Source organism: Nylanderia fulva, unplaced genomic scaffold, assembly GCF_048542155.1.
Source record: "Nylanderia fulva isolate GAGA-0341 unplaced genomic scaffold, ASM4854215v1 Scaffold3, whole genome shotgun sequence".
Classification (NCBI taxonomy): domain Eukaryota; kingdom Metazoa; phylum Arthropoda; class Insecta; order Hymenoptera; family Formicidae; genus Nylanderia; species Nylanderia fulva.
Window position 1 is genome coordinate 5,826,482 of NW_028190368.1, and position 1,121,611 is coordinate 6,948,092.

The following is a 1,121,611-nucleotide window of genomic DNA, read 5'->3' on the forward strand; positions in this document are numbered from 1 at the left end:
TTAATTACTACTATCTTAATCTAAAATTATTTTTGTTGCTTAAAAAGGGAGGTAAAAATTATATTACAAAAAATCTCTGATATTTGAAATGAAAATTTATGAATTACATATTGTGCGACGATAGGTGTGTATTATTTTTATATATACTTTTTTATTGTACCTTTATTTTTCTCTTCTGTATTTTTTTTTTTCTACGAAACACATATTAAAAATTTTGATTTAATATTATTCGAGTCACAAACCATGTTTCTGATACAATAAATACAAGAACAGTTTTTTTTCTATATTAATCGTTAATACATGTTTGCTTATAGATTTTAATGTTTCGGATATTAATTATTTTTATCACAAAGGTAAAAGAATAAATTTACCAAATCAAATTCTAATTCGGATACGCGTTTGTTACTTCTTATATATTGCATGATTAAATGTATATTTAATTTTATTATTGACGCGTATCCAGTTATTTCATTATATACGTTACACTGCATATTTTACTACAATTTTTAATTATTTCTTATATTGTTGTACACATATAAACAAATGATATCGTTCAACAGAAATAAAAAGATTTTAAAGTTAATACATTTTTAAAGATATTTTCTTTAAAAATATTTCACAAATAAAATGTACATCGGTATAGACATCAAATACAGATTTAATATTTAAAGATTACTATCATTGCACGTTCCTATTAAATGCAGTTCACTAATCTAAGTTTCAATCAAAGTAATAATAAGATTTTTTCGCACGCGCGTGTTCGTATGATATAAATTTCCGTGTTACGCATCTACAAAGATTTGTTCCAATAGGATGCTCTGCAATCGAGACCGCAAGAGATCGATGCGATGGCATGGATATCGCTTGATGCTCCTTCTGCATATAAGCTCGGTCATCGGCAGTCGTGGGTCTGTCGCAGTGAGCGTGTTGCAGGTGAACAGCTGCAACGGTGTTCGTGCATCTTATCTGTAGACACACCCCCGGAACACGATTCTGTGGTGGGGGTGTTGAGATGCAGACGAGAGTGGGGAATCGAGTTCGACGAAGGAAGAAGGATTTCGGAAGGACGGGAGGACGAGATGGTGTAGGATGAGAGAACGGATATTCCGTGACTCGAGGAAGAAGTATGGATACGAGAACGGAATTTCTTAAATGAACGAGAAACCGAGAATCGACGATGAAGAAGAGGGACGATTTTTGCTCCAAATATGCGTGTGTATAGATTGCATAAAAACACAAGAAGATATTTAAAAAATAAAGAAATTAGACATTGCTGAGAAAAATTGCTATAATAGATTCCAGCGGAAACGAATATTGAGATACGATTGAGAAAAACATGTCGCATATCGCGATATTGAAAAATAAAAATGTGATAACAAAAAAAAAAGAAAAAATTTAACGAGACAAACGCGGAAGGAAGAGACGACGCCTTATCCGGGGCGAGCAAGCTTCGGAATCAGGGGAGGATAAAAGAGAGACGCGGAGGAAGAAGGCACGAAGGTGGGTTCCGACGAGAGGGTGAACCAGGCAGCGCAGCATCCGAGTGAGGACCAGAATCGGTAGACGCGAGACGACGATGTCGCGGCGGGTGGTGGTAGTAGTGGTATAGATGGTGGTGGTGGTGGTGGAGTGGTAAAGAGTGGTGGTGGTGGCGGCCGCGATATACGGCAAGTGGTGGGGTTGATACCGACAGCGCGCTCGCGACGCGGTAGGGCGTCGTAGGGGCAGTAGATCGAGCGCCGCGACGCCACGACGCGCACAGTCGCGGCTCGAACGCCGTTCACTGCGAACGTGTGTCGCGCTCGTCCTCGGCGGCGCGAATGACATCTCGCCGAACTTCGGTAAATAGGGACACTCGATAAGAAGGGAGAAAGAGAGAGAGAGAGAGAGAGAAAGAGAGAGAGAGAGAGAGAGAAAGAGAGATGTGAACGTGATCGTGTGATTCGAACTTGACGACTACTCCGAAAAGATCGACTTTTGAAAGCGCACGCACAGCTGTTCGAGATTTTGACGTTTGGTGACGTTTCATTCTGCCGGGAACGCGTTTAACTTTTTTTTCCGTAAAATTAAATAAAAATAAAATAATCGGTGCTTGATTTTGTGATCGATGAGAGAAACTCTGATGCCAGTGTTCAGAACGGTGTGCGTGACATTCTGAACGGACGGGCGAAAGGAGACGGACGATCAGTGATCGGAAAACGGGACGAAACTGTAGATCGCTCTATTTACTTCGGGCGATACTTATCGTAATGAGTTGCGAGCACGTGTGTGATTTTCCGCACTCTAGTCAGAAGTACAGCGCAGTTTAATCGTATCTTAACTTCATGCATATACCAAATAGAACTTAGAGCGGATCGTAGGCGTGTAACTCGTTTCAATGTAATAGAAATGATCACCCACGCATAATCGTTAGTATTCAGTAGCTAGAAATTAAGAACTCTTAACAGTAGAAGCTGTTATATAAATAAACGGACATTTAATACGCGGTCTCTACATGTCTGTGATTTTAATCGTGAATGAAAAAGATTTTATGTCACATCCCGCGCGATCATTCGACAATTATATCGTATAGGCACGCCGGTGTTCGTTAGTGACGTTTAAAACTATTTCAAAGGATCATTAAGACAGTTTACGTAGAAGCTTGGCTGGCACGTCTTTTTCGATTCACTTTTGACTATCGATTAATAAATATATCGGGAGAGAAAATTTTAACGACGCTAAGAGAATTTGTGAACGATTCGAGAACAACGCGATATGTCACGAATGGCGGCGACTTGCGAGGTTCAAGAGAATTACTGAGGCCCCAGAAGGGAATGGATTTTCAGAGCGCAATGGACACCTTCGTAGAGGCATGGATGGCTGCTAACACGAAGACGGATCAAGTACAGGTAATCCTTTGATGGAACATGAATAATTCGTTATCTCGATCATGCGTATAATCATATTATCTTTCTTTAAAGGCAACTTGAGGAGTTCATCACGAAAGTTTCAAGCAGAATATATATAATAACAAAGAATCTAAAAAACTGATAAATATATACAAAAATTTATATTTTTAAACAATGATATTAATTAAAAATATATAGAAATACAATTAAAAACAAATCAACTTTTCTGTAAAAAAAAAATAGAGACAGTAGAATAAATTAATATATTTTATAATTTTTTCAAGCATCTTTTTGCAGATGAAGTCCTCAAATTATAACAGTAAGATTTAAGCCTGATTAAGCTCAATATCTTATTACATGTATATAGGACCATATCGATTGGATAGGAAATTATCGAGTGGATTAATTTTATAACCGTCAATAAATATGCCAAAAAATATCGTAATAAAAATATGTTTCATATATAGGAAAAACAGCGAGAAACACAAATATAGACGCTAACACGATTAAAAATTGTACTTATATATAAATTATATAAACATATAATCTTGATATAAAATTGCGATAAGATGGTTTACGTCGTAGATTAGTCTGCCAATATCTTTTTTGGCATTCGGTCTGCCGAACTTATAAAAATAACGCAGCGTCTATATTCGGTGTCAACGAGTGCGAGGGGCGAGAAGCAACCCCTTTCTGACATTACACAGCCAATTGGCCACCCTATCGCTTCTTGCTCCTCTCTCTCTTTCTCTCTAAACGCGCTTTCAGCCCGCTTAAATCCTCGTCATCAATTTGGCACATTCTTTCGCATCTCAAAGCGCCCGACCGTTTTACGTGTAACGCGCGATTATCCCGCTACCTAAAATAAGTAAACAAAGCGTCATTTTTACCCCGCATTTAAAAAATATTAAAGGAGACCGCGAAAAAATTTTAATTTATATCCAAGAAAAGATATTTATACTACAAGTAGATAAAGGTATCGTAAAATGAAAAATAGTAAAAAAGAACGGCAGGGGAACCAGCGCAGTAATTAGAGCACAAAAAGATTTATTAAAATATATTTTGAAAAACCAAACAGTTACATTAATAACATTGCGAACGTTTCTGCCCTATTTTTGAGGTAGATATTTATAAAGAAATATTTTTTTCATGAATTTTCATACATTGTTTTGGATTAACAAAAGACTTCTTCAGAAAATTTATAAAAGATATTTATATACATAAAAATTTATTGAAGTACACAACACACACTTGCACGGTCTGTTAGAGGCATTGAAAAAACTTGGAGAAGAAAATAATTTATGGGTGTCGCGAAACGAATATATCGTTCAGATTCGCAACTTTCCGCACTTAAAAATCACGAGCCGAAATTCAGACACGAATCCGACACATGTACATCTCGCTTCGCGATCTCGCAACGAAAACCCAGGACGACGAAGAGCGGAGGATAATCCTTGGCAAAGCCGCGGCTCGTATGTGTGCTGTGTGGACGAACGGCGCGTACGTTTACACGTGTACGTATCGGGGGGTCACGGGTTCTGACCACGATACGGATGTGCCTCTGCCTTCTTCCTGTGCCACGATCATGTTCATGTTCTGGCATTCAGCGGAATAAGACCGCATGTCTCCATTGACCGCTCGATCTCTCGATGGTCGCCTTTGGTTGGCGATGACTATCGAAAAATTATCGGCGAAAAATGGCACGAACCGTCGATAAATTTCACATTTAAATAAGTCACGTAGTTAAATTAACACAGATCGGTGAATGAGGAATATTTCGCTATTAATTCGCACCTTGCGATTATTGTAAAAAAATAAAAATAAAAATAATTGATTATAGATTGTAAGATGTCTAAAAATGCTAATATTAGGACATTATGTCACTTAAGATAGATATTTGATGCGCGCACGTGGATTGTTTTTATTTTATTCATACTTCGTCACGCGCGTGAACTATCTTACAAAGGAGTACATTTAAAAAAGGGGAGAGAACTTGTATAAGTGTATGAAAGTATTTCCGAGAAATGCGTTGTCCATAGGCGTACTTAAGAAAAGAAGTCAGAGAGACCAAAGATAATCCCGTAATGCTGTTATTTCGAGATACGTGAGGCTTTGCTTGGTCATGGTATTAACATACGAAGACTCGTCTCTGTGATTTACTATTTACTCCCGTAAAACTTGAGAACAATACTCTGTTAAAATTACAGGATGTAGAGAAAAAAAAAATTCGACTTCATAATCTCTACTACTGGTCATTTAAATTATGTCGTCGAAGAAACAAACTAATATGCGTGAATAATTACGGCCGTAACAATGGCACCAGAACTGGAGACCCTATAGCGTAGTAGTAATCGTATAGTAAAATCGAAAAGATATATGGGTGTGGCATTTCGGAGTATAAATTAAGGTCGCGCCATCGTTCTACCTGGATCTCTCACGATAACGCGCGAAAAGAATGTGACGATTTAACAAACGCACGATAGATCTTAAATCGTGCAAGTTGATGAAGAAAGAAATTGAATAAATAAAAAAAGAAACGTCATGAGATTTTACGATCTAAAATTTTCACGCCGCGCACGCATCTCTCGCTCTTGTATATTCCGATATACAGTATAGGTATATATGGAAACACGTCCTTGCACCGCGTTGCACGCACGGGCGCCACGTGTGTACTCCAAAGTGCGTCGCGTATACGTGTGCGTGCGCGAGGATACGTTTGAAGCACGCATGGTCACGGTATTTGACCACCCCAGCTGCCGGAATGATTGTAATCCATCTATCCGGCCACTGAAGCCGATATATCAAACGCAGGTAGAGTGTATACTTGCCTCTCTCCGTACAGGCCTTTTTATATTGCCTTTTTATGCCGCAGTCACGATCTTTTTTGCGTTTTCTCGACGAATATTTTACGCGAGAAAAAATATTAATTACGACGTTAAAAGGGGATCGCGACCAGCGAAACTTTATTGCACATAAAAATGATACGGTCTCATTCTTATAACGTAATATAATTATGCTTTAAATCAAGATAAATGCAATAATCACTTTTCTCCTTCGAAATCAAAATGTAAATGATATAAATATTTTCCTAAAAACAGACTTTCTCAGGAATTATTTGCGATGCATTTATCTTGAATCCTTGTAGAAGGGCTATTATTATTTCTGTTTTTAAATATATTAATATGAGTAAGAATATCTCCCCAATCGCGCAAACTTGAAATGCAGTTTTAAATTATTTTTTTGCATATAATTAATATTAATGAATCATTTGCGCACGTCGCCCGAAATGTAACTGTAATTTTGGAATGATACTCGTATCCTCCTTGCTTTCTCCGGTTAATCCTCGAAATCAATGCTCATAGCTCTGATACGAGATTGTATCTCTGCTGCTTTCTAATCTTTAGCCATACCATGTTTTGCACTTAGGAAACGAGGTGTCTGACATCGCGGTCGGCAACGATTTACGTAACACGATCGCAAACGCATCAATCCGCGGATTATCTGTTGCGAAGAGGGAACCAATTATCGCCTGGGGATATCATTCGGTCTGATATTTTGATAAGTATGATTAGAATATTGCAGATTAATGTGGGTCGCGCAACATTTAATTCTGTTTTATACAATCGCTGTCGAAAGATAGCAAAATTATCGCGGTGAAACAGATAATGGATTGCGTGAAATTTTGTTAATTAGAAGAGATACAGAGAGAGATTTACGAATTATTAATAATACGTGATATTGTATATTATATTATACCGATGAAGATTAGGAATCGAGTATTTTCCAGCGTGTCATGAAACTATATCAGAAATCTCGTCTTCATAATTGTGGCTTTTTAACAATTATAAAACGATTTACTAATTATTTGTAAAGCTTTATATCGAATTTAGAGAATAGCACCCCCGATACTTTATTTTCAAAATTGTACAAAAATTTTAACTCCACAAATATATCCGGCCAACTATCAAATCATCAATGTGCGGTTAATAACGAGATTTTTAATAAATCGTTGAAAAATATATCTACCAAAAAATCTGTCGGAGCAAATAAAACAAACCCTCGTCTAATTTCAAGATTGTGAAAAAACTTGAATGATTTAAATTTGATTAAAATACACTAGAGACCAATTACAGAGTTTCAGAAAAATTTGGAATCGACAGCTATCAAAGTTTATATCATCCAATTATTTATGATTGATTGCTGTTGAAAAAATGCGGTTAAAATGAACGAATCTCGCATCTTCAGAATCGCCGAACGGCGCGAATCGCGGCGCGATTTTTCATGACGCGACGCGAGCGTTCGCGACTTATTAACGCGGCATTCGAAGAATTAATCAAGATGCGAGCGAGACGAGAGCTCTCGGTATAATTTACGCGCATCGAACGTCGTCACGATGAGGCGAGGAAGAAAAGAGGAGCCTCGGAACAAAGAGAGGCGAGAGAGAGTGTGTCGCGCGGATTGCTTCTGTATTTTTTTTTCTCTTTTTTATAACGGGTGGAATTAACTATACGCGACGGAGCTGACGTAACACGTATGCCGAAAAAAGACCATCCGTTCAATTGGCCAAACGTTAAGGACCGTCGGTCGCGATTCGATCTTACGTAAGCTCGTTGACGCGCCGATCCGTATACGTTTATATTTCATATATATTTCATATATACCGTCGCAAGTTAAATTCTGGAATCCCGTCAAACTTCCGTCTCTCCCCCGCGGTCCTCCAGATCTACGAGGATTCTGTGCTCGGTCAGCGATTAAGGTTATCGCCTTAACGGGAAACACACCAACAGGAAATACGCCGTCGCTTGCGCGTATCTCCGTTACACCCGGTAGATAAGCTGATCCGCCGATAAACGCCCGCCGAATCGTCGTCGCTCGCGACGAGATATCGCGGTTAATTATTTAACATTTCATTTTTATTGTCGCCGCGATCCGCGCGAATTCATATACTAGCTCGTTCAAATTCGAAACCAGTCCTCGAAGAATTCGCCGTCTTTTATTGACGACGCATTGGCGAGTAAATGTTGAGTATTTGAATAGATATTGAATTTTTTTATGAAAGTTTTTTATTTATTTATTTTTATATTATTACAATGCATCTTATTTTTCTCAATTTTAAAAATTACCATCCTATCAATATTTAAATATGATAAAATTTAATTGTGAGTAAAATATAACCACTTGATATCGCATGCATTTAATATAATTGTCTTCCTATTTTAGTTTTATTCATCCTTAAAATTATTTCATTCGAAAAATGTGGCACTAAATATTTAGGAATTGTCGCAATTGTGTTAACAATATATTAGCACAAAAGAAATTCATCGAGAAAGGAAATAATTTGAATCGGCTCTCGAGCGAAATATTTCGGGCAGGAGAGAAACTCTCTTCTGGACCTATAAACCTTCGCGATTCCCCGATTCGACGTCAGGCCAAGCGAATCTTGGACCGCGGCGAGAGCCGGATCGATGAGCGAACCGAAATTCCTGATTTTACGACAGCAGCCCGTCGTAACCCTTTGCGCGTCACACAGCACAGAGTTACCGCGATATCACTTGGGGCGTTAGCCGGATAAGCCGCTAACCCCATCCACCTGTTGCCCCTTCTTACACGCTCTCGCGTTTCGATCTCGCTTCGTTCGTCTTCATTCCTCGACGAACGAGACAGAGAGCGAGAGCTGAGGAGGCCCCATCGTTTCGTCCTCTTTCGATTCACGTATGGACCCTCCGGGCCCGCTTGTCTCTCTTTCGTCAGTCGACCCGCCTTTCTCTCTCTCTCTCTCTTTCTAGTTTACCTCTCGGCACCTTTAGGCATCTCGCTTCTTCGCCACTCGCTCCCTTTCCCGCCCTTTCTTCCTCTTCTTCATCATCTTCTCGCTTACTCCCGTATTTCCAGGCCCGGGTCTTCAGCGGTCTGACGTGTTTTTTGCGAGTGCATACCTCGAAGCAGCTCCCGAAACAGTAGCTGGTACAGTCCGGGCAAGTGAAAAAATCGTCGGTCGATCGTTAGATCGAAACGATGTTGAAACGATGTATCGCGAGAGGGATAACGCGAAGAAATCGAATATTTCGTCTTCTTTCGGTTTCGACTCAATGATCTCGTATTTTTGGTTTAACGTTTTCCGTAAGTCAAAACGTACAAGCAACTTGTCTGATTTTGATTTCGAGATAAAGTCAAGAAACTATAATTTAATTGAAACGTATACCTCGAAGGAATTAATTTGTATGAATAAAAATGGCGAAGAAACACTCCGCGAGCTCATAGCTTCATCTTACTTAGGAAAAATGAGCAATTCTCGTCATCGTCAATTATTCAAGGTCGCCGCGTCACGGTATATAACAGCCGATTAAATTCTATAATTTCGTAATTAAATGACCGAGATTAAACAGCCGCGAAAATCGCTGATTGCGAGCAAACACGAAACGCGGCCGGAAGTCGCGAGGGATCACGGAGGGTTAAACGCCATCATCATCTCTCTCTTTCTCTCTTTTCTTACACTCGTATTCCACGGAAGCGTCATCCAGTTTTATACGAACAACGCGAAAACCATCTCTGACAGCGGCGGTGTATTTCGCACATCGGCAGCTAAACGGTGGTTGCTGATGATGGTGATGGTGTAGGATTGTCGCATTCTGGGTCCAGTTGACCCCAGTTGACACCGTGGACGGCTTAGCCGTTAGTGTTAAGTTCAGTTCACTCATACATAAATCTAAGCCCGCGCGCTTATGCCTTAGCCTGGCTTTTTGCCGCGCTGAATTGAGCACGTGCTCAGATTTGATCGGCGACAGAATACGCTTAGATCATCCCGGCGCGCCTCTCTTCTCGGGAGAGAGAAGTCGCGAAACCGAAACGTCGTAGATTCGACCGCGTTTAGGCGACGACGTCGACACTCCCGTACAGTAAATTGCCGGCGAAGGCTTTTTTAATCGCCGCATTGCCTCCAATCGCGCATAGTTAATTCGTACACGAGCTGATTTTGAGAAATAAATTGCACGACGAGAGACACTACCGTTTTATATTATATACGTGTACCATTTTTCCATGGAAATGTCAAGGTTGCTTATTATTGCGCGTGCGGTTTTCCGGGAACACACGTTGACCATTATGAAAATCTCCTGGCGATTTTAAACTGGAATTTCCCTGTAAAAATTTTTATGATAATCGTATGAAAAAAATTATGCAGCTGTTAGAAGTATATGGCATATGCGGATATGTGCGTAGCAGGAAATTTTGTCTTTAGAGATTAAGAGCAACGAAGGATTTATTACCCCCGGCGATTACCATGCTCTCATCAAGATTATACATAAACGACGGGGATAAAGTAGACATCAAAATAATTTACATAACGTGCGTAGAAAATATTGCTCTGCAACTTTACACTGAAGACAATGTAAAAAAGCCCGGGAGAGAACTTGTTACTCGAGTAATAAGCGTAAAAATGCGCAAATCATGCTTTCCGATATTAAATTTTTTTACGCGTCGCGTTCTCGCAGTATATAAAAAGATGTTCTTATCATGTACACCGTAAAGCTTATCGAATTACTCTATATTACTTTCTCATCTCCATTTAATAATAGAAATGGACGGAATCAATTCTCTCTCTATTTTTCCTTTTTTTTTTTTTTTATGCGCGATGATAACCTTAGGATAAGCATAATTGCGCATTAATAATAGATACGATAATGATTCAGAACGGTCGCACCGAAATCATATAGCTATTATCCGAGACGAAAGTGTTAATTGACGCTTTTTTACCGCGGTTTGCAGAGCCAAGCGTTGGCATTGACACACAAGGCCTCGCCGCCATCGAGACCGAGCAGTGTGTCCTCGTTACCGAGGAGCCCTCAGTCTCATCAGTCTCAGCAGTCGCAGCCGCAGAACACACCCCAACCCCCGTCGGTGCATCCGCTGCAATCGCAGACACCTCTCAGTGCACCCCAGACCCCCTTCTCTGCGCACAATCAGCATCCGAAGCAAGAAATCAGCGCTAGTCCCAAGCAGGAGGGTTTCGATCTCAGCAAATCCGCCTCCAGCACAGGTAAGTTTCCATTCGACTTTATTGTCTCGCGTAGTATATACCAATTAATATCTATCGATTATCGACTGAAAATGCAATTAGATATGCAAGAAACGCAATGATATTATTGATATTTTATTTCGATAAAATTTAAGGATTTTGCGAAATTTGTTGAAGATTTATATTATTCAATGGATAATATATTATGTATATACAAGGTATTAAATAGGGTTTAACCCCATCTTTTAAATTATAAGGTATTTAGAAGTTTAAAAAATTGGTAACACTTATATATAGCATCGTGTACTATTTATTTTCGCTTAACTTTATAATTTAGCGCAGAGATTTCAAATAAGTGGATTAGACCACAGCTTAGATTTTTCCATTGCTAGATGGAAGGAACTTTGAGATGTGGTTAACTGAATTTATTAAAAAACGCGGATTGGATCCTTTTTGCACTTTTACGCCTCATATAATTTTAAAAAATATCTATAAATAATGCAAAGAAAAAATTGCAACCGTACGAAATTTAAGTCGACTCTTATACTTCGTACAATCAAATGTGTTGGCTTCGTATTTCTTCATCGTCCAGTCCCGAATGCATCTGTGTACACTACATTACCTCGGGCTGCATCCCGGGTTTGACGGCTTGCCCGGGGTTCCCGCGGCCGTAAATCGTCGATTCGCCGGGCGAATTAAGTTACCTTTTACGAGAGATGGGGGTCGTGTGAAAACAGCTTTAACGTCTTTACAACACGGTCGGGATTTGCTCGGGGTGACGATGGCGAGGAAAATGCGGTAACGATGCACCGATGTCACGTCCATTAATGCACTCTGCCGAACGGAAGGGACGTTAATCGTCGTCACCATCTCGCGTCTGACGAAGCTCGATATATAGCTTTGCGTAATAAATAAAAAAATCACATATATATATTTCATTTTTATTCGCGGTTAGCTTTGCTCTCGTAATTTCTAAAAAAAAAATTTTTTTCTTCGTTTTCTTTATTTAATTAAATAATATATTTTTTTTAATGTTAAAATCACATACATAATTGACATATTTTATTATTAGTTTTATTATATATAGTTTTGCGTAATAAATAAAAGAATCATATATATATATTTCATTTTTATTCGCGGTTAGCTTTGCTCTCGTAATTTCTAAAAAAAAAATTTTTTTCTTCGTTTTCTTTATTTAATTAAATAATATATTTTTTTTAATGTTAAAATCATACATAATTGACATATTTTATCATTAATTTTATTATATATAGTTTTGCGTAATAAATAAAAGAATCATATATATATATTTCATTTTTATTCGCGGTTAGCTTTGCTCTCGTAATTTCTAAAAAAAAATTTTTTTCTTCGTTTTCTTTATTTAATTAAATAATATATTTTTTTAATGTTAAAATCATACATAATTGACATATTTTATCATTAATTTTATTATATATAGTTTTGCGTAATAAATAAAAGAATCATATATATATATATATTTCATTTTTATTCGCGGTTAGCTTTGCTCTCGTAATTTCTAAAAAAAAAATTGTTTTTTTCGTTTTATTTATTTAATTAAATAATATATTTTTTTAATGTTAAGATCATACATAATTGACATATTTTATCATTAATTTTATTATATATAGCTTTGCGTAATAAATAAAAGAATCATATATATATATATATTTCATTTTTATTCGCGGTTAGTTTTGCTCTCGTAATTTCTAAAAAAAAAATTGTTTTTTTCGTTTTATTTATTTAATTAAATAATATATTTTTTTAAATGTTAAGATCATACATAATTGACATATTTTATTATTAATTTTATTATAAATACATTAAAAGTATCGTGTAATGGAAAATATTGTATGTAATATTAGGATGTAAATTGCTATTTATCGACTAATAGATTTTACTTTTCAAGAATATGAGATTAATAATAGTGAGATCTGTTTGTTCAAGATTCTACTATTTTATTCACGACAATCAATTTAGTTGCCATGTCGCCGTAAAGCCCACTTCCGCCGAGAATGACGAAGACGTATATACTCGATGGAGGGGTCGTTAAAGCTCGTAAACGAGATAGACTATCGGCGGAATTTCCTTGATCCTCGATAATGCGGTGGAAACAATTTGCACGCGTTCGTTTGTAGTTATAATTAAACGCCATATAAGCGGAAACGCGACGTTTAGCTTTCATGTAAAATTCGTAAAAAGCAACGACCGTGAGAGAATAAAACACGCCTATATATGGCGAATTTATTACGAAACATTTATCGCTGAATGAAACAGCCGATGTATAGGCAAACAAGCCGATAACGACTTATTAATTATATTTCTTCGAATGCGAACCAGGATTATATCTCTCTTCTTCGTTTGAAAATTATTTCAATGCATCGAAAAATATATATTTGCTATTTTGCAATTATTTTTTAGCGATCGATAATATATATATGTTCTTTTTCTGGAAAATAAATTTACTGAGATTTGTGGAGTATCGGATAGTATAGGTAATATTTTATTTCTACATATGTATTCCCCATAAGAAACATACCAGGTTTTTACAAAGTGGAAAGAGTCAACGTATAGAAAGTCTACGATTATATAATTGAAGGGACGATCAATTGTGCTCGTGCCTAATCTGTCATTTATATTGTAAGATTAAATCATATATTTTTCTAGCCTTGCTATCTATTACAATGTCTTCTTCACAATATATATCGCCACGAAAAAAAAATCATGAGAGAGTTTTGAGCTAAATTGCTAAACTGCGTCTCCCTCGTGAATTCTTTTCTCAGACTAACTTTCGAAGAAATCGGTTTAAGAATTCTTAAGAGACGGTTCACTGTTGATCGTGACGATACCAGGGCATGCAGGAATGTAGGGAGCCGAGAGTACATATTTGCTTTTCCAGCCCCGACCTACGCGAGGAGAAAAGGGTGGGCGCGACGCGAATGGGGGATGCGGGTGGACAGAAGCACGCACTTCCTAAATCTACGGATTTCGAGGATCCCCCTTAAATCTCCGTGCGTCATAGTTAATCCTTTCCCTCTCTCTTCGTGCACGCGGATCCTTTTCCGGTTCTTATCTCCGCCTTCCTCGTCGACTACGATTTTTTTTTTAAATCCTACGAAAAGCGCGATCCACTTATTCCTAACTCGGACGATAATACGGAGGAATAAAATTTATATCGTAGAGGGAAAACAAAATACACACATTGTTCAGCCCAAATAAAAGCACACAACGCAATATTAAATCGGTATTAAAAAAATTTAAATTATAATATTATTATAATTTAAAATATAATTATATTATATTTTGTATTATTTATTATATTTATTATACCTAATTATATTTACTTTTTTATAATAATTTTACAATTTTCGATAATTAAATATTTATCAATTTCGGATCTTAACTTGATTGATGAAAGTAACTGTAAGCAAGAAATTGGAAGATGAGTCTGTATCTTTTGTCAAAAAGTGATTTTGCGTCGGCACGTTTCAAAGGTGAACTGGAAGGAAAGAAAGAAAGAAAGAAAGAGAGAGAGAGAGAGAGATGAGATCGTTTGTCTCCTTTTAGTCCGCGAGCCGTAAGCGTCAGCTCGGAATTAGGATAATCGTCCGCGTGTGTTCCGTCCGGATTTACCTGGACGTCTATATTCGCGTATCCGTGTGTTACGGACCGAAGGGGTTGGAGAAGAGAGACGAGAAGGTGCAGCCTCCGAGAGAGAAGCGAGGTCGCTGAGGAAGGGAGTGAGAGAGAGAGAGGGATATTGTGACCCTTACGAACTAATCCGGATTAAATTCGAATCCCCGGCTATGTGGCTAGGCGACCTGCGAACGTCTACCCGTGGCGTCTTGCGCCATACGATCGGACTCGTTACGCCGTTTAACCCTATACGCGATACTCTCCCTCTCGGGAGAGATAGTGCCTTTTGTGGCGGGCTTGCCTTTGAATTCCCACCGTTTTCGCTCCCGCGTTTGCTCGACAGAATGAGAAACTACCCGTGGCATAAAGGAGAGTTTTGATTTAGTAATCTCCAAGCTTGCGCGAGATACACAAGAAAGAAAAACTCGGTCGAGGGCATATATATACAATGTAAAAAAATATGTAATATATTACACAAAAGTATGTAAAATTACATTTATTATTTATGTAATTTTACATATTTTTTATGTAATTTTACAAAATTTTTTTACAGTGTATATATGTATATATATATATATATATTCATATTTTGCGGATAGGTAGACCTCGCACAATAAATGTTTGTTGCACTCTGTATGTAAACTCTGTATGGAATAAAAAAATTTGAAATTTGTACAAAGTGTAAAAAAATGTAGCATATAATCCACAGGCGTATAATTAGAATAAAAAAATTTGAAATTTGTACAAGGTGTAGAAAATACGTAGCATATATAATCCAAAGGGGTATATAATTATTGCGACCAACCAACGGTATTAATTAAGATGGAAAAAAATTATCTCATTTTTGCAGTTTTTTATTTTAATTTTCAAACAGCTTTAAAAAAATATATAAATGACATAATAAATGCGACAGCATTTAATAAAATTATTTTTTATAACATATAGTAAAGTGAAGAAATTATAAATTGCGAGAAATTATTTCCAAGAAAAAATGCTGTAATATGTATATGTTATAAAAAATGAACCAAACATTTTGCAAAATTAAATTCACGTAGGAGAATTTTTTTACGTCTTAAATTAAAAATTGATTAATTGGAAACGTTTATGAATAAAAAATTCATTTTAATATTTTATTACACATAATATTATATTTGAAAAATATAATAATACACTGCATGTATGGTAAAAATTGGCAGAATTTTATTATCTCTTTTCTCATGTCTCACGATTTTCGAAAGTGATTCTCTCACAGGACGCCCTGTATATGTTCTAGCTTTCAACCTGACCACACGTTAAGCTAAAGGCAAAATCGATATCATAACTCGCGGAGAGCAATCGTGGGCCATATTGCGGATGGATATTTCTCACACACATACATATATATAAAAGTGCGTGTATATATATGCGTCCCTATTTTTAAATATTCTTACTTTAAACTTTATAAAGCAAATTCTCGTGAAATATTACAAAATTTTGCTCTCAGATAATAAATAACATGAACGAAATAACTGGTTAAAGTTGTCTATGCAATATAGGTATATATGAACATTAATCAAAGTCAAGTAATTACATAAAAAGATAGCTAAGATATTTCTAAATTTACAAGTTTATACATTTTTTATATCTTTATTTATTATTTAATTTTTTCTCTTTTTTTTTCTATCTTATTTAGCAGTTTTGGTTTTCCAATCAATGCGGAATCGATTTTTTCAAATGTTGTTTTTAGAAAGTATTAAAAAGAAAATCATGACAAATCCAATTTCAAGATAGTCACAAATACTCGAGAACACAAGAGAGAAGAGTATCGATTAAATCTGAATATTTTATAATTCATATTATTCATCCGCAACAAAAATCCAATTAATCATTTGTTGTAATACAGGATGGATAATGAAAAGATTGTAATTTTGGACGTAAAATGAATCTGAAAGACTCAAACCTTTCAAATGTTATGCAGTGTTGTGCATTATTCAGATATCATCAACATTATCCACAACCATCATCATGCATATGACATTTTAGTCCAATGATTTTTAATCTCACAATTTTGATTTTGCAAATCAATATCTCGGAAATCTTCTACTTCTACTGCATGCGAATGCGTATCAAAAATATATTCGCAATGGAGTGCATAAAATGCATGTTGTTTTAAATAATAAACCGCCGGAAAAATCCGGAAAATATCTATCAACGCAGTCCCTGTGAAAAAAACTGTATAAAAAACTTCACTAAAATAATATCTTCGAGTCGCTCAAGTTTACTACGCGCTCAAAGAGAAGAACCCGCTTCATCTCGTCGCTTCCATCAAACACCAAATACGTAGAGATCGATCGCAAAGTAATTTATAAAACGTAAATGGACAATAATTCCTGGCCGGATCGATGGGCAAAAATCACATAGGCCAACGGGCGCATACTTCCGGATACACCCTGTAGACAACGCGCCCCGCATCGTCGATGGAGCACACACAGGATACGTCGAGTGAGGGAGACGAGGTGGTAGCGAGAGGGCGAAAAGGGGAAGAAGGAGGGTGAGAGATAGGGGAGGGAGTTAGGATTAGCTGAGTTGTGTGCGTTGGATTTTGGATTTGGACGGCGGGCGGCGCACACACGACCAATAATCCCGGATTAATCCCGGACTCACATATATACGCGCGCGCGCGCGCGCACACATATCCACGGACGTGAGTGCATACATGCAGTCCGGTCAAACCCGGTGACGCAAGTGCACGTGTGCGTGTGTGCACCCTTGCGCACCCCGATACACGCACACGTATACGAAGAGAAAGAGAGAGAGAGAGAGAGCGAGAGAGAACCAGACCGGAGCCACTAAAGGATTTGGCTACGCACACACACAACCTGGCCCGCACACGTACACGCGGCGCCCAAAGATAATCCCCACGAATACAGAGCCCGGATAATCCCCGTGCAGGGCCGCGCGTATACGGTCCGCTTTCTGTTCCGTATATACATATATGCGTGCACACGTATATGTATATATATATATATATATATATATATATATATATATATATATATACACTCATACGCTCGCCGTGGATGATGGTTCGTACAAAAGGGCGGTCGAGAGGCTGCCGAAGAGAGGGAGGGGGTGAAAGGGGGTAGCGGGAGGACTATGGCAGAGCACACAAGGTTTAGAGGCTAAGCGGCTCATCCCCCAGGAAGCTTTACATCCCGTCCTGATACGACGGGAATTCTACGAACGATTCGAAAGATATTGCGCCTGTAGTATGCGTCAGCGTATATGTATATGTGTATGTATATGCGCGCGAGATCCGCGCGAATACGTCAAAAGAGAGAGAGAGAGAGCTGTGCATCGGCGAGATATTGGTCGGCGCGAAAGAGATCTCTGGAACAAGGCGCGCTTTGTCGCGCGCGGATGACGGAAGAATGACGGGAAAACGCGCGGGCGAATCATTCGGGTTCCGTCTGCCGGAATGAAATCGCGAGGCGACAAAGTTCCGGGGAAAATTCCTCGGCTTCTCCATACAGAAGATTTTTATTCGACCTTTCTCGAAGACAAAATTGTGCCATTTTTCGCTGGAATTTTTGCGATATCGGCGTAAAAATCGATAATAATCTTGTTAAGATATATCTCACTTCGCGCTTGGCACTTTCGGTGTTTAATTGCAATTACTATTTCTGATTTTCCTAAAATAAATTTATCATTAATAGGAAAGACTGTAAATAGATTTTTGATACGTCATTTTATATATTGATAAAGTGAAAATGCAGATTAAGAAAATAGGAATTATTACGACTGATTATAGATTTGCAAATAATTTGATCAATATCTTCCTTCTACTATATCTATATATGTTATATATATATATATATACATATTCGAAAGAATTATATTTTGCCGTGCTTAAAAAAAATTCCTAACGCATATAGTTCGGCTTCTCTTCACGGGGGAAAAATTCCGAAAGATACGCGGGGTCGACGGTCTATGACCATAATCTTAATCCCCGGATTAAGTGATACGGGATTAGTATAATCCTGCCATTTTGTCTCGGAGGCGCGCCTTGGGATTAAAGAGTCTAAAACCTCGTGGCGGCATCTCCGACGATAAATCTGCGGATTGTGACCTTGGATTACGTAATGCCGAATACGCCGTGCAATAAATGATTCATAAAAAAGATTTAACGTCTTCGCCGTGTGTCACCTGACTTTTTTCAGCGCCCCCGAAAAGACAAAAAAAAACCACACCCTTCCGCTCTTGTAATAAAGATACAGTGGGATTTCGGGATTGCGGCGCTTTATCACCGCCAAGTAATATCAAGGTTCGCTGGCTTTGAGCCTTTTGCAGTTCTATTAACAAAACTCTGATTATCACCGTGCCGCTGTCGGTTAATCCGGGATTATGCGCGCGGCGCTATAGCGGCAAATAAATTATATGTAACGACAAGCCGAAAATTCGCGTCGAACACAGAAATAACGGGTTAGTTGGAGGATTAACGGTTCACGGTATCAATAAGACCGTTCGAATAATAATCGATCATTTTTTGCTCCGAAATAAGATAATTTTCAAGGAGCGCATCCTGCTTTTTTCGAGTAGGCTCGATTGTCAATGACATATATAATTTACATACAATTTTACATATATAAATATACAGAGAAACATATATATATATATAGAAAATAACAAAAATATTCGACAAAATTATCCTAGAGAGAAAACCTGCAATCTCTATCTCAATTCTTCCTTAGGGCGAATTTATTGAATCTGAATTAACGAAACATCTTTTGACATAATTTGTCATTCGTGACAGTGTCAACGTACGTTATCTAGAATAAAATTCTATGAAACTCTCGTAAGATTTTTTTTTCTCCCCGAACGAAAAGAAGAATCAAATAATAATCGATCATTTTTTGCTCCGAAATAAGATAATTTTCAAGGAGCACATCCTGCTTTTTTCGAGTAGGCTCGATTGTCAATGACATATATAATTTACATACAATTTTACATATATAAATATACAGAGAAACATATATAGAAAATAACAAAAATATTCGACAAAATTATCCTAAGAGAAAACCTGCAATCTCTATCTCAATCCTTCCTTAGGGCGAATTTAATGAATCTGAATGAACGAAACATCTTTTGACATAATTTGTCATTCGTGACAGTATCAACGTACGTTATCTAGAATAAAATTCTATGAAACTCTCGTAAGGTTTTTTTTCTCCCCGAACGAAAAGAAGAATCAAATAATAATCGATCATTTTTTGCTCCGAAATAAGATAATTTTCAAGGAGCGCATCCTGCTTTTTTCGAGTAGGCTCGATTGTCAATGACATATATAATTTACATACAATTTTACATATATAAATATACAGAGAAACATATATAGAAAATAACAAAAATATTCGACAAAATTATCCTAGAGAGAAAACCTGCAATCTCCATCTCAATCCTTCCTTAGGGCGAATTTAATGAATCTGAATTAACGAAACATCTTTTGACATAATTTGTCATTCGTGACAGTATCAACGTACGTTATCTAGAATAAAATTCTATGAAACTCTCGTAAGATTTTTTTTCTCCCCGAACGAAAAGAAGAATCAAATAATAATCGATCATTTTTTGCTCCGAAATAAGATAATTTTCAAGGAGCACATCCTGCTTTTTTCGAGTAGGCTCGATTGTCAATGACATATATAATCTACATACAATTTTACATATATAAATATACAGAGAAACATATATATATATATATATAGAAAATAACAAAAATATTCGACAAAATTATCCTAAAGAGAAAACCTGCAATCTCTATCTCAATCCTTCCTTAGGGCGAATTTAATGAATCTGAATTAACGAAACATCTTTTGACATAATTTGTCATTCGTGACAGTATCAACGTATCTAAAATAAAATTCTATGAAACTCTCGTAAGATTTTTTTTTTCTCCCCGAACGAAAAGAAGAATCGTCGTGTCTCTCGCGAGACTCCGCGTTTCTCCTCCCTCGATCGGGATAGAAACTTCCCAGGAGATTATTGCGGCGAGTTTCGTGAGCCAGGGTAGCAGGAGGTATCGAGAGGGATGGGATCACGGCCACGTGTAGATCCTTTGTGCGTGTTCCGTCGTATCAAAGAAGCGAGACGTGCCTGTTGCGCGAAAGAAGGCGGCGGAACACGTGGCGCTTGTTCAAGGACGCTTCTGTCAGACGGGGGTTATCGCGCTCCAGAAGAGCCCGCGCAAGGGAATTGGGATAAGAAGCGGCGACGGCAATCAGGCTCGCAGGAAGCGCGAAAACCCGCCTCGCCGCGCCTTCATATGAAGGCCTGATCCTCGCGGATTTTTGGGCTTCCCGGTTTTCCAGATCCCTAAAACGCACCCGCGCCTCGGGCAATCCTTTGGCCGGATCCTGCGTTCCTGATGCTCAAGGGTCATCCGCTACCCTTTTTTACCTTCCTAAATGCTCTCTCGTCCGTTCTTTTATCGATCGCATTTTACAGTCGCTCTATGCGCTAGAACATTGCTTCCTGGAGTCAGAAGATCCACAATATTTCTACATCTTACTTTTATTTTTAGAAATTTTGTTGTTTCCATATCGATTATATCTTTTCACTATAAGCGCGAATTAGAACCATGACTCTGCGCTTTTTGTCATTAATTCGGCCGGAAGAGCAGTGAAAAAAATAATTTTTCTGTAAAACTATTTGCGTATTATTCATTGTATCAATATTAATTTTACACTAAAGATGGTCTAAATAAGCGACCGAGACGTTTGTGTAATAAATAATAATTTTTGGCCATAATAACCGGCTTCGGCTCTCAGTCCTTATTCTATTCTGTGATTTATTAATCTTGCGAGCCTTTTTATTTAATTTTTAGAAACTTTTATATTGATAATTAAAAATATTGATGCACAGAGAGTTATAATGATGCAGTGTTAGGTTTCCTTAATAATCATTATGTAGAATGTAATTTGATACATATCGAGGTAGAGAAAAGTTGTATAATTGATTGTGAGATAAAGAGTTTATGCGTTTTTTCCATTACTCGCGTTAAAAAATACTGCGTATTCGTGTGAAAAAGTATTTTCTCTTTACGCAGAACGCGATACGAAATATATCTATTATTTGACAATATGTTATTTTATATATAATATTTTCATTTTTTTTTTTTATGAAAAATTTCTTTCTTTGAATTTTTACAAATATTTTTACAAATATAAATGAATTTTAAAAATATTGATATTTACAATTTTTATCTTTCACGTACTGTATTTAATTCTTTCATAATATAATTGTATTTATACTTATATGTGATCGCGTATAAGTATATTTTCACTCTGCCAATTTATTAATAGACCATCAACTTTTTTTCTATTTGTCACAAAAAAATAATGACTAGCGAAATGAGTTCAAGCTCAACAAGATTCCAAACTATACGACTTTGTTACATTAAAGTTAAAGCAATATATCTTTCATAAATATTGACCCATTGACCTGGACTTACTCTCTAACATCATCTCATATACAAGTTTGACACACAGAAAAAATCTTGAAGGCATTTAAAGAGACCCATACTATTCGATTTAATCAAGAGATAAATCGCGTACATCAATTTTATCAAATAAAACAAGAGGAGTAGAGAAAAAATAGAAAACATTAACCCAAGTAAACGCGATAACGAGACACTTGAGATAATTCTAAATCACGATGAGCTCATCTTTCTTCGAGTCTCGAAGAGTACGTTTACTTTATCGACTTTAATTAACAGCTCCGACGTGCGATGATACAACGATTCATTTTTTTTTCTTTTCTTTCTCAATACGTGTCCGTTGACCCGATTATACCTGGCCGCTCCTCTTTTCTCGGCCAGCCTCCGCTGGACCAGCGCGCGATCGATGCCTGATAATTTATAGGCCTAATAGACGTCTCTCGTATCAGGAGCGCATATCTCGACGCCGAGTGGCGGCCGTTGCCCGTTCTTGGCCACGTCGTTACGGGAGCGGAACCGCCTATTCGGCGGACACGGAGTCTGTCCGCGAGAGACTCTATCTTGCCGAAAAATATGCAAATGAGGTCCTTTGTCCGATACCTGTCGCCTTATTTTCGCTGACAGGACAGCAGGAGCGGCAGAAAGGTGTCCGGCATCCCATCCCGGACCCTCGGAAATGCCCCATGACCCAAATAAGGGCTTTTGTAGGACCCCGGTGATCAGGAGAGCAGAACGTGGCCGCTCTTACGCATGTGCCGCACACGCACCCTTTCTCGCTTCCCCACCCTCTCTTTGTACTTCCCGACGCGCTTCCCTCTCTGCTCGGACTCTTCTCTCTCATCCCCGGTTTTGCCCCCATTCTCGTGTGTTCGCGCTGCCTCCCGTTTCTCGCTCTATCTGTCGGCCCGGCCGAATTGTGGCTCCCGAAGGACCGCAGATTCCAACAGGGTATGCTATCCTGCTAGTTGTTTACGCACGAGAGTCGTGAAAAAAAATCCTAGCAACCGGTGGCTCATCAGAGGAGGGGATAATGCGTTGTTGGATGAGCCTGCGCGCGGCATTTGACGACATCCTTTAGACGGCACTTTAGGTCGCGGCCTTTGTTCGAATGGACGGCGGATTTATATTTGTACGATATATATATCTCGACGAATATTTTTCTCTTCCGGTTGCTTTGTATTTTTTTCCAATCTTTTGCTTTCATTTTTAATTCGAGACTATAAATAGTCTTTTATCGTCGTACAAACTCGTTTCTTCGATATCAAAAGAGTAGTGATTTTCTTCTCCGAGAAGAACAGATTTAATCATTCCCCGTCAGCTGTTTTAATGATATATCTCTGTTCTGTTTGTCGCTCGACGTGTATCCATTCGGAATCTCCATCTTTATCATCTCGGCTTAATTGTTTTACGAGGCAAATCAAATAAATGATGTTCGACTTCTGTGAAGGTAAAAATAGAGGGCAATGCGGTTAATATGAAGATGATGTGTCGCATCGTGCTATAGTAAAAATAAGTCGGTCCAATTGCGAGTTGTTGTCGTTAATGGGTTATTACATTTTCGCATGTATAACGTCAAAGGATTTACGACGCATGATTTTTTTTTTTTTTTTATAAATATGAGAAATGTTAACACATTTGTTTGCGCTTGATACATATGAATAAATACGATCACCTTTTACGATAAAAAAAATATCGAATTTTTTCGCGATCGATTTTTTCATGATCCAATGCAACCAATAAATGTATAAATATTTGGGATAAAAATAAGATGAATCGTACAAATCGTATTTTTTTTTTTTTTTTTTTTCGAAAGAATATCCAAAATATTAATCTAAAATAAATAAATGTAATCGCATCTCTTATCGCTACACATGAGATTCGCATACTGATGGCAAATTAATTGCCACGTTTCTATCTTTCGAGTAAGTCCAACGTAAGCAATCCGCCGGATTATATAATCCTGTCATTTAGGACTTAGACTTACTAATCCTCAAAGCGGCCTCACCAAACAAAACGCCAGGGTTATATAATCTCGGAGATTGGTTAATTCATTACGGATTACATCCGAGATACAGTTCGAAACGCAACATGGACGAAGCACTTGTTTCAATATATTTAGCAATCTTTATAGGTAACACTAATGATTATTCTCATTAATTTATATCAATTATGTAATTACTTATAAGCTTTATTACAATATGAAGCTCGCATTTTAAATTAAGAGAAAAAAGAGTGAATTGTCGAAAGTATACGAATTATTAAATGTCACAGTAAGATATATAAATTATATTCACACGCTAAAAAAAAAACAAATTTAATTATATAAAGTTTTATAAAGTCTATGAAAATTTTCAGTCCCCAATCCGGAAAGAAGATTATATGCTAAAATTGAAACAAAAAAGTTACAAAAAAAGAATAGTTGCACACCTGAACAATACTATTTTTTCTATCCTTAATTTGCGAATAATAAAGAAATATCAAACGAAATGTAATATTAATTTAATATTAAAAATCAGAAAAATTGTACGTCTTTTTAATTAAAAAAAAAAATCACATATTTTTTATCCCGATATCTATCTCTTTTAATCTACCATTCAAACGGAAGATAAAAGAAAACGGAAGCTAGAAGACAATAAAAGGGGTGCGAAAATCAAATGCCAGACGTCGGCTCTTCGCTCTTTCTGAAAACCTCGGACAAACTTATACCTCCAGTACCAAAAATGAAATCCTGATCATTGCAACGAAGTGACATCACCGAGAAATGCCGACGCTATTTGGCTACCTCTGTGCTCGGATAGTGTTAGACAAACAATAATAATGTCGGTGATGCTCTCCTAGTCTCTCGGTAAACAACCCTCCGTCTGTCGAAGAATAGTCGCTCTTTTTAAAAGGAGTGTTTATCTCGGGGAAAACATTACATCTCTTAAACAAAGCTATGATGCGAGTCTTATCATCGCGCGCTTAATTATACATGAACGTATTAAATTAATCATAAGGCGAAATATTGCTTGTGAGAAATGATATATTCTGATATAAATATAAAGATAAGCGTTAAAGAAATATATTTTTAAATATGGTGTGTGCGTAGTTGATATATTGGAGAAACAAAATTTGCAGGAAGAAAAAGAGAGAAAGAGAATAGTAATATATAATTAAAATTGTAAACTGTACTTTTTTTCGGCTTATCACGAAAAATGAGACGTGGTGGAAAATGTTGATTCGCCTAATGTACGTTAAAAAGTAAAATCAAAATATTTCATAGCATTTACATTTCGTAATAAATTATTACAATTATATAAAAAAAAAAAAATATATATATATATATATAATTAGAAAACACATGCGTGTGTAAAATATTAATTATTCATGATTTTTCTCTGAATAATGTTTCATATGCGAGCTTTTATCTCGCATAAACATTCATGTTGTCATCTTGTCTCGGAATAAAAATCCTCGATACGGAAGCGCTTAATTATACACGTCGAAAATTTTCCAGACATTTCGCAGCATCTCTCCAGTGTTTTATCATCGATTCCCGTCGACGTTCGCAAAATCACCTCCGTGCGTTGCGCGCTCGCGCGCACTTATGATCTTAAACATTCCACTCTCTTACGAGCTTGCGTCAATCTCGCGTCCAACGGAGGGGCTAGTCAATTACGAATATTCCGAAGATGTTTGACACCCCCGGCGCAACACGTCGTTTCCTTCTCCCCGTCCTTCCCCCGCGTTATGCTCTCCTGGCACGGAGAGGTCACACGATGGCCTTACCCACATTCTCATGGGATATCGTGGGGGAGCAGCCGACAGGGATGATGACCCGCCATCATCCGACAACAGGCGCGAGCGCGAGGATGGGAGAGACGATGAAACCCAGATTCGTAGGCCGGCAAGAGCCCGTTAATGATTTAGAGGGGATATACCTACGAACCGATACCAGGATGGCAGGATTCGGAGGATCCTTCGGGCAGGATTCTATCTCGAGAGAGAGAGAGAGAGAGAGAGAAACGTTGCGTGTCGCGAAATTCTTACCTCATGGGGTCCTGGTGGTAAAACCTCCGCTAAATCTAGACAAATCCGTCGAACGGAAGTGGGGGAACTCGCTAATCTGCAATCTCCTTCTCTCTCGTACGGCGCTCAGAGACCCGATTTCTTTCTCTCGAGAATGTGAATATGCGTGCGATGCAACGCGATGGAAAGATGACGTTATAAATATGAGGATATTGTTTTTTTCCATGATCATTTTATTTTATTTTTTTTTGTATCTTGCTCTATTTGCAAAACAGCGCTACATCATGCAATCCCATAAATTCCCAGGCATTAAAAAAAAAAACAACGCGAGAGAACATGATGTTAATCCGCGATTTCTGCATCGATCATTCCGAGAAGATTATTGCATGTTAAGTGTATACTTCGAAGATCTCAAGTAGCGATTTAAAAACTAGAAAGACTGACGTTAAACTGAAAGAGACACGATTGCGTTAAATTTGTTCATACTGTTGTAATTGACGTGGAGTTTCAAACCCGAGATTCTTAAACATTTTCAACGTTTAATTCCTTCTTGAAAAAAAACTGCGAAAGCGTATATTTCGTCCGCTCGATCAGCGCAATTGGACATTTGGAACCGGAATGATCCTTCGGATGATCCTGCCATTTAGCGGCGAAGAAAGGCGCGAACAGGCTCCGATGCGCCTGTAATCATGAACTCCTGATATGAAAACCCCCTAAACTCCGTCTAAACCCAGGATCAGCGAGGTCCCGCCGATAGTTATCCTGGCGCCGAAGACGCCGACCCGCGACTCGTTCGCGTTTATCCCTATAAGATCCTGGTACAAAAAGCCCTTCAAATTCAACGGAAATCTCGGGAAGCGAGATTCGGGTGATCCCTGTGCGGCGGGCGGATACAAACTTTCGATTCCTTTTATGTTTCCCTGCTGACTTAAGGACTCGAGTATCCTTAGAAAGCTCGCTAGATAATCTCGGTGTCCTTTTCTCCTGTTCCCGTTGCGTATTCAAACGGATCGAGAGAAGGTATTGTACAACATCCCGCGCGTGTATTTTTTCCGAAACTCGAGTCGCGGACGACACCTCCGAAACCTCGAATCGCGGACGACACCTTCGAAACCTCGAGTCGCGGACGACACCTCCGAGGTAAGAAAGAATTCATTAATCAACGAACCCTCGCTCGTCGGGATCACATTTGCGAAACCGGCCTGATCTCGTCTGGTTTCGTCGGCCGACTTTGATCCTCGCGCTTTGACTAATTCTTTCATTCTCTTTGCGAAATAAAAATGAGATAGGAGGGCAAGACCGACTACCGGTTATAAAGTTAATCGACCTTGGTGAAAGTAGCCATTAATTTTTATCGCCGAGCTCCCTTATAAACTCGACGTTAATAGACGCGTGTTTTCTGGAAAGACGTCGCCGTCGTTCGCAAATAAGTCAACTCTTCCTCTCTCTCTCTCTCTCTCTCTCTCTTGAATTAATCCCCCGATCCTGGAGGTGGACGAAATAATCCGAGATTAAAGCTCTCGGCGCGCGAGAGACGGACTCTGCGATGGCGGCGATGAAAGAGAGGCGCGTTCGTATAAGCAAACTCTCGAGGAACGAGAGTAAGAGCGACGGTCCGAGGAGGGAGAGCTCCTTCTCTCTTTTTCCGTCTGCAAAAAAGGACGGAACATGATCTTAATTCCGTCGAATGGGGACCGTCACAAATCTCGATCTTCCTGCTTAGCCGTCATAGCCGCGGCCGAATAAAGGAACAAGGTGGGATTGTACAGGGTAAAGGGGGATAAAAGGGGAGAAGAAAGAGGGATGGGAAATAATTTCACTTGGTCGAACTGGTTAAGATTCATAATTTACGATCTTGGCAATAATCCGCTGCGGGATGGAAAAGAGCGGGAAACGGAGGGATGGAAGCTGGGTGGAAGAGAGGAGGGGAAAAAGTATATGCGAATGAAAAAAGAGAACGGTAGGTAGGACTTATCCTTTGATCCAGGATTTATTTAACTACGGTCCCAGCCTGGGCTTATCCCGGGGGAGGTTTTAACCATCAAGGGGGCACGCTATTGATTTTTAGCTCGAGGGGGATTAAAAGCGCACTTTCGTAACACTATACCGTCGCACACACGGACACCATACACGTGCGCTGTGTATGCGCGCGTGTATATGTATATGCACGAGGATGTGTAATATGTATGATGCGCGATTGTGTCATCGGCGGATGTCCAAATGTGGAGAAAATGCGAGTTGAATTAATTTCGCGCTCTTTTTCGCCGAGAGACTGATTGCGCGCGAGCTCAATCTCGATCGAGTGCGAGATCGACATCGAGATATATCGAACCGAAATCGGCAGCAGCAACTTTTCATCTTTGACGCACGATTCTCGACGCCCCTCTTTCAGCTTCATATATATATATATATATATATACTTGTCATTATTTATCGCATTTAATTCTACGTCGCGCGTTATCGTGCTTAATTCTACATCGCGTTATCGAATCTCCGGACGTAACTTTTTGTTTGCTTAAATAATCCTGCGCACAACGCGAGTTGTAAAATTTTCAGCGTCACGTTTAGGAAAGGTACTCGCGGTATTTGCGAGTTTAAATTTTAACGCTAAACGCGATAGATTTTTATTCGCTATTATATAATATTTCAAGCACCCCGTTATCAAAGATATCGTTTTACGATATAAAAAAATTATTCAATTTCGAAAAATCGAATGCAACAATAAGAGGATATTAGAAATAAAATTATATAAAAAAATACATTTATATATATTTTATTCTATACTTTAGAATCTCTGAAATTTATGCCACCTTTAATACAAAACTAAATTTGAAAAACTGTATTTTGAAGAAATTATTTGTACATATCTCGCATCACTGATAAGGCATTTCTCGATATACGTATATTGTTTCTGAAAACAGCCGTAATATAAGGAGAACGCGACCTGCGAATTCAGTCCACGACCGTGACTCAATCATGTTATCGAAGCCGCGAGGAGTATAATGAAAATGTAATAATCCGGGTGCACGTGCCTTGTCTCTCGGATGCGGATGAGTAATCCGTCGATAAGGGAAAATCTGTTATGCGCCGCGTTTTGCAAGAAACGTCATCCCCTTGTCCATCTTCCTCGTCCGCGCGCGTTGTTATCTGCGGCGTGATTCCTCGCGCGTTGTGCAAAACGAACGAGCACGTTGCAGGGATCAAAGTGCAATGAACGACCGGCGGTTTCTGCAAATCCGAAAGCCAGCGACGAAGACGAAGATACGCGACGAACTATGCGCGCTCACGGGGGTTGATAAAAATTCCCGCGGCTTTTAATAAACCGCGCGCGCGCGCGCGCGAGAGAGAGAGAGAGAGACGCGCGTGAATCGACGAAGAGCCGACGATCGAAGATCGGCTTTGGAGGAAGAATACATCGGTCGGTGGTTATCTTCACGGGTCAGCGCCCACGGCTTGCCGGCTTAATCTGGCGGTCGCGCGATCAAGGAAGAAGACGAAGAAGGAGACAGACGCCGCGGGTCGAGAACGCTTATCTTTATCCGGCGTTCTTTAACGACCATGCGAGTTGAGTGTCACTTACTCTTTCTCTCTGTCGTCGTTTCTTCGATGACTCTAACGAGGATTATCGCGCACATTTTAATCGCCGATGATAATCTATATGCAAGGCATGGATGTCCGTAAAGAGAGGCGAGAGAAATCAGTTAAAAAATTAAGCTTGCTGGAATTTACTTGCATATTTAATATAAAAAAGATGAAAATAACAAAATAATAAATAAAGTAAGAAATAATGGAAAATAAAAAATTATAGCCTGTGACAATCTTTTCTCGCGCGATTTTTTCTAATTTCTTTTTTGGGGAACTGCAATTAAAAAAAAAAAAAAAATACGGCGAATATAATAATGGAAAAAAATGAAGGGGTGTAATTATAATGGAATATGTGAAAAGTAAGATGTTGAGATTCAGAATGCTGCATTTTGTGCCGTACTGTATGGAATATTCACATAAATAAATCTGGAAATCAGGAATGCAACAGCTGGAACGTGTACGCAACTTGTGAGTAATTGAAAGGGCAAGTGGACGTAATATTTACAATGATTTAAGGTTATCTGCTTTAAAGTTTAATTGATGATCACCGTTAGTATGATTTAATATTCCGCATAGACGCTTTTGCCATCGGAGTTAAATCCATCAAATCACTCACATCGCTTCATTAATTTAATAGTATAATAGTGTAATACGCAGTAGAGACAAATAAAACTTTTTAATCGCTAAAAAAATAATACAATATTTAAATTTTCCTAGCCTTTCACTTTCCCCTAAGAACGCGCGACGTATGTACCTATCCGTTTATTTAATCGTCATCGATAATTTTTATTTTACACAATCTCCCGCGCAGCTGACGGACAAATTCTTTGACACAAAAAAAAAAAAAAAAAAAAAAAATTGCCCGCACTTTCAAGTATTTTTTTATCCGCGAGATATCTCTTTATCCCTCCCGTTGTCATTAACGAAATGGCGCGCGACTTAATGCGCGACTCCGCGATCTATATTCGCCGGCGCATTTACGTCTACGTATAATATAATATTTTTGCGCTAAAATACTTTCTAATAATTAAAACGGAAACGTTTCGCGCTTGAAATAACGATCAGGCGCAACCGGCCAAATCGTTAACGGCTAGCCGGGGCTGGTGCGTGCGTCCCTGCGAGCACGAGCTGTGTAAATCGTATTAGGGATTATTGCACGATCAAAAATATCCCCCGTAGGATAATCCCCGAAGATGGCGGCGATGTGTTAGTGGCATTAACTCCGGTGTGTTATATCGCGATGCGTATAGGTATATGGCGATCCCACCGACCTCACCTTTCCCTCTCGCTTCGCCACCCTCGTCACCCTGTCCGTCTCTTTCTCTCTCTCTCTCCCTCTTTATCCTATATGTTACACACGCAGAATCGTGTGTGTGTGTGTGTGTGCGCGCGCGAAATCGTGCGCGCTTGTCCGTCGCGTCGGCCTCCGCGAAAATCCACGCCTCTGCATCCTGCTTTCGATTTATCTTTCTCCTCTTTCAGGCTCGGGACAGGTGATGTCGCCGATGGGAGAGAGAGCTCCCAGACCGGCCGATAATATAATCGTTAAACCGTCTGTATTCCGTCGAAAATGAACGCCGAGAACGCTCTCTGACACGACGGATAATTGAAATTTATTTGTAGCGTCTCGCTGCGCGCCGAGATTTGATTATCATCGGAAAGTGATATAACAATAATATATATATGCGGTTATTATAGGTCGAAATAGTAGATAGCGAGTCGGCCAAATTAAGAGATTTCGCGTTATTATTTTGGAATATAATGCGAAGTTTTTGGTCTCGTTTCTCTCTTTATAGAAATATATCGAATTCGATAATCTGAATTTGATATTAGACGTATTATTAATAAGCAGGTGCATTAAATGTGATTTATGTGCTACGGCATATCGACAATTTCGACGATTCAAAGCAAAACGAAGAGAGTCATTTCTATTATTGAAATAAACTATTATATGGAAATCGTGTTTTTAATTATGCACCACGCCATTAAATTGTTACTTACTATACCATAATTATAACGCGCGGGCAATTATAAACGCGAATCTTATCTTTGCGATGTCGCAATTATTAATCTATATTTCTAATCTTAAAATATCTTAATAAATATTTGCGATAGTTTATTAACACAATTTGAAAATTGAATGAAATCAATTTTGTTAGAAAATAACTGGCTAATTTCGTAACTCATCCCTATATACCGATACCCTTTGATCTAAATAAAGATGGGAGAAGTCGCGACGATCGATGCTTTAAGGATGCATTATCGAGAGATAAGTAAGAAGGGAAGAAAGTTATGCGGCAAAGAGGGAGTCTTCTCGTAAGCCGAATTGTCGAATTGGCTCCCTTTTTAATTATCCCGACGAAGATCACGAGAAGAACGACGAAGCCACGACTCCATTGTGCATTCATAATGGCCGAGAGACGGAGGGCTTTTAATGTTCTAAGGCTCTTATAAATATAAATATAAGGAGAGTGTCTTCTCCGGTGTTGTGCATCGAGGACGACATCGGCTTGTCATAAACGCCGCTGTGTCTCGACTTCGCTGCTGAATGCATTTTTAATAGGATTTGTGAACCGTTGCATCTATGTGTGTATACAACTGTACGCATAGACAAATGCAATGCAACGTGTATATTATTAAGCTAAAGCTGACTAAGATGATTGCAAGGCAAAACTCACCCCTTCGTTCATCTGCATAGAATTTGATTTCGGGAAGATGTTTCCCGTTTTGAGGTAAATTGATATTAATGTTGAGATCTTCGATAAAAAGGTCGTTAAAAAATATTATTTATTGCGCGATGAATTTTTCTCTTTAACCGAAGATTATTTCGCATTTGGCGAAAATCGATTTCAGTCTTCGGTCTTAAAAATAAGCCGAGCATTAAGAAGCAATAAGTAGCACTGGTAAATTGGATTTATGCGAAGCGTACGCCAGCTTGGACTACGCAACTCTTTCCAAGAGACACGTGTCGCAATTCTCGTTCCGTGAAGTCGCTGCGCGCGATTATTGGTATATGATATTGGCAATGACCGCTACTTATCAGCGTATTGTTCGAACATCGAGCGCTAAATTATACCCCGTAATCATCATTAATTATTATTTAATGTTTCGCCGGCGACGATATTGGTACTCCGGGAATCCATTTGTCTTCCGCTAACTTTAACAGCTGCGTAGCAGCCTTTCGTCGTACTCTCTTTTTCAATTCCGCGTATCGCGATATAGAGAGCAGAGCGCATTAATCATTTGCTTTTCGCGCCAGATCGCGAGGCGTGCATGCAAATCCATGAAAAACATTGTCGTTCTTTCGACAGAATTTTATCCTTCGAATAGCTCACGCTACCGCAATAAAACGCTGCTATCCTCAAAAATTGTATAGAACCGCTATCTGGATTCAAAGGACAAGATATTCGGATAATCGATTTTCTTGGATAATCGAATATTTCTTAAAATTAACAAAAAAAAATGATAATTTTCTTTATTCTTTATTTTTTCTGAGCTGCTAATTTATATTATTTAACATAGTTATTTCAGCAAAATTATTGTCTGCATCTTATCTGGAAGTATGTTTAATATTATACATATTGTATCTGGTACATCTTTTTTGTGTAAATTGATATATGGAATTTTCCTTTCTTGATATTATGGATAATAGAAAAATCAACTATGTATTATCTATTATTTACCTATCTTTTTTTCTTATCATTAGCAAGATTATTCAGTTTATGACAGCTATGGCGATAAAATAATATTTATTAATAATTATTGTTATTATAAAATAATTTCTTCATCTTATGTATGAAGAAAAATAAATAATTTGTCTAAGTTAACAAGTCGCTCACATTTTTTTGTAATTTTTAACACTAATATCAATTATAATTATTAATACAAAAAACATCAAAGATGAATCGAATTTTCTAGGAATTGCATGAGACTCGGTGATAGAAACCAACTCGAAAACAGCTCCACCGAGATGTAGAGACGCAATGTAAGACGCGTCTCGACGAGGGCCAGGACAATCCTATTTTTTTCTTATCCAAAATCTCCGTACGCGTAGCGTGTTAAGGGATTAAAAGTCTGCTCTATAGGGTCAGCCGGAGACTTACAAGGCCTAACAAGATTAGCTTAAGACGCCGAGTCCGCATACGCCGAGGATTACACATTATGTATTCACCTGGATGTATTCGAACGCAGATCTAGTTTGAATTCGAATATGTGAGTAAGAAGCGCAAGTCAGTATCGCGCGCGTGTGCGAGTAGTTAACGATCGCGTGGAGGATCCGATACGTTGAGCTCGGTGGTTGTGAATCATTAAGGCTGAGAAAGGGGATTTACGAATCTTCGGATCGCTAAACAAGGTCGGAACGACAGGCGCGGCGGAACATGTCCTATTGAATCTCCGCACTACGATTCAAATTCTGATTGCACGCTCGGTCTTAATAAAAAAAGATTTGCTATATTCAATAATTTCAGAATCATTAAATTTAATTATTTATTATTATAATTAATGATTACAAATATATTTGATAATTTTTAATATCAGAAGAAATAAAGATAGAATCTGTCTGTTTCGATGTTTCTTCTACGATTAAAATTCTGATTGCACGCTCGGTCTTAATAAAAAAAGATTTGCTATATTCAATAATTTAAGAATCATTAAATTTAATTATTTATTATTATAATTAATGATTATAAATATATTTGACAATTTTTAATATCAGGAGAAATAAAGATAGAATCTGTCTGTTTCGATGTTTCTTCTACGATTAAAATTCTGATTGCACGCTCAGTCTTAATAAAAAAAGATTTGCTATATTCAATAATTTGAGAATCATTAAATTTAATTATTTATTATTATAATTAATGATTATAAATATATTTGATAATTTTTAATATCAGAAGAAATAAAGATAGAATCTGTCTGTTTCGATGTTTCTTCTACGATTAAAATTCTGATTGCACGCTCGGTCTTAATAAAAAAAGATTTGCTATATTCAATAATTTAAGAATCATTAAATTTAATTATTTATTATTATAATTAATGATTATAAATATATTTGATAATTTTTAATCAGGAGAATTAATTATCAGGAGAAATAAAGATATAATCTGTCTGTTTCGATGTTTCTTCTCGGCTATGAAATTAAGAATTTACCAAAGTGAGCTAATAATATGGTGATAATCGATAGCACAGAAAATGATATATCCGAGCGTTAATTTATATTAAATAACTCCACTGCCGATGTCGCACACTACTGCCTATGTGCACATAGACTCTTCTCGTTCAGATAAAAGTGCGCGTTAAGAAAAACGCGCGCTATATACTCTTCCCCCTAGTTCTGATCTGTCACGGTTTATCACGCGGGCCGAAACATTTTTCCGTTTCGCCTGGGTCTGACATAATCTCCTCACCAGGCGCGGAAATCGCACGCGACTCTCGCGTCTGAATGTATTGTAATAATAGAGCGCGCATATAGAGCGATCCTATAACAGCGCCGGAAAGAGAGCAGCTCCGAGGGGGAGTCTTATCTTCCCTGGTCGGCTAGAACTCTATTTCGAGGCGAGATACCGCGGGTCTCGCCGCGGCTTTTAATGTCTTTTCTCTCTCCGTGTTTTGATTAAGAGAGCGGAGAAACGTCCGGAAAATGCTCCGCGATCGCGAGAAGGAGGGATACAACGAGAGATACGACGAGAGAGAAAAGATGGGAGGAAGAACGCGCGCTTTGAGTAATTGTCCGCTTGTAACTGTCAGATCGTTAGAAACTGCTTACCTGAGAGAAGGAGAACGAAGATCGAGATAAACTTCCCTCTAAATTCGTGAGCGAGTTTTGTGGATCCGAAGGATTCAATTTTTCCAAAAAAAAAATTTTTTTTTTGAAATTTACGTTTAATTAAAGAGTTTTAATAACAAGAGAGAATATTAATAAATTATCAAAATAAATAATTAATATAAAAAAATAAATATGTACAGTGTTCCAAGAAACTGTTAACGTCATCGACGCACATCAGCACGAATTATATCTTCGTTCTAATTAATATTGTCGCGTTCAGATATAGCGTGAATAATTAGACTTTAAGTGACCGCGAATCGGTCGATATTGTATTTTTCTCCGAAAGGATTGCGAGTTAACGTCGTCGAATTTCACGCGCGATCTTCGTGGCCGGGGTCGAAGAAGTAGAAGCAAGAATTTCCTTAGTCGGATACCGCAGATATCGGGCGAAGATGGTAGGAGTAAGTGGTGGTTTTGGCAAGGGGATGTTCTGATGCGATTTCACGCTGGATTTGCCTAAGATCTCCGCTAAGGAGCCCTTTAACCCTCCCCTTTTACCCTACCCAAGACTTTACCCTTCTATCACGAATCCTCTTGCTCTAGTGGCTGCCGTTCCTCTGCCCCTCCTACTGTCGCTTCCTCACTTCGATCTTAGTCACTCCCTGGGAAACCCCGGAAGATTACGTACCTTAGCACAATGTCGCTAAAACGCCGTTATTGTTTAAAAGAACCGTCCCGACACTGCGTTTCAATTAACTCCTACACACTCTCGGATCTGCCAAATACTCTGAGATGTCATCTGGAGTGTTGGAGGAGACCGCGTATAACACAAGTGGTTTCTCTTCGTTTTATCGCTCATTTTGATTTACTCTATAAGCGCATAAAAAAGACATAATCTCTCGATCAATTAAATCACATTTAACTGACGTTGAGGGAAAGAAGCCGTAAACACGGAGCTGTTTAACGTCTACGATTCCAACTCGTTAAACGTTTCATTATCAGATCGTCACGAAGAATGCAAGTCACCCACGGAGAGAGTCCTATTTACTCATATAATCCTACGTGCTGGCGCGAACTTGTTTGATCTCACATCTCGACTCGTTCCCGACCGAGCGAGTCGATCCAGCTAAATATTTCAGATCGGGCAGAGCGCGGGATAGCCAAATCCGTTAGTATTCCTCGGCCAATGGGAATTCGGGTTTTGCTTGAGACCCTCGTGGATTAGACGGCGCCGGGGCCGCGCATATCCGTGTTTTAAGGACCGCGTTGTGCACGCGCGGATCTGCCCGGTGTCTTAGTGTCGGCCCCATTCCACGTGTATGCAAACCCTCACGGCTTAAGCTAAGGCTAAGGCCGAGGCTCTCCCCCGGGATTACTATGTCATTCTGCAGGACTCCTCCAGTCGCCGGAAGGATCAGCTCTCTTCCTTCTGAGGATTTCGCGCAGGAGACTCCGTCCTGTTCCTAAATCAGCTTGTCAGGCCGAGTCATTGCGCGAGCCAGTTTCGTTCTTATTTCATTCGCGCGATTATCATCGTCGTGCTTGAGTATGACAGGATGTTACCGAACGATACCCGAAAAAAAAAAAAAAAAGAAGCAAGCGTCGTTTTATATCGCGTGTTTATTTTTATCCATTTTATCAGAAATTATCGTGTAAAGGATAATCATGTACCGTGTATTATACAATATGTGTACAAATTATTCGTTGGATTAAATCATTGCTCGAAAGAGATAATATTCGCAATCTTAGTATTATTGCAGTAGACGATTGATAAAACTTTGACAGATTATCAAACTTTTTTAATTGATAAGAGAGAGATCTATGTTTTTATATATTTTTGCATGATTTATCTGTGAATTTTATTAACTAATATTATGATTACATTGATGAAAATATGGATAAAAATGTTCACACTTTAAACGGTGCAAAATTCAATGATCTATTTTTGAGGAAAATTCATGATGACATGAAGAAGGATTGCGATATTATTTCGCTCTCCTTCTTTTTATTTCTCTCTCTCTCTCTCTTTCATATCGTATCATCTGATTTGTATGTTTACCGAAATAAGTATGTATATAAGTATATAAATTATGAGAGATAATATATCTCGTATAAGAGTCGCACTAGAGTGATACGAGTTCTTAGGCTCGCTGCAATAAATATGCTAATACAAAGCCTAGGTATCTCCCGATTCTGGCGCGTTAATATTCGCAAGAAGATCGCGGCGCTCTTCGGAAAGACGACGCTCGCGTTCCTCCTATCACCGCGAGCTTCCGCTCGGAAAACTTTTCAGAATGACAGGCGGTTACGCGCGGTCCCGGTGGCGATAAGAAGTTTCTAGATATTACTCTTCAGAATCCGAGGAATAATCCGTCTATCGCGCGACGGTAATAGACGACCGGAACCTGTCCTTGGTGCCACCTAAATCATCTCCCAATGAGTTGGCGCTCACAATAACTCGTTACCGAAAATCCAAATTAAGCTCCTTAGCCGAGAAATTTACGAGACGTTCGCCCTCTTTAGGGGCGGAGGGGGAGGAGGAGAAGGGGGCCACCCCTTTCGTCCTGCGCGAGAGGCGCAGTTTACCGAAGTAATTTTAATCTTCCGCACACGCGAAACACACGCGCGTGTGTGAGCGCGCGCGTGCAAGTTGATCACGCGTGTGCGTGCGAATAGACGCGTCACGCACGTGCGAAGGGCGCAGACACGAAACGCACCGGTGAAGTATCGGAGAACTACACCCTTCTCTCTTATTCTCCGCGTTGTATAAGAGCTTACCCTCTAAGCATCTTAGAGCAAGTTTTCACCCTTGCTTCCCGGGAGCAACCTTCGTACGTTTTGCCGTCGAACCAGCGATTTCGCCGATTGCGCCTGTCCGCGAAGGAATCAGTCGAATTTGTTTTCGGAGAATAGAGATGTCTATTTGATTTTTTATCTCGAGAGTGACCTTTTAATTATTCTTGGATATCGGTGAAAAAATTAAGAATATTATGATGATGCAAATAAACATTTTTTTTATTACACTGAAAAAAAATTTATTTGCTTTGAATAACTATTTATTTCAATACTGCCTAAATTATTTATTTCAAACTAATAATATTGATTTGATGTGAAAAATATTTATTTGATGTAAGAGAATCCTTTTCAAAACAGGTAAATATTTATTTGTTTCAAATAAATGATTTATTATTAAGCAATATTCAATTCAAATAAATATTTATTAATTTAATAATTTTTCTCAGTGCAGCGAAACTATGTAATTGTAGCTAATTAATTTCAAAAACATGGAAAAGGATTTTATTTCATATGTAATTAGAACAACGCTGAAATAAGTGGAAATTTGACTAAACTATACTCGTTCTCACGCATTATCTCGATATGTCAGTTCGCTCAAAGACGAGAAATATTATTAAAATACGTCGTTACATGATCTGGTCTCTCTCTCTCTGAATCGGTTAGCACTTAGATTTAGAAGGTTTCGTTGCGTGGCCGGTGATCTTATAAGCTGCGCTAGTCGGATAGTTATCCCATTATATCTTATCCGATATTTTCGACGGACGTAAGCCTAACGGCATCGAAAGAGCTTAAATCGCACGCGAGCTTACGGCCTTTGCATATACATGTCACTATCGGATCCTAACTTCGATAAAAGGGGGGGTTTCTGCAAAATTATTTAATTAACATTTTTTATTCCAATATATTTGCTTAGCTTATACTCCAGAATCAACGACAAATTTTTTTTAATTTGCAAAGAGGCTTGAACCCTTCTCTCCCTCAGGATCCGCTAATAATACACATATATGCGTCATGTGCTCGACGACCAGAGATGCTGAAAGCTACTGGACGGTATTATTAATCGATCGGTCATCGAATATATATCGAGAGTATCTTTCAATTTCTTACATTAATGAGACGAACATTAATGAGCGCGAAATTTCAGCAAACATATTTCGGCGTAGTAAGAAAAAAAGCGTCGAATGACTGGAATGTAAACATATTAACTCGTTAACGAGAGGAAAATAGAAGTGACACGGAAGGGACCGAAGAGAAGGGGAGAGTGGTCGCAGATAAAGACTTCGAAAGAGCCGCTTATCTGTAAAGACCGACATCCGCCGGATCAGCCTCAGATATCAAACCCACCCACACTTTCCTTTTGGCGCGCTTAGACTAAGTTCCGAGGACGGAAGTAGCCGACTTCCAGGGATCGCGAATCCGTCGCAACTGGACCTGAATATCCCAGAGAAGCCGCGTGGTCCCAATTTATTTCCCACAAAAGTGCAAATTGTCTTTCTCAGACGCATGCAAATCAGTGAGTCAATAACAAAAAAAAAAATAACATCGTTCAGATTTGAACGTGGCTTCGCGGTCTGATTCGATTTCGAGAGATTAAGCCTTGAGTCGTCTTGGATTATTGAGTCATCAAGACGAAGGAGAAACCTTTAGAACTAAGGGGACGAGCTCACAATTTACTTTCAGCTACGTAATCAATTGATCGTAATTTCAAGATTTTGAAGAAGACTCTTCACGGCATTTTTATACATCGTTCTTAGCTCACTTATTCCGCTTAACTCGCTTTAGAGTGTCCAAAATGTCCAAGTGTTTGAACGGCGCTGTCTCTTCTTAATATCTGAAATCTCGACTTCATTTTGCCTCACCGAGAAATGAAATTCATTTTATTCCTCCCTTCTGCTTAATCGCATTCGAGCGCACACCAATGATACAGCGACGGAAACGTCATTGTCGATGAATCTAAATGGCGCGCGCTTTTCCCGCCAGTGATTTAGAAAGATCCTCGGTAATCTCGGAGCAGCACGGGTAATCATTTCGCCCGCAGAGTGAACGAGGGTCGAGGAAGACGCGGAAAGAAATATTCTTTGGCCGCGGCCCCTTCGAATCGCGTTTTCCGCACTGAACGTAGCAGCTATTATCGCGACGGTGCGGAACGGGCGATACGACGGGGTGTCGAAAAATATGTTCCAACTTTTTATCTTGTATCTGCACCACCGCTTCGCTGGTGAAACTGGGCTCTGTTAATTTGCGAAGTCGCGAGAAAGCGCAGTAGTAAAACGTCACTGAACCCGATGTATTCGAAAACGGACAATTTTATGAGAGGAACAAATTTATATTTAACGCCCTTAAGTGTCCAATCGGAAATGATTTTCTTCTGGATTATAATATGCCTTCAATATATTTTGTAATATTTCCGTGCTGGATTTTAATTCTAATGAATTGTGTATTTCTTCACATAGCTAAGTTGATTTGTGAAATACTGTTTATATAGTATATAATTTTATATTTATATTGTTTATTTGCGATATAGATTTATATCATCTTATGTAAAATAATTTTATTAAAGTTCTTTTAGATTGCATTATATATTTTTCACGCGTTTCTAATTTATTCAATAAATTTAAAGATAATTTTTCTTTAGCAAAAATATGATTAAAGGATTATTATTTGAATATTGAATGACTGTTATATTATGTGAGTGTGTGACATAGATTGAATCAAGATTAAATGAATATTGCCGCTGGAAGATTTAACAATACGAGAAATCGCTAACACGAGAAATGCAAGATGAAAACGTCGCAAATGAAAAAGAGCCATCGAGAGAAACTGATTTTGCTTCTTCAAGGGTTGCTCTTTGGATGAATCTTATCTTTCGACGAGAGCTGTCAAAGACGAAGTAGCATGACGCTTCCGTCGTGCGGGGAGATAACCGGAAGCCCGATAGGACCTGCACCAGAAATGAGAAATGTCTTTACTTGCAGAGATTAAAGATTTCGCGGATGAGTGGTTGCCTCTTTTATTTCTTCGTTTACGTTTACTATGATAAACTTACATCTAGCAATGTTTAATGGCATTCATTCATTGTTATTAATTAATCGAAAATTTCAATTCATTTTTTACCTCCAAAAACCAATTTTCAATTAGTGTTACTCTCCAATCTAAAATAAATTTCTAAAAAGTATAGATGGACACTTTTGTGACACGCGAGAGAAAGTGTTGCCTCTTTCATTTCTTCGTTTACGTTTACTATGATAAACTTACATCTAGCAATATTTAATGTCATTCATTCATTGTTATTAATTAATCGAAAATTTCAATTCATTTTTTACTTCCAAAAACCAATTTTAACCCTCAAATTTTCACAATTAGTGTCACTCTCCAATCTAAAATAAATTTCTAAAAAGTATAGATGGACACTTTTGTGACACGCGAGAAAAAGTGTTGCCTCTTTCATTTCTTCGTTTACGTTTACTATGATAAACTTACATCTAGCAATATTTAATGTCAAATTCAATTTGGCACCCTCAAAAATTTCAATTAGTGTTACTCTCCAATCTAAAACAAATTTCTAAAAAATATAGATGGACACTTTTGTGACACGCGAGAGAAGTGTTGCCTCTTTTATTTCTTAGTCTACGTTTACTATGATAAACTTACATCTAGCAATATTTAATGTCATTCATTCATTGTTATTAATTAATCGAAAATTTCAATTCATTTTTTACCTCCAAAAACCAATTTCAACCCTCAAATTTTCACAATTAGTGTCACTCTCCAATCTAAAATAAATTTCTAAAAAGTATAGATGAACACTTTTGTGACACGCGAGAAAAAGTGTTGCCTCTTTCATTTCTTCGTTTACGTTTACTATGATAACTTACATCTAGCAATATTTAATGTCATTCATTCATTGTTATTAATTAATCGAAAATTTCAATTCATTTTTTACTTCCAAAAACCAATTTTAACCCTCAAATTTTCACAATTAGTGTCACTCTCCAATCTAAAACAAATTTCTAAAAAGTATAGATGGACACTTTTGTGACACGCGAGAAAAAGTGTTGCCTCTTTCATTTCTTCGTTTACGTTTACTATGATAAACTTACATCTAGCAATATTTAATGTCATTCATTCATTGTTATTAATTAATCGAAAATTTCAATTCATTTTTTACCTCCAAAAACCAATTTCAACCCTCAAATTTTCACAATTAGTGTCACTCTCCAATCTAAAATAAATTTCTAAAAAGTATAGATGGACACTTTTGTGACACGCGAGAGAAAGTGTATCGCAAATTCACGTCGAGACGACGATGCGTCGGTAATAAACAGAGAGCGCGTAATACGATGTGTCCCCGCGATTAAATCCTATGGCGTAAAAGCCCACCTTAAACCAGCTGATCCCGGTACAAAGACGACGCAAGGACGGGGCGCCTTAATGAAAACTATACGTCCCTAGATTAAGGTGGACGCCGGTCAGCCTTCGGACCCGCCAGATACGACCTGTCTTATGCAGCGTAGGGAGAGCGGGCGCTCTATGATGTCCGGCGTATTAGATGGAAGTTTTGGCCATTAATACCTAATATCATGCCGCGCCGGCAGTAAATCCTTTGTTGGTCATCTTTGACGGGGACTTAACGCCTTGCATCAAGAGACGTTCGACCGTATCAATCCGGGTACAATCCAATATTGCATCTTGATTAGCTCATTATACTCGTGCACTTTTAGTATTAATATTTATATTCACAAATTAATTTAATAAATCAGAAGTCTATCGTATTTTTTTCGACAAATTTTGGGTTAATTTCTAGCGATAATTAAAAATATAAAATTTTTGTTCAAATATTAAATTTGTAATATTAAGCGGCAAATTAAACTTATTAATTTCGTTTGAAATTATTTAACTATAGCGAGATCTGAAATTTATACAATTTATCATTGAAGTTCTAATCTGAAAGATGCTGCGATAGTAACTGCCACATTAGCATTTCACACTTCTCACCGATGAATTATTCAACTTTTTTTCATTATGGGTGCATTTTTAGTATAAATTTAAACAGTGTATACCGAGCAATGAAAGATGAGAAACAGAATATGCATCGAAAATTTGACAGTACCTTTACGACGAATAAGTATAGCACTATATAGCCAATGGAGAATTGTGTGGGTGAAACTTTCCCCTTCTCTTCTTCTCCTTTCCACTCTTTCTTTTAAACATCCCTCTCTCTCTCTCTCTTTCTCCTTCCCATTCTCTTCCTTCTCGCACTCCATTTCCTCGGTTTCGCAGAACTCTGGGATTATGACCTCGAGTGGGATAGACTCCCGGACTTAAGTCAGGGTTACACAAGGATCGCAGCTATTGTGCCATCGCGCAGGTCCCATTGTCTCGGGATAGACGAGTGGATCTGCATATGCTTAGCACCAGAGTTAAACTCCTCTCTCTCTCTCTATCTCTCCTTCTCTCCAACCGCGTCTTTCTCTTGCTCGCTCTCTCTCTCTCTCTCTTCTCTCGGCGATCTTCAGTACGCGCCCCGCGAATCATCCTGCTCCTCAAATTTGGATGCTGGAACGCCAAAGACTCTATACCTATTGTCAGCCGGATGTACAGAAATAGTACTTCAGTCGAAGCTACCAGACGATTTAAGGCATTCACAGACTGAGCTTCCGTGAAGATATCTTCGGTTTTCCGAATCGAATTAATTTGATCCGCTAACAAGGCTCGTATAATAATATTCCATAGAGATCTTTAAACTTGATCTAGAAGTTAAGTAATAATCGTTAGAAAATTTAGAGAAGATGTAGGAAACGTTGATATATGTATTAATATTATAATTGCATTATCTCGTAAATTGTGCAATTATATATGAAAAATCATATATTTTTTTATTTAATTAAAATTCCAAATGTAATCATAAAAATCTAATTAAGAGCATTACACACATGATTAAGTCACATTCATAAAATGATGCAATTGTTAGCTAATTTGTTACTCATAGTAAATTTATCATTCTATTGTCTCTCGTAATAAGAGGATTGTCGTTGCTTTACGTAAACTCCTTTGTTTGTTGCAGCGAAAAATCTGCCGGTTCATTGTGTAGTGGAGACGATTCACAATATCGTGGAAAGTCATGTGAGCAACAGTCGCGAAAAATGGCGAAGTCCTCAAGTCGAGACAGACTCTTACGTTATCATTCCAGTAGCTATGCCCTTTCAGGTAAGAATTATTTTCTCTTATATACATATATTATAATATAATTATTGTTAAAACTGAGACATTTATTCTGACATTTATTTTGTTGTTTTATGAAATTAAATGTTTACGATAAAAATAAAAAAAAACTTACGATATTTAAATAATACAACAATAACTAAGTGTGGAATTATAAATTAAAAAATTTTAAAATAAATTATATTTTTTTTTTTTACATAGAGATATTTCTTATAGATTTAAACGATTATAAAAATAGAAAATATAATTACTAAAAACTCACTCTCTCTCTCTCTATGATTTTTTGTCGACAGGATTTGGTGGGCGAGGCTCTTGTTCGTTTAGGCTATTCCAGCGATCTGATACCGAGTGCCAGAGGCAGCATCGTTATACGAAACTGGAAACCCTTGCCGATGGAAAAAGTCGCCGATGGCCCGTTATTAACAGTAGGAGACATCCTGGCTGAATTGACATCGGTGGCGACCCTGAAGATTCAGGTGTACAGATCAAGACCGCCACCTCCCAGCCCGGCTGCTGAAGTGCGAAATAAACTGCTGAGGTTGTTACTGTTGCACAGCCATACGCTTCTCGTCTCCGCAGGATGTCCCTTGGACGAGGTATGAATTTTTTATTTTCGTCTTTTATAATATTTTTTGTTTCCGTTTTTTATAACGTACGTATCGATTTAAAGAAAAAGAAGTACATATTTTTTCGCACATTTCATTAATTTATTTATGTACTGTCGTATAATATTTGTAATGGATGCACTAGAAGGATGCAAAGCTGTTTCAACATTCTTTACACAAATATAAGTCTTCGTCTGAATACATATAATTGACTACCAATCTAACAAAAATCTTGAAGTAAATCATTCTTAATTTTTAAATGACAGCAATATAAACATTATGTCTTCTTTATCTTGTTCTATGTCTTGATGTTATTAGAAGCGAAAGTACGGCAGCGAAAATAAGAAGAGAAAAAAAATACGTAAGCTGTGTATAAAGGCGCGTTTATTTGAAGAACGAGGTTAAATAACCGCGCACCGAGAGAATTTAAGGGCCATTCAAGGCGAGATCGGAGCAGGGAATATTCGTAGTAAGACGACCGCTTAAAAATGTATAAAATGTAAATCTAGCCCAGAGAGTGTTTGTCGTCGGGGCACTTAATCTCATTAAGAAGTCCTCCGGCTCGGTGCTCTTGTACCTCCCGCAAGAACGCGGCGAGTGGTAATCTTTGGTAGATTCTTGCTCGCGGCCCGTTGATCCTCACCTTGAATAAATGCTCTTCCTTGATTTCGAATCACCAGTCGAGAAGTCACCGCGCGCTTCTAGTAGCTTTCCATCTCGAATCGAAGCATTTTCGCGCGAATAACGGAGTCTTTCTTGATTCTGAGTCTTCTTGCAACTTTCTGCAAAATTTTATATGCAGTAGATTTTATCTCTCTACAATAATTATATTATTTTCAACATATTTTCGTATTACAATAATGAAGCTTGATAAAATTTATTGTATTTATTTTTAAATAATTTACATATCAACGTTTGCTATCTCTCACTTCGGAAAATATCGAGAACACGTACCCTGAAAGCGCTATTTTAAGAACTTAATGAAAGAAACAACGATTATCTCATCTGACCATAGAAGGAGATTTTATCACAATGTCAACATTTTTCGACGATTCGGCGCAAAAGCCGATTCGACGAAAGTTTAACGTTGCGCGAACTAGTGGCTCTCGTCAATTCCCAGTCCCCGGCGATGGAATCGAATAACGTAATCTCGGTTATACCCAGCTAACGCGAAATTCTTTTTTTTTTTTTTTTTTTCACGATGACTTTTCGAGGGGGTTTATCCCGGCCGCGGTCCTCTCGATTTTCCGTTCAACGGAAATTGAAATAGACGCGCGATTTTTCGATACGGACAGCTCGCGCGCGCGCGCGCGCGCAAACGTGCCCTTCCGACAGCGGAAGATCTCATAGCGTGTGATAGGATTACCCTTTACTCAACCAAATTCGCAGCCTTCATCAAAAGCCCCCTCGATATCGGTACCGGAGAAGAGAGAGGGTAGGTACCCTGCCTCCTCCGGGCCGGCATTATCTAAGTGCACTCTCTTTGAAGATCCCGCTATTCGCCCATCCCCGAACTTTAATGCCGCTCGCGGTGGTCTATGATTACCAATTTTCCCCGGCAAACGTTTCCTGCTTGAGTTTCGTAGCCCGACGGCTAATGGCGAACCGCCGTGATGGAGAACCGACGTCTTTCGCGTAGATTTCGCCTAATCTCTGACGATGATGCATGAAGACGTGCCGCCGAGCAATCTTCTCTTCGTCTCTCTGCAATTTCTTTGTATATTCCTGCAACACAAAAGTGTATCTTCCCAAAAATCTTCATATTTTTATCTTTTTTTATGCTTGCGTTTTTATTACTAAAGAACTGGAAAATTTTTTAAAAATTTTGATTGGTAAGAAATTTTTTGCAAAGCTAGAAGAAAGTTTTGTAGCGATAATTAAACAGGAGAGCACCATTTTTTAACGTTTTTGTTAATTTCCAACAATCAATTTTCGGTTTAGAAATAAAACTTTGAATTAGATAGGTATTATAATGTTATACTTGAAAAACAATTGAAAGAAATATTAACATCTTTTGTGTTTCGCAAATGTTATTTGCTTATCTTGACGTAATTACTTGGTCACGAGATTAAAACCAGTTATTTCTAGTGTACATGACTCAGATAAAGTGCACAATTTGTGACGTCAGTACATTTAGGTACATCAAAGTGTTACCTTCTTCGAGAGCGATTAAAAACTTAAAAATGTGCAAGAGAAACGTATAAGCGAGTACTAAAGTACACACAGATTTTGTGAAAAATATGCTCGTATTTCTTTCGGGATAATGGAAAGTTTCGGAATGGTAATAAATACTTTTCAAGGGGCCTCGTGGGGGACGTGAAATTCGCATTAATTGGAATCGGCGAACATAAATCATCGGTGTCAACACAGTTTCAGACAATAAAAAGCAGCGAAATCTATTTTGGATCCTATTTAGCTTGAAATGTAGAACAGTGATGTAACAGACGTCGCCTGATATATCAGGATTAGGGCTTAACCATATTTATAGCGCCACAGCGACACACACATATGATTTATCTACTATATATTTTTACAAAATTGTTCTACATATATATATCCCGAAATCTGATGGTTTTCGTTTTTACATAAATAAATATATATATATATCGTAGAATAGCAAAAAGATCAAAGAGAATTTGACTTTTTTATAAAAAAAATTTCACGATGCAGCAAAGGCTTACGATAGATATATCCTTATTAAGGTTCCACGTACAAAAAAGTCGAGACAATTATAGTCTGATTAATATTTAAAAAATGAAAATGGAGTAGAGAAAGAAAAGAAGAACAATTTTCGTTCGATTATATTTTTTCATAGGTCAATTTTTTCTTACGAAAGAAATATGTTCACAAAAAAAATTCGCAAAATAGTCCTCGATTTTACGCGTTGCTAATTTCGCGAACATGTTACGATCCCGCAAATTGTTTGATCGCGGTCCCGTGATCGCGATTGATTTATCACTGTTCTACGGATCAGTCGATTGCCTTGTGTGTGCGTGCACAATGACTCTTGAATAATAAATACAGTGTAAATCAGCCTCAAATATATCGCAACGTCGTCAGATAAGCCGGTCGACGGCGCGTACCAACTGTTTGCCGAACGATTTCTGAAATCTCTGCGAGCGCCTGTCAGACTCGCGCCTTAGACCTGCCTACCTGGAGTGATTAAGTGCGGTGTCGTAAAACTGAGGGCGGATGAGAATTCGAGGAGGTGACACTCTTTCTCTCTCTCTGTCTCTCGAGCTGTCGCGGACGGATAATTGTCTTGTCTTGATAATATCTGACGTGCCATGGATACACGACGGATTACCGCGTTATTAAGGTGGCGTCGCGCGCTTGATATCCTCCAGAGCCCGGAGATGTATTTGTTCTTATAAATCATCGGGGCCAGATAAGGCTCGCGCGCACTGCTTCCTGAGGCGCGAAACTTTTCCATAATCTGTCATCTTAATGCCGTGACGACGAAGACGGCGACAAAAGTGACGCTAATGACGACGGCGGCGCCTGTCCGCGTCAACAACCGACCGGATAAATCGATCGTCGAGAGAACGAATTTTAATTCGTGTAATAAATCTGTTCCGGGAGTTTCGATTTATAGTACTCTGCTTTTTTTCTCCTCTTCCTCTTGTTATCTTATTGTTAAGGCTCCTTTAAACGATCTGTAATTTCGCGACAAAATTCAAGACAGGATTTTATCTACAAATTTTATGTGTCGCGTAATACAGAATGCGTCATATCTATACAAATAAAAATATATCACGATGCATTAGAACATGTGACGCGTATTATAAATAGAATTTTATAATCTAGATTGTCTAAAGAAGATAATACAAAAAACATGAGGAAAAACACGACCCACTTTCTTGATAGTTCCTTAACTATCCTGTAATAAAAATTATTAAGTAATAAAAATTCTTTGTAAAATATAGAAAGGCACTATAATGGAAAAGCGAAAACAGTTATAAATCTATTAATTGGCAACTCAATAAAGGAGAGCAAGATTCAAAAAAATCTGTATCGCTTCCCTTGCAGATGACTCTGCTGTCCCTCTGCAGAGGCGGCAACGACCTGTCGGAGGAGACCAAGAGAAACTTCGAAACGTGGCTGCAGCAGCAACAGATAGGTCTCGGTATAAATCCCATAGCGCCGTCTTCTAACCACCATCATCATCATCATCACCATCACACGCAGAGTCCGCAACCCGACAGCGGCGGCACGATCGCGCCCAGCGCCGGCGGCGGCGGTTCCATCGGGCCGCCGCATCCGGCGTTGCTCCAGTATTCGCACAAGACCAGGATGAGGACCAGCTTCGACTCGGAGCTCGAGCTGCCGCGCCTTCAGCGCTGGTTCGCCGAGAACCAGCATCCGTCGCGCGAACAGATACAGCACTACGTCGCGGAACTGAACTCCCTGGAGTCGCGACGGGGCAGAAAGCCGCTGGACGCGAACAACGTCGTCTACTGGTTCAAGAACGCTCGTGCGGCGCAAAAGAGGGCCAGCATGAACGGCTGCAGCCCGCCCGGGCTCAGCCCGAGAGGCGCCAGCCTCGTCAGCGAGGATTGCACGGATGAGGAAGAGGACACCAGGCAGCAGGTACGTGGTTCTGAAGAGGGAGAAACAGAAGGATCGAAGATAACAGTTTGGTCACCGAAATATTATTTCAGATAAAAATCCTTAAGGTTCGCCAGTAATAATTAATAAAAATCTTTCCTCAATGGTAAAAGTCGACCAAACTGGCAATCATTTATTGTAGATCATTAGTTAAAATACAACGTTTCGGCTGTCATTGCAGCCCTTTTCAAGTATGGTAAATCTATAAAAAGTTACATAAAAATAATTCTAATTTTAATACATTTCATCGCAACAATTAATTCATAAACAAAAAAATGTTACATACCAAAAGTAAATGCAAAATAAATTAATACAGTAAATCAAAATCACTGCATACCTCCGACAACATTCACCATTGTTTTAACTTTTAGTCCCGACGGTTCTTTTCGGCACCTTTAATCCCGACTCATGGGTCGTTTGCGTCTTTGCGTTATTTGGATTAGTAAAAACGCTTTAAAAAATCTGAAGAAATTCATGGAGCTTCTTGCAACCTTCAACTTGAAGTCCCAAATAAAGAAAATTATTTTTTTATATAGTTTGTTATTAAGAAATGGAGGTACCTAACGGAGGTACGAAATTTCGTTTGGGTCGCAAACGACCCAAGAGTCGGGACTAAGGGTTAATGAACAATGTAAAATTGACAAAAGTAAGCAAGAAATATTATTTATTGATTTATTTAATAAACGGAAAAGTTTCCCTTTAGCGTACAAAGGCAACGACACAAATAGATATGAGGGAATTGAATTCGAGTTAAGAAAATTGAAATTGAAATGAAGCTTTCGAATTATATTGCATCCTGAAATCAGATAAGGTAAAAGAAATCTCTCGAAAGAGCTCAAGTGTTCTAACGAATGCTTTCACAGTCGACGTCCGGGTCTCCCTGTCCACCGAGCAGCCCACCGGTCGGTCCTCTATCGTTGACCACGAGACCGGAAGACCAGCAACAGCCGCCTACGTCGACCCCATCCTCGGTGAAGCAGGAGGACGCGAGGGTGTCATCCGGTTCCGAGGACGACGAGACGAGACACACGGGCCCGATCCCGCCGGGATTCTCCCTGGTGCCGAGCCCCATGTTCGGCCACGGCATAATGTACATGTCGCATTATTTGCCGCCGCGCGGGCCAGCCGGCTGTCCCACCAGCATGCTGGCCGACGAGAGGAGGAAGAGGAACCGGACGTTCATCGATCCCGTGACGGAAGTGCCGAGGCTCGAGTATTGGTTCAAGCGCAGCACACACCCGAGCCATGCGGTACGTATAAATCACCGTCTCTCGTTATCGCAATCATTTGTCTTTCCCAATATTAACGCATTAACAGCGAGAAATTTCTATTGGATTAATAGAGCGCAATTGTAGATATAGAGTTACTCTCTTGCGGTAGAAAATATTTAATTCTACAAAAGTAGAACAAAAGACAGGTATTACATGTAAAAGTGAATTCTCTATTTTATGGTATTTGTACGCTATTTAATTCGCTTTCAAAAAATATTATTTGAATTATTAAATTAGGCACAAGTGCATCGCGCGCGTTACTTGAAACTTTCCTAAATAATTTCGTTGAAATGCTGATGTGTGTATCGGCTCAGAAATTCGGCTTCGGTATGCTGAAAAAAAAATTTTTACGATCGGTCCATAGCTTATTCTCTCGTACACGGAGGAGCTGAACAAGATGCCGTATCGCCAGAAGTTTCCGCGTCTGGAGCCGAAGAACGTGCAATTCTGGTTCAAGAACCGCAGGGCCAAGAACAAGCGGCTGAAGATGGCTCTGTTCGAGGGCGAGTCGCCGCAACAGCATCCATATCACGCAGATTAGTTAATTTCCTTAAAATAATTAGAGGGACAGAAGCGCGTGGAGCGAACAACGGAACGCGCCGAAATAAAGGGAAATCGTTAATCGACCTGTTACTCCTTACTATCGTTGACACGCTGCGTCCTTAACGCTAACCGGCCGCAGCTCATTCATTGTAATTATCACGTAACAATTAATATAATTATTATGGACTTTCATGAATGTAAATACGAGATGATGTCGAATAAAAAATATACGTCACCAAAAAATATATAATTGAACATCTTTCCCTTGTGTCCAAATTGACAAAACACATTTGAAAGAGACAATTAATATTTACGATTAATTTATACATCATAATTATACGTTTCAACTATAACAAATATTGGATCATTAAAATGTCCAAGTATTGAATGAATGAGATATTATATTTTAATTTATTATTTTGTCGAAACTTTTCAGTGAAGCAGCATATTTGTTTTTCGAAGATTTGTCCTCTTCGAAGATCAGGTTTGTCCTCTTGCGGTTCTCTCGCAAGAAGATCGAAAAATAAAGAGCTTTAAGAGAGATATGATGCCGTATCCATTCGTTCGTTTGTCTTGGGACGAATACAATAAGTCGTCGAATGGTGAGTTTCACGAGTCCTTTCGTAGAGCTCGCGATACATATACGTATGTGTGTGTGTATATATGGTATGTAAACGAACGATGTTGCGTTCATACAAGCGCGTACAACGATACTGTCTCCAAGTCTACGAATGCACAAAGCACAACCGCCCCGACCGAAATCTCGCAGCTAAGATAAGACAGCCGAGCTGTCATCGAGTCAACCCTAACTCAAACGTCACAATAGTCAATGAGTCTTTCTCTAAAAGCGACGATATACTATCTATCTTCTCGCGTTCGCATCACTCGCGAGAATTTCACGGTGACGAGGTACGACGAAGAGATTTAATAGCAAATAAAACGAAAGCGTAATTTGTGTCTGTAATATATAAAAAAGAAATCCATCTCTCTCAGAGGAATATCCGACATTTTTTATCACGTATATTTTTATCGATATATCTCATTCTCGTCAAATATCATCGAGTTTTCCTTCACTTTGATTGTTCATTTTAATGAGCTGCAGGATTTAAGGACGCTTCTTCCGCTGGTAGATTTTCAAAGAGCAAGGCGGGATCGGATCCTTGTAGCTATTTCGGATTTTCGAGACAAGTTACTCGGCTACGGCGCAAGATAGAAGACTCTCGGCGTTTAAGTACGTACTAGCAATGTGCAAAGATGATGTTGCCAAGGAGGGGGATATATCGTTGTCATCTACGAGACGCACACCAGGATCTGCCGTGGGCCTGCCGCGCCCGCGGGGTCGTCCCGGATTTAATGAGGATAGGCGGATTTGTCCAATTAAAACGTCTTACAAGGATCCATCCGGGTCGGCGCTCATTCGCAAAACATCGAATCTAGACTTTGCCGCAGCAGCGCAGCCTCTTCTTATCCCCGTGCTATACAGGTGCCTTTCTACCGTTATCCCTCTCTCGTTATCGTTATCGGACTCCGCCTTCCGAGCGAAACACGGGAGAGGCAGACGAGGATTTATGGAACTTGTTTCGAGTGCTGTCGAAATCCGCGAGTGCAGATTTCGCTACGTCATCGGACAAAACGCAATTCATGAGCAAAGGTGAGCGGATTTAAGTTACATCATTAGCAGTCTATTAAAAATAATTAAAGAGTCACATTACTAGTCGCAATATTAGGACACAGCGTTTACTTTCGATTACGTACATTATGCAAAGCGAAGAAACAATTTCTCTAAAATATTATATTTTGTCAAAATATTAATAAAATTATTTTTAATTAATTTTTCTGCATAGAATAACGTTAAATTTTTTTTAACAAAGTTATATTTTCTTTATACGAAACATTTGTAATATTTCTCTTCAACTTTTCAATTATTTTACTAATCCTCGAGTTTGATATACAAAAGTGCACAATTAAATGATAATTTATTTATCGTATTCTTGAAATTTCGTTTCTTGATACGACTATCGAGATTCCTCATTCTGAAGAAAATGAAAAAGAAAGATTGGTCGATCGGATAAGAAAATTGCTGCTGAGCCGAATCAGAGTGTGAAGAATCAAGAAGGAACAGAGAGATAGAGCAATGGTAAGGGAAAGGAACGTCTTATGAAAATCTGAAAGTCAGCAGCCTGGAGGATCATCCCTCTATCTGATCTTAATTTGTCAAGCTGCGCGCAGACAATTTAAACCACACCATCCGCATTAAATTGTTATGAAAAATAGCCGGTTTGGCTGAGATTGGCTTCCCGTTGTCATTGACACATATAATAAAACCTTTTTACGAAAAATCACGCATGATATTGCGTAGTGAAATTTTGTGTAAATACATTTTATTTATTTCGCTAATTTGACTACCGATTAATATAAAAAATAATTACAATTTGATATCGCTTAATTAATTCTAAAAATAAAATAGGAGAATTATATTTCTCCTCAAATGAATATATTTCAGCTCCTCCTCCCAGTCCTTTAATTGCGAAGTGCGCGATACATCGAAGAAATACACACACGTGCAACGTTACAATTTAATAAATGACAGATAGGGGAGTAAATCCAGGATGCGCGCGAGCTCCGCGAAGCTGGCGCGCCCGACAAATTGCGAACGATCGAAGGGAATTTAGGATCACCATTATGCAACACCCGCTAGACGTTCCCGTACGATCGAGGCGCACGAAAAGTATCCGCGAGACGTGGGTACACGTCGCTCCAAAGGAGCATTGTGTGTGCTTTGGCATTCAGAGGACGTTCTTATCTGCCTATCCGGGGAGCTGTCAGCAAAGTTCCTGAATAATAACGGAGAGGCTTGTGGAGGAGAAAGAGAGGAAGAGCGAGAGAGTAAAGATAAAGAGAGAGAGAGAGAGAGAGAAAAGGAGAGAGGAGGTTCTGCTATCAGCCGCAGCTAGGATATGCCTAACTATTCTGTTTCCATACGGCTGCCGGACGTTTCGCCATAGATAATGTTGGCCAGGATGGTTAGATTGTTTATGCGATTGATAAGAACCGAAAATGCCCTCCGTCGCTGAATCGGATTGTAACGAATGCGCGTAGCCGTGTATAAGAGAGAGAGAGAGAGAGAATACATTGTTTCCATTAATTATGCATTCATACGTCAGAGAGATGTGAGCAATATTTCGGAGCACAACTTTCCTCGCAAAAGTAAAATTGCGAAAGCACGTGCCACAAGTGCCAATGAGGCGTAGTAATTATTTCTTATGCGTATCTTGATCAGATATATCTAATTTTGAATCGTGAATTATAAATAAATACAAATTTAATACGTTAACAAATATGTATAATTCATACCATATATATATATGAAAGTTAATACTGCGTAAATAAGATTAATATTAGCTGCAAAGTTTTTGAAAATATTGCAACTACAAATACAAATTCTGTTAAAAAGATTACATAATTTACTAAAAATATAACAACTTTTTTTGTAGAATTAGACGAAAGAGACAACGATAAAGTGGTTAGAAGGGAAATCAAAGCAGTTTGGATAAAACCAAGAAATAGCGGTGGGGTTTGAGAATTCGAGAGCTCGCAAATTAGCCGCAGGATTGGCCTCATAATCCTTGAGGGATCCTACGGTTGGCGACGCGGCTTCCATCTTCTTGTTCTGCTCTTATTTCTCCCCCTTTCTTTTCCTCTCGATATTTTTCTCTCTCTCTCTCTCACTTGCTCTTTCCCTTCCCAAGGGTAGCTGATGAGGTCATATAAACGAACTCCGGTTTCCCTTTCTTATTCTTTAATCCTATCCCTCCCTTCAATCCTTCTCCCTCGCGCGGCTATACTAAAAATTACGAGTAGCGAAGAAGAGAACGACTGGCTGAGAACCAACGATTGAAAGTAATGAGCCGTGGAGGGAAAATCACCCAGGGAGTAGGCCGTATTCTCCATTGCAAGTAATCCGATGGTCGGAGATAATTAATCCCGTTAATTTATCGGCGCCAACCCTGACGTCGCAACCACGTGTGAAGAAAGAACAATAATGTTTCTTCTGCTTTATGAGAGAGAAAAACACATGGTCTGTAATATCCGACCAAAGTTATTTATTGATCCAATTAATTAAGACTGTTCACAAAATTGTATCGCTTTAATGAGAACTAAACTTTAATCAAATTGGAATTTATGTAAAGAGGATAAAATTTTCCGTATAAATTGCAGAATTATATTTCATGTACGCGCCTTTAATTTGTATTTTTTTTTTTAAATCTGAAAAATTGGTTTTACAAATAACAGAATTTTAAATAAAAAGAAGAATTGTCGCCATTATTTCAAAAACTGAATAGAAATTGCACAATAATATATATCGAAGCATGTCTCCGAGAGATCCACGAAAGCAAACAACGTATCTTTACGTGCCAGAAATCATGGTACACCGTGATTCCGGACGGACTCAGCGACGACGTCTTAATTGATCTATACGGCTAAATGTTACACGACTTTACGAGGCCGGGGGTGGAAAATAGGGGAGCGGGAGAGAGAAGAGTATTAAGCCTCGGAGAGTGGACGCTTAGTCGGTCATTGGCCAAGATCTATCGCGGGAGTATGGAGTCTAAGAAGAGAAGATCATACCACTTAGCCCGCTCGACGGAGGAGCTCCTTTCGCGACCGTAAATAAAAGAAATCCTTGTAATGGCCTTTTGGCGAAGATCCTCGCCAGTCCGAGAACGATCCTCAGTCCCTCCCCCGGTTATTAAGCTCCCGAAGGCAGCAACCACCCCGGCGTATCAGAAGCTCGTAGGCCCGAACGAACGGTCGGTTCGGCCAGTTAATTCCTTAACCCTTATAGACTTGGAGAAAATTTAGGGCGCGACGGTGTGTAGAGATAGGGGTAGGGATGCGCGACGGTATACTATATAATAAACCGGAGGGGCTCGAGGACGAGTGGGTGGGTAGTCCTGGAGAGAAACCGTGAGCCGAACCAGGAATACCAGGTGCTCCTGGGATCTTGGCGGCATCTTACGCCCGGACGATACATAATTTATGTCGCGCTCCGGTGGGCTTAAGACAGCATTAAGATCGACCGAGTACCAACATCTCCGCCACATCCTGCGCTTCTCTCTCTCTCTCTCTCTACCGTCGTCTCCCGTGCGGGATCTACCGGTGCCCCGCATCCGCATGACCGTTATTTGCACGTGGTAAGAAAGCGCTTACGTGCGGAGGCCCTGGCGATTAGCTCGCTTCACAGGCGGATAGATCACCGGATGGAATTGGGGCTGCTCGTGAATGTGAACGCGCGTTGTATAGAAGATAGCACGATAGGGGAGAGTACATCGACTGATGTACAAATTGAGAGATACAGGAAAAAAGTTAAATCGAGCTACTTTGAGATAGAACAATACAGAAAAAACAGTATCCTTGAGAGAATGCAAATATGCCTTGATTCAAGTATATTTTATCCTTATAATAGCGCCAAATATAAATCATTTTGGATAAAGGATAATTTATCCTTAAAACAAAGTGCAAAATATTCTTGGTTGAAGCTGAAATTTACTTATAAATATTGCAAGGACAAGTGACAAGTGTGCATCGGATATAAGCGGTACTTTCAAGTATATAGAATAATTCTTAGTTCAAATGTGACTAAGTTTGTTTTTACCATATGCGATTTTTAAAACCAGAATATATCTTAAGGATAAAATATACTTCACACAAACTTATTTATTATTAAGGCAAATAAAAATTTGTGATTACAAAGAGCATTCTATGCTTAAATCAATCAAATAGCGGTCAAGAATAAAAATATACTTGAATCAAGGATTCCTTTTTTTCTGTGAAATAATTGAAAAGTTTCTTTTTTCAAACTTGTCATTTTGATTTCATCTTAACACTGTATAGTAAATATTCTACGCGTGTCTTGATAGTAGTAAATGGATTGTGGTAAATTCTGGAACATTTTTTATTTAGCGAAAAAGTGTAAAAGAAATTTGACATTTTTTCTTTTCGCACGAAATATCCAACACACACACAGTTCTATTTGAACGAAAGCATGTTCGAGGATGGATTGCGATAGGAAGATCAGTGTCACGTGTGTATCGAAGCCTTCGATAAATTCGAGAAAACACTGATTAGTTCTTCTTTTATGAGGATCAGGAGGAATGCCATACGGCTTAAGTTCTGTTCCGAAGGAGATCAGGATTCGAGAGAAAACGGAGGGGTTGCTGATACGATACCGATGGCTTTTAGCCTTTTCATGGTTGGCCAAACAGAATCCTTCGTACCAGCACACACGCATCCTTTTGATCCTCCGCGCGGAAGCCGCGAGCTGGAGCTAACTGTGGAAGGATCAGGATATTGCGCACATATTTCCTCGCCGGCAGACTCCGGGCGATCTTTCTTACCCCCGTGTTTATTTATTGCCGGGTTTAACGTTACACGTGTAATATCTGACTATATTTTCGTGAGCTGGAAAACCTGTCGAGGCGACACTATTTTAAAACTCGACTTTGCGATTGACTAAGAACTTTGATTAGATGTTCAAAATCTTTCTATAATATTTGTACTTTGTTCAATTAATAAAACTATTTCTTATAATATTACGAAATATTCTCTTTCGCTCCTTTTTGGCCTTTCGTTGTTAATTAAAAATTAATATTGCAGATACTATTAGAAGAACATTATTCTTTCTTTCAAGATATATTAGAATTTTATATATATTTTTTATTAAAAAGAAAAGAAAATCTCTTTTTAATAAAAACAGTTGCGCGACAAATTGATGCTCCTAAAATTCAAATACGTCTGCGAGTGTACTTGACAATCGTTTCTCTGTTCGAATTCCAATAAAAAAAAATCTATCTCCGTAGCCGATTATCTTACAGTCGTAGAGGGCCGGCAACGGGGATATCAACGGAGTTTAGGCTTTTTTCCACGGTCCAGACGGCCGGATGATCAGCGGTCAAGCATCCCGCGGGAAGAGGATAGAGAGGAAGCCGAAGAAAGGAGGAGAGAAAAAATAATTGAACATTTTTGGACGGTCACAGGGGCTATAGCGAAACGAGATTCGGCCGAGCAGGACGTCTTGGCTGGGCGACTCGCGATAAAGCAAAGAGCTCGTGCTAAATACTTACATAAATCTGTATTGCCTTGCGCAGCACGAGAAGAGCTTATACACCCACATAGACACGCAGACAAATATATGTATATATGTATATATATATATATATTGCGCGTTTCCACAGGAAACGATGTAACCCACGTTGAGATTTGTTCCCCGAAAAGGAAATGTCGATGCCCTCTCTGTGTGCGTCGAGTTACAATCTCGGAGAAATAATTCCTCCTTCGCTGTTCTACGTATATCGAGTGTTCCAGCCTTCGTCTTATTATTGAAAGATTAGTAAAAGTGAAAGTGCGTTAAAAGGCTCAAAGCATTTCCAAATAAATAAAAAAAAGTTACAGCGGCGTTTAATTTTCGTCGAAGCTGCTTTGTTACTTCGCAGAGGGAGAGAATTAAAGTTTTATTTGACATTTAATCCTTCTTTTTAATTAAAAATGAATCTTTGCGAGATTGAGTAAATATTTAGTAGATCATTTCGGTAGAATTAGAAATAAATTTAATCAATAAACGTTGATAATTCGATACGTCTCTAAACTATTTCTAATAAACTGATAGTCAAATGATAATGATCATTAATTATACAATAATTATAATTATATTATTACGTACAACAATATAATTAATCACAATTAATGGTGTAAATAATATATATAAATAACGGGAGAATGTAATGAATTGACGAATTGACTTTTCATCAATTTTAGATTTGATTTTTAGGAAAAAATTTTTAAAAAATATTTTTGCGCGCCGTTTTTTAATCAATCGCTAATCATCGATAATAGTTAATGCTACGCATTTAATACTGAATACACAACGGCACTAGAAATGCCGAGTTTCATGTCTAATATATAGCGAGCTATAAATATCAAAACACAGAACCGTCGACTGTATGTGTTACTGCACGAAGGACGAGCGACGTAGGTAGGTATAATAAGGGTACCTCACGGGGAAGACTCAATTGATAAACGGATAAAAGCGAAGCCACAGTGGTTTCGTATCACACGGAGACGATGTAGCTTTCCATCTCCACGCGCGTTTGACCTAATTAGAGCTCGCGTAGCGGTATTTAAAACCGATATCGAAAGGACTTGTTTATAGAAACCGTTCGTAAATCATTTATGAGCGTAACATGATTTAATCGAATAATAAGAAAAATAAAAAAATATTTGCGAGCATTATATAGAACAAAATTTATTAATACTGTGATTATTGGAGTCGATACAAGTCTCACTATACAATATTTTGCTCATTTCTGTCAGTCTAAAGTCATTTCAATCTCGAATCTTCAAGATATAGAGAATGTTTAAAAATGTTTAATATCAATTTTGTATATCTTTATTGTATTTTATTCTTATTTTTATTTGTACTGTAATGTATTTTTTATCAATTTTTCTTTTCTAATTTATTTTAATTAATTTATTTATTATTTTTTATGTCGTGTATTACTTTTTCGTTTTACGACTATTAAGCTACGATAAATTGTGGAAGTTTTATTAATTCGTTTTTATTATGGTTTATTGTATCATTTAAATTGTGAAATTATTATTACAGTGTGCATTTGATAAGGATTTAATAATTTAATAAATTAACATTTTGCTCAGTTTGTCAAAAAATTTTTTTCAAAGAGTTTTATCCTTGTGATTATATTTACTGGCGCTTTACGAAATATCCTTCTTTTCTTATTACATCAATTTTAAAATGCCAGAGAAGCTGTCTACAGTCGATGTATATTAAACTAATAATTTATTAAATCGAATGTAAATATAAAAAATTCATCGAGTGCGTTCCAAAACGCAAACAAGCACACGCAACTATACACAGAAAAAACAGTATCCTTGAAAGAATGCAAATATGCCTTGATTCAAGTATATTTTATCCTTATAATAGCGCCAAATATAAATAATTTTGGATAAAGGATAATTTATCCTTAAAACAAAGTGCAAAATATTCTTGGTTGAAGCTGAAATTTACTTATAAATATTGCAAGGACAAGTGACAAGTGAGTATCGGATATAAGCGCTACTTTCAAGTATATATAATAATTCTTAGTTCAAATGTGACTAAGTTTGTTTTTACCATATGCGATTTTTCAAACCAGAATATATCTTAAGAATAAAATATACTTCACACAAACTTATATATTATTAAGGCAAATAAAAATTTGTGATTACAAAAAGCATTCTATGCTTAAATCAATCAAATAGCGTTGAAGAATAAAAATATACTTGAATCAAGGATTCCTTTTTTCTGTGAAGAAAATTATTGAATTATAGAAGAGTTAAGGATGGGTACAATAAAGGAAGTAAATTCGAGGAGGTGAAATATAATATAATCTAGACTTTGTTTCAAAAAATACAAGAAAACCCGCATTTATATCATTTATACACAGAAAAAACAGTATCCTTGAAAGAATGCAAATATGCCTTGATTGAAGTATATTTTATCCTTATAATAGCGCCAAATATAAATAATTTTGGATAAAGGATAATTTATTCTTAAAACAAAGTGCAAAATATTCTTGGTTGAAACTGAAATTTACTTATAAATATTGCAAGGACAAGTGTGCATCGGATATAAGCGGTACTTTCAAGTATATATAATAATTCTTAGTTCAAATGTGACTAAGTTTGTTTTTACCATATGCGATTTTTAAAACAAGAATATATCTTAAGGATAAAATATACTTCACACAAACTTATATATTATTAAGGCAAATAAAAATTTGTGATTACAAAAAGCATTCTATGCTTAAATCAATCAAATAGCGTTGAAGAATAAAAATATACTTGAATCAAGGATTCCTTTTTTTCTGTGTATTTTTCTCCTGAAAATCGTAACCCTTTCCGATCGAAAGTTCCGTCAGCGTGCGAAGTAGTGCGTTTGCCACGAGAAGGGTAGAACCGCCAGCAGGCAGAGTTGATTGCGCGGTCCAAGAAAACGAGGGGTGATCTCGAGGAAGAGAAAAAGGAAGGAAACGGAGGACAAGGGAAGCGTAAGAAAGGGGCAGGTTGGTTTCAGGTCTTCGCAGAATCCGCGGGTGCCGGGGCAATAAATCTGGCGGGTATATCTGAGCTCATGAATGTTATTAAGATACAACCCCCCGCGAGCTGAACGGCGTGCACGCTACCCCGACGTAGGGAGATATAGGCAGTGCCGGGAAGAAGCCACGGGAGCCAGGCAGCCAGTCCAGAAGAGAGAGAGAGCATCGCCGAAGGAGGATGGTATCCAGGGTGAGAGAAAAAGGAGAAAAGAGAGAGAGAGAGAGAGAGAGAGAACGGTTATGAAGAAATACCGCCACCGGTAATCCCATCATAGATCACCGCCTCTGGTGGCCGCCACTGTGTGTGCCTTCAGAGCTCCGTTTCTTCGTCTTCTTCTTCTTCTCTCTCGCGCTCGCCTTTTCTTCCGATCTCGCGACCACCTCCTTCCCGCTGCCATCCACTGCGTCTTAATTCCGCGAGTTTGACAAACACTTGCGATCGATGTCACGTGTGGAGAATCGCGGCCGACATTCGAAATTAATATGGAAATTCGCGCGTGTGTGGGGCGAATCGAGATAATGAATCTCGGATGAATTTAATCTCTGAAGAGAAATCAGTTTTCAAGATAAGAAATCTTTACAAAATAATAAAATATAGAATAATAAAATATAAAGATAAAAAAATATAAAAATGTAAAATAAATAATTGATTGACACATTTTTAAAGGAAAAACACGGCAAATCGTCATACGAAAATCCACTCTGCTCATTTACTCTGCTGAATGCAGTTAATCTTGACAAAAGAATACGGCGGATCCTCGTTTCGCAATCTAGGGAGCGGAAGATTAGGATCTTAAAGGTTGACCCGCAGTCTAAAGATTACCCAAGATTTTATTTAGCGATATTGCCATAACTTATTGTCCTTAACAAGCTGTACAAACGGAAAATCAAAAATTGTCAGCCGTTTATCGAATAAAGATTTAACGTTGTCTTGAAACTATCGAACTCATAAGCACGTTCTCTCTCTTGCCAATTAATTAATTGAGCTCTGCAGTATGAAATGGACCGCGGTCCTCGACATCAAAGCAAAGCTTTCGGTCTTCCACCCATCCCTAGCTGTCTGTCAAAGTGTCCTGCTTGCCAATTAATAAAGGACCTATATATTTGTCCATCAGTTCCCGCGACGTCTTATCCCGTAATAGTAAGTAAATATAGATCCCGTGCGACGCATCTCACGTACACAAATCAATCGGTGCTGCTGTGGCAATATAATCTCGTATCTTTCCTGTCATTTATCAAAATTTATTTATTCTGTTTTTTTCTAAAAAAAAAAAAAGAAACATAAAATTTGATCTTTATCAAAATCAATCGACTTATCCGTAATAAAACTTAATTATATTCTAAAAATGATCTCTTTTTGTTAAACAGTCAAACATTTTTATTGTAAGGATTAATATTTATTAATAAATTAAAAAGAGAATTTTCAGAACACAGAGAAAGAAGAAAAATATAAAGTAATGAAACAAATATCTTTTTAATTTCGCACGACAAGTCAGGCAGTCCTTTATTATTCGTATTGATTCGGCAACAGGAAACTGATCGCGCACACACGCGAATGACAGATTCTATTCTGTTACTGCATCAGTGAATGCGCAGCTTCGCGATTTCTGGCAAAAACGCCGACATCCGGATTTCTTTTTGAGAATCGACCAGAAGCATCGTCGTCCCGGAGGAGATAACGCGCGGGGGTTGTATACAACGTATACGTATAGTAAGCTTGAAGGGTGGTTTATGTATCGCGGGGCAAGATATCCGATGATTTAGCTGCGGTCTCGAGGCTCCGCCGAGAGAGTCTTCTTATCTCGCGGGTGCCCGCAGTAACCGCGGTGTAATCTTTTATTAATTCGGCGACTTACGAAATTTATCGCGGCTTTTGTTTACTGCGGCGCCGCGCGATCTTAAATCTAAACCTCCGTCACCCTTCTTCCATCTTCTTTACATTATCCGGGCGTAGCCTTTCGTTACTACATCTGCCATGGACCGCGTCGACTTTGAAACCGTCTTGTACCGGAAAAAGCACGAACGCACGAACTTAGAGAAAAAACTGTATCCTTGAAAGAATGCAAATATGCCTTGATTCAAGTATATTTTATCCTTATAATAGCGCCAAATAATAAATAATTTTGGATAAAGGATAATTTATTCTTAAAACAAAGTGCAAAATATTCTTGGTTGAAGCTGAAATTTACTTATAAGTATTGCAAAGACAAGTGAGCATCGGATATAAGCGATACTTTCAAATATATAATTCTTAATTCAAATGTGACTAAGTTTGTTTTTACTATATAATGATTTTTAAAAGAAGAATATATTTTAAGAATAAAATATACTTTACACAAACTTATTTATTATTAAGACAAATGAAAATTTGTGATTACAAAGAGCATTCTGTGCTTAAATCAATCAAATAGCGTTCAAGAATAAAAATATACGAGTTTTATAATTTTCTGATTGTACCGATTATCTTTTATTTTTGTTTCTTTGTATTTTGCAGCTACTGAAGAAGACCCGAAGTGGGTCGAAACGTTTAGAATTTAATAAATGAGTTTGATTTAAGATCTCATTTTAATTTATTAATTTTGTGCATGTCATCCGCACAGGCTCCGATTGCCGTCAAGAATTTATTTTTATTGTAACACAATAATTCGAGCCGAGATTAACAGTTTTTTTAAATAAAAATATACTTGAATCAAGGATTCCTTTTTTTCTGTGCTATTATTCAGAAATATTCGGCTATTTGAGAAAGAGATTCACGAAATGAACATATAATATACATATACAAGTTATGAATTTGAATGATTTACAGGTAAAAAATTCCAGATACGCAGTCCAAGAATACACAGAAAAAAAGGAATCCTTGATTCAAGTATATTTTTATTCTTCAACGCTATTTGATTAATTTAAGCATAGAATGCTCTTTGTAATCACAAATTTTTATTTGCCTTAATAATAAATAAGTTTGTGTGAAGTATATTTTATCCTCAAGATATATTCTAGTTTTAAAAATCGCATATGGTAAAAACAAACTTAGTCACATTTGAACTAAGAATTATTATATATACTTGAAAGTAGCGCTTATATCCGATGCACACTTGTCCTTGCAATATTTATAAGTAAATTTCAGCTTCAACCAAGAATATTTTGCACTTTGTTTTAAGGATAAATTATCCTTTATCCAAAATTATTTATATTTGGCGCTATTATAAGAATAAAATATACTTGAATCGAGGCATATTTGCATTCTTTCAAGGATACTGTTTTTTCTGTGTATAAATGATATAAATGCGTGTTTTCTTGTATTTTTCGGAACAAAGTCTAGATTATATTATATTTCACCCCCTCGAATTTACTTCCTTCATTGTACCCATCCTTAACTCTTCTATAATTCAATAATTTTCTTCACAGAAAAAAAGGAATCATTGATTCAAGTATATTTTTATTCTTGAACGCTATTTGATTGATTTAAGCATAGAATGCTTTTTGTAATCACAAATTTTCATTTGCCTTAATAATAAATAAGTTTGTGTAAAGTATATTTTATCCTCAAGATATATTCTGGTTTTAAAAATCGCATATGGTAAAAACAAACTTAGTCACATTTGAACTAAGAATTATTATATATACTTGAAAGTAGCGCTTATATCCGATGCACACTTGTCCTTGCAATATTTATAAGTAAATTTCAGCTTCAACCAAGAATATTTTGCACTTTGTTTTAAGGATAAATTATCCTTTATCCAAAATGATTTATATTTGGCGCTATTATAAGAATAAAATATACTTGAATCGAGGCATATTTGCATTCTTTCAAGGATACTGTTTTTTCTGTGTATAAATGATATAAATGCGTGTTTTCTTGTATTTTTCGGAACAAAGTCTAGATTATATTATATTTCACCCCCTCGAATTTACTTCCTCCATTGTACCCATCCTTAACTCTTCTATTTCAATAAAATTTTCTTTGAATTGAAAATGGTGACTTAAAGACGAATACAAAATAGTTGGGATAGTAACGCCGCAAAAATGATTCCCGTCCGTATAACGATCGGCGATACGTTTGTTGTAATGCCGAGAAATACGCGCACACATACGTGCACGCGCACACATATACGATCCGTTGGACTCCGCCGAAGTACACAATTCCGGCTATACGCGCGTATTCCTTATAACGGTGTCGGAATGGCGCTATATTATTATTAGAGTCCCTTAAGTCTAAGAGCCTTAAATCTGCGATAAGTTATGGGCACCCCTTTGCCCTCTCCACCACGTGGGGAACCTGCCAGCCACCGCGTCTCCATCCCCCACGCGCGTCCCACGTTCCACACCTTATACCATTTCCCTGTAATATCTTAGTCTACGGCGCCTCTTCGGCCTTTATCTCGCATACATTACACACCCCCGAGAGCGGACGCGGGAACGACTATACGACTATGCGGGGGCGGAAGATGCTTGCGGCACCCCGAGAAGGGGGCGGAAGGATAATTGAAAATAACTGCTGCCTGCGAAGAGAAGCCGGCCGTCCAATCCCTTCTATTCTAACCAAGATAAACCTGCGGGATCATCCCCGCGATTTGCCGCCGTTATACGCGATGCACGCGAACTCTCCGCGAATTGATCAAGTGCATCCGAGATAAAGATTGGTATAATTTATCGGATTTTAAACTTATTTCTCATCCTATGTCTCCCTTCTCTAGTATATTACAATAATAACCCTAACAGTACACATCCTCTGGATATCCTCTAAACGTTCTCTTTCGGATATGGTGTGCTGTTAATAATAATAATAATAATAATAATTGTTAATAATAATAATAATAATAATAATAATTGTTATTATTATTATTAATTTTTTATTCTTACTAGAATAATTATATTAGCGGATTGAGCTAAAAAATATATTACGTCTACAATTTTGACAAATAGATAAAATTTTTGAAATGATTTTCTGATAGATGCAACGAACTTAATTTACAGTGATACGTTATGACGACGTATAGGCTTCCTACGAGCAGCCCGAGAGATGGGAGGAGAAAGTTGGAAGAAAGTTCAAGGGATTTGCAAATCCCAGCCGTGTAATTACCATAAGATAAATGAGCAGTTTAATTTGCATCTATAACTTAAACCGCCCGCCGTCGATAAATAAAGGGACCAGACATCCCTGTCTACATTCGCATATCTGCAAAGATTTTTATCGCGATCTCACAATTAATATTACTTTAATTATATTTTTATTGACACACTAATTCATATAACGAAGAGAACAAAGAAAATGCAATTTATTTTAAGAGTACTGAAAATATATGTTTCGTTATCAACTTGATATTCAATATATTTTCGTTATTCTGTTAAGCAATTTTACTTAACACAAAAGCGAGCTTCACTTTCGAATGAGATTGACTGAAATCTCGTTAATACTTTCGCTGGGTGACGGGCCACAAACCGCGTTTTATCTAAGGAGGAACTTGAAGTCTTGTCCGCGAAACGAGGTTTATAGGTAGAGATGGATCAAAGTTTTTAAGTCTCCCGAGATTGACGAGACCTCGTATAATTCAAGCCTTGCTATTTCTCGAACATCTTGTTACAACATCCGTTACATCAAGAAATCAGTTACAGTGTAGTCAGAAATGACAAATGTCTTTGTTTAATCGGTTTAATTTAATAATAATTACTTTAATATATAATAATTATTTTATTTTATTTTATTAACTCATTTTTTACAATTCCATATTTGCCACATTTTACTGAAAAATTCAAGAATATTATCAAAGACACTACGCATAAAGATAAAACTCCTAAAGGTTCCAACACTCATTTGGTCTATAAAATTGAATGCAAAATTACTGCAACGCAATATACGTAAGCCAAACATGTAGAAAACTTAACACAAGGATTTCAGAACATAAAAAACATATCGATAAAAACTGTACTAACAAATCTGTCATTACTGAACATAGACTAAATTTCGATCATGAATTTAAATGGGAAGATGTAAAAATATTGGATAGGGAATCAAATTATAGTAAACGTCTTATATCTGAAATGATGCATATTAAGAAACAAAACAATAGTCTTAATCTACAAAATGATACAGAAAATTTTCCTGACATATATAATAACGTATTCTAACCGTAGGGTCGTGAAGGAGGCGTGAGTTTAAATTTTGGTTATCAAGTTTGATATCATTATAATTATGTAAGCATATCTCATATATTTTAAAGATTGTGTTAGTTATCGTTCACAATTAGATTATCAAATTTGATCGGTTACAAAAATCACAAGATCATGTCTTTTATAATTAGAGTTCATCTCAATCAGTTAATTAGAGGTGAAATAAGTATTCATGAGATGATGCACAGAGCAGATACCTTCACGACTCCCACAACGCTTGCGATTTACTTTTTCGTTTACTTTTTGAATAATTATTTACTTATAACTTCTTTTTAAACGTAATTGACTGTCCATTGCTAACGTATTTAATATCTGGTTGTTGTAAAATATTTTTATGCACATTATGACTCCTGTAGGTTATTAGTTTTGACACAATGTTTTAGTTGATTCTTTTTGTAATTATTTATATTTTGCGCTAAAGATGACTTGAAAAATCAAGTCGGAACGTCCGTTCTGACTTTGTTCTAACTTTCCGCTATGAGTCTATTTATTTAATTTATTTTATTGTAATTGTTAATTTCAATATATGCGATTATCCATGTTTTATTTAATTTTTTGCTTGTATCTTATAATTTCTTATTATATGCGTTGATTCTTAGTAAACTGAATTGTCATTTACACAGCTCTTACAAGCCTTTTTATACTCCTTAATTTTAATTTAATTTATTAAATATAATTTAATTAAAGTAAATATTTTTATGTCGAGAAATATAAAACTTATTTGACAAATTATTTTTAATATTTCTTTAAAAAGTTAATTCTTCAAAATTACGTTTAGTAAAAGAGATATTCAAAACACCTTTTTATCTTTGATAAAATAAACCAAAATAAATATATAAAAAAAATCAAATATAAGGAATGCGTCAAACAAATATTAATTAAAAGTTCATTTGAAAATTAATTAGATTCTCTTCGGTAATTCCAGCTTTTAAGCGTCATCTATATAATGATGATCGCCAAGTGTATCATGTCAAACAATTGAATAAAATGCACTTATCCGGAATTGCGATGATAAAACCGAACGAGATGCTAGGAGGTCGCATTTATCTCATCGTTTCTCGTAATACAACTCGTACATGAGTCGACGACGGTTGCTTATCGTGTTTCTTTTCCTCCGGGGCCGTAAAGAAGACACCTTCTGCCAAACGTTGCGAGGATCGTCGAGCGAGTAACACGTGGCGTGAAAATGTCCATTAAGGCGCAGAAGTAAAGATTACATTCGTAACGTTTCGCCGGTACATTGGCATGAGGGTTGAAATTGGGGAGGATGACAGTGCGGCCGCTTATCGCGGCAATAAAAGACATCTCGCGCAAGATTGGCATGTTGCCCATCGTACGGCATCGACGTCTCTCTGCTCTCTTTTAGGCGTGCAACACGGATGTTGTGGCCCATGTCTCCAGAGTCCATGTTCGTATCAATTTAAAGCACGTTCATCCTTTGATACCGCCGTGGCACAATAAAACGATCATCAAGCGTACATGCTAAGAATAAATGGAACTAAGCAAAGACGCAGCTCTGAATGCAATGCATGTGCAAGCTCATATTTTGTTGTTGACATGTAAAAACTTAAAAAAATTATTATTAAAATAGGAGATTAAACGCGGAGAATAAAAATACAATTATAAAATAGATAGATTAACATTGAGAGAAAAAGTATAGAATATAAAAGTATTATTTATATTAAATATTGATTTTCTTTATTAAGAATATATAATAATTATTGAAAATCAATTCCTGCTGAACATCTTGTCACTACAATACATTCTTCTACATGATAAATATACAAAATATCTTTATTAAGCGAAAGAATAAACACATTAAGGATATTATCATACAATTAAACTTGAACAAGTATATTTAATTTTGTTGCGACTCTATAAACTGAATTACCGTTCTTAATTGAGTACAATTCGCGAATTTCCTCTCTCATTTTCAATATACTTCGTTAGTCGCTGATCTTTGATCGAAAACAACCTCGCGTAAGATTTAACAGTATGAATGCAAATTTATCGCGTTTAAAGGACAGGAGACACTTTTTTGAGAGAGAGAATATGAATAAAAAAAGACATCAACGCGTTAAAGTGAGAAAAAAAAAGAGGGACAAAGAGAAAATTTATTAAGTTTTATATAAATATTTTCTTTTTTTTTTCTCTGTTTAAAAATTATTAAGCGATTTGTATTTCAATAAATAATACATTCTTGAATAGAAAGAGAATAAATAAGATTTGAAAAAAAATAGAAATTAAATATAACATATTCTTCAAATGTTCACACATTCAAGTTACAAATCAATATAATATGCTTCTTATCGATTTCGATAGATTCAATAATATTATTCGGAAGAAATAAACGTCATATACATAAATGACGAAAAGAAGGGGAGAAGAGCAAAAGAGGATGGAACCATCTTTGATATTTAACAAGGAGATACAAATATAGAACCAATGAATCAATTTATTAATTGCTAAAGTGATTTTTGTAGACACAATACGAATATGTAAAGAATATTAAACAGGTGATCGAAACAATAAACAATAGAAATGACGAAAGGAAGAGGAAAAGAGCAAAAGAGGATGGAACCATCTTTGATATTTAACAAGGAGATACAAATATAAAACCAATGAATCAATTTATTAATTGCTAAAGTGATTTTTGTTGATACAATACGAATATGTAAAGAATATTAAACAGGTAATCGAAACAATAAACGATAGAAATGACGAAGGGAAGAGGAAAAGAACAAAAGAGGATGGAACCATCTTTGATATTTAATAAGGAGATACAAATATAGAACCAATGAATCGATTTATTAATTGCTAAAGTGATTTTTGTAGACACAATACGAATATGTAAAGAATATTAAACAGGTGATCGAAACAATAAACGATAGAAATGACGAAAGAAAGAGGAAAAGAGCAAAAGAGGATGGAACCATCTTTGATATTTAATAAGGAGATACAAATATAGAACCAATGAATCGATTTATTAATTGCTAAAGTGATTTTTGTAGACACAATACGAATATGTAAAGAATATTAAACAGGTGATCGAAACAATAAACAATAGAAATGACGAAAGGAAGAGGAAAAGAACAAAAGAGGATGGAACCATCTTTGATATTTAACAAGGAGATACAAATATAAAACCAATGAATCGATTTATTAATTGCTAAAGTGATTTTTGTAGACACAATACGAATATGTAAAGAATATTAAACAGGTGATCGAAACAATAAACAATAGAAATGACGAAAGGAAGGGTGGAAGAGCAAAAGAGGATGGTACCGGGAGGCGATTAGACAATACGACGGAAACACTGAGGATGCTGAGGCTTGGCGAGGGCGAGTCCTTCTCTTCCGGGGTTTGGGAGCGCCAACAGATGTGCGAGCGAACTCGCGTACACATACACATCAGCGCAGACACGCGGGCCGCGCATCTCATCCTTAGGGGGTGTCGTACCTCAATGTCCCTGATCTTGTTAAGGACGCAGTGAACCACAAATAGCCGACATCCATTCAAATATCAGCGAGAAATCCAGCTACTTAAGCTACTTCCACATCGCGCAGAGCCGTCAACCAGCAACCCGCTTAAGCGACAACTCGATAAATGTCTGTCGTAAGATCTCGCGTTGATTTCAGCGCAAAACGCGCCCGTTTGCATCAGCATAGAGTACAGTTGAGTTTGTTCTAGCAAACCGGTGTAACGTGCGGTATTCGACGCTAACTATACGAAATTACCAGTCGTTGCTTCATACATGGCAGCTTTCGAACAAGTTAGCGCTTAATCACGCTTATGAAGTCTAAATACGTGACATCATAAAGGTCTAACTACTTACAGGCGCCAATGTCTGAGAGAGGCGGTATATATATTGCTCTGTATGGAATATAAATATCGCATAAAAGCGAAATATCATTGATTAATCCTTTGCTCCGGTTGAAACAAATCGAACATAATCATTTATCTGATAATCCATACATGTATATGTTTCCAAATATATTATATATATATATATATATAAAATATAATATATTTAATATATTTCTACATGTTTTTTTTAAATATTAGAAATAATGAGAATAAATTGTTACTTCTGAATAAAATGAAATCATGACGAAAACTTAATTTTTAGAAATTGGGCACGGGGATTTGTCAAAAGTATCTTTCAATTACTAGGAGACTTACAGATGAAGAAGCTTCGATTGAATATATTTGAGGTGAAAGTTTATTGTGATCGTAGCTTTATTTCTCTGCAAATCACACGTAGGTGTTCTTCAATGCGGAAAAATCGCGGGATTTGATTTAGGGACACGCCAAAGCAATTATGAGTGCACGTTTCAAGAGACGTCTTCTCGCGCGCGACTCCCTTATGAAGGCATAAAAGGTGGCGGAGAGGATGAGCCTGGAGGGGTAGAGTTTGGCTTTGTGCAGGGTCGCGGCAGCGTTGAAGCCGACAAAAGATAAGCTGTTATTTATAACCCGACTTAAGGAGAGAGTTGGGGGACGCGTTTAGGGAAAATAAAATCACTCCGAAATCGCGCGAATCGCCGCGCATAATAGGTACACTCCACATGTCTTCGTCCACCTGTGTCACAGAATAAGACAGCATGAATGAGCAGGAATTATTTTCCAGATATACAAATTAAGAATAAAACGCGCACATATAGTGCATTCTAGTTTTTATTTATCATTCAGCTCGTTATTGAAATCTTTTGAAATGCTTATACCTATATGTATCTTATTAAGAGATCATATACAAAGCCTCATTATTTCCTTTTATTGTTATTTCTATTTTTATATATGTTTTCGCTTTTAGTTTTACAAATGATATTCCATAAACGTCATATTAAAATATATATTTTATTAAAAATTTATATTATTTATAAAAATATGAATATGTCATATTTCTTGATTTATGACCTCTTTCAATTTTATTATAATTGTTAATATCAAAGTACTTCTTCCTTTACATTTTAAATTTTATCATACACAATAGATATTGAGTTTGCTTCGTATAAAGTACACATTGTTTATAATGTTTTTTAATAAGAAATATTTTAAAGAAGTTTTATCGTCTCGACATAGATCTTATTACATATTATTACATCATAGATTATAAAATTAGACTTTTATTCAAAAAGAACTACAGAAATCTGATGTTCGAGATTAGGCTCATTAACGACTAATTCGAACGATCAGCCGTAATTCAAGCCAACAAGTGTGATGTGTTATACTGCCTTTTTTCACAAGTCCATATATTTTACATGCTTTATAAGTTCTGTCTTTCCAAATTATTTAATTCATCGATATGTTAGCAAAGCGATATTTGTATTGATAAAGACTGTCGTACAGTTGAAACGTTTACTAATTATCATTTATATTATTTTCATAACGTAGAATAAAAAATGTTTAACGCCTAATCAATTAGCTCGTTAAGTTGGCCTTTTAATTTTATTACTTATTTCAATTTCATCATTAGTTTGTTAATATCCAAAAATGTCTTCTCACGCGCGTCTGAAAGTCATCGCTGGGATCCAGCCGAACCTTCTCGGTCTCTCAAATCCTTTCATCGTTCGCTACGAAAGCCATATCCCGGTCATCGATGCCCTCCCTCATGCAAGTGTGTTTCGCGAGGCAACAAAGTTCATTCTCGTTTCTTCCCTAAAAACGCACCCCCTTTCGTTCGCTCCGAAGCAGCGGAGCGTAGTCCGAAGATCCGAGCGCAGACGGCGCGGCGGAGATACCTAAAGATCCATCTTCGACGTTATGCCGCTGCCGGCGGTTGGGGGTGGCAGGACAGGGGCGTCGCCAGCGGCGGCGCCGCGCCGAGAGGGTGAGACGCGAAGGGGTGGGAAAGGGGAGGAGGTCGAAGCTTCCGAGCCGGGGGCGAGTGGGTGGATGGCACCGGCTCCTCGAACTGATCAATACCTGAAACACCGCGAGGTATCGTCCCGCTATTTCCGGTGTCCCAGCGCGGCCGGAAATGAAGGCGTTAAAAATATACTCCAGATAGCGCGCGCCGGTATTATATCCTCTTTCCCGGTACAGGTGCCCTCAATAGTTGAGACGATGGGGGACCGATCTGACATTTCGCGATGGAGGGACGTGCGCCAGGATAAGTCACACCAATGACAGTTCGCGGTGATGTTCGAAGAAAGCGAAGCGAGCGGCTCTAATCAGTTCATTTCGCGCGAGATAATCGTGGAAAAAGTAGCAATCATTCTTCTCTCTCTCTCTCTCGTCATAATAAAGAGATACAGTTATCTCCTCCGCGATATCTCGCAAGAAGGAAAATTATATTTTACCTAGCGACTGACAAGTGGGGATGGCTTTTTTTTTAGATAATTTTACATTGTTTGCACTACAGTAGAATGATGAATCATTTATCAAGTTGTTTTATTTTTTTTTTTTTATTTAGTTCTTTGATACATCTCTTTGTGTTAAGAGCACAGAAAAAAAGGAATCCTTGATTCAAGTATATTTTTATTCTTCAACGCTATTTGATTGATTTAAGCATAGAATGCTCTTTGTAATCACAAATTTTCATTTGCCTTAATAATAAATATATTCTGGTTTTAAAAATTGCATATGGTAAAAACAAACTTAGTCACATTTGAACTAAGAATTATTATATATACTTGAAAGTCCTGGCAATATTTATAAGTAAATTTCAGCTTCAACCAAGAATATTTTGCACTTTGTTTTAAGGATAAATTATCCTTTATCCAAAATGATTTATATTTGGCGCTATTATAAGGATAAAATATACTTGAATCAAGACATATACTGTTTTTTTCTGTGAAATTGTACACTACATTACAAATTTGTAATACATGATTATTAGACATCACTGACGTTTGTCAATGTAAAATCACGATTTCATCGTTATTCAAAATCGATTAGGCTCCGCTGATTAGACGAGAGTTTGCACCAGTCGGAGATGGCTGCGAGATGATCGTTATTGGAGCGTACTGTACGCTCGCGCGGGCGATGGCTCTTTATCTGGGAGGGCCCGGTCTGATCGACTTTTAATTATAGCTATCTGCTACCTGGTTCGCTGGTATTCGGGCGTGCAAGGGTGAGCGTGAGTAATCGACGCGCCGAGATGATCGATCCCGAAGCCATTTTCTCGCGGTCGGAATCTTCATTTCGCGGTGGTTACTGCATGAATTTGATACCGCGTGAATATTCACAACCTGCTATCGCTGCCGCCATTGTGTAGATTAAAATTACGCAATCAGAGGAAAAGAGAAAATCCCTGTTGTCAAATATGTAATTACGAGGAATCGATACATGGGAAAATCAATTTTCAATTATATTGTATTTATACCGTTCAACGAATTCAGTTATCATTAGGCTGTGATTATGTATTAAATAAGAGTTACGATTAACGATTATTATTTAATGGAACATTAAGAGTAATTATTATATATGTGTTAGTAAGAAATTTAATCTATCTCTTTTTTTTTAAATAAACGCGAAAAATTTTACGAGTAAACTAATTTATGTTACTATACTCTTTATGGAATAAAGTAATATTTGTTCACCGTACATTCGCGCATTTTAAAAGGGGTTGCTTGGAAAATTACGGATATCTGTTGAATCGGAGGGCGTGACCGATGTGAAACTCCGGATTTGCGAAATCGCAGCAAAGGGGTTGGTTTAATATCAACAGGTAGAACACGTCCTCTTCCCCACCGGATAAGCCCAGGGCTAAGCGCCGGCGCTGGTTAAACTCCTCTCACCCTCCGAGGGTGTGGATCCTCCCCATTGGTCCGGACGTGTGAAAAAGAGAGCGAGTCTGTCCTGCGCGGATAGAGTCTTTTTAAATCCCTCTCTCTCACTCTTTGAGGGGTGGAGCTTTCCCTCGAGGTTTTTCGTCGTGAGCTTTCAGTAATTTTGTTCATTTTTGCACAAATTAATTTGCACACATCGTTAGATTACATTTGCGCATCACAATTAGCTGATCGATTTTTAAACCCTCGTTTTCCTATTCGATATGTATATATATCGAGATGAATTTTATTTTACCAATTTTATTATCATCTTGGGTTTCTGTGCATTAAAACATCGGTATCATTAATCTCTTCTGTTCGGCAACTTGTCCAATTCGTCTTGTTGCTGAAGCAAAGATCTCATAAATCTTAGTATTCTTTTATTTATTAGATCTACGATTCCTTCCTTGCGACTTTTCAAACATCCGAGATGCGAGATGCGAATTTAATGGTGTAATAAAAAATTTAAAGACCCGCAAGATTTTAAGACTTTCCTATTTGGATAATTTAAGATTTGCTTTAAGTGTTTCATGATTGTTATAATATAAAATATATTATAAAATCTATAGTTCGCAAAAAAATGAAGTTTGCAAAAATATCGCAACAAATAGCCCGAATTATATCTGCTAATCAATCGTGCACATACACGAATGATGCAATATAAATATAACGAACTCTCCTGTATATCTGACCTAATCCTCTACGTCGGATGTTCGCTTTCGGAAAAGAGAAGATACGGTTCCATCGGATGAAAAAGGAAAAAAAAACGACGAAAAAAAGATCGTAATGCGACGAAGGAAGAAGGGGAAAATATCCGCATGGGTCAGCCGAGAGAGGCTTAGACCACAGAGATGCCCGCTTCAATATCGGCTTTCGGGAATACTTGAGATATTTATCTAATGTCTTACATTTTCCGCGGCACTGCCCATGCAAATTTCCATTCATGTCTTCTCTACGGAAAAGCCTGCTTTCCTGGATTGCCGCTTTCGCCCCGATCTACGGTCAAAGCTCGTTAAAATATCCATGTCGCAATAATTTAGCTGATATCAATAATGAAAAATTTACGAGATCAAAGTTGGAACGTGTATAGTATAAATTATGAATAGGTATTAAAAAAAAGTGTGATTGTTTCTGAAAATTTGAAATTGCTAATTAACAAATCAAATGCATTAAGGACCTATCAAACTTAATACCAAAAAGTTAATAGTCAAATATATTTGTGTTCCAAGTATGCAAAGTTTCACCAAATGAGATAACTAAGACTAGCCTTGTCGCTCGCAGAAATAAGATAGATATATAAATTCCACTGATGTGTCTCATCATGAACGAACTATCGCGCAAACAGTCAGACAATGCGGACGCATCCACCATACTCTATCTTCTTTCGATTCCTTTTTTTCTCTCGTTCTTTTTATACAGAATAATGTACTCGACACCTCGACACCGCGGCAGTCCGGTTATCTTACGGAGATATCGCGCGGCGTGTACCCTGGCGTTACTTATCAAAGATAACCAGCAACTCAGTGCTCTTTCAACACACGGTCGCAGAAACCGGGACCGTGCTCAGTCATCGATTTTCGTAGACGGAGAGATCCTCGGCGATCGATTTTGTGACGATCTCGACGACGACGCGCGATGACACCGCGCGACCGAGAGCTCGCAAATATCGTTTCGATATAATATTGTGACGAGGAGAAGTGAATCGGTGCGCGGTTGTGCGAGAATGTGGGTTACGCGTGATTATTCGACCTGCCTCGCCTCGATGATGTAAAAGGAACATGGTGGAACGATCGATGATGATGCATCGCGACGTGCTCCTATTGCTGATCACGTGGTTGACGATTTTGTCGATTGCGAGCTGTCAAAGCGTCTGCGCCGTCAGGTGTTTATGCTACCTCAATCAAGAGCCCAGGACTATCCAGTGCTCGAGACAAGGATTACAAACGTTCCCCGAAAATATCAGTGACGTTGTGAGTGTATAGATTTATTTGAGTCTTTTTATCGGTTTCTTTTTTTATCCGCGCGAGATTCGTCTCGCTCTAATTAAGCGTACTAATGACTACAAGGTAATACTAGCTTATTACATCTTATCGCGGCCGCAATGTGCGAAATAAGCATAATAAAAATAGTTGTGCTATTTCGATAACAAAGTGAGAATATGAAAATCATGATATGTAATCAAGATAAATGAATCACTGCATCGATTAAAGTAGCAAGTATCAATGTGCAATTTTGCTTGATGGAAAAAAGTATTTATAAGTGTTTTATAAATATATTATATGTAGTTAATTCATCATATTACTCTAAATTAGTATTTATAATAAATTATGTGTTTATGTATATATTAATTATTTTTAATTAGTTGTATTATATTATATTATTAAATAATATTATTAATTAATTGTATAATAAAATTAATTTTTCTGCATAGGTCGAGCATCTGGATGTGTCAAACAATCTCTTAACTGAGATCACGAACGAAATTAATAGACTGACCGATCTGCAGTATCTAAATTTGGCTAAGAATCAGCTCACTTCTCTGCCAAATAATCTTGAAAAATTGAAAAAATTGCAAAGACTAGATCTATCAGACAACATTATCACAAACACGGCAGATATTGCTTCCATTAACCAGCTATCGTCCCTGATGGTTCTATACATCTCAAAGAATCAATTACTTGACTTGAAAGGGTTAACCAGCGAAGTACTTCAGGCAGTGGATGCCGGCCATTGCCGTATGTATTAAGACGATTATAAAATATAAAATATTTATTGTGCGCGAAAAGTTTTTTAAGTATAATTAATAAAGACAATTTAGAAATTAATATTACACAAAATATAAATTTTAATATATAAAATTTAATTTATATAATTAATACATATGTAAAATATGTAACGTAATATTTAATATGTAAAAAATATTTATGCACATATTAATATTGTCTATTTTTTATACAGAAATATGTAACAAAATATTTTTACAAGATTATAAACACATATGTTATCAAACTAATAGAGCTTTGTACATTTCAGTTATAAAGGAACTCGGTAATACGTCTTTAGATGGACTGCCAGCTTTGACATCACTGAATCTCGCGGGAAATCCGTTGAAGATTATCGAGCCTGTCAGTAAGACACTGCGATGGTTGGACATGTCTGATTGCGTTTTGAATTACCTATATCCAGATACTTTGAGAAGACTTCCAGAATTAGAAGAATTACATTTGGTCAATAATCCTACGTTAGTGTACAGTACTCGGTAATAAAACTTTATTTGATAATTCATTCTTTTTTTACTAAAAATAATTGTTGAAGAAATTGTATAAAAGATATCTAATAATTTCTTTAATAAAATATCCTTAATAATAATTACACATATGATGAAAAACATAATCTGTTTGCAGATTCTCGACGTTACAACATCCAAAGCTGAAGAGATTGGATGTATCGAGATGTAACCTCGACAGACCTGGTCTTCATGGTTTTCCGTCGCTGACGCACGCTTATCTTTCTCGCAATACAATTCGTATACTGCCGGATCGTATATTCGCCAAGAACAAGCAGTTGACGAATTTGTATCTAAACGCGAACAATTTAGAGCGATTAAACGTCAGCACTTTCGTCGGCCTAATAAAGCTCCAGATACTGGATCTGTCTGCGAATAATCTCGAGGATGTTCACGCAACGACGTTCCAAGAGAACATAGATCTCAGGCTTCTAAATCTTTCTTACAACACTTTACAACGATTTCCGGATCTCTTGTCTCTCGCCACGTCGCTGGATCTATCCTTCAATCTGATCAACCAGTTTAATGCAAACTCTCTGGAGAACATGCCTAGGATCAGAAGTCTAAGTATGAAGGATAATCAACTGCAATTTTTGCCACGACGTTTAAAATCGAAAACATTAAAAATATTGGATGTGCAGAGAAACAGACTCGTCGAGTTGCACAACGACAGTTTCGTTGAATTACCGTCGTTGCAAAAAATTGATTTGTCAGGTACATAATTTTAAATTTATTATTCTTTTGTAATAAGAGCTAATTGTAAAAAAGATATCTGATTTTGAAAACTTGATCGTTTAATTAATTAAATAATTTTTTTATTTGTTTTTATATTTAAACGAGAAAATATTTCTTTAATCCAAATATAATAATATAAAAACATATAAAACATTTATAAAAGCAGCAAAAGTAATTTAACAAAGTAGTGAATTACAGATAAATAATACATTACAAATAAATAGTAAAGTTGGAAATTGATGTCAACAATTCTGATTAACAGAATTTATAGTATCATATACATATGTATACGTACCTATATAAAATATAGAAATACAATGAAATATTAAAAATAAAAATAAAATTAAATAAAAAATCAATTAAATTAACTTTTTAATTATTCTTTAATTTGACAATAAAATATAATTTTTCTGTGAACCTTCTGTTTCTTATTTTATTACATGTTTCGATATACATATATTTCTCTTGTATTAAATGTAATAAATAATTCTTTTTTAGGAAATCGTTTAACAGAGGCGATGGATCCTGACATATTTCAAAAAAATCGAGATTTGACCATAATCCATTTAGGAGATAATCCATGGAGATGCGACTGCACTCAACTCTACAAAATTTATGAATACTTAACAATACCTGTCGACAAAACGATACCATCAAGCTTGATATGCCAGAATCCGGCGAACGTTTCCGGCTACTCTTGGGAAACCGCGTGTTTCGATGCCTGGAATTCCGATTTGTATTACAACAAAGATAGAACTTGGGGAATGGTGATGGTCAGCTTGCTTATCATGGTTGTTCTGTGTGGCACCGTGGTTTCGATCAAACATACCATGAGAATAAAGAGAAGAGTTTTAGAGCAGAGACGACAACTTGAATTGGAAGAAGAAAGAGAAAGAGTACGACTCTTTCACTCGAGACGGTAAGGACCTTTTTAGATTATTAATTACTAAATATATATTAAAATGTTTTATTTTATCTACAATTTATACACATCGATACACACGCACTATCAGTAAACTCACTATGATCCTTCCGTTTCCGTGCTAATCAAAATTAAAATTTTGTTAATTTTAATATCCGCGTTCTGTTTTTTCACATTTTTCGAAAATTGCAGTTGCATATAAGCAATTGCAGGTACATATAAGTTAATGAAAAAATACATCAATCCTAAAATAAACATTTCTATCTGCAACGGATAAGACAGATATCTCTCCAGACCTGCAATCGACCAACGCACAGATTTACATTACAATTTCGTAAGCTGGTACATCATTTAGTTTCCCCAGATGATATCAGAGAACGCGTTACCGACGTAGTTATATTTTTAAATAAATTCTATAAATAAATTTAAATTACTACAGGAATTTTCTGAATTATCTCTTGACATTCTATAAATTATTTTGTTTACAACAATAACAGATAAAATTGAATAAAGGTAATATATTTTCAGAACTCAACGTTTGGACGAAGAAATGGATGAAGACCTGGAGAATTCAGAACCCAGAATTAATCCTCTGGAATTAATTGGTCCACCCACCTACGAGGAAGCAGTCCAGATGCCCAGACTAGTTCATTCCATGGACGCTTTGCACGAGATCTCCATTGAAAATGAAAATCTGCGCCCTATGAGTTCCGTGGATAATCTGCGGGTGAAGAAGAGAAGAACGAGAAGAACGAAGACGAGCCGTAAACGAACTCGAAGCGAGGATGATCTGCTGAAGAGAGAAGAACGTCGGCAGGAACGGATCAGAAGAGAGAGAAACAACTCCAGCGGCAATATCTGCGAGACCATGGACCAACCGCAAAATACGAATCCCAGAAATTCTAGGATCTCGACGACGCGCAGATCCAGAAGGCACAGCGTTGTAGACGATTCCTTGGAATCCAATAGTAGCAAGGACAAACCAAAGCCGCAAACCCCCAGCACGAGAAGGAAAAAGAGAAGACAGGTGTTCCGAGACGAACATGTGACCGATGACGAGGCTTCTGATGTTCAAATAATGGAGCCTAATCGATCCCTCGTCATCAGGGAACTCGAACGCGAACCCAGAAGCGGTTACAGAGATTCATTCGTAGAACGCGGGTCATAAGTTGTTCTATTTAAATTATTTCGCGTATGATTAATTGTTTGATACTTTTAATATATATATATAAGAAATAAATCGCGAGTTTTATGCAGGATTTTTATTGCATTTCGCGCAAAAATATAGCTCATCTTTAAAGAGCTTAAAATTTGTCTTTTCTGAGACAAAAATTAATTAAGAATAATACGATCACACATATTTAATCAATATAAAATAGAATATTAATCTAATAAATACCCTCTTATGTGTCGAAAAGAAATAATACGAATGACAATAGCAATATTAAATAAAATTATCGGATAAGAACCTATCGTCCATCATATTGTTATAGACGTAAAAATATATATAGATTTCCTACGTCAATGCATATTACTATATCATTTATAAGAATAATAAAAAGAAAATGAGAGAACGGAGAAAAAACATATATAGAACGTAATAGATTATAAATAATATCATTATTAAATATTTAGAAGTATTTTCAATAATACTCCAGTAATTCATTATCAGATTGTTGTAATATACTTTTAAATAATTGTAAATAACAAAAATGTTACGTATTATATATATATATATATTTCACTCACAACATTATTCATCTTTGTGATAGACTGATTATTATGAAAGAAATACAGAAATGATTAAAATTTCTGAAAATTAATTTAAATTGTTTGGTTGTTGAAAATTTATTTAAATTCTTGCATTTAAGTTATTAATATAATTAAAATTTTTTGTATGCAAAGGTAGAATTACATTTATCCTGAATACAATAAATAAACGCAAATATGTATCATTATTTATAGAATATTGGCACGTATATCTGTATAATTGAATTATACATATATCTGAATTATACATATATCTGTACACTTGTTATTTGTATTCCCGGGTCTTTTGTAAATGTTAACAGTCAGAACTGATTCATTTTCCTCAAAAGAAGATGTTTTCATTGATCGAATATAAAATAAATATTGCGACAAATATCGCTGACGTGTTCGATGATATGAGGAATAAACAAAGTTAAAGGGAACATCAAACAACAGATTATCCGTGAGACGCAGAATTAAAATAAATAATGATATCAACAAAATAACACTCTCTTTTATTTTGATCAAAGACTGAACATATAAATAGAGTCTTTCAATCTTCGCTGAGCTGTTCGTATATTTTATCGCTATTCCCTTAATTAAATTCAACGACGCATGTCGTCGGGACAAATATCGATCTAACAGGGTCATCCGCGCGCTATCTTAAGATTAAATCATATAAACGCTGTGCACAGCGTTCCACACATTTGGCTTAAAGAATCGTACGTTAGAATAATAAAATGATCGATTACGATAATATGATAACACATTGTGGCGCTTTGTCACTCCGCGTACAACCATATGACGCGTCCGTTTAATTGATAATCACGTCCATGGAGTGTTGCCGTACGTATATATACGCAAAGTCGGTTTGTCTCTTTCGTAGATTCCCGCAAAATTAATTTGCACCGCGCACAACGAATAAATATGTTAATACATATAAAAAAAATTCGAGTCGCTACCTTCCATGTGGAAAACCTTCCACAAGGTATTTCAAAGGATCGTTTTGCGGAGAGGGAATCTCGTATCCGTTGTAAGGAATAACAGAATTATTACGTATCTATATACTCTCTGTGACGTGGATAACGAGTCTTACATAACGTTAACTGTAGTAACACAAATCGTTCACCAAGCACTCGCACTCCGTGTCATAAGCCGGCCCGAAGGTCGTTATTCATAATTGACAAACTCCGCCTCTCATTGAATTACAAATTCAATCGCGTAGACGTGTGTGATACCTAAAAACGCCGCGCTAAAACTACGAGGTACGCGTTGTCCAGTTGACAAATATAATCTGTGGCTGAATAGAAGAACGGCACGTAAGGCCAATAGAAGTGTAAAATTCTTTCGAAGCTTCGTACATTGAAGAGAAAAATTTGTTAACTTGACTAAAATTTTCAACTAAACATTATTTTGTTAATTAAACATAAAAAATATTTAAATTAAATTACATTTAACAGAACATATATTTTACCTAAATATTAATATATGTTTAATTAATAAAATAATTTAATTGAAAGATTTAGTCAAATTAACAAATCTTTTTTTTTCAGTGTAGAATAATATGGCAGCGAACTGGAATGCTCCATGATTCGCTGACATGCAGCGAACACTCTCTTCGATCTTCGATATTAATTTAAGAATCTTCGTAATGCAATCTCGACACAACAAATATCGCGGGATATGTACATATATACTCGAGAAAAATATAGTCTTGCTCGCAGAACTAGTGCACTGTGATCTAATCTCGATCTGTTATTTCAGATTTTTACGTATTTTATGTATAACGTAAATGCAAAATAATATCGCACTTTTCTTTCTCGATAAAATTGAGAGAAGTGACATTGAAAATTGCACAATTTCGTCGGCTAATCTTCAGAGGAATGTACAATTTGATGAAAAAAATTATTATTTTATTTTAATTTTTCAGATAGACTTTCAAGAGCAAATTCTTTATTCGAGTTTGTGATTGCTAAGATTGCATTTGAGGATTAATTTTAAAAAATATTCGGACAAAATGATATCATAAATGAAAAATAACGAAATGCAATATCTGAATATTCTATATGGCATAGCAAATATATACATATATAGCCATTTCGCGCATCCGGTAATTCAACGAAACGAGAGAGAGAGATCACATTTGTATCTCAAGCCTGTCGCACATCTTCCTGTCATATTAACAATAGTGTCTTTTACTGTCGGCGCGTGTATATATGCGTACGTGATCTTTGACTTGGTAATCTTATTCATCACGAAAATCCATCGCGAAGAGACTCCTCTACATGTTAGGAACAATGATGTTATTAAAAATCACGACAGATTCGTCGAAAAGCTCTCTTCCCCACACATTCGTCCTTCCGAGATTTTCTCCGTCTTCGATAGACACACACGATCGATGGACATAACGTTCGTTATGTCACGTGGATTCTCCCCAGAACACTGCTTCATGGCGTCTTGACTAGATTCTCACCGGCCATTGTTCGCGTAATGAGTATGGGCGTCTTTGGCACACTGTCGGGATTTTCTTGCAGGGTGATCTTCACTCTTTGAGCTCCGGGGCTGAGCGGCGGCCCGTTGGGCTCCGTTCTTGGTCCGTTCGTCGTTAACGATGAGTCGGATGGCTGTGCGGGACTCGTTCTACCCGCCAGGAAGTTCTCCCTCAAAGAGTTTATGTCCACGCGAGGCCTGTCCTCGCTCTTCTGATCGTCCTGCGAGACCTGCTTTCGGGGCGGCTTCACGGGATCCAGATGATCGGCAGTGCCATTAAGAGATCTTGGCGGTTCTTGAATCGGATGATGATCGCTTTGAATCTTCTCGGTCTTCGCGTTGTCATCGGAGGTGCCTTCCACGAGAGGAACACTTTCGGGATTTCCATTAGAGGCGATCTTGGGTTGAGTCGAATTTCCGGTCTCCTGAAGAAGAGACTTCTGCATGTCCCTCAGCTCGGTGCCGTTCTCCACGTCGCCTCCGCGTTTTCTCTTCTTTCCGCATATATCGCCCCTGTATGCGGCAAAACCGATCAACACCGCCACGACGGCAAGCAGGATTGCCAGAACAATGTACGAGCCCATGCCCTTTTTGGACTGTTTGGCCGGAGATACCTCGGCTTGTTCGTCGTTCAGGCTGTTCACCTCGGCCTTGACATTACCTGATTTGGATTTATCGGCGGATTTCGAGAGCTCCTCGACGCCGCTGGCGATCGCGACCGTCTCGGTGGAAGTTCTATCGACTGGAGAACTTTGACTCGACTCTTCGATGGTTAATTTAGTAGACGACGCGTCTATAAATTGCTCTTGTTCGAGATCCGGATCCTTGGTCTCTGATGGAATGGGAGTTGTCGTAGAACCACTGCCAAAAAGTAGTTCCCATAGAGAGAACGACGATGGTGATTCCCCCTTAGTAGTCTCCTCCTCGACCTTTTCTTCATCATAATGTGTCGAAACGATTCCGGATCCTTCGCCGGAACCATCTTCATCGCCATCGCCAGAACCTGCTGACGGATAAAACAAGCCGTCCTTAAAGTCCTCCTTCTTCCGCGACATCTCGGTCGTGGACGGTTGCTCTTTCTTCATATCGTTGTCGAAGAAGATCTCCCCGTCTTCGGTACTTTGCAAGGAATTTACTGTAGTGAAAGTAGTCTCCTCCGCAGACGCGGTTAACTCCTGCGAAGAGACGGTGGATTCACTCACGGAAGATCCCGTCGAAGATCCTGTCAAATCTATCTTTCCGATTGGGAAAGGCGTCTCTACTTCAGGCTTCTCCGAGCTGTCGGTGGTAGTTGCGTTATATTCTTCCTCTTCCTCTTCCTCCTCGCTATTGAACTCGTTCAGAACGTCGTCTCCGGATCCCGAATACGTCCCGGATCCTTCTACCGCCTGATCGTGTTGCATCTCGCGATCCTGCTCTTCGAAGCTGCAGATGATCGCCGCGCTCGGCTTCATCAGTGACGTGCCTTTCAAATTACCAGGATGCGCGCACACGGCTTTCTTCGACACGGACACCTTCTTCTGCATGATGAGATCTCGTACCTTAAGAGTGGCGCAGTTACAATCCAGCGGATTATCGTGGATGTCTAAGTGTCTGAGATGCTTCAGGCGCATCAGCGCGGTTGGTAGTTGTCGAATGGCGTTTTTTCGCAAATTCAGCTTTCGCAGATTAGTCAGACCCTCCAGAGAAGCTAGTTCCAGATACTCGATATAATTGTCGCTGAGATCGAGACTTCTCAGATTACTAAGGGCTCGAAAACTTCCTGCTTTGATCGTTTTGAATTTACCACCAGACATGTCGAGATGCCTAAGGCTTGTCAAATTGTTGAAGAGACCTGGGACCAGGATGTTCCGTTCGGGCCGAACCGTCAGCATCTCCAGATGATGCGTCTTGATCTGCCCGAGATCTTCCAACTTGTCGCACCACGCTATGGTGCTGTTCTCCAGCTTGCAAAGTCCGTGGGTCCATCCTGAATGATAAAGGAGGATCAGGAGGAACGACAGCAGAGGCGGTGCTGCCTTCATGTTTCGATCTGATATACCTGCAACGGAGAGAAAATCGTAAGTGATTACGTTCGCCGGTAAAGCAACGTGCCGTGTTCGCGTTTTTGAACGGCGCGGCTTTATGTCACGCGATGAATATTCATAATGACGATAGCAATGAAACGTATCGTTCACCTCGGAGATGAATTGCGTAATTTAGGATGTCCCTGAAATTAGGCGCGCCACATGGCAATAAAAGGCGTTCGCATAACGATCCGATGATATTGTTTTGATCAATATTATCGTAAACTCAGAGCTTGTCCTCCTGTAGAAATCCAAGTGAACTCGGCACTCGCGCGCACAGAGACACGTACGACCGAAAGGAGGTCACCGCGATAGGTAGAAGTGGACTTTTAAGAGTTAAATTGGATGCACATGCGCACACACGTGTTATCTGCTACGAAGATAAGCGCGATAATCGACGGAAAGTATATGATTAAATAGATAAAATAGCGCAGATAACGCAGATACTATACGCACTCATCTTCGCGCGCCTATTTCCGGTACAACATTTCGTCGATGGTAGATAAAAAGAGGAACACCTGTTATTATAATTATTCCGCCTAGTAATAATAACCTGTAAGATTTGATATTGTATAATTTTCACGTGTATTCAACGTGTATTCAAGCAGTACGAGAATGAATGTAAAACGTCCAGTGGTACATACAATTGATTACCTAATGCCTGTAATTAGTACACACACCCGACAGTAATTACCACCAGGCAGCACCTGCAAGATATCCAAGTCGATTCGTAGCTACGCGTTCCGATCTTCGATCGACTAAAGACTGAATCGCGTAAGTTAAAATACTGATAAACCGCCGGTGCCCCATCCAAGCGATTCTTATCAGTGCTATTTTTATCATTGCCTTATTATTGCAATCGTCGAAGCGGGATTGCAGATAAGAGGGTACAGTTCCTAAAATGAAGTAAGAGCTAACCCGTGAAAAGTATGTACAACGCGACGATTGTACTTAATATTTCTCTACTACAGCCAATTCAATAATTCGTACATCTTCTGACATGTAATAGTAAATTATTTGACATGCACGTCATGCATTATGCAAAGATATTTCTCGTCGTGCATTTCGATACTTTACAAAAGAAAAGAATATATATATATATATATATATATATATATATATATATATACAGGGTGTCCGGTAACTAACGGACCAATGATTAAGGGCGGATTCTCTGGCCAATTTGGAGACGATTTTTCCTTAGCAAAAATGTTGAGAATTCAATAATTTTCGAGTTATAAGCGATTGAAAAAAAATGGGTTTTTTGAAAACTAAACGTTTTGGAGTTAAAAGTCTAGCATAATTAGATTCTTCAGTTAATAAATATTAATTTAAGGTAGAGTTTACTATAATAAAATTTTAATTTGAGGCTTAGTTATAAAGATACATAATAACAAATATTGGAACGTTGTAAAAAATGATGACCTTTTTCGACATTTTTGCTGAGGAAAAATCGTTCCCAAATTGACCAAAGAATCCACTTGTAATCGTTGGTCCGTTAGTTACCGGACATCCTGTATATATATATATATATATATCTTCTATGTAAGAATAAAAAAAAATACATTAATCTATGGAGGATCCATAAAAATATTTTAAAATTCAAAAAAGAAAAGAAATTGCTTTCATAAAAAAAAACCAATTTTTCTCTTCTCCAAATAATACGTATAAATTACCGATTACAAAGCTCAACAAAAAATATTCCCGTCTTGACATAATATATATGGGATATATACAATATATGGCATAATTATCTCCAAATAAAAAGGCGTGAACATTGAGGTTCTGTATATATTAACATAAAGAATCTTAAGGACGAAGTCGCCGCCGCAGGAAGCTAGGCATTGCATTCGATCGTCTTAGGATCGAGCGGAGGAAATCAAGCAGTACGTCTTTTTCACTCTAAATGTCTTTTCTTCGAACCTTCTGAAACCTCCATGATGGGTGTTCTAAACATAGACGGAACGAACGGAGGGCGAACGGTTTAAACGTGTTATTTGCATTATTTTGCATGCTGTGTCCGCGCGGTGTCGGCATAATGTGACGGCGTAATGTGATGTCATTTCCATGTATAAACAGCGCAAATGCAAGTGGAAGAAAGAAGATATAGAAACGGTGACGTTTTCCCGCGAGATCGCACGACGACGACGAGCATTGAACTCGCGCGAGACCGCTCGCAGTCGACGTTTTAATTGTCCGAGTCGGCATCGCGCGTTTTCTTGCGCGTCTTCTAATACCACGAGGACGGATCGGTTCTCTAAGATCAAAAAATCCCGCCTCTTGTCGACGAGATAAGTCTATCAATGAAATAATGGATTTTGTTGTGCGTGTCAAAGATAAGCCGATATCGATTTCTGCGCGAGTTACGTAATCAATAGCATCGTTCAAAATCAGGCGCCTTCTCTCGTCGATTCTCGCAATTCTTCTCGCATAATGTATAAACAAAATTTAGTAAAATTAGATTTTGGCAGCATTAAACAAGAATAAGTATTTTATAGAATTTGTATATATATTTTTTATAAAAGATATATTTATATCTCATAAAAATAGCACATCGTGTGATAACGAATTGATAGACGCGCAATAACTAACCATAACAGTAACAATAAAAAATGGCTGTCATTTTTTATGCAACAAATGTGTATATAATTTCAGCCTCAAACTCAATATTAAAAATTTATTGTGTAATTGTCGACAAATTTTTTCGTTGTTATTTGGGAATTAAATGCAAGTAATATACAAAAATTTATATGGATTTTTTTAAATGCGTAAAAAAATATTTCTCGACTTAATCTTCAAACGGACGCAATCTGCCCTGGAAGTCTCATTATACGCAATGCATTCGCATCGTTTCGCACGTTCTTGTGGGTGGAGGACAGGTCATGGCCAGGGGATCTCTCGCGAGGACAATCCGCTATTTCGTGCTTCGTGAACGTGTCCACACGCTATGTGTAACCGATGATTTCGCGAAGAGCGACTTCCTGCAATTTCACGAACGTCGATGTTTCCGTACGAAAGTGACTCTACGTGACTCCGTTTCATACACAATGTGTCTATAATGACGTAAAACCTTTTTCTTAGCCTTAACAACCTTGGCTTCTCGGAAAGGAAAAAGAGTCTCTCTTTGTATAACCAAAAGTGACGATAAAAGTTTGCATCCCGCAAACATTTTCTTGACGAGCAACGTCATCTATTTAAAGTTGCGTCAACGTTTCGCGAAAGGTACCCGATTATGTTAATTGCGAATTCAAATATGGCAAGCAGACGCGAGAAATCGGTCAGTTAAATTCCAACGTAACTGATTAAAGGTTCATTTTGGACGATAAATAAATCGCGGCAAAGGAATTAGAGGCAAATCTATTTATAATTTTATGTGCCAATTAATTTCAATTTTTTATATATGCATGTATGTGTACATTTCACTGTTTTCGAATATTACACAATATTAAGGAAATACGAATGGAATTATATCACGGAAGTTGTCGCGAATATGGACCGGTTATATAATAGACAGTTTAAAGTGGCCTCTATTATACATCGTATATATAATTATCTTATGTAATTATTCGTAATTGATAACGTGATAATAGTCATAGCAAACTATGTTTTCGTATCATGCAACCGATTTAATACTTTTAATCGATCACTTACAACTTGTTTGCTCAGACGTGGTCTCGACAACACGAGGGCATCTGAAACATACACGAAACAGACAAATAAATACACGTCAAGTGTTTTTATATGTGCGCAATTTTACAGTAAAAAAAAGTACCACGACTCATCGACAATCTCGTCAGACAGACAAAGGGAGATAGAAATAAATAATATCTAAATATTAAAAAAAAAAAACAAATTTTATCTAATCAGCGTAAATTAGCGAATAATTAAAGTGTGACGTCAATCGAGACTTTGCCTCGACACTATTTAATGACACATTCGTCCATCGAACATATACTATCGGATATAAATATATATACAAGACAAGTTATTTGCGACAGTTCTCAAAATAATTGCAGTATTATTTGGCAAAGAAATTTAACGTATCCCCGGTCAACGATAATCTACTCCTTCTAATATATCGCTGAAGGAGAACGCCAAGGAGTTAAATCTCATTCGCCTAGATTTTCCCGCCACTTTACGGTCGCACTTTCATTCTCGTTCCCCGTTCTATTGCGCAAGATTCGTCTCGGTGAATTTTTCCCATCTCCAGAGTTCCCGCGTCTACCTCGATCGCTGACTCACTTTCCAAGCACGAGATCTCTAGGCCTTGACTTTCCGGCCCTGGATCGCGTCACCGATTACTTATTACACGCGCGACTCAGTAATTATTATTACAACACATTTCCCCGGATTTTTATTTAGCCCGGCCACACATCTTTCCTCGTTTCATAATCACGCGTCGTTGCAAAATATCTGCCGGCTCGTGCATGCTTGTGTACTAGATTCGACAAGCCGTGTCTCCTCGAGTTCAAGGGGCAACGTCGATTACGTCTTTTACGACGTTACGTTGTTTTAATGTGTTCTTATCACGTTACTAACTGTAGTTTTTTTTAACCGCACAGGCAGTACATACATCGCCGATAATATAACATATTATAGTACATTTCGTTACACTGAATCACTGTGAGCTATGAACTAATAAAAAATAGCTCACATCGCAGAAACCGAAAATACAAAATCGAAATTACACTCTCAGCACTTTATTACTCGATGAAATAAAGTCTGTCTTTGTAAAATCGTCGTTTGATTATATTGAAATCTACACTGAAAAAATCCATGTATTTTTACATGGAAATTACTTGATCAAAAATGGAAAAATTATTTCATTATCTCTGTAATTTTTTCATATTTTTTGGCAGTCAAAATATATATTAATGTAAAATATAGGTCAAATTACTATTTTTATGCAAAAATCATTTGTAATTTTAAATTTATATTATTTTTACTTTATTAAAACTTTATTTATACGCATTTATCCATAACATTTATACATTAGATACTAGCATTTCGTATGTGTAATTCCATGTTCAGTGGAATATTTTTAATCTTGAAAATATATAAGAATATGCTTCATATAAAATTACATAGGTATAATCCATAATCTTTCATGTGGGTAGCAATAGTACATGATTATGCTGGGTCGAAAAAAAGGATAATCATGTAATTTCACACAAATATTTTTTCAGTGTACAACCAAATATTTTAAATAATAATTATCATTTTCTAAAATATAAAGTTATAAAAAATCGACATTACAGAGCCGCACTGTATCTTTTATTCGCAAATTCAGCAGGTAACAAACGAAACACCCAGTATGTTCGGTATGGCTCACTTTTTGCAGACACCATCCTTAACGGTACTGTCGCGTCCTCATGGTCCAGTTCACCAGGTGTTTCAAGGAGAGCCCGATGATTCGAGGAGTCATTCCGGGAGAGGTCATACACCTCCTGTATGGAAGGAAGTTGAAAGTAGCGGAAACTTGGTCCGATACATACCAATGATACAAATGTTAATATACGCATTCTGACCGTCTGTTGACCTCTCGAATCGATCCTTATCTGTCCTAATTTATTCTAATGAATTCGTTTCGTACGAAAGCGAAATTGCGACAAAAAAAAACGTCCGATCTCCTCCATTATTACATCACGACTTTGATATTTTTCTTCGAAATTTTATGTCAAAAATTTGAATATTCATTTAATTAAAAATTAATTTAAAAATTGATTTATTACATTTAAGAGATTGAATTGAAACAGATGTGATGTGTAAGTGCATAATTATATGGATAAACGAAATGACGAGAGATTTTCTGAAGCATCATATCTAAGAACGCGCGATTAATCATGCGCACATGAATGGACTATTATTAACGGACCAGTATCGTAATGTTGCTGTTAACGAACTCTCCTCTACATAATACCGCGTATCGTCCGTGAAATAATACTTCATACATAACGGCATCCCGTTTTAACCGATTAACGCGTTTCGTACTCTCCTCGTTCAATTAATCAATTATCTGCATTTACATTTTATTCCCAACAGAGTAACTCACGAGAGCAATGAATCATGTATACATATAGAACTGACGAGTATAAATCATTGTATAAACATGACGAGACAATTTCATCGACGATTTTTCTAAGAGAGTCGGGTTCCCTTAAAAATTCCTTTTTTTCCAATTTATATTAATGCAATCTTCTCTGTCTGTAGTTTAATTTACGAGATGATTTTTGTCCTTCACGAGCGATGTGCGTATAAGTAATCGACGCTACCGATCGGATGGAGAAATAATCGATCGATCATAATCCATCTATATTGGACTTTGATCGCGAACTCGATAGCGTATAATTCAAGAGTCAATGTAAGATCTCATCAAAAAAGTTTTTTATCTATAGAAAAACGAATAAATTTTCATTTCTTTTCCAAATTACAAATTCTTTGCCAAGTACTTTTATGATGGCTATTAATCTGAGAAAGATATTATTAAAAAATAATAAAAATTTTTTTAAAGAAACTTATAGTAAACAATGTAGTAATAAATTAATCAAAAAAAATTCTTGAAAGCAGAATATATGAATTTCAAGTAAATCGTAAAAATGTAAATGCGTCTCAAACATACAAAACGCATTTCATTGTATTAACCTAGGTTCAGATATTCAATTTCAACAAAGATTGCCAAGAATTAGACCGGATTTATAACTTCGTTGATCGATAAATCGGCCAAACCTTGTTTGCTATTAGAAACTTATTTACATTGATGATAAACAAAGTAAACCAAAGCAGCCACCAACGTAAATGTGTCTTAATGTATGGACAGGAGGAGCACAAAAAGCTTTAATTTTCGGAAAAATTAAAATACCATGACAAATTTTGTAAAAAAATTCGAGAATTATGCATGATCAGCATTACGTTGAAGTCGTCGATCGATAATATTGATAACACTCGCCGATGCAACCAAAACGTTATGGTTTGGAGCACAGGTATGTATCATACTTTCACGTATATTTCACGTATATTTCACAATATCGTTGTCATCGATCAGCAGATATCTAAAATGTATTACGTACCTGTTTCGGAGACATATTACGTATTTAAGAAATGCCTTTTAAATATATGGCACACAAGAGCAAACTACTCTCTGTACAAGAGTTTCACTTCTATATTGTGAAATAAAATGAAACACAAGAGAGAGTGTATGTATTATACTCTCTCTAAATAATAAACGAGACGTATAACATGAATTATGAGTTATTGTATTAAATGTAATTGTTGCGTCATCGCAATTATCTAATAAATCCCACATTTCTCTCTCACACACTTATTACAGTTATTACATTTATTAAACAAGCAATACTGGTGAGATAGATAATAGAGACCATATACAAGAAGTCAGTCCTCCTTCCTTGCTAGATACTCAAGTATCGATATCGAGCATTCGTGCGAAACGATTAGCAGGCCGCAATGCGTCCAGAAATCACGCTAGAGTCGTCAGGATAGGTCAGTCAACCCCAAGTAATCACGAACAACAAGATTTACATTACCAACGAGTCCTTCCAAGATCGCCTATGATCGAACCGATCGCGATCGATCAATTCCCGCGCATAGCTCGAAACTGTCAGCTTGCATAAACCTCAAGAAATGATCGCGAGCGGCGAAATTCAGACGATGACTATAATTTCCGATATTTACATTTACCCTAAAACGAGTCTCGTGATTCTCTACATTTTCATGTATTGACATTTCTTTTTATTTCACGTCACTTGCTTTCTCATCTTTTTTTAATGTTACATTTGATTTTCTGCAAGAAAAGAAAAAAAATTTTAAACTACACATTGAGGAAATATTTGTTTGTCACACGTCAGTTTTATTTAAAATAAATATTAAAAATAAACGGAAAAAAGAATTTATATTATCAAACATAATGCATATATTTTCGAACATACGTATTCTTTTATCGATATTAACTTAACAAAGTTGTTTATCATATTATAAACTCCGCCGCAAGTTTTTTATGGCATATCGATAGCAAACAAGCGTTCTTATCGTGTCAACGGAGCGAGGACACTCGCGCGAGGGACTCAAGATCATCGTCGTGCGAGAGGCAATCGTCGTTCCTGAAATAATATCCATTGCCTGCCAATGGAAGCAATTAGGAACAATATATCTATGCTGACACACATTTTGCGACGAGACAGTAGGCACGATCGTCGCAAACGTCATTCAAAAGCTAATTCAGAACGACATTTCTAACGCGTTTTCTAACAAGTTCTCTTGTACCAGTCATTGAATGTACTGTTACCGCTTGACAGCTACCTAATATGACGTCCTGTCAAACATCGATTTTTCGCTAATCGTATCGCAGTAAAACTTTTAATTTATTTACATCTAGGAGTTGAATTAAATTCAAATTATATCAGAGAGAGAGAGAGAAATTAAATTTTTTTAGACTTATTAAAATCCAAATTAAATGTATTATTTCATTTCACATATCTCCCGAAAATGTTGACTTTAACGCGTATCAATCATTGTTCTTATCAATATGCTTAAACTTATACATTTTTTGAAATATTGCAATACTTGTTATGTGTTTATTTTTTTAAACAGTATTGTTTAATATTATTTTCTGCATGTTAAATATAATCGATTAAGTTTCGCGTTCAGTATCAAACTTATTAATATTAAACTTAGAGAACTAAAATTAACAGGTTTGTTACATTTTTAACATTTATTTTTTATCAAAAAAATATTTTTCCTTTCTTCATAAGACGCTTCTACAGTAGAATTTCGAGATCATCACTCGCTAACGCAGCGTAAAAGTCTGGTCGGCCTTCACTCTTTCATTGAGTACAATTCCGAAGAAAACACAGTGAATCAAGAAAAAGAGCCGTTTGCAAATACAATTAATAGAATAAATGCAGCGTTCTCTGTCTATTGGGTAATCAAAATAACAATATCTTTATGCATTTATACGATCATTAAAATAAAAATAGTTACAAAAACTACAGAAAGACTGTACTTTAACCATCACTGACTCTATACGTTGCTTAAGTATATTTCTAAAACTAACATTTCAAAATTACTATGATAAAGATTTACAACTTTTGCTATAAAAAATTTTATGAGGAAGTTATACTATAATTTCGGAAATATTTCTATTTTTATTTCTTTTTATCATTCTTTTAAAATTTTTTGCTTTATTGATTATTAAATTTCCATAAAAATTAAACAGAAAAATATTGTAAAATCATGCCGAAAGAAAATTGTGATCATTACTATTGCACCTATTCTGAAGTCGACACGTGCTTAGTTCGATAAAAATCTGGCTTAAATACTAGTAGTTAGTGCACTGGTTGATATTCATCGTTTATATTCAATTGGTCGCAGGGTCAGTTAAACCCCGGAAACGATCATATTTCGCACTTCGTTGGCTGTCATATGGCAAGAGTGACATAACGTTTGCGAATGTATTGTACATTCCTTTTTGTATGTATTTTGTATTTTTGTATTTTTATAGCAGTAAATAATATTTAATTGCCAGTAGAGTATTCAAAATTGAGATTGATATTTTCTTCGACCAAAAACCGACATATAATTTAAATGTTCCTTTATTTAAAATTAAACACAACGTTTCGACCATTAAATTTTGTGCTACAATCAATACAAAATTACAAAAAATTAGCGACGTCAAAGTTAATTACGCAAAATGGAATATAAAAATATATGTATAATACGTACTTTTTCATAATAAGTCATTTGCTTGTCTGAAGCAGAGCCTCATTTGATTAGTAGAAATAGATTTAAAACATATCATAAGAACATACAGTCAAGTAATGATAGAAACGTCGCAAGAGAGAAAATATTTAAGTTAATCTAATATAATAATAATCTTATTATAGATAGGGCTAAAGTTATCAGTATCTGTTTGTAAATTAATCTTGTTTATTTGTCTTTTTATGTAAGACATTTCGGCAATTTCTCTTTCTTTCGTGTTTCTCAATATGTAAAATACCATTGGTATACCTTTGTCACCTATATTGGCTGACATTGTCATAAATGATCGTAAAACTATGTGCTTGTGTGAATTCATTAAAATTTACAGTGCTTGTGTACTACAGATTTGTTGATGATATTTTTGCCATCGTATCATGTGCAAAAGTCGAGGAGATGCTATCTTGTTTTAATGCATGCCACCAGCGCTTAAATTTTACTTATGAAATTGAACGTAAGGGTTGCATCCATTTTTTATTATAATGGGAAATTGATAATTGGTTCAGAACCCCATTTTTTTGGGAGATATATTAATTTTTTTTCCGCTCACTTTTTAAAGTATAAGAATAACTGTATCAACAACTTAGTAGATAGGGCTATCTTGTTATATGATGGTAAATTCCACTCGGACAACATAAATATAATTAGACAAATAAAAGAGCACCAGAATAATATAAAGAAACATGCATCAAGCCATTCTGTTATTAGTAAACATAGAATCGAGTTTAATCATGATTTCCAGTGATTTGATCTACATATTTTACATGTAGAAAAACATAAAAGAAAGAGAGAAATTGCCGAAATGTTTTACATAAAAAGACAAATAAACAAGATTAATTTAAAAGCAGATACTGATAACCTTAGCCCTATCTATGATAAGGTTATTAGATTAACTTAGATATTTTCTCTCTTTCGACGTTTCTATCATTGACTGTGTATCTTTATGGCATGTTTTAAATACGTATTATATATACGTTAATTTTTTGTAAAATTTTTTTAATTTTGTATTGATTGTAGCACTTGGTAAGAACCAAAAAAATTTAATGGTCGAAACGTTGTGTTTTAATTAATAAAGGAACATTCTCAAATTATATGCCGATTTTTGGTCGAAGAAAATATCAACCTCAATTTTGTATTTTTACTATTTGTGCAAACAAATGTAATTATTTATAACTGTTCAAATTAAAACAAAATCTGATTTATATAAAATGAAAAGAAAATTTAATCTGAAAATTTAAATGTTTGATCTAAATCTGGCAATGTATAAAATATAAAACGCATCGTTTATGTCTAGATTTTTCAAGTTTTATTTTATTTTTTATGATTATATATAATAATTTGTTTGCTTACACATACAAGATTGCTCTTTACATATTCGTCCTAGGACGCGCCCTTATCGAGATAAACCTTAACGCGAGAAATCATCTTAATCGATATTTCTAAAATGATCAGTCCTACGTAGTTAGGGCATAGGATCTAAAAAATATTATTCGCGGATACAGTATTATAAATAATATAGTATAATATATTATAATGCTTTAAACTCAATTAATATTTTTTGGTTATCAGCTGATTTCTGTCAAAACATATTAATCGAGGATAAGGCGTTATAACATATATTATTACTATTTTAATTTTTTAACATATTATTATTTCAAAATTTAATTAGCAAATTAATACTTTATTAATATTTTTAGACAAAATTGGCTAATTAGCGTCAATTTACTAATTTAATTTTGAAATGATAATGTATTAAAAATATTAAGATAGTAATATGTTGCAAGTAATATATTATAATATCTTTGACGCAAATGATAATTTTTGACATAAATCAACTGATAGTTGGCAGGAAATATTAATCGAGTTTAAATCGAGTTAAATCTTTTTAATATAAAATCGAGGAAAAACGCGTTGTGTTGCTCTAATAAATATAAATTGTATAAATTAAAGTTTAATTAATTCACACTACTAGTGCAACTGACAATGAGTATGACAACATTACTTAATTCCATTAATCTTCTTATTAATAATCCGACTTTATCAATCCACTTGTCAAATGTATTTAACGCGACAGAAAAATCTATCTTTATGCGTTCATAAAAAAACATGTTTATTAGATATTAATCGATGTAGCATCAATCTTATAAGTTATTTTTTTATTTTTCTTGGATAAGTTATTTCTATGTTTGTGTTGTATGTTTTACTTCTAGTATGCAAATATATGAAAAGTTAAATAAATATATATAAAAGAGTTATTTCTTTGAATATGTTTTCAAATAGATATTACCATGGCAACAAAATGTGAAAACACAAGTGCACATATTTTGCATGCATGTTATATGTGATACAAATATATATATATATATATATAATTAAAATAATTATTGCACTGTAATTACTATGTATGTCATTTACTTCTTTTTAATTGTACTAACTTTAAATTTGCCCAATATATCAAGCACATGCACTATTTGCATAAAAAATTCATACATATATTTTATATTTGTAATAATTATTATTTATAATAGAATAACACACATTATATGATTAATCATATACGTCACAAAGTTGTTAAATAATAATTATTCCAAATTATTTTAAATAAAACCTATTACAAGCCGATGACTCCTTTCAGTTCGCCAAGAGACATATGTATTCAGTTCACATAACTCCATCTGCGTTACGTAACGCAGCATATTGCGATGATACGTCAGAATTTCGCTCGTCTAACATAAGGGCCTTGGGCAATAGCGATCATTTTCATTGTCCATTCTCGGTTTCTCAGACCGCAAACCGACTATTGGCATATGCATATATAAAAAGCTCTACATGCCGAGATGGAGAACGACAGATAGAAACGATAACCGACAGAGCTAGCGCGAAAAGGATATATACAAGGTGTTCCAGACATTTTGTACGTCTATAAGATGTAAAAAGTAAAAGTCAAAGAAACACAGAAAAAGAAAACAGGATATATTAATATATGAATATAGAAACAAGCAATCGGCCATGAACGAATCAGATGTTCTATAGAAGACATTATCGACGATAATAAAAGCAGCTAGTAGCATTAAATCAATCGAATAAAATAGTACGCAGTAACGTTCAAGAAATTACGAAATCGTTTCATCAAAAGCATATAAATATAAAATACTTTAGCTGTATTAAATATAACAGCGAGAGAAATGTTAACAGAGAACTGCAAAAAGTCTATACAAATTATAGTATTGTAATTTATATATCTCTTACGAAATAAAGTAAGAATATATTTTTGTCTTTATTATCTTTAGCTTTATATTCATAAATAAATTAAATAATATGACAATTTTATCTAAAAATAATCATAAAAACTAAATATAAGAAAATTTACATACATATTATATTCAAATTTTAATATATTTAATTTTTCTATACAATTTTGAAATATCCTTACATTGACAAGTTTTTCAAAAAATAATTGTCAAATAAATTCAAATAATAATTAATCGTATAACTCTCTTTGTGTGATATATCGTCATATGTTATAAACCTGTTGTAAAGAAAATATAATTACGTTGTAAAAGTGAGGAGAGTGCGGTAGAGAATGAAAAGAAGAGAGATGCAGAGAAGACTATAAAATAGAAAGGACGATGTGGAAGGTGCAACAAATATACGGAGGTCGCAGGCCACTTCCGTCGTCTTTCGAAACATCAGCATTGCTAATGACAGTCGCCAGTGACGACCTTCGCCGCCCAGTTGCAGAAAAATCTCACACGAACCGACTAACTTGTCCATCTCTCTCTTTCTCTCTCTCTCTCTCTCTCTCTCTCTCTCTTTGTTGCACCGTTGGTCACTGTACCTTGCCATCTTTTTCTCGAAAGGCACGTGACCTCCTGAGAGGTTCATGTGCATGACACATGCGTCATGAAGCCAACAATACGAGATTCACGAATTAAACGTGGCACTGCGGCGAGTAATGAGCATGGCATTTAATGAGCTGCTTTTCTCTCCGACATGCAATTTAAAATGTCGTTGATCCACAAGATTAAAGGATGATGCTACATCATGACGTGATAATGTCGGTGATTCTGGTGTTAAAAGTCTTCAAATCATTCTTTTGTACAGTGACAAAAAAATTATTGCACTTAACAAAATCTGCGGTCGAATACGTGCAAATAAATATCAATGTAATAAGAACTAAATATTTTCAAAAACAGTTCTTATAACATTGGCAATTAAACAAAATATTTAGTTCTTATTACATTGGTATTTATTTGCACGTATTCGACCGCAGATTTTGTTAAGTCAAATAATTTTTTTCCGTGTATATTTTACAGGTCAACGCTTGCAAGGGATCTTTAAAGTGCATCGTTCCAATAAATCGGCACATTTTGACGTAGAAATATTATATTATTTGTAAAATATTTTCGCGAGATCTAAATTGCAGTCTCTTTAGTGTGCAAGATTAGACAAAATGAGCCCATGCCAAAACATTGATAGCCCATATTGAAAAAGACGAATCTTGCCAAATCGAATCTTGCGAATCGGTATATATATAAAAAAAACATTAATTACTTTAAATTATCTTAATAAAAGTTAAATTGAAACATCAATCATTAATAAATGTCAGAAATTAAAATAGTGTTTAGAAGAATAACTACCTAATTTTTTATGAGAAAGAGTTTTATGAGAATTTTATGAAAATGAGAAATAAGCCAGAAATGTTTACTTAAAAAAGTATAGCAAATATATATGAATAGTCACAATTAATATAATACCAGAATAATAATTAATTATACTCATTCATGAAAAACGAAATAAGAGCAATCATTATGTGATATCAGTAAGACAAAATTAATTAATATCCATTTCTAGTAAGTTCTGTACTAATAAACGCTTAACTACAATAAAAACTGTTTACAATTAAAACGTCAGTTACGTAATTGATGTAAATGTATGACTTCGCGGTTGAGAATGACATTTCGTCTTCGTTTCGTTCGCACAATATGTAAATAAATTGCGCAGTCAATGGGCAAAAATATATCTGTCTGTCGCATTTCGAGACGTCTACGAGACGACCTTTTGGCACGCGCGAATTTCGTCGCGCGAATGAAATGACGTCAGAAGTTCAAAATTCGCGAAATAAATGACGCAGATAAAAGAGGGAACGATCTATTTGATGTTTCGTGCGAGCGTTATACGTTATCGCGCATTGATAAGCATCGATAAGCACGCGATAAAGGGTAGACACGATCCCGGGAGAAGCAGTAAAACGCCTCGTGTATGCGATTTTTAAATTGCGACGGGATACATTATCGCGTTCCTTTTTTTCTGTGCACACAATCTACCAGCACGATATGGAAAGTTTTCACCGTCATTTCGCCGGAATTTCTTATTCATAGACCGATACACTTTTATTACGTCATTCACGCATGATTGGACGCAACGAGAAATGTGTCCATTTTGCCAGGATATTGAACGTCGAGAAAAAGAGCCTACGGTACAGAAATTATTACTGCTATATACACATTAGCTGTCGTTAACTTTCAAAACCAGCCATCAAATATCGAACTATACTGGGTGTCTTATGAACCGTGTCTTCCTTCATCTATGAATTATTTGAACGGAATTCAGAGAAAATGCGATCAATCGGAAGCATTATAGATATGTTATCATATGATTGTTACATTATAGAATGACGTTATCTCTCTCGTTAATTTACTGTTATTCTGATAAAAAGTATAGAAGCGCCTTACTTATTCGCTTACGTCAATAAGTGTACTTATAAGAAAATGGATTTTTTTCTCACAGCGAGGTTAATACCTAGAATTAATACCTAGGTTAATACCTAGTTCAAAGTCTTGATTTTACCAGCGATGCCCATGGAATTGCATGAACAGCATTGTTAACATATATAATTTCGAAAAACATTGCCCTTTGTTTTTTTTTTTAAGTTATAAAATCCATATGTTATTGTCTTTATACATTATTCACCATAATAAGGTTTTTTGTGTATACATCTTGTGATTTATAAATAATTAAACTTATGTAAGAGATTAATCGATGAATCATTTTTTAAAAATAATTTCTAATTTCTAAAAAAAGAAGAATTATAATATAATTAAATTCAAAAATTTGCTCATACTTAAATCAATAGCATAACGTTAACAAAGTCATCCTAAAATATCTTTTTTTTAAATAAAAGCTTGATATTAAAAAAAATAGAAAAAAATAAATGTTCTCTGTATTGATAAATACAGATGATTATATCATGAAATTGTATCGCGTATATTATCGCACTCACCTAATTATATACGTCGAGAAAGAACTTGGAGAATGTAGATGCGCGTAAACATAAAATATAATCGTTATCTATAGGTCACATGGCTGACGCTGAATCTTGGAGGCAGTTCGCCAGTTTCTACATTCCCGATGCCGTTGCTATAGGCACAAAGTCGAAATGAGGATACAACGTGGCGTACCGCAACACATGCATACGGATGCACACGGTCGATGCGAGATACGCGGGACTGAAAAGGTAAAGGTGGGTTCGATGACGTCGCGTGGTCGTAAACACCTGGAAACTCGTTATCGTGACAATATAGAGACACGGCAAGACCGTTGCATCGACAACTGCAACTCGGACTGTTCCCTCTGTACGCTGGCATTAAGTAGATGCGCGGGACAAATAATTCCGTGGCGAGAGAGGAAACGTTCCGCGGCCGTGTTTCTTCCCTCCGATACGTCGCGGAGCGACTCAAAATAAGAGATGCATATGTTTCTCGCTATATATGTATGTACGTGACATTGCAGTCGCAGCGGTTGAAATAAAACCTTGAGGTAAACTCGTTCGAGAGTATCGTTGAGAAAACATTTCAAAGATATTTTCTCTCTCCTTGCAATCTTTCTAACTTCCATCACATAGGGGCAAACAATTTGATTCTGGTTATTATCATTCTTCATTCATAAAGCGCTGCATCTGCATTTAAAAAGAACGCGCAATTTGAAAATATTTATACTAATGATTATTCTTATATTATATGCAAATGTCGATGACACAATATTGTGTGTAAGACTGATGCGTTTCTTTATCTTCTAGAATATTTTTGCGGGCCTGAGTCAATTGAAAACATTTCAAAGGTATTTCCTCTCCTTGTAATCGTTCTAAATTTCATCACGTAGAGGCAATGAATCGATTTCTGGTTATTATCATTCTTCATTCATAAAGCGCTGCATCTGCATTTAAAAAGAACGCGCAATTTGAAAATATTTATACTAATGATTATTTATATGTTATATGCAAATGTCGATAACACAATATTGTGTGTAAGACTGATGCATTTCTTTATCTTCTAGAATATTTTTGCGGGCCTGAGTCAATTGAAAACATTTCAAAGGTATTTCCTCTCCTTGTAATCGTTCTAAATTTCATCATGTAGAGGCAATGAATCGATTTCTGGTTATTATCATTCTTCATTCATAAAGCGCTGCAACTGCATTTATGTAAAAAGAATGCGCAATTTGGAAACATTTACGAACGATTACTCTGCTTACATGCAAATATCGATGACACAATATTGTGTGTAAGACTGAAGCATTTCTTCATTTTCTAGAATATTTTTGGGGGCCTGGCAGATTTGGAGTCAGTTGGCAGATAACGAGTGCTCCACTTCTATGCCCGGAATAGGTGCGTCCCTAGGCCGTTTATTCGTTTTGAAAGTCGACCGGAAGATGAGCAAATCAATTTCGAGTCCGAGTGCTCATTACGTCTTGCCCAGCCGACTTGTCGTTGATAAATAGAGACGGATTTTCTGGATGAACGTCGCGTCCACCATGGACAGCGTGTTTTTCTATTTGTCATTTGCATGCACGCGCAGTCCGATTGCGATCAACCCGAGGGGAAAATTTAATACGTCATGATTGCTCGTGTTTTGCAATGCCGGCAGATTCGCGAGGCCAGCAAGACGAGCGAGAAAGAGAGATAGATCTCGCGCGGATCTCGTGGATTAACGAGATGAAAAAAGTGAGAGGAGAAAGAAACGCGGACGAGAAAGAGGAATGCGAAGCTGTCCGATCTTTTGAAAGCGGACACGTGTGTCATGAGAGTCGGCGAACATTTGCATAATAATTTATTCGGGAAATCACAAAATCGTCAGGAAGGAAGGAAAAAAAGACAATTTGCTTTCGTCATGTTTCGTGATATATCGAAGTTCGCGTCTGATAGATCTCAATGAATCGATTTTGAACCTTGCGATACGTCGTCGTCTTCGACCCCAGCAAACACCGATATATTATTGTTACATTGCTATAATAAAACGGAATATAACAGGTAATATAACGTGTACGTTACATGTAACATCCATGTTAGTTGTAATTTCCCACTCATAGATGTAACATTTCAATATAACATATATTACATTATAGTTGTATTGTAATTATATACCAAATAGCACATTGATGTATTGATAAGTTAGTGCTATCTTGGGATATAATGACAATATAACTAATATATGTAATATATTAAAAATGTTACATCTATGAGTGGGAAATTACAACTAACATATACGTTACATGTAACATGCTTAAGTATATAACATTTATATACTGTGTTTGCTGGGACGATTCTTAAGGTCGCCGGTGCTTTAGTTTCAGACTTTTAATTTTCTCGCGCACGTCGGTGATCCACGTCGGATTTATGCCGCCTGAGATTAGCCGCTACCGTTTATTAACGCCATTATGTAATTAGTGGCACCGCGAAGGAACGACTCCGAAGGTATCCGGAGGCTCTCCATACGTAAGTGTTCACACTTTAATCTTTCCCTGGCATGTACAACCGTCGATTCTCGAACGCGTGCATGCACGCGTACGTGACGCGTCGTGAAGATGCCAGAGATTTCCACGGAAAGATGCCACTTGCGCTTAAAGTGGAGACTCGCCCGATTAACGTCTGAGAATTTTCACGGGGGTAATTTTCCCTGCAAATGTTTAACGCGAAACGTTTCGGACTACTACGACAATTAATGGTCCTTTTTCTACCGCTCAATTAATATTAAGATGTTTTATTTTTATCTAATTTTAATTTAAAATATGAGAAGTATGTATGTGTCGCCAGTAAAGAAGAAATTAGGAAATTATTGTAAACGACCCAACTGGTTTCAATAATCTTTATTAGTTCAATATCATAGAAATTTATTACGTACTATACGTTTTGACCTTTGGTTGAGGCCCTTTTCAAGTCTCAAATAAAATAAAAACACACAAAACTTCTACATGTTATAATTCTCTATATAAATACAATGTGTCAGCTAAACATTTTGTAAGAATGATAAAGCATGAACTGTTCGTTTTTATTTTTATTTTATTAGTGACTTAAAAAGGACCTAAACCAAAGGTCGGTTTTTATTTGTATTTTATTTAAGACTTGAAAAGGACTTAAACCAAAGGTCGAAACGCAGCCTGTAATAAATTTCTATGATATTGAACTAATAAAGATTAAAGCCAGTTGGGTCTTGTTTACAATAATTTTTTAATTTAATTTTTAAAAATGTTTACTTTCGTAAAAGTCTAATTTAAAAGCTGTCATATTATTTAATATATGTATTAAAAATAAATATCTAATGGAAAAATTAATATCTTTTCATCGAAAAAGGATCTATATTTGTCAAAAAATATAAATGTAATTGAAAAAGTATTCTGGATTACTATTTATAGAATTCATAAAACAATCCAATAATGTTTCTATAAAACAATCAAGTAATTATCATGTATGTGACAATACATGACGTCAATTTACATAATTAGTAAGGAGATAAAAATACTCATTTGTATCTTATCTCTCATAAACTAATATGTAATTAGATCTACAGAGAAAACAGAGAGAACGAAAGCAGCAAACTTTGCAAAGTTTTGTGCTTTTGAGAGAAAAAATCATTTATTCGCTGATCAATGAAAGCTTATATCTGACGCCCGATGCACGACGTGACGAATCATGACAAGCGTGGTAATCAAATCAGACATGCATATGTGTAGGTTTGAATCATTGTAAATAATAATTTGATGCACGCGAGATATTCCAGCAAGAGATATGCGACAAGCGAATACAAATCAATACCAGGAAACGCAAAGCTCGATTTTTTCCGATTTTATTCAACATGTGTACCGAATATATTTATATGAAATATATTTAAAATTTTTCATTTTCAATCTTATTATTTAGCTTACATATTCAAACAATAAAATCGTTCAAAATTTTCATGAAAAGGGATTTTTTCTAATTTACTTTATCAAATTTAGTGCTACAGGCTGCATACATCTTGTACAAAACAAATATGTAGCTCAAAATAAAATATATTACTAAGCAAGAATGCGCTATCTGTTTCTCTCTCTCAATAATTGATGATGACGAATCAAAACATGATGATTGGATATTCACGAATAATATATTGTAGAAGTAACGAGGATCAATTAATCGAGAAGAAGATTAAATCGTTGTATCAATTAAATTTTCTTTCTGGGCCTGGATTTAATGACTTAAATTGTTGATGGATTGACTTTGAAGACTGATTGACCATTCGATTCAGCATTTATAAAGGCACACAAAGATATATTGCGAATGATAAACTTTGATCTTTACTCTCGACGAATAAATTTTATCCAAAAGCACGTTTCGCAGAAATTGGGTTTAATTACGGTAGCTTGGAAATTTCATGAAGATCCACTACAGCCTGTAACAACAGCAATCATCTCTCTAGGCACGACTCTGACTATCATGGGATTGTGTTATTTTACTTTCAGCATTTCGTTCTAATTTTAGAAAAAACGCGTTTCAACCACTAACTCCGGAAATATAGGTTCACGGAAAGTAGAAGAGAGACAGGTGGATGAAGCTCCATCTTATTGTAGCGGAAACTAAAGAGATATTCCGTAAGCTTAATAAGAACCGATTAAAATTATGTAATAGCCGTTACATATAAATTGCTTATTATTTAAATATTACACTGAAATAATTCAATTTATATAAAATTATATATAATTTGTGATATATAATTTTTATATTTTACGATATATTGTAAATTATAGAAATTCTTCCATTTCTTTGTAATACAATTTGAATTAAATAAATATATTTCTTAGGTACGTCTCACATGATTCGCATCAGGTTGGAGAAAATATTAAAATTAATATCATGTATTATAAACGAATTAATAATTCTATTGCAGATAATTTTTTGTTAGCAGCACTCTGATCAAGCACCTCTTTATACAACGCCTAGATTTGTAATTCAAAAATAGCTTAGTCAATTAGATGAGTCTTAAAAATAAAGATACTGTTAACATAAAAGTCATGTTATGCTCAAGAAAAATAATCTTACGATTTGCGCGAATTTTCAAAGGTAATTTTGTGAAGATATTTTAAAGTTCTCTCAATATAAATAATCAGTAAATAATTTCTAAATTATATGGCAATTAAAATTATGTGGAAGACGCAGAAAGAGGGAGGGAGAAAAACCAATGCATTCCATCATTTTTCTTCAACTAAAACTTCAAAATTTAATAAAGCCCCCACGTGACTGATCCCCACGTATCGCGATGAAACTGGTCCAGCTCCCAAATTCCCACGACTTTGTCACGTACGATCTTGCGTCATAAAAGTAATTCATTGACTCGTTCGCATATAAGGGGGTTCGCGAGTTCGCACACACACACATGTCATCCACTCACACACGCATATCGCAATTCGCGCAAAATCATAAAAAAAGCAGGCAAATAAACTGATGACCGCGCATAGAGCCGGTACTCCCACCTACACCACCTACGCACGTGTTTCTCTCCCTTTCCTCTTTCTCTCTTTCTCCGTGAGGAAACCGCGAAAAGAAAAGAAAGGTCTTACCTCCTGTAACAGTATCCGGTATCCCAATATCCCGTTCTCCTACGCGCGATAATCCGTCCTCGGGTCCACTTTTTTTTTTCGCAACTTTTGTTCTCTCTCGAGATCGGTGAGCCAAGGGATGACAGGGATCACCCGCGCGAAACTTTTCCCGCGCCGCGCCAATCGAAGGTCGTTCGATTAGTCGCGAGATCGGTCGAGATGGATGCGCGGGAAAGAGAGCGATCCGATAAAAGAACGGAAGAAAGGGGTTGCTCGGGTTGCCGGCAACTTGCGATTACTCTGGCTGTGCCTCTCCGCGTGGCGATACGATCTATCGCAGCCTGAGGCCGAGTTAGGACTGTGGACTCTGACAGAGCGAGGCGGCCCCGCTCTCGCTCGGCGGAGTACCAGGCCTACCAACTCCCAATCGCGCTCCTCAGCACCTCTCGTTTCTTCGCCTGACGCCGAGCCGCGCCGACACAACGACCCCACCATCGCTACCAGGCTCCTGGTGCACGCCTGGTAGCGCGGACGAGGTGGTAGGAGCCGCGACGTTCTCTTCTTGTTCTGGTGAACAGGAGGCGCGGTGGAATCGGCGAGACACTCGTCGGCCGCGACTCAATCATCGGAGAAGAAGTGTGAGTCTATGCGCGTGAAGCGCGTGTGTGGTGGTGCCAGGTGGTCCGAGAAACGCTTGCGATACTCGCGACCGATGTATCTTTAGCTTCGATGAACATCGTTCACCAGAGAACACCATTCAGTAGAATTTCGATGACATTCGTCAAGTTTTTGGCAATTGTCTAGAGCTGCACGGAATAGTAATTCATAGTCAATTAATACTTTCTCTCTTCAATATTAATAACTAAGCTTTAGCTTCGATAAACATCGTTCACCAGAGAACACCATTCAGTAGAATTTCGATGACATTCGTCAAGTTTTTGGCAATTGTCTAGAGCTGCACGGAATAGTAATTCATAGTCAACTAATACTTTCTCTCTTCAATATTAATAACTAAGCTTTAGCTTCGATAAACATCGTTCACCAGAGAACACCATTCAGTAGAATTTCGATGACATTCGTCAAGTTTTTGGCAATTGTCTAGAGCTGCACGGAATAGTAATTCATAGTCAACTAATACTTTCTCTCTTCAATATTAATAACTAAGCTTTAGCTTCGATGAACATCGTTCACCAGAGAACACCATTCAGTAGAATTTCGATGACATTCGTCAAGTTTTTGGCAATTGTCTAGAGCTGCACGGAATAGTAATTCATAGTCAACTAATACTTTCTCTCTTCAATATTAATAACTAAGCTTTAGCTTCGATGAACATCGTTCACCAGAGAACACCATTCAGTAGAATTTCGATGACATTCGTCAAGTTTTTGGCAATTATCTAGAGCTGCACGGAATAGTAATTCATAGTCAATTAATACTTTCTCTCTTCAATATTAATAACTAAGCTTTAGCTTCGATGAACATCGTTCACCAGAGAACACCATTCAGTAGAATTTCGATGACATTCGTCAAGTTTTTGGCAATTGTCTAGAGCTGCACGGAATAGTAATTCATAGTCAACTAATACTTTCTCTCTTCAATATTAATAACTAAGCTTTAGCTTCGATAAACATCGTTCACCAGAGAACACCATTCAGTAGAATTTCGATGACATTCGTCAAGTTTTTGGCAATTGTCTAGAGCTGCACGGAATAGTAATTCATAGTCAATTAATACTTTCTCTCTTCAATATTAATAACTAAGATGTTAAGGAGACAAACCATGTTTTCCAAAATATTTTTTAGCCGATCTGACTCAATGAGGTGTATCAACAATTTTCCGTAAATTAAAATTAAATAAATCTTGCTCATTGATTACAAAGTTGCAGAGAGGACTATTTAAATCATAGTTAGTTGTAATTAATACATATATGTAGAATGTATTTTAATGCAGAATATCGAAATAAAACAAATTTTATTTGCTAACTGTTGAAAATTCTTGTCGATAATTAATAAAACAATTTACGTACTTTTATCTTTTATCGCATGTAAATTATCTTCAATTTTTACTTTATTATTTCAAGAATTTTTCGTTTGAGAGTAAAAGACTAAATATATATTTTAAAGAAAATATCGAGTAACATCAATTATCTAACATCTTTATAGATAATAAATAATATTATAATATAGATAATAAATTAGTGTTATATTGATTATTATTTCGCAATAATCAAGAGAACTCGATGGAGACAGAAGATATACATTTAATATTTCAATTTTATCATAATCATCATAAAGTATGCAAGTTTGTAAAAAAAATTCAATCTTTTTAATAAATGTAAATAATTGCAATTAGATTTATAGGACATATTATATCGTTAATTACGATACACATTGCAGCACATAGCGCGTTGTAAATAGTTATTAGCTGACGATCTGTCACGTTAAGCTTTGAGATTATATCATTAACATATTGAGCTAAATTATATTCTAACTCTTAAATTCAATTATGCAGACTTTATCTTCAATATGTATTGCGTCTGTTCTCAAGTTTTTATTGTACAATATTAAAATGTAGACATTGAATTGCAGAATACATTGAAAAATATATATAACTTAGGAAAGATAGTTAGATCTTAATTTTTTTACATGATCTCTTTAAACCTTGAAGAAAGATCACGTGTTATGTGTTCGCTATTTTGAATTTAATTAGTCATGAAGGCTATGAGAATTCATCTGCCTCATCATTGCCAATTATTTCTTATCTCTTTATATTCAAGTATTATACAATAACATCATTAAAGGCCGATAAGACAACTGCAGCAAAGTCTATCATTTTTATTGTTTTCTTTATTTTGATTGTCTTAATAAATATTTATTATATTCAAAACTGCAGATGTTTTAGATATTTCAACAAACTCTCTCAATTAAAAAATCATCCATGCCATCATTGCTAGACTTTTATTGCAGAGATTATTTGCAATTATACGATCGATAACTAACATTTCACACGTGATACGTAACATTGAAAAATTATACAATAATCGGTTTTATCAGAAGAATTAAACTCGGAAATTGTATTTTTAATAAATAATTCAAAATGTCTTAATAAATATTTATTATATTCAAAACTGCACATGATTTAGATGTTTCAACAAACTCAATTAAAAAATCATCCATGCCATCATTGCTAGACTTTTATTGCAGAGATTCTTTGCAATTATACGATCGATAACTAATATTTCACACGTGATACGTAAAATTGAAAAATTATACAATAATCGGTTTTATCAGAAGAATTAAACTCGGAAATTGTATTTTTAATAAATAATTTAAAATGTCTTAATAAATATTTATTATATTCAAAACTGCATATGTTTTAGATGTTTCAACAAACTCAATTAAAAAATCATTCATGCCATCATTGCTAGACTTGTATTGCAGAGATTATTTGCAATTATACGATCGATAATTAACATTTCACACGTGATACGTAAAATTGAAAAATTATACAATAATCGGTTTTATCAGAAGAATTAAACTCGAAAATTGTATTTTTAATAAATAATTTAAAATGTCTTAATAAATATTTATTATATTCAAAACTGCATATGTTTTAGATGTTTCAACAAACTCAATTAAAAAATCATCCATGCCATCATTGCTAGACTTGTATTGCAGAGATTATTTGCAATTATACGATTGATAACTAACATTTCACACGTGATACGTAAAATTGAAAAATTATACAATAATCGGTTTTATCAGATGAAGAGTTAAACTCGGAAATTGTATTTTTTCTTTCGAACAAACGCTTGCTATCGGGTAAGCCGGTTGTGGATAATCGTACCGGAAATGAATGTTGGTTTCCAATTATCTCCGTTAAAGTTAATAAAACTTTCAAAGAGGAAGACATTTAGATAATCTACAGAAAAATAAAATACGCGACGTTGTCGTCGCGAGAGCAACGATCTGGAGGATCTATCGTCCACATTTATTTCGGTATGTTCGTCTAGCAATCAAGAACTTTCATGGTCGTGCGAATCTTTCACTAGACAGCAATAAATGACCCTGCCGTAACAACGATGACACCGACCGTCGAGTTGCCCGTCGAAGAAGAACCTTGAAGAAAATGGATATTCCGATCCGCGTTGCGACAGGAAGTAGGCGTTGCACTTTTGCAAAAAAAAATCCTGCTAATACGTATGTTAATAAGCACGTAATACAAACAGTAATGAGACGACCAATGCCAAAGGATTTAACTTCCTGTACTCGGAGAATGTATAGGAACCTGGATGTGCGTATACATATATGCACGGGCGAAATTATTTTTATTCTGAATACTAAGGTAAACGCACGAGGTAGAAGAGAAATTTATGACTAATGTCAAAAAAATGAATATATTTAGGTCAATGAGTCTTCAAGAGAGTACAAAAAAATGGCATGATTAATTGCCAGTATTTAAAAAATATATGCAAACATTCTCCGTGTAACTTTAAAGTTTTTAATCTATCGGACAAACAGAATTACTTTCGATCTTTACTCGGATCTTCTTCAATCAAAGGTTAATCACTTGCGATTATGATTCATTTATAATCAACCTTTGATTCTGAAAAAAGTTCTGAGCAAAAGTGGAAACTAGTTTTGTTACTAAGTGAATTTTAAAATTACAAACTAGCATATTTTAAGTATTTCACGAGTATCAGTGTTTGAAGATTTATATTGTCTTAATTATTTTCACTCAAATTTTTCTAGGAAATAAAATAAATGCCACATGTATCTCTATTTTTAATCTCTATTTTAAAAATAAAATTAAAAAATGAAAAAAGTAAGAGCCGGAGGATATAAAAGGGAAAGTTAATAAAAAATCGTTAGGTATATTAAAATTTACATCATATATCATTACTGAAATTTCTTAAACTCGATATTTCTCTGATAGAAGTAGATATAACAGAATAGATAGAAAACGTTTAAATCGTTACATCGCATATCGCACGAATCATCGATTCTTTGAAGAAAAAATGACGCATAATTCTTTCCTGATATTATACGATATTATACGATCAACGATCAATGATTCTCAGAGTACTGAATTTTTTTTTTATTTCTCATATATATTAATGTACTTTCAACGAGTAAAACAAGACATGAATTATAAAATTACAAGCATTTACTAAACGTTGCCTTAAAATGACCTCGATTGAAATCTCTTAACCAATACAGGCGGATATGGGGATCCTTCTTTGATCGTAAATATCACCATGAGTCAATCGTACTTTCGTCATATATTTTCTGACCTAAAAAAGAGATTCCTAGGAGACACGATATATAGAAAGAGAAAGGAATTTCAGCAAGAGAATCGAATCGAGCTAAACGCCTATAATTATTATTATTAACTTGTAGTTATTACAGATCAACAATTAAGGCGTTATCGCACGTCGAAAATTATCGAGTTATTAAGAAAATATTGACAATTATCTCCGACTTGAGGATCAGTTCTTTCAACGAAAATAAAGGTGAAATATTAAGGAATATTTGTGGACTGGTAAAAAAGGGAAAAGAACTCGATAAAGAGTGCTCTTTTTTAGGTAGATTAGATAACTTCTTCTATCTTTCTGCCTAACTGTTGTACTACTTTAGAAGATATAATTTGATATATGAGTACTGCGAACAATTGATGCCGTTAACTGCTTAAGTATTGTAACTGTCCATAATAATAATACTTTTGGTTTTGTCCATAATAATTCGCGGTGCAGCTTCTTAAGTTTAATCTCACAAGTGGAAGTGCGTTCTTAAGGACGTATATTACTGATTTATCTCAATGAGCATGTTCAGAAAATCGCTCAATCACGGCTAGCTAGTAATCTTTTACGATGAAACGTTATGAAATACAAGTGATTAGGGTCAGATTGGATCGCACGTTATGTATTACGTCACAATCATAATTTTTTTGTTTTACAAAATTACGACATCAACAATGTTCTGCTTCAATTATTCGCATTGAGAATTTGTTAAATTTATAGCAATAATAATGCAATTTTTTCATATTTAGCTCTTGATGTGAATAATTGAAGCAAAATATTGTTGATATTATGATTCTATAAAACAAAAAATAATATAATATGATTTGAGAAAATTTTAAGTGATAGTAACATAATTCGATGACATGTGAAATTATATAATATTATATTTGAAAATAAAATTAATTAAATTTGTACGATACCTCACAAAACATAACTCTATCAAAATTAATTAAAATAAAAAATATTAATAAATGTTAAAAAATGGTAACCATATTCGCGATGATTAAATAACCGTTTAATTATTCGCTAATCGGCTAATGTCAGCTCTCGTAACGAGCGAGAGACACACGAGTAAAACACGATTTCGGATTTCGGATTCGAGGAACGTAATTATTGAGTAATGCAACTCAATCTATCGCATGCAGGTCCTATGTAGAAGGCATTTATAATCGCATCCTCATTAGTCATGGATCACCGAAAGGTTCGCAACGTACAATTGCTCGTGTTAACAACTTCGCGCTCACGATAACGAGCTATGCAGGTGCACTGTTCGCTCGATTATACGTCTGTATGTTCCTTTTCATTTTTTTTTTCATCGGAATCAGACTTAATAGCGACACGAGTAGTACAATTAATAGTCAACTCACGCTAGTAAATAACCACCGTTGCTTGTTTTTTTCCACGTAAAAACTTCCTGATTCCATTTCCAGCAACTTATCCATTTATAAATCAAAAGACCCGCAGCTGCGACCGATGCGTGACATTTTTTCTGACGCTAATTCTCCTCGCGTTACTTCTTTCTTTGTTAAACTTCTATAAACGAGACACATTTGGGTTTGTCTTTTATTGCTGCATTAATGAACTAGTGCACACTGGTGCAATAAGTTAGAGCGAGACAGAATATACTTGTGTCACTCTAACTTATTGCACCAGTGTGCACTAGTTCATTAGTGCAGGAACAGAAAACAAACCTATTATATGTATTTTCGTTCCGGTCGACATGAAGACACCTTTATCTAGTGTCTTAGAGGGCCATTTGAAGATAGAGCCGCAGTAACTCTATAACATAAACGTACCAGTTGGTGGCAAATTTGCGGATGCGTGCAATTGGCATTGCCTATACCCTGCGTTCTGCTCGGTACATGCGTCCATCTATACATATATTGACAGTGGCCCGACCGGCGATCTAATCGACAGCAGTTAACTGAATACAGACGCACTCGGAATGTGTGCCATCGACGACCTCGAGGCCTTCCCTAGGTCAGTGCTAATTCTCGAGAACAGACCTATCTCTTCCAAATTTCCGGCCGTTCTATTTCGGTCAATCTCTCGTATTTTTTATTTCTACTCTAACCAGATAATATATATAAAATAATATATAGATATTACGTCGCGCACATTCATGTCAGTTTTCGTTCTTTTCTTGTGCGTTTATAATTTGGATCTAAACGATAAAAGCGCGATAATAGATTTAACATTTATACAATAATTTTATATTGAGTGAGATGTCGAATTTTTTTATAATATAATATAAAAACTAATACGATAAAAAATAAAAAAATAATTAAAAAATTAATATGAAAACCAAGTCTTATTATTCTTGATATTTTTAAATTCAATTTATCTATGATATGCGAAAAGAAGGATATGTTTGAATCTGATTGAGCGTTAAACTGATTATCGCATAAGAGCGACTATGCAGATTTACCGTCATGTCAGGTCTTTGATAAACATGTGCATACAATGACCGCTTTCAGTGCTTTCACTGACTGCAGTACAAGTCTTTCACAGGTATTCGATTTGCAATGTACATATGCATACGTATAACGATATCTGCCGCAATGTTGTAGCCTTCATGATGTTATCGGCGAAAAAGAATACTAATCATTCAGGAAATTAATAATTTCGCATTTATAAAAAATTGTTATCTCTGACGGAACAATAGGTATATACGCAATACGATATATTACAAGCTTCAACTTTATTTAATAAATTAAAAAAACATGCTGGCATAAGTTATGTCGTCATAAGTTGTGAACAAAAAGGAAGATTTAAAGGTTGTCATTGTTTAACGTTCCCACTTATAATTTGCGGCATATAAATTAGCATTTATCGATGATTACATTTAGCACTGTAAATTGATAGCGCAGCAAAATTGCTTTAGCAACTAAAATATATATCAAGAGATATTAGAATGGATATTTATGTAAATATCTATGTATGCATCAACCATAAACAAAACTTTACCGGTTTGTTAGTTGTGTACGAAATAGTGAATTTCCGATATACGATGACGAGAGTAATCATAAAGTAGTCACGCAATATTTTCGTTAAGTTCTCTTCGTCGCGAAAACACGAGAGAGACACTTTGTCTTATCAAGTCTTAAAGACGACGAGGGCCGAATCAATCCAACGCGTGATCTCTGGATAATTAGTGTGATTGAACTTGACCTTGCAATTCGAGCGCAAAACGCCGTGACAAGATTTTCGGCGTTTATCTTCCAGTCAGTATTTTTTTATTGTTATTGCGTAATATATTATTATAGACTACTAAAGCCAAATAAATCAAAAAAGATTAATAAACATCTATATAAGGAAATAATTATAGGTATATACAATATATATATTTGCGATATAATTATCTAAATCATTTACATATAGCTATTTAAAAAATAGAATTTCAAGTAGCATTCATCATTTAGCATATTATTTATTTTAATTCTGAATTTCATTAACTGTATAAAAAAATTCAAATAATTAATCTTACTTAAACTGTCGGTAACGGATCGGTGATTATCAAGGTAATAACCTGTTTATAACTTTGAAAATATATCCATTAACTTGATTGTTGATTGAATAAAATCGATAGCAGGAAATTGAAGAGAGAGAGAGAGAAAGAAAGGGAAGGAAGAATGTGACATGATCCGAGAGGAACCAATCGAATTAAACAAATCCGCGATTATGTTAATTCATTGATAATCTTCCCACACGCCGACGAGCTGTTAATCGACCTTCGATAATGTCCGATGATCAATTTCGTACGAAAACACGTTACGCATTAATTATCCACATGCAATTTACACGCGATTTGTATATTTGCCGCTTCCCCGCAGTATATTAATTCCATTATCTAACCCACACGTAACATATGTATGTAATCAGAAAGAAATATTTTTATCGGCTCTCAATATTAAGAATATAAATATGATGTTTTTTAAATCGGCCAACAGAGCCGATTTTTCGGACCTATATTTTTCGCGCCTATTTCTCCATATGTAAGTTTCTAGATTTATTTATATATGAAAATTAGTGATCTCAAACCAAGAGATACAGTTCCGAATAATTAATTTTTCGTGCTTTGGCTCTATTAGCCGATTTAAAAAACATCATATATATGAAATATCAATTAAAATGTCTATTCGCTCGTGTATTGTATAAAAAAAAACAAATGTATTCAAAAAAGGCCAACTATCGAGCAATATTTAAGATGTTGTATCCAATTAAAATTTATTTCATAAACAAAATATATTGAAATTACAAAAAACCTTCCATATAAACGTTTCAACCGCACGCGGTCTTCCTCAGTATAACAGTGTTACGTAATTTATAATTCGTATAAAAATTTATGAGATTCAACATCATAAAATCACATTACGGCGAATACTTTTATAAATTAAATATGACAAATTGTAATACGCATAAATTTCTAATAAATTCTCGATTCGAATTAACGGACTATTAGTAGTTTAAGAATAGGATAATTTTTTGTAAGAATTATAAATTACGTAACACTGTTATACTGAGGAAGACCGCGTGCGGTTGAAACGTTTATATGGAAGGTTTTTTGTAATTTTAATATATTGTCAGAAATAAATATTTTTATCGGCTCTCAATATAAACAATATAAATATGATGTTTTCTAAATCGGCCAACAGAGCCAAAGAACGAAAAATTGCGAAAATTAATTTTTCTCGCCTATTTCTCCATATGTCAATTTCGAGATTAATTTTTATATGTGGAACTTTGTAATCTCGTATTAAGAGATACAGTTCCGAATAATTAATTTTCGCAATTTTTCGTTCTTTGGCTCTGTTAGCCGATTTAGAAAACATCATATTTATATTTAATATATTATTTATGAAATAAATTTTAATTGGATACAACATCTTAAATATTGCTCGATAGTTGGCCTTTTTTGAATACATTTGTTGTATCATATATATGTATGTAATGTATAACGCGATAGATATTGACACCTATAATAATGCAACAAGCCCGATGTTACATATTACACGAATCGATGTTTGCATAGTGTCATTTCCCTCGCAAGGGATACTCGATTACGGACGCGCCGTCCTTATGTAGAACTTCGCGCACACTTGTACCAAGCACGCGCGTGCGACGCATACTCGCGTTAACTGCACGTAATTACGTGCATTACGTAGCAACGAGACACGCGACATTAAATGCGGCTTCTCGGAGAATTATAAGTTCCTCGCGCTGTTTGTTAATAAAGCGGAAACAAGTGCGGGATGCCAGATGATTCCAGAGATCTCCATTATATCTCTCCGTTACAATCAGTCTACGCATTCAAGGTCGTTTGTCGTACATCGTACAATTTTGTTAGGGATATATATGCAGATCCGCGACGAAAGAAATGCAGACGATATTAATCCGGTAATCTCATTATACGTGTTTTTCAGGTGTTGAGAAAAAGAGAAAGAGAGAAGGAATTTCGCGGCTCTCTCTCATCTCGATCTCCATTATATATTGTCCTGGTTAATGCATCGCTCGACCAACATTTCATACACGATTCGTTTGCACCTTGGGGATTTCCGAACACCTGCTAACGAGAAAGTAGCGCGGCACTTTGTATCCCAAGTGAATCAACTTTTTACGATAGTTGTTCGAGATGCTCTGTCGGACTTTTCGATCTTTCAAAATGACCGATTATATCAAATGTACTCTCACACGCGACAGCTTAATGACGAAAAGGTCACAAGTATATCTTCGTTTTTTTTTTTTTTTCGAAGACATTTCTTCAGTTATGTTACAAAAATCTTGGAGAACGAGTTCTCTAATTTGCGAAAAATATGTTATGTTGAGGATTTAATTATAAAAACAACGACGATTAATTTAAAATTACAATTGTTACTAACTATAAGCATGATAAGATATGATAATATAGTATCTTCTAATGAATTATGGAATATCTACGGAAAGACATCCACTGTTACCTATAATGTCTATATAGTGACTACTTTTGTGAGAAAGTTGAGGAACAGTTTTCAAACAAAAAGAGACAAGAAAAGAAGAGATTATGTCTACAAAAAATTATTTAGTATTAAAATTATTTTAAAAAATAATATATATATATATATATATATATATAATATTAGAAGAAAAAATGTTTAATAAATTAAAACACATGACTAATAATTTTGAAAGATTTTTATCTGTTTTTAAATTAAAAATAGATGAGAATTATTCAAGTAACTTAAAATGTACTTTGATTTTAATTTTAAAAATTTAATATTTAAAATTTAATCACTATAAATCATTTTGCATTGAATATTACAGAACTACAATATATTTTTTCTAAGTTAATACATTGAATATTAAGTGACTGTAATACATTTTTTGTAAATTGCATAATAAGAAATATATAGTGTAATGTGCAAAAATAGAATTAATTTAAATGTGGGAGAGAATTGAAAATGAGCGATCTAAGAGAAAAAGTATAATTAATCCTATAGTAATTGATAATATTAATTATTCCTCCGTGTGTCTTGTAATCAAATTTAATAGTGCATAAAAGTATGCGCCTTGATACAAACATTACTAAAATTATCATACTATTTTTCTTAGTCGTATTTAACTTTGCATCTACGGTATATATCACAATTACAACATCGTACATGGCCTCGTCCGCGATATGCGTAAATCGTGAACATTTCTACAATTTCTCAACTGCGAAGCATGCGTGCATCCTTTTCGTTTCACGCAGATTTAAATATAAACATTACGAAGACAATACCGTACAAAATAAGTGCGTATTTTAATAGTAGAAAATATCATTAAAAATCACCCATGATTATCTTCAATGAATATAATTTACATCTTGTCTGTCGACAAGTAAAATTAAAATATGTGCTAATTTATATATAGTTTAATAATAATAATAATAAAAAAGATCTGTCAAATATATGTCAAAAAAGCAGAAAAAATATATTGACAGGTTTCCGCGTTTTTTTACGAATGTGCATCTCCGTCCCACTCTTTTCATCTCCCATGAAACGAGCCGCTGTTTCAAATGAACCGATAAAGTGCCGGCACCGCGCGAAGGTATTACGAGACGCCCACACTCCATACAAACGGCGTTAGCACGAGAATGTTATGCGTTAATGGACCAACTTCCCGGACATGACGAGTTTCGACGACCGCAGCGAATCGTCAGCTGACAATGACATTGTCACGTTGCAGACGCCGCGAATCTCTTGCCGCGAATTTCTCTCGCGACGCTCTTTTGTATCTGCGACAATGAGCAATACAAATGTCATAATTGCGAGCGGTAAATAATGTAAATCGGGATACATATCCCCAAGTAACGGTCATTAGGTTAATTCGATCCGTTAGGCACAGGTGTTACAAAATACTCCGCAGTATATTTCGCGTTCGAGTTCTCCGCAGTTAAGTTTCTGCAGTACTAGTTCCGATCTTTACTAAGATCCACTGAATCTGAGAAGAATACTATGTACATGTATGTATAAAATATATTGCAAAGTACTTTATAAGTACATCTGTGTTTAACGGCTCGTATTATCCTAATAACTGTTAGTTGGATTTAATCTTAATTTTATCTTATTTTTTTATAAATAAGCTATTTAAATATACACATTAAGACACGTCTATAAAATATTAAAAATTATTAAGCTTTGTGTGGTATTTTTTAAAAAAATCGATTAATCAAAGATTCTTTCAGTAATAAGCTTAATAAATTCTCTTACTAAAGGTTTGATAATAAATTTTTTTATAAATAATTTTTATTTCAAAAATCATGTTCATCTTATCAATGTTAATAATAGTTATTTCTTTCATTCTCTAAAGTATTGTACATTTTTATAATTGATGATTCTCATTTACGCAACGCATAATTATTTCGCACATTCAAGCGTTATCAAATTTCTTTCTCAATATCTGAATACATTATAATTAAATAGAAAAATATTCAATCAAGAGAAAATTATTAGTGTATTAGTATCGTATTCTGTTCTGTCAAACTATGGTATATCGTAGCACAGAAATGAGCGATAAGAAGATAAGATTGACAAAATTTTAAATTATCACATTTAAGATAAAAGTTCACACCTTGAACATTACATCTTACAGAAAGAATTTATTTACACAAGATCACCTTATTTTTGTGCGAGAACTATCATTTGTCCATCTGTCAATCTCTCATCTAATATTAATATAAGATGAAAATACAATAAAATGAAAGAGATGTGACAGTACATACACTTTTGTTGTTTGTGCTCATCTATACTTTACATAATATTTTTCAGATAAGAAATATTTTATAATATAATATAATATTTTTCTCTCATACTCTCAACTCTAACATAAAAATTAATCAATTTTATACCATTGAATGTTTTTTTTTTGCTGATAATTATTCGTGTCAATAATGGCCAGCTCTAATCGGACTTATAATTAATAAAAGATACTAATTAAAATATTAATTAAATTCATCCCAAAATAAATATATCTCTAAAAATAATTTTAAAAAGTTATCTTATATAAACCTATATAATGCAAAACTCATATCAGGAAAACTAATTTTTCCCAAGTTTCCATAGAGAATTGAATCTACATTTAATAAGAAATTATAAATCGATGATTTCTCCCTTCTCTATTTTCTGTATATATTTTAAATGACGTATTGCAAAAATATTCATATAAATATACAATCGATCGTTAGCAAGATTTTTAATAATTCCAAAAAATCATAATAACACACATCTATAAGATTTGAGATTGTCTCGCGCAATAAATCACGGACGATTGCGAATTGTCAAGAAAGGCGAATCCTTTAACAAAATAGATATATTTCCGCGTACGCGTCGTGTATTATTACTTGTTACAGTTTACAAACCGAGACCGGTTTCTCCCCGATTTATTCCATCTCGTGTACAATCGGCAATCTACACAGTGCGCTTAGCAATGTATGCAGCCGGAGAGCAGTGTGTCTGCTCTTATCTCTTCTCCGTCACCTATGGTTTTGCAATTTAGGCGTGTGCAACATGAGATATTGCAGCCGCGGCACGTAAGCGATTTCTATCATTGACTGAAATCCTTGCCGTATATCGGTCTACAGTGTCGGATCCAGTCGGCATGCATGCTCTGAAATGCAAGGCGTAAGCGTAAGACTGAATATAAAAAAAGGCCCGTATAAATTACAACGTGCGAGTGATGTATGTAGAAATGTAAGTGAGGCGTTTGCACGAAGCAAAATTTACGATGGAAAACACGGACACGCGAGGACAGAAGCACGGGAGGAAAGTTTTTTAACCTAAAATATCCTGTACTTGCATAATTATATTTACACAATCGAACAGAGAATACCGAGAACGCGAACTTTTGCCATTTATTTTTTTTTTTTTTTGTACGTGCGTTAATTTCTTTCCGGATTAAATTGCATTTTTTTTCTGACATGTTTATGATCGCGGACGAAGCGACGCAAGATATAAATCCAAAGAAATTAAATTAGTATTCAGATTTTACATTGATTAACAAGTTTTTCATTCGCGTATTTATAACGACGTATTTAATAATTTATACTTTGTACTTTATCATTCCATTATCGATATGTCGCATTTTTATCGTTTTACAAGGAAAATATCGTGATGAAAAATATTTACGGCAGCATAATTATAAAAAAATTAATAGCTTAGACGTGATAATATTAAAGAAACAGCAAACAGTTTATAATTTATAATTTTAGTATACCTTTAGCACGGTTTTAATTCAAAATAATTGATAAACAATGATCATTTTTTCGTAAAAAAAGAAACAAAGAGGCAACAATTACAAAAGTACATTAAAATTTCAACAAGCGCGGTTATATTGCAAGCTGTAACTATGCCGATATATATCGATATAAAAAGATATATATATATATATATGTTCACGATAGCATTACAAATATGCATGTTCCATTTGCAGGTTGTTTGTACAACTGCATACTCTTTGATCGCGCTTCTATGCGATAACCGTAATAGTCAACGAAATTAAATTGCAAGTAAACAATAATTGCTAATTATTTCGAAATTTGTATTTATTTTAAGAAGAGAACATTTGCAGTGATTCTATCAAAAATAATAAAGAAAAAGCATATTTTATGTTGGCTGAAACGCATATCATTGATGCATTATGCGTTCCGCGTAATTAAATTGTTTTCGTTTATATAGATGTGAAAAAAATCACGTAAAAACGCACGCTATAATTTTTGGAATGTGTTTGAAGACAGTTAATGTAAAAAAAGACAAAAAGTTACGACAAATAATTTTTTATGTCTAAAAAGAATTAACAACTTTGATTGATGCAACAAAGAGAGGAAAGAGAGAGAGAGAAAGAAGCAGGATTGGGAAAGTTACTTTGTAAAAGTAACTAGTTACAGTTACAAGTTACCGATTCTAAAAAATAACTCGTTACAGTTGCAGTTACTCAAAAAGTAACGAGTCGTTTCAGTTACTTTTTAAAAATAATTATACATTATTTTAAATATATAAGAAGCTTACATTTTATGCACAATCACAGTCAAGTATTTAAAAAAATTCTTGAATGTAATAATTGATCGATTTGTACCATCAATGTATGAATGACCTTTATATGCAACAGTAACAATAGTTAGTAACTTACTAAATGGTAATCGCAAAGTCGCAAATCGACTAATTATTACATTTAAGAATTTTGTTAAATACTTGATTATAATTGATCGATCTTAATTATGTGTTATATTATTTTATGTACACTAAATGAAAATTTTAGGTAAACGATTAAATCATATGAAGATCCATGTGCTACTGTTATCAGAATTTAATACAATATAACTTTTTCCAAAAAAGTAACTAATAAAGTAACTATTAAAATAGTTACTAGTTACTTAAAAAATGTAACTAAGTTACAGTTACAGATGGAGAAAAGTAACGAAGTTAAGTTATAGTTACCGATAAAAAGTAACTGTAACTGTAACTTCGTTACAAGTAACTCGTTACTTCCCAACCCTGAAGAGAAGCAATGATTAAAATATACACCGTTCGAAACATATATATGCAGCCTGTACAATATGTACTACATATCGAGACAAGGTCAAAGTGATCTTTGATAAGTATTGAGAACACTAAGGTCGGGGTCTTAAACCCGTGAGACTATTTTGCAGCCGCGAGGGACAACACAAAAGGACGATTTTCTCGGAAGCATATAAATAAATTGTAATCATCGATCGCCATTTCAGCGTTACACTCTTACTGTCGCGCTTCGTTTCCCGTTACGATGACTCTTTCCGTTTTCCTAGTCTCTACATAAACGGGGCGTTTTTCTTTTTATACGAGGGATCATTAAATATTTACCTTGTCACAATACGATAGAACAGGAAAACCAGAGGGACACATTGTGTTATGTGCGGCCGATGGCCTGTGAGAGGAGAAAAAAATTAATGACTGATATAGACTTTTATGTAAAAGAAAATTACGCGTAATCTATCTGAAACTATCATACATGCTTGGATATATTTTCATAATATTTATATAATTTGACAAAAAAATATAGAAATATAAGTAACTGAGATTTGCAATCTTAAGACAACCAAAATCTATCAAATTTGTAAACTCTTACACTTTTAATTTAATTTATAATATATATATATATATATATAAATAGAGAGAATTGATAATATATATATATCAACTTTTAATTTTTATACATCTCAAACTACTTATTTCATTATAAATTTTTTTCTTAAAAGCGATATTGTAGGAATTATTTCATCTATTTTTTAATCTGAAATTTCTTCTTTCAACAAAATAAAAGTAACTAACAAAAATTTATCAGACAATAAAAAATATATATATATATATATAACAATAAATAGTTATATATGCAACAATAACTGTTGGAACCTGAAACTCTTATTTTATTACAATTATTAATCGTTATATAATTTTTTTCGCTAAAAATATGATAAAATGAATAAAAATGTAGTTGTATTTGCATATTTTAAATAACATGGCGTTGCATTAGTTTGCTTAATTAAAACCCGTTGCTTTCTAACAAATTTTAGAAAATATTTGAATCATACGAATATGAATCTCCGCGGTTACTCCTAACGACATCGGCTAAGTGATACGTATAAATATAAAATCTGTTATCAGATAAAAGACCATGATAACGTGTTCAAACCAGATAAAACATTTTTTTTTTTGGTCGGTGATGTGATACAAGACGAACAGGAACTAAACCTAAACTACAATTAAAACTTCAAAGAAGACACTTTGTCAGATAAAAAAATTTTGCAATATTTCTGTTACTCTTATCTCCTTGTGCAGCTATTAATTCTTCATCTTCTTCATTAGCAATAAATAAAACATCTTTGTGCGAAATATCTTAATGCAAATAAAAAATAAGATAAGATTAAGTTATATATATCTTACTTTTCTGTTTTATCAAGAGATAGACAGAAAATTACGTTTGTAAGAGTATTCTCAATAATGGTTTCAAATTCTGCCGATGTTCCACAGAGGACAGCATTCACTTTGTATTTTACAGTGACTACAGATCTCCATCCTATCGACAGATAAATGCATATATATCAAAGACTATATGCACTTTCATTTTTCAATGAAAAAGTATTGCTGATGATCGCATATTTTGTGTGCATTTTGTTTTAGTAGATCTTAATGATGTAAAGATCACGCGATCATCTGTTAATAACAAATGACGGCATCTCTACAAGAGTATCCGCAAATATAAAGAACATCACGTTTAACTAATTAACATGTCTTAGCTGTCCACTATTATTCAATAAAATTCTTTGAATTCTCAAATTGTTATCCATAGATAAATAAAAGCGAATTATCTATGTGATGTAAAACAAAAGTGGCATTTAAAAGTGGTCTTTTTTTATATAAATATAAAATATATCAGAAATTAATAAATCGTTATTTCTTTTATTCTTATATTATATCATTATTTTTAAATTTTATCCAGATAAATGTAATGTATTTCTTGTTTAACATCTGTCTTTTTTTAAATTTGTTGTACATTGTATTGAGAATTAAAAGATCTTGGTGTTCTGAAGCTATAATCTAATTTTTTAAACTACTTTAATTTGTTAAACTTGCGTAATTTATCAAACTAACATATACAACACATTTTGCAGGATTAAACACTAGATGGCATGCTAAAGCAGTTTCACAAGTAAATAAGTTCGTTTCTGCAATAATTATAATTAACTTTAAATGAACTATTCGCATATCTCTGAAAATTACCAATACCTTTTATATAGAATAGCATGTATTACATAACTAAAATATAATTAAAAATATAATTAAAAATATAATTAAAATATAATTATAAATTAATTATTATAATTAATTATTAATTTGTATCTTATACACAATAAGCATTTCCATCTTACTTTACGAAAGTTGCTTTTTCAGATATAATTTTCATTTAAATTAATTTTATAAAAAAATAAAAAAATAATTTTATAACATCATATATCATAAGAATAGCAATTTAATTTATTATTAACAATACTTAATAATTAATATATATAATAATATTTAATAATCAATATTTATCACATCAAATTTGATAATTAAGATTGTATTAGTAAAAACTTTATAAAAAATATATATATAGAAAAAAATTGTATCTTCAATCTTATTATATTTTTATATATATTAGCTCTATCTTATTATATTTTAGTTTTTATTATTTTCTTTTTCTTAAATATTAAAATATGCGAAAGAAAGAAATGGTTTTTTATGTTTTATATTGTGTGAGATATTGATGAGTGTTTTTAACATTATATTGGATAGAAATTATATCGTTAAACGTAGCAGTTTTATTTGTGATAGCTGCTAAATTATTATCTTATCTAACCTATTTTAAGCTTTATGTTACGTATCGTATGCTTAAATATTAACTGCGCCCATGACATTTAATGTGAAAAAAAATCAGACAATTTTATCATAAAAAAACAACAGTGATTCCTTTGAAGCGTTTTATTCCTATTGCATATATAATAAAATATAAATTTAATATTATATTCATATATTCTTATATTTTATATATGCCTTGGTTCAGAAAAAAATATATAAATATATAAAATATATATTTTATGTATGTATTTTTTCGAATAACTAAAAAATCTTCAATATATTTTGTTAATTGATAAGACAGACTTGTTCAAATCGACCAACGATTTCTCATTGGCATGATAAATATCCAAGTAAACAACATCGTTTTTATCATACTTTAGACGTATATAAATTTCTAATTATAAGTCACGTATATTTTTATAGAGACGAGTAGAGAGAAATAACACAATTTTTTGTTAGTATCTAATATATATCTTATTGCATGTAATTATAATTATACTTAATAATTTAATATAATTAGAAATAGCGCGTTAAATCTAATTTTTTGCAACATTTTAATATTTTTGATTTATCATAATTATTTTTCACGGATTACAAACATTGATATATTTTATTATATATCATGAAAAGTGTGAAATATATATCGTATATATTTCGCAGCCTATACTTTATCTATACTATTATATTATCTTATCTCTATAATATTTTCAGAATTTATCTGTTATTTCCTTTATCCACGCCCTTTCGGTTTTAAACTATAATTTTTATATAGGTATATATATATAACAATTTATTCTGATATTGATTATCAACCTGATTATCATCGTCTATCATCTAAGCGTCTTCAAAACATTTATTTTTCAGACTATAATAAATTTATCAATTTATTTGTAATTGTTCTTTATCCTTCAAGAGATAGAATCGCTAGAATGATCGATTATTATAGCGATAGCTTGCGATCTTTATGCTTGAACAATTAAACCGTTAGTATTTTTCTTCAATCTCTTATTGATAGTTCGGGCCAATTTAAAGATAAAGCTTCTTATCCACATGCTCTAATTTTTTATCATTACCCAAATATTAATTGACGTTAAAACGCATCTCGACGCTGTAAAAACTCGAAAACAGCTTCCTTATGCAACTTGCTATCTGTTCTGATCACTCGATCATTTTTGTCGTCCCCGTACGTCCTTTTAACCGGATTCAGCCTCTTGCTGTCGCATCGACACCCACGCAGCTGATCGGCAATCACGAAGCCGTTCTCCAACAGCCTCTTTTTTGTCAGTTTATTCGAGAACCCAAGCCTTACCAGGTGGCGCGCTCTTCTCACCTGTCAGCATAATTTCTACCTAAGACCCAAGTCCAGGGGATCAGCTCAACCAATCGGCGCGTCCGACCCTGAGGCCCCACGCTCTGCGACCGTTCCGTCTCTTCAAAGGAAGGTACGCCTCGAATAGTTCGCTCGGCTCCGACAGCCGCTTTAGTTCAGAAATTCCATCGCGCGCAATAAACGTGAAATAATCGTAACGTGAACCAGTCCGTTCTACCTCTGCATATTCCGTCCTGAAGTCGTACAAGCGGAACCACTGACCCCTCCCGAAACGTCAACAACACTCCCAGACCAGGTGAGTGTTTATTCGCGGCGCAGAACGAACTCGCGGGTCTCTTCCGATGCTACTACGACGGTGAGATCGATGATCGGCAACGCGATCGAGTCGTCAAAATGGCTCCGATGTCTTCGAGGATTCTTCAGCATGTCAAGTTAAGAGATGACGTTAACAATCGCTCTATGCCAGGAACTTTATCTTATCGCCATGACCCATTTGCTTCGCGCGATCCTCGTGATATCTGCTTGTACTTCTTTCTTTACTGGTCGCATTTTTTTAGCAACTGTCTTCTTTCCTCGTTGACATTGCGCAAAACTTTCGTTTCGTATATCTACTTCCAAGTGCCAACATTTCGGAGTAACATGAATTGATTTTAACATTTATCGCGATAGCATTTTTTAAATACCATTAGGATAGATTGTTTTACGTCAACAGAATAAAATACTGATATCTGAGGATAAAGTTACGTTTCCTTGTCAGCATTTTTTTCATTCCACAAAAAAACTAGCTGATGCTTCATAAAAATTAGAAATTCCACAAACAGCAAAGCACATAAACGTGTTGAAACAAAATAGAAAATTTCTACATCATTAAAGCGATAAAGATATTAAAAGTAATACGCGGAGTTATTTTCAAACTATTTCTAAAACTTTCTAGCAGTTTCATTAACATGTCCACGAATTGTGTACCTACGTGAATTTTTACTGATACCCGTTACCTTCGGCTTACAATAAAATTATGACGCATTATCTGCTCGAGGCATTCTTATATCTAATTCCATGTCTCAGTCGTAAGTCAATGTGACCTACAAATCGCTACTCATTACCGAATGCAAATTCCAGCCGTGAACATATCGCGTAGATGTTGACTTGTCGCGAAATTCTCTCGGAGCTTACTTGACTCGACTCATTTGCATATCGGCGACACCGTCGATGAAAATTCGCATTTTACTCGCTCGTAACACAACGTGATTGTTGACTTGAAATATCGTGTGCACACAATGAGCTCATCGTATATTTTTAGACGTCGTATATAAGTACGCGCGGATCTCGAATTCACAATTTCGATCGGTCAGACTCTCGATTTTTGGCCGGACTCCTTCATTGACTTTCACGCGAAACTTTCAATAAAGTTCACTCGCGAGGATACATCGAGCGAGGAAACCAGTGAATTCTTCGTGCTATCGAACTGTTATTCGCGCAAACGAGGCGTAGCATCTTATTGAAAGCATCGAATAGTCTCTTCTATATTTTTCTGAATTATATATACTGAGAAAAAAATCTTATTGCATTAACTAAAATTCTGTTCAAAAATGGATGCAACAGAATTACTTGAATCTACCAGAATTCCTCTTAATGCAACAAGCATCTTGTTTGTGCAACGAATCAGTTGTTTGTGCAGACAAGATATTTGTTGCATTAAAAAGAATTCTGGTAGATTCAAGTAATTCTGTTTCGTCGATTTTTGAACAGAATTTTGGTTAATGCAACAAGATTTTTTTCCAGTGTAGATATAAAATTCAAAGAATATAAATATGTGTATAAAAAATAAGCTATTTTAACTGCAAGTATAAATTTTGTTAAGAAAATATTCTTGACTTATATTAGAGTTTTAAGTTTATCGTATTATTTAACATATCCTAATTCTATATAATTGATACACAATTGATGTGCATATCTTATTTAGCACATAATCGACAAACAAGATTTTATCATGTTTCTCAAAAGTATAAACCAGGAAAAAACGGAAAAAATTTTTCACACTACACTAATTATACAACAGGATATGAAAGTTAAATAATGTACTGGTCAATCCGCTTTTACCCACTAGATAAATATTTAAATATTGTGCAAATGTGTTCTCATCTAAGTTTATTTAAATGAAAATCTATGAAAATGAATAGATAAGGCATGTAAAACATTCACCCTGAATAAGGCATCATGATGCATATTAACTTCTTTTTTCATTACAATATTATTCCACGTAAGCTATTGACGATATCGAACTAATCAAGTTTATAGAGTCTCTCATTACGTTTTCCAAAATATCATCAATTTTTCACATGTTAATTTTTTATTCTTCAATATTGACTTTAAATTCAAATTTAAATTTAAAGAAGACATTTTTATCCACACGCGATATCTGATGTTTTTTTGTTCAATAAGTATATGAGGCGTATTTCGGCTGAATCTATTATGATTAGGTATCTTCGCGAATCGCGTCATTACGCAATAGCAAGGTCAGTGTCCAACCAGATGATCTATTTTTGCATGTAAGAAGCGAGCCATTGCGCCTCTGTTAAGTCTGTGAAAGCAGGAGAATGCCTCATTGGCGGTCAAGGTACGAATAAAATTGCTATTGTATAGTACCAAAATATGTTAAATCATCATTTTAATTGCACATATATAGAACATTGTTATTTAAAATAATAGATATACATTCCTAGAATACTAGTTTATTCAGTAATTTAAAATTCAAATTTTTTTTGTACTCCTGAAATATTTTATCCTAAAATTATATTCTTATGAATAATGCATTTTTCTGTTAATACATTATTTTTCTGCAATATCTCTAAATTAAATAAAATCACTGTTATCGATGTGCGTATGTAAAAAAGTATTACGTATATTTATATAAAAACGTTTAAAAATTACGTGTACTAATTTAAAATACTTTTCAATATAGCATTATTTTGCTAAGCATAGAATCTTCTCCTCGTCACGATGCTTTTATTCGAATTCATCCCGGACGCATAAATATCGAATGGGAGAGCCAGTTCGCGCCAGATGTACTGATTTATTCTTTTTACCATCTCGTTTTTTTTCTTCCAAGTCAAGCAAAAAGGAAAACGTACGCGATGTTCCATGCAACGCGCCCCGGCAATTGAGCTTTTTATCTACATGATGAATAATGCGGTGTGATAAAAGAGATAAATGATTAATACGTGCCGCTCATCGTACTGATATTCAGAGTTCAGGTTTCACTGATGAACAAAGTACTTTGAGACAAAAAATAGATCTCATTATATATTGCACATTTAAACATCGTTTTAGCGAATTATGAATGCTATCAATCGTTTAAAAATATGAAAGATGAAATATATGGACAATCGCAGCCGAAAAATAGGTACTATATATAATCAAAATTTAAGAATCAAATCTCACTAATCTGTAATCAAAATTTAAATAATGAGAAACCAGTCCGCTGAGAAGTGAGAGCAGTGAAATGTACATATTTTTTTCTTCGGACATGTTTTCTTTATGTTCCCGATAGGAGGAAACAATGCATACGTAATCATGAAAAATCGTCATCGTGGAATCCTATGTGACGTAAATTGAGATTGTACGATGAGCTCTATATTTAGAAAAATATGTTTTCATTTCTTGTTCTAATTATTACACATTATTTAATGCCGTTTTTATGATTCAGAAAATATTTCAGGAATATTTCATCCGAGTTTTTCTCGGTTTAATTGTTCTTCGACCAAAAATGATAATTTAACGAGGCTCGCACTTAAGTAGTGTCTCCAGTGATGATGTCAGTATTATTAACAAAGAACACTTATAAAGACGGGTAATCCCGGAAGATCTCAATTCATATACGATGCAACTACAAAAGGCCACATGGCAACAAATGTGCTTTCGATTCCGGACACATGAACCATTGGAAACTTTTTCAATGCTACGCGGTTACACGAGGTCATACGATGATGGGACAATGTCGACATTTCGAAAACATAAAATTCCTATATACTTTTTTACTGACTCAAGCAATGCCAATTTTGTGGCAATTGCACATCGAAGTAAAAAATAATCATATTAATTAATTCAAAATAAGGATAATTACAATCCTAATGATTTTTCAATCACACCTATTATCTTAATAACATTCATGTTCTAAGTTCTTAATAATAATCAAGAGATGAGGAAATCTAAAACGATAAATTCCTATTATCGCGATGTACTAATTGAAAGAGTTTACATACTTGCAGACGATTAGATTTTAGAATTGTATCAGCCAGTCGTATCGTTGAAAATGTCCAACAATACACAAGATTTAACAAAGTATAATTGCATAATTGTCGATTTTATCATATATAGTGTATCACATACGTATGCGCATTGCAAATGTTCACACAAAAAGATTTATGAGAAAATCACTCAGATATCAAGTAACAGATGCACATGCTACATATTCGTGTTTTCTGCATATTCAGTTGTACTTTTATAATTCTTCATACAACTGTTTTGAAACACAGATGGAATATAGAATAATATATCAATTTTTAGCAACGAATCAAATTAATTAAATATAATAATATAAATGTAATAAAGAAAATAATAAACAAATGTAATAAGCAAATCTAATAAATTAAATTAAATATAGTAACAAGGAAGTGGAGTTGAGAAATATTCCGTAGAATCGCGTGATTTTTAATATCTGCGCTCTGTACAACATATAAGTATGAAGATATTATCTCGCATGAATCACATTTACATTCGATTAAAGTACGTATATGTCCTTTGTCCTTGGTTTGCGTCATTCATAAGCGAACAACCGGACAGCCTCATATCTTCCGTCTGTATCGAATACGAAATATCGATATGTGTGGCCGTATCATTCACACTCACTATTTTCATTTCTCTTCTGCCGAATCACGTAGACTGTAGACCAAAAGGGTCAACGACGTGAATTGACCTCCAGCAGACTGACGGTTACTGACATGAAAAAAGCCTTGTCGTACAAGAAGCAAAAAGAGCTCGGATGCGGATGAGATATTATCATCCATTAATTGACCATTTTTAACAATTGAACAATTGCTCTTGCGGCAAATGTAGTAAACTAATTGATATCAAATATTTTCGAAGAAAATTCTAGTGAAATTAGAAAATATAAATTGAAAAGCTCTGTAAATAACAGAATGTGTTTGTACTTATATATTCCTGGAGTCACTTTTATATTTATATAAATATGTGCAGTATTTCATTAAAAAAAAAAAAGGATTTTTTAAGAAGATGATAATTTGAAAAAGATGAAGAAAAAATAGTGTCAAATTTTTGTTCAAATATCTATTTGGATCAGAAAGCTGTGACTATTTCTTCTTTTCTATTTTCTCTCTCTCTCTCTCTCTCAACAAAAATAATTTCATATTAAAGAAGGAGGAAGGGGAAAAAGAAAGAGAGAGAGAGAGAGAGGGAAAAATAGGTTCAAGGAAGTTCAGAATTTTGAAGTCTGATATGTATGCATGCAACTGCTCGCTATTTGAACACATACACCAACACACGCATATACACATACACATATACCGTTTATTAACTATGTACTAAATTACAACAGGCAATAACGTAGCCGGAGACAAAACAAATATGCTCTTCGAGTACAGAGTACGAGAGATAAATATACTGATATCACGAGATAAAACACGATATCTTTCGTGATAAAAAGAAAATTGCGGAGCTGTTCTTGAGAGTTTAAATGACGTAGCCATATATATGAGGATAAGAATTATTTAATTAAGAAGTTAATTTACACGTGGAACTTTCTTTAGAATTTTTAAATAAATTGATAACAATAAAATTAAAGATATACTTTCTAAAAGCAGATCCAAATCTCAAATTATATTTGTCTCGTAATTCTATATCTTCAAAGAGAAAATATTGCATAAATAGTTTATTTTTATTATTACTGTATTTTATTTTTATTTTTATAAAAACATAAATATGTCGTAAAGTTTCACCGTTAATTACGTAATAATAATTCTGATTGCGTCAGATCTCTCAAGAGATTTCCTTTTAAATTATTAATATTTTGAGTAAAGAATATTGACGATAAACAAACTAATTTGCAAAACCAGCACGAATAACTATGCAATACATATTCACCACAATATGACGGTTAAAAAACTAAATATAAAAAAGTACATGACTACACAGAAAAAAAGGAATCCTTGATTCAAGTATATTTTTATTCTTGAACGCTATTTGATTGATTTAAGCATAGAACGCTCTTTGTAATCAAAAATTTTCATTTGCCTTAATAATAAATAAGTTTGTGTGAAGTATATTTTATCCTTAAGATATATTCTTGTTTTAAAAATCGCATATGGTAAAAACAAACTTAGTCACATTTGAACTAAGAATTATTATATATACTTGAAAGTACCGCTTATATCCAATGCTCACTTGTCACTTGTCCTTGCAATATTTATAAGTAAATTTCAGCTTCAACCAAGAATATTTTGCACTTTGTTTTAAAAATAAATTATCCTTTATCCAAAATTATTTATATTTGGCGCTATTATAAAGATAAAATATACTTGAATCAAGGCATATTTGCATTCTTTCAAGGATACTGTTTTTTCTGTGTAGGTCTATATATTACTTTAATATCTGCTTTACATGCAGTCATTGAACTGAGGAGACGCATAATCTATCATTGTAGCATTCGCGTAACTAGTGTAATTACAACGATTGCGTAATTGCATAAGTCCCAATTATGATACTATTTATAGCAATGAAACAGAAGCATATGCTTACGGGAAAAAATAGAATTCGCTTTTCATTTTAAAAAATGAGACTGTAATTCTATTATTCAATATCTACGTCTAATAAAAACTGATACATACTTACGACTTATATACATATTCGACGACTAAAGTTGTAAATGTGTATGTGCATATATAGACGTGAATAACAATCAATAGTTACGTATACTTACTGGCATGCAAACCATTTGAATTGCACATGTTTGTGCTACATATAGATGCGGACATTTTACATCAATCAAATAAGATTTCTGACGCGAGTTTAGTAACTTCTTTATTATATAATGCTACTAATAAAAAAATGTATGTATAAATTACTAATGTATGCATTTAATCAATGAGCTTAAAAATAATTTATTACTATTACATAATTGATCGTTGGTAATAATATTCTTTTAAACTTGTATATCTTTATTAATCGGTAAATGTGGAAAATCGCATGAAAAACTATTAGTTATTTAATAAAGATATAAAAAGAAATACGTATGCAGCTTATACAGGGTGATTCAGGAGGAAAGGTAAAGATTTTAGTGGGTGATAGTATAAGCAAATGCGAACAAAAAATGTCCTATTAACATGTGTCTTATTTTTATTGGTTACAATAAACCACTCACAGCAGAAAAAAGTCAAAGGCACAAACAAAAGTAGACGCAAATGACTAAGTTCAAAGTTGATTTTCAAAAATGTCACCTCCGACTTCAATACACTTTCTAATTCTTTTGACTGTACTACGTGTAGCTCTTCTGAGGTCATCTTGACGTTCTTTTATGAGAGCAGCAGTATTCATAATTCGAACGATAAGATACATGTTAATAGGACATTTTTTGTTCGCATTTGCCTATACTATCACCCACTAAAATCTTTACCTTTCCTCCTGAATCACCCTGTATACAATACAAAAGAACAAGAGTGTATGAATACTAGCTCTCTGAATGAATTACAATCATTCACAATAAAATGTCAAAGCAATTGACTAAATGTGCAAATCCTATTTGGAAAGCAAAATACGCCTCTTCGAGGCGTATTCACGTCGTACACATATATAAGTGTGCAATACATGCTCACATATATGTTCGATGGAATGTGATTAAGTAGCGTGGGTAATCGCAAAAAATATCAGTCTGCAAAAGCAAGTTTTATTTTTCCGGGTAAGATTGAACCGCGCAATTTATGATAATCGCTATAATCTCAAAATTTTCTACGTTGCGTAATTATAAATTTTTATTATAAAAAAAAGAAAAGATTGATCAATGTATAATATAATTGCCATTCGGCCAATCGCGCTACATAAAGCGTAACAATTTTGTGAAGATAAAGAAAACACGGATATGTATAAATTGATAATTGATTTGATATCTGTCAGAAATAGATAAAAAAGTTTTTCTTAAAGAGCTATTTATTCGGTCAATGTTTAATTTATTTAGATAAAACTAAAACATGTGTATGTTTTGTGATTACCGGTTTCACAACTGGACTGGTTTACAACGTAATCCTTTACACAACATATTATCTCGGCATTTTTTCGATATTCTCTCTTTCAATGAAGAAATTGTACACATATATGTATATATCATTTTTATTTTTTCTTATCGAAATTATCTTAGGAATATTTCGTGAACAAAACCAAGAAGTCTTCAAAAAATGATCGTCAAACACGGAAGTTTATCTGTACAATAACAGTAATTTATCTGTACAAATATTTTTAAGCTTAGTAAAAATAATTAGTATTTTGCTTGCTTAACTAAATCGAGATCCTTTAAAACTTCCAGTTTAAAATTTATTTTTAACTTTTTTAAAGTTCTTCTAAGAATATTTTCTCATAATATGCTGTTTCAATTTTCTCTATTGGCGCGTTATTTTTCTAACACAGTGCATTCAAGTTATCTATATAATCTGCCGTGTTACGAAAAAATACCAGCTTTCGTCGAGATTTACTGGGGGCTTCTTTCGAATCAGGTTGATCTTTCGTTCTGGAGCCATCGGCAATTTAAAACTTAAAGGGAGGGGCCCGACCACCTGCGCTTGGCTTCGCCTCGGAGCAAGTAACACTACCTGACCCAAACTCTGGGAAGGAGCCACCGAGTTATCTTCCAAAGATCGAACAAAGGTTCCAGATGGAACTCGCGGGCCCTATACTTAGCTTCCGTCCCTTAAACTCACATTCACACGTATATTTGTTCACGATTCCGATCTTCTGGGGTTCTGTCAGATCATTTTTCGGAGCAATTTCTCCAAAGAACCTTTCTTCAAAGAAAGAGACTTCCATATGACGCTAAAAGGAAGAGAGCTGAATTTTTGTGGAAAAAACGTTTCCTAAATATTTTCTTTCAAAGCGAAAGAAAAAAAATGGAATTACGAAGTAACCGACGCGAGAAACATAAAATACTGTTGGCGCAGATGTCAAGCATGAAGATGAATCTTTTAATTCGTGAAGACTCGATTGAATGATCGAGATGTGAAATGACATTCCAGAGAGGGAGAATCTGAAATTCCTTCGCTCGATAAACACAGATCCAATTCAAAGAAATCATCGCACACATATTAATGAATGAATATCAACGAATTCTCGTGTGCTCGCGCATACATATGTTGGCGATCGTTCATGTTGCCGGGGGAGATAAACACGAGAGACATGAATGTAATATAACTCCATTGTCCTCAAGAGATGAGAAACATCTCGAGTGATTATTGCGCAGCGTTGATTAAAACGCGTACTGTAAATTTCCCAAGAAATAAAATAACTAACAAAGAGAGAGAGAGAGAGAAAGAGATCGATTTTTACGCACACCGAGATAATATCGTCAAGCAAATATTGTCTGTCTTATCACGCTGCTTTTTCAATTTTAATTGCAATTCTAATATCGCATATAATCTATATAATTTATATATATCATCTATATAATACGACATTGTGAACTATATTCAGAATCGATCCGCGTATTTCTGACGCACAAAAATAATTTCCCGATTTTAGCATTTGCGCGTCATCGTGACGTTCCTCTACCGCATGCTAACGTACTTCTTGCTTACGTATCAGTGATAACTATTCTTCGCACACTGACATTTGAATAGTTTCCTCGTGCCAAGAAATTGTTTACGCAGAAGAGAGCATAAGAACGACGCAGCAACAGGCAAATGCCGCTCCAAGAGTTAATGCACATTTAATCTGCGCTTATTGTTAGGATGATATTTTGCCAGCTCAACTAAAGGGACGCAAAAACTGAGATACGATTTAAATAAACCTGTTCGACATCTAAACGAGCGATAACATTTTATGAATTTAAAAGTAGATATGCATTTACCAATTTTACCATATTTTATAATAATGATGTTAGTAAATATTAGATACACGTCTCTATATAAAAGTTGCAAAATTTCATATTTATGCTAACTTATTTTAATAACGTGATTATATAGAAATCTTTTAAAAATCAAGTGTTCAGTTACGTAAAGGCAAAACATTATACTAAAGTAAAAAATATCATCCTGCTTACTTATTTTACGCAATTTTAATCTGTGCTTATTCGAAAATTCCTAACTATTTTGCAAATTTCCATTTGTACTTGTGCGTACTTACGATGTTTCTTCGAACGGTTTTTTCAGTTAATAAGATATAATATTATGTCCGCTCCCTTCAGGAGCGAATAAGATTGAAAATTGAGACTGATAAAACATCTTGATCAAAAAATCGATCTTTCTATCTAAGCGAACTCAACTCTTAATAAAAACGTAAAAATGTAAATAAAAAAGCTTGATATAAAAATGTATCTCGATTGAAGATACTTAATATCATTGTGCAACATTTGTACAAATTGTTGGCTATATAAAGATTCCGAAATAAATTTTATAGATGCTAAAAAAATTAAATGTTCAAAAACTCTTCTCTTTTTTTATAGTTAATTATCTGCAAAATTATAATAAATTAGAATTAAAATTGCTTATGTTAGAATATTTTGCAACAACTGAACAGGTTTCGAAGACAGTAATATTCTCTTTCACGACAATTAATTATTTTTCCCACCAAATTTTTACAACCAAATACACTTGTAAAGAATGCGAATACAAAGAAGTTTCCTCATATGTTTAATAATCAAGAATTATATGTGACAATAATATAATATTTGACTTAAGGCAACACTATACTAATTACAATAATTTCTATTGTTAAATAATTATATATAATTATAATGCTAATAAATTTCTTCATTGGAGCAAAAGAATGGCTCTCGCAACATAAGTGTAGCTAGATGAAGCAATTTAATGATTAAAAAAAAGTGTCAAGAAAAAAAAAGATAATAAGATAATTCATATAAGAGACACTGTAATTTGACGTTATATAGTATTATCCAGTGACGTATTAGATATCTATTTTCCAAGTCAAATACTTCCTCGTATCTCATCTGACATATTGGGACAATGTTGTGCAACAATAATAATTACTCAATGCATGGCTGTAATGTGTTTAATAATAATGACTATCAATGACGCGAGATATTTTTGATTTTTTCTTCAAATGCTTTCTGATTCTGCAATTGTCAAACAAGAATTCACCGCGCATTTTCATCTCTGGTGAAAAGTTTGCACCAAATCCCAATCTATTCACGTACGTGCCAGAAGTCGCGCCGGTCTGCAAACTGTCACGGTTATCTAACGTCAGCGCTCGTAGGTGGGGCATGAACGTTGTGCAGTAACAGCGCTGCACCGGGCGCAATCGCGTCCGCTAAAATCTCTGATACCGCGAACGGAGCGCAGTTTGTATTGTTCCTCGAGCTCGTGTAGCACAGCCGCCCTTGAGTCATAAAAGCATAAAGGTACATTGTCACGAAAATGATAGAACCTTAATTATCGCTATTTTACCAATGTTCGATAGTTTGATCATTTCGCCAAGTCCAAAGACATATAAACTACGTTGTATGCGAAAACAATTTATTTTGCACTTTTAATACAGCTATAAGTAATATATAAATTGATTAAATTATTCTAATTATCTGCTTTTCAAGTATCAAAAGAAGAGTATGAAAATTTAGCGTGTAAAATCTTAATAACGACTGAAAATTTTGCCTTGTATTTTCGTTTTCTTTATTTGGACTCGTAAGAACTTTCGCTCTCTTGTACTTTTGCATTTAAGTACGAATACGACAGCTCGACAATAGCAATCGATTTCTTGGAACTTTAATATTAATTTGTCATGCTACATGGAAAATATAAAAATATTCATACTGTTATAAATTATAATACGCGTAAGAGCAATTATAATAATCAGTAATATGAATTTTTCTGATATATGTACATTTTTTATACATTATTCATTATTTGTGGTTTATCATTCAGTAACGTTTCAAAAAGTCTAACAAAGCACCGTTTGCCTCGAGAAACAAACTGGCCACCAGATGTTACTTGAGAAAGAGTGAAAGAAAGTTTCACGTTACATAAAATAGCTCAGAAATGGTGCACTTCTTATGGACCATAAATTTTAGAAACCATAGATTTTAGAAATCATTCTAAAAAAAAATATTTAATTACTCATTAAAAAACACAAATAATAGTTAATAACTCTTGTAAAATAAAGTGTTTTTAAAACTTACGAAAATTTTGAATTTTAAAATTGTCTTGAATTTTTTATAATTATTTATATTATAATAAAAAATATTTAATTTATTCCTCTATTCTGTGTATTTTGTTTCCTAACAATCATTATTATAAAATAATCAAATATATTTACTGTACGGCAACTCAATATATATGTAACTAAAGTTATTCAATTATGGTGAAGAAAAAAGTTTATTATATCAAAATCTTTAAAATTCATCTCATGCATCTCGAAACTACCGTCAAGTATTATACATTAGTAGACGTGTAAAAAAATCATGTCTTTTCATAAAATATTTTTATTATCCACTGATAAAGTTTGTTCTTTTTCAGAATAAGCCTCAACATGAAGATCTCGGCAGCTTGGCTGCTGACCTTCTTGGCGATTATTACTGTGACAAACGGCAGGACTACACCTACTGCTTCTATATCTACTTCTCCCTTTCCTACTACGGAATTGGCTCATAATGAAGCGAATACGACCACGGAATCTGTGAAATCAACGCAAAACCAATTTGTAGATATATATGCCAGACCCTTCTCGAATATGAAGGACATATTGATGCAGGAGATTCGCACTCTAGACAAAGATGTTTCCGATGACAAGGTTAGTGTTTAATCACGTGAAAAACATTGCACAATATTTTCAATTGCCTGATGAATTATAGTGATGATCAGTCTTTCATATTTTGTCACATTAAAAAAATTTAATTTCAACGAAATTTTTTTTTTTTACTAACGCGAGTATTAAGATCGTAAATTAAATTTACATACATACGTTGAAGAATTAAAATTGTTCTATTAAACAATATATCAAAAGTGAAATATGAAATTCAAGAATATGATTAAAGTTTTAATTTTTATCATGCTTTTTATCACAACTAAAAACGATTATACAGATTCAGGAAGAAGTGGCGGAGACCTTGAAGGCCGAAGCACAACGAGATCGTACGACTACTAAACCGAGCAAGTCAACGACTGCGAAAGTGAAATCTGCAGCGGAAGATGAAGAATTTAAGAAATTTGACGATGCGCCCTTTGATGAGCTCGACAATGAAAACGACGAAGACGACTATTACGATGAAAACGAAGATGATGACGAAGATTCCGATCTTAATGACGACGAAGAAGTCATGACGCAATGTCCTGATTATTGCAAATGTGCTGGACAGTATGCCGCTGCAATGACTGCAACGTATGTTTCGCAGCTTCTCTAATCAAATCATTATATAATGAAATAACAACGTTTGGTGTGACAGTAGATAAAGAGTTTGCTGATAAACTGTTTCCTACTCAGAGAGGAAAGAGAGAAAGAAAATATAATAAGTACTGTATTTCTTTACATCAGCATAAAAATTGCTCGGGTAATCGAATAAATACTCCATTCTTACTATATCGCGTATCATGACCATTTAAATGTCATTATTTGCGTAATTTACCCGAGAATATATAAATACGTGATAAATGAGATAATTAAAAAATTACGACGTTATGATATATATTTGAACGTCTCAGCAATTATATAATTATTCCGTCATATTACGATCTCCTTTATATTTTCTAGTTGCCGCAGAATCAATACATTATCTTATTTAGTTTCAGTTGTATATATATTAGATAATAGAATCGATGACAGTCTTTTGCCAAATTTTCACAGGATATTTTCTAGAATAATTAAATCCCAATTAATATATTAATGTCAACCGTATAATTCGACTATAAACGCATTTATAGGAGCAATAATACTCAAGCAAATAATACATAATTTTGTCGATAAATATCAATAATTTTTTGTCAAATAATTATACATTTTTTCCCGTAGATGCACGAAATTAGTGGACGAACAGGCCTTCGGACCAGGTATCGCGCATCTGCGAATCGAGAACGCCCCTGCGATTCAACTGGGACCGAACGCTCTGCGAGCTCGCGGTCTTCAGCAATTGGAATCCATCGCTATCGTCGACACCGAGATAGTCGACCTGGATCGTACCGCGTTCAACGGCCTCACGTATCTGTTTGCCGTAAATTTGACGCGCAACAATCTTCACGACATCCATCCGAATACCTTTCAAAACAATACGCAACTCAGCTTGCTCACAATCTCCGGTAACATATTGAAACACATGCACGACACGCACAATCCGAAGTCGACGAAGCACTATCTGCTGCACGCATCATCGATTACTGATTTCGATTTCTCGAACAACGGGATACTGCGGCTCAAACGCACCGCCTTTTCCAAGATGCACAGCCTCAGTTACATCAATCTGCGCGGCAATAGATTGAGGGAAATCGATAACGCGATCTTCGACTCGCTGGACTCGCTCATGGAAGTGGACTTGTCGGATAATATTCTGAATGAGCTCCCGCTCGATCTATTCATTGATAAAGAGATACAAGCTCTTCGCGTCGCTGGTAAGAAAATGGTCATTTTGCGACGTAATTTAAATTAAAAAACGCAAGACAAAACGTTATTGAATTTAATATCCCAGACACAACATCATGTCTAAAATTGGCGCATAAGACATCTTTAAGATATCTTTAAGATATCTTTAAGATGTCTTTAAGAGGGATTTTGGATATCGTATCATAAGATTATGTCTGAAATAAAAATATATTCAAACAGATTTTTATTTAATCGACTTATCGTTGATGTCGATAAATAAACTAATAAGACCGGAGATATTTCATTGTTGAGAAACTGATTAATATAGGAGAAATTACTTTCAGGAAATAATATTTCGACTTTGGCTACTATAAGTGCCTCGAAACTGACGACACTTGACGCTTCGAGGAATAAGATCAGGGTAATCGCCAAAGAGGATCTGGATGGTGTACCATTATTAGATACACTATATATCAAATCGAACAATTTGAAGAAGATTCATCAACATGCTTTTAATGATCTCGATCAATTGCGACATCTTGATATCAGCGATAATAAGCTTTCCTCATTAACGGAGCATCATTTTAAAGATAATCCAAGATTACAAGTTTTACTAATGAATGACAATCCCACTTTACAAACTTTACCAGTCTTCAAAACTTACGGCATGACGCATAACACGTTCAGGTATATAAAATATCTCAATGTACTTATTAAAATAATATAAGAAGCGACCAAATCATTTTATATCATTAATTATCGTTCTTTAACAGCGTTTTCCGTTTCGAGTGCGCTAATTGTGGCCTGAACAATCTGAAACCGAGCACGTTTGACGAAATGCCGGCGATAACTCGGCTGAACCTCGCGAGGAATCGCCTAAGCGATTTACCTTATGGATTCTTGAGACATCTTTCGTCTCTACGAGAATTGGATCTCTCTAATAATATCATCTCTACCTTGCAACCCGAAATGTTCCGCGGTGCCGAAAATTTGAACAAGTTGAACCTCGCGAATAATCCATTGACTACACTGCAAGTGACGCCATTTTTGAATACACCAGCACTCGTGAAGCTGGACGTGAGTCGTTGCAACCTCGAACGTGTTTGGAGCGAAGCTAGAGTACCACTGAAAAGTCTTCGGTGAGATTTAAAGAGAAACTTTCTTTTGTATATATAATTTTCATAACTTCTACATATAATGTAATCTTTTATAAGCTTTTCAATTTAAGAATTACTCAAAAGTTTCTCCCAATATGATAGAAACAGAAGTAAAATTGTTCATATTTTTACGAACATGATATTAAGATATTCATTGATATATTTGATATTTTCGTTCTGCTGCAGATTCCTGTCGGTTCGCGGTAATCTTTTACGACGAATCACTGTCGAAGAACTTAGAGCTACGCCAAAACTGTCGGGCCTGGATTTGTCTCACAATCCTCTAGATTGTGACGAGGAATTTAATCAAGCTCTGCAATGGCTCACCGATCGCGGTGTTACACCGACAGAGACACTTGGGTGAGTAAATATTCAAGTTCCGAGTGTCCAATTTACATATATATCATGAAGAATTCTCTCAATATCCCCTAATGCGTTTTATAGATATGCCAGTGATTTTGTTAATGTTGACGAGGACGCCGATTCGAAAGGCATCAGTCAATGGACGGATTTGGCGAAGATAGCTTGCGATGGAATCGACGCTGGTCCACCACCTAGACCAGTTCCTAGCAAAAGCACACCAAAGAATGATTTTACCGATGACTCAGAAGAATCCGATTCTCTACCCACAAACGAGCTCGATAAGAACGAGGTAAAGCAATAGCAAATATTTTTCGACGTGTTAGAAATATCCTTTATATCTATTAATTATCTTCAAATTTCAACCTCTAAAAATATTATTACGACACGATGACACAATAAACGTCAAACGCATTTGTTACAGGAGCTTCTCAAGATAAATATCGATCACGGTATACATGTCGACGACCCGCGACTCTTGGAGGATCAGGAATACGACGTGGATTATACAATCACTACAAAATATCACTCTTGGTACGACTTGAGACCCAACTTCAAAATCTGGCTAGTTTCCGGTACTGCCCTGTCTGTTCTGGTTATCTTCTTGTTGGTAGCGCGCATTGCTTGCTGTTTGGCGAACAAACGAGGACGTGGTCCTGTCCTCAGGCCACCTATGATCCTTCGTCAGGGTCTGGTTGATAATAAGAATTGCGGTTTGGTCTATAAACCACTGCAAGAAGAGATAGCTACGCCTCATATGCCGAAACGAGGTAGTTTCTACTCGAGCAGCACATTTCACTATGACAAAATCGTGCCAGAGAGTGTATAGAAAAAACTTCCTGATTAATTAAATGGTCGATTACGGATCCCGACCGTCGAAGACCACTTTATTGCGTCGCTTTCGCGAATCAAAGAAAATTCTTCAACAGACTGTTTATTGGCTGAACGACGAAGCCGATAAGGGAAGAGGAGAGAACAAATCGATCTCGTAAAAATATGCGTCAATTACAATTTTCAATTAAAATGCAATTAAAAAGACTCTTCTCTGTTTGACCACAGCTGACGATACACGTGATCTTATCGGCAAGTTTTCCATTATTTCTATTGAAAGGATATCAAAATCGAAGTAACTGCATTTAATTATTAAATTTTGTAAAAACGTTATGCAATTTACCGAAATGCATAACGTTTTTTGAGTTTTGACACGTTTTCACAAGATTACACAAGCGATTAATATATAAGTGCGTTTATTATTGTTCTTAACGTAAAAATGATGTCTGATAAACCGACATTCACAATAATTTAGATATAAACTGCAGTGCTATATCTTGCAATCAGTTCAAAACATGAATTTTTATATGTATATTAAAATTATAGCAAAGTACTTATTATTTATAGATTTTATTTAAAGCTTATAACTTTACTCATTGATTAAGCAGTGGCCGCAGGCGAATGTCGAAGTTTAATTTAAGTTTTTTTAAACAGTACTACTTGATTATAGAAAGATTTATGTAATCTAATACATAAATAATTTAATTTTGATATTAAACACACAATAATATTCATATTAAAAATGAAGTGTAGAAAATTTGAGCAAAAACGTGTCAATTTATGATTGATGATGATGAATAAATGAATAAGGAAATTACATAGGACAAATACAAAATTTTATACAAAACAAAATAAAATAGAGCTCTTTGTAAGATGTCCAATCAGAGTAATATATGCCAATACAGTACTATAAATAAGTATAATTTTCTTACGACGATCAATTAATTAAGGTGACAATATCTTATCCGGTAATAAAATTTCGTAACCTTACATACGACATATTGCAAAATGTTGTGTTGCTGCGCAAATGCTATTATATACTACTACATATATATTATATATATATACATATATATACTGTAAATAATAAAAAAAATATCGTTTTAATAAAATTTTAAATAAAATCAAAGTAAAGTTTATTTTTCGCCTTAATCGAACATGCTACAAAAACGAGCATTTAAAAACAAAAAAAATGCAGATGTTAAAAAACAAGTACGATTAGGAACGAAAAACACTTCGTTAACTATGTTTTTATATGCATGATCAACATTCACTCAAGATACAAACAAGATGAAAACAAAATTTGTACAACAGCTAACATGTATATTTATAGAGATAAATCAAGTGAACTAAACAAGCTCGATTAAATCATTTGTGTCATAACAAGAACCGACGTAATAAAATTATGCAAAAAAGTAGCTGATTAAAATCAGATGAGAATTATTGACATATGGAGCAGTAGATTTATACGCAAAATAATAGAAGTTACTGATAAATTTTATAAGTAAAAATTATTTTATATATATTATAAAATAAAATAAGTAATAATATATATTTGAAACAAATATTATATATACATATAATATTATATACACATCATATCTAGTAAATATAATATGCTTTAAATATGTAATATATGTAATATATCTTTTATAACGTGAAAATAATCTCTAATCATTTGAAGCTCCAATTATATATCCAATTATATTCAATGATAATATGCAATAGAATTCCTTTCTAAAAAAGGCATTAATTATCGCTTTAAATGACTAAAACTAATTAAAAAATGGAAGAGCGGGCTTCAAAATATGAGAATACGTCTTTTAAATGGTCCTCAGTTTAATAATAAGAAAAATGACGTTTCAATACCTAACATAATAGGAGTTACATAATAGAAATACGGCAAATTAAAATTATGTGCATAATAGAAATTCAAGAATTAAAATTATGTATATAATAGAAATTCGAGAATTAAAGTTATGTACATAATTAAAATTCGGCGATTTAAAATTATGTACACTCGCGGAGAAAAAATTTGGCGCGCGCGAAGCACGCACTTGTGTTATCTATTGTAGTATATTAAAAAAATTATATTTTCAAAAAATAATATAAAGTTTGTTTAAACTTGATTAATATTTCTTGGCAGAAATCAACTGATTAAAGCATTGGCGCATAATGGCATAATTTGCTAATTAAATTTTAAAATAAAAATGTGTTATAATGAATTAAAATAATAAATTATAAATATGTTATAATATGTTATAAATATGTTATAATTATAAATATGTTATAATAAACTCGAATAACATTTGTTGACAGAAATCTGATAATTGTCATAAAATATTAATCGAAGATAAAGTATTATAACATTATTTCCAACATATATTTAACAACTATTTTAATTTTTGTAACATATTTGCTAATTTAAATTTAAATATTAATCGAGCTTTAAACAAACTTTACATATTTTTTTCAAATGTTCTTTTTAATATAAAATCGAGAAGTGGCGTATAGCGCACGCTTGTGTTGTTCTAATTACACAAAAATATGCATAATATTAAAATAGTATAAAGCTCACAAATCAGACACGGTTATTATATTGAATCTTCATATATATTTATTTAAAGAAAGAACCTCTTGATGTATTTTATATATACTATTAAAATGCGATTTTATAGAAAATTAAATCAACACGCACGATATGTTATTAAATATTTTAATTACAATAAAATATTCATGATAAAATTATCTTTTACTATTCATATTTCAATTTTAAAATATCTTTGCTTTAATTAAAACAAAATATCAAACAATATGAATAAATGGGCTACAAAAAAGTGTAATAAAAAAATTATATTATAATAATAAATTATTATATTTATATAATTATATGTATATATATATATATATATATAATTATTTATATAATTTATAATTACATATACAATCAATAATCATTAATGTATTCTTTATAAAATGAATATCAAATATGTATGAAGTGAGTATCATAAAATGTGTTGTCTTTTTTTAAACAGAAATTTTTCTAATCTGTTATGGGTAATCCATTCATTCATTTTGAGGTAACGGAACTAGGATCTACAATCTACAATCTAATTTCTATAATCTAATTTCTACAAAATCGTTACCTCGTAATAAAATAATAGTTCACTCACCAATCGTTGTGCAACAGCGGAATTGAATTGCTGCATAGGAACGTTGATCTGTAACATACAAATAGAATTCAAATTATAGCAGCGTTCAAAATATAATTAATTATTTCTAAAAGTTACTTCAACAAATATATAATTAAATAATTTTAAAAATTTTGTAAAAACTTTTTTTAATATAAGCTTTTATATTTATATAAACTTTATATATTAAATTAATAATAACGTATAGCCAAAACGTATAGCCAGTAGATAAAATACGAAATTAAAACTATTTGTCGACCAATACTGGCAAATTATTTTGACCATGGATTTTAGACCTTATCAAGTACAGAAATACAATGTTAAAAAAGTTAGTATCATCAAACTAATACGAGAAACGAAACTACTACAAAAACATAATTACCTATGTAAAAATTCTTCAAGAGTCAGATATAAAAAATTGAAGAAGAGAGAAACACTGTAATGTCCTTCTGACAAATCAACGTCAACTAAATTTATTTAATATAATAAATGAGAGCCTAAACAACCTTTATAATCTTATCATAAACATGTATTATTCAAATTTTCTGTATCCTTCTGTAGGTTAATGTGTTGTTAAATTTTTTTAATATAAAACATTTCAGCTATTTCTCTTTTCTTTAGATATTTTTCGTTATATAATATAGACGGAGATTCCCAATTTATGGTTAAATTCTACTTTATGCTTACTGACTACAGAATGGTTAGTAGGGTGCATTTTTATGTTATTATTATGTTCCTTCATACGGATATACCTACATGTCTTTTAGTCTTATGTCTTATGACTGACGCAGTGCAGTCTTTACAATCATTAAATAAACAATAATTTGCCAGTATTGGTCGACAAATATTTTTAATTTTATATATTAAAAGTGTTTTTTTTTAAATTCTCTTTCGTTTAAACCATTCAATTATACAGGAATAAAATTAAAGTGCACGCGATTTATAACAAATATTATATAATTAATAAATACTTACCCCAAGGTTGGTCCGCCGATGCCCGATACCTACTAGGCCTGCTCCTCCTCTCAGGTTGATTAAGATTGTCCATTATCAAAGTCTTTCGATTTACACACGCGATACTTTATAAATTTCCGCACTAAAACGCCCGACACTTTAGACGACACTCCCGCACTTAAGCGCGTGGCATTTTGCACGGCGAACATGTCTTTTAAATGCTTGCGTCAAAATTCAAATCAATTCAATAATAATATCAATAATAACAATAATAATATTTAATAATAATAATAAAATTCAAATAATATCAAATGAATGGATTGCAAAATATTAATATAAAATTACATTAATATAGAATAAAGTTATATTATATATAACACAATTAGTAATTATAATTATATAATCATTTAAAATTTATGTGATCACACATTTACCTAATCATAATTATTTTAGTATGTTCTTTGTAAAATAAATTGAGTTAAATTTACTATGTATTATAAAATATTTTTGTCTTTTTGGGTAAATTGAAGTATTGGTTTTAATCTGTTATAATTTTTTTAATCCATTCATTTTGAGGTAACAGAACTATCTACAATCTACAGTCTACAATCTATACAACCTAGATCTACATTTTCACACTCTACAACTGTTACCTCGTAATAAAATAATAATTTTTCACTTATCAATCGATGCGCAACAGCAAAGTTGATTGTAAGCTACGTTGATTGATCATGACCATTTTTCTGTAACATATAAATAAAATAAAAATTATAGTAGCGCTCCTACCGCGTCTGGCTCAAAATAATTAATTTCTCAAACAATTATTATTATTAATAAGAATATTTGTCAGTCAGCTCTCCTATTTTTAAAAAAACTCCATCTTCATCTCGACTAAGAGCCAAACGCGATGTTATTGCGACAAATTAAGATTTAGAAATTTTTGTTATGAAATTATTATTATATTAAATTTTTTTCATGCGTACAATAATAAGAAATATAATTAAATAATTTTTGATCTAATACAATTAATAAATTTTAATTTACTAGCAACTAATAAATAAATAATAAATACTCACTTTAGAGTTGCTTTTGCTGGCGCCCGATGCCTTTCCTAGATTTCCTCCTCCTCTCAATTTGTCGGTCTCGTCGATTACGTTGATCTGTAACATATAAATAGAATAAAGATTAAAGTAGTGCTCAAGATAATTAATGTTTCAAACAATTATTGTATTACATTTTATTTTTATGCGTACAATAATAAAAAAATAATTAAATAATTTTAATTAAAATAAAATTTTAATATATCAATTAATACAAATGATACAGAAAATGATACAGAAAAATTTTAATAAAGTATTATTTACAACATTATTATTTTAATATTTTTAATATATTATTTTAAAATTTAGTTAGCATATTATTAAGTTAGAATATTCTTTATTAATATTTTTTGACAGAAATCAGCTGATAAGTGTCAAAAATATTAATCGAGTTAAGCAAGCTTTACATTATTTTTTAAAAATATTCTTTTTAATATAAAATCGAGAAATGGTACGCGTATAACGTGCGCGCTTATGTTGTTATTATAGTGTTAAAAAAAGGTCAAATAAACCTGCAGAAATTGAAGAAAATTAATTGCAAAATTATGTGCAGAATACTACACCTGAAATTTAAAGTTCCAATTTCAAAAAGTAAAATTTCAGAAATTGTTTCTTATAAATTCGATAAACAGTATAGGAAGCGTAAGAAAATGCATGATAAAATTCTATCGGTACAGCCCTGCATATGAATACGAATACGTAAAATGACCTCATCACAAGCTTAAGTAGTAAATATGCTGTAGTAAGTAGAGGGGGAATTTGAACTGTGGTCGTGGCACCAAGGTAACGCTGAGATGGAGTGAAGCACGAGAGATCGTAGAGAACGTTGCTTCGTAATATTTCTGATCGGAAAACTTGTTATAATTTTCTCCAACCGGCATTTGCGATTTTATTTTTATTTGTATTGTGTATAAAATGCTGCCGAGACGACGTGTCATTGATCTTCTGCAAGTCATCTCAACTCAATCGTAAGTAAACCAAATGTTTATTGGAAATTTTATATAAAAAAATAAAAGTAGCAATAATATGTGTCCCAAATGACACGTAAAGTATTTTCATTGTACGCAATGTAGACTAGTGTATAATAATGATAAATTTAATCGAAAGGTACACTATATCTTATCTAATAGCATCAATATGGATGACCATAAATAAACGCGATAAGTAAGACAGTCATAAATACGATAATTGGAATAATATCCAAATTTATATTTTGTCAAAATTATAAAAATAATTCATATTAACTTTTTAAAGATATTACATATATAATTGTTAATAAATAAAGTAGAATATTATGATATTAAATGGCCATCTGTCTAAGGAATCTACGCGTAATATTCAATAAAGCACAATATAAAAGGTCAATAGTAATGCTTAGAAACGAAGAACAGCAATTTATTTGACGGTAAACATGAAACACATACAAATTTTAGATGCAATTATTCTGACTTATATTTTTTAGATGCAGATGTCCAGCACACGGAAATCCAGGAGCTAGCAGCGTAAGAAATCACGAAAAAACACGAAGTACTGCGACAAATGTTACGCCCGACAAGGAGTATGCATTTGAGGTAAATTAGAAAAGTTTGTATAAAGATCAAAAAGCCATTAATCATTAGATATGATAATTTGTTGACTGCATCGCAGATTGTGAAATCAGAAATGTGTGTTGTATTCAGATAAGAATTATTTTTGAAAATATACTGTATTTGCTGGATTTGCATGTTTTCGAATGAAATAATCTGAATATCGCATCAACCTGTTATCAGATGCAATGTAATTGCTCTGATAAAACTACTTTAAAATTTTATTTATTATACAAAATAATACGGCAAGAACAAGTAAGTTTAAGTTAACACAAAAAATTTATGAAATATTTGAAAAATACTTGAAAAAATATTTTCTTCAATGGCTTATATTTCTTCCTTATAAAATATTCAAGATATATAATATAATAATAACTATTTTAGTTAATATAAGTATATGTTAATTATTTATACAATTTAAAAATTATGTACAATTTTAGATGGCTTGTTCTACCATAAGATATGGAGTAGGAGTAACGAGAGAAGTAGGAATGGACATACAAAATTTAGGAGCGAAGAGAACATGTCTAATGACTGATCCTAATTTGGTGACTTTAGCTCCTGTAAAAACTGCTATTGATAGTCTTGCCAAGTATGGTATTCAATTCGAGATTTATGATAAAGTACGCGTGGAACCAACAGAACAAAGCTTACAAGATGCGATCAAGTTTGCCAAGTGTGGAAATTTCGACGCTTTTATAGCGGTACATATACAAAAACTTGCGTCAAAATTCAATTTCATTGATAAATCTTGATAAATTAAATTTGGTTCATAGTTTTTTTTTTTTCATATCGCTGACATGATAGCATCAGAAAAATAAAGTTTTATTGTCATCAAAAATAATTAAATTAAATATTTCAAATAATTTTATTTAAATATGTTGTATAAAAACTGCACACAAAAGTTCTTTTTCATAATTTTTAGAATCTATATAAAATTAAGCACAATTTACATAAAAAATCCTTATTTAAGATTTACTGATAGATAAAAAATAAAATAAAATGAATTAGGTAATCCTGTACGTAAAATAAGTTCGTAAATTATTAAATTAAAAGTGTCACAGGTTGGCGGTGGTTCCGTGATGGATACCTGCAAAGCGGCAAATTTATATAGTTGCGATCCAGACGCCGAATTCTTAGATTATGTAAACGCGCCGATCGGGAAAGGGAAACCTATTCAGGTACCTCTGAAACCGCTTATCGCCATTCCGACAACCTCTGGTACCGGTTCTGAGACAACTGGAGTATCTATTTTTGATTATAGACCGCTAAAGGCGAAAACGGGAATTGCGAACAGGTAAGAATTATCGCGTATCATTGAAAATGATACAGAAAAATGAATTTATTAATAATTTTATCGCAGAGCCCTACGTCCAACATTGGGAATCATCGATCCCCAACACACCTTGACTCTACCAGAGAGAGTGTGCGCGTATTCCGGTTTTGATGTGCTCTGTCACGCTTTAGAATCTTTCACGGCAATACCCTATACAGAAAGGACACCGTGCCCATCAAATCCGATTCTGAGACCAGCCTATCAAGGTAGCAATCCTATCAGCGATGTCTGGGCGCGTTATGCTCTACAAATTATGCGCAAGTAATGAATCAATTAATTGTTTATGCAAAACGTTTTAAATTCTGCGTATTTTCTTTGAATTGTGGAGATTTGAAATAAAATTAAAATATAAAATTGATATTTATGAAAACAATGAAATCAAATGTTCATTCTTTATCAAACTAGAAAAATATAACAATTACAAATATTTCAAAATTAATATTAAATAATATAAAATCGTATCTTTTCATATAAATAACAAAACTTAATTTTTTTTAGTTTTTTAATCAATTTTAGTTTGCCTAAATTTATATTATAGAAATTGAAAAATATTTTAATTTGCGAGTTTTTATGCGAAAAAAATAATTGACTTTATAAATACGCTTCAAAAATACATATTTTTCAAAACACATGTTTTCTAAAAAAATAGATTGATAAACGACACATATCAATAAAAATTAATTTCTTGCACAGATACTTTGAGCGAGCGGTTTATAATTCAAACGATTTGGAAGCAAGAAGTAATATGCTCTTAGCGAGCACAATGGCAGGCGTTGGTTTTGGAAACGCTGGTGTTCATCTTTGTCATGGACTTTCATATCCCATTAGCGGAAACGTTCGAAATTTTCAGCCAAAGGTAATAAATTTAAATTTGTATTCTTATAAAATTATTTTTATATTTTCTATTATATTAAACGTAAAATTTTTCAATATTTCTCCGACTTAAATGTATTCACTGCTACTTTATTTAAGGACTATAGCAACGATCATCCTATAATTCCTCACGGCTTATCTGTAGTGATTTCCGCGCCAGCCGTCTTTTCCTTTACCGGAAGCGCGTGCCCAGAAAGGCATTTGGAAGCTGCAGAATTACTCGGCGTAAATGTTAAAAATGCCAAACGGGCTGACGCCGGAAAAATTCTGGCCGACACGGTAAAAGAATATATGAGCGTTATGAAAATTGAAAACGGCTTGACGGAGCTCGGTCTCAAGAAAGAAGACATCCCTACTCTAGTTCAAGGAACATTGCCTCAGGTAATGTATTCAACGATATTATATTTTAATATTTTAATATTTTTTTAATATATTTTATCAAACAAAAAAATAGAACAAGTATATGTGATAATCGATGTTGTACAATCGAAAATGTACACTAAATTTATTTTTCTTTTTTCAGCATCGCATCACAAAATTAGCACCTCGAGAACAATCAGAAGAAGACCTCACGCAATTATTTGAAAATTCATTTACCATCTATTGATAAAATTTATATATGTTATAATTACTACAATTACTTAATGTTTAATTGTACATATTATCAGAAAATTGTAATTAATAAAGATTCTATTTGTTATACCAAGAAAACTAAGATTTGTCAGAAAGTGCATTGATTTTACTTATTGTTAATTTAATAATTTAATAATTTTTAATAATTCTATTTAATAAATATTATATATATTATGGCAATAGTTATAAGATATTAAATAATGTACTGTTAATTTAGTAATGCAAAATTATCAGTTAATTATTATCTTTCTATATAACGATAAATTATTTAATTTAGTTATAGCTTTTAGTTTTTTTAAAGAAACTACAATACTATAATTATAATAATTTGGATAGCAACTGATTCATTTAACTTTAATAAAATAACGGACTTTAATTAACTTTGTCTATTGAAACATGTAAAATTTCTAACAAAGTTAGTCCATCTCATACGTGCAATATTTATAGTGGGCTAAACTAGAGTAAAATGCAATAATTTTTATACAAATAATTTTATGCAAACCTTTTTCTATCCCATAATTAAATTTATAACATATATTAAACAAAACTGTAACGCGTATATACAACTTCTCTCGTAGTTTTGTAATCAGTTTCGCACTATTCATCATTTGAGAGACAATGTCATTCAAAATTCTTAAATCGTTTTTTTTCTGAAGAAGAAATAAAAAAAGTTAAATATTAGTTAAAATAACAATCTCACACATCAATCATGGATATAAGAGTAGGAATTAATGGATTTGGAAGAATAGGCAGAATGTGTCTTCGTGTTTGCTTGGAAAAGGGAATTAATGTAAATGTCCGATTAATGAGCAATATAAATATATCACTGATTGACAAAAAGTAGATAAACAATACATTGATAAATATCACAGGTAAAATTAATCAACGATCCATTCCTTACGACCGCACATATGCTATATCTTTTTAAATTCGATTCTACTCACGGAACGTATCCTCTACCTTTAAGTGTAGACGGGAATAAAATAATTGTTCAAACGGGTAAATATAATCATATAATTTTCATCGTTTGAAAATTTATTCTGCTCTACAAATCATATTTTCAAAATAATGTAAATTTTGACAAATTTAATAATCTATAAAGTTAAAATAAAAATTAATTATATATAATAATTGATGAAAAAAATTTTCCACGGTAACAAAAATTTCAGTTTCTAGACTCTCAAAAACGTTCTAATTTCTTATTTTATCTAAAATTTAAAAATATTTGATGTGATAAAAAATCATAAATGTATTTATTACTGGATATTCAAGAGAGAGCAGAAGAGATAAAAATTCTCACATCGCAAGTAAAGCGCCCATGCGACATACAATGGAACGAAAATGAAGTAACATATGTCATAGAAGCTAGTGGAGTATTTACAACTTCCGAAAAGGCAGGAGTGAGACAAACGTTCTAAATTAATATTTTTCTTTGTACTCACTTTATAATCGCACGAGAACAAGTTGATAGATAAAACTTCTAGACTATCCTCCAAAATTCTGCAAAAAAGAAAATAAAATTATTTTTATCAAGTTACCAGATTTACATTAATATTGTGAATACATTAAACTTAAACAGATCTATTCAAACTCTTGCAAATCTTTAAGACATATAATATTGGATTATATATATATATATATATATATATATATATATATATATATAAAGAATTATATTGTATAATTATATTTTAAAAATTTGTAATCCTAATACTACATGATATCTTTTACAGTTACATTTAGATGACAAAAAGACCAAGTTGCGCGGCGCGAAAAAAGTTATTATTACCGCTCCGGCAAAGAGTGTACCGATGCTTGTTTACGGAGTCAATCATACGACTTATAATCCTAATAAGGACGAAATCGTCTCTGCTGGATCCTGCGACATAAACTGTACCGCTCCAATGGTCAAAATTATACACGACAAGTTCAAAGTTCTCGAAGGAATGATAACAATTATACACGCGATAACAGCAATCCAAAGGACCGTGGATGGTCCGATGGAGCAGGTTCACAATCTAATATAAAGCTTTAATGCTGATAATATGTTTTGATCATTTAATTGTGTATAATACTTATCATACAGTATCACATTTCTGAGTTTCTATCTTTAATAATTTTTCATTTATTCTTAGAGACAATAATTTATTTATCTTATAATTTATTTATCTCATAATTCATTTAGCTTGATTAAATTAAGAGAAATAAATAATTATATTATCGACGCTTTACATTCGATTTCGTACAATTTTATTTTTGCTACAGTGTCGGACTACTTTATTGTGGAGGGACGGCAGAGGAGCTCTTCAAAATATCATTCCGACTGCCACCGGCATCACTAAATCATTAGATAAAATTTTTCCCGAACTCAAAGATAAGATCTCAACCATAGCGTTCAGAGTACCGATCTCTAACGTTTCACTATGTGATATGACATTCAGGTAACATTATATACCACAAATTTCTCGAACAATTGACGCATAAAATTTGACAATGGCATAAGTTTGAACATTACATTAATATAAAAATTCGTTTGAAACAACAATGTATGATTTCTTTCATAATTTATATCAACATTATTTATGTATAATATTTTTATATTTAATTATTTAAAAAAGTATTTTAAAAAATTATTTGTTGAAATAAATAATGATGATATTAGTATAATAGTTCAAAATTTTGTATTAAATTTGAAATTAGGAGATTTAGAAGAAGTATATTTAAAGAATTAGAAGCAAAAAAATTAATTTATAAAAAATTTAATTCACCTATTTAACAGAAACATGATCTTTTGATTTAGATAATTTAAAATTAGTTTTGCTCGCAGTGATTAAAAATTAAATAGCCGCAGTATATTGACTATGCAAAGATAGCATAATCAATTGTTTTTTAAATGAAAACTAGAATGAAGAAATTGATGAATTTAAAATTGATTCAAATATATTTAAATAGGGTTATGAGACAAGAAGACCCTATTAAATTTTATATACATTTTGACGTTAATTAAAAAACATACATTTAATAAGATTCAATCATATTTGACACTAAAAATGCGAGACATGAGTCGATATTCTTATGCTTGAAAACCGTTTCCGATTTTTTTCTTCAGAATTGATAAATCGGCAAAATATGATGAAGTAAAAAACGTGATAATAGAAGCAGCCAACGGAGATCTGAAAAACGTGTTGGGATACACGGAAGATGATTGTGTGTCGTCGGATTTTAATCACAGTATCTATTCTTGCGTATTCGACGGCCGTGCAAGCATTATTCCACAGACCAGTACTTTCATCAAGATCGTCGCCTGGTAATAATATATTACTGATATCGTTATAAAAAAATTTTCTCCCAAAATTCATAAATTATATAAAATATTTAATTTTAAATATTCAAAATCTATGCACAATTTATGTTTGATATCGGGGGGTTTAATTTCTCCTCGATTAGAGAAATGGTGTTTTTCGCGAGCGCAATTAATTTTTTTGTATAATTATTATTATATCTTAAGAAAGTTTTATTCATATTATAGAGTATCAAAATTACGATAATTTTATATCTTATTCTTCTTCATATCTACCTCGCGTATAAATCTCTAATCTTTCTATTATATAAATATTAACCGAAAATTCATTTTTACAATTCGTTGAATTACTCTATCATGAAATAATGTTTTTAATAATATTTTCTTCAAATTTGAAACATAAATATACATATATAAATAAAATAATATTATATAATTACAATATACATCAAGTTTCCATCTTTTTATAGGTATGACAATGAATATGGTTACGCAAATCGTGTAATCGATCTGCTTAACTATATGTACAACGTCGATCGGGGTATTATTCCTCCTGGACCTGAACCTGAAGGAGCTTACGGAGGAACTTAAAGCTTTATTTATGCATAAAAATTCAAACATTCACTTTACTTATGGATACACACGCAATCACATGCTTCCTTTACGTAACTAAAATAGAGTAAATATTTTCGCTGATATTTATCGAAGATGTCAATGTACGAGTAGAAATTGAAAAATTAAAATATTTTGTATGTGTGAAGTCAAAGGATTTGTCTCTGTATATAAAAGGTTATAAATACGATTTTCGTATTGCAACTATATACATATATATGTTGTATATCGCATACATATCTTGTATAGATTACTGATATGTGTCTGACATTTTACAAGCAATTACCTCAAAGTATGAAGGGATTTTCAAAACAAAAGAAAGAGAGAACTTCTGTACTTTTTGGTACTTTTGTCCTTATACCTTCCGCCATGCACCCTCGTTGCTCTGTTATTCGCGCGATCCGTGAAATAAACACGATAATAAACACACCGAATATATATCACACTCCGATGCTTTCAAAGGATTATATTTATATCAAAACACTGACTCGACTCGTCAAATAGACCTGAGAAAAACGATAAAGAATCAAACACTTCAACCGACACCGGCGTCTGTCAAACTTCGCGGCGCGTCACAAGTCGATAATCGGGTCACGTGACCCGCTAGACGCCCGCGTCGGCGGTCATGTGACACGAGAGCGGTCACGTGGCGTCGAACGTCGACGAGGACGCACGAGACGTCGTCAATTACACGCCAGCGCAGGACGGGTGTGGTTTATATTAGCGATCCGTGCCCTTCAAATGACACTACTTCGTTAGTAGCCGCGCCGGACAGAACTGATTTTTCTTAAGCAAGGTAAGTATTAGCCTATCGCCTTTACGCTGTCTCTTAATTTTATGTTCCCGACTGAGATACGCGGTGAATCAACGTCGCCGGTCGCTCGTTCGCGTTCCGTTACATGGTTTTATTAACTATCAAACGTACGTACGTACCGTACAAATATAGCGTCTCCCATTTTCGCGACGTATGCCGCACCGGCCATTCTCGTGACGTCGAATGGACGAGTATCCCGTCGTAACTATGCGAGAAATGATCATGCAGTTACTTGCATTCCTGCGGGAGAACTTTCGAGAAACGCGACATATCGCGATGATGTAACGATATCTTTTATACCGGTCACGACAATTACGTAAAATGAACGTTAAATTATCCTTCCACGATCAATATTATTACTCAATTATATGCCTATTAATAGGGCCGATGTTTCGCGTACTGTACCACAAGTCCTTGTCGATTGCATATTGTTAGTCATTTAAAATATAATTTGCATGTCAAAATTATTATTGTATTACATACATTGTGCATCACTTAATATAATTCTTTCACAATTTTCATTAAAGATTTTATGCCATTAAATATAAAAATTCATTATAGATATAACATTAGTAATAATATTTTTATTAAATATCGTACGACACAATAATTTACAATTAGTTAATCTCTACTTAACTCTGCTATTCTCTTTATTTTATCTATTTGCATATATGTGTATTTATATTTCAAATATTTGAAGAAAATATTAAAAACATTATTTCATGATAGAATAATTAAACAAATTGTGAAAAATGAATTTTCGGCTAATATTTATAATAGATTAGATTTATGTACGAACTATATGAATAAATATAAAATTATCGTAATTTTGATACTATATAATATGAATAAAATATAATAATAATTATACAAAAAAAAAGATTAATTGTGCTCACGAAAAATTTTATTGTATTATGTTGTAATATTAATGTAAAAATTATTTGTATAATCTTTCACTCGTCCATATATTTGACGAGGTCGTAAAAAGGTCCGAATAATCTTTGATGCAAATTATAAGTATCAGATGAAATCACGAGATCATGCGTCTAATTATCGAATGATTTGCCAGCATCACGATTCATATTTTATCAAATACTGTCTGATAATTTCATGCCAAGTCATAAGTTTCAATGTCGAGATGTCTGTCGAGCTGTTTAAAAAACTTAGACACACACCCCCTTTTAACCTTGCTTGACCTCCAAGATTTGCTTGTCCAATCCGACGTTACATTTCCGAACATTGTGCCAAGATATTTGCTGTCACAGCTGCTTTCATAGTCAAGTCGTTAAGACAAGATTAAATACCGAACTTTATATTGAAAATTACGTAAGCAGTTATGAATCAATCTTTTCGATATAGTTATATACATTTTATCAATCGTATTTTTAAGACGCAAATATTGGAAAGATTTTTAATTTATCTGTTTGATATATATTTATTTATTTATTTATTTATTTATTTATTTATTAATAAAATAATAATTATATATATATATTAATAAAATAATAAAATGTATATTTTGTGAGTGCAAGTTATATCGTGAGAAATTTGCTTTAAAAATAATCGTTACTTAATAAAACAAAATCTAATCTATCTATAAGCACAGTGATACATTAATTAATTAATAATTTTTAAATCATATGAGATACAATTAACATCATCGATATCAATTTTAATTTACGCGATATTTATCAATATCCTTGAAATACAAAGCGCAATTAGAATCTCGAGAATAGCGAAGAAATGAATGATCCATCATAAATCGCACATTTTAAGCCTAACCTACATTAATAACGAGACTCGTTACGATGAGATTAATTTTCTCACATCTGATTCACGTGACCATACCGGCGTCACTGACTGCAATCGCGCAGAAAATACATGGGCGTCATGCAACACTTTATAATGTTCTCATTCATCGATTTTCCAGTTGCAATCAAGAAGACGACATGAGCAAAATCGGAATTAATGGATTTGGCCGTATCGGCCGTCTCGTGCTTAGGGCTTCCTTGGAACGCGGTGGCCAGGTACGTTGAGCAACTGATCAATTTGCGAATCGCACCGAATCGCTGTCATTTTTTACTGATCGAAATCCTTTTCAACCAGGTCGTCGCCATCAACGATCCTTTCATCGGTCTCGATTACATGGTCTACATGTTCAAATATGACTCCACCCACGGCAAGTTCAAGGGAGAGGTCAAGGCCGAGGGTAACTGCCTCGTTGTCAATGGAAATAAGATTGCAGTCTTCAGCGAGCGCGAGCCCAAGGCGATTCCTTGGGCGAAGGCTGGCGCCGAGTACGTCGTCGAATCCACCGGCGTGTTCACGACCATCGAGAAAGCATCTGTATGTCCTAAGAACGAGATTAACATTGCAATTTATTAATTCTTGAATATTTTCGAGTTCAACGTCTCTTGGCGTATTTACAGGCTCACTTGGAAGGCGGTGCCAAGAAGGTCATCATCTCCGCTCCATCTGCTGATGCACCAATGTACGTAGTCGGTGTAAACTTGGAAGCTTACGATCCGAGCCAGAAAGTAGTCTCCAACGCCTCCTGCACCACCAACTGCTTGGCACCTCTCGCCAAGGTGGTTCATGACAACTTCGAGATTGTCGAGGGTCTCATGACAACCGTACATGCGATTACGGCCACTCAGAAAACCGTCGATGGACCTTCTGGCAAGGTGCACATGACACATAGTCATATAGCAAAAATATCATTTAAGATTAACATCGTGTCATTATATAACATTGTTTACTATGCTTTTTTTGATGACAGCTGTGGCGTGATGGTCGTGGCGCGGCGCAAAATATTATTCCCGCTGCAACTGGCGCTGCTAAAGCAGTCGGCAAGGTTATTCCGGCTCTCAATGGAAAACTCACCGGCATGGCTTTCCGCGTACCCGTACACAATGTGTCCGTAGTCGACTTGACGGTTCGACTTGCCAAGCCTGCGACATACGAAGCTATCAAGGCCAAAGTAAAGGAAGCTTCCGAGGGTCCTCTGAAGGGTATTTTGGGTTACACCGAGGACGACGTTGTCTCATCCGATTTCATCGGCGACAACCACTCCAGCATCTTCGACGCTAAGGCTGGTATACCTCTCAACGACAATTTTGTAAAGCTGATCTCGTGGTATGACAATGAGTTCGGTTATTCCAGTCGAGTCATCGACTTGATCAAGTTCATGCAGAGCAAGGACAACTAAACAGTTCCCGTAACTAAACAGTTTCTCGATTATTCATCCGCGTCCTTATAGCTCCGATCTCGCCGTATAGCGAATTAATCAACCGCTATACGGTGCATATCATTGTAAAAAAAGCTGTTAAAAAAGCTGTAAAAAAACACCGTGTTTAATCAGCGTCATTACTAACTCGTAGCAGAGATGTACACGGAATAAAGCAAGACGTGTAGCATACATTCTTTCTCGCACAGTTAATAGAGTTGTAGATAAAGCGGTGTATTCATCATTTTAATTGGAATATAAAACAAGACAGGTTCTAGCATGTATTGTATTTGAAAATCTATATTTATCTGGTTACACTGTATCAGAGTTGTTTCAGCGAATCGTAAATAAAAATGTGAATATTGTCACATAAATATAATATAACAGTACCTATAATCGCGAAATTTATGCTGCGTAAAATCGAGGCGCAATAAAAGTAGAGAGAAATGTATGACAATAGAAATTAAAGTTAAATTTCCTTCTACTCACAATAAACTCGAATGATTTTATTTCTCAGAAAATGAAGAATAGTTTTGTCACAATATATTTTTGTCATGAGTACGGAGATTTTACTATACTTGTATCCTACCGTGGTAGAATTACAAGCATATATACTCGCCTTTTATCACTCGTTCATTCGTACACTGGAGATACATATATAAGTACTTGTGATTTTCTTCTGTACGATTAACATTATTTTTCATTCATACAATGACATCAATAAAAATTATTATGAAACTAAAGTAGTTCCTTTATTCATATTTGACAGACACTTTTATATATATGTATAATCTACATATTTTTTTACAAGATCGCAGACGGATAATAGTCGAAGATAATTCTAATATAAGCATTCACCTTATACAATTTTTTTACACAGTATCTAAACAATTACAAAAGATTTATTTTGTCCCAAGATTTATTGTTAAGATTTTATCTCTCTAAATAGTTCCGTGATTTGTATTCAACAAGACAATACTGTCGATCTCAGCATTAATGATAGTAAATACAAACTTTAAAATTTCGCGTTAATATGGCACAAGGAGTTATTGGTTTAATTTACAACGATCACTTGGCAAATTTATTTATTTGCTATTTGTATAGTAAACAGAATTGAAAATATTTATAACCGCGTAACCAAAATCTCTTGTACGTTATAATCACGGATTAATATATAGATTTGATATGGAGAAATGACTATTTGAGAGAATGGACTACGCCACATAAAGGCTAAATTTTCGAAAAGAATTGATTTAATTTATTACGCTCACGTGTTCATTCTGAGGCAATCGCTATACTATTAAAAATATCTATATGAATAGCTACAGAAAACAGATTATTGTATTGATTTTGTGGCTCTAATAGAGATCTATATTCTTCTCATGCTTCGAATAGTCTGTATTAACTATAGCGCAAATTCCTTTAATCTACATAATCTACAATATAATAGAAATCGATATAATCATTTCAATGAATTCATACACTAAACTTGACGCAAATTGATTCTGAACATCATATATATATATATATGTATAAATGTTTATTTCCGAAATATTCTGTTCCTGCAGATTTCACATTTTTTTCTCATATATCTTTTTAACATTTAATAGATATTTTATATAGATTATACTTGTTATCACGCGAAGCAAAATAACAGTCCTGATTATTTTGTTCCTTAGTTGACATTTATCTTTTTTATGTGAATATTTTTTATATAGTTATATGAAAATATACGCACTCGAAAATGCGTATTTGGGCATGTAAACCAGTAAATCTTTTGAAAAAATGAATATGATGGAAAAAAAAAATTAGATATGAAAAATTGTGTGACTTTGATTAAAAAATCGGTGCAAATTTTTTTTGGCAAACTCGGTAATTTTGGTAATTTACATTTTACTGGATAGTACCTACTTATAAAGATTACAAGAGATTACGCTTACATACGCAAAAACATATGTAAGAAAGAGATTGAGAACAAGGTAACATGATAAAAAGCAAATAAATAAAACTTCACGCATCGTTAAATACTATTTTGTGAGCAATACTCTCGTAGCAAAACACAATATCTCATTCTGCAAGGAAAGCAGAAGATTTTGTCACAATATGCACACACAATGCGCAGTCGCAATCTCATTAAATATTCATATTGTAAAAAAAACTTCATATTGAATAACGTTAAAAGGAAAACGTTTACTTGAGTATTCAAATGTGGAAAGACAAGGTGACAAAAATCACATACTACCATACTCAAGAATTTTATACGCGCATACACACATCCCAATCGCAAATATCAAAAATAAATTATGAAAAAGTACTTTCATATTAGAACATTACATTATAAGTTCCTTTCCATTTTGTATATAACTGAGGAATTTTAAGAGAATTTTTGAGAGACTTAGCCGCCATTGTGTGATAAAAGCAAGTGATCAAGAGATAAAAAATTAATTCTGTAAGGAACGAAATTTTTTTTATGAATTTTTATCTTTCTTAATCTGGACAGAAGATTTTTTACTTATTATAACAATAAAATGAATTTTATATGTTTTGGTTTTTTGTTATGACAACGTAATAATTTTCACTTAAAATTCCTTAATTCATGTATAGTCAGGAACCAAACCCGAATTTGCCGAATGATTAATATTCGTCATATTAATAAATCTTGAGCTACCTACACAGCATTTTAATTTCTCATATTATTATAATAAGTTATATGTTACCAAAAACGACGAGTAAAGCATCGTTTAGCAAAAGACTTCCAATGTGTATAACAAGTATTTTAACGATATTTCCTAAATATTACTATACGAATTTGATTATTTCGATAAACTTTCACAGTTAGAACGCGAGATATCTGAAGCATATTTTCATTTTCTGCATATAAATATAATATAGAAGGAAAAGAAATCATAGAATATCTCATGCATTTAGATATATGATTACTCGTCGAATGTGATTTCTTAGATTGTCAAGTTGTTTCACGTTATTATTGATAGCATTTTGATGAAAGCAGATAATCAATGTAACTAACGTGTTTCAGGATAATTCTGAAGCGAGAAGCAAATACTAAAATAACATTGATGACAATAATATACATTAATTCTTTCTCATCTTAGAAAAAAAAAACTATAAGAAAATCAAAACCAATCGGTTAATACTGATACTATAAAAAAATGTTATAAAAATTGGCTACAAGTCCCTTTCGGATTGTCAGGCTCGGTAACATGTACTGTCTCTCCCCTTCTTTCGTCAACCTTGGAAATATATATATAAATATATGACGACGAAAAAGGAAGTCATGTGAAATATAACACACACACATACACACAAGTGTCGATAAATCACAGAGGAATTTGATAATATAAGCTTCAAGCTTTAGCGAATTTCTTAACACTTTTTCTTGCATATAAACGTGAACAATAGCTCATCAACTTGACAAAAACAAATTCATAAATCTCAATATAATAGAGATCATTTATGTGATAATCAGAGTTTTGTATATACACAATTTATAATTTATATCATATTCTTCTTTCATTCTCAAGTAAAATACCTATAAATAATCTTTTTTGTGACTTTCCCTTGTTGTATTTGCCCTTACATTGACTGTGACATTATTGTGTAAAACTTACAAAAAAGTTACATCTCACTGATTACTTTTTATATACATTATAATGAATAGAATCTTTTGAATCATATGCACGATTCAAAATACACATGATTCAAGATTCTATTTATTATATATGAAAATCAAAATAATTCGTGTAACTTTTTCGCAAGCTTCATCGATTATTATGAATATGAATTATTATGAATACATCGTTGAGAAAGGAAGAATTTTAGACTAGCATAACATATTAAATACAGGTATACAATGAATGAGGATGCATATACCTCATGTGGCTTTGATCGAATGAATGATAGCGAATAATAATCACATCAAGTCAAGAGCAGGAGTTTAGCACGCAGATTTATACGTTCTTGAAGCGCGCTAGCTAGTTCTCGTGTCAGTTCTTCGCAGACTAAGCGTAATTCTGCATTCTTCTCCCTTAATTCTTGTAAGGTTAATTTCTTCCCGTCCTCAGATTCGTCTTTATCTTCTTCACCACCATCTCGTTCTGTAAGAACAAGAGATTATATTTTAATTACCACGTATAATTAAGAGAAATAAAAATATGACTTTAAAAAATAATTTAAAGCATCTATGTTTTACAAAAATAAAAAATGTTTTAAGATCTTTGCAAATTCATTTTCTTTAAAAAAAGTTAGATATTCCAGCTTAAATATAATAATAATAATCACAAAAAGTTTATGCGTTTTATTTAGAAAACCAAGTTGAATATAATGGATATAAAGAGAAAATACTAAATTGTTGAGAGAGTAAATGAGATTTTTTACTTGGACTAGGTTTTCTATAAATATGAAATGCTCCGCAGACTCCAGTGAATTGTTGAGATTGTGGCACTGTATTTTCTATAGATGGTATTGTAGTCTCAGGCAGTTCACTCTTAGGCGAAAAATGAGAAAAGTCAGCAATAAAACCTTGACTTTCACTTAATGTTCTTTGACCCTCGCCCTCACTTCTTTGCCCGACTAATTTACGAGGCGAAGTCTGCAACAAAAAAATACATCATTTACATTATTTTTCATAGAATATTATAATACTTGTTTTAAATATAGTTCTAAAAATAATGTTATTTTAAGATATATAAAATGGTTCTCTTTTAAAAAAAGAAAAGTTTCTTATTATACATAAACAATGCTTACGATTCCTGGCGAAATTCTAGGTGGTACTAAAGGTGGTGCTCCAAGAAAACTTTGACCATTTTTTCCTACAAGAATACGTGCATAGTATTCAAAACATATAATTTTGTAATCACAAAAATGTATAATAAATTATCAGCAATTTATACCTAATTTATTAAGATCGAGACTAGAACTGCGAGCGTGTGTTCTATAAGGTCTGGGTGGTGGTGGAGGCGGTGGTTCCTTCTTGGGAGTCACAATTACGGCGTCTTCAGGAGCCGCGGAGGATTTCTTTGTAAGAGGTCGTTGCACTAATGATGCCGCAGAGTGTTGCAAATCGTCATCCATCAATGTAGTGCAACTGCTACTGCTGCCGTTAGCGCCGGAAGCGAGAATCGCCGCTTCCGGCGTTAAGCGCAACGGCACCGGATGCAAAATCTTCGGGTCTCTTTCGACGGCCGACTTTTGGAAATCAAAATTCACTAACTGCAATCCCGGACTGGTGACCGAACTACTCGCTCCGGTCGGCGAATCTACGAACTTCGTCCATTCCTTATTCTTCTCGCGGGCATTTGCGGAATTCGGCGGCGACTTTTGAGCGGTTGTTGCCGGTGGAATTTGCGGTGCGGCAGTTGTTTGCATGATTAACGGAATTGACAAGGACGGAGGTAAAACGTCGGGTAGAGGCACATGATTTCTCCTCAGCACAACAAGATGCATAGCTACGTAAAATTCTTGTAAACTGAGCGCTCCGTCCCTAGTAACATCTGCAAGCTGCCAAATACGTCTTAACTCGGAAACCGGTAGTCGCGACTTTTCGAAAAATGTTCTGGCCACAGGCCCCGCAAGAAGACCCTCTGGATCAGACTGCAGCTGCGCGAACTGTGCAGCGTAATAATCACGTTGCTCGTCACTGATAATCCATACTTCTTCCGGTGGGAAACCCGAACCATCGCCTTCCCCTTCACCTTCATCACTGCTATGACGTTCCGAACTCTCCTCCTCTGTGCCCAATAGCTGTCTTTGCTCTTCAGAAACCAGTAAACCTTGCCAGCCTCCAGAAACAGAGTCCAGGATCGTCTCACCACCCAACATACAATCATTTCTCTCTTGGGTCACGCTGTTTGTTGGCGTAGGAGAATCTGTACTGCCACCAGTCTCACGTGGAGACTCTGCTTCACTTTCACTTTCGGTAGTACTTTCTGGAGGATGATGTCTACCCTTTATTCCTCTAGTTAAATCTGGACTCCTGCCATCCTCATCACCAGAGGTCGGCCATGTAAATCTTGGTAAAGTGATAACATCCAGAGATGCAGTGATCATGTCTCTGGAGATTTCCAACCCAGCCTGATGAACCGCTATTAGTTTCAATACTGCATAAAACTGCTTCTTGCCCAGATGTGTATTGTTTTTAGTTCCGATGCAAATATCTAATATCTACAAATTGAAAGAAGCATTTGTTACTAACAAATATAATTATATAATATATTTCTATAATGTTCCAATATTTATACATCGTAGATTAATTTATCAAATGTTTCAATAAATCAATCAATTTCTTTTCCTTTAAAATATTCATGATTTCATGATCATCATTCCAATGACAGGAATCTGCTTTGAATTAAAAATAATGTACATTTTACTTTAATGTATCAGAGCGTAAAAATTTAAAACGGTGCGATGCCCTAGATAACGTTAAAGGCGGAAATGACTTAATACACTCCTACCAGTGGATTAATTGATTCAGCTGACTACGACATAACCTCCACGAGCAAACCTGACGTCTCAACCTACATTTAATCTCAAAATCTCAACATCAACGATGAGACGACGAAAATCTCTCGAAGACTAGATGAATTCTATATTTGATAGAAGAAAAAAAAATACCGAAAAATGTCAGAGGCTCGAATCTCAAACTCACCTTCATCGTAATATCCCTGGGCAAGTTAGCCGAACGCAGCAACTCGGCGACTTTAATAACGGACACGCTGTCGCTGTCCGTGTTCTCGCAGCAATATATGAATATGTCACCGTAATAGCGATGCTCGGTCGCTGTCAGATGCAGACTCGCCATCGTTAGCAGCTCCCAATCCATCTCGAACGGTCGAGGACGTCCCCGGCTGTCCCGTTTCTGTCAACGTCTTCTGGTTGGAACTTCTTCTCTTCTTTCTTTACGTTCTTCTTCGCTCCTTCACGCGACACGGTCTACTTCGCTCACTCGGCTTGCGGGAATGCCGATCTGTCACCTGTCACATCTCGTCGCGGGAGATCTCGGGGAAAGTCCCACGAGAACGCGAGAGGAACGTTCGCGTTTTACAAGCTACACCCCCGTGCACGATTATCGGATGATCGCTATCTCCGGCTGACTGCCTGCCTGGCTGGCGCAATGTTTGACATTACCATAATCCGTGCGGACTAACTCATCGCCGTGCATCTTCCGGCCGGATCTGTGCGCGCTAACTCCAGTCGCTGAAGTCGCTCGCATCGGTTTTGGCGGAAAAGTCGAGATAAATCGATTGAAATATCGCGATTATTTAAACTTGCACGTTCCGTATCTTCTCGCATTTTTCTACTTAATTATCTGAATATTATAATCTCTCTCTTCTTATTGAGTACCTGTAAATTAATTACTGAAATTGTATGAATAATTATTATATGTATATATTACAATTACATTATGTAATATATAATATAATTATATTTATAGGTATATAAATATACTATATGTAATTTTTCAGCATATATGCTGTGTTAAAATATATATAACACACGCTGAAGAAAATTAGAAAAATAACGATATGTTTGGTCAATATAATATATTATATTATATTTCATGATTCTCTCATATTATTCTGATCGAACGATACCTCAACCAAAGTATCGAAGTTAATAAAAGATCGAAATGATTCATTAGTAATAAAGCCGTAATAATAAAACGTGGAAATTATATTATTGTTAGTACTTTTCACTATCGCGCATTATTTTTTTTTTCTTCTACAAGAATAAATTCAAATATCAATCGATACACATTTTCACACATTTAATACAGTTTTTTTTAAGATATCGTTATATGGGATGGAATTATATCAATGAACAGAATAATACACGCGCGCACATTTCAAAGTCAATGAAATCGTCCAGAATATCGTCTCTTCGAAAGTCGAGACAGAAAAGTTCAACGAAGCGTTTACAAGTCATCGAACATTATTGTTATCGATTTTCGAAAATGAAAAGAAACGATATTATTAATCGTACAAAATGACTCGTGACTAGATGAAGAAATTATTACGATACTTCAATGTAATATGATAATGCTATAGTTTCGTTAGCACGACGCGATAGTGTTTTAAATCGATCGATTTGGAGTTTGTATTTAGATGAAAAAAAGTCAGTGGAACGAAGAATTCTCCACGTTGACCAACGAAGAAGTGCCCTTCTTTGCGCTATCGCAACGTCCTGCGTTCGGTTTCTGTCCGATCGTTTTCAATCGCGTTTTCTGCACCGATGAATCTTCCCTTGGACTGCCGGTAATATTTTCAAAATCCCAATTGTCGAAATGTTCCTCGAGCAAGTCTTCCAATTTCTTTGAGAGCACCTCAATCTTTTTGGTTCGCTCATCGTCATGCTGTAATAAAACGACTTTCTGAGAATAGAACTTGAATCTAACATAACATAAATTTTAAAAAATCGAAAGAAAAATTTGCCTTGTGAAAATTACATATAAATTATTATATATATTATATTTTGCATATTGACATATATTTACAATCTTTATGTGTGCGTGTGAATATTAAATTTAAAATTTTATAATTTTTTGCATTGTATAATCCTTATCGCGTGAATATATCAATTAAAAAATATATAATAGAAAAATAAAATATAAATATATACATACCTATATGTATATATAAAGAAATAATAAAAAAGATTGTTGATTATATGTGATAATTTTGATTACAAAATTGATTACAAACCTGATGATATAATCTCGCATTGTGAATAATGCGACGGAAATCTTTTACGGCGTGCTCGACTTTATGATAAATCCGGTTCTTCAGCTTGTACTCGACGATCTCGAGAAACATCGGGCTTTTAACAACCTTACAGTAATCCTCCATCTGCGAAATTGAAAAAGAATATTTTCATTATCTGAGAAAATGCAAATATGTCTCTATATATATACTATTTTTTTATTGGAAACTAACTATTCCTGCGGATAGAGACTGGCCATCCTTATTATCGCAGGAGAGTGGATACTTGAAGATCTTCGCTTCATCCATTTGCCAGACAGTTTGATGAATCATTTCCAGCTTGCTGAGCGCAAGAGGACTCAGGCTCTGTTTTCTCCTAGAACTGTACCAGATCGACCAGCCGCGATCGCTCGATTTAATGGTACACTTGTCTTTCGATGAGTGTTCCAAATCTTTTTTTCCATGCGTTTTCACGGCAATTGGAAATTTTGACATTACATTGTTCGACTTAGCACCGCTGACTTTCGCGCACGATCCTTCTTCCAGTTGGAAATCGTTGCCGCCTGCACTCTTCCCTGTCTTCTTATCAGCTGATCTTCGCGATTTGTGTAGAAGCTGATAAGATTGTTCGGGATCTTTTCTCTGACACTTGCGGCCAGGAATCGGTATTACGGTAGCCGTCGACGATGATGACTTACTCGGCTCTTTTCTGTCCAAAATATTGTTCGGTTTCATGGATCTTCGCACCGTCTCGGAATATGTAGCTCGTCCAACATAACTTTCCGATTCTTTCGTCGACGTTTCGTCGTTTCGCGAGAAAGAACCAGAGATGTGCTCGCGAGAGGAGATCGCTGGATATTCCCTGTTGACGACTGTCACAGGAGTTTTCGTATCTGCATCCGCAATTGACGACGCTGCGACCTGATCTAGTTTTACATCAGCAATTTCCGAGCTATTCGAAGATTCCAAACTTCGTAGATCTACGTCGTCCTTGTGTTGTTGCTTCTGTTTGCCGACGATACTCGCGTTATTGAGAGTCCTGATCAGCCAGGAGTCCGTCTTCACGTTGGTCTTGATGCCGAAAGCTGTTGAATATGCTTTTTAGAAAAGGTTTTTTTGCTTATTACTAGGTACCACCTGCAAAAAGATCGCGAGATATTTTTTTAATAGTTTTCATAACATCTGAGTAATGAAACGCGCTTTTGAAAGTTTCCTCACGAGAAGATTTATTGTTTCGATAAAACTTGGAATTCATGACTTATATTCTATGGATTTAATTATTTTTTTATAAAAAATATAACATGATAAAATCATACGTTCATATAACTAATAAGTTTTGTGATGATTATTCAATATATATAAGAAATATTATAAAATGCTTTTCACGATATTACATTTACTACATATGTTTATTAATAAACTCGAAAATTAACTATAATAAACCGCGATATTTTTACCATTCTCTTCTTCACACAACTGGGATGCTGATAGTACACTCGTATTGGGCGATAATTTACATGTGGACCCCGAGTCATCTTCGGAAGCTTCATAGGATGAGGCATAATCGACGCTATTGTGCTTTAGTAACTTCAGATCGTTCTGCTGTGACGTCTCATTATTCTTGTTCTTATCATCTTTTTCATTATTATCATTGCAATCAATTTTCTTGCACGTATTGCCGGAGTCCTTTACGTTAAGAGCCTCGAGAAGTATCTCGGCCGAAGCGCAGGCAGCTTTCCACGTAATATCCTGATGAGCGTCCTGCGATAAAGATTCTGCGTGTTTTAAGATCCTAGGCGAGTTCTCCAGGTCGAACAGAGGAGCAGGCAACTGCGAAGCCGGCGGAAACGATGTCTTGATCAGCGTTGAGTTACTGATGGTCGGCGCGTTTGCATGTGACAGAGGTGTCGAGGATGCGAGTATCGATATGTTCTTCCCTTTGCTGCCTACATTGTAATGACTGCTCGCGTTGCGAGACGTCGCATTGCTGTTGTCCGATTGTCGACGATTGGATCTTCTCTGGTGCCTCTTGCGTGGAACGTTGTAACTTCCCGGTTTCATGTACACCCGCACGTCCTCGGAACTATCGTACTCTTCCGGCGCATGTTGCGTCGTCTGATGACGATTGACGAAATTAGCGGCAGCCCATGGTGTGCTCTGAATATTCGGCAGGTTCTGCAAGGCTTGAAATTGTCGATTCGCATCTATCTGCGGCTGCTTGGACTGCGTCGAGAACTTGGGCATCTCTTGCTGGGCAAATAATCGCGACTCCGAGTTTTCATTCATCCTGAACTCCTCGAAAGTAGACGTGGTCGCCGGAGGCTGCGCGTTTCTCATGCTGGCGAACCAGGCCGACAGATTGGCAGCCATTTCCTTAGACTCCTTGTCAAACGTTCTCGGCTCAATTTGGCTGAGCAGAGTCATCTTATTCCTGGGTACAGTTGGAAATTCTGTCTGATCGGTTTGCGGTCTGCCGACGTAAGCCGAATGGATATTAGCGCTTTTACTTCCGTAATTTTGCTCGGAATTTCTACTGCTTTTCGAATTAATATCGGTAATCGGATAAGAATAGTCCGAAGAAGAAGGATGACCGCTGTAAGTTAAGATTCCCGGGTTGGACCCGGGATATGATGAAGAGCTTGGGTGACTGGACAAAGGAAATGTGAAGGATGAAGAGTTCTGCGCGTATAATCCACTGTAAGTTAGAGGAGGAGTGTTCATCGTTGACTGATCGGTATTATTATGTGACCCTGAATGTTTAGTTTCCGATCTAAACTTTAGTTTTCGGGCTTGTCTTCTGTCTTGTTTCGCCGCATCCACGTTGCTCACCATCACTTTATCCCTCAGTTGACAGAACTCGGCATTCAGTGATTTTTGAGAGGACTCAATCTTCCGGGACGTGGATGCGTTCTTCGTACGAAGTTTGGTATTCGCCAGACCACCGATATCCGTCGCATGATACACGTTAGGCACGGACTTGGTAGTATTAATCATCGACGATAAATTCTCGGTAATCGTCCACTTGCTTCGTAATTTACTTTCTTTCTGAGCAGCCGATTGCTGCTCTTGTTGGTCGGAAGTGTACTGAAAATTATGTAGACTACTCGTTGACAGCGGCGTCGACGTAACACTAGGTAGATATTCCCGAGAAGAGGCTTTTCTAACTGTGTTCTGCTGAGTAAAGGAACTCGAAGACGGCTGAGCGAAGAGATTATAGTTCATGTAGAGCGACACGTCACCTGGAAATGAGGACGATTCGCAATTCGTGTTGTATTTTTCATCTGTCACTTCATTATTCTCTCCGAATTTCTGAAAAGTCCGGACTATTTGCTTCAACAACTGGCATGTGCTCTCTTCCCACGTATGAAAGCATGCGATCAATTCGGGCTCCAATCTGTCGAACAAATTGGGAAAGTGTTGTTTGTTCAAGTAATTATCGAGACTCAGCCATCCGTTGCTAATACGTAGAAGCGCGTTTATAAGATCGTTGGCGAGAACTCGATCTCCCGCGAAGACCGGGATACATATCGAAGACTTGGTGATTGCCGTCCTAGTGGCGGATGACAGACACGTTAACCAGGTTTGTTTTGAGTCGTCCGTTTGCGAATTGTTGGAGCCGAGCACGATCTCGGCTTCTGTGCATCCCCAATAAGCCGTCTTCCGGATCAACTCTGGATACTGTGATCTATCGGTATTCGGATAGGCATCTGTTTGAACACCTATCGACGTTCCATTCTCGTACTCGGAGCAGAAATCGGTGAACCAATTCGTCCTGTTAGATACGTTGTCTCCGGCACCGCTAAACAACGCCGCGGAATCAGTTTTGTTATCGGGTTTTGATTCTTCCTTATTCAAATCGTTCGAGGATGTGGTATTGCACAGAGCGGAAACCATTTTCTCGGCCTCGATGGTGAAGTCGAAGCTGATCGAAGATTCATCCGAATAATGTTCCTCGTCTGTCTTCGCGGAAATGGGCTTTTGCGAATCGCGATCAGCAGATTCGAGACTTTTGTTGTTGCTCGCAGTATGCGCATCGCACGAATTCTTGGCAGACGTCTCGATCTGAGGCGGCCAGCTGTTAAAATTGTCGCTATGAGTGACAGGAACGACTTGAGATTCACATACGCTTGATGGTGTCTTGTTCGCGTCGTGTTTGACCGGCGAGAGATCTAACACGGGTAAAGATTTGTTGTCCTTGCGCGTTGGAGCGAGGATTAGACCAACAGGCGGATTCGTGAAGAGCGGAGAGGATCGCACCGTCATCGGAAACTGATTGGTATTGAAGGTAGCTAAGTTGGTGTAAGGATTGATGTTGGAAGGAAGAGGGAAGGATGAGTTGGCGTTAACGGTTTGCAGACTGCAGGTGTTTGTGGCCGAGATGTTGTAGTAAGAAGCCTGCATCGGATGCTGCTGCTGCTGTTGCTGGGCGTTTTGTCGGTCTTGGATGAGGCAGAAGGTCTGTACGTTTGACGGCTTAAAGTTGAACGATTGCGGTAACAGATGCGTTACTCCGGAATTGTTGTAATGTTGGCTGGACAACGGTTCAGCATGAGCGAATGTGGACGAAGCTACTAAGTAGGATGTGGTCGACGATGGGATCGGAGCGATGCTGGAAGACGGTTGGTCAAGGAGCACCACGGGTTTCGGATTACAAGAAAGCGGCTGTTGTTGTTGGTAGTATAGTTGACCGCGGGATGGCTTGTTCTTAGAGTGCCATCGATTGTTCTTACCTATATTCGCGTGAAAGAATACTCGTCATTCTCGCTATTAGCATTAACAATACAATTGCAATTATAATTAATATATTATTTGTGACTTATTTAATATCACTTGTATCGCAAGAAACTGTTCCATGAAACAGATTCGAGAAAGAATCAAGGATATAAAGAAAAATGTATATCAATCAAAATTAAAGTTTATTTTTCAGACCTTGAAGATGCAAAGCAGCGGAATTCGGTGAACCAATGTGAGATTGAACGCTCGGATAAACGTATGAAGGATGAAGCACTGTTCCACATGGTTGAAGAGTCACCATTGGATTACTGATAGGAGCATACAGAATTTGTTGTTGTGGCTGATGATAAACGGACGTCGTCGATGGACTTGGAATTGGGGATGATCGAGGATGATATACAGATGATCGATTTGATCGTGCAGCTGTTGGACGCATGATCTGCTTGATCTTCAGATCAGAATTGAATCCTCCGCCGTCTCCAAGTCGACGTTAGCAGCTTCTACTAGACGACAAAATCTGTCAATGTCGTGTTATCGATATTGTTATTGTTCGAAGTTTTTAATACCAATGCGAATTATTTCAGGAATGCAATTGGTTACGTCTTTCGCACGTCAAATTACGTTATTTCGTTATTAATTGCGCGTTGATATCTCATCGCACATTTAATTTCATCAGAAAATGATTATTTACTTGATTAAAACCATAACGCCGCTGTAATAATATATATTGCAAGCAAAATACATTTTAGATTAAATGTAATAAAGTTAAAGTAATGTTATTTAAAAGAATCCTTATTTGAACTTATAGTGATAGTCGTTTATCTAAGTGAAATGAATATAGCCGCTATATCAGCTGTTGATTGAAACTCATCTAACTTCTTGTTAAGAATTATGCACATTCTTTAAAAAATTATTACTTTCGTTTTACGATATTTTGCAGAGTTATAATTAACGTCTAGTCACAGTAATGCTGCCTTTAGATTATATTACCTTATGGTAATGTCAATAAAAATGATATATGCAATATTTTTTAACACATATGTGCCTATTATATATTGCATATGAAAATAATTTTTACTTAAAAAAATAAATTATGTGTGTTCAACAAATGTTGTTGGTTAATATATTGTTCATTTTATAATATTGATGCTGCTATACACACAATCAAAATATGTATATACAATATTGCAAGGAAAGAATAAGAGAGATTATTTTGAACTAAATTTTTGCAGTTAGATCTATAGCAGAAAAAAATAATGCAAAAAGAAGTTTGTAAAAAGAAGTATAAATATTAACTGATGTAGAATTATAAATGAGTTTGAACTAAAGTAAAGTTTGAACGTTCATACTAATTTAACTTTAGAAAAGAACAATATATTGTGATCATTGAACATACATAATAAAATATAAAACGGTTTTAATAAAATAAGTTAAAATTAAATTTTGTAATATTACTTTATACATTTCCTTTTTTTTCTCATTCATTCTCGTTATCAAAATGTTTCCTCATTATCTTCCTCTATTGGTTCTTTTGTAAATTCCACTGTAAATACTGCTTTGCCAGATATTCGTCTTTCTGCGATAAATAAAATAAAATTATAGTCATGTAAAATGTATAGACTCAATTATGACTTACCTGCTCTTAAAAGAAGAAGTTGACATTGATTTAATATAGCTGCTTTTGATTTACTTTCGCTTAAACCTAACATAGACCCACTATGTATCATAATATATATTAGAATAATTATGAAAAACATAGACTATTATTTAAGCAATCTAAGATAAAATCATTAATAAAAAACTAAGTGCAATTTTATAATTACACTATTCATTATAATCACATTAATTTAAAGGATACAGATTTATTATATCGTAAGGGCTCCTGATTAAATTGGGGTTGTCTGCACCACTCGATATGATTACATTCTATATAAATAAATAAAATTTATATATATATATATGTACATAATAATGTAAAGATATTCTTATTTATCATAATAATAATCATTTTTAAGTTATTCACTACTGAGAAAGTACATATGTACAAATGTACTTAATTATATGAACTTACCATGCACTTATAATACATGTGAAGTAAATGAGAATAATGAATAGTTGCTATCCGTGTTTTTCGGTTTAAGAGATCTGCATATTGTATTTCAAAACATAAACCTCTTGCTACTGCCTGTCGATATAGCTTTCTTTTCAATTTTATGCCAGAAATTGATGGTCTCATTGTGATAAGATCTGCATTTAATTGTGTACAAGCAAACTGTAAAACAAAAAAAACAATGATATGTAAAATGACATAAATTAAAAAATATACATAAAAAGTCAATTTATGTTAAAAAATAAATATTATTTTACCTCCAACATATCTTGTTTAGTAGGAACAATAGCATATAAGTTATATTTTTTTAAATTTGCAGACTGTGTCTGTAAAAACAAAATTATTTAAAAGATTAGTATCACTTTAATTTTTATTTTGAAAATCATGTAAGATTTTGTGAAGATTATTTATTATTTTCAACAGATAAATATTATAGAATTATATATTTAAATATGTTATGTAATTCAATATTTAAAAAAAAAATGCAATTATATTTCTATCAAAATAAATAATTCAAATACAAGTTATCAAAAATTACCAATGTATGTGTTTTTGTAGAATTTGAACAAATAAATGTGATCCTATTAAGTATACACATTTTTCCCTCAAATTTCTCATTTAGTTTGCACACATTAATAGGATCTGGCACCATATCTGGAACAGTTTAAAGCCTGTTTTACAATTGCATAAACGTAAATGTAAGTGGTTGTACAGTATCGTAAAAAGCAGTTTTAAACTATTACTACCATTTGCAACAGGTAATAATAGCTTATTTAAACCATTAATAGTTTATTTAAACCATTACTACCGTTTACAAACGATAGTAATAATTCAAAACTGCTTTTTACGATACTGTACAACCACTTACATCTACATTTACGCAATTGTGAAACAGGCATTACTTTCTTCACCTTTCTTCTTCTTTTTTTTATCACAATCAATAGCACTTTCATGTACAGTTTGATTTAACATCACTGTCTTATAGCCATCTGAAAACAAATAAATTGATGAATTGATAAAAAATGGTACAGACACATTAATTAATTAATTTATCTTTTATTTCGCAGCTAACTTACTTTGATATAATTTTAATAAAATATCGTCTAAACGATGCTTATTCTCGTTCGATACATTTATACACAAGTCAAAAAATCCATTACTTGGTTTAAAATCCATCTCAACGAGTTAAGTGCAAGTGTTTTTTTTCTTTTTTAATTTGTTAAAACACAAGAAATGTAAACGCGTCTCTTTTATAATAAAAAAAACACGTGTTAATACACGTGTTGCACACTTTCACTTAATTATATTACATTTAAAAATTTCCTAACATAATCGATACAACACGACCAATATTTGATTAATAATGGCACTGGTTTGTACATATAATTAACACCGTCGAAAATAAAAAATAATACTAAATATAACAGTATCCTATTGTTATGTGCAAGGTGAGAAACAAATCAGCTGATCAGCTGATGCGCGAGTGGCGAGACATCTGCAACTGGTTGCTGCCGCTGCGAGTCGATAAAGCTTGTATTCGTTTAGTACAACAGATGGTTAATTACAATTATTGGAGTGCAACAATCTCGTTTGCTTTGCTTAAAAATCATTTAAAGTTGGACGGATTGCCGCTCACAGGATTCTTTGTTCTCTCTGTTAGTAAATGTCTCACCAGTTTACTTGTCAAATTAGAGTCGATATTAAAATATATATTTTAAAATAAAACTTTGCAATTTGTGAGGATATAAGCAAAAAATGCCGAGATAATCAATTTTAAATTTCTCTCTTTCTGTCTTTAATAAATTTATAATAAGTAAACACACGCAATTCGATAAAAAATAAGATTGTTTTGAAAGTTAGAAAAAACTATATATATCTTTAAAAAAAATTGATTATAAATTTTAAAAAAATTCAATAAAAGAAATTAATAAAGATTTTATATTAAGAAAATTATAAAAAAATCAAAATTATAAACATAATTTATATATAAAATCATATACCTGAAATCATATATACATATATCGTAAAATGTATATTAAAAGATAATATATGTATATTAAATGTATATTAAATGTATATTAAAAGATATATATATATATATATATACTTAAGTGGAATATGACATATAGCTCGAATTAATTATTGCGAATATTTAAACAGGATTATTTTTTATTCTTAGCATCCTGTAAGATTAGATCAAGAATTGTATTTTCAGTTACTAAACATCAATGAAGATAATTTCTTGCTTTGTTATTTTTAATTACTGAAATACATATTACCTTCGTCGGTTTATCTATTCGATCGAAGGATATACGCTATTTTGAATGAAGAATAACCTCGTACACTTTTATATTCGTTTCTATATAAAGACGAGAACTATATAAACACCGAGTTCATTTTTTGATTCGACTTTGTTAGCTGAAGATACTAGAGATCAATCCTGATTATGGAATTCAAGTTTGGATTGATTTTTATATTCACCATTGCAAATTGCATAGTACGTATAAACTTCTTTGTCATAAAAATTACACAATATATCAATATAGATTTATTATATTATTTATTTTTATTTTTATTTATCAAATATTTGGCAAATTTAGCAATAAAAATAACTCTATAATAAAAATTTGCTCGAAATCAAGCAAAAATAAGATTCCATTTATTTCAGAGTCGTGATACTTAATTTTTAAAAATTGATTTTTTTACATATACATTTAGAGTATCAGTGTTTTTTTAACATTTTTATTTAAAAAAATTAATCAAAACTAATACTAAGTCACAGATTTTACTCTCTTGTAATATTTATTTTGAATTAGATTGTCAAAATATACTCACTCGCAAAAAATGGACCACCAAATTTCAGCATAATTTTTTGACATTTTTGAATCGCGATAACTCAGTAAAAAATCATTGTACTGAGATGAATCAGCGCTTAAATTAAAGCTAGAACATTTCTCTTAATAATATAAAAGACCAGAATTAAATCATAAAAATATTTTACAATTTGACGGACATTGAAGATATAACGTTACAAAATGGGGAAATAATGTCTTTTTTAAATTTTTGCATAGTTCATCAGGGGAATCGGGTCCCAGGTATAAAAAATTATGAGTTTTGAAGCTCATTAATTTCCTAACAAATCCATGTTTTAAAATTTATTCTACGATTTTTTGACAAAGTTAAACTGTTTTGAAGAAAATGCCACGAAATGGAACTTTTCTGGTAAAATCTGCAATTTAAAAACACACACACATAAATTTTTTTATCGTCCGGCATTTTGTATAATATTTTTTATAATAATTTTGGTCTTTTGTATTATTAAGACAAATGTTCGAGCTTTAATTCAAACGCTGGTTCATCTCAATCTGATGATTTTTTTACCGCAATTTAAAGATGTGAAAAAAATGTACTAAAATTTGGTGACCCATTTTTTTGTGGATGAGTGCATGCACAAAATATGTAATATTTTTGAAAATATATACCAGGCATACGAAAGGTATCCTAATACACGGTTATTTCATCGACGATATCCGTACTATCAATCGAGCAACGACGGAATTCCCGGTGTAGCCGGGCTAGATTATCCAATCTTCCGCCAAGTTCCCCGGACGCGATTCGAGTGCGAACGGCACCGACATCCGGGCTATTATGCTGACCCTGAAGCCGACTGTCAGGCCTTCCACATCTGTCAACACGGCGGTCGTAAGGATTCATTCCTTTGTCCGAACGGTACGTTATTCAATCAGGAGAGACTGGTCTGCACGTGGTGGAACACCGTGGATTGCTCTCGCGCTCAAAGTTTCTACTCCATTAACGAGGCGGTTGCAAAAGCAATGGAGGAAGCTGATAGGTGAGCCATGCATTATGTAAGGAATTGTTCAAAATACGTACCTACCTGCCTATCTACCGTGCGTCCGCGCACGGTATTCGCATGCACGGTTGCATAATCGGACATAATCTTCTTATCTCCTCGCGGGCTTAAATACGAAAAATGTTGCGGCAACATTTCTCTTAACGTTCTCTTTAACACGCTGAATTATTTCATAATAAAATAAGTGCGATAAAAGTCACACACGGCCCGTGCAATAATAATAGGCATGTCTCACTTTCATTCGTATATATGTATACAGGAAGATATGATCGGACTCCCCCGCTTGCAATTTTCACCGTTGATTGAGTGGTGATATCTAAAAGAATCCGATGATCGTAAACATGTCAACACCACATTATTAATTCCAATTTATGTAAAATACATTAGTAATTTTTTTTCTTCCGCGTGCCGTAAAGCTCGCTTTTAAATACTCACGTAATTGAGGATTTTTAGATATGCTTCTTATATACTTGGATTTTATATCTGCCTTTCCACATTCTTTATTAGTTACTTATTATATATGTGTTAATCATCATTCTACTCTTTCACAATGAAGACGCATCAAAGTAGCTCCTGAAAAGAAGCTCTTCCGAGATTATAATCAGCGTGACTATAACATTGAGGCTGGACCTTGGAATAAATACAATCGGCAAGGCGGACAACGAGGATGGAACAAAGACGGCACTCCGCTTCGTGACGATCAAAATTCGTATTTCACTAAGAAGTTCTTTTATGAAGCACCTATTCACGGAGCATCTAAATTTCCCACTAAACCTTTCCCGAACACGAACACTCGTTACAGTAATTTCTATTCGCCGACTTCCGCGATCGCCGGTATTGAATTTGGCAAACAAGCGACGAGGAACAACTTTGCGAAACCAGCTAACACTTATCTACCTGTATCTCGTTACTAGATCAAATGTCGTAATAAATAATGCTCAACATGTCATATACTTCATATATTTTAAATATGCGAGCATTATATTAATAAAGAGCATTTTCAAGATAAATTGTATATACAATTTACAAATCTGTTTTTAATTTTTTCGCTTTTTTTCGAGAAAATTTTCTTTATTATATTATTATTAATTCGCAGTTTACTGAAATATTTTATTAAGAAAACACTTTATAATTTTTGGAGTGTAACAATAGAAATGAATTTTGCTTAAGAGAAATAATTATAAAATGTTTAAGGAAACAATGAGTGTATGAGAAAGAGAGAAAGCAAAGGAGGAAACGAGTAGTCTAAAAGTAATGAAATTGCACAACCATAAAACTTTTGTTTGCAAATTCTGTTTGAAGATTTTGCTTTCCTTAGAATTTTGCCCCAGTTAACAAACATAGAATCGTGCTTTACCAGAGTCGTGCTCTTTAGCTCGTTCTCCATCATTTTAAATAACCAGTCATATATATTCAAAACGTGATAATGTTTAAAAGTAACTGCAACTGATTAGTTGAATTAAATTTAATTACAAATTATCTAAAATGTATTTTATATGAAACATATTAATTTTTGAAAAGAGGAATCGTTATTCTTTTAGTCACGCTATTAATTATCACATACACATATATGTGTACACCAAACCAAGTACAAAATAAAAATAAAAAAAAGCTTTACGATAGCAATGAATTTAAATATTTAAATAATATTGTATTTTGTCAAAAACTCAACAAATTATGAGAATTAATATTGAATGCCTAATAGACTTCTCGTCTTAGATTTCTCCTTGTTTGGCGTTAAATGGATTTCTCCAACACGAGCAATCTATTTAATCCTTTCATATACTTTTGCGAGTATAGATGATGCAGTCAAGCTACATTTAAGACAACATCAGCTTATAATATCACGATTTATGAACGAAGGAAGGGCTCTTCCATCATCGATAAACGTGCGATGAATAAGCGATGACGCAAGCGCAGATACGGCTTAGTGTTTCTCTCTACGTCTTTGATATTTCCCGATTTCTGAAAGCAAAAAGGGGCGAGTGTCGATCTCGGTGAGATACAAAACGCGATCTTCTAAAATATATATATATATATATATATATGTCCACTGCATCTTGCTTGAGAGCCAAGATTAAAGCGCCTTTATGATCGTTCGCGCGAAGGTCGATCGTGATTCACTGATGTAGGCGCATCCCCTTTAGTCTTATAAATTCTCACGGATCCAAACTTCAATGCTCCTATTCATAGATTTCGAACAGACATAACGTAGACGTGGAACAGACGCGTGTCAATTATGACATGTATATACAGGGTGTCTGACATAAAGTCTTACACCGAAAATATACAAGTCTCGTTATTTGGAGACGACTTTTCCGCAACAAAATGTATAGGGAAGCCATCATTTTTTGCATGTTCCTAATTTTCACCATCATGTATCTTTATAACTAAACCTCAAATTAAAATTTAATTAAAGTAAACTCTACTTGATATTAATTTGAGAATGTGATTTTGTTAATATTTATTTATTTCCACAAGGCTTAGTTTGCGAAAAACTCTATTTTTCAATCGCTTACCTATAACTCGAGAGTTATTGATGCCTCACTATTTTTGTTGGGGAAAAATTGTTTCCAAATAACAAGATCTACCTGTATATTTTCGGTGTGAGACTTTATGTCAGACATCCTGTATATGCCTGTTGCACGAATTCTCCATACTGTGATATTCACGATTCTCTCGCAAATACGTAAATGCATAACTGAATAACATCAATCAAAAAGATAGATCACAATGATCTTGATTGAACATCTCGTTCTTGCAGGAAATTGCGTACTAAGTGCTTGCTGCGCGATCGGAAAAGTGGTTTGAAAAATCTCTCATTAGAGAACAGTGAAATATGCAAAGGATCTTTTATACACTATACGCGTATAATAGAACTTATAAAAGCAGTTAACTTAACGTACAGCTGCTAAAGACAGTTGTTAACTACAATTTGCGCAAACTGTGAAGCAACTTCTAAAGTTATGAAATGCAAAACAAGCTAACAAGTAAAGGGACTTTATCGAGACATTCTTGATTACTATCATAGAAATTTTGTCTTAATGCTTGTTATAATAATCTAATTGATCACCTAAAGATAGAGTACATATTTTTTTACTAAAGCGCGAAGACTAGTTTTTATCGATCTCTTTTACTGAAATCTCTTTACAATTAGTCACATACAAATAGAATGACGTTGATATATTAACGTGCTAAAACAATCTTTACGATGTTATTTATAGGAAAATATAATAAATATAAAAAATGTCATTATATAGAGAAAGGTGTTATTTCTATTGTCTACATTTTTTAAGTATTTTATGACAGAGAATTCCCGAGTATAAATTCACCAATTATCACATACTTCAATTATCAATACTCTTCCTTCATTGTTACAATGTTGAATCAAGAACTAATCACTTCAAGTAATAATAATCCAACAAAACATATGTATTATCAGGATACATGTGTGCGTGCATGATCGGTACAGTATAAAGTAATTATAAAGAATAGGAGGGTACAAGATGACAAGGACGACTTGTCTTTCATTCCAAACGATCCGTCACCGATGTGACGCAATTGTTAAGAGAAAGAGACGATTATGTTGATATAATTCAGATCTTTCTGCTTTACTTGCCCTAATTTTGATAAAGTTTAATAGCGACACGGACATTCGAATATAATAAGTTTACTCGAGATCTTCTCACGATTATGTCGTAATTGTAAATCTTTCAAGGATTAATGTGATTGATTTGTTGCAATAAATCGCTTTGATGATTTTGTAACGTCTGCTGGAGATCATTACCCCCTCTTTTTTTTAACCACTGAAAATTATTTATTGATGGTACAAAATGACTTAACCGTTTCTTCTCATATGGGAGAGCTTCGGCTGCGCAGATCGTGAGACAGTTGTCTATGTTATACATAATACAATAAGCTGCGCGCACACATTCCGGACATGTTTTGCGAGGGAACCAAGTGAAGTACGGAAAGTACGACTGAAGTCTCGCGCGCGTGAGAACAAATTTGATGTAATTATCACGGATGAGCATTATATACCGTCTGGTCTCGGAGGAGTGTTATGTATAGAAATTCCATCATAACTATACTTATAGATTTTCTTTTTCCGTATTTCATCATCATTATTAATAACTATTTTTTTGACAAAAAATATTAATAAACGAATCCTAATTATATTTATAGATTTTCTTTTTCCGTATTTCATGATTTATTATTTTAAAAAATGTTATTAAAAGAATATCGATAAAAATAATGTCACAAAGTCTTTTTTTTAATATTTTAATATTTTAAATTTTCCTTTTTAGTCTTGAAATTAGATATATGTTTTATTTGTACGTGTGTGTAAATATAATGTAAAAATTATAATTAATTCATATATATATACATTCGCTACAATAAGATCATATTCGTCATAGCGGTGAGTGACGAATGCATTGGACACCGTTGCAATTTGCAATAAATTATTATAATGATAATCAATTTTTTGTTTTATGCCGTTAAAACTGTTTATTATAATTATATATATGTCACAAATGTTAAAGAATTCTTAAAATATTCATAACATAGATGAGTTCTGATACAACCAATCGCTAGACTTCATTAACGATTAGTTCTAGAGGAATGGATGATTTTGCAACGCGTAAGTGATTATCGCAATCGTATTAAATCGCAGGTGGATCTTAGAAAAGACGAGCTAGCTAATACGATTCGAGCCTTTCTACACTAGACGGATCATTTATGGATATTGCAAGCTTTCGATATATTGTTTTGTAAAAGTGAAAATAATACTTTTGACATGTTCGCAAATTTTAAAATTTATTTCAATGTGAGTTAGAAATTGTTTTATATGTATACATATATATATAATAATTATAAAATTCTAAACAGCAATTCTAAAGTTTAGACAGAATAGCAGCTTTTGTTTAATAGTTTTTTACTATTGTATGTACGATAGTTTTGATTATTAAAGAAAAACAGAATTATTACTAAACAGATAAATTTGTATAAACTATAATTTAAATTTAATTTAACTTTACAATCTATTACAAGCACTTGATTTCCACGCAGTTACAAGCATTTGATGATGGTGTAACATTCAACGCATCTAATTGTAAACTGGTTTTTATAGTACGCAGGCAAGAGGAATCGAAGAAATAGAAGGAATATATTTGCCTTAGGGGCTCGCATATCGAGAGCCCTCGAGGTTTTATAAACTGAAATCCTATCCCCATCCATATATAATAATGAATAAGTTAGCAAATAGCTGATTCTGATCGCTGCTAACCTGATGTCAACACGTATGTGAATAGGCATTAAATACGAGAGGATTAAGAATAAATCGGCCCGTATCGTGCGGAGGATTACATATATAGAATCACGCGCGAGAGAAGCGCTATCGATATATCGATGCCCGCTTTTGTCTCACACAGACAAGTGTGAGATACGCGCCGACAATCTTTATGCCGCCCACGCGCGATGCAGTAACTCGCACTCTGCGGTGAAAGCTCCGAAGAGGAAGACACGCGAAGACACCTCGTGTCACTATGAACGTCCGATGATGATTACGCGATGATGCAGGCCGATTATGATTTCTGAAACGAAGCGCCCGGTCCTTTGACGAGCGCTGCGTCATCCTGCGGAGAGAGATTAGCCGAACGAAAGTAGGTCTTCGAAAAATTGATCCAAAAGATAATAATGAAATTGAACCAATCATCGATTCAAGATATCGATGTAAGATGTGTACACAAGATAATATTGCTTTAAATTATGTTACATATATTTTTAATAACATCTCTAACAACGCACATATCCTGAGAATGTTCGAATGTCTTCTGAATATTTTCTGGATATTCTCTGGATATACATTTATTTTTTAATTAATTTTTTTTGCAACAATTACGTGATAGGAATCCTTGGGGCATTTTGCAGAGTAATTTAAATTTATTTTGCCTCTTTATTTTTTCTATTACAAAGTCTGAAAAAATTAGTGCAATCTGCTTTACTCTACCCTTCTAATGATTCTTTGGAGAATAGCTTCGACATCTCGAATGTAAAATAAAGCAAAAGATTCCTTGCGTTGGAGGAGCGTTTGTGATCTCTTCTATGTCGAAGGGTATTATTCTCTACAGTTTTTCCGATATCATGTATTATTTATTAGAGAACACATCTCTCTTTGTGTGATCAGAGGATCAAAAGTTCAGAGGTAGAAACAATCATATACAATTTTATATATACAATTACTTCAGCAATTATTTATGGGATGCAATAAAATTTTTCAAATATTGTATATATATAAATTAGTAATAAATGAAGAAGAAATTTTGTAAGGTTTTCTTCTTTGTAAGATCTTTTAAGTATTGTGTTTCGCACAATTCTTTTTAGTTTCTATTAAAATTATTAATATATTATACGTATATATTATTTTAAATTTTATAAAAATAAAACACACGACTCATAATTGTTATAATTATATAATTCATACTATATGTTTTATATTATAATAAAAGATTATTATAAATAAGCATTTGCTGATAATTAAAAATATATAAGTTTTAATAGAGTATAATATTATATATATATAATTACAGTTCATATAACATTAAAAATATATAAATTCCCAAATTATTAATAGCAGTCACTAGTATTTAAATATAAGTTGTAGAAATTAATCGACCAAACTAGCGATATAATTGTGTTTCATTTGATAAGGATCACAATCATAGTCGAAACGTCGCGAAGCTGAATAAATTATTTACTCGCTAGTTTGGTCGATTAATTTCTACAACTCCTATTAAAAATATATATTATATATTAAATTTTAATTTATTCCTAGATATAACCTGAATGAAAACTGGTCAGCATAAAAAATTGAAAAATTCTGTCAATTTTATTTTCAAAGATTACATGTTTAATAATATAATTTCTTTTTTCCCTACTTCCTTATTTGATTTATTTAAATTGATCTACCACTGAAAGAGAGGCAAAATATAAATTCCGAGCTCCAATTAAAAGATAGCCATGATAGCGACGTGTATCCTTTTTACCAAAGTCAACAAGTGAATCGAGATGCAAAGAAACATCTTCACGATCTTCCTCTTCTACGATGATCCTCACCGTAGGCCAGAACAACGTGAAATCCACGGCACTCCAGTAGACGTTACTCTACTTGCAGTATTTCACTTTCACTAACCCCGGCCTCCCACGAGCTGCTCATCTTCGCGAGATCCTCCGTTCGGAATCCCCCTCTAGAAGAGGCCCCCTTCGGCCCCGCAGCAGGTCACTTGCGTCGTGAGGTCGTTTTATAGTGTACCGCTTATGGATAGTAATGAGAGAGCTGGATCTATCCCCGCTATTTCAGACCTGCCGATATTTACTTTAGACAATCAGGAAATTCGAAGAGGTCCAGATCACATCCGGTATTCTTACTTCAGGCATGGTTCCTTATTGGAAATGTTGTATATAATTTTTTTTGCAATTTTAATTCTATATAAAATATGCATATTATATTTCAATAAAATATTTAATAAATATCTAGATAGGTGTCGTATGAATTTTTTATATATATATAGAATTTTAAAATATCCATAAGAATATTTATTGATTACAATTTATAACGACTACAAGAAAGATGTTGCACCTTAAATTTCGATTCTTCCAAATCTTCCACCGCAATACGGTAACGAGAAATGATACGATACACTTCTCCGAAAATTCGCTAGGCGAAAGGTCAAAGAGTACGAATGTAGCATCTCTCCTATGATTTCCAGAATAGACGCCCAGCGCGAAAGGATCAATCCCATCGCTGTTCGCGGTTTATTCGCGTGCTTCCCCACCTAGCATCCCGAGGAACAGAAGGAAAAAAAGGGGGCTCGATCTGGAGGAGGTCGAAGGATGAGCGCCGGAGAGCATCCCTGGTGGGGGCGTATCAGCACTTGGGGTGCTATCCAAGGATATATATGCCGACGAAGTAACTTCCACCATCAGTCACTGTCTCGACTTACCTCAGCACTGCGGTGTGTTTTGCACGTACGGATCGGTTGGGTGAGTCTCTGCACACGACACCATTTCATCCCCCTAAGACATGACGATCGCCTTTTTGTTTCCGCGAGTTCTTGCGCGTCTGTCGCACAAATTGGATCCTTCCTCGGATCCAAGTGCTCGCTCCCGAGTTCGGTATCGCACCTTATTTTTCCTATCTCATGCACTTGTGAGCGTATCTCAAACGTGGCACCGATAACACGCACGAATGACCCGACGAAGGTTCCGAACCTCCGATGCACGAGAGGAATCGAACAAGGAACGATCGCAATGTGTTAAAGTAATACGGTCAGTGATTTCCATTCGAGCGTATCTTTTAAAGTTCCATCCTCTCCGTATCTTCTATCCCAAGCAAACATATTTAATACATCAACCCCCGAAGACCGTGTATACGAAGCACGGAATACAGAAACAGGCGACGTGAGTTACAATAACGAAGAGAGCACGTAAATACTTAACCGAAAATCGATATTTGAAATATAAATTCGAAACACGAATAATATGAATAATCAAGATTTTTGCCTTCAGCGTTGTTGTGATAATATTATGTTATTAAATTTGCATTAGTATGTCGAACTCAAAATTTCTCTCTTTCTCTTCCTATACAAACATGCATTATTTCTACAACATTTCCATTTCTTCGCGTATAGAAAAGTACATTCATAAACTTTGTATTTTTTCCATTTTGATGCTTGTTCAATTTTTATATAAAAAATTTAAGCAACTTAATAAATAATACGAGAGAATTAAGATTTAATTTTATTATTTTTTATACTATTTGTTTTATATATATAGTAAAATTTTGAAAACCCATTATAAATGTACAATATTTTTGACAGGAATGATATACATATAATGTATATAAAATAAATTATATTTTTGTATAAAAATGTATATCTTAGATAAAAATTACTTGTGACACATACGCATATATATGTGTGCAGGATATAAAATTAAAAATGTAAAAATTGCTACAAATGTCCAAATACATATGTTTATTTTTTCTAACAATTTTGTTCATGTAGTTAAATATAGGACAAATGAATCAATAATTACAATTGTTTTTCAGATTCGCCCACTTGAGGGTGCTTGCGCCAGCAAACATGCGGCTACGCTTGTTTTGTATCGGTAAGAACAAATTGATATTGATTGGGGGATATTGAATTCACTTAATCACGTCACATCTTCATCCTGTATAATTACATTTCATATAATTATCTAATGTAATAACCGAGTTGTTACGTTAACATGTGACCGAATAAGCACATGAGAAAAACTAACAAAAAACCAACGCAAGAAGTCACGCGGCAATATCCGTCGGTTTTTCTCTGGAGAAAACAGAAAGATTAGCAGAGATTGCAGAGTCGAGAATAGAGAAAAGAAAGTTCGCAATTTGTGACGTGTCCCAACGTCAAGTATAACCTTCGTCTCGATAATCGAAGAAGATGAAAAGTTTCCAAGCAATTGTTAAGCAATCCTATACTAACTTTACCTTCCGTTCATCGAATTATCGTGCCGTATAAGCTCTCATATACACCATTACTCGTCACGCAATCAGTGTGGCATTCTTTGACAATGCTTGTGTCTTGTCAGCGCGAATCATTAAAGAAAAATGTAGAAAAGGAGGGAAAAATGTGCATGTATGAACGATTACGTAGTCGCGAACATGACATATGAAAAAATTTTCAACTAAATACATGTTACTTTATATACTCTATTAGTAAATGGAGAACAGAGACTATATTCTTCTTCTTGCAAAAAAATAGTAATTTTGTATAAGTTAAGATATTATTAAATCTTACACACATGATTTTTTAAATCTTTTATACAAATAAAGAAATAATAGATGGATAGTTAATATTGTTACAATTATAACTCATAATTAAATAATAACAAAATTATGCAAAAGAAATTTAATCAACTTAAATTACAAGCCTTTTTATTAAAATTGTATAGTTTCTTGAAACGATTACTTTGATTAATATTTATTAGAATGGAAACGTGATTCTCATAATTCATAACGCTTTTAACGTCTCGGTTTTGATCTCGGTGTTACGGTCCAGACGAGTTTTAAATTTCGATAGTGTCTTCGCGCAAGGTCTACAACATTTTTTCGTAACATCCTCTAATTAAAACGAATTAGAGATAAGCCAGTGCGCCGCTGACTAGCATTGTTCCAGCGCACTTTTACGTATTACGGGGTCACCCTTTACGGTTACGATCATCCTCACTTAAAATAAAGGTCAAGTGTATGCAGCGTACCGTGTTAACGCAATTGCTATCGCCTTCCCTTTTCTTACGAATCTTAAAAATGGACAACGCTAAAGTTGTATGAGGAAGACAAACATTGAAAAAATAAAAAAAAAAAAATTTTACACTATAAGACAAACTTCTCTAATTTTTTCAAGTTAAATAATAAATATTGCAGTTGAGAAATTTTTGATTTTATATATATATATATAGACTACACTAATTTATCAAATTATCTTCTGACATCTTCTAAGAAAAAGATAATTAAAGTAGAGATTTTAGCTGCTGCATCTAACACAATAAATGTAGTATTTTTCTTATAAAAGTGTTAGATAAGAAAAATTCGTGGTGCGACGAAATAGACAAGAAAGGGTTAAGCTATTTCCGCCGCAAAGCTCCCTTCGGGCAGGTTACGTCAATACTCTGACGCGATCGTGCAACGCTAGTGTAACCACGTAACGGTCAAAGATCCTCTCGAACGATGCATCGAGTACCGTGCTCGGATTATCTTCTTAGATCACGCGAGGATCGGGCTGCATCTTGATCTCCGCCCTATTGTTTCGAGGTAACCAAAACCGAGGCTATCAACCGGCAACAGGAAGATGTACGAATAATGGTACGGCAATATTGTTGCTTGAAATAGCCTTTTGCTCAAATTATGCGTAGTATGAAAATTAATGAAGATAGAGAGAGAAGAAACTCCATTAAATTATTTATAAATATAGAAATATAAAAATGAAAGAAGATTTTTAAATTTTCACGTACAATTATGAAATATCTCTTCTTTTTATAATCGTGTTTGATCCATTATGTACTTAATTCAACAAACTTGAAAATTAATGAAAAGAAATTGTTACAAAGCGAAGTTTGCTTCATTTATGCTTCCATACGTAATTGATTCCCGAAAGAAATTTTATTAGCAATTTTGTAGAGATTAAAATAAAAATTACGAACAGATTTGCGACTTTAAATATGACAAATGGTGGTCATAAATTATCTTTTATTGCTATATAATTACTTTTGTCGCCATAATTTATTTTACACTAACTGTCGCATTATATACTTCGTTATTCGAATAATTAATCAAAAATAATTTTATTAATTTGCAGCTAATCCATTCAATTTAATATATTTGAATTCATAGATTACTGAGTGCGGAAGCAAAACATTCAGCGCACGATACGAAATGATTTTCTAAATTACTCATGATCTGCTATGACAGTGATATTATTTGAGCCATAGAGGTCATGTCAATCGTATTTACTAAGTTACATACGTCTACGTTGAAGTAAAGTCACCATTAAATCTTAATTTATCAACGTCAAGTTGTGCGGCTCCGGGAGTAGATATCAAAATCGTTTAATAATTACAGTTATTAATCATGAACGATATTCTTCGCGATAACAGGAAAAATTAATCAAGATGTTTGTAATTCACTTTGCTATTTTTCTTACTTATTTTACATCATTTATTAAAGTTATTTTCGATAATTTTATATTTTTGATGTTATTACATGTTGTAAGAGATTAAACGATACATTAATAAAGCGTGTCTATTATTTTATAATTCAGAATCAAGATTTATTTGGAAAACAAAAATACCCAAAATGTAGGTAGGAATAAAAAATCTCTTTTCTTTTTATCGTGTTTTTAACATAATCGACTTGGTTATTTTTTTTTATCGAGGATATCATTCTTCTAAACTTTCATAGAGCTCGAGATTGTAATCTGGATCTCCTCGCATGCCTAAGAACCAGACTTTTGTATCTGCTTAACAAGTAGCTTGCGTGATCCGCGGACCAGCATGACGGTGTCATTGCGAAAACAGGAGTCTACAATTCTCGTGGAACACCATACATGCACTTCTGAAAGCCTCCATTCGTGCTGGCTCGTTTCTCTCTCTTTCTCTCTATTTCTATCCGTTTCTTTCTTATACGCGCGATTCTTTCCTTTGCACTTGTCTCTCTTCCTTTACGCTTTTTGATGCGATTTACGTACCGCCAAGCGTGCGAAGAACTCAGCTTCTTTGCGCCTACGCTCTAAGCGCGCTCGACAATGCTCCTTAATTAATTAGACGGGAAGTTATGTCAGAGATTTTTCAAGACACATTTCTCTTCTGTGGGACTTGCACGCAACCTCTCGTCATTGCGACGAATTGCGACGGTTACTGGCGGTGGCGTCGACAGCATAAAAGCCTTTAGCGCTTGAGATAATTGATGTGATAATAAAAATTCTTCCCGTGATGGATTTGTAATGAGCTGTCGTAATATATAACTGTGCCAAATAGGGAACATGCAATTCGTCAAGGTACATGCCCGAAAATAATGCCGTCTTGTTTGTATCTGTTTCAGCCTTGCTGGCTGTCGCTCGTTCAGCTCTGGTAAGTTACTTCCGTTCTTAAACAGATATTATGTCATTAATAAAACCGTAGAGTAAAAATATTTTTTAGATAACAAATATCATAATTTTTCGCAATAAATTTATTTCATCTGTGTAAGTTCAAACTGTTCTTGTATCGTAAAAGTGTATTAAAATTCGTATAAATTTTATACGAGTCACTTAAATTTTTCTCGATTAATATATATCTTCTTTCCCACGTTGCGAAATAATTTTCGATTGCGCAAATTTAAGTATTCTCATATTAATCGATCGTGACTGTATTGCTGTAACATCATAACGATCACAATAATCGAGAATACGACGCTCCTTTGAACGCTCTTTTTTCCGCTCACGATTCTAGCGTGATATCATTTATATACAATTTATAAATCTGATATATATTAATCGTTCAAGGGTATCGTGATTTCAGCAACAGGTAAAACGTTATCTGCTTAAAATATGATGTGTACAAAACGAGAACAATATACTGAGTTAATAAAAAATCCATTAATATTAATTATATTGTAATTAAAATATCATTTAACTTCAATATGTGCAATTATGTTATGCAATTTTAAAATGAATTTTTTTAACAATACAATTAACTTTCTATTAAAATAAAATTCATTTAAATGTATTAATAAAGATGTGATTCTCTTCTCTATTTGTAGTTCCTTTTAAACCTAATTATAATTTAATTGATTAATTAGGTATTATAATTTTTTCATTTTACAGAAAATTATATAATTATTTCTTATAATATATATTTTGTTATTTGTGTTTAATAATAGGCTGACGAGGGATATAATTATCCCAGACCTACAAGTCCTCTTATACCAGGTGGGCCAGGAGGAGGTCCTGGCGCAAAACCAGGAGGAGAATTTCCAGGTACATCCGGCGGATATCCATCTGGCCCAAGCGGACCCAGAGAACCAGGAAGAACAAATGGTTATCCATCTGGTCCATCAGGACCGTCAGGATTTCCAGGTGGACGTCCAAGCGGTACACCAGGTGGACAACAGCCTGGATTCCCATCCGGCCAAGGGCCTTCCGCGGGATATCCTCGGGAACGTCCCTCTGTTCCATTTCCAAGTGGTGAGCCAACAGGCAGACCTGGAACAGGTCCAGGTGGGTATCCATCTGGCGGGCCAAGTGCACCAACCGGACCGGGTGCACGACCAGGATTTCCAACAGGACCAAGTACTGGATATCCTGGTGGCAGGCCTAATGGGCAAGCACCAGGCGATTTTTCAGGTGGACAAAGGCCTTCCGGATATCCAAGTGGACAACCAGAAGGTCCTGGATATCCTAGTGCACGGCCAGGTGGACAAGGACCAAGTGGAGGCTATCCAGGTGGAAGGCCTAGTGGTCCGGGAAGTGGATATCCTAGTGGAGGACCAAGCACTGGCTATCCAGGAGGTGCTCAGAGACCTGGTGGTGGCCCAGGTCCTCAAAGACCAAGCGGATATCCAGGACCGGGTGGTCCTCAAGGACCTGGAGGTCAGCAAGGTCCAGGCGAAACATCTACCGGAGGTTATCCTAGTGGTAGACCAGAAGGACAGAGACCAGAAGGTTATCCAAGTGGACCAAGCTCGCAAAGACCGGGAAGCTACCCAAGTGGCCCAAGTCCGCAAGGCCCGGGCGGCTATCCTGCCCCAGGCCCACAAGAAGCAGAAGGGTATCCAAGAGGCCCATCACAAGGACCAGAAGGATTTCCAGGTCGACCAAGTTCACAAAGACCAGGAGAATTTCCGGGTGGACCAAGTGCACAACAACCAGGAAGATTTCCAGCTGGACCAGGTCCACAAGAACCAGGAAGGTTTCCAGCTGGACCAGGTCCACAAGAACCAGGAAGATTTCCAGCTGGACCAGGTCCGCAAGGACCAGAAGGTTTTCCAGGTAGACCAAGTCCGCAAGGGCCAGAAGGATTTCCGGGTGGACCAAGTGCTGGCCAACCAGCAGGACCTGGACAGCACAGAGGACCTGGGGAATATTCTCATGGTGACGAGGGAACGTACGATGAAGGTGATTACTCAGCTATTCCCGGCGAGCCTGGTCGCGATTATCCTATATTAAGTGAAATTCCGGAGACTGGTTTTCGTTGCGATGCGCAACAATTTCCTGGTTATTACGCTGATGTGGAAGCCCAGTGCCAAGTTTTTCATGTATGTGCCAATAATAGAACCTTCGACTTTCTTTGTCCAAATGGAACGATTTTCAATCAGCAATTCTTCGTCTGTGTATGGTGGAATCAATTTGACTGCAGCTCCGCACCAAGTCTTTACTATTTGAATGAAAACCTTTATGACTATACTATTATGGGAGCACCTGCTCAAAGACCCGGCACTGAAAGACCTTCAGGACCTTCTGGACCTACTACATACCCGGGAGGTCCTGGTCGTCCAAGTGGTCCAAGTGCATCTGTTCCAAGTGGTCCAGGAGGTCCAGGTGGTCCAGGAGGTCCAGGTGGTCCAGGTTATCCAGGAGGTCCAGGTGGTCCAGGTTATCCAGGAGGTCCGCAACGTCCTGGTGGTCCAGGTTATCCAGGAGAACCTCAAGGTCCATCGAGACCGGGCGAATATCCAGGAGAACCTCAAGGCCCATCAGGACCAAGTACATATACAGGGGGACCTCAAGGCCCATCAGGACCAAGTACATATCCAGGAGGACCTTCGGGTCCTTCGGGACCAGGTAGATACCCAGGCGGACCTTCAGGCCCGTCAGGACCAACTGGACCAGGCGGTTATCCAAGCGGTCCTCAAGGACCAACGGGTCCGGGAACTACAAACGGTTTTCCGGGACGACCGGGAGGTCCAGGACCACAAGGTCCATCTGGTCGACCAGGACCTGCATATTTAGGTCCGTCAACTGGACCATCAGGACCTCAAGGACCTCAAGGACCAAGCGGAAGACCTCAGGGACCTTCTGATCCTTCTGGACCTTCAACAAGACCGCAAGAACCTAGCCGTCCCGGCGGTTATCCAGGACCAGGCGGACCATCTCCAGGATATCCCAGTGGCCAGCCTCAAGGACCTACTGGATCGCAGGGCTACCCAGGTCCGGGTACACCGGGTGGTCGTCCACAAGGACCTAGTGGACCAGGCGGATATCCCAGCGGTAGACCAAGCGGCCCGTCATTCCCAAGTGGACCAAGTGGACCAAGCGGACCTACTGAACCGGGTATCGGGACGAGTTCACCGTTCCCTCCGAAGCCAGATCGTGAGTACTTGCCACCGCGGATCGGATAATTGTGAAGCTAAACTTCCAGCAAAAATCTAACGATAATTCTCATTGTTGTTAATGCTGGATGAAATGTGTAAATATGGGCATACAATTTTAGGTATCGATTATTCGTATTGCATTCACTTTAACATATAAAGAAATTTTTCATACGCGTTTATCCTAAGGTTTCCATATAATCAATTAAAAATTTACATTGTTGCCCAATTAATTTTATTAGTAAAATATATTTATTAAAATATATACATGTATATGTAGTATATATTTTGTATATAATATATTTTTTATATTTTACTAATAATCACATTTTAAATATATATTTATATAATTATAATATACAGAAAACCACCACTATGTAAAGAAGCTTATAAAATCCTATCTATAATATTTTGAAATATTTATAACTATACCATATTTTTCTCTAATATATTATCTTCAATTTTTTATTTATTTCTTATGAAAAATAAATAACAATGTATCCCGATTCGTGCAAAAATGGTCTGAATTTTGCATATATTACATTACACATAAAGAGAAGTACTTAATGGAAACCTTATGATGAAATTATGAATAATATTAAGATATATACGCTGAATGTGTGTGTGTATTTGTCGTTGTCTAATGAAATCTTAATTAACCGTGACTAGAAGTATTAAATATTTTTGATTTTTTTCGATTTACTGTTTTATAAATCTTTTTATACCTATATTACACAAAGTAAACATTAATATAATCTAAAAACATTAATAAGCTATAATCGAATTTTATAATTTTATATATTGAAGCAAAAAGATTGTCATCGATTTACACTATTATTAATAGTAATATTATTACTAATATTAATAGTAATAGTAATGTTACTCTATTGTAATAGTAATATAGTATTATTAATTACCAATATAATTTTATATTAGTATTATCATTATTATATTACTCTGCAATAGACTTTATCGACCAATTTATATAAAAACTGAAAAAAAACATTAACGTGAATACATGCAGCTTTATTGTAAGTATTATAAAACGCTACATATTTATTTATTCAGCTTTAATATAAAATATGAATATTACAACTTACGATCAAAAGAACTGAATCGGGCGTCATGCGGCATATCATCGATATTTTTGTACCATTCGAAAAATAAGAATTTATTAAATGTAATCAAACGTGAAATCAAATGTATAGTTTCATACTTTAAGGCAATTATGCCTTACGCGAAGTGTCATAATAACGCAATTTTAACACAGTTAGACATATATTTATACATATCTACAAACACAAAATTGTTGATTATAAAACATATAAATTATATATGTAAGGATTTATTCTATTAATATAATTTGAGCTACCATATAATTATATTTATAGAATTATAAGCACCACACACAGACATATCTTAGCGAATAATTTATAAGACTTATAATATATTTACTAAATACAAGTGTGTATTTTTTATAAGAATGTCATATAAGATACTTCAAGATTGAACATTTTAAAGCAGAAGCGTTTTACAAATATTATAAGTAAATTATGGCAGAATTTGATTTCTTGTCTTGTTTATGTATTATTATAAAAAAAAGCGCCATAATTATTTTCCAATAATTGTCTGATAAAATAGTGTGTGTTAAAACTATACATCATTAATTAATCACTCCAAGAATAACGAAGCAACGAGAGCAAGGCCGATTCTTTTTGAGAAAAAAAAAAAAACATTATCATTGTCATATATTATAATTAAGCATCGCATGACATAATATATATACATATAACTATATTTTTTTATAACAATGGTTTGAGACTCCTACGTGGGATGCCATTATGTATATTTTATGCGCGAAATAAAGGAAACACCTTTGCAAGAATTATGTTGTCTCTATTCAGTATCAGGTCCCGCGCGAATTACTGAAATCCGCGCAAGACGAGTAACTACACACGCGTTACTACATATTGCCTTTCCCTTTCCTCTCATTACTATAATTAGTCATCTAAAATTGTTCGCACGTCGGGGGTAGTTACATAAATTCGTACATACGCGGCCTACGTGCGATCATCGTTTCGCGATTTATATAGTTGCGTGTATTTCGCAACGGCCTCTTCTCTTGTCTTCTTCACGAGAGAAGGGATGGGATTGAGGCCCGAGTCATTCGACGGGCAAATGATTTTGCGGATTCCCATGGCAGTGACGTTACATTAGATAAACGTTGCGAGAACGTACACTCTGCGGTTCGTTCACGCGTCTTAAATTGTCTGACATAGGTAACTGGGTCGTAAGAAATGCCTCATCCTGCTATTCACATTCGCTCTCGTCGGATTGTTTCAACGCGCTACGTGACGCGTCGAGAGAGGGAAAAATGATACTTAATCATCGCGCGAGGGGTGTCAGGTGCGGATGAAAATATGTAGATATATGAAACGCATATATGAAACGTATATTCGTGTAATCGGTACATCTTCCATACTGATTCTCTTGGCGTTATCGCACGAATAATCGGACGTCCGCGCTGTTGTAGTTTGTAATGAAAGGAGTTATACGCAGGACCAATTAAACTTTGGTCTGGAAAACGTGCCTTCGAGCAAGATAACAAAGGTCAATGGCTAATTAACAAGGCGCGCAAATTAGAAACGTAATTCGTGTGCATTGCTACATCGCAAACGTATACTGCTTATTGCCGCAAATCTATGTTACTAAATGATTTGATAACGATAAGTGGAAATGATAAAATCTCGAATCGTAACCGCAAAATGTAAGCCGCAGATATTAGCATTAAATGACTAATTTAACACTAATTAAATGATGCATTGTACGAACTGTTTTATTATTATAAATATTGCAATAAATTCGTTTTTTTTTTTTACAGAGGTAAAAGGCTATCAAATTCGCTTATAATATTAATTTCAACAAGCGTTTCTTTTCACTGCAATTATTAATATTACAAATATGTAATGTTACATAATTATTAAAATTAAATGAAGCGCATATTCCTTCTCGTCAAATATTTTATATTATAGAAAATTAAAAATTTATTAAAAAAACCTTCAACCATATTTCCTGAAAATATGTGCAGCTATTTCCTGTTACATTAAGAGCTAATCAAATTATTACAAGATAAAAGCGGATTGAAAATATGTAATGTACTTAATACATTATGAATCACTTCGCACGAATACATAATGAATGAATCCAGTGCGAAACGCGGATTTTGTTTCATCAGCCAGCTGACGACGAAGGTCCCGCCGGATATACATACATAAATCGTGTCCGCGGACGGTCTCGCGCTTATTTGGTGCAAACCGCAACAAGGCGGACGGTCGTGCGAAAAAATGTGGAAATTAATGAGAAGGCGCCGCGCGCGCATAATCCGCTTGGAAATTACCGGTCGGTGACGCAAGGCAACCTTGAATGGCATGCGAACCATTCTGACTCGGAAAAGTGGAGCATTCGGAACGACCGCAGTGACGGATCACCTGTTAACACATCTGCCTTACAGCTCTCGACCTTTTGCAGTTGGTGCCGATTCTACCACATCAGGCACGTAACGTTGACTATTTTCGTTGTAGGAAAGATAGACAGATATATACTGCCTCTATTATCGTTCGTATTTCTCTCTTAAGATCATCATTACCGTATGTGTACTTAATTAGTACACGTAATTAAGCTCACTTATGCATAATACGAATAATTAACGAATCAGTTAAGCGTTCTATACAACGATCGGAAGAATGAAGATTTTAGATGATAATGTAATTTACATGATACTTTTACGAAATAACACGATTTGTTGCTCTGTAAAAATATTTTCTAACATATTCATGTAGAATAAAATATGTAAAAAAAAAATAAACAAAATACATAAAATATTTTTATGGAAGTAGAGTTTCGCAAACTATGGAATAATCTAAACGGAAATCTCACTTTTACCTTTACAGTGTGATATAAACGGGTGTAAAAATTATATAAAATAAGAAAATAAATGTTCCTTTCAGTCAGCCGTGAAGAGAATTTAAGAGAGGATTATCATTGCGCGCGAGTGATTTACGAGCTTAAAATGAAAATTATTAGCGTGTAATTTTGCAGTGCGACGCACGTTAATGGTAAATTGTATTTTTAGGAATTAATATTCACCTGTTGCATAATAATCGCGTGCACACTCAAAACGTAATCTTTTTTGCAATTTATCTACCACCTCGAGACATCGCGTTAGTATACCTTATACAGGGTATCGCTCGATGGGGCACGCCGATGCGGCGATGCAGCGATGACGAAATTTGTCAGCTCTTCAACTACCGAGATGCATTATTGCATCTTCGTGATACGATACGGACGATGAAACTCGCTGTCACGAGAAATAGGACGAAAAACGGCAGCAGATGGCGCGGCCAATATCGCAAGGCGATTTGTGCAATTTCTGTAGATTGTAAATTGCACAAATGATCATGCATTACGGGAGATGTTCGGTCAAAGCAATGCATTTTGCATTTTGTAAATTTTTCAAATCACAGACTAAACTTTCGCCTTATGGCGTCGCTATAGAATCGACACACTCTTGTGAGTTTTCGAATTTACATGATAAACCAAATTGCATGCTGCAAAATATGTACCTCTCGTCTTTCTACAAACTGTCCGATGATCTCACATAATGATATATTTGCGTCTCTTCAATATGAATTCTTTAACGAACTTGCAAACTGTTCCTTCAAAATATGGTACTTTTTAATGAAAAAGTTTCTTTTTTATTTGTATTAGAAGAAAAATTGGTGAAAATAAAAATAGTATAAAATACCTAGGGAGATAATGAAAAAGTGGAACATATGTAAATGTGGAACAATTGTAATATTGCATTCCAACTTGACGGCGATGGGTGGTAATTATATGATGAAATCACAACCGGGAAAGGTTAAACGAGCTTCGATCAATGCGTGCAAACGTCAAACGTCGCGCAACCGGTTCGCGGGATCAATAACCGTCATTGTCAGGGTCGATTGCGACATAATGGTAGATACGCAATAGACGCATTGTCGAAAGCTGTAATTTGACTTCTGCGAACAATGCGACACATTGCCATATACATACATGCCGCAACATCGAGGCCGACACTTATTGCAAATAGGGTGGATTTGATCCGCACGAAGAACGGCCAAGTAATGAAGAGTGGCCGGGAAAAAGTTGACTTCTGATGATGTTCATTGGTTGAATAATAACGGAGATTGCGGGCAAAATGTTACTTATACCTTTCGGCGTCGGTCAGCCGTGCGGTCCAAATCGGTCGGTGATTTGATTCACACTTTAATCGTGTTTCCTAACTCGGATCGTGATCTGAGAATGAGAGGCTTGATACAGAAGTGTGAAAAGTGTAGCATTTATAAGCGCGCTTTAATATATAATTAAATAATAAATGATTCATTTAATATTGCGTAAGCACATGAAAATAAACGAATTTTATACGAAAGGATTATATACGTATGATGACATATGTATATCTAATTAATAAAAAATATGACTTTGTTAAATTAATAATTATTAGCACGGATATATACATATGTCAAATTTTAATTCCCTTAATACGTGTCGTTAAAATAATTAAATTGAATTTCGATGAAACTGCTCTCGCGCATTTCTTCCGAAAGATCGTTCCATCATAATGACCCAACTTGAACCGCGATGGGTTTCGCGATGAATCTGACAGAAGTTCGACCCGAGCCTTGTTTGCTCATGTAAATTACTTATTGCCGTGATCGAACTGTGACCCTGTATATCATCCGAATCTCTTCCTAGATCGTAACATTGTGTTGTTAATCCACGCTATATAACCGCGTGGCTATCCCGATTAAACCGACGGCGTAATCTTCCCTCCGATAAGTGTTCGCGATAATAAATGCGCCCCATCAACCCGGCGCCTCTACAATATCCAACTTACCAGGAACCTAAACAGAGGCGATCCATGCGATATTACGACAGAGCGCTTTCTCCGTTACATTAGACGGGAGCCGATGACAGAAGAAAGCGCGAGAATTCTCTATATATGCATCTCACAATCAGCAGATGCATACATAGAGACGATCTTTACGAAACTGGGACAAACGGTTCGATCGATGTATCAGCCTTGCGTGACTAATGTATCTTACGTGAGAGACTCTGCGAGAAATCATCGTCTTTCGAGCTGACGGCGCGAGAGAAAAAAAGCCACCGCGACAGGCACTTAGCATACAGATACCGAGGAAATTTGCAGAAGTCGACGCGCGAGATGGCCGCGAGTCTGAAAGGATGATATGCTCGCATGTGTTAAACGGCTCACGTGGGATTGTGTGCACATGGCGAGAATATGTGGCAAGAATCGATACCGGTCGGGTGCAAAGCAAAACGATGCCGCCGCGTCGCGCCAAACGGAACTCGCGTAACTCGGAACTTAACAAAGGAGGGGTCGAAAATACGCTTGTGCAGCTCGTTTTTCGACTTCCCCTTTTTCGAACGCCTTGCAATCCCTTGTTATCGAGACAAACCCATTATATCGATTCTGCCGCTATACTGGAAAAATATTTGTGCAAAATTACATGATTACGTAAGCTTTTTTTTCCGATCCCGCATAATCATATATGCAATATTGCTATATCTATATGAAAGATTACGGATTATATATAATTTCATATGAAATATACTCTTATATATTTTTTCAAGATTAAAAATATTTTATTAAACATGAAATTACACCTAGGAAATGCTATAAAATAATGTTATAAATAAAATTGATAAATACTTATAAAATAAAGTAAAAATAGTAAATTTTAAATTACGTATGACGTATAATTTTTGCATAAAAATAGTAATTTTACATTAATATCTATTTTTACTTTAAAACATATAGAAAAAGAATTAAAGTGATAATGAAGTAAGTTTTCCAGTTCTGAACAAGTAATTTCCATGTACTAAAAGTACTTGGATTTTTTTTCAGTTTATCCTCAGCTTAGAAAATGTCACATTTTAAAGTAGACTCGAATCGAATGCAGCGATTTCAAGTGTGTGCGGTCTTTTCATACTTGAAGTAGCGATGTAATTATACAAAAGCTTCATCATCATGGTTCTTAATACTCTCATAAAACCGTACTCTTGTCCATCTATAGGTTCTTTTATTACAATGACCATTAGCGTAAAAATTATTATATTTCATCAAAGCCCGCAATAAGACGGATATTCAAAGGTTAATGAGGGACTGCTTCCTCAGTTGTGATGAAACTCGCAAGACTAATCGATGCAAACGCTCGCGCTCTTACTCTTAATAATAGTCATTTACCACATACATCGATGAGTGGTTTGCAGACACGATTTTTCTTTAGCAGGTGCTTGATAGAATGTTTAATTACAGAGTTAGATAACACTGAAATTAAAAATTACCTTCTGGCAAAAATTTCTTTCTTACAATTATTAATGACACTTTGTGGATTCCGTGGAATTAAGTCTAACAAAAATTTAATCTCACAATCAGACTTAATCCGTTTTTATTCTCCGCTTTTCTCATATTGCGATATGTATCGATTTAATTAGCTTTCCTATTTGACGTCATTATTAATAATCCGATTTTTATGTTACATCTAAAAATATATTAACAAAATCGTTAAACTATAATAAAAGGTATCCATATAATGCGACAAATGTAAATTTTTTATCATTTGCAAACAATGATTTTTTAAATAAGCTAACTTATTTTAAAGTAAAGAATCTTATAGAAAATGTAATAAAGAGAGAGAAAAATAGATAAAATATTAAAAATAAAAAGAATAAAATAAGATAATAAAAAAAAATAAAAAAATTAAATATTCGGGATTTATACGTTTAGAACAAATGTTAAACAATTTAAATAATTTTTTTTTTTTTTATATAAGCTCTTCGATAGTCACGGATTAACTTTGATTAAGGCCGATTACAAAGAAATTATGATGCGTGGCGAAAGCTACACAAAAGAGCGTTTGAAAACCTTGTTAACGCTTGAAAAGAGAAAAAGAAAGAGAGCCCCACGTACAGTATACAAATACCGGCGACATCGATCAGCGATGATACTGAAACGGGGAAAATATCTCATCGGCAGTTATGCGGAGTGCTCCGGCTAATGGTCTTTTAATGACTATCATGCCGCGGTTTGCTCAATTGCTTATTATCTGATCTGTTACATGGACCATTCATTCGCGATCAAACGTGAAAAATGCAACGGTGCGCGAACAAATCGTTACGCTGGTAGTTAAGCGATTCGCGCGCGATCGCCGATCCGTAAGTTCATTTTCATCGGATTTGCGTTCTCATCAGTGCGCGGGGCTGATTACGAGAGGAAATCACAAACGAACGGATTGCGTCACATCGCGTAATGAACTTTCGGTGGAATCATCAGAATCACGAATCCAGTCCGGCGATTACCGATCAAATTACTCCGAGAAATGTACAAATCGGGGCGAACGTTCGACGGTGGCCCGATTTATCGGCGCAATCCAAATTATATATGCGTTTCGACTCGAAGTTGAAGATATATCTTCCCGCGATGATTGCAATGAAATCATTTCGAATTGAGTTTGTGTTCCTCGATTTATATAGAACGGCGCGATCAAATTAATTGCGTTGAATTTAATTGCGGAAATTGTAGAGTATTTTCGCGCGAGATACGAACGATTCGTATGATGTGTTTAAATAAATTGAATACCCTCTGCGCAACTTATTAGCGAGCACGCAGACCTAAATAAGATCTTTGCATTGAGATCTATTTTGCAGGTTTATTTATTTCCGCACGCGTAACGCATCCTATTTACAAACGATGTAATTACGGCCGATGAAATGCAAGATTCTACGAATATTAATCGAAGACGATGATCGCCGCAGCATCATCTGGATATTATAAAGATCACGAACTCATTACGAGTGTCTACACGCACGTACAATAAATCATTTATTATTCAGAGTAAAAGACAGCGTTGTATTAATTATTCTTGCGAAATTTTCATTACGACAAAGAAAAATCTTCATTAATCGTATTATAATACACTTGTGTTATAATCGAAAAACTTGAGAAAAGAAAGAACGATGAAAAAATCTTCTGAATATAAATGAAGTGGTGAGAGAATAATTTTAGCTTCTAAAAATATTTGAATTTTTAATTTTAATCTTGCCTCTACAAGGAACACAAAACATAAAGAAACTTTAAACAAACTAATATTTTTTTTGAAAATCAATCTTCGTATACAGAGTGTATCCAAACAAGCGCGAAAAATTTTAGGAGATGATTTTTTGTCGAAAATTATAGGGGAGGTTTTTTATATAAATATATACCTATTCTTATTTTAAGAAATAAAACTTGGTGGATATTTTCCGCTTAATGTTTTTAATTTGTCTAAAAATAAAAATTTAATTTTTATCTCCCTTTTTAGAAAAGTCTAACTCAGAGAGGAATATAAGAGTATATATATATTTATATAAGAAACCCCCTTTAATTTTCGATAAAGAATAATCTCCTAAAATTTTTCTCTTTTATTTAGATACACTCTGTGTATAATTCATAGTCTGATTATGTTTATAAATTCTATCTTACATCTTCTATGAGAATTACAAGTTAATTCAACATGAAAAATCTTAAATGAGAACTTTACTCGAGCTAATAAGGAATATGAAGAAAATCCGATAACTCTCTTATGTATATATTGTATATATACATATATATATATATATATATATATATATATATATATATATAATACTTATCTCACTTGTACAAATTCTTCAATCATAAACTCTATTATTTTCACGGATGATTGGATGTCGATTATTACACGATTATGCCACATAGTTTACAAAATCTATGGAACGAAGATGGAAAGACTGAAAGAATTGCAATCTCAATTTTCGAAAAAAAGTGCAGAAATCTTTTTTCGTTTCTTTCGTTCGACAGACATTGTATATTGCGTACATACATACATCGCGAGAGATTGCGTAGCCGCGCGTCATATTGCCGCCGATCGTCATTAAGGAACAAAAGGCGCTCGTAAAAGACCGCGAGAGATCCTGATACCCGAGGCGCATAAAATATAAATTCCCGTACATATCGTTCTTAATGGCAAACTTGTCTTACGAGAAGCGAGAACGAACGCCCGACAGCGATCAATCGGCATCATATAACGGCACGTTCTCGGATGCGGTAATAACTACGCGCGCTCCTCCGCATATACAGAGAGCAAACATATGATTTCACTTTTCCCGCGGAGGATTACGACAACGGGAATTATCGATTATCGCGACGCGCGTTGCGAGCGTATCGGCGAGTGTATTTGACGTACAAATTCCATAATATTATATATACAAGTCTTAATGAGGGAGATTCCAAAAGCCGAGAGATTGCACACCAGGGATGATACAACTAATATAATACTTCGTCATCAGAGATACAGTCATAGTCGATCATCTCGCGTGATCATCTCGACTTTTTGTCCAGGTATCAAATAATCCGCCAGGATTACTTCATGATACACCTCTCTAAGACGAGGGTAAAAATTCGCGAAGCTTTTTTTCGACTTCCACAGAGTGACGCGAAGTCACAGTAGCTATGGAATAATCGCTAATAAAGTTGATGAATAGACACGCGCTATACTGAGGAATGTATCCGGTAACAAATGATACGGTAGCGGCGTAAATCGCGTGAACGTCGTGTACAACGTCACCATAAGATTAACCGAGGATCTTAAATCATTGTGATTGCGTGTGCGTTTCGTGCGGATCCGTTGAATATAGTATTATACTTATCTTTTCATACATCTAACTCCTTCAGACTCGCTCTACTAGAGAATGAGCTAGAAAGTTTGCATTGTTTCTCAGCTAGGCTCCTTAATGATTATTTGCAGTTCTGTGTGTTTATAGTGAAAATTAAATACAAAGCTTATGTCGCATACGAGTTCTATTGGATGCTTTCTTGGCATCCAAATGTCAAACTTTTATTAAAGTTTAAAATCGATTGAGAAAAAGCGAAATAAAATTTTTTATTTATTTATTTTTTTAAAAAGAGAAGCTCAATTTTTTGAAATACAGATTTTGTTATGTAGTTTTATATCAAAATTATACAAGCTTTTTGAAATAATTGCTAATTATAATAATTATACGGAATAATATATGGAGTCCTTACTCACTGTACAAATGACAAAGAGACTGTGGAATATATGCAAGTATATAAAATATTCAAAAATAAAAGCCGTATTTCTCGTATGCAGATGTAGAGCACATTAAATCAAGTGCAAAAGTCTATTTTACGATTTTCGCAATAATTAAGTAGAAATTAATTAAAAAAACCAATTCGCGCATAATATAAGCGTGAGATGAGAAGAGACATTCCATTGTTACATGGTTCAATATATACATAATTAATCTTGGTTATTAATCCCAATGTTTGATCGCACACCTAGTAACCGCATAATATTGAACTGTCTCTTCTCGGCGCGCATTTCCGCAATTATTACCGAACACTGCATATTTTTGAGAAGGAAAGATATTCATATTTGAAAAATAAAAAGAAAAATTGTTTATATACTTCTATAAGTAAATAAAAATATATACAGGCTATTCCTACAACTTTCATACGCGAAACATTTTTTCCACAAAGTCTCATTTTGAAGATAATCGACTGTATCGCTTAAAAAGAAACACCCTGTCCGTATACACATATTTAAAATTAATTAGCAAGTGAATCGACCCTATTTTCATGAAAATGCGAATATGAAACGCTATCTCATCGCTGGAGCACGTGTTTATGCATGACGAAACTGATATTTACTTCTCGGAGAAGCTAAAATAAATAATTGCAGGTTGATCGGGAGATCTTCCAGGGGCCGTCGCCGTCATCCTCCGACACCCTCGATGACTAGGCTCGCGCCTAGACGGGACACGCATGACTGCTCTCTATCGCCACAACAAAGACTCTCACCGATATATTATTATCGGATAATCTGATCGCGCGCGCGCGCGACTCATCTCCTCGTCTTCTTCTTCTGCGAGCGCGCGCGAACGGTTGACATACTTTCCATTAAAGCGGTGCGGTCGCGGATGTATAATAGCCGGGGCTTCTTCTCTGCCTCTCGCGAGAGAGATAAACCTCACCGGGAGTGAGAAGGAGGATTCCGGAGGTCGGCGCGAATCGTAAAGCTAACGAGCGCGATCCGCGCCGGAATGCAGCAGGAATTGGGGGAGAAAGTCTCGCGCATCTCGGTGCATCACCGACCGTAATAGGCCTCTATTTTAGAGATGCGCGCTAGACGAGAGACGCAACCTCGCTGCAGCCTTCCACCGCGACGTCTTCGGCAGACACCGCGGGATGATCGATGGGGATAACGCCGGGATCGCCGCGCGGATCGTTTGTTGTCCGCATAAATTATGACGCGGCCGCCGCGGAGGATAATGCCACAGGATGTGCACGGAAGAATTTTTCTTCTTTCTTAATCATCCCCGCACGGAGAAAGGAATATGGATGTTTGCTCTTCCGCGCGTGTATCTCGGCGACCTCTTAATTTTATTATTGAAAAGAAAACCGGTCTTGATTTATGTATTTCTTCGGGTGAGCGATTAGAGAGATTTTTTTTTTTTTAATTCGATTTATTATGATGAGAAAAATGCTCGATTGCGGGAAATTGATTAAAGTTATGCAATATAATCTTCTGAATTTAAATTAAGAACAGCGTTGATCGAGATGGAAAGACGATCATCGATCAATCAAAAATTAAATCTGAAATGAGATCTTTGAGGCTTAACAATAATTTAAAAATTTAATTATACGCATATATATATATATATATATATATATCTTTTTATGTTTACAGGAATTATAAATTAATTAATAAAACTATTTTAATAATTATAGATTTTAAAAGAGAAAAGATCCTACCCACAAAAAATCTCCGAGACCTCAGAGAGATGAGATGTATTCTAATTATTTTTAAGCATATATATCACACAGTTAAAATTCCTTGCTCATTGTTATTATGTTATTATACATATAATAACTTTATTATTATAATAATTTCCTCCGGTCATTTGTGCAAAACCATGCAAGCATTCGGATTCTTTCTCATGAATATTAAAAGACGTGAATGCCCAGCCCTGATGATCCTAAGCCAAGAATGATGAACACGTATTAAGCGCTAAATACGATGGCGTAGACCTTTTATATGAGAAATATTTCGTTCGCGAGATATAATCAAGAAACTCCGAGAAACGTACAGAATAGATTCATTTTACCTCTCGATACACAAAATAGAGAAGAATCATCTGGCATTTGCATTCGACGAAAGTGATCGAGAAAGAGCGAGATTCTAGGATTATACGAGTTAATTGCTCGTTACTTCATCCGCGCGCGTGACCTCTACTATTATTTCTCTTTTTTCTCTCTCTCTGCCGCAGAATCGCTCGAGATTCGAAGATACACTGTCATCAGTGCTAAAAAGGAGCAGCGATCCGAATCGGCATGCAATCGGTGAAAGCGTTCGGTAACGCGTTCATCGGAGAAATTGTGTACGATCTATCGCAAAATATACCTTTTGGCCCAATAATTGAACTTTCGTACTATCGTCATTAGACGTTTAGATATAGGTACGTTTGCCCCGGTTATGTAAATTGCACGTGGAAAGTTTATTTCGATTGGTATAACTCCGTCATATATAGACGCAATTTATTTCAATTAATATAATTTTAAATTAATACAAAGTATAACGAAGTACTATTATAATAATTTTTAATATTTAAGGTATTTATTTATGTATGAATTTTTGTAATACTGAGAAAACTGCGTCCAGTTGAAACGTTTATAATTTCTCTCTTTATATATTAGTATGTTTTGTATAATACACTGAATAAAATTTAGTTTAACATCTTAAAGAATTAGCTCGATAAGTTGGTCTTTTAAATATATTAATTTGTTTGAAACAATACACGAGCGAATAAGAATTTTGTCTAATGATATATTTAATACAATTTAACTTCAAATTTCGTAATAATAATTTATAATACTGTACAAAGTGATATGTGTATACGTGAATTGGTAATAATTGCGTATATTTTTCTAAACCAAAAATAAATATTTTGATACGAATTTTAATTACGATTTCGTAGAGAGAAAACAATTAAAGCAATTTGCTAATGTTTTGATAAATTTAATGATAGCTAGGTACATCTCGCTAATGAAACTCTAGTTAGAGCTTAGTAATACCTCTATAATCAACAGGAATGTAAATCATAATTCTCGGTTTTAAAAATTGTTGTACCTTTGACTATAATAACTGGTTAGTAGTTTTAACCTTTTAATCTCTTTAACACGCGACGCGTGCGAAAAACAAGGAACGTGTGTTAAGTGAAAAATTTTTCAAGCTTTATTTTAAAAGCGATACATGTATGTACATACGTACTGTGTCCATCATATATATAAATATTGAATATAAAAAATTGTATACATATATATAAATTACTTTCTCTTCCATGCTTCCTCTTTCCTTTTTTTCGACGGAAGAATTATTTAACATCTTTAACTGCGATCTCTCTGCACTTATATATGAAAAGCGTAAACAACATTATAACTGTCACTGCTCCTCGCGCGGTTCTCATATAAATATGCGTTTATATAAGTGTATCGATGAACATACGCAGTGTCAATCTTCTGCGCGAGATACAGAATCAACGATTCATATTTAAACAATAATCCACACGTCACTCGATGTTACGAGCGGCTGATAAATACTCGTAAAACTAAAAAGTCTTAATTGAGCTCTGGCAATTGGCCAATACGCCGTAATCTAACCGCGTATTCTGCAGGGCATATCGTGGTCGATTGCATCAACAACGACCTTTTACCGCCTCACCAGTAGAGCGCGAAGATAATTGTACAGACGGGAGATCCACGTTTGGAATCAGAGCCTCGATCCCAGATGTCCCGTATGGGCTACAAAAACCGTATAAAAGTTCGAAAAATCTGTCGAGATTTATTTACATTTTTTCGTATGTTTGACATTTAAAAGCAATTATTTGACAGTTCATTTCTTATTCCCTTTTATAAAAATAATCTAAGGCAATTTTAAGGTTTATTTATTGTAATGGCTTCCTAATTATTGCATTAGTATTTAAAAACGCGCAATTATACTAAATAGAAATAAATATCTTTCGAGAGAAAAAATTTCTTATTTATAAAAAATTTTTAAATTTATAAAAATGTTTAAAAAATATTTAACAATGAGAAAAAATATTTCAATTGTAAAAATATTACAATTAAAACAATTATCGTTAGAGAAAGAACTCGTATTAGGAACGGTTAAGTGTTACAAAAGCATGCATATTTATTACTGTTGCGCAATCGAAATTCTTACGCAATTTTTAACCTGTCCAGAAAAGGACTAGGTCAGTGTATAATATTAGACGTGCGAGAAAATTAATGTCGTTCCGAAACAAATAAATAATTCTGACCTTCTTTATCCAGCAAGTAAATTTCCAAATCGGTCGCTCTCTCGCGACAGATTCAGATTATATAATATATCGATCTACTTCTGCTCCTATTTTATACAGAGTTTTTTTCATATATCGCAGAGAATCTTGTGTGTTTGTAATTCGTCGCTGTTAACAGTCACAGGATGTTCACACGATGTTACCGTCTATTACGCAAAATTGCTATTCCGATAATGACTATTATTACTTTATATTTGAATGCATAGTATTTGAATGTGCTCGTCATCCTAAAACGTTATTTTAAAAAGAATTGTGACTATTGGCGAACATAATACTTATATATTCTTGACAGATTTTTCACAATAATGTTGACAACTCATGATTATGTAAATAAGTCTCTCGTAATACGAAAATGTTTTGTCTCTTTTAATTTGAAAGATAGATTTCTATATAAAGACTAAAAGAGAAAAGATATATTTATATATAGAAAGTCGAGACAAAAGTGGTTGATTTTTTAGATGTTTTGATTATTATATTAAAAATATTTTTATTTTAACAATAATTTTGACAGCCTATGATTATGTAAATAAGTCTCTCGTTAATACAAGAACGTTTTCGTTTCGAATCTAAAAGATAAATATCTATATAAAAGCTAAAAGAGAAAAGATATATTTATACATAGGAAGTGGCGTTAAAAAGTATCTGATTTTTTAGATATTTTTAATATTACATCATAAATATTACATTTTTATGAATAAGTACAATATGTTTACTCGAGCATAAGTACATTTACCAGACGGTTTTGTTTGCGTTTGCGAAAAAAATATTTAAAGGGAGAAGCAAGAATCTTCTTCCTGCCTCTTGTAATTCTTCATTCGGATACCGATCTCCGGACATTAATTTGAATATATTGCGTCGAGACGGCGAATCGGTCTCGGTCTTGTTGAAAACGGATGTCCTTTCGCATTACAGCGAAGACAAAAGTTGCGCCACAAGATATATACCTGAATTCAAAAGATTCCATGCCTAAAATGTTGGCCAATATAGATTCATTTATGAGAATGATTTCGCATATCTCTTCGCGTTCTATTTTAATCGTTTCTTAAATGAATCTTGATTTAAAAATACCTGACATTTTCGAATAATTATTTTCATGAAAGAAAATTAACTGTAAGTATCTGTCATATTTTTAAAAATATTCAGAAAAATAACTTGACATTAATAAATATTATCTTATTTAAAAGATTTTTAAATAAGAAATTTATTAAACTATAATTATACATCTATTATTTATTTATACAATTCTAAGTTAAAAAATGTAAGATAACTTGTCGTAAAAATACAAAAAATTATTTATTCTTTTCAGTTATCTTAATCTTCACCATTTATTTCTAGAAGCTTTGCGACTTGTCGTTTCTAACAACGGGTAATTGGGGCAAATGACTGGGATAATAACGAGAAAAAGTATCTGTCTTTGTAGGATAGTTTTGTGACATTTCACAGAAAAAAGCATATCCTGCTTACGACGATCTGACTACAGTATAAACGTACATCTTTAGAAATATTAATCAGCCATTTGCAATAACCTCCGACCTCCGGTGCGATTCCACGCGATATTACACTCGTGTCCTCTCATCTCTTCGTTAGATCAGTTGAAATTATACGAACTCTCAGACGTTTTATGATGCGTTACGGAAATCTCTTCGCGATACTTTTACGATGTCATTAGATGTCCATCGATTGCGGAATACACGTTAAATTATTTTTAAATTCAGTTTCAAAGGATGTTCTATTGCCTACCTCGATTATAAATATCTCTTATTATATATTAGAATTCGCAAAATTGCAAAAATAAAAAGCATTTCTCTCCGTGAACATTCTACTGCGCAGATTTTATTATATGTATTAAGTAAAATAATTTGTACGCTCGCTGTTTGGGTGCGAGATTAAGCTATCTAAATATGGGAAAACGTCAATGAAATTATTTTCTGTGTAATGATAAAAAATTTAGAAAAATCACGCTTTAATACCTAACATAAGGATATGTAAATTGGGATCTAAAATTTGGAAAAAATTAATTATCGCTCTCATGACTGAAGCTAATTAAAAAATGCAAGAACGGACTTGATAGATATGGGAAACCATGAATGAAATAATCCTCAGTTTGATAATGAAAGATATTAAAAATCAGGTGTCTTGACCTAACATTCAGAATTACACGAAAACTGTGTAAAAAATTTAATTTAATTTCTGTAAAAAAATATTTTTTCACTTTAACTGATTATAATTAATATATCATTTAAAACTTATTATTATTTCAATTTTTTAAATGTAGTATTATTTTAAAATTTAATTGGCAAATTAATTATCTGATTTCTTTTAAAAAGATATATAGAATTTAAATTAATATATTTTTTTTAATATCAATTTTTCTAATATAAATTCAAGGAATTGCGCGCGAGTACATCACGCTTGTGTTGTTCTAGTTTATACAAATCACCGGATGTAAGAGTGTATATATGACGAGAAAGACAAAGAAGAAAATTCCTTTCATTCTTTCGATGTTTGTGTAATTGTCGACGACTGTGTGGTTGTTTTTTCCAAGGATCCTCCCGCAAAACATTAAACTGGCGCTCATTAGTCTGCTTGAATTCACATAGCCGTGCTGGTATTTCTGCAGCAGTCTCTATATATGTATTTAGAGCGCAAATAATTTCCTAAAAGATTGAAATATTTCCGTATTTTAATTCAGGCTTTTAGATTAGTATTTTATATCATTATTAATGATATTTTCCTTGCCATAAACAGCGAGCTTTTAATTTATGGCACATGGCCTTTCATCAAGAAATATCAAGTATTAAAATTTTTGACGTAATAAAAGGTATTGTAAAAAAAATTACTAAAATATATGTTAAAATATTCAGTTACATTTTTGTAAATAGAATTTTTCAATTAAATGTTTATTTCGAAAAAGTCATTCTAAAAGTCTAAATTAAAGTTTACATGTTCGAAGTATCATAAATATCAGAAATAAACTTAATATTTAATAGATAATTAAAATCAAATGACATATTATATTAATTATTTAATATATTAATGCAATAAATGTAACATGTTCACTCTTTTAAGAACGATGTTGGTAATGAACTGTGAAGCGGTTTCATCCTAGAATAACGAGTATAAAAAAAGAAATATATATATATCAATAAAAATGCTATAAGGAACATTTGACAGGTAAAACATGGGTAAACAAAACCCTGTATATTTATTCACATACTGTACAAAGGTATATTACATAAAGTCGATACAGCTACAATTCGCTAAGAGTCGCGGTACTTAAATAATGACCTAGAAACCTCGTTTGGACATTTCGGGATCGCGACGATTGAAGGAGCATCGCCGATCTCGAAATGCCCAAACGAAAGAGAATGTTACCAACACCGTAATTTCAAGAAAGATACAATGTAGCTTACTGTTAGCCGGGACGTAGGAATCGCTATTACGCGAAGATATATGAGTGAATAAATAGTTTCGCGAATCCGCCGATGGAGATGTTGGGCGGATCCTCTTCGAGAAGAGGAGTCTTTTTCGTAATACTGAACGTAACAACAGTTCGACGGGCAGTTTTGTCTGAGATGTTAATGAGGGTTCGTACGACGCAACCCGCGAATATCAATTTCATCCCGCTGGCGGGAATTAATACGCTGCCTGTGAATTAGCGCGGATTTCGAAAGAGGATCTGGAAAGTGACCTGAAATTGGAAAGACACGTGGGGAGAGGACGACATTGTGTTACGTATACCTATATAAAGTCCAACCGGTATGAATAACCATAAGCGTACGGTGCAATTCACCACGTGCCATCACACATTCCGCCAATTTCGCGTGTTATTCAACAAAGTAGCAATTTGATGAATGTACTTGGCAATATTGTGAGAATAGCGGAGCGGTCGAGTCATACAAATCCTTTTATGCTGGTATGCACATTCACTGTTTTACACGAGCATAATCGCGTTTCGAATATAATAATCACTGTCTGTGTCTCTCTCGTATGTTCTTATATCAGCAATAAGATTCAACTATTTGCCCCAATAGATTTAAATAGGATTACATAAATTTTCATCAAATTGTTTACCGATGAAATAAAATCAATTTTTTTCAACATTTAGATAGAGTACTTTTCAACAAATATAATTAATGGGAAATTAAAATTATTGTAAGAAAAAAATTAATTATTATATGCTAAAAATAAGTAAAACGTATTAAAATACTTTGCTAAACAATTAAAATTACTCGATAACGAGAGAGTTAAATTGAATATTATTCATACACGATAGTAGCATTCACGCAAAAGTCGCTGAACAGAAAGGACGAAGAGTATGGCAGGCATTTTTTTTCTTTTTGCAAGTAATAGTTGTCGATATTTCGAGGCGATCGATGTTTTATTCTTAATAAAAAAAGGACGGCAAATACAAATAATCTTAACTTGTCGAACTATAGCCGGTTAATTGTTATACCGCGATTTTTATCGATCGATGATCGATCGGGACTCCGCATATATTAACCGACACGAGTTACGTTCGATCGCGGGTATCAAGCAGTCGTGACAAAAAAATTCTATTTTGAGAAATAAAATATATCCGATAAATCGTTACAACGATCTACTTAATATCCGCGAGCGCGAGTGTCAATCTCGGCCCTAAATTAAATCGAACTTCGCTGTCGTAGCGGCATATTATCGATCCGTGATCCAAAGATATAAGACGAAATTTTCCAATTCTCATATATCAAGTATATAAAATAAGAATATAACATTATAATTAAAGAAAAATTGTTCTTCTGAAAAATAGCAAAGTCAGTGATATAATCACATGTTACGGATCTTTATTCATTAATAAATAGCGATATCGTAGCTTTCGAGAAAACATTCGTATTTGTCACGTCGATTTACGGGCCGAGATCAAAACCGAGATTCACCAGGTTCGCACTCTACGAACCCTCCTCGAATTTAGGCTAAGACGAAATGACGCGGCGACAGCAACGATCTACTTCGAGAAACGTATCGACAGATGGATCGTCTTCGAATACTTCATCTCGCGAGTCTTCCGACACGCGCGTAGTTCCGATCGGTCGTCGATTCTGCGGATCCTCAGCCCCACTTGGCGGCTATCGTGTACAACGACCTGAGGAGCTCGAGAGCTCGGTTGTCGGACGCGATGGTCTCGTTTTCCGCTAAGAAATTATTCGTGTCCGTTTGAACAGCATCATCCGATCTCCTGGCGAAACTGTGAGCGCTCTCCGTCGTCGTCGTCGTCGTCGTCCGGAACTTCCGTCCAGTCTTGCTGCGGAACGTGGTGATGGATGGTGTGGACGGCGTGGGTCTCAAGGACGACGTCCGCGGACCCGTCGTCGAGTTCGATAAAATGATCGCTCGTGTCTTTCCTGCAATTAAAATATTATCTGTATTTCCCGTAATAAAATTATTATCTTGCAATAATAATATTAAAAATCAGAAATAAATATTTTTATCGGCTCTCAATATAAAGAATATGATGTTTTCTAAATCGGCCAACAGAGCCAAAGCACGAAAAATTAATTATTCGGAAATTATTGTATCTCTTGATTTGAGATCACAATTTTTCGCGCCTATTTCTCCATATGTAAGTTTCGAGATTAATTTATATATGGAACTTTGTGATCTCAAATCAAGAGATACAGTTCCGAATAATTAATTTTTCGTGCTTTGGCTCTGTTGGCCGATTTAGAAAACATAAATATTAAAAATATTACTATGTGAAAATATTATCTGTGTTACACCTGATAAGCAGAAAGATAAAATAAACAAAAAGGTATGGGCTATACCGTAAAAATAAAAAATATCGTATTGAATAAATTATGTGGGACTTTTTTACATAAAATAATATTTAATAAACTAATATTTCGCAAGCATCAAATTTTATAGAAATAATAAGAAAGAAATGATTACAAAAAATCATCATAAAAAGAACAGAATGCTCTTTGTATCTTGATATTAAGTTTTGCAATCGTTTTATTAAAATACAATAAAATCATGTTTCGTAATAAAAGTTTTAAGAAATGCAGTAATAAAAAATAATAATAGGAATTTATATAAGAAAATCCTGAAAAAAATAAAGCTATAAACTCTTTTTAAATCTTGATATTATTCTGATATTGATTTTCTCTTTGATCTTTTTGAAGAGGAGCACATACTCTCTATTATATTCTTACAATTCTTATAGAAATTATTATCTCGTATTAAAATTAACAAAAGATATTTATTATGTCGAGAACTCTTATTCATCAATAACATAATAGTAAAAATTCTATCAATAATTCTATTTCATTGTCAGTATACTTATAATATTATGAGAATTTCATATAAAATAAATCGTCAATAGTAATGAAATATCTATTCCTAATATTTGATATTTATTCGAATAAAACATCATCGTTGCTTAATAAAAAATGTTAAAACGTCTAGAATTAAAATTAATATTTTAATAAATTAATTTATAAATTATTTTAATAAATAAATAAATATATTCAAAATTATTATTAATATAACGTACCACTAGGTAGATTAAGTCTGCTGATACCGGCGACGATCTCCCGCGACTCTTCGGAACTGAACTCATTAACAGGCAATCTTAGAAGAGCATCCAGCAGCTGTTCCTTCTCCTGCTCCGTCGTCTTGTCCTTGGGCGCGTTGCAGTGACTTATCAGCAACAGCACCAGCTGTCTCACCGTCTCGTTGCTGTCGGCCTGCTTCATGACTCGCATCAGCGTGTTGGAACTCGTCTCGTTCAGCTTGCCGAACATCTCCTGCGCCTTGATCACCTCGTTCTCGGTGGTGTTGAACGCGTTCACGTTCGGGAACGGCAGCAAGGTCGACGCCAGGTTATCCCGGGGGACGGAATTGGTCGACGTGACCGAGGACGTGATCGTGGTCGTGATGCTGGACGCGTGCGTCGTGATAATCGGCGTCGGCGTCGCCGTGTTCTCCGCGGTGAAGGTCGTCGGTAGCAGAGTGAACGTCACCGGGGAATCGTTCCCAGGGTTCGTCGCCCACTGCCAGGGACTCGGCGTGCTGGTGGTCCTCGCTTCCGTGGTCCCGTCCAGATCTACCTCGGTGAACGCTAACGATCTCACGGTGGTCGCTGCACGTTCCGTTCCTTCGCCGATGCTGTTGTCGGTGGTGGGCGACCTGGCGACGTCCACGCTGGACTGTAGACCGTGATTGATGTGCCGGGGATCCACGAACACCGTCGTCTCCCATAACTGGGTGACCATGGGCGAGGAGGTCCAGTGATCATTATTCAGCGAACTAGGATGTTTAGTGGATGACGTGCCGGTCGGTTTGCCAGAGGTAGCGCGAACAACGGTAGAGGTATACGGAGTGACGTCACTGACGGTCGCGGTAATCGGGTCCAGGGTCCCGACGTTGTCTCGGATCGTCGTTGCCGCGGTTGTCGCCAGGTTCCCGGTAGACTTACCGGTACGACTACCTTCCGCGCGATTGTTCTCTATACGATTATAGTTGTTCCTATACTTGACGTACGAGCTGCGAGCCGTGACGAGGGACTCGGGGCTGGTCTTCCGATCCTCGGGCGACGTCGTTGTCGAATCGTAATATCGTATTCTGAAAGGTTGAGCGGTAGTGCTGGCTGTATCGTAGGAAGATTTGCTCCTCGGCAGAGGTGTCGTCGAACGTATCTGATTCGGCACGATGCTGTTCGATACCTCGAAGCTCTTCACGTTACCAAAGCGCTGATAGTGAGGCGGTGTCAAGTCCTGGATTGGTTTGTCCCCGGCGGAACCTTTACCCCAGCCGGACGAGGTCGTTCCTGCGGGTTGCTGGAAAGACGCCAGCGTCGACGACGCCACGTAATTAGTTATAGGCGTAGCGCCTTTCGGCTTAACGTTCTTGCCGTACGGCTGGAAGGTTTTCGCTGTATTATTGCGAGGCACCTTGCTTCGATTTTCGTCCTCGTCCAATGGGAAATAATTATCGTACACCGGTGACAGATCGGTCGAGTCTCTCGTGTCGCTGTCATAATTATGAATGTTCCCTGCAGTGGTGGTGAAAGCGCGATTTACTTCGAAGGCGAAGGTGTTGCCACTCTGCGTCGACGTTTCCACATAATCCTCCGATTCGTACGATGAAGTCGAGCCGGGTGGTAATAACGTCGTACTCGGGTAGTAAATCGGTCTGCGGGTCTCGTCCGTTGAATCGTCGTACGGCGTCGTGTAATAAGACAGATACGATCTATCGGTGGTCGTCGGCGGTTGCAAAGTGGTAGAAAACACAGACGGCTTGCGTCTCCTGGAAGCGTCCGTGTCATCCGAGAAGTCCAGGACTTCGTCCTTCTCCTTGGTCACCGAGGAGTACTCCTCCGCCGTGGTCGGGAACAACGTCGTCGTCTCGTCGTGATCGCCGTCGGTCGTCGTCACCGGAGGTTGAGTGGGTCTAATCTCCGTGAGGACCTTCTTGAAGGTGTCCGGGTCCTGCAAGTACGCTGACAGAGCGTGAGTGAAGACCTGGGCCAGCTCGCGCAACTTGGTATTGTTCGATCTCTTCGCGCCGTTCAACGGGCCTTCGCTCTGCTCGATTTCAAGGTCCTCGTCGTCGTCGTCGTCCTCGATCTCGCTGGCGACATTATCGACTTCCGCCACGAATTCGGCCAGCGTGGCGTTTCCCTCGAGCGCGTTGTTCAAGTTGAACAACTCGGCGTACGACGCGATGGTGTGCTGCGTGAGGATGTTGACGGGTAATTCGATGGACTCGTTAGGGTCATCTTCCTTCTCCTCAACCTCCCGATTCTCGACGCTCGCGGTGGACTCGGAAGTCTCGTTCAAGTCGAGATTGTCGCTAGCTGTGGCGAAGTATAGAGCCAACGAGTGCAAGGTAGACGGACCGGGTGCTGGGTTCCGATCGGATCCGCTCTTCTTCTCGAGCTCGCTGAGACCATTCGCGCTGTTCTCCAGACCCTGAAGAGAGTGCAACATGCTAAGCGCGTGTTCCCGTTCGACGTACGGCCTATCTTCGAAGGTCGTCGGTCGCTTGCTGCTCGTCTCGGGCAGGTAAGTCGCTCTGTCTTTAGGCTTACTCGTCACCGATGGTGAAGATTTCGTCTTGGGCAAAAGACTGCTCGCCGTTATGCGATAATTGGTCAAGGTGGAGCCGTAAGTCGGCGCGGTGACCGATGGCTTTGGTGTTGGAGTCGTGGTCATCGTCGAGTAGACGTAATTCTTGGTGAACGGTACGTAAGGACCTAAGGTAGACAGGACCTTTCCTTGCTTGTAAGTGAAACTCGTGTCATAAGGACTCAAGGTCTTGCTGGTGGACACGTTCGGCTGATAAGCGTTCGTGCTCTTCCATGGCTTCTCGGTCGAGCTGATCGAGTTTTGCCGAAAGCTCTGCGAGGACGCGCGCCAGGGATCCGCTATGTTATTCTCATTTTGATAATTGGCCGACGTGACATTAACAGGTACGTTTTGCCGGTTAGTCTCCGTATTCACGTACGGACGCGTCGTCCCGAAGGAAGCCGTGTCGCGTTCGGTGTCCCTCTGATTCGTCACTTTGTATTGCTGACTTTGATAATTTCCGGTGAGCGGCGGCACTCTTCCTATCGCGGGAGGCGTCTGCAAATCGCTGTAGGACTCCGTAGACGAGTATTCATCTACGGAGGACGACGTGACGGTCACGACGTTGCCGTAAACGGTGGTTTCCGGAGTATCGTCCTGCTCGTAATAGGAAGTGCTGGTGTAGAAGGACGTCTCGGTGGTCGGCGTGTATTGCAACGTCGTTTCGTAAGGCGGCAACGTCGTCGTTCTGGGTTTATAAATGGGAGCGAAGGTGGGCCCCGGGAATGCCGGAGCGTTCGTTTTCGGCGTGAAGGAAACCGTCTCGGTCTCCTGATTTCTCAACGTGGTGGTCTCGCGATCGCGATAATCGGCCGTGGTGGTGCGATCCTGATAATCGTACGAATGGTAATAGAACTGCCGGTTGTTCTCGGATTTGGCCGAGTTGAAGCGACCTCCTCGATTCGAGACAAACGCGGCGCTTTCCGCGAACTGCTGATATTCCTTCGGAGGCGGCGAGGTCGTCGTCCGGAAGGTCGTCGTCTCCATGTAGACCGGCGTGGACTTCTGCGATTGACTGGAGCCGAACAGGTTGTTTCTGGTCGAGGTTCGCGATTTTCCACCCCTGAATCCCGGCTTCTCGTTGCTGGTCCGCGCCGTATTCTGATCCGTCCGATAGTCCTGCGAGTTGCTCTGATAATTCTGCCGAGTGTCCTGGAACTTATTATTTCCCTGCTCGTAATTGGACTTGCCGCCTCCCTGCTGATTGTCCAACTGATTTCTCTGTCTGCTACTTGTCTGATAATTCGAGCCATCGTTATACTGCCGTTGCTTCGGCTGCTGATTGAAGTTTTCGGACGTTTGGCTGGTTTTCTCGTTAGTTCGCAACGCGTTTGCGCTGTTCTCTTGGAAATAACGACCGGAATCTCTATTGCTGTTCGATCTAAAATTCTGGGCGGACTTCGATTCCTCTTGCTTCGCCGGAATTTGATTCTGATTGACGGCGGACTGACCGTACGGATTCGTCCTGCCATTCTGCCTGCCGTCGTAATCGACATTCTGGGTATTCTCGTAGTAATCCGCGTTATCCTGCTGCTCGCGATGATACTCGGACTTTATCTTCCTCGCGTCCGCGCGCTTCTTCTCCTCCTCGGCCAACTGCTCGGCGCTCTGTTCGTACAGTTCCGTGGATTTGCTGCAGTCAACTTTGAACCACCAATCGCATATAAGCTGCGACTGTTGAAAGATGGTACCGTTGGGACACAGGAACGAGATCTTCCGTCCATTGTCGCAGATGTGGAATACCTGAAATCATACTCGGCATCAATATCACGTCTCTCATGGACACAAGAGAAGAAAAAAAAACACTATAAATATTATTATTCAACTTGGATCGATTTTCTTTATACGAGTAAATATAAAAATAATTTAATATAAAATTTAATATTAATTTGATATAAAAATTTAATATAAAAATTTAATATAAAAATTTAATATAAAAATATAATATAAAAATAATTTAAAATGCAAGAAAAAATGTATGATTTGAATATCTTTCACAATTTTATTCAAGCTTCATAGATTCGTGATTAAGCGCAAGAGTCTCTTCTAGGAGACTTTTAATGAAACTATTTAGCCGAGCGAAATACCATCGACTATGTCACTTACTTGGCAATTTGTCTCTAAATCCGCGTAATATCCGCCCCTTAAACCGCGACAGCTGAATGAAGTGGCTGGAATCGACGTGAGAGCTGGATAATCCACCCCGGGCTGTCCTGTCACGTCTGAGTACAAAGTGAAGCGTTATTAAATTTTATAGCGCTTAGTGTTATATCAACGTGCACACGCGGTCTTTCCATCGCACGTTTTCGCGAACATGCTCCTAAAGTATGAATATTCCGATATAATCGCCTGAGCTTTTATACGCGCCGTGTCATCGATTTTTTTCGCAAAATTCCACCGCGAAACGAGAACTTTGAAGCGAGCCAGATGTATAAATCGGGGATTTAAAATCCGGCACTTCACGGGCGGAAGGGATGATAAATGAGCGATAGATTACCTGTCGCGTATCGCGTGCGGAAATTTCGGAAATTTAATTTGACGGACGTATATAACGCGGCGCGCGATTACGTCACGGGTTTTATAGAAACAACAGATCGTACTAGAATAGCCGATGGCACGAAAGCCTGGCCGTAGAAAGTCTGTCACTTTAGCGGAAAGTCACGAAGAGCACGTCCTCCTAAGCACAATCGTTCGTAAAACGAAAAATTGCACTTCGTGGGAAAACAGAAACGCAGTCCGATCGCCCCGAGATATTCGCACGCATTCAATGACTTTCGCTCTTACACGGCCCCTTACGTAATATCTGACGCTTCAGTGAGATGGTTTGGAAGTGCGCGCGACGAGGATATGTGCTCTCGTTTCCCTTTTCCGGATGCGGCGATCGAAAATGGTGTCGCATGTGCGATATATATATATATATATACGGAATGCTTCAAATTCGCCGAACGAGTTTTATATACGATAAATTTACAGTAAACATTTACACACAGATGCATCTTGCAGAAGCGCACGAGAGGCATTTACATGACTGTACACGTTATGTTTGCATGCAGGAAACAAATAATACAGCGTGCATGATGCAAATGCATATATACATACATGGGAAAAGATAACACGGCGAAACGCCGCAAAAAAAGTGGAATAAACAAATATTAATTTTATGCTCGGATAGAAGATATGAGCAAAGGAGATATTTATTCATAAGTTTTTATCCATATTTATGATACTATATACGCCCTCGGTTATCTACAATTTTAATCCAACTTTGCAATTAGTAAGCAATTAATAAGCGCGGAAATAGAGTAGATAAATTTATGATATTACACGCATCTCATGCATTTTTTAAAAATTCTAAAATTGTTTTACGGAGAATAATTTTGTTGCCCGAACGATTTCTATAAAGAAGAGTTTAAATGCATTTGAACAAATGATGAAAGATAGAAGGGAGGAATTCCACGCCAGAATAGATACGTCAAAAAGATGAAACGTGCAGGAAAGGAGCACCAACGCTCAAAATAATAATACCCGCTCCTTTGAGCCACTCCTTGAGAAGGTCCTCGTTACCGAAGAAGACTGGCAATGGGAGAAAAAGCGAGTCGCTTTAGTCAGATCGGAAAAGAGAAAATATTAGCGATGTAGTCTCGAGGTTAGTAGGATAGTTCTGAGAAAACCTTGGTAAACTTGGTACTCGCCGTTCTTCTCGGGCGCCAGCCTTTTCACGATTTTCTTCAGCGCTTCGACATCTTCCTCGGATGCCTCGAGACTCGACAGGTCCAATTCCGTGAGGAACTCTGGCAGTCTCGCATGCTCGACATCTCGCGATGCCTGCAACGTAATACATTCTTAGAACGTAAAACTACTTTCCGGAAAAGCACTCGAATTTCATACGGTGAATTTCGCGAAAAGTATGCTACTTCATTTCAAATTGTAAACTTCGTTTTCCTTATCTATTTTAATTTATCTATCTCTCTTTTAATTATTAGAATAAATTTGATAAAAGACTGTTAAGAGCAGTAAATATAAAAATTCAAATTATGTTTAAAAGTGAAGTCATATATAGAAATAATATTCTTTAATCTAATGTCTAATAATGAATTACAATAAAAGATGACAAAAAAGAATTAAACATAAGTACTCTTTAAATACAAATACAAAGCGAACGTTTCGGTCAATATTTTGATCATTATCAACGCTGATTAAATTCTGAATTTAAAAACTAATAAACGGTGTCATAACGGTAACATATACATCAAGCATAATAAAAAACGTCATAGAGTAATGAAGAGTTAATTATTAGAATTCACGTGAGTCTTTTCTATTCTTTTTCAAAAATACGACATTTCTTGCTTCGACTCATTAGTCCGCCCACTTAACTTGTCTCCGTCTCAATTTCTGTGTCAGCTTAATATTTTTCATCCAAATTAATATTTAAGCAATATTAGACATCAAAATTACTTTGATCAGAAAGCGATAAAGTGAAGCGCGGTCAACGTATCAGTTGCCTCAATTTTTTTCGACCGATATAACCATTCACGATTTACGAGAAACGAATAAATGAAGCCAGGATTTAGTTTGCCAGCTCATATATATATACATACATATATATATATATATATATAAAGAAAGAGAGAAATATTCCACTAGTAAAAAAAATCCCTCTCTTGAATCCTCGCGATATTCGGGGATATACACGGATATTTATTCGAATCGCGGCGTATACGTGAAGTGTTAATAATTAGAGAAATCAATTTATGCATTTGCACGCCCGAACGAGTTGTGCGTTAAGCGCTATCGATTTTGTGCGTGGAACGAAAAGCTGCATATGAGACGCGAACGAAAACGCGAAAACGAGAGAGAGAGAAACGCACGGGACGGCATTATATCCTGTACACGCGATGAAATTCGATACTGCACAACTCGTATATATATCCCACGGGACGCCGAAAGTTTGATTAAATTTCGGTACACACAGCCGGAGCACTCTGTTACCCCCTTATGTGCGTACGCCTCGTGTAAATCACGGTTAACCGGTAAAAGCTCGTTGTATCGATTTCGTTGTATTGACCATTGTCGCCTTTATCGAGCGACAATTACCGACGACTTCAAAGCGACGAACGTAGGGAATTTAACATCGCAATTTTACCCTGAAGCGAGAATCGTCACACTCTCTATCTCTCTCTGTAATTAGATCCGAGACCTCTTCCGCGTAATTTCAAATCCGCGTTACATAAAGACAAGCGAAGGGAAGCATAAGTTTGCGTTCACCAAAGCTTTACGCCCTCTTTCCGAATCGATCGACTCGCGAATCGTAAATCGTCGCAATAAGCGTCGCGTTGTGCAACCAACACCCTCCCGTAGAATTCCACGAAAGTTAGATTGCATTACTTGAAATAAGGGCCGCAGGGACTTTAATTACTTAGCCGCCTAATTAACTCCAGGCGTTCAAAGAGCCGTCTATGATTGGAACCGCGCTGGGTCTTAAGATTAGCACCGCTTGAATATTTACGAGAACATCGCGTTCGGCCGCGATTTTACTACTACTTCTTTATACGTAAAATTAAGAGAAAATCCACGATAAATATTCCGACCGGTGTTTTCGAACTATCGATTAAAAGCTTTCGCGCGTCCGGCGAATCCTCGAAAGTCGATGTATACAGCGAAGAGAATAATTTGCGAATACGTATATAAAGACTTCATCGTCTGTGCGCTAACTTTATGAGTTGTACGAAAGTCAGAAATTTAATATTAAACTCGGAATATCGTATATTGTACTGAAATTATCACTGTGCAACAAATTAAATGACATTTCCATGAAATTGAGACTAGAGATTGAAAATGGCGTAAAATCGAGATTAGTTAGAAAATTAATCTCAGATTTATAAAATTAACTTCCAATTGTAACGAAAAGAATAATTTTTTGCGAAATAGATTAGAAAGAAAAATTATGTAATATAATTATATATATATATATGTATGGAAACAAATAATCAATTAAACAAAGGCATCAATTAATAGGCAAATTTTTAACCTATTCACGCAAAAATAATTTTATATTCGAAGAGATGTTGCGAAAATAACAAAAAACAGCACCTTAGCCAGGGCTATTTTTCCCGTCAGAATATTTGACGCCCTCTAAATAAGAATGGCATATTCCAATCTAATTTCAAGTTAAAAGTATATTCCGCAAGGGAAGATATTGTAATATTTATGGAATCTAGGTAGAGATATATTTTTATAAGATTAAAAGATTTTTATATTCATGAGATAAATTCATCCTTGATATATGAATTGGGCTTTCAGTTATAAAACTACACGAAAATGATCTCTCTTTATTTATGACTGTTTAAATAGAAAATTGATATATATAAAATGAGAGAGATAAACATCTTTTATATTCTTACATCAATAAATACTTGTGCCAATTAAAATTAAACCAAATACAGTAGTTATTTAAAGAGAGATATATTCTACTTTAAATAAAATTACGCGTTGAAAAATGGCAGAGAATGGATATAAACGATCGAAGGTAAACATTAGAAGAATGCCGTTTTTATTCTGCGCATCTCGTAATAATAAATAATTGAAAAAACAAAAGCAAATGCACTTACCCTTGCCTCGCAATGGCCAGGTGTGTAAGTAGCAGCGATACCTGAAAGTCGGAAGTGAGAATTAGAGATGGGATTAAAACAATCATGCGTTTCGCCCTGTGCGAAATTAGGTCACCGAGTCGCGGTCGCCTTTAATCCGAATGTTCTACACACACACAAACTGTTCTATAGAAACCGTAGCATATATTTGTATAGCCGGTGCATTCGTACTACAACCTTGTGAAAATGGCGGGCGACAGTAACGTCCAGACCGTTTCCATCGTTGAATAAAGAAGCTTTATCAGCGACAAAGCATATACCAGCAGGATCGCATACGATCGATACGCCCGTATAATCCCGCGGGTATTATGATAGAGATTGCATATATATATATATATATATATATATATATATTGTTTCCTCTCCTTTCTTTATTCGACATAGATAAACTATACGTAGAGCAAGACCGTAGATGCATACGTATATATATTTATCGAAAAAAAAATAGTGAGGGTGAGAAAGAAAACATTACATCGAACTTGTCAAAATTGATTTCGGTTCATGAGCAATTCTGTTTTATGCCTGAACCAGCGCGTTTTACATATTCAACGAAAAAGCTGAAATGGTTTTTTTTAAGAGTATTTTGAATATACGTATCGAGATATAACCGCATATGTATGTATAGAGATGCACATATACACGATATAATATATAGTATATCGATGCTACTACTTCTGTATATATAGGGTATCCCAAAAATGAAAAAATAACTGTATATAGAAAGTGAAGAAAACACGAAATGTTTATTATAAAAACGCTCGCTCTTTTTTATACTTAAATTTTTTTTAAATTATAATATTTGCTTCTTCAAAAATGTAGCAATTGATTTGAAATTGACTTTGCTTCTCTTGAATCGAGATCTCTTAAATCGCGAGTTATTGTTACAAGGATATGGACCGTTGAAAATTGAGGAAATATTATGCTATTCAATTAAACTGTCACTCTATGGAAAAAGTAGTAAAAGGATTTGTAATCGAGAGAAAGCGCGTGATACCCGTGACACGTTATATAAAACAGAACGTAAAAGCTCGGGTGGAGTTCAGGGGCCATCGCCACTTTGTTGTTTTGCGCACATTTGACGTGCCGGTATTAGAAATTCGCGTGGTATTTAATAAAGCAGGCGGTGCTATACGTGTACTCCTCGTCATCTCGAGCATACAAATATTTGCACCGCTCTCGTAAAGATGCTTCTCACGGTACGTATTTATAGTTTGAAAAGAAATTGTTCGCAAATCTCGTATTTATATATAATATAATATATATATTTTTTTTACAATTAATTGTGGAACATAAATTTTTCAAATCGTAAGCTCCTCATTATCGATTCTGGCAATGATTCAAGCACTTGAAACTCCACCGAAGCTCGCGAGAAGATAAAAAGAAACTTAACGACATCGAAAATAAAGTCATACCTACGGAACGTTATTGGAAAATGCTAGGACGCGCGACGGAGTACTAAAGATGGGTAAAAAGTGATAGGACGAAGTCGTAACTTGCTCCGCGAAATTCTCTACGAGATCGTGGAGAACGTGCAAAGTTTCAGGGTAAGGTAAGCGACGAACTTTCACGGCGATGAAAAATTTTCCGCGCATACTTGCGCTAAGTCCCGGATATCGAATCGCGCATTTCCAACGAAGTAGTCTTGCGAACTTTTCTACTTCGCTGTGTCGAGAGGTTTCTCAAACGTTATTCAGTAGGTCCTTCACTTAATCCAATATTTCTCCATTTCGTTATTGCGACAGTAACACGTCGCGGCGCCTGAAATTTTATGGAAAACTCTTTTCGGAAGTACAAAGTCGAATATCCTTAATGAGATTTAATATTCTTTTCTGCATTAATATTCTATCTTTTCCAAACTGATTTCTCAATTACTACATTTTTTACTTACTTTTTGCTTACTTGTAATTAATGACATTATTCGAAAAAATGATTTATACCATGTAAAATATAAAATATTTCCCAAACTGATTTCTCAATTACTAAATTTTTTTACGCGACACTTATTAATATTATATTAATAAGTTTTTATTTAATATCTTATCATATAAAATAAGACGGATCCGGAAATATGTTAATAAAACAAATCACACTTATCCTGGGTTATTTCACCTTCAAAGTAATCCTCGTGACAGCGTACACATCGATCTTAATGCTGCCATAATTTGCGTCCTGAAAATCTTTCTTCGTCAGAGTGTTTATTACGAAAAATTCGCAAGGAGCCAAATCTGGCGAATAGAGGGAAGAATGACTACTATGCTGTGCTGAATGCCAAAAACTGTTTTAGCAAGAGACGTGTGTTGTGATGAAAAACCCTTTTCTTTGCGCGCTTTCTCTGCTAGACATTTCCTCCTGACCGGCTTTTTCCTCTCTTCAAAAATAAAAATCAAAATGAAGGGTCGAAGATTTGACAGCGTAGAGGATATCCAAACCAAATAGCGGACAGTGATGAACACTCTGACGAAGAAAGATTTCCAGGACGCATTCAAATCATGACAGAAGTGTCTGGGATTGATGTATTGATGAAGAGGAGCTTGAAAATGACAGTGGTGAATAAGAGATAAGTGTAATTTATTTGATTAACATATTTCGGAAGCTAAAATTACATTAATCTCTTCGAAAAATAAACTAGAAATTCAATGAATGAGATTCGATGACAGATAAAACTTTAATTTAAATCAATTATGCTGCACAATATAATTTTACGAGCGCTGCGTATAATATAAATTTATATATTATTTATTAATATGATTTATTCGAGAGAACACACACACAATCAGGTTTGTAAATAAATAAATATAACTTAATTGCCTCTCACGCGGTTTTCTCTTACATGGCTTTTAAGCATCCCATGATTTCCCTGAGAGCCTTTTGTACGCAAATTTCCCGAGAAGGCAAATAAAATTTCCATATTTCTACGATAGAGGCAATGACAAGCGGGGTGACAAATGCCGCGTGAATGGTCGGTGAGTCAACAACATCGATCTTCCTGTACCGCAGATTGTACGCCGTGCTCCTCGGCGCAGAAGAGAGAAGCCCGACGAGTATAAACGGCCATAAATCCCGAGCGATCCCTCCGTCGGATTCACCTTCGCCGCGGAAGCGCAAATCCTTGACTTTATCCACGCGCGACAGGATGCCACGACGCTCCCACGCTTGTCAGAGGTACAGCTACGCGATTGGTCTATAATTATCGGCCACCGAAGCATAGATAAGCGGTGGCGATAAGAGAGAAAAATTGCACAAATACAAATATATCTCCGATACATCTCTATTAAATATACACACCCCCAGAACTGATTGTGAGATTAAATCGTTTGTCCACCACTGACGGCCGATGACCATCGCGAGGGTGCGCGCGCAAATGCCATTTCGCCGATTGTGTCCCCGATCCTTTAAATGCCAGACAACCGTGAAGAAGATAAAGGACGATAAAAAGAAAACGACCTCAATAGGTACAAGCACGAAAGCGGGAACTTTTATTTCGTTTATTTGTCGTCGAATGAATCGATTCATTGAGGGATAAAGCTTACGAGTTTACGTGTGCGAGTGTGTGATATACGTTCGTGTTTCTCTGATGACGTTCCTTTAATTAATATCAATATGCGTTTGCTTTTACATCGGTAGATGAAACGAAGCGTTTGTACGTAATATTCGACGTGATATAAAATAATATAGTAATTTGCTAAAAATTTACTTTATCTCTCTCTCTCTCTCTCTCTCTCTCTCTGGTAAAAAATTATTTCTTGAAATATCACACCTTTATATATTTAATTATGGTAAATTTAGATAAATCTAAAAAATCATGATAGAAAAGCTGGAAATTTAAAAAATTTCAGGGAGAAAGAAAGTTCTTATAATCTGATTATTCTTTAAAATTATATTACAATCTAAATAACACAGCAATATTTTAGGAATTTTTGTTGTTGTCCTGTGTCATTATAGGAGAAATAATCCAGTTGGAATAAATATGACTGTTGCTACAGTTTCTTTGATATTATTGAGTTATCGAAAATGCATGTGTAATATCACGGTAAACATGCAATGGATAATAATTTAAAATATACTTACATAGAAAGAAAAGGACCACGAGGCGCAACATGTTTGGTAGATCGCCAGCTACGACTCTGCAAACAACATTAAAATATAATTTATTGAGCAAATATAATAATAATATCGTAATTTTATTATAACATGCGCATTTAAAATAAAAAATGTTTTTAATCAGAATAAAACGAAAAGAACTCGCTCGTTGTTATAAATAATTCAATTATTAATAGAAATAATCGATTGCTGTATTTCTCTCCCTCTGTTTCGCTTTTTTTTGAAGCGTAAAATGTCAGATAAAATGGAAGCTAAAATAGTGCATCGATGTGTAGAACAGCTTTGTGAAATACATTCTGTGTTTCCGAAACAGAAATCTAATTAAAAGGTAATTGTTCCAGGAGAGCGGCGCAGAATGCCGTGAGCAATATCGGTCTATGTCGGTCGATGAGGTAATAAGCAAAGAGATAAGAGAAGGCAGTTGAAATTTCAGGAGGGAAACGCGTGCGCGTAGAAATCTGGGTCCAGATCGAAGAGCTCGAATGTGGAACGGGCGCATAATTATGTACGATAAATATGCAATAGCGTTAAGTAATATTGTATGGAACGGTCGCTCTAGTTCGCGATAATGATTGATGGACACACCTATCGACATTTCGCAACAAATAGTTACTTTGGTCACTTCGAAAATTGTTTCGAACGCAAATTCGAGTGTTTATTAACTGTAATTAATTTTAGAAATAGAGAGAGAGAGAAGATCTCTCGTGCGAACACAGATGATATCTATTTTAAAAGAGAAGAAGAATATATATAGATTATTTCTATTTTTATTCGCTTGAAAAGGTATCTGTATATTTTCGTATGTGACATATTCTTGTTGACAGGAAAGAGAAAGACGTTTCCAAAGAGAATTCGTGAAAGACGTGAGAAAAACGACACCGATTTTGAAACACACTCTGTGTAAATCTATTAGAGATGTGCGAGAAGTTTAATGCTAATACTTGTAACATACAATGGGTTGCGACATGTGTCAGTCGTGTCAAATATCTTGCCTCATCGTGAACGCGCGATGAATGTGTCTAATTGCAATCTGCGCGTATAATTTAGTTATGCCGAATGTATACGCAGCTTACCGATTTCGACTCAATGAACAGGTCGTTGAATCGTGAATTACGCGTTGCTGACTTCTGCATCGAGAACCATTATTATCGATATAATCGCATCCTTGCTCACGCGAACGATACAATCGGAGCCTGGGGCTAGGTCGACGGCTTTACACAAGCATTAAGGGAATACAAGTATAAAGAGAAATCTCGATTTCTATATACGCAATAATTTAATAATAACCGTTATTTAAACATGATCTTAAGGACATTTAACTGAAAGGTTAAGGAAATTAATTGATTCAAGTGGGGGAACCATGTATAATTATTTATGTCTCGATATTACTTCAATTTATTACATCAATTTGTCCAAAACTCCAACCTACGCTGTATCTGATAATATACGGAATTGTAAATTTTGTAATTAAAATTATTATTTAATTATATTAAATATTTAATTAATTAAATATTTAATAAAGTATTTTTTTTAATTTGAAATAAACTATATAGTAAGAGAGATAAGAAGAAAATGAACTGACAAGATATAAAAAAGATAAAAAATTTGTGCAGAGCGAAAAGGAGATTTGCATGTACAAAACATAAAATAAGAAATAAAAAATAATCAAAAGATAATGTTTTTTTCTGAATAAAAATAAAATATACTTCCATCTCGGGATCATATCTAATATGCAAAAAAAGCAACTTGCCGAAACCCGGGATCGAACCAGGGACATTTAGATCTTCAGTCTAACGCTCTCCCAACTGAGCTATTTCGGCTTCGTTATAAGTGAGGTCGTGAAGAACAATGATGAGACGATTTTTTTCTATTTACATTTTCTATTCTATATATATAATAAATTATATTTAATGATAAAAACGATTTATCAAAAATCGAACTAAGCGAATATTTAATTTTTCAATCTCTGCTAAGTTATTTCAACTTGCAATTGTTCTATTTCGTAATGTATTAATATAATTATATGCGATTATATATTATCAAAAATATTTAATTATCAGTTTAATTAGTCACGTTTAATTATCAATATTTAATTATCAGTTTAATGATTAATATTACACTGTCAGCTTTGTATAGAAAAAGAAATGAACAATTAAAAAAAAATGCTATTATTAATATTTTCAGTTTTAAAATCAAGAATTTTGCTCTATTTATCAAACCCAAAGAGATTGCAAAGAGAAATAGAAATTAAATTACTTAATTAATATTATAAAGAATAAACAGTTTATTATAGAATATTAAAAATATAGAGAAAATTTTGATCGTAAGATAGTTAAGCTAGAAAATAATACGCTTTTAAATAAATGTTTAAATAAAAAAATGATTAATAAATTAACAATAAGTAATGTTTGTACATATATTAAAATTAACTTTTAAAATAACAAAATCAAAGATTTTTAATTTTTTGTAATTCAAATTTAATAAATCTTGACTTAGCTCTCTGAAACATGAAATATTCATTAACGAATGTAATATTAATAATGATTTGCGTTAAACATGATAATCTTGCAAAAATAATACCTATAATAAATATCTATTACAAAATATATATGCATCTTGATAAACGAATGAAGGATCTCACGACGTGATATCTTATTTTGTTTTCAAAGTGAATGGGAGACTCAATGTATAATTTAGTGACGTTTAAATTTGTCAGAAATAATTTCCGATTAACGCTGGATTGTAGGATGTAAAATTATCCAATAATTTCCCTTTCTTTTTGTCACCACAATCACGATTTCGCCGCCTACAGTTTTCGTCACGATGAGACCTCAGTAATTACAGTGGAAATCGACAGATGGGCGTCTTATTTCCAATGCAATTTAAGCAAAGTCCAACGACGCGATCACGACGAGCGTCGTAATGACGTACTTTCACCGAGACCAAGAGCTAATCTTCTCTTTTAGTCCTTAAACATCTATATCTATTCTATGTAGGGAGGAGCTTCTAGTCGCGGTATCACCGAACTTCGTTGAAATTCAACGGAAATCGTAGCAAATCAATCAAATTCCTTCGAGTAGGAAATCTCGAGGGAGATTCGAGAAGCCGCGCATTAGGGAACAAAAGGAAATTGAAGATGTAGGCCAACAACTGATCAGCTCCAACCTGTTATCCATGAAAGTCTCATGTGATTATTAAGAAAAGTCGTAAGACATTTACGGAAAAATTAAAATTACTCTTCGATTATCTCTCTTTTTCAGATAATCACTTTTATTTTACAGATATGCGTGCATCTACTCAACTTGCATTTAAAGTTCACGTTCATATTTCAATGTTTGCACGTGTGTAATTTCATCATCTGTTTCCGTTGACAACTAACTAATGTATAATAGAAAGCTTATAAATGCACGTGACTAATATGTATATATAAAATAGAAAGCTGCATCTGACAATATTTTCCAATATTATTTAATTAAAGAATATTGTATTATAACTATGTACGTGAATAATAATAAAATGGTTATTCCAACTTTATACGAGGGACAGTTATTTGCAAGACTGATCCAATATTTCTCAAAATTTCATAAAAGTGTTTTAATATAACGTAGAATGAAAGAGATCAAAAGCTAACGCGTATAGATAGAGATTTCTATACGTCACCGGAAAAAAATATATCATATATATCTAAAACAATATGTCTCTAGCGAATAATTTTTCTCGACTTTATTCTGATTAATTTGACGCGAACCAAGATATATATCCCAGAATCGGGATTAATTTACCGTCGTAATTATCGCGTACGTAATTCGAGAGTACACCGATAAATGGCATCCGTACATAATATTGTAATATGCGGGATATAATGCGCCGTGTAGGTGTATATTGGCAACATATTGAAAGTAAAGTTGAGCATTATACAAGTATCTCTGGAGCAATGTGTCGCGACCTGACTCGGGTACACACAGGCTACACATATGGGATCTCGAATACGTAACTATCGCGGATCTTCTTCCTAGGAAGCGCGAGCGCGCGAGACCGCCATTCAACGACGAACGAAAGTTTTTACTTTCGTTCGACGATATTAACGAGAGAGCACCCGTGCGAGAGTCAAACGATGCGGGAGAGATGCGCCGTTATAAAATCCGCGAGAGAGGAGGTCGCGTGTGCAGCGACGAGATGTAGGAGGAAAAGCGCGCTCTTTTAAGCCGGCCTTCTCCCTTTCAGCGAATGGATATGGCGGACGATTAATGGACCCCGTTCGCACGAAAGAAAGTGAAAAATGCACAATCGCCGACAGAGTCGTTGAAACCATCTCTGAAGTCGTCGAGCGACTCAATGCGCCGCTTTCACGTTCATCGTTTTTCCGACATTTTTCCTCGACTGTATCCTCTTGCTTATCAATTATTAATTTTGCATTGTGTGTAAAATTGCAAAAGTAACGTGTGAAGTCGCGAAATCCAAATTATTTGATAAAATGGAAAATTTTATTTTATAAACAAAGATTTTTATTTTTTATATAATTAATCCGATTTTGGGAAAATTGAGGCGTAACAAGAAGTAATAACAAACGACTCTCTATCAACTTTTTAATCCGTAATATAATCATTCTTCCATTATAATAAGATCAATACTCTCATAAAGTTGTAATTAATAATACAGTTTCAAAGTATCGGCTTTTAAAAAAGACTTTAATCTTTTAATTAACGATACAACGCGAGAGACTTTTCAAACTCGCGGCTTCTCTCGGCTTAAAAATATAAGTCGCGTTTTCCCCGACGCTATTGCTCATTTCGGTCACTTCGAAATATTACAATATAGTTCAATAAATACCGCTCGCGGATATATTGATTTTTTGGCAGTTTTTATGAAAAAATTGCGCAAACGTTCCTCGATATTGTCGCGTACATATAGCGGCAAAAGAAATTGACACAAAATTGCTACGTAAGCGGAAGAAACAGTCGCAGTTATTGTCGACCATCAGTTGTTGACCTTTAAATATGAAAAAGCCCTCTGGTACGCTGTGCCTCGCTCAACTTTCACCTTTTCGCATAGACGAGCCAGCTCGTGCGCGAGAAGCGCGGGATCATCCTTGAGAACGATCCTTGCCGTGAGCGAAAACACTTTCGTGTTCGTTCCTCGGTGCAACTTCGTGCGCGCTCGCAGTCCAGTCATACTTCACCGAATAACTGAAATATCAGCGCGAGATCATTGCCATTTTCTACGAGATTGCGAGACGCTGCATATCCGCTCTTGTCACGCAAACGTTTGACATCCGTTCGTTCACCTGCAAATCGATCAAATAACGGCGCAAAAAATCACTCCGATATAGAAAACGCAATGGGGTTCGTTTGCGACGATTGTCTAAAAAGCGATTAACGTGTATGTCAAATTATTATTGTCCGAATGGCGAAAAAAAAAAATGCAAAAAATTTATTATACAGAATACATTTTTAAAGAACTTTTTTTTAAGAACCATGTATTAGATTAATAAAATATTTCTGTAATAATGAATTATGTGTAATTTATGGAAAGAGATAATATAATGAAATCGTGTGATTGTGCGCAACGTCAAACTATTAATGAGAATTAATTAATTGATTATTAATGAAAAATAAATAAAATTGAAAAACGTAAACGTTGAGGTATTACATGGTTAAATTATCCCGAGAATGTACGTGTAATATTATATTATATGAGTGTTTCATGCTTTTAGTCACACTATATCAGCGGATAGACACAGACATAGACAAGAGAAACTTCAAAATTACTCTCGTTACACGATATATACATATATATGAGAGGAGAATAATATATATATATATATATATATATATATATCTGATTCTCTCATCCTATGCAATGCATGAATATTTTGCGTAAGTTGCATTATCGAATATGCAATAGAATGTATAAAACGATTGAATGCACACACTTCATATGAAATACTAACGTATTTTATTCACGTTGTGCGTGGCTTTAATGTCATTTTTTGCGCGAAGCTTTTATATTATCTGGATGTAAAATATATATATATATATATATATATATATATATTATAAAAAGAAATCATGTTATTTTTGCGCGGCTCAAAATGTGAAATTACATGGAGAGTTATTTAAAATAGCGAACTCTTTGTTTAAATATTAATTTGTTACATATTCCATTTTTTACCGCTTTTAAGAACATACAGCTATTATAAAATTTTTATCATATCGTATCTAGATCGTTGTATGCGGAATAGTAATATTTTTTAATTTAAATTACACGAACATTTTGAAATTACATGAAGAGTTATTTAAAACAACGAATTCTTTGTCTAAATATTAATTCGTTCCATTTTTTACCGGTTTTACGAACATACAGCTGTTATATAATTTTTATCATATCCTATCTATCGTTGTGTGCGTAATAAATAGTAAAATATTTTTGAATTTAAATTACGCGAACATTTTTGAACGATCTAATTATAGGTACATATGACGATGTATTATTTCGTAAAATTATTTTTCAATACTTATTTTATTATTGCATAGCATATTACTATATATATATATATATATATATCGTATGTACACATTGTACACTATTCGTAATCGTATTCATCGCGAGACATGCAAAATCATCTAACGGCAGTCTACAGGCAGAGAGTGAAATCTGCGGGACACCCTAAGCCACGTTGAGCAACCACTTAATTCGAAATATTAAAGACTATCGACAGCCGCATCGTAATCTCGCGTAATCTCACGTTGTGATGTCTCGATTAACGGGGGTGATGCGACGGTCAGGATTCTCGCCAAGAACCGGGGAATCCATTTGTCGCAGTCACGACTACGAACGACCGGGCCGTCATTAGGGACGGTCTGGAATTTCGAATTCCTGACGGTACTCTCCGCAGGCGGCCGATTATTATTTTAATTCGTCCGCGAGAGACTCGCAATCGCTTCTATATACAGCGAATTGGCATTCGGAGGACTCCGCGTATATACATATATATATATATAGTATAGGCACTCTAATTGTCACGGTGAGGTTTGAAAGTATCCGCGGAGTATAATGTCTGTATCAATTCAGACCGCAAAACACCTGTCTTTAATCCTGGCAATGGAAATGTCACGAGCGATTAAATGTAAAAGCGCGCGCATCGAAAATTCAACATGTCCGATATAATTATGTCAGTTTCGAGACGCGAAGCCGCGGAGATTGCGAGTGCCATTTAAAAGATGAGAGAGGAGGAAGGACTCGTAAACTTTGGAACGAACGATTCGATCTTCGGTTATCGGGGGTCATTGAGAAGAACTAGAAGCATCTATACGCGAACGCGCTCGAGAAAGTGCGACGTTCGCGTCTCTCCTTCTCGATTTACGAGCCGCAGCGAAGCTGCGTCGCACTTCGTTACTCATTAATGAAGCGCTTAATGTTGCGCGCACAACGCACGGATGTAGTTGCATGTGAATGCAAAATGTCTCAGAAGTCATACACTTTCTCCTGGAAATCTCGTGGAAATCAAGAAAATCGCGAACTGAAATCTTACAAAACTTTAATATCGAATTCTTTTCAAATCAATTTATCATGAAGAATTTCAAGTTTTATTAATCAAAAAGTCCTCTCCTCGTGACCGCGAATAAATAATCAATTCTATTTTTTTTTCTTCTTATTCTTTGCATAATTTCGCGTTAAAAATTTTATGTAATTCAAAATTTTAATATTATAAAATTTTTTAATTATAAAAGTTTTAGATATCATTAATAACGTCACTTTAAACAAAAATAGGTACGACAAAAAGAAATTTTGAAAAATGTACATAGAGATAATTTCCGGTATTATATTTTCCCCAGTTCATCAAGAAAATATAAAATAATATTTTATATGTATATAACTCCATCAGTAACTTAAATTACTTTAAATTGCTTTATTAAGTAAAGTTTATAATGGAGAATAAATTGAAGCGAGTCTTTTATTTCGGAATTAAATGTTCCGATGTAATTAAACTAATGCCAACAAAACCGATTGTGAGCACTGATTTCGGTATATTGATTTTACCGGTGTATCGCAAATCGAGTGACGCCATCGATTTCGAAATCAATCGTCTGGGATTGAATCGATTTCACGCATCGATTTCGTAATCACAAATATTGTTTCTCCCAGACCTAAATTGTACGAAACATCAATACACGAAAAAAATTGTTATACGCTGTATGACGATATGCTTCTGGCTTTCGACGAGAAGTAATTTTCTGCGAATAATACAACCTGTTGGAAATAATCTTCGCGTTGCGTATATCCAATGTACATATATCCAATGTAAACATCAAAATTCGCTAGCATAGGAAACGCGGCGTGCAATCACCGCGAAAATACATCGACCGAAAAAAGAAATGCAAAAATTATCGATGTTGCGGTGCGGAAAGAATTGAAATTCTTGCGAGACAATTTTTTTTTTTTTTTTTTGGTTTGTTCTGGAGCAAAGAGCAATCGCCTGCGCCTGCGACTTCCAGAAGCCGTTCCTTGCACTTAACACCTCTCTCTAATAAGTGATACTCTCCGGAGAGCCGCCGCTCTGTTAATTAGAAACTTAGAAAGTAATGACGCGGATGAGATAATTGTTACGTCGCCGGCGTTTCCGCGTGGCGTTACTTTCAAGCGTCTCTTCCCTTTCTTTGTCGCGGCACATTTCTCTCTCGTGTTTACGAGGTTACACTTCAGTTCATCCATGCGTTTCACCGACGCAATGCACTGGCTCAGCTTATCCTCTCCCTCATCTGCTCTTCCGCGCTGAATAGCGATTGGGAAAGAACACCGGGTAGGTCAGCCTCCCGTACTTTTATTTTTATACCCGTCGAGTTTCTCGCGTTATCTTCCTCGCGGCGCAAAAACGAAAAAAAGGGTTAATTAAAAGATACCGACGCGCAAAACAGAGGGATAAAATTATAATAGTTACCTATAAATAACTGTGCGTTGCATAATATCGCGATGCATACTTTTATGTTCCTTTTTTGCGGGACCTGATACTTATGCATAGAAGAAAAAGAAAGCAGACTCGAAGCAAGAAGAGAGCGTAATGAGGATTTGATTGCATGTTGGTAACATCGGTTAACAATGCTAATGATGCAGCCACAGCCATCGAATTCATAATTTAATTAAAGCAAAGAACGGTAATTACTCCATTATTAGAACTAATAGCAGAGGTCTACTTGCTTGCGATTACCGCAGTAAAGTTTAGGCTTGATGTATGATCGCTCGTAACCTACCTTCGTTATGAATATACAGGAATATTGTAAATATCACAAAATAAATACAAAACGAGTGTAAATAGCAGGTCCCGTAAAAATTATGTGATTTATTTGTGTTTACTCCAATAACTGAAAATCTGTTATTCTTATATGTGGAAAATTAATAATAGAAATATATGAAAAATATTTCTTTTTTTCATGAGACATTTACATGAGAGTTATTTTCTTCGATATGTGTTTATTGATTTATTTTCTTCAGCACAATTTTTCATATCTTTTAGAGAAACTTGTATAAAAATTCAAAGTAATTTTAAAATATTATTCCAATTGATATTAATTATTCAAAAGTCGTGCTATAAATAATTCTGTGAATTCTTTTTCATATCTCTAAGAGAAACTTGTATAAAAATTCAAAGTAATTTTAAAATATTATTCCAACTAATATTAAGTTTTCAAAAAATGTGCTATAAATAAGTCTGTGGATTCTTTTTCATATCTTTTAGAAAAACTTGTATAAAAATTCTTGAGTAATTTTAAAATATTATTCCAAGTGATATTAATTATTGAAAAATCGCGCTATAAATAAATCTGTGGATTCTACTTGTAAAAAGTGAAAAGTCTGAGAGAAAGATGTGTTAGGCTGAATTTTCGATGAAAAAAAAAGCAGCATTTTCTTATTGAAGAGAAATTCACTCGGGGCTCGCGATCCCGCCGAGAGAATTAATCGATACAATGTAAATGATCGATTACCGTCCTACATGATGCACAAGGAAAAACGAAGCAACCGGAGAGACTTTAGCATAGTGCAACGTGCAAGCAACCGTGAAAAGGACGAGGTTGGCGTCGGTCGGCGGTTTTTTCGCAATCAGCGCGAGTGATTACTTCCTCACGATATAGGCACGAAAGGGACCGAAGAAGAAGACTCAAGAAAAAGTCGCACTGCCGCATTTTCTTTACTGGGATCGCCATGGCATTTCGTCGTCGGTTCGAGCACAGAAAGAAGATAATCGGTGCGCGCTCTCCAGCCTTTAAGTGAAGCCTCCTCGTTTCAAGGCAATGAAAGGCAGCGTCGCGCCGAATTTTGCGAAAGCGAAATCGTGTACTGAAATTCATCCTCTGGGAGGACGCCGCGATCATGCGGGACCGACATGTACCCTGGCTGCTGCTAGCTCTTCGTTACGAGATCGGTTCGCGTCGCGAGCCGCGATTAGCATAAAAAGTCCGGGCGCGATTATGATACCGCAAAAGGTCAGCGAGCCTAAATCACCTGAGCCAACACAACGAGGGCAACGAGTGGGTCACGATGGGGTCCCTTGCATCTCCTTCTCCGGGCCTCCGTTCCGTAATCATCGGCGCGCTTTCGTAACGATCCGTTATGTTGCCGCGCTACCGGTCACCGGTAATTAGAGTCCTTCTGCCACCGCTTCTGCGACCCGCAGCTCGCTGAAGCTCGTAGAATCGTAACAGTATTTTCATTTCCTTCATACAGATAGCTATACTCTCGACCCGGCCGTTTCGCTAATGGCCCACGCAACCGCACCGTCACTAATGGAGACGCGTCATGTGTTATACGTTACCTTATGTTATTAACCCATGCAAATGTCGCGGACCGCCGATGCATCTGCGTATGCGGTGCACGTGACTAGAATCAAAATGTCCTAAGAGACCGTAACTAGGCTAATATTAATTTACGCTAATTCAATGGTTAAATGAGATCGCGCGGAGAGCAAAAGATTCTCTCTATATTATATTATTTTTTTTGATTATACAAATTTTTAAATTGTAAAAATATATTTTGACGTAATCCTTTCAATTATTTTGTGTTAAATAGTCATAGAGTATCATTTGTCCTCGGGACGTTCTCAAATACTAATTAGACATTTTTGTTGTATAAAATGTTTAAATAGTGTGCGTTGTCGTATTATTGAAAATTAAAGATTAAATGTCTAATTCTTTTAATATCATATAATTATATATATCATTGATTATTATGATACAATTTCTAGTTTGCTTTAACAGCAAAATAAGGAAAAGAATTTTTAGACCATATTATTTTCTTTTAAATATTAAATGATAAAACTTAACGACATGTTAAACAATTTATAAAAGTAGTTCGTCAATCACTTGTCTCTCGTAAATCAAACGTACATCGTTTTCGTTGAAGTCACGCCGTCACCATTCTGTATGAACTATGCAGAATTCATGTAGCGCTAAATAACTCATGATAGACAACGCAAGATGATCAGTTGCGATTAATAACAATCAGCAGAACATTAGAACATTGCAATAATACCGATGTAGTCGACGTCAATCAGCTTGTTAGATTTGATAGAAGTCATGATGTATCTTGATTCGCATATCTAAGCACTTGCAGTTAGGCATGCATATACAGATTGCTATCAAAGACACCTGTATCTAACATTTGCATCAAATGCAATTGAAAGCTATCTGCATGTATGAACAGTCCTATTATTTAAATATTTGCGATATTAAATCACGTATGATGATTCTAAGTATATCCAAAATTAAAAAATAGAAATAAATAAACTCATCGAATCGGAATCCGATTACTCACATAAAAATAATGAAATCAAAGATCAAGCAAAAAGTTGCATCAGAGAAGTAATAGTTCTCGGATTCCACAAAGTGCATCGAACAATCGATCGGAAAAAGTTTTTAATAAAACGCGTTCTCCGTGCAAAGCTATTCAATCAAAGTATCATAGATTTCACATTATAAATTCATCACATATAGTCGCTGCTCATGAATGATCGTCGAAGAGTTAATGAAACCGGAGTGTTTGTCTCCGGTTGGCTGGGATCCTTGTCAAAACGAACCGCTTTCCCGTTCCTCGCTTCGAAAGAGGAGGGATCGTATTCTTTTTCCGCGGCTCTCTTTCTCAGATCGCCGGATCAATCGGTGGCGAAACGAGGTCTTCAAACAAGTAGAGTACCGGGCGAATCCCTCCCTTCTTCCTCACCCCCTGCCTCAGCCACCGATTCGGTGTGGGAGAAAGGAAGAGAGCGTTGCCCAAGCAGCAACACAGCGCGCTACGTGGAACAGGAACGTAATTATTATCGCCGGGTTACGTATTCGGATGTTCTTCCGCTCGTCGAATCTTCTCACATACTACACCACCGCGCATAGACACGCTCGGAACAATGGCTTGGCCTCAGGAGCGATTCCCATATTATGCAAATGCCAGCGCTCTATCCCGCTTCGCGTCTCGTCCCGTCTCGTCGAGCCACCTCGTCGCTTTACGCTCAACTCAATAGGATAGAATGGAGTTATGCTGATCTTGAAGGGAACACAACTCGTCGAATACAATATATAATTGTGGCTTTACGAATGTGCCAAAATATTGAACTTTTTAGAAAACAATGAAGGTATTTTTGCGAGAAATCTCTATCTCTGTTCTGTTTCCAAAATGTTTTCTCAAACGCTCTCCTCAATAGAATGGAGTTATGCTGATCTTGAAGGAAACACAACTCGTCGAATACAATATATAATTGTGGCTTTACAGAATGTGTCAAAATATTGAACTTTTTAGAAAACGATGAGGGTATTTTTGCGAGAAATCTCTTTCTCTGTTCTGTTTCCGAAATGTTTTCTCAAACGCTCTTCTCAATAGAATGGAGTTATGCTGATCTTAAGGGAACACAAACTCGTCGAATACAATATATAATTGGGGATTTACAAATGTGCCAAAATATTGAACTTTTTAGAAAACGATGAGGGTATTTTTGCGAGAAATCTCTATCTCTGTTCTGTTTCCAAAATGTTTTCTCAAACGCTCTCCTCAATAGAATGGAGTTATGCTGATCTTGAAGGGAACACAACTCGTCGAATACAATATATAATTGTGGCTTTACGAATGTGTCCAAAATATTGAACTTTTTAGAAAACAATGAAGGTATTTTTGCGAGAAATCTCTATCTCTGTTCTGTTTCCAAAATGTTTTCTCAAACGCTCTCCTCAATAGAATGGAGTTATGCATGATCTTAAAGGGAACACAAACTCGTCGAATACAATATATAATTGTGGATTTACAAATGTGTCAAAATATTGAACTTTTTAGAAAACGATGAGGGTATTTTTGCGAGAAATCTCTATCTCTGTTCTGTTTCCGAAATGTTTTCTCAAACGCTCTCCTCAATAGAATGGAGTTATGCTGATCTTGAAGGGAACACAAACTCGTCGAATACAATATATAATTGTGGACTTTACAAATGTGTCAAAATATTGAACTTTTTAGAAAACAATGAAGGTATTTTTGCGAGAAATCTCTATTTCTGTTCTGTTTCCAAAATGTTTTCTCAAACGCTCTCCTCAATAGAATGGAGTTATGCAGATCTTAAAGGGAACATAAACTCGTCGAATACAATATATAATTGTGGCTTTACAAATGTGTCAAAATATTGAACTTTTTAGAAAACGATGAGGGTATTTTTGCGAGAAATCTCTTTCTCTGTTCTGTTTCCAAAATATTTTCTCAAACGCTCTCCTCAATAGAATGGAGTTATGCTGATCTTGAAGGGAACACAACTCGTCGAATACAATATATAATTGTGGCTTTACAAATGTGTCAAAATATTGAACTTTTTAGAAAACAATGAGGGTATTTTTGCGAGAAATCTCTTTTTCTGTTCTGTTTCCTAAATGTTTTCTCAAATATCTTGGAAAAATTTTGAATAAATAAATAAATACTGAAGAGAGATATTAAATTGTAGCATACAGATTATTATAAATTATACGAATATATGCTGATTTTATTTATATTTGCTTGATAAAAATCTGACGTTACACATTATTTTTATTAATATGTAAATTTCGATACCGCAAATTCAATCAAAGGGTCATTTATTCTCGTAATCAAGTCCAAAATTGCGAAACTCGATAGTTTCAAATTGCAATTTTCTCGCATGAAAAAATGTCATAATTATGAAATAATCTATTTGTCGTTTTTTTTTCCGTCTCTCCCAGATGTATGTGCGTTCGTGGTTTTTTTTTTCGTGGGTCACTTTTTCAACTCTGGAAATGTAGAAATAAAATATTCAGAGCAACTGCAAAAGCCGATTTCGCGACTATCATTTATGCGTCACATATTGGATTTTTGTACCGCTATCTAAATTTATCATCATTTCGTATTTTTGACAATTTTCCGAAAATAATCCATGTTTCTCAGTGCATGTAAGAATTTTCTCTAATTAGTCACATCAGCGAAAAATATTATTTATTTATTATTTATTATTAGCTTAGATGCAAACAAAGGAGGAATACATAAGCGCATCAACGAAAAATATTATTAGCTTGGATGCAAACTGGGGGGAATATATATGAGCTCTTAGGTGTCGCAAATTTTTTAAACTCACGCGCTGCCATTCACGTTTCTGATGTGAATACCATTCACGCGAGTCTAAGATCGTTGTTTTTCGAACTGCCAATTTTCGCTCTCAGGATATTACATTTTCTCATATTGAGTCACCGTGTCGCAAGCCGCGGAGGACTCGTGTAATCTCATGTTTTGAATTAAGGGAAATGACGCAATCGCGGTAAAAGAAGGTGGAAGGCCGCGCCACAAAATTTTTCGAAATACTGTCTTACAAAGAAATTATGAAAGTTTTGTCTTTGGAAAAAAATTCGCATCGGTGGATCAAATAGGCGGAGATAATGTCTAAAGTTATTACGTTATTCGATGGTGGGTGGGATCTCCTGTTTTCTCCTTCCTCAATAAAAGGCGATCGCTGTGCGACGATAATAAGACTTTAGATAGTTTTGTAATTACGATTGTGGTACCGAATGTTTCTTCTCTCATAAAAAGTGGAAGATTATTCCGGTATTTCACAAAATAGATTTAAATAATTAATTCATGGGAAAAAGAACGTGAAACAAATTTGCAACATATTTATAAATCTATTTTTAGATGACTTATTATATAACAACAAAAATGGAACAGTAATAACATTATACAGTAATAACGTTAATACGTTGAAGGACTAATTGTAAGACGTGTGTGGATATAATTACCATAGTGAAATTCATTTTGCGACATGAGAGTCACATATTTTTGCGTCATAGTAATTACACTAAAATATTTCGTTCCTATATTTTTCCAACATGTTTTTCCGCATTCCAGCATCTTGAGAAACAAAATTATAAAATAAAGGTTTTCTTTACGATACATATTTCTCGCGTTTTCGTTAACGTATTAAATGGTGCATTTCTTATGAAGGATTGCAAAATCAAGCAAAAATGACACGATTATTCCTTCAATATGACTCTTTTTTTTATTCACACTTAACGCTAAATGTAACCGTCCCATTCCGAGTATTCGTTACCTATGTATATGTATATGAAAATCCACTTCTACATATGTGTCACAACGGGGGGATAAAATCGTCACATTCGCCACTAAATTTTTCAGATTAATGCCGCGAGAGAGCGAAGATTTGTTGGTGCATAATACATTTATACATTCCCATCTCTATCCACGTTGCATTTAACGCTATACATGTGCGGCTTCCTGATTTCGAGTGTTATTTGTCTGGTACGAGAGGCAACGTTTAATGGCAACACGAAATGGAAGACGGCTACAATCAACATGCGGCGAGGACACGAGGGCCAAAGTTTAATCCTGCGACCTAATTTCCGCAGCCGCACATTTTGCAACGCGGTTCCCGCGCGCGCTTTCCGCGAAATAACGAATTAATAATTAATTGGTCAGCCGGCTGTTATGTACGCTCTGGATGAAACGACATCGATTTACCGATACGCCAATAAATGATAGAAACGATATACCATTAGATTGAATTCAATTGACGCGCGAGATCGCACCGCTTTAATCCGCGGAGCTAATCCGCGGAGAGTATAAAAAAGACAAAAGAGAGGATTGCGTGATATAATTTCCTTGGATATGCGTTCTCGCGCGCGTATAACGATGAGACGGTGCATCCTAGTGCATCGCTGATCCATGCAGCTGAAACAAGGAGGAACGGTGATGCGGGACGTTAACGCGCGGCAGACAACGTGCCATAATCGCGTGTATAATGATACGGCCTTCCCGCTTTCTCGGCGAAATAAAGGACTTTCTTTCCCACGCGCTCGCGCATTCGCACCTCGAAAAATCCGTTGTCAACCCGGCTGATTTCGTTTCGTTTCATTCGCACGCACGTAACATCACGGTATATACCGTGCTACCATAATAGGGAGGCTTATAACCCTTTTCATACCCGCTGGCTATAATTCCCTTCTGTGTTAACTTTTGACGTGCGCCTCCTATTGATCTCGACGCGGTCTCTCGCAACTGAAACCGCTTTTAAACTTGTTGACTATTATAGTGGTTTTCGTCAATGTTGCGGAATTTCTAAAGCTATGCAACTGTCTATGTATATTTTTCAGGCTGTTAGATACCATTCCAACAAAGTGAATATTATACATACGGTATACATAGTAGTTATCATTTTTGCCTCTTTTTGCCCTTCCACGATTGATCGGTTAAAATCATATTTTATGAAACATATAGATTTGTATCTACATTTAACAAATATAGATGCTTCGCGACAGATTTTAGACACAAACTAATCTGTCAAATAACGTGGCAATTAAATAATGTATATATATATATATATATATATATATATATATAAGAAAATTATTGCTATTAATGATTATTTCACAATAAAATTATCACAAATTAAATAACGTTGATATTCGATTCGACTAAATAAAATAATAACTAAGAACGATGAAAATCGCTGAACGAATAAAATTCTCGTTGAGCTGTCATGTCACTGTCACATCTTTTCGAAACAATATTCGCAGATTTTATAATAAAGATCAAATTATTCTTTTACATCGCATTATTCAAATACAAAAGCTCATAATAATGCCGGAGAAGAGCTTCGGGAAATCTCGAGATCGAATCAACAACGATTCCCTTTTAGCACGCTCAGCTATTTACAATGTATAACCGCAGGGAACTTTTTTATACGCCCCTTTTAAAGTTTAACGATAAATTAAACATCATCAAACTGCGCAAATAAAATTCTAAAAAGAGAGAAAGTCTCTTTCCTCTCTTCTTGGGAGAAGAATTCTGCCAAAAAGCTTTTTTGAAATATCCGATACTTGGGCATTTTTTGCACTAGCAATTGTATCACTTGTCATCTTTTACTCTCGTCATATTTCTTTATCATCCACGTAATTTTATATATACTTCACAAAAATCATGCGCAAAGAAGTGCATCTTCATTGAAAATTGATTCTAAATTTGTTAAAATGTGTGTACGACAAGAAACGCGGATCTGGCAGATCCTATATAACAAAAAGAAAAAATATTCCACAACTAATTTGCATTCTAATATCCTCGGACCTTAATTTACTTTCGTCCCATTAATTGTCTCTTAACTGTTTTCTCGTAACTTAATTTAACTTTGACAAGTTTTTTTACCCTGCCAGTCATTTGAATCTTTACACAATAACGGGTTCTTATACATATATATATATATAAACAAGTACCATCAAACTAATTAATATATACATGTATATATATTAAATCTTAAAAATTCTCAGATGAATTAGTTTCTAAGCAAATCTCTGTTTTTCGACGTTCTGCATTTCGAAGCAGTTTAGAGTTTGAGAGTCGAATGATGACGTCTTAAGCGAGTCACACTATGCCATGTACTTAATTAACGCGACAGTTGCCTGGAGGATTCTCTAGGGCACAACGAGAATGAGTTTCACGTTTCTGATAGTCGTTGAGGAGGGAAGCCCGATGTCGGAACAAAGGCGGCCAGATAACGAAGTAAACCTAGGCATCTTAACTTAGAACGTATATACGTATCTCCTCTTTCCTTTGTGATGCTAATTCGATAATTATTTCAGTAGGATTAACTGAAAGTAGTTGGGAGGAGCACAAGTATGAGGAAAGAGACATATGCATCGAAAATCGCTCGAAATAACTAGATGACTTTTGTTTCTTTCCATGTTTGCTACTATTCTGTCAACTAACTTAATGCATCCTATTTTTTACAAATTGATACATATCAATTTATATCAATGTGCTATCAATATATTTAGTAATACAAGACTCAGTTTTTCCTCTAATAAACCCTCATAAAATATTTCGACACATGTTTCTAAAATCCAATTAAAATTTTGTTGCAAATTGCCGAGGTAATAATTAAAAAGCTACTTCTTGTACTTATTACAAATGAAAATAATTAAAAATGGTTTCTCATAATTGATAACAAGTCAAACTTTAAATTAAACGAGTTTGATGGAAGGAAAATATCGATGTGCCGACGAAATCGATTTAATAGTTTGAACAGAGACTTACAAAGTTGTCGAATTTTGAGTAAATTTATAATTACTATCGCAAATTTCCGGTTTGTGATAAATAAATTACGCGGTTAAAATATATACATATATCTATATACACCTGTTCGGTGTATCTCTCTGTGATCTATAGAGCGTGCATTCTATTTGCTTATAGTTCAGCGACCCATGAAATTCCTGCGACTTGGAATTGCCGTACATATATACGTTTTCGCAATACGACGTTTATCGTCGAACTTTACCAATTCTAAGTTTAAAAAAAATGGCACATGACGTTTGCTTTTGTCAACAAAATAAGTGCCGCGCAATATAAGTGCGGCGAATAATATCGGCATCGATATATCGATATGATCGCAGGCGCAACATCGGAGCATATACGAAATCCACAGCACGCTCTGCTACTCCTATTAGATCAATAACTTTGAACATTCACCGGCAAATAGCCTCATCGGCACACAGCTGTCGATCGATTCCGACTTCGTACCAACGTACTGGTATCGAAATACACGAGATTCAAAGACTGCAGAAAAGTAATAACGACGAATTTTTGTTTCCAGTCCCGCAGCGATGTCCTTCGCTTCGCAACATTTTCCTATATAATAAACAAAAAATATTCGCTCGACGAGATATGAAATTTTACAAAATATTAAATATCAAGTATTCCAAAACTTTTTGTAATTAAATATATTGAATATTGCGCACGTAGCAATCTTTTAATTTTTATAATAAAATATTTTATATCAAATATTTAAAGTGAAATACATATATATTGCGACTAATTAGATTTTGAACAGACTAATTAGATTCTGAATTTTTATTAAAGTCAATTTAAAATTGGCAAAAATTATTATTCCTAGACTCAACAAAAATCAATTTGTCAATAATCTTAATTTTTTATTTATAAATGCATATAGCAATTATTTTAAATAAAATTTTTATTTACGATTACTATAACTTTGAATATATACAATACAAAACAACAACGCAAAAAAAATATTTGAAAATCCAGTAATTAAATCAAATCATTAGTGTATAATTATTTTCTCAATTGTTGCATTACATAAATATTTACAACAATACACGCAGTTCATGGATGTAGAAGCCTTTGAAATACTTGTTCGAAATATCAAATATCTGGATTGAAATCAGAGTCGACTACAACAGTGGCGTCATTTTTCCTCTTTAATTGCTATCTCGAAGGACGTTTTATATCATGAAATCTGAGTATATATTTATAAAATTTAAAAAATGTTAAGATACAAAAATATCACATCCATGTATATAAATACATTATAATAATTTTATTAATTTAAAAATTATAGAGTAAAAATTAATACTATTAATCATTAATTTGCATTATTTTTTATATACTCTGAGAAATATATATATATATATATATATATATATATATGTGCACACATTGTTTCTGTAACAACTACAAATGAACTTTTAGAGTAAGATATATAGTGCACCAACTGGCATGAATTTAGTGCCGCAGTTCATTCACGTCCTGCCTAATAGGTAGACGTTAATCTCTTTCTAATTCTATAGAAAAGGTCTTTCAAAACAACAATCGAGGCTTCGGAAAACTGGCGTGCATAGTATGAATCAGATTTATGAATCATCACATACCTAGCGTTTGTAAATCGTGGACATGTGTAATCGACATTTGCACAAATCATATAATAGAAATTGTGGTCCTGCTAATTAAATCATTATATCACTTGACTCGTCAACAAATAATCCGTAAATATTAAAAATCGGGAGTGATTAAAAGTTGAAAAAATTCCCCAAGCATTCGAGTCGCAAGTGTAGTTAAGAAATTTGCTTTTAAATTCAATATCGCGCAAACTTTGCAGAATCTTAATTAGACATTTTTTACATCACCGAGATGTTGCGTTTAGATTTGAAAAAAAAATATAAAATTGAAGATAGAGAAACTCCCTGGCAGATCTACTTGAATACAAAGCCATTCAACTGCGTTATTACAAAAACATATAATAAATCGTGACAATTTTGTTGTAATCAATCGCGCGCGATTGTGTCGAGGAGCAAGAGAATATAGCTACTATCACACGCACATAAAGGATATATATATATATATATATATAGAGAGAGAGAGAGAGAGAAAAGAATTCTACCGGTGACGTCCACGTCAAAGCGATTACATTTTATCGATAATAGGATTCGCGCGATTCGCGTCCGTGGCGAAGTGGTAGATCCCACTTTGATGTGGAAACTGGCCGGACGAGGACTAGTAGTATAGCCAGAAACCGGGCGAGCAGCGATCGTTTATCGCATTAGCGGACGGTCCACGTTTCCGCGCGCCCGGTACCTTCGGCAAATTGGGAATTACGGCTATATCGAAACTTTGATGTAACTCCACCGGTCGGTCCCGGCTCGAAGCCATTTCCCGGTTCAATTTAAGTACGAATACGATCGCCAAGATAACGTCCATCTACCGCGATTATCCTGTAAAGCAAACTCCCAAAAGGACGACGGGCAGCCAATATGCCGCGCGTATATATTTCCACATCCGCGAGTAATCGTTTACCTCAAACCGTAATATATATATATATTTGTATTATAATATGTTGATATTATAAATATTATAATACCTCAATGTTAATTATAATATATTAATATTAATACACAATATATTAATACTAATATATAATATATTAATTATAATATATATTGATAGATATGATGCGTTAGAATAAGATGTGAATGCATCTTTTATTGCTACATAAAATAGAATAGAGCTACAGGATTCAAAGCAGAAAGAAAGAAAGTTATGATATTCTCTTTACTTTGTTCGCGTTGATTATAACATTCCCTTTTTCCTCTTATTTCAAATGCCATAATTATCAGTCGAGGGAAAAAGCTCGTACACACAGGGCTATATTAAATAAATCTCTCTGTATACAAATACCCAGTTACAATCTGTCACAAACCTTGCTTAACGCGTAATGCTGAACAAGGGCATTTACATTGCGCACGATTAATGTCACTCGGCGAGGCAAATTATGCGCGTTGCACAAAAGCATGCCCTCCGAAATGCATCGAATCTCGATGTAACGATGCAACGCTCGTCATTACGCCGTGGCCCAAATTAGTATCCATCTATTATACATATATATTAAATTATATCAAACCCGCGTGATTATCATTCTGATCATTCATAATGCAATCGTAATAGTAGGAACGTATATTGAGCTTTCATTATCTTTAAAATTGCAAAAAAGTTCACAGTTAAAAATATGTACCTATATAGACACATATTTTATTATTTTATTATTTTATATTTTATTATTTATTTCAGATAGAAAGTATTAAATCGCGAAATTAATTGTGCTCTTCATACATTCACTTTTTTCTCATAATTAAAAAATTTTTCATAATATACAGAATATGCGTTTACCATATTTGTATTTATCATCACTTTTGAAATTTTTGTGATTTCGAATCGCAGCGCAATTTTACGTCAAAACAAAATTGAATAAATTGACGTATTAGCAATTCACCGTGTATATATGCATACATGTATATCGTGAATCATTTACTTTCGATATAGAAACACACGGATTTATCACCGATGTTACGAATATCCGACAGATTTATTTTCACTCGTTGATCGCATTAATCGTAGCTCCGCGCAATCGATTTCTCGCTGTTTCTGATTAAACGGCCGATTTAATCGTATTACTGTATAAACCTCTTCAAGATTTATAGTTTTTGTAGATGTCACATACTTTGAAACTAGGTTACAATTGAATCCGGGACTAATCACTGTAATTCGGATCTAATCTGGAGCCGTGCCGTTCTGATGGCAAGTGAATCGATGCTGTCAGGATCAATCAGAGGTAATAATTAGAAACTACTTGTGTACAAATGACAGTTGTAAAGACAAATGGGAGAAAACAATTGCTTCCTCTCTTCCTCGTTTTTCTTCTTCCACTCGCGATTAAACTATATCATTTTAATTTAATGCAAAAATATAAATCTCTACGTAGAATGATAATACTTTTGCTCTTTCAGCTCTGTAACTTTATGACTCTTTATGAATAACAGAATTTCTCGAATAGCAAGATGTGAAATCTGGGAGAGAATAATAATTAATGATAAAATGTAATTATTAATAAAAACGAAACATTTTGTACATTTACCGGATAAAACAAAGTATGCTGTTTTTTTAAAAAGTCAAAACTCGCATTTCCATTCTATATATGTGCACGTGTCAGTTTGACGTTGATCTTTTAGTAAAAGGAAAAGAGAAAAGCTACAATGGGGAAGGCTGGCAAAAAATCGAAAGCAAAATAATTGAATGAAAATAACAGAACAACGTTCGCTTTACGTTTCTCGGATACTTGTAGTTTCAAATTTTTACGAAAAAAAATCTCTCACTTTCGAACGTAATTTAATAAGTTAAAAATAATTTGACGTTGCAGGCGGAGGACTCGAAACGAATCATACGAGCGAAATAAATCCAATATAGAGCTTGCTCTCGGCGCAGAAATAGAAACACGTTTGCGAATCCAGCCGCGAGCGGGAATTAACGAGACGAAGAAATTTGATTGCTTTATTAATATACACAGAGAAGAACCATCTCGAGAGAAGCTCGCGTATTCGAGCGTGCCGGACGAGAGACGTGCGATTACATTCGCGTATATAATAATTACACCTGATGTTGGCCACACAGCGTGAGAGACTCTTTTGCGCCACGTTTTTGTCGGCCCAAGACACGAAGGGGGATGAGGAGCGAGATAGAGATAGAGAGAGAAGATCGCGAACCTCGGGCGAGATTTCCACAGATCTCGCGTGCCTGGAAGTTCGCGTGCAAAAATGGGTCATACACACATATTTCGTTATGACGCGTTGCTTAACAATCCGCCACTTTGTTTGACATCGCATTGTGCGCGCCGTATTCACCTGGTCGGCGAGCGCGAATTAATTAGCCAGAGAAGATTAATTAATTATGGCGACCTCGACGGATTCGACCTAGAGGCGTCTTGCGCCTTTAATATATCGTTACGCCCGACATCGAATTTAGCAAGGGGGTTTATTTTCATAATCAAAGTCTCCGGGCCCTAATTAGACTTATTGTATTGCAATGTAATGCATAAACAGTACATTTATCATATTTGTTTTAGAAATCTTATATAAAGTTCGTACTCTCACGATTCATTTGTCAAATAATTGTTCAACAGTTTTCTTTTTCGTACAAGAGAAAATAATACTTTTTAATAGTAGACTTGAAAATTTGGACACTTTATAAATGATATAATATCGCAAAAATATATGGATCAATGTATAAGAATATTTTTAAATGTCAATAGCAGAATAGAAAATTCGTTCTCCCTTATAGCGAACGTAGATGATAAAGTTAAGAGCTATCGGAGGGGAACTTGTCGGCATGATCGCATGCACAAATTGGGTCTGCTTCGTACGTATGTAAGAGCCTAGATAACAAGGGAGTGAAATTTCTAGCATCGCGCAACTATCTTCCAAGTTATTGTGCATTCGCGTATTATTTCTGCCTGTCGAAGAATAGAGGCCTTTAATCTGTCAATTATATGTAAACGCGCGACAATTATAATAAAATATTCTAAAATAATTGTAGCAATTAAATTCGAAGTTGAAACTTAAATTCTCGCGATAAATTCTCTAACGTAAATTAAATGAATATTTGTTTCGCGCGAGAATCGGTAAGCGAAGAGCACGAGGATTGCATTATATCAAATTGAACATTGTATCCAATTTAAGCACGAAGTTCGGCGGCGGAGCGAATGCTAAGGGCTTTCAGAAGGATCTGTCAGGTTGTTCGTGCGATAATGGAGCAGCGAAATTTCCTTCGTATCGCGCAGAACTACCCTTACAGCAAATAATCTTTCACCGAGTTGACGACAGATGCCAAACTGCTAATGATATTCTGCGTGCCATGTTTCTCGTTGACGTGATATTATACTTTACGTTGCGTATCTTTAATCTTAGTTCGCGATACACCGCGATATTCAACATCGAGTTTTACATATAATAAACGGGAGAGAATAAAGAGTTGTTTCTGACATTTTCTCTCATATATCATACATTGTACAGAAATATCAAATATCGAATATTACGAGTAACACCCGAGTGCTTTTCTGTATCAGATTGTCTCTAATTCTTCCTAAAGCTGATTAATTCTTTAATACACTTTGCAGTTTAACACGATATTTTCAGCATTTATTTTTTTTTAATAACACTTCACATGTGACTTACGAAATATATTGATTCGCTTAATTAAATTTTCGACTCTAAATCAAGTTGCAAAAAATAAAAGTAGAGATTACGATAAAATGCAAAATTTGAATAATGCATCATCTACTTTTATTATGCTTAACAATATTGCAAAGATTAACGACGGGAAATAATCCGAGGGAGATAAATAAAAAGTTAAATGACAAATGTTCTTCCTGATGTCGGGACCGCAGGGTCGGTCGCTATTTAAATGCGCGTTTGAAAAACTGCGCCTTTCCTGATGTCGACGAGAATAATAAAAGGGGTTTTGCTTGTGTGCGGAGAGAGAGAGAGAGAGAGAGAGACGCGTGGAAACGCGCCAAAGTTTGTTCGATTCAACGGGAATGCCTCCTGATGCGTTTATAAGGCTCGGGAAAAGTTGGAGTAAAATCTAATTAAGCGGTAAAATGTTGGAGTGCACTGCTCGATGAAATTATCCAACAATTGTTTGCATACAACATAATTCCCAATTAAAATCTGTTTCATATGATGTAAAAGTTAATTACCAGAATCCGTAGCTTTGCATGAGAAAAGTTTTGCATTAAAATTTCATTTACATATTTTCTGCTCATATACGCGATTTTGTGCAAAAGCTATCATTTTACTCACAATAATAAAACATAAAAAAATATAGTCGAGGCTATTTTTATTTTATAAAAAACAGCGCGATATCAAATATTCGCCTCGTTGCATTTAATAAATAATAAAATAAGAGCAGTAGAGAGATATACTTCTCGCAGATTCCGTTGAAAAAAAAAATTATTTGACGGCAAAAATACGGAAACTGCCAAAAATGAAATTTGCTCGAAAAAGTTAAGAGGACTTTATTCTCGTTAAATTTTATTCTCGTTCTTGTAAACTAATGCTCCATCGATCCGCGTCAGTTCGCGTTACATCTCCGGTTATGGAAATACTTTGCCTTGACGATGACCCTTCAGTTAAACATGCCAGAAAACTCTCGTGTCAAATGCACTATTAAAAATTTTGATTAAATTTCTTCCTGCGTTTTTGTACACGAATACGATATTCACAAGTTTCAGCTGTTTCGGAGCAAACTCCTCTATATAAGTGACGTGCTACTTTAAAGACAGGATCGCTTTTTCGATCTCTTTTTAAGATAAATAATGATAGCGAACGAACCGGCAGTGTTCGGTTCAGATGAAAAATTGTATACTTTCATCAATATTGAAGTTTCCGCACAATGTAATATGATGTCGAATATAATATAATAATGACTTCATTATTCCAGATATAAATGGAACAATGTAATGAGAATCCTAAACTTTGAGCAGAATTGTCAAGCGTTCTGGATAGTATTATTGTGTATTTCAACTGTCAAATTTTAACTTTGTTAGAATTTGTAAAATTGTTTTGCATTTATAATTTATATGTCATTAAATTTTATTATAATTGTTCAAATATTTTAATTTTATTTTTGAAATTCTCTTCTGCATATGTATGCAACATTTAGAGAAATATATACTCTAATTGCTAAAATCACATGACCGAAAAATTAAAACTCACACACACATGCACATTTTATGTTGCAAGCTAATTGTAAATTCAACCTAACTTTATTACAAAAAAAGTTGAAGGTTCTATAAAAAATTGGTCTACGACGATTCGATGCTTTCCAAAATTTAAAACTTTTTGCAAAAAGATGAATATTAAAAAGTCTGCAACATATATTTAAAAATACTACAATAATTAAATAACTCAATACATAAATAGTTCTACATTTATTTCCTCTTTACTCCGATTACTTTTATTTCTGTATTTCAAAAGGGAATGTCTCCGTCGTTTTAAAATGCGTGGGAGAATGAATGTGCGATATAAAAATATACGTATACGTATATAAATATTGAAGCTTTTGAAATAGAAGAACGGCAGCGTACTATCAATGACAACGGCACGTTCTCCATGGGGAACGCGTATACATCCCGAGGGAAATAATTTTTATACGCGAAGCAAAAAGCTTTTACGACGATCTCGTACCTGGTGTTAAGTCCCGCGAGCGTCCGGTCGAACGTTCGCCGATGGTGACAACACTATCCCTGGATCCTCGGGACCCCTAAATCTCCAAAAATCGTAGCACACACGCGACCGGCTCCGATACCGGGGAAAACGAGGGCGAAACCCACGTCGTCGCACTCGCGCGTTCTCGTTCGCGTCGGTTTCGCGAGCGAAGGGATGAAAAAAAAAAGGGAGAAAAAAAGGGAAAAGGGAGAGAAAAGAAGAGAAAAAAGAGAGAAAGAGCGAGAGCAGCGAGAAGAGCCGAAGCGAACTTGAAGCGGGCGCTCTCTCGTCGCGAGGGAGTCGCGGCACGATACTGACGAGTCGCCTGTGGGGCGCGCGAATCTCATGCCGCCAGGATCTCCATCCCTACCCTCTTTCGCCGGCGCGGCGCGGCGCAGAGCGTAGCGGCGCCCGACATTCAGGCCCGGTTGATCCACGGAGGAGCGACGATCCCGAAACGGCGGACGGACGCGAGTCTCGGGGGTTGATTATCAATCAGTCCGCAACACTCTGCGTCTGACATGCGGAACACTACATATATATGTATACGCGGGTTAATCGCGTAACTGTCGCATTCAGCGGGTTTATCGCATGCAGAACGCTCCTATGTACGAAACATCAGCTCTTCTATATAAGTGTACGAGATCATTAATTTTGTATTAATTATGTAAGATAATTAATTGTATAGCGTAATTCATTATATAAGATTATTAATTATATCGAAGTAATTAAATGTGTATCTGTTAACGCATTTGATTTGATTGTTGTCTAAGAGTATTCGATAATATATGTATTTACATTATATATAATTATCGGATATATATAATATATAAATATATATAAAATATAAATATATATAAAATATAAATAAATATAAATAAATATAAATATAAATAAATAAATATAAATAAAATAAATATATATAAAAACGTAGATATTTGAGAATCGCCAGACAGAATTTAAAAAAGATAAGAATCTTCTCTCGACCGTACTTGCAAATATTATTTATTCAATCACAAATGATTGAATAAATAATATTTGCCAGTACGGTCGAGAGAAGATTCTTACCTTTTTTAAATATATATATATATATATATATATATAAAATAAATATATATAAATCTATATAATATATATAATACAAAATGATCGAAATCTCTTATGAAAGCGTGTTTGAATGTGTTTTTGCGAAATATTCTCATTATTAAATCTTACTTTTTCTATTGTCAGATTTTTCGTCCGACTGATTAGATGGGCGGTATGAATAAACACGAATATAGCAAGGCGAAATGGATGAGCTAAGATCGGGAGAATTAGAAGCGAAGATTGCGCGATCGTGACGAAAAAACTAGGCAATCTTTTGGGATTAGAGTAGGAAGGTAGTGGAGAAAGCTGTGTGGTCGGCCATAAAAAAATACAAAGGTATATTATTTGGAATTACTTAAACCATCTTCAAATAACTATTAAGGTGGAATAACCGACTTAAACATTAATGTGCAAATCGAATTAATTACTTCAATTATACCAAGTATACAAGATGTACCAGTAATAGCAAAAGTATTATATAATTAAATAAATATACAATATAACGCTAAGAACGCAGCGAATTATGAAATATATATAATTAAGAAAACTCGATAAAGAAATATTGATTGTATGGACGTTTATATCGCAAGCGTAATTAACGTCGGATCAATTCTACTTTGTCTCAAGTGACCAATTAAATTAAAAAAAGAGAAGCAAATCTTAGAACACTGGTGCGATTAATTATGTGTACGCAATACTTTGAGCATATTTTATTTATAATGCCGTCCAACAATTCTATATAAAAAAGAAATTAAAATAATGATATTTTATTACATTTTTATATCGAATTTTTCACATATTATTACATATTCTACAATGAAATTAATTGTCATATTTCTCTCGCGATTATCATATCTGAAATTAAACTGATTACCAAAAGACATTTTCTCATTGTAAATAAATGTGAAATTACTGGAATAAAAATTAACTAATAATTCACATTATCTTATATGCGTATTGCGTGAACGGAATTCTATCTTTGAATATGTTCGTTCGTATTCATCTCGAGTCTCTAAGTCTGTCCTCCGGCTATTATAACTCTTGCTTCCGCAAATTTAGTGTACGATGAAGATAATACCAAATATTTAAGCGCGAGATAAATATTTATTTGTTGATTAAACACCGTGGCGTAATACTTGTTCTTTAGAATATTTGTGCCGCAGCATTTATGTATGCTTCATCGAGAGAGACCACATCTAGTCGCGATGCTCCATTCAGGACGTACGTTCCATCGCTATGAACTTTCGATGTCACGACTCTCTGATTCTTATCTGGAATTCTCCTCCAGGATTTTGCCGTTTATTACGTATCGTTATTACGTGTAAATCGTATATACAAGTTGATTCAAATTTCATTTTTAATGATTTAATAATTATCAGGCTCGTGCAAATTCAAAAATTAATCAGAAAAAATCGGCCAATTTTTAATCAATTTTAATTCAGGATATTATATGTAACTTATCTTAGTTTTTAAATTTTATAACCGATTATTAAATCCATATTTTCTCATAGTATCTTTATTCCATCGGTTTTGCATTTAAAAAATTGTATATGATTATATGCTTATATCTGCCCATCGTAATCAACGTACTTACGAATAGGAATTTTAATATGTTTTCACATTTTGTATTTTTATGTTTTATTGTATTGAAGAAGACTGAGTACAGTCGAAACGTTTATCTTTCAATTATATGTTAAAATAAAAATTATTTTAACTATTATTTATCTCAAATTTTCTTGCTCGTTTAGTTGGCATATTTTTTCTTATTAATATTAGTTTTCAATCATGTGACCCTTTACAGTGAAAAAATGACGGTTCGAAGCTGAAACGATTAGATTGAAACAATTCTAAATTGAAATATAAAAAATGCAAATAATGATGAAATAACAATGCGCTAAATTTTTATAGACTAATTTGCAATATCAAACTGTTTAAGGAAGAAAGAAAATACCAGAGGCGGAAGAAGGAAGTAGAAAGAAATCATATTCTTTTCAATCGTCATCATTCTCCTCGTGATTGAAGCGCTAATCTTTCCAATCTAGTCTTTACTGCTTTCTCCTCTTCTTATTGTTATATAGTAATATAGATTAACTTGAACCTCCAACTAATGCGCAATAAGGCTTTGTCTTATAGTCTTATACAATTGTAATACGGTCGCGAAATGAGCGAAGTAAAATCTTCATCAATATGGAAAAGTCATAAAGAGTCTCAATCTTCGAAATTCGATTCGGATATGACGTCCCTAAAGATTGATGCAAATCTTACGAAACAGTTTACTGTCTCGAGGCAACGCGCACTTTCTCTCGTCGGCTCTCGACGAGGCCAATATGAAAAGACCCGTGTATTCGTTTCAATGTCAAGGCGTAGAACAGTCCCTACCAACGTAGGAATAGTCAGTTCAATCGACGGATCGCAAAGAGAAAAAGAAATATTAGAAGTTTATATAAAACCACGTACACCTTATTTTCCAGCATCTTCTTCCAGATCTACTTCCTACATTTCGCTGCGACAAAATGAATCTCTCGCTTTGTCATTTAATTTCCGAGATTAAATATCGAAAATTCCCCTGCGGAATTGTAAAAGAGCGGAAACAGAGAAGACGGTAAATCAAGTTTTCTCGTTGGCAAGAGCCATTCGGTCTTTTAGATACAGAAGAATCATAGCGGAAGCGCGATTCGGAGGCCCTCGAGGCGATGCGACTACGTATATCTATCATACTCCGGCCAGGGAGATATTCCGGAACGTTTTGCGAATCGCCGCGAGGATCACGTCGCATCGTGAGCATCGGTAACCGAGCAGAGCTGTCCAGGAATCGTAAAAGTAATCGCGCCACGGAGCTCTCGATCGTTTCCCGTGATGCGACGTACACCAATGGCACACCGTAGTAAGCACTCTACCCGGTGAATGAGACACGAGCTCTCCCACGCCTCCATTCGTCTTCCCAGCATCAGCCGCGAGAGGCTGCAGTGCTTGCTGTTTGCTAAATCAAATTCTATAGATCAAGTCTTCGCGGCATCTTATTTTTATACAGATGGTCGAAATATGTATTATCTATATCGGTATCTTAGATGATGAAAAAAAAATGCTGTCTTTGTTAAATTATCTAGAGCGATAAATATTTAGAAATAAAAATATTTATTTATTTTTGTCCCTTTTATAATTTACATTTTGTTATAATTGTGTTTACATAAGTGGTCGTAAAATTAATATTGTCTAGAAATTATTTATAGATGCATCGCCATATATATGTGATTTTATTTAGATATATTTAGAACAAAATTATCTTCATCTGATCTAAGATAAATTTATATATTTTTATCTCATCTTTATCTAGTTAATTTTTAAATTAGGCTCCAGTGTTTGCTGTTATCTAAATAAAATTATATAGAAGTTTTTGCGGCATCTTATCTTTATACAGATAATAAAAATATGTATTATTTATATCTGTATCTTAGATGATGAAAAAAGTGTTATCTTTATTAAATTATCTAGAGCGATAAACAGTTACAACTAAAAATCTAAATTTATTTTTATCCCTTTTATAATTTACATGTTTTTATAATTGTGTTTACATAAGCGGTCTTAAAAATAATATTATCTAGAAATTATTTATAGCTGAATCGCCATGTATATAATTTTATCTAGATATATTTAAAACCAAATCATCTTCATCTGATCCAAGAAATAAATTTCCATATTTTCATCTTATCTATCTAGCTAATTTTAAAATCATCTAGTCGCAAGACTGGCGGAGAGGAAGTTCGCTGCTCTCCCTCTCGCAAAAGGAGAGAGGCAATCTGCGAGCGCATCCTTTTACCGATGCGGACGCACAGTATAAACTCACTTTCATCTGTGATATTAGCCGAGCCGAGGCGACCCGATTCGCCTTTCGATTCGCGCGATCGGAGCCTGCGCGAGTCCTCGGATAAACGTCCTCGGACGATTAACCCGAGGGCGTTTGACATCGTGGCGAGCTGGCAGGAAAGAAATGGAGTTTTCCAAGCTCTCGGCAAAATGTTATTGAGACCTCCTCTCCGCAATATGTTGCCGTAATGATTATAATCTAAGATCCAACGCAGACTCGCCATCTGAATTCGAAATCACGATGAAACACATTTTCTTCGCGAAGAGATGTATCTGATAACACTGTTCAACGAACAAATTTACCGGAACGAGACTAGTCGTTTCTTATAGTTTCTTATTGAATGCTGAATACGAGTCTGGTTTTCAAATTATTCCGCATCACGTCACAATTTTGAGAAATTTTTCATTCAAATTGGAAAGAAGGGCTTTCTTTCATAAACTTTGTTATATTATAGCCACAATATATGACGTGCTAGAAATGTTTTATTGCGATAAAAATAAAATATATTGTTAGGACTTTTAACCCTTAAAAGGAATTTTTTATGTCAATTATGATAAATAAAATATCCATGGTTAAATGGGATGTATTATGAAAATTAGCTGTGTTTTAGGTCATTGATCATTTTACCAAATAGATTTCAATTATATTTATTTAATCTTAAAAGATTTTCAGTTCTTTTTACTGAATACGAATCTAGTGTTAAAATTGTCAAATTCAAAATAATGGATTTATATAAAACAAGCATTTTTAAAATTTTGACATCCCCCATATTGAGTACCATTTTGAATTTGACAATTCTTACATTGAATTCAATGATCTAAACAATTTTTTTAATTCTTATTTAATAAATCGTTAATAACCTAATTGTAAGTCACCGCAACAGCTCTCATATTTAATCATGGTTTTTTATTAACCATAACCGACACTAAAAATTCTTTCTGAGGTTGAAAGCCCTAACAACATACTTTATTTTGATTGCAATAAAACTTTTCCAGCACGTCACATAATGTTGTCATAATATGACGAAATTCGTGAAAGTAGCCCTATTTTACAACTTTAATTAAAAATCTCTCAAAATTGTAACGTGATGGAGTAATTTGGAAACCGGATTAGCATTCAGCATCCGAAAAACTATATAAAAAACGACTAGTCTCGTTCCGGCGTTTAAAAAAAAAAAATAAATAAGCGTTTTTATTCGAGAAAAAAATACCCTTTTTCTTTTTTTTTTTTTTTTAATCTAGTTCGGATCGACGTTACGCAAAAGTGTAATCGATTGGACAAAATGCGAAGCTCAATTCCGTGAATTTAATCTGTATTCGAAACCGCTTTACACTCGATCGGGTTAATACTCATTTGCATAATACACGATTGGATTCCGCGCTCGACGATATTAAAGACACGCTCTCTTTCGTATTTGAACACTCGAGCCATCGCGATTGCGATTTTGCGAGTAACGACGACGCGGTGACACTAATATACGTATTTCGCTTTAATTCCCATGTATATTGCGCTCCTTTCCCCCTTGTAATACATGCAAACGAAAACGAGGCTGCCATTGTCTCCCGATTCAGCCTCTTCGTGACGGTAATAACAGCAGCACGTGTTGGGGAAAAAGAAAGGGGAAAATATACCCCGCGTGAAAAAGTCCAATTACAAAGGTGCCTGCTCGCGGCAAGCACTTTTCTTGAATAACGTATGCGAACGTGGTTACTGCGACGTAACAACGAAGCTGGGATACTTTAGAGAGACGTTGAAGTACGAGAAAGGATATATTTTTAAACACACATCTTCTCGTGTGCACCCCGAACAAAACAAGAGAACGATGAAACTGTGAAAATTTAGAAATTAAATTTTATACTTACTTTATTATTGTTTTCTAATTTATTATTTTATTATATAATTTTATAATTTATTATTGTTTATATTTTCTCGCAAAATTGACATTATTTTATTGATCTCGTATGAAACGAAATGACAGATAAACGAGTCACGTAAAATCCGAGAGACGTAACTGATATTTAATAACTGAATCAATCAACACTTTTCAATTAAATTAAAATTTCTTTTAGTTACTAATTGATATAAAACTCGCGGTGCAGAATTCAATAATGATATACTGATAACGAACTTCACGCGTGTTATGTTTTAATTCAATATGCTTAAAAATGGGTGATTATTACGTATTTCTATATACATATATAATTAAAATCATGTAATTATCAAATATTGCTTTGGACATTATTGAAGAGATGCAGCAGTCAATTTGTATTTAAAATAAAGTTCCCCCAATATAATATGAAAATTATATTATTAAAATTATATTAATTTGAAAATTCGATACAGATATGAAGTCAATATATAAATTATAATATGTCATATTTACTGCTTTTAATTATTTACCAATATAATTACTACATCCTACTGGTACTCATAAAAATAATTAAATATATATGTTGATTAAGAATATATTACTTGTTCATAAAATATTAGATGTGTGAAAAATATTTTTTTCCAGTATTATATCAAGAATAATCGTGGATGAAATATCACGTATTATTTAGCTGCGTTAATAAGGTATTATTCGAATTATTATCACACTCCCCCATCCCCCATTTCACCCCGTGGGTAGCTTGATTTTATTGGCGACGAATTCTGCGCGCGTTGCGTTCTATCAACCTACCTGAACATTCAATTCTATTTTGGAAAGCTGATGGCGCATCTCAATTTCGCGATTGTAGAATCGAGAATTATTCATCAAGCGCTATAAATTACAGCCGACAGCTTGCTGACGTCGCGTCAGCCAGCCTGAGGACTTACTTTCTTCCCTGTCATGATGAAAACTAATTGTTCGGTCGTTGTCCTTCCGCTTCTTCGCGTTTTCATGTGTCTCGCCATTCGGCAGTCGAAGAGTGCTAATTCGTTTAATTAATCTAGAATGAGAATGAATTAACACTAATTTTATACGATCGAATCGAGATATTATATTATGACAAAACCCACATTTAAATAAATTTCTCTTTCACACTTATTCGAAGTAAAAAAAAACAGCAGTAAAAAGGAGGTGTTTAAAGTAATTCAAAATCTACATTCATAAAGACAAAAAACGTAAATTAATGTCTTTTATCTTTATTCAATTATTATCAGACCAATTTTAAAATAAGAAAATAAGCTATGTAAATTTCTCGAAGAAAAAATCTGAGAAAAATTTAACAATGATGTTAATATATAATATAATATAATATATAGAGCTAAAACATTTTGTTCAAATACTTTGGACCTGTTTATCATAAAAAGATACATAAAAATTTTGAATTATTCCATATGTACATATATCGAAGCACTCACAAAGTGTCACACAATTTATTTACATAAAAAAATTATAAGAAGGAAGTTCAGGGTAGAGTTAACCCGCGGCGTAAAAAAAGGAGCATCTTCTAGTGTCTTAGAAAGTAATCAACGTGCAACGAGCTTCTCGCTGTCATTCAATGACTGAAACTTGTTGATCACTTTCTTAAATACTGCACAGCTGCGATATCTCATTTCCACTTTACAAAGTATGTTCACGTTTGTATAAGAATTTATAATACTTCATAACGATGTCAGAAGTGAGAAACGAATCAAGACCGTAATTTCGCCAGATCCAATAACATATGTACTATAGCGAAACGTAGAATTAGTATCACGATTCAAATTATTCTATTATTCCCGCTCGGGAGTTAAAGGACTCCGCATCAATTCGTCGCCAATAAAATCATCTATATTGAATCTATAATGTCAATAGCGAGAAATCACATGTAATTTTTTCTCACGTTTAATGTAAATGTCGTAAAATAGCTGAAAAAGTTAATCAATTTTCGATTAATTTAATCGTATATAGGAATATTCGAAATAAATTATAAAGCAAATAATTTAATCGTTAATATGAGAGATGAAAAGAAAATTTGCTGCTGCGTTTTAGAAGTTTAATCTATAGAAAGCGAATGATGTGTGTAATATCCGAGAAAAAAACTCATTAATTTCGCACCGCGCGAACTAAAATTACCTTACGATTTCTCATTTACGATCTTATAAAATGCAACGGCAACCGATCCGCAACCTCAAGGAAAGATTATAAGCATCTCATAATATCTTGACTTGTGTACGTCAAAATGTGTTTTATCGAACATCGTATACATATCGCGGCAAAGCAGCCACCGGAGAACGCTCGGATTGGCTTTAAAAGGCTTTTAAATATTTCCATCGATGTGAGAAGCAGTTCCGGAAAATACACGGAAAACCTATCGTCGTAAACACTTTGACGGCATATCGATAAAGTGGCTACGGAATATTCGATCTTTTTTTCATTTACACCGTTACACCGTCAACCGAGATTGTACATTTCGTCCGTACATATTTCAAAAAGCTTAAGCTTTTTCTAAAAAAAAAAAAATTAATGAAATAAAATTCTTTTAAATATTTTTAACACAAAAAGTGAATTAACAATAAAGGGAAAATATAAATGAATAATTTTTTAGCACAATTTTGTGTTATACACCTCTTTTAATATTTTTCAAGCCTTTAATTATATGTACATGTCTATCAATTTTATTTCAAATATTTAAATGCATCAATTTTTTTAAACTATAAGTTTGTGCGCAATAAATAATTTAAAGTTTTTTATATTAAAATATTTTACTTTTTTTATACACATATATATATATTAAATAAACATTCATATAACGCAAATTTATATAATCATATTTAAAAGATAGCGACCGTCTTTATGCATAAAATTACTTTTATATAAGAAAATAGATAAATTTGAAACTTTGTCAACAAGTTTCCTTTATAATACGCAACATATTTTCGAATTTTATATAACGCACGAGTACATATAATACGGAATCTATGTATGAATATAATGTACCTGCCGCGTAATACGGAAGTCTATTGTACAATATATACTATACATCTGTGTGACTCTAGTATATATTTAAAAATATAAAAATCGTAGAGAGAGATTTGCAGATTATTTTATCATATTTATAAGTGCTAAATGACAACAGTTTACATATTGAACTCTCATGATATATTAGAATCGACATTCCCATAGCATCATAACTCGAGAATTATTTGCATTGCGTTTGAAACAACATTTTACGTAAAAATAAATTGATTTTCCCCGACAATCTCGCGGTAAGAGTTAAGATGTTAATGGCAAAAGGCGATATTATTATTATTATTATATACGTTTGCTGCGTTGAAGCGTTCGCTTTGCCGATGCGCAGGTAACAATCAGTCGGGGTCTAATAAGAGAATAATGATCTCCGTGCGAAACTTATTACGACTTGTTAGCCAATCTGAAATCCTCGAAGGCAAAATGTCACCGATAGATAGAAGGACATCCATTATGCCTGAGAGGATTCTCGGAGGACAGCACGGAATTGGATAACATCGTTGAAGGAGGAGAAAAAAAGGAGCGTATTATACCTACCAGTGTTCCTTGAGTCACGGAAAAGAGGACGCCCTTTCGTGATATTACACCGACAAGAGCTGGTGCGACCGATCGCCAACGAAAGTTCATCGCCGTCACATCGATCTTACCGTCGATCCGTCCCGTCTCGAATGGGAAACTGAGGATCTTGATCGGCTAAAGGGGAGACGGAAACAACAGACGCTGGAAGATGCATGTCGATGCAATACGGTGATCTCCGACTTTAAAGATCGAGACAGTCTCTTAATCTTCTCTCGAACTTCCCTGTACGTAGTTGTGTGCCAACAAAACGATACAAACTGTCGCTGTATTGTGAACGAAAAAGTTGCGGCACCTTTTTCCTTTCAATGAGTTTCTTGAAACGTTTCCTTGAAACTCGTGAGATCGCCTTCGCTATTTTTGCGCACGTTCTGCAACTCATTCATAAAAATAAAAAAAAAAAGATAACTGTGTGTTGCAATCTTTTTGTATTTTTTCGAATAATCTACCAGTGCGAATTACTTCAGTAATGTTTGGTTTCAAAATAAAGGAAATTACGAACTCTTGAGAATCTCTCTTCTCTCTCTCTCTCTCTCTCATTATACTTGTATATTTTATTTTTTAAAAGCGCAAAAGTATTACTTTTATTATATTCTAGCGAGAAATGTGATTGCTTTTTTTGCATGCATATTTACCGGGATTCTAAATAGAGTTATATTCATACAGCGATTCTGGTATATATACATATAAATAATTGCAATTTTAATAGAGAAATGAAAATATAAATAATACATACATTATATATGTATACCTCTTTATCATTAAACATGATATCAAATATGCCAATCTATTTATATGGTATGAAAATTTATATATATATATTTTAAAAGGGCAGAATTTATGTATACATAAATATATATGTATAAAATAAATAGATATAGTATAATATAAGAACAGATACATAAAAAATGCAATAGTACGCAATAATGAATTTTAAATACATAAAATTACAACCGTATATTTTACTTAAATATTTTAAATATATACACATACACACATATATATATATATATATATATATATATATATATATTACTTGTATATATTTTAAAAGATTACTTAAAATAAATTTCATATAATTATACAAAATTAGTTTTTAATTATTTTTAAAATTTTTATATAATTATAGAAATTATGTCACGATGAAAAATATCTTTCTCTTTTTCTCTTTCCCTTTTATCATTACTTATTGTTAACTGTAAACATATTTCTGTACATATATTTTTAACTACAGAGAAAGTTTTTCCTATGTTGTTATCCTGCCGAAGAAATATAATTGATAATTATAGTCAATTTCAAACATTGTCCTGTATTTCCTATATTATAAATTTCTTGTATAATAATATAACTTTTTTACATCGCATTTTTTTTTGTAATGAATAAAACATATTCTTCGTTAATAATAAATTTTATTATTTCTTTTATTATACCATTTTTTTAATTCTTTCTATTTTACTTTAAACATTGTAAAATTTCTGTATACAATATAACATAGATCAACTAATATAGATTAATTATTTAAATGTCGAAATATTCGTAATTAAAATATTGTGGTCTGATATTTTTCAATTTCATATATTGCACTCGCTGCTACAACAATATATCGCAATCGCCATCTCTCACTTTAGTATTCATTACTTTTACAACTAATAATACTGATAAAATTATATATATATATATATATATATATATATATATATATATATATATTATTTTCTCATTTCGTTTAATCTAACCAAATATAATTACGCGAGTGAAACGACGTTATATTATTCTTTAATAATAGCCTCAAAAATTGCAACGCATGCATAAAAATTATTACTGTAATGCATGCATAAAAATATATGAATTTATATGCAATGCATAAAAATTCATTATTTAAATCTTTAACAGAAAATAGAAAATAGAATTTTCTACAACAAGCTTGCGATCAAAATACTCGTGCTTCCACAAGATGCGCGTATCTGATCTCGCGCAAGACTGACGGCTTGAGATTGACGCTGACCGCAAGACTCTAATAAGCTGTCAGCAACAATGTCGCCATCTGACAGCGAAACCTAAATTTACAGCTAAACATTTCGCTCTTTCTATCTCTGTCATTCCATAGACGTGTGTCACATACGTCTACCACGCTGTACGTCTCCCGAGAGACTGATCCCCACCACCAACCCCAAGACTCTGCGCAGACGTCGTCAACTGACGGCGAAACAGCTAGAATGAAGACGAATACACCCCACACGTCCATCACGCTGCGCATCTGGCGCGAGACTGATTCTCGTTCGAGACATTGCGATTGCGAGACTAATGATCACGTGACTCGCGCGGCGCGAACCGTTCAGTACGATAGACGTACGGAGACGCGCGCGTCTAATGAAAGCGTAGATATTTTGATCACAAGATTTTTATAGAAAATTCTATTTTTTTTTTTGTTAAAGATTTAAATATTGAATTTTTATGCATTGCATAATTTTTTGTTTACAGTTTCTGTTAAAGATTTAAATATTAAATTTTTATGCATTGCATAATTTTTTTATTTGTATTTTCTGTTAAAGATTTAAATATTAAATTTGTATGCGTTGTATAATTAATATATATTTTATGCATTGATTGCAATAATAATTTTTATGTGATTAGATTTAAAAAAATAAAAAATATATATACATATAAAATATTTATATTATTTATCTGCTGTTATTATATATAAAAAACATATAATAAATATATCGATAAAAAGAATAAATAAAAAATTAAACCACCCCAGAGATATATATACATATAAAATATATATATTATTTATCTGCTGTTATTATATATAAAAATATAATAAATATATCGATAAAAATAATGAATGAAAAATTAAACCACCGGGCAAGCGAGAATTGAAAAACGAAGGCAATACACGTTGCTCAACATGTCGATGTTCGTACTTTCTAAAAATGTTTCTATTTCTCTGCGTGTGGGACAACATAACATTACGTCGTCAAAGCCTCAATCCTGCCGCGGGATCGTGGATCCTTATCGATGTCTTTCCAGGCTTCTCTACCATAGGACACCGTCGGCGACGTCGAACAATAGAAAAGACAAGGGGGCCACGTAACGTCGAGGCGCGAGAGAACGCGTCCTTCCGGCATTTTAATATTCCTTTCGATGTGTTACACGTGTGTTTCCGCGTGCCTATGCGCGGGACAATGCAACACCTCTCTCGCTGAGAGACACACTAGTGGGACGAGAAGAAAAGAGTGTGGCAATTAAGCGACACACGTTCCCACGCCCCCGGGACATTGGCCCGTGCACACGAGGCGAAAATGATATCTTAACTTATCAACGCGTACATCCACCTTTATCTCTACTCTATTTTTTTTGTACGTTTTTGTACATCGCACAATAATCCCCATTGCTCGAATATCGCTTAATCGAACGTTCGATTATCCGTATAGTGTGAAAAAATATATCAGTTTGAATGGTAATAAATATATTTAGGCGTTTATTATATTATATAACAATATTAAATAAATTGTAAATTAACTTAAATTCATTAATTTAAGTCGCAAATTTCAGAAACCTGAACATTCGCGACAGAATCGGGAATACAATTGTATTGATCATTTCATATACTACCTATTGCGATACATTTTATTAGTACCATTAATATAAAGATTATGTATAATCTCGAAATGTTTTTATTATTATAATTGAATTTGATAACGAAATATAGATCGTCAAGGGGAGGTTTACATAATAAAGCAGAAAGATAGTAATATCATTAAAATAACTGTTAAGAAAAATATGTAAAATAGCAGTCCAAAAAAATAAATATAAAAAACATAATAGACATTAAATAATTCTGTCAAATTATTGTTATAATGTTTTATGTTATAGAATAATTTTTTATAGAATATATTACGTAATAAATATACTTTCTCTTTTTATATATTTTAAGACATTCAATGTTTTTCGATTAATAGAATTTCTATTTTACTTTATAGTTAAAAATATATAAAGTAACTAAAATAAAATTAAAGTCTCCACTGACAAGTAACACTACCCAAGTGTTAATAACCGATTGAAACTTGGTATACATATTCTATATCAAAAAACATTTGACACGTATTTTTTTATATCAGCTAAAAAAGCTTTTTAGGGGTAAGAACAACCCTTGCAATATATACATTACGGGAGGGTAAATTAGAGTATATTAACACTTGGGTAATGTTACTTGTGAGATTTCTTAACTTTCTGTAACGCAATTACAAAATCCGATTAGTCGAATATATATACATATATTTTGACGTTCTCGATCTTTTTTTTTTAAATGGTTCGTCCAGATTTTTTTTAATCTTTTGGATAATATAAAATAATTATTTTAAGATCCTCGTAATTAGATCGTAAAATAATTTGCGGCAATGATTTACGTATATCTCTTATAACAGTTACTCTATCAGAATATTGTTTGCGATGTTGATTATTGTTTGCAATTGTTCTCAAAAATCTGCATATATACCTGTAACGATATACTGTTTGCCAACGATATCATATTCAACAGAATTATCTATTCACGATCGATTGTTATTTGCTATACGTAACAAACCATATATACGTCAGTTATTGATAAAGTGAAAACTGATAAATAATATATCACGTTTTCAATATTTTAAAGCATATATTATCTTTTGTTCCAGTATATATACTTATATATTTCAAACGTGAGAAAAATAACAATTAAATTGCTTATAGCACGAATGACATAGATGCATTAATCGTGTATTTCGGATACACAGTGATGTGATCAGCACAAAAGCTGAATCATTATCGCGTACAATTAACATATATATTGATACACAAATAATGATTTCTGAATAAATGATCCCGTTAAAAATGACATCGCCTGATTATATTTTTTACAATATTTAGATTACTCGAACAAAGCGTTTGTTCGCGCAATATTATAATAAAATGATGCGACTAATAAGCATCTAAAGTTTCTTCATTCCAAGATGTCCGTAATGCGGTGTCGTCGACAACAATAATTATAGGACGATATGCGCGTTGAAATAATGAAATAATGCCGCAGCGATGTGAAATAGATGGGCGTTACGAATAAATTTCGGTACATTCAACGGCAAAATTGTGAATTGTGTTGTTGTGAGAAAGATGTCGTTTGCACAAATCACCGTTTATGGAACATCGTTACTCAATCATCGTTACGGAACATCCTTAAGAAATAGTTTTAAGCAACGTGGAATCAATGTAAATTATACCTCTTCATGTTCATGTGCCTTCGCGTTAAAGAAAAATTTCCGAATCAAAAATATAATCTTTATTTGTATAAAATATATTATTACAAACTATCTAATCCAAAAATATTTAACGTATCTTTGTGCAATAAAATAAAAAGTTATACAAATTATTTAATGTTAAAAATACATATTTGCTATGTTGGAATATTCTGATGTAGAATGGTTTGTAATTATATATATGATATTGATCGAGATAAAGTCAAATATACGTTTCAATCTATTTTGCACATTTACAAAAAAAAAATCGAAAGTTCAAAACACACATTCGTATAAGATATAATCCGGGTTGAAGGACATTATAAAAATAGCTACATTCGGGTGTTACTATACAGGTGCACGTAACTCAATTCCTTCTCGTGTATATATACAATCTTATCTAGAATATGCAATCTTCTATACATATAACACGAGAAAGAAAATCAAGCCATATAATTATTCTCTCTTTTTTCTTTCGCGCTCTACAATATGTATGTATGTACATAAAACGTTTACGCTTATTCATTATAACATCGTTACAGCTGTTACGCGAGCAATCTTCTATTTCGTACCTACTTTGTCCAGAATACGTATCTACTATGTCGTAATGGGAATCGGTTCGAGGTCGTCGTTAATAATGCCCAAGCTATATCTTCTGTAATAGTGGGACGCAACGCATTTCACCCGATCGAATTTCTTCTGACTCAAGTTATTTATTACACTCGGTTCGGTACTGTACAGTGGATTATCCGGGCCGAATTCGATCGATCCGTATTGCATCACTTCCTCCTCTTCCGCCAATATCGGGTTCACCAGAAAGCAGCCGACGAGGCTTCCGTAAAACGCGGCAGCTCGGAGTTCTGACTCCAGCCATTCCCTGTTCAGTTCCGCCAAAATCTTCTCGTCCACGTGCAATCGACGAAGATCCTTGAGAAGCTCGTTGTGATAGATATTAATGAGACTCTCGTAGCTATTCTCGATCAATGATGAATGCGCGCTGGTGTAAATCAGGTAATGAATGTCGGTGGTCACCGATGTATGTCTGGATATCTGGTAGTCCACCATTTTTAAATCGAGTATCTTGCCGTCGTCGTCGTGTAAAAACAATAGATTATTGATCCACGGATCGCCGTGGCAAATTGTGTGATATTTCTGCTTCGGCGCGTTAAACATGCGATACATGGTGTCGTAAGTTTTGTCGATGTAACCGGAAATGTGATCTATGACAGCTTGTAGCTCTTGAGTTCGCGGTTCTATTGTTTCTAAAATTTTCACTGTCGACTTTATACACATCTCGGTACATATTCTCATCTGCGACATCTCGGAAAGACTAATGTAAATCACCTCTTCTACAGACTCGGTTAATTCGTCGAACAGCCGTGGATCATTGATCTTCACCGCTAGAGCCGATGCGTGTAATTTGGCAAGTTTCTAGAGAGAGAAATAAAAAAAAATATATATATATATATATATAAATACTTGTACAATTATCGTATTATTGATAGATTTTTCGAGAAATAAAATCCATTCTTTACTTTGATGGAAATTAAAAATTAAACATTTTTTACAGTTATGAATAATAATTACAATTAAATAAAATAATTTACAATAATAAATAATAAAGATACATAATATGTATATGTATACAATATGTAGTAGTAATACCGATATAGTGTTTAGTATATGTATAATGATATAGTGTGTATAATATAATAATAATAATAATAACGTATTTTTTAATTAATTTTTAAGCTAAAATTAGAATCAAAATGTTAATTTGCATCTTAATTTTCAACAGTTAAAATATATGCAAAAAATGTTCAATTAAATTTTTATTAAAAAAATGTTAAAACCTTATATTAATTAAAGAATGTATAAATTTATCAATATTATTGAAGCTTGGTTATTCGTAAGAATACAAAGAGCAAGGTTAGCATCGACAGCCTTTATCTTGATAAGTATTCAACTTACGGTCATTTAAATGTACAAGAGCCTGACAACTGTATATCATTAATCATCTTAACATGCGATACTAGACAATCTTTGAAAATCAATTTATTGGCCGGACAATATTAATCGATAATTATTGCTTGACTGTCAGACGATTATGTCGATACAATTAAGAAAAATATATAGTTCTCTCTGATTCTCACACGTTATATACATATTACTATTATCTCGTTTCTTATAGAGTTCTTACTTGCAATATTTAGTAAAGTAATCCTTCAATTTATAAACGTTGCACAGAAAATAATTTATGAATCTGCTAAGGATGCAAATCCTATTTGAGATACAATTCTAACTCGATCTAATCCTCTTATCTCCTATGCGAATCGTGACACAAGATAAGCATTTATTACAGAATTATTAATAGAAAACGCATACCTTTAAAGCGTAGACTGTGTGATCCAAGTCTAGAAAGTTGCGCCTCTCGCAAATGACGTATCCTTTCTCAGCTAAATCTTCCATTATTATATTCTCTTTGTCGGTGTAAATACATCGAGGACCAAAAGAACCGAGAACCGGCAATATTTTTTTATAAAGGTGTGACTCCATACGGAATAGACCGTAAAGATCCACTAATTTAGAGATTGCGCACCCTTTGACGATACTTTTCGTTATCAGATTCTTGATATATGCTGTGCACAAATATGAAAAAGGATTCAAGAAAACGTATCTACAGAATACGCATATCTATGTATATCGCATTTATACGTAACTATTTTTCACACAAGTATAACAGCGATGTTATTTTAATTGAAGAAATATGTCAAAAATTAATATAAAAATTACCCTATAAAAAGTCAACAACTAAATATTACACTTTTAATATAATATATATAATTTAATGTGATATTTGCAATCATATACACACAAAGTGTATCATTAAAAAATTACCCTTTAAAATAATGTATTACTTAAAACAGGAGAATATGAAGATTCTACTATTATTATACACGATAACTATATTTAAATATTGCGTATGTATCTTGAATCAAAATGTACTGTAATAGTAAGATAACCTTTCTTCGGGACACCTACAGGATGAGAAGTTATGCAACTGACAATTATTCCGTTTCGGTAAACCGAACATCATCATTGGTTTTACCAAACAATTTTCATTTGGCTTTCGTATTTAACATTAAAGCATAATAACAACGATATACTAACGAGTTCCGTCTCCGCGTGTACCAATGAGCTTTGTTTTGATCAGCAACGACGTATAATTGTCGCCGGGTTTTGAACCCGGTTTGTCCACTGCTTTCAGGATCACCAATTTGTCATCGTTCTCGTATTTTCTCATATAAGCTTGGAATTGCTTTGCCTTGTCTGAAAATTAAGCATGACAAATTGATGATTTAATGCGGCTACGAAATATGACAAGAACGAGTACGTGTTAAAGTGAATACATGACATATACACACACACACATATATATATATATATATATATATATATATATATATATGTATATATAGATATAGATAGTCTTCTCGCGATCTATCTCACTGACATTATTATTTCATGGTCGCGACCGCGATAGATAAATTGACTTGACCCTATCTGTGACATGTGCATACGAAGTAGACGAAAGAAACTACAACCGTGTGTGTATAAACGTTAACATCTTTATTAAGTACGAGAGAATGGCACAAAATTGATAACTATGCATATTTCTGTCATATATAAAATAAAATAAATTATTGATAAGTAAGAAAAAGCAAAACGCATACTTTGTCATTTAACTTGTCATCTTAATATTTAATATTTTATTATTATTTTTATATTGTATATTAATTGTCAATATTGCACTAATTAATAATTTTCAATTAATTTTTAAATGTATTTAGAATAATAATAAAATAATAAATTAAATAATAATTAAATTTTAAAATAATATTTGATTTTATTTAACTAGCGATTTAATCATAACAATATTTAATATTGAAAACTTTAAAATATATTTTTTTGACAAACTATGGCGAAATTAATTCTACGAAAAATGTGAGCTATGAATTCGTCAAAAGTTGCTCGACGGGAAGCGTCCTTGATTCAAGGATATGTTCTGTGCAACTGTTTGCGAAAGACAGGTGCAAATTTACTCTCGCTCCGGATGTGAACAATTCTATATTCTTGATAATTACTACATTTTAAAAATCGCAAAAAGATATATTTAAAATTATACCACGTATCGCGCAAGTAAATAAAATTAATTCTAACGTAATGGACTGGCTAGCTTGTTTATAATAAATTATAAATCGTAAACATACATGCAAGAAACTATCAAATAATGCGCATGTTAAGATCAACTCTATTAAAAACTGCTATTAAGGTTACATTCACATCTTACATCTTCGCGGCATTAAAATAATGTTTTTCTGAATAAAGATATGAAAAGAATATAAACATAAATGCTTAATTAAAAAGTTATAATTAAAATAATATATAAAATATATATAAAATATAAAATGAAGAAAATTCTACAACATACAGATTTATTCATCTGACAATTTGTATGATACGACATAAGAATAAATAAATGATATTTATCATTAATCTATCTGTTGTTATGCCTAATACTTAAAATTGCTGAAAATGATAAATATTTAACTGTCACTAATCGCTGATTATTACACTTCTTGTTTTTGCCAATATAAATATAACGACTTTCATGTCACTTTCAGTGGTCTCAAATTAATACAATTTGCAAAAACATTCAATATAACACTGTCACAACATTAAATATAACACTGTCACAACATTCAACATTATCGACCTTCTATTATGCTGTATCGTATTAACAATCTAAAAATAAATATTGTTTTTTACATTTGATACTCTCGTCATAATTGTTTAATCAAACATTTATAGGACTTATAATATTTATATAACATTATTTTTAAATACTGGCATAACTTGGCCGAAAAATTTTATCTTGACATCTTATTTAAAAAATGTTCTATTCTTTATTAGCAATCTAATATTTTTTTAACAATACTAATTTTTGTAACAACGTAGAAAGAAATAAATAAATATCAGCCAGGGTAAATATACTAATTTCGCGATATCGCGCAAAAGATATGATCTTGAAGATCTTATCAGATAAAGAACTGTACAACGAATTTTCTAATTCCTTCGAGACTTTTTCAGATCCTTACATACATGCAATTTAATGTACCTTAATTTTTTTCGTTTAGTCGATAAAAAAATGCTCCCAACGAAACATAGTAACGTTGCCTGATATATATTCGAATATCGCTGACTTAAAAAAAATTTTCTGCAAACGTCTTCATTTGGGCAAACTTTTATTTGCCGTGAACGCTTTTTAGTTATGCGAACACCGTAGTAAAAAAATTTTATTTTATTTGCCTGATACAAAGATTTTAAGTGGCTGTTTTACACGATACTATAAAACGATATTACGTAACACAAAAAATCATGTTTGTGATACATGACAGATCTTATCTATAGATATACTATGTTGCTTTATCTGCAAATCTGCAAAAGTCGTAAGAATCTGTTAAGCTGCAAATCGTAGAAATAATAGAATTATATGATTTATTTAACTATATATAAATCGATGTTTATAAATGCTCGAAATGTACTTTATAGACTTTTAAAACATTTAATGCCTAATGGCTGCAATTAAGATTCGTTATTTTAAATTGTCAAAAATAATAAATAAAAAAACAGACATTTTACGAGTTGTTATATATATTATTGCTTAAATTAAATTGATAGATAAATAATCTAGTCGCACTATAGATAACAGATATAGTAAAATAAATATAAGAACTATCGATTTATATGAAAAAAGACTATAAATAAATATGAAAAAAGATTTTAACAAAATGGCACAGCAACACTTCAATAATAAAAATTTGTAATCAATTATTACAGAATTATGATTAATTATTATAATAATCACGAATTTTTATTTAAATATTTAAAGTAATTTAAAATTTAATTTAAAATTTGAACACTTATTAAAGTTTAAAATTTTAAAATATGTCATACAATTATTAAAGCTGATTATAATGACTGCGAACTATACGCTTTTTTTAAACCTATTAAATAAATAAAGCTAATAAATAAAGATAAATTGATAACATTATTTTCAAATTATATATATATATAAAATCGTATTATTATATTATGAGATAAAAATGATCTCTAAGCAAATGTACATTGCTTTCATACTTTATTTCAGAATTAAATAAACATGTAAAAAGAACTAATACACAACATAAATAAAGCAACGGAACGTATTTATTTGACGGAATAAATATATAGCAATGATTTAAAAAATAATAATATTTTTATTATCTTCCTCGATAGTGGATCCTTCCATTAAAATAAAGAATGTATGATTTGACACGGCAAGAATCGGAGATTCTTACGTACCTTCGGCGGAACAGCTAACCGAAGTGTTCTCCATCGTTGTGTATCACTTTACTGATCACGGTCGTTTGGACGTCTTCGTTATTTGTACGGCTCGTGAACGCGCGCGCTTGCACGACATACGTTCATTACAGAAGAACGAATCGTCGCGCAGTGCGCGACGCCCCTCTGCACGTGTCGTTTTACTCCGAACGTGTGAAAGTGACGTAATATTACATACGTTGGTTACACATGATTATGCAACCAATCGAGTACGAACTCGGTTCATCCTTTGCAGGAAGTGGCGACATTGAAGCTCGCGATAAAGTGTTTCTTTCTATGTAGTTTCTCTCGCTCTCTCTATCTCTTCTTCTTCTTCTCTTCTTCTTCTTCTTCTTCTCTATCTCTCGCTAACGACTTATCGTTGAGATTAAATTGACAAGTAAGATACAGCGAAGCAAAAACTTTGCAAGGAGAAAAATATGTCATTTTTTTGTACCGAAGTCATTTAGATGATTCGCTATCGAATTCGATATCTTGAGAGAGAAAACGTGTACTGTAATTTTATCTTATCAATAACGCTCTTAAAAAATCAATACTTTAATCAAATCGAAATTGAGAAAAATATGCATATACTGATATAACAATAACAGAATAATGCCAATTAAACTAAATACCAATTATCCTTAATTGAAAATCCGCCTGTGATTAATAATCGAATATATAAAATAAATGCATACTTTTAATTTATTTTTAAAATAATAGTATATTAATTTACCTATATCTTTTATATTCTTTAATGCTTTATATTTCTTTTAATTTGTGAAAGTTTGATATATATATATATATATATATATATATATATATATATATATATAGACAGGAAATGTATACAGATATATTTCCGGCTTCCTGTTCATTCATACTAATCAGTATTGTAACTATTTGAAAGATTAAATAGCTGTAGTGATAAAGTCAGATAGCTGTATCTATAATCGATATGTAAACGATTTGTAAATACTTCTTTTGTTTCTAAGAATAAAAATATAATATGGTGCAACACTTCTATACTTACCTTTGTGACTTTATGTTTGCCTTCTTGTGTAATTCCTTATTTGTAGAGATAAATAAATAAAAGTATAAATTTAATAATAATAATAATAATAAAGAATTAGAATATTCTGAAAAATGGTATAAGAGATTACTAATAAGTCGACATTTTTAATAATACCCAAGTGTTCACATACAGGACAACCTTTATTATCTTAATGCTGTACTATAGTCACAATATAATACTACAAATTATTACAATATTAATAATATTATCATAATCATAATAGGTCATAATTTTTAATATATATGTATATTTTTATATGTATATTTATATGTGTATTTGTGTAATATATTAATATACTTATCTATACCTTGTGTTGTTACATAATACATGATTCCTCTCTTTTACCTTATCACTTAGCATATATAGATATAATGTATATAGATATAGATATTTATATATGTATACATATATATATATATATATATATACATATATACACATACACATATATATGTATACATATATATGTCATCAGGATGGTATAAATAATATTGTATTTCATAAAAGCACTTCTTGTTGCTTATAATATTATCGTTTTCATATTGTTTCTCTACCTCTGTTAATGCCACTCTTTCTCAAGTCATTTCGCTCCCTCTCTTTCTCTCCCATTCATACTTTCTCCCTTTCATTTTCTTACTTAGCCTCTAGCTGTCATACACATCACATACTCACTCCTCTTTCTTTTTTTTTTTCTATTTTTCTTTTTATTCTTTTTCTCGTTTTCACCCACTCGCTCTTCCTCTCCAGGACGTCTAAAAAAAGTTTTTACTGCCTATGAACTCTGCACTTATACTATCATTCGAGTATTATTTGAGAACATTACAAGTCCCACTGTACTTAACCGATGGCCAACGTTTCTTTATTTTCGTACACTTAATTTTCCTCTGTTTCTTAAGTTTCTTAGTTTCGGTTTTGCATTTTATTTTTATTTTTTATTTTTTTTTTTTTTGTTTTCTTGCAATTTATAAATTATGAAATTCGCCGCGGTTTTACGATATTAATGTTCCTGCTGCCTGGTCCACTAACATTCCTAGAAAAAATACTCTTCGCTCCGACGTTTTATTAACTATACTCGAGAACGTACTATTTAAGAACGGATACTCTAAACCCTTCGAGTGCTCTCTTTTCCGTTCTCTCTCTCCCTTTCTCTCTTTCCCTTTTTCTCTCACGCACCCTTTTTTCGCGCACAGAGATATTTTTTTCCGCGTTTTTCCGCCACTTGAAAACAATTTGGAGAAAAGGCATGCACGAGCAAAGGATTGAAAAGGTGCGAAATTCTCGAATTCTTTGTCGCTCTCGAATCCAGAGCTGGGAAAAATATTATAAAAATATATTTCAGATATGAAATTTATATATAAAAAAATATCGTTGGAAAATTTTTCGAAAAGTACATTTTTTCAATAGCAAGATACGTGGAAATATGTTATTTTTCGAGACATAAAAGTCGTGTACTTTTACAAAATTGTTTTCTTAAAGGAATATAAAATTGAAAAAGTAATCTATTTTACTTGAAATATATTGAAATATGTATTCGCCCAGTTCTGGAATCGGGCTGATCGACATTGTAATCCCTTTGGTTCGATATTGCATTCTAAAAAAAAAAATGAATTTTCACACGAGAGCACTCGCCGACTTCGCATACGTCAGTACGTATCTATATGAATTACCTCGTTAAGTGTTTGGTTTTTTTTCGGATGTAGTGACTAGATTACAACAACAATACAAAATATTATTCGCCCAATACCGACGTCCAAAGTGCGAAGGATTAAGTCTATACCCTCTAAACTGTCGCGATGCGCACGGAGGACTTTATACGCGGACATGTACATATTAGTTTCATCGTTCGAGAAATGTGTGGGCGAGATACGAAGAGAAAGAAGAGGGGAAAAAAGTGTGTCACAAAAACGAAAGAAGAATCGCGGGCTATGAAACTTTCGAGAGGACGAAAATGTAACTTTCGTCGCAAGTTCCGGCTTGCTGATGTATCTGAAGAAATAGTAGAGAGAGAGTAGGCGTTACAAACTCTTCTCTGGTCGATCCTCGACGTTAAAAGAAACCAGTACGAAGTAGAGAATCGAACCTCGATCATTCCCATCTCTCCATCTCTGTATTTTTATCCGACTCGCGATCGCTTTCTCATACATAAGACTCACACGACCGCCGCTTGCACGTTTATAGCCATAATCGTCGATCGGAGTCATTTCCATTGATATGTCGTGGGGAAAACTCGGCGGATACAAGACATACATATATATATATATATATATATATATATATATACATATATACACATATATACATATATATACATATATACATATATACACATATATACACATATATACATATATGTACATATATACATATATACATATATACATATATACATATATACATATATACATATATACATATATACATATATACATATATACATATATACATATATACATATATACATATATACATATATACATATATACATATATATATATATATATATATATGCGGCTGAAAGACACGGATTGGAACGTGTGAACCAAATTTGTTTAATCGATCAAAATCCCTAACAGCACAACATATCCAAAAGATATTCAGAGGACATTCAAAGAACATCTTCGGGACATATGCAATTTTCTATTAGGGATCTCGCCTAAAAAAAGCCCGCGAAATAAACATAATGACTGAACATCGTATTGTTAAGAGCTCGTAACGAGATACAAAAAGTATCTGTCGTAAAAGCGTTATTTCGCTAATAGCGCGCAATCTTTTCCGAGGAGGAGCGCGAGCTTCCCTTTGGAAGAAAGTACATTCGTTTTAATAGGCCTCTTTAATAAGCGCTTCACTTTTTAAAGTCCCTTCCGCCCGCGAAAGCTTTCGTGTCGCTTCCTCGACTCGAAGGAAATTGCGGCACTTTGAGAGAAATAACGCTTCCGTATAATGCGCCCCGAGTGGATGCGCCAAGATGCGCTTCTCCTCGCGAAACAGGTCGAAAAGTGGAAAATAATGTTTGTCACGCGAGCTTTCTCGTCCCGGAATCGGAGTCCCGGCTTTTCGTGAGCAAACGAATTCATCCTTGCCTTTACCCGCCGATCGAACTTGGAATTTTTGAACACCCTGTATACAATCGAGAACCGCTATTATGGATCGGTATATTATAGCCGCGATTTACGGTACAATCGAGCGACGGTCGGTGGACTGATAACAGTTCCTAATCTATATAATCAATCTCTCTTTTCTTGATAAATGATGATTGCACGAAATTATCAATTGTTTCCTCGAACTCGTTGATGCGTCGAGGTGATAATTGCGCTTGTAGTCGACTTTATTCGAACGAGAAGCTTGATTAAATCACGGAAAAACATAAAAATTGCTATCGATCTGCTCATAATCTCCCTTTTATCTGTGCGATAATATATATGTTTGCGCTTTTACATAGAGATATCTTTTAACGTCGATTACTTCCTACTTTAATTTAAATATTCGTTTAATATCGATTTATATGATTCATTATAATTGATATATGATATATATATAATATATATATAATATACGTATAATGAAATGTGAACTACAATTGATTTTACTTCTTACTTCTTACAGGTACTTACTTTCTTACTTATTAAACGAGATAACGTTAATTATGAACAGATCAAGCTCTTCAACCGAATCGTGACATCTTCGTGTAAAATCATTATCTCGTCAATTAATAAATTCCAAAGAGTTATGCTTACGTGACAGTGTTTTTCGCTTTGTCATTCAATTGAACAAACAATCGGCAGAATTATTTCAACATCCGTATGCAAATTATCAAGAGAGAGAATCGATATATATATATATATATATATATATATATATATATATAACAAAATTAATATCGTAGAGAACAAAGTACGCGATCTGTTCGATATGTGCTAATGTAATAATATACATATATTCGAAGTAATATATGTAAGACGAGAGAAATAACTTTGTTCCGATTTTTCGCAATATTATATTCGATGAATAATCACAGTGAATGCGCAAGGATGTACGAGGAGACCTTTCGGGGTTCTTGGAGTAAAAACTTTCAAGAGAGAAAAAGATAAAGAAAATATGTTAAATATATATATTTGACCTTATAAAAAATTATTATAGACTTTAATCAGTATTTCCCTTCTTTATATAATAAGTTATTTCTATTATAAACTTTAATATAGATATTAAATCATTTTACACGGTCGCGAGCCTGAAACTCAAACTCTGATTCGTTATAGTTAAAACTTCGAAGCAGCCCCTGCAAATAACGCATCGAGAATTATGATTATCTCGCGAAGTCGCAATATCTTTCTCTCGATCCTGAACGGCGAATTCCAGAACAGCCTGTATCGATTTATATCGGTCCGACCTGTACGCATCGAATTTAATCACGGGGAGGTCCACCCGAAAAAATGATCGACCCGTTCAATTTTTTTCTCACTTCCGTCCGGCTAATTAATAATTTTCTTATTATTATTATTATTTTTTTTTTTTTTCAAGAAGACGACCGTCTTCTTTTCCCGCACAAGTCGTCATCCGTCCCGACACACGAATTTAATAATCGCTTATTTAGAATACCGTTATAAATCTACTTACATTTAACACGTGATCCAATAAAGTAGCCGCTTAAATATTTAATAGTGTTCGCGCGTATTTTAACAGATTTGAAATACCGATCGCTTAATACGGTAAGCACATGACTATCACCGAACTTTTTTTTCACCGTAACGATTTCACGTACGTATATCTTTATTCCGTACCTGAAAACGCGTCGCGAACGATTGATCCTTAATTAATTACTTCATCCCTCTCGCGACGATTATTTTAATCTTCTTCTTCTTCTTCTTTGTTTTCCAGATTGGACACGCTGAGTCGAAGGAACACTTATTCGTATATATATGTATGTCTATATATACAATATATATATATATATATATATATATATATATATATTTATATATATATCCTAAGATTCTCACGTACGCGTATATTTTTTCTTTGTGTCATTTCTTATTATTGGCACGTGCCGCGCACATCTTTTCTTCTTTCTTTTTTTGTCTTTAACCCTTAATCCACGGCCGCTCCACCGAAAAACACAGTGACCGATATCTTTGTAAAAATCGACCTTTATTTATCTTCGAGTAAGATAATAGATTGCCTGGATATCTGTGCCAGTTTTTCGTGCGAGCCACTTCCATCGCGGCGCTTCATCTTCTGAAAGCTCTCATTTATTTCTCGACGTATCTTCAAATGTGTGCTGTGTGCCACCGTGTTTGTGGTATCGCACCGAAAATAGGGTCGTGAAATATATTCTCCATCACCATTTTAATTTAGTACGTACATTCTTTCATATCAGCAAATCGCCTCCGAATGTTAAGAAAGATATATATGCGTAATATATATACTTATATATTTATATTTATACTTGCGTGTATTCTTTACGAAATTATTTTGTAAGTCTTTAATTTTTTTTTTTTTTTTACGTCACATCGGCCATTGAAAAAGTACTTTTAGAAGTGTACATTTTAACCAATACATAATAGTCCTTTAATTTATGTATTTCTCATTACATAATAGTCCCCTATATAATTATCGGAGAGACAAGCGAAGAGGAGGAAGGTATTTTGAAGAAATATAAAATTACGATAGATTTTATATCGGAGAAAAGGAGACGAAATAAATCTCAAGTATACATGTATACTAAAAATGTAGGGGACTTCATGTGTTTTTCTCTAGAGCAACCAAATTGGTATGTCGCAGTCTGTAATTTTTGATTAGAAAATTTACCGTGCCATCGATAACGGAAACGCTTTCACATTTCTTTCTTACGTTTCCGTAGATAAAGCACAGAGATCTTTAAAAAATACACATCTAGTATTTTCTTCGTTTTTTGTTCTTCTAAATACGGCGGCGACGCGCCATATCGAATCCACACACGTACGTCTTCTTTTTTTATTATTTTCTTTTTTTCGCTACACCAGTCAAAGATTAAATCCTCGAGTTTCACTAGCTTTATTCTATAGCGCGCGCGAGAGCATACACTTAAAATTAGATACTACATTACGTCCGAATCATCCCTTATGCGCGTAATAAGCTCGCGCGAGAACATCATTGTTTCTTTGCGAAATGCATGTTTCATAATTGCTGCATGATAATGATTGATCACAAATCGTTGAGAAAACGATCCCCTTTCTCTTCAAAAATTGTTCCCTAATACGAATAATCTCCCCAAGTGTCCGACAAAATGTCTAATGGAGATATACACAATTCTCTCGAAAACGCAAGTGTTTCGCGCGATTCGCAAATCGGTTCTTATCACCACATGGCCAGATTCAATTTTTCAAGCGACGATTTTACCTTTTATTATACGCGTCGCACATCCCATCCGTCGAGCGACATTTTTTTCATTCTTCCCGTGAACACTATGAATCACCGACTCTCATCGATTTGTACGTAAATTGGCGAAAAATTGTTTGTTTTCTCATTCTCCTTATATTTTATAATATAAATTTGATTCATATTATATATGTAGCTAAAGATTAAATATATCAACTAGACAAAATCGATGTTGTTCTAGCTTTCAACTAAGTTCAATTGGCAACTCGATGATTCTTATCTTAATATCACGTTGTTGCAAAGGAAAAAAAATAGAAATAAAAAAATCACGTAACTTCCTCCGGTTCTATTGCACAATTTCCAAGCAAATTCGACCGTAAGGTAAACGAAGTGAAATTCAATTTCGCGTATACGCGCGAGTCCCCCTTTCGGTGATTTCGAGCCAAGTGCGAGTAGCGAATAGCGAACGGCGAATAGTGACGCTATCGCCGTTTAGGCGAAAAGATCGTGTGCAGCATCCGACACTCTTGTTTCTTGCAACATCACTTTCGCTACTTTCGATTCCAGAGGAAGATAAACGGCCAACGCTCGTTGCGCAACGTCGTTGCCTCATTACGTTACATTATCTTGCAAAAATTCTGCATCGACCCTTCTTTCTTTTTTTCTTTTTCTTTTTTTGCTTCGCTACGATGACAGCTGGCATTTATTGATTATAGATATTGTCGCTTTAGAAAATCGGAGACTCTCTTCACACTCGAGACTGCTCGTAACAGCTCTCGTCTTTCATTCGTTCCTGACAACTCGACGGATCATTTGTTTCACATGCTGATTTTTCTCTCTCTTTTTTTTATTTGAAACTTAAAATTATTTTTAAAAATTTTGTTTCTTTCTCATCATGTATCTCTACGACGGAGAAAAGTTATCCAATCTTATACTTAATATTTTAAGGCTATTTTTAAAATTTCTCGTTACAATTTCTCATTTCAATTTCATCGACTGTGATAAATTTTCGGACGATAAAATTTTCGCACTAAGATAACAATTGGATTGATTTGACGCTTATTAAGTCGATGAACTTTCCGAGACTGTTAAAAGTACAAGGCTGTGAGAGAGAAGAGACTTATCTCAAAAATCTTAATTAAATTAGATTCACCAAGCAGGATTACGACATTACACGCGGGAATAAAAAAGTATTAAGAAATAATATTCAGTATTATCGAGCAATAAATAATTAATATATAATTCTCCCTTTCTTATATACGATAATTTATAAGTGAGAATTACGTCAATGCACAAAGGCTGCCAATAACTTATTAGTTAGTATGTGTCGGAACACTTTAAAAAGTAATTTCATTAATTCAAAAGACACTCGATTTTTTATCGCGGAGTTTCTTTCGCACCCTGACTAATAACTGACTAATACTCAGCCCCACATCGTTAATTTCTTTATTCTTTTTTTTTTTTTTTAATTCCGCTCTTCAGCATTTCTAATCTAATTTTGGAATTTTCACAAACGTCATTGCGACATCGGTATCTCGATAAAGGTCCTTCCTTTACGATACGAGTGGCACAAGTTAATCACATACATGCTACGAAGAACACGATTCATCCCCGTACGCTTTCACCCTTTCTCGATTTGCTTCACCAGAAGGCTACTCTTTATTCTTTACTAAGGGTCAAAGGAACGATGCAACGATTTCTCTCCCAATGATAGAATCGCCAGTTATTTATTCCCGGTGACAATCAGTTTGTCCGGGTTAATTATCTAATTATTTCTAGCGCTCACTTTACAATAACCATCAGTTTTATCATCGGAGAATCGTTGTATCGTCCCGTTTAACGACGGCCTCGATTAGCCCCTGTTTATTTTTTATATCGTCATGGCGCATTTTTGGGCGCGAGATCAACGTATATGGTCTCGCATGCAGCGCCCTTTCAGCATCTCGTACCATCTCTCAATACGTTATACGAGGTAGGAGATTACTGCTGCTTAATTTAATACTCTTAACGTCCTAAGGATTACACAGCGAAGACATTTAATATAGAGACACTTAAGAGACCATGCAATGCGTACATTTGTACATGTGTCGGTATATGTGTGCGTACGATATACATATATATATATAAATATATATGTATGTATGTATGTATATATATATATGCACTTATTAGATAAGTCTCGAGTTCGCATACCGTTTCTTATCCCGCTTTGGAATTTCGCTACGTACGTTGCACTTTCATATTTTCATTTTTTATAGCTCCGTTTTATCAGGGAGGATACCGTGACAGCGCGTCAGCACGCGACGTGCTGCGTATGCAATGCTGCGCATCGGCCATTCATTGACCATATACCTATGTAATGCATATCAAAGAGTCACAGACCGCGAAATGAGGGAAGGGGAAGAAGGATCCGTTTCGCCATCGTAAAGCCGTAAGTCGGTTCCGGATCGTGTGACGCGAATCTCAGTATCCGTGCAAGTCAAAGATGGAGCAATGTAGAGTGAGAAAAAAACTTTCCCTTCTTTCTAATTATATATTAGATATTAAAAGTTAGAGTTATAATGCCTTTCTTTGATGACGCATTACTAGATAAGACGTTACCTGGCATCGACAATCCAGTTTGTCGAATCAAGCTTCAAGAGAGATCGGGTAAGAGCTTTTTGTAAAGTTGTTTCCAAACAAGAGATTTGAATGGAAACTCAAGGAATCAATTGTTCGAATTCTACTTGAAAGAAAAAAAAATTAAAGGCTACAAACTGTACTTCATTAAGAAAATATGGAAACCTGGTGATACGTCTTATATAAAGATTCGCAAAAATTCGGATATATCAATTTATATCGCGCGCAGATGTATGTGTTTCACCTACATATAAAAACGTTCCTAAGTTATCTTATTTCTTATCTTAATTGTCCCTAATTTTACCTTATCTAATATCCATATGTATTTGGGGATATAAACTTGACAACAATCGCGTATAGACTCTTTTCTGATTCTTTGGCCAAAAATAAGTTAATAAATACTTCAAGAAACTCTGTTCCCTCTAATCCAACGAAAATTGAGAATCAGATTTTTATTATACTATTCTTAAATCAAATTGTGATTGCACTTATTTTGGACCAAGAAATCCGTATCGTCGAAGTCACAATTTATTCGGATGTACATGTCTCGTTTTACCTTTGATCTCGTAGTAGGCTCATTTTTTTCTGAGATATTTTCCTTCACATGTGCGAAAGCAGATTTTTACGATTTCGAATGATGTCGTTAGATCACTGACCAATGTATTGTTTGTGTGTGTATGGAATGTTCATCAGAGAAATATTTATTTTTCTCTATACATTCAGAACGGATAATAATAAATTTATTAAATAATTTAACATAATTTAACACGATATATGGTAAACTGTACAATAATGTAACGTATGGTAACATAAGATATATATGTGCATATAAAAACAATAAGCTATATAAATATTTAAAAAAATGTTTTTGGAGATTTCTATAAAAAAAAATAAATTCAAACCCCACATAAAATGCTTAGAAACAATATTCATCTAATAAATTCTTGTATTCTGAAATGTAAATTTATCTCTTTGTTTAGTCCGTAACAATCACACTCTATCTTAAATAGTAAATTACTCTAAAAAAAGTAATGCCTTCAATAATTTAATATGTAAATCTCTTATATATAATTTTGTATATTTTTTCATGGAAGATATTGAATCGCATGATGTAAATGTCGAAAGTTAATTAAACATAGATAATTATTATTTTGAGACAGAATAATATTTAATGTTACATATATTCTTACCTGATGCTTTTATTCTGTATTTCTAACATAAAAGGACGTCTGAGAAAATGTTTTTATTTAAATCTTATTTCGAAAACGTTCAATTTTTCATGATCAAAAATACAAGACCTTATCAATCGTTGTCTCATCGTTAATCAAAAGTTTATCTTTCTTAAAATAATACATTTTTCTAAATAAACAAATATAAAATACAAATAAAAGATAAGAAATGTAAGACAAAATAAATATTGCATTCTTTTTTAAAGTCATAGTTATATATTCCAAATATATTGTCCAAATCTTGCAAAATGTTTAACAGTATTATCTATGTTTTTGCATATGGATAAATCTATCATATTTATTTGTGAAGCGTCGCAAGAGATAATTCATTTTATCGCGGTTGACGCATAATATATTCGATTTTGGTCAAGGAAGGTTAAATATTTACTATATATTTTTTTCCTTGTTGTAATCGTTTTTTTATTTGCAATATTATAATAATAATAATAATAATAATAATAATAATAATAATAATAATAATAGCAATAATAACAATAAAATAATTAATAATTAATAATAATAATAAGAGCAATGATAATGGTGCCGATGAATAGCCGTATAGATAAAAGTATGGATAGCTATTATATTATATATTAGTATACGTTACACTAGGTACGCTAATTATACTTAGGTACAGAGGCTTCGTGCCCTTTTTCTCTCAAACGAACAAAGAAAGAGAAACAGAAAAGGATAAACGTGGAATATAATAGGCGGTTACAGCGAAGGCATTTTACGAAATTGAACGGATCGATTGATCGCCTCGATGCCGATCGATTTTGTCAAAAATTCCGTCCTTAAACTTTTCCGCAAATCACTCGCCGATTATGTTGGTCGACGAAATAATTTGATATAACGTCGCGTACATATATTGGCACACTGTCCATTAACAGCTGCACATTAATGTGCTTCTATGGCAATCGAGAAGGACGAAACGGAATAATATTAATTAACAGCGAAAAAATGTCGAAGAATGCCCCGTCATTTCGCGCAGACTACGTATACATATATATATAAAATATTTTAAATTAATTTGTCATAAATAAAAAGTCTAATGTATACACACTACATATATATAAATTATACAAACCACAAAATCTCTCAAATGTCTACAGTCTACATATATAATATAATAAAATGAAAACATATTGATCATATACATAAAAAAAACTTGATTAAAACATATTAGATTAAACATAAGTTACATAAAGAGTTTAGAGTCGATACATATACATATATCGACTAATAATAATAATAATAATTTATACGTAATATATAATATAGAATAAAATATATATTAAAAGAAATTTATATAAATTATGATGCTGAAGAGACAATAATACATTTACCTGCCGATAATGACTAATATCGAGACCTTTCGTCAAATGTTATGTGAATCATCAATCATTTCTCCATAATCTCTATACGAATTATTAATTTGTGAATGATTAATGGCAATCAATACATAATTATTTTGATTAATTCAATGATTGCTCAGTCTATTGATGTAAAAGTTTTTTGGCGCAACTGAATATATAAAACAAAATCAAGCCTCTCTAAATTTAAAAAAAAAAATGACGATGATCGCATCCGTTCTTTCGAAGTATTTTCTTGTTTTCCTTTTCCGTTTTCAATCAATTTTATCTTACACGTGTCTATGACTTATCAACTCTGTCTCTCTATTTCGTTCTATCACTCTCATTCTCTCTTTCTCTCTCTCTCCCTCTCTTTCTCTCTTTTTTTCTGTTTTGCTTTTCTTTTCAGTATAGAACGATACAAAAACACGTTACAGAATACTTTTTTCTCTGCTATTTTCTCATCTGTTTTTTTTTCTGCACGAGTACCTGCATCGAACTTAATTTAAAAACCATACAAAACTTAAAAATCTAATTAACTACAAAACGGAGAAGTAATCTAATGCTCACAACACAGTATTACATATGTGTGTCCATGTGTATGTTTCGTTATTTGTATGTATAGACCATCATTAATGCGTGTGTGTTATATGTCTTAGAGTGCTTTCTTACTAGCTTTACTTAATACTCGCGTTCATATAATTGGCATAACATACTCACAATAATGTTCCTTAAGAGTAATAATAGTAATGATGATGATAATAATAATAATAATAATAACGATAAGGTTTAAAGAAAAAAAATGATAATGACACCCATAATAATGACGACAACGACGACGACGACGGTAACGACGACGACGATAATGACGACAATGATAATATATATCTATATATTCATATCTTTTATTAATGTGTGTATATATATATATTTATATATCATATAGTATATCGCCGATTAAATATACTTTTATATTATTGATATATCTGCGTGTATATATAATATGTATATATATATAGATATATATAATATATAAACTTTTTGTTTAAATTCATTTACTTACACCTAATAAAACTATATATATTTATCATACGGTTACATTGTCACATTTGAAAAGTACTTGTCTAGAGCATAGGGATGTTGGCGTTTCACAGATTCGTTTCAGAGCGGAAAGAACACTAGTGCGCCTACGTCACTTTCTACTGACTCAGTTCGTCCATAAACGCCGACGCTCCTTTCATAGAGACTTCCATTCTTTTTCTTTTTCTTTTTTTTTTTTAACCTGGATATATAGAGATTTTTTTTGTTTTAATATTCATCGCCGCGTATCCGCGTGCGATTAAACGTCAATCATTTTATATCGATTATGACAGCGAGAAACGTAATGCAAGAAACAAAACCTGGTTCTCCCATGTACTTAACCCCCTCCCCCTTTTTAGTCTCTAAATAAGAAAGCTAGTCATCAACGCATATGTATACGTGACGTCATACACCTCTCAAACTTACTGTCGTTTCGCAGTTATTTACGAGCCTATTTGCGCGAACCCGAACTGTACGGTTTTCTTTATACTTGGAAAAGTAAAATTTCAGTCATAAGAGAGAGAAGATTGATATATATATATATTTATATAGCCGAGTATCCGAGAATTCACTCGTCGATTCGATTCGTTACTTCCCGTATAGCGGCTAGTAATCATTATCATCATTCCGTCGATCACACTTTGTGTTTGTGTGCGACGGGAGAAATATTCGTTTATATAGAGAGTGTCGGAATTAGTCGAAAAAAAGCGTATATCTCTTGAGCATTGATAATCTTTTTCCGCATTTTGTATTATTCACGTCTTGGCGGAAAAACGCTCCGATCACATTATATAATCTTCACGATTGTTGCATAAGCCATAATTATAAGGAGTCTCAACGTCCGACTGACGTTTCTCGAGTGCAAAGGGTTGACAAATAATACTTATTCGTAAAAAAAAAAAAAAACACGACATCGATTCAACGTATATAATATATTCTACGTCAAGAAAAAAAAACAACTAATAAGTTATATCTTTAACTTATGCGAGAATTATTTCACGAAAAGCATTCGCGTAAAGTACGTAAACGAGTGGGAAAACTCGACGACGATGCACAGCACATTGCACTCTTTTCGGGCGAAGTATGTATAATAATAATAATAATAATAATAATAATAATAATAATAATAATAATAATAATAATAATAATAATAATAATATATTATTAATAATAATAATAATAATATTAATAATAATAATAATAATAATAATAACTGAAAAAAACAGGAGGCACACGCGTTACTTTAAAAAAAAATGATAGAGAAGATCGGCATCTTTTTGAGATACTTTACAATACGCTCGACGATGGAGAACACTAAACGGAATTTTGGTTTCACTTGAAGAAGAAGAATCGCACGTTTCGGGGCATGTTCGGGGTCTTAAGGCCACTTCGTCGATCTAATATCCTATTTGAAAGATCGCGTGAGGGACGAGTTTGCCGCGCGAAATCTCACAATTGCATTATATGTATGGTGCGTATGCATGCATACGTACGTGTGTGTATGTGTATAATGTTTATATCTCTTCCGATTGGAAATGGGGCAAAGTATACGAAACGAAAAACTTGGAAAAGAGGTACAATTAATCTCTACTATCTCCTAGGAATTTGTTTCTGTGAATGCGCAATCACGTGGTCAGCAAATGCAAATGTGTGGACTTTCTTTTTTTTCATAACACTTCGACTTCTTTCGTTCTCTTTCACTCTATCTTACTCGCACTCATTCTTCCTCTTTCTCTCTGTATTCTTTTCATACGGATAAAAATATTAAGGCAAAATATTCATAACTTACACATAAAGGACGTTTGATTATGTTCGTTAGATGTCTCTCTCGTTTAAGACAGTTACAGTTGTTATTAAAAATACTCGCCACTTTAGTTCACTATTATGAGATTAGTAACTTAGCGCCTAAGTGTTAGCCTTATCGTTATACTTAAATAACGTTTACGCCTTAAAAAAGTCATTGGATTGGATGCGTTAGCTTGTCAGTCCTCAAGCTTCGCAGATTTCTTTTTGTTTGTTTCTTTTTCCTTTTTTTTTCCTTACTTCTTTGCTCCTTCCTTGCACCTTTCTACGTACTATGTGCCCTCGTGCTCTCCGTTTTTCATCATCGTTCACCGCGAATACCGTAAAGCTCCACGCGCGACGCGGTTAAAAAATTCGGATTAAGTTACTCAATCGATACTCACAAGGGAAGTTAGGCAACCCGGAAATTCAAAAAATTCGGAAACTTTGTGTACAAGTAGAGTAGTTCATCCGTAACACAAAACTATTTCTTGTTCGTGCTAAATTACGGTCTAAGAAGGTGAAACCACCCCTTATAAGAATGAAAATAATTTTTCAAAATTATTAATCCTCAAAAGTTATTTTTTCCAAATTTTATTAAATAAAGGTGTTTTTACTATAAAGCTTTTGTCTAAAACATTTTTTGATATCTTGAATCATTTTCGAGATATATCGAGAAAAGCAAAGAGCCGTTCTACTTATAAGGGATGATTTCACTTCCTTAGAAAAAATAATTTTGCGTTACGGATGAATTACTCTACTTGTGCACAAAGTCAGAATTTTTTGAATGCATTTTTTTAGTCCTGCACTTTGCGTAAAGTGAGAAAAAAGGGGGAAAAAATGCGAATCTCATCTCAATTTACATCCCGCGCGAAATTGCAAAGTCTGTTTGATCGCGCGCTGCTTTTGCGGCTCGTTTGACCGCCTCGCGTTATTTTCCGCGACTGTTCTACGGTTAACCTTTGTTGACCCTGTACACTCGAGGTGGCTCAGTCGACCGGGGAAATTCAGGGCGACGTGTTCGTCGAGAGCGAGAGAGCTTTCACCGTCATCCACGCGCAGCCGTGGATTCGAGTCAAAAGCAGCTCGAAATTCCTTCGAGCGAGAGAACTAATTTTTCGCCGTAATAACCCTTCCGTTTACGGTGTCACGTACAGACCCACGGAATTTACGCGAGGATGGGTACATTTTGTATGTGTGTGTGGTTGGCGAAGACCCATGCAAATTCAGGTTGATAAATGACATCTTCGAAAGAACATCTTCAGCAATATAATTTGTACATACCGATGCAAAAATGTTGCGCGATGCAAACGCGCCGCATTTCGGAGATTGAGATGTGTTGTATTTTTGTTTTGCTTTCAATATGTCATTTTACCCCGAGAAAAGATTGTGTGTTAATTGTAGAATCGGTCTTTTCTTCTTTTTTTACAGTTTTTTATTATTTACGATTTTTATAAATTTACAACTTTATCTCGTACACTTTATATTCGAGTAATATTTTATTAATATAGAGATAGCTAAAAATCTCCTTTGCATATACAAAATAAAAAAAAACATACAAATTATTGATCATTTTTCTCTATTTGGGTTCTGTACGGTTATTTATGATTTAAAAAACTGACTAGTATATAAAACGGTTTTTTAAAAATATCCCAGTTTTTAAGCTTTTAATCAAATCATTCTATCGACAATCGACGACCTAGGTACAACGATTATCAAAAGAAGAGCAAAGTCTGGAGAAGAAAGATCCGTGAGATCTGATATTTTATACATCAAATACCATTATTATACCATTTTTGTTACATATAATACCATTATAATACCGTTATGATAACCATGTCAAATACGATTTTTGCCCGTTTCAATTGTCAATTTCGAGAGAAATTTTTATAGCGATCCAGTTCTCCAGAATTCGAAAAATGGATCGTCGATATCGGGCGTATAATGTCTTTTTGAAGTTGTAACTTTGATAATTCGTGGTTACTCGCATTCTAAAATTCGTCGATCTCGCTCCGAATCACACTGAGAGAACATTTAAAATTCACGATTAATCCTTAATATTTATTAATGAATCGAGATTAAGTCAATCGCGTCGATAATGTTTATATATGAAAAAACGAATGAGATTATTATACTCGGAAACTTAATCAGTAAGTAAAGTCAAGATCGACTGTATATACGTTATCACAAAGCACTTTCCAGTTTTCTCAACGCTTTTCGCGATGTTATTGAAAAGATACGCGAACACTTTATTCGCGGCTTTTATCTTTTTTTTTTTTTTTTTTTTTAGAAGAATGTTTTTTTTCTCTTTTTCTGTTTTATTTTCCTTATAAGAAGAAGCACCGACTAGGTAGAGCGATATTACGTTCTCACGAACTTCACCGTCTAGAGATTAGAATACGATCGAAAAATATGTGCGAATTGATATCGAGATTTTATTTTTTGTTTACTTATTATTGATCCCTCGTAAGTGCGCTCGCGATCGATCTTACGAAGTCGCCGGCCATTTTTATAATTCGGTCGTCGCGATTTTTTGTTCTACTACATGATGAAAAAAGGACGCTCGGTTCGATCCTTCGGGGAGCAACGATTAAATATATCGAGCGAATTCTTTTGGTGGGGAAGAGCCGACAAACTCTTTCAGGTCACAGTCGAAAAGAACGCGATACGATTTACAGTCCCGTGGCTATCGATTGGGGTATTGGACAGTATTATATAGTATATGTATATCGCGTATATGCGTGATAAATACACAGTGGTACGTCCATATACCTCCGCCAAGATAATACTTTAATATGAGATACAAAAATTCAATCAGGTATTTCCCATCCACTCGACACTTAGATCCTTTCACATCCAAACCCTCTGTCCAATTTCTCGTCTCTATATACTGCGCGAATTAATGGTTAGCGAAGCTTAAATCTAATCGCAGATAAACCCTAAGAGAGTACAGAAATACAGAAATACACCGCTCTAAATCCATGCTTGTCACGTATATAATATTGCACATTTATCGTCGTTATATGTCGTTAACAGACAAAATTCTGCTGACAATCCGGTTCCGTTACATTATTCGTACGAATCACAAGGAAATGAGGACTAAAGGCCTAAAATAGTTTCGTGTAATCACTAGAAATCAAGACTGTCACGGATTCGACTTATCGTCACGCTCAATTAATGCTTAATCAGGCATGAACTTATATAAGACTCCACTTAGCGCGATTAATCGAAGAAAAAAGGAAAATTAATCACGTTGTTGCTGGTGGTTTGGGAGGGAAAAATGCATTTTCTTCGACTATTTCTCCTTTCGTGAGATCTTCGAAATTTCAATGTCCAATACTCTTTACGTTATCAGCCCATATTGGAGAAAGGTTGCCTTTGCGCGGCATCGGTTAATTAACAGCGAGGAACAATGACAAGAGAGAAGAGACGACCGGAAACAAGAGACTCCTGTCCCTATCTCTCTACGTAAAGGCGACAATATCGGGAGCGACTCCTTTGCGCGATCGAACGCGCATAGAGAATCGAGAACTCGATATCCCTCTCGAGACTTCCGTCCCGAGATCACAAGAACACAGAGAGAATCGCCGAGCGAAATTTGTACAGACCAGAGAGTCGCTAGAAGCCCTGAAAGCCCTGCGAAAAAGCTTCGCTTGCGAACGGTCCTCGCGAAAATCGATGACTAGGTGCGATTTTTATAGTCGCGATTTTTCGGAGACACCTTCGCGAATCCTTCCCCCTTCAGTCTTGACAGTTCTTTCACTAATCTGGGAAAACGCGATGCCCCTTAGACAGGTTGTGTGGCACTTAATAGAGACGATCTACGACTTTTCTAAGGTAAGCTAACGCACGAGGAGAGGAAGGTCGAGACGGAGTGATCCAGAAGAGCGAAATCAAGCAAAGTCCTTCAAAGTCACTTTCGCGATGACACACTGAAACAACATTTTTTAATTCGACTAAACCCTTCAACTTAATTACTATTTTGTTGATTGAACATATACCAGTATTTGAGTCAAATATACATATAGTTTTATTAGATTTAATATTACATTTCATTTAAATATTTTTATATGTTCAAGTAACAAAATAATATATATCGAGTTAACAAATTTTTTTTCAGCGTGCGGATGTTTGCCTTCTCGAGAGATTCTGGACTGCGTAACCGAAAAATTAACCGTCTATAACCCTTCTAGAAAAGATAAACGCCTCCTACATTTTTTCTCATATTCTATATGGAAACATGTTCTACATACATCGTTGGTTTATAAATATTATTAAGTTTCATTCACGTTTTTCTTTCTAGTTTAATTACAGCAATACACTATCGTATATCACTAATCCTGCCGTCACACAAGTATCGTTTACGTTACACTGATATTAGGGTTATAGAAGGTTAATCGTTGAGCGTGCCTGCTGAATCCTGGCGATTGCATTACCCTAAAAAATAGTCTGCTTATTTTCTAGAAAAGTATTACGACGTCGTACGCTATTTGTGCTCTATTGATCTCAAACTCAAGATCGCTCTATCACTCTCTCACTCTCACTCTCACTCTCTCTCTCTCTCTCTTGAATCGAATAGAAAAATTGAATACGTCGACAAAATAAAGATGTAGATTCGAGCGCATCTCGTCGCATTTGAAGAGGCTGATCCCGTGTTTCGTAAGAAAATAAGCAAAGTTGTGGCTCTTTTTCTACAGCGCTTCGGAGGTAGGCAAAGCGTTGTTCCGACTCGTGTGAGGTTAAACAATGAAGAGACTCTCCCGCTATAATCTACAATTTACCCTAAACTAGAGCTGGTTGTTTTGTACTTAACGATTACGAGAGCTTGAATAGCGCCATCTCAAGTATATAATAGCAAAGTGAGAATATAGTGCTTGCATATACCGGAAACGCGCGCGAATCATCACGCGGCGACGTAAGTAGTACAGCGGCAATATCATTAATAACAACAGTAATGAAATGGGGCATAGAAGAGCAGCAGATTATTTTTCGTAATAGTAATAATAATGAAAATACAGTAGTAATGTAGTAACAGTACAAATAATAAATAGTAATGGTGATACAGTGTAATACCGATATAGTATTATTATAGCAACAGAGTAGTAATAGCGTAGCTCGTCGCGTGTTAACAATATAATAATGACCATAATAGCAACGTTATGAAACAGCGAAATGAATGTTTTTAATACAATAGATTTTGCAATTATCGGACATATGAAAACAGAAAGACAAATAAAAGTAAATATTCCGATATTTCATATCCGATATACATATACGTTGTGCTCGAAATTATTTCACAGAAATGTCTCTCCTACATCTGCAAAATAGATATTTCCGCGCGTTATTTTTCTGACTTTTATGTTTGGAAAATTGCGTTGTTTCGCGCACGGTGGCACAATTTTTTTTTAACAAATATTTAGAGTCAAATATCAGAATATGTTATATTAAAAAATATAACATCAGAATGCATATGTTTATTATACAATATTTTATAAGCTACTCGAAAAGAATGAAACTCAAATAACCCCGATATACGATTAAAACCTATTCATGTAAAAAATATGATTAATAACTCGAAAAGAAAAAATATTGTAACATAAAAACACACACACAGAAAGAACTAACAATAAGTAAAATCGTAAATACCGAGCGCAGCCATGGACGCATAAAAGCACTATTATAAAATGGTGTTGACTTCGATCGATTGGTAATTCGATAACGATCGTAAGCGCGTATATCGATTACGGGCAGACAAAATTATTGCGCGATATTACGGACCATCGTATTGTATGTATGAGAGTTACTTCTTCATCCAAGAGACGCGTGATGTATTTCTCTCTAGTGAGATGTAAATTGTGCGCGCGCGCGCGGACGTCACTTCCGGACCATTATTGTCGGTACAACGGTATTAGATCGATAAATTCACCTTCGCTTTTCTCGAGATCCAGGACGCGCAAATTGGCAAGACTTCGGTTTAATTAATTGGCGTCGATCGGCGTGTTTCGCGTGTTTAATAAATTCGATCAGTCGCGCGCGATATTGCCTCCGAAGCGGATTGTTGTCAATTTTCGGAAAGGATTTTAATCACCGTTTAGAGGTTTTACGTTTAATTACATATAGACAGCCATTATAGATTTATACATAAAGTGCTAAATTAGACAGCCATTATTGCTAATATTATTATTATTATTATTACTATATATAATAATAATTATTATTAGTATTAATGTTATTATATTATATTTATTACTGAGGATCAATAGACGTTTTCGATCGACGAGCTCCCGAGATTATCTTCTTATCGGTTCAATAAGATTTTAATAGATACACAACGAGACCGCCTTGATAACGTTTTACGGGCACTTATAGATTGCATCGAGATTGTTATTACGGAACACAAAAAGTATATAATTATATCGATGATAGTAACTCATTATACTACTAAGCGATAAACTAACTAGAATTGATGCGATTAGTACTGTTATTGATATATCATAAAATATAGAGTCGCGCGTATATATATTCGTCGATCTCATCATCTACGATGTAATCGAATAAATAAGTAAATAGCAGAAATATATATATTATATATGTGTATATCAATGTTTGTGTGTATTTCAGTATGCACAGGAAATTCTCGTTTTTTTTTTATTATTTTTTTTAAATACGAAGCGTGTTGTCGCTTTTATATAAAAGCGTTCAATCTTATCGGTTCACATTTTTATCCAACGTTACGTTAGAACAAATTATCGATTTTCCCTCCGCGCTGTTTCATAAACTTAAATCTTATCGAAAAAAAAAAAAAAAAAAAAAAAAAAAACAAGGAAATCAATAATAATTATGTGAAATATGTTGTAATGTGCGCGGTAACGGTAGAATGATAATACACTGAATCGTTTCACTATCATCTTATTGCATTATAGAAGATAAAGCCTCGCTTATATACTGAGCTTGAAATAAAAATAAATTAGAAATTATTCATATCGGCAATAACTGGAGAATGTTGAATTAAAATAGAAAAGTTATCAGAATTATGACACACGGGGCGTTATTTTAAAAAGATAATATTAAAAAGATAAATGAAGATAATATTAATATAAATGTAGATAATAATTATGAGAATCTTTAAACGCGTTATTTTTAGGTAGATGTTGTTTCTTAGGTCGATAGAGATATGAATGTTTTTTTTTACGATTATTTCGTACGATTATTTAAAAATGTACAATTTCCTTACATAATTTGTAAAAACAAGATATCAGACATTTCCTAAGTCATTTATAAAAATAAATTTGAGCGCAAACCGTTAATAAAAACCCAGAATAAGATCACATATGAATTTACAGCTTAATATCGAGAAACAGGTATCTTTTTATCATAATTTCAATCAATTCACTCAAAGAGTTATTCGCATCTCCGAACGGAAGTCTTAAAAATAATTCAAAGACGTCGAGAATCGTCAAAAATAAAATTTTGTCTTTTCTTATATCTTAATATCGAAACAAGTCTCTGTCAGTCGAGGAAAGTTACTCGCATTTTCAAGAAGAAATCTTAAAAGTAATTGAAAATGGCGAGGTAAAAAGTAACTTTTTTGTTTAAAAAAAAAAAAAAAAAAAAAAAAAAAAGAGTATTCTTATACACGAAAAATAAAGATGCCCTCAAATAAATACGATACATAAATATTTTTCGATTATTATTTATCGTTAAAAAATTTTATATAATTATATATAATCGTTAGAACCCTACCACGATCTTAATATATTTTCAGTTGATAATTTTTAATTTAATATCACGTCATACTTTAATACGTATCGCTTGAATTTTGGTTTCATGTTTTCGGTCCTATATTTTATTTCGAAACGAATATCGTTCGATATAAGTCCTTCGATAAAGCGCGAAACGTCAATTGAAAAAAAAAAAAGATCAATCGGAGCCACGCTCTGCGCATCCTGTCGACGCGTTCTAATATTTCGACTTTACTTCTTTTTTTTTTTTTTTTTTTTAAGGAACAGGAGCGAGAGATTAACTAGCACGCAAGAAAATATCACTCCTCTCGTTCCAAGAAGACACACCGACACCGGTGTGTTCTCGGTCCGAAGAACGAGGAATCTGCGAGAGGAAATCCCAGCAGCGAATATCTAGGTCGCCTGCATCAACGAGAGGATTAAAGTGCGGAGAGAAAACGGAGAGAATTATATCGATAATCAAGGCAGACTCGGCAGACGCGCGATGGCAAGAAACTATGACGACTAACAAAGCATTTACCAACTACGATAGAGCGATATATATCATACGATTACACACAGTAGAAAAATAAGTATGAACGCTTACGGACTAAGATGGCATGTGATACACTTGTAATTTTGCAGACTATTCTCGTTTCCGGGAGCGACAGCCGTTTTCTGTTTTTTTTTTCTTTTCTTTTTTTTAAGATTTTTCTCTTTTCTCAGAAGGGGAGAATTAGGCTGAAGACACCACCCCCGGTAAATACGAACGAAACGAGGTAAAGGCAGGAGAGTAAAAGAAGGGAAACGCGGGCAAAGAGTACCGTACTCACATCTACAGCGGAAAAATCGTCCTCGACGATCGATGACTAATGACATGTTTCATTGGCGCGATGACGTTTCAAAGGAACGAGGAAATTCGCGTGAAGTATCCTCGTTAACTGAACGGACGCTGGATATTACATGGGTTGCTGGATACAAAATCTATACGTTTGTGTCGTTTCGTACGCAAAAATTACTTTGTAAAACCCTTACCACCGGTTTCAGGTACATCGAAACACAGCAGAATGCAGCTAACTCTAGTAGAAAAAAAAAACAACGTAATAAAAATTGAATAATATAGTGCATAAAAAAATGAAATAAACAACGCCACCGTAGAAGCGTGCTGCTGCAGTTAAGAGTTAAAATCTAAATATTAACGTACTTATTTTTCGCGAAAAGGGGGAAAGTGCACGAATAAATTAGTACTATTTCACGTAAAAACGCGCAAGGAAATTAATTATGGAAATACATAGCGGAATGACTCATTTCATTTTTTTTTTTTTTTTTTCGCGAAGAATTTCAACGCGTATGAAATAAAGTCTCTCAAGAATAGAAGATAAATGAAAAATTGCAAGTAATCCTGACTTGCGGTCTCACATTATCTTCCAATCTTGACGATCGCATCGCAAATCGATAACATCCACGATCGTACGATTAGATATCTCAAGGTATCGAGATATATATATATATATAGATATATAAGTATACATAGTACTTGACATTCAGCGGATATTAAATATGAACACTAGATAGCATACACACAGACGAAGAGCGTACGAGTCACGGATATGTATAACTAGAATAAGATTTGTATAACTAAAGTGCGTTACGATATTAAACTTACATATCCTTACAGATTTGAGTGGAATACAGAAGCTCGCGCGAGAGCTCTCTCTTTTACAACCTTCCACGAGAGCGTAGTACTTTTGCCCGACTGAATGAAAAGAGGAAGGAGGGAGAGAAAGAAGGGGGAAGAACGAAACAGAGATAGTCTATAGAAGACGCATCCCTTTGGATTTCACGATGGTTTCCCCGAAGAGTGGAGAGTCTACTCTAAAAGCGCGAAATCTTATTGTACGCGCATATCTTCGATTTCGCACATTTTTGGTCGTTTTTCCCTATAATTCGCTTATTATTTTTTTTTCTTTTGCATTTTTCTCTTTTGTTGATTTATCCGCGAGACCTCCAAAAAACACGTACGCGTTCCCGAATTATCTCTTACGTATGTAGAATTTTTCACCTTAAATCTCTATGTTATAAGATACCTTAAGAGCTACGCGAAAAAAAAGGACAAACGCCAACTATACTCGTTAGAATGAACGTCTGTCTTATCGGACAAGACACGAGAATATCACATTGCAGATGTATATGTATGTGTATGTGTGTGGATTATATTATATATATATATATATGTTAATTCTTCCTTTTTCTTTTACCTTAATAACTTCGTGACTTAACAGCTAAGGAGTTCCTTATATCGAATTTTATACTTTATTACGACGACGATGGGCGTGCGTATGCGTATTTGCGCGTATATATATGCATATATGTGTACGAAGCACCGATCTTTTTCCTTCTCTTCCTTTAGTTTTTCTCTTCAAAGATCGATCCCTTCGGATTTTGATATATTCAGCTCGATGATCGCAGCGAGAGTAAAACGCAACACGGAGATCATCCAAAAGTTGACGAGGTGCACGAAGACGAGGAATGCAGCGTCGGATTTTTTCATTTGACAATCCGCGTAAACATATATCTCGCGCTTTAATAATAATATTAATATTATTATTATTAATATTATTATTATTATTATTATTATTATTATTATTATTATATTAGGGTAATTACTGAAAAAATAAGTAGAACTGTGAAGCTACGTCGTGGACCTTGTTCGCATGCGAGGCACTATTTAAACATTCATCTTTCGACACAGAACTCGAAATAATCATCGGTCATAAGCGATTAAATTATATTTATATTTACGACAAATTTAAGTCTTTGAATTTCATCCTTTATTGCCATTTTACTTTCTAGCATTTTGTTGGAACACATACTACGAATATTCATTCATATATATATATACATATCTTTTTTTATGAAAATTTATGAGATCGCAATAATTCTCTCTATCTCTTTCTTTCTCTCTCTCTGCTTTTCTATTTTATTCCTTAAATAATGTGTTGAAGAAAAATCGATCGACCGATTAACCGCGACCTATAAGTAATTCCGTAAATTTCTATAGAACGGACGCTTCTGCGACTTTTCTCGTGACAGATTTATGATACACCCGAGCAATGGACTCTCGTAATATTCGCACCGAGGGAACTATTTCGCAATTTCTCTCTCTCTCTCTCTTAATATCCCTCGTTGAACATGAGAACTGCAAATCAAATTACGCTCGTTTTGTATACATGTGAGAAGATAAAATAAAATTTAAAAAAACAATGACTTAGTCTAAAAAGCGTTTATTTTTTTATAGACCAGAGGGATATGTAGGATAATCTTCGAACGACTTGTAATGTCGATCGTACATCCTCAGGATATTCAGTCTATAAGGATCAATTTTAATTACAATAATGGCATGCACGTTTCGCAACAAGTTGTTTTGTGCGAGAATTGATTCGTACGGATGTTTATTTTTTTTTTTTTGCGTGCGCGAGTGTAAGTGTATGTGTGGTTAAATATCGCATTTATTTTATTACGCACAATTAAATTGTTTCAATAAACTATCCGCAGATTAATTAGCTATCCCTTAAACCTTGAGGGGTCGAAAAAAGTTCCTCCTAATAATATTTCATTAAAGATTATTTCTAATTTTTAATATAAAAAACATAAAAGCCGATAAATATATAATTATTTGCAAAATAGAATACAATAAAACTTATAAGCGTTTTTAAAGTAATTATAAAAACATATATGCCTAATTTCTTTCTTCATATAACTAATTAAAGTCCATTGTTCTAAAATGCTTAATATCAAAGTCTTTACAGCAGTGATATATATATATATATAACACTTTATCCGATTTTTAATACAATCATTTTATGTGGCCCCATAAATACAACCAATTTTTTCCTTCCAAACTAAATTTTCCTCTATTTCAAATCAACCTGTTTTTCTCTCAAATAAAATAGAAATCTCTTCCTATGTTGTTTTGCCACAATTAATGAGGAAGAAACAAAAACTCGCAATATTTTTATTCTCTGCACAAAGGTACACTAAATTGAAAAAAAATTTTTAATAGAGGAAATAAACAGTACCGACAAATTCGAAATAGAAAAAATTGATTGTATATGTAATTAAAATTGACATGTTACAATTATTAAGAATATAAGTATATAATACTTACAGGTTCGCACTTGAAATCAGTATTAATATTTATATGCGATTTATATAAACTTCCATATGCATTTTTTTAAGTCATTGTTTAATAAACGAATCTTTAATTACACAAACACATTCTTGGAATTAATTCTTGGAATAAACTCTTTGAACGAAAATAGTAATGCAAATCCTAATCTCTCGAAAATGCTAAGTTCTCAAATATTATTATTCACTGTTATTCGCATGTAAAATATATATACAGATTTACAATTTATTTTGGACAAAATGGAATTTAAAAGAATCGATTCATTGAAGCAACTTTTTTTTCTTCGCACAACGTCCGTACATCCTACCTTAATTTCTCTTTTTTTCAAATACATTTTTCGAATAGTTTTTCTTTTTCCGCTAATAAGCACCACATGTCGCCAATTTATTCGCAACAGAAAATAACATCGCGAAACTTATAACATCACGTATCGAGTCACATACATAGGAATTGATATAAAGGACAATATAATACTTAATAATAAGCGAGAGAAAAGAGCTCTGTTTTAATCAGAAATAATATAAAACGAGGAGTGAGACTAGATTTGTTGAGTTGTTTTTTTATGTATCAAATACAATTTTATATATATATATATAATAAGTAAATTTGAAAATATAAATATTCCGAGTAACTCTTAGAGTTCGATCGTCGATACGAGATTAATATCATGCGTCAATCGTGTGTATTTGTGTGCGTGTATGTCCAGACATAATACTGTTGCCCAATAATAATCGAAGCGATCCGCAAAATAAGAACCTGACATCCTGATTAATAATAAATATGCGACTAACAAAAAAAACACTGGTTAAAAAACATTTCCATTAATTAACTTTCACAATGATATGATTGATAAAACTTTCATACACACGAAGTATCGATATTCGAATTATCTTTTAAATTAACTGTCTTTTATTTTGGTAACGATAAATTTTTTCTGGTTAACTAAGTTTGTTTTTTTCCTATTATATATAGGAAATAGCAATTTCATTAACGCGGACTTAATTAGCCGATTAATAAATTAACTATGGATACATTTCATAACGCGAAACCGTTTGATATTTCTCTTCAGAAAACAATCTCCTTTTCGCAAGATTACTTTTCATCCTCGAGGATAAGACGGATTCCGGTGTACAAGTAGAGAAATGCATCGACTGCACCGATTGCACACATATATGCATACATATATGTATTTCTGTATATGTGTGCAATCGACGTGTATACATATGTACATACATACATACATATACATATATATATATGTGTATGTATGTACATATGTATACGTATATTAATGACTCGATTACTGTAGAAAATGCGCGATAATGCGACGCAATAACATTATATTCAATTTACTCGACAGGCTAAAGTAACAACCGATATAGTCCTCGTGTAAACTACGCTTACGCGAGGACGTACGCAATTATCTAGAAGCACGAGTCGGCACGTATATAATTAGTAGGTAAGCCCTCGGAGGATAATTTCCTGCGACCCGGAATCGAGCTTCGCGACTAATTGCAAGCACGATGGTGCTTTCCTTAAGCGGCGCATGATTATCGATATCATCGAACGCGAGTGGATCTCTATTATCGGATTTCTCCCTTATCCTTCTCGTACTACCTCTCGATATTCTCGAATAAAAAAAATGAATCGACTTGTTTTCTCATCACAATAATTGCAAAGCATATTTCCGAACGAAATTCCAGTTTGACTGCTCGTTTAGAGATCCGCAATGTCAGAAGAAAAGGAGAGACAGAGAGAGAAATATTTGACAGTTTATTTTCTACAAACGCGGTCTTTCTATTTTTCAAATGTGCTTCAAGGATTTCAAGCAACCTCTGCCGTGTAAGAAATGTCAACGTAGCTTTTCCACGCTAAAGACGGTCGCGATTGACTAAGACTATCATCGGCCTGATTCGCAATTATGGCCCGCGAGAGGATGATATATAGATCTCTGCCTTACGTAAGTTAACGATATTCCAGTACCGTACGATGACTAATATTGTTGTACGATAGACTTAAGAGAGGTTCCTATTGCGTTATAATACTACATACGCTAAGTGGTAGATTACCGACTTCATAGAATGTGAGATTGTAAATAGATTTTCTTTTCTCTCTATGCTGTACCTCAAAATCACGGTTTTGTAGAGGGTCGCGACAGTCGGACGCGACTCCATCGAGAATTGTCCTAATAGCAAGATTGCCGTCACGGAAAGAAATACTGACTCGTCTAATATAACGCGGTTTCGTCACGATATTGCGGTCCCTCGCAGCGCAGGTCCACTTAAAAAAATCACACGAGATAAAGCGACAACGTTCACTGCTGTTCAAAGTGAACTCCTATATTAAAAAAAAAGAAATAAAAAGAAAGTCAAACAGGAACACACAATGATCAATCTTACATAACGCTCGAAAAAAGAAGGCGCACACAAATAAGGAATATCATTCATCGCATAAATTTGTATATCAATACGCAATGACGGTGTAACGGCAGTGCTATTTGTCTGCAGTGTTTTACATAAGCAAATTATCAACAAATTATTGCACATATACATACACACTATATACAGACACACACATACACACGCACGTACGTACACACATTCGCGTGCGAGTAATGAGGGAGTAAAATACTGTCGTGTAAGATTATTTGTACTATTGTATCGTGAATTGATATGGAACAGATGTTAGCTCACATAAATGAACTTTTTTTTGTTTTATGTTCGAAACGATTAAAATTATTATGGGATAAAAGTTTATTAAGAGGATAAATTTTTCATTTTCTTCTTCTCGAAATAGTGCGAGCTTCGAAAAGTGTCAGTTTCTGTTTTCGTTAAAGATATCTCTGTACGATATAAAATGGTGTTTTAATTTTTATAACACATTGATTATTCAGATTTCATCTTTTATCGATAGAAATAATATTAATGTGAGCAATGTATTAATTAAAAAGCACTACCCTTTCACCATCATTACACGCTATATTATAGTAAAGTGTCTCCAGCCAAAATCAAACAATCTACATATATACGCAAACTTTTTAATATTTACCTATTATTTACTTTATCTTTCTTCTACGTTACAAAAGAAAGATTTAGAAATTGATTATTATAACACTTATTATTTAGTTTCTTATTCATGAAAACAAAAAAAGTACAATTTAATTTATAACATATTGAAGACTTTCGTAATTACTACTGTCGTGGTTTAAGCGTTTTAATTTTCTAGAACATTTGGCAGGTACAGAGACACCATTCTATGTATTATCATAAACGTGTGATTCTGTCCGAAAAAGATAAGCCTCCTTTCTTTAAGCATCTCTATACATATATGAAATATTTATTCAAAACTTAAAACTTAGCCTAAATATTGACTGCATAAATGTTTTGTTTCATATAATATCAAATAATTAATAATTGCATAAATCTGATGTATAAAATCAGTATAACATACTTATAAAAATTGATTTTGAAGTTATCAATTTTTTCATTTGATTTTTTGAACTTCGGCAATATTTATAAATATTAATTAATATTATAATATATACCCAATTAATTAATCCTATTAATTTAATTAATATAATAGCAATTAATATATTTTGATAAATTATAATTGATCATATTAATAATCAATACTATAATATTATCCAATAAAATAGTAATTAATATTAGTATAATTAATATTACTAATCACAATTTATTAATCGAATATATTAAAAAAAAAATAGTTCCATGTGTGTACTGTAGTGTAAAAAGTCCTGGAATTTCTAAATATCTCGAAAAAATAAGCATTTTCGAAAAAAATATTAAGTATATTATAAAAAAAATTAGTTTTAAACAATCTGTCAAATAGAAAGTTAGTGTAACTTCAGATGTAAAAATCGCATATAAAGATTAAATTTTTTAAATAAAAATCTTTGTTTTTTTTTAAATATATTTTTATAGCTGATTTTAAAAAATTCTTGAAAAACGGATACATATCTTAAACCTTTATACGTCAAAATCACATTTAATTATGCTTACTTTTTAACATATTTAGAAATCTTTAAAATTTTTTTACACACAAACACACCATATTTTCTACATGTACAAATAAAAAATGGGCAGATTATAAAAATAAAAATTGGATATGTGCGAGTGTCTCATCCTATAAAAATCAAAATAATTTAAGAGCGCTTTTTCCTCCGTCTCCGTCAACCTGTTTTTCTTTTCCTCAATTTTTTATATTTCAGCATTTTTCTATTTTTTTTTTAACTACTGTTAATTGCCGGTAAAACAATCATTTTATATCAAACGTATAAGATGTTAAGTGTATATGTATATATGTGTGTGTACGTGTCAATGAATTTAGTTATTATCTTACATCCGCTAATCAGTCCATTTTCATCGAATTTATTTATTTATCATCTCGCGATTGTGTATGCGTGTATATATATATATATATATATATATATATATATATATATATATATATATGGCTGTGCACATGTATGCATATAGTTATCGTGTGAAATGTATCGAATAATGAAAGGCAACGAGTCGGAAGGACTAAAGTTAACTTGCACTAGATTACATTTAAGCGATAGGCTGCACGTCAGTTGTCAAAGTGTTATCGTTTAAAAATTTTAAAGCTCCCTCCCACGTATTATTCCCTTATTATCTTATTACCGCATTAAAAGTGTACTCGCGCGAACTCTGTATATGCATGTATATATGAGTAATATGAGTGCGTGAAAATGTGCATTACTCTCTGCACGCAATGGGTAATTATTGCATGCTTCGTTTTACGACTTATCGCGATGATCGATCAATCATATTTTAATTACCTGTATATGCCGCATATACGCACAAGTTTTGCATACGCACATTTACAAATACGCATTTTTAAGCCTTTTTTCGAGAGCTTTTATATATTTCTACATATATAAAAGTCGATAGTATATTTCATTTAAATTCCACCATTGATTCCACCATAATCAGCTGTCATCCATTTGCTGATCTTTACTAACCATTATTATAACTATTATTATTATTATTATTTTTATTTATTTATTTATTTATCATTATTATTATTATTATTATTATTATTATTATTTATCTAATACCTATTATTATATACGCGTAATTAAAATTTATTCATTAAGCAATGATATTAATATTAAAATCAAATGTATTATATGAATTGGATTATTCACACCATATGATGTGCGTGTACGTGTGTATATGTATGTGTGTGTATATAATCTAAAGACCCTAAATTCCTAAATACCACCTATATATCGATCACTGTTATCACAACGAATTCTAAATGTTTTTTTTTCTTTATGATCTTATCTTGGCTAACGCGGAGAAAAGTTCCCCTTTGATTCTCGAAAGCAACGATCTTCGTACGGTAATAATATTATTCGATATCCGTATTTTTTTTTTTATTTCCTCACCGTTCTCCGCTGCTACTTTAGCGCTGCGTCAATCTATCTTGCACTTAAAGCCGAGGCAAACAAGTAAACCGTCGTAATCAACAGGCATGCCTACATGGACCGTGCTGAGAAATGCAAACGCGAATATCTTCGCGCATTCCACTTTCATACCCTCGCTCCATTTTGCGAAAGCGAGCAATTATACTCTATCGCATTCATACTATATTCGCTCCCTTGTTTTCTCTTATTTTGTCCTCCTTTCTCTGTACCCCTGTTGCTCATTGATATTATCTCTCACATGTATTCTGCCTCATTTACTCTCTCCTCTCATCCTTCCCTATTTCTGCCTCTCTTTCTCACAGTCTCTCTCTGCCCTAATGCGCTCATGAATACATTTAAGTCTTCAGACACTTAAATTCTATCTTAAGATCTATATTTCAGAGAAACCTTAGAACGCCATTGTAGTTTTGTCAACCCTTTTAAATAGCTTATTCTTTAACCTATTCCTTTAAAGTAATTATTAATCAAATTTAGTTCTAGCATATTATTTAGCAAATTTCGTCAGAGATTACCACTGACAAATTATTATATTGTTGTGTCGTTATTAGTATGATAATTCACATTCACATATACATATACATACACACATATATATATGTATATATAAATTCATAGTTCATAGTTATCATAAGTGCATCATATACATATATATATATATATATATATATATATATATATATATATATATGTATATATAGGTTTATAATTGTTCTTATATCTTAGCACAGTTCTTTGTCGTACTCTCACTCTCTCTTTTACACTTTGCAACACTTTGTTTAAGTAATATGTCAGGATATCATACATATACATATTACATACATATATGTATGTACAGGTATGCTGTCTGTGTATGTGTACATTATAATAATGTATGAGATATATTTATGCATATATGTATATCGTACTCCTGGAAACAGATTGTCGCGCAACTCAAGAAATGCAACTCACAGTTCGAGTGTATTTTTTTAAAATTCTGTTTATATATAAATTCTCTTTCACGAGATAGAGATTTATCATCATTTCTGATCTGTCAGTAAGTAAGAAATTTATTTTCAATTAAAAATACGTCACCTTAATTAAAATTAAAAGTTTATAACTTAAATACGTTAACTAAGAAGTATATATATAATAAATAAAATCTGTTTATATATAGATATAATCAATAGATATAATAGACACATTTGCAATTAGTCGATCAATTGGAACAATCACATTATATATATACATATTACTATACTCATCACACATTCTTATATGTTATCGGTTATTTTTTTCTCCGCGTTTATCTTGCCGTTTCGAATTCGTTTGGTAATTTATTTATTTCCTCGATTTGCGCGGCGATCCTTTCTTTAAGAGTACGATACAATTATGTACAGAACAATTCTCATAATCAGCGCTTTCACTACTTCATCTTTTTTTTTTCTTTTCTTTTTCTTTTTTTCTTTCGCTTTGCAACTGAGGAGCTCATATAGTCGTCATAATCGTACCGTCGTGTTCTTTTCCGCTTCCTCTTGAACTCTATCTACGTTAGACAGTTAATTACGAATACTCCTTAAATTATGCATTTCTTACGAAAATATTAAAATTAAGCATTACGTAACAACACTGGCCGACAGAGTCGAGGCGACGTGACCGGCGAAACCGCGCGGATTCACATCGCGGACACATTTGCGAACCGATGCACCGGTATTTTCGTCATATAGCACGTGAGAAACGTGGCTCTTTTTGATGATGTCTCCTACACAAAGCAATCTCTCTCTCCCTCTCACACTTCTCTCGCAATCTTTCTCTCCCTCTCTTGCTCTCACTCTCACTCTCTTTTTTTTTTTTTTTTGGAAGGCAACAGATATAAAAATTTCCGATGCGCTTTTTGATTTATTGGTATATGCCAAAGTATAACGGTCCGGTATCCGCGAGGATCGATCGATCGCATGGAAGCGGCGAGAATCATTGTCGACCAATGCTACTGTGTACGTTTCCTTAGCTTGGCGTGTGACATTTGCAAGCATGGTTCAGTCATGCATGGCAAACGTGTGTAATCAGCATGTGTGTATATATATGTAGTTGTTCACACTTTTATCGCGCGCGGCTCGCGTCTTGTGATTGTGTCTCTTTTCCTCCTTCTATTTATATATAAATATGTTATACATATACATACATATATATATATATATATATATATACATAAACATATGTATATATAGCATGCTTTATTTTTGTGTCTCGATTGACGAAGGAAGAAAAGCCGTCTTTTTCACATCTTTCGCGGTTACGCCCAGTGATTGATCGCGAACCGTTTCCAAAATGCTCCGCCGACACGCGGAGGAACCATAGATATATTACATATATGTATATCTATGGTTATTTTACATATATATATATCTAATATATCTATAGGAGAAACGGAAAGGAAAAAAAAAAGAAAAAAAAAAGAAAGTAATTGTTGTGCATGAGTAAATAACGATTCGCTTGTTCGCTTGTTCGTCGTTTGGTTATCAGTCCATTCAGGTACCTTTGACGTTGAAGAGAAAAACTAATTTAAATTCATCCTAGGACTGCGAGCTCCGCTCGGCAGTATATGCGCCCGTAATAAATGCCATCAATTCGTAACATCGCCATTTACTCACATTGCGATCTTACGCGGACCATTGTGATTTACTATGAATTCGAAGAATCATCACTAACAAGAGAAGCGTAATATTAACTACATACACAGGGTAATCGGTATGTAGTGTTCATTACTTGTCTTCATGTTTATTTTTCATGTATGTTCAGCTTTCCTCGATCTTTCTCAACACTTCGTCTCGTTTTTTTTTTCCATTTCTCCTTATCTTCTGTTTATCTTCTTTTTTTTCATTTAAACTCTACGTTAATAAATGGTAAAGAGACACACTGGACATTGGCACGACAGGTGGCATCTAGATTTAATATAGAATAAAATTTACGTTATTGCGATAACATTTGGTATCGTTGCGTCGTTGCCCAGTTGATCCGATATCCCTGCATTCCTCTCGTTTCTTCCACATTTCGTGGAGAGTCCGGAGCGCGGTGTGGATTGGAAGTTGGGGCGGAACACCAGGCAGCGACGTCAATGCTTGTTTTTTAAGGTTTTTCTTTTCTTTTGATTAGATTGATACAGTCTACATTTGATACTCGCTGCAGTCTTCGGAACTGTCCAGCAAAAAATGGAACACTCTTTGACCTGATCAGAGACCCTCGACGATAAATCTTCATTGAGAAAAGCGCTCTTCCTTCCTCCAGCACAAAGAGCGCCGATAGGTTTTTTTTCTTTCTCTCTATCTTCTCTTGTCTTGTCTTGTCTACGTTTTATCTTCAGATTAGAAATACATGCTTACTAGATTGGCTTAGAACGACGAGAACGCCATTTCTCGTCGTTTACATATCGTGGCAGATCGCACATGGTACACCAAGAGGTTGATGAAGAGACCCTTGCGATTGGTATAACTTGATCTAACTTGATCTTCCATAAATCCGTAAATCTTTTGGAGATATTTGTACCTCCTTGGAGTAATTATGACGCGACCGCATTCGTAACTTGCTCTCGTTTTTTATTAAGTGTTCTTATGAATGTATATGTGTATATGTGTGAGTGTGATTTGTCATGTAAAATTAGATATCTATCGCACAATTTGGTTATATACCACTGCGATTATTTCGCTTACGCGTGTTCTCTACTCAAGGCGGATACGAGGGTAGTAATTTCTTTGTTAAGTAACTCGTTATAGTAATTGCATTTTCTAGCAATATAATTGACATTTCGTGAAGACCTCGTCCATCTCATTTTCTTTCGCTCTCTTTCGCACAAACACGCACACATACACTCTCTCCCTTCCTCTCTCTCTCTCTCTCTCTCTCTCTCTCTCTCTCTTTCTTTCTTTTTATCTATCACTTTCTCTCAACTCTCCCTTCCTTTCCCTTTTCCTCTCATACATTCGCCCTTTCTTATCATCGACAGAGTATATATATAAGTAGATACATTTTGTATCGGTTCTAACCAAAAACATCGATCGATAATATGATAATACTTGGATATACAAAATGTGATCTAAGAGGAATAAGAGGCAGGGGATCGGAAGGGGAAGTAATACGCATTCGATCACGAAATTTCGGCATCAGCCGAGCTGCATCTTTGGACTTGCAAGTCTTAAGCAAGTGGATTTGTTCACTTATTTGACAAGATATCGGGCGGATGGCCTCTCGTTCTCTACATCGACTCACCTCCCAGAAGATCTCCGGGTAAGTACGAGTTGAGAGAACTGGGAGTTGCTCGTTGCTGGTCACTGTTGTCTATCCCGGCGTTGCTCCACAGGGAATTGCTGGTGGGCGGGGCGCCCCAGAGTTGACTAGAGCTGCCTCCCCATGTGTCGGGCGGCGGGCCAGCTTTGTTAGTTGGTCTAAGGCCCCAACCGGCCCCGCCGGAACCACCGGCCTGCTGCTGTCCACCATGGCTGAGTTGCTGCAGAATCGTGTGCACCTCGCTTTCTGCGGGCGACTCGGCAAATATCGTTGTGTTACCCAGGACGCAATTGTTTAGGGCTCCTTGTGCCTAAGAGAAAATTGATCATTTCGTAATATACATATATATTTCAGAGCCATTAGAACAAAACAAAATTTATGTCGCAAAAATTTTGAAGTTTCAACATAATTTCGAATTTTTTGAGTATTTACCTTGATTGCCTCGTCGCGAGAAGAATATTTCGTCAATGCAATTCCATGATTCTGATAGAGACGGAAATCTTGAACCGGTCCATGTTGCATACACAATGTTTTCAAAGTGGACCCGTCGATTTGTGGAGTAAGATTCTTCAGTAGAAGCCAAGTTGATCCTTGGTTTGACATCCAGCCTGAATTACTAACCGCCGACGACGATTGAAGGCCCCACGAACTAGACGATCTACTGACACTTCCTAAGCCGGCCCCCCAACCATTGCTCGCGTTCGTCGCTCCTTTACTACTCAAACCGGGAGGTGGACCGCGTGCTTTACTCATTGGTGCACCCCAAAGTTCTGAAGTCACGGCAGTTGGTGGAGGAGCAGACTCTCCCCATGTATTCTTGGAAGTGCTGTAACAAGTTGAATTCTTAAGTCTAATACATATACGCAGTAAAAAGAGCAATATATCATATATTTAGATAGAGCAATTACCTAGTAAATGCACTAGGTGTGGTAGCTGGTGGATTGAATGTCCATGTAGAATTACTTAAACTTGGGATCGATGTGTCAGGATTAGCAGTTTGCGGTGGTGGTGATGTCTTGCTGCTCGACGAAAATATCGTATCGGGATCCTTGATAGTTGCCAAGGATAATGGAGAACGCACAACAGAACCGGGAGTGATGCTTGGATCATCCTCGATGCTTTTTATCTGGGTACCCTAAAATAAAATTAAATATAGGTGGACCCGGATAAGCTTTAAGTACTAACACGCAATTTCTTTCACTTCAATGTTCTATGCGTGTTCTCTAAGTACAATTTTATATCATCGAATAACATTCTGAAAACATTTAATGACGCATAAAAAACAAATAATGATTGACGGTATTGGAAATGGATTACCTTCCATGGCTTCCCTGGTTCAAATTCCGGTACGAGGTCTGTATACGCAGCACCACCTGGTTGCCAGTCCTTTCCATCAGTCGAATCGTTGTTACCTGGATCAGGCCAGCCGCTGTCACCAAGTCGAGAAGACCACGTGCCGTCGCTTTGACCCAACAATGGATTCATGTTTGGACTGCTATGCGATTGAGTCAAAGCACCAGGTGTTGTAGGCGGTTTACTGGTAGTTCCAGGAGCACGGGAGAATTCGTTTGACACCAAATCACCGTCCTTATCCAGTGATGGCAGCTTCCACTGATTCAATCTAGACTGTTGCTGACTCTATTGAGAAAAAAAAAACACTAATGTAGATTATAGTTGCACATCTAGATCTCGCATATTTATATAAATCAAACACACGTACCACCGGAGGTTCTTTGTTCATCGTTAAATCGCTAAAACTGTTCGGCAGAGCTGACATCGGATCATGCACAGAGGATTTGTAATATTCTGATGCTTGTGATGGAGGAGCTGGATGTTGCTGTTGTTGTTTCATGTATGTCGCTTGCTGTACTGCTATTTGATTCTGCAAATTCGTGATTTGCTGCTTGGTTTTTGTAATTTGAACACTAATCTGCAGAGCAGACTGATTGCTTCCTTTCATTGTATTCTGGACTGCGTGCTGTTGGTGCAATTGCTGTAAGACCTTGATTTGTTGCAGTAGCTGATTTAATAACATTAAAGTTTGAGGCGCCAGCGGTTGATTTAAAATCTGATGATTCAAATATCCTTCATGAACAGCTAACTGAATTTGTTGCACGAGCATCCGTAATTGCTGTGTACTTGGCTGATTCTGCGTTGTGCGAGATGCCTGCAATGTATTACATAAATATGTGTAAATATAAATTGTATGTATTAAGCAAATTGAAGGCAATTCGATTTATTTAAATTATATAAACGTAATATATGTACATATATACGTTTATTGAATAATTTTCTATTTAAAAAATATAATTTTTAAAATAAAATATTAACATGTAAATGCAATTTCTTTCTTCTTATGTGTTTAAAGAAATTAAAAGTAGCTTAACTGTAAAGCTATAAACTGGTTTACATTTTATTAATATTAATAATATATTTATACATTAATGTGTGTATCTGTATAATTTATTAATATAATATTTTATAATAAATAAATAATGCATATTTTGTGTCGTTATTTTTTAATTATATAATATTAAAACAAAATAAATAGCTTATATATAATCGGTGTAAATTTAGTGTTTAATTGAAAACAATAACTTTTTTCTACTACCAAGTTAGTAATATATTGTTAATAACAAATAGCAATCAACATGCATAAAATTAATATTATACAAATGCAAATTCATGCATTTAAAATCATAATTGTAAATCTGAATTATACATAAATATTAATAAGCATATTTACTGTATAATAAAATTGTATAATAAAATTTGTGTGTGTGTGTGTATAGAAAAATAATTATCAATCCACTTTCTTGAGAAATGAACTTATCCAATCTTCTAAGCCATTATTATGAATTTGTCGAAACAACCTTATAACCCTTGTAATTGCATAGCGCGCAGATACAAAATCGGCATTAGTAGTATGTACCATTTCTTTAAAAAAAAAATAAAATAAAATAAAATAAATTAAATTAAATTAAATTAAATTAAATTAAAATAAAAAATAAATAAATAAACCTATAAATACAAAAAATGTATCGTTTTCAAGAGTGAATTTGTTCACCTGATTGAAAGGGGGTTGTGGCGCATTGGTACTTGGCTGCTGTTGCTGTAGCGGAACAGCTGTTTGCTGCTGTTGCTGTTGTTGAAGTTTTAGAAGACTAGCACTGGTGACAGAACCACCTACGCCCCCACTGGTTGCCCCACTGGGCACTCCTCCGCCCTGTGTTAAATACATATTGTACCCTACGCCTACTTTCTTTCTTCCTCCTCTTGTGTATATTAATATATTATATTAATTGCGCAAGTACACTTTTACTATAGACACATCTTTAACAGCAATATTTCTGTTATATACTGTTGAATTTATCTTCCCCAAGTATCGATCATAAAGTTTTTATCTCTTTACAAAACTTTCACATTTAAATTTTATTTCTATAATATTTAAATTCTTTTTATTTATGTAAATATATATATATATATATATATATATATATGTATATAGAGTTTATATTTCTAACAATGTAAAAAAACATCTGCGGTGTATACAAAAAATAGTAACTATTCATCATACCGCGTCAGTATCACGTAGTGGTTTCATTTTTTATTTAATTCTTCATTTTCAGTGTTCAGTTAGACATTGTTAATTTAGAATAAAACACTATCAGTTTACACTCACTCAATCTCATTACTTGTTAATCAAATTTCACTAAAAATCGTAGTGCGTATTTGTGTTGCTATCAAATATCTTCACTTTGTCACACTTTCAAAATCAATATTGTTAATAAAGATTTAAAAACATATTATTCAACAATTCTGTATATTCCTTAGGATATTGCTCAAGATAGCAAAAACTCGTCACTATCTCACAACATAAAAGTATGTGTTGGTGTGTATATTGTTTAGTTAAAGCTTATTAAATTTACCGGAGGAAATGACATCTGCTGTCCTACATGATTGAATCGGGGATATGCAGGCGCGGTAGTCGCTTGATGCGCCGGATCGTAACCTGAGTGCGTGTCGTGGCGTCTCCACTGGTCAATAGGACGTAATTGATTGAGAAGTTCCAATGCCTCATCTCGGTTCATTTCTCGATTCCTTAGTGCCACTTCAACATCTTCTTTCTAAAAAAGACAATAATATCTTCATGTATTGCATATTCTTACAGTATCTAATAATTTCTAATATTTAATAATTATTTTTGCAATAAATGACATATAAAATAATTTATTTCGATGTATAATACACGAAAAAAATTGACATTACTTTTGATGTCATAATTCATTACAGCTGCAGTGAAAAATTAGAAACCTCGAAGTTTTAAATTTATTTCAATATTTTAATCAAAAATAAACGACAAAGAAAGGAAGATTAAATAGATAGAAAGAAATTGGTGGAAATTAAAGATTTCATACCTTGAATCCTAATTCGCAGAGATATCGGAATTCGCGACTATTCCAAATAACTTCCTTAGTCAAAGTGGGCTTCGTAGGATGTGCCCAACTAGGAGTCGGATCCATATCAGAGTCGGCCCAACTACCGGCAGGTCCCATAGGCTTTGGTGGTTTGTGCGCAGTTGGACCACCCCAAGCTGGATTTAGCTGAGGTTCATTCCATGTAGCTTGTGTCTTAGGATCATCCCAGGATGCAGTGTCATGCGGCCCGTCTGTCCAAGTTCCATTGCGTCCGCTTGGAGCGCCGGGGTGACCCCACATAGGATTACCAACATCCGGTTTCATTCCAGGCTGTCCTGGCATTCTGTTTTGTGGCATGCCCGGTGGACATTGCATGCCTGTAAAATAAAAAACACGAGATTAAGTACTTGCTAATTATAAAGCTTTGAAATAAAAAACAAATATGTATTAATAATTTTTTTTCAACAATACTAATAAAATGAAAAGTCGAATTTCGGGAATATATACCTCCACGAGCCAAATTCGGTGTAGGCATGTCCTTCCAGTGTGATACTTTGCTACCTGGTATGGCGCGCTGATTAGCACCCGGATTTCCCCAGAGACTAGTACCATCATCATAATTGGGCACGTTGCGTCGTTGTGTCGGCGGGGAGGGTTCCTCCCAACCAGACGGTTTGCCGGGCATAATGTCCTTCGGCGGTGGCGCAGCCCATTGATTCATGTTCGATGGATTAAGCATCTTGGCCGGCGGTCCGGATGGATGTTGATGACCCATCTGATGATGCCCGGGAGGTCCCGGCGGTTGAGTCCACATTGCGTCCGCGTTTGCACCATGCAAACGTCCTGATATTCCGCGCGGATCGCCACGCATATCGGCCATTCGCGGATCGCGAGCCATCGGATCCATTACACGCATGTGATCTCGAGGATCCAAGGACATACGGTGATCTCGTGGGTCACGCATTTCTCTCGGATCCACAGATCGCAAGTCTCTTGGATCTCTATGGTCTATTCTGGGATCACCCCAATTGGACCCTATAGCAACAATCAACGTTTTTTGTAATCAATCATTTTTATTGCTGTCAATGAATAATAATCATATTGATTTATAAATAAGATTTCATTTAAACTGTTAAGTGTATGATATTTTTATCAACTATTTTATCAAATCTACAATTACTTATTATTGTAATTAAAAAACATACAATTTTACATATAATAATGGTAAATATATGATGACAATTACTTGTAAATCGCTTTAATAAATCTAATTTTGTAAAGTATCAATCAATTATAAAATTACTATTATAATCAATTATAAAACTATTTAGATACATTGAATTCATATAAGAATATAAATATTCAAAATAGTTCGAAATTAATGAAATTACATTCAGTATATCTGTTCTCAAATGATATTATAAACGATACTTTTCTACTGCATTAAAAATATTACTTTTCAAAGAAATTTTCTTTTAATTTTAATTATTAGAATCTAATACAAAATATTAAAATTAAACGTATCCTTCGATCAAAATTAAAAAATTTAGAAACTACCAACATCTGACATTTCTAGCTTTCACCAACTTAACTCTTCACATACCAGCTTGATTACCGGCGGCGCCGGTCCACTGAGCAGCGCTCGGCTGTGACTGCGTCGGTGCACCAGTCCACATGTTAGACGAATCAGCTGTTTCGTCATCTTCGCCCCAGGTTCCACCAATATTGGTCGCCGGAGTGTGGCCCCACGGTGTTTTCGTCTGCTGCTGAGGCGGTGGCTGTCCGCCGTTACGTAGATTCGCCTCCCATAAATCGGTGCCATTGTTCACTGGTGGTTTCCAGATCGGTACACCGTCTTTGGTCGTGCTTGGTTCAGGAGACGTTGGCACGTCCCAATTTGTATCTTGATTCACGTTTTGCTGCAATTATTTATATACATAAATATGTAATTAAGTTTGTTACTGCATGTTCTACTTTTTCGATATAATAAAAAATTATTTTAAATTTTATATCTTAAAGAAGAAAAATCTAAATCATCTAAAATTTGCACTCTTGAAATGTATAACCAAATACTTGTATTTTACTTACGCAGCCCCAACCGTCGTGACTAAAGAGCGCTTCCCTCATCGTATTGAGTTGCTCGAGTTGCTGTTTCGTAGACGGATTATTAGTCGCCGAAGTATTGCCAATACTCACAGCCCCTTGGGTAGGATTGTTCGACTGATTGTTATTTGCATTCGAACCTGAAGATTGTTGCTGTTGAACGCCGCTATTGTTGTTATTTTGCACTGATGGATTTTGTCCAAGACCACCTGGGTTGTTAGACTTTCCCTGAGGCCATTGGTTATTATTCTGATTTGCTTGGGTAGGATTATTTGATTGAGACGTTGGCGGACCAGATTGTTGATTCGATTGTTGATTGGGATTAGTAACTTTGCTCACATTACCTAATTGATCAAAAGAATAATACATTTTATGAATTGCAAAAAGAAAGAAGTATATATTAACGTATAGCATATTTAATGTTTTAAAATTTTAATAAAAATTAGAATAGATAAAACAAGTTAAAAAATATATATAAAAAATTTTTATATAAAATAATAAAGATTTAAACAAATTTTGTTTAGCTGTTGATGCTCTTACCCGGATTATTTTGGCTTCCGGGTGGTCCTTGATTTTGATTTGGATTTCCAGTGGCAGATCGGTTGACAGTATTTCCGCCCCAATTATTGGGTGCATTAGCACCACCGGGTGGATTTCCGGGTGTACCACCCCATCCACTCTGATTCGTATTGTTATTATTCGGCGTAGTGGCTTGCGTTGTTCCCCACGTAGCTCCACCGCTATTCAAAGAACTCTCTCCGCCTCCTGCTAATCGCAGGATCATTGGTATGCCCCAACGTTGTTTGTAACTTGTGATAGGCTCGTTGTACTTGTGATATAACTGCGAAACAGGATTTCGAAACAAGACATCCAAGATGGATTTTAGTTGACGTCGTTGAACTTCATATTCGCTCCCGTATTTCTCGTATGTTCTTCGACAAGCAGGAATTAACGCACGCACACACTTTATAAGGGATGACCATTGCAACGTAGATGGTGCAATAAAATCTTCGTTGCTGTTGCGTATGATGGTATCATTAACATCATCATCATCATTATCATGATCATGATCGTTCTTACGACTTTGGTCGCGTCTAAGATTATCTCGGTTATATTTGCAGATCAACTGAGCGTCATCTTTCGATGTTGTTGCCTTGAGCTTGTCAATAGCATAAATTTGCACGAGTTTAAATTTAGTTGCGTCATAATGACGCAAGAAGTCATGCTTATTAAGATCATCTGTATGACTTAGCAACATATATTGGATACATATTTGGTCATTTTGGAGTACATTGAAATATTCCAATCGCATTTCATTGTCGTTCGTGCGAATCTCCGCCCGAGACACAGGTACAGCAATTGTTTGGGATGCGACGGTGGCTGATTGGCATGTAAGCGTCATCGTAGGCTTGCAGGTAGTCATTATAGGAATGTTGACAGTCAACTTAACTTGCCTTCTGTTGTCAGATTTGTCAAGTCGAGCGGCATGAGATGTTTCAAACTTAACGTTACTACTACATTTATCGCTTAGCGTAGACCTACATACAGACTTAATGGTAGAGTTAGATTCACGATCGGTAGCGACCAATCCCCTATTATATCTACTAATCTTAAAACAAGTGTTTAGAGGCTTATTGTTATCCTGAAATAAAAGAGCACCAACAGTAAATATTGTTGCTTCGGTACAACTAATACCATCATTTTGAGACCCTAAGATCCTAACATTAGTAGTCATTACACTAGTCTTGTAGCACACAGCGATGTCAACAATGTTTCCGATAACATCTGGATTATTATTATTATTATTATTATTATTATTATTATAATTATTATTATTATTATTAATATTAATTTCCTCTTCAATACTACCAACTGTACTGTACTCGTTATTATAATATTCATTATAATTATTACCAACGTTGTAATCATTACTTTTACATATTACTAATAATGGAACACATATGTGTTGCATCAGCTCGGTCACAGTGACATTACATAATGGAGAAATATAAGATTGTACATATAATTGTGTGAGATTTTTCAGGAAAGATCGCAAAGTGTGGTCAATTACTTCGTTTCTGAAAACGATAAGCGTAATGGAAGAACTGGCGGCATACATCGCAAAATTCTGAGCGTAATAAACAGACACCGGTACTAGAGTGTAGCCGTTGAAATGCAATTTCAAGAGGTGTCGTACTATTCGGCGGCTCAGCGAGACTCGGATGTTAGAATCGTCCAGAATTCTATTGTTTGCAAGCAGTCTGGAGGTCTGAGCAAAACTGGTAACTAGGGCGTACTTATCACCTAGTAGTTTCATTCTATTCGATGTGGTGGTAGAATCGTCCCTCTTAATACAAAGTACCGGGATAACAGCAGCTATCTTGTCAAAGCCACCACTAAAGAGGAGGTAATGGTTACTGTAACTGGTTGAGCTGAGCAATATCACAGACTTGGAGTTGTTATTACTTACATAACTAAAATTAGCCTTAAATTTATTGTTGTCGCCTAGGTCAAGGCAGGACCCTAGTAAGGAGTAATTGTCGTCAGAGTTAGGGAGGCGTAACAACCGTTGGGGACTATCAGACTTGGGTATCCTAACTAGGCTAGGTACCCCAACGGCGCGATACGCTTCGTCCCTTTCAAAATTTACACGTACCCTTATTATATATACTCTAATATATAGATTACTAAAGCTAGTCTTATTATCACTTAATGTCTTACAAATAGACTTAGAGTTATTGGCGGAGCTGCCCAGCTGCAAACCAAGCAAGCCCGGTGTGTTTTGCTTTCTGTACTTGTGATGATTATGTTCTGCATTGTTGTGATTATTTATTTTATTATTATTATCGCAGATTAGAAAGTGATTTGTTGGGTATTTTGTGGTTGCTGGCGCCACTGACTGGCAGGCCTTACCTATGCCGGTTGAGTTGAACTCACCTATAATTAAAATGTTTGTGCTGTATGTCATTGGAATTTTAATGTATATATATTCAACTTAAGTATTACTCGTGTTCAATGTAATTAAACTTTTTTTTTGTTGGAAATACTGCATATGTGAAATTCAAAAGATATCCAAATTATTTATTACAAAATAGCTAAATAAATGTAATAATGTTTTTTTACTTGACATGTTTTATTTTATATAATTAAAATTTTTTTATACTTGTGTACATGAAAAAAGTTAACTGCCTATATGTTTATACATATGCTTTAATATGACTTTTTAAAATAAATATTTATCAAAGCTGAGCTTATAATTTTATTCAGCTTTCACAATCTTTCAATTTTCAATAATAAATATTAAAATAAAATAATAAAATGAAGTTAGTAAACAAACACAATATTTTTTACAAGACATACTTGTTTGTTATTAATATATATTAAGCGTAAAATAGATAAATCAAATAAGAAAAAAAATATATATACATATACATATATACATATAGGACGACAATATCATCACAATATTCTTTTAATAATAAAATTTTATAGTTAATTTAAAATAAATGTATTCTTAGCAAAAATTATATAGATATAATAAATATCAAAATATCTGTTTACTCACCAGCTTGGTTCAGCAGGACGGTTGAAAAGTCATTGGCGGCGGTAGCTTCGGGATGGCTAATAGGTGCTGCCATCATGCTGCTGTTTGCTATCGATTCGATATCACAGTACCTAGTGTGCTCTGATCCTTCCCCTTCCCCCACCCCATCCAGACTGCTTTCCCCTAATACTACTACATCCCCCTATACGACATAAAAAAAGAGACAATAAGTTTGAATGTTTGTTTCAAGCAATATTAGTACAAATTATTAATGTAGGATATAAATAAACCAATACTAAATAACTTATTAACAAATAATGTAAAATTAAAATAGTACTATATATGTAATGATAAGAAAATTGCAACATCAAACATATATACATTTCTCAAGAATAAAAAACTAATTTATATGCAATAGCTACAGATATGCTAAAAAAAAAATTTTAATGTTTATAAAAAAGAGGCAATAAAAGTGTAAAAATATAAATAATTAAATACTTGTCACAAATTATACAATTTATCGTAAGATTGCGGTATAAAATGTCTGCAAATAATATTTTATCCGATCTGTATTTACAAGATAATAAAATCACCTCATTAAAAGATTATCAATATTATTTGAATCTATTTTTTCATTAGGTTCATTCCTAGAAGTGTAGTTACATTTACATATTGAGACAATAATTTATATATTAGTATTGATAATCTGAAATTTGATAACATGAATAATTCATTTAAAATTTATGCAAATTTTTAGAATTGACGTATTTCAGTATGACATAAGTGATATGGTATGTAAAAAAAGACGATTCTAAACGCTTACAATTTACATGTAAATGCTTACCATGGAATTTTGTACGAAGGCATTTGTTTCTGTAGAAATCTCATGTGAACTAGAATTGTGTGGAAACATTGGGCTCAGTTCTTCTTTGGCAGGCAATGCATAGAAACCAAGATCTATATGCAAAACACATATATAAACTAACAATATAATCTTTTTAACAACTTAAATAATCAAAATTTGGTACCATTGAATAAAAAACTAATTAGCAATAATTGCACAGCAGCTGATAATTCAAACATTAATCATACACATTATTATATATAAAGTTGAGCAAGTAAATTTTTCCTTTCTACAACAGTATGTAAAAAAATAAAATAAAATCTGTACTACTAATATAGTAGAACAACAGTTTATCATTAAATTAATACATTTAATACTATAATTACTTTAAGACTACAAAACTGAGAAATGAAAACTGTTAAATAAAGTAAGAAAAGTCTTTATTTGCAAAACTGATTAAATTAATACCTCGTAAACTAACGCTATCAGTGCGCTCCTAGCTCCATGCCAGTGGAGATCTGAAAAAATACAAAATATATTAAGAATTACAGGATATTGTTTAATTAATTTTAACAATAAATAAGATAAAATTTTCTATAAAATTTAAGAAAATTATTTTTTATCTATTTTTATCTCTCGGTTTAAATATCTTAACAATTAAAGTTGTACAAATAGACTTTCTGTTCAAATAAAATCTTAAACCACTCAAAAATATATAATCCGTTCACTTAATAACAATTTTACATTTACTACAACATTCTACATTCCTAAAGAAATTGCTGATAATTCACTTTTAACTCTTGTAAGTCTATCATTAAAATTTGTATTAAATAAAGCACTTTGTATGAACAATTACAAGAGAATAACATTTTAATATTTAAACAAGACACTACGTTTACGTATATCCATAAATATATCCATAAAATTAGAATAATTTATTATAAAATGAACAAAGCACAAAAAACATCTATTAAATAAAAATAGCGATTTGAAAGAAATCAAAAAAAAAAAAATCAAAGAATCATCTGTTCCACCTCTCATCCATGATTTTCTCAAGACCATCATAATATTTTACATCACTTCACTCTCCGGTCTCTTCCGAGACTACGACTCGCAGTTCCTATCGATCGGAGCACCTTAACCGAAGCAAAACGAAGAAGAGGAGCGCAAAAGACATCCCCGTTCAAGGTTAAATCCAAACTCTTCTCCGCCCCAAGAGGGCGATCCTAACCTAAACGGACGCAATTATCGCTGCACAGACTCCGTTCGAGAGGCAGCGCGCTCGTTTGACAAGTAGAGTTCGAGCACGAGAGACGCGTTAAACTTATATATTTATTCCGTTCGGCGCACGAGCACGGGCGTGACAGGAAGGAACACCACGACGACGACGACCGTTTGATAAGACGACATTATTATTTACGTACGCGAGAGCCGTCCTCGTAATACCACCTCACGCTCCGAGGCGCTCCGAGCTCTCTGGCCGACAGCGAAGCAACACGGATCGGGGCAAACGTCACACTGTGCGAGCAGCGCGCGACGCACTTCACGCCGAACGAAAGGTACGCGGCGGATAAAAAGATGCGTCGAGACAGAGAAGAGATCCGCACATATCCCGAAGACGTTCATCCTGAGGATGTCCTCTGGATATCCTCTGAATATCTTTCGGATATGTCGTGCTATTAGAGAGAGTGAGAGAGAAATAAGAAAGAACGTACCTCGAACCGAGCGTCACGCATCGGGTCACTCGGGACGATTAAGAAGAGACAGCCGATGTTGGATCCTGCGTACTCCCCCCTGCCCTCCCCCACTCCGCGAGACACATTCGCGAGCAAACGTCGGCAGCATCGGCGTAGCCGCGTCAAATTTTCACGAGAGGAGAGATCACACACACGGCAAATGGTGGCTGCGCGACGACGACGACGAAAGCAGCTGCGACGAACGAGGCCGCAGGCGGACGACACGAAAAAGGCAGGGACAAAAAAAAAGGGGGAGAGAAGGGTCTCGCGCTAGCTAACACACCACGGGGAGTGCCGCGCGCGGGGCGACCTGTCGTCGTCTCACACACCCGGGGGCGCGCACCGCGGAGTCCTCGGTCGAGTTTGAAACGCGGGTCTTCCAAGGACTCTTGGCTTGGCAACTACGGGGCACCCGGGCTCGCGAACGATGAGAAAACGGAGTGTCAGTCTGCACGAAGCTATTTCGCTAGAACGCACGGAATAGCGAAGCGTAGTCCGCTCGCTCGGCTGGCGAACGGCCGTTCCCGCGAGCGACCATCCTCCCCACTCCGACCGTATATGCTCGCGCGCGCCGCACGAAGGCCGTGGCGCGCGCGAGCGGCGGCGCGGGAGGAGAAGGCGTGGAGGGGGGGGGAGGGAACTCCCCTCCTCCGCTATTCGTGCCTGAGCCTCCGCGATGAATCGAAGAGACCCAACTTTTTCGCGAAAATCGTTTTCACTGCATTCTTGCTTGATTTGAAAAATTCGAGCGCGCTTTTTGCGAATCTCTATACTCGGATAATTGGTTCTTTATTTTTTTTATATATGTCTAAGCGGGGAAAAAAGAGGTAGAGATAGTGTATTGAGATAATATTTTTTTATTAGATGCATTATCGTGTGTGATTTAAATTCTTAAAGGAGATTCTCTCTTTGTATAATTGAAATATCAGCAAAAACGCGGGAAATAAGATGAAAAAATTGAGAATAAAAAATATATTTTGAGAAAATATATGATTTTAATATATTTATGTATACGCGCGGAGAGAATTTTCTCTTAGAATTTACCCTGAAAATCATGGAAAATCGTGGGACAATATATGATATTGGAAGAATTTTATAAGAGTTTCTTTAATTAATATTTACTATAATAAAAAATATTAATATGTACATAGTAAGTTTTACTATTAATCGAATATTTCTTTATATCTTATCGTGGTGGATATTTAATATGTTTTATTGTGGTAAATATTGATTAGAGAAATTCTTATAAAATTCTTCGAATACCATATTGTCCTACGATTACTATGATTTTCTAAGAGAAAATTCTTTCTGTATATAATAAAAATTTACCACGCAGCAAAGAGGCGCGAAATAAGATAAAAAAAAAAATTGAGAATAAAAAAAATAAAATTGAAGAAAATATTCGTATTATTTCCTGCAAAATATATTTCGATACGTGATAGCGCTATCAAAGATACAATCATGGTTCGATACGAATCAGATGGATTGCCACAACGAAAATAATGATATTGAATATATATGAGATAATGAAAATTACGTAAATTACTATTTTTGCACACTCACAGCTTTCATATTTCGGAACTAAAGTCCACGTTTTTTTATCTTTTCCGATCTTAATCTCTCTCCCTCTAATTTCGCATCTTCTCCCTTATATCTCCTCTTCTTTTCTCCTGTCAATAGGAGAAAATTCTCATCGGATAATCCGTTATGACGACGAACGCCGCAAAAATCTTGCGAGAGGTCGTGCGCTTCATTCAAATTTGACATTACTGTCACTTACAATTCCGCGTCCACGCGAACTGCATTATTTATAATAATTTCCGGAGCGCGTCATCGCTACAATGTGCAACAATCCGGACGAAGATCTTTATTCTTACGCGAACGTAGGACCGAAACGCGAGATAAAACAGACGAGCTAAGCTCATCGTGGAAGCGGAAATGTTCAAAGCGAAATAGTATCTACGCGATCTCTTAAGCATGGAAAAGCGTTGTCGAGAATATTAAATTTTATGTTACTCTCTCCTGGCATTTTTCAAGATAAATCCCTGCCTAGAAAAATTATTTTCAAGATTTTCACGGTGTTATATGCAGTATCTGTAGAACGTCAAATATTTTTTTTTTTTTTTTTTTTTTTTTTTAACAGATTTAATTACCTAGATAGCTACAGTAATAATTATGATATCATTTTGATATCAAAATGACGTAATTTGCCGTCAAAGTTACTTTTGCTAGCTGGCTAAATTTTAGCTGAGATAAATTTTATACTTAAAAATAATAAATATCTTCGACTATTTCGGATTGTATTTCAGACGGTTAATTAGCCTTTTTAATAGACATTTGTATTTATACTAAGACGGAGTCGATATCCATTAGTCGGTGTAGAAATCAACTGTTGAAACTCGATAACAGAAATGGTATAGCTATTTGTATAATTGCTTAACGTTTTTTATGTCTTAGCGATATCCATCCGTGCACGATTACAAACTAGAAATAGCATAAGAAAATTAAACATGAATACATTGAACAAAAATTCATAGAATCGTAAAATGTGAACAATATTTTTAAAAATGCGAAAAATTATTATATATTTTTTCGGTATTTATTGCATCATTATTTATTGCATTGCCAGCTTCTATTGATCTCCTATATATATCTAATCTAATCGTTTTACCTTAAACAACACATGCTTTTTCATCGAAAGACATCCCCCCTCTTGGAATAAAAAAATTAATTAACTCTCTTTTCGAATAAACACTATTTAATATAAAAAAATAAAAATAATTTTAAAAAATTAAGAAAGAAAAAAACAGAAAAATTAAATTGTGTCCCCTTCTGAAAAAAATCCATATACGTATGTAGAAACATATATCTCCGTACGCAAGATTATCGTACGGAGAGTCATGAATAATAAAAGCCGAGCAACATATTCTCGATTCTCTATTAAACTGCACTTGATAGCGATGAGGACTGGCTTACTATATCGATTAAAAATGGCGGATCGTGTTCGCTCTCGAGTCGAGGCGGCATGGCATGTCTCTAGCGCGCATCGGAACGCGAAGCGCCGCTATTCGCGCGAGTGCGCGCGTGCGCACGCGCGCACTCGCGAGCGCGAGAGAGCGTCTCTCGTCTCTCTCTCGCGTGTGCATACTTAGCAGCGGGCCAGCAGGGCACCGCAGGGCGAAACGCCGCGTTTTCCACGCGCTTTTCTCCCTCCGCGCGTGCGAGTTTCCGTCGCCGCTCTCGACGTACTACGTTGCATGCGCCGTGAGCGCGTATTTTGAATGTCCCGTACGCGAGTATCAAAAATTATTGATCCACTCGATGCCACACTGCGCGTGTGTGCTGCGTGTACGCGCGCGCGCGCGCCGATGGTCATTGTATGTGCTCGCAAGTCAGTGATTCTCAATCTGTCCCTATAGATGTATCTGTTTTCTCTTTTTTTATCGCGACAATAATTTACGGAAAATAATAATCTTATCGCGCACGACTTTCTAATTTTCTCATAATCATTATTAGGGTGTATACTCGAATCTTAATTATAAATAAATTCCCTGATGATTCCATGATTTTCCTGGCACTTTTGTACAAAATTCCAAGTAAATTTTAAGTATTTAAAAAAAATTTTAAATACAATTTTAAAATAAATTTATTTTTATTGTACATAATATTTTAACATAAATAAAATCTTTTTAATATAATAATATAATTATTATATATTAAAATAAAATATATTTTAATATACTTTATATAAATCAAATTTTATATTCTTTAAAAGTATATTTGAAAATAGAATCAAAGAGGCAATTTGTTTTAAGTTCTCTGAGTTTAAAACAAATTCTATGAGTATTTCAGTGTTTTTCAAGGTAGAAAACAATTCTCTGAGAATTCCAGATTTTCCAAGTTTTTCCCGGAAATATACACCCTGATTATATATCGATATATACCTGGGTTTTCCTTTCTAAATTTCTAATACCTATATCTCATAATTGTCGGGAAGAGATAATACCATAATTTGATATATCTCAACTGTCACTCTTCGAGGGTGATATCTGATATTTCGACTCGAATTTCATATGGTACTTAGAAAAGAATGTTTTTAGTAGGCAGATTTTATTACACGATTAGTTTGAATTTCATTGATATTGAAGGAAATTTGATTTTTAGATCATTTCTTCCCGAACAAAATTTGAAGAGAAATTCTTCCTCTCACATCTTTAAAAAAAAAAGTGGAAAATAGATTGTGATTAACCTAGATAAGTTTGAATAAGCTTGAAATGAATTTGATTCCAAATATAGTTGTGAGTGTCAGCTTTTTTCGAAGGTATGGTTCGGCCCCTTCTGATCCCGAATTTTCGTAAGCGCGGATGATGAAAATTGACGCGATATTGCATCGAGATTTTCGAAACCGAAGCGTCACCCGCGAGATAAAAGCAACTCGTATCGCGATATCGTTGCGGTATTGCGTCGTACTCGATATATAGGAAATCGCGAAACTGCAATTGAGAACCGCCGACGTATGCGCGAGTGCACCTAGAATGTGCACGTATATGTATAAATATATATATGTGACGACGAGTACGCGCTGTTCTCTCGGGCGCACGTCTGCCCTTCTACTACGAGTCTCTCTCGCCGCTATTTTGAATACATCCTAAAGATAGTGTTAATAATAATAAAGAGCGAAACATTTTATAATCGTCGCTATGCTCTTCCGACTCGAATCAGCTGACGCGATTCGCGCTGGGGGATCCCATGCTGTTGCGATAAAAATATAAGCGATCAAAAAAAAAAGCTCTATCATTCTATTATATATGTATACATACTTGAATAATTTTACACAATTCTCGATTTGTTTCCCGACACATTTCACTGATCCGAGAATGCGAGAGATATAAATATTACACACGCGGCCGCTCTAGAATTAATGCTAACATAATGCAAAGTGGCCTCTACGTGGTGCGTTTTCAGCAGATATATAATATCAGGCGGCAAACATTTTTGCACAATAAATGCATGAATGGCGATTTCTGTGAAAGGTCTCAAGTTCGCGAAGAAATTCGCGCGCGATCGCCGAGAGAGATCTTCTCGCTATTAAGGAACGATTAAAATAATATCATTTGCCGAATAAGGTCGCCGTAATAAAAAGGTTTGCACCCTCCGTGTAACGAAGGACGTGTCGATAAAAGAGGAAGACGCGGTCGAAGGAAAATTGATACTGTCCTTCCTCGTGGAAAAAAAAGCTTCTAGTAGGGTAAACAGTATAGTAGGTTAGCAAAGTATTTTTTATCGGGACACAAAGAAATATTATCGGCTTGGAGGAACTCATTAACCTTTGTTATAAAACTTCTTTCATAATATATTCTTAGAATATCTGTGTCATGTCGTGAAATCGTGTGTCATTATTATTTAGGAAAATACAAGGGATACGTCTCTTTTGTATATCTTTTTATTTATGTAACAGCGCTCTTTGATCTCGATTTCGTAGCCTCTATTCTTTTTAATTATTTTTTTATGAAATACAAAACATTTATGCTCGAAAATTACTTGCAGAAGTATTTTTAAATCTTGAGCCTTGAATTCGAACAGCGCGCTTTTATAACTAGTATATATATATATGTATGACATAATCTACGTTATACATTTCAGAGGATTATCTGTCCGGGGTTAAAATCGATACGCGCGATTTGCACGGAAAGCGATAAATTTTCGCGCCGTAAAATACAATTCGCGTATTACAGTTAATTCACACGATGACGCTAATTGTGATCATACTGATTCAATTAGCATGGAAGGTCATCGGTGAGTACGTTCGCGGCAGATGCAACAATTTTATCGGATCAGTGAACAATGTGATGTCTGTATCGAATCATCGCAAGTAAATAATAGCACCTGATCGCGAACGAGATATATCACGCACTTGTCGAATAAAATTGCCGACTAATGAAATAAAAATACATCGATGTTTCTGTACCGCAATTAGGATATTACGCGAAAGCGCGTAATTAATAGCTCAAACATATCAATCAGTAATCAAATTGTTCCAACTGGTTAATAAAAAATATAATGCGCTTTCCCTTTCTCTCTTTAGCTATCATTAAAACAAATGATATAAATATTTAATTTAAAAAAGAATAGTTTATATCCATATTCGATGTTTATGCTAAATGCGATTATTTAGTGCTGAATATTATTTGTTTTGAGTAGAAATCGCGTGCAACTTTATCTCGAGTTCAGGATCAAATGACAACATTTCGCGTTACATGTGGGGCATGAATGCACGAGTACAGAAATTTTGAGTTGCTTCTTTATATGCAGGTATGATATACCTTCAACATTTTTTCCGCCCGGATGCATCGCAATTGTAAAAAGTTTTACGTCGAGTTGCGGTTTCTATTCTTGCTTCAAAAATAAAAAATGACAAGGTAACGCATTACTTAATGATGGTGTTGTTCATTTTATATCTATATAAAAGAAACAAAAAAAAATTTTTAATTAAAGAGGAAAAACCTGAATGTTCATCGCACACGCTGTCCATAAATTACATTGCAATCTACTTATTATATTAATTTAATAATATGCAACCACAGACTATATGCATATTATCAAAACATAATCCTAAACACGATAATATTGATGATTTTGCACATATCAACGTTAATCGAATTATTCGCAACATATCCTGGTATATTGTTATATCCGCAATAATCAACAGAGCATCGGAATCGAAAATAGAAATAATGACAGAGAATCATGATACTTGAATCGCGGAAATAACAGCGAGGACTAAAGTGAATTAAGATTAGATTAAATTTACATACAGGAGCTCTAATGTGTGATCTTACCTATATACCTAAGCAATCATGTCTCTAATCTAATCTACGCGAAGCGCAATCGCGAAATAATCGCGAATAGAAAAATTTCACAGTCCTGTTGTCGTCGCATTTGAAACGGATTTCGTTTGAGAAACAAAGTTTTCGAGCCAACTTCCGCAAGCACCGTGGACGATCAATAAGAGACGCTCGGTGTCGACGAGAGCCTCACCGTGTGTTTCCTCAACCGATAACGAAAGGAAAAACTAACGCCGCAATATTTTTTCTGCGTCAAAAACATAATATTATTGCAGATTTTCAGCGGTAAAATGCAACTATAGGATGTCCAGCAGACTCAATAAAAAAAATTCCCTTTTTCAGATTTTCCAAGACCAGAAATTAATTTTTTCCCTGGCTTTTAATATTATTTTTTCCAAAGATATAATTTACATATATCTATATGTTAAATCATGAAATCCTTGAGATATTTTTGTCAACAATGAAAAGGTTCGGAAGTTAAAACAACAATTTAAATCAATTATACAATCTGCATTATGTACGATAATCGAAACAAACATGTCACTATAAACTATTTATAAATAATCACTATTTTCTATTTAAATTATATCAAATTTTATCTCTATTAAACATATTGAAATAAAATAACACGACGATGAAAATATAAATTAACGAACACGCTGTAGATATGAATCGATTTTTAATAACACAGAAAATTAGCGTACTGGGAATCAAGGAAAAGTTTATATTTATATAATAAAAAATTTCAAATTATTGAGACAAATGTGGAATAATGTGAAAAAATTCAGATAAATAGTAACATTTCCTGACTTTTTTCTGACAATTCCAGATTTATAAAATTCCCTGACAATGCCAGGTTTTCCAGATTTCTCTGACCGCTAGACACCCTGAACCATTATAACTGAAAACATAACAAAATAATATATGCTATCATCAATATTACTGTTACGCAGAGAGAATTTATTCTTAGAATTTACTCTGAAAATCGTAGGACGATATAGTATTGGAAAAATTTTATAAGAGTATTTCTAATTAATATTTACCACAAATAAAAAATATTAATATCTCAATAAGAGATATAAAATATATATTTTTTACTACACACATATTAATAGTTTTTATTTGTGGTAAAAATATTAATCAGAAAAACTCATAAAATTCTTTCAGTGCCATATATTGTCCCACGATTACCATGATTTTGAGGATAAATTCTAATAAAAAACTCCGTGTACTTGTAATATATTTAACAGAAGTTTGACTTAAGACAAAAACTGTAAATACACAAAGAAATGCATAAAGATTTTATAACAAATTCATTGCTTTCAGTTGTTGAAGAAATGCTACAGCTTTAAAGTGTCCTGTATATTTATTAGAAGAAAAAATAAAAAATATGTAACTCTCTCTCTCTAATTTATGACATAATATTATTATCATTTATAAAATATCTAAATATCTTCTATTTAATATTTTAAAAAATACATCAATTATTTTCTATTTAATACATGTTTATTTAAAAAAAAGATAATGTATTAAATAGAAAGAGTAAGTAATGTACCGGATATTAATATTGTATATCCATATATATAAGTGTGTTATATTAACAAACAGAAGCGTAAAAGAATGAAGTCTTATGTCTCATTGCAATCAGCTACATTTTGTACTAATATATTCGCTAAACGATTGTTCTTAACACGTTATGCTTAACAATATTGCTCTTAATACAGCCTCTTAGTGACAGTACACACGTAATAAACGAGTTTAACGGGTGTCTCTACGAGAATACACGCGTTACGTAACGGATTTATTTTTATTTTCGAGCGCTCCGAAATGACACACCGAAACGTCACATTGATATGCATATATGTATATTATATATGTTATGTTTATTCATGCATAAAAGTGCATTAGGAAGTACGGTTGATAATGTAATAATTTTCTATCAAGTGTAACAATGTGTGAGACAATATCAGCGCCCGTAAAAATATCCAGTAATTTAAAATTGTTCATTTATATATCAATCCATCGAAATGAAACAATATACAAGTTTAATGAAAAATTATGTTACGTAGAATGAGGAAAAAATGCATAATAGACCCTATTATAGCTCATTGTCAGCCTCGTGCTTTTTGTAGCTTAATTGATAAAAATTAATGCACTTTCTGACAATTTTGTATTATAATATTAATAAGCTGTCAAATGTAAATTGACATTTTCAAATATGAAAATATCGTTCTATCAATTAATTATAATGTCTTTAACTTCGGCATTTCAAGAATTGAATTAAGAGGCGATTTCGAACGAAATGTCAAAGATACTTAAAAAGATAACAACTGGAATTCGTCATCGGTATTTTCAAGAATGCAGTGATAATCAACGTGTGTATATATATATATATATATATATATATATATATTAAAAAATGAAAACAAAATTATCGAATATCTGTCATGCCTCTAGCAAGGATGCTTTTAACAAAGTTAACAAGAGTTTCAAAATTTAAGAAGGTACATCTTGCAGTATCACAATCCCTTCTAAGTTAAAAAAAAAATTCCTTCTATAATTAATTACAAAAAAAATGATATATATAAATATACTGATATATGTAGATATATCACGGAATCAAATAGTGCCATATTTATTCAAGAGATTTCAAGTATTTTCGTAATTATATACTATCTTCCAAATGTTAATATTTGCTTTAATGTGCAAAGATCAAAGTATCAAGTCAGAAACAAGGAAGATACGAAGAAATAAGTATCGAAAATGCATCCCTAGATGCGCGCGATACACGCACCGACATATATCGTTACATCCCTCGATATCTGCGCGCGCACACACATACACACTATACGCACACGCACACATGCAGCACCGATTGCGTTCGCTATACACACAACGTTAGCTTGGCAACAAGCGGGCAGCCGGTTGCGGGGCAAGGTCGGCCCTCCTTCCCAACTATTTTATCCCAGGCATATATTTATTACGAAACTCCTATATGTATACATACATATGTGTATATACATATATATATATATATACATATATATATATATATATATATGTGCGTGTCGTCACGGTGTATATACGAACGCGCGCGTGTTTTGAACCTGCTCGCGTAGAAAATTATTACGTTTCCGACGTACCCCGTTTCACCGTATTCCAATAAAATATATAAATTGGTGGTGTAGCGGAATGTTAATTTAAAAAAAATCCGTCTAAGCACTTAAAAAAAAAATTACGCGACAGTCGTCATTTTTTTCGAGTTTCAATATGTGCGAAAAATCAAATTCTTTTATTAAATATCGAATACTTATATTTCGAAAGTCAAGTGTTTGCGAGAGATGACAATACAGTTGCATTTAACGATGCATATATATATATATATAGCCAAAAAATACGGATCTCATATAAATATAAAATTGCGACGCAATTCTTTCCTTCTTTAAATATGTTTTTATCAAAATAATTCACATATCAAAAGCAGGTTTGATTGATCACTTGAATCGAAAACGCTACGATTGCATGAGAAGGAACATATTTAATTAACTTCGCAAATTATTAATATATTGACAAGGAAATGGAGAAAAATAAAATAAATTTATATATAACAGGAAGTTGACTCGCAATTATTACGTCTATATATTAATACTTGTTTTGATATCTATAGTGAACTGTCATTCTATTTTCGTGTCTTTTCGACTTTATTTATTAATAACAAAGATCTCTATTAAATTGTTTAAAGCTATTATATATATACACTACTTGTTATTTATATCTCACACTTATAGACATTAATAATATCGTCTGGTTTCCGTTGAATCTAAGAATAGCACATTGTAATAAAAACAATTATCAACTTGTTGCACAAAAGAATTAATAAAAAAGTCTAAGGTAAACTACCATCGCATAAAAATAACAGATTTTAATATTAATAGAACCGTCGGTAAATTAAAAATTGCAAAAGATATCTGTATATTATTAAGAAATATTCCGCATTGTTTTAATTGTAGAAATTTACATAACGATATGCACAAAAAAATTAATAAAATAATAAATATGACATATATATTCATAAAATAATTAGTAATATGCTCAAAAGGCTCTTTATGTATCTTCCTATTTTTTATAAGATTCTGGAAATCTATAACATTGTATCTTCTATATATTAGCGCAAAAACACAAGGGATGTTGTCCTCTTTATCACGGCATTGTTTTTGCCCCGTGATTCTGCACATTGCAAGCCCTCAGAATCACGTGGCCTGTTAAAAGCTCAATAGCAACCTTGAATTCCAATGTACTCATTGCCATAAGATCATCTGCTCTAGATGGCAAGGAATGTTTCATTAGCAGCTTACACTGAGAACAGCCCTTATAACTGATGTTAGGTCAGGTGCTCTCGCCTCAGATAGCTTTTGATCATTTTCTCGCCTACGATAAAGAGGACAGCGATGGAGTAAGAATAGATTAAAAAATGCTATATTTTTCTTTTGCATATAGAGGAAGAATGTATGCACAAGTTTTATAATTCGCGAAAGTGTGATTTTAGTGAAAGCGACAGGATATTACCGTCGTTTCTCTGCCCTATTCTTTCTCGCTTTTGAATTTTATTCCATCTATTTCTACTACATGTGCGATATTGTTGCATATGCAGAAATATTTTAAAAACATAAAAACGATATGGCGTGGCCTTTATATTTTCTAAATACTTCCACTCTTATAAAGCTTCGTTTATTTATTTAAAATTTTTTTAATGTAAAAGCGTGAAAAGAGAATCATTCAAGATCAGCTGATTCGTAATAAACATTATAATAGACATCATAATAAGCAATAATAAAAATTACAGAAATAGCAATAATTAAATTGAGAAATTATTATCATAGGATGTATAGTACACCAGAATATAATGAAAAAAAAAAAATTACACAATTTTCGAGGATTACGTCTTCTAATGCAACTCATAAAATAAATCCTATCATTTATAAAAATAATTGTAAATATTTCAATAAAATGAATGTTTTTTATACAGATATGCAGTTATTAGAATATTAAAAAAAAGTTATAAAAAAAGATTTAACGATTTACAAATATCTTTCGTTTTTTTTTATAAACGATTCGAGATACAATTTATGCAAATGTATACCAAGTGTTCTAACAAATATTTCGAGTAGTATAGCTTTTCATCAATGTTTTAAGAGGGAAAGATAAACAGAGAGAAAAAATATACATAATACCTTCAAGCAAATTTTTGTTTGAATAGATTATTAATGAAACATTATAGTGAAGATAATTAGTGTCTAGAATAGTGTCTTAGATAAAATTAATAGTGGCGCCGTCAGATGATTACTCATCGTCTGTACATTCTTTTCTCCTAATTTCAATTTTATAACTAATTCAAGACCCAACAGAAAAAGACTTTCTTGTGAAACAAATATTAATACAATATACGAGAGATGATTTTTAAAATATTTCTGATCCTTCCTCAGTTTTAATTTAATATTTATAAAAGAGCATTTCTCAACGAATGAAAAAATTGTCGATTTTCCTAAAATATTTGCATCGATTATCATAGAAAAATATGCGTATACCTGTAAAGCTTTACGCACAATAGGAAAAATATAAAATATTAAACAGAAGAGGGAAAGAGAAAATATCTTTTCTTTCTCTCTTCTGTTTAAAATATTTTCCTAACTGCGTACGATAGTGGACACGAAGATAAGCTAAATTTAATATTTCTCCTAGGCATTAGCGCTGGACGAGCAACGATTCGCCCTTTATTGTAGCACTCGGAGCCGCGTCACCTAAGCTGTCTCGCGCTCGTGAGCAACCTAGTCTAACCTAGCCTAACCTATTCTACTCCGCCGCGAGGCGAAGAGAGAGAGAGAAAGAGAGAGAGCGCGACAGCGGGTAGAGAAGGACAGGAGGAAAAACCGGATTATATTTTCGCAGCGCTGCTTTCGTCGCGCACACACCGAGATATATCTGTATCAAATATTTTTTTCACGATATACCCGCTCGCTCAAACGCTCCCGTAAATTCCGAGCCTATCCCGCGGCCGGGATTTTTTCATCCCGCGAGGAAAAAAAATGCCCGATTCTCTTCCAGTTAACATCGATTAGCTCTGTCGTGCGCTCTCTTTCTAGCCATGCCACGTAGCGCACACACACGCACACACACACATACATTCTTGTCTAGATCCGTTAGAGGTACTCGAATCGTGTAATCGAATGTACCCGGGTGCTCTCTGCGCATTAATCGAAAAGCGCGTTTGGGAGCTGAAAAAAATCCGCCAGAATTTTCCACGCGAATTTAATTCTCATCTCTCGGTGTGTAAATTCCACGGAGGAATAAACGAACGCGTTTTTTTTACGTCGATTTCTTTATCGCGGCGAATTAAAATACTCGTCAGCGACAAAAATATTTGAATTTATCGATTCGAAGAATAAAATGGATATAAGTATAGTGATTACAATTTCGCTGGTGCAAGTTTAGAAACGAGAGAATGACTTTATATTCGTCGCTGATAAGAGAAACGGAACAAATGGCGTAGGATCCATTTTCATCTACTTATATACGAAATATTATATTTATTGCTCCTGCTTTTGTCAATTCGAACAGCAACATCTGGTCGCATCTTCCTCCCTTATTCTTACGCAAATCAGATACGCGATTGTCTGTTGTAAAAAAATCATGTAATACCTGATCTAAAATAAATTATTAGAAAAAATAAAAATATATATATATATATAAAGTATCTTGTGTATATAATTTTTTTCCACGTGCATCTCTTCGTGAATATCATTCTTATTGTCGCTAACAAGTTAAACATCGTTATTTATTCGACGTTACGAGTTAAAATGAAAATCTCGGTTCGTAACAACGCGGAATGCATCAAGAATGCAAGAGTGCGCGCCTCTGGGACTTTCTCCTCGTTTGTGCACCCACAACGACCATACATCTGCGATGCAGAACGCGGCTTATGTTGGAGCACGAGCGAAATTTTCATCCAATGCTTGGTTTTTTAACGAAAAAAAATTGATTGCCATTAGAATCTTCATTTATCGTCGTATATTGTCTCCTCTCCTGCTCGTCCTATATATACATTCTCAGAATAAAAAAAAACAAGCAGTTGCGCTCGATAATAATAGCCTGCCGCGACAACAGGTAGCGATGCATTTTTTTTTTATTTTTTAAGAGCTCTATATATATATATACATATATGTATATATATCTTTTACTCGCTAATCATCATCTACCATTTCTTCCTGTCTCTCGTGAAGATTATCTCGTTGAAATGAAATATTGATTCGAAGGAGGAAAATATTTTTCAGAAATAAATCCGATCATCATTACTATCGTCTCTTGGAGAGCAACATTGTTGGAAAGTTGAATGTGCTTTGAGAGGGGAACCTCCAGATATAAAACCGTTACTCCGTGCAATATGGTTGCGCATCGACAGGAAATGCGACACAAAGCACATCAAGTCGTCTTATATAAGCCCGACTTCCTTTAAGGCCGCTTGCAATCCGACATGACGACTTCGTGATCGACGCATATATATATAATATATATACATGTATACAAATGTATACATACATACGTCATACAGATAGATATAACACACACACATATATATATATGCGTGAATAAAGCGCGAGGTTTCTGTACGACGCGGTGGTTTTGCAGGCGGAACTGTTCATATAATATGAGGCGGATTCTGACGTAAATATTGGTTCCACTCACCTGCGAGACGATCCGCGTTCGCCGGCGTTCGTGTATCTCTTAACGACGGTCTCACTTTTCCCACGGAAAAATCACACGTTCTTCACTCACGCAAGACCACATACCTCTCGCATAATCACAGCGTTCTTATTGAAAATGCGCCTCGGATTGAAGGACAGGCGGCTAAATCAGGCTAAATAGGGCATCCGGTGACAACAGCTTCTCGCTTCTCGGACGGCTTTAAAGATGGCGCGTGGATCGTTCGATGAGATGCACCCGACACTGTGTACACAATCGAACCTGTATTTATATTCTCTATCCCTCCCAACGACGCTATCGTTATCGTTGCACAGCGCGAGGGATTGTCCCGATACCGAATGATGGCCAAACTATGCGCGAGCTCGGCGATCGGCGATACGAGACTGATAAAAAAAAAATACGCGGCTCCGACGACACGTCGTTCCGCATGTATACCCGGATCGATATAACTCTGCTACTTTCACTCCCGGCCAATAGGATCGCTTCTTTAAGGCATCTTTTCAATTGTTTTATGAGCGCGAAAAGAAGTTTGAAAAACCGAGCTTATATATGAAAAATTGAAAAGTACGAGCAAAACGAATTGTGAATATATCAAAATATTATAACTTTTAAACTACAATTGCAACTTTAAAAAATTGTATTTTTGTTATTAATTATTTTGTAAGAATTACGGACAGAATACAATTTCAAGCAGAAAGAGAGAGAGAGAGAGAAATGTCAATTTAACATGCGACTTTTAAATTTTTATAAAAGAAATTTTACAGTAAATAAATATATTAGATATATAAATAATTATATACATATAATATATTATATTATATTATATGCAGACGCAATAATAATAATAAAAATCTTCATATAACCTTATAAAAAATCCTGTGATATACACTTAATATATTTTATATATACATTAGTTGATACAATAAAGGCACAAGTAGATGCAATATTAAAAATGATAAGTAAAACTATTTAAAAAATGATCAAAAACAAAAAGTGCCAAACTTAATTATTAGAAATAATTATCCATTAATTAAATGACAAAATATATAAGCTTTTAATTAATATTAAAATACATTATTTTTATTCTGCATATAACAATTAAAACTATACGCAGAAATTTCCCATTCGATATCTAATCAGTATATATTATATACTTACAAATATTAAATTCTGAGCACAATTTCGAAGCCCTAACGTAAGCATTAGAGATGAAGCTCAGATGGGTTACGTTCTAAAATTTTACTCCTTGGAGTGGAGCAACATTCGATTGGCCAATCAGGACAAAAGGGACAAAACTTGCTTCGTCCGGATTGGTCAATTAAATACTACTCCAATTTTGGAACGTATAACTACATACAAATTATTTACAGCCTTTTTTCTATCATACTAGATTTTCTGTGCCGAACGGATTATCTTCCATAAGCATAAGCATTGTGCTAGAAATGTTCTTATCATAACCGTCATAACCTCTAAATATTTTTACATTTTATAAGTATACAATACGATTCAATACAGTAAAAAAAAATGTTTAAGCGTGCAGCGACTAGTAGTGCGATTTTGGCAAAAAATTTCGGATTTATTAAGGTAAAACGTCTGTCATAGCTGACAATAATTGTCATAGAAACGCGAAACTTTAAATTCTCGAAAATTTACAAAAAGTATATTTTGCAGGATCATGCGTTTGTAAATATAAGAAACAAAAAATTTGGTTCGGCAACTCAACATTCACGATATAGACCGTTAACTCCGATAAATACTATTATAATGTTTGTTCCTCAACAACAGGTATGTAATTGTTTAATACACAATATGTTTACGTAACATGTATCAATTATGATGAAATATTTTGTATAATTTTCCATTATAAGAATTAAGTTATTTTTAATAAAATTTAGTTAATTTATAACTATATTTGAAATTAATAACATTTAAAACTATTTGAACTACACTCCAATTAACTTAAACATTTTGTTAATATTGCTTTGATAATATCAATTATATTAATTTTTCGTGTTTGACGTATAAATATGTAAATAAAGATCAATTTAGAAACAATATATTATTTAGTTAGGAATTTTGATGTAGAAAATTCTATCAGTTAAATAATTGCCAAAAAATCAAGTTGATTGGAGTTTAATTGAAGTGTAGCCTTTAATTTAAAACAGAACATTTTATTTAGGCATGGATTGTAGAAAGAATGGGAAAATTCCATAAAATTTTAGATCCAGGTTTAAATATTTTACTTCCTGTTGTTGATAAAGTCAAATATGTACAAATTTTAAAGGAATTAGCGATAGATGTGCCACAACAAAGTGCAGTTACATCAGGTGAGAATAATGATCAATTATTAAATATAAACTCTATACATAACAACAACTGTATTAATTATGACTTTTGCAAAATCATTTTTCCTATTTTTTCTTTTTTTAGATAATGTGACTTTGAGTATTGATGCTGTATTGTATTTAAGAATAACTGATCCTTATCTAGCCTCTTATGGTGTTGAGGATGCTGAATTTGCTATAATTCAAGTAGCCCAAACCACCATGAGATCTGAATTAGGAAAAATATCTTTAGATAAAGTATTTAGGGAAAGAGAAGGATTAAATGTTTCTATCGTTGAAAGTATTAACAAGGCCAGTAGTGCATGGGGAATAACATGCTTAAGATATGAAATTCGTAAGTTGAAACAAAATTCTTATAATATGACAATAAAAATGTTTCATATAATATTAGAACAATTTGTATCTACAAAATATTTTTAAATTTATAAATTTGTATTTATATGTTAGGTGATATAAGATTACCACCACGAGTGCAGGAAGCAATGCAAATGCAAGTAGAAGCCGAACGGAAGAAGCGTGCTGCTATATTAGAATCGGAAGGTATCAGAGAAGCTGAAGTAAACGTAGCAGAGGGCAAAAAACTTGCACAAATTTTAGCTTCAGGTAGTGTATTACATATACATTCAATGATTCTTAATAATGTGAATTCAAGAAAGTTTTATACAAATATATTGTCTTTTTTATAATAATTTGTAATTTAAAAAGAAAATTTTATATTTTCAAGGAATATTTAATTTTTAAAAACATTGCAAAGAGAAACTTGATTATTATTATAGAAGCAGCAAGGCAAGAGCAAATAAATAAAGCTACTGGAGAAGCTGCAGCAGTAGTAGCAGTAGCAGAGGCACGAGCAAAGGGATTACAAGTAGTTGCAAATGCTCTTGGGGCATCAGATGCAAAAAATGCGGCAGCGCTTAGCGTAGCAGAACAATATGTTAACGCATTCAACAAATTAGCAAAAGTTAATAACACATTGATATTACCAAGCAACGTAGGAGATGTTTCGACATTTGTAGCACAGGTTTGTCATTTAATAAATTATTTATTATTTTGTAATTGTTATCTATTACAGATTCAATAATTAAATTTTGTGTAATATTGTAGGCAATGGCAATTTATAAACAAGTAATGCCCAAATACAATGAGCAAAAAGTAATAGATAATCATCAATCAAATGCTGCAATGCAAAAGGAAGAATCAGATGAATCATATGAATATTTTAGTGATAAAGAAGAAGCTGAAAAACATAAAAAGATGGACAAACAAAATCTGCAATAGAAATATATTTACATATTTCTTGTTTTTCATAATATTTAAGTTTCACGATGTAAATATCATATTGACATACATTATTAACGTGAATATTTCATTGGTCAATATTTTTTTATGTATTATAAATTAATAAAAATTATATGCAAAGTAAATATTAAAATTTATTTTTAGTAAAAATTGCTCAAAACCATATATATCCTTGACAAATATCAATCAATTTATATATATATATGATTGACATTAAATGTATATTATAAATTGGAAATTTTTATACAAAATACATCATATATGATCTGTAGTATATAAAAAGAACAATATATATATATAAATATCCTTATATTTACTTGCGTTTCTTAGAATGTATTACTGCATTTTGTATAGATACACCATATGTTTCTTGAGAAATACGATTCATGTAATAGAGTGCAATCATAGAGAATATTAAACATGTTGTGGTAGATACACGATGAATCAGCGCAGAAGCAATTAGACTTAAAGTCAATGAGAGAACCACTGCAACAAAATAACGAGAGATACATTAGTATTATATATATCTTAAAAAAAAACTTTACATATAAATTTAAATTTATTTCATGTATATTGAACAAATAATGCAAGTGCGTATCTACCTTCCGGAAGTAATTTCTGTTGGAAGGATTTTCCAAATAAAGTGCTTTCAAGATTTCCTATAGCAGTTAATGTGCACATGAACAATAATGATCCAACCCATCCTCCCAATACAGTCCCCAACTGTGATGAACCAAGCCAAACTTTGTACATTTGCATTCCAGAGAATAATAGTACTGTCAATATCGAAGATAATATAAATGATACTCCACTGCTAACAGCTGTAACATAATAGTAGTAGTATTAATAATAATAAAAGTATCTAAATATATTAGAAAAAAAATTGCTGAACATGGTAAAAATGTCATGATGTATAATGTTATACATTTTCTCTTGTGAAATTTTTTTATACAATAGTCACAAATAATTTGGCAGATTGTGCCAGTACATACCCATGTTTGCTAAATAATTAGAAAATAATCAAAAACACTTTTTTCCTTTTCTATTCTTACAGTAGAAATTACACAAATTATGTATAATTTCTTATTTGCGATTAATTATAGTTTATGTAAATTTTGATAGTCTTTATCTCTTACAAAAAGAATCTATGAAAATATTCTAAATTCTAAAGAATCTTGAGAAAGTTATGGAATACTGAATATTAATAAGAACTGATTTTTGTGCCGATGTTGCTGATGACTGCTGATCTGCTGATTGCTGCTCCAATGGAAACTTCTAAAACGCCCTCTGCATGGGAATATTATTGGACGAACCTAGCCGAACCTGATATTTCGCGCATGCGAAAATTGTTTATAATTTTATTAGAAAAGTTTGAAAATTAGGAGAGAATTTCGTTCGTTATGTACGTTGTGAGCATTCGAGCTCTTGTACGAGACGCTTAGAAGCTGTCAGAAACAAAAGTAAAATTTCCCAATTACTAGGCAGTTGCGAATTCATAAATTGGTGTCACCGGCAATCAATTTGAGGGAGACAATTTTTCAGAAATATTAACGAGAATATAAATTAATACAAAATGGAAAGAAAAGGTACGTAAAGTTATAAGTATGCGAAGTCATTGCAGAGACTTTATAGATTAAATATTACTTCTCACATTATCTCCAATATAACTGATATAAATCAGCTCCTTTATGATAATTCAATCTTTTACCTATTTGTTGGGAATAAAAAGAAGTTAATATAAATATTAGTATGTAAAATATATAACGGATTTATTATTTCTTAGAATATATTCAGTCGACAAAAATAGTTCCATATTTTAAAGTTACAATCAGGACAGACTTTTCAAGGTTATAACAATAAACAAAAGCTAATATAGAAGTTATCTTACATTAGTTATGTAATTTACTCGTACACTATCGTTATGAATCTAGGGATAAAATCAAAGAAATATTTATTTGAAAAGAAAGACATGCATTTATCTTCACAACAGTGGCAATATGAAGCACAGTTCTTATCGTCATTGCAAAGATTACATAAATTACCACAACAGCAATATACAAATTTAGCTCGACAAGATTGGTCACATACAATGTCGCAGAATTAACTGCATCAAATGCAACTTGATGGTTGCAGTAAATTTAATGATTCAAATTTACTACAACACCAAATATCAATGCCAGAACAATACAATTCATATTCTAAATATCCTTCATATTCTCCAATTTCAGATCAAGATCAGGATGAAAAAGCAGTTGAATTCCAGTTTCAAAAGGTAAGACGCAAACAAAGATCCAGGAGGCAACAACATGTACTCCCAATACAACAGCAACAAACACCATGGAATCAACCACAATACTCACACAGTTCACTTGAACAACAACCAGTAACACGAGACTTTTCACAACAACATGTACCCCCAAGACAACAACAACAGACAGAATGGAATCAAGGACAATTTTCAGAATATTCACAAAATTTACTTGAACAACCAGTATCAGGAGATACTGGATCTCAACTGCAAAGGATTTTTCCTCAACAACAACAAAGAACGAGGGACCGACAACAAGGAAATAGGAATCAACAACAAAGGCAGTACTCACAACAGCAAGAAATACAGTATCAATCAGGACAACCTCAGCAAGTACAACAATACTCGCAACAAAGAACACGCACTTCACAATATCAGGAACAACAAGTTCCAGGACCCTCCAGACAACAACAGACAGAATGGAATCAAGGACAATTTTCAGAATACTCACAAAATTTACTTGAACAACAACAACAAAAAATGAGGGACCAACGACAAGGAAATAGGAATCAACAACAAAGACAGTACTCACAACATCAGGCAATGTCACATAACTTATCACAACAACAGCAAGAAATACGGTATCAATCAGGACAACCTCAGCGAGTACAACAATACTCACAACAAAGAATACGCACTTCACAATATCAGGAACAACAAGTTCCAGGACCCTCCAGACAACAACAGACAGAATGGAATCAAGGACAATTTTCAGAATACTCACAAAATTTACTTGAACAACAACAACAAAAAATGAGGGACCAACGACAAGGAAATAGGAATCAACAACAAAGACAGTACTCACAACATCAGGCAATGTCACATAACTTATCACAACAACAGCAAGAAATACGGTATCAATCAGGACAACCTCAGCGAGTACAAAAATACTCACAACAAAGAATACGCACTTCACAATATCAGGAACAAGTTTCAGGTAAAATATCTTTCTGATATGCATAGTTAACAAAAAGAAAAGCAACATTAAAATTTTATATGTGTATTTCATATATTGTACTTTTAGATTTTTTACACACATAGACGCGCGCATGCGACACATATATACATTTTTTAATTCTATTTTATAGCAAAGACAGATGGGACAATACCTATTTTGACAAATATGTTTGAAATTATAATTGGTGAAAACTTTGCAACCAGCATTGTTCATTATGATGTAATAATTGAGCCTAAATCCTCTAAAGCTATACATACAAAAGTTTTTGAAGAATGTAGAGATAAACACTTTGAAAAGAATTATCCAGCATTTGATGGAATAAAAAATGCATATAGTGCAACGGAGCTTCCTAATGTTCATGTAAGTAATATATAGTATGTGTACATATTTTATTTTAATAGTAATACAGTTCATTATATTTATAATAAATTGATTTTACTTGATCAATATTTAATCAATATTTAATAGAATAAATACAAACTGTAAAATAAATGTTTCATTATTTCTCTTAACAATAGTAATTTTTTTAATTATTCTACAGGAAACTGAGATTGAGATCCAAGATAAAGTATGTGATAATCAATGTGGCGATGAAAGATGCAAGACAGAATGTACTACATCTACAAGAAATAAAACCTTTAGAATTACTTTACAGAAAGTAGGAGAAATCGATTTTAGCTGGTTAAAAAACTTATCAGTTAAAGTTGATGACATTCAAAGTAGTATACAAGCTCTAGATATCATCATACGTTATAGACCTAAGTCAAAATTTATTAATGTAAGTAATTAATGGTAATTTTAGAGTAATTAATCTACTAATTTTTATACGAATAAGTGACTGAATCATGAAAAATTAATTGTATATGTTTGAAGACTAATGTGTGCATATTGTTTGAATTCAAAATTGAAATGTATTGTTCAAAAGTTTACACTTTATACTGTATAATAATAAAATTTCATAAAGAAAAAATATATTTTATACAGTCTATCTATTTACTTATCTATTTACGAAATATTTATTTTAAATATTTCATAGGTAGGTACATAGGTAAATAGTTACATAGATATGTGTGTGTGTGTGTGTGTGCATGCAAGTGTGGTGGGTAAACACGTTATAAATAAATATGATATAAAATATATTATAGCAACAGATTATAAAATATGCTATGTGCATTATTATAGGTTGGAAAATTATTGTTCCGGGATCTAGATAATGGAACATTACTAGATAGAAAAAAGCCACATTATTTAACATTATCATGGGGTCTTTTTTTATCCGCTATACTTGGATATAGAATGTATTTAAATGTAGATGGTAAAGTATTATTAATTGGACAAATATTAAAGCTTTTACAAGAATTTTAACTACAAATTATAGACTATATCCATATTAAATATCGTTGTTAATTTATGTGCCATATTTATTATGTTTTTCTTTTTATTTAGTTGTTCCTACAGGATTTGTTAAAGCTGAGAAGGTTAATTGTTTAATAAATCAATTAGAAGAATACGAAATGTCTAATAAAAAAAAACTAGAAGAAAAACTTAATTTTTTGAAGAATTTAAGAGTGATTTACAAAGTACTCCCGAATAAGAATTCCCAGGAGCTTAAAAAACCACTAATATATCGCATACAAGGAATAGATCTCCCTGCTAATAAGCAGAAATTCAAGTATAATGGAATAGAAATCACAGTAAAAGATTTTTTTAAGGAATATAAGAATTATATATTGAAATTCCCTCATCTACCTTGTCTTGTCGCGAAGAAAACAAAAGGAGATAATAAAGAGAAACCGGCAGAGGTATATATGCCTGCAGAAGTACGTAAGCCACTTTTATAGTTGCCACAAATAATTTAGTAAGATTATTTAAAATATTACTAAAATCTTTGCAGTTATGTACTATTGTGAAGGGTCAATCTGTTAAAAAGTTGAATAGCGACCAAACTACTAATATGATTAAAGCCATGATGAATCCAAAAACCCGCAAAGAGAGGATAGAAAAAGCGGTAAAAGAAATTTCATATTATTATATCAAATGTTCTTACATCATACATTTATTATGTGAATTTGTAGTTTGAAATGATCAACGTGAATGTTAGTCCTACCATGAAAGAGTTTCATTTGTCTGTCAACACACAAATGAAACAAGTAAATGCTAGGATCTTACCTGCTCCGAAATTATTATACAACCAATCAGTAGAGGTAAACAATGGAATATGGACAATGGCGAAATATATGTTTAATCAAGCCGCGACAATTTTAGAAAAGAATACGTGGACTATTCTCAATTTGCAATTTGAACCTATAAATAACCAAATTTTTGATAACATGGAATGTTTTATGAAAAACTTACAGACATATGGTAAAGTATATGAAAAATATATCTAAAATGTTTCAATTGTGTATTATGTGACGTTCCTAAAAAACTACAATTTCAAAAAAATATAAATTTAAAGATTCACGAATCGCTATTTTTAGTTGTGCATATTGCATTATGTAGATTATATTTATATTGTCAAATGGTTTTTTTTAGCAAGTAAGTATGGTATGCAGATAAAAGATGCTAACACTCGAGAATTCAAAAGTTTGAAAAAAAAAAGGGAAATCCAAAAGTACTTTCAGGATAATAAGAACATGAAATTAATAATAGTGGTTATTCCAGATTATTTACCAGATTTTACAGACATATACAGTAAGTATATAGGTTTTTTATTTTTAAAATTTCTAAATATATAAATCAATTTGAAATTATTTGTCTCAGGCGAGATAAAACAGATGACCGAGTTGGACATAGGTGTCTTGACACAGTGTCTAAAAAAACAGACTTTTGAGAAAGTGGTTAACTCAAACCCATCAATAATAACAAATATTCTTCTAAAAATAAACGCAAAATTAAATGGTATTAATCATATACTTGAGGAATCGTGAGTAATATTTGTGTCTTACTATTTTATATGAAGAAATACTTTTTAATAATAAAAAAATGTTTTTTCTTAGATCAAAATATTTGAAGAAAAATTGTATGATTGTTGGTGCCGATGTAACTCATCCAGCTCCTGATGTTAATACACCCTCCATAGCAGCAGTAAGCATATAATTATTAAACCAAATTTTTATGTGAATATATACATTGATGGAAATATTATCAATTTAGGTTACTGCAAGTAGTGATACTTTTGGGTTCCAGTATAATGTTATGTATAAACTTCAAAATTCTAAAGAAGAAATAATCTCAGGTCTTGAAGACATAATAACGTCACAATTGTCAATTTATAAGAAAAAGACAAATTGTTTCCCAAATAGCATCATCTATTATCGGTGTGTAATTTTGTTTATGTTATATATATATATATATAATCGTGTTAAGCTTAAAATATAACGTTTTCTATTATATATTTATATTTTAATGTATAGAGATGGAATTTCTGATGGACAATTCTCACAATTTAAGGATATCGAAATAACAGCTATTAAAAACGCATGTAATAAATTTAATCAATCGATCCCAAAGATTCAAATTACCTGCTTAATTGTCCAGAAGAGACATCACGTGCGTTTTTTTCCCATAGACGAACACAAGGACAAAAATGGTAATGTGAAAGTGGGCACAATTGTCGATACTGAAATTGTTCCACATAATGAAGATAATATTGATTTTTATCTCGTCTCACACATGAGCATTCAGGTAAAATGATTGGTTGTAAAAATGCATTTATTTATATAATTTTACATGTATTTCAATTAGAAAGACATTAAATAAACTGATCACAAAATTTTCTCATAATGATTAATGACAGTTACAATGTAAACAACTGTAATAATCTACTTTAAGAATTAGAAAACATATTAAACATATATCAGAATTATTAGTTTTATACAGTGAAAATGTTTATATTCACAATCATTAAATAACATTTAAACTAAAACTGCTTATGCTACATCACAAATACAGGGTACTGTAAGGCCTACCAAATATAGATGCATAATTAATGAATCTAAATATAGCCCAGATGAGATTGAAAAATTGACATATTATCTTTGTCATATGTATGCGCGTTGTACCAGAGCGGTAAGCTATCCAACGCCAACTTACTATGCTCATTTGGCAGCGTACCGTGCAAAAGCCTTACTAGATGGGTAAGCAATTGATTACAGTATAGATTGATCATCAATTATATCACTAATTTATGTTTTTCTCTAGTTGCAGCACCACAGTTTACTCTGACAATCTCAGTGCAGCACAGAGAAAATTAGATAGCATTTTAATTAATAATCAGTATCCGATGTATTTTGTGTAAAGATAATGTAGACATTTTCATGGCTTTCCAAAGATTTTTAAGGATTACTTTCTAGTCACAGCTTGATATCTCTAGCTAGTCCTACTTCTCTCTTCTTTTCAACTATAATTTTGCACTTCATCTATGTACTTCAATTGTAAGAATCTGATGTAACAAAAGGAAAAAGAGGAAGTTTGACATGCAATATTTTTTATATATATCATTTATTTTTCATAAAAAAAATATGAAAGAAAAGCTATAAATATTTTTTATATTACTTTTTCTTTCTTTTTACATGTAATTTAACAATTTTAGAATAACTATATATAGTATTTTTATATATAGTAATGTGACGATATTTAGTTTACATATTTGTGTGCTCTAATTGTAATTTTGTATTATGATAAAATATGAAAAATTTTAATACATGCAATTGTGTGTATAAATAAATAGATTTGATAATACACATTCGTATTTCTTGCATCATATTTATATGTAAACGAATCTTCAAGTAAAGAGGTTTCTTAATTTTGATTCTAAAATCCTTAATCAATTATTTAAATATTTATGTAAGAAATATCAAGTTTTATATGTAGCAAGTAGAGCAATAGTATGATCATTCTTGAGAACATGCTAGAGAGTATTATTGCTCGGTATATTTACTATATTTGTACTTTTATATAAGAACATAAAAAGGGGATTTATTTTTAAAATTGTGTTGAAAAGAAAATAAATCACAAAGTAGTTATATATATAAAATAAAAAAATATGTAAAAGTTTTACATGTACGCAAGAGGATATCTTTACTGATTGTGAGACAAGAATTTAATTGCGTATACTGTACATATATATGCTTGTATCATTGTATTGATGATAAAAACAAGACTTGTATATATCCAGCATATTTTTTCTATTTTAAAATTAAAAGCAACTATTATCAGAAAACAGAAATAAAAGAGAAAGAAAGATGCGGAATATATAAAAGAAATCCTAAAATACAATTTATAATCCATATCGTTCCATATAGTTTTCATCATGATATACGAAAGATATATATAATATATAATAATAAATAATTACATATAAATATATATATATATTGTTATATATCTTACATCATAGTTTTTTCACCATTTCATTATATAAGACGCGTAATTATTAATTATGTATAATAAAATGTACATTTGTTTGTGATTATTTAATGTGTGTAAATGTCACTGACATAGAGACGCTTGCGTGTCGACTCACCATCGGTTAGGTTAAGTTACGTTAGGTTAGTCTTATGTCAGTCCGGTCTCATGATCTGTCCGTATGAATAATGAATTGATAATAACATTTTAAATTATATTTACACACTTGTTTGGTCGCAGTACCGATAATTTTTCAGAATTTACGAATAAGGATGATTTATATAAATAATGAAACAGAATATAAAAACTTTTGCAGCTTGGAATTTATCCTGGTCTAACCTATAACGATGATTTTATTTGCTTAATACATATTAGATTTTATCTGCAAGAATATTCCTGATTTAGTGTTTATACGTGTATATTAAGTTCTGCAATTTATTCCGAAAGTTGCAAGCCTCAAATAAAACGCACCTCGTAAAAAACGATGCAACGTACAACGCGCGGGAAAATTTCGCGTGCTAAAGGATCGGCGCCAAAGGGCGTTCGGACGACGAATTGTAATTCGTCGACAAACACCTGGGTGTTTTTTATGAATGGTAAATTACAAGATTATATGAACGATTTATTGCTGATCGGTTATTCGTATTTTTACGATTTTTTATTAGTAATAATTTTTAATTAATATTCTCATAAGTTGCATTTGTCAGATAGTTTCTTAGTTCTGTACATTTATACAAATATATTTATATTTTAGAAGATAGCCTGGACAGTTCAAATGTGGCGCAGTCAGAGATTGTGAAACTTAGACATCCAGCTTCTAATAAACCAGCTATATTTGTATTCAGTCCTGATAATCTCACAGTGCAGGAAGTTTTAATCTTTGACGAAAATAAAAGATCTTGGTTCATTGACGATAGTGTCAAATCTGATGGCAAGTTGCACTTGTCAACACCAGTTGACCCATTATTTTTAGTTTTGCCATATCTAAGGAAGGTAATTGTAGAATTTTAATTATTAAAATTATAAATTAATGTCTTTATGTTGGTATTATTATAATCGAAAATTTAAATGTTGAAAAAATGAATATAGTCACAGCTGGCGCAGCCTTTAGAACAATGCCTCTGGGATGAGGATTTTCCAGAAACATCTCGCCTTGCACAATGTGAAAATTTGAATTTATTGTTAATTGCTGATTGTAAGGGAGATAAATCATTACAAGCTTTCAAATTTAACGAGGAAAAGTCATTAAAATGGCTGCAGAAGAAGGTAGAAAAGGTAGCAAATTTATTAAAGCAGAAAGGTATTCATGTCTCCCAAGGTGCTATTAGTGCTACTTATGTCAAGAGTACTAAATATGAAATTGATACAGAAGCAGGTAAGAAAAACAAGATAATTATAAATTACAATTACAATAAAAAATAGAATAAACTGAATAAGATTAAACATTTGAGAATTTCTCAAGTAATATCTTCTTAAATAGATTTTTTGTAGTTATTATTTATAAGGAAAGTTAATTTATTAACAAAACATTTCTTTTTTATAGAATACTTGAAATATGCATATGGAATTGTATCTGAATATCTTCCTGAAGATTTTTCAAAGAAATTGGCACAACATTTAAATATATCTGATGAAACGGAGAATAAAAAACGCAAATTAACTAGTCCTATAAATGCAACTGATGAGAAAAAACTTAAAAGAGATTCTTCTGAAGAAAACCCACCATCGAAAACAAAAACGAAGAACATATTAATTAAATCTGAAAAGGTTAATTATTTTACAGTTATAATAATTTTAATAATGCATGTCAATTTGCAAATCGAATTTCGATATTTTTTTCTATTTTTTACAGTATATTTGCTTTTATTTACAATATATGGCGTTACAAAATTTATAGAGAATTTTTTTCATGTTTCTAAACAAGATCAACAATTTAAATATTTGTAAATTTTCTCTCATAGGTACAAAAAAACATTATTCCTGGCAAAAAGGAATTAGCTAGACAGAGAGCAGCTGCAGGATCCAAAAGCATTACTAGCTTTTTTCAGAAAAAATAGATCTCACAATATAAAATATACATAATACACTGCAACAATTTTGAAAATTATACTGCATTTCTAAAGGCATTTATAAGATGTCATATATATATATTTTTATAAATTTTACTGTTTTGTATATAAAAATGTGTTTTAACATAACATTCAAGTTGAAAATTGCACTGTTATATCATTAACAAAACTATGTATTAGAAAGAATAATTTTTTCTGAATTAATTCAACAAATTTTTAGATATTGTTAAAATTTAAATGCAACACAATAAATGCAATTTGATAAATAAATAAATATTTATGCAATACAATAAATGCAAATTGATAAATAAATGTTTATTTATTTTAATCTTTAATTTATATAGCATATGAAATTTTCTGCATAATGCAGTTTACGAGCTGAATTGTACTGAATTTTTAAAACGCTCGAATATATTCGCCTTAATTAATATTTCTTCGTAAGATACATATATTCTTCAATGCACCTCTTCGCAAAATATATTTCTCCATTCAGAACCAATTATTGATAAAAAAAATACATTGTGCGAAGAAATATATTAGGAACATGATTAGGAGATTATTTGAAGTTTTAAAAGACGCACCGAAACCGGAAAGTGAACCTATTATGCAATTCCGGTTCTAACATGGATCTAGTTAGCGCCACTGTACCAGTTAGTAAACTCGTCTGACGGCTGACGTTTGCGGCGGCGTGGCCCCTCTTCAGCCTCCTCTTTGACAGTCCTGAGAAATGTCAAGCATTTGAATCAGATGATTAGATATGCCAGACATGGAAGCTGACGATCGAGGGCAGAGCGATGATTATTATTTGGAGCTTTCTCCTGATCCTATCAGGTTTGAATCAGTTAGCTGCCTCACAAATGTGTTTTTCGATGATTCGAAACAGCAAGTTAGTTGAATTTTCCAGTTGATAAACAATTTATTTTTACCTGTGATATAATGACAAAAATGAATCTATTTACAGGTATTTGCTGTTCGCTCAGGTGGTGTTACAGGAGTGCTCGTTAAGGGCCCAGACCAGAACTTAAGCTTTCGGATGGAGGACAGAGGCCCAGTAATTTCCATCAAGTTCTCTCCTAATATGAATGTACTGGCGATTCAACGCACCAATTCATCAGTGGAATTTGTTAATTATTCCTCTGTATCCGGCTTGGATCATGTCGAGTACTCTCAGCCATGCAAAGGGAAGAATGCAACAATATTGGGTTTTGTTTGGACACATGGCACTGAGATACTTGTAGTTACTGATCACGGTGTAGAATTGTTTCATGTAAGAACTTTTTTCCTCGATTAATTCGAGACTATACATTAATAAATACAAAGTCAAATGCTATTGTTTCAGGTTAATCCAGAGAAACGTACCATTAGAGCATTAAAGTGCTTAAGTTTGGGGGTAAATTGGTTTGTATTCTGCCCCAAGAGTTATCTGGTGTTACTATCATCTGGTACAGTTGGTAATCAAATACAAGCATTGCACGTTACACCTGGGAATCTTCATAAATTAACTAAATTTGAAAGTTAGTGAGCATATACAACAAATATATTTAAATATCAAGCCAGACAAAAATTATTTTTTTGCACATGTGATTTATTTCAGTTGAACATAGTATAACAAAACCAGGAAAACTGGCTGTTTCTGAAAGAGATGTAGCATTGGCTGTGTTATATGGAACACCTTGTATAATTTTGTTGAGGCATCAACCAGGAGCTAATCGCTCAATGGGCACAGCATTTGTATATATTTATACTGTACATAAGTAAGATTTGCTTATTATTTTTTAATACTTTAAATATAACAGCCAATATCTATATATTATATTATTATTGTTCTTTTGCAGGATGATGACCATTAAAAAGAGTCATATGTTAAAACTGGATGTTAGTGGCAGATTTGCTATAAATGTTATTGATAATCTTATCATTGTTCATCATCAAGCATCAAAGGTATTATCATTATATTATCATTATATTATCATTAAATATAAATAAGTTTATTTAGGGAATTGAACTATGTATTTTTATATAGACATCAATGATATTTGATATTATGTTGTCTGGAGTAAGTGATGGTACAGTGATGCATCATACTAGTATAGCTATGGCAAAACCAATCAAACCATTCAATCTTAAAGTACCAGGTACAACCTTATCTGATCAGATGTATCAACCATGTCAGTTATGTATCCTTTTACTTAAAAATAAATTTTATAGCTTTAGTAATGTTTAAATATTTATAACAAAATTATCTTATTAAGACCTAAAGCTATTGAGTCTTAACATTACATAGATTCCCCTAATTGGGTTGTTTTTCAACCAAATATAATAATTGATGTAAAGTTGGGCTGTTTATGGTAGGTTTGTGTTTAATTGAAATAGATCTTATTTTAAATTATTTGTATATTAATCTATGAATTTCTTTATTTGTTAATATATAGGTACATTGAGTTGAGATTGGAGACTTTGGTAAAATTAATTACAGATAAAGTACTCCTTGTAGAATTTTTAATGCAGCGGTCAAATGCTAAACAGATATTAATACAAGTCTTGCAAAGCTTTATGATGCAGTTACCTATAAGCTTAATGGAGATGCCAACCATATTTGATAAACTTAATTTTGTATACAGAAATTATCTAGAAAGTGAAATACAAAACCAGGTAATGCTAATTAAATTCTTTTTTTTACATATTGATGATATATATAGAACATAATATATTATTTATCTTTTTTATTTATGAATTGTAGATGGGAACACCTTTACAAAATAATGTAAAAAATATAACATCAGTGGCTGAAAATTTTAAGTATAAATTATTACTCGATCAAAGCGACATGTACAGTCACATATTATCCAAATTTCCTGACGACAAACTGGAACCAAAGATGATAATATGGGTTTTGCTTGAATATATTAGGTACATAAAGATTAATTAAGTAGTAGTATACAACATAATAGTTCTGATAATTTTTAGAATAAATTTAATTTATTTTATTTTTTACAACTATATCGAATTTCATATAGATCACTAGCTGAACATGGAATACCTGTGCAACATTATTTACATGAATTGATCATCACAACACTGGTACATCAAAAGGCTTATTATCAGCTTCATCAATTGTTACAATACCACGTGGTCGCTGATTCAAAGCCTTTAGCCTGCTTGCTACTTTCTCTGGAAAACTTGTATCCAGCAGCGCATCAGTTAGCATTAGACATGCTGAAACGATTGGGCAACGCGCATGAAGAGATAATTGAAGTGCTCTTATCTAAGGGACATATTTTGGCTGCCTTGCGGTAGTTTGAAACTGTGTCTTGAATTTGCGATTACATCTTAGTACTGTGTACTTACATGTCTCTATGTCTTTCAGATATGTTCGATCAGTTGGAATGGTAGATCAAGTATCTGCAAGAAAATTCTTAGAGGCTGCAAAAGCTACTGACGACGCGACACTTTTTCATTCGGTCTTCAAGTTCTTTGAACAGCGCAATTTGAGGTTGCACAACACCACGGCCTTTACAAGGGGAGAACATTGTCAGCCTTATGTTCAGTATTTCAAATATCTATTTCATGGAACGGATAATGAGTGCAATTCGGACACGAATTCGAATGTCACCACTATTTCTTCGTAGGATTGCAATATCAGTCTTCGTATAATACACACAAAAGTAATAAGTAGTATAATTTATCTCTTTATTTTTATTTAACAAAGTGAATGAAGAAGCTGCATGTTGTAGCTGCTTCATTATTTGTAAATTTCTGTGTATTGTACAATTATATATATATATGTATACACATACATACATACACACATACGTACATACATACATATGGATTATTTATTATTTAAGAGAAAAGAATGAAGAAAAAAGAAAGAGAAAATCAATGTTTATAAGCGATATGTGTAATATTTATCTGTCAAAATTTCATTTTATTTTCACTCTTTTACTCCTGTAAAATTTACGTTGCACGATTCTCTTTATTACGGGAATTTTATTCAAAATTTACAAAGTATATAGTTTTTTAAAATAATTTTTAATATAATAAGATTTTTTTTGATGTAAATAAAATTTATTCAAAATTAATTTCATGCTTACAAAGTAATTAACTTTGTAATAAAATTTGTCTTTTTTTTTGTTTTATATTTTGGGACAATACTTCATACAGACACACAATACAGATTTCCTTTAGTTAATAAAAAATGATAATGTCTTACAACATTATACAGTAAAGAAATTGGTCACTAATCAATGTTAAAGTACAATATTCAGTAGAGTTGTAACAACAGGAGGATGTTAAATTGTGTATATATCAAATGAGAAATACAGTAAAATTTATGTATATTAAATATGATTTATTGCGATAAGAGTTCAAAGATTATACGGTAATAGACGCTGCAGTTTTATAATAATAGATCTATAAAGTGATAATGGAATGGATAAGTGAAAGTGGAAGATAACTACTTTGATTAAATATAATATTATGCAATAATGTTGAACGCACAGCTTTATTAATTAATTAAATTTGCACGATTACGAAAATATTCAAGCCCTCAAAGTAGTGCATAAAGAATTGCGAATTTAATGCTTTTATATATATATATATATAAAAAACTGTGAGATACCAGATTGGTCACAGAGACATTGCTTTATCAATGTTTTATTTTACAATATATCTACTAACTAATTGAGATAAATTAAATAACTCCAAAATTGTTTATAATTATTATATTTAATTCAGAAAATATATTGCAATCCAAAACAGAGTCATTTGTGACCTTGAAAAAGATTAATTTTACTTTAAAAGAGTAAATTTATTTTATTTCTAATATTCAAAATATATTTTAGCGCGAAAGAAATCTTTTCATCTATATTTTTCAATTTTAGAATTCTTTATCTTTTTATATAAAAAAATTTAATCTGTAGAATTATTATTGAGTGTGTCATCAACGATCACAAATATGAAATTGAAAATATGATATATTTCTTGCAATAATATATATTGTAGTATTATTTAATGAAAATTTTATTTTTATCGTAAAAAAATTTTAGGAATAGAAATATTCTAATCCTGTTTTGAGTTTTAAAGTATGCATATTTAACCCTGTTAATAAACATCAATTATTTTTATCGATTCCGGTTCACATGATGCGATTCTTTATAAATACGAAATATGTAAATGTATGAATAGAAATATTATATAGAAATATGTAAACGTTCAGTCTAACTTATACGATAAAACGAAAACTTCGAATCTAGTAAAGTATATAACTAAAAACATATATTAAATATGTCTCATTAGCGCTCATGAATATAATGAGAATATGTCGACGAATAGAATTATCAAATTATTATAAGTAAGAGATTAATTTATATATATATATATATATATATATATATATATATATATATATAATACTATATTTAGTTATATATTTTTTATTATTGTATTTTTTCTCTTCGAAAAATGAGCGTCTACTTGTTTCATTTTAATTACAGAAAATATAAAAAGTCTATCTTTCAAAATGACAGTTTTAATATAAAATGCAGCATTACTTGCATCATAATCCATTTTATATTGCATACGTGAACAAAATATTATATTTTAATTAATATCTTTGAAATTCTTATTATCAATAGTCAATAAATGCAAATTTTGTTGCAATAGTTTTTCATTAAAAAAATATATTAATTACATAAAGTGAATTTAATACAAGGATATTCTGTATTAAAAGAAAAAAAAATCAGCGTTAAAAAGAATTTATTATACATATCTCGAGATAAAAAAATATTTTTAATGAGAACAAAAAGTTATCTATATTTGATTTAGAAAAACTTTTAAATTTTAGCGCGTGAAATGAGATTCAAAATCGAATTTTGATTGGCTCACTTTATGTCGATATATCGATATATCGATACTTCGCATTGTAACTCGATCCTTTGCCAAATTCATGTGGTTCAACGGTTCCGCAACGTGTAATTTGAGAGCTTAATTTGTTGATTATTTAATTATGTATTATAACAATAAGTTAATATAATTTTGTAAACAGTGAAAAGGATAACAAGCAAAGAATTAGTGCGAGCATGTACACAAGTACGTAACTTAAAGCATATACATATAAATTTGTTTGCAAGATAAGATCGATCCGGGAAGGATTATTCGTTCTGTGTGTGTTCAAAAAGAACATTAAGTGTATTAGATTTCACATGTTCCGTACGGCAAAATTCGCCAATTATAATTCTCAGCGTTATTGTGGTCCGTAATAAGCTCGATAGTATTGGTAAGAAGTAAATTATTAAGTTAATTTTACAAGATACTATTTTTTGTCAAGAGAGAGAGAGAGAGAGAGAGAGAGAAATTTTTTTGAGATTTTTCGATTTTGATTCATTAGCTTAACCTCTTTTTTCATCTTACATGCTATATGTACAGTCTGCCCAAAAATGTACGCAATTTTTTAAATATATATAATATATTTGGTATGCGAACAGAAACAGATTAAAACAGTTTAAAATAAAAGTTGTGATTTAAAGTGTGATTCGCTACTTTATATAATATATTCCAAAAAATTATTCGAAGCGTTAATATAATTTTAATAAATTAATTTTTTACGCTTTTTTTGCAGCAATTGTCATGGTTTTTTTATTATAAATGAACGTAAAAATCATTTTCCATATCCATATCGAACTCAATTTCTAAAATTCTTATTTATTTCATTTTGATTTATTTCTGTGTTATATTCTTAACATCACATTCTGAATTCGTATATATAATATTAATGTGTTTCTGTTGGTCATTACATATTGCGCAGAGCGTTAATATTAATGTACTATAAAATATAACGCATGTAAAATATTAATATAGTAATATAATACACAAGATTGTTTTCTTGGATAAAAATATTAGGTAAATTTTTAAACTGTGTGCGTACAGTTTTTAAAGAGAGATTTTAGAAGTATATATATAGTAGAGAATTTCTGACACAATCTAATATATAGATATACGATTTTGCGTCGATTACTAATAATAACGTATACAGCATCATTTGGGAATACATATTTAACTATATATTGAGGGATACGGCATTAATTATTTACAGGGACATCATTACCCGGCCATTCCGCTTGTTTGTGAGATTAAGCTTAAGGAAATTAGGAAGAAAAGACGCTTATATACATATACATCTCTCGGAGGCTTCGAGAAGAAGAGTGAATCGTGTCCTTGACTTTTATGCGACGAAATACGCAGATTAAAAGTAAGTGTACTCATATGTATAAGAGATGTATCGTTGCAAAAATATCGATTATTAACAAATTGAAAATAATAATTATACATTTATATGTCTTTCTCTTGATATGTATTATGCATTTATCTATTTTAATTAGAAGATACTCGAAACAGACACCAGAAAATAATCGATTTTTATTCGTATTAATTGTTAAACGCCATTGTTCCATTTTTTTTGCAAAAAACTATTTTGTTTTACAATCTTTTTAAAAGCAGATTAACATTTTTTTTTGTTAATCAATCTCTTATGCCAAATCGGAATTTTAAAAACTGATTGATTTTTTGGTCCATTGTATATATATTTAGATACAGATTGAATTAATTTGATTATCATAGAATATAGGTATTTGCATATAAATAATGGGTGCGAAAGGGGCTTAAGTAAGATACTAGTAAAAAGTTAAATAGATCTACTTCGAGAAATCCGTTGAGGTCGCGCAAAGTTTTATAGACACAGAAGAGAATATTTGCTGCAATGATCACAACAAAATGTGCTTGTATATCGTCAGTTATCGTGCAAAATCTCCTAAGTAAGATAAACTTTGCAGCCAAAAGTGTCTCGAATTATTTAAATTCTAGAAATTTATTGGATTTTATTATCTAATCTTAATGTTTTTTAATTTTATTATAATTTTTCCATGAAATTATCTTTTATACGATATATGTATATTTTCTCTTTTAGTTTATCTAATTATTTTTAAGAAATTCTCTCTGAAGGAATATATATATGTATTTCTCAATACTTAAATATTAAATATGTATAATATACATACGTATATTAAATTTTTGCATATGTTTAATTTTTAAGTGTTAAAGAATATATATTATATATATTCTTATTATACATATATATGTATATCTTTAACGCTTAAATATTAAATATATACAAAAATTTATGTATGTATATATTATGCATATTTAATATTTGTATTGAAGAATATATGTGTGTGTGTGTGTGTGTGTGTATATATATATATTATTACGTTCAGAAAAAAACTATTTCTTCAGAAACTTTCTTAAAAATTATTAAATATATATAATTATATATACATACATAATTAAAACAAAAAAAAATTAGAAAATTTAACTGTATATAAAATTTAATTGTATGTGTATATATTGAACAAACATAATATTGGGTAACATGAATCCGCCTCTTAATTATAATTTTAATGAAATTTTGCATTATTCATAGTACAGAGTTATATTTGGATTCTGATATATTATACGAGGTATAAATATATCAGTTTATATTTTTTAAATATTTTATTCAAAATTTCAGAATGCATGTTACAACTAATACAAATGTCTAAACTAATTAATTATCATATACATGTATACATATATGTATATATATGTGTGTGACATCTCTAACAATATTTTGGCTGATTTGAAAAATTAATTATATTTTTCTTCTTTAGATGTTGCACGTTTATCGACGATAAACATTACATGCACAAAGAGGATAAAACTAATAGAAGTAATACATTGCTTTCTCTCATTAAAATGTCAAAATACAAAATTTCACGCATACATTCTCGCGAAACGTTCGCGCGGAATATTTGCTAAGCATATTTTTATGACCTTTTTTTCATTAGTGAACTCACCGCAGAACATCTCGCGATTTCAGTTCACTTCGCTGAACATACCTTTCACCTTTATAATTTCCTCTTGGTCGCGCGAAAAATATCTTAATAGGACGGTTATTAATATTCGTAATCTAGTCGCGTTACTTAACAGAGCGGCGATTGATCCTTTTTTTAACTTCTTTATCAATCATCGTCTTAATCAATAATTTCCATTTAAATCCAAACAATTTGCTTTTTGCTCATATCTTTTAGATAGTTTAAACTTTCAAGCATGAATTGCTCCAATAATATAATTAATAATATAATTATAAATAATTGCCGACAAAATTAAAATAATAAACAGCTTAATAATTGATATAGATCTGAAAATGAATATGTAATTTGGTATTATGATTAGTATTTTGTAAAGATCTTATTATAATGGCAATTATATTCACTATTTTTACATTTATATTAACAATTGGCAATATTGCAAAGTTGTTTATTATTTTCATTATTTTAGTCACAATTTTGTAAAGAGTTTTTTTATTTCCGATATATTGTGTGTGTATGTGTGTGTGTACATACATATATAAGAATATATGTGAGATATTGCTTCAAGTATTTCATACTTGAAAGTTTAATCTCTGCAATTATTATTATAAAAACACTATAGTGATATTGGCGTACATAAATTTTGTTTACAAATATTAGCCTCTCTCATTTTGTATTTTGCAACATATATCAAATTAAATCAATTCATATTTTGTCATCAGCAAAAGGCTTGATATTTTCATCCGTAAAATATGAGTTTTACTTAAATATCATATCTGAGCTTCTTATTGCAATATTTTAATCTTTATCTACATATATAAGCATTTTATGTAATATATTATTACATAAACTTAAGTCACGAAATATTCAAGCATATTTTTATTTTCATGGTGCAAAAAATCAAATGTATTGAAACAATTTTATGTTTTTGAATTATTTTGAGGAATATATATTCCTCGTATATAACCGCAAATTAATGAAATTGCAACAACTACACGATAATTCTCAAATATATGCGAATATTTCATGCGAAGTTTCAAGTTGCGTAAGATATTCTCATATCTCATGTATCTTAATTTTATGACTAAGTATTTACTTAATTATATAATGTTATTATACATTTTTAAATGTCTACATGTCCATTATGACATATATATTTAAGATATTTCTCGTACTTGAGTACTCTGTGTAACTGTTTCAGATTGTAATATTTCTTTCAATCCCTTTTGTGCATCGGTTCAGTTACGATGGCATATGAGTCTCTTCCTTGTTCTATCTTATATAATTTAAATAGCTTTTTTCTTATTTCATAATTATATATACAAAATATTTTCTTTAATATTTATTTGCACACTACCTATTTTGATTTATCTTGAGGTAAAATATATTTTTGATTTTACAAAAAATAAATTCTCTTGCAAATAATTCTATGTCAACATTTTTTGGACTCAATTTAGTCATTAATTTAGAAATATTATAATAATAATATTTTTTGCACAGGCAAAATTTTTGATAATTAATATTTTATTGATTTAATATTTTTCTTTATTGATTTAATACAATATTTTTTTTTAGTTATTGTCTTTTAGGATAAATATTTCAAAATTATTTTTAATAAAAATAATAATATCAATGATAATATAAATTATTATAGTACATAGTATATATTTCCTAAAATATAATACTATTTTAATTTTAAATAAACTTTATTTCTAAATATAGAAAAAGTTTGATAAAAAATGTAACGCTTATGAAATACATCTAACAGTAAATAAAATAGTTTAATAATTTAGAATTTAGAGTATAAAATAATAATGTTATAATATAATAGCAGTAATAATAATTGTAATAACAGCTAATATAAATATTATAAAATAACTTGAAGAAATCGGAGCAGAAGATTTGTTAAGAGAGAAATGTACATATATATAGAACAAGGAGGAGAATCGTTTCTATCGATTCGTCCCTAACTACATTATAGTCAGCACCCTATCTAGATCCGGATATCTAAAATAATGTGCTTCGATATATTTCCCGTAGGTACGTGTCATTGGAAAATTCTAATGGTTCTTTTAGATGTGATTATGAATATATAATTCCTAAATATACAATATATATCGCACGTGGGTGCGTATATAATATACTTTCCGAATATTAACATGATATTTCCAACAATTGCGAACCATTCACATTGATATTATGCACTCGAAATACAGAATAAAAATTAACGTATCGTAATCATTGAAATTGTTAGAAAAAATCTTAAGCCAAAAAAAATAGAAACTCAATAAAAAAATTTACTCGAAATTAAATACACAGAATATCTCAGAACTATCATTACTTTCATTTTTTAGATGTATTTTTTTATTTAAATGTAAAAGTTGATCTGGATAAAGCAATTTTGAAAGAGTAATTATTTTTTAATATGTGTTCTATCATGAATATTATTTTAACAAAATCTTAAATTGAATATTAGTTATTTAGATATGTAACGTTCAAATATTTAAAAATTTATTGAAAATTGGTTAAAAAATTCCAGCGAAATTTTTGTTAAACAGGATTTGACTAATGTTGCACATAGAAGAATAAAACGTGTTCTTATAACGGCAATATACAATATAAAAGTTTGCAGTAGTCGGTCGTTATTATTATTTAAAAAGAAACTCACATATCTGATAACAAAGTTTAAAAAGAGGTAGCAGAAAGAGAGTTAATTTAGTAGCAGAAAGATACTTTGTGCTTCGACGCGATTATGCAATGATTTTATAATTTGCAAACGATTTTCTCTTTATATGTTAGGGTTACTGGCGTATCTGAAATATAATAGTTCGTATAACATAAATAAAATTGATATTTATATAACAATTACGTGTATTACGTGAGATAAAAAGTTTTAAATGTGCATCTCTGAATATTTTAAGTAGCCGTAAAGTGTAACATGTTTAAACGTAGCGCGTGTTGCAAAACTATGTAGGTACCTAATTGACATTTAAATTGATTTTAATTTTACCAGATATTAATGAAACATTTTTGTTGATTTGAATCGTTTATTGAAACTTTGAACAGAATATCGAGAAAATGTTAAAAATATCTTATTTTTTTATTCTAAGTATAACAAAGCAAGACTATATATTTTTTAAAAAACCATACTTTTTAAATTAACGTTTTTAATTTTATTCTCATTTTTGCCTTGTTGATACGACCTCATCAGATATTCAAAATTCGTAAAAACATTTTTTGATTTGTTCGTACGAGGTTTTTCTACTTTCATGATATTTCTTCAATACTATTGTTATTTCATATGTTCTTATTTCGTTTTTTTCCTTTTTTTCTCTTATAATCTTATAACTTTCTCAAATGAATTTCGCACTTTACGAGCGTTATTTTCCGAAGTTAAGACAACACTTTTAAACTCTTATGCGATAATTACCATGTTTAGTAGAACCTTTTAAAATTTCTAAGAAGTACTTAGATTGAAAAAAGAAAATGATATGTATCTATCTTATACATGTTGTTTATGTGTGTGTGAATATGAACATTCAGCATATATCTTATATTAAACAAACTTTTCTATATGCAATAATTTTATATTGCCTTCTTTGTATCATATATATTTTGTGATATTCTGAGAACACTGCAAAAATAATTGCGAGATAGTGTTATTTAAAATTGCTTCTTTGCCACGTAAAAAATACGATATTTTAATATATGAGTCTTTTATAATTAGAATAATCGAAAATATTTACATCAAGAAATATAAGAGTTTATTCATTCGTTGAAAAAATTATATATCCGCCATTAAACATCACTTTCACGTTCACATCGTTAATGTATATATAGGACATTCCAAAAAAGTGTATATCGATTACAGATTCTTTTTTTATATATATAATTTCATTCACATCTTTTCCTTCAACGAAAATTTAATACTTTACTTAATTAATATTATTCAAGTAAAAGAAAAAATACATTGAATATTTAATATTTGGGCAAATTTGATATTTGTTAAAAAAAGCTAATCTGAAACTTAGAATTTACTAATAATAATAATTATTATTATTCCTGTCATCGACACACATTTTCTGATATATATTCTACGAAATCCACATATTATACCTTCCCGATTTTCTCGAGCTAGACTTGTTCTAGAATTATAGTCACTTTATCGGCTTACCGCGTTTACATCTCTCATGCTTTCAAAATCCCGTGAATCAACGCGGAATAAGCAAATGTAAGTAAATGCTAATCCGCGTCGCTTAACAGCCGTGAAAAGATTTGACCCGCCGCAAGTTGCTTTCTTGCAAATATCGCGAGCGCAATCCCGAGTCTCTACGTTTAATGCACTTACGTTTACTTGACTCAAATGACTCGAAAACGTCGCGCTTCCCAACGCAATAATCTGGGATCTGGTCCCGGTTTCCTAGTTCGCGACGAGACTGATATCCTCATCGATCCTCGTTAAGGATGACCAGGCTTTAGGAGATGTTGCAATCGTCGGCATGGGCGTCCCTGATTTGTTGTTTCGTCTTTCTCGAGGCGCGCCTGATCAGGCTGCGACTACGCGGTTTACTCTTCACCTCCTCGGTGACAGCGACGACGCTGGAGCCCTGAGCTGCGACTACTTGCTGAGGATTTCCACCGGGACCCGCGCTGTTGGTCCTGCCGCCAGGACTGCCGGACCTTCCGTCGCGATAAAATAATAACAGGTGTGAATTAGATACGGCTGAAATTACTGTTGTTCCTTTCATTAAAACAATTCCCTCGACACTTTCCCCGAATTTCCAGTAAATTAATTTATGAATGATCAATAATCCTTTGATAATAAGAATTTATATTGTCAGCAGGAGGAAGACCTTACCGTAATTCAACAAGTAAATTTTTCTAAAAAATATTTTCAAAGAGCAAAATAAAGAAAAGTAATAAATATTATTTAAGACTTTTAAAAAAATTAGAACAGTTTTTAGTCTACTCTTTATGATATATTATATTATTATAATTAATTTATATATGTAATTTCTTTAAATTGAAAATTATGATTGAAAAACGTATTAGAGCGGAATAAAAATTTTATAGCTCTTTATTAAAATGTTGCAAAATATAAAATTGAGGCACACTTTTCAGGACATAGATTAAAGAAGAGATATTGAGTATTTAGTAAAATTATTTTTTTAATTATATAGAAATTTTTTTTAAAAAGACGCAGTGTCTTACATGAGAATCTATCACGGAAATATTCCACACATGGGTATATGATTCGTTACAGCTGCATGAGAAAGTAGCACAACTATGAATCGAACGATATAAGTAATGCAAGCTATCGAATATCAATAATAATATACGGAATATATAAGAGATTGTGAATATTTTCCAATCGTAAAATGTAATGTAATCTGTTAACAATCCGAAATAAACTGTAAGCAAATATTGAACGAATTATATAATTATGTTTACATTCGATACTCTTCGACAATAACAATTGGTGAAGCAAAAATGCATTAGAAAATCTTTTAGATTATTAATATTAATTATGTTAATGTCAGTAACAAATTACGATTAAATGGCCGATTTGCGAATAAGAGATGTTTAAGACATCACACATTGACTGAAATTTCCAGCCCCTTTATATTTTAAAAAATTTTAAATTAATATTTTTTTAAAATAACGATATAATAGTTCACAATAATAATTAATAAATTTGATTTAATTTCAGAATGCCGAGCGAATAATTTCCGTGTTCTACGTTGGGAGTGCCGTTACAAAGTGCCGCGCGTTGTCATTCGTTGATTTTTATACGTGATCGCGTAATTAACCGTGTTTTTGCGAATGTTTTATGTGAGTGCTACGAGCAGCAAAGATGACCAACAAAAAAAGAGGAGGAGGAGACCTGGGGAGGCATCGGGCAACAGCGGAGCAGCCGTGAGGTGAGTTTTTAATTATTTAATACTTGACATTTTTGTGAAATTAATTGTTCATTTATTTTAATGTTGTTTTTTGTTATCATGTAATATAATATGTTAATATGCATAATGTATGTGTAAATAAATAAAGATTGAAAATTAAAAATAGTAAAAAGATTCAATGAAAAGTTTCATAACGTTTTAACATATAATTATTATTTTTTAAAATATTAATTATTTTAGATTTTAAACACTGATTTATATAATCTATTATAATATTTTACAGATCAACATGTGCACTACAACTCTGATGCTGTGCGTCGTACTGGTGAGTCTTAATTTATTGTTTAATGGGCTAATTTTTCAAAAACAATATTATTTTATATTAGGAAAGTCTTGCTCGTTAAATTTTAAAATAATATGTTATAAACATTAACATAATACGTTTTTAAATATGTTAGAGTACTTTAAAATAAATTAATATGCTTTGAATTATCAGCTGTTTAAAGTATTATGATATATTAGTTACAATATTATTATTTTAATTCTTATAACATATTTTTATTTAAAAATTTAAATAGCAAATTAATGCTTTAATCAGCTGTTTTTTTTGTCAAAAAATATTAATCAAGTTTAAACAAACTTTATATATTTTTTTAAAAATATTATCCCTCTTAATACAAAATCGAAGAATAGCGCGCGCATAGTATGCGCTTATATTCCAATTATTATATATAAATTAGGAAAATAGTTAAATATAATTAAAATTAATAGATTTATTTCATAAATGAATTATGATAATAGTTATCATTATTATCGCATTTTTTCTATTCTTTATTTCTTTCTTTTCCTATTATCATCTTCAACCATATAAAAGGAAGAAAAAGAATTTCATAACCCACGTTTATTATTGAGTGCAGTTGACAGGCTTTTAAATTTATATTCTTATCGTATATTTAACCCAAAACGTGTCTCTTGCAATTCTCAGTTTTCATTGAGTTTCACGTAGGATGCAATCTTCATCTTAAGCCTGCCTCTGCATCAACAATCTGGGTTAAGTAAGCTCGACTTAGGGATTCGCTGTCTTTCGAGATTATAGTCCTATCTGTGATAGGTACGATACGGAAAATTTACTGAATCATCACAATAATGCTTAGTAATGTGTAATCAATTCTTGAACAAGTAAAGCATTAGGACGAACCGCGTATTTAATTTTACTAGTCACTTTTTAAAATATGCAGAATATCGTAACACATGCAAGACTCATTTAAAAAATAAATTTAAACTACTTTAATCTTCTTTCTAATAACAATATGGATTTCAAGAAATTTTCTTAATCTTTAATATTAAATATCTCGATAAGAGTTAAACCTTATCTCTGCCGGAATAAAGTCGTCTATTTGAGAGATTAAATGAAGAATAAGAGATTTTGTTATCTATTCTTAAAATCAAATTTGCAAATAATTATTTCTATTTTCGTATATAGTGTTATTTTATAATTCGATAACTGTCTTTTTCTATTATACAAAAATATTAGTTTTAAAATAACTATTCCATAATAGGCCAACTTAACGAGCTAGATTGTTTAGGATGTTAAATGATTTTTTAATAACTACCATAAATTATAAAATGTTGGACATTAATTCAACGTATACGTTTAGCAAAATTCTTTGTATTGAGAAAGACTGTTGTACAGTCGAAACGTATACGTTGATTTAATGTCCAACATTTTATAATTTATAGTAGTTAATAAAAAATTATTTAACATTCTAAACAATCTCTCGTTAATTTGGCCTATTATGGAATAGTTATTTTAATTTAACACGAGCCTAATTTTTAATTAAATATTAGTCTTGAATTTTTCAAAAAATCTATCCTTGAAGCAAAGCTCACATTCAATACATACTCAATATATATTATATAAAATTAAAATATATGGTATATAAATTCAATATATAAAAATTATATAAAATTTACATTATATAAAAATACAAAAAAGGTTAATCTCATTAAGAGAAAATAATAACATTAGAATACCTGCGAGATCCATATGCCGAACATCTCCTTCTGAGACCCGACTCGTCGGACTCGCCGGTAGGATTTTTCGGCACGATTCTGGAAAGCGTGACGAAACACCTGAATAACTCCTTAATATTGTAATCGTCCTTTGCCGAGCATTCCATCACTTTAGCGCGTAACTTGGGCAATTCGCAAAACACCCACTCGCTTACATCTTCAATAGGTACTTCCCTTCGTGCCGGTGCTAGGTCGAGCTTATTTCCGGCGACGACTATCGGTACTTCCTGTCAAAAGACAATTATGTCCTATAGTCTTATTTACGAAAATCTTTTTCTCTCGTCAAGTGTGATTGAGATAAAAAAGTTTAAATGAAAAAAAAGAACTTATTTTTCTCCATCAATTTTAAATATATTATTATGCATATACGTTTAAAAAAACGAAATAAAACGCAACTTATGCTACTTGAAATTCAGAATGCAGAAAATCTTGTCTAGATCGCAAGTAAGTATGTTGCATGAATATGTGATACGAGATTATGGATCGCGTGCGAATAAATTCGCTTATTAATGCCACACCTGAAAATCGGGTCGTTGTTCTCTCACTTCTTCGAAGCAACGTTTCACGCACTCGAAGCTCGGTAACGACGTTGTCGCGTACACGAGTAAAAATGCGTGGGCTGTGGCTATGCTCAACCGTCTCATCGCGGGAAACTGCAGGTCACCTGTAGTTATAAAAGCGAAAGATCAACCGACCTATACAAGGTCGAAAGATTTTTTTCCCGCGTAACATATATGACAGGTCTCTAGAAAAATTCCTATACAAAATAATCCCTCATTTATAACTTCATTTCTGATTTTTTTCTATTTGATGAATGTTTTAAAATTGACTATTATTCACACCATAATTTTTTTCCACATTATTGGAAAGCTGTCGTCATATTGTTACTCTTGCTGAATTTTCGCTGTATATTGATTCACCCTATATATGATGCGTATATATGACGCGTTTATCTCTCAGCTTTTTCCGATACTCGTTGCTCTTTCGCTAAAAAGTCACCGAGGAAATGCAATTCCGATTGTATCAAGAATATTTCCGTGTGTATACATATGTATGTTACGCGCTATTGAGTTACTCTTATTTTATGTGCGATTCTTACGAGATTCAAGTTTCCTCGTTTTTTAAATCGGAGTATTATCGAGTGTTCATCATTGAGAATATATACACATAGTATCATATAATACGCAATCTTTTTTATTTATATTGTACCATAGATTCAATGATAAGAGAAGTATTTTACACAAAAAATGGCTTTTTGCAAAATATAGAAATAATTTATCTTGTAGATTTATTTTATATTTTATTGTTAAAGTTTTTATAAGTCTAAAAATCGGGTTATTAAAAAGTAAGAAAATTAATGAAATAATCCATGTCATATAATTTATGTAAACAATAATAATTAATACTTGTATATATTTTAAAATTATATTTCAAGTATAATTTTAATATATAATATTTGAAATATATTATTAAAATACTATGAGTATATTGTAAAGTATGTAAAATGATACATACATTTTGAAAAAATCTCAGTTTCAGTTTACTTTCATATAAGCAAATTTCTTTTAGTAATAAACTACGTATCACATATCACGTGAAAGTTCAAAACATCACATCATTAACGAAAGAAATGTGTTTAAGTTTCTGCGAAATGTTAACGATTTATTAAGTCATAGCTGAAAAAAACATGTTTTCCAATTTTTTATCTTTACTTAAAAATTTTTTATATACATGGTTAAAAAATTGGAAAATTTTTTTTATTAAAAAAAAGTCAAAAATATTTAATATTTTTGAAAAATAATACACATATATTTTTTACTCTGAGATGAAAGTCGACATTTCATATATATGCAAAACGGAAAACGTAAAAGAAAGACAAATAGCGAGACATGGCTTATTATCTTACCCGCGGTATCCAAGAGATCAACTTTGAGGGTCAGGGTGCCAAGGACGCACTCCCGCGAATACAGATCCTCCACGGTGGGCCGGTATCTCTCGGTGAAACCTTGGCCAAGCAACCGACGTATAATGGCGCTTTTGCCGACTCCGGCGCCGCCGAGCACCACCAGTCTGATCCTCTCGAGATCGGCCATGTTCTCTGGATCGTTTGATCTCGATCGCGAGAAGCTGCTTCAGGAAGGCATCACACCTGAGAGAGCAGGTCGATCCAAGTCCTCCTTATTCCCGCAATTCAATATAGTTCCTCGCCCGTTCTCTCCTTCGTCCAGAGAGTTACTAATTTAATTCCTGACCTAGACCCCGCGGTCAGGAGCGAGTCGGCGACGATAGCAACTCTTGATCGGGATCGATCAACCGCGATCGACGTCGCTCCGAGACGATCGCGTTTTTTCGCCCGATGACGTCACCCGTCGTCGACTTCTCCATTCACTTATACCCCGTTTACGCTGCGATCGGGGGATCTTGCATCTTCCTCGGGGAAATGGGCTCCGCGACTCGAGAATTAAAACTCCTGTTGAGAAAGAAAAATTATTCGACTGCCGTCATTTATTTATACGCGCCAAGATTTCATCGGCAAAATCGAATCGCGAGGAAGGAAAACTCGGTGTAACGCCATTTGGGATTATCAAACGGATTGGAAATTGGAGTAAACATTGTTACTATCGGGACGCCTCGGTTTAATTGAAATATTCCGTTTGCAATAACAAGTTTTATCGAAGCTATAGCTTTCATGTTTTATAAGACATTCGATACATATATCTATACAACAATTATCGAAAAAATCACAATAATTTTTTGAAAGTCATACACACATATAAAGTCATATACGCAGTAAACACGAAAATATAACACAAAATTATATTACAATGAATTAAATAAATATATATATAAAATTGTAATCAAACACTTTAATAAAAATAAGTATGGATGAAATCATATTTCATACATTTTTGTGGAAAATAAAGCCGACGAAAATTAACGGTTCAGAAATATCACAAAATTCTATTCATTTAGGCGGAAATGTATAAAAACGTATGTGGCCGTGATATATAAACGTATATGGCCGTGATATATGCTACGCAGATATTTTTTACATTTCTTTTACGGCAAACGAACATGGAAAATGAATACATGACGTTCTGTGAAATACATTGTGATAATGAAATGAGACTCGCGCTGGTGTGTGTTGTATTAAATTTCAATCTCAAGAATATTTTTCTATGTAGTTATCGACCAATCTTTGCTGTTTAACTTTAACCTTCTAGGATATCTCAATTTATTTCACTTCTCCGTTTTTTAATTTTTTTCACTTTTAATATAGAAGAACATAATTGTTAATTAACAATTTTAATTATAATTAATTGCAGTAGCATAATAATATGCAGAAAGATATTGCATAACATTCACGATTATTGATAAAATTCTTTCCGTTACATGATTAAATATTTGAACTATTAAACTTCAATTTTGGATGAAAATTTATTGAAAGAACAATATTAATTTCAGTTATGTAAAAACACGTCAATTTTAATGAATATCGTAGATTTTACTCATTTTTTACATATTATATAATATATGTATATATATATATATTGTTTGTATATGTGTATACTTATTTTATAATGATATTGCCTCAACATTCATTATCAGCAAAATTTCTGCAATTAATTATAAGTACTTATTTTAGAGAACTAATTAATCAAACAATTCAAATATTTAATTTTATATTTTAATACATTAATGAATAAAATTGAATTGCTCCAACGATTATTAATTAAAATTTTTCGCTATTAAAGTAACTCGTGCACATGAAATTATCCGAAAAGAATACAAATTAATTATATTGAAAAATGTATCATCATTTTTATAAGTATATAATGAAATAATCCTATATGGTAAGGTATAGCCATATATTGTTTTCAATTAATCAAGTTATCAAGCGAATCCTTCCAATTGACTCTCGACTTACACAAATACATACATTTTCTTCCAATGAAAATTTATGTGGACACGGGTTTAATGGCGCTTTAATCCTATCGTGCGCGATCCGGGGCGGATATTAGGGGCGCGTAATATAATGAAATTTCAGCGGCCGATGCGGCGGTATTTACAATCGCCCGATGAGAAAAGAAAGTGCAACGTGCGCGCGATGCGACCGTAAATTCATCCTGCATCCTGCGTCGCGAAGGGATTACGAAGAGAAAACGCGCGTATATCTCGTCCCTCTCTTTTTTTCTGCGCGACTTATCCCGGTACGGTGGTCGTGACTATCCATTTCTTTTTTCTCACTTTTTTTCCGTCTCTCTCTCCCTTTCTTTCCCCCTCGTACAATTTCCGAGCCCTTTTAGCAAAAGTCGCAGGTGGCCTCCTTTTTCTTCTTCTCTCCTCGATCTCCCTCGGGATTAAAACGTCGCTAAACATGCCGACGACAGCTCTGTTTTATGAAATAAGGCCTTAATCGTCAAGCTCGTTAACCGCCGCGGAAATTCAAGCCCGTCAACCACGCGGAATTGCGGCCCGGTTGCTTTTTATACGCGGAAAGGTTCGTAAAAGAGCGTGCGCGTCAGACTCGTAAACGCGCGAATGACGCACGTCTGTGACTCTTCCCGTCCCGTTTAATGAATTTGACAGCTGCTGCACGTGGGTGACTTTACGCGCCGAGAGAAATGTATTCATTACGGTCCCTCCTCACGACTCCTTTCTTCCTCTCGTTGACACGATTTTCGGCTGTTACATTCTGTTAGCATCGTATACTTAACACGCTTTCAACAGTTTCAACAAGTTGAAATTCTCTCTGAGCTATTGAGAATAAAAGCGCAAATCAACGTAACGCACTCGCAATTTCGTTTTCTCGCTTTAATATGTCATTATAGGTAGAAATTAAGTATAAACGATCATTGCTTGGATCTTTTATACATATGTTTATTATATTTAATGATAAGGTGTATTTTTTAAGCTTATAACGTAACTGAATTAGCAAAGAATTAGATGGGTTAAAATTTAAAGAAAGGTTGAAGTAAACAATACCATTATGTCGCAATGTGCTTTGCGTAATCAGCAACTTTTGCGTCTTCTTCTCATTTATATCTTCTGTTTTAGTCGATCGTTTGAATTTTGATCCTGTAACAGAGGAATCATGAAAAGACAAAACTGAGATTAAAATTTAAATTTTCGTAAATTGAATTATATTTATATATGTACGATTTTTTCGCGAAATTACATGCTTTGTTTCTTCTTTTTCAATTTGATTAAACTCAAGTACACTGAGAGTGAGATGAATTAATTGCGCGATCTATCTATCTTAATCGTTGAAACAAGAATCTGCAGCTCTCTTCAAGCTATTAGGATAATTATTCACATCATTAGCGTTTCTCGGGATTTTCCTGCATTTCTATATGCATTATCTATTAAAATTCGCTTACATAGCGCGTATTCCGCGTATATTAATGATGTCGACATATATATTTTTCATTTATACCTTGTATACGTTGTAATAATCTACTTAGAACGCGCGTATGTATTACAGTTTTTTTCATAAATTCTTTTAACTATGTGTCAGCATTACGATCAACATTCATAAAGTTATTGACATTAAATAATTACGAAAAAAAATATAATTTTTATTTCTTAAAATTATATTATTATATTATAATATAAAATTTATATTATAATAAATATTTACATAAATATAATTTACGATGATTAAATATAATTAAAAATTAAATTTATAATAGCATTTATTTTGTCTAATTTGCCACATCTAGCTATCACACGCTAATGTAAATTAATACTTGAGTTAATACTTTAATATGATATATAAAAGTTTTATCGTTGGGTGATTGTTACGGAAATAGTGACATTTTTTGTGATATACGAGAAATGTATTCGAGAACACTAGAGATAGAAATGTGGAATAAAACTCGATTAGGGATTTTCTCGATCACTCGTAACGCGGATTTGTTCAAATATTGAATTGAACACACAAAAGAAACGAAAACAAATCCTTACAGTTTCCGCAATTTTAAAAAAAAAATCGATTTTATTTCAAACTTGGAACATTTTATATAGATGATTATAAAATCTGACAGGGGTTTGTTTCTAAAAAAATTATTCGCATATACTTTTATGCATGTGAAATCCATCACCGCTTATAAAAGTTTTGTTTATAATAAGTTGTAAGTTAAATTTTGTCACAGAATGCTTTCGATTGTTCCAAAATGGGTGGAAAATTAATATAATAATAATAATAAAATATTCTATTACTTCATATTATTATTTCTTATCGATAATTGCAAAGTATTTATTATTAAATATTTCTTTGATATGCAAAACTCTTTGTACAGTGAAGAATTCACTTTAAATTTAACACATTTCTGAGATGTTGTAGGAAAGCTTTACTTTCATGATTTCCCTCTAGATAGGTAAAATATCTATCTCATGTAAAATCTATTATATCTTTTTGTTTGTGGATATGGCCGTGTATTTATTCGGGAGTGCACGAAATAATAAATTTCGCTAATGGGCTTGCAATGTCGCGCGACATTTTACGTATGTTCTGAAATGAAAATCTCGTTATTAGACCCTACCTTTTCGGCCGTTAACCAATTTCTGCCAACATCAGCATAACGATTTACATAATAATACCCGAAAATTCCAGACACGGCCAACAAAATTGAAGTCGTTAATTTGCCGCTCGCGTACAAACAGGCAACGAACGATTCATTGCCTAATCGTATCACGTTTTTCGATACTATACTAATGCTTCTTTTCCTCTCCCCATAACAAATGATATCTCTTCAGTAATGCTGAAATGTAATGTATTGCAACATCTGAAAATATGTAAAAAGTTTGCTCGTAGAATCGTAGGGACGAAGTTATCGTGGATAAACGAGGTATGGGAGAACTTATGCGTTCCCTATGCTTTGCTTATCTTTTTTTCCGATATAGAAAAAATAGAAATATGAGATAAAATTAATTTATATTTAAAGATCTTCAATATTAACTTAATTGGTTACCAACCATAAAAAAATCAATACAAATCTTTTTTAGAAAATATTATTTTAACAATATAAAAAAAGGGTACAATTTGTTAGACTAATGGTTTCTCGAATATATTGCGAGGTATATAAATGCACAGCTAACCTAACCTGATGTTGGTATATATATATATATATACACTTTCCTTGGAACAAAAATATAAATTTTTGCGTTATAAAGCTATTGAATTTTATATAAAAATCATATCTGTGACACGTATTGTGTACATGTATGTATATATATATACTAATGATATATATATATATATAATTATTATTAATTAATGCTATTGATAATAATAATAATAATAATTAATAGGAATTATATATATAATAAAAAATTGATATATTTGAAACATTAAGAATAAAAAATTAAATTTATCAACAGATTTGATATATAGAAATTGTAGCGACTAGTCACTGCTCGAGATGTGATGAAGCAAATAAATCTTGTCGTCTTGTGTTTCTCAAAGATATTAATCTCGTTATGAACCATCTATATCCGAAATAATGAACGCGGATAATTGTATAATCCGATCCCAGCAAGATATATTATATTTGGATTTTAGATTCAAGCATATATCTAATATAATTCGAATCTTTGATTTAACTTTGATATTACAGACTAGAATATAAAAGATTAATCTTATTTAACAAGATCAAGGTTTTCAAAGTCGCTTCATTTTCAAAACTTAATAAATCAGAAAGAATAGAAAAAAAGATTATTTCGAAGAATGTGTATGTGTGTGTGTGAATATATATTTCTTTATAAAGTTATTTATTTGTAAAGATTAAGTTTTAGGTCTAATTTAAAAATTTAAAAATTTTACTTCAATTTCATAGATTTATTAGGTCTTCTGTTTTAATTAATTCGACCTATACATTTCAACAATTTCATTTTCATTTGGCATTTCAATAATATTTCAATTTTATAGAAACGGTATTTGTGATGATCCGCTATTTGATGAATTTCGTACTGAAATGAATGAAATGATAAATGAGCGAATGTCACACATACACTTTAAAATGAAATTAATTAACCTTAACAAGTTCTCGTCTTTCTATCTTGAGAAGTCAAATTATAGTGACATTATTAAATAGTAATTTGATTCACCTCGCAATGAAATCGATTATAGGATACATTTGTTTCATAATAAAATGACACGTATAATAGTAATAAAATACTGTCAGTGCTAAATTTTACGAGTGTTCAATGCGTCTTTTACGCAATAACGATCGCGAGAATCAAAGGGGACTTATTGCGGCTATTAAATGTACCGTACACGATCGATTGATGCAAGCAAAATGTAATAAAGTTTATTCCATTTTTCGATCCGCTCTTTCGTTGCCTGACTTTGTTGCGTGAAAGAACAAGAGATTGATGCGAAAACAGAAATAGCAGCGGAAACTTTCAACGCACTTTGTGGCATTAAGAACGAGAAAATTACATTAAAAACAAAATCAGAGATGAACAAAATAAAAAAAACAGAGAGTACGAAACACGATCTTGTTTCGTTTTAATATATTTTCTACTATAATATTAACTTTCTGTTATTTTTATAAAAAAGTAAATGTTATTTTGTAAAATCTGTGATACGAACCAATTCTTTCTCGTGGGACTTCACTTGTCAAAACATATATGAAATTCTGTGTAAGTAAATATTTAAAAACAATATTTTTTAAACAAATTTATTGCAGCACGATTACTAAAGTTAAATTACAGTGCATATCACATAAATACTCTCTCCATTACAAATACTGCTCTCCATTATTTATTTATATTTTTAAATTTAAAATAGTTAAATTTGTTAAGAGAAATATAATGATACTTTTTTATATTGAGATAAAAATATATATGTATGTAAACATTATATTTTTTTATTCTCTTTTAAATATTATTTACAAAATATTGATTTAACAAAACCGGGAATTTTAATCAACTAAATCAGAGAATTAATTTTACGAAAGTTTATATATATATATATATATATATCACACAATCGATATATCCTACGGTATCATTTCCTCTTAAGCATTTATGACTATATTAGATCTATTCGTTTTTTGTACTTGGCAGTTAATTTAATGCAATCATTATACTTAAAGTTGATAACTATTATTCTACTTGACTTATCCGAGTTATAGGTGGCTATTCTGTTCGTTCGAGCGAGCGTTTCAAATTCTTATTTTGCACGATAGTGCACGTATTTACATATCGGAAATTTCACTAAGTTTTTTAAGAGTTTTATTGCGGGAACAAAACAGTTTGCTCGACATGTATCTCTACACCAGTATTTTTTTAGAAACTTTATCCGTGTACGCAGCTGTCAACGTTGTTCTTGAAATGTAAAACTTTATAAAAAACTCAGGAAAAAGACTGTCGTGTAATTACAAAGGCGACGGAATGAGAAAAGAGACGAGAAGTACTTAAATCGCTCGGGTTATAAATGGTCGTAACTTTTTTAATATTTCTTTTCTTGTATTTATCCTGGACAAACTTCATGACTAAGAGTACTCTCTGGAATATGTTAGAGTAAATAAAGTAACTGTGATTTTAAGATAAAAGCTCGAAATGATCGAAAGTCATTTTATCTTCACCTTGATATTGCTCTAATTATCTGACGCAGTGAAATCAACATTTCATCATAAAATAAGGATTTTTTTCTACATGTAATATGTATGTATGTTTTTTTTAATCTTTCAATATAGAATAAAATACGCTAACACATTATTTCTGAGATGATGCAGTATGCAACGTAATAATAAAAAAATTAATATTTCAAAGTTTTTAAGATTTTTCAATTAATTTTTAATATTATCAATAAAATTATCATTATCATTATCTTGTATGTTGAAAAGACAATAATAAATGATGATAATTTTATTGATAATTTTATTAATATGAATATATATATATATATATATATTTTTTTTTTATTGATTTCATTAATTATGAAATAATTTGTTTATCCAAAAGAGAAGACAAGATATAATGATAATAAATGATGATAATTTTATTGATAATTTTATATATATATATATATTATATTGATTTCATTAATTATGAAATAATTTGTTTATCCAAAAGAAAAGACAAGATATAATGATAATAAATGATGATAATTTTATTGATATTAAAAATTAATTTAAAAATCTTAAAAACTTTGAAATATTTATTTGTTTATTATTACGTTGCATAACACTATATCGTCTCTGAAATATATATATATATATATATATATATATATATATATATACACACACATTCTCAGTATACATATACATATATAAATTTCAAGCGATCAATTAACTTTGTCTCACACCGCAAGCGCGGTGTAAATTATTCCGTCGAATGGGCAGATGTACATACATCGAGGTAGTTAGGCGACGACTGGCATTAATTAGACTGTGATCCCTTTGAGTGCGTTGATGAATATCAATCGTCAGTCTATTAGACAACATATCGGCTCGGTATCCTCCTGTTATCCATCGAGTTTGGGAAATTATGCTGAGCCGTGGGGACACGTAAGCTCATTATCGGCACCGACATATTTTCGCGGTCTGCGGCTTCTCTCTGCGGCTTATGCCATTCGGCGCGCTCGTGTCCCAGAATTACGTATGTATGCATGCAGGTGTGGTATGCAGCGGAGGCTCACCGATCGCTCTCCTCTCTCCGACGTGGCGCGTGCAATTACGGCGGTCTTCGGAGTATACGAATACGTTATAAACGCATTGCCGCACAGGGCCGCGTGTACGCATAAAGCACGAACGAGCTTGCAAAGCAGTCTCTTCTTCCTTTGAGTTCGGAGCTCATCAACGTTTCGTTCTCGAAGTATATCAAATTGAAAGAAAAAATCAAAGAGAAAGAAAAAGAAAGAAAAAAGGTCAGTGTGGAAAATTAGACTTTCTCTCTTCTGCACTTTTTACTTAATAATTAGTTATACTTCATTATACAGCCGGCTCGAGAAATAGAGAACGACGTTTATTAAAATCGACCGCGTGCAGCTCGGTCCGTATATAAATTCTCCGGTGATATTTATATAGGTATGATATATATGGTAAATGCAGTTATGTGTATGCAAAATAATGCATTATATTTGGGCATATGTAATATGCTGGCATAAACTTCAGAAATTATCTTTGCGAGAGTAATTTAATCACTCTATGAGAAAGGCTTTCGTAATCTAGAAATATCTGTTGTCTAGACTAGGACTTCCGAGCTTTACGATGTCTGAAAGCGCAAACTAACTATTCGAGTCGTGAAGCGGCGATTTTAAAATTAACATACAATATTTCCAAGTCAAATAGACTTTGGTCGTAAGATTTTTGCATATTGCAAGAAAGAAGAAGGCAACGTTCGCAGTAACGTTAAATGGTTATATTTCACGGTACGCTTTTAAAGCAGGGCTATCGATCGCGGGCTGTGCATCGCGATTGTACAACGTAAGAATTTCATTAAATCGATGTTGGAAAAGAATGGTTATAAATATGTAAGTGGTAAATTGCGAAATATATATAGACTATATCGGCGATCGTGTAGCCTTAGATTAGCTCGAGGCAGAAATATCCTTATTTACCTCAAGACTTTATCCCCTAGACTTTAGATCCATTTATTTGAGAGAGCAGCGAGTTTTTGTTCTCACGTGCTTATAATATCGAGTAAAAGTACAGTTCAAGTTTCCGTAGAATTTTAATCTTTTAAAAAATTTACAAATTATAAGTAATATAAATTATTAACAGACAAAACCATTTTTTTATATGTATTTACCATAATGTTTTTTATTGATTAAAATGGTGAGCTCCGTTCTCCTTCAAAGGTCAAATTTTTTGCTTACGACATTTTTATTCCCAGTCTTTTTGATCCCTTTGTTACTTATCGCAGGCAATTTTGTTAGATTTCCATTCGACGTTTAGTCGATGATTTATCAGCTGGTAGACGTGCAACCATTCATGGCAAATCCAAATATCGTGTCTGTAAATCCGATCAAACACGTGTGCAGATAGATTTTGCCTTTCGCGAGTATGCTTCTCGCGCGCGCGACCAATAAAATGAATTTATTGGTCGATCAACTTTCGATCAACTAAAGTACCGGACTATATTTCGTTTTATAAATTTTATTTATATATACCCGTATTTTTTTGCTCATTTTTCTCATCGTGATATTTCAAAATTCTATCTTTTTATTTAAAAAATATTTTCTGAAAAATATAATTTACACATATCGTTTCTTACAAATAATATTGATTATTCAACATTTTTTCTTTCGAACATTTATCTGTAATATTTTTTGCTAGGTTTTCTAAAATTAAATATATTTTTTGAAAATTTTTCGAAATTATTTAAGAAAATTATGAAATGCATTTAAGTAATTTTACGAAAATATTCTTTTTTTTTTAATATTTCACTCGATTGTTATAAAACCCTTTTGTTTATTCAAAGGTCGTAATTGAAGCCATGCACCGTGAGACTGTTAGTTTTGTTCAAACCTAGGGAAAATGCAATCTACGTTCACACTAAACTACACGGTGAGCTATTTATCTCAAAGTACTCGCTCGCTCACATGTGTCCGATATGCATTATGCATTGTTCTCGCTGCAGGATATTAGCCACGATTAGAACAACATAGAATACAAACACGGTTCTCTGTCACTTGTGTGTCCCTCACATGCCAATTTTCCAACGAGGAATCCTATGAATATTTTATAGAGACTCACGAGCCTGTCATTCTTTCGCGCTCTTCATGAACTCTCGCATCTCTCATATCGATGTTCCCCTACATTATATCGCAGTTATAGACGGTACACTTAAGCATACGTTATCGGCAGTCACTTAATGTTCAGAGCCATTATTCCGTTTTGTTATAGGGTCTGTTCGTACGTGGGTGCATCCACTTCGCTTGTACTCAAGCGTTATGATTGTCTGATTAACACAAGGACAGCTATTTATATGAAAACAGAGACTTCAAATATATATTATATATATATATATATATTTCTTATTTAATATATATTATTATATAAAATTATTATTTAATATATGTTATATAAAATTAATATATAAAATTTAATATGTAATATATATATATATATGATAAAAAAATATTATTTATATATGCAATTTAAAATATATTACATTATTTTATTACATATATATAGATATAATGTGATAAGAATATATTTTGAATGATTAAAACTCGAACGAAAGCATTTATTAATTTATGATTTTTTTCCTATTTGTTATCATTATAAGATCAGTGTACGTTAGTAAAGTTTAGCCAAACGCTTTAGAAACATCCTGTACAAGACAAATTTTTTACACTTGAATGAACTCGATCGAAACTTCAAACTGAGGCTTCGGAGTTTCCGTAAAAGTAATGGGTGGGATCGTTTAAAAGATACGTGACTCCATTGTTACTTTGTTCCCCGGATTTTTCACGTTCTACTCGTTTCATTGTGCAATTCTTCAGTTTTTTGACGAATTTAACGATGAAACGCACATATAGGTTACTACTTTTGATGCATTACTATACTTATTAGATACTATATTACCATCATCAATTTGACGAAGCAAATTAATATATTATTAATTATTTATCAAATTGTGTCATATTAGGTTGGTACGTTATAGTTTGGATATACGAGAGAGATCAATATTAATTCCGGCTAAATTGTGTTGCAATTAACTCGGATGTGTAACGGCCGATGCAATAGTGCGAAATTGAATTAGGGAGAAATAGAGTGCTGGATATAACTAAAATAAACATAAAAACTAGGAGTTGCAATTATTTTCTAATTATATCTCTCTTTATACAGTATGGTGCATATTAATCAAAATGCGCTTGTTTATCTTTTTTCGAATATTTGCAATTTATGAATGTAAGGGTATATCTAAGTGTGAAAAATTTTAAAAAATGATTCTTTGTCAAAAATTAAGGGGGGTTTCTTATATAAACGTATACTTTTATATCCCTCCCTGAGGAATTACATTTTTTCTAAAAAGGGAGATAAAAATTAAGTTTTTATTTTTTTTTAAACATTAATAAATATCTTTTTTTATTAGTGGAAAATATCCTCGTCAAGTTTTATTTTTTAATTTGTCTAAAATAAGTTGAGAAAATAAAATAAAAACTTAATTTTTACTTCCTCAGGGTGGTATATAAGAATATATGTTTATATAAGAAATCCTCTTCATTTTCGACAAAGAATTATCTTCTAAAGTTTTTCGCACTTATTTCGACACGCTCTATATTGTTCGTATAATTTATATTAAAAGAAGAATTTTATTCTCAATCTTGTAAAATTCCTGAGAGCCAAAAGGATTCGGGTTTTACTGTGATTTTTTTAAGATAATACAAATCGCAACGAGCCTTTTTTCGTGTAAGGGCAAGATTATGTTGAAACGACATGAATTATACAAATCGCGAAATAAGGGAGTTACATTGTGCTTTTGAAAAAAATCTCGAATTCGACACGGTCTGCTATTTCGCCATTCGTACATTATCGATTATCGTGAAAGACAATTGTGTACGCCAGAGTTTCAATGGGTTTCCGAAATTCGATTCCTACGACGCCGCGTACGATTTCCTGCCATCGTTGTGGAGATCTAATGGAGCTGTAAGCAAGAGTGGTGATAGAAACGTTTCGGAAATTCGATCAGTCTCTAGAAAGGGGATCGCGATTATCGTAGATTCAGCTCGACGTTGCTTGAGTCACGAACGAGAAACGGTTCGGACTTTTATCGGCGCGAAAAGTACGTTTGACTTACCAATGCATGAATCTTTATGGGAAAGGAGAGAAAGCGAGGGAAGAAATGCTGACTGGTTCGAGTTTACAATACTGTTCTACATAGATTGAAACAAGGAAAAAAGAACCGCTATATTCTTTGAATATGTGCATGGTCCGTGTAGTATAACGAAAAAGAAAAAAGACTTTTTCTTACATAAAATACTGAATTATATTATCATATACATGTATAAAATGCACAGACAGTCTTTTTATATTTTTTATGAGAGAAAATAAATGATTTGTTCTTAATAAACTCATCGAGACACGAGTTATTTTTATTGTATATATTTCTTCGGAACAATCGTAATTACGACAATAAATGGATAATTAAGTTTTTGAATAAAGGCCAACAAATTGGTCGTACAAATAATTACTTTGCAAATGAAGCACGCGTGACGATTTAAATTGAGAACTGCCATTAATCGATTTTTTGTCAACAGAACGATCACTAGACGGGTCTTAATTAGAAGTGATTGACTATGTCAGGGTTTTTCCCGTTACATTTTGGCGACTGTCAATATTTAATTTAGTCTATCAATCGTGGGACAAGCGTGGAACAGAATATGACCATTTGCAGTAAAAAGAGAATTTTTCGAATCGCTCTATTTTACGTATTCAGCATATCACAAGCCCGCATTTTATTACATTTCTGTGACGCAATTGCACGATCACAATAAATAACATCACATCGAGGGTTTTATTGCGAAAAATTCTCCTACTGCGTTTTCGAAGACTTTTACATGAGCTTTTAAATTAAACGCTCTAATTATTTAGATTATTTGTAGTGATATCTAAATAATACGTGACATTTTATAGAAAAATATGTCTTTCTCTCTCTCTCTGCAATCGGTAAAATAAATTTTAATTTTTGGATAAAAAATTTATTGTAATAAAAGTGTGAAAATTAAACGATAACGAATAACGAAATTGTAGTTTTTTTCCGCGTTTATTCGTACAAATTGCGCAGTGCAATTTGATTCTTTCTACGAACGAAATGCATTGCTCGAAAACTCAATACGCGAAATGCTGAAAAATTTCGCGCATGTGTCGCGAATTTCCGCCAACCGGAATTTCATCTGATGAGCGTTAATTAGAAGCGACACGTTATGTCCCTAAAGAAGAAAGGCGTTACGAGAATTATCAGCTTTCGACGCAGTATTTAATTGTATCGGCTTGACAAAGAGAGATCTACATATGTCTAGTGCACTCTCTCTCTTCCTCTCTGATGCAGAATTGGAGACATGCATATATCAATGCAAACGACGAGGAGGATAGGGAGAAAGGGGATAGGTTACGGTCTCGTGACTTTAGCAGACGAGGTACTAATTAGTTTTGGATGCAATTGTAGAGTAGGATATATGTCAATAGCAGCCTGTTAGCACGAGTTCTGATTCGTCCTGGATATCTAACAAAAGTAACGAAGGTCACTCTCTTCGCGCGAAATCTCAGTGTTTGGAGAGGATTAAAGAAAAAAGCTAAAAATACAAAAACATATTTTTGACTGCACATATCCCGGATATTGAATTTTATATATTGATATTGATTTGAGAGGATTAAAGAAAAAAGCTAAAAATACAAAAACATATTTTTGACTGCACATATCCCGGATATTGAATTTTATATATTGATATTGATTTTTTTATCTTAATATAACTTTTTTTAAATAAACTTGTATTACTAAATATTTCCAGTGTCATATCTGATTTTAAAAATATTGATATATATATGTATATTATATAATTTTTTCAATTTTAAATTTACTGAAATTTAATAAACAAATATTTCATGAAAGCTGAAACTCATTTTTTAGAAATATTACATATTTTTTCAGAACGAATATACATATAAGTTTAATAAATTCCAATAGTCAATAAATAGAAGAAAAGTTAAATTATAATCTCACTTAAAAAATTGATTTCTTAAAAATTTTGTAAATATTTATAAAAATCAAACTTTAGTATTTTCCAAAATTTGAACTTATTTCTGTTATGTTAACGATTGTCTATGTTCTTACATAGAAGTGATTTGTGCCGTCATTAGCTTACTATAGCTTGCTCTTCAAACGATCCTTTCATTCTGCATTCAAGCATCCTTTGAGAGAGTTGAAGAATTAACTACGATAATAGCGAGAGAACTGTATGTTTTAAGTATGGTAACTAGAGTTTTATACAGAGATTCTATCACAAGCGTTTCTATAGAGATTTATGTTCCAAGAGAGCGAGAGCTTTGATATATTTCACATAATAAATTATGTTAGTGAAATTGTTATTATATTTTTTCGTTAAGATTATTGTTGTTTATTATTACACGATATTGATAAAGCGAATATATGTGATTCTCAATTTTGGAATTTTTTATTATACGAAATATTTTAAATTTATCACACACACACACACAGATTCTGTCGACATGCGAGACAATTTTCTCTCACATAAGTTTTAATTTTCTATACGTAATAAAGTTTTAAGTTTCTATATGTAAAGTTTCAAAGTTTTAAGTAAAAAGAGGAAAGAAATATTTTCTAAATTAATTTGACTAATTTGATATTATTGTAATAAAGATACGTTAGTAAGCTTGAATTGACATTTACTGATGTGGAAAGTCCGTCGACGCCACGAATGATGGCATTGCATAAAGTTTCGGAAAATCGATAGCAAATTCGTCAAAGCAACTATGGTCGAATGGACACTCGATATATATATATATATATATATATATGTATATGTATATGGAGACACCCTATGTACACGTATGCCAAGCGACCCTACTCAATTTTCTCGTTTCGCATGGAAAATGTCGGCGATCCATTGAGCCAACGCGCGTGTTAAACGAAGCGGCGTTTACTCACGAATAAATTCTGACGATAGAAAAAAAGCAATAAACAAATGACCGAGGAAGCGACGATTTGGTCAGGCGCAAAAATATTGGAAATGTCCTCATACCCGAACAAACTGTTCGCTGGCCCATAATTAATTTATTCCATACGAACAACCAGCTTCAATCGCGAATGATAACGTTTACAGTAAACATATAAAGATAAAAGATAAATAAATAATAATGCGTACTATCGCAGCGATGTTTGGTACACAATTATAACAATATTTTGCTAATTAAGAAGACAAAAATATTCCTTTGAGAGTGCTTAACGCGGAAGTTCTCTTCTCTCTTTCTTCCGTTCTTCTCGGTACTTCCCTCGATTTAATTAAAAGTATTCGAATTTAATTAAGTTTTAAGAAAATATCAAGAAGGAATGCGACGTAGGTACATTGTAGAATAAGGCGACGTTTGAAACAGAATTACAAGATCGCGCTAATTAAAGGGAAAAATATTCTTTGAGGAGACTTGATTGACAGTACTTTTTTATAAGAGTTTTTTTTCTATTTTGTTTTTGCTCGATTTAATTAAACCTACGTTTAATTAATAATAACAGCGGGTCACATATCCACCTTGAAAACTGTCACGTCCAACTTTGACGTTGCTATACATAGACGAGTTAATGAATAATGTACAATCTACGGCATAAACTGCGAAACACACGATATTCCGACGGACGTCAGACGAAGGGGTTGAATGATGGTAACGCACTTAGTTGCAGATAGTTATACGAGTTTCGAGCCCGTCGTTTGAGCGTCAGATGATCGCGTTGCCTTCCGGCGAATACTCGGTCATTGCCAAGCGTGAAATTATTCCTTGTCGCGAGAAATGCCTCAAACGTCCCGCCATTAGTTATTTACTCGATAAAGCTCGTTGTGGATAAGCGTATTAACACGACATACATCACCCAGAATCACCCAATTTGTCTCGTTTCACAGTCTATGAAATAGCGATATACCAAGAGCGTATAATACTCTATATATATATATATATATATACATTTTATATATTATACGCCAAGTGTTCAATTATATAATATACGTATTTTTAAGTATAGAAATTAATTATTTATCAGATGATTAATGTATCGTGGATGAACTTATCCTTATTACATGATTCTGCGATTCCATCGTTTTACGCGTTCAATTATATTTAGATAATCGAAAAGTCGAATGATAAAACATCGGACGAAATATATTTGAATTTAAGTATACCTACCTCTTAAAAAAACTATGATTTGTCACTTCGACTCTGACTTGATTAAATGAATAATTAAATGAAATCGAGATATCGTGGAGTATATTTATCTCTAACGATAAGTAGTGCCGAAATATTTTATATACTGTGGTACACATACGCGAAATATAAAATTATATATTCATTTTATGATAATTGCTAATTATAATAATTCTACAGAATAATTGCACACTTCGTATAATATTACACATGCATGATAATACGACAATATATGTATGTGGAGTATGATTATACCGTTACCTTCTCATTCGTGTTTTCCTGTGAATGACAACGAGATTGTGGAATGTAATGCGCATACATGCTCCACCTCAGAGCGCCAATTATACCTCACTAGCGCGTAAAATATTTCGGCAACGAATTATTATCAATAACATGGTATGCTTTTGGCCTTGATGTCTAGCACGCTATTGTTGACGTATTTCGGCTTCGTTATCATTCATGCGCCGAACAAAAAATATAGACACGCTGTCAAATTTTCTTTTAAACGCGATCGCCATCAATGTGATAATGATTAATGAATAAGTGACTTTTCTAATTAATATGTAACTACTAACTACATATATTTATATATCATAACGCTAAGTCTCGAAATTTTCCCGCATTTTTCGCGTAACTGTAATTTGTTCATTTGATCAAATAAGAAGTGATAGAAATCTAAATTATATATTATTTTTCTATTATCTTTATAAATTATAATTATCTTTTTAAGAAATAATTATTTAGTTTATTAATATATTTGGGGTCAAATAAATTTTGTCCGATATTTTATCGTTCGACTTTTTAAAAATGAGCTCCGTGATTAATTGTCTAATAAATAATTAATATCTACACTTTAAAAATCGTGTGTGATTTTATATTGCAGATATATAATAAAACTTAATTGAATGCTATAAGCAAAAATTAGATAATATTGAAAAAACAATTTTCTATTATTTTATTTCTTTTTTGCAAATATTTGACACACACACATTCACTGATTGTGAGATTAATAAACTATTTTATCATATTTCTTTCGAAATTAAAGGCAGAAAACTAACAATAATAAAATAATATCTCTTTTATTTTAAAATTTAATCAATTTTATATTAGTTTTACAAATATGCACTTTACTAATATAATTGATTATTGAGATGAAGATAAAACAAAAATAGTGAAAATATTTAAAAAATACAAACTATTGAAATTATTTTAAAAAATATTTTTATTTGATGAAATGTTATTTCAAAATTTATTTTTTTTATTAGATCAATAAATATAAATATATAAGAATGTATAATGTTATTTATAAAATTAAATAATTGAAAATATTAATTGAAATAATAGTTATACGTATCATACGTATATATTTGCAATATTTATTTCTTATTTGTAAAATAAACTAAATATTTGAAATATATGGATTATTTCACATTAACAATTAACAATTTAATCTTTAGTAGAGAGAGAGAAAAAGAGAAAGAGTAGCTTGCATAAATATTATTATTTTAAATACTATTACGCCCATCTCTGCATAAAACCTATCAATTTTAATTATTTTATGTATTAAATTTAAAGCTTAATATATTACTTACAATTAGAATTATGAAAAGCAATTTAACTAAATCTGATTTTATTAAAATCCTCAATATTAAGAGAACTAAAATAGGTTTTAATCACGAATGCAAATTCATCGTTGAGAATAGAATCCTAACTAACGTATCTATACACACAGTTTCCATATGTAGTTTCTGTAACTATGTGTGTATATCATCAGAAGTGTTAGGAGGCATCATGTATCAATAGGAACAGTTAGGTTCTTCGGTGCATCGTATAACGCATCTCAAGCTTCAGAACGTTTTCCGTGTATTAAATGGACACGTGGAGATTCCGGACGATACAATAAAGCGACTACATAAAGGAATTCCACGTGTCATCAGATTTCCAGGAGATCTCGCGAACGTCAAACAAATTTCCTTTACATCTTATTATGCTGGTATACTTTCCATCCGTTTTTCCATTCTGCGGAAGGACACTCTTTTATTACACCGACGATTTTACAAAAATCTCTTTGCGTGAGAAAAGGTGCATGAGCTCAGCTATTGAACCGTAGAAATCGGAAGAAAAAGAGAAGTCGAGAGATTGTGTCTCTCTGCAAATCTCGAGAACAATACGAAACAATTTACGTTCTAGCTTCAATTCCTGTCCGACGTTTAACCGCGCGTCGTCGTCGTCATAAAAATCCTCGAGAACCTCGAAGATTTTTCAGCTACCCGCGCAAATCGCACACGGGATGGCGCAATATTCTCGCGTTATTTCACTTTCTATTTCGTCGGTGATTTTATTTTTCGCAGACGTAAGTAGGTTGAATACAGGAAGACGATATGTGTGCGCAAATTTCTTTCGCACGCAAAGAAATGTCAACTGACTTTTTCTCTCTCACGCGCACAGCTGACAACAGAAATATGTTACACAAAGTATATAAAAATATTTTCATACTGCTTGTTTTATTTAAGGAAAAAATGCGTGTCTTTCCATATAGTTACAGAGGTTATCCCCGACGAATGCCGTGCTGATCCCTTTTTAATGAAAATTTGAAGGATGATCTACTTAATAAAAAATTTAATATAATCTGAAATATTTAATAACTTCTCGGAAGGATAAAAGAATTTGATGTGGATTAAGCTTCTCGGGGAGGCGAATAGACACAATGAAGCATATTTCTTAATTAATTAACGTCAAATAAAATGTAATGTAACAGAATTATTATTCAAGAGATTTATATTCACATATTTTAATATTTCAAATATTTGAAATTTAAAAAGTAGAAAAAAATTAAGAATACATTGTCTAAATTCTTCGAAAAAATTTACAATTTATATAATACGTTTTTCAACATATCTTACGTTCTGAAAAATATTAAACAATGTGAAAACTATTATTCTATCGACGTAAAGGCGCAAGGATTTTAGATTCAGTAATATTGATCATACAAATTTCAAAGTGGGTCAATGGGCAGAATATTCTTCCAAATGCCTCCAAGTGTTCAGAGGTATTTGTGTTGGAATTTAAAGATATGTACATGTATACACAAATCTGATGACTAATATCACGCGATCCATGCGATAAATAGCAATTTGCCTGATAAAATAGCACAAATAGCGCGCTTTATCAAAATTTTAATTGAAAAAAAATATTATAAAGTGCATGTTGCATGTTATACAAGCTATAATATCATGCAATATTTACTCCAAATAAGAAAATCTTTTTATGTCAGGCATTTTCTAAATTTTATTTAAATAAATACAACAAAAGAAAAATAATTGACTTTCGTGTGGCATTTTTTTTTAATTTTAATGATAACGATAAAAATGTTTAAATTTCATGCAATTTTATTTTTAACTGGATAGATGATAAATTGTTATTAATCTAAAAAATCAAATACAATAAAAAAATTGTTGCATATGAATATATATTTTTCAGTTAGTTTATTACTTATGACTTCTTACAAGTAATTATGTATTTTATAAATCATATTTTTCATATATAATTAAAAAAAACTGTATTAGTGATACGACATTAATGATGATATTAGTGATATCGATACGATTTGGTGATTGCGAGACTCGCGAAAAGATTGAAGTGAAAATAACACAGAAATGCGAGGAGTAGATTTGGAATTTCTAGCGATTTACTGCATAATCGATCACACTCCGTTCGTAGACGAGGAGCTATGCTTATCTGATTACCTCACCGTACTCTGTATTTCGTTGCGCAATATAGCTTCACTCTCTCTCTCGCGCGAACCGCCTCGAGGGTTTGATAATTCTGCGGTTGACAGCCGTTTTCCTCGACCATTTATTCATAAATGCGCTTTGTTCCCGCGAATGCCTCTGCGAGTTACTGCGCAAGCTACGTACGTATGTATAATGTATATACACGCCCGTGAAAATACCGTTGCACAAACACGCGTGTATTCCCGGGGGTTAACAGGGAAAGTTGTCGCTTGGCTTCCGCCGAGTGCACGTAGGGCGAAAGTAGGATGTCAAATGTGGATACGTGAAAAAATACAATTTCACACATATATGCGGCTGATTAAATGCACACCATTATTGCTTATCCAATATTGAAACTATCGAGCGGGAAATTTTTATTTATCGTGTTTCATACCGAGAGTGGACAATGCCCGAGGATAACGGAAGCACTTGCGCTTCTGTTAAAACTCGCCACAATGCATTTTAGATATTTAATATAATGAAAGTATACGAGGGATAAACGATTTACCGAAAAAGCAAAACACGAACAAAAGTGTTTAAACGATAAAATCGATTTATCTTTATAAATCGAACATTTTCTCTTTTTCTCTACTGCAGGAATTAAAATTGGATTAATAAATTGATCAAAATTCAAGGATAATTTCGTTATATTATTTAATTTCTTCCACTGTAAGAGTTTTGGAACTGGAAGTATTATTACATTTTTTACAATGCTTTTTGGTGTTGTTTTTTATTTTTTTATAATCTTTATCGCCAATTTATCGCAATGTGTTAACTTTCATGGTTTGTAAATCTTCATTTCACCAGAAATTTCCTTGCGCGAAGTAAGATTTATGAGGGATATATATATATATATATATGTGCTTGAAGCATATACATAGCAAACTTTGTTATTGACATTTGACTTGGAGATCGGATGTGTCTCGTATGAAATTTCTCTCGATAATATAATTTCAATGTAGCGAAACCTAACGAGGGCGTGGGAACGTCCTTATTCAAGATCTGAGGATGAATCTAAAGTCTAAAGATGCAATTTTGTCGTCTATTCGCATCGCTTTGGCACCGTTGTAGCGAGAAATTGAGATATAGAACCTGGTGCGATAAAGTTTCGCATTCTGACTCTCACACATTTCTACAATAAGATCAACATACATATTCACGTACACGCGTGCGCGCGCGAAAATGTGGGTTCAAGGAAAGTCCACTTAGAAGGAGCAGCAATGTACATATATTGACATTCTTAATTGCAATTGAAGATAATAGCACGCTCGTATAGTGTTGAAAACTACCGTAGATCTCTATGAAACTGTGTACTATCTTTTGTTCTACTAGCAGTACACTTTGTTAACTGTTATCATGTTTGCCAAAATATTCGCGAAATTAGAAAAATATGGCATAACATTATACAATTTTTTAATTTAATTAAATTGCAATCGTATAATTTAATATATTACATTTATTAAAATGTATTAGACATTTATATTAAACAACATATGTGCATTGATTTTTAACTCTTTGTAGACTTTGTTATCATTTGTCAAATTAAAAAGTATGCTATAAAATTATACAATTTTATAATTAAATTAAAATTTAATTAAATTGCAATCGTATAATTTAATATATTATTTAATGTAAATTATTTAAAATATATTAGACATTTATATATATAACATGTGCATTGATTTTTGGCTCGAGTTCATAAAGATAATTTCATTTGAGAAATGTTGTGTGTTGTCGCTAATATTTTATCCGTTTTTTCTATCACATCTTTTGTCGAATCATGATAGGCAAAATTTGATATAGAGTTTATTATCGCGCCATCATTAAGAGTCCCTTGAAAAATCGCTCGGTTTTAATGGGTTAAGGGTCCTATTCACATCCAGGTGCCAAAGCGTCTGGTCTTTTCTTCCTTTGTTTTGAAACGACTTTGCCAAAGCCGCGAGATAACCACGGAGATACCGCGCGAATAGAATTGGGACGTTGCTACCCGTTTTTTCTCCCTGTTACGCGATTTATCGCAAAGGAGTCCTTTCATTAACAAGGTCGTCTATGCATTAATCGCGAAATTTCCTCCAGTCACGCAAACGCGCAGAGGCAACATTATCATCCTCGACGGAGAACTTGCTTTAAATAGTACGCGCGTGCGAAAAGATGGGAGCGGAGTTGCAACGAGGATAAGTTTAGTTAAGCACTTTCACGTTTTCCTTCGCGTGTTCGTAGCAGAATTTGTAATTATCCGTCTGCTCTCTTGTTCCATCTCTTTCAATATTTATACAATTCTCTAAAATTTTCTAAAAAAATATCATATTTTTGTAACAATATATACTACATGTCAGATTAATTTCTACTGTAATTAGTTCTTTCTAACTTTGTTAAAAGTTATTATACGAATGAGAGATATAAATGAAGTCGTCATGCGCCAGCTTTAATCGAAGGACTTCGTAAGACTAATACATCAAAGGAAATTTAACAACGATATAAAATACACATTTAAACAAAACAAAGTCTAAATTAAACGCTTTGATGTGCATTAACACAATTGTAAGGTGGAAGTAAAGTTATGCAAATTTTCTGATACCATCACGAAAAGAGGGGACTTTAGAAACAAGAATAGACTTATATCACAAATTACCTTTGGATATTTAATGTACAATATTGCGAGTTATTCGTATATATATATATTCTCTCTTCTTCTTCTTCTTCTCTATCTTCAACATTAAAATTTGTATAGACCCATTTTCTTTACATCGATGCATTTATTATCCATATCAGTTTCTGAAATTGGTCTCATCGAGAAATACGCACGCACATCCGCGTTTTCTCTCTTATTCGTGAATAGTAACTCCGCTGAATCCGCACGATTTTTCTTATTGCAATTTTCTATTCTATGCACACTTGCCGCGCCTGTTATGTCGTAAGTAGGAACGAGCTCTTCTTCTTTCATCGCGATGTCATCGCTTTCATGATTACACGCAAGCATTATCGAAGTCCTCTTTATCAAGCTTCGCAAAAGAAGAACGCTCTTCCATAACATTTCTTCCGTATTAATTAGTGGAAAGGGGAGTTTAATAAAGCAAAACACGGGGGCGGTAAACGTTTTGCCGGCACGAAAACACGCCTTCATTTTTCTTTTTTTCTTATAAGCCTAATGATAACCAAATGTATACTTTATGCAACGACGCGCACATTTCAAATGTATACATTGAAAATAATCTGCATAAAAAAAAGTTTGGTTTAGCACACATTTAATTCCATTTTTATTTCAAATATAATATCGTTATATGTTTAAAATATTTTTACTTTAAATAGAATATTGTGATATATTTCAAATAAAATTTATTTATTCCATAAAATAGATAAATGAAAATGTATAAAGGACAGATTTTATTTAAAATATGATTAAAATAATAATTTTCAAACGAATATCAATTCTTATTTGAAAAATTAATATATTTCAATATTTGACGAATTCGAAAAAGCCTAAGAGACCTGTATAAACTCTGTGAATTTTTCAAGGTAAATTCGTAGCGCCATCTTCAAAGCTTTTGGTTACACGATTTACAGTTGTCACTTTAACATCTCCGAGAAGAAGTGCTTCGGGGACTCGTGTAGCTATTCGCCCATTCGCTGTCTTGTCGCGTAGCTCTTGTCGAGCATTCTTCTCGAGTGTACCATGAGTCTCGAAAACGCGTTCTTGTTTTGTGAAAAGTATCGTCTACGTTCAAAGCTGCCTCAACTGATTCTATTTATTCCGCGTCGTTGAGAGCGGGAGCACCGAACAAACGAAACGTGAAAAACCTTTGTCCGGATTCATTCGCGACATAATTGAGACGATAATTAATGAATTAAATGACAAGTATTTCGAAAAGAGGTGTATTTCTTCAAAGAAATTGTCGCGAAAAACTACGCAAATAACAAAATATTGTATTACAGCGAGAAGTCTTTTCTTTTCTTTGAATTAAACGTCAGAGTTGATCTCGTTTAACACATGTTCCTAATTTTTTTCATTCTTTCATTCGCAAATAAATAACACGTATCGCAATCAAATAGTTTCGATCAACGGAAAGCCGACTGTTACTTGTCGGACATAAAACTGTCCATGCGCCGTCAAGATATAGAGATGATATTCGACATGGACGACATTACATTGCAATGGGAAATAGAGGAAATCGATCGCGTAGACGAAGGTGGGGATAGAGGAAGCGCGTTTCGACATGCGAGATTGTTATGCCTAATGTCATTTTCGACTATAATCTTCAATGCTGTTTGAGACAAAAAAATTAGTTTCCGAATTTAGCTACAAATGAGTTAGACATTTTAACTTATCAAAATTTTAAAACTCTGTGCCTTATCTTTTTTTATTTATTTTTTATTATTGCAAACCTTTGTGCATACCTATCTTTAAATAATTTTAATTGCATTAAAATGTCGATAAATTTCCTATTGTCAGATTAAAAACGAATATAATTACATTTAATAATAATAATAATAATAATAATAATAATAATAATAATAATAACAATAATATATTTCAAAGTTATAAATAAATAATAATAAAGTGACAACCTCTTTTTACTTAAATCGTATGCAATACATATGTCGCTGCGCAGTAAACGTTTTTTTTTTGCTTATAATGTTATCTAGTTTTAGCTTATTTAACCGTGTTTACGTTTTACTTCGAAGGCGTCAGACACGACATGTAAATGCAAATACCCGTGTAAGCCGTATTAAAGGGGCAAGCTGCGAATAGTGGTACAAGAGATTTGTTGACGAATCTTGCTCGAATGAGACAGGCGACTCCTCGTTTCGCCAGTAGTGCAATCTCGCTTTGGGCAGACGTAGTGGTTAGGTGAGCGTGACTAACGGCCAGTAGTAGAAATACGATTTGGGACGCCATCGAGATATATCGCGTGTTGCACCTTTATCGCGAATCTTCTCCGAGACAAATTTAACGACAAATTTTTTTTATCAAATATAAGTTTGTAACGTTTACAGTTTTATTTAGAAAGAAATGTCTTATTTAAAAAATTCTATTTTATATGGAACATCATATATACAAAATTTTAATTTTAAAGTTAAACATTTTTTTTTTTAATTTGTACAGGAAAGGAGATTTTACTTATCATTAAATTATCATTAATTATAATATTAGAAATAAATAAAATTTTAAGTTAATAATATTACTCAAATATTTATATATGTATAATTAAATTATAAAAAATGTTTACCTTGAAATTATCTGCGACTTACTCGTACATAATAACAAAAAATATTATTATGAAATATATTAAAGGTACCTATTATAATACTTGGATCTCAATTCTTTTGATCACTATAGAACTCACTGTTTTTCACATAGATCGCTAAATTTATCAAAAAAAACTTAATTTCTTTAACAATCCATTAAAAAAACTTTATATTACGCGCTTCATTGCAACATATCAGTAATATCGATTCTCTTAAAATAATCAATTCAATTACTGTAAAGTCATTAGTTTACAAGAGCTTGTTTTTATGCGCTCAATAGTTTACGCTCGACCGTGCCCTTTACCAATACGTTTTTTTTCTCTTTTTCTGTCATATGTATTTTCCCCGGTTTTTTATGTCTTTCTTTTGTATACGAAAACGATTTACCATCACTTAAATTACTTTAACTAAAAGAGGGGGCATAATCTAATTCGATATAACGCGGCATGTGAGTGTCAACCGAACAAATTGGTTTGGATTCGATTAATTGCGACCGATGGTAACGAGTTCACTCAATATTAGTATGTCGTTTATTCGATTTTTTTCAATTGCGATTTTCCATTATACAGACTCGTATCTTAATGCTTATGTTACGAGAGTTATATTATATTGCAGTTGTAATATTTTCAAACATTTTGTTTATATGTTTCTAGAAAATATCTCGGATTTTTTCATGAAGATAATTTTTTAGAAATGAATTTTTCGAACAGAATGAGGAATTCATCCCATAATCTTCTTTTGCTAAAATGTCATATTTATGAATTTTTTTAAATTCCTATTGTGACTAATTATATTGAAAAAAATAAAAATAATAAATTGTGAGAAATAAAATTTTATATTCTTATTATATATACGACAAAAATTGTCTCGATTTCTACTCGATATTTTTCACAGTTTGTTTCACGGTTTGTCTTAATTTTTTGCTGCTGTAAACTTTCTGTGAAAAGTCCCATCTTTAAGACAAACGAATCAATCTTTTAATGTGTCGAAGTGGCGGCGTAAAAAGTTTTGAGGCCGCTCCGATCAATCACTTACATACCACAATATCTTGATTTTTTTAAGCTCTTAGTCGATCCGCTTTCTTGTTCACCTTCTGTTTGAGGTTAATTAAATTTATCTTGGTGATTGTCAGTAATTTACGTTCGATGAAGAGCGACATTTCTCGAAGCAAAAATTCGCAATCCTATATACTTGGGAGGATTAAATATAAAAAAATGATAATGCTTCCTTTATTCTGGACGGATGAATCGTATTTGTGAAACTCTATATTATAATGTGCCATTCGGAGAAATTGAAGAATATCGTGTTTTTGCGCAGAATTAAAATTTTACAAAGCGTATAAAAATAAGCCAAACGGTTCGTTTATCTTTTATCAAATGAAATTTATAAACATATATTGTGCATTTTTTATGAAAATATTAACATCTTGATGATGTGATAATTTGTAGATTAAATTTGCACGTGTCATATAAAATATATAAATTAATAATATTACAACATGTAAAATTAATTGTAAAATTATACATTTTTAATTTGTTTTAATATATTGAACAGAAAATTGTAATCTCATTCAATCTTATAACTTTCAATATTAAGCATTTTAATAAAATTTAGAACTACGTCTCTATTAAAGCAAAGTACACCTGAAATTATATTACGAAGCGCATATTCTCTTAATCTATTGAATTCTTTTCACGATAAAAATCAGTTCGCTTCAACGCTCTAGATGTGCGAAAAATCCTCATGCGTACAAAATCCGCTCGATTTGAACTCATCCACTCATTGTCCATTCATTTTCGTAGAAATTCTGCAAAATCAGTTACAAATAAAATTAATCGCGTCTATTCTGTTAATATATAACACAGCAAAATAATTCTGTAACGACCTACATTTATATTTTTATATATAAATCGACAATTTATTCTTTTACATCATTTTTCAATAATTTACATAAATATTCTCGAATTAAAGCGAGATAAGTTAAAGATATAATAAATTTTCTTATATACATTTTAAAGTGAAATTTAATACGTAAACCGATACGTATTTAATAAAACGGAACTGAAAATAATGATTCTAGTCACATGATAAGGGAGGGTTTCGTACAATCGCGCGTTCGTCAAGCAACCTGGAAGAAACGATAATTGCACTATTGTGGAATATTGCAGACATTTCGTTCGTTTCACATCAACGCGCCTGCCTGCTTTTTTTAGATCTCTCTTCAAGCGACACGAGGTATTCATATATAGCGCGCGGTAGAATTTAGATATAAAAAGGAGCAATTCCATTATTTTCTCATTGAATGAGATTCCCCAGGATGATGCAATTCCATTATGGCTGGTGAATTTGTATCCCGCTCTATTTGGGAGGTTCTCATTTCTCTGTCAAAGCACTTTGCATTTCTATTTCAAAAGTGACGTTACATTATATTAAGGTAATTAACTATTGTGTCAACTTATCTCGCGAAAACAGTTTAAGCCAATTTACTGTTATAATAATTCTATTTTATTCGTATTAGTATTTATGAAACATATTTTCTTCTATATAGTACAACGTGCTAATTTTGATAGGATGCAAATTTGATAAAGTGGACCGTATAAATTTGTATTGTAAATTATATAAATAACAGTAAATTAAGCTAATCAGAGAGTTCATAAATGGGAAAAGGTAAAATATATTTTTGTATTTTAATCAATTTTAATAAATATTGAATATGTAATTATTAATTATTATATGTATTTTAAAAATTTATTTAATTTTATAAAATGTAATTTACTTTACTATGTATAAAACAAGGTTATTTAATATTGAAAATAAAAATTATGAAAACAATGATAATTATTACTATTAGTATTAAAAATAATATTAAATAACAATAGTAAATTTGAATTTATATTATATTTATTATTTTTTTAATGAATAATATGAGACTAATGGTTGTACATACATACAATACTGGTAGAAAATACGCTGATGGCTGCGTGCGCAAAACTAATATTTATCGCACATATAAATCTTTAATGTTGCTCGGTATAATGCGAATTAAAAATCTTTTAACTCAACTCATGATTGGAGAAATCCGCTTTTCATTCCAGTATTACGAACAACAGTTTATTAAATAATTCAAAATAATACTTACATTAGATAATTATACGCCCGAAATACGCACAGTACTCATTAATGATTTATCATGAACATATGATGCGGTGTAATAATAAATTGTCACTTCTGTGAATCAACTCATTAAAATTGTTTATATATAAATAAAGGATTATTATATATTGCAACGTCTAATTATTATTTATTATTATATATCAACGTAATTTGATAAAATTTCGTGATTAATTATTTTAATAAATTTTAAATAGATATTTTATTTAATTTCGATAGCCGATAATGGAATAATGAAATTTGATATAACACGAATATTTAAAATACTTCTTCGTATCGTTATAATATTGGGTTCGGTAGAAACAAATAATATATTGGCTTGGCAAGTCTTCTACAACTCTCGCTTCATATCGGAAGCACTTTTCCCAGAAAACACGCGATTTTATAAAAGTGAGCCTTATCTATCATAACGCTTCATCCATTCTGCCTCTTTTCATGTATTTCCGTGTCACGGGGATACACGAACATAAAAATGGCGTTATTTTTGGCAGAAAAATTATAACACGACAGATATGAAATTGTGTGTGTGCGTGATCTATATAAAGATATCTCATACATGTATATATATATATACACACACATATACTTATATATATATATATATATAATTATATTTTTTACTCAATCTACTATAATTATACCACTCCATCATAGAAAAAAGCTAAAAAAATTTGAGCCTTTTCTCCGATGTAACATGTACTCTTTTATCGCTAATATTTTCATATATCGCTGCGAAGGCGATCAAAGGAATGTCCTAAAACTCGCGGGATGAAGTTATAAGCTTTCGTACATACGTACGCTCTCGCGTTGAATGGAGGTGGCAAAGAAAAGCGATGACACGCCGTCGCTTTGATAATTCGTCGAGCGAGTCAAAAAGGGCCCCGAGACACACGACAACTTTTCCAATAAATGAGCTTTGGGATCTTTCGAATACGGTGACATAGGACCGGAGGATGACCGGCAAAAAGAGAGCCTCGCGATAGCGAGCTCCGCTTACGAACGCTTGGCGAACTCACCTTTCGACATAGAAATAGATCGACGTGGCGCTTCGGTTTGGTCGACACGTGTTGTCACGCCTTTGATCGTTTCACGCAAGATCGGTCCCTGATACCGACACATGTATCGAATGTGCTGTTCTGCTTGCGAACATGCATACATATGTGACGGATTTGCCGTGGAACCCGGTCAGATACTATCAACGATGTTATAAGCAGTTGCACTCTCCGTTCTCCAAAAATTTGGAGAATCAACAATTGTATGTACGTCTTGCAATTTGTTCGATTGATTTTTAAGAAAGGGGAGTAAGTTCGGTCTTGGTGTCAAGAGAATCATCGATTTTGACATGTTGCATATAAGGAAAAGAAACAAGTTCTACAGAATTTTTAGAACAATATAATCAATTACATCATCTTTTTAAAAATAATTAATTTAGATATAAATAATTATGACATTGGATAATTATCCAAATGTCATTGATAAAGTTGCACTCTCCGTTCTCCAAAAATTTGGAGAATCAACAATTGTATGTACGTCTTGCAATTTGTTTAATTGATTTTTAAGAAAGGGGAGTAAGTTCGGTCTTGGTGTCAAGAGAATCATCGATTTTGACATGTTGCATATAAGGAAAAGAAACAAGTTCTACAGAATTTCTAGAATAATATAATCAATTACATCATTTTTAAAAATTATTGGTTTAGATATAAATAATTGGATAATTATTCAAATGTCATCGATACAGTTGAGTATCCATTAAAGTTACTTTGTAAGCAAAATTAAAATTTCGGTCAGTATTCATAAGTTGTAATTAACAATTAGCTATTTAATAATTACTAAGATTACTGTTAACAATCGTGTATTTTAGTTTTAAACGCATAAAAAATACGTTATACATGTGTTTATTGCTTATGACATTTAATAAATTTCAAAAGTTTTGTACGCACGAATAAACACAGATTTATTATATGAAGAATAATATTGTAAATCATTAAAATATATTCGCAAGAGAGATATCAATTTTGTAAAATTTTTCATTTTTCGCAGTTTTTCTGGAATTGCTTGTTAATCTTCTTGAAAAATATATTACGCAACGGTTTATTATTTTGTCGAGTTTTCCAAATAATCGTTTAATTAGAAACAGCTAATTATTAGTACAATAGCAGCGAACACTGTTCGCGATAAGCGAGGCAATATTCCAAACGCGCTACACATAAATAATTGCGTCAGATTAATTGCGCTATAATTATTAAATAATTTTATGTCATTCCGTGATCAAGCAATTTATATCACATATTATCAAGAATTTTACTATTATTACATTTTATTACTAAATTTTCATCCTTCCTCGCCGTCTCTTCACTGTGGTGATTTTTTAGCATGCATTAAATTATCATTGACTTAACATTAAATTCCAAAAATTTGTAAAAAAATACTGTTGACAAGGATACTTCCTAATAATGTAGCCATTAATTAGAGGTGTCTCAATTATACTAATTCATTAATCAATTAACTAATGTATTTATCACTTGAATTCTCGTTATTACGTTCGATATGTTTAATTAAAGGATTCAATTAGCATTTGATTTTCAATCAATCGATAAAATATTAATCATATATTAATGACGTATCTTTTCAGAATATTGTAAAAACGGAAACCTTTTTGGATTATTTTTTATATAATTTACTAACTAAAATCACATTCCTTTGTTAGACAATTTAACAAATCGAGAAAAGATAGAGCTTGTGTAAGTAGATCGAGCAGAAAGTCGCGCGTGATATTACGCGACTGAACGAGATGAAAAATTAGATACCAAAGTTAATGTTACATCATTCGAAAACAATGAAATTGCGCCCCAGGGAATCCACAAAGCACTAAATTCTGCCGTTGCGACATTCTGTCGTAGAAAGAGACATTGTCCCTCGTCAAGCCAGAAGATAGTTCCCAATTTTTCTTTTCGCTTGGGTGGCGAAGTGGGTAAATTCACGGGGGAAAGGGTTGGGTTTTACCTGACAGCTTAGAAATTTACGAGTCTTACGTTATATCTTCTCGCTTTACGCTCTCGTCCTTTGAGGGCGGCCAAGAGGGTTTGAATAACAGGTATTCTCTTGGAACCCTTTTCGAATGTTCTTCGCAATGTCTTTTTCTCTCTTTCTCTCGCTTTCGTTCTGCTATCTCTTTGCCGGAACTGTCACCCTTGTTTGTAAAGTCATATAAAATCAAGACCCTTCGGATAACTCATGCTCTGCTAAGTCTGAAATTTGGAAGAGATGTGGGACACACACACACACACATTCTTTTTCTCTTTCGATCGTTAATACACCCTACAGTTTAGCATGTTAGGTATCTATTAATAGCCAACAGTTATCGATCTTTTTCGCTTGACATGTGCAGTATGTTTCACGCTACATCCGATTTTGTTTACAGATTTTTATGCAATTTCGGAGCAAATTTTAGCGTATTTTGACTCGAAAGAACCTTTACGTTAACGAGCTGATTCTAGCTTAATTAACAAACTTTGATTATTTTTTTTTTACATTCTTTAGACATGTGGTTAAGAATTTTTTGCAAGAAGAACATTTTTTCTTCATAATTAATCGCACTTCCTTTTATAATCACGCAAGAGATATATCCTCTTTATACGCTCGCTTCCTTGTCTCCGGCAAACGCATCCATTGTCTGACAGAGATGAGATATTAGAAGCGCATCGGACGGGAATCTCTTAGGGGTATTGTATCATGGAAACGGATGTTGATTGATGATGTAACGAAAAGGGCGGCCGCACGTGTGCGCAGAATACGTTTCGCTTGGAAGGCCTCGTGTCAATCTCTCGCGAGGATCCGAAAAAAACATCAGCGAGCGAGAACGAAGTAAGCTGCACCGTCTCGTATTTTCCGCTCGACATAATAGGAAAAAATGTTGATATGGGGCCGAGATATTGATCGCTAGACGTGATATTAATTTCGAGGGTTATCATCGGCTAACATTAATCCCGTTGCCTCCGCTAATGATTTACCCGAAACGGGACAGCGAGTGATCGATGATCGTCACGAGATATCGGTCAACTTCTCTTAACGTTATCAGTGACAGCCGCGTGATAAAAGAAATAATCAATTGCTGCATTTAAATACCGTATCGTTTTTTTTTCGCGATATTTTATAATACGGTCTATTTAAGAAATAATCTCAAAGATGTAATTTAAAGTTTATGTAACAAGTTTGCAGACACGCTATAGCAATTACAATATACGACGGCAATTGAGATTATCGAGGCGCTTATCAAGATTCTTATATTACTTTGTATTACTTATCAGGTTTATTTGCATTCTTTTATACATAAAGTACGAAGTTTGACTATTGTTACGAAAGTTATTCTTATTAAAATATATTTTTACACTCAACTAAAGCTAAAATTTAAAAATAAAAAATCGATTCAAATGTTAAAAGATTGCTTTATGCATAAAAAAATAATCGAAATATATTTATATTTGCAAATAATTTATATTTTCGAATTTATGTTTGTGATTATTACAGTCTGTTAATCATTTGAGTCTCATATCTGTTAAGCGAACTCATTTACTAATGTAAATAAATTCAATTGTTATAACGAGTTGGGTAAAATCTCTAAAGGGAATAACAACTTGTTATTCCTACAACATCATTTTAACAGATCACATCAAGTCAATCCAGAACTTTATGCATATTTATTACACAGGCATATTTATTACGATCTGTCTGATATTAATGGCACTACAAAATCATTGATAAATATCAAAAGTCGATGATTGACTTCAATGATTAATGAGATATATTATACAATATTTTATTTTCACCTTGTTTCTCAGAAACGGATTTATATGGCTTTGACCAGACATGGACGCAGGATGTCTAGCGGTCAGGGAAATCTGGAAAACCGAGCATTGTTAGGGAATTTTATAAATCTGGAATTGTCAGAGAAAAGTTAAGAAATTTTACTATTTATCTGGATTTTTTTACATTATTCTACATTTGTCTCAATAATTAGAAATTTTTTATTAAATAAATATAAACTTTTCCTTGACTCCCAGCACGCTAATTTTCTGCGTTGTTAAAAATCGATTCATCTACAGCGTGTTCGTTAATTTATATTTTCATCGTCGTATTATTTTATGTCAATGTGTTTGATAAAAAAGGTGATTATTTAAATAGTTTATAGTGACATGTTAGTTTCGATTATCGTACATAATGCAGATTGCATAATTGATTTAAATTTTTATTTTAACTTCCGAATCTTTTCATTGTTGACAAAAGTATCTCAAGGATTTCATGATTTAACATTTAATTGATTTATAGATATATGCAAATTATACTCGTAGCATTAAGCAGCTGTCATCGCAAAGGTTAATAGTTTGACAGTTGTTCAAAATAATATTAAATCAAAGCACATACATAAAATCAATAGTGCGCTTGTATTCTGTAGTAATACTAAAAAAAAGTCAGGGAAAATACGAATTTCAGGTCTTGGAAAATCTGAAAAAGTCGGAATTTTTTTGATTGGATCTACTGGACATCCTGGGATGATACTCTGCGACTACATCCAAGCTAGGTGCGCGACGAAAGAATAAAATTAGAACGATTCTCGGGTACTTTTAAGGGATTTCCGACTAAACACGCGCACCTCGTTCGAGAACGGGACTGGCTGACGCGCTGCAATTCCGGGTGCAATTTCGTTCCCGTCTTTGTTTAATGCGCCGCGTATACACACGGCGACGCTTTGTCGCGTCGTTAAGGGTAACCCGGATCGAGCGAGATTACACTATCGCCCTGCTCGCAGCGCGCCAAGCACATGCCATTTCGGCTTTTCGTCACGTGCGCGAACAGAAGCCCCGGTATATATAGTTGCTTTCCTCCCTTTCTCCTTGATAATGAATATTGCAAGTGCGCTAGAGAGCGCGATTATAGAGAAAAATCGCGAGCACAAGCGCCGAAATGTGGTCCCCGGCTTCTTTTTTATTTTGCAGAGAGATACAATAATCGACATTCTCTTTTTCTCTTTCTTCCCTTTCGGTGGATATAATTTTCCCCACGCTTCTTCGTCGCTGCGACGGAAATTACCGCCGATAGCGAGTACTCGTGAACGCAACACAGCCCCATTATGCCGCTTTTTTTCTCCAACTATGTGCTTTCCGGAACTCGCGCATCAGCCATTGATGCCGCGCTTCACGTCGAGTTAAAAGACTGTGACTGAATAAAAGAAATTTGTCTGACGAGCGCGATTTTGTCAAGAAAAATGACTGAACGCGTAATATTTTTTAGCGTCGAATTTATCGAATAATATATCTTCGAGCTGTAATTTTGGAAACTTTCTAAAGCTACGGGTTAATTTAAATGCGGTTTTTTTAATCGATACTTGTGCGTAAATGCTATCGAATTCCTATAATCTCCTCATTATTTCCAAGTATAACTGATTTTCGCATAGTATCATGCTCTCGGTATAATATAAGATCCAGTGTATATGCAGCTTATTTTAAAGGTCCCTCTCGTCAGCTGAGAGCGATGATTAACGAGTGACGCGCTAAATGAGATCGCACGGGAGCTCGCTATCCGCTTATATAAGATAACATTGGAAGCATCTCAATATGCTATGAATAATAATAATGAATTATAATAGTAATTATATATACATAATAAGTTTCTCAATGGTTCACAAAGTAAAATAGATATTTTAGTTTTTTTATTTTATACACAAAAGAATGGAAATCAATAGAACATATATATATATATATATATATATATATATATATTTATATAAATACATAAAAACAAAAATTCGCTCATAAAAGTAAAGTGCTCCTTTTTGAACATATTAAAAAATATTGAAAAATATTAAAAAATATTTGGGATATAACGCTGAAGCAATGTAATAATTTTTACAAACGTGTAATAAATATTTTTGTTTTTTGCTATTTAAATATATTACGCCATGTAATTTTCGCGCGTAAAGTTCACTTTTTCTGTGCGGAAATTGTCACATAATTTTTTCGCGAGAAACCACTTTTGACACTTTTCTAAATTTACGTTCAATTTCGGTGTAATAAAAAGTCTCACCCACATCGTCATATATACATAATAAAAGCATCGCGATAAATTATTAATATATATTCGAGATCTCGCAATCAGTTTCTACGATGCCGCGAAATGAAATCAAAGGTTGTCTCGTATACACATATCAACAGTATTCTTATACAACACGACGCACCTTTTGCGCAAAAGGTAGATCCGCTTTAACAGCTTTCTCGCTCACCCTGCTTCTGGGGTGCTGGAAACGCCGCAATTCTGTCGACGGCGGGTGCCTCGTTGCGAGTTTATTGCGTTCACGGATCTCCACGGGGGACGAAAGGCCCCGAAGGTGCTCGTCTTCAAATCTCGCACCCTGTTGATCTACACGTTACTCATAATACTACATCGAGCGTGATTACGGCTATTCGAGCGGTCATTACAGTTTAGCAAGATTTGTGCGCGATAAATAAAAATTACAATGGCGCGAAAAAGCGCTCCAAATAAGCATAAGAATATCAGATTTGAATCGTGTTGCTTTTAAAGGCTCTATACATATATATATATATATAGAAATAAGCATGATATGCTTTTATGCCTCTTTATCTTTATTTGCAAAATGCACAATTTAATTTCCTGAATTTTCTCACAATTGTTGTGCTCAATATTAAAGAACTTTGTCTGATTTCAATTTAAATAGCTTATATTCAAACTATTCAAGCTACCTCAGATCTATATTAAAAAAAAAATGAGAATATTTTATGGAAATATTATGAACTTTTCGCTTTGTGTAATACTTGAGCTCCGGTTTTTAAAAATATAGATTTGATGAAATTTTTGGAAATATATTTTCTAATTTTTGTAAAGAAGAAATTTTGGAGAATTGATAGAGAATCTGTTTCACTCATTTTATACCCTTAAAATATGATACATGAGACAAACTATCGACGTATATGATATAAATTCTTTTTTATTATTTCGTCCAAAGACGAGACTTTTTTAAATGAGCTCGCTTTATCATGTTGCTCGACATCTCCCGGAAATTTTTCTGGTTCCGCGACCAGAGAAGATTCGTTCATATCCGACCCGATTACTGTATACTTTTGCCCGTGCTAAGCACGTTCTTAAAATGACAAATGAGGGTTGTTAATCAATTTTCAGCGGTATTTTCAGAACCAAGTATTATGCAACGATATTATTTTACGTCGCTGTATAATTAAACCGGGACCGTTCAAAGCGAAATATCAGCTGGGACACCCCTGGTATATTTTAACTTTAACGACAGGTTTTTTGATTAATCCAACTCTTTTTAACTGACACGTTGCAGTATCATTAATTTTAGTTATCTTAAATAATTGTAAATGCAGGAGTTTGCAAACTACGCGGCTGAAGAATATAGTCAAGTAATAAAATTCTATTTTTTATTTAAAGTCGAGGGTACTTTCCCGTCCAGAATCTTAAGCTTTAATTTTAAAGCAACTTTGGTTATCAATATTTAATGTCGAATATTACCTCAAAGTTATACGCTCCCCTCCGAATTGTAATTAAAGGAGAATCTAAATTCGTCAAGAAATCTGTTGGAGATGAGAGAAAAAAAAATCCCCTTTATATTAATAAAATAGTAAATTCTCAGCCAATAAATTTTAAAGCGGATATAATATTAAAAAAACAGAATTACTATGCAAAGCGCTATTATGCAAAAGAATGCAACCGCGTATGACGTTGCAGCGAGAAAGTTAAATTGGTTTACACTCATTATCGGTTCGAAAATTGAGTCTTCGTGATTCGACGCATCATGCGTGGCCCGGAGGAATATAAATAGAGTTGAGGAATTTTGAGGGAAAAAAGAGCTGCCTGTTGTCAGCGTTTCCGATTATTGAGAACCCCGTTCGTGAGGTGCCTTGTCACGGTCTTATTACGTTGCCCAGATGTTTGTTTTTGGTCTCGAGAGACGGAATAAGGCAGCAGAATTCGTGGCACGGAATCGCGTCACGGAGTGGCGTGGATTTGCCAGCAGCGGCTGCAGATTCGTTTGCGAGTTCGGCCAAAGCCGGTATAACGTCTCTGTCTCTTTTCATTCCTCTGTGCGGGTCGAAGGAGAGAGAGAAAGAGCCTCTTTCCTCGAAGCGCCGATTCAAAGATACCAGGCGAAACCAGGTCAGGGGTCCTCGACGAGGCCTCCCTACGGACATAAATGAGCCTCTTCCTCTCGATGCCCGAACTTCGTTGGCCCACCTTCTGCGAAAGCCGGAGGAACCCGGTTGGCGCGCGACGCCTTGTCAAAGCTTTAATCGAGAAGGCGAACTTGCGGCGTCGCATGATGACGCTTTGAAAAATACGAGGTCAAACTTTTAAATAAAAACTTTAGGAGCGCCGCGTCGAAAGATATTGATTAGGCGATATAGTAAGTAACTTTGACGTACCTGTCAAGTATTATTGCTATATTGACGCGGGAGTTTCAAGCGTTCGTGTATAATGGTGTGTCGGAGTAGAATAATCATTATATTTCAATATATTGATAATTATTTGAATTAGCATTTTCCTTTTGTTTTCTTCTTTCTGTAACTTTTATTTATTTATCGCATAATTTTGTTTGCTAAATAATTAAAAAAATGAATATATATAAATAAAAAATATAAATGAATAAATATAAAAAATATCAAGAGAAAAATAGAAATAAATAAAAAAATTATAAACGAAAAAATTTAGATCTATATGTGAATAGCGTATATATTGATTAGGCGGTCCAAGTAAAAATTTGGTGCCTTGTGCACAGGTATTTAATTCTAACGAAAAAATTTAGTTTCGTTTAGAATAACGCACTGTCATCCGCGATTTGGCTCTTATTGCCTATCTTATATATGTTAAATTTATATTTATATATTACAGAGCCTAGTTAAACTCTTAAAAAAATGAATATATATAAATAAAAAATATAAATGAATAAATATAAAAAAAATATCAAGAGAAAATAGAAATAAATAAAAAATTATAAATGAAAAAATTTAGATCTATATGTGAATAGCGTATATATTGATTAGGCGATATAAGTAACTTTGACGCATCTGTCAAGTATTATTGCTATATTGACGTGGGAGTTTCAAGCGTTCGTGTATAATGGTGTGTCGGAGTAGAATAATCATTATATTTAAATATATTGATAATCATTTGAATTAGCATTTTCCTTTTGTTTTCTTCTTTCTGTAACTCTTATTTATTTATCGCATAATTTTGTTTGCTAAATAATTTAAAAAATGAATATATATAAATAAAAAATATAAATGAATAAATATAAAAAAATATCAAGAAAAATAGAAATAAATAAAAAATTATAAACGAAAAAATTTAGATTTATATGTGAATAGCGTATATATCGTATGTAATTAAAATTAAAAAGTTAAAATTTTTTCGTGCACTCCATGTTTCTTTCAAGAGCTTATACGACTCGACGGTGATCACGATGAAAATGCTTAATTATAACTCACGAGACAGGAGTAATTAAGCGAAAAAACGATCAAAGGATAAAAATAATTTACCGATCGGCCTTTGCTGCGCTGTTATGTTTCAATTTTATGGCCGCCTCTTCGGAGGGTTTAGCAGCTGGTCGGCGCTCGACTCCTCAAAAAAAAAGTGTTAGGCAAAGCCCCATATAAAGGGTCGAGTGGCTCTCGACCGTACCTGAAGGCTTCTTAAACGCTCGATAACTATTTTCCGCGGTCTAGCGATTGTTAAATGTGCGCTCGAGACGTATTCTCTGTGGAAATGCAACCCGAACTCGGTGCATTTAGCGATTGCGCAGCTCTCGTTCGGCGCCAATTACATACGATTTGGAAAAAAATTTTTTATATATAACAATATGAAATTATATAGAAATATATAAAATTATACATATAATTGCAAAATTATATATGAAATTTGTCCATACATAATTAGATAAAAATGCTTTTTTATATATAATAAATAAGTATTTCTTTTCATATAGGTATATAAATATATATTAAATATTATATAATTTGACATGATTATATATGAACCCTTATAATTTATATAATTGTGTATAAAAATAGACATATTTCACATATAATTTCATGATTATATGTATAATTATACAATTATTTATATATAATTATATATAAAAATTTGTTTCCCGGGGAGAGGATAAGCGAATAAGAAAATTTAAAAAATGAGAAAAAACAAGGGAGACCAGAAAGAAAAAAATAAATTACAAAATAATAAAGTAATGAGCTACCACAGCACACACAAACGAACGCATATGTACGTATGTATACATTACTCTCGTAGTTACGCAATCGCGCGAATGACAGCGAGAGAATATGGCGTTGCTTTTTTTTATTTGCAGAGAGCGGCATATCTCTTTGTAACTGAAAACACCGGTGAAATAAACGGACATACGAAGAGAGGTGGGGATATAATAACAGTCTTCATAAAATATCCCGCGAAGTTGTTGCTGGGGCGTATCCGTCTATTTCCGTTCGCGACACACGGAGCTTCCTCTCGTCGTGGCCGTCGCACGTGACAGTTACCTTATTATTTATTGCGTCATAAAAGGTCGTAAGTATATGCAGTGCGTTCCACCTCGGATGGGAGATTTTACTTCGAGATACGAAACGCGGAGTCTTTCAGCCTTTCGCCCATCCTCCCGCTATGTTACACCTTTGAGAGGAAAGCTCCTTTTTCATTTTAATTACTTTACATATTGCCGCTTATTTATTGCCCTTTTTGCGCGCTTTGTAATTTCCGGAAATATAATTCAGTATTTGTTAGATTCAAAGAGAGTACTGAAAGGATCTCTCTTTTTTTTTTCTATTAATTTTTGCAGCTTCTATTCTTGAGTCTTCCATTTGAAACAGGAAGGAGTGTTATTATTGAACCAGTAATCTAGTTTTAGATTCCTTTGTATTTAGAGACTCTGAATATTTGCACCGCATAAAGTTCGTTGTGCGAAAAATGGTTTTATAAGTAAATGTAAATTACATTAAGCATATATAAAATTCCTCTCCATAATGGTAATGGCGAATCGTTTTTCGATCACAATTCGCAAATAATCGTCACGGTAGCTCGCGGTTCGTCGCCTCTGGCAAATCTCAATTGCTCATGTTCAATCGCAAAAATTCTTCGTTGCAATCTTTCAAATGTACCCCTTGATTCACTGAAAAGGAAATATTTCCGGAAATATAATCCGCGTTATCGCGATCGATAAACGTCACATTTTTTTTTCTTTAATAAAAAAACAAGTAGACTAGACTCTAGATGAAATGATAAAATATATTACATGTATGCGTATATTCGACCTGGCATCTTCATTTATTAAAACAATATATTTTTTATTAAAAAATAAAAATATCAACTTATATTATTTATGTTTAAATTATTTTAATCGTTTTACAAGCACATACATCAATCATATAGATATTATATTCTTTTGATACAAAAAATTAACTGTTTACATTATATAAATATTTACAAATTAATGGCCAACATTTTAATGTCAAAGATGAAACATATATGTAATAAATAATTAATATCGAAAGTGTAATGTCAATTATAGTGATACTCACTACACATTTCTCGAAAATTCCGTGGGGAACTCTCTGTGATTAGACGCGCACATGAAAGTTTGGATTGGAATTCCTATTAGTTATTTCGTTAGCAGAAACTTATTTATAAAATATGCAAATTTTGAATAAAATTTTGTTATAATTGGAGGAAAACTTTTAACGCAATTATATAATACTACAAATTTTTTTATTAATTATTAATAGCATTTCTAACAAGTAATTAACGTTTAATGAATAATTTGAAATTAAAATGATTAATTTTATATCATGTAAAACTACGAGGGAAAATAACTATCAGGTTATTATATAATAATTAATAAAAAATCGAACATTCTTTGTTGAAAAATTTTCAGCCGAATCATTAACATTTTATATCGCGAATCGTGCCTTTACATGCAAATTAATCGAGCGAGGAATAAGCATTTTTCAGATGTTCGATAGAATGTCTTACGATTAAGATGAAGAAAGATGATTTCGCACTCGCTCATTCGAAGAACATAAATATAAGTCAAAGATCTTCTCGAAATACAAGCAATTCTGCGAAATTCACTTTCAATAAGTGGCTCGAGCCATTAGTTTCTCCAAAAGCTCTCTCGAATATCGATATCAATTATTCACATTTCACTTTCCGTGGAGAAACGAACACTTCGTTAAAGAAAGTTTCCACAGTTTCACTGTTCCTCGCAATCGTGCAAACAATTCGCAGATATTGACTGTTACAATTTATACAGGATTTACTGGAATCACACAATATATTCTTTAACCACAAATCTCTCGAGCTTTCGCTCAAAAGTTTAACGAAAGCCATTATCTACCACAAATTTTTAAGTTTTAAAAACAAATATTTGATCGATAAGATTTACATTAAATCGCCTTGTGTTTGAGAAGAAAAGATTTTTATACCGACTTAGAATCATTTTGTAGAAAAAGACTTTCTTCGCTTTATTTATAATACATGTACACATTTTTCAAGTTTTATTTTGCCACCATTATTTAATCTTTTTAAGTAAAATAATCCAAAAATATTACTTGTTTCCAACATTGAAAAAACCTCCTTTAGTTTCCTTCTTGCAACATTTGCGTGATTAAAAAAAAGACGATTCGGGTACATCCTGTATTCAGTATAGTAATCTCGAAATATATTAGAGGATTCCTTTGCAAAATACCGTGCGTGTTGCCGCGCAGCGAAGAAAAGAACATTTATGAAAAAGAATAGAAGCGCGCCAACATATACGATTCGCTTATATCGCTGATTAAAAGAAGAAAGAAATAAGAGAAGGCAAAGAGGGGACAATCATCCTCTAAAGCTTTGAGAAAAGCGCGTGTTTCGAAGAGAGTCCCCTGACCCCTTGATCACCCTAATTGTAAAAACGCAGTCTTTGATGGGAGAATATCGATCGACTATCGTACGCGCAACTCGTTCTCGAGTTTAATTATTTTCGCGCGCACGCGAGTCGCGCAACTTCCTTGTTCGTTTGCGGGCGTGCGATGTCAATAGCGGCCGCCGTCAACCTTCGTGGTTGAAAGCTATTAATTTTAAAGCCGCGTTGGAATGCTTATCGGCCGAGAGAGTTGGACAAGTATGAAACGAGCAGACCCCGTAGCATTCACGCTCGCGATACGAACGAACGAACGATTCTGTCGCAACAGCGGTTGCATAATTATCGAAAAAATATAAAATAGTGATCATTTGATAATATGCGGGGTGTTAAAAAAAGTTGCATATTTTGAGAGCAGGTAGCATTGGTCGAATTAAGAAAGGTCTAATAAACATGGGCCTTAAAATTAATACAGAACGAACGATTCTGTTGCAACATAGCGGTTGCATAATCATCGAAAAAAAAAATAGTGATCTTTTGATAATATGCGGGGTGTTAAAAAAAGTTGCATATTTTGAGAGCAGGTAGTATTGGTCGAATTAAGAAAAAAGGTCTAATAAACATGGGTCCTAAAATTAATATGGAACGAACGATTCTGTTGCAACATAGCGGTTGCATAATCATCGAAAAAAAATAGTGATCTTTTGATAATATGCGGGGTGTTAAAAAAAAGTTGCATATTTTGAGAGCAGGTAGCATTGGTCGAATTAAGAAAGAAGGTCTAATAAACATGGGTCCTAAAATTAATATAGAACGAACGATTCTGTTGCAACATAGCGGTTGCATAATTATCGAAAAAAAATAGTGATCTTTTGATAATATGCGGGGTGTTAAAAAAAAGTTGCATATTTTGAGAGCAGGTAACATTGGTCGAAATAAGAAAGAAGGTCTTATAAATATGGGTCCTAAAATTAAGTATTTGCTCTCCTTTTAAATAACTAAAATAAACACTAAAATTTATTTGCATTTAATATAAAAAAAATAAATTTTAAAAAATGAAGAAAGAACAACCATTAAGAAACAAAAAAAAATGAATTATGCTCCCTTCTGGAAAAAAATCCTGCGGACGCCCATAGGTATCAGCATAAAGTTTTTAATGGATGTTAGTAAATTCATGAACAAGCCAGTATGTTTGAAAGAATCTAAGACGTAGGACTGAAAAATGCATGATATTGAATGGGAACCACAAAGATCATTTCTTATAATGCCGACCTAATTTAGTAAATATTCTTTTGTTTACTGTGATATAAAGGTAATATGATCAAGAAAAAGCCAATAAGTTCAAACAGAAGAATAGCCTGTATATTCGAAGATATTAATTGTAGGATCCATATTCATATTAGACATTTTTTCTTATTTTTCTTATTTTATTTTATTTTTTTCTTATGTTTTTCTTATTTAAATCTGCTCTTAAAATATGTAACCCTTTTATTTTGTACCTCGTATATTAACAACACGTGGTCCTTGTAATCTTTTCACTGTCTTGCAGCTTTCTTTTTTTGATCATTCTACGTTGAAATCGAACGAGGACTATTTCACAGATTTCTCTCTTTCACGAATTTAAAGTTCAATTTTTATCAAAGCTAAATTATTACTGATAAATTTGCAGTCCTTTCTAATGGTCTCGTAAGGGATGCTGATTCGAATTGACTACGATAAATCTTGTTCGGAAATGTCGCACGTTGCCTCAACAGACAAAAAAATGATTACGAAGAGTAAGATACAATAAGACGGTATCTATCCATTAAGCCGGATGAAAACGGTACAGTGAATTTTCTAAATTGAAATTTCGATGCACGCTCGAGAGGTTCCGTCGCATATCCTAATGCACGTTCCTATACGCGCATCCCCTGTTACGGTCCATCGCACCTTGGTTCCCGAGCAACGATGCGTGGCTCTCGTGAGCATTTTGCACGTGGTATTTTCTCCGTAATCCAATTGAAATCAAAAATTCGAGCGAATCGACCGATGCCAATTTCCGTTAGACGCATACACGTGGGATTCAATCTCGGATACGCAAACACGCTGCTTTATGATTCGTGTGTTTCGCTATATGAAAGATCTCCTGGACGGCTCTTTACTATTTACCGAGTAAACATCGCAAAAGCGATCAACGTGTACTCGATTACTCGTCTGCATACGAACAAAATAACGAACTATTGCGAACGATTGCGAATTCGGCAGCGATATGTCTCCTTGAAAATTAAATATGCACTTCGCGAGGATCGACGTTATGTTGTTTGTCAGGATGTGTAAAAAGAACAAATATGTATAGGAGAATACGAATATTTGTTGTCGGCGCGTTGTAAATATTACGACAGATTTTTATAAGAATTTTTATTATCAAATTTTTCTTTTCAACCATTTTTTCTTACAAGATTTTTTTTGCAATTTATACATTGCTTTAAAGAAACATCCCCCGAGTTATTAGCTAATTTATAAATTATCTACATTAACGATTATATTCTCTTTAATATAAAATTAGTGATTTCTAATTTTTACAATATATAAATAAAACTTAATTAATAAAATAACGCTTTGGGTTTATAAATATTTACACGTTATTAATTTGGAATTTTTAGATTGTAAGAAAGATTCGAAGAGTGCATTCAGTACTTGAAACTTACCTTTAAATGCAGACTGTTCCGTCAAGGAAACTGATTCTGTAACAAAAAGTAAATTAAAAGATGTTAGAAAAAGTTTTCACTACATCTATTTGAGACATAAAATTATACTTTATTTCATTCAGCTTAACTCATCATACCGTTGAAACAAAGATAACGTTTTTCTCTGGTCACTATATTAAAATTTTTTATTAATACTACTTTTTATCTTTTACACGATACTTGTATTTTAAAAAGAAAGACAAGTAAAAAAAAAATACATATTTGCAATTCTTCTGTTCTCTACAAATCGCCACGACAAGAACACATGTAAAGAAGTATTGTAGTATTATATAAAAATGACAGTAAGGAAAGAGAGAAGATGTTGTATAAGGTCTATATTACATAATAGAATTATGTCCAGATGTTTTGCCGGATCTTCTGCTGACGTAAATTGTTAGAGGAAAGAAGCCATGTGCTTTCTTCGAGTGATCTCGTGGATCAAACGGAGGAAACAACTGCGGCCCGCGATTTGTTGGTAAAACAATGTTCTATGTTCTGTTTTATATCTCTGAGAACGCTTCGAGGAGCAATCGCGCAGGTTGATTTTCGTGAGTGGGTTCTTTGAGAGGGGATCTTGGACAAATCGAGCGTGAAACGTTGCTTTTTCAGACAAACTACACGAGAAAAGGGTCGAATGCGTTGTCGTTGTCAGGTACAATCATCGTGAAACGAATCCTCTTCTGGGTTTATATTTTTTTTATTTTAATCTTTTATGTACTGTAAAAGTTTACTTCGTACAGTAGTGAATTTTACGGTTCGAATTTTTTCAACGAATATTTAATTCAACATTATCCTTCTCACGATTTTTTAATATCCGTAAATGATATAATATTACATTTATTGATAATTGAAACATTAAATTAAAATTACATTTAAAACGTGAAAATCTATTTGAAATTAATTAAATACCTGAAATTTATTTTTAATTTATCTTTTAGCGAGGTCTTTAAAAATTTATGTTTAAAGCCCTTTTATTCGTGATTTATTATGTTTTTCGAAAAAGCTATGTTAAAAGATTCATAAGAGATATCTTGTTTTAAAACGTATTATTTATAAAAATTCAAGTATAAAACGCAAGATGCGCAGTTATAGTTTCATATACCTATAGTTTATAAATAGTTTAATAAATCAATAAGTTACATGAAAAAAAAATTATCAAGAGTATGACATAACCCGTAATTATACGAATATATAATCATAGCGTTAATGAAAATGTCTTGCACGAATAATCTGACATTTCACGACAATCTTAACGAAGGAGAAACTTATTCTCAATTGCTCGCCAGGAGAGATCTTGTAATTGCGTCTCGACAATTCAATCTAAATTAGCAGATGTCATAAAAACATTTCCAGGATGATTACTGGCAGCCTGTACTTTACTGCAGAAAACAAGACGAAAACTTTGCCACTGTTAAAAAAAACAACACACAATTTAATGTAATTGTCATGATATTGTATGCTTTTGATAAGATATTATTTATTTTTAATTCTGCAAATATATATATATATATATATATGACAAAATGTTTTACATACATTTGCTATATTGTTTTCTTGTAAATTGGATAAATATTCTGTGAATTGAAAATATAAAATACGTATTTTTAATCACAAGATTCAGATATATGAGTAGTTTATCTCTTGATAATTTTTTTGTTGAGATACAGCATAATGTATGTTGACTTGAGAATCTTTATTATTTTTTCACAGCTGTGTAAAGAAATGCATGTGTTAATGTTTAAATGATAAAAAAAACTTTTGTTATAGAATAATTTCACGTCAATAATATCAGAATGCATTACTTTTTAAGGATTATATTTTTTAATTAATTAGTGGAATTGTGTTACACATATTTACTTGCAATAAGCACACGTATAATAATGAAAATATGTGTATAATTCTGCTTTATATATTCCTGAATACCATCGATTAATCAGCGATAACGTTCAATTAACGCCACACCCTCGCTTCCTTGTTACGGTTGATTTTCTGACATCGATTAGTATAGCAGCCTTGTATATCAAGTTAGTTGCTGCTGCGCTTAAATTACGGTTTTATTGACACGTTCTCGTTCTCAAGGCGGAAACATATGACACACTTGATCGTCATTATCAACGAACGCTTCTCTCTCTCTTTCTCTAAGTATCTCCTTGTATTTGAATTAATACAACCTAGTATTCAATGAATGCGGAAATGATCTTATCTTAAATTAGTACATGCGTGTCAATATCACGTCTTATCCAAATAGCGTCATTAGATGTTATTATATAAGTTTAAACAATTTATTTAGATAGGGGATAAATACAATTATTTCATTGGAATGATTCTCTGAATATTATGATGGAAATATAAATTCATATTTTCAATACTCCAATTATGAATCTATTGAATCAATTATCACAAGAAATTTTAGGTCAGAATTTTGAAGTTTATTTAAAAATTAAATCATTAATTTTTTTTTAATTTGAAAGCGTGCTCTTTTGGAACATTATATAAAAAATTATTTATAACCATTTCGATGTATCAGCATTGTCCAGCTAAACCTTGTCACGCGGAGGATAACATTTCAATTAACCAATAGTGAAAACTTCATTATGTGTCGATACTCGTTATAGTCGGATTCTATTATGCTATCACGTCTGATGCGTTATATTGAAACAGTGAATATATAAATCAATAAGCTTCGTTTTATACACGCGGTCACCAGTTTTCCCCATTCTCTCCATCCCTATCTCTCTCGTAGCCGAGCGTCAACGCGTCCCTTTGATTAAAAGAAATTCCAACAATTAACCAATAAACAATACACGACAAAACTCGGCTTCGGGCACTCGTTCGCAGCGTTTTTCCCATGAAAGCCACTCACATAGGAGAGGGTTAAAAGGACCTATTGATTTTCTCTCGTAGTCGCTGTTGCGAAGCTCGTATAAGTTGGCATCGCAATCGCAATGAACGAGTTTTCCGTCATTGTGTATCGCGCGACAGAGAAAGAGAGAGAGACGTATATCGTCTCTCGAAAGCTTGACAGGTGGAGAATGGAAAAAGCACGAACGTTCTCGTGATCGTTGAAAGAAGAGACGGGAATCGCGCTAATATGACGAGGAAAGACCGGTCAAGACCAGTATACACAATACCCTCCATAAGTTTCCCCAGGTAGAAATTTTGTCTGGAAATAATCAGGACTCCATATATTCTTTTAAAAATATTTCTGGAATCCAAGTGAAAAATCTAACTAGAACCAGTGTAAAGTTTGGGACGCCTAAATCGTACAGGCCCTATCACAGAATCCGGGTGGGCTCAAGATTACGCCCAGAATTTGTAGAAAAATTATGTGGAGTCTATACTATAGTTTCATATTTATTCTAATTTGGGAAAAATATGTCAGTGGCAATCTAGAACATATGCAGATTTTTTTCTCGGTAAAATAAAGGTAAATTTCTAGGGTGTATTCTGGACTTATTGTTAGATACTTCAAACTGGATTTTTTTACTTAGGCCCTGTATTTAATCTCGGCAAATCGAGGCAGATTTCTACCTGGGTTGGAAACACCTTACATTTTACAGTTAAAGAATTGCATGGCAGCGATCTGTTATAAATAAAAATGCCATTTAAATATTTTATGTTTATTTTATGATTTATTTATTTGCACAGATCTCTCAAAAGAATCCTTTTAATTTGAGAGAAAAATTCTCTAAAGAAATATTCTTGAATTAGATATTCGTAACATGCAGGAATATAAACTTAATGGAATGTTTTTTATCAGTATATTATTTGAAACATTATTAATCATAACAAAAACCAGTCTTATAAATGGACATTTGTTATTTATTGCATACAGTACCTTTCACAAGTTTGGAAACACTACATTTTACAGTTAAACAATCGCATGGCAGCGATCTGTCATAAATAAAAATGTTATTTAAATATTTTACGATTTGACACAACAAATCTACACAGATCGCTGTTGCGATACGATTGTTTAACTGTAAAATGTAAGGTGTTTCCAAACTTATGCACGTATTTCTCAGCTTGCGGTTATGTAATTATGTTTACGACGACGCGAGGCACGCGTGCTCGATATGTATAGCGCAGTGTGGTAATAGGAAAATTTAATGGATCCGGGAATTGCATCCCGACGCGTCGCCGAGCTTATAGCTGCGGTTTAGTAGCGGCCGGGGTGCGTTTCCGGTTTTGCCTCGCCCTTCGATCGGTTTCGATCCGCAGAGATCCCGCTTGAATCATCGAAGCGCGGACTGCTTGCTTACTCTGTCCCCCTTCTAGCTTGGTCTGTAATTTGAGACAGACCAATCCCGCTGATTGCGCTGATGAACCTTCCACTGCCGACGTCCGGTCGATTGGATTCCACGATCCCCGATTTAAAATCGCATTAAGAAAATGTCAACCTCGTGAAAGCTGCAGTTGAAAATCTTATTATTGCAGGATGCTTCTCAAAATCGATCGTATACTTGTTGAGTATTGAGAATGGAGTCTCGAATTTTTTTAGCACAAAAATTTGTATATTAATTAATTAGGCAAAATATATTGTTTCATTCAATTTTAAATATATTTGAACACATTTTTATTTTTATAAATATTAGAGTTAAACAAATACTTAAATGAAAATAGAACACTAAAAAGTTATGAACACACCGATTTAAAATCGCATTAAGAAAATGTCAACCTTGAAAGTTGCAGTTGAGAATCTTATTGCACGATGGTTTTAAAAATCAATCGTACTTTGAGTATTCAAGTATCCAAAGATCTCACGGAGATGATTGAGAATGGAGTCTCTAATTTTTTTAAGTGTTAAAGAGATATTTTTTACGTACGGTATGTTTTCTTTTTATTTTCTCTTACTTTTATTAACACGAAAATTTGTATATTAATTAATTAGGCAAAATAATAGATTATTATTGTTTCATCCAATTTTGAATATATTTGAACAAAATTTTTATTTTATAAATATTAGAGTTAAACAAATACTTAAATGAAAATACATGTAGAACACTAAAAAGTTATGAACACAAACATGAAACCCAGATTTTTATTTTAAAAAGATTGTTTTAATTGAAAAACTGTGAATGAGAAAAAAAACAGAATTTTTTGCACGTCGAGTAAATAACGTAACTTTGTTATAAAAAGAAAGATAAAATAATACCTAGAAATCAGATTTATTTGACTGGCGATCTTCGAATAAACGTTCATTGTGAACTCCGAATGATCGAGTTTCTATAATATAAACTTCGGCGAATAAAATGCGAAGCAGGAAGTCTCGTCGAGTTTTCTTCCACGAGAAAAGAAAAAGAATCGAGAATCAGTCTTAACAAAGACTGCTTTTTTCTGTCTTCACGAAAAGAAATTCCTTTTCATACACACGAATGTATCATCATAAAAGATTACAAGTGTATTTTGGAGAAAGCGCAACGTCGAAACCTATTAGAAATTTCAATATTCGTCCATTTATTCGACTATTGAAACTTCGCAATTACAGTTCGGTCGTCACAGGTTTCTATATGAGAGCAAATTGGAAGGCTTTCCAGGAGTTGAGAGAACACACAGCAGCGCCCGGATGATTTTATGTACAAAAATCTTTGTTTAATTAATCTTTAATTGATTATCTGCGTTGACTGTGTCGTCAGTATTCCCATCTGTATTCTGATATTCAATTTGAATCCATCTGAATGGACCGTTTCGTATAAATTGCATCGCAAATTGTCAAAAGAATTAAATGCAAAAATTCCACAGCTTTTATTTCTATAGCTTTTAATTTATTTTTATTATCTGGTTATTTTATAATATATATATATGCTTGTGCTTTTAATATATACTTTAAACAAATTAAACATTTTTTTCTACATAAAATATAAAAATATTTTTTTAGTAATATTAATTATGATATATTTTATCTAATTATTCTTTTAATTTTTTACCATTTAATACCTAAGTAATTTAACACTAAGAAATTAAACGTAATTGAATAAATACGAAAACATGTCTGTGAAAATTGATAAATAAAATAAATTTCGCGGTAATTAAACTTTGACTTTTTTCACGTTATATCATCAGTAAATGTCAAGCAGCAATATCATTCTTCTCGATGTCCGCCGCTTAAAATGCTACAAGTTGTCTTTTCCATAAAGGATTTATTGGCCAATTATTCTGGCCAATTTAAAGACAATTTTTCCTCCAGCGAAAATGTCAAGGGAGATCATCATTTCTTGCAAGCTTCTTCAATGTTTGCTATTATATATATATATATATATATATATATATATATATATATATATATATATAATATATATATGCAATTAAGCCTTAAATTAAAATTTTATAAAAATAAACTCCATCTAAAATTAACTGAAAAATGTAATTGTAAAAAGCTCTTCTTTTTCAATTGCTTATTATTCAAAAGAGATATTTGAACATCATTATGGAAAAATCGTCTCTAAATTGTTTCAAAGATCCACTCTTATTAAAAGAAAAATCGAATGTTTTGAGACATCCTCTGTATATGTATATAATACCTCGTTTATTTTTTTACTTTTCCAACATGTGTGTTTTAATAACATATATGTATGTTTTAATTATAGTTAGATTCATCCTTCGTAAACATGCTCATACTTATTTTATACTTATTACGTATATGCATTTGCATAATTACATAACTATTTTCAAAAATAAGTAAATATTAAATTTGCAAGTTTGTCTTTTGTGCAGTGGAATTAATCATTAAAATAAGATGCAAAATAAAACCGAAAATGTACGATAATGAGTTATTTTATCGAAATTAATCTGAAAAATTAATCTTAAAATATTGAAATTAATCTAAACAAAAAAAAAAAAAAATTATTTCTATATAATTATTATAGTTATTGTTTAATTATTATATTTTCTTATTTTTATATAATTTAAATTTGGCTAATGATGTTTCTTATGCTATATATAATATTCTTCTTATATCATTAACTTATTGCGTGATAATATTCGGGCTCGCAAACAATTTCATGAATCGTATTACTACATCGTCACATTATTATTTTCCGAAATGCGATCATTCCTTGTCAACAATTAATGTAAACGATTATTGGCACACGCGGTGAATCAATTTTCATGATTAATGATTCGTAAGCGTATTGCTGCGATACTATTTATCGAAGCAGATATTTCACGTGATTTACTTATTTGAAGTAAAAATCGAAATAACAGGAGATTTGAGGGAATAGCAATTATAAATTATTGTTTCATGATACATATGTATATCGAAGATCATTTTTTTAAATTTTAAATTCCAGTGTATTTTGCATCGCGTGTTGAATTTTTCACCGACTTAATGTAATTTGCCTACGAATTTCGCATTAAAAGCGCATAATGCTATATGACTTATCAGATGCAGTCATTCATATAGAAATCAAGACATACCTATGCTACATTGTCTATTCAACACAAGGAAAGTGCATGCATTACATAGGATCAAAATTTTTTATTTCTTATAATCCAGAAATTTTGTGTTATATTTTTTTATTTTTTCATTTTTTTATATTAATCTAGAAAATATATTTAAAATATTATACGATCGTTGCGGGATATATCCTATATGTATATAGGATATTTATCATAATTTCACAATTTTTTAGATATTTATAATAAATTAATAAAAACATCATATATAAAACTGTATTTGTTTTAAATGAGCAAAAAGCTGCAGTAAATAAATTGGGTTGAGAGTTTTTTTTTTATACAAAATTTATATACATATATCTACAAATATTTATACGTCTTCTATGAAGCAATATAAATCAACTTATTTTTATTTTAATATATTAACTCAAGAATAATTCTCTGTACCAAAGAGCTATAAATTTAATGTATTAAAAATGACTTTGTATGGAAAGTTTAGATGTTTAGTTCTATTTCCTGTATACATTTTTTCTATTGCGCATTTTACGTGATTCTTCTATCGCAAATAGGGATACCAATATTGGATTTTTTTATTCAGCGTTACATTCAATGATGCTTTTGATTATTGCGTTTCCATATTGAACAATTGAACAATATTGCGCGTTTTGCAACGCGCACAATAATGTTTTAAATATCTAACATTGCACAAATATTACATATTTTAATCGATGAATTTACCTTGTTTCATTATACATTTTTATTAATGGTACTTGGCATTGATTTCTATTGGTAATATTATCTCTTTTTTCGCTTAATCAACTTAAAGTTATTAATTACAGGTCTGTATGTATATATGTATATGTATACATATGTAAATGTGTGTGTATTATACACTTTTGTTGATCGCTTGTTTTTGCATTCTCTCTCATTTCTGTTATCGTCAATTTTGCATTATATTAATTCCGTTAATAACTCGATTAACGACGTTTCCCGCATATAAAATGTATATTTCCAGCAAACATATGCATATCGAGAAATCCACTTATTCGCGATGTAAACTACATGATATTTTAAACTGAGGAAATTTTTTCACGATGATATTCTTTACTTACATAAAAAACATATTCTTTTATATAAGTAGATTTTTATATCACGTTACAATTTAAGCTTTCTAAAATATTTGAAAACAATGAATGAAACAAAATTTTATTTTATTTAGATAAAACGATATACTATTTTATTTATCGAAATCGGACATAAAAGGTTTTTTAAAAATATTTTTAATTAGCGTAATACATATTATTATAAACACAGATTTGAAAAAACTAGGATTTAATAAGATTACGAAATATGTCGGCGAAAGTTTTCGCGAAGGTTTTTATTAAAAAATGAAACCGTCAAAGTGTTCAACTTACAATTAGTATATTAATATTACTTTTATATACTAAAAAATAAAAAAAAAATTTATTGATCGAAAGATACACATAAAGAGAATTCAACTTTCAAAAGTATTACATTTTGAGAGTAACTTTCGGTTATATATACACATACATTCAAATATACGTTCAAATCATACTATGATACATTATGATTTAAAAGTTGTTTTAGAAAATAAGTCTTCAAATTAGTTTCTATATATTTGGTTAATATAAAGAACGGAAGGAATAAATGAGAAAAAACAGTCGTCACACGAATTTTAAAAGATATTGGAAAAGAGTTTAAAAGTTGATTTATAGGAAGAAATGAAAATCATGAAGCGGAAATAGTTTCTAACGTACCTGTATAGTTTAAGAGGCCAATAGTGCGATGGTTGTAAAATAAATCACTTTGAAGGCAGCTTCATATATTGATTGCGAGAAAATAACTCGCCCCATCATGACATGAATGGTCAAGATCAGTAGAAAAAAGAGAGAACCAAATGACAAACCACCAAATCTTACAATTAAATCTTGAATCGAATATCGACGTGTTTGCCAGAATTATTAAAGATCCTCGAGGGAATTCTTTTATGTCCCTCTTCATTGCTTCTCTACCTTTGGTTCAGAATTTTAAAACTCTTCTATGTATATTTCTTGTAAAGGACTGTGTGCCTTGGTTCACTAATCTTCTACGTAAAGCACAGGGGAATGAGTAAAAAAATATTGTCCACGTTATATGAGCCTTTAAAAAAGCTCATCCATAAAAAGTCTCAGAGTTCAAACGTTTATGAGGACTATATCAGAAAAATTTATTCGAGGTCTAGATATTTAGTTTAGACTGTTAAAATATTAAGACTCAAAAAGATAATATCTTTAATGATGATACATTTTATTAAACACTCTTGCAATCTCTTCTATGTAATTTTCTAATATTCAATATTAAATACTTTAATAATTACATAAAATAATATTAAAACTTAATAATGTCAAAGCAAATAAAAAATTTCAATTATTAAAAATCTATTTTAAAATTACAAAAACCATTTGAATAAATTTTTGAAAAACGTAAAACAAATATATAATGTATAATAAATATATTTTTTAAATTCAATTATTTATTTTCTCAAATAAAAGCGATTCGTTTATATAATTAATTTCACTGTCCACTGTTTGCTCGGAAGGAACTCGGCAATTGAAGAATATTGACGGTAGTGGAATTATAAATCGTATTTACTCGCTAATAAGGCAAAATCATCGCGTCGCCACAAGAAAACTTTATTTGCCACGCGAAATTCTCTCTAATCTGCTCAAATATTTTTTCCTTTCAAACCTAACAGATCATAATCTATCAAGATTTATCATTTGTAAGACTGGCGTCTTACAAAATCTATCGGAATTACGTAAAAGATTCCGTACATATATTTAATTAATGTTTATTATGTAATCATATAATCATATGTTTGAAGCAAGAATTCGATAAAAATATATCGTGAAAGATAAAATTTTATTCTTAATCTATTAATTACATAAATGTAAATCAAGAACACTGAATAACGAATTAAATTCTTATTAGAAAAGTAATTTTTAAACAGCATATTGTTTGAAGTTTACTGCATTGCATTTGAAAATTTTGTTTTATGACAGTTTATGATAACAATTCGTTAAGTTAAAGCAAGAAGTGATAGCAAAAGCTTCAGTTAATTATCTGTTAATTATTTATGAAACCATATTATCTTCATCCCGAGAAGAGTTCTCTAATTGATTGCGAGGCAGTAATTGCCACTTCTGCAAAAAGATTGAATTTAATTATTAAATCGTGTAGAAATAAAAGAAGGAGAATCGAGAAAAAAAATGATTCTTACGCTTTCTCATTTATATGCGGTCCGAGATAAACGCGATTATTCTTCTCGCAATAATCGTAAAAATGCAAAAATATAAAACAATTCGTGCATTTGATGGCCGAATATTTCGTTTCATTCCTCACGGCATCGGCATACCATTCGATCGCTTTAAAATGGCCACACCCTGATGCACAAAAATTTATACCATGTGAAATCGCATGATGCATAGTCGCGTATTACAATAAGCATTAAATATGACGTTTGCATTTTGAGATTCGCTGCAATATTTATGTGTAATCTTTACAGTAAACAAACGCAAATCCCACATCATATTTTTTTTTTTTTGAATATGAAAACATCTCGGTATTGTTAGGACTGAGATTTTTAATGGCCACATTTAGTATTAACGCGGAAAAAAAATTGTGGACAAAACGTTAAAAATATAGCAAGTTGAATTACATTGTATATTTGATGACGAGCAACAGCCAGGCTGCGGTGCTGTTCCGGTGTTGGCATAAATATTGAGAGTGCCTACTTCCCTGATGGTGCCGTACCCATTGCCATCCGTGTAAAATATATCAGTCAAGTTTGCGACATCGGGATTGATTTGACAACCCTCGTACATGTCAGTGTAAAAGACAACACCCGCGGGGTCTAAACCTGCATTCATCAATATATACATGTAATTTACTGTATATAATAACAACTCTAACTCTAACTTGCAACAATCGCAGTTTGCAACAATTTCAGTTATAGATATATAGTCTCGAAAATAAACAAATGTATATATCCGTAGACAGAGGTAATACGAGTCTTCTATTGTGCAACATACCTGTTATATGTAACCAAGAAAAATTGGTATATGTTCCGATACAACCTGCAATATGAGCACCCATAGAATGTCCGATGAGGTGCCACGCTTCTACATTGTAACCCTTATTTTTTAACGTATCGAAAGTAGACGCGACGATTCTTCCGATCGCAGATGTCCAATTAGTAACCATAAGATTAACTTGTTCTGGTTGCAGTTGGGTCCAATCGAGTAATGCAATGGTAGAGATATTTCGCGAGCAATACGCTAAAGAAACACGAAACATGTCAATACACTACTAATTTGGTTATTGATCGATAAATTTTAATTTATATACTTATAATATGTATTGCGCGCACATATTTTTGTCTTTTAATTTGGCGTATAAATATACGCAGTCTTGATTAAAGAGATGAAGTAATTTTTATAATTTATATAATAAAATAGATTATTTAATATAATAAGGATTATAATACGTGGGTGATTCAATCACGTTATCGATATATGCAATTTTTTGTTAATAGCGTCACAAATTTATAATCTGTACTTTATTTGTATTACATAATCGGTTCTACGTTAGAAATTTTCTGTATTAAGTCTTCTGTAAGCGTGTGTAAAGCCAAGTTCATCAAACGGATAGCACAAATTTATAATCTGTACTTTGTCTGTATTACATAATCGGTTATACGTTAGAAATTTTCTGTATTAATTCTAGCGTGTGTAAAGCCAAGTTCATCAAACAAATAGCGGCGAAGAAGCGTTAACTAATTAATTAATTAATAATAATTTTATAAAAAATTTTAAAAAATTAACGCTTTTCTACGCTCGTTTCTCAATTTCTTAATTTGTGATTATTCGCACTTAGCTTGATCTTAACGCAGTTTTAATAGCGCAACGATAAAAGCAACTGAAATATCGAGTTGTTACTATCGCACTAGCTGTGACTCATTTACTAATGTTTTATAAAAACATTTAAAAAATTATGATATGTTATTTGATACTTGATGGCGTGACTGAATCGTATATATTATAATTACTACAGATCAATATGTAATTAAAAAAATTTTTTTTTCTTCATTTTTAAATGTTGTCGAGTATAATCTACAACTATTAATAAAAATTTGGAGAGACTTTTTGGGTTGCGTATATACATACGTAAAATAATGAAATTTACATACTTATTTTTTTGTAAAATATTTTCATCAATAATTTATGATTTCAGTAATTAAAGTCTTTCCACAAAAAAATTCATGTGCAAGTCAATTTTAAACGATGGTATAAGATGGTGTATGGAAAAAATTTATTATTAATAGATAAATGATATAATGTTTTGAATAGGATATTTGTTCAGGTGATATCAGTGAATGAAAAAAGTGATTTAAAGTTTATATTTATTTATCAGCTTATATGAATTTTCTATACAATTTAAATCTTGTATGAGACAATCAATTGATGTCTCATTCGTAGCATTGCTGAAATATGAATTACTATATGAATCGAATGACATAATTAATTACTTCATTAGTGCAGAATAGAAATAAATAATATTTTTTAGATGCACAGGACATTATTAATTTTCAAAAAAATTCTTGGCATTTCAAATATTTATTGAAATATTTGAACTAATATATATAAAATCTCTTAAAAATATATATAATTATATATATATATAAATTCTTTAAAATAAAGCATGTTATTTTTTGAATTAAGTACAAGTAAGCAAGTATAACATTATTTATTAATGTGTGATAAGATCACACAAGTAATAAGTACCATGTATAAAAAGACAGAAGAATTTTACTTGCGTCAATTTCATCTGCATCTGTAAAATTATAAAATTTATCATGTAATCTTTACTATTATATTACATTGATTTTTGATATTTTATATCTTTCACATTATTTATAATTTTTAAATTTTCAACTTTTGCTTTTTACGATAACATAATTAATTACAATTTTCTAGTTAATAATGCAAACAACGTAATATCTTTACGTGCGTGAAAATTTTTTCTTTGAAATGAAAAAACCCATTAAACAAAAGGAAAATATTGTTCGCATGATGCCGACAAAGATTGCGTTCAACTGGAAGATATACGATGACACGTTGTGTAGCAAAAATACGTTTAACATAGATGGAGAAGATTACGACGTATATCACGTATATCATCAATCTTCCTGCTATTACTTTCCACTGATGTTGCAAAGCAAAAGATGCAAAGTAGAAGGTAGATATACGCAGATGTGCTCCAAGTCATATCGCAGAATTGGTTTATTTCGACTGATGAATAACCGGAAAGAAAAAAAGTCGTATGGAAGATATAACAGCACTTATGTAAACTTTCGAGATCCGCTCTCTTCAACTCTACACTCACGACTGCATGATGATATATGCTTACAGAAGTATACATGAGAAAACTTCTGCAATATCGTCAAGAGATAAGAGTTAATAATTAAATGAATGTATCCGTAGAGATGAGTTTCAACAACTTACTGTTATTATTTCTTGACATGTGAAAATTGAACTAACAAATGAGAAAGGTAGAAACAGTTAAAACTTTTATCTACAATGTAATTTCTTGATATATGATTTTTTAGCGAGAGAAATTTGTCAAGTACTCCGTCTAACAACTGTAAATATAATTCTAATTCTTGCGTTAATTCTAAATTCTGCGCATTTCCGAAATTGAGGTAGAAAGGTCTTATAAAGAATGTCTTTAAAGTTTCATTATTAGAGTCAAGTTTAATTAATACACAACACAAAAACCTTTTTATATAATGAATAATATTAAATACTAAGAGTCTCCAAACATGTTTCCTGACATTAAAATATAGGTGTTTCACATTCATAAATTTGGCATTAAGCCATAAAAGAATTTAGGGTTCCTAATTTTTCAGTTTAAATATCCATTAAAAACCAGAACATTTTCTCTTCTCTCACAGATTATCTCATGTTCTGTTTATTCTCCTTATACTTTATATATATAAACTATCGTAATTAATTAGGTTATAAACGAGCAGTTCGTAAGGGGATTCTTGTTATCTCAGTAAGTTATAAGCTGATGAGGATAACAGTGTACATATTTATTGATAACATAATAAGATACGACAGTTACGACATTTTAATTATGTTTGTTTATGTAATCACTTAAATATTTCTTTAAAAATTTTTGTAGAAAAAAAACGTTATTTGGGGCACAAGTATTAATCATAGTAGTTTGATAGTAAACTCTGTTACATTACACAACAGTTAATTTATTTTATGATCAAACAACTTCTGAAACATTTTTTCTATCACTAGAGAATCATTTAAATAACTCAATTTTAAATACTTTACTTTTTATAAAAAAAATATACAGTTTTTTTTTACGTCAATGTGTATCTTAAATTATTACATATTGTGCAATTAATGCTCATTGTTTAAGGTATTTGCATCGTGAAAAAAAATATTTGTAGAAAAAATTTTTTCGAGCAAAACTCGTACTTTAACAATTGACTTAACCGATTCCTTAAGTAAAATCTGTTAGAGTGTGCAATACGCTATTTCCTTACGAAACTGGGCAATCGCGAAAATGTTAACAATAGCACAATCGCGTTAGCTCTCGCCAGTAAAGTGAGATTTTCTCGACGCGGCGAGCAAACCTCATTTGCCACGTGGGATTCCTTCTAATCTGCTTCTTTCAAGCCCGACCGACCACAATCCGAAAGTTATCGAGGCTAGCCGTTCCAGTAGATTGTATATTCCCTTCTTGAAAGTTAGATATTACGCCGTACAATTTTGAACAAAACTTGCCTTCTTTCTTTTCCTTCTTCGTAAAGAAATTTCCAAAGAAAGAATATTCCTTTTCGTCATATTAGAAAAATAGAGTAACATGCATTCTTCCTCTTTGTCTTGACGGTATTTTCATTTTAACTTGCTAAACTAATTTTCTATTTTTTATAAGATAATAAAATTATTTATTGTTCATTTATAAAATAATATCAAAATGCGAAGGCTTCGTTATGCAAACTTTTATACATCTATATGTTTTATAGATTAATATCTGTTGTATCTTTTAAATTACATTTTATTGCCGTTTTGTATATGTTATTATTAATATTATGTTTCTTATATATTACATTTATTTTTATATGTTATCTTATATAAAAGATATACATTATTTTTTTATTCAAAGGAAAAGACGTATAAAAGAAATCGTGGGGGATCAAATCCGATTTCTGAATACTATTTTTCTTGAAACTCAGAATCACGTAATCAGCTCTGAATTTTTGTTTATAAACATGCGTCTTTTAATATTTCAAGCTAAGAGATTCACGTAAGAAAAACATTACAAAGTTGGAAAATAAAATTATCAGAGGATATATATATATATATATATATATATATATATATATATATTTCTCTTTGTCATTAGTTCTACTAATAATATAGTTTTATCATAGGAAACCTGCATTTTTTAGCATAAGGATAAATCGATATTTTCGTTATTCAATTACGAAAATTTCAATAAGATTGTCTACTGATCGTTTCGACGTGGCTGCTCAAACCGTCGTGATTTTGTCAAGAGACGAAATAAGATATAATCGAGGGGGCCAATCTTATTTCATCGTTCAGCGTAACACTTGTAAAGTAAACATATCGAAATTATGGCTGGCATTATCGTAAATAGTATATAATAAAAATGTGTTGCCCGATGGCATGCGAAGTCTCGTAACGTCATATTGAGCTCTCGTAGCAACGTAATATTGAAATTTAATGCTCAATATATTTGTATATTGGGTGCTCAAAGATAATGCTACTTGAAATAAATTTTATTGATTGTATGAAATAATAGATAGATGCAATTTTTATCCCCGTTATCATTAATTTTGCATTCGTGTATCGTCTATTATCTCTTTCGTGTACTAATCATTCGATTAGTGGATTAACAACGTCATACGATATCAAGAGTTTTATTTATCGCATAAGCCATGCGATATTTCAAACGGCGAAGGTATATTATACAAGTCGCATTTCGAATAAATTCCAATAATAATCGCTCGCTGCGTACCCTTGTGCAATGATATTGTTCGCTTATGTAACGTTTTATGTTACTCTGCGCCATTACATTTCAGGGACTTTCCAGAATATTTACATGTGTATCAAAGAAAGTCAAACAAAATTTTTTTTTCTCTGCATTCACTATTTTCAACAATACGATATAAGCATGTTTTGCCAGTTTTACATTACTTTTGAAATATCTCTCATCGGTATATATATGTTATGTGTGATCTCAGTATAGGTTATTACAAATAACTACAACTTTTCAAGGATTTAATAAAAATACGTCATAAAACGCGCAGCAATATTTTAATTCATTAATTGCATTAATGTTATCACGCGATAACATTGAATCAATTTATTACAAGCGTGCTAAATCATTTAAATTATCATTAGTGGGGTAATTTGTTCCAATCTATTGAAACAGCACTGCATTGCGTTGCAAATTAAATAAATAAATATATATATATATATGTATATAAAATATTTGCGAATAATAGTTGATTACGTGAAATGATACAAGAAGATTCAATTTGTTGCATTTGTAAACTATTTACGAGATTGTTTCATCCTCATTTCTAAGTGAAAAAGATTCTTCTCTTCTTCGTTAGCGAGATATTAAGTATCATTTCTCTGCGCAAGAAGCTCGAATTTAATTATTAAATTATAATATTGAGTACGAAAGGAGGGAAAATTACTCTCATACTTCTGCATGCGGTCCGAGATAAATGCGATCGTTTCCCTTGCAGTAGTCGGTGCGCAGAAATGCGAAACAATTCGCGCATTTGGTGGTCGAATGCTTTGTCTCGTTCCTCGCGTTTCTCGATGTACCTACCATTCGAAGGCTTTAAAGTGGCTACACCCTGATGCGGAAGAATGCATCACGTGGAATCGCGGGATAAGCTCTAGCGGTACATCCTACTTTATGCCATGTGGTTTCACGTACTACACTAAGCACTAAATATGACCATCTGGATTTGCGGATCCGGCGCAATATTTTCCTGTTGCATATATGTAGACAAATGCAAATCCTACGTCGATATTTCAAATATCTAACATAGAAAATCTCAGCGTTACTAAATTAAAGGTCGCTTTCAACGATATTTAGTATGTTTTAGTATGTTGAAAGAATCAGATAAATATGAAAATAGAAATATAAAGAAATGTGAAAAAAAAATGAAACAGAAATAGAAATTCTAAACAGAAATTGATGGCAATTTAGATTATATCGTATGATAAATAGTAGCTAGAATGAGTGCGCATATTGGCACTAAATATTGAAAGTGCCCACGTCTCTGATGATAAATCAACTATCCACTATATAAAAGATGTTGATAAAATGTGGATCATCAGGATTAATTTGATTTAGCCTCATATATATCAATATAAAATACATATGATATTGAAACGATTATTTATTATCTAATACGTGTAATAATTTTACTAATTACTAATTAAAATCTATCCTTCGTTATACTACTTTAAGAGTAAATTAGTCAGTCTTTCCAATAAATTTTAAAAAACATTATATATTATATATATATATATATATTTTTTTTTTAATTTCTATATAATTTATAATTTATATTACGTTCATAAAATTAACGAAATACAAGCCTTTCATCAATTCATTTTCATAAAATTATTTTAAAACTATAACTGCTAAATAATATATAAAGCAATAATGACGAAATAATGTTTGCTATTGCGATAAAATATTTTTTCACAAATTCCTACAATAATTTGTCACGTAGAAATTTGTTGTTATATTTTGAAGAAAAGCATATATAAATTAATGAAAAATATATATGCAGGTTAAAGTTAAATAAAAGAAATGTAACAAGAATAAAATATAATAAAAATAATATGCAAGTAATTAAGTTTTTTTTATGACATTTGTAAAACATACACAATAAAGAAAAATGGACGTAATTGTTTCAATGCAATTCGCAACATGTGCATACATGTTTAATGAGATGTCACGCTTTTATTTTATAATTTTAACCTTTTAACATATTGATCACTTTTAATCAGAGATATAATGATTTTTTATTAATTCCAAACTGTCATAAAATATTATCATGTGTTAATTGAGGCCAGTGAAGCAATGTAACGACAGTATTTTACAAGCAATATGTGCACTCACATTTACTGTTTTTTTATTTTTAAGACCTTTTTGAGAATTTTATTATACTGATAATTGAATAATTGAATAGGATAAGTTGCTATCTAATTGTAAGTGACTTAACTTCTTAATACGAGCTATCGTATTAGCTCTCCGAGAATATCCGAGAAATGTACAGATCAAACATTTTCTGCAAGGTAGTCTTTAAAATTTACTCTAATACAATTTCAAATAATTCTATACTTCGAAGATGCGAAAAAAGTGTTACTATGTACTTTTGTTAATCTTATGTAGTTACAGTTTGTCAGCAAAAATACGTTGAGAAGAGTTGGCAATATGAGTTAAAGTAACTCTATTTATACTGTTATAACTTGAAAATGTCAGCAGAATTGCGCTCATGAAATAAAACTGATTAACGAAAATGTGATAGAGAACATGGAAATTGTTGCTTTTTCTCAGGAGTACTTTTTGTGAGTTTTATACTCTGAGAATCATTTTCAAGTCATAATTCAACAAATATTTCAAATGTTAGAATATATAGTTGCTTTGACATTTTTTACACAATTTATTTTAGAAGTTCGCTTTCTTCTTTTAAAAAAGACTCGCGAGTTATCTACATGCAGCTTAAGCTGTCAACGGATGTTGAGATTACATCTTTTAGATATAGTTGGACAGAGTAAAGAAGCAAAATAATGGATGAGATAAAATTAGCAGTTGAATGAATTTTAAAGTAAAAAGAAAAACCCCTGAAAATTTGTATACAAGGAGGAAAGAGTATCATTGTCAGGCAGATGCCATTTTCAATGCAATCGTGTAATTGAGGAAGATGATAATGATCGCGAAAATATAATGTTTCGAGGATAACTGTATGCATCAATTATAAAAAAATAATTGGCATAATAATCTTGAAAATAAAATAATCTTAACAATAATTTGAATTTTAATTAAAAAATATTAAATGAAAAAATAAAAAAAATAATAGGTCGTCAAATTGCGCATGAATCAAATATTGTGGGTATGTTTAGAAAAATGCATCGCACAAAAAAATGTTTGAAAAAAATGCCTAAGAGAAATTTTTTATCCTTATCTGTTATTCCTCTATCTTTAGTGCAGAATTTTCAAGCTAAGAGAGATTGTACTTTAGTGAGCAATTTTCTGTAAAAAGCACAGTTAAACGAATAAGAAAACATCATCTACATAATAAAAATTCTTGAAAGCTTGAGAGCTAAAAATATCAATTTTTAAACATCTGCAACAAAGATTATTATAAAAAATGTATTTAATAAATATTTGGAAAATATTTAAAAAATAAATATGCATATGATTTAACTTTTTTATATTAATGTGAAGCTTAAATTATAATTTAATGCGCGTGAAAAAAACGTCACATGAGAAAAACACTTTTTGAAAAGCTTTTTGAGAAAAATTCAATTTTTTGGCTTTGTGAGGTCTTCTTTAAGTGAAAACAATTTGTAATTTGCTATATTCTTGCTATACGGGCATAATTCGCAACTATCGCGAAAGTGTTAGGTCACAGCGTAATCTCTAATCGCATACTCGTCAATAAGGTAAGATCGTCGTGACGTGACAAGCGAACATTATTTGCCATGCAAGATTATCTCTAATCTGCTTCTTTCAAGTCCGGCCGAGCATAATCGATTGACATTTATCACGAGCGATCGTTGCATCCTGCATAGTGAAACGCTCTACTATATTCCTTTTTTAAAGGATAATTACTGTAACTAAGGATACTTCTGCTTTTTTATGATAAAATGCTGTTCAGACTTGTGCAGCGGAGCAATATACATATGTATTTCTCATTTTTTGCGTCCTTCATTTATTCTATATTTTCAAAGAAAAAATAATAAGTAAAAAAATGTTGAGAATCTATTAAAAAAAATTATGATAATTTTATACTTCCCATTTCTTCCCCCATTTAATTATATGTGTATATTATAATAAAGTAATCAAAAGAACTTCAAAAATAGATATTTCAAAGCTTTTATATATATATATATATATATATATATATATATAATATATGTATATTATATAATAACATATATGTATATTATATAATAACATATATTAATTTTAAAAAAATATATCTTTTAAATAAATTTATGTTTAATACATTTTATATTTTTATATAAAAGGGCCAACTGTAAAATAAAACTTTATTTATGATTAATAACAGGAAAATGATAATGAAAGACAATATATCTAGCATATTGATCCATTTAATAAATGTATAGTATTTTAATGCAACGTTCGCTGGAGTTGCAGAGTGTTGTTCATTTCGGTCACCGGCCTCCTCCTTTTTTCGGTATTTTTGCCGACCGCATTATCGACGTTTCCATTTTTTTATCGAGAAAAAACCTCGGCAATCATCAAGTGGATTCGAGGAAGCCGGTGGTAGAACATTAATCACCCTGTACTTTACGATTTTTTTTGCGCGAACACCGATTTAATAAGCGTTTAGCGTGCAACGGCTCGTTTAATGCAACTAGCTGCTGCTTCAATAAGATAATAGTAGAAAAAAATTTACACAATGTAAATAATTTCCTTCAAGTCATGTAATTTGTATATTATTATCTTATAATTATTAGCAAAGAAAGTTATGGGGAAAATTGTACGTTTCAGATAAACCTAAAATATAAACTTTTAAAAGAACTAGAATGAGCATGAGGATTGTATGAAGTTGTCAACTATTATAATCGATATATCATAATTTTCTTACTTCTTATCTTATTTCGTATTTTTCATTCTACGATGCGATATTTCTCGTTACATTGCATCTAACACTAAAGAGAAAAAGAAACATAACGAAAAGTACTACTTTCCTAGAAACTTAGAATGGTGTAATCAGTTCTTCACATTCATACATTTTCCTCTCAAGAATTTTTAGTTCCGTCGAGTTTCTTCTCCGGATTCTATTTTTTTCAATTAAGAACCGACGAGATTACAAAAGAACACTAAGTACAATACTAAGTTTATAGGCACATTATCGGAGAACACATGCGCTTTGTTACCATTTCTATTGTAGACGTAAGTTTTACTTTTTTTCGTAGAACTAGGAAATGTGCAGATCGGCATTGTCTACCGGCATTCTTATCCGAATATAAGCGGTATTCTTGAGAAGATTGCCTACAGACTTATAGCTATTGAGTCGACATCTTGTTTTCATATAGCTCTTCAAGCTCGTCGCGATTTGGTCAAAAGAAATGAAATGTAACCGCGGCAATGTTTTATCAATGTTATTCAAATCAACGTAAAATTACGACGTTTTAAAATTATATTGTTGCTCAAATTTAACGTTAAGTCTGTATAAAAAAGTTCGCGATGATAGATTAGATCTTTCAAACGTATATACACATAAATAAAATTGTAGCTATGCAAGAAAAAAAATAATGAGCATGGAATTTATAGATAATAATGTCAAGTTGTATGTATAAAGAATTTAGTTTGCACAATATATAAAATGTTTCATATACATTCTAAATAAAAGCAAACGCTGCAAGAAATTTTAATATCGACGTGCGACATTAATTGTCAACTCGAGTGCTGCTATGATATAAATTTGCACAAAACAGTATCACCTCGATTTCTGATTGCAGTGCTCCGATTGAAAGTGAACGCACGTGCAAAAGGTACCGTGTGATTTAAAATACGAGTGTATTCGTCAATTAATCTTTCCACATAGACGACGCATTAAATTTTAATTTAGAATTCTTTTTGATCGATTTTTAATTCGTTCTAACGTCGCGAACGATCAAATAATCCAATGGAAGTCAATCGAGAATGAATCTATGTCTCGATTGTTCGTCGTTGAATTCTTTGACGACAATCGAGGAATGCATATCGGACGATTCACGCGCGAATTCGTTATTAAGTCAAAATAGGCAACGCGCTTAACGTACATATATCGACGCGTGTTTAATTAAAAGCGTTTGAGCGTGAATGCCGTTTTAGTTACGAAGAAACATTTTTGCATCAATAAGGTTTTTCATTCGGCCTAGTGAAGCGGATGAAAAACTTTTCTATCGATTTGTTTCCCATTGGCATTGGCGACGCACATATCGTACGGAAAAAATCTCTGAATATTTATAAAAAGAGATCTATATCTAAAAAATGTACATCCAAATGTACATAAAAACCTGAAATTATTGATAAATAAAAAATATACCAAAAAAATTAAATATTGAAATATACACAAATATATTCTTTTCAAACGACATAAATATGGTATGTACAATTCAAGAAAAATATGAAAGGTAAAATTTTTAAAATATGTATTAAAAAATAATAAAATATTTAAGAAATATTTTATGGAAGTATTTCTTTAAGAAATTGGAAATCAATTTATTAGTTATACACATACGTACATGGCATATTTTTTCGTCAATTTTTTAAAAGATATTAAATAAATAATAATTACAAATAATGAAATAATAATAACATATAAATATAATATAATAAAAGAATTAAAAAGCAATGAAAAATTAATTAATAAAAGAAAAAAATTACAAGATTTCGCTTTCGAAATCTTTTTCTCAGGCATCACAACTAGGTATGCAATAGCGGTGATAATAGTAGGTTTTTATCTGCGAAAAGATGGTTTGTTCATCCTCCCGAGGGGCTCGGTTTTTTCGCGGCCGGTGCTTTTTCTCACCCTCTTTTAGCCATCCGCCAGGACGACCGTTGAATAATTTTCGCATCTCGAGCAGTCGCACGTGCTCTCGCTCCATCTCAAAACAATTACAAAAAGCCAGCATCTCGTCGTCCAGAATGATATGAAAAAGGGTTAGCAACATTGATTTATTTCAAATTGCAAACATGAATTGCAATAAATCTTTAAATGGGGTTGACCTGGATTGAAACAAAACAAGGAATTGCATACGTTACTTTTTGAACTTTATAGCAATATGCATAAAATACAGTAACATAATAAAAAATTATTTATCTTCAATATAATAAAATAAATTTTTAAAAATATTTCAATACTTTAGGATATTATATAAAATTTAATATTTTTTAAATATAATGAAACACAAAATATGATGCAAAATGAAGATGAATGTTCGTCGAATGTTAATATCACTTAATTATCTTTTTCAAAATGTTTTGTGAAATCAATGAAAGATGTGAGATACTAAAACAAATCGGTGAATTATGAATAAGGGGATTTGTTTCACATGTTATGCTCTTTTATGAGAATTCTCCAGCGATTTTATTGGTTGGTTTCCCGATAGTCTGAAAAATTCTGCGTACGCGATCGCGATCGTCTATGCTCAGGAATTTCAATATACCTCAACAGAGTCGAATTACTGGCGCGAAAACGTTTTCATATTTGAATTGCACTTATGTAGATTCTCATGCTGTCGCTCGCGGCAAATGAAAACTATTTCTATCTCTGTGATATTCGTGCTTTCGGCGATGTGCGTAATTTTAGTTAGTTAGCAATTTACACGATTAAACGTTTGTGTGTGAATTGTTATTGTGTATATTAATTATAATACTCTTTATTAAATCCTGCATTATGTAAAAACATAAAGCAGCTTTGATAAGCAGAGCATTGATAAATAAAAATTATTAAATCCCCTATGATTTTTCAGACTTTTGCGCACGTGCAACATAAATTTGTAAATATCGTATAGAGATTATATATGTGTATCTCTCTCTATTTTTTTTTAATTATTATAAAAGAGGAAATATTCTATATTGCGCACAAAAAGTAACAGTATAAAATGAGAATTTTTCAAGAGTATATAGAGTAAAACGACGTCAAAGACAGAAATTGCGACACGTGCATATGCTTTCTTGATAAAATTTATTTTTTTTCAAAAGCGCTGAGTTATTTTTTTTAAATTGAACGATTTAATCCCCTTTTATATATATATATATATATATATATATATATATATATAATCGACTCTCTTGGAATATTTTAAATATACGTCACTTAAACCGCTATTTGTTAAATTATTTATGAGATTTGCCGGTACTAATTAAAAATATTGTTTATTCCAAAATTTCATTTTGCAGACAGAAAATTTGAGAAAATCTTTTACGTTTATCAAAACAGATTATCAAAACAGATTAACTATTAATAGTAAATGTGAGTTTTTCGAAAAATATATAAAGAATTCAAATTTAAAGCTTTGAAATAAAATTGTATAGGATATATTTTTCTGGTAAATGAAAAATATTGAGATGTTTAAAGTTAAATGTGAAAGCTTTATGATTAAACTACATTAATTCAATGATTACGCGATAAAGTCATTTACATGATACGCTAATATTGCATACAATACGAATATGTATGCCCATTTAGATCTTTGTAAATTGATAAATTTAAATTGTAAAAGAGAAACAGTTGATATTCAGGTTTTTGTTCCTAATTGAAATCTACCACTCAGCTAACGCATCCATTATTTAAACTTTTCACAATATATGTTATTTATAAAATTTCGCATTTTAATATATTAAGAAAATATGATAAAAATTTGAACGATCGGAAACACATATTTTGCTGATAAAAAATTGAAGACATTTATTTCGTATAATGTATTTGACATAACATTCATAATATATTTAATATTTGTATATATTTAAAAATTATTTCCCATGAGAAGAGGTAAAATCACGATTGCTTCAACATTTATGTCATATTTATGACATAAATTTAAATTTTCTAAAAAAACTGAATTTTTGTGAAAAAGATTGAAAAGTTGAAAAAATATATGTAAGACTATAATGTAATATACTAAAAAAAAATGACAGTCTAAATAACCTTGACCCTTAAAATTGATCGTTCTATAAACTTTTTTTTGGCTGTTTGCTTGTTATATGACACTCGTTTATCACGATGAGAAGGAAGTCCACCTTCTCGTAATCAGCAGTGACAGTCTCAAACAATTTGTCGATTTTTTTATTAGTCAACTTTTTTGAACGCTATATATATTAAAACGGATATATATAAATTAAACGAGTATTACAAGAAAAATTTTAATATAAAAATAAAATTTTTATCTCATTGTCAATCATCTAAAAGCAATAAAATAAATCTCTAATAAATCGTTGTGTAATAACAATTTGTTATATTCATTGCTTTTGATTGCGATATTATATTCTTGGATTATAAAAAAACAGAGCCTTGAAAAATCCATCTCTTTTAAAGCTGGAAAATAATATAAAAAATCATAAAAAATTTCTTTCTCTTTCAAACTGGAGAGATCTTGTTGTTGATAAAAATAAAGAGAAATACGAGCAAGTAAAATGCAAATGGTAAAAAGGGAAAATAAATTGCAATATGTAGAAAATAATTAAATCTTTGCGATCGTATACGATATTATAATGATAAACGTATTCGGAGTTATAAAAAATTAAAAAAGCTCCAAATTATTAATATCACATCATATACTCGTACAATACATATAAATTAATATCAAAACTAAAAATGAAAGATTCAATTCTCATATTTTTTTTTCTTATTCTTTATTCGTAACACTATTAATTCTATATAAAACTTATATTTATATTCTATATAGAACTTATACTTAAAATACGAAATTGTGAGTCTACATTAAATTATTATTTCCATCAAGAGTGAAGAATTGATTATTAAATTTTTTATATTGTATTTCTTTATTATAACATGAAATGCAGTATATATTCTAATTGGAAAAGGAAATAGCGTATATTTACAAGCTCAAATTTCTTTTATTTCGAAAATTATCTCAATACTTATTAGATCGCGAAATGTCTGTCAGTTATATGCCATCTTTTAATTTTAAAGAAAGAAGTCGGGTTTCCTTAAGTAAGACTAGAAAAATTTCTGAATGAATCCCATAAAGGAACTTGCACCGACAAAAAGGATGGTAAGAAAGACTTCGTGTTAAACTCAGTTTGTAACTTTAGAATATTGTTTGCGGGATACCGTTTCGTGAGCTTGAGGCATTGTAGCATTTTTAGGGAAGTATTATCTTGATGAGAATATTTTTGCAACCACAAAAACAATCACAAACTGCATAAAATACTTCGTGGCTTGATTGATTAAAAATAATTAAAAATAGAAATTAAATATGAAAATATTTTTTATATATAAATCAAACAAGTTTGCATTTCTTTTCATATCAAAACACAAACTATTTTTATTTCCTTAAGTAGTTTTAATTAATTTCACTCATTGTATTATATTTATCATGCGCTTTTTCGTTGAAATATATATTTAAAAAAAAATTGTGTAGCATTCTTTCTTTCTTTAAATATATTATATGTATATAAATAAGTTTTATTTATCAATTATCAAAGAAAAATTCTTTATTTCTTTTATACCTTTATACATGTAAGTTGTTAAGTTCTTGTCCCGAAATTTAACTAGATTATTGATTATACATTTCACTGAATTATAGAGATTTTTAATGGAATCGGATTCTCTGTATACATATATTACAACGATAAGTGAAAGATATCTCGTGATTGACTTTACATTCCAAACTTTCGCACCTGGACGTTACGTCGATATGTCATGTCAGAACAATTTAACCAAATGTCGTTCTAGAATCGACAAGCAAGTCACTTATACGATGGCTTTACTAGTCGAAGATTATGTTTCGAGAAATCGTCGTATTATTTATATATACATACGTATTTATATATTCTGAGTTTGTTATTATAGCATCGTGATTTAATATTTAATTATCATAGACATGCGAGGAAAAAGCATGCTGGCTGTCGCCAAAACAGCATCGAGTTTCAAAGCTTTCATCCAATTTATCGCAAATTACGGGGAATTCCAAGAAAGCTTTTGTTACGAAGATCGCTGGATGCGCTGTCCTGCATGCTCGAAAGAATCGGAAGAAGAAGCAAAAGACCAATGAAAGGAATGTCTATTGTTTCGCGAACGAATGCACATGACCTTTCAACCCTTTGAAAAACGATATCTCTAACACAGGAAAATTATATGATATTTAAATACCATAAAATACCTTGCGACATTTTATTGATGAAAAAGGAGTATCGCGCGTTATTAGTTTTCTTTCGAAAATCAGTCTTGAAACATAAGTTTATTAAAACGATAATCGATTTTTTTATAATATATAATTTCTTTTTACATAATACATATTCAAATAATTTAAAAAGATATCAAATTATTTTAAATGTATCGCGCATTATTAGTTTCCTTTCGAAAATCAGTCTTGGAACATAAGTTTATTAAAATGATAATCGATTTTTTTATAATATATAATTCCTTTTTACATAATACATATTCAAATAATTTAAAAAGATATCAAATTATTTTAAATGTATCGCGCGTTATTAGTTTACTTTCAAAAATCAGTCTTAGAACATAAGTTTATTAAAACGATAATCGATTTTTTTATAATATATAATTCCTTTTTACATAATACATATTCAAATAATTTAAAAAGATATCAAATTATTTTAAATGTATCGCGCATTATTAGTTTTCTTTCGAAAATCAGTCTTGGAACATAAGTTTATTAAAACGATAATCGATTTTTTTATAATATATAATTCCTTTTTACATAATACATATTCAAATAATTTAAAAAGATATCAAATTATTTTAAATGTATCGCGCGTTATTAATCTCCTTTCGAAAATCAGTCTTAGAACATAAGTTTATTAAAACGATAATCGATTTTTTTATAATATATAATATAATTTTTTTTTACATAATACATATTCAAATAATTAAAAGGATATAAAATTATTTTAAATGTAGCAGATATATTTATAAAATCTTTTAAAATAAATCTTTTAAAATAAACGTAGTACATCGAACGATATAGTACACATATACATGTGTGTTAAGAGAACTCTCTGAGATAAATCTACAATCAGCTTTACAAAGGTTACAGTTGTGCCCAGTAGACTTCCTTTCATTACGAGACAAAACCTTCCTTACAGATAATTCCGCAAAGTCAACTGTCTATAGGTCAAAGTGTCTATAACTCTCCCTATTGTTGTAAAGAGCTATTATTACAACTATCCTATTTGCACAATAAGCCACAAAACATATAGCAATTCATTATTATGAATATCAATCTTTAATTTATTTCACTTTTTTTTCTCGAGAAAAAGAGAATTCAGATTTCTTTTTTTATCGGCATAATTATTCGATAAGACTTTTTCTCTATATTCAATGTGAAGTGAATTTCAACTTATTATTAAAATTAAACTCATATGATATTAAGTAATTCATATAAGATCTCTTCTCATTTAATTATCTCCCGGAAACTTGATTTGCAATTATTTTCCATAACTTATGAACTCGGGATTATTAATTAAGGATAGTTAAAATAAGCACTTATCAGCTAAGAATTACTAATAGCTTGACATTTTAGTAGAGAAAGATTATATTTAATTCACAGTACTGAAAGAAAGTAAAAAATGATAATAATTATTTAATTAAAATAATAATTATTTAATTAAAGAATTTTCATTAAATAATTTTTATAAAAAATGATAATATCTCCGAGAGAAAAAAAGACGATAGGCGAAGAAAATGATATAAGCCCCAATTTTTTCTCCTTGATAGAGTGCGTCTTTAAATTGACGAAATAAAAACATTTGAATTGAAATATCCGATCAGTCTCGGGAAAGGGTGACGTGATCAAAATTCAGCCCTTTTCTTTATTCCTATTGACATTTCCGGAATATTGAGCTCGCTAATAAATCTCCGAGGAGTAGCAGTTGATACGCCAACGGAGTGGCGATTCCCTCAAGAGGGAATCGAAGAGAGAGAACCGTATTGGGGTGAGCAGGTACAAGATGCATCGCAATAAAGTGAAAGGTGAAATCGCTCTTCGAAGTCGATTACTTCGTTTTCCGCCCCTGGAAAGAAGAAAACGGGCGGCGTTCGCGAGGTTCGCCCCTTTAATCCGATTAAATACGTCATTCTTGCTCTGCTCTCTTCTATATAACGGGTTAGAGCATGAGGAAGAGCGCGAGGCCGGCGCTATCGATCTCGGATCGCCGTGCTCGTTCCACTTTGCGACGCGGCTGTGAGTTACGTCTCTCGTCTAAACCACGATCGAAGAATAATCGTCCCCTCTCCGCGATAGACAACAATGTCGATGACCGAGATAAAAAAAAAAAAATAATATTCCCCTTTCGCAAGAGCGCGAGAATAGGTGATCATCATTTGACGCAGCGCGTCGATAAACTGGCAGATAAAAAGATAGGCTCGGGAAGACGTTTTAATAGATCGTCGCCCCCGTGTGGCAAAGAAGGATCGTAAATTGCGAAATTTGATCGCGACCAGGAGAATTTATCGCAATTGATTAGATCGGTGGAATTTATACGGCACGTCGCGGATAGCCCGCTTAATTGCTCATCATCCAGAATATTAGCGCGCTGGAGTGTTGGGAACACAAAATGTGTGAAGAATTTTTTTTTTTTTTTTTTATAAAAATATCGATTTTTCAAATAATTATTTATTATTCTATCTTGATGAATTTATTTTTGAGATTAATCTATTTTTAAGAACTAATTATATATATTAATTATTAAATGTACACGGATCTCTCCGTCCCCTTCAGAAAATTGATAATATTAATTTAATATTTATAATACACGAAGACAGAATAACGAGATTACTATTTATAATTTTACACAAGTTTGTATAATTAAATATTAAATCAATTGATACGTGAAACAAAATTGATATATACACGCTATTATAAGCAATTGAGGAAAAGAGAATTGAAATAAAATCTAATCGTATCGCGGAAAACTATTCATTAATGTTACGAATATTTTACAGAGAGAGATTTTGCCACGTAATTCCATTCGCACATACCTGTCAAATCGTAAATATTGCATTAGTGCAGAAATTGTATTAACTGAAGATTTCACTTTGCGCATGTGGTACGTTAAAAATATTATCGTTCTCGCATCATACTTATATAAATTTCTGTCTATTTATACTACGAATAACAATTACATCTATTACTTTATTTTATTTTTTTACGAGACACGCATAGTTAGGAAAATATCTTTTGTAAACAACTTTATCCTATCCTATTTTAAGTCCTGTGTCCTATATAATAGCATGTACGCGATTAAAAAAATATATAATTATGTAATAAATAAAAAACACAAATTTAAGAGCACTTGCCAGTATTTATATCGCTGTAGAACATAAATACTGACATAAGTGCTCTTAAATTTGTTTTTTTTGTATCTTTTTTTCCTAAAAAAGAAAATTTTAATTGGACATAATTACCTCGAATAATTTTTCAATTTATAATATTAATCTTGCCTTTAAGCATTAAATTAAAATTATATGAAAATAAAGCCCCATTGGAAATTATATGAGAAGCATGGAACTGTCTTATTTATTCGGAAACTTGAGATTTAATTCACGACAAACTTTACTTCAATTCAAAGTTGTAATTCGAACAGCTTTACTATCCTGCGGGCGTGCATTCTTCTCTTAATTTAATTTAATTCTTTAAATAAGAATTTCCTGTAACGTGCTGTTACTGTAAAAATATGCTTTATAATTGTATTTGATTTACTGTAAAAATATTTCTAATTGTATTTAATTTTTAAAAAATAATAAGGAAATTAATGATTAGTTGGACCATACTGGCTCTTATTAATAATTCGTCTTTATTAGATATGAAGTACACAATGAGTGTACTTCATATCTAATAAATACGAGTTATTAATAAGAGCCAGTATGGTCGAACTAATCATTAATTTCCTTATTATTTTTTAAATTCTCTCTGGCGAAGAATAGAAATCTATTAATTTTTAAAGTATAACGTTGTATCATCGTTGACGTTTTCTTCTCGTTCGTCAATCTTGATTTTTTCGCGGTCATCGAATACATCAATCAACAATGAAAGTGAAGGACTTCCTGTTCGTCGTTTCCAAGAAATAAGATGGTCAATTATGATCTTGTGTAACACGAACATTTGCAATTACCCAAGATTAGCTCCAGGAAACAATATCACATTTGACAGTACTGACATTTTCCGCGATTTTCTCCTTACTTCATTTACGACCATTAGTGCGCTCTGAAATTAATGCTGCCTTCAAATAACAAGGCAAATTGAAGGACTTTTTAGAAAGGACTTTTTCTAGAAAAAATTCATCATTTCTAAAAAAAAAGAAAAATTTTAATAAACTATATTATAAAATTTTAGAATACTTGAAAATATAAATTATTGCAACAAAAGCTATATACATATATGTATATGTGTATTAACGATTTACATATATATGTATTATTTTCTTCTAATATAAATAATATTGTTATATAATTTATTATATAGAATGCAGAAATATTCTTATGATCATGCATCATTTAGTATTTTTTTATAGCTCTATTGTTGAATTATTATTATCTCCGATAAAACTGATCTTTACATTTGTTTTGAAAGAGAAATTTCTTTAATTCGAAAAAAAATTGTCGTTATAACTCAAAATTATTGCTTTTATGTAAAAAAAGATTCGCTGTTAACGTTATTTTAACGCGCAATTCAATTATGCGCCGCGACTCACGATTTATGCGCAACATGTAAGAGTCGCGTAGTTTAACTTACATGTTACTAAATATCGTTACTCTTCTTTCAATTCCATTTACGAGGAGCAGCTGCTTTCGACATAATGGAGTTACTATTGAGAACTGCGGGGAAACTCGTATGTGCCGTAACGAAATCACTAGTTCATCGTTTACTGAATATAGAAAAGTGAGCATTATTTCACCTCAAAATCAAATTAATGCTTGTTAAATTAAAGTAAACTTCCATGCGTATGTAACAATATTTCAATTTTATAAAAAATGAGATTTTACGGTTTTTTCGTGATTCTGCGCATGTAACACGTAGTACCTGTAATATTTTCATATATAAAGCGTAGTGCTTTCCGCAATATATAGTTTCTAATACCGTTTGTCGAAACTCGAGGCAACTGTTACATATAGTTGGAGTTACATGCGTTGAAAACTTGATGCGTTGCGATAAATCAAAACCTTTAATTAATTCAAACTGTTTGTCCGCTGGAATAATCATCCTCGAAGAGAATGTTTAGAGAATATAGGTACATTTCGAACAGGTCTTTACTTTACGTAATTGACATAAAAAAGTAAAATCTGAAATTGTTTCAAACTTATAACTTCTTCTTACATTAAAAGAAATATACATATAAGAAAATTCTATTTACTTAGATGTTTTACAAATTACTAATGAGATTCTTTCTACAATTCAATATTATTCCCAATCATTAAATTTCAGATTTTTTATGGTGTATTAATTTACTGTTTCACAAGAGCAAAATATACATACCCGCATGTAAACACATGTGTCTGCAGAAAATTATTATATCAACACGCGCACCGTTTTGAAAATTTTTCGAAATAAAATACCGTGGAAAATCTATTCAATAATTCTATATATCTATTTATAATTTACGAAACTTACGAATTCGTGCCGCAAAAACAATTGGAAAAATTGTTGAAACAATTTTAATAAATAAAAAAATCGCATGATATCTAATAAAAAATGTATTAAAAACTCACCAGGGTAAGGACAAGGGTGTGCTCGGGACTGCCTCGCAATGCAATTTGCCGAAAACGTGGCGCGATCACGACGAGCGGAAACGCGGAAGGGGTCGTCCTCGATCCGACGACGAGACGGCACTAACCGTGTCGGATGAAGCGCTTGATGTAGACTACTGCGAGTCGGGCCGAGTGACTTTCAAGGAGTCTGCGCAGCCGTCGTCCATCACTACTCGCTGAGGCTCTCCTACCTCTGGTCGCGCTTCTTCCATTTTTTTCCCCTTGCGAAGTTCTTTTCTTCCCCCAAATATTTGAGATATTTAGATTATTCGGTAATAGAATATACATATATATGTATAGGTGTAAGATTTCTCTTGTAAAAATTGAATTTTTTCTGAATCCTCCCGACCCCTAATCCCTAGAAATAATGTATTAATATATAGAAGTATTATTTTTTTTTTAATATTATATATTTATTGGCGTAATTTAACGAAACTTTAAATTTTTATTATTTTGAGAATTTAATAGAAATTTCAAAATTGTAGAGAATTAAATTTGCCGCAACACAATGTGTTCACGGAAAATAAAAATTAATTGAAATATTGAAACCTGTATATAAAAATACACTATATTTTGGAAATTGTTTCTTGCAATCAATTTCGATGTCACCGTAATTTATCGTCGTGTATGAGAATTATGTCTGAATATCTGTAATCGTGGGAAGTTAATAGCTTTGTAAATCTTTAACATTCGAGGCGGATGTTTTAAAGATTCTTGAAAGATTTATTAAAATTTTCAAAAAGATTCTCCGCAACGCAGTCCTTGTACAAAAGTTCGGAGTTAATCTTCAGAATTTTCAGGTCGAATATTATTTTCAGATGATCACTTTTCAACACAATTATCAACTTCTCACTACGGATTCTGGATTTTATGCTAAAGCGAAGCATGTCGGAAGACTTTGTAAGACATTCATAACGAACTTTCCGAACGGAAGTTTCCTTCCGCTGACAATCAAGCAACTCCTTGTATAACTGCCAGGAAATAGGAAACAGGTTGCACACACGTACAAGCTATTGATGTTGAACAAAATATGCGCGCAATGTTTATCTATTAATAGGGATGCAAACATATCTAATAAAAAATTTCTGTAGCGTATATTAAACTTTTTTTAAGAATCTAATATTCAGAAAGACGAGAGACAGAAAAAGGGAAATAATTTTCTAGATTTAAAAATTTTACAAATTTAATTGACAGATTAAAATAAATATCATTCAAACAATTTTCTTTACGATTAACTAAAACAATTAAGCATCCAACATATTTGATTTTATTCAATTTCATTTTTTTATACCTATATGTTTCGTTATATAATTAATACAATAATTGTTTCAAAAATAGAAAATATTGTACACTATATTTTAATAATTATAGATTAAAATGTGAACATTCTTCATTGCGATTTTTTCTTCGAATAAGATTTGATCGAATAATCATTATATGCGATTATCTCGATTAAAATCAATACTCATGTTCAAAATTCTAATATGAAACCATACGCGGTACAATAGTTTCGTAATACTTACGTTATAGTTTACAGCATACTATGTAACAATCTGTAACTTTGTTAACGACTTTGTCCTTACCAGTTTCCATTTGGTGGTTTCTCAAGTTGAACGTATATAGAATACGTCGCGTTATTCACGATCGCTCCGTGATTAAATTAGTTGCGCAAAGGAATTTGTTTCTTTATTACGAAAATCATATGTAATTAGGAAGGTGGGAACATTAATTTTAATTATGGAACATAATCGGTTGTGATTGACGTCTCGAATGCTTGATTTGATGCGATTTAAAATAACAAAGACGACGTTGCTTTAGTCTAGCATCGTTTATTGTATAAATATATCACCAAATAATATTATGTAGTAAGATTGCGTCTGCGTAACACGAGAAAGAATGCGAAGGAGATCGAACGGGAACGCTATTGTAAGGACGAGGCCGAGAATGGGGAGAGAACAAAAAAGAGCGCGCGCGATAAAGAACATAAAAAATATATATATATGTATTATAATTGTATTAATGCACCGGGAAGTTTCTACGAACAAGCAAGAAAAGCCGTATAATTCTCCTGTCAGAAGCAACAAAATAAGTGGCAAACCACCCGCCACACTTCCTCCACTTTGCGCAGATGGAAAGGGAAAAAAAGGGTCGCATGTTCGATCCTGAGAGCTTCATCGTCGCGAGTGCATTCGCTCTTTTACATAATATAGTAAAAATATATCTCTTTTCGATCTCTCTAGGAAATATCATTATCATCATTAGCAGTATCATGATCATTATATCATTATCATCATTATTATAATTAATATCAACCTCAATTAGCTTATGTATCACTAGAACAATGGAAAATTGTGAACGCACCTTTCCTTTATGCACTACTCCAAAGCTTTGAAACCATAGCTGTAGAAGAAATTACTTACTTTTCGCTTAAAATATCATTTTAAAAAAATGATATATTCATCACATATACATATATATTCGCCTTAAAAGACGAGGAACGCTTAATGATATAACATTGAATTTTTCGAAATTCTTTAGCTATGAAAACTGCATTCATGTATCGAAATGCACGAAATCTTTTTTTCGTATGGCTGCGGAAGTGTATTACTCTCGGATGCAATTCGGAGAGGAATTATTTTCCCGCTTAATCGATGAATTCACAGGTAAGGGAAGGCCTCGTCATTTTAATTTTTCGATCGCGATCGCACGCCCGCGCTTTCTAAATAACAATCAAACTTATAGATAAATCGTTCATGTCATTTTCAGGTTGATTTTCAGAATTGCACCATCTTATTATACATTTGTATATTATGCTTAAAACAATGACAAACAATTTTTTACGCGTCGCATCGTTTTACCTTGGATGTTTTTATTCTACAAAGTAAATGATGATCCAATACGATGTCTAAATGTGTTCCGTATATTCAAATAATTAAAGAAGATTAGCATTTTCAACGTATACAATAGGTATACGAAAACAAATTAGTTTTCGTAAAAGTTTTCGCGAGATAACTTTTACTCGATTACTAATCTTTCTTGTGTGAATTTTCGCGTCGAGAAATTTCGCGTCTCCCCCTAAAATATTTGTGTCGAGGCAGAGGAACTTTCCCTCACCCGAAAAGAATTCGGGCACAACCCTGAAAATATTATATACATTGTCCTCTATTTCACCTCTACTCTTTGCACAACTTTCTTTTCTTTATTATGGCAAGTACGAAATGATTCGTTGCTCGAACTTTCGTAATTCAGTTGAAAGAAAAATAAAAGAAAAAGAACAAGGATAAATGCCCTTGTCTAATTCAACACGCGTATGCTTAAATTTGCACTGCATTCGCGCAGTTAGCATCAAATGTGATTTTCAATTATTGCATTAATTGTTTAATTATAAAGATTGTACGTAATGTAAAGATGAATTAAATATCGAACAATTACATTTAACACTAAATGCGCGATGAGAATATACATTGTTGCTTTATCGCTCTGACGACGATGAAAGTTAATTCGAAGAGAACAAAAGAGTAATGACATATAGGTATATGACTAATAACATCTTATAACAACGGATCGAATTCGATCGTTGTTCATTTATATATATAAATATATATATAACATAAGATCTCTATTAAAAAAGAAATTCAACAATGCCAACATATTAGTATGTATAGGCCTAATATTCACAATTGAAGTCATTTACGCACATATTTTTATATAATTATCTAAAAAAATTATAAAAAGAGAACATATGTTTCTAAGAGTGCGCGCCTTATAAAATTAAATTTTTATTTTATTCTTTTTTGTAAAATTTTGTAGTCATATCGTTTTCCAATTGTGAATTATAAAAGAACAATCGTCTGATAAATAAAAGATCCGCATACAATTTTCAGAATTTTGTATAAATAGTTTGCGAATAATTAAATTTTTCATATTAATTTATCTAAACATAATTTTTCGATTGCGATGTAATTTATATAATTGTCCAAAATTCATAATCAAAAATGTCCTAATTTCATAATAAAAAGAATACTTCAACATTATTTTGAAGTCTTTTTTTCAATATAAAAGGTATTTAAAGAAAAATATATATTATTATAAATATGCACACATATAACCTCAGTGCAAAATAATGCATATTAAAATTTTTGAAAAATTGTTTGTCAAAATCATTTTTATTTCATATTGATTTTTCTAGCTTATACTCTAATAATGATAATAGAGTTAAGCTCTACTCTTTGAATTTAATTTGTAAATATTACAAATCGTACTTGGCAATGTATATTCAAAGGCTAATCTGCATCTCGATTTCAATGCGGTTAACGAGATATTCCACTGTGAGCAGACATTAAGGCATCAACCTATGCGCTAATTATGACTGTTTCAATCTATATTCGATCCCACGGTTTCTTCCGGTTCGGACGTCTTTTTTTTTGTTGAACACAAATAATTGCCAGTCAACAAAAGTTGCAATTATATGCTGACTTCCCTATTGTCGTCATAAATGCGGATCGATTTTCTTAAAATGAGTTCATTAGGACAACAATTCTGTAACGATACTGCGATTTTTTAGAAAAGCAGTTTCACATTTCAGTAACTGATTTAAATTCCTATGACTCCGCATACTTCGTTCATTCGCAATTTGATATTATGTTTTGTGTCTCACTCAAAAATTTTAGCGAACAATTTCCACGCAAGCCTTCGTCAAATCTGCGATGTTAACGTTAGTATCGCATCGGCTGCCAGTTACCGGTGGTTTCATCCCGACGATAGTAATGAGGTTTATTATCTCGGAAGACGGTGACAGCTGGAAATTGATTGTCCTGAATATACTTGAGCGTCGCTCGTACCTGAAACAGAAGTTCATCTACTGTTTAGAAGCGCGCGCAGTTAGATTTGTTGCGTATCTTTCTCTTTCCAGGCGATTAATAATAATAAATATATAAAATATATATATATAAATTAGCAATTACTTGTGAGACGAAATGTGGTTGTTCTACTTCCGGTGATGTTGACAGATGTTGCAGAATAAATTGGTCGGATTGCGCCAACCAGAGATCCACGCCTCGCAAAGGATCGTAATTAAATGGACCAATTCTAAGTAATCCAAGACCGCAATCGTAAACATCCAGAACCTGTGCATAAATAAGAAATTGATAGAACCTTTAAATAAATATAAAATAATATTTTTTTTATTTATATAATATATATGTATAATTTGAACACACACGAGCTACGAGCTCTCTCTTTTACGTATGTAGATCATTAGTTTTGCTTAACTATAGAATACAAACGTTGCGTACACGCACCTGCTGACCTCCGGTCAATTGTCTGGCGCATCGCAGCGGCTGATCCGGGCCTTTGTCGGGGAAACTCGCGGGAAATATCTCACCCGTTTTCACATTCAAACCAATACCATAGATCATTGGCCAATGAATTCCACCTCTCACAGTAGTATTCAGCTCGCCCACACAACATAACGTCAGGTCGATTTCCACAGGTTGCTTGTGAAACGCAGCTGGAAGTTCGATCGTTATTCATAAACAAAACGCAACAACATATTGTAATTTTATACAATTTTACTTATTCAATTATACATATTAAAAAACTTGAAAAATATAATTTTAATATTTCTATATAATTTAATATCGCATTGTGTTCAAATATGCATTACTAGTGTTGATCATTTTAATTTTTATCAGATTAAATCTGCCTTTGTAAAATATAAATTCCACGTGTGTTCTGTTTAGTTAATCTCTTTAATTTATCTCGAGCAAATGATTTAATTTACTGCTCAAACAGAATATAATTATTTCGCCAGATTATATTTGCAGATGTAATATAATTAGGAGCCACAAACATTTAACAAACTCCAGCGTTGAGAAATTCCATATTATGTTTTAAAAAAATACATTTCTACTTACAAAGTATAGTGTAGAATAATTCTTCGGAATAGTTTCTCGGGTCGGAGTAACCGCCGACCAACTGCAATTCCAGCCGACCTTCGGGATATCCAAGGGTGAGTTCCGTTACCCTCTGGATCATCGCCACTGCAGCATCTTCCGTTCCGGCACCGTCAAGATGCGCCAATGCTGCGGCTCCCGAACCTGAAATGAAGATATGTGACATTGAAAATCTTTTACGACGATAAAACCGTGAGGGTTGCGCTTATATAGGGTGTATCTAAATAAATGCGAAAAATTTTAGATGATTCTTTGTCGAAAATTAAGGGGAGTTTTTTCTTATATAAACATATTCTTATATTCCTCCCTGAGGAGTTACATTTTTCTAAAAGGGGAGATAAAAATTAAGTCATTCTCTTTTCTCAAATTTCAGGCAAATTAAAAAAAATTAAACTTGTGGTTTTTCCAAATTTCATTTTTTAATTTGCCTGAAATTTAAGAAAAAAATAAAAATAAATGCGAAAAATTTTAGATGATTTTTTGTCAAAAATTAAAGAGGGTTTCTTAAATAACTATATACTCTCATATCCCTCCCTAAGGAATTACATTTTTCTAAAAAGGAGGATAAACATTAAGTTTTTCTTTTTTCGAATTTCAAGCAAATTAAAAAAATAAAACTTGGTGGTCTCTGTAAATATGTAACTCCTCGGGGAGAGATATAAGAGAATTTATATAAGAAACCCCCTTAATTTTCGACAAAGAATCATCTTCTAAAATTTTTTGCACTTATTTAGATACACCCTATATATTACACAAAAAATGCAAAGAATATATGCTTGCTTCATTAAAATTATGATTAAACATAATTAACATTAATAATAAATGTTCGCCTGCAAACAAATTCCACTACAAGAACGGATAAACTTTGTGCTCATTACCTTTATCAATTATTATTATTATCATTAATAATATACATTAACAGCTTATTTATATCGCTGTTAAAAAACCAATCGAGAGAAACGTCGAGGTATCCAAGTAAATAAAAGGAAAAAGAATTATCGCCATTTGCACGCTGTTATCTTTGCGCTCGCGATCGCTACGCATCTCCTTTCCTTAAGAATGCACCGATTAAAAGGGAAATTAATTTCCGAGCGTTTAAACATCGCTACCGAGCCGGCACGCTAATTACCGCGTAGTAATTATCGCGAGCGAGTCAGGTCGCGTATCAGGTCTCTCGCCGTTTATATTGCATCGTTGCATCGAGCGAACGAAACGCTCACGTTATATATCGCGATGCACCGAAACGATTCAGGATGCGTTCGAGAGATGCGTCTTCGATCTCGGTTTCGCTGGAGGCGATTTATCGCCGTACATCTTAAATGAAGTGGAACGGAGCGAAACGAAAAGAAATGCTAGCGCGGACTCTCAATGATATATGATATCGAGATATTATAAATATTCAACTCGCGTATACATAAATATGCACATTCTCGTTATTAATTAATATATTCTATAAAGGCGAGAATATAATTATTATTTTTTTTCCAATAATTAATTTCTGAACGTTCTCGTCCGACGCGGTTGCGCAAGACAAGAGACAGGGAAAACTCGCGATAAAAATGTACTTTTATATTCCGAACCGTGTTACTTAATTACGTACTTTCCAAGTCGCTTTCTACCTCGACCATTATTCACGCGCAACCTTAAGATGATCGGAGACACCCAGCTCGAGTCGCGATGCACTGTCGCCGCAGCAGGAGAAAGCTAAAGAGAACGTACTCGATAGTTTTATCGAGATGTACAGCACAATGTGATGGGGTTCCTTCATAGATGAAATACGTTATTGTGCGGAAAAACAACGTTTATGGAGCTTCGTCTGTGATTCATATTTGTTGTTAAGTTATAAATGTCAAGTCGAAGAAGAAACGCTTCTCTTGTTAGGGAAATAGTCATTTCAATAGAACACGCAAGATTATAATAACAGTCTAGTCTTTTTTTTATTTTGCTATATATATAAAATTTAAATTCTTTTATAACTCTAATTTTTTGTATAAAATAAATTTCTTGTCTTTCACTATGTCGGATATATATGTTATAATATATCCGATATAAGAGTCTTATATAAATTACTTACTATAAATTTTATAAGTCTTGTAAGACTTGAAATCACACTGTTACGTTTTCAATTGAACGTTACTTACATAACAATTTTTCTTATGGAAAATTGTACAAATAGAACTTGTTATTTTACAAAATACATAATTGTTTCCTCGAAGCTCTCCTCGAACTTGTTATCGTAAGATTAGCAAGTCATGTCAATGACTTTGTGATATGAATCGTATATTGAATCAGCATTTTTCCTCTTCGTGTTCGAATGACAGAACTGGTTCTCTTGCACGCCTCATTTTTTTTAAAGAAATGGCATTTTATGTCGTATGATAATTAGTAGATCCCGAAGGTAAAATAAACCTATTGTGCGTCCGTGGACAAAGGAAATGAAAACCGGCATAAAATCGGAGAACTTCGAGATGATCGCAAAAAGACACAGCTTTCGATTTAGGGATATCTTTTTTCAAGAGTAAAAACTCTTGAGTAAGAGCTCGTTAGTTCCGCGATTGATTCACACTAGATTGTGAACGGATTTCTCATTTTCTTTCTCTTTTGAATGTCTTTTTACTTATTTCTTTTCTTTTTCTCACAAGTTTCATGCTGAGATCTTTTATCTCTTTCTTATTCAATTCTGATAAAACATTTAGATGCACTAAAAAAATCATTAAATTAAGAAATATTTATTTCAATACTGTCTAATAAATCATTTATTTGAAACAAATAAATATTTCTGTTTTGAAAAACATTTTTTATATCAAATAAATATGTTTCACATAAAATCAATATTAAATTTCAAATAAATGATTTATTAGGCAGTATGCAAATAAATACTTATTCTAACTCAATAAAATTTGTTTTCAATGTGCTTATAATTAAATAATTTCATAGATAGATTTATCGCAAAAAAATATATATTTGAAAAAACAATTAAATTGATTGAAAGCTTATCTTTTAAAATGATAAAATGGCAATTGAAGAATTTTGCGCGAATTAAGCTTCTTCTGTTGCGACATTTTGCTGATTCTAGCATATATATATCTCGCTTAGAAGAAATCATTTTCAACTTACTGATTTTATCATGAATATTAGAACGTCTTGCACACGAGGCTTTTGCGAAAGATAATTATAGACACCCGACATTTTTCAATGACGCCACACAGATCGGACAATCGCGCTTCGTCGTTGCGTTATTCCGACCTCTTTTTTTCTCTCTTATAAGCGCGCAAACGTTCGTTTATGTATGCAACTGGCTAGTTTATAACGACCGCGATTGTACTTTCAAATATACTCACCGGAATGCCTGACGACGACGATTATGCACGTGGTCATGTCGTCCGAACCGAGGATGTTCACGTTCTCTGTGAAAGCGAAAAAGAATAGTTAGTGCGGCAGCGGTAGACAGATATACAGCACTTCGAGAGGCTACAGATTGTTAAGGATTGTTCGCCGATGCGGTAGAAACTTTCCACGATTATGTAAGATATAATTTTTGCAATTTCCGAATAGATCTGTACTTCTATAAGTATCTCTCTATACATCTATCGCTCATTATTTTACGAAAGATATCAAGATTTCTCTCAAGTACGCGAGAAACGATTTCAGATTCGTTTCAATCATTATTATGCAATTGAAAGAAATAAGTTAGATAGTGAGACGTATATGCAATTCAATTGATTTCCAAGTTTAATGTATTTTCGCTTTTTATACGATATTTTTTTTTTAATACGCCGTGATAAAGATTTAACACACAGAGAGAAAGATTAAGTTATTATTGCGACACGTTGCCGTGATTTAACGAAGCAATATGGAGAGATATGCTTCAGCGTGAAATTTATTTCTTTTTTTATTGTAGCAATCAGGCAAATCGTTATTTTTAAAAGTTATACTATCGAAAAAATCGGACTGTAATTTGCTCCGATAACAAGCGAAATAACGCTCCATAACAGCATCCGTCAATTTATCAACTCGCACGTTTGTTTGTTTTATTCTATAATTAAAGTGTAATCACAGCTGATTGGCGGGTTGTGTCAATTTTGCAATTTTGTCGATATCGCAAAAATTGCCGGTAACACAGTTCGATATAACATGTCGAGAGATAACACGGAGATCCCGCGGCTATATATCAATGACATGTTCTTTGATAAATACCGAGGGATTGTTTTTCGAAACGAGAGATTTCGCCTCTTTAAAATTTCGCGTTAATTAAACGTTCCTGTGATCTTAACATTTTTAATTATTTCGCCGCGCATATAAAGATAGGGAAAAAAATTATCATATATAAAAAAAAGTCGCCTCTTATAAGTGACTTCAATTTATAAACGTGACGAATTATTATTTATTATTTAAATAATCATCTTTCCCGTATCTAATGATAGGTTTTCAAGATACACGACCATGTTACTTTATCTGGAACGCGATAGTCTTCTATATAGAGACTAATGTGTTTTATCTAAACACGCATTTTCCCGAGCTTACATATAATGACCGTAGGATTGCTTAGCGGCGACGATGTCAATAAATTGTGCGCGCGTACGATAACCGTTTATATATCTCATTATATATCGCGACGAGAGATTTATTATTCCTGTCCGGATTCATTTCAGACAAGTCATTTCTCGTGATGATCGTCGGCGCGTTTGTGTAACTCTCTCGAACGCGCGAGGCTCTTTTTCATCTCCGCACTTGTGCATCATTTTTTTTGTTGACAAACCGAACTGCAAAAAACGCCTCGCACAAACAGAACACATGGCACTTACTGTCTTGCGGCAGAGTCGCAGCCATCTCTCGTTGCTGGACGTAGAGGAGGCCCATCGGGCCCACAAGTTTCGCCGATATCGAGTGCAGTCGGGCCGCGCTCTCGCGATATACCGGGTGGGCCGCGTATAAGGATCTGCTGTCCGCGGGGATTTCATCCTGCAGGACCACTCCGCCCACCACTAGCACCATCCTAAAAAAAAAAAAAAAGCGAAAAACAATGTCGATTAGAGGCAGCATATGGAAGATGGACTTATCGATTATACGGATGATTACACGGTGCGGATGACGCCTCGACGCGCATGAGAAATTAATTAATTCCGCAGAACAATACGAGCTCACGAGCGGTTGATAATTTATGCCAATGGCGGCCATTCTTCGCCGATTGATTTCCATTTTATTTCTCCGTTGACGCACGTGGTCTTAAAAATGGACGACGAGAGATTTCTTTATCGCACGAAGTTCAAGTTTGTATCTGACAGGTGATAAAGAAATAAAAAAGGTGTTAAAAAACGTATCTTTATTGTTCTGCGATTCTACTTCTCTTCACGTTTTCGTCGTGTACGCTCTATACTGATGTGCGAATGTATCAATATACTTTTACAGTAAATATGCACGTATATAATTTTCTCTTAGAATTTGCCCTAAAAATATAAAATATTAATATTTATACAGTAAATTTTACTATATACGTAATAAAATTAATCGAACATATTTTATGTTATTGTGGTAGATATTAATATTTTTATTACTATATAAATATTAATCAGAGATTCTTATAAAATTCTTCCAATACCATATTGTCCTATGATTACCATGATTTTCAGGGTAAATTCTAAGAGAAAATTCTCTCTGTGTGATTATTAATTCTTCGCAAGGGTGACAATTAACAATCATATTTTAAGAAAGAATCCTATTCACAATGTATTATAAATACTTTGGGAGCGCGTGCTTGTTCGATAATTAATGTTTCGCCACTATCGCGAATCAAGAGAGAATATTTTATCCGGAATAATAATTTAGGGAAAGTATATTGTATTTCACTACATTTATTCGAGTCACAAAGAATACAAACTTTTTACTCTCCACCGAGAAAAACCGTATTACGCGAACGCGAGTCAAATTCTATCTGCCTCTTCGAGGCCGCGCATTGTCTCGCTTCTCTCGATCATTCCACGACCTTATTTTTATTTTTAGGTAACTAGGCTATCTATTATTTTGAGGTACTCTCGCTTTTTATTATGTTCGGAAATCAAAATTTACCTTCGTCATGTTAGTCGCCTATTTGTTTATTTATTGTTTTGTGTCACCGGTCGCGATATTCTTAACACACGTCGCTTGTAACTTTAATTTTTATTTCGTATATATTCTTATTTCGTATATATTTTATATGCTTGTGGCATTTATCGCCACAATACAATTAAAATCATAATAATCTTCTTCAAAATCTACCTTAAGAAAACTAGATCCGTAATAAACATTTTTCAAATCTTTACCAAATAATAATTAAAAGAAATAATTATTATACGTATACGCTGTAAAAAAATGTAAAATTACATAAAAATAATTAAGTGTAAAATTACAACATAAATAATAAAATTGCATACATTTTCCTTATTTATCATGTGACTTTACATTTAATTATTTATGCAATTTTACATATTTCTATGTAATGTATTACATATTTTTTACAATGCTATATAAGCTAAGAATTAAAAATTTGTTTTTTATCAATTTATTACGTTTTTACAATCAAGATTTTTTAGATATGTATGGGGTGCTTCATCGAAATAGGTGTACTCCCTCTCTCTCTCTTTCTTTCAAGTCATTTGTAAAGCGGATCCGGCGCATATGTATATGATCTCGAGTAATAAATCATAACGGGCGAATCATTAAAATTAATTTACGGCAACCGTAAAGCAAAGTAATTGTCGCGCAACAGGCGGGTGTTAAACGTCACGTCGCGGTTGGCTTATCGAATATAAATTTCGTTCGCGCGCGCGAGAGAAAACGCCCTCGTTCTCCTTCGATCCTCACAATGAAGTCCTCGGGCAATATCTGCGCGCACGATCGAGGCTCTAGCATTGTGTGACAAAGCCGGTTACGGGATCGAGAGATTACCTGCTATATTGTCGACACCAAGTCTCGTCTCGTCTCTCGTGTCGATCGTGTTAACAATCACGATAACAAAACTAAAACTAGATCGGCTTATTCCGGGGTGAAGATTGTGAGCTCGATTCTGCGAAGTTATCCACCGTATCATTACGAGCGGCTTTACTCTCGGATATTGAATGACATTATATCGGCGGATGTATTGGAAGAAAGCGGGTTATCCGATCATTGTACGAGATTACAAAATTATATGACACGTACACTGAACAAATTTGTTAACTTGTGATTAAATCTTCCAACTAAATGAAGATATTTAAATTTAATATAACAAAACGTATATTTGACTTAAATACTAATACTATATGCTCAATTATAACAATATAGTAATTTAGTTGAAAGATTTAGTCGAGTTAACACATTTTTTCCAGTGTAGGTATACAGATCTTTTTCTAAGAAAACATAAAAATCTGTCTCTAAAATGTATGTTTCAATTAAAATACGTAAGTAATTAAAATAATAATTAATTTTCTTAGCACAAAGATGCGATAGATATATGTATAGAATTTGTTCAAGAAACATAAAACAATTTAGTATATAAGATTTATTGATGTTTATGTGTTGCATGTCATGATTCTTTTGTATTATGCGATTATTAAATAATAATTATTATTATGTGCAAAATATCTGCATATTGTATCTTATAATTTACATGGTTATTGATTAATATCGTGTTATACTTTTTTGCAATTAATGATACATATTATAAGACCCGACTTTAGACTTATAATAAAAAAATGACATACTTATTCCCAATCGTAAAAGAAGATTATACAAGACATTTTAATCGCATGCCCATCTCTCTATATAAATTGCGCTATTGATATAACTAAACATCGAAGCCGATCAATAAAACATTGATGATTATCATCTTCCTTTGATCCTAACGTACCCGTTCGTGCAAGAATCCGGAAGGATGACGCATCAGCGAGCGGTGGCTCTTCTTTTATATTAATCGATCAGGAAGGAAAAAAAGATTCCGAGTAATTGCGCGATTATAAGTGCAAACTAATCATTAATTATATCGATGACGTTCGCGGAACGGAGTGCCACGAGCGATATGGGGTTTTCGCAAAAACTCGCTGCAGCGTCCTCGTGCGCGATGCAAATCGTGGCAAGGACTAAAATAGATCCAGCGATCCACATGTCGTATGTCTGCAGCTGCTTCTGGGAATATATAGAAATATGCAACGCGCGAACAAAGCCGTGCCTCTCTCGTATTCCTTGTCTCTAATAAATTATTTCTCCGTTTTTGCACGGTTAATTGATGCATGAATGTAATAAAACTCAACTTACGACACTATCGATATACTTTTTGCTTCTTCGTTGAAAAACAAAATTATTAAATTATAAATATCTATTTCAATTCTGCTTAATCAATCATTTATTTAAAACAAATCAATATTTATCTGTCTTGAGAAAGATTTTCTTATATCGAAGAAATATTGTCCACATCAAATCAATATTATTAGTGTCAAATAAATGATGGATGGATATTAGGCAGTATTGAAATCAATATTTACTCGAATTCAATACATTTTTTCTCGGTGTTTTAAAACAATTATTAGACATTTTTTTCTTGTATAAATTTTAATTATTATACATGTGGTATAAATATATAAATCGCTTCACTTTTTCTCTGTTTTCCTCTTTTGAAATAGTGATTATTTTTTTATCATTGTTATAGGGACATAACAAATCACGATAAATCTTTCAGATTGTGTGAAAAAAATATAAAAATATGATTGCGAATTAAAAGGATAATTAATTAAAGAATGCGCGAAGATAAGTTTTACGCGTCCTTATAGGACGAATTTCACTTTGCATACGCAAGAGAGATGTTACCTTTAACATGATGTTAACTTTACTCAAATAACTGCACAATTCTATGTAATTATATATCCCATTCTCTTTCCGTCGCTCTAGAAACGAAGGAACAGAAAATTGCAGGACGACCAGCCGGGCGGTATATCTTATAGTCGCAAGCCGCGTACAATGTATGTAGGTTTCAGTATTAAGGAGCACGGTACTGTAATCCAGATGAGATAATTGCATGTTTTGTATTCGGCGGAAATATCGCGGCTTAATTATACGGCGCGCGACATGCGATGCATAACTGCGCCTCGAGCGAATTCTACTCGCTCTCGCTATTCGTAATTTCGCGTTTGCAATTCATTTCGTTCCGTAAACGATGCGCGCCACGTGACGGAAATCTTGCGCCGACGTAATTAAACATTTTGGAGACGCGAGCCTCGCTTTTCGCATTAAAACATGAGTTATTCTCGTCTTCGTCTTACCAAATTTTCGTCTCAAAAAAAGTTTTAACTTCAAAGATACGATGTAGAATTTAGTCAACATGCATTGCAATTTTTGACTATAAAATAGCCGTCTTTATTTATGGGAAATAGATCACCATGGTTGCAAGAAAACAAAAAAATAGCGTCCGGTCTCTAAAAACGTGTTCAGCGAGATTAACCCTTAGTCCCGACTCATGGGTCGTTTGCGATCCAAACGAACAAGTGATTGTTCCTTAGGTACCTCCATTTCTTAATAACAAACTATATAAAAAAATAATTTTTATCGAAATATTATGATTGGGACTTTAAGTTGAAGGTTGCAAGAAGCTCCATGAATTTCTTCAGATTTTTTAAAGCGTTTTTACTGATCCAAATAACGCAAAGACGCAAACGACCCATGAGTCGGGATTAAAGGTGCCGAAAAGAACCGTCGGGACTAAGGGTTAAGAGAAACGTCAAACGAAAGTAAGACGTCGTAATTGTTGTTTGGCTTATGTATAATTATTCGCATCACGAGCAGTCGCTTGTCTAATAATTAGATAAGCCACGGTCCGATCGCGATTAACGATCACGTGGAAGCGGCAGCTACGCTGACGTAGAGCAGCGACAATTCGCGCAAAACCAACATTATCGCGTGACATTCGCGCGCGTTTGAGATAGCTGTTGCCTTATGTTATGTATAATATTCGAGGAAAAGCATTTGCTAGTTGTTGCGATATTAGTATATCGAGATTTCTTCTAATGAAATATCATATCAATAACAGACGTATTGCGACACGTTGTTTACACATGATGTCACACGATTATCACATGGATTGCACAGATTCAGAATATTCCAGAGCTCCTTCTTCCGAATCATTTTATATATAACAGGGTGTCTGACATGAGGTGTCACACCGAAAATATACAAGTAGATCTTGTTATTTGGAGACAATTTTTCCTCGGCAAAATATCGAGGCATCAATAATTTTCGAGTTATAAGCAATTAGAAATAAAGGGTTTTTTTGCAAACTAAGCCTTGTGGAAATAAAGTATTAACAAAACTACATTCTCCAATTAATTTTAAGTAGAGTTTATTTTGATAAAATTTTAATTTAAGGTTTAATTATGAAGATACAAAATTAGGAACATGCAAAAAATGATGGTCTTTCTCGACATTTTTGCTGAGGAAAAATCGTCTCCAAATAACGAGATTTACTTATATATTTTCGATGTGACACTTTATGTCAGACACTCTGTATATATACTGAAAAAAATGTTAACTTGACCGTTCAATTAAATTACTATTTTGTTAATTGAATATATATTAGTATTTAAGTTAAATATACGTATTGTTAAATTTAATATGTTATATTTAATTTAAATATTTCTATATGTTCAATTAATAAAATAATATTTAGTTGAACGATTTAGTCAAGTTAACAGTTTTTTTGAGTATATATAAGAGATAGAGAAAAAAAAAGATAAAAAGAAAGAGAGAAAAGATGCGTTCGAGAAAAATTATATATGATACAAGCCAGGGCTTACATATAAAAATTATTTAGATTATTTTGTCACTGCGATATGTAAATAAAATGTAAAAGATCTTATTTGTGTCCTATGTATATCAAATTACCTTATTTAGTTGATTTCGTTTCCAGAAAAAATAAATAACAATTTTTTTACGTTTTGATAGAATGTAGAAAATACGTGATATATGTATATTATACAACTGTATGCGTTCCTGTTTTCAAATTTATGATCTTTGTCACGTGTAAAACTATCGAATTGTCTCGCTATTGAAATTCTACAAGCACTTCACCGCGAAAAAATTTCAAGTACTTTTCATTTCACTGTTATTTCAGCCGATATTTCTCGATTCACATGATATGTCACTAAAAAAAAGTATCTATTGCATGTCATAAATTTGTTCACAAGTATTTTTTATCACATATTAAACTAACTTTTTTTTTATTTTTAGAGAGATATCTCGATTTTACGTCGTGATTTTAATTCACTGATTAAAAATCGAGAATTATTCGGTCGACTTGCGTCTATATGTCGCGCATCACTTCGCGAATCAAAATCGCGAACGAATCGCGGAATTTGAAAATTTCCGCGGATGATATATTTCGAACAAACGTGTCAGAACGATCACTTCCGGTTCATGACGCGCTGGCCCGCGTGCTCCGAGGATCTCGCGAGGAGCCACCGATCGAGGATCGAAACGAGCCGCGACTAAGTTCGTCCGCGACGTTTTCATTCAGTCGATGCGGACTGTCCCGGAGCTCATTAACAAATCGCGTTAATTATGGTTTCCCTTATCAGCCGGAGCGGCGATTGGACGACCGCGTGAACGCGGTAGGACGGGTTAAAATCCAAGCGGAACCAATCGGGGCCGGCTCATCGATCGAATGTCGGGGTAACGCGAACGAGAAAATAACATGTTTGGCTCTGTCGGCAGGGCTTAGGAATCGAAATCGCCTCGATCCCGCATTTTTTTTCCTTATTCTTTCCGCTTGCACCGGGCGAGCGGCGCGATACATCGTGAGAGCGCTCCTTCGCAGAGTGGCCCAAAAATTCGAATCATGCGAGAACTGATAATTTAATTAATAATCATAAAAAATCGTAATGTGTGTACATTATATATTTTGCCGATAATGTTCGTAAAGAAAAATAATGGATTATGAATGAAATATTTCAAATATTAATTGTAGAAGGATAATTGTAATATATTACACAATTATAATAATAATTATTAATCTTTTAAAATAAATATTAAAATTACAAATAATTATTAATATTTTAAAATAAATATTAAAATTACAAATAATTATTAATATTTATCATCGTGAGAGCGCTCCTTCGCAGAGTGGCCCAAAAATTCGAATCATGCGAGAACTGATAATTTAATTAATAATCATAAAAAATCGTAATGTGTGTACATTATATATTTTGCCGATAATGTTCGTAAAGAAAAATAATGGATTATGAATGAAATATTTCAAATATTAATTGTAGAAGGATAATTGTAATATATTACACAATTATAATAATAATTATTAATCTTTTAAAATAAATATTAAAATTACAAATAATTATTAATATTTATTATCGTGAAAGCGCTCCTTCGCAGAGTGGCCCAAAAATTCGAATCATGCGAGAACTGATAATTTAATTAATGATAATAAAAAATCGTAATATGTTTACATTATATATTTTGCTGATAATGTTCGTAAAGAAAAATAATGGATTATGATATCTCAAATATTAATTGTAGAAGGATAATTGTAATATATTACACAACTATAATAATTATTAATACTAAAAGTTTAAATACACATATACAAGCTAATGAACCACAAATCGATTTTATAAATTTAAATTATTATTTACTAAGATATTGTATTTATTCAAATCTTTATTAATTATTTTATATTGCGCCTTATACAATCTATACATTTTAATATAAAAAATTTTATAAAATAATATCTTAGCTATTTCTCTATATGGTATTGAATGAACAACAGATATTGGAAGCGTATTTTCAAAGTATTAAGTATACAAATATAACTGCAAATCAAAAATCTTTTCGTCCCGTGAAAAGAGAGTACCGAGTGGAAAAACAGACAATATGATACTATCTGAATATATGTAAATATATGGAGAAGAGTCAACCAATGTGTATTTTCACAATGAAGAGCGAAAAATACTTGAACCACCTGAATAAGCAGTTACAGATTCCGGTCGAGATATATATATATATATATATATATATATATATATATATATACAGGGTGTCCGGTAACTAACGGACCAACGATAACAAGTGGGTTCTTTGGTCAATTTGGGAACGATTTTTCCTCAGCGAAAATGTCGAAAAAGGTCGTCATTTTTTACAACTTTCCAATATTTGTCATTATGTATCTTTATAACTAAGCCTCAAATTAAAATTTTATTATAGTAAACTCTACCTGAAATTAACTGAAGAATGTAATTATGTTAGATTTTTAACTCCAAAACGTTTAGTTTTCAAAAAACCCATTTTTTTCAAACGCTTATAACTCGAAAATTATTGACTTCTCAACATTTTTGCTAAGGAAAAATCGTCTCCAAATTGGCCAGAGAATCCGCCCTTAATCATTGGTCCGTTAGTTACCGGACACCCTGTATATAAATCGCGCATATAATAAAAATCATAAAGGATATAAATACTAATTCTGCAAACAGAAGATATCGAGTAAAGAAGTCGAGCAAAACTCTTGTTTAAGTACAAAGAAAAAATTATGTAACAATCAAGTATCTCGAATCTATTGTATATATTTTATTAACTCTCCGCACATTTAGTTATAATCTAAACTTAATATTTATTTTTAATTGCATTAAATATCTTTGCATTAAATTTCAAAGCCAAAATCTTGGAAGATTTGTAAAAAAAGATTCATGTCAATTTCTTATTAAAGCATTAATTTAAATTCCATATCCGGTTTCGAAATAATTGATTCAGATAAATACAACGTCACGTTCTTCTCTCTGGCTATCTAAATCGTAACATCGCACTGCGTGATCATTACTCTACCTAAAGTTATGTTAATTTCCTTCGTTCGATTTGAGAATGCGATAGGGAAGAATACTACATTTCGGAATATACTATACATACGATTTTATGACAGCATGACGTCAATGATGCGTAACGCTTGGAAACAGTCAAAGCGAATAACATAAAGATATAAGCAACGATACATAAATATCCATAAATATAAGAATACAAGATAGTGAGATAAAGATTTATCTCACCAGGAATGTCGAATAATCAGCATGGAGTTAAAAAGATTTATCCTTCTCGGAAGCTACGAGAGACGTCATCGTACAAACACAGTTGAAAAATATGTGTTAACAGATATCACATGTCCCAAATGGTCCACACAAATACTGTGTTAATATTTTAACACAAAATAAATACAAAACTTATTTAAACTGAATTTTGTGTAAAATTGACAAAATTAAAATTAACTAAAAATATATTAATTTTAGATTTTATCATCTCCATTTATAAAATAAAAAAATCAACATTTTTTTTGCAAATTTCAACCGATCTTGTCATTAATAAGAACATATTTATTATGTAAAAATAAAAATAGATGCACACTGTGTTATTTACATCCTTTTTCAGTTCTTTAATAATTTAACATTAAAATCAAATTGAATACTTAAAACGTCGCTAGTGGTATTTAAAATAGGAACGATATATTTAATTCGACCCGAACTAGCCAAGAAAATTTTTATTTTATTTCCACAACAGTTTTTTGACGATCCATCATAACGATAAGATGCGGTTACTTTCTTTCAAAAGTTATTTCAAATGTTTTTAAAAAAGTCCGATATCATATTGTTTAATAATCATGACAACAGTGTCAACTAACCGCGCTTTTATCAAGGAATTTTTCACTTGAAAAGGACCAAAAACAGAGATGGTCGAAACGTTGTGGAAATAAAATAAAAATTTTTTTGGCTAGTTTGAATCGAATTAAATATATCGTTCCTATATTTAACATTAAGTTCAATGAAATTTAACTGGGACCGTTTTTAAGAAGAAAACACATTTTCCTCCTGTGTTCATACGAGTAGTAAACGAGTGAACGACAGCCTTCTAAGTACATAATCGCGACTGATCGAAGGGTCAGGGATCTCCACCCCGAGCATCAACTACCCTCGAAGAAGTTCGAAGAAAGGGAGAGGAGGAGACCTCAGGGATGCGATAGGATCTGAACATGGGATTAGAGGCGCGTAGCCAAACGTTATCGATGAGATTTCACAGATGGACGCGGACGGGTCGCTCGAAAAATGCCTTTACATCAGATTAAGCGCGCGCGAATCTTCCGCGATCCACCCCTGGAACGAATCGCGGCACCGATACGATACCGGGATGATACCGTACGGATATATCGGGATCGAGGAGAAGCGGAACACTCTCCTTCGCTGGCGGCACGCCTCCTCGTTCCCGGATCGATCCCAAACGATTTACGGTCGGGATCGATTTGATCGACGATTAAGAGGATCGCGCGCTCTCACCCTGCGCTGTTCTCGCCTCGACGTCGAGGAGCAATATATTTCTTTGACCGCGCGAGAGGGAAGGTAGGGAAGTATTAACCCTCTCTCGGGTGCATGGCTTTTAAAGCTCGGTACGCGTCGTCGCCGATTAATGCCGACCGCGCGTTTTCCGTGTAAAAGCACAAACTGAATTTATCGCGGATTCTCCGACCAAATCTCGGGTATACCGGGTGTTCGGCACGATTTCAAGCGCGCACAGATATGTTTCAGCTTTTTTATCCCAACTTTGAACAAATAATTTTTTAATTTTTTCTATTTTTTGATATAGTATAATAGTCTCTCTTAAATAATTAATTAATTAACATTTAATTAATTATTTAAGAGAGACTATTATGCTATATCGAAGTATCAAAAAATTTAAAAATTATTTGTTCAAAGTTGGGATAAAAAAGAAAATGTTAGATAATTAATTAAATGTTAATTAATTAGATTAAAATCTTAACAGTATGATATACATATGCTGCAAAAAAGTAAAAAATTATACCTACATACTCTTGTATTAATTTCGTTTTATATGTAATTGAATTTTTCAATGAGATAAGTTACATAAGCTACGTAAGAATATTTATTTGATGATGTGAAGATATATAATATTAGAAAATAAGAGTTCTGTATTAAACAATTTGCTTTCTTTTAATCTAATCAATTTCACTAGTTAGTATATAATAATTCTTATCACACGTCAGTTATCATTATTATTTTGAGTAGGTACTTCGAAAAAAATGAACATAATATTCTTCATTCTGCCACGAGCAATTGGACATAATAAAATTTGGATATTAAAATAATAGATAACGTCGTCATTTCGCTGACTAACAAAATTTACTGATATTGATCGAATGATCGAAGATGAACAGAAAAAGTACATGAAGAAATTTTTCTCTTAGAATTTACCCTATGAAAATCATTGTAATCGTGGGACAATACTGGATGAATTTTATGAATTTTTTTCATTAAATATTTACGATAATAAAAAATATTAATATCTGATTAAATATATTTACAATAAAAAATATTAATATCTACCACAATAAGATATAAAATATGTTCGATTAATTCTACTATATACATAGTAAAATTGAATATTTGTATTGTGATAAATATCAGAGGAACTCACACATATAAAATTCTTCCAATACCTTATTGTCCCACAATTAGCATAATTTTCAGGGTAAATTAATAGAAAATTCTCTCTGTGTATAAATAAAAAAATGAGATAAAATAAAAGACGATTCTAAATATCTACCACAATAAGATATAAAGTATGTTCGATTAATTCTACTATATACATTTTTATTGTGATAAATATCGCAGAGAAACTCATAAAATTCTTCCAATACCATATTGTCCCACGATTAGCATGATTTTTTCAGGGTAAATTAAGAGAAAATTCCCCTTACATATAAAAATTAAAAAATAAGATAAAATAAAAGACGATTTTAACGAAGACGAGGAATCTTGTACATCGTCGAGTTGCGCGAGAGCGGCAATTCCCATGACGCGCGGAAAATTAGAACTGCGCGGACGATGAGATTATACGGCGCGGTAGGTAGATAGGTATGGCTATTGTGTGCCGACGAAAATTACACTCTTCAAAATCCATTGTACTAGATTGCCGGCCGTGCCAGTAGATTTTCTACGTCGTTCCTGTATCGTCGTTGTCGTCTTCGTCTCCGTCCATCTTCCTCCTTTATCATTGTTCATCCTCTATGGACGTTTACTTTCGATATACGAGGCTAAATTTCAGCGTCACATTATCGGGATGCATCAACCGAGAGATGCATCGCGATATGGGAAGATATTTGCTTTCGCTAGCTCTGCTAAACCTTTTTTAGATTCTGCTACTTTGTTGGTTAAATATTGCTAGTATGTATCTATAGTTTTTCTGTTATTTTTATATTTTCTTGTTTTATAGTCTTGTTATATATAATTATAATAAAAATTAGTTTATAATTTGTCATATATTTTTCAATAGATTATATATTATATAAAGTAATTGTAAAAAAAGTTTTTTTTACAGACGTACTACCCTCTTTTTTCTGCTCCAAAATTAAGAGACATGTTAAAATCCACGTTGTTTTCTTAAGTTTCTATTCTATTAATTACATTTGTGAGCGGTTAATCTTACCGAAAATAAATAACAACCACGGAAAACGAAACAGTATAGATTATTCTGCTAAGACAAGCGCTTATTTTGAACGTCTTGACTGATTTAACGCCGTTTTTACTTCGCGCCATTGGTAGATAATACATACATGTGCATGTAAATGAGAGCGATATAAAAATGGAGAAAGCAAAGTCATTCAGATAGTGTCGAACATAAATATCTTCACGCGAGTATCTGGAACAGAGATAAGAATACCGCGATGTGTGTGCCTAGAATCGGGATATATAATTTCCGTTAAAACGATTCGACGGCTCTCCGAGAGCTATCAGATTCGATATAAAACGACTTCGTAGCAAAAAGTCGCGTAAACATCGATTTCGTGACGAGTTTGCAATATGCCAGAGTCTCGCATTATAAATTTCATTCTTTTCGATTTTTCATTCAGCCGAAGAATTTTATCGGATTTCAGATACAAGAGCAGTATTTTTTTAAAATTATTTTTAGCCTCAAAATAAAATCACATTCAGCGAAAATATTCAAAAACATTTATAATCTTTCTTTATATATCACTCTCCCAATCTTTATTTAAGTTGCTAAAATATCGCAAAATATATATTATTGAAATTCATATTAACCGCAATAATATTGTTGATCGTATAATTTCTGATATCGAGAGATGGAATTTTTTTTCAATAGTAATCTAACACGTCAATAGCAATATATATAGACAATATTTAGTATTGAAATTTTTTTCCTATATTATTTGAATAATATCTTTTTAACTCTCTACTTTTATATACAGAGAAAAACCAATAATAATGAAATAAGCAGATTTGCTGATATTCCGCTATGCATTTATAAATGATTGTGCATATTATACACACAATTATGAATATACATGAATGTATATGATGAGAATTGATGATATTTATTCACATATTTTATAATTTAATAATTTTAATAATTAAACTTTATACAATTGATTATTTAGTATTTAGTGTTTGAGAAGGTGTTGGGTCGTTTTTATTAGTTTTAATTGCACGAGTTTTTGGCATTGAGCCATATTATATATACATACATACATATACACATATCAAAATATTAAAAACGTGTATTCGCTCGTCTATTGATTAAAACAAAATTTAATATATATAAAAAGGCCAACTAATCGAGCATTATTAGATGATATAAACTAAGTATTTATTCTATATAAGATAATACAAATGTTTCGACCGCACGCGGTCTTCTTCAGTATAGGAATTAAAAGTAGATGATCATAAGTGATTGTAAGTCGCAATTTTATCGCCGAATTAGTGCATGTCGTGTTAAGTCAAATTACAAAACGTCAATATATTTCTTACGGATTGATCGCTCTATTGAGATGTTTGGCCGATCCCATAGATTTCATCGTTAGTATGCGAGAAAATTATTGTTGCCATAACGCATTGTAATGTTTGTCGCCTCCCAACTAGACCGTACCAACGTAGCATGACCTCTCATTTCCAAATGTCACATGTTCAACATTTGACATTTCATCTACTTTTAATTCCTATACTGAAGAAGACCGCGTGCGGTCGAAACGTTTGTACTGTATTATCTTATATAGAATAAATAATTAGTTTATATCATCTAATAATGCTCGATTAGTTGGCCTTTTTATATACATTAAATATACATATATCGTTTGAAATTTCTTCGGCAAAATGATTTCACCCGTATCAAATTTAATCGCGAATTTTGATTTAAAAAGAAGAGAGAATCGCCGGCGCGACAGAAGAAAATTACGGCGATATCGATCGAAAATCAGCGATGAGTGTATGCAATTATTGAAGAAGAGAGGGAGAGAGATGGACGAAGAGGTTGGAAGCGATTCCCGCCCGGTATATACAAAGGAGGCGAGCAGAAGACAGAGGGTGGACTCGAGAGAGAGAGAGAGAGAGACGAGGCCCTTCGTGACCGTAATCGGCGAGTCGGGAGGAGACCGCTCAGATCGAGCCACACGGAAATCCACTTGAAAAGTAGCCATTACCTTAATTATTGGTCTCTCTAAGAGAGGCCATGGAGCGCGTATTCAGTATCAATCCCTCGGGATTCTCTTCGCGGTATTCGAGTCACGGAATTGGAAAAGGGAGCATGTATTCATTTGCAGTATACTTCTTTGAAATCAATCTTGTCTATTTTTTTATGAAATTGTACGCGAATAAGAAAAATTCATCATTTATTTCTATATCAAATTAGTTTCACATTTTTCGGCTGAAATATATATATTTCGAAAAAATATAATAGTAACAATAAAAGCTGATTCTATGATTATCGATTAAAAAATATCGATGTACCAGGAAAAAATATGTCATACAATCAAGGGGAATAAAATAAAGAGAGTGGGATGAATTAAATCGGCGGAAACGAAGGCGACAAATAAATCATAACGGGAACTGAATATAGTTTCCCCTTTTGATTAAGCCGAAAAGGGGAAGTAATTAAAGCTGGGAATTCGAATAAATTGGCAGCGAACACTTCGGAGAGAAAGGGAAACGAGAGGAGACCGATGAGCGAAGAGTGTAGATCGACCTTTAATAACCGCGTATCGGCGTTCGACGAGGCCGGTTCTTCAAGACGTTCTCCAAAAGGATCAACGAAAAAGCATCGATCGAGCGAGGCATCGTTCACTTAAGGAATTAGCGATAATGGCGGTGCAACGCCGCGCAACTTCGTTGCACGCTATTTCATAATGCAACGCTATCGAAAGCAAAGAGAGTGGAGTGGATCCACGAGGGTGAGTTAACGTACCCCGCTGGTAATTTACGATGCTTTTGCGCGGATCGATCAATATTTGGTGGAAAACTAACTAAGTCATCTGAGAAACTTGCGTTTTTTCACTAATGCATCTTTGCATCCCTCTACAAGTTTGAATCAATAAACTCTGTTCGATCAGAAAACTGACAAACTCTAACAGATTTTTAAACTTGCACAAGTAAATAAATAACTACATAAATAAATAAAAAAAATATATATATATATACACAGGGAGAGAGGGAATTTTCTCTTTAGTATATTTACCCTAAATAAAAATTATGATGATCGTGAGATAATATCTTTGCATCTACAAGTTGAATCAATAAACTCTGTTCGATCAAAAAACTGGCAAACTCTAACAGATTTTTAAACTTGCACAAGTAAATAAATAACTACATAAATAAATAAAAAAAAAATATATATATATACACAGGGAGAGAGGGAATTTTCTCTTTAGTATATTTACCCTAAATAAAAATTATGATGATCGTGAGATAATATCTTTGCATCTACAAGTTGAATCAATAAACTCTGTTCAATCAAAAAACTGACAAACTCTAACAGATTTTTAAACTTTTAATGAGACGAATCAATTGGTGTAAAGAAAACACATAGTTGTCTTAAAGAAAAATTATCTAACTGCTTATTGCAATTTTCATATTTTTTTTTAAAGGTAACTATGTGTTTTCTTTACATCAACTGATTTATCTCATTATTCTGTGCATAAAAGTATTAAGGTATGATAATCGAAAAATGAATATTTCCCAAGATATTTTGTATTTTATGTCAAAATACTGCAAATTTGCAGCCTTAATAACTCGAAAAATACTTCATGAAAAAATATTTTATTGTAGTGTTTTGGAAAGATCTCGAAGTCAGCTACAAAAGTATGCAAGAAAAAATATAGTGTTCCATTTAAGAAATTGAAGTTGACCTTCACGTAACCTTCAAATGGCTATTCAAGGTCAAATCAATGACACCATCTCATGTCCCCCTTGAAACCATACAACTTTTATCTGAAACATTTTTGTCTTAAATTTTTGGATTTTGAGAAATTTTAGTGGAAAGATTAAAATGGCCTACCCTGTATATACACAGGGAGAGAGGGAATTTTCTCTTAGTATATTTACCCTAAATAAAAATTATGATGATCGTGAGATAATATGTTTGCATCTACAAGTTGAATCAATAAACTCTGTTCGATCAAAAAACTGACAAACTCTAACAGATTTTTAAACTTGCACAAGTAAATAAATAACTACATAAATAAATAAAAAAAATATATATATATATACACAGGGAGAGAGGGAATTTTCTCTTTAGTATATTTACCCTAAATAAAAATTATGATGATCGTGAGATAATATCTTTGCATCTACAAGTTGAATCAATAAACTCTGTTCAATCAAAAAACTGACAAACTCTAATAGATTTTTAAACTTGCACAAATAAATAAGTAAATAAATAAATATATATATATATATATATATATATATATATATATATATATACACATAGAGAGAGAATTTTTTCTTAAAACTTACCCTAAATAAAAATCATAATAATCGTGAGATAATATGGTATTGAAAGAATTTTATAAAAGCTCCTCTGATTAATATTTACTACAGTAAAAAATATTAATATATACATAGTAAATAATATTAATAATAGAAACTCTTATAAAATTTTTCCAATACCATATTATCCCACGATTACCATAATTTTCAGGGTAAATTCTAAGAGAAAATTCTGTCTATATTATAAATTAATTAATATCTATAATTAAAATTTATATTTATTATTTTATACATATATGTATTTGTGCACGTTTATAAATTTGTAATATTGTAGTCAATTTTATATACGCATATATATAAAAATATTTTTCACATTATTTTTGTGAATTGAATTCAATTGCGCCAAAATAGCAGAGAAGAGATGAATTACAAACGACTTGTAAACTATTGTACATTAATTTGCCCATGAACATTTATAGATACATACTTATATATGCATCATATCCATTAAGATATGTGTGAGAGGCGTAAACGCGTTTCTATGGCGAATCATTATTATGACTGATGGAGAATTAAACATTGATTTATTCACGATTCTCGCATGATTTTCAGACTATAACATTATAGACCATAATTTTTAGCCCCGAGCATAAGAAAAGTTCTTTTATTCACTTCTTCCTCTCTTGCGCGTCGATTGCTCGTAAAATGCATTCGAAGCACGCATGCACTGCTAGTACGCGTGTACGTACACGATCGTAATTATGTTCGCGCGATCATGCCGCTGTTATTTATTTAAGCATGCAAAAGAACCGTAATCATTAACGCGTGCATTTTTTTCGGAATTATCTCTCACGCCGTGTCGATACTCTAATGACCGGTGATCTCGTCGGCAAAGATGGAGCAGAGTTCGTATCGCGAGGATATTTTTTCCAGACATTAGACTATTAATCAATGTGCGTATGTATAGCATAATACAAGTGAGCGAGGCTGAAAATGTCCAAGCATTTAATAATTAAAATGACTATCGTCTGATAACTTATTACTCTCTATTATTAAAATTAAGATCGAGAGAGTTCTTACATTTGTCTCGATTAATAAATCTTACATCGGAAAAAGATCATCCTAAAAAAATTGAAAAAGCGCTTCAATTTTTTAAATGTACTTATATTTTTTTCACAGTGAGGCGAAGCGTGTTGATTGCACGAAAATTTGGTGTTTATTAGAGTGTGAGTGATGATCGCGCACATAAGGATGTTGCGGATATTCTAATGCGCGTTAAAATGACAGGCTCTCCTGTGTCTTGAAACACGAGGCTGCAACTGCGGATGGATGTAACCGAGAGGTCCCCTCGTATCGGGCATCGCTATATCGTATATAATACGTACACGTCGTCTCGGTCGCGGTCCTCGAGCTTGATTATCCCGATGGAGATCCGTATCTGGTGGTAATTAGGCGTCTAATTAAACCGGTTAATTAATATCACTAAGCGCGCGTGTGCGAGGACCGGAAATTGTCTATTCGACAAAGGTATTTTAAATCTCATTGTGTGTACGCATAAAGAAAATATTATATATGTATATATATTAAATTAAAATATTATATATGTATATTATATATGTATATAAAGTTATAACCGCTTCTACTTAATTTAGATTACATATTGTTTCCTGATTTCGTTAATTTATATATGACATAACATATTAACGATTACAGATATTATAATATCATACAATTACGTATTTCATGTTTAAATCTCGATTAATCAAATGATTGAAAAATTCATTCGCGCTAGAAACTGCACAAGAAACCTTGCGTCGTTCGCCAGTATTCGATGGACGGAAATCGCTCGTTGTGTTTTTATCTCTCAGTTTACTGTGAAAGAACAATTGACAATAAATGCCTTCATCCGTTCGACCTGGCGTCGATCCGGCAAACTCTCTTTTTCGTCGGTGGGCACATGTCTCAGAATCAATGGGCCCCTGTCTTTCTTACGTTTATTGACCACTTGCATTCCTTCTCTCGTGATGGAGAACGGTTCCTATGCAGGATCAATGCGGTTGATTTGTTCAAACGACCAAAAGTATGAATAAAAAATTGGCATAATATATTAATTCTTCATATGCGTACTAAAATATTTTGTAAGTTTTTTATTTTGTGTATCGTTAATTATATTATGTATTAATTTTTATAGATTTCTTATTTTATATATTTCTAATATATATTTCTTATAATAAAATCGCGAGAAAAATATTTTAAAAATATCAATAATATATAAATAAAATTATTGATTGAAAAAAATGATAATTTTCATAAGACATGGCTCAAGATCATTTATGTTTAAAGTCTAATTCATGTAGCAAATCGTTTGCGCCACGCAGACGATGAAGGAAGATGAGGAGGATATATTAAACGAGTTCAATTTGTACATAGGTAATTAGAAAAACGCACGTGTTCATTATCAACGCACGTGGGCGACGCCACGGCCAATCGTGTGGCTGTCACGGTTTTATTGGCCAATCAGCATCGATTTATGACATAGATAACTCGTAAAAACAACCTTTAGCGTTTTATCTTTTTAGAATATTCCAGACGATATCGTAATGTCTTTCATTTATAAATGTTCAATTTCTTTTTAGCTTTTCTTCAATTTTTAAACACTGTTAATTTTAATATTTTTAGAAAAGTTTCTAAGATTCTTTTCAAAGTGAACACTACTTTCCTTTGTTTTTTCACATATTACTGTTAAGTCGGTACATTCCGATCTCATACCAAAAACTGACATCATGAATTTGTAGTTTTATCTCTGTATTTTAAAGAACAGCCTGAAGAGAACCCAATTAAGGGTCAAAACGTGGCTTCTTTTGTAATAAAAGAATTTTTCATCTATAGCCAGTTATTTCAATTAAGTCCATTCCACCTTGTGTTTTAATATTTTTATATTTTAATTTTTAATACAATATTTTAATAATTACAATATTAATTAAAATATTTCATATTAAATTGTCAATATTTAAAATTGTTACGAATTGTACCTATTTATATATATATATATATATATATATATATATGTATATTTATTTATTTATTTACATGCGTGCACATCTAAAGTTATTCAATTTTTGAAAAATGTCTAAATTTTGTATTATATCGTTTTATTATTGATATCGTGTTATTTTTGTGTGTAATAAAAAAATTTTGCTTAAATTGATATATCTTTATAAAATACAATATGTGTAGAAAACTTATAAAATCTAGAAAAAAGCTCGGTATATGTATATGTGATAAAAAAATCAAACTTTCTCAGCTAATTTCAATTGAGTCTACCATAATTTTTCTTAATGTGAAATTAATCTGAAATTTGCTGAAATACTTAATGTAAAAATTTAAAAAATTGCTAGTACCTAATAGTTTTCTAAAAATATCAATTTCGTTGAATTTTCTGTAGAAAGATCACAATAATATATTCGTCAAAAAAACCGTGTTCGAAAGAATTCATTTCAGATCTGGGATATTTTATAGAAATTAAGTCATCATACATCATGTGATACTAATGTATACATCTTTCATTAAAACTGTTTACATATAACTTCAAGTTTATTTGACTGAGAAATAGAGCGAAACGCATCAAATATAAAACGAACATTAAAAATAGGAAAATCGCGATTACCGAACCGGAATTGCGTCGGTGAAAAATCGGCCGCCATCGCACTCGCAACAGTTGCGAATTCCGTCAACGAGAATTCCGATAAGACGATCTGACAGATGAGACGTTGGACTCGTTGCCTGGCGTCGTCGTTATCAGGACGGACGATTTGATTTCTCAGTCGATTTCTTATTTTGTTCCTTACGTTCCGCGTAAACACAGAGCGCCTCTGCCGCTCGGAACAATTTATCTGTTTTTCATTTCACAATACGAGTTGCGATGAATGCGAAATTTTCCACTGTCTGGCGGAGGCTGCAACTGCTCTCCCGATACAAATAATAAAGTATGATAACTATAGTTTTGCTGACAAAGCTGTAGCTTGAAACATCTTCGTGAGAAATTTATTTTTTTACATGATAATTATTTTCAGCAGCCATAATAAATTAATTCCATGTTAAATTAAATTAATATATCCAGGCAAAGTACACATCTCGAAAATATTTATATGAAAAAAAATAAAAAGCATCGAATAAAAAAATTAAAGAAATTCACATCGTGACTAAGTAAATGCACATACTTTTTTGGAAAAACACGTACTTTTGCATAAATATTGACAGATATTTATATGTATCAAATGCATGAGTTTGGAAATTATTATGAAATCCAAGAGAGAGAAAAGCGAGCGAGCCAGGAATCGAGTCCCGAAGGGTCGATCCGGATTTTCATACCGAAGGAGAAGGCCTCCTCCACACACCGGGGACTATTAAATTTATGGCTTTCCCCTCGTCGAAGGGGGAGACGATAACATGCATAATAAGCGCGCCCAGATAACGGGTGACGCATAAGTTACGGCCTCGCGATAAACGAGGCCCGTGCATACCGTGGAAGGTTATATACCCTCGATGGTCGATGGTCAAAGGACCACGGAGGTACACCCAAAAAGCCCTTTTGAAATTTTTATATCGTGCTAGATTAAATAGATCTCAAACGCATTCAAATAAGTAGATTATATTCGTGTTGATATTAATGTAACAGTAATCATAATTTTATATAGTTCATTAATAGAGCGCGAGTTTTATTAATTATTTGTATATGAAAGTATATCGTCGAATTTCTCATTTTAAAAAATTATAAATTTCGTCTTTAGATCGAAGTGAAAATTAAAGAATCAATCTATTTAACAAATTTTATAAATATATACAAATAAAATGTATAATAAACTATATGTTATTTTAACTAATATTATTTGTTCTCGAGAATGGCAACATAAATATTTATTCGATTGAATGCAATTTATCTTTTCAAAGCATGTATCTATCTGAAAAAAACATTCTCTTGCTTAATTTAATATGTAAATTATCAGCTTTACTCGTGTTTCGCGTGAATTCAACAAAGGACTGCATCGACGTAATTTCTCATGCCGTATGCGAATGTCAAGATATAATGATCAATTATTACTCACATGTACATTCGTATATGTATATAACGACAAAGCTTTATAATACTGATAGATCCGGCAGCTCCGCAATATATATTGAAGCTGCGAAAGATAACTTTTTTCTTTTATTTTTATAGCTTCGACGCAGTCTGCCAGACTTTGTGCTCGCTAATCATCGTCGTTACAAGAATATAGACATGTTAAGTATTGCAATAAAGTGCGAGATTTCCGTCGTGAAAGTTGCTCACACACTTAAATTTCGGTGGAAAGGTATACGGCTACCGAAATTAAATATGACGATCTTATATCACGATATTTTCATCGAATGCACTCGCGCGAATTTAAAACTTAAAACCAAGGAACTCGAATAAGCAGTAACATTCGTTATCGATATTCCTATTCACAATACGAGTGCTAATATAATAATAAACATGAATATTAATATAGTATTTAAGATCTCTGTATTATTTGAAGAACGTAAAATTTAAGAAAAAAATCATTAATTGTGAAATAATTGCTGTCGAAAATCTAATCCGAGCAATCCTTTCTTTTATCTCTCATAAAAATGAAAAAATATACCTACTGCACGGAGAAATTTTTCTCTTAGAATTTACCTTGAAAATCATGGTAATCGTGAGACAATATGGTATTGGAAGAATCTTACAGGAGTTTCTCTGATTAATATTTACCACAATAAAAAATATTAAAATATGTACATAGTAAAATTAATCAAACATATTTTATATCTTATTGTAATAAATATTAATATTTTTATTGTGGTAAATATTAATAAGAAAAACTCTTATAAAATTCTTTCAATATTATATTGTCTTAGATTACCATGATTTTCAGGGTAAATTCCAAGAGAAAATTCTCTCTGTGAGAAGCGTCTTTCACATGCTTTTTCATTAGAAAAATTAAATATTCTTTTATATAAAAAGTAACTGTGGTTTTGTGTCATTAACATATCTCTTTTTATTTATATCTTATTGTGATTTATATCTTTTTTATTTTATATCTTATTGTGATAGATATTAATATTTTTATTGTGGTAAATATTAATAAGAAAAACTCTTATAAAATTCTTTCAATATTATATTGTCTTAGATTACCATGATTTTCAGGATAAATTTCACGAGAAAATTCTCTCTGTGAGAAGCGTCTTTCACATGCTTTTTTATTAGAAAAATTAAATATTCTTTTATATAGAAAGTAACTGTGGTTTTGTGTCATTAACATATCTCTTTTTCCAAGATTGAATCTTCGAGTTAATGTCTCCATTCGACGCAGAGCTGATGCGTTCCTCGCGAAAAAAGAGCGAGCAGATTATCGACAATACTGAATTAGATATGTATCGGACTGAAATTCATGGGTGTCTCGTCGCACATCTTAATCGCGGAAGGCGAGTATGCATCTCTCTCTCTCTTTGGTCGAGGTCGGTGTCTTCACGAAGGCACCACTGCGCTTATCTTCATTCGCTATTGGAGACTATCGGCTGGGATAGAAGCGAGTCTGACTCGCCAGGCGATCCTGAAAAACGCGACCTGCTTTCGCCCCTGCCTTCTCTCGCCCCCTTATCTCTCGTATAGGTCTTCGTCTTCCGTCACGCGATTTATCTCGGAGCCCGTTTCACCGGTTTCCGTCCGCTCTCTTATCCGCTTAATTTATTTCCCATATCTCTTGAAATCTTAATAATGAACGCGAGAGTCCGACCTCGCGAGTTGCGGTGGCTCGAAGTATGTGCGCGTGTACGAGAAAAATCGGAAGGCACTTACCTTACGGATTTCTGCGGATGTCTGTCTCTTCAGGCGAATTGGCACGTTCCCGCCGCCATGGTCAATAGGTACTTCCGCCTTCTCGCTACCACGTGTTCACCAGGATGGTGCTGAAACAATAAACACGTCGTGGCAGTTAGAAACAGTACAGATTTAGGAGAATTACACATGAAACAATATGTGCTGTTGAAAGAATTTTATGAGAGTTTCTCTCATTAATATTTACCACAATCGAAAATATTGATATGTACATAGTCAATTTGACTATATGTATATACATAATAAAATTAATCGAATATATTTTCTCTTAGAATTTACCCTGAAAATCGTGGGACGGTTTGGAAGAATCTTATAAGAGTTTCTCTGATTAATATTTATTTACTACAATAAAATAATTAATATGTGCATATATAGTAAATTTTACTATGTACATAGTACAATTAATCGAATATATTACAATTGAACACAGGGGTGAATATATTTTATATCTTATTGTGGTAGATATTAATATTTTATTGTGGTAAATATTAATTAGAGAAACTCTTATAAAATTCTTTCAATATCATATTATCTTACAATTACCATGACTTTCAGAGTAAATTCTAAGAGAAAATTCTCTCTGTGTAGATATGAATATTTTTATCGTGGTAAATATTAATCAAAGAAATTCTTATAAAATTCTTTCAATATTGTCTTTCAATTACCACGATTTTCAAGGTAAATTCTAAGAGAAAATTCTCTCTGTGTATATATAGACTTTTACAATGTAAAATAGATCGTTAATAAAGAGTAAGTGATCTAATTTGTCACTGTATGCGATATGCTTTTTTTTCTATTATCAGAAATATTTTTTTGTGCTATCATATATCGCAAAAAATTATAATGTATAATGTAGAAAATTTGTATATAACTCAGTAGTTGAATGTCGCAATTACGAAAATCACATGAACGAGGAAGCTATAAGTGAGATCGTGTATATGATTTATCTTAAATTTGGTTATCACCCAATGGTTACAAAAGATAAATGTCGGCAATGAATCTGCTTGACATGTGCGCATGTATATCGTATACTTATCGTTGATTATTTGCTTCAGAACCAAGCATATCTTTTTTAGCTTGACATTTATATATTATTTTAGTTTATTTTATTCGACATGACTTGAAAAATTAACTATTTTGATGACCTTTTAAAAAGATTACATATTTATAATAGAATTGTATATCTCTCTAAAAAATGATACAGCTGCTCTAACAATTTTGACAGGTGGAAAATCCAACGCGTTCATTGACAACTTTTCATTCAGATAATTTTCGTTGATAATTTTCCGAAGAAAGGTCAGTTTAACATTTTAATTACTTAATTTACAACCAATGTCTCAATATTGCATTTCTTTTCGACTATAACGTATCTTGTATACGCATTTTGGCTTATCTTATATCGCGCAGTTAAATTATTAAATATTCAATTGTAATCATCATATGAATATTTTACAAATCCAGTTTTTTATTGTTATAGTTAGAGATTTATAGTTTAAGTAATTTTAAACATATGCAATATATTTCTTTCTACTTTGTAGTCAACGTATTTTTATATAATATATGTATAATATATATTTAAATGGAAAAATCTATATATTCACATTTTATTTTATTTCACATACAATTTTTAATATTTTTTAATTTTTAATATTTAAAAAATCTGATATAAAAATAAATGTAGATATTTTTTCAAATAGTAAAGATCTTAAAACAAAAGAATAGACAAAATTCACAGGCAAGAAGAATATTTGGGAACAAAACTCATTTATAATTCAAACTTCCTTTTGCGTATGTAAATATGCTAATTAAATTTTTATTCTGCCTTATGAATTTTGACCGGAAAGGAAATTTAAGGAAATCATAAATATGTCGAAATGCTGGCGAGTCAAAAGTCACAAACTGCACTCGAATGCTTATCTCTTTTATTCAACTATCTCTTAAGCTCATCCTGGGCGAATCGTTGAAATTCTTCGTTTTATGTCGCTTCCTTGCTCGTGCACCTGGTGAAGCTAGTTGCTTTTATTTAGATTTTATGTTAATTATTTTCTATGTATAATTTCGTACACTGTTATTGTTTCAATAAATCAACATTTAATAAAAAAGAAAAATGTGAAAAGAAGCATTTTATACCTATATTGCAGAATATGTCGAAGAGATTTTGGTTTGTGCAAGAATTGCTTATATCGGGTGTTCGAATAAAACTCGACAGCAAAAAGATAAACAACAGAACGATGCAGCGATTGAATTTGCATACAGTGGTCGCAACCGACTGTCGGGACTTGCTACTGTAATATTTATGAGAGACTTCCTTCGATTGTTTGTAAGCAGCTACGTATAAATAACTCTGTCATCATACGCTTACCTATCGTATTTTCGTATAAAAATTAACGCAGAAAAAATTGATCTTAACATACGACAAAACAAACATTAGAAATCAGATTTTTTTATTCAGTGGAACATAGAAAATTAAAAGTAAGCAAAAAATATTTATTAATAAAATTATATAAAACATTAACTATATAAGTATAAAAATGACAAATCTTTAGAAAACTGTAAAATTTCTAATACTTTTACATTGCATCTAAAATGTAAAAATTTCCACGTAAAAGAAAAAATCGACCGCATACTATAATCAACAATTCTGATATACATATTAATGAACGAATACGAATGATGTAATGCTAAATAATGTGATAATCTTAGGGAAATTAATTAGAGCACACGCAAGACGCTTTCGCGAATATTCCATATGCGCGATTCATCGATTATAACGCCGCAGTCGATACCTCTTACTCGAGTCTGTGATCGGATGAATAATCGCTTCCTTTATTTAGCGCCCGAGGACACGTTACCCGAGTGATTTATAACTGGAACATAAGATTTAATTTCCATCGTCGATTACCGGCATAGAGTTAATGTGTTTATCAAGGGAATATTCGCGCGCGACATAGACGGGTAAAAAAAATCCAGAATTGCGACATCACCGTTGATTAATGCGCACCGGAAAATTCACGTAAGCGATATATGTATATAATCGAAGCGTCGCAATCAGATCACTAATATCGGATTAATAATGCATGCAAAAAGGTTGGAATCGTGAAAAAATTCTATGAAAATTGTTTCCTTTAATTCAAGATCGTTTCGTATTATATTTTTTAATCTTTCTAACAGTTAATTAAATTTCCTATTTGCAATTTGTAATTGCATACTTTGCATCTTTACACGTTGCAAACTTTTGCAATAATTTTTAATAGATTCTATATTCTGTCCTTTTTTTATTCCGTATATCTAGAAAAGTCAGAAAATTGCACTTGACTTTTACTGATAACGCTTCTAGGTTTCTGAAAATTTTATTTGCATCTATATAATAGAAATTTCGTTCAAATTTTATTTTACTTCTGGACAAATAAATTTATTTGTCGCTTAAGCGACGTTTAAAAACAACAATATAATTGCTATTGCTAAAATTATTATTCAAATATGTAAATGGCTTTCTTTTTTTTTTATATGCTTTTGATCGAATGTTTTATTAAATCTTCCTATCTGTTGACCCCGGTCGACCCCGTTTGATTTTCCTAAAATACTCTATCGAAAATTCGTCTCGATATTCTCATTCATTGACAAAGTATGCTTTATTATTTAAAATTAAGAATCGTACTGGTTGGTACAGCGGTGGCTGCGGTATTGCAGTTACGCAAGGGCGCATAGGCAATGAAATACAAACAATGCTTCCTTAACATAAGTACATCGGGCGTCGCACAGCGACGTGCGCGCAGAAATGCACCTTCACTCGTAAATAATAATAACAATATTTGTGTCCGCGGCACACGTTAAAGACGCACACGTGCATGCATATAGTCATCCCTTTCGCTCGTCTGCACGTCTACATGCGTCTATGTAAGTGCATATATACCAGGAACGTACCATAGGAAACTGGCTCCAAATGCATTCTTACGTCATTTCAAAATAGAGCTAGCGGCTAGCAAAATTATTACCAAAAAAATCCCTCGTAACGAAATTATTGCGAATTCCAAAGAGGAGGCATCGGACATATTTTTAATGGATTAAAAGAAATTCGAACGGGTAATTTAAGCGCGGGCGCCGCCGGTGTCACTTACAGCACTGCGTATGTGTGCGCGACACACACACACACACACACAGACACACACAGAGATGCGAACACGCACACAACGTGACAAGCCGCATTCCACGAGTGGAACAACCGGTACACCACGATCCAGTGGCTCTCATCCGGCTCTCGATCGATCGGCTCGTCTCCCGATATACAGGAGGAACGTTATGCAATGGACGAAGAAGTCAGTGGCCCGGCAAATTCGCGGAAGATGAGATGGCCCTTCCGGGTCCACCTCGTCCTTATTTTTCTCTTCCCTTTTCTCTCGCATCCGTCCTTCCCCGACGCGTTCGCGCGCGCAGACGAAATCGAAAGTCGCGGGCGATCACGAAAAAGTCGAGCGAATCCCTTCACCGAAAAATAGCGCCAAAAGGATTCTCTTAATTTAAGATGATATTCTTAATTTATTCTTATTTTTAGAAAAAAAATATACTAAAATTTAGAGAAATTTCTTAAATTAAGAGGATCCTCTTGGCGCTAAAAATACAATTTTTTCGGTGTTCGGATTCTGCGGACGGACTTTTCTCCGAGGGTGTTCCCTCTCGAATCTTGAGATACGATGATCCGTTCGTGATTGTACTCGTTGAATCACGCGCTCGGAGATGAATATGTACTAAACGATCAATTTTTTACTTTTAGACGTATCAAAAGATCTGAGCTGATGTTATAGATGTAATTTAATATGTAAAGTGCAATGGCTGCTTGACTGTACAGCAATCGCAATGTTTAAAGAAGATGACTGGCGTAAAATCCGGCAAACATATATACATCTCGTGAAAACGATGAGTAAACGAAAGTGTATTGAGAGTTTATAGAAAATTTTTAAAATAAATAAACAGAATCAATTTCATAATTTTGTTTCATATAGGTTTGCATTTCTTTTAACTTGATTCTATATGATTACGAACGTAAAGAGGAGGAGATAAAGAAATGAAATAATAAAGCAGAGATATTGGAATGGAAATTGATTTTGAATAGAATCATGAATGTTTGAATTGTCAAACTTACATTGATATCGCGGAAAAAATTAGCTACCGCAGCTAAATTTTAACTATGATAACTAATATTTTTTAGTTATAGTTTAATGGAGAATTCTAAAAAATATTAGTTATCATAGCTCAAATTTAGCTATAGTAACTAATTTTTTTCCGTATATCCACTCGCGATAGCTTCAAGTTAAAAATTGCAAAAAAATTAATAACAATTAAATATATCTCAAGGATAAAATTTTTTCAAAGAGTTTTATCCTTGTGATTATATTTAGGTACTGGCGCTTTACGAAATATCCTTTTTTTTTATTATATTAAATATATCTCCTAATATATTCTTCATCAAAGAACTTAGCATTGAGAATCGTTTCTCTCTGCTAGATGGAGAAGATAGAGAAACTCTGGGAATACGCGGCATTTTAGCAAATAAACTTTTAGTCGGCAAAAGCTTTTAATCGATCCTAAAGGTTCTTTGCGGTGCAACAATATATGACAGTGGATACAGATTTTTCCCAGGTACTCTAGGAATTAAGGTTCGCGGTGGGACAATGAAATCACCGAGACAATTAAATTTATAGGCAATACCGACGATAACGTAACGGTATCCGCTGTCGAGAAGATAGACGGCGAGAATGCGGTAGTCGTGCATTATGACTTTATGACAAACGTAGAATGCGCCTGTCGTTTCTCTCGATATGGGATATATTCCGCGAATGCACGTGTCCGCGTTTATCTTTCGGATGTTACGCGTTCGCGGAACTCGTTTGTATACAGCACGTTGCACGAGATATCTGTTGCATAAGAGCTCGCTGGGAAAATAATACATAGTTAATAATCAATAAATTAGAGAGTTAAGTTTTTTTTTAAATTGCGAATAATCAGAGTGTCTAGTAAAATTTGAAAATGAAATTTAAAAACATTTCTAGGACATTTCAAGAAAGTTTGCACAATTTTCCAATTGTATAATAAAGATGTACATTAATGTACAAGAAACTGCACGGAGAGAATTTTCTCTTTAAATTTACCCTGAAAATCATGGTAATCGTGGAATAATATGGTGTTGGAAGAATTTTATAAGCGTTTCTCTGATTAATATTTACCACAATAAAAAATATTAATATGTATATAGTAAAATTAATCGAGTATATTTTGCATCTTATTATAGTAGATATTAATATTTTTATTGTGGTAAATATTAATCGGAAAAATTCTTATAAAATTCTTCCAATATCATATTGTCCCATGATTACCATGATTTTCAGGGTAAATTTTAAGAGAAAATTCTCTCTATGTGTAAACCTTATTTTCTTTATCAAGTCTGTATAATTGCATATTAATGAAAATTAATGTATGCATTACAAATATTCAATGCAATATTTTCTTATATTATATTTGAACGCTTAAGATCTATAAATAACTTATGCGTAACATATATTTTTGGACTCCTAAATAAAAAATATATTATATTATTTGCAAAGATAAAATATTTTTTATTCGAATAGTCTCAACTACTCTTTTAGCTGAATGTTTAGAAGCAACGAAAAAAATCAAGGATCTACAAAAAATTTAACATTTCCAGGATTTTTAAAAACAAACAGAATTCCAGAACATTTCAAGGATTTTAATGATTTCAAGAACGGCTAGACACCCTGATAATTTATCGCATTTTTTTTCTCTTGATGAATTTATTTTGATTCTTGATAAATTGATTTCATTAAAAGTTGATATTACGAAAACATGATATTTCTCATGTTTGAATAAATAGCTACGTAATGTACGATGATATAAAATTACAATACATATATTACACGTATAAATCAAGTGTGCAAAATAATTTTCTTATTATTCGTATTATTTTTTGTCGATCTGCAATTATTAGAATTATTAGAATTTGTAAATGCCGTATTAAATAATCGATATTATATTCGACTCGATTGAACATCATTGGCAAGAAAGTATTTTTCGTCACGCTTAAAGAATTTTTATTACAATGTTAAATCCGTCAGCTCTTTTTCTCGTTCGCCGATCAATGCTGCGTGAAATCGAAATAGAGATCGTCAGGATATCGAACCTCTCGAGAGAGATATCGGGATCTGCGGTTAGAACCAAATTATGAAACGCCGGGCATAAAACATGGATGAGAGTGAAATTACTCGGGAAAGCCGGACGGAAATGTGAGAACTGGTTGGACATGTTTGAGCAATCTCTTTTGCATTATATATACGAGTAAAGCAAAGATATGCGCGCAAACGTCAGAAAAGGAGGAAGAAAGAGAGATATTCATTATTTCCATATTTAATTATATTTAAAATATTTAAAAATATTTAGTAATATTTTTAATTTCTGAACTAATCATAAGATCATTTCACACAAAGTAATTACTAATATGTATATAAATACTAAAATAAATATTAAATATATGATATACAAATCAATAATTATAATATCAAAGAAGCAATACTTGCTATATAATTTAGCATATAATAGCGATATTTATCGCTAGTAAATAGTAAGATACATTGTATAAGAAAATTCATTATTTCTATATTTAATAATATTTAAAAATATTTAGTAATATTTTTAATTTCTGAACTAATCGTAAGATTATTTCACACGCATATAAAATAATTATTAATATGTAATAAATATTAAAATAAATATTAAATATATGATATACAAATCAATAATTATAATATCAAAGAAGCAGTACTTATTGCTATATAATTTAGCATATAGTAGCGATATTTATCGCTCGTAAATAGTGAGATACATTGTGTAAGAAAAAAATGTGCAGCATATTCATCGCGCGGGATTTTATCGGGATTTAACCCTTTTAGTTGATTTACAGCCGGCGACGAGCGCGCGTTAAAATTATCGTCCGCAACTCCGAGCAAACGTCGAGGTCCCGCCCTAATTTCCAATTCCGTGGGCCTCTCGCTCTCTTCGCGGGGAAATTACTTCGGGGACACCCGGTGCATCTAAATTTCTGGCTTGGCCGTACTTCGGGCTAGGCCTGAACCTGAGTTTCTGATTTATGTGGGCCCCCGGGGGGAGTCCAGTTGCCAGGTCTCTCCCAATACACATATACATACACACCCCTGCGTACAAACATATATACATATATACGAGTATATGTGTGTGTGTGTGTATATACACACAATGCCTATATACTGATACGAAGACGCGCACTCGGACCGTGTATATGTATATATGTATACATACGCTAAGGTAAGTGGTATGTATATATGTATATATGTGTGTATATATATATATATATATATATATATGTACATAGTACAGAGTCTACCGGAGCATCCAGTACACGTTTGAGATCGCGCGTGGGTGCGGATTTCTATACGCAGATTTTACTCGCGGGATGGACGCACTCGCGATGGCCACTCGTTTATCCATCACGAGAAATGAAAATCATTGCTGAAGTGTTCAAAGCGCGAAATTAACGATCTTCATCGAGCAGTACTTGACATTGCTAGTTGAATCGCGATGCAACGCTGATGATGGTTAATGGTTGAAACTTTACGTCTGTACCAACGTGATCGTGAAAAAATAAGTTATGTACACGAACTGTAATAAAAACACTGACACATCCTAGAAAAAATATATTAAAGTGAAATAATGTATAAAATTAATAAAGTATTCTCCATAATATTTCGTTGGTATTTTTTAAATATTAAATTGATAAGGTTTTTTCGTTATTCTTTCTATTTTAATATATAATAAATTCTTTTGAAATAGGAAATAGTTTTATCGGCGCAAAACATATATGAGGTTATCAATTAAATATTAAAATCCAAAGCTTTGACTTACAATTAGACGCAGCACGATAAATCGCGCAATACAAAAGATATCGAATACTATATTGTTCAAATTAAATTGATTGTCGCGCAAGAATAAAAAGTTTTCTATATAGACGTGTATAATCGGAAAGAGAAACGATCTCTTATCCGTCTCGTTTTGAAGATAGTATGTGTACACATTTAAACACATAATGTACATGTTGCAGTATCGCAAAGTGCAAGACATGATTATACTTATGCATCTTCACGCGGCAAATTGCAACGTGAAATTATAGGTACGCGAAGTTTATACAATAAAGATTAATGCATACGATACGAATTCTTGCGGTAACTCCCGAGCGAGCGTTGCACACTTAAGATAGGATAGTGTAAACGCGGTTTACTATATGCACACAGGATGCGCTTGCAACTTGCGTATCGCGCAGGTGTATCGTGTAGTCCTCAAAAAGTAGTGGCTTAAACGGCATGAAATTCACAAGCCAGTGAATAATTAAAGTTGCAATTGCATTCTACGTCCTACTTTGTGTACCTAGTTTACGTATACAAAAATAAGGTCATTCGAGATAGCAAAGTTTCCAGTTATTCAAATGTGTACGCGTGACTACATAAGCATTTTTTCTATAATAAATATTCGATTAAAAATACATCCATCACGCATATACGTGTTTTGTGATGTAAATCATCATATGAACAAATTGAATTTTCTACCATATATGTCTAATAATAAATAATAATAAATTAATGTTATATATATATTCATACATGCATATATAAATAAAAAAATTATATAATACCTACATATATTCAAAAGCGATTATTTATGAATTTATAAGAAGGTATAACTTAAGTATATATATATATATATATATATATATATATATATATCTTTCTCAAAATCATATAACGTGTAAGATAATGCAAGTAAACTTGGCTCTATTCCGTAATTTTATCCTACTTACATTGTTCGATTCTGCACACGAATCACGTGACTTTCACCGATATACATCGACATACAGCATCCAGGTGCGTATTTTTTAACCTTGATCTGCATTCCGCGTGGATTCTCTATCTGCGCGCGCGCATCGCATCAATGTAACAATTTCCACGTGGCACGCACACATGTGCGTATTTTAGCAGTTCACAGAACGTGTTAGAGAGTCTTGTATCTATATGAGAGCAAATGAAACCGCCGCATTCTCTCTCGTACCAACGGCATTTAATTGGAATGACAGCTACATAGCTTTGCACTGCAAGCTTGAAATTGCTTTATTTATTTACTTCATAGTACGTTCTAATATATATTTACAAATCACATTACAAAGAAAAAAAAGATTTGCTATTTTTGTAATATAATGTACAATCATATTCAAACAATTAAATTTAATATAAATTTTCTCATTAAAGAAAAATTAATAGAGATTTCAGCAAATTTAAGTTAAAATTAAATCAAACGAAAGATTTGGAATCTAAATAAATACAAAAACAGTGGGTCATTAAATAAACTTTTCAAACGAATAAAATCCTTCAATGAGTATGATCGCAATTGAAATGAATCAAGTTTCGTTTCTTCCACGGAAAAATTTTAATAATCAACATGAGTATATATAGTGTGGCAATTTGTTCCGGCTAATAAAATCTAGTACTGTACCATATAGTTTATACATGTATTCACTATATATGTACTCAGATCTTGCTATGGGACACGTTTATGCGCAAATACATAGCCGTTTGTTTCGCATGTTCTACGCTACATACACAGGAGAGAAGCTCTCCGTATCTTCTATGTGCATTGTATATACATGTAAGTTTCTCTCTATCTCTCTGCGCGCCTCGATTCTCCGTAACCAACCGGATTAACCTAGTCTGAAGTAGAATCCCTTGATATGCCAAATGCGGGACGTGGAAACCGGTACACGAGATTCCGCGCATTGCGCTTAAAATTCCGACTATTCAGTTGCGAATAACGTAAATTGTTTGCTAATAGCCGATGGCTCGAAAATTTCTTCTCGAAAATATAGAGATCTCGCGTGTTTGTGGAGAATATATTAAAACTCGCACCACAAAGTTATAAGAATCTCGAAAGAAATGAGTCGAAAAATAAAAGACAAAGTCTTACAAGATATAAATAAGATATAAATCTTAACATTGGTGGAAAATAATTACTCGTAAAAAAAAATTCAAGTCTAAAGATCTGTTACGGAAATATCGAAACAACTTTTTCACAAGTCTTATATAATAAAAAATTATTAAATAAAATTTCAATTATTTAACTCTCATATAATTTTGCAAAATATTTTCTTATATCAACTATATATTTTTTACAGTTTAGAGTTTAAGATACGGTCTTATATACAGGTCAGGACACTCATTAAAACGAAGTGTATAAAAAATGTAACCAATATGGCGGCTTATAAGTAAAAGCTTACTCAGACCGCCATATAATAAAAAATATATTTATATTTCACTACTTTTAAATAATTTAATAAAAACTACTCTTAATATTTAATATAATAGTTCTTAAATCGTTGAAGCTATTTAAATTTAATGATATGCATCGACAGCAAAAAGTTTTCGAAAGACAAAAAGGCAAATTCTCGCAGCATCAATGAATCATCGTACCTATGCAACTTACAAAAAAACATCTGTGCATGCCGGACATTACTTCGTCAAATTCATCGAAATATTATCGGTTTCATCATCGATCGCGGCACGTTAATCGATCTTCGTGAGCAAGCGGATAGAGAGAAACACGAGTCTGTAATGTTATCGAAAGCCTTTATCTAAGAACCTGTCAATTGCCGCAAAGTAGCATGTACACGCGAGCGTATTCGAATTACGAAGTGCGCATAGAGAGCCAATCATTAGAAACGATTAAAGGGTAGAGATTCGCTTCGCCTTGAACCGTTCAATGTAGACAATTGTGAAAAATATTAGACAAGCTCATTTATTTGCATCTCAAATAATAAAACGTTAGATAAATTCCCCTCTCTCGAAAAAAAGGCGAGTGACAAACCGGTTCGATTATTCTAAAGATAGACATAATAAAACAAGGTAATAAATATATGAAAGAGAATGAAATTTAGCTTTCGATAAATTATTTAAAACAATTCCAATGTGAATAAAGTGAGGTTTGTTAAATTATGCTAAAAAGAATTGACAGATAATCGAAATAAAATTCCTTTGTTATTCTCTTTATTTTTACTTGTTTTTTTCCTAATTTCGTGTATTGTTTTAATCTAAATATTTCCTATATCTTTTTCATGTCTCACGATACTTTGTTCGTGTCAAATTCGCATATACAAGGTAACGTTCAGAGTTAAAGAGTTGCTTACGACTACTTGACGCAGGTAGCAGCTTTATCCGCGCTTCCTAGTACATCCAATACTTCGAAAAAGAGACGTCCGCTCGCACGCCGATCAAAGTGATCGAGGTCTGTGAAAAATATGGCAATTCACGATGCCGACGCAGCAGACAGCGAGGAAATGACGGAGTATCAAATTGAAACGTTACAGAAAACGATGACGTACCGTTGAGAGAGACTGAGGATCTGCTATCGCAGGTGAACTAGCGGGAGAGGTTAACACCCTCTCTTTAGTGTCTTAACTCAATTTAATCCCGACTGATTTAAGAGAATGCAAAGCGCTACGAGAGAGAGAGAAAGAAAGAGAGAGCTCGTTGATGCATCAGGAAATTCTCTGATCGAAGGCGTTCCATGCGTTTTAATTCTCTTTCCCTTCGCGTGCATGTCTGCAATTCGTTGAATTCAGACGGAAAAAATGCACGTTGGATATAAATATAAAGAATGATTTTACAATCATCTGTATTTTTTTTTCACAGAATAAAATAATAATTTGTTGAAAATTCGGACAGAAAAAATGCACGTTGGATAAAAATATAAAGAATGAGTTTTGAATCATCTGTATTTTTTTCACAGAATAAAATATATACATAATATTAACATTGTAAGAAATCCGAAATTAACTGCGAACAAATTCAAATTTAAATTGTCGATTTTTTTATATTTGAGAATAAATACAAAGTCCGAATCTATTTGAAGAGAATTTGATTTTAATTTTTTCCACTAAACTGAAATTATCAACCATATGTATCTTCGAATTAATATTTATCAACATAATTATTATTAATAATAAATATGTAATCGAGTTGTACAATCTACTATAGAAGTCAGGTTACTCAACTATAAACAAATAATAATGATGTTATTAGTACAAGTAATAATTATTTAGCAGCAAATATTATATTACAAACAATGTACCATTAGAAAGTATTTTCAAGATGCTTCGATAAGTCACGAATAAGATAAAAGTAAAATATTGTTAAAGACAAATTGCCATTCATATTCAGTTATAAATCTTTATAATGACGAGCTTTACATAAGTACTATAATTTAGCAAAATAACGTCGATATAAAATAATATCGTTGTATTATGTATAGTTTTTCGATTCACTCGATTTGTCAGATTCGCTGCAAATCGTAGACTTTGATTATGATTGTAAATTACAGGACTTTCTTTCCTACTTCTCATATGTCCAACAAATGTTTCGGTGTACTTCTTACAGTAATATATAGCAAATTATAATAAAAATATGCGCACGTACGAGACTATATCGCGCCAATGGCAAGAAAGTTGATAATTTTTTTAGAGATGTTGATGAGAATATCGTGCGACAGAGATTCGTTATTGCTCGGTGAAACTTATGCTTCCAGCACTTCGTTGACCTGGTTTAGATAAAATTCGAAAATTCGTATCTCTTTCGCTCGCAAACGCTTGTCTTCCGTTAAAGAAACGTCAGACAGGAACAGTCCAAAGTCGTGGGAAACTCTCCAAGCGAGCATCGAGTATATGGGAATAGGAGGTATTGGTTATAATTCTATACTACGGTTAAGTACCTTCCGATTAAAGTCGGCGGCCACGTGAAAGTATACAGTTATGCTTGCAACCATAGGCGTCCATATGTAACCTAGTACAAGTTTACGCCAGAAGAAAAGTCTGTCGGAATTGAGAAAGGTCACCTCAAAATTGAAGTGACATATATCGAATAGAAAAATCAATGTAAATATGTATAAAAAAAATTAATACGCAAATAGTTATATCGTAAAGATTTTGTTAAAAAACCTTAATTCTATGTATAGAAACTATTCAAGAAATTATTATAAAAATCATGAAATATTTGTGTATAATTATTATAATGATTAGTAAATGTATCTTTTGAATGAAACCATGGAGAAAATTTTTTTCATGTTAGAGTTATTTTAGAATCATTTTTCACAAATATCGCGATGCACCTGCAATTTTCGCGAGACGTTACCTCGTTCATTATTGTAGAAACGTTTCATCGAAACGTTCCACAAGCATTTGCAGGCGGCAGGATAATGACATTCCCGGAACACCTCGAATCCTTGCATTACATCCATGATTTATATCCGTGTGAGTGTGTAACGGCGGTTCTCGGACAGATCTGAATTACAATTACCGGTCCGTTTTGGACGAGATAAAGCGGCGCGTTTGCACGTAACACATCATCGAGAATGGACACGTGAGACAATGATAGACGTCTTATGCGGCGTCCTTTTCGCTGTTTTCGCGCAGCATATGTTTACCGCTACAATGTGCAGATTTGTAACGACCATGATGGTTTCTCTATACACGATCGCGAGAAGATACCTGTCCATTTAACTTTTTTCTAAATGCTACACAAGAGTCTCGTTACGGGGAATTTATGCATAGCGCATATAACTGCATCGGTCGTTTGTGCCGGAGAATGTAAGTGCATTTCGGATTAGTCTCTTTTGTGTTTCAACTCAAAATTCCGAGGATGAATTTTTATCAAAATTTTCAAGGATCTAAAAAGAGTAAACCGTCTTAAAAAAGACTTAATTAAATTATTTTTAATATTCTCAAAGTTTTTTCTTTTTCTATTTCATTATTTTCTTTCAAGTACATGGAGAGAATTTTCTCTTAGAATTTACCCTGAAAATCGTACGACAATATAGTATTGGAAGAATTTTATAAAAGTTTCTCTGATTACTATTTATCATAAATATTACTATTTTTCTTATTAGACCGAGAGAATATTTTTAAGTATACACAGAGAGAATTTTTTCTTACAATTTTTACCCTGAAAATCATCGTAATTATGGGACAATATATTATAATATTGGAATAATTTTATAAGAGTTTCTCTGATTAATATTTACCACAATAAAAAATATTAATACCTACCATTATAAAATTATAAGAAAAAAAATATGTTCAATTAATTTTACTATGTACATATTAATAAAAAATATTAATAAAAAATATTAATATGTACATAGTAAAATTAATCAAACATATTTTTTTTCTTATAATTTTATAGCGGTAGATATTAATATTTTTTATTGTGGTAAATATTAATCAGAGAAACTCTTATAAAATTATTCCAATATTATAATATATTGTCCCATAATTACGATGATTTTCAGGGTAAAAATTGTAAGAAAAAATTCTCTCTGTGTATACTTAAAAATAAATTTGTAACGACAAAAAGTATCGTTCCATTTCGAGACCCAGGTGCAACGGAAGCTCCTCGAAAGTCGGAGAAAGATAGTCACGACGTTTCTTCCCGGTATCTGTGGGCAATCGGCGATTTGAGAACCGCTGCTTGCATGAGTTTCATTAATCTGACCGCGCCTGGAGCCTCGTCTTGTATCGTGTCTACGTGTGTACCGTCTCGCACGTTTTGCCACGGGCGTGTGTGCGTGCGTGTACGTGCTCTTAAATACATGTATACAACGCGGGCGCTGGCTCTGGCTTTGCATACATACATACAATACACGCGTGTGTGCGCGAGCGAGCTAGCAACCCGGTTCATTACCGTCCCCGGATGTACAAGCGCAGTATGCGAGAGCCTGTGCACGTGGACCGGCTCTACGTGCGCACGAATAAAAACATGATCGCGCGCGCAGGGTAGAAGTGAATGCTCGAATAAAAACACGGATATACAGGGTGATCAGAAAGTAATAGCCGTAGAAGTATTTTATTATCCTCTTCTGGGGTTGCAATTTCATCCGATACTCGCCGGTTTGTTCGTAAAACGATATATAAATGCAGAACGTTTAAGGAGTTTTTTCTTATGGAGAGATATGGAAATATTTACACGTATCAAATCTCGCGAATTTCTTATGCCATGTTATCTCGATGGCAGAAGGCGGATAAATCAGGAAATCGATAATTATCAACTTTCAGGCCGACTAAGCATTCTTAAGATCCGAACCGGTTTTGGCATACGTTTATGAGAACAATCGTAAATCAATTTGAAAGATTGAACTTTTGACAAACGTCTATGGGTGGCCAGCGGGGTTAGGTCAACATTGAATCACGCGGAAAATAATGACAATTTGTAAATGAACGCCGGTTAACGGCTGGTACGCGGCGAATATTTTATTTTTCATATTATACGCACTCTATCTCTCGACGCCTCTTCATCGCGTAATTATCGTCAGAATGTAGCGCCAGAGAACGATAAATCAATTTTTTTTTATACCTGCTATCTAATTTTCATGTAATTTTGCAAGAATCTGCAGTCTCATAAAATAATTCCAGTCGATATTAAACATTTTTTCAGTTGACACGCCCTTATTGTTAATCTCATGTATAACTGAAAAGTTATCTAATTGTGTTCCTATTTAGAAGAAAAAATTATATTCTTTACACAATTTTGATTTAATTTCCTCAAAAATCTTTCTTTCGAATTATTCATATATTATATGAAATAATTATGAATATTTTATTGAACAAAATATTAAATTAATATAAAATTAATATATTATGTCGCATTAATTTTAGCATATTTTCAAGTCGGGTGGACATTAAATAAACATAAATCAGCCATTAATCTAAGTTATGTCCGAAAACGGACGAAGCCTATAATCGTGGGATTGCCGCTAATCTTCAGAATGATGAGTATCATTTATTAACGTCAATCACGGTGGTATCCACATTTCTCGGGTCGACGAATAAAACAATAAAAATGTTTTTACTACTATCATATATGATATAAGAAGAAAATTAATTCTGATCATGCGTCAGATTAAATTGTTCATCAGATATAAATAAATTGTAAGTTGTAATCATTATAAAATAACACTCTAACAAGGAAACATTACGTGTCTATATATTTGCGCTTTTTTATTGTAACACTCCGTGTTTTTAATATTCTTCTAACAATAATTGCAAGATTTTAGATAAATCATATATTGTTCATCAGATATAAATAAATTGTAAGTTGTAATCATTATAAAATAACACTCTAACAAGGAAACATTACGTGTCTATATATTTGCGCTTTTTTATTGTAACACTCCGTGTTTTTAATATTCTTCTAACGATAATTGCAAGATTTTAGATAAATCATATATGTATATAATTAGTACTCAAATATTTGCTACGTTTTTTAATCCAGCAGTATTTAAAAATAGTATAGATTCCATAGATTAAGATTCTATAAATTAAGATTAAAAAATATCTCTTATAGAGTTGTACACTGAAAAAAAATTTGTTAACTTGACTAAACCTTTCAATTAAATATTATTTTGTTAATCGAACATAAAAAAATATTTAAATTAAATGTAATATATTAAACCTAACAAAACGTATATTTGACACTTAAATACTAATATACATATGTTCAATTAACAAATCTTTTTTTTTTCAGTGTAGAAAATGCACGATAAAAAAGTATAGTTCGTAATGTGGATTTGTAATTGAATTAGATGTACAATGGAATATTGAAGAAGAGATTGGCAAGGGTTACAAAGCGCAATTCCGATTCTGACGTTTTCGACATTGATCCCTTCCCATAATCTAGGAATTTCTCCGATCAGAAATCCCGATGATCGTGACCGCAATCGCTGCTTTTCTCTCGGAGCGCTTTCTCAGGGAAGATGCGAGAAACGAGACGGATGAAACGAGGGAAGAAATGGAGAATCGCGTATAGAGAGATGCACACCCACCTGGGTTCAAGCACCGCTGCCGCTCGGTACCGGCGGCGTAGTCTTGTGTGTCTTTTATTTATAGGATGGCGGAGCGCAAAAATGAAAAAAGGCAACGCGGGATTAATCAACGACATTCTTAATACTCGCCGCGGGGCGATGACGGAAGTTTTCAGGATTGCTACAACGCGCAGTTTCATGCGGTGCGTGCCGTATCGAAGAAATCTCACAATCTCGTGTGTGCATCGTCGAGCGAATAAATTTGCCGACGAAATGCGAGATAAGGCGATTTAACTTTATTAATTAAAGAGCATTAGCGCTGAGAGTTCCGTTTATCATAATAAATTCTTGTTTCTTTCGTATTATCTTTTGCAAGAGCGGAGGGATGATTTCATTATCCATTAATATAAATACAAAGGGATTATTTCAAGTTCAATTATTTTGGAACATAAGTACGCCTTAAACTTCATTCAAAATAAATGATTTTATATTTTTTAACATTTTTAATTTTCGTCTTTGGATCTAGGACAACAGTTATTATGATTGGAAAATTGAAAGTTTATCGAATTTTATTATACAAATAAATATTAACAGAATGGTATAGATTTTGAAAATATATAATTAAAAATAAATTTATAAGAATACAAGTTAACGGATACGAGATGATAAAAAAATTATAATAGATTTTTAAACTGCAATTTTTTTTCTTCTAGATACTTGAATTTTGAGTTTTTGAATACAGATAATCTTTCTTCGAATCCGCGAATAAATTCGATGTAGATGTATAACATTAAGCATTTGTCTTTACAACATAGCGGGGGAATTAATAGCGAATTGCAAACAGCAAAGCAAACGCAGCAGGCAATTCTGAGAAAAAAAATGCTAATCGCGGAAGTGCATCGCGGACGATACGATCGATCCGATCGGCGCTAATTAACTGTCAAATTAACACGAGTTATCGTCCTCTCGAGGGGTCCGTGAGGAAAGGGACCTAAACCCTGACTATCGCGCTTGCTCACTATCGAGATTTATTACGAGCGTGCTCTTGATATTTTTGAATTACATTTTTTTTTAATAGCTGCTTTTGGCCAAGCAAAAATTCAATTGAAAATATGTATCAAACATATTTACAATATGTGTATGTAAAATATTCTCGAAAAATAAAATATGCTATATTTTATGCAAACGAGAAAATAATATAAAATACATTTATGCATACTTTTTTTAAAGATATTAATAGATAAATTCATGCATGAATATATTCTATATTATATTCTTGTTTGCATAAAATATGGCACATATTTTGCGAGAGTATTTTACATTTTATAATGCCGTAACTTATCTGCATTACCTGTGTAAATAATGTATAAAAAAACAGCGCGCGCATTAGCCTCTTAAAGATGCTTGAGGGGAAATTGCACCACGAGGAGCTACGTATATAACGTACGGAAAGGAGCGGTTACCTTGGTATCAATATGAATGATAAATGTAAAAAAGTGGCAACTGCTATGCTATTTTTCATGCAACTTCCGATTACAGCGATTATATATCATTCGCGTCACTCAGCTGTGTGCACTTATTTATATTATTCTAATGCGAATTTATGTAACATTCACGACATATATTCAATTCATGAATAAAAGAGTGATGTGACATTATAAATTATTATTTGATATTTTAAAAACACATAATCATCTCGTAGTCATAAATTTTGCAATTTAAAAATCCATTATAAATTCCTCTCGGTATTTGCCATTATAATTTATATTCTTATAGTTTTACTATATATAAATTCGGAATGCTGCAGAAATACATCAGTAATCAATTGTTTTTATAAACACGAAAAACTAGACACGTACTGCTAATGATGGATGGAAGACATTAATTCAAAAAATGAAATAAGATAATATGCGTGTGTATCTATAAAAATGGATAAAAATTGAAAAAAAAAATTATTACGACACGCAGCGTCCCATCGCGCAGTCTTAAAACACAAATGACTGCGCAATTGTAAAATTCCGCATGGCAACGCAACGAGATTAGCCCACGCCATTCATTGCCGATCCTAATGACGGACACTTTTTTTCTAATCATTCGTCGGAAGAGTGCTCATTATTTCGCAATTCCTCGGTCCTTAAGTGCCAAGGCGTGCACTTAAGTTGCGCGCAATTATTAGCACGATACCGTTCGCGTCGGATTTGCACACGTGTCGGGTGCATTTTCTCGCGATGCAAAAAAGCACGCGGCGCATACTCGGAAACGCACGGTCGGTCATCAACTATTCAAACCGCTGAAGAAGACGCTATTCAAACTTCGCGTTCGACGTGATCATAATCACATAGATCGTAAGGACTAATCCAGACTTTGCCGGATGAATCAGAGTTGCATCGCACTCAAAATGCAGCAGTCTGTGTTCCCAGATTCTTCCATTTTTTGTAAATTACACTCGCATTCCTCTTATATGATTCACATAATTACAACTATAACCCAAAATATAGCATATTTGATTTTTCGAGCTATATATTGTAAATTGGTTTGATATTCATATTTTTAATTGAACTTTTGCTTAGTCAAAAAATATTGCACACAGTGATGAAAATTTACGACTCGCTATTAATTTCGATGTGCTGTAAAGTCGTAAAGCTTAATGTCACACATACATTTGTAACTTAGAAAAAAGATTCTTGTATTAAAAATCCAAATGAAACTTTTCACACTAAAATTACAATTATTTAAAATATCACAAATGTATCTCAATTTTCTTAAAACAACTATGTAAACGATATATTAGAAAAATAATAAATTAAAAAAAAAAATTTACTAAAATTATGAAAGAAATCCAGAGACGTGAAGGTCTGTATCGAATGCTGTGTGGTGAAATAGTGTAGTTTATCTCAACTGCTCCGAGTTCAGAGGCGAACGTAATGCGATGCAACAGGTTCGCGGCAAAGAGTGCCGATTGATCGCGATTCCCACGAATGCGCTGCTCAATACTGTCGGAAATCCAAGATGCGCGAATATAATCGGCCGGCGCGGAAATTGTCGGTTCTACAATGTTGCGCGCGCGAATCGAGCCACGAGGCGCTCGCTAAAAATGCTTAATAAATACGACTGTCGATCGTGCGTGTGCGTAAACGGACCCCGGCGTTTTGTCAGAGACGTGCACTTATCCCATCATGCATGCCGCCCTTTCGTTTCTACCTTTTTCCCTTCGGTTTTCTCGCGCTCTATCGTTTCTACCTACCATCCACCTTCTTCGCACACAGCCAGATATGCACGCACATGCGTTTTAAGTACACGCAAAAGCTATGTTTATCATTCCATACGGCAGCCTTTCCAGGCCCTACCCTCTCTTTACCCATCATTCGTTCGTCCGATGATTTTACCTTAGTACTAGCCATACGTGCATCTATGGGATAAGGGTGTAGTTATTGATCAAAAAATTAAGCAAATTAAAGCAGCATACCAATTTTTTTTCGATTTTAAAAACTATTTAACCGATACTATCTTCTGTCTTAAATAAGACTGATTTGATACTTTAAAAAATTTTTTAAGAATATTTTATAGTTATGTAACTATTAATTAATTTACTTTTTGTATAATAAAATTTTCGAAAATAAACTATATTATGTTTCTTTTTTCAATTCTTATAATGAAAAGTTTTATATATAAATTTGATTTATTGAATAATTTATAGAATGAGAAAATTAATATAATTTCTCTCTTTTTTCAACAATATGAGATTCGTAACTGTCATGTAATTGTCAGATACATAACGTCAATTTAATAAATTAAAATATCTTACAAAATATTATATACGAATCCTCTAATCAAGATGCGCTTTCTTATATATAAGAGAAGCATAGTTGATCAAGCATATATCTGTTCATAAATTTCGCATAGCGAAAAAAAACCACCTCGACAGGGTTGAATCATCACGCACGCGTTTGCGATATTCCGGCCGAATGATTATAATAAATTCGTTCGCAGCATGAGATGCTGCCATAGAGATGCAGGCATGTACGTATACTACGAACCGACATGCAGTAGGTCAATTCGATTCCGCCTTTAATGACTACTCGGGAGGCAGGGGAGGAGGAAAAGCCTTTTAATAACCCTTTCCCTTGAACCCCGTTCGATCAGAAGTTCGAAAGTCGCGGCAAGGTTAAATACTTGTGCTCCGCTGTCCGATGCCCTTCCTTCCGGTTTCCAACAGGGCAACAAATCGTCGCTGATTATTGCGATTAGGATACTTATCTTTTTTCATTTTTTTTTTTTTTTTAGATTTTCAGAAGACGATTTCACGAATGAGAACGAGTTTGTGAATTCGATAATATTTAAATCGTTTCAATTTGAGAATTAAAATTGAATTTTTTTATATATGTATATAAAGAGAAAATAAAAGTTCTACTTTGCATATTTAATATTAACAATTTTATATGATTTTATCATATAAATTTGATAGAAATATAAAATAGAACTCTCTTATATTTCTCTCTCTCTCTTTCTCTCTTATATCTCACATATATTTTTCGAGATATAAATTATCTCTTAAATAATGAGATTTGAAACATAAAAAGATTCACATCAGTATCATATAAAATTCAATTTAATTTTCGATGACATTGAAAGTAATAAAAAAAATTAGAATTCCACGACGCAAGGAAGATTTGTAAGAAGACCGGACGAGGGTAATGAAGAGTTTTCCTTTTGTTGCCTTCTTAAGGTTCCGGAGAGGAAGGGAAGAAAAAAGGACGAAGGGACGGAGCGAAAGGATGGCCACTGGATAATTTCATGTCGACGAACGTACTGCATATGCAAGTGCCACTGCAGTCACGACACGGCGACTGGCTATGTTCACTATTGTGCACGTCGACACGTACACTATCTTCGGAAAGTTCTCCGAACGCATGTATAATAAAAGAGATGACGAAAATTATATATTTGCAAAATTGCCGCGAATATCAAAAGTGGCACATATGAACTAAGAGAAATGCAGCACATATAAAAAGTTAAGTAGCAATTTTATATAGCTTTTACAATTTAACTTTTATAAATTTTATAAAGATATTTTAAAAAATGATTATTTATCTTTTAGATTTGATCAGTGAAAAGACTGAGAAATTTGTCAAAAATACAGATTTATTCTAATTATTTCATGTTTTATTTCTATTAAAATTTCCGATTATTACTGCTACAAAAAAATCCCGTACGCTCACTCTCATACTCTTATACGTGTTGCCTATATTTGGAAACTTTGATTATTTATGCGAATCTTGTAAATTGGCGATATAATGATGTAGTTTGTTTCTAATTATTGATTTCATTATTTGTACGCGTTGCGACTTTCTTGCTTCATCTTGAGCTGAGCATACGCATGTTTTATGATTATGGGAAGAGCATTTCGCAAGTAAAATATCGGAAACGCGACCTTTGCGCAATGAAGTGCGATCGAGATGGCGCGACATATTTTTCTCAATTCGATCGTCTTTGCACAACTGCATAATGCATCATAAAATATAATTTTGAATTTTAAATCGCATCGATGAATTAATTTCGCGACGATCAGAGTTTCAAATGATGTTTGTGTCATAAATTCAACGTGCAATTCTTGTGAATTAAGGCTAGATATATTTTCCTCTCTAAATTTCTATATATGAGCTAAAGATCATTAAATACATATACTAATATATTTCAATTTCAAGAAATAAAAATGTACAAGTTCTTAAGTATTTTTCTTCAGCATTTTAAATATATAAGTTAAATATATAATTGTTAGATTATAAAAATGTATATATAGATTTTATAATTTAACTTTTATAAATTTTATAAAGATATTTAAAAAAATGATTATTTATCTTCTAGATTTAATCAATGAAAAGACTGAGAAATCTAAATCAAAAATAGATTTATGCTAATTATTTCACGTTTTCTATATTTAAAAAAAAAATAGTAATTAATTTATTTAGTAATTAATTTTTAATATGTGATATAATAAAAGGCCAACTTAACGAGCTTATATGCTATTAATTGAAAAATTTATTTATTAATTTACGTCATACTATACAAAAGTTAAGATAAACGTTTTGACTGTACGACAGTCTTTTTCAATATCCTAATAATATGTTAAAAAATTAATTTAGTCATATCGACCTTATTATAAATACAACAATTATGAGATTATATGACGAACGCAGTACAAAATTCATGTTTGTTGGCATGAGTTAGAGCGTCAGATGCTGTTATATTATGTAACTCATGCCAACAAACATGAATTTTGTACTGCGTTCGTCATATAATCTCATAATTGTTGTATTTATAATAAGGTCGATATGACTAAATTAATTTTTTAACATATTATTAGGATATTGAAAAAGACTGTCGTACAGTCGAAACGTTTATCTTAACTTTTGTATAGTATGACGTAAATTAATAAATAAATTTTTCAATTAATAGCATATAAGCTCGTTAAGTTGGCCTTTTATTATATCACATATTTTAATTGTATACGAGCCGAAGTTTAATTTATAAAATATATATAATTAATTTTTAATATAGACTGACTCGATTAAAATTTTTTTGTCATTTTTTTCTTGCAGAAATATAAAACGAATGTTCTGATATCTTAAATCCGTTTCAGAGACATTCACTCATTATACTTTCTGCGAAATCAAATCCATAAGTGACTCCTCGTCAATAAAAACACGGTTTGTAATAATAGCAGTTCTTTCTTCCCATAAACCATGTCATTACTTTTCCAACACTAACTCAATTTCGACATTATTGATTACTGCTGCATGTTTTTAAATGTGCTAACGAGCCTGTGTATTATTCATAGTCTCTTAAATGCCGCGAAAACGCGTTATCACATAATTAAAAAAAAGCGTCTCACTATAAAATTACAATAATTAATATGTATGCATGCATATTAAATCATTTTCAATGATTCGATTTAAATAAGCAAGTTCTTGTTTTGTTCATATATCTTTTATACTTTATACCGATCGCATACCTATTTTATCTTTTAGAAAGAACACATATAACATATAATGTGTAAAATAAAAAATAGATACATATATACGTTTATAAATATGTATCTATTTTTAAAAAATATAAAATCTTTATAAAAAAGATTCAAAAATGACAGGTGATATTATTTTATGATCAAAGTTTCATTGTTTAAAATCGTGTCAACTTACACATTCATATAAATTACTTACTTTTTTAAATTAATTACACATTCATATAAATTCATTTCGTATTCATTTCGTCTGTTATTTACTTAACACTTTACCTGCTTGTAAACAAGCGAACATTTTCACTTCTATGCGTATACAGAAATAATATCAATAACAGACACAAACTACGCATATCCATTTTCCATATATTTTTCCAGAATATAAAAGAACAAACGACCATATACACAAAATTGACACTGAATGCGACATGCGCGCGTGTCGACGAGAAAAATAAAGAGCAAAACAAAACAAGCAAGAGACTCACCCTTGAAGTCGTGCACTCGAAACGTCAGATTCCAAGGACCGGGTAGCACCAAACTCTTTGGATGGCGATCAAAGAGAAGAAGAGGGGAGCAGGGCCGATGCACCCACGAGACGGGTTGTCGTAAAACGGTGATTATGCAACACGCAACTGGTGGCGCACACGCGACGCGGGCGATTGAAAGCAAAAACGTCAGTGTCGCGACGAACGTCACAGACGTCGTCTACGTCGCGTGGACTATTATCGAGCGTGTCGTGTCGAGAGAAAGAGACGTACGTGCACGCGGACCGAAAGCGCGGCAGAGATATAGAGAGACAATATACGAGAAAGAGAAAGGTTATGTCGGCAAACGCGCAAGAAGGAGAGAAAAAGAATGAGAGACAGGCTCGAAAGAGAACAAGACAAATAAGATACGCGAAGAGGTTAGGTTATATATTCGAGTGCTTACAGGGGCGTTCACTCGCGAAGCACCGCTTTCACAGCCGTGAGAGTAGGCCGCTCCGGCTTGACAGCTCGAGGGCGAAAGAGAGTCAACGAAACCCGTGAATCCCCGACGAGACACTAACGCTCGCTCACCACACTGTCCGCGTACTGTCGAGCGCGTCTATGTTCAAATGTTCACTCCGCTCAGGAGCTCGCGCTCGCGCGAACTCGGCCGTCCTCGGCCGCGCTCGGCTCGTCGGCCGCGCCGCCGACGTCCGCGCTCTCGCGCGCCCTATTATCGGCGATACTACACTATTGTGCGCCGTATTTACACTATTTACACTATCACTCGTTGTCAGAGAGTGTATATGTATAAATATATATTCAACGTCGATATTACGATTATCATATCGCGTACGCGTAGCAAGGAGAGAAAAATTTCTAATTTAAACGCTAATTCACACAATTTGACATATGTCATATATATATTAATTATGAATAAATGAATTTATTCCGCCACATTTTTTTATCTGCGTACTCGCGTATAAAAAATTTCTAATTTGTATATATTAAAATTCTCACGAACTGAGCTGTTGCACTTAACTCGAAAACTTTTTACGACACGCGCGAAATAGTTCTGTAGCGAGGAGTCTAGTATATATTATACGGAAAAACGTAAATTATATATAAATATACGCGTCCGCACATATATCACCACGTAACTACAAGTCCCGAAATTCCAGACTAACGGTACACAGTATTACCATCTTGAGAAACTTACTCGAATTTGCGAGTTGCATAAATCATGTTGGTACCGCTGTCAGCGATAAATATTTATCTTTATCTGAAAGTTGTCTTTCTTTTATTGTCTAACCTCACATTATTATAAAAATGCGATCGAGTTTATTTCTTTACAAGGAATAAAAATATGTTTTGTTAAATATCGATCGTTTTCTATTTTTTTCTCTCTCTCTCTCTCTCATCTCTCTTATTATGTCAATTATTTTATTTAATTCTAGAAAAAATTATTGGACAAAATACAAAATTAATTCTTTGTAATTATGTAAAGCTATATATAAATCTCTCTAGACAATTTTTCCTTTTCTCCCGCATGCAATACTTACTTATATTATTCATGCAGCGTCCGATATCTAACACTCGATAACCCGACACTCAGCATCTTATACATTCGGATAAACGCGACCCAGAAACGGACGACCGCAATTTGATGGAGTAATGAAAATACTAAGCGTTGAAGTCACTAAACGCACGCGACGAGTGACTCGACGATCTCTCCGAGCGCGAAGGAGCGGGAGCGCGGTTTTTTGGCGTTCAAATCTCTCGTACTGTAATCACGAACGGCGGTCGTTCATATTGCGACACGATTCACTTGAAGTTGCCGCGAACGACGATAAATATATGTGCATCGAGCGGTAGTTTGCCGCCAAATTCGAGTACGAATAAAACGATTTAGATTTGATTCTTCTATGAGCGTCCGCAGAATTTTTCTCAGGAACCGTAATGACTTTTGTTTGTTTTTTAATTTTTGTCCTTTCTTAATTTTTAAAAATTTAACTTTTTTGTTTATTTGTTTTATTTTCATTTTTCTTTATATTAAATGTGCAAATAAATTTTTGGATTTGTTATCTTTATTGCTGCATTGATGAGTTAATACAATAAGTTAAAGTGAGATAAATATATTTTGTTTCACTCTAACTTACTGCACCGGTGTACACTAGTTCATCAGTGCAGCAATAAAGAACAAACCTGTAGTGTTCATTCAAAGGGATAACAAATGCTTAATTTTTTACTGATTCTATTTCACTGATTGGAGCAAAATATGTAATAAAATATAATTTAAAAACCCAGAACGACAAATACATCAAGAAATCTATTATCGCAAATAACTTACTTTTTATTTCTATCTTCGAACTTGTTGATGCTCGCATTCACAATGCGAACCGGTAATTTCGCGTAGAGACAAAATGACATCATTAAGGTTGATCATGAGAGAGATATAGTTCGCACACACATATACACAATAAAAACTGAGGCAGCTATTTAAGCCCGACAAAGTGAGTCATTGAGAATCGCGTCGCTAACACGATCACGTTTATAACGGTGTCTCTTGTTTATTTCGCTCGTTTATGCTTATTTTATCGCGATGTAGACTCTTTCTATTGAGAACGACGTGATGTCATCCGAGAGAAGAAAATTATACCAAGTTTTGAACGCGTGACTCGTCGTAAAAAAAAATATATTATACTTCGCGATTTCTCGCATAAATAAAATCAGTCTTGTTTGCTCGCGGCTGACAGGAATCTACTTTATCTACCAATGATATGGCAGATACTTGTTATATCGACCGAATACGTAGTTCTCTAAATCGCCGCACTGCGCGCATCTATAGCTTTATTACACCTTCGTATTTTCCTGTGCACTTCGTTCGGTGTGTGTTCATAAAAAGAATTATAAATTATAACATTTTCAACAAAAATTAAATTGACAGAAGACAAAGCCTGTGTTTTCATCCAAAATAATATAAAAGAGAACCGTGTAAGTGTGTTTTTCAAGTAATTTAATCGATCTATGGAAAATTGAAAAATTCTCGTGAAAGTATATATATTAATTTCAAAAATAACGCATAATTATACTCTATTTTCTGTATCTCAGCGACACGTAACTCCCGTTCTTTGAAGACTCGAGATTCGATTTCTAAGCGTTCCAATTATCGAAAATGGGAAAAAGAATAAATTAAAAAAGATCGATATGTACATTTTTATGGTTGCGTAAGAAAAAATTATAAATACAAAAGAAAATAATTTTATTATAATAAAACAATAATAATAATAATTAAATATTTTAATACAATAAATACAAAAGATCTAAAATTTTAGGGTTGCTTGTCATCGAAGCTGCTCGCGCCATCGGACGTCACGTCGTCGTACTATAACATCGTCGTCGACGTCGTCGTCGTCGTCGCGACTTCACCCCCCTCGAGGCTCGAGCTCTCCGCCGGGACGGCGCGGTTCAGCGGCTCAGCTTCAGCTCGACGGAGCTTGAAGCGCCATCGAAGATGGCGACCGGAGGGTAGGGTCGGAGACACGCTTCGCTATCGGCAACCTCTTCCCCGGGTGGAGACGGCCGCCCGCCCGCTCGAGTCGGACTCTACGGTGAGTAAGACGGCCGTTCTTTGCCGCCCTGCCGAATATATATGTATATACGTCACGTGTGCGCGTCGCACCTGTCGGCGGCGGCCGCGGGTAACTAACTACATCGCGCGCTTCGGCGCCACGCCGCGCCGACGAAATCTCGCGATCCCCGATGCCTTTCGGTAAGTTCAATGCGCACAGATCCGTGTCACATAGAACGCGTCGACGAGAAATGGGAGCAACGCGCGCGCGTGTGTGTTTGTGTGCGTGTATGCGTGTATCGTAAGCTGCGAGCCTAATCTATGTACGCGAGAGAGAAGATATTATTGAATGCGAGCTCCGGCGAGCTGCGAGGAAAGTTACTCGAGGAAATATATTTGAAATCGTGTGCGGAGAATAATTTTGAAAAACAAGTTTGTTGTGGTAATGAGATGAAAATTAGAATAATTTGCAATTAGTTTTTGGGCAAGCTTTTATAGACTTTAGATTTTCGAGCCAAGTACTATATATACTTTATTGTCTTTCTTATTATATCTCAAATGATTATATAATATTTAATATATTAAAAATTTATCTAGAATATATAATACATAATATATAATATATATTAGATATTTATTAATATATATAAAATATATAATATAAATATAGTATATAATTAATATATAAATGTATAATATATTAGATATTTTTTTAAATATCTATAATATATAATATAAATATTGTATATTTGATATAAATGTATAATATATATTAGACATTTATCTATTTACTATAAATTTTTATAGATAAATATCTAATTTTATTAATGCTAAATGTTGAATTAAACGTCAGACATTTGGAGTAATATAAATTGAATGTATTAAACATAAATGTAAAAATTTTTCTGTAAAACGCGTTAGCGAAAGATCTTAATATCTTCTCGAGTTGCGTGTGCCAAGTGCGATGCAATTTTGTTAACGAAGCATCACCCTAGAGCGAGGCGCGCTTTATATTTCTCTCATCGTTAGCCATGCCGCACTCCTCAGGTTGCTCCACTTTTCTCTCACAAGCGCCTCGCACACGTCGTCAACGATGGTGACAAAAATTGATCGGCGCGGTTAGCAGATCGGGTCACGTATAAAGGTGGTGCGAGCTTTCAATCGCGCGATGTAAATGCCCTCCGCGATCAATGCCTCCGCGTATACAAGGTGTCCCATCGTCAACTGTATAAAGTATTAATGATCCTTTCAATAGGGTTCGCATGCTTTATCTTTTTCACAATGTAAAAGCTTTCGATCATTTCTGCTTTAAAAATATTAAAAATTTGATAAACTCGAAGATTTCTCACTGACTGAAGCTTTGAGAAGAATTTATTTTAATTTTTTTTTTCTGAAATTTATTCCATATAATATTAAATATTATGATTGCTGATTTTTATATCAAAATCGAGTCGATTAACAAAATCGATAAATTGATAAAATAATATGTTAATTAATTGTAACTTTATTGCTACTAATTGAACATCCTATATATCAATATAAGAGACATTGCCCTTGCTTGTTTTATTTTTACTTCACTTAATTATATTTTCTATATTCGAAAATACTTAAATATTTTATTTTCGATTTATATTTTACTGATGTATTTCACATCAAAATTTAAAAAAACTAATCACATGGTATTTAATATGATATAGTATTATATTATATCAAATATAGTATTATATTATATTATTATTTGATATAATAATGTATTAAAGTTTAATTTGCTATTTGTATTTTCATCCCTACTAAAATACTAAAAATACTGATATAAATATATATATATATATATATTGCCATACTCATCAAAGTTGAAATAAAAAATGCTTTCGATATTAGTGAGAATCTCATAACAAAAGAAATCTAATTAAAAATCATCACTTCATTATATTTTTGACAATAATATTGTAAATAGATAAATTTATATATTAAACTATGTATTATTAAACTAATTACTTAATTTATTTACTTTTATTCATTTATTTTAATTCTATTTTAATTGTCGTAACTGTTAAAGTGCCTTATTTTTTATCGTAACAAATTTTTCTGTATTTATCTAACATCTGTAAACATAAGCAACACTACTTATAATTAATAGGACGTATAATTTAACATATCTAATTGGAACTAGTAAAGAATTGCCTCCGTGTTTCTAATTTCTTTCAGATGGTGGCGGGTTTCTCCGGTTTTTTTGCTAATTCAGGATTTCATCGGGATACGCAGTGGCTAAAACATATTAACATGTGCACAAATTCATGTCGGTTTTCTCTCGAAATGGAATTAACACGCTAACACCCATACTTCACTCTTCGTCAACGTCTAGTCAAAGAGATAGGGAAAAGAAAGAAGAGATATATAACTCGGCGAGCACAAGAAAATCTTCGATTATTCGGAGATAAGGATCGACATAATATACGAGTAACGAAACCAAAGCGTGTAAATATAGAACCAAGATAACCGAGCTGATTCACACACAGAGGAATCTCGACGGTCATCCTCCTCTCGAGAGGCGTCGCGCTGGTGATATCATACCAAAGAAAAATCGATCTTATACTATAAGTTCCTGTATCTGCTCCATCGCCTGCAATCAAGTAACGAGATAGAAAAAAGCAAACAATCATTGGGGAGATCAAAACCTGAGTAAAGTCATCGTTTTTTTTTTTTTTTTATCAATATTGAGTTAATTAGATAAGATAATTAAGGACCGCAAGATTTCATCGCTCGAGGTATCGTGTTATCGAAGTACTAGAGAGATTACGCTTAAGTGGGATAAATGAAAAGGAAGCGCGTAAGCAGATTAGCTGAGAAAACATCTTGAAAAAAGGCGATCAACATAATTGCGAAACGCATATCGGGCCGGATATCGATTCGACGCGGGACGACGACTCGAAAATTGCGACGGGTTGATCGAGTTCCCCGGTAACATCGATGCGGTGTTGGTCGAGTCAGCGTTTCCAATTCAGCGATCGCAGGAAGCAACGTATTTTAGCGAAAGGATTCCCTTTCGCTCAGAAGGACGGCTCATCTTTATCTCCGCACGAGTGGATGCAGCGAGAGGACCAACGCATTGTTGATTTCTATGGACCCTTCTATCACTCCAGAGACTGAAAACAACAAGCCGATCAGTCAAAGATAAAATCCTGAAAGGCTCGAGGTAAATAAATTTTCGTTATCTTCTAAATCTTTTGATACCTGATGTTAAACGAATCTCGTACAATTGCGGTGTAACTAACAGTTAAGATAACGTTTAATTATTGGAAAAATTGATGATCGATCGGAGGAATGGAGAATTTAAGTTGTCAATAAATTGTATACCAAAACCACAACAGTTTCTAAATAAGCGTATTCCGTAGGGAGACTCGAACGCGCCGCTTATACTTTAAAATCAATGAATGCTGAAGACGGGGAAGTCGCGCGGAGCACACATTTCCAATGTGCGGACTTTATCGAGGAATCCCCGAGAACGAATTAACTTCGAAGTGAAGCAGGCGATAAATGCTGCGACGAGTAGGCGAATGCCAGGGTGAAAAAGGTGAGAGGTCATAGACATAAGAAAGGAAGGGTTGCGCTGACAATCGCGCGGAGGGAGGCCGAGGATCCGTCTGGAAGAACGCAGAAAGAGCGACGGGGTCGAGAGGAGTTTCAGCGGACACACGAGGGCAAGAGAAAGAGAGAGAGAACGAGAGAAGGAAAGACGAGAGGGAGAAGAGCCCCCGTCGGGAGGGGTGCACATCGGGCTGATATCGACCGAGGATTGCGCTTGCGTGGAAAAAGGCGCGAGCGCAATCGCGCTCCAAGAGAGCAGCGGCGTCCTCAGCGTCGAAAGAGGAAGAGGAACCTCTCGTTCCCCGACGTCAGTCGATCGTCGCGCCGACGAGGAACGGGCTGCCGGCCCGGGAAACGACTTCCGTCTGGTAGAGGCCAGGCCAGGGCAGGGCCCCGCTGTTACGACACGGTGATTCCAACGCCCGCACTGGCCCGCACTTCCGGGAGCTGCCCTGCCCGGGCGCGATCTCGCGGTGAGCTCGACTCCGCTCGGCATCGCGTCCGAAATCGTCACCGACGGGGAAAAACCGGCGCGGGCGGAGGGGAGGGGAAACGGGGCAGGCGAGGTATATCGGGACGATAAGAGCGCGATAAGCGAACCCGCGCTTTACAAACGCGCCTGTGTGCGCGTGCATATATATATATATATATATATATATGTGCGGTCTCTTCTCTTCTCCCCTTTTGGTCTCTCTCTCTCTCTCTCGCTTTCTCAGTCTGACCTCGCCGCCGTTCGCGCCGATAAAAGACGAATCCCCGAGTTTTCTTTGAGAACAACCGCGTCGCTACTAGTTCGGAATTGACGATACCACGGTGCGGTTATTAGGCACACATTAGAGTAACGAAGATTAATATATCCGGATTCAATCGAATTCGTCAAACGTTTCGCTGATAACGCTGTCGCCTTTTTTCCTCTCGGATTCGATCGCACGACATGAAGCGACATCGATGCCTGGCGGTTTCATGGAAGTGAATTAATTAGCGTAATAAATTCAGAAGTCGAGCAATCGCGATTTTTTTCTGGACTCTCGAGATTTATCTCTATAGAAAATTTGATCTCAACTTATCTATTGTATATAGAAATACGATTTCAATTACCTATCGGCGTAGTTCTTCGGGGTAGTAAGACGTGTTTACGAGTTTGATCGAGGGTAGAAAAGTGATGACTGATGCGAGTTATCTAAAGGCGAGCAATTGACACGTCATACGGTATGCTGAGATAATCAAAGTCAAGCGTCGAAGTCTCTTGAGGCGTTACATCGCGATCGCGCTGCCTGTGGCAATGATCAGCATGCAGCAGCAAACGGTCTTGAACCAGATAGCCGGTTCCGAGCAGCCGCAGGAAGAAGTTCAGCTGACCGAATTGCTGCCAGTGAAGCAAGTCACGCATCAGGGAGAATATCTTCAAGGACGGCGACGCGACCGACGCTCTGAAAGCGCTCAGAAGTTTTTCAGGTGATTGCGAGAGCTTCGAGTTGCGAGATTACAACTTCGAGCAGTCGGAACGTCAAAGCGGCAAGCATCGACGATCGGAAGCTCGTCGAAGGCGAACGGACGAGCTCAAGAACAATACTGAAGATGTAGATTCCGATGAAGAGAAGACTAACGACGAGGCGACAGGGAAGAACGCGAAGAAAACGCGAGGCGGCAAGAAAAATGGTCCCGTGAAAGCGTCGAAGAGGAAGTTGGCAAAATCGAGTAAAAGGAAGGATGATGACGGCGATTGTGGAACGAACGAGAAATTGATCAGGAAGAATCCAGCCGGATGCGACGAAGCGTTCGCGCCCGATTACGAAGAAGAAGACGTCGACGAACAGCTGTACTTGGACTTGGATAACAGAGAATGTTTTAAGGACGAAGTATACGTATACAGACGAGAACCCCTGGATCCGTGTTCAAACTCAGAACCGGAAGAATCAGGAACAATCCGAGATCCCGAGATCCAACAGGACTTTAGCGAGAAGGATTACTCCACTACGGATGGCGATCTGTTCGACGGAGCTGCTCGGCGAAAGAAAGATTTTGCTAAGAACGGTGAAAAATGTGAGACGTCCAACGTCGATGAAGTTGTCGAGAAGGAAAATTCCGAGAAAGAGCTCAGACTGAAGATCGACGCTATCATTCAAGCGAATTACCTGTTGGAGCGCGAGAACAACAACGTCGTCGATTCCGAAAAACTCAAAATAGCGGAGAATATCAGCAACTCCTCCACTATCGCCTCAATAAACGCCGAGAGCAGCGACAGCTCTCTGTGCGACTCCGTCGAGACGAAGAAGGTGATGAAGAAGAAAAAGAAGAAAAAAAAGAAGACCGAGGAGACTACGCAGGTGAAGGACCAGAATCCTCAGAAGAAGTATTGCTGCGTCGTGTGCGAGGCGCGCTTTAAGGGTAGCGGTGGTCTGCGGAATCACTACAAGGTGGTGCACGGCGCCGGACCGGTGTTCAAGTGCGACGAGTGCGGCAAGGAATTTCCGCTGAAGGAACGGCTGAAGTTGCACGTGCGCACGCACACCGGCTTCAAGCCGTACAAGTGTCCGGAGTGCGATAAGAGCTTCGCGCGAGGCGGTCAACTGGTGCAGCATCGTCGCACCCATAGCCAGGTCAGACCGTTTCGCTGTGGGTTGTGCTCCAACAGCTTCACCTGCGCGGCCAATCTATCGCTGCACGTGAAACGTCACAACGGCCAGAAGGATCACAAGTGCGATCTATGTGGACGCGCTTTCGTGCGCCGTGACGCCCTGAAGAAGCACCTGGAGTGCTTGCACCGTGACGTCAAGTCGTTCCTCTGCGCAATTTGCAACAAAACCTTCAAGGGCCATCTACCGCAGCACATGAGGACGCATGCACGTGATCGTCCACATGGTTGCGCCACGTGCGGCCAGCGATTCGCCCAAAAGTCCCAGCTGACGGTGCACCAGAGGACCCATTCCGGTCAGCGACCGTTTCGTTGTCTCGTCTGTTGGCAAGCTTTCGCTCATTCGACTGCCCTAAAACTACACACCCGTCGTCACACCGGTGAACGACCTTTTAAGTGCTCCGAGTGCAACGCTGGTTTCACTCAGCTGCCACATTGGAAGAAGCACATGAAGTGCATACATGGCAGGAACGATCCGTACGGCTGTAAAAGTTGCAAGAGTTTCTTTAGGATCAAGAGCGACCTGGAGAGCCACGAGAAGACCTGTCATCCGGAGACGGAAGTGGAGGACGACAGTAGCGGTACCGCAGGCAAGCCGATCTGCGGCTCCGAGATCGTCGAGAAGAACTCGGTCACTGCGAAGTATAAGTTGATGACAGTGGAGAAGATGCGGCTGCTGTTAGCGGTGTTGCTGAAGAGGATCAGCAAGCAGGAACGATTGGACGAGCTCGGCTTCGGTAAACGTCTCATCGACGACGTTCTCCAGGATTCTCTTGTGTCCGCTGGTAAAGAACCGGTCACGGGAGATGGTTTGTCCGAGCTCGAGGCTCTCACCCGAAATCTGGAACTCTTCCTGGAATGGACGGTCCCGAAGGAGCACTGGGAGAATTTCCGTAGGATGAAAAAATCGCCCGAGGATATTCTGGAAGTGCTTACGGCTACGTAAATATATATATATACATATATATATATATATATATATATATATATATATATATATATATACACACACGCTTGCTAACAATAACTTTATTATCTTCCTGTCGGCGTGAAATTTACAAAATAGCAAAAAATCAGATTAACAGTAAAATCATCTCGCACGCGTTTATATGAACGATGGAATGTTTCAACAAGTGTCTTTTTTTCTGTGCATTCTTTCTCTAGTTATATGAAAAAATTACATCAAAATTTTAGCGTTTACAGTTCGATATCCATTATTATCTCTTTTTCTAATATTTCGATATTTTTATTTTAATGTTACATTCATTTTTTCACGAGATTTATGTATAGATTTTAAAAATCTTTACATTTTTTCTAGTTCAACAGGAGAGAAAAATCTTTTAGAAAATGAAATAGAAAATTGCGACGGTTGATTGATCTTTACATCTTCATTCTTAATAATAATAGACTAATAATAAATTCTTTCGCACGCAAGGACTATAAAGGACCGATGGATCATTTTTAATCATTCAACGGATGAAACAATCAAGGCAATAGATTATAGATTGAAATCGCGCGTATATATATTTTCTCTCTCTCTCTCTCTCTCTGTTTTTTTCTTCTTAGATTTCTTTGTACCGCTTGAAATTGGAAAATGCGTAACATTTCACCGTTTTCCGTGTGATATATATATATACAATCTATAATAATTAACAAATATGTTAAATAATCTCCTGTGGTGCCATGTGTCGTAATACTTGCCATACTAAACCAGTCAATATACCGTATTGCTTAGAAGCTAAATATAAAATATAAATTCGTCATTTTATTTATAACGTAAAGTAAATTAACGAAGAGCAGCGCGTTGTTGAATTAAAAAAAAAAGATACGAAGAAAACATACACATGTTTTTCTCACACGACAAAAATAAATCCTGGCACCGCGCTCCTTTACGCGATTTTACACGACTGATGTAGAGTTAGATGTTCTCTTGCCATATTTGTTAAAACATACATACATACAAATGTGCACATTAGTAAAGAATACGGCGGAGGCTTGCATTTTTGCACTTACATTTTATCGCAATTATAAGCAGACACGACTGTTCGTTATATACCGTATACCAAAAAAAAAACGAGGCTATTACGAGTCATTCGTAATTATGTTCTTTCACACATACAATCGTTATTATCCTTACATATTTATAAAAATACACATACACATATATATCTATTATATATATACACATATTTATAAATTGAATATTATATTATGAGATTTTTTGTTATGTGTTCACGGGCACGCCTAGAAAATTAATTGTAAGACGGTTCTGCGTGGCGTTCTCGTTTGTAGTTGACACTATTATTCGTTATTTATCTCATTCTTACATCATTGCGCTCGCGCGCAATTAACGATATGGCTTGATTAGCCACGGATGAGCAAACATGTTGGCGTGTTATGCCATTGCCGTCTTTAGATAGTCCTAAGTAAATGTGAACAGACAATAATGAACGAAGATTGCAAGATTAGTATATTAGTCATTGAGAAAAAGATATATATTATATCCATATACACACATATAGGGTATATCGAACATCGAATTATGATTTTTTGTGGAAAAATGAGTTAAAACATACGGAATAAAATTCTTTCACACAAAACTTTGTTATCAAGAAGATTAAGTCTTTAAAAGCTGGAAAGCTAATAATGTACAAAAAATTCATTTTATATTTCACATAAGGAAATCGTCTTATTTCGATCAGACTAATTTAATTAATTATAATTTCCGATATACTCTGTAAATACATGTATATAAATTAATATGGCTGCGAGGGGAGAGGAACACGATACATATCTTATTTTGATTCTAAAGATGCCAAAAATTGCGGAAAAGTGATCAATGAAAAAAATATAATTACGTGCAATGACACAAACTCATTATCTTATACATAAATAGTTCTTTTTACAAACGATGATTGTTGCTAGTGCATAAAATAAAAAACAAATAACTTTATATTCTTAGAATTGAATAATGTTAGTCGCTCGTGTGTTCGCAAAGAGTTCCTTTCCTCGACCTACCATTAGAATAATTTCTCAATCGTACGTACGACTAAGAATAGTGAAAAATATACTGCAATCGACGTGCAGGTGCTATTTTATGCAATGTAGTCCTCCGAAATTTGAAAATTTATTGTACAATTCGTTTTCGGTACGCGAGACGATCGCAATATGGTATCGAATCCAAAGACTTTGTTACTTTTTTCATTGCCAAATATATTGTGTATTTACCGTTACGTTACGTTTGATATAATTTCAATTTTATTATTAGCAGCTAATGTAACGAGATATATTTTGCATTGTGCGTTCGCAAAACAAGAATCATCATATATGTACGAGCGGCGCGTATTTATATGCGTGTGACGCACCTTAATGTATTAACATGAGCGTGCAGTGACTTGCGTTTTCAAATTTATTCGGAAGATCGAAATCTTTTACGCTTTGGCTCGCGCAAATGCAAATAAGGGTCGTAATGCATTTTGAATATAGATCGAGGTCAAAGAGTCGTCTTGAATAGTCAATGGAAGACGCGTGGCTTCCCTTATTTCTTGACTCGACACATCAACTATATTCCTCGATAACTTTAAGCTATGTGGTGCCAAAGCGAATAAGTTATGCTCGCGAAAATAATTGTGGTTCACGTTATCTACATTTTTTTTGCGGACTTTATATTGTACATAATTTTTCCCACAAAATTACATTTTTATTGTAATCATAGATTTTTTCTCGTATTTTTTGCAACATCGATAAAATTAGTACATTATTGTTTTTTTAGTGCCATAAACAATAGTCATTTATATATGTATACTGTATGATGAAAGAAGACAATTTGAATAAACATGTTTCTTTACTCGCTCGTCTTTATTAAAAATTAATTTATACGTATTATTCCACAATTATATAAACAGTGTTTAGTTTCACACTTTATCAAATGAGGAAATATATATCTCAAAATATAATATATACTTCAAAGTATAATATTTAATATATATATATTGTAAAATATATGTTTAAAATATCTTAAAATATCTATCACTTATATATAATATCTAGTAACGTAAATATGTTTTTACCTCAAATATATATATATATATATATATATATATATATATATATATCACATATGTTATATTAATTATTACACTATGAGATTTACACATGTGATCATAAATTTATATAAAATTAGTAGTATCGTTTATCACTGCTTTCATTGAGCTATTAATACCAATTAAATACAAATAATTGCCTCATGTCCACTTGCAAGCCAGTGATACTCAGACTCTGAAATAATTTTTATAAATATTTTGAAATTCATATATTTTCTTTAACTAAAATATTTTTTGCTATTATTCTTAAACATTTATATTCAGTATAAAACTTACAGATGTAAAAGTATCGTATTTAAATCCTATCTCATTCTTATTTAGGAGTACTTTGGACACTTGTTTCTGTAATCCCAAAATTTGAACTTTTGCAAGAATCACCTCTTCATTAAAAGAACGATTTATTTGTGTGTTTAGTAATGTCCAGGATGACTCATTCTTAGATTTCATTGCAGAGAAAGATAACCACAAATATTCCTTCTTTTTTACCGAATCTGTAGATTAGGAAAAAAGTAAGATCATATCAAGATATAACAGGCTCCATTTAATTGTACAATATATAAGTTATCTTTTACCTATACTATCACCATCATCCCAATACAGTTCTCCTGTAGCATTTCCAGCTTCGCTTAATGCTACTATCAATTCAAAATTATTCTTTCTGCTCTCTGTCGTCGTTACACCCGGTTTCTGTGCTGGAAGTATCGAACCTCCACGAATCAATAATGGTATTTTATCGATCGGTGCGGATAATGTATAATGTTTTCCAATAGAAAAGAAGAAATGAAGACTATAATAATCATACCACAGGCCACGTGGTATATAAACAGCTACATTCGTTTTATTCTGCAAGGTATAAATTATATTAATAAAATATCGATGTATTTTATATGTAAATATAAAATGAATAATTAGAGATGGAAAACGTACTTCTTCAAGAACTGGATTAATCATAAGCGCACTTCCCCAAAGAAATTGCGTATCAATGTCATAAGTCTGTTGATCATTGATGAACCTATATCACGCACATTATTAGTACAATATAGGATATACATATATGGGACAAAATATTGATACATACTCAAAAAATAACGGACGCGCTACTGTTTCGCCAAACTTATGTGCTCTGAAGAATAAGGTATACAAATACGGTAGAAGTCGATAACGTATTCTGAGAGCATTCTTTGACGATTGTACAACTAAATCGCCCATAGCAACTGGATCCTGCTCCTGTATATAATATATAAACATATTTATACATTATATTATAATGAAATATTTCTAGAACTCTATTATTAATTCATATTTTGGCATTTCCTTACAATTGTACTGTCGGAATTATGATTTCGAGAAAATGGATAGAAAGCACCAAGTTGCATCCAGCGATTGCACAATGCTGCAGTTGTATTTCCATCAAAACCACAAATGTCAGCGCCTACCATTGGGATTTGATAGAAGTTGAGTGATAAAATAGCCGGAATGCTCATCCTTAAATCATGCCTAAAAGTTTTTTAATTAGTAAATAAAAAAGTATAATAATATAACTAAATGCATTGTCAAAGTGTCTACTCAAATTTTGTAAAAAAATTCCCTGATAAAAATAAAAAAATAAAAAATTTCAACAATTTTTTATAAAAGAGTGATGGCAAATTTCGCCCATTTTTTGGGACCTCGAATTTCAAACTTTTTTTTCATGGCAAATAGTACTATTAGATGAAAACATTAATCCCAGTAAAATTTCAAGATTAGCATAGGCACGGTTCTGGAGATACAAGGGAGAAAGTGATGATTTTTAGTCAGTTTTATGAGAAATTATCACTTTCGCTTCTTCATATCTAAAGAACCATACCTATGCTCATCTTGAAATTTCCCTGGGATTAATGTCTCATCATAAAGTACTATTTGGCATAAAAAAAGTTTAAAATTTGAGGTCCCAAAATTCGACCCTATAAAATGGGTCTTTTCTGCTATCACTCTATAATTTGTACAAGATCTTAACAATACTAAAAATAGATTGTAAAAAATCACATAAAATTTTAATAAAAACTTAAATATTGCCAAGATGTGTATTAGATAAACATTTCTTAAGTGCTAATAAAAGAAAAATAAAATTAACAAGTTTTTAAAAAAATTCCTTGAATCTAAATCATATGAGAATTCCTTGATTTTTTAAGATTAAACAAAGTTTCCTGAGAATATTAGATTTTAAAGATTTTTCCCGAAAGTATATATCCTGATTTTGCAATTACCATGATGAATAAACATCGCCTGTCCAATGGCCCGCGTAATGACCGTGTCCTACCCATGTTGAACGCGAAATTATAAATGGTCTTTTCTGTCTGATCTTCCTCAGGGCACTGCACATAGTTTAAAATGATATATTTTTAGACTCTCTGTAAAATTTGGAAGATTATATAAATTATATATTATGTAAATTATATTTCTATTTACTAATTTGTTGCAATCGCTTGACTAGTTCCATAGGTATTGTGAAGATTATAATGAGAACCCAAATAATGTTTTGCATTCATGCACAGAGTCTTCGTAGCGAGTAAATTACCGACAACATTGGGTACATATTCGGGATAATCCAGATTGTTATACGTACAGCCGTTCTTATGACCATTGTAGAAGTTTGATGGTTCGTTCATATCCTTAATATATAATTAAAATAATTTGAGTAATCGTGTAATTTAAAAAAAATTTTAATTCAGTCAAAACTTACGATCCATGCGCCATCGTACGCAAAACTGTCATGCATATTGCCCATCATATTTGCATAGTACTCTATCGTTTTAGGATTTGTAAAATCAGGCCATACTGTGGAGACCAAATTCCAGACTTTGCCAATGAAAGGTTTATGTGTTATACCGTCTTTTACGAATATATCTTGTTTCATTCCTTCGTCATAAGGTAGATAAGAACCACTTTCTTCGGCAGCAGATATGCCAGCATCTATTAAAGGAATGTAATGCATTCCTACCTGAAATAAGAAAAATTGCTGTGATATATTTGCGATTTTTGCGGATTGTGTCATAATCTTTTGTGAATATTGTACATTAATATATTATACCGAGTGAATTTCGTCTATAAACTTGGGCAAATCTTTGAACTTCTCTTTATTATATGTAAAGTCATTGTTTTTGTCCATATAATCCAAATCATTCCATTGGGTATCCTATAAATATAATAAACACAATATTTATAATTTATAATTTTCTTACATATCTTAAAATGTGTTTTATAAAGTAGCAAACATTACAAATGGAATTCCGGCTGTTCTCGTTCTATTCCATACTGCTCTAGTTTTGTCCAAGGTTTCATATCCAAATCTGATGAATACACAGAATTTGGTTATTTATCATATATTAAATATATATTAAATATATACTAAATATATTTAATATATATTAAATAAATTTAAGTGATATAGTACCTGCATAAATGGAAACCAAGGGACCAATAAGGTGGCATGAATGGTTTGCCTACAATTTCTGAATATTGTTTCACCACATCGGCTGGGGTTGGTCCCAAGAAAAAGTAGATATCAAAAATACCACCAATTGTCCTAAATGTTAATGCCGGTGTAGGCTGCAATATCACCTCTAAAAGATATAAAATATTTAAACTATTTTAAAATAATAAAACATATAATATACTATAAAAAAAAAAAACATACCCATAGCATTACTGTTTAAAAATAAAACTCCATGAGCCATTCCAGAATCCTCAACAACAATATAAAATGGATGAGATCCATATAAATTTGCCTAATTAAAGAAACAAATAAAAGAAATATTATAGTATAGAATATTTGCAATATACTGTATCAACTCATTTGTATGTAAATTTAAATTAAGCAACATACGTTTTCTGTCGGTGGTTGATCTTTGTTAAATAAAGTAAATGACTGCCAATTAGTATTTAATTTTAAGCTTGATCTGTGTTCGCCAACACCATAAATATTGCTCGTTGGCAGCAAAGTGGTTATTTGCAGGAACTGATCAGCAAATATGAAACCTCCAATCCCAATAGAATTAAATCTACATATAGAATATATATTATAACATAATACTACTAAATAATATATTCATATTTTATTTATCATTAAAACTGTGTAACTTGATCTATGCAAATTTACTAAAACTTTAAAACTATGACTCTATGAACATATAACAAATATGTACTTACAATGTTGTGCCATCACTGACTCTATCAATCTTAAAGCCAGGTTTTACATTATCACTTTTAAAGTGATATGCTGTATCACTAGTTTTAAATAAAAATGGTTGTGGATCTGATCTAAGTGGCCATGGTGGCTCGTATCGGCTTTTCAAGGGATCATATATCTAAAAAAGTATTTCATAATTGTTTTCTTATTACATTACAATGTAATATAATCTTTTATAAATATATTATTACCTTTACACGCAAAATTGAACTGTCTATGCTTGAAGCTTCAATCTTTACAAGAGGCACATCATTCTTGTATATAGATTTTTTCTCTTGGTTGAGAAAGCCTAAGAAATTGCTACCATCACTACTTTGGTTAATATATTTATACAGATTCCATTCCTCAGGATAATAACAGTAAGGAATAGATAGTGGTACACGTCCTGCAATTTTTTTTCTATCAAGAGGATTCCAACAACATCCTCTGTCTGTACAGGAAAGTTGCGATGCTCCATCCTCTGGATGACAATCAAAGCGTAATGATTCAGGAACATTGGTGCATTGCTTTAAACATCAAATTAATATGATATATAAATAGAATATATAATAAATTGTCTCTTATAGGAACAAAAATTTTTTTTACTTTTACTTACTTCAGCATTATTAAAAGTGTTTTGTTCAAATGAATTTTCTTCTTTTAAAGATATTATTTTATAATCATACTTTTGTTGTGCAATGTGTATATCAAAAGAATCCATTAATATATGCTGAGATTCTTCATTTTCGGTAGTATTATCAGGCATAAAAATCGTAAACCGTATTTCTACATTATAGTTATTCATGGTGGTGATTACTGAATTTGTAATCTTAGATAAAGATGGAAAACTAAGGTGGCACAGAAATAAAGCCACAACACACACAAAGGATAATATTATCATTAATCGCTTTAATCTTATACTATTTGCATTATTCTCGTTATTGTTCTCGAGATAGTGTGCATCTTCTCTTTCATGGCTTTTTGTTAATGGTTTGTAAGATCCTTTATTTGACATTGTAATTGCACAATTATCAATTTCTGTCACAATATTATTTGAGTAATTTTTTACCACTGAATTATCCCTCTCTGATTTTTTAGGGGTTTTGTGCCCACTTGCTGCTACATCAATCATTTTAAATCAAATATCATATATCAAAACCGTCACAGTTTTTACCTAGTTGTAGCTAAAAATAGTAAAGATGTTAAAAGCACATTTTATATAAGAATCTACTTGTACACAAAATAATTGTTATTAATAAATTACTTTAAAAAAATAAAAAAAATAAACATTTTATTATCTTAACAATATATGAATTCTTGTCTTACGCAAAAGATGTATTTTTAAATTTATTTTTGATTCTAAATACATACAAATATAAAAATATTGTTTCTAAAATATTAAATCCTAACCTCTCTGTAATCTATTAAAATCGCACTATATAAATAGGCGTTTTTTTATTTCAATAAATAATATTTTTGTCGCATCGTATATCTGCGTTACACAAAACTTACATTAATAATTATTATCAGAGAACTCTGCGTTCCGAACCGTCCGACTGTCTCTCCTCATGACACATAATAAAATGCGCAACTGTATTTACGCGCATCATGTATCATTCGCATGCGTCATTTCATGTTATTCGTTTGGATTTTTTTCTCTTATTATTGAAAATTCGAATACATTTGTAAAAAATGAAGCAGAATAGAAACTATTATTATTAATTCAATATTTAATCTAATTTGTTTTGTTGTTAATCTATTATCACCAGTACTATGTATTCGCACGTCAAATTTGAATTTGACAAACGAAACATCTCTGTCATAAATCATCGGTCAGCTGAATCAGAGTTCAATGTCCGATATCTTCGCAGCGCACAGCATTTTATAATTCAACTCTTGATGTTTTTCATAGCTTATCAAATTCCCTTATTACTCATTGTCAGTATGATAATAAGAGGATGTTGCAGATAGTTCTAACAAGCAACTATAGATAGAGAAATTGTGAACATTTACTATATTATTGAATTGAAAATCACATTACTCAAAGCAATCAAAAAAAGTTGTATTATAATTGATTTAAAAAAATCTTTAGATTTTTATCGTAGATTTTAATCAGCAACAAACAGTACATTTGTATATAAATTTTTATACAAAAAATGTATTTACATATTTTGCATGGAATTATTAGGACAGTTCTCTTTTTCTTCTTCACATTTTTGAACAATACCTGAAAAATTATACACAAAATAATTTTTTTGGCGTCTTATGTAAAAAGAAGTTAGATGATATTACATAATATATTGTCTTACGTTTGCAAATTTTATTTAAAGCACTAACAGTTGGTGAATCCGGCATTTCTGTTACAAAATTTTTACCCTCATCACAACATCTGGCTAGCAATGGATCCAGAGGTATCGAGCCTAAGAACTCTACATTCAGTTCCTTTGACATTGTTTGTGCACCACCTGTCGAAGCTGGGAATATTTCTGCAGTACTCTGTATATAAAGAAGTTTTCCATTAATTATGTATTTATTTTTTTTTTTTTGCATTATCTTTAAATCTTATTAATCTTACCTTGCATTTAGGACATACAAAGATACTCATGTTCTCAACTACACCCAAGATTGGAATGTTTACTTTTCTACAGAAATCGATTTCCTTTCTGACATCTAAAAGTGCAACTTGCGGCGGTGTTGTAATGATTACGGCACCTGTAATGCCGGTTCCTTTGAGATAAGATGTGGCTGATAAGTGCTCGTCTGATGTACCAGGTGGTGTATCCAGTATAAGATAATCCAAAGTACCCCAGTCAACTTCCGACAGAAATTGTCTGATCATACCTGAAAATATATATACATTTATATAGAATAAAAAATAGAACTAATATAATAAAAATCGAAAAAGATTAAACTTTAAATACAAACCATTTTTCTTTGGTCCTCTCCATATAACTGCATCACTGGGACTGCTTAGCAAAAATCCAATTGACATCAATGACAAATTATCCTCGATATACTAAAACCAAATAATAATATGCAATATTAAATAATAGTTTTTATTATGGACATAATATTCCAGTTTCAACAAATTTACTTACTACAGGTGACCATCCTGATCCACTCTGATGAACTTGTTCACCAAGTGCTCCAAGTACTCTTGGTTGCGATGGTCCACAAATGTCAATATCCAATACTCCAATCTACGCACATAAAATAAAGGAATTAAAAGTTTAAAATGCAATTTAAAATGTAACATTTCAATATATTACAAATTAATTAATTAATATTTTTTGCACTTGTTTATTAATATATTTGCTTTATTTATTTTGATTTAAAATACTGCAAAAGAATTAGGACACCAAAACTTTGATAATCAATAAAAGACTGGCACAAGTTGATACGACATACATATATACAGGTATTAGTTGACTATAGATATTCTATCTGAGGTTATTTCCTAGCAAACTAACTGGTAGCATTCACTATGTTAGAATGTACATTGAAAATCACATGGATGTACTTGGAATAGGCAGAAGGGTGAGTTTGTTATACCAACTTGTTTTTCAATCTTGCTATAAGTGTGATTTGTTATTTATGTAATAAATACAAGGCATTTATTTATAAAATAAATCTAAGATATAAGAAATTATTTCTTTATATTCTCAACAACATGTTTAACAAAAAACATGTTTTAAACATTACATCACTTTAGTTTTTCACTTATGATTAGTTATAACTTATTTAACTTACATTTCTTTCGGAATTATTTGCCGCAAGGCATCTGGATATCAATGATGTCACAGTACTTTTGCCAACTCCTCCTTTGCCTGAAAGCACTAATAGCTTATTCCGTACTGAGGACAATCTTTCTTTGACAAGTTCTACGCCAGGATCTGGTTGCTTAGTGGCTCCAGATGAGCACAATGATTGATTTGGGCATCCTGCGCAAGCTGAAGCTTTGCCAGCATTATCACTTTGAGTTCCAGGACAATCTAAAAATATATTTTTTAATTTCTTTAATATTACAAATACATAACAAATAATAAAAATAATTTGCAAAAAAAATTGTTTAAATTGTATTATATAAAATATTATATACAAGAAAAAGATAATATAAATATGTAAATTATAAATATAAAAATATAGGAATATAAGAAATATAGAAAATAAGAAAAACTTGAAATATAAAAATTGCAACATAATTATTACAACCTAACCTAACCTTGAATCTTTTGATATTTGACATATCACAGGCAAGATAAATGACATATTATAATGATGATGTAATCTTAATGAATGTTAAGTTATTTTTACTAATTTAATATATTTTAAAAATGAATTAAGATATCAAAAAGTATATATTCACGTTCGGGAGCTTCGCTAGGTACATCTGCCATGTTGATTCTTCATAACTACTATTATCATAGGTCATAGATAATAGATAACATATATATATATATATATATAAAATAAAAAAATAAAAAAATAAAAAAAATTTCTCATATATATATATATACATATGAAAAATTTTTTTTTAATATTAATTTTGTAGTGTAAGTACTGTCAGAGAGAAGAATTCTCTCTGGTACTGTATTTATATATATATATAACTCCAGTGCTACTATATTTTTAAAGAAAATTTTCTTATGTTTAGAACTCTTCATTTCACTTAAGTTTTGTTAATAAAAAATTTGGTTTATATGTAAGATATAATAGTAAAATGCTTTTTACTTAAGTAATAATTATATATGTATATTATATATTATAAGTATATGTATTAATTTCTTATATGTATAATCTTATGTAAGTGATTTCAGTTATCATGCTATAATTAAATTTTTATCATTTTTACAACTAAAAAAATGTTCTTTTAATAATTTAAAAAAATCACATTTTTATATATGCTTCAAAATTGAATAAAATATATAATAAAGGCTTTACTACTTTTGTATTATAAATAATTCTAATAATATGCTAAGACTTTAATCTTATTTTATATAATGATATATAATATTTAAATTCTTTAGAGTTAATGTATTTTTTACAAATTTAATTTGTAGCAACTTCAGCCATGGAGTACAGTAGGAAGTTCAATGCCTTATATGGAACCAATCTTTCCAATTCGTATAGGTGATTACACCCGTACACACAACTTACTGCCATGGAGACCAAATGCTGGATTTGAGAATACAGAAGTTATTCCCCTGTAAGTACCTTCAATGTCTCTTCTAGCTATAAATTCATTTACACCTTTTCTTTTTTATTATTCCTACAAGAATAGTTGTAAATGTAACTCTTCAAATTTCTTATATATACAGAATATTGATCTAACAAACTTTGATACTACACCATATTTCTGTCAATTTCTCTTATCTTTTTCTTGAACGAATAACACGAAATTACTAGTACATATATTATTATTTCGCAGGGCTACAAAGTCAATATCAAGTTACACACTAGATACGAATAATAAAATGAGTACACGACCGTTGAAATTTCCAAATTTGATAATGGGCTATCAACGTAATCCTGTTCATGCATCGCAAGCCGCCCTTTATACGAGATATACACCACATGAATGGTTCCAAAAACAAATAAAATATTACAATGAATCAAGCTCACAGAGACATTATTCTGAGAGAACGCGAAATGATGCTCTGAGAGTTATCAGGTACAGTAATTTTTTTTCAGACTATTTCTTTATATTTCCTATGTTATATAAAATATGTTATATAAAACTATAGCATTGTCTAAATCCAAAATTATCTCTTAGAGATGCTGAGGAGAAGATACAACATGGTCAATATGATACCAGTCGAAGACTTGGTGAAAGGATAAACGACATTACCTTTTGGCGTAATGAAGTGGTATCAGAACTGGAGAGAATGCTTCAAGAAATTGAGAGACTTCAAGATTGTCGAAGTGTCTTAGAAAAGGCAATACGAGATATTGAAGGACCTTTACATATCGGAGAGGAGTGTCTTTATCACAGAGAAGCTAGAAAAAGTAAGAAAAAAAAGTATAGAGAATCATTCTTAACTATTTCATGTATACAATATTATGTAAGAAGAGTTCTACTATCTTCTATTTCTCTCATTCTTATTTCTTAGGCACAGAATTGGTACACGATGACTCGGAAAAATGTTTACTACGAGAAGTGGAGCACTTACGAATAAATCAAAAGAAATTAGAAGCTTGTTTGGATAAATGCAAGGATCAGGTAAAATTTAGCCTGAATATTTTAATTTTATCTAATTTTTTCATGTTTATATAATTCTCTAATTAAAAATCAACATGTTAATTAATATTATTTTGTTTGAAGTTACGAAATTGCAGAGCTTCGCAGAATCAATTGGAACTGGATTTAAAGAATAAAGAGAGTGCCTTAGGAATCGATACTATTTGTCATCAGTTGAATAATCACACTCAAGGATTACAGTATTATTCTGGAATTGAAAAATATGACCCATGGTAATAAATGGTGACATTTGTAAATGATACTTCTAGCATTATACGATAACTACATACTGTTATGTGATTAGTGTTTCGGAACAAGAAACCTGGGCAGATGCAGTCAATAGAATAGTGCAGAGATCGCAAACAGAACGAAATAAATCATGCCAATTACGAACCACTGCCGAAAGTCTTATCAATAAAGTTGCTCAAGAAATGTGGAATACTTGGAGCACCACCAATAATGCTTTATCTCACAGATCTTCTGAATTACTGGAAGCTAAAACTAAACTTCAACAACATTTACAAAAGGTATGAAAGTTAATGCACGTAACTTTTTCAAATTAAATGTGATTCGTGAAATATTACAGGTGCAACAAGAAATATTCGATGTTGAGAAAAATTTGGAATTAATGCGCAAAGCTATTGCTGACAAAAGTTACGCGACTAAAGTTGCCCATACAAGAATGGAAGCGAGAATGCATCGTCCTGATATGGAATTATGTCGCGATTATGCCTATGCAAGGTGTGTATTATATTTTAATAGCTTGACAGCATTGTAGAATGTGAGACATTGTTTCAAATTACTATTTTCTTTTTGTAGTCTGCAGAAAGAGATTGATGAAATAAATCATCAACTTGAGAGAATGCACAAGGCATTGAAAGAACTCGAGAATCAACATCAGAAGTTACTAAGAACTCGAACCAAGTTGGAGCACGATCTTGCGATTAAAATTGACGCGCTATACATTGATAAAGAAAAAGTCTGCGGTCTTAGACGCGCGTATCCTGTTAACGCATTGTTTAGATTTTAATGGCTTGTTCTCTGTTAGTGCCATATTCTGAATACTGCCATTTACATTTATGAGAATATTTCATCATTTGGAATACACTCCTAGAGAAATTTAGGCTATGTGATATTTCCAATCCCTCAAAAATTTGAAAAAAAAAACATTAAATATTTATTATTCTGTACAATTATAGTAACTATTTACAATAATTACATTTTACTTTACTGAATGACTTCTGGCATAGCTTGGTATAGGCAGCTTAAATCCTGGTTTAGCTTCAAAGAATGTATAAGACAAAACTATTTCATTAACAAATTCCATTTTTGGATCTTCTGCGAATTCTGGATCAATATAGAAGAACACCGGCATATCAACCTTAAAACACAAAAATAACTTATAGTACATTGCTTGATTTAATCATATAAATTATATATTTATGCAAATGTTCAGAATTTTTATTAGACAAAAACTTAATATTTAAGATAAATGTTAAAACTTCTAGTTAAATGCACAAAAAAATAGATTGTTACATTATGTTCCATGTATGATGTTAATAAACTTACTTGTTCATGTGGGCTAAGCATTTGTTCTTCAAAACAAAAACATTGTATTTTATTAAAATATTGTCCTACTTCAAAAGGTAAAACATTATATGTAGATATTCCAATAACTTGTTTATCGGTTGGATTTGTGGCTGTGTAAAACGCTAAAGCTGTTTCTCCAGGAACAACCGTAATTTCTATTTGCTGCGGCTTAAAGTTCCATAGCATCGATGCCGATGTATCCGCACTAAATTTAATTTTAATCTTCCTATCTTTAACAGGTGACATTGTGGTCACTTTACTAGCATCATGACCAGCTGATATTGTTCCACCATAACTATATGACTGTAATAATAAAAGAAATATAGCTAACAAAAGATATATATAGTATATTGCAAATATTGTTACACTAATAACAATAATATTTATTGAAAAAAGAATAAAACTAAATTCATAACATTAATAATTATCCTTAAGGAATTAGCAATTGTATACCTGGCAAAACATCCTGTACAAAGGCACTGCAGAGTAACTCAATCCAACTATCAGAACACCAACTCCGGTCCAGTATAAGGTGGTAGAGCGTAATTTTTTTTTAAACGAGGCGTCAGAATAATTTTTCATTAAATTTCTCGACGCGCTGGTATGTATTTGTCTGACACAAGTTCGTGTCAATCGTTGACAGACATTAAAATACATCTTTTTGCCCTGTCAACTTTCAAGATTAACCTATAAGACTGCTCGGGATAAAGTTACGTGTCGTATATAAAATTAAACTCTTCTCAAAAGCATGATAATATTAAATTAACCAATTGGATGTAATTATTCTTAGTGAAGCACGCGTATCAGTATCGATATCATCAAATTCCGATAAAATTTGATATATACATCAATTTTCACGTGCCATACAGCGCATCGCGCTGCTGCGACGTCAGCGTCATCTTTACCAATTAATATTCGCGCGAAAGTTATTCATACAAATAAAATACTGAGCTTTAAAATACATTATTTTTAATTATTTGACATTTCACGTTTGACAATTCACGTAAATGTAACGTATTATTGTAATACAAAAACATTCGAAGCGTTTCATACTTATCATAGACAAAGATATGATTTAAAATTGACATAAGAAAAATAAAGCATTCTCTAACAAAATTCAAATTTATCATCATTTAGCGCGTTTTATATAGGAATGTAATGAAGTAGGCGCAGGCGCAGATACTTGTGCAAATGCGTGTTGAGTGTCGAGTGAAACTTTCGGTGTGCTTCGCGTAATTTAAATTTGTGTAATTATTCGTCGTAATCAGAACAATCGCGATTGGGGCGTAACGTGACTCAAACAGGTATGCTCTCGTTTCGTTTGTCGACAAATAAATGTTCGTAATTAATAATTCGCTTCGCGATATCGAAAACCAAACCTCAATTTGTTGGCAAAAATTTTCTTAAATTTATCCTAGTTCTATATGTAAATAATAAATTTCTTCATATATCTGAATTATTTTCTGTAATTCATGAACATAAATTTATAGCATAAGATAATATAGGAATTCGATGCAATATATTTTGGTCATAAAAGTAAAGGCGCGAAGTACGCCGACTTTGATCGCTGCAGCAGTATATCGAAGTATCGATTCGGTCCAAGTATCGAGTCTTGCGTGACGTCACGTATATCGATGCTGAATAAAGGAGAGCAACTCGTCATACTTCAAACAGTTCAAACGCGCGCGGATGTCGCGAGTGTTAATGTACTTCGATTTCTAATTCGCGTAATAATTACGATCTCAGTAATAATTGCGAGACGTGAAAGTGATCTTATGCGCGACGCGATTCGAATAGTGTCAAATGCTTTTAGCTCGTACGTAGAAAAGTGTTATAATGTAGTGTGCGCGATTTTCGGTACGAATTAAGGTTCGATTCCGCTATGTCGCGAGTGAGTTTCTAATGGAAATCGCAAGTGATATATTCTTATGTGATTCAAAAATATGGCGAACAAAGAAATGATCGGTAAGAAATTATTGTACTTTTTCAGATGTGTTTTGTCTGAATGTATATCGCAATGTATGCAATATTTAAAATGTTTTTCTTGAATTTATATGTAAATTTATATGTACATATATATATATATATATATATATATATATATATATTTTTTCGAAATGTGTGTGTGTGTGTTGTGTGAATGCAGAAAAGAAAGATTTTCATTCATATATTTGCAAAAAAGAAAGAATAAAATTTACATATGTATATATATATTTAAAAATGTTTATAGATAAGTGCTTACCAGTTGGATGAGAGATGGACAATCCTGAAGGTTCTATTGGAATCAGCACGGAAGGTTCAAGGACAGCAGATTGACAAGAGAGTATGTAGATAATTGTTCATAAAAAAAAGTAAATTTATTTCGTACATATAGTTTTGCTATGAAATCGATTTCTAATTTTTTTTCTCATTTTACAGCGCACGAGTGTTATCTCTGGTCTTGTCAATTCAGGTAAGAACACATACATAGTTATGGTGGTCGTAGTTGAGACAACTATTCATCGAAGTTTCTAAAAGTTTGAACTTTTTTATACATATCCATAATTTGTTAAAAGATTGGTTCGTTTTTTCGCAACTACGTCCAGCTCTATATATATTGTAATATTACGTGTAACTTACTACTTATACTTATTTTTATTTACTATCTAAATACCATATATTTATACAGTTTCCTTATATTTTTTTTGAAAATATTTTCTGAACAAAAGTATTCGCAAATAATTTATAAAAATAATATATTTTATAGTTATTATAGTTTTATATCTTAGTAGCAATTATTCAATTACAATAATATAATATTACAATATTTCTATCACATTTTATGAAATCATACGTTATTGCAAAGATATTGCATAAATTTATTCGATAATACAAAAATTTTGTTCTATATGTGATTTACAATAATCTGATCTACAAATATTATAAATATAATATTATAAATATAAAAAACAAATAAACACAAATATTATAATTTTGAATTGTTATAAATAAAGAAATTCATAGATAAATACCTTAGTACAATTTTAAATGCTAATATTATATTAACAATTAATCTTTTAGGTAATAAAATATAATAAAAAATGTATAAAAAATAAAAATGTTATTTTGTTATATTCTTTATTTGAATTTATCTAAAAAATTATATCTTTAATTACCAGTCTAAATCAGTCAAGACTATCTAAAAAATTATTGGAATATTAATGTAGTTATTCATGTTACATTAAATTATTTATCTAGTTATTAATAATAAACTATTGAATAAAATAATTTAACGTTTAAATCAGCAAGTTACACGTAATATGTAATATTACAATAAATTATTTGTGTGCAATGTAATTACATATATGTTGAATATGCAAACAATCAATTTTTTATGCCGATTGGAGATCAAAATCATAATCCTTAACTAGTATAACAACCTTATAAATATATATACATATAAACTAAATAGTAATTAATTAGTAATTATTAATTAAATAGTAATTAAATTTTATTATTTAAAATCAATATATAAATTTTAATGAGTCTTTTAATTTTTATTACATATTTATTTATGAAAAATGCAATTCATCTTTAACACATTATATACTTTTGTTATATAATTAAACGCACAAAAAATTAAGATTTATATAATTTGGTATACATAAAAAAGGTATAAATAATATAAATATAAAATATACTAGTTAAGGAATAATGATGCATTTTTTCTACATTTAAAATAAAAGAAATTATAATCGTGCATTAATGTGTATGTTGCAAAAGGTAAGTGCAATTGATAATGATACAAAATTTATATGTATGCAATAGAATATGCATCTCATAAAAATTTCCATAAAATTAATTTTACTATAAAGAGATAAATATTTATATTAGAGTTTTTTATTTTTCTATAAAACTTCAAACTTAACTTTGCGCAATGCAAATCATAAATATTGCTTTCAATACAAAGCACAAATATTGTTTCTGATGAAAAAAAGAAATTTAAAGATCCGCTAAGGATATTTTGTCTGTTTAATTTTTTTTATTTTAACTGAAATTTTTGTACCAAATTTTGGTAAACTGAGAACGTTGAAGTAAATTGATTATTATATATATGATATAAAGCAAATAATTGTTTACATGGTACAATCGTCCGTGTATAAAGAGCGAGTTAAAAAAGAGAGATTGATAGATTTTTATAATTATCGTAAATAATTATAATATATTTATAATTATATATTTATATAATTTTATATGCATATATATCATATCTCGTTTATATTTCTATTGAAAAACTATAATACTCGAAATCTCAAACGTAAGTACTAGAGCGTATATTTGGCACGATAAAGAGGTATTTGTAATCATTCTCTAATATCTATTTTCTTTCGATCACTTTAACCCATTGAAATACAAGACTCATAGAAATATGCAATACAATGTGATTTTTATTTTTTTTAAATATGTTCTTCACAACAAAGTAAAATAAACAAACTATTTTCACAATAAAATTAATATTAAAATATTTAATAACATAAAAGCATATTTAATAATTAAAATAAATAAGGAGAAAAATAATTCCTCAAGCTATATTTGTATATTTGTCATTTGTATAATTATATTTCGTCATAATTTGCGGTTTTTTAAATAATATTCTAAAAACTTTTTTAATAAAAAATTTATTAATATAAAGTTAGCAGAATAGCTCTTAAAATATATTCAAAGGATAGAAAAAACATTTCATTTATTTCTCTCATAATTATTTCTATGAATTTTGTTTTTCAATTTTTCAACGGGTCAATTTCTGCATATTGTTTATTTCATGAAGTCTTCGACTTCAAAAAAGTTGAGACGGATTTAACTACGGCTATATATTTTTATGTACACTCAGTATAAATACCTAAATTGATAGCTGCACTATTTACATGCAGCCTCCTCGTTGCGTTGGATATTTATACATCTAAGTGATATTAATGAGACATTTGTAGTCAAGCATCTATAGACACCGTATAAAACTCACTATAAATTACTACTGTCTTTCTTTGGCACAAACTTGACGATCACACGCATCACAAACATTGAAAATACAGTAATTCCGAAGCTATTCTTTATATTTTTACATTTGTCTTAAATGTTCCTCTACATTTTTCGCGTTTCCAGCAGATAATTCTCTGATACAACAGACTAAGTACAATTATCATTAACCATATAATCATTACTCAACCGTACCATATAATCATTACTATACCGTGAAGCACTTTTAATGACGTTTCTTTCTTTGCACTGTTAGTATTTGTTATTTATGGTATTTCTGAAATCAGCGTTCTTCATCTAAGCAGTTACGTTTGTATTAGATCAATATCTTTGGTAAATCTCGCAAAAGTTAGTTTAGTTAGGTACTTGTGGACTTAATTCGAGATTAGATACGGCTCTTTTATAGATGATTTATAGCTTGATAATATTGCTTTCTTTATAGAGAATAATATTCAGCGTCATGCTATGCACAATTTTCTTGTAATCTTATTGGCATTATAACACTTATCAGCATCTTGCTTATATTTAGATCTTTTAGTAAATATAGATAATGTTTAACAAAATTATAAAATTTAATAAGTTCTAAACAAGCTAAAATTCCACATTCTATTAGATAAACTTATAGTGCGTCAGGGTATGATAAATAATTATTTTCGGAGGGTAAGTTCTTTGGTTCTTACAAGATCACAGATCACATAATCATCAGCTGACTGATGAATAAATAATTTAATGAATATATATGTTTAATACATACGATTAAACGAATAAATAAGAAACCAAATAAAGGAATAGAGACGCGAGCGATTTTGGGACGAGAGTGACATTTCAATTGCGCGACTCGTAACAGTTTGCATAGAGATGGATTCTTTGGTGGTCCCGTAAATGATGGCGATGCTTGAACCGCTTCTTGCAATTTGCACATTGAAATCTAGGCCCGACACCGCATTCGAGGCGTAAATGCCTCGTCAGGTTGCACTTGTGCGAGTAAGTGCGGCCGCATTTCGGACAGAGAAACGGTGGTCCATCCTCCGCTTCCTTCAATCGCTTCCAAACTGAAACATTCATCGGAAAGGATACAGTGAGAGAAGATACACACATACACACAAGTACACATTCCTTTTTTTGTATTCTCGCAAGCAAACGTACACAAATTATAGAGAAGCATTAGGCGACCAAATGAAAATACTGCAATGGCTATACATACAGAAATGCAGCATATAGTTATGCCACAAATCAAGGCAATCATCACAGATTTTTCTTTTCGATGATAAATTGATCTCTCTCTTCTTCTTTATCTCTTCCCCCCCTCTCTCTCACTCTCTATTTTTCTTGCTGTTTTTACGTACATTTGATCTTGCATCGTGACGTCTCGTGTAGCTTCTAGTCTCTAAATTGCATGCATTCACGAACGTTTTGTGTAAAACGAATTGCCTTCGATGATTTTGCGTGATAATTGCTTTGCGCTACGGTGTCACAACAAAAACATATTTCTATGACAAAGAATTTTCAATTATGATCTATTTCAGGGATGGACAAATGGCAATAAATTCAAATATTCAAATTATATTAAAAATTATTATCGATTTAAGTATTTTTAATTAAGTATTAAAATTAAGTATTTTTTATATATATTTATATATTATATTCTCTACAGAGTTATATTTTATTTATTATAATATTATTGTTACTCGCCATATTTTATTATTATAATCCTTTATTGTATACAATTATTAAAGAAAAAAATGTTTATTTCGTATATTTTTTAAAATATCTTATAAAATGCAAATATAAAACCATTCAATCATTGTATATTTAATTAATAATTTTTTGAGAAAATATTTTTTGGTATATTAATCAACATAGCAAGATTTGTCCATCCACGATTTGACTTTTCTGATATTGCTATACATGCATTTAACAATAACAATTATCTACGTCTGATTTTTATATAATATACATATAATAAAAATATATTAGAAGAACATTAGGATGAGAAATGTCGGTTGAATGATTGTAACTTCAGAAATGTTTGCAAAGAAATTATATGTTAGTGTCTGTGAATTTGTGAAAAAAACTTAAAAATTTTTGATTAAACAATTATAGACATCAACTATCGAGTGACAATAAAATGCAGCAAAGAATTATATAATGTCTTCGGGGGGCTACTTATCTAAACATTAAAAAAATTTATAATTAATAAAATATATATACATATTTATTTTTACTGCAATTAATATAATACGTATATATAAAGATATATGCATATATCTGTGCATATATCCACATGTGTATATAAACTGTAAGTCTCTATGCGCATCTCTACATAAGATGAGTTCATGATAAGCAAAGAGTCGCGTATCATGCGTCTTATATAAGATTTTACAGAATATATATTTTTGTTGAACTATATAACATATATATAAATGTACATATTCAGACTATTCGTTTCATTGGCATTATTATTTAATTCATTTATGATCTATAAATATAACAAAGTTATATTGCTATTTAATGCATCTAGTGCACTTACAATTAATGCACATCGTGCAGCGCAAAAATACACAGCATATAAATTCTTATATTCTTCGTTTTTAAATAATTATTTGCTCGTATAAGTTACATACGTCATAACTATTTTGCACCATCGGTGATCACAGTTAATTTCTGATATAATAACAAAATGACTTTAATTTTTTCAAGTCATTCTTATTGGCAAAAGAATAGATCAGAAATATATGCACACAAGTGTCTTAAAATACGAGATCTCTCGAAAAAAGATACAATTTAAAAAATTTGTTTTACAATTGTATAATTTTAATTCACTAATTTTGTGTTTCAATTAAAATCTCCTAAGATATATGTATGCATCTTATTTCATAGACGTCTTGTATAAAATGGAATTAAATAGATTACAATTTTGTAATTATTATATATGTATAACTAATAATATATAACTATATAGTATATAAACTTACTGCTATGTTTAATATGGCAAAAATACAATTTAAACGCGTCATTATTTCGAATTTCGTCGTTATTGAGATACTAATAAAAATCACTTGAATAAAAAATAATAATGGCAGTGAATCAGTCTATAAATGTTAATAACAATATACTTCGATATCGCTGACAACAAATTCAGCAAATTAAAAAAATGCAATCATTATTTTGATTCATTATATAGAATCATTATTTCACATAAATTCTCTGTTATATTTAACATAAATATAATCTGAAATATATATCTGCACACACACACACACACACACACACACGACTATACATATATAAATATATATATATATATATATATATATATATATATATGTATAAAATTTTAAAAACTAAACAGGAAGTAAAATTTGAACACTCATTAATAAAACTCGAAAAAATTATCGATTTTAACATTATCGATAATCTTGTCGATATTTACGTGAATCTCTTCATTAAATTTATATTACGGAATCAATTATTAGTATATTAATCAGTTTCCATTAGATATCATATATTCGCAATTACAAAATTGCAAATTTACTTAAGATAAGTAATAAACAATATTTCCCTTGTAAATATTCGTGATAAGTTCGTTATTATTCTCTAAAGAAATGAGTAAACTCAAGTATAATTTTAATAAGATAATTTTCAAAATTAATTCTCGTCTTGTAAATACTATATAATATTATAATATTATATAGTAATATTATATATATATATATACAGGTATATATATATGTATATATATATATAATGTATATATATATATAAATGTAATATTATATATATATATATATATATATATATAAATGTAATATTATATATATATATATATATATATATATATATATATATATAAAGTTATTCGAAATGATTTATTCAGTTTCAAACATATATTTCCATATTTTTATTTCAAATATATTTGAAATAGGATGAATCATTCTGAATAACTATATTTTTTGATAGTAGAGAGTGAAATTATGTATAAAATAATGATCAAGATTTTATATTAAGCTTAGCTAAGCTCTCTCTTTTAATTATTACTGTATTACTTATATTATTCTTTGGAAGACTTAATGACTATACATATCCGATATGTATATTTAATTAGAGGCAATTAATTTGCTCATGTTCCTTTTAAGTTTCCATTCGGTTAAACAGTATAAATAAATTTTTGTTATATATAAAAAAGAGAGAAGAAAAGAGAAGCAAATAAATTCTTAAAATTTATATGATGGTAACATATTAAATCTTGTATCTGATTATAAATTTTTTCTTAATTAATGAAAAAATAAACTCGCATGTAAAATTAAATTTTATATGAACAAAACTCTCATCCTCTTTTCTCTTTGAATCGATACATTAGTTAAGTCTGATATAGTTACAGATATTTAATTCCTACAGATTGAACACTTTGAAAATTTATTGTTTGCAATTAACCATAAAAATAACAAGTGCGCATGCAATATACTTTTTAAACTAAAAATAATTCAACGAAAATAATAGGATTAGGTTTCTATACTCAGAAAATTAATCTTTCAGATATAGATATATAGATATTAAAAATAAATATATATAAAAAAAAAACAAAATGAGAGACATCTTTTCCAAATTGTAACTGTAAAAAAGCAGTTTAAAAAAAATTTTAAGAACCTCAACATTGTATTGTCTTAATATTTATTAAATTTTTATTGATCGATCGTTCTCTTTAAATCTTCAGTATTACGATTTTGCATCACAAAAAGCATATATAACCTTTGTAATGCTTTTATTGTTCACTGGAAATTTTTAGAGTACTTTAATTATACGCTTCGCGTAATATTAAATGGCACTGAATGGTCTCAAGGTTTCTGATGAGTTCTCATGTGTAATACAAGATTATGTTTATGCTTGGACTTCTTATGGCAGATAGGACATTCAAATTGTGGTTCCACGCCACACTCAAATCTCATATGCCTATTGAGCGAGTGCGGCCTAGTGTAGGCATTTCCGCAACGTGGACAAGAGTAATCGCGATGACCCGCGGTTACCTGATTACTGTTGACTTCCGTAAGTGGTTGACTGTTTTGGATCTTCTCGGTAACAGCATAGTTGTCAGGACAAACATTCGTCTCAATTACGGCTGTTTCCTTCGTTGGTTCTTTCGTTAATTGGTTTTCCGCCATCAGCCGAAGATACATCGTCTGGTACTGGTAGTACCATTCGATGGCGGCACTTGGCGAGTACTTCCGCTCTAGAAAACACACAAGAGTGTCAGTAAAGCTCTGTCAAATATGTCGCGCCCTTTCGCCGTAGGGATTTGGCAATCACATGATTAGTTTAGAAGGGATTATTATCGATCACGACAAGGACACAGACGTACACAACACGAATTGAGTTATACGCAACCATTCACCATGAAAGCAAAGTGCCCTTGATGTTTGAAATTTTGTTGGTATCATAGGATTTATTTCTTGAAAAAGGAAGGAAAAATATTGTTTCTTCTTATTGTTGACAAATGTATATTTAGGTATATTGAATTACGGAAATTAGTTTTTACATTAAGAATATTTTCAGGACTGCAATCTGCATTTCGTTTATAGACATTAAACATAAAAATGTTAATAAAAACTATAAATTTAAATGCGCTATAGTTGATCGTGTATATATCACGTGTACATAGTTTTGATTATTTTTAGTGAAAACTTTAAAAGAAGTAGATCTTTTTCTTTAATATATAAATGCAGCACATATATATTTTTCTTTGTATGTTCACAACTTTATTATTCTCTCTCATTGGCCATTCAAACTAATAACTTTAACATATGTGTATGATAATTATAATACATTTTAACGTATAACATAAAGTATAAAGTAAATATTTTTTGCAGTTTTCAAAAATAGAAATAAATATAATAATTTTGATAATGATATATTGAGAAATATGTATTTTATATTCTATTATAGAGAATAATAAAATTTCGATAGTATACAACATCGCAAACTTAATACAGAAATAATTTTTATTTATTGAAATATATTTGACTTTTTACATATACCACAAATAAAAAGATTATACACATCTTAATAAATTTACTTTAATTTTTTTAAAGTTATAACAACGTTATTAAATACTTTATTTTTTTTTTATTTATCATTGTAATATTTATGTAAGAAAAAATTGTGTTGTATCGGGAATCCCATTTTTCAAAAAATTTATTTCTATCAGCATGCTAATAAATTTCCTCAGTTTCAATATCGGTTTTAGCCTCAATCACAAATATTTTGAGCATTGCCTCTCGAGAGATGCGACTTATATGTCAGGTCACGCGCGTTCTCTTATTAATTCGTTCGAACTTACTCGCACAAAACACGCTCGGGAAAAAAGAGTCACCCGTGATGCGCGTTGATATGGTTTCGTAGTTCGTACCGATATTTGAATTTTCGATCGCACATGTAACATGAGAATCTTTTTTCCTTATTGCCGCAATCGACACGCTGGTGTCTCTTCAGACTGTCCATCCACTTGTATTTCTTGCCACAATCGGTGCAGACATAAGAGGTCCGTATCATCGGCGCGTAAGCATTTCCGCTGTACACATGACCTTGCGTGACGTAATCATTAGGCACCGAAGTCTCGTGCACCTTCGACGGCGAGTACGACTCGCTCGAGAATGGCTGCAGAGATTCTTGACTTTCCTGGCCGATGCTGCGCGCCTTCCTCTCCAGCATCCACAGTGCATCGTACTCCTCCGGTTGGTCCGCTTCTGCGAAAAAAAACAGACCACGGAGATTAGGCGACGTCCGAATCGCTTAAAACGTGGTCAAAGTTACGAAGAAAACGCGTCGCGTCGCGATCACTCAATTTGAGATCGAAATGTATATGAATGAACGGCACGCAGCTGATATCAGTAGGTTGATAAAGTTCTTGGTGCAGTGCGATGAGACGCTTTTATTTGCTCTGTAATGTGATATTCTAAGTATAATTTCATTGTTAGTTCTCTATTTATGCATAAACAAATTTCTTTTACTTAAATTTTGGCAAAAAACATGAATGAAATGTTTGGTATATGTATTAATAATCGATTTAATTATTAATTTTGTGATTGAATAAATTATTTTATTTGCGGTAGAAGAAATTACAAATGACATAATTCTTTTTATATCTAAGGAGTCATTATTTATTTATTACACAGTTATTATTATCGCGATTATTTTTAGGCAAACTAAATTCTACGATCTTTACTTTTCACGTGTAAATATCTGTAGTTTTTAGATACTTTTATTTATAAAAAAAATTAATTAATAAAATTAATAAATAAAATCAGTAAAGAGTAATGAGTTACTTTGTAGTAGAAATAACGGTAACAACGAATTATTTTTAAGTAACTTTCCCAACCCTAATCGGTTGAATGATCGTAATTTCAGCAAATGTTTCGCAAAGAAATTACATATAAGTGTCTGTGAATTTGTGAAAAAAACTCAAAAATTTTCGATTGAACAATTATAGACATTAACTATCGAGTGACAATAAAATAACGCAAAAATTAGTGTCTTCAGGGAACTACTTATCTAAACATTAATAAAATTTTGTAATTTATAAAAAATATACACATATTTATTTTTACTGCAATTAATATAGTACGTATATCTAAAGATATATATATATATATATATATATATATCTTTATATATATATATCTGTGCATATATCTACATGTGTATATAAACTCTAACAATAAGTCTTTATACGCATCTCTACATAAGAAGAGTTCATGATAAACAAAAAGTCGCGTATCATGAGCCTTATCTAAGAGTTTATAGAATATATATATATATATATATATATATATATATTCGATTCTAAATTATACTATATTGAATATATATATATATATCTGTTGAATCATATAGCATATATATATATATATATATATATATATATATATATATAAACGTACATATTCAGACTATTTGTTTCACCTTGGCATTATTATTTAATTCATTTATGATCTATAAATATAACAGAGTTATATTGTTATTTAATGCATCTAGTGTACTTACAATTAGTGTACATCGTGTAGCGAAAATACACAGCATATAAATTCTTATATTTGTCGCTTTTAAATAATTATTTGCTCGTATAAGTTAAATACGTCATAACTATTTTGCACCATCGACAATCATAGTTGATATCCGATAATAATGAAATGACCTGAATTTTTTCAAGTCATTCTCATTGACAAAAGAATAGACCAGAAATATATGTAAACAAGTGTCTCGAAATACAAGATATCTCGAAAAAAGATGCAATTTACAATTTTACATTTGTATATATAATTTCAATTCACTAATTTTGCGTTTCAATTAAAATCTCCTAAGATATCTATGCATCTTATTTCGTAGACATCTTGTATAAAATGGAATTAAATCGATTACAATTTTGTAATTATTATATATAACTAATAATATATAACTATATAGTATATAAACTTACTGCTATGTTTAATGGTAAAAATACAACTTAAACGCGTCATTATTTCAAATTTCGTCGTTATTGAGATACTAATAAAAATCGCTTAAATAAAAAATAATAATTTTAGTGAATCAGTCCATAACTATCGATAATCTGACACTATCGATAATCTTGTTGACATTTACGCGAGTCTCTCTTTTGAATTTATGTTACGAAATCAGTTACTATTTATATTAGTCATTTTCTATTAGATATTATATATTTACAAAATGGCAAATTTTTTAAATTAAGATATGTAATAAAAATATTTTTCTTGTAAATCTTTGTGATAAGTTCGCTATTATTATGTAAAAGAATAAGTAAACTTAAGTATAATTTTAATAAGAACTTTTTATACTTAATTATCGTCTTGTAAATATATTTGAAATGATTTATCCAATTTCAAACATATTTCTATATATTTTTATTTCAAATATATTTGAAATTGAATGAATCATTATGAATAACTATATTTTTAGATAGTAGAGAGTAAAACTATCTATAAAATAATAATTAAGATTTTATATCAAGCTTAACTAAGTTCTCTAATTTGCTTATGTTTCTTTTGAGTTTCTATTCGACAAAACAGTATAAATAAATTTTTGCCATATATTAAAAGAAAGAGAGAAAAAGAGAGAAGCAAATACATTCTTAAAATATATATGATGGTAAAATATTTAATCTTGTATCTAATTAAATAAATTTTTTCTCAATTAATAAAAAAATAAACTCATTTATAATAAAATTTTATGAGTAAAGCTAACTCTGCTCTTTTCTCTTAGAATCGATACAAATTAGTTAAGTTTGATATAGTTACAGATATTTAATTCCTACAGCGATTGAACATTTTAAAACCTCATTGTTTGCAATTAACTGTAAAAATAACAAGTGTGTATGCAATGCACTTTTTACCTAAAAATTCACCGAAAACCCTTATAGAAATTTATCACTAGTAACGCCAATTTATCACTTATTTCGAGTACTTAATCACTTATTTCGAGTGCTTAAATTACATCATATGTATATCAATATTTTAAGTACTCGAAATAAGTGATTAATTGGCGTTATTAGTGATAAATTTCTACAAGAAAATAGTAGGCGGGATTATGCTTTTAGACTTAGAAAATTAATCATTCAGATATAGATATAGATATTAAACATAAATATATAAAGAAAAAACAATGAGAGACATCTTTTGCAAATTATATACGCACAAAAGCCGTTTAAAAGAATTTCAAGAACCTCAATATTATATTGTCTTAATATCTATATTAAACTTTTATTGATCGATCGTTATAATCTTTGTAATACTTTTATTTGTTCACTGGAAATTTTTAGAGTACTTTAATTATACGTCAAAATGCTTCGCGTAATATTAAATGGCATTGAATGGTCTCAAGGTTTTTGATGAGTTCTCATGTGTAATACAAGATTATGTTTATGCTTCGACTTCTTATGGCAGATATGACATTCGAATTGTGGTTCCACGCCACACTCAAATCTTATATGCCTGTTGAGCGTTTGCGACCTAACATAGACATTTCCGCAACGTGGACAAGAGTAATCGCGATGACCCGTGGTTACCTGATTACTGTTAATTTCCATAAGTAGTTGATTGTTTTCGATCTCCTCAGTGACAGCGTTGTCGTCAGAACAAACCTCCATCTTAATTAGGATTTCTTCCATTGTTGGATCCATTGTTGGTTCCTCCGTTAATTGGTACTTCCGCTCTAGAAAACACACAAGAGTGTCAATAAAGCTCTGTCAAATATGTTGCGCCCTTTCGCTGTAGCGATTGGCGATCACATGATTAGTTTAAAAGGAATTATTATCGATCATGACAAAGACAGACGTATATGTATTCAGTAAGAAATCACTAGTTAAAAAGACGTCGAATCAATGTCTTTTTAACTAGTAATTTCTCACTGGGTACACAACAAGAATTGAGTTATATGCAACTATTTACGATGAAAGCAGTAACAACCCAGATAACAAACTGACGTCATTAAACATCAAAATGACGTCGTTTTGACATTTCATGACGTCATTTTGACGTCAGTTTGTTATCTGGGAAGGTGCCCTTGATTGAAATTTTGTTAGTATCATAGGATTTATTTCTTGAAGGAGGAAGGAAAATATTGTTTCTTCTTATTGTTGACAAATGTATATTTAGGTATATTGAATTACGGAAATTAGTTTTTACATTAAGAATATTTTTAGGACAGCAATCTGCATTGTTTATAGACATTAAACATAAAAATGTTAACAAAAACTACAGATTTAAATGCGCTAAAGTTGATCGTGTATATATCACGTGTATGTACATATAGTTTTGATTATTTTTTGTGAAAACTTTAAAAAAAGTAGATCTTTTTTTTAATATATAAATGCAGCACATATATATTTTTCTTTGTATGTTCACAACTTTATTATTCATTAGCCATTCAAACTAACTTTAACATGTGTTTCATAATTACAATACACACATTTTAACATATAACATAAAGTACGAAGTAAATATTTTTTGCAGTTTTCAAAAATAAGAATAATTTTTATAATAATTTTGATAATGATGTATTGAAAAATATGTATTTCATATTCTGTTACAGAGAATAATAAAATTTTGATAGTAAAATATCAGTAAAAACATCGCAAATTTAATACACAAGTAATTTTTATTTATTCAAATATATTGTATTTGACTTTTTGTACATATGCAACAAAAAAGGGATTATTCACATCTTGTAACGGTAATAAATACTTTAATTTTTTTATTTATTATTTTAATATTTATGTAAGAAGAAATTGTGTTGTATAGGGAATCCCATTTTTCAAAAAATTTATTTCTATCAACATGCTAATAAATTTCTCAATCACAAATATTTTGAGCATTGCCTCTCGAAAGATGCGACTCAGGTCACGCGCATTATCTTAATTCGTGCAGTTAACTCGCACAAATCACGTTTGGAGAAAAAAAGAAAGTTACTTGGCGTAATGCAATTTCATGTGCTTTCGTAATTCGAACCGATATTTGAATTTTCGATTGCACACGTAACATGAGAACTTTTTCTCCTTATTGCCACATTCGACACGCTGGTGTCTCCTCAGGCTGTCCATCCACTTATATTGCTTGCCACAATCAGCGCAGATGTAACAGGTCTGTGTCATCGGCGCGTAAGAATTTTCGCTGTACATATGAGCTTGCGTGACGTAGTCATTAGGCACCGAAGTTTCGTACACCTCCAACGGCGAGTACAACTTGCTCGAGAATGGTTGCAGAGATTCTTGGCTTTTCTGACCGATGTTGTGCGCCTTCCTCTCAAGCATCCACAGTGCGTCGTACTCCTCCGGTTGGTCCGCTTCTGCGAAAAAAGCAGAGCACCAGAAGTTAGGCGACGTCCCAATCGCTTAAAACGTGGTCAAAGTTACGAAGAAAACTCGCTTTGCTTTGCGATCACTCAATTTGAGGTCAAAATGTATGAATGAACGGCATGCAGCCGATATCAGAAGGTTGATAAGGATGTGCTCGGTGCAGAGCGATGATATTCTTGGCTTTATTTGCTCTGTAATGTGATATTCCAAGTAATTTCACTGTTAATTCTCTATTCGTTCATTAACAAATCTCTTTTACTTTAATTTTGGCAAAAGCAATGAATGGAATGTTTGATATATTATTTGATTTAATTAATAATTTTGTGATTGAATAAACTTCATATAGCACATACAATTATTTCGCTTGAGATAGAAGCGTAGGAATTACAAATGACATAATTGTTTTTTTGATATCTATAAAGAGCCATTATTTATTTATTACACAGTTATTATTATTGTCGCGATTATTTTAAAGCAAACTAAATCCTGTCATCTTTACTTTTCACGTGTACATATCCGTGATTTGTAGATACTTTTTTTTATAAAAAAACGAAAATTAATTATAATTATATATATGTATAGAGAAGAATAAATTGAATATACGTATATGCGTATACATATGTATATATGTATGTGTGTCTAAATTACATTATTTTAATCTTATCGTTTGTTGAATAAACTCACAATAATTGCTTAGAAAAAAAATTTTTATTTGCTGATGTGTATGTAACGCGAAACATATTTTATCTATGTGAAATAAATATCTATTTCTAACGATCTGCACAAGCGGTAATTACTGGTATCGGATGAAATATATATAAGTATTTTTTATGCCATAAAATTTTAAATCTCGCGCACGAACAATATAAAGACTTATTTACACTTATTACTTTTTGAATTTTGCTCGATGCACACTTATCTCACTAAAGATATCACCTAATAAAGTTCGTGTAGCATAATGCGAAGCTAAATCTCTCATCGATAATATACAATAAAAACACATATATAGCTCTCTAGTTGTTACGCATTCTTAATAGCATTCTGAAGCAATATATTGCGCATTTGATTAATCGAATTTCACGATCTGATTGTGAAAAAACAGTCACATTGATGTCATACGTTAGTGCATTTATACACTTTACTTCTTTAAAAGCGCATTTAAACACTTACAAGATACATATAGCCGACATTTTTATCGAAACAACTTCATTCTGAATCTAATTTATATTAAAGATCATTATTTCATAACACGCACACATACACACACTCTCTCTCTCTCGTAATTGTTTGAAATCAATCGATATTGATTGACCTCTTTTTATAAGCTCGTCTTGTCCACTTTTAAAGAATGGTTACTCTCTTTGTCGCCACACACTAATCGCTGGTGGCGACGCAAAGTATCTAACCTTCTGTACGTCTTGCCACATTGATTGCAATAGTATTCTTGCTGTTGAAGCCTCTCCAGTGTCTCTTGCCGATCTTGAAACGATGCCAAAAATTCGTCACACTTCTGCTGATGACGTTTTAGACTGTCGACCCTCGTGTATGCTCTACCGCAGCCGTCACAGCGAAATTGCTGACAGGATTTGGCGTTTTTCTGGACCACATTGGTTTCCACGCTGTTCAGAATCGGAGAATCGCACAGCAAGTAATTCAACTGACCGTGGAAGGGCACCTCGCAGACTTCTGGTTCCTCGTCGTTGCTCTTTTCCGCGACGCATTGAACATCCTCGTCTGCAAAGACATGTTAGTCTGTTAAAGGATAAAAATACGAAGCAAGACGTGCAAAACGACTGGCAAGCGAGCAGCATACAGCCAGCAGCATGCATAATCTCATGAATTACCTTCTGATCTAGATTTTGGTAATCGTAGGGTATGAGATTGTAGAAAGACTAAAGTTCTCTTCAAAATTTCAATTGTTAGAAGTCTCATTTGTTAGTCATAAGAGTGTTTCTTTTTTTCAAGATTTTTTAAATTGAAAATATAAAAGAAAGATATATATATAATAAGAAGTTCGCGCGACTTTTATAACTTTGAATAAAAAATGACGAGGGTCTAAAAATTCAGCAAAGAATCTACCTTCTCTTTGTAGATATTTATTGATTAAAAAAATAATGACGATGCGTAAACATATTATGTTTTCTTATATTGATATACGTACATTGTGAACTACAAATTTATCTTAAATGTACATGTATATGTTTGGTATCAAATGTATGAAATAAAAAGCTCCATATTTGCAGAGATTTCAAAATTATGCTTAGGATCAGTTTTATAAAATTGTCGTAGATATAAATATCACGATTATAAAAAAGACAAACATATAAAGAAAAGGAAAAAAATGATAATATAAAGAAAAAATAAATGGAAAAAAATCTTTCTATTTTTTATTATTTTTTATTTTCTTCATTTGAAATCAAAAATTAAAGTCAATTCTCTTAAAAATATTCTTTTAGAAAAAAAGGATTAATAACTAAGCAAAAGCATTATTATAACTTCTCACTTTTTATATTATATATATATTTTTTTTGTTTGTTTCATATTATTTTCATTAATTTGCAAATAAGCAATTTAATTTATGTAAAAATACTTCGATGAAGATAACGACATTGCGTGAATATAGATACGAAATAAATATACGTATAAATAAGGAATATGCGCAAATATGGAGCTTCTACAAAAGTTAAGATAATATCAGAAATTAGCAGTTATACATATATAATTAGCATGTCATACATATATAATTTTCCGCTTTATTGTATTGTAAAAAAATTAAATCTTTATAATACTTTTCCCAATCCCATAAAGGAGTGCAAAAAATACTTAAACATTTTAACAAGATTTTTTTTGTTTATCTCTATATATTTCATTTATAAATTGATTAGCATATTAGTTTCTATAAATTTAAGCAATACTCACGATGTTATCTATCTTTTTTAAAAAAGAAGTTACATGCGCATTTTTATTAAATTAAAAAAAAAGTTTAACTATGTAGGTCGATTCGAAGAGCATTATAATTTATTCCGGTTCTTCCTTTTTGACGACTAATGATGGATGAGCACTCTTTATGTGATTGTGTAAAGAAAGAGGCTTTTCGAATTTCTTGCCGCAAACAGGACAGGATGTAGGCTTGCTTTTCACTTTACAGTATAACTTTTCGTGTCTTTTAAGGCTGTCGAGCCTCGAGAAATTTTTTCCGCATTCCTCGCAGACGAGCGTAGTAATCTTCAGTTGCTTCTTTCGACGATGTTCCATGCTTTCTGGGGATTCTGGAAATTCGTATTTGGTGGTCACGAATTCGAAGCAGCTTTGTGCGATATCCTCGTCAAACTCTTGTGTTAACAAGGGCTCGATTAACCAATCGCATAGTTCCGTGTTATCTATAAAAAAACAGGAAACGCATGTTAGATATATATCTTGATCATCTGAGATTTACAAAGCTGAAGGATAGAAAAAATTGCGAGGAAAAAAATTCTATAAGCGCATGCATTCGGAAAAAGTGTTCATATGTATATGAATACGCTGTTACTGAAAAATTGGAAAAATATGATATATATTTTAGAAGAAAATATGAAAACCTTGAAAATGAATTAGTATTAGATACGTTACATTTATGAATAAAAGATTAGAAAATATGATAGTAATTTAATAAACATATAATATATTAGAACTTTTTAATAAAAAAATGAATTTTTATTGATGAATTAAAAAATAAGGAGAGAAACCCTATAAATAAATGTTTTGTAAATGTTTTTTATTTATAGCTTCGATAGTTTTTCGAAGAGAGAAAGAAACAGAAAGAGAAAAAGCTAGAGGAAGAAACGTTTTGTTAATGTTTCTATATGGCGATGTTGCATATTTCACATTTTTGTTAAATAATGTGAATAATATAATGTAATATAAAATAGATTAAAAATAGAGGAAAAATTCGAGTAAAATATAAAGTCAAAATTCAAAAATAACTTAAAATATAAAAAAAAAACTCTTTTAAAATACACATTATGTTATTTATAGATTGCTTTATTTCGATATAATGCATGCGACAACAAGAGATACACATATAATAAGAAATACATTTTATTATACTATCACACGAAGTCGTAGAGATAATCGCAAAATACAACAAATCAAATAAAATAATCATAATTATTCAACAAAAAAAATATTTGTTGCGAGAAAAAATCGATTATTCTAGATTATATGCTTCAAGTTCATATGTTTGGTCAATTCGTATCGACGGTAGAACATTTTCTTGCAAATTTCGCAATGCCATTTAGGTAGCTTGCCGCACTCCAATCTCTGATGCCGCCGTAGATTATCCATCCATTTATACCCCTTGCCACATTCGCCGCACACGAAATGTTGTTCCTCCGGTGCTGTTGCTTTGCCGCGACTTACGCAATATCGGGTGATACTGGTATTCAGCTTGAATTCGCTAAGCTCTTCCATCAGGATGCCATCTGGAATACGGAAAAGATTCGGTTATTTACGTAAAAATAATAATATAACACATAATTACACGAATACTGTTAATTATATAATTAATCAATATATCACGATAAAAGGTATATGTATATATATATGGTATATATATATATATATATATATATATATATATATATATATATAATACACACACATTCATATTTATCATTATATCCATAAACATAAATAACGCAATCAAAATACGTTTCGATACATACTAATATTATCATTTATTATTATAGATTTATACTTTGATAATAATTCACTTATATCAGTAAACTGAAATTGATTGTTAAATTATCACATCTTTATGATTTCTAAGTTTTTAATTACAGTTTTACTAATTATTGAGTATTATTTGAATACAAATGAAATTAAATCTTCCACATAGTTTATATTATTCACATTTTTTTAATATTATTAAATCTAGTTTTTGTTTAAATGATTTATAATATTCTTCGTTCACATATACTATTGTACATTGAAAGATGTTATGAGGAAGATGATGCTGCAGAGGAGGATGTTACGTGTGTATAGCACAGAAATTCTGCATCGTGTGTTTATTGTATATACATATAGTTACGTGGACATTTGAAAATATAATTATTTCTTTTATTGAAATCGTTAATTAGTTTTGAGCAAAATACAATTGTTGATTTCTACAAAATTTCATATATATGAAATCAGTAACAAAAAAAGATTTAAGATTACAAATTTTATACATTAATTTACTTTATCGGTGCGCTTTATTTCGTACATTCATCTTTTTGCGTGGACGTGTTTTAAATTTTAATATATACTTAACATATATTAATGTTTTTCAAATTTGAAGTCTAAAATTAACTTTGTTAACTAAAAATATTACAGAAAAATATAACTAAAACTATTACAAAAACCAGTAATTTGAGGTGATGTATCCATATCGTGAAATTTAATTACGCTAAGAATTTTTTTTTAATTAAAATCAAATAAAGAGCTAAAAAAATAGTAATTTGATTCAATGCATATGTATACATAAATATATGTTTCCATACATATATTCATATATAATTAAATTAATGATCTGATTTTAATACAAACTTGGATATAACTAAAACTGAAAACACAAAGTTTTGTATAAAAATGCTAGATCTACAATATTCTATATACACAATTATAAGTTTAAAAAAAGGATGCACATATGCTATCTGTCGGGTAAAATTTACCAAGAAGTTGGAACAACCGACCCTTAATGAATTATTACTATCAGGTACTGTAGTTCTATATATACTTAATGACGTCCATTTATCGGTGCACAACATATTTCGAAAAAATGCAGAATTTTTTGCAATATTTAATATATATCAGAAATTAGAATGTTCCCACAATCCTTTTGATAGATTCCTTATTAAATTAATTATATATAATTATTGAATATAATTATTGAAAATATTAACTCTTTGCATCTTCTCAGTTTTTCATTTTACGATTATTTGTAATAAAACTTTAATTGAACAAAATGATAAATACAATATATGTTAAATAGATTTATCAATACTTTTCTTTAAATTTTTTTTAGAAATTGATCAATTCAAACAATTGAATTTATAACATAATAATTAATAATTATGTAATATTATTCAATATTTTATAATATCAGATTGTTCAAATATATTTTTATAAAAAAATGTTAAAAGAAAACTGACACTTTCAATGTTAAATACATATAACATAAAACACAGATTAATCATTATGTATTAATAAAATTAATTGTTTTTATCGCGATAGTAACGTAATTTTTCATGTAATTAAAATAAAAATTTAGCTATTTTATTTATGAAAAGAAATGTGAATTATATAAACATGCGTTTAAAAACATATCTTAATTATTTCTACATTTTTTACATTGCATATATATATATATATATATATATAAAATGAAACTTATTCGAAAAAAGTCTTGCTTTAATAAAAAATGTAAATATAAATTTATATTGCGCACGTAAAGTGTTAAGCACTTCTCAACTTTGATCGGATTATAACTATGTTTTAAATGAGGTTTCATAATCCTCAGTCGGCACATTAGAATGATGCACCAATATATGATCCTTAAGTCTATCCCGTCTGTAGAATTTCTTCGAACAAAACGCGCATTCCATCTTCGCCTCTTTATTACCGCATTGCAATTGATGACGACGTAAACTGCTATTATATGTATATTGATTTCCACATAAATTACATTTAAATATTTGACGCCTGATCGAATCGTTCGCGTTCGCATGAAATAATGTAGGTTCATTGAGGCTTCTCATTTTAAAAGGGTCATTAATCGGCATATTTTCGAAGTTATGGGAAGTCATGCTCCATATGTTGCTCACTTTGAATCCTGTCAACATAAAATAAAAGTTAGCGAAAATTATTATAAATCATTTTGCGACTTTACTAAACATAGTCATCGTGCTTTTTGATTAAAAAAACGCGATAGCACGGACTCAAATTTAAATAAAATATAGTTTTCTATTAATTGGATTTTTATTTAATATTTTAGTAATTATTAGGCTATTAAAATTTAATGGAGAAGGAAATAGGATTTGGTATTATAGCAGAATGATTTCGAAATGCAATCACATATAAAAAAAATTAAAACAATACTGCGTATAAAATATAAAAATGTTTATTAAATTGGATCAGTTTTAAATATATGTATAAAAAAAATATTGCTTGGTAACAGAACTGAATTGATTATATGTAAAATATTCGTTATTAAAAGTTACGTATATAATTTTTTCTAAAAATGTAATTTTCAATAAACAATGACAATATATTGTCCATTCCTATAAGCGCATGATATTATTTAAGCAATATTCTAGGCGTATTCTTAGAATATTAAATATTCTAAAAATACGCCTAGAATATTGCTTAAATATTAAATAATATCATGCGCTTATAGGGATATATTTTCATAAATACAAATGCTGTTATCTGTCAAAAAAATTAAAAGAGCAAAAGAGAGTCAAAAAGAATATATTTTTTCTGTTAGTTGCGTAATTGATTTTAATATAATTGAATAATTATATATTTGAATAGTCAATTTTATTTGAAATAAAGATCGACTAATTTCTGACTTATTGTTAATTATAAATTTTCTAAGATGTCATCTAATTATAAAGCTAAAAACAATAATATGTAGTATTGTTTTTTTCCTCATATATTTTTCCTATATTTAGAAAAGAATATGAAAACAAGATTAAAATATATTAAAAAATTAAAAAATAATTAAATGTGCACTTTTTATGAGATAATACTTGATAAGAGAACTAAAGCTCGATATCAGGCTCATCAAGCTCTCAAATAAGTAAATACTAAAACTCAAATTAAAATACGGCATAACGAAGATGTAATAATTATGCAGTTTAAAATAGATGTGAAATTAATTACACTTAGTTTAAAATACATATTTACATTCTTCTTACTCGTTACTTACAGCACTTTTATGGTCAACAAACGTTGTATGTGTGCTATATTTCATTATTAGTTTTTTAATTTATATTTTTGTACAAAAATATAATCACCAATCGTGCATAAAGAATATTATGACGTGAAGGTAAAATTCAACACGAGCACGTGTTTAAACAGTTTTATATTTTTAGTATGTATATATAATACATGAATATATTACGCGCATTTAATGTATTGCACGTGCGAAACATTATAAGCTAAAATTTTATTATATAATAAAAAATAAGAAATATATTTGCATCATTTATCATCGAAGTTTATGAAATAGAAAGCATTGATATCTGTCTGTGTCAAAATAATGATATTTAATTTAATTTATAGATAACAATAATTGATTATATTTTACATTTTTGACTACATTTTTTATGACTAAATTACATAAATAATAAGAGATTAAATACATTGTAAATGCAACACATTCATCATAAATATGCATATATTAATCGTAAAAGTAGGTATATATGCGTAATGCATGTTTCTCGCAAAAAAACTATTATCACTTTTGTCCATACTGCAAGAGAGAACATACACATGTGCATTCACACATCCATTCTTGCTGATAATAGAAAGTACAATAAATATGTATATATATATATATGATATTTACATAAATTAAAAATAAAAATATCTTTGCGCGCAGAAAAATGAAAATGTCAAAGCTTTGTGAAAATTTAGAGAGCTTTTCGTATTTTTGTCTTGTTCGGCATTTATAATCTAAACTAAACTCATGAATTTCCTAAAAATGCTATATACTTTTTACAGTCTTCTAAATTGAAGATAAAAATCTCAGGATGCATGCTCATCTTATGTTATATATATTTTACATAGAGCTTAGTCACAAGTGCTTTGAAAGAATGTTAGTACGGATGTCTTCGTTGAATGTAAATTTGATTACATATTATTCACCGATTATCGCTTGTTATCGATCGCTTTCATTCTTTCGCATCATTAGCGATGTCTTTAATCATAGCGATCCTTTTTTAGCATCGTAGGGGAATTTCTTCTCTCGCAGCCGACGACATGCGCGTTTAAAACGAATCTGTGTTTGAATCTGCGACCGCAGATAGGGCATACTTCGCAAGGCACGACGCCGCACTCGAGCCGCTTGTGTCGGCTCAAGGAGGTCGTGGCCTTATAGGTTTTTCCACACCTGTTGCACTCGTATTTAATGCCGTCCGTGCTCTTCTTTCGAGAAGCCCTGGCTGTAGAAGTCTTGTATGTCTCATCGAATCGCTGTTGATTCCAGGACAACTCGCTGTTGTCATGCGATAGTAACATAGAAGCCAGCACACCTGAAACGAGAGGACAACGTGTGGTTAGACGACGCACTTCGCGATTTATTTGACGCTACTCTCCGAATTGTGATTAGACATTCAATTAAATGATTCTCCAGTTAAAAACGTGCTAGTGGAAAGCATAGGTTGAAATACTATTCAATCATCTTTTTTATCTTTAAGGCTCCTGGAAACTCGCCGGATTATAGTTCTGTTTCTTTCTCTAAGCGAGAAATGACAGCCCGAAAGATTCTTGCGACGTACAGCGTTATTTTTCATTTTAGTGCAGTGTTTTTGTGTTTAAAATAATTGTCGTTGTTAAAGTATACCGAAGACTCTCATTTTGGCATAATTTAATATGTGAAAGCAAATATTAATTTTTTTTCGATACCTGTCAAACAGCTGGTGTTCGTCCTTGTGGTTAGGCTCAATTTAATTTGACATATACATGTCATTTATTGATAACCCAAGTAAAAAGAGAGATTTCAGTATATTTTACAAGTGTGTTCTATCCATTTCAACCGATATTTTATTAAAAACATTTTTATTTTCACATACGTCGCAAGAATTTTTATGATATATTTTCTCGCTTCTGACGTCATAAATCCAAGATGGTCGCGGTGAGTATCCAGGAGCCTTAATAGACTTCCGATGAGGAAGTCATTAAAGATGCAATATTGATTATCACGCCATTAACTTCTCTGTAATATAATTAAGAATTATTTGAAAAATCACGATTATGCAAACGAATAAAACCTAATTACGAAAGTTTTATTTCATTATCGGAAAATCTATTTACTTTTATTGCTAAAAAAATATTTCTAAAAGTTATTAAAAATATTAATACATCATAAAATATAGGATAAAAGAAATTTATAATATGCCAAGAATTAAAAAAAGAATTATGGATTATTTATCATTTAATTCCGAATACTTTGATGAAATACATTGAAGATTATTTATCGATTCGTTTATTATTATCAGCGTTTGGCAAGCATTGCAGTGCTTAAGTTCGTGCAGTTAGAATTTTTAATTAGAAAATAAAACTGATTGAAAATTGCGCACGAGCACAAGTGAAATTTAATTTCCATAAGCTGAGAAAAAAATGTTGATAAAATTACTAACGCAAAAAAGATAATTTAAAAAGAAAGAAAAATGTAAAAAAGAAGATAAAAATAAAAGAGTAACAGGCAAGCTATAAATTTTTGTGCGAATTAAATATCGTAATTTTTTGTTATTACACTTTTTAAATATTATTTTAATAAGTATATAGACATCAAAAAAGTAAAAAGGAAAAATCATTCGAATAAATAGAAGTAGGGTATTTTTATTGTAATGTTTTGATCTTTGGGCAATTTATTAATAAAATACATTTAACTAACAAAGAGCATAGTAAGGTTGGTACTTTAGTTTGTAAATTCTTTTTTCTTATACAACGAGAAGTAGAAATGTCAGTATCCCATATTTTTCGACAATTTATCACATCTTTTAAAAATAGTGTCAGTCTATATGTTTACATAAACATATTATATATAATTGAATTACAAATACAAAATCTTTTTTTCTTCAGTGTCTAATTTTAAATACTTATACAATTATATAAAAATACAGTTTATAATTCTACGTTGAGTTTTATGCAGTAATAAGAATTATTTAATATTTAACTATAATATTTTTACATGCAACAAGAATAAGAAATATTTAATTAAATTATATGCTTAAAATTCTTTTTTTAAAACGCAACGCATAATAGTTTAATATTGCAAAACAATAAAACAGCGCAAAATATATTTTATTTCCATATATAAATATTTATGTATATATACATTTTATATATAAATATTTATAAATATATATAAATATTTATAAATATATATAAATATTTATATATGAATATATTAAAAAAGTCTTTTCACTGTGCTACTTTGAAGGATTCAAATTGTAGCAAGATGTATGTATTTTATAATCAATTATCTATGTTCAAGCGTGTTATTTCGTAATAATATACATTTTTTTAATTAATTTGAAGATTGTTATAAACTTATTATTATTTTGCAACAATCATAATATAGGAAAAAACTATAAATAGTTAATTCAGAATTAACGCAACTTTCTATAACACAATTTTATCTGAATGATAAATATATTTCTTTCGAAATAAAGAAGCATTAATTCTGCGAATCGTTACGTAGTCTTTGTGTCATCTCGAAATTCGATATTCGTCTAAAACATTTCTTTCAGTGATCTCTTTTTTCTACATGACGCTAAATGATGAGTTAGCATGAATCTATATGTGAATTTTTTCCTGCATATCTGGCATTCGTGTTTGGGCTCGACGCCGCATTCCGATCTCTGATGTCTTCGTAAGGACGTTTCTAATTGATAACTCTTGCCGCATCTCGTACATTTGTAAATAACTGGTTTTTTCGTGTACTTCAACTTCTCTATATTCTTCACGATTAGTCTCGGGACTGAAATGGAAAAGAGAAAAGCGTAAAAGATTAAAAAAAATTATTACTAACAATCTAATATATATATATATATATATATATATATATATATATATATATAAAGAAAATGTTAATGACTCTTTAATTAATTGTAAGATATCAGACAAGTGAAAAAATTTACGCTTTCTAAATAAAAACTAATATATTATAGAAGATTTATTTAAACTAATTTTTTTCATAAATATTGCTTGAAAAATATATGACAGATATTTATTACAATTTTAATTTTCTTACACATAGAGGTATAATAATATTAATAGATATATAATAATAATGATAATTATAATGTGACTGAATATAACTGACAATGAGTGATTCGAATAAATGAATTATTGTTTTTTTAAATTTCTGCAAATTTGATAATAAATAGTCTTGAAAAACTAATTCTAACAAAGATTCAGTTACATTAATATATACAATTATAAGTCTAATACTTAAAAATCTTTCTCTTTTTAAATTATAGCTTCGGCTAAAGCATATATAAATTTAATAAATCACAATTAATTCAAAATTACCAATCTATAAGCATTAAATTCTTTATCTTATTTTTTAAATAAAAAATCTCAAAAAATTGTGTTTTTGTGTTATTATCTTCTTAAAATAAAGCTTTATATACTCGTATATATATAGTTTAATAACAAGAAAGGAATACAAGCAAATAAATTCAATAATAATTAATACATTTATATATAAGTATATATTTATTTCAATAAAATAAGAACCATCAATTTATTTTTTCATACAAAAATTGTTTTTCTTTTCGTGATATCTTAAAAATAGAAAAACATGTAACCTCACAAATATTTAATTTTTTTTACTTTTGACCAATATATAATGCAAATAAGTGTTATATAATAATTATCTATATAACAAAGATGTATGAGAAAGTGCAAAATATTTCTTAAGTGGAAATATATTTAAATTACTACATGAAATATGCATGTTTAATTAAAAAGAACATATATATATATATATATATATATGTGTGTGTGTGTGTGTGTGTGTGTGTGTGTGTGTGTGTGTATACACACATTTATTATAACATCAAATGTTATTTACGTGACGCATCTTTGTTATCTGATTGTGAGAAAAAATATATTTGTCAAAATTTTTGGATTATAAAGAATTTATCTTGTTTTTTGTTAGGATGATAATATATATTGCATTTTATCTTCTCTATATAATATAATAAAATAAGATATATATATAATAAAAAAATAAAATATTTTGTTTAACGAAAATTTAATATAAGCGTTCGCGCACGTTCAAAAATTTGTTACGTTTGTGTGATTTGTTATTCATATGTCTCTGTAAATGGTACTTCCGTTTGTAGGCCTTATTGCATATCAGACAAACAAAATTGCGACTTAAACACTCTTTGCGTTGTAGTACTTGAATTCCATCTTCGTAATCTCTTCGGCAGTTTGGAAAAACCATCCAATTTTCCTCGTCCCCTGAAAGTGACAGTAACTTCCGGTTAGTAAGACTTACAAATGAGATATATGTACATATATCTATAGATGCAAAAAATTGAGATTTTGAAGTATTTATTAAACATTAAGTATGTTATTGATTGTGAATTTGTGAATATAAAAAGCATCTTAGATCTGTTTCTATTGCAAAGGTTCCTGAATACTCATTGCATCTTGAGTTGATGACGTCAAAAGTGAAAAAATATATCATGAAACTTCTTGCGACTTACATTAAAATAAAAATGTTTGTCAATAAAATAGTGTTTAAAATTGATAAAACAGACCTGTAAAATATACCGAAAATTCTCCTTTTATTTTAATAATTTATATATATTGAATTGAATTGAGCCTAACCAAATACGAAAATCAGCTGTTTGACAGGTATTAAAATTAAATAAATATTTGCTTTCACATATTAAATTATGTCAAAATGGTTTTCGGTATATTTTAACACCACGACAATTATTTGAAACATAAAAACACTGCAATAAAATGAAAAATAACGCTGTAAGTCGCAAGACTAATTTAGTTTGCTAAAATAACATATATGGTTATTTTTAATAAACAAAATGATATTATTTATTAATTATATTATTTTTGTATATTATTGTACATCTTTTGTTGATAAAATAATATAGAGATTCTTATTTCTACTGTTTTGAATTAAGTCGTCACTGTCAACACGGACTTGGCAATCGAGTATGCAGGAGCCTTAAAAAATAACAATTGACGGGTTTATGTTCTGAGAACATCTACCACATATCTATACTGAAATTTTTTTGTCACAAAAATATATATATAATATAATAAAATATATGCATGTAAAAAATATAACGCAGAAATTAGCCTTTGGGTATATGACACCAATAGGATATAAACGGGAAAAAGTGCTTATAAGATGTTTTTGAAATATATTTTATTTACAATTGTTTAATGCCGTAACGCCTTCACTTTTTACATTCTCATTTATTAAACAATAATTAAACACAAAAAACAAATATAAATATTATCAATAATTATATCTTCAAAATAACTTCGATGAGTTTTCTAAAGACAGAAAATTTTGCTGATATATTCATATTTACAACAGAACTTCTAATTCTAAAATATAAAGATTAACGGAGAGATTAAGTTGGGAACAATCGTCAAAGAAATAAAAAAGCTATTGTGTTTTTCAAAAAAAATGATAATGTTAAAGAAATATTATATCTGATAAAAATATATTATGCAATGTGTGATCAGTGATGGGTAAGATACATTTAAAATGTATCTCGATACAGATACAGATACATGTAAAAAAATATATCTAGATGCAGATATAGATACACAAATTAAAATGTATATACATAGATACAGATACTCAGATACTTTAAAAATATCTCAGATACATATCAGATACTTTTAAACTATATTTTATCATAATAATGGTAATATGCACAAAACGTACTGAATAATTCTTTTATCTTTATTAATATTTTTGTTTATATTACGACTTTATTTGTTAGTCTTAACACGTGAAAAATGCCTCAAAGATATCGTCACTCAAATTATTTCGTCATGGTACTAAAAAAATTGACCAATGCTTAATAATAGCTCAACCGATGTTGATGACGTTATGTTGATAACTTGCAGTTTCGATTTTTTAATAATTTAAAGAATTGGAGTATTCAAAAAAATATGTGAAAATGTATCTGCAAATGTATCTGAAAAAAGCAATTCAGATACTATGTTTTGTATCTAGATACAGATATAGATACTTCAATTCGAATATATCTCAGATACAGACTCAGAAACACAAAATGTATCTAGATACTGTATCTAGATACATGTATCTAGATACTACCCAACACTGTGTGTGATATATATTTCAACAAACACATTTATCACAAATATAAAAAAGACAGAAAAGGTACGTTCTAGACTGAAATATAGTTCAATCTTTCGTCAATATAAGAAAATATGAGAAAAAAACTGTTCTCTCGTATTGCTTGCTTTACGACTGATCGATAAGTTCGTGATTCGGTCATATATTAATATAATGAATCAATCTGGCATGTGACTGCCATCGGTGTTTGTGCTTAAATTTCCTTCCGCAAATCGGACACTCGAAGGCAGGATCCTTTCCGCATTCGACTCGTAGGTGTTTCTTCAATGAATCCCGCCATACGTACCGCTTGCCACATCGATAACAAGACCAGGACTTCAGAGAAGAAACTGAAAAAAGAGAGCAGCGATCATTAAATTGTTTGCTCGATTCGCTTTTCTTGATCGTAACATCGAAAGCGCGCGTCACAATAATTGCTACCTCGATTTAATGCATCTCGTTGTTCGAGGAGCTGATCTTAAATCATTATGCTGAATAATTGATATTTTTGCACGTCACTTTCTTGGATAAATGTTATCGAAAGGATATTGGATTCCCTCCTTTATTGTCTGATATGCAATATTATGTAAAAATACTTTATTTATACATTACTGATTACCTTGTTTCAAATATTGTCACATATAATTCCTGTAAGAAAGAAAGAAAGAAAATTCTGCACAAGATAAAATTACAGAGCACATCGACAATCTTTAAAAAACAATTTTTTAAGCATGAGTAAACAGAATCAGGACAAATTCAAGTCTTTCGTCGAGTTCATCGAACTAATAAAAAAAACATTCCAATATGCAATACTACAAAATCGTTTACAATTGTGTGAAATGCGTGTTATATCATGGGCGCTTTAAACGCTTCGAAACATTTTTAAAAAATAATTTTACAACATCAAAAATCCAATATAAAAATTATTTGATAAACGATCTCTGCGTGTACATTACAATTTTATTATAACTATATAACGAAAAATAAGCTGCAATATATATATTTACTATTTTGGTTACAATTTTTCTTTCCTAACAATTCTTTCATTGCTAACATCAGTAATTAAAAGGAAGTATATATATTTTACGACCATAAAAATAGAAATATATAATATGTTTAATATATTATATATTTTTTAAAAAACCGAGATTACTAAAAGATAGCGTCACTTTCTCTGCTATAATGATATATACATCAGTTTGGAAGTAGCAATAAAAGAAAAATATATATTCCACTAATAAATTAATAACGATTGAAACAATGTGTTTTATTAATAAATTTTAAGAAGTATCTACGTTAGGAGATTAATAAATTACATACACAAATACAAAATCAAAGAAACTTTATAGAGTATTCTAGAAATCCAAATATATAATACTGACATATAAATTTGTCTATAAGTTACTACATCTAATATATTAGTAACTGTAAAATTTAATAACACGCAGAATTGCAAAAATCGCTTATTTCGCGTCTTATTACAAAATATAGATTTTCTTATAAAGCTCTGTTTTTCTCTTATTTAATCATTAAGTATAATACAAACACGACTTGAGATACGATTTCGTGTTTCTGCTGCTCCGCTGAAATGTACTTTTTCGTATAAGCTCTCTACATTACGTGAAAGTATATGTATGCGAAGCGATCATGTCATCGAGGAGTCCTATGTGCAATTCTTTCGGCGAAATTTCTCGCGCGTTACAATTTAATGCTGTGCATGCATTTCGCGTGCGATTGCCAGCGATGTTTGTGCTTGAACTTCCTGCCACAGACGGGACATTTGAAGGTCGGCTCTTTGCCGCATTCCAGTCGTATGTGATTCCTCAAAGAGCCATGCCATAGGTAGCGCTTACCGCATTGTACGCAGTTCCACGTCTTCCGTCCTAGACAGACTGAAAAAGAGAAGAAAAATTTGCATAATATTTAAGAAAGCCTGAAAACCATAAGTTGCATAAGTCGCCATTTTTTACGCTACCAAACCAAATGCCGCGTTCATCGAACAACATTAACGAGATATGACGATCGTATGTTACGATCGTAATCTACTGTGAGTCATGCTTTCTTTAAGTGACATTTTTTTAGCTAAGAAATTTGTATACATTCATATTTTTTTATTTACTTTTTTTAGCTAGAGCTGTCATATTTAATTGCAATTTGTTTTTTAAATCCATCTAACGCTATATATATATATATATATATATCCAGACATTAAAGTTCTAAAATTTATATTTGTGTACTAAAATGCTAGAAAGAAAAAAATATATTTATGTAAAAATTAAATTTGCATATTTTTTGAGAAGATTCTATATGTATAAACACCATATGTAATCATATGTGAAGTAATAAACATATGTTCGTCAAGTAGTTTTGAAAAGATTGAAAGCGATGATTGTTCGGTTTCGTTTACTAAATGATAATATGCCGAACAATCTGTAGTGAAACGTTCTTCAATAATTAAGTGTCATGGGATTCATTAAAAGATAACTTTTATTCATGAATATAGAATTGAATATTTATTAATTGGCAAAATATATGTACATGTTTATATTACAATGTAATAGAATGTCGAACGGTTTATGAACATTCTTGAATCAAATCCGATCCTTGTCATTTATCGTTGTCGTAGTTTCATCGCGTGTATGTTCGTTGTAAGATGCGACTTTAATCTGTGTTTGTACTTGAACTTCTTGCTGCAAAGAACACAGCTGTACTTGGGCTCTTTGCCGCAAAGTCGTAGATGGTCGAGTAATGAAGATTTTCGGGCGTAGATCTTGTCACATAGCTTGCACCGAAACGCTATCACAGTCATAGTTCCATCTGAAAGATAAATAATAAATGGTGCGTGCGTGCATTTTACATCAGTAAAGTCAATTTTCTTCATCAATTTTTTGTACTCTACAAAAAAAGGACAGCATTGTAATATAAATTACATAATAACAAAACCAGCAATATTATTATTTTTTTAAGATTATCAACTCTGATGAATTAATGTGATTCACGCAAGAATCTTAGTCACAACTAAGAGAAAATTGCAATAATGAATATATACGTACACGAATACGTATTTTATATTAGCAGCAATCATAAAAGGACGAAAAGTTATTGTAACAAAAAGATAATACATTGCACTAATATTTTATTGCTATTTATTACTTATTACAAACATAATATAATATTAATTTTAATATGTATCTTAAATTTTTGTTTTTTTTTTTTAAATTTCAATTTGTTGCATATACTTTTTTATACACTTGGCATGTGTTTTATTTTTAGAAAGTTTTTTTATATATATATTACATGTATCATATATGTTGTTTGATCTGCACATATCTTGAAATTTGCATACTTATTCATTGCTTTTTTCAATTTATCATATAATAACATAAAAAGGGCAAATAAAGTATTAAGAAATTGTTATTAATATATTAATCTAGGAATTAGTTACGCGGTATACCCCCCCTCCTCCGCACGTTCAATTATTGTTTTAATTTCGCCATTATTCATGCTGTATTCTGTCACACTCAAACATACACATGCAAGAAATTAATTAAAGATTAATTAAAAATTAATTAAATAAATTAGATTTTTTAATTATCGAAGAATATTATGTAAATTTTATGATTTTATGTACAAATGTATCATACAACAGAATTTCGCATAGAAAAATGCTGAAATTTATTAGCTGTCATTTTTTAATGCATGCAGTTATTGAGAAAACAAAAATTGTGTTGAAAAAAGGAAAATGTGCAATTTATAATAAATATAAATAAAATGTTTGTACACCAGCTTATTATTTTATTGATAAAAAATATTGAAAAAAAGTGCTAATAATCACATAAACAACTAATGATAAATATTTTTAAAGAGTGCACTATTTGAATTTATTGTAGAAAATTCTATTCTTTTACGAAAACTTTTTCTATCATGTTATTTTTAATGTCATTGACAATCCTTTTAATGAGTTTGCCATTAAATCTGGCACCGTCGAAAATATTTATCATTAGTTTATGTGAGTTTATGCGATTATTAGCACTTTTTTTATTATTTTTTATCAACAAAATAAACTGGTATACGAACATTTTATATCTATTAAAAACTGCATTTTTTTTTCAACATAATTTTTGTTTTCTCAATAACTGCATGCATTTAAATATGACAGCTGATTAGTTTCAGCATTTTTCTATGGAACATCCTGTATGTGTTAGTTGAAATAATATTTGTACATGAATCTTTTGCTGTAAAACGCATATTTAAACTCTGCCACATGCAGATGAGTATACAATGATTTCCGAGTTCTTATGTTGCAAGCCCGGCCACAAAAACTGAAAAACACTGTTATTAGATCCATTTCATCTGAAAGATAAAATCATATGAATGTATCATGCATATAGGAAACGTGAAATCCGTGCAACATTATTTACAACAAAATAAATTAAGAAAATTTTACTTTATCATTTGTATTTAATCAGTTAAGTCCAATAGTTTTATTGAATTGAACGATAATGTTTATTTTATTAAATTATTTTATGTAGCCAATGCAGCACATCAATTTTGAATCAAAATTAAATTCAGAAATAGGGATTCGGGAAAATGGGATTATAATTTCTCTTCAGATGTGATAGATTATTGGAATGTCATTTCTCAGTGTTTTTATTTCTATTTATATATGTATTAAATTAATCTCTTTGTACATGAGGTCTGCCTCATCGTCTGTAAATATAAAAAAACATTGATCCGCTTTGTTTTTCATTAAACATATTTATGAATCGCTTTATGATGTTTCATGAGATGATGTTTGTGTTTAAATTTTCTGCCGCAAACGCTGCAGGCGAAACGTGGTTCAATACCGCACTCCATTCGTTTATGTAGACTTAATGATTCTCTCCATTTGTACGTCTTGCCACATGTGTTGCAGGGGTATAAGGATATCGAGCGCAACATCTGTAGGCCTGAAACATATATGCAACAATCTTGTTTTCATTGATATCGGGCTAACCGTGGATTTCAGCGTCGATGGCGTGCATGCTAGAAAATCCGTCATCTGAGAAAATTAGATCTCTAGATTTCTGTGTAGTCTGGCAACATTTCTAATCTCGATCTTCTCCTCAAAATCAACCGCAATTTGTCATAAATGAAAGATTAATCTGAGTAATTTCGCGCGCTCATGCGCGGCGATTCTGTATTCTATTTACCTTTATTTTTATAAAATCGTATTATTGAAAATCTTTATTAATATATTGATACTGAACAGCAAGTACGATATATAATTTTCGGCATGATATCGGCATTAAGCATTCAGTTATATACATATATGCATAAGAAAATTTCATAATAATAGTCTCGGTATTGATATGGACATAAAAAATTAAAAAATTGTTAACAGAAATATTATTTATAATATTTAAATATTTTTCTCTCGTTTTTTCATATAATAAATGAAATAAAAGTTGATTGCTGCGAATATCAGTATGCCATCGAGTCACATGTACAATATATATATAATCATACTTTTCTATACTATCGCTATCAGTACTATCTTAAAATTCGCAATTTATATATGGATACATTATTTTTTTAATGGTTATTTAATTTTCGGCGAAATTTTATAAATTATTAATTGATTTGTGTTAATACATTCAACAATATATAACAGTCAATATTATTCAAAAATATATATATGTATATATATCGGAATACGCGTAGTTCGATGATATGTGTATATATCTGCTTTTCTAGCAAAGCATGACTTTTATTTTGATTATTATATAAAATTAAGTGTAGAAAAGAAAAATACAAGAAAAATATTAATTAACGATATTTTAAATATTAATTTTTAATTCCTGTGTAATATAGATAATAGTGAGATGTTAATTACAAACAAATATGTAGAGTGAAATTATCAGTAAATATTCATCAAAATTTTATTCAAATTTATGATTGTTGTGTTACAACAAAGTCAGACTAAATGGTTCAATATCACGTTAATATTTTACACACATAAATATATATGTTGTACGTGAAATATTCTTAATTTTGAATATTATTTCATACAAATAAATATAAAATTTTTGTAATTATGAGTATATTTTGCACTATAAAAAAATATCGCCAGTCATAAAAAAAATCGAGAAAAAAAGTAATTCTTTATATAACATTTAAAAACATAGAATAAGTATTTTTGAAGTTTTTATGAAATGTTTAATACAAGAAAACTCATTTTAAAAGTTTATGTTTAGAAAATATTCAAACTTGTTATATGTACCTATATGTATATATATATATATATACATACAGAGAAATATACAATACATTACATACAATCTATATAATGTATATATAATACATATATGTATATATGTATAATTGTTATGCGTATACATATAAATACATATATAAATACATATATATACACATACACACAAATTAATAACGAAAAAATAATCTTCCAAATTTTAAATTTTTATCATAAAATTTGTGCTTCAAAAATAACTTATGTTTTTAAGAATATAAATAAATTTTGGTTGTATTATAATACTGCTACATTTTTATAAAATAAAATAACTCATATATAATCTTTATACAATTTTTTGCTGCAATTATATTTATTCAAAAAAATAATTTTTTATTATTATTAAAAATATAGTTATAGTTTTTCTTTTCTAATATATCAAAAGTAACAATATTTTAGTACGTGTGTGTGGATTCTTTAATAATTGTAATAATATGCCATTATTTTATTTTTTACATAAACGTTCTCAAGTATCACGTTCTCATCTATAATAATAAGTATATCTTGTACTCTGTTTTCCAGAGAGTCATATAGCGCTAACAAAATATTAAACAAAATAATTCTTAAGATTATTATAACATATGTATATTGTATATACAATATAATATAATATAATTAATTATAATATATATATTTTATATATTAATACATTCCAAATTATTAATTACAGTCACTAGTATTCATTATAAATTATATATTATAATTAATTATAATTATGTAGATTTCTTAAGATACATATAATAATAATGTTAAGAATTTAAAATATTTTGATAGTAAGGGATTTAATTAAGATTTAATAAATATATTTAAATTTTATATTGACGAATTAGCTTTTGTTTTAAGCAATTACGAATGAACATCATTGATATGTTTTTTGAGGTTAATCTTCCACTTGAATTTTTGATTGCAGTGTCGGCACTTATTCAATTTTTCGATTCCACATTTTTTTACTTGCTGATGTTGGTCCAGATGTCCCTTCCATAAGAAAATTCTTTGGCAACCACGGCACAGAAATGATTGTTTATTAGAGGTTTCAGACGTTTCAAAACTGCCTAAAATATTTAATAGTATAACTAATTATTTATCTTAACAAATTGCGCTTTTTCAGACAAGTACATCGTATAATATTTTAAGTCTCACCGAGAACATGTTTTTTTTCAAAGATTAAGAAAGATTAATTTAAACTTGATTAATTATTTTACTTAAAAAATTTTTTTAAATTGATCACGAAACTATAACTATTTGGAATTAACTAAGAAATTATGTTTAATATTTTGCCAATAATTCACTCGTACTTATTCACCAAAATAATTGATTTCTAATAATAATTACATTAAAAACATATTTGAATAGTATACACGAACATTAAATATGATTAACCAATTTTCTCGACAACGACAACATGTCATAATAAGATACAAGAAATCCATTTCCCACACAATTCTTTTGAAACACAAAATATTTAATACTCTAATACATTAAATTCATTCATTTTTAGAACAAACTTGATTTAAAATAAACGAAGACTAATAGATTAATAAAAACGAACAAACTATAACAATCACAACTCAACAATTTGGATTTTAAATGTTGAACGGAATTTTAAAAAAATTAAAATATATAGTATCATTTTGCACACATATGTGTGTTTCTACATCTTTTTCGTGTTTCTACATCTGTCATCGAATTGATTATTGTTAACTTTTATTTTGCATATCATGATACGTATATATAGATTCGCAAAGTTAATTAGTAGCACGACGTCTCAATAAGGAATTTGATTTTCTTTTCACGGTTTGTTTATGAAGTTGTGTCATACGATGCTCCTTTAAATGATGCTTGTGCTTGAATCTCTTGTCGCAAGGAGCGCATGTGAATTGTCGCTCTATACCGCATTCCTCGCGTATATGTCTCCTCAGAGAACACCTCCATGTATATACTTTCTTGCATGCGTCACAAATATATTTGCGTCTTTGATGAACTTGTGGTTTCTTCTTGCCGCGACCTGAAAAGGAAAGACACTATCAGTGTGGGCTCTTATAATCTACTACAACCTCTATTTCTCATCAGAATTACATTCTTTTTTCATTCTCTGTCATGTGTGTGTGATATCGAAATTTATTAGTGCGATACTATATTCTCTCAAAAGAGATTTATATCATCAAATTCCTTATTCAACTTGAATGAATTTTGCTATCATAAGCTAATTGAATTTTATCTTTTTTTTCTAAAAAAAAAAAAAAAAAAAGCTAAAATCAAAATATAGAATAAGTTCACACAAGAATTCGACTCCTTCGATGAACGAACGAATAACTTTCTCGCATTTCATTTTCTGTTCTCCATCTTCGCATTATACTGTTTCTTATGTTTTTGTAGAAGACAAAAATAATGGACGTATATAATATGTAAGAAAATTTTAATTTCTCGCATACCTTTTTCGAAACACGAAACATTTAATATTTTAATAAATTTGAATTCGTCCATTATTTTTGGAATACATACAAATAATCACTCAACAATCATTCAATCTCAACTTGAGATTCGAATGGTGAATAGAAATGAAGAGTAAAACACATAGTATCAATTTTTTGCTACTCAGTTTTATTTCCATATTTTATTTGTTCATTCGGAACACAAATCCGAGTGAACCATTATGTCTCAAATTATATGTGAAGCTTCGTATTCCGTATTAGTCGCATTGAAATTTGCTATATTATTAGAGTTGTTAATAGGTTTTGGAAAATTGATTTTCCTTTTCAGAGATTGTGAATGTGTTGTTGATGGTATTTCAGATGATGCTTGTGTGTGAATCTCTTGCCGCAAAAGGAACATATGAATCGTTGCTCCCTATTGCACTCCGCGCGTTTGTGCCTCTTGAGAGACCGTTTCCAGTAATATGCTCTACCGCATATGTTGCAGATGTATTTGCCACGATGCTGTTTGCCACTAAACTTATTGCGTTCGCCGTAATCTGAAAAGAAAGTATACGTTATCAGCACGTGTATTCGTTAGATTCATATTAATAAAAATTATATACATATATAATTAAACACGAACAGATTATTGGAAAATCAGCGAATTACAATAATCACGACTCGATGAACTTTTTTTATATTCAAGTAGAGTGGTTAGAAATGAAGGATATAAAGAACACGTGACGTAGTTTCTTTCATTTTATTATTTACAATTTTTATATATTCATTTTTTATTTTTCGTCATGGTCGAAGTTTGTTATTAACAGAGCTGGCTTCACTTTCTGAAGAAAAGATTAGATTCGTCATCGTAAATAAATAAATTTTGACATAAATTTCTTAATGGAGTTTCTTCAAAGATCATTTCTAAGGGCAAGCTTAAAATATAAGGTAATTCTAAGGGTATTAAAATTATATATTCTCAAAGAGGAGAACATAAAATAGATTTACAAGAGTTATTTCTTTCGATGAAACATGCGACGTATTAGTCTTTTTACATCTCACTTTTTCCATCGTTTCTCTATTTTTCTTCGCATTTATATTATAAAGAACAAAGTATATATATAATAAATAAAAATAACAAACAACGAATATTTTATAGAGAATTTCGCACACGTAATCTGAAATACAAAATTAATATCGCGTCATCTTTAAATCTAAAAATAAATATTAATATTAATCGAGTCATTACCGTTTATAATAAAAATTATATACATATATAATTAAACACGAACAGATTATTGGAGAATCAGCGAATTATACAATAATCACGACTCGATCAACTTTGATATTCAAGTAGAGTGGATAGAAATGAAGGATATAAAGGACACGTGACGTATAGTTTCTTTCATTTTATTATTTACAATTTTTATATATTCATTGGTTGTTCATCCAGTTATGAACGTAAAGCAAATGTTGCTTGAGTTGGCCACTGCGACGAATCTTCACGTTGCACACTGGACACGTGTACTGCGGTTCCTTACCGCATTCCTCGCGTTTGTGCCTCGTTAGAGATGGTTTCCACGTGTATTCCTTACCGCATGCGTCACATGTGTATTTGCCGCGGTACCGTCTGTGGTAATCTTGGGGCCTATGGGGCTTCATGTAACCTGAAAAAAAGAATACTATCAGTACATGTTTTCACAATCGAGGTCTCCAACTCCAAATATCAGTAGATTTATATTTATATTATTATAAAAAACAGAATATATATATATATATATATATATATATATATAAAAATAAGAAATATTTTACACACGTATTAGTTAATCTGACAATGAAATATAAAATTAATATCGCATCATCTTTAAATCTAAAAACAAATAGTAACTTTAATAAATTTTAACATTACGGTAAAAATTATATACATAATTAAATACGAACAGATTAGAGGATCAGCGAATTATAATAATCACGACTCATTGTCAGGTTTACATTTCTTTTTAATTCTTCGTTGTGGCGTCGAAATTTAGCTCACTTTTTCTAAAGAAATTATTTCGTTTTAGATTTGTCATGAAATATACTTCACTGTTTATGTCAAGTCACACAGTTAAATCTCTTTCAAAGTTTTCTGTAAGAATAAACTTAAAATTGAAATAGAATTTTCATTTTTTCGCTGAAAGTTTGCATAGTAAATTAGCTTAATCAGTGATTCTCATGTATTTCTTTTGTTATTCTATACATATATTCGCATTATATATTCCGTAAATCCGCATATTCGTATATCTGTATATATATATATATATATATATATATATTGTATATATATATATATATATATGTAGGAGAAAAATAATGGACATATTTTATATGTTTATAATTTTTATTTAAATAATCAGTATTTTTCTAAATATTTTCTTATTTATATATCAATTGTAAAGCAAATGTGTTTTAAGTAATAAAATTATCACTGATAATAATTATTAAAGTGCACATGAATTGTTTTACAATGAAAAATATAACACAATTAATAATTAATTTCTGAACAAATATAACATTGAAGTAATTTTTAAGATCCTTTCTCAAATGCTCATTATCACAGAAAAAGATAGAATACTGCCATATTCTCTTTTTTTCATTAAAATTCGGAAAAAGGTAATTCCTTCGTTAAAATAAAAAATTAAATTAAAAAATTAAAATTATATTCTTTAATAAACCTAAAATAAAAGATATCTTTCCTCCGAATATGACAGCGTCTATTACGCATATATGGGATTGCTAATACAAATTAATTAAAAATTCGAAAATTATTTTTAATCAAAGTTGTTAAATATTGTAGATTAAAAGACTTGATATATCGATAATAACAGAGAAGTCGAAGTGTGGAAATCTGAAAAGGATGACGTTTGCTTGAATAATTATTCCTGTCCTACATATTTTTCATTATTTCAATTTTTAAAAATATTTAAAAAGCTATATTTTTCTACAAAAAGAAAAGAAAAACGAGATGTGTAATAAAAGAATTTTCGGTCAGATATAATATTGTGTGCTCGATTGTCATCATTAATCGTTTTAAATGTTGTCGCCGTTCGAAATGGTCATGCGATGAAATTTGATCAGGTGCTTCTTCAGCATCCACTTGTGTCGAATCTTCATATTGCAAATGGGGCAACTGTACTGCGGATCCTTTCCGCATTCCTCTCGTTCGTGTCTGATCAATGACTGCATCCATCTATACTCTTTTCCACATGACGAGCAAAAGTGTCTGCCCAGTCTTTTATAATAGTCTGACGCATTGTATTGTGTCGAACCTGGAAAAAAAACAACAACATGATATATTAATGCATTCGAACACGACATCATGATACATTTGCAGATCCATTCACATAAAATAAACTATGTCTATCTTATGTTGTTGCTTTCAATTTAGTTATGTTAATTAACTAAATTGTTAATTAAACGTTTTTTGTTCTTTTTTAATTCGTTATTCTATATAATTATTATTACATCTTGTTAATATATATAATACGGATACCATATTATTATATCACAATTTCAATATTCAATACACCATTCTTTCAAACTTTTTAAAGCTTTATTTGAAAAAAAGTATTTTAAATATATCCTTCATAAATGTGTTTCTCATAAATATATAACAAAAAAATATAACAAGATTACGGTTGTAAAAATATAAATTTTTATTAACTTATAGGAACAGCAATGTTATTAACAAAAAATGCAGATCAGAAAATGTATCAATGCTATATTTTTTACTTTAATGCTAGATTCCATCATTTAGAAAATCGTTCTATTTTTTTATACAATTCTACATATTCTCTTATATAATAATTCATTGCCATTGACACATTTACAATAATAATCACAAATTATTATTAAGTAAACGTGAAAGTAATCGTTAAAATTTATGATACAATATTGCTCTTTTTTTAATATAACACATACATATTTCTTTACACTTTCGCATTTATTTTCCATTATATATCACTTCATATTGTAAACGCATCAATCTACGTCCTTTATCGGTGTTTAAATTTTTTTCCCCTGCAAAATTTTTCAAGTCTTTTTATAATTCTTATATCATTCTTACATTCACTATACAACATTCTTATAGATATAATTTTTACTACATACATTTTCCTAATGTAATACACGCTCCTTCGGTGTTACTTTAAAAATGATAAATGATACACAGGTACAAAAGACTGTGGCTGGTATACAATTATAATTCTACAATATGTGCCGTTGTTCATCGATGATAAAAAGCTATAATTTTATATTCATGTAGCTTAATGTCTTTATATTTAAGTATACGCGCGAAAAGAATAATTCGTGCATCCATAGAAATGATTACACATTAATATAATCTATCGCTTTTCAAATTATTTTTATTGTTCTAAATAAGCAAATTTTTCACAGCTTAGTCAGTGTTTCGATAAAAAAATTCTATATTTTCTTACTTTAAATGTGTATATAAGATTGTCCTTTATTTTCTCTCAAATAAACAACATATATAAATATCTCTCTAAAAATATTTCTTTAAATAAAATCCATAGTTAAAATAATATATTATGTAAATCCGATAACTTTATAAAACATATGCATATTTAATAAGATAAATATCATTAAGAGAAATTGTTAAAACATAAATGTATCATTGAATTTTTGGAAATATTATCTTGCAATTTTATCAATAATTTTTTGCGCATAATATTGAAATACAAACAAAATTACTATTATAAATCATTCATCTTATTAAATATGTGTTCTTTCCACAATGTTTATGATCACCTTTCTTAAAGAGACCATTTTAGGAACATTGTATATATAATAATAATCATCATTTTCAAGGAACTAAATTACACTAGTTTGACTTCTTATTTCCTGCAATAATTTGATTATTTTATATATTTTTAAAATAAAATAACATCTGATAAAAAAATATAATTATTTAAAAATAGTCGTTTAATAACGCGAACAATGCGATCTTAAATCTTTCACCCACACAATATAAATAATCATCGAGAAATAAAGAAATAAAAAAATAAAGAAATAAAAATTTCATTATAAAAACCTGTCGTTTTCTGATGATTCTTATCTTTTAAATAATCACACTTGTACTCGAGTAATGAAATAATATAAATAACAAAATATTTTTTGTGAGCAATTTGTATCGTTCAGGTGTAGGAATCGCATTCTCAAAATAATTTAGAATTCTTCTCGATCACGTATTCCATCTCAGACAAAAAACTAATTCCTCTATTTATGAACATTGTTCTCATGGCGTAAAAGATAATCCTTGCGCCGGAATTTTCTGCCGCAAAGCGTACAATTATGTTTCGGCAACACGCCGCAACCCTCGCGTAGATGCCTTGTCAGGGAATCCGTCCAAGTATAACGTTTGCCGCACTTGTAACACGTGAATGGTCGATCGTAATTGACGCGCCAATGCTCCCTCCTGAATTCTGAAACAGGTCGCAGAAAGACCGATCGTGAGATCGCTGATTTCGTCGACGGTCTCTTCTAACTTTTACACGCGGCTCGCACAACGCGATATATCGCGAATCGATCATTTTGTATAAAATAAATAATCAATGTCAGACAACTGGTAGGAAGATTAATCGCATCTTAATTTTATTTCTATTTTTATTATAAATGGGTTAAAGGTTAAGACTTCTTTTTGTGGAATTTAAATTTAGCTCGACATTGCCGATATCTAATATTTTTATATTTTTATTTTTACTTGCTACACTATAGTGTAGCAAGTTTATGTTATAATTTATAAATAAATCGAGACATTTCAAGAAATTTCAGTGATCAAAAATTTAGAATCCTAGAAAATAGAGTAGCACAGAAATCTTTTAAATATTTTTTAAATAGTTATAATTTAAATTTTATTAATTCATATTTTTTCAGAAGTGATTCGTTATAGGATATTACTTCGACAATAAGTGCAATGACTAGTTAAAACAGCAATCAAATAGAGAATATTTAATAATAGAGAATATAATAGTTAATGTTTATAATATAATAGTTTTGTGTCTAAAGTTCTTTAGATCATTATCTGGATATCAATAAATGTTAATAGTTCCATTATTATATTGTTAAAAAGAGTTAATAACTGTTACTAATATATTATTAGTTTCCAATAATAATCTATAACAAAAATGAATGTATTTTTTATTTATTAATTTAAATAATTCACGATGAAATTTATCGTTAAATTTTTTAATTATTTAAATTTGAATTATTTAGTTTTAATGTATCTATTTAATCACAAAACTTACACCAGTCAAATCATAGATTGACGATCCGCAATTCACAGCAATATCATTTACTACATATTTTCCTAAAGAATAATGTTAGTTAACAATATTTCATTCTGTAAAGAAATTAGGATAATAATATTTGATTGAGAGAATAATTAAATATTTTAAAATATTGAATTAAAACAAGTACTTTTCTTTTCGATGTAATTTCATACAAAGATAAATCCAGCATAATTTGGCAGATTAATAATACTAGAATATGAAAATTAATAATAATAAGTGCAATAAAAAAATATATATACAATTTATTTTTGATGAAAATAAAATATATTTTGATTCTAAATATATGTGTGTGATAAATATTTCATCTCTTTTTCACATATACATAAATATAATAAGTAGAAATAATGAAATACATATGTTTAATAAACAGAAATAATAAAATAAAATAGTTTATAAATGTTTATGAAATATGCTATTGATACAGTATAATATATTATAATAATATTAATATATCGTTTCGCAAAACTCATGAAGTAATCTTATTCTATTTTTGTATACATTATTTTTAGAGTTGTTTCGTAAGACACTTGTAATATATGCAGTTTAAAAGGTAATTAATAATCGCATTTTTTTGTGCAAGAATTATTTTGAGATACCCATCAATGATTCGCTTTCTTCTTGTTTTCTCTCTAATAGGTCTTCTCATACATCGTTAATTCAAACGAAATATTATTATGACGTAAGCAAAACACTATATACACATCTTGCTTTATATAGTATCATTATTTCAGATTACTTTCCCAGAAAGATCCCGCTATAGTAGTAACTGTTTGCTTACTGTAATTAGGGAATTGACTCGGTATATATTTTCGTCATTATATTTTCTGCATAAATATCGATAATCAACGTAAAATATCATATCATTATTGTCATAATTTTTTGTATCGATAGAAATTGTTCTCATTTCTGCTTCTGGCATAAAAATTACCACTCTAACACGTCATTCGGTTGTTATTAATACAATCAAGGACTATCTCTGCTTCGTGTATTCATAAACAATAGAATTTTATATAGACCTATTAGTTAAATAATTTTCATTAATCATGCGTATGAAAAAATAGGGAAAAATGATCAAAGATCTAGATGCAAGAACAACTTGACTAAATCGAATCGTACGTTAGCTATTATATTAATTAATCTCGCTTATTAATTATTTCATTAATATTTTAATATCATCTTGATGTCTTGACAGCAAGCATGATTATATCATCTAACTTTGCAATATATTACACAAAACAAAAGTATAATCACGTTTAAGATAACAGATACTAATGAAATTAATAAAACAGATATTTGTTTATGAAATATAAAGGTTACATAATTTTTAAAATAATAAAATAGATTTTTCTTTGCCAATAATATTTTATTTTAAGTAATATTTATTAATTCTAATCTAGATTTCACGTATCGAAGAATAGTAACTAATTCTGATTAGTAAAAGGTAAAATTGTTTCTTTTATATTCCTTTATACAAGATTTCCTAAGTTTATTATTAACAATATAGAGCAGCCATGAAAAGATATAAAACGATTAAATTGCTTTTTGACATTTATTAATTAATAGTAAGATATCAAATAATTATTCATGTAACTCAAGATATTGATTTATTTCAATGAGATAAAGACATTTAATCAAAAGATACAAAATATCATATAGCGTATAATAAATAGATTTAATTAAATTAGAAAAATATTCAATGCAAGAACAACTTGACTAAATCGAATCGTACGTTAGCTATTATATTAATTAATCTCGCTTATTAATTATTTCATTAATATTTTAATATCATCTTGATGTCTTGACAGCAAGCATGATTATATCATCTAACTTTGCAATATATTACACAAAACAAAAGTATAATCACGTTTAAGATAACAGATACTAATGAAATTAATAAAACAGATATTTGTTTATGAAATATAAAGGTTACATAATTTTTAAAATAATAAAATAGATTTTTCTTTGCCAATAATATTTTATTTTAAGTAATATTTATTAATTCTATGCTCAAAAAGAATATTAATTATGACGGAAGCACTAAATAAGTACCTATTATGTGATATATTATAAAGCTGGAACAATTCATAATCTTTATTTTATTTTTTTTATACAAAAACAACAAATTGCTTAAGCAACATGAACTATGTATAAACTTGACAAATAGTACATTATATTTTATAATATAATTTATATAATAATAGAAATTTTCGTCGTCTCACTCTTGGGACCTTTAAGTTTACAATTTTATGTATGATATTGTGTCAGGATAAAATAACAGTTTAATCATAAGAAAGTCGCGTATTTTTTTGTGAACTATATTGATTATCAAGCTGAAAAAGAGGATTTCAATATTCACATAAATAAATTTAACAATGTTACTTTTTATATTAACACGGAAAAAGTGAATATTATTTAATATTATTACTATATATCATAAACTGTCGGATATATCTTTCCTCTATGAATATTAATAATGATTCGATATTAACGTTAAAAGTGAATTTAATATTCTTAATCCAATAATTGGAAAATAAGTGAGCTAAACATATTATTGAATAAACTAAATATTTTCGTCAATCATCAAAAAACGCGCATAACAAAATAAATTCAATTATTACATTATTATATAATTACATTATAAGTCAATCGCTTAGTAAGGCAACAATCTTTTAACATAATACATTCTTTTATATAAAAAATTCAGATTTCATTCTTCTAGAAATAATTTCGTTAATCATCAAAACGCGCATAACAAAATAAATTCAATTATTACATTATTATATCATTAAATTATAAGTCAATCGCTTAGTAACGCAACAATCTTTTAACATAATACATTCTTTTATATAAAAAATTCAAAATACAAAAATACAACTTTTATTATTCAATAATTCTGAAACATTTTATAAAGATAAATATAATGTATATACATATATATATATATATATATATATATATATATATACACATTATATTTATCTTTATGAGATTGATCTTTATAAGATATAATAGATATAAATGTAATGTATATATATATATATATATATATATACATATTATATTTATCTTTATAAAATGTTTCAGAATTATTGAATAATAAAAGTTGTATTTTTGTATTTTGAATTTTTTATATAAAAGAATGTATTATGTGTTAAAAGATTGTTGCCTTACTAAGCGATTGACTTATAATGTAATTAAATATAATATTATATAAAATATGTCTATAAAAATAGATTTTAAAATTTAATTTGCTACATGTTAAAATAAAAAATTAGTTATGACTCGAAAAAATATATATTTAAACATTTAAATGTAATTTAACAATTTAAAAAAATTATTTTATCTTTTAAACATTCGCTTTTCAATTGTTGACAAAAAAATGTAAAGTAATAAAATAATAAAGACAATGTACCTAAAGTTTCTAATCTAAAAATAAATAACGAACGATGCATCATTTATTGCGTTCGATTAAAATAATCAACGTAAAAAACAGGATTATTCACTTTCACCCATTCAACTGTTATGGTGCAGTTGGTCGTTTCATATAATTGACAATTGATAGATAGATATCTTGAGGTAATCTGTGCGTTTTCAAGTGTCGTGTGAAGTTGGTTCGCTGATGGATTGCCTTGTTACAGATGGGGCACACATTTTGCGGATCTATGTTGCACTCCTCTTTTAGATGACGTTTCAAGGTGCACTTTTGAGAGTAGGATTTGTTGCACTGAAAACATGGATATGGTTTCATTTGACCTGAAAGCAATTAAAATCAAATAGTGATTAATACACGCACAATACACATGCATTTGATTTGTTCGCCTTATGATCTTCGCGATGCGATATTGCCACGAATTGACAGATTCCGATCATTCATTTAATCTTCGTTGTAGAGATTATCACTGAAAAAAAATGTATTGTATTTGAATAAGTATATTTATTTCAATACTGCCCAATGAATTATTTATTTGAAGCTAATAATATTTATTTGATATAAGAAAATCTTTTTCAAAAATAAATGATTCATTTGGGAGTATTCAAATAAATATTTAATAATTTTTTTTTAGTGTAGTCTTGATGATTCATAAAGAAAATGATAAAGTCAAACTTAAAAACTTTTTAACTTAAGGAGATTTTTGATGGATAATTCAGATTAATATATCAAAAATAAAATTAAAAAATTATTTATGATCATAATATTGAGAAAAAGATATTTGATCTGATATCGATATTATGTCCTCGTACAATAATCTTCCATCTGGTTGTATCTTCCATGTTGTTCGCAAATAGTGCTGTAACTAGCTTACGCCAAGTGTAAACTCAACAATTTACGTATGATATTTTATAGGGCTTCCTACAAACCTATAAAAAAGTTAAATTTCTGAACTATAAAGACATTTATTTGCTGCAAATAAATACCTATATTTTTTTACAAACTTTTTTAATTTTTTTCATTTTTTCCAAACTTTTATTTCATCGTCTTGAACTCTAATTTTGAATTTTGAATTCTAAAAGCTTGTGTCCGGTGCAAGGACACTGATGACACCGTCCTAATTACGACACTGTCCGCAAGTTATCTTACTTAAACATTGACTAGCAACAAGTTATAAAATATAACTATATTAATTTATTTAATACGACCCAACTGGCACATTACAAAAATAAGAAATCACACAACGTTTCGGCAACAATTACTGACCCTTATCAAGTGTATCTAGTTATTGAAGTAAATTTACATATTAAATATAAACTATTATATCCGCAAGTACCCCTTCCGATCTTAGCGAAGAAGACTACGTGTAATAATGATTATTATGTTCACGTAGTCTTCTTTGCTAAGATTGGAAGGGGTACTTGCGGATATAATAGTTTATATTTAATATGTAAATTTACTTCAATAACTAGATACATTTGATAAGGACCAGTAATTGTTGGCCGAAACGTTGTGTGATTTCTTATTTTTGTAATGTGCCAGTTGGGTCGTATTAAATAAATTAATAGTTATTTTTTAATTATCACTGGCGACTTCAATTGATTGAAGTTATAAAATAAATCAATCGCATGTATTGGGTATAATTTTATTTATCGCGTAATATATAAACAGAGTCATATCTAATTAAGGCCTCGGCGAATATTTCATTTAACATTCAAATCTAAAAATTAGTCAACTTATCACAGAACTTTTTCGTTCACAAAATCGAATTTAACGAAAAGAGATCTTCTAGCGATGCATCGTAGCTTTCCATCTTGAAAGTATCACCTTAGCTCATTTGTAGCGATTACAATTTTTCATCCACTAAACACTAAGTAATAGTAATATAACATCGATGTTATAATTTCCCACTCAACAATGTAACTGGTGCATTACAAGACATGGTATATTGCGGTTACATTGTTGAGTGGGAAATTATAACATCGATATTACTTATAGTGTTTAGTGGACATTTTGATCATTATCAATTAGTACAATTAAAGAATTTTTTATTGTATTTTTATATGCATATCAGTATACGCTAATTCGCATTACATGACAATTCAAAAACCCTCTACCAGCGAGATTACAAACATTATGTTATGTAATAATATTTGAGTCAATGAATAAACTGATATTTTAAGTTATAAGCAGTGACGAATTTATATTTTTGAACACCTTACTCTAATATATTTAGAAAATCTTCTCAAAACTTTGATAAAAATAATGAATATATTTCTTTATTATTAAAATATAATATTATTTATAAATAAGTTTAACACGTTTTTCAAAAATAGATACATAATATGAAATATGTAGTAATATAAAAAAATATAATTAACGTATCATTTTAAGTTCTCAATTATGATTGTTATCTGAATTTGATTCACTTTAATCCAATTAATGCAAATTTTCAAACTAAATAAATTAGAAATGTTCTTGTATGTGATAAATGATAAAATGTATTAATTCTTTCTATTTCAGAAACAACCAATTAATTATAATTTTTATTATTCAGTAATTTAAAAATATTTATCATTTCATAAGGACAAACAAATTCCATTAAAAAGAAAATTTCTCGCAAATCTTCTACTTATTGAAAATAAAATATAGTTCAAAAATAATTAAACATTTAATTAATTTATAAATTTTAAGAAGCATATTCTATCAATATTTTTCGAATACTTGTAACTAAAATGTTCACAATATAAAATAAATAATAAAAAAATTAAATTTCCTAAAATTTTAAATTTAAAAACAAATAAAAGAGATAAAAGAAAGACTTTCAAAAAAGATAATTCATTACGCTTAATTGAAATAATCCCGTACATGTTACATGGATACATATCTGTGCCAAGAAAACTTAATGCGCGTTTTTAGCTTTACTAGCTTAACAATAAATCCGCCACTGTACATATGTAAGAAAAACAAAGGATAAATATTGAGTAAAACTATAATAATCAAATATAATAGTATTGTAAGGTAAAAAATTTAAATTTTGTGAAGTGCCGCCTTCGATCTCAACAATAATAAAAATTAATTAATCTTCTCTTTAACGAGAATTACATTAATAGTTCTAATTCTTATGCACTAAAAAGTTCTTCAAGAAGTTTCAATCACGTTCTTTCCACACACAGTCGCATATGTATATGTATTTATATAATTTTCAATACATCATCAATATTCTTCCTGTCGATGTACAATCTTCATATTGACAAATTTCGTGAAATGTGCACGCAGTCTTTTAGACATCTTTTAAGAGTTGCAGATGTTTACAAAAATGATATCAACTATGTTTTATATTCCACAGACTTCACAAAATATATCTTTCAATAAACATAAGATCGCTATTAATAATTTCTTTAACTGAAAATTTTGTCTATTCTCTCTACAAGTTTATATATATATATATATATATATATATATATATATATATATATATATATATAGATAGATAGATATGTATATATGTATATATAAAGCTTAAAGAGAAATAATCTACATTTACATCAAAATCATAAAAATATAGCTTGTAATAACTCGAATATATACTTTTTCAATGTACTTTTAAAATAAAATATTTCCTTTCAAAAATTCTGAAAAGTTTAGGAATCTAAGTTTGTTATGTACTGCACGATATATCTTCTAGATGATCATGATTAATGGATCTTTTTTGTATATCTAAATCGCAAAGAAAAATCTTAAAAGAAAATTATTATAATTATCATACACAACAAGTATTATCTGCTATCTAACAAATTTCAATTTTTCTCAGTTATCTGCAGTATTGAAACAGCATGAGTCAATGAGTAATTAATCACATTACGAGAGAGCATTTTGGAATCTGTAGCGCGTTTCGTTATAAAATCGCTCTTTACAGGTGACTCATTGTCATTTCTGTGAGAAGAAGTGGATGATTTTTTGTTAATATAGCTTTTCTTGTCTTCAATCATAATGTAAGATTTTGGCATTTTTTTTTCCTTATAATCATCGTATTCTTCTGCATGACGCTTTTCAACATGACGTTCCACATTGGTCTTTTGAGCTGAACGGTAAGCGCAGAATTGACAGACGAACGGAGGACATTTCACACTGCTCTCGCACTCGGTGTTCTGGTGGCGCTTCAGGCTACTCGGGTTTTTATAAGATTTGTCGCATTCTTTGCAATTAAACACATTGGGCTTTTGGTGGTTCTGGTGGCGCTTCAGGCTACTCGCGGCTTTATAAGATTTGTTGTATTCTTTGCAATTAAACGTACCTGAAATTTAGAAAACAGAAACGTATGATTATTGGATCTAGTCTTGATTAAACAGTGATGCAAAAATCATGCGTGATCTTCAAAAGCATTGATGAATTTCTTCAAACACAAAGTTCGTGGCAAGTGTTTGTCTTTATCGCACATGAGTATGAATTAATATGCAAAGGATATCAATAAAGATTTTCATTTTGTTAGTATTGTTAATTATATATATATATATATATATATATATATATATATATATGACGAAATAATTGAAGGTTATGAATAAAAAAGCGCTTAATGATTAATGTCTTCTGGCTGATGTCTTCTGCGATCTTCTAAAATTTCATTTCTCGTCGCTGTGAAATCTTCAAGTGGCTAGGAGAAAAATAAATGATGCAATCATCATAATTAAAATGTAAATTTATTGTGCCTTTATTTACTAAATTTTTTTTCAGATATCTCTCGAAATTTATCCTGCTTACGATTTCTGTAAAACATTGTGTAATTTGTGCTTTACATGGAAAATATAAGCTTGATGCGTTTTTACGACCGAGAAGCAATTCTTGCAAAAATCAAAATTAAAATAAAAAAATCAAAGTCAAAATAAAAAATTAATTTATAATAAATATACTTTTTGAATATGCTGGATATACATATACGTTGCTTAAAAAATCAAAAATCATTGATAGATAATGATATATTTTCTATGATGGATCTACATTTTTTTATACATTTGTTAGATTTAGGCGTGTAAAATTATACCACACACGTAACAAAACATAAAGTCTGTAACACCATTTTTTTGCCTGCAATATTAAAAGCATATCTAATTGCGATTAAAAATTGCTCAGTAAAAAATGCGCGAAAAAAACAAGATTTCATAAAATTTTTTAAATCTCAATTTTTTTACTACGAGTGTGGCTTCATTATCCTTAAAAATAATGGTCTTGCATATCGCGACGTGTTCTATAACTATGAAAACTTGAAGAACCAAAGAACAATAATCCTTACATTCACAGTAATAAAGATTATTTTCAAATTCTTCACGATGGATCTTCTGGTTGTTATAAAGTGTTATAATTTTCACATAAGATAGAGTTAAATAAAAAATATAAATTGAAAAAATGTAAAACGTAAACTATTATAATTTGAAGAATTTATTCAATGGAATATTAGGTATATTGTGTGTGTGAGAACGGTTAACACAAAAATATGATTCTTGAAAGAATTAATTTACCATATTGATAAATCTTCTATCGACGAAAGATAATTTCATAAAAACCACAACAAATAAAAAGAAAAAAATAGATATAACAAACATTTCCCATTAGATAATTGAATTCAACTCTATATCTTAATAAAGTAACATTAAGAAAGTAAAATATGTATATAATAATAAAACATACAAACAAGTATGTTAAGTTTTCAACTGTCAAATTGTCTCCATCGTTATAAATATCGTAAAGATCCTATATCCTTATTACAGCCATAATAAATTATGACATTAGAAATAAAATCATATAAATCTGTGAATGCAACCACTTGTAAACGATAATATGGATTAATAAAATATGAAAACTTCTTCTTTTTGTTCTTTTATCCTGCATAAATAAATGCATGTAACTGATCTGCATATATTTTATATTCTCAGTGAAAATTAATTTTATAATAATTGATCACGATTTACAGCTATTTATTAACGTATTAAAACGAGAATTTTCAGTAAATTTTACTTATACATATTACCGAACATAAAGTGTATTCAGAAAAACTTAATTATTTCGCAAAAAAAAAAAAAAAAATTATATAATCTCCAGCTTCTAATATCATAATTCAGTATGACGTTAATAAAGGACTAAGTGTTTCATTAAATACGTATAAAGCGTAGTATTTTTCTTTATTTTCTATTTATTTTCTTTATGTTTAACGTAGATATGATCAATTAAAATTGATATGCTTCTTTTCTTCTCGTTTTCGATGTTGTGAATTTTTTTCTTATCGCATTTTTTTCTTTCTTTTGTATTTCATAAATCATTAAAAAATATTTTATTAGAAATGTTTTGTCAATTAGCCTACATAATCAGCAACCATTGAATGTGTTTTTTCCATTGATTTGATCTTAAAGTATTTTTCCTCTGTATGTCATCACACACAGATGACTACATCTTTAAGTGATTGTTGAACGGATGCTGTGTGTTCATGTGTCTACGCCAGCTGTTGCGCTGCTTAAACTTTCTTCCGCAATAGTTGCATTTAAATTGCGCCATTTTACCACATTCCTCTCGTAAGTGTCGATGTAGGGAAGCCTTCCAAAAGTATTTCCTGCCGCAGAGATGACAAACGAATGTTTTCTGGTCCAATCTGCCGGCCATTACGTACTTGAAAACTAAAAAGGACAAAAAGACTAATGGCAATCAGACTGAAATTAGATATCAGATCGCCTAATATAAACCCAAAAAATTAAAGAAAAACTCTTCTACGAAATTTATAGAGCACTTGAAGACAATATTAACACACATAACATGTTTACTGCTGAAATGTTTACCGGTGAACGTGTCTTCACATAGATAAACAGAAAAAATAAGAAGCATTAACTTATTGAGTTAGTACAAATAAATTTTTATTTTTAATTAATAAAAAAAATTGCACATTGTCAAAATATTCTCGATTAAAAATCTTAGAAGGAAAAAATGCGTCACAAAAATTTTTGGAATTTTATATGTATTTTAATATCTATTAAGAAAATAATAAATATTTATTTTATCTAGTAGATCTCTCTCTCCAGATAAAATAAACTCCTGTCTAAAAAATAAATAAAAATTTTTTGATATTAATTTTGCAAAGTAATATTTTTATATAATAAAAAATATATTATATACCTCTCAAATTTTTCATATTTATATAATTAAAAAATTTTTGTTTTCTATCTTTTTGTTTTTTATCGTAATTTTTATTTTATTGTTTGTGATAATAATATAAAATCAGAATACAATATTTTTCTTAAATGTCAGAAAAAATTGAATACACAAACATCGGGTAGACATATTCAGCTCAAGAAAAGAAAATTATTACAAAATTACATCCTCCACCATTTTAATCACGAAAAGCGACATCATGATTATTTCTAACGTCATCAGATTAGCACGGTTTTTTAATCGTGCATTTGTGGGCTGTGAATGTTATTTACAGTGTTTTATTTAAGAACCGTAGCATATATTATTAGGTTTTTGTTATAAAACTATAATAAATAATCATATAAAATTTCACAAATTTTATGTCCATTTAAATTTGAACGTATAAATAAAAATTAATATACATCCTCTATTTCGTTTTGCTCTCAACAATCTGCCTCTTTTAACTACAATGTCTTGAAGTTAAAAATAACTTTTTAAAATACAAATATTATATTCCATGTTTTCAAATAATATTGTTACATCATAGTCAATTATATATCTCATTTAAAAATAAACAATTAGAAATTTAAATTTTCGATTAAAATTTTCAATCTCGAAAGCAGCACTCGATCTTGGTCGTATTGTCCTTACATATAGCTTCTTGAGATATTTCTTCTTCTTAATATAAACTCAATCTTATGCCAAGTTGGTTTCACCTGAAAAAGAAATGATAAATCGATCAGATCGGTTCCATCGCGCTTTTCGTGTTACTTACCAATATTGTGTATATAACATGATGAGAAAAATTGGCACGTTAGTAATCCTTACGTTGCGCAGATGTGATCTGCGATTGATATTTAAATGCATCTTTTAAAGAATCGAGTTTGGACGCTGTACAAAACGGAGTAAAATACAATATAAATAAAATATATATGTAAAATACAAATTACATAAAATAAGTTACAATTTAATAATTATGTAAAAAGGAACAAATTAAAAAGTAATTATTACATATGGTATTAAAAATATAATTTGCAACATAATCTTTATTTTCGTTTTATAATAATCACTATCCAATAATTATATCCAATAATTATATCCAATATAGTTATTACAACTATTAAAGACAAAATATCCAATTTTTTAAGTCACGTTTATTTATATCATGCTTATTATAACACATAAAGTAAGTATAAGTCAGTAGAAGCAACTTATACTTATCGATATGTTTGTCTACGTTTTAATGTTAAGAAAGCGTTCTTGAAGATCGAAAATATAATTCCTGTTGCACGTCATCTACAATACATTTAATTTTGCGAAACTGATCCCACGCAAAATTATTCTTCTCGTTCATTCAATCACCAAAAGCGGTGACGGTGCACCCTTCCGATGTGCCTCTGTAGATGATGCTTGTACATGAAACGAGCATCGCACTGTTGACAGACGAACTTCCGTGGCTGTCCGCACTCGTACGTTTGATGATTGCGGAGAGACCGCTTCGACAGATACGACTTCTCACAAGTGTCGCACGCGAATCGTTTTGTTGTCGCATTTTCATCCATCGTATTCCTCAAGTTTATATACAGCTCGTGCGGTAGCCAAAAACCTGCAAACGGAGGAAGTAGAAAGCGATTAGAGTCGGTCATTAAACGTTAACGACGACACATTAAAGACACATCATGAAATTGTTGAAATTCTTGACGAATATCGGATGAAATAAATATGGAAAATTTGTGCAAAATTAAGAGAAGAATTTTGTGATGTGTAGAGAATCGTTTTATTGTCGTGATTACGAATGTAATAGAAAATGCGTTTTTTTTTTTGCAACTATATGTATTTTTTAAGAAACTTTTTATAATTCTTTATAATTTTTCATAATTTAAAAAAAGTTAAGTTAGGTTTTGTTTAATATGTCTTATTATTTTTGAAAAAAAACAAAATGTGTATTCCTGATACAATTTTATGAGAAAATTATTAAGGGAAGAGAATTATAAAGCAAAGTAATTAAAATCTAAAACATGTGCATAAATTATATAGTTATTTCGTAACTAATGTTCGTAACTAATGTTCGTAACTAATGTTCGTAACTAATTTGTAACATAACAATGAACGTTGATACTGTTAATATTCTATAAAATATATAAGACTTGTTTTGCCATGTTTATAAGCGTAATGTTGGTCATCATCTGAAATAAGAAAAATATATTTTGGTTATTAATTATGCCAATATTTATATACATTTTCATCAAATTTTCACAAATCTATAAACAGTTAACAAATGAAATCTTATTAATAAGTGTTTTTCTTTAATGCAATTTTTTTAAGTAAATAAAGCGAAATACAATCATTAATTATATCTTGATTCCTTACTTAAAATCTTAATATAACAGTTGATCTTATGAATTATAAATTTATTATATATTAATTTATGTTATATATTTACGAAATTACATACCATGTATGTATTATAACTTGTTAAATACTTGTAAAATTGCACAAATTTGTTGCAAAAAAAGAAAAGAAATTCTACAATTTCTCATAATCCATACGTAAAAATATATTTAAACAATTAATTACTAATATAATAAACAGAAATGGTTGTATTCTATTAGATATAGGAAATACAATTAACGAATATTATATTTTTCAAGTTTTTATATTTACAGAAATTTTTATCTTCGTAAAAGTAAAAATAAATATATAAAAATCTATTTCACATTCAAACGGCATAACATAAAAATACACTTTTTGTAATTTAAATTGCTTTACTTTACTTAATACTGCTCTTTATCAAAAACACATATGACAAGTTGAAAGGACATGAAAAAAATTTCTACTTCCTTCGTTGACTTAGAAGATTGCTTACTTTAGACCGTGAATATTTAATTCGATATTTATTTCGATTTATTTTATTGTATTTTATTACTTCTACATCTTATTTCTACTCTTACTGCATTAAACTTTAGCTTATAAAATCATTTTTCCAACATTAAAGTTTCATATAATAATTCATATTTAAATTAAGGTAATTTTATAAATATGAACACGCTATTGCAGAAAAGTCTCTCTAATTTAGTGTTTCTCAAAAAATTTTGTTTCAAAATAAATCTTATAAAAGATTTCAAACTTATATTCGTAAGCTAATTTCAAATACTTTTATGTGACATCAGCTTACTTAATATAACTAAACAACATATAATTATTTTTCTAAAAAAATATACTTGCAGAAAATATGTACATATTAGTGTAGTTTCTTTTTCTTCTGAAAATTATCTATGAATAACTTTGGTCCTTTTCCAAAATATGTTTTTAATAAATAAAACTAGATATATATGTTGAATTATTGTATGTGAATCTTAAAAGCAGTCTCTAATCATGGTTTAGGATAATGCCCTTTTTAAGTTCTTTAAAAGTATAGCAATTAAATTTGCCGCAAATCATATATCTATAACATCAGCATTAAATAAAAATATTATAACAATGCAATTAGATTTCATAGGAATCGGTGTATAGTGCATATTCTATTTCGTAAAATATTCATGATATTAACTTTCTTGATAACAAGAAAATAGCCTATATCAATTTCAATGCAATGTCACAGAGATCACTAATTGTCTTTCTTATTATATATATATTATTATATTATTAATAATATGGGAAATTTGTACGGATAACAATATTATAGTAATGCATTTAGCAACAAAGAGATCTTACATGTGTATATACATATATATACATGCATATACATATATATCCCACAAATCATTGTTAATTAGATTTTAAATCTATGCACTTTTTCTATATACATGTAATATTTTGTAATATATTATTTTAAAATAGAAAAATAACATTGTTCTACAAAAAAGATAAAATATCATAATATGTAATAATTAATTGCAATTAAAATATTGTTGCCACAAGTTTCTAATAATAGAAGTATATCGGAAGGCGTGCGTCTCAATAGCAAATATACAAATCAATATGTTACCAAAGATTGTTATCAATTGTTTTTAAAAGTCATTAAATTAGATATATTTTTTTACTTCTCACTCTTTTGTCAAAGTTGCGAGATCGTATTTATAATTACTGCATCTTGCCATGATTCAAACGATTATTGAAAATGTGGCATCAATAAAAACGATTTGATTAATGCCATAATAAATATAAAGTATCATATAAAGAAACATTACAATTTCATATGCAAATATCTTATTAGAAAGATGCATAGAAATGTTGATAGGCAAATAGTCAAACACACACATCATATCACTGTTTTCATATTTAAGATCACATCTATTATTAATATATTTGAAAATTAAAATTTTTATTCGGTCGTTTCATGAAAAATTTTCTCAGCGCGATGTACAAAACACATTGCGCGTATATAAAGTACAATAAAATAAAATAAATAATAAAAAATATAGACTGGAAAAGATTATGTTCCAATCAGTTAAACGCTTTAACAACGACTAAAGTAGGAAAACTTTAGAAGTATGCTATTATTGTGGCGAGCCACGATCACTAGTGTTTATGTTTTGATTTATAGGTCAATGTATCTGGTCTTATGAATAGAATATTAGGAACTGTTGAATATAAGAAACACAACTTTAACACTCTAATAATTGAGTAAGCTGTTTTTTGTAAAACAAATATGCATGCATGTCATACATACAACATTGAAAACATTATTCTATTTAATTATATTTATATCAATAATTATTTTATAATATATCTTATCTTCTGTCGCCGAATAGCAGTATAATATCATTATATAAACATAAACATTATAGCTCTTTGTTATTTCATTAGCGTATAACAAAAATATAAGTCATTGCTATTTTAATCACAATAATCTAAAGCATTATTTGTCACATTTTGACGATAACAAAATAATTGTTAATTTGCAGTCGTACATCGACATTTTAATTGAAATAGTTAATTACTAATTTTGATTGCAATTAAATTTAATTGGATTATATAATATAGATTATGACATTTACGCGACATTTAAGTTAATTAAAAAAATAATAAAAATAAGTCTCGTAATATAGCAACAAAAAAATTATATATAGATACTTGTATAGTCTAAATAGTATTTAAATTTTTGGTCAAGTTTACTTACAATGAACTGACTTAGAAAAAATTATACATCTTTAATTATAAATTTGATATTTTAAATTTAATAAATAATTTAAATAATTTTTTCTTAATTGCTCGAGAAGAGGAATTATTGTTCATTTATGCATATATCTATTTTGGAGAAATAATTTTAAGATTTTTTAAAGATTATGCTTATAATAATATACGTTATAATTATACCCTGTGCAAATTCTAATATTAAACATAAACCTGAAAAAAATTAATTTTTTTCTACAATTATTACATATTTTGACACATACTGAGTAAAAATAAAATTAAAATCTCATATAAAATTTTATTTTGAAACAGATACAAAACAAATTTTGCTACAGGAATCAAAAAATTGACTTGGAATTCTTTGTGTGCGTTGTCAAATCATTCGAGAGTTTAAAAAGCGAGAAGAAAAACAGTAAAATTTACCTAAAATTTAAAAGATATATTTGTTATTAGTTAATTAAATTTTTCTAGAGCTATTTAAATTGCATATACTTAAACTGCATATATTATCTTTCTAATCGTCCACATAACTATTGAAAATCCATCACAAATTATTAATTCTTCGTATGTTATTGTTATGGTTCAAATTACTTCAATTGAAACACAGATTCTGTTTCGAATGTGACTAGAGTTCAAAGAATTTACGAATTATAAAACTGGACCCATTGTTCACGATATTTTTACAAATCTTTAAAGTGTTACTATGACCCCAAGCGTCTGTTTACGTCCACGTCCGGGATTTGTGTGGGTTTTTTCATGGCGAATCCAATTCGATCTTATTTTAGTTTTGTAATTACAATAGTAGCATTTGTACTGCGGTTCCTTGCCGCATTCGTCCCTTTGATGACAATGCAGAGATGTCTTCCATTTGTATTTTCTACCGCAGCGATCACAAATGAAGGGCTTGTCCTGATGATGGTATTGATGATCGTGGTGATGACGATAATGTCGATGACCTACAATCAAACAAGTCCAGGCGCGTGAGAATAACTGTTAGATAAATTTTATATATGCGCGAAATAAATTGGGATGAATCTATTATTCGAAGATTACTCTTAAAAAGTTGATGAACTGCATCGTACAGATCGTCGCATAGTACAAAAATGATAACTGACACATCAAATACAATTAGCGAGATTATATACTTATTCGAAATGTGTGTACATATAAATATATTTATTTAAAAAGTATATATAAATAGCTTACGTGTCGCTGTATCGTTGATGCATAATAAAAATTGATATCTATTAGAAAAATTTTTATTAAAAACGATTTTCAGACATTCAATTTTTATAATCAAATATCATTATTCAATTGCAAAATAATCATTAATCAACAGAATCATAATCAACATTTTTAACAAGTATATAATATATATCTTTTTTTATTTATATTTATAAATATAATATTATCAAAATCTCTAAAATAACATCGCATGCAAATAAAAAATGCATTAAAGTAAATTATGCTACTAAACGAATAAGTTTGTGATTCTTCAATTAACAAAAATATTAAATCTCGATTTAAATCGTGATGGAAACTATTGTGATCTTAATATTTTTCTATTAGAGTTTCAATTTTTAATTTTCAAAAAATGCTGTTAAAATATTGTACCATAGTTGCAAAACATTCTATGTATATATGGAAAAAGTTGCTACTATTTTTAAATAAAATTAATTATAAATTTTCTTTTTACAAACGACTTCAAAACATATAAAATATGTAAAAAAAATATTTCTGCTTCTACAAATATTTCATATTTGTTACAATAAAAAAATAGAAATATGAACAAGCAACAGAGATGTTTTATCTCATATTCATTTCATTGATGACAGATTATAAAAAAATTCTTGAATTGACATCCACAGGTACACATCCATTGATCTGCAAAGAAAAAATGCGAAAAGTGTCAATACGATAAAAATAGGCAATCCCAATGCAAAGTTAATTAATATGTTATAACAATAAAAATAGTTATATAAACAAATAATTATATTAAAAGATACTTGACATAAAGAGATTTTTTAATTTATTATTATTATAAACTTTTCTTAAAAGTCAAATTAATTCATTTTATTTAAGTTTCTTTATTTTAGAAAAAATAAAATTGATTGGTTTAATTTTTTGAGGGGCTCATATATTGATCATATATAATGTCTACATGACGTGAAATAATTATACAAATGCAAGTTTATCATTCTTAAAAGTTATCATTCTTAAATATTATCGGTTACATTAAATTTTGTATACCACAAAACTTTTTATTATCAATAAATTTAAATTATTAAAATATTTAAATATTTAAATATTCAAATCTTAAAAAAATAAAAAGAATTTAAAGTTTAAATTATATTAATATAATTTTTCATGTATAAAGAATGCCACAATTATGTCTATTTGCGTCATTTATTTCAAGTTTACACTACACATTAAGCGTAGGTATATAAAAAACAATTTACCGTGCAAACTCTATAATCAATTAAAACAAATAATAGGAAAAAAATAAATTAATGATAAGAAAATTTGGAATATCACGTGGACATAAAATAAAATCTATATTCTATATTTGAATAATTAAATTTACTTCTTTATTATTTGTCGAGTATCCTTATTAACACAATAATTATCAGTAATTACACTCACAATTGCTAATAATATGATTTAAACCGATATGCGCACAAAAATCATAAATCAGAAAGAATCTTATGCGTAATACGTATATTAGACATATATATTAATATTTGCGGGTCAGTTTAATACCCACCTCATAAACGATTTAAATTATAAAATTATAATTAAATAATTAATAAAATATTTAGATAACACACAATATAGGTAAATATTTAAGAAATGAAACTGAGATAATGTAAATGTAAATGTGGTGTTAATCTCTTGATCTAATAGGATCAATTAAATTGTAGATACATCATGTATTACATTAATGAATAATATTACGCATTATTTTCTGTGTGTGGGCCGTTTATTCAATAATATCGCCATTTCTTCTAATGGGATTCCATGCAACACACGCATCGTTTATAATATTTATATTGTAATTTTTTTTAATAAAAAAAAACGAAAAAATATATAAAAATTATTCAAGATAAACATATTAAAACATTGTAAAATATACAGACATAATTTTGTCTCAATTTTTTAAAATTTATAATAAAATGAAAAAAGTATAATGTTACAAATTATAAATATTTTGCAATGTAAAAATCAATCTTTTTCATGTCAAGTATTACGTTTATAAAAAATCATTATGCGTGAGATTACAAGGAATATTCCCATTATATATTCTTTTTATCTTCTATTCTTACAATTATATATTCGGAAGAGCTCCTACACAAAAACACGAAAAAGGAGCCAAAACGCTTACGTACTAATTATTATCATCAATCATCTTAATAGCTAGAGGTATCTCTTTGGCTTTCGCACCTTTTGCCCCTTTTCTGTTTCACTCGCGTGTTCGCAAGTCATACACATATATATGTATGTATATATTATAATGCATATTTACATATATAATTGTGTGTATATGTATTCCTACGTGTATGCATTCATATATGTGTATATATATAATATATATATAATCTTTGTGTTTTTCGTCTCTCTTTGTATATATATATATATATTTTAATCTTTTTTATCTTCTTATATATATAGATATATATATATATGGTGACTTCAAAATAACTCTATAGGCATCTCGTGTACAGCCATTCATCGGCTTGCACGATGACTCGAGTATTGCATAATAATAGCTGGCCTCATTTATATTGGCACAAAAGTCGCAAAATCAACGCGAATATCGCGTGGATTAATTACAATTTGTTTTTCGTTTACGAACATTACACCTCGCACGACGACAGAAAATGCCACTAATCGCGTCATTATAAATTTCTGTCTGTTGAATAAAATTAATCGATTTGAATAACAAATTGACAGCATTACGATGATTCTTAAATTATCAGAAATTAGTATATAAATATATAAATAATTGCAGAGAGAATGCATATCAATGTTTATAAAATTAATTTGGAGTTTTGATACTGTAAAAAATAAAATTTTTCATCGACGTGCGAGAAAAAAGTGTAATGCTATCACTTGCATCTGTTGAGACAGTCGCACGTATATTTCGTTATCGTTCATTTTAATAACAAATGTATACCTCTCACTTCGCGCAATTTCCTTCTTTTTAGCTTCAGTCTTTCCGTCACTAATCACTATACATCTCGTATTTCTGTTTCGCATTGTTTAAACGTGAAAAACAAAATTTTCTTTCCTCTCGTGCTGTATTTCGGTTCATCTCTGTTTCGATAACATGGAAAAAACTTGGAAGACACATTCCGTTCGCCTTCATGTTTCGTACGAGGTTGACATTACGTACATTATACACTATGAAATACTGTATGTATCGTTCTGCATACAATATACAAATATAAAAAAATTACAACAGATAAATGCACAATTGCTTGTTTAATTTTCCTAATTATTCCCAAACGATTTTTTGCTATGGAAAACATTTTGTTGTACCACATAAATAGATAAAAGAAATACTAATTAATAAAGTTATATTGATGAATTTACGCATATTTTCATAACGTGTATAAATTTTGTAAAGGTTTGATTTCATATTAATTAAAAAAAAAACATTTTTATAGTTTTCAATTTTGCTGTGTTGTATTTTTTTATTGATACTAATAATAAATAGCATCACTTTTATGTATTTTTGTATCATGACTAAATTATTATTTATGTAAATTTTATGCTCATGTAAATTTTATTATATAAATACTCATAGATTTTCTTATAAAACAATAGATTCATTCGTGTTTTTTTTTATATCTGTGTCAATTCTATTTGTAATAATAATAAAAGCATTCTAAAAAGATGTCAAATTTTATAATAACTTTGCGGTGTTTTATACGTGGTAAAAATGTATTCTAGTTCTTTGATTATTGCTGAAACATATAGAGATCCTATCCAGTGACTTGCTATTCACTCCTAAATTATTAATGCCGAATATCATTATATCGCATATCTCCATCGAAAACGAAAGAGGATGACAATGCATGAGAATCGATGAATCTCTGTTAAATAACAAGAAACTAGATATTAAATGCGATGCATTTTACAACTTGTTTTGATCACATTGTTAGGCACATGGATTTGGACGACACACGAGAATCTCCTTATTAATCATTTGATTTTCATAAGGAAGGAGAAAATACAAGACGACACAAGTCAGCGGAAACGTAAGATCGCCCGGATGCGAGATCGAGATCCTTTCGAAATTTTCGAGGAGAAGCACGTCGAAGCTGAGAGGTTCGCAATCATGTCCGTTTTCACGAGCAGTCCTGATCGATATTTCGCAATATCTGTCATTGCTCGTTGATCCGTCTTCCGCTTTCAATTATCTCTTATCAGAGATATAAGCAATAGCTTGATGTCGAGCCAAGAATACCGATCGAACAATCGTGAAATGTCAGACAGTCGAGCGAGTTTAGAGACAGTAATCGATAGATGCAGATCGATGCAATCGTATAGAGATATATGTATATATATATATATATATATACCTATTAATTGTCAACGACATTTAGATCTAAATCGGGATTATTCGAAAACTTTAAAGATATATAAGAGCTTATAATTCGAAACTACAAATTTCTAGGACGAGGAAGAGAAAAAGAGATAAACACGAGAAGATAGATATGATAAGAGACAGAGAGAAAGATAGATAGATAGATAGAGAAAGAGAGAAACAAAAAAAAGAGAGTAAATTTTATAGACATTTAAAGATCTTCTAGATTTATATAGAATAAATACGAGATCTTCAACATTTCTACAATTGCCCTGACAATTTTCACTTTGTGCTTTGTCGGGACAAGATGGTTTAACCGAGCTTGACTAGGATTTTGATAGTTATTCATCGATTTATTGGTCCTTTATCGAATAGTTTCTCGAATTCGTTGACTCTCTAAGGAAGCTCGTATATCAGACACACATGCATACACACAACACACACATACGCAACACACGAGGCATCTCGTCAAAATTCTCACAAATATCATTTCTTTACCGCAATGTCTAAATTGATACTTGCATTGCCTCGCGTTGTATTAGAATTTCGACATGGATCATATTATTTCCCTCTTGTCCGTGTCTAATCTTAATATTATTTATTAAAATAACATGCGAACTCATTAAAATAGAGAACTAATGTTGATAATCTTTTATGGCATATAAAATGGGGACACTGTTTTGACGAAAGAAGAGATCAAAACATCTTTATCATATATATAAAAATTTATCGAATTTTCATTCTGTATTTAAAAAAAAAATTAATTTCATATTCTATATAAGTGCCGTGATATAATTTAATTAAATTGATAAAAGACTAGCTTTTTTTGCTATTATACGAAAAAAAGTGTAAAATTTAATTGATTATACTGTATGTAGAAAATCAACTTAATATCATTACATAACATGTTTTAATGCAAAACATATTTATCTTGAATATGTTGCACATATAAAATTGAATAGATGTATTTAATTGCAATATGCTATTTATGTTAGCGGAAATATCTATGAAATTTTTAATTTTTAATTTTGTTTCGTCAAAATGGAAGAAAAATAAATCTGACGGATTATTTGTCCCGACCAAGCATAAAAGGGCGTCGTTCCTTTTTAATTGCAGTATATAGCTTATAATTTATACTGTAATATATCATTGCAAATTATCATTATTACGTTATACGCATAATATATATATGTGATATACATAATACATATACGTATATATATATATAATATATACCTTTTTGATTTAAATATATTCTCTATTTTGTATGTGTCTAATAATGTAGAATAGTTTGCGACCTTTGTTTAGGCCCTTCTCTAGACTAGACAAGACTCTAATTCAAATCGAAAGACGCGAACAAAGACGCGAACAAGTCCATGAATCTCTTACATATTACATATAGTATCGACTTCGTCCCTATGTTATCAAGCGTCAAATCGACAACGATTATACTTTTAAACTGCGGGAAAAGATTTGTTTGATGCACCTACGTATTAGTTTGCAATCTACATACAACTTTATGATAGAGGAGGACTATATCTTGTCTCAAACGAAATTATGGATACCTTTAAATGCTTCTATATCTCAGAATAACATAAAAAAAAAAAATAATTTTCACAAAACAAATTTCTTTCTTTAATCAGAGATTGCAGCATATTTCGATAACTTTTATTTACCTTTTTTACTACTGCATTATTTACATTTTGCATTGATAGGAATTTCTCTATTTCAAAAGAATCAACATTATTACATTTCAAATAATATCATCATTGAAAATTTAAAGATTAAACTATAAAGTTTGCTATTATATGCGCTTGCGAGCACAAAAATCAATGAAATAAAAAAGAGGGTTTATGTTATAATGATTATATATGCATTTAACTACCATTGGTATCGTCAAGATCTCTCTTTGGCGTCTATAAATCATCGAGATTGCTTTGTTTAAAGACATTGAAAAGATGCAGACTAATCTGACTAGATTTGGGAAAGAGTCCTTAAGTTAGACTGCACTAGAGAGCTAAGATCGGTAATCTACGTGTGTCGTATTTCGTTGCGCTGAAAACTTCGTCCTTCTCGACAAAAGATCAAAGTGGAGTCTACGTCATTCAGATTCTACTAGAGCGACACTCGTATCACTTATAATTAGTATAAAAATAATTGGGCAATATTTAGCAGTATCTGCAAAAGACTCGGAGACGTCCCAAAAAAGTGTCCTCTTTTCTTCTTTTCTAGTAGGATATTTCTTAATCGCTACTTTCGTATGTCTTCACGAAAATGGAAAGCGTACAAAAGACGCTCGAAAAATGAAGACCTATTCCGGGACCTATACTCGGCAAAATATTCAACAACAAATTGCACGCAATAATTTGAAATCGACTGTCGACACAAAGTGTGACAGATAGAATAGCGCGATCTTCTCACACCTTTTTGGTAACTTCTACAAGTCTGAAATATATTCAACAATGTTTTTTTTTTATTTGATTTTTTATCCATTTATATATTGTTAAACGGGATCCAACAAGAGTGCTAACTTCGCGCCACAATATGGCGAATCATTAATGTTCTTTTTTTTAACGTTTACTTTATCGTTTTCTTAGATAAAATGTTCAGTTTCCTATCCTTTTTTTCTAATATCGTAAGGGGCAAATAAGTTTTGCCGTAATCTATCTTCGAAAAATAAACATCGAACGAAAGAACTTTCAAACTAGAACTTCTAGTATTTAGCGGCTGAAATATATATATTGTCTTATGTAATGCACATCGCTAATGTTTCAGTGCTAGACAAAAAACGCATCTTTGGTATATGTTTCTCAAATATCTATCTTATTTTCTTACTCGTCACGCAAAAAAAATCTCCATATTATAAACTTAATAATAAGTATACAAATGATAAAATAAAATAATGGAAAATAGAAATGGGAAAACAGAGAGCATAACTTAAAACATTTAGCTCAATTAATTTTTTGGCACTTACTTTGGCTATAAAAAAATAAATAGTCGGATTGATTTAACCGAAACCAAATGAATATGCATACGGAAACTGCATAACACACATGATATATCTTGATAACACGAAATATAATTTCACATTCTTTGTCCATTACTCAACTCGATAAAAATAAATAAAAATTTTGAATTAAAAAAAAAAAGATCTTTTCCATATTTTTTATAAATACCTTTTTAAAGATCATCAAAATAATTTGCAAATAATTTTTTATTTGCATCCTTCTTTGCTCGAAGCAAGGTAAAAATCCGACCGTTCTCAGATGATTAAAAATTCGAAAAGAAAATAAAAGCATCAGTGTCGTTCTAAATATTCACACGAGAAATTTGTCCCTCTTCGCGTCACGTACTTCTAAAATATCACAAACCTCCACGTTCATCTTGCGAATATTTCGAACGACAGTCTGCGATGAAGTTAGACTGAAAATTGGCACTCGGAAATAAAAGGAAGAACGTTGCTCCGGTTCTTACGTCGCGACCTCGCAAATCACGGCGAGTCACTCCCTGCCGTGCTGATGTCGCGTCTCCCGCTGATTAACCGCGATACCGGCCAGGGGTTGCAAATCGACGTGCCGGTGATTGATGTGCGCCTTCAGGTTGCGCTCGTACTTGGAGCTGAAAGTACAGTGAGGGCAGTTGAAGGACGGCGCCTTCCCGCATTCGTAGAGCATGTGCCGCTTGAGGATGTACGCGTTCTTGTAACTCTTGCCGCACCTCGAGCAATTGTGGCGGCGATCGTGATGCGCCATGCCGCCACCGCCGCCGATGCCCGGGTGATTGTTGTTGCGGCTGGCCGAGTGCCGCGACGGGCAATGAAGACGGGGACGACGCTGCGGCGTCAGCGGCGCCGGGACGTCGTTCGTCGCTGCCGACGACGACGACGACGACGACGTCGTCGCCGCGGCGGCGTTCGCGCTCCTCGAGGCGCGCCGCGAGCCGTCGCCGCTCCAGCCGAGGCCGGCAAAGAAACCTGGAAAAGGCACAAGCAGACGGGCCGACGGGCACGATTAGTATTTCACGCTCTTCGGGGTTGGACGCAAGCGGTGTCCCGCCGGAGAACTCCGGCGGGACCACGCGTGCATTACTGGTACTCTTTACAACGGCGCGGGCCATGCCAAAAAAAAAAAGACATTCAAGATCTCAAGCTTAGCAACAACGAGCATGTGACGTTATAGGAGTGGGATCGAGGAATAGGAACGATATCCGATTTTTTCGTTATGTGATATCATGATTATCGTCTACTCTCGATGGAAGGGAGAGAAGGAGACCTTCTCGAGGATCTCTAAGCGAGAAAGTCCCTTGTCGAACGTGTATCGATGTATCGCGGTCGTTTGTGAATCCAACATGTATAACGCGGCCTAAAATGAGATGTTTGATTAGCAGGAGGAGAATTTTTATATCGTAGAAAGAAAGATTTTAGAATCAGGAAATTTCATCGAATTTATGATTCTAAAATATTCTTTTTTACTAAGATACAAAACTGAATACCCGCTATCTTTTATCATCTAACGAGTTGTGAAGACATCTTTGGATCTAGATTAATGATTTTAGATTGTACGAATTTTTCTTTATATGCTGCTGGTTCTTGCTGGTTTTTTTTGACATCGTGTTTGTCATCTGTAACTCAAAATTAATTCGTTAGTTTTGAATGACACATAATTATGGGAACATCACGAATAAAAGATTAATGTTTGCGTCTATCCCAATTTTTATTTTTTATTTCTCTAACATTTACATTTCTTCACATGCTATAACATGTTTCTTATAATATGAGATTCTCGTTGATTACGTTTCGTATCCATTGAATAACGATGAAATTTCGTAAGGATTCTTAGATCATCCGTATAAAGACTTCCGTCGTCGGCTGCACCTGTGAAAAATAAAACTAGTCAGTATACGGAAATGGTAACTGAATGATTCCCATCAAGATTCGAATCGTGTCCTTAGAAAAAATCCTTCTCTTATCATCCTCGTGGATATCCTGCAAGTCATGATTTATTTGTAGGTATATTTAAAATTTTTTATTTTAAGTATTGTATACTTTGAAACAAAATATCAAAATATTAGAAAAAAATTTAATATATGTATAGTTTAATCAATTGTTCTGCAGTTATGCTTTTTTCTTCGCAGATTAAAGAAATATAAATTTTAACAGAGCTATACGAGATTACCAATATTATAGGTTCTTGATTATAAATAAAAAAATGTAATTTTTTAAAATAAAAATTTATAAAAAAACACAAATCACAAACTTTTAAACAAATTAAATAAACTGTAAGTTTTTTGCTTCGATTACTGAGCAAACTATTAATAACAAATTAAATGCTCGAAAATATTATTTGATTATAAAAATGCCAAAATACGTAAAATCTCTAAAAAGACATTCGCTATTTTTATTTTCAATTTTAATTTTTCTGCGAATCAGATTAATAATAAAGATATAAGAATTACGGGGATTGAAGAGAACGCGGCAAAATGTTGTCTTTCTAGACTTTATTTTGCTCTAAATCGAATACAAGGCGCTCTACAAATTGACAAAAAAAGAGGGAAACAAGCGTTTTGGAATGTTCGAAAGGTCCAAAAAATGATATGCGTACATAGAAAAAATTAACGGAAAGGAAGCACGGTGATAGTAGAAAAAAAAAAAACAGGATTTGAACGTTCGGTCTGTCGCGATCAACGCGAGATCTCGCGAATCTCTCATCTCGCCTCTATGGATTCTATTGATTTCCTTTACAACTCATGCGATTGAGAGATACGAGTTTCTACGCGAGTTCGAGACCGACCTAGCGTTCTCCTGTGAGTTCTCCTTAAACAAACGACTCGTCTTACGTGATACAAAAACAAACGCCAATAAAGGGCGATGATGAAGTTTGCGCTCCGCTAAATCACGTTGTCTCACCGCGAATAAATGATATATTTATATATATCTATATATATATATATATAACATATGCGTTTTAAATGTATACTCGCGTATGTATGATTCTGTATGTATATGTGCTTTCGCTGTGGATTTGTCGTAAGGAAACAAGCAAAAAAGTGTATCTAGAAAGATTATCATTTATCATAGCGTAGTCGTTAATAATTGTTGCTCTCTAAATAATATTAATATAAAATGAAGGCAAAAAGAAAAATAATAATTAATAAATCATCGTTCGTTGGCAAATACATGGCGACAAAGAAGTTACGATTACAAGTAGTATATGTTTTGCGTTCGAGGCGCTGAGCGGAAATTATATAGTTGTGTTTTTATTTTTATTTTTTTTTTACGTGTTCTTCTATATCTCTCTTGCGCTCTTTCTCGCTCACATTCTTGCTCATTCGCTCTCTCTCTTTCTCTCTCTCTCTTTCATTCTATTTATTTCTGTACAGTCGAGTACTGTGCTTGTACTAAGAGTATCGTACTTAAAAGTCGAGTGCGAGACGCCCGTCGAGTGTCTTAAAAAAATAACGGCGTTTATGATGCTATCTGTGCACGTAATGTGGTGTATTTTACATAGAATGGATCAATTATTATGATGACCGTCGTTCGATCAAATCGATACGAAAATAAGGGGGATTTCCGAACGCAAATCGAAGCGACGTCCCGCACTCGGTGCTCTATTCGCGCGCTCGTGGCGCGATTTGTAAACTTTGCTATTATTTATTACAGATAATTGTACTTGTAATTAAAGTCGAACGAAAAAAAAGTCGAAATGCAAAGGAACCCGAGGAAAGAGTTGCATACTCGTGTCTCGCGGAAGGTAATAAAGGTAACAAAAAAAATTGGGATATGAAGTGCGAAAAATAACGCGTATGATCTATATAGGAATATAAATATGGAACTGATGTGTGTAAAATATAGTATATGCGTATATATATTGTGGTTATTGTGTGTCGCGTAGATCGGAGAAGAAAAATGTCACGCAAAGGGCGATTATAAAATGGATCAACAACGAAGGCTGAATACGACCTAGCGGATATATTGGCAGTATAAAGGTGAATGATTGAGTTTGAAGTCCATCTGCTTCGGCGTAAATAAATAATTTCTAAAAAAGTATCACTGGTCTCTTCTCGAGATGTACGCGAGGCATCGCCGGAGATTTCGGCCGATGAAGCTACCTCTTCGAAAAATTCTGTTATACTTTCTTTTCTCAGAAAGTGTATATCTTGTTCTTAGAATCAAATTTTATTTCAAAATGCTAATTTTTAATGCTTCTTTAAATACGTTATTTAACAAATAAGAAACAATTACTAAAAATTTATGTATCGTTATAAACTTCATTAATTAGTATATTGTGTATCAAGTGCGGAAAGTTGACAATTGGTCACGAGCCAAAGGCGAGTGCGACCACCCCACACGAGTGAACAATTGTCAATCCGCACGTGATACACATACTATTTTGTATTACAAGTGCAGGCAAAGTGGCTTTGTGCGCGTTTTCTGTGCGCGAGGTGGCCGATCGCACGCCGCCATCTTGCGGCGTGGGAAATCGGCCGCTTTCCGCACAGAAAACACGCACACAAAGTGCCACTTTGCCTGCACGTATAATACAAAATAATTTACCGTTGTCCTAATTCAAGTGGATCATCTCACGAATTTGTTATTATTATCGACAATTGCGCAGTATGTTTGTCAAATTCAATGAAATTATAAATTCTGATATATGAAGAAATTGACAAAAAAATAAAGATGAATTTGTTTGGAAATAATACATCGAACAGCTTCGTAGGCCGGAATCTTGCACATATGAATTGGCGACACCCGGCTGAATAATACCATAAAAATCCGTTCACAGGTGGACGCGCCCAGCGCCTCTTTTGTGTTTCTCTTCTTCTATATAGCCTAAAATCTAAGTCGTACTTGAAGGCACTTAACGCAAGGCTCTCTCGGTTCAAAATCTACTTGTCTCGACTTTCTCGTCTCTCCCTCGTACGCGCTATTTGCTCTTATTTCGCCATTTCCTACAGTTGCTCGCTTGATTATTTCCTTCTCTCTTCTTACGAAATATCGAAAAATCGCTTAAGGGGGTTCTGCGATGGGTAGTCGAACTTTAGTCACAATCGTTTCTCGCATCGTTCACCTTCCATCATCGTTGCACCCCTGCATGTTTCCCTCTCATTCACACAACTCTCTCTCTCTGACTCATATATACTAGACATAACACACCTTCGAGCCAATTAATAACTTAATTGCAACGCAATCTTCTCTTATTAATGCAATAGAACATTCTTACAGCGAATTAGTTGCCCTGTGAAGACGAATCGCGTTTTATACAATTCCTTATAGAATATTCATTTTTCTCGCCAAGACCGGATAATTTTTTTTTCGGAATTTGATTTAGCACCCAAAGACAATAAGGGCGTATATGTACGATGCATAGCTGATAAGTATCTTGATTCCGAAAGTCTTTTATCGCGCCAACATAACTTAATAATTTTGACTAGATTTAAATAAATCGCAGTGTAACGATGTTCACTCGAAAGGAAACAGAGGATTATATTTTCTTGATCCGGTCTTCGAATCGATCGTTCTTCCGCGCGCGGGATATCCAGCGGCTGATAATATAATTATATGATTGACAGAACAAAAAACGTATAATAAAATTGAAAACTCTTTTTACCAATTTTCCGTCACGCAGAAACAACAAATTATTTAGTACAGACGTCAGGCGCTGTCCGGCATTATGCGCCCACGCATGTTTTTAGAGACATGCTCTTGTGCCCACATAAATAAATTTCCCTTTTATACAACTATATATAATCGCCTTAAAATCTAAACGCCGATCCCGATCGTCGAAGAACGTCGATTCTTGATCGCAGGGCCACGAATTCGCCTTTGATTTCTCGTTGACAATTCCACATGAGATTCGAGCGACTCAAGTTCCTAATTGATGTGTAAGTGCATTTGTGACAATATTCATCTAACGATAAAGCTGTATAATTTGCTTTATAATTAGATCAATTTATACTGATGACATAAAAACTCATATATCAGAAATTTTTACAAAATTTCATCTAAAAAAAGTTTGATTTTTTTAAATATAATTTCAAAACGTACTTTTACATCACTTGGGAACTGAACAGCTCACTTTCGTTCACTCTTAGCAAATTCGTTCTGCACATTCATTTTTCGATATATGTATATAATATACATATTTATTATATATATATAAATTTTTTGATTAGAGAATCTTATCATTGTTATTTCTTCTCTTCGTTTCCTCTCTTATATATCTCTTTCTATATATCTCTCACTTATCCGGTATCATACATTCGTTTCTCACGTTAAACATAACAATAGACTCTCCAAAAGTAGTACGGCCGAAAATACGATAAAGCTATACGATCGTCTCTATATTAATGTACCAAAATAATGTGCGTCGCACGTGCTTAATTTAACCCTAGAAGGATACACTGGGTTCAATAGATTGCAAACTTTCATACAATCGTTCGTTGTAATGTACGGTTTTTTTAAATAAAATTACAGATTTAAGATATATATATATATATATATAAGCAATGTATAGAGAAGATGACTTTTAATATATTCATTAGAAAAAAATAGGACATAGAATTGATCTCATTAGCGAATAAAATTTTAATGACAGAATATTTCGCGTAAATTTGAACTTTTTCTTTAACAAAAATTATGTCTGCTCAGAATTGATCTTTCGTCATATATTTGTATATATAAAATTGATAAATATAATGATTAATTGCGTCCAGAATAAAGCCTGCTTTAATTCTGGTTAAAATAAAACCCGCGCACTTGAAATCCGTCACAAAAAATCCTTCATTAAAATTTTATCCGATCTGTTGACATCACATGCTATTTGTTTAGAATTGACAAAAACGCGTATTAGAGAATATTGAAGTCTTAAACTTCAATGTGCAGCTGAGACAGGTTTGCCATTCTAAGGGTTAAATATTCTTATTCATCACAAACTCTCACCGGGTTACCCATTCGCGCCCATTTCTCAACATAAGCCAGCATCCGTTCGCGTATTTCGAAAAACGTGAATGCGTGACAATTATAAACTTTTTTCTCCCGCTAGCAAATATAGAATAATATACTTCTCTATCTCTTTTTACTAGTAATTTAAAAAAAAAAAGAAAATAAAGCGCTGTACTTTTTAAATACCTGAATGGTATGCGTCAAACACTTTTCGCGTCTCGTACTGTATTTCGTCATGTATATAAATCTCTCTTTTCAACCTTCGCTTCGCCCCCTACGTCCTTTAAACTCCTCATCAAAAATTTGGGTTCTCCCTCAAAAAGTGCAAAACGCAAAAAAGGGTGGTCGATCGTCCGAGAAGTACTACAGAACCAAAAATTCTTACGTCCTAACGAGATATTCTTACAATATTCTACATAACTTTTTATATAAAAGTATTGTTAAATAAATTTGTAACGATAAACGCGCCGCGTTTTCTACGAAAAAATAAATCTTTTTTTTATCTCTCACTATATAACGCCGAATTATATTTTTATCCTAAAATCGCTCTTGATTCTTGTACTTCTCGGACGACCGATCTGGAAAGAAATTTAGCGTCTAAATATCACACGTCAGCGCATCTCATAAATCGTCGCGAATAGCGTGGAACGTAATCGAGGTTTCCTTATTAACAACGATCCGATATGTTATCGAGCAATTCAAACTGAAAGCAAAATCGAGCGCACTAAAAAGAAACAATATCATTCTTTTGCCTGAAATCGAGCGACAAGCGTCACGTGTCAATAAATCTAACATATCGTCCTGTTTCTAAATCAAAAAATGATAAACGTTGCTCTATAGAGAATTCCTAATTGCAAATATATGTATATACCATCGAATATAATCACGGATGTTACAAAATCGAGTCACTGCAAATATCGAGTTCTTGACGCGACCTTATTATCGTTTCTGTAGAAGATACATTTTAATCTATTTTTATATTTACATTACAGAAAATTCATCAAGATAATAATTCTATATTCTAAATTAATCAAGTATTTTGTATGTTATTCAATATATAATTTCACGTATTGTAAAATGTCTTATTTCTCGTAACAAAAAGCGATAATAATGAAAAACAATAATGCAATTAACACGTCAAGATCTAGAAATTGAATAAAGTGCTTTCGATTAAAAGGCAGAAAAGTGTAAAGTTAAATTAAAATATAGCCGTGATCGCGTTTCGCTTTGCTTCCTCTCGAGCTCCACTATACGATGCTCTCTAATCGATCTTTTTGCAATTGTTTATTCGTTTCGGTTAGAGTTTTCCCAATCTCCCAAACCGACACCAAAAAAGAAAAAGAAAAAAAAATACATTATACATACATATCTAAATGCAAGGAATTCCTCGCTCCGTATGGCGCGATCGCCGTATAATCGCAATAACCTAATTCGAAAAAGATTAATAAGCCCAATTATTATACGCGCAAGACTCGAGTTAGACTTGATTAAAAGCTGTGTAAGTAACACAAAAGACCAATTCGTAAAAAGTATTTACGACGCATCACCTATATACTCTCTTGTGTATATATATCCATATATGTATATATATAATATTTTTTGCTTACTTATATAATATATTTCAAATCCTACGAAATTTTATATCCCCTCTCTTGTCTACTTTTTATGCTCATATTCTCTTACGGTCTTATATAATTCTCAATTTTTCTTTTTGTTGCTTTTTCTTTTTTTTTTCTTTCTTTTTTTTTCTCAAAGCTTTTCGACGTCAGGCACGCGAATCTACGCGTTTCACACGATACTTAATTTCATAATCGGTTCCATTTTATTTTTTAAATCTTTTTGCTTTCTTTTTTTGTTTCATTATCATTACTTCTTGATACACACACACACACACACACACACACACACACACACACACATATATATATATATATATATATTTGTGTGTATATATATATATATATATATATTTGTGTGTGTGTATATATATATATATATATATATATATATATATATATATATGTATGTATGTATGTATGTATATATATCCCTATCTGTGTGACTCGCTGTGATCTATAATCGTGGTAGCCAGCCGAATGATTTCGCGTGGACGCTCTGCGTCGCCTTCATTATCATTGTCGCGGATTCCGCGATAACGAATCACTCGGACGATTATAAAGATCCTTTTCCTTTCTCTTGCACAATCTCTCTCATTCCTTCACTTCCATCTCTGTCCTCTCTCTCTCTCTTTCAGTTTCACGTATTTTGAATCGTTTCTCGAAGGCACATGTATACGGAATTACAAATATTGTCAACGCGACACAATCGCGCCGTTTTACGCCTCTTCTATCATCTCATCATCGTCGTTGTTCATCGTTTTTCTCGTCTTCGTATCTGTTTTACTTTGAATTTAGAACAGAGCTAAGCGAGAGTGCGCAAGCCATAAGTTTACGTATTAAAGAGAAAACTAATTCGATATCCTGCAAGAATATTACGAAGGAAGAGTATACGCGATTCGATCAATAATCATCAAAAGTTTCTTATCTAACATCCCTTCTCCTTTGTTCGTTTCAATACATCATTACATTCACCTAAATCCAAATTAAACCCGATTAACGAGGGAATCAAAATTCTCTTTCCTTGAAATCGATCATATAATAACGTTTTTCTTTTAAATAAAGATAGAGAAAGATCATTAATTAAAAATGTAATATGTCGAAAAAAAATCATAAAAGTTAACCTTGCGTTATAAAATAATGTCATTTGATAATAAAAAAAACTTTGTATAATTGAGGAAAGAAACATGTGCTTTTCTTGCAAGAATTCAAACGTGTAACAAATTCGCTCAATTTGATTGAATATTTATTGCACACACAATATAATTTAATTTAATTTAATTTAATTTAATTTTGTATACAAAAAAATTATTGTCGACCAGCGTATATTTTAAATTTTCAATAAATAAAATGTGAATAATGTTTTAAAATATATATTATAATAATTTCGATTTATATTTATTTTTTTTTTAATAAAAGAAAACATCCACTTTAAAGTTGTAGAAAACATCTGTTCCAAAAATTATAGAATCAAATAAAGAATTAATTTAAATGTAAAATAAAGCAAAAGCATAAAATGCAAAACGTTATTCATGAATCGATATACCTTCAATCAACGAACAAGGAAATAAGCTCACAGAAGAAATCTTGGCACAGCAACTACGATAATAGTCTCTTCATAATTTTATATCTTTTATTCATAATTCTTTCATAATTTTCAGACAGATCTGAGTTCCAATTATTTTCATAAGAATCCGTAAGCCTCGAACAACTTGAATATTAGAGAAATTATTATAGGATAATGCAAATTGATCAAGTTAAATCTTAAAAAGCAGAAAATGCATTTTCTTTCTTCTTGATATCTTTTATATTCTGTTTATTTAATATTTTCATTGCTAAAATTAGAATTAAAACAATTTAAAACTATAATATTTGTAACAATACAAAATTTATAATACTATGTTTAAAATTAAAATGTTTTTTCATTAAATAAAATTTAACTTAAGCTTTTTTATATGTATTTGAAAAATATTTTTTACGTTTTATCGTAATTATATTTGGTTTTGTGTTCTCAAAGAAATATGCAATTTTGATATTTTTTTCTTCAGCCTGATAAATTTTTAAATTTAATATTAATGAAATATTTAAAAATGTGCAATTCAAAATTTTTACAACACAAAAATTTTATTTTAGTTATAACCAGAAGGCACACGCTTTCTTATGAAAAATTTTCTATGAAAATAAAATTTCGATCTACAAGATCCGCGAGATTCTACGTGTTTTGCTAAAGCCGATTGAATCATTTTAAATGTTGAAAAGTTTGTCAATTAAACCAAAGCAAACAATAAAAATAATTTTAATTTCCAAATAATCGTCGCATTTCAACTTTCTATATCTTTTCAAGTTTTTTCCCCATCGTTTCGTTCATTCCTTTTTACCACACAGGAAAATACATTACTACCTTCCCCCAATTTTATCACTATAATTATCACTTTCGTTGCTGCCTATATGACAATCCTTTTTGCTAACACTCACATTCTTGCCTTCGGTCTTATTTAATTTCTTCTCCCTCTATAGTTGTCCTTTACACACACAAATCTCATCGGATCGGCGCGACCACAGATTCTCGCGGGAAAAGAAAAACGCTTTAGGCGCGCGCTTCCTTTCTTTCCTCTTAAAAAAAAACATAGAAAAAAGAGTCGTTAAGAGCTACGATCTATCTAATAGTACTCTTACATACCTAATAATCTAGTAATCTCCGTCGATGACGGCGGTCCGTTGACGTTACCCACATGAGAATCATCTCGAGCACTATGTATATTGTTTCATATAATCCATTTTATATAACCAATCCCGCGTTTACTCCCTAATTAGCTCCCTTTCGACCGCCGCCATTCATCAAGGCCTCGTGAGGCAGTAATATTATCAATTATCATTCAATAACTATGTATCATCGATCCATAATCGTATTTATCGATTAACTCTATCGTCTACCGCATTCTCTCTTTAAACTACGTAACGCCATCATCGTCATCATCATCATCATCGACCGATGATTTCTTCTCTCGTTGTCTTCATCAACATTATCGTCAACATTGTTCCCGTTCTCGTGCATTACGTCTCTATATCTTTCTTTGACTCTCTAGTCATCTTCTCTCAGTTTCATTCTCTATCATATTTCTCTTTCTTTCTCCCTCTTTCTCTCTCTCGCGATAAACTCTTTTCCCTCAATCTTTCTCTTCTAGTTTTCTCTCTGATGCCTTAATCTTTTGTTCGCTTACTATGATACGTATCAACGTGCGGCCGCTATCGATCGATCGGACGAAGTCTGAAAGCGAGACGCGAGATTGGTTTGCAAAAAACCATGCGAATCGCGTTAGTTGCAGTAGCGCGGGACCGAAAGGATAGATTATCAATAGTTATTGCACTTGGACGGAAGACGAGTCCTTCTGGCCTACGATCTGACTCCGAGCTGCGGAGCTGATACCATCCAGGAAGTCAAAGTTCTTTTAATTTCGCGCTGCGCCGTCACAACAAATAATTTTGACTGATTTTTTTTCTGATAAATGTATCGATAAAAAAAATCGAAGATTTCTGCCAGAAAATTTGTTGCCTATTTTTTATCTCAAAAATTGACAGATAATTGATGTAATATCTGCAAATGCAAAGTTTCTCGTTATCAATAAACTAATGACTCTTTGTAGTATTTATATCGAAAAAATTTCTCAAGCTATATTAATTCTCAAGTTAACGTAAAGAAATAATAGTTTTGAAAAATGTTTAAATGTTAAATTAATAGAAACATGTAACAATTTAATATAAAATATAATTTTTCAATGATAGAATATATCAAATATATATTCAATTGTAACAATTCACATAATTAGAGATGTCTTTTAATTAATTAATCAATCAATACGGATTTGAGAATTAGACAATCAGCTTTGCGATACACAGCTTGGTGCCTCTAAACATTTCTGTCGAAAATAATTTACTGAAAATATCCCTTATAAAATTTCAACAAATTTAAAATTTTAGAATATCCGACAATTTATCAAAATCAAATTAATGAATTTTTTTTTGACAAATCGAAGCACACACAATATGCTTCCTGGATGTATACTATTGTCTATAAGGATTCCTCCGTTTGAAATAAAGGCTGCAAGACCTGTAACTCACATCCATATATTATGCAAAAGTTAAATTTTCTGTAAAATATTATGTAATATAGAACAATTGTATTCTCTTTTCTAATATATTTGAAAACTACATAACATTTTTATCAATTTTCTCAAAAAAAATTCAATAAAAAGGATACAAGAATGTTTAAAACTTCAAATAATTGATACGTTTCAAAAACCAAGAGATTCATTAAAATAAGAAATTGTGTTCTCAACTATATACGATCAAAAATGAAAAATACTTATAAAAGTACAATTAATTCGTCTATACACTAGATCAAAATGTTACTTTAAAAATGCATGAGAGAGAACGAGTTGTTCCATATTACAATTCTTATTTTTCTAGTATCAGTATTTTTAATTGACGTTCTTCCGACACGAGTTACAGTTATTATGCGGGGATTGCTCTTGCAGCTTCGTGTGAAATCCGGGAAATTTCAAGGGACGGTACTTCTCTCTCGAGGAGGTAAAGTTCCGCCGTTTGGCTGGAATCGAGACTTCGCCGTCGAGGATCGATCGCGAGCGCCTCCAATAAAAGACAAAAAATAACTAAACCTACCGCTTCGTTCGTCGCGCGCGTTAATCGTCGCGCATACTTAACTGTATACATGAGTTACGAATAGTAGTAATAATAGTAGCAGTAATAATAGTAATAGTAGTAGTAGTAGTAGTAGTATAGTTTAGCTTGTCTCATAAATATTGTCTACAGTATGGAAAGTCGGGCGGCCGTGACGCGCGTATTTGGCGTGGCGTAGGAATATGGGACCTGGTGCCAGGTAGCGTCCGAGTACGTGTATTTAGAAATACCGACCAGACTGTAGATTTTTAGTGGGCAAACAATTTACAACATTTTTCAAGTTCGTGATAACCATATAAAAGGCATAATTAAATGATCACGATCTAGAGTCGAATACATAAGGAGAGATCAAATTAGAACCAAAGTTGATTTAGTCACATAGATCGAATATATTACCAATGCAAGTATTTGTAAAATTTAATTATAAAAATTAATCAAGTCAATCTCAATTGAATTAAATCGATTGAAGAATTCGAATTTTTCCAAGACAAATCAAACCTTGATTAACTGGCTGGAAATTTTTCTCGAACAAATTTTGATCTCCTCTTAATTAATGATTCTTTTAAAAACATTGCCAATGATTGAAAATTTGATAAATTATCTTTTGAAATCAAGGAGAAAATAAAAAAAGAAATTTATATTTGTATTACGAAACAAATATTTTATAATATATTTTGTAATATATATATTACAATACATTATAAAATAAATATTTGATAATATAAAAATGATAGTTTTAGCAAAAGAAAGTTTAGTGAAATAATTGTTCGCACACCTTAATGTTTCGATCTAGAGTCGAATACATAAGGAGATATCACGAGATCAAATTAGAACCAAAGTTGATTTAGTCACATAGATCGAATATATTACCAATACAAGTATTTGTAAAATTTAATTATAAAAATTAATCAAGTCAATCTCAATTGAATTAAATTGATTGAAGAATTCGAATTTTTCCAAGACAAATCAAACATTGATTAACTAATTGGAAATTCTTCTCGAACAAATTTTGATCTCCTCTTAATTAATGATTCTTTTAAAAACATTGCCAATGATTGAAAATTTGATAAATTATCTTTTGAAATCAAGAAGAAAATGAAAGAAGAAATTTATATTTGCATTATGAAACAAATATTTTATAATATATATATTACAATACATTATAAAATAAATATTTGATAATATAAAAATGATAGTTTTAGCAAAAGAAAATTCAGTGAAATAATTGTTCGCACACCTTAATGTTTTCTCACATTGAAATTGATCTGAAAAATGCGATACATCGTACTCGGTACACGGCCATTCGTCATGCCCATCGATCTGATTGCGCACATGGAAATGCAAGAGGAGAAAATAAAGACTCGTGTGTGTGTGTGAAAGAATACGCGAGGGGCCTTAACAAGGACGCTTAATTAAAAGGGGAGTTAATTATACGCTTTATATAATATAAATATATATACTTAAATGCATCGTATAGGAATCTACGTTTGTGTATCTGGCAGTCTGACGATCACAATGCTATAGGAATACCTCGCGGTAGTGTACATGTGTATATGCATATGATATATGCATATACATTTGTATATATAATATATATAAATATTTGTGTGTACGCGGATGTGTGTATGCATATATTCTCTCTCATTCACGCGCGAGTTATGTGTAGATACGCGTGTAAATTACGCGCATAGGATGATTCTCTATTTCTCTCTATGTCTCTTTATTCTGCCTCTCTTTTTCTAGTATGTGTTCGAGTAAGTAAATGTATAGGAAGCATAATGAAATGCGAGGGACGATCCATGCGATTGATACACGCGTGAATCTGTGTCTAATACTGCGATTGCTTATGTGATTGCTTGCATTACTGCGAGGAATAAAGTAGTGTAAATGGCTGTCTTGCCTGACAAGACTGTGAGAAATTTCTTCACCGCTTTCAAACCGTACCTGGCTTTTTTTTTAGCGCTTTTCATTTTTTTTTTTGTAAGCGTGCAATTTTCAGAATAATTTCTAGATCTAAAATTATGTAATAGTACAAGTGATTAAGTTAATAGTACGAATAAATTGTAAAATAACTTAATTTTATACTAAATAAAGCCACATTTCTTATCATTTTAATAATACGTAATTTGGTCGTGAAAATATTCTCCAATTTCGATATATTAAATAAATAAATTATTAATAATAATTTCGTGAAAAATTTCTGAAATAACTTACGAAATGTATGTCTCCAATAAATATTGTATACGTCTATATACATTCTACCAAATATATTATATATTAAAAAGTTTAATTTCATAATAAATTTCGTAATAAATTTTGCCGTGCCAATATTTTCGAATAATAAAAACACGTTTTACTCTCTAAATATTCTAACAAACTTAATAAAATTTTATAAACACCTGCCCGCAAGTTTCATAAATAACTAGAAATTTTTAAATATAAGAGATTACATATTTATCAATATATTTTTTCTAAATATATTAAAACATATCTCTAATGAATTTCTTAGCGAAATAATTTATTAACAGCAAATGAGTAGAATTAAATTTATAACTTCTAGATTAATTAACAAAACTCTACAATTTGTAAAAGTAATTTTTATATATAAAACCGCGAATATTACAGATTTATTTCGCTCTTGTTCCGAAATTGTCGCCCAGAAATTGCGTCCAAATAAATAGAAAAAGCCTACAAAATTCTAGCGCGATCGCCAGTCAGGTCTGAAAGGGGTGAAGTTCGGGCTCGTCTTTGGAGACCAGTCTCCTAGGATCCATCTATTTTTTTAGCGTCGTTGAACAACTGACGCGTACGATACCGTTCTGTCGCGCATATATGTGTATCAGATCGACAGACATTTTTGTTGACGGGGCCGCGTTTTCGAGATCTTCTCGAAATACTCGAACTCTCTCTCCACCCTCTCTTGTCCACCCTTCCCCTTTCTTTCCCTTTTTTTTTTATGTCCCCAGTGAGCCACACGCGCACGGCTGCGCCCGTTTAAAAATATGGAACCAGTGTGACCAGAATGGTTGCTATGGAAGAGCTCCGGTTTACCGGACGGTCTCAGTCCAACCCGGGGCGGGCCCTACGAGAGAAAAATTCTGTCTAACAATCGAACGGACATCCGTTCTCATCTCGATCCCACGTATCACGAATATTACGATCTTAAAAAAAAATAAAAAAAAAAAAAAAACAAATACATGGAATCCATCAGCGACCTCGGGCGCAGATCAAATGGTCTGGCTTCAACGTCGGATAATAAAGTCTCTGGGCCATAAAATGCGTCCCGGGTGGGAAATCGACGCGTTCTCTTGTTTACACGCGGCATATATATCTCGTTACATAAAAATAATAATTAATTAATTATAATCAATCAAAATTGATTCATAATAATAAACCTTAAAAAAAGGATAAAAAAAATATGCATCCAAGATCGAGACGAGGGGTTGGGCGGCTCCCTCTCTCTCTCGAAAAGCAGAAGGTTCTCAGCTTCGATAGTCATCGTAATCATTATCGTCCTCACTGTACATTCAGCATACTTTCTCCCTCATCCCGTTTCGCCATCTTCGAGGTCGTGCGCGAAGAAAATGTGCATCTTCCTTATTTCTTCCCACAATCTTCTCTTCGTTCTTCTCTTCACTCTTCCTCCCGACGAATTGTAATCTTGTTCGCGCGCGACCGCGGCCGAAAATGTTCTCTCGCGTCCCTTATACAAGCTCCTGTTTGTAGATCTTCTCCTTGTGCATTCGCTCCATATGCCGCGCGATGTGCATCTTCTGCTTCGCCCTGTAGACGCAGTGGGGACACTGGAACTGGGGCTCCTTGCCGCATTCCCACTTCTGATGGTTCCTCAGGCTGCTCTTCAGCTTGTAAACCCTGCCGCAGGCCGGACAATTGAAACCCTCTGGATTGGAGGAACCGGAACCGAGACCCTTGCCGAGGCTCGCGCCCGATCGCCACATGATCGAGGGCACGCTCCATCGCTGCCAGGCCGCCGCCCATTTGAGACCGGTGATGCTTAGGTCCTCGGCTGGAACACAAGATCCCCGGCTTTATTAGTATGTGTCCCGCGCGAAACGAACGATCGGTTGCGAGGCGGAATCTCTTTATTTGCATGTTCAAGCGCTCGAGTGGGAAACGCGACCGACAGTGCCCGACCGTCGTTTCCCGCTTTTGGCTTAAGAATTAGAGCTTAGCGGCTAAGGGAGCGTCGAGGACTTTGGGGAGTGATCGATGGCTCTCGCTGAACTCTGCCTCTTCGACGTCCGTCTCTCCTTCCTCCATCTTTGTCTCTTTCTTTCTCTTTCTCTCTCTCTCTCAATCTTTTCCTCGTACTCTCAAGCAGAGCTCCGTTCGTGGATCTTTAAGAAATAATTCGGAGGAGAGTAGATCGAGGTTGAGAAGTATCGTTCGGCTGTTATCCTGGAAAGAAAGCTGTTTCGAAGAGGAGCCACGCTCGATCGCAGGTGCATCGATGATTGGTCATTCGTCAAAGATAGAGAAGAAAAGGAAGGCGTGTCCTTCGTGTCCCTACTTTCGAGCCCCAAGCAGCTAATTATGAACTTCGCATACGAGGAAGGAGCGGTAACTGCGTGTTACGAAAGGAACATCCACAGATTCTAACGAGCCAAACGTATTCTTCGTTAAGCGAATTCTTATCGAAATATTGAGTTGTTGGATGCTAGCAGAATTGGTGTATGTTCCTCTCGATGCGCAAGCGATGAAAGTTCGATACGTAAGTGGCATTTCTATGTACAATACTCGAGAAAGGGTTAGTGCGCATGCTGCTCCACTGATATCGCACAGGTGGAGAAGGCAGGAGAAAAAGAGATAAGAGATGCGAAGGATACTCAAATTGCTCAAATAGCTCTCGCAACGATGCTTAAATCAGCTTAAGAATTTGCGATAAAGTTCGATTATTTACAGAGGAAAAATGTTTCTAAACTTGCCAGCTATTAGGATTTATTCAACCTGCTCTCTGGTCCCTTAATTCATTTCATTATTCTTGCGAATGCAAATTACAATTTATATATGCTAATTGCAGCTCTCGATTCGGCCGCTGATGAACATCAAACTTGACGATCGTATTTGAAATATTGCAATTGAAAATTTACAGGAAAATATTTGCGGGAATTATTGTCTATTTTTTTCAATGTAATCTATAATATAGTATATACAGAGTCTTTTGTCGCCAATTCACCTAGAAATGAATATTATAAAATTTCATATATTCTGTAGCAAAAATCGAAAACTGCAAGGGTAAAAAAAATGAATAAACGATAAATCTTTTGGAACGCATCTGTCGATTTTACAAGACAGCTACAATCACTATTAATCACTAATAATAATCGATTGTGACCACTGCAATTTTTCTAACAATCACGCAAATTAATCATAGAATGAGCTTTGAGTAGCTGATGAGGGATGGGATAGCTCGACTTATAATGTTTTTCATATATAGATTTATTTTTCTCAAACGCAGCGAGCATATGATGGGTCTTAATTGTAACACGTTATCAGTTTAATCTGAAGTTACATGATCGCGCTATGGTCAGACGATGATTAAATTGCTAACAGCGGCACGATTCACGCACTCATTGTGCATTCATATCATCAGTCTTAATGAGTTTATTCTAATTCGTACTTTGTAAAAAAATGTAAAAAAATATTAGTTACATTACACACACTTATAAACTAACGATTTAAAACTAGTCCCTCAGCAAACTTCATCCTTCTTTATTACCTTTTTTCTTTCTGTTCTTTCTTTCTCAGAGAATAAAATATAGATACATTTTCTTCTCATCGGTGCAAGGCAAATCTTCGTTTTAAAACTGGCACTTATTACTTTGATAACTAATTACTTTACGCGTCGGTAAGGCACTTGTTTACGTAAAGGCTTAAGATACAAGAATCACTCCTGATTAATAAATCGATAAAATTAATTTTACAAACTAAAAAACAAAACACAAACACTCTTTACGTAATTGAACGTAATTAAAGCAAATCGTGTTGCCATGTAATAAATAAAATCGCAACGGATCGGAATCAGTCATATATCTTCGAATGCAAAGTTGAAAATATCTTTATATGTACCTAGCAAAACTTACTTTCTAAACATACATAAAGCTCGTCTGAAACTTAATTTTTAACGAGTATTATAGTTAATCATGATAATTATAATAAGTCTTCACACCAACGAGTTTATGTATAACTAACGAAAAAAATATCAAGAAAAAGAGACACATATATGTGTGATATACTATACGTATATATCACTGTATATACAAAGTGCTCGTAACGCATGATTTTTTAAACGTTTTCGACAGTTTAAAAAAATTTATAGAGCGAAAATTCCGTTTTATATAAGTTATTATATGCAATAAAAAAATTTTTTAATTTTTAAATATCAATGTCACCTTGAATTAAATTTTTTAAATGAAATCATTTCATTTTTTATATATAAATCGATTTCTCACAACATTCTGCATAAAAAGTTATAAAGTAAATAGTTTACTAAATATTTCAAAGTTTATGTGAAATTATATCAAATTAAAGTACAAAATATCTCGTAAATTATTTACTTTGTACTTTTTTATACGGGATATTGTGAAGAATCGATTTATATATAAAAAATATGGTAATTCCATTTAAAAAATTAAATGTAACATTAATATTTTTATATTAATATTTTGATATTAATATTTTAATATTAATATTTAATATTTTATAATAGTAATATATTAAAAAAAACATTTTTATATTTTTTTATTACATATGATAGCTTGCGTAAAACAGATTAATTTTCATTGTATAAACTTTTTTAGAAACTGTCAGAATCTTTTCAAAAATCGTGCGAATCGCGCTAAACACTCTGTATATTACTATGTGTATATGATATATACATATATTTCAAGAGAAGATACATCTCTTATTAAGAATGCATTGTCCCTCTTTGAAATATCTGAATATCTCATAAATATAGTATGACAATAAATTTGTTCTTGATATGTTAAAATACCAAAAAATTCAATATAAAGTAGATATAAACATTATAGTAAAAAACGATCTGTTTTAATAATACTTGAAAGAAACTTTAGGAGGATGCTCATTACAATACTTCGTTACCAGGGTTCAAAAATTGCCAGTACATAATTTACGAATATATTATAAAATTGATAAGATATTGAGATTTATCTTTCCACTTCACGGAATTTTCTAATTCAGAAGTCAAATATCTATTGTAAAGTGTAATAAATGTCAATGTTAATTTCTTGTCAATTTCAAGAATATTTCCGGTAATATACCTCATATAGCCATATAAAAAAATCCTTAAAAAATATGACGCATGCAATTGAAGTGCATGCGCAGATCTTTTCTCGCCGTGCGCGACTCGTCTACGCCATCGACATCGCTTTCGTATTCTCTATGATTTTACGTAATCAAAAACCGCTTTTATCCCCCGGCGTCAGTCGCTGGCTAAGAACTCAGTCCAGCTCCACTTTCGGCGTGTACGAATGCAAGTGTTTCTCCAGGGAATCCATGTTCTCCCTGTGCTGACGACGTATGTGGCGCAGCCAGTGTGCTTTGCGCTTGCAGCGCTGCGGGCAAAATGGGCATCTGAATTGCGGTTCTTTGCCGCACTCCCAGTGCGTGTGACGTTGCAGCGAGTCCTTCCTCATGTACGAACGGCCACATCTGGCACAGGTAAATTGGCCGGGCTGTTTCTTGCCGACATAGTTGCAGGCCTTGGGTATCTTCAGCTCGGCGAACGGTATCACCGGCTGCTCTTGCACCTTCCAAGCCTGCACCGGCAGATCAGTCGATTCCTCCATAGATAGCAGGCGGATCAGATGTTTGTTCGCCGTACCTGCAAAAGGGAAAGAAATAGCTTTAGATCAGTTCTACGATCCTGCGTGAAGCTCCGTGAAGCTCCTGAAGCTGAAATCGAACGTGCGACCGATATTCACCCTGGATAAGGTCCTGGGATCTCGTTAAACGGAAGCCGACGGGACCCAATCTTAATTTAATCGAGGAGTAAATTGAACGCTCGAGAGCAAACCTTAAACTAACTACATATATAAATACCGGCATCAATTTCGAAAACAATTTTTCAAAAAATTCTGTAATTTGTTTAAAAGTATAATCCTAAGATTTTTTTTAGAAAATCATAGGATTTCGTGGAAAAAAAACTTACATACGTGAGATTCGGTACTTAACATGTAATATAGCACTTACAGTACAATAAATATGATTCAGGGATAAATATTAATTAAATTATAATTTATAAACATGTAGTAATTTCAATAATTCAAAAATAAATTCGACCCTGTTTGTAAATAGGTTCTCATTAAGGAGCGAACTTAATAAGAAAAAATTTATCATTGACATACACAAAATTATAAATATATAAAATGGATTTTTTTATCACAACTAGCACTTTTTTAATGAGTTATAGCAAGTTTTATCTCAATAATAAGAATTTACAAAAACATCAGACATAACCCTTTCTCACTCATCAAGTGACTTAATACTTTTTATTCATCAATTTACAAAGTAACAAAATAAATAAAATACAGTTTAACGTATACGCTTTCATTTTCTAAAAAATCGGTATTTCTTTTTCGGGGATAAAAGAGATTCTTCCATTTGATTCATCTGCTTTTATACAATCAATTTGCATCAGGTATCATCAAAATATATCATATAATCAAATAATTTTCATAAAAAAAAGTAAAATGGTTAATGATGTAGCGCCTCATATCTGCTGGAATATATTTCACATTATGCAATTATAATTTCATAATAACATAAAAAATCGCATGTCTTTCTACAATCAATTAATGAACTTATATCATTTAACGTAGGAAAAGATCAATGGGACAAAATGAAATAAGATCATTGATTGAGAGAGAGAAAAAAATAACTTTCGATGTCGAATAAAATAAAACACAATAACTGCATATATAAAAACAATTCGATTAGTAGTCTATGGGTGTGAATACGTTTGTCATTCTCAGCATATTATAATTTGTATACACGTATAATCTTTTGTATTAATTATACGTATAATTTGCATACTTTTTCTCTAACCTAATTCATTGTCAGTATATTTAATATCGGTTTAGTATTGGCAAGGAATGTTTCGTCTTCAAAGATTCTGGACATAATGATTATGGACGTGTGATTGTGATCAGTTCCTTAAATCATCGTTTCTTCCCAGTCAAAACAAGAATGGCACATTTAGTGTTAAACGTTTCGGGATGCCTTTTATTGACATGTCGAATGACATTCGCTTTTTGATGAGCGCGATAGTTGCAACAAGCGCATCGAAACTTCTTCGCTTTGCCGCACATCTGGCGATGATTATAAAACGAGCCGGCCGATTTGAAATACTTGAAGCACTTTGGACATCGATACGGTGTGTGGGCGACCATCTCCTTGGGACAACCAAACGGTTCACCTGAAACAAGCGGAAAAAAATGAACTACTGTTCGATTGTCTTCCTAGGCAAAGTATGACACGGCAGGATGTAGAAAGAGATACAATTAATAACTTGACCTGAAAAAAAGAAAAAATAAAAAGCTGCAATTTGTACAAAATACAGAAAATTTTAATCTATTTTTGCTCTTGATCACTTCAATAAAAAAAAGAAAAAAAAAATACAATTTAGCATATATTAAAAATATGTATCACTTACATTTTTAATGTTACATATTAAATAATAAAATTTTGTTACATAATTGATATAAACAATATAACAAAACATGATAAATAAATAATGCTATATTTGTCTATGAAAACTTTAGGCTATTTCGCTTTTATGTTAAAATGTGTAATCGTGTCTCAGCAAAAGTCGGGAAAAAATGAAGTAACGAGTTATAAAAAAATAATGTTTAGATTTTATTTCAATTATACATTACCAGATGTACAATTAGAATATTAGAAAAAATATCAGTTAGCTGAGATGCCGAACGTTTTGTGATAATCACTATCTTAATTGACAAACTTATAATGCACTTGCATGTGCCTACGTAAATTACTTTTTCTGTGAGATTTATAGTTGCAAAAGGTACAAGCGAAGCTGGGATCCTTTCTGCACTCCACGATTTGATGATACCTAAGCGAACCCCAACTCCTGTATCTCTTGCCGCAGGATTCACAGTTATACTTTGCGAACGAGGAAGGATCCGAATGGTTTCTGCGATAATAATCTGTGAAAATACACGAGAAACGAAATATAATTGTTAATGAAGGAGAAGAAAATTTTTTAAAGAAATTATTTCTTTCGAAACAAATCTCGTGTATTAATTCTTTATAGCTTAATAACTAAAGGGACGCCAATAACCTCAATACTATTTATGACAAAATAATTAGATCCGTTTAAAAATATACACATAGTCTTGTCTAACAACTGCTAGGTATAACAGACATGTGTTGACGCTTACAAAGTCGATCTATCGAACATTTATAATATATGATTAAATAACAATAGTCAAAATCTCATCGTGTATATAGAAATCATAGGTAACATTAATATTAATTAAATTAAATAATTTATTTGAATTTAGGTAATTAATTTTGTAATTTAATTATAGTATTTGATAAGAACCAGAACCGATGGTCGAAACGTTGTGCAAATTATTATCAAAATTCATGTCAGTTTGGTCGGAGAAATATAATAAAAAATTTATTCTTAATAACTAAATTGACATAATATTAACATAAATTGATGCATAAATGTCTTCGTCATATGCGTTCGCGTAACAATATTTATAAAAATTATAGTATCTATGAAGCAATTACAGTTAACATGTTTTATGCAAAATAAATCAAATATACATAGACACATCAATTCAGACGTCTTATTTTATGTTTGTTGTCTATAAAATAATAATAATAATAGTCGAAAAAGACTAATAAAAATATATTTCCTGCAGCTATTGAAAAATGTAATTATGATTTATATAATATAAAAATATATATTAATATATCTTTTCTTAATATATATATTAATATATTTTTTTTTTTATTAATTCAATATATCAATATATATTTTCAAAAAAAAGAAGAAAAAACTCGAACGCCAGTGATGAAATACCAAGATAAAAAATTTAAAAAAAAACGATAAACTGGCTAAATTTGTCATTTGTTGATTTTTCATCTTAATATATCTTTTTCATCTTAATATATTTTTTATTATAATAAAAATTGATAATGAATATTTGCGCTTTGTACATTTTTCGTAATCAATTATTATATTGAAAAATCTATATATATATATATGCAATTCTTAACTTACGTATACAAACAAAAGCAAACAAATATCAAAACTTACAATTTAATAGAAATAAGAAATTAATAGAAATAAGAATGAAGAATCAGAATAAAATAAACAAAGAAGAAATAATAATCGTAGATATTACAAAATTAATATGTATATATAAAATTTTTTATTCGACTGCAATGGACCTTGACCCAAATCGATTCTTAAAAACGGAATTTCGATGCTCCTTAGCGTGTTGCTTGACTCCATTCTTCGGATTGTTTCCCGCTGGTCTGGCATGAATATCAGTCGAAGTTTTCAAGTCATTTTGACTGAATTGTCTTCTTCTTCGACCGAATTGTCTTCTTCTTCGACCGAAGTGCCTTCTTCTGAGACTGAATTATCTTCTTCTGCGACCGAACTCTCTTCTTCTTTATATTGTAACATGTCAGAAGATGTCTATTGAGATTGTACCTTCTTTCAGTCTTGTAGAAGCATTTTCCGCACGTATAGTTGGACTCCTGAATGTTGATCCAATACTGCGCTTTAACCGTAGGATTCGCATCGAGCCCAAGTACCGAAACAGCGTAATTGTGCTCCGTTGAATGATCCATTGACTGATCCATTGACTGATCCACTGACTGATCCACTGACTGATCCGTTAAATGATCCACTGAAAGAAACACATAATTGTTATTAATTGGTACTACAATTTCGAACAGCGCAAATATGTCGAGAAGACATTTCGCAAAATAACGTCCTTAGAATAAATCTAATTGTCGTAACTGTGTGTTTCTACCCAAACAACACCATGTCTAAAAGTGGCGCATAAGACAAGACATGATGTTGTCTGGGTAATTTCTTTATTTTATTTGAGATATACTTATTTTCAAGATATCTGCAATTTTTTTAAGTATCAAAATATCTTCAATTGGGAAATATATTTGTAAGTGTTCTCTTTTGGTAATCGTAAGATTCAATAAGAATCTTCGTCGATTCTGTATGTACAAATGAAAATGAAATCAGATGAGTTTTAATAATTCAAACTATGATTAATGATTGAATGACAAAATATATCTGCTGATATATAAACATGCATAATAAATTAATAACAATATGTAAAGATATTATTATTAATTTAATATTCTCTTCAACTTGTGTCATATACATCGTGAATCGATTTAAAGACCGTAAAGATAATAGTTAATATAAATAGTAATAATAAATAACTGTTTATAATTTAGATTTTAAATCTTGCTAAGCATCCTTTATTATAATCGAAATTTTATAATACTGATTTTAACAAATTTTAGATGTGATTATAATCTATATATATATATATATATATATATATATATATTGTATATATATTGTATATACACAAATAATGTAAGCTGCTCTGACAAAGAAAATGTAAAAATTATTTTCCTTGTCGAGTTACATATTCATTGAGTATCGCATTCTACATATAAAATCATAATATATGTATATTGTAGCTATAGTAATTTAATCAAACAAAATTAATATTTTTAGAATTTTTTATTCGCTATTAATTGGCATATTGTCACAACAAATATTTTTATTATTACTGTATAAACTTATAATTAAAAAATACTATAAAATATAAGCAAAAAAAAATGGTCAAAATCATGTCATTTCTCAGAAGCAAAATTTTGAAATAACGTAATCTTTAAATACAAGTTAATTTTCGATATTATATTTTCAATATTAATTTAGTTTTAGAACAATTTCTAATCTTTTGAAATTAAGAAGCTATATAAAGATCCTTTCGTATAATTCTGAATCGTTTCTATTTCAAATCATGCATACATGTATGCAATCACATAATCCATTGTGTGTCTTTCAGTTTTATATCTTTACTGTGCGTAAGTTTTGTACTTGCAAAAATCTGTCTTTTCGTGATTGCTCCTTCGCAAATTTTAGCAATTTTCCTCGTCAAGTAAAACTCTTTTTGACCGTATGAACATTGTAATGTCTCAGTAGACTATGCTTGTGCTTGAATTTCGCATAACATATCGCACATCCAAATTGCGCCTCCTTGCCGCACTCGAGCCTCTTGTGTCGTTGCAGAGAGATGAATCTTCGATATTGCCTCCCGCAGGTGTCGCACGAATATTTTTGGCTGCTGGCGCGTTGTCGGCGAATTGCTGAAAGCAAACATTCATTGGTTAGATCGAGACGTTTGTTAGAACGCTGATTATCACTCGCGAAAGACATAATCGCACATGAAGACACTGTGTAGTTTGCAAATTCGTGACTGCACACATAAACGAACTAGAAAAGTAAGCATAGAAACTGTCAATAGGGAATACAAATTATTTAACATTTATATCCTACGGTAACCCAGACGATACATCCCATCGATTAATGTATTAATTGCAGGGTTACGAGCATTATATTTTTTTAAGAAAAATTATTTTAAAAATTATATAAGATTTATTCTTCATTTTTAGACAAAATCGTAAATATACAATATATATTTTATCATTATTTAGTCAATTTTTAATCAATAATTATTATCTTTTTACTATATATATGTATATATTTTCTTGATAAAAATATTATATAAAATATATATACACATATATAATAAGAAATTTTAAATTGTTAATATTCTGAATATATCTCGTTGCACAATACATTATCAATAAAAGGATCCCCATGTAATACATACAATTGTTATTGCTGAAAAAGGATAAGTTTTGGGTAAAAATAAACGAACACATTGAATTTTAGAAAATAACCCGCAATAAAGAGTACTTCTTTATTAAAAATATTAATAATTACTATTATAATTATAATATTAATGATAATAATTGCGCGTGCAATAGATACTCTTACTCCGCCTGATAAACCTTGCCAAATAAAAAGAAAAGAAAACAAAGGAGATAGAACATTAAATATTGAAAGTGCATCGAAGGGGAACACGCGATATTCTTATGGTTCTTTACGGATCATGAAGATCTCCGCAGCCGCGTTTCGATCGAAATCAACTTTCCGCTCAGAAATTGTTTGAGCCTCTCAGATATTAATCAAGTGTATTGATAATAGAATAAAATATAAAATAACCGATGAAAAAAATGGAATAATTCCAATCGAAAATCGTTTCGGATAGTTTTATAATAATTTTTCTGATCGCCCCCTCCTTGCTTGATACGTTAAATCCTTAAACGAGGGTATAAAAAGAGAGACGGAAAAGTTAGCGAGAAAACGTGTAAAATGTGTACTTAAATATTAAGCGGTAAAAATTCGGTAACAAGAGTCGGAATAATGAAGTCGATCTCGGCCGATCGACTCCGCAGTGGCGGAAAATCGCCAGATTCGGTATCCACGACGAAGATCATGATTAATAGCTATGGGTAAAGATGCAACGAGTATATCCTGCATCATCTCGTAGGCAGGCAGGTAGAGACGCGAACGCTGATTCGCAAAATACTGATATCAAAAATACTAACGCGCGTCCTATGGCCGGACGTATATCGACGTTACTTTCGTTCTTTTTCTTAGTATCTCTCTTTACCTCAGTGTATTTGTTTACATATATATACCCAGGAAATATTGCCATTTCTTTTGGTATTTGCAAACTCTTAATAATTGCAATATAATTAAAATTCAGGAAAATAGTTATTCGATGGACCACAATTATTTCAAATCTCTCGAAATCCAACTAAAGTAACGTTTATTTCAAATCATCGAAAAATCTGTTGAATCTTATAATTTTTTTAGCAATATTTTTAATAAATGTTCTTAGATTTAAGTGGTTTATTAAAGTTAAAAGATTTTAATATTATTAAAAATTGAAATATATCAAAGAGTTTAGTTCGTAAACAAAAGAAATCGCAATAAATCGATGACACCTTATATGTATATTTCTATATTGTATATTTGTGTATATAAACGTGTATATGCATATAAAAAAATGAAAAAGACAATCGTATGAAGCTATGAGTATGATTCCGCACAGCGCGACAAGCAGATTGATCTTGTTGATCCGTACTGAAGAGTTGTGTGAATCTACTGCAAAATAGAAGTGGATTATATAAGCACTCTTATATGAAAATATAATTATATATTTATCTTAGTATGAGGCACGCAACAATTCTTAGGATCGAAGATAAACCCGTTCGCGCGACCGAACTCGGCTGCTCGTAAAAAATCGCCTAAAGGTACAAGTGGTCCTTAACATTATACGATATGTCGATCATGTTCTTCGATTATCGCAATTTCCTTAAAAGATTAGGTAATCATTCAGAAAAATATATTAGAGCGGCCGAAAAATATATACATCGAAACAATAAATTTTTCCTTATACATATGGACAATAGCAATAATCGAGAGAATTACGTGTCAAATATGATCTTGATTAAAAATATGTACTGCTAAATTGCTATTAAATTTCCGATTCTCAGATTGAATAATTTTTTTAATTAATTACAATATCGTTCTATTACCAATAATTAGTATTAGTAATAAAAAGTAAAGGGGTAGTATATGTAGTGGAGGACACGAGTCTAGACACACTCGTAGAGGATTAGTACGTCATTTGAAACGCGCGTGAAGCGATTGCGAAATGCGGTTCTTTGTACTTTATCCTGACACGTAACGTATAAATCTTTCTATTATTTCTTGGTTTACTTTTTACATTATATAAATATATATTATATGAAAATATTTTGGTTGAACAATCTAATCTACCGACGCGTTGTCCTGTTAGAAATGCTAAAAATGGTCAACGGGATAGTCTACGAAGATATGCGCAAAAGGATTTCAACATATTCGCATCCGCGATCGCAAACCCGAGATATTGGAAGAACAGATAATTATTGTCTATCGTAAGCAACTCCTGCAAATGTTCTCAGGTACCTGATCTTCTGGAGATTCTCGTCATTAAGAAATAATGAATGCGTGTAAGTCTCGGTTCGCATCTCCGGCTATAGATGATTTCTCGTGGAAGGCACTTTGGAAAATTCTCATTCGATTATTCGCATAAAAGATAACATATGTGTATATATCATCGGGGCATATTTCGATAGGGATATTTTTCATGATATTGCGCGAATCTTCACGTTGGATATGTCAAGTTCTGTTAGATTAAACAATAATTAAATGACTATTATTTATAAAAGCAAAAAAACCGTTCCCATAATTCTCACAAATATTTTGTATAGCTATTTTTATAAGATATCGATATCTAAAAAAATTTCCTAATACGAAATAAGCGCTATGTGGAATTCGATCTACGCGATCGTTGGAATGTATATACTCGCGATATTCTTCAAAAACAGATTCCATGGAATGCCTTGTTCGTTCTCTCCAATGAGTGTAAGTTTCGCGTGAACAATCGCAACGAAAATAGCGTTAAATAAACGGTAAATTCTCGATGATAGATGATCAGACCGTGCGCGGCAAAAATCTCATTGCGTCACGAATTCGAATTAGCTTACAAATCAAAGCAACAGTTACGCAAATTACTAGCTACAATTTATCACCGACCCCAGCAAGTACAATTACAAACCAATAATGTTATATAATAACACATCGTCTCTTAAAAATTAATTCAAACGTCATATTCTCGTCGCGTATTTCTGAATACGCCTGTCTATCTCCATTGAATACACGATCTATTTGTCAAAAAATTGAAGTTTATCGAATCGTACGATCACATCTAGTACTAACTGTGCATTAAAGAAAATTCAGATTACGAATCTCTTTGTATAGTATTAGATATAAAATTCGAGTAAGAATCAAATGCGAGGCACACGAACTACAAAGGTTCTCAAAGTTATTTTCCGATTTAATGTTTTTTATGTTTTTGAAACGCGTAAATTTAAAAATACTGATACTTCTCAATGCAATATATAATTACATTAATATATTGTTTCAAATATTATCAGATCTACAATATGAGAGGCAAGATTCAAAAAAGTGTCATTAAGCTTCATGGAAAAATTGACATTTTTTCATGGTGTTAAATTTATATTAAATCCAAACACTATATCTATGATAAAAAAATCATAGATACACAAGGCTTGAATCATAAGCAAATGTGATATAAATGTTTCATCAAACACAGACTAATTAACCTATTTTTTTTTTTTTTTTTTTTTTCCCACAAAGTCATGTCATGCAATCCTCTCTTAAATCAAATAAAAAAAAAATCAAAGATGAGTATTAAAATTAAGTACAATTAATCAAATTTGAAATGAATGAATTACGTAAAGAAATTTCTCATCGCGCCAAGTGTGATCGTGTGTACGAAGTCAGAATCATGAAGTGGTATCGAAAGCATATGAAATCCGCGAAGCATCGACTTTTGGATCGCGGATTGGACGGTCCTTTCTCGAAAGGACGTCTTTGAAAAAACAGGGGACCTCGCAACGACGATCGTTCTTCACCGAGAATGTTACGAAATGTATTCTATACGCCCTCGTCGTGGCCCGTTCTTTGATGATGCCGCTTGTAGTGCACGGTGAGGTTGCCTCGCTGCCGCGCCTTGTAAGGGCACTCCGGACACTGGAAGGCCGGCGGCTTTCCGCCGCACTCCACCATCTCGTGGCGACGCATCGTGCTCTTCCAGCGGTAACCCTTACCGCAGAAACGACAGCGAAACTTCCGTTGCTGCTCGTGGGGAACTCCCGCCATGTAGACGACGCTTAGGTCGTGCGGTTGCGGCAGCACCTCGAACGAATCCGGGAACACGACCTCGCGGGCGGAAGTGACGCGACCACCTCCGTTATCGTCGTCGTAGCTGTCACTAGCACCTGCGTTGCTGTTGCTGACACGTCGGTTCGCCATGGCGATGTTGGCGCGCGTCATCATCGTCGGCGCGGACGCGCGATGGCCCTTCTTCGTCGAGAGTTGCTGCTGCTGCTGCTTGTAGGAGCTGTCGGAGCGTAGCAAGGACAGTAACGCACCCATGCCTGTATTGCCTGTAACAGGTACCCCAGCGCCGACGGGGGCGCGAAGGTGGTAAGGAGATTAAATCTTTGAGGAAGACTGTGTGGGCGTTAGCTCGCTGACACGCTCGCTCGCTCGGTCGATTTTACGGTTTTATCACGGCATCCTATAGGTCACGCGGTATCAGTGGAAATGTCACTTCGAATACGGCACGTCGGACGAATTTGAAGCGGACCTCCGCCGATGCCGCGTGTCTCGTCAAGATCGTGCTCCTAATGATGCAGCAAAGTTTTCCGTTTTATTATACAGAATTAAATAGCTCGCGATATCTCATGCGTTTTTCTTGCGACTCTTCTTCGTGAAAATTGCTTTGCTACATTAATGGAGCGTGATTTGATTCGGAGAGCTTGGAAATGTCTCGTAATAGACATCGGCTTTACTGGACGATGATAAAAACGCACGAAGGGAGATGAGAGGGAAGAGGAAGACGAGGACATTCCATCAATATGCGAATATATGTGATTGACAAAGAGATCAGTGAGATTAAAACCCGTAACCAACCCAACACACAATGTATCAGCCAATAGCCCCGAAGTTCAGAGATATAGGTGCGCCCAGGATCAATTTTTACCAAGGATATACGTGTTTATGAAGAGGCGTGTTGAATAAAACTGCGCGAGGCAGGAATGATGGATAAAGAGGAGGCTCCGAAATCGCCGAGTCACACTTTTTCAACAATATGTTTTTCCGTACAAATATTTTTCAAACATATATTTACACAAGCGATTCATAACAAAAGTATATCAAGTAAAAATTAATATCTGTCAAACAACAAGATGTTTTGCAATTTATTTTTGCGAATTACGGACAACCTCTCCTCCAACTTTCCCCCTCGAGCGAGAAGACACCAATTTCCAAACCCTTCAAACAATATAGCAAAAACGAAAAAAAAAAAAAAAGAAAAAACAGGATGCGACGACGAACGTAGAACGACGTCGTGTTGAATCAAAATAAGAATCCAGATCAATAAAAACAATTTGGATATGCTCGTAAATTTATATAACGCAAAACGCTATATAACAGCCGTATGTATACAAACATATATGTGAGAGGTATATCGACATATATATACGTATTATATATCGTATTATATATAATATATACAGACACATTAAAGTACCTGTGAAAGGATACGAAACCATCAAGTGACAAATCGACTAAAGTACAGTCTATTTATTCAGTTCGCTTGCATCAACGATGCAAACGCGGTTGTACATATTCGTCGATATTAATATTATAGTCCATGATATTGAATTTATCAATAGTCCATAAAATGAAAAGAAAGGAAATCTATTGCGAAAAGAAGAATTGTTTCCATTACGTAGAACAATTCTTTCCCATTCAAATCCCATGAACGGCTAGCATGTGCTTGTGCAGACTGCTCTTCTGGATGAGTTTTCTGTGGCAGATAGGGCAGATGAATTGCTTCTCCTTGCCACATTCGTATTGCACGTGACGATTCAGCGAGCTCTTATTCTTGTAGCTGCGCTCGCAGTGCATGCAGGGAAAGGGCTTCTTTAAGATGATCATGGACCCAATTGCTTCGGAACGATCTGAAACAGAAAATCGTAGGCGGTATTTTAGTATTTGCTCTGATCATTTACGAAGAGCGATCGTATAGGTTGTGTGGTTATTTCGGCTAGATGAATTTCCCATGAAACACGGCTGAACCAGGCCTTTAATCCTGGATCATTGGTTTAGGATAGATTGTAGAAAAGAAGATCTGCATTCAAGAAAAAAGGAAAGAGAATACTTACGTCATCAATGATTCGCGCCAAGCATAAAAATAAAAAACTCGGCGAGCAATCTACGAAAAATCATTGTCCCAATGAAAATGATACAGTAGGATAAAAGATATTTATAATCTTTAGAAAGTAATAGCATTTCTCTTACGATTGCCCTGTTTTGCTGAAAATAAGATTGTAAAAATATTACGTAGAATTATTTAATTTTGATAATACTAGATATGTTAAAATGCATCAAAATATTAAAATACGTTATGGTATCTATTGAACTAATAGGCAGGTATTATATGGGAGTATTATATATACAGTTACACACGTATATTTTGGGATTTTTTGGGAACATCGACTGTATGTGTGGCTGCCTCTGAATAATAAATTTAACAGATCATAATAAAATTGCATTCAGTTTGGGGAAAAAATGGCACAATAATATCAGAGTTCAAGCGATTTTTCATGCATTATTCTGCATACAGCAAACAAATGGTGCATGATTGAAAAAATTAAAATAGATAATAGCATATTTTTCCAGATTCGAATCAGCGATTAAAATTAAGTTCAAAGATAAATTCAAAACATATGTAAATTAGCAATTAATAAAAATTAAAAACACTCCAAAAAATACATTCTTGCTCTCTATATATGTATGTATATATAGATCAATAGCATTTTTATATTAGAATATATTAAGAACATTTATTTTTTATAAAAAATATCCCAAATGTAAAACACACATAATAAAGAATTTTGTTGAATTTTTTTCGCAATTAGAAGATTTCTCCGATAATCGCGCAACGTTGCTCTCGTTTCGATCAGTTCTTGTTTAACATCTTGTAGTGAATCTGCCGAATGAATTCGCTGTTGCCGGAAGTAAGAAGAATCGACCAGCATTCCGGGCTCTCGCGCACGTGCCGATGCAACGATTTCTTCCATTTGTACGATCTGGAGCAGGCTAGACAGATGTTGTATTCTGAAAAAGAAAGCAACACGTAGACTTGTCAGCGACTTTCAAGCAGAACACGCGAGGAACATTGATGTCTTTCGAATAAGACCATCTCGAACAGGTCTCAATTAGGTTTCTCATTCTTCCCACATCCTCCCTTATACATAATATAATCTTTTGTACTCAACAGATTGACAGTTTGGATCACAGATGTAATAATGCAAACGAATATTCTCAATTTTCAATTATTGATGCATTCAAATTTCAATTGATCTTAGCATTGCGGGATTATGCAATTTTAAGAAAAAAAATATTTTAATATGCAATGTAACTGTATAGAAAAAAATTGAATCCTTTTAAATTAAAAGTGCATTAGTATATTATGTGCTAACAATTCAAACGATAGAAATGATATAATAACTAAACAAAGGTGTACATTTATTTTATTGATGCATGCGTAATCCCGTTTTTAGTGCTACGAATTATATTAATAAATTGATTATCAAATTAATTATTAAGAACAAATATATAATGTAAGATAAAAAAGGTTGTTACATTCAACTCGTTGCTTTAATTTCACAATTAATACAAAATGTATATTTGGTATCTCATGATAATGAAATATAGCAGTATACAAGGAAAACATTATTTCTCGCAATATCTCGATATAACAATTATTTTTTTGTTCATTTCTGAAAGACGTCAAATCGTAGATCAAGCGTAGATTCATAGAAATAGCGTAATCGCACGATAATCTCTTTTGCACTTCAGGTAAATGTTGAAACGAAAGATTTTCGAAGCCTAAAGTTAGTGACATCAGTTCTATACATTAGGCTCTATAGATATTTATTTACATGAAGGTTCACGATACTACGTGAACATACGATGACGTAAAAATTTACATTATTTTATAATCTTTATCTCACAAGCGACTAGCTGGTGGATCGCGAGCGTCAGGAATCTAGTGGAAGGCTTTGCAGTTCTATGTTTTTATTTGTGATATAAAATATATTTACGATATGGATTTATTTATGCTATTTAGACAATACTATGTATTGAGTTAGAGTAGAAAATTTTTTATTAATTTTGCATATTTAAATCTCGTTCGCGATTCCATCACCGTCACGATCACCATGCAATTTCCGATATTCTCAGCCCTGCTCAAAACCGTGCTTCGTTCGCATATGCTTCAGCAGGTTGCAGTGTAATTTCGATCTTTTTGGGCAATATAGGCACTGATATTTCGGCGGCTTTCCGCATTCCTCCCTCATATGTCTCGTCAATGAGCTGTAATACACGTATGCATTTCCGCAGTTCTTGCAGGTGTGCATCTGATTCCCAAAAGGTCCGCCTGCAAAGAAAAATAATATGATCATGTTAATACGAATCGTATAGCTTGCTCGTTCGTTTTCATGGTCCTTTTCATATTAGCCAATATATTATTTCTAAATTATTCTCACAAATTTATAGTATAAATAATCATAATTATTTTTTTCCCCGAATATATACTTGTCACAATTAGTGACAGTTAAATATAAATATTTGATAATTTGTTACAGTTACGTGAAGAAATTTGATTGATCTTTCAATTGTTCTACGATGTTTATAGCATAACAATAAAATATAAAAACAGTAAACGATGACCAGAATTTCACAGAAGTAATTTTTTTTCTATTTCGGATAATATTCTACGTCGGTATTTTATTAATATTCAATTTTAATTAGAAATAATTTCTACCGAAATAACACAAAAATTTTTCGAACAATTACAAACCGAGCATGAACAACCAATCCTTTTCACTCGAGTGTGTTAATATCAATCTCGTAGAGACACACATTAGAAAAAAAAATGCACGCAGGGAAGCTTAAATCTACGCACCTTTCGTACTTTCACGTGTACTTTCTTCATATTCTTCTTGCATACAGTCCAGCCGTTCCTATCGGCGTAGACAAGGGTTACATATGGTAATTGTTAAAGACGAAGACAGGATAAGCACGAAACAAATAATAAAGCAAAATATAAAATTGCGACGAACATAACTCTCATGCACTCATTAGTATGTCCTGTAGTATTAATTTTTGCAAGAGCATAATTACCATATGTCTGGATTGATTTTAATCCATGTGATGATATTCATTCGTTTGCAACTTAATTAACATATTCTTTGTACAATTAAAAGTTTTTGTTATTTTTTCTTTCTAGGGAAATGAAAAATAAATGCATATTTAAACGTTTATTAAAAATTTTCAATGTTTAAAATTTTTCTGGAATATTTTGTTTTATATTCAACCTAAAAAAGCAAATTAAATTGTATAGTAATTTTATAGTATAATAGTATATTATACTATTTTATAGTAAAAACGCATATATCGTGTTGTATAAACATTGATGACGATGACCAATTACGAAAGAAAAATTTTACAACGATATAAAAATAAAAATGAGTCCACTATTAATTCTTCCAACTTGTTCTTGTTGCAAAAACTTAGCATTAAAAAGTTATGTATCAAAAAATTTAATAGAAAATAAAAAGGAAACATAGGTAGAGATAAAAAGATTCATTATAGTATATAAATATATATAGTATATATTAACATTCAATATTTCAGATAGACGCATTATGGTTTCTACAACATTTTATCGTCAAAAGATACAATTTAACATTTACTTTCGCTTACACAATTACGCAACAGTATGACCTATTAACATCACATATTTATATATTAATGATAAATTTGCATATCATAATACACAGCAGAAGATGCGCCAAAATATATGAAATTTCCTCAATTTTCCAATTCAGCATAAAGCATGAAATATCTTTAGAATTGTACAACTGTACAAAAATGTACATTCTTATGTACAACAATGAAACGTAATAAGTGCGAACACACGTATTACTCTAATTATTCGCAACGTTGTAGGTACTGCAAATAAGTCTCTTTCCAAGAATATTAACATCGAAAAGAGCACCGTTTGTTCGCCTTAGCGCAAAAGAGTATCGATCATCAATTTGGAGGACGGTCGCGAAGCGAATTGTCCCCTCGACAATCTTTCGACAATTAAATCCTAGCAACCGTGCTCCTTCTTCAGGTGATTCAACAGATTGAACTTCATCGGCATGACGTTGTGACAGTACGGGCAGGTGTATAAGATCCTGCCGCATTCCTCTCGCACGTGTCGGTTCAGCGCCATCCGCGACCTATACGTTTTCCTGCACTCGCAACACGTGTGCAAACCTGAAACGGAAGGAAGAGAGCCACGTTGAATATAGCCGTCTTACGTCACGGAACTCACGACGATCAACAATGCTTTCGGTGTCCTCGCAAAAGCATTAGCGTCGACATTAGTTAATCCGCGTCATAGAAATATTAAATATATCTCTAATATATTTATATTAATATATTATTTTATTTATTTATTTATATATTTAATATATCTATGATCCGCGCATTACATATCCGATCGTTTTTTTCTGTGCCGTACCGAGTAGTTCACCGGGATCGTGGTGTCCTGCCGAGTCCTTTGAGCGATCTGAAACAGGGAATGCATTTAATTGTCTGTTAGTAGCGTCTCGGAGAATCTTAGCGAACAATTATATTTCTAGAGTAGAGAATAACAGATGTCATTCTGAAAAAAAAAATAGCATTGTCGATGGATAAAATAAAATTTTACATTAACAAAGAGACCGACACTTATAAGATCTTGTATTTATATAAACACAGATTTATTAAATTTCAAAAAAAAATAATTTATTATTTTTCGTTCTCAGATATGGTTCCTAATTTTTATTAAGTAAAGCTTCGGTCATGAGAGGTCATTGAAATTATTTAGGCGGAAAGTATTATCGTGCATAAAATATTTCATTACTAACTGAAAATGAGAAGATTTCTCGTTTCATTTTTAATACTTTTCTGACACTTTATTGTTGGTATTATTACGAAAATACATGCATTTATAAATATTATGGAGTATACGGTATCTTTATGTGTTTCGCATTAAACGGCTGGCACTCGGTGCCGAGATAAAATTTTGAGATTGATTATGCAGCTAAAGTGCAATCAATAATGTGTATAATGTTGGCAACAATATCTATCATCAAATTCCAATAGTGAATTATGGAACAGAATATTCATTTATACACTTTATTCTTTCTGATGAGAGATGAACGTTTCCTTATCGTGTCCTTTTAATCACAAAGAAAAGCATGTGTGTAAACATGTATACAATATTGAAAAGCGTAAGATGAATGAAATAACGCATCTTGTACAAGCCTTATTATTGTCACTCAGTCTTTTTTATAGTTTACTGTAGATTAAACTACATTATTCGTTACTTTATATACCTTTGCATTATACTTTTGCAACCTCGGTCATTATTATTATTATAGTATTTGCGTGATTACATATAACAAAGCGTCAGGAGAAAAAAAGATCTACTACAAACGAGAGGACTTTTTCGGTTCTTGTACAATCTCTCAGAAATTTATGTGCATCGTCCATCTATGAGATCCGAGTTTCCTTCCATCACGTGACAAAAATGCGCCGATTGCTGATTATTAACTAATACAATACATCGAGTCATTCTATATTAAGAACTCGAAATCTACATGCATCATCGTCTTTGTAGCTTACAAGCTTACGAGAGTTTATGAAAAATATATTCTTCAGAAAAAGAGAACGCTTTCTCTCAGGACTCTAATCGTAACTACTTAGAAAAAAAGGGTCGTCGAGATCTCGAAACGGGTCACTCATAGATCCTTTTGTCGGAGCTGCAAATTTTCAAGTTGAGTCACATAACGCATCAGCCACGAAGAACCATAATGACGACTAAGGCAATTCGACAATTCCTCCCCGATCCATCCTGTCGTGGGACGTTCAAGTGTTGGGCGAGGTGACCTTGAAGTGCTGCTCAGCTTGATGAGCGTGTAGGATGAAGGCCTTGAAGGCGGCAAACGGGCATAGCGGACACTTGAACTGTGGCGGTTCGCACTTGTGCTTTAGGTAATTGCTCCACATCTTGTAGAACTTACTGCACATGGTGCAAGTGTAGCCGAGAACCTGATCGCCCATGTACATCTTCCGATAAGCTGGAAACAGAGAGACCAAGTTAGTTAGTCGAGCGAGAGCTAACTGCGCTATTCAAGACTCACGCACAAGAGAAAAAGAAGGATTCAACAGAAACAATCAGGATAGAGCCACAGAAAGCACTCTGTCTAAGGCAACAATCAGTCCGACTTATGAGATGTATCACTTCACGTTAATTCATTTCATTCATTTTATGAACGCGCATCATTTTCGAGAAATTCAATAAGAGGAAGAAAATTCGAATGGTTGTGTGACAAAACGTTTTGCTGAGCAAAGTTTGCATGTTATATCATAATATATAATTGATTAATTTTGCAAAAGTTTTAAAACACATGAGATTTCCATTATAACGATCTATAATTTTATAATATTTTTTATCAGCGTTATATACATAGCTGAATTGAACATTGCTCAATCTACATTTAATGTACAAACATCTGAATTTTCTTGTATATCCTTCTTTAAAGTATCACGAAACGTTTCTTGAAAAATTTTTAGTGTAAATTATCTCTATATTCATATAGTCGAATACTGAAATCTCATAAATTGAACTTGCGATCTTAATTATCTTAATTATCTTGCGATCTTAATTTATTTTTTTCCGAAAGCTTGGTGCATCTCTCAGAATTCAAAAGCCATCCTAAGAATCAATGAAAGCTTGGAAAACTTTGCAAGTAATTCTCACACAAGAATAACTACTCTATAAGTTCTAATGAAAGCCTGACTCGGGATCAGAAGGATTATTAGATGTAAGTTTACTAAGCCGCTAAACATTGTTTCTATCAAAGCATTCATGTATGTTGCTGAAATAATATATACAGACATATTGATTCGTTTTCTAATATACTAAAATTATAATATATTATAAAACTTAGAATCCAAAAATTCAACTGAAAATTGTTTCTGCCTTAAAAAATTTAGATTCTTGAATGGCATTTAGCTTGTTATACAAATATATCTTCTCATATACTCTTCCCAAATAAAAAATAAATCTAAAGCTATATTTTGATAAAATAAAAATTATTTCTTCAGATTTTTCTGAAAAAAATTTCTATTATTAGTTGAACAAACAAGAAATATCATAAATTTTTCTACAATTATATTTTACTGTAAATAATTATCCAAAATTAAACGCCGATTGATTTATTATTATAAATATTTTTCAAAATAATTATTTATTAAATATAATTTAAATATATGAAATACTTAAAAAATAACTAAAAAGTAAAAAAAAACATTTTATAACAATTTAGTGTCATATGTTTTATATATTTCAATCTGTCAAATTCTGTCATTATCATTTACATCCCTTTCGATGTTATATATTGCATTTTTTATCTCGATGTTTTTAATCTCTTCTGCATTTTTATAATTTCTTATCATTTTCATTCCACTGTCCCGATTCTATTCTGAAACATTTTTGTTTGTTGTTTGTTAAATATGTATATAAAAAAAATGAAAACCTTTAATGAAAACATATCTGTCAGATGTTTCAAGATAAAAATTTTTAAGAAATAAAAAAATTCAGCAAATAATAGATTTATCCAAAGAAGCCCTCAGAAAAAGTTTATTTTGCTTTTAATATTATACAATCATTTACATTAATATTCTAATAAATGTTCCAGTACACAAAAATGTGATAAGTCAATACTTATGATCATCAATATGAAACAATATAAAAAATTACTGTAAATAAAAAACAAATTATTTTTCATATATATATATATATATATATATATATATATATATACCAATATATATATATTTATATAATATACTTATAACAAGAAGTTACAAATTATTTTATATTTACAAATTATTATATCAATATAATTAAAATTATACTTAATATTATCAATATATAACATAATAAACACAAGAAAACACTCTACATCTAACAATAAATTTCGTCAAAGTGTCAAAATTATTTCGATGTTACAGCATTTATTTTCTTAATTAAATAAGTAATAAAATAACAAATAATTATACTATGTCTAAAATATCTTCAATTAGATAGCTATTAATTATTAAATAATTATTAAAACATAATAATAATTAAAATAATTATTAAGGTTGTGGAGAGTTAATGATTATTAAATTTTAAGTATTTTATGTGCACACTTTTATAATAGTTCTTGCTATTGATAATCGATATAAAAAAATCAGAAAAGTATAGAGACGCTCGGTAGTTAGAGAACTTAGTACTAAGTCTCTCGATCAAATTGTTATGGTGTAAAATTTTTATCTTGTTTTTATTATGTGTTTGCATACAAGTCCATTATTCAAAAAAATCTCTATTCCATATAATAAACTAAAATAAAAAATCCGACCGAAGAATACTATTCAAATTGATTCCACGTGAGTCAATGTTGCTATACTAAATCTTCCACTTACTCAATTCGTTTAAAAATAAATGTCTCAACGAAAGACAAATCATTTTATTATGCGTAAAACATTAGAGATCGATTGTGGACGATGTTAATGAATAAAAAAAAAAACAGATTTTATAAGACGTTGTGATGTTTCTTCTTGTGCCTGTCGATACACCACTTGTGCGGGCTCTTGTACGGACACATCTCACAGTTGATCTTCGGCTTCGCATTCACACACTCGAACTTCCGGTGCCTCCAGAGGGATCTCTTGACCGCGTAGCTTTTGCCGCAGTCCGCGCACATGTAAGTCCTCTCGTGCACTTCGCCGGTGACATTTCCTCGTTGCTGTTGTAGAAGCTCACCAGCGTCGCACTCGTACATTCTTTTGTAAGGCCATAATAAGGCTGAAACATCAAAATCGTCAGATCGGTTAATAGGAGCAATCGATGATCTCAAGAGCAAGCACAGTAGATATCAGTTGTGAGTTGTGAGCGAGTCTCAAACAAGATCGATCGATATTTCGATCTCGACGACATCGTCAATATAGGAGGATTGCCGATAGATAGCTATTGCTCGCAACAATTTGAGGAAAATCGCCTTTCGATCAATGAATATCAATCGAATAGGAATCGATCGCTCAAGAGCGAGTCCATCTCGTTCAGATCTCTTCATAGCGTAATTCTTGTCGCATTCCGCGCATACAAATATTGAAATTCCGCGAATCTCTTCGAGTGTCTCACCGAAGGTGATTCTTTATTGTTGGTGTTGGTCTTGTTAGGCCACAAGGCTGAAACATCAAAATGTCAGATCGGTTTAATGAAAGCAATCGGCGACGTCAGATAGAAGTACATCTATTGATTCTCAGACGAAATATTGACGAAGTCGACGATATTGCAGGATGGTTGTTTTAATAGATATTGCTGAGATATATTTTGAGAAAAATTCTCAAATCTAAACAGTCGTTCGATCAAATTACGAGAGTAATGCTCGAGATTTGTTAAAATTTTTTAATTTTCATCTGGTGACTTCAGAGTTTTTACATCTTTTGTTAGAAATACAAGGATTATAATTAATTGATTTTAGAAAGTGCATCTTCCTGCATCTCTCGATGCATCAAACTTGAATGTAAGGATAAAACCCACAGTTAAATTTCGCCTTCACACTTTTAGACACTCGAATTTGTGATGGTTCAAAAGTTTTTTCGGCGATGTATAACCCTTGGCACAAAGAACGCATATGTATATCCTTTTTCGAACTATAGTATCTCTTTTTTGTCGATGTAACACGTTGATCTTGCCTTCGTCAATTTTCTTGTGAACAGAACAGTACGTGTGCCACCACAAAGCTGAAACAAAAATATCAAATCGATTAATAGGAGCAATAAAATATATATAATTGCACACGCGAATTTATGCAAGTTGTAAAATGTATTTTATGAAAATTTATTCAAATTTTAGCAAAATATTGTGCGTGTTTAATTTGAATCAAAACAGAAATATAACAGAAGTTATATGACATAAAAATTTTACAAATAAAATATCACTCTATTCCATCACCTCTCATTTTTTCATTGTAAACTTTAAATAACATATTCAACTCTTCCATTAATTTTCACTATTTGATTTTAATTAAGAAATTATTTCCCAAGCATAAAACCTTCTTAAATGCAGGATATTGAAAGCTGTTTAAATAGTTGAAAATAGACCCAAATATAAAATATGCACATAAAGAAAAAATCAAAAATATTCTGATAGGAAAAGAATAATAGGAGCATGTCGCTTGTAATTGTAAATTTGTATTTATCGTAAAATTAACGCAATTTTATATACATCGACACAAACATCGATGAGAACAAGGTGACATACGATAGGAATAATAAAGTTTCCTGTTTCCTCTCTCAGACTTTATAGCGTTAAAGCGTATTTGCAATTAACAATGAAGACGATAGTACCCTGATGCATATAGAGTAATCTGGTTTCGATGTAGGCACAATCGCTTGACCCCGATAAGATTCTAAAGCTTAGATGGTTTTTATAATCTTACATATTCAATCGTTCCGAACTTCTTAATATAGATTTCACATTTCATATGTTTCAACATTTGATATGCTTTCCACATTATCGTGTGAAAATAAAAAATAAAATTGCAGCCACATCGAAAATATAAAAATCTTGTTGGAGGAAATAGCACATTAATTAGAAAAACAATTCCATCTCGATTGCTGCGATAAATGCAAAGTCGTGAGCAATCAAAGAACATCTAATAACTTCAAACAAATTTGTAAAAAATATTATTCCTTACGTAATTTCATTCACGCTCTCTTCTCTCGAATTTAAATTTACAAACTGCTGAAGCATTATCTCATGTGTACATGTTCGATATTATATAATCTCGCACTGTGGTTAAGTAATAGTCTTAAGACAAGTTGTGGCAACGAGAATGATTGTAAATGGAGAGACATATATATATATATATATATATATATATATATATATATATATATATACAATAATATAATATATAATAAGTAATTTAAATAAATAAGTAATAAATATTATATATAATAAAATATTACATTATATTATTTAATATATAATATTTATATTATTATATTATAATATGTATAATATTATTATAATATATAATATATAATATTATAATATGTAATATTTATTATACATAATATATATTATATTATATTTTATAATATTTATTATAAAGCCTCTTTGCTTGATAAATTTCAATGAGTTTGATTTATAATGTTATTGATATTGGCAGTTTTTGTTAATCCGGATTAAAATAAAATTATTATAAAAAAGATCAATTTGTCTTATTATTATATTACGCTGTTTTATCTAAATCCTCGGCATATTGGATACTCTAAAACACAAACGTAAATGCAATAATCATTACATAACATTGTCAATGTGTGTTGGGGTACAAAGAATGATAAGGTGATATTATTTTATTTGTCTTATCGACCAATTTGATTTGTCTAAAAATTTTCATAAATAATAAAGTCTCATTATTAAAAAGATAAAATTAGATAAATCATTAATAAACGCATTGTGCAAGTAGAAGAATTTATAATTACAATTAGGCTCTAATTGGTTCTTTTATATTATGATTTTATATGACTCGTACTTAGAAAATATTTCCAATTCTACAGATACACATAAACTACGTATATTAAATTAATAATATATAATGTTACTCGCATAAATATTGGTAAATTTACATTTTTATCCCATATATTCATATAAAAGATAATGTTAAATTTTAGACATTTATTGTAGTTTAAATATATAACTTTAAATATATAATATCGATCTCCGTTATATAACAATTTTCTGAACGATCTAATTTGCCGAGATATATTTCTAAACATCTGTATTGATTATAATATAATTTTTTATATTTCCCTTTTCTTTCGATATATTATATTCGATATATATTATATTATATTCTTTCGGTACATGTATGTACATCTGTCACAATCAACTTTATACTGATCGTTATAAAATCACAAATCCTTTGATTCGACGGTGGTTAAAAGATAAAAGCTCAAATTAAAAACAAATTTCGACACATCCTAATAATATAATGCAAGTTTGCGTTAGCAATAATTTTTAATAAGAGGGTCCACTCCACACTGAGGATAAGATTAAGGAAAAAGGAAGTATCGTCCTCTCTATTGCTTGTTGGATTCGTCCGTGGTCGTGCAATGGAAGTTCCTTATGTGTCTGCGAACGCAGAAGGAATAATTACTGCGAAAGTTGCAGAGTTCGCAGCGAAATTTGAAGCCGCCGGTACTGTGAATGTTCCTCACGTGCCTCTCCATGTTGGCCTTGTACATGCTCTTGTAAGGGCAGAAGGTGCAAGCGAACATTTGCAAGTTGCGCGGATTCATTTTGCAAGCCCGCAAGTGTAAGTGCTTTTTCAGCAGGTTCTTCGAGTTGTAGACCTTCTTGCAGAAGGGACATATATACCGCCTGTGCACGTGATACGTGGTTGAATCATAGTTGTTCGCTTCAATGCGCACGTTCCAATTGTCATTGCCTGAAACAGACGAAGGAAGCTGCGATGTAGCGGTGTTCGCCTCATGAGGACAATCGCGAATATCGTCCACGTAGAAGAGACTTACGATTGTCCGATCGATCCGTAAACTGTCACGTAAACATGACGTAATCGATCGATGTGACTATACGATATTATATATGTATACGCCGATTGATTCAATTATTTTGACAATCACGTATAAATATTGAGCTCCAAGCATTAATTGCAGAAATGTGGATCGATTTTTAAATAACTTGAACTGCCATCTACAATAAAAATAAAAAAAACACAAATATATCGAAACATAAATCGAAAACACAAATACATTGCTAGTAAGCGTTCAATTCATATTTTTTACAGTCCTTTTTTTATAAACTATACGAGAAGCTTTACAATATAAATTAATGTCGAAATAATTATAGATAATTAATGCTCCGCATAAATATGAAATTCCTGAAAATTAAAAATTATTGATTTAATAAGATAAATTTAATAAGATGATACATTTATGCTATGCGAGCAGTGTTTTATAAAATTTTCATCATTTTATACACCCTCTTACCTCAAGAAATTATCTCCACTTATCTTATCTTCTAATAATTACATCAATTTTTATATTTATTACGAAACATCGACAATTATAAATAAATGAGAAAGCAAAAAAAGAAAGAAATTCGAAAAAATGTCCGTGTAAACTCTTATCAAAAATAATTCATTATTCATTATTTATAATACTTTACATGCTTAGTTCCATTTCGCAATCTTTATTTTATCACAATTATTTCACAGGATACAAAGTTAAAGTTTAGCGCGATAACGCATTATTTTGCAAATATATATGTGTATGTTACAACTGAATTTAGAATGCGGAACACCGAGAAATGCATCGTTCACATCGCTTGCGAGTTCGGTTAACTTATCCGAACACGTAAATCTAGAATATTCGTAAGAAATCGAGAGGCACCTTTTGTTTGGCACTAAATTTTCGCATTTTTCTTCATTTTCGCGTCACTGTCGAGACACGAGTTTTGGGATGAATGTTGCGCATGTGCCTGACGAGAACGTCTTTACGGCCGGTCTTGTATCTGCAGAAATTGCAGTAGAACTTAGATAGTGTTCCGCACGGAGTGCTCTGAAGATGACGTTGAAGACTCGCTTTACGGGCATAATTCTTCCCGCATTTCGAGCACACGAAAATGGACTTGTCTGCACGGTACTCCACGAAATCCTCGGGTTGCTGCTTCATCAGACTGAGTCCTACAAATTACATCAAAATGTTAGAGAGACAGAACTCGAGAGAAATACCTAACGTAAACTTGTTGAGATATCGGGAAAAGAGAAATGGGAGATTATTATATCTTTATTAAATCGTGCTGTCTTTATTGATCAAATCTGCTAATCAACGTTAATTATAAAAATAAAGCTTTAGTTCAAACATGTAATACATAGTTTAAAATATTTCTAGAAATATATTCCGGTTTCATCGCATAACGCAGTGTGCAAATATAGAATATATATTTATAAAATAAACTTAACTATAAATTAAATGTGCATATTAAAAAAATAGCAATTCTCATCCCACTCTAATTATAATTAATAACCACTATAATTATTGTCACATTTGCAACAAAAATTTGAATAATCACTAAAACTAACAAAAAAACATTAATAACTGTTTTCATAAATTATAAATACATATATTCGTTCGTTGTTTTTAATTGCACATAAATAGTGCAAAAAATATAATCACAATACGTATAAAATGAAGAAGAGTTCTTATATACAAATAACTTTATACAGAGTTTCTGTTCGTAACAAAATTAAAATTTAATAAATTGACATACAATGTAGGTCGCGATTATTATAATTTATTAACAATTTAATAACCTAACAATAACAATATTAACTCAACGTTTCTTGCAATCTCGATTTTTCAGGAAGCAAAATTGTGCGAAAATCTCGCATCACACCCCTCGACCTTTTCTTCCTTAATTTAATATAAAAAAAATTTTTACCACACATTAAGATTCACCTTGTACTTTCCCAAAACAAAGTTTCTAAGTCTAAATAATTTTTCGATACAAAAATGAATTTAATATTGATGAAAAACAGTGGTTAAGTGAGATTTTCTTATTATAACTGCAGTGGAAATCAGCGTGTCTCTACGAGAGACACACGATGCTCGCGAACCAAGTGATACTTTAGCAGAGTGGGTATCCTGGCCCTGTGGGAGCAATATGGACATGAAAAGAGCGGCTCCATTTGACAGAAGTAATTCATGTGTTTCCGCAAACTACGCCAGTCGCTGTATCGCTTGTTGCATTTGATACAGCGCAGCTCGTCCTTGCAGCGTCTCCAAATGTCACGCGATAGTCCATCGCAGAATAACCGTCGCTTGGCTGAAACATGATCAGAGTCTCATGTAAGTAAAGTGATCAACATACGCGGGACAGAGGAAAGAACATTGATCGATCGATCGTATTGTTGGCTCTGCTGTATCATCGATTGAACTCGTTGGTTTTTCCAGGTCGCGAGGAACGAATTTCTGAATTTCAGCAATCCATTCGACAGAAAAGACAGGAATTTCTTAATCGGTACCAAAGTATGATTGGAATCACTGCTAGATACAGCGTGTCTCGAGGAAACAAAAAGAGAAGTAAATATTTGTTGTCGAACTAACGTTAATATTTTTCACTATATGAACATTTCCGATTAATGATTTTAATCTCTGAATTAAATGAAACATTCTGTATATAGCAGACGGAATACAAGTGCTTTGGAGAGGTAATTCGGGAATTGAAAGAATCGTGTAGCATTTTTGATATTCTCAAGAGTCTCCTTGTGTTATTCGAGCAATTAAATAATAAAGGTTCCTTTGTCTCTGTGCACAACCATCTGACGAGTTCGAGATGTATAGAAAAATGAGTTATCTATATCCCAGAGTGAAAAGAGATCGAAGAAATACTCCCGTTGAATCGTGTCGCAGCTCGTAGAGTGTCGTGTAAATCTATTTCCTGGCAATCGAGGCAGCCGGGACTCAATGAAACAGCAGGACATGTGTAAACCGTATGATTTTATTATGTATATATAAGTAACATTTTTACAGAACAAAATATCGCAAGATATACATATACTTATAACATATGTAACGTATTGATCGATGAAAATAAACTTTCCGCGAACTCAGATTAAGATGCAGATGCGACGATTGTCTGATTTCTATATTTGATTCTTTTATCCTTTTATATATATATATATATATATATGCATATACACGTATATATCCAAAATGGGATGCATCGATAAGAACAAAATTTTAAAAAGCAAAAAGCTATATAATATATTTTATATACTAAACGCAAATTGAAAACGATTATGATTAATAATAAAAATGAGAAAATATTCAACATATTTCGAATAATAGTCTTCACAGCCAAGACAGATAAATATGGCCAATAATTTTCGATTCGTCGCAGATATACGAAAATTAGATTTAGCAGTCTCAAGCAAGTAAACCTACGTGTTTACCTGTTTTCGCAATTTCATTGTACTATCATTCGATATTTGAATAATCCTTTATCAAGTTTATAATTCGTATCGCTATGTCACTGAATAAATTTCTTAAGTGCACCAGTGTGTATTATCTTAGTCTAAGCCTTTTCATCGTGGCGATAAAATAAATTGTGATAAAATATAACCGAGTAATTAATAACAGTATCAAAGTAGTATTTAAAAGAAGAAACGTATATATCCTAGTTCCATCCTATAGTGTAATAAGAGAGCTATTCATCGTCGTTACAAATTCAAATTTGCACAAGTGCTTCACATTTAAATTACTTGACGCAAGAAACGCATAAAACAACTGGGAAGCGAGCAAAATATAATGTTAAACGTCTATATTGACAAGACACATGTGTGATCCTCATTCTCACAATACTCTAAAAAAATTAATAGCAAAGCATACTTGTACAGGGTTTGTCCGGAAAGTAATGCGTCGCATTTTTTTTAAAAAAGAATTTATTGATCGCATAGGTAAAACAACTTAAAATTGTTCGAAGTATGACCCTTCTGCGTCAATACATTTTTGCCAACGCGATTTCCATGCGTCATAAGATTTCTGGAACTCCTTGACTGGGATGCTGTTCAGGGAGGCCGTCGAAGTAGCTTGTACGTTGTCAACCGACTCGAGCTGTTGTCCTTTGAGCTCCCTTTTCAGCCGAGGAAATAAAAAAAAGTCCGCCGGGGCCAAGTCGGGACTGTAGGGCGGCTGCTTGAGTTCTTCACAAACTTCCACTCGGTGTTGCTTTTGCGCATCGGTCAACACTCTGGGCACAAGTTTTGCGCAAATCTTCCGCATGGCCAAGTCTTCCGATACAATCTCGTGAACAATCGTTTTCGGCAAGTTCAATAATTCCGACATTAAGCGAACATTCATTCGACGGTCTGAATTCAATAATTGGCGCACACGAGTCACATTGTCGTCCGTTCGCGATGTTGACGGGCGTCCTGCGCGGGCCTCGTCGGCGACCTCCTTCCGACCTTCTCTAAACATCTTGTGCCATCTGTTTGACTGCGATTTGGAAAGGCAATCGTCCCCGAAAACTTTCTTGAGCATTTCAAAAGTTTCCAGCGGCGTCTTGTCCAGCTTCACGCAAAACTTTATCGCATAGCGTTGCTCTATCGTTCTCTCCATCACAAGTTCGACGCGACCACTAAGCAGAGGTTCACAGAATAAGCCGTCCTAACCCTCCAAGCGCATGGAAACAATTGAGCGACCTACCGTTGGAAAGCTAAGGGTACCCCCCTTCCTCCCCAACCGGTCCCATCGCTCTGCGATGTATAGTCGCGTCACAAAAAAATGCGACGCATTACTTTCCGGACAAACCCTGTATTATTGCAATATATCATCGATGTGTGTGCGTTACAAACTATAAGGCATTATTTAAGAGAAGAACACGCAAACCGTTTTCAAATACCACAAACACGGCATTGTCTTTTCATTTATCATTATTTTATTCATCGTTTTCTTCACTTTTTTTCTAGATTTTTCTGGGGTATTTACATAGCTTAAAGCAAATCGCGAACAATCTTAACTATTATCATTTACGTAAATGTTGCATACGTAATTTATATAATATGAGTCCAAGAGTTCAGAGACATCGGAAGTCATTCGATATAATTCAGCATTACAAGATGCAATCCATTCCCAACAAAATGTGCAATTTTGTTCATTATAAAATTAGATCTCTCACAAGTTCGCGCGAGTGCAAACTTTATGAAGCTGCATCCCGAGCTATCACTTGTGTGTCGAATGTACTAATTGTAAGTCAAAGTCGAAAAAAATTATTTCTAACATCGCGTTTTCTCATTTTATAGAGGAATAAATATGGAGGAAAGATTATAAAAATAAAATTAAAAAATTAGTAATTTGCGCAATAAACAAAAATTATTCACATTAAAAATAATCATTTCTTTCTCGCTAAAACAAAGGAGTATGTTAAAAAATAGTCGATTTATGCCCTCAAGCCGACATAATTTTTTTGACCGTAGAATGACGTACATCCACCACGTCACCACACCATTCTACGGTCAAAAAATTATTATAAACCGGCTCTGGAGAAAAAATCTGCCATTTTTTAACATACTCCTTTTTACGCAATGCGTTATTAATATTTCAATATACATATAATAAAATGATGACATATAATATTAATATATATTTCATAATACTAAATTATTGATATATGCATATTCAATGATATTATATTCAATATGTATTAATATACATTAATATGTATTGAATATATTATATTGAATATATTCAATGATTTATTCAATACATATATTTTTCATAGAATATATAATTACATAATTTAAATATCACACATATCACGCGCACACTCAGGTTTAATAACATTAATATATTTAATATTAATATATTTAAATATAATACCTAATATTATATTTAAATATAATTTAAATATTTAATTATAATTATATTATACAGGGTAGGCCATTTTAATCTTTCCACTAAAATTTCTCAAAATCCAAAAATTTAAGACAAAAATGTTTCAGATAAAAGTTGTATGGTTTCAAGGGGGACATGAGATGGTGTCATTGATTTGACCTTGAATAGCCATTTGAAGGTTACGTGAAGGTCAACTTCAATTTCTTAAATGGAACACTATATTTTTTCTTGCATACTTTTGTAGCTGACTTCGAGATCTTTCCAAAACACTACAATAAAATATTTTTTCATGAAGTATTTTTCGAGTTATTAAGGCTGCAAATTTGCAGTATTTTGACATAAAATACAAAATATCTTGGGAAATATTCATTTTTCGATTATCATACCTTAATACTTTTATGCACAGAATAATGAGATAAATCAGTTGATGTAAAGAAAACACATAGTTACCTTTAAAAAAAAATATGAAAATTGCAATAAGCAGTTAGATAATTTTTCTTTAAGACAACTATGTGTTTTCTTTACACCAATTGATTCGTCTCATTATTCTGTGCATAAAAGTATTAAGGTATGATAATCGAAAAATGAATATTTCCCAAGATATTTTGTATTTTATGTCAAAATACTGCAAATTTGCAGCCTTAATAACTCGAAAAATACTTCATGAAAAAATATTTTATTGTAGTGTTTTGGAAAGATCTCGAAGTCAGCTACAAAAGTATGCAAGAAAAAATATAGTGTTCCATTTAAGAAATTGAAGTTAACCTTTACGTAACCTTCAAATGGCTATTCAAGGTCAAATCAATGACACCATCTCATGTCCCCCTTGAAACCATACAACTTTTATCTGAAACATTTTTGTCTTAAATTTTTGGATTTTGAGAAATTTTAGTGGAAAGATTAAAATGGCCTACCCTGTATATAATATAATATATTTATATATAAGTATAATATTTAAATAATATATTTAAATATAATATCGTATAATATTAATATATTAAAAAAAATATATATACATAGTATATACAATCTCATTAATAAAAAATTATATAAATTTAATTCACAAATAATTCCTGTAATTTACAAATTGTAAAATATTTTAGAATATTAAAAATATATGTAACGTTTCACCTAAAACCGATTATTAAAGTTAGTCGTGACCTCAAATAGTCTTTTTCACAAATAAAGATATAAAATATCGTATAATTTAATTTAAATGTATATATTGTTACAAATTAAGTTCTCAAATAATACAAATCATTTTTCTTCTAAACCGATGTCTGAACTCTTGTCCTTGATAAAAAGAATATTCTTAAAAGTTAGAATATCAATTCTGACTTTCTTTAAAAACTACCTTCCATTACCAACATCCGCCTAGATTCCGACGCGATAATTCAAAACAAAATTCCTCTTTATCAGTAAAGATATGAAACGCTTATATAACAGAATTTTTCATAAGAAAACTTTTTATACTTTAAAATTTTCCAGAATATATCATACTATTTTTCCAAATAACGAAAACTTTAATTTCTGATCGATATTAAGGCCTATTTTATCCATAGAATTTATTTTTTTCAAGGAACTCTATTGCTTAAAATTTTAAATTTTCTATCACTTTTCTCCTCATTTTCTCAATCTATTTTTATACGATGATTAGTCTCTCATTCTTCACATTTTTTCGAGGATTGTTTTTTTTTTTTTTTTTTTTTTTTTACGAGCAGCCTTCCAAAGTGGAATCGATTTAGCTGAAATCACTTATTACCGCAAAAGTACTGATATATTTATTAGTCAATCTTCTGTTTCTTTATGATCTTACGTTTCTTTTCATCGCATCTAATCCCCTTGCAAGACCCCTTTTCGATATGTCTTTTTAAGCAGCTCTTCTGAGAGAATATTTTGCGGCAAAACGAGCAGATATGAGGCGACTTTGAGTTATGTTTTTTTTTATGACGTGTGAGACTACCCTTAATATTATATGCTTTCGTACATTTGTCACATTTAAACATGCCATTGGGATTGCGATTTTTCTCACAGATTTTCTCACGACGGTGACGGTCCAAAGAATATTTGTTGCTTAATAGTTGCCTGCATTTAGGGCACGACACTTTTTCTTTCTTTTCATTTGCTATTGTAGTTTGCTGCTGTTCAGTATCCGAGATGTTCGGGGATACAGTTCTAGATGCACTTTGAGAAGACAGGGAACCGTAGTCGCAACAAGCTTGATTAGGGCTGTTGAGATCAACTTTGTATAATTGCGATGACAACTCCGACGGGGAACCGTAGTCGCAATAAGCTTGATTGTGGCTGTTGAGATCAACTTTGTATAATTGCGATGACAACTCCAACAAATCGTTATCTGAAAATCAAAATAGCAATATTAAGGGATATTATGATAGGATCGGGTTTAAAGGTAGAACAAGGTGAGAAAAAAAATGAAAAGCTTTATTATATTTTTTGAAAGAAAATTCTCAAAAATGAAGTGCAGGCAGAATACAGAATACGAAAGATTTAAAAAATCGCAAATTCCGATAAAATTTATAATAATTAAATTAAGGTACAGTTTCTTACAATAATAAACAATTGCGATTTAAATAATCAAATTTAATATATTCTCGAATTGAAACTTTATCAAATCGGTAATAAAAAAGATAAAATGAAAAGATAGGAATACATATATATGTATATTAGAATGAATAGATAAAAAAATAAGATATATTAGATCAGCGAAAAATGAAAAAAAAATTAAATATAACGCATATAAGAGAATCGGCAAAATTCGTATTCATAAATGAAATGATCAAAAATCATACAAATATTCAGAGAGAAAAAAAGGAGTAGGAAAAACAGAGGAAACGGTATATGCATATATTCGAGTAATAATTATTAAATACATACGTGATAGCGATACGAAGGATGTACAATTCCTGGCACAGGACGACGCCGAGGCCAGTTTTAGGAACAATAAGAATAAATATGCCGTGATAAGAATGAAACAACTTTAAATGCGTTAAAAAACTATTAAATAATATAATAATATATAATAATATATATATAAATTTCAACAAGAACTATTTATAAAGATTTTGAAAATTATCGAATAAAAATTTAAGAAATATATCCTTGCAAAAAATTGTAATCATCCTTAAAAAGAACAATCGATCTTCAGTGTGGAAGACAACAAAGCGCAATCGTAATCGAAGATTGTCAGATATGGAAACAACAATCTAGTGTCTTGATGTGGCTGATTAAACTTTATTATTACAATTGTTTCACTACTATAAATAATATGTATTCTATTATGTTTTCTATTATAAATATAGGCACGAGTCGAACAGCGGCTACAAGAGCTTTATCAACGATTCACGATCCGATCTGTAGAAGCAGGATCGCGCTGTTATATATATTGTATATTATTACAATTATAGAGGTTTTCTTCGAGTGATGAACTTCGGGTGAGCGTACAGTCGCTGTGTGATGCGGTATGCGTGGCAGGCTCTACTTAATCTTCTAAGGAACGTTGAATCATCTAAACTACGAGTAATCTTCGCGGGAAAATGCGGGATCGTACGGTCAGAAGTTCTACAGTCCAGCGAATCACTCTTCACGAAAACGAGGTTCTTCGAGCGACGACTATTCCATCCGGGACTGTCACGGTCCAGCTACGGACGATCTTCGATGAGAACGCCGGCCCGATTGACGAACTTTCGAATGCACTTCATCGGCGGCTGATAGAAATTATGACTCTGCATTAGGTGACGGCGCAAACTGACATTCTGCGTGAAACCGCGCCCGCATAGATCGCAGCAGAAGTTTCTGCGACCGCCGCACTCGTACTTTATGTGCTTCGACAGGCTGGGCTTGAACTTGTAACCACGGCCGCATCGCGGACACCTGAGAGGAAGATCCCCGTCCTTCACGGAACTTGCATGTCGCGATTTCCGAGGCGGTCCCGGCTGAATGGTCATCCAGACCATACCTGGAAGAAAACGAAGACGATAGTCGTGTTAGTCGTGAGCTCATACTGTCGTGACCGTGATCGTCAGACACGAGTCTCGACGATCGAAAGCTGACCTGACGCTATTCCGCGATCACGAAAATTTCGAATTTTGTTTTTCGATGAGAAGGAACATGCGGAAGGGCAGAAGATCGGAAAACAGAGATACATCGGAAACGCGATTCGTAGGTAGCAGAAACTCGTCTAGCTAACGATCGTCTGATCGAATCGATCTGAACAACTCGATAACACACTTAAAACGCACACTTTCCGCTCGAACCGCCTTCGATGATCAATGTCTTTGGAAAAAGGAATCAAATAAGGATACCTTGAATGAGAGAGACGAGGTTGTTCGCCCATCTTCGTATAGGGATCACGATCGAAGACCAAGGCGAGTCTTACAGCAGTAAACGGTCTACAACATGGAACTAGGTATTATCTCGATGATAATATCGAATGTCAATATATTACAATTCCATGTATGACTTTCAAATGTCGTAATAGGCTCGTTTTCTGGGTGAAACTTCTATGACAGAGCCTGCACTCGAAGTTGCGCTTCCCACCGCATTCATTCTTCCTGTGTCTGTTCAGATTGCAATGGTGCAGGTAACTGCGTCCGCAATCCAAACAGGGATAAGAGTTCGTAGAACCTGTTGAATGAAAAAAAAATCGTTACTTTAAGAGCGTGTCCTTGTCACATCAACGAGCGATTTTCGCGGAATCAAATTTTCTTAATGTTGCAAATGTGAATATGAGAGATCAACGATTGCGTTCTTCGCGAAAATATCTTAAGTATCGCTGGAGATCATCGCAACATTTTGATGAAGATCTTATTTAACGTCAACTTGCAGATCATTGAACGTACGCGGTTTCATTTTATCGACGACAAGTGCTCGATATTAATTTATATTCTTTTATTTTATTTTCTCTGACTAAATAAGCATCGAAATATTAAATTATTGGAAAAAATGCAGGAAATACTTTCTACTCTGCGAACATTTGTCGCCGATAAAATTCCTCCTAAGAATTCAAATCTTATGCAAATGACAGATTCTAAAAAAAATGGTGGAATAGTGAAAAATATAAGAATTATAATATTCTTACTAAAACACACATTATATAACTGCGACATTTATTTTTAACCAAGTATATTCACTATAGCAATTTATATAAAGAGAGATCAATATTTATGATTACTAACTGTAATAACTATATGTGTAAAATATAAAGGTCAGTAATGTCTGAAAAGTTTAACTAAACGTATTTTCCATATTGCTTTCATGCATGGGATCTAGTCGGTCTTCAACTCCATGATAACTTTATGTGGAACAAGGTCTTTGGCACAAATCTCTTTCGTTTCTCGCGATATCATCTCGACACTCATCTTCCGGCGAAGTTTTCTTGCGGGCTGTTCTCACTGATAGAGGGCTCGACTGTACATCTTCTTCGGGCTGTTGTGCCGCCTTTTTACAGGCATAACGACATTGTGATGATGCGTCAGGTGTCTGCGTAGACTGACGTTTTGCGTGTACTTGTTCGGGCATAGGTGGCAGGAGAATCTTCGTTGACCGCCGCACTCGAAGCGCACGTGTCTTTTCAAGTTGTGCTTCAGCGAGTACTTCTTCCCACAGGCGGAACACTGGAGGGCCTGTTCTCCAGAGGAATATCTCGCGCTCGTTCTAATCGTGGTGATCTTCGCGGGCGAGGAAGCTTTCTGGCCGTAACTCGCTCGGGTTTCTCGGGGATGGAAACTCCCGTAAAAATCTGAAAAAAACAACATTCATGCACTGATTAGTACGCAGTGCGCGAAACGAGAATCGCACCAATCTTCTCTTCCTTCTACGTGAGTCTTATGGAGTCCGGTGGTCTTGGAACAGTCAGACAAATCGAGTTATCTTCAAGTATAGATATTCCGCTTTGAAGAAAGATATCTGGCGAAACACTACTTACGTGTAAATCATACTTACGTAATTGTGACATATCGTCTACGGTTTTAACGTGCTATTTTTTAGTATTAAGTAATCAATCTCGGAAGAGCGTAGAATAGCAAAATTAAATTCTTGAAATAATTCGTACTTTATTTTTCCGCAACAAAAATCTTAGCTTATATGTCTATTAAAAAATTAAAGACTAAAAAAAAATAAAATGCTATTTTCGTTGCAGAAAAATAATCTAAATTTTTTCAAAAATATCTTGCTCTTGATATTTGATCGTTTGATTGATATATACATTTTGTATATGCATCATTTATTGTGTATTCTGATGGTAACTTCAAATTCAAAAAAGAAGGATGCTAAAAAATACTTTGAGGAAAAACCTGAGATTACACAATATGGCTTATTAATAATATAAGATATTTCTAAGCTGGTGCAAGAGAAAATAGCGAGAAACCTTTTATATATATATACAATTATTTTTCAGACTAACAATAAATATCTAAATAACTTTTATTCAGAACGAGATTTATTAATTACATTTTGGACAAATTTAACTGTTTGGGAAACTTGAAGGATTATAGGAATAATATTCATGCTGCTAATATATCATCCTCTGTTACAAAAATAAAGCTACTAACAATAGAGTGCCTTGTTAGTTGGCTACATCAACGATGCCGATAAAAATCTTTCACACAACAAATGTATTTTTGCTTGACAACAACATGCGTCGATCTTCATATCCGTCGCACTTTCAATCCAATCCATAGCAATTTTTTCCGTTTTTTTCCAATTTATAATAATAATAATTAAACAATTATATAATAAACGAGTGTAATAAGCGAGATAGCGCGCTAATCTCTTTTGTACTGGGTCTCATGCCCATTTATTGCTAAATTAGGACGGTTAATTGCGCGTCGACATGTATCTGGATCTCCAGGCCTTTCGCGGAGGCACGAAGATGTGGTGGGTGTTCAGCATGTGCTGTCGCAATTTGCCGTTCTGGGTGTATCTAGAAGGACAGAGCAAACACGCAAAGTGCTTCTGTCCGCCGCATTCGAATCTCAAGTGCTTCACCAGGTTGTGCCGCATTTGATACGATCTACCGCATTGGTGACAGTTGAAGACTCGGTTCCTCTTGGAGAACTCGCTTATCGGACCTCGCGACGCGACCGATGGCGAATCTGAAAAAGAGAAATGATCGATTAGTATCGGCCGTAAACGCAACCATTAGTCTCTTGAAGCAACATCAATAAGGTGTAGAAGTATTTTCCTCGATATCCTTTCCTTCGATGAAGGTGAAAATGCAGGGGGAGAGGCTAAGCATACACGATCATCTATCAAAAGTTTATTTCGGATTAGATATATATGTTACATATTTTGTTTTTAAGAGAAACTGGGTTAATCAATATTTCGATATACATTTTATATCATAGTTTTCGAAATTCGCGCGCTTTATTTGTTCTTAATTTTTTGGTAATTCTTGTATCGATAAACTGAAGCTACACATTTATACATTAGAAATTCATCACATTGCAATGCGTGAACGTTCTATGAATATGAGATATTTCAGCACCTTTCTTTGACTCTTTATGCATATAAAAAAAAACTTGCATCAAAATAAAATTATCGATTGAAACAATAAGCATACACATCTAAACTCAAGTAAACTAAATCTATGAAAAATATTAATAAAATATAAAATCGATGTAGAAACAAATAAAAAAAATATATAAAATGATTATTCCAAAGAATCTAACAAAGTAATATATTCTCAACTTTAAACTTTCTCTTATATAATTTTTCTCTTTTATAATCAGTCAATACTTATATTTCTTCTACTTTATGATTACATATATATCAACTCGCATATAAATTAATTTCCTAAATTTTATTTTATTTATTGGACTTTTGTCACAACATCGTCATCGACGAGAAGCGCATAAAAATCCAAAGGAACTAAATAAATAATCGATCATTGCAGTCCGTCAAAGAATACCAGTCCTATTACAGTTGCATTACACGATTATTTGGCAAAGATGCGTTTAGGTACCGAGAACTTCGGCGGTAGATAAATGTTGTGTCGCTGCAGAAGATGACGACGAAGACTGATGTTTTGCGTATACTTAGACGGGCACACGTGACACTTGAAGTTCCTCTGGCCGCCGCACTCTAACTTCATGTGTCTCTTTAAATTGCGCATCATTTTGTACGTTCGTCCGCATTGGGGGCATATTAGTGGCGACGACAGGTCCGTCGAACAATCCTGAAATTCGTCCTTGGGCCCGTAAGAGTGTCCTGCAAAGGAGAAAGGACAGTGTTAGAGTATTTACTTCGCACCTCCGCGCTTCCATACGAGACGCGGCTGACGCAAACTGGGAAAAGCCAACTCGTCTGCGAGACTGAAGACAGGATAGATACCCTGAAGTACACGTCGAAGGACAAAGATCAATTACATGCACGATGTGACGTACGGGAGCTTCTCACACACTTTATTACGCTCTTCCGATCGCACATTAACGTTACGTTGGGATAACGTGTTGTACTCAATCAAGAATATATTAAAGGATGATAAACGTGGAAATACACGTGTAATTATCGCAGATTTGTCGGAGTAGAAGAATCTTTTTCCCTGTATGTGTTACAGAAGGAAACAGACAATTTCTTATATAAGGGATTTTTCATTCTCTTTCTCTATTAATTGCATTTAATTTATTTGATTACATTTTATATACAACTAATGTTATCTAAATGTTTATAGCTAGCTGGTAATCAAAGAAACAGCAATTCGGGTCGTCAGGAAAATTTTTTTTCTTTGGTTTGATAATTGAAAATATATTACATGGCAATCCAAAACAATTGTATGTCTCTTTCGTTCAGCTTATCACAAACATAAAATAATTCATATCCTATATTATTCTATTCCTAACTGACATATCCTATTATTGTATCATAAGTTTAGAGTTGACACAGATGATCGAAATTATTGATATTTCAATTTCTCCTCTCGCATTACGAATTAAAAGAATTTATAGGATAATTTATTAGAAATAAAGATTTCAAAAAATGACATTTAAATTTTTACAATTATAATAAGTATCTAAAAAAAGAAAATTACAATTGATTGTTTCATAAGCAGTTAACGATATTGTAGCCTTTTTATAAGGAAAAATACAGAAAAATTGATCGAGATAAATAATATTTGTGTCCATTATTTACAATGAGATATTTTAGAGAAAAAAAACGTTTAATAAGATAAACATTACAATTCTTAATCATCATCGCACACTGATTATTGAGTAAAATTTAAGGTTTATACTTATTTCCTAAAAATGATATAAATTCTCTCGCTCTCAAAGTTCATTAAAACAATAAAGCACGAAAAACGTCAAACACAAATGTGTAACACCTAAAACTCGATTTATTGTGAAGACAACTTCGACTCACAGTATGAATACTAATCGATACATGCTAATACAGAGCGCACGTTAAAACTGAAAATGCGATAGGACAACGCGGTTGAAGAACAGTCAAAGAACAGCGAGTGCAGTTTTTAATGCTTCGACCGCACGTGACGGTCCAGATTGCTCTTCTGGGCGAACCGGCCCTTGCAGATGGGGCAAATGAACTTGGGCTCCACGCCGCACTCGTACTTCTGATGCCGCCAGAGCGAGGTAAAGAAGGTGTAGGCGCGATTGCATCTGACACACATGTGCTTCTTCTTCGTCTTCCTCGACCTCTCGTAATCGTCCTGCGGCTGCCGCTCGTACGGCTGCCGGCCTTTGTTGCACTCGAAAGCCTTGTGGCGCAGCAGGGAGGCTTTCAAGGCGAACGTCCGGCTGCAATCGCCGCAGAGATACTTACGAGGCCCGGTGCCGCAGCCGCCACTTTCCGTGGTCATCGAGCGAAGGCGTCTCGTGTACATCGCGATGCGCGACGTGGACGGCAGGGTGGGTATCGTCCAGTTGGCCGAACTGTATGTCGAACCTACGAACCAAGAAGAAAAGAGATGAAGCTTAGCTAGCGTCCACGAGGTTGACTTAAACTCGCACAAGCGACGTCGGTTAATGCTTTGGGAAGCAATTGAGATGGATGTATGATAGAAGATATAAAAGACGTCATGTGTGTGTATAAAATCATAATTCTTGACAGTAGACATATGTACAGCTACATATATCAGAGTTTTTTTCAAAATACATTTGCCTATACTAACAGAGGGAAAAGCGAAAGGTCATAGGAAGAGAGATGAAATTTATTTTTAATTTATTTTAATAATATCAAAAAACTTCAGTCTCATCATAAATATATATATACATATATATATTTTATCGATATATCTGTCAACACATACATATTTTTCTATAAGAATAAAAATGATATTATTATACAAAAGTCATTGTAAAATTAATTAAACTGTATTTAACAAGGTAAATGTAATTATTTATTTATAGTGACAAAACTTTAATATATTAATCTTCTACGAATGATTTATTCAATATAAAAATTATGATATATATAAAGTAAAAAGTTAAATATTTATATGGAATACCAAAAATATGATGCTATTTTGAAATATCTCTGTAAACATTATATTATTATTAAAAATAATTATTAAAAATAATATTGTTTTAATTTAATATATTATAAAATATATAAAACAATATTATTTTAATTGTTTAATAGTAAAATGATATTTTAGCAAAAGAAAATACTGCACAAAAAAATTAAATCTCTTCTTTTTATTCATAAATACAAACTTTTATGATTTGCATTATTATTATATACAAGAGTCCAATTCTATATTGATACATACATCAAATTACATTTTATCCATAATTATTTTAGAAATTGGAGAATTTGAATTATTTTCATAGTTTATTCAATATTAGAAACCGTCAAATTTTTAATAAATCTCAGATAACATATTTACAAAATTATACGTACGTAATCGTAATCGTTAAAATTGTACAATCTTTCACAAATTAACAGACAGTACTTGATTTAAAAAACGATTTGTAACTACCTCTCATCATGTACTTAAAATTTGTAATACCTGCCTAACCATCTCCAATCGCAAGCTACGTCGATCAAGTTAAAGATTCTGCGTGAAATCGGTATAAGCATTGAACACGTTAGTCCCTTGCGCGTGAAAACTCACTTCGATATCGGTAGGCGTCTCGAAAACCTGTTGATGACCGCCGTATAACGAGTTCTGCTCCAGGAAACGTTGATGCCGCGCCAGTATGTGTTTTGTCAGGCTGTCCTTGTATCTAGTTCTGTGCGGACAAAAGGCGCACTTGAATTTCGGATCAACCCCGCACTCGAAGTCGTGATGACGCTTCAGATGGTGCTTGTGCTTGTAAGCCTTACCGCAGACGATGCAGGTGTGCTTGAACGTGGCGACATGTTTCGGATCAACTGAAACAGAAAAAGATTTGCCGATGGTTAGTACGTGTTATTAATAATGACTCGTGATTCCGCTTCTTCCGGGAGTGCTCTGGTAGAATATAGGCGTTTTCCGCTTTCTGCGCGAGATTCCATTATCTCGCATTATTCCGTCATCTTCTAAATCATATTTAACGTAAACGCAAACGGTATTTGATATATTTAGACAATAATAGCGATTATGAATTTTTGCAAAATTAAACCCGACTTACCTTGTCATGATTACTGATCGGAAATATGATTTTTTTTATATTTTAATAAATGTTTCATTCTTTTATTTGTCAATTTCAAAATTTGAGACTTAAAGACTACAAAAAAGTAAACTGAGAGAGGTGGAATAAAGAGAAAGAAAGGATTCGAAAGGATTGAACTGCAAAAAATTTCAGATAGTCTTGAAATGAGTAGCAGATTTTATTAGAATCCGGTAGCAGCCAAAATCGGCCTTAAATCTAAGTAATACTCCTAATGAATATCTATCTTAGCACAGCAATTTAAATATGGAATGCCTAAAGAATGATAGAAAAAAAGGAAAATATAAATTTTATATATCTTTCATATATGTACACATACTTTTTTAAACGCATTTTTTTCGGAAAAACTCTAAAATTCTCATCATCTTATTGTTAAAGAATTCACAGGCTTAGCTTAAACAAATCATTTTAACATGTTCTTCAAAATCGTCACAAATAACCTAGTAAGCAACTTCGAGCACTCGATTGAGCCGCACTGAAAACAAATTATTAAATTAATAAATATTTATTTCAATGCTGCGTAATAAATCATTTATTTGAAACAAATAAATATGTATTTTGATTTGCTTGCATCAAATAAATATTTTTCACATTAAATCAATATTATCAGCTTCGAATAAAAAATGTATTTGACAGTATTGAAATAAATACTTGTTCGAATTTAATAAATTGTTGCCAGTGTGTGTCTCGACATTACTTAGCAGGTAACGCGTTGAGAGATCTCTCAGAGATCCCGACGTTGTCTGAGAACGGCCGAGCGAGGTATGAAGCCCTGTTTGGTGTGCTTCATCATGTGCACCTGAAGGTAGGACTTGTAGGTCGCCCTATACGGACAGTAGGAGCACTGATGCATCGGCTGTTTGCCGCATTCGTTCATCACGTGCCTCCTCAGGTTCTTCATTTGATGATAACGACGATCGCAGTTGTTGCAGGCGAAGCGACCTTGGCCGCGACATCGGCGTCGATCTCTCACCGCTCGTGTCATATAACAGGTCATCTTCTCGAAACCTGCAATCACGAGGAGCACTTTATTAATATCGGAAGAACATCCTGGTATGACTATTTCGTCCTAGCATCTTAACAGGAACAAAAACAGATTGTTAATCATCCGCGATCCACGTCTCATTCTCTAAATGAGACTATAGTCTTGCTGTCAAAATCCGTTCAAGGATTCATTCAAGCATAGATCAATGATTGAAAACAGAACGTGCAATACCGCGATAGGTATTGGATCGTAGAGTGTTAACGTTACCGAAGAATATAATAGTAGGACAAATATATGTATATCTATATATACGTGTAGACAGATAGCTGTATTATATATATAAACGAGAAAAGATCGTCTGTCTCGCGCTCATCTCGAAAGTGTAATACAAAATATCGTGAACATGCAGACACAATTATACACTTTTACTACAGATTTTACTTTTACTGTAGATATACTACATGTATGTATATCTCATCTCTGTAAACATAGAGAAAATATTCTTGAAGTAAACTTATTTAGAATTTCATACTCACTCCACTCTCCGCTCCATTCTATCATTCGCGAAATTCCTCGTCATCATCTCCCTAATAGCATAATGAAAAATTTGAGCAGGGACATATTTTTTGACATATGTATTATCTAAAAATTTTAAATAATGCCAGAGTGCATAAAAAAATGATAATATCCGCATCAACGTTTTTTCGATGTATATCAACATCGAAGAATAATTTATAAACCAATGTTATGAATAATTTATACAATTAACATTTGTTTATTTTAATTATAACAAGCCTAATTACTTGTCTGTTATATTTCTAAATCTCTAAATATTCTTAGTTTGAGATCACTTTTATTTACACATAGTGTACAATCTTTCACAGAATTTGTATATTATTATATGGTTTCCACAAATAATTTATGATAACATATCTTCGAAAAACTAATTTAAATGTCTTTTATACTGCTCTGTATATGTTGATGACTTCATACAATGTAAATGGCAAAGCAATCAATCAATCTTTGTTGGATTAAAATGCAATTTTCACAAAAAATCATTTATTCTATCATCTTAAAAGGAAAGAAAGAAAAAATACAAAACAAATAGTAAAAAAAATATAGAAAAAAAGAGTATCAAAATATGAAATGACTTAATTTCAATAAAAAAATAAAAATATATACTATAACGCACAAGGAAGTCAGGGACAATAATGATAATTCGATATAATTATCGAGTTCAACTGTATTGTCTTCGGTCATCATAGATTGCATGAAACTTATAATCGGGTAAATAAATAAGGAAAAGTCGAGAGTTGATCATTGTCGATGATCAACCGGCAAATGCCGCTGCAGATGCACTAGATTCGAATGAATATGCATGACGTGTTTCGATATGCTGGTCCTGTACTTGCTGCGATGCTGGCAAAAAGGGCATTTGTGCATCGGCGCCTTGCCGCACTCCACCATGATGTGCCGGCGCAGTGACCTTTTGACCTTGTAGCACCGTCCGCAGCGAGGACACCGGAAGCTTTTCGCCGTCGTTCGCCTGTCATCCGTCTTGTCGATCTGTTGCGCGATCAGTGACGAGGGATTCATCTCCTCCGTAACGCCGAAACGCCACTCTGAAAGGATTCGTGTGATCGTTAGAGGGCAAAATCTCATTTTCTTATACATACAAATCGCAGACCTGATCAGAACGTCTTCATAAATATTTTTTTTATAACAACTGAATAAAATTTTTCCGATCGATCGTTTATTCGAAACAGTTTTTTTTCGTCATAATTTTCACACATGTTCTTCCTCGAAGAATTATGCGCTTTCGAGCGTAAATAAAGTGAAGCAAAAGTGAACAAAATTGAGAAAATTGTATGAGTTTCATATTAATCTTTTCAGAGATCATTACAATTCGAATCGACAAATAATATGTGTCGACTATTAAAATTTTTGATTAATCCTAAAAATTAGAGATATATTTGAGAAAATATATTAGTCTGCGATATACAATATATAGACACACTTTATAGTCCGACTATTTATTATCTTCAGCAATTATTTGACTCTGCGCTTACTTTAAATTCTATAAAATATTGCTATTAAAAAAACAATATTATTAGTCAGTTTTACACTTACAAATCGAATCTCATCCAGAAATTGCACTCCTCTGTATGTCTTCGATAAAAAAATATTTTCTACATTCTGGTAATATTATATTATGATATTGTGCGAAGAATTTATCCGATTTATTTAAAATTTTACAAATCAAATCGAAAATTACGAGCAAATTTTCCCTATCTAACTTAGGGAAACTACAACTATGCACTCGCAAGAATCAGATTGTAAATTGAAATAAAATATTAAACGAGATTGAAATAAGTTGGAGAATTATTATATAGAAAAGAGAAAGGAATTTATCAGGATTTTTATTGAAGTAAATAGATGTATCTGTCACATCGCATCACAAACGATATATATGTTCACGTATCGTATATATGTATATATAATATACCTATATATACACAATTGTTACGTTTCAAAATCGATGAACGTACAGCAAAGCGCATTACTATATTCACACCGTGCAGCACAATTCCTATGTCTTCTTTATTATTGTCGATCGTGCATGAATGGTTACAAATTCATTCGTATCTTGTCAATATTTATTGGCGTTATTAATTAACTACATTTCACTCTGTTAACAATAAATCTAAATTTATTACATAGCGTATCAATTAAATACTTTTGGACATACAAATTAAAATTACAAGCATTGACTTGTTCGTCTTTATTTTATTGATAACATTTCCTTTGGTATTGGAATCTTCGGCCTCTGTTTTTTTTCGCACCGAACAGGTGATAATGCTGCTTTTTCAACTAACTTAAGCGTGACATGATACACTTGTATCTTAGAATGCATCTCTTTTTACGTAGAAAATTAAACTTTTTATTTATAGAAATCTATCGAATGCAAGAAAATAAAAGTAAGCGTTTTTACATGCTCTTACGAAAATTTAAAATATATAATCTCATCTTTTTAAATATCTTCCTTTTTTTATCTAAAATCCTAAAGAGATGTTTATACACTTTATACATCGTAAAACAACTGATACATGTCTTGTGTGCTTACTTTGCATACTTATAGTTATTCATGTATTTGAATCGGAAATAAACATAAAATAGAAAATATAAGTATAAATAAAAAAAGTCTGTAGTTAAATATAAATGCGTTATTACATATTTAACAGTATATTTAATAAAAATCACGTTCTGTATCTATCTTCTTGTTTATGAAAATGTAGGACAGATTACGATTATACTTCTTGAAAAAGTACAGAGCGGTCGACAAAGTTGCGGGATTGTGCGTTTTCATACCCACACACATGTCGGAATATCTTATCGATTGACGATGAAATTGTTATTGCTTATAAAAATATAGACTATTGGTATGTCGTTGAAAAATAAACGCTCGTTAGCGGTATCCTGAGAAAACGTTCTTTGCTCGAGGAATGATTGGAGATGACACTAAACAGAAGCCGTAGTAAATATATGTATATACGACTTGGCTATTAATCAGTAGAGATATATATGTATATGTACGTCAGTGGACCAAGGCTCAAGTCGCAAAAGGTAATTCAGAATCAACGTGCACTATATACGAATAATATTCACAGAATATAACAAAAAAATAACTATAATTATATTTTTTCAATATGATTAATAAAGAATTAATTAAATAATTGATCGTATATAAAAGAGATAACATTAAGATTAAATAAGAAATTAACATAATAATAAAATAAATTATATATTTAAAGTTTTACGATTAAAAAAGTATGTTAAAAAGTGATCGATTTTTGTCCCCAAGCCAACATGTAAAATTTTCATAGTTTCGTATAATTTTTTGACCGTAAGCTGACGTAGTGGCCCATTTTTGAAGTTTTTACTTATTTTCTCCACTTTAACAGCAAATGAATGTCACCACATTATTGTAAGACCAAAAAAAAAACTATAAAAAACTCAAATTTTACATGCTTGGGAATAAAAATTGGCTATTTTATAACATACTCCTTTGTTTTAACATTTGTTATTAGTTATTAAAAGTCAATTATTGCCTCAATATTATAACATTACATGCTACTTTAATCGCTATAAATTTATAAATAATTAATTAATAATTTTAATAATTAATAATAAATTTATAAATAATTAATTAATAATATAAACAACTAATCGCTATGAATTTATAAATAATTAATATTATAATTAACACAAAACAAATATTCGCATAATTAACGTGAATTCTGAATGGCCTCTGGTATGGAACATCACACATACACTGAAAATATCGAATATTCAATTCCCAGCGTCCGTTGAAGACATCTTGTTGCTGTTCGTCGAAGGGTAGACTTCGTTCAATAGCTTCATGTGCCTGCCATTTAGGTGGGTGTTTAGACTCGACTTGTGCTTCGTTTTGTAAGGACACAGGGGGCAGTGAAACTTGGGCTCCACGCCGCACTCGTGCTTTAGATGCCTGGCCAGGCTGGAGTAATAGTTGTAGATTTTGCCGCAGTTCTTACACGGATAAGTAACCCTCTGGCAATTCAGGTAGTTGGTCGCGCGCGCATCTGAAAAACAGAAAAACACGGAAACGACCGGTTAGAAAGAACACGTTCGTAAACACGGTCGCGACTCTTCCTCGCGAATTCGTGCATAGCGTGCGGATAGAGCAGGGTGGAGTCTTCGACCATTTAGGGTCTAGCTGGACCTGCTTTTCTAAATCTCATCTCACTTGCCTCCAAAGGAGATGCACAATCGTGTTAAACGAAAATGCCACCCTTTCTGCACAGGTACTCACAAGCGTACATCATTAAAGATGCATTTCATGCCAAGTTACATCACGAATATTGCACGACCATCGTTTGTCAATTACAATTATAATTAGTCTATTTTCCGGATTACTGTATGTACAGTGAAGGAATAAAAAAAAAATATATGTATAGTTTTTGCGAAAAAATAATGTATTTAGCATCACAACAAAATATTAATCCCATAGAATAATGAATAGCGTGATATATACAGGATGTCTCACAATCATCCTATAATACTGTTATAACATATTCTAGATATAAAATAATAGAAAATCTTAACTAAAAATATCGAGAGATCACGACATGTTATAATCAACATTGTTGATTATAATTTATCGTAATCTCGATTTTTTTCATCAAGGCTCAGGCGTTTAACTCGTCAAGATTTTTTATCTATTGTATTTTATTTAGTTTTACAATCAAATCGATTTTTTATGTTTATAAGTTACATTTATTATTTATCAACCAACTTCAGCTAATCATCATAATGTATAATCTATATGCATATGTATAAGAAACGATAAAAAAATAAAATATGAAGTAAAAATGGAAAAATCTTTGATACATAACTTGTAATTAAAAAATTGTTATCTCAATACATATATTTTCGTTCTATTATGATATTCATTTTATGTATTGAATATGTTATTAAAATGCTACAAATGTGAAACATTTTAAATTTACTTTGGCGTTTCACAAAATGCATTAGTCATATATTGAAGATCGATTAGGGCCGTGAAAATATATAACAGCTAGTTTGTTATATCCTTAAAAACAGTTTTGTCAACCATTTCACTGAATATAAATGTTGTAGTCAAATAATTCTGTCTATTCTGAGACAGATTGTCAGAATTGAATATGTTTATAAAGAAAAATAATTTATAATTATAAATTATTCATAATCGGAAAACAAGTAGTAAGAAAATCCAAAGATGATTTGTTAGAAACATATCTAACATGAGAGGCACATGGAATTTACTCCTCCTTGTGAAATAATATGACAATATATACATATTTAAAATAATATATATGTATAAATTGTCTACTATAAATCATGCTTTTATTTATTTAAATTATATTTCTTTATATATCGAAATAAAAACTTCCATTGGTGAATCCTTTTTTTGTAACACAGACAATGCCATCGTTTTTCTGAAATACATTCACAATCGCAATTAATAAAGATTCTCCCAGATCGATTAAATGTTTCGAGAAGAAGCTGTTAAAATTATCGTCAAATATCTTCTTGATGAATCTCTAATAAATCAGAATTACGTGTAAAACAAATACATAAATACATATACACAAATTTGGATCAAAAATCGCTTTGGAATAAGATGTTTAAGATTACTCAAATATCAAAGAATAGCAGGAAATAGAAATTTTGTATAAAATAATCTTTGTATTTTATTGTAAAAGATGTTTTGCATTTTATAATTTTCAAATATCTTAATAATGTAATTGGTAACAGTTTTCTAATTCATATATACAATGAAACCAAAACGATAACATTTACTACATATGACGAAATAGTACAACATATAGAACATAAAAACTCCCTAATTGATTTTTATTAATAATCTTCCACATTTCATATTAATACCATCTTCTTTCGTTTCGTGTGCGAATTGTTACCGATCAAATCGATATCAATGAAAAGCAACTTAGTTAATTACACAACTGTAATTTCGAAAAAGCATTATTTCTACAATAATTTTTTTCCAATATTCTAAAGATAATAATAAAAAAATCAAATATTAAATTATGTAATAAAAGTAATTACATAAATCAAAATATCTGTAGTTTCTCAAGACACATTGTAAAATAATATTGGAAAAAATAAAAAATGCAATTATATTTTTCATTGACATCTCTCATTACAATGCTACACAGGAAATATTCACATAAATTATAATTATATTCGATAACCACAATAATAATTTATACAACAATATAAATCCAATATATTAATAATTTCATCGATATAGGTGAGAAAATGGTGAATAGGGATGGCGTTGTTGAGATCGTGAAAAACAGAACACAATCTTTCTGTTATTATCTTTACATTAAAAAATTCCTGATAATTTGTTGATCATCTTAAAATTAAAAAATTTTTCGTCATTATTACGAGAAAATCATAATTGTCCCTTATGTTAAAAATTCGCGTATGTCTTGTGATGCATCGCGTTAAGTATTCGCATCGGGATACCGTATTTGCTGTACCGATGCAGAACCGATTTCGATATGGAGTACATCTTCGCAGCCTTCCTCAAAGACATCCCGCTGGCGACGGCTTCGATGGCTCTCGCCACCTGTTCCGAATCGCATTTAGATCTTCGCGACCTCCTCGCATATCTCGTGTTTCGTAAACAGGTCTCGTAAGCAAATGGTCCTGAAACATGAAAGAGGCGCGATTAAATCGCACGTACACTTACATAGACTCAACACCCGGACGAATTCGACAGAGACACTTCCTTCTCGCGCGATATTCTTCGCGGAGATAAATTGATCAAATCGAAGAAAAATAAATGTGCTATATTAAATAATAAAAATAATTATAAAAGACTTTGTTCAGACTTCAAATAATTAAAAGGAGCGCCTCACTCCGTTTTTCGACGCATCTTAAAATCAAGAAAAATCCATCCGGAATATCCTGGAAAAATTATACAACGGATCAAGGATTCAATAAACGACAATGATAAAAATTTCAAACGATACGGATTGAATGAATTCTAGATTGAGACAACAATCGGGAGATTCGAGTGAGGTAAACAGTCACTTTTTATTGAAGAACATCAATATGGAAACATGGTATTTGGAAATACTGTCAATAATTTTCGGCTGTTTCGCGAAAATGGTTTTATACGCTCGCGTGGATCCTCTTCATGTGCGACTTCAGGTTCCACTTGCGATTACTCTTGTAACTGCAATACGGGCAGCATTCTGCCTTCTTCTGGCCGCAGGAGGCCTTGACGTGCTCGACGAGATGATGCTTCCATCGATAGGACTTGGCACACTTGGAACACTTGTACCTACCCGCGATATGATCCGTATGTTTGTATCTAAACTTGCGCTCGATGTAACTGCTAGGTCTGCTGGACGTGCCGAGTACCTGATAGTCCTCCCAAAGCGAACCTGAAACACAAGAGCCAGCTCGTCACGTATACGTCGAGGACGTCCAAGTTGTAAGAGCGACCGTACGAACGTTCCGAGACGCGCGATATATATATATCTATATCGATATATATATATATATCTGCTTTACTTAAAACATCTACATCTAAGCAGCATGCGATGAACATTGACATTTTCAGAGTACACTTCATACCTAGATTCCGAAACTGGGACTGCTGCGCTCTGTCTCTGTTCATTTTTTATCGCTCCGCTTTATGAGCTCCCTCTTCGTGTAAAGTCAAAGAAAAGAAAACACGTCGTCGTCATAATCTGTGCATCTTTTTTTGTTTACGTATAACAGGATAATGAAGATCAAAGCATGAAAGGACTGACGTAATGAATTTGAATAAAAAACTTGAAATTTACTTAATGATACTTCAGACCTATATAGTAATTTGTATAATGATTAGTGATGATTATGAAGGCTAAACGATAAAGCTCGAATTGTGATAAAAATCCCATTGAAGCTCGCTTCCAACCATATAACAATAACCATAATGAAAATTAATGAGAAGTATTCAGTAGAAATTGTAAAAAAGTAGTCGATAATAATTTTAAAAAAAATTAGGGAAGAATAAAATTGAAAAAGAAAATACAGTGTCGATGGAATTTTGATTCTGAATAGAAACGGGCTCACGATTTTTTTTGCACGCAAAGAGAGTAAATAATTTTTAATACATGTAACAAAGATAAAAGGAATGCAGTTCGAAGAATATTCTCGTGACTGCGAATATGTACATAGGTATTTATTTAGAAAGCAAACGAATGCGAAACATCGTTACACAAACACTTAATCGCAGCGCGATTTTAGCCGGCGCGATGTGTAAATCAATCGATCTATCGATTGGATAGAGTACATTAGCGGTGTGTCTCGTAGACAGGTGGTGATTCGTACGTTATTCGTCTCTATTATTAATACTGTTATCTGCCGAATGTATGTTATTGTTCACGTATGTGATAAGAGAAATTTTGCGACAATAATTTTTTTGTAACGAGCATATCGATACGAGTTTCCTCTCTCTCTTTTTCTCTAGGACCATCAGATTATTCTGATAAATATTTTGCTACGTTTTCCGATATTATATATATTGCTTCTGCAATTCTTCAAACTATTAAACTTCTAGTTTCTTCTGTTTACGAGGCTTTTCGTGTAAGATACGCTTCGTTACATTAAATCGGCTGAAGTATATTTATGTCGAAGATATTACTTCCTCTCTATTGTTATGAAATGTTGAAGTTAGTCACAAATTTAGATAAGTGATTAATGGGACGATAATGGCGCTTCGAATACCTGACAATAACTGTGAACCTACGGTCTACATAATATCATTCCTGTTTCGTTTTTATTGGCGCGATGTAGAAAAACAATTCAGAAACACAGGATTAACCGGTACAAAGCCCTAATATATCAATGTTTATGTTGGATGAAATCGTATATACCGTAATAGAGGCCACGGATGCATGCTTATCCCTACCGTGAGTATGTTCTATCGTAAAAGAAATTAATTGGCTGTCGCGGAATTATCGCTTAATTGTCTCGATACGTCGATAAATGTAAGTTAATTGTCGTCTCTAAAATCCGCTACTACGCCACATGGCTAAGTGTAATTGGAGCTAGCGTAATTTACAGTCAAATTGCACTCTATATATATATATATATATGTGTATATATATATATATATGCGTCTCTCGAGTAGTCTCTATAATGCACGATAATCGACGGTACAAGGACATATTACTAATCGCGTTAAAAAATGACTCCCTCTCATCGACATCCTCTTAAGTTTACGCTCACCCTTAAAATCTATTGGTTTGACTTCAAGATCAGTATATAGTCTTCGATGATCGCCGTCTTTCAACGTCTTCCGGCGGGTATATACTTGATAATTACGGGACTAATTAGTGTCACTTCTTTTTAGATAATAATCAGACTTTCCTCATACTTTTATACACACACACACACACACGCGCGTGACATACACAGTGATATCGAAGAATTTAAAACGACGTTTTGTAAATATTATCAATCGCACTAATAGTAAAATGCTTTTCTTTTCTTTCGGCAAAAATCTGCAGCAAAATTAAAACATTAATTACAATTATTATTTGTAAAAATAGTAGAAATCTCTTATTTAAATTGGAAATTAAACTTTTCTATAAACACTAGAAATGTGATTATCTTAATAAGCAAAGTTCTTTTGACGAAAATTTTGATTATCCTTGATGCGAGTACATTTGTATATATCTTTTCTAATTAAATCATTTTATATATTTATACTTCATACATATAATGTAGTATGTAGTTATTAATTGCACATTTTACTTAATAGTAAGTAAAATTCCTATAAATGTATCGCTCTGCTAAAATATAAAAAAGAATAATCATATCATATATTATATCTTCGAACTGCAGCTGAAATCTTATGGAAGAAACAGCCTTTAGACTAGAATTTGTTCATTCAATTAGCTGTAAAATGCACGTCTACACTTTGTTCGTTCACAATTCACGTATACTGCAAATGAAAGAAATATAATATCTAGCCTCCATTTACAATTTTTAAAAAATAATCTAAAGTAAAATAATCTCTCTCACACATACACAGATAAATCCACGAACGTCGCAAGCGCAACTTAGATAAGCTACAATAGTCGCAGCTCGCTCTCGCAAAATCTTGAACGCCAACACGACTACAGCATCACACAGAGTCTATAGTACGACACTTACGACAGATCATACAGATCATTGATATGAATGTGTCATATTACTACTATAACGACGTCTTACGTTGTTTTTCTTTTTTTTTTTCGAGACTCGACACTTCAAAATGAAAATCCGACATAAACGCTGCACTCGGTTAGTGTATTTACTAACAAACCAGTATCTTGCTCCTCGTTAGTCGGTTTCGACTCGGACTTGTTATCAGACAAGAAGATATCGCGAAAACTACGGACATTCTCCGCGTAGCGTACTGATATTATCCCACTGTTATCCTCGAAAAAATCCGCGGCACGAAGTACCGTATTTCCTGCGAGAAGACTGTTGAGAGATTGACGAATCTGTCCATCAACGCCGCGTCGCGTCGATTCGAATCGAACTCACGGACGAGTCGCTTTCGCGTGGCGGGAGACATCGCGCAGTTACGGAGAAACTGGGGATGTCGGTCGACGAGATACGGTCGTCGGCCGGCCCGACATCTACTTGATGTTGTGCACCGAGAGCAGGTGCTTTAGGAAGCTGGCCTCGATCCTCGATCTGTACGGGCAGTACTGGCAGGAGAAGTGCGTCTCGAAGGTGACCATGCCGCAGCCCATCTTCAGGTGTTTCCGCAGATTCGACGCCCATGAGTACATCTGACCGCAGCGAGGACAGACGTGCAGCCGTGGCCTCACGATCGGAAAGAGAGGCGCATCTGGAAAGAGAGCGTCGCCCGTTAGAGAACGCGATCACGATGGGATCCGGGAGTATCAGGGCCCTCCTCGTGTCAGGAGTCGGTCACAAGAGGTAGCAAGCGTCGAAATGCAACCAAAGTAGTGTCTCTATCAACATCGAAGCGCATGCCCTGAACAAGTCGGGAATGGATCCTCCGCGAAGTCATCCCCGGGACGATCCATCTATCTAGGGAGACGGCGCTTTTCGAGTATTCACGCGTGAGAGTATTCTGCTTTCTTCGCGGATTCGGAAGAAGACACTTCCGGATCGTCGAGAAGCGAAAAGTGAAATTAAATCGCGAGTATGTCGAATCTTTCCAAGTCAGTTTCGTCCTCGAAAAGCGCTTCTTCGATCTCGAGGAAGAATATCAACACACGTGCGACTGTCTTCCTGTGCATACGTACTTACTTCGTCCGTTCTCGTGCTTTCCGAACCCTTCAACATCTGAAACAGAATCTACCAAGAGAATAACGCGGGGTCGTTACGATGACATTCCTCGGAAAGAAAATTAAAGAAAGGATCAGAGAGGGAAAATTATTATAGGAAACGTTGCAAGAAATATACTTTATTTTATTTATTTTTTTTTTTTTTCGTATTTATACTAGTCTACGAGAACATGAGGACGTCGGTTAGAAACCTCGCGGATGCTAATGCAGGTCCATATTGTGCTTGCAGTACAGGTGTCTCTTCAGATTGCCCTTGAAGTTGGACTTGTAATCGCAGATGTTGCAATGAAAATTCGGTGGTTTACCGCAGGCCATTTTCTGGTGTAAACGTAGACTCGAAGGCCAGGCAAAGCTTCGTCCGCAACAGTCGCACGTGTACTTGATACCTGCAACAGAAATACTAGTCAGCGAGAGGATCCTTTCCCTGTCATTGGAACCGGAGAATTCTCTTCACGATGCGAGCAAGGACGCCTTCCACAGGGTGCCTTTCTATTCGCAGAATGCTTGAAGGTGCAATCTCTCTCGCAATTAACAGCAGCATGTGATACAAAATGTTTCATGACACTCGCAAAAGAGATTTTATTATCGTAACTATTACGAGTATTTGTGCTCTTTTATTCCAGTCTAAATCTTCTCTAAGATATTATATATATTAGGGATTAGAAGCGGCAATTATGATACATAGATTAATTACATATATTGGAAAGATGGCAGGATTCGTGTCAATAATTCATTACATTTAATGGCATTGCTATCTGCATTTTTAATATTTTCGTTTGTGGCTAATGTTAGAAAATATGTGCTTATATATGATTTTTTACAAATATCAGCAATAAAAAAAGTCGTGTGCAGTGTTTAATAATATGAGAAATGACGAAAATGTGGTGAAAATTAAACTAATTAAATTGAAGATAATAAACAACTGTCTATGATCATTAATTATAAAGTCGTGCGAATCGTCAAAATATTCCAATTTTGAGCACTTTATTATAAACAAATTCTTCACACGAGGCTATAATAAATAAAGATGATCCGTGTCCAAGTTGCTTTAATAATTTATTTAACAACACGCGACATTTTTTGGCAGGGAATAAAGAGTATAAAGTCTCTTTTTAACACTAAATAGCATACATCTATCAAATTCGAATAACTGTAAAGAAAATATAAATTGTGAATATAATACAAATTTGTACTTTTTAAAGATAATTTAAGAATAAATAACAATGAAACTTGCATAAAATTTCTTTGAACAACATATGCAGATACTCTGACAATCAAAGAAAAAAAAATTCAATGCTGTAACAAATACGAAGGATAAAAAAAACCTTGTATCTCAGGATCGAAGGAAGTCTTTAAGTTTTATCGAAACACCAATGCTTGTTCTTGATGTGCATCGTCATGTTCCATTTTTGTTTGGATTTGTGAGGGCAATATGGGCATTGCTGGGTCGGTGGTAAACCGCATTCGGTGCGTATATGTTTTCTCAGACTCTTCATCCAGGTGTAGAATCTTCCGCATCTGTAGCACCGATAGGTCGGTTCTGAAAACATCATCGTCAGACATTCGTTAAAAATAACGACCACAGTGATTCGATCAATCGCGATCAATCGTTGAGACATACGGGGAGGACATTGAACGGAATACAGAGAATGCTCGACAAGACTGCTTCTCAGCGAATCATTTAATATCAACTTCGATTTCAACTGACTTTGATTTACAGCGAACAATAATTACGCTTACGAATCATCATTCGGTAAACAGTAATTTATAAAGATCCTAATAAATAGCTTGAGACAAACATTGCCGTCGTCAAGTATGTGTATGTGCGATAAATAACTAGTGCGTATAGATTGCTGCCAATGACTAGAGATTCAATGTTGTAGCAACGTTAGATGATTAAGAAGAAAAAAAGGAAAAAAAAAAAGAAAATATTCCATGACATTTAGCTAAAATGGATCCTCAAAATGTGCTTCTGCAGACTGCTCTTGTATTTGGTACGATGCGAACAGTAGGGGCAGCACTCCTTCGGCTCCTTGCCGCACTCGACCTTCAAATGGTTCTTCATGTTCCTCAGCCAGCGATATTCCTTGCCGCACTTCGGACACTGGAAGGAGCCCGGTTTTCGGTCGAGATAACTGCCCGGTCTTTGGAAAGCCTTGGGATTCACGTAATTAGGACTGTACGTGACTTTGTGTGACTGACTGGCTCGTTCACGATAATGCTGGCGATAACTCGGCCACGCTGCTATCATTCCTGCAAGAAGATAAAACGCATCGGTTAGTAAATCGGTCACGGAGATTTCGAACCAAACAAGTTTTAGTGGCGGATGATTTTAAATCGCGGGGATGAGAAACGCAGAAAATGCTGCAGCGTGGTAAATATGTGTTCTCCCTTAAAATTAATTAAAATTAATTAATTAAAATTAATTAATTTTAAATTAATTAATTTAAATTAATTCATCGTTATAATCACTCCATTGTTGCTTTGTTCTTGTTCATTATTTAGAAATGTTCTAAATAATAATTAGCATAAAAAAACAAGAGCATATATTGTATATGTAAATATAATCAAATTTTTATATTTAATATTAAAACTGCAATTAATTATCTTTGCGTTTCATGAATAAGTTTTCTTCCCTTCAAGCAATTAGAGATTAATTTTTGATAAGTAAAACATATACCTGTAAATAAATACTTTTATTTTGCATACACACGTTTGTTATACAATGATTGGGCTCGTGCAGGATTATTCATATAAGTACGGTGAAAAATGTTCCAGTTTATTTATTGTGTAAAATTTGGCAAGTTTACAGATTCATCAACAATGATATTAAATATAAAGTAAGAAGCAATGTATAAGAGAAAAAATAAATAAAAACAGACAAAATTCGCATTGACGTTAAAGTTTCAATTCCTTCGAAAAGAGAACGAATCGAAGACTTTAGAGTCTAAATTCAAGAATAAAATCGTTTCACTCTGAAGTCATATTGTGTAAAAACATATTGTCTATCGATTACATTTACAATTAATATGAATAGTCTAAAACTAATCATGTGTCACTGAGAAATTAGCAATTAATTAATAGCTCCATTAAGAGCGATTTTCGCGCGATTACTTTACCGCTACGGCATTAAATTATTAGGCGTCGGTCAATCAAACCTCGATAAATATGTATCTTCCACGTCAATGCGCGCGTAATGTATAAAGTTGTCGGGCAAAGCATCAAAATCGGAAGACAAATCAGGAAAGTCGCGTGAGAGCGGGAGAGACAAGTAGAGAGAGCGCGCACGCGTTTACGACGAGACTAAATGCTGCTGGAGAAGACGTTCCTCCCGGGATGATTCGTGCGGATATGCTGATACAAATTGCCACGCTGCTTGGTCCTGTGGGCGCAGTACGGGCACTTGAACTTGGGCTCCTTCCCGCACTCGTGTCGCGTGTGTCTCAGCAAGGTGGCGCGATGCTGATAACCCTTGCCGCAGGTCTCGCAACGATATGGGAAAGGTATGGGGCTCTCGCCGCATTGCTTGGCCATCCACAGCGTCGTCAGATTCTTGATCAGTCCCGGCATCGTCGGGTAGATCCGCGGAAGGTTCCTGGGTTGGACCACGCCCGGTGTCGACCGGTCTGGAAGCGAGAGGAAGAAGAAAACGGGAGGCGTTAGTTGTGAAAAGAGGTGCGACAATTTTACGTTCGTGAAAAACACAAATAATGCAAGTAAATCAGAAAATTAAGGAGCTTTTTTCGCTTTCTTTTTTCTTTTTTTTTTTTGTTTTGCGCTTTTCGCGACATGTAAAATGTGAGACGAACTACACAGATCCGTCGAGATTTTTGAAGACATACGGTAGAATATTGTTCCCTAGATTGATAGTCGAATCTGCAAAAAGTTCAACTCCTAATTTTCGATTCCCTGAGAAACATCGGATCCTTAAATCATCCGATTGTCTCACTGTGGATTGGGAATTCCTTCGAGATTCTTCTTTAATCTATAAGCTGCATTGAAACTCGGATATTTAATTATTCAAAATACAATTTGTGTAGAAAAAGCTTAGAGAACATATATGTTATACATATATTAAATTTCTCTAATAAACTAAAATAATTTATTCTTACAAAATTAAATTAATACTAATTAAGCTAATAATTTGAAACTAATAATTGTTTCACATTGCGTAACAATTATATTTTACTGTATTATGCATAATTTTATAATTCCAAACATTGTCGAAGTTTTATTGATTTTGGTTTCAATGCGGAATATTATATATGATTAATTATTTATGAATATAATCAGAAAACCACATAAATTTAAACTCGGCAGAGAGATCGGACACACAGATAATTATTTAAATATTTATTTATACTCAATCTCATTAATTCATAATTTTTCAATAAATAATAAATTTAATATAATAAAGATAAATTAATTTTCATGTTTGTACAACACAAACATACGAAAATATAAAAACATTATATCGTCCACCTCTATTCTTTCTCAATTTTGTTCGTTATTAAATTTCGTGTAAATTGGAGATTTTCATCGCCATCAATTTTTGATCGATGTGATTCTACGTCACAGAAACCATCGCGTAAAGTGCTTTTAAAAAAATTATTAAACATTCAAAACATAGTTATATGTCAAATAATGAAGTGTTGCTAGTCGACCATACAAATTGCTGATGTAGCAGATGTCAAAAGAAAATTTGACAAGCCTGAAATCGAAACGGATATTAATCAGAATAATCATTTTTTAATAAGTCACAGCGAGGTACACGCATTTAATTCGAATGCAGTTGATGCTAATAAAATAATCTTAATCTAAAAATAACTTCAATTCGATTAAATGAGACAATATCGTATTTTATTCATTTTTTTGAATAAGATAACACATCTAATATATAGTAAAATACATATTTTCGTCATTTTACAATAAAACTGATCCGTGACAATCTTTATTATTCAACATTCGTCTCTCTTCATTTCGCACGTTCAGACTCGCGATAACTAAATATATCAGCATCGATAGTATCATATGTTAGGGAGTACACGCAATTGACAAATCGCACATTTTCTTATTACAGTATCAGAGTTGAAGGTTCAAAATACCAGCAATTTCCCATATTAGCTCTTCTTTCGTCAACGAGTTCTCAGTTCCCAGTTTCGATCGCGTAGACGTGCAGACCCTGATGGCACTCGCGGATGTGCCTGAACATGTTGTAGCGTTGCTTCATCTTGACGTAGCAGTACGGACATTGGACTTTCGGATCTTTCCCACACTCGAGTTTCATGTGCCTGGTCAGATGACACGTGTGAATGTAGCTTTTCGAGCATTGCGGACAAGTGTGCCTCCTCTTCTTATGTGTGCGAAAATTCTGAAATTCCTCTAGCTCTAGTTGTACAGACTGCATGCCTTCAGTATCGATCTCCAGCTTGATTCTCGTTTCTAAAAAAAAGAAATCAACGAAACGCAAAGTTAGTTGAGTGGACCAGACAACAGCGTGTCGAGGAGAAAAAATAGAAAGAAGCTTGAAATTATTATTTTCGACCACCTGACCCTGATGAGCTCAAGCTCATGCTCCATTTGTCAGATCTCGGAGAACTACGGTTGTTCGAAGAGTTGTTAGTAAGTGCTATCAATTCTTGAATTTATTTGCAAGAGAAACGTATGCGTAAATTCAGTTCTTATACTTGCAACTTTTCTGTAAGAACTGAATTTATGCATACGTTTTTCTTGCGAATAAATTCAAGAATAAGAATAATATGAATAACACAAAAATAATACGAATAATACATGGAAATGATTCCGGCAATCGCGAAGATCGGTGGAATATCGTGAAAAAAATGCTTTATTCTGTCAAGAGTATACATTTAACAAAATGGTATGTATATCTTTATTATAATAAATTATAACAAAAATTACATACAACAAATCACTTCGTCAACTTCGCGCGAGATGCGAGTAAGGACAAGAAGAATGAGAAAACAAACACTGTCGCTGTGCGTGTTGAAAAAAAAACGAAGAAGGAACATTGAGAACGAGATGTGTGTCAGAGGGTTGCCCTCATCAGGGCGAGTCGATGATGTAGACGCGTTGGTCGGAATGCTTTCTGCGTATATGCTGGCTCACGTGACCCCGCTGCTTGCTGCGAGTGCCGCAGTAAGGACACTTGAACCTCGGGGTCTGGCCGCATTCGTAGCGCAGGTGCCGTTTCAGGCTTTTCAACACCGTGTAACCGTTGCCGCACTTCGGACACACGTGATTACGCCGACCGCTTCCACGTCGACCTCTCCCTCGTCGTTGTATCGAAGTCCCGCGAACGTTCTGGTTCGCGCTCTGGTTCGTGCTCTGGTTCACGTCGGGCTTCGAATCATATCCCAGGCCGACATCGTACTTTTCATACAGAAACACTGAAAGCAAAACAACGAAACGGTTAGAAAAAAAGAGAACAAGACGGTCGATCGCGAATGATCGTTTAACAGCTGTTCGACAGACCGTAGAAAATAGAATCTCTATAGTTGTCGAGTGTGCAATTTGTTTGTTACGCAAAGCGAGTGCTTGGTAAAAAAAATGAAGCTATATTGTTTATAATACATTTTGAATGAGATCGAATTGATCCGCATGATTAAGCCGTAAGCTGACGTGTAGAAGGTCCTGAAATAAGGTACATGTTGTAACATATCTGAGAGAATTTTTTTTAAACCGATTTCATATAACATTATTATTTTTTGAAGTTATGTTATTTCCTATTGTTTTCATTCTTATATATTTTTTCGTGTAGTTTAAAAATATTCAATATTTTTCTGTATGGTTTGACATCTCTCACATCTATTAATAAAATGTACATTAATCATTTTGGCTTGTACAAAAAAAGATATTTATTTCAAATGAGTCATCGGCATCATGTAGATTATGAAATCTTACAATGACGTGCGACACATTCGACAAAAGTTCACGTATAAAACTCACACAGCGACAAATGCCTGAAGAAACTTGAAATTCTGATGAAGAATTTCTGCTGCTTTGCATCGCATGTATTCTTACGAAATCGACCAGAAAAGTCAGCAATCCGCTGCAGAGGATTCTTAAAACATAAGTGTTGTTAATGACGGACAAAAGATAAGAAAAGCGTGATTAAAATTCTCGAAACAGGATACATCGCGCAAATAATGTTTATTCTTGCCAGAAGAATCGTAATAATATACATAATAATACTGTTCATAGCTGTAATCATAAAAACACGTGACGTTCGCACGATACAACGCATTTGTTAGGATTTGAGATCGAGAACCCAGACTCGCTCGTCGGGATGCTTCTTTCTAATGTGACAATAGATCTGTGACGTTTGCTTGCTGCGCAGCTCGCAGTAAGGACACTTGAATCTCGGGGTCTGGCCGCATTCGTAGCGCAGGTGCCGTTTCAGGCTATCCAACATGCCATAACCGTTGTCGCACTTCGGACACACGTGATTACGCCGACCAGTTCCACATCGACCTCTCCCTCGTCGTTGTATCAATGTCCCTCGAACGCTCTGGTTCACGTCGAGGTTCGAGTCGTATCCCAGGCCGACCCTGTAATTTTCATGCAGAAACACTGAAAGCAAAACAACGAAATGGTTAGAAAAAAAAGAAACCGAGATCGCGAAAGATTGTTTAATAGACATCGACAGACCGTGGAAAATAGAATCTCTACAGTTGTCGAGTGTGCAATTTGTTTGTTACGCAAAGCGAGTGCTTGGTAAAATAAATGAAGCCATATTGTTTATAATACATTTTGAATGAGATCGAATTGATCTGCATGATTAAGCTTACGTGTAGGAGGAGCTGAAATAAAGTACATATCTGAGAGAAATTTTTTTAAACCGATTTTATATAACATAATTAATTTTTGAAGTTATGTTCTTTACTATTGTTTTCATTCTTATATATTTTCTCGTGTAGTTTAAAAATATTCAATATTTTTTTTGTATAATTTGACATTTCTCGCATCTATTAATAAAATGTACATTGATCATTTCGGCTTGTAAAAAAAAAAGATCGCGCATAAAAATTTACAATATTACATCATATAACTATTCATTTCAAATGAGTCATCAGCATCATGTAAATTATTCAATCTTACAATGACGTGTGACACATTCGGCAAAAGTTCATGTATAAAACTCACAGAGCGACAAACGCCTGAAGAAACTTGAAATTCTGATAAAGAATTTCTGTGCTGCTTCGCATCGCATGTGTTCTTACAAAATCGACAACCAGAAAAGTCAGTAATCCGTTGCAGAGGATTCTTAAAACATAAGCGTTGTTAATGACAGACAAGAAATAAGAAGAGCGTGATTGAAATTGTCGAAACAGGATACATCGCGCATAAATATTAATGTTTATTCTTGCCAGAAGAATCGTAATAATATACATAATAACACTGCTCGTAGCTGTTGTCATAAAAACACGTGACGTTCGTACGATTCGTTAGGATTTGAGATTGACGACCCAGACTCGCTCGTCGGGATGCTTCTTCCTAATGTGACAATAGATCTGTGACGTTTGCTTGCTGCGCAGCTCGCAGTAAGGACACTTGAACCTGGGCTCGTGACCGCACTCGTATCTGAAGTGCCGGTTGCGATTGCTCTTCAAGGTGAAACCGTGCAGGCACTTGGGACAATAGTAAAGAGTCTTCGGTGCTCCGCTGGGCGAAGGCTCGTCGACCACTTCAACATTCGAGGGACCTACGGAGCTCATGAAGGTATCCATCATGAGAAGATCTGAAAAGTAAAAATCAATTTGTGAGATTTAATCATGACCATTTTATTTTCTGGTAGCTTCTCACTTTTCGGACAAGTTTATCTACAGATTTATCAGCAAGCAACTGACAATATTTGTTTCATTTCGAAAAAGTAAAGAAAAAAAGAGAAAAAAAGAAGAAATGTACATAGAGGGAGATCCGCGAGGATCGAGAAGAAAATTTTTCCCCGAGGACACTTGTCATTTGACCTTGGAGAACATTGGCTTGTTAAATGTCGAGGTGCAAGGATCATAGATGTAAAGCACACCGAGAATGCGGCTAGAGAATTACTGGCGTGGATTATTGTTCGTGATATTAGTCTCGCAAATGTGGGAATAATCGGGGACGTTGGTAAGGAAAGTATCGCGAAATATAATAACAAGCACGTTTCTCACACTTCTTGGATGCGCATGAAAAAACAGGAAAAGACATCCATCGTTAGTTTCGACCGCAAACAAACATCGTATGTAGATTTTATCTACCGTGCAGCGCTACAATAGATTGGTCGAGCAAGTTCCTAGATCTCTTGGCTGTTTCAGCTGAAGTTGAACGGGAGGACTCAATCTGAGGAAGAGAAAATCGAAGAAATTGGAAATATCAGGGGAAAAAATTACTGAGGCACATTCGACAGATTATATAGGGTGTCCAAACATCAATTTATTTTTATCTTATATTTCCACAGCGATGATATACGATCCATAAAACATACCGCGGAAAATCGCTAAACCGACGGTGAAAACATGTTGCGTTCCAAATCGGCCAGGAATTCGCGAGGTATTCTAACGTTCGCCATTGTATATCAAGCTCGTCACGTGGACTGTATCGGAGCATAGTTCCCGTAAATTTTTTTTTTTTTTTGCGTCGTCAAAATACCCCAAACAGGTAAGATTCCTCGCTCGCAAGTTCGACATTATAAAGTACGTCTCGTACGCAGAGAGAACTTAACTCGAAGATCTAACGAAATGTAAGAACGATCACTTTTTCTATGCGCGACGATGGATTCGCGTCTAACAGCTCGCGAATATGTGTATTTACGGAATGTACAATTCTTATATCGCTACAGGGTCAATAATTATATCATAGTCAACAAAAATTATATCATTGTTACCAAAAACAATCACACAAATTATATCACAGTAAAAACAATCGATCACTAACGAATTTCATGTCTCTAAGAGACCCCTCCATCGCGCTGATTAAAATGTGAAAAGACAGGCATGTGATAATCAAATCTGAATCAGTGTTATCAACTACGAAGAAGAATAACTTCTATGCGCGATGATGGATTCGCGTCTAACACGTCGCGAATATATGTATTTACGGAATGTACAATACTTATATTGCTCTACAGGGTTATACAATTATATTATAATCAATAAAAATTAGATCACGTTTAACAAAATTATATCACAGCTAACAAAAACAACTGATCACTAACAAATTTCATATCTCTAAGAGACTCCTCCATCGTGCTGACTAAAATATGAATGAAAAGATAGGCACGTGATAATCAAATATGAATCAGTGTTGTCAGCTATAAAGAATTCCGCTATATTAAAAAGCACTAGAAACAAGCTAAATATGGTAAGTAAGAGCCAATAAAAATAATAGGCGAAATATATAATAAGAGAGTTATACTAAATTTCATAAAATAAAATATGTATATTTTATAAAAATGCATTATTAAAATCAATTTCTTCTCAATTTCAAATTTCAAAGTAAGAATGAAAATATCGCAGCAAATATTTTTAAATACATTTTCTCTAATAGCATTTTTGTAATTTAAAATCTCAAAACTTTATTGCGCTATTTATATTGCTAAAATTTTATTGCAAATTTAAACCATTTAATAAAATATTTTATTTGTATTTTTTCATATCTTAATAGCTTATGCAGACAAAACAGAATTACTGCAAGAAATGACGTGATAGCCTATCAATATATCGTTTTTTTTTATAAAAGTAAATAATTGACTATCGCGTCATTTTTCACGCGTATAGCAAGTTTTCGTACCCTATCTGCACAAACTTTAAAGCCTTTAAACTAATTAACGAATCATATGTAATTTACTTAATAAAATTTAATAAAAAATCAACTTATTTAAGAAAAAAATGTATTATTTTTTTCTTAAATAAATTGATTTTTTATTAAATTTTATTAAGTATATTACATATGATTCGTTAATTAGTTTAAAGTTTGTGCAGATAAAGTAATTATATTTTTAATAATAAAGCGTTTTAATATTTTAATAATCCAAAAAATTTGTTTCCATTAAAACACGATTTTTTATTCCAACTGATATGTAATTAACTGTTCTGATCTCCTCCTGATATGTAATTAACATCCAGCCGAAATAAGATCTAGCGGAAAATGAGCTTAGGTGACAACACTGATCTGAACGCGTGACAAACGTGTCTCGGTAACACACGAAGAACAATATCTCAATTCTATTTTCACGATATTGACGAGTGAACACACTCTACGTCATTTATTATGACTTATATCGCTACACGAATAATTATATCACAGCAACAAAAACAGTCGGCCACTAACGTATCTCGTGCCTCTAAGAGACTCTTCCATCGCGCTGATTATAATGCGAACGAAAAGACATGATAATCAAATCTAAATCATTGATATCTCGAATTCATTACGCTACATCTTAATCAAACAACTAAATCATGGAAAAAGAGCAACACGACTCTGTATCAATTACAAAAAAAAAAAAAAAAATGTACGTTCGTTCCGACCGCTTAAAAACCCTGTTCTCTCTTTCTTTCTCTCAGACTTTCTGCCGTTAATAACAATTCAGTCTTCGTGACAAGCGCCTCGTGATCGCTCGGCGTGTCACGTCTATAACAATTCCGATTCATCGATTGTAAAATCAACAACAATTCTTTGTTAATAATAATACATACACCGGACGCATCGCCTCCCGGCGTTTTACATTGAGCCTGATCGATCTTAATATATATATATATGTATTTATTATACGCACGCAAAAATGTTTCCTCGTGTCCCATCGTCGACCTCACAACCTGAATCATTAAAGAGATATACAGCTATATTTTAAAAAACATACGGCTCTCTTAAAGCTCCTAATAATCGAAAAATTGCTTATTGGACAGCGCGCGAATGCTGAAATTCCGAGAGAATGTGTGCTCGCGCTAATATAAACGCTTATATACTCTTTTCTCGCATCAAGTACACCAATTCGCGACCACATATCAATATAATCTCGTCGTAATTTCACATCGAGCACATCGGAAAGATCCGCGCGCCGGCTCATTAACTGCTAAGCATGGAGATATTTTTGTTTCGTACCTTGTAAAGACGGAGAAGAATAATCTGACGATAATACAAATCCCACTATACCAGCCGCTACAACTCTACGGTTCGTCGTTTTCCTTTCAGCAGCAGACTTGTTTCGTCCCATCTCATACCATTATTTTTTTTTTCCTGTGTAAATACGCGGTGCGTGCAACATCAGTTCGGTAAATGATGTATAGGAATCGCACCGCGCTCGTAAAGCTTTAATTAGGAAGAGACATCTCTCCTCGCGCAGAGTCGCAACTTGAACGAATCTATAGCAAGATATGAAGTATCTCTGAAAACGAATCAATGATTCTCGCGTAAGGTGCACAAACTCTATCTACTGGAGAATTGGAAAAATCTGTCATGGACCAAGTTTGTTCGCGCGAGTGCGATTCCTCTTACGTGCTCTTGTCGTCGCAGCAACACACACACACACACACATACACACACACACACACACTCTCTCTCTCTCTCTCTCTACTTATCCACCTTGAGGTGCACCACGTAGACCTGCTTATCGCGATGCCTGGTCCTGATGTGGGACATTACGTTGGACGTCTGCTTGCTGCGGAACACGCAGTAGGGACACTGGAAGCGGGGTGGCTGTTCGCACTCGAACTTGTAATGCCTGGTCATGTTGCCCTTGACGGTGAAGCAACGGCCGCATCTGGGACAGCCGAAGGGCTTGTTGTCGGCGCTTGTTTTCGGCTGGTAGATGTTCCTTGAATAATAATTCGTCATCGACGACGAGCAGTCCTGACTGAAGTCTCTGTTATCGTTCTCGACTTTAAAGCCCTTGCAAGACGGGAAGGCCAAGTTCAGGTCCAGCAGCGGGGTCATCCCGTAAAAACCTGAAACTTCAAGATTGTCCGATTAAATCGGACGAAACACCTCGCCCCGTTTACCGGGACGAGAAGCGAAACACGGAGTAGGTTCGAGGGAGCCAAGTCCGAAAGTCGTAAGGATCTTTCGGGCTCCCTTCAATGGAACGATTGGAAGGTTTGTTAGATGTTGTATTCATGCTTTTTGCTACATTGCGTTAATAGCAAGGATACCTTTGCGAACCGACATCTTCCTGACGAATCTTTATTCAGCAACGCCCGTTGCGCGGACTACGGTGACAGCAGAAGCGCTCTGTGACTTTACCAAATGCTATATTTGAAAATCTAATTCGCTAAATTCTGTGTGAATTTCTCTTTTACCCATTGCGTGAGAATCTATAATAATCTAAAAGATCTCTATATTCGTAAAACTGTAACGCGCCAGTTGTGCAGTCTTCAGGTGATGAGAGATCTGTTCTGCCCGCGTCTGGTCGTATACGTGTAAAGGGATGTTAACAAGAATGGCATTAGGTGTCCGGTCCTAACCGCTTTTCTAAGTAACTTTCTCGTATGTCTCAGCGGTATAGACACGGTAAAATTGCGATAAAACTTTATTTTACAAAACAACGTACAAGCAAATCGTGATTCTCTTACAAAGTATATAGAAGCAACGATATTTCTTTTTTCGGAGATCTTACATTGTAACATTTTAACTGTTCCAAACTGTTATAATCTCTTTCGATCATCCTCGGCTTCGGTCTTCATTTGAGTCTCCGCTTGAGTTGTCGAAGAGCAGCGTTTCTCAACACGAATGAGCCACTTGTGAATTTTCTTCTTACATTAGTCATACAGACTTAAGACGTTTAATGATTAAGAAAAATTTACATCTTAAAATTATATATTTGTTTTATTTATTTATAAACAAAAAAGAATCTCTTTTGGTACAAAACAATCGTAAACTTCATAAGACGCCAATAGATGCTAGAAATATAATAAAAAACAATAAGATATATTGATAAAAATAATACAAAAAATTAATAAAATATTTATATCAAATTTATATATTTTATGCAATATTATATATATATACTATATATATTATACTATATATATTATATTATATAATATTTATATATTTTATAAATAATTTCAATGAACACGCAATAATGAATATAAAAAGATAAGGAGCGAAAGATTAACTTAGCAAATTCAATTATTAAGCAAAATACATATTAGAATAGTAAATTTATAATAGAGCAAAATCACGTGTGAGCAAAATCACGTTTCCGGAAGTACGACGCGTAGATCTATCTAAAAAAATTAATTGTTCCTGAGAAATTTAACTAAAATATGCAATTTTATCTGTTCCAATAACCGATCAAGACAGATCATGCATCCGTTTAGTAATATAAGTAGAAATAACAAAAAAGTTTTCATTTTGGTTAATGCTGAGATCTTGAATTTATTTAGCAAAAAATCATAATTATGATCAAAATAACTCATAGATATGTAAAAGTAATTTTACACCAGAAACAATTGTTTTAGATTCATTTAATGAAAATAAATTATTCTGATATATATGTAATCAAAATTGCAGCATATTTCAGTTGTAATCTAGTCAACAACGAGCAAAACAACTTTAATGTCGATATTTTTTCAATATTTACAAGAACGAATAATAAATCATAGTTTAGTTGCATTAATAATACAAAACTAAGAATTGCAGAAATTCAAATCTCATGTTCTTTTTGTTATTTCATTATCATATGAAAGAAAGAAATTTGTCTCTGGAATTTTTTCCAGCAAACTTGTAACAACATTTCAAGAATAAATGTTTTTTTAAATAAGTGTCAAATAAAATAAAGAAATATTGAAAAACAAGAAAATAAAGAAATATTTGAAAAACAAAAAAATAAAAATGATACGAAAGATAACAAGTTGCATTTGGTAAAATTGTGGCAACAACAAGCGAGATTGAGAAATACTGGTCTCGAGTGACGATGTACGAAGATCGCGGTAGAAAGCGAACCCAGTGGAAAGACGAGATTCCTTCGAGTAGTTTGAGATCAGGCATGGAACGGGGAACCTTCAAACGCGCGATCTTCATGTCGTGCTCAGAGCTTCATGTCGAAAATGAACACCTCCTCTTCCGGATGTTTCTTCCTGATATGAGCGTAAACTGGCGAGGTTTGCTTGCTACGGAGTCCGCAATAGGGGCACTGAAACCTCGGCTCGTGTCCGCACTCGTAGTTCACGTGGCGGTCCTTGTTCCTCTTCAAGGTGAAGCCACGCCCGCATTTTTGGCACTGGAACGGCTTCATGCTGTCGGAGCTGATCTTGCGCGAGCGTATCCTTCGGGAGGACTTCCGGGCCTCGTCGGAATTGTGCTTGCCGTCTGTTCCCGGTCGATACTTGCAGATCATATTCGGCCCGAACGGCGGCAACACGGGGAGTCCTGAAACACGGAGACGAAGATGCTGAAGAGCATGCTCGAGTGCGCGCGAGAGAGAGAAATCTTTACGATGGCCACCGGCCAACTTCGACTTAAACTACATCGTTGGATTCTACACACAGTAAGCAACGTATAAAGATTATAATGAGTTCAATCTGAAAGATGCTCCTCGCGACGTGACCTTGTATGTATGACCTCAGCATTTCCGTCTTCGTCTACACGCATTGTAAATAACTTATATCAAAATAAATAGCTTATATCAAACTATGCTAATGATACGATCTTGATATCTTTATATTAAAAAGACTAATATATATATATATATATATATATATATATATATATATATTTTATATATATGTGGCAATTTTGTGTCAACACATACAATATTTTGGAATAACAAGATAAATTATTAAAGATATCTTTATTTATCGATGAACGGATTCATACACCTGCAAGTAGAAACGACGACAATTTGCAATCGATTATAAAGATTTAATTAAGATACAGTCGCATTACTTGAAAATACAAAAACTAGGGAGTGATTATCTCTAATAGGGCGTTAGTAAGGTTTTTTTTTTTACAAATGAGAACCATTCAATTGAAAATTTAGCCACGCACTTTATTAGACATAACAATCGTAATTTGCAGGAACAAACACCGAAAAAATTGTATTCTTGAAATACATAATTAATAGATATTCCTAATATAAATAAGAATATTTTCTTCTTTAAGCGATGTCTTTAGAATATCCTCTTAAATTAAGAAATTATAATAAATAATAATATATCATATATATATATATATATATATATATATATATGTATGTATATACAAACTTTTATATATTACATAAAAAATTATTTAATTTCCCAATATATTTAACTTATAAAATTTTATATTTTTTTGTTAAATCCCATTTAGTATAATATTCTTATGTGTATTTAGTATATATTCTAATATATTCTGAAGAATATATGATACTTTTATGTTTAGAGGATATTACTCTAAAATTAAGACGATCTTCTTGGCGCGTATTTTAAAAGGAGATGTTATAAAGATAAGTGAGATATTTTTAAAACAAGAATATAATTTTTTCGGTGAACGCTTACTTAATCAGAGTTGGAAAAAGGCGTTCCGCTTTCGATCGAAGAATATCGGCAAAAAATCCGGGTGGTGCACGCGCAAGTGACGAGCGATATGCATCTTTTGATAATTTTTTACAAAGCAATACTTGCACTCGAATCTCTTCGGTTTCTTGCACTCATTCCGCAGATGCGTTAGCATCGATTTTCTCAACTGGTACAACTTGTGACAACTGGGACACTCGAAAATTTTCTTCCGCTTCGGAGGATAATCTGAAACCCATGAAAAAGAGAGAGCGTTTTAATATTGAGTCGATATTTTCGGTCCTTTTTCTCGTGAAGGATGCGTCCTGGAAAACGGTTCCCATCGGATCCTCCGTTGATAAATTATCGAAAATCACAATAAAACTTTGTTGTTACATTCAATAAAATATTCATTTTAACAAGAATGTCAAGAGACGTACAAATAAAAAAAAACAGCGAAAAAAAGAGCGAGAGGAAAAAGAAAAGTATCGATCAAATGGTAGTTATTTTTATTAGCGCGCAGATCAATAAACACTTCATTGTATCTTTCCGTCTAATAATTGTGGTATAAAATTTCTAGTACGTAATAAAATTTTTAGTATGTAATAAAATCAGCTTGAGTCGTATCTATATATAATTTGAAAGTTCTTAAATAATTTACAAATTATTAAAATTGAAATTCAAAAACGAGCGATAATGATGTCCTCAGATAGTTACGGAATTTCTTATACATTTATTGAAAATAACGATAATTTGTTTCATTGGGAAGTTAACCATCTGTAAAACGCGGTTTGATATGTTTTATCAAACTTGCGAGCTCCTAATCGTAAAAACATTAGAAACATATAAAAGGATTGTTGTGACAATAAATTTATTGTAATTATTTTGTCTTGATAGCATAGAATTATAAAAGACATACAAAAAATGTGAAGAAAATTTGTATAATTACTGTTAAAATTGTTGAAACAATTTCCCTTAATAAATTCACGGAACGTCTGACGTCCAATATAAAAGTTTCTTTTCTTGAGGTAACTAGAAAATAAGTATTGTTATATTTTTATAGATATATCGAGAATGCGAGTTATTTTTAAAACATTTTTTAATCAGTTTTTAATACTATTGTTCCTGTGAATTTCAGAGCAACAAATAGAATTCAGAAATAAGTAAACGGAAATGTCGAAAATTTAAATAAAATATATATAAGATCTATATAAAATGTTATCCATTTAATAATTACAAATTCTTCGAACACACACAAACAAATATTGTTTTATTTAACAATTATTTTTATTTAACTATTATTTAACTGTTTTTAAAGAGAATCTGACAAATTACTAATTTGTTTAATGTTGTACATAATAAAACATAACTTTATTTGAATATTTAACAGTATTAATTATTGTGCATATCACATATTTTATAACGTAATTTCTGTAATATGTATGTATACGTTTATAAAAAATTTATCTGTTAATAGCAGATTTCTAGGATCATTTGAAGACAATTTTTTTCAGCAAAAATGCTAAGGCTCCAATAATTTTTGAGTTATAGATGATTAAAAATAATAAGTTTTTTTTTCACAAAACTAAGCCTTGTAGAAATAAAATATTAACAAAACCACATTATTCGACTACTTTTAAATATACAAAGATACATATGGCCTTTCGATACTTTCACTGTGGAAAAATTGTCTTTAAATAATTCCAGGAATTTGCCATTAACAGATGATTCGCGAATTTTGGAACAATTAACATATACAACATTATTAAAGTTACATTATAAAATCATTTCAAAAAAATATAAAAGCTTTAGCTTTCGCACGCATTAAACTAATAAGTTTAATTCAATATAAAAGAAAAAAAATTGCACATAAAGATAAATATAAATATATCATTTCTCTTTTAAAAACATGTCAAACAATAACCATCTAGTATACGTGAGCGATTATTCCTGTGGTGGATACAATGAAATAAAAACGTCAGTCCAATTCGGCCGAAATGGATGATTCGAGCGGAATCGTTCGACGGTCCCCTCAGTCATTTCGAGGTTCCTGCCAAGAGAGCTTCGAGTTGGTGACGATGTCGATGCAATAGAGCTCGCTGTCCGGATGAAACGTGCGTATGTGCGTCCAGACGTGCGTGCGTTGCCGCAAATGGTGCTTGCAATAGGGGCACTCGAATCGCTGCGGTATCCCGCACTCGTAGCGATAATGTCGCATCAAGTGACTGCGATGCTTATAGCTGCGGTGACACTTCGGACACGGGTGACGATAGGACATGGACTTCTCGTCGTATTTGGCTAGATAATGTCGCTGCAGCGACCACCTCAGGAACGGATCTGGAAGAAGAAAGTTCGCAACTGGTTAGTCAGTGAACGTGAGCCAACGTGTTCCTCGTACTCGTCACCTTCACCCTCGAGGACTAGTCGGTCAGCAGGACAGCGGGACGAGCTTCCCGACACTTGTAAGACTCGTGTAAGAGCGTTAATTCGCTCGATTATCCTCGAAGATGTCTTGCTGCGCTCTATCAAGGGATCATCTATATCGGAAAATTAACGTGACCGTCGGGATCATCGCGATGACGATTGATGCAAACAACATTGATCAAGGTATACAACACCGTAGTTAAGATAGAAGACGAAAACATAAAGAGTCCAAAGGTGGAGGAAACATTTGGACATAGGATAGAGTTACTTCTGTAGATGGAAATATCTGTGTTATATATTCTTTTATAGACAAGTGCATTGCGAGTCTGATAAAAATCTGAATTTTCTTTCAAAAACAATGCATAATTCAGAGCTATATACATCGACATTCGTTGATTACAGTATTAAATTATTTTGTTTATTAGTAACAGAATGTGAATAATTACAATATATGACTTTGGTAATTCCAAAGAGAGATAGTTACAAGTTTAGGTACATGGTTTTTGGCGTTATTGACAGCTTATGATAAGCATCAAAGGAAAGACTTTGTAGCAATTAAATGTAATAAATAGTTGCTATAAATTTGAAATACGTATTATATATACATACCTATATATAATACATAATAAAATCATAGAGCAAAAACAATATCAATTTCCCAGCTAATCTCTTATCGCAAGAGAAACAGATAATATAAAATAAACAATAATAATATATAATATATTAATATATAATATATATATATATATATATATATATATATATATGTAATATATTAATCTTGCGCATTGGCGGAGATCACAAAAACTTTAGTTAAAATTATCGACTATCTAAAATTAAATGTCAAAAAGTGTAACTTTAACGTATTCGAGGATCTAAAAAAATTAAAACATTAACGCCGACTTAAAAAAGACAGCTTTTATAAAAAATTCTACTCGTTTTACGCGTCGATTGAATTTACGGATTTACGGATCACCGATCCTTCCGCCATCGAGGGAAGCACGAGGAAGGGAAACTATAAGAGCTTCGCAGGGACTCCTCATTCTTGCTTGGTGTCGACCGCGTAGACGGGCCGGTTGTGGTGATTGCTCTTGATGTGCGAGTAGACGTGCGACCGGTGCTTTCCGGTGTAGACGCAATGCGGACACCTGAAGCGTGGCGCCTTGCCGCACTCGTACTCGAGGTGCCTGTGCAGCCCGCGGTACCACTTGTAGATCTTTCGACACTTGGGACATTCGTAGGTGCCCGGAGCCGAGGTGTTCGCCATCGCGGTCGGCCCGATCCGCAATCGGCGTCGACGACCGATGACGGGAACGACGGCGCCGTAGCAGGTGGGATTGTAGAGAGCTGCAAAAGCACAGGTTTGTTCGTCAGTCGGCGGTTCACCGCGAGGAGGGGGACTGGACGAGATAACACTTAACAGCTTTAATTAAGCTTTCAAACACTTTTCTCTCTCTCTCACTCTCTTTCGTGCTTTTTTTCGGATCGGAGCGACAGCTCGCCGCGTCTTGTCCGTGACGACTCTTAAACCCTGGAAAACAATCAACGAAACGTGGGACATTTGTACACGTATCAGGACATTTCAAGAGATTCGAAACGCCGTTCTGTTTTAAACATAAAACATCATTTCTGCGCACCCTTTTTTTATTGGTTGAATAGAATAATAAATGCTTTTCTATACGATTAAAATTGATTTTATGTTAAGAAAAAAGTTGTTAATTTTTCTTAACATAAAAAGGTTCAAGCTTTGTTTCTATATGTACTTTAATCGTAGAAAAGCTTTCATTATTCTAGTCAACCAAGAAAAAGAAAAAGATGCGCAAAAATAATGTTTCGTCGATAAAACAAAACGACGTTTAGGGTCCTCTTAAGGTGGATCATGGGAAGGAAGCAAACTCCGAGTGTAAGAAGAGATACTATAGGCTTACTGTCTCGTAGACATAAAAAATGATCGATATAGTAGAGGAATACGAACGGGAACTTTACATTTATTTTGTTCTTCATTTATCCTTTCATTCTCTTACGAGACATAAGAAATGATGAAGAAGACTAGCGCGCCCTCGTACGAGCGTAATATGTACATATCATAATTTGTTTCTAACATGTCAAATCTTAGATCACATTCACATCGTTGAGTCTTATCGATACAACTGTAGGCACGAAGAAGTTACGGATGTCATTTCTCGTTCAAAGACAAACAGAACGGAAATTATACATTATATAAAAATTCATTCATAAATATATATAAATATATATCTCTCTCTTCCTCTCCTTCTTCCGGAACAATAAAGAATCTCTACAACTCGTTATTTCGCGGGAAAAAATCAACAATCATAGTAATAATTCCGCGAATAATTTCTTCGTGGAACAGTTCTGATTTACGCCGGAAACGCGTCACTGCCGAGGTCCATCGTCGTGACGTACATCCTGGGGTGTCTCGCGCGGACGTGATTGTAAATGATCGAGCGATACTTGGCCCGCTGGCTGCAATAGGGACACTTGAAGCGCGGCGATTTTCCGCACTCGTACTTCTCGTGCCTCTTCAGGTCCTTGCCGTTGACGTATCGTCTGCCGCAGCGCAGGCAGACGAACCGCTTGTGCCGGAGCGCGCGATACTCGTCGGTGACACCTGAAATCGAAAGGACCATCACGGTTAGAAGAGAAAGACGAAACGCGCGCGACGGATTCGAGGGCTCATCGATCAGCACGTCCCCATCTCTCATTCGCCATCATACTTGAGAGCTTCACCTATATACGAAGAAAAGCGGTTCCCTCGAACTACCCCGTCGACGGAAATCGTGGATGGGTCAAAGGACACAGGCTACGGTAACTCGCAGGCATTTTATTGAACTTTCCTTCACAAGGGAAACGACGGTCTCTCTTATTTCCTGAGTATTTTGACAGAGCGCGCGAAATCATGAAACGGAAGCGAACGAAGAGAAGAAGCGAGATGGTGATGACATGATTGGTAGCGACACGTTCGAGCTCTGTATGCGTGTGCGTATGTATACGTGTATGTGTGTTCGAGAACGCTCCAAGAATTGGTTATTCAATACAAGCGTCTGAAGCACAACGCCTGACCGGGATGGTACTTTCGGATGTGCGCGTAAATGTTCTGCGTAAACTTGGAGGGCTTCTCGCAATAAGGACACTGGTACTTGGGCGCCATGCCGCACTCGTGGCGCAGGTGCCGCGTCATGTTCTTCTTCAGGGTGAAGCCGCGGTTGCAGCGCGGGCAGTAGTGACTCTTGTTCACCGAGTACACTTTGCGCCGTCTCCTGGCGGCGTTCTGCCGATGAGCACCTGAAAAATTCGAAGAGCCAAATTAGAGCGCCGGGACGCGACTGAAACTCTTTCTCTCTCTCTCTCTCTCTCTCTCTCTCTTTCTACTCTCTCTCTCTCTCATCCTGATGAGCACGCGTTTTCATCCGTGTCGTCGAGAGATGTCGGATAATGATTTAACAACATAACGCAACGAACTCGCGAACTCGCGTTCTTTCGGGAGTTCTTGCAAGGTGGATGGATCAGTAGCTCCGGAATGAGAACGATCGATGCCAATTTAGGGCCGAAGAACGACTGATGCTAATTTATGAAAGGGAAGAATATTTGTCTCTTTCAGAGAAAATGCGAAAATTCTTACACAGATGATAAAAAGGATAACATGGATTGTTCTCGTTCCTGGATATCGTTATATATTCGCAGACAAACGAATGCGACAGAAGACAAATCATCGGTAAAGTCACCGTGATTGGAAAAACAACATAGACGAAGCCATACGATTTATTTCACACCAAAATTTGAAGCTCGAATTATATGTATAATCGCGCAAAATCAGAATGTGTTGTACGAACCAAATACATCGCGATAGATAAACGCGTAAACGATCTCTCTATCAGGTTCCATTTATATTCTATTTAATGTTAGAGTCGACCGTCTACTTTTGCATCTATGATATAACATTGCATGCGAGCTTCGTGTGGAGTTAGGCAATAAAACTCAGAATAATCGTGTTTAACATGAATATCGTGCGCAATAATTCCCATAGAATAATATAATTCCCATCGTGTGATTTCTCGTCGTGTTAACATTGTAATGTTATTACAGTCCCAATGTAATGTATCCTACATGCTTGTGAATATCTGAACGAACAAGAAGTGTAATAACAAGAGTTAACTATAAAACTCAAAGATAGTAGAAATGCCTTATTTCTTCTAAATAGGTAATCTTCATTTCAGAACGCCATTGCTGAGCAATCTGAAAAAACCAAGACACATGACATAATCAATCTGAAATAAAATCAAAACTTTGAAAATTAAATTCTTGCGCAACAAATAGAGTGCATTTGTCGACAAAACTACAAATTTAATCGAAAAAAAATAGCAAACTGAATCAAATTTTAATAATTATACAATATCGTCTCTTACGATCTTGGCAAATTATGATAAGAAACAGATAAACTAATTATTATCAAAATATAAAACAAAAATATTATTAAATAAAAAATTAAAATATCTGTAAAAAATATTTTAGAAGAATTTTACATTAGTCATGCAGACGTATTAAATAAAATTTAAAAAATTCTCAAGATGTTCAGGTTTTATATCAGGTTTACGGGAGATGGACCGTTGCGTGAAAAATTATATTACAAATGACGTCGAAATTTCTAAAGTTTTATTCTCTACATACGTATGAATAGTCCGAGATATATTAATATTAAATAAATAATATGTCCTTCTTTTTAATCACTCGTGCACAGAATGAGATTCTGTTGCGGAATCGTTTAAAATAATTTATTTACACCGACCGGATGGTTCGGATGCCATCGTCTAATGTGTCTGTAAACATTCGAAGATGAATTATCCTTTTTGTGGCAGTAGGGACACGCGTATCGCGTCTGGCCGCATTTGTGTCTAAGCATGTCCCACATCCTTCGGAAGCCCGCGTTGCATTTCGAGCAGATGTAGCAGTTCGTTCCTAAGTTGCGCCACTCCGGAAGCTGTATATCTGAAAGCAAGCCAAAACATTAGTGTCAAAGAACAATCATTTCCAATTGCACTCCTCTCTTCGAGATTGAACCACATCGTAATGCAGCCGAGCGATACGATTCCGATGCAGTCCTGTGTATTCTTTCGTGTAAGCATTGTATTCAAGTATATAAAAACAATTATTCGAACGTAGCATCGTAGCTCAAAATCGAATTATTTTATTATCATTGTAATTTTGCGCGAGATGATTCCGATATCGACATCGCTCAGTACGCTCCGATGAGTCTTATGTATTGTTTGATTATTTGAAAAAAAAAAAAAAATAACAAAAATGAATTTGAATATACAAATAACACTGGATATACACGATATATAGAAACACACATTTCACAACATCGGTATGTGAGTGCATTCCTCAAGTGCATTGAATTGTCGCGATTACTTATCTTTATTTCTATTCGTGTTGTTTTAAGGTAACACACTGACGTGCGCAATAAATACAAATTTTATTCGCTATATATACAAATAATTCAGTTACACGTTCGTGAGAAATGAAACACTCTATCTCTCTACTTTGTAAGAAACAATCATTCTGATGTCCCGCACATGATTGAATGACATAATGATTGAAGCCGTTTTTACCTAGATAGATCACGGATTATTTTTTTCTCGAGAAGTTTATGTAACAATCTCTAAAAAATATTAATTATATAATCATGCGAGAACGATGATGGAATTATGCACTATGTAACACACAAACGTGTTTTGTCGCGCAACTAACTCCTTTCTTTGTTTTATTGAGGTAAACGATGCATTCGAGCATCGTTAACAGATCAGATTGTCGACTGTACATAGGTTTGCAAACGATATACTTTGCAAAGCAATTGAAGAGCTTGTTTCCGCAAGAGCGATTTCTACATATATTTCTCTTTCTTTTTCAAATATACATATATATATATACAGGCAGAAATATATTTCTAAACATGTTATTTATCGTCTGTACATCATCGAAAAAAGACGACTTTATTAAAAGCATATTTAAAGCTCTTCGAAAACGCGTTCTTCAATTCTTCTTGTCGCAATTTTTACTTACATGGTAGGAACTAGCAATTGAGGAGAGGATAGAAATGTATCTTCATACGAATTTACACAATACACACTTATCTCTCTCTTGCAGTCATTTAGTCGCATTTATAAACATTTCGACGAAGTGGGCATTTTTTGTAGATTCTTTTCACACGGAAATAGAAATTAAAGCGAGTAAGAAAAACTTTGCTTTCTATATATTACTTTGATTCTATATATTACTCTTCTCCATTTATAATAAACTTGAAAAGATTACAAAATTCATTAATCTTAAATGCCCAAGAAATTTAAATTCAATTAGGAAGAACGAAATTGGAGTTTCGTCGTATAATCATCAGATTTAGTCAATAAATCTAAATAATGAAAATAGGAAGTTGTGTAAACAGTATAAAGAAATAAAAATAAAGAATAAAAAAATCTCTGATTTTCATGTCGTTATTGGCAATAAAAAAATCTCTTCGCTGATCGAATTCACATAAATTAAGACGACTGCCCGATGGCAGCCGACGAATCACGTAAGGACGAGGTAGACGAACGGGACGATTCTAATCTATCAACGTATACTGGTTTTCCGTCGTGCCGCATTCTAATATGTTTGTAAATGTTCGACGAGCACTTGTCCCTCTTACTGCAGTAAGGGCACTTAAACCTCGGCTCTTTCCCGCAGTCGTACTTCATGTGGGTCTTCAACGTCTTCTTGTACGTGTAACCAGCGTTACACCTGGGACAGTGGTACGCCATCTTGCCGGATTGCCAGAAGGGCCCGTTTTCGTGCTTGACCTCGTTCCGGCTACTGCCGTAGTTCGCCCGCAGGATGTCCAGTATACCAGCGTCGTAGGGCTGCAGGAATCGTCCTACAAACAGGAAGAGGGGGAGCCACGGTTAATCGGGATCGCGAACACAGAATGTGCGCGATGTAACTCGGCCAGAAAGGAAAAGAACATAACGGGAGATACGATAAGAAAGAGAGAGAGAGAGAGAGAGAGAGAAACGAGCGACCCACGATGTCGCGAATGCTTTTACAGGGCGAAGTGACAAGGTGGAACAACAGGGACGAAATAGGATGAAGTCTGCAAATCTCACCATCTCAGGTGGCTGGATAAAACGAAGAGAAGAGCCCTGAGATAGAAAGGAGATAAAATCGCAATGTTAGAGATCTTATTATCGTGACTGAAGTGTCTATGACCACCAGAAATTTTATATCCGCCGTACAGAGTCTTCAGTGTTGCTATTTCATCTGCCGATCCATCGAAGTGGGATGAAGCTCGCGAAATGAGGATGATCAGTTGATTGACCGAACTGGCTGTTTATTGTCCGCACGAGTCGTCAACTTGATCGTTAAAGCGCTCTTCCTGGCTCAGTACAATCGATACGCTTGGATGCTGCTGCCCTTGTGATACAGCCGGATGTGTCTATAGGTATTGGAGGATTTCCTGTCCTTCTTTCCGCAATAGGGACATTGGAACCTCGGCTCCTTTCCGCACTCGTGTCTGAAATGTGTCAGCATGTTGCCCTTTTTACTGAACGAGCTGCAGCATCTCGGACAGGAATATCTCTGGCTGCGTTCGTTGTTCTCCGAGATCCGACGACCTCTAGCACGACGAAGCGCTGAAAAACAAGAAACAGATCGAGATCGAGATCAGTAAAAACATTTCTGCAAAATATGTCGAATTAACTGAGACGAGATCGAGAAAAAATCGGTCTTAGATTCAAGAAATAAACCTACACAGCCTTTTTCGTTATCAATACTTACATGCTGCGATATGATATCAAATTGTGTCATATTTAACAATATATATTATTAGATGCATTTATTAAACCAAATTTTTCTTCTCCCTTTTTTTCTATTTTATGAGACCAAGCAGGAATCTTGTCGTATTTGCTAAAGTATTAAAAAATAATGTTCTTAACATAAAGAGAGTTTCACATGATTAATATTATCTTGATATAAGAAAGGATATACTTATATTTAAGAGATATATATTGAAATAAGACACAATTTATATTGCATAATTAGATAATAAGACAAAGCAAATAAAATAATTAAAACATCCTCTTACTATATATATGTATATATGATTATCTTAATTAACACAATTATCTAAAAACCTAAAAGAATCAAATCTTAAAATCTTAAACTCTTAACTTAAAATCTTTCCTAAATAAAACTCAATTTAATAAGAAATATAAAATATAAAAACAAAAAAAATAATTTTTGTTAGTATTTTATAATTTTAAGTTTTATTAAAAAAAAAACTATTTGTGTTGTTTTTAATAAAATGAGAATATAATAACTAAATGAAAAGAAGATAGTAAATATATATTATATTTCTGTATAGTTCTTTGACGATTTTGCACGAATTGATCCAACCATCAAACCTGAAAAAGAAAAGTGTAAAAAATTTCCAATCGCATAAAATTATCATCTCAAGTAAATTTTTCTAGAGAAAATCAACAAGGAATGTAAAAGGGTAACATCGCTATTTCTTAATATATAAACAACAATTTTTATTGTTCAAACAACAACTTTAATTGTTACGTAAATGTAATTACATATTCACAGCATCGTATTTCATAATGCAAATTTTATCAAAAACGTACACACAAACCAGAAATTTGTAATTTATAATTTTGTATGTGTGTGTGTTTTCCTATGACATTTCCAAATAAAAAAATATCGCAAATGCAGAAAATAAATATATTTGTATATAATCAAGCGAAAGAAAATAACTAATTTCTATAATAGCATCTTTGCGGCATTTAGTCAGAGAAAATTATAAAGATTATATTATATTCGCGTATGTACGATATTTCAAAAGAGGTATGTATTATAATTTTCAATAAAGAGAGATGTCAACCTGAGCTTAAATTAAAATAAATAAATAAATTACAAAAATATAACACAATATAGAGTTGATCATGATACAAGTAGTCAAATATACGTCATAATATAACACATGTTAAAAAATTAAATCTCTTAAAGAGATAACATTATTTCTGAATTATCAAGCTTATTAATCGATTAAATATCAATTAACTAGCAAGACTAGTTAATAAACTAGTCTAACTCGCTAATCCTCACGTCGATCCTCATATTAATATAATAATATATTTGATATATAATTAAAACGTCGAAATATATTTAAATAAATTGGGAAAAATTTAAAATTCGCAACAAGATGTCTTGCATATTTCTTTTGAAATGCGTGTACATACATGCCTGATATTTGAAGCAAAAGTAATAATCATTTATAAACTCGTTCAAGGCGACAAGAGGGAAAAATTGATCGTAAAAAAAATTCTTGACTATCAACATCGTCAGTCCCGTATCTACTCCGATTTTGGCTTGAAGAAGGGCATGTCTTTGTGAATTCTTCGCACGTGCTTGTACACGTTCGAGCTGTACTTAGACTGGTAGTCGCAGTAGAGACATCGGAAATAACGAGTCTCGCGATGATCGCCATGGGGTTGGTGATGTCGCACCATACAATTCTTCGGCGCAAAACTATGGGAAATGGTCGAACCGGAATAACGTGCACAGTCGGACCAGCCATCGCTGTAGAGCATGGATCTACCTGGAAGAATTGTTACAGAATCAGAAGGATTGAGCGCGCACTGTTCCGTTCAAGCTTACAACGCTCTCATAAATCAACGCCTATTTTAATACACACACATGTGATTCAAAATAAATTCCGATTTGGCCCAAACACATATTCCTGAACTGGAAGATTTATCATCATTTACACACACACACAAAAGGCGCTCTTTAGAAGTATATAAATAATTTGCGAGATATCAAGCAAAAACACAAAAAGCAAATCTACGCTCGAACCGTCGATGTATCTCGAGGAGCGAAAAAAATGATGTCGTTTTATGAAGATTGACACATGATTTCAAACAATTCGAAGATTCACCGACATTTCACTTTATTTAGAAAATGTCACTAAACGTGCGATTATCTTCGCAACTTTTATGTTACCGTCCTGTGACGATTTATTTCGATCGGTTCAATCTTAATTAGATGAAATAATGCATTCAGTAATTATGGAGATAAGGTATTAGCCATAAAATGCAACATAAAAAACATCATGCGCCTTATAATGTAGTGCTTATAAAAAATATAAACAAATCTCAAACAATTGGTTAACTAAACATTTTTTATCATCAGTTAACTAACGATTCGTTAATTACAAAACATATTCGAATACATATATGTACATTTATCCTTATATTTATGTTTATATATTTATACATATTTATTGATATAAAATGTTATTATAGCGTACACATACTAGTCAACAATCTTTGCATTTATTTCTAAGTTTTATATCTTTGGTCGCAATATTTTCACTTCTCTTTTCCAAGTAACGCAGCGTGACGGAAACTCAATTAATTTAACATATAATATTATAAAAGGTATAATATTGCATATATTATTAAGTATATGCAATTATTATTAAATTACGCATACATTTCACAAAATACAATATAAAAAATAGATTTGTTTAAATATAATTTTACGATTTTATATATTTGTCTGGACAAATGAGGTAAATTAAAATAAACATACGGAAATTCTACATTTAAACTAATATCAAGAAGATATGATCTTTGAAATTGTATAATAAAGTGTAACAAAGAAATTTTAATAGAAAAATTTTATAAAATAAAATATAGAATAAATTTAAAAACATATAGAACACAATAAATATCTTGGTTGTTAAAATAACAAAATCAAGATTTTTAAATCTCGATTATTTGGAACTAAAGTTAGTTTTTTAAAAAAAGGACTTCAAAAAAACTTTAGCAAGAGTTTTTTAAGAAAAGAACTTAAAAAAACTTTAGCAACTTTTAATTATACATAGTCCCGGATATCAAAACTTAAAATTTTGTCTTGATAACATGTATTCTCAATAATTCCTTTTAATTTAACTAATTTTAATTTTCCTCGAAGTAATTCTAGTATTGGCAGAGATATTTTATTTGCGCGTAAATATTCAGAATCGTGTGTTATCGTAGTGCGCGCATTTATATGCATGATTTTCTTATTTTTAATATTTCGATTTCGTCGTAAGATGCATCAATAACATGTAGATTTATACGGACAGTCGATCATTGAATCATTATAATATATACATGTGTAACGCAACTTGCACATTTCGCACATTGACTGATAATTCGAATCGATAGTTTTCTTCATCAGTCAAATTAATTTCATTGCATAAATATGAAATAAACAAAAATAAAAAATAAAGTACAAGAATTTAGGAATGTCTCAGAATGTCATTGTCTTCATTTCTCTCTCTGTTCGATAACAGTTTTACGAATCGGATACATTAAATTGAACAGTTAGCACGTACAATTTCTTCAGAATTACACTATTATTATATAACAAGAACATGGAATATTAATTATATTTCAGTCAAAAAGGACTTAATTTACATATTTAAAATAATAGCTTATTTGCGTTATTTTATGTGTCGTTTTACATTGATTAAAAAAGACCAGAAATGATAAAAATAAAAAAAGATTTTTCCAATTTTAATCTTTCGACAAATGTCAAATCTTTGAAAAAATAAATTAATCTTTTTAAAAAAATGATAACAATCAGCCGTTCATAATTTATTAGAAACATCATTCGTAAAAAAGACGAAAAAAGATGAAATAAACATATTGTGCGATTCAACCAAATTACAATATTATACATTTGTACAAAATATAGGGTCATTAGTTTTCCAATAATTAATCCTAACACTCTCAATAAAATATTAACAGTATCTCAGACTTTAGAAATTTTGATTAATGTTTAAAATAAATTAATTTTTTCATGTGTTTTATGTGTATCCTAAATAATTGAAAAAATTATTGTCTGTTCGCAATATCATTCAAAAACATAAGATTTTTTATTAAAAAAAGTAACATAAAAATAAAAAAAATGAATATGTAATATATAGAATATGTAAAAGGCTTACATATCACTAGATTTAAAAACATAATTTCTCAACGTGCTGTTATAAATATTCATTTATATTTATTTTACATTACAACGTAATCTATTACTTTGTGAAACTTGATTTATCAACTATGCAACAAATATGCTAATCTGTTAATCTGAGTCAATAACAATTATTTTCCTTTATACATTTTTTATGCATTTTTTAAATTGTTATAAATTAAATATAGTAACTATACAGGTCCTCTGCAACGTAACGCAGTGTTTTCTCGGTTTTATCACAAATATTTTCTATGATTTATTTTTCTTAACAAGAATAAAACAAAAAAGATTTGGATTCTTCCGATGAAAAAAACTCACAGATAACTGTGAGAAAAAATTTTGCGATCAAAAACTCTTAAATATGAAATACATTTATTTTATTAATTTCATGAAAATTGAATATCTAGCGATATACATATATATGTATATATATACATATATGTATATGTATATCGCTACCCTTATATATATATAATATATATATATATATATATGAGGAAAGAAAAAAGCTCTCTCGCCACGGAAAGAACAAATCCAACGTTCTCGATTCGTATATTTCTATAGATTAGGTCAGTCTCGGTTTAGTACAGTTTGATAAATCGAAGCTCCATGTTGTGATGCTTCACCCGGATGTGTCTGTACACAGCCTGAGTGTACTTGCTACGCATGTCGCAATGCGGACACTTGAAGCGCGGCATGTCGACGCACTCCAGCCGATAATGCCGACTCATGCCGCCGGAAGTGCGGAAAGTGCGTGTGCACCTGGGACAGGCGAAACCGCGCCGATTCGAGGGGGTCTGAAGCCTGAACGTGTGCCGGGAATTTCGCATCGTGCCGTGATACTTCTCCAGGACGATCGGTCTGAAGTCTGCAAGCACAAATAGAGACGAAAATCGTATATTAGAGAAATAATGCGCAACCGATCTCTTAACATCAGAGGAGAACTCGAGAAGAATTCACGAGGAAAAATGAGGGAGGTCTGGAAATATGTGCGCGGAGGAGTTTCGAAGGTGTTTGCATCTTCGATCGAAGATTACCTTTGGCCTGGGCCTCATCTAAATCGAAACGATCAGATTTGCAATAGCATATCGAACCACTCGTGGTAATCATAACGCAACAAATAAATCGTAATAATGAATTTTTTTTTTTTACTTTTACAAAATATTCGATGCGTACTCTTCCGAACTAATCGACGGATTAATTCGATCGCCGCAATCACGTGAACCACGGCGCGTTCGACCTGACTAGTAGAGCTTGTTCAGCATGACCTCCTGTCCCGGATGGAGCTTCCGGATATGATTGTAGATCGCGTGGGTCCACTTGCTGACGTTGCCACAATAGGGGCACTGATAACGCGGCAACGAATCGCACTCGTATCTATAATGCCGATACATCGAGTAGCTCTGCGAGAAGGACTTGTCGCACTTCGGGCACTGATACCTCCGGGTCTGCGAATCGTTCGTATTCTCCTTCGTCTTCTGCAGATGCTGCGAAGACGAACGTCGCGCCAACATCCGGGATTGATCTCCCTCGGTCCGCTCGTTGCTCCATAATTCTGAAACCGATATCGTCTCGCGTTAATAATCGTTCGCGTTGATCATCCTTGACACGTTCATACGCGACTACAATCACGAAACAGTCTAGGCAGGAGGCAACAAGGAATAATCTCCTTTGTCAAAATCATTCGTATATGAGATTCATGTGGCAAAGTTGACACAAATCAATTGCATTCTTTCGATAAATTAATCTATCTCTCACTCTGTCTCTCTCTCCATAATATTTTTTCATAATAATTCGTAACAGTAAAGCTGCTCTAAAGTCTTAGAAGTCGAGTATATCTTTATTATCTAATATACTTGATATTTATTTATAACGTTTCTGATTTCTTCGTCGTTGGTATTTTATTCATTTATTAAGAATTTTGGAAACTTGCACCCAAAGATTGCCGAAGAAAAACAGTCTGTAACAAAACACATTCGTAGTCAATTATGTTTTACAGTAGGTATTTATTTCTTTCTCAAATTAATTGCGATGCAGTTTTCGCGAATTTACCTAAAGTTTGTTACAAATAATATCGCATTTTTAATGAAAATTTATTGTTACACTATACGCAGTATTTCTCGTCAAAAAGTTATTATCTGAATAATGAAAGATACAAGGGATTTTTTTTCTTCCATATTCTTTATTTCTTTACATTCGAACCTGTAAACGCTATATACAGTGCAGTCTTGAATCAATTAGGACTTGTAAAATAAAATTCAAGAATGAAGTTAAAACATGTAATTGCAGTGTGTATAATTTAAAAAAGATTCGAAACATAAATACTAAATAAATACTGAAGCGAAACAAGTCGCGGATAAAATATACATGTATGTATATAACATGCAATCTCCGTTTAAAGTAATTGGGATCGATTTTGATCAAATATTTACACAATATGTAATCTCCTTTCAACATAAAATCTCCTAATACGCCGTAAGCTCAACATTTGTACAAGATCCAAGTGCGCACATAAATCCTCTCTTGTCGATCATCGAAATTTCCACAACAAAGTCACGCAGAGGCCGCACGAACGCAAACACCGGTTACGATACCAGGCGAAATGAAACTTCCCTGAGACGCAATCCCGAAAACTTCAATTCCCTTCGTTCCCAGCGAATTTCTTCCCACTGAGGTCCGCGATGATCTTCGTCGAGCTCAATAGAGCCTCACGAGGGTCACCTGCTCCTTCGGATGCATACACCTGACGTGCTGATAAATGTTGGAGGTCTTCTTGCTGCAGAGGTGGCAGTAGGGACACTTGTACCTCGGCGCCTTGCCGCACTCGTATCTATAGTGGCCAAGCATGGTGTCCCGTCTCCCGTAGCCGTTGTTGCAATTGGGACAGTGGTACTTGCCCGTGACCGTGTTGAACTGTATGTCCCGCTTCCTCACGTGCTTCTTCCGACGCGTGAGGTGAAACTCGACTAGTCCACCTACAAAAGATCGTGCTACGGTCAACATCGTCGTATGCATGGGGACATGTCACGGGAATGTCTTCTGTTCGAGATTAAACGCGGAATTCCATGCAGAAGGGATATTCGCAATAAGAAACGAGTGAGAGATAGGTAGAAAAAAAGAGACAGATAAAGAGAGAGAGAGAAAGAAGGTAAAAGTGAATCAGAAAGAAAAGAGAGAGAGAGAAAAAAAATTACACAGATTCAAGTCACATAAATGTGATTCTTCTTAAGAGCAAATCGCTTCTCTGGTAAATTGCTTTTATTCAAACTTGAAAACAAACGTACGTTCCATAACTTTACATGACTAAGTACGTTCTCAGGTAAGGCATGTCGTCGATATAATTTCATCTATCGCAGATGAAAAAAATACACCTCGTGACTATTCAATATAATTTCTTTCTTATAAATATCGTCATCGTGTTTCAAAGATCGGCGACCGTGTCAATTAAAATTCGAACATCTTCGAGAAAAAGATTTTTGTCATTTCAATAAGATTCACTTTGTGCTTTCGAGAAACGTGATGCAAACTCGAACAAAGTATCTCATGCGCGACTTGAAGCATGTAAAAAAATCAAGTATATTAACTGTGTATATAAGTACCGCATTAAATAAATTTATGTAAGAAGATGTATTCTGTATGACATACAGAATATAATATTCAGTCACATACATGTACAACGTTGTGCAGAACTAGCTGAACAAAGAAACAAGAAACTACAATTCGAGACGATGAAGAAGTAAGAATCTAGAAACTAATTTCTTCAAGTATCTCCGTCTCATTCAGAGAATACAAGCGTTTTCTTCGACGCAATATTCAAATCTTGAATAAAAATAATTCATAATATACATGTATATTATACATATATTTATTACATATATAATGTTATATATAATATATCATATATTAAATTATATATTATATATAACATATATATACATAATAAATATTATATATATAAATTCTATACATACATACATATATATGTATAAAATAATCAACAATTGCACAAAACACAGGTACAAAAGGGGCGGCGTTTCCTGACGGAACGACAGCAACACAGCAGGAACAAAAGTGTAGAGAAGAAGAAAGAATTTCCTTTGCTAGTCTCTCTCGAGGAAAACGCGGAAGTGTACGCAGGGCGACGGATCACAGGCAGTTATGTAAAACGATGACGCTCGCGTGGAAGTTCTCGTTTGCGCGCGCCGTATACTCGGCCGCGCGACTTGTTCTAGAAGAGCGTGTTGCAGATGACCGGCTTCGAGGGGTGCTTGTGCCTAATGTGATCCTGCACATTGAACTTCTTCTTGCTAAGCTTGCCGCAGTACGGGCACTCAAAGCGCGGCGGTTTGCCGCAGTCGTACTTGAAGTGAGCCGTCACGGCGCTCTTCGTCGTGTAGCTCTTGCGGCAGCGTGGACACGGAAAGCGGGTCCTGGTTTTCCTAGGGCTCCTGCCACCCGGGTAGCTCCCGTCGGCCCACGGCAGCGGTAACATTTGCAGAAACGCTGAAAAAAAACACGGAATTGCGCGGTTAGCTCGTTCGAACTTGGTCCTTTCGCGAGGGATAAATCACGGAACTCGCGATTTTTTCTCTTTCTCTCTCTCTCTCTCTCACTCTCTCTTTTTCTCAGGCACTTTGAAGCAACAACGCATTCGTACGGGAAAATGTACTATTTTCTAAAGTTTCGAGAGCTTGGAAAATTCAAATAAAATTGAAAAATATTTTGTTTATACCAAGTGAGTATTTGAAGAGCTGATTCAACTCGATACGACAAACCATTATGTAAATAGGTTGATTGTCAGTAAAAAGAAGGACATTATTAAGGAGAATAATTGAAAGATTATCTGGTTTTCAAATTCTCACGTGCGTGAGTACAGGATGGCTATAGCTTTGTTTAGTAAGGAATGAACAAATAAAGCGGTTAGAGGCATCTTTAAGCTTGTGCACGAATAGACTGCGCGATAATAACTGATCGATCAACATATCGAATAATGAGATAAAGAATCAGATGGAACGCTCTGCAAGAATGGAGTGTTAGCTTGACACTGCTTCAAAACTCACGATACAAAGTGCGATCGATTCTGCAAGTCCGATCTAAGAAAATCTCACTACTCTGTAAAAAAACAAACAATGCATGTTATTAACAAAATCATTTGTAGCCTTCGAAATAAAATTAAAAGTAGAGATATTCTAATCAAAGGGATGGGGAATTAATTATATTCGATGAGTTTTATTCGAGTCTTTTTATTCAAAATAGACACAAATGCAAATCATTTCGATTCAAGGTCTCATTTGTTTTTTTTTTTTTTTTTTTGTTTCTTCTTCAACTGAAAGCGTAGTAACAGAGAGAAACATAATGCGAAAAAGTACATCATTACGATTTATTCTTGCTCGTAATGAAGTCTAACAATTTCAAGCTTCGATCCGGGATGTTTAACGCGTATGTGCTTGTAAACGTTGTTGGACTGCTTGCTCTTCATGCCGCAATAAGGACACTGAAATCTTGGCGGACTCCCGCATTCAAACCTATAATGGCGCAACATATGATGCACGTGACGATAGCTCCTCTGGCACTTCGGGCAAGCATATCTAACAGAAAATTCATTGCCCCATTTAATTCCAATATTTACTATTAAGAACATTTATTATTCAAACGACAAAAATTTATTAACAGTTTCTTATATTATAATTAATTAATTATATTATTATTAAATGCCATGTGTAAAACGTAAAATTTTATATAGTATAAAAACAGAAAAAAATTTCATTCTAATTGTAACTAAGATTTCGAATAGTTCTCTAATAACAATTTGTAAATTGTTTTGAGAGTCAATGTGATCGATAATATTGTGCAATAGTATCGTGAGATCGTAATAAAGATATAAAAACTAGTTGGGTGAATAAAAAGAAATAATTAATTTAAAAAATAAATCTTTAATATAACTTATAATAAAAATAATTGTCTATGTGCAGGAATAAATAAGTGAGTTTTCTCAACTCACCTATTGCTATTGTCTGAATTTCTCGACGAATATTTCTGTCGTCGTCTAAAAAATGACGGCTGTCCCTGAGCTTGGTGATGAGGTGCATGAGAAGTCGATGACATAAACGTCGGATCTGAAAGCAGAAGCGGAAAATCACGGTGAAAAGACAGCGCTCGTACGACGAAATATACCAGGATAGATCGAAAGGGAACAAGCAAGGGTCACAAAACACAGAAAGCTCAAGGGATGCATCGATTTCGACAGCTCAGCTTTATTAATCGATTGCGAACGATGCGTCGTTCGTCTATCTGTTGAGCATTTGTTACGAAAGCGAACGCATATTCTCGCAGATAGATTAGTGCAATTAAAATTGATAACAAAAATATGTTTCGCGGTTGAAGAAAGAAATCAAGGAACTATCTTACAATTAATTCGTTATATTCCTTGTGCACGATCAAAGTTGCCTTCCGGATCTTCATTTATGCGTGCAATATGTTTTACATTTTTTCACAGAGAAAATCACTTCTTAGGTGCAGAATATATATTTTTTTTTCAATAAAATATTTTCCCCTGTCACCCAAATAAAGATAAATTAGGTCTCATCACATAAAACCTATCAAATGCCAGAACATGCACTTATTGAATGAATAGATTCGTTGCAGCATTGATCGCGCCAAAATCTATGTATGTATCGTCGCACTTCTTGTATCGTCAAATACAATAAGGACACACACACATATATATAATGAGAGACGATAGGTATCGGTAATAAAATACAAACTAAACGACAAAATATAAAACTAAATAAAATTAATTGTTTCTAATCACCTCACACACAGAATATCGATATAGTAGGTTATCAGCAATTCAATATTCGTTCCGGTTTGTCGCCTCTGATCTGCTCATTTTGTAATCTTTTACGTTGTTGACGATGTCGATCAGATAAACGTGCATTCCAGGATGGAACTGTCTGATGTGCCTATATACGTTCGACGTCACTTTCGTGCGCATCTCACAGTAAGGACACTTGAATTTAGGCTGCTGGCTGCAAGCGTGGCGCAGGTGTATGGTTAAATTCGATTTTCTGTTGAAACAGCTCGGACAGTTCGGACAGTAAAACGCCTTGGAACTCGTCCGACTTGACTGATAGTTGACTGGAACAAAAATTCCACCACGCTAATTCAAGTTTCGATAAAAGCGTAACACATTATGTCGACTGACGCATGCAATAACGAGAATAATTAAAACTGATTTATCTATAATATATTGAAAAGAAACTGTAGAGAATCTTATGAAAAATAATTGAAAATGCACGACATAACAAATCTGAAACAGAGGAAAAATTGTCGATTTGGACAAGAAACCAGGAGCTACAAAGAGAGGCAATGATCGATGAGTGATAGAAAAAAAATCACTTTAATATTCTTTCCGTCGTATAACAGATATAATACACAAGAACAATCTTCAATATCCAGTGTTATCAATAATGATCGAAGAAATTGCACAGACGTGAAGCTCCTACGACGATGAAAAAAAAACTTAACGACAAACGTCAGATTATTCCGAGGACAATTCCGAGTCTCTCGAACTCTAGTTATATCGCGTCGGGATGCTTAGGGATGCAGTTAATCATATTCAACATGTCGATGGCGAAGACGTCGTGATTCTCGTGTAAGCGCTTCACGTGCTTATAAGTGTCCCAGGAATACCGCGACATGTACGTGCAGTAAGGACACTTGTAACGCGGCTGCTTTCCGTTGCAGGCGCTCGTCACGTGCCGCTTCAAGTGAGCCTTCTTAAAGTAACTGTTAGGACAGTTCAAGCACTGGTACGGCCTGTCGTTCCAGGGACAATAGGAATACCACTCCTGATATTCTGAAACATAACCGGCAGCACCATGCCATGATTCGTCAATGTAAAAAGAACGCAAATTGCGTGAAAAAAAACTATCTTTCATGCGAAGAAATTCTTTTCTTCTTTTACGGAAAAAATGTGATATTTCTCATAGGTAAATGTGTAAAGAGAATACTTATATATATATATATATAAACTCGCAGGAATAAAAAAAATTAATTACCACAAGAATGATGTTCTATTCGATATTCTTTATCGTGCATTATATTTAATATAGAAATTAGATTTTTTGCAAATTTAATAAGAATGTAAAATAATCAAGTAAAAATAAATATATAATATTTAATATTAAACATACAAATGTTATAGTATGCTTAATGTTATAGTATGATTATTTCACAATACTGGCAATGATAAAATTTATCGCAATTATTTAATTAATTATTTTGCTTAGTCGGTTTGTTTGCAATTTGTACAATAGGAAAGATGCTAAAAAATAATAGAGAGAAATTAATACACATACATATATATACATATAAAATTATCGCATTGCATGAAAACATACATAATTAAATATAAAGTACGTGCTTGAAGTTCCAACTCGTGTAGGTATATAATAATATAGCATTTAATAATTAAATATTTCAGCACAAAAAGCGGATTTACAGTTTTATCTCAATGCTTGTACAAATATTTATATATATATATATATATATATATATATATATATATATATAATATACAAAAATATGTTATAAATTTTTACATCAACTTGTGGCCACATCGACTTGTTAACTAGCAATTTGTTATCTGTTTCTAACACATCGATATTTAATATAATTATAACAATGTAAATCGTCATAATCCATATTGTTTCGGCCGTAAAAGGCACACTGTGGATTCATTAATTATCTATTAACTATCGATTGTTTCACATTCTTATGCTATCGAATTGCGAAAAATCAATAAAATATTAAAGCGATAATTACTGCTCTATTTATCTAAGGCTATAAGACTTTAAAATTTATGTTTCTTTTTCACCTAACAGTAAACATCCGATTTCTGTTTACTACAAAACTGATATAAGCACTAAAACAGTTTGTACACTGAAACTTCTTGTTCTGGGTAAAGAACAAATGCATAAGATTGTATTTTACTAGCGGATCGAGACTTAGAAGAAGAAAAGATGAAAAAAAGAAGAAAAGAAAGTTAACGACGACGTTTGGAAAATCGGATTGAACTACACGTTAATTTGAATTTTCTTCAGAAACAACCAATCTTAATTTAAAACAATCAGCCATAAACAAATTATCATAAATTTTATTAGCATTAGTCCGCTTTCATCTTAAAGCAAACACAAATTTATAACTAATATAATTTAATTTTTAATTATACAAATTAAATAGAATAAAAACAGAAAAATTTAATTAAAAGTCTTTAAATAACAATGATCGAATTACGATATCAAACAAATATCTTTTAATACTTATGAAAGCGTTAAAAAAGTATTCGAGATAAAAGCCCTCAATTTCTCCTAAATAATAGAAGTTAAATAAAATTAAATGTGATAGTATGTAAATTTCAAAGGCAAGACATAAATTCATCTCTTGTTTTTATTATGTACATGTGTTCCATATTTTGCATACATCTATGTTATTAAACACTCTGTATTTTGTCTTTATTAGAAATCGCGATTTTGCAAAGGATTCACTGGAAAGCTTCCGATTGTTGAAAGACGTCGATAACATAGCGAGCACACTTTTTATGCTTGGCCCGAATGTGCTTTAGTACATCAGATTTGACTTTGCATATGTAATAACAGTAGGGACATTTGAACCTGGGCAGGTGACCGCATTGATAGATCAGATGTCTCTTCAGGTTGTGCTTCCACTTGAAAACGCTTTGACAATTTGAATTCGGACACGGAAACTGGTCTGGTTTGTACCTCGGTCTATTAGTTTCAGGATATCTCATCCAGCACGCGGATGTTTCGTTATCTGAAAAAGTAACGATTCGTTTCGCAATTAAATCTCCAATAATACTCATCGATATATGCGAAAAAACAGAGTACATATCGTTCCTTATATGTTCCTTATGAGAGAAACATTGTCGTCAAAATTGTAAATGTAGAATTCTTAAATTAATGAATAGGTAAATTTCGTGGCAAACGAAAGCAAAACGCGCAACTATATTCATTAATCAATTATAAATTTTAATAATTTTTTGAAAAAAAATTATATGATTGTCGATTGCCACGCAAATCTACAATAAAGTGTAGACGGTCAAATACAATAAATAATTTATTTTAGATTATAGTAAAAAAGATGAAATACAAAAACATAGAAATAAATAATTTCAGTAAATATCAACAACATTAATTTTTATTTCTCTTTTTAAAATTAGAGAAGTAACTTTAATTTAATCGATAAATTAAATAGTAATTATATATAACTGATCCTTCAATACAATCATCAATTATATATAAATTTCTACTAAAACATCAAATATCTTTAAATTTCGTCTTTCCCTTTTAAACTAAAGAAAATTTTAAATTTGTGGAAATAAAAAAATTAATATACTAATAGATAAAAACTGAAATAACTAAGAACATCGCATAAATATTTATAATTAATTATCAATTCTATCAAAAAAAAACCATGTTTAACTTGTTTTGATTATTGCAAAATTTTTATTGCGATGCAACATAAGCATAAAATTATAATTCGTTTCATCATTTCTTGTTCGTCTATGCCGTGAATTTAGCCAAAATTCTTCAAGATGTCGATGACGTAAACCGCGAAGTTCTTATGCCTACTGCATATGTGTCTTTTCACATCCTTTTGGTATTTGGAACGATAGTCGCAATAAAGACACTTGAAACGCGGCATAACAGCACACCGGTAATTAAGATGCAGCTTTAGGTTTCTGTCCAATTTGAAAGAGCCGTTGCAATTATAATTCGGGCAAAAAAATTTCATGCTATTGTTCTTGGAGAACGATCTATTGGCTCCAAAAAATCTGTTAACGCCTGGAAGCAAAAGAACAAACAGGAGATGCCCAATCAGTCCTATAATAAAAAAGTGTTTGATCTCATAAAAGTTAACATGTAGAAGGAACCTAATCCTCAAAATTATTTTAAAAATAAAGTACAATAGACTAAGAATGCTGATAACATAAAGATATGACAATCTAAAAATAAAACGTACGACATCTGTAGAATCATCATACTCAATACATGACAAATGTTGATACAATTCTGTATGTCGTAAGTATTTTAAATCCAAAATAAAATACATACACATTAATAATTAAACATTAGATAATCAAATAATCATAATTCGTCAAATCTCAAGACAACCATCTTGCATAATTTAAATGTACTTCGTAATATATATTTACGTTATGACACATTGAAAGAGAATGGAATACAAGAATAAATAACTTTATCAAGAAGAAAAGAATATAATTTGTTTTTTTATAATATAATTTGTATTTCTTTTATTAAAAATAGAAATGAAATAATTCCAATTCAACACAGTAGATAACTCATTTGTAAATTCAATTTAGACATTCTACATATATTTTTTTAAATTTGATTTTATATTAAAATAATTTTTTTTTTAATCAAAAGAATCTTTAGATTTGCATAGATACATGAAACTTAATGTAAACGATCAAAATATAATTAATAATAATATTTCAAAAATCGCATTAATATTTATTATTAATTTGATTCATATTTATTAATAATTTATAATTAATATTTATTATTAATTATTAACTCTATTGAAAAAAACCGTGTTTAACTTGATTATTGCAAAATTTTAATCGCGATAAAACATTAACTTCAAATTAAAATTCATTGTTTCATCATTGCTTGTTCGTTCACTTCCATGCTGTGCGTTTCGCCAGAATTCTTGAAGATGTCCACGACGTAAACCGCTGAATTCTTGTGCATGTTGACGACGTGAAATTTCACACTGGATTTGTGTTTGCTGCAAAGTTCACAATAGGGACACTTGAAGCGCGGCATAACTCCACACTCGTACCTAAGATGCCTCGTCACACTCTTCTTGAGCTTGAAAACGCGGTCGCACTTCATATTCGGGCAAAAAAATCTAATCTTATTGTCATCGGAGAATGATCTATTGGCTCCAAAAACCCTGTTAACGCCTAGAAGCAGAAAAACAAACAGGGAATGCTCAGTCAGTTCTAACACAAAAAGTTTTGGGTCCGTATATGTTAACGTGTAGAAAAAAACCCGACCTCCATCCCCAAAATTATTTTCCAAAGCTGAAATACGTATAAACTAATACAACATATAACGATGTAAAAGTAAAATATCTGACATCTGTAAAGTCATCACATCCAATACATGACAATCGGTGATGAAATTTTGCACGTTGTAAGTATTTTTAGATCGAAAATACAATACTAAGACATTAATAATTAAACATTAGAAAATCACATTTCTTTAAATCTCAAGAAAGCCATCTTGCATAACTCGAATAAACTTCGTATACATATATTTACGTTGCGACAACATTTAAAAAGAATGAAATACAGGAATTAATAACTTTATCTCGGAGAAAAGAATATTAATTTGCATTTCTCTTATTCACACACAAATCAGAAGAGAGATAATTCCAATTCAATAAATAAATTCAATACATTAGATAATTCGTTTATAAATACAATTTAGACAATCAACATATATTTTCCTAAAAATTTTACATAAAATAAATTTTTTTTCTAAACCAGAAGAATCTTTAAAGTTGCATAGATATAAGAAACTTAATATAAATGATCAATAAATAATTAATAATAATATTTTAAAAATCAATTATATAACATCGCACAAATATTTATAATTAGTTATCAACTCTATTGAAAAAAACCGTGTTTGACTTGTTTTGATTATTGCAAAATTTTAATTGCGATGCAACATAAGCATCAAATTATAATTCATTATTTCATCATTCTACATATATTTTCTAAATTTAATTTGATATAAAAATGAAATTCTTTTCTAAACCAGAAGAATCATTAGATTTGCATAGATATAAGAAACTTAATGTAAACGATCAATAAATAATTAATAATGAATTTTTTGAAAATCAATTATATTGTATAACATCGCATAAATATTTACAATTAGTTATCAACTCTATTGAAAAAAACCGTGTTTGACTTGTTTTAATTATTGCAAAATTTTAATTGCGATGCAACATAAGCATCAAATTATAATTCATTGTTTCATTATTTCTTGTTCGTCCATGCCATGCATTTAGCCAGAATTGAGCTTCACGTCGTAAATCGCTAAGTTCTTATGCTTGTCGAAGATGTGTAATTTCAACAGGTAATTATGTTTGGTGCGATATTCACAATAGGGACACTTGAAGCGCGGCGAAACTCCACACTCGTAATTAAGATGCCTTAACAGAGTCGCCTTATGTTTATAAACGCGGTTGCAATTCTGTTTCCAGCATTTAAATCTAATCTCACTGCCATCGTTCAACGATCTATTGACTTCAAAAGATCTGTTAATGCCTGAAAGCAGAAAAACAAACAGATAATGCCCAGTCAGGTCTAACACAAAAAGTTTCGAGTTCCGTACAAGTTAACGTATAGAAGACATCCGACCTCCATCCCTAGAATTATCTTCCAAAAATAAAGTGCACATAAACTAATAAGACATATAGACATGACAATGTAAAAGTAAAATATCTGACATCTATAAAGTCATCACACTCAATACGTGACAATTGTTGATGCACATTGTAATATATTCAGATCCAAAATACACTACTAAGATATTAATAATTAAACATTAGAAAATCACATTTCTTTAAATCGCAAGAAAGTCATCTTGCATAACTCAAATGAACTTCGTAACATATATTTACGTTGCGACAACATTTAAAAAGAATGGAATACAGGCATTAATAACTTTATCAAAAAGAAAAGAATATTAATTTGTATTTCTCTTATTCACACACAAATTAAAAAAGAAATAATTCCAATTCTCAATAAATAAATTCAATACATTAGCTAATACATTTATAAATACGATTTAGACAATCTACATATAATATTTTTATAAATTTATTTTTATATAAAATAAATTTTTTTTCTAAACCAGAAGAATCTTTAGAGTTGCATAGATATAAGAAACTTAATATAAACAATCAATAAATAATTAATAATATTATTTTAAAAATTAATTATAAAACCGCATAAATATATAAAATAATTGTCATTCAGTTGATAAATACAATAGTTATCAACTCTGTTGAAAAAAACCGTGTTTGACTTGTTTTGATTATTGCAAAATTTTAATTGCGATGCAACATAAGCATCAAATTATAATTCATTATTTCATCATTGTACATATATTCTTCTAAATTTAATTAATATAAAAATAAAATTATTTTCTAAACCAGAAGAATCATTAAATTTGCATAGATATAAGAAACTTAATGTAAACGATCAATAAATAATTAATAATGAATTTTTTGAAAATCAATTATATAACATCGCATAAATATTTACAATTAGTTATCAACTCTATTGAAAAAAACCGTGTTTGACTTGTTTTAATTATTGCAAAATTTTAATTGCGATGCAACATAAGCATCAAATTATAATTCATTGTTTCATTATTTCTTGTTCGTCCATGCCGTGCATTTAGCCAGAATTGAGCTTCACGTCTTAAAACGCTAAGTTCTTATGCTTGTTGATGATGTGTGATTTCACATAGTATTTGTGTTTGGGGCGATATTCACAATAGGGACACTTGAAGCGCGGCGGAACTCCACACTCGTAATTAAGATGCCTTAACAGACTCCCCCTATGTTTAAAAAAGCGGTTGCAATTCTGTGTCGTGCATTTAAATCTAATCTCACTGCCATCGTTCAACGATCTATTGACTCCAAAAGATCTGTTAATGCCTGAAAGCAGAAAAATAAACAAGTAATGCCCAGTCAGGTCTAACACAAAAAGTTTTGAGTTCCGAACAAGTTAACGTGTAGATGACATCCGACCTCCATCCCCAGAATTATCTTCCAAAAATAAAGTGCACATAAACTAATAAAACAGATAGACATGACAATGTAAAAGTAAAATATCTGACATCTGTAAAGTCATCACACTCAATACGTGACAATTGTTGATGTACGTTGTAAGTATATTCAGATCCAAAATACACCACTAAGATATTAATAATTAAACATTAGAAAATCACATTTCTTTAAATCGTAAGAAAGTCATCTTGCATAACTCAAATGAACATCGTAACATATATTGTATTTACCTTGCGACAACATTTAAAGAGGATGTAATACAAGAATTAATAATTTTATCAAGAGAAAAAGAGTATAACTTGTATTTCACTTATGAAAATTAAAAATGAAATAATTCCAATTCAATACATTAGATAATTTATTTGTAAATTCAATTTAGACATTCTACATATATTTTTTTAAATTTAATTTTATATAAAAATGAATTTTTTTAAACTAAAAGAATCTTTAGATTTGCATAGATATAAGAAACTTAATGTAAACGATCAAAATAAAAATAATAATAATACTTCAAAAATCAATTATATAACATCGCATTAATATTTATTATTAGTTATTAACTGTATTGAAAAAAATGTGTAATTTGTTTTGATTATTACAAAATTTTAATTACAATGCAACGTAGAAATCAAATTATAATTCATTTCATTATTTCTTGTTTGTCCATGCCGTGCATTTAGCCAGAATTCTTGAAGAGGTCCATGACGTGAACCGCTAAGTTGTTATGTTTTCTCTTGATGTGTTTTCTCACATCGGATTTGATTTTGCAGCAATATTCGCAATAGGGACACTTGAAACGCGGAATAACTCCACACACGTATTTAAGATGCCTTGTCAGATTCTCCTTATGTTTATAAATACGATTGCAGTTTTGATTCGGGCAAATAATTCCACTGTCAATAAGTCTAATCCCATTGTAATCGATAAACAATCTATTGGCTCCAAAAAATCTATTAATGCCTGGAAGCAGAAAAACAACAGGGAATGCTCAGTCAGTTCCAACACAAAAAGTTTTAAGTTCCATACAAGTTAACGTGTAGAAGACATCCGACCTCCATCCTCAGAATTATTTTCCAAAAATAAAGTGCACATAAACTGATAAGACATATAGACAATGTAAAAGTAAAATATCTGACATCTGTAAAGTCATCACATCCAATACATGACAATCGTGGATGAAATTTTGCACGTTGTAAATATTTTTAGATCGAAAATACAATACTAAGACATTAATAATTAAACATTAGAAAATCACATTTCTTTAAATCGCAAGAAAGTCATCTTGCATAACTCAAATGAACATCATAACATATATTTACTTTGCGAACATTTATTTGACAGAAGAAACTATTGTCCACTTATTAATTACTACGTATAATTACATCTGTAATATAAAATCAATACATTGAAAAGATAACTTTATTGTTTGCGACTAAAGAGGATGTAGTACAGGAATTAATGACTTTTATCCACGAAGAGATATTAATAAGTATTTTTCTTATTAAAATTAGAAATAAAATAATTTCAATTCAGGCAATTAAATTAAATACAAAAGATAATTAATTGATTAAATACAATTTAACCATTCTATTACATATCTCATTTTACAAAAAACTCACTAATTATTTTTTTGCTTTAAACCAGTGGTTTAAATCTTAAATTTGCAATAGATATAATAAACTTAATGTAAACGGTTAATAAACCATTAATAATAATATTTTAAAAACCAATAATATAACATCACATAAATATTTATTATTATCAACTCTATTTAAAAAAAACTGCGTTTGACTTATTTTTCTTGATTATTATATTATTTTAATCGAGATGCTACATAAGCATCAAATTGTAATTTATTTTTTCATTATTTTTTGTTCGCTCATTTCCATTGCGTGAATTTAGTAAGAATTCTTGAAGATGTCCACGACGTAAACCGTTAAGTTCTTGTGCTTCCTGATGATGTGTTTGCTCACATCGGTTTTGACTTTGCAGCAATATTCACAATAGGGACACTTAAAGCGCGGCATAACACCACACTCGTATTTAAGATGCCTCGTTAGGTTTCCCTTCCAGTTAAAGGATTTGATGCAATTGAAATTGGGGCAAATGTAGGATCCGCCATACCGCCTTCTCATTTTTGTATCCATGTCCTTGTTACGTGGTCTTGTTGCGAAGAAGTCTGAAAAGAATAAGGACATTGTTGTGAGCGAAATAGTCTGCAATTTATTGTTGACAAATCACAAAAAAGTAAGGCCAAATAATTAGTTGTGATCTCTCTAACGGTTGTTGCATTACACTGTAAAAAGATATATTTGTATATATATACTAAAAAAAAGTATATATTTAATTCAAGAGGATCGAGTAATCACATTTTATTTGCATTTTTACATCTTAAATTTGTATATATGTATGTGTAACAAATTAGTAGCATAAACTTAATGTAGAAACTCCTAACAGAGTATACAATTTTATCATAAATCTTCAAAATGCATTCAACTTATCTTTCGAAAAAAATCATTAAAAGTAAATAATTATATTACACAGAAAAATGTAATTAGTAAGAATAACATCTTAATGTGTAAGTTGACTAAGAAAAAATTTATCTTTCATTCTTTTCTTTCAAAAGATTTATCTTTCGCTCCCTAAAAAGATTGGTCCTTTATTTTTGGAAAATGCAATTTTTAATCATTTTTAGAAATATGTTTCCTTTATTTTTTTTATTTTTAGAATTTCATAATTAATAACTTTCACTCATTCACTCACTCACTCACTCATTCTCTCTTTCCATCTGTCTTTCTTTCTTAGGAAAATATTAATTTAAAGTTTTATCTTTTTCATCACATACTTTGCTTCGTTTTCACTGATTTTTGAAATTTATAGAGAAACGAAATTTAAAAAAACAAAAAAAAATTTGCGTCTTACATTTGTATTTATATTCAGCAAATATAATTAACTGCTGTACAAGTAGACTTTTTCTTTAACGAAATAACTTAAAATTCAACAAAAAATCTCACCTAACACAGTAATAATTAAACGTGGTATTACATAAAATAATTCATAGCTTTTTAGGAAATAATTACCTCATTGTAACACAATTATTACGATAATATGTACAATGTATATTCAACGCTTAACATTATACATTATACATAGTTGTACCGAAAAGTTTCGAGAATTTGAAGCGCATTTTAATAATCATGGTGCGTATCGGATGTGAATCGGGATCATTCAGAATTGGTAGTCAGCACATAAATGCTGCAATTCTTGTGCACTCTTTTGATGTGTCTACTGATATTAGCCTTCCATTTGCCGCGATAATTACAATGGGGACATTTAAAGCGCGGCTCCTTGCCGCACTCGTTACGCAGATGCCTCTTCAGGGTGCATTTCCACACGAAAATGCTGGGGCAGTTGGGGCACTGGTACTTCTTGTAATCGGCACGATTCTTCCATACCTTTCTGTAGAAACTCGCGGAATAGACATCTGCGAACATAGAGCGATTCCGATCGGTTATTAGACATGTCGAGGTAATCGCGTGCATCGACTTGAAAATATTAATTCCCATACAATTGTCCAAACATAAATAATAAGGAAATAATTAAGTTCAAAGTGTTTCATAAATTCGACGGACAGTGCATATACAATAAGCTATTTAGGCACTCAATATGTGTGTAAAAACAATGATAATAAAAATGATTTATTTTAAAAAATGCATGTGTGTGTGGTAATGATATGAATAATGGTAAAATATGATTTTAAGAAATGTAATGTGATTTTTGCTTAATATAGTATGGAAGAGATGTCAAAGAAAAATTATTAATTGTTGTTAGTATGTAAAAAAATTATAAATTATTATTAGCATATATTAGATGTACGTTTATTGACCAATATATTTATTTCGCATAATCTATGTAGCATTTCACACAATTGTACAAAATTATTAATATACATATTATTGACGCAAATCATTTTTCGTACAATTCTTTTCTACAAAAGAATTGATCATATCAACAATATAATATATATTCTTATTATACACGCGTTCCATATTTTAATTGCCGAAGAAATTGTTCAGTTTCTTGATAATTGCATCGACGATCAGCATCTCGCTCTTCTTACAACTGGCACGGATTTTTTTTAAGTGTCACTGTGCAGCTTGCATCATAATTGCAATATTCCAAGTATAGATTCTGCTTGCGCACGTACAAAATATGCCATGTGAAGCTCCTCTTCAGCTTGAAATCGCGATGACAATTTCGGACGGTGGCAACAGTTTGACAGATCGAAGTGCAATTGTCTTATACTGCTTTTATAAAATATTATAAATATAATGTTGAACGACAAAAAATCACGAAATAATATCTGCCAAATACAATATAAGAATAAGAAAAACTATGTTCCTAATAAAGAATAGAGGAGAATTTATTACGCCAGTACTCACCATTTATAACATTTTTAATAGACATAGGTATTATTTATAAAATCCTTATATATTCTAAATTTTATAATATTTAACATTTTGCAAATAATAAAAATTTTTTTCTGTCAATATAATAAAATTATAAATTAATAAAGCCTAAGGATAATTAAATTTGACGCAAATATAGACTTTAATTGTAATTCAAATAATTAATCGCGCTTACATTGCTGATTGATATATACATTAAAAATATCAATCATATGATTAATTCGAACATTATTAATGAACCATGAATTATCACATATATACCTGCAGATCAAATTTGTTAATTTGACATACAGTGTATTTAGTGGCACTTCTCTCCTATGTAAAATAATAAAATATCATATTTTAAAAAATAATTTTTTATTTTATAGTTTATTAATGATAATTATATAATAAAAAATGCAAAATTAAAAATTATAATACATTCTCTAATCACATTTGCTCTCAACAGACACATACTCGCCCGTATAATATTATTATACACTATACAAATCTGTAAAGAAATTAAGTGTAAAGTATTTTGCAGTCTTCTTTAATCTTTGCAGAAATTTGTTAAAAAATTATCAATAATGAGTAAAAAGTTACTCGTATAAATATCAACGTTGTTTATGTGGTACACAACATCTGACAGCATCAAGCGCATAATAGACTTCTCTCTTCTTATGATAATTGCGCATACATCTGTAGATATTGCTACACAAATTACAGCTACATTGACAATACAGACATTTAAATTGCGCACTTTGTTATATAAATGCCTGCTAACGCTGTTCTTCCTCTTGAATGCAATTCACATGGAACACGTATACATCCTGTTAGAAGGGAAGGAATGCAATTCACCTGAAAAAAGGCGCAAATAAAGAGCACCAATAATGTAAAAATTATTTTCGATATTTGTTTTATACTCTCTTCTTATCGTATGTTTTTCGTAAATGAGAAAAAGAAGAAATAAATATCTTAAAGAATAGTAACGAAAAAATTATTTACGCACTTAAATCGCATCTTTTATCGGCATTCGTGACGTATATGCTTGCTTAGATTATAGCTGTGAGAAAAAAAATGAATACCATGATTATTAGGACTTTCGCTCGAGAAATTGCTCTTGTAAAATTCGCATTAATTATCGTCTGAAACAAATATCAACGATTATTAAAATCTTGATTTTAGAACTTGTGTGATATAATAGTTGTTAATTGATAAATAAATCATCTAAAAAAATGAAAAGTTTTTATTATAAATTAATTTTCTGATTGTTTTTAGATTGGTAATTCCATTAGATTTGTTAAAATAGAAATATGTAACACGGATATTTAAAAATATTCAAAATAAAATCTGATATCTTCTAATAAATTGTGAAAGAAAAAATGAGACGCTGATGAAAAGCAAAAAAAAATGTATTTTAATTAAACAATTGTATCATAAAAAAATAATAATAAACCCACTATTAAAGAATATTAAATACAAAAATATTACATACATACTAAAGATACGAAGAGGAACATGTGATGCAGTATGATAAGGACGAAGTGCCCTTTGTTTAATATTAATTTATTATTAATTTATTATTATTAATATATTAATTATGAATTAATTGCACAAACGAAGGACGCGGTCGGAAACGGGGAAGGGTTTTTCTTTTCAATTTGCACTTTATCAATTTCTGCCGATGTCGATGCAACGAACAACGGCACCCTGGTGCCGTTTGCGCACGTGCTTATAGACATCGGAGGTCCATCTCGAGCGAAAATCGCAGATCGGGCATTTGAAACGTGGATTCTGCTGGCACTCGTAACGCAGATGCCTCGTCAGGGAACCGCGGTGAGTAAACGAGCTCCCACAATTGTTGATACAAAGGAACTTTCCGCGCGTCGTTTTCGGAATTTGGACACGGTACTGATGTAAGCGACTGTATTCCGGCGGAATCGAAGGAGGCCAAACGTAGCAAGGATTAATGCCTGCAACAGAAGGATTTATTAATTGACAGAGCGCGTTGTTTCGTCAAGAAAAAGATGTAACATTAGCTTATACATCTTCACTGTATCAACACAGACATCTCCATACAAGATTTTTTTTTTATACAAAACAATATTTCAAAGGAGTAAAACGAAGTGGTAACGATACGCTTTCCTTGAAATTTATTCCAAGTTACATCGAATTCACTACACACAAATACAATGATTACAACACAGAATATGTAGCCTCTATTCAAAACTAATTTTTTCATTCCACAGTTTCTTCTGATAATTTATTCGGTATCGTATAATTTCGATGCTGATTTTATAACGATGCACGTCATTTATCAATATACAAATAAAAAAAAAGGAATTTCTCATAAAAATATTCTAGCAAACCAAAAAAAAAAACTTCTTTCTTTAATAATTCGCCAAACATTTATAAGATTTATATTGCGCGAACAATCGTTCGCTAAACAAAAGTCAACTAAAGTAATTAAAAATTCAAGAAAATCAAAAATATCGCAAAGATTATTCGTCAACCAATATACGACGTATGTTCTTGCTTTTGTGCACTTTGCGCATGTGTTTATAGACATTGGAGCTCCATCTCGAGCGGAAACTGCAGAGCGTGCACCTGAAACGCGGATTCTGCTGACACTCGTAACGCAAGTGTCTCGTCAGGGAAGCTCTGTGACTAAATGAGCTTCCGCAATTATTGGTACAAAAGAACTTTTTGTGCCCAAACGTTGAAACATGATGCTGGGGCAAGCCGCTATGCTCCGACAGGATCGAAGAGAGCCAAATGTGGCAAGGATTAATGCCTGAAACAAAAAAATTCATTAATTGATAATGCGCGTCGTTTTGTCAAGCTGTATCACTATATAATTTATCCATTTTCATCGTCAACACGAAAATGTGGGTAAGAATTTCGTACGAGTAAACTTAAACTTATTCCGACAAGAGTCTCTGTAAAAAAAAGTAAGTCATACACGCCTTTCTTGAAGAATAATCTTTGTAGTTTCTTTTTTCTGTCATCAAATGCTTCATTTATTCGATATTATAATATATAAATACCAATTTCTTAATGATACACCCAATTCATCGTATTCATTGATATTTTGCAAATAAAGAACAGAAATTCTCGTCAAAATAATTAATCGTCTGAGAAAAGATATCACATTGTTTTTGTTGTTACAAGGTGATCATAATTAACAGCAAATCTACATTTATATCTGCATTACAGTTTTCATTATTATATATCCGAATTTACATTTGTAAAGGTATAACACATAACAAATAGCGTTACAACAAATACAAAAGAGATTAGATAAACATATCCTAAAAGACACATTTATATATACAAATTATTAGAGATGATGATATTATTAGAAATATCATCATCTCTAATAATCCAATAATATCACCTAATAACATCATCTCTAACAATATCATTTATCATTGGTATCAACTATTTCAAAAATCCATAATTCTCATAAATTCTCATATCTCGTATGGAGGAATGGATAGAATGGATAAATACCAAGCAAAAGTTAACAAACTAAAAACAAATATTCCACTTGCAACACAAAAATAAAAAATTTATCAAAAATACGCTCGTCAAGTAATTTACAACGTATGTGGCCATTATTGAGGATGCATTCTATATATGTGTTTGTAGATACTACAGGTACAATGACCACAATAATCACAGAACGGACACTGAAAACTCTGTTTACACGAATTATTAAGGAAAGGCTTCTTCAGATGAATGTGAAGAAAAAAGGAACTTCCGCATGTAACAAATAAACTTCTTACGCGGTAATTTTATTTGTGAGTCAATATTTAAGTAATCCTCATTTTCAGTGATTATAAAGTCATTGTCCTCCTGTTTTGACTGTGTTTTCTCCAATTTTTCTTTGCTTCTGCGATCCAGCAATTGTTCTGCAAATCTTTCTCAATTTGGATTCTAGTCAGTCGAACGCAGCAAGAAGTAATAATGCCTATAACAAAATATTAATTATCATTTATAACACATCGTATCATTTATCGCATAATCAAAGCATCAATTTATGTATCAGTAGAAAAAGATTGGAGGTAAAAGACAAAATTAATTACTTCCCCTCAAAAACAAATATTTCCGAGAAAAAATAGAACATGAGATAAGATAGACAATTATACGCTTGAAATTTTTATTTAATCACAAGGAATTCAATTCTACATTATCAGGTCAAATACGATCGTATTGTGCAAAAATACATTTACAATAAAAAAAATTCATTTCATGAGTAAACAATTTCCTACTACCCAAGAAAAAACGGCATATACATAATTTACAAAGTTCAGTCTACATGCACCTATGATCAATTACGTCGTGAAAAACTGAAAGTCGTTAAACAATTAAATACAAATTCATCAAACACAAATTCGTATATCCATGAATTATGAAATATATTGTTCACGTGTATAACATAAATAATGAAAACATAAAGAATGCATTGAACGAATGACATTTGGTTGATCGATATCACCATCGTTTCGATTACATCTCGCGCAGCTGCCTTTGCTCGGGAACGATCTTTTTCCCCTTTCTTAAAAAATAATCGAATAAGGTTCGCGAAACTCGCATAACTCGGTTAACTGTCCTGCTTGATGCGCATGTCGAGGACGTATACCCGCTGATCGGGATGTATCCTGCGCACGTGGGATCTCACATTCGACGAGTGTTTGGTTCGGTACGAGCAGTAGGGACAGTTGAACCTTGGCAGCTGACCGCACTGGAACTTGAGGTGATTATACAGATTGTTCTTGCGCGTAAACACGTTGCCGCACTTGTGACAAGGGTAACTCCTGTTTGTCTGCCGCGTACCGTCGGGATTGTAGACGCACTGGGCGAATTGCACGTAATATCGTTGCGTGCCCGGTCGAGTCTCTAGAAACAGAAAATTTCGTAAACATAATTCGGGGCGAAAATTTGAAACGCGGCTTAAGACAATTACGTTGCGACATTTTGCGGCGAAGAGAACGTTTCCATTTTCTTCCCAGATCATCCTTAAGGGAATCCCGGTACAGCTAAAACATTCTTATTGATCGCATTCGTCGCGCAATAAGAATCGAATAACAGAGCTAAGAGAGAAATCTATCACCAACTGTGCGCTAGAAAAATTGATAAAATAAATTAAAATATAATTCTGAGTACTCATTTTTTTATTGTTTTTAAATAACGAGCGTAATCTGATTATATTATCATGGAGAGGATATAATAACGGGATATAATAAAGTGGTAATTCAGTGATATGGTATTTATTAATATATTTCTTAATTGTTTCTAAATTAAATTTTTATTACAAATAAAACCATAATAATAATTCACGTAATCTTCTGCGGTAGGTAATTTTTCAAAAAATTAAATAATTCATTCATTTATTCCATTACAATTGATTTATCATTCATTCATTCATTCATATTTTCAACACGTAAGAGGAATCTTTTTTGATACGAAATAAATATTTTCGAATAATTAAAAAAGCGTAGGAAGAGATTCCAAAATAAAAAATACACACATACACAATATGTATACACAAATATGCTCACTTAAGTTCTCTGTAAATTAAAATTATAAATAGTTAAAAATTTTCATTGCAACCACAACGCAGAAGACTCACAGAGCAAGGAAGAATGGAATAACTTGGCGCGATGCAAATAGGGCTTTCTTTTGTAAATGTCAGATTTTGTAGGAGCAACAAATGTACGAGTCAGTCGATTCGAAAACAACAGGTGCGGTCGAATAAATGGAAGGATTCAAGAGGACTGCGAAACTTCAGTCTTGCGTATGTCCACCACGTAGACCCGATTGCCTGGATGTATACGACGTACGTGGGCGCGCACGTTCGAGGGATGCCTCGTCCTGTAGACGCAGTAAGGACAATTGTACCTCGGCGGTTGGCCGCACTCGATCCTCCAGTGGTACTTCAAATTCTGCTTCATGCTGAACACGCTACTACAATTGCCGCAGGGAAACCTCATGCGCTGGTCGCTCCTGTTCGCGACCGACCGATTGTAAGTTTTCTGCCACGTGCGCCTCAGCAGCGAGCCTGAGAAAGCTGCAAGAAGAAAGTGCACAAGACGTCATCTATAAAACCCGTAGAAAATCACCCCGTCGCGTTTTCGCTAAATCTCTACACTAGTTTTACACCCGGCTTTAAGGCACTCTTTTCTTCTTATTGGTTGAGTAGGATAATAAATATTTGTTCACGATTAAAGTATATATTATATAAAAAAGCACAAACCCATCGATTTAAAACGGTTCGCGCTTTGTTTCTATATTTACTTTAATTGTGAAAAAGTATTGATTATTCTGTTCAATTAATAAAAACAAAAGGGTGCGCAAAAATAATGCTTCATCAATAAAACAAGACGGCGTTTGGGATCTCCTTAAAGGAGAAGAAAAGGAGAGAAAAACGCGCGGGAAAAATAGTCTCTCTGCGAAATAATGAATTTGTCGCGCGTTAAACAAATGTACTCCAATGTCAGATTCAATAATTATATGTAGACAGATCGCGCGAATTACGCTCGTTTCAATATATAAATGGGGCAAAGGAGAAGGAGAGAGAGAAAAGAGATTTGCACGCGAGAGGCATCTCTCAAAACTACCGTTCGGTTAAAGACGAGCCTTTATTCCGGGAAACGACACATCGTACTCGTCGTACTTGATTCACGCGAGCGTCGAGCCGCCCTCTTGCTGCCAGCTGAGGATGTCGACGACGTAGACCTCGCGATCCGGGTGCTTCCTGCGCACGTGGGCCCGCACGTTTGACGTATGCTTCGTCCGGAAGGAACAATAGGGGCAGTTGAATCGCGGCGACTGACCGCACGCGAACTTCAAATGATGCTGGAGATTGTACCGCCAGTTGAAGGATCTGCCGCACTTCGGGCAGAGATACACCTGCCTGCAGACCTGCCGTGGATGCTGCGGATGCGTGGATCGGGGCTTACGGATCGATCGCGGATTCGCGTATCTATGCTTGTCCTCTGAAAAATTCAGACACCCTACCGATTAGTCGGCGTTAATCGCTGGCTATCAGTAAATAGCGAATACAGATCGATATAGAGAGTTACGAGGATTTATTGCATGATAGCGACGTGAAAAGATATCGCCATGTGAGTTGATATTTTGATATTTAATTAATGATAATTAAGAATGTTACCTTCAACGACAGATATCTCGACGTACTTGATTGCCAATGAAGTGAAGTCGATATAAGCCTCTTATATTGAACGCAAAATCGCTTACATTTATTATAACATACATATAATAAAAGTACAAAAAGACATAAAATAGTGCGGCAAATATTGCAGTTTTTATGGATAATTTACATAGACAGTTTAATTTTGAACTAAAAAATATTCTTTATAAAAAATTATTTTTACATATAAAGTTTACATGTGTATAAATTATAATCTATGTAATGATCATTCGACACAATATTACTTTTTTAAGTATTGCATTAAAATGATGAATCATTTCGTCGCAGATATTATCTGCGATATCATTACAAAACAACGCAGATTAAGTAGCGAATAATCATGAAAACCTAATGACTATATAAAATTAATGACCATATAAAACATAATTTACATTCATACTTAAACTTGCGCATCGATATCTGTATACATTTGATTTATTATTTTCCAAAATAAATTGTACATTTATTCAATTGAAATTGTCACTTTGAATTTGAACTGTTTACGTGAAATTTTATAAGTGAGATATTTATCATGTTTCAATAAGAGAATATTATTAAAATAAATAAAAAATGTTTCTCTCTGCAATTTTTCTCTTTTCGTTTTACAAATTTTTCGATTGATTCTTTAAAATTTCCTTAGCAAGAATATACCACAATAAAAATCATATTTTTAATTTCAGTGTTTCCTTTTACAGAAGTTCAAATATTAGAAATTGGTTATATAGAAAGCTTTAATCTTTTACTAAGGAAGAATATCATTTTTAAAAATTCATCGAAAAATTCAGAAATAATAAAAAAACATTTATAAGCAATGCAATATAACGCATATTGTATAACAAATATTTCAAAAAAAAAAAAAAATAGAAAATTACCACATTCTGCGATCATCATCAAATCGCGCGTCATTTCACAAAACTCGCGTGAGATGAAAAAAAGCAAGAGAAATAGAAAATCCTTCTATAACAAAAAATTTAAAAAACTTAAAAAAAAATAAAATAAAAAAGAATGAAACAGCCTTGATTTAATACTATGAGCCTACGTCGATGGTGTACACTTTGTTACCGGGATGTTTCCTACGCACGTGCGCACGTGCGTTCGATACGTGCTTGGTGCGATACGTGCAGTAGGGACAACTAAACCTCGGCAACTGACCGCACTCGAATTTCGAATGATAGTAAAGATTGTTCTTGTGACTGAAGACACTCGGGCATCTAGGACAGGGGAACTTCGGTTTTTCGACTGGGAAGTCATCGACGGCGACTCGGAGATACGTCGGATGTTCTATTGCCGCGGTGTCTATGAATGCGAAGGCCACCGAAGACGGAATACAGTCTGGAACAGAGGCGAAAGAGACGTTCCGTCAGAAATCGACGTTAATTCGCAGTTTCAAACTCACGGAGATTCTCGACGCGATTCGAAATTGATCGATCTGAACATTTTCAAAGGAAATTAGTATCGCGAGAATAGAGCCGAAGAGACGGCGAACCCTGAAATTATACTTTGACCCCGAATGTCAAACAATTTTTCTCTGAAATCAATCTTTATTCGATCAAATATATATATATATTGTATGTATCAATTAAATATATATATTGTATGTATAAATTAAATCTCTTTAGTTACATATATTTATCGCAATTCGTTTGCACAAAAAGCTTTAACAATAATTCACTAAAACTACTTGACCACATTACAGATACATTATTAATAAGTAATTTATTATTAATACAAGTATAAATATGTATTAATTTTTAACATTCAAAGTTAAATTGTTCAATTAAAAACTGCAAACATTCGATTTTAATTAACTATATCTATGCAAATAGTGAATAAAGATAAACATGTATTAACATAAATGTAAATCGCATAGAAAAGGTATTATATTAAAAGAAATATAGAGATGTTAAAATTCTGTGACATTTTTATTTGGTACATACATGTCTTGATCGCACAGTTTGTGTAATACAAATAAAAACAAAATTTCGGTAAACAAAAGTCATCGTCAGCTTTTAAATGGCGCATTAAATATCAAATAAAACTTGCAAAAATATATAAACGCTTTAATTTCTATCTTTCTATAGAATTCGAAATAAATAACATAACTGTGTAAATATATTTAAAAAGAAAATACATCTTAAATTTAATAATACTGAGCTACACGTATTACAATTACTTAAACTCATAAATAAAAAAATTAATAAGCGCATAAACTCGTATTCGATAAACACATACCAAATCTAAAGATATATATGGCAGAATTTAAAGTAAATGAAAGTAAATTAAAAACGTAAAATTAAATGCTTTGTGCAAATTTTATGAACTTAATTATCGCTAGCATGTGTATCTCGTCAAATATATTATTTTACAATTATTATATTGTAATATAAACATTTTTTTGAGCAAAGAAAATAGGAATATAATTTTAGAGTGACAATACAAATAATGCCAAATAAAAATAAAATCCAATCATAACGCAAAAAAATGCGATAATCGAAAACATCGAGTAATTATGTGTTGTTTTCCTATCGCTTGCAAACAAATATTATTTTTCATTGAAAACAAAGTAATAACTACATATATATAATTATGTATTAATAAATAATAATAAATAATTATTCTTTTAGTCAATGTAGTAAATAAAAATAAAAGTAATAGCAATATATAATTTATAATATGGAATAAATTCTTTGGTAATTTTTAGTATAGGCAAATAATAATATCCTTTGGAATAACGAATAAAGGAATGAAAGGAATGAAATAGCAACATTAATATAATATTAATACACTCACACACATTCACACACACAACGTTTGTACGGCGTTAAAAAATACAGTGATATCCTAAACTATTTATAAACTACTTATAAAAAGATTTTTTTAAACTTCTCAAAATTTCCTAACGTGGCTAAAACTTGTTTTAAACATTTTACGTAACTAAAGAGTGTAATTGTCGTATAAAGGGAGAATAAAGATTCGCTATATTTCCTAGTAACAAGACATATTTACAACTCTTTTTTACAAATCCATAAACTATTGTTTTAATGAATCTCTCGATTAATCATGACTAGCCGCGTAACAAGACACTATCTCGTTGGCACTAAACAAACCGTCTTTAAATAAATCACTGCAGTTTCTTCAAGTCGTAAACAGGATATGTACAGTCAAGCCTATCTTCCACACTCGTACTTTTTGGATCGCAAATCTTCCAGTCAATTAAACGAACTTAAACTATGCGAAGCGAGCATAGTCAATGCTGATAGAAGCTTAGGGTGTTTTGCGTTCCTGAAAAGAATCAGAAAACATCCAGGTCTATAAATTATAATCCGCATTCGCGTAAAAATGATAGAAACGTTCTTACGGTATTCTTCGCAATGGCGAACAATAGCGTGTATCAAGAACGAAGGAAATAAGGATTTCGATCTCTACCATTCTTCCCAGTTGTGGAGCTTCGGCGTTGATTTTCCGAAGATCCAGCTTCGCTGATCTTCCCGTCTCGTCATTCTTAGGAATAAAGATCTTCCGGATCTTCCACATCTCCGATTTCGCAAGCGTTGCCTCTTCCTTGCCCAGATCGATAACGAACACGTCGTGATCGGGATGAACAGTGCGGACATGTCGACGTGTGTTCGAGCTGTGCGAAGCGCGATAGTCGCAGTGCGGACACTGAAATCTTGGTGGCTGGCCGCATTCGTAAGTCAGATGATAGGTCAAGCCACCCTTGCGACTGAAGGCGCTACTGCATCTTGGGCAGGGAAAGTCCTTCCTGCTCGCATTCATCGTCCTCGACGCCGTCGATGTTGCCATCGTCGGCAGATACATTTGGGGAACGTGTCGCGTGACGCCCTCTAACGTACAGTAATACACCCGAATTCGGCCTGAAACACAAAAAAGACGCGCCGCTCGCGTAAAAACTCCTCGCGACACGTGTCCGACGCAGAAATAATGGAAATAAATAGAAAGAAAAATCGACGATTATGATTTGTGCGTGTCAAATCTTCTTCAGTTGTAATAATAGCGATAAGCGTGGATGTGATCTTCATTAAATAGCAAAATTCATCGATGGTTAGACGAAGACGTATATATTCTTCTGTTGCAGGAATAATGAGAACAAGATACGAATATGGTCTAGTAATAGTATTCATATAATTTTATTTAAAAAAAAAAACAGTGAATAAATACACTAATAATATCGTAGAAAAAAAATTGAAAATTTATACGTATATATCCGCATGTCAATTAGTAAAGTTATAGAAACTTTTCTGCGTCAAATTGATAATATGTAAATTGTACTAGGTCAAATATTTCCATAACAAAGTAATATTTAAATGTTATATATGTTTAGAAAAGTGTTACGAATTGGTAGAGATCGATATCTTCCACAGTAGAGTCCAAATTGTTATGGTGTCTTCTGCGATGAAGGAATCTTGCGTATCACGTAGATCTTGTCGGTAGGGTGTTTTCTCTTGACGTGGGCACGTACGTTCGACGATTTCTTCGAGCAATATACGCAATAAGGGCAAAAGAATTGCGGCTCCTTCCCGCATTCTAATTTCTTATGTGTATAGTAATTGTTCTTCCGGTTGAAGACGCTGTTGCAATTTTCACAAATAAACTTTTCCTCATTTTTGACGGCGAGTGATGGTGAAATATTCGAATTGGATGACGGATTCAAGTTGTCCAAATGGCGCAAGACATCTACAAGAAAACGTTAGAAACTCGTCAAAGTTCGATAAGAAACAGCGGCCATCGATAGCGTGGTCGCGCATAACGAAATGGAATGGAAGAAAGAATTTCTTTTCTTTCACAAGCAATCGCAGTCATCGATTATTCGAGATATTCGACTACTATAAGTCGCGACTCGATGCGTAAAGTTGGTTCGAATAGATCTTCCTGTGGCGTGCAATGTGTAAAAAAATTTACAAACTCATAATATTTATTTGTATATACTTAAAATCATACGATATGCATGTAAAAGAAAAAAAATATATTAAAAAAATTAAAACTTTTTATATAGCTTGTATTTCAAACATAAGATTTTAATTTTTAATTAATCAATACATAATCAAATATATTAATTTTAATGTTTAATTGAACTTTAAACGTTTTATTACAGATCGCCATCGCGCGAAATCGTTCAAGATTGAATCATTTGCGTTCAGAGATCACATAAACTTCGTTGCCAGTATGAAGTCTGAGAATATGCGCGCAAATATGCGAGGTTTTCTTCGAATGATAAAGGCAATGAGGACACTTGAATCTTTCTTTGAATCGCTGCCTACAGTTTGTTGACTGTTTTACATGTCTCTGTAAGTTCCCCTTCCGATTAAAGATGCTATTGCATGTCGGGCAGGCAAACTTGAAATCTTCAGGGACTGTTTGTTGACAGAATAGCTTGAATGTGTCTTTGCTGGGGAGTTCAAGAGATACAAAATCTGCAAGCAGAAGAGAGGAATGCAAGAGCGTCAATATGCGGCGCCACCTTGACTTGTTAATTACATTTATTTTCATTTACATTTTCATCGACAAACTTAATAAACCAGACATAGACGGACGACAAAAATACAATACATTCGTGCGTTAATTTTGCGCCTCGGTCTGAAAATATGATTGAATTAATGAACGACATTTCAGTACCGGAAAGAACGCATTTCGGACGTTTTATTTGCGCTTGAGATCGATACACCAGACTAATTCGCCGCGGTGCCTACGTCGCACGTGCTTGTAAAGGTTCGAGATCAGTTTCGACCGATGGTTACAATAAGGACACTGGAATCTTGGTGGCTGGCCGCACTCGTAGATCAGATGTTCCCGCAGACCCTTTCGTCTCAAGAATACGCTCGTGCACTTCGGACAGCGGAAAGCCCGACCGTTCGCGCTTGTCCTCCCGGCGGATCTGAAAGCTAAAAGTATAAGTCCTCGTTAGAGGCCGCGTGATCGAGTATCGAACGAGAGAAACTCGATCCTTGACAGTGTTGGATTAGACTTGCATTGGCGAAGCAAGTTATAATGAACGGTAATTCTAAGTAAAAAAAGTGTAAGGAACTTCTTCATTGAAAAAACATTGCATTAAAAATCAAAGGAAAACAATCTCGAATCGTTCCAAGTATTATATATGAGACTGGTCAATTGATCGAGATCACTGACCTAGATAATAATTGGGATAATTGATGGCATGAAAAGATTTTAGAATTTGGAATACAAAATACTGCGTTTATTTGATTTCAATGACGTGATTTATATTGAAAAATGGACGAAGAACGCTGGGTATCCTGAACATAAATCGCGCAATTCTGGTGCTTCCTCCGTATGTGCTTCTGCACGTTCGACGTCTTCTTCGAGACGAGATCGCAATATGGACACTTAAAGCGAGGCGGTTGACCGCATTCGTATTTTAGATGCGTCGTTAGGCTGCCTTTCTTGTTGTATACGCTTCCACACTTCATACAGGGAAATCGCACCATTTCGTCAGACACGATCCGAAAAAGGCCATTTGCCTCTGTGAATTTGAGGGACGCGTAGAAACCTGCAAACGAAAGTCCAGTGTCAGAAAATCTCATGAAACGTTAAGATTTTTTTTCTTCGTTTTACTATTATTTTTGCCACCCTGTATAGAATATAATATTGATGCTAGATTAGAGAAGAAAGTGATAACATTAGATAAATGATAACATGACAAATTTACATGATATGAATAAAAATAAAAAATAGAATCAAATTTGAAAAAAAGACCCTTCAATTATGAATTTACTTTTATTTCAGCTTATTGCATTAAAAAATCGCGCCGTTATAGAAATTTGTTCTAATTATTTAATAATTAATTGGAGTTAAATTTCTGAATTTCCATATAATTCATGCTACCCCTCAACCAGCATTGCAAAGTTACAATGACATAAATAACGAACAATATTGCGAAACTATAAGAACATAAATGGCAATAAAATAAATTAATATAAAGCATATTTTAGTGTGCATAAACTTCAAGTGTAGCTATCATTGGTAGCATTCATATATTTGCTTTATTCCTGAAATACAATTTATTCGGGTTTATAACTTACATCCTTGTCTATGTAATTGCATTGATAGCGTCGACATTCGTATACTTTTGCCTTCTTGCACAGCGATATACAATTTATTTATTCCTGTGCAGTAACGATATTCATTAATCGGTAGATATCATGAACGTAGACCGCGTAACCCTCATGCTTTCGGCGAATATGTTTCTGTATGTTCGACGACTTTTTAGAGATCAGATCGCAATGAGGACACTTGAATCGGGGTAGCTGGCCACATTCGTATCTCAGATGCGTGATAAGACTTTTCTTCTGTCTGAATACGCTTGGACAATTTTCGCAGGGATATCTTGTGATACTCGAAACGAAGCCCCAATCCCGATGATCGATGTTCGACCTTAATAACGACGAGAAATCTTTCACACCTGAAAAGCATCACGTATCAGTTAATATCACGTATTTTTTGCACAGAATACGGCTAAGACATTTAAATGAAAACACTGAGACTAATCAAAAAAATAGTGCAACCTGAGAACAATTGTTTCCAATTTCTTAAAATGTACGTCCACTTAATTGCAATTCACTGTTGTATAGAAAAAGAAGCACAACTTTATAAAAAATTACATTCACAGAAAAATAAAAGAATCGGGATTTTTTGGAGATTGTGTTGTAGGAAATATTTCAGACTCTGAGTATGGATCTCTTTAAAAAAGAAACTTTATTTTAAATATTTCGATAAAAAATTTTTAAGATTTTTATGTTTACGTTAATGAGAAACATAAATACTTCTTCATACATACATAAACGCATACGAGCAAATACCTATACCCGTATATGTATATATACATAAGTGTAATAAAGTAAAAATTCATGATTAATGATTTTAATATGAATGTTGTTTAATAAATACGCACTGAATAATTTAATGAAATTAGAAATTATAAAATAATACATTAATAAATAAATTATTGTAAAATATTAAAAAATAAATTGATTGTTAATAAATATGTAACAAACTGTCTGATATGTTGTTTATTAATCCCTTCACAGATTACAAAAATCAACTTTTACAAATAATATAGTAACGTTTTTCCAATAACTCTTTTATTTCTCTTTAAATTCAGGAATATTGTTCTAAAAAACTCATAAAAAAAAAATAATTGCTTTGAATAAAATACTGACATCAGAAAAGCGTTAAAAAAATAATGCACTGTAAAACATAACTATTTCATATGGGATTGCATATGTATATAAAGGATGTTAATTGTTTCAAAGAACTCGTTTTGCGTTTCTATCATTACTATATGTATATCTAACGTGTATCTTTCTCTTCTTTGGTAAAAAACGTATCTTGTATAAAACAAATAATGTAATTACATAAAGTTTATTTCTCAAATATATAGTGTTTCTTCGAAACGATCAAATAAACTGTAATTATTTCAAATAAGTAACTACTTGTAAATTGCTATTAGTACTACAAATTTACAATTATTATTAAAAATAAATAGCAAAACCAAAATTTAAAGATTAAACCCGTAAATGTTGAATTTTCATGTATCACAACTATAACAAACATTGAGTTAATATCTCAAATAAATTATACAAAATTGTATAAACAATTGTACAACATATATCATTTTTATGATCTTGTGATTATATGTATAATTTATATACAGGGTAGTCAAAAAGTATCGGACCCCCCCAATATTTCCGTTCCCTTGCATTTTACAAGAAAATGTTTCAGACAAAAGTTGTAGGGTTTAAAAAGATCTATTTACTGATCTTATCAGTTTGACCTTGGGTGGCGTCGCCAAGGTCAGATCGAAATTACATTAACTTTTTTAAACGGAACACCTAACTTTTTATTGCATATTCTTGTAGCTTATCTCGAGACCTTTCCAAAACACTACAAGAAAGTTTATTTTCGTTGAGTACTTTCCGAGTTGTGAGGCTTGAAAGCTACAGTGTACTGTAGTGTAGGTCCAGCCAGTTAAGGCAAGAGTGGCGTGTGGGTCCGGCCAGTTAAGGCAAGTGTGGCGTGTGTCCAGCCAGTTAAGGCAAGAATGGCGTGTGGGTCCAGCTGGCCGGACCCACACGCCACTCTTGCCTTAACTGGCTGGACCCACACTACAGTACACTGTAGCTTTCAAGCTTCACAACTCGGAAAGTACTCAACAAAAATAAACTTTCTTGTAGTGTTTTGGAAAGGTCTCGAGATAAGCTACAAGAATATGCAATAAAAAGTTAGGTGTTCCGTTTAAAAAAGTTAATGTAATTTCGATCTGACCTTGGCGACGCCATCCAAGGTCAAACTGATAAGATCAGTAAATAGATCTTTTTAAACCCTACAACTTTTGTCTGAAACATTTTCTTCCGATACTTTTTGACTACCCTGTATATATATATATATATATATATATATATATATATATATATATATCTTCTTGGAATCTCCTATCTTGCTATTTCCCAATCATATAGTCATTAGAAAAAGCAATCTTTGCTTTAAAAAGCCTTCTCGTTTTTATCAAATCTTGTGAAGAAATTGTGCCTCCACTGTTTCTCGGTTCTTCATCGAATCCGCATCTTCAGTAGCGAACTCGCGACAACTGCTTGTAGAGATCGATGATCTGCAGCTTCTTGTCCTTGTGCATCCGCCGTACGTGCACGTACATGTTCGACGAGAACTTGGCCTTCTTCGTGCAGTACGGACACTGATAGCGCGGTTCCTTGCCGCATTGAAACTGGCAGTGCGTCTTCATGTCGGACAGCCTGGTGTAGCCGCTGTTACATCTGGGACAGTGGAACTTTTTCCTTCCGAGGAACGAGTTCTGCACAATCACGCTGTCCGGCCAGCGAGACGCGGCGATCGACGTTACGGATGCTCCTGATGCTTCCTGATGAAGAGCCGAGTCGATGTAGAGGTAAGAATTCTCCTTCACTTTCTTCGCCGCATCCAAATTATCCCCTTGCGGCTGATAAGCGTCCGCGGCTACACCGCTTCCGGATATTGCCTCGGGATGTGCAGGATAAGATGGGTGATGGATTTGTCCGTAAAGCGAATCTAGAAAAATAAATCGAAATTTCGGGCTGCAGTTAGTGGACGTCGATCGCTAGCGAGAGTCTAGAAAGTCACGACATCGGATAGAGAAACATTTCCGTCCATGCTCTTCGGTTATCTACGCAATCGATCCGCGGAGACAGAACCATATCACACAAATAATATGATATACGTACTACGGATTATACAGATATTAAAGAGGATCGCCTAATTTTATGCTTCGAAAACACCAACCTGCGGATATCCGGGAATATATCACATACATATAACGATACATCGATTATGCAACATTGACTTGTGTCGTTTATTTATAATACACAATTGAACACATACATTTCATTTTTAGTCTCAGTATCATTGCAAATCTTCAAGTTAATGATAATAATTTTGTTTGCCGGAAAAAATCATTAAATTAATAAATATTTTATTTCAACACTGCCTAATAAATAATTAATTCGAAACAAATATTTGTTTTAAAAATTATTTTCTTATATCAAATAAATACTTTTCACATCAAATCAATATTATTAATTTCAAATCAATAATTTATTGTAGCAGTATTGAAATAAATATTTATTCGAATTCAATTTATTGCTTCTGTCAATCTATATTGATCATACTTCGTCAGAAAAAATCTTCGTTGAAGAGCACCGCCGACACTCACTGAGTCACAAGTGTCGCGCATTGTTTGTTCAGATCTATTATGTATATCGGCCGGTCACCGTGCATGCTGCGCACATGGGCGTACATGTTCGACGACACCTTCGACCGTTTGCGACAATACGGGCATTCAAATTTCGGCTCCTGGCCGCACTGGAACCGCAGGTGCTTCTTCATGTCGCCCACATACTTGTATCTGTTACCGCACTTGGGACACTGATACCGCCGCTGTCCGTCGTCTCGTTGATGCTTCGCCGGGTTCTCGTACCAATCGGGACCGTAAGTATTATTGGAGTCGCACACGAGCTGAACATTGGAGTCCCCGAAGCCGTCGTAACCCTGCGACGAGATCGCTGCGTGAAGGGCGAGATGCTGCTCCAACGACATCGTGTTTGGATAGTCGGGCAGATTCTGCTTCTCCTGATACTGAATAGTTTCTGAAAAAAAAATTTCCCCGCGAGGATAAACCTCGATAACTAAACTTCGCCAACGGTCGTTACAAATAACATAGGGATAATTAATCGCTCGCTAATTATCACACTCGTGCATTCGGTATTATAGGGGTCGATGTAAAAGTGTTTGTTATATTTTTTTTTCCCTCAATACAAATATAAAAATAAGAGGCAACGTTAAACGTTACGATTGTACACGAATATATTGTTCTCAGATTAAAATTGTTAAGTATAAATTATTTATAATTATTTAGTCAAAAAAAAATATATTATAATATCGATTAGAACTCGATTATGTAACATTCGACATTAATTTCGATCATATAAATTGTTATATAAATTACTAATATTGATAAATAACATTTAACCACTTATATTTATTACAAAACAAAAGTAATAATTAGAAAGGATAATATAGAAGAAATAAATTGGATAAAGTTTATTAAAAATATATAATCATATACAAATTTGACAATATACTAATATGTGTCAAAATTAAATGTATTCGAAAAAAAACCATCTCATAAATGCTAATTTAAAATTCATTAACATAAAATTCATTTACCGCATAGGCAAAATAATGCTAGATATACTTAATTCTCTTGTCATTTTGTAACAAGTGTCTATTTGCTAACAAGTATGTAACTAAGTAAAAAATAAAATAATAAAGTAATGTGTAATTAATGAATTACGAATAATTTCGTACACTGTAATTTATCGCAACTATAATTTGCGTATATTATTGCATGACGCATAGTTTTCATACAAACTCTTTAAAAAATATGTAATTCTTAAAAAAAAAAAATATATATATATATATTATTACTAAATAAACATTAAAAATTTATTAATAAAGCTGTTATAAATCGCATTTCCGCTTATTTCTCATTTAAAATTCTAGTAATATTGGGATCTCGGCTACAGCCGAATTCCAGGTGTCTCTTGAGATTTCCGCGTTTCGTATAAGCCATTTGGCATTGTGGACAATTATATGTGGGAAACGATATAATGGAGCAGCCAGCGTTTGCTTGCGGCAAATGATAGCGTATCATATGTTGTTGCAAGAGTTTCCAGGTGGCGACGGTAATTTTGCATTGGCTACATCCGAATGGACTGATCACCGATTTCGCCAAACCTCGATTAAAATCTGAAATGAAGAAAAATCCAGGTATTGGTCAACCGAGTAAGGTTGACAAATAACTTATAAGCTCGCAATTTTACGAGTCATGCTGAGTGAATTAGTATAAGAAGAAAGAACTACGAAAAGATAAGTGTAAAAGTTAAAAAAAACGATATATGTAGTAGAAAGCCTAGTGTCATATATTCCTCCACCAATTAGAGGCAAGAGTTTTCCTTAATAAAAATTTGAAAAAGATTATAAATTTTGTCTACATTTTTAATCTTAAAAATCTTAGATAATTATAAAATTAAAAACATTTATTAATATAGACCTAAACTTAAATTGACAGTTTTGTTGTCTGTTAGTAAGGCTTAATTCGCCAATATTTTTTAATAAATATCAATATGATTATAAATATCTCGAAATTATGTATTATTATATTTTAATCAAAATCTGCTCCAACATACATACATATACATACACATATCTCCTCAACGATACATTAAAATCTGTAAATTACAAATTTCTCTTTTCGAGGCACGTAGAAGAATGTTATATATGGTATATTGTATATATAATATAAATAAAATATAATATAATGAAAAAATGCAGACAAAATAAAAGTTTAGACATATATTAAACAAAATCTATCTACGTAATATAAAAAAAAGAAAATTGGACAATTTTATTGATCTGTTTGCATAATAATCAAATGTTATAAGAAAAAATACTGAGCATAATGTTAATTAATTTTATTTGCAATACAAAAAATTTATGACAAATTATACAATCTGATATAAAAAAAACATCAATATTATCTAAGGTACAATCAGACTGAATAATAGCAACAGTCATGGCTAACCTTTTACTATTTTTTTGTATGTCATATATGTATCGTATAGGAAAAACAAAAGTTGAATTAGCCATGACTAATGCAGCAGAACACAAAAATAATTTCTTAAAATAATTTTTTAATTTTTAATCGTAAACATTGAAACGTATCTGTTTGAAAAAAAATTTTTCATTTTATCTTGACCAAAAAAATTTTATTTGACATTAATTGCTAACTCCTAAAATTAAAATCTCGTAAAAAAATTATAACTTTTTTTCCGTTAAAATAAACGTAATAAAACAAATAAGTTACTTTCAAGACATTTTTGAAAAAAAATAATTCAGTAAGTTCCACGAAAATACGGCATTTCCACAATATATGATTTACCAAACAATGAGTATTTCATAAAGATAACGTAACGAAAGAAACATTAAAAAATCGTGAATTTTATTTGAGCTTTTAATCTAGAGCTCGATGCTGGAGTCGTCTATGAAAAGTTCGTCCGGCGAGTCCTCTTGTTTTATCTTCCTGGTGCGTCGCTTCTTCACGCAATAGTTTTGCTTATGACGTTCCGTTATGTATGATCCACGCATTATTTTTCCGCAATCCGGGCACGTGACTTCCTTCTTACACTCGTGCCTTTGATGAAATCTCAGACTCTTCGCCTCCTTGTAATTACGACCACACTCTACGCATCTGAATTTCCCACTTTGCTTATTAGCCTTGGAGTTTGGGTTCACCAAGCATGTCATCGTCATGTGCTTTATGAGGTTCTGACGTGATTCGTATATTTCAGAGCAATCTGGGCATTTCTCTGACCTCTTGTCGATTTTTTTCGAATTCGTCCAAGGCGAAGAATCATTATCGCTGTTCTGACTGTCGCTTAAAGAGATCACTTCGAGATTCTTAGAACGTCCTCTACCACTCGTTGAAGGACCTGACGCAGGACTCGTGGAAGGACCTGGCGTAGAATTCCTGGAAGGACCTGGCGCAGAATTCCTGGAAGGACCTGGCGCAGAATTCCTGGAAGGACCTGGCGCAGAATTCCTGGAAGGACCTGGCGCAGAATTCCTGGAAGGACCTGGCGCAGGACTCGTTGTAACCCTGTTAAGGTTGCAGCTTGTGGTTCTTTTACGTTTATTGTTCTCTCTCTCCTTCTGTGAGTTCTCTTTTTTCAACACTATTATTTCTGCCTCTGTAACATTGTGATGAATATATATTTTAAAACAGGAGCGAACAAAGATCAATTTAATCTGACGGGTTACTGAGAATTTTCGCTACATACAGTAGAAAATTCGTCGTAGCCGGTCGGCGATGTAATTAAATTAAACGAAAGAGAAAACTAAGAAAAATAAGAACAAAAACATGCAAGCCAATTGTAGCCATAAAGAGAAATTGTTGTTTGAATTATAAAGAAAGGAAGATACCCGAGTTGGCATCAAAATGGTTCTTAAAAAGCGCAAAACAATCACTGTGAAAATATTTTATTACTATACAAGTACGAATTTTAACGCCACAATTGTGTCATTTGAATGAACGTTTGATATAAAACATACAAAAAATTTCAACTTATAAAATTTCCGCATTTATTGAAATTGACGACAGAGTTTTTCGATCTATTCATTTATATTAGTAATCTTCATAAAAACCAAAATAAATTTTATTATAGTTGATTTCATAATAATCTGAAAGAAAAAAAACAGATTAGTGAAAGTAATATAATTGAGCAAATAAGATCCAAAAGTGCAGAGAAGAACGCATATATCTATATAAATGAAACATTTTATTAAAATCATTAAAACGAATCGGACGTTTGTGCTGAAATTCAAGCTAGTTAAAAGGGATAAAAAATCAACGCCATTTGCTTTAGAAATATTCAAGTGTAATTTATATACATATTCTCGTCATAATGTATCACAATCAATCTTTGATCTGGTATTAAGTTGCTCTATAAACGATAGGCCAACATATATTGCACTTCAGTCTATCAGTAGAAATATCTCACGGAAACCTATCAAAAAAAAAATTTTTTTTTTGACATCTCAAGATATCGAGACGCATCGTTCAAGAATTAAAAAAATTTTTAAAAACGTGCCGCGGATTGCAGAACTAATTATCACTCGTTTTGAAAGCCTTGAAGTTTCCTCGCTCACTCAGTCTCCTATTTCACCGAAGAGCGACGTATTCGAAGCACATAAAATATCAACAACGAGAAGAGATGAAATGCGTCCTTAGGCCGGGATCGCGTTCATAAATGCGCGTTAACAAAGCTGGAAGCAGGAGGCCTTCTGGCGATGCCTTCGCAGACTGCTGCTGTGCAGAAACGTCTTGCCGCAGACGTTGCACTTTTGCGTACGGCCACACTCGTGTCTGACGTGGAAGATGAGATGCGATTGCTTGGAGTAGCAGGCGCCGCACTGCGTGCAGGAGAACGGTCTGATCTTCTGCGACTGGTGGCAGGTCGACCTGGGGTTCCAGTAGCAGGAGCTCTTCTGGTGGCTCCTCAGGTAGCCCGACTGCGTGAAACCCTTGCCGCAGTACTTGCAGCTGTACTTTCTCTTGATACCTTCGCCGCGCGTCGAATGGTTCGCGATTAGCTCCAACTCTGCAACACATCGGATCCGTCAGTCGATCGCGTTCTAATATTCGAAGGAGCGGAAAATTCACGACGGGATAAAGCAATACTCTCGGACGGAATATGATTATTTCAGGCTCGCCAGTTTTTGTACAGAAATGTATTATTCTGACTATAGATGTTTCATCATTTGCGGTCGGAAATCATTTCAAAACGGTTTTTTTTAAATACAATAAATAATATTAATTGTTATTGTATGTAAATCTGAAAATAAAATTGGTAAGATTTAAAAAAAAATTGAAAATTTATGAATGCAATCATCTCCTGTGTTTCCGATGTTTGAAAACTTCGGCCGCAAAGGATTAAACTTTCTAACACAAAGCTGCAAAATATATTTCATGCATATAAAACAAATTAAACATTAATCGGTCTGCTGTAAAACGAGTTGGGAAAGTATAATGTTTGTTTATGCGCTTGGAGTACTCGCTTATGATATTTTTGCAGCGAGAAGGAAAATACACATTACTACTTACTCTCATATTAGTTGTCAAAAATTCATCATACAACTTCGTGCAATGTGCACACATATTCGTGACGGAATGAATGTGTTGCATTTCAGAAAATTCAATAACAATCGTCGTTTTAATTCATTACAAACATAGAATGCGATATAATGTAATATTTTGAGAAATCAAATTAATATTTTCAAAAATATTATAGGTAAATCAATGTAAACAGACTGATATTGTACAAATTTATTTAGTATTATTTTTATATATTCACACACACATACATACACACACACACAGAATTTAGAAAGCTCTGCACGGATTTCTTACGACAGAGTTAATGCTTTGAATCACAGAAGATATTACTTGAGCATAAAGTGCACATACTTTCTATGTCTGTATAAACTGCTCGTTTGCAGAAAAGTCTTGTCGCAACAGTCGCACTTCAAAATTCTACCGCAATCGTAACGCTGATGGCACTTTAGGGAGTTCAGCTTCGAATACGAGGCACCGCATAAGGCACACAAGAACGGTTTCGAAGCCTGCGCGTGGTAGGATGCGGAACTCGGATTCAAATAGCAATTGTTCTTCAGATGACTTAGAAGAACGTGTTCAAGGTTGAAGCTCTTGCTGCAGTATTCGCAGGTAAACGTTCTGATAGACGTGAAGATTTCTGCAACAATCAACATGATTCGTCGTTAGTATCATTAGTGTTCTAAATTCTCCATAGTGATATCAAAAATTATCTCAAATGAAAAAATCCTATAACACGAACAACTTATATCAAATATAATTTTATGATAAAAAAATAATTTTTTTTAAATAATAGTCAAATTGAATATTGTAAATGATACACTTGTAATAATTGTTGCAATTTTATGTATAGATAAGCCTCGAAATAAAATATTATCATTAGAAATTAGTCTAAAAATGTTATTCTTTATATTAATTCATACTTTCCAGAATACTTTCTAGCAAAATTTTCATTTCTTGTTTTTAATATTTTATGATAAATTCGAATTAATTACAAAATAATTGCGCACTTTATTATTCGATGTCTCCGCAAACAGTCGCTTTTGTCAAGGTGTAAAAGCTATAGTTATCTGAAATAAAAGGCTAACACAGGTTAACGGAATGTTCATATATTTTTATTATGAATAATAATATTGCAAGAGATATAAAAATCAGAATATATTTAATGGCCTTTTGTATTCTTATTACAATCAAGAACCAAAATATTCTTTGTGAATTTTGAATATTAAGAAATGATTTTCTGGAGTGTACACACAATTGACAGGAAGTAAAATAAAAAGAGATATGGTTTGAAGTGCGTAATATTTATTTTTGCGAGAAAAATCGACGTAGAGCACTCATAAAAAATATTCGCAATATGATCGAACACATTTGATATGCTTTCTCTCTTTTCTTTTTTTTCTGTAAAAAGATGTGTATAGTACAAATAATTCAAATAACGCTTCTACAAAGTTTTTTTTATAGTAATATTGATAGTATAAGTCTTACAATCTTAAAACAGTCTTGACAACAGTATGTAGTTCTTGCTAATTAAACTTTATAAGATAATACTTTATAAATATAAAATTTTATATGTATATATATAATTATACAATAATCACATAAATATATTTAATTTATATAATTTAATAATACTATATTTATAATTAACAATTCACAGTACAATATTTCTTCCTCACAAAACTATGTTACCGCAATCATTATCAATTCATTGAAAAAAATTATTTAAAAGTGAAAGAAATATGAAGCAAACCAGGACATACTTTGAAGTTTCATTTCAGATTAATATAAAAAGTCCATATTTAATTTTGTTACATAATACATAAATTTGACAAATAACCTCATGTATGTGCCCTCTCCTTCTCCCTCTCTCTCTCTCTCTCTCTCATACTATCTCTTTTCACTAAAGTTGCGCCTCCTACTTTCTTTACTTTAGTAATATAGATTATCGAAAATCGAGTAAAAAATGGTGTATTTATTTGCCGTCCTGGTTGATTATCAAAAAGAGATCCTCGCCTGTGTGTTTGCGTCTAATGTGCATATAAATGTTGCGCGAGTGTTTGCTCTTGAGACCGCAATACGGACATTGGAATTTCGGCTCGTGATCGCACGCCGTACGCAAATGCGTGTCCAAAGTACGCTTGTTCTTGTAGCCCTGCGAGCATTTCGGGCATACGTAGTTCCTAGATTCTAGCCTGTTCATGTTGCGCCGCTTCTCGATCGGGAAAGACGGATCCCTGAAGCAGCCCCTAGTCAGGTGACGCTTTAGATGACCCGTCGTCGAGTATGGACAATTGCAGAAACGACAACGATACTCGCCGATGAGTTTGTTGATGTACGACGATGCTGCAACAGACAACGACGAGCATTGAACGAGGGAGTAATATAGCAGCTCGAGATATTTATTGAAATCTAACTACTAAACTCGCAGAAGGAGGATAGGCATAGAGGATGACAGACCATCCCTCAGTCCGCATGCTCGAAACATCTGAAAATCGGCCACTTTTATACTGATTAATATAATTTACTAGTTTTCGCCTCTCAAACCTTGATAGAGGGTGCACATAACTTGAGCAATTCATTCTTCTAGAATATTTGTCAAAGTAAAAAAAAATATACTTAGAATTCTGTAAGAAACTTCTATATTTGGAATAGTATATAACATATTAATTTAATAATTAATTAAATCTGACAGAAAATAAATCAATGACATATCAAGTATTTCTCAATTATTTTCTTTTTTAATGAAATATTTTTATACACATATAAAGTTATGTTAGATAAAGATCTTTTAACAAAAATTCTTTATATAAAGTAAAAAATATACTATAATAAAAAATAATTATTAAAAATTCGAAATTGTACTCATACAGATAAAAATAAATTATTGAGAAAAGAAGAAATTCTCAATAGTTATTATCTCTTAAATAAAATCACCAAAATAGAATTTTTCAGCATTTTCAATATTTTCATTTCTCATTAATCAACTTTAATACAACCAATTATATGTATCACATGTAGAAATCTTAAACTAATTTTTGGTCACAAAAGAATCGATAGAATCGATAGTAGTTATGAAAATTTTTCGCATATATAGTACATATTGACTTTTAAATTGCTGCCCCTAAATCGATACTCTACGAACGCTTTTAACGAATACTAATTTCACGTGAAATCATAGCGAAATCAATACTTTCATCATATTAAATAACAAACGTACAATTATATCCTACGAGAAACGGAGGCACTTTGCTATTTCGCACGGTAAAAAACTGAAATAAGCGTTCAATTTCCCGCCTCGAGATCAATCGCGTAAATCTTGAGGCCTAAATGCTTATGCTTGATGTGCGAGTACATGTTGGAGCGTTGTTTCGTCCGATAACGGCAATACGGACACTGAAATCTCGGACTTTTGCCGCACTCGTACTTGAAGTGCCGCCACAGGGCATTCCTCTGCTTGTAGATCTTGCCGCAGTTCTTGCAGACGTGACCCTGCTGCGGAAATTGCTGCTGCTGTTGCTGCTGCTGCCGTTGTTGCTGTTGCTGCTCGGACGATATCTTCTTCCAGTCGAGTGACTGATGAAAGGCCAGGGGTAGCGTCGAGTACTCATTCCAGTATACTGCAAGCAAGTCCGAAACGAAACAAACGTGTAAATTTTACGATCTGCGAGCAGCGCAGGTGTCTGGCGATTGCTCGAACATGCAAGGTCTTTCTCTCTCTCTCTCTCTCTCTTTCGTTCTTTTTTTCTTTGATTTTTTTTACGATCTTCCAGCAGGACATGCCAAACTACAACTACCTCGTAACTAAACCCCAGGATCTATATAACATTATAAAAGACAGAGAAAAAATTATGATTATAGGTCAGGTAAATTAGATGACGGGTGAGTTTTATCGCAACTTAAGTTAGGAAGCTTGAGCTTTTATGTCTGTAAATTTAAGAATCTTCACATGTTGCGTCGCACAAAATCTCTTCAGTGAAGAATTGCAAACTTTTTTAGAATCTTTAAATTAAAAAAAAATAAAATAAAATTGGAGCATGATGGTGTTTCGCGAAAATATATATATATTATTATTTTGACGTTAATTAATCCGAGATTTATGCAACTGCAATCCTCTTGTTTATGGAACACTTTTATCTTCAAGAGACGAATTTTCTAATAAATGAAATCGAGGAATATTTGTAATTTGTATAATATAAAAAAAGGATATATGTATGTAGATAAGCATATTTTAGTTAATATTATTAGACAAGTTGCAAATATTATTCCTTTCAATAAACTAACAATGCAAGCTGTTGCTATTTGCTTTACAGACGAGAACATTCAATCATGTCAAAAGCACTAAGTACAATAATATAAAATTAGTGTAATGCATCGCGTATACATTATTTATTAAAAGATCAAAATATACAACGTAAAATACATTTCAACAATTTATATATAGCCGCGTAATAATATCTTTCATTTATTTTATCAAAAATATATATCATCTTTGTTCATATCCTTATCTCTCAAAAAATATCTAAAATGCCTTTTCTGATAATTAATTATTCCTTCACATTTAATATATAATAATAGACATTTAATAAATAATAATTTTAGTCTCATCGCAAAATATAATATGGATATTTGATTGATTCAATATCAATATAATTTCAATATATATATGTATATATTTCGTAAGTATATGTCTAAAAATAAAATAAAACTAAACTTATTACTAAATTATTTGTAATAAAAATTGATGATGTTCAGTATTAAATCATATCTTTTAAATCAATCTAAGTCTCAGGCTATGAGTTAGCTATAGGAGCCAAGCGCAGTTAATGAGGCGCGTATTTTTTTAAATTATAAAGAATTAGTTAGGTTTTAATAATCATAAAAGATACATTTAATATACAAGTATGACATTAAAGTGCGAACGCTTCGGCTCTTTTTTAGAGCCTTCCTCAGCGCATACGGTATAAATAAATCGCAGAAATATTACATTAACACAACAAAAATAATTATAAATAAAAATATCTTTTAATAAACAAAACAAGCAAAATAATCACAATATTTCTCAGATAGAAGATTTCAGATAAATCACAGAATTTTCAGTCTTGCCTGCCGATAAAAAGTTTATGAAACGCAAATTTTGTTTAGCACGATAAATATTCAAATCGACAAGGCATCAAAATTATAAACAAGATCGATAATTCAGGAACACTCATGCATCCTGGTCACATGATCGAAAATGTCAGACCTGAAATAAATGATTTTTCGCAATGCACTATAACTTATTTAGGTTCGACTTTTTCTTGTATCGTTTATTGCACGCTATATATTGATATTTCCAATAAAAGTCTGTAACAAAACAAAATAAAGTAACATCCACCGCATAATATTCTAAAAATATTTTAAAAATTAAAATATGAACTGGAATAGAGGAAGTATCTCTTGAATTTTTTTTCAAAAGAAAATCAATATCAAAGATGTCTCTTTCGAATAAGACTTTATGAAGCAACTTGTTAAATAGAGAGATTCTTTTTAACGAACTTGGTCAAACAAGATAGAAGAATTCGTATAATAAAATATCTCTATACAATTAAAACAAATTATCGAAACAATAAAACTTGATTATCGCGCCTGATTAATTTTTATTTTAATAAAGCGTATGTTGTGAATGCGTATACACTCATGATTAAGTTCTGCAACCGTTTCCACATCGCAATCGTATAATTAAACGAAATAAAAATGACAAATTTGTTATAATAATTGAAAAATGTAATATTAAAATGACAATTTTAAACAATATAGTTTTTATGATATGAAAAGTAAATAAAGCTTGAAATCGATTCCATACATTTTAATAATAGCTACAATTACATAATTAAATTTTATCTTAACTGAACCGACAAAAAATATATTAATCCAATTCTTATTAATTTATATAATTATTACTATTTTTTACATATTCACAATTTAAAAAATACTTTAATTACAAGAATATAGTTCAATAATTAATACTTTAAAACAGTTTAAAAACAAAAAAAATTTGCCATATATACATTTTATCGCAATATTCTGTAATCTGTAAATTTACTTACATGTGTAAGAAGTTTAATAAAAAAAATTGCTATAACACAGATATTTATACAAAAGACAAAGAATAATATAATTAAACTGAAATATAAAATTTCAGAAATATGAATACGAAATGACTAAGGAGTGTAGATCCATTTAATGCTATTTTTTATTTAAATTTCATAAAAATTTATAAAGTCTGATAAATAACAATGTGTATGGATTTAACGTTCATCAATAACAGTAATATACTCACATCAATAAAAAAATTTATAAAATTTAATAATTTTATTCTCTTATTATATGTATGTAACTCATAAATAATATATTTGCGCATGTTCCATAGCCTCAAATATAGCAGGTCACAAAAGTTGTATGCTACATAACTTCATTTTTCGTTGTATATAATTGGCACATTTCTGTAAGCAGATAAAATAATAAAAAAGAACTTTTTTAATAGAAAACTCAAAAAACATGTCCTTCTACAACATCAACTTAAAAATATAATATACATACCCTATTTTAAAATAATTATTTGGCATAAATAATTATTTATTCAATAAAAATCTAATCTTAATTGCAACAAAAGGACCAGAGAAATTGTACCATTTTAATACGCGTGTGTGACATATTACAAAATTTTATATATTTTATTATTTTATAATGTTTAATTTTTGCAAATATAATTATCCGAGTAAGAGAAATTTATTAACTTTCATAAGTGAGCAATCTTATTTGGATGCGAGATGCATTAAGATGAGCAATTTGTTATTAATTAAAATTAGTAGTAGAGTGGAAGAGATTTTAACATAGATAATTATTATATGTATTATTATATTCACTAAATAAATTAAATTATTTTTCGGACACTCGTCTGAAAACGCTTATAAAGTTTCGCACGCTAGTAATGCCTATTTTATTAATTTAGAGATTTGTACTTTTTATTCTCATATTCATTTTCATACAATAAACATTTTTAGTTTAGCGGTTCTCGTTCAAAGATATAAAATAAATAGGTCCAATTTCAAAAAATTCAACAAGAGTAGGAATAAATATAATTTTATCACTCCGACACATACTATTATATTAATTTATCCATATGCATATGTCAATATTTTATTGTGTATCTTTTTTGTATATAACTTATATAACATAACTTAAACATACCTTGCATTAGAAAAATAGGAATATTAGTCATTTGGCATTCGTCATCAAACTATTTGGCAGTTTACCCCAACAGATGTACAAATATGCATGTAGCAAATGCATATTTCTATTAATCGATTTCATCTAATCTTGAATCCAATAAAAAAAAAAATAAAAAAACTCTTTATCAGAGAGAAAACATTTACTAAAACACATTTTTAATTAATAAATAATATGTTAGAGCGTAATAATAAAAAATCTATTAATCTTGTAATTCATTCAATAAAAACTTTGCTGATAATTATGTTTGTTATCTGAAACTTTAAGAAAACAAAAATGGAAATATATTAATTAGATTGTAACAAACTCTTTAAACAGACGGACAAATTGTGTAAATATATTTAAATAGAGAAATATTTAGACAAAGAACATAATCTCTAAATGAAAACAATTTCATAAGAAATTTTCGAGATTTAATCATACATAAAATAATAATTCATATAGTTTCACACAACGATAACTAATTCTACTAACAAATTCAAAATAAAGATTACCTTTGGTATCTTTTTCTTTGGACAAAAATAGCGAAGAAAAGAATACGATTAAAATATAAACTCTATGTTAAACAATAAAAACAATTACTAACGTATATCTTAAATAGTCGCATCTGCAACCTGTTAAAAAAAAAAAAAAAAAAAAAAAAAAAAAAAATTCATTGCCAAGATCGAAATTGACTCGACCTCATTAAAAATAAATTAGATTCGTTTAGACACAAATCATATTAAACAATAGTTTACCTAAAACTAATCTAGAACAAAACTCATGAAACTCTTTGAAGCTTACACAGAACTAGGTTGTTTTTATATCTCGACGTTCTTAGACATCTCTATATTATAAAAATATAAAATTTCTCTCTCAGTGCATGTTGCGGGGACACAAGATTTTTCTTCAATCTTTATTGCCGTCCTCCCAGAGGATTCCTGGCTTCGTCGCGTCGGCCGAAAATTCGCGTATTCTCGCCGTCATTTAGCGACGGCGCCCCCGTGGATGTTGAGGATGTGCTGCTTGAGATGGTCCGGCCGGCAGAAGTACTTGCCGCAGAGGGTGCAGGTGAAGGTATAGCGGGATCCTAAGCGTCCACACTCGTATCTGGAGTGTCGCGTGAGAGATGACCGCGACCTGTACCGGCGTCCGCACATTACGCACTGATATCGCAGCTCGCCGCCATCGCCAGAGACGAAGTTCGTCGCGAGGCTGGCTGCAAGCATACAGGGAGGCCTGTTTACATCACACGGGTTCCTGCCGAAACGTACACGAGCCCCATAGAGTATCTCTATCTCCCTCGGCAAGCCGCAAAACACACACTTCGGTCCAAACATCGTAGCTCGCCTTTCTTTCTTTCTTTTCCGATCGTTCGATGAAGAAAAAGCTCGAACCAAGCGTACAGACGATACTGAATCAAGCTCGCTCCAAAGAAAGAACTGTGCAAAAAGTTCCGCGATTGCTCCCGCTCGTGTTTAATCCTTCAAGTTTGTAGTATTCGCTTGAATTATTGGAAAATTTAATGGAAGAGTACGTAATAACAATTCTATATTGTTGCATGCAATACTATTTAATGTAATAAAGATAAAAACATTTATTTGCGTATTACGATCCTAATATATAAAGTGATAACAATATATTACATATATCTCTGTATTTATTGCACTAGGAATAGCAAAACATGAGCAAAATAATAATTAAGAAAAATAGAATAAATTTTTTCAATATTAGATATAAAGATAATAACTTTACCAATCTATTTAGACTTATTTTCTCATTTGAAATGTTTCGTCTATAAAAATAAATAATAGCAGAGCCTTGTACACAGTTTTCGTTATTTTGAGCTGTTGTTATTTACATGCTGCACCAAAATGAACTTCTTTATTAGTACATCCATGTTTACACCTGTGATGTAATTAATTAATTCAACCCAATGTAAAAGTTAATGCCTCCTTGTATAGTTTCCACCCAACACACATCAACGAATGAACATAGTATGTACTTGATCGAAGTTATGCGTCAATGATTCGAACGAGGATGAACTTCCCTTCGAGATGAAGCGCCCAGGATGTATTTCCTTTATTTGTCGCATTAAACGCGACACTTATTCACTATGTTGACAATCACGAAGCTCACGTTCGACTGGATGAGACAAGACTTCAGCATGCAATACACATCAGCCAACAGTTAACGCTGATCCTCTGTTTGTTCCTTTGTTAATAAAATATTGATCAAATGAATTGTATATACAATGCGAAGTGAAGCATGTACCAAATGCTATATCTATGATTAAAATTAATTTAGGAAAAAATCAATTCATGAATTATGCACATATTATAAAAAAATATAACTTGATTAATTAAACTTTGTTTTTTTTTGCTTACAGCTCCTGTGTTCTTACTATAGCTGTATTGAATTATGACATCAGAAGCGAGAATCGTGAATTTTTTTTTTGAGAAATAAATCAAAATATTTTTTTAATACGACCACATTGCTTCGATATAGAATATGGATTAGTAAAATGTACTCAAAAATCTTTTTGATTCGTTTATGAATAGCTCAATTATAATCAATTGTCGCTAAAGAGATCTTTTTTGCTGAAAATAAATTTTAGAATTTTCGCTAATTTTATTAATTTATGTTATCGAAATGGTCGCATTCAAAAAACATTTATTTTAATGTACTTTGCAAAAATAAAACAATTTTTTTTCTCGCTTTTGACGTCTTAATTCATTATATCACTAATAAGAAACCAGAAGCCTTAACATGTAGTAGCACTTTTATTTCATTTATTAGACAAGTTAAAAAATGAAAAATTATACAGATAATATATATAAGTTAATAATTAATTCAGAATTGCTATATTATATATATTATATACATTTTTTAACTAAAAGTAATAATTCTAGCATGAAAACAACTCAAATATTTTATTTAATTATAATTTATTTTAATTTGGAATTTTTAAATATATGTACCAAAATAATTTTCTGATACGGACAAAACTATCAGTCTGCAGATGAAAAATTGTCTTCCGATTTCTAAAAATAATCAAGTATGTACATTTTATCAAAGATATTTACGGTTTTATCACATCTATAACCTACATTAAAAAAAAAAGAAAAAAAATATAGATAGAAATCGATGAAACCATCTGCCAAAAAAGTAGCAAGAGACAATGCCTTGATCGAGATGTTGACAGCTTCCAAGTTGAGAAACGATGAACTCCGTGGATCGAGAACGGATGAGAGATCCTATACCTCCATATATTCCGATTAAAGATAAAATCAAATAATACAGAAAAAACACAAGGATATTTTGATGGAACGGATCAAAATCTTTACTATATATCGTATTCTTATTCATGTTCAACTACATGTATCTACGATTTCCAGAATTTGTACAGTACTCGAACGTCCTTCGCAGTGAGTGGCTGCTGCTGCTGTTGTTGTTGTTGCCTGTGCGAGCCAGACGGTTGATTTTCCCACTGTTGCTGCTGCTGCTGTTGCCACCGAAAATCAGCCTCCAATTTCTCTCTTTCCGAAAGACACTCGGCGACATGGCTCCGCAGACCGCTTCGATACTTGTAGCTGCGACCGCAACTCGGACAGGAGAGTCTGCAGTGCTCTGCTGTGGGTTGCCGATGCACCCCAGAAGAAGGTGACCAATAGAGGGTGGCAGCTGCAAGCATCATCGGCCAACTATCACCCCGGGGATTCTTTTTATGTGCGCGGATGGTGGCAACGTGCGTTCAAATTTAAAAAATTCTTTCTCTCCTAGAGCTTTTTATTTTATTTTAAGGTTTTTCCTCTCTCTCTCTCTCTCTCTTTTTTCTTTCTCTCTCTCTCTCCTTCCCTCCCCATTTCCTACGCTACGTAAAATTAACGAGTCCTAAGTCTTATAATAGTTTTCGTGTAGTTAGCGAATTAACTTTTTCTGAAAAACTAAAAGAGAATATTTATTTGATACGTAAATGAAATATACAATTTCTTCAATGGATGGATGCAATAATTTTTAGACTATCGAAATTTTAGTTATATTCTTTGAAAACAATAATCTGTCATGAAAATGATTGTATATATAAAGCAGAGTTCAATTTAAGAGATGTATTAAGTTATCGAGGTCACACAGTGCTTAGTTTTTTTATATAATTTTCTGTGAAATTTCAGATGATAATGGTTTGAGAAAATTATACCATACCAAAAGTTAGTGCAACAATGTTATTTTACACGCATCGCAAGATACAGCACCTGAAAAGATGAGTGAAGGAATGGCACAATAAAAAGAAATAGTAAAATATATTCTGTTCAAAAATTCTTTATTTGTTTCTTCTCAGCTCTGAGGGGTCCATCTGGTCGGATTCGCATTTGCGGATGTCGAGAAGTACGCTGGATGCAATTCGAATGATACGAACGAATACCAGAAATATCACTCTCGAAAAATTTGAAAAGTGTTGTCTCTCCTTATGTGAACGCATCAGCCTATTTCTGCTTCGCTCAAACTTTATCACGCGACTGATAATAAGTTAATGATTAGATATATGATTAAAAGTAATAAAATTTATTGAAACAGGCTGAAGCGCATACATTCGGAGCAATCGGCAGCGCAAAAAAGGAAGTGTGACGACAATCTCCTCAGTTACCCATTTTAAATCCATCGATTAAACGCTCATTACACGGAGATGTAACTTTACATAAAAATCCGAAAGATTTAATCGACTTCTTTCCGCATCAGTTACCTATCGATGAAGACAGTGCAAAATATATCGTCCGCATTTTTTAAAATCAATCTACTCAATTATAAATAGCAATTTGAACAATTTATGAATACGTAGAAAAAATGAAGACTCTTCTTAATGATATATTACAAATTTAGTTTTGAAGACTATCGGATAAGTTCAAAAAATAATGCATAATCAGCAAGTGAACGCAGAGAACTTTCCAAAAAAAAAAAAAAAAAAGAAAAAATGTTATTCAAAGAACAACTTTATAAAAATTAAAACCATGAAAAATTTCGAATCTGATGTGCACTCGTAAAAACCCATCGAGTAACTGATATTTTCGAATAAATGAGAAAAGTAAAGAAAACATCATTGGAACACACATGCATGGTTGACTTTTCGCAGCAATTAGCCATTTATTATAACAATAATTTGCGATTAGCGCCGTAATGTTCAACGAATCGATTTACAACAATAATCAATGGCGTCGATTGTTCGCGAGAATAAATCTCTGAAGAATAATTTCTTACACAATTTGGAATTTGGATCTATTTTCACACAATAGCAATGCTATGCTAATAATTATACAAAAAAGACCATCGTTTTCTCATAACATTTTTCGAATATATTTCCTGTCGAAAAATCGATTTCGCTACTCTACTGTTGTTTCGACAATTATACGACAAACAAAAAATTAACTTTAATAAATTCAATAAAAACAAAACTGTGAAAGCAAACTCGTTAAATAAACTTTTTTAAATTCAATGTAAGGAAAATCCAAGTATATGACTAAAAAAACTATTATAATTAACTGTAACAATATTTTGTATGTCGCGAGCCAAGACGATAATTCAATTATAATTTCAAATTTATAAATTATCGCTCGATTAGATAACTTTTTCAAGTTACGCGCTGAGTACTGCCGAAAAGTCGAATTAAATTTTTGAAGTAATTAGGACCAAAATATTCCCTCGTGAATTTTCTTTTCATACTTGAATCAACGCGAAATCCGGATTTCTGTCGAGCGATCCAACGTCGTATTTGCGCCCATGGAAAGCAGATAATGACGGTCGATTGCCCGAAAGAAGTACAAATTAGACTTGTGATCATTTGTATTAGTTATCTAATGCGAGATGACAGACACAACGAGAGATACAAATCAAATAAATGAAATAAATATTCGTTACTTGGCATCGCGACGTGTTCCCCTTCTTCACGGACGAAGCTCGAAGCGCCGAGAGAGAAATGGAAGACGTCACACGAGACGAGACGATTACTCGACATAATCCCGTTGCTGCCGAGGCCGCAGTTTCATCGTCAGCTGCTGCTGTTGACCGTCCTCGAATTCCTTTGGGAATGACCTCTTCAAAGAAAGTTGCGGCTCGAATGCGACATCTCTGGATGATTAGGCTAGGCCTTTCCCTCTTTCTGTAAGGTGTTATATAAGATGGCTCATTCTCCTCTGATGCGCTCGCATGGTGTACGACCTGGCAAAACTCTGGTGACAGGTCTCGCAGGTAAACTGCTTCTCCAGCCCGCACTCGTAGCGCCAATGCCTGATCAGGGTATTCTTGAGCGAATAATGTCGATTGCAGCGTGAACAATATCCGAAAATCGATTCTGAAACACCGTGTGTGGACCCTCGCCACTATATACGCCACTATATACTATAGAAAAAAATGTCATACACGAGAATGAATCGGGAAACTTTATCGGTCTCGTCCGTCTTGTCATTTGAAATCGCGAAGATTGGGACGTTGGATCGAGAGTGATCTGACAAAATCCAAGTATGTCTCTTTACGATTGCTGGACACAAATGTGAGAATACTTTTTTCGTTTCTTTTCAACGATCCCGACAAACGTATCAATTTTAACCACCAGAATTATAATTCTCCCCAATGAAAATTAATTAGTCGTCATTTGTGCAATGCATTGCAACACTGGTAATAATCGCTGCGCAGCAATAATTAACAGAGTAACGATGATTGCGACAGTTCGTAGTTCAGTAGTCGTCGTAATTGTCACGTAGGCGTCAAATGTCGATTTCAAGAATATTTCCTAAATAGGAGCTATTTATATTTATGGAAGTTGTAATTTCGATATGAATGCCGCCATCGAGGGAAAAAAAATGTGTAACTGCTGTCTCACATTTGTAAGCTTCGATTTAAAATCGATTTCGATATTTTGCGAGGATTTGAGGGAAGAGAACTTCGAATGAGAACTCAAAATGAAGACAATGTTAAATTTCTCGTCTCGCAATCCAGTGTGTGCAATCAAGTAGAATTGACGATTACGATTTCTGCATTATGTTTCTATCAACTTGTATCATCACAAAGCTGTAATGAACATGAACTAATCTTGAATATTATGCAATGATCTCGAAAGGGATAAAAACGATTTTATACCAACATTATATCTCGTAAATCATTTCATGATCTTTGTTAAGTAAAACAATGCAATTTTTTATAAACATGAAAATTGTGTAAATTAAAGTGTACTTGAAATCTCTGCGTACCCGCAACGAGTTTACAAGCAATTTAAAATTCACAATTTATAAGTAGAAAAATTATTCAAATCTTCAATCAAAATTTGAACTTGCGAAAAGTCATAATTTCTCTTGAAAATTTAAATTACATTTTCCTCTAGTCATTTCACAAAAAAATTGCATCGGTATCGTTCGCGTATTATTCAATGTCAGTTTCATTAATTCACAATTTCCGATTCAGATTGTCATCAAAGCTGGCGATTATATTATTCGAATTATTCGAAAGAATTACAAAATATTCTGACGTGATCATTCGGTATCCGCGAAAAGCGGCACAATTAGTACACGGATTTTAATATTTGCGTCGCTGCTCGCAAAATAGCCGAATGCTTCTGCAAAAAAATCAGTTTAAATCGCGTAGAGATAAACACATACTTGACGCAGCTTGAACAAAAATCTGAAAATCAAATTCGTTAAATCAATCGTCATCGGCAAATTTGGCGGGAATCGAAAAACAAGTGTTTCAATGCATATTATTCAATAAATTATTCATCGACTTTGCGAAACATGGTGATGTGGCGACTCCCTATACCGCATTGACAAATTTCATCAAAATTCCCCCTCCAATCGCGAGCGATGCAAGGACAATCGAGAGATCGTTCGCAATCTGGCGCCTAAGAATCCGATCGATCCAAGAATGAAGCTTGCAATCTCGACGATTAATTTTGTCTGCATGAAAAATTTCGAGAAAGATTTTCCCAGTTTAAAAAAAAAAAAGTCTCTTCGACCGAATCATTCAAACTTCAACATACCATCCAGAGATTCATACAAAATACTATTTTGAACTGTCGAAAAACTTGTGCACAGAGACAAAGGAATCCAGTCTTTTAATACAGCGTCGTCGAAAAAGCTGAAAATTTGAAAAAATGGAAAGGAATGAGAAAGAGAAGGAAAAGAGGAAAAGGAAGATGTCTTCGATCGGCGATTATTGCGCAACTTTCGTATGAAAGTAGCGCAATTTTCGCGAATCGAATTAACTCTCCAATTAAATGCACCGAGTGAATGAGAATTGTGAAGACAATTGTTCAAAATTTACCGAATGGCAAGCGCATTGTTGTAATCTCCATCGCTTGTCAGTACGTAGATCATGAAAAATTGTTTCAATCATCATATCTTGAACATATATCTATGTATATGGAACAATTATAATTTTAAAATGCGATATATATACAGATATATATCACACGACACTTTATAAATATAAATCAGGGAAAATTGGAGAAACGTGCTAAGAGAAAGTACATTTTTATGTCTAATATAAAATGGATATAGAATGGCAGAAATAGTATCATCTATTTCAAGAATAAGGAAAATATATCTTAAATAATCAATATTACAGTGTATTATTGCCAGAATGCTATTTGCAAAAACTAAGTTTTTCCACAATCGTCGAAAGACTTAGCCATTTGAATCTAAAATATAATAAAAAATGATATAATATTCTTTAGCAACTATTTCTGCCAAAAATATTTTATGTATAAAAAAATAGTGGAGAGGCATCTTGCGTGCCGATACAACACGCAAGACTAAATACTTACATATTATACAATTTACCTTTTACCGTACTGACACCACCAGTTAGAGGTTCACTATTAAAGCAGCATCACATTCTGGCTAGCAAACCTTCAAAAAAGCAAAATGCATTTTTGAAAGCAGCTACATGCCAAAACGATCTTCTCATGTATCATCAGTAGACTTGATATAATCCAAATACCTGGAAAATTATTCATATTTCACTATTAGCAGCGCGCGAAAATTATATCTTTGTTGTACGTCTTCATAGCATGAAGACAATAAAATATCGTGATTAAATTCAGAAACACAAATTAATAGAAATTTCCTGAAAAGTAAAAGTGCAAAAATTATAATTTTTTTTCATATTAAAAGTAATCATTATGAGGACATAAAAGATTAAACAATCAGAAATATTATACTGGATATAATATATATCAATTCCATTCACTCAAAACACACAGATAAAAAAATAATTTTTCGTCGAACGTAATTACATTCGACTTTCTCACACATACAGAAAACATTCTCACAAATATATTGTAGGGAAATACCTTGTGATTTCTTCGCGTGCCTAGTTTGAAAAGATAATTAAGAAAAAAAATATCTCCAAAATCTCTTATCAAACTTTCAGAACTGCGAGAAATCAATGTAATTCGATAAATATAAATCACATTTTATATCAAGATGAGAAAATCTCCTGTAAATCTGATAAAAGCGCACAGCACACAAGAAAATTATATCATAATTACATAAAAAATGTAGGAAAAACAGTTGCAATAATATGGATACGCCTTACAAACTATGCGGAGGAATTGTGGTATTATTAATTAATAATAACCTTACGCGAATCTTATACTACTTAGCACAAACGTTACCAATACTATACCACCATCCAATAGATACATTACCAACCCGGCGAAGTAAAGTTGTTGTCTTGACGTCTTCTTTCGTTTAAAAGCTCAAAATGCGAGACTTTTAAACTTGGATCATCCATCTTCATCGCGAGTTTTTCCAGGTAAAAAAAAAATACACATCGCGAATGCAAAAGCTCGGCCGAACGAAGATATCGCGAAAAAGCAGAAATGAAAGTAAATGCATAAAAAAATTATAATCAAGTCTGTTCGTTTTGGCTACACTGGCTACACTAATTCAGAGGTTGTCCTTTTTGCTCGACATTGAGAGAAAAAAACCTTTGAACTAGTGTAGCCAGTTAGCCAAAACGAGCAGACCTATTGTAAAATGCAAGTTTATATCGAGATCCAAATATCCTAAAATTGAGGATTTTTGAAAACTCAATTCGTGGACAAGTTTGATTTCTCATACTTCTTTCTGAATCTTAAATATTCAGAAACCAGCACTCTTGATTATCTTTTGGATGCCCAGACATCTGCTTCTTTCTTCGATCTTCTATCCCTTTTTTTTTTTTTTTTTTTTTTTTAAAGACGGACGAAAATAATAATTCGTCAATGGAAAATAATATGTAACAATGCACAAAAATTATCAAGTCAAGATGATTGCGAAGTCTAGAGAGCAAAAAAGGCTGCTTCTTTTTCAACACTATCAACTTGAACGTTGCAAATAATAGTACATAATTACAGTCTCTAATTTTCCGTTGAAGAAAAATAAAATTTCTAATACCCGCAGCGCGATTTCTTCAGATTTCAGAAAACTTATTATTAATAGTTCTTGAATATCGAAATCTGAAAAATAAAAAAATAAAAAAATATTTCCATGTCGATATCAAGAACAATTATTAAGAGATTTCTGATACCTTGGTGAAACGCAGCTTATTAAACACAATTAGCTGAAAAAAATAAGCGTTATTACACGATGTCGCATCTTTATAACATTTCGAATTTTTTCTTGTTATTACTGAGAATAGAGAAAAAAAAATTTTCTTTTATCGCTACAACAGCAAGAAATAATTCAAAATCGATATAAAGCACGCACCAAAAAGTACATATAAATTTATATTGTAAACATTAAATATTCACAAAACACTCAATTCTTCTCCATTCATACATTCACACACATCTTTCTCATTCTCAGAAATATATCATTCACCCTAAAAAAAAGAAAAAGAAAATCACAAATGAAGACAATTTTCTCGCTTGCGAGAAATGATTCTAATCATCTTACCAATGATTAGAATCCGCTGACTCGCATGCGCGACTATTTTCATTTGCGAACATCAACATGTTCATAAGATAGTACTATCATTATGTAAATATGGAATACGAATTACGTATGCACATTTAACATAATGAAGTGCAATATACATATGCATAAAAAGCTTGTTGTATAGAAACAAAGATCATATTACGATCAGGTTATCGGTATCTTTAAAACCAATATCTCGTCGTATATTACCTTTTTACCTTGATTGAATATTTTACTTTTTACCTCATCTTACCGATACTTTACCAGTGTTGCTGCGATCTTCGATCTTCTTTCTTGCGCGTAAAAAAGACAGAGCGAGCACAAGCCTCGTTCTTACGCAAAAAAAATTTGCGCGAACGAAAATTAGCTGTGTGCCGCAAAAATCACGAAAGTGAAGAATACAAAACTGCAATATAAATACCCAAATTGCTTCGATCGTCTCTCATGCGTTTCTGACATTCAAGATCCTTCAGGCTCCACTCGTGACTCTATTTAAAAGTCATCTTGAAAAATTTTAGCTCGAACGACTTATTTTCGTTCGAACGAAAAAATTACGAGAATAACTTCTAAATAAAATCATCGCGGATCCAAAGGATTAAACGCGAGCGGAAACGCAAGAGAAAACGCGATTACCGGAAACGCTTTCGCAGCAAAAGCTCGCTGACGAAAGCGCGATGACGATTTCCTGGTGGTCCATGAGCAAACGCGCAAAAGGCACGCTTGCAAATTTCTTCTCTCTTCTGACTCTCGTCGGATTCTTCTTTCGGGGAAGCTCTTGTGCGTCGCTTCGATCGAGAAATCGCTCGATCGTAGCCGCTTGACGAGCTTCCCCTCGACTCTCTCATCTTCGTCCCCGATCCTGAACTCTTCCTTTTATCATCGTAGCCTACACTTTGGGGCGGGTCAAAAAACACAAAGAAAGGGAGCAGATATAGAGCAAAATTGTGACATGGCATAGTACAACAACAACAACGAGAATCGAATAACGAGAAAGTACAATACCATGAACAATGACAATGATGTAAATGTAAAATGTTTATACGTAATCGTTATAAATACATATATATATATATATATAAATATATATATATAATATATATATGTATATATCGAGAAAAACAGTATTATATATAGTTATATATATATATATATATATATATATATATATATATATACACACATATATATATACTAAGTATGAGTATATATTATATATGAAATTCCTTCCTTCTTCGAACGCTCTCTCATATGTATACATAAATGCATAACGCACCATACGTATGCACATATGAGAAGATCATAATAGATATATATGTAATCGGGTTAATTAAATATAATTCATGTTTTTATGCGTTACAAACAAAGAAGCGTTATGTACACTGTTAGTAAAAAAAAATAAATAAATAAATGTCGTGTGCAAGCGCGTGCTCGTGCCGGCGGATCCCTCTCTACGGACACGTATATATATATACATATATATGTATATATATATATAAAGTATCAAACCTATTACCACCACCATGCATATCGTTGTGTCTACAAGAAAACGCCTCGCGCTTGCACACTTTCGCAAAGTTAAGGTGTATAGTTAAACTACCGAAGGAAGCGTGGCATGCAAGACGAGAATTACGCCAAAAAAAAAAATATAATATATATAAATGGCAAAAATGGGTTAAAAACTATCGAATACGTTTACACGGAATGGACAAAGATAGATTATATATATGTATATATATATCTTCTTATATACACACATATATATATATATTGTTCACACATTGTTATATCCTATTATTCCTGGCGCGCGCGCTCGCGCGACCAAGATCTTATGATGTAGACGTGCTCTTTTTGTTTGGTTTTCTGACTCAAAATCTTATAGGGAGCCGCAACGTAAATATACATATGTGCAATTGGACGCAACCCGAGATAAGAACGAATTTAAATGTCGAAGGATCTCGTCGGATCCGCTTCTGGCGCCGCCAATTTACGACCAGCCGTTAGAAAAAAGTTGCGTGAAGAGGCGCGTGTTTCAGAGAAAGGGAGACAGAAATGAGACGGGTATCGGGAAAAGAAGAGGCAGGCAGAGTTGCGAGGATAATGGAAATTCCTCCCCGCTTTGTTCGTCGTGCAGTTTTAGAAATAAAGGAAAGAAGGATGCGAAACATCCCTTGGGAACGCTATTGAAGAACAGAGGGTGAAATTCTATTGGAGAATTCGCGTACGGCTGATCCCAAGTCGACGGAACCGGTGTTTTAGTGAAGACATTCAAGAACAGGAAGATATATCTAGTTGGCTTTTTAGCCCGCGTCCTCGTTACACATATATCATTTTTTTCGCACCAAAGAAAAAAAACACGTCACGGCTACAACTGGCTGACTTTGTTCTCTTTCAATATATCTGGGATCTCAGGGTGACTCTCGTCCCGGGTTAGGCAGAGGCAAACGCGATCGTTTCACTGTTGCCAGAAGAAAACGGCCGAAGGTTGTCGAAAATTTAGCGATCATCCACGAGAAAAAAAAATGTCTAAAGAGACACACTTTCGGCAACGTTCCTTCGGACAGGCGTGTTTGTGTGTGTTTGTGCGCGGCGCGTTTACCTTTACCCGTGTCTTGTCGCCGGGAACGCTTTTCGTGTTTCCACGACAGAAATTCACGAGAGAGAGAATTAAAAAAAAAAGAAATTCTCTACGCGCTGCGAACAACGTGGCACAACTCCGGTCCTAAACTCGCGCGCTCGGCATCTCGTCCGAACCGAAGACTCGAAGAAAGACTTAATAATATGCATTGAGATATACGGAATGCAAAGCGATAATCAGAAAAAAAAGGTGTACGAGAGAGCTTTTGCAATTTATTGAAACTTCAAAATAAAATGGAAGAAAAACGCGTGCTTTCTCAGGACAATGGAGCCTAAAGAAACAATCACACGAAGGAGTATTTTTTTTTTTTAATATTTATATTGGCCCCTCTTTTTTTGATCCTTCAAAAACGATTCGAAACTAGATTCAAGGCAACAAGTCTCTGACGGTGAAAAAAAACGACCTTTGCTATCAATGCGAGCATCTGTCCGATATTTCTTTCTTCCAAAGTATGCGACGTGATACCGATGTGTGTGCGTAAAAAAAATGGAGGGTCAAATGTTTATTCTCTGCTGTGACGAGCGAAAGAAAGCTCTCGCGATTACACCTGGCGAATAAGTATATCGCGAAAGAAAATTACCATCAGTATTATACGTCAGAAACTACGCGAGATCTGACGATGAAGTCAAGATTTAGGAACGCTAGCATTGACAGAGAGGTCGCTCCTCTCTCTCCGAAATTACCTTGTCTCCCACGTTGGATCACCTCGTTAGGGCGATCATGTAACCCTAGAAAACGACTTGAAAAAAAACCCAAAATTCACGCGATCGTTCTTTAAAAAAACAACCTGCTCTTGTCTAAACTAATAATAAAAATAAACTTCGATTTTTTGCATCATTTCCCTTTTCCTCCTTTCTCTCTATATCTCTCTCAATGTGTCCTCTCTTCGTCTATCTTCATCGCGCCTCAAAATAATGAGGTTACTTTAACGGGAATTGTGAAATCAAATGACCTCGATAATCGCGTCGATTACCAGCTATCTAGTCCTGAAGAATCATTACCACGTCATCTAACTGCGAGTTCAATCTCGTATCTCGATTCGCGAGGATAATTGGTGCTGTAAATAGCGCGGGAGAGATTTCCGATTTTCCACCGAATTATATACGATGCTTGCTTCTCGAATCGCGAAGGATTTTTAAGGACAGACAGACGATACGCACAATTTTCGCCTGGCCACCAGGTGGCCAATCGACATCCGGTCTGCATCATCTGCCGCCTAATGCACAGCTGTCGTAGATTGGCAGATGCAAGCGAGACGACGAGGCCGCAGCTGGCTTTGTCGTCTCGACACACGTTGCCAAACTAAGACGGCTGGCAAAAATCCTTTCCTTTCATAATTTCTTCTAGGGTCAACCTCTTTCACGCGTAGACGGAAAATTTAATACGCAGAAAAAATTAACCTATCTTTATTTTTTCATTCATATTAAAATCTGCGAGACCTATTCATTTTTCTAATATTTTAGATTCAATGTACATGAACATCGTAGCTTAAAAATATGCTTCGTAGAAATAATTTCATACATATTCATATCATGTATATATATATTTTTATGTAAAATAATTTGTAATAATTTCCACTAACTACTTTTTTAATATTATCTCCAATCTGATGTCATTGATATTATTTTTATCTTCAAGTGCCACGTAATAAGTACATATTATATATAGAAATGCTTATGAGAATTTGATTTTTTTCACTTGGATATATTAACCTAAATTAATTTTGATCCTTATTCAGATTGATTTATTCGAAAATATCACTCGCTACATAGATGTAAAATTAAATTTTGTAACCAGTCTAATATTCATTATTACAATTGTGTATTTGTAAAATACTATATCTATTATATCCGAAGAAACAGTCGCGTATCGAACTGGATTTTTATTGGTGCTGCAGTGATTTTATTGTTATGTAATGTGCTTATACCATCGTCTTGATATGCGGTTCAATGTCCTTATGCGACAAATCTAGGCCATCAATATAAATCATAACAGATGATTCTATTATTTTCCATCTTATCTTCCTGAAGTGACACTTGAGCAAACGCGAGTAAAAATCATTTACATCAAAGTGTAAAGTATTGTGTAAATTTATCTCCTAACTAATATTCTATTTTTTCAGTCTGCTAATAATAAAATACGATTTCTAAATTACACGTATATATGTTCATGTACTTCATATTCATGGCTACTATCTCAAAAGTTTATCGATGGAGAAATTCGTAAAAGATGCAATTTTCAAATAGTTGTAATTGTTCTGTACGGTTTCGCATTTAATTGGATGTATATCAATACGAGGGATAAATTGTCCACTAACTGGACGATAACAATATGGACAGTCATAACAAACTGAAAGAAAGGAAACAGATAATTGAAAGATAAAAGACAATATATTACAAAATAATAATTAAATATAATCAAAAGAGAAAAGAAACACATATTTCCTTGTCTTGTTTGATCTCTCGTGCAAAGTTTTTATTTTCTAATTTTATCTATATATTAATAATATCCTCAATATCAATCCTGCTAAGAGGAGATCATAATATTTCATAAATTATCACGAATTCGGTATCGTACGCAATATCGCGTAATATGTCTAAAAAAATCAGATTCTAATTATATATATGGCAAGCATCGCTAAATGTGATGTCACTCAATAGTCGAGTGTTTGCAAAGGCTGCGTTAAATAGAACGATATTAACTTCGAGTTGTCCGAGGCAGGGATCAGCGTAAAATGATCAACGACAGCAGCTAACGCCGCTGAAATTATTTCCCGTACAGCATCAAATTTCTCGAAGAACATAGAACGAGTCGATTGGAGTCGGGACATGACTCACACATCGACTGGACGAGATCCCGTTATATTCCTACCCGCGCCGTGAAATTCTCACGTTGCCTCGGCTTCAATTTCCCATAGCAACAGGGAAATAACGTTAACCGGATGCGCGTCGAAATTTTTTCCATCGTTTAAATACGCTGAGCTACGACTTCCCGCTTTGCGAACGAAATTCGAATATAAAATAGCGAGTTTTAAGTTTCAAGGTTCCCCGGGTTCTGTGAGAACGTAAATAAAAATAATAATCGTCGAATACACTTATTTAGTCAATTCTGTAAAAATTCATAAACCTGAATTAAATGGATCGGTTACGAAGATAGGGACCATCGAGAGAAATCTACCTGCTATTTGTTCATCTATCTACTCATGTTGAGATATTCACACGTTTCAAATTTTATTCCGTCGAGATTCCATCTTCAATTATTTTTAAATTCTTTTTATTAATTTTAATCACAAATCAATTATCATTATTTAAGCATCTTGTCGTTCACAAGAAATCGAAAGTTTAATAAAAACCCGCGAATATAATAGATATAGTTCACGCTGTTTTATGCGAACCGAATAAATTAAATAAAAATGTTATGATCTATATACTGATTCTTATATTTTCGTATTCTTACTCTCTCATTCTCGCCCCTCCCTCCCTCCTCTCTCTCGTTCTCTCTTCAGATCTTTTCCTACTATGAACGCATTTATGTAAAAAAAAATGATAAAAGATTTTTCGCGATGAAAGAATAATTTTATATGCATTACTATTATATCTACTGTTATAATAATACCGATTATCATGTCGCCTATCATCCAGAAATAAGATACAGTTATTGTTCATCTCGATTTTTTTAATGCGCGAAATTGACACGAGAGATTAAGTCTCGTGTTCCCGCCTGTCAAATTGCGGGCTGTCCTCTTCGCGCCGTCGTACTCCTTTCGGAGGAGAGAGAGGCCGCAGCGTTGCGCATCGCGAGGCTAACAAAGACGAGTCGGCGTCACAGAACGAATACCGTATTACCAATTATAGAAAATCGATGCTGATATAATTTAAAAAAAAAAAAAAAAAAACGAGAGAAAAAAAGGCGCGCGACTCGTCTTACGTCAAACTTCGCGTCGCGACGCTACGTTAAGAAAGAAAAAAAAGATAGAAAGAGACATAAAGAACTTAGGAATTTGAACGGAAAAGCTCTACATGCCCTGATAGAAAATAAAAAGCTCTTTCAGAGACCGTGCTACACTTGAACGCACCGGAATCTAGGTTGAACCACGTTATCGACAGCGAAAGAAAAATAAGCTCCGTCCCACCTGCGCAATAGGCACATATAATTACGCGCGCGCACACACATACACACACACAGATGTGTGTTACTCGCTGTGTACACGTTAATATTGAAACACTTTTAGAAGCGTACTAGCTTGTGAATGAGTCATTGTCGGTTCCCGCCACATTAGAAAGATACATATCACGTTTCGAAATTTTCCACGTTCTCGAGAGCTCATTCAAAGAAGTACGCGTATTATTATACGTATTATACTCGACTTGATCAGAAATTTGTCTCGAATTTGCATTTGACCATTGTGAAGTTGATATTCTCTCACGTTGAGATGTTCGCATGACAAACGTGCTCCAAGTTTTAGCGAGTTGGGCCAATTACGAGTGCCTATTGTTACGGGGGTCGGAGACGGTTGGAAAATGGCGAGGATGAGCCTACCTTGTGAGTCGCGCTGAGCCTGTTGTTGTGCGACATCCTGAGCTGCTAAAAACACCTCGTCCCCGCCTCCTGCCACTGAGCCCACAACACCCCCCGCGTTACTTCGGTCACCAGTGACGTGCCACGCAAGGCTTGCTAAAATAAAGGGCAACCACACTTCGATAAGTCTCGTTGTAAAATTCAAATTAAATGTTTGTTTCTTATACAAGTTTTACGATACAATTACGTCAGAAAATGCATCGTTATTTGAAAAATCGTAAACTAGAATCTGCTTTATCGCGATTCGAGTTTGCGATCGAGTAAATAGAATAAAGATTAGAATTAAGTTGTGTGAATCATTCGAGATCCTTTTTAGGAATCTCGAGTGATTTACAATTAATGTGTCCGTAAAAAATATGACATCCTAGGAATATACATATGAAGGGTACTTTATTCACATAAACTCTTTTAAAGGGGAACAAAAATATTTGAGGACACATATGTAAGATCGATCAAGAAATTACGCAGCGAAACACAGGGCTTCACGATCGGAAAATTGCACAATGATCCCTTATACAGTGGGAGTGCTTAAGATACATTTATATTACACAATATACTCCTAATCGACCCTCTATATTCACGGTTCGTTACAACAAGTAATATTTGGCAAATTACGCGGAATAACATACACATCCGTTCCGCAGTTCGTCATATTCGCGCACATTCTCACGATACACACATATAGATCGCAATCACACAAATTTTAAACAATCTACACTTAGTCTACACGTAACACTTAAACAGTTAAATAATACTGATAGTTTGACTTGATAGTTGAAATTCAAATACTTTGTACGTATCGCTTTGCCTTACTTCGACTCACACATCGTTGAATTATCGTTAAAACAATTTGGAAGTGATTCTTGTCGGTGAGTTTCGATTTCAGAATAATTTTAACGTCCAAATGCGAATATAAAGGAGGAATATCTGTCAGCAATGTGCATGTTTTCTATAAAGCATTTGTGCGAACGGTCTAAGAAAATTTCCCAAATTTCTATCAGTCTCCAATATTGTAAACGAAATTACACGGCGACTATTAATACTGACAATCTTGGCTGCTCAGACTCGACGTAGAAGAGTACGATGCGTGTGACATTACAATATTCGCGTGCGTAGACTAAGTCTGTCTAGGCTGGACCGAGGGGGTACTAGCAGGTTGTTGCCTCCATCTCCTTCTGACGACGTTCAATTTTTTCAAATAGAACTGCAGTGTTGAGCGATTAATGCCGTACATCTCGGATGCCTGAGTGGTGCTAACGCCCTGTTGTAATATTGCCTCCAGGGACATTTTAACCGAGTCTAAACTATACTTTCTGCCCTGCTTGCTTGCCAGTGATTTAAGCAACGCGCCTACGTCAACGTCCGGGCGCGGCCGCCGCATGTTTGGCACTTTTTTACATTCGAGGAAATGCGAAGCCCATAGGGCACCACCATCACCACTACCCAAATTCCCTCTCGACCGAGACCGCGCTCCCGCCCCCCCACCTGCAACGAGGAAACCCAAGCTAGTGTCGGCCAATTTGTTACACACGTCCCGCTTCAACAGATAACAAACAAAACAACGAAACGACTTCGCGACACCAAAACTATTCATTCGTTCAACACATAAGCCCTTCCCTAATTTACGAGCCAACCGAGAGAAACACGATTTATCACGACTGGCAATATTATATCGCGACTCATGTTCAAGAATCACTGTCCAATCACTGTACTAGACGTTAAGCTCCGCTTCGATCCAAATAAGTTTTTTGGATCGAAGATTCGCTACTGTCGTTGAGACTCTCTCTCCAGAGCATGAAATTTCATATAGAATGTAATTATCCGCTGTATGTATTTTCTCCATACTCAGACGCGGTTTAACGATGCGCAAGTTTAAACGCACGCCATTACAATTTGTATCGTCTAATTGAGATAAATAAACCCTGTATTCCGCTACGATAAAACCAAAAATTATAATAAACAATGTAATATAATGGAAAGAATTGCAAACTTACAGGTGTGTTGGGCGGAGTCGTGAGATGGTCCAGCTCGGTTGTTATCCTGCTCCATGTCATTTAGATCGTTCATATCGTCGTCCAGCGTCAGGTCTTCGACGCATTCCTCAGATTCATCTAGGTATTCAGACTTTGGCTCGATGAGATTATCATTTGGCTCGGGCTTTTCGAGTGGCAGCTACAAAATATTAAGACATGTTAAAAGTTGCGATATCGTAAGAGCTCTTTTTACAGAAGAAATTAAGTTTGCAATAAAAGGAAAAAATGTCTCACACCGTTTCCACACTGCAACGTGGATAAAACCAAAGCAGTAGGATAAAGTACGAATTTTTCTTTACCAACGAAGCGAAAGAAACCGCCCCATTGGCGACAGCCTCTACTATAGCGTTGGCACGCGCGCGCAATAAAGAGAGAGAAAGACAAACAGACGAATTCGTAACACTTTACCTGTAACATCTCGTCGGCGGGTTTCGTCAGCTGCGTCATCAAAGCTGACCTGCCGAGAGAATCTGTTGGATCTGAATGTACTTTTTCGTCTGCCACAGGCGCGATTCCAAGCGCCGGCACACCCATTTGTTGAGGCATGTCACTGGAATTCGATGCATCTTGGTTCTCTATCGTATTATCTTCGCCCAAACTTCTTCTTCGAAACCTGGTTCTTTTTCTCGTGGTTGGACTTTGCGAGCCTTCTCTACTTGATAAAAAAAAAAATAAAATCATTTTTACAAATGTTTTAAAAGTAGGAAAAATTATAATCGGATGTAAAAATTACAATGCAATTAAAAACTATTATTTCTTGAAATATTCACCTCGAGCCGAGCCTCTTCGGCTCTCGAGGACTAGCCGTATCCTCCGGTAAATCCCCCACAGGAGCTTGTGCCATACTTTGCCTAGGAACTTTGTTCTTTTCTATCGTCAGACCGGAAGACGCGTGTGGAATGTCTAACGATGGTGCTGTTGGTTGTGAGACGGTTTTCTGTGGTCTGGACTCTGTCTTACTACTACCAGCCGTTTTACTTTCCGAAAGGCCCTTAATTTGCAAAGACTCAGCGGCTTTGAGGAGTGCTGCCAATTGGTCTTGGGAAATGTTGACTTCCCCCCTATACATATAATCCATCATCGCCTTAAGTTCCTTGAATTTAACATCTTTGAGTATGAAGACTGGATGCTTGTCATAGTGTTCGCTGAGGAGGCACTGTAACAAAAATACATATTCTTTTAATCAAAGCATTCATTATGCGTTACATGTAGCATGAATTTTAGACATGAAATAACCCCAGTAATTTTTTGTATTATAAGACACAAGTATGTATAAAAACATTTTTATAAATACAAATTTAAATATTATATTATAAACCAAATAATTTATTTGAAAGAAAGCATTAGTCTCATATAAAGCGTAGAATATAAAGTACTATCTCTCTGAAACTGTAGATTCAATTCAAGTACAATATTAAATTTTCATGATATTCAATTACTGCAATAGCATCTCTGCATCCCCACCCATATCAGGATAAAATCCCAGGGCAAGTGCCCTGGAAATCAGCCATCTTGCTTTCCCTGTATTGATCAAGAGGAAACCTAGGAGGGGGCTACACAGGCTTTGGCTCCCCACCTTCCCCTCCCACCCACTGCACATTATACACTCCTGCCCAGGCAACAAGCACGGCCATCTTGTTTCAACTTGAGACTCTCTCCCTTCCTCCCAACGCTTCTCAACACTCTATCTCACTCTCTACCAAAGTATTTCGTATTGATCTAACCCCAACGGTGCCAACGGGACAAAGAAGCAACCGGAAAAGCTTCATGGTACAAAATTATAATTTGTTAGAGACACAATTATCTTATGTCATAATTCCTTCCAATTTTAACTCACATTCTCGCTAAGAACTGATAAACTCTGCAAGCATGAATTTTAACGAAACTATAAATATTGCTTTTTAAACACTATATTGCATCTATACCTCTCTCTCTCTCTATATCATCAGATACAAATATTACTCTATAATTATTATAGCAGAAAAATACAGGCAAAAATAAATAGAATTTCTCATAAATTACATTAATGAACTTATTCTTCAGATTAATATAAAATATAAGAGAGAATTCATAGCTGACACACATGTTTGAAAAATGGTGTGCGTACCTTTTTAAAACTATACCGTATAAAAAGACTGATACCTCATAGAATTCGGTATAAGATAGGATTAGATAATGATAAACAGAATGCTTCACTCACCTCAAAGTATGGACTGCACGCGGAGAGGACTACTTTATGGGCCTTCAGAGTCTTCCCCTCCGCTGCCAAGGTGCAGTCGACCAGCGTTCCGCTTTCGAGGAGTGTGTCGAAGTTTTGTATGAGCGTACTTTGGTGGTTGTTCCACCTGAGACAGAACTGCTGGTCGTCCTCCATGGTAGTTCTGGCTTCGTTTCCTCGTTTCTGCGCAGACGGAAGAAAAAACAGGTAAAATGTTGTCGATGAACGAACGATGAATCAACAAAAAAAGAAAAAGAAAAAAAAAAGAAAAGAAAAACCAACGAACGAGAACCGGATAACATACGAGTGCGAAATGGAGCTGTTCTCTCTCCCCTTCCGTATCTTCCTCTACGTTCTATCGATCGACCCGACGCTATCTCGTCCTCCCGCGGCCGATTATTATCGCGCACATCGGAGCCGGACGACGTACCCGATCAAGTACGCCTTTCGACTTCCGGTTAAACGATCCCTCTTCTCTCCTCTTGGCACGCGGCTCTCTCGCGGGAGGACGACAAAGGCTCCGAAAAAGCTCCGCAACGAAGCACCGAAGCTTCCAAAATGGCCGTGTGCGATGCAAGCGCGTCGGTCAGATCGTTCCTCTGGCCTTTGTGCGTGTCTCGTAACGGTAACGAACTGCTATTTGGTGGGGATGATGCAGGAGGACGCGCAAGCACCGCGCACGCGCAGCTGCGACGTCCGGGCTGCGCGCACAATTTGCGCAACAACGGCGGAGGCCCCTGGGACCCAGGGGCGGCTACTGCTGGCGCAGTCTCGACCGGGTCACCAGATTTTTTTTTTTTTTCCCAGAAAAAAATCTCGATTTTCTAACGCGAAAATCGTAAAACCGTTAACGCCGAAAACGTAAATAACTTAATAGAAAAGAGAAAAAAAATGTATACCTTGTAGCCGACACTTTGAACTTGTTGCGAAACCGTGTAAGAAGGGATCGAAGAATCACGATCGCTCACGCATTTTCATGATGACGTATCAGCGGTTCTCGCGCGTCACCGCCCCGAGACGCGAGTAATAAAATCGGAGGAGGTCTAACTCGATTTACGTCAGCGCGCGATTTGTATTAGCGACGCGTAATAAATACGGAAAATCGATCACGCAGCTCGCGACCTGGTGGGGAATACTGGGAGAGAACTGGACATATCTGCAGCGTAGGGGAAATCGAGCGAGGTACGCAGTCGCGAAGTACCGCGAGGAGATATGGCTATATCGTGAGAGAGAGAGAGAGAGAGAGACGTCGCTTCTCGGCCTACATGCGATTGCATAATCTATTTATATTGTTATCTCGCGCAAGAGAGCGGGTTACGTCAGACGATGTATCGAGCGGCAACGTGTGTGCACGAAACAAATTGTTGACAAATGATTTTTTTTTTCCAAATATTCCTGTCACTACCGAAAATATAATTCACGTTACGTTATTATATCGTATATTTCTTACATCGGTAATCTTTGATTCGTCCTTCGTAGACAAAATTCCTAACGTATACATATAATAAAAAAAATAAAAAAAAAACAAAAAAAAAACAAAGTTGGATAAGTCGAGGGAAAAAAATGCAACAAACGTCCGGCTACAAAGAACCCATCTATTGTCGGAGCGAGTAAGATAAGCCGACACGAGAGAGAGAGAGAGCAAAAAAAAATTCGCGGAGGGGAGGAAATCGTGGCGCGACGACGCGAGATATCCCTGGAAACCACATCGAAGTCGAGAGACGTGGATCGGCAATATGGCGGTCGGCGAGGTCGTGCCCGGGACAAAATGGCGACGAGTGAAAAGCTTGCGAGAAGAGGAAAACCACGGCGATCGATCTCGGATGGATGGACGCGCGCGCGCGCGCGTGCGCACTCTCGGGAGGACTCCGAGCGAATTCCCCGCGTTTCGTGCAGTCGCGTCTGGACAATAGCGCGGAGAAATCTCGCAAACGGCCGCTGATTCACGCGGGAAATTCGCATGCCACCGTAAACGACGCGCATTTCCCGTCTCTCCGAAACAAGAAAAAACACTCGCCATCTCGCGGAACCGCCCGCCGCGCCATGTCGTCCCGATTATTTCGTCATTCTCGCGGTGAAAAAGACGCGCGTCCGGATATCGATTTGAACGTCGAGCTCACTCACCTAATAAGGAAGATATAAAAGAATCTAATATCACAGCAATGGAGTCGGTGAAAAGTGTAAAACGGCGTGGAACGTCCAGACCCCGGCGTCCGCCTCGTGCGCTGTCCTTTTCAACTATGGCGTGGCTCAACGCCTTTCAGCCTCGCCGCTGCGGGCCGCCGTCAGAGGGCGCAGGCGTGTTTCGCGCAAATCGGAGCAAGACGCGTCCCGGAACGAGCAGGAAGGAAAAACAGGAAAACAACGCGCATGCGCAGACCACGCAAATTTCGCTATTGCGACGTGATTTGGAATAGCATTGAAACGCTGGCGAAGCCGAAATACCGCGAATGTGTTGGTGGCCAACAAAATTGCGGGACTCGTTTTTTCTTACCGGCCCGCGGAATAAAACGTATATTCGATATTTACGAAGAGAAAAATGTTTCAAGAAATTTCTAGAATTTCTTTAGAGATCCTTGGACACATCATAAATTCTCCAATTGGATATAGAGTGATTTTTTAGAAAAGAAAGTCTCGATTATAATATGTTAATCAGATCAATTTTCAATAGCACATAATATTTTTTTCGAATCAATTTTGTTTGAGAAAAATCGAATTCGCTTAAAATAAGTTTAACGCGAGAATTTATATTCGTCCTCGATTCAGCACAATGTGAAATTATAATTTTGCTATTTTTAAATCTCATTATAATTCTTGTATACAACGCATTATAAAAAAACTATAAGTAATGAAAAAGCAAAATGATATGCAATCATCTTCCTAATATTTCAAAATTAGCTAAAAGTTAATTGACCACTACATATTTGCAAGAAATTTACTTAATTATTAATTGAAATTTTGCACTAATAATATATCAAAAGCTATGTTGTTGCTTTGCGTTACGGTTTTATAAATTCTATATTTGGACGATTGATAATTACAATTGCAGAGAACATCAAGTCAATAATGGAAATATATATTAAAATCTAGTTATATATACTCTCTTTTAAAGGCATCTTATCAGAATTCTATCTTGATTGTGATTTCTGTCTGCAACTGTTCAATTCGAAAAAACATTCTCCGGGTATAAAATAATTCTAAAATAAATTCTAAATAAACAATTCCTCTCATTTTTAATATTTTATTTTTAGTTTATATATATTTCTCATATATTTTTAAAATATTAAATTATTCGTATAATGGTAATATATACAAAAAATTGAAAGCTACTCTCCGGATATAAAAGAAAAATTCTAAAATAAATAAATAAATTTTCAACAAATAATTCATTTCTAGTATTTGATTTAATTTTATTTATATTTCATATATATTTCTCTCATATATAATATTTTTAAAATATTAAATTATCATTTGTATAACGATAAATACATTCAAAAATATTTGGAAACTATTATCCGGATATAAAAGATGAATTCTAAAATAAATAAAAAATAAATTTTAAACAAATAATTCCTAATTTTTAATATTTTTTATATTTTACATATATTTCCCTCCTATATATTTTTAAAATATTAAATATTAAATTATTATTTGTGTAACGTATAAACAATATATAATGTACGTATCAATGTATCTAACAATCGTTGTTTGTTAGAATTTGTTATAAAAAAGCTCGATTCCGTTTTACCTGAACTGATACCGTTTATTCAATTGCTTATTTAATCCCAAAGGTAAATAAAGGCAGGTCGGAATCTGATTACGCAATAAATTCCAAACGTCGAAATAAATTGTCGCAATAAAAAAACGCATGAAAACACACCACCTGTCAAGGAATTACATGCCCTTTTGCATCGAATTTTGCATCGCGTCCTTTTACGTAATTCCAATCCTCGTCGATGCTTATCGCATTCCGATGATCAAAACAAACAATTGTGGAAAAAAAAAAAGATTGAAAAAATTCGTTCGAGCCAACTTTATTTCCAACGAAATCTCATCTGTCAAATAAATCGCTCGAACATGAATTTCGCGCGATTATGTTAATTCATGAAATTTCACATCGAATAATCATGGCGGACGTTCCTTCTCCCCGGCTTTTCATCTCGCGTTATGTATTTAAACAGGCGTCATGGCCGACGCTTTCCCGAATTTCTCTCTCTTTTGCGCGCGACCTCAATCACTTTTCTATTATATCGATTCGATAAAATGCAATCCCTCGAATGCGGAATACGAAATGCAGCCACAAATTAGGGACAAATAATTTAACAAACATCACTGCGGTGAACGACGCGACCGCAGATAATCGTGCAACGCGATAATAAGGATTATGTTATGTAACAAAAACCGATAGATCCTCTCTCTCGCTCGTCATTGCCCAATTAAAGAAAACCGTCACGAAATTTGCAAACAATCAGCTCGCATCGTTATAGGCATAATATTGCGCGTCTGCTTTAATTCGCCGGAACTGTACATTTACAAATAGCGAAATATAAAAAAAAAATATACCGTTCGGATTTTATTTTGCATCACAAATGTAAATCCACCACATCTCGTTCCAAATTTTATTAATTTCATATCGCCCTTACGGCATACATTTTTATTTACCCGAAGCGCTTTTGAAGGCGAAATCGCGGAGCGTCATTTTTTTATTCGAGAAATACGCCGTTTAAAGTGCAATAACCTCCGCCGTCGTTTCTCGCCAAATCTGACGCTTATATATACGGATCTCAATCTCTTCGCATTTTTGAAGGAACGTACGAGTGTAGACGAGAAAGGCGAACGATGGATTTTCGCCGGCGGGCGAAACGTGGTAGAAATCGGACCGCGTCATCGCGCGACGTCACGAACCGGCCTAAAATCTCTCGATACGTAATGGCCGACTTAGCCGTTCTCGCACAGACAAGATGGCGAGAAATTCCTCGAAAAAGCTCGGGGAAAATTCCGATCCGGCGCCGCTTTCGAAATTAAACGCGTCCGACATTCGCGGACGACGCGTACGTTCGGATGCGCGATTTTTCCGCGTAGACGACGTACGTGAGACCGCGAGGACGCGGGATGGCGGCGTGAGAACGCGACCTGATTTTCCGCGGGGAATTTTCAGTAATCCGATTTACGATAACCGGGGCGCAAGCAAGCAGCGAAACAACAACAAGCGTCGAGATTGCTTCGTGTACTCACCTAAATATTGGCACAGTCTAAATATCACAAGAGGACGAACTTGGGGAGACTACGCGTCCGGCTCCTCAGCGCGCACTATCCGAGCGTCATGGATCCTTTTTACACAATGGCCGTGCCCGCGCTTACGATCGATGGAGTCTCTGCGGGAAGGTAACCGCGCACGGAAACGATTCGTCCCCGTGACGCAGCGCCCCCAGACGCTGCGCAGAACGCGCCGACGCGTCTACTGCGCATCCAGCGCCGCGCGCGAGTGGGAGCGAAAGGAGAGCGTAGCAGGGCAGTCGCGCGGCAGCCGGGTTCCCGCGCGCGTCACGTGACCCGTGGCCGTATTATTTTTCGCGCGCATTTAATACGATCGATGCGATTCTTGTTGAGAGATTATATCGATACCGCGATTAATTGACAATATCAGAATTACCGTTAGAAGAGGATATATATGTGTTTCAAAAATTCATATCTCGATTTATTATTCTAAATTATATGTATATGAGAAACTAAAATCATTATCATTTTAATTGTCGAAACATGTTTCGGCGGGAAACGAAATTCGCGCGTAAACGCCCTCGGCTACGCATTTGCGAGATTAAAATTCGAGGTCACGAGGACGTCTCCGAAAAGGACGGTCCTGGCGCCGTGACGTACACCGTGGCGGTATTGGCCGGCCGGGTGGGGGAGGGCGCTCTCGAGGTGGTGGTGGTAAAGAGCCGGGTTTCCGTTCTAGAGCGCGTTCGCGGCGTAAGCGTAGCCGGGCCGGCGCGGGAGAGGCGAAAGGCGACAGGAGAGGAGAAGTGGAAAGCCGGGAAGAGAGAGCCGAACGAAGGAAAGAGAATCGGGGTCCACAACAAAATCGCTTAATCGCTTTGCGCCACCGTCCGCAGCGGAGCATAGCCCATTCGTCGCCGCCATCGCAGTGCCCCCTAGCGTGTGTGCATGCACGTTCCTCGCTTTCTCTCTCTCTCTCTCTTTCTCTTTCTATCCCCCTTCCTCCCCTTTCTCCTTCTCCCTCTCTCTCGCCGTCTCTCCCGTTGTCTCTCTTGTCTCCCCGTGATTCGCTATGCCACTTCGGCCCGCGACGTTTTCACGGGCAATCCGTGAGTGACAGCTGCCAGTGGCCAACGTGAGTGCGTGTGTCTCTCGCTCGCGACGACTGACACGAGCTGTGAATGCGTGACAGCTTGCGTGCGTGCGTGCGTGCGCGTGAATACGCGAGTAAATACGTCATTCGACCGCGAGGTCCTTCCGTTTCGTTTCGTTTCGTTTCGTTTCGTTTTCGCGCGCCCCGCTACCGGACACCCGTCTTGTTTGTGTTTATCATCTGATACGACGAAAGTGTGTGCCTATCTCATCCCTCGGAACCTTGAAGCAACGCGAGGGTTCTTCGGATCGTCCTCAGCGTTGCTGCTGCAGCTGCGATTTGATTTGTGGGTCAGGTCATGGTAAGGTAAGAACTGTCACGATCATGCATGATTCTCTGAGATATATTTTATATATATATATATCGTTGTCGAGTGCTTTCTGTCGTCTGCCACGACGTGAATGTTCCCCAACTACGCGTTGACGCGCCGAAATTTGTTTTGTAAACAAGTTAGATAGGGTAGGCTGTGTTCGCCGAGGCGCGTGGCCGTATCTCTGTTTTTTCTTTTTCATTATCAATACGGCCACGTGCTTCCTGGACAAGTGCGCCAGTCAATGAGCCAATTGCGAGACGCGAGTGCACGACAGTACCGTTCACGTGCGTAAAATTCTGCGTATACGCGATGTTTGATGTTAGAAATGATCAGTGACTGCAAATCTCGGAGAAAATTTCCATTCTATATTCACGTCCAGATTTGTTTCGAAACGAGCTTATTAATCTGAAATTTTCCAAGCTGCGAGATTAATGATAATTCTCAGCGTATCTCTCTTGGGTTATCTAGTTTATTCAAATCCATAGAAAACAGGGAATCACGAAAATGATGAGAAAATTTCAGAAATGTATACACGTGTAAAAAAATGATCTACAAATTTGTAAAATATTTTCCTAATTATGGGAAAAATCAATTTAATTTATCAGCAAATCTTTCTCTCTCTCTGATTTTTAATAAAAAATCGAGATACATCGAGATACATGTATTCGCGGCGCGATTAATCACTCATTTAAGAGGAGAAAAATCGACGGCTTTATCGATCGTTCGATGATTTTCCTCATTTTTTTCCTCTCTGGCCACAGACGAAGCCGCTTTGTTTTGACCTCAGGGTGCTTCGGTGGCTACACAGCTGCACTCGTATATACATAGACACATGACTAACAATAAGTAAAGATACGATACATCGCATAAGGTTCCTCGCGCTTGAAAGTACCATTTCATGTGTATAGCATACTGTCGCAGCAGTTTGTTGCTATTGATAAAGTTCAGTTGAACGAACAGCAAAGGCAGCAAAGCGGAAGAACACGCAACTAGTCGATTCTAATTATTATTATTATAGTAGTTAAATAATGGATTTTAAGAATAAAATAGATTAGTATGAAAAAATAAAAGCAAAAATTGTACTTTTATAACTTTGAAACAATACGAGAACAAAGAAATGCGCTCGAATAAATTTGGATCATGTGACTGATTCGCTGCTGCAGCATGCTGCATATAAAAAGGCATCTTACAAAAACGAGCTGTCGCGAACGGATGAATTAAAAGCGCGCGCGCTTAAAAGCCACGCGGTTTTCGTCCGCCTCGAAACCGCCTTGTCACCCGTGTTACGGTAGGTCACGTGCGCGATACCCGTCCAATAATCGTCGATTACGAATGCGCGGGATATCTGCAAGCAATCCGCTCGCGCCAGAAGCCGAGAGTTTACGCGGAGTTTTAATCTCTCTCGACACGCGGTGGGTCCAAAAGGAAATTATACGGGTACCCGAGGAGAGAAACTTGGTCTATTCTACCTGGTGGAAATCGCGGTACGCGAGAGTCAGTAAAGTAAATCGCTCGCAACGCTCTGACGTAGATTTCGTACGATAGTTTGCTGCTGATGATATCGCAAGAGTCGAAAGAGAGTTTGCGTACTGCTTCTCGAAAAGTGAGTCTTGACAAAATTAATTATTAACATTTTTGTACTGTTTTTATTCCGTTTCGTTATATAGATCATTATTATATAGATAAGAATTTACCCTGAAAATCATGGTAATCGTAGGACAATGTGGTATCGAAAAATGTTCTCTGAAAGAATTTCGCCGATTAATATTTAGTACAAATAAAAAATATTAATATTTACCACAACGACTTATACTTAAAAAAAAATATATATATATAGGTATATATAAAATTAATAGTTAATGTCTTAATTATACCGCTGTTTTATAACTGATATCAAGAAATAAGAATTAATTAATGACATTTGCATTAATTTTGTTCTCTTCGTGACGAAACGAGCAAAGGAAGAATAAGCATTATTGAAAATCAACAATACACAGAGAATTTTCTCTTAGAATTTACCCTGAAAATTATGATAATTGTGGAATAATAAGAATTTTTAGAGATTCTCTGATTAATATTTATCATAATAAAAAATATTAATCTGTATATACATACTAAAATTAATCGAACATATTTTATATCTTATTGTGATAGATATTAATATTTTTACCATTTATTTATAATATTTTAATCAGAGAAACTTTACCGATTATATATATACCATGATTTTCAGACTAAATTCCAAAAGAAAATCTCTCTCTGTGTATATACATATAATTTTGAAAATGAATAGTTAATATATCTTAATTACTACCACTGTTTCATAAAACGATATAAATTAATAATCCATTATTCGCGACAGAATCTCTTTATATTCTTATATGAATAGTGGATAGACTGACTTTGATAGGGGAATAATATCGCGGAAACATCGATTTCACAATAGAGGGATCCACAGATTTCCAATGTTAGTGGCACACGTTTCATCTGTCTGTTCGCATCTCTCGACGAGGTGTGCTTGGCGTGTAACATTGTTGACGATCGTCGTATACGTATATTTCACCCTTTACACGACGACGATCGCTGCATCGCGTGTCGATCGTGGTGCGTGACACGACGAAAAGTACAGGGGAGCATTTTCGTATCCGTGCGCGCGGTAAACGGGTTTATCGGTAATTAAATGATTGTCAAATACGGGAGAAAATCGCCGATGATTGATGATGACGAATCGGCAAAGTTTCGCAGTCGTATTACCGCGCGATTATGTTATTAACACGCCCTCCCTCCGGTTCTCTTTCTTGTCAGGCGATGTTAACGACGTTAATAAATTCGTCGTGTCGCGATAAGAGCTTGTTAGACTCAGTACTCGATTTCGTTTGCACGAAACATTCATTTTTCGATTTTTCCTCCGCGATCCAATTAATATCGCGATCATCTTCGCGATCGACAAATATTACATGTCGAATATACAGAATTGGCGAAAAAGTTTGGAGACGATTTTGTCGAGACGCCAATATAATTTTCGAATTACAAGCAGTTGAAAATGAAGACTTTTTTTGGAAACCAAGTCTTGTGGAAATAAAATATTAACAGAACTACATTGTTAATTTTAAATAGAGTTTGCTTCAATAGAATTTTAAAGACACATAATAACAAAAATTGGGAACATGCTAAAAATGAGGGCCATTAAAAACTTATCTGGGACACCTTGTATATACCAGGGTATTTTTTATTCGAATTTTCTGTTTCGGAAAAAATATTCCGTACGATTGCGATATATAAGAATTTAGCATCGACTCGTTCAAGAATCGCGAGTTTAATGCGAATCTTTCGTGGACAGAAAGAGAGAGACAGGCATATAAGCGTGGCATCATCATCATCATCATCATCATCATCAAGGCGCGAGGTTTTCTCCGCGTATCGAGCAACGGTTCGCCTATACATCGCGTTCGCGCGATGATAAAGAGAAATGCTGCCTAGAAAGCAGGTCTTGGCTGAATCTAGGCCACCCTGATGATGGCGCGTGCACATTCTCCACAATTTTACTGTTCCTTCTCTCAGCCTTGCCTCGCGTTCGTTTCCCGCCGTTCGATAGAACAACACTATTCCTATCTTTCTCTTTTTTTTTCTCTCTCTCTCTCTCGCTCGTCTTCTAGCTTCAGCTTCCCTTCTCTCTCCCCCTTCCACCCTCTTTCAGTCTCTCTGCCTTTCTCCTCGGCCTCTCTTCTCCTCTTTCACATCGATCGCCTCCTTCTCTCTCTTCCTGCCCCCTTTTTTTTTCCCCACCCGGCATGATTCAAGGATCGAGTTCCGGAGGACGACCAGATGCGAATCAGCGAAAAAAAGAGAGGGAACGCGAGGATCGCGGTACCGTAATGCCCCACGCGACGGGATTTACAAATTGCAAAAGCGAGAACGAGTCTCGTCTCTCTCTCTCTCTCCGGGTTGCGAGCTCTGTCTCAATAGCACGCTCGTAAGTAACTTCGTTTGTGAAATGTCGCGATGGCGACGAGTGGGCGTGTTTATAGGATGATGTTTAACTTGGCGACGCAATATAAGAATCTCTCGCGCTGTCATGAATTAATAGGGACGAATTTCCCGTTGCCAAACCAGACGCCGCGCGAATTCATTTCCTCCGAACGTTTGACGAGGGTAGGAGCGCTCTTGCACATTCAAGTTTTAAGTACCGCGTATATACCGGAAGGAAGGGTTGCGCAAGTTTCTTTAAATATGATAACTTCTTCGGTACACGAGAAAATTTTCTCTCAGAATTTACCCTGATTTTTGATCAAAAATAATTATTAATATTATATTTGTTACGGTTGCAGTAAATATTAATCGGAGAAACTCTTGGCAAATTCTTCCAATATGATATTCAGGGTAAAAATCCAAGAGAAAATTCTCCGTCGTAAAGAAACTAAAATGATACAAACGTGTAATTTTCTATACACGATGACCGCAAACGAAGAATTTTAATATATCTCCTTTCTCCTATTTTTATAATCTCCTTTTTTCCTTCTTTTTTTAAATCCCCGTAAGAATCCGCGCGGCCCCTATCATATTTATAAATACGTCACGATTAGACTGAAAAAAAAAAAAAAAAAATTATTTAATTATTCAACTAAATATCTATTTCAATACTATCTCGTACATCATTTTTTGAAAACTAATAATATTAATTAAATCGTAGTAAGGCAAGGCTCTTATTAAATTATAATAAATTTGATAAAAGGCTGTTAAGAGCGGTAGATATAAAAAATTCAAATTATGTTAGAAAGTGAAGTCATATATAAAAATAATATTCTTTAATCTAATGTCGAATAATGACCTTTTATCAAATTCATTATAATAATATTAATTTGCTGTGAAAAAATATTTATCGATTCGAGTTCGATATAATACCATATATACATTTTTTGCCAATGTAAGATTCGCATGTGTGCGCGTCTCGAATCAAAGACGCTATTATATTTGAATCTCCGAAGAATGACCGAAGAATACATTTCTTTTCTGCTCTCCGAAATCCATATACCTGGAAGAGAAGAAGTCGTGCCGGAGGGTTCCATCGCGAGCGAGGTTCTCGCGTTTTCTCGAGAGCGACACCGAGCGAGGAGGAGATCGTGTATGACTGACAGTGGGGACGATCGAGAGCGACCTAGAAAGGTTTCAAAAGACATTTTCCCGTTCACCCACGTACATACAAAGCCGTCCGCGAGAGAGGAGACATGAAACCTCGTACAACGATCGAGACGACGCATGCACGTATACGTACATACATACATAACAGTCCCCGATGTCGGGATGGACGAAGGAACGAGGAGAGAAGGATAGAAGAGGGAAAGAAAAGAGAACCCGGGTGTGTGTGTGGATGGGAACAACGGAAAGTACGGAGAAAACGTTGGCAAGAGGAAAGAGGCCCCTGCCTTTCCAATCGAATCCGCCGTCCCTCTCGGCTTTGTCATTTTCTCTTTGTCCCCGTTTCGGGTCTTCGTCGTTGCCGCATCGCATCGCCTCTCTCTTTTTCTTTCTCCCACTGCCCGGCTTCCTGTTCGTCCTTCCCCTTCGTCCGACCTGCGCCTGACTCATCCAGAAGAACGAGAGAACTTTGCCATTCTCTTCTCTCTCTCTCTCTCTCTCTCTTATCCTTTCTTCCCGCCGTTGCACCCGGTGTATATCTCTCGAAACGAATGAAAGAGGGAAGCGTACAAAAAGAGCCGTGCTAGAAGGAGAACGATGGTGGGAGAGAGAAGGACGCGAAACCCTTCTCTTTCTTTCCTCTCCTTTCCTCCCTCTGTCTGTCTCTTCACCCTCTGACTTCCCCATCCAGCTAACCTTACCACCCTAACTCTCTTCTTCCCTTACCCTCGATCTCTCTCTCTCTCTTTCTCGCTTCGTTTCTCCGTTCTTCTATTCCGTACATCCTGTTTCTTCTTTAAAAGAGAACGCGGGAGAGAACGGCAGGAAGGAAGGAGAAAGGCAGACCGGAAGAGAGAAGGGCAGCTCGATTTCTCCATCCTATCTTCAGCACTCGCTTATGTAAAAAGCTCCCCTGGATCGATTAGAGCGCTGTTTTTCAAGCTTTTTTCAAAAGAGAGAGAGAGAGACGGGCGATTTTGAATCTAGCAGAAAGAGATGAACGAAAGAAATTCAATACACTCGGGCTTATACAGGGTGTCTCGGAACTACTGGGGAACCTGTTAATTTGGAGACGATTTTTCCATGTAGAGTTTCCTTTAATAGAATTTTCATTCAAGTGACTCAGTCACGAAGATACATGATGGCAAAAAATGGTATAATCGTGTGACAGGTTTACCGTTAATTTTCGGACACCCCGTATATATCTTTGGTTGAATCTTTGGATTTTAAGTAAATGTCCGATGAAAATTTTCCTCTTCTCTCTCTCTAAATGTAAAATTTCAATTTGAGAGACGGTATGTTATTGGGAAAGACAAAACTACGATAAATTATTTTGACTGGAGCTAACTGCGCCCATCTCGACTTGATTGATATAAATAAATAAATACGTAAATAAGTAAGGACGAAATTCATACGCTTCTGCGCGAGGTTTAGCCATTATTAATAGAAAGATTAATCTAGCACGAGCCACTTTTTCGGTTTGCACAAACAACAGTTTTTTTTTTCCGGTTAACACGCTCTATTTTATCCATTTTATCCATCTATGCCGAAGAGCTATGCTTGTCCAGGTAGAAACGAAACAAAGGGAATGAAATTCTGTGGTGCCTTTTGTTATTGGTGCTTTAAGCATAGCGTGCAATTGTTTTTTTTTTTTTTTTTTTTTTTTCTTTAAGGGATATTAGATTATTACATAAATTAATAAAAAAATAAAAACGTAGATATTTGAGAATCGCTAAACAGAATTAAAAAAAAAAGTAAGACTCTTCTCTCGACCGTACTGGCAATCATTATTTATTAGATCACAACGTTTCGACCCTTCTTTGAGTCCTTATCGAGTGATTTGTGAAAATAAAAATAAAATTATAATTTTAAGATGTCAAGAACGAACATAGTGTCGGTTTGACAACACGTCGAGACTCTTAGACGAGTTACGAGAGACTGAACTAAAATTATAATTTTATTTTTATTTTCACAAATCACTCGATAAGGCTCAAAGAAGGGTCGAAACTTTGTGATTTAATAAATAATATTTGCCAGTACGGTCGAGAGAAGTCTCACTTTTTTTTTTTTATATAAATTAATAAGTGTAACTGGAGAATGAGATAGTAAGACTCTTCTCTCGACCGTACTGGCAAATATTATTTATTAGATCACAACGTTTCGACCCTTCTTTGAGTCCTTATCGAGTGATTTGTAAAAATAAAAATAAAATTATAATTTGAAGATGTCAAGAACGAACATAGTGTCGGTTTGACAACACGTCGAGACTCTTAGACGAGTTACGAGAGACTGAACTAAAATTATAATTTTATTTTTATTTTCACAAATCACTCGATAAGGCTCAAAGAAGGGTCGAAACGTTGTGATTTAATCAATAATATTTGCCAGTACGGTCGAGAGAAGTCTTACTTTTTTTTTTTTATAAATTAATAAGTGTAACTGGAGAATGAGATAGTAAGACTCTTCTCTCGACTGGCAAATATTATTTATTAGATCACAACGTTTCGACCCTTCTTTGAGTCCTTATCGAGTGATTTGTAAAAATAAAAATAAAATTATAATTTGAAGATGTCAAGAACGAACATAGTGTCGGTTTGACAACACGTCGAGACTCTTAGACGAGTTACGAGAGACTGAACTAAAGTTATAATTTTACTTTTATTTTCACAAATCACTCGATAAGGCTCAAAGAAGGGTCGAAACGTTGTGATTTAATAAATAATATTTGCCAGTACGGTCGAGAGAAGTCTCACTTTTTTTTTTTTATAAATTAATAAGTGTGACTGGAGAATGGGATAGGAATAATCGCACTCGCAACGCAAATTTTTCTCACGCGATCGAAAGAAAGAAACACGCGCGGATACAAAACGTCGCTAAAGTATCACCGGTAAAGGGAGAAAGGAGTTTCCTACGTCGTGGCATAAAAAGGAGCGGTGCCGATCGATCGTTTTATACATGTAATTGCCGAGATGTGAACTATCGCGCGTTAAACCATCTCGAAACGATTTCTTTTCGTCGTCTAAAATCGAGAGAAAGGCATCCACATTTAATTAATTGATTTACGCTAGCGTATACGTAGGTATTTATTTTTCGCTACTAGATTTTAGACCGTGCAATTTTATGGCCATTACACGTACATATAATTTTTCTCTCCAACATTCACCACTGTAAAGTCTTTTTAAATCATTCTTATTGCATTTAATTCGAACACACTTTTTATATACATATATTCATTTAATTTGACTTACAAAATTTCAATTCGGAGCACAATAAAGAGAGTTTACGGATTATCATTTTCTAGGTCAATTACTTTCGATTACTGGATCGTAAAACTGTCGGCATAATTTTATCGGAGTGAAATATACATATAACTCTGTATCCTACGATACTTTCCAGCAGGTTATAAACGAGCATTATGCCTCGTATGCTATTCTTAAGATCGCGATGTAAATGTCGCATGTAGCTTCCACGATTCATTCTTCTCTCTCGATACGCTAATAAACGCGAGATAACAGAGAGAGGGGAAAGAACGCTCAATGAAGCGTACAATTAAAATGTGAAAATTATACCGTAGTACTGCGAAATGTACCATTAAATGCATTTTAAAAATACGTAATATCGATATCCATTCTTCTGAGCGACGATTACAATTACAATTATCGATTCTCGCAGTTTTTTCCCCATAAATTTAGCGCTTATTTCATACAGGATGTCCCAGAACTGGCGGAAAAGTTTTTAATGGCGGATTTCTTTGGAGACGATTTTTCCTTAGTGAAAATGTTGAGGGAGGGAGGGCCATCATTTTTCGCAAACGTATCTCAATTTTCCCAATTTTTGTTATTACGTATCATAAATATTTATAACTAACGATAAGCCTTATATTAAAATTCTATTAAAGCAAACTCGACCTGAAATTAACCGAAGAATGATTTTATTTCTGCAACGCTTGGTTTCCAAAAAAAGCCTTCATTTTCAACCGCTCGTAATTCGAAAATAATTGGTGTCTCTCGACATCTTCGCTGAGGAAGAATCGTCTCCGAGTGATACCAGGAACTATTTGGAACACCCTGTATAAACGTGCCCTCTGATAGAAAATTCTCTCTCATAATGGTAGGGTTAAGTGTGGAAACGTGGACGCACACAGGCAAAAATATATGCGTGTGTGTCCTCTTTCAGTCCGGGGCTCGTCGTTAATCGCTCCCAGAAATTGGCCGCGCGGTCCACTCTTCGCCTGAGTCACCCGTTTTCCATCCTCTTCCTTTCTCCGTGACAGCCAGCCTCGCTCTTTCTCTTTCGTCTCTTTCTCTCCCTCTATCTTTCCCCATCGTTTATTACGTTCTTCGCGTCCCTTCCTCGAAAAAGTAGTCTCTCTCTCCCTTCGCATTCTCGCTCGCCCGCCGCCCTTATCTCCAGAGTTCCTCATTGTTGTCTGAAAGGGCCATCTGTCCCCCTAACCCGACTCTGTTTCGTCGTCCGCTTTCATCCCTTCGCTCCTTCTCGCTCCAGCGTCGCGCTCGCACAAAAGAGCGGACTCTTTCTCCACCCTTTCTCCGCCTACCTTCTTTGTTCCTTCCGTCCGGCTGCTACTTCGGGATCGCTTTGCCATCGTCGTCGTCGTCGTCGTCGTCGTCGTCGTCATCGTCATCTCCCTTCCCTATCGTTCTCTCGAAAAGTTTCCTTTCTTCTTTCTTCCCTTCTTTCCGAGCGAGGGATATCATAAAGAAGCGTAATTCCCAAAGGCGAAATAGCGATAGACGATGAAAATGTTCGACGTCGTAAATTGCAGTGTTCGGAGAAAAAGCGGGAAACGAGAGATATATAGAGAACGTGGAGGATGCGAGAGGGAGCGAGAGACCCTTTTTCTCTCCCCATGCGCGACTGCAGCTTCCACACGGTTGTTCGACGAACTCGAGGGAAAAAAAATGCCGAGCCGAGCCGAGATATCGCTCGCAACGCGGTCCACGTGCGACCTTGAGAGAGAACGCGCGCACCACCCTTCGCGCACTTCGAGGGGTCGCTCGAGGGTGGTTTCCTCCACGGCCGCCCTCGTTCGTTCGTTCGTTCGTCCCGCTCTACCGACCGGACGAAAAGAGCGTGGAATTCACCGACGAAGACGAGAAAATGAAGGTCGTGGGTATTATCGAGATTCGTCCAGCGACAGAACGAATTCGCAATTTCTTCTCTTTTTCTGTCTCTTGCGCAAAAATGTTTCGTCTTTTTAAATTAAGGGAAAGAATTAGAATTAGATGTAGAACCGAAAATTGAAAATTGACAGTCGCAAATAATAATTTTATCTAAGCGATATCCTATAAAAAATAGTAAAAATTTAACGAAACAATCAAATTTTTATTTAGCGCTGTATCTCACATGAGTTGACACGAAGATTCGTGCGAAGGACGTATTAATATCAAGAATTCTTTTTCGTTTTCTTTCTTTCTTTCTCTTCACTTTATTCGTTGCGTTCGCGTCACTCGATTAATCACATCTGACTCGAAAGTGATAGACAAGGTCTTCTTCTCGAAAATAATTACAATTTTCATTTGCAATTGACAACGAGAAGATATAACCGATCGATCGAGACAGTATTGATAAATTTTATTGCCAAACTGTAATTTCGTTAGATATATTAATCTTTTATACGAATGCGTTTTACTAAATTTATAACACAAATTAGTTTATAAAAAGAACTCATAATTAATTCCAAGACATTTATAGTAGCGACATTTTACGAAAATATCTTCCACAGATAATAATGAATAAATATAAGCAGGGCAAAGGTAAGATAAAGCTATAAGATGTAAAGTTTTGTGCTATTTCTGATCACGATTAAAAAAAGAACAGGGTATCCAGCGGTAAGGGAAATCTGGAATTGTCAGGGAAAAAAGAGTCAGGAAATTTTACTATTTATCTGGATTTTTTTTAATTATTCTACATTTGTCTCAATAATTTGACATTTTTTATTACATAAATATAAACTTTTCCTCGACTTCCAGCACGCTAATTTTCTGCGTTGTTCAAAATCAATTCATCTACAGCGTGTTCGTTCATTTATACTTTCATCGTCGTGTTATTTTATTTCAATGTGTTTGATAGAGACAAAACTAAAATTAATTTGATACAATATAAATAAAAAAGGTGATTGTTTAAATAGTTTATAGCGACATGTTTTTGTTCTACTTCCGAACCTTTGTTGACAAAAATATCTCAATGAGGACTTCATGATTTAACATTTAATTGATTTTTACAATTAATTGTTGATCGCCAGTGATAAAATTTTAACAAATAATAAGATGCAATTTAATTCGACCAAAAACTGGCTATTCATTTATTGAAAATAAGTACACACTACGTAGCAATTACATTAATTAAAAATAGAAACATGAAAGTTGTCCTGTCATCGACAATTTATTAGCTACTGTGAGGTAATTGCTGAATAAGAACAACCCTTGAAAAGGACCGCAATGTGGGTCGAAACGTAGTGTATACTTATTTTCAATAAATGAATAGCCAGTTTTTGGTCAAATTAAATTGCATCTTATTATTTATTTTATTGATTTATCATATAGCTATATAAGCGAATTATAGATTTGGAAAAAATAATACCAAAAAGTCGGGGAAAAAATGAAAATTCTGGTTTTGGAAAATCTAAAAAAGTGAGGACATTTTTTTCATCGAGTCTGCTGGACACCCTGAAGAAACCGTCCGATATAGTTCTTGCCCGGTAGCTCCCGGATTAATTGCGCCGCGTCTCGCGACGTACACCTAGTTTCCTTTCTCCTTTCTTGCTTCTTTCCACGTGTCACGGATCTCCCTCGCTGTTCTCCTCGCCCGGTGAAATTGACAGTTCCGGGTGCGTCTGCTCCCTCCATCTCGCAAGGATCGTCCCCGTCCTCTCCTTTCTTTCCCTTCGAAAATGCAGGCGCGCGCAGAAACGGCAACGAGAGAATTAAGGAAGTACGAAGTCGTATCCGTAGAAAATATTCGGAAAAATCATTAAATTAACAGCGAGTCATCTTTATTTTTCTCCGTCATTTTTTTCCATTTCTCCCAACTTTTAAGTTGCAGCAACAGTTGAGTTTCAATTTAGATTTCGAGAAAGACCAACAATAAGAGAGTGTACTGTTGTCTCGCCGTTATTATTATAGATATTTGTGGAACATTCTGTATACATAACGCGAACTCCTTGAACGAGCAAGGGCGAAGGGGAACAGGTAAGCGGCCGAGAGAACAGGCTCTCTCGGAAAGGTGAACGGAGAGAAACGAAGAAACGAAGGGCATTCGGAATGCGGATACTGTTATGCCTTACGGTATACAGACAGGACGGAAATTAGGACCAAGCGACATGGGGCCCGCTGGCCATCGTTTGTTATGCTCGTCATAGAACAGAGTGACTTCTTCCTTTCTCGGTCTCCTTTTGTTCCGATGCTTTGCGCAGAAAACCGCAAAATGGAAAATTGACAAGTCATTTTCTTTTTTCACCAAATCCAGTAGATACACAGTAGTTTAAGTAGCACGATGAACCATCAGTTATTTTACTTTTTTTGTTCTTTTTCCTCTTTGTATCGTTCAAAGAAATAATTAAATGATTTATATTGTTGGCAGTAATCGACTCTTTAGTAGACGAATAAATTATTGAAAATATTGTTGTATAATGAACTGTCGCAGAAAACCGCAAAATGGGAAATTACTAAATCATTTTTCTTTTTTCACCAAATCCAGTAGATATATACACAGTAGTTTAAGTAGCACGAGGGACCATTAGTTATTTTACTTTTTTTTTATTTTTCCTCCTTGTATCGTTCAAAGAAATAATTAAATGATTTATGTTGTTGGCAGTAATCAACTCTTTAGTAATAATATTTTATAATAAATTTTCGCGATAATATAAATTTTGCGAATTATGAATTCAAAGTTCAAGATTGCACCGAAATCGGAAATTTAAAGCTATGTAAATTGAGAGTCAGAAGAGTCGGAGCTGAAAATTGAAGATTAAGGATTGAAAATATTAAAATTAGGGAATCGAGGATATTAAAGATTTTAAAAAAGTTAAAAAAAAATCGGACGACGAACCAATTGTTAAGTTCAAAGTAGTCGAAAATTTAATAGATTTTTGACATATCAGATTTTACATGTAGATATGTAAATTGAGGATTTTATAAGATTGCCAATAATAATCTTTATCATGTTCTTATTACCGATGGTGTTCTTAGTATGTCTGAAAGATGAAATATTAACAGAAAAACAAGTCGGTCGTTCCGTGAAGAAGAACGAGCACACACAATTGCTTCTTCGTGGGGGGGGTGACGTGGGAAGATCATTGATGCAAACTCCACAACATGTATGGGAATGCTTTTTACATGGACCGAAAGACATATCGCGCTACCATAGCCGATTCCTGCCATTCCTGCCCTCGATGCGAGTTTCTTTCGGAGAGAACCGCGTCTTCTCAGAAAACTCTCAACTCGAAACCCGATGCTTCTGTTTGAAATCACTCGAATGTTTATAAAAAAGTAAATTTAAATAAAACGCACTTTAGCAAGGATACTTACTGTCAAATATACATATATTTGATATTCTCGAGGAAAAATTCTTCCTCCAAAGTTCTAATGTAAATTAAATTTATTTAAAAAAAATTAAGAATTTATAATTATACTTGCAATTTTCGGAATAAAAGGAATGGGACCTTTCAGATTAAAATGCTTGAAGTTTTGACGCTATTTAAAAAAAAAAAAAAAACACACAATTACAACATTCGGTCTAATCCCTAAATAAGTTCTTTTGTTGAAATGTGTTTACGAAGGAATGACTTTAGATTCGCCAGCAATTTCAATTTTCGTGCAAATCGGATTCCTGTAATACTCCAGGTCAGATAATAGTCAGTCGAGAAGAGCATTTACTCGAATGAGTTTCGATCCCGTGCCAAATTTTAACTCAGGTCTTCAAGAAAGGTACAAGTCGACTTCTCCTTTTACCGAGATCCGCAATGCAGATATTTTTTTTCGGGTCCGCGACATCAGTATGAGTTCGCGTCGAGCGTTGCATCGCGAAAAACATCGGAGACTTGAAGAAAGATAGTATTGAAACCTCTCTCAAGATCATCTTGCTATGAACTTAAATTGAAGCTTCTTCTTTTTCTTTCTCTATCTCTATTTTTCCCTTATATTTCACCGACTGAACTACACTTTATTAATGCAACTCTGTCTCTATCTCTTCGTCCTTATCGTTCATCCCTTTTTCCTCCATTCTTCTCCCTTTAGGGATAAAAATAGACCCTATGCGTTCCTCGCTCTTCCATGACGAGGAAATCGATCGGAAACCGAGCACCAGAAAATAATTTCGTTCGTGTGAGACTATAAATTCTTGCCTGTCGTTTTATCGATCGAAACTTTCATCAACTTTTCCGGAAAAAACACGGTTTTTTTCGCATCTTCCAACATCGCCCGCAGATTGAGTTTGCTTGATTTTTGACATTTTACATTTTTTACTTCTTTGCGAATCGCTTTCTGTCGTCTCATTGTATTTATACATTTGAAAATCTTTGATAATTTGTTATAAAAATAGTTTGCATCGAAAAATCACGTGCTTTGAAGACATGACAAAAGATTTAAATACAATAACGTAGAGAAAATTATGCGGCTATGAATATGGATTTTTATTTCTTCTAAAGGTAATAAAGGTAATATAAGTCTCAGACTTTAGCATGTTCTATAAGAAGTTTAACGTCACGACAATTTATATCATGAGATACGAAATCGTTGCATAATGCGAAATTTTATTTCATCTCGTACACTCGAAAGAAAAAAAAACAATATTCTGCTTTATTTTCTCAGATGGAAATATTTAATAGGGGGAAAAAAAGTCAAAAAAGCGGCGACATAACGCTTAAGCATTATGGTATGCGAACGTATATTTTTCGCAATGTCAATTTTGGCGGCATATTTTACACGTCGCCGAGATCTCGCAGAAAAACACACCGTGATGAAAACCTCCTCTCCTCCCGCGACTTTCTAATCTCAAAAATGTCTTCTTGCTCTCAAGGTACTTTGTGAAAAAAGCCGACTCTTGATCACGTGTGCGGAACATATTTTATTTTAATAATCTTTTCTATTTAAAATCTATCTTTAATCAAAAAATATCCGAGTCAGGATTTTTTACAGGAGGGGGCATAATAAAATTTTTCCTAATTAAAAAATAAAAAAAATTTTTTTCATATTAAATACACAAATAAATTTCAGTACTTATTCAAAGTACTGAATTTACTATTATCTAGACCCCAGGGAGACTTATCCTACATAGAAAATTCGGGCGAAAATCTATCCTCGCGGCGGTATCAAATTGACATTTGTACATCCTCGAGAAATTCCGGGTTATCATAACAGCGACCCATGTGCGAATGTCGGGCTTTTGCCAGAGTTGTCAACACGGCTCAGAAGTGGCACAATATTGGCTGCCAAGACTTGATAGATAGGTGGTACTACCCCAGTACGGATAAACCACCAGATCAATACTGTACCAGTCTCGGTAATTGGTACTGTACCAATACTCCCATGCAATCATATTCTGTTCCGAGTCTCGTCTCAGTACTGATCGTGTATAAGGCCGAAAATGGTATTAATCGATGGCCGAGAATCGTCTCAGTACTGGGCATGTATCGAGTCGACTCGTGTCGGATTACTGGGAAGCAAGCAACTTTGTCCGCAGCACGAGTACCGGTTCAAGTATACTGGAAGAAAATTGGGCCAATGTTTGTGTACCGTACTGACACAAAATATTTTCTATACCGAGCCAAATTTCGTATCAGTACTAGGCGTGCACTGGGGGCGAGACGTGAAATAGTACTGAGATGATAAAATCGTATATATTGGATCAGCACTGGGGATACATTGGGCCATACGTTGGTGTATGACAACAAACATTTTTATTTTGAAACATTAATTTATAATGATTTTAAACATATCGGTTTTTCTAATGTTAGATTTGGCCCAATACTGATAATGAATGTTGTTGTCCCAGTACTAATACTTTGTGTCGGGCCAAAGTTGGCATCAAGAGTTGGCCCAACATTGGCAACCAACGTTGCCTCTGTACTAATACTCTGTGTCGAGACTGGGACCCGTGTTATCATTCCGACATTGTCCCAGTAGTGACCCCGATGTCAACTTATACCGGCGACTCTGGCACCAGTATTGAGCCAGTACTTTTGAGATTCGCACATGGGGAGGTACTTTATGCAAAATCCACCGGCCGTCATGCAGATTTGATTAGTCCCCTTTATCATTCGCGACTCGGCGAAGCTAGGAAAGGAGCCGAGAAAAGTAAAGGGAGGCTGGAAAGAAGGAGAACGAACGGAGGAAGCTCTCGTGGAAGATTCCACAGACCTCCGCCTGGAAACGCGAAATAGCACTGGAATGAGGGAGCGGGATGAAGGGGTGGTTTCTGCCTGCGTTTTCCCGGAGAAAAGAGAGCTGGTTGGCCGTCCTCTCGAAGTAGAGGATCCCTCAGAAAGGGAAAAGTCCGGGAAGAAGCGAGGAGGCGAGAACGTCGATAACGTTGGAAAAACGTAAAAGGCGAAGGCTGCGAAGGAGAAAGAACCGGTGGTGCAAGGCGAGACGAGGAGAAGGAGGAGAGAAGAGGGAAAAGGCGGGTTAGGTCGGGTCGGGGAGGAAGCGGAACCAAAAGATAGATAGATAGATGGATATAGGAGGGGGAGAGAAAAAGCCAACGGAGAAAAGAAAAAAGATGGGGAGAGGCAGGATGGAGATATAGGGAAGAACGAGGGAAAAGGGGAGATTGTTTTGCCCTGTCGGTTGGGGTGGGATGAAAGGGAAAGAAAGAGAGAGAGAAAGAACGAACGAACGAACGAACGAACGAAGGATAGAGCGTACAACCGTGGAAGCGAAGGGGCCACGAGAAAATAACGTCTTAGACGGAGGGCGAGAGAGGGAACGAGTAAATGGAAGCAAGGAGCGGCGCGCGGCGAAAGAGGGAAAGAAAGGCTGGAGGGGAAAGGGGATGGCGAGAGGGGGCGAGTCGAGAAAGAAGCGATGAAACGACCGAGAGACAAGAAAAAGAAGGGCGAAGGACGGCGAGGGAGACGGAATGACGGTCGTGAAACGCTCGAGAAGGGCGAAGAAACGAAGAGAGAGGGAGAGAAAGAGAGAGGGTAGGAATTGAGAAGAGAGCGGGGGTGAAGGGGGAGGAAGGGGGGGGGAGTGAAACACGAAGAGCGAGCTCGTCTACTCCGCGAATGGCAGAGAACGTGGCGTGGCAGGGAGGCGAGGTGAAATTGGACACAAAAAGCTCGAAGAAAAATTGAGATGAATCGCGAGAGGGAAGATGGAAAGGCGGTCTCTCTCCCTCCCTCCCCCCGCACAAAGCGGGGAAAAACCCGTGCTTCTTCGGGGTTGCGAAAGAAAACGCGAGCGTAAGGGATAGAAACCAGTCGCTAATGCCAGCGCTTCGCTTTCTTGATTTCTCTTCTCGATAGTCTCTCACGCCGTGTTCTGCCTTTATTACATTTTTTTTTTTTTTTTTAGGATAGACGTAAAAAATTTATATTTGCAGTGCTTTTCTCATATATTTTCTCTTTCATTTTTTTCATTATAAAATTAATATTTATTCCGTGTGTATCTTGTATTTTCTCTTCCTTTTTTCTCCAATTACCAGCGTTGCATTTTTCAATATCGCAAGTTTTATCCGAATGTAAGCGTTCTTATTAAATTTATGACATACAATTGTCATAGTTGTAACGTAGACACTTCTTCTATCAGCATATCCACGGAAAATACGATCTTTCAAGATGAAGCCCACTCTTTCGCGCGCATCAATTTGCAGCTCTCAGGAAAGCGGTGGCTTTCTAACGCGAAAGATTAGCGTGCGAGCTAAACCGGGCTCCCCCTTCCAATCAACGTTTTTATTATCTTCCTCCACCGCGTGTCGCGTCGAGGAGACCAGACCCGTGTTTCCTTTCACCCTCTCGCGCTTTCGTTGGGAAACGAGCTGGCTCCTTCGCTCGTTGCGTACCGTCGTCCACGCTTCTTTGGCACCCACCGCCTGCGGCTTATTCCTCTCTCGTCGGGTTTCAGTGAAAGTGACAGGAAAATCGCGCGACGGGGCGACAACTCCCCGAAGAAACTGGGCGAAGCGTTTTAGATCGCGATGCGTGCAGCGCGCGTCAAAGGATGCACCGACGTCGAGAAAGCGTATCGATGAATGCGATCGATCGGCCGCGTCGTATTTTCCACCCAATAGCATCCAGACGATTTGAAAATGTTTCATACCAAACGCTCAAAAGTCTAGTCTGACTTTGGTAATTATACCAGTTTTTTCTTTCCTTCACCCATCACGACGGAATATATTGTATACATATACAGGGTGTCCGGTAACTAATGGATACCAATGATTAAGGGCGGATTCTCTGGCCAATTTGGAGACGATTTTTCCTTAACAAAAAAAAAATGAGTTTTTTGAAAACTAAACGCTTTGGAGTTAAAAGTCTAATATAATTACATTCTTCAGTTAATTTCAGGTAGAGTTTACTATAATAAAATTTTAATTTGAGGCTTAGTTATAAAGATACATAATGACAAATATTGGAAAATTGTAAAAAATGATGACCTTTTTCGACATTTTTGCTGAGGAAAAATCGTACCCAAATTGACCAAAGAATCTACTTGTAATCGTTGGTCCGTTAGTTACCGGACACCCTGTACATATATATATATAGTTAGAAACGTTAATATTTTATTCATTAAGGAATATAATTTATGATGATAAGATTTGTATATAAGAGAGAATTTGTGCAGTTTCGCTCACATTTTTTATTTTATCAAATTAATTTCAGAGAGCGCTTCACATTTTTTACGTGTAGATGAAAATCCTACAAGCGTCCTAAATATCATTTGTATTATTGCTGGAGGAAAATTAAAAAATTGCAACAAAAAAAATATACTTAATGTCGTTAATGAATATAAATATTAAAAATCATGAATTTTCTCTGCTTTTTACGTATACACATACATATATTTGCAAAATTGTTTACCACTGTGTCGAGCTCATCTCACCGACTATCCCGTCTCACTCTGTTTCTTCACGTCGCGTTGCATCCGGTTTTCTCTCGGTTTCTCTCTCTTTCTCTCTCTCTCCGTAACCGCTTTAATTGCGCGTCTTTCTTCTTTCACTCAATTATCCTCCTGAAATCAACGCGGTTGGCCGTGTCGCACATGGAGCAGAAGCTTAACAATGTTTCTCAAAACTAGGTGAGCCACTTTTACGCCGCGATCGGATCGCGTTGGGTCTTTCCGGCTATTCGCCTGTGCAAATTATTCTGTCGCGGATAATGTATGGTAGAATCTAGAATAACCGTGGAACTTATTGTTGCAAGTATAACGCGGTGGTGGAATATAGAACGAACGATATAATCACATAAAAAGAATGCATAAAAAGGTGGTCCATTTTTTACAAAGTACTATTTAAATGACTATGTGAAGATCCCCTTCGTCTGCTAGAATTATTCTTTACGACTATTCATCTATACGAAATATTCTATCGCGAATAAAATGGAATACAGGGAAGGCAATATAACATAAAGCAGGCAAAACCATATCGTGTAATTATCGTTATACTTTTATCGAAAAGTTGTAAAAAGTTTGTAGAAACGAGCGAACTCGTTTTAGATATACACTGTTATTAAAAAAGTTTTTCAAATATATTTTTTGATATAAATTTGATAGCAAATTATAAATTTTATTCGGCGTTATTTTATATAAAAATTTCACGGACTTTAATATATATGCAATTATTGCAAGATGCACCTGCTACGTTTTAAAGAAAGTGTAACGTTGCATTACGGAATATACATTTACGTTTCCTCATCTTTTTCTCTTATAATTATTTTCCATTAACTATATTGATAAAATACCTTGATAAGAGAACTCTAATCATCAAAAAAAACCACTTATTATTACCCATTTTAACAATAAGTTTGCCAGGTTTTTTTACGATGTCACAGTCGAATCACGCGCACGCGATAATTACGACACGATGGATTAGATAAATCGAGAAAGGAACAAAGAAAAAGCGGACAAAGTCAACACGCAAAGATCGATTATCGTGTCTTTCCTTTCCGTTATCACGAATTATCAGCGCGTCTTCGCGCTCGACTCGCCGGATAACCCAATTTCAATGATATCAATGTGCGCGCATACCTGTTACGCGACTCGCGTGTTATGTGCCGTGCGACACGCACGCATAAACTCGGGCACAAGGCAGTCCGATTTCGATTTCACGCGATAGATTTCAAAGTTTCTCCAAGTTTTGCGAAACGACAGCCAGCACACGCCGTTGCCTCGCTTAAAAATAAAGCGAGCGAAAAATATCTCCATTCAATTTAATCCCAATCCCAATTTAATTAATCCTGTATTTTGGGAGGCAGAATTGGACAGAGACACGCGGTGTAAATCGATCGATTTCACTTGCATAGAGGGGGTTAACATTTTTCCAAATTTCGTAATCGATCCTGAGAAGCACAGGAAAAGTTTTGAGCTTCACTCGAACTTTTCCGAACAACATCGCGTCTAAAAACACAAAACGTTTTAACGATGTCTAAAATACATCTTAATGACCAAGACGTTTTATATCCTGATTTTAGACGTCTTGTTGTCTGGGTAACTAACTTGAAGCAGTGGGACGATAATGCACCATGGAATGCTTCGAGAATTTCGAGCGTTCGCTATCAATCTCGGTATTCACCAGCTCGATTTGTCGCAATAATCGATCACACAGGTGGAATAGCACGCGCGCAAACATAATCTGCGAGTACGTATATAGAGAAGACCGAGCGAAGTAAGAGTATGTCACATGCACGCACACAAACACAGAGACGTGTTCGCGTACATTCACACAACAATCGTGCGTTACCTGCAAGCGTTCGCAGGTGCGTCTATGTCGAGGGCCCTCGAAGGATAGTTGGAGAAACGGCAGATGGTACAAACGTGTGGTATATAAAAGGGGTGATGAAGGGCGAAGGGATGTCGGGGAAAGACGAAGAGTTAGCTCGGGAGGAAAAGGAAAATACGTGTTAAAACGTACGCTTTATTTCGAATAAAAGCTACGATAATGGAATACACACGATATGATATAATTATAATACGAAGACGGATTAGAGAGACCGCGGGCATTTGATTAAATGAAATAATTGTTTTGTATACTCTATAGACAGTTGCGAGTCGAGACTTGAGAGAGTTGAAAGATTGAGAGAGTCGTCAGATATATACGATAGAGAGTTCGAAAGTGTTGAGAGATGAGGATCGAAGGATCAGAACTTAATAACGGTTAAGAGTCGAAAGTTGAGGATTGCAAACTAAATATTTACGCATTCGCATAAAATTTTCTGAAAAACAATCTTAATTAGACGAGTAGATTTTTCGTCACAAGACTCGCGTCTGCATAACACTAGAGTCCTGGTGCCGAAGACACCAGGAGTGAAGTGTCGCGAAGAATTTTCCAGGTGTTCTTCGAGCGGCGCGAGTGAGCGGATGAAAGGCAACGTCGAAACGAGCGCAAGGAGAGTCGGGAGAACGAGGGGGGAAAAGGAGAGAATATCAGATAGAGAAAGAAAGAAAGAGAGAGGGAGACGGAGAAGCCAGCAAAACGCGAGGCAAGCGCGAGCTTAAAGTTTCCCCGTTATCGGCGCACGTCTAAGCAACTGATAAAAGCGCGTGTTCCTACGGACAGATAACGGGCGGAATGGCCCGGTATAAAGAGTCACATAGATAGAGGCAGATAAAGCACGGTCCACGGAACAGGTGAATGTCGCGAACGGGGGCAGACCAACGCCCGAACCTCGTCGGTCTTCGCGAGTCTTGTGCCGATTCGACTCGCGATTCTACTCTCTTCTACGGGGGTTCGATCCCGGCAACTTTTCGTCCGGGAATACGCGGGAAAGTGCTCTCTTCTGGTTTCCTCTGTGTTATGTCCCGCGAAGACCCTTCTTCTTTCCTCCCTTTTCTTTTCCCTTCGGCGAAACCCAGCAGCACCCGGGGCACAACGAGAGAGAGATAGAGATCTCTCTCCCTTTCTCTTTACATCTCTTTTTTCCCCCTCTTGTTCTTCTCCTTCTTTCTCTTTTTCCGTTCACGTGTCACGTGTATATCTACCTTCCACCCTACCTATACTCTCTCGGCCGTCTTTTTCGTACGCTCTTGGATCCCGTCTCCCCCGGTACGTAAAACCTCTCGGAGATATCTTCTCCCGGCGGTCGTGGCGGAAAAAGAAACCCAATATTTCATGGAGACAGATCGTTATTGGGGCGTGCACTACAGGTACTATCCCGCTCTCTACGAATCGATCTCTCGTGGTAGGGGAAAGGATACTAGGACGGGGATGACTATCGCGGATAAGGGATAAACGCGGGAAAGGGGGGATCTCTTCTTGGTCTTCGTCGACGATGACTCTTGGATGAATCCGCCGACACGTAGAGAAAGCGGAAAAACACTCAATCGATCTTTTCCGTCTCTCTGTTGCAGCGGCGGCATGGCCGGGCAGCACTACTGCCTGCGCTGGAACAACTACCAGTCGAACATGACGTCCGTGTTTCACCAGCTCCTGCAGACCGAAGCCTTCGTCGACGTCACCCTGGCGTGCAACGAGGCCTCGTTAAAAGCGCATAAGGTAGGCCGTCCTGTGCGTGGAGAACGCGGAGAAGAAAGGAGAGATCGATCGATCGATCGCGCGACCGCGATTAACGGGGGTCAGTCCTCGATTTCAACTCCAATAAATTATTAGCAATTTCGCTCAATTTTCGATAAAAGGAATTCAATTATTTCATTACATTTTAGATTGAACGAGACAAGAGAGGGAGATTTTAAATATGTAATCTAGCAATTTATAATTACAAATCTATATAAAATAATGCAAAATCGATCGATAATATCGCGGATTAGATTCATTTTCTTGGTGTCGATTTTTCGTGCATTCGTTTCAAAGATTTTTTCGTAGAATTTATCATGATAATCGTGGGACGATATAGAGTATTGGAAGATTTACTACAAAACAAATATTAATATCTATCACAATAAGATATCGAAAATATGTTCGATTAATTTTACTATGGATTGATATAGTAAAATTTATCTTATGGTGATAGATATTAATATTGTTTATTGTAGTAAATATTAATCAGAGAAACTCTCATAAAGTTCTTCCAATACCATATTGTCCCACGATTATCATGATTTTCAGGATAAATTTTAAGAGCAAATTCTCTGTGTGTTACAGTTTAATTAATTCGATCCTGTCTCGACTGTCAAACTCTCTCTTGTCAAAATATCGATACTTCAGCTTTGAATGATGAAAATTATTTGCGAGAGAATATTCCGTAGTTTCAAACAAATATGTCCGGGGAGGGAAAAGTAGAAAGATTTACGGTACGAAGATTTAAAGCGGATGGTTTTTTTTCGCGACACTCAATAAATTCACGCGTCGAGATTAACTGTGACTTTTAATCGTCTTTCTCTCTAATATATCTTCATTACGATACATATTTCTATGTGTGCGTAGGTGGTGTTGTCGGCCTGTAGTTCCTACTTTCAAAAACTTTTGCTGTCGAATCCATGTAAACACCCGACCATCATCATGCCGCAAGACGTGTGCTTCAACGACCTCAAGTTCATCATCGAGTTCGTCTACCGAGGGGAGATCGATGTCTCACAAGCGGAGCTTCAGGTAAGCGCGCGAGAATAAGGTCGATCTTTCGCCGATCGTCGCGGTCAGCGACGTCGCGAGCTGCGATTTCTCCCACGAGTCCGTTCAATAATTGAGATGGGAATTTGATTTTGAATTTGATGACGTCTCCGACAAATGTCGTGAAAAGAAGCGACATGCTGGAGAGTCATAAAATTATATACATATAATTATTTTCTCCGATTTCAAGAATGACACATTGGATTTTCCAAATAATATATTGTATATTGCTGTAACGATATATTGATTATTAGTACGATGCTTTTTAATGATGACATTTTTATCTCATCAAAATAGGAGTTTTATAAATTGTCATTGTTTTATAAAATTATGAAGAGTGTATATAATAGAACATAAATAGAGAAACTTGGGAAAAGCTCTAATGATGTCTCGCGAATATCTTTGTTTATCAGGACAACATTTTGAATATGATCTATAATCATTGAAAGATACCAGCTCAAATGTGGTGGATTGAGATCGTGGTGACTTTTTCGACATTTATGTCGTTCACGTTCTTAAAATCTTTTTGCGTATTGAAGCGTCCCGAAACATCCGAATCTTTCATGCGTTACGATATTAAATAACGATGAACGCGATCGCTTCGTTTTATCTTATCACTTACGAGCTATTACGACGTACTGTGAGTTGTACGTTGCTCGTATTATTGCATGATCTTTCGTCAAATTGATAGCGGTTACGAATGTGAATACAAATTCTACTATCTCTTGCTCATTTGCCTTCACGAATAATCTGATGGTGTATAAACGTTTCATGGTTGGTCTTTTTTTAAGCAACAAATATTTTGAACATATGTTTTTATATTACTTAATTCTATTTTAAATTTAATTAAAGTATGTTATGTTTTTCGAAAAGTCTTATTATTGAAAAAAGTTATTAATTATTTTTAAATTATTTTACACATCATTTAAAAATCACCAAAATTAAAAAATGGGAGTATAACATATGAATATATAATATTGATATATAATGTAATTATTTATTAATTATATTTATTCATTAAAAGAATAAAATAAAATAATCATACGCTAAACTATTATTAGGAGCAATTTAATTAAACAAAGGTGCTCGCAACAGAAATAATAAAAGAATGATATAAATAAAATATTCTCTTAATAAAAAATGTAATGAAATTCTTCACATAAAATATAATTTCTTCGCAAGTTTGATATGTAAAAAATATAAGATTAATTAATATGAGATTATAAGACAAAAAGATCTATTTAGTACATATACATATATATTAACCACTGCAATTTATTAACGACTCAATTTGTCGAGGAAGCAGGGGTGAAAGTACATCGGAATTGTCCGTGATCTTCTCAATAAATCATCGTCTAAACGCATTTTACAATATTCGCGAGGTGAAACACGTTCCGGGTGCTTTAGCTGATGTTCGAAACGGCAAGAAAGTCCGCGGTGAGAAACGAACACTTTCTCGACAGAAGAGAGGAATCTTCTCTCTAGTTTCTTGAGACAATGCTATTTTATCGCATCTGACATGGTAACTCCCAAAAGTACAAATATTTTAAAAAGACTTAATACAACCTCGAGAGAGTGCATTCTTCAAGTATATAAAAAGAATAATTAATGCAAGAAGAGAGCGTACAGTTAGATTCTCGATAATAAAATTACAGCAATCCTGCGAAAAATGCATTACGCGATACTTTATAGAATATTTATCGAAATTTAATAATTTTTATCAATCAGGTATATAATATCCCTAATAACAGCTTAGCAAAGACGTTCAGAAAACATTCAGAGGACATCCAGAAAATATTTTACATTCTCTAGATGTCTCCTGAATATGTATGCTGTTAGGGACATATATCTGATTGACAAAAATAATTAAATTTCGATAAATATTCTATAAAATATCGTATAATGCATTCTTCGGAGGATCGCCATAATTTTATTATCAAGAATCTAATATAAACTTGCATTAATGATTCTTTAGGTAATATATAAATTGACAATTTCTATAATTTTCCAATGGTACCGCGCCCGCATAAGCGTACCGATCGCGGAAACACTCAGCCGTTCACTTTTCAGCGTCCGCCAAGAAAGTAATCCTTGACCATTTTCTACCTGACGTGAGCAGGAGCTTATCGACGCGGTCGCGCGCTACTTTACCGACCTCCGCTCGCGCCGCGTCGGTAAGCGACTGCCGCTCCTTACCTTCCGCTCCTCCCTTTTATCCGCGCGGCCGCGGCGTGGCTTCGATCCGCCGCCGCCAGGGGCGCCGCGCGCGCAAGTGCACAGAGTGCGCGTTCGAAATGCCCGCTCGACGTTTCGCCGGCCGGCCGGCACGCGCGGCTTTGCTTTTTCGCGGAGTCTCGTGATATCGCGCGCCGGTTTACTCGTCCCCGTCCATCCGTCCGCGTTCGTATCCGGTTTTTTATCGCGTCGCCAACGTGCGTGCCTCCAAAACTTTTCCTCCTCGTGCATCATCTCGGACGTACTCGCTCGCTCGTGCGCGTTTGTGTGTGTGTGTGTGTTTCTACGTGAAAATTGTTGTGTCTCTCTCTCTCTCTCTCTCTCTGTGGGGAGAAGGGGTGGCTGAAGTGTTCCAGATTTCAGCGCTCAGGGGGCTCAGATATATCGCGACACGGATAAGATAAGAAGGAGCGCCGGTCATTCAGGATGTCTCGCCAGTGATAAGGTACGGCAAACAGCTGCACCATGCTTTTTTCCGCCATGATTTTTTTCTCTTCCCTTTTCGCTTCTTTCCGTCTTCTCCGAAAACTCGATTCTTCGATGTTTCTGAATCGTGCGTATAATGTAACTACACGATTTATCGTATACATAACAAATAATATTTACCGATAATATATCTATAGGGTGTACCAGAAATGTTCGTTTAGCAGTAAACGCTCGTAGCTTATTGCTGAACAAGAACACGAGCTCTATATGACTTTAACACAGTTGCAAAGATATATATGTATGGTATATATATGTATATGTGAAGAAAAATATTTTATCGTAACAAGTAATTACAGTGTAAACGTTAAACTCTCTGTATGAAATTTAATACGCGAGTGATGAACGCAATTATCGTAGACTAATTACGTTGAAAATGCAAACGCTATTTGGATTCTGTGGAAGCTCTGTAAAAATAATCATAATAACGTCTGGGATGTGTGGGTGTGCGTGCGATAATATTCTCTCATATTATCGTTTTCACGCGATAATTCATTTCGCACGTATTCCAACTCATCACACACAAGTAAATTAGTTGTATATTATCTCTAAATTATTTAAAATAATTCGTAACATTACCGATATACGATTTCTCAATAATTGCACATTTAAGAATATATATCGTTGTGGAATTTATTTTATTGGATGTTCCGGAAAACTTGATGCTTTTATTCCGCAAACTCATTTCTAACTCAATCAGTAAAATCAACATACGTGCCTGCAAAGTATAGATGTTTGATTGAACTTTTGATGAATTATCGCGTTTTAGAACAAAACCGCAAATTATATTTCAAGAAATTTTGCGGAAGGAAAAAATTGTTAGCAATTTTATTTTATTCAAATATATAACCGACCACGTAATTCTTATTTTATAATTGCGTGAATATAATTATATAATTTGATTACATAAAAATGTATCCAACTTGATCATTTCAAATTCTCACTTCGCGCCAATCTTTGCCAATTTGTCAGCGCTCTAATTTCGCTGCATTTTTGTTCGATCGATTTTAATTCAATTATATATGACCACTTCCGACAAAAAGTCTCTCTCTTTCTCTCGTATCAAATAATAGGATCGGTTTGAAAATTAATTCGACCGATTTTTCTTTCCGTCGTATTCCTGTCCCGCGATATCGAATGAGATCCTGAAAACCGGACGCGCTTGGAAGCGCAAAGTCCCGCGATTTATCGGAAACGAGAGATTATTTTCGCCGTTCTTCGCGCGGCAACGAAGAGGATGGTTCGGTTTGTGACCGGCTATTTGGATCGTGCGCCAGACGCCGGACGACGAACCTGCATCGCCGTATATATATATGTCTGTGTGCATGCGTGTGTGTTTTGAGTGCGAGCCAAAATTAAATCTTTCTCGCCGACGAAAGCGACCCCGGCGCACCATCATCGTTAGCCGTCGAATATGAACGCGTTGCCGAGTTCGGCGTCACCCTTAGAGATCGCTGCGACCTCCTGATTAAAAAATAAACCGTGACATTTTTTTTAGGGAAAAAAAGGCACAGAGAGAATTTTTTCTTACAATTTCAAGAAAAAGTATTAATATGTACATAGTAAAATTCATCGAACATATCTTATTGCGGTAGATTTAAATATTTTTTATAGTGATAAAAAAAAATATTAATCAGAGAAGCTTGTAAATTTCTTCAAATACCATATTGTCCCACAATTGCCATGATTTTCAGGATAAATTCTGAGAGAAAATTTTCTCTGTGTATCTATATAGCTAACGTACAAAGTTGATTAACACTACCTTCTCCGTGGTTTTACGAAATACGTACTTCATTAATTATTGATTCCGATAAGAACATCTTAAAACTGATGAAAAGTTGATCGAGCTTTCATTTTTAATTTATCCATTTTACGATGTCTCGAGAAAAGACGCGAGAACCATGCCTCGGATTTCTATTTTACATTTTGACGAAACATTAAAAAAAAAAAAAAAAAAAAAAAAACAATGTTTCGCGGATGAGAATTCGAGAGGATCGAAGGAGCGCATCGGCTTGTTTAAATTTTTTACGCGCACGATTATTTGTCGCGTGACAAACTCCCTCTCTCTTTTCATTCTCGGCTCTGTGTGCGCCACTGTTTGAACCGAGTGATTGAATATTTGCGTCCCGCTGTCCTGCTCTCCTCGGTATCTGCGCGCGTGCGAAAACACGCCGCCGCCAACCGGCGAGAGTCGTCGCGCGGTCGCGAAGGATGGCTCCGGCCTCTCTCGTCATTTCGCCGGTTTTTTCTTCTTTTTTTTATGCCTCCCTTTTCGCCCCGCTCCGTCAAGCGAGACGTGCCGGCACGCAACGATGCTCGCGCCCGTGATTGGTGCTCCACGTCGAGGTGCTTACTCGACCCGAAGCCGCGTATCTTGCTCCCAGGATTCGCTCCCGGCGCAATTTCGGCCTGCCCGCCAGCCAGCCAGCGACACAAACCGATCGCGTCTACGGGGTGTCCCGAAAGCGAACGGAATTTATTTCAGGTATTTTCATTCTGAAACGCGCGCGAGCTAACTCCCTCTTCTGTTTCACGAAGTTACAATAATACAGAGATGTATCTGTACATGTGAGAGCAAAAATGCTAATATATATTTTTTAAATATGTATTTTATTCTCTGAGACAATGAGATATGTATTTCATCTTTTTTACCAGGCTATTTTTTCGAAAACTACACATGTCAGAGATTTTAAAGATGTATTTTTGGAGTCAAAATGTGAGAAAAAGTTTCTGTAAACATTGCTCCAATAATGCTATAATTTTCAATTTTTTTTACCCATATTTTTAACTATAACTCAGAAGGAAAGCATTTTTGGACACCTTTAAAATCTCTGACATATAGTTTTAGAAACACCCTGTACATTATTTGACACTTTCATATCTTCTAGAACATGAATATATTTATATTATATAGAGGGTGTCTACTAGTAATAATCACCCCATAGATAGAGCGGTTTAAACCGAGTAGGAAAGTCTACCGCTTTGCGATCTTTACAATAATTAATGAGAAATTAATTAAAAAAGATTAGCACGCGACGAGACGAGACAACCCAATGTTACGCGGCGTGGGATTAATAATCAAGTTTAATTATGTATTGCGCTCAGCAATACCTGTAACAGTGGGATGTCTCTTCTCGTTCCGCGCTTTACGGTCCCGCGGATTGGCCGAATCTTTTTCAATTAATTTCTCATCAATTATTGCCAAGATCGCAAAACGATGGAGGACTTTTCTGCTCGATTTAAACCGCTCTACCTGCACATAAAAGGTACACAGAATTTTCTCGTAGAATTTACTGAATATCATCATAATTGTAAGACAATATAGTATTGGACGAATTTAAGAGTTTCTCTAATTAATCTATATTTACTAGAATAAAAAATATTAACATCTACCACAATAAGATATTTAAAATATGTTTGATTTTTATTTTACTATGTATGTACATATTGATATTTTTTATTGTGGTAAATCAGAGATAAACTCTTTCACGATTACCATGATTTTCCGAGTAAATTCTGAGAGAAAATTTTCTCCGTGTAGGGATTCATGCCGGGCATCCTGTATATATACATATATTAATATTATATAAAATAAATGATTGCAATATGTTGATTTATTCAGAACATAAATAGGTAATAAAAGTGCTTTACGTAACAATAATTGGATTTATTTTGAGCTGTGATAAAATGTTAATTTGACTTAAATTGTCTAATAATCGAAATTATTAATAATAAAAATTAAAAATTCATGTCAAATAATAATCCATCATTAATAAGAAGGTTGACTCTAAATAAATAATCTGAAGGAGTTGTGACAGCGATAATCTTAGGACACTCAGTATACGAAACATTCTTAGGTCCTCGTGTTCGTTACTCGAATTAAATTGAACTTGTTCGCTCCGCATACACCTCCACTTTCTTGTCCCAAAGTTTTTCTTTCAATATTATTTTTAATGTACTTTTTACGTACATAAAAATGCCGAAATATAATAGTAATAATAACAAAACTTACAAATAATAGATCATTTTTATAGAGTTTGCATTAATACATAATCGCGATTCCATTGTCGATCAATTTAATTTTTTCATTTTTTAATAATCGATCAAAACGATCATCCCGTGAAACAAATTGTAAATCTTCAAAAACAGTCGATGCAACTCGTTAAAATTAATTCTCAAAGAGACTGCAACCCAGACAAATATAAGCGCATCCGCATCTGAATGGGCCTACGATTACGTCGGCGATCATGACGCGAGATATACTATATTTCGTATTTGATTTTTCGGAGGAAAGTCTGCGCAAACCGTCGACTCCTTCCCTCGCTGTCCTTGACACGGCAGTGAGACGACGACACGCGAAGAAAACGCGTATCTCATGTGTGCATCGCGTTCACCGCGCGCGCTTGTATGCACTAGTCGTATATAGGGTGCTTCTGAAATTCGGTCTGCGATCTTCCAATATATACTTCGGAAAGCAAATTATTCTTCTATTTTTCTATATATCTCGTTAACAATAAACCACACGTTCATTCGGAGAAGCTAAAAAAACGTAAATCTGTACGAAGAAACTACTTTGACAGGTCTTGGCTTTTAATGATATAAAATATAATAAATTATGCAAATATGTATATAAAATTATATAAATATAATAAAAGATATTTCTATCGAGCTGATCATGTTACTTGATCCTATGTCGCGAGATAATTGATAAACGAGAATGCACTCGCTATCATTCATCGATCAAGGAAAGGCCACCGCAAAATCGACAGTACTGTTGTTCGACGACCTCGTTCTCGATTGGCATATCCTTTCCACGATCGTTCAAAAGAAATCTAACAAAAGACATAAAGAGCAAAAGAAAAGGAGGAACGTCATCATTCCCTATTTACCCTGAAAATCGTGGTAATTGTATATAGGATAATACGATATTGGAAGAATTTTATAAAAGTTTCTCTGATTAATATTTACCACAATAAAAAATATTAATATGCACGTAATAAAATTAATCGAACATATTTTATATCTTGTTATGATAGATATTAATATTTTTTCAAACATATTTTATATCTCATTGTAACAGATATTCATATTTTCTCTGATTAATGATATTTACCACAATAAAAAATATTGATATGCACATAATAAAATTAATCGAACATATTTTATATCTTATTATGATAGATATTAATATTTTTATTGCGATAAAAATATTAATTAAAGAGAGAGAGAGAGAGAGAGAGACACTCTTAAATAGATAAAATTCTTCCAATACCATATTGTCCCATGATTAGCATGATTTTCAGGGTAAATATGTGTATATTTCTGAATCGTTGTGTCCGGTACTTGCAAGTACGAAAAAAAAAAAATCTCGCGTGTCTCACAACTTCACGTGGGAAAATTTACATACGTACGAATATGTGTTCTCGCGGAAATAGAGCTGAATTCGAAATTAACGATCCGATTGGACTTTCTGATTTTTATGGCCGTGAATCTTTATCGGTCGAATTTATTTATATGGAGGAGAGGTAATGGATACGGATCGCGCGCACATCGGAAGAATGCAATAACGAGGGTGGCGGCGGTAGAGGAAGAAGAGAGGGAGGGTGGCTAGAAAGAGATTTATCGAGTCGAGTTGCAGCGCGGTTTAACCCCCGAAATTCACGATGTGTCGCAGATATTGACGGGACCTGCTACGTGAGACATAATCGATACAAGGGGGTAGAGCAGCGCGACTCTACTGCGAGACGGTGTGTAGCTATATATTTTAACTCCGCCGGATTTAATCAATAATCGTAACGTTAACTGATATCCGCGCGACGCTTTTCCGCGAGCGTCGAGTTACCCTGTTTTCTCCTCGTTTTCTCGTTTCGCGTTCCGCTGTCCGATACTATTAACACAATTTTTGTTGCATATCTAAAAACAGCGACACTTAATTGACAACTCCAGGATCTTAATTTTATTTCATTCATTAACTTCATATATTATATAAGTGTCGTGAACAATTCGTGAATTTATTTTAAATAGAAATAAAATAATTTATTTTTATTAAAAGAATAGCAGTTTGTAATATATAATTACTCTCTGTCAAATTTGGTTAATTATTTTTATTGGTTTTAAATATTTAATCGTATCGACTATAAGATTAAGATCTTATTATCTATTAAAAATATTGATAACATGAAATCATTAAGAAATTGTAAAATATAATTTTGTAATTACATTGTTTTATCTTGTCATTCTCTCGGTGGCTTTAATAAATGTCAGACAATTAAGTATAGTGTTAAAGAAACAATGATATCGATCGATTCTTCACTTTCACACGACCAAACTCTTCGATTTTGCTCTCAATAGTTCTTGCAACAGCTTAATTTTACATTACATAATTTTCTCTTATCCATATATTCATGACATAATTTTTATCGACCGATTGCATAAAAATTCTCTCATTTCATTATCACACGTTTTTAAATTTTTAATTTATCACAACTGATTTCTACACAGAAAAGGAATTTTCCTTTAGAATGTTTCCTTAAAATCGAACATATTTTATATCTTATTGCGGTAAATTATTTTTTGTCGTGCTGTATATTAATTATAAAAATTCTTATCAAATTCTTCGAATACCGTATATATTGTTCCACGATTGCCCGAATTTTTCGGCTAAATTCTAAGAGAAAATTCCCTCCGTGTACGATCTTTAAATATCTTACGCGGAAAGAAAAGACAAAATCGAATACATAGCATCGATTCTCGCTGTGGAAAAGGAACAATAGTGTATCGAACGCCCTATTGAATCGAAACATCGCGCAACATGTATCTGCGAATGCATATGCGTCTCGTGACATGTGGCTGCTCCGGTCGCGAATATTTGTGGAGCGCGCGCGCGCGCGCCTTTTTCGGGAACCGCCGCCGTCTGTGCTTGCTGCCGCTGTTAATCGGCGCCACGAGCATTCTGCGACTGCTGCAGAAAGCTTTCGTAGGCGAGCGACATCGATCGGACGGCGGAACGCGCGCTCGGCCCAAAGTACCTTCGGCCGTAGGCAGACGGGCGAGTATAGGCAGGTAGGGTATAGGTACTCGTGAGACGGGGCGACGAAACCGAAGAAGAACAGAAAGAGAGCAAAAGAGAGAAAGAAGGGGGAAAAAAGGGAAAGATAAAGGAGGAGAAATCACGCGGATCCGATGAGCTTACTCGCGCGACTGTACCGGGTGTCTGCGCTTCGTCGCGGCCGCTCTTGCTCCAGCACGGAGTCGAGGCCTCTCTTAATCTCGAATATGAAAAGGAGGCCTAATGCCGCACGCACGCGTTGTTTTCTCGCCAAAATCAATACATATTTTTGCGAATTTTTACAGTATTTAATAATTATATAATAAATATAATTTTATTTTATAATTATATAATAAAAAATGTATAATAAAATATAATACAATATGTTTTATTATATAATTATATTCTTATAATAATTATGTCCCATATTATATAATAAAAAAAAAAAAATTTTGACAGTTAAAAATAAAGCTCTTATTCTGGCACTTTCATGAAAATGTAATTTAAATAAAGAGTACAACTGCACATATTTGTGCGTGCGTATAGGACTGCTACCTTTAATTTCTACAATAGTTAAGGCATGTTGGAATTGTGTGACGTCAGAGGCGAGAGAAAACACGAGTTAAAAATTCTTGCCTGGCATTTTGAAATAAAAAATATTTCGATGAAATATTTTTACTTTAGCACACTCTCTTTCTCTTTATAATCAATTAACAGTTCTAAAATGACTACGTAATACGTGTACTCCGTCTGGTCTTTGCGCATGCGCAGTCGTTCCTTGGAGGACAAAGCCTGATATCACGATCATTTTACGGTTGTCGATTGATTATCAAGGGGCAAAAATAGTTTTCGAACAAGTGCGCTAAAGATATTTGCAATGTTGCTTCGTTAAATGATCTTTTCTATCATTCTCTCGCCTCTGACGTCACCATCCAACATGGCCGCTGCGAGGATCCTCAAAATTTGAAAGAAGAGAAGACAAAGAGCAGGGACAAGGAAAAAGGGGAAAGTACAATGATTTAAAAAACCGATCCAGCGTATTCGCGATGACAGCTCGCTGTCATCGCGTTAAATATTCATCATCTCTCGAGCTAACCGATTTTTTCGTTTCACACTTTTATCTCCTCCGTTTGTTGTACATACACGATACATATATACGCGTGACTGATAATTCCGTTCGTCACTCGGGTACCAGGGCGTCGCTCTGTAGGTCGTGGAATGACTTCATGACCGTAGCCTCCTTATCTCCCTCTCCCGCTCGGCTACTAGAAGAAGGGTAGAAAGAAGAGGCGAAGAAGGCAAAACAGAGAGAAGAAAGACGAAACGGACGAAGCGAATAAGAGTGTAACGGTGAGAAAGGGAATGCATGCAATTCCGAAAGTTTGCTTCCTCGAGCGACTGTACCCGCGGTTTCTGCATGCATGCGTGCGTGCGTGCGTGCAGAGAACTGCACGCTACGAAATATATCCGCGTGTGTGCGATGGCGGGGGAGGAACGGAGGGAGGGCTCGAAACGAGCGAGCGAGCGAGCGAACGACTGGAGCTGCAGATTCCCTTTGTCCGCGCAAGCTCTGCAGCAACTCCGCGTCTCTCCTTTCTCTCTCTCTCTCTCGGTTTCCCGTCATCTCCCTCTCTCTCTCTCTTCCTCCATACTTCCTCTTGTTCGCCGAATTTCCCCTCTCTTCCGTATACACCTCCCCCGTCTCTGCCACTCGATCGCTGCTGAGTCGAGTCAACCCGACGCGACGCAGGGCCGGTCTGAGGGAGGAATAATCCGAGGGCCCGTCAAGGGCGTACGGAAGGGGTAATTCGATCGTCCCCGTATGTCCACCGGGCCGCTCCGGGGATTCAAATTATTAAACTACGCGATTCTCTCTCTCTCTCTCTCTCTCTTCTTCCCTCCCGTCCCGGCCGCTTACACGTCTCGCGATACCGCGATTTAACGTTGGATAACGGCTCCGACGCCACCGCTACGATTCGTGCGTTTGACGCGCGGTCGAGGATCCCTCAAATGACGCTCAAAGCTATCCCTCGGGGGAGAAGAATCGCTGTTAACTCTCGCGCGCGCGTTTTTTTACGTGGGCTTTTAAGATTTTTCGGAATGTTTTAAACTGGAGTAAACAGAAGAGTTTTGGTTGTTAATTATTGAATTTTTGCGAAATTTCTTCCTTTCGAGTTGATGATTTTTTCAGCTTCCCCAATTGTATTGGAAATTAACGATCGTTCGCATGGGTAATTAAATATTTAGGATCTCGATAGGCTTCTTCGGATTATTTCTCCATGTTGTATAACTTTTTCGTCTCTTTTTCATTATCGCGTGTATAATGAATCATTATTATTATTAAATAAATTCTGTATGTTTTTACAAAAATATAAATATTACATTACATCAAAATAAAAAAAAAAACAACTTTATCGATGATAGTTTATAAGTGGCGGGAAGTTTTGCGAAAGATCATGAAATTCCGAATTTATTTGAAATAGCTCGGCTCAAATATACTTTATCGTGCCAGAATCGAAAAGTTATACCGCATATCTTGAGTCTCACGAACGTATCTTTAAAATCGTCTGAAACATTAGATATATACATGTCTTTCACTTGGTCCAACATATATGTATACAGACACAAGTTTCTGGATTAAATTTAATTTTATATAATTTTTAAAGAACCTCCATCATATGATTTATTCAGAAAAACCCATAAAATTCTCTTTCCGTATATTACTTACATAATAACGTTGCGAGGAATAGAATGTATACTAAAAAAATGCTCTTGCTTTATAAATGCGTTGCATATGACTTGACTCCGGACATTTTTATTTTAATTATAATGACATTGAAGAATAATTTATTGTTAATTTATACTAATATTTTAATTATTAATTGCGCCGAAGAAGGTTGGAAAAGACAACCGAAACGTACGACGAATTGAAAAACTTACTTTCGTATAATTTTTAATAATTTATATTATATAAATCGTTTCACAAATATATATTTCTACGTTGCCTTTTTTATTTTTGTAGATTAACATTTTCTAAAGAGCTTTTATAAATTATATTACTTACATATTTAAAATTCTCTCTGGAGAAAAAATAGTTTTAAAAATGGTAGTAATTTAATCAACCAACTCTGGCTATTTAATAATATTTATTTAATATTCACGACGTTTCGGCCCTTATCAAGTGCTAAAACACAACTTTCTATATAGAAACTTAATTTCTGATCTTAAAATGTGACATGATGTAATGTGAAACAATTAACTATATATGGTTAAACAATAAACCATAGTTGTGTTTTAGCACTTGATAAGGGCCGAAACGTCGTGAATATTAAATAAATATTATTAAATAGCCAGAGTTGGTTGATTAAATTACTACCATTTTTAATTATCATCTGGTGACTTCAGAGATTTCTACATCTTTAAAAATAGTTTTAATTATGCAAAATAAAATGTATGTGCGAGAAATGTCTCCATTATTCCGATGCCGACCACGTTAATCGCGCACGCGTGCGCGCGCGTATATTCGCAGTCAAGCGCGAGGCGTCGCGTCGGATCGAACGTGTCAAAGTAAACGATCGTTCGGTGTGCAACGAAAAATTCCACCCACTCGCTCTCCCCCTCTTCTCCCTTTCGCCCTTCTCCTCCCTTCCCTTCGCTTTCGCTCCCTTTTCTGCGCCGTCGCCGACAACTTTTGCGAGCGCGCTCGAAAAATCCTTGTCGGAGAAAGTTTGTTTACGAACGGGCCACAGGGGGAATATACGATTCGTCGATCGACCGGATACATTACGAGCGGGTTACGTCGGGTATATAGGAGTGCTGTTAAGGGTGTCAAAGGTGTAAGATTATGTTTTGTCTGCGCGAGCTTTTCTGAATATCGAAACAGGGAAATGTCGCGGTTTAAATTCTCCAAAGACGATCTGACATTCGAAAGATGGTTTTTTTTTTCGTTTCTAAACAATTCATTGCATATATCGGATGTTTGGTATCCTTCGTCGCTCTAAAATCGATATTTTAAAATAACCGCTTCGATTTTATTCGTATATTGTATATAGAAAATGAAGTACTATTACATGTAATTGCTAATTCATTGAATTGATGAATATTTCAAAAAAGTGGAAGGTTCTCTCTTTTAACGAAATTAAGCAAGTCGTATCTCTGATTCTAAATAAATAATAAAAGATCGCTGCGCAATCAAAGTTCTTCATTAACGAGAATAAAATATTCATTCGATCCAATTATCAAAAATTGCAATTATTCAACACGTAACATTGCAGTTCTTTAATTTGATTTATGCAAATCATCCGGCCATTACGTCGATATTCAACGTGTTATAAGACGCGCGCATTCTCGATCGCCGCCGAGTTATTAAAGCGAACTCGAAGGCGATTTGTGTGCGGCTCGAGACGCGAAATACGCCGACGTGAATCTGGCGTGAATGCGAATTAAAGGCGAGAAGGAAGGCGCGAAAGCCTCGGCGGATGAAAGGGGAAAGGATTTTGATTCTATTGCTTATAACGAGAGATCGACGACGCACATACGTCAAACCGGAGTCTATATATACGAGAGAAGCACGAACGCATTATAATAAATAATATGAAATAGAATTGGAAATTTAAATCTCGATCAGCTATATATTAATCGCATGATTATTAATAGGGAATTATACTGTATAATCATTATATTATTAATAGTGATTAATAATTATTCTAATAATAATTATTATTATTATTACAGTTTAATTTCATATAATAATTATTTCTTAAAAAAAATATGAGAGATTAAATAATAAAATCGTTAGATAATTATGTAATATTTTATAACTCGCGAAATTTTATGGAAAAACATGTATTGTTTCGTAATTGAAATTATATCTATAAAACCCTTGACGGTGTTGATCATCGATGAAAACTACACGGAGAGAATTTTCTCTTAGAATTTACCCGGAAAATTATGATAATCACGGGACGATAAGAGTTTCTCTGATTAATATTTACATTCACAATAAAAAAAAAAAAATATTAATATATGTGCATGGTAAGTAGTAAAATTAATCGAACATATTTTTTACAAATATCTTATCGCGTCTCGTAAAATTCTTCCCAGAATTACCATGATTTTTAGGTTTTAAATTCTAAGAGAAAATTCTCTCCGTGTAGACTCTTCGAATTGCTCGCGAGGAGCTCGTCGATGAAAAACAAACGACGATAATTCTCGGACACCCCGTAGAAGACTCGCGGGGCCTAAAGAGCGTACTAGTAGCGACCGGCACCATCATCGACGCGGCACGAATACCGATTCTATAGGCGGCGGTGGCGAAAACAACGACACGCTCTCCTCGGGAGATTATCCCTGGTCGTCGTCCCATGCCAAAGCTCCGCCGATAGATCGATCCTCTCTGTCGCCCGCATACCTCTCGACTTAACGTCTCTTCGAGACTGTCCCGCCTCGCTCGGACCGTCCTCAGGATCGTGACGGAATCCCGCGGCGCCTTCCAGTTTTAAAAAAATTTTTTTTCTAATAGAAACATTTCGATTTTTTATTTGTCTAATTTAGACAAGGACCAAGTTTAAAGGACATCCAAATATCTTCCGTCTTTTTGGATACGTGTGTTGTTAAGCTGCGCCCTCACTGGAGCAATTTTTTGTTGGTGTTTCGTGTTTCTTAAAAGAGTTGATGGTTGTTGCTGAAAGTTTCTATCGCCAGCGACAAAAGTTACCATTCGAAGCGGTAAAGATAAAAAAAAATTAGCAACAAGTCGCAAAATTGCTCTAGTGAGAACATAGTTTTAGGATTGCGAAATCTTTAAATCCGTTGTTTACTTCTATTTGATTAAGTGGGCTGTTCGTTCTCTAACATGTTTTCAATGATGTTCAGAGAACACCCGAACATCCTCTGTCTTTCAGACATGTGTGCTATTAAGCTGCGTCCTCATTGGAGCAATTTTTTGTTGGTGTTCCGTGTTTCTTAAAAGAGTTGCTGGTTGTTGCTGAAAGTTTCTATCGCCAGCGACAAAAGTTACCATTCGAAGCGGTAAAGATAAAAAAAAATTAGCAACAAGTCGCAAAGAAACTAAACGTTCCTACAATGTTGCTCCAATATGGACAAAATATTGTCGCGAGTTGACATATGTGAAATTCCTTTGAAACGTTCAACAGCAATAAGTGACACAAAATTGCTCTAGTGAGAACATAGTTTTAGGATTGCGAAATCTTTAAATTCATTGTTTACTTCTATTTGATTAAGTGGGCTGTTCGTTCCCTAACATGTTCCCAATGATGTTCAGAGAACACCCGAACATCCTCTGTCTTTCAGACATGTGTGCTATTAAGCTGCGTCCTCATTGGAGCAATTTTTTGTTGGTGTTCCGTGTTTCTTAAAAGAGTTGCTGGTTGTTGCTGAAAGTTTCTATCGCCAGCGACAAAAGTTACCATTCGAAACGGTAAAGATAAAAAAACTAGCAACAAGTCGCAAAGGAACAAACGTTCCCAATATTGCTCCAATATGGACAAAATATTGCTCGCGAGTTGACATATGTGAAATTCCTTTGAAACGTTCAACAGCAATAAGTAGCACAAAATTGCTCGTTGTTGCTCTAGTGAGAACACAGTTTCAGCGAAATCTTTAAATCCGTTGTTTACTTCTATTTGAATAAGTGGGCTGTTCGTTCCCTAACATGTTCCCAATGATGTATATTTTTCCGGTTCCTCTCTCGTCTTGGAGAAAGGATGTGGGGACACCCGACTAGACGATGATCGAGCGAGTTAATTGCGCGTATCCATCTGTTACAATTAGACAGCACGTGTCTCCTTGGCCGTTAATGCTAATGGGACGAATTCCCTCACAGCTCACTTGCGATATAGCAGCGTCGCGTCGGGGAACGTAATGTCGCGTATACGCCACTGCGGAATCCGCCGTCCCTCTTCCGTACCCACGTGCGACGATCTCCGTCGCTGTGGCAGCCGCGAGTAACCCGGTGCGGTGTCTCTCTTTCACCCTCCCGATCCAAACCCCCTTTGCTCCACTTGCGAATTCGTCTGCATCCGTCTTCGTCACGGCGACGCGGAATCGCATGAACGCATCCCTCTCTTCCGTTTGTCTCTTACTTTCGTACACATCTCGGGGTCTACGTTCAGCCAAATTTCTCTCTCCCTCTCTCTCTCTCTCTCTCTAGCTTCATATACGCTTCCCTCTCTTTAGCATACAGCGCACAGTACACGCCGCTGTGTACAAGCCGTGTCTCCGTCTACGTTACACGGGGGATCAAACATCTCTCTTTCTCCCTCTCGGTCTGTCTGTCTGTCTCCTTCGCCAGCAGCCAGCCATGTGTCTCGGTCTACGTCCTGCTCTCGGGCCGTCTCGCCCGTTTCCGCGCGTCCTCGTCGCACTCGAGCAGGAGACGGCCGCGTTTCAGTCGAGCGCCGCAGACTTGGCTCGCTCCCCCAATTCACCCCTCCGCCCCCAACCGACCGCCGTGGTCGTGCTTCGTCGAGTTGCCCCCTCTTACTCGATCAGCATCCCCCATCCGTCCCTACGCGTCTCTCTCGCTCTGTCCTCCTCTTTCCCGCCATTCACCCTCCCCCTCCCTCATCCCTCGCGGCTGGTCAGATACGTTCTCACTCTCTCTCTCTCTTCGGCTCGGTCCCTCGCACTCGATCCGCTCGGCTCACTCGCTCTCTGTCCTTCGTCGAGCACGCATCCCCCGCGAGCCTCTTCCACTCTCGGAGTCTGTCCTTGTTCCCGTCGGCGAATTTCGCGGCGCGTTCTCCTCTTCCTCCTCCTTCCACCCGCTTCTCTACTACTCGTCGTCGTCGTCCACCGCCTCTTTCTCCTCTGCCGCCGCCGCCGCCGCATCCTCCTCGCTCTCCTCCGAATGCCGTGCGTCCTCAGCACGGAGCGCCGAATGCCATTTCACTTTCGTTGGGCTTCGCCGCGTAGGAGATCGGGCCCCGCCAGGAATTATCCTCTCGTTCCGCGCGCTCGTAACCTCCCCGTGCGCGGCTATTATTTCGCCCGGCTTTCTCGCGGCTGCGTCGACGACGACGACGACGACGACGATAATAATCACGGCGACGAGGAGGACGATCACGGCGGCGATCACCGCGACACGTTTTCTCACAGTGACTTCCCGACGACTTCTGCGTCGTCGTCATCCTCCCTCCCGCCTCCCATCGTCGCCGTCGTCTCTTCTTCTTCTTCTTCCTTCGCTCTTCTTCCTTTTCCTCGTCCTCTGTCACTTTCTCTCCCACCTCTTCCTTCTACCGATCCTCTTCCTCCTCTTCTTCATCTTCTTCTTCTTCCTCCTTCTCTTCTTCTGTCTCGACGAGGAACCGCTCGCCCACGGAGTGCCGCAGCCAGGTGAGTGATAAACGATATAACTTCCTTCGCGCCCGGAAACCGTCGTTCGTCGCGATGGACATTGCTCCCTCGGCGCGGGAGGAAGGATGGAGAGAGAGAGAGAGAGAGGATCGCGCCAAACCCGGGGAAAGACCCGCCGCACGCGGGTATTTCGAGATATATTTTTGTGCCGTACGATGCTGAAGAAGTATGTGCCGGTCGGCCGTCAACCTTCTATCTTTCCCTCTCTTTGCACCGATGCGTCTCGGTGCAGTCCGGATTTGTTTCGCGCCGTTCGTGGACTCGAGAACGTTGTTTTCAAAGCCGCGTCGTTTATATCCGAAATTGCTCGACGGTTTTTTTCACCCTCCTCCCTTTAAACCTGGGGAAATCCTGCGAGTTCTTCTAGGAGACGCACGTGCTCCGTCAGTGCACCGATATATGCACCCTTGAAGTGTAAGGATATAATTAGGCGTGTCGCGTAATAAATTGATATATCGTTTGGGAAAGTTGATGCTTGTTTGTATACAGGGTGTCCGGTGACCGATATGATTAAGGGCGGGATTCTCTGGTCCCAATTTGGAGACGATTTTTCCTTAGCAAAAATGTTGAGAAGTCAATAATTTTGGAGTTACAAGTCTAACGTGATTACATTCTTCGGTTAATTTCAGGTGGAGTTTACTATAATAAAATTTGAAGTTGTAAAAAATGAATGACCTTCTTCGACTTTTTCGCTGAGGAAAAATCGTTCCCAAATTGACCAAAGAATCCATTTGTGATCGTTGGTCCGTTAGTTACCGGACACCCTGTATACATACTTTGCCAAGTTTGTGTACAACGTGGCTTTTATAGAATGTGCGCGTCGAGTATAAAGTTGAATATAAGTTGCCGGAATTTTATATGAATATCCTTAACTTTATAAATTAATATCGTTCGACCAACTTGTGGCAAAAATTTTGCAAGGCTAGTAATTGAGAAAGTATATTTGATATAAATTGAAAGAAATCAAAACTTTAGGTTCTTCGATCGGGGTCAGGTTTAAGTAAATTTTATTTTAAGAAAACTACTTAAAGCGTTGCCGAAAAGATGAGGAAAAGATGAGGGAATCTCTTTATATTAAATACGCGAGTGTTCGTAACGCATAAACTTGTTTATACCGGTAATGAGATCGAAACGAATACGTGCATTGTAGTCCGAGATGGGCAAAAACTGCACAAAACTGCAAACTGATTTTTCGTTGCGAGTGGACGCATAGCTGTCGGACCGGTTTTACCAACGTCGGTTAGGTTTAACACTAACCGTGCTTGATTCAATCTTCTTTGTCTATATCTCGACCGATGCAGTAATCTAGAAAAAAAGACGAGACGTGAATGAAATTACAGTCCAAGTTAAATGATATATACCTACTCGTGTAATCCGCGTGTCAGCGATGGATTCGATCGTGTAAACTGTCATTTAAGCTCTGCATTCTATTTCTATTAGCTGGACATTTTTGCATAAACATATCCTTTCCGTGCTTTTAAGAGAGGAAAATCATGCGGGAAAGGTTTTTTCTAGAAACTTGAATTATATAATGCACACGTTACGGAGAGATTCTTGGATCGTCAATATTTATGGTCGACAAAGAAAAATGAAATAAATTCATTAATTTTCAGATTTCGTCCTGATTTGACAACAATTTGTTTTTTTCACGAATTAATAAATTTAATGGATTCGCATATAAATTTTCATTCAGTTTTCCAGATATTGGAAACAATATTACGGAAGGTTCGACATATTAACATCCGGCATATTGACAATATTATAGAACATTGAATGAGAAATGTTAAAAGACTGTTGATGTAAATTATTCGTGATACCATACACACAAAATACCTTTTATATATCGACGGTATCACGATATTGCAAATTATATATGGATATATTAACAATTTTTTAACAACGGCCAAACAAATCTTTTGTCAATGTTTGTGCATGTGGATAAAAATACAAAAATTTTTCAAGTAAAATATTATTGAGGGAAATAACGTTTTGCCATATATACACACACACACACACATTGTTTAACTTTTTTTATACACGTTTAATGTTGGATTTGTTTCTACTGAAAGCACTGAACTTATAATTATTCCGCGCGTCAGCATTCTTGTAATAAATTTTGAAGTTACTAAAATAGATGAATTAATAAGATGGCTTCTTGGTTCATCGCTGCACATTGATAGTGCCATGGTTTAATTCTCAGGTATTATGATGAGCGTATTATTTCGCAGAATAGCGTCGCTGCATAAAATGATGACACGTGTTGTCGATGTACCTTAAGCTGCGTACACACCGAGTTCGCAGTTCGAGTTGCTCGCTAACTTGCGAGTAAATTTGCTCATCGAGCTGCTTCGCGATTCTCCTAATTCTTCAATGTCAACGAACGTGACTCCAAAGACAGATTCCAAAGTACAGTTTACTTTTAGTTGTCAAATAAAATTCCAACGAAAATTCTTTATCCTATAAAATATAGAAACATTTATTTTTTATTTCGACAAACTAAAAAATGTGTGCAAGTATTTAATATAAAATATAAATAATCAAAATATCCATTTTGCCTGAAAGAAATCATCGTTTTCTAAGAGATGACACGAACTCTAATATGTAAACTCTGTTTTTTATAAAAAAAAAAAAATAATATGATCAATAGGTCGAATAAAAATTACAATAATCGATTATCGGTTTCTCAACGCGATACGAAAAAAATTGTGTCTGCGTTCAATTGATAACAACGTTATCGTTACGTAGGGGTTGGGGGGGGGAGGCAATCAAATGAAGAGAGCCAGACGATTCGACACCGACAATGCGCGATCGACACGTAAAATAGCATCTTGTTTGCTCGCGTAATCATGAATCTACAACGCTCGAAGCACCTGACTGAGCGTCCCGTGAGAAGCGTCGCGCTCGTAAAAGGATTGCAAGATCGTCTCTTTTCTCAGGGAGGACTAACGTGTCGAGGGTGACTCGCTCTTACGACAGCCCTTTAAACTGTCTACGGAGCCATGCCGTTCCCATTATCGGGTTCCTTCGCTCCACGTTCGTAAATACCCGATTGCACCAACGCTCGGCCGAAATCACGGTTTGCTGGATTTTTCTTTATCGATATCTAAGTCGAAGACACGAAGGGATGATAGTCTCCAGAGTTAAGGCGATTATAACTCTGTTATGGTGGATTAAATTTAATTACATGATTGAGCTAGGTGTTAAATCAGTTGAAACATTTTTTTTTTTTTATATTCTACAGAGAGGGAATTTACCCTGAAAATCATCATCAATATCTATCACAATAAGGTATAAAATATGTTCGATTAATTTTACTATGTGCGCATTAATATCTTTTATCGTGGTAAATTTTTTTATTAATCAGAGAAACTCGTACAATTTTTCCAATACCATATTGTCCACGATTACCATAATTTTCAGGGAAATTCTAAGAGAAAATTCTGTCGTGTAAAAACCATTTTTTTTCTGTTCATGGTAAGCTCTTCACATCGCTTTTGAAATCAGTAGGTATCAATCTATCTTGCAGATGTGATAGAAATATTTTATGTTACTCTCTCAATTTCATACAGCATATATAATTACGCGCATGTATGAATATATATGTCATTTATGATTGGAAAATCTTAAGATACTCGAGTAATATTAAAGTTGAAAAATCAACGTCAAAAAGTTTAATATTCCACGGGAAAATAAATATTTTAATAGCTAAATGATTGTATGATATATATAGCATCTCATATGCATCTCTATACGTATCGTGCGAAGTATCTCAAGATATTTTTCTGATATCAAAGGTGAAATATGTACGACAAGAAGACTCGATATCGACAAAATATCTTCAATATGAATATCTTTATTATTTGTTACTTCAGTTTACTACCCAAACATCATACGCAGATACGTGTCATATGGAAAGTAATCTTCAGATACCGGTCTCTTAGTTTAATATCGAGGGTGAATCGAAGATCGACCCTCGATCGACAATGAAACATTAATATTTGAAAAAGTAAAACTCTTCTCTCGACCGTACTGGCAAATATTATTTATTAAATCACAACGTTTCGACCCTGAGAAAATTATAATTTTATTTTAATTTCACAAGTATGTTTCGCTTCTTTTTATTATTTTGTAATATTGTTAAGTGAAGTAATTTTTTTTTATTGTATTAATCTCTGTACTGTATTTCTTCTCTATGTATAATCTAGATCAGGACTCAAAGAAGGGTCGAAACGTTGTGATTGAATAAATAATATTTGCCAGTACGGTCGAGAGAAGAGTTTAACCTTTTTAAATTCTGTCCGGCGAGAGATTCTCAAATATCCACGTTTTTATTAATATTATCGAATACTCGATTGAATGCAGCGCGAAAGTCCGCGAAAGAAAAACATCCGTGGTATTCTTACGTTTACTCGAGGACGAGCACGTGGTGCAGCCAGGGTCGCGCTCTCCCATTCAGAAAGGAGGTTATACAGAGAACTGAGAGAAGAGAGAAAGACACATATACACAGAGACAGAAAGAGAAGGTTGTACTCGTGACGCCCGTTACATTATCAATTCCGTTATGGCGCTGTATTCGTAATAGTGGAGACGACCGTCTTCGGGGATTCCCGCCTCGTGTCCTCTCTCACCGGCGTACTTTCACCTACTCTCTTTCTTGTTCTCTCTTTCTCCATCTCTCTCCATCCTCCACGTTCTACCCCATTCGTTCTCTACACCCCCGTACCTCTCGCTTTCCTCCACGTGCTCTCCCTCTTCTCTTCCTTTCTTTCTCTTCCGAAGCGTCTTTCTATATATAAAGCGCTTTACTTTCCCTTAACACGCTCTCTTGCTACACCCTCTTTCACTCTTCTGTTTCCTCAACCCTCCTACTCGCTCCTTCCGCGTCCTTCTTCCCATTTCCGTGAAACCTTTTCCACGAAGGTCGATCTTTTTTTCCGGATTTACACCTGTTGGACCTCGCTCCCGCGTTTTCAATCGCGCCCTTATTTTTCTCTTCGAATAGAAACCGCGCGTCAGTCGATCTTTCGGATTCCGCCGATAGATTTCTCGCGCGTAAGCACACAAATTCTTTTCGCGCGTCTCTTTAGATGTTCCGACACTTTAGCGAATCATTTATCGACGCGAGAACGAAAAGTTTCGTTTGATCGACAGGCGAGTTTATCGAGGCGAAGAGATTCGCTAAAGCGAATACGGTTCCCGAGGAACGATATTGGGGATTTTTAAGTACAATTTTCTTGGAGATTTTTACATCTCTCGCTCAATGTCCAAGAGAGTTTGTAAAATTTAGATACACTTTCGCATCATTGCAATCTTACAGATTTAAATAGACTCGCGAAAGAAATAAAGTACATTTACTTACTTTGACAAGTGGATTCACAAGTTTTTTTCCAAGAGAAAAATACGCGATAATTTATAGCATAACGATATATGAATTAATAAGTCTTTCAAGAATTCACCAATTTTCTTTCTCCTTTTGTATAAGGTGTCGTCTAACAAAACCCTGAACATTTCCTCATATACTTTGTAAAACGATTTTCTTCGACACAAATTTGGCGATCGATCGCGATCTCTTTCGACGCTTTCCCGAAAGAAATGAAGTCGGGGGCGCGCACGCAACCGGAAGTGGCGTTGGACCGGGCTTTTTTTGCCCGCTGTCTCGCGTCAATTAGTCCGGGATAATTGGTCGGCCGATGCCCTTGAACCCTAAGTATTGATTGGTGAGGTCGGATTCTGCCGGTGTGGCTGTGTCCCTCTTGCCTCTCCGAACCGATGGCACCACCCCTATATCATCCACCTCCGAACCGACCGACCAACCAACCAACCCCGTCGCCGCCGCCGCCTAACCCCCGCAGCGAACCCCTTCCGTCCGTGGTTCTCCAAGTGCCGTCGCCGTTAGTCGCACCGCGTGTCGGCAAAGGTTTTTCCGCCCTTTATTTATTTAATTGAACTACGAAACGCCATTTTCCGCTAGCGCAATCCGAGCCTACCTCCCACTTGGTCCTTCCAGCATCCTCTCGAGAGCGGCGAATTCCGCCGAGAATCGAATGTCGTTTTGTTCGGATACACGAAGATGCGGCTCATTGCGCGGTAATTTCATTGCAATGGACGAGTTGCTCTCACCCTTCCCGGCGGCTCTTTGTGCGCTTCGAAGTCTCCGCCGAATTTGATTTACCTACCGTATATAACGCGTCTGTCTCGCGAGAACATTGATCGTTCTTCGCGCGCGTTCACAATTTCGCGACATCTACTTTTTTTTTTTTTTTTTTTTTTTTTTAATATCCAATATTAATATTTCTATTAATTTCAAGGCAATTTTTTTCGAAATTTTTTCTCGCGATGAAATGTGTAGCATTAAATGATCATTATGTAAGATTGTTTTGACGCTTTCTTCATTTTAACTTGGCGCAAAAGTTTATGTTTTAATTAATTGAATATAAATATAATATGATTTTTAAAGTTACTTTCTTATTTGCACATAAGCTAACATCTAATCACTTTTTGTGCATTTTTCAAGCATCAATTTTTTTTTATGTTTAATCACATAATTATATAACCAAATTTGCATAATTTTCGACTTGAAATATACGGGAAGAATGTGAAAATAATAATATTTGTGTATGTGATAAGTGCAAAACAAGCATTTATATATGTAAATATTACACATTAACACGTCTTTATTGTGATACGATTATATTAAGCTGTATTAATTGATTATACATTGGTAAAACCGTAAAAGATAAAAATTACCACAACAATTCGTATTTTGTTAGAAGTCCATTAAAATTGTGGCGCGTGATAAAATATGATACTTAACAATTTTGCCCCAATTGCAAACCGCTCGAGCCAACATTAACCGAATTGTTGTAAAACAGTCAATATATACAAAATTATTAACGTTATGCATATTAAGTGTCCTTCAATTGCAATTGTAACATTGGAAAAATCGCTTTCGCATAACTGACTTTATTCAATAAGGTTTTTTTTTCCTGAAAACTCGGGAATATAAATAAATAAATTACTGGAGCATACTTCTTTCCAATATCAAATTTAAATTTCAAATATCCACATTTTATGTTAATTTTCTAATTAATCGTCGACATTAAGTTGCAAAATATATTACCGGGAAGAAATATTATTTTAGGCGCAAACTTTTTCTTTTCGAAGAAACAAGAATTCATCCGGATTTACTTATACGATATTTACTTACATGAATAATTTGTACTTTATTATATTCTACTTCGATTTTATGTTAATTCAGTCTTTCGCGTTGCTTTCAGTTTCAATGCGTTATATAAAGTCCAGTATTTTGCGTATGTTTAAAAAAATATATAAATATGTTCATTTATAAATACCGAAATAAGTTGGTCCTAAGGCAAGGATTATCAATAATAAATAAATGAAGAGTTTAACAAGGCTCCGTAATATAAATATAAATTTCAAGCGTAAGACAGGCAATAAAAAGAGCCAAATCGCGGATGACAGTGCGTTATCCCAACGAAACGAAATTTTTTTCGTCAGAATTAAATTTTACTTGGTCACGGCCAAGATTTTAAATGCAATAAATAAATGCATCGCAACTATCCTACATTTAATGAACGAAAGAAAGAGATGCGAACGAAGACGTTCTCTTTTATTTCCGCGCAATCATCGTATAAGAAGAACGCCGGTGTATACGAAGGTCCTAAATGTGCGCGCATTTCCGAGCCGCTGATGCGATCCCACTCCAGGAGGCCAGGATGAGAGCCGCTCGTCGACGCGTCGTCCTGACGGAGACGCTCGATTATCGCGTACCCCGCCATCAAACTCCCTCGTCGGCGAGATCGAAGATCCGCGGACGTTTTGGGGCGGCCGTGCACACCTCCGGTCTCGTAACGAGCGGGCTGAAGGCGCGAGCGAGACAGGCGGACGTGTACGCGTGTGGAAACGCTTGGAAGTCATTGGTGTCGATACCGTCGCGAACACCGAGAGAGTATATACGTGTGGGTGTATGCGTGTCGAGGGTTGGGGGTGGTCGATACGGGCCGCGTCGGAGGCCTCCCCATTCTTCCTGCAGGCGTTTTTGCCTCCGCCGTGTTTCACCCTCTCGTCGACTCCCCTCCTTTCTTCCTTCCCTCTCTTATTTTCTCTGAATTTTTCGCTCTCTCTCTCTCTCTCTTCCCTCTCTTCTTGTCACACACTCTCTCAATCCATCCGCAGTCGGATCTCTCCCCACTGTTCGCCACCCACGCAACGCGTTCCAGTCGCTACCGACAACCCCTCGGTGCAACCTATATCTACCTCTGTCCCTCGGTCTTCTCTTTCTCCTTCCATCCCTTTTCTCTCCCTTCTCCACGGTGCCGCTCTCACGCCGCCGGCAAGCGCGCAGACCCCGCCTAATCGTGCCACCCCCGGCTTGATTAAAGAACAGAGAGAGGGTCGCTGCCATTAGTTCCTCTCTCTCTCTCCCTTCGGTTTCCCTCTTCGTCGCTTGTATCGTTTCGCTCGTATCGTCGCTCGTCTTCTTCTCGCGCTTTTCCTCGTCGTCCGTATAAAGTTCCTCCGAGCCTTCGTACGAGTACTGACCACGTGGAGAGAAGCCACGCGACTCCGATGACGGGCTCTGCCACGCGGAGGTGACGTCCATCATCCTCCTACCCTTCGTGACCTTACTTCTCGCTCCCTTTCGGTTCATTCGTCTCTTAACTTTCCTCCTCTTCCGTCAAGCGCTGGGATTTCAAGGTTACCTCACGAGGATAAGCATCCTGAATTTCTCATAGGAATCCTTACGAGTTTTTTTTTTTTTTTTTTTTTTTTATTTGGTTGAAAACTGTTTCTTATTATTAGCGATTTATTCAATAAAATTGTATCTTTGAAATTTTGAGAAAATTAATCGCGAATTAGATCTGAACACGACAATTAATGTCATCAGGTTTTTGAGAAATATTTCTCTCTTCGTTATAATTTACAATAATATTTAATATCGAATATATATCCAGTCAATTGCACGGGGAGAATTTTCTCTTGGAATTTACCCTGAAAATTATGGTATAATCATGGGATAGTATTACATGGAAGAATTTTATATGAGAGTTTTTCTGATTAATATTTACCACGATAAAAACATTTCATATTTTATATTTTATTGATAAATATTAATATTTTTATTGTGTTGTAAATATTAATCAAAGAAACTTTTATAAAATTGTTTCAATACCATATTATCCTATACGATTACCATGATTTTCAGCACTAAAAAATGTATTGAATTTGAATAAATATTTATTTCAATATTACCTGATAAATCATTTATTTGAAACTAATAATATATCGATTTGATATGAAAAAATATTTTCGACTGAACCATGATTTTGCATAAAGTAAACGAAAAATACGATTAATTTACAAAAAGACACAGAGCGCTTAAATTCTGTATATGATAGTTTGCTTGCACTTTAGGTTGGTGTTTTTGCGTTTGTTTATTCGCCTGACTTTTTTTGGTCTTTTTGCCCTTTTATTATCGCTATGTCGTTATAAACCGTTTGAATACAGACGCTTCACAGAATAATGTGAGACGTGAGCGATTACCATCGATTCGCCTGCTTTGATGTGAATTAGAATTTATGTTTTTATGTTTTATATACTAAGTTTCATTTGCGTTTCTTTAATTCAATTTAACAATGTATTTTTCAGTTTACTTGAAACAAGCAGTGATCGAAACGTTGTAATATTTTCACGTAATAAAATAAGCCAGTTTTGGTCGATAAATTAACTGTTCGTATTGAAAAAATATTTATTTGATACAATTTTTTTTCAAAACAGATAAATATTTACTTGTTTCAAATAAATGATTTATTCGGCAGAGTATTGAAATAAATATTTATTAATTTAATCATTTTGTTCAATGAGAGTAAATTTTCAAAGAAAATTCTCCGCGAATAAATTCTCGAGATTCTATCAAATCTATGGAAATATTTATTTATTTTACATAATGAGCAAGCTCGATGAAATCTGAAAGAGAACACGTGTTTCCTCGATATAACAGTTTCGCGAATTCCATCATTAATATAATAAAAGAAACCGCGCGCAAAGTCGAAGGATCCTCGCCGGCGATGATTTTCAGGAGCGACGCGGATTCGTGGGTGGACAATGCTTCCTTCCTTCCTCGTCGAGATGAAATTGCATCGCCGCCGGGCGGAACGAGATGCCGCGACGAGCTCGCGCGAGAAATATGCAAATTCAATCGCACCGGACCCGCCGCGTGGTCCTTCGCAAAGCGGTTTACCGAAATGAGTATTTTTCTATTCCGCGCCGGCGCCTTGATCCCTCGAACAGGACCTCTCCGCACGCGTTTCCGGCCGATCCGATTATCCGATCGCGATAATTAATGAATTAATCACTCGCTCGCGACGAACTAATTTCGACGTATGCGTAGCTTTATCCACGTATAGCGATATCTTGTTAAGTCAACTCTTAAGACTCAGTGATAATTTATTATATAAATATTTATAACATAATTTCGACGAGTTTATAAGTATATCTTATATCGAATACTAGAAAAGAAATTAAATATTTATACGAATATTTTAATAGCGGATATTGTGAAGGATAAGGATGATGTAACAATAAGTGCGCTTTTATCCACGTATAGCGATATACTCTCATACAGACTCAATGATAATTTATTATATAAATATTTATAATATCATTTGTGCGATAAGTATATTAAATATTTGAAGAAATTGAATATTTAGAAAAATGATTTTTATAGTGTATATTGTGAAGGATAAGAATGAGAGATTTTTAGGGATCATGGGTTTCTTTAATTAAGTGCGCTTGTATAAAATGGAATATATAATGCGTCGGTTTGTTAAAGTTAAAACTTGTTTTTTTCCGCAGTCGCTTTTGAAGACGGCCGACCAGCTGAAGATCAAGGGCCTGTGCGAGACGGAGAACAGGGACGGTCCACCACCCGTGAGCCTGAGCTCGCCGCCGAGGGAGTCCGGCACCCCAAGGTTGAACTACACGAAGCTGAAGAAGCACCATCAACGGTACAAGCGACCCAGAACCGAGCGGCCCACGTTCGAGCCGCGCGCAACCGATCCGAGACACTACGAGCGCTACAAAGAGGAAGAGGCGATTACAATCAACGATTATAGCCGCGATAACAAAGAGGTAGGCTTGCCGATCTGAACGAGATAATTAGAGGACTGTGAGCTGAATTATATATGTACGTGACGGTCGATTGTCAAAATTTAATTTAAGGGTGTATGGAAGACATCTAAAAATGGTACATTTAGAAAAATTATTAGATAGATTGTTTCTATCTTGACACTATAAAGCTTACTGTTAACATTTGGCTTTTAATTCATTAAATTATTTAAAAGTTATTGCAATATAAATTTCTGCTAGTTTTACATATAATATCTTGTGAAAATTTGTTACTTCTGAGCATTCGGTTGTGCCAACGCTAAAACAGCTAAAAGTTAGGATATTAAACTATAGCGGTTTTCTATGAATAGCGTTGATACTTTTGTCTTCGATTGCATCTCTTATACATCCTTAAACTTATGTTTCATAAAATATCAAAATAAGTATTTCATTCGCATTTCTATAATTTTCGTCTGTAAGTATATATGTAATATAATACATAAATAATAGAGAAGAAAAGGGAAAGGACTATAAAAATGTTTATGTATATAAAATTTGATCAGATGTTATATTAATTCTCGATGTTAGAGTTATTGATATATAATATAAAATATATATATATATAGTAAAGATAGTTCAATATTTAATTCTCAATAAAACTTTATAGGGAGAGAGTCTAGTAAAAATGTAATAAATATAAGTAGATTATTCTTACACAGAGAGAATTTTCTTTTAGAATTTTAAGAATAAGATTAATATTTACCACAATAAGATATAAAAATATGCTCGATCAATTTTATTATGTACATATTAATATTTTTGTTGTGCTAAATATTAATCAGAGAAACTCTTATAAAATTATTTTAATACCATATTTTCTCGCGACGATTTTCTTACGACGATTTTCAAGGTAAATTCTACGAGAAAATTTTCTCCGTGTATAAGAAAAAAAATGAAGAGATGAAAAAATTCCTCCGAAATATCCGTTCCAAGATTTACTATGATGCAATATCCTATATCACGGGGATCAAAATTAGTTATATAGATATATATGTACGTTATCCAAATTTAACTTTAGCAGTAACGGGGCGAATTTATCGCTTGTAACGCGTTGAGAAAGATGAAATAAGGAAAATCTACAAAACGCGCGATGGCTGTCCCGTACCGGCGGGCAGTTTGATCTCTCTCTCGTCAGGGTCGACGCTAAATTCGTACCGGATATTCCGCAGAACCACCGGGATTGGCAGGCCGAAGATGAAGAGTGCACGGAGACAGCAACAGCAGCAGTAGCACTGGAAACTTGCCAACGTAACAACAACAACAACAACGGTAACGGCGCGAGTAACAACAATAACGGTAAGTCTATTAGTTGAGATCTTCGCCCCACATCTGGTCTTTGAGTATCTGCAAGAGTTTATTCTCTCTTCTGGTTTAGATTTCTCGTGAGAGAGGTAAAAATTTATTTCATTAACTCAAACTACTTTTTTAAATAAAATTCCGCGCTAATTAAGCCGGAGCTAATTTAGCACGCAATTTGATTTTTAATTCATGAATAATAGTAGCTTTGTTCGATTAAAGAACATCTGTAAGCTGTAAGTCGCACGATTCGGCTAACTTTATCGGCTATCTGGAAAATCTTTTATTGCATTCGACGTATTTCCAGTACAGAAATAAATTACATTTATAAAGTACAAAATATGATTGTTTTTCAGACATTGCGCTATGCTTTGTAGCTAAAGCTCTTATGACTAGATTTGAAAAAAAAAAAACTTGCGCCGTGATTATGTCGGAAGGATGCCAGGTGTGGGGCGAGTTATTATTTTCAGAAGCGAGGAGGACAGACCTTTTTCACGTCGAATAAAAAGGTGACATGTTCTGTCACACAGGGCTAGGTCACTATGGCCACCATCCGGATCCCGGAGAGGTCGATTTACCCCCCGAAACCCAACCCACTCCACCCAGCGCCACCTTGGTCGGCACCACTATTACCCATCTAAGAGATCCGGATCATCATTCTACAGGTATACAACTGCTTCTTCAATTGTTCAAGTCTCGACGATGGTCACAATCATATAGGATGAGAAAACCAGATTCACTTACAACTTGATCGAATTTTAATATTTTTTCCTGGATCTATTTTTATTTTTTATTAATGAACAACATAAGGAACTAGGACAGAAACGGTCCAGTGAGTTTACGAAGACAAGTAAAAATAAATTAGATACATATCACGAAAGAGAATAATTGAAGAAAGAAAACGATATGTATATTTTAACTATAAAGAAAATTTTGTTAAGTGTACAAATACTGTAATAAAAAATACAATCTCCATGTATATATCTGAACGAAGTACAACGCTCTTTCGTAAAAATTTCACCAAGTTATAAAAATTATAAATTCTAATTTCCTCTCTTTCTACGATTTTATTACATTCGTATAGTCTTTTTAATTAGAAATGTATATATCTTCGCAATTTCCAAATTCCCTTGTAATAAATGTATTTAATCTAGAAAGCACACTTCACTTTTACAAATTTTATACCTCAATGACAAAATGTATCCAATTTCAATAGTATATCTACTGTATCTACGTCTCCGATTTTGTTTTACTGCGTCATAGAAGTATCCCATTTATTTTCGATTCATTCAATACGACCACTTACGTACATTTTCATTCGCCACTCGGACGTGAGGGTGCGGTACGAAATAAAACACTACCGGGCTGAAAGTGCAGCAGTCATTAGGCGGACAGAGAATCAAAATAATTGGCCTAATCATGCTTAACTGGTCGCGATTAGATTTGCATTGCTCGGTAGCAGCCCACGCAACCTTATTTAGCGTTCTTCCGCGTCCAGTTTTGCCTTCGACAGCGCTCGCTGATCGATTCTCAGGTACCATGGAAAACTTTTCCGCTTTCGCACTAATACCTCAACGTAGATAGACTTGTCGCGAAAGTTATACACTCGACTCATAAACCCTTAAGGTTTAGCTTTTCTCTGATGCCAATGGTATATCACGTTCATCCTTCTTTGTTTATAGAAATTCAAAACTGCGACAGCGAAATCAAGATCAAGTTCGAGACGTTGCACACGATGGACTCCTCGGATACGATCGACATAGACAGCCACATGTCAGATCGGGCTAGCGTGAGCTCGAAGAACGCCGCCGACAGCGACAACATGATGATGATAACACCGGAGCTGCTTGGATTGATGCCGTCGGGAAGTTCTGGCCAGTCGGACTCGGGCGACAACAATTCGAGGGGGCACTCTGGACAGTCTAGTTCGCATCATCATGGCTCGAAGTCGTGGACGCAAGAGGATATGGACGCGGCTCTAGATGCATTGAGGAATCATAATATGAGTCTGACAAAAGCATCGGGTATGATTTTTCTTTAATGACATCTAAATCTATTTACTCTTAATTTTGAAAAGCTTTTTTATCTATATTATAAATTAATTTGTAATTTTTAAAAATTGATCCAGTGCATTAACATAGGATGCGTAATTTGCATGTAATAATTTTATAGGATCAAAAAATTATGAATTAAGTTTATAGATAAACATTTAATTTATAATGTTAGTAACATCTTACTTAAGATCAAGAACTGATTAAATTTTGTTATTAACATTTTAGCAACGTTTGGTATTCCTTCGACGACTTTGTGGCAACGAGCGCATCGACTGGGCATCGACACGCCGAAGAAGGATGGTCCCACGAAGTCCTGGAGCGACGAAAGCTTGAACAATGCTTTAGAAGCTTTACGTACTGGTACCATTTCGGCTAATAAAGCATCCAAGGCGTTTGGCATACCTTCTAGCACATTGTATAAAATCGCAAGGAGAGAAGGCATCAGGCTGGCTGCCCCGTTTAATGCAAGTCCTACGACGTGGACACCGGCTGATTTGGATCGTGCTTTGGAAGCGATAAGATCCGGCCAAACATCCGTGCAGAGAGCATCGACAGAATTCGGCATACCTACGGGGACGTTGTACGGAAGATGCAAGCGAGAAGGGATCGAACTCAGCAGGAGTAATCCCACACCATGGAGCGAGGACGCTATGACTGAAGCTCTCGAGGCTGTCAGGTTAGAAATGTTTCTCTGATTGTAACGTTTATTTATGTTTAAACAGAGTATATACGCTTGAGAAAAATCTTGAAAACCTGATATGCTTAGGAAATTTTGTTTTACCTTGAAAAATCAGGGAATTCTCATGGAATTTAATTAAGATTCAGGGAATTTTTTTAGAAAAATTACCTTTCTCATCATTTTACTCTTATTTAGCACTTAAAAACACATGTCTAACATATATTTGCAATATTTGTTTTTGTTAAAGTTTTGTGATTTTTTTATTAACGATCTATTTTAATATTCAAATTTTATGTAAATTTCAATTTTTTAAATAGACATTTATTAAACTAAATTTTAGTACTCCGTATTTAATATATACAATAAAATTCTCAGAAATTTTTTTTTACAAAAGTAAAACTCTTCTCTCGACCGTACTGGCAAATATTATTTATTAAATCACAACGTTTCGACCCTTCTTTGAGTCCTAATCAAGTGATTTGTGAAAATAAAAATAAAATTATAATTATATTATAAAATAAATTAGGACTCAAAGAAGGGTCGAAATGTTGTGATTTAATAAATAATATTTACCAGTACGGTCGAGAGAAGAGTTTTACTTTTTTAAATTCTGTCTGGCAATTCTCAAATATCTACGTTTTTATTTTTTTTTTTACAAAATTTGAGTAGACACCCTGTTAAAAGAAATCAATATAATAGTAAATGAATCTATCGTGGCTGTATAATAAATTTCTAATGCAAATTTGATTCCGATATATGAAAATGATCGCATTACAAATATTGTTTCTGAATTCGCGATTTCAGATTAGGACACATGAGCATCAATCAAGCAGCGATCCACTACAATCTGCCGTATTCGTCATTGTACGGGCGTTTTAAAAGAGGGAAATACGAAGAACCCGTCGTTGGCGACATCTCGCAGGATGGTAGCAGTCCACACTTTCATCAAAGTCCCAATCAGAATCACTCGTCCGCCCTTCCAGATCAAATGCCTTATCCGGGCAGCTGAAACTTACCTCTTTACTAGAGTATTAAGTTAGCTTAAGTTCCGAACTTTTCGATTCGTCGCTGCAGCTCCTCAAATTCTTTAACAAACACGCGAAGGAAGAAATTCTATAAAGAGATTAAAGATCGATCGGAGAATTGCCATTATAAAAACACACGTTATAATAGCAGAGGGCAAGATTTACCCGCAGTATTAAAGGCGGATCGCCGTAAGCGAGCATTATGTACATTGTATGATTTTTACGATGGAACAAGAGAAAACTTAGGTTACGCTGTAATAAGAATTATTTATAAAGAGAAACATACTGTACAGAGAGACGCGGAATATCGCTCCCCAACAAAAACTACTTTTAGTACCTAAGTTAGTTGATGATGAGAGATGATGAATGAGAATAGATATTGACGGGCAACAGTATCCTGTTGATTGAAATCATGTCGCAAGAGATAAGTAACATTGTTTGTCTACTTGTCATGTTGTGATTAAATCATTATAGAATTTATAGCAACGGCAATCGTGAAGATGCTTTCGAGACTCGAGCCTATATCTTTGCAAGACAACAATACTGAGTTATCTCTTATTCTTGATTCTCGGATTGAAGATTTTTTTGCATAATGATTTTACATAAGGATACATTAATGAGCATGTGTCGATAGAGGAAAGAATGTATACATATAATTTTAGTGCTATCCACAAAAATTTACATAATGACGAAAAGTGGCGTTATTTACATGTACGAGTGAATAAAATAAGGCGATAACAGCATAAAATTTACTGCGCTATTTAAAAAATATGATTTTATATCTTAATGTTTTGTTTTTGCATAAAATTTGCAAGCAATGTTTTGTTTGTATCCATTGCATATTTTTTTAATCAATACTTTCAAATTAAAAAAAGCTTACGATTGTTGGGTGCTCTAATTTGATAGTATTTTGATAATAACTTACGTGCGCTAATCATTTGAACTGTTATATTCCGCGTAATAGACTGATAATGAGTAGGATCTTTATTGATTTTTATTTAAGTTTTGTATTTTATTACTAAAAAAAAAACATTGTTTTAAGAAAAAAAAATTTCCATCAAATGGAAAAGCGATAAATATTTTTATGTGACGTAGATACAGCTTTTCTCGCGGTTTCTTAGAAAAATTTAAGATTCCCTCTCAGCTCAACTGCCACTTGTATAAATATGTTACACACATTAATTTATCATGCTCACACTTATTATATTACATAAAAGTATACATATAGATATATGCTACTTATATAAATATATATATATATATATGTACAGTTTATATATATTTTAAATTAAAAAGTAATGCAATCAAAGATGTGTGTATAATATTTTATAATATGAGTATCTAATACTTTTTCCTTATATTTATCTTTCCTTATATTATTCGTCAATAAACAATATTTAATGATTACAGAAGTAAAAATATATAAGTTTATCACTAAATTATATTTATTTTAAGTAAAAAATGAAATATCTCATGCAATTTTATTTTTGTATATTATATATATAAATGCAGTTTATAATTTATTTAATTAAGCAAAATAATACTCATTTCAAGAACAGATACAACATAAATTTAAAAAAAATTTTAATTTTTAATGTAAAAGTTACATATTCTATATTATTTCCCTTTTAAAGCCAAATCCAATTTTAATTATCTTCATTTTCATTCTTGAAATGTTTTGTAATAAATAAGTATTTCCATCGTGTACCATCTGGATAAGACCATCTTACAATAAATTTGTCTTTAAGCTTAGTTGAAAAACCAGAATCTTTAGGCGGCATATAACAAGCGTTTTGAATGTGTACAGGATTTTTGAAATATCCATGATTACGATTCACAAATTCTATCATACGATTTTCAGTGGTCTGGTTCAAGCAAACAAAATCCCACATTTGAAGATGTTGAATCATCTCGCCTAAACCCACTCCATTGGCGTATCCCCAGATAGATACTATATATAAGTAAAAAAATTTATTTTATATATATATTTAAAAATTATAAAATTTTACTGTTAATATTATTATTAATTATTATACTTGCCATTCTTTTTCTTTGCCATGAAATATACAGCTAAGGCTTCATTAACTCCGCCAAGCCTCGCCACGTTAAGTTGCCAAAAGGTAAATGCCTTAAGTTTATGGAATCCTTTATATATAACACGATTTGCGCACATTTTGCCGATAGAACATGGAAAAAGTTCCTTATCAAATTTCATGAAAGTAACTCCCACAAAATCGTCCGGGGCCATTACATCTTCTATACAAAATAGTTTAAAGTGTTTGAAATGTTGTATATTATCAGCCACTTCGAGCACATCCCAAGCTTGACTCGCATCCAGAATTAATCGTTTATTTTTCCAGCCTGCTACATCGCGAACGGCTCTACACCTTTTCACGCTATTTTTTATCTTATTATCCACATTTACTTTGAATGTGTTGAAATTAAGCTTCACAAATTTTTTGGCAAGACCTCTCGTCTTCTGATAGGAGTAACCCACCCATCCAATATCAGATGTAGATGCGGGATAGCCGCATTTTCTTAACAATTCCTCCTGTAATTTTTTCTTTGACTCGTTCTCCTTCAGCATTTGTATCGCTTCTTCCTCACTCAATATATTTTTACTGCATAGAAAAATATACAGGATGTCTGACATAAAGTATCACACCGAAAATATATACAAGTAGATCTCGTTATTTGAGGACGATTTTTTCTCATCAAAAATATCGAGGGCCATCATTTTTTTGTATGTTCCCAATTTTTGCCATCATGTATCTTTATAACTAAATCTTAAATTAAAATTTTATCAAAGTAAATTCTACTTAAAATTAATTGAAGAATGTGGTTTTGTTAATATTTTATTTGCACAAGGATTATAGTTTGTGAAAAATCCTTTCGAAAATTATTACAATGATGTTTCAATATTTTTGCTGAGGAAAAATATTGTTTCCAATTAACAAAATCTACTTGTATATTTTCGTTGTGACACTTTATATCAAACACCCTCTGTATATTATAAACTTTTTCTATCGAGATACATAAATGTCTATATTTTGATTAATTAAAATTTTGGCTTACATATATCTAAAATCGACAGTGGAGACGAGCTGTTCAGGTGTCATATCTACAAGAAGCTTCCAGACAGGTTTGTTTTCGATACGTGCCCATAAATCCCATAATGCGTTTACAATAGCCGCTGTAGCTAGATGTATTACACCACATTCCGGTCCAATCTGAAAGATATCCGAATTATTTGCTCAAAATCATCGTATTTCAATTATTACGTATTTAACGTCATTCATTATACCCATCTAAATTCCGCGTCGCTCGTTAATTTTCTCCAAACAGACGCAAAGTTAGAATAAATCTCTATCGTTGTCTGATTTTTTATAAGTTCGAACAATAGCTTACACGTTTGCAATACTATAAAAAATAATAATAATAAAGAAAAAATTTACTTATTTTTTTATCATTAATCATTAATATATAAGTATATACATACTCAATTCATTTCCTCTTCCCATAGAACATGTAATGCCATATCCTTCATATTCTTTGTCAGTTTTGATCGTTACGTACACGCAAGAATGATCAACCTTGGTATACTAATGTTATAAACAAAATTAATAGTCAATTCAAATATATTATTGTTAACAATATTTTCTAAATAAAGATTTAATATTTTCACAAATTAAAAAGTTTATACTATTAAGAAAATTAAAAAATACCTTTAAAAGCATATAAATATTGTATACTTATATATATACTTAGCGTATATATTTTTTTAATATATACTGTACAGTAACAAAAGTGTGTCATTATATTAATTACTTATAATTATTTAATAATGTATACCATTGCATCACTTCCATCGCCCTTTAATGACGTTGGAAATCTTATATCTTGAACGTCGAAATCGATGATTTTTGCATCTATCATTTTCCTAAATTATGGACTTGTTAATTTTATAAAGTTGATAAAAAGTGACTGATGAGCAAATGTCCTCAGTGTTATCTTAAAACTGTATAAATATAGATATATAAAAATGTCACATATATTTTATATTTTATATATTTAATATTTATAAATAGATAAGAGCGTTAAAGGACAAAGATGAGTTAAGGGCAAGATAATGTATTATATAAGCAGGTAATATATATGAGATCTATTTTATATCCCTATATAAGCGCATGATATTATTTAATATTTAAGCAATATTCTAGGCATATTTTTAGAATATTTAATATTCTAAGAATATTAAATAATATCATGTGCTTATAGGGATACGTATCTTTATTGCCCGAGTAGTGTCAAAATTTGACTGACAATAATATAACGCGCTTTTATTGACTCTGCGAAATTATTCGAATTGAATTCGACCAATTTGCTATCGATTTGATGACGAATCGACATCAATTCGGCCATCATTTCTCGCTGGGTTAAAAATATATAATGCAAAGAAGTGTGCATTAGGGGAATATATTAAACTATTAGACAAAAATGAGGTTTTAACTCGGGCCTAAATTAATAGGAATGTTACAGCTAGGAAACTACATTACCGACCATAGACATATATATATATATATATACCCTGTAATTCGCTTAGTCACCTGTGTGGACATGTAGAAGTGGGGAAAAGTTTTAGTAATTTACACTTGTTTTCCCAAAGTGAACAATATTACATGCATCATTAATTATTTAGCACAATTTCGATGGCCGAGGAGGCTAATTGTATTTTCTGTAAAATTATTAGGAATGAAGAACCAGGTGAAAAGATTTACGAGGTATGTACAAATGGCTAACCTAAAATCTTTAATGTATATTTTTGACAGCGAGATAAAAAGAGCTCTTGAAATGTCAAATAAAACAGATTTAAATTTGATTTGATGGTCATAGATATTCTTGTTTCGTAAAAATAAAAATATGAACGCTTCTACATTTTCTATATATTTTACATGATACATCTCTTTATGTCACTTCATTTGGTTATAACATTTCTCTGTGATTTTTTATTGCTATAGGATGATGACGTGATATGTATTAAAGACATCAATCCAGCATCAACACATCATTATTTAATATTACCAAAAAAGCATATACGCAGTGCAAAAACACTTACACCTGAAGACTCTGAGATTTGTAAGTATTATATATAGATTACATAATATACATATCTTTTAATATTTAATTTATAGTAAAACATTTATATTTGTTATCACGATAATAATTAACATATCACTTATTAATTTTTTCTAATGGTTATTTTTAAGTGGATTCTAATAGATATTTAAAAAATTACATTTTTTTCTATCTTGTTTCTTTATAAAAATTGTATATATTGTAAGGCAATTTGAAAATTGATTGTTAGATGAAATGATTATAAAATTATTTTAATTATATTGGAATTTCAGTTGATAAGATTGTTGCTACAGTAGACATTATTTCGGAAAAGTTGGATCTTAATCCTGCGTCTACACGAACAGGATTTCATTGGCCACCGTTTAATACAGTTCATCATTTACATCTACATGTTATTTCTCCAATAGAGAAAATGCATTTTATGAGAAAAATGATGTTTAAACCCAATTCTTATTGGTTTGTGAGCGTAAGTATGAAAATTTATCACACATATACATATGTACACAAGTATTATAAACAAATTGCTATTATCACTTTATTTTACAGACTGACTATATAAAATCTTACTTAGAAAATTGTAAATTATAAATATGGAATATAATTATCTGTCATTTTTCTTCGTGGCAGCAATATGAAAATTTCGCACAATTACACAATTGGAGCATTTCTCTCCAATTGCAGGTATAAAAATTATTATTTTAAAATCTGTTATGAATTTATTGTTGATTTGTTAAAATAATATTTTATTCTTATATAAGTATATTTTATATGATGGATAATAATGTTTACAGTTTTATTTTTATATAAAGTTACTTTATAGATATGTTTTACATTTTATTCGAATTACAAGATGTATATAGACATACAGAACATTTTTACCAAAATATTAAAAACTAATTTATATGAATTTATTATTAGTATTACTATAATTTATATGAATTCTTTATAAATTTATTTATCCAAAAATCTCGTCAGATTTATTTCGTTAGAATTTTTATTCTTTGGATTTCCAATATGTACCTTCTGGATAAGCATATTCTAAGATACACTTGTTCTTGAGCTTAGTTGAATATCCAGGATTCAAAGGTGGCATATAATGAGCGTTTTTAATATGGGTAGGATTTTCAAAATGTTCGTGTTGTTGATCTACATATTCGATCATACGATTTTCAGAGGTTTGACTTAAGCAAATATAATCCCACATTTGAAGATGTTGCACCATTTCACACAAGCCTACTCCACCAGCGTGTGGGCATACTGGTACTATAAATAAAATAGATTTTCCATTATATTTTTGTATTTCTAAATCAAAATTAATAATACTAAATTTTTAAGAAAATTAAGTATTGATTACAGACTTACTGTTCAATTTTTTTGCCATAAAATATACGGCCAAAATTTCATTAATTCCACCGATTCTTGCCGAATCGATTTGACAAAAATTAATTCCAAATATCAGAAATTGTTTAAATAGGACGCGGTTCGCGCACATTTCACCGCTAGCAACTCCAATGTTATATTTCATTAATTCATCTTTTATTCGACTGTGTCCAAAGCTATCGTCGGGAGATGTTGGTTCTTCTATCCACAAGGGTTTATACTTCGCCAGCTTTGCCATCCATTCTATCGCTTCATCCACTTCCCAGACTTGATTTGCGTCCAGCATCAATTTATTTTCGTAGCCGATCACTCTACGTATCACTTCGCATCTTCTAATGTCATCGTCCAAATTTTGACCCACTTTTGCTTTGAACGCCGTAAAACCGCGATCCAAGTACAATTTACAGAGTTCTTCGACCTTTTCATCACTGTAGCCCAGCCATCCGATCTGAGTTGTGTACGCGGGAAATCCGTGTTTTTTCAGCTTTAATTCTTGAGTATTTTTAGATATGTAATTATTCCGAAGCATTTCTATCGCCTGTTCTTCGGTCACTACATCTTTACTGCTTGGAAAGATATATATATTCAAAATTTTATCGAATTATAAATGTAATTTTATGTAGAAAATTTTATTTGCTCACATATATCTGAAATCCACAGTAGAAACGAGTTCTTTAGGTGTCATATCTACTAGAAGCTTCCAGACTGGTTTATTTTCCATACGTGCCCATAAATCCCACAATGCATTTATAATAGCAGCTGTAGCTAGATGTATCACGCCCTTCTCTGGTCCAATCTATAAAATATTATACTCCAAATTATATTCTGACAGTAATATTTCAATTAATATAGGTACATTCATCACTTTTCATTATACATTACCCATCTCAATTGTGGATCAGATGTTAACTCTCTCCAAAATTTCGCAAAGTTGGTATAAATCTCTCTTGTTGTACGATTTTTCACAATTTTAAACAAGGATTTACATGCTAGTACAACTATATAAAAATTTTCATTAATTAATAAAAAATAAAGAAATATAATCTATAATAAGATATCTTCATCAATATAAGTACCAATTTCAGTTCCTCTTCCTAGAGTAAATGTGAGGCCATATCCTTCGTATTCTTTGTCTGTTTTGATCGTTACATATGCACAGGAGTAATCAGGATCAGTATGCTGATAAATAAAAATTAATAAGATTACAAATAAAAAAATTTATATAAATGGAGTAATTAATATATATTGAGTTAAACATAATATAAATTTATTAAGTAGATTAGTATATAATTATTGTACTAATATATTTCTAGCTTTTCCAGCATAGCACAGACGTATTGTCATAAAAATTATCTAATAATATACCTACCATTGCGTCGCTTCCATCTTGTTGCAAGGATGTTGGAAATCTTATATCCTGCACATCGATATCGATAATTTTTGCGTCTATCATTTTTTTGAATTACGGTAACACACTAAATATGTTTAAGCCGAACACAATATAATCAGGATACTAAGTGTACAGCAATTAAAACGTTATTGCGAGCGTAATGTCAAGATATGTCATAAACATCACGTATATATCTTATCTAGAATTGTTACATAAATATTTGTATCGTAGATACGTCGTGTCACGCGATTTATATTTAACGCAAATACAATATCTAAAGATGAGTAAATAATTATTTAATTGAAAAATCTATTGATATATTATTGTATTGCGGATATATTATATAGATAATTATTATCACATCAAAAGAGGCTGTCGCTCTGCTCTTTTATGTGTCGGCATTTCAAAATTTTCACTATTGTATTTCGATTTTACTTGGCGTTTGCTGTAAATTTTATTTATAACGTTATTCTGATGAAATCTAACAATTTTAATCCACAATTTTAATCGAAAGAAACAAATAAATAAATGCAAATCTGAAACTGTTCCTTTCCTTTATGCGAAAATTATCGTAAAGTGATTTTTATATAATCGTTTTCTTTCAAATAATGAAATGTTATTATATTTTGTTTTGCAATGTCAATAACTATATAACGTGTACTTATAAATCTTATCAATTTAAATATTTGTTTATATGTTCTAATGCATTTACAGTATTTGTTTTTATAAAAGTATTTTTTATATTTCATTTTTTATGCCTCTTACTTTTATATTTAGTTTATTATACAACTTACTTAATACTAAATTGAATTATACTAAAATTTTATAAAGTACTAAATATATTAAAAAATATACAAAATAGATTATTTTATTTAAAAAAATAATTTATTATAGATAAATACATATAATAATTTGATGATTTTACCGACAGTGTTGAAAGAAGCAGATGGCGGTATAAAGAAAAAGCATTTTATGGGAGGGAGAGAGTGAAGAATTTCACGTCGCAATATTTGCACGCACGTGTGAATGTACAATTCATACCGGTACCTTACAAATAAAACGAAAGAAAGATGTATTTGGATCCGAAGCCATCAAACCCTTTCGAAATCATAGTGGGAACTTACGAGCAATATTTGCTCGGATACAAAGTGCACAACGTCGTAAATGTAAGTATATTTTACATGACACGCGTATCTTGATTTGTACAAGTTACTATATTATTACTTGATATTTAAACGTCTGCTGATGGCATAAAAATACCAAAATAGAAATGCGTCACGATGCTATCAAAGATATATTTTTAATAGTCATCATAGAAAGAAACACATGTTTGGCCATATTTTTCATAAAACCTCTAAATTAACCTCAAACTAAAATCTTTTTTATATTTCCAGGAATATAGCATAGAGAAGAGTTTTGCAACTCACAGTCATGCTGCAAGTATACGTAGTGTCTCCAGTAATAAATACTATCTAGCTTCTACTGGTGCCGATGAAGCAGTATGTTTGTATGACATGCGTTATAGGAGAGAATCTGTCAAATTAATGCATCATAAAGGTACATAGATAAATTTATGTGTGTGCTCGTATCTATAATATAAGAAGAAATTTATACTGAAATAATCTTTGTTTCGTTTGCAGATGCCATCAATTGTGTTGCATTTACTCCAGAAGGGTCACACTTGTTTACGTGCAGTAACGATGGTAGTATAAGTGCTATTCGTTGTGGTAATTGGCAACTGGATAAACTCTGGTCAGCGGCACACAAAGGTTCGGCTGTCAATACTTTTACTATTCATCCAACAGGAAAACTAGCATTATCTACTGGAGCTGATGGTGTGCTTAGAACATGGAATCTGATTAAAGGTAGACAAGCTTACGCTACTAACTTAGTACCAAAACTGAAGTCTGATGCTAAATGGGTAACAATCATTAAGTGGAGTCCGAATGGCGAAAAATATCTATTAGCTACTAATGCAAATATATATGTATATTCTGTGGAAACAGCTAGCATAGATAAAGAACTTACATTCGAGTCAAAAGTTATTTGCGTAGAATTCTTAAAGGATACTTTAATCGCTATTGGTTTCGAGAATGGAGAAATCAAATTTTATGACCTTCGAACTTCGATGCATACAATGAATACAAAGGCTCACAGTATGAGAGTAAAATGTATTGCACATATGAATAACTTATTAGTTAGTGCTTCCAGTTCTGGAGAAATTAAACTTTGGAAATATAACAAGCATAGTTTGGACATGTTGCAAACTGTTAATTGTGGCGCAAGGATTACTTGTCTTTCTCTGGCACAAATCTATAAAGACTTAGTACAGGAAGAAGTTAAATTGGAAGAAAATGAGGAAGTAAAAAAGAAGAGCCGGCTCAGACTGAAACAAGAAGTTATTATTGAAGATGAAGGTGAGTTGAAAGACTCAGACGGCGTTACAAATTCCAAAGAGAAAACATCAAAAATAAAACGTAAAAGAAAGAGACCTATAGAAGACAACGTTGAGAATTTACAGAAGAAAATTCCAGAGTCAAAAGAGACTAATACTTCAAAGAGAAAGAAAGATGTACTATCGCAGACAGAAGATGTTATTGATAAACCAATAAAGAAGCAAAAACTGTTAAAGGCAAACTCTTCTAGTAAGAAACGAAAAGAGGACAGTGCTGCATCACAAATCACTTTTCCGAAAAAGAAAATGAAAAAGATGAATAAACTTGAAGAATCATCTCTCTCTCACAAAAAACATAAAATAAAATTACCAATGACAAACATCGAAGACGCTCCGCCTAGGAAAATAAAGAAGAAAATAAAAGCGGAAAAAGAAGTTATGTCAAAAAGGAAAAAGAAGATAAATGAATAAATTAGGTTTCAATTTAGGAGAAAGAAGTCTCTTTATAAAAGTTATTCTCTTCCGTGTGATATTTACATAATAAGCTTAGGGCTAAGAGTAGCACTTAAGAATAGTATGTAATAAATTACTCGCTAGTTCCTATAACTGTAAATCAGTCTATATTTACAATTTCTTAGAATTAATCACTGCACCAATGCCTGTTTTTCTCTCACGACGTAGATATCCAGCTTGAATGAGATAACAGTTTCTCGCGTTGTTACGTCATTTTGTGCCGCTCGAAATAATAGAGCATCTACCATAGAATACATTTGTGCTGTGGATTCATTGGACTGCCGAGCGGGCATCTCCACGCCTTCGCAAATTCGACGTTGTTCGATAGCGATCCAATAACACGAAAGTGATTCGGCGCGTGGACACCCTCTATCACCTTTGACTTTAACGCTCCGTTTGTGTAATTGCCACACCAGACCTTGAAAGAGATATTAACATATTCATAACTTCGTACGCTAACGAGAATTAGAAATTCTTCATTTGCGTATAAAGCTCGCATACTCATTTGAGATACATGTAAATAAGTTTTTTATTAGTTTGACAAGAAATCATCTTATTAATTCCAAAAAAATAGTTAATACTTTTACTTATACATGCTCTCCAAAGCATACATATGTATAAAAATGTATTTCAGAAAAATTTTTATATAATAAAAAGCTCCGACTTAACAAAAAAAAATCTCTAAACTTGTAAATTTATTATTTCTAGATAAACAAGAAAATATTTATATTACAATTTTTTTAAGCAGGAAGAATTCTTGTTAGATGAAATCTAAGTTCAAATATAATGACGTTAAGCATGTATAGAATTTTATCTCTTTCATATAGCATTAACGCATTGATTGTCATTCTTAACTTATTTTAAATTAGTGCATTTATCAACATGTAAATTAGTTGTTCTTTTCAGTAGAGAACTACTTACTCATACGTCTTTTCGCAAAAAAACGCTGAAAATTTAATTATTTAAATTATTATTTTCACTGATTTCAATTTTTTTTAAATACCTGAGCGAAACCCAAGAAGAACAGTTGTTCATTGCTATAATCGGCGAGACCAGGTAAAGCTTGCTGATACGGATTGCGTGCAATCAACCTTTGATATGCCCTGTAAGCTTCTCTAATACCGCCATTGTCAGCGATATTTTCACCCTGAGTATTGATGCCATTCACCTGAAAATCGGCAAGAAGCACCTTGGCACTCTTTTTCTTTTCGGTACTTTCAATAAACAACGGGGTTACTCCTCGGTACTCACTGTGAAATTATCGCCCAGCTCCGGCAAATAATAATTGCTATATTGCTCGATTATACATTGCACTTTGTCGTGATAATGTCGTAACGTCTCGTCGCTCCACCACTGGCGAAGATTACCGTTCTCATCGTACCTGCGACCTGTGAAGACCACAAAATTTCGCATAATTCTAGATATTATAAATACGCGGATATTTTAGTGCTAAAGAGAAGTAATAGCGATATTATCACGTGTCGTACCTTGGTCATCGAAACCATGCGTAAGCTCGTGGCCCATGATAGCTCCCATAGCGCCATAATTGATGGATCTGAAATATGCAATGTTAGAATTTTGCAATTTACGACAAAAATAATTTAAATCGTACGGAGATGTATTGCTTTATTTTCATGAGCTTTGTTTAAAAATGCATCCAACAGAGTGTTTTAAATTAAGATATAAAAGTTATTAAATGTAAAACAGTGCGTTCAGCATATTAGAATTCTTTCTAATTATTATAAAATAATTAGAGGGAAAAAGAAAGTCATCCGTCATAAATTAAAGAGTTAATCAATTGAAATATGAATTTACGACAATTTTGCTTCTTTATCTGTAAAATATAAATTTATACATACTCTAATCCATTGCCATAAAATGGAGGATGCAAGATACCAGCTGGAAAAGCTAAAATGATATTTTTTCTTAATTCTGATCCGTGATTTGAATAACTAAATTAAATTGGTATTGCGAAAATGATAATAGATACAAACGATTATATTAATTAAAAGACAAAAGAGAGATTAATTTGAATACTTACTGACTGAATTTAATGTAACGCTATAAAACGCGTTTACCGTCGTACCCGTCGATATCCACCTGCTCCTATCGGGCTTTTCACGCAAATTATTGAAACTCTTCTTCATTGCCACATCGGTCAGTTGTAGAAAAGTCTCGAATAACTTTCCGTCGATCACCTCCACCTAAAAAACGGGGGTCGGGCATGTTATAATGGAGGGAATATAAATTAAATTAAAATTATAAACGATATTTATATAAAAAAATACACGTACGCCTTCGTAAAACTTGTCTAACTCTTTCGGATCCGTGATCCAATCGGGAAATCCCACAAACGGTCTCATTGCGTGTAATTTTCTGTGAGCTCGACCTCTCGTGCCAACATCCATCCAGTCTAATTCTGTAACCATCTCGTCGAATGCTGCCCTAATATCCGATAACATCTCCAATGCCTATCGACAATGACATAAGAAAATCAATCAAATAGAATAATTCATATTATTTTTTTAAATTCATCAGAACAATATTGAATAATTAATACAGTACGTATAATTTTTTAAATATTTTTTCTTACGTATTAATATTTTATATACAGTTATATATTTTGCGCAAACCTTTTCTCGCGCCTGCTCGTTGAAGTGTCTCTGCGCATAAATGTAGCTGAGCGCCATGCCGAAGTTTGCGTTCGCGTTTCCAGTGCATCCTTTCCAGCGCGGTGTCTTCTCCTTCAGTCCGAAGACCTTCTGCGAGAACTGGAAGCCGAGATCGCGAAACTTTTGCAGCGTCAAAGGGGCAACGGTCGAATACACGCTCCACCAGACATATCGAACTGAAAAATCGACATTTATCTGTATCGTGCATATACAACTCGAGATTATAGCGGTGGTATTTTAACATAAACAAGCTAACTATGCACTTTCTCTTACTGTAGATATGATAGCTTTCGATCTTTTAACCTCGTTTCTAATAATCTTTTCTCTCTTTTTCATGGAGATTTCCATAACATTATTCAGGGTGTATATCCTCAGGAAAAACTTTGAAAAAATGGTACTCTCTCTCAGGGAATTTTGTTCTACTTTGAAAAATCAGAGAATTCCCGTGGAATTTAATTGGGAATTTTTTTTTAAACTGCTTCTGATAAGCTTATTCTTATTTAGCATATAACTTAAGAAATATGTCTTTACAATAGTTAAGTTTTTATTAAAATTTTATGTAATTTTTCTTATTGGCAATCTCAAAATTGTTCAATTTTTTAATAGGTAATATTTAAATAAATTAGTATTTCTTAAGAAGTTAAAATAAATTATTATTGTTTTAAATATTTTTATTTTATATTTTTGTGTATATTTTTAGCGTTTAGATATAATGATGTGTCGTACTTTATATTGTCTAAATTAATTTTATAATTATTATTCAAATAATAGTAATTCTTCAAATTAATTTTATAATTAATAAATCAATATTAAATGTTAGGAAACTGTTCTCTTGATAACTTTGCAATCGTGTGTATAGAAAACATTAAAAAACGCGTATAATAAAGAAACTTATATTCAAATCAGCATTTACAAATTTTCTTAATTTACTTGGAATTTAAAAAATCAGGGAAATTTATTACAAAATTTGAGAATAAACACCTTGATTATTCTTCCCTGTCGTCGATGACAGAAGACATTTGTTAATTTATTATTATCAATAATTATTTGATTGGATGGATTAAAAAATTTTCTTGGTCATCGCAAATACTTGAATGTATAAACGCAAAGGGGATGCTTCCGCGTTACAAATACAGGCAGTAGATCTCCTCTCTCGCGCGTTTAGTGGACGTTTAATGAAGGCGAAAGCAACGGGGCGCAATGAGTAACAAGCTGAGTGAGTGCATTATGCCGAGTGGCAATCGCCCTTGGTTCGACGAGGGCACGTAAATTAGACGTACCTATCGTGGCGGGTTGCGTGAGGGATAGCAGCAACGGTAATTTCTGCAAATACTGCAGGTCTATTAAGATAACTCGATCTACGGTTGGATTTATCGTGACATTTGTGTTCTCGAATACGGATTCCAGATACCTCGTCCAATTCCACTGAAAAGAGCATTCACGCGTTTGATTACTTGAATACTAAGAACGATGTTCTTTTTGTTATCAATAATCATTTCAGTTCAAGTTACAAAAAGTTATTTTATGTAAAAATTAAAGATATTCCTATATATGAAATAGATATTAAATTAAAAAATAATTTTTTATACATGTTATCCATCATAATTTTAAATATTATTTCATTTCTCGACATCTTCTTGCGACTCAATATTTCTTCGCGTTTAATTTCAAAATACTTATTGTATTATTAAATTGCTTCTTTTCCATACTTTGCCCGGAAATAAATAATTAATATCGCTCTACCTTCAACACGCGCATATCGGTGAGTTGTTGCAGCTCGTCGATCGTCACATCATGAAGAAGATGATCCGCACTACGCCGCTCCTCGGGTGTCGCCATGATCTGGACGGATTTCAAAATAATTAAACGTGCTCCTGAAACGATTATCCTCACATTGGACGTTGAGTAATCAAAGATAAAAAGATGTTTGATTATTCAATGCCAAACGATTCCATACTACGGTTACCGGATAAATAACTTTTCGAAATGTGTTGTCTCTAATATAAATATATATTTGAAAAATTAATATAATATATAATTTGATAAAGCAAACTTACTTTGGCGAGTTTAGTGCCAAACTCTATGATCTCGTTGGCGTAATTCGCACTCATGTTGCCAGCCCCTGCGAGTTCGACCATGGATTTTATGTACTTTCTATATTCCATCAATTCTAATTGAAATCGTCGTGGATCTAGTAAATAACGCTCGCTAAATCCGGGAGATGCTTGCTCTATCTAAAAGTATTTTATGTTTTTTTGTCATGAAAATAACATAATATTTGTATCAGTAGAAATATTTTTCCAAAAACAAAAAAATTACAATAAGAAATTGTATTCACACAATTGAATCATGTTAAATTCAATATTAAAAGGATATAAAAAATTCTGTCACTTTTCTTTTAAATTCCATATATGAAAATATCAAAAATTAAATAAAGTCGAATAAAATTCTAAATATCTATTATAATAATTCTACAAATTTTGATAATGATCTATAGCAATTTTTTATTTAAAGATAATATACCTTAATATTCATATACCTTAATATCCTTAATATTCATATATAAAAGAAACTTTTCATTTTTTTTTTTTTTTTTATAAAAACACGATTCTTTAATTTGCCTACAATTTTAATTTTTTGGAATTACACTTTTCTATCACTGAATCATTAATTTTTTTTACTAATAATATAAATTTTTAAATATGTTCTCACCATCATTCGATTTCTTGAAGTATCCTTAACGTCTTCGCTGATGTAAAAATTAATAAAGAGATTTAAGCCCAGTGCTCTCTGTGCTAATCCTGTTAATCTTGATATGTCGAGAGAAGGTATTTTACCCTGCATCGGTGGATCCTTTGGCAAGCCTAATTTATTGAGTACCTCGGAGATGGGCTCTAATCCTAAGGCTTCGACGCTCGCTGCAATTCGATAATTTTTTCCGTAATTCTAGAGACTAATTTTATTGTTGTTTAAGGCTGCGAATAATTTTTTTAACTTATATTATTATTATTACTTTAAATTGCGCGCAACATAAGCCATACATTTAAAAAAAGTTTGTTAAATTTACAAATATTTAGTTCCATACGTTCAAATAAATCATTTATTTGAAACAGATAAATATTGATTTTTGTTTTGAAAAAGATTTTCTTATATCAAATAAATATTTATTTGTTTCAAATAAATGATTTATTTGAACTATTGAACTAAATATTTATTAATTTAACAAACTTTTTTTCAGTGTACGAATTATACTTGTGGTTATTTGAAAATACCTGCTGCTTCTATTTAAATCATTTTACACGCTTGGTTATGCGATTCGTAATCGCGATCGCTCAGAGGCACGCGAGTTCCGGTTGCTTCTTCGTGGTAATAAAGTTGTCAATTTACCTTATTACGTTGTGACTAACACCATAATGGTAATGATATATGTATTGTAACACGAGCGGCGAGGTATTGTTAAATTATCCTTTCGATTTTATTGCTTATGTAAATGTCATTCCATGCATTTTATCTCCGCGCGAAACAATAACAATTACTGAATAATTTATCATCGGTGTAAACAAATTACTAGAGATCCGTTAACGCCTTGCATTGTTGGTGCGCGAGGATATGATTATTGTTTTTTTTTATCGTTAGATACTCTCCAACAATTAAAAATATTTTCAAGCCTCATAAATTACTACTGTATTAAAAATTCAATAAAATATATCTAAATGTATGCGCAATATAATAATAAATTTCTTAAACTAAACTTTCTTCGGTAATTAAAATCCTTTCTTCTCTAAATTCAGAATTCTAATAATTTTACTATTATAATATGATTTAATAATTCATCATTCGACAACTTTTAAGTCCTCTTTAATAACTTTATTAATCCTTAAGACTTACCGATATCCATACAGGTTTTATAAAGTGCTCTTGCTAGTTTGACTGGCCTAAGATCGGTCTCCTTATCCGGCTCCTCCAGTAAAATCCTTAAATTCTCCAATAGTTTCTCCCTAAGCAAGCTCAGCTGATCCCAAAAGCTCTGGCTTTGAGGAATCGGATGCTTGTTGATCCAACCGCCGCATGCGAAATTATAGAAATCCTCGCAAGGATCCACGGATCTGTTCATCGCGCCTATCACTCGTGCCGCTATGCAAACGGGAATTATTTTATGCATCTCAGTATTATCGTAATAGAGCGAAATTCTCGAAATTATTATTATTATTATAGTCACGAAAAAATATAAATCTCTGTCTTGACATTTAATTCGAGAAGATTACTCAAACTTTTTTTCTAAATAAAAATTCGGAATTTCGTATCGTATGTATTTCTCATTATTTTTTCTTGAAATGAGTTAAAAATAAATATAGCGAGGTGTCGTATACCTGTCTTGATGCATTCCTCGCTCTGGCACATCTCCTTGTACTCTTCCTTACGGAAGACCGCCATCTGCAAAGTCAACGCTACAATGAGAGCGATGACAGTCACCGCTAACAGGCCAACAACAATTACGAGTCTCATTTCCTTGCCGCTTGATTTCTTCTCATCTCTCTGATTGTAATTCCTGTCGAGAAAAAAATAAAGATAGTGAATCTGAAAATTTAACGTAATTGGAACCGCAAATTGGACTGCAACTTGTAATCTACATATATAATTGAAGAACTTGTTCTCAAACTTCCGAATTCGATTAAAAAATAAAAATTATATATTATTAGATTTTTCACTTTAGTAATATAAATAAAATTTAAATTCATAAATAAATATAATATGAATAATATTTAATTTAGGTAAGAATCTTCTCTCGACCGTACTGGCAAATATTATTTATTCAGTCACAACGTTTCGACCCTTCTTTGAGTCCTTATCAAGTGAATTGTAAAAATTAAAATAAAATTATAATTTTAAGATGTCAAGAACAAACATAGTGTCGGTTTGACAACACGTCTAGACTCTTAGACGAGTTATTGGAGACATTTTATTTTTATTTTTATTTTTACAAATCACTTGATAAGGACTCAAAGAAGGTCGAAACGTTGTGATTGAATAAATAATATTTGCCAGTACGGTCGAGAGAAGATTCTTACCTTTTTTAAATTCTGTCTGGCGATTCTCAAATATCTACGTTCTTATTTAATATTTAATATAGTAATGAAATTTGGAAAGATTTTTACAATATAGAATCAGAATCTATCAAATGGATCATTAATCATACCAGGGCTAGGGAACAAGAAGTAAGAGAATAGTATTGATTTGTTTAACGAAGAAAAATGCTAATTACCACGAAACATCGGAATTTCCTTTGGCGTTCTCCCCCGTGTCTCTTTCATTATCTTCCGGGTCGTTTACCTGCATAAGACATAATTATGTATTGTACAATTGTTATGCTTTACTCTTTTTCTTATCGTTTATTCCACTCATGATAACAAATATATATGAAATATCAAAAAATGTTCCCGCAATAGTTAGTTGTATAATTGCTTGAGATAATAGATAATACACAGTAAAATGGTTATTTCATAAAAGAACAACATATATCTTATGTGATTTGACTTGTGTACTCCGAGTCTTGGGAATGAGAAATCAAAGTTCAGCCAAACAGATACATTTTATAAAACATAATCAGGGACCTTGAGGCACAAGAACGATTGATTCGATCTTCTTATGAATTGCATACTTAAAAAAAGAAAGTTCTAAACAGAAAAATAGTTTTCCGCAAAGACAGCAAGAGAGATCAAAATATAGGAAAAGATAAGAAATGATATAAATGTAGAAAAATTCGTAATCTAATATCTTGATTTATCTATTAATATAATAAAATAAAAAAAGCAGTTTGCATTGACTATCATCGCGATAAAGATCTATTCTCTATTTTATTTAAAATTGGCGAACATATGAACCTGTATAAATTTTTCTAACGATGTTAGAAGGGTGGATTGTGACGAGTCTTGATCGATACATCTAAATAAAAGCACTATCGCCGCGTTTATGCTAGGCCGATAGTAAACTCTGCACATCTGGCCGGAGCAAACCTTATGTAAGCTTGCATTGGCTTTTCATTTATTTACGCGTCATCACCGCGAATAGTTTCGACCGATTTAATGGGGCGAGAATCGTCCGTCAACAAGATACAGGATATTGGGCACGAGAAGAATAATACTCGAAGTAATTCCGTTCCGATTCTGGGACAAGGTGAGTGTATCGATCACACAACTTAATGGCCAGGACAGATGATACTTTGTCGATTTAAACCGCGCAAAACAGTTGCTTCTGTCTGTAATTATAGCGCAATCAGTTGGAAAGAATGATTTCACAGAACTCGACATTGCTCTTCCGTATATACAATTCTAAGGACACTCGGATGTTCGTGTAACTCTAGGACGAGGACATATCCTGTGCTATCAGCTTGCTGTCATAATATAAATTATGCGCTATAAGTTTGAGAATTTGCATTTATATGACATTTTAAATTGTGAAATTACTTTGGAAAGTTAATGCGCACTGAATGACACAATATCCTATACATATTTTCAATACAATTCTTTGAAATACTTATTTTGAAATAGAAATCATTTTTTGACGTCTGTTGAACAAACATAATAAAAGATTTAGCTAAATTTGTGGTTTATATTTCTAAATTATATCTTTAATCATAATATAAACATGAATGAAAAAATTCGCGCTGATTAACAAACACGATCCTTCAAGATCACTCAATTCCCAACTTCACCGACATCAATTAATATTAATTATGGTCAACTGTGTGTGTATCTGCATTCTATCTTGAATCGTAATCTATGTCAAAGACGTGGAATGTCCTCAACTAAAATTAATGAATCAAAAAGTTCACACAATTGACATTCCGAAATTTCTTCACTTCTTCTTAATAAGACAGTCTCATCTCCCATCTTTTAATTTTCTTGACAGGCACATGCACGATACATCTTCCTTCGTTTCGCATTATTTCATTAACTCTGTCACTTGTGACCAAATATAACATCTTTGGATTTTTAAAGCCAAAAAAATGTTTATAAAATAAAAAATTCTTTTTTTAAAATTAAGATATTCAATTTTAAAATATTTAAGAATTTAAACCAAAAAAATGATTTAATCCGATTCAATTTATTTTTTCGCTACACAGAGAGAATTTTCTCTTAAAATTTATCCTGAAAATCATGATAATCGTGAGACAATATGATATTGGGACAATTTTATAAGAGTTTCTTTGATTAATATTTACTACAATAGAAATATTAATATCTACCACAATAAGATACAAAAATACGTTCGATTAACTTTACTATGTACACATTAATATCTTTTATCGTCGTAAATGTTTTAATCAGAGAAACTCATATAAAGTTTTTTCATTACCATATATTGTTCTACAATTACCATGATTTTCAGGATAAATTCCAAGAGAAAATTCTCTCCGTGCAGCTTAATTATTTCTTGACTTTTCTTTCAACCACACATGATATATTGATCATAATAATAAGTAATATTAAAAACAATTTAGATAAATGCGATTGGCGTTAATTGACGTTGGTGTAGTCGGCTCTGAGCTTTCTAAAAGTTAGATTACCGCCTTCGTGTTTACAACCGAGAGACAAAAAAACCGATTTTCCGCAGACGCATCAGTCTGCGTCTGACAATGTTCCCATTATGCTCTCTTCAACCTACCGAATCGACAGACTTTCGCGCGAGAAATATGTGTATGTACACTCGAGCGTCTTTTTCTTCCTCGTCTTCTTCTTTTCATCTGTCCATCATGTATATAAACCGGATTGCGCAATCGTGTATCTGTTTTTCTACACTCGATTAAACAGAGCGATTCTTTAACGAGATACCGTATAGCACATGATTCTAAGTTATTTTTAGCTAACTTTTTCTGTTTACTTCTCGTCTTCTCTTCTCTAAGACTCACGCCTGAGTGGAAAAAGAGCTACTTGTACATTCATCAGTTATTTAATGTCAATTTATAATGTATAGCTTATTATTCGTGAAGAAATTTAAAAATTTATTGTATATGTTGTTATATCAAAGGATTTTGCTCTTGCTATTTCTCATATTATAATAAAATAGTTAAAATTTATTTTTATCTTTTATATAGATTTCTTTTAAAAAACGAATAATAATGGAATTGTATATTTTTGACGTCATGTTTGTGTCGAGAATCGCACGTGTCATATTATTCCTTCCTTTCATTTTTCACGTCGTAACATACGGCAATTCAATTTTTAATAGTCGCAATTAAACAGTAGCATGTAATTTACGATCGTGAAATATCCACCTCGCAATTAATTAACTCCTTCGCGTTCAATTGATATAAATTATGTACCGCGCGCTAGCGTGAAAATTCACGGAAAATTACATTCCATTTCGGGTTACGTTAATAGCCGGGCATTTTTATTTTAAATGACTGTTTTCATGTTTTCCACTCGCAATTGTCGGCAATTGTCATCGGCCTTAATACTCGCTGCCGATCGCGCGTCCTTGCGGCCAAGTAATTGTCATCCATCTGACGTCGCTTCCGATATACGTTGTCCTTGCATATATGTATACGTCGTGAGATTTCACCGTTTAACGTCGAGCTAAGAAGATGCAAATCCCGTTTAACAGTGCGTCTGACATTGAATTTCACGGCGGATCAATAGAATTTCAATTGGTCCCGATCGGGAAGTACTTGTCGAATTGGCTCACGTTCGCTGTTAAATGAATATAATCATATCGACTGCATTCCTATGTATATACATTGCATATTTCGCCGATAACCGGAGTCATCGGGTGTATCTCTCTCGACGAGAGATTATGCTTGCGCCTACGATATTCTTCTCGCCTTTGTTTCCGTCGCGGAATATCGCGCATAATTAATTCCTTGCGTCACAAGTTGATAGATTCCTGCTCCGACGATCGACGGCGATAGACAATCAGGGCCGTTGGATAATTCCATTTTCTTTCCGTATTTACATCACGCTGGAGACTAGGGAGATAAAAAAGTTGCTGAGCGAAGGTTTAACGCGTTTCGTTTCCTGGCTGCAACCAATGTCGAAAATTATACTAATTCTTTTCCTGCGAGTCATGTCGAAATCAATTAATTTTTGTATGCTTCTCTTAGAATTTACCCTGAAAATCATGGGACGATATGGTATTTTTCTCTTAATTTATCACAATAAAAAATATTATAATATGTACATAGTAAAATTTAATCATATTTTATATCTTATTGTGGTAGATATTAATATCTTTAGTAGTAAGTATTTAATCAGGAAAACTCCATGATTTTCAGGGTAAATTCTAAGAGAGAATTCTCTCTGTGTATGTTAGTAAATGTACGTATAATTTACACGTATTCTACGTTTCCAGCAAAAGTGAAGTTTTGAACTTGATGGAATTTTACGACTATTCATTAATCTATCCATGAATCTTTCCGACAAGAGTCTTAATTACTCAGACGAGCGAAATCATTTTTCTTCAGAAGAGTACTAATTTCACTTATGAAATCTAAGATTAATGGTAGGAGCTAATATATTTTTCGTCGTACGTTTCCAATTTTTAAATTTGAAAAGTAGATTGCAAAAGTCCTTTAAAGACGATATAATCTTTAATTATAAAATAATGGATTTTCACATAACATGCCTGCTTTGTTCTATTCCGATGAAATGTAGTTGCTTGCTAATTATATATCTTCTCATCTTTAATCGCGTATTTTTTAAAAAGTTCTCCAGAGTTATGTAATGAAATGATAGTTTATCAATCACACAATTTACCCTGAGTACACATTAAAGATGCACATACGTTTAACGACAGCAGCTATTCACAATAATATTGTATAACTAATTTTTTAATGTATATGATTAATTTTTTACTCACTTCTGCTGCCAATTATCTAATGCGATTTTTATTTTAATATATTACTCGCTATCGATTGCGGTAATTGTTGAACTTTCTATAATATTCTATAATACGATTAAAAGCATGACTTATCGATGTACATTCCTCTAATCGATTGTTCATTCTCGTCAGGTGTCAGTCAACATGAGTAATTCTCGTCGATGCACCGTAGAGTGTTTGTCGTTAGAGTGTTTTTCAGCTCATCACATATACGAGACACTCTAAAACGCTATATAAGACATTGACTCCGATCGTCGTGCGGCACGTGAATACTATCGTTCAATCTATATGCTGCACACTCTTTACACATCTCCATTATATCGGTATATTCAAAATTTGTAACGCAAATATAATTGTTTTAAATAATAGATATAGTACAAATCTATATTGAATTTATATTAATTATTAAATTAAATATATTAAAAAAATATATATTTTTATTATATATAATTAATATATTAAATCTATATTATTTAATATATAGATATATTGTATAATATAGGTATATATATATTAAATAATATAGATTTAATATAAATCACGTCAGAATATGTAAATACACATATACACACACATATCTGACAGATCGTATGATAAATTTCAATTACATAATTCTGTCGTAAATTTTAATTTTGTTTAGATACTGTGTTAAGATTTTCAGAATCGAATGATTTATTTTCTATCAAATAAATGTTTCTTCATTATTACACGTTTTGTAAAATACTGATGTTTTTAGTGTAAAATTATCCAAGTACAAAGAAAGTGTGCTTATAATATATACGTTTCAAGTAATTTGTCTCTCTAGACGCGGCCTTCTCCATCGTAATTGCATTGTGCTGAATGAATAATTCTTGTTTTTTTCCATTATCAATTCTATCCACGCAAGCATTTTTCACAGCTCGTGTCATTTCAGTGTAAAATCGATAATAAAAATGCAATAAATTATTTGAACGCTTGTTTTGACAATGACATATATAAATCAAAATCATATTAATTAAATACGCTATTTTGATTTATGTATATACTCCTGTCTCTCTCGCTCGCATGAAATTATTAATATTTTCAAATATATACGATTTGTGCCACTTTCAAAATAAACGGCTAGACTTAGAAATTCGGCCAGTCCGTCCGTGTCGCGGGTCGAGACTTTCCTCCGTTGAGAGATTCGGATGACGTTTTCGCGAGACCGGCTCATTATTCTCGTTTACGTTGGCAGTCTGTTCTCCGAAGAGACGAGACAAATGTTCGGGGTATTTTTGTTGAAATATTTTCCCGCTCGAAAAAAGCAAAATATACATACAACATAGAATATACGCAAGTCGCGCGATGAGCATCACGCTCGTATAACGTGTTTTATTCGTTTATTTATTCATCAGACGTATCTTCTTCATCTGATACGTTTATACGAAACTGATGTTGCGGAGAGATCATTTTAACTCTACAAACAATCAACGGAAAACATGACTTTTCTTCGATGTTTTCATTCGATAGCGACGAGCAATTGAATTATTTTGCAACGATGCCGCAAAATGTAGGTTGAAGGAAGACGATTGTCGTCCGTAGACCATCTTCAAAAGTGGCCAACACTCGAGTCTACACGCAATCTGTGTGTGTATCGCGTCCTGCAAGTGGGATGCCTCAATGCTCCATTGAGAGGATTCTATTTCAACGACGCGAATGTGGGGATGAGTCGTAAGTGTCGCCGCGCTGTTGATGCTTGAAACCCATTATCGCGCCATTACTCGATAATAATACAATTACGGTAGCGAAGGTGGTCACTGACTTCTAGCTTCAGCGATCGAGGCGATCCTTATCGCGTCCCGAGTATTCATAATTTCTTTCACCAAGCGCGAGAGCTAATTATTTTAGAGTCGAAATGATCTCTCTACGGAGAACTCGCTCCTTGGAACAAATGGTTTCCCTAGATGGAGAGAGATTTTTGCGAATTTTTACTTTCGCAAAATCCTATTTTCATGGATCCTTGATTCCGGTTTGATCACATAGATCCTATCAAATCACAGAGACTTGCGAGAGCTTTCCGGCTTTTAGCTTTATTAAGGATGTATGGGAGATAGAATCGGAGACAAAAGTATCGATCCATCTTATAGTATAGAAAAGCTATTCATCTAATAAAAAATTGTTATAATTTAATATCCCTTTCAGCTGTTTTTAACACTGACACAACCGAGTGCTCAGAAATCGAAAAAAAGCCAGAATTTCAACAAATTATTTTATTATTTTCTTCTAAATGGCTTAATGAATGTTAATGTAATTTTACAACATTGTTCTTTAAAGTACAAGCTACACATGTACAAAATTTAAGATACATATATATTACGTTAAAAATATCATTTGTTTTCGATATTTTTAACGTAATATAATCAATCAGAATAAAGAATTTTCATAAGATTATATGTAAAACTAGTAGAAATTTCAATTGCAATAACTTTTAAATGAGTTAGTGAATTAAAAGTCAAATGTTAACAATAGCTTTAGTATCAAAATAGAAGCAATCTATATAATTTATATAAATTTGATACCATTTTAAACATCTCCTATACATCCTTAAATGACGCAGAATGCAACTGCATTGCTTGATAACTTCTGAGAAGGGGTTCGCGAAATGAATTCTTTTCAAGTACTCTTCTTGTTATTGACTCGAATTTCTCGAACGATTCTCTCGCTGCGGATCTATCTGTATATGCTCTACTTCTTTTGCCTACTTTTTTGATGGAAGAAACAATGATATTTTCGAAATAATCTCGTTGAAATATGGGGTCAATGTGCAAGCTCGTATCACCAGATGACAACAAGTTGAGAAAATGAATAGAGAAAGGATGTAGACAGATTGTGAATAAATAAAAAGTCGATAAGATTATTCCAATTATTCACCCAAACGTTCGCGAAGCTAAAAGCATTACAATTCTATAGCTTTAGTCCCTTTAATTTTTGTCTTACTATATTTTTTATTTCATTTATAATCATTCCAACTGGAAGAATAATTATATATATATATATATATATATATATATATATAAAATTCAGAAAAATACATGAAGTACGTAGTCGTGCTACGAAAGGAGAAAATCGATATTTGCCATAAATGGTATCATCTGCCTGGAGCACGAATAAAACGCGATATTCGTTGTTAGTAACTGGTCTTATTGTAATTATCCTTTACCTGCAACCGATTGACCTCTTTTTCCGTCAAGTATAAGAAAACTAGAATCGATCTCAGCAATGTTCAACTATTTGCGGTTTCTGTAACGAAGTTATAGTCGAACACGGCAGTTTACTTTTTCCTCTTAATTGGATTTAATCGAAGAAAATAACGATTGATCGATTGATTGTGCAAGCCAAAAATTCATGACCACGCGCGAATAATATTTATTTAATATATATAATTATAATTTTATATATATATATATATATATATATATTTGTTAAAGAACTTCAGTTTCATTCGCGATGATGACAGCTGTATACATCTAAATTTTGAAAAATTTGAAATAATAGTCAATGCAAAAATAATAACGAGAAAATGTGCGACAAAATTATAAAAATAATTTCCATATTGCATGTTTTTATATAATTTCACATTTACATATATTAACAAATAAAAATCGAGTCTCTCAAGTTATATATCTTTCTGTAGACTTTATGTGAGCACTTTGCTTAATGATTTCCATTCTTCGCATTAACATCGGCGCAATTATTTGCGCCTCACCTTACGTATCGCGGTATAATGATAAAAAACAATCGATGTTTTATGCAGATCAGCACACACGTGACGCGAAAAACACGAATGCCGATAGCGAAATGAGATGAGGGAAGGAGGATCCGATAACCGGAAAGGAAACTATCAACAAGTAGGAGTGAATACTAGCAAATTACAATCGAATCCAATAATTGATTCGAATAATTATAATATAATATTTAAAATAAATCATTCGATTTTATTCAATCGAACTTTATATTAATTTCTTTCTTTCCTTAAGCATTGGATGGATTTTATGAATTAATGTAACGTTATCGATTTAAAGATAAATATTTAAATAATAAGAATAAATCATCGTCTGTGTAAAGTGTGACGAGCGGGATAATCCTTCAAAGTACATTCATCAATTAGAATTAATTTAAATAAATCGCTTCCAATTGCGTGATGTTGATTTCCTTACAATCTACACACGAGATGAATGTGAAACGAGACTATTATACGAACATGCAGAAATTTGCATGAAATTTTAAGAACGTATTCCTTGATTTGGAGACGATTTTATCTTGACGCAACTTTACTGCGCATTTTCCGATCGAACCTTGATGCGTTTTTTTCTGACTTCGATCATTATTTTATCAAGTAAAATTTTAGCAATAAATTAAATATTTTCTTTATCACTTTTTGAAGCGATAAAGAAAATATACAACAAATTTGGATTAAATTCTCGAATTTTTTAAATTTTTATTAAAAGATATAGCTCATATAATATTCAGTCTCATTTAGCCTCATATATCGTATGATAGCAAGTATTAATCACAGTAAGTGCATATCATTTTAGTAGATGAGAGATAATAGAATAATTTGTTATGCATGCGTGCGATTATGTTATTATAAGAAAATCGTGCACGTTAATCTACACAGAGAGAATTTTCTCTTAAAATTTATCCTAAAAAACATGATAATCGTTAGACAATATGATATTGTATTGGAACAATTTTATAAGAGCTTCTCTCATTAATTTTTATCACAATAAAAAAATTAATATTCACCACAATAAGATATAACATATGTTTAATTAATTTTACTTTGTATATAGTAAAATTTATTATGAATATATATAAATATTTTTTGTGATAAATATTTAATCAAAGAAACTCATATAAAATTCTACCAATGCCATATTGTCCTACAATTATGATAATTTTCAGAGTAAATTCTAAGAGGAAATTCTCTCCGTGTACTGCCAACTTGTATTTAATCTTGACGTAAATACAAAATAAAATAAAATAAAATAAAAAGATATTTACACGGCCAAATTTTATTTAATAATTTTATTTTCTGATAAAACAGAAAATAAAATTATTTTTAAATAGAGAAAATAAAAGAAAAAATAAATATAGAATTCTTTTTATATTGTCCTACGATTACCATGATTTTCAGGGTAAATTCTAACAATATAAGAGCAAATTCTCTCCGTGTATGGAAGCTAAATAATTCCGTAATAACTATATATTTTTTCGCAGGAGGAAAAGTCGAGTCTCTGACAAATCGATTAGAGAATAGACGATTGAATTTTAATGAGACAGCCGTTTCGATGACATTCGAATCCTACTTATCTTAATCTCCGCATAAATTCGTCATTATATTCTGTCAATGAATGATAGAATATAAGATGTGCGGAAGGAAAAAAAAGGACATGCGTCTCACCTTGTATCTCATCTTCGCGTCTCCTTCGCCGTCTCGTCCTTCCTGAGTGGTCTCTAGACTCTTAAGCGGCGTGTCTGCAAAAGGACGAGAGGAAATATTATTAAAAATGTCCCTGTGTGCGCTCATCTGGATATAAATGCGACAGCGGGAACGTGAATCACCTGTTTTGCATTGAATAAGAAAGACCGCGCATATGACAATATTCTTTCTTATTTTTTTCTTCTTTCTCCTGCGCTTTGTGATGATGATACGCGCGTCTTTTTGAGAAGATAATAATGTCACTTTTGTCTCGTCTTCTCGAAAAACTTTCATCGAGTTTTGTTTAATTTTCAGTCACGATCGTCGTATTTCGAATGTATAATATTTACATATTTCGTATGAATATATAATATATACGAGATATTGTTCGTCCACTTTTAAAAACAGTCTATCACGAAAATACGATCCTACAAAGACGAGCTATTAAAGCGTACAAGTTTTAAGAAAAAAAGAAACGGATGAAAGCGCCGAACTTTTACCGGATACAAAGACTTCGGTAGTACGGATGATATGTGATGCTTTCATAATGATTTACCTTCCTAGGATTAGCACGGTACATTAAATCGTTAACGAATCGCGCACTAATACTTGATAGCTCGATTGTATCTCAAAACGCTTTCATTTCCACGGAAGAGCAAACGCGTAAATATATATATATATACATGCTTTCTTGCATTTATGTGCATTTTTGTTGGGGAATAAAATCAAGAGATATAAAAGAATATTTATATACACGACAAAAAATTAGCTATTATAGCTACATTTTAGCCTATATTACAACCTGAATTTATGCACATTTTTGTCGGGAAATAAAATGAATAGATATAAAAGAATATTTACTAAAAGAAGCTTGTTAATTATGAATGTGTATTTAGCGATGTTTGTGCACACCACGAATTTTTATACTTTGGCGGACACTCTTTACGCATATCCGAGAGGAAAAAACGAGAGGCTGCATCTCGATTAGCGGATTAATCCGCGCGGAAAAGCACGCGTCCATCTAATAATCACGTGGCGATTTGCTCCCTTTTGTGCCGCGAAATTGCGCGTCGTGAAATCGCGAGATTATTATTAAATCAGATGCATCCTGGCGAATCGAGACGAAAGCGTGCGGCACGCAGCCGCTCTCGCTCAGGATCGGTGCATCGGTGCATTGTAGAATGCATAAGCGCACTCTAAAGTTTTAATATTATTATCCCATTATTAACAATTTTTTTGCACACAGAGAGAATTTTCTTTTAGAATGTACTCTAAAAATCATAGTAATCGTGGGACAGTATATAGCATTAAAAGAATTTTGTAAGAGTTTCTCTGATTAATATTTACCACAAGAAAAATGTTAATATCTATGCCAATAAGATATAAAATATGTTCGATTTATTTTACTACGTATATATTAATATTTTTTATTGTGGTATTAAGTATTTAATCAGAGAAACTTATAAAATTCTTCCAATACCATATTGTCCCACGATTACCATGATTTTTAGAGTAAATTCTAAGAGAAAATTCTCTCCGTGTACTGCCGACTTGTATTTAATCTTGACGTGTGGCAAAAATAAAATAAAAAAATATTTACGGCCTAAATTTATTCAATTTTCTGACGAAACAGAAAATAAAATGATTTTAAAATAGAGAACTAAAAATAAAAAATAAACATAGAATTCTTTTTATATCTACTTCAGTCTCTCGTGAAAATTCTCACATTGTAAGCATCATATATTGAGTTTGTGCGTATATTGATTTAATTTTTACTCTTTACTATTATATTTATTATATTTTATACTATTAATTTTCTAAGTAATCTTCATAATTTTTTTACGACGCGGTTAATAATAATTCTCCTTTTTTCATCATTGTACTAACGTAATTTGTTGTTTATAAAATACGCAAGATTTTTTAAGTAAATCTTTATAACCTTTTTACGATGCGGTTAATTCTCTTAATTATTGTGCTTATATAATATGTTATTTATAATATATAACATCGACAGCAGTCAACCAAGCTTTATACATTCTACAATAACTTGCTGGTCGTTTAAATCCGACCCTGCTCGCTTTACGCGATGCTTTCGATTTCGCGCCTACTAATCGTCACGCATCTTCTACGAAGGAATCGCAGTGCAATAGCTGCATACAGTCATCTTCGATCATTTAACGCGGCCGGCGCTTAAAGATACAATATTGAAGTGGATAACTAGAGATATACAGTTGCCCTCTTATGCAACGAAGTGTCTACAGTTATAGTTACACTTGTGGCGCATTAAACTGTCTAAAAACGAAATGAAACACATTTACAGATGCAAATTATGAATACGTTAGCTATATAATTCTCGACTAATAAATAAAATGAAATAATTGATCCACAAGTTCCAGTCAAGTTCAAAAGAGAGACGAAATTCGTTCTAACATTAACATAACGCGTTAGTTCATTATATTGATAAAAAATAATTAATTATATTACGAAAACCTATTTAAATTATATTATATTAATTAATACATTATATTACGTTATATTAATTTTAATATTTCATAATATATTATATTAATTTTAATACATTATAATATATTAATTAAATTAAATATATTAATTAAATTTAAAAACTTTGTTCCTTCTAATTGTAAGGGAAAAGTATTAATTATTTTGGATAACAGAAACTTGGGGTTTCGGTACTTTATTATTCATTAGGGAGAAGCGTTCTTCTGCAAAATGTTTCAAGCATATGAATCTTATCAAGAGTCACAGGATGTTAAAGATATAAGCGGACAATGGCGCTAGTTTTGACTGCAGAAACAGCCTCTTTGTGCACCGAAAAACTCAGCGAAGGGTCGCGTAACATCCATCTGTGTGTGCAGAATCTGTTTTTAAAATCTATTCATAAACACGGAACGCGCGCGTGGCTTAAAAGAGAGGCCGCTACCTTCGTTAAGACGTTCGTTTCCCGCCATGAGAGATCGCATAAATTCGAAATTTAACTTCTTTAAAGCGAGACGATACACTAACTCTGCTGGCGTCTCGCCAGAGGGTAATTTGATGTCGGAGAAGCACTTTTGTCGGAGTCATGCTATTAATCTTCCGCGTATTTTTAAAATTTTTTTTCCATTTTTTTTTATATCGTCGACTCGAGATTGATTAATTATCGTATATCCACATCTTATACAGTGCAGAGAAGTTTTCCAATATAAAAGCTTTTCATTACAAATGTTATCCACGTGACACAAAAAGAGTAATGCTTATATTCATAATAATAAAAGATGTTATCATATAAATTGTAATCGTAAATTTAATCAAATATATAAATAATATTCTAATATTTTTGATAAATTCAAATTCAGTGTCTCGTTTGGATAATTAAGTATATTCATGTAATTGCTCCTTCGAGAAAGAAATGAAATTTTAATTATTATATCAAAAAGCTTAGAAATTCTAGGAATTTAGAAATTATTATTATTACAAAGTTACAAACATTGTTTTGAATGAAAAATGATAATTGTAAAACAAACATAACAAATTGTGCAGTTATTAGAAATGCTTTCACTTCCAATAAATGAATAAAATACTTATATAGAGTTAGTAGAGTAGAACTATCGAATGCTTATAAGCATTAACAAATAGGATACGCAAAAAATTAACAAAAATAAATTGAAAGAAAAGAAGAGAATCTTACTAACTCTCTCATATGAATTAAAAATCTTTTTGCAATGATTTAAATTCATTAATATTTGCATCTACAATTCGAGATTTTTTTTAAAGATTAATCCTATTTTTCTTACATAACTTCAATTCTGTATATTCTACAATATTTTAAAAAATTTATTGGAGCATGCGTCATATACGATCGCATCGCTAAACTATGTCACTATCAATAGATGACTACATATGTATAAAGATGTACACAAGATTAGAGAAGTCTGTATCTTACAAAAAAGACCTTCGACCTCTTAAATGTGTATTCCGAGCATCGCGTGCATACGGAAATATTTAATGGATCAATCACGAGCATTGTTTCCAGAAAAAGTCTCTCACATAATGATGATTATAATTAATGTAGTTAAATAAATTTTGCATAATAATTTTTTGAAAAAAGTTACTAAGGACTATAAATGCTAAAAAAATTTCTTTTTCTACATTCATTCGTAAACTTATCTTTTTCATTGATTACCTTCAAATTAGATAGAAATTACCTAGAAATTATGGTACATTCAAATTAGATAGAAATTACTTAGAAATTAGATGCACGTATCATCAAGATTTTTAACATTAACTTCAAGAGTGTATATTTTGCAATGCACTTTTCGATTTTTTAAATATTATTTTAAGAAGTTGCTATATTAATCATAATAAATATTTTTAATAAAGCATACAAAATAAAATATATTAAATTTGTTGAGATAAATATTATCCACATTTCTTTTTCTTGTCAAAAGGATATTAACCTAAGGATTTTTCTTTCTTAACATATAATTATAAATACGTTGACTAATTCTCAGCTAATAAATGAAATGAGATAATTGATACACAAGTTCCAGTTCAAATACAAAAAAAGAGAGACAAAGTTTCTTCTAATATTAACATAACGCGTAGTTCATTATTATAAATTATATTGATAAAAACAATATAATTATGATATATCGATTAATGAGTGCTCACCTGTTTGCAGCCTCCCTCGACGAGTCTCTCATAGACGCATATTAAACTTAATCGCGCGCTCCGAACTTTTCTTTCTTGTCCTCTTCTCGCACTGCGAAATATTTCCGCAGCGGAAAAAAAATAGGCGCAAAAGTGCGAGCGCGCGTCTCTTCCTGTCGCGAATTTGCTTCTGGCCGCAGCCTCACGTCATCGCTTCGATCCCTCGTGTGCGGATTTTGTTTCTTCTTCTTTTTTTCTCTCTCCCTTTCTTCTTTCTACGATTTCGACGGCCGCGTATGCCGGTCGCGACGGAGGATGCGACTCAGGGACCGTTAGTAAACTAAACTGAAGTTTCGGCTTGCGGAGGAGCGACTCTAATCTTCGAATCCCCCACCATTTCCGCGCCACGATACCCCGTCAGGGACGGATCGATTCAGTACAGTCTAACCAAGCTAATTGCGCCATTTTTTTTGTCCCGAGTCGCTCGAAGATCTGAAAAAAAAAATTAATTTTTCTCTAATTAGAATATTTATCTAATCGATATTAAAATATATTGTTACAGGGCACAATTATATTTTCGTCAACTCATATATTTTACATTTTTCGATATTTCTGTATTTTTAAAAATTTCTTATAAAATAATATACCAATACGTATTCATTTTACTTTATGATGATTCCTTTTTAAATGATCTTAAATATCTGAAGACAACCCCCATCAATCTCGATAATTCTTATACATTATCCAAATTCGAATATTCGAATTTGTCAAAATCGTTTTTGACGTGTGCGTTGACAGCGGGCGCCCGAGGACGGCGCACATCGTCGCCGCCGATCCCGATCGGTCGACGTCGTAGATCTTCGCGTTTTCTCGGCGGCGCGTTTTAAAGAGACGAGAGTTTCACGGTCCGCCGGCATTTGCCGCAAGGCCTCGCAGGGAGGAGGTGTACGTCGCGCTCGCTCCTCCGGGCACGGGCGCCACTCCTCTCTTCCTGCGGACGCACAACGAATCGTAATTGGCCCCGGGCTGACTCTCGCGGATTAGATTGCAATTTATCTTGGCCTCTTTGACCCGACCGTGCGCTCCCCCTCGACCTCGCGCGCGCGTCGGCCTGGCCACGCGCATCCTCATCTCCGCGATGTACAGCTCGTTCCTTCGCGCCCGTGGATCCAACCCAAAAGGAAACCACGAAAAAGATTGGGGACCTATTGTGAGAAAGACATTATGTCCCCCGAAACGATAGAAAGATATCGTTAATTAATAGCAACGTGGCTGAATATAAGATTCGAATAAAATGTGCAGAGATGAGCGAGAATTTCAATAAATAAATAAATATATATGTATGTGATAAGTATATATATATATAGATTTTAGATTAAAAATGTTAAATATTATGCAATGATATTTTAGAAGTGAAATTTTTCTTCATTATTTTTTATATTCTTCGGTAATCGTTCTTTTTAATACTACCTTGCTTTTTTCATATTCTATGGATGAAAAAATTATAAAAATTTGCCATTCCTCAGCTTGCAATTTTATTTATAAACTTGCAAAAAGAATAGACAAGTATTCAACAATGTATCGTATAGCTGTCGTTTCTCAAAACTTACTTCCTATTTTAAGTAAAACGAGTCTAAAAGTGAGTAAAAACGGATTATTTATCATTATCAGGAAATAACAATCAAAATAAATATTTTGTCGATCGATGTAATCGATCAAGTATGACGACTGAAAGAATAAAAAAACAGAACGATCGCCGAATGTAATCGAGCAAATTCACTTTTCTATCAACAAGATCTGCTTCGTCGAATTCGCTTACGAACGCGCTAATTGAGTAATGCTTTGTGAGAAAAAAAATAATCGAGTGGCAATTCTTTATTTTGGAAAAACAAAAATATTGCAATCTGCAACTGTACAACATGACCCATATCCCGAGAACGCATTAACATTGATGAGAGCGAGAGCTCGATACGCGTTCGTAGTCAATCTTTCAAGTACTTTCACGATTTCTGAAAAATAGAAGATCTAACGCGGCTATACAGAGTATCTTATTAGAATTAATTTGTTCTTATCTGTAGAAAGTTGCAGAAGCAATAATATATCTTGTCTGGCAATCAAATGATCTTTAAGGATCTTTAAAGACGCGTGACTAATGTAAAATTATCTATGTAGAATGATTTTTGAGAATCTAATTTAATAAGTTATCGTTAAAATTGCATTGTCTCTAACAAGAAAAAATATAGTCTTTTATTTTAATACTCACACTTACAAAGTCTTGTTTTAATTTATTCCTGCTTAACGTGCTGCGTATTTTGCTTGAATTAAAACAAACAGATTTCTTCATATTAAGAGAATTATCCTTCTGTCAGCAAAATTGTTAATCACATTCGCTTCAGTACAGCAACTAAAAAAGAAAGTAATTAACATTTAAATTAAAAGATTTAATGGAAAATAAATATAAATATAAAATATAAAATAAATATATCTACTATTCTTAATATAATAAAATAATTCTTTTATCAATAATATTATAATGTTCTTTTTATAATAAAATAAAAATTAAATTAATTAAAATATTTTCAAATATTGTGAGAAAAATAATCAAAATTTATCTCTAAATTCTTGCGTATGCTCCAATTTAAAATAAAAACACATTTTTAAACTATTTTATCTACACGTCAGCATTATTAAATATAATTTTCTTGTTAAATTGACGTGTCAAGAAAGCGTTTGTAAGCAGATTTCAAGTTCAATGACTTTGTCATCACAATCTCTCAGATCAATTATTATTCTAAACGACGTTAAAATGTCATACAAAGAAAAGTATAGACTATTAATAATCTTATCGAAAGAGAATTCCTCCCACAATATCATATATGAATTATTCAAACATCGTCAAAACTTCCACGACTTATTTGTGTTATCCTTAATAAGTTATGGAAGAGATTCAGATAACAGATCAAGCTGGATTATTTACGACGCTGTCCCAGATTGAAATATAAGCCTCGAGTTAAAAATTAAACGATGTAATTGACATATCGCGACTTGTGCGCCTCTGTTAACTGTAGCGTGTATGTTCGTGGGTACGTATATGCATGTGTAAATCCGTGTACGAAAGATTAAATAATTGCTCCAACATACATTATGTGACGGTGGACACGGAGAGGACTCAAGACATAAGGTAAATTGACTTAACTACTAACATCAATTTTGACCATAAACGCAATTGAATGTGATGTAACTAGGCTGTGTGAGTACAGTTTTAAATATGCTTGTCAAATTTTTTAATTCGCAATAGCGAACAAAGTTAAGGATAATACATACGAGAACAAATTGTAAAACGATTGCAAAAATATATCAAATATCTTTTTAATTATAATGCAAACTGATTAAGTTCATGCATTACTTTCACAATGCATGAACCAGTTCGTATTATGCAAATAAATACTTTATTTGCATTAACGTAGCTTTTATAAATTATTAATATTACATATTTATAAATATTTTGTATGCAAATTTTTTTCAGGAAAAAAAACTTCTAAGAGAATCGACTAAATTCTAATATATATGCAATGTAGGATTTCAGGTAAAGAAATTTTCTTTTACTTGTTAGAATTATATAATTTGACTGTACGTGGGCTGAAAAAGACAAGGAATTTTATCGGAGTACCGGAGATCTATCGCTATTTTATTAAAAATGTAAAACAGTTAAAGAGAGCGTTCCAGGTACAAAGATGATATACAGTTTAAAGTGCGTACTTTTTTAGCGAGAGAACGACTCGTAGAATTGAAGTAACAACGTCGTACGTCGAAAATAGTCGTGGACGCCTCTTACGCGTCGTGATATCTGCAATAGGCGCTGTCCTCGATGAGTTCCTGAGAAATCCATTCCTCAGCCGGAAACTGGTGCGAAAGAGTCGCCGCATGATTCTCCACTTCTTTAAGAACGCGCAACAAATTTCCGCCCACCAGTTTCTTTATATCCGTCGCGGACCATCTACGATCTCTAGTCAGCTCGGCCAACAGCAAGGGGTAACCGGAAACGTCCGGCAATTCTGTTGGTGGTCTGAATACGTGCAATACTTGCTTTAATCACCTTTATCACTTAGGTCCATTTGAAGTCTGTACTTTCATCGTTACAGATATATGTATATCATACATATAATGCAATAAAAATATAGTTTTCACAATATTTTTCATCTAGCCAAATATAAACCTCTCTAAATAATCTCTCAAAATTATTAGTCTGATTGTATAAATGAATATTTGAATACTTCAATTAACTAATCGTAAATAAGAAATAAATAAGAGAATATTTTTAAATAACTACCGTCGTAACTGTTACTCGGAAAACTATTAAAGAATTAATCTTACGTAATATCCTTGGAAATGATTATATCGTCGAGTTACATTATGAATGATAACGATATGATAATATTGGCAAGTCTTTATAATTACCTCAATATTCCATCGTAACCAGCGCCAAGACCCACGTGATTCACGCCAGCTATTCGTCTTATGTGATTGATGTGAGCTGTAAAAAAAGACACGCGAGCGCGTCGTTAGGTTTGGATTTCGTCTTTTATCTCTAAGTTTTTGATGTTTAACTACTATTTTGATGTTATCATCTTTTTGATGTTTCTCACTACTTTGCTTACACACCTATGATATCATACATAGAGGCCTTATCACCACAGCTCAAATGTGCGCTGTCGAAACTGACCATAACCAGACCACCGTTGAGAGACTAGAATAGTAATAGAGATGAAAGTCGCGTGATTAATCTTCGAACAAATATTATGTCATTCTACGTAACTTGCATAATAGTGTTACATTAAAAATAATCTTTGGTTCCGGTGAAATAATTAACAATTCTTTTTTTAAACGGATAAGCGTGTATATTTAAGTAAAAAATTTATTTTTTAGAAATTAAAATAAATAAAAAATCAACGCTTGGTAAAAAATCCTGTAAAATTAAACAGACCGATTTAATTCTGTATCTTCATTTATCTAGTGTTTATACAGATTTCACGCGTTTAACAGCAAACTCTATAATCAAAATATTCTTTTCTCGAAAATATTATTTTTATTTCTTACCAAATTTCGTAGTATGTCGTCCGGAACGTTGCTCGAGGAATTGCAGAGTGCTTTGGCAGCACTATGCGAGAATATTACTGGTGCCTTTGTCACCGCAAGAGCATCCCTCATCGTTCTCACCGAGACGTGAGAGAGGTCCACGAGCATCCCGAGTCGATTCAGCTCTCGAACAACTGCTTTGCCGAATGGCGAGAGGCCATCGTTGTGAAAATCAGAGGGTGCGTCCGAGTTTGGATCATCAACGGAACATGAGTCCGCCCTGAAAATCGAAATCAATCATCTGATTCGATTGTCAAATTAAAGATTCATAAAAAATGAATACAATTAAAATTCTTTAACTCAAAAAAATATCTGTAATGAGAGAAAGGCTTTATGTAGAAATAAGATTTACTTATATTTACGAAAAAAATCAAATTAGGCTGGACAGATTTAGAATGTTCCTTTGTCAAAAATTACGTAATATATTACTCAAATAATGAAAAATATCATTTAAGAAACTCTTAATCGAGAGATGTTTGTTTTATATTTTTTTCAAATAAACCATTTCAATTAAAGTATTTTAATTGAAATCCTTGAAAAAAATATTTGAAGGATTAAATATATCAAAAGTGACAATTGGATAGATAGTTAGAATCTCAAACATATTTCGAATCAAACAACTTAAATGACGCATTCAAAAGCTACGTTATACATTATTTTCTTCCGAGATTTATTCCGTATAATTTTTTTTACATAACTTATACTGATTTAATTGCGAAATAAGACTTATGTAACCTTTCAGGATGTATCAAATAGTTTAAAATAAACCGCAATGAAACTCGACAATGGAGAAGCATATACATTAGCTAGTAGTAGAAAATACCAATTTGCTCTACCAAGAGTTATTCCTTCTCGCCGATTGTACGTTCCATACGCGCATAAAGACGTCGTTCTTCCGACGCGGCGGCCGAACTTACCATGGCGTGTTGCACTTATGAGTCAGGGTCATGTAGCGCGCGCCTAGCCGATGAAAGCTCCTCAGCACCGCCATGGAAGTGCCGATGCTGTGACCACCCTCTATCCCTACTAGGCTGGCGATTACTCCGTCTCGGTGCGCGTTCTCCAGCTCACCGCTCGTCGTCACCAGCCTGATCCGTTTGGGGTAACGCGACGTGAGTCTGCGCACGATGTCGATCTGTTCCAGGGTGAGTTGCACGGCGTCGAGGAATTGCGCCTCACATGGCACATAGGCCGACCAGAATTGAGCGCCAACGATTCCCTGTTCCAGACGAATCAGATCGGTTTGCCACTGCGGACCCCAACTGGCATTGCGTGACAAATCCTCGTCAAAGGGGAAATTACCCAACTTCGTACTGCCGCTGTGCTTGCGCAGATTCCAGGCAAAGTCGTTATGCCTGCCAAAGAATTCGTGCAAAATATAATAGGTGTGGAGATCCAGTATTATTATTTTATTATGTGAATTTCAATATCAAATTAAGAACAAGCTGATTTTAGATCTTTCAAATAATATACATAAAAAACTTTTACATCTATTATTTTTTATTAATTTATATATAAAATTATTTATATATAATTTATATATAAACAATTGTTACCCATCAATCAGAGGAATTTCTGAGAGCATTCTTCGGACCACCTGCAATCTGGCTTCCAACAAGTGAGAGCTTCGAAGTTCCAAAGCGAGAGGCAGACCTACTCCAGCCACTAAGGCACATCCGAGGAAGAAGAATCCAGTCATTACCACCCATCTTCTTACAGCACTTCGTCCTACAATATTGTCGGATATTAGAAATTGTATAAAATTTGCATTTTCGATTATTTTTATATTTGTATGGTATTGTATTTTATTTTACATTAAATTAGCATTAGTATCTATAATCCCTGTACATATTTATCGACAACAAACTAGAGAACAGAATCAATGAAACAATCAAAGCAAAATCATCTTCAATCGGGAAGATTAGCCGAGCGTAAATCGTATCTATTCGTACGTGAAATCGCTGTAACCGAAACTTCGATCTGCCGTCTCTGCTGCCGACATCGAATACGCGATGTAATCGAGAAGATCGTCGAGCCGTAAATAGAAATCATATCAAATTGCTCGTCACGTCTCGCCACACTCGTCATTTCTCATCACTCGATGACTTCTCTTCTTCGCTCGTAGAGAGCTTTATGTAAGCAAATTTGTTGACGTGCGAAATTGGAGAAAATAAACGGATTCGGTCATCGGAAACGTCGCGGAATCATAAAATAATCGCGAGAAAGCATATCGATACAATAATGGAATTAAATCTATATTAATCTGATTAAACAGTACATTTTTTATGCTCTTTTTATGCAATATAATCGTTCCTCTTGTGTTAATATATTATATAGTAATTATAAAATCGTTAGCACATAACATCAAGTTACATAAATATAAAAGTTACATAAATATAAAAAATCTATTTTAATTAACTAACTCTTAGAATTTTGTTTAGAAATGATATTTAAGTATTCGTCTTTTTGTTAGAAAAAATTAATTATTCAAAATACATGTTTTGTTAAGTTCCAATATAAAAACAAGAGAAAGATATATGTATATATATATATATATATATATATATATATATATATATATATATATATTATACAATATGTATATACAATATGTTTTCTCTACATTTTATAATTAAAATAAATTGATAATTTTAGAGGAGAAAATAAAATAAAATTTTATGGAGGCGAATACAATTTTCGGATATTTTAAATTTTGCAATGTATGGTTTTGAAAAATTCACTCACTGCTCTCTCTTAGCGGTTCTTTAGCCTTGTTAAAGGAAGTCGAAACACCCGTGTCCTTGATGTGGTGAAGTGCATCGCCGTTGGGCAATTTTCTCATGAGTTCTGGTGAAGAGAGTTGTAGGCAAGTCTGCAAAAGAACGTTGATTTACAAAGCTACAAAGTAGTTTCAACGTCGTGTCTGTAAATTCTAAGATTGCAAACGTTGCACAACTATTTATCCACGTTGCACGAATGTCGCATATTACGCCATTAATAGCCCGTAAGTTATGAAAGATATACATACCATAAGGAAAACATGTTTGCCTTGAAAAAAAAAAAATAAAAATACAAAAACTATTTTGCATAGAACATCTCTGATTTTTTAGTTATAAAAATAATATTGGCGTGGAATCACTATTTTGTGAACTTTATATATGTATAAATTATCAGCACATATATTATTCTCTATAATCTTATAGTGAAATATTTTTAAAATATTTTCAATTTTTACAAATATCTTAATCACACATATAAAATCTTAGTTTTTAAAAAACTCATTTCTTTTATGTATAATAATTATTTTTTTATTCTCAGATTAAAGGCTTTCAAAATTATTAATAAAATTTAAAAATAATTCGACAAATTCTTAATATAGATATTTTGAAAACATATTTCTTTATAAAACACATGGTTGTGGTTATATTACTCTCAATTTCTTTTTACAATCAAATAAATAAATAATTTATTTTGGAAATATATATAGTTAAAATTGGCTATATTCTCTGTTTCGTATATATGTTTTTCTTTTTTTAATAAATAAAGATCCTAAAGATGGTATATGTATAGTATGTATATCTGTTTGTGTACCCTAAATTATATATTTCAGTGGATGTTCTCAGGAGAGACCCTCGATAGGGCAATTATAAGGAAGCTTTTGAGACCAATATAATTAACGAGGGATTTTTAATAACGTTCGTCGTGTTCTATATCTACCTCCAGGATGTCGACTTCTTTTCTTCTCGGGGGCGGGGACCGATAAACCATGCCATCCTTACCGACACCATAAAGCTCGAACATTTTCTTTCCACGCAATCACGTTGTCCGTTCGTTGCTTACCCTCTACCAAGCTTTTCGTTGATATCGTCGCTGTCGAAAGTACTGAGGGAACGTCTCGACGCATGAATGTCGGCGCATGCGTCAACCCCCATATCGACCCGACCTGGAAAACCATACAAATCCAAAAAATTATTAACAATCAAAGCATTCATGTAGAGATGAGGATATTGCATATGTCAATTCTGTTACTTGACAACGTATATCTAATTATTAAATAATTATTACGCAAACGCGTTTTGTGTATTATAAATTTGTTATTATATATATAGGATTTTAATATATTAAGTATATATATATATATATATATATATATATATATATATATATATACATTATCTTTGAATAATAAGAAAGACAATTAAGCATATGTGAATATGCAATAAATCATTAACATAATATCCAATATATCTACAGATAAAAATTAATTCAGTAATAATTATTTACATTTTTACAAAAAGAGTAATATATAATAGCATATCTAAATATTAATTTTTCATTTCATCAAATATACTCGCATATATATTGACATACCTATATGTATATACGCATGAAGACGCCGGAAGTAAGGTCAAATGTCATATGATATTTTGCATATCTGCAAAAGAAGAGTCGAGAGAGGTTGCTTTCGGCCTTTTCGCGGTAGCTCTTTATGTATAACATAACCAACGAATATTTATTTGTTAAAATACTTATTGTTATATGTGAGAGAGAGCCTTCTTTCTTTCCTATTCAATTTTACTAATATTCCAAGACTATTTTATAAAATATATATATACATACATATGCATGAAGACGCCGGAAGTTCCTTCTAAATGTAATCGCGTATACGTGTAAATGGGAAGTTGCTTCCTTTTCGCGAAATCACAGTCGAATCGATGACGTCGATTCGATATTATCGAATTGGTCGAATCGACCGATAACATTTCTATTTTTTATAGGTTATCGCTTCTTATAAGATAATTATCAAGATATATGTTTATATTGCTATGAAAGAGAGCTTTCTTCCTCCTGCTCAATTTTAATATTCTAATATATTATTTTATAAAGTGTATATATTTGGTATACATCTATATATATATATATATATATATATATATATATGTGTGTGTGTGTGTGTGTGTGTGTGTGTGTGTGTGTGTGTGTGTATATATATATATATATATATATATATATATATATATACTCATAGTAATATAAATATCTTGATAATTATCTTATAAGATATAACCTCTATATATACCGCAAAAAGGAATAAATAATTATTAAATAATTATTATATATTTTCCTAGTGAGAAATATATATATATATATATATATGTGTGTGTGTGTGAGTGTGCGTGCGTGCGTGCGTGCGTGTGTGTGTGTGTGTGTGTGTATATGAAGATGCCGGAAATTCCTTCAATAAATGTGATCATATATAAAATGGAAAAATGGAGTAGTCGAAGGAGATAAAGTTATCTTCTTATATATAATTATATCGAAAATTTATTAAGATACTCATGGCTATGAGAGAGCCTTCTATCTCCCTGCTTGATTTTATACTATCCCAATATCCCAATACTAATTTTATGAAGTATACATACGCATATAAAAACGCCGGGAGTTCCACCAAATAATCGCATGCGAATGGCGAAGAGCCGGAGAGGTTACTATTCCCTTTCGCGGTAGCTCATTTTGTTATGAGATATAAAAATTATCGAATATTATTCGTTATAAGATATATTTATTATATCGCTGGATTTTAATATATTTCAAGATCATTTTATAAAATATACATACCTATATAGAAGAGGCTATATGTGATCGCCTGCAAATGGAGAATAATGGAGAATCGGAAAAGGAGAGATTCCTTCCCGCTTCCCGCCAAAATAAAAGCGCAGCTGTAGGTTGACAGGTGGCGCCATCGGGAGAGCGTCTCCGCAGCCGCGGCGCCACGCCGTCCGTGAGTTCGCGATAATAAAGAGCGCTCAGCGTTCCTTCCCCTTCTCCCTTACCGACCGCCATATTGTTTGCGATCTCGTGCACGTCGTGTTCTCTCCTCGCGACTTTTCGCAACGGTGTTTTCGGCGTGTTTTCGCGGCCCGTATATCGCAACATCGACAACCATTCCTCGCAAAGGCAACATGAAGAAGATCAAGGACGTCTCGGACGAGGACGATTACGAGGTGGACGACCCGGACGATCCGGAGGTCGAGGGCGCCTCCGAAGAGGAATGGATCCCCGAGCCCGGAGCAGGAGGTAAGAAGAATAAAATCCACGCCATGTGGTCTCTCGATTTCTCCTTCGAATTTACGCTCGAATGACAGATGACAGATATCATAATCGTCTTCCCTCTCGGAATCGCGATTCTTCCGCGACGAAACGCTTGTCGGAGACGCTTTGTCCGACATTTCGGACTCGGCATCTCGCTGATCGGACGCTAACGCTCGGACGTGGGGGTGGAAAAAAAATATCGTTCGTCTCTCCTCGATCTGTCAAATATTTAATAATTAATTTCATTTGTCGCGTCGATCAGTCGCGTCTCGGAGCAAAGTATACGATCGAAACGAGGCGTTAACGGGTGACTCCCTCATCCTCGTGTCGGCGCCGCCGCCGAGAGAAACGTAAGGTATATCCTCGCGCGCATCTCTCGCCGGATTTCCGGCGCGATTCCGCGTCGAGACGTCTCGCGAGTTCTCGCCGAACGATTTTCCGCACGGCGACGAGCCCGCGCTGTTAGAGCGTATATTTCGAGGTATATGGCCGTTTCTCCTTCCGGCTCATCTCGTTTTTCTCTCCCCCGGTCTTCTCTCCGCATTTTCCGCGTCCGCCGTCCTCGCCGGCCGGCAAGTGGCGCCGATTCGCGGCGCTTGTCAAAGCCGGAACCAGCCGGAACGAGCCGGCGTCGGGCGCGCATTTTTCAAATTAACACATATCTTGTGTATAATCACTGACGAGGTACTGTTACTCGTCAGTAGTATAATTCTGTATTAATTCATTCTTAGAACTTCAAGTATACATGTACGGGAAAAAATATATGTAATAAAGATGTTATTTTTATTTTTGAAACATTTTTCTTGATTAGTTCATAAAATATATACATAAATTATTGCAAATTAATATATTATTGATATACATATATATAATATATATTAATATAATATAAAATAAATATAAAAATATAATAAAAAATAATACAAATAATAATATAAAAATAATATAAAATAAAATATAAAATTAATATATATATTTTAATCTAATACTACTTCTGGTTTTTCATAGAGCGGTACTAAAATAAGGCCGCAGAGAGGAACAGCAAAAAAGCGACATCATTCTGAAGAGGAAGATGAAGAAGAGGAAGATGAGGATGAAGAGGAAGATGAAGAAGAAGATGAGGAATCAGATTCTGATACAGGGAAAAAACCAAAAAAGAAAAGACGTTCTAAGAAAGATGATGATGATAAGGAAGAAGAGGAAGATGATGATTCTGATGACAACAGTTTCAATGAATCAGGAGAAGCTCCAAAAGATTACACAGTAAATCATTAAGATTGATCGAATCAATTACAATCTCCTTTAAATATTATGTGTGGGTGATATTTCTCTTTTCTTATTTTGCAGTCTGGTTCGTTTGTTCTTGCAAAAGCTGAGTTAAATAATAAAAGTAAGTCATCTAGTAAGGATAAGTCTGATGAATCGAGCTCTTATCCAACCTTGTGGAGGATAGATGGAAAGGCACTACTTCAAAAGTTTTTACCTTTTGAGGAAGATGGAAAAGTACTGTACAAAAGCACAACGACAGTAAGTACTTAACTTAGAATTGAAAATATTTTCCATCACTTGTTGAATCTTGACTTGATTACATAAATTGATATTAAATGATGTGACTTTGCATAAATTATATTTATAAGTGTAAACAATTTCTGTCAATGTTTCTTGTATTTTATTTCAGTATTCTGGATGGCAAGTTAATAACAAAGACAATTACATAGCAGTTCAGGTGTCTTTTAAAGTGCAAAGTAGACAAGAAACAATTGTTGAGCTTCATTTTGATCCAACGCAACAAGAAGTTGTAAGGTGTGTGATTGTATTCAAAAAAATTTGTATAATGTTGCAATAATTAATAAAATTTTTTTGTCAATTTCAGGGATGATAAAGAAGACTAAATTAGATCGAGTGTTTGCTCTTATTTGTTTATATACATTCTAAGGAAACATATGCTAAGGAAGAAAAAAAATAAAACATCCACATCTCAACATGTACACTATCCACGAAATTTATTTACAGTTTACACGTACACATGGATGAAGTTTATGACATGGTATTGTAGCAGGTTCATATTTAAAATATAAGATTGGATGGACCATGGTTCTGAGTTTATTATTGAAGGTAGCTTTAGCTATAATTGATACCTCTGACAGATTGTGTGTGAGCTTCAATTACCAATAAAGCTACTCGCAAACATGCATCATATTTACAGAATTTAGTAAATGTAACACCTGATGATTTATAAAAGTTTTATGTCTTTGACAGAAATTAATGTTATCTAATATAATGAATGCATGTTGGTTAAATTTTATTTTATAATGTCACTGTTCATCTACTCATAATTTAAACTATTTTACAGATACAACATTGGCCTTGTGACCTATGTGGCCATTTTAAGCGTGCCCTTAGACAGAGACAAGTGGAACCTTTAAATCCCTTGTTATAGCAAGAAAATAAAAACGTTTCAGAATTACAGAATATTGCAGAATTATAAAAAAAAATGCCGTAAATATTGAGGCAAGTTAAATGAATATAAGGTAAAATATAAAATTATATATATAATTATAATTATATATATATATATATATATATATATATACACACACACACACATATATATCATATATATATGATAATTATATAATTATATAGATATGATTATACTATCTCTTTTTGAATCAAAAACTAGAAAAGAATACCAGTTAATATTCACGCGATATAATAAGAGGCTCACAGATAATTTTTATATTATGGTTCCCATAACTGCTACGGGCGACGCTAGGCCAGTTCTTGTGTGTATCACTTAATCTTAAGATATAACAAAAACTAGGAAACACTTCCAGTAATTGAGCAAATCGTATTTATTTTTTTTTTTTAACTTTATGTAAAAGATCAATTATATAAAAAATAACATTTACGTTTATCAATTAATCGTATTTTGTTATTTTAAATATTCGATCTTATGTATATCTATAAAGTTGTGTTATATAACATCAATTTATAAGTATTTTTGTAACCATACTTTTGTGATGACATTTATGACGACTTAAATAAGAAACTTAAAATGGATCTTGAATATTTTATAATATAGACGATTTATTTCTAAAGTGTTATAAATAAACAGTGTGTTTAGCTGATAAATCTGATAGATATGAAGCATAGATAACACAAAAAAAAGGGAAAAAAATGAAACTCAATTGTGGTAAATATTTATTGAGTGCTCCCACAATTGTACATTTTACATTGTACTTTATTTCTACGATGCTCCTATATTTTACGTTAGTATAAGTCTAGTTTCTGTGTATCTTGTATAAATAGTACATATCTTATTTGGATTTCATCACACTTGATATATATTATGCAAAAAAAAAAACAGAAAATATAGATACATAATACTAATTTATTATATATGATATGGATGTTTATTAATATAAAGTTTGTTATATAAATGAAAGTTGATAGTGTTCCAAAGTTTTTGATTTGTATCGAATCTATTTGATTGAATAGGCTTGTATCTCTATATTAATTATAATTTTGTCGTGTTTTGTAACAAAATAAAATGCAGTTTTCTTTATTAAGTGATGACATTATGACCTAAGAAAAATTGAATAAAATTGTATTTAATAAAATATCAGATAAACTTCCAATTGATGTTAGAATTTTAAGCATCAAGTAAAAAAAATGGACAGACTTATACATTTCATTATATATACATATATGTATATATAATATTAATTTAATATATCTAATATTTTTTTCTGTTCCTGCCCAAATAATTTTTATATATAAATATATTTAGTTATTAAATAAATTTATATATTTGGTCGATTGTGATAGAATACCTCATTGTTTGATTTTATTCTAAAATTATATGAATACAATACGGAGAACTTGCTTTTTTCATTAAAATATCAATTATTTGTATAATTTAAATTATTTTGAATATTTGCTTATTTCTGTATAAGTCGAAGATTTTTTCTAATATATCAGTTATTGATTGTTATCCATGTTAGATTAAAGCTAAATAAATGTATAAATTATCTCTATATAACTATGATGTATGATTTGTGTAAACATATCAATATTCAAGAAGTACTGTAATATGGCAGCATAAATTAATTCTCAATAACTGATATCCAAATAATCATGAATTGCTTTTTAAAATTCTTTATCTTGATATATTCCCTTATGATGTAAGGGAAAGAGATAAAGAATTTATAATTATTAGTTAGATATGTTATCACTGTGTGTTGATAGTAATTGTAAAAGACTAGATCTAAAATTCTTTTTGCAAAGTACAGAATGACCAGCATTTTGTTGTGATCAAAACTTATTGTGATTGTAATCATTAAAAAATTGACGAAAGTATCAAACTTTCATTATTACTCCAATTATGCCTATATAGTCACATTGTATACTCTCACCTCTTACATATAATTATCTCCTTTGTGTTATTGTACATATGATTAAAATATACATAAATAAACTATACAGACATCATCAAACATGAACAAGATAAAACTAACGTATTATTATAGCTTTCTAATTATGTACTAGAATACGAAATAATATTCAATTAACAAACAAAATTACAAAGTGATAAACTTGATATCTCAAACTTAATGAGTATATTAAGCGTGATCTGGGAATACATATTTTGACAAGTGCATACACTTAGGATTTTCTTTTTTTTCAAAAAGAATACAAGTCACATCACAATATGATGATTAGAATATATAATGGAGATAAAAAAATAAACGCAGCCATCTTGAATAACTTCTTTGGGATAGAGTTTACAAAAGTTTTAGTTAAAGTCAATATTGACATTTTGAAAAAGTTTAAACGTGATGTCTCAAAAATCGATAGATCTTACATGAATTAATATTGCCCTTTTAATTTCTACCTAAATGTATATTGCAAAAGAATTCTTTTACTCTCAATCAGTTCTGAAATACTGTTAGTATAAATTTAATTTGATATATTAATTTACCTCATAATTGTTAAAGTTACATTTATTTTAATCATCATATTAACACATATCGAACAAAATATTATAATGGCAAATCTGTCGTATTTTGTCTGACCATGTGTCAGTGTTCAATATGTTAAATAAAATCTGTATGTAACAACATTTTCATCTTTATTTATAATTTGTATCAAACTAAATATGTAAAAAATATATGAATTATAAATAGAGATGCAAATATATATACAAGGATTTTTTTTGTAATTTTTATAGAATATTTAGTACAGAAGTAATTAAATATATCATATTTGTTTTCTTTTTTGTTGATGTTAATTAAAAATAGGTATTTAAAAAGTGATTATTTTATGCATACATATTATAGAAATATCTGTTAATAGTGTCTTATAAAATGTGAGCGTCGAAAATATTTAAGATTTTTAAAGTAGAAGAATATATAGATTCACAAAATATTAAAATTCTACTTTATGAAGTATCAATTCTTTACCCTGATACACACATATTTAACTATATCACAAGGTCATATAACTACACAGCTAATCATTTTTCTTTTTTATCAAACAACAGCAAGTGGAAAGTTTAATAATCTATTTAAAATCCTAGTTCCATTCTGACTGATAAAACGCTACTTAGCATATCACGAATTTCCGCCACTTCTCTCCTACTTTTTGCTAGCATATCCTCTAATTTTTTATTTTCTCGCATAATTTTTTTCATCTTCTTCCAATATTTCCGTTTGTCGACATGATGGCAACAATCCGAACAGTTCTTACCTCGCTTACAGTCTACACAAATCTTACCTTTGCTACAAGTTGGATTATCTTGCATACAAGAAACACTCGATGCCGCATTTGATTCTGTAGATTCTAAGCGTTCTAGTTTGTTGATAGCTTCACTAATATTCGCTACTGAAGGTATATCATTAGGTTTTCTAAATAATTCCGTATCTTTTAGTTGTAGATCTTCATCTTCGGTCGACTCAAATGTTTTCAGCGTTTTTAGTTGATGTGTACTGTTAGTTACGTCATCAGATGCTTCCTCTTCATTGCCTATGTTACATTCAAATATCGCATTTGGTACACTAGACTGAATAGATTCACAATGATGGATTGCAGTTGTATCACATACTCTGGACTGTCTTTTAAAACTTCTTCTCTTCTGTATTAACGTGCATTTCGAACTTTGGCTTTCAATAGGGCACATCGTGCCATCGCTAAATCTTCGTTTTCCTTCAAATACTTTTTTTTCCAAAGAAATATCATACGATCCGTCGCTAGCTCTTCGAACATCAAGAAATTCATGTTTTCCACATTTAGGAGTTGTATCGAATAGATTATCTTCCTGCTTGTTATTATCTACATTTGTGCCATCTTGAGCAATATTCAAGCTATTCGCGATCTCCCGATTGTCTTTTAATAATTGGTCATCAATACTGTTGGAAAAATCGATAGTATCATCAAATGATAATTGTTTTGTCAGTTTCTTGTCATTTTTCGAAAAATACCGATGTTCGAACGTTATACTTTCTTCTAAAGATGATTGTTTTAATTCTATGGGAGATTCACTAACATCCAATAAACTATTATCACTATCTATTGTGTCATTGGACGCAAGATTTGTATCATTAGAAGGTATTTCAATTAAATTTCCGTCGCATCCGAAAGCAAACGATTTTTGTCCTGCAAAAGACATTTGACTCGATATTTGAGGAATAATAATGCACATATAAACTGAATATTAGGACAAATTATTCGCACCAAAATTCTTATTTACCTATAATCATACGTTTGTTGCGCATATCAGGACTCTTGGAACGTGGCTGTTCCAAGAACTGCCTGTTATCAGGAGACAGCACAGAAAGTCTTGCAGGATTTTGATGTAATGGACTGTATGACTCATAATTATATGAATTTGTATCCACTTCATGGCTTTCGTTTTCTCGCAAACGTTCCATAATTTTTTGCACAATTTCTGATGGAGCTACATAGGGTGATCCTTTTAAAAATATAAAAGTAAAAAAATTATAAAATATATCTTGCTGCATATATTTAATATTATAGTCAATCACAGTAATTGTTATCGAGCTGAATAGATATATATATAATATATATAATATATATAATTTATAGATAATATACTGAATAGATAATATATATAATTTAAAATAATGAAATACTATAAGTTGAAATATACAGAATATACAAAACAAGAATAATAGTTTACGTAAATAATAATTATAAAACTCTATTAGTAGTTTATATATCACAACTGAATATTTTTAAAAAGGATTATTACACACAATTTGAAAAAAATCTATTCCTACTTTACACACAATATAAATGACAACAAAAGACATTCATTAAACTCTAATGCTAATAAATCACATTTTAAATCTGTACTCTTTTTAACATGCATTATTATATTTATTTTTGCATATATTAACATGCAAATTAAATAAAAAATGTCACATATAGCTTTATTGCATGTCTACAATTTGATAAAATATAATATTATGCATATATGATTACTACTGAGCGCCTTGAAATTCTAAAAGCGTTTTTTCACAATATAATAAAAAAAAATATATATATGTATATATAATAAAACCCAAATAACATCATAAACTTTTAGATAAAATAGCAAAACGCGCATTGATGGCCCTTACATTTATATAAAAAGCAATGTGAGCAAAAATAAGAAGCTATAAAATGTTTACCGAAATAAAAACTATTATAGTACAAAACAAAACAGTACTTCTAAATAAATTCAATTAAAGTGTACACACATCAAAACATTTTTTGCCTACTAATTTTCACGCGAGACTTACAAAATTACTTGGTCCCGAGTATCTGCGCTGTCGGACGCGTGTAGATGTGTATAATGCGCTATTGCTTCCTACAAAATTGTCATGCTATATATTTACAAAAAAGATTTATCTTATACCCAAAAATATCAATTTAATGATTATTAATTAACATTATAAAAAAGACGCTGCTGTATTTCACACATATTATTTTTTCATCTGAAAAAGCATCTGCTTATAAGCTGATATTGATACATTTAAAATTATTTCTATCTTTGTTTCTACAAAGACAAATTGTATATTTTGTTGTAGTGTGCTATTGCTGAAAAATCAATCTTACCTGTTAGGCCTCTATATCCTAAAGATACTGAATCAAAAGATTCACTAGACTCTTGTTGTTGCTTAAGAAAGTCATTTATAGCAATGCCTTGTAACGTAGATGGTTGAAGGAACCTTTTAGGAATGCGAGAGACTGGATCGGTCTCCCGTGGACTGGTTGCGCAACCGCCAAAACCAAGATCGAGCAAAATTGCTGTCGGATCCGCTTTTCGTAATTCAAGTAAACTTTCAATGCTACTACAGTGACTGCTATCCGATTGAAAGCTTGCGTCACGTGCCAGTCTATAATGAGGAAGCGAACTGTAATTGAAACTATATTATTATACTCGTGATTAGATATGGATTTGAAAAAAAATATTACAATCTTATTTAATTACCTTGGAAGTATTGGTGTATTCATTGTTGATGAATTAGGAACATTAATAGGCGCTGATACAGTCATGCTTGGAAGCTTTGAACCCTTAGGAAACGGAATGTTTTTAGGCTCTGTTGGTGTTAATGGTTTACTTGGGTTATGCTCTTGGCATTCGTTTGTGAGGTCCGATTTTGTAGGCATTGGTATTGCATCAATCCATTGTTGAACTGGTCCACCGGCACGCCGTCTCATTTCCCAAATTCCACGTAACCAATCTGTCACTTTTAGAATAGCCTCCTTGCCCACATTTTCTATATTCAGTGATTTAATTATACAATTTAATTAATAAATTGCCAACTTATAAATAAAGTGTCACAATTATTAGACAAAGATTTTATATAATTGTTAAGCTGTAACATTTGTGATTAGTGTTTATTTATAGAATTAAATCGATAAGATGAATATCAGTGACAAAAATGTTTTAATTTGGAATATATAAGAAAGAGTATTGAAACAAATATAAAATTCCATTTTCTTTCCTCATGGTAATGTGTTATGTGATATCCAAAAATATAAATATTATATAGCAGCAAAATGTATTTATATATAACATATTTATATTAAAATACTACTGTTATTTATTATAGGAACAATTCCTTATTTTGTCATGTTAATGTCGCAACAATATTGCATCATTTTTACATTGCGATGGCAGGATATTTAACATGCATATAATAACAATATCAATATAAAATATGTACATGCAAATGCACATATTTTATATACATTTACATGCATTTTATTTTTATGTTGCTTACACATTTTTTTAAACTGTCATAATATCATGTTTCAAATCATGAAAGCTCTGCTTAAAGTATGAACAATTTTTAAAGTGAAGGATATTAAGCAGGATACTTTTATCGTATTAATGTAAACATTAATTTGCGATAATGCTGATAAAAAACATGTTCTTACACATTTACATAACTCGAACATGATGTCATATGCATAGAATACTCTGTCCTTAATAAAAATTCTATAGACATAATTGCATCTGCTACACTCCCATCTAATTTGTCAACTTAAATGAGAAGCATAACGTAATCTAATCAATTAAATACCTGGATCCATATCCTGTCGAGCAGCATGAAGACAAAATATTGTAAAAAATGTGCTCTCTCGCGCGCGTTTGTATATGTTTGTGTGTATCACGTGCCATATTACAGCATTATACTACGTTGAATTTAGATTTACGCGCGATTGCGTAAATTATAATAATAGACTTGAACGAGTCGTTCTGTTCGAATTGAATCGAGTGTGTGCAATAATGTACCCTATGCTTACCTTCGCGTAATCTCCAGCGAACGATCACGATGTCTCCGCGACAATTAGAAAGACTCGAAACGCATGTCGCGCGTGACGTTTTTCACAGCGATTTGTTTGCGGCGCGGAACGATTGAGACTCCACTTGTCACAGTGTCCGCCACGTCATGTGTCTGTGTCCTGGTGGTTGTCAGTGGCGGACGGACGTGTTTTGAAACCCCAGCAGCGTTGACAGGATAAATACAAAGCGGCATTTTCCCTCTACGCCGACTGGACGACTGTTTATTCGATGAACTTGAATCTACAGTGAAAAATTTATTAATTCTTTGAATGACAAGTCTGATAATAAATAAATGTGTATAATGATTGATAAGATTGCGATCTCAGATTAGGATCATAGATGGAATATAGATAGCTATGAAAGAAATTGTGGGATAGATAACCGATAAATAAAGTGTTTGTTCAAATAAACATGCATTTCTTTGATATATATTTTTAATTGATTAGAAAACTATATATTGTTCTACTTTGTTTACTTACGAAAACTCCTTTTTTTCTCTTCTTGAGTATATACGATTTCTTTGACATTTCATACATACGCGACTGTGATTATGACAATAGAGAGCGTCTGCTCTTTTGATATTCTGCGCATGCGTAAGACTTGTCAAGCTTCTTTCCGTTGACAATAGGTGGCACTTGCTTGTCAAATACGAAACCCTGACGCGATGCGTCAATTTCAGTTTCTTCCCGTCATTTTTTACCGCTACGTGTGTTTATATCTTTTGCATTCTGTAAGTAAATTTTGCAAGTATAGTTATATAATATTATAAGTACATTATATAGAAAGAAAAAATACAGCTAAACAAAATTAAATCTCATACTCGGTGTATACATTTTCAGGTGTTTGAAGCAAAAGGCAGATCGAATTAAAAATACATCTTATTATCAAATTTTCTGTCAAAATCCTTTAATAAGAGACTCACGCAGCAGGAGATGACGTTATTATGGTTAGTATTTTTTTCTTTCGATCGCACACTTGGATTTTTTAACTGATAAAAATTTATATATGACGTATGAAACACACATATACGAACGAATATATCTTCAGTAGGAGCTGAAAGCAGCTGACTTCAGACGATTTCGGAAGATGTACAAACGTCAAGCATGCGCGCGCGCGCGTGCGCCGCTTAACGCCGCCGCACAGCTGATGCGCGGTGACGTCACTAAAACAAAGCCATGCGCGCTCGGCGGAGCGCGAGTCCGCGAGCGGAACAGAGCGAAGTTGCTCGCCGAAGGCAGCGGACACGGCCAAGGTGCGTCTCTCGGATTCCCAGTGTTAACGCGAGTCGACTCCCGTCGTCGGTGTCGCCCTCGGCCAAGGGAAACCTTCGCGCGTCCCCAGGATGCCGTTCATATCCAAGGACTGGCGCAGTCCGGGTGAAGAATGGGTGAAAACGGTCGAGGGCTGGGAGAAGAAGAAGATCCTCGAGTGCGCCAACAACAAAACTCTCTCGCTTCTTCTACGGTGAGTCTTGTTCTTTCCGCTATCTGTCTCTGTTCCTCTCTCGCTACCCCGCGTCGACGTTCTTTGTCCGTTTCGCGGCCTACAACTGCGGCGCACGGCACAGCTGTTACTTCGTTTACATCGATCCGATTGACAGCTCCGTTTGTTTACATGCGAGCGCGAGCATCCTCGCGCTGACTGACCGACTCAGATTCGTTACGCAGATTATTGCGTCGATACGAGACGGATATTGTTATTCCGTAATGGTCGAACTTTGACGAGGATCGAGATCTTTTTGTGACTCCTAGACACATTTAACGCGTCCCCGACTGTTCTCCCGTTCGTTCATTCGTTCGAAACGCACCATGACAGTCTTATCCTTAATGGATGCTGTTATCTTTTACGATGATATTAATTCAACTATCGTGAATATCACGCATATGTCAGAATCCAACGAAATAGCATCACTAGATATAAATATAAAATTAATATTAATATTAATATTAATATTATATATATGTATATATTTTTTTAAATTAATTTATTAATTTATATTCAATATTTTACGATGTCATGCGTGATCGGTCCGATTTACTTTTATCTTTACAATTTTATACCTTCGATATGACGAGGATAACGAATATCGATAAAGAATAGTATCCTGGCGAGTCGATCCTCGCTCATTTTCCGGTATGACCCGTGGGTGATACCATGTTTCTTGAATAGCTCACGCGAACGTAACTCGGGTGATTTTCAAGATTGCGTGCGAAAAATAACGCGTAGTATCACTTCAAGTTGATATACAAACGTAATGCGTAATATGTGATGCAAAAATGTTTTGTTCTTTTCATTTGTGATGAAAGATAGGTTGCTAGAAATGTATAAAACGCGAGTCGAGTCGATTCCAAGTTTTCGGTTTATTTTGAGCCAGTCCCATATATTAATTATGATTCGAGTAAATATTGAAAAATAAAATATCAATAAAATAATATCGGAAGCTAATAGTTAAATATAGAATATCGCTATCTTGAGGGAATGAAAAATGTAGAAAAGTGTAGAAGGCCTAACAAAGAGATAGCGAAAAGGCCTATTGTATATTATCAGCATGTAGCTAACATATATCCCTATACTCATTTTAAATTATCTTATGGTTCTTGAGATTAACACGATTGAGGTTCCAATTGATTATTCATCGATGCTTCAGCACGTTTGTGGGTGATACCATTTCTACACGGAGAGGATTTTATGTTAGAATTTACCCTGAAAATCATGGTAATCGTGGGATAATATAGTATTAGAAGAACTTTATGAGTTTCTCTGATTAAAAAAAATATATTTATACCACAATAAAAAATAATATCTACAAATCCACCACAATAAGATATAGAATATGTTCGATAATTTTATTATGTACATAGTAAAATTAATACCTACCACATATTAACATCTACCACAATAAGATATGGAACATATTCTATATCTTATTGTGGTAGATATTAATTTATTATGCACATATTAATATTTTTTATTCTGGTAAATATTAATCAGAGAAACTCATAAAATTTTTCCAATATTGTCCCACAATTACCATGATTTTCAGAATAAATTCTAAGAGAAAATTCTCTCCATATAGCACCATGCTAACGTAAATAATTTTTATATTTTTTTTCTCTCTCTTTTCATGTTTTAATTAAAAAACTTTAAATACCTACTACTAAATTATCTATTAAAATATATCTCTAAAATATTCAAAGTTCACTAGTCGAAGCTGTTTAATTCAAAGGCAAAGTACGAGTAATTTCGTGACATTAACTGCGTTTGACATTTCTAATTTGTGGCGGTAATACATATGCAAATCTGTTTCTCTTCAATATACTGCAAATTGTGTTACTTCGACGCGATTAGTTTGATGCGCAAAAATTCACTCATATTCAAAGGTTTACTCGTATCGAAATCTATTCACGTGCGTTTAGATTTTTATCGACGCGGTCGACTTGAACGCTTTGTGTTCAAATAAAAAATCACGGGAATAATAGATTATACATGTAAGATATAAGAAACGATTATACGTATAAGATAGAAGAAAAGAATCCATTATCTTTTCCTTCTTTCAATCTACGCTATCGCACAAATAATGTGTGTTGCGTCTCACGAAAGTGAAATTACACCCACGGGTTTCCTGACATTCGGTTTCTTAAGAATTAATTGTAAGTGCTAATAAAAGTATCGACATTGTTGGCTCCGCGCGAAGGGAATTATTTTTCTCCTAAGGAGATTCCACTGGTGACTCTACTTATTGACGTCTACAATAAAAGCTAATGTATCTTCATTAAACTCCATTATTTTTTTAAGATATAACTTATATAACTTTCACAAGAATATAATATGCTATATGGATTTAACAAAATATAATCTCTGAAAATAATATAGAAAGGAAAAGATTATAATTAAAATATATTCACAAATATTTTTTTTATTTTTTAAGAATCAAGAATTCTTTAAAAATTAATTGAACGCAAATATAGAACGTGAAAAATATATAAAGATTATTTTCTTTTAAAGCAAAAAAATACTGATCATACTGATCACATATAAGAATTTGATTAATAATATATAGGTTAATTATAATGCATTTCTATTTTTATATTTCTTCGACTTTCTAAGAATGCATAAATAGAAAAAATAATTAAAATATATTATATATATTTACATAATTAAAATATATTTACAAACAACTGTTTTTAAATAGTCAAGAATTCTTTAAAAGTGAATTTAACGCAAATATAGGATGTGACTAAAATATGTAAAAATTTTTTTTGAAGGATAAAAGAAATACTGATTTCACTTATAAGAGTTTTATTTAATAGATTAATTATAATTAATTTTATTTCCTCGATTTTCCAAAAGTACGTAAATGTAACTTTGAAAAATATATTCCTTTCCCGAGCAGAAAATGACTTTTAACATTTATTAAAAATTCTAGTAATTATTTAGAAATTGATTAACGCATATATCTCCAGGCATCACTATGAATATGAATTGCATCCACAATAATATGATTTATTATTTTGAAATTAATGTAACAGACATTTCCGGCTATCTCTCTTTACAGTTTATATAATTGTAGTCTCTCTTTCTCTCTATATATATACTATAATGACTTAGGATTTCGGAGATTAAGTCGTAATTAATTCTCGATATTTATCGAAGACGTATTAGCAGATTTGGCGCGTCCTCGAGATGACCGGCGGTCACGATTTCTTCGGCCGGATATTAAGCCCATTGTGCTCGTTGCACCGGTTGGGTTTGTGACCGTGACAGACTTAGATAATTAGAATCGCGGTGCATCAAGTTGGCGAGCGCGCGTTGTCAAAGAACGTAGTGCGGTTCTTTGTCTCCGCAACGGTTCAGCCTCACATGTGCATTTGCAAACAGCTGTACCGCGTAAACATACTCCCTCGCGCCGACTTATTATGCCTCGTAAATATTCTTCGCCGCTGGCGAATGAACCAAGCGTGATCTCATTAGTGAGCAATATATAATAAAGATTGCTTGTCACTTTCAAAACAAAATTCTACTCGTTTTATAGTATTTTTTATTTAGAGAATAATGCTTTTATAATCAAATTATTTATAGAAGTGAGTATAAACCAAATTATATAAAGGTTTGTGCTGCAAGATTTTTTCATTAATTCATATGTGTTATTATTATGTAAATTTATTGTAAAATTAATTAGGCTTTTTATTAAGAGATAACTTTCTATATATCTGAAGCATGACTGATTTCTGAACTGCATTTGATAAAAAGCTTTCTCTTCTCTGCGATGAGAAACGAAAGATCTTACATTATCTTTTTTATATTGGATTTATAATAGCGTACAGTGTACAGCATGTCAATCAGTTTATAATGGATCTTAAAACTTGATAATTACTTTATAATACTGCTTTCGACGTTAGTTTTAAACAACAGTCTTGTCTACAATAAAATTACTTTTTTATTCCAAACCTGATAATTAGTCTACTGTAAATTTAATCGATACACACGTCAACGTGATGTTTAGTTTGACATTTAATTGAAACTTAACTCTAATTACTAACTTCAAATAATCGATAATTGTTATATAACACATGCGACATATATATGAGAAATTAATTAATTTACGGAAAAATGTGCAGAAAATTTACAGTTACGTAATTTCTAGAGATCATGCAACACGATATGCATTTAAATAATTGGATAATAAAATAAAACAACATTTATACTTGTTAAGAACACAGTATATACATCCGTTAAAAATGCCATACCTAATTATTTTTTAAATATCTCATACTTTCGATAAATACAAAGTATGTATTTATTTATACATATACGTATTTATTTAATATAACATATTTATTTTTATTTTAATTAATTTCTTTTTTAAGAAAAATTTAGTTAATTTATTTTAATTAATATCTAAGTAAATATACACAAAGTGCGAAACGGACTGCTACACGAAACTTTTTTAGTTGCATATATTTTGTATATTTATTTCTCTGTTAAGATTGCCGCCAGAAATTGGCGAGCATTATTCGTCTCCTTGTTTGAAGTATTTATTTTTCAAGTGCAAATCTCGCACTGCGTGCCCCTTGTGTTTCCAATTATAACGGTGCGTGCGTGCGTGCATCCGGATTTTTTTACAGACATAAAAATCTCAAATGTATATATATGTACATATATGCAATACGCAACTTTTTTTATATTAGCACACAGTGCATGATATAAATATTCTCAAAAGTCATATTTATTCGTACGTATTGAACATTTCTGCTCTATACTAACGTTATACATTTTATTTAGTTTTAAAGTAAATATAAATATATAATAAAAACGTAGATATTTGATAAATATATAAAATGTATATTTATATTTATTAAATATAAATTAATATATTTATATAAAATAAATAAATCATATAGTATATCTTGCAGTATTACATCGAAATGTTCCCCACAAAAATACTTTTATTAGTAATTTCAAATTTTATTGACAATAAGTATGCTATATAAAAATAATTAACAGAAATACATTTAGAGACGTAAATGAAGTAATAAAAAAGAATTGCAGTTTTAAAACATATTAAAAAATTCCCACGTATGTAGTTGACAGCGTATTTGTATTTTTAATTTTTTTAAGGAACGCGCGTTGCATATTATAAAAATATTAATCATTAATAAAATCAATTGATACAAATATTTTCTTGTATTTATAAGATATTTGAGACTTTTTAAAGGAGGAAATTATTAACGATTATATATAAAACTCGAGTTGCGCACACGACAGTTTCGTCAGGGCGTTGCGCTTTCTCGCACTCGTCGAAAGAAACTGACTTATTTATTTCTTTCCTTCACGCTGGATGAAGACGAGTTAATATGGGAATCAAAGCTAACTGAGTTCCTAGGAAGTTTAGATTGAAAATATTGCTAATAAACGGAAATTTAAATTGGGAATTTATATTATATCTAATTGTGAGTTCACGCTATTTTCGTTTATAGAATAATTCGCTAAACAAAATCAAATTTTAATACGTAGATAATTTTAATATTAATTTTATAAACAAAAATATAAGAAAATATCTTATAGAGATATAATTATTCATCTCTTATTTTTAGTACATAATAATGCAGATTTTTAAATTTATTGTTCTTTTTTTATCGTACTTTGCCTGCATCTTTTTATTTATGGATCTTTAGATAAGACTTGGAGATAATGTTTTCTTGGCAAACGTTTATTTATAGGAACGTTATCTTCTCCAATAATTTTATGATTTCCAATATCTAGGTAACTAATAATAAATCTTAATTTTTCGAACAAAATAAAACTTAAGGTCAAAATAGCTTGTTCGATGGTACCTGTCAAAAAATCAATTTTACAAAGAATTAACCTTTATTTTATAATTTTGATATTATTGATATTTTTATTTAAAAAAGTTTGCTTCAAGTTTATGGACAAATCCGACATATAATCTTAGAATATGACAGGTATACGTTTCTCGTTTCGCGTTAAAGCACGTTGCAAGAATCATGAGACACTATCGTTGACAGAAGTACGAATCTCGGATTCGCAGAGAGGTCCTATTCGCGCCGAGATTAGGCATCCTTGAGAGCGCGGACCAGAGCAAATTCTTAAAATGGGGAAATACTGGCGCGAGTCTCTTGCCGAGACTCGGAAGTGGGTCATGACCTAGCTAGTAACGTGACCTGCACCAATTCGCAATACCGTTTCCAGTGCCGTATTCACGCGGCCTTGGTAAATTCGGTTAAATAGCGGCAGTAAAAAAATGGCGGGAAAAAATTAACTAAATTTTAGCTGTCCCTTAGATACACGTGAAATTTAGTTATCACGCCCATATTTTAGCTACGATAATATCTAATATTTTTTAGCTATATACGACTTTCTGTTAAACTATATATAAAAATCTCTGTTAAACTATATATAAAAGTTAATTATGGTAGCTAATTTTTTTCCGTGAGCCTTTTCCTGCGTTTCCTCGTCGAAGCTGTCAACGGCGATATGTCTATGTTGCTCTTACGTATAGCAAAGAAAACTCGGAAAATGATACAGCGCGGAGAAAGCGTGCATTTTATTATATCTATGCGTTTTTAATCTTTATATTCACTTAATAGGCTTAATCCGCCGATTATATCGAAATTCTTGTATTTTGCATAATTGAGCGGAACAAACGTTCGTAAACATGTTTCGGAGTAAATACTTAAATTGCAAAAAATCTTTATTTAAAAAAATTGATAAGATTTTTAATTTTTCATTTTATGTAGAAAAAAATATCGTTAATTTTGTTACACGTATAAAAGCATATTGATATCGGTAGTACATTAGCAAGAAAAGAAAAATATAATTGTTATGATTATTATGTGACTCCTATAGTTACGGAAAAAGTAGCAAAATTTTAGTTCCAGAGAATTTAATACAATTTTTGCCCTAGAAATAAAATAAATAGGTTTTATAAATATGACATTTTATATATTCTTTAATATAGTATATCTAGTTTTGAAAGTATATGAACTCTCTAGGCGCGTTTAAAGCTTAATTAGAATTCTTAACTTCGAGTAACGTAATCACAATGGAAAACTAATTTTACTCACTCATTTTACATTCATTATGTTATAAATAAGAGTGTGGAAAAGTTGTAAACGAAAAACGAGTCACTCCTTATGCCTGAACCTCGTGAAAAAGATTAATTTAAAAGCACATTTAAAAAAATATACAGTGTGTTAAAAAATTAGATCGACAAACTTTGAAGGAAGAAAAAAGACTTCAAAATAAACATTTTTGTTAATACTAATTTTCTCAGTTTTAATACTACGTGACATGAGATATTAGTTTGTGACTTTTTAGTTGGTCACTTTTTCTATTTAAATTAATGACGGAATTTTTGAGCATTTACTATAAAAAAGAGTGAACTACTTTTATGTATTTGTCCCACGTTTTGTTCAAGATTAAAATATAATTAAATTTTTCCCTTTATGTATTTATTTATTGTTCACGTCACAAACTCCTATAGTGTAAAACTAAAAACGTCATAGAGAAAAATAGTATTTTAACAAAAAATGTTTATTTTGAAATCTTCTAGTTCCCTGAAAAACTTATATCGATCTTTTAACAGCCTGTATATCTAGGATCGGCATCGACCTCGTTGTTGGGGATTAATAAATTTCTTTTCTGCTGTGCATATACGTGTATAATGATTCCGATATAGTTAGAGAAAATAGCTGGAAAGTGCAGATTGCGTGAGGATGGATTTAAAAGCCGGTTTTCTCCATTTTTCCTCGTTGATTTTAACATACGTTTGATGCCATTATTTCGACGATTCAACCGTATACTCGTCCTAACGCGAGTTTTCCTAGCCTGGACGGGTTAGCTGCGCCACGAAACGGTCGGTGAACCCGATGGAAGTAAAAGTTTCGTGTCCCGACCGATCTCTGACACTCTCTATATATTCGCATTAATTATTCGCGCGTATTATGCGATACCGCTCTGTATATTGCATTGTACATTTAGTTTCGTGCGGGATGTAATCTCAGGAAAAAAATCACCATTATATTATATTATTCGCCTTTATCGTCCAGCTAACATCATATGAGGTTGGCTTGATTGTCACGAAATCCTGTACGTTGCTTATATGAGAAAAAATGTTGAGTATAATAAAGTTTGATAAAACTGCCGTTGAAGTAAAATATTTAAGTATTAAAAAAGATACGCATATTAAAAGAAAATCAAATAGCAAGTAATGAATGTTCGATCTGTTAAATATCAATTAAATAATCATATTTCGATGCTTTAACAAAGAGCAGAAAATTAATAGATCAAATTAATTGTAAAGTATGATAAATGCAAAGATATATTCTTATTATCTTTAATTTATAAATTTTATTTTTTTGTCTAAACAAAATGTTTCAACTTGTTCTTGTGCTTCTCCGCGATTTTTTTATTGATTAATTACTATGTAAAATTTTCAGTAATTTACTGTCGAACAAGAACATAATTTCCACAAATAATCTTGCCTTTCTAATTCGGTAATAATAAAAAATTTAGGCAGTCGATAACGGTGGTTATATCTGTATTTCGATCCAGATCCGCAGTTTTGTTCGCAAATCTCTTTAACTATTCATTTCGCGTATATCGAATTCCGAATTCGCAGAAAGTCTCCGCATTGCTGTAAACCCATTTTTCGATGTCGTTCTCGTGTTGGATCCCTTCAAAATTCGTTTCTGCGTCCTCAAACATTTTTATTGAGATCTAATTCGAGCGTTTTATACCGCAGAGAGCTAATGCAGCAAGATGCTTAGGGTGCTGAGAATGCACTTCCGTTATATATCAATCTCTACATTGTACAAAGAGAACTAAAATAAACCACCAGTTGTTCTTCTGCGACTCGGAGATAGAAAGAGAAATGAAGAAACGACGACTATAGAACTTTCTGAGCTACATTTATACCTTCCATCAATGTCTATTTTTTATAACTTTGAAACTATGTCACTTGACAACTATAATAATCAGATTTAATAACTAGACGAGTTATTTTTATACATGGTATATTACATGAATGCTATTGTTGTAATAACATATGCAATGAGAATAATATTTAACGCGATGCCTGCTTTTTAGATTTAAAATTTATCCGCGAAAATTTATATTTTTCATGATCCGTAGATCGAAAACTAAATAGGTTTTAATATTTCATTTGACGAACATTGATGTTTTTTTATAGTGAACTCTGCAGAAGAACTCGTTATTGGAATTCAACTTGGACAATAAACTTGGACATACGTGATGTGACGTCAAATTATATATTTCGATATAAAACATGTTTGTCCTTCTATATCTTCAAAGCCGTAAAACATTGGCTTGACATTGAGTGTTCTAGTCAAGGTATCGATATTGAACATTGCCGATGGGAGATTTTCCGCTTTTACGGTTCTCTATTCGCCGCATACACACATACATACGCGTGTCTACAACTGACCTGTAATGAATATAAGTAGTTACATAATTCTACAAATTAATGACACGCCCTCTCCCTCTTTCCTCTTTCTATATCTCTAGGTCTCTACATCATATGTAAGCTTCATTGTAAAAAAATATGTAATATATTACACAAAAATATGTAAAATTACATAAATAATAAGTGTAAAATTACACGATGAATAATAGAAATGTTTACCTTTTTATTATTTATCATGTAATTTTACATTTATTATTTATGTAATTTTACATATTTTTTTACAGTTATTAGCGTAAGCGTATAAGGTCTCCTACGAACGATTTGACGACCTTAAACGCCCCATTAAGTTCGCAATTCGAAAGGACAAGGGCGCATCCCGATCGATATTAAAATCGAAAACGTTTTCATGCAGTCTGTCATTTTCTCGTTCGTACGAAAAAGTGACAAATATATGCATACATATTCGCACGCGAGGCTGTTGCACGTGCGAATATGTGCGCGAGTTAACGTCGCAAGGTCACATCGTTACGTCCCTATAATAGAACGTCGTCATTACTTGGAGAGACTGAATAAGTGCGACGAGGAAAATGCGACAAAGTTGTTCTATATTTCTAGATGTGTCAAAAAATATTATTTTAGATATCTCATCTAAAACACTACACGGAAAGAATTTTCTCTTAGAATTTAAGTATGTATTTATTTGAAAATCACGATTGGAAGAAATTTATGAGAGTTCCTCTGATTAATATTTATACCAAAATTAATTGAACATATTTTATATCTTATTGTAGTAGATATTAATATTTTTTAATATCTGCGTGGTGAAAATATTATTCGGAGAAATTTTTATAAAATTCTTCCAGTATACCATATTGTCCCATGATTACCATAATTTTCAGGGTATAGATATTTAAAAAAGGGTATGCTTTAAAATCTACAACTGAACACTGAAAAAGAAATTTGATTAAATCGTTCAACTAAATATTATTTTGTTTATTCAACATATAGAAATATTTGAATTAAATATAAGATATTAAATCTAATAAAACATGTATCTGTGACTTAAATACTAATATATCTTTAATTAACAAAATAGTAATTTAGTTGAACGGTTTAGTCAAATTAATTTTTTTTTTTTCAGTGAAGAGTTAGAAATGATAACAGATATGAGCCTATTAGACTCAATAATATTGGAATAACAATTGGCTGAACATTTTTGTAAACAGTCGAGGCAATCAATTTAATATCAATTGCTTGTATTTCTTTAGAATTGATTCTTTTTCTTAAGATTCCTGTCGCAAATGAGAGGAAATCTGATATATTTCGCAAAGTTTAACATTTCAGATTCAACATGACATTTATATCATAGATTATTCAAATCTCTGCAATTTGTGGATCGAAAATTTCAAAGATCTGCAAAGAGAATCACGTTTCTACATGCAAGTACTTCTATTGCAGCTCATGCATGAGTAATCGCGAAGGAGAAATCGAAAAGCATTAGATTCAGTGAAATTCGTCTCTATCTTCGTATCCCTTTTAATGGATTTATAAACGACAGGATTTTAATAAGTACCGATCGCGCTCGGATGTATACTTTGAAAACTTACTTGACTTATATTAAGATTAGCAAGAGATGACGACCGCGTTTCGAGGTAATACTTGGTGCGAATATTAATCTGCGACGTTTCAAAAGCGGAGAATAATTCTCGTTTACATCGACTCGAAACTCGACTTCTTATAAATAGAATTCGTTGTAATCTGGTAACAATTAAATGACCGATGTCGAGTCTATTATGAGACTATGGAGTCATCCCGCGGCGCATGATTAATATGCGTTGTTTAATGCGATTTTATGCAATTCTAATGCACCTTTTTTACTTCCTCCTTTCTTTTTATCGCGACTGGCATATGAAAGGATTATTGTCGATGAAAGTATAGTTGCGTTAATATTTACTTGCGAAGTGTGTGTCTGCGTTGATTATATGATCGGCGTGTTATATTATGGCCTCTGTTAAAAAGTACCACTGTCGAGGCGGATTTGTCGTGGTCTTTTAACTGATTATACCAAGAATTACGAACACCTACGTGTTTCTTTCTCCGTCAGATCAAAGCTTGATAATAGATAGCGTTAATAATTCGCGATAACTAAGCAGATCAATTTTCTTGCGCTACGAATTTAGACTAAAAGTATGTTATTTGTTGCATATAAAAATTATACGTACACTGAAAAAAATGATTAAGTTAATAAATATTTATTTGAATACTTCTAAATGAGTGATTTGTTTGAAATAAATAAATATTTTATATGTTTTAAAAAAGATTTTCTTATATCAAATAAATATTTTTCATATTAAATCAATATTACTAGTTTTAAATAAATAATTCATTTGGCAGTATTGAAATAAATACTTACTTGAATTCAATAAATTTTTTTTTCAGTGTAATGATTTTTATCTGATAAATATTTCTTACATTACTTAAAAATCAATAGGTAATACTCGAAATTTATAAAACTTGAATTCTATCGACTGTTATGTCCGAATAAAAATAGTCTCAAAATATTGATTTCTTGTTAAAGGAATCTAGAATTGATATTATTAAAGATTGATAATTATATTACAAATATTATTATTATATTTAGAGAATCAGAAATATTTTAATATAATATTCTTGCGTATTCTTGCGTATTTTTACGTACTTTATAATTCTTATACGTATATCTTTTTACGTATTTTTTTCTATTATTTTTCTATTTTGCACAAAGTTGTATGAAAAAAAACTATAAGAAAACTAATGTAAATCCCACGGAATTATTTCGTGAACAGTATTAGCTTTCCGATTCGAAGCTAACTTTGTCGCGAGATGTAGCAGCCGCGAAGTCCGCTGAAACCGGTCGCGGTGTATTATGCCATAATTGGGATATCGTATATTAGTGTCTCTATAGCATGCCGCAGAAAGTATCTATACAACGCGCACTTCTATTCGATACAAGACAAATCATAAGTTTAATTTAAGGAACTGCCCGAATGAGATGTGTATTTAAAAGTATTTAAATTTACATATACATATACCTACGATATATTTATGCTCACAGCATTATTATAATACAATATATGAGGAAAAAAAAATTAGGATATATTATCGAATGTAATATATAAAATATATACATATATATATAAACGAAAAACAGAGATCAATACTAAAAAATTGCATGTGTTTGCATTTAGTTTGAAATGGAATTAATCGAATAGAAATAGAAAATAAAGAGGAACAAATTTTCATATTTTTTATGTATTTTACGTATGCAATATTTATATAGATTGTATTATATTTTATGTCGCATAAAATAAGAGAAAAATAGAATGATTGATAACAATATAAAATATTGTATTATATTATATTACAATATAAATACAGTTATATGCATATATGTATATAGTCTGTTTTTATAACTATAGTAAAATTCAGTTTTTATCTCTTTTCGTTTTAATAAATTTAACTTTTTTGAAATTTCAATAAATTGTATGATATGTTACATCTAAAGCACGTTTATTTCATATCATTTTCTTTTTTTTACAGCGGCGAGAAAGATGCCGGCGACAAGAAAGAGAAAGATAAGAAGAAAGGTGAGTGGTATATTGAAATTTATCGATTCGAGCCGATTTCTTTATTAGCTATAATTATAATCCATAAATTTGTTCCAAGCTTGTATCTTTTCTGTGTATTTTCTTTATATTTTCTTCAGTTTACTTTAAACTTAAACTATCAATGACAACAGATCCCTGACTGACAAACCTATTTTTTATAAATTTCAGAAATCGCCGTCCAACCACATTGTCACATCACACTGAAATGCACACGCGAGGTGAGTGACTCCTTCCGGCCAGGTCTTAATTTAGACCCAACCTTGTGCAAGAGGAAAGAGACTGAGATTTGCTCGATAGAGACATGTTAAGTGCGGCAAGAAAGAAACGAAGAAAAAAAAGAGACAAAAGAGACATTACCAGTAACAAACTGTCGACAGCTCTTGCATCTCCTATACTTAGATGTCATAGTGAGCGGGTTCGTTATCCATACCTAAATTTACAGATCGCCGGCTTCAATGGCCTGAGTGATGCCTTGAAGAGGCTGGATTTCCTGTCCGCCGTACACGATTGCCGTCGATTTAATTACATCGTCCGTCTCCTGGATCTTCTGGTTAGTCATAGGATGGGCGGTCTCAGTGGATGTGCCCAGAGAGTGCTCTTTAACATGCTCGAAGAAGTAGCTCTGGAAGGTAAAAGAATTTAATTAGTTCGTTTTCATATGAATCCATCGCGAGAAATTATTTAGCGATTCCGCAGATACATTTTTTCCGAAAAAGATAGGACGGTTCAGATAGTTCTATTCATGCTAAACTGACCTTTGATCTAATTATTTGCAGTGTCACTGTCGCAACAACAGACGGGAAGACTGCGGCGCCTCATAGAGAGAGTCCGAGCCTTCAGTGCCGGTTGCTGTTGGGGCGGCAGACCTCTGGGTTCCGTTCTCCTATGGGAAAAACATAAGGCAGCTTTAGAGAGAATCTTGCAGATCGCCTCATCTATTACCATCACTCAGGTATTGAAAAGTTGACGGAATGAACACTTACGAGGAACGATTCAGGATCGTAACGAATGAGCCGTTGCAGCCGGACGAGCAACAACAACCTCAGTGGTCGGACCTGCCGCCCGAATGTCGACGAGAAGTCCTCTTACGTCTGAGCGATCCGCGAGATATCGAAGCCTCGTCCGAGGCCTGTGAGCACCTCGCTGTTTTGGCGCAGGAACAAAGAATCTGGCGCGAGCTCGCCCAGTATCATTTCACGCCGCAGCAGATTGCTACCACCACGCAAAACAACCCTGGAAAAGACTGGAAGACTATATTCACTATTGCCCGAAGGTTAATACATACATATCTTCTATCATTAATACATAAATATCTTCTACAAGCTGATGATTGCTATCAATTCAGTAATCTAGAAGTTTATGTTGGTCAATCTTGTATACATTTCACCTGTTTTGTCTAGGTCGTTCGGATTGCGGGAGGAGTACGCCGAAATGATACAGTTATGTCGCAATTGTCGTTGTTTGTTTTGGCGGTCGCTTGGTCATCCTTGTATCGCGGATCAGGATCCGGCGTTTCAAGAGAAACTGGCGGATGTCGATCAAGCGTCCCTCCACGTACCGATTCCTCCGCAGACTTTCCTAAAATTCTTCTCGCTGTGAAAGCTTTCGCGATACGATTGTATTGTAAGAATGCTCGGAATGTATGTAGAGTGTACATGTAGAGAAAGAGCGGAAGCGATGATATAACCCGCTATTGCGAATGTTGAGAGGAAGAGAGATTCTAATGTTATCTTCTGAAAAATATATTTAATTCGAGATACTCTCAATATGTATACGCTATATGAGTCCGAAAGATAGAGATCGATATTAGGAATAGATTTTTTTCGAGAAGTTCGATATCGATTCTGCTTTAACAAATATCTTCAACTGGAGGCCTACTGTTGTCTGATTCATGAATATTTAAAGAACTGATAAGCCGCCCAGAGTCAGAAAAATACAAACGTTATTCAATGTACAAATCGTTATCTTTTAAAGTTTATTTGTTTTTTAATTAGTGATTCACTCAGATATTGTCAAGGGAAAATCGATTCTAAACTCTCTCTCCTCTCTCTGTGGTTACATAAGTAATATTTTCCAGTATCAATTTCCATTTTGTCGGACTCATTTTGTATCTTGATCGAGTGATTGGTACTTTCTGGTCAATGGAATCTTCTCGGTGTACAAGATTCCCGATCTGCTTTTCTTTGCTTTGAGATTCCTATGGCGTGGATACGCATTTTAAGAATGATAAGGGAAGATTTTTCCATTATCCTTCGAGTTACGGTTGTAGAAAATAGGTACTAGTCGTATAACGTTGTTTGCGGTAAGAAAAAAGTCACGCGCGTCTGTTCAAGAAAATCGCATAAGGATTTTATCGATTTACGCTGACAAGCTTTCGGTGTTCGAAGCGAATAAACGACTACGTGTGATTTTGCGGTAGCACTCCTTGAGCTCCACTGATTTTTCGCTGATAATATCAGTGAATAATCGATTGATAATACCCCAAATAGCAAAGATACATCGTTAGACGTCAAAATGACGTCTAATGACGTACTCTTGCTATCTGGGACCTGTCTTTATTGATTTAAACAATATTTGTTATGCTAACAAAATGTATTTCGAAGCACATATTATATATATTTGACGTTTTACGCGAAAAGGACATTCTCCATTTTGACACGAAGTGTTATTTGGAACAAGCTCAATTCCAATTAAAATAGAATTTTAATTTTCTCGTAGTTGCATTTTCGTGCGAATTATAAAAACATTTTTTAAAATTGATTATTTTTCCTATAAAATATCAATGAAGACAATCTATTTGAAGAATATTTTCTTCCTCGGTCCGTTACAGAATCATTTTTCCAACAGTGCACACGGGATATGAATAATAAAAGCCGTTATATCGTAAGTAAGCGCGTGTTTAAAATACGATGCGTACTTATCGATGCAACGGAGAACATCTATTTCCTAGACGAACGTGTTTTTGGTGCTATTTGCAGCTCTATTGCATTTTGAATTTACATTTAGATTTATTATAAGCAATGTAAATTTTCGTATAACGTCCAACGGTGGATTATATATCGCGCTATTTATAATCATTGCGCGCGTCGACTTTTATTTTATCAGATTGTATACATTTTACTATTTTTGTGCAATATTCTTATGTATTGTATTCTTTCCATATCCTTTTTCTGTAGCATTATTTTACGATGCAGTAACGTGAAGTGTAACAATGTATTCGCAATTTTCGGCCAAGTTATTATAGAAAGATCCCAGAGATCTTTTCTCTGATCGTAGAACGATATCGCTATCGTGAGTTTCAAGAGGATATAGTTCAACAGTCGTCTGGATGTTGTGATGAAGATGTACATTAGGTAACTTACAAAGTACAAAATGTAATCGTCATTATCAATTGCGACCGCAGAATAAATCGCAGAGTCCTGTCGTCGCCTATACAGGGTGTCATAGTCGAAGCAATACAGAGATATAACATATTTGAACTTTCACATTCTGTATGTTCGTTTTGAAAAAAAAAAAGATTCTATATTTATATACAATTATTTATCGCGTGAGTTTGTGCGCATACATATTCGTTTAGCTATAACAATATAATGTGGATTACTAAACAAAAAGACCTAAGTTACGATATGATATGTAAGAAAAAAAAGGAGAAATTATATAAAAATTATACTGCCAAAGCGGATGCTATTGCATTTACACGAATCGATACGTCGTTTGTGTAAATTTCCGTATATAGCGACGAGACGTTTTTTTGATATTTGCTGTTTTATTATTAGCGAAAAACTTAAATTTACTGCATGACTTAAAATATACTAACCTAGTCACTAAAGAGAGAATTATGACCAAAATCGCAGTTTGAGCGCAACATTAAATGTGTAATAAGCTCGATTTGAGAAAATTCTGGCAGCTCACACTGTGTACATTAATTCAACGAACTGGTCTCTGTAAGATATACATATATAAAGCGATCCTATGATCAGAATTATTTTACTTACAATAAGCAGATGTGTAGAATGGTGTTGTGCAAATGCTTCAAAATAAACTTTATTTAAATATATATATATATATATATATGTTTACATAATTATTGGTTGAACTATTGCTTTTAAAGTACTTGTAACGAGCATTTTTAATTATATTTATCAGAAATACTTCCGCGTAATGCCTTTACTTTTGAATTAAAAATTTTGTCATATAAACAGCCGAATGAATTAAATGGATATATTATTAAATCTATATTTGAATAAAATATTTTTTGAGAAAATATTTATTTTAAAATTAATTTCTAATAAAAATTAAAATAAGAAATGAAATCTAATTTTTAATTTAATATTAAAATTTAATTTAAAATAAAAGAAACATATAGGGAACCTGTTCATGAGTCATGCGTCATTTTTACATAGTATAATATGTATATTCACACAATTAAAGCAAACATGACATTGTTCGAAATATTTTTCAAAAAAATAGTTTATTCATAAAATATTTTTGGAGCACTTTTTTGTATCAGTATATTAGAATAGCATTTTTATATTAATATACAAAAATAGCATTAAAATTTTTATTATACATATATATAGAATAGAAGTCAAATTTCTCGTATTATATGATAAAAATTTTAATTTTTTAGCCGTTTAACCTCCCTCAACGGTAATATCGGATAAGTCCGGTGACGAAATGAGCTTTAACGTTTTCTCATTCGCAAGATGTAATAAAGATATAAAAGAAATTGGTACACTTAACGCCTCGACATTACTTTTCGTTAATAATTTTGGTAGCGCTTTGTACACATTACTGAACTTTTTACTCTCCTTCATTTTCACTTCAGCGTTCTCCATCTCGTTAACATTCGTTGGCTCAACGTTATCCGTACATATCCTCCATATGGATTTTTTCAATTGTCGCATGTCGATCTTCTTCGCCTTCAAGCAGTATTCGATAGATATTTTATTAGCTAGTTTTGGCGCGGCGACCAGATTGTTGCCAATAAAGTTTTGGGTAGCTAATGCAGTGGCATCGTCTTCGAAGTTACAATTGTTCCTACCATCGTCTCCATCATCATAATCATTCGCATCGGTATTCGCATCGGGACAATATTCTAACGTGTCGTTTGGATTGTCGTAATCGTATCTCTCGTTGTCCAACAGATCTACGGCGGCCACCGCGTTGACACCATCCTGCTTTCCATCGTTTGACGGCTTTAAACTGAGTTTTGGAATCAGGTATAGCTTAATCATCTGTGCAACATCATAATGCACGTCTTCCGGTAATATTAAGTCCTCGGTGTTCCATTCTGTCTTCGCGGTCCTGGCTTGTAGCTTGTTGGTGTGGCTGGACGCAAACTTTGTATTAATCACATCTAAATTCTCATCGTACAACAGTTTGATCTGTCTTCTTTTTCGCAGTGGAGCCTGCTTGCAAGCTCCAACCACCTTGGTGCCAACGGCGACGTCAGCGGAAGGTTTTGCGAAATTTCGAAATTTCCAATGAGACGGTCCGGCCCAATGCAAATTCATGTTCGGCTGGACGAAGGAATATTCGAACGTGTTCGTCGCTGCTATCGGAACGTCGCGCACGTCCACGATATTTTCTTCACGTCGATTTATTGCCTCCTGACGACATTCGTGATTATTATCGTTATCCTGCTGGAAGTCGAAATAGTTCATTGGTTCAGGCAATGGATTGTTATCAACTTCCACGCTCGCATCTAGATCGAACTGGAACCGATTACTCTGATTAAGATCCTGATCGTGTTCCTCGGCCAGATCCATCTCTTTCGGTTCATCTTCCATGGACCAACCGAGAAACTCGAAATTCGAATATGAAGCGCAAACCTCGAGATTTGAGAAGTCATCAATCAATGGTGTATTGTCTTTAGCACCAATTTGCGATTCCGATTTGTCCTCTAGAACGTCAACTAGCACATCTTTATATAAATGCTGATAAAAGCCGGAATTTGCATGATGCGGTAACGTCGCCTGATACAGCATATCAGTGGTCTGTAAATCTCCCTCGCCTATCATCATCAATATGGGTTTTGTGATTTCGATGTTGCTTTTTAAAGCCTCTACAGTGCTAAAAATCTTCTGCCTGGCTTTCTTCTTCTTTTTCTTCCTTTTCTCCAATGCATTAATATCCGCGTTTTCCACGTCTTTTTCATATTCCTCTTCGTTTCGCTCCTTATCATCGATCGCTTGCTTATCCAATCCGCCTACTATCTTAAGTATTTGAGTATGCACGCTATCTACGCGGAATCCATAGATTTTCGTGCTTACATCCAAAGATGTGCTAGCCACTTGCAGATTTGACATATTGGAGTCCTGTTTCTTTACCATATATGTCATAAAATCGATCATTGCTAAACTAAACGCATTTTTAATGTTGATCTTGTTCTCGGCACTGAGCTTTATGCACTGAGTTATGCTCTCAGCCATTTGCGGCGCCGGGATATTCGCTAAGAATCCCAGACCAAGAGAGTGTCTTCTGGTATTGGAATTAGCGATAGCTAACGGCGACGATGTGGGAATCTCACGTCGACGTGCGATACGTTCCGCTTCATCGTCATTTTCCGAGAGAACACTTGGTGTATTTTGAAAAGCAACAGACTTTCTTCGTAATGGTGATGAAGTCGTTGAATTCTGCTGAATCACAGAATGGCTCTTATTCATTATGGACATAGAAGGCTTATGTTGTTACATAAAATCTATAACTTTATAGACTAATATTTTATGTGTTGCTCTTCAAATCGATTTTGCAATCCTGGAAAAAAAACCACAATTATTTTACACATTAATTTTAATAAAAGCAAAATATTATCAGCTATTCTTATAGCATATATTTTCTTTTTAAATTCCGATTGAAAGTTTATACTACCAGTCGATAACAATCTCGCACATGTATATCAAACTGGAATATCATTTATAAATTATATCTTATATATACACTAACTAATATATTAAACGCTATGAATTTTAATCATAATTGATGACAAGTCAATTAACATGTTTGTACAACAAATTATAATACATTTAAATTTTTGAATAACTTTAACTTAATAATCTACTAAATGCCATTGCAATAAAGATAAATATATTTTATTTTTATAATGACATAGAAAATTATTCTATATATCTTATCACTATATATTTTACATAGCAAAAGTTATTGATAAGTGGCAAGCGATGCAAAATTCATTCAACATGTGTGTTAAACATGTATTAAATCATGATAATTTTTATCTCCTAATGATATTAGCTCAATACTATAATCATTAAACAGATAGTTTTTTATGACGTTATTGCTAAAAAATTATGCTCCATTTTTGTAGCTTTATAATAAATATAAAAATATTTTCATTCTAAAAATAAGACATGTTATTTGTTTATATAAATATTTACATACATATCTAAATATTACTTACTCCCCACTGTTTATAGCGTCGAAATTATTTGCTATCCTTTCAAGATCTCTCCTGATCAGCCGTAATAGAATATAATAACGCTGGAGTTGCTCGTAAGTTTTTTGCAAGACTTCCAGGGTACGTTTACTATCCTGAGAAGGCATCACGTATCTTAATGATCCATATAGAAGATACTTAAAACATTTGACATATAATCATTTACGTTTCTCTCTCTCTGGGTCTCACGAGACACAACAAAACTGTCCCACAACAAAGGGATACGGTTAGATCACGTTCAAATATTTTACGAAGCGGTTACGCATAAACGTCACATGTGTTCCTAAAGATAATAAATCTGCACCGAATGAATGAGTTCGAAAAATCCATCCCATCTTTCGGATAACCAATCAGGACGAAGATTCCTTTGCTCCGATTGGTCAGTCGATCGCGTAGGAAAATATTTTCGATCGAGCATGTCGTGTCTAAATATTCGTGCTTCATGATTCAGAGTTTGAATAGGACTGGATTATTTACTCTTTTCTTCGCTTCTTCTCTCTCTTCAACGACCGAATAGATATACGTTCGTCTCTCTTTTCAAGTGCAGAGTGCAAGCAAAATAAAAGCAGATAAAAAAATAGATATACAAATTTGACATTTGAGATTGACAATTTTTGTAATATTAAACAGCTCGATAAAAATATTAGTATGTGTTAGAATCTAATATTGGTTTAATAAATGACAAATTTGCTTAAATCTGCGCAAACTCCTGTATAAAATTAGCGGGAGTCTTTCTGTATACTAGATCTTTTAAATTACTTTGTTAATTGCTTCATCGAGAAATGTTTTTTTTTTTTACAGAATAACTGGTGATTTAATCCATAATATTATGATAAAAAAATATAGTTTTTATATTTATCATCTTGAGAGAGGTTAAATTGGAATGTTGAATTCGCGTAATTATATAGTTATTTTAGAAAAATGTCTGATAAAAAATTAGCAAATGGCATTGTTGCCTTCAGTAAAGAGGAATATGATGATTATCAAAAATCCCTCTCGTCAAAAAAAGAATGGCCTGGTATTAATGCCAGTTCTGGTAAGGATATAATATATATAAATATTTATGTAGTTATATAAGGTTTATATTGTATAAATAGCAATATATAAATTTATAATTTTAGGTTCACAAATGACATTAAATACACCAATGCTCATTATGGAATTATACAGATTAGTACCTTATAAAGAAGGCCGTTATGTACATTTTCATCCATTCAATATGCCTTATATTAAAGTACGTAAAATTGAGCTAGTTGGAATCGTTACGAATGTTAAGCGCAATGTCAATCATTTATTTCTAACAAGTAAGGCAAGAAATAAATAATAGATTTAATAATATACAAGAAGCTATATCTAAACTTTTCCAATCTTTTGCAGTTGAGGATGGCACAGGAGTGGTGGAGATTAATTATAAATTAGAACAATATCTATTTTCATTGCAACAACGACATGGAATTGATCAAAAATATAGGGACCAAGCAGAAAATTTAAAGGAAACAGTAATCAAAAATTGTCCAAAGAAATTTCCTGAGACACGTCCAAGGTTCTCCTATCCATGTAATACGTCTTTACAAAATATAGCTGTAAGTTTGAGAATTATATGTATATAGATGATTGAAAGTCATCAAATTACTAGTTTTCATGTTTAAAAATTATATGTATATGATTGAAAGTCATCAAATTACTAGTTTTCATGTATATAGTGAACTGTCTTGTGCATGTTAGTTATTATTATATTGATTATTAAGAAAATTTATATTTAATTATTATTAATTATTTAAGCTAAATATGATAGAAAAGCATATTACTGAAAAATTATTTGTTGTAATCTTGTATATAATACAATAATTGTTTTTAATAATAGATCTTGGAGAATAAGTGGTGGTTGGAGACAGACAGTGGTTTATTAGGTAAAGAAGTCCAACCATTTGATTATGTTTATATCATTGGATATCCATGTCTGGATACAAAATTTCAAAAGATACCAGAACAAATTACAACAGAATTTATTGAACATGCAAAACTGACTGTGTTTGCAATGTCTGTTGTATGCATTTCTGAAGAGACTTACAATAAAAAATTATCTACATGGATAAGCAACACGATTCGCCAAAGATACAAAGAAAATATTGTGAAAAAATAATATCTGCAAGAGAACTGTAAACTCTGAACTATCTTATTTTTATGATAGATTATTATTGTATGCACATATTTCTACTAAACATTACATAGAGTTATAGATGTATAAATTTTTAATACAATGTTATTGAATTCAATGAAATTATATCAGTTTTAATTTTCCTATTACATATATATACAAATTAGATTTATCTTTCAGCTTTCTGCATTTTATTGTTTCTTTTAAATTTAAATTTTATTTTCGGTGTCATTTTTCTTTAAATTTTGCATTTTTTTGTAAAAACTGCAATTTTTATTTTATTTTTTTTTTATTTATTATTTTTTCTTTTAAAAAACTTGCTACATTTTATTTTTTCTTTTAAAAAACTAGAATATATACGTTTGCATTTATTTCATTCTGCGCAAAAAGAAACGTCAACAGAGATTGTCGCAAAAAATGCGCAGTTCCAAGAATTGTTAATATAATTCTATATGATTTCATAATTTTCTAATTATTATTATTATTCTAATTATTATTTTTCAATAATTCATCTATGGGGATTAAGTATAACTTTCATAAATTAATCTTTCAAAAAGCTCTGAAATCGCTTCTTCGCCTCTTTTTTTGACAGGTAAATTATATTGATGTTTGTAAGTATTTTACCGATATAAAACAAATATAGTACCGTTCTTTCTTGACAGATGTCATCAGGCATCTAAGTCAACCCTCTCTCTCCTCTCTCTCTCTCTATCCTCTTATCCTCCCTTCTTTCTTATCCTTCTTCCAACCTTGTCGGCTCCGGTGGTGTAGTGTGCGCCATCGTTTCTGGCCGCCAGTCGCGCGAGTTGACGTTCGGAGCGTACATTTTCATTTTCGCAGGATGGCCGCGATGCTGTCCAACTGTTCACGTTTCGCGCCTCGCGTAATCACGCGGAGTAGCGTGTTACGGACAAGGGTAAGATTTATTTACGCGCGGACGATGTTCCGGCTCTTTCCCGCCCTCTCCTTCTCTCTCTCTCTCTCTTTCTCTCTTCTCGTCATACGCGATCGACAGCTCTATTATTTTTATATCGCTCTCTCGGAGATTAAATTGTCGAAAGAGTAACTTCGTTTCGTTTTTCGCGCGAGACAGCACCTTCAATCTTTTCCTCTCGCCGCGACGAAGATTACATAATAATATACATACATAATACATATCGCTTCGTCGACACCTTCGCGACTCGTCACGCGTCACGTTCTGTCAATTTAAACCTCTCTCCGAGGAGTCTCTTTAGTCACGAGATCGGTGCTAGAATACCTGGATATCGCGGTATTAATCATCTCGATCGTAAAAAAAAAAAACCGCGAGACCGATAGTCCGCTCTCTCTCTTTCTCTTGTAATAGAACAATGACTATTTTTATCTCCGGCCGTGTGTCAGAGAATATTTCATAAGATCAATCTGTTTTTCTGACTGAACCCGTGGCTTTTAACTGAATCGTGTCATGTAACAACGTTGAAATGACTAACTAAACCAAATCCCTTTTTTTTTTCCAGATCACAAGAGCATTGTATAGTCAAGGTAAGGTTAATTGGAGACTTAATGGAGATTAGATGAAAGTATAACGAAGATTCTGAGAGTAGGAACTATAAAAAGGAAAAAGAAATAACATCGAAAGAAGTCTTTTACGCAACAGGAAACTATTAACTATGTAAAATTATTTTTACACAGGGCGCAGTGTAGTTATCCATGCAGAACATGCACCCAATGTCAAAACTTTATTGTAAGTAACATTTTATATATTATTTTGCATCTATACATATGTATTTTTTGCTGTTCAAATATACTGTTGATATAGAAGTTTAATAACATTCTACGCACATGTCTGGAAATCTTAGTTTTTTGATGCTGCGATAATTGCTTTTGATTCTTCGAACATGGAACAGAGATAAAATAGGAAAGATTATAAAGTGTTCTTTTGCCTGTAGATGTAGAAAATATAAGGCAAACTGTTATTGGGTAAATCAAGCGAGACATATACGTTCAACTTCAGCATTATGTAAGTATATTTATATTTTAAATCTCAATTATATTTCTGAAAGATTACACACAAGAAACTTGAATTAATCTATCTTTTGTGTTATCTAAAAAATACAGGGGAGATCAGGGAAGTTATAGTCCCTGCGTTTGCCGAAAGTGTAAGCGAGGGCGACGTGAGATGGGAGAAGAAGGTCGGCGACCAGGTCAAGGAAGACGATGTTCTTTGCGAAATCGAAACGGACAAGGTACAGCACAGATCTCACATAAGTTCACAGATTTTTTCCAGGAGGAAGGGCATGATTAAAATTTTTATTGTTTGTTATTTTTCGTTCTTTCTTAATTTGTTAAATTTAATTTTTTAATTTTTCTTTTTTTATAATTAAATATGCAAATAATTTTTAGTGCTTATTCAAAAAGAGAGCAAATACTTGATTGTTTTTATTTTAACGGGGGCAAATACCCTCTCTTCTGCAGACGCTTATCTCAAGTAAAGTAAAAAATACAGTCGCGGTATTTTAAGAATTTTATATAATTGATTTAATCTCATTCGTAGACTTCGGTTCCCGTTCCATCGCCCGGACCTGGTGTCATAAAAGAGCTCTTCGTTAATGACGGCGATACGGTAAAGCCAGGGCAGAAGTTATGTACCATCGACGTCGGTGCGACCGGTGGAGCTGCTCCGTCCGCGGCAGAAGCACCGAAGCCTGCTGCGGCTGCACCTCCACCTCCACCGCCGCCACCACCTTCACCCAAAGCAGCAGCACCTCCTTCTCCGCCATCGGAACCCGCGGCGGCGCCGATTCCGCCACCCGCTGCTAGACCACCGCCTCCACAAGCCCCTAAAACGACGATGCCGGTCGCGGCCATCAAACACGCGCAGGTAAATGTCAATGATAAATAATTATCAGTAGCTTTTTGGAAGTATTATGAGTATTAACGAGAACGGTGTGTATTTTTAGTCACTGGAAGGCGCAAAAGTTCAACTACCTCCCACTGATTATACTCGCGAGATAATCGGCACCAGGACAGAGCAACGGGTGAAGATGAACAGAATGCGTCTGCGTATCGCAGAACGTCTGAAGGACGCGCAAAACACGAATGCCATGTTGACCACTTTCAATGAAGTTGATATGAGGTAATTCCATTGCATTATGAGGTCACATTTTTGATAATTTTGAAGATCTTTCATGAGATGTTTAGCATATGTGTTTTATATTTTTATTATTAATTGATAATAACGCGTATTATTATTTTGCAGTCGCATTATCGAGTTTCGAAAATCGCATCAGGAAGCATTCACGAAAAAGTACGGCATCAAACTTGGATTTATGAGTCCGTTTGTTGCTGCTAGTGCTTACGCTCTGAAGGATCAACCCGTGGTAAACGCCGTAATAGACGGCACCGATATAGTATATAGAGATTACGTAGACATTAGCGTAGCGGTTGCAACGCCGAAGGGACTCGTCGTGCCGGTGCTACGCAGTGTGGAGAATAAGAATTTCGCCGAAATCGAGATTGCCTTGGCCGCCCTAGGTGAAAAAGCCAGGAAAGGAAAGATCACCGTCGAAGACATGGACGGCGGCACTTTCACGATAAGCAATGGTGGTGTTTTTGGCTCCCTGTTAGGAACTCCCATTATTAATCCGCCGCAAAGTGCAATTCTCGGCATGCATGGCGTCTTCGATAGACCGATCGCCGTTAAGGGAGAGGTAAAGTTCAGCAAAATCTTTATTAAGATCCCAGGATGTATATTATTAAAATCTCGGGAAAAACTTTGGAAATTTCCTATGGAATTTCGTTCAATTTTAAGAAATCAAGCAATTCTCATGGAATTTGATTCAGGAAATTTTTTAAAAAATTCTTTTTGTTTATTTTATTATTTTTTATTAGCACACAAGAAACATATGTCCAACATATTTTGACAATATTTAAGTTTTATGTGATCTTTTTTTTATTGACTATTTTTAATATCAAGATCTTACATTATAAACGTAGAAAATTGTTCAATTATTTAATAGATAATATTTAAATAAATTAGTACTCCTTATTTAATAAATAATCAAATAAAGAATATTTTAATGAATAATTAATTTAAATAAATTAATATTGCTTGAGACGTTTATAATAAATTATTTTTTGTTTTATATTTAATTTATTAGGGGATTCTCAGAGAACTTTTGTACAAAATTGAGACATCCTGAATTCGCCAATTTCGCTCTACTGTCTGTAAACTAACTAGCGCTTTATATTTTCAGGTTGTCATTAGACCAATGATGTACGTAGCTTTGACATACGATCATCGACTGATCGATGGACGCGAAGCTGTAATGTTCCTAAGAAAGATCAAAGACGCCATAGAAGATCCTAGGATTATCCTGGCTGGCCTTTAATAAACTTGTAATACACATTTGTCGCGCGTATTAATGCGTGTGTCGACGATTTTTATAATCATCGTGAATAAACAAAAAAAAAACGCGACGCAACAATCCGTAAAAATTCTTGGCAGGGAGTTTCTTTCCTGTTTCGGAAACTTTTGGAGAGTTCAGGAAAAAAAACGCGTTTCGACATTTCATTTTGAATCTATCAATCTCTATAAGCTAAACGTGGGATAACGTGGCGAGTGCAGTCATGAATAACGATAAGCATGCTAGTCCTGTCTGTAATTTTGAACCCTTACAGTAAAAATATAATAAGTCTCTCTTACTTTGTACTTATGTTAATCCGGCTATATTGAACGATTTTTGTTATTGGATTTTTTTTTATACGATCAATGTGATTGTATAATCGGTGATCGTGTTTTACGCACGAAACGTTGCGATACCATATTTTTATTCCCTTTGTGCATATCGTGCTTGATTTGGCGGATGTGAGCGCAGAGGGACGGAAGTCGAGCTAGAAAATACTTTATTAGATGTAGATCTCAAAACTAAAATAAAGCCTCACCAATCTAAATGTATAGCATTGTTAAATTGCGACCATGAGTATATTATATAATATACATAACGCGATTTAGTAGGTCTTTAAAAAATGCGAAAGTGATATATTATTGTTTGCACTTGTACTTTTTATCTCGAGTATCTTGAGATCTGTTTATCGGGAACTTCTGCACTCGAAGGAAAGCAGGATATTAGTCATTCTTGTATAAATCAAAATTGTTTTGATCGACAAAATGAATCAACGTGATAGACGTGTTTTGCATAGTGTGGGGCATTTAACGAGACGTTAATATTTAATATATATGTTAACGGACACTGCCGAATTCTGTATGAATTTTTCGAAATATCGTTAAACATTCGAGGCGAAAACTCGCGCGAATTTAAGATACGTTGTATTGATAACAACGTGCCTTGTCGATATACCGTTCTTATCACTCTGTGTCTACATTTTGTCTATCTTCAATGAATTATGAAGATTGTGCGGATTTAGCCCCGTTGTAAAATACGTTGTATATTATTTAGATTCTGTGTATTAACGACGAAACGCATATAAAGCACGCTGATTAAATCTGGAATTTTGTATCTTTTCAATATAGTGACAAAAAATTTTTGAACACACACTGCTAATGATAAATAATATACAGCTATATTATACATCAAAAAATAAAATAAAATCAAAATTTTTAAATTAATTAAATTTCTTTAAATTCTTTAGTATATCAGAGAATCATTTTAAAATAAAATTTCAGAAAAGCGAAGGAAAAGGGTATTTTTTAATTAATTGTACTTGTATCCCTTGGAAATTAAATCTATTTTACATATTTATTCTATTCTATTTTTGTAGTTAATATCAGAATAATTATTTGAAAATCTTTATTAGGCGAAAACTAGAGAGAAGGCTTCTCTTTCTGTGAATTTATTTTACTCGCAATCGAGATTTGGTATCGATAGGTAAAGATGGTGGGAGAATCGATGTTATATCGATAATGTAGAATCGAATCCTGGCGAATGACTTCGCCCTTTCGAAGAACGGCCAAGCGTTGACAGAAAATGGTAAGTCTGTCAAGATTAAGAAGAAAAATTATTATAATTTATTGTTATAAAGCAGTGTTTTTGTTATTTAGCACAACGAAAATTAATTACTGCTGTTAATGTTTAATATTTTTGCATTTATACTACTTTATGCATTTTCTAGGTTAACTTTCTTTCAAATGTTAGTTTATCTTACTTCAAATTTTTATATAAAAGAAGCTTGTATATAATAAATTAGTTAAATTTGTATAAAACAACATGAAACAAATATTTCTCGTCGTATAACGAATTAAGATTTATTTGCAATATAGTTAGTATAAAAAAATTATTCGAAAGAATATTTGATTAATTTTTCTCAATTTATTGTTTATATTTTATAAATATATTTTTTATTAATATATACACAGAATTGTACTATTTTAAAATATGATAAATGTAATGTAAAAATTATAAACAGGGTCAAAACCAATCCGGTACTGGTGGTAGTGGAGGGGACAAGAAGGATGACAAAGATAAGAAGAAGAAATATGAACCACCAATTCCCACGAGAGTGGGTAAAAAGAAGAGACGTACTAAAGGGCCAGATGCAGCTTTAAAACTGCCTCAAGTGACTCCTCACACACGTTGTAGACTGAAACTATTGAAGCTGGAACGCATAAAGGATTACCTATTGATGGAGGAAGAGTTCATCAGGAATCAGGAACGCTTGAAGCCGCAAGAAGAGAAAAACGAGGAGGAAAGATCGAAAGTGGACGATCTTCGTGGAACACCAATGTCTGTTGGAACATTGGAAGAAATAATAGATGACAATCATGCAATAGTGTCCACTTCAGTTGGCTCCGAGCATTATGTATCCATCTTGTCATTTGTGGATAAAGACCAATTGGAACCTGGTTGTTCTGTGTTGCTAAATCATAAGGTTCATGCTGTTGTTGGTGTGTTAGGAGATGATACAGATCCTATGGTTACAGTGATGAAGCTTGAAAAGGCTCCTCAAGAGACCTATACTGATATTGGAGGTATATTTACATTTATCTATATTTATAAATCTAACTCTCTCTAATATTTTGTTATTAAAATTGTTAATTTTTAATTAGAAGCTTTTAAAAACAATATAAAGAAATTTTGAATTCAATTTTTTTAGTAGAAACTTAATTTAACATTTAAAAAAGAAAAAACCTATTTTAAAAAATATATTAAAGTAATGTAAACAAATGTAATATTTAATCATAAATTTTTGAAAAAAAAATTTTTGAAACAAGTTAAAATATGAAAATATCAAAGGATATAATTCATGAATGTTTTGTTATTTTCAGGTCTTGATACTCAAATTCAGGAGATTAAAGAATCTGTAGAATTACCATTAACCCATCCAGAGTATTATGAAGAAATGGGTATTAAGCCTCCGAAGGGTGTGATACTTTATGGACCACCTGGAACAGGGAAGACATTGCTTGCCAAGGCTGTAGCTAATCAAACATCAGCTACATTTTTAAGAGTTGTTGGTTCTGAACTTATACAGAAATATCTGGGTGATGGCCCAAAGCTTGTGAGAGAACTCTTCAGAGTTGCTGAAGAGCATGCTCCCTCTATTGTTTTTATAGATGAGATAGATGCAGTAGGAACAAAGAGATATGATAGCAATAGCGGTGGTGAAAGAGAGATTCAGAGAACAATGTTGGAATTACTTAATCAACTTGATGGTATGTTAATTTCTAGTGTAAAATATATAAAAATATCTCTTGTAATATGGATTTAATATTAAATAGAACTTTTTTTATTACATCAGGTTTTGATAGCAGAGGCGATGTAAAAGTGGTTATGGCTACCAACAGAATAGAGACCTTAGATCCTGCTTTAATCAGACCCGGTCGTATCGATAGAAAAATAGAATTCCCTCTACCAGATGAAAAGACCAAAAGAAGAATTTTCAATATTCACACAAGTAGAATGACTTTGGCACCTGATGTAAATCTTGCAGAGTTAATTATGGCAAAAGATGATCTTTCTGGTGCAGATATCAAGGTATGACATTACATAAAAATTACATTGTACTTTTTTTTTTGTATGTTTTCCATTATTTTTTTATTGATTTAAAATGTGTATTTTTAGGCAATATGTACCGAAGCTGGTTTAATGGCTTTACGTGAACGTCGTATGAAAGTAACTAGCGACGATTTCAAGAAATCTAAAGAAAGCGTACTATATCGAAAGAAAGAAGGTTCTCCTGAAGGATTATATTTATAAAAATATTCGTTATTAATAATTTGCTGTATGATTGAATCACATAATTACTCAAACATCTTAATAAAAATTTATATAAGGAAATTAATGGTTACAGTGAGACGTTTGTAAAAGTATTATGTAATTTACTTAAATAATTTTTTTTATTCAACTAACATTATTTGTGTTACAAATACTAAAATATGTCTACTTTAAAGAGTTAAATTAGTCTTACTTCCAGGTTTATTTAAGATTGGTTCAAAGTATTCCTTTAGCCTATTTATTACTGCTGCAGAATGTGTTCTCTGATTACTTAGGATTTCAGAAAATTGAATATTCTCATTTGAAGTTTTATTTTGCGATTCCATACTGCATACCCAGCATGCGCCTCGTCTAGTTTTATCGAGAACCGTTGTTACGTCTGCAGGATGTTTTACAGTAGATGGTAAACTGGTAGCCAGACTTTTATATCTTCCCAATGTAAAAGCTGTCTCAAAACCATCTTTAAAACCTATCTCAAATCCTTCTTGTAGAACAGAGTCCGCTCCATTCTGTATTCCTTCTCTGTAACCAGTCTGAAAATATAATTATTAAATATAAAAGAATACTGCGAGATGCACAGACACATAAGCATCAAACCATGCTTATAATCTTGATGCTGACTTGTCAAAATTTCCATGTATTGTATATATTTATACCTTGGCAGCAGCATCCATAACCCGTTCCCAACACTTTGAAGCAATGTGTAAAGAATCATCATCTTCTGCCAAATATAAATCGTGTTCCGTCGTTTTTTTTACATCTTCCATTTTAAATAATTATATATTCTAAAATGTCTCTCTCTCTCGCTCTAAAATAATTTTAATTACAATCTTTAACAAATTGAGATAAATTTCAATTAACCAAAAAATGTTTTAAAATTCTTTCAAACTTAAATTACTCACATGCTTTCAATATATATATGTTCTATGACTATCTTCTTCACATTCTTTTTTATTAGAAAATTTTCTCCTTTATTTTTTCACAAAACAAAGAGGAAAATCGTACTTAATTAGGATACATAGGTTAGACAGAGCAGCTTATTCTGCAATCTGCAATTTGCAATATTTGATATTATATTATCATGTTTTTATAACCTCTTCTATAATATGTTATGTTCCCCTAATACACACCTCTGTACAACATATGTTCTGCTATTACTTCGGACGAGATGATACGGTGAACATGTCCGACGAAGAGGCATGTTATTAGAAGAATATACTACATGAAGAGGTAATCAAATCAGACGATTTTAGAGCTTTTTGACAGGTGAACTGTTTGTAACTATTTTACCGACTAAACATTATGTAAACAACATATGCCTTTTTTCTTTTTTTTTTTTTAGAAACTATATATTATTTGATATTTTTTATTTAGTGCTATTTAGATTGATTTGTTTTAGTTTTTAATTACTTTCTCATCTTTCTTAATTTTTTCAAAAATATTGATATAGTGTTACAGTTTTATATGGGCAATGTTCTTTTTATTAATATATAATCACAGTACTTTGCTTATACAAAAAGAAATCTTTTTTTAATATTTAAAATTAACACAATGTAAATATATATTTTATAAAAAAATGTGTTAACTAATCAATTAATTTTATTAATTATACAACGCATATCTCTATATACATTACATAATTAATTACTCATTTGCATCACTCTTATTAATTTATATATATGTGTATATATCTATATATATACATATATATATAATATTAATGATTCGAGTGATACATGTATATATATTTACATTGTTTTTCTCTGAGGAACAAGAATAATGTAATCTATTTATGTAACATTTATAATATAAATGGATATTATTTTCTATCTTTACTTAATTTTATAAATTAAAGTATCTATATTAATTAACTTTTTCATATATATATATATATATATATATGAGAACATAAAAAGATATTCAGATATTAGAGTACTCACACATATATTGCTTTTCCTATTAAACTATGACATTGACAATGAGTATTTAGTCACTATAATGTCACAATTTAGCATATAAATGTGAATATAAATGTATATAAATTACTTTTCTTCTCTTTTTAACATTTACAGACATATGATATTATAATTACAATGCCAAACAAATTGTCATTAATAAGGATATATATATGATTTAAATGTTTCGACAATACACCTACATTTTTTGAAGAATGTGAGATCTCTTATTTCAAGAGATAGATAATGTGAAAATATTGTGATATTGTTTACTGCACAATCAACTCCCAGATAGCACAAGCTATTCGAAAAGAATTCATTTGTTTGTCCCCAATTTTGAGTTCCTTTTCAAATACATATAGAATTCATTTTACAAAATTTGAAAAGGGACTCAAAATTGGTGACATACAAATGAATTCTTTTCGAATAGCTTGTGCTATCTGGGCTGTTACATTTCGTATTGTAGATTTTTTATTGAAACTTAATTGGAATTTAAAATATCTTCTTGCTGTATCTTTCTTTTTCTCATTATTATTTCATTGTTGTGTATTGATGTGTAACATAAGCCATTTTCTCAGTGGGCAAACATTTCTTTTGAATTTTGTAATATACAAAACTGGATGTTATGACAATTTCAAGAAATTATTTGATATATGCATATTTCATCTCTTGAAGAGAATTGCATAAACTTTTAGTTCTATAAATTTTGAAAAAATAAGAGAGAAAAATAAATATCCTATCTAAGCAACTGCTTATAATTATAAAACATACTTAACTTAAATATTAATTATATTTAATTATACTTAAATATGTATACAAATAAATTTGACTTATCTACAAAAGTAATAAAGAATCTAGTACGTTATTAGTATGAGAACAATATATATTATTTAAAAAATTTCTTTTAAGAAAATAATATATAAAGGAACTGTATACATTTAGGAACTATATCAATTTAATCTTTTCGATATAAATTTTTTATGTTAACTATAATATTCTAATTATCACAGTGATTTTAGAAAATTTTAGAAATCTTTCAAGTACAAATGGAATTCGTTTCAGTTACTTATAGGTTTAGTAATCTTATAAATAGTATATACAAGATTTTATAAAATATAAAATCCTGTATATCATATAAAGGTTTTTATATATAATTTTTCTTTAATCCTTCATATATATATTCTAATTTTCCTTTATCTTTTTTCTTGCATCTTATTCGCAAGTTTAATTAAAAAATATAAATTTTCTACGATATATCGTATCTATCATCTCTGTACGTATGTGTGTAAAACATTAACATACCAACATAAAGACCCTGAGTATAAAACTCAATTTTTTCTTTCACTCATTCTTCACATAAGTCGAAAAGATTAATCGAAATAAATTAAAAATTATAATGTATGTTCTTAACATCTAAAAGCGTATGACGCGAGAGCGATTAATAGAACTAGTGTTTAACTTCTCTTTTAATTTTATAAAAAATACTTTGGTATGATTAATACTGTGTAGTTATTATACTCTACACGAATTTGGTATTTTAACAGAAAATTAACAATATTTTTACTTATAATCTATACCCTGTATTTAATGTAAACAACTTTAATTGTTTAAATAAATTTTTATATTATATATCAAAACTTGAAGATTTAGTTAGAGAAAGTAATCTATAACAAAATAATTTAGTATTTTCCCATATTGATCAAAATATATTGGAATCCGACTTATTTTTTTTATCATGACACATTAATCTGTGTTTACTTAACAGCTGTTATATTTTCATAGTAGTATATTCACTTATCAGTACAATGGCATCAATTAAAAATATATATAGATTTTGTTTTTAAAATATTATCAGTTACTGCCATTTTATTAGAAATGACTTCATCATACATATTAAAAAATTTATTATAAACTTTCTTTTAAATTTAAACAGAAGAGTTTTCAAATAGAAAACTATTTTGTAAATAATTTTATTGAAAATTTATAATGTTGTAATACTTTTATTGATGCTACTGAATAGTATAAATTGTTAGAAGTTTATTAAAAATTCAGAAAAATCGCAACATAAAAAGTCCTTAGTTCCTATTAGTAATTTATAACAAACTTCTTTTTATAAGCATTTCTGTTAATGTAAATTGAAATAAGACGGATTCTATAATAATTAAATTGCATAATTTTTAAAAATATCTGTTTCTTCAAGTTTTAATGCAAAATGTAAAAAAAAAATGTGTACGTTAAAAATGTAAAAAAACGTGAAAAGTACGATACAAAGTTCTGTGTTTTGCAAAAATCATAATGACGAATTATTTTACTCATGTACATTTTGTAAATGCTTCTGACGGTATTTGCCCGCATTTGAAGAAGTTTTGAAACGCAGTGAGTGCATTATCATAGTTCCACTCCATCTCTTGCAAGCACTTTAAGCTCCAATTCAGATTCATGTTTGTTTGTTGACTCAATGTCGCTATCATTTGTCTCATATCTTCGGTTAATACTGGAGCTATAGGCTTCTGTACTGTTTCGATGGGCTCCGGCGTCTTTGGCTGCATTTGCTGGCTCAATTCCTTCAATTGTGCCTCAGTTGGGTAATTAATATGCAATTGTTCATTGCGAATACAATATCCAGCACCTTCCTGAACAATTATGAATGTTCGATTAAAATGACGGATGAATTGTTCCTTATCATTAAGTTCTTGAAAATAACCCGTTATTGTGATAAACATCATTGTTTGCTGTGAAGGAAATAAATTATTATAAAACAAGTTATAAACACAATTTTTTAATTATAAACAAGAAATAAATTATCAATATAAATCTATATTGTGCAATATTTAATGTACAAATCATCATTATGTAATTTAAATCATTTAATATAACAAACTTACTGCCACAAGAACAACATCCATAGTAAAAGTATCTAAAAGATGCCTTGTTTGTGGCAACTGTGATATAAAAGAAACAATAGGTAATCTACCATACTTTAATAACTGCTGTCTTCTGGTTGTGTCATATATTCTAAATAAATTCCGGCTATTTATGAGATACTTAATTAATCTGCAAAAAATTTTACTTTATGAGCATTAATTAGATGATAATCAAAATACTAAAAATATATTATAATAATACTTAAAACAGAAACAATACTTATGAGACAATTGTGAAAACTGCACAACCACTTACTTGTTAGCATGGGAATTGTTTATTGTCATGCTAAAACGTGCCTCTTTTTCGTACGCATCAAGTAGAAGTTGACGATTCTCACTATCCAATATAGTAAAATACTGTTGTAAAAAATGGCACGCAATTTGTTGCACTTTTGTATCAGTAAAAAGTATCCTTTGTGATTGTGGTATTTTAGCAGCTTCAATCACATCAAATTCAATTGGTCGTGGTAATTCCTTGTCATCCTTTTAAACAATGTAACATAAACTTAAGCCGTATCAAAAAAGATACATAAATTCAAATATGTGCTTATACAGGATGTCTGGTAATAATCACCTGTTTAACTCGATTTAACCCGTTCTACTTGCATTCAAGAGATGATGATACATTACCAGATTCTGTATAACAAAGAATATGTAAGATACTCACCAAACGTAGTAGCTTTGGGAACCATTTCTGGATATCACTATAAAGTCAAGATAGAAAAGTCTGCATAAGTTCTATGCTAATTGTATAATAATAAATATATGTTTCTTATTATAAAATAATATAGAAAAAAATTTAACGCGCGCGCAATGTAATATAAAATATTAAATAAATCAATTATGTAATAAAACGTCTTTTACTAAATGTAAAATAGATTCCTTGTATAAGATTGATGTTTAGAAATTATATTAAATTAAATTAAATTGTATGTTATATTAAATTAAATTATATTAAAAAAACATGCATTCAGTAACTTTTCATACTTTTAATTTAATAATAACTGAAAAATTGCTATTTACTAGAATTAAACTATTTAAAAATTTTAAATTTTAAATAGTAGAAGGGTGAATGTAATAACTACTCTTATGAGATAATGAATATTAGAAATTATTTGCGACGTTTCTTAACAAAACAAAAAAAATTATACTGAAATAATATATTTACCAAATGTATTCACTTTGTTGAAATTCATAATTGTTACAAACAGGATTTCCAGCTAATTTCAGTTCTTCCAGTTTTAGATTTTTAATAGCTTCCAACTCATATATGTCTTTTATCTGTATATGCAAAAATATAAATAAAAATATAAATGATAAAACTGAATGATATATAATTTGGCTATACTCACTTTGTTATCGCTGATGTACAAAATTTTCAAGTTTGAAAATTTTTTATTTAGTATTACGAGTCTATCAATGTTTTGTAGCTTATTACTTTCCAAGTTTAAGAATTCCAATGTTGGTATATATTCGCCCACGATATTTAACACGGTAAATAATATTACAGGGTGACATAATGCACAGAAATAATCATCAACAAGATCTGTAAGATACATATACATAAATTATAAAAAAAATCTTCAGTATTATTTTTGCATTTTAATTAATAATACATCTTTAAATTTAGTATTATTACATGGAGAGAATTTTCTCTTAGAATTTATCTTGAAATTCATGGTAATTGTGGGATAATATGTTAATTGAAAGAATTTTATAAGTTTCTCCGATTAATATTTACCACAATAAAAAATATTAATATTCTATCACAATGAGATATAAAATGTTTGATTTTACCACTGATGAGATAGTACCTCGTCTATAATTTTACTAAAAAATATAGTAAAATTTCAATTTTAAAATATATTAAAAACTTATGATTCTCTTTAAGTGATTTAAATAGAATAGAAAGTGATAAACATATAAAATATTTTATATAAATTTTACAATGCAGCGTAATATTTTCAATCCAGCTTAATGATAAATTTATGCATGATAATTTTCAGTTTATTACAAAACATGATAAAATTTATAGTAAATTTTGCAGTAAAATATAACGACAAATTCTCTCTGTGTTTTTTTCATGATTTTTTAATTCTATTATTCTAACCAGGATCTAGATGAAATTGTGACAAATCCAAAGCATTTGTCTCTTGCACATATCTCTTGAATATGGTTTGTTTGACTCTTTCTTTATATTTATCACTTATCTCATAACGTGGATATTCTTGTCTTATGTACATTTGTAGTATAAAGCCATCTCTCATTGCGATCTTGCGATTACAATTTGACAATACATGTGCCGTTTTGTAATCGTCGACAAAGAAAGTAATTCCGTTCTCTGTTCTCTTATACTACAAATAAATTCAGAATTTTAATCATAAATATATCTATTATTATATGTAATTTAATGTTTTCCGCTCTTATTGCAGCCATTTTTAATTATAAAATTAAAAGAAAAATCACATAAATTAATTTTTTGCAAACATAACTTTTAATTTTTAAATATAAATTGATAAAACGTTTTTTAATTCATATAATTTCTCACTTTTGAAATTTTAGTTTGATATAACTGCAATAAGATTAAAAATCTTAAAATAATATCATATTGCTATTTATATAATTTAATATTTTTTGTCATTTATTGCAGAGCTATATCAAATTATATCACATTGTATCATGTGAGAATTTTTATATCATCAATATATTATACCAATAAACATGTATAGATCAATTACATAAATGTTGAATAAAATATAAATCAGAAAAAAAATTATTTACCATTATTGCAACAAATACTTCAGGTGCTATGTAGTTTAATATTGATTTTATAATATATTCTTTTTCATATTTATGGCCATATGATATCTACAATATATAAGAAACATTAGACGTTTATTAAAAAATGTATCTTAAATCTTAATATATATGACGTGTATTATGTAAGAAAAATCACTTACATTGATTCTATACCAACTGAATTCATTATACAGATTCTGCACTCTTTTAATTTGAACTTTTTTATTATACTCTTTTTTTTGTTGAAAATTTCTTCTTTGAGGCAAACGATTTTCTACAAACCTCTTAATTGAACTTGACTGAACAGACCTGGGGAATAATTTATTGCTTGCCACATCATCTTCGTCAATTGATTCTATAAACAAATAGAAATTATATAAAATAGTGTCTATATATTCAGAAACAGTTACTTTAAGTGTTACAAGTATCTTTAATATCATTTTCAATGACTTTTAATTTACAATTCACATTTTAATAAAATTTACTCTTGTTATATTAATAGTTTATTATATATAACTGAAATTCATACAATGTGCATAAAACTTATATTAGTTATGATGTCCGTACTTTCAATATACAAAAATGTTCTTTCTTTTGTATAAAATAGTACTTGCAAACCAATTTAGCATTTTTTTCAATTAGTTCATTATCTACACATAAGTTTACTTTATTAATTCATATAATTTATGTAAAAGAAAATATTTATATAATATATATATATATATGCAATGTGTATATGAATATGAGAAATTCTCTTATGAGATGCAAAAATTTATATCCAAAGAACCTTAAAGATGTAATAAAATAAAAAATTACTTTTTTATTGTTCTTATTCTTGTATGTAATTTTTTTCATACAAATCCAATTTTTTAGTTTTAAAAACAAGTATACATAATTGACACAAAGTGTATTATTTTTGAAGGATTAAATTGTTGCATAATTGAAATAATATATTGTATTATAATGTAAAAATGTCTTTGCTCGACATTAATTAAAAGATATCACTGATAAAGTCATAAAAATATAAAATTTAACTATAGAACATATAAGAGAAGATTATCAGAGTGCCTTGAATTTATTTTAATTTATTCAGATTCAAAATTATTGGATATATATTATACTGTGTCTATAACTATATAGTTAAATAAAAAATAAGGTAAATATAAATTTTCAACAATAACTCATTTTATCTCCTGCATGCAAGTTTCATGCATAAAAATAGATAAATAAAAAAATATGAGATTGAGTTCGAGATATTAATATTTCGATAAATTAATGTATACGCAAAATCTGTTGGAAAATGTAAATGTAAATATACATTTATATACAAGCTGCGCAAAAATTGTGCGTAATAAATCGTCTAACCACAAAAATCGGAAAATCTGATAGTTTACCGAAATAACGTAACACATTTGCACGAAAGGTGAGAGGATTAACAATAAAGTCATTAGTCAAATCATTAATCGACCTTAGTCGACAAGATCGACTCAATTCCTTCGGCATTTTTCTACGGGGGATACACAAGCGTCAACACACGAACTCGTTACCCGGCATTGCTAAACGTAAAACGTAACCACGTGACTTTCAAAATTGAGGGAGATGGGAAATGGCGGGTTTTTATTTATCGCTTCGCATTTTGCGTGATATACATAAAATGCGTACAGCCACTGATAGTACCTCGTCGGTGGTACAGCTAATAAATAACATCAACGATTTTTTTATTTTTATATTAAGGATGTTTTTTATCTTTATAAAAAATTATTCAATATATTTAATAAAATGTTTTTAATGTGCTATTTTTGTCAAATTCTTTCGAATCTTTAGTCTTCAGACTAGTGGTGGGCAATGTTCACTCGATGTTTAGAAAATCGATGCTTTTTATTACAACATCGATTATTTTAATTGATGTTTTTGCTGATCGATACATCGAGTAACAATCAATTATTAAAAAATAACATCGATGTTTCCTTCACTTCGCGAAATAAGAAGCATGTGTTCTTACTGTACATAAAATTATGTACAAGATGTGTAATATGTTTACAGGAATTAATAATATAGCATAGTATATCAAATTTCTTGGGTTTTTAATAATTATAACCTGTTTCTCAAGCTTCTACCTTTACTCTCATTGTACTATTTTTATTCGGTTATCTTTTTTTTATGAACATAGAACTAATAAATATTTTCTTTGTATAGGTATGTATTTGAAAGAGGCAGATACAACTCTGGAATCATAAGAGAAACAAGATAAAATTATAAATCATACAGCATTCAAACCATTACCAGGAACATCAATATTCCATGCTCAATTTTGTATATACATAAATAAAAAGTAAAATAATACAAAATAGGGATATTAATAAAAGCAAAATAATACTTAACTTAATTTTTTATTAATTTTTTGCCGGTTTTTTTTTCTTTTAGTTGCAGCTATTTAAATTAGGCGCGCATTGTCCCGATAAAAAAGAATCGATTAAAATCGATTTATTTGGCAAAATATCGATTTTGAAACATCGATTTTATTTTGCATCGATTATTTCCGAATCAATGCTTTTTTTTAACATTGCCCACCACTACTCAGACACGATAAATTTGTTTTCAGCTGACCAGAATAAAATAAGATAGATATCTGTTTAAAGAGATTGGAGATTAAAAGAGGAAAAAGCAATGAAAACAATGACAAATTGATATATTTTTATTTTTAGTCGCGTGACGTCTTCTGACGCTGAACTCTAACAGCTGATATGTCACGTAACAAAATAATGTCAGGTAAGGTTAGACACGAAGTTGGGTCTTGAGTCTTCTACTTCTTGGTTGGGTCACGTCAAGTGCACAGTGGAAAATAATACGTAAAGTAACCGAAGAAATGTCAGGACGTAGAAAGAAGGATAAGAGTAAATTATTACAAAGAAGACCCCGACATGTTCTCGGCAAGGAGCAGATGTACCATCAAAAGAGGGACAGGGAATCGGAAGGATCGGACAAGGAAAATGAAGAAACAGGTTAGATGAATTTCACTCATCTTGTTATAACAATTGTCGGCAGATTGTATTTGAATTTGCAGAACCGATAGACGAATGGCCGTTACCCTTTCACGTGGCTATGTGGGATTTGAAAGACTGCGATCCTAGAAAATGTACTGGCAAGAAGTTGGTGAAACGTAACTTGATGAAAATATTGCAATTAGGTACTCTGTTTCCTGGCTTGTGTCTTACTCCACATGCTAAAGAGGTAGTTAATGAACTGAAAAAGAACCACGGTCTCTCGTTGCAAACGCAACATTGAAATATTTTATTACAGTATGTAACACCGATGGATCGTGAGATAGTGCAAAAGTATGGTTGTGCAGTGGTGGATTGTAGTTGGTCGCGTAAAGGCAATATTCCCTTTCATAAAATGAAAATGTCTCATTCTCGTATATTGCCGTTTCTGGTTGCTACCAATCCAACATGCTATGGACAGCCTTGTCAATTGAGTTGCGTTGAAGCTATAGCAGCTACTTTAATTATAACCGGATTCCGAGATGAGGCTAAGCTCTATCTTGAAGAATTTCGATGGGGACACTCATTCTTAGAAGTGAATAGCGAACTATTGGAAAAGTATGCTCATTGCACAAACAAGAAAGAAATGATAGCAGTGCAAGAGAAGTTTATAGAGGATGCCATACAGGAGAAAATAAATAGATGTGGTAAGAGTACTCTCTTTTCTTTCTGTAACTGTGCTTTATATTTAATATCTTTTTTTTAATATTATCATATCTGTTCTTATCATTAGCACTTTCTGACTTACCACAAAGTGAATCTGAAGAAGAAGAAGAAACAGCAGCAGAAGAAGAGGAAAACAAAGATCAGAAAATAATATCTGAAATAACTAAAGAACTTGCCAGTACAAGAGTATAAAGTACAATATTAATTATATTTAACAAATATTACAAACAATTGTATACTTTGTATATTTGGTTGAAATAATTATTATTGATTATATATTACATAGAAAGGAAGATTATGTATAATATATAATATTATGTAATATAATATTATATATATATATATATATATATAATATATAATTGTATTATATATGTAATACAATAATAAAAAATATAATGTATATAATACCATAATATATATAATGTACCATAAGATATATATATTGTGTATATATATATTGTGTATATATATATATATATATATATATATATATATATATTAATATATAGTATTTAATAAAACAATAAAAAACATTCTTCGTGGTTTCTTTTATATATTATTTTCATAAAATAAAATAAATTACATCTTCAAACATGTCAAATAATACCATAAATTTTAAAAAATGCAATAAAATATATTAAATATTTTCACATAATTCATAAATAATATGATAAAAGTAATCTGTGTTTATCGCATCGAGAGAAACTTATTATTAGATTAAACTATCCTAATACCAGCAAAAATCTTTATAGTTTGCCAATTCAATCTAAAATTAATATTCTTTTTCAAATATATCCGCATTTCTTTAACTTTATCGATTAGAGTTCCTTTATTTTTGCTCAACTAAAAACTTGAAATATATATATATATTTACAATAAATATTAAGCTCATTTCGCTTAATTTCTTAATTTTTGCAGAAACGAGCAAAAACATGCTCATTGGAATCAAAGTCGTGGAGTAAACGAAGTCCATTTTTTTGTGCAAGCTCTTTCAGTTCTTCGGTAAAGTTCTTCAAATCCTCTTTGCGCAGATCTGCTATATATTTACGCGATTCCACAATTATCAGTGCACCTGTTGACGCCAATGGTATCAAATTTTCCAACTGCTTTGTCATATTGTGCGCTACCCAAATCAGATGAAATCTATTTACGTATTCGCTTTTAGATTTGTAGAACTCCAACGATGTTACCGGATGAAAGATTATCTAAAAAATAAAAAAAAAGGGAAAATGAAACTTAAACACACAATATTCTTCAACGTATTAGTAGTAATATAATACGCACTTTGTGATTTGGTATTTCCACCCAAGAAATTTTTTCTTTATTTGATTTATCTCCAATATTAGTCCATGATTCGTTTTCTATTTCGATGTCTGGCATCTCATTTATTATAACACCATTTAAAATAGAGGCATCTCTATGAGCGCCCACATAATCTTCGCACAATGGTTCTCTAGCTTTTATCTCATGAATTGCACGCATTATTTCACGTTCCGCAATATCAGTCGCCCTAAATCTTTCAATTAAAATATTTAATTTAATTATCTTAATTTAAATATTTAATTTAATTATCTTAATTTTTATCAAAAATTGTTTTTTTTGTAGGGGAAAAGTGGCCTTACTTTTTGTCCTCTTTTTTTTCGATGGCAGCCCAAGTAAAATAGGGACCATTTACAATGTCTCCTAAATATGCATAATGTACAAAACCAGATCCATATTGTATTATGTTATTTATTAGAGTCGAATTACTTCTGGCTGGTTCACCTTCGAGCCATGTAAATGCTACTCCATTATTTCTCCAAAATCTAATTAATAATAATAATAATTTATTAAGCATGTATGTCTTCTTGTAATTCGAATATTAAAATTATTTAATATAATTAAAGTAGCATTTGCATTCACTTTTACATTAGACGCATACAAAACATACTTATATTCTTGTATCGTAAGATTATTAATACATCTGGACTTTAAAACCATATAATAATCCCACTCAAAGACACCTTCTTTGCAATCGTATCGCGTCTTCAGAGATTTTCTAATTCTGTGATCCCAATAGTTTATTATAGGGACTCCTTCGCATGTTGCACGCGTCCAAAATCTTAGAAAATATGCTACATAAATACTCGAAAATACATGAAGTATTTCTATCATTTAATATTAATTCTTTTGCTATATTATATTCTTATATGTATTAACTTACTTAAAAATGCATTCTAAATTGTCTCTATCTTTATGTTTAAATTTTTCCAATGATAACCATGGACAGTCAACAGTTTGAGATGGAATATCAATCAGTTGTTTAGTACATTTTGCTAAATATTTAGCTGTAGCCGGTCTCAAGAGGGTATTTCCTAAAATCTCCAGATAGTATCGCGTTGCCTCCTGCAATCCTTCATATTACAATAATTATACAATGCACTTTTTTTAATTTAGAATTGAAAATAGACTCATTACTACTTGTACATACCTAGATTTTTTTCTAAACAAATGCTCATTAAAAGTATCGACCTAGCAACTTGTTCCAAAGTCGGTTCAATAACGTGATATGTGATATTTCGATCAGGATGTAAGTAAGATGATGCTAATGTCCTCATGATGTGTCGTGCATCGCCAGCACCTACAATCAATACTTCAAGATTGTCTGAAGTTTGGTCTTCTCTCTTAGTCACCTCAGTTTGTAGATCTAGCGGATGGCTATAGCCCCACCACATGTTATATTTTTAGAGATTTATACACTGATTTTGATGAAATGTACTTTAGAATCGTTATATACGATTGCAAAGGTTTCTATTCATCAAGTATAGTCCCTATATATATATATGAGATTTGTTATTTCCATGACAACATCACAAACAGTACAAATGAAGAGAATCCTCATTTGAATTAAGAGATGATATCGCTGAATAGATATCAATTTTATATTAATGCATAAATTAATTAGAGGCAGAAATGAAATGAATAGAAAGACGTTTGGCAAGAGGAGTAAGAAGCATTATATTAAAATAAAAACATATTTATATAATAAAATTATAAACATATTGTTATCCATAGTGAAAGTCATGTGTCTTCGAGACTTATAAAATCATTTATTTATATTCCTATATATATATATATCTAGAATCTGACACAGATAAAAATAGATTTCTTTTGAACTTTTTTCTTTCAGAAAGTTTATAAACATCTTCCATATTCGATATATAACAGCTTATTTATCCCTTTTTTTCTGAGCCCGTTTATTACCACAGCGTTGTAAAAGATCAGTGATAGGACCCTTATGTTGAAATATGGTGACAAGCTGCGTGCGTGCTTCGTTCATTCCTTCGCTAATTAAACTACTGCGCTGCATGTTTCCTTTAATCAATTCATTTACACGCTCCAGCCCGTCATTGTGTCTGCTTTTAACAGTTTGCTGTGATTCCAGTAGCATTAAGGTAGTTTTTAACTTTTCATGTACCTGCAAAACAGTGTAATGCAGAAATTATTTATTACTACTTTATACAGATTGGAGGATTCTAAAAAAAAAAAAAAAAAAAAAAAAAAAAAAAAAAAATTATACCTGTTTTTCAAGATCTGCAATGTCTTCCATTTGCGTAGTAAGATGATAAACTTTCCACCCATTAAGTTTCTGTAATACATGTTTCTGCTGTGCCAGTTCAGCAACTGTAGGTCTTCTCTCTTCGCGAGGTCGAACATCACTAGGTCTTCTATAATGATGTAGTCTAACACTCCATTTGTTTTTCCAAGAAGAACCTGAAAACGAGCAAGGTTCAATTAGAAAGAAAATTTATATACATATATAATTGAAATCAACACACACACACACACACATATATGTTTTATAGGCAATATAAACTATAAATGAATGTATAAAAATGAAATGTTACAAACCTATCAAGCTTGGAACAGGCCGTGTCCGTATTGTGTGTTCCATTTGTTGATTAGATGATTTGATGTCACTTTGGACACTGGAGACTTGTCTCTTGTCAGATAACTTTTCTCTTGATTCTTCTTTATTATCTTTTTTCATTTTTTCCTCTGTAATAAATTGCATCTCTTCCTCTGTACATCTAGGTTCAGTTAATTCTACACCTGTAAGTTGTTGTTTGCGAGGCTTTTTTCTCGGTGACATTTCTACAATAGGATTGATAGTAATTCTTGATTGCTCGGGTTCCTCGTCAAGACCAGGTGAAGATGTAGCAGATACGGTCGTAGATCCGGAACTTTGGCATCCACCACCATCCAGATCTCCTTTCGGCGACAATGGTGGACTGATCGATCTACTTGATGGTAGAGATGCTAGTACAGGATTTAAATTTTTAGCCGCACCTGATATAATTAAAAAAAAATTATGATTTAAAATAATACAAAATTAAAACAATTATATATCTATATATACCTGTGATATATTGATATTCAAGAAACATGATTGAATCAATAAAACACTATGTTTCAGAAAAATTATTATTTGTCCTAATATCCAAGAATAGAGAATTAAAAAAAAGATGCTAATTACAGTTGCAATGAAATAATACTTCAATATGTAAAGAAAATTTATTTGCTAGATATGTTAGTATTCTTTTCACTTTGAACAACTTTAGTAAACTAAGATCAAGTTATATTATACATAAACAATCATAGTATTGTAAATATTTACAGCTACATAATTATTTATAGCTAAGTACATGTAAATATTTTGCTGATATATACACAAAAAATCAATGTTACTGCAAATCAATACTAAAAGTTCTTTAGTTTCTACCATTACATATCAATAAAAAAGAATATTAAAAAAATTATTTAACATAAGATTCTTTAATAATGTCTTATTGTTAGTGATATTTTTCCTATTCTTTATTATTTATATAATAATACTTTGTTATAAAATGTCACTACATTGCTTTAGTTATTTTCTACAAGTTCATATAATCTTACCTTTAACTGGTGAATTGTCATGATCTCTCTTTCTCAGGATGCTTGGTCTGGGAGATGCATTAGGTTTACCCGCGTGAGGTTCCTCATATCCTGGTTCAACGACTAATCGTACTGGCTGCACTGAACCCTGTCGAAATGGCGAATAAGTTCCTGAAAAATAAAAGTAAAATAGTATAATAGTTTTTCAGCATTTTTTTAAATTTTAGAGGTATGAAAAAGAAATTTAGAAGATATAGAGAGGTCGTCAGCAAATTTTTAATCATAATAATTTTACCTCCAGTCTCAAAGGAATAATATGTAGTGGTATGCGGTGGAGTTATATATTGTCCTTGAACTGGTTGTGCGGAACTGGTAGTCGTGCCACTGTTGGTAGACGATACGCGTAAGCTAGTCGGTTGCGCTGGCTTAATCTGGACGGTTTGTCCGATGTTCTGTGGCTGTGCAACAGTGGCTTTGACTGGCGCCGGTGCAGCCCTTACGGGTACTATGGGCAAAGGATGCAAAGACATCCCTGTAATTTTTGCAACCGTCGTTGGGACAGTTTGCAGTATTCGCATTGTGTTCGACTGCGTATTCGCGGTTGTCGTGATCACTTGTGACATTGTACTAAAGCTCGACAGGGATGTGACGACAGTTTGGACGACTCGTGGTCCACTTTGTTGTTGTTGAATCTGTATTGATATTTTACTGTTAATTTCGAAACAATTTAATATACATATTATATTATAATAATTAAAAAAAACACACATGACTAACTTGTTGCGAAGGAATAACGATATGACTAACAGCACCGGTTGATGGTCCAGCTACTGTGTTAATCGACAATTGTCGTCCTGGTGTTTCCACCGCACCGATAGTGACTGAAGTCGTGCTGCTGATTCTGTTCGCCGTATCTATAGGCGCCGGTATAGTTATACGCTTTGTAGTACCTGATGTTGTCAGAGGTCTGCTGGATTGGCTAGGCTAAACATTTCAATAAAAGAATTTATGAGATTTATAATGAAGAATTTATAAGTACGTTAATTATACATTTTTTCGTTTTTAGCAATCCAAAAAGATTGTACAACCATTTATGTATGCCTTCATTTCCGGATCGAACGCATCGTATTCATGTTCAACTTATGTTTGACAACTGTAAGTTTTTAAAAGTGAAAAAAATAAACGTAAAGTTTAAAATCCTACTTAATATTACATGTGCGTATATATGTATATGTCTAAATTATATAATTTACATATTTTATATATCTAAATTATATAATTTACTTGAATGGTTTGCGTTGATGATCTTCCGGGTTGCGAAGTTTGCGATACAGTTACTACTTGTGGCGTCGGTGGTCTGCTTTGTGCAACTGGAAGTCTGGTAATATTATTCGTTTGCAAGATGGGCGCTATTAATCTGGACGGACTACCAGTGACCATGGCTTGAACAGATCTTCCCTGACTGGTTGGTGTGATTAGTCGTGTTTGTTGACCCGTATATATGGCAGATGATGGTCTGGAGACTCTACCGACCGGAGGTGCAGGAAGCCTTTGAGGTACACTTTGCGCGTATACGACAGATGTTTTAGGTTGCCATTGGGGATTGGAGATTGGTGTATTACTGTTGAAAAAAAATGATACAGATAAGAATTCAATAGATTTGACTATTAAAATAATTTTGCATATATTTTTATATATTTGCCAATGAATTTTTATTACTAAAAGATAAAAAAGATTCAATTAGAATTTTATCACTGTTTTTGTTAATTCCAAAGAGTTTTAATGAGAGATTGATTCAGTCTCTAACTCTAAATCAAAGCATTCCTTGATTACATTTTATTTGCTTTGTTATTATCATCTTAAAAAATTCCTATTTATTTAAATTCTGGTCTTCTGGTCCAATATACATACCCTGGTCTAGTAGTAGGCACAATTTGTCCTGTATTTGCTCTGACGATAGGAGTTGCAACTGTTGATCTAGGTGCAGAGATATTAGCAACCGCTGCAGGTCCTCGCGGTACATGGTATGTGGCTGGCATATTGACTGTTTGTTGTGTCATTGGCTGTGTCTGCGGTTGGTTTTGCCTGTCCACAGTATTTAACATTCCTGGTGATATTATTTTCACCGTAGGTCCTATAGAACATAACTATAGAAACAATAGAATTGTGGTATTAATAAACTTATTATATATATATATAATTATATATTATACTATACATATGACAAGGTGTGCATATATGAGTTATACAAATAACTTTTCATACTTGTCACTTTTGTAAAAATATACTATAAAACATCTATATAAATTATAAAAAAATTGTTATTATCTATTAAGAATTATATAAAAATCATAATTTACATATATACTGATATATTATTTGAAATAATAATAGTAGCAGTGAATAAATCTATATAGATCTTAATTTGCATTATTAATTGGTATATTAGAACCCCATTGATTAAGAGTAAAGTTAAGACATTAACCCAAGATTCGAACCCAAGACATGAAGCTCTAATCCCAGTAGGCTGTTCATGACCTCTTCATGTTTTCTAGATTCTTAGGTTCTAAAAACATCCCTGGATCTGAACTTTTTGCATTTCAAAGGCACAAGCATGTCTTCTTTTTCATCCTTGTGTATTCTTTTTCATTCTTGATATTTTTTTCTATCTTGCAATTCTGAGATTGAACATATGAGTCCTTAGAGTCACAGGACCTGTTAAAAGTCCAACTGCAACTCTAAATCTATATTCACTGTTAAACATATTTACTCTATATAAAAAGATGTTTGCGCAATAGTTTTGGATCGGTAACAGCTGTTGTAGATTCCCCACCTGGCCAGATACTTTGTACATATAATGCAGAATAAATAAATTAAAATAAATTTTGCTACTGCATATAATACAAAAAAAACCAACTAATACTTATTATCATACAGTATGGAGACACTGGCATTACCGTAGTTATTTTATTGGTTTCTACAGACGAGGGAGCCCCCGAGGGTGTCACAGGCTTCATTAAGGAAAGCTTCGGATTCATATCCAGGGATACTGATTTGCCCACTAAAGTACCTGGTGTTCCCACCGATCCAACAATAGTCTGAATCGGCTGAATGTTTTGTATACCACTCTGAACCACACTCTGCACATTTGGCTGTACACTCTGTACATTCTGCATCGTAGTCAAGTTCTGCGCCACAGTTTGCACAGTCGTTTCCGGCAGACGTTTGTCGCCACCGCCACTCGCGGTGCTCAATGTATTCATATTTGCTTGTCGTCGAAGAAATTCAATTAAATCACAAGAATCAGTTCATAGAAAAATCCTAGAAATTCAGGCGAGTATATTACAGGCGAGACGAAGAAATAAAAGGAGACGACGAAGGATTTTCACGCGGACGAGTTAAAGTTCACCAGGTCGAAGAATACGTCACGTTCGACGTGGAGCAACACCTCCGCGTGCGAATCTCAGTCTGAATTGTTTCTTCGTGTCAGAAGCAGAAGGAGGCGGAGGAGACGTAGTCAGCCGCATCCGACAACATTGGAGGTTACACCATCCCGTTGATGTGCGCGGAAGAGCTCTAGGTCTCGGGGACGACGCGGCGCGTCGAGGCTCGCCTCGTCGTTGATACCGCACATTTCCGGGCGAGAAAGGGCGCCGCGTGGCGCAAAAACTGTCAGATCTTTCACCCGCGTTTTCGTTTCCCGAGCAGCAGCAACTGGTTCCCGTACGGCGCTGCAAAAAAAAATGTGAAAACCTGCGTAGAGAATCCTCGGCTCGGCGAGATACTCTTCGAGAATCGCGCGATACCTCCTGGGGCGCGCGAGAGTCCACGCTCTAGTCCTTCGATTGACGAAAAAAACAGCAAAATTCGTGGAACGCTTCCCGCATCGTTCTCACCCCCAAAGTTTGTAGCGCGTAATTTCAGTAATGTAAGCGGTGCAGTCTGGGAAGGCGGCTTTTGACGTCTCCGCGAATGTCAGGCAGGAATTTCTTTTTTGACGCCAACTGGCGACGACCAATCAGCTGTTTTACGAAAAACTCTAGAATTCTCTAACCGATAGCCAATCCGAAAGCAGCTGACAAAGTAAGCTGATCGACCAATAGGAATCGAGGATTATTAGAACGCCGAGAATGCTTTACTGTGATTGGTCGCTCATGATCCTGAACATATGGTATATTTCACGTATATAGATTTTGTAGTTTATGGTCTTTTGGAATTAAAGGATTTTTATGGACGAGGCACAATGGGTAAGAAAACGTGAATAATATTGAAATTTATTTACTTTGTCATGTTTTTCGTCGAAATATTATGAAGAGAGATCAATAGCGCATGTTAGCGAATTTGCTATGTGATAAATATTGTTTTTATATCTTTAAAAACTTCCGGCAAACCAACCGGCTCGAACGAACAATTTTTCTGTCGTGATTTATATATATTTTTTAACTGCGGCAAATTTCATGCTATTGAAAAATGTAAATATTTTAGATTGCCTCGCGTAAGTTTAATAAATTAATTATGTAAAAACATACTTTTCATGATTTAAATATGCATTACTTGATTTAATTTTTTTCTAATGAAAAATTAATTGTCTAACACACACAAATTTATATATATTTTTATATAAATTTATATTTATATATATTTTTTAACTGTGACAAATTTCTATGCTATTGAAAAATGTAGATATTTTAGATTGCCTCACTTAGAGTTTAATAAATTAATCATAGAAAAACAAAGTTTTCATATGATTTAAATATGCATTACTTGATTTAATTTTTTTCTAATGAAAAATTAATACATTGTTTAACAAGTTTATATTATTTTAATAAGTTTATATTGTTTTAACAAGTTTATATTATATATCAATGTTACATTGTACAGGTATTTCTCGGGATCATTGGCATAAGAGACGAGCTACTGGTGGAAAGAGGAAGCCCATTCGTAAGAAGAGGAAGTTTGAATTAGGACGTCCAGCTGCGAATACTAAACTTGGCCCACAACGGATTCATACTGTAAATTTAAACTTTTGCAGTGAATAAAATTTAAAAATAAATGAGTAATAATGAAAGATTTTGAAAATAAGAAAAAATATCAATTTTTGTTACTATAAGCAATATTATATCAAAAATATATATATATTTTATCATTATTAAGATTATTTGCAGAATAATATTTTTTTTATAATACTTTATTAACATTTGTGAAATTACAAGGCATTAATTCACTTTTATTCTAAGTGCCATTTTTAATGTTACTCTCACAGTTCTTTGATTTGAGTATAACATATTTGATGTGGTCTAAACTTTGTTATTAATATGTCTGTCTTATGTTTATAAGGTTCGTACACGAGGAGGTAATAAGAAGTACAGAGCTCTGAGATTGGATACTGGAAATTTTTCCTGGGGTTCTGAGTGTAGTACCAGAAAAACTCGTATCATTGATGTAGTTTATAATGCATCAAACAATGAATTAGTGCGAACTAAAACTTTAGTAAAAAATGCTATTGTCACCATTGATGCCACACCATTCAGACAATGGTACGAGGGTCATTATATTCTTCCACTGGGTCGCAAAAGGGGTACTAAGCTGGTGATTATTGAAACTTTATATAAATCTATGAAATAGATCAATGAAATAATATAAAAGTTGGCCTGTTTAGGTACGTTCTACTTTAAATAATATAAAGTTAATATTACATAATTATTTTTGTAGACAGAGGCTGAGGAAGAAGTATTGAATAAAAAGCATTCTAAAAAGACAGAGGCTAAATACAAAGCTAGACAGCGATTTGCCAAAGTTGAAGCTGCTTTGGAAGAACAATTTGCAACGGGACGTGTCCTTGGTATGAATCTTTTATTTTTGCAATAGGTTTTTATCAATAATAATAATATTACGAAATTAATATCTTTTTTTTACATAAATTGAAATAGTTTTTTGAACATTGTCATATATTGATTGAGTGATTATAAAAATTTTTTTATTTTACATCATATTTATTTATGTATGTATTCTTGTTTGATGAAAGTGGCTAAAGGTAATGGTTTATTTCATATTATTAATGATATATTTCAAATTTAGCTTGTATAGCAAGCAGACCTGGTCAGTGTGGACGAGCTGATGGGTACATTCTGGAAGGTAAAGAACTGGAATTTTATATGAGAAAAATTAAAAGTAAAAAAGCTAAATAAATATAGATATATATTTATTATGATCACAAGTAGTTACAATAGTTAGTTCTATATGTTTGAGCTGTTACTTAATAATGTAATCCCAGTCCCAGACTTGATTCCATACACAATTATATCATATCTTTTTGATTGTATGTCTAATGGGATTATTTAAATCCCATTAGATCCCAAATCGAAAAAGAGCAATGGATTCAATCTAAATGTCACATTTATAAACAGAAATTATAACAATCCAAAAATTAATAAAATAAAATCTTGAAAAATGTGTTATTTTTTATAAGAAAGATGAGAATATAATTTGTAAAAATCAAATATATGTGTGTGTGTGTGTGTGTGTACATGTATATATAAAGATACATGTAAAAATAAATTTACAATACAATATTCTCATACAATAAAATCTTTATTTTATTTTATTAATTTTTTTACGCTTTAATTATATATTGTTAAATATATATTAAATTAAACTTGTCTGATAATTAGAAATAAGAAAGAATTCGTAAATTTGAAATGTATTCACGTGCAATTACTTCTAGAGAATCTTCCAAAAAATCCCTATACACGTAAGAAATGTCATGTGTGAAAATTCCTGCTCCAATCTACTTCAAACCATCATGGCGGTAGCAGCTAGCGGTGCGTGTTTTATATTTTTTTCAATATTTCTTTAATAATACGTAGCAAATTAATTGATTGAATATATTTTCTTTATTATTAATGCGTAAATAATGATGAGATCTCTATAAGTATCTGTCTTTTTGTAAAAGTTATACATAACCTCAAGCTATACCTATATTTTTTATTTGATTCAATTATAAATCAAACATTACATTTTATTTTGTATATAATTGTAGCTTTTTTTTTGCAGGCTGGTTACTAAATTTTTCTTCAACATACATAAGGCATGTAACATGCCTTAATTTTTGTCCCCTTGCTTTTTTACAAGCACGAAATTATGCTGCTAGAAAAGGTACAAGGGAGAAAGCGAGAAAGAAAAAGGTCAAAGTGGTTATTCAAAAAGTCGGTTTTATACCACACAATCAAAGAGAAGCAAATATGTGAGCATTTTTCATATATTTTGAATATTTTAATTGTTTATATATTAACTTCAGTATTTTTTTATAATATTAGTGCAGCTAAAAAAAATAAGATTGAGGAGGAGAAAATTATATTAGACGATAGTAAAAGATCAGATCCAATAGATAATGTCTTTATTGGGAGATATCATAAATGGAAAATTTATCCATTTGAAGAAGCAATACAAAGTCATCGTGAAACGCATCATCCTACTATGTACAATGTACCAAATGCACTTGTAAATGCATTTATAGAATTGGATATGCAGGTAATAAGAAAGGAAAAAATGCATATATAAGTGTATATAAGATTTATTTTATATATATAGATATATATATATATACAATATAAATTACATATATATATATACATATATATAATATAATAAATATATATATGCTAAATGTAAATATATGTTATCAGGGTGTAAAAAAGACAAAATTTGTTGATGCTTTTACAAGAATAGCATGTTTGCCACATTCGTTTGATCATAGTCAAAGTAGAAAAATATTGGCATTTTGCAAGACTCCTGAAATGCAAGAAGTTGCAAAAGCAGCTGGAGCTATGTATGCTGGTGGTAAAAAATTAATAAAACTGATTCAGGTAAAATAATATACTATTTTTGTAATTTATATAATGCTATTATATAACAAGAGTGTGAAGATCATATGTATCTTTTTAACAACTGATTAAATGTATTTTATTATAGAGCGGAGAATTTTCTTTAAAAGATTATGATATTATTCTGTCAGAGCCAAGCATCTTACCTGACCTATTGCTAATTAGAGGACTCATGAGAAAAAAGTTTCCCAGCACAAAATTAGGTTAGTAGATATATGTAATTAAGCTGTTGAAATTTTTGTTTTTACACATTTTCCTTATATCTATATGATCATGCGTGCGTGCAAAAGTTTGAAATTCAACTTATGTATGGGTCATTCCTAAAATAAATTTTAATATTTATTGTATGATTTATATTCTATTAGGTACTCTAAGTGCTGATATGAATATGCTTGTAACGAAATTTTTAACTGGAATAAAATATACGGCAAAACCACATGATGTCCTAAAATCTTATGGCACTGTTGATATTTCATTTGGAACGGTATGTTCTTGATATAATAATCATATCATATTATAATAAACATCTTGTTAATTATACGGTTTAATCTATCAAATGGTTAAAAAAAAAAGATTATTGATTAATTTATCATTTTATAGCTCGATATGGATACAAAGAAATTAGAGGAGAATTTCATTGCCATTATTAAGGATGTTCATAAAGCAAAGCCACGTCGACCAGAACCTTTTATCACAAGGTAATATTTAGGAATGTTTACATTATATAATTGTATTTTTTTATATGCATTTATTATATAATTGTGTAATTGTGTTTTAACAGAATTCGTATTTCATCTCCGCCATCGACAGAAATGTTTAAAGTTGAATTTGAACAATATATATCTGAGGATAATACAGTTGAAAAAGAAGAGGAAGAGGAAGAAGAAGAAGAAGAGGAAAAGTCAAATGTTATTGCATCTCATTAATTTTGTTTATAGGTATATTACTTTAAAAAATATCTATATATAGTTAAATATACATAACATTTATATAAAAACCTTTGTTTTCCTCCCGTTTGTCGCTAATACAATAGTTATTATTAGTATATAATATTTCATATATTTATTTTTGGTTACTAGAACAGATAAGCTTATAAATTTTTTATCAGTATATTATTGAAAACATTAAATTATTGGTGAAACATTGTTATATTACATGTTACAATGAATAGATGAGTTCTGTTTTGCTTTATCTTAAATTTATAATTATCATTTTATATTAAGTTGTTACGACGTAATTGTTCTTTCGTATAATTTGACTATAATAATCCATCGAAAAGCGCATAATTATGCAGCACGTAATCTCGTTAACGCCGATAGGGTATGATGACTATGGTCTACCGCTTGTGCATTAATAAGCGGTAGGATCATGGGGAGGTAAACAGAGGCGGCACTAGAAATAACTGTGCCCTAGGCAAATGTATTTACTGTGAATATTGTAAATTTTTATATCATTGAACGAGTATTGTACATACAAGGGCTTCCATGAGAAAGCGTTATAGATTTAATTCGCACTCTTTATATATGTGTGAAGTCCGTTGAAATCTAAACAGCCGTCTTATAGTCTAATACTCTAATATGAAGCCCTTGTATATACAAAACTCTTTGCAAATATGAAGTCTCTGTAAATGCGTTAATCTCTCTCTCGTAGTTCAAGGTAAAAAAATCAGGATTCGATTTTATTTTACAAAATTCGCTATATTATATATTTTCTCTATAATTATATTTCTAAAATTCTCTGTTATTATATATTTAAATTATATATAATTAAATATAGATATTTGAATTATATATATTAAATATATATTTAAATATATTTTCAAAGAAATTTTTGTTCTTCGCTATAATTTAATAATACTTTTTTGTTAGACTTTGAGGTTTTATATACAAATAATCGTTTATTTATATTCGGCGAGATAATATTTATCGTTTCCTAGTATTTTTACCTTGAAACAAACGCGATGGATCTGTGCGAAAATCTCGATGAAAGTATTTACAAGCGATTACATGGAAATGCCTTCGTATACGTATAATGTAACGCGACGAATGCACTTTCACCCAGTTCGCCTGACGGTAGAGCCGTCTCTGCGGGAGACCGCGCGTACGTATACGTACGACGAAAGGCGGACGAAGTAGAAGGAGCGGCGAGGCAAGTGAAGCGAGGGAAATGAGAATGGAGAACACGGTGAGCGGCGACCGGTGGTGGTGCGGCAACCGAACGAACGATCGGAGAGGGGCAACGGCTCACCTACCTGCCGGTCGCGAGCTCAGTCTGTGTCCGCCAGGTTGAAAATCCGTCCGTTCGCTTCTCTCGCCCTCTAACCGGCGCGTAACCGTGTAATACGCGCGAACCGGTCGCGTTCTTCTCGAGAGGGGACGAACGCCGAAATATATAATTTCCCTTCGGGGGATGTTTCTCTTCTCGGTCCGCCGATGGTACCGATGGTCGCGCGGGAATTCCTCGGTTTTGTAAATCTCCCTCGAGATCGTTCACTATTTTAGAGAGATTCTCTCTCGGGAAGGCGGGAAAATTTTCGCGCGAATCGAGAGTAATTTGAAAATTTGTGTGTGTAAAAAAAAGAGTGAAGGAGGCGCACGCGTAAGTGCGCTGGCGCCTTTTTCGCGGCGCGCGTCTCTCTCTCCATCATTTGTGTATGTGTGTTTACGTATAGTGTGATTCGTGTTGACTGTGCAGGGTGCAACGACACGAGAAGACGGGAGAATAAGGAAAGAAAGAGAGAGAGAGAAAAAAAGACAGAGAAATAGTAAGGGACAGCGATTTCAAGTTTTCTTCTCGCCGTCCACCGCTCCGATTGTGCCTCCTTCGTCGTAGACATGCCCCTGCTTGACGGTCAACAATTGCGGCATTAGGTGACATACAGGCGCACACGTGCACCAGTCATGGTAAGTTTACAAAGATTGTCTCTCCGGGAATCGCAAAATCGAATCCGATGACTCGCAGAAGTCATATTTCTCGAGGAATTGAGATGCAACGACAGCCTCCGAATTTGACACAATCTCAATATTTAAAACATTATAAGTTATAAATGGTGCATGAAACATTATAAGTCATAAATGGTGCGTCAGATTATACGCAGAGAGAATTTTTTCAGAATTTATCCTAAAAATCGTGGTAATTATGGGATAATATGGTATTGGAAGAATTTTATAAAAGTTTCTTTGATTAATATTTATCATAATAAGATGTAACATATGCTCGATTAATTTTATTATGCACATATTAATATTTTTGATTGTGGTAAATATTAATCAGAGAAACTCTAAAATTCTTTCACGATTACCATGATTTTCAGGGTAAATTCTAAGAGAAAATTCTCTCCGTGTACTTCTAATTTGTGAAATTTCAAACATGCTTTAACAAAGTAATATTTTTCTCCAATCTATAGGTTGTTGCATTGCATTCAATTTCTCAATCATTATTTTACCCTCTTTCTGCTAAACTCGATCAGAGTAATTGAAGCAACAACCCATGCGCGAGTGCAATATGTTGCAATATATACATATATATATGGAGAGTTAATCTCTTCCCCGCAAATGATATATATGATTGCGTCTGTAAGAGCGTTTTGCTTTTATTGTCTCTCTCAAACAGTTTTGGGAAAGACTGTACAAGAACAAAGCTGCGCATCAAAATTATGCGCGCGGTTGCTCACGTGTGCCTGGAGTTTAAAGGGCATCTTATAATAAAGGTTGATCCGCGCGAGGAGGTACGGCAAGCCCAGGCTAACTCTGATATCTTCATTTCGCGTATGCAGACTGCAAGAGAGAGGGAGAGTTCTCGAGGTGAATACAGCAGTCGGATTCGGTATTCATAATTTGCAGCACGAAGTGTCGTTATTATGGTGTACACGCGAACGCGCGTGGCACCTTCGGCATTTCCGAAGATCTCTTCCCACTTATCGAGTCCAATCTCGAGAGAGAAACTAACGTAATAATCACTGGAACCATCCGATAATATTTAGTAGAGGCGAGACTTTAACGCCGGGAAAGCGTTTACGTAAGTCTCGAAGTTGACAAGTCATCCGTGGAAAGTGTCTTTTGGTCCTTGGTCTTCGCTACAATGTGGTTACTAGTCATGACCAGCGAGAACCGTCGATGTTCAACTTGCTATTAGCAAACCGATCTGAAAGCGATTATTTTTTTTTTACATAATTGTTGCGACTAGCATTGAAGTCGTACATACAATTATGTGACTTGAATTCATTTTTTCAATAATTGCATGTGATAACTACGGTGACCATCTGTCCTTTATTTTAGAGGACAGTTCTTTATTTCAAGTAGCTGTCTTTTAAATTTATTTATTTTTTAAACTCAATTTTGTTATTTATTTTTAAAATTTTGTTCTTCATTATTTAGTATTCTAATATCGTAGTATTAACATATGAGAATTTGTACGAAAACAACGAAACCTCTTCAAGGATTTGTTTCAACAAAGTCGAAAGTTCAAACTATAAGAATACGTAGGCTTTTGATAGTCACAGAATTATTTTTTTGCTCGTCGATCTCCACTTTGATCGTTAATTGATTTGGAAACATGTTGAAGCGAAGCCCTAAAATTTTCAGATTTGTCTTTTATTTTTCCCTAGAAAATATGGTTACCATAATGATAGGTTTTTGTGCGCATATTTTTTTTTATGTGTTAAAGTCTCTTTGCTTTACAAAATAATTAATTCCGCTCTCATACGCATCGCGGATCGATGCATCGAGATACATTATGCAAACCGTACGTGAGTTGCGTGTTTCGATTTATTTTCCACGACGCGAGATGCTTGCGTGTTGCTTATCGTTCGCGAGTCTCGATCCAAATTCATAAGCAGTCATCTGTAATTTACTCTCAATAAGTATGCACATTATATATCCTCGTACGGTTCAAATTTTTCCTTTTCCTCTTTTTCTCGATGTTATCTGCACTTGTCAATTTATATGTATCAAGATTCAGTCTGCAACAAATGTGTGTTGGTTTTCCTCTTCTGAATTTTTTCTTAATTAAGCAAATTATTTTTATTTCCGGATCGTTTGAGAGGGAATATCGTTCGATAGGGAATATCATTTGATAAAATTTACACAAGTTTTTGAAACGCGCTAATTAATTATTTATGTTGCAAATATATTTCAAAGGTATCTTTAATTTGAGAGATATTTGTAATCTTCGCGCGAGCAAATTTTAAATTAAGCTCGTAGATAGTCGCTCGCTCGTGTGATTCGTATCGATGAAATTGCAAAAACCCGTCGAAGCCTTGACTGCCGTTCGCCAAGATATTTGACGTACTATTATTTCGCGAAACCCGGCACGTCGCAGAGTCACGCGAGGCGAGAGGTTGCCGTATGTGTGCAAGGTCTAAGTACCAATAATTCCTTAACCGTGTCACGACACGGCGTCTTTCTATGTGGCGATATCCGAGGTCGATAAATTGATCTAGCAATTCCCGTCGACAGTGAAAGGCAGTTTGAAGGGCGATAAGTTAGAAGCGTATATATATGTCCAAGACGCGATTTGCATCTTTTTTTGCTAATTAGTTGAACCTTATTTATGAAACGCTGAAAGGATGATTTATGTAAAGAACGAAGTTTAGGAAAAAAAAATAATTTGCTCGTTGCAATATTAAGATGAGCAATTATTTATATAATTTTGACAGCGCTTAGAAACATCTTGAGCTTTAGCCTATTTATTGTGACAGTAGCATATTAATTAGCACGTTTTCTCCAATTTTTCATAGAATTTTTCATACAAGCACAGAGAGAATGTTCTCTTAAAATTTACTTTGAAAATCATAGTAACCGTGGAACAATATGCCATGCTATTGGGAGAATTTTATAAGAATTTCTCTGATTAATATTTACCATAATAAAAAATATTAATATCTACTACAATAAGATATAAAATAGGTTTGATTAATTTTACTATGTACATATAAATTCTAAGAGAAAATTCTTTCCGTGAGGAAATAAAAAATTTCTTCATATCTTTATGTTATTTTAGTTATTGACTGCCTTTAAAGTTGCAACTTACGCTATCGTCGTCCTTAATTAATTTAAAAACTAATTTTTAAATTATTTTAAAGCCTCTATTAATAATTTACGGAATGATATTTCGTTATGTAAAATTTCGCGCGCAACCGGCACAGCTTATAAGAGAAAATACCGGTTATAAATATGACTTAAGTCCACGTTGTGGTTCTCGGCTCTCTCTCCGTATTTCGCTCAATACACTTTATTCGATGTGAATCTCTCGGAAATGTTGTTCGCAGCGTTGTTACGCATTTCTTAGTAGCAATCTTTAATATATCGCGGCGCGTATCGATATATAATCGAACGATGAACGGATCGATTCCGGATCATTATCCTACGGACGTTTTATTAACACACGCTGCGAAATTACGGTTTCGCTTATATGTACATATATACGCGCGCGTGTGCCTTAGATAGAGACGCGGTCCAGTCATGCGTGCCAGATCGCCGCAAAACTCCAGCTCCAGAAGCGAATGCAAATGATAGGTTTTGTAGGAGTCTACGTGTCTCTGTAACGCCGACGATTTCCTTCCCCTTTGACTTTCCCGATCGACACACGGTGTCTGTAGGACCATAATTACGACTTATAGTATATATTCTACGCCGACACAATTCACCGTGACACGAATCTATATCCATAAATCTTTCCTTTCCACGCTCGTTCGCCGGAAAATTGCTAATCGATCATTTTCGCGAATTTCCCTCCATAAACTTCCGCGTGACCCCGCTTGAGTATGTGTGTGTGTGTATTTTCGTGGGATCGGATACGCTTTGGATAATACCGTTTCTAACGTTTCTTCGATTTGCAACAGGAAACTTCGAGCGAGACAGATACGCGTCTTCTTGATGTAACCCGATCATTTAATCGTGTTTCACTCTCAGACAGTCAGTCAGTCGTTCACTCACGTCCCCTTTTTTCTCTTCTCGAACACCGCGAATTTTTTACCGCGAATCCGTGGTCGAGAATTGCGAGATCAATGCAAGTTTCACGTCGGTTCGAAAAACACTAAAAGCCTTTTACTTTTCCCTCCGGGTGTCTGCTGCAAATGTTTCGCGCAAGTTGTTAACCGGATACTCTGATAAAATATCGTTCCTTTTTTTTTTTTTTTTTTTTTTTTTTTTTTTTTTTAAGGAAAAAATGACCATAAAATTCTCGAGAAATCTGTGTACATTGCAATTAAAAAATGTTTTTAAATATTTTATGCACAGAGACATTTCTCTTAGGATTTATCTTGAAAATCATGATAATTGTGAAGATTTTACAGAAAAAAATATCGTTCCATAAATTATTATATAGGGGCTTTAAAACAATTTTAAAATTTCTTTTTAAATTAATTAAGGATGACAATCGCGTCAGTTATGCAACTTTAAAGGTAGCCAACAACTGTAAAATAATGAAATTTGTTATTTCCTTTTATCTATGAAAAATTGGAGGAAACGTTGCTACACAGAGAGAATTTTCTCTTACAATTTACCCTGAAAATCATGGTAATCATATGGGACAATATTGGAATAAATTTGTAAGAGTTTTTATGATATTTACCACAATAAAAAATTGTAATAATTCATCACAATAAGATATAAAATATGTTAAATTAATTTTACTAAGTAAAATTTGCTATGTGCATATTAATATTTTTGATTGTGGCAAATTTTAATCAGAGAAACTCTTATAAAATTCTTCCAATACCATATTGTCCCATATGATTACTATGATTTCGGGATAAATTCTAAGAGAAAATTCAGCGAGATTAACATAAGATGACTCTCTTAATGCAGCGGTTGAAAAACGCAGGGATATCTTTTCAGCGTCACGAAACAGAGAAATAAAATAGTAGTAGTAGTAATAGTTATTAGCGACTCGCTTTGCAAAATGCCAACGTGACATTCACGCGAACGAAAGTCCGAACGGGCGTGCAGAGACGCGAGACACCAGAAGTGGGCAGGGGAGAAAAGCAGGTAATATCAGCTAAGGAAAAATGACAGATACGAAGCGGTTATGTGCCAGGTCGACCGGTTCTTCTTGTTACTCACTTCCCTCGCGAGACATATACTGGGTGACGATGACAACCGTTCGTTGCATTAGCGCATTCTAGCTATATACGCTGTGGAAAGAGGATTCTCTTAATACGTCTTAATGCGAAGCTATTCGATAAATCATAAGTCATGAGTGTCGAAAAAATTTGAGATTTTCTCAATTAAGAAGGATAAAAAAAAATTGATGACGCAGACAAGGTTTTAAATCGATAGTCAATTACCAATTCGTTAAGCGATATATAATTATAATTCTGATTTGATTACTTTAATCAAAATGATGTGGTTTAAGAGTTTAAGTTCAAATAATTTAAGGAATTTTAAGTTAAAATATAATCTAAGGAATTTTATCTAAAAATGATAAAAAATGTGTAATAGTAATTATAGATGCATACACGTTTCAAGTACGAGCAGAACGAAGCTGAAGTGATTTTTTTTTAATATCAGACGATTGATTACTTTTCGAAATTCAAACGAGATTGAATTTATTAATCTTTGCATATGTTTAGATAATTAGCTATTAGTATTCCTAACCGCTCATAAACGCGTCGACTGTCGCAGCGTAAACAGATTGTATAAGAGATGCTATGGATAATTAAATAATCTTTCTCGCGCAGAACGTTTCTTATTAGTAACTGTGGTTCATCATCGATTATGTTTGCTATAAACCGCATCGACGATTGAACTTTGACAAGTGCAGTTGAATATTCGTCCCGCAAATGAAAACGCAATGATAATAACACTGGATTCGTTAATCACATCAAGAAGTAATATTGAATAATAATTCAAATTATATTTATCAAATTTATGTATTAAATTAATTAATTTAATTAATTAAATAATTCGCATATATTATAGTATCCGACAGAATACAATATTATATTCGAATGTGCACGTGATATCGGATTTTTTTCCTCGATCACAGCTTGGATTAATTTATTAATGAGCGCCGCAACCGTGCGAAGAAAATTAACGCACGTAACGAGATAGAGATCCGCTGTAACGAAACTCTCCTTCCCTCTCGGAATATAGGATGTGTAATCGTAACAAAAGGCGAATTCTCATGACGGTTACAGCACGATGCATACAACGCGCGGGTCTTCTTTCCCACGTGTTAGAAAATACAAGAAAACGCGCGACAACGGCCGATAAAACGCTGATGCACGCATCGTAATAATAAATGTGTTCTTCTTCTGTCAGTTTCACTTCTGCCCGCAAACATTAAGCGGACAAATTTAAGTTTTGGCTTCATTTAAATTGCTAAAGAATATGCAAAATAGTTTATCACCATCTTACATCAAATGCTCGAATCTCTGGAGGACTAACTAAGCAAGCGAACAACTTTTTAATTGACGTTTATATAATTCTTTTTAATGAATGCAAGGATTCTTGTACATCCTGTTTTATAGATTTCCAAGAACATTTGAATTGTTTTACAAATCATAAAATTTAATAATCGAGTCATAAATTAATTATTAAAAGTAAATTAAAGATGAGAATACGTATAATAAACTCAAGAATTCATTTCTTTATAAGATTTGTTACGGTAAACATTTATCCTTTATTTTAGAGGACAATCATTTATTTCAAGTAGTTGTTATTTAAATTTATTCATTCTTTCAAAACTCAATTTTGTTCTTTATATTACAATTCTGTCCTTTATTTTTTATTTCGCGTTTTAATGTCTAATATATTGCCATAGTATTAACATGAGAATTTGAGAAACGAAAACTACGGAATCTCTTCTCTGGAATTTATTTAAGAAATCAAGGATTTGTAACATAGTCGAATCAGTTTCAAATTATAATGAATATGTAGATTTCTGATAGTCACAGAATTATTTTTCTTGCACGTTGATTTCCACTTTAATTGCAAATTGAAAAAATTTGGAAACATGTTGAAACAAAGCCCTAAAATATTCATATTTATTCTTGATTTTTTCTCCGAAAATATGGTCACCGTTGCTCTTTTATAAATTTATTTTTGCGACATAATCTGTTCAGTAAAAGTGTCGAAGTCCCATATACAATAGTTCACTCTCGCTCTCTCTCTGAATCAAGTTCAGAGTCATCATGATCGAAGACTGACACGATTCGTTCCGAGCTCTCGTACGTCAAGAGATGCAAAAAGAACGAGTCTTCGATATACGTCATCGTTGTGCAATACTCGCGCGCGAGATCTCGTCGCACTTTCAAGGAAATTGTAATTACACGCTTCTCACTCGCTCGTTTTCCTAGGAAGTAATTCAAGAACACTTGCCATTGATGCAAGGCGATATACGCTCTCCTCGAAATTCCTACGATGGCTAGAAAACGTATAGGCGTGATTCAACATTTCTTTTTCACGATACCGCTAACCGATCGGACAGGTATTTCATAAACGGGCATACCCGATCTCTCGAAACACAAGCAATGATAAATCCGAGGCTCATTCACATCGCTATGTACTAGTACTGCTTGAAATGGTATCATCTCTCAAGTGGCAATTAAACAATTAGGAACGTGTTGAACCGTTAATATTCTCACGAGCTCATTTACACGCTAATATTCACGCGCTCCTCTGATATTCATGTTTTTCGCTTACGCGCGTGAATGATCTCTATCTACTGGAACTCGACGGTCTGCCAGACAGGAAGTGGCATAGAAGAGCCGTAAGCCTTTCCTCTATATTAATTCTGCGGTCTTGGATTTATGCGTATAGTATCGTGACACCGAGTATTCATGCGCGTTTTCTCAGGTCGCCGGACGATAAAGAAAGAGGGGACTTAAACGTGAACGAATGTACAGTTACGCGAAGAATCGCCGAAGCTGGCAAAGAGGAACGCGAAGAGGGAGAGACGTACGTGTGTCGCGCAAAAAGGAGGCCACCGGCGACCTGACCGTCACCGTTATATTGGCGCCCGAGGTTACCTCGTCTCGATTTACGACTAGTTTCTCGTAACTTAGCACCAACACGAGAGACACGTGTACCTTGTCCGTCGCCGCCACATCGCGCTCCTGACGTTTCGACGCTACGCGTGACCTCTGCACTTATGCCTGCTGGTCAGGTTTACGCAGCTGCCCGCAAAGCGACTTGCTGCAACAGGTATACACGGTATAAATGAGGCGTAAATTAGGACGACCCGTCTCCCTGTCCTCTGGGAGAAGAAAGCGACGTGTTGCTTAATGTTTGACAATCCACTGAGATTATTGATAAATTGTCTATTATCATCCTTGATTCACTCTTCATCGAGCGACCGAGTTGTATCAGGTAGATTCGGATATAATTACGGTGACCATTCGGCCTTTATTTTAGAAAACACTTCTTTATTTTATGGAGTTGTTCTTTAGATTTATTCATTTTTTCAAAATTCAATCTTGGCCTGTATTATTTATTTAATGTTCGAATGTTTGATGTCGTAATATTAACATATGAGAATTTGTACGAAAACGGAATCTATTTGAGAAACCAAGGATTTGTTTCAACATAGTCGAATCAGTTTTAAAAAAACTATAAGAATATGTAGGCTTCTGATAGATGATAAGAAGGCTCTAAAATTTTCAGATTTATCTTTTATTTTTTCTTAGAAAATATGGTCACCGAATATATTTATCTTCTCTGTAAAAATTTGAAGTATTAATTTAAATGTTGATTTAACTACTAATTTTTATTTTTACGATGTACATTTATACATTGTTCGACATATATTTGAAATTGATGTTTTGTTCTTACATTCCGATAAGCGTTCGCTATATAAAAATACGATAAGTTTATATTTGCACAGTTGTGCGATCAAACAAATTGATTTTCAATATTTTCACAAAAAGTTAAGAGGATATTATCGTCTCACAAATTTGCGGGAAGTTCTTCACTGAACAACTGTTCGCTGAAACATCATAACAGCTATTATAAAACGCTTAAAGTTATTCCGGAAATTGATATAATGTTTGCAAAATGATTTCTTGCACGACATGTTGAAAATTGCAGCGAGTCGATTGAGAGACATGCATCGTTATTATGATCCTGTCATCGATATAATTTTAACTAGATATGAAGATGCGAAGAATAAGAAAGAGGAAATATATCATCAACTTTCTTATACTCCACGATAATGTACGTTTACCTATTTGTGGTTTTCTCGTACTGCACTTTCTATAAAGATTGCTGAGCACGCGTCTGTGAAATATTTTCTTACTTTTTAATATATGTTATTTTTTAATTAAAGTATTAAAACTTTCTCAGTAATTCAATATCTAGAATAAGAAATTATGTTACACCTATAAATGTTTCAAGGACGAGAAATCAAACGACAAATTTTCGTAATATTTTTCAACGTATTCCTATATTTGAACTTGAAAAATTTGCATATAACGAAGATTTAATTTGCGCTTTGGTTAGCTTTCTTCATTTTTCATACGCAAGTATTTCTACAGATCTTTTTGTAATTTTAAATCTATAGACCTTTTTTTGCCACACTTTTTACCGCGTATCATCTTCCAAGTTCATGTGCGTGTGTAACTTTGGCATATGATTAATGCATAGATACATACAGGAAGGAGGAAGCCGATTCGCAGTAATACTAATGCATCTCGCGATCGCTAAATATTTCTCGAATTAAGCTAACGCGAATTATTTTCTCTTTATTACAGTTGGGATCCAATGATCACTTTAATCGCGATTTCTATCGCGAAAAGCAACAGACATTGCGTATTTAAGAAAAGAATCGATCAATAATCTTTTATAGAAACATCCTAAAATTTATGTCAGTTTTATCTGTAATATAATATTATCAACTGTTTAGTAATAATATTTTATTTTTCCACGTGAATTTCTAATCATTAAATTTTAATATCAGACAACTTTCTACTTACTTGATTTATCTTGCAGTCATATAACGTGTTAAAGTAAAAATAAATGATATATATATTACGAGAAGTATAAAGTGTCACAATCTTTTAAACGAAGATTTGCAACTCTTCATTTTTCGTTCTCTCCTGATTTTCTAAATTTCATGACCGATAATTTATTCACGCAACACCCTCCTTAGTTCTCTCAAAATACTCGCGTATCTATAATTCCAGCGTTATATTCGCGAACGATGATCAAACCTGCTTTTCTCATCTCTCAACCTTGGTTTTTCTCGCGCGGCGAGATAGTTAAATGTGTCGATTGTGTAAAAGTCGCGAAGGCACATTGCCATGACCGCGAGGACCGCTCCTTTATTCCGCTGCGGGGATTCTATTCCGTTTCTCGAAGAGGAGGAAGTTCCTCGCGTATTAACACGAGAAACGTGACGACATCCCGTGGGCCCGACTTATAATACGGACGCGGCGTAAGGGAGCAGCAACACGTTGCATTCGCATCGGCGCTGCATCCCGTTGCATCCCGCAGCGACGTGCAGGGATTTGTTGTCACGAAATTCGTGTTTGTTCCCGTGTTGTCGTCCGACTTTGTAACACGTGGTTTGTACAATTAGAGCGAATTTCGCAGAGCTGACTCGCGACGTGTGAAACTTTCCGGACAATCTGCATGGAGAGAATTTTCTTTTAAAATTTATCCTGAAAATTGTGGTAATTGTGGGATAATATGGAAGAATTTTATAAATTTCTCTGATTAATATTTACCGTAATAAAAAATATTAATATATACATAGTAAAATTAAATCGAACATATTTTATATTTTATTGATAGATATTAATATTTTTAATAGGAACGATATATTTAATTCGACCCAAACTAGCCAAGAAAATTTTTATTTTATTTCCACAACGTTTCGACCATCTGTTTTTGGTCCTTTTCAAGTGAAAAACTAGTAGAATGGTACAATTAATTAAAATTAATAAACATTTTTGATGTTAAACGCAAGAATTAAAATTTTTATACATACTTTCTTGATAAAAGCGCAGTTAGTTGACACTGTTGTCATGATTATTAAACAATATTATTATCGGACTTTTTTTTAAAAACATTTAAAATAACTTTTGAAAGAAAGTAACCGCATCTTATCATTATGATGGATCGTCAAAAAACTGTTTTTTGACGATCCATCATAATAAGATGCGGTTACTTTCTTTCAAAAATTATTTTAAATGTTTTTAAAAAAAAGTCCGATAATAATATTGTTTAATAATCATGACAACAGTGTCAACTAACTGCGCTTTTATCAAGGAAGTATGTATAAAAATTTTAATTCTTGCGTTTAACATCAAAAATATTTATTAATTTTAATTAATTGTATCATTCTAGTTTTTCACTTGAAAAGTACCAAAAACAGATGGTCGAAACGTTGTGGAAATAAAATAAAAATTTTCTTGGCTAGTTTGGGTCGAATTAAATATATCGTTCCTATTTTAAATACCACTAGCGACGTTTTAAGTATTCAATTTGATTAATATTTTTATCGTGATGTAAATATTAATATATTAAAAAAAGAGAAATTCTTATAAAATTCTTCCAATACCATATTATCCTACGATTTTCAGGGTAAATTTTAAGAGAAAATTCTCTCTGTGTGCTGTTTGATTGCTGCTATGTTTATTCATCAAATATTCGGGGTTTAATTCGCGATCAACATTTTTTTTTTTGCGATGAGAAATTGATTGTTACATCATTGAATAATATCACGATTTTATAGATGGACGGACCACAAAATGATATAGTATTACAAGATAATATAATGAAGAAATTGAAATTACAATAATAAAATGATTGGTGATCAATAATAATAATAGTTATTACAGCATAGGGAGAAAATATCATTATGAGGAAATCGTGCAATTTTGTTCGAGAAAGTTTCCCTGTTTAATGCTTGATTTCTTTGACAGTTTAGTTTTCTTTTGTATTTTGCTTTTAACACAGTCACTGCATTTTCTACGAGATTTTGATCAACGACTGCTACCGAACCATATGTTCTGCGACGTCCTCGATTTTTGACGTGTCTAAATTATTTTTAAATTATCCTCCAGATTTTCTCTCTCTCTCTCTCCCTCCCTCTTTCCCTCTCTCTCTTGAAAGAGACAGAAACATCAATCTGTGCTTTCTATGCGCATTAATGCGTGCTAATGTCGGTGATTAGGAACTCGCGCCATACCTGTTCGCAGCGGTCATAAATCAACGTTATAAATCCGTAGTTGAGGAACGACTGCCGCCGCTGAATGCGTGCACATCCACGTCGCCGTGGAATTATTTATCATTCCTTTGCGTTGTCGCATTAATCGTCCTTTTCGAATTACATATGTAGTTACCGTTTCACGGCGAGATGAGCTGCGCCATTTTCCGGGTTCATCTTCTTCACGATGCGTGTCGATAATATGTCATCCATACCGCATGACGCGTTGTCGCGCATAAATTAAAATAGCGATTGCATCGATAATTGTACGATAACAAATGATATAAACACAACAAATTTTCTAATGGCTTTTATATGAAATTTTGTATCTCATAATTTTTGCTCATTTGCTACGACACGGAGAGAATTCTCTTAGAATTTGTCCCGGAAAATCGTGGGACAATATGGCATTGGAAGAAATGTCATAACAGTTTTTTTAATTAATATATGTCACAATAAAAAATATTAATATGTACATATAGTAAAATTAATCAAACATATATTTTATATCTTATTCTGGTAGATAATATTTTTATTAATTAAATCAAAAGGCTCGCAAGATGAATAAATCACAGATTAAAATATTTTTCTTGCTGTAAATATCATATTAATCAGAGAAATTCTCTTATAAAATTCTTTCAGTACCATATTGTATCATGATTTTTAGGGTAAATTCTGAGAGAAAATTTTCTCTCTGTGTAATTACGTTCATATTCGTAGAGAACGGGAGCATGATCCTTTGTGCTTTTCATTTATATTAACACCATTATTTTTATTAATATTTTTCTCGTTATTTTATAATTATTTTCGCTTATTATTTCGAGCGATTTTCTCTCCGGCAATTATCGTCGAAAGTTACAAAGAGCAACTTTCGAGATTTTTATTCGCTTAAAGCGTTTCTCGGGTATACAAGCGTATCTCAAATATATATATATATATATATATATATATATATATATACTGGAAATTAAACCGCAACGATAGAATCGATTACTTTTGGAATGTCGGCTGTCTTTGGACGACGGTGAAGAACAACGATTGAGGAACACAGTGCGTCGAAATGACAGAAAAAGATCTATCCTTCCGGCGCGGAGGCGCGTCTCTAAACGCGTTTTCTCGGACAAGTTACCAGTTTAATCTCTTATATAGAGGCGCCTATATATGTACGTGTATACGTGCCGCTTTTAACCGCACAGTTGCCAGCCGCGCACATCAACGGACGAGCAGGTCGTGGAGCAGGTAGCCAGGTGCACGATACGATGCGGGATAAGAAGGAAGAGGCTACGAGAGAGAGTCTATCGGGGCGTATAAGGGACGCGAGAGAGACATATATATATAGAAAAGAGAAGCGCGTGAAACGAAGTTGTGGACATGAAATTCCCACCGTAGGAATGTGAATTTCAAGGGAGCGAGGGCGTGGGTTGACAATTGGACGTCGTGAACTTGCAATCGAATAGGCTCATCTACGATCCGTGTCGGCAGATAGGTCGATCGACCCCCGAGATTCTTTTTTATCGTCTCTTTTTATACGGTCTCTACAATCGCGAACGGGAAATATAAGAATGTCAAAAATTTGAACGCTCGAACCCAACCGGAAACTATTTACGAATTCTCCCCGCTTTCTCCTAAGGATGAGTCGTCATCGATCGTCTTTAACTGTCGGCTTATGATCGAGGATGAGGCCAAACTTTCTCTGATCATATGTATACAGATATTTCATGTTTCTTCCTTTGCTTTATATAAATCGAGTAGATCTTTAAATTGTAGGTATAATTTAATTTTTATTTGTGCGAATTTATTTTAATTTTGGTATATAATTTTTTTAAGTTTTTAAAAAGTTGTATTATTACTACATGCGGAAAGAATTTTTTCTTAGAATTTTTACCTTGAAAATCATAGTAATCGTGAAAGAATTTTAGAAGAGTTTCTGTCTGTTAATAGAGATTAATATTTACCACAATAACTCTCTTTTAATAGAGATTCATATTTACCACAATAAAAATATTAATACCTATCACAATAACATATAAAATATGTTTGATTAATATTACTGTGTATATAGTAAAATTTACTATGTACATCTTAATATTTTTTATTTTAGAAGCTCTTATAAAATTCTTCCAGTACTACATTGTCTCACAATTATCACGATTTTCAGGGTAAATTCTAAGAGAAAATTCTCTCTGTGTATATGAGTGCTAGAGTCTTGCAATTATTCACAAAAAATAATTAAAAAATGATCAAAAAGAAAATCAGTAAAATTATTTATATTGTAAAATTTTAATTTGTTAATCATTAAACATAAGCTTGAAAATTTTAGGATTATATGTCATTCGGTAAAAAGATTCCTCAGTGTTATTCCTATTCCAGCGTTGATATCGAAAAGCTTTCCGATCGGCGCGAAATCCGCGAGATGCTCTCTTTACTTTACGTTTATGGCGACTCGTCGTTCCTTATAGAATGCAGCAAGAAGGAGAAATCACGCACCGTAGTTTCGATTATTCTCGGCCCGACGAGTGTAGCTGGATATAGTCTGTGCGATATTCTTGGATCGTGTTCGGGAAAGCGCTCGCACATCTCGTAATTGCGAAGCTTCGGGACGAAGATATAAATGTCGTTGTTGTGTATCGACCTAACGATCCGATGCCCGCGAGCGTGTCTGTAATTAGCGTCTCGATTAGCCGGTTATGTGTGTCGAGATCGGCGCCTCGCGACGCGCAGAGATGTTGCGGCTGCAAGTCGACGGATAAATCAAACTTGTACAGAATGCTAGGGGAGCCGAACAAATTTCTAACTGCTTATCTCGAAACCTAAACATGATATAAAAAGATTTTTTCCTCTGAATCATTTTTGATTTGTAGTAATTGATGATTCTTGTTAAGTACAAACTTATGTTAGTCCCGAATCTGGAATTGTCAGGGAAAAGTTAGGAAATTTTACTATTTATCTGTATTTTTTTACATTATTCTACATTTGTCTCGATAATTAAAAATTCTTTATTAAATAAATATTTATTTTTTCTTGACTCCCCGCATGCTAATTTTCTGCGTTGTTAAAAATTGATTTATCTACAGCGTGTTCGTTAATTTATATTTCCATCGTCGTGTTATTTTATTTCAATGTGTTTGGTAGAGATAAAACTAAAAAATTTGATATAATATAAATAAAAAAGGTGATTATTTAAATAGTTTATAATGACATGTTTGTTTCGATTATCGTACATAATGCAGATTGTATAATTGATTTAAATTTTTATTTTAACTTCCAAACCTTTTTATTGTTGACAAAAATAGCTCAAGGATTTTATGATTTAACATTTAATTGATTTATCATATAGATATATGCAAATTATATATTTGGAAAAAGTAATACTAAAAAGTCAGGGAAAAAATGAATTTCTGGTTTGTTAGTCCCCGAGAATCGATAAAAGATTTAAAAATATTATCCAATGGTTTTCTTCGGAAAATTCTCGATGTTGGAATAAAGGTCGTCAGGGATTAGAATCGTTCCTCATTAAAAATGACATCAAGCTTTCTTGTTTTAGCCTTCCAAGAATTTTTATTCCGTTTGAGTTTTCTGAGCGAGTGATCTTTAACGATCTCGTCGCTGACATTTGCGATTAAGATATTGACGATCATTCAAGTGTCTCTTTCTCTTATCAATCTACAATTCCACGAGATCACACACGCATATATATACACACACACATACACACGTTATCGATTTATTCGTTAGACATTCTTCAAATGACAGCTTGTTATCGTTAAAGCATCGCGTTGATTGTACTATAGTATTTATTGCGTTGACATTTGAAACATGAATTCGTTAGTCTGCATCAATCAGTGGTAAATATATTTTTTAAGAAAATAAATATCGAAAATTCAGAAAATCTCTGCGAGAATAAACCGTATATAATTTCCATCAAAGCGCTTGACGATCTATCAAAATTCTGTTGTCGAATATAATTTTGATCGAAATGATTTAAAAATAAATGAAAAATCTAAAAATAAATTAGACGAATTTCCTGAGTCAGTCTGTACAAGAAAAAGACTTGTTAGATCTTCCTCCTCGACGCTCGCTCGGAATATATATATACGTACGAGCGACAGATGTCCCCATTATATGGGCGCGCCACTATACGTCTCGCGAGAAGAAACCCTCATTAGGGAGCTTCGACGCTTCGAATAAGTCATCGTCGGGGCTGCTTATGGTTGCGTGGCGCATAAACTGCTATGCAGAGCAGGGCTGTGCTCGCCGTCTATCTCGTTGCCGATCCGTTTTATTTCGCGGCGGTATATACCGGCACAATGGCACCAGATACATCCGCGTGCCTTTCGAAGGGCGGGAATATAATGGCATTGTTCCTTGTAGCTGAGAAGCGTAATAGCGCGTGCGCATGTGCTATGCAGATGCCCATCCCGCATAATCGGCGTATGACACCCACGTGTTCGCGATCGGATGAAGAAGAACCGGAAGGGAGATTGCGCGCGAGTGAAGAACAAGACGTGTGGAATTTATGGCGCGCCGTTGCAAAAATAATCATCGTTGTAAATTAGCCGGCAATACAACGTGTAATATCACTTTTTCACATGATCGGGATTCAGACTCAATATCTGTGAATTGATTTTTTTGGAATTGAAACAAAATTCTTGGTTTCTAGATTTTTTCAAGTTGCGGTTATGCGTGAAATACATTGATATAAAGAATCTCTTTCAGTTCTATTTTTTTTATAAAAACTCTATAATGAAAGCAGAGTTTATATTTTATCACAAAATACTAATAATCAAGGGTTATGTTAGGGTTAAATAAATAAGGGTTCAAGAAATAAAAATTTAAATTTTTGGAGTCTAGATTTCATCGAAAGAGATGGCAAAAAAAAAGAACGAAAAAGCAAATTAATGTCAATGATAATCAGACGAATTTGGAAAGTATTATTAATCTTATAATCGATTATTTGGATGAGCATAAACTTATGTAAGATCGACGAATCATCTCAACATGACGTAACGTTTTCGTGAGAAAAAAAAGAGAAACCAGAATATTGTGCACTCATTTGCACGCCCAAATGTTCCCATCGTCGCGTCGTTGCAATTCTCTTCATCACGCTAATAATTAATTCTTAACCGGTTCGTCGGTCTTATGTAAAGCTATCCGCGCATAATTGATTACCGAATTAATAAATACTTGGCGAATTCGCACGCATTACCATTGAAACCATAAATTTGTCGTCTCGATTTCTTCTTGCAATCTTTTTTCCCTCTCAATGAAATATGTATAGATTTTTATTTTCTTAATTCCAAATTATTAGTATTTCTTAATGAAATAAAATTTGTTCTTATTGTAAATTTTTTAAACATTTCTTATAGAGAGATTCTTAGCTTTGTAATATCTTTCTAATTCGATACGAAGATATATTTTCTATACATGACTCAAATTTTTAACGAAGAAACAAAGTAAAATTTTAATAAATTTAAGAAAGAAAAACAGGTAGGCCTTCAGAGCAAAGCGAAGATTTTAGATCGCAAGTGTTTTTTATTACTAATACGTTTATCGCGAATTAGTAATAAAAAACTCTTGCGGTCTAAAATCTTCGCTTTGCTCTGAAAGCCTACCTGTTTTCCTTTCTTAATTTTTTTTTAAAATAAGAGCAGTCACTTAACCATTTAATTAACAATTTTAATTATACTACATTTGATAAAACTAATATGCATTAGTTTCTTTTGAAGATTGAAATAATATTGAAAGATGATATGTTTCACGCGTTCGGTTAGGAATTCTCATTAAAAGTAGCAGCTCATTGTGAAAACCTCGCGATCGAAACCCGTGAGACTGGACGGTAACATCTCGAAGAAGATTAAGAACGCGCGTGGTGGGCTGAAGGAGATAATTAAAAGTCGGCACGTAAACGCGGTAGGTGCAGCGGTTTTTGCGAAACGTGCAGTTGTTAAATTTCGGCGAAACTTCGTCGGGACAGATTCATGTCACGGTGCGTAACGCGAGACGGTGTCCCACTCCTCTTTTCTTGCTTAATTACTTACCGGTGCAACGTTGTCCGAACCTTTCCCCCTGGTCGTAACGAGCAACGACGATTAATTATATCGACGTAATTTTAGCAACGAAGACCGGAGTAGATATCGGTGCCACTCGCTTCACCAATTAGCGAAGCGACGAGAAGACCCGCAACGTACTCGTTCTCGTCCCGCTATGTCATTCAAACTTAAATTCGGCTTAATTAAGTCGTTTTTTTTTCGACGGAGACACGCGGGAGATCCGATTATTACACGGCACCCCGGGTTCACGTTTCTTCGTTACTATATGACTCATGCAAATATCTCCCGCATTCACGCCGTCTGGTTTTCACAAATGAGAATGCAAAATAATTTTTGTATATTTATCGTATGCATATCGCTTGTAATATAAATAATTATAATTTTTGAATAAACTCGGATTTTAGAAAGAAATTAAACAAAATTCAAGAATTAAGATACGTTAAAAGTAAAGGTATAAAAATCAGAGATTTAGTTTATATACGTTTGATAATATAAAGTCTTGTGCTATAAATAAACTAGAAATATTTGTACATTTTATCTCTCTTATTATTTATTTTTAAACAATTGTTCTCACAGAGCAGCAGGAGAAAAGATAAAATAATGCTTAAATTAGTAAGTAAAAATGAGAGTAATGAAAAAATTTGAGTAATTTAATTCAAAAATATATCTTCACATAGAATTATGAAGATGTTATATGATTGAAAAAAAAGCATTCTCTATTTTTGACATACAGTTTAAAAAACGATTGATAATGAAGACAGATACTTGATCACACAAACTACTATAATGATTAGATATTAAAGGAAATAAAAATGCATACATGCCTCTTTTTGAAAATGTAGACTTTGCAAAGGTGAATTGCAAAAAACGAGAGATAAAAATAATCCAGATAATCTATGTTTCAACTTGTACACGGAAAAAAATTAGCTACTACAGCTAAATTTTAGATGACCCCGTATTATACATGAAACTTAGTTATCATGCCTAAATTTAGCTATGAAAGCTAATATTTTTTAGTTATAGAATTCTCCGTTAAGTATAACTAAAAAATATTAATTATCACAGTTACTAAATTTCAGGTTGTAATATTACCTATATAGGGAGAGCTATAATTTAGTTAATTAAATTTTTTATTTTTATTTTTTGTAATAAATATGCAAATAAATTCCAGTGTATATTCAAAAAGAGAGCAAATGCCCCTTTCTGCGAACGCCCATGTTTCTGATAGTCACAGAATAATTTTTTTCGCTCTTTTGGTCGCAAATTGATTTAGTTATATGGTGGCTAATATTTTTTCCATGTATAGAGATATTAAAAGGCGTTTAGATCAAAGGCATTTAACGTAGTCACAACCGACTGATAAGAGATTTGCGCCGTATGGTTCAGTTACTATCCCGAGGTGAAGGTTCCGTTCGGGTAAAGCGGAAGGATCTCCGTAGACTCTGAGATTCTCGCATGAGGTGCGGTCAACGATTGCACCTCGCGTTCCCAGGGTTCGCGGCTCCGAGGGAAGATTTGAGATTACGTTATTGCGCCCTATGCCACGTGACGGAAACGCAAGGTGAACGTGCGAAGTGTAAATTCAAAGCTCGACGGAAAAACGCTTCCACGAGTTAGCGATAGAGATACAGCTATTGAAACGTCTCCCGTGTAATTATCGCGCATCGTGCTAAAACGTAATTATCAGTTAGTACCGAGAGAGAGAAAGAGAGAGGAACGGGTCGTTATACGAAGGGAAGTAAGGGATTTCGCGGAATGCTCGTCTCGCGGGGATCTAATGAAACGATGGAAATATAATAATAATAGTCGGGCGCGCGCTTTATGAAAGATTCAATTTTCCATTCGCGTCCGACTTCCGGCACCGTAAAGCATCGCGCTTGCTTGCTTGCACCGCACGATAAAAGCCGAGAGAGGTCCGATTTTAACGCGTGCGCGTTCATTACACACGTTCTCTCCATTATTCTTCGGCCAACCAACCAATACCGCGGCGATTTATAGCCGACACGCGGAATCGCGTCTTTTACGCGCGCAAAAGCGCGAGATAATTGATCATTTTCTCGCGACCGCAAATTCGCGGCGGATTTCGGAACGGAATATCCATCGCAGAGATTATTTATGCATACGGTGATCATCCGTTTTTTATTTTAGAAGACAGTCCTTTAATTCCAGTAGCTGCTCTTTAGATTTATTCATTTTTTAACAACTCAATTTTCTCTTTTATTTTTTATTTAGCGTTTTGATGTCTAATATATGCCGTAGTATTAACATGAGAATTTGAGAGACAGGATTTTTCCAGGAGCAGGTTATAATTAAATTTTTTCGTTATTTTTTCTTCTTTTTTAACTTTTTTAATTAAATTTTTTATTTTTATTTTTTGTAATAAATATGCAAATAAATTCCAGTAAATTCAAAAAGAGAGCAAATGCCCCTTTCTGCGAACGCCCATGTTTCTGATAGTCACAGAATAATTTTTTTCGCTCTTTTGGTCGCAAATTGATTTGGAAACATGTTGAAACAGAGTCCTAAAATTTTCGGGTTTGTCCTTTATCTTCTTTCAGAAAATATAATCACGTTATGCAAAAGCTTCTCGGGCTCCTGTTTTTTAATATTCGATAAAACATAAAAATTATACATATGCGTTAGAAAGCTAACACATATACCTAATTGGCAGTGTAACAGCATTTAGCGATATATCCGTTCCGCGGGTTGAACGCGTCGGTTGGATTATCTTTTCCGATCGCTCGAGCGCGAAAGAGCCCTCCTCGTCCGTAAATAATCACCTTGCCAATGCAATCAACGTGTGGCGCAATGTTACGCAACATTTAGTAATCGGCTAGATGTTACTCGCGTAACTGCGGGCCGCGAAGCGCAGGAAGAATGCATTATCAGTTATCGATATACCGTTATCGGCGCGCACGATCGCGTGCACAGCGATTGCTCGCGATAGCTCGCGGCGGCGGATCCGAAGCGTGCTTTCCGGGGCGGAAAGAAGGGATTCTATTTCGCGCTTGATTTGCGAATGGACATAAATCAATGCGAATTCAGTAGTAGCCGCTCTCGTAACGAGCGCGGTAAATCAACAAGCGGGTCGCTCCGTCTGTTTATCTCGACGAGAGGAGCCCCGACCGAGAAATCGAAGTCTCGATGACGCGAGATATCGAGAAACCCGACGTAGCGGACCCAGTGCTCTCCCTAATTCCGGCCGTGACTCACGAGTTCCTTCGAAAAGCGATTATTCGCGAGTGCCCGGAGCCGGAAGGCTTCATCCTCTCGAGAGAGCTCGACGGTAAAATTAACTTGCCTTCGATGCTCGGGCTCGAGATAAGGGACGGTGAACCATGGATCGTCCCGTTCATCGACGAACGGGCGATCGTATCCGCTCGTCTATGTGTGTGTGTGTGTGTGTGTGGGTATATGTACATATATATTCGAAGATACTAATAAATAAATCAACGAGCGTATTTTTTATCTAAGCAATATACATTGTACATATACTTTGATACATTGTCGTGACGTGCAGCGAATGCAATAATGATATATCTATAGCAAAAGCACCTTTGACTCCATTTTTAAAAAATTCTTTTTTCTACATATTTTAATTTTTTATCAGTTTTCTAATGAAACAAAGAACGACAAATATTCAGGCAATTTGTTTTATAAAGAGAGGATATTAAAATAAGAATGAACGAATAAAAAAATATATCTTAATTTAATTTAAAGATAGATTTTTCTAACTGCGACTTTATATTGCAAACATAATACACGTTCTAAAATATAATATTAATATTATTATTAATTATATGCAATATTAATATTATTAACAATTACATTTTCAAGTCTAATTAAGATTTATTAAGTGAATTACTATTCACTTAATTTTGGACATATATTTTTAGGATATAAAATATTATTTTAATTGTTTCTCAATAGAGAATTCAAAGGCCATTTCTCAATTTTGATCACAAAGCCGCTCGCTCTCTTTTATATAAAAGTTGTGCCTTTAAAAAAAAAAGATGTTAAAAGCGTGACCAGCCTTCTCCCCGGGCATCTGTCTGCACTTTCCCGGATGCACGCGGCCGTTGATGTTATCTCTTCGGTTCCGGAGCGTTATTGCGATATTTTATACACGGCGCGTTGCTCCATTTCTTTCTGCATCGAAAAGTAGGTTGGTGTAAATTCTAAAATGTGAATACGATGAATGCAACATGTCACGCGGAGCTTGGCGAATCAAAAGCAAAAGTATATACGATGACATTGCGCGTTTCATCGCGAAATGTCACTCGCTGAGCAAGTAGTATATGCTAGCTTTCAGTCGGGCACAAGAACAATCGACGATGCAAATTCAACGATATGATTATTTAAACATAACATTAACTCTTTACAAGTACATAGATACATATGTGCGTGTTGTGCAAAAATAGTATATCTCTACTCTTATGCTTTGATGAGACTCGACTATTCAAGTGCCTCAATGTCGCTAAAATTAAATATGAACTCAGATTTTCGTAATCCAAGATGAAAATTGAATCCGCGTGATAATTGTCTCTCCCATCTGACAGCGGGAATGCTGAATTCATATATAGCATTCTCGTAGAAAAATGAGCGTTATTATTTATTTTGATTCGATCAGATTTGTCAATAGTTGGCTCCTAAAGTTATTTAAAGCCAGACACTAATTTTAGAGCCGCTTTAAAATATGCTTGGTTTATATTTACGATACGTAATAACTTTGGCATTTTTTTTGTCTCCGAGTTTTACGCGTCAACGCTCGAAACCTGTTGAAGCGTTTAATATCGCAGTGGGTTCCTGGTTACGAGCAGATACTATCTCTAAAATAACGCCACGGCCGTCGGGACATGCAAATCGAGCTCTCGTAAGCCTCGCGTGAAATTAATTGCGCGTGATGCGGATATGCTGAGAGCTCATCCCGCGATAGCTTCGGACATGCATGGTTGTTGTATAACACGTGTGTTGTGTTGACTCGAAACGTCAGAAAAATAAAATGTCTGCAAAAAAAATTATACACGGAGAGAATTTTCTCTTAGAATTTACCCTGAAAATCATGGTAATCGTGGGACAATATTGAAAGAATTTTATAAAAGTTTTCCTAATTAATATTTATCACAATAAAAAATATTAATATCCATGCATAATAAAATTAATTGAAGATACTTTTTTAAATCTTATTCTGGTAGATATTAATATTTCTTATCGGGGTAAAAATATTAAAGAAAAACTTGTATAAAATTATTCCACGATTACCATGATTTTCAGGATAAATTCTAAAAGAAAATTCTCTCTATGTAGGGAGAAAAACGACATTAACTTGTATTAAGACGTCATTCAACACCCGCCATTTATGACACAGGTGTAGATAATGATCGTACCTCGGGAATCTCGTAATTGTATAAAATTCGTTCCCCAAGATTCATCGTTTGTGTGGTCTATACCAGGTAGACCAGAAAAGAGACAACGCGATAACTCGCAGCGCGTTTTGCGCGCGCAGGAAGCGGAACCGCAGGAAATAATACGTTGTAATCGGCTCCCTCCGTTCCTGTCAATTATCCTGGCCTTTTGTCGTTGCACGTTGTTATTTAGCACCGACTGCAGCAACGCCGGCTCAGCTCCGATATCCGCGACACGGTCTATTATCGTTATCGTCACCCTCTTATAATCGCGAAAACGAGAAACCGTCCTTTTCCGAACACGCTGGCACTTATCGCCCTTGGCGCGCGATGCTATTAATATGTGATAGTTGTATACTTCCTCGATATGTAAACTCGATCTAATCAGCATAACTAGCCCTCTCCGAGACTCTCTTAACGAGCTTCGTAAAATTCCTACTCCTTCTCCATTCTCTTTTTTTTCTTTCTTTTTCTCTTCTTCTTGCTTCTCGTGTTCCTTGTCGTCCTCCTATCTGGACATTACTTGGAGGAATCTGAGGAACCTGAGAGTGCATCTCTGACCGATATGTTATAAGGATCGCTCTAGAAATTCTCGTTATCTATTAGATAAGATATCTTTTATGCCTGCTGGATATTCGAGTAATTCTGCGGATCGAATCGACTGATAATAATCAAGTACATTAATTTATTCGATCAAACTCGATCCGTGAAATAAAAATGGTCATCATAAAAGAGCTTGCTATCCATTATTTTTCAACTGACATGTTCTATCTCGATACATATTATTCTGATAAAAAATTGCAAATATGCGAATCGCAAAATATTTATAATTTTCATTAATATAAATAAACTTTAATTAATTTTCTTTGCTGATTAATTTTATCAAGATTTGCATATTAATTAAGTATTAATCTTGATACCTTAAAAATATTATCACAAATAAGAATCTCGTACAACATGTGAGCTCTAAAATATTTTTTGAAATAATCCTATATTTTGTTTTTATGTTCTAAAGAAAAATACATTTGTTCTTCGGTTCTGCTGCTCAGATTACGCCTCGTTAATGAAAATGGAACACGAGAATATTGTATATTCTCGTTTCTCGAAAAAGGCAATGGAAAGATCGAAGACGTCGTCCATGACGAATGCAAAAATACAAATTGGTGAAAGTCCGCTAAAACGTTGATGTGAAAGCCGGCAGCTAATTAATACTTTTATTCGGCTTTTATTTATTTTTCTTTTTATCGACATAATCATCGAATGATAAATGGTTGTTCTTATAGAAGTGCGTGCGTGCATGTTGGCGTCGATTGCACTCGAGACGATGAAAACTTTCGAAAGCGCGATCGCAGATGTTGGGAAAACGCTCGAAGTGTCATTGCGTAATATTTCACGGTTCGCTAATGAATTTTTATCTGTCGCTTGAAATTTAAATATCACTGCACCTGCAGCACTGATAACATTTTTGATCTGATTTGTGTGTGAAAAAAATTGCAAATTATTGCAGATTTTCTTTATTTATTTACACTGCATTGCTTTTTCATTTGACTTTAAATCAAATGATTATAATTTATTATATAAACTTATTAATTTATTCTATAACTTATTATTCTTATAATTTATTAATATATTCTAATAGTATAATCGAAATATATTAGATAGAGCAAATTATTATATAATTGCAACTATTATGCATATTCTTAATTTTTTTAGACAGATAAAAATCAAATTTATAAATGTGATAAAAAAATTCAAAATTTTGTTCTATATAAAATTTCTCACAAATGTTCATAACAGAGAGCGGAAATAATTATAATGTTGAATTGCGAGCAACGTATATAATTATAAACGCGCATCTTAGCTATATAAGGGAATAATTGCGAGTCAAATCCCATGAGTATATCTTATACGAAGAATAACACTCTAGCAAGTTCAGAATCACATTTACTTTAAACAGCTGCACGCTTCGCGCATATTGCCGAGGGTTACGGGCAACTTGCAATCGCATCTGTAACTGACGGAGCGTGTCCTTTAGAAGTGACTTGTCTTACCGTGATATCCGGCATTCGATATTATTGATTGATTCGAAGCGAGGGAACCGCTCGATCTCTAATCCATACACAGTCCTGGTAATTATAACGAATTATTATGCGTCGCCTTCGACACTCGTATAAATCGCAAAATTTAAATGCCAGCAGGCCGGCAACGGGAGCTTTCATCATCATCGTACGTTATATTCCTCGTGAAAAACAAGTTCGACAGTGGATAAACGAGTCGGCAAAGTTAATGCATCATCAAGTCGGGAAACATGTAGTAGTGGCTAATTAGAAAGCCGCACTTTAATGTTAACTATGCGCGTTCGCACCTTGTTCTAGGTGTGGATCGCCCGCGGCCGTTCTCATTAAATAAGACTTCACCGTCTTATCGGAGAAGCGCGTCGTCGGTGCTTGTAAAAGCCCTCCTGTTTAGACCCTTCGAAGTCTGACGCGGAACCGCTGGATAATCGCGGAATCGCGATTATCTAGTAACGGATTCACACGCGACTGGTCTCCTCGCTAATGAACACCTGCCTTATGATCATAATTGACTAATAATAAGCTCTAGACTGCCACGTGCCCATTGAAATTAACTAAACATGAGCGAGAAGTTGTAAAAGTGGAACATAACGTTTTCTCATCGCGAACTCGATTGCACATAGTCGAGACTCGTAGGACTTTTTTTTAAACATGTTTCTCGTTGCTTTGTAAATTGATCCCTCTTAAGTATTTTGAGAAAAATTTCAAAGTACACATTATTTTATTGGAGAAAAATAATACCACTTGTTATTCACAACTTGCTATATTCTTTATTAAGTTCTTACTATCTAACTTTGATTTTAATGAAGCTATTGAACAGATGCTTATCGTTTTGGGTAAAGGAAACTGTTCCGGCTAATTATCCTCAACTTCTTCGTTTTTTCAATTAAGGAAGTTGGCGCTCACATCCGCTGCAGATAAACAGAATGTTTTACGACAAAGTTAGCCGAGTCTTGAACGCCGCTTGATTCCTTCCTCATTCTGCGTTCGAGGACTAACCAGTAACGATATTGTAGGAAAAAAAAACATGTAACAATCGTTTGGTACGGCTCCGTATTTCAGTAGCATTTAAGGGGATTCTGTCGTTGTTCTGTTTTTTAAGTTAGGTTAGATTCACTTTTATTGAATATACAGATTGAAAAATTTTCCACAATAAAAGTACTGATAATAATGAATGGGGAGTGCTATTCGGCAACTAATTTTTGCTGATTTATGCCTCGACATCGATTCCGCACGCAAATATACATACATAGTTAATTCCAGTACGAATCTTTTGATACAGGCTTTTAATCTTATTTTCATTACTTCTGTATTATTCTTTCATGTCATCTCTATTGGCCATATTTTGTGCACAAATAAACTGCCGAATTTTTGTATTAAGTAAGTATTGTTATGAGCTGATGCAAGAGGCCGATAAAGAAACTGTAATTTTTTAACTTTTGTTTTTTTATACGAAATTACAGCGCTCCCCGTTCATTATTATCAGTACTTTAATTATGGAGGAGGATTTTTCAATCTGTGTGGCCAATAAAAAGAAAAGCCTTTGAATTCATAGTCGGTAAAACAGTCATGGTCAGCATCCCCTTTAAGATCCATCATGAGACGTGGGAGAGACTCGATACGAATAAATATACATATATATTAATATATCAGTGCAAGTCGCGGATCTTAGTAAGACGCGCCTTTGTCCTCCGGTAGCAAGAAGTGGATTGTCACGTTGCCTTCAGGCGTCTTCACGATCTCACGGTGTCGGATAAGCTGCGTCGCCGCAAGTCCGTACATCAGGGTGGGGATACCTGGACCGAACAAACGCAAGAAGTCAGGGGTTTTATCGCGTCGTCGCTGAGATCGCATTGCTGAACCTAACCCGTTCGCCATGGTTAATTCCAGATCGAGGAGGCGCAGTCAATGAAACGAGACGTTGACCGTGAAAAGACGGCGACGACGACGACGACGACTTCGAAGTCGTCGTCGTTGCCGTTCCACACGTCTCTTCTTGGAAATTAAGTCAAGTAAGACCGCCTGTGGTGTGATATCGCGTGGTTTCTGCCGTGACGCCTTGTTCCGATTGTTATTTTAGATACGGATTGATTTCAATTACATCAGAAGAAGTGTACCGGGTGTCGCGAAACTTCCTGTCTTCGTTCTGATAATGCAAATATTTCTTATAACCAATTTGAGATTGAAATTGTTCTTCAGGAAAAGATATAAAGATAGAGCTATCGCAATTTGTCGCGACGTTAAAAACTTTGGACAATTTCAATCTCAAATAGGAACTTAACTGATCTCATAAATAATCTCTCTTTATTTTCAACCTTACAAAAAAAATCTCGATATTTTAATGAAAACAGTGTTCGAAAAATCTTGTTAAAATTAACATCGAAGATTCTATATATATACGACACCGCATATTCGCATTAATTATAGGATTTATGAGCTTGTCGGTTTATCACATCCGATCGGCGTAAATAAACAAGGTCGCGTTTCCGAACGTGGATTTCGTTTTTGAGAAGCGAGCGAGCGCGTCCGGCTACTTTACCAAGGTTCAATATCTTGATCGCCTTGAAGAATCTGTCCTCGCCGCTGAGGTCCCGCGTTGGTCGTTTGCTGCAGTGATACTTGATGTACGGGAAACAGCCGGTCCTAAGCACGTGGTAATTACTGTCACCCGCCGGCCAATTGAAGTGTGACATTCCCCGTTGATCGTTCACCACGTCGGCGTACCGGACAAAGTACGAAGTCCAGGGGGGCTCGTCGGCTTGCAATAGGTAGCTCGTTAGGACCTGCACGCGGTACACCGCAATCACAAGCGGGTAACCCGCTTTGTATAGCTGCTCAGCCGGGAAAAATATGCTCGCCGGGATCATCCGCGAACGCGGAACAAAATAAACGACCCGTTACAACATTCCGTTACCGACGATCTTTTTCTTACACGCGTGCGTCGACTCGTTGACACGCGGTTATTGTATCTCTCTTTCGGTTTCCGCGTTGCGTGCGTAAAAAGAAATTGATCCGCAGCGAGTAGTGTCAACCTGCGATGCGGTTTTAAAAGTCTGTGTCTACTACTCACGACCTGCCAGCCGATTGTGCTAATGTCGTTTCTCATCACTCGCGATCATATTACTTGTATATTTGCCGTTTCGCGTTACCGTAGCACGGGATTAAATTGCACTCGCAGGAGTAATTTTACACCATAGTAGAGTAAGATTCTAGTAAGATTATCTGGTGTTTAAAAAAATAACCGATGAGTAAGATACAGAGATATGGATTAAAATTAAAATGTTTAAAGTTTAAATTTATTAAATTTTTTTTAATTTTCTATACATCCTACATGTATAAAAACTAATTCCTCTTGTGGATGTAAATTAAAACAATTCTCGAGAATAAGTAGAAGAATCAACAAATGAAAAAAAATATATTGAATAAATATTTAAAATGATAAAATACCAGAGAGGTTTCTAAATCTTGTTAGATAAAGCTTATATCGCACAAATCTGATCCGAGATAAGCTAGAACTTATGGAAAGAATAAAGAATGGCGTTCGTAATCTCTCGATGTAATACACAATGTAATGCTTGAAATAGTGGACTCTTGGAATTTATTCGACTGGGAAGATTCACGAGGATTATTGAGGTCGTGCGATGCCGCGGGAATGGAAACACGCGAATTGTAACACGAACGTATATTGTTACGTAAGAAAATCGTCTGGGGAAAGTGCGCGTGTGACCCCCTGAGAGAAGATTTCTCTCGGACCGATATAAAGCACGACGTCGCGAGAGATAATTAGGGGTGCGGTCAGATAATTAACGGGGAAATGAGAGAGACACACTAACCTCTGACGCCAACGGCTTCCTCTTCTTCTTTTTCTGGAGTATTTTCGCCCAGAAATTAGTATCTCTTGTGGTGAACAACATTCTTCGTCCAACTTGTGGTTTGACGAACATTCTCGATGATGATTCAGTTTCGTTGATCAATTCTTCAATTGAATTTCTGTGCGATTTTTATTAACTGTAAATTTTATAAATTTTGTTAAAATGCATTTTTGTAACCTTTCCGTTATAGGCGATTTTATTTTTTAAAAATCAAAAATCATAAAACGCGCAGGCAAAGAGGATTAATATCCTCCGGAAGCATATATCCATTAATCATAATTATACAGAGTTTACTGTAAGATGCTTGATCATCGAATGTGATATGCGTTTAGACTCTTCCTACTTTGGAAAATACAATAATTAGTGTTTAACAAGAAAGAATTTGATAAGATATAAATTAGCAAAAAAAAAACATTAAATTATTATTAAAATAGAAAAACTGAATTTGTAATAAATTTCAGATTTTTTTTTCTCGATATCGAGATATCAAAGTTTCCATTATTGAAAGTGTAGTTTAGAGAATTAAGTTTCACGAAAAGAATGAACAAAATGTCATTCTTTAATTTACTTCGAATCTATTTAGTCAGAAATTTAATTACAATGCAGTTATCCTGTAATCCGAATATTTAATGCGCAAGATTAAAATGCAAGAAAAAGAATGGCATGAAATATCTTTGTTGAGAAAACAGATGCCACATTTAGATTAGGCCAAGAACGTGCGGCTGAAAGCGACGACGATACTTGTAGGGGAGTTTGCGTGTTCCTGCATAAATAGATGATGACAGATCGCATCACACTCGCAAGTATCGCTTATCGACCCGCGGGGTAAAAAATTCGTCACGGTGTACATCGTTCTACCTTTCTAAAATAAACGCGAGGCATGAGTCGTACGAAATGTCAAGGTTAACGAGGCTCAATACGACGGTTTCGCACGGATGCTTAAGATCGCGGTTACACGTGAACGTTTCTGTCTTTTACGGGTGTTTCGCGGCGTCAGAGCGTCGGAATGAGTAACGACGTAATTAATGGTGCGCGTCAACTTTTGCACAGCATGCGTGAATTTCCCGGTATGCGATTTTGATTGCTTCATCGAACGTAGTTGCAAAGTTCCAGGAATACTTTAAATTACGACGTCTGTCGTAATTGCGAAGTCAAATTACAATTACGTCGCGCAATTATATTGATGCGGCACGGTTTCGAATTTGCGCCTTTTTGTTTTTGCCATTGCAATTTTGACAAACAAATTGTTTTACTGTTTTAGTCGGAAAAATATCGATCGCATCTCGATCACGTGATTGATTTGATTCGCGTTGCAGCGCGCAAGCAAAATTCATTTAGAACGCGATTATTCTTTTTAAACAACGATTGAAAGCGAATACATCAGATAATATGGTCAGACAATTGGAATCATGTATAATAGATTGAATCTCGCTTCTATTCACGCGGCAAATTACGATGGAGCGATAATCCCTTCCGCGATCTAATTTTTACTTATTAGTACAATCGCGCTCGAGGAATCACGTTGCTAATTTATATCTGTACATACAAGTGCATTCGCATCATTTAATTTCAACTTTTACTATCGATCAAATAATGTGCATTTTCTAATTATCTCATTTATATTTAGTGTTTTATTTTATTTTTAATATTAATAATTTTGTATATGAATATTGTGTTAACAATCATTTTGGAACAAAAATTATAGAAATATTTTGCTTAGATGTCTAAAAATGTTTAAAGTGCGCATGTGCATGTATCTATATTGATACTAGTTCTATACTCACTTTTTTACGCATGCGCAGGATATTCCTGTTGGTGAACACATGTAGTTGCAGTCGACGGATGCACATACAGCTAACGTTGCTACTTGGACTTTACTTGCACTTGATGACTCGGCACAGCTGTACACATGTCAATTTAGCGCGTGCGCGCGTTCTTGCGAAGACAATGTATATAGTTGTATTTTCTTTCTTTTTTTGATGAAGATAAAGTCGTGATATTACGCAGCATATGCTAGCGATTACGTTCTCGATGCGAGACTCACGAGCGCTGCTGTTGCTCAATATCGATTCTGTATGGCGGTCTTTTCAAAAGATTTCTCGTACGTTTACTTCATTTTGTTTGGCCTCTTTTCATTTTTATAAAAAAAAAAAATTAAAACAGAGATGAATATAAAATATTAAAATATCAGCGTTTAACTTTATGTTTAAAAAATCATATATTCTTTTTTTGTCAAGATATTTTACGCTATGATTCTTTTAAAACAAATATAAATGTTAAAATAAAATATTATATTATAGTATTGCAATTATTTATATGAAAAAGTAATTTTGAAAAAATTGTTAAATTTCGAAACGCATCCTACATATTTTGTTGTAATTTGAGTTAACTCTTGTCATGTTTGAAGAACAGCTGACATTTTAATTGTCTCGTATATCCTGTACTTAACATATTAAAATACAAGTCTTAGATTATAATGTCTCGGGATAAATTTGTTACACGTTGCGTTTTATCACCGTGTCGTGGACGCAACGCTATCCTGTAATTTTCGCGCGACAGGCGTGACGGTCCTCGCTCAAGCACATTCCCTTTAATAGACCGTCCAATAATAGACCATTAGGGAACGCGGATGAGAACCTTCTTCTAGGCACTTCCAGGTGGTAAATATACCGTCGCGGCCTCGTGGCACGAGGTCAGGCTGTCAAGCAGCGGCAGCCTTGACGAGCTATCATTCTCGGCGCGAACTCGCGGTACATCTTGTTCCTTCTCCCCACAACCCTTTTTCTTCTTTCGATCGTATTTACATCGGGGCGCGTCGCGGTATCGAACATGGCGCGACGGAATGTCTCTTCTTCAGGGATAGCAAAACACTTTTGATATTTTTAAATAAACGCAAACAGGTAGACCGTGAATAATGATATAGTGAAAATATGGTGCCGTGTATCGATAATAATATCTACACAGAGAATACAGAGAGAATTTTCTCTTAGAATTTACTCTGAAAATCATGGTAATCGTGGAACAATATTTACCACAATAAAAAATATTAATATTTATCACAATAAGATATAAAATATATTCGATTATTTTTACTTTGTGCATATTAAAATATTGAAATATTTATATTTTTTATTGTGGTAAATATTAATCAGAGAAACTCTTATAAAATTATTTCAATACCATATTGTTCCATTATCAAGATTTTCAGAGTAGATTCTATTAAAAAATTCTCGTATTTTCAGTATCGTCAAATAAGATACTGCTTGTTTAATTGGAGTTTGATGAAATCTGCAGAGATATTTTACACAGAAAAAATAATTTGTTGACTTTAATTTAAATATTTTTGACTGTCCGCTGTTATCTCAATTCTTCTTCAAAATTCGAGATTTACTTCTGTAATTGTATTTGTAGGTCATGCGTTGCGAGATAGAATTTGACTTTTCATGTTAACTGTCACAGCTTCACTGTTTCCGCTTGTGCTCCAATTATATTTTTTTTCTTTCTGCTAAATAAAAGCATTCCTCTGATATTGTTTTTCGCTACGAGTAGATATCGATTTAGAGTGAACTAGTTACGATTGCAGTTGCACATATCTAAAGGTCGAAGTGTGTCAGACCGACAATACCGGCGATGCACTTCCGGTGCTGGAGACATGATTTATCGCGTTTATCGATGTCCGATTTGCGTTTGGTACATTTCGTCAGCCGATTTGGAACGCGTTTATATCACATGACCGAGTTAACAGAGCAGCGTTTCTAAACGCGACATTAATTAATAATAAATATCGCAGTTTTGTTGTTCGCAGCAGATAGCAATCAGGAAAATGGCTCGCTTCACCTAACAATCTTTATGATCTTTTCCTTGATGCATTATGTCCGTTATGATTCGGACAGTATATTGTGAATCGTTATCTCTGATGTTCTCTTTATATGCTGCGCTTTTATCAATGTATCACTTTCATCGCTTTTGATTTAGTGCATGAAAGCAAACTATGCTAAAAGTGCATTTACATAACTATAATATTCTATGTTTTATTTTCTCTTGCCCATCAATAAACACTAATATTATTTCATATATTATATTTTGACAAAAAAAAGAAAACTTGTATTAGTTATCATAATAACTCAAATTACACCGAACTCGATTTTAATTGTTTCTTTTTGAATATTATTAAAAAATATACATAACAAAAATATACATTTATATTATATAATATCTTTATACATGTATAACTTTATTTATATATTTTTATTATTATATTTTATATTATTATATATTATGCGATATTTATATTTTATTTCCTATATGTATAGCATGAATTTTTACATTTAATTAATGTATAAGATTTTGTTTCGTGATTATTTTTATATATAATATTTAATGCTTTAATGCATGCGAATAAATATTTAAGAATAACAGTGAAAGTGTTAACACAGCCTTCTTATACGCCGTAGGATTTTCAAATATGAATTTTAAATGAACCATACGTCATTATGTCGTCATGTCATCATTTATAGCCAGTGATAAAACGACATATCAATTAATTGAATCTATCTTGTGGATCATTAAATCTATCTTGAGGATGGTAACATTACTAAAGCATCATTTTCGTTCTGTTTCAGGTGAGTGTCGTTCCGATGGCCGTGTAACATGTATATAGTGAGTATAGATCCGGATTATCCATGAAGACTCTTATCAGTGAACTCACGAGGTTTACCACACCCAGTATCGTTTTCGCATACCGTCGTGACTTATACAACGTTCTATAAATTACTACCGTATCTCATTCAAGTATGTATGTTTATTATATATCTGCGATTCTCTCGTACGAGAACGACGACTGACGATTAAATTCAAGACGCTATCGATACCCTTACAGCTCCGATACAGTATATCAGAAGTGTCAATATCAGAATTTCTTTAATACAATATTTTTTGTTCAAAAATAATTACAGCTCCGATATATAGTACACCGAAAATAAGTATATCAAAAATTCTTTAATACATTTTTTAAATAAAAAGTTATGCCGATGAGAAAATGGAGTATAGTAAGATTAATAAATAAATAAATTTCAAGATTTTATTCCGACAAATATATAATATTAATGTAATATTATGTAATACAATAAATATATCGGGGGATGAAAGATATTGAATGGAAGTGTATCAATAAAACTCGAGTATAGAAACGTATGATACGCGACGACGTAAGGCACAGTGAAAAAAGACGAGTTCGGACAGACGAGATCGCGTGAAAACGCAATCTTGTCAAATTGGATTACGGCGTCTCCGTTGCCAATCCGACGCGAAAGAGCCGCGTCTGCTGGCGGGCAGCTGCGATTACATCGCGCTTAATCGACTAGAACGTCATAAAGGCAGCAGCTCTTTTCCTTACCGAGATTCATTATCACGCGACGCGTCGCGTCGTCCGCGAAGAGACGGGCGAAATGTAATGTATTCACGCATACCGGATGTTTCATAGGAGCAAAAACCGCTTGCTAATTCTTGAGGATCGTTACATAGGGTGTCTTAGAATTAACGTCTGACGTCTTTCTCGATGCAACTTGAAATTGCGATGTGCATTCTTGAAAGAAAAAAGGAAAAGAAAACAATTTCAAAATTATTTGCAATTTAGAAACTTGATCATTATTCTCCCTTCTTTCCTTTGAGTATCTCCCGAGACTCTCCTGTATACATCTGAAACACGCTATATAATTATACGTGTTTGACACTTTTGACGTAGACTGCTATTCAATCAGTGCATTTACGACGAGAAAGCGTGAGCAGAATTTCTTACTGCAATAACCGTACGTCAAAGTGCAACTTTTATTCCGTCATCCGACGATGGCGTTCAGATTCTCTTTTGCTATATATTATACAGCATATTTTAAATAAATGATCTCCCATGTGTCAGGATATATCCTCCGGTAATTCAATTTTCTTCGTCGCATTCTTGTCGCTCTCGACGCTCTTGAAACTACCGATACGACGGTATAAATTCATTTTCGCACCCTTTACACACACATACACGCACGTGACCTACACCCACGCGCAAATGTGAGATATATACGCGTCTTATTGTGTGCGTGTTATATCATGGGACACGAAGCGTATGTGTGTGTTGGCTATTTCGATGCGAGTCTACGATTTCCGCGAGATAAATGATGTAACGGCCGTTCGCGCCGCGTCGCATCTCGGAGCCGCTCCTTCATTATGCACGACGCACGCGCGCGCACGCGTATGCACGTGTAATCACGCGATTTTTCCAGTCGCAGGTGGAGACGCGTATACGACGATCTAACGGGACCCAACATTGGGCGTTTACGCATAAACACCGTAAGATATTCGATCTGTTCCTTTACACGCCGCGAGAAAGGCTGAATAATCTTGACATTCGTCATTTATAAAAACGGGAGGGAAATATTTTTAACGCTAATTTTTTTTATATTAAAAATGCTTGATCGGAAGATGAAGAGGAGGAAAATTAAAATCAATATTATCCAACGTGTTTAATATATACAAATTTATTGAAATTTCGACCTAACTGGCCAGTATAATTTAATTAAAAACACTACGTTTCGACCCTTAAGTACGGGTCCTTTTCAAGTGTAACTTTCAAGATGTTGATTCGACAGCAGTAAAATTACTAATGTTATTATTTGACATTAGTAATTTTACTGTTGTCGAATCAACCTCTTGAAAGTTACACTTGAAAAGGACCCGTACCTAAGGGTCGAAACGTAGTGTTTCTAATTAAATTGTACTGGCCAGTTAGGTCGAAATTTCAATAAATTTGTATGGTTTTACTCATCACTGGCGACTTCATTAATTTTATCGGTGTTTAATATACTTTGCATTCTGTTAACTAGACAAGATTATGTGCAAGTAGCATATCTTACTGTATTTGTTTACTGAAACTGTGAACTGTATATATTTACTTACGGGATAAGATAAATTTTACTGAACACACTTCTCACGGTTTAGGATGACGTTGTTGTGTTTGCACTTTCTCTTAACGGTTCTTTATTTCCGCGCAAGCTTCCTCGCCATATCGCTTTGAACCCATTTATTACCATCTGACGACTATAAATTAGAATTTCGTTTCCTCGCGATGATTTAACAGTTGCCGGATTCGAAATTGAAAGAGGCCGCATTACCATAATCTAAAACACGCCTTCCGGCTGCACGAAGTAATTTCTCGAGAGAGAGAGAGACCCCGGCCTCTCCGATTCCAATCCGTTGTGACTGAATGAACAACACGCCGAAGAAATAATAACGTTCCATCCTTTTCAAAGAGATTCTTTTTCAACATTTCATTATTTTTTAAGATGCAATTTTACGTGCCGCTAAAACAAGTGATTGAAGCGATAGATTTGTCGTTCGTAATCCAGCATCAACAATTTTGTAGTTTGAATCAGTTCAACTACAAAGTAATTACTGCTTAAACGCTTAACTTTCAATTCTGTCGCGCTGCCTATCTTTTTCATGTACAAAAATGATCGCTGTTTAATACAGCGACAAAAGTTGTTACGTGATTATTTTGTCGCTCAAACAATCGGTTTCAGCGGCTCGTAAAGGCACCTTTATAGGGAAATATTTTTCACACTGATAAGAAGTATCTGCAGCGGAAGAAAGAAGCAAAAAAATATAAAAATAATAAAAATCTTTGTATACACATTATTGTATGTGCAGGGTGTCCAGTTATTATTTATATCTGGATTTTTCCACATTATTCTACATTTGTCTCAATAATTTGAAATTTTTTATTAAATAAATATAAACTTTTCCTTGACTTCCAGCACGCTAATTTTCTATGTTGTTAAAAATAGATTCATCTACAGCGTGTTCGTTAATTTATATTTTCATCGTCATATTATTTTATTTTAATGTGTTTGGTAGATATGCAACTAAAAAATTTGATATAATATAAATAAAAAAGGTGATTATTTAAATTGTTTACAGTGAAATTTTTGTTTTAACTTACGAACCTTTTCATTATTGGCAAAAATATCTCAAGGATTTCACGATTTATCATTTAATTGATTTATCATATAGATATATGCAAATTATATATTTGGAAAAAATTAATTTCTGGTCTTGAAAAATCTGAAAAAAATCAGGGAATTTTTTTCATCGAGTCTGCTGGACACCCTGATGTATTATCTTGGAAGAATAGACCTTTCTCCTCCTAAACACGCGAGAACAAGGTTAACGGATAGAAATTGCGCGTTTGCATAATGAAGATCCTCGTCAAGGACTTAATGGCGCGTTCGCCAACGTGCGCGCGCGCATTATTATTTATTTATTTTTTTTGACGCTTGCGGTTCGCGGTCGTCCGACAGGATCCAATAAGAGAACCGTAGGCAGGTTCAGATTCAGTTTCTGCTGCCCCGATCCTTATTCTCTCCCGCGTTTCTCTTTTTCGCGTCGGTGGCGGCAGTGGAAGCGAGCGTTACCCTTCGGCAATGTACCGTTCCTCAAGTATTACCCTCTCGAAAAAGTTCAGCGGTGAATCGTGAGCTCTTTCTCTCACGGCTGTTCGCCAATCGCCGGCGCGGCAATCGTTGCCTTCCGCTTAGACGAGCCGCGGAATGATCATTTTATCGATATCGAGAACCCATCGGTGTCGTTGAGCCGAGACTCGTCCGACGTTTGTATTGGCGTGGGAGAGTGCCGTTCATGCCGTGTATTGACTGTCCAGTTGCACAAAAGCGCAAGTAAAAGACACTGAAGAGACATATTGAATCATCAATGCAAAAGGTTTCCGGATGGATGCCGCGTGGTTTAACAGCGTAATGCCGACGTTTCGCAAACGTTACAGTTTGCATCTTCAAGGCTGAGAGCTCCGATATTGAGCTTTCTTGGGTTGTGGTTCTTATATATATTATGGGGATTTTTCATCTGCGGAAAAGAATTCTATAATGACGCCGCCTAGTGGTGTGAGTGTATATTAAGAGCAGTGTGCCAAATAGGGTTTATTTGATAACCTTTGTCGCGGTTAAGGTTGTCGGGATGTTTTAGAATTTCTAGGGCTTCACGATGTTCCCTGGCGAAATAGATTCGCGAGGGGGCTAGTCTAGTTGCAACTTTTGCAAAAGTTATTTCGCCAGGGAACATCGTGAAGCCCTAGACATTCTAAAACATCCCGACAACCTCAACCGCGATAAAGGTTATCAAATAAACCCTATTTGGCACACTGCTCTTAATATACACTCACACCAGGCAGGCGTCATTACGGAATTCTTTTCCGTAGATGAAAAATCTCTCATAATATATATAAGGACCACAACCCAAGAAAGCTCAATATCGGAGCTCTCAGCCCTGAAGATACAAACTGCAATGTTTGCGAAACGTCGGCATTACGCTGTTAAACCACGCGGCATCCATCCGGTAACCTTTTGCATTGATGATTCCAATGGCCGCGAAAATCTCAAAACTAGAGATATATTGAATGTCTATAAATTTATTTTATGGACAATGTATTTTCACATTTTTTTTTAATCTGAAAAATCTGACTTTATCTCAAAGACATTTGAAAGACGTATTGAATGTCTATATAAATTTTGTTTTATGGAGGATGTATGTTAAACTTTTTTTTAAATCTGAAAAAATCTGAATTCATCTCAAAGAACATTTGAAAGACGTATTTTAAATATTTATAATTTTTTAAATCTGAAAAATCTTAATTTTTCTTAATTTTAATTCTTTTTTATTATTTATCTTTGCGTTAGTTATAAAACATGTATCTCTATTTAAATTGCCTTGATATTTCAGCTAAGAATAATACATACTTTTGTATAATTTGTATAAAGTTCGAAAAATTAAAATTTGGTATCAGTATACGTCTTTTGTATTGGGAAACATGGTTTATATCTCTAACATATGTATATTAGTATCTTATTGACCTAGTACGATTGTATTTCGTCTATCGAATGCCGATAACAGTTGCATTGTTATTAAACAATACATCTCGAGAAGCTTTTACCAAGGAGGTACGAACATTGATTTATCTCCACGTCGACCTTAAACTGTTTTATTACAAATTTGAATAAAACTGTAATTATTACGAACATGCATAAATATGTAGGTACGTGTACAATCTGATTTATTAAACTAGAATATCCCGTTAGAGTATCGCAAGATAAAATACGTTTACTCGCAACAATTTAGCACAAGACTACTTTCATTTAATATTTCGCGTAACATGCTAAATGTTCGCATATTTCTCATCTGCTCATTGTAAATGAATTCCGTGATTAAATCAGGATATCATTTCTCGCGAAATACATCCTCCATTATTATTTCAGACTCCGCTTGAGCTTTTATGACGTAAATGGACGATAGAATTACAATAAAATTGGATGAGACGAGTAATTAGTCACGGGAGATCCGTTATAGATTATTTGCAAGTTCGTAGTGTGTGTTTATGCTTGCCTATACACATACCGAAGTATAATTAAAGTTAGTCTAGAGAATCGGTTCACGAACGAACTGGATTTGAAGGGAGGAATGGAAGAAAGAGAGAGAAGTGGAAGGTTATTTATGCATTTTTGCGGATTCTACGCTTGTTGCTTGGGAGCCGTAGAATTACCATGGGAGTTCTTTCTGTCTACTTTGTTCGGTCGCGTCGGTCGAAAAAAGGAAACTCACAAAATATCGGTTATTCCGAGGCTAATAAAGACTGCAATCTTCCACGATAGCCCCGAGTTCTGACTGTCTTCCGTTGGCAGGGCGTATTACCGTGGAGAGCACTCTTGGACACCCACCGGCGAAACGCATACATCATGAGGGGATGTATGACGCTCTAAAGAATGGGATGCATCTCTTATCTTGTCGAGAGATCATCGCCGTGTAATGCGTGGCTTTCTTTGCTCTTCAAATCAAGGATGAACGCCTCGCGAAAGAAAGAGTCGCCATAGAGACCGGTGTTATCTTCGACGTCGCACGATGTAGGTGGTACAGCGAGTGACTCACAGAACGAAGGACTCTCAAACTTACAAAAAAGTTCCGTGTTTCTTGTAATGCATAGGGCTGCATTGTAATCATTTCTTCACTTCTTTAGCTTCGTAGAATGAACGAAAAACAAAGATTGGGTTAACTCGATCAGATTTCATGTATCGTAAATCGAATTGAATAGTTGATTCGATTAATGAAGAATCGAATGGTACGAAAAATCGATCGTATTCGATCGCGCAGCTGCACGCCCTGGAAGGAATGTCGTTGATCCCGGTAACTTTTCTCCGTGAAAGATTCGTCGAAGCTGTGGTCGCGAATAACGTCCGCGCGATCTGCAAACCGCGGCGAATCGGTAACCGCTCGCACGGCACACGATGCGAGGAATTTTACGACCGCGAGAGCTCGCCGATCCGGAGAGTGACGCTCATCCGTGGTTTTTGAGGTCGACCCGCGGGAAAATTTGCGATTCTCACTTTTGCGACAGAAATCGCCAAGCGTGACGCTCGTTTCGCGCGAAAGGACCCTCTCGCTGCCGATATAATATAAAGTAGAGGTCTTCAGAAAATTGCAAGATTTTTATCAAACCGTTTTCTTCTAAAATACTATTGTAGATAGATGAAACACGAAATGCGCAAAATTTAATGATTAAACATGGAGAGAATTTTCTCCTAGAATTTACTCTGAAAATTATCGGGACAATACGATATTGGAAGAATGTTATGAGTTTCTCTGATTAATATTTAATACAGTAAAAAATATTAATATGCATATAGTAAAATTAATCGAACATATTTTATATCTTATTGTGGTAAATATTAATATTTTTTATTGTGATAAATACAATATTCGTCAGAGAAATTTTTATACAATTCTTCCAATATCATATTGTCTCACGATTATCACGATTTTCAGGGGAAATCTAAAAAAATTCTAAAAAAAAATTCTCTTTGTAAAAAATTTAATCCTATAATATTTGCAAAATCCGAGAAAAGCGATTGTCAATAATATTTCAACTGCGGTGCAGCGGTGTCCGGAATTTAAACATTTCATATCTTTTCATGCTTTCTCGCAAATGCGAGGGGTTTCTTCTCGTGGAATTTTGATTTGCCGATTCATATCATTCTCTTGTTAGGTTGCACTTTGCAATCTAAAGTGGCATTTTACGTTCCACTCATTTCTTATATCTCTGAACTGTAATCGGAGATATGTAAAGAACGTACTTACGTGACGATTGGATCTCCGCGTAAAATTGTCATTTGCATTTTTTATTCTGTCGATTATTGATTACACTTCAGTTCAAAATGTGCTGCAGTACTCTCAGGACAGCTCTGACAATTATCGTTCAAGCGTCATTAATTTAGATTGATCCAGAGAAAGAAGAGCTGCGTCTCTTCGCTTTTATCTTGATAACTATCGAGTATTTTCCACTCTTTCTCTCTCCTTCTCTCTTCTGACAAAACGATCGACTCGTAAATTCATCCATCGATTAAATCGCGGTATATTAATGGTTTTCGCGTGAAATTTTATTTGCACAAAACACTGATTGTGCGAAGAGAAGAGAAGCTTTAGCTTATGATCCTTTTTCCTTTTATCCGACACTCGCCAGACGCATTCTTCCGTTCGTCGGTTCCCGTCATTTCCCGTCGGCCGAGGGAAGCCGGGGAATAATAAAGGAGAAAAACGAAGAGATGCATCGCAGCTCAGCCACTGCTCAGCCGCGCGCGATCCTTACTTTATGCCGGATCCCGCCGCGCCGGCGGATTCGCACCGGACGAACCAGGCCATAAACTCGCAGTTACGCCGTGCCGTATCCTCGTCGAGGACGAAAACGCTGCCCGGCCAAGGAGATAGCCGGAGGAAGCGTAATTGCGCTTAATCGTCGAGCCCACCGTAAAGGGCTTGCCGTAAAGCGAATTCGTTTGCGAATCTTCATAGTTACGAGACCCTTCAAGGACGACTGCACATTGCACTGTTGCACAATTTTGCGAAAACTAATTGGTTTTATTCTTTGTCACTTTTTCTATTTCAAGTCTCAAACCCTGCTCTTTTTCTGTAAGATTTTTTCGATAAAATTTTTTCTTCAAATTTGTTATAATTTTGCAAAAATTTGTTGGCTTTATTCTTTGTATTTTTTTTTTCTTTAAAATCTTGAGTCATGCTCTTTTTTTCTTTAGGATTTTTCTTTGTTATAATTTTCATCATTTATAAGTATATAACTATTTGATAAAAGTTGCGATGTGTGTAATTAGTTATAGTAATAACATTAAAATTACAAAAGCAGTTCGTTTTCTAAAGGAATATTTGTTATAATTTTTCTATAACTAAACGAAAAAAGATTCTGATCTATAAATATAAATTTAGATAAGAAACAGGATGATAAGAGCTAGAAAATAGGCGCACTTTTGTTTTAAAATCTTCATTTAATTTGAACATTTTCTCGTCTTTGATCGCATCCTTCTTATATAAAAAAAAATGTTATATTATTTGCTCTAACTTTTATTTGTTCGATTGTTAATACCTGACTTTTCGGATTATTCTTGTCATCTTTTAAGAGCTGGAATTTATAGAGGATTTACTTAAAACGAGAATGTGGCTTATCAAGATATGAATTTTATTGTTAATCCGCTGAAGATGCTCCAAAACAGGAAAGACCGAAATGTTCAAATTAAATAAAAAAGACGAAAGTTTAAAAGAAATTTGTTGTGCCTAATTTCTGTAAGCCGAGCTCTTATAAACCCGTTTTCTACCTGATTTTGTATTTATACATTTTTAAAAAACTTTCCTACTTGCCCCAGTGTATATAAATACCTTCTTGCGAAACCCGTTCCGAATTATAACATTGTCTGGCCAATCCGTTACATCTCGTAATGTGGCACCCTGCCAGGATTCATTGCACCGTGGCTTATCATTACGCGCGCCGAGTTTCATCACGATTTAAACGCAATTTGCGAATCTGGGTCAGATGCGTTATTTCGTGAGAATTGCGGGAGACGATACGCGTTGGTCCTCACGGTCCGTTTGGTACATACAGATGAGGGAGTCCAGTTTAAAATCTTTCGTTTACTTTCTTTTACGACTACTTTTTCTGTCGTTGAATTTCTCAACAGCTCAATTTTACTTCAAAAAAAAAAAATGGTTGAGCAATCAATTCCATTATGAATATTTGTTGTTTTCATTTAATTGAGATTATTATAAATTAAAATTAAATTAGTTGTTTTCAACATTAAAATATTTATTTATTTAGTATGATTATATAATTATTGAATTAATTGAATATTTCATTCGTCCGCGTGCAATTTTTATTTTTATTGATTTAGCTTCGCAACTTAACGAATGTTTTCACGATCGTGCAAGACGATGAAGTGCATATTCAAAGACGCGTATTGCATGAACTGGTGCATGCATTTAAAACTGGTTTGTTGCGCTCAATGGTCTCTTTAAAGAAAATGGAAAGGCGGGCCTCGTGTTCTTGGTGAGACCATTTTCCGCTTCCCTTCACACGTGTGCACCTAACATACGTCTAAGGAAACTGCACGTCACATGACGATGACTTTATCGCACCAGACCAATCTTGTACTTTCGGCGGAGTGTACTCAAGCATTGTTCTGAATTTCTTTCTTTATACGTCTGGTACTATTAATTAAAAAATTTAAATTAATTAAAAATTTATGAAAAAATTTGCTTTGGTGTCTTACAGTATTTTAGGCGATATATGATTTGATAAAAAATCATATACAATATATTAAATATTAACGCGATACAAAAATATTTTTTTATTCTATAGAATTAAAAAAAAAAAATAAATGTGTATATACTGGAGTGGATCTCTCAGATTTAAATATTACATAATATTAAATATTACATAATAGTGCAGAATATTTTGCGTTGCCATCTGTCGCATCTAAGGGATTAATGATGCAGGACTTGGGCGTGCGAAGAGGATGAACGCGAGATAAATATCTGCTCGTGCAACAATGAAGATGCAACGAATCACGCCCAGATGTAATCAGTGGAAGATTATTTAAGACATGTTATAGATGAATATGATATAAAAGTTAGGATAGAATATTTATGTGTATAACATACACACACACACATATATATATATATATTTGCATCTATAAATATAGCATAAATCATAAAGCAAATTAGCCTGCAAAAAATGTATATTAATTTTTATTTTGTGGAAAATATCTAATCTTGAGTGAAAAAATATTGTTTAAGAAGGTGACATCTTTTTTAAAAATTAAAAAATAGGCTCTCCATTAATACGCACTATTTTATTTAAAACATAGCAATGCGCTTTGCAGGGTATTCCGAGCCCGCCTCTAATAAGCGTCGATCCCCTTTTCGTGAATTATGTTCTCGGAGTCGGCGGAATCTCGGTGCGGCTCGCGTGGAAGACACCTTGTAAAAGAGGCTTTCTCATTAGCCGGCTCGCTCGAGTATCGGACGAATCCGGTTTTCACGAGGCGAATCGGTAGATACCCATATGCTTATCGATAGACGAACGCTCACATACGTGTTGGCAAACCAGAGTCAGATCAGCCTCATTTACCGAACGCACGTATATATACATTGCGAATCTGTAGCACGCTTGTTTACAATGGATGCGGCACGCACAAATTGTAGTTGCGAGAGTGATTTTAAACGAAATCGCGTATATAAATCATGTTTATTTTAGCGAGTTAATTAATTTTGATTTCCTGCAAGCGATTGCTAATTGGAAAACTTGTAACTATATCTCTTGTGACATAGTTAAAATCTATATATACAATCTATACATAAAATCTGTGAATAATAATAAAATAATTAAATTAATTCTTGTTTTATTCTAATTTTTGCAATGTCTACACGAAGAGAATTTTCTGTTAAAATTTACTCTAAAAATCATGGTAAACATGGGACAATATGGTATTGAAAGAATTTTATAAGAGTTTCTCTGATTACAAATATTTACCACAAGAAAAAATATTAATATGTATATCGTAAAATTAATCGAACATATTTCATATCTTATTGTGGTAAATATTAATATTTTTTATTGTAAATATTAATCAGAGAAACTCTTATAAAATTCGTGTATTTATATTCCGAAAATTAGAATAAAACAAGAATTAATTTAATCTTATAAAATCTTATAAAATTCTTTCAATACCATATTGTACCACCATTATCATGATTTTCAGGGTAAATTCCAAAAGAAAAGTCTCTCTGTATCTATCTATGTCGGATATGGTATATTAGGCAAGAAAGAGAGAATAATTAGCTACGTTACTTACGTAAATGGATTTTGAACTCGCAATATATCCTCTGCTCTTCGATGAACTATGATCTTAACCCGTCGAGCGATATTTTTCCAAGTCGATTTATTAGCTAACTAAGTTTCGGACGAAATAAAAACAACAGGATTTAACGTCCAATTTTTCATAAACTAGCTTTCGTAGTTTATAGTGCACATGGATGTCCGCAGGATTTTTTTCAGGAGGGGGCATATTAGATTTAAAAAATTTTTTATTTTTAATTCTTTTATATAAATTTTATTTTTTTTGTTATTTTCATTCTTTTATATTAAATATGCAAATAAATTTTAGTGTTAATTTAAAAGGAGAGCAAAGGCTTCATTTTTTTTTACCAATTCCAAGGGGAGGCAAATTTTGCTCTCTTCTGCAGACACTCATGATAGTGGAGGATATTTTCGAGTTGAACTTTTCGATTTAGATGTCTCGCAATTCCAACGAGGAGCAAAGCGAGCGGACGTGTAATGCACAATAGACACGTGCATATTCACGCGCTTGTGATCATTAATAAATGCGCAGCTGGCGCTCGTTTTCCCTACGCGGCATGTGTATCACGTATTCAGAGTACGAGGAGAATACACCTATAGCAGAGAATACCTCTCTCGCGTAAGCACGGTATCCTAGCCACGTCATTAGCGAGGCTCGCCGGCCAGATATCCGGTATGTGTGCGTGTAACGATCGGCGGGAACCATAAATCGATCATTTAATTGCACTCCCGTTGGGAGAAGAAGGGCATTTTACTAACCCACGATCGCCTTCATTCTCGGGCCGCGCCGACCGTTATCCAGCGTTTTGCCCGCGGTCGCGAATAGCGAAGATCGATGGCAGCGAGACGATTGACTTGAATGGATCGCCAGAGAGCCCGTTAAATCGAAGAGGGGTTTCGTTCGACCGTCTGTCGGCTCTTCCGCGAAAATGCGGAAGTCGAGGGATGACGAGCGCCGCTGATTATCGCCTTGAAAATCTACCCTGGCGCAACGAGATGAAGGCGATCAGCTGATGAGCGTCGAGTTGCGCCGGAATTTAATTCAAGTGGGTTCAAAGTACGTGTGTGTGTAACAGAAGTTGGGGAATTTCTGAAGGGTCGCACCCACGGAATTATTGCACGTCGAGGACTTGATAAAGGATAGGTAATTGATTTATGGGGGAGATAATCATTGGCGCGTCATGATAAAATGCACTTCGACGTTGGCGTTTTTGTGAGGGTGAGGGTGGCGCGTATATAACATAGCGATCTCATCCGCGAAAAGATTCGTCAAAGTTAGATACGCCAACATCAAAGGAATGGACTTCCGCCTACGTACGATACGCTGCAGGGGGTTCAAGTACGTCATGATATCATATTTAATGGAATTTAATTCGTGAAACGTGAGAAAACTATTCGATAGTTACACAAATAAATTATTGATAAATTAATTGGAAATTAATTACACAGAAAGTTTGATTTTTTTTACAATTTAAAAGCGCGAATTTTGGTAAAATTCAAGGATTCGAAGTATAATTTTATTTCGACGAGTATAATTTATCAGGAAATTCTCCGTTAAACTATAGTTTAAAAATATTAGTTATACTATAAAAGCTGAAATTTAGGCTAAAAATGATCATTTTTAGATGTAATATAGAAATATCTATTATTTTTTTCCATGCATTATTGTCGGAATGAAACTATGCTTTAAATTTTTATAAAATATGTGCTTTCAAATAGTAAAAAAATCAAGTACACTAAAATTTAGTTATACCTAGAAGCTAATATTTATTTTTCATGTACCATTGTCGGAACGCGATGCTATTATTCGAATTCCCGAATTTTTATAAAATACGCGCTTTTAAATTGTAAAAAAAAAAAAAACGAGGATACCTAAAGTTTATCTATATGGTACACTGAAAAAAATAGTTAATTTGACTAAACCTTTCAATTAAATTACTATTTTGTTAATTAAACATATATTAATATTTAAGTAAAATATATATGTTTTGTCAGGTTTAATGTTATATTTAATTGAAATCTTTTTATATGTTTATTTCAAAAAATAATATTTATTTGAAAGGTTTAGTTTGAGATTTTTTCAAACAACCTTCTAAGCAAGTAATAATAAATAAGAACGAAGGATTCATCGCAAGATCTTCGTAAAATAGCCCGTAACCATTCCGTCTCGTCGGAGAGCATTCAATTTGTCCACGACGGCGGCTGACTACAACCGTGGAACGCAAAGAGAGGCATCTTCTCTTGCGAGAAGTGCAGATCGAGATGCAGCGGCTCTCGCGCGGGATAGTCTCTCTCTACGCGGGAATAATTACACGGCTCGCGTCCGAATAAAATATTTCCCCCGGTGCATCTCTCTCTCTCTTCTCTCTCTCTCTTGGTGCATGCATGCTCGCGCGCGGCCGAGTTCGCGATGCATCTTGCACGCGGGCGATCTCATCTCCGAATGATTATCGACGCGATCGCCGCCGCGCGCGTACTGTAATTGCGCGCGATTATTCTCTTTCTTCCTTCCTCCGCACTCGGGGAGGCTTCTCCCTGTTTCCTCTGGAGCTACGAGCGGCCCCAAGGGGGCGTCGAGCGCGGCTATCCCACCGGAACTCGCGTTCGGAACATTGTATCGAATCGCACGCGAATTAAACTGATTTATAGGCCGCGGTGCGTATCGTCTTTGGCCGATTCCGCCGATGCTTCATGGTTTGCTCTATGAAACGTTTCGCGATTTTTAACAATTCATCTAAGAAATCGGAGCGAACATTTCATCGGTCCTTATATAAATCATTTATTTATTTTTTCGCTATTTTTTATTTATACACGGACAGAATTTTCTCTTACAAATTTATCCTGATTATGGTATTGGAAGAATTTGATCAGAGTTTCTGTAATTAATATTTATTATGAAAAATATTAATATGTACATAATAAAATTAATCGAACATATTTTATCAGATAGATAATATTATTAATATTTTTTATTGCGGTAAATATTAAGCAGAGAAACTCTTATAAAAAATTTTTCACGAATTAACATGATTTTCGGGATAAATTTTAAGAGGAAATTCCCTCTGTGAATATTAAAAATATTTTGATAATTTAATTGTGAATCGCGCGAATGAATTTTCTGAAAATGCTGCAGTTTCGAGGAATAGAGGGACGAGGGATTTGATCGCAAATGGAATAGAATCCTGAACCTCGCTGTTGCGCGCTATATGCATGCTCGTCGACGTTCACACGCGTGTTCCACGACCGGTCGTAGGCGCGCACGAACGCATAAGCGCACGCTAACCGCCGATTTAGAAACGTCGGCTTTCGTCGCGAAACGCATTCACCGAAGGAAGAATGCGGGAGAATGCGCACGCCGTTCACTTTATAATCACGCACATTCTTCGGGTTTGAAAAATAGTGGAAAAAAAGTTCTCTACACTCGATCTACGAATAATTTCGACACAATGGAAAGAGAGAGAGAGAGAGAGAGGTCGAGTGTGAAGTCTGAAGATTGAATCTCGAATTTTTTTTACGTTGAAACTCGTTTCCTGGCTCGCTCGAATCGTCCAGCTGATCCTCTTGTTCTGCTCGGGAAGCTTGATTGCTGTCCAGTCACTCGACTTTCTTCGGAAGGCGAATTTGTCACTATAATCCGATCAATTCACCGATCAAATCCGGTTCGCTCGTCGTTTACTAGAGTGGATCTTCCCTATGTCGACGTTCGTTCCACCGGCGAGACACGTGAAAAAAATTTCGCAAACTAGTTCTCCATAAGTAGCGGAGACGATTCTGCGAATCTCCACGGGAAAAGCGTTTATGGATCTCGTGTTGCTTTTGCGTGACTCGTAAACGCGAAAGATCGTGTTTTTCCACTTTTCAGAAACATGAAAAAGAATAATGTTTATCCATTTGACGAGAATTCATTCCGATATTAAATCGATGATGATTATATTTAACAAGACAAAACATTACATTTTAATTTATTATTATTATTATTATAGAGATAAGACTATTTTCTAATTAGATTAAAATTAGGCCGCACTATTCTTAATACTTTTTTATAAATATGTATTGGAATTTAGTGTGGTATCGCCAGTAGAAAATTTAAATTAAAATTTATTTTATTATAAATTAATTATATAATTTTTTTATACAATAAAGTGCGATGCCAGTCAACTAAATAAATAAAAATTTTGGTATAAATATCACGTTCGATGAACTTGTAACGTTACTTTGACACCGTCTAGGTCACTCGTTTCCGAGTTAATCATATCGGAAATAATATCCTGCTGCATGCCATAGTCTAGTGAGATCTTCAGGTATGCGAATTCCTATATTATATTCGCTTTTACCTTACGATAGAAACGGTACGTTCGATCTCCGATGCGCTTATATCACCCGATTGGAACACGTTCGAGTGAATTTCCAAAGAAGTAATCTTGATCTCTTCCTAAGGCGAGGATACAGGTATAGTCGTTTGTTGTTTCTGCGCCACGCTCCAAATTGTTAGTTAGACGATAGCAACCGGACCGGTCCCGTATATTTATTCCGATCATTGCCGCGATCGACGGGAAAAGGGATCCACGATCGTTCTTATCCCGTTCTCGGACATCGGCTATTTCAGGCGCTAGGAGAATAGAGAGAGAAAGAAACCATATACAAAAAATCAAGAGAGAAACAGGTTGTCGGATTTATCATACAGAAGGATCACGTTGTCATCGCTATACATAATATTTTATGGATCGTAACATTTTATTTCTCGCAAACGGATTTAGACGTCGTCCGTGAAATTGAGATACACGATCTTCGATATGTCTTATTTTTTTTCTCCAAGTGTGAGATGAAGATGTAGCAGCGCGTTCTTATTTCTAAGTAGAAACAAAGTTCCTTCCGAGATTTGCATGGATTTATTTTTAACAAAATTTTTAGACAAAAAATTACTTATTAAAATATTAATAAGTTTGTATAATGTCTTCAATAATTAATAATTAATTATAATTTGTAATTATTATTATGGAAGACATTATACTAAACAAACTAATGTTGTTCATATGTTGCAAGTACACATCCATTTTTACAATATTTTATGATCTTCTTGATAATTTTAACCAATATTTCTGCCCTCGCGTATTTCGCGTTTGAATAAAATAATAAAATATATACTTTACGAATTAAATTTAATATGTCACATAAAACGCGATACAGCAGGGTGGAGCAAGAGAATGGAGGGTGAAACAAGGATTACATTTCCGACTAAATAATATAATGGGATGATAATGGAAGCATATAATTGGAGGGAATGTATTTTACAGAATCGGAGTTTCGCTTGCATTTTCAATCAACGTAGATTCGAGTATCAAACGTTTGTAATACCATTCTCGTTTTCCCAACCTGCATTCGCATCCCAGCCCCACATCGGCAATTGCGAAGTACACGCGCGTGCGCGCGCCTTGTACTCATTTCATCGCACGATATATACGTTACCCGGTATATACCAGGTACATTAATTACCAATTACGTTACGTAGCAAGAACCCAGAGATACCGGATCGTCATCGGATCTTCTGTGAAATCGTGGTATCCTTGGCGCACACCAACGTAATAATATACATTCATATTTAACATCTACGGAGCCGTATGAACATTAGTCCTCGGGTCGTGAAAAAAGCAGAATTATGAACATGCGATATTCGACTTGAGCTTAGAAATTGCGATTCCTTTCACCCGCCCGTCGTTCTTTATTCCGCCTAACTCGGCCGTTTGTCAAGGAAGCTGCGCCATATCTCGTCGCGTGCGGCTACAATTAAACACACATCCCTCTCTCTCTCTCTCTATCTCTCTGTGTTCCTGTCGACAGGCATTTTTCTCGCGTTATTTGCACAACCTCGATAGCTCGATAAACGTTGCGTGCACACGAGCATAAGGTAATTGCCAGCTCCAGACGGAGCACACGCATATATATACGGGTTTGCAGCATGAAAAGAGTGCTCGTCTCCTGAAAGGGAGAAAGAAAGAGAGAGAGAGTCTGGACCACTCCCGCACGGTCTAGCCACGCTCGGCCGACTATGGTCTCGACTTTTCGCTAGCCGAGCACTTTGCTCGGTAATATGCACCGGTACTTTGTTAGAGGCCTGTTGAAACGGCCGCTATTAATTGCGACTTTATTAAACGCTGGCAGGCGCCGGTTGTTGGATCGAAATTATGTAAGGCGCGGCACAGGAATACAGGATTCGCGAGAAACGTTTCGGCGTTGCGTAAATCGATAAATAAATTCATTACTGGGGACGGAGATACGTAAGATCAAATAATGGTCAAGTGTATACGAATATATTTCGAAAAATATAATTGATATGCAACGTACCTATATCTATAATGACAGGTGTACATGTGAAGCTGAGGCTTCTTCATTACGTGAAGACTCGTAAATTGTTCAAAGAATTATTCTGGCTTTAATATATCGATAATTTTCTAGGTAAATAAAAACATCGTGGTCATCAAAAATTATACCGTTTATAAGAAATTAAAGATGACTTTGATGATTAAAAATTACCTTGGAGCTTTTCTCTATATTAAGCAAAAAGATTATTTCTCTTTCAAAATCATCAATTATCATAAAGAGGAAAATATTGTATTGAATCTAGTTTCCAAAATGATTTGATTCCTCCATAGATTATAATTAGTCTTATATATATTCGGAGCTAAGTTGAGATCGACATCATCGTTTTATAACTTATCGAGCGTGTCTGTTACCTTAACGGTTCGCTTTAGCTTCTTTATTAAGCTTTCAGGCGTTAAGTGTTCTACACTGTAACCTGTGAATACAAGCTCATAAGTCGCAACGAAGATCGTTAATGATCCGTGACATCGCGCAGACTGTAGGGTGTAATCCGTATAAAGAAATAAAGCAAAAAAAAATTACGTAACACACCGTGTCTCCGGGAAATTAATGAGAAAAAGGAGATCGCGCGCATAGAGAATGCGGATCTCTTCTGTATTTATGGGGCGCGTTGAATGACAACTCCGACTTGGCCGAAGCGCGATTTTCTTCGGCGAGACTCTTCTCTACCTCATTTCGTTTCTCTGTTCCCGCGCTATAATTTATCGCACAAGCGTAACGATGAAAACGGTGTACGAAGAGCAAGCAACTCGCGGCTTCCCCGTTATTAATCAAGATACATCGAACGGTTTCGCTGTGCGCCGTGACGTTTTTTTTTTCTTCCAAGCTTTGATAAGTTATTGCATTCAATGCAAATCCCGGTGCCTGCCGATCGCGGCGAGAATTTCAGGAAAGCTACCTTCTCTTCCCGCCGTCGTTCTCGTTTAGTACTCGTCGATTCTGCGCCTGTCGGGAGCCGAAAAAAAAATCGCGCACGAGTGATCGGCTCTGTATAAGGCGACGACAGGTAGTAGATATATATATACGGGAATAAGAATTGTAAATGTGCGTTGTGTCAAAGGGGACCGCATTTTCGCAGTGCATACAGCTGCTCAGTCATGTTTAACAGCGAATCTAATATCTTTCGTATTGAAATGAAAAATATCGCTTAATCGAAAATTAATAATTATAATAATATATATAAAATAAGCTTGGAGCGATCTCTCCATTAATTCCAATAGTATTTTATAATTTCTGTAAATGGAAATATAATTTGAAGTTATATATGGAAATCATAAAGCTTATGTATATTTTACGGAGGATATTATTGAATATGAAAATGTTTGTACTAATCTGAGCTTAATGTATTTATACGGCATCATAATAATCGGGAATGTAATGCACGCGTGCATTTGTATGCAGTTGGGGAGAAAAGAGGTCATAATATCGATCTCTGCCTAGAAGCTGCGCTTTGCAGCGTGACGTATCGACGAGACGTCATGATCGTTTGTCTAGAAAATTATTTCTGACCCGCGCCAAGCATTAATAACACACTGCCGAGCGTAAATAGCATTTATAAACAGCGTAAACAGCTGATCTCACGCACGTGCTCGGGCTCGCTCACGCGTGCATTATATGTGCATTTGCGACTGTTGCACCTGCAATTTCGCGCACCGGCTTCTCTTCTCTCCTGTGTGTTCTCTCGATTTTATATCGTAAATCAGCGGGTACATCCGCATCCAGTCGGGTTCATTTCGGACTCTCCGAGCGCGGACATGCATCTCCCTGTGCGAAGCGAGACGCGTGACGTTAAACCCGGCTATAAAACTCATCTTTCTTTTTCTCTCTCCTCTGGCGGGACGATGCATTAACCTTTTATTGCGGTTATATTTACGCCTAACATCGACCTCGGGCATCTGTGCGCCCCGAGAAAAGGTTAAACTATACGTATCTCTCCCTTCACGCTCATTGTGTTTGGTTTTCAACGATAAATCTTTATTTACATTAATTTTTGCGTGTTACTGTTAGAAAGATCGTTAATGATACGGTATATTTTTGCAACTGTACGTCAAAAGAATGAAAAATGCCTGAAATTTTGCCGTGCATTAAATAATTTTAAAATCAATGAAGCTTTTTGCGTATTAAAGAAAAATATTATATTGTATAATATTAAAAATTGATCGAATTATTTATCCACGAAAATTCGTTTAATACGCGGAATGGAAATATGTATTTTTGTAATAATACGTCAAAAGCGTTTAAAATTAACTGATTTTTATTCATGCGTTAATTTAAAATCAAATGCATTCGTAATTGAAAAAAAAATTATTTTGTATTGATCGAATAATATATCCATAGGAGTATAACTTGTTTAATAGGAAAAGAATCTTCCCGATTGCGAGGTGTTGCGTATGTATTTCATTTTTTCACAAACTTAATTATGCATAATATGTCACGTAATCTGAAATTAATTATGCAAAATGTATGAAATAATTTCTTTTTCTTTCGATATATCAGATGCGGCTATTATTACCCGACATCGAGAAGTTGTTTATGTTTCAGCTGATGCAGGTCACCGCCTCGCAGGGCGGGTTGCGAATGCAAAAGATTGGAACGTGTAGGGCTGCGCAAAAGAGGAAAAAAAAAAGACGCAGGCGACGAACGATGACGTAGCGGTGATATATTGACGTTGTGATAAAAGCAATTTTCTCGATATAACGTCGACCTGGACCGCGCCAGCGCGAGTCTGCCGCGTCCCAGATGGCAACGTGAGATGATTATTACGCGCATCACGATCCGCGGTACCGTAAGCGAGATGAACCGACGTAATGCAAGCCTGACGCTTCAACAAAACGCTCAGTGCATAATCTCGCGCACCACGTTGGGGCTAATTAGTAACGTGATCTCTAATTTATTATTAACTTTTATTTTACGCACGATTTTGCTATCTTAGGCGGTAATTAAAAAGCTTTGGAGAAATATAATTCCGGTATCTCAATCGGAAGATGTTGAAGACATGTGTGATTGCTGCTTTATATGTCGATGAAAAGTATTATTTATAAAAAGTAATAGGTATATTTAATTGAATAAAAATTCACACATTTTTCATCACTTTTTCTCTGTGAAGCTTTTCGATAAATAAATTGTACTTTTTCTTCTCTGGGTTTATCTAGTAGTTGCATAAAAGACATGGTCTCTGAAAGTGGCGAGCGCGTACAAAGCCAGCCGGTATTTGCATTGTATTTTAGAAACCACCTTCCATTGGCAGAGCGACGCGAATGGCCGTTCGTGTATTTATCGTACCTCCTGTTCGTGTCTCTTCTGATGGAACTGGATGTCTCCCTAACTTCATCTGCGCAGGATATTCAGCGAATTTCCTGAGAGGAGACTTATTTGCTTTTCCGGTTTCTCGATAGAGAAGCGATCGCTCGCTTTTCACTTGATCATACTTTGAAGATATATCTCATTCATATTCCCTATTACTGAATCAATATATGCGAGATCATTCTCGCGAGAGAGTTCAGAGACGACTATTAAATCATGTCGTATTTGTATTTGCGTATTTCCGATTAATTTAATTCTCTCAGTGTAACGGTAATAAAACTTATCCGACCACTGAAAGACGAATGGGTTCTCTTTCGCTCTTTACTTTCCCTACTTAATTTGCTCCATTGAAAGAGAACAGCATTGGAAACGAAGCGAGAGATCGTACATGGCCGGAGGTGAACATCGACCTTTCGTCTAAACTGCTTTCTAGCAACGTATGAAGCAACACTGAAAGCTACGGAGAATCCTATACGTCTGTCAAATTGCATTAACCCTCAAAAGCTAGTTCCAAAGATGAATATGCGCATCCGCCTTCATAGGTGAAACGTGTACGCGCGTTCCCATATACCGCGGTAATAATAATTTACCTACATATACTATAATTTACCCGCATCTAACGGTCTTGTTAGCGTGCCGCAAATAGTCAATCAGCTGCAATAAGATTCATTATTCACTCAAGAGAGAATGCCTAAAGTGTGACCGAAGGGAGGTTCCAGTTCCGCCACGCTGAAATAGATAGAAGTTCTCACGGAGGAGATGGTGTGTTTGTAATATCGCTACCTTTGGCTGCGTTCGGAAATTATATACATATGGCTGTTACTTATAGAAACTTGAACAAAGATAGAATGACACTCGGATGTGTCAGAGTGTAATTTTTGAACGCAACTTTTAACAATAAAATTTTTTTTTTCGATCTGGAATTTCTTTTTGTATCATTGGCAAGGAGGACAATCTTACGTTGAGAGAATGAGTCGAGGTCGAAGTGCAGGAGTGGCCTCATTCACCACTTCCGACGCACTCGCACTCGCACTCGCACTCGCGGCTTGCACTCAAACCGAACGTTTACGACTCGCCGCACGGACCCTCGGTTGTTTGAGCAGGGCGAGAGGAGGATCCTTCTGCACCCGCCTTTGAACTGGTATTACGCGTCGAACAAAGAAGCCTCGCCGGGCCTCGGGAGTCACGAAGAGCCATCGCGAATCCCTTCTGCTTCGTCCAACTAAACTGCTAGCTTTGTTCGATGGGAACAAAAGGCACCGCAGAAGGATATCTCTCTTATTCTCTTCTTTCACTTTTGAAAATCGCTGCTCCGCGAACAAATTCGTTCTTCGAAACAAGGATTCTTGTTATTTTATTCTCATCGCGGCATTAAATGTACAGCTATCTGAAGCTTGTATAACAGAGAGATCAAAACAATGCTCTCCTTTCAGTTTTTCACTCGAAGAAGCTTGACTGACAATTTTTCTACCGAGAAACAAATTTATATTTTATTTATTTGATCTTTGAAACGAATAAAACTTGATTTTCTTTTTGCTTTTGAAATTGGAGAACCGAAAAGAGATGTACAATATTTTTCATTCTCTTTTGCGCATCGCAGGAAATAGATGCAAACATTTGCGGCCGACCCTATTAACACACCCTCGATATTCGTAGCCACGTTTTAATGGTTTGCTTCATTCCATTAGACGATAAATTAACGATGGCTTATTCGTCCGTGTACATCGCGTGTTAAACCTCGTTCCGCGAGGAACGCATGAAAGTGCAAAAGAAAGAGAGAGAAAGAGAGAGCTGGGGAAAAAGATATAATAGTCGCACCCAACGGAAAGCATAGCGATGTTGTGCTTAAGCGAATTGTATGTACGCTTCGTTACACTTATTTACGACGCTAAGTCCACATAAATAATGCAAATAGGTGTATTTATTTTGTGCTCGGCCTCAGTGCATGAATTCTCAGGATACACAGAGATATATTCCGATGTCGATAAAACGAAGGGAGAGAGAATCAATTTTGTAGCTGGAAAAAATTTATAATTTTTTTATAGCTCTTTATAAAATAATTTTTATAACATTATTTATAAAAAATTTTATAATTTTTATCCTTGTTGTTTCGATTTTTGTTTAAGATAATAAACTATCGCACGTTTCCATAACGGCTTATCATCCCAATACAGTTACGCATCGTTTACTAAAAGTTGATTAACCGTTAATTAAAATGATTGTAGCAAATTATTTCTCGGTACTTGTTGCGGTCTTGAAAAGAAATTCGACAACGGAGCATCTCACATTATTATCTCTTCGCTTGAGTCACGCTTTTTTGGCAACAAGACGATCGCGTGTTTTAATAATAATATGCCGAGAAAAACGATAACATTTTTACTGCCTTGAAATATTCAATATTTTGTAACATGAATTTAAATTGAATATTTTTTATTTTTTTTTGCAATTCTCCAAATTAAATTCGATAATTGGACTAACATCGTATATAAAAGTCTATATACATCTTATTATAACTTATTTCAGTTTGACGAAGAAACTATTTGTGGAAATGTAATATTATCATTTTATGCAATATTTTCATATTTCGAGAAGACATTTTTCTTTTTTAAATCTAAGATTTTTTTTTACATAATTGCAATTTATAAATAATATATTATGTAAGGAAATAAATAGTGCGCCCTTTGTAATACTCTATAAATCAATAATTAAGAGAGACAAGCAAGACGATGTCTACAATTGTCAACTTGTTTCTTGCTAGACCCGCTTGACCCTTCGAGTCTTTATCTACTTCATAACGCAAGTAGTATAAGTAAACGTACTACCGTAGACATACATTTCTGCACATGATAATGCACGATAGTATGGCTCGGACTCGTGCGACTCACTGAGAATACTGATTTATATTGATGGAAAGCACGGTACACGACCGTACATGTCAACGAGTGTATCGTAGATCACTGGTAGCAGCATGTCAATCGGTTCTTTGAACTGTCAGTCCGTATCGTGGGCGATAGACTTGCTCAACTTCGCGAACAGGTGTGCTCTACAAGCCTGGAGGAGCGTGACTGCATGCTCGAAACGGGTTGGCTGAACGAGAAAAACCCACACGCGATTAAGATTGCGTCAGTGAGGTCGAAGAATGCTCTTCTTTCCATTTAAGTATATGTGGCCTGATTGATTTAATTTCTTTTTTTTTTTTTTTACAAACTTTTGCTTTCTATCTTTCTATTGCGCTCCTTCTCTTTTCTTACGCATGCATTCTTTAAAATTTCCCAAATTTTTTCTTTTTTAGAGAACAATTTTAATGCATTATCAATAATGCGTTTATTTAACTTGTATTATTAAACTTAAAATAATTTAAAGAAGTTTTTTTAATAATGAACTTATTAATTCAAGATTTTCTTCACACATCAAGTTTTTAAATATGAAGATTAGATAAAAAGATATGTATAAAGAAATCGATGAAGATTAAGAGATGATAATCAATAAAAGTTTCGCTAAGAAAACATCGACTATATAATGTTAAAATGACAGCATGTGCGATTGCGACATTCATATAGGATATAGGGGAATTCCGTTATCGCTGAAAGCCGCCAAGTCTTGGAATCTGGAGGAACGCGAGTGAATGAAAAATTCGATGTAGGTTAACAGCTATCAGTTAAACTAATGTTAATTACATATAACGTAATACTTACGATATAGCTAATTATATTGTGGAATGTTTACAATCTGCGTGAACGAACGGGGTCTGAAAGTAAAGGTCAAAGGGGATCCAACCCTGTTCTCCAATTTACCAACAATTGCTTTGCGTTGAGAGGCGAAAGGTCACACTTGGCAATAGCCGAAATAAAGGATCAATTTTATAAATCGAGCGTTTCTAATGAATAATAATGATGATTTGTTAAATGTGATTCCGATGAGGAAACATGTGATATCAAAGTGATAATTGCTGACTCGATAAATTTTTTCGATCGAAATAATCATTTGCATGCATCGGATATCTATTGGCGGAAGTTCAATTTCTGACGGTTTCACATTTCGATGCGCGTCGTGATAAACAAGTTGTTTTCTCTGCATTCCGATCGCGGTACATTGGTATGCAAGGGAAAGTCGCCAAGTCCCATAATAGCCAACAGTGATATAAAATCGCGATAGGTTTTTCGGAATCGATCCTGAAGATGCATCGCATTCTGATATATGACACGGCAGTCCAGGCACGTAAGTATTCGAATGAATTTGCGTGCAAAGAAACCAGTTGATCGGGCTCTCGAAGGAAACAACGTCATGTTTTCGGCGACGCTCCGCATGAATACATATTATTTTATTTTACGGGCCAATGCAATTGAATGCGCACAAATAAAAAAGTGCACATCAGATAAAAACGCAAAATGGTCTGAGAATTATTTTCTCTTCTCCTTTCTTCTTTTAGGTATTTATTTTTATATTATTAGCTATATAAAGACGTTTATTCGGAGCAAGTCTGTACTTTCTCTTAAATTTAAAAAAGCCGGAAAAACTTTCTTTCGAAAAGCTGGTCTTATATAAAGACTTTCAGGGAAATTATAATTTACAATTATAAAAAAATTTAAAGTAATTAATCATGAATAAACATATGGAGCCCAATAAATTTTCACGATGATAAATTCTCTCTTTGGGAGTATTATGGGACAAAAATGTGCATACAAATGACACGTCTATTAAACTAAGTTACTTGTCACTACTGTAACGCGAGCAGTATCATCATCGTTTCCACGTTGGTGAACGCGTCGGTTCGCGCAAAATTCCAGCATTTCAGGCACGTGCTAGTTAATCCGACAGAATGCCAGCGGCGATTCTAAGATCGCGGCGCGAATATTATAAACCGTTCGTTCACATCATAGTCGGTGTACGTACATATAGGTACCTAGAGAGTGTCTCACGCTCGATACATAAATCCCGCAATGAATGGCGCGAGAGGATCTATCCGCGCGCTAAGCGCACGTCCAGCAGACGTTACGAATCGTGGCCGCGAACATATCTTTTTTTTCTTCGCGCGAAACAGGTTGGCGCGGAACCGGCTTATTTTTCCTTCATTTACAGACGGGTTACGTGTACGATAAACGATGTTACCGGATCTCGACGCGTCACACTTCCATGTGACGAAAGACGTTAGCGTTGCACTTTTGCGATCCACCTGTGGCCGTTATGTTGCATTACGATGGAAAATAAAGTCGATCGCGTGACGTCGCAAATGAGAAATTTAATGTGCACGCACACTTTAATGGTCGAAATGATTCGGCATACATAATTTCTTTGGCGCATGCAATTGCATCGGTTAAATGAAATCTTTTTAATTCGCATTTACGTCCGTTAGATTGACGTTGTCTGTCAGTTTCAGGTTTCAGAAACAGTTTACTCTTTTTATTATTTGTCACTAGTTTCTTTCAAATTTGGTTGACGTACGGAAAGAATTTTCTCTTAGAATTTACCCTGAAAATCATATGTAATAAAGGAAACATATGTAAATAATAAAACATAATAAATTTTACATCGAACATATTTTATATCTTATTATGGCAGATATTAATATTTTTATTGTGATAAATATTAATCGAAGAAATTCTTATAAAATTCTTCCATATTATCTCACGATTATTATGATTTTCAAGGTAAATTTTAAAAGAAAATTGTATCTGTGCAGAAGAGCAGATTATAATAAAGCTAAATTTTTCAATTTTAATATATGCATTTTTCTTAATTAATCTTATGACACGTGAAGAAAAAGAAATGCTATTTCAATGTTAGAAATGCATGAAATTTGATGAATGCATTGTGAGACGACTTGCTCTTTCAGTTATCAATCAATCGACCGAAGATCTCACGGAGAAACCACAGAGATGCAAATGCTAATTCGGGACAGGGCATTCACGAATTGTTCAAACATCGCGAAGCGGTTTGAACAAAGTTTAACGGGGAACGGACGAGAATGTAATAGGGGCCGTTAAACAAGAGGGTGCCTATGCAGCGCGATGCGCCGAGGAAGCTAAGCAAAGTGGAACGCTCTGAGCTAAATAGGAGGGACATCAGGGAGATGACTATTGTATGGGAGGGAGATGGGGACCACCTGGTTGTATAGATCGCTCGGCATGTAATCGCACGCAGGTTACTATCTCTGTCTCTGTGTATACGTACGGGTGTCCTACTGACTCTATAACCTCGAGCGACGCGTCTGTTGATGTGTGTGTGTGTGTGTGTGTGTGTGTGTGTGTGTGTGTGTGTGTGTAATTGTGTGCGTAGGATAGATTCGCTGTGTCTGGGTAGGTGATTTGCAAATGTGCTCTGCATACATGGACATACCGGGAATTGCTCGACAGAAATCGAGAAGCAAGCAAAAGAGAAGAGCGAGATAGAGCGAGATCGGTCAAATATAATATTAGTGTATGTTAACTATGAGACAGACGAAATTGTTAATTATTAAGTGAGGAAAATTTTTTTGTTGTTCAAACACTTTAACGATCTCTTTCGCTCTTTTTGCTCTGTTAGGCGGTGCAACGTTTTAATTTTGCAGAACATGTAGTTCACCTTCGCCTCTGACGGCACTTTCGCTTAATCTAGCAGCTTGAGAAAAACAAGTAGAGATAATCTTGAATTCTAGTTAACTGGGTATTATTATAAAACAATTGAAATTTGGAAAGTACGTAGACAAAGTAGTTTAATTTTACGCCATAAAAGAAAGTAAAGAGAGATTTATTGAAACATTTTCTTCTTTTTTCAAAAGTTCTTTCGATACTATTAATATAAATTAAAAGTTTAGAAAAATAATTGCTTTATAATGAATCATTTAATGATCCAATTAATTCAGCCGGGCCGATTGCATGTTGTAAATTACAATCACGCACTAATTTACGTGAAATTAATTTACGTTAAAAACGCGTTTCTCGCAAAATGATAAATTCGTCTTTCATGTTGCATGTTACGCGGGAACAGATCCGTTCTAGAGAAAAAGGTCGATAAAGAAAGAGCGGAGCAGCGAATGCTCCACTTGAGTTCTTCGATCGAGTAACGAAGTGGCGAGTATACGATAAATAATGCTCGAATCGATTCACGAAACTGCGCGTGAACCGATATTCTCAAGGCTTCCATTTCATCGCGAATGCGAAAGCGGACTTGTCGATACAGCGAAAGAGCAATAAGGCTGAAAAAAAAAGATCATTTTGCCGCGTGTTCCACTTTCGCGATGGCCCACCTGTTGGCCGTTTGCTGCACATTTTATGCACTCGAGATAACCGTTTCCCGTTCGAGATATGAGAGCCCAGTCGAGTCGTTCAGGTCGTTTAAACGAGAGCACCGATTCCCACTTCGGCTTCCTACACATCGTGAAGCCACGATTTTATCTTGAATATGTATTTTTTATATTATTATCATTCATTATCATTATTTTTTTCTTCTTTCTTTGTATTTTTATTTTATATAGGCAACTATATTGCTCTAAGTTGTCGTATTCATTTTTTATGTACCAGAGGGACCTTCCCGTTTATTGTCTGAAATAAATAAATAAATAAATAAATGATCACTTTTACAATTTCGTCGGCGGCGATAAAATTTTCTTGTTAAATTGTTAAAAAAATGAATGAGAGAAAAATCGATCGAAAAAGATGGAGAGAACGCGTTGCTAATAAGTTAACGGAATCATCTCGAGGCGAATGTGGAAGAGCCGAGATCGCGTTCAGGTGCTTGCTTTCTGCATTTACATCCATCTGGATGTAACGGACACTGTCTGCTGCGTTCCACGATACGGTAGCCACACCTTTTGCCCTCTATATCCCATGTCCTCTCTTCTTTTCTCCTCTCCTTTATGCGCAATCATTTCAAGATAATTCCCATTTTTTCTATACATCGAATCAAGCAAAGTTTGCCCCTAGGAATCTCCACGAGAGATAAACTATCGCGATCGCATTCCTCCAAAATCTATCCTAAATCTACAAACTCATAATAAGTTATATAATTTCTATTTCATCGATTAGAAACATTATCGGAATAAAAGTAAAATCCTATCGTCGAGAAATCGCACACGACAGCATTGATCTTGGAGAATTCCGCTTCCTCGATTACGAGCAGACAGCAATTTCTGTTCGGCGCGGTGTTTCTGCCTAGACCCGAGGCGAGAGAGGGTGAAAAAACCATAACTGGATTAGAAAACGATGCCCAATATCGTATATAGAACGACGTTTTTCGCACGCAAGCCTTTGCGCTTCGTATTATTACACTCTCGGAACCCTGGACACGTTCAATCCACGTCCTTCTCGATCCTCGGTCCTCGTTCCGCCACGTGTCGTGTACCCGCGTAAATTGGACAACGTCAAGAGTTACTGGACGAGTTAAAGCAGGTAATTGCGCATCCGTCGGATGTTCTGCACAGACGAACGATCGCGCCCGATCGTAAACAGTATACTCTTGCGCCACGTATAATAGCCACGCGATTCTTTATATTCTTACACTTATCACGTTCGCCATCAAACGTCGATGTGTATCCACTCTTCTATTATATCGCTCGTATTTCCTTGTTCGTCTTAAAGATATTACCTCCCTATACGTGGGTATATATATATATATATATAATATACTCGAATGAGGGAATAAATTATTTATTATTAACTAAAAAAAACTTATATATTATATTAACTAGTTCTCTCGTAAATACAAGACTTGGACTTTGCAATTCGAGTAATAATGATTGATTTAGACGAAACGGCTTGTCTTATAATTAATCAAGAAAAATTAACCATAAAAAGAGAATATCTCGTTGAAAGAGGAAATAAAAGATGCTCGTACTTGCTGATTTCGTAAGAAAAAAAATGAGTGCATCACGAGAACGGATCAACTTGTGCATATCGCTAATCTGGATCTGCATGAACCGATCGAGAACGAGGCATTGTTTGAAACAGAACAGGAGTATTTCTCGGAAGATCGGTATCCCCCGGTCTTTTAGAGCCAGGTCTCAGTCCCGCATTGAACCTGTTGCGTACAAGCCGAATGGAAAAAAAGGACGAGGATCGGATTTACGCTTCGGCTAATTTCATATAACGCGGCATGGCCTAATTAACAGCGTACAGCGCTGCGCCGATGGCAGCCCCTGGACTAACGAGCTTGTACTTCTGCCGACAGACGCATAACTAGAAGCGGCTGCATGTGTGCTAAGTGTCTCCAATCTGCAAATGCTTATAGCGTATGCATATGTTCGAGCGAGCGTGTGGCATGTTTTCAAGGGCGTCGCATAATGCGAGGCTGTACTGTGAAAGTGCTGTATCTCCCGGAGCTGCATCTTCTATGCGCGGATGTGCACTCCAAGAATCTGCGATGTCGATTTTATCGATGGATTCCTTGATAAACTTGACGGTAAAAAATTAGCCAGCTGTTCCTATATTACAACCTGAAATTTATTTATCACGCCTAAATTTTAGATATGATAACTATGATATTTTTTAGCTATAGTTTAACGGAGAAATTTATAGCTAAAAATATTTCGAATAAAAGAAAATACGCCGTGCGACAGTTAGGGTTTCTGGAGTATGCAAATTATGATTCTTGCGTTTAGTTTCGCCGATCTAGTTAATTGTGAGGAATTAACGACGACGACGACAGAATAAAGGAAACCTACACTCTACTTTCTGCTTGATCGCAGATTTACTGTTACATATTGTTGCAAGCGCACCGTAAATTTTATACGAATCCCACGCGGTTTTAATGACGATGCAACCGTCAATTAACCTGCGGAAAGACGAGAAAGATTTTAATTTAAGCTGAGCAACAACGAAAAGTTAATTTAAGATTTCCGGAACTAACAGCTGAACTTTGCTAATATCTCGTAAACTTTTGATACTTTAAACTTCGAATATACATATAACAGCGTTGAAATTTAAGATATTAAAGAAAATCTAGAAAAATTATAGAGCATTTTTTATTAAAAATATTTTAATACAAATCTTTTTAAATATTTACCCTTTAATAAATCTGTATTTTTTTTATAATCAAAATATATGTGTGATTCTTCGAAAGTTAAAGAAAATAAATTGGGAGTTTTATAAAAAGAGAGGAAAAGAGAAAAAGAGAGTCTGTATTTAAATATTAATATATCTCATTGTTTATATTACGTTAAAATTATTTTGCCAAACATCGAGAGAGATTCTATTCGAATAAATAGAAGCTTGAAAAAATCTCTCGTTCCTCTAGGATGATTTTAAAAAGTTCTGTCGTCCGGTGGATCAAAGGAAAAAGATATTCATTTCTTATCATATTGGTTACAGAACATTTTCCAAATTCCGTCGTTCTTCTTTCTTTCTTCGATGTCACGCTTCTGAATTTTTATCTAGGATGCTCTGTGAAGCATACGATCACGTTGCACAAAGCGATGCTTCTTCTCAATGATACAAATACCAATTTTTTGTTGAATAAACGGGCGCTCTTTCGATAACTTGGATTATTCAATTCGCTGGTTGCACACTGAGCATGACGGCATAATACAGAATAATGCAACGTCATGTAGAGTGCAGGCCAAATACTTCTTGGCACTACGTTTTCTTTTTTCTCTTACGGTGGTTACCGAGCTATCAGATAATAATACAGCGCTGCACATAATCTGATCCGAGTAGCAAGAAAGTAATACCTTCCTGACCGAGAAATTACACGTTTCTGGACCGCCGGGTTAAACAATTCAAGTGCGATTTCTTCTGAAATCTCTCTCTTTCTCTGAGTCCAGGATCTCGTATAATTAAAGAATTAAAAAAATATTTTTTATAATATTCATTTTTTATATATAATTACTTGAGTGAAAATTGTATTAAATTTATTTTTGGTTTATCGTGTTATATCGTTAGGAAGTCACCGAGAGATGTCAAATCGAAATCAATCAGTTTAACATGCATCTTCAATTTTTATCAATAAAAAATGTTATCAAATTTTGTATTATATAAAATAACGGTGTTTCACGTATTATTTTCCACGTGATATCAGTTTTACTTTCCGTCTCAACCACAATCTCAGACATCTCAGTTTTCCAAAGGCTCACATAAGTCTGAAACCTTATCTTTCTACCGGACGCGTCGCACCGTTTTACACGTGTCCTCCCCCTTACACGATATTTGATTTTAGAATTAATGGCTATCGTTATTTGCAACCGCCATTAATCACGGCCGAGCCATTCTCTCCCGGGGAAATGATCTCGGCGTGCTTGAATCGCGCGAGCGCGATCGCGATGAACGGAATTACGCGGAAGACGTTGGTGAACGCGGTAGTGCATCGAGCTAGAAAGCCTACGTTAAGTCCCCGCGATTATTGCGATCAGCCATGCAACACGACGTGCACGGTGCACGCCACGCGGGATTCCACAGAGCGGTGCACACGAAAACGTCGACGCCCGGTAAATCATATTCCGAGTCAGCTGTTGCGACTCCGTGTACGTAAGGTGCTGCGGCGAGTCTCCTGGCGGGAAGCACCAGGTTTGTTTGCCGCCGGCGATTCTTCCATGGTAGGCTGCCCAAGCCGGCTGCCCAAGCTATTATCATTAAAAGCGAGACTTCCGTTTCGTGTTCCGGTCACTCGGTCACCAACAACTTCGTCGCCGTCCGGTTGACACGCATGTGCAACCGAAAATATCTTCTAATGCACTTCGTCGTTCTCAAGTGAGGGTGAGAATCAAGAGATTTTTTCAGATTTATTGTGTTTTCTTTTGTCTGCTTAATTCTTGTATGTAAAATAGATCTGTCTTTACATAGAGATTATTTTCTCTTAAAATTTATCCTGAAAATCTCTGATTAAAATATTTATCACAATACAAAATATTAATATTTACTGTAATAAGATATAAAATATGTTCGATTAATTTTACTATGTACATATATATTAATATTTTTATTGCGACAATTATTAATCAAGGAAACTCTTAAAATTCTTCTAATATCATTCTTCCATGATTGCCATGATTTGCAAAGGGTAAATTCTGAAAGGAAAATTCTCTTCGTATAGTAATAATCGAGAGATAATTAAATGTCTCTTGTGTAAACTTTTTCAATAAAATCTTTAGTTTCGAAATACTTGAAATTCAGAAAATCTTTGTGTTTATTGTAATTTGGATAAAATTATGATATGGAATATGAATATTTTTATCTATTTAATTATAATTTTTTTGGAAGCTGTAAATGTACGAAAGTACTTCATTTACAAGGAATTATTTTATTACACGTTGTACCAAAATCTTGTTGAGATTTGTTAATCAAGTGACGTGTAATAAAAATTTCTTTACGTATAATTTCCGTATATATAACGCATAAATCTGTATCGTAATCAGGACGAATCTATCACGCGGTCGATATTAATCGCTCAACATCTATCTTTACTGCTACTATTATTATCATAATTTTTTTTCGTCCTACGAAATGCAGATGAACTTTCCTCCCTAGAAATATTATTAATAACACCCTCTCTTCTCTTCGATCTTACGGACTGATGATGAGTACCGACAGAACGCAAAATTGCTTTCTCCTTGTTTCATTGATAAATGATGTCGACAGACACTAATTGAGAGTGATCCGCATCTTTTGCTCTCTTCGCTAGTGGGAATATCATAAATCATTGGCGCTGATTTAATTATGATCCACGAAGCCACGTTGTAATTACAGAAAAGCTTTACAATGATCGTAGATCATCGATCGATATCTGCACCTGTTTTCTTCTTCGTATATAACGCTTCCCTGTTTTTATACTGTTATTCATTGTATTAATTGCGTCTATCGTGCATAAAACATTTTATCCGTCCTTAATATAATGATTGATCTATCTTGTTCAATAAAATTATAAAATCTATTTGTGACGGTTGGGTAATAATTTGATCGCCTATGTATTTTTACTTCACGCCGTATATTACGAAACAGAATTTACCGGGATCAATAACATTAAGAGACCTGTTCTAGATTTCAAATAAATTTGTTTTATTCTCCTCCCCCGAGTTTTCATTCAAGCGTACACATTCCTGTTCGTTCCCATGGGATATTGGTTTTAACAACGCGAGTGAAAGGCGTACAAATTTTTTTCGCACAGCTTTAGTTTATTTAGAAGGAGCGAATGAAAATGCGCGGTTTTATCTAATATAAAATCTATCTAATAGCGGCTAATTAGAAAAAATCTAGGGAAATGTTGAGAGAATGAAATGTCGAAAGCGATCGATAGCGCGCGAGATTTCGCTTTCGGATTCGCGCGAGTGTATCATCTCTTTCCTCTTCCTTCTCTTTCACGTGAGTCTACTTTTACACGTGCACGTGAGTATTTCTCGAGGCTTTTTAGACTTGAAGAGCGAACGGGATTTTATAAATGGTAAGCGCTATGCGAGAATCTCATTCGCATTTCGAGCGCATCAGCTGATTACCAGTTTGACAGCTGTCAAAACGGCAGAACAGCTGTCAAAGTGCTCAGCCACTAATGAGCAATAAAAATGATCAAAGTTTAATTCGGTTTATATTGGCCGCTCGTTCTTATGATTTAGTTTACATCGAGAAATCGATAAAATAATCTATAGATTCCATGACTTTTCGAAAGAAACGAAAAAAAACTTATTCGTAATTAAAATCGTGAAATGCAAAAGCTTTGATGATTCTATGTGAATTAAAAATTATATTTTCCTAGCGTTCAATATATCCATCCACATTGAATCATATTAGGAAAAAGTTTTTTGTACACACACAATTCTTTATTATATCTGAATCATCCGATGAGTCGTAAGTGCTCCAAGTGCAGCGCAGAATTTTCTTAATTAATTGCATTATAGCACGCGTAAGTCAGCCATTATCTCGTCGCGAAAGTAGTTGCGGAGCTCGGGAAAACATAGCAACATAGACAATAAAGACGGGAATCTTCTCTCTCTAACATACATGGGCGTTTGTGCGTAGTTTATTAACTTGGCCACTTTTAATAGCGGAGCACAAAGCGATGCATCTCGGCGAGCGGGCACGCACGGTTTAGAAGGCACGACATTCGTGCGCAATAATCCACGTCGGGACGATAAGTATAGGCTATCTCTCCCCTTCTGTCAGGGACATCGTTTTAATTCAGAAATACCGTACCTCCCTCCCTCGCCTCTGGAACCGGCTTGCACCATTGCATTCTCGCGATGATCGTTCTTTATAACCATGGGGATTAACAATGAAAAACGTTTCGTTCGTATCCATATGAGAGCAAAAACAAGCCCTTCCAAACAAGCATTTCCATTGTCATCTTTTTGGTTTCCACGAAAGATATACGTTGTTCTTGTTTCTGCGAATTAGGAGATATAATAAACCGGTTATAATCTATCTTTTATGTATGCATTTTTGCACAGCAAAGTTATTAGCTAGATGATATTGAATAATTTTTTATTTTATGGTGCAATGTAAAAATGTAGGTGTTATTTTTGTAAAGCGCGGATGCAAATAATTTATATATAATATGTATGAAAATATGTTGTCAAATGTATTTTTAACGAAAATCAAAACTTTTGCACCAAATATGAATATGAATATAAAATAAATAATTTAATATTTATAATATTTATATTATTTATAATATGATATTAATAATAATAAATACATATACATATAATAATAAATTAGAAAGAAACATATTTGGACAATGAATATTTTAATTTTACTCAATTGTTAATTTAATTGAAAGACTAACAATAAGTATTGTACTGTTTTAACGAGCAACTCGATTTCTATGACAAAAAATCAGATTCCAAAATGAGAAAAAATATATTTTAATTAACGAAATAAATTAACGAGAGATTTAACTTTGCATTTTTACTTTCGTCTTCGTTAGCATACGAATGTCGGTTAGTTTTATTATTTCCTCCTCGTTCGGCTTTTAATTCTTGCTCGAAGCAAATGTATTCAAAACGGAAGAAGAGTAGCAGCTTGGAGGCGCTAAGGGCAGGTGCATCCTTGTAACAAACTCAGGTACACGTGGCTGGAATCGCGATACGTTAGCCATTAGGATCTATATATGTAGAGTCTCGGAGTATAGCGAGTCATTTGCGTTGCAAAACTTTGTGCAATCACCATACCAGCGCGGTTTAATTATTGCCTCGTAAAGCGAACAACGCATTGCACTTGCACTGTCTCTTTACATAAACACAATATTGTATAATCGCCACTTGACCAATTTAGCTTCTATAACTCTTAGATATTGAATCACTTTGTCGATCTATAAAAGATCATACAGTAGACTTATTGTTAGATATAAGGTTCATTGATTTTTAGGAAATTTATGATTTATATTTATAAGTAAGTTTGAATACATTAACAAAATATCAAATTTATATATGTATCTAGAAAGATCTGCGATTACACTCCAGAGTTATAAATAAATCACTACTTGTAATTTTGTTATTTAAATGATGTGCAAGTGTAAATTATTCTACTATCTTTATTATAGTACCTTTAATAAACAATGCAGCATTTGGAAAATTGATCCTTCCCAATCCAGTTGTGGATAATTCACATATTATTTAATTATTTAATTTAAGCGAAAGTAAACGATATATGACAGTAATTAAATCGAACAAATTTATATATAAATTCTATTCTTTATATAGGATTATACTCTTTAAATATTTTGTCGTATATTTGACATCCTTCTGAACGAAAATATTAATTTTAATTCTACTAATGATCGAAAAATAATATTCTATATTTTCTAGTGTTTGTACTATATTTATGGTCAAGTTGCACGACATCTCAAGAAACGACCACCGGTATTTCACAACGTGTCCTACCGTGGGTACCGATTTACTTCCGACTTAGATAGAGCTGGACTGAGACATGACTATACTTTCGCGATTAATAAGGTAGATAATGAAAAGTCGAGTACTTCAGCCGTTGTGGAAATACGTGACGGGTGAGTGTCAGCGCATAATTCTTGGACAGTATACTTTGATAACATTTCCGGAAACATTTGAAATTATGAAACAATGAAAAATATTGAAAAAAACATGGCGTAACGTAACGATATACTCGAATATAAAATTATGAAGAAATTAATTTTTATCCATAATAATTAATACTCCAAAATGAAAGAATGTGTTTGAAAATATAGGAAAATATTAATAAAATGGTTCTCCGTGATACAAAATATTTAAAAAATAACTAACGTGACATTATACTGTTCAAAAGGTGACTTTAGAATGATAAAAAACTCAATTATCTCCTGATTAAAATTTAAAAAAAAATAAAAGAGCGTGTTTAAAAATATTCGTAAAATAGTCCTCCGTTCAATAACATAAAATTTGGATTATATAATCTCAAATATACCGCACACTCTTAAGTAAACACTTATAGATATTTTTTAATAACCTGCTTATAAATGCATGATTTAAATCTTCTGACTTAAGTCTTATCGTGTAAAAAGGAAACTTACACAAATAATGAAAGAAGGCATTAAATATTTACGCAATATTATGATCATGTCGTTGCATTTAAAGGGAAACTTTAATGGAAACTCCATGTTTCACTGATTATAATCAAGGAAGTCGGGGCACAATATCTTACAGAATGCAAATCGTAATTAATGTGCTGCATAATCGAAATTAATGTCACGTCAGATTTAGTTCAATCTTGATATTGAATCCGATATGCTTAAGATAGAAAAGCAAATGTTAGAATACAAAGAACGGTGTACGAATAAGACACTCTTGTTTCCGATAGAAACTTTCCTTTGCTTCTCGCGTGACCCGACTTACTTCGAAGAGATCATGCTCTTTTAAACTTTACAACACATAAGTACAGCACATAAAGATTGTCGACTGTCGACATGTACAACTTCTGGTTTCTCGAAAGGAAACGACTTTTCTCTCTCTTCATTACACAATCAATTTTTTTTTTTTTCAAAGAATGTGTTATTTGCAAATATATTTTTTACATAATTTTATCTATAATATTAATTTAGATTATCAGAAATTCAGTCGGAATCTGTTACAATGATTTACATTATACATATATATTCTCTCCATGATTTAATGTAACCGATTATTCTGCCGGATAATTTTAATCCGAATGAAAAGCCATTTGCAGATAAATTCTAAAATTATAGCTTATAATTAATACGTTGCTATACAACCTCGATCGTAATGCATTCAATGCCGTAGATAAATCACAAGAAAGTGAATCGCGTCTCGTGCATCAATGCATTAGAGCTTCCGCGCCGCGACGTTAATTATGCAATTCGGAAGAATTACGGTAGACCGGTGAAAAAATACCATTTTAAGACAATTTATCGTTTGCACAAGTGCTCCGTTAACGAAATGCTGTTAAACGACCACCGTGTTTATAAGAGGAGTTTATAAGTATCGCCCGTAGAAGACGAAGATCGAATTATCGAGTGGAGGGGTTTCATCATAAACTTCGTGCTGTAAACCGCGAACTCGAACGCCTCTTCGCGTGTGCTTATCCTGGTACGGTGAATGGAGAGCTGCTGCTCGTTACATCAATTACAACGTCCTCTTTAACTCTCGAGACGGATGTTGCGCGCGCGATCCCTTCGTTCGTAACCGCATTTCGAAAGGAAACTTTGTTCGAAACCGCGAGAGGAAAAAATTTCGTGAATACATTCGCCGGGACGTATACCTATGTATGGGGATCGATGAATAGCTTCGCTCCCGTCTTGCCTTTTCTTGCTGCTATACATTCTAGCGTTTCTAAAGATGACGTTCTTTCAAAGCCACAGATTACTCGAGAATGTTAATTTGAATTTTTCTCAGCAAAAAAAATTCACTACTTGGACTTTAATTTATTTCAGTGTATTTATATCCCAGCAAAAAATTAGTTGCTGGGATTTTAATTTATTTCAGTATTATTTATAATCCTATTCGCGAAATTTTGCTTATATCTAATTATTTCTTTTTACGCAAACACATCTAAAAAATCTGGAATCGACTGAAAGATAAGAGTCATGCAAGAATAATCTAGCATGAGATTAAAAATTATGCGAGAGTATGCGTGATTGTTGGGAAACTTTTTGCACATGAGTCAGTTGCACGAACGACGCTACAGGCGATAGCCTAATTTGAGTGCGAGGTGACTACACGATCTAGTGGGACTCGCGAACACGTCAAGTCCTCGACTATGCGGAACTATGGGGGCTTGTATAATTTTCTGCAACACGATTTTTGTCCATTAGAAATCGCAAACATACATATGCACGTTATCGAGCGCAAACGCGCTATCTTCTTTATATGCCACGTTACGAAATATATTATATATGTGTAATGATTGTCTCTTGATAAAAAAAGCAACGTCTGCGAATACAGACTGTTATCAATATATACAGTCAGCTTGCGTAATGCTTCGTGTGAGAAAACACTTTAAATAATTTACATAACCGAAGAAAAAGAGAGAAAGATAGGAAGTTTTATCCCTTAAAAACGGCGGTTGATTGCTTTGCACATTCGCGCGAATTTTTTATACAGGGTGTCTGACATAAAGTCACACCGAAAATATACAAGTAAAAATGTTGAGGGAGGCTTTCATTTTTTGCATGATCATAATTTATGTATCTTTATAACTAAACCTTAAATTAAAATTGCCTGTCTTATACTTTAAATTTATATTTATATGACAGAGCCTTGTTAAACTCTTAACTTAAATTAAAATGTTATATAAGTAAACTCTACTTGAAATTAATTGAAGAATGTGCGGTTCTGTTATTTTATTTTCACAAGACTTAGTTTGCGAAAAACCTTTTAATTTTAATCGCTTATAATTCAAAAATTATCGATGTCTCAATATTTTTGCCGAGGAAGAATTGTCTCCGAATAACAAGATCTACTTGTATATATTTTCAGTGTGACATCTTATGTCAGACACCCTGTGTGCACATATAGATCTCTCTCGCAAAGGTGATTGCACTTTATATGCGTTGATGAGAGAACCGTCGTGCTCGCACGCGCGTCTTTAGGTGAGAAAAAGCACCGCGGCGGGATTTATACGATGTAAAGCAAACGCGGCCTGCCCGAGAGATCATACGAGGCCGATAGCATTGTTTCCCTTCGTTCGTCGCATTTTATTCGCGCTGACGCATAGCCTTATTATACGCGCGGTGCATCAACGGTGCATTAGCATAAGACCTTACAGAGCCGCCCGCGCTATCGATCCTGCCTCCCTCATGAGATCCTCCCGACGTCTTCTCACGCGAGGGAGGATACGTCCGTATTAAGCTTCTGGCTACATTTCATACGTCTGCGTCCGCCAGCTAAGCTTTTCTTCCCCGAAATGCAATTTGCATAAGTATCGAATTTTTTAAAGTTTTAGCGAATATACATCCTGGTGAACGCATGTAAAACATGTAAAACATGCCGAGCAAAGCATTTTACTTCAATTTATTACGAGAAATATCGAATTAAATTCAAGATTTCCTCCTATTAGAATTTCTGCAAATTATGCCATTTTTAAGAATGGCTGATATTGCGAAAAAAAATTAATATGCAAGAGAAAAGTTGAATCTTTAATTAAAGTATTTTCCGAGCGTACGTTCAGAGTTGGCAAAGTACCTACAGATAATATGATGCTTATTTAAGGACAATGAGATTATCTGTAAGACGAGTGGCATATTAATGCGCGATGCATTTAAACGCGAGCTGATGATGGAAAGTAACATCTCGTACCTCACGAGATTTCAGCAAAGCTGCTATTTAAAAGCCGCCAAGGATCACCGTGACTGATGATGGTTAGGGAAGCGTGACTTATGAATATGATGATCTCTTTGGAAGAGACCTCGCTAAGCGCGACTGATTACGCGCGAGTCTCTTGTAATTTACGATCTGTCCGATTACACATATAATTGAGATATTAGTAATATTATATACGGTTAATTAGGTATTAATTATATTCTCTCTTTTTTTGCAGGCGAAAACAATGACCCACTGGCTCTGGTGTCTGCTGTGCGTGATTTTACATCTTCAGAACGTCCACGCCAAAGTTGGTGAGTATATATATTAGTTACTATTATTTGCTCGCATTATTTTGTCTGCTATCAAAATCCACTCTCTAATGAGAAAATTGCAAAATTGTTAAAACAATTTTTTTGTCGACCTTAAAAAAAATACGTTCTCGACTGACAGGAGAGCGGAATAAAAGGAATATGGGTTCGCGAGCGCGCCGTAAAAGTCACGGTTGAACCGCGCGGTTTCCCACACGCGTAAATCTATCTCAGCTGATTGCCAATTACTTACGTCACGGCCGATGGGTAAGCCGTGTGTTTTATTGTCGTCGCCGCGGCACGGCGGGCGTAATAAACGCGAAGCGCGTTCGCGAATCGGCGGCACGTGCGGAGGCGCGAGAGAAACCTTCTCTCTCCGGTGATAAGAGCGAATTTAGCGAACGTTATTCATGCCCCTTCCGGTTTACCGTCGTCAACGTAATTAAGCCTTACTGTGTAAGCGTTATTCCCGCATCTCGGGACTCATGCTCGACGTAATATCCCGATTTTTCGCATACGCGAATTATCGTTCCCTTTCCTTTTCTTCTATCTCTATTTTACGACCGCAAAGCGAAAGAAGGATATTCTGAGTGCATTGACATTTTTATTGGAGATTCGCTTCACGACGGATCGATAAGCACGGAGTAAGCTGCGATCAGCATAAGCTGTATATCGCGAGAGAATGGCTTTAGAATGGTTCGGAGGATAAAACGTACATAATACATTCCGACGCGATAATTCGCGTGCGCCTGTAAACGGGAGATATAGGTGCGGTTCTCGCGCGGTTGTTTTAAGGCAAGGGTTTAAATGGAAAAACGTAATTCCCCGAAAGTGATGCTCGACGTATATGTTTGGTAACGCAAAAAGCGTGTTCATTAATTAACGAGATGGTATTTTCTGTATTTTTCTACACGAAATATGTTTGAAGAAATTTCTTTCTTCCTCTCTGAACATCATAATGTATGAAGCAGTTGTTAACTTTAGTCAGTACTTTATAGTATGTATGCGTGTTATTTTCTTTTTACACGAAAGCAGATGATACACGTGCGGCTTTGTAAAAATCCAGATGTTGTACAACTTTTTCCAATATGTGTGTACCAGAATACAATCTTCTCACGATAATGGATTCGGGCGGTAAAAACAAAGTTTTTGTTTTGGAGAGGCGCCGCCTGTGACTTTTAGTATCTATTCCCACAAGTTTGGATCGTACATATATACAACTATAGCTATCATTATAATGATACGCTGTAAAGTCTCGGATACTTTTATTCCAACACGTATTACACGAGACTTTTAAATTTCGTCTACAAGGAGTTTAGCAGAGTCCACCTCGCGAATGTCAGACACGCTGGCAAATAAATCATACACGAGATCACAAATAGCCACGGGAGTGTTCCTATATCGACGATAAAACGTGGATCAGCTATCCATAAAATTGCCTTCGCACCTTCGTAAAACAGCTTCGAGTACTCGTTTAGTCGAATGAGAAATATCGGTCGCGATCGGCATCGATGGGCCATTCGTTCTCTAGAGTATGCGCTTTCTAATGCCGCGATCACTTTCTACGTGGGAAGAAATAATCAGGGTTTGCCGGTGCCAGTAGTAGCCCGCTGTCTCGGGAGATTTACGTGAGGAACTTTATGAGGGCAGGAGGTTCGTACGCGGTTGACTGAATGATGACGAATGCTCGCGTGGAAATTGCGCGATTTCGCAATATACATAACGGACTGACGGCGATATGCGGGATAACCGCATTTGAGGGAAGAGGTCATGTGAATTGGATTAGATTCTAGATTCCAGGTTAATTAATGCGGTGCCCATTAATTGTAACTGAATGTGGGAAATGCGTACGTACATATAATCTTAAAGCATGTAAAATAAACTAATAAAAATTTCCTTATTTATGTCTACAAAAAAACAAACAGAATAAATAATACTTTGCTGCCATTGCTTTTCTGGTATTTTAATTTTACTTATTGCAAAATTAAAGTTTTGTACGTTTGTATTTTTTATAATCATCAGAAATATACTCTTCCTTTTTTTATTAAATGTTTTATACGTATATATATTTATTATAATTTTCTATGTCACAAAATTGTATATAAAACTCACCGGTACGATGCGGCACGATTTGCAAAATAAAAATATATTCAGATAAAGCAATAGCTAAAATAATGTTTCAAAAAATAATTTGTAAGAGCAATCAAAGTTTTATTTGTTTTTTTAATAAAAATTTAATAAAATAATTATTTATAAATAAACTTTTATAAAAATATATAAAAATCCAATTCTCTGTATTCTTTTATCTAAATAATCTAAATAATAATTTTAATAAATATATTTGATAGAGATATTTTATATATCTCATGCGTATAAATATCAAACAAAATAAATTTGAAATATTTGATGTATATGAAGTACAGAATAATTCAACAAAGTTTCATAAAAAGAGCTACAACTTTTTCTTTCACTTATAACTGTCCGACTGTCGTGACAAGGATATTATTAAGTCGAGAAAAAATGGGGAAGACGAATTTACAAAATCGAGAACTATCACGTTACACCGTAAATCATCCTGGAACGTAACGAGCCCATATGTATAGGTAATGGCAGCCTATATTGGTAATTAGGTTCTCGTATCCATTAGCGTGCAAATCCGATTAATTCGTTTGTCTGTGGGGTTGCCGTGACAAAAATCGACCGATGACCGATCTCTTTCGTAACAGCTGGCATATATGTACGTCGAGAGATGTGCCTCGAGCTCGCGATGCTGCAATCTTCTTTCCTAATGCGAGCGTTTTGCGCGTCACGTTTCCATCCGAGCGGACTTCTCGCACCTGTCTGAGGGAGCATGGGCGTATTGGTCGGTTCTGAGAATAAATCAAGCACAAAAGTGTTTTTGCGTCAGAGCACCGATTTCTATAGGACGTCATCAAGTTGTAGATACATTTGCGAATGTCATTTTTCGGATTATTTTTTACAAATTCTGAACAATAGTTTTTCATAAAAATTCGAATTCTCTCTTTCGATACAGTTTTCTTCTTCAATTTTTGTTACATTATATCTCGAGTTGAAATTTCGTAAATAAAACATATTTGAAATTAAATAAAAAATAAAAACTTGTCGTTTAAATTTGCACTTGTGAATGAAATTGCTAGTCAGTTGTTTGATAATCGAGTGCAATCAATTTTTTTCCTGCTTTTTAACTTTATCGGAGTGTTCTGTTTGCACGTGAAAAATGATATTGGCATTCTTGCCGTGGAAATGTAGCCGTCATAGTTTACTTTATTATTTAGCTGATGGATTCTCGTTGATTGAATCATAAATGAAGAGATTTCTTCTTTCGTGAAAAACATTATTTTTCAATAATTATAATTGATTAGATAAATGTTAGTGTCATTAGTATCTTTAAGCAACTATTAAATTGTCGTGGTTTGGTTTGATTTTTAAAATATTATATATATGTATAATTTATATTATGAAGAGGAGAAAAAAAGAGAGACAAAAAATTATACACGATAAATCTTTTTGAGTCACCATACGTAAACGTCACACACATACTATAATGGAAATTTATCATAATATTCATACATAGAGAACCTTTTGTACAGATCTTTTTTAGTGTTTCATGCTTATAATTATTTTATTATAATAATTAAAAATTATTACAATAAAAATTTTACAGTATTATATAAAATAAATTAAAATATTATTTTTGTCATCTCTTTTTCCTATTTTCTCTCTAAAATTTGCTAGAATACATATATATAATATATAAAAATGATAACGACTGCCATTTTATAAACTGATTTAAATATCTGTGCTCGCACAGTGTGAATAAAAATTAAAACTAATATCAAACTATATATTTTTCATATTTTACATTTCAGGTTTATGCGAGGTGGAATCAGGACAATCAAATATTATTCTTGACATCGAGGAGAGCAGAGGAAATGGTAGGTGCAATACATAAATATTTAAATTATTATATTTTTATAAACTGAGTTTTTTTACTTTATATTTTTAAATTATTAAAATGTGCTTATTCTTTTAAAAATTCATATCAAGAACTGATATGTACAATTGATTAAAATTGCATATTAAAATAATGCAAATTTAATAGCTTACGGATAAATAATAAAAAGCAGGGTAAAAAGGTATTTTTCCAGTAACAGGTTCACTTATACAATATTTCTTGCATTTTGTTATTACTTTTCATCATTTGCTTTACATCATTATATACTCTCATTCAGAGTTCTTGCGGTAGCTTTTGTTCCAAAGCATAATAAAGCGTATGATTTTACCGCGGGAAAAGTTTGGTGCTAATTTCTAAACATCCATTATATCCCATAGCCATTATATTTTTTTTCGCATCACGAATTACGTATCGCCTGGCTCATCATATAATATTATTCGATTCCCGGTTTGCTCCACATCGCAGTCAGCTGTATCGATTGCGCGTCTGTCGACAAAAGCTTGTTGATGAAATTCGCAAATAAATCGTTTCCCGAATCAATAGACTTAATTCGAGACTGTACGTGGCTCATGTCATAACTCTGGCATCTATTACCCGGAAGTTACACGTGAGGGAGTGTATGGGAGTTCTGCTGACCGATGATTATCGAAATCGAGCCAGTCACGCTGTTGGCGCGTTGACTCCCGGTATCTCCGCGAGAGAAATCATCTTATATACGCCGAAGGTCTGAACAACTTACTATCTCTTGGTCGTCGTCTTCAACATACCGCCCGTATACATAATGCACGACGTCTTTGTTGGCGGGCGGCTCTCAAAGCAATCCTATTTTGATGAGGAAATGACTTTGTTATTATACTTTAAAAGCAGACGATAATAAAATCATTATACACCCTACACATTACGTGTTAAATCTTGGAATAATATTTGATTCCGGAAAAAAATTTGAAAGACTAAAGGTGGACGGAAATTTAAATCTTTGCCTCGAATTTATTGCTTAACGTTACTTTTGATTGACGTTACTTTATTTTTGAATAAATAAATTGAAAGAAAAAATAAGATATGAAATGCTGCATATATATATATATATTAAGTTGACATTTATATAAGCACAAATTTAATTTCTGAGTGTGAATTAAAAAGCTGGGTGTTGAATTTGTTTCAAGGGATTTTTGTCTGTATAATTGAAAATTTAATTAGTTTGGAGTCAAAGAAAAGAGAGTCACAACGATATGAAGAGTGAAGAGCGATGATGAAAAGTAGGGAAGGGAACATTAAAGTAGTAGAACAGTCACAATACGTTTGTAATTAAATCGTATTGGCTTTCACTAATGAGATATTGCCTGAGATTGATATCAGCCCACCAAGATAGCATTCATTACAAAGTGAAGACGGATTGATCTTTGCATGAGGAAGTTGCATGTTACACAAGCAATAAAAGATTTTCTCGAAATGTTTAGTGATACGAATTTAATAAGTGGCCCTGTGACAATTTTTTGTATATACATACGTATTTCAATAAAAGAAATTTTAATAAATAAAATTAATATTAATCAAAAGATTTAATTCTCGTTTTTTAAAAATAATTTGCTTTTATTAGTGCTGGGAATCTTTTCATAATATTTTATTGCTTACTTGGTTTAAAATAAATATCGTCAAGTTAGAAAACTCATTTTGTGTATTTGCAGTTTACTCACAATTTCATTTGCGCGTCTCTCGACTTAGATACGAACTAAATTGATGTGCACGACGGTAATCGCTTTCTCCATCCTTCTTTTTTCCAGCAATCGATCAGAGGACCGTGCCGGAAGAGCTTCCGGTGTCCGGCGATCCTTATAACGAGACCGTGTTGGAGCTTATCTTCCCAGGAAGACCGCCTCTTTTTAAACTGAGTGGCAAAAAACTGCAGCTTCTCGAACCGCTGGACAGAGACGACGAAAATCTCTCACACGTAGTTTTTCAGGTAAGAGATTTTTTTAATCAAAGGATTACTGGATTCACCAGCGATTTAATTGATTTGTAAAAAGCTAAGTTCTATGAAAAATTAACGTTGTTATATAAATAAAATAATAAATAATGCAAAAGTAAAATGAGTTTAATCTCTGTTAAGCACGTTGCTTTAATATTTCTGACGCATTTTTTGCGCCAACGCGAATGCTTATGTATTTTCTAAGACATCATCCTTAGAAGATTGAGATCACTCTAGACTTGATGCGTTTCTCCGCGCTTGTACTCGTACATTATGCGGCTTGAATAATCTGTGGGCGCGTCATATACTTTACAAAGTGACGACATTTATCAAGGCGCTAATCCCGCGTGTTACTTTCGCTCGCGAGAAATTGCTTTCGAACTCACACGCGAGAAATTGGAAGAGCATCGTCCTACCTAACGCTATCACTCAAGTAATGGTTTACGGCACGCATGACTATACAGCTGTCAATCCGTGTGCACGTGTTCTTTTCCACCGAGTCCACCTGAGAAAGTTTACTGTCTCACGAGCTCTATGAAATACAATTTAACCGCTTTTTATGATAAATTTCACGCGGAAATTTCATTGCAAGACAAATTGTCAAGTTGACAATCACTGCTGACTGGGAATCTGAATAATCAATAATCGGCACGCGGCGCCGAGAAGAAATTTTTGCCATCCGTGAAAATTTCGGTTCTTTCCTCTCTCGTGTTTTCCGATTATTATATTTCGCGACAATTTTGTCAGCAATTTTTATTTCTCTATGCATTACTTTTCTGTTTCGAGGTTTTATCGTTAATATCATTGGTTTTTAATCCTCTTAAATTTTTATTTAGGATAATGGAACTGTTGAGTAAACAGAATGTTTAAATTGTCGAGATTTTCAAGTAAACATAAATTATACAACATTTATAGCAAAAGATAATAATGATTTAATGAGAAAATTATACAGCGAAATAATATGCATGTAATGAAGATAAAGTAATACAGTGATAAAAAGAAATAAATAATCAAAAGCAATATAACTACATCATTACATATTCCTCTCTCAACTCAACTACAAATATTTGAGACGAATAACGGCTTTTATATTATTGGAAAATGTTTTTCTTTTATTATTTTTCTTTTACATTATCGGAAAAAATATTTCTTAAGTAATAAGCTTTATAACTACATTATAAAAATTGTACATATGTTTTTCGATTTCTTTCAAGATACATTCTTTTATTTTGATCATTAAACGTCTAAACATCTAATTCTTTTTTTTATATTCTCTTAAGATGATGTCGTCGCTTTACAAGCACAAAAACCTTTCCTCGTTTCTCGGAGGAAAATCTTGTCTACGTAAAAAGTTGTCTGTAAAATGTTTTATTATTATCTTCACCGTCATAACGAGCTGCAAACTCACTGCGAAAGCGGAAGCAGGCAAGTTATCCAGAGTTAATCTATAACGGTTTTCTGTATCAACTATTAATTGTCAGTTTGTAAGTTACAATTTTATATTTATTAAATTTATCGTGAAAGAAGTTCCAGGACTTTTCGCACACCTTGTACATGCGTATATATTTTTTCTTCTTACCGAAGTGTCAAGAGTAAAATATAAACAAAACATTTTACAGCTATTTTACGCTAAGAAGAAATAGTCTAAAATATTATTTTTACACACACATACTATATTATACATACATATCTATACAGTTCTAATTTTGTAAGTACTATTTTTTGGAGATATTTATGTTACTTTGTGCATGTATATTTTTTAATATAAAATTATATGGAATGAATATAAAATATATGGATTTAATATAAAATTATGTGGAATTAATACATTTGCTGATTGCTGTATTTACGATTCGAAGACGCAATTCCTACGGTGACTTGTTCGGTATTTGCCAAAGTCTATATGTATATACATATATGTATACAATACATTGTGCCTTATGACACTATTGTGCAAGGAATGTGAAAGGTCTGGAGCACCGCATCGAGCAAGAGTTCGTACTGATCGAACGAATGGATAAGATTTAATGAGATTGAGAAACGCAGATGGAAATAAAAGAGGTAAATTTGATGGAGGTAGGAATGCGGAGCGCGTTTCGATCAATTCAGGGAAAATATAGATGGGAAAATGGGAGGGAGTATAATCGAGTTCGAAATAAATTAATTCGACGACCGAGGTTAATTAATTATTATTGCCTTCCGCGGGCGAGAGCGCGCAATCGATGTAATAAAATTATCGTACTTGTAAATATTTCAGCGATAGTCTTATGCGAGCGCGTTTGATCTTTCCAGATTAAATTTATCGATCTATAATAATAAAAATTACCCAGTTTGATTTATGCAGAGATACGATTGATATAGTCATATACACTGATCCTTATTATCTCTATCTTATCGAAGTAATATCAATTTATTAATATATTCATTATTAATTTCTTCTCTTTAATTAAGCTTGAAACGTTAAAATGTGATACATAAATTTTTCATATCTGTTCTTTAATATGAATGCACGTTTGTTTTTCAGCTAAGCTGCACGGTGAAGTCGACGAACAAGAAACGAACGATTCCGGTGATCGTGAGAGTATCCGATATCAACGATAATGCGCCAAAATTCATTAACACTCCTTACGAGACTACTGTGCCGGAGGTAAGCATCCTTTATTACGAAAGAATTCTAGTTTTCATATTTATCACGTATGTGTAATTATGTAATCAAATATCGTAATTAACAGCGCGATGTGGGATACTGCTGGGTCATCTTCCGAGTCGCGTAAATAGCTTTTAATCAACATTTCTTCAGGCCCCTCATATTGCTTTGTATCTATAATAAAACGAATAATACTGGCGGCGGAAAATACGTATTAACAGAATAAATGGACGTAGAGCGTGAAAATGCGGGCGTAATGAATTGATTCATGGTTTACGCGCGTCACGCAGGTCTAAATTTATCCCTATAATGAGTCGCGGTTGTACGTATTGCACGATATAACGCGTTGAAAATGTAAAGCTATAATAATAGATTGCATGTTATAATTATGCGTCTAAATATGACGGACGTAAATTGAGAGAAGAATTAGAGAGTTAACACCGTGAAAGTTTGATGATTATATTCTGGTGGCATAAATTAAATAAAAAATACATAATATTATGCTTTAGAGAATTATGCGCTGTACAACACAAAATAATAATTATACGATATTGTCGAATATTATCAATAATTATTTTTTATCATATTTTTTGAATGTCACATCCTACAATGCTTTCACTCTTCGAATCGCGGACACTTTTCATGCGTGTGACGGGAGTTTTTACGGAAATTAAAAGTGTGTCGAATGCGGAAGTTCTATCATTTGACAGGCTCTATCGTCGAGTCAGCGTACTTGAAGAAAGTGGATTCGTCACGTCGCTAAGTTGACGAGCACTATATTCTGAATAGGGAGCGCTGGGAATATCGACGGTCGTTGATCGGGGCCACGCATACCGCGAATTCTTCCGTCTTTTATATCTGTGAACCGTTATGTCGGGAATGCAGCGGGTGCATTAGTATCGGACAGTTTGCTTGGGAATTTCGCGCGCATTCGAATGGATATGAAAGAATAATAATTTGACAGATGTCAAAAAATTGATATACGTCAAGTTGTCAAAAAATTTGTGTAAATCGTCTTGCGATTCGTTGCCGTCGTTTTATTCGGTTAAATAAAGTATAAATTGCTATTATATATAGAAAGAGTCGTATCATCATGGGCGTCCGCAGGAAGGGAAAGCATTTGCTCTCCTTGTAAATAAACACTGGAATTTATTTGCAATGTTATTTAATATAAAAATAATAAAAGAATAAAAAAATAAAAAAATTAAGAAAGAATAATAATAAAAAGAAACAAAATTTTAATCATCTCCCTCTCTGGAAAAAATCCGCGGACACCTATGCGTGATCACTTCGAAACTTAGCGAGAAGAGGAACGATTCAGCGAAGGTAATCCTGACTGGTTTCAGATTATCGCCTAATTAATGACGCCTTCGCGTCCGTTCTTAGCGTGGAAACTTAGCTCGGAGTGCTCAACCTTTGCTTCACCTGCCGTGTATAATTGCGGGAGTTTCGCGGAAGATCGAAATCGCGAAATCCGTCGTCGGTTCACGCTGGATCTCCGCTCCGAACTAATTAATCCACAATGAGTAACCGGTTTCGTCGCCGACGTTTGCGGTGGACACGCGAGAACAAGCGGAACTCATCGCGATGATAATCGCTCTCCGCAGCTGATTGCAAAGGGCCGGAAGCAATCCGCCTCCCTCGCGTTTTTATCTTCGCTCGTTGCACCATCAAAAAACTCGCTGGAAGTTAGATGCATTAAGTAAATGAGAGACGGTGGCTTCCTTGCCATTATGATCGCGGCTAATGACCAGGAATATCCTACACTTGAAGTGTTTCCGTGCGAATATCATCATGAGTTTAGCCTATCTTCAATTTTGAGAATATACTAATTACCCATTTCTAGCTCTCTCGAGAAAAAATGTTCTCTCTCTATTAATTACAGCTAAAAATTTTGCTCTACATTCACCGCGGATAAAGTGAAGAGATGTTGAACGTTCTTTGAAAAAAATGCCTGTTGTCTGAGATGGGCTAAAGCTGGCTTTGTGGATTCGTTTCTTCCTCCGGGTGTAATCATAATTTCTACTTTACGAAAAGTTACTTTGTGAAAAGGTAGACGGGTCGGACACAGTATTTCCAAGTAATAATCTTGATCCCGTTAGATAAGCGAGGCTGCATGCGAATATCGTTCGCTCGTATTGAACCGGCTCATCGGAGAGAAGCGAACGAGAATGCACGGTAGTCGGCGACTTATCTCCGCGGATTAATCGAAAACGCCGTGCGGCTTTCGTCCGTCGCAAAAAGCTACTGAATTATTTTCGCGTAATCCCCAACGAGGTCTCACCCCAGGTCTACCCCATAGATCCTCTCTCGCGCACACATCGCGAACAACCTGTTCCCAATCGAATTATTAATCCCTTGCGCGCACCACTACTATACTACTATACGCTTCACTACCACCCTGATGTGTCTGACCCCGACCCCGACCTTCAATTAACCAACATCCCCCTGAAATTGCGCCATAAAGCGCGCCGCATAAATTTAATCCCGCTCGATTCCGCGAGAACCGCGACGGAATATATCGTCCCGCGATTTCTCATCGCAGCTGGAAGCTCGAAGGATTTCTTTATCCTGGCCAGGTGCGCTTCAGGCTCCTCGAGGCAGGCGAGGTGGATGAGTTATGTATTATATCGAAAATAATTTGCTCGTTGATTTTTTCTTTCTTAGCTCACTCCGGTCGGTTCGACGATCTTCAAGAATGTCGACGCGTTCGACGCCGACGCCGGCGTCAACGGCATCGTCGAATATTCCATCGCGCCAGGTGATGGTAGCAGGATCGGCAGCAACGAAGGCGTCGGACGCAACAGGATCACCACCGCCGACGGATATGGCTATTTTAGCATCAACCTGCCGCACCAGGGACAGGTCACGGTCAATCGAACGCTCGACTACGAAAGAACCCAGCGTTATCTTGTTACCATCCTGGCTTCGGTGAGTTAATATATCTTCTTGATCTTGTGTTAATCACGTTAATTGATCGCAGCTGTCCGAAATTGCGAATGAAAGTTGAGATAGATCAGGCTATTGATAGTGACGTAGGCGCTGAGATAATGATGTACACCTACACTCGGAAGGCTTGGTTAATGTAATGATTCTAACGGGGCTCTCGAAAGGAGAAGCATAATCGATAGTCTCCTTACGAGTAAATAAGAACGTTGTTCTAACGTGAAGTAAAAAAAAAACTATGTTGGAGATCTATGTTAGTATTTTTGAGCACAAATATTGATGTTTGCGTAAAAGCACGTAATGTGAGAAAATTTATTAAAGAGAAAGATAAGTAAGAATAAATATTTTTCTTTGGAAGAAAAATTCTTTTTATTACTCGACAATTTTTTTCATTTCTCAATTCAATCTGTTACTCAATGCCAATCGATTTCTTGCTTATCTTGTAACTGTTGGCCGTTTCCCCGTTATGTATATCATTGTAATACATATGTTATCTGTCAAGTATATGATAATCAAGCATACTGAGCGTCGGTTATGCAATGATATGTTGCATTACGTGACATCGAACTGAAAACTCGTGCGACGATCGTGGAAAATTTTTGCATGAATAACGAGGAACTAACGGTAATCATTTAACGGTGCGCATACTTAGAAAATTACCATGTTATATTTCAATATAAATAATATTCGGATCGAGAAATAATACTATTTTATCTCCTTTGCGATATGATTTATTTTGCAAATTAAATTTGCATTATCAAAAATTTACTGATTTTACGAGAAACAAAATTTTGTAATATTTCATAAGTATTAATAAATTTGTCAATGAGGATGATTTGAACATCTTCACATACAAAATAACATTTTTATTATTCAAGAAAACTTTAAAATGGATATTCTATATGTGTCATCGATGTGGTATTTACGTTACGTAACATTCGCTTACACCTGTTGCGAAAGATTCTCGCCGTCGAGCGTATAATGTCGCATGCACACGTAATAAACACACATTATATAAGGTCGATATGGAGCATTCTTAGCGTGGTTGATGAGCATCTCGGAGTATCGATTTTACATAGACCGTCTTGTTAGCGGCTGTAATGCACCAACATCACACGCATGTTGACGTAAGTTAATCAGTTACAAAGGCGCACGTCTCTCGTTAATTTAATACGCCGTAAGGAGAATCGGCAGGAGGATGTAGGATGGTTAATAATCAGGCTGCGTGGGCCGAGAGATGAGGGACCGATTGGTGAGTCACAACAACCCGTCGTCGGAAAACCATATTCGCATTAGCATATCGCGCTTCTTGGAGCGATGGTTCTCGTCCTCTCGAGTGCTATTAGTCCAGGCCCCGAGGGTCCGCTCGATTCAAACCGTGGCTTTAGGACTCGTCTCTTTCGCGACATTTTTTTCTGTCTTCTCACGACAGTTTCTTTTTTTATCATCTTTTGTGGTCTCTTCGAGCACGTCTGAAGGTGAATACTTTTGAAAAGAATGCCAGCTGTATATTATTTGATTTAAATCGCAGTTTCTTTTTGAATAGGATATTATAAAGCAAATATTGTTGCCTGTAGTTTCTTAAATTTTCTTACATATTTTCTATCGACTCGTTAAAGTAAAATTTGCCTTCTAATTAAAGTTCTTTTTAGTTGATTTATAATTTATGTTAAAATTTCTATTTATAATTTTATGTGTATTTTATGTATTTCATATACATATGACACAGAAAATACCAATTAAAAAATAAAATAAATAAAATATTGTATATACTGCAATAATAAAATTATAAATAGAATTCTATCTTAAAGTTTATCGCGAATTATAGATTATCTAAAACAGGGTTAACCGAAGAGAATTTATAGCAAGAAAACTAATCGAGTCTTTAATAAATATTGATTTTCTTATGTATATGCTTGCACGATTTCACTTCGATTATCTATTCGTGAGAAATAGAATCGAAGAATTGGAAAGTGTGTATAACGTAAACATCCGTTATGGCAATATTCCTAAATTTACCCATTATCCATATAAAGGGATATCTCCGAGTATCTAATTCACACGCGAACATATCGCAGGTAATTCCGAGGTATTCGCGCGCGTGCATAATTATATATGCACGCTTCGTTACGTGTGCACGATCCTCGTACGGAACCTTCACGTCCTGCGTGTTCTGTCGCAGATTAGAAACTGATATACGTATACAAGCTCGCAGACGTGCATTCACTAAACGGTATTACAGCCCGACCGTCCAGGAAGATGCGTGTTCGCCCTTTTTCGCGTTTAATGATTTTAATGCTACTAATCGATTCTGCGGTCTCGCACAAGTGCGCAAACAGCCCACAACGGACAAGTCGTTAATTACAGTTACGCATCCAGCTTAGATAATCTATTGCTAAGCAATTAATTACTTTTACATATCAATCGCGTGTCTAGAGGCATGCGTGGAATTTAAAACCCCCTATAAATAGACATGCTAATATTGCAAATAGATGAGAAAAGTGAGCGATTTTATTCTGAATTATTCTAGATTTCTACTTATTATGTCTAGAAAGTTTTTTTTATTTATTTGATTTAGTCAAGAATGTTAGAAAATTTTTGTAAAAATTAAGATATGAAGATAATAATTTATTCGACGTTTAATGAAATGTCAAAAGAATTGATTGGGTAAATAAGAAATTTGATAGATAAAAGCAAATACGACAAATGTGACATACACTGTAGATTTCATACAGTAGTTGGTCAAGAGATTTCAATACAGAGATTCAATAATTAGACAATAAAGATAATCGAGACAACCGATCGTGATTAATATGAGATGAATTTGATATAAAGTTCTCGTGCAATCTCTCGGTTGGCTGCAAACTCAGCGAAATAACGAAAGGATTGGTGTGTAACGGTAACATCGGTACGGAATAACAATCTTTCCATTCGGTAACGTATCGTTCGCAGTACCGTAAGGCATTAACCGTTCGGCACATTCGCCCGCCAAGAGATTGGAGACCGCGCCGATTGCCGAGTCTTGTAGCTTGTAGTTATTTGCATATCGCCAAACCCGACATTGTTCGATTCGCGCAGGTACATGGTAGACCCGCTAATGCAGATCAGAACTCGCAAATTGCTCTTTTCGTGTCCGCGACACGCCGTGATTGACATCGCGACATTTATCGCCCATGTAACTCGGACTTTCTGCTGACAGAAATGACCAAATAAAAATATTGCGACGTTATTCATTTTTTGACACGCTCGTTTATCAAATTAATGCATTAGATCAATGATTATTATGCGATTTTTAAAATAAAAGATAAATCTAGCGATTATTATCCTGCTTGAACAATATTATATCATTATATTAAATTATAATAGGTAGATATCAAATTTGATGAAAAATCTTAAAATGGATTAAGAGAGAGAGAGAGCGATTCTGATTGAATGGCAAATTTTAATTAGGAGCAAAAATTAAAAAAAAGAAAGATAAAAAAAATAAAAAATAGAAATGATTATTTTAATATAAAAGATAAATATCGATTATTATCATGTCTGAATAATATTAAATCATTATTTAATTATAATAGATAGATATCAAATTTGATGAAAAATCTTAAAATGGATTAAGAGAGAGAGCGATTCGGATTAAGTGGCAAATTTTAATTAGGAGCAAAAAATTTAAAATAAAAGAAAGATTTTAGAAAAAATAGAAAAGAGAGATAAAAGTGGCATTTCGATGAATTAATAATGATAGTAAATGCACTCACAATGCGGACGTAAATGGTCTCGTAATCTTGTCTTATGCGAGTGAAAGTAAGATGTTCATTAGCGAATACTGCATATTCGTTAAACGCCTACTCTATTATGCGGTGCATGATTGTTCGATCGCCGTGACGAATCGTCATAGGGCGAACGTAATCGGTATCGCGCAATGCAATGTAACGTGCTACCTACGTTGGGACACGGTTTCTCTTTCGGTACGATAATATAATCAGAAAGTGGTATAAAATGTCAAATTTGCATTGCGCACCTATAGCGGAGAGAACAATACTTAATAATAACTGTACAAAAACCACTGTCTATATTTATTCTTATGACGCCACTTATGTGCGATTGTCACGTTCGATGGTCGTGCGCATTCTCATTTTAGAATTATTATCTTCACGAGCTATTTGCATATGAACGAAGCACTGTGAAATCGACAAGTTATCTCTGATATAGGACATTATGCGGTAAAAGTTCGCCATCGCGCATAAACTTTACTTGCATTTTCATTTGCGTTTTCATTTGCTTATAGAGAGTATTAATAGGTATTATAATATAGGTATAATAGGTATTAATAGTGATGATTATCACATATTTTAATTAAAATTGTTCTGGCACCAACAGAATTACATGACCATTCGAACGCATTAAGCTTCATGATTGAAATTTATTTTCCAAGGCTTTGTTATGTCACAGTTTGTATAGCATAATTAATATTCTTTAGAGTGTAAAATATTTTAAATAGAAAAAAATATTTTTTAAACGTGGCAAAAATGATTGTTCATTGAGTAATAAAAACTGCTATCTAAAGATTCATCATCATTTGTAATATTGATATAATATTTTTCGTTAAATTAATATATTATACTTATTGTACATATATACTGATAAGAAAATCTCGGCAATTTTTTGCGAAGGACGATTAGAACTGAAAAGTTCGACAAGTGTGATTGAGGAATATCAGTTTTCTCGCCATTCATAGCGTCCTCGACTACGTCCCCGCTCATCTTTAATCTTATCTACGAAAGTGTGGCACAGTTTCGCGCAAATAACGTCTTGCGGTCGTCATCGATCGGCTAACAAAGAAAATTACGCGCCGCCAGGTAGATAACTTTGCGGCCAGGAGGACATAACGCGAGGTGGGCAGCGGACGAGACTTATATGCAGCGATGCATGCTGCACGCGAGCCAGGAGGTACGCGAAGTAGGAGAACCGCGGCATTAGTCACCGTTCGGCTTGCGACGCTATAACGTAAGCACGGAATTTCGATTTTCCCGTGTGTAGAGTGCCGACGTGGCCGATTCCGCGTGTAACGCGCAAGGCGAATCCTTCCGTCGCGGATATCAGCGCGGAAGATGGGATGCAGTATCGATCAATCGAACGCGAGGATAGCGAGTGTGTCAATGGTGCATCCGATTTGTGAATTTCAATCACAGTGTCAGAGTGTGAAAATTACTTCTTTCGAGTATCGTATAATTAATCATAAATATCGTTCGACAAGGAAATATAAATCGAGCTGTCAAATAATACGTCATATATTGCGAATGAGTTTTTCTTTTAATTCTTCACGGAATATATAATCGAAGTATCGTAATTAGAATAAAAAAATAAATCGGGATATATTATCGAAGTATCGTAATTAGAATAAAATAATAAATCGTACAATACATTTAATTAAAATAAAATGCGCAATGCAAGCAAAGTATTATCGCTGCGGTTGGTTATTATTACGCCATGAAGAGACTTCTTTGATGGCGCTTCGAGTTCTATGAACGCGTTGAAAGAATAAAACGTTCTCTCGCGCACAGTAACACGTAACTGGCGTCATCATACATACGCACAATAACGGTTTGCTCGTGCGCGAATTCTTTCGTCCATGTCGGGAGATTAATGACGAGCGTTAGGAAGAGAAATACGCGGACGTTTGTCAAACGAACGGTATTAAAACGCGGCCGCGAGCCGCTTCTTCAGGGTATACCGAGTGCGTTGGCACTCGACGTGGGTGGAAAAGTCCTCGAACGAATCCAGGACAGGCGAGGTAGATCCGAGGTATAGAAGGAACGCGAGCCCGCTATAAAGAAATATCAATATTTCAATTTCATCACTCGGGTATTTATACTTTATCGTAATAAAGGTGCCTCTCCGTCTTATATATTGGAAAATCGGATTAAAATAAATGCGTTGAGGAAAATTGAAGATTAGTGGCGGCGAAATAAATATCTATTATGTATATATACCGCTCCGAATGAACGTAATAAACGGCACGAAAGGAAGCAAACAACTTCCGGAACATCTCGTAATCCTTCGCGGCTGTGGAAGCGCGCGTCGCGAAACGTTGATTACAGATTGCTCCGCTTCCGCTTTCAGCAGCGGCGCGGAATAAATTGGACGGATATCGGTCTGACTCGGTTCGCAATAAGACATCGAGATGGAAGATTCCCCGTAAAATTTCACACAGGCGGGGTTCGGTCTCGCGCGATCTTATTCCGCAGGACTGGAAAACGCGAGTATGTAAATCGCACGATCAGAAAATCGCCGAAGGCGCCCGATTTCGCGGCCGATCGCCGAGAAGATCTCGTGACTCGTGACGCAAATATTCTTCGCGTCGCTGAATTTCCGATAACCGATGCAAATAATCTGGCGTTACGTAAAAGAGGCTCTTTACTCGCCGAGCGCGATGACGTCGACGTTACCGGGTCGAAAGTTACAGTCAGGTACCAGCTGATCAAGCACTCTTGCGCGAAGCGTCGGATTTATTTACATTCCTCTTTTGAGGAATTCTTCTATCGTCGCGCGATTGTTTGTACTTTTAGTAATGTAAACTGCATTAAAATAACACAGAGATTAATAGAAAACGTGTAGCATGAAAATGTTGCCGTTACCTGAAGGAAAATTGCTGTGGGAAAACTTATGCGAAAATGTGTGATGTTTGAAACTTACAGTGTCATTTTTTGAATGCACCTGGATAAAAAATTGGTCAACAACGTATCGCTGAGAAATGGTTGAATCGCCAACCTTTCGACGAACGCTTAATATAAATTCAAGTCGGTCTAAAGGAACGAATTGAGAAGGTATGTCATCCGCGCGCCGATTAAAGAACGCATAATTTATATAGGCCCCCTAAGGAATGTCGTAACTTAACGAGCGCAGTTAACGGCTAAAGGATCCGTGCATGCGCGACTCGAAGCGATCGGCGAAGGAATTGCCGGTTGTATGTGGGACGACAAATTGGGACACGCCTTACCGCACTTTATTATGCGCTAATCCTTGGGATTCCTCGGAGAGAAGCGGACCGCGTGAAGTAATCGCGCCGAAAGTCCTCCTCCGCCAACTGTCGGACGGATTTTAATCGATTAATTTTCGACGACGTGTCCCCTCTAAATGAGGACGCGAGAACGTGGATCGGATTCGAGACGCACCATCGACGGAACGTGACTCATCGTAAGGTCCGACAATGGAGCTTCTCGGTCCGATAAAAGCGTTCCTGGTCGTCGCTTTAATACACGTCGGTCCGAGTGTCGGCGACAGCATTGTCGGCGATTTGTCAACGGTGAGTGAATCGTTTGGACAGCCGAAAGTCAACTCTGATTCGAAGTCTCTATTTTTACTTTCATCGCGCTCGAACCTTACAATAACGCACCGCGACAACTTTAACGTTGACATTTCTCTCGATTTTATAATATTGTTTGATTTATGGTTTAGATTGTATTTTTGGGATTTTACATTCAGCATCTCTCTTTCTCTGTCTGAGCTCGAGCAGGAAGCGACTCCGCCGTAGGACGAATTGAGAACGAACACTTAAATCTTGCCAGTGCAAGGACCTCGCTGAATAAATATCCTCCTTAGGCTAGACTAGAAAACAAGTATCCATTTTTTTGCGAAAGGTCTCTCGCGAGAATCTTGCATGTGTAAAAGGCTTCACGCGCCAGGGCACAATAGACCTTTTCCATCCTGGAATCTCGTTAATTTTAGAGCCGCCTGTGGTCATAGCTTCTTGTAAGCGATCAGTTAGCCGTCACTTTAAGCAACTCCTTCTCAGAATCGATTCTATTAAGTTATTACACCGTTACTCCGACTCTGCTATTATATACAGGCTCGCAATTCTATTTTAGTTTTGACTATATCCTGTCGAAACAAGCGGAAACAGAATATAATCAAATCGCGATATACGCAACTACAATAAAATTTGACTCGACAATTCTAAATGTGCCTTGAATAAAAAAAAATGATTTTTTTCGCTTACCGATTTTATTTTACTCGAGGATATTTTCTCGCTAGAAACATATATTATATTGTTGTGACGGTCTCCGCTAAAATCTAATTCGAAGCAACAGCCGTAGTCGATGCACGAGACATTATCCGGGACCGCACAGACCGGATCTGCATCCCACCTGTAATAGACTCCGAGACGAACTATACGACGGTACATTATCCGCGTTCTCTATGCTTATGTCCGAGACGCATATCCATCTCTGTACCAGAGAGAGAGAGAGACGCAGCCGCCGTTCGTCGCTGCTGTTGCTGCAATTTCGTGCATGTTCGAAATTGCGCGACCGATCATAGATCGACGCGCAATTTCGCGTCGTCGTTGTCGGGAGAAAAAGTGCGATTGAATCTGGAGGCTGCGTCGCGTCTCGGCAACACGATGTCATTAAACGATCGCTGACGGCGGGCGACCGTAAGCGAGACGAAATGGAAAAAAAGGCCAAATGGAGATGCACCAACGCCTATTATTACTATTGGCATACGAGATGCGGCCTCGGTTGTACCGTGGTCAAGGGTAATGGTTATTTCCTGCTCGAGTCTCTTCCCTCTCTCTCTCTCTTTCTCTCTCTCTCTCTTGCTCTTTTTGGCTTCCCTGGCTACGAGATAAATCGGGCACGGTCTCCCATAATCGCGGCGAATCTCTCCGAGTCGAGGACGCGATCGATCGATCTCTCCCTCTCGATTAAGTCGCCGCGCTCCCTAGCTCTCTGTGCTGCAGCAGGTGTGGCTCATTTGAATATTATGTGGAACAAATGACTGACTTCTGCTCTCTCGGACGCTGCTCCGAGGGCATAACGTTACGCACTGATGCACGGACATCGCACAATCATTCATATTATGTATATAAAGTCAATGTTGTCGCTTTTGACATTTCGTATAGAAATTTCACATTAAGTCTTCAAATCGTGTCAAACGTTAACTTGTGAAAGACGTAATGCGAAATTGACAGCGCTAAAATCTTTCACTCCTTCGTATATGAATATTCAGAACAATTTCGAGATAGGAAGAATCTACTAGAATATTTCTCTCTCTCTCTCTCTCTCTCTCTCTCTCTCTTTCATAGCATGCTTTAGCAGGTCTCAGCGAGTAATGCGCAGTTTTATTAAAAGACGAAATTTATGGGATACTTTGCATGCCGCAAAAAGTAATGCGCACATTTTTCAACTAATTGCAGAGTTTGTAATTTATATATTCTAATACAACATGCGCACTTTCTAAGATTTGGATTTTATGCGGCACTCTTGGAAGATTTTTGGCCTTGCAATCTTACTTGTATAGGGAAAGTTAAGTAACGGTGATCTTTATTTAGAGCACCTCGTAAGTAGTCCGGACCCGTTATTGCGTAAATAAGGTCAGAGAATAGAAGACGAGGAGAGAAAGGGACGGAGCTTCTCTTCGAGAGTGATGATAGAGTTGGTGTGATCAAACTATATTGAGAACGAAAAGAAGAAAATGGATATTCATTCCTCTTCGTGCGTGTAGCGACTATTGAAAATGTCAATATAATCGTGACGCAACAAAAATCGCAAGATTAATGGCGTATTATTGCAGTCCATTTTTGTATGTCATCCAAGTTCTAATTTATGAGTTGCAAAAAATAGGCAAATATATTTTTATCAATATTTTATAACACTTTTTTTATTATTAGAATCTGGAGGGAAATATATTGTAATAATAGTAATATGTAATATACAACATGAATTAGAGAGGGAGGATATTTAATAAGTAAAGTGCATGTGCAACTAATCTCATTAAAAGACTCGACAGATTATTATTATAATTAAATTTATATTAAAATAATAAATCAATTATATTATGACAAAAATATGATCGTTATTACAGTTTTGGTTAAAACTGCATACATTATAGTTATGATTTTGATAAAATAAGAACTTATCAATATACATTTAATAAATTAGAATAATATAAATAAGATATAACTTTATAGCATAGAGAATGTGTTTATTGTTTCATATCTCATATAGCTAAAATCTTTGCTGCTGTTTAAAATATCAATTTGCATCTCTACTTTAATATGATTTATCAATATGATTTGTCACTTGACATAGCGAATTGTTTGCTTACAGGATCGAGCGAGGAACGTTTCCGAGAGATTTACGTCTACGACCACATTGACGGTCAACATACGGGACGATGACGATCAGGACCCTTCCTTTATTTATCAAGGCTGCATGCTCTCAGATGGTGCCTGTATTAATCCGGAATATTCCGCGTCGGTACGTAAATCGGGTCGATTATAAACTAAAGTCCCCGGCTTTCCGGTTCGAGGATGTATATTAATGGCGCGGATTATCTTAACGGGCTATGTATTTGCCAATTTTCCTGTAAAACCCGAACATTTTAATGCAATCGAATGTGCGCGCCTAATCAACCACGGATAATCTCGCCGCTCAAATTCGCGTTATATCAATAAATCGTTCAACCGGTTCTGTAAAGGCTTTTTTTCTCCTCGTTAGGTATCGAGCGGAGTATTATCAGGCATACTCAATATCTCGCCTGAGAAAATCCAGGCGGTTGACATGGACAGCATAAACGCGCCCATTCACTATTCCTTCCTCAGCGGAAATCCTCCGAATTATCGGGATTTTTTCGAGATCAACCCTAATACCGGAGCGGTAAAACAAATAAGGGCGGTCGATACGACGGTAACGAAGAAGTTTGATATTATTATTAAGGTAAATATCGCTGTTATATTTTCCTATGTCACGTTTAAAAAATAATTTTAATTATCAATATTGTATAAAAGTAATGAAGAATATACTAAACGTTTTACAATTATAAATAATGATTCTTTCTCTTTGAGTTTAATGAGAAGACAGTGTACATTTTTTTTTAATACATGTAATTATATACGGTTCTCTTTTTAAAATATGTGGGTACGTTGCATAATAAGTTTGCGCTTTTGTTACTTCTTTTTAAGGCGGTCGAGGTGTCGGAAGCGAAACGATCGGCTACCGCGAAATTAACAATCACTGTGAAGCCGGTTGACAGCAATCCACCCGTTATAACGGCGTCAAGTATCGAAGGTTTCGTCGATGAAAACGCTCCTATCGCGACAAAGGTCATCGATGAAAGCGGTAATCCCATTGTGCTTACCGTGTCGGATGCTGATCTGGTGAGTCTTCAACCGTAGAGACGTAGATTCTATCGGTTTTCGCTTAACGAAGCGTGACTAAAATGCGAATGGACCGTTTAAATTTGTCCATTATTAGCGGACGAAGATCCGGCGGATCAACTATCGTCAATCGACCAGTATATTTGTTTCCGGTCCTTTCTTTATTTTCTGATAAAATATTCGTGTCCAGGGACCGGACGATCCGAAGCCTACGTACACCTTCGAGCTGACTACAAACTTCTTTGCGATCGATCCGTCCGGAATTCTCGTAGTCAACGAAGAGAATCTGGACCGGGATCCTCCGAGTCCCGGCCGCTTCCGCTTTCAAGTGGTTGCCCGGGAGAAAACGGGTGTGGCCGCGTCGTCGCCTTTATCGTTTGTTGTGACATTAAATGATGTTAACGATAATGCACCTCTGCTCCCTATGATGCCACCCATCACCGTTCAAGCTGGAGAAACGAAGAAACAAGTGGCAAAGGTGATTTGGTCATCTCGTTCTTTAATGTAGTACTGACAGCTACTGCTTGTAAAATATTAAAAACATTATTATAACAATAATTTTTCCACATTTGCTGATAGCTCTCTAATCCTTTAATCATCAAATTAGGCATTATCATTTGTCAATGTTTCATATCTCTTTAAAGATACGGGCTGCGAAAGGGTGGGGCGACAAATTAATTGATTTTCTCGCAGGTGGAAGCCACGGATAACGACGAAGGAGAGAACGCCGAGATAACGTACAGCATCTACCATGTTTCGAACAATGGTTTGCACAAATTCAAGATAGATCCGAAGAGCGGAGTTATCGAATCCGTGAGGAAATTGAACGCTGGCGAGCAATACAGCATCACCGTGCAGGCCACTGACAAGGGTGGCAGGTATTCGCAGACGATTGTCGAGGTGAACGTCATTCCTGGACCCAACACCAGAAGCCCAGTGTTTCAGCAGCCAGTGTATGAAGTGCAAGTCAGCGAGGGGGCCTCCATCAATTCTACGGTTGCGACTATCACTGTGAGTATCGTCGATAATATCTCTTTTTTCTCTCTTGCTCAGAGTTTTATTTTAAGCTTTCAACTATTTCGACAGAAGCAATATATTTGTTTTCGATATGTTTTTTGTTGTCTTTTTATCGAGTTTTGTTCTTTCTTTTGGCGTTCTTTCTTTCATTTACATCAATTTCACTTTATTTATATACATAAATTTACATTTCCTTTTTGAAGAATGTAAGAAATTTATTTTTCGAATTTATAATTATTTATTAAGCATTGTATCTAAAATAACGGATCGTTAAATATTTATATCGATAATAGCCTTATTAATGAACCGTTGTGCAGGCCATCGACCCAGAAAATGATCCGGTGTCGTACTCGATAGTATCGGGGAATGACTTGCGTCAGTTTGCGATCGGCGACAAATCAGGCGTTATTACCGTTATAAGGAAGTTGGATAGGGAGGACCTGACTCGATATCAGTTGGTGAGCTAATATTGTCAACCACTCTTGAACATTGCGACGCAAACTTCCTACATCCTCTGCTACAAGCCAATGCACTTTTCGCTTTACGCTGCTTTTTATATAATCTATAAGAAACATCGGTTACTATCTCCGTTTCTCCACTTAAACGAGCTACTTAAACGAAAAAGCAGCACGTTGACTTTTAGTGCATTTAACTTTAGCTTTATAAAAACTTTCTTTTTTAATTTATTTTTTTAAACTTATTTTTTTTAACATTATGTAGTTCACATCTTCTATATTTAATTTTTCAACATTTTTATCAATATGAGAGGAAATTTTTTCGCGTCGCATTTTATATCGAAATAAAAAAAATAAAAAAGCGGAATGTTTACGCTGCGATATTGTTGCTTTATACAGTTGATCAAAGCCGAGGATACAGGCGGCCTATTCAGCACCGCGACTGTCAATATTATGGTTACCGATATCAATGACAAGAATCCCGAATTCGTGGGTCTCCCTTATGAATTTTCCGTCAAAGAGGGCGAGGCACGTAAATTGATAGGCCGCATACATGCCGAGGATGCTGATGAAGGCATCAACGCCGAGATCACTTATTTTGCACCCGATGACATCCCTTTTACGGTGGATCCAGAAACCGGTGATGTCCTGACGAAGATAGTGTTAGATTATGAGCAGAACGACGTGAGTAATTTTTATTACATATTTTCGACTTTTAGTAAAGATGACATATAAAAATTCAAATCGTACTTGTACATCAAATTAACTTGAAAACCATAAGTATATTTTGTTGTGAAATTATCTTTCTTTTTATCTTGGAAAACACGCGTTTCGAGATAATTCCAGCTAGGAAATTATAAATGTTTAACTATATTGGAATTCTCTGGAGAGAGAGATTCTAAAAGTCAATGAGTCTCTGCTTCCGTTTGCACTTGCAAAAGGCTACATTACATGACACGCAGTGCTTATTAAGATTCATTATGAGCGCAGCTATCCAGCTCAATCTCGAATCTTCCGGGAATGCTCTTCCGTTTTACGAAAGTTGCGAAGCGTGATTGCAGTTCGAGAACGATTTAAGTTTATTCTCGGATTGCGAGGATGTTGTTATGGTTAAATTACAATTGTATGTCGTCATGTACAGTGAGACAAAAGAAAACGCGCAAAGTGCACGTTTGAAGTTTCTATATACATTTCATTCGTGGAAATACGATGCGTGTTAGTAGAATTTGTTCATAATTTTATATAATATATAAAATATAATAAAATATATAAAATAAAATATATAAAATATAATAATATATAAAATACGATAAAAATTTAATGACTTTAGTCTTTTAATTATTCATATCGTCAAACCTATTTATATTTATAACACTACATACTGCTGAGTATTTCTGCTATTGCATTAAAAATGTAAGTTTGAAATCTCTGGTAATCTTTTTCTCGTTTCGCTTCTCTGGCACTTTATTTCAACATTTGTGTATTTTGTAAATTGCGTAGGAATATAAATTCGTGGTGACTGCGAGGGATGGAGCCCCCGATTATCGCTTGGCAACCGCGACTGTCACAGTGAAAGTCGTAGATGTCGAGGACGAGGTTCCGGTGTTTCACCAAAGCAGTTACGAGGCACGTGTCAAGGAAAACGTGCCCGATTATAATGTGATTCAAGTCACGGTGAGTCGCATGCCAAATCAATAATAGCGCGTGTCCCTGATTAGAAAACGTGTAAAGCGCGACGTAAGAGCGATTAGATGCGATTAATTTATATTTATTGACATTAATCCATATTGGCTTGGACTTAACGAGAATCGAAAGTCAGGTCGTGTGACATGACATAAATTCCAGTTTGAGATTATTTGTAGAGATAAAAGGGCCTTCGCTTCACCTTGTTTAGTATATCGAAAAGTATAAAATTAGCTAATACGAGATGCGTAATTGTATCGTCAAAATATCGACCGAGGAATCCATCCGCGGGGAGTTTTAAAAATTTACCGGAATAATGGAGACGCCAGTCTCGACTTTCAGACCCTCCAGAGATATTTCGCGCGTCGTCGATGATTCCCGTCCCATCGATGAGGTGGAAAGGATGGCGCGTCCTGGCGCGGTCTTACCCGACTCTAAAGCTAACGCGATCATTTCTAGGCCGATGATCCGGACACAAAGAAGCAAATTACATACATGATCAAGCAAGGGGATACCGAACTCTTCAGCATAGATCCGAAGACCGGAGTCATAAAAACTATCCGCGGTCTCGATTACGAGAGTCAGAGTCAACACGTTCTCATAGTAGGCACCGAGGAGAACACCAGCGATTTGCCTGGCTCCACTACTCGAGTTGTCGTTAATGTTCAGGTATTTTTCACAAGTGAAACCCGAGTCTCACTAAGTTTTCACTATCCGTCATTGATTTACTGTGATGTGTCGTGTTCACATCGGCGTATCATGTAGCGCATCACTTTCACAGGACACATAACTGCAGAGAGAGAGAGAGAGAGAGAGAGAGAGAGAGAGAGAGAGAGAGAGAGAGAGAGAGAGAGAAAGAGAGAGAAAGCTTCATCATTACTGATTCATCGCGTAAGAAGTGTAGTTATGAAAAACTTTATATTAATAATTTAGAAGATTTTGATCACGTACATACGTCTGTGAAAAAATGCATCTATCTCTGACAATCATATTTTTTTGCATTTACAATTCTGCATGGAAATCTGTAATTGAAATATCAAAACTAAAGTTATTTGTTTGTATAATCTTACGAATTAACTCATATAGAATCAGTTTACGGAACCGGTTTGCATTGAGCGCATCATAAATGCAATGCTCGTTCTATATCTATTATCTACCGTCTCTTCGCTTACTTTTAGTTTATTAAGTATTACGGGGGCTGTCAATAACTATTTATAATGATTCTAAACGTATCCTGGCAGGACGTGAACGACATTCCGCCAGTATTTACGTCGGTACCGCGTCCCATTACACTGGACGACGATGTCCCTATAGGAACGACCGTGATCAATCTCACGGCCGCGGATTCCGACGGCACCGCCCCAGGGAACCAGGTAAGATATATATATATATTTTTTATCTTCATTTCTTCTCGTCAAGTCTTGGGGAATTTTCACCGATCTCGATGTCTGGCAGATTCGATACGAGATCATCGGGCGCGGCATCGCCAGCAAGTACTTCGTGATCGATCCCGACACCGGCGTACTCCGAATACGCGACGACTTGCGCAAAGAAACTGACTCGGAGTACCAGGTAAGTGATCCTAACTCGTTCCGATTCATCTTAAAGGAATCCTAAGGCTCCGTCGTACCGTGCGAAGTTGAATTCGACCATGAATCTTTTTATTGGCTATACAGATTGATCAATCTTTTTGCACAATTAAAGTATTAATCAACAAATAAAAAGGCAATAAGAGCTAATTAAGTTCGAATTTACTTCTGTATAATATTTAATAATTTATGTTATAAATCTTTTCACAAATATAATTCTAGTATAGAACTTAATTAGCTCTTATTGCCTTTTTATTTGTAGATTTAAATTTTTTAAAGAGCTGTTACAAATTATATTAAAGTATTAATATTAACAAACGGGGTGGCTGAAAGGATTTTTCGCGCTGCTTTAGGCACGTCCGAGCTCCTTAATAAATAAAATTAGGATCCCCTTAATAACGCGGCGATTCTTTTCTCCTCTGCGACAGGTCGACGTGCGCGCGTACGACATGGGGGACCCGCAACTGTCATCCGTGACGACTGTGCCGGTCTACGTGCGTCACGTTGCGACGGTGCCACCTGAGATCGGTCTGGGTTTCGCCGAGAACTCGTACAACGTCGAGGTGCCCGAGGACGCCGGTGACAATACGCTAATAAAGATAATCACCATCATCAACAGTCACGCGCACGACACCACGCCGCTTAGGTGCGAGATTTACAGCGGCAATGAGGCCGGCCTCTTCGAAGCGAACGTCACGGAGGAGCGGAATTGCGCGCTGAGGCTGAAAAAAGGCGCTCTGGATTATGAGACGACGGAGTCCTACCAGATTAAGATCAAGTTGGAATCCCTCTCGGGCTTATTAAACTCGGGCAGAAACACGACGATGGTGAGACGCGATGATGTTTCTCGAATCACAATGAAACGCTTTCGCTTCTTTAAATGCATGAATATTTATAAATAGGATGAAGTCTATAAATAGAATGAAATCATAATAGGATGGAATATATATAATTATTAAAATATAGAAACACATCAGAGACGAAATGATTAGCAATTATGAGAAAGATAAAAAAAGATTAAGTTCTTTCTTTTTACAGATATCATTCTCTCTAATATTATTTTAATATACAGACATAAGCCTAGAAAAGTCATTTCTATCCTGCTTTTCTTCTTTAAAGGTTTTATTATAAAACATTAAATATACACATGTAAAGTGAAATAATGCTGACATTTTCTTGAAAGAAACTTAATTCGTTATAATAAAATTATCCATTTATTTCGCCTTTGATAATGATCGAAATGCGTTTGATCGTAGGTGAAGATTCAAGTGCTGGATGTAAACGACAACAAACCGGAATTTATTTTTCCGGAAGCGAGTCAGGAGCTTACGAGGGGACGTTATTTCGCGGCGATTCCGCGCACCGCACAATTCTCGTCCACAGTTATTCAAGTTAAGGCTCATGACAAAGATAACGGCAAGTTCGGCAAGCTGGAGTATAAGATCCTGGAAGGACGGGGATCCGATTATTTCGCCATCGACAGCTCCACCGGGATAATCAGGACGACGGTCACGTTCGACCACGTTGATTCGTCTGAGCTCCCTTTCAAATTCGACGTTCGCGTGCGGGATAATCCCAACTCGACTGAAAATTACAATTCGATTATCGCGCCGGTCATCGTTAATTTGATTGGAGAGGAGAATCTCATGATCCTGGTGGTGCAGGACGCGGCGCCGGATGCGCTGCAGAAGGAGGCCGGCAAAATAGCGAATATAATCGAGCGAAAGAGCGGCCTGTTGATCGGCATCGATAGGGTGGTGACGAGAAAAATTCTGACGAAAAATGGCACCGTAGAGACCTTCCCGCAGGATTCTGACGTGTGGTTCTACGCGATCGATCCGGACACCGAGGCAATACTCAGTAGAAACAGCAGCGGAGTGTTGAGGTACGTCTTCTAACGCATATACTGTATACGGTAATTGAAAGAAAACAGTTTAAAAATTTTCCAAGTTAAAATACACGTAAATAGAATCTTTTTTTTAGAAATCGTTAAATTAAATTTCTTCCTCGGGGTTTTTATATTCATGAGAGGCTTATGTTGAGAGTCTTCTTAGAAGTCTTATTGTAACGGCACTTTAGATCCTTCGTCTTTGTAATTATGCACGCTAAAACGGTTATCTCACAGTTATTTACGGAACAGTATTATGTAACTACTTACTATTACTTGCAGTGTATATATACGCTGTAAATGTCTATTCCGATACATCAATGCCTCGTACATTTTTAGATTTTGTTACAGATATTATTATCGCTTTTATAAGACCTTTTGTAAATTATAATAGAATTAGAAACGGCACAGAATAGTTTTCTAAATATTATTATAAATATTTTTACGATTAATTTAACGATTAAATTAATAAATTATATAATATTATAGCTAATAATAATAAAGGACAACAATTTTTTTTGAACTCTTAAAGATTTCTCTAGTAAGAATCTGTGTTGATAGTTTTCGCATTGTGCTTTATATCGTTCGTAGAAAGACAATCAATAAGTTTCATGACAGTTTATCAGAAAATGTTAGCTTCTTTTCAGCTTCAATTGATTAAATACGAATAAAGATTTATCCGCTTATATTGATGGTGGAGAAGGAATGGTTCCCACGCAAACACATATCGAAAGATCAATTATGATGTTCAATTATATTGTGACATTTGATCGTGGACAAATACTAAAAGCATCGAATACTTGACAGGTCAATTATGAATAAGTCGGCCATGTCGAACATCACATTCGACGTGTCTACGGCAGTACGAGCGAACGCCATCGACATTCACGCTCCTGTGATGCCACCTGAACCGGTGCGAACACAAACTGCGGTCGCATTTAGCGGCGAAGTGTTCCCATACGCGCTGATCATCATTGCCTGCGTTATCCTAATCCTCGGTATCGCCGGTATTATCTACATTTGCGTCTCTTGGTCCAAGTAAGTTACATTCAGTCGTATAATTTTAACGCTGAAGTTCTACCATAATTTTGCTACCAGTAGTATAAAATACATTTAGCAAGCATTTCAGAAGATTTAATTACAAAATTATATAATACAAGAATATAATTAAAATATTAAATATTATTAAAAATTTTGACATGTCAGAAATTTAATTATGAAACTAAAATGCAAGAACATAATTAAATCAATGTTTTATATAATATAGGAGAAATTATTTGCAAAGAAAAATATATATATCTATATTAATGTATGTGTATAATGTGAAATATTTTACACAAACATTTTTGTGTGAAGAATAATGTATGTCCGGGTTCGTGAACTTGCTTTCCTGTTCCTTGCATGCTTTCATTCGGTAGAAAAATTGTTATATTTATGTACAGTTGCATTAATTACTATGTACACATATCATTCTGGAGACAATTTTACCTATTATTACGATTTTCAGCTGTTATTATACAGTCGCATAAGAGAGTTGTTTCGCGAGTGTAAATATTCATTTAACTCGTCGAGTGCGAGCGATGCAAATTCATACTGCTCTTTATTATCTCTATTAGCTTTAATTGCAATTTCCGCTCTGGCTACCTTCGCGAACACTTGTTACTTCGACGTTGGCCTGTAAAGTAATCTTTCCGGGATGTTTACGCAATTCCTTTGAAAGAGTTCCTCATGTTCCATATTATCTTGTGACGTAGGTACAAAGCGTACAAAGAGCGTATGCAACGCATGTACGTAATGCCGCGTTACGATCCCGTCTACGTGGAACCAAATCTGAAGGAGTACGAGACGCAAGTACTTCAGATGAGCGTGCCGGTCGATGACAACGATAGTTGCAACGATTTGCAGTTGGACTTTAGCAACAAGAATCACGCGTTCAGCCTGGACAATGTCAGTTACATCACCAAAGATCACGGAGACAGCACTGGTAATTCAAAACAAATATCTAAAAATTCATATGCCAAATGTCTCTTTTATCGCATCCAATTATTAAATGATAGAAATTGTATACGAGAAAAAACTGGTCCAGTAATGTATTAAAAATCGCCCAATATATTAATTACACATATTTAAAATCTTTTTTGAATAAAATAATATCGTTCTAAAAATATTTATATGGTAAATAAGAAACTATGTAAAAGGAATAAAAAAAATATTTCTCGACCAATATACTGGCGATCATTTATTTAATAAATTTCACAACGTTTGGTCCTTTTCAAAATTATGGTCGAAACGTAGTGAGATTTATTAAATAAATAATTGCCAGTATTGGTCGAGAAATATTTATTGCTTGAATTTTTTGACTGGCGATAATAAAGAATCTTAATAAAAAAAATATATTTTGATAATACACCGCTCACGCTCTGATCGAAAGTATATGCAACGAGCTTATGTGTTCCGTTTAAGGCCAACAAAGTCCCGTTAGCTCCGAAGCGGCGACCACGGCTCGCGCGTCTAGCATCGCCGGCAATCACGGCGACACCAATATCCATTCTCTACGGCGATCCACGCTGGGTCGAAAGAATCACGGCGCAAGCAACACGAACACCCTGAACAATCGCGACGCGACACCGGTACTTAATCCCTTGTACAATCACAGTGGAGATCTGCTCAATCCTAGTCCGTCCAACGACAACGTCACCTTCAGGGAGAGGAAGGATTACTCGCATCTCGGATTCACGTATCTGGGCGAGCAGAGTCCTGTAGAGACCACGACGGAATTGTAAGTTACACGATTCGATGACACGCGAATATCAGTCACGTATTGGCTCCGGAAGCTGTCACCGAATTACACGTTCTCGTCGAAGAAGACACAAAAATCAATTAATATAACGTCAGTGTAATTTTGATATCATATATATACAAGTAAGACTGTGATGGACATAATATTTTTTTTACATCAAAGTTTTATCGACACTGTAAAGTATTAAAATGCCTGAAATCATCATGTCATCTTGCATTTAATGCATATAAAATGCATAATTATCTGCCTCTTATATACATATATAATAATAAATGATAAAAACGTACTTAATTTCAACGAAATACATATATATGACGTATGGCGATAAGACGAACTTCAGAATAATTAATATTATATATTTTTTCTGACATGTACAATCCCCAAAGCGCCATATATGAAGAGCACGTGAAAGCTCATGGAAAATAGTTGAATGACTTCCTACGTATATATTCTGCCCTTCATATGTCATCTTCTGAATGTGCATCGATATTCTTCGTGCCGATTCACGCGAACGCGCAAATGTATCCGCAGAATTCCCGCTGGAATACATTCTGAACGAGTTACTCCGCATGTGATATCCATAAAAGAGCAGCGTGATGTAGCGTTCAGATACAACGGTAACGTGAAACGAGGACGTAAAAATATCGCACGTGCGAAAGAGACGTGCGAAAGACAGTGCGGGATATCTTTCTGAATTGACATTTTCCTTGATTTATTTCTCGAGCGTTGAATTTTCTAAAAGCTGGAGCAATATCAAGTTCCGTAGACTAATAAATTGGAAGATTATAAATAATCGCCGTCGCGATTGCATTGTAAATTATTATTATTATTATTGTGACTGTAAGCACAATGCGAGAAAGTTGCCGTTGCATTAATCGAGTCTTGACTAATAACTTTGAAGATGTTTCGTATTCTGCGGAAATTCATGCGGACCATTATGCGCACACGTACATTTTAATTATAGACAGAGAAGAAGAGAGAGGAGAAAGACAGAGAATAGCAAAGTACCACTACGGATCCAACCGTCCAATACGTAGCCTTAAGATTCGAAGACGAGGTTGTAAGTTTATATGAGTGTATTTGTGAATGCATTTATGTATGTGCGACTGCGCGAGTCTCATCGGCTCGTGATCTTGTAAATGGGTCGATCCCGATCACTTTTGTACTATAATAATATACCTGTTTATTTATACGATTATGTTTGCTCATGTCATATTCTATTTGTATCGTAATCGCAATTAACCGACGATATTATATCGTTGTATGTACGTATGTGTAAAAAAATCGCAAGAACGTGTTTTATCAAATTTGAACAACGATTTAGCTGTCGCTTCCGTTCCGACTACTACTCACTCTCGTTCACACGATCGGCGGTTTCTAATTAGCGACTGTTGTACAAGCGAGGTAAAAAAAGAAGCGCGTCACATGCCAATGACGTGATAAAGTGCGTCTTTAATCAAACACAACTGCCCATTTCCTCGTAGTTTCGACGACGCTATTTGACTTTGTTCGATATTAGATTTGACAGATCCGCGAGAAAGTGTCGGGTGAAACGGCGTCGAGTGGAATTAAGTACGATACGACTTGATTGAATGCATATCTCTAGTCGTATAGCGGGCGTATCCACTGCCGTGCAATTTATATAAGTTGTTTTACATTAAAATAAAAAAAAAACACAAACAAACAAAAAAACTTGTATATGTACGCGTGTTACAAGTCGATTATAGCGTTGATTTCTTTTAGCTGTACAATATTTAAGCGCGAATTCTGTAAAAATTGTTAATATCTAATAATAAAAATTTATTATATTTACATAACATACAACGAAGTTCTTTTTATCGAGGTAACATTTTATCGTATATCCCTTTTAGCATAAAACAACGTACTATTACGTAAACGTTAATTCAAGCTTCCGCGTTCCGTTTAATTAACAGGTCCATCCAATTCCCACATAAGATCTTTCGTATTCGTGTTTCACACGCGCGCAAGTCATGTGTATATATAGCAATGTGTGACAATAAATTGTTCCTTTTCTGTAGAATTCATAATTTTATAATTTAATTAATAGTTGAAATACCACGAACCTTTAGGAAATTGAGTTTATCGCGATATTATTTAAATACGTTTTCTGTGCAATCTCTATAGAAGAAACGGGAACGCTGCTGCAAATGTTTTAACGGTTTGCAACATTTTAGTAAAGATGTATGCGTTATTACGTAAACGTTAATTCAATTTTATTATTAGATATTTTGAGCCGCTTTACGGTGTAAATAGCTCACTCACATATTCACGTTCGCGAGAGGGAAGAAAAACGGGACCGCGTCGATGAGACATCCCCCGAGCCCGAGCGTCGACGGGATCCTGGGTGATGGGGACGGAAGGGATGAACCATGCCCCTGACGATAGAGCGTCGGCGCCGCGACGGCGAAAGCACGCAGACGCATCTGGACCGGCGTCGATGACGTAGGGACGTGAGAAAGGCGGCAGACGGAATCCGGCGGTAGGCTCCAGTCAGTTTCGATTCCGCTCCGCGTTTATCCTTCCGTCGTACGGAACGAACGAGTAAGAGAACTCGGGTTTTTGGACACGCGGGATAGGGAGTACCTGGATGCTGGAGGAGGTTCTATCGATCGTCCGAAATCGACGAGTGATAAGCGGGCCCGTTCTTCCCGTCTCTCTGCTCTCGTCGCAATTTACGGCGTCCCGAGTGTCGTTCTCGAATATCCCGCAGATTGTAACGTCAGGAGATAGGAGTGTGTTGGGAGCGATCGTCCAGAGAGTGATGACATATCGGAGCATCGCGGAGATCGCGAACCATCTGTGAACCGGCTTAGAAACCGCGTTTCGAGACAGCGATGATCTTCGAGGATTACGGATCTAATCTGTGCATCTGTGCATCTTGTGATTTTTGTATTTATAACTGTGTGGCGTTTTTTGCAAAACGCGCGACTGTGTAATCGTGCGGCAGAGTTATATATGCAAAAGTGTTCAGTGGGAATAATCGAGAGCACGACTGACGTCGAGTAGAATAAGCTACCTCGCTACTGACAGGTAATGCCTGCGTATACGATTTTATTATCATCAAGGTTTTGCTCTCTCTTCCATAGCGAGATTTTTTTTTATAGTTTAACGATTTGTTTTTAATGTAATCCTCTATGAGAGAACCTTATACAATTCTCTGTGATTCGTAAATAAAAAATTCTACATCGTAAATGTGATGCGAAGTATGTATTAGCTGTCAATGAAGATGAGAATTAAATAACTTAGATAATAAATCATTTTTAAAAATGTTCCCTTACAATTTTAATAATAGAAAAAATAATAATCAATATCGGGTAATCTAATTATTTTTGCTAACATCTAAATTAAAAATTCAAGAACGTTTTTTTTATTTGATCCTTTCAACGTTATATTGGAAGTTGCGTCGGAAATAATAGAACAAATATTTCTTGTAGGAAAGCTTTGATAAATTTGCAATAAAAAGGTTTTACAATTTAAAAAATTACCTATCAAATTTTATAAAAATCAAAAGAATAAAATATGTTTATAAACACTTTTAAAAGAAAGATACATTGCATGCATAAATCGATATTTAAATGCTGTTGGTACGTAGATAATTTATTTTGCATTACCTTTACGTGTTAATATGCTTAAAACGATACAAATGATAAAGATATACATAATAATCGAAAAGTTTAATATTTGTATGATAAATTAATATTATGTACTTAAACTCATATCCTGGTCACACGCATTGTTATTGTTTATTTGCAGATTGATGACTAATTGGAGGGTCAAGGATAACAAACATGAAATACTTGAAAATCGCGTTATTTATATTCAATCTATCAATATGGGTAAATAATACGCAATATACGTTATAACATTATAAACCGAGTCTAGAAATAGCGACACGTGCCTACAACTTATGTTGGTGCTCGACCTATAAATATTTCTTCTGTTTGCACTCCAAAGAAAACAATCATCCTTCGAATTTTTGTATCGTCGGATCAACGTCCGAATAGATTTTATAACTTCAAAAAAAAGGCTCGACATTACTTAAACGTCATTATTGTTATTTAGGATAACGATCTCCTACGATGCAAAATTATTGGCCTACGTGAGAGCGCGTCGCGATAAGGGAGGAAACGAGGAATCACCGTGCAATTTTTTTTGTTTTTGACAGCTAACTGGCTGCACGGTGCTCGGTATAGGTGCCTGGTTGCTTTTGGAGCCCAGCAAGGGGCACATTCTCAATCTTTTCGTATCTACGGTCGAGCCGTACGAAACTATTAATTACATGGCTTACAGCCTTCTCTGCCTCGGTGGCATGGTGCTTATGGCTGGCTTCGTCGGCTGTCGCGCTGCTCTACGCGGAAATCAATGCGTCCTCGCCATCGTGAGTAAAATGACATTTTTATTAGCTCGTAACGGCGCCGTGTACCGTTATAGACTATGTCGAGGGTGAAGGACGGCGACGCTTTTATCGCCTTTCGTTCCTTTTTTCGCAGTACATGAGCATGCTGGTCGTGCTTATCGTCATGGAATTGGTGTCGGCGGCCATTGGTGGGTTGACGACTTTCCAGATCTTGTCGAATCTGGAGAAGAGATTCACCAACAAACTGGCGACGGAGTATGGTCACGATAAGACCAGCGATGTCTCCTTCAGCCATAGCTTGGACTTTGCGCAGTACAAGGTGTCGCATTAAGAGGGTTGATTTCAATTGAATGCTCATCTTCGAGCTCTATACAATATGTTTTTTTTTTCGAAAAGTCGTTCATGTTTTTCGTTACATCGTTCTTTTCTGATTTTGATTGAATATGAATTTCTCGCTTAATCTATCTCTTGTACGATTTTCCTCTACGATTTTGATATGAATATTTACTTTTTATGTATCTTGTGGTGATCAAGATTTTCATCTTATTCTGGATTTATTTTCGCTGAAGATCTCATATGTCGTAATCATTTCTGTGCACGACAAGTGAGGAAAATGATAATGCGATACCTTTTTTATTCAATGTTCTGTTGAAAGATGTCTGTGTCTCGATTCTTTTTTTTTCCTGCAGCATGTATTACGTGCGGAACCGTGCTTGTAAATTATGTTTCATGCATGACAAGGTTGCATGCGATGCTTTGTCAGAAATCGTTTGCCCGACGAGACATTTCGTGATGGTTCGAAGAGCACATGGGTGATTCCATTGCAGTTTAATTGCTGCGGAATTCATGGCGACAATGATTATAATGGCACAGCTTGGTGGAGGGACGGTCAAATCTCAGGGACCAGGAGGCAGGTTCCCCTCACATGTTGTGTTCTCAAAAATTCTGAGGTATCTTATGCAATTGAATTGGTTGTTCTTAGTATAATATTTTTTTATTGAATGACGAATCTTTAAAAGAAAATTGAGATAGCTAATAAAATATGTTTTGAATGTGCAAACACAAGTCCATAAATGTTATGCGACATTATTATCTCTAGACATCTCGTTTGAAACAAGTCATTTTATATAAATTAATATTTTCATTTTTTTAAAATAATTTTAACTTTTAGGTTTACAAAATATTCATCATATCTCATTTCTCACATTGTCTATTTTAGATGTCTAATTAAAATTTATTATAATTTATAAATTTATTAATAAAATCGCATAGAGTAAAAAAGTTTCTGTTTTACAGAATAAGAATACAGGCAGTCCGATGAGCGTCGTTTCGAGGGTGTTTCACAAAACTGTGAGTAAAACATCAGTAATAAAATAAATGCTTGAATTTTATTTCTGAGTAATTCTTTGTTACTGATAGAATGAGAAACCGTGGCTTCATCCACTGCCGAAGGATGAGGCCGCGTGTCAGGAAATAAATGAAGAGGGTCACGATGGATACAGACACAAAGAGGTACATTTTGTATCATAAAACTATCATCGTTTCATATCTATTCAAATAACTATTTCAATTGACACAATGCATTTCTAGGGCTGCCTTGAAAAAGTCACAAATTGGCTGCAGTGCGAAAGTTTAACATTGGTGTTTCTCGATATGGCAATGGCAGGAATACAGGTACTATCTTTTTATAAATTATCTCGAGAAAAATTTTGAAGACAGAACTCAGAGAAGAAAGATTCAGAAGAATGTATTATTCTTGGAATTGTCTTTTGAAGTCGAAACTTTATGATCTAAGAAAAGTTTCAATTTTCGGATTTTATAGTGTTTTTTTGCAAAAGTTATATAGTTGATCACAAGTTTCATTTAAAAGAACACTATTCTGTATCCTCTTCAAATAATAAATTTATTGCATTTTTCATCTTAGAAAACTTTCTCCTTTTTATTTTAAATATTTAATGAGACTGAAATAATCATAAAAATGTATTTCAGACATTCGGAATAATAACGTCCGCCTTCCTCTGTCGAATGATAAGGGATATGCAGGATGAATGATCCATAGTGCGTAGTCTCAATGAGGTGAAAAGAATGTCGTGGCACGCTCATTCTTCTCATTGAGAAAGAGGAAACATTTTCATTTTCATATCTTCGTGTACTATCATCCGTGAATATTTTCGATATCTGTTTCGAGTTATGTGAATCAACGGCAATGATGTGAAAAAACTTGCAGAACTGCGACTAGGAAAGAAATCTTGCTCTGTTTTACGTGAAGTGTCCGATCAAACGAGATAATGATAAGTGCGTAAGTTTTATTTTTGGATCATTCCCTTGCGCGTGTTTTGCTGGAAGTCAGCAATAATATGTGACCAATACACTCTGATGTACATATACAATACATATACAATACGCATCTTTGTCGTGTTCAATCCGAATAACAAATCGCGATGTTACGATGATACTTCGCTTGGAACTTACGACGATTGTCACCGAAGATCGACCAACAACGCGAATTGTTATTCGCGATATCTTGTCGTCTTGTAAATACACCTGCCAGTGCAGATAATAAGATTCGAGTATATGCGTTGCGTACGTGAGAAATTTCGAATCCTTTTTCCTTTCTGAAAAATTTACCTAATTCAAGACAACAAAATAATTTTTCGCACAAAGTTGTATATGCATTTTTTAGAAAATAATTTTCGACAAATGAGATGACTTGTGCGCGAATGTATGTAGAAGAACTGGGACTGATTGTGATATTATCACTATTGACAAATTTTTTAACCGCAATTTAAAATATTTTATTGAAAAATATATTAAAATTATATAACGTGTTATAATGTATAAATTTTTTAAGTATTTTGTTTGCTGGATAGCCTAAATTTTTAAATATATACAATACACATATTGACTTGAAAAAGATAAATAAGATTTCTTTTATTCTTAATATGCATATATATATTTTATGTAACATTGTTCAATTTTATATATTTATATATATTCTAAAAATAATCAATATTTAAAATGATACCAAAATCTCTTCCTGTGATTTCAAAACTTAAAGTGATATATCAATCGGCTCCAATAACTTCTTATAATCGTGTATGTTAGATTAGTATATACATATATAGATATATATTTTAGCATCCATTTTAGAAAATGGGGATACATATATGAATACATTATATCTATATATAAAGAATGCGTCATATATATTCTTTAACTAAACGAATGCTTCTTTCTTTGATGCTAATTTTGGAAGAATGTATTATAATAACTTGTGCCAAAAGAATTTTTATTGTATAATGAGTGACACAAAAATTTTAATATATTTTTATTTTCTCAAAACAATCAAGCAAGAGATGTCCTACGTGTTTATAGAACGCACTTTAATGCTAATAAAAAAATGTTGTTCTCTGTGTAAACTCGTTACTGATTTTACATATTTTTACGAACTATATAAGAAATATACCAATTTATATCTGTATTTTATAAAAATGTTTATCGTTTGAAAGTTATATTTATATTTCTCAAATTAAGCAACTCGTACATTGCAATGGGCATGTTGACGATAATTTTACATATGTGTGTGTGTACATAAATAGGATATTATCAACGTGAATTAATTTGACATCAATTACATATATATTTATTAAAATTAATACATAAATAAAGAAGTGAGATTTTCGAATATGCTTGATTACGTAAATATTTTGATCAAATAAATATGGAATAAAAAAGCTTTCTTTATTGTTCATTTTACGATAAAGTCTGCTCATAAAAGTAAACATCGCGATCGTTTAGCGATTGAACCGGTCGACAATTCAGAAGTAACGGTCCATCCGTTGAACATAGTTTCCGAAATTGTTCAACCTATAATGAAAGATGATTCATACTAATGACAATGTAAAACGACAAATATCTGATTGATAAACAGATATTTTACAAATTACTAGACCTGCGATGTAGATATGGCAATTGGTTCTTGTTGAATGATCCATGTAACGATTTCACTGCAAGGAGGATAGCTGATAGAACCACTGTATGTATAATAATTTCTGTCGAAAGGTGAAAAAACCCATTCCAATGGAAAAGGAGGTATGTGGACTATACTTTGCGGTTGGGTAATACGCCTTAAATTTCTCACAATATGATCCAGATAGGGATTATCCGTATTATTTATCTATGATGCGTATATAAGTTATATTTATGATGAGATATTAATTTTATTTCTTGATCAAAAATTATACTTGAAGGAAAAATGAAACAATCGCTATTCCGTCTTTCGCTCCAAGGGCGATTGCATCCAATGGCGTTTTAATTCCACGTTTAGTATGAACGATTTGTAGCTCCATAGGATAACGAACATAGTCCAAGGTATGTTCACTGCCCTCTTCGTTGGACGGACCCCAGTGAAAGATAACTTGAAAAAAATCATACGTATCGGTCAAAGGTCCCCCTTGAAGCTGCGGCCGCTTAATATTGGCCCAAGATCCTCGGAGCTTCACTGTATATATTAATGGAAAACGATAATTTAAGATGGAAAGATCTTACATCATTTTAATTAGTCTCTTTTATTTTATACTATTATTGTGCGTTATAAAAATATTGAAGATTTATCATCAAGATTTATTTTAATTTATTTTCTCAATTGTAGAAAATTTAATCAAATCTACCAAAATGACCGTCGTTTATAATAGTCATCGATAAGGGTTCGCTATTATAATTGCTCCATCGAAGTGGCTCTGGTGGTTGGACTACTACGGCAAGTCTAGTGATGATATTGATTGGCGATTGATTGCTACCGGTACTTTGGGGATATAGGTCCTTCCAAGTATGAGGACCATTTTGATGAGCATATCCAAATGAGAAAACGGGTAGATGGAAATCGTTTCCAATCAATGAGCAGAATTGTGTCCAATTCCAAATTTCACTCAATAATAAGACTAGAATAAATGATATTATACTATAACAGTATAAAGATGGATATTCAACACTAGAAGTAAATTTTTAGATTCACAAATGTACATGAATGTATGCGCATATGTATCTTTTTGGGATGCTTACGCATGAGAGCAACACTGCTACACAAAATCATACATTCTGTTAACGAAAAGTCCAAGACTAGAATAAATGATATTATATTATAACAGTATAAAGATAGATATTCAACACTAGAAGTAAATTTTCAGATTCACGGATACATGAATATATGCGCATATGTATCTTTTTGGGATGCTTACGCATGAGAACAACACCGCTACACAAAATCATACATTCCGTTAACGAAAAGCCCAACATTTTTATAATAATGTGTCACTTGAAAACCTTGGGTTAGAAAATTTCAAATCTGTCTTCGTATGTAAAATGTTCGGCATAACAAATTTTTATGCATAGACAAAAGATCTACGCGAGATTTCGCTCAGCACTTCATGATAAATGTATAATACTTATTTTAAAGCTACTTATAAAAATATAAAAAATATAATGTAAAACACGTCAAATGATAATTTATGAGAATCGATAAAGCGTACTTCAATTCGCAAATCTAATGTGAAGGTAAACCTATATTTTTTCAAAAAAAAAACAACGTGATCATTAGCATCGCAATGCATATTTGCAAATTAATGCGTTAGCAACTTCTTATTGTACTATAGATTGGTTGTGGTATAAGTACTTCTGTCACACACCTGTTTATAAAAATGTCATCAAAATGATTGTAATGTTTATATAAAAAATAATGTCTCACTTGAAAATAATGAATCTTCTTTATTTCTTATATTTTTCATTCAGCTAGATGTTATAATTATAATATCAAAATGACATCCAAATCCAAAGGTGCATGATCACGTAAATAAATCTTTCTCTCAATTTCTCTTAAAAAAATTGGTTACTTTATTTTATTTTATTAGCTAGTTTTCTACTTAATATATATTTAAGTTTTATTTTATAAACTCTTCACTTTAATCGTGTTTTACAAAAAGAAAAATTGTGCACAACATCATCTTCGGGTTTACCGAAATGGCAACAATCTCCAATCGATATTAGTCGCGTCAACGTGTGGACTAATAAATATCCTGCATTGCTTTTGACCAATTATTGTTCAAACGTTGGTACAGCAATGCTTACTAACACCGGCCAAACAGGTTATTTTTTTATATTTAGTGCAAAGTTAAGAATTGCTATAAAATATATAATTTATAAAATTTAATTTAATAATTTTTTATTAATTTATAGTTAATCTCGAGCTGACGAATAGAAATATGCCGATAATGCGCGGCGGTCCTTTGAAAGATGAAGAATTTCAGTTTATAAACGTACAATTTCGCTGGGGTCCGTCTAATTGTCGGGGCGCAGAACATTCTATCGACAACATTTGGTTAGATAGAGGACTATTTAATGTTAAAAATTAATAACTATATGAAAGAATAAAAAAATATCATTTCAGCTTTCATGAATTTACTATTATTCAATTAATATTAATTAATATAATTTTTAAATGATATGTGTTTAATAAGGTATTCAATGGAGGCACAAGTTATGCATTGGAATACGCGTTACGGATCGATAGAAAAATGCTACGATAAATCTGATGGAATTGCAATAGTCTCTTATCTCATGCAGGTATAATAATGCAGGTATAATAGTGCGAAGATAAATAATTAAGTAAATATCAATATTCTTATTTTCGAGATAAATTGCCGATCACTCGATAATAATTGTTTTATTGGGTTATCGCACTGCATTTATAAAATATAAATGATATATTTATAAGAAATATGTATATGTACATTTGTAATAAAAAAGGTCGTTGGCTGTTCTGAACTTCCGGATAATCCTGCATTTGCTCCAATTACCGATAAACTCGTGAAAATAAAACGACCGAATAGCAGCGTGAATATTACACCTGGTAATCCTACAATTTGTCACAATCTCTTTAATCAATATATCAAATTGATCAATTGTAGACTAATAGATTGCGTAATATAAAGCAGTTTTTTTCTCATATTTTAATATTTTTTAAAAAATTTGGCAAATTTTTATATTTTTATTCCTTTTATAATATACTTTCGATAGCATATATTTTTCAATTTCCATAAATGAAAATTTCGAAATTATAATACATATTAATACTTGTTAATTAATTATGAAATCACATGTTATAGATTGTTTACGTTGGATGATGCACGCATGCATGTGGTCTGGATATTACACTTATTCAGGGTCCCTCACTTTTCCTCCGTATAATGAATGCGTTACGTGGATAATTGTGCCGAACGCGATAAGAATATCTTCCAATCAAGTATTCGAAACTTATCAAACATTGAAAATTATATACACATATACTGTAGTTGTGTATAAATAAATTATTAATTTATACAATTTATTTATCAACAGATAGAAGCATTTCGAGATCTTTACAATCATAAATTTGAACGTATAGTAAGAAATTATAGATCACAACACCTTCTTCGGGGCAGAAGAATTTTCTTTGCCACAAATGAGTGATGTCCATGTAATATAATATTTAAACTGTCAAAAATATTATTATCTATCTATCAAAGAAATTATTACACGAAATATATAAAAAATTTATTTTAAAAAAGATTCCTTTTTCATTACGTATGTTTATCTGATTATAAAATATAAATAAAGGTATATGCATATAAAAAATAATGCACTCAATATCTGTAAATATATTTAAAACATCTTTGTGTTAAGATTTCGAGATTTTGTAATTTGTATTAATTAACTAACTTCAAAGATGTTAAATTATAAAATGTAACTAAATAAAACGTATAATTTTAAAATGCATTTATATTTTGTACAAAAAATATTTTGTAGTTATATATGACTAAATAATTCTTAATTACTATACAATAATGACGAATTCTACAAAAGTTATAGGTAAGTAAAGAAATATAGGAGATAATGACATGATCTTAGAAGGTTATATGTACTGTACTTTATAATTTTTAAATTGTACGTTATATATTATACTTCTTTTTAAGATTTACAAAAAAATGGTCAATCACCGATCGATTTAATTGACAAAATTGTACAACCTAAGAGATTTCCACCGTTAATCTTAAATGGTCATTGGTTAAAAGATGGAATTGCCACTTTATTTAACGACGGCAATACAGGTGACTTAATTTGTTTCACACGTACATTTTGTTATGGTCTTGTAAAATACAATTGAGTATAAAAATCCTTGCTTATTAGCGAAAATTTTTTTGAGCGGTGATAGAATTCCATCAACAATATCTGGAGGCCCGCTCTTAAATGATGAGTACGAATTTTACAATGCTCACTTTCATTGGGGCGAGGATAATTGTAGGGGTGCTGAACACACGATCAATGGTACTTGGTAAGAATGTAATATTTAACCGTGATTATAAAAATTGACAAATTATTGTTCGTAAAAATCTTATGTAAATAAACGTAGGTTTTCCATGGAATGTCACGTAATACATTGGAACCGGAAATATCTCACTTTTGAAGAATGCTTAAAACACCGAGATGGTCTTTGCGTGCTGGCTTTTTTATTTTTGGTATAATTATTAATATGTAATTATATCTCTCATGTTTCACGTGCTATTAATAAACTTGTCTTACAGGTTCAGTCTTGTCAATGCAATAATGTCAAGTTTGATAGAATCTCTGAAAATTTGCAATACATTCAAAATGCTGGCTCAGAAATAAATATTCCACCAAGTTAATATTTGAAGAATAAAAAAATGTATTATGTATTATATTATTATTATTTTAAACCTGATGCTATACTTTTTTAATTTTTAGACTCTTTATCTTGGATGCGAATAGCAACAAATTGTTCAAGTTATTATACTTATCAAGGATCCAAAACAGAGGAACCTTATTGGGAATGTGTTACGTGGATCGTATTTCCAGTTATTATTCCTATTCAATCTCACCAAGTAAGTGTAAAATATAAAGCTAAATATTCATTTAACAATAAGTTTTGTAAAATAATTATAATTGATCGATATTTGAAAAAAAAAAATTAATATTAGTAGACTTATAATAAAAGCTTTTTTTTAATATAAAAATAGACACATCTATAAAAATGTATTAATAAATTTTACAGCTTAATGAATTTCGAAAGCTGAAGAATAAGAAAGGTGAATTCATAAAATCGAATTGGAGAGATGTTCAACTTTTACGAGGACGACGCATATTTCTAGCCATCTCTTAAAAATTTATATCTTCCCTTTAATGTAATGAATTACATTAAATTTAAAAAATGTTTAACTTTTTATAACATTTTATAATATATTTATAACTTTATACAACAAACTAGCTGAAAAAATCTTCAAAGTTTCGAACTTACACAATAATATGTAATAATCTATTAATTCATTATAAAAATATAATATTAAATTAATATTTTATATTTATTAAATTTGTTAATTTATATTATTTCTACATTGTGAAAATTATTATCTGCGTTATATTTGTGCTCCTTAAACTCATTAAGCTTATTAAAAGAATCGATACTGGCGCAAGCTCGTTCTATTGCTTCTTCCAAAGCTTTATATATACGAATAAAAAAGATTTCTCTATAAGGTTGTAAATTTAAATCGTAACTTTCCTTTCCTTCCTGCACTAACGTTTCTATTTGATCGATTGACTTTTCTCTATGGAAGAGATTTTTATTGGATCTTTGTGACAAAAGCATTGATTCTTGTTGGTCTATTTTTATTGTAGACTCTTCTCGTATTAAACTGTTCTTTTTCACGAGTTCACTCTCATCTTCAAAACGATTCGCGAAAGCGCATAAGATATTATACACAACGTCATATTTATTCTTACGAGCGAAATCAAATTCTATCAAACTGGGTCTGAGACTTTGCTTGCAAAGATCGTTGAACCGGGCGAGCATGTCGCATTTATCATTTGTATCCTCTACTTGTAAAAGCATATCTCGCAGAGTATTCAGCGACAAGTTCCAGGACGACGAATTTTTATTAATAACGTCGCAAAACATTTTCTGCAATTGCATCACAATACTTGGATGATAATAATAACAAGGATTTAGAGTGGTAAAGAGGTCGCCTTGCGAAAGTAATGTCTTGTAAGCAGGCTCTGGTAATTCGTAATTTTCTACGTTGGTCAAAATTTCCTCGACGATCGAGCGTATCGTCGAATCACAAATGCGACGATCCAAATGTTCGTCAATCGCTCGATGATCGATCAGTTCTGTGCTCCGACTGTCGCTTGCTGAGCCCCAGAAACGAAATATGAATGTCGAGGGACTCAATTTCGGTTCTGTGACGAATCGCCAGGATTCAGTGAAGACTGCTCGTGTTCTCGATCGAAACCATATTTTGATTTTTACGATCTGCCCAGGAAGTATCAGACCTTTCGTTTTGTTAAAGAAGAATGGACTGCCGCGTATCTCGCAAGATACACTGTTCGATCGAAAGGGTGAATCTCGCCAATGATATACGATAACACGGGTTCCTTTGTTCTCGAGGACTATTTCTTTTTCGACTAACTCATCAATCTCACTCGCGAAAATTAGAGACCACGTGATGGGATCGGTGTCCACCGGCTCGAAGAGAGATTTTCGCCAGATGAATTCACATTCTTGGATCTTCAGGATTACCGTCTGATCAGCATCTTCGCGTGACTCCTCATCATCATCGGGCTCCGTGATAGTTATCGGGGGAATTCGTAATAGTGGTTTTCTTTTTTTCTTCTTTCGAAAGGCGTGTCCTTGAACGATCAACGCTGCTGTTTCCGGTTCTTTCGGTAACAACAATGCGATTTCCTCAGCCAGCTCGAGTTTACGCGTCTTCAGATATTCGTTACGTTTCCAGGATTCTTCCTTGGTTTTCAACGCGGTAAGATCTCGCTCCTTCGCTATTAAATCCGGCAATCCAACGTGCATTAAATCAAGAGGAAGATTTAGGTCTTTTCTAGTTGGAGCCAAAGATATTTTGGGTAAGTGACAAGCGTCGCGATCCGGCAAAAATTCGGGCGTTCGCCAAAATTCCGGACCACCGCGATATTTATCGCCGATTATAGGTACCGGTATAGCCGCGTTCTCCATTAAATTTTTCATCTCGACAAAAGCGCGAAATCTATCCGAGGAACTTTGCAGTTGATCGACTTGCGAGCGACCGGTAACAGCCTCGATGCGACGATTTTGCTTCTTTCGATCGGCGAGCCACTTTTTCCAATTTACAAAACGACGATCTTCAGAAACTAATATATTCTCAGAAAAGAGGACATCCTTGGTCTTTATAAGTGGTTGACGAGTCCTTTTCCAGACTCGAGGCTCGTTAGATTTACCGATTTTCCGCGCAAAGTCCATTTGTAACAGCATGTATTATTTTACATCCGATTTTATTCTCATACATTAATGAGAATCTAAACAAATTATCTTATTTTTGGTATATTATTCTCAACTATAAATATTACATATTTCTTTTCTCTTCATACAAATTATTTCGTTTTAATTTTAAAGTATACACAAAAAGTACTTGATGATACTTATTATCGATGACATGAATAATATTGATGGATTGAAGTGTGAGCAAAGTCGATATATTATGATTATGTTTTAAGCTTAGGCATAGACTGCATAAAAAGTTATCAATTAATGACATACGGTAATATAATATATTGGCATGAGTTCTTCAACAGGTTTGATATATATAAATTGAAATGATATTTCTTTTATACAATTAAAATATTTTTATTGTCAAATATCTCTTTCTGTATTTTTTAGATATTGACGATAGCAATGAAACGGTTAGTTTCATACAACAATTAGCTAAAACCGATGGCAAGCTAGAATCACCAATTAATTTGAATATCAGTTACATGAAAATTGTGAAACTTAATCCTATACAATGGTTCAATTACAATGTCACGCCGAAGAAAGTGAAGCTTACCAACACCGGCTATACTGGTTAGGTTTACAGCTCGATTTGTTTATGTATCGAATTATTTCTAGAAAGATATTGCAATTATATTTATTGTTAATAGTGATTCTTAGCGCAACATGGCATGCAGAAGAGCCGTATTTGTGTGGCGGTCCTTTCGTCGGTAATTATATCTTTTCGCAGCTCCATTTTCATTGGGGTAAAACCGATATGGACGGTAGCGGACACCATGTCGACGGTGGAAGGTTTTACTTTTACCGTCAGTTAGTGACTTACTTAGTGAATTACTTATTAAATTATTTTATTTAAACACACTTGTCAATATAGCATGCCAATGGAGCTGCACGCGGTGCATTATAAAAGTGATTATGAGACTCAAGTAGCGGCTCTTCGTCAAAATGGTGGAGTTACTATTTTAGTATATTTTTTTCAGGTATTAAAAAAACATTTTTATATTCAAAAAACATTTAATTATATATAATGTTTGTATAATATATAATACAAATTTTGTATTAAACTATTTTCTGTAAGTGTTATTTTCTTTTACATTTTAAAATTAGTACAGAAATAGCTGTTTATATAATAAAAATAATATATGTATAGTTTTGAGAGAGCAGAGGAATAATAATATTATATATAGCTTCAGGTATCTCCTAATCCACTTTTGAATGATATCATAAAAGCATTATCTTTCGTCCAAACGGCTCGATCTTCCGTCCGTTTAATGCCTTTTTCCATAACGAACATTATGCGATGCTTTCAACGTGATTACTTCATTTATTGGGGCTCCATAACGATGACAAATATAAAAAATAGCATACTTTGGCTAATAAGCAGAGAACCATTGGGAATATCCATCGAGCAAGTAAGCGGATTGACAATCAACGATTAATAAATAAAATCGCCATATAATCAGTCTTGTCATGTAATTAATCTTATAGTAAAATTGGTTTTATTTTTTAAGGTCGCGGAATTTCGCACACTATATGATGAACGTAATATGCCAATTTTGACAAATTGTCAACCATTGAAAGACAGAGGTGATAGAAACGTTTTCCACGTATGTCCTAGTGGATCTATGTATGCTACACTTTTACGCATTCCACGTAATTCTCATGATTCATGTATTACTCAAGACGACGTCGACGATAAACAATAATAAATTACTAAATACTGATAAATACTATGTTGTGCTATATAATTATAATATATATATATATATATATATATATATATATATATATATTATTGTAAAAGAGAAAACATATATTATTTATAGAATCGTTATTGTAATTATTTATAAATATAGAGTGCAAGATCCCTCATAATATATTTTTATTTTTAGCTTTGTAAAATCTTGCAAAACATCGTTCATATTTTTATTTCTTTCTCCTGCGACGTCTTTCAATCCTTTCTTTCTCGAGATCACATCCTGGGTAAAAAGAGGCACAATCTATTCCGCCCAAGCCTAGAATGGATGCTTTCACAGAATCCAACATTGCCGACCATGGAGTCCTATGTAGAACTCTGCCTGATAACCAACTCATGCCCAAGCTGGAAAGAAGAATCTCAACATTATCGGTTTCGAGAAACAACTTCAAATACTTCGCCGACCATTGATATGATAACTGCGTTGATTAATTTGCGAGATTCGATGGTAAATTTCTATCTTATTTTGTTTTTCGAAATCCACTGATAATTGCCGTTATACTTTATTACCTCCAAACGGGAACCCAAATTCTACGACCGTCGTTGGTTTCCTTCGAATATTGATTTTCTTCGCACAATATTCTGCGCAGACAATTGCCAGAGTCTTCTTCGGCGATCATAATTGCTTCGATGGATCTTAGAACGCGATAAGATAGGTCATTCAAATCCTCGTTGCTAGTGGAGGATAAAGAAAGAGGAAGTGCGTTTCTCTTGGCACGTCTAGTAGTCATCATCATGCCACTGTTGCTCTATGATGTAAGAAACATTCGTGTCAAAATGTATCATCAAAAAATCGTGTGAACATCCTTTTAATAAACATTTTCATTGAAATAAAAACACTTTTGAAATAATTGACAAATATTTTTCACACGAGATAGTCTTAATACCGTGGCATTTAGCAGCAGATGAATGATAAACAGACCGAAAGCTAAGAATGCAAGTGCGGTGAGCGCGATTTCGAAAAAATCTTTGATCGAAAGCTCCTTTCCCTTGGAATAGGAGGGCTTATGATCTTCTTCATCATGTCCGTAATAGTATTCCTCGTGGATCGATGGAAAGAAATGATCGCTATGGTGTCCATAGTCGCTATGATGGTGACCGAATGTAGGTCCATAATGGTAAGAATGCTCCGACGACGACGACGACCTGTCACCTATTCATGAAATATATAAATATCAAATGCGCAATAGCTTCTGGAATTTATACCTTCATGAGATGGTCTGTAGAAACCCATTTTTGCAGGAGCTTGCATCGCGAATCCTGTCACATCACCATCGAACTCATCAATGTCATCTTCCCGGACATCCTGTTTCTTTTTTAATTTTTTATGGGGTGCATAGTGTCGATAGATATCATCTAACGTTGTCGTTCTGTTTTAAAATAAGTCAAATTTGGATAGATTTTTATATTACTGTATAGTATTTTGTAGAATACACCAGAATATTAATAAATAATTGTAATTTTTTATAATCAAGATATCTCTATAATATATTATATAGTATTCATGTCTTAAAAATATTTTTAATTAAATTTTAATGAGGTTTTAATTAAAGTTTAATAAAAGTTTAATTTTTAAAACTATTTTATATTAAAAATTAAAAAGTCTAAATATTTGTTAAAGAAAAATAAATCTTAATTAATGAAAAGTTTGTAACAAAATATTTTATGAATAAAATATATTTAATAAATTTGCCGTTTGTAATGTAAAACTATGAATATTAATTGTTATAATATAGTTGAGATAAAATATTGGTTAATTTTTTATAATTGATATAGTTGTGTAGACTATTAAAAAAATTTTTTAAATTCTTAATATTACCTTTGAAGCCAATTTTTATACTTCGAACTTCCTTCGTCCGCCAAAAGTTTATCGTGTATTGTAACATTGTCTATAAAGTTATGTACGTTATCGTGTGGCAAAGATTCAGGACGTCGTTTCACTCTAGGAGTGCTCACTTCCTTGAAGATTTCTTCCGCCATATAACCGTGACAAAGATACTCATTCATTCTTTTTCTAATTTTATATAACAATTAATTATAGGTGATTAATTAAACATAACATAATTTTTACTTTGTTAACTTTTTGACCAAATTATTTCAAATTCTTACCTATGATAATCCATTTGATTTAACGCTTTATTGTAAGATCCATCCACGGTTTCATTTGTCACTGACTTGGAAACATTATTGTTTTGATATTGATCATTAAACAAAAACGAACCAGGTAAAAGATCCACAGAAAGTATATCATCTTGATTGATACAAAATTCATTGCCATCGTCAAAGCATTCCTGCGCCGATGTCGCAATTAAAAAGAAACAAATTACGAAGAAATATAAAAATATATAAAATGTATATATTCGTAATAAGCGTTTTTCACAGTATTCTGACAAAATTTTTAATGCCATTTCAGTTGTGCCACGAGAGTTGTTGCTGAAACACGAGGACAACTGTGACTGACGAGAAGACGACACGCTCACGTAATCATTGTCTCGTTTGCTTGGAATAATTGCTTTAACCGTAATGTCTCTTAGATTTGCTACAGTTTGATTTACAGTTTTATATATCCGCAAAAAAATATCATGCGCATGTAAATTTAGTTATTAATAATTTTTCAGTTTGAATATTCAATAGTTAACAAAATAGCATTTAATAAATTGATTAATCGAAAATATAGAGACATATAAAAAAATGAATAAACTTACTGGCATAAAAATCGAAAGAACACCCGCATACCTGCTAAAAGCGGGTTGTTCGAACATCTGTTTAGATTCATGACTAATCCCCCTCGATTGTGGTGATAGCGCCCACCGATTTACGCGTAATCCGACACTCATGATTAAATACGTTTATTAAAAACCACTTACAACGCTCTTATGAATGTTTCAAGAGCGAAGGGTCTGGCGGAACGTCCGCCCGGGTCGAGGTGGTAAGACAGGGTAATGGGACCTTTGTTCCCCTGGGAACGCGCTCACCTGTCTAATATCTCGCGAGAGTGGCTATATCTGTACACACACCAAAAGCGGCCAGTTATACGCCGAGCTTACTGAAAATTAATCGCGCAGTTTCGAAAGAATCCTTGCGTCTCGTCCTACCGACTGAAATAAACGTTTCTCACGCGATTATTAATGGTATCATGGTCGCAAAATCAGATAAAAGTGTATACACAAAAATTATTTATTTATGATTCGTTGAAATAAGGAGTTATAGAGAAATTTAAATATTTTTAAAAAATTATTCAAGAATCCTATATTATTAAAATATTCGAGGGAAGAAACCAGAAAGAAGATAAATTTGATAAATAGATAAATAGACAAATTTGATGTAAAATGATGTGTTGAAAAATTCTCTTCATGTATTTCGAGTTTGATACTTTGAACATACACGCAAGAAATGCTTCTATAAAATATTATTTTCAGTATGACGTAAACGAAAATGCGGTTTTAACCGCTCGCAGTCGAGGTGTGATCGCGCACTTCCCCTTTTGCGTGAACGCGACCTATGGAGCAGTTTGTGCACGCGTGAGTTTACCCTCCTTTTCTCAGGTGCTTGATTGATCGTTTCAATTATCCGGCGCAGCGTGCATCAAACGTGAGAGTAAACTTCGCAGCGAGCAAATGGATCGTTTATTCGAAACATTTACGAATAGTTGCCACTATGGAAACATTACAAATGGTGAATCGCACGTATAACGCAAATAAATTGTAAGTATAATCGCGTGTTGTTTTTACGCTAATATTTCAAATAAATCGAGAGAGAGAGAGCAACCAATTTAAAAAATCTGAATTTAATTAAAGACAATTTTTATTTCTTGCAAATTCAAATTTGCAATTTAGATCATTTTCAGGAAAAGGTATCTAACTGTCGCAGAAAATGTAGAAGTAACGTTTAAACTTCACGCTAGTTTCCAGGAAGTAATGTCTTCGGTCATAAATTAACGTGCGCGTTGACCATATCGTTACTTCCTCTCTTCGCACCTAACAACGCGCCTTAAGCGCATTTCACTGTATTTAAGTTTCAATATTTGTCGCGGTCACAAGTACGTGTAAAATGTTCAACCCCGCATATAATCAGCATATAAAAAAGCGTGTGCGACACGAGACAAGCAACGTAAATTTTGCGACTTAAATGTGCAAAAGTAATCAGCTCGTGAATCACATCGAGAATTAAAAAAATTCCCATCGATTTGATTATATTAAAAATTTTTTTTAAATTATGTATTAACTGCATTATACACATTTTAATTTAAATATATGTATATGGAATTTTTGCATAATTTTAAAGATGCGTACTCTGTTTCTATTTTCAAAAGTTTAAGTTTTTTTTCTCTTCTATACCTAAAATACAAAAGACAATCCTTGTAGGTAGATAACATGACATACTCTCAACTATTTTAAATTGTTAAATTATTATATTATTGTATAATTTATATTTATATATATATAAAGTTTCTAAAATTATTTCCAATATAATAGTTATATTATCCAAGTCTCTCTCTCTCTCTCTCTCTCTCTCTGTCTCTATGCGGAAAGTTTAATAATGACTACGTTTCCAGAATACGACACTGCATGCTGAAGTGTCTAATGTATACAAAAAGATATATATTTGATATATGTTCTTCCACAAAGACGAAATAACTCAGACGTGGATCGGGGTGAGGATCGATGACGAGGAACCGAGCAATAGAAAGGGCTCACAATCGCCATTGGTCCTTTTAGCCACAGAAGCGAGTGGATTTACGGTGTGCGAGGATGAACATTGAGATTGGCACGAGTAGTCTGGAGACTAATGGACGCAGCATTCGCGAAAATGGCCGCCATACTGTGCTCGTAAACAGAAATAACACGATATGGTTCGATAAGAGCTATCATCCACGTAGGAAGCTGAAAGTCTCCAATCATTGCGAAACGCGACGCTATCGGTTTTATTTCATTAAATTCATATTTCTCAAAAATATCGAGCATTTGTCTCGTTCTCATTCATTAAAAAATTGTCTTTTTTACAAATTAAATTAAAAATTGTTCGGATAAATATATTTTAAATCGATTTTTCACGCATACATGATTTATTATAATTATTGTCGTATTTCTACTGATGAATTCGCAATATGACATTACGTCAACGAGATATAATCTGATGTCTACGTAATGAATAAGAAGTGCATATTTTCTGGAGCATAGTGAGAACCACTGCGCGTAGTTCGCTAAACGCGTGAAGAAGTGTTTTGCGGTACTTTTTCATGATGTTCTTCGCGTGGCAGAAGCGTTTATCCATTGCTAAAGCGTGAACGGGAAAGAGAGAAGAGAACGACCATCGTTTTACTGGTATAAAGCTCCGAGATAGAGGGGTCAAAGAAGGCGGCCACTGCGCGAGCAGCATGCGCGTTTAGGACCAATCCGAGATTCCACCCTTTGAACCCCTTTGAGCGCTTTCTCCCTGGAGAAACTCACCCTAGTGCGCAAGCCAAATCGTCGAACTCAAGCACTTTTTCTAAAAGAAACGATAAAACACGTAAATGTCTCGATAAAATAATAATATAAGAAATAGACCTGTCCTGCGAATTTGCAAAATTATACTGTATTGATAGGGAACGTGCGATATTGCGATGAAAATAGCAATGTAATGTATAACATAAATTACGTCGAAAAAGATACAGTTTATAGAAATTGTGCAAATAGAATAAATATATATATATATATATCAATATATGTAAACGAAGATATTCTAATATTTTATGTACATATATGTGTATAAGAGCTGTGCTAATATCAATAACGATCATCAATAGATACGATAATACATGAGTTTCAAAAATGTGAAATCTTACATATCTTGGATATATATTTTTATATGTTTCTATTTGTATTTAACACTTGATGTATTTCTGTAAATTATGATAAAAACAATATTATTATATTAAATCTTGTCGCCAATTTTGTGAATCATGTATTTAACGGACCAATAAAAAAAGATTAAATATTATAAATAATAGAATAAAATTTGACAGCTATAATGGTTTTAAAATAGGAAATCAACCATAAACTGCCGCGAGATTCTGTGATCCCTACTCCGAGATAGTAAGTGGGGAGATCCCGACGTGCGAGATATTCTTCCAGCCTCGCGGGATGACCTTTCTGTGGAAAACTGGTGGGGATGCTGGGAGGTTCTTCTCTGGACCACAGACACGTGCCACTTGTCATACTTTCGGAAGTACTTGCTTTCGGACAGTTCGGAAGGAGATTAGTACGAGATCAGATGTGATTGATCAAAAGGATAACGCGTGCAAAATTGTCTGCGATTTTGATTCGCAAGTAGATATTTTTTTTTATCAAAATTACAAGATTTTATTCTACTTTACCGGTATGTTAAAAAATATAAAATCGTTTCTGATTTCATCGTGCGGCGTTGAATAAAGATAGAAATGAAAGATGCACAGCAATCTCAGATCTTTTTAAACAATTCATATAAATAACCGTAATTTTTTTTAATATAAACATAAAAAAGAAAGCATTGTTTCGATAAACCGATATCAAATGTGAAGTGCGCAAAATTGGATTAACAATAAGATTACAGGATTATCGAAGGATATTAACGAATAACATCGAGATCATAGTCAAGATCGATGATTTATCATAAAATGGAACTCTGCGAGAAAATGAACAATGATGTTTATGATCTTCGTCGGACGCGCTCGCTTTCAAATGAGAACGAAGTTTATTCGAACGCTAATGAGCGAGACGGCAGATCGCCGATCAATCGGGAATCTATCGAATACGTATCAGATTCCAGCTGCGAAGGTTACAGAGAGTTTCAAAAACAGCAAACCGAAAGAAGAAATTCATCCCCTATCGCTGCGTCCAGTGCTTTCACTATTGACAGCATTCTTGGAAGAAATGAAAAGAGGGATCAATCTTCGAGACTAGATAGTTCTCGTGATAAAGAAGAGGATCACGAAGAAATGGACGATAGGATTGAAAGACATTTCGTTAGGCCAACAGCGATACCAGCCACACGTCCTGGTACGTCATAAATATACGTGTTCTATTATTCAGTCAATTTTTTTATATAAATGTATGCATTAAAAGAAGATAAGAGAAAAAATATATATTCTATTAATTATATATAATTTTCAATATGTGCGAGAGACACATGTCACTAATTCAATTGTTGTATCCCTTCATTTTTTGACACGTTACAGCAAAATGTTAAATTCTTAGCAACAAAAAATTAAATATTATAATATTTATTATAATATTATTATAATATTATTTAACAATATTTATTCTATATCTACTTTTAAAATTCTATCCAAAGTTGGACAAATATGATAATATATATGTATAATATTCTTCATATAATTTCTCTAAATTTAAAAATAATTTTTCTACGATAAATTATTTAAAAATTTATAATGTTTTAAAAAGTTTTGTTTTCAAAAACGGATTTTATGATTTAATAGATCTAGAAGGTGTGTACACTCATACGGGATTCCCGTATCCTGAAGGTGCTTTAACCGACTCTTCGGCATATTCCGCGACATCACTTGCATCGGCCTCATTATTGTACAGTAGTTGGTTTGCTCAAACAAAACCTGGTCAACTGTTTGGCTTGCAAGGTAAGTTTAAAACTTTAAAGTAAATTTAGTTTATTACGTAGTTATATCAGAGATCTATTTTTTTATTCTTGATATAAGCAGTTTTATAGGATAAAGTGTTACCTTCAAACAAAAAGAAAAAGAGAGAAAGAGAAAAATTGTCTTAAAAAAATAATGTCGCATCAAATTTATCTTTGATTTATTCGGTGTTGAAAGCATTCAGATATGTTAGAGAGGATATTTTCCAGCTCTGTCTCCACAAAAAAATATTACAAGTATTTTTTACGCGTAAAGAAAATCGTTATGATGCTAGATATATTTTTCTTTGTGTTGTGAGAGGCACGAATGTTTTCGCGACGACAAAAGACTCTAATTATTATCCACTTGTAATAACTTACCGCCGTAATTCCATTTTCGCGAACAATACTGAGAGAGGTGTAAGGTGGGCAACCCTCTTTCTCGGCTTCAACGAATATTGAATATTATACGAGGCGCCTACGATAACAGCTTTTCGACACGCGAGGTACACATCAGTGGCCCAGTTGTTGTATCTCTCTGTTTTTCGGCACCTTGCCGGCAAAATATTAAATATTTAGCCACGTAAAAATCAACTATTAATTGATTCGCATAATGTTTCATTCTTCTTGATTCTCAATTTGACACAATTTCCGTACTCTATCATTATTTTAAAAACTTTGTACGAATAAATATAATTTCTTTCAATATTTCGCCTAGTATTATAAATATAATATAGATAGAATTGTAGATTTTTGTAGTGTAAACTTGCAAAAGAGTACTACCGTAATGTCATAAAACTACGAGTTAATCGAGTTTTATGACATTACGGTAGTACTCTTTTGCAAGTTTACACTACAAAAATCTACAATTCTATCTATATTATATTTATAATACTAGGCGGAATATTGAAAGAAATTATATTTATTCGTACAAAGTTTTTAAAATAATGATAGAGTACGGAAATTGTGTCAAATTGAGAATCAAGAAGAATGAAACATTATGCGAATCAATTAATAGTTGATTTTTACGTGGCTAAGTATTTAATATTTTGCCGGCAACGTGCCGAAAAACGGAGGGATACAACAACTGGGCCACTGAGTATACGAGCAAAAGAGTTACTACCGTAATGTCATAAAACTACGAGTTAATCTTTAGCTAAAAAATCGATATTTTATGATTGTGAGATAAAATTGAAATCCGCCATCACTGTTTCTCCCTTTCTGACTACTATCCGCCATACTGTTAGGAGCCCATTTATCAGCATCGTTGGTCTAACTATCTTTCGCGAAGATGTTAAATGTCTCTGTACACTCGTAAATCTTGGTCCCGCCGGTTCTTCTTCTTCGTCATTGTAGGCATTCTCCTTTTCGGTCACTACTAGTCTCTTTCGATTTCTAAGAAATGTAATCATTTTTTATTCGTACGATTTGTATTCTATTAATTTACAATTAAATATCTATTTTATAATGATTTAATTTACATAATAAAACGGCTCTTATATATGCGATCTTTACTAACTAAACTTTATTGATTTTATCGTATTTAATAATCGTGTTATCTTCTAATAAAATATTAGACAAACAAATATTTTACACTGTATAGTTAAAAAACACGTGCTTCTTGAATATTATTTACAGAGCATATATCGAATTAACATTTTAAGTCTTTAAAATCTACTTGCAAGATTACGAATTTGCACAATAGTTAACGTATTGTTACAAATAAAACGTGTCGATATATTGTAAATAGATATGAAAAATATGTGCTAGAAAAAATTGAATTGCACTTTTGTAGATATATTGAAAATACGATAAATTTATTTGATTTGAGATAAACCCACAATTTTCACGTCGCTAACATTTTAACTAATAAAACTGTGCCGTTCTGCGTAGTCATAGGCTAAAAGGGTTCAGTAAAAACACAAAGGTCTTTCTTATATAAATACGCGACATCTATTTGTTGACTTGTCATGTAAGGGCCGCCTGGCTAACTGGTGATTAAACACGAAGAAAAAGCAAAAAATTTCTATTTCTATGTGGAAACATCGCGATCTTGAGAATTTTTTTGTTAAACGAGCCAATGCTATTTTCAGAGATTAACGTGAACAAACAATACGAGAGAAAAGAAAGACTGACACTATTAATATTAATAAAATTATTAATAATTTAAAAAAATTTAACATTGCATTTTAGCAAACTTTCATATCTGCAATGTAACGTTATCGAATTATATATATTTTATATATATATGTATACTTCTACATAAAAACCATAAAAGTGTCGTTGATAAAAAAAAGTATTTAATTTTATATTAAAGATTATTTTGTGTAAAATAAGAAAAAAATTTTAATAAATATTTTTCCTTTTCTTTAGCTTTTTTATTTCTATTTCTTTTGTTTTTTTTTCGCCTTCTCTTTTTCTCTTTTTCTTTGTATATTATTGTTTCGAATAAACAAATAATATAATAATTCCCTTTCTAATATTTCTATATTTTTATAATTCGAAAATTATATTAGATAGAAAAGAGAAGAAAATTATATATATATATATAGATTTATTTAATTTGATTTATTTTTTATAGTATCAAAGTGTTAGTGTTAATCTGAAAAGTTATTCTTATTGTGCTTTCGGTATTTGTATTCTAGCGCAACTACACGCGGATATTTGTCGACGTGATTAACAATCACGATATTGTTCTAGTGCGACTAATTACGTTATAATGTTTCGTCTGCTTGTCAAAAAAATGTGTATTACTTCTTTGCACTACGGTGATAATCGCATTCAAACGTTCTCCGTCATAAATTGTTTGCGTAGCTCGTTGCCACTTCGTCTCGATGGTATTGACAACAGAATGTCACACATTCTGCAAACAGTCTCACACATTTTAGACACGTTCTGTAATTTTACACAGGATTCGAATGATGCCTCGAAATCGTAAGAAGGTGGTAATTGAGTCCGGACCCGGACTGGCGAAGTTAGCCGAGCAATTAAGAAGCGCGATTAGAATATTAAATTTTGATTATCGCAACAATAAATCTCCAGAATGTCATAAACTGTCAGAGATTTTAAGAGGGTTCTCATGTAATTAGCAGTGACTACATAGTTGCGGCAGTCCTAATCATATGACGCAATTAACAACAGTGATATGAAAAAAATTGATGATTTTTGCAGCACCGAAACCGAGCGGTAGAAGATCGAGGAAACCGGGTATCGATCGAAAACCTCGTCAAGCTTACAGTGCGAAACAATTGGAAAGACTCGAAGCAGAATTTAAGGTATAGTTCTTTCTGCGCCCTTCCTTTCCTTTATATGCGACATTATTTTGTAGTCTTTTTCGTACAGCATTTCCTTTATACATATGTATGATGGCGAATATTTGTATTAGTTTTTCACAGATTTCTTCATATTTATTTCTTCATAGATCGATAAATATCTCAGCGTGAGCAAGCGTATGGAGCTGTCCAAGTGTCTAAATCTCACTGAGGTGCAGATCAAGACGTGGTTTCAGAATCGCCGCACGAAGTGGAAGAAGCAGTTGACATCGCGTCTAAAGATCGCTCAGAGGCAGGGACTTTTTCCACCTACGTATTTCCCGACCACCAAGTACCCTCTATTGCCGTATTACGCGGCACCTTTGATGTTTGGAAGCTCGTTGTCGGATGACGCGAATTCTAGCTTGCCGACTCGAGCCATCGTATCGTCTTCAGATACGGTCTGACATAGCGCCGACTCGAACTACTTGGTCGATTGTCGACCGGGCGACCGCGAAGTGCAATAAGACCTTCCGTTGGCCATTGCAAATTTTTCGAGTGTTTTCTTCCTCTTTTTTTATGTTTTTATATTATTACGTGTTTATGTTTTATTATACAAAGATTTTTATCTAATATAAATTTGGACACTATTATAAGATATCATTCGTATAATTTTATATAGACTCTCGCAAATTGTGAAGCAACTTTTTTCTATTACGATACGTCTCTGTAAAATCGATTCTGTTTATTGTACATAAAATATATGGTTGTACATTTGCGTTCTACCTGCTAATGTTTCGTTCAAAGTAGAAGTTCTAATTTATTTTTAATTTTTCACATTTGTAATGGTAACGAAATGAAATTATTTTCAAATGCGATGTAAAGCAATTTTAAATTATCCTTTTGATTTCTAGAGCTTTTAGATTGATTTATCTTTGCTGTATATAAAATGCTATTACTACAGATTCATGTAATGTTCACGAAGATCACATGAAAAATAGATGACTCCTGTACTTATTCAATTGTTTTGAATAAGAGATTTTATTCCAATAATAATTAAGGGATTTGAAGACATTTCAAACTACAATACGCTTTTCAGGCAGAGATTATATCTATATCGTATATAAAATATGATGATTATAGATTTATGTAATATCTACAAGAGTTGTGTGAAAAATAGACGAACTCTGACAAGTTTATTCGTGATTTTTCATGTTTCCGGCAGCGGCAAGATAAGATTGTATTCAAGTGACATTTATGTGCAAGTGACGCGGAAGCGACACAAATGGCCGCACGGAAATGCTATGTATAAGCAACATGTGAAAATAATATGAAAACGATATGGAAATGTGACGTTGATATAGACGGAGCGCCTGATGTCTCGTGTCTACTTTTTTCCACCCTGTTGAAGTTTCGAGCATTCTTGGAGTGAAACTTGAAAACTTGCTAATATATAATATAAGAGAGCAAAAATCTACATGTGAAACATTTTTGCACATTTCATACAAAAATATTTGTAATCAAAGAATTTTGTATTTCTTACACGAGCAAAAAACTAAAGTTGAACATACAATATATTTTTTTCTATGATTTCTTTTTGTATAAAAACTTTTGTAGTTACTTTATTTTTCACTATTATCAAAACCAACTATATATCCTCAATTTTCGATTGCATTTTTAATTCAATGTTTTACCTCTAATAGTATTTATTAAATTAAGCAATTAAATAAATAACATTTGACAAACTATTTTTTTCTTCATTGAAGATCTTTAAGAAATACCATAATACTTGTACTATTTGCTTGAAATTTCAACAATGTCTTTTTTTTTTTTTAATAACCATAAAGCGAGCCTTAGCTTTCTCGCAAACTTTATGAAACGAGGTAGCAATATAATTGAAAGACTTGAAGGCTTCTATGAAAAAACGCTGCACTTTACTATCTTTAATAAAGAGCGAGATAAAAAGGGAACTTCTTATCGTCTATCAAACTTCGCGAGAATCATGACGAAGAAAGGTCGTTGAAAGCGGAAGAATAAGAAATGTGAAAAGCAGAAAGGATGAGATTTTATGTCATCCGATGAAAGAATTATGTGTACGTAGGACTCTGCTCTAACTAACTGTTTTAACTTGTGCATAGTTTAACAAATCACGTCTTTTGTTTATGGTGTATGCGCGTGTAAATGGAACAAAGCTTAGGAAGGTATAATTTATCAGCGGAGATGCAAACCAAGTTGAACGTGTGTTATCGAAATTATTCGTATGCAACATGCAATTCAAATATATATTCAAGTTAGGGTCGCGCATTTCTATGTAAAGTTTATAGGAAACCCGCAGCAAAATGCCATTTAAAAATGAAAAGGACGTAACATCGTGAATGCATGAAAAAAATAATATCCATTGTCTATACGCAATACATGAGTAGCTCCTTTCCCTGTTTCCTCTTTCTAATAATATAAATCTTTATTTCTTTATCAAAGATATCTGTATCAAATAAATATTTTATTTTTTAATTTTGTACGAGAAGGTAGAAAGATAAAAGTAGAGTTGCATCTCGGTAATGCAAGGTAATTACATATTTTGATAAAATCATGAATCCTGAATATAATAATATAAAATAACAGGATCACGAACAAGAGAGTTGAGAGATAATTATGCGTATAATTATTTCTTCCCCAGCGGATAATTAAAGGCCACGCAATAATGAATAAATTCCGATATGTCTGATGTATCAAGCGTTCTTCTCCCTGCAACATTTCTCATTTCTCGGCTCGCGTTCAGCGGCCGCGGGTTTATCAATCTCGCAGGCAGCGTGCCGTCCCGCTGGGCACTTGGTCCGCGTCAAGCCCGAGAATACGTTGAACTTATTCTTAGGTTTTTTTGACCTCGGCTCCGTTTCTCCGTGCCGCGGCAGACTCCTACCGGGACAGAGCGTGCTGGTCTCGCGCGTCCTCACTTTGGCGGACAACTGCACAGTGCGCACCACCAGCAGCGTCGGGCTGCAGCTCTTATCGAGCGTCGGGGGTGTCTCCGCATGAAATTTATGGGCCGAAACTTGGACGCACTTGTCAGACTGCTCCGGTTTGGCGCTCGCGGCCGCGATCGCCAGGGTGTTCTGGGCGCACAAGTAACAGCAGGTCTTGGTGAAGTCGATGAATGGGGAAGGCGGTTTCCCGGGGACGTGATCCTCGGGGACTTCTGGGCGGTCGTCGGGCGTCACCAAGTGCGTGTCCACGATAAAGTCCCGCATTTGCTCTTCCAGTTTACGTCTCTCTCTCTTTTTCCGCTCCTTCCTTTCCTTTCTTCTTATTTCCTCTCTGATTTTCTCAAAGACGTCCTTATCAGCAATTTCCACCGCTTCGTCCTGTTTACGACCTTTCTTGGATTTCCTCGGGGCAGTCCCGCGGCTTATTGGTTCTCGCGGAGTGCCTGATACACCGGCGACCGCTACGACGTCGTCTGGTTGCTCGCGCTCTCTGCTTCGCTCTTTCAGTTTCAGAAACCATCTCGTCCGTTCTTTCCGAACGCGTTCGGAATATTCTTTCTTTTTACGGCACAATCTCTCGCACCATAAACGCAACTTGCATGTCTTTAATCGATATCTATGTAGCAAATCAATATCACGCGTGTCGACACTTTTATGCTCTTGCTCTGACTGCTCGGCATTTTTCGGGACGTCCAATTGATTTTCCACTATGTCGTTGACACGCCGTTCGCGATATGCATTGTGACGATCTGACGGTGTCGCTGCGAGTTAAATCCAATAATTAATCCTAATCTGATAACGCTAAAAGATTGCGAGTGTGATGAAAATTATGTTAAGTTAAAATTATTTTAATGCGAACGAAAATAGCGATTAAAACTGCGAGAATTGCTTAATAATTTAATTATTAAATAATTTAATTATTCAAATAATTTATTTAAATTCATGTTTGTGTGTTCCTTATTATTTTTGTTCATTCTGATGTATTATTTTTATATTATGTTTGAACAAATATTAAACTCGTATCTATTTTAATTTTTGATATAACAAAAAAAGAAAACCGATATCCGCAGTATGGAAAATTGAAAGCGGAAATACGATGTAAAAGCGGAAATGGAGTTATTTTTCAGATTGATTCACAAAGAGTCGGATGTACATTGCTTACTGTTAGAATTATATGTTGAGGAATGGGCAGCATTTTGCAATAAATGCACTTTGTATTCCGTTTGTGCATTTTTCGTGCTAGGTATTTGTTCCTTAGGATTTCGTGATGGATGATCAGTGTACCGAACGATATGTGCGGATCGATCTGCTGTTACGGATTCATCCGAATTCACAGTCGGATGCATTTTCATCTAATCGGATTTTCTTAGGTTCCATTCGTTAAAAAGTAATTATCGGCGGAATTATTCCCAATTAAATATGTAGTTTGGATAATATAGATAATTATTTCACATTGGTATCAAATAATTTATTCTCTCAGAGTTTCCAACTTTTCTGAAAGAGATAGGATAATATGGATAAGCAGTTTTATTGTTTCAGATAATTAATGTAATTTTTAAACAAGCATAATTAAAAAAGGTTACTTTTCGTAGGTTAACATATAGATGATAATTTGGATAAAAAATAAGAAAATGAGATCATACTAATAAATAATGATTCATAGAATTTTATTTTATATGCACTAAATTTTAACTGATTTCTGATTAAAACAGAAATTGGTATGACCTCTTTATTTTGACATATTGAAATATCACATCCATCACATCCATTAGTAAAATTTTGACTTTTAACCAAAACTGTCAATGCCCTCATTCATTATTCAAAACTGCCGTAAGATCAAAGATATTTTTAACATCAAAGAAAACTAAATTTTATACTTTAGTTAAATAATTATATACTTTATTATAGTAAGATTAATATTAAATTTTTGATTGTATTTCTATTTTCTGCGTAACAATATATATCGATCATAAGATTATAAAAAAATTAATTATCGCCCCTAATGACTGAAACTTTAAAAACTGAGAACGCGTTTAAAAATATAGAAAAACATTTAAGAAATTCTTCGAAAAATAATAAAAAATATAATAAAAACACACATAACGTAATATAATCAAATTTAAGATTAAGAAAAAACTAATTATTATTGCTAATTAAAACATTAAAAAATAAAAGAGCGTATTTAAAAATATAAAACATTAATTGTATAATCTTCCAAAAAATATTTTTACAAATACGTGATAAAACACAAAAGTATACACTTGTCCCTAAAATTAGAAAAAAATTAATTATAGCTGGTAATAATTAAAATTTATTAAAAATAAAAAAGCGTGTTTAAAAATATATTGATTAATTAAACTCCAAGAGATAATTAAAAATATTGAAAGAAATCGTGCCGTAATCTAACGTTATGGTATCTAAATGGCTAAATTTGATTTGTAATTAATATTTTTTATTTCTAGAAGGCAGAGCTCTTCTTAGAACTCTTGTAGAACTATAAATTTTTTTTAATTTGTGCAATTGTTGATAAGAGAAATGTAGGATAATGTAATATGCAGCATGAAGCTGCATATCAGTTTGTCCTTATTTATATAGGTATTTTCTTTGGTTTAATTCGCCAAAACTATTTGTTTAAACTATAAAGAACTCTTCTAGATTTATTGAAAATAAAGCCAGAGCTCTGAATTTTATTTATGATCTTTTAAGAAATGGTGCCAGCACACACACACTATAAAATTTTAACTTAAAAATGTCAAGTAATTATTATAGTTATATATATGTATCCGTTAACGCACAATATATTTTAATTTTAATTATTATTTAAATTAAAATTATTATAATAGCTAGTTTATATTGTTTTAAATAGACTTGAACTAAACCTGTGACTTTAAAAATTTTTTCACCTTATATATTTATGACTTTAATAAGTTCAAAATTAACTACGCCAACATTGTATTAACTCTCATCAGAATACCGAGTAATTCACGAAATACTGCTTATCTTACACTAACTTTAGCTCTTACATACGTCCAATGTTAAACATTTTAATTCGTGTTTTTCCCACCTCACATAAACTCGTCTTATTCATTATTAAGAACGGATTATGAACTACATATGTTAAATATATATATTTTTTACTTGTAATAATTATTTATAAAAATAATTAAACGGCTGTAATTGGGACTATCTACAATCTACGATCTAAATATACATCTACATATACACAATCTAATCTATACAAATATTATTAGTTCTATAAATACTGTTAGTTCTACAGATATTATTAGCTCTACAAATATTGTTAGTTGTATTATGAAATAATAACTTATCACTTATCACTCACCGGCCAATGCGCAACGCAGCAGAGTTAGAACTGCATCGAAGCTACATTGATCTGTAACATATAAATAAAATTTAAATTATAGCAGCGCTTTAAATAATTAATATTTTGAAAAATTATTATGTTCATTAAATTTTATATTCAATACATCTATATGTGTACATACATTTATATTCATTCATCAGTAGATGTATAATTGAGTAACTTTATAAATTTCGAGACTATTTTTTATAATATAAACTTTTATAAGACTTATACATATTTCAAAAGTATTTTTTTTTTGTTTGAATGTTATTCTGATATTGAAATAGAAGATAATATATGTATATATGCGTGTACGCGATTAATAACAAGTATATTATACAATATTACAATACTCACCCCAGAGTTGCTCCGCCGGTGCCCGATGGCTCCTAGGCCTGCTCTTTCTTTCACAATCAGATCGGGTTGATCAGAATTGTCCGTTTATTGTTAGTCCGTCGATTTCCGAAACACGCGATACTTTGAACGACACTCCCGCACTAAATGCACGATACTTTGAGCGAAATTCCCGCACTAAACGCGCGATACTTTGCGCGAAATTCCCGCACTAAACGTGCGATATTTTTAACGACACTCCCGTGACGACACACTAAAACGAACTACAAATTTATAGTAAAATAACATGAGATTTAAAAGGTATTTTGCAGGTATTTTATATTATATTTATATTATCGCAATTTTAAAAAATGAAAAAAATAGTGACTAAAAATTTGCGTAATAATTTATGAGAATGTGTTAGAATTTTTAACGTAAATTCTATACTACGCGCATTACTTTATTTTATTTATTTTATATTTTGAGATTGGCCGGTTGTACTGATTAATTATCGAATTTGCGACGGTTGACGTGTAAAAACATATAAATATTATAATAATAATTTTAATTTAATAATAAAAATGTTTGACATACATATATAAAAATATAATAAAAACTTTTTAATATTTATAATAATAAATCTTTTTAGAAAAATATATAAAAATATCTACATTTACATCTGTACAATCTAATCTCTACAATACCTAACATAATGATTCGAACATTGATTGTGAGTCCTAAAATTTGGAAAAATTAATAATCGCTTTAAATGACTGAAGCTAATAGAAAAATGTATGAGTATAGGCTTCAAAATGCGGAAATACGTTCTTGATATTGTGCTCAGTTTAATAATAAAAAATTAATAATAAAATATTTTGTTAGATTGTAGCATTTATCTTTCTTTAACATCAGTTGTTTTAATAAAATTTATATTGTTTCAAGTTCAGAAACTGTATCAAATGTATGTGTATGTATGTAATACGAATTAGCATTTTGCATTTTAAAAATAAAACAAAAATAATACGATAATAATTAATGCACCATGTTTACAAACAAGATATCCCGTAATTACATCATTATCGTATTTATATTGAATCGTAATTTATATTTCAAAAACAATTGTGATCTCGTTTGTATATGTGTTAGGAGGTAAAATAATGGTAATACTGTAGCTCCGTCCTCTTCGATTTTGCCGAAACTTTACAATATTGTGTATTTCTGTGTGTAAAACAAATCTATAAATTAAAATTGTCGCACTTAAGTAGGAAAAAAGTTATAATAGGTTCGGATTTTTATTTACAGATTTGCATTTCATGTACAAAAATACAATAAAGATTTGGTAAAATCGGAAAGAATTATTTTCACAAAATTATTATCTAAAATTTATATAAAAATTGATGAGACTCACCGATACGATGCTCAGCAGCGAAGTTGTAAACTGTAAAATATAAATATAATATGAAAATTTATATAATTGGAATTTAAAATAATTAATATTTCGAAAAATAATTAATATAAAATTATTATTTACATTAAGTTTCATAGTAAAAATTATAATAATAAAGAGTAAATAATAATATATTAACGTATTAAATTAAAATATAATAATTACTCACTATATGGTAACTCAGCCATTGCCCGATGCCTCCCGGGCCACCTTCTCCTCTCGTAAAAGCTTCGAAACACTTGCACTCGCGTTAAATTTTTTCGATTGCGACTCGCGACGACGTCCGGATTTTAGCTGTCACATTTTTGACGCACTTTGGTAAAATGCGAGAGCTTATTCGCGCGCGAATAAAATTGATGTTCCGTCTTCGCCACTTTTTTCAAGGCTACTTTCGGAGGGCCTTATAATTATATCGAAAGACAATACATATGCGATAACTTCCTTTCGGAGTCGCCGATAATCCTGAATTAGTCATATATACAGATTACGATATCGCGATACAATCGGATTTATAGGATAATTAATATATTTACACTTGTATTTTTGCGGACCAACGTGGAACAATAAGCGCGCGAACTTTGTTCATAAACAATGCGAATAATACACGAGGGGGCAGCAGTATCCTAAATTATGTTAGGAAATATATTCACGAAAGTGCAGAATTTAACCGACCAATCGGAGACTGAGGATCTCTTTGTCCTGATTGGTCGATTGAGCGCTTCGCTCTAAGTGAATATATTTCCGAACACAATCTAGAATGTTATTGCTGCCCTCTAGTGTACTTTCTCATTGTTCACGGTTCAACGTTCGCGCGATTCATCACCGGTTCGCGAAAGTACGAGTATGAATATTAATATCAAAATTAGTGTCGTTATTTATAAATCCGATCGCGTCGCGTGTACCGACATCGTGATATATTATGTGTGTGTGATTAATTCGGGAATATCGACGATTTCTGAGTACGTATCGATATATAAGGCCCTCCGAGAAGTCTTGAAAAAGCGGCAACGCGAAAACGGAGCATCGGTTTCATTCGCGCGCGAATAAGCTCTTGCGTTTTACCGAAACGCGTCGAAAATGCGACAGCTAAAACCCGGACATCGCGAACGAGAAAAAATAACGCGAGTGCAAGTGTTTCGAAGCTTCTACGAGAGGAGGATGAGGCCTGGGGGACATCGGGCAACGGAGAAGCAACTACATGGTGAGTAATTATTTATTCTTTCTTACTACTATTTTGATTATTAATTTCAATATAAATAATAATTCTTTTTCGGAAAATCAATTTTAAATTTTGTTATATAATTTTCATGTATTTATATTTTACAGTATACAAGTTTGCTGCTGAGGATCGCATCAGTAAGTCTCATATAAATTTTGATTGAATGATATACACAATTCGAAGAGGACGAAGCTGTCCATATCACTGAAAAAAATCCATGTACTTTTACATGGAAATTACTAGTTTGGAACTGGAAAAGTTATACTTGCTTATCACTG

The 1,121,611-nt window shown here is 33.5% G+C and overlaps 65 protein-coding genes, 4 long non-coding RNA genes and 1 other non-coding gene across 164 annotated transcripts; 32 read left to right on the plus strand and 38 right to left on the minus strand.

Moving 5' to 3' along the window:
• The first annotated feature begins 1,723 nt into the window (after positions 1 to 1,723).
• Positions 1,724 to 51,674, plus strand: dve (SATB1_N and homeodomain domain-containing protein dve). Of its 2 annotated transcripts, XM_029306105.2 has the most exons (8): positions 1,724 to 1,841; positions 2,826 to 2,888; positions 10,653 to 10,923; positions 44,251 to 44,393; positions 44,702 to 45,004; positions 49,043 to 49,603; positions 50,485 to 50,871; positions 51,257 to 51,674. In XM_029306105.2, the coding sequence occupies exons 1-8, from the start codon at positions 1,821 to 1,823 to the stop codon at positions 51,431 to 51,433; spliced, it is 1,926 nt and encodes a 641-aa protein (XP_029161938.1). In that variant the 5' UTR covers positions 1,724 to 1,820; the 3' UTR covers positions 51,434 to 51,674. The 2 variants fall into 2 exon arrangements, with proteins under 2 accessions (XP_029161938.1, XP_085340410.1); XM_085484284.1 differs by having other exon boundaries at positions 1,724 to 2,888.
• Positions 51,675 to 76,986: 25,312 nt separating this feature from the next.
• Positions 76,987 to 82,557, plus strand: LOC114933491 (uncharacterized). The gene is made up of 6 exons (XM_029306108.2): positions 76,987 to 77,496; positions 77,958 to 78,261; positions 78,560 to 78,785; positions 78,931 to 79,526; positions 80,046 to 80,466; positions 80,998 to 82,557. Exons 1-6 carry the CDS (start codon positions 77,305 to 77,307, stop codon positions 81,635 to 81,637), a joined length of 2,379 nt encoding a protein of 792 aa, XP_029161941.1. The 5' UTR covers positions 76,987 to 77,304; the 3' UTR covers positions 81,638 to 82,557.
• Positions 82,558 to 82,712: 155 nt separating this feature from the next.
• On the minus strand, positions 82,713 to 149,244 carry wdp (Leucine rich repeat protein windpipe). Of its 8 annotated transcripts, none has more exons than XM_029306205.2 (3): positions 149,222 to 149,244; positions 90,426 to 90,466; positions 82,713 to 86,749 (listed from the first exon to the last, which is right to left on the minus strand). In XM_029306205.2, exon 3 carries the CDS (start codon positions 86,730 to 86,732, stop codon positions 84,666 to 84,668), a length of 2,067 nt encoding a protein of 688 aa, XP_029162038.1. In that variant the 5' UTR covers positions 86,733 to 86,749; positions 90,426 to 90,466; positions 149,222 to 149,244; the 3' UTR covers positions 82,713 to 84,665. The 8 variants fall into 8 exon arrangements, with proteins under 8 accessions (XP_029162038.1, XP_029162043.1, XP_029162045.1 ...); XM_029306210.2 differs by lacking the exon at positions 149,222 to 149,244 and adding an exon at positions 108,411 to 108,531; XM_029306212.2 differs by lacking the exon at positions 149,222 to 149,244 and adding an exon at positions 102,826 to 102,867.
• Positions 123,064 to 164,417, plus strand: LOC114933576 (glyceraldehyde-3-phosphate dehydrogenase-like). 2 transcript variants are annotated; one of them, XM_085484267.1, is made up of 5 exons: positions 123,064 to 123,073; positions 162,379 to 162,475; positions 162,555 to 162,794; positions 162,878 to 163,132; positions 163,228 to 164,417. In XM_085484267.1, the coding sequence occupies exons 2-5, from the start codon at positions 162,398 to 162,400 to the stop codon at positions 163,654 to 163,656; spliced, it is 1,002 nt and encodes a 333-aa protein (XP_085340393.1). In that variant the 5' UTR covers positions 123,064 to 123,073; positions 162,379 to 162,397; the 3' UTR covers positions 163,657 to 164,417. The 2 variants fall into 2 exon arrangements, with proteins under 2 accessions (XP_085340393.1, XP_029162049.1); XM_029306216.2 differs by lacking the exon at positions 123,064 to 123,073 and adding an exon at positions 160,346 to 160,430.
• Gp150 (leucine-rich repeat domain-containing glycoprotein 150) lies at positions 129,023 to 147,160 on the plus strand. Of its 2 annotated transcripts, none has more exons than XM_029306203.2 (9): positions 129,023 to 129,199; positions 141,648 to 141,921; positions 142,214 to 142,509; positions 143,137 to 143,729; positions 144,045 to 144,387; positions 144,474 to 144,839; positions 145,044 to 145,217; positions 145,302 to 145,509; positions 145,642 to 147,160. In XM_029306203.2, exons 2-9 carry the CDS (start codon positions 141,661 to 141,663, stop codon positions 146,044 to 146,046), a joined length of 2,646 nt encoding a protein of 881 aa, XP_029162036.2. In that variant the 5' UTR covers positions 129,023 to 129,199; positions 141,648 to 141,660; the 3' UTR covers positions 146,047 to 147,160. The 2 variants fall into 2 exon arrangements, with proteins under 2 accessions (XP_029162036.2, XP_029162037.2); XM_029306204.2 differs by lacking the exon at positions 129,023 to 129,199 and adding an exon at positions 140,419 to 140,536.
• LOC114933577 (uncharacterized) lies at positions 150,623 to 160,789 on the minus strand. The gene is made up of 4 exons (XR_003820073.2): positions 160,568 to 160,789; positions 157,164 to 157,221; positions 151,270 to 151,353; positions 150,623 to 150,936 (listed from the first exon to the last, which is right to left on the minus strand). It is a non-coding gene; the product is annotated as an uncharacterized LOC114933577 (long non-coding RNA).
• Positions 152,052 to 155,803, plus strand: LOC114933574 (Type III alcohol dehydrogenase). The gene is made up of 8 exons (XM_029306214.2): positions 152,052 to 152,261; positions 152,756 to 152,864; positions 153,320 to 153,583; positions 153,944 to 154,176; positions 154,243 to 154,476; positions 154,909 to 155,071; positions 155,188 to 155,469; positions 155,612 to 155,803. Exons 1-8 carry the CDS (start codon positions 152,209 to 152,211, stop codon positions 155,693 to 155,695), a joined length of 1,422 nt encoding a protein of 473 aa, XP_029162047.1. The 5' UTR covers positions 152,052 to 152,208; the 3' UTR covers positions 155,696 to 155,803.
• Positions 156,431 to 159,774, plus strand: LOC114933575 (glyceraldehyde-3-phosphate dehydrogenase 2-like). Its single transcript, XM_085484268.1, has 7 exons — positions 156,431 to 156,511; positions 156,594 to 156,720; positions 157,006 to 157,121; positions 157,455 to 157,730; positions 157,987 to 158,162; positions 158,831 to 159,028; positions 159,493 to 159,774. Exons 1-7 carry the CDS (start codon positions 156,431 to 156,433, stop codon positions 159,611 to 159,613), a joined length of 1,095 nt encoding a protein of 364 aa, XP_085340394.1. The 3' UTR covers positions 159,614 to 159,774.
• Reps (RALBP1 associated Eps domain containing) lies at positions 163,478 to 171,127 on the minus strand. Its single transcript, XM_029306213.2, has 5 exons — positions 170,339 to 171,127; positions 168,585 to 169,854; positions 168,439 to 168,503; positions 168,070 to 168,283; positions 163,478 to 167,789 (listed from the first exon to the last, which is right to left on the minus strand). The coding sequence occupies exons 1-5, from the start codon at positions 170,510 to 170,512 to the stop codon at positions 167,611 to 167,613; spliced, it is 1,902 nt and encodes a 633-aa protein (XP_029162046.1). The 5' UTR covers positions 170,513 to 171,127; the 3' UTR covers positions 163,478 to 167,610.
• Positions 171,128 to 171,218: 91 nt separating this feature from the next.
• LOC114933461 (uncharacterized) lies at positions 171,219 to 177,558 on the minus strand. Its single transcript, XM_029306064.2, has 5 exons — positions 177,318 to 177,558; positions 173,846 to 177,118; positions 172,623 to 173,473; positions 172,392 to 172,535; positions 171,219 to 172,042 (listed from the first exon to the last, which is right to left on the minus strand). Exons 1-5 carry the CDS (start codon positions 177,556 to 177,558, stop codon positions 171,806 to 171,808), a joined length of 4,746 nt encoding a protein of 1,581 aa, XP_029161897.1. The 3' UTR covers positions 171,219 to 171,805.
• Rpp30 (ribonuclease P protein subunit Rpp30) lies at positions 177,559 to 180,717 on the minus strand. 6 transcript variants are annotated; one of them, XM_029306070.2, is made up of 9 exons: positions 180,309 to 180,717; positions 180,144 to 180,221; positions 179,771 to 179,874; positions 179,490 to 179,558; positions 179,194 to 179,394; positions 178,981 to 179,048; positions 178,759 to 178,838; positions 178,578 to 178,698; positions 177,559 to 177,622 (listed from the first exon to the last, which is right to left on the minus strand). In XM_029306070.2, the coding sequence occupies exons 1-8, from the start codon at positions 180,406 to 180,408 to the stop codon at positions 178,616 to 178,618; spliced, it is 783 nt and encodes a 260-aa protein (XP_029161903.1). In that variant the 5' UTR covers positions 180,409 to 180,717; the 3' UTR covers positions 177,559 to 177,622; positions 178,578 to 178,615. The 6 variants fall into 6 exon arrangements, with proteins under 6 accessions (XP_029161903.1, XP_029161902.1, XP_029161901.1 ...); XM_029306069.2 differs by having other exon boundaries at positions 180,135 to 180,221; XM_029306068.1 differs by having other exon boundaries at positions 177,560 to 177,622; positions 179,771 to 179,886.
• Positions 180,718 to 182,430: 1,713 nt separating this feature from the next.
• Positions 182,431 to 184,022, plus strand: LOC114933563 (uncharacterized). The gene is made up of 3 exons (XM_029306196.2): positions 182,431 to 182,454; positions 182,718 to 183,082; positions 183,660 to 184,022. The coding sequence occupies exons 1-3, from the start codon at positions 182,431 to 182,433 to the stop codon at positions 184,015 to 184,017; spliced, it is 747 nt and encodes a 248-aa protein (XP_029162029.2). The 3' UTR covers positions 184,018 to 184,022.
• An 8,224-nt stretch (positions 184,023 to 192,246) lies between these two features.
• On the plus strand, positions 192,247 to 199,032 carry LOC114933530 (uncharacterized). The gene is made up of 5 exons (XM_085484285.1): positions 192,247 to 192,271; positions 195,744 to 195,772; positions 196,563 to 197,535; positions 197,644 to 198,213; positions 198,274 to 199,032. The coding sequence occupies exons 1-5, from the start codon at positions 192,247 to 192,249 to the stop codon at positions 199,017 to 199,019; spliced, it is 2,343 nt and encodes a 780-aa protein (XP_085340411.1). The 3' UTR covers positions 199,020 to 199,032.
• An 18,642-nt stretch (positions 199,033 to 217,674) lies between these two features.
• On the minus strand, positions 217,675 to 261,517 carry thw (chitin-binding domain protein thawb). Its single transcript, XM_029306094.2, has 8 exons — positions 261,198 to 261,517; positions 234,328 to 234,383; positions 230,221 to 230,261; positions 227,284 to 227,437; positions 227,138 to 227,185; positions 225,719 to 225,834; positions 221,038 to 225,355; positions 217,675 to 219,889 (listed from the first exon to the last, which is right to left on the minus strand). The coding sequence occupies exons 2-8, from the start codon at positions 234,356 to 234,358 to the stop codon at positions 219,597 to 219,599; spliced, it is 5,001 nt and encodes a 1,666-aa protein (XP_029161927.1). The 5' UTR covers positions 234,359 to 234,383; positions 261,198 to 261,517; the 3' UTR covers positions 217,675 to 219,596.
• On the minus strand, positions 236,108 to 236,180 carry TRNAF-GAA (transfer RNA phenylalanine (anticodon GAA)). Its single transcript has one exon. It is a non-coding gene; the product is annotated as a tRNA-Phe (tRNA).
• A 13,619-nt stretch (positions 261,518 to 275,136) lies between the features above and the next one.
• LOC114933549 (uncharacterized) lies at positions 275,137 to 283,632 on the minus strand. Its single transcript, XM_029306182.2, has 4 exons — positions 283,360 to 283,632; positions 280,126 to 280,284; positions 279,340 to 279,593; positions 275,137 to 278,385 (listed from the first exon to the last, which is right to left on the minus strand). Exons 1-4 carry the CDS (start codon positions 283,391 to 283,393, stop codon positions 277,552 to 277,554), a joined length of 1,281 nt encoding a protein of 426 aa, XP_029162015.1. The 5' UTR covers positions 283,394 to 283,632; the 3' UTR covers positions 275,137 to 277,551.
• Positions 283,633 to 284,573: 941 nt separating this feature from the next.
• gw (trinucleotide repeat containing adaptor protein gawky) lies at positions 284,574 to 348,186 on the minus strand. 5 transcript variants are annotated; one of them, XM_029306059.2, is made up of 16 exons: positions 347,739 to 348,186; positions 331,886 to 331,935; positions 331,418 to 331,530; positions 330,595 to 330,775; positions 327,570 to 329,966; positions 327,015 to 327,373; positions 326,530 to 326,845; positions 325,434 to 325,961; positions 324,927 to 325,303; positions 324,438 to 324,635; positions 323,576 to 323,734; positions 322,229 to 322,675; positions 321,826 to 322,146; positions 321,417 to 321,643; positions 320,941 to 321,334; positions 284,574 to 320,818 (listed from the first exon to the last, which is right to left on the minus strand). In XM_029306059.2, exons 3-16 carry the CDS (start codon positions 331,484 to 331,486, stop codon positions 320,477 to 320,479), a joined length of 6,315 nt encoding a protein of 2,104 aa, XP_029161892.2. In that variant the 5' UTR covers positions 331,487 to 331,530; positions 331,886 to 331,935; positions 347,739 to 348,186; the 3' UTR covers positions 284,574 to 320,476. The 5 variants fall into 5 exon arrangements, with proteins under 5 accessions (XP_029161892.2, XP_029161894.2, XP_029161895.2 ...); XM_029306061.2 differs by lacking the exon at positions 347,739 to 348,186 and adding an exon at positions 337,974 to 338,104; XM_029306062.2 differs by lacking the exon at positions 347,739 to 348,186 and adding an exon at positions 333,133 to 333,714 and having other exon boundaries at positions 321,417 to 321,634.
• A 957-nt stretch (positions 348,187 to 349,143) lies between these two features.
• Stoml2 (stomatin like 2) lies at positions 349,144 to 351,525 on the plus strand. The gene is made up of 7 exons (XM_085484502.1): positions 349,144 to 349,340; positions 349,428 to 349,541; positions 349,936 to 350,083; positions 350,187 to 350,435; positions 350,549 to 350,704; positions 350,878 to 351,122; positions 351,206 to 351,525. The coding sequence occupies exons 1-7, from the start codon at positions 349,281 to 349,283 to the stop codon at positions 351,377 to 351,379; spliced, it is 1,146 nt and encodes a 381-aa protein (XP_085340628.1). The 5' UTR covers positions 349,144 to 349,280; the 3' UTR covers positions 351,380 to 351,525.
• A 44-nt stretch (positions 351,526 to 351,569) lies between these two features.
• Positions 351,570 to 352,679, minus strand: LOC114933448 (protein KRTCAP2 homolog). The gene is made up of 3 exons (XM_029306042.2): positions 352,393 to 352,679; positions 352,003 to 352,221; positions 351,570 to 351,886 (listed from the first exon to the last, which is right to left on the minus strand). Exons 1-3 carry the CDS (start codon positions 352,394 to 352,396, stop codon positions 351,714 to 351,716), a joined length of 396 nt encoding a protein of 131 aa, XP_029161875.1. The 5' UTR covers positions 352,397 to 352,679; the 3' UTR covers positions 351,570 to 351,713.
• A 24-nt stretch (positions 352,680 to 352,703) lies between these two features.
• Positions 352,704 to 359,409, plus strand: LOC114933446 (protein argonaute-2-like). The gene is made up of 15 exons (XM_029306039.2): positions 352,704 to 352,986; positions 353,629 to 354,645; positions 354,797 to 355,026; positions 355,208 to 355,444; positions 355,849 to 355,981; positions 356,113 to 356,486; positions 356,561 to 356,674; positions 356,742 to 357,030; positions 357,202 to 357,360; positions 357,430 to 357,592; positions 357,666 to 357,753; positions 357,823 to 357,986; positions 358,083 to 358,353; positions 358,621 to 358,805; positions 358,870 to 359,409. Exons 1-15 carry the CDS (start codon positions 352,974 to 352,976, stop codon positions 358,964 to 358,966), a joined length of 3,534 nt encoding a protein of 1,177 aa, XP_029161872.2. The 5' UTR covers positions 352,704 to 352,973; the 3' UTR covers positions 358,967 to 359,409.
• Positions 359,410 to 360,189: 780 nt separating this feature from the next.
• Positions 360,190 to 362,273, plus strand: LOC114933447 (ribonuclease H2 subunit B). The gene is made up of 5 exons (XM_029306040.2): positions 360,190 to 360,671; positions 360,830 to 361,068; positions 361,165 to 361,450; positions 361,619 to 361,842; positions 362,037 to 362,273. The coding sequence occupies exons 1-5, from the start codon at positions 360,560 to 360,562 to the stop codon at positions 362,130 to 362,132; spliced, it is 957 nt and encodes a 318-aa protein (XP_029161873.2). The 5' UTR covers positions 360,190 to 360,559; the 3' UTR covers positions 362,133 to 362,273.
• Positions 362,274 to 362,588: 315 nt separating this feature from the next.
• Positions 362,589 to 366,639, plus strand: Bulli (regulator of MON1-CCZ1 complex protein bulli). The gene is made up of 11 exons (XM_029306052.2): positions 362,589 to 363,030; positions 363,106 to 363,411; positions 363,484 to 363,658; positions 363,739 to 363,898; positions 363,980 to 364,085; positions 364,168 to 364,321; positions 364,429 to 364,492; positions 364,577 to 364,796; positions 364,885 to 365,054; positions 365,162 to 365,437; positions 365,512 to 366,639. Exons 1-11 carry the CDS (start codon positions 362,902 to 362,904, stop codon positions 365,771 to 365,773), a joined length of 2,022 nt encoding a protein of 673 aa, XP_029161885.2. The 5' UTR covers positions 362,589 to 362,901; the 3' UTR covers positions 365,774 to 366,639.
• A 1,169-nt stretch (positions 366,640 to 367,808) lies between these two features.
• On the minus strand, positions 367,809 to 381,127 carry LOC114933498 (GTP-binding protein Di-Ras2). The gene is made up of 4 exons (XM_029306121.2): positions 380,927 to 381,127; positions 379,539 to 379,684; positions 378,982 to 379,247; positions 367,809 to 375,727 (listed from the first exon to the last, which is right to left on the minus strand). Exons 1-4 carry the CDS (start codon positions 381,111 to 381,113, stop codon positions 375,523 to 375,525), a joined length of 804 nt encoding a protein of 267 aa, XP_029161954.1. The 5' UTR covers positions 381,114 to 381,127; the 3' UTR covers positions 367,809 to 375,522.
• Positions 376,952 to 517,566, plus strand: LOC114933500 (uncharacterized). Its single transcript, XR_014925083.1, has 3 exons — positions 376,952 to 376,968; positions 377,231 to 377,272; positions 517,266 to 517,566. It is a non-coding gene; the product is annotated as an uncharacterized LOC114933500 (long non-coding RNA).
• LOC146722582 (uncharacterized) lies at positions 381,330 to 460,192 on the minus strand. The gene is made up of 5 exons (XM_085484370.1): positions 460,172 to 460,192; positions 459,942 to 460,116; positions 426,716 to 426,751; positions 384,007 to 384,099; positions 381,330 to 381,490 (listed from the first exon to the last, which is right to left on the minus strand). The coding sequence occupies exons 1-5, from the start codon at positions 460,190 to 460,192 to the stop codon at positions 381,330 to 381,332; spliced, it is 486 nt and encodes a 161-aa protein (XP_085340496.1).
• Positions 437,053 to 440,610, minus strand: LOC114933496 (lipase member H-like). The gene is given in 7 exon segments (XM_085484348.1): positions 437,053 to 437,352; positions 437,430 to 437,592; positions 437,868 to 438,068; positions 438,241 to 438,487; positions 439,538 to 439,691; positions 439,993 to 440,041; positions 440,407 to 440,610. Coding segments are annotated over 7 exon segments (915 nt in total). The 5' UTR covers positions 440,477 to 440,610; the 3' UTR covers positions 437,053 to 437,321.
• Positions 461,790 to 520,671, minus strand: Ntan1 (N-terminal amidohydrolase 1). 3 transcript variants are annotated; one of them, XM_029306117.2, is made up of 8 exons: positions 520,043 to 520,671; positions 494,570 to 494,679; positions 470,740 to 470,930; positions 469,276 to 469,341; positions 465,896 to 466,078; positions 465,281 to 465,489; positions 464,945 to 465,106; positions 461,790 to 464,821 (listed from the first exon to the last, which is right to left on the minus strand). In XM_029306117.2, exons 3-8 carry the CDS (start codon positions 470,927 to 470,929, stop codon positions 464,696 to 464,698), a joined length of 936 nt encoding a protein of 311 aa, XP_029161950.1. In that variant the 5' UTR covers position 470,930; positions 494,570 to 494,679; positions 520,043 to 520,671; the 3' UTR covers positions 461,790 to 464,695. The 3 variants fall into 3 exon arrangements, with proteins under 3 accessions (XP_029161950.1, XP_029161951.1, XP_029161952.1); XM_029306118.2 differs by lacking the exons at positions 494,570 to 494,679; positions 520,043 to 520,671 and adding an exon at positions 476,819 to 477,475; XM_029306119.2 differs by lacking the exons at positions 494,570 to 494,679; positions 520,043 to 520,671 and adding an exon at positions 471,813 to 472,120.
• Positions 469,171 to 472,264, plus strand: LOC146722583 (uncharacterized). The gene is made up of 2 exons (XR_014925082.1): positions 469,171 to 469,458; positions 470,587 to 472,264. It is a non-coding gene; the product is annotated as an uncharacterized LOC146722583 (long non-coding RNA).
• Positions 520,672 to 523,378: 2,707 nt separating the features above from the next.
• LOC114933538 (uncharacterized) lies at positions 523,379 to 533,665 on the plus strand. The gene is given in 4 exon segments (XM_029306167.2): positions 523,379 to 523,635; positions 525,804 to 526,791; positions 526,991 to 528,564; positions 528,566 to 533,665. Coding segments are annotated over 2 exon segments (2,298 nt in total). The 5' UTR covers positions 523,379 to 523,635; positions 525,804 to 526,791; positions 526,991 to 528,465; the 3' UTR covers positions 530,765 to 533,665.
• On the minus strand, positions 531,098 to 539,756 carry LOC114933533 (lysosomal alpha-glucosidase). The gene is made up of 18 exons (XM_029306162.2): positions 539,641 to 539,756; positions 538,745 to 539,312; positions 538,341 to 538,655; positions 538,110 to 538,267; positions 537,787 to 537,961; positions 537,598 to 537,688; positions 537,355 to 537,523; positions 537,181 to 537,250; positions 536,992 to 537,096; positions 536,644 to 536,901; positions 536,370 to 536,572; positions 536,168 to 536,275; positions 535,241 to 535,418; positions 535,000 to 535,148; positions 534,849 to 534,933; positions 534,494 to 534,764; positions 534,198 to 534,412; positions 531,098 to 534,096 (listed from the first exon to the last, which is right to left on the minus strand). The coding sequence occupies exons 2-18, from the start codon at positions 539,258 to 539,260 to the stop codon at positions 534,034 to 534,036; spliced, it is 3,129 nt and encodes a 1,042-aa protein (XP_029161995.2). The 5' UTR covers positions 539,261 to 539,312; positions 539,641 to 539,756; the 3' UTR covers positions 531,098 to 534,033.
• Positions 539,757 to 540,215: 459 nt separating this feature from the next.
• Nubp1 (NUBP iron-sulfur cluster assembly factor 1) lies at positions 540,216 to 542,580 on the minus strand. The gene is made up of 7 exons (XM_029306164.1): positions 542,495 to 542,580; positions 541,879 to 542,120; positions 541,227 to 541,328; positions 541,054 to 541,144; positions 540,704 to 540,969; positions 540,438 to 540,624; positions 540,216 to 540,355 (listed from the first exon to the last, which is right to left on the minus strand). Exons 1-7 carry the CDS (start codon positions 542,523 to 542,525, stop codon positions 540,291 to 540,293), a joined length of 984 nt encoding a protein of 327 aa, XP_029161997.1. The 5' UTR covers positions 542,526 to 542,580; the 3' UTR covers positions 540,216 to 540,290.
• On the plus strand, positions 541,575 to 545,942 carry LOC114933534 (tektin-3). Its single transcript, XM_029306163.1, has 9 exons — positions 541,575 to 541,665; positions 543,189 to 543,334; positions 543,557 to 543,799; positions 543,902 to 544,134; positions 544,239 to 544,348; positions 544,451 to 544,599; positions 544,671 to 544,893; positions 544,953 to 545,107; positions 545,186 to 545,942. The coding sequence occupies exons 1-9, from the start codon at positions 541,621 to 541,623 to the stop codon at positions 545,394 to 545,396; spliced, it is 1,515 nt and encodes a 504-aa protein (XP_029161996.1). The 5' UTR covers positions 541,575 to 541,620; the 3' UTR covers positions 545,397 to 545,942.
• Cox11 (Cytochrome c oxidase copper chaperone COX11) lies at positions 543,896 to 546,850 on the minus strand. 2 transcript variants are annotated; one of them, XM_029306166.2, is made up of 4 exons: positions 546,410 to 546,850; positions 545,936 to 546,259; positions 545,586 to 545,747; positions 543,896 to 544,125 (listed from the first exon to the last, which is right to left on the minus strand). In XM_029306166.2, exons 1-3 carry the CDS (start codon positions 546,611 to 546,613, stop codon positions 545,589 to 545,591), a joined length of 687 nt encoding a protein of 228 aa, XP_029161999.1. In that variant the 5' UTR covers positions 546,614 to 546,850; the 3' UTR covers positions 543,896 to 544,125; positions 545,586 to 545,588. The 2 variants fall into 2 exon arrangements, with proteins under 2 accessions (XP_029161999.1, XP_029161998.1); XM_029306165.2 differs by lacking the exon at positions 543,896 to 544,125 and having other exon boundaries at positions 545,520 to 545,747.
• An 8,939-nt stretch (positions 546,851 to 555,789) lies between these two features.
• Positions 555,790 to 802,357, minus strand: LOC114933442 (longitudinals lacking protein, isoforms A/B/D/L). 50 transcript variants are annotated; one of them, XM_085484437.1, is made up of 9 exons: positions 802,202 to 802,355; positions 796,949 to 797,149; positions 795,519 to 795,904; positions 795,157 to 795,403; positions 794,710 to 794,887; positions 792,677 to 792,811; positions 683,002 to 683,215; positions 682,130 to 682,180; positions 681,386 to 681,616 (listed from the first exon to the last, which is right to left on the minus strand). In XM_085484437.1, exons 2-9 carry the CDS (start codon positions 797,120 to 797,122, stop codon positions 681,433 to 681,435), a joined length of 1,569 nt encoding a protein of 522 aa, XP_085340563.1. In that variant the 5' UTR covers positions 797,123 to 797,149; positions 802,202 to 802,355; the 3' UTR covers positions 681,386 to 681,432. The 50 variants fall into 50 exon arrangements, with proteins under 50 accessions (XP_085340566.1, XP_085340575.1, XP_085340568.1 ...); XM_085484460.1 differs by lacking the exons at positions 681,386 to 681,616; positions 682,130 to 682,180; positions 683,002 to 683,215 and adding exons at positions 563,519 to 564,563; positions 565,976 to 566,209 and having other exon boundaries at positions 802,202 to 802,357; XM_085484438.1 differs by lacking the exons at positions 681,386 to 681,616; positions 682,130 to 682,180; positions 683,002 to 683,215 and adding exons at positions 639,087 to 640,031; positions 640,612 to 640,782.
• Positions 556,203 to 561,108, minus strand: LOC146722584 (longitudinals lacking protein, isoforms J/P/Q/S/Z-like). The gene is made up of 2 exons (XM_085484461.1): positions 561,042 to 561,108; positions 556,203 to 557,709 (listed from the first exon to the last, which is right to left on the minus strand). Exon 2 carries the CDS (start codon positions 557,672 to 557,674, stop codon positions 557,333 to 557,335), a length of 342 nt encoding a protein of 113 aa, XP_085340587.1. The 5' UTR covers positions 557,675 to 557,709; positions 561,042 to 561,108; the 3' UTR covers positions 556,203 to 557,332.
• LOC146722585 (uncharacterized) lies at positions 666,073 to 669,761 on the minus strand. The gene is made up of 2 exons (XR_014925089.1): positions 667,902 to 669,761; positions 666,073 to 666,979 (listed from the first exon to the last, which is right to left on the minus strand). It is a non-coding gene; the product is annotated as an uncharacterized LOC146722585 (long non-coding RNA).
• LOC146722586 (uncharacterized) lies at positions 670,670 to 672,623 on the minus strand. The gene is made up of 3 exons (XM_085484371.1): positions 672,616 to 672,623; positions 671,880 to 671,980; positions 670,670 to 671,340 (listed from the first exon to the last, which is right to left on the minus strand). The coding sequence occupies exons 1-3, from the start codon at positions 672,621 to 672,623 to the stop codon at positions 670,769 to 670,771; spliced, it is 681 nt and encodes a 226-aa protein (XP_085340497.1). The 3' UTR covers positions 670,670 to 670,768.
• LOC146722587 (zinc finger X-chromosomal protein-like) lies at positions 701,115 to 704,135 on the minus strand. The gene is made up of 2 exons (XM_085484463.1): positions 702,682 to 704,135; positions 701,115 to 702,266 (listed from the first exon to the last, which is right to left on the minus strand). Exons 1-2 carry the CDS (start codon positions 702,716 to 702,718, stop codon positions 701,974 to 701,976), a joined length of 330 nt encoding a protein of 109 aa, XP_085340589.1. The 5' UTR covers positions 702,719 to 704,135; the 3' UTR covers positions 701,115 to 701,973.
• On the minus strand, positions 724,275 to 725,718 carry LOC146722588 (longitudinals lacking protein, isoforms N/O/W/X/Y-like). Its single transcript, XM_085484464.1, has 2 exons — positions 725,650 to 725,718; positions 724,275 to 725,341 (listed from the first exon to the last, which is right to left on the minus strand). The coding sequence occupies exon 2, from the start codon at positions 725,301 to 725,303 to the stop codon at positions 725,055 to 725,057; it is 249 nt and encodes an 82-aa protein (XP_085340590.1). The 5' UTR covers positions 725,304 to 725,341; positions 725,650 to 725,718; the 3' UTR covers positions 724,275 to 725,054.
• Positions 802,358 to 802,470: 113 nt separating the features above from the next.
• On the plus strand, positions 802,471 to 863,218 carry Psq (pipsqueak). 2 transcript variants are annotated; one of them, XM_029305982.2, is made up of 9 exons: positions 802,471 to 803,642; positions 826,311 to 826,455; positions 827,344 to 827,508; positions 856,544 to 856,819; positions 858,025 to 858,151; positions 858,661 to 858,816; positions 859,834 to 860,175; positions 860,431 to 860,881; positions 861,689 to 863,218. In XM_029305982.2, exons 1-9 carry the CDS (start codon positions 803,635 to 803,637, stop codon positions 861,891 to 861,893), a joined length of 1,875 nt encoding a protein of 624 aa, XP_029161815.1. In that variant the 5' UTR covers positions 802,471 to 803,634; the 3' UTR covers positions 861,894 to 863,218. The 2 variants fall into 2 exon arrangements, with proteins under 2 accessions (XP_029161815.1, XP_029161814.1); XM_029305981.2 differs by lacking the exon at positions 802,471 to 803,642 and adding an exon at positions 825,605 to 826,106.
• Positions 863,219 to 863,480: 262 nt separating this feature from the next.
• LOC114933510 (mitochondrial enolase superfamily member 1-like) lies at positions 863,481 to 865,933 on the minus strand. Of its 2 annotated transcripts, none has more exons than XM_029306132.2 (6): positions 865,762 to 865,933; positions 865,409 to 865,511; positions 865,214 to 865,329; positions 864,985 to 865,139; positions 863,950 to 864,530; positions 863,481 to 863,860 (listed from the first exon to the last, which is right to left on the minus strand). In XM_029306132.2, exons 1-6 carry the CDS (start codon positions 865,843 to 865,845, stop codon positions 863,556 to 863,558), a joined length of 1,344 nt encoding a protein of 447 aa, XP_029161965.1. In that variant the 5' UTR covers positions 865,846 to 865,933; the 3' UTR covers positions 863,481 to 863,555. The 2 variants fall into 2 exon arrangements, with proteins under 2 accessions (XP_029161965.1, XP_085340395.1); XM_085484269.1 differs by lacking the exon at positions 865,762 to 865,933 and adding an exon at positions 865,635 to 865,735.
• Positions 865,934 to 866,480: 547 nt separating this feature from the next.
• Positions 866,481 to 870,811, plus strand: LOC114933486 (adenosine 5'-monophosphoramidase HINT3). Of its 3 annotated transcripts, XR_014925040.1 has the most exons (5): positions 866,481 to 866,690; positions 866,928 to 867,045; positions 867,318 to 867,511; positions 867,592 to 867,726; positions 869,739 to 870,357. XR_014925040.1 is itself a non-coding variant. In XM_085484214.1 (4 exons), exons 1-4 carry the CDS (start codon positions 866,619 to 866,621, stop codon positions 870,750 to 870,752), a joined length of 390 nt encoding a protein of 129 aa, XP_085340340.1. In that variant the 5' UTR covers positions 866,481 to 866,618; the 3' UTR covers positions 870,753 to 870,811. The 3 variants fall into 3 exon arrangements, 2 of the variants coding, with proteins under 2 accessions (XP_085340340.1, XP_029161937.1); XM_085484214.1 differs by lacking the exons at positions 867,592 to 867,726; positions 869,739 to 870,357 and adding an exon at positions 870,747 to 870,811; XM_029306104.2 differs by having other exon boundaries at positions 867,592 to 870,357.
• On the minus strand, positions 867,327 to 870,007 carry LOC114933484 (mitochondrial enolase superfamily member 1-like). Its single transcript, XM_029306102.2, has 6 exons — positions 869,795 to 870,007; positions 869,502 to 869,604; positions 869,308 to 869,423; positions 869,067 to 869,221; positions 868,408 to 868,988; positions 867,327 to 868,308 (listed from the first exon to the last, which is right to left on the minus strand). Exons 1-6 carry the CDS (start codon positions 869,876 to 869,878, stop codon positions 868,040 to 868,042), a joined length of 1,308 nt encoding a protein of 435 aa, XP_029161935.1. The 5' UTR covers positions 869,879 to 870,007; the 3' UTR covers positions 867,327 to 868,039.
• Positions 870,812 to 870,885: 74 nt separating the features above from the next.
• LOC114933482 (p21-activated protein kinase-interacting protein 1-like) lies at positions 870,886 to 872,823 on the plus strand. The gene is made up of 3 exons (XM_029306099.2): positions 870,886 to 870,981; positions 871,210 to 871,372; positions 871,456 to 872,823. Exons 1-3 carry the CDS (start codon positions 870,886 to 870,888, stop codon positions 872,679 to 872,681), a joined length of 1,485 nt encoding a protein of 494 aa, XP_029161932.2. The 3' UTR covers positions 872,682 to 872,823.
• Positions 872,694 to 895,452, minus strand: LOC114933553 (endothelin-converting enzyme 1). The gene is made up of 17 exons (XM_085484203.1): positions 895,386 to 895,452; positions 890,697 to 890,770; positions 880,659 to 880,726; positions 879,766 to 879,944; positions 879,284 to 879,529; positions 878,108 to 878,313; positions 877,453 to 877,629; positions 877,139 to 877,237; positions 876,676 to 876,820; positions 875,357 to 875,571; positions 875,018 to 875,194; positions 874,765 to 874,927; positions 874,583 to 874,631; positions 874,211 to 874,278; positions 873,975 to 874,111; positions 873,727 to 873,891; positions 872,694 to 873,141 (listed from the first exon to the last, which is right to left on the minus strand). Exons 2-17 carry the CDS (start codon positions 890,706 to 890,708, stop codon positions 872,965 to 872,967), a joined length of 2,283 nt encoding a protein of 760 aa, XP_085340329.1. The 5' UTR covers positions 890,709 to 890,770; positions 895,386 to 895,452; the 3' UTR covers positions 872,694 to 872,964.
• A 3,737-nt stretch (positions 895,453 to 899,189) lies between these two features.
• On the minus strand, positions 899,190 to 906,185 carry LOC114933483 (dipeptidase 1). Of its 6 annotated transcripts, none has more exons than XM_085484208.1 (10): positions 906,120 to 906,185; positions 904,872 to 904,935; positions 904,218 to 904,443; positions 903,246 to 903,372; positions 902,057 to 902,228; positions 901,418 to 901,855; positions 900,462 to 900,720; positions 900,027 to 900,111; positions 899,823 to 899,898; positions 899,190 to 899,430 (listed from the first exon to the last, which is right to left on the minus strand). In XM_085484208.1, the coding sequence occupies exons 3-10, from the start codon at positions 904,299 to 904,301 to the stop codon at positions 899,196 to 899,198; spliced, it is 1,476 nt and encodes a 491-aa protein (XP_085340334.1). In that variant the 5' UTR covers positions 904,302 to 904,443; positions 904,872 to 904,935; positions 906,120 to 906,185; the 3' UTR covers positions 899,190 to 899,195. The 6 variants fall into 6 exon arrangements, with proteins under 6 accessions (XP_085340334.1, XP_029161934.1, XP_085340333.1 ...); XM_029306101.2 differs by lacking the exon at positions 906,120 to 906,185 and adding an exon at positions 905,121 to 905,191; XM_085484207.1 differs by lacking the exon at positions 904,872 to 904,935 and having other exon boundaries at positions 906,120 to 906,184.
• Positions 906,186 to 906,315: 130 nt separating this feature from the next.
• On the plus strand, positions 906,316 to 910,978 carry LOC114933485 (uncharacterized). The gene is made up of 5 exons (XM_085484213.1): positions 906,316 to 906,575; positions 907,600 to 907,856; positions 907,941 to 908,120; positions 908,272 to 908,396; positions 908,467 to 910,978. Exons 1-5 carry the CDS (start codon positions 906,464 to 906,466, stop codon positions 908,483 to 908,485), a joined length of 693 nt encoding a protein of 230 aa, XP_085340339.1. The 5' UTR covers positions 906,316 to 906,463; the 3' UTR covers positions 908,486 to 910,978.
• olf186-M (Ki-ras-induced actin-interacting protein-IP3R-interacting domain olf186-M) lies at positions 909,273 to 917,166 on the minus strand. 3 transcript variants are annotated; one of them, XM_085484204.1, is made up of 7 exons: positions 916,932 to 917,166; positions 916,413 to 916,692; positions 916,190 to 916,202; positions 915,091 to 915,379; positions 914,715 to 915,013; positions 913,345 to 913,566; positions 909,273 to 913,250 (listed from the first exon to the last, which is right to left on the minus strand). In XM_085484204.1, exons 3-7 carry the CDS (start codon positions 916,197 to 916,199, stop codon positions 912,163 to 912,165), a joined length of 1,908 nt encoding a protein of 635 aa, XP_085340330.1. In that variant the 5' UTR covers positions 916,200 to 916,202; positions 916,413 to 916,692; positions 916,932 to 917,166; the 3' UTR covers positions 909,273 to 912,162. The 3 variants fall into 3 exon arrangements, with proteins under 3 accessions (XP_085340330.1, XP_085340331.1, XP_085340332.1); XM_085484205.1 differs by having other exon boundaries at positions 914,715 to 914,995; positions 916,932 to 917,165; XM_085484206.1 differs by lacking the exon at positions 916,190 to 916,202 and having other exon boundaries at positions 916,932 to 917,164.
• A 409-nt stretch (positions 917,167 to 917,575) lies between these two features.
• On the plus strand, positions 917,576 to 935,101 carry LOC114933465 (F-box only protein 32). The gene is made up of 7 exons (XM_085484212.1): positions 917,576 to 917,916; positions 930,977 to 931,023; positions 931,213 to 931,262; positions 931,487 to 931,673; positions 931,821 to 931,996; positions 932,067 to 932,317; positions 932,445 to 935,101. Exons 1-7 carry the CDS (start codon positions 917,795 to 917,797, stop codon positions 932,641 to 932,643), a joined length of 1,032 nt encoding a protein of 343 aa, XP_085340338.1. The 5' UTR covers positions 917,576 to 917,794; the 3' UTR covers positions 932,644 to 935,101.
• A 395-nt stretch (positions 935,102 to 935,496) lies between these two features.
• LOC114933456 (condensin complex subunit 2) lies at positions 935,497 to 938,765 on the minus strand. The gene is made up of 2 exons (XM_029306053.2): positions 938,465 to 938,765; positions 935,497 to 937,803 (listed from the first exon to the last, which is right to left on the minus strand). The coding sequence occupies exon 2, from the start codon at positions 937,719 to 937,721 to the stop codon at positions 935,679 to 935,681; it is 2,043 nt and encodes a 680-aa protein (XP_029161886.2). The 5' UTR covers positions 937,722 to 937,803; positions 938,465 to 938,765; the 3' UTR covers positions 935,497 to 935,678.
• Positions 938,766 to 938,964: 199 nt separating this feature from the next.
• Positions 938,965 to 940,781, plus strand: LOC114933488 (uncharacterized). Its single transcript, XM_085484288.1, has 5 exons — positions 938,965 to 939,146; positions 939,302 to 939,536; positions 939,622 to 939,804; positions 939,878 to 940,083; positions 940,365 to 940,781. The coding sequence occupies exons 2-5, from the start codon at positions 939,422 to 939,424 to the stop codon at positions 940,641 to 940,643; spliced, it is 783 nt and encodes a 260-aa protein (XP_085340414.1). The 5' UTR covers positions 938,965 to 939,146; positions 939,302 to 939,421; the 3' UTR covers positions 940,644 to 940,781.
• Positions 940,782 to 941,389: 608 nt separating this feature from the next.
• Positions 941,390 to 946,149, plus strand: LOC114933507 (dihydrolipoyllysine-residue succinyltransferase component of 2-oxoglutarate dehydrogenase complex, mitochondrial). The gene is made up of 9 exons (XM_029306130.2): positions 941,390 to 941,574; positions 942,155 to 942,179; positions 942,330 to 942,381; positions 942,587 to 942,657; positions 942,756 to 942,883; positions 943,192 to 943,518; positions 943,598 to 943,773; positions 943,897 to 944,347; positions 944,894 to 946,149. Exons 1-9 carry the CDS (start codon positions 941,500 to 941,502, stop codon positions 945,026 to 945,028), a joined length of 1,440 nt encoding a protein of 479 aa, XP_029161963.1. The 5' UTR covers positions 941,390 to 941,499; the 3' UTR covers positions 945,029 to 946,149.
• A 393-nt stretch (positions 946,150 to 946,542) lies between these two features.
• Rpt2 (26S proteasome regulatory subunit Rpt2) lies at positions 946,543 to 948,934 on the plus strand. Its single transcript, XM_029306134.2, has 5 exons — positions 946,543 to 946,627; positions 947,064 to 947,625; positions 947,923 to 948,309; positions 948,396 to 948,631; positions 948,719 to 948,934. The coding sequence occupies exons 1-5, from the start codon at positions 946,625 to 946,627 to the stop codon at positions 948,851 to 948,853; spliced, it is 1,323 nt and encodes a 440-aa protein (XP_029161967.1). The 5' UTR covers positions 946,543 to 946,624; the 3' UTR covers positions 948,854 to 948,934.
• Positions 948,935 to 948,974: 40 nt separating this feature from the next.
• Positions 948,975 to 950,175, minus strand: LOC114933514 (uncharacterized). 2 transcript variants are annotated; one of them, XM_085484552.1, is made up of 4 exons: positions 950,002 to 950,175; positions 949,774 to 949,920; positions 949,528 to 949,679; positions 948,975 to 949,404 (listed from the first exon to the last, which is right to left on the minus strand). In XM_085484552.1, the coding sequence occupies exons 3-4, from the start codon at positions 949,636 to 949,638 to the stop codon at positions 949,042 to 949,044; spliced, it is 474 nt and encodes a 157-aa protein (XP_085340678.1). In that variant the 5' UTR covers positions 949,639 to 949,679; positions 949,774 to 949,920; positions 950,002 to 950,175; the 3' UTR covers positions 948,975 to 949,041. The 2 variants fall into 2 exon arrangements, with proteins under 2 accessions (XP_085340678.1, XP_029161969.1); XM_029306136.2 differs by having other exon boundaries at positions 949,528 to 949,701.
• Positions 950,176 to 952,806: 2,631 nt separating this feature from the next.
• On the minus strand, positions 952,807 to 958,115 carry LOC114933504 (nuclear RNA export factor 1-like). Its single transcript, XM_029306127.2, has 10 exons — positions 957,944 to 958,115; positions 956,711 to 956,904; positions 956,532 to 956,618; positions 955,861 to 956,104; positions 955,103 to 955,296; positions 954,919 to 955,031; positions 954,418 to 954,454; positions 954,007 to 954,233; positions 953,712 to 953,880; positions 952,807 to 953,558 (listed from the first exon to the last, which is right to left on the minus strand). Exons 1-10 carry the CDS (start codon positions 958,050 to 958,052, stop codon positions 953,139 to 953,141), a joined length of 1,794 nt encoding a protein of 597 aa, XP_029161960.1. The 5' UTR covers positions 958,053 to 958,115; the 3' UTR covers positions 952,807 to 953,138.
• A 989-nt stretch (positions 958,116 to 959,104) lies between these two features.
• On the plus strand, positions 959,105 to 960,792 carry LOC114933480 (18S rRNA aminocarboxypropyltransferase-like). The gene is made up of 4 exons (XM_029306096.2): positions 959,105 to 959,551; positions 959,614 to 959,780; positions 959,850 to 960,237; positions 960,324 to 960,792. The coding sequence occupies exons 1-4, from the start codon at positions 959,416 to 959,418 to the stop codon at positions 960,446 to 960,448; spliced, it is 816 nt and encodes a 271-aa protein (XP_029161929.1). The 5' UTR covers positions 959,105 to 959,415; the 3' UTR covers positions 960,449 to 960,792.
• On the minus strand, positions 960,787 to 963,255 carry Dnaaf3 (Dynein axonemal assembly factor 3). The gene is made up of 6 exons (XM_029306090.2): positions 962,730 to 963,255; positions 962,463 to 962,652; positions 962,190 to 962,360; positions 961,882 to 962,064; positions 961,544 to 961,775; positions 960,787 to 961,464 (listed from the first exon to the last, which is right to left on the minus strand). Exons 1-6 carry the CDS (start codon positions 962,971 to 962,973, stop codon positions 961,165 to 961,167), a joined length of 1,320 nt encoding a protein of 439 aa, XP_029161923.1. The 5' UTR covers positions 962,974 to 963,255; the 3' UTR covers positions 960,787 to 961,164.
• A 73-nt stretch (positions 963,256 to 963,328) lies between these two features.
• Positions 963,329 to 969,133, minus strand: LOC114933474 (Sin3A-associated protein 130). Of its 2 annotated transcripts, XM_029306088.2 has the most exons (10): positions 968,980 to 969,133; positions 968,131 to 968,904; positions 967,085 to 967,320; positions 966,458 to 966,794; positions 965,942 to 966,157; positions 965,469 to 965,865; positions 965,195 to 965,344; positions 964,151 to 964,588; positions 963,819 to 964,012; positions 963,329 to 963,716 (listed from the first exon to the last, which is right to left on the minus strand). In XM_029306088.2, exons 2-10 carry the CDS (start codon positions 968,434 to 968,436, stop codon positions 963,468 to 963,470), a joined length of 2,523 nt encoding a protein of 840 aa, XP_029161921.2. In that variant the 5' UTR covers positions 968,437 to 968,904; positions 968,980 to 969,133; the 3' UTR covers positions 963,329 to 963,467. The 2 variants fall into 2 exon arrangements, with proteins under 2 accessions (XP_029161921.2, XP_029161922.2); XM_029306089.2 differs by having other exon boundaries at positions 965,951 to 966,157; positions 968,131 to 969,133.
• Positions 969,134 to 969,345: 212 nt separating this feature from the next.
• Positions 969,346 to 971,624, plus strand: RpS8 (ribosomal protein S8). Its single transcript, XM_029306095.2, has 5 exons — positions 969,346 to 969,420; positions 970,055 to 970,185; positions 970,511 to 970,762; positions 970,886 to 971,015; positions 971,252 to 971,624. The coding sequence occupies exons 1-5, from the start codon at positions 969,417 to 969,419 to the stop codon at positions 971,359 to 971,361; spliced, it is 627 nt and encodes a 208-aa protein (XP_029161928.2). The 5' UTR covers positions 969,346 to 969,416; the 3' UTR covers positions 971,362 to 971,624.
• A 285-nt stretch (positions 971,625 to 971,909) lies between these two features.
• mRpL1 (mitochondrial ribosomal protein L1) lies at positions 971,910 to 1,011,238 on the plus strand. Of its 2 annotated transcripts, XR_014925090.1 has the most exons (10): positions 971,910 to 971,994; positions 972,227 to 972,416; positions 972,490 to 972,703; positions 972,859 to 973,038; positions 973,145 to 973,259; positions 973,422 to 973,540; positions 973,657 to 973,754; positions 973,838 to 973,994; positions 975,751 to 975,959; positions 1,010,231 to 1,011,238. XR_014925090.1 is itself a non-coding variant. In XM_085484494.1 (8 exons), the coding sequence occupies exons 1-8, from the start codon at positions 971,937 to 971,939 to the stop codon at positions 973,980 to 973,982; spliced, it is 1,119 nt and encodes a 372-aa protein (XP_085340620.1). In that variant the 5' UTR covers positions 971,910 to 971,936; the 3' UTR covers positions 973,983 to 974,053. The 2 variants fall into 2 exon arrangements, 1 of the variants encoding a protein (XP_085340620.1); XM_085484494.1 differs by lacking the exons at positions 975,751 to 975,959; positions 1,010,231 to 1,011,238 and having other exon boundaries at positions 973,838 to 974,053.
• Positions 975,895 to 1,083,762, plus strand: Cad99C (cadherin 99C). 9 transcript variants are annotated; one of them, XM_029306137.2, is made up of 22 exons: positions 975,895 to 975,959; positions 1,051,434 to 1,051,509; positions 1,055,397 to 1,055,462; positions 1,057,264 to 1,057,442; positions 1,059,973 to 1,060,095; positions 1,062,763 to 1,063,026; positions 1,073,148 to 1,073,297; positions 1,073,538 to 1,073,756; positions 1,074,002 to 1,074,196; positions 1,074,387 to 1,074,674; positions 1,074,890 to 1,075,207; positions 1,075,531 to 1,075,671; positions 1,076,068 to 1,076,352; positions 1,077,169 to 1,077,342; positions 1,077,811 to 1,078,020; positions 1,078,593 to 1,078,724; positions 1,078,807 to 1,078,923; positions 1,079,369 to 1,079,767; positions 1,080,197 to 1,080,825; positions 1,081,636 to 1,081,866; positions 1,082,583 to 1,082,812; positions 1,083,292 to 1,083,762. In XM_029306137.2, exons 1-22 carry the CDS (start codon positions 975,957 to 975,959, stop codon positions 1,083,609 to 1,083,611), a joined length of 4,749 nt encoding a protein of 1,582 aa, XP_029161970.2. In that variant the 5' UTR covers positions 975,895 to 975,956; the 3' UTR covers positions 1,083,612 to 1,083,762. The 9 variants fall into 9 exon arrangements, with proteins under 9 accessions (XP_029161970.2, XP_085340618.1, XP_085340619.1 ...); XM_085484488.1 differs by lacking the exons at positions 975,895 to 975,959; positions 1,051,434 to 1,051,509; positions 1,055,397 to 1,055,462; ... (1 more) ...; positions 1,059,973 to 1,060,095; positions 1,062,763 to 1,063,026 and adding exons at positions 1,068,138 to 1,068,200; positions 1,069,636 to 1,070,344; XM_085484491.1 differs by lacking the exons at positions 975,895 to 975,959; positions 1,051,434 to 1,051,509; positions 1,055,397 to 1,055,462; ... (1 more) ...; positions 1,059,973 to 1,060,095; positions 1,062,763 to 1,063,026 and adding exons at positions 1,068,166 to 1,068,200; positions 1,069,737 to 1,070,344.
• Positions 1,002,481 to 1,007,647, minus strand: LOC114933517 (uncharacterized protein C15orf61 homolog). The gene is made up of 4 exons (XM_029306140.2): positions 1,007,393 to 1,007,647; positions 1,005,570 to 1,005,744; positions 1,004,276 to 1,004,519; positions 1,002,481 to 1,003,532 (listed from the first exon to the last, which is right to left on the minus strand). Exons 2-4 carry the CDS (start codon positions 1,005,678 to 1,005,680, stop codon positions 1,003,405 to 1,003,407), a joined length of 483 nt encoding a protein of 160 aa, XP_029161973.2. The 5' UTR covers positions 1,005,681 to 1,005,744; positions 1,007,393 to 1,007,647; the 3' UTR covers positions 1,002,481 to 1,003,404.
• Positions 1,083,763 to 1,086,044: 2,282 nt separating the features above from the next.
• Positions 1,086,045 to 1,091,487, plus strand: LOC114933516 (tetraspanin-18). Of its 2 annotated transcripts, XM_029306138.2 has the most exons (9): positions 1,086,046 to 1,086,679; positions 1,087,403 to 1,087,485; positions 1,087,815 to 1,088,027; positions 1,088,140 to 1,088,325; positions 1,088,834 to 1,088,956; positions 1,089,303 to 1,089,356; positions 1,089,426 to 1,089,518; positions 1,089,597 to 1,089,680; positions 1,089,996 to 1,091,487. In XM_029306138.2, the coding sequence occupies exons 2-9, from the start codon at positions 1,087,438 to 1,087,440 to the stop codon at positions 1,090,056 to 1,090,058; spliced, it is 864 nt and encodes a 287-aa protein (XP_029161971.1). In that variant the 5' UTR covers positions 1,086,046 to 1,086,679; positions 1,087,403 to 1,087,437; the 3' UTR covers positions 1,090,059 to 1,091,487. The 2 variants fall into 2 exon arrangements, with proteins under 2 accessions (XP_029161972.1, XP_029161971.1); XM_029306139.2 differs by lacking the exon at positions 1,088,834 to 1,088,956 and having other exon boundaries at positions 1,086,045 to 1,086,679.
• Positions 1,091,488 to 1,091,696: 209 nt separating this feature from the next.
• On the minus strand, positions 1,091,697 to 1,093,301 carry LOC114933552 (carbonic anhydrase 1). Its single transcript, XM_085484390.1, has 6 exons — positions 1,093,244 to 1,093,301; positions 1,093,068 to 1,093,124; positions 1,092,677 to 1,092,946; positions 1,092,251 to 1,092,507; positions 1,091,959 to 1,092,183; positions 1,091,697 to 1,091,873 (listed from the first exon to the last, which is right to left on the minus strand). The coding sequence occupies exons 1-6, from the start codon at positions 1,093,299 to 1,093,301 to the stop codon at positions 1,091,760 to 1,091,762; spliced, it is 981 nt and encodes a 326-aa protein (XP_085340516.1). The 3' UTR covers positions 1,091,697 to 1,091,759.
• A 2,582-nt stretch (positions 1,093,302 to 1,095,883) lies between these two features.
• On the plus strand, positions 1,095,884 to 1,096,375 carry LOC114933550 (carbonic anhydrase-related protein-like). Its single transcript, XM_085484391.1, has 3 exons — positions 1,095,884 to 1,095,908; positions 1,096,013 to 1,096,147; positions 1,096,227 to 1,096,375. The coding sequence occupies exons 1-3, from the start codon at positions 1,095,884 to 1,095,886 to the stop codon at positions 1,096,373 to 1,096,375; spliced, it is 309 nt and encodes a 102-aa protein (XP_085340517.1).
• Positions 1,096,376 to 1,097,433: 1,058 nt separating this feature from the next.
• On the minus strand, positions 1,097,434 to 1,099,341 carry LOC114933505 (MYCBP-associated protein). The gene has a single exon (XM_029306128.1). It carries the CDS (start codon positions 1,099,339 to 1,099,341, stop codon positions 1,097,434 to 1,097,436), a length of 1,908 nt encoding a protein of 635 aa, XP_029161961.1.
• A 316-nt stretch (positions 1,099,342 to 1,099,657) lies between these two features.
• Positions 1,099,658 to 1,101,074, plus strand: LOC146722590 (carbonic anhydrase 1). Its single transcript, XM_085484392.1, has 6 exons — positions 1,099,658 to 1,099,673; positions 1,099,759 to 1,099,941; positions 1,100,019 to 1,100,160; positions 1,100,243 to 1,100,348; positions 1,100,556 to 1,100,780; positions 1,100,880 to 1,101,074. Exons 1-6 carry the CDS (start codon positions 1,099,658 to 1,099,660, stop codon positions 1,101,072 to 1,101,074), a joined length of 867 nt encoding a protein of 288 aa, XP_085340518.1.
• A 190-nt stretch (positions 1,101,075 to 1,101,264) lies between these two features.
• On the minus strand, positions 1,101,265 to 1,103,532 carry LOC114933541 (uncharacterized). The gene is made up of 6 exons (XM_029306171.2): positions 1,103,234 to 1,103,532; positions 1,102,944 to 1,103,138; positions 1,102,331 to 1,102,494; positions 1,102,012 to 1,102,277; positions 1,101,635 to 1,101,873; positions 1,101,265 to 1,101,469 (listed from the first exon to the last, which is right to left on the minus strand). The coding sequence occupies exons 1-6, from the start codon at positions 1,103,530 to 1,103,532 to the stop codon at positions 1,101,295 to 1,101,297; spliced, it is 1,338 nt and encodes a 445-aa protein (XP_029162004.2). The 3' UTR covers positions 1,101,265 to 1,101,294.
• Positions 1,103,533 to 1,107,552: 4,020 nt separating this feature from the next.
• Positions 1,107,553 to 1,113,378, plus strand: LOC114933524 (uncharacterized). Its single transcript, XM_029306152.2, has 4 exons — positions 1,107,553 to 1,108,143; positions 1,108,584 to 1,108,739; positions 1,111,907 to 1,112,010; positions 1,112,157 to 1,113,378. The coding sequence occupies exons 1-4, from the start codon at positions 1,107,747 to 1,107,749 to the stop codon at positions 1,112,451 to 1,112,453; spliced, it is 954 nt and encodes a 317-aa protein (XP_029161985.2). The 5' UTR covers positions 1,107,553 to 1,107,746; the 3' UTR covers positions 1,112,454 to 1,113,378.
• A 1,337-nt stretch (positions 1,113,379 to 1,114,715) lies between these two features.
• LOC114933449 (uncharacterized) lies at positions 1,114,716 to 1,116,316 on the minus strand. The gene is made up of 2 exons (XM_029306043.2): positions 1,116,133 to 1,116,316; positions 1,114,716 to 1,115,731 (listed from the first exon to the last, which is right to left on the minus strand). Exons 1-2 carry the CDS (start codon positions 1,116,314 to 1,116,316, stop codon positions 1,114,716 to 1,114,718), a joined length of 1,200 nt encoding a protein of 399 aa, XP_029161876.2.
• Between the last annotated feature and the right edge of the window lie 5,295 nt (positions 1,116,317 to 1,121,611).

Bases quoted from the DNA above. Each gene is read 5' to 3' on its own strand.
- LOC114933442 (XM_029305983.2), bottom strand. From the start codon at position 797,122: ATGGAGGACGACCAGCAGTTCTGTCTCAGGTGGAACAACCACCAAAGT. The intron at 795,404-795,518 runs GTGAATATTTCA...TTTTTTATCAAG, and splicing joins CCGAAGAGGCTCGGCTCGAG to TAGAGAAGGCTCGCAAAGTC. The intron at 765,387-792,676 runs GTAGGCTCATCC...ACAATGTTACAG, and splicing joins GGCTCAGCGCGACTCACAAG to AGGCAGAAATAATAGTGTTG.
- LOC114933514 (XM_085484552.1), bottom strand. From the start codon at position 949,638: ATGGAAGATGTAAAAAAAACGACGGAACACGATTTATATTTGGCAGAA. The intron at 949,405-949,527 runs GTATAAATATAT...TTATATTTTCAG, and splicing joins TTATGGATGCTGCTGCCAAG to ACTGGTTACAGAGAAGGAAT.
- LOC114933482 (XM_029306099.2), top strand. From the start codon at position 870,886: ATGTATTTGGATCCGAAGCCATCAAACCCTTTCGAAATCATAGTGGGA. The intron at 870,982-871,209 runs GTAAGTATATTT...TTATATTTCCAG, and splicing joins AAGTGCACAACGTCGTAAAT to GAATATAGCATAGAGAAGAG. The intron at 871,373-871,455 runs GTACATAGATAA...TTTCGTTTGCAG, and splicing joins CAAATTAATGCATCATAAAG to ATGCCATCAATTGTGTTGCA.
- LOC146722588 (XM_085484464.1), bottom strand. From the start codon at position 725,303: ATGCGAAATTCCCGGCACACGTTCAGGCTTCAGACCCCCTCGAATCGG.
- LOC114933553 (XM_085484203.1), bottom strand. The intron at 877,630-878,107 runs GTGAGAACATAT...AAATACTTTTAG, and splicing joins CTTCAAGAAATCGAATGATG to ATAGAGCAAGCATCTCCCGG. The intron at 873,142-873,726 runs GTATTTAAAAAA...ATCTCTTTCAAG, and splicing joins TCTTCTTGGGTTTCGCTCAG to GTCTGGTGTGGCAATTACAC.
- Rpp30 (XM_029306065.1), bottom strand. From the start codon at position 180,408: ATGGATTTTAAACCAAGTAATGGATTTTTTGACTTGTGTATAAATGTA. The intron at 179,559-179,770 runs GTAATTTTTGAT...TTGTTTTTACAG, and splicing joins CTACAAAAACACATACATTG to ACACAGTCTGCAAATTTAAA. The intron at 178,699-178,758 runs GTAAGTCATAAT...TATTTATCGCAG, and splicing joins ACTTCTTCTTTTAAGAGCAG to AAAGACGAATATCTGGCAAA.
- Dnaaf3 (XM_029306090.2), bottom strand. From the start codon at position 962,973: ATGTGGTGGGGCTATAGCCATCCGCTAGATCTACAAACTGAGGTGACT. The intron at 962,361-962,462 runs GTAAGTTAATAC...ATATTTTCTAAG, and splicing joins AATTTAGAATGCATTTTTAA to ATTTTGGACGCGTGCAACAT. The intron at 962,065-962,189 runs GTATGTTTTGTA...ATTATTAATTAG, and splicing joins CTTACGATACAAGAATATAA to ATTTTGGAGAAATAATGGAG.
- dve (XM_029306105.2), top strand. From the start codon at position 1,821: ATGACATCTCGCCGAACTTCG. The intron at 44,394-44,701 runs GTAAGAATTATT...TTTTGTCGACAG, and splicing joins CAGTAGCTATGCCCTTTCAG to GATTTGGTGGGCGAGGCTCT. The intron at 49,604-50,484 runs GTACGTGGTTCT...ATGCTTTCACAG, and splicing joins AAGAGGACACCAGGCAGCAG to TCGACGTCCGGGTCTCCCTG.
- Gp150 (XM_029306203.2), top strand. From the start codon at position 141,661: ATGAAGATCTCGGCAGCTTGGCTGCTGACCTTCTTGGCGATTATTACT. The intron at 143,730-144,044 runs GTAAGAAAATGG...AATTACTTTCAG, and splicing joins ACAAGCTCTTCGCGTCGCTG to GAAATAATATTTCGACTTTG. The intron at 144,840-145,043 runs GTGAGATTTAAA...GTTCTGCTGCAG, and splicing joins GTACCACTGAAAAGTCTTCG to ATTCCTGTCGGTTCGCGGTA.
- LOC146722582 (XM_085484370.1), bottom strand. From the start codon at position 460,192: ATGGAAGAAGCGCGACCAGAG. The intron at 426,752-459,941 runs GTGAGTTTTTAA...TTTTTGTTACAG, and splicing joins ACACCCTTGTCCTTACCCTG to AATCAGTTTCCTTGACGGAA. The intron at 381,491-384,006 runs GTATTGTTTACT...CTTTCTCAACAG, and splicing joins AAGCACATTGCGACATAATG to GAGTTTTAATTCTCGAGTCG.
- LOC114933480 (XM_029306096.2), top strand. From the start codon at position 959,416: ATGTCAGGACGTAGAAAGAAGGATAAGAGTAAATTATTACAAAGAAGA. The intron at 959,781-959,849 runs GTAGTTAATGAA...ATTTTATTACAG, and splicing joins TTACTCCACATGCTAAAGAG to TATGTAACACCGATGGATCG. The intron at 960,238-960,323 runs GTAAGAGTACTC...TCTTATCATTAG, and splicing joins GGAGAAAATAAATAGATGTG to CACTTTCTGACTTACCACAA.
- LOC114933541 (XM_029306171.2), bottom strand. From the start codon at position 1,103,532: ATGGCATTAAAAATTTTGTCAGAATACTGTGAAAAACGCTTATTACGA. The intron at 1,103,139-1,103,233 runs GTAAGAATTTGA...ATATAAAATTAG, and splicing joins AATCAAATGGATTATCATAG to AAAAAGAATGAATGAGTATC. The intron at 1,101,874-1,102,011 runs GTATTAAGACTA...CTTACATCATAG, and splicing joins ATCTGCTGCTAAATGCCACG to AGCAACAGTGGCATGATGAT.
- thw (XM_029306094.2), bottom strand. From the start codon at position 234,358: ATGTTGCGCCTCGTGGTCCTTTTCTTTCTAT. The intron at 225,835-227,137 runs GTATTATTATTT...CTTTGTACTCAG, and splicing joins GGAGTGGCTCAAAGGAGCGG to ACGTGACAGGACAGCCCGGG. The intron at 225,356-225,718 runs GTAAGTGACATA...GTATGATTTCAG, and splicing joins ATTTAGAGACAAATTGCCAA to GTATTCCACATCTGCGACAA.
- olf186-M (XM_085484204.1), bottom strand. The intron at 915,014-915,090 runs GTAATTAAATAA...TTTCAATTACAG, and splicing joins AATACACCAATACTTCCAAG to TTCGCTTCCTCATTATAGAC. The intron at 913,251-913,344 runs GTAAATAAGAAT...TGTCTTTTGCAG, and splicing joins CAACAAACGTATGATTATAG to GACAAAAATCGTTTGCTTTC.
- Stoml2 (XM_085484502.1), top strand. From the start codon at position 349,281: ATGTTTAAGCGTGCAGCGACTAGTAGTGCGATTTTGGCAAAAAATTTC. The intron at 350,436-350,548 runs GTAAGTTGAAAC...TTTATATGTTAG, and splicing joins ATGCTTAAGATATGAAATTC to GTGATATAAGATTACCACCA. The intron at 351,123-351,205 runs GTTTGTCATTTA...GTAATATTGTAG, and splicing joins TTTCGACATTTGTAGCACAG to GCAATGGCAATTTATAAACA.
- LOC114933504 (XM_029306127.2), bottom strand. From the start codon at position 958,052: ATGCCGAAGGAATTGAGTCGATCTTGTCGACTAAGGTCGATTAATGAT. The intron at 955,297-955,860 runs GTTAGAATAATA...TGTATCTTACAG, and splicing joins ACAATTTCATCTAGATCCTG to ATCTTGTTGATGATTATTTC. The intron at 953,881-954,006 runs GTAAGTGGTTGT...AATTTTTTGCAG, and splicing joins AACAATTCCCATGCTAACAA to ATTAATTAAGTATCTCATAA.
- LOC114933552 (XM_085484390.1), bottom strand. From the start codon at position 1,093,301: ATGTTGGGCTTTTCGTTAACGGAATGTATGATTTTGTGTAGCGGTGTT. The intron at 1,093,125-1,093,243 runs GTAAGCATCCCA...CATTTATTCTAG, and splicing joins TAGCGGTGTTGTTCTCATGC to TCTTGGACTTTTCGTTAACA. The intron at 1,092,508-1,092,676 runs GTAGATTTGATT...TAATATATACAG, and splicing joins TATAAACGACGGTCATTTTG to TGAAGCTCCGAGGATCTTGG.
- LOC114933510 (XM_029306132.2), bottom strand. From the start codon at position 865,845: ATGATAGATGCAAAAATCATCGATTTCGACGTTCAAGATATAAGATTT. The intron at 865,512-865,761 runs GTATACATTATT...TTATAACATTAG, and splicing joins GCGATGGAAGTGATGCAATG to TATACCAAGGTTGATCATTC. The intron at 865,140-865,213 runs GTATAATGAATG...GATATCTTTCAG, and splicing joins GCGACGCGGAATTTAGATGG to ATTGGACCGGAATGTGGTGT.
- Psq (XM_029305981.2), top strand. From the start codon at position 826,072: ATGGAGACAGATCGTTATTGGGGCGTGCACTACAG. The intron at 826,107-826,310 runs GTACTATCCCGC...TCTCTGTTGCAG, and splicing joins TATTGGGGCGTGCACTACAG to CGGCGGCATGGCCGGGCAGC. The intron at 856,820-858,024 runs GTAGGCTTGCCG...GATATTCCGCAG, and splicing joins ATAGCCGCGATAACAAAGAG to AACCACCGGGATTGGCAGGC.
- LOC114933488 (XM_085484288.1), top strand. From the start codon at position 939,422: ATGTCTGATAAAAAATTAGCAAATGGCATTGTTGCCTTCAGTAAAGAG. The intron at 939,537-939,621 runs GTAAGGATATAA...TTATAATTTTAG, and splicing joins TGGTATTAATGCCAGTTCTG to GTTCACAAATGACATTAAAT. The intron at 939,805-939,877 runs GTAAGGCAAGAA...AATCTTTTGCAG, and splicing joins CAATCATTTATTTCTAACAA to TTGAGGATGGCACAGGAGTG.
- LOC114933456 (XM_029306053.2), bottom strand. From the start codon at position 937,721: ATGTCCATAATGAATAAGAGCCATTCTGTGATTCAGCAGAATTCAACG.
- LOC114933447 (XM_029306040.2), top strand. From the start codon at position 360,560: ATGCAACGTACAACGCGCGGGAAAATTTCGCGTGCTAAAGGATCGGCG. The intron at 361,451-361,618 runs GTAAGAAAAACA...TCTTTTTTATAG, and splicing joins TGAAATTGATACAGAAGCAG to AATACTTGAAATATGCATAT. The intron at 361,843-362,036 runs GTTAATTATTTT...TTTCTCTCATAG, and splicing joins TATTAATTAAATCTGAAAAG to GTACAAAAAAACATTATTCC.
- LOC114933461 (XM_029306064.2), bottom strand. From the start codon at position 177,558: ATGCGTCCAACAGCTGCACGATCAAATCGATCATCTGTATATCATCCT. The intron at 173,474-173,845 runs GTAAAAATATCG...CATATTCAACAG, and splicing joins GTTGTGTGAAGAAGAGAATG to CTTTCGGCATCAAGACCAAC. The intron at 172,043-172,391 runs GTTTGTAATCAA...GTTTTATTACAG, and splicing joins ATGCGAGATTATATCATCAG to CATGACGATGAGCGAACCAA.
- mRpL1 (XM_085484494.1), top strand. From the start codon at position 971,937: ATGTGTGAAAATTCCTGCTCCAATCTACTTCAAACCATCATGGCGGTA. The intron at 971,995-972,226 runs GTGCGTGTTTTA...TTTTTTTTGCAG, and splicing joins CATGGCGGTAGCAGCTAGCG to GCTGGTTACTAAATTTTTCT. The intron at 973,541-973,656 runs GTATGTTCTTGA...ATCATTTTATAG, and splicing joins TTGATATTTCATTTGGAACG to CTCGATATGGATACAAAGAA.
- Rpt2 (XM_029306134.2), top strand. The intron at 948,310-948,395 runs GTATGTTAATTT...TTATTACATCAG, and splicing joins ATTACTTAATCAACTTGATG to GTTTTGATAGCAGAGGCGAT. The intron at 948,632-948,718 runs GTATGACATTAC...GTGTATTTTTAG, and splicing joins TTTCTGGTGCAGATATCAAG to GCAATATGTACCGAAGCTGG.
- LOC114933505 (XM_029306128.1), bottom strand. From the start codon at position 1,099,341: ATGGACTTTGCGCGGAAAATCGGTAAATCTAACGAGCCTCGAGTCTGG.
- LOC146722584 (XM_085484461.1), bottom strand. From the start codon at position 557,674: ATGCTGGAGAGGAAGGCGCGCAGCATCGGCCAGGAAAGTCAAGAATCT.
- LOC114933484 (XM_029306102.2), bottom strand. From the start codon at position 869,878: ATGATAGACGCAAAAATTATCGATATCGATGTGCAGGATATAAGATTT. The intron at 869,424-869,501 runs GTACTTATATTG...ATTTTTATATAG, and splicing joins AGGAAGAGGAACTGAAATTG to TTGTACTAGCATGTAAATCC. The intron at 868,309-868,407 runs GTAAGTCTGTAA...TTTTATTTATAG, and splicing joins TATGGCAAAAAAATTGAACA to TACCAGTATGCCCACACGCT.
- LOC114933533 (XM_029306162.2), bottom strand. From the start codon at position 539,260: ATGATTGATGTAGCAGCAAGTGGGCACAAAACCCCTAAAAAATCAGAG. The intron at 538,268-538,340 runs GTAATAATATAT...ATACTTTTTTAG, and splicing joins GTTCAATTTTGCGTGTAAAG to ATATATGATCCCTTGAAAAG. The intron at 537,689-537,786 runs GTATGTTGCTTA...TTCTTTAATTAG, and splicing joins ATCAACCACCGACAGAAAAC to GCAAATTTATATGGATCTCA.
- LOC114933524 (XM_029306152.2), top strand. From the start codon at position 1,107,747: ATGATTTATCATAAAATGGAACTCTGCGAGAAAATGAACAATGATGTT. The intron at 1,108,740-1,111,906 runs GTAAGTTTAAAA...TGATTTTTGCAG, and splicing joins TCAACTGTTTGGCTTGCAAG to CACCGAAACCGAGCGGTAGA. The intron at 1,112,011-1,112,156 runs GTATAGTTCTTT...ATTTCTTCATAG, and splicing joins GACTCGAAGCAGAATTTAAG to ATCGATAAATATCTCAGCGT.
- LOC114933517 (XM_029306140.2), bottom strand. From the start codon at position 1,005,680: ATGTTCGTCAAACCACAAGTTGGACGAAGAATGTTGTTCACCACAAGA. The intron at 1,004,520-1,005,569 runs GTTAGTGTGTCT...TACCGCGTGCAG, and splicing joins GGAAGCCGTTGGCGTCAGAG to GTCCTAACGAGCTACCTATT. The intron at 1,003,533-1,004,275 runs GTAAAGTAGCCG...TGTTCGGTCCAG, and splicing joins GATCAAGATATTGAACCTTG to GTATCCCCACCCTGATGTAC.
- LOC146722586 (XM_085484371.1), bottom strand. The intron at 671,341-671,879 runs GTATGTATTTAA...TTTGATTTTCAG, and splicing joins ATCCTTCGTATCGCTATCAC to ATAACGATTTGTTGGAGTTG.
- LOC114933507 (XM_029306130.2), top strand. From the start codon at position 941,500: ATGGCCGCGATGCTGTCCAACTGTTCACGTTTCGCGCCTCGCGTAATC. The intron at 942,658-942,755 runs GTAAGTATATTT...TAAAAAATACAG, and splicing joins ACGTTCAACTTCAGCATTAT to GGGAGATCAGGGAAGTTATA. The intron at 943,519-943,597 runs GTAAATGTCAAT...GTGTATTTTTAG, and splicing joins CGGCCATCAAACACGCGCAG to TCACTGGAAGGCGCAAAAGT.
- LOC114933485 (XM_085484213.1), top strand. From the start codon at position 906,464: ATGAAGAAGATCAAGGACGTCTCGGACGAGGACGATTACGAGGTGGAC. The intron at 907,857-907,940 runs GTAAATCATTAA...CTTATTTTGCAG, and splicing joins AAGCTCCAAAAGATTACACA to TCTGGTTCGTTTGTTCTTGC. The intron at 908,121-908,271 runs GTAAGTACTTAA...ATTTTATTTCAG, and splicing joins TGTACAAAAGCACAACGACA to TATTCTGGATGGCAAGTTAA.
- LOC114933576 (XM_085484267.1), top strand. From the start codon at position 162,398: ATGAGCAAAATCGGAATTAATGGATTTGGCCGTATCGGCCGTCTCGTG. The intron at 162,476-162,554 runs GTACGTTGAGCA...CTTTTCAACCAG, and splicing joins CCTTGGAACGCGGTGGCCAG to GTCGTCGCCATCAACGATCC. The intron at 163,133-163,227 runs GTGCACATGACA...TTTTGATGACAG, and splicing joins TCGATGGACCTTCTGGCAAG to CTGTGGCGTGATGGTCGTGG.
- Cox11 (XM_029306166.2), bottom strand. From the start codon at position 546,613: ATGTATTTTAATGTCTGTCAACGATTGACACGAACTTGTGTCAGACAA. The intron at 546,260-546,409 runs GTATACAATTGC...TTATTATTACAG, and splicing joins TGTACAGGATGTTTTGCCAG to TCATATAGTTATGGTGGAAC. The intron at 545,748-545,935 runs GTAAGTTTATTA...TTGTGTTTTAAG, and splicing joins TGCTTAGCCCACATGAACAA to GTTGATATGCCGGTGTTCTT.
- LOC114933449 (XM_029306043.2), bottom strand. From the start codon at position 1,116,316: ATGCATCCGACTGTGAATTCGGATGAATCCGTAACAGCAGATCGATCC. The intron at 1,115,732-1,116,132 runs GTAAGCAATGTA...TTTAACTCGCAG, and splicing joins CTCAACATATAATTCTAACA to CGACACCGTCAGATCGTCAC.
- Nubp1 (XM_029306164.1), bottom strand. From the start codon at position 542,525: ATGGCAGATGTACCTAGCGAAGCTCCCGAAC. The intron at 541,145-541,226 runs GTAAGTAAATTT...ATTTGGTTTTAG, and splicing joins GATCAGGATGGTCACCTGTA to TATATCGAGGATAATTTGTC. The intron at 540,970-541,053 runs GTTTGTATTTAA...ATATATTTTCAG, and splicing joins GAGAGGACCAAAGAAAAATG to GTATGATCAGACAATTTCTG.
- LOC114933550 (XM_085484391.1), top strand. From the start codon at position 1,095,884: ATGACGAATTCTACAAAAGTTATAG. The intron at 1,095,909-1,096,012 runs GTAAGTAAAGAA...CTTCTTTTTAAG, and splicing joins GAATTCTACAAAAGTTATAG to ATTTACAAAAAAATGGTCAA. The intron at 1,096,148-1,096,226 runs GTGACTTAATTT...CTTGCTTATTAG, and splicing joins ATTTAACGACGGCAATACAG to CGAAAATTTTTTTGAGCGGT.
- LOC114933498 (XM_029306121.2), bottom strand. From the start codon at position 381,113: ATGGCCGATCTCGAGAGGATCAGACTGGTGGTGCTCGGCGGCGCCGGA. The intron at 379,685-380,926 runs GTAAGATAATAA...TTATAACTACAG, and splicing joins TGATCTCTTGGATACCGCGG to GTGACCTGCAGTTTCCCGCG. The intron at 379,248-379,538 runs GTGTGGCATTAA...GTCTTTTGACAG, and splicing joins AACAACGACCCGATTTTCAG to GAAGTACCGATAGTCGTCGC.
- gw (XM_029306059.2), bottom strand. From the start codon at position 331,486: ATGTTTCCACACAATTCTAGTTCACATGAGATTTCTACAGAAACAAAT. The intron at 330,776-331,417 runs GTAAGCATTTAC...TATGTCGTATAG, and splicing joins CCTTCGTACAAAATTCCATG to GGGGATGTAGTAGTATTAGG. The intron at 327,374-327,569 runs GTAAGAGCATCA...TTGATCAATTAG, and splicing joins CGGAAGCCAAAATAATCCGG to GTAATGTGAGCAAAGTTACT.
- wdp (XM_029306205.2), bottom strand. From the start codon at position 86,732: ATGAAGGCAGCACCGCCTCTGCTGTCGTTCCTCCTGATCCTCCTTTAT.
- LOC114933448 (XM_029306042.2), bottom strand. The intron at 351,887-352,002 runs GTAGATACGCAC...ATTTTGTTGCAG, and splicing joins ACAGAAATTACTTCCGGAAG to TGGTTCTCTCATTGACTTTA.
- LOC114933534 (XM_029306163.1), top strand. From the start codon at position 541,621: ATGTACATTGAAAATCACATGGATGTACTTGGAATAGGCAGAAGG. The intron at 541,666-543,188 runs GTGAGTTTGTTA...TTTAATTTGTAG, and splicing joins TACTTGGAATAGGCAGAAGG to CAACTTCAGCCATGGAGTAC. The intron at 543,800-543,901 runs GTACAGTAATTT...ATTATCTCTTAG, and splicing joins GATGCTCTGAGAGTTATCAG to AGATGCTGAGGAGAAGATAC.
- LOC114933549 (XM_029306182.2), bottom strand. From the start codon at position 283,393: ATGGAGAACACTTCGGTTAGCTGTTCCGCCGAAG. The intron at 279,594-280,125 runs GTTAGTATATCG...ATTTGTGCACAG, and splicing joins TACACGCGGAGACGGAACTC to CATATATCAAGAATCTGATA. The intron at 278,386-279,339 runs GTATGCGTTTTC...TTCTCTCTCTAG, and splicing joins ACACAGTCTACGCTTTAAAG to AAACTTGCCAAATTACACGC.
- LOC114933446 (XM_029306039.2), top strand. The intron at 355,982-356,112 runs GTAAAGTATTAT...CTTTTTATTTAG, and splicing joins AATGTATTTAAATGTAGATG to TTGTTCCTACAGGATTTGTT. The intron at 357,031-357,201 runs GTAAAGTATATG...GGTTTTTTTTAG, and splicing joins GAAAAACTTACAGACATATG to CAAGTAAGTATGGTATGCAG.
- LOC114933474 (XM_029306088.2), bottom strand. From the start codon at position 968,436: ATGAATACATTGAGCACCGCGAGTGGCGGTGGCGACAAACGTCTGCCG. The intron at 966,158-966,457 runs GTAAATTATATA...TGAAATGTTTAG, and splicing joins CATCAACGCAAACCATTCAA to CCTAGCCAATCCAGCAGACC. The intron at 964,013-964,150 runs GTTTGTAACATT...GCTCGTTTTCAG, and splicing joins GCCTGTTCCAAGCTTGATAG to GTTCTTCTTGGAAAAACAAA.
- RpS8 (XM_029306095.2), top strand. The intron at 970,186-970,510 runs GTAAATTTAAAC...TATGTTTATAAG, and splicing joins GCCCACAACGGATTCATACT to GTTCGTACACGAGGAGGTAA. The intron at 971,016-971,251 runs GTATGAATCTTT...TTTCAAATTTAG, and splicing joins TGCAACGGGACGTGTCCTTG to CTTGTATAGCAAGCAGACCT.
- LOC114933574 (XM_029306214.2), top strand. From the start codon at position 152,209: ATGCTGCCGAGACGACGTGTCATTGATCTTCTGCAAGTCATCTCAACT. The intron at 152,865-153,319 runs GTAAATTAGAAA...GTACAATTTTAG, and splicing joins ACAAGGAGTATGCATTTGAG to ATGGCTTGTTCTACCATAAG. The intron at 155,470-155,611 runs GTAATGTATTCA...TTCTTTTTTCAG, and splicing joins TTCAAGGAACATTGCCTCAG to CATCGCATCACAAAATTAGC.
- LOC114933516 (XM_029306138.2), top strand. From the start codon at position 1,087,438: ATGAAATACTTGAAAATCGCGTTATTTATATTCAATCTATCAATATGG. The intron at 1,087,486-1,087,814 runs GTAAATAATACG...TGTTTTTGACAG, and splicing joins TATTCAATCTATCAATATGG to CTAACTGGCTGCACGGTGCT. The intron at 1,089,357-1,089,425 runs GTGAGTAAAACA...TGTTACTGATAG, and splicing joins CGAGGGTGTTTCACAAAACT to AATGAGAAACCGTGGCTTCA.
- LOC114933575 (XM_085484268.1), top strand. From the start codon at position 156,431: ATGGATATAAGAGTAGGAATTAATGGATTTGGAAGAATAGGCAGAATG. The intron at 156,512-156,593 runs GTAAATGTCCGA...TAAATATCACAG, and splicing joins GCTTGGAAAAGGGAATTAAT to GTAAAATTAATCAACGATCC. The intron at 157,731-157,986 runs GTTCACAATCTA...TTTTTGCTACAG, and splicing joins TGGATGGTCCGATGGAGCAG to TGTCGGACTACTTTATTGTG.
- LOC114933563 (XM_029306196.2), top strand. From the start codon at position 182,431: ATGCCACGAAATGGAACTTTTCTG. The intron at 182,455-182,717 runs GTAAAATCTGCA...AATATATACCAG, and splicing joins CACGAAATGGAACTTTTCTG to GCATACGAAAGGTATCCTAA. The intron at 183,083-183,659 runs GTGAGCCATGCA...TTCACAATGAAG, and splicing joins GCAATGGAGGAAGCTGATAG to ACGCATCAAAGTAGCTCCTG.
- LOC114933530 (XM_085484285.1), top strand. From the start codon at position 192,247: ATGCGGCTACGCTTGTTTTGTATCG. The intron at 192,272-195,743 runs GTAAGAACAAAT...TATCTGTTTCAG, and splicing joins GCTACGCTTGTTTTGTATCG to CCTTGCTGGCTGTCGCTCGT. The intron at 197,536-197,643 runs GTGCACAACAAC...CAGCTGGACCAG, and splicing joins AGAATTTCCGGGTGGACCAA to GTCCGCAAGGACCAGAAGGT.
- Reps (XM_029306213.2), bottom strand. From the start codon at position 170,512: ATGGATTGGGAGCTGCTAACGATGGCGAGTCTGCATCTGACAGCGACC. The intron at 169,855-170,338 runs GTGAGTTTGAGA...TTCAATTTGTAG, and splicing joins CCAGGGATATTACGATGAAG to ATATTAGATATTTGCATCGG. The intron at 168,504-168,584 runs GTATAAATTGCT...GTATTCTTGTAG, and splicing joins TCTCGATCTTAATAAATTAG to GAAAAAATGGTCAAAGTTTT.
- Ntan1 (XM_029306117.2), bottom strand. From the start codon at position 470,929: ATGGTGCTAGTGGTGGGCGGAGTGGTCCTGCAGGATGAAATCCCCGCG. The intron at 465,107-465,280 runs GTGCGTGTACGC...ATTTATGCACAG, and splicing joins AATTGACCGGAGGTCAGCAG to GTTCTGGATGTTTACGATTG. The intron at 464,822-464,944 runs GTAATTGCTAAT...CTTCTGTTTCAG, and splicing joins AACCACATTTCGTCTCACAA to GTACGAGCGACGCTCAAGTA.
- LOC146722590 (XM_085484392.1), top strand. The intron at 1,100,349-1,100,555 runs GTATTAAAAAAA...TATTATATATAG, and splicing joins TTTTAGTATATTTTTTTCAG to CTTCAGGTATCTCCTAATCC. The intron at 1,100,781-1,100,879 runs GTAAGCGGATTG...TTATTTTTTAAG, and splicing joins TGGGAATATCCATCGAGCAA to GTCGCGGAATTTCGCACACT.
- LOC114933491 (XM_029306108.2), top strand. From the start codon at position 77,305: ATGGTGGAACGATCGATGATGATGCATCGCGACGTGCTCCTATTGCTG. The intron at 78,262-78,559 runs GTATGTATTAAG...TGTACATTTCAG, and splicing joins AGTGGATGCCGGCCATTGCC to TTATAAAGGAACTCGGTAAT. The intron at 78,786-78,930 runs GTAATAAAACTT...ATCTGTTTGCAG, and splicing joins ACGTTAGTGTACAGTACTCG to ATTCTCGACGTTACAACATC.
- LOC146722587 (XM_085484463.1), bottom strand. From the start codon at position 702,718: ATGTCTTTTCCTGTTTTTTCATGCGCATCCAAGAAGT. The intron at 702,267-702,681 runs GTGAGAAACGTG...TTTACTTTTCAG, and splicing joins TTCATGCGCATCCAAGAAGT to ATCTTCTCATGATGGATACC.
- LOC114933483 (XM_085484208.1), bottom strand. From the start codon at position 904,301: ATGTTCGAGCTTTATGGTGTCGGTAAGGATGGCATGGTTTATCGGTCC. The intron at 903,373-904,217 runs GTAGATATAGAA...GTTCTTTTGCAG, and splicing joins AAGAAGTCGACATCCTGGAG to ACTTGCCTACAACTCTCTTC. The intron at 901,856-902,056 runs GTAACAATTGTT...ATTCTTTGGCAG, and splicing joins GAAATTCCTCTGATTGATGG to GCATAACGACTTTGCCTGGA.
- Bulli (XM_029306052.2), top strand. From the start codon at position 362,902: ATGCCAGACATGGAAGCTGACGATCGAGGGCAGAGCGATGATTATTAT. The intron at 364,797-364,884 runs GTAATGCTAATT...TATGAATTGTAG, and splicing joins AAAGTGAAATACAAAACCAG to ATGGGAACACCTTTACAAAA. The intron at 365,055-365,161 runs GTACATAAAGAT...AATTTCATATAG, and splicing joins GTTTTGCTTGAATATATTAG to ATCACTAGCTGAACATGGAA.
- LOC114933465 (XM_085484212.1), top strand. From the start codon at position 917,795: ATGCCGTTCATATCCAAGGACTGGCGCAGTCCGGGTGAAGAATGGGTG. The intron at 931,263-931,486 runs GTGAGTGACTCC...CTAAATTTACAG, and splicing joins CACTGAAATGCACACGCGAG to ATCGCCGGCTTCAATGGCCT. The intron at 932,318-932,444 runs GTTAATACATAC...TGTTTTGTCTAG, and splicing joins ATATTCACTATTGCCCGAAG to GTCGTTCGGATTGCGGGAGG.
- Cad99C (XM_029306137.2), top strand. The intron at 1,055,463-1,057,263 runs GTAGGTGCAATA...TCTTTTTTCCAG, and splicing joins CGAGGAGAGCAGAGGAAATG to CAATCGATCAGAGGACCGTG. The intron at 1,074,675-1,074,889 runs GTGATTTGGTCA...ATTTTCTCGCAG, and splicing joins CGAAGAAACAAGTGGCAAAG to GTGGAAGCCACGGATAACGA.
- LOC114933486 (XM_029306104.2), top strand. From the start codon at position 866,619: ATGGCCGAGGAGGCTAATTGTATTTTCTGTAAAATTATTAGGAATGAA. The intron at 866,691-866,927 runs GTATGTACAAAT...TTATTGCTATAG, and splicing joins CAGGTGAAAAGATTTACGAG to GATGATGACGTGATATGTAT. The intron at 867,046-867,317 runs GTAAGTATTATA...TTGGAATTTCAG, and splicing joins ACCTGAAGACTCTGAGATTT to TTGATAAGATTGTTGCTACA.